Source organism: Lissotriton helveticus, chromosome 9, assembly GCF_964261635.1.
Source record: "Lissotriton helveticus chromosome 9, aLisHel1.1, whole genome shotgun sequence".
Classification (NCBI taxonomy): domain Eukaryota; kingdom Metazoa; phylum Chordata; class Amphibia; order Caudata; family Salamandridae; genus Lissotriton; species Lissotriton helveticus.
This window is the reverse complement of record NC_136070.1, coordinates 520891380-522044812: the sequence shown is the minus strand read 5'-3', so window position 1 is coordinate 522044812 and position 1153433 is coordinate 520891380. Positions and strand designations below refer to the sequence as shown.

General features: G+C 43.8%; 2 protein-coding genes across 3 annotated transcripts; both read left to right on the top strand.

Annotated features, from left to right (window-relative positions):
* Positions 1-190246: 190246 nt before the first annotated feature.
* On the top strand, positions 190247-306408 carry LOC144782816 (potassium channel subfamily K member 1-like). The gene is made up of 3 exons (XM_078662096.1): positions 190247-190648; positions 277095-277490; positions 305267-306408. The coding sequence occupies exons 1-3, from the start codon at positions 190336-190338 to the stop codon at positions 305533-305535; spliced, it is 978 nt and encodes a 325-aa protein (XP_078518222.1). The 5' UTR covers positions 190247-190335; the 3' UTR covers positions 305536-306408.
* Positions 306409-610646: 304238 nt separating this feature from the next.
* SLC35F4 (solute carrier family 35 member F4) lies at positions 610647-1147592 on the top strand. Of its 2 annotated transcripts, none has more exons than XM_078662094.1 (8): positions 610647-610760; positions 929781-929969; positions 980556-980850; positions 1055963-1056182; positions 1088210-1088335; positions 1116127-1116319; positions 1127151-1127240; positions 1147156-1147592. In XM_078662094.1, the coding sequence occupies exons 1-8, from the start codon at positions 610658-610660 to the stop codon at positions 1147395-1147397; spliced, it is 1458 nt and encodes a 485-aa protein (XP_078518220.1). In that variant the 5' UTR covers positions 610647-610657; the 3' UTR covers positions 1147398-1147592. The 2 variants fall into 2 exon arrangements, with proteins under 2 accessions (XP_078518220.1, XP_078518221.1); XM_078662095.1 differs by lacking the exon at positions 610647-610760 and adding an exon at positions 876228-876325.
* Positions 1147593-1153433: the final 5841 nt, after the last annotated feature.

Below are 1153433 nucleotides of genomic sequence, written 5' to 3'. Positions count from 1 at the left end.
AAGGCTAGTATGAGGAACGAGAAAGAGTTCTGTCATACTTGTTAAGTACTTCTAGTGGATCACCCCTTTGGTTCTTTGCTTCCTCAGAGAAAAGATTTATCTAGCCGTTGCCAGTGGTGACTTTTATTTAATTTAATTTGTTGTTGTATATTAAATCTTCTGATTGTTATTTTCAGACCAGGATCATCCATGAACATATGTAAAGATATTTCTTGACAGAATACCTTTTGGGAAAAGGATTACGTTCTATACATAGCACTTGCGAAGACCGTGGCATACCGCAGTAAAAAGAAGGGTGGAAGAAAACAATCATATTTTAATCTGTTCATGATGTTGATTCCAATTTCCTGTCTAAACAGTAACCTTCTTATCACTCTGCAATGAACTGCAAGTAATTTAGAATGCTCAATAACCTAATGTTAGCTATAGCAGTTGGCTGTCAGCCTATAGATTGAAAAGAATGAGCAATTGTATGAATCCTGGCTAATTTAATGACACCATGGTTAAAAAAGAGAAACAATAGCCATAGGAGTTTGAATAGTATGCTCCACTACAAGGAATGGTAAATTTTTAGTTTCCTATTACCAAAGCAACGTCTGGTAGGATTACTCCCATCCATTTGAGCAGTAAAACAGTACGAGGAAAATGGCAGTGTTTCACTAACAAAAGGGACAGTTGCAAAATAAAGACCTAGGTAGCTGTACACACATTACATTTTAGGATTAGATAATAATGTTAAATGCTCTATCGTTTGTAGGAAGGGCTCAATATAAGGGATAATGAAACTGTGGAATTTCCACCACTGTAGTGCCCAGTGGTAGAGAGAATTTCACAGGAGTATTTTTCTCTTCATTTAGAAGTTCTTACAAAGATAGACCATTTGGCATAAACATCCAACTTTTAATCAGTTTCTTAGCCATTTATGTATTGTTAGAAAGTGGATTTTCGGTGGACTGGGGTGTGAGCTCTGGTCAAGCAGCAACCACAATCCTAGTCAGGGTCAGGCACAAGCAAACTCCAAATTAATGTGTACTCACCCCCTAATAGTCTGGCACAGAGCAGAGTAATCAAGCTTCACTTAGAGGCAATGTGGAAAGTATTTGTGCAACACTTCAAACAGTAAAACAGTAAACACACCATACAAAAATATCCCATACCAGGCTAGACAAATGGATCTGAATTTAATAAAAAAAACAAGACCAAAACAACAAAAATGCAATTAGTAGAACCGTAGATATCGAAGTTTATGGTGGGAAATAGCTCTGAAAAACACAAAGCACTATTGGGAATATCTGATCGCACTGGACCTATGCAAAGTCACGAGTTCAAGCTGATAGCGATAGAGCATGGACAGGCTACAGGTATTCAGTTAGGCCCGCTGAACACCCTGGTTGCAGAGTGTTGCCTCAATCTGTGCCGAAGATGCGTCATGCAGTTGAGGTGATGCGTCGGTTCCCAGATGCGGCAAGGCTGCTGTACGAGGTCCTGTTGCTTAGGCGTCGAGGATCCTTTCAACAGGTCTTGCAATGCAAAGTCTGGTGTCAGGATGTGATGCGCAATTGCGGCGATGAGTCGATCCTGATGAGTGGTGAAGTAGTGATGTGGGGATTTGCTGTTGTTGACAAGGCTGCCGCCGATGAGATGCGAGTAACCATGCCGGGGGTGGTGGTGGTGGTGTCTGAGGTTCTTCTTTTATACACAGTTCTCCCTCTGAAGTGGGAAGATGCTTTAGAGGCATGCCTTTGAAGTGCACAGAGGCCCTGTCTCCCCTGCCTTGGCCCCAGACTAACTAACGGGGTATGCAGCCCTTTGTGTGTGGATAGGACACAGCCTATTGAGGTGTAAGTGAGACTGGGCTCAGTTCCTTCCTCCCATACTGTCAGTGATTGTCCACTCAGTCACACTTAAGCTCCCATTCTTTCTTTTGGGAGATATAGGCCTTGCAGTAGTGACTTTAAGAGTTTTCCACTACCAGGACCTGTAAAACTCAAAAGTACAAGTCCTGCTTTTTAAATACATTGCATACTGCCCACTGGGTTAGCCACAACCTACCCTAGTGGTGACATATGAATTAAAAAGGAAGGTTTGGCATGGCAAAAGATTTATTTTGTTAGGTTGGCATGGCAGTTTAGAACTGCACACTCAGACTCTGCAATGGCAGATCTGAGATATGTTTAGAGGGCTACTTAGGTGGATGGGACAATCAGTGCTGCAGGCCCACTAGTAGCATTTAATTTATAGGCCCTGGGCACATGACAAGCTACTCGTAGGCGAAGCGTGGCCTGGCAAGAGCTATTGTCTTACTTGGCATCAAGGAGGTGCTACAAGGATGGTGTATGGGCATTTTGTGCATCTATCCAATAATTTTGAAGCACATCCATATCCACAAAAAAGTGTAGCTTTGGATTTACACCAGAATCCTGCACCTCCTGAAGGTTGGTGCAGGATTGGTGCAACAAGGATAAATATTTTTATTTCTGCTTGCTTTTTCGTTTTCATATGTTTGCTGCATTGGGCAGCACACATACAAAGAGGAAATTGCCTTTCAGCATAGTTTTTTTGCAGAAAGGAGCCCCTTCTAGCATAAAAGCTATACTGACCACAACACAGACACCCTTAACTAAGGTGTATGCATTAGTGAATGTCAGCATAAAGTGAGGCAGCGCAGGGAGAGAACAGAACAACACCACATCTTTGTGGATGGTGTGCTGTTGTACCCTCTCCCATTCATGCAATGCAGCACAGTAAATTCACTTGCAGGGCTGCATTGCATAATTTATTCGTAAATCTGGGGCTAAATGTGTTGTACAGGACTCTGTTGAGCAACTACAACAGTGGAAACCGTTCTGCGGTTTTATTTCATTATACTGATGGGCCAAATTGTGTTGACCCCACCTTGGTTCAGCTTGCCTTAACGTTTCTCATTGAGGTTTTGAGCTTTTGAGTAAGTGGAATCCTGCATGATTGTGATCTGACTGACATACTGGAGAGAGCTGCTGTGCCAGTCTGAATCAATGCTTTAAAGCATACAAATTGCAAAAAGTATCTGAAATAGTTTGTATGAATCAAATTTTTCATCCTTCCCGTTAATATGAAAATCCTTCTAACTACCGGCAGGAAGAGAGGGCTGAGTGAAGTACTGTTAAGGGGACTATGATTTATCATGAAACCACAGGCTTCTGCAATATTATTGAAAGCAAATTAAGTTCACCGATCCGAAAACAGGTCACAACTCGCTCAGCAGGTGTAACAAGAATGTAAAAAACAATCTAAAGGAAATAAACTCTTCATTTCACAGACACAAAGGTAAAAATAGAAATACGAGCAATTAGGAGACAACGGAGACAAGGAAAAAAGTAGAACATGGGCAAATACAACATCTACAGTCAGCCAGATCAAGTCCTCTGTGATCCTCTCATCTGAAACTATGGATGTGAAGTTTTCGCTCTTCATAGTTCCCTCAGATCAGCTAGCTGCTCGCCTCAGTGTCTCTCAGTAAGAGAATGCAGTTAAGAGAATCACATATGCTGACACTGTAGTAGTGGCCACAGTATGGGTGGCTGGGCGGAGCACTGCTTACGGTAAAGTATAGGGAAAATGAAAAAAGCTTATTAAAATTAATAATTATTAGTAAAACAATTTTGTGGTTATTGAATAATATATATATATATATATATATATATATATATATATATATATATATATATATATATATATATATATATATATATATATATATATTATTGTTCTATTTTTTATTATAGTGATTTATATTTTAGACTATTTTACATGATTTAATTTAACATTAATTCCTGTGCTCTTTTCTTTTAAAGCCTTGTTCATAGTTTTCTATGAGGGTGTTGCATTATCAGTGGTCGGCCATGTATGGAGCCGAAATTACTGCTGTTTCTTTTTGACAGTAGTAACTTACACAGACAAATGTGGCTCCACCCTGTTTTTCAGGTAGTGGAGATGTACAAGTCTACACTTTTGAGTAACTTTACATTTGGGTTTTGCTAATGAATAAAAGTAGTAAAGTTACTCAAATGTTTAAGAGTAAAATCCATGTGTAAATTCCTCACAAGAGTAAGTTGCCTTTGTGGTTAGCCCCAAATATGCCATTTGCAAAAGTGACAGATATGCGCTGTGAGAATATGACACAAGTTGCCATCAATATGATACTATGAAATAAAATTAATATGACCTTCAATTTAATGAAAATGACTGTTAAACGAATGTTAAAATAAATAATTGCATTTTGAAATGTAGTGAGTGTTAAAAATAATATGACACACTTTCAAATGACCATCACATCTATTTGAATGAATATGACTGGTGATAAAATGTATATGATCCACATTGAAGTGAACATGACATGTTTTGAAATGCACATGACACAATACATATATATATATATATATATTGGAGGTCCATACCTGTTTGGTTCCGCCGTTTATTGACGGAACAGGAGTGCTTTTTCATATATATATATTGGATTGTGAAATTGTTCTGAAGCACTTGCACTTTAGCACTTAGGCATTTTGTTCGACACTTGACATATATTGTGTTTATGACAGGGGTTGTCAACAACTTTGCTCAGGGAGAATGTAATGAATTCTTTTTTGACTAATGTTTAATAGAATATTCGGATGCATTTGCATTCGATTGTTTAAGCACACTGTTTATTTTCATTTGAAAAGATTCACGTTTGCTTTATATTCTAGATAACTTTGATTGATTATCAGTATATTGACAAGATTAATCTATAATCTGCACTTTACTCCCTAAAATTGGCCGTTATATCTATTCATGTAACGTTTTTTTGACATGTCATTTGAGCACTATGCTCCTATTTTTATCTTCTTGTACATAGAGTAGAAACACAATTGATCGACATTATTGGTTCATTTACAAATTGTATGCCTATTTGCTTTTCTGCAACCCTTGCGTCCTGTTTCTTTAGGCGCTTGGGCTTTTAATTTGATTATAATGCACTGCCTACTCCTGACGCGTCATGTGATCAAGCTCCGCCTGCGGAGCGAAACGCGTCAGGGAGGGCACTCGCTCTTGCACTCTAACAAAAATTAAATATGGATTGCTGGTAACGATTTTTGTGTTGTGGCTTCATCGGTGTTTACGAATCGACTAAACACCTGACATCGAAGACGAGGTCTACGCCTGTTGTCACCGCTACCTTTGGCGGTCAGGTCTCAGCGTTCAATTTCATTACCGGGATTGGTTTGCTTCCGGTTTCGTGGACCCGCCCATTGTTTGAGGCACGGTGTATATGCAAACTTGTACGCCTCGGCGTTTTCGAATTGGACTTGTACAAGTATTATTTACCGTGCCCCCTGCCTACTCATCCATTGAACTATTGACTGGCCGGCGCTGTTCAGTTCCCGACCCGGTGTTGTGTTTCGATGCTGAGGGAGTCGGCTGGCTCTGCTCAGCGCTTCGGAGCGGATTCTGGTAAGGAACTGTCTGCGCGCACCAGCTGTTTTAAACGAGTTAAGCAGGTTTGGGCTAAATATTCGAAAGAACAACTATATTTATTTTGTAGCCACAACAGAAGTCCAGCGGCATATTTGGCCGTTATATTGAATTGCAATTATGTTGTCCACCGACGCACTCAGGAGTAGGGAAATGGCGGCGGAGGCTCTGTATGAAAACCTGCCTACTGTTAATTCCATAACTCCTCAAGAAAGTCGCACTTCAAATGCTAGTAACAGCACCAAGGATTTATTAAAGACTCTGGAGAAATTGCTCCGTAGTGAACTTTCCAAGTGGTGGGAAAAGAAATCATTGGATAAATATCTGGAGGTTAATCGTGTACCCCGGGGACTGAGAGTGATGATTGTTCCTACCTATGAAAACCCGGACCCCAAAATGCTTCAGAGATGGGCAGAAAATAGTCTCCAATCATCTAGAAATATGTTATTAATTTTGACTGAATTTGCCCACTCTGACAGAGAATCATTACTAGTTGAAATTGCAAAGGTCAATGCACTCTTGGAAGCGTCTGGTGACACTGATTTAATAGCGAACACCCGCAAGGAAATTGACCAAAGACTCGCTAAGCTGGAGCAAACTATTCAAGAACGAAAAATCAATACGTTTGCCAGGGACAAAGAGGACTATGCGACAGGTCGTATTTTTACTTTTTCACGCAAGTACGACTCTTACAAGCGCAAAGCCATGTCCACCCAGCAGCAAACAACTACGACTACTGATCCAGGGGCAGCTATGGGCCCTGCTTTGACAAATCAAGACAATCTATCAGTAGCGTCATTCAGTGGCTCTGAAGACAGTCTACCGCGATCTGATGCAACTTCAATTGATCTGACAAAATTCTCTGTGGTTGACGAATTAAATTTTGTCAGCGTGGACCGGAGGTACTCTCTGCGCTCACGGAACACTCCTCCCCAAGCAGACAAAGCGTCAGTCAAAAACGTCGCTGCAGGAAACGTAGTGCCAAAAAGAGGTGGAAGGCGAGGCAAAACTCGCAAGAACTGGAACAATTAGCCAGTGAGCAAGACACAACAGTGATCAACCTGACATTATCCAGGGCGGAAGAACAACTCCTCTCTCTAGGACTCTCATATTGTCCACCTAACGATTTTTCTTATGTCCAAGCACGGATTGATGTTTTTACATTTATTAGGAAAATTAAATTGCAAAAATTTTTTTGTTACATCCTGATAATTCAACTTTATGTGCTGAATCTGAGGTTATAACACCTAATGTCGAATCTCTGCAGGTAAAACATTTGCAGGGCCTACAGACGTTATTGTCTCTAGATAATGAAAATAACTCGCAAATTGATCTGACAGTGAGTCAAGCTATCAAGGTGAATTGCTCTCCCCCTACTACCTTTCGAGGCAAATCCACTTTTTTGCCCTTGATGCCTAAAGATGCACTTGATGTCTTTAGTGATAGGATTATAACAGAATTAAAGGCCCTTAACAGAACGGTGCTGAAAAAGAAAAAACAGGTTGATTTTAATAACACGCAGTATACCAAACTTGTGAAAAAGATCCAGGGTAACGATATGGTTGTAGTGAAGAGTGCTGACAAAGGGGGCAACACGGTGTTATGGTCCAAAACTGATTACATTACTGAAGCGACCAGGCAATTGTGTGATCCCCTCTGTTATACCAAATGCACTAAATTTGTGATGCTTAGTAGTCATGAAAAAACCAGAAAAGACATCAATCTCTGGTATAGAACTGGCTTATTAACAAAGGATGAATCCAAGTTCTTGAATGTATCACATCCCATCACCCCACTCTTTTATTTGTTACCCAAAATTCACAAATGCACCGTTCCTGTCCCTGGTCGTCCTATTATTTCTGCTCAGGGTAGTATGAATGAGAACATTTCCAAATATGTGGACTTTTTTCTTCAATCACATATGTTTTCTCTCCCTTCTTTTTTGAAAGACACTACTGATTTTTTGGTTAAGGTCAGTCAAATCACTTGGTGTCCTGATTTTTGTTTCCTGGTGATGGATATAGAGGCACTTTACACCAGCATCAACCACCTCCAGGGGCTTGAAGCAGTCAAATATTTTCTGGATGGACGAGAGGCAGATTTTAGGGATCATAACCTCATGCTTTTGGACATGATACGTTTATGCCTCTTCAATAACTATTTCCAATTTGGAAAATAATTTTACCATCAAGAACGCGGGGTGGCCATGGGTTCATGCTTCTCCCCCAGCTATTCATGTCTTCATGTTGGCTGGTGGGAGAGGCATGTTCTTGGGGTCACCCATGCGCACTGGCTCCCTCACCTAGCGCATTACTGGCGCTTTATTGATGATATTTTCATCATTTGGCGAGGCACCAAGGAACAAGCAGCTTCATTCGTCACTGATATCAACGTCAATGACAGGAATCTAAGATTTACTGCCAACATTACATCTGATTTGGCAGAATTCTTGGATGTCCAGGTCTACATTGATCATGATACCATACAGACTAAACTCCATAGAAAGAGCACTGCGGGCAATTCCATCTTGCATGCCCATAGTGCTCATCCACCACATACAATCAACAGCATTCCCTTGGGTGAATTCATCCGGATTAAACGCATCTGCAGAAGTCCCGACATTTTAAACCAATGTTTAGTGGAATCAAGGTCAAGATTCCTCAGCCGTGGCTACAGTAGAGCCATTCTATATCAGGCTATGACTAAGGTACGTGCTCGCTCTCGCGAGGACCTTTTAATCCCAAAAAATAAGGAGATCCATGATTCTACTGAACAGGGCTCTGTTCGGTTCATCACCACCTATTGCTCTCAGACATCTAAGATCAGCAACATCATTCGATCGGAGTGGCCAATTGTACTAACTGATGTTATCCTTGCCCCATTTTTACCTAAATCACCAGCCATCACTTTTAGGAGGGCTCCTTCTATGAAAGATTCATTAGTTAGAACCCAACCTGAACTTCCACCCAAAACGAATTGGCTTAATAAACCTGTTTTTTTTAGGTGTACCTCTGTTGAAAGTTAGGCTGAAACCGTCAACATTATCGGCGCCCTCTTGCTCTTCTCGAACCCTTTCGTGCACGTAAACAGCCGCCATTTTGAACACCATGGCTTCCCTGCCCTTTTCTGATAACCAGCGTGTCTCTCCCTCTCCTAGCCTCGCAGGCAGCCCCCACATGCCGACAACCCCCTGCTTGCACCTGCCTTGAGTCATAAACCCCTCTTCGGCGCTGCTCTGCCCCAGGCCCTCATCCTGTTCCCAGCGCGACACCTCCCTTCTTCCCTTTCATGATCCCCGGCCCTTAGATGCAAAACCCCTTTTCCCCGTGTGCCCGTTTGTCTTCCCCGTTCCCAGGCCGACACCCAGCTCTGCCGATACTATCCCTTGCCCCTCCCCGTGCAATAGAAAGCTTCCCTCATCAAAGGACCCCCGAGTTGATCAAAGCCCCCACCCCATGAGATCCGATCGAACCCCGCATTCCATGAATTGGCGGAATATCCAGCTGCGCGATAGTCATCACCTGCTGTGACCAGGGTGGGGACTTCTACTGTAGATATGTGTGGGAACGGGCCCGAAGGGGGATTCCGAGGATGTCTTTTTCGTACATCAAAGTATTAACAAGAATGTGTTTCATGCAATAAAGTGATTAACTTGTGTATAAGAGGCCAGGCCTCAGAGATGCGAGCAGAGCACCTCAGAACGATACCTGCTGTCCAACTGACGTGTTTCTCCTCCGGAGAAAATAAAACCTTGTTTCCTGCCTTCCAGTCTCCAGCGCCTGCCTCTTCATTTGTTAAATATCTTGTGGGTTCAAGAGGCGACACCGCCGGGCAATACTTAAGAACCTTATATTCTGGTTGGTAGCGTTCAACCCGTTTACAATTGGCGTCCCAAGCGTGGGGCCCATCAGCGACTCGTGGATCCAGTGGGAGAGGTCCTGACGACAGAGTGAACGACTGCAACGATCGGGAGCGCGCCTGTCCGATAGACCCTCGTCTGACAGCCGATCATCCGAACTTCACTGGTTCCGAACAGACCTCTCTCGAGTGATCTACGGTCCTGACTGGGAACCATCAGGAGTGCCGCGAGGATAACGGAGAAGAGAGGACGATCGGGCGCTGGATTCGGAAGACAAGAAACTGTCCATGCGGTCCGGGTAAGGTCGTGTAAACACGACAAGTTGCGAAATAATTGCTTGACTGTTTAGGAAATACTAGTATTGCTCTTTTTATTTATTTGGAGATTCGCTGTCCGCAAACGGAGAAACAACAGGCTCTCTCTTTGCAAACAGTGGAGGATAGGTAAGGCAGCCGTCGTGCCTATTTTTTTTCTCCCCCCACTGAATAATTACTTGAAACTGAACTGTTGTTCGCAAAACTATTGTTTCCTGGAGATTCTCTGTCTGCAAACAGGGAAGAGACCTCCCTTTTTGCAGATAGTGAAAGGGGTAGGTAACGCAGATCTTTGCGGACCTACTCATTCTCCCCATTGTTATTTATTGGTCTTTTTGTTATTTGATTCATGAGGTATTCACTGCCTGCAAACAACGTAGAATAGAAATATTCTGTCCAGTCTTTGCACACAGTGATAAGATAGGCAGTGCTGACTTTTTGTCCCTCGTTACGAGCCGTCATGTCTGTCTTCTCCCCACTGATTAGTAGCCTGTTTAGCCCGGACCGCCTATTAGAGATGGACCATCCAGCCCCACTGGAAGGCACCCCTAATAAGGACATGTTCACGAAGCATGGATTGATCTCTATAGCCTATAGCAAACTATGGCATAAATACACGAAAAAGGATCGAGAAAGCCAGTGGCCACTGATAGGATCCTTCGATGATGATAAAATAAAAGCGCTAGAAACAGCCCTTGGTAAAAGCAAGACAACACCCACTATGCTTGATAGTTTCGGCATGTGGCGCAAAGAAACTGAACAACGTAAAAAGAAAACTGAGAGTAGGTTGGGAAAAGAGCTGCGAAAAGCAGCCCACCTAGCCGCCCAGAAACTGGAAAAAGAGATAAAAGAAAGAGAGAAAGCTAAACAGAAACTAGAAATGGAAACATCGAGCCAGTGTCCGGTTAGAACTTCCTCCACGCTCTACCCTGATTTACCCTCGAAACAACGAGCCAACGAGGATCTGCTGTTAGGTCCTCCTATCATCTACATGCCCCCTCCATATGCCCCTTCCCAACCCCTAGCGCAGCACGCACCACCCCCAGGTGCAAACGAAAGTACCGCCACAGCTTCGGCCCCCATTGCCTCTGTGCCTGCCGAACCCTTTGTGTTAAATACTGCATCAACGACAACGTTAGGCGACCCTGAGACTCGAGGGGCTGGCCCTGCAAGAACAAACAGACTAAGCAAAGATGAGCGAGCAGGGATCGACCGGATAGCAAAAGCACTGATAGGAAGGAAGGAAGGTGAGGAGCACATCACGGATGTGTTTAACTCATATACTGGGAGTCACAGACGACATTTTACCGTACGACTGTGTTACCATATCTTGAATGCATACGAGGACCGATATCGAGACAAAGGTCCCGAGAACCTAACGGCTCTGTACCGGAAGGTCGATATCGGGGAAGAGGGCGAGTGTGATGTGTCGGACCTCCTTACGCGTACGCTTGAGGTTTTCCGCCACCTCACTGAACGAGAATCGGGGACTAAACCCGCGACACCCGTAGCAACCGAACCTCAAACTGAACAACCTAACACTATGATGCCAATATGAGAGGCTGCCCCTTACTGGGTACCACCCCGAGGTTCAGGGACTAACGATGATGCAAACCACCAGGATGCAAAAGGAAGGGTAGTGTACAACTGGGTCTACCAGCCCTGGGACCGGCAAGAGATTCTGACATTCCGGAAATCTCTGCCCGACCTACGTAAAAACCCCACTGCCTTTTATACTGAATTGGGTACAGCCCTGGGTTCAACGATTATGACCCTGGCTGACATCGACTTGTTCTTTGGGTTATGTCTACCAGCTGATGTATGGAAGCAAATCCGGAAAGTCGACCACCTTGAGCTGTTTGGACATACCTGGTCACAACTCGATGATCTGGATAAACAACGGGGACCAGGACAAAAACCTTTGAAATCCATTCTAGACCTTCCGGATAGAATCGTAGAGAAATTAAAAACCCTGATTCCAGAAAAGAAAGTGGACTGGTCGATAGTAACAGCCTGTCGCCAGAAACCCCAGGAGGATGTATCGGAATACTTCTCCCGGTTTGAAACGGTGTTCTCTGATTACAGCGGCCAGGACATGACCACTGCAACCGGACACCATCTGTTTGTCCAGAATTATGTTAAGGGTCTGTCATCAGAGATCTCCCAGAAACTACAGGCCAGCGAGAGTAGTTGGGCAGCCTCCAAACCTACAGCTATTCTCCAAATGGCCCAATATTATGAACATCAGAAAAATGAAAACGATAGGGCAACAGAGAAAAAGAAAAAGGACCTGAAAGAGAGGGTGATGATTGCCAAACTGCAAGGGGTGACTATAGGACGAGACCAATATCGGGGAAATTACCAGACGAACGTCCCTAAGACTACATTTCCCCAGGACCGCACTCTGACTTCCTACAGTGGACGCACAGACCTTAGAGAGAACCAGTGTGCTTTCTGCAAAGGAACTGGCCATTGGAAATCCCAGTGCCCAGTTCTTTTGGAAATAATCAAAAACAGAGACCCCAGGGACATAGCAAATGGACTGAGAAATAAGGGACAACAGCGAGGGCCCCCACGTAACACGACTAACGACAGATCAGGCAGACCAAATACGTTTGATCGACCCAGGCAGAACCAATATCAGCAATCCGACTATGAGGACGCCCACGACTTCGCATAGGACAGCCAAGGGCAAGGGAGGGATCCAGTCGAGCTCTATGTTGACCAGCAGGGCCCTTACGTCACTGCTAAGGTCCTGGGTACCAAGTCTCCATTTCTGGTAGACACTGGCGCAACCCGTAGCGCGTTATCTAAACGACTGATTCCAAGGGCACCCTTGTCTGGCTCACTCATAACATCAACAGGTTTCGACGGAACGCCCTCAACTAACCCTTTGTCTGCCCCGATTCTCTTTGACGTAGAAAACAACACCACTGACACCACGTTTTTGCTCTCCTCCAATAGCCCTGACGCCATTATGGGACTTGACTTACTAAAACACTTCCGAGCGACGATCAGATGTTCTCAAGATGGAGTTCGAGTGTTTCTTTACGACAACCCCGTTCTGCTTAGACATTGCTCTCCCCAACACATGTTTTCCATCACCGACACTGACGCATCCCTGCTTGACACTCTGCCTCCGTATCTGTGGGCCAAAACGGATTCGGACGTAGGACGTTTGTTGATTGACCCAGTGCACATTACTGTCCGACCAGACGCAACACTCCCAAAACTTCCACAATATCGGATATCGCCCGAGGGCGAGAAGGCATTGGTAAAGATTATCCAGTCACTGATAGACGCAGGAGTGGTAGAGGAAGTGGTTAGCAACATTTGCAACAGCCCTATCTTGCCCATCATCAAGAAACAGGGAGAGGGAGATGAGAGAGCATACCGTTTTATCATCGACCTCCGAGAGATCAACAAAGTGGTGGTACCCCAGTACCCTGTGGTCTCAGACATCACCACCATCCTGACTTTGATTCCTCCTACTGCCACCACCTTCACTGTCATCGACCTCAAAAATGCATTCTTTTCCATCCCCATCCACCCAGACAGCCGATATCTCTTCGGCTTTACCCTAAAAGCCCGCTCATATAGGTTTTGCCGAGCACCCCAGGGCTACACAGAAAGCCCTAGCATCTACAGCCAGGCCCTAAAACGACAACTGGATCAAGTCCAGTTACCCGATGGAGTGGTGTTGGTACAATATGTCGATGACATCCTTTTGGCAGCTGACACTACCCCATTAGCGGTTACCGCCACCATTCAACTCCTACACTTCCTTGCGGAAAGTGGTCACAAGGTCTCCAAGAAGAAGTTGCAATTCTGCCAACCCCAAGTCACTTACCTAGGCCACCTTTTGTCCAAAGAAGGAAGGAAACTCACTCCCGACCGGATCCGAACCATTCTTGAAACTCCTGTCCCTAAGACCCAGAAACAGGTTCGCTCCCTACTGGGCCTCACCTCCTTCTGTCGACAGTGGTTACCAAACTTTAGCCTCATTGTGAAAGCGCTGCTTTCTCTGCTAAGTAAAGACATCCCCTTCCCTCTCCCTTGGACCCCTGAGTGTCAGACCTCCTTCACTGAACTACGAGATGCCCTTTGTTCGGCCCCTGTCCTGGGTACCCCAGATTACAGAAAGCCCTTCTCCCTTTACACTCACGAAAGGGAGGGGTGCGCTTTGTCCGTCCTGACCCAGGCCACTGGCCCGAGACAACGACCGTGCGCTTACTTCTCTGCCACTCTTGACCCTGTAGCCAGGGCCTTACCTGCCTGCCTTCGAGCCGTGGCTGCTGCTGCAATCTCTATCCGACAGAGTGAGGGGATCGTACTCTCGAATTCCCTCACGGTATTGGTACCCCACGCAGTCGACACCCTCCTGAACCAAACCAAGACGCAACACCTGACGAGCGCACGACTGACCGGATACGAACTGACTTTGCTTGCACCCCATATCACCCTGAAAAGATGCACCACACTGAACCCGGCAACTCTGTTACCCTTACCAGAGAACGATCCCAATGTTCACCCTATACATGACTGCGTGACTCTCACAGACGAACAGACTAGAAGTAGGGTTGACCTCAGAGACACGGCTTTCCCTGACCCCGACGGGGAGCTGTGGGTGGACGGTTCTTGCATCAAACTCCCCGATGGCACCACTTCCGCTGCCTATGCAGTCACCACGGCTCGAGCTGTAATCGAGACAGCCCGCATCACGCAACGATCTGCTCAGGCAGCGGAACTAATTGCCCTAACACGAGCTTGCATCCTAGCAGCAGGAATCACAGCTAACATCTACACCGACAGCCAGTATGCCTTCGGGGTGGTTCACCATTTCGGACTCCTTTGGAGGGAGAGGGGATTCTTGACCTCACACGGCACACCCATTCTACACGGGGATCTAGTCTCCGCCTTGATCGAAGCTGTCCTTCTCCCCAAAAAGCTTGCGGTCATCAAATGCCAGGCACACAAAAGGGTGACGGACATTATTGGACAGGGAAACGCGCTAGCCGACATCACTGCCCGAACGACAGCTGAAAATAGGACGACCACGCGTATGTACGTGACCAGGTCACAAGCAGAAAACTGGACTGACGCTAAGGACACTATCAGAGACATTCAAACGGCTAGCACACAACACGAACTGACTGAATGGACACGGGTGGGAGTGAAAGATGACGAAGGCTGCTGGCGGACAAAAGCCACAAACAAGTGGTTGCTACCTGACTCATACCTGATTCCCATACTGACCATGGCACACTCCCCTGCCCACATAGGGTCAGCCCCCATGATCGAACTTGTCTCCAGAGTTTGGCACAATGATAAAATCCCAGATTCCGCCAAACGCCTGGTCCAACAATGCTTAATATGCCTGCAACACAACCCCGGGAAAGGAACTGTAGTACCCCGGGGGGGATTTGGGGTCCCAAACCACCCATTTGAAGTCCTGCAGATGGACTACATCCAGCTAGACAGGTGCCAGGGCCTAAAATATGTACTTGTTGTGGTGTGCGCATTTAGCAAGTGGGTGGAAGCATATCCAACCCGTGACAACACCGCTATGGCCACTGCAAAGGTACTGTTAAAGGAATTTTTTCCCCGTTACGGCCTCTGTCGTATCTTATGGAGTGATAATGGCCCCCACTTCGTAGCCGAAGTTATCCAGCTCATCTTAAAGGGATTGGGCATAAAACAAAAATTTCATGCAGTCTTCCACCCCCAATCTGCCGGACTTGTTGAGCGACACAATGCCACACTAAAGCTTAAACTGGCCAAGATAGTGGCTACCACGGGTCTGAAATGGCCAGACGCCCTCCCACTGGCATTACTATCGATGCGCTCTACCCCCACCCGACATCACTTAACTCCTTATGAAGTTGTCTTCGGTCGACCCATGAGTGTCTGGTCTGCCCCAAAACCTACCTCCATTCATGACGTCCCGGACGTCCTAATGTCTGATTACCTGTATAAATTGACTGAAACTCTGTCTGTCATTCATCAGCAGGTGCAGCAGGCCATCCCCGATGCTTCCAGGGGTCCGGGCCACACCATCCAGCCTGGGGATTTCGTGCTGATCCGAAATTTTCAGCGATCGAAGAGTTTGGAACCCCGGTGGACGGGCCCCTGGCAAGTGTTAATCACCACCCGGACGGCTCTTCGTGTGGAGGGGAAACGGCACTGGCTGCATGCACACCACTGCAAGAAGGTCTCTCCGACCCTAGCCACGACGGAAAACATCGACAACCAGGAAGAGCTCCTGAACAAGGACCGACCGTCACTGGCCTGCTATCCGGATACTGAAGCGCTTGAACTTTCAAAATTCTCTGATCCCACTGTGCCATCTAGAGAAGGGTATTTCCTGCGTCGAAAGGAGGGAGCTTCGGCTAAGTAGGCCACGGACCGAGTTAAAATCTCAGAACGGTGACCTAGACACAACCAAGGGTCACCGGGAGAGAACTAAACAAAGTCTGTGGTTCTGCCCGCTACCGAGCACCTCGAAGATGATGGAAGCGCCAGATAAGAAGATGATGGAAGCAACAGGAAATACCCGCTACAGAAACCCAAGAACAGACAAACTTCACAGCTCAAAGACAATTGTACTCTACATCACAATCCTCTTCTGCTTTCTCCTCATGACCACGCTCTGGATTATGGAGGAACATGCACCTGCTCACGAAGCATTCCTAACCACTGCTCAGCCTACCACCATGAAGGAACATTATCTGATTTCGCTCTCTCCTCAACTAAGAGAAAGGCGAAAGGAGTTTTGGAATAACTCTTTCGTGCAGCTACTTCACCAACACAATCTTGCCACCAATGCCACCAACTGCTGGATCTGTGGGTTGCTACCCCACGCCACTGGACACTCGATACCATTCATCCCTTCACCTTTCTCTGTTCACGGCTCCTGCCTTGCTTGGCTGATCCTCCTGCAAGAAAGCTATAAGGACAATGCCACCTCCAGCAGAACCGCAGCGCATTTTTCTCACGGGGTCGGGCGGAACAAAACAAAGACACACTTCTGCCCGCTGACCCCCCACGACTCAATCCACGTGGACATCCCTGAAAAGGAACGAATCGAAATGCAGGTGTTTAACAATCCAACCAGACCCACCTTCTCTTATCTGCGGAAACGAACGGCTGCCACTCTGACTGTAGCCCTGTCGGTCATCAACGTCACAGGCCACATGTGTGTAGAAGGACTTGGGACACAGCTGGTGGGCCACAGCGCCTGCCGCTTCACCAGAACTTTGGATTCCACGGATCCACCATCCTTTGTGTCATCCCCAAACATGTACTTCGTCTGCGGCACAAAGGCCTACACCTGGCTCCCCAGAGGCTGGGGGGGCACTTGTTTCATCTCCTTCGTCCTTCCCCCGACTTATGTGGCCCCAGCGGATCACCATAGACAAAAACGAGCCAAAGACATTGAGCAAGCCGACTCAACAGGAGCGCAGTTCCTCGATGCTATGAAAGGACTCGTCCCCCTCTGGGGCCCGATGGCGAACAGCCGCGCCATCCGACATCTAACTCAGGCAGTTGAAACAACCATGAACATCACAGCTGGTATCTTTGCTAACAACACTGCCGAGCTCCAAGCAGTCCGTCTGGTGGCTCTTCAGAACCGCCTGGTCCTAGATGTGGTTCTGGCGGACCGTGGAGGAGCATGCCGCATTATTGGGTCCAGCTGTTGTACATACATACCGGACAACTCACCCTCAGTGTACAAAGCCATCGAACACCTTCACAGACTCTCTTCGGAAGTCCACCAAGAACAAGAAGAATGGTCGCTTGGTGGTTGGTTCTGGGACACCGTTAAGAACTGGGGCTGGAGACTGCTCACCATTATCCTGATTCCTGTAGTTGTAATATGTGGTCTATGCTTAGGAATTCAATGTCTGCCACCTCTGTGTTCTTTATGTGCAAGTTGTATTTTCCCCAAAACTACGGACTTTGGAAGCGAACGCGTGAGGGCATTGTATGATACCGAGGTTAGGAATTTGATGAAAATTGACATTGAGTAAGCAAGTTGGCTAGATATGTTGAAAAGGGAGGACTGTTGAAAGTTAGGCTGAAACCGTCAACATTATCGGCGCCCTCTTGCTCTTCTCGAACCCTTTCGTGCACGTAAACAGCCGCCATTTTGAACACCATGGCTTCCCTGCCCTTTTCTGATAACCAGCGTGTCTCTCCCTCTCCTAGCCTCGCAGGCAGCCCCCACATGCCGACAACCCCCTGCTTGCACCTGCCTTGAGTCATAAACCCCTCTTCGGCGCTGCTCTGCCCCAGGCCCTCATCCTGTTCCCAGCGCGACACCTCCCTTCTTCCCTTTCATGATCCCCGGCCCTTAGATGCAAACCCCCTTTTCCCCGTGTGCCCGTTTGTCTTCCCCGTTCCCAGGCCGACACCCAGCTCTGCCGATACTATCCCTTGCCCCTCCCCGTGCAATAGAAAGCTTCCCTCATCAAAGGACCCCCGAGTTGATCAAAGCCCCCACCCCATGAGATCCGATCGAACCCCGCATTCCATGAATTGGCGGAATATCCAGCTGCGCGATAGTCATCACCTGCTGTGACCAGGGTGGGGACTTCTACTGTAGATATGTGTGGGAACGGGCCCGAAGGGGGATTCCGAGGATGTCTTTTTCGTACATCAAAGTATTAACAAGAATGTGTTTCATGCAATAAAGTGATTAACTTGTGTATAAGAGGCCAGGCCTCAGAGATGCGAGCAGAGCACCTCAGAACGATACCTGCTGTCCAACTGACGTGTTTCTCCTCCGGAGAAAATAAAACCTTGTTTCCTGCCTTCCAGTCTCCAGCGCCTGCCTCTTCATTTGTTAAATATCTTGTGGGTTCAAGAGGCGACACCGCCGGGCAATACTTAAGAACCTTATATTCTGGTTGGTAGCGTTCAACCCGTTTACACCTCGTGCCGTGCCTGCACATTTGCTGTGAATGGTACTCATTATGCATCTGCTTTTAATGACAGGTTGATCCCAATAAGAGAACATTTGACATGTCGCAGTGATTATGTAGTCTACCAGCTAACCTGCACATGTTCTCTTTCATATATTGGAAGTACTAAACTTCCTGCGCATCAGCGTATTTTGCAGCACATCCGAGCTATAGTTAACTCAGATATGAACTATCCGGTGGCTTGCCACTTCAAAGCTGTACACGACAAGAAATTAAAGGATCTTAAATATACATTGTTGTGTTCCGTTGCCAATCCAGGAAGAGGTGGTGATCGCGAAAAATTGCTTCGTCAAAAGGAAGCATTTTTCATTCTGCTGCTAGATACCTGGTCCCCCAACGGTTTAAATGCTTTTGATGAATTACATCACTTTCTATAAATTGTGTGTATTTGGCCTTACTTTTTGTGAAATGAGCTTTCTCCGTTTCTCCTTTTTCTGATTTATATTCCTTGTGATTATTCTGTCTCTGATTATTTTATGGGGACAGGATACTTTTGAGAGGTAAAATTGTATCTTTCTTGTTTGCATTTATGGTTTTTCAATACAGGTCTTCTGTAGCTCAAATAATGTATTTCATTGGATTATGAAATTGTTCTGAAGCAGTTGCACTTTAGCACTTAGGCATTTTGTTCGACACTTGACATATATTGTGTTTATGACAGGGGTTGGCAACAACTTTGCTCAGGGAGAATGTAATGAATTCTTTTTTGACTAATGTTTAATAGAATATTCGGATGCATTTGCATTCGATTGTTTAAGCACACTGTTTATTTTCATTTGAGAAGATTCAGGTTTGCTTTATATTCTAGATAACGTTGATTGATTATCAGTATATTGACAAGATTAATCTATAATCTGCACTTTACTCCCTAAAATTGGCCGTTATATCTATTCATGTAACGTTTTTTTGACATGTCATTTGAGCACTATGCTCCTATTTTTGTCTTCTTGTACATAGAGTAGAAACACAATTGATCGACATTATTGCTTCATTTACAAACTGTATGCCTATTTGCTTTTCTGCAACCCTTGCGTCCTGTTTCTTTAGGCGCTTGGGCTTTTAATTTGATTATAATGCACTGCCTACTCCTGACGCGTCATGTGATCAAGCTCCGCCTGCGGAGCGAAACGCGTCAGGGAGGGCACTCGCTCTTGCACTCTAACAAAAATTAAATATGGATTGCTGGTAACGATTTTTGTGTTGTGGCTTCATCGGTGTTTACGAATCGACTAAACACCTGACATCGAAGACGAGGTCTACGCCTGTTGTCACCGCTACCTTTGGCGGTCAGGTCTCAGCGTTCAATTTCATTACCGGGATTGGTTTGCTTCCGGTTTCGTGGACCCGCCCATTGTTTGAGGCACGGTGTATATGCAAACTTGTACGCCTCGGCGTTTTCGAATTGGACTTGTACAAGTATTATTTACCGTGCCCCCTGCCTACTCATCCATTGAACTATTGACTGGCCGGCGCTGTTCAGTTCCCGACCCGGTGTTGTGTTTCGATGCTGAGGGAGTCGGCTGGCTCTGCTCAGCGCTTCGGAGCGGATTCTGGTAAGGAACTGTCTGCGCGCACCAGCTGTTTTAAACGAGTTAAGCAGGTTTGGGCTAAATATTCGAAAAAACAACTATATTTATTTTGTAGCCACAACAGAAGTCCAGCGGCATATTTGGCCGTTATATTGAATTGCAATTATGTTGTCCACCGACGCACTCAGGAGTAGGGAAATGGCGGCGGAGGCTCTGTATGAAAACCTGCCTACTGTTAATTCCATAACTCCTCAAGAAAGTCGCACTTCAAATGCTAGTAACAGCACCAAGGATTTATTAAAGACTCTGGAGAAATTGCTCCGTAGTGAACTTTCCAAGTGGTGGGAAAAGAAATCATTGGATAAATATCTGGAGGTTAATCGTGTACCCCGGGGACTGAGAGTGATGATTGTTCCTACCTATGAAAACCCGGACCCCAAAATGCTTCAGAGATGGGCAGAAAATAGTCTACAATCATCTAGAAATATGTTATTAATTTTGACTGAATTTGCCCACTCTGACAGAGAATCATTACTAGTTGAAATTGCAAAGGTCAATGCACTCTTGGAAGCGTCTGGTGACACTGACTTAATAGCGAACACCCGCAAGGAAATTGACCAAAGACTCGCTAAGCTGGAGCAAACTATTCAAGAACGAAAAATCAATACGTTTGCCAGGGACAAAGAGGACTATGCGACAGGTCGTATTTTTACTTTTTCACGCAAGTACGACTCTTACAAGCGCAAAGCCATGTCCACCCAGCAGCAAACAACTACGACTACTGATCCAGGGGCAGCTATGGGCCCTGCTTTGACAAATCAAGACAATCTATCAGTAGCGTCATTCAGTGGCTCTGAAGACAGTCTACCGCGATCTGATGCAACTTCAATTGATCTGACAAAATTCTCTGTGGTTGACGAATTAAATTTTGTCAGCGTGGACCGGAGGTACTCTCTGCGCTCACGGAACACTCCTCCCCAAGCAGACAAAGCGTCAGTCAAAAACGTCGCTGCAGGAAACGTAGTGCCAAAAAGAGGTGGAAGGCGAGGCAAAACTCGCAAGAACTGGAACAATTAGCCAGTGAGCAAGACAACACAGTGATCAACCTGACATTATCCAGGGCGGAAGAACAACTCCTCTCTCTAGGACTCTCATATTGTCCACCTAACGATTTTTCTTATGTCCAAGCACGGATTGATGTTTTTAAATTTATTAGGAAAATTAAATTGCAAAAATATTTTTTGTTACATCCTGATAATTCAACTTTATGTGCTGAATCGGAGGTTATAACACCTAATGTCGAATCTCTGCAGGTAAAACATTTGCAGGGCCTACAGACGTTATTGTCTCTAGATAATGAAAATAACTCGCAAATTGATCTGACAGTGAGTCACGCTATCAAGGTGAATTGCTCTCCCCCTACTACCTTTCGAGGCAAATCCACTTTTTTGCCCTTGATGCCTAAAGATGCACTTGATGTCTTTAGTGATAGGATTATAACAGAATTAAAGGCCCTTAACAGAACGGTGCTGAAAAAGAAAAAACAGGTTCATTTTAATAACACGCAGTATACCAAACTTGTGAAAAAGATCCAGGGTAACGATATGGTTGTAGTGAAGAGTGCTGACAAAGGGGGCAACACGGTGTTATGGTCCAAAACTGATTACATTACTGAAGCGACCAGGCAATTGTGTGATCCCCTCTGTTATACCAAATGCACTAAATTTGTGATGCTTAGTAGTCATGAAAAAACCAGAAAAGACATCAATCTCTGGTATAGAACTGGCTTATTAACAAAGGATGAATCCAAGTTCTTGAATGTATCACATCCCATCACCCCACTCTTTTATTTGTTACCCAAAATTCAGAAATGCACCGTTCCTGTCCCTGGTCGTCCTATTATTTCTGCTCAGGGTAGTATGAATGAGAACATTTCCAAATATGTGGACTTTTTTCTTCAATCACATATGTTTTCTCTCCCTTCTTTTTTGAAAGACACTACTGATTTTTTGGTTAAGGTCAGTCAAATCACTTGGTGTCCTGATTTTTGTTTCCTGGTGATGGATATAGAGGCACTTTACACCAGCATCAACCACCTCCAGGGGCTTGAAGCAGTCAAATATTTTCTGGATGGACGAGAGGCAGATTTTAGGGATCATAACCTCATGCTTTTGGACATGATACGTTTATGCCTCTTCAATAACTATTTCCAATTTGGAAAATAATTTTACCATCAAGAACGCGGGGTGGCCATGGGTTCATGCTTCTCCCCCAGCTATTCATGTCTTCATGTTGGCTGGTGGGAGAGGCATGTTCTTGGGGTCACCCATGCGCACTGGCTCCCTCACCTAGCGCATTACTGGCGCTTTATTGATGATATTTTCATCATTTGGCGAGGCACCAAGGAACAAGCAGCTTCATTCGTCACTGATATCAACGTCAGTGACAGGAATCTAAGATTTACTGCCAACATTACATCTGATTTGGCAGAATTCTTGGATGTCCAGGTCTACATTGATCATGATACCATACAGACTAAACTCCATAGAAAGAGCACTGCGGGCAATTCCATCTTGCATGCCCGTAGTGCTCATCCACCACATACAATCAACAGCATTCCCTTGGGTGAATTCATCCGGATTAAACGCATCTGCAGTAGTCCCGACATTTTAAACCAATGTTTAGTGGAATCAAGGTCAAGATTCCTCAGCCGTGGCTACAGTAGAGCCATTCTATATCAGGCTATGACTAAGGTACGTGCTCGCTCTCGCGAGGACCTTTTAATCCCAAAAAATAAGGAGATCCATGATTCTACTGAACAGGGCTCTGTTCGGTTCATCACCACCTATTGCTCTCAGACATCTAAGATCAGCAACATCATTCGATCGGAGTGGCCAATTGTACTAACTGATGTTATCCTTGCCCCATTTTTACCTAAATCACCAGCCATCACTTTTAGGAGGGCTCCTTCTATGAAAGATTCATTAGTTAGAACCCAACCTGAACTTCCACCCAAAACGAACTGGCTTAATAAACCTGTTTTTTTTAGGTGTACCTCGTGCCGTGCCTGCACATTTGCTGTGAATGGGACTCATTATGCATCTGCTTTTAATGACAGGTTGATCCCAATAAGAGAACATTTGACATGTCGCAGTGAATATGTAGTCTACCAGCTAACCTGCACATGTTCTCTTTCATATATTGGAAGTACTAAACTTCCTGCGCATCAGCGTATTTTGCAGCACATCCGAGCTATAGTTAACTCAGATATGAACTATCCGGTGGCTTGCCACTTCAAAGCTGTACACGACAAGAAATTAAAGGATCTTAAATATACATTGTTGTGTTCCGTTGCCAATCCAGGCAGAGGTGGTGATCGCGAAAAATTGCTTCGTCAAAAGGAAGCATTTTTCATTCTGCTGCTAGATACCCGGTCCCCCAACGGTTTAAATGCTTTTGATGAATTACATCACTTTCTATAAATTGTGTGTATTTGGCCTTACTTTTTGTGAAATGAGCTTTCTCCGTTTCTCCTTTTTCTGATTTATATTCCTTGTGATTATTCTGTCTCTGATTATTTTATGGGGACAGGATACTTTTGAGAGGTAAAATTGTATCTTTCTTGTTCGCATTTATGGTTTTTCAATACAGGTCTTCTGTAGCTCAAATAATGTATTTCATTGGATTATGAAATTGTTCTGAAGCAGTTGCACTTTAGCACTTAGGCATTTTGTTCGACACTTGACATATATTGTGTTTATGACAGGGGTTGTCAACAACTTTGCTCAGGGAGAATGTAATGAATTCTTTTTTGACTAATGTTTAATAGAATATTCGGATGCATTTGCATTCGATTGTTTAAGCACACTGTTTATTTTCATTTGAGAAGATTCAGGTTTGCTTTATATTCTAGATAACGTTGATTGATTATCAGTATATTGACAAGATTAATCTATAATCTGCACTTTACTCCCTAAAATTGGCCGTTATATCTATTCATGTAACGTTTTTTTGACATGCCATTTGAGCACTATGCTCCTATTTTTGTCTTCTTGTACATAGAGTAGAAACACAATTGATCGACATTATTGCTTCATTTACAAACTGTATGCCTATTTGCTTTTCTGCAACCCTTGCGTCCTGTTTCTTTAGGCGCTTGGGCTTTTAATTTGATTATAATGCACTGCCTACTCCTGACGCGTCATGTGATCAAGCTCCGCCTGCGGAGCGAAACGCGTCAGGGAGGGCACTCGCTCTTGCACTCTAACAAAAATTAAATATGGATTGCTGGTAACGATTTTTGTGTTGTGGCTTCATCGGTGTTTACGAATCGACTAAACACCTGACATCGAAGACGAGGTCTACGCCTGTTGTCACCGCTACCTTTGGCGGTCAGGTCTCAGCGTTCAATATATATATATATATATATATATATATATACATATCATGTCTACTAAGTGAAAAAAATTATATTTTTCCTGTTTTGAAGACATTTTAATTGTACAGTGATTCTAGTGTTATTGCATTTAGCATTTATTTCACTTTGTACACAGTATATGGATGATTTACTTTCTTCACTGAACGATATTACTTTTATGTCTACTCATATGTGGGAGGAGTCTCGTTTTCCACCAGTATTTAACCACTTATGTCTCTGGGTCTTGTCATGTGATCAAGTCCGGTTTTCCGGACGAAACGCGTCATGCCGCCATCCCCATTGATGGAATAAAGCACACTATTTTTTTGCAATTCCTTGGTTTGTGGTCTGTACCTGGCTGCGTCCGTTGCTGTTGGTGTTCGGCGCCTCAGGATTGTGGATTTCTATTCATTTGGCGAGTTGGCCGAACTCGTCGCTTACAGACCCTCTCGTCTTTTTCTTGCTGTGGCTGTCTTGCAGTTTTGGCCGCCCTCGCCTTTGGCGATTGTTTCTACCCGGAAGGAGTACAGCGTTGCCAGCCCCCCACGACCCGGAAGTCTACGGAAGTGCTTCGCGCTGCAGCTCGCTGAGGGTTTGCTGTTCTTCGTGAGGAATCGTTTGGCTCGGAGGACCTGAATCTTTCCTCGCTGGCAGCGAATTAAGGTGAGCTTGCAGCGTTTGAGGCAGCCGCTGGGAGACTCGTGGGTTTGTGACGAGATACAAGGACAGAGCTGTTCATTTTCTTTTAAAACGTGGTGAACATTACACGTACAAAAGAATTTTTGAACTTGTGCTAATTACTATATTCCCCGCAACCATAATGGCGATGGCGGCTGACATTTTCCGAGACAGGCAGCAAGCAGCAGATGCTTTGTTTTTAAATCTGCCGGCAGTTGCTAATACAGGGGAGAAACGAAAAGAACATGTTACTGAAGGAGATGATGTCAAAACGAAATTGAAAAAATTGGAAAAGTTGCTCCGGACGGAGCTTACTAAATGGTGGGAACAAAAGAGCCTGGAAAAATACAAGGAAGCTGAAAGGGTTCCACGAGGCTTAAGGATTCTAACAGCCCCATCCTTTGAAAATCCTAATCCCTTGATGTTGAAAAAATGGGCACAACATAACCTTGATGCATCCATGGGGATGGTATGCATATTAATTGAATACGCCGAGATCGATAGAGTCGAACTAATGACTCAGATTGAGAAGCTTAACCTTGAGTTGAATGCTATGGAACAACAAGAGGCAATTACCAAAGGGCGAGAAGACATTAAAAAACGTCTTGATAAGTATGAAGAGTCTATAAAAACCCGTAAAGCTTTTAAATTTGCTAGAGACAAAGCTGACTATGAGAATGGCAGAGTTTTCACCTTCTCAAGGAAATTTGATTCTGTAAAAAGACAAGCTTTAACTTCATCTGTAGCAGTGCCAGCCACGACATCGCAGACTGCTCAGAACCAACAAGTTGTAGTCCTTGAGGGATCAGACACCGATACTATTTCCATCTATAGTAGTGGGGGGTCTGATGATGAAATGATTGCCCAGCACCCAGGTACTAGTAGCTTCACCCCTTCTGAGGAATTGGTTTTTATGGTGGAAGATCGGCGGAACACTCTAAGGTCGAGAGGGACACAGCCAGCAAGAGGAAGAGGCGAAACAAATCCCGTAAAGAGAGGAGGAAACGCCAACAGCTACGGAAAAAAGAAAAAAAGGAAGGGGGAATGCCCAAATGAAGTAATAAACAATCTGTTGAAATTACCCACCATAAGGAACTCCAATGAAAAAGAAAAAGAAGATAAAAATACAAATAAAGAAGAAAAAAATAACACAGAAGTAAAAAATAAAATCAATAACTCAAAAGAAAAAATAAATTCACAAGAAAATGATAAAAATCCTACGAGTACTATCTGTTTTGACAACTCTGATGTAAAAAACACGGTGATCAATCTAACAGAAATTGATTTAAATGCAGCAGAAACTCAACTTCTTTCTTTGGGTCTCTCTTACTGCCCAAATAATGGATTCAAGTACGTACAAGCCAGAATAGACACTTTTAAATTCATAAGGAAACTTAAACTTTTGAAATTCCACACCACAAATAAAAAAAGTGAAAAAGCGAAAGCAATTGTAAATGAATCACAAACTTTTAAGAACTTTACTATTGCTGATACATTGGCTCTCAAGACCGTTCATTCGCTTGCCATTGATGATGATGCACCAAATAACACCCAGGAGATATTAGGTACTATGGGTATCAGCAGTGGCAGTGCTGGCAATAGTCCCTTTTGTCCTAAATCCACATTTATCCCAATGATGCCTCGGGACGCTATTGACATTTTTAATGATAGAGTTGTGGATGATTTAAAGGAGCTCAATAAAACTGTGGCTAAGAATAAAAAAAGAAGAAGTTTCAGAGACAAACAATATTCTCTACTAATGCGCAAAATTAAATCTAAGGGAGACATTATTGTCAACAAAGCGGACAAAGGTGGTAATGTTGTTTTATGGCCACGTACTTTGTATCTAGAAGAAGCGGAAAGACAATTAAACGACCCACTGTGTTATAGGAAAGCCTCCTTTAATGAACTTAACAAAGTAAAAACTCTTGTACATTCTAATCTTGCATCTTGGAAGAGGGTAGGATTGATCAGCAAAAAGGAATTTGACTTTTTGAAAAAAGATTTTCCTATTACTCCGACGTTGTATCTTCTACCGAAGATTCATAAAGGTATTACACCGATACCAGGGCGGCCAATCATTTCTGCCCAAAATAGCCTGTTGGAACCCCTCTCCAAATATGTTGATTTCTATTTACATGAATATATGGAGGCACTTCCTAGTTACCTAAAAGACACTGGTGACTTTTTGATGAAACTTAAAGAAGTTGTTTGGAATCCTAGCTATCTTTTTTTAGTCATGGACATAACATCTTTGTACACCTCCATTAATCATGCTGATGGTTTGAATGCTATTGAATATTTTTTATCTACTAGAGATATTAAGTTCTATGAACATAGTAAAATGCTCGTCAGTATGATTGATTTATGCCTTAAGAACAATTTTTTCCTTTTCAATAATGAAGTTTATCAGCAACTGCGTGGTGTAGCCATGGGTGCGTGCTTCTCCCCCAGCTACGCGTGTTTACACGTGGGCTGGTGGGAGAGGCACGTCCTGGGTGGCATCCGGAGTCTGGAGGAGGATGAAACTGGCATAGTTAAGATGTGGCGCTTCATCGATGATGTTTTTATAATTTGGCAAGGGTGCAGTTCATCAGCAAAAGAATTTGTTAGTAATATCAATAACAATTCTCTAAACCTAGAGTTTAGTGCCAATATTAGCGATGTTAGTGTCAACTTTTTAGATGTGGAGGTCTACATTAAGAATAATGAAATCATGACTAGGATGTATAGAAAATCCACAGCTGGGAACTCAATCCTACATGCCCAGAGTAACCATCCCCACCATCTTATTAAGAGCATCCCGTATGGGGAGTTTTTAAGAATTAAACGGATATGCAACAATGAGATTGACCTCATGAACTGTTTGAATGGATCCTATCAAAGATTTTTACAAAGAGGCTATGAAGTCTCTAACCTCACTAATTCTCTCAAAAGGGCTTTATCAGCTCAAACAAGTGTAATGTTACAACAACCTGCTTCAGACACCTCTGAGGAGGCAGTTGTTACAGCGAAAGAATCTTCCATTCGGTTAATTACCACTTTTAACAACCAACACAAAAAGATGAGGCAAATAATTAAATCTAATTGGCCCATCTTAAAAACAGACATTGTGGTGGGACCATTGGTGGGAGACGTTCCTAATATCACTTTTCGACGAGCACCCTCTATGAGGGATGCTCTAGTCAAAACTAGCCCTGAAACGATTATTAAACCTAATTGGTACTCCAGCAAAACAGGCTTTCGGAAGTGTAGTTCATGCCGGGCATGTAAATTCGGTGTGAACACCAGCGAGTTTGTTGAGGCTTTTACGGATGCAGTAATTCCCATAAAGAATGTATATACTTGCAAAACAGACCATGCGGTCTATGTTTTAAGATGTACGTGCAAGCTATACTATGTTGGGAGCACTAAGTTGCAAGTATTCAATCGAATATTACAGCATCTACGTGCCATTGTGAACTCCGACCCTAATTATCCAGTGGCACGCCACTTTAAGCTGGTACACAATAACAACCTGAATGACCTGCAATACTTTGTTATTGATGCAGTCCCCGTGAACAAGAGGGGTGGAGATAGAGAGAAGAGACTTAGACAACTAGAAAGCCAATATATTCTGAGGTTAAATAGTAAGATCCCAAATGGGCTTAACATGGGAGAAGATCTGAATAATTTTCTGTAAATATTTTATTTCACCATACGCATAACCTGTTTATAATGGATTTTATACCTTTTGTATATGGTTTTAATCTATTTTGATTTCGTTATGGATTTTTATGGATGAATTTACATTGTTACTCTGACCATCGCATTGTTTTTTGCATTGATGTTTGATTTTCTATATGCTGAGCTGGATTAACTTGTAGTCTATAGGCATGTCCTAATGTCTGCTATCAAATGAATTCCAAAAGATGTGATTGCCCTAGTTCCCCATCCCTTTATTGACTATAGATATGCACTGCCGACATTTTGCACTTTATTTAGCACTTTGCACTTTATTAGGCTTTTTAAATCTGCTCCGGATTTTTATCTGGATATAAAATGTTTGCTGCTGAATTTTTGGGATTCTGCACCTTGCACTTTTCTTCTATGCACTTTAAAAACTTTATGTGGTTATGAATTGCATTACTGGTTTTAGAACATACCCCACTGAGATTGACTTTTATGGTTCAGTTTTAATGTGTTAATAAGGTATTTTGATTATCCATTGGGCACTTGCCCTTTATGTCTACTAAGTGAAAAAAATTATATTTTTCCTGTTTTGAAGACATTTTAATTGTACAGTGATTCTAGTGTTATTGCATTTAGCATTTATTTCACTTTGTACACAGTATATGGATGATTTACTTTCTTCACTGAACGATATTACTTTTATGTCTACTCATATGTGGGAGGAGTCTCGTTTTCCACCAGTATTTAACCACTTATGTCTCTGGGTCTTGTCATGTGATCAAGTCCGGTTTTCCGGACGAAACGCGTCATGCCGCCATCCCCATTGATGGAATAAAGCACACTATTTTTTTGCAATTCCTTGGTTTGTGGTCTGTACCTGGCTGCGTCCGTTGCTGTTGGTGTTCGGCGCCTCAGGATTGTGGATTTATATATATATATATATATATATATATATATATATATATTACCTACTGGCGGTCGCCAGTAGGTATATATAGTTAGGATTTTTTCTCTATGGGTTTTTTGAAAATTCTATGTCTAATAACTTTGGCGTTTGTGGACGGAATTGGCTGAAATTTTCAGGAAAATGGCACATTTTGTTTCTGAGCAGCCCCTGAAAATTTTGGGGGGGTTCATCAAGGGGGGGCCGAGAAAAAAGGGGGGTCCCAAAACGTGTTTTTCCTATGTTAATTTCCATAGGGCGGTTGGCCTCACTTTTAGCCCGAACGGCTGAATGGATTTGCACGAAACTTGGCAAAATTGTAGGGACTGGTAGCCCGATGTGCCTTTTGTAGGTCTCAATATATGTGCTTAAGTGGATTTTGAGAAATTAAGGTTCAAAAAAAGATATATATCTGTAACCGCGGACTGGGCAGCCCTCCGCTACGCGTACTTTTCGCGCAACGGAGCTTTGTGAAGCGAAGCTGATTGGTTCTCCGGCGTCTGTCAACATTCCAAACAGTCCGTAGCGGCCGCCATCTTGTCTCTCGGTAGGATCGAGAGACAAGGGGAGGCGAAAGCGAAGGGGCAAATGACCATAAGGGGGAATAGTAGATCCTCGCTGACCCCCTAGGTTTGATGTGGAGGTTTTAAAAGGGCCCCGCGGGGCAAAAAAAAAAAATAATAATAATAATTGAACGGCTGAATGGATTTGCACGAAACTTGGCAAAATATTAGGGACTGGTAGCCCGATGTGCCTTTGCTAGGTCTCAATATATGTGCTCCAGTGGATTTTGAGAAATTAACGTTCAAAAAAAGATATATATCTGTAACAGCGCTCCGCTTTGCGTAACGGAGGTTTGCGAAGCTGATTGGTCATTCTGTCACTGGGCTATAGTTGGGCTACATCTGGCTGATATTTGGGCTACATTTGTTTTTTTGTGTGTCTGGCGGCCATCTTTGGGCTACATTGGGCTACATTGGGCTTCATTGGGCTACATTCGGCTAATTAGCAAATAGCTCATCGCAAACTAGGAATGGTAAAGAATCGCTATTTATTCCTTAAAGTTCGCTATTTAGGAAATGCAAATAATTTTGATGATACATATGGCGGTTCATCTCTAACAAGATAAGAAGCATAGGGATACATTTATGATGACTGGCGCATCACCAGGGATGTGTTAGTCATTCTGTGCCGCTGTTCCGTCACCTATGGTGTGCTGCATTTACAATGCGGCGCATCATGGGGCAAAAACAGCACAGATGCGTGATGTATCTGTGCCGTAAAGGTGGCGCATTGCTGGAGTTGTATCGCAAGTGTGATGCAGCTCCAGCAAGGGTCGGGGGTGCCCCTGTCGCAGGGTTTCTGTTCTCACACAGAACTGTGGACAGAGGATTGGAACCTCGGCGAATGCATTGCTGGAGTTGTATCGCAAGTGTGATGAAGCTCCAGCAAGGGTCGGGGGTGCCCCTGTCGCAGGGTTTCTGTTCTCACACAGAACTGTGGACAGAGGATTGGAACCTCGGCGAATTAGGGTGTCCCAAAACTCACGTTAGTAATCAAAAACTATTTAGCAAGCTAGGTACAGTGTCACATTGGATATAACAAACTCTCAATGTTTAGACAATCCAGAATATGAACTTATAGTACCTCAGGATACGTGGAACTCATGAACAGTCGGTCGTTATAGATTTCTTAGAAACCAGAACATGGAGTTAAGAAGAACAGATGTGTATTTGAAATGTTTATTTACTAATGCCGTCTTCTCAGGCGTAGTACCTTAGATAATAAAAGTACACATATTATCAGTAGCAAAATTACCAGCATAGTTACTAGTACATAAAAAGTGAATGGTGATAGTATGTTAACATGCTGTAAATGAATAAGAGTTAGCAACACTTATAAGCAGCCGCGGGCCGTGGAGGGAGTTACGGTGAGGCAGGGAGGCGGGGAGGGGGAGAAGCAGGGTGGAGAATACAAGTACACATATTATCAGTAGCAAAATTACCAGCATAGTTACTAGTACATAAAAAGCGAATGGTGACAGTATGTTAACATGCTGTAAATGAATAAGAGTTAGCAACACTTATAAGCAGCCGCGGGCCGTGGAGGGAGTTACGGTGGGGCAGGGAGGCGGGGAGGGGGAGGGGCAAGGTAGAGAGGGCTCCACCCTGCTTCTCCCCCTCCCCGCCTTCCTGCCCCATCGTAACTCCCTCCACGGCCCGCGGCTGCTTATATCTCACCCTCCCTAATACACATATTATATTATTTGCTAAGAAGGTCTCTTTGTGTTGGTTTAGGGCGTGCCCATACTTTAGTGTCTTAGATTTGAAGGAATCACATCAGCATACACCAGCTCTCTCTTCATGTGAACCGTATCAACTGTTGTGTATGTGTGTTCGGCAAAGCAATATAAAACCCGCCTCATGCCCAGAATTGGCAGAAGTTGCACTTATGTTATGAGTATGAAGTCGTGGAGATCAGACCTCATAACAATTCTGTATCGTGTTGTTCTTGAAACTTTAGCAGTCGCTGTACAGATATAGTTTAACAAGTAAAGCAGATAGTAGACCAATAACATATTATTCTCATGTAAACCACGATGAACTACTAGGTGGAAAGCTAAAGCAACAACTAAGTGTCGTGTGCAGAAGTTGCAAAAAAGGAAAAATGGCGTTTAAACCGGTAATGAGCCCATGCTAACTTAACACGGTGTAAAGATATCCAGGACCTAGATGACACCTCCTCATGATCCGGAAACGAACTGAATAAGATAATAGAAGTGCCATCTCATGAGAGCAGATTGCAAGTTTATATGTGGACGGTCCGCAAGGTAAAGCATTAAAAACTAGGAAAATTTAATGCTAAAGAAAAATAAAACAGCCAAGTACTTTATCGAGTCTTAAGCCAATAGGCAAGGTAAATAATAAAAACTTGACAAATAAGTCAATGAATTGTCAATGAAATGCTAGTACTCAGCATATCAAACATGAAAAAGGTCTATGACATAACTGTGTATGCAAAATAAGCTGCAACAGCCTCCAATAGGAAGTCACCGTCTTCATCCGAAAACAGTTCAGCCATCCAATTTAAAAGCGGAAAAGAACATACGTGCTCTCCCAGCACCGGATCCTCTATCACCATCAGAGGACAGCTCGGTGGGTTTTCAAGAAAGCTCTGTTCCAAGAAAGACTGTGCTGCCGCCAGTAAATTCCAGGGACCAAGTAGTCCATGCATCAATGCCACAGCCATAATCCTTTCGCCAGGACAAACCAACTCGTGAGTAATGATAGGAGTCATCAGCTGATTAAAGTCGACGTCAGGAGAAACCGGTCCGCAGAGACACAAATCAATGGCCCAATCGAAATCACAGGTCAGGCAGTGAAATACAGGCTGGACACAGGTGAAGTAGGAGAACCGAAAAGATAATCCATATGCCGTGCTTAATATCGCCAACGGCATTGTGCCATAATATTCTAGCATGCGATTGCGGAACAGTGTCAGCAGCTGCAGGGTCGGAGGTTGCATAGGAGGGACATCCATATTTAAAAATGTAAAAAAGCACAAGAGCGTCCGCTGGTAATGCAAGTAAAAATGCCAATCCACGAACCAGAGTGCAGAAAATACAATGAAAGGAAGAAGGGATGACTCCAAAGATTTTCTCAAATGAAGTCACGAGACCACTGGTAACAACTTTAAAAAAGTGCACCAGGGACTTTGTGGAGGATGCGTTACAGATAGTCGGAAACATGTTGCTGAAATTGAAAGGCAAATGTTAATTGAAAAAGGTTTTGCACCTCTGTATGGGTGTTCGCTATGTGAAGTACGAAAGTTTCACGGGCCGAACTCAAGGCCACCTCTCTCTGAGACAAAAGAGCTCTTATTCTTGCCATGCCGTTGAAACGTGTCTCAAGGTTGGTATTTGTGGCCAGATTGAAAACTCCCTATGTTCATGTGTGGGAGGAAATAGAACATTTCTGCAGCAAATAACCCGTTCACTTACTGTTACGATAAAAGGAATACTTTTAATTAACTCAGAACAATCTTCATTATTGAGCATCAAATAACTACCATTTTCCAACAACTTGAACGTGGGGATGATAGCAGGAACTGGCGTGCCTTGCAACACGCAAGCCATATTTGGTCGGTGTTTGTTGCATGAACCGTGTAAATGTATGTGCCTACACATTAGTGAATGATCTGGCGTCTCAGTGCATTCCTCTCCATTCAGATAAACTTCTTGATCATCTTTGAAACATCTGTATGTGTATGGAAGCGACCAGACCTCATGAAGAAAAGCACTACCTAAAGGTTCATAACGACCTATTGGTATATATTTCATACAATTTGAAAACTTATATAAAGCAAAAGGCAGCGTTATTAAACCGTGGATAAGGCATGTTGCCAAAAAACCCGCAATCCTCTGCTGATGATGTCACTGAGCATGTCATGAATGATGTAATATGTGACATCATCAGCAGTGGATTACGGGTAATGGTATCTCTAGTTTACTCCCTTATAGCTGTCTTTCTTTTAACATAAGTGTCTGTTTCCTTCCCTTATACTTACTGTTTTTGGGTCGCTTCCGGTTCGCGTACCCGCGAGCGAACTGGGAAGCGAACTAAGAGAAATAGAGGTTGGCACAGTTCCAAATATTGTACCAATTTTTTAATAACGGGGAGGTAGTTCTGAAAAGAACTTTTTTTTTTTTTTTTCTGAACATTTTTTTACTGTTTTTGAATTTTTCGGAACAGTTTTATATTTTTTTGGGTTTTTCTTGGAGGGGGCAATGAAAACGATTCATTGTAAAGGGCTCAACAGGAGCAACAAAACAAAAAAAAGAAGTATTTATTATTTTGGGCGTTTCGGACAAACTTGCATATGATAGTCAATAGCTCTGTTGAGCAGAGTGATGCTTCTTTCTCCGTGGGAAATGAATCCATCGCAAAATGCGCAGATGTGTTTTACATCACCAAATCTCATTTGTATATTTGGCACCATCTCCCTGCCCTCTGGTCCCGTTACTTCCGGTACAACAGATCTTCTGGCCATAATAGGGAGATTATCTAGGTCGTTCCGAAACTGTGCAGCACTGTAGTTGTTAGGATGCCACCTAGTCATATGGCGATGCATTGTGTAGTTTCCGAAACTGTATTTTTTGTCGGTCCCTCTGGACAGTCTATCTTGACATATAAGGCAAGTTACGTATCTTGCATTTACTTTTTTCTGACCTTTGGGAATTTAAAAAAATTGCCAAATGAAGTTTTCTTTCCGGTGAGACGTCCTGGGCTGCTCAGGCAAAAACTGCCTCTCTTCGTGCTCGTCCTCCTGTTCCTCTTCTTCTTCTTCTTGTTGAATTATAACTTGAGCAGGTGGTCCTCTCTTCCTTGGAGGTGGTGGAGGTGGTGGGGAAGCACCAGCTGAAGCTACTAAAGAAGCCATTGCTCAGTGATCACAAAGGGTCTTTCTCTCACAATGATGAAAGTCACAGTGAGGAAAGAAGGAGGGATTTTCATCATTTGGGAAAAACAAGAGTTCTCAACCAATCAAAAGTGTTCATTTTAGATTATATGACCTAGTCTTACATCATTAGGAAACCAAAAGTGAAATGAACCAATGAAAAGTGTTATTACCAAGTCACATGACTTGCTGTGTTTACGTTAAGCGCTTTGCAGGGCCTCCCGGTTTGCTTCCAGAAACCTGCGCTTTGCGACTCGCTTCGCGTACCAGTTCGCTAACGTAGCACGTCATATGACGTATCACGCGACAACGTGAAACGTCATGCGGACGGGAGGCGTCACGATGTTGTTTTCTAACGCGGCACTTGTGGTAAAGAAACGTTTACCGGCTCGCGGTCTATTTCGCGGCATCAAGGTCAGCTAACGGGAAGCTTCCCGATTCGCGAAGCGGGAACGAAGAAAAAAAAATATTTAAAAAAAAAATTATTCATAAACATATAAAATATATTTTTGGATTTAAAGAAGAATACATTTTACAGCTACAGATATTAGCTGTTAAAAAACCAATGAAATTCACTGAAAAACCATAGGTTATAGACCATATATAGTTAGGAATTAGCATTTACAAAACCTTGAAAATTCACTGAAAACACCATAGGTTATAGACCATATATAGTTAGGAATTAGCATTTAAAAAACCTTATTTTACTCACACAAAACCATTGAAATTCCATATATAGTTAGTTGCACTAACTATATATCGCGCACCCGCAATCCACTGCTGATGATGTCACATATTACATCATTCATGACATGGTCAGTGACATCACTGATGACATCACTGATGACAACATCCAGTGATTATGTGTTTCTGTAAAGTTTAAATATGTTTTACATATTGAAGAATGAGTGGATGTATAAGTGTCTGAATGAAGGTTTTAGTAGGTGCGTGATTGACTGTATGAGTGAGTGATTAAATGCGTCTTACTGAGTGCACGGGTTAGTGACTAAACTGTCTGAAAGTGTGCATCAGTATGTCTGTTGTTGTGCAAGCTGCTGCATGTGTTGATCAGTAGCTATATAAGTAGCTATATGGGTTATTGATTGGTTGCACAAGTATTTGTATGGGAGACTGAGTGTGTGTATGGCTGGCTGGGAGGTGTGTGACTCTGTGCAGATCAATGTGTACTTGTATCAGTGATTCTATAAGAGAGTAACTATGTGTTAGTATATGTTTCAAAAATGTAAGGTGTTCTGTGTTTAACTGTATAGATGAGAAAATGGAAGTGTGATTGATTCTTTTCAGGACTGACTAGGTGTGTGAGTAACTCCATGGATGAGTGGCAGAGTGTGAGTGTCTGTATAGGTGTATGAGTGCATATGATAGTGTTGTAAAGATGAGTGATTGTATGTATGAATGATTGTATGAAGTGAATGTGTGTGTAGACATAGGAATCAGTGAGTGCGTATGTAGTAACTAGTATTGGTGTGTCAATGGTTTCAAAAATGATACTCTCTATTTAACACTGGGTGTAACGGAGGTTATATTACAGTGTGAGGAGATGCATTGTATTATCACATGAATGATATCATCAGTGATGTGATCATTGATGTCAAGTGAGATGTCATCAGTGATGTCATTTGAGATGTCATCAGTGATGTCATCAGTGATGTCACTGACCATGTCATGAATGATGTAATATGTGACATCATCAGCAGTGGATTGCGGGTGCGCGATATATAGTTAGTGCAACTAACTATATATGGAATTTCAATGGTTTTGTGTGAGTAAAATAAGGTTTTTTAAATGCTAATTCCTAACTATATATGGTCTATAACCTATGGTTTTTTCAGTGAATATATATATACATATATATATATATATATATTCACTGAAAAAACCATAGGTTATAGACCATATATAGTTAGGAATTAGCATTTACAAAACCTTGAAAATTCACTGAAAAAACCATAGGTTATAGACCATATATCGTTAGGAATTAGCATTTAAAAAACCTTATTTTACTCACACAAAACCATTGAAATTCCATATATAGTTAGTTGCACTAACTATATATCGCGCACCCGCAATCCACTGCTGATGATGTCACATATTACATCATTCATGACATGGTCAGTGACATCACTGATGACATCACTGATGACATCTCAAATGACATCACTGATGACATCACTGATGACATCTCAAATGACATCACTGATGACATCTCAAATGACATCACTGATAACATCTCAAATGACCACTGATGACATCTCAAATGACATCACTGATGACATCACTGATGACATCTCATTTGACATCAATGACCACATCACTGATGATATCATTCATGTGACAATACAATGCATCTCCTCACATTTTAATATAACCTCTGTTTCACCCAGTGTTAAATACAGAGTATAATTTTTGAAACCATTGACACACCAATACTAGTTACTACATACGCACTCACTGATTCCTACGTCTACACACACCTTCACTCATTCACCCATACAATCATTCATACATACAATCACTCATCTTTACAACACTATCATATGCACTCATACACCTATACAGACACTCACAGTCTGCTACTCATCCATGGAGTTACTCACACACCTAGTCAGTCCTGTAAAGAATCAATGACACTTCCATTTTCTTGTCTATACAGTTAAACATAGAGCACCTTACATTTTCAAACATATACTAACACATACTTACCTTGTTATACAATCATTGATACAAGTACACATTGATCTGCACAGAGTCACACACCTCCCAGCCAGCCACACACACACTCAGTCTCCCATACAAATACTTGGACAATCAATCAGTAACCCATATAGTTAATTATATAGCTACTGATCAACACATGCAGCAGTTTACAGAACAACAGACATAATGATGCACAAATTAAGACACTTTAGTCACTAACCCATGCACTCAGTGAGACACATTTAATCACTCACTCATACATTCAGTCATGCACCTACTAAATCCTTTGTCCAGACACTTATACTTCCACTCATTCTTCAATATGTAAGACACATTTTAACTTTACAGAAACATACAGTCACTGGATGTTGTCATCAGTGATGTCATCAGTGATGTCATTTGACATGTCATCAGTGATGTCATCAGTGATGTCACTGACCATGCCATGAATGATGTAATATGTGACATCATCAGCAGTGGATTGCGGGTGCGCGATATATAGTTAGTGCAACTAACTATATATGGAATTTCAATGGTTTTGTGTGAGTAAAATAAGGTTTTTTAAATGCTAATTCCTAACGATATATGATCTATAACCTATGGTTTTTTCAGTGAATTTTCAAGGTTTTGTAAATGCTAATTCCTAACTATATATGGTCTATAACCTATGGTTTTTTCAAGGTTTTGTAAATGCTAATTCCTAACTATATATGGTCTATAACCTATGGTTTTTTCAGTGAATTTCAATGGTTTTTTAATAGCAAATATCATAAGCTGTCGAATGTCAAGTACGTGGTAAGTAAAAACATTTTCGTGTTTATGCACACTGATCTGCTTTGAATGCTGCCCCCCACCCCTCATTTCTATTAGGAGTACTCTCTCTTTGCAGATAGTGAAGGGTAGTTAACGCAGGCCTTTGCCCCCGTTGTAATCCGTCGTGCCTGCTTCTCTCTCCACTTGATTGATTGTTCTCTTTGGTTCATTCTCTATTTACAAACAAGCACAGAGTCGCAATACTCTGTTTAGTCTTTGCAGATAGCGAAAAATCGTGTAAAAAAACAAAAGGAATCGAGCAAAATCAGTAGGCCACTAATGGGATCTCTTTTTGACCTCGCTAAAATAGAAACATTAGGAACAACCTGTTGAAAATAGCAATGTGTATGTACATAAGCGGCGTTCATTTGTGTTCACAGTACCCCTTGTTGATTGTTTGAATCGAGCATTGAATTGTTCGAAGTTGGTTCTCTTAAGGATCTTCTCTGCCTGCAAACGAGGAAGAATAGGAATATTCTCTCTCCCTTTGCAGATAGTGAAGGGTAGGTAACGCAAGCCTTTAACACGTCGTACCTATTTCATTCCTCATTGATTGATTGATTGTCCGAACATTGACTGTTTGGGAATTAGTTCTTTCTGGAGGTATTCCCTGTTTGCAAATAAACGTAGGAAAATCTTTGCAAGTAGTGAAAGGGTACGTAATGCGGACCTTTCTCCCCCGTTGTAATGTGTCATGCCTATCTACTCCCCACTGATTGATGCACCTGTTTCACCCGGACCATTTACTAGAGATAGGTCATCTGGCCCGACCAGAGAGCACCCCTAGTGAAAAGGACATATGCAATAATAACGAAGTGATCACTGTATCCTGTTAACAGAAACTTTAGCATGAAACAACCTGGAAAGAAAAGAATAGGAAAACGAAAATCAGTAGGCCACTGATGAACTTTTTATTAAATAACAAACAAAGAAACGATAACAATACGTAATGATAAAACCTATTATTGTCCTAGAAACAAGAAACGTTAGAAGTAAGCCCGTAATAAGAAACCTGAAAACATCGCCCCTCACTGCCCCAAAACGTGTCTGTCCCACCGCCTGCCACGGCCAAATAACGGCAAACTGGGAAAGATAGAAGTCAGCAGACATCCGCCCCATTCTAGAAACTTCCAAAGGGCAACAGGTTTTCGGCTACGCCCAGCCGGAAGCAACACATATAAGGCGGGTCCTGCTGCCACGCCTCGGCCAGGAGATCATCACGTAGGGTGTAGCCGGAGGAGAGGCCGAGGCCAGCGGGACCCGGCCAGGGGGATTGACAACACTGGAGAGTTTCAGGGGGGGGAATGTCCGTGTCCTCGACCCTCCCCTCTCTCTCCCAGTCCGGCCGCGGTGGCCCTTGAGAGTTGCAGGTTGTCCCTCCACACTCTCTCCCGGTCCGGCCACCAACGGCCGGGGGCTGGGGCCGACGGGATCCGGCTGCAGCCGATGAGCCAAGGAACCCGTTCATGGGGCCAGAGCAAAGGGCATCCGGCCGCCATCCACCGGAGGTCCGGCCCAAAGACGGACGGGACATTTCTTCTTTCTTGAATAATTGCTGCAACAACCCTGGGGGGGGGATGTCTTGCACATGCCTCCGACCCCCCCCCCCCTCTCATCCTCATTGCCTGGTCCGGCCATAACAAATCTCGCCCGGAAAAGGGTTCTTCCACTGTGGCGATGCTGCAACGTCTCGCCCGGCAGGGTGGAGCCCGTCTGCTCATTTGACCCCGCGATCGCCAGTAGCTACCGAACTCTCAAAATGGCGGTCGACCTGGCAAGAGCGGGCCCAGCATAAAGAAATGGCCCGGTCACTGGTTGACTCCACCACCGTAGTCCTCCACGACCTTGAAGATTCTAGAGGAGCCGCGGGAGTCCCCGACCCCCGCAGACACCCCCGATGGGGAATGACTGCCATGATCGCCCGTGGAGTGACGAAACTGTAGCCGCGGGACGTCGGCGCTCCCATGCTGGCGCCAGCCTCAGTTTGAATGACTAGAATCCTGCAGACCTCAGTTCCGGTGAAAGCACAGTGTGACCCGGTAGGAAAAATTGTTGCACCCCCTCCCCTTTTTGACTGATGGTTCAAACCACCGATCCTTTCCTTTGCCCTTTTAACGGAACTTTGGACTGCCTCCCCCCCCCCCCGCGTCGCCCCACGCCGTTATTTGCTGGGCGGCAACTTACTAGACATCACCTTCGTGACATCCAGATTTCAGCGCGTTCTGCTGCCTTGGAACTATTCGCACAACAGACCGCTACTGACAACCCACCCCCCGGGACGCCCCACGCCGGATACCCAAATCAGTGCGGCACCCAGGCAACATCTTCTGAATTTTCATAATTTGAAAGAACTAGTAACATGTCCTCATCAGGAATTTCCTCTTCAATCATCTCATCAGGAATTTCCTCATGAAAAGTCTGCAATGATGATTCTTGTAACTCTATGGTCTCCAAACATTCGATAAATTCGCCATCAAGACATTGATCAAAAAAATCATTCAAGTCATCTCCTCCTTGTGAGAATATTTCATTATTGGTGCTGTCAATTTCAATAAATGTAGTGGATAATTCAAAAGAAATTGCCACGGTCTCTTCGTTGTTTAAATGTTTTTACTGTTTTTGTTTTGTTGTATATATTTATAAGTTATTAAAGTTTTATATTCCTACTACTTTGTTGGAGTGCTATATATTTTTAATGTGACACATAATTGTAAAAACTTTGATGTACAAAGAGTCATCCCTGGAATCTTCCGCTTCAGGCTCGGTCCCCTCCCCAATCACAATACAGGATGGTTTTCAGATAGTATGAACACGTGTGGTGTGACGGATCTCATCGGGTGTGGGCCTTGATCTACTATAACTCCTTTGAAGAGGGGTGATTCTTTACAGCTGGGGCCATAAACTACATCTGCAGGGCTAGCTGATAGCCTAGGACCGGCCTGGACAGTCGGACACAGAGGAAGAGGAGTGTCAGAGGGTGCGGTAGTGAATAGGGCGAAAGGGAGGTGTCGGGCGGGCACAGAGTGTGATTCTCAGGGAAGAGCAGCGCAGATGGGGGGAGGTTTATTGCCCATGCATAAGACAGAGAGCGGGGGTGAGCAGTGCCTGGGGAAGATGCTTGCGAGGGTGGGGAGCCATGCTACGAATCGACAGCGTGCAGAGAGTGGGTCTGGTCAAGGCATCTAAAATGGCTGCCGTGCACAACAAAAGTGTGGCATTTAAAAAAAGGCAAGATGGCGCAGACAATGTTTTTCAACACTTCCTCATTTCCTTCGAATCGAACGTTAACAGACGTTGGTGCATATTGCCAAAGTTAAGCGATATTTATCGCTAACGATGCTTAGCAACGAATTTTTTACCGCTAAGCATCGTCAGAAATTATCGAAGATAAACCTTGCTATTATCAAGGTTTATCGCAAATGCGATAAAAAACGGCCGCAATGCATGAATATCGCTAAAAAGTCAGCGATATTCATGCATTACCGAGCTAATGCTCTTAGCCATGTTATCCACCTCCCATTGGATAACATGGCTAAGAACTGCTCAGGGCAGGTGTTAGTTTTTGGAGATATTCGCGCTTAGCGCGAATATCTCCAAAAGTTCGTAATAGGAGATAGATATCTTGCATGTTGTAATGCAAGTTATTGTGGTATATGGAACTCATACCATAATCTCTCAGGAAAGCAGAAACTGATCCTTTTGGGACCGCCTGAGAAGGCCTAGGGGGTGAGGGGTACTCTACTTTGCCCCCTTTTCACGTTCCGAACTATTTTATTTTACTCTCTTCTGTAATTACACAAAATGGCAGCGATAAGATGCATCAGAGACAGACAGTGAGAGAAAGGAGGCCGGAGATGAAGAAGAGATGTCAAATACACATTGGAGATAATATAGTGGGAGAAGGGAAGTAAATATGAGTAAACTTACCATGTAACATAAAAATGTTCCACTCTATACTATAAGTCTCATTTTATACTACAATCACTTCGCTACAACCTCATAAATTAAAAATAAAAATGAATAATGTCTCAAACAATTTTTGTATTTCTAAATATAAATTTATTCTTCTGAATTTTCAAAATTTGAAAGAACTAGTAACATGTCCTCATCAGGAATTTCCTCTTCAATCATCTCATCTGGAATCTCCTCATGAAAAGTCTGCAATGATGATTCTTGTAACTCTATGGTCTCCAAACATTCGATAAATTCGCCATCAAGAGATTGATCAAAAAAATCATTCAAGTCATCTCCTCCTTGTGAGAATATTTCATTATTGGTGCTGTCAATTTCAATAAATGTAGTGGATAATTCAAAAGAAATTGCCACGGTCTCTTCATTGTGAGCCATTTTATTTTGAAATTGCTTGCTGTAAATTGCAGAAAAAAATAATCACTTTCATTTATCGTTTTTAGTATTTAGTATAACAGAAGGCCTGTAAATAAATAACAGAAAACATTTTTCAAATTATCTTAAAGTGTACAACATAGTTCCCCTTACAAATTAACAACTCACCTTTTTAAAAGTAGGAGAAGTGTTAGTACTGTGTAAACCAAACACCAGAAATTGAGCACCAAAAATTCCTCACAAATGTACCTCAGACAGTAGTATCACAAAATGGCTGTGGTTTCCTCTCATTTTAGATATATACATAACCAATTAACTTTCATCACACACAAATACAAAACCAAAGTAACATTTTAATTGGTTCTAAATTTCAACACTTTCAAATGTGTTTTCCCCCTGCAATTTTCCATAGGACATTTAGATACGTCTACAGCCTGAATGGCTGAACGGAATTACACCAAACTTGGCAAAATGGTACATCAAACCTAAGAGGTCAGGGAGGATCTACTATGCCCCCTTATGGTCATTTGCCCCTTCGCTTTGGCCTCCTCTTGTCTCTCGATCCTACCGAGAGACAAGATGGCGGCCGCTACGGACTGTTTGGAATGTTTACAGACGCCGGAGAACCAATCACCTTCGCAAAGCTCCGTAACGCGAAAAGTACGCGAAGCGGAGCGCTGTTACAGATATATATCTTTTTTTGAACGTTAATTTCTCAAAATCCACTGGAGCACATATATTAAAACCTAGCAAAGGCACATCGGGCTACCAGTCCCTAATATTTTGCCAAGTTTCGTGCAAATCCATTCAGCCGTTCGAATATTATTATTATTTTTTTTTTGCCCCGCGGGACCCTTTTAAAACCTCCACATCAAACCTAGGGGGTCAGCGAGGATCTACTATGCCCCCTTATGGTCATTTGCCCCTTCGCTTTGGCCTCCTCTTGTCTCTCGATCCTACCGAGAGACAAGATGGCGGCCGCTACGGACTGTTTGGAATGTTTACAGACGCCGGAGAACCAATCAGCTTCGCTTCACAAAGCTCCGTAACGTGAAAAGTACGCGAACTGGAACGCTGCCCGGTCCGCTGTTACAGATATATATCTTTTTTTGAACGTTAATTTCTCAAAATCCACTGGAGCACATATATTGAGACCTAGCAAAGGCACATTGGGCTACCAGTCCCTACAATTTTGCCAAGTTTCGTGCAAATCCATTCAGCCGTTCAGGCTAAAAGTGAGGCCAACCGCCCTATGGAAAACTCAATGTTAAAAACATGTTTTGGGACCCCCCTTTTTTCTCGGCCCCCCCTTGACGAAACCCCCCCAAATTTTCAGGGGCTGCTCAGAAACAAAATGTGCCATTTTTCTGAAAATTTCAGCCAATTCCGTCCACAAACGCCAAAGTTATTAGACATAGAATTTTCAAAAATCCCATAGAGAAAAAATCCTAACTATATATACCTACTGGCGACCGCCAGTAGGTAATATATATATATATATATATATATATATATATATATATATATATATATATATATATGAAGAAAGCAGCCCCTGCTCCGTCAGTGGTCGGCGGAACACAACAGGTTTTAGACCTCCAATGGCCCCACAGAGTGCAGCGAAAATCCGGCCCAGAAATCAATCCAGCCTCAAGTGAGTTGCAGAATGGCGATTTATTAAATGGAAAGATATATATATGTCTCGCTCCACTGCACCTGAAACCAGCGCACTTGTGGACGGGTGCTCTTAACACGGAGGTGCAACCGCATTCAAAATGCGCACTCAGTTCCTCTCCCAATTAGGATTTGAGAAAGCACTCGCAGGGGTCTTTGCCTTTTTTTCAATGCTTTAATTCATACAGCCAACAGTCAACATGACGCGTTTCGGCTCCTGCCTTTGTCTAATGTTTCCATGTTACGCGCCAAAAGGCGACATTTTAAAAGACCACCTTTAAGTCATATGATGCAAATACCATTAAAAACCAACGAAGGACCATAAATCCACTTTCGCCTTAGGGTGCCATATTGGAACGTGTCTTATAGGGCTAAATCCTGATATCAAAAGCATAATAAATATATAATGCTTAGTCACCGCTACCATCTAATGTATAATTCATTTCGATTACATTAACAATTTTATTATTCCATATCAAGAAATGAAAATGAGACATAGCGGTCATTTAAACAGGATAAAACTAATTCACAAGTTATTACGCCGTGTATCGGCATTTTCACTGAACCATCTTGGTTCCTTCATGGAACCACGGCCATGGCGCCCATGTGAGTAACAATCATGCCGTGTACCGTCTAGGCCTTCCCTATGGTATCTTTATTTCATGCACCATGGACCACTAAACCATTAAATTCAAATTTTAGAGTCTTAAATAAACATTATTCAAGGGTATTCATTTAAAGATTATACACAGATTCACTATACTGTTACACAACACTTATATTGCAAATAATCACATGTATTTCAGATTTAATCACCCAGGTGTATGGCTAATTTTCCCCCTATATTCATCCCTTTGGGGGTCTTAGTCTCTATATCAATTATATATCTTGATTCCAGCCTGCGTAAATTTTTGATCCTGTCACCTCCCCTCACACTAATCAGGATCTGATCTACACCAAAGTATCGTAACAGCTTCCTGTCACTACCATGTTTCTCAGCAAAATGTCTCGCAACTGGGTAAGTAGCATCTTTTTTGGCTATCACCCTCATATGTTCTAAAACCCGTATCTTTATGGGATGGATAGTGCTGCCGATGTACCTCAGTCCGCAAGGACATTCTAAACAATACACCACATAAGTGGTGTTACAAGTGAGAAACTTCTTTATGGTTCTAGGCTTCTTAAGACATGTCACTTCATACGTAAGTGTTCTTTTACTTCCTGCACAGGCCTTGCATTTACTGCAAGGATAAAAACATCTAAGCTCCCTTAGGGTCCCCTCTGTGTTAGGTCTAGTCTGAAGATGACTTTGTACCAGACTGTCCCTTATTGATCTGGCCTTTCTAAAAGTTATCAAGGGGGCAGCTAGGATATCTGAGCCTATCACATTATCAATTTTTAAGATGTGCCAATTCTTCTTCATGATTTTCCTTAAGTCATTGGCCTCATCGGAGAAAGTGGTTATCATCCTGAACTTATTACCTCCTGTCTCATCCTTGTTCTTTTTCTCATTGAAAAGGATGGTTTCCCTGGATCTATTTTTTACTCTATTAAGGGTTACATTCAAGAAATCCCTATTGTAGCCCCTGAAGATAAATCTATTTAAGCGGGCTTGTGCGGCTACTTCAAAATCCACATCCCCAGTACTGTTCTGTTTCATTCTTGAGAATTCCCCAGAGGGGATACTTCTAACCAACCTGGACGGATGGTACTAGCCGCATGTAATACTGAGTTACCAGCTGTTGGTTTACGGTACAGTGACACATGTGGTTTGTTGTCAATTATACTTAGTTTCAAATCCCCAAAATTCACTGTGCTGGAACTGACCTCCCCACTGAACTCCAAATTGACCACATTATGATTCAAACTGCTGATAAATTCTTTGCCCGACTCTACTGATCCATTCCACACAATACACAGATTGTCAATATAACGATACCAGGAAATTACCCTACTAATGTCAATACCTCCTGGTGCCCTGGACACTTGCTCCTCCCACAAGCCCACAAACAAGTTTGCATAGCTGGGGGCGAAGCAAGTGCCCATTTTCTACAATCAATTGGATTCATGCTTAAATCATTAAACCTTTTTGAAATGAATATGGCCTACACTGAAAGAAATTTGACATTAATTGCAATACTTAAGATATTTGTTGAAATGAATATGATTTCTCTTCAAAGGAATATGACATGCATACAATAAATACTGGCCATATTGATATGAAAATGATATGCAGAAAGAATATTGTGGTTTAATGTGGTATGCTTTGACCATTATAGGACCCCATTTATAAAGAATCTGATATTCCTTAAAACTAATTTGATCAACACTGAAATTAGTATCACCATTGTAGAACTGAATATTCCATACATTTAAATTAATATGACAGGCCTTTAAATAAGTATGAAACATGCTGAATTGAAAATATGTTAAGTGTTAAAATGAGTATAACATGCACTGAAAAAAATGTGACACAAAGAAATGATTATGGCCTGCCTCAAAATGAACCTGATGCTTTTTGAAAATAGTACAAAACCCTGTGGCCTGCAGGAAAATTATTAATACGTAACATCTTGAAATAAATATGACTGACAATTAAATAAATATAACATGCGTGGAAATGATGACATAAAAAGAAAAGTGACATGAAATGTATATTATATGTGCAAGAAGAAATATAATTTTCAATTGCTTTAATATAGCACACATTGAAAAGAGAATACATACTTTTAAAAAGCAGAACAACAACTTGCAACATTAGGAGATTGCGGTACAAGAATATGCAGGATAAGGAGTCTGAATATCCTCACAACCTATTTGCTAGACATGGAGATAATCCAGCACTTACTGACTGCTCTGGGAATGCTATTGAACCCATTACAAACAGGACAGCCAACATCTGTCCCCACTCATGAATCTACTGGCTATGCTGCACTTTCTTACTGTGGGAGGACGTCAGTCAACAGTGGGAAGGCAGCCTACATTTTCAAAATCCTGCTCCAGCTCTTAGCTGCACTACTCAGGTACGTGTCACCGCACATTTTCTAATCTCAAAACCCCAAGCCAGAAAATGTTGTCAATGCTATGTGTTGTGCTATTGAGGAATTCCTATGTCTCATTGAACTGTTAGACTATACTCATGAGCACTTCATTGTCAATGGTGGCTGAGCAGATTTAATGCAATGGGCAATACAATTCACTATTATTTTACAGAAGCTGTGTATTGAGGATCTGGTCATTACATATTGTCGGCCTGTTTCCCTGGATCTACTCAGTACTCAATGATCAAAAGGAAAAGCAGGATTCTATGTGCAGTGTGGAAAGAACATAGCCACTGAGAAGGTATCTAGTTGGTGAGAACACAACTTATTGAGCACTCACTCAATTTAGTATAGATGATAAATATTCTCTCGATAATATATATAGGAACACATAGTGATACATTGAAGATGAAGAAAAATCTTCCCCCAGCACACCTAGGAAACTAAATTAATAACTGCAATGTTCTTGCAGCCCCCTTCTGCCTCCAACCTGACTCAATTTACATCTGTGTCAAGACAACAGAATCCTATCAGCACCAACACGCCAAACAACTCAAGTAAAGAAATTTATAAGTACACAGTCCATACTCCTAGTTAGCTCATCGCTAATTCCTAGCCTATGCTAAATATTTATCCACACAAGTGAATACATATTTTCTAGCATTTTATGGATGGGGTCTGACCAGCACCAGAAATCAGCCAGTTCTTGTGAGCCTTGACGAGTAAGACTTGCAGGGAGTCATGTCAAAACAAGAATGTGAAGGCCTTGCTGCTGTTTTGCTCCAGGTCACGGCAAGTTGGTCAACAGGCAACATCTTCACCTCAAGCTTTCCCACCACAAATGGAAGGCATATGTCATGGTTAGTACTCCATGAGCAATCTGCGTTCTGGGTTATACATTAAAGAATGCCTACCAGTATCAGGGCCATTTATTGTCTTGAGTTCCCCTGAAAGCTACTTCCATGTTGGCCCTGTATGCCTCCGTCAATTAAACCCTGTGATGTCGATAGTCTTCTGTATTTTGTGGTTAAGTGCTGATCTGGCCTCTCAATGCTATACCTCAATAAGATTGCCAATGTTTTCATGAATTTCTGGGAGTGACTCAAAAACAAACTTATTGGTCCCAGAATTAACCATCAAGGATCCTAATTCCCTTTGCATATTGCCAGCAGAATAGACTGATTCAGAAGCAAGCATGTGTACTTCTTCCTGCTCTACCTCGGAGTCTCTGCCACAAGTGTCATATTCTGCTGAGGCCCCAAAAGTAATACATGTTAGGAGTCTTCCTCACTTTCCTGGATTGCTCCCAGCTGCCCATCACGTGCCTCAGAAGTAAGAAATGCGCCTGTCGTTTGGATTCCAAAGGGCTGATCTGGAACCAGACTAAGTGGTCAAGGTTGCAGTGGTGTCTGACGCAGGGTTAGCAAAATTTGTGTGTTCTGAGCACACCAGGTTTTATCAAACTTTATCAATATTTTTCTAGTTCTATTGATCTGTGTGCTGTACCTAATTGAGTATACCCTGATACTCGATTATTAATAATGGAAAAGGTGGCCAGTTAACAAAATCATTAACTAAGACTTAGATGCGCACTACTTGGTTAAATTTATAATGATATAACACTTTTTGCACTTGTTTTTTGTAACTGTTAACTCTTACAGTTTATTCTTATCGGTTCACTGTAATTATAAACACATTCTGTGAATTACATTTTCATTTTGTCAAAATACATATACAACAACTCATTTTCAGAGCTCATTCAATATACAAAAAATCATTTATGACTGAGAATGTCAGTAGCCCAATGCATTTTGGGACACGTGACGCAGGGTTATGGCAATAGTGGCATAATCAGGACTTGTGGTGGAGCAGAGGTGCCACTACATAAATCACAGTGTTGTTCCTATTACTTTTTTGCTACTTATGGTTGCATGTTGCGTGTGACATTAGTCCTTGTTTCCACACCTGATATACTACTTTGGGAGCACCTTTATCAAATACATGAATGCTGGCACTTTGTGCATGCTAACCTACTATCATGTGAGATTGTTCTAAAATTAGCTTATTTATATGTGTGTGTTTGGCATTGTGTGTGTGTGATTGTGTATCTGTGTGGGGGTGGAGCAGGCATGTGTGTCAGCGTACATGTGTATGGGGTTGTGTATATGTGTGTGTAAATGTGTGTGAATGGGGTTGGGTGAGTGTGTGTGGGTTGAGTGTCTCTGTGTGTGTATGTAGAGTTGTCTTGGTGTGGCACTCAGTGTGGGAGTTATATGTATGTGGGATTAAGTGAGTCTATGTGTCATTGTGAGTATAGAAAATGTGTGTGTGTGTCAGTGTGCGTATCATGTTGTGTAGGTGTCTGTGTATTTGAGTATGGTTCTTTAAAAAAAACAGTTTTCCAAATCCACAGATCCATCGCAAAGCCTCAGGGTGCCACAGTGAGCGCCTCAATGGATCAGTGAATCCACCAAATGGCCATAAAACCCTTACTTTTAAAGTTTCAACAGCAGGTGGGGTCCCTTTGCGCCCCCCTCCAACTCATCAAAGGGGTAAGTATACATATAACCTACCACCATTTTGTTTGATTTTTTTTTAGGGTGGGGTATGGAGTCTTTAAGTCTTAAGATGACGGCTGCAACCTGCAGTTCAAGTTGCAGCCAGCCAATCACACTGAACAATTGAGTTCACAGACTCGCGGATCCACCATGGCAGATTTCCAAGCCTTAATATCTCAAAACATGCTGAACAGATTTAAACCAGAGCACAAAAAGCACCTTTTCCAAGACCAAGATCTTGCTTTCTGCCAAATTTGGAGTGATTCCGTTCAGCAGTTTGCAGTATCGCTGCTCAATCTTCTTTTGTAAAAATAAAGTGGGAAAACATGTTTTGGGACTCTCCTTTTTCTCTGCCCCCGCTTGACGGATCACCACAAAACTTACCAGGAAGGAGCTGAGGTGTATGAGACTTTTTTTGAAGTTTTGTTACTATTCATCAAACAGCGCTAAAGTTGTGAGCAAACCAAAATTGCTTTTCCTATGGAAATGCAGACCTAACTATGACTACCCAATTATGGAAGCCATGCACCACTAATTACCCCACATTTTAGATCACTCATAACATCTTCTATGACATCTATGATAATATAGCTTAGAGTGGAATGGCATAGGGTGGAGTGGAGTGGTGTAAAGTGGAGTAGTGTAGATTGAGTGGCATAAAGTGGAGTGCTTTAGAATAGAATAATGTACAGTGTTATGGCATACAATGGAGTGGCAGAGTGTAGTGGCATAGAGTAGAATAGAGTAGAATGGAGTCATGTAGAGTGGAGACACATAGTGTAGACTGTGGCATAGAATGGAATAACTAGCGTGGAGTGGAGTAGAGTGGAGAAACGTACTTAGAATGAAACCCTGTGGGACCCAGGATGAATCCATGAGGTTATGGTGTCTACTACAACAGAGGTAGATCTGTCCTCTCTCTCTGACTCCCACCTCCACAGTCGATGTTTCAATATGCTGTGGGAGATGGTATCAAAGGCGGCAGACAGATCTAAGAGAACCAGGACCTCTGATTCCCTTTTTTCCAAAGCTAATCTTATGTTGTCAACAATCCCATCAACGGCTGTCTCGGTACTGTGGGCGGCCCGAAAGCCAGACTGTGAAGGGTCGAGAAGACCGTGATTCTCCAGATGGGCGGTAAGTCTTTTGTTGACTAGATGTTCTAGTACCTTCCTGAAGTAAGGTAACAGGGAGCTGGGACGGTAGTTGGTCGGTAATTTAGGATCGGCCAAAGGCTTCTTAGGAATGGGCTTTATTTGAGCTTGTTTCCATCTCGTTGGAACCTTGGCTTGTTTTAATGACATGTTGAAGACTTGAGTTAAGGCCCCTGCAAGTAAAGGCATGATCTTGGTGCAGGCTCCAGGGGGGAGGGGTCAACTGGGGAGCTTGATTTGATCTTGGTCAGGCCTTCCAATACTTCGGCAGTGACAATAGGTTTGAATTCATTTAGCACCGGGAAATTGATATTTATTGGTGTCGCAGGCATAGCATTAAGAGAGTGGTGAGGGTCTGAGTCCTGGTGAGGGAAGGAGGAATAGATAGTTTCGATTTTATTGTGAAAAAAAGAAGAAATAGAGTCGACCCATCCTTGGGAAGGAGAAAAGGAGGGCTGTTCGACCGCTGGGGAGGTGAATCCCTTAAGAATTTTATATAGATCCTTGCTAGAATGAGCCGCGTTGTTTATTCGTTGGGTTAGGTAGAGTTTTTTAGCAGGTTTTATATTTTTTATGTAGTGGAGATGAGCCTGCCTATAGTTACTTCGGTCTTTGTCTGTTTTTGTTGTCCTCCATTGACGTTCAGCTGTTCTGCTTAGCTGTTTATCAATTTTCAGTGCAGCCGTAAACCATGGGGATGCTTTTCTTTTTACTTTTACTTTAGTCAGTGGAACAGCTTTATTAAGAGCAGCTATAATGGATGTTTCCAACATACTTGTGGCCTGTTCTACTGTATCTGAGTCGGTGATCTGTTGTGGCTTAAAATGAGTTAAAAAGACGTCTGGGGTGAGTTTACGCCAGTGTCGGATTAGGATGTCTCTCTCCTATCGAGATTAATGGACATGCCAAACTTTAAAAGATAGTGGTCTGTCCATAATAATGGGGATGGTGGCTCGGTTGACAGTTTAGATGTGTTAGTAAATATTAAATCCAATGTGTGCCTGGCTAGATGCGTCGGGCCAACTGACCTCTGCGTTAATCCTAAAGTTCCCATTGCTAGGATTAAGTGACAGGTATCAGCGTCCAGGGCAAGTTCCGCATGATAGTTAAAATCACCAATTAATAAGAAATTATCCACCGCCAATGCATGCGGTGCTATGACTTCAAGTACCTGGTTGACAAATTTAGTTTTAGGACCAGGGGGTCTGTGTACAGTGGAGTAGTGCACAGTAGATTGGAGTACAGTGGAGTGACATAGATTGCAGTGGCATATAGTGGAGTGGCATAGCATGGAGTGGAGTAGAGTGGAGTTGTGTAGAGTGAAGTGGCATAGAGTGGAAAAGTGTAGGGTGGAGTTGCGTCCAGAGGAGCAGCGTACAGTGGAGTGGCATAGAGTGGAGTGCCATAGAATAGAAAATCGTACAATGTCATGGCATACAATAGAGTGTCTTAGAGTGGAATAACAGAGTGTGGAGAGGGGTAGAATGGAGTTGAGTAGAGTGGACTAGCATAGCAAGAAGTGGTCTAGAATGGAGTGGCGTAGAGTGAAATAGCACAGTGTGGAGTGGGGAAGAGTGGAGTGGCATATAGGAGAGTGGTGCTGAGTGGAGTGGCATAGAGTTAAATAGAGTAGAGTGGTGTAGAGTAGAGTGGTTTACAGTGGAAAAGCATAGAGTGGGCTGGCATACAGTGATGTACATTGGAGTGGCATAGAGTGGAGTGGTGCACAGTACAGTGACCTAGAGTGGAGTGGCATAGAGTACAGTGTAATGGAGTGGTGTACAGTGGAGTGGCATACAGTGGAGTAGAGTAGAGTAGATTGGCATTAAAGTGGAGTGGGGTAGAGTGGAGTGGCATAGAGTGTAATAACGTTGAGTGGAGAGGCGTGTAGTGGAGTGGTGTAGATTACAGTGGCACAAAGTGTAGTGGCATAGAATGCAATGGTGTCGAGTGTAGTGGCCTAGTGAGGAGTGGTTTGCATGGAGAAGTGTAGGAGTGGCATGGCGTAGAGTGGAATACTGTGGAGTGGCGGACTGTGGAGTGGCATAGAGTGAAGTGGCATAGAGTGGAGTGGAATAGAGTGGAGTGGCATAGAGTGGAATGCAGTAGAATGGAGTGGCATAGACGAGACCTGTGTGGATTGGAGAGGCCTAGAGTGGAGTGGCGTAGAGTTACATAGCGTACAGTGGAGTGGCGTATAGTTGAGTGGCATAGAGTGGAATAGCGCAGAGTGGTGTGGCATACTGTGGAGTAGAATACAGTAGACTGGCGTATAGTGGAGTGGCATTGAGTGGATTTGAATAGAGTGGAGCGGTGTAGAATAAGGCAGCAAAGAGTGGAGTGGCGTAGAGTGGAATAGCATCGAGCGGAGTGGGGTGCAGTGAAGTTGTGCAAATTGCAGTGGCACAGAGTGGAATGTCGCAGATTGGAGAGGTTTCAAGTGGAATAGCGTAGCGTCGAGTGGCATACACTGGAAAGGTGTGCAGTGGAATACCGTAGAGTGGAGTGGTGTACTGTTGAGTGGCATAGAGTGGAGTGTCATAGAGTAGAGTTGAATAGAGTGGCATAGAGTGGAGTGGCATAGAACGGAATAGAATAGAGTGGAATAGCACAGAGTTTATTGGCATACATTGGACTACCATACAGTAGATTGTCATACAGTGGAGTGGCGTTGAATGGATTTACGTAGAGTGAAGTGACGTAGTGTGGAATAATGTTGAGTAGAGTGGCCTAAATTGCAGTGGCACAGAGTAGAGTGTTGTAGATTAGAGTGGTGTAGAGTGGAATAGCATAGTGTGGAGTGGCACACAGTGGAGTGGCATACATTGGAGTAGCAAACAGTAAAGTGCCATAGAGGGGAGTGGCGTGGAGTGGAATAGCGTGGAATGGAGTGGCATATAGTGGAATGGCATTCAGTGGAATGGTGTAGAGCAGAGGTCTTCAAACTTTTTTGCTCTGAGCCCCCCCCCTAAGCAAAATGTTTTGAAGTTGGGTCCCCCTCCAAAACTATATGGCAAGGAGGGGGAGGGATGAACATAGGGGGCGGGGATCATGTGTTCATTTCAGGATTGCTTTTCTGTAGCTCGTAATCCACACTAAATGTGGAACTTATAAAAATCCAACAGCAGCAAACGAAAATAAAATTGACCCAAAACACTACTGCCCATAATTGGGGTGCTGTGGGCCTCAATGTGGGGTCTAATTCAAAGTTAGTAGTACAGCCACACTATTAGGTGGTACATTACCCCACTCCACCTTCCAAACATGAAATGTTACTTCAAAGGCAGTCGCAGCGTTGTACCTTCCAAAAGACACACTAAACAGCCAGAGTATAAGTACCATTTATGCATGTTTTTCTCACACACAAAACATATACATCATTGGCAATAGCAATAGGCGCTTACCTCAAAGACAGTACAGGCACAGCATGGGCAGCAGAAAGAGGAACCTAGGGCCCCCGCTGACACCAGAAGGCTGGTGAGAGGAGGAGAGTTATGCCATGAGGATGACCCCAGACAGAAACGAGCAAATTAGCCTTGGCCCTGCTTCAATAGGAATAGTCCTGCTGAGACTGAGAGCCAGAGCGCTCATAACAAGAGCACAAACAGCCCTAAACGTGTTTTGGCCCATTTGCCCTGGTCAGTCAAGGTAAGTGATTGAGTCCTATGATGGAGTGAGCACAGGACTCAAGTCTAGGTTCTTACAGCATGGCGCTGAAGAAAGCGCAAAAGTAATGGGTGAAAAGCTTGAATTATTCTCTACCACTGGTAACAGCTTGAGGCTGCATTCCAGTCCATCATTTTTTTGCTCGCCATCCCATCTCTGACAGGAACTAGCCATGCTCCAATATTTGCATCACTGTGAATAATATGTTCTAACCTTAACTCAGTGATATCCACTTTATCAACTGTGACAGGTGAAAGGTTGGACAGCCCTGCTAGAATCCAAATCTCTTCAGGTTGCTCATAGATATTTGTAGATGGCACAAAAATGGCATATATACCTCCCTACATGCACCGAGCTGTATATATTGAGCAGTAAGCAGGCTTATATATGGAAGGTTTATTTTTGTATTTTATGTCAAAACATAATCTTTCTTTTGTGCATTTTACTTGTAATAGCGCTGCACAGTATCACTGGCTGAACAGCACCAAGAAATAAATGAAACTCTATAAAGATGTTATAATTCAATACATTGGTCTAAATGTATGGAATTTTCTGTGGAAAGCAAATTTCTTTTGGCATATCACAGACTTTTAACCACCATGTGATGGGTATTTATTGTATCTTGCAAATTGAAGTGGAAGTGTTGCTGGATACTCCTGCTATCTACTTGTTGATGGGTGTGATAATGGCATGTTTTACCCCTGCCGATTTCCACCAAGCCACATTAAATATGGAAGGTCATTGTTTTTTGTTGTGGCTTGAAACAATCATGTATATAATATGAGACAGGAAGGCAGCAGCGATTTTTGAAAGTAATAACATCACCTAGTGGCTTGTCTTGGCTCTAAACCATCATTGTAGGGAACACTTTGGATTTAAATGAAGGTCAAGCCAGTAGCCTCAGCCCTGACAGCCCAGGCCACAGAATGTGAGGTGGGTGGAGGGGGCGTCAGGGGAGGGTGTTGCGTGCCTGTCTTGGACCGTGAATTTACACTCACTGACCCAGCTCCATGTATCTCGGAATTCCTTTCTGGTCCTTTTATATGGCCTTTAACCTCTGCATGTAAATAAAGACAACCTAGAAAGGCGACTTTTGCGCTTCCAAACTGTCTTCATTTACATGTACTTGCAGACCCATTTGCGCCCCCCCTTTGATGTAGAGTAACACATTGTCGAGTAGAGTGGAGTGCTGTAGAGCGGAGTGGCATACAGTAGTTTAGTGCTGAGTGGAATGGTGTAGAGTGAAGTGGCATAGAGAGGAGTTGCGTAGAGTGGAGTGGCATTGAGTGTAGCGGTGTACAGAGGAATAGCATAGAGTGGTGTGGAATGAAGTGCAGTGCCATAGAGTGGTGTAGCGTAGAGTGGGGTGATGAATAGTGTAGAGTGTTGTGCTTTAGAGTTGAGGGCCATAGAGTGAAGTGGCATAGAATGGAGTGCTTTAGAATGGAATCGCGTGGAGTGGTGTATAGTATAGTGATCGCGTTTGGAGTGGTATGTGGTGTAGTACAGCGTAGTTTTAACAGATATAGCCTGAAAGTGGCTGAATGTATATAGTTGAAGTTTGGCAAGTGTATAGTTTATGGGCTGGAAAGGTTAACTGTTGTTCATAAGTCTAAATTGGTTAAGTAGTGTTAAAGTTATAAATCACAAAACACTTTGTTAGATATTGGGCCATGGTATTCTGCGGATACTTTGCGGTATACTGTGGTACAGGCCGATTACAAGGAAATCTATCATTGGCTAAAGGCTGCCTTTACAAAAGTAAATGGCAGCCATGTAGTTCTCATTTTACTTTGGCTGGATTCTGGGTTAGGGCCTTGGATATAAGTCCTTAGATATAGGTTAGATAAAAGTAAGTAGTAGGTTTTATTGTTGTTCTCTACTCATTTTCTACTTTATTAAAGTAGTAATAGGTAGGGAAATTTAGTTATATTTTTCTATATATTATTTTTAAAGTTTACGGAGTAAACTTCAGGCCTCCAGGCCGCTTAGAGCAGAAGCTCCTATGTCAGACAGGGAAGCAGCCTTACTAGCCGCCACCTACGACTCCTCCATTGCTGAGTCACCTAAATCCAAAATCCAAGTTATCACAGGTCACCGGAAAGACCTACCCATCGTCAAACCACAGAGATTACCAGTCCTCACCGCTATACCTAGAGAGACTAAAGATAGAACCACCAGCAATCAGGAGAAATTCACCAACTGCCTCCTAATCAATTGCAGATCGGCCTCTCTACATGCAACGGACTTAGCCGAAGCCATCCTCACACATGACATTGACGTTGCGTTCCTCACGGAGACCTGGCTTAATAAGACATCCCCTCCCTGCCTAGACATGCTGGTTCCACCCGGTTTCTCCCTCATCTCCAAAGATAGGATTAAACAACGAGGAGGTGGGGTCGCTATCATCCACAAGGACAGCTGGAGCATCACAGAAACCTCCTCCTTCGAGTACGACTCCTTTGAATGTCTATCCACCATCATCAAGACAAAAGACAACGACTCTCTACTGTGCCACCTACTCTATCACCCCCCGGGTAGAAATAATGAGTTTGGAGAACAACTATCAAACCTGATTGCACAAGACGCACTTGGCGATTCCAAAAACTTAATTCTTGGTGATCTGAACCTCCGATGGAACGAGACCCATAACCCTCTAATCAGATCGCTATCTAGCCTCCTTGATGATAACAACCTCACCCAACACTGTACTGAGGAGACTCATTACAAAGGAGCCACACTGGATGCCATCATTGCCCAAAAGAATTCTATCACGGTCAACCACATACTACCAGTTGACTGGTCAGATCACCACATGATCTTATTTCACATCATTCACCCCATCATCTCGCTTAAACCTCCGCAAGACCCCCCTAAATGGTCGAGACACCTCTCCCAAGTACCCCAAGATATCCTGGAAGGTCAACTAAGTTCACTTCTTCCAAATAACACACTGCACCTCTCGACCAACGATCTCGTCGACCACTATAACTCGGGGTTAGTCTCCATACTCGACAATCTAGCTCCTCTAAAGCTCAAAAGAAGCAGAGCCACTCCATCTAGAACCTGGTTCACTGCGGACCTCAACGCAGAAAGAAGAAACTTGAGAGCCAAAGAAAGAAAGTGGAGAAACAACCCAACCGCCATTCTCCGCCTCCAACTAAAATCAGCCCGCAGGAAGTACAACAACCATATCAAAAACAAGAAATCCAGCTTCTTCCGCAAGGCATTGGTCAAATCCAAAAACAGACCCAAAGAACTCTACAACATAATCAGACAACAAACAACAAAGCCCCTGCCCTCAACCCTTCAGGCATCCAAAGAACTCTGTGATAACTTCGCCAACTTCTTCAACGATAAGGTCTTAAAAATCGAACTATCTCTAGACATCAACAACCCACACCTCCAGAAGAGAAACTCGGCCACCCCATTGGCACTCCCATCCGACTCCTTTTCCTCCCCCTGGCTAAGCTTTCGCCCCGTCCAGGAAGCTGAGATAATCTCGCTGATCTCGACCTCTAAACCATCAGCACACATTTCAGACCCCATTCCCCCCTCTTTAATCAAAAAAATGAAGCTTACCTTAGCGCCCATCTGGGGAAGAATCATAAACAGCTCCTTACAAAGTGGAGTGGTCCCCGATTGTCTAAAAATGGGGCAAGTCACTCCTCTGCTGAAAAAACCCGGTCTCGACTCAACTGACTTGAACAATTTCAGACCGATATCCAAACTCCCTTTGCTCTCAAAAACACTTGAACGCTGTGTACTCCTGCAACTGACGCAACATCTTGACAACATCAATCTCCTGGACCCCCTCCAATCCGGCTTCAGACAAGGCCGCAGCACAGAAACCGCGATGCTGAACATCATAGACGACATTCATGGATCACTTGACGCTGAAAAGTGCTGCCTCCTCATACTCCTTGATCTCTCCGCAGCGTTCGACACAGTGGACCACAAGCTCTTCATCATGACTCTTCAAGAAAGAGCCGGCCTTGGCGAGGTAGTTCTCAAGTGGTTTTCCTCCTTTTTACATAACCGTTCGCAATTAATAAAAATTAAGAACTTCACCTCCGATACCCAGCAAGTCAACAAGGGTGTCCCTCAAGGATCAGTGCTCTCTCCTCAGCTCTTTAACATCTACATGGAACCGCTCGCCAAGTTACTCAGGAACGCCAACATCCACTTCCACCTCTACGCGGACGACACGCAGATTTACCTGGAAACCTCCTCTCTTAAAGACATCCACAGACTCAACGATGTCCTAAATGAAGTTCAAGACTGGCTGACAAAGAATCACCTGAAACTCAACCCCGACAAGACAGAAACACTCCTCATCTCAAACAAAGAAGATAACCCTCAAATCACCGAGTGGCTAAAGTCGATCGATGCTCTCAAAGGTAACCTCACGCTAGCCGACTACGTTAAATCCCTGGGCTTCACCCTAGACCCCAAACTAACCCTGACAAACCACATTAAGAATTCGGCGAAAAGCGCATTTTTCAACCTCAGACTTCTGAACAAAATTAAACCTTACATTCCTAACAAGGACCTCAAACTAGCCACGCAATCTCTAGTTCTATCAAGACTGGATTATGGGAACTCAATCCTAAAAGGCATCCCCAAATCGCACCTGGCCCCACTAAAAACAACACTTCACGCGGCAGCGAGAATGATCACAGACTGCAAAAAATCTGACCACATCTCCCCGGCACTCAAAGAACTCGAATGGCTCCCTGCGGAAATGCGGAGTACCTTCAGAACGGCCTGCCTAACCCACAAGGCCCTCCACACCGGCAAACCGGAATACCTGGCAAACAAGCTCAAAAAAGCAGGCTAAGCCAGAAATTTGAGAAGCTCTAACTCCCTGCTGCTCATCCTACCTAAAACCAGAAAGAAGAGAACTGCGGACTGCTCTTTCTCAGGAAATGCCCACAAAATATGGAACGCCATCCCCCCGCATATCAGAACTATACCGTCCTATGCAGAATTCAAGAGCCAACTCAAATCCTTGTGCCTTATCCGCTCCCTTGGTTGTGGGTAACTTGGATCAGCAAACGTCCCAGAATCCATGCGGTAACGTTGAATCCTGTACCAAGAAGTCCTGCTGTCCGAACTTTTCCTCATTCCAAATTGTCATTCGCTGATTGCTTTTATTGGATTTGTGTCATGTTGTTCTCTTTTTCATTCCCTCTACTGTAAAGCGCTCTGCTACCTTTGGGTCTTGTTAGCGCTATAGAAAACTTCTAAATAAATAAAAATAAATAAATAAAGTGTTAATGGAGTAACCAATTAGTACCTACAAAGTACCATGGTAGTTACAGGGAAATTAAAAATGAAATATGTTCAAAATAAAACATGCACTGTTGTACAATATATTTGAGAAATATATAGTACAGTATAATCATTTTCTAATACAAATTATTTTTTTTTCAGATTTTTGTAACTAGCATAATACTTTCTAGTTAGTACCATGGTAAATATGTAAAACTTTGAAAATACACTGTAGTACACTATATTTGTGAATCATAGTGTAGTACAGTGTATTTTCACATTTTTTACATGTTTATTTATTTTTATATTTTTTAAGTACTGCATTAATAAAGCAATTTGAAAAACAAAAAATATGGGGGCGTGGTCAAGATGATGACCGCTTAAGATGTTTTCTGCCCTCCTCCACTTACCTGAACAAGGACTGAGTGTGGGTGTGAGGCAATTCAGGGGCCCTTGTGAACACTACTTGAGGTAGTAGGGGCATTATTTGAGTGACGTAGGGGTGCCGATTGCCCACATGAGTCCACTGCGTAGCTGACCCGAGGCTGTGCTAAATCAAATTGCAGTTGCAAAGCACCAAAGAGCTCTGATGATCTGAGGGCTCTGAAACTTGTGGCATGCCAAGTCACATGGTTAAGTAGACTTGCCAGCTGTAAAACAAAATTTAACGCACAAGATGTGCAATGTGAAACATGACTTGGGATTTATGGGTGATAGACTGTCCTCACTGGAGGATGAGGAGGTGGCCTGGTGGAAGGAGGTTGAACACCTGCAATAGGAGGTGTTGTACCTAATGGAGCAGGAGCTCAATCTCCAGGCTCATCCAGAGGACCTGGAAAATTGCTCTCGAAGCAACAACATTAGACAACGGGAGCACCATTGGGTGCAGAAGGTTCACGCATTAAAGGATTTGTCTGCACTTTGTTTCACCAAATATTGTCCAGTAACGACACCAGAAAGTTCCAGCTGTATAGGGGTCACAGGGCTGGCTGATCGGTGGGGGGGGGAGAGGAAGGGAATAATGCACGACTGTTGGCCATCCTGGTTTGCATAGATGACTACAAACTCAAGAAAGAGAGAGTTAAAAAAGCCTGGGAAATGCACTCCCTTGCTTCCTAAGGCCACAAACTGACGCTGTTTCAGGAACTTTCCTTGATAAATCTGCAAAGAAGCAGAGACTTCAGGCTGGTCACTGACCACCTTCGTAGCAAAGACATCAAAGAAGGTTAGATATACCCATTCTGGATCATCTTCCACTGGGAGGGAAAGCTGCGCAAGAAACCATCACTTTCAGAGGCCAAAAGAGTCCTAGATCTCCCCAATGATGACACACCCAACACAGCCAAGAGATCAACCGGAGATTCCTCCCATCGCACTTACCGCTGGTCTTGCCTGGGCCTTCCAAGGGCTCTGGCTGGGCCCTGTCACAATCTCACAGGAGAGACAAGCAGTGTTGGTCCAACTGAATGACTACACTGGCCAGCAGGACGTGTGCTGCTCTGAGGATGTGGTGATGATGACATAGTTGTATCAGTGAAGGAAGAGGTGGGCACTGATTTCTGTTCTCCAGAACGTGTGATTGTCACTCCCCAACCTGCACAATGCCCAAAGGCTGTTTCTGTATTATCCATTCTACACAAACATTCTGATTGTTACCCTGTTATTTCAGTTTTGGGAACTGTTACAATCCTCTATTCACAATATCTCACTCAAAGTTGTCTTATTTTGTCCCTCAGGGTTGTTTCATGTGATCCCGCCATGCCATCATTATGCAGTAGCTATCCTTCCTGATTCTTTTCATTGGACATTCTGCAATATAGTGACTGCTCACCCACTGTCCCATACAATATTAAAACAATTAGCTTCTATGCCAGAAGCTTGAATAACCTGGTTAAAAGACTAGCAATACTCTTGCAGTTGGAGCATGGAGTTGGGGATGGTACACATTGTTTACAATGGTGTTTATACATCGCATGCCATTACAAAGTGGTCATTACAACAACTGTGTTGTTACATCGCATACCATTACAACACATGTCATTACAACGACTTTCTATAGGGGGAGAAGGTGTTGGATCTTAAATTCAACACCTTCCCTACTCTTGGACAGACTGGAGTTGGAATAATAAATTATGCTATTCCAAAATACAGCACCTCCCCTATAGCAAAGTCATTGTAATGACTTGCGTTGTAATGGTATGCAACGTAACAAGGCAGTCGTTGTAATGACCGCGTTGTAATGGCTTGCGTTGAAAACACACGCATTGTAACGTGGTTTATTTGTTGGGGATGTTTGTTTACTCCCTGAGACACGCCTCTACTCCTGCGATTGATACTAGCTGAAATAAAGATGATTTCCTCTGCAAGACTTCTCAAAGGAAGCATAAATGGAAAGGCAGCTCTCTAGGAACTTACACGTCACGGTGGTGGCTAAGACTGAAGATAATCAGGGGCAGACTGCTGGCTTATTGTATCAGAATAGGCAGGTTATTATAGATATAGTTTATGTCCTAATGATAATCGAGGATCTGGGGAGAGGTGCACACCCTTCCCAGAGTGATTATACATTCAATTTGCGGCCCAAACAACCTATGCACGTATAGATTACTTTTTTCCTTCTTTTTCATTGAGTAGAAACTGAAAAGATATAAGCAACATCATAAGAAGACCGTGTCTAATAAATAACAGTTGAATTACTCACAATTCTTTTTATTAAGCGCCACAAAGCCTTGCCATAAACAATCATAAAAAGTCACAAAGTTAAATGTCAGTCATTTTAAACCCCGGCTGATAATTTGGCTCTAATAGGTTTATAAATTTACATCATGAAAAGTGCTGCGATCCTTTAAAGTGATGCTTCAGCATCCTGTACCTTTAAAGTGAACCATTAAACAAAATAAAGTGTTGAAGTGCTTTTGAATGAAACACAATCCCCTAATTCCGGAGCTCCACATTAAAGTGTGCACAATGTAATAACGAAAAATGTTCAAATGTAAATAGCCCAATGAAAAATAAAATTCAATAATGTTACAACACCGAAATCCAGCAAAAAGATAAACTGCTCTAGTTCTTTAATTCAACATAAGAGACAATCCTGTAAGTTTAATTGCGAGATTTGTTTAATAAAACAATAAGCAATCAAGTGCAATAGTTTTACTACATGAAATATCCACAACACATTAACGAAAAGCATGAGAATCTACTTTGGGTTATTTATACTCCAAAGATTCAGATGGCTTACAAATAGCTAAAAACATAGTAATATTCCCAACTAGTTGTAGATATACCTCATCAAAGGCTTTGGTCCTCATCGTTTTATCATATCAGTATTGAATAGTTTGAATAGTAGATGTCCTTCAGATGTGTAGAATCAAGGAGCGAGCAACCATTAAGGCAATAGAAATAAAATATTGCACACACTTATTTGCCTTCTGGCTAACATGGGATGCGCCAAATAATACTAAAGTTGCTTCAGGCATATTCGTACATTGCACACATTTACTAAGGACTTGAAATAATTCGTCCCAGAACTGATTAAGTTTAGGTCATGTAAAAAAATATGTAATCAATTGCCCATTTCATTTAATTGGCACTGGAAAGATTGATCAGGAATTGACAGGAACATCTTATGCAAAGTATGTGGAATGTAAAATCCCATCCATCTGGAAGGAAAGACATCCTTTTAACATTTTCTGCCCTGAGTGATTTCTATCCCATCTCGGAAATGAACTCCCATTCCCCCTTTGATATCCTACAATTATTTCTACCATAAATGTTATTGAGAAAGTTAGGAATTAAAGCCTGATCAGAATATTTCTGCAGGGCCCTTTACCAATTGCCCACTCCTGTTATCTCAGTCTTGACTAAATGATGAATAGGTGTCTGAGTCGCTTCACTCATTTCCTGATAGTTAGCTGTCAAGAAGCTTGTTATTTGCATAAAGCTACACAAAAACTTGTGACACTCTGTCCCATGGGGCGGCTTAATCTCCTTCCATGTTATCAGATTGTGACCTATGAAAAAATCACCCATTTCGATTAAACCCTTAGAGTTCCAACATCCCAAAGTTGATTTGGACAATTTGAGGCCTAAAAAATGACTTTCCTGTAACCGAACGAGCTTATGACATGCTGGAACCTGCCAGGATTTTAAATAAAACAATTTTCTATTGCAAAAAGCATTTTATATCTAGTCTTTTTGGGGAGCTGCGCTATCTTTAAAAAAAACAATAAATCAAGTGCAGAATCTTGATCCATCTGCGTTGTAAACATTATTGAAAACTCCAGGCCCCTTGACAAGTCGTGTCATAATATCCAGTAGTGCGGCCTAATGGTAGGTCTGGAAATAGGGTAGGCCAAGTCTGCCCTGGGTTTTGTTCAACTGCAAAATCGAATATTTAATCCTTGGATATTTACTATTCTAAATTTAATAATTAGGGAATCTTATTCTTTAAATTATAAATTATTAATCTTTATATCGAGATTAGAAAAAAATAAAAAAAAATAAAGGCAGTATAGACATCTCACTTAATGCCACCCTGCCAATCAATGTCAAAGGAAGTAGAGCCCATTTTTCTAATATAATTTAACCCATCGAGCATTGGACTATAATTCAATTGAAATAGTTGAATTGTGAATAATTATTCGGAACAAGTATCCCCAAATAACAAATTGAACGTTGCAAATTAAACTGATACTGAAAGTCTTGAGGGAGATAGGTGAGTAATGCATTAAACACAGCTCAGTTTTACCTTGATTGATCTTGGACCCATCAATATTTGTGAAATCTTGAATTTGTTTATTACCCCCTGATTATTGACCGCATCAGTATTCAAGTACAATATATCATCATCTGTGAAGAGTTTTATTTTCGGCATCCCTTCCAGCGGAGGAACATCAGATTCAGTGCTGCAAATTCTCGCTGTTAAAGGTTCAATTTAAAAAAAAGTAGGTGACATAGGGCAACCCTGTCACAGAACCTCCAGTCTTTGAATTGATAATAAGTCTAGCCTCTGCACTTGATATAAATTTGTAAGCATTTTAACAGATTTGTTCAGTAAACCAAATTTCCTCAAAATAAAAAATAGAGCATCGCAATTAGCCAAGTCAAAAGCCTTTTTGGCGTCCATCACCACTATCGCTGCTCTCACTTGAATGCTTGGAAAATAATCTATTGCTTGAATCATTACATTTTTGTTTTGCAGCCATAAGCCTGTTTGGTACAAATCCACTCTGATATTTATGTATCAAAGTTTGACCTATGGGAATAATTCAGGATGGTCATGCCTTAGTAAACAATTTATAATCTGCATTTAAGCATTTATGGGGGGTATCTTTTTGAAGGAAAATAGCTATGATAGACTCTTTAAATGACTAAGAAATGTCCATGCCTTCCCAAATTAAGTTAAATTGATCAGTAAGAAATGGGAGCAGGTCTTTTCCAATATCTTCTAAACCTCTGTTGGTATGCTATCATTCCAGCATGCTTTTGTGGTAGGCATCTTTTGAAGTGTTGTTGCCACCTCTGTAAACTATATTTTCTCTGACACCTTATCAGTTTGGGCTTTTGACATTTGGGGCATTTGGACTGAAATCAACCATAGTTCTAAACTAGATATGGAGACTGAGTACGCACTCTCATATACATTCCTACACCATTGCAGAAATACCATTGTAATTTCATCATTGTCTGTTGTGGGGGTATGAGTATCAGGGTTCTTAATCTTACAAATATGTTGTTTTTTCTGCTTGATCCTAGTGGATCAGGCTAGAAATTTGCCAATTTGCTAACTTACCTCATGCATTTTCTGCTGATATGTTCTATGGTTATTTGTCTCCTCAGTCAAAAATGTAATTCTAATGTTATGCTTAGCACTAGCAAGCTACTCTTAAACAAGGCCTATCCTCTGCACTTATGTAAACACCTGCAGCTAAGTTTACTGCTGATTGTAACTCCTGTATTCTAGTAATAGTAGTAAGCACCTTATTTAGATTAGACCTATACACTAAGACGCTTCCTCAAAAGGTAGCGTTAAAGGCTTCACATACTACAAAGTCAGAAGTTAAAATGCGATTTATCTAAAAAAACACCTTTATGAAAATACTAATTTCCTCCAACCAAGTCTGCTCTGCTAAAAGAGACTTATCAAACTGCGACCTAGGAGAAGCGTGGCTCAGTGGTTAGAGGCGGCAGACCCGGAGGCTGAGATCGACCGTGGACCAGGGTTCGATTCCCCGCCTCGGCGGGTCTCGGGCATAAAAATTCCACGGACTTGACAATTCTCGCTCCGGTGCCTACTCGACTCACAAGGTCACACTCTGCGACTCTGGGCAATAGCTTGCTTAATCTCCACTACAGCCCCTCGCGGCGGGATGCCTGGCTTTCACCTTGTGGACACCCTGCAGGGGTTTCTCATAGGGGAATACCAGGACGGGTTCCCTAAGCAAGCGCTTAGATACCGTGATGGTGATTTGCGCTATATAAATACATGTACATTTACATTTACATCTCTGTTCTTGGAGTTTCTAAATCCAAATGGACTGATACTATTGAATGGTCATTTGCCCAAATATCTGTTGGTCTCCACCTGATTGTCTTAAAAAACATTCTAAACGTGACGCAGTATTAAATTGGCATGAAAAACAAGTATTCTGTGCAATACCCGGGTGATCTATACACCAAAGAACATCTATTTTAAAATCATGCTTGATAGTAATAAGAACCCTTGCTGTTTTTGGCTTTAACTGCTTTTGGTCCAGTTAGAATATCTAAATTTATCTCTTGATTAAAGTTAAAATCACCTCCAAAAATCAAGGGGCATCCTGCCCCCATAGCAAGATTATAAAGATTAACCAACAATCCCATATCATCCGATGTGGGGCAGAAATTGCAAAGTGTTGAATTTAGACCTTGATCCAGATCCACCTCCCACTTTCAGCCTTTATTACATCCTCACATGCCAATCAATAGATCTTGCCATATAAATGGCCACAACTCACATAGACTACTTCTTAGGCATTCCAATACTACAAACACAAGTGCAGAATGTAAGCATAGAGCTCATGTCACTATCATATCATACCATGTTGTCCATTGTCATGTGGGCAATGAAACACATGCAGGGACCTGGACTGTGGAGGTTGTGAGATAGCATCATGCAGCAGAAAGACAATGTTGTAGTGCTAACTGCCACCATTACTTGCTATGCATAGAACAATGATACAGGAGACGTAAGGGGACCCTTTGGGGATGAATTAGATGCAAATGTGAGAGGGAAATTAATAGACATATCAGCTAAATGTATTGGATTAGGAGGGAGAAGAGAGAAGAATTGAAGGAACTAGTTAAGGAGCTAGAAACCATTTACAATCAGACTGGTATCAATTGGATGTTTCCCGTATTCGTCTCAAGGGCTTAGATCTCGACAAGGCTAAATGTGCATTATAAATTACGAGTGCAGTGAATTTATTGACAGAACTCATCATTCATATTCCTAAATTGTTCTTTGCAGGGTTTGAGTAAAAAATAAGATTTTGTATGAGGTGGTCTCACCACATAATGTCCCATCCTTCATCATTGTCTGCCTCATCCCACCCTGGTAAGATGATACTACCAGGGTGGTCTTGAACCCTCTTAATGGGGGAGTTCTTAAGATATATTCCTTTTCTGGATAGTACAGGTGTAGTGTCATGTGAGTTAGCAATAATGGAACCCTTTTGGCTCCTATGGTCTCCGCAGAACTGTGACTAAAGCGTTAGAGCAGAAGTGAATACAGTTTTAGAATGTTATTATTATTATTATTATAAGAACTTGTAGAGCGCGCAGCTACCCAAAAGGGTCTTCCGGCGCTAGAGCAGACAGCAAGCAGTGGAGTATAAACCCGAAACCAGAAACCATGAAGCTCAATCGGGGCAGCTGAAGAGCAGAGTAAAGAGTGGAAGTTCCTGAGCACTGTAGGAAGGGAGTTCCAGAGTTTCGGGCCTGAGTATGAAAAAGAGAGGCCCTTCACGCGGGCCAGGCGAAACCTGGGCGTGGTACACAGGGAGAGGTTGGCTGATCTCAGCGGTTGGGTGGACACATTTCGGTGACACCAAACCTTGGATGTATAGAGGGGTGAGGCCATGTCTAGCTTGAAACATATAGCATAAGGCCTTGAATTTAATGTGCTTGTTGACCTTAAGCCAGTGTAGTTTGTGGAGCAGAAGAGAGACAGAAGCATATCTAGGCAGCCGAAAGAGAAGGCGGGCGGTCGCGTTCTGAATGATCTGCAAGCGATGGAGTAAGGATTTATCAGCGCCCAGATACAAAACATTCCCATAGTCCAATCTGGAAGTTGCCAGGGCCTGCAGAACCATTCTTTGGGTATTCAAAGGAATCATCCAGAGGATTTTCTTGAGACATTTGAGAATGGAAAAGCAGGAGGCTGTGAGTTTGGAGATCTGCAGCTTAAGGGAAAGGTTCTTATCAATAATAAAGCAGAGATTCTTAACTTTATTAACCAGTGTGGGTAAGGGCCCCAGAAACACAGGCCAGTGGTTAACTCCCCAGAGTTCTGGATTATTTTCCAGAATCATGACTTCTGTTCTATTGCCATTAACCTTAAAGCATTTCTATTCATCCCCGTGGGCGACATTAGTCAAAACTTCCCTGAGTGGGGAAGGATCTAGGTACTGAGCATTTGATAATAAGAAAATAATCTGGGAGTCATTAGCATAAGAGAACAAGGTAAGACCAGACTCCTCAATCACATTCATCAGAGGGTGAAGGGAAATGTTAAAGAGCAGGGGACTCAAAATGGAACCCTGCGGAATCCCAGAGGTCAGTGTGAGGATCTTGGATGTGTTATTAGCTAATGAGATCTTAAAAGTACGATCTTTCAAAAAAGAGGACATCCACCTCAGGGCGAGGTCCACAATGCCTAGCACCTCTAATTTGTTCAGAAGGAAGGAATGTAAAACCGTGACAAAAGCAGCACTTAGATCCAGAAGGATACGGGCGAAAAATGTTGAATTTGTGGTTACTCGCAGACGAATAAAGATGTGTTATACTAAGCTCTGTATGTGGTGTAGTCATTAGAGGGTACCCAGGCAGTGGAGTATGCTACAACTGGTGATGAGGTAGGGGAAACATAACCCAAAGATCGGCAGTGCTCTTCCAGAGAGTTTGACGTGATACCACAAACTGGTCGTGCATGCCACATATGCCTCTGTTGAAGTGCAGAATTGACATTTGTAGTATGTGGAATCAAAGCGCAACTCCAGATAGTGTAAAGCATTTGAAGATAACAAAAGCTTTACTAAGAAGTCTACACATCGTTGGCAAAGAACCTGCTGGTAAGGCCATAAAGAGAGGTACCGCACTACTACTCAACCTACAGCTATACATCATAAGGAGTGATAATGTTAAAGGTGGATACAACCAGGTTCTGCAAGAGCAGCAAATAGTGACAGCAAATTGCAAGATAATACTGTGATCAGAAGTGCTGGAGGCAGAAATCAACAGGTGTACAAAGAGAGGCCTAAAAACAAAGGAAGTCAGGTACAAGAAATGATCATCTGCTTACCAGAACTGAGTAAAGAGAGTCATCATACTTCATTGGTGATGGGGTGGCCCCCAGAAGAAGTCCCAGGGGTTGTGCTTCAGGAGCTGTCCATACCTGAAGCAGCATGTAAACAAAGCTGCTGGGTGGCGGCTCAGAATAGCTTCTGAATTCTCCAGAACAGTGAAGGGCTCCAATGGAGACCAAGAGGGAGGTCAGGGTTCCACAAACTGGCAAAGATGACCCAGAGGCCAGATCAGCCCAAGGACTTAGAAATGATATGGCTGAAGCAGGTCCTAGCAGACAGCAGACAGTGTCGGAGAGAATTCTACGCTTGGATCAGTGACAGAATATTGGAAACACAAATACCGGGTGAACAGAATTTCGTGTATAAAATATAGAGATCAAGAACATTAAGAAGGTAAGTATAAAATGACTATTCTTAACTCCAGATCTACGTAACTTGAAGATATATATAAATCTTCACGGTTTATATATGTGGAGTTATATATAGTAAAACTTTACTTCTCCCTAGAAAATGGCCTTTCATGAAATTGTTGTCCTCGAAATTTTTGACATGATATTCTGTCCCACGATATTTGTATTTCCAATATGTTGTCCAAACACCCCACTCTCAGTGACAGAATCACACAAACGATTATAATGCCGCTGCCTTCCTGAACCCACCACAACCATTCTATACTGCAAAAAAGCTGAACATTAGCGACAGATGGACTGCTTGGATGGAGCCATTTGGTGACTTCATTGATGCGCTAGAAGAGACAGATCACAAGAAGATGCTCAAATACCTTGAGAATCATGCTAGTAAGGGTTTAAAAGAAGCAATAAAGAAAATGCAGGAAGTCGAAGAAATTCCATACTGTTAAATTAAAGAAGCCTTAAATCTCAAAGTGAATCCAATGTCAAATGTAAATTACGAAAAGTACATTTTTAATCAAGAATGACAGAAAGTTGGTGAAACCATTGATACATTTGTTGAGAAACTGGATAGGCTCATCAAGCATTGTAAGTTCAATTAATTTAATGATGAGGAAGCTATATGTCTCAGAGATATTGATGGATACCCGTTAGATTAATTCAGATGATGAATCCTGAGAGAAACCCTTAGTCTGGAACCAGATCTCATGGCTACCAGAGCTGAAAAGTGTGCCAATCGCCTAGCTGCTGACATGGAGGCCAAAGGTACCCAGAGTGAGTCAGTCATGAACATAAAAAATAAGCCAAAGCACAAGGCAGTGGGTCACAGAGTGATGATGTCTCCACAGTAAAAACAGTTGTGCTTCAGATGTGGATTTTTGTTTCCAAAGTCTGTGGGAAGGAGAACCATTTTAATATAGTTTGCAAGGCGAAGGAAAAGGTGAGTGCATCATGGCGTGGACACAATATGGCCACCTAAACAACTTAGAAACTATGTTTGACACATGCCAGAAGGTCAACTGACCACACCAATTGAGGAAAACGGAGACCAAATGAAGTTGATCATCATCTGAATCCATTGTCAAAAATTTCTTCAGTATCAACATCAAGTGAAAGGGAAGATGATGGTTGTGCAATATCAATGTTTACCTTGCAAAAATGTCAAAGAAAAGTCAACATGAAAAAGCATCAAAGTCATTCAAACATTGTTCGAAGATTACACTAAAAATAAACAGTTCTCAATACCTTTTATTATCAACAGTGGTACGTCGATAAATGTAATGCCTAGGGAGAAATACAATGAACTATCTCCATTGCCACGCTTTAAGTCATGGAAAACTAAAGTGTATACATGGACAGCACCAATGCAATTCAAAAGTCAAGATTCATTTGAAGCAAAGATGATGCACAAGAAAGTGAAAGCACAAGCACCCATTCATGCCTTTAAAGGTGAGGCGTCAAGTGCCTGCTTACTCAGTTGCAGCACAGCTGCTGATATGGGACTGATATCAGTGAACTATAACATAAATGCTCATCATGAAATACTAAGTCAGATCCGTTCATTGTTTCTTGGGTTAGGAAAACTCAAGCCTATGAAAGTACAATTACACATTAATGAGTATGTTTGCACTATTGCTCAAAGACACAAACAAATTGCATTTCTTTTACAGGAAGCTGTAGAAAAGTAACTTGAATCATTGCTCAAACAAGATATCAATGAGCATTCCACTGGTTCAATACCATCGGTTTCTCCCATAGTGATAGTGCCCAAAAAGGAAGGTTAAGGAGCTGTACTCATCTGCATTGAAATTCATCAAGTGAACAAGGCAACTGAATGAAAACAGCACCCAAGTCTGCACATTGCCAACAGGAGAACACAATTGAATGGTGTGAAGGTCCTCTCGCCTTGATTTGAATAAAGGATATCATCAGTTGGAGCTCGATGAGAGTTGCAGGTATATTACAACCTTTTCTACACATATTGATGTGTTCTGATACAAAAGACTACGTTTTAGTGTATCATTAGTTGCAGAGCTGTTTCAAAATATCATTTGACGCAGTTTATTTGATTTGATTACGTATTATACAAACTATCATGAATGTGTTTAATTATGTTGATGCCATATTGGTTTTCGGAGCTACATAGAAAGAGCACAATAAAGCTCTCATCCAAGTGTGTCACTTGCAGATGCAGGTTTGACTTTGAATGCCGATAAATTGAGTTCCAAAAGACAAAGCTAAAATTCTTTGAACATTGTGGGAGGGCAGGTTTGATAAACAGGCGTGGAGGCTGCATTAGTGGTTTAGAAAGAGGTTTATTAGCAATAGAAGGGGTTGTTAAAGGGCGGGAGAAATGTCCTTGGGGTTTTTCGTCTTCTTCAGATGACTCCTGTGAGCTGGAGGGGTTGGATGTGTGCAGAGGTGTTGTCTTGCTTCCTGGTTCCTCTGGACCAGGGTGGTTACCCCGGAGGCTCATAGGAGTGAAAAAAAATAAAGGAACCGTAAGAATGAGGTCTTAAACTAATGAGGTTTTGATTTCCCTTCACCACACCTCTGTGCTCTTGGTTTCTCTTTGGTGCCCACAAGGAAGAATACTACCCCAAGACAAATTCGAGTTCGGAATAAAGGGAGGGTAAAGACCAATGCCGAGGGGTTAAGATTTGAAGAACAGTGCCCAACACAGATTTGCGTTTAGGAATAGGGGGTTTTCGGTTAAGTCTAATGCCAAAGTATATGCAAAAGTATGTAGGTGCTTGATATCAATTACAGTCCCGTTCTGGCCCCCCCTCCCCGTTCAGTAAGTCAATATCGTCCCTCCCTCCCCCTCTCAATACAACCCTCGAGCCGTGGGTACTCACCGGCTCCCGCCGTAACTCTCCTGAGTCACGGCCGCTCCCCAGCCACCTCCGGACACCACCAATCCTCGAACCAGCTTTCCTCTTCTTCTTCAGGATTCCCTGCTGTTCGGACGTCCGGCAAGTCTGGTCCCACGTCTTCTCCTCTTCTCTCGGGTCCCGCGTCTTCTCTGCTGCTATCGGGTCCCGCGTCTTCTCTGCCGCTATCGGGTCCCGCGTCTTCTCTGCTTCCGCCTTGGTTTCCTCCTCTCGCGCCCAAACCTTGGACTGGCCCGTATTTCATTGGCTCCTGCATTCCTCTTCCTGGGCCTAGAGGCGGTACTTCTGGGTCACGGCTATCGACGCGATCCTGTAGAGAAACAGCAGAGGAACATGGATGTCGTAGTCCATGAGATCATCGTTGCACTGACATCCGCGACGGGGGACTCTTCCTTGGAATCAAGCTGGTATGTCCTGGTACCTCCTCACAACCCCTTTCCCTTGCTGTCCTTCTTCTAGAGAGGCGATCTTGTGGATATCTAGACAAGTAATCAGCGTTCCCTTGCTCTTTCCCTTTTCTATGTCTAGTATGGAATCTATAAGGTTGTAAAGAGAGAAACCACCTCAGTACCCTCTCGTTGTGACCCTTGTTCCTTGCTAACCATTCTAAGGGTGCATGATCAGTGAAAAGGGTGAATTCTCTCCCCTCCAAATAATATCGTAGAGTTTCTATAGCCCATTTGATAGCAAGGGCCTCTTTTTCAATGGTAGCACATTTTTTCTCTCGGGGGAACAGTTTACGGCTAATGTACAAGATGGGTTTTTCTCCATGGGGAGTATCTTGGGACAAAACCGCCCCTAGACCCTGGTCGGAGGTGTCTGTTTGTAAAATAAAAGGTCGGGAATAGTCGGGGCTGATTAAGACAGACTCCGAAGTCAGGGAATTTTTTAAGGCCTCGAAGGAGTGCAATACGTCACTAGAAGGAGAGCGTAACATTTCTTCAGTTCTACTGTTCGTCTGTAGAAGATCAGTGAGAGGAGCAGCCAGTTGTGAAAAGTTTGGGATAAACCGTCGGTAATACCCCAGCAACCCAAGGAAGGCTCTTAGATCTTTTTTGGTTCTGGGCAAAGGAATCTGTGCAATAGCTGATAATTTGGATGTCTGTGGTCTTATGACGCCTTCTCCTAATAGGTAGCCTAAGTACTTCACTGTTTGAGCAGCTAAATGACTCTTAGCCGGATTGATCCTCAATCCGTGTGACCCCAACGTATGTATTACTTGGAAAAGATGCGACAGATGTTGCTCCCAAGTATCGCTATAAATCACGATGTCATCGATATATGCCCCAGCATAGGTTTCATGAGGTCTCAATACCATATTCATGGCTCTTTGGAAAGTTGCAGGTGCCCCATGTAAGCCAAACGGTAGCATTTTAAACTGGTATAAACCATCTGGGGTTAAAAAGGCTGTTTTTTCTCTGTCTTCTTTCCTCAAAGGGATTTGCCAGTACCCTTTACATAAATCAAGGGTACTAATATACTTGGCTCTCCCTATCCGTTCTACCATTTCATCCACTCTTGGAAGGGGGTAGGTGTCAAATTCAGAAATCTTATTGACCTCCCTGAAGTCAATACAGAAGTGCACCGACCCATCAGGTTTTGGCACAACCACAATGGGGGAATTCCATTCGCTTTTGGATGGTTCTATAATATCCATTTGCAACATCTTCTGTATTTCTTCCCTTATGATCTGACGACGGGATTCCGGTATCCGGTATGGTCGTAACCTGACCCGTTTCCCGGAAGGGGTTCTAATGGCGTGTTCAATCAGAGTGGTCTTCCCTGGAGTTAGGGAAAAAACAGAGGTAAGCGGCAATAACACCTTGTTCAAGTCGTCCTTTAAAGAGTGGGGCAACTCGGGGTCTATGCATTGTAAGAACAGAGGATTTTGGGTTTCCACATGATGCACTGCTACTGGAAGAGGTCCCTCCCACTTCTTTAGTAAATTCACATGATAGACTTGGGATATTTTCTTGTTACTGTCTGTTTCAATGCGATAAGTTACTGGTGTGACCTGTTGGATCACTTTATAGGGTCCTTGCCACTGTCCTAATAACTTCTGGTCAGAGGAAGCCATCATAAGTAACACCTGATCTCCTGCTTGGAAAGTTCTAAGTTTAGCCCCTTTGTCATATTGTTTCTTTTGGGCGTCCTGTGCATTTTCTAGGTTATTTCTTACAATGTCTCTGATCTGTCTCAGATGTGTTTTAGGTTAAAGACATACTCAGGAAGGGGGTTTGTGTTGTTTGGTTCAGTCTCCCATTGTTCCTGGGCCATGTCCAGCAAGGTACGGGGTTTATGGCCATACAACAATTCAAAGGGAGAATACCCTGTGCTTTTCTGTTCCTTACATCTAATAGCAAATAACGCCAAAGGCAAGATCTCTTCCCATTTCCGGGCTTCTAGGTCCAGAAGTTTCTTCAGAGTGGTCTTAATAGTGGCATTATACCTTTCAACCAACCCATCAGTTTGGGGGTGACAGGCCGCCGTTCGAATTTGTTTTACCCCTAGCTGTGCACATATGTCCTTCATCATCTTGGAAACAAAAGGTGTTCCCTGGTCGGTCAATATTTCCTTCGGAAAACCCTTCCTAGAAAAAACACCGATCATTGCTTTGGCTATATTGGTTGTGTCTGGTCTACGAAGAGGTAGGGCCTCGGGGAACCTGGTAGCATAGTCAACTATGACGAGTACGTATCTACAGCCACTTCTAGAGGGAAGCAAGGGCCCAATGATATCCATACCAACTCTACAGAACGGTTCCTCGATAATTGGAAGGGGAAGTAACGGTGCTCTTGGGGGTTGAGATCGGCTATTCCGTTGAAAAATAAAGGACACTCTCTACAATACCTTTTCACCTGATGATATATGCCTGGCCAAAAAAACTTTTCTAAGATGGTTTTCTCAGTCTTTTCAGTTTCAAAATGACCCCCCAACAGATGGCTGTGAGCAAGATAGCACACTTTTTCTCGGAAAGGTTCTGGAACCGATAACTGCGCTTTCTGGTCAGGATTGCCTTTTCTACACAACAGGCCATTCTTAACAAAGAAATAAGGACCTACGTGATGTGGATCCTCCTCCTCAAGTGCCTTGTTCCATGCTTCCTGTAGGACAGGGTCCTCTTGCTGGGCCGCGTGGAAGTTCCTATCTGTTTCCCATGGGTTTTCTATTGGAATGACTGGCATTACCAGGGGATCTTTCCCTTTCTTGGCTCTTCTCTGTCTCCGACTTTTTCTGGGTTTGGAATGTGGCCATTCTCTCTCTGCATCTTTGGAGAAGGGAGCGGAAGCTAACCACTCCTCTTCGCTTCTAGATGACTCTTGTAACAACTGAGGCAGTTTACCATAATCATTGCCTAGAATTGGTTGTTCCGGTAATCGGGGTATTAATCCCACAGTAAGAGAGGTTCATGTATCCTGGGGATGTTGTATGAGCACCCGTGCAGTGGGATACGGTTTGGTGTCGCCGTGTACACATTTTATGGCCACCATTCCTTCTATCGGACCTACACTATCACCAAGGTCCTGGGGTCTGACTACGCTATGCAAGCATCCTGTATCCGCGAGAGCAGTAACCGGTTATCCATTCACGGAAACAGTACATCTATAAGGGGGCATCTTCTTTTCTGTGGAAGAGCAGAAATAATTACGGGCCATCCCTATCTCCATAGGTTCCTCTTTTTGTGGACAGAACCTGGCTATATGTCCCATACCCCCACATTGGTAACACTGCGGTCCTGTTGTGGGTGGACGCAACGGAATAGTAGGCAGAGGGGCACTGGGAACAAAAGTGAGAGGTTCAGGCTTCTTGACTATTGGGGTTCTGGTGGGTCGATGAAGGACATGTCCCCCCACTTTTCCCGTGGCTTCTTCTCTACTTTTGTGGAAGTCCTGTGCCCTATTGTATGCGCTTGCTATCTCTACTGCTGTCTCTAAAGTGAGGTTAGCTTGCTGGCGGACCCAGCGTTGGATAGGTGGGTGCAGGGATGTCAAATACTGTTCTAGGTAAATCTTTGCCATGATCCCGTTCTTGTCAGTGGTGACCGGTTTTAGCCAACGATCCGCCATGTCTTTTACTCGGAAGTATAAGGCGCGAGGGGTTTCTTGGAGACCTTCCTTCATTTGTCTTAGTTTTACCCTGTAGGTCTCATCATCTATTCCCAGCCTTTCCAGGATACATTTTTTTATCTCCGCTTATGAAACTGTCCCTTGGAGCGTAGCTGCCTGATAAGCGGCTTGTAAGTCTCCCGACAAAAGGGGTCCCAGATATTGCCCCCATTTGTCTGTGGGCCATGAAGCAGCATTTGCCATGCGCTCAAAGTTACTGAAAAAGAAATCTGGGTCTTCTCCAGCTACGTATCGTTGAAGTACTACTGACGGTAGGGTGGTGGGGCCTCGTTGTTGCCCTAGGACTTCAGTGAGTTTGTCCATGGCGGCTCCTTGGGTCTGTCCTTGTCCAGCTAGTACTTGCTGTATTTTTTCCTGATCTTCCTCTACCACGTTCAAAAACCTTTCCATGACTTTCCCCAAATGTTCCTGATTTTCTGCCATATTTGCCAGAGCAGCCTCCATTTCGCCTTTGTATCCCACTTCTGACAGCACTTGATAAACAGGCATGGAGGCTGCAGTAGTGGTTTAGAAAGAGGTTTATTAGCAATAGAAGGGGTTGTTAAAGGGCGGGAGAAATGTCCTTGGGGTTTTTCGTCTTCTTCAGATGACTCCTGTGAGCTGGAGGGGTTGGATGTGTGCAGAGGTGTTGTCTTGCTTCCTGGTTCCTCTGGACCGGGGTGGTTACCCCGGAGGCTCATAGGAGTGAAAAAAATTAAGGAATCGTAAGAATGAGGTCTTAAACTAATGCGGTTTTGATTTCCCTTCACCACATTTCTGTGCTCTTGGTTTCTCTTTGGTGCCCACAAGGAAGAATACTGCCCCAAGACAAATTCGAGTTCGAACTAAAGGGAGGGTAAAGACCAATGCCAAGGGGTTAAGATTTGAAGAACAGTGCCCAATACAGATTCGAGTTTAGGAAAAGGGGGTTTTCGGTTAAGTCTAATGCCAAAGTATATGCAAAAGTATGTAGGTGCTTGATATCAATTACAGTCCAGTTCCGGCCCCCCCTCCCCATTCAGTAAGTCAATATCGTCCCTCCCTCCCCCTCTCAGTACAACCCTCGAGCCGTGGGTACTCACCGGCTCCCGCCGTAACTCTCCTGAGTCACGGCCGCTCCCCAGCCACCTCCGGACACCACCAATCCTCGAACCAGCTTTCCTCTTCTTCTTCAGGATTCCCTGCTGTTCGGACGTCCGGCAAGTCTGGTCCAGCGTCTTCTCCTCTTCTCTCAGGTCCCGCGTCTTCTCTGCTGCTATCGGGTCCCGCGTCTTCTCTGCTGCTATCGGGTCCCGCGTCTTCTCTGCTACCGCCTTCGCCTCCTACTCTCGCGCCCAAACCTTGGACGGGCCCATATTTCATTGGCTCCTGCATTCCTCTTCCTGGGCCTAGAGGCGGTACTTCCGGGTCACGGCTATCGACGCGATCCTGTAGAGAAACAGCAGAGGAACATGGATGTCGTAGTCCATGAGATCATCGCTGCACTGACATCCGTGACGGGGACACTTCCTTGGAATCAAGCTGGTATGTCCCGGTACCTCCTCACATCCATATCTTTTCTGATTGGGGTATGACACCTAATCCAGCTAAAGTGCAAGCGTTGTCAACTGCCAGTCGCCCACAAGATGTTTCCATGTTACATACATTCCTCGGCATGGCCAGCTACTGTTCTAAATACATAGGAGACTTTGATACCGTAAGTGCTCCACTGAGTGATGAAAAGAATGTTTCATTTCATTGGTCACGTGAATGAAAGCAAAGTTTCAAGAGAATCAAACATGCTATTGGGAATGCTACTGAAATGGCATACTTTGGTCCAAAGCTTCATACAGAGGTTGTTGTTGATGCTAGCCCAGTTGGGTTAGGCACAGACCTTGCACAGCACTGCGGACACTTAAATGCGCACAGACATATTGTGGCATATGCAAGCAGAAGTTTGTTGCAAACCGACTGTGCTTATTCACAACCTGAGACCTGAAAAAGAAAGTTTAGCAGTAGTTTAGGCTTGTGAACATTTCAACATATTCTTATATGGAAAGTCTTTCATGCTTGTGATGGACCATCAAGTATTGTTTACCATCATTGGCAATCCAAAGACCAAGATGTCTCCTCACATTGAACATTAGGGTCTACTATTGCAAGAATACACCTACATAATCATGCACTGTCCAGGGAAAGATCAAAACCTTTCCGACTACTTCTCACAAGTGCCTCCACAGTGCCATTGGACACCTTCCAAAACGGCTGAAGCCTACATAAATGTCATTGTGAAATCAAGCACACCTGCTGCCATTTCATTGGAACAAATTGTCACTACCATGAGTCAAGATGGTGACAAAAAGACATTATCACACATGTGAACTGTCCATTACTCAAGAAGAACTTATCCTGAGAGGTTTGAGAATTGTTATTCTGGAGAGTCTGCAATCATTCTAGTGGCCTATGAAGGACATTGTGGCATCGTTGCCATGAAACTAGCTCTCCGAGACCCAGTATGGTTTCCCCATCTTAATGAAAGAATTGAAAGAGAAATGAAGGCCTGTCATCTATGCAACTGCCTTTCATAAAAAAGCCACTCAATACATCTTAAACATGTCAAGTTGCCAAATCATGTTTGGAAAGAATTGCTGTTGACTTCTTTAGTCCACTTGACAATGGACATCACCTCTCTCATCCATCACTCAAGAGAGAGTCATCAAGAGATTAACCAGCATCTTTATGATATGGTGTGTTCCTGCGATCTTAAAATCTGACAACGGCCCACCTTTCAACAGTCGAAAATTCAGACACTTTCTCAATCATATTAATGTGAAGCATCGGAACAACACACCTATTTGTCCATAGGCCAATGGCCTTGTTGAACATTTCATGAGTACTCTCAAGAAAGCTGTTCAGCGTGCTCTACTGGAAAAACTTGAGCTTAAAACAGTCTTGAATTCTACTTTTTGAGCTAACTGTTCGACCCCTCACTCAGCCACAGGTCAAAGCCTTGCAACCTTGATGTTCGGGAGAGCCATAATGACCAGGTTACTTCAATGGACTAACAGAAGATCAAGTACTGAGGAAGAAACCCATCGTAAAAGGAAAACGAAGGCCTAAGCAGACAAGCATTGGCATGCAAAAGACATTACTTTTACTGGAGGTGATAAAGTGCTTGTTTGTCAGTCTAGAAAACAAAAATCTGATGCTCCCTTCACAGAAGAGACAGAAAAGCATAGGGGTTTCATGGACCAAGCAACTTCAGGAATACACGTATGTAAGATTCTCTTGCCAGCCCTGGAAGCACAGGGCTTGGGGTTTACATTCATCCTCCATAACAAAAACTACCATAGGAGTTTGGGATGAATCATACCTCTCACAACTTTTTAGAAATATTTTTTCCTAAAAGATACAGACTAACACATAATCTTGGAACTATATCCCAGTGACTGCTCTGCCATAGTTGCGGAGGAGCATTGCCCCCCTCACACTACTGCGCATAAATTTTGAAAACTAAAATGATGTTATTACCATTACATATTTTACTCTCGGCAAACGGAGTGTGGTAGTGGGGCCAGTGCATCACATCTGCTGGTTGGTAGCAGTGAGGAGTGGCCACTTCAGTTTGAAGTGTGCATGTTGGTTTGTCCAGCTACCTTGCTATGGCAAACCAGACATGCGCAATTCAAACCTCTCCAATCCAGCTGACTTAGACAGCTGGGCTTGAGAGCAAGCACAGGGCTCCGGTGCCTTTTAGAGCAAGGCCACTCCAGCCAATCCAGACCTTCACACATGCTGCTTAACAACATAAGAGCAGCTTCTTGATTGCACGATGGAGTTGGCTGTGGGACCTGCCTCGCGTTTAGTCTGTAGTCAGGAACATCGAGGACGGACGGGCTGCAGAACATCGAGTATGACAGAGAGGACATGCAGTGTAAGTTTGTAAATTGTTTTATGCGCCCCTCCCTCCGATTTAAATTTGTAGCGAGCGCAGTCTGTATTGTGTATTACACTGTGAGTACAGCCAGGCTATGGGCACTGTGACAATACAGCCCATGTTGAAACTCAGAACCGTATGCATTTTCGCAACAGAAGTTCTAAAAGGAGTGCTTGGGGGCAGCTGACCACTGGGAAGTCTGCCCCCTGGGCAGCTTAGGAGGGTTGTGCAGTCCAGTGACTGCCATTTTGTGTTGGGAAACATGAGTAGCCCAATTATAGCCCAAGTTATAGATAAGGGGATAATTGGGGTTCCCTGCCACCATTTTAGCTTCAGGTGACCTAGTGGCTGCTGGCAGGGAGCAATCTGTGTCTCGTTTCTTTAAGTGGTAGTTAGTGTTTTGTCCTTTATTGTGCTTTAAGTATAAGGTACTTACTGCATTTCAATATGTCCAGCGACACTTGTGTGACGGAGGTGAAGCCCCTGTGGGATGCAGGACCTCGTTGTTGGAGGGGAGGCTGCGGTCGCTGCAGCCTATCCAACTCTGAGGGCATCAGCAGGCGTGGCTGCCACTGTTGTGGCCTGTTCTTTGCAGCAGAAATGGCGGGGCCAACATTAAAGGGATAGATGCAAGAGACTTCACTGTGGCTAGACGAGCGGCCCAATGAAATGTAGTGAGGAGATGGGTGGGGCTTTCTGGCATGGGCTGGGTTGCAGCCCAAGTGAGCACTGATGCTGCGGGGGCGGCGGGTGTGAGAGGCAGAGGAGAGGCGAGGAGAAGCACAGGGGGATTTAGGTGTTGTTGCAGCTATGGCCACGGGGGTGTTTAAAAAGTGATGCAAGGACAAAACTGCCCCACTGTGTGATATGCATGAGTATGGGGTCTGGAAAAGTAAAGAGACAAAGAAGCAGGCACCTTCTATGGAGCAACCTGTGTGTTCGTGGGTGTGAGGGGGAGTGCCTGTATAAGTGAGCGGCATCTTCTGAGCCGCTCGTGGAGCCCGTGGAAAGGGAGGAGGTGATGCAAGGAGTGGAGGGGTGGGGGAAGGGCAGAGGGTGGGTCAAAAGGCAGATATGAGCCTGGAACATAGCCAGCAGGCAGTGGGGAGTGTACAACCAACCAAGATTGATGAGATGGAGGGCAGGAGGGGGAGAGTGAAGGGGTAAGGACCCCCAGTCTGGTTGGGAACACAGAGGACTGGGGGGTCTTGATATCTTTGAACACTCGGAGGAGGCTGCAAGGGGGAGGAAGGGCAGGGTGGTGCATGCGGATGCATACATGGGGGGGTGAGTCCCTTTAAGGGGTGCGGAAGGGCTCCAGCCATGGGGGGTGGCATTGGGGGAGGGGGAGTTTTTCCTCCTGGAGGTGGGAGAGGATGCAGTTGGGACAAGGCAGGGCTCTGCTTTTGAGCTAATGGCAGCCATGTTAGAATGGAGCAGGGAGGGGGATGTCATGGATTAGAAGATCCTGGAGGATGACGATTTTGGGGTTATAGCAAGGCAGCGGATCCAGGTGGGAGGTGTGGGGGGATGGGAGGAGCACGGAGGTCCTGGGACATGAGATGGGACACCAGGAGTGGCTGGAGAATTTTCTGGGTACAATGAGCATGTTGAGCCAGGGGCAGGGTGTCAGCACACCAGTCCTGTCATCTTTCTTGCAAGTTCAGGGGCAGCGCAGAGTTCCGCACTTTGTAGAGCTGGGTGCAGCTCAACAACACCAAAGGGGAAGAAAAGGCTTGGCCCAGTGCAGTTCGCCTTACGTCGGCAGGGGATCCCTCCATGGCTGACATATATGAAGGTCCAGGACCACCTTGTTGGCCCCAGTAGTTGGTAAGTCTAGGATGGCTCTGGTGCATGTGAGACAGCAGGAAGACGAGTAGCATCTGTGGACCTCCAGGGGTGTGTTAATTCAGCCCCCCTGGGTGCTGCACCTTGCACTACTTCTGTGACTTTTGGATTGGCTTCCAAATGCAATATGGGGGTGGGCCCCATATGATATGGAGAACCCACTAGGGGTCACAGTATTGGATTATGAGGTGGATAGCCTGGAGGAAGGGGAAGTGCAGGAAGAGGAGTCAGGCTGTGTTGGAGGGGTTCACTAACTAAGTGTCCAGTGTTTTGCAGGTGAACAAAGAACGGCCAAATAGGTGGTCAGAGGAGGAGAGGCCCCTGGCGAAGAAGACCGCAAAAGCATGGGCACCGACTTTGTTGCCAGGTAAGGTCAAGGACAAAGGAGAGGCACCAAAGATGGTATGCACAGGTAAGGAGGCAAGCGGCTAGCTGGGGAGAAGAGGGAAAGGCTATGTAAGAGAAAGTATGTGATGAATGTGGGAGTGAGCACTGAGGAGAGGGACAGTGTGCATGGTAAGTGCAGCAGCGAAGGCAAGGAGGAGGTGGGCACGGTCATTGAGGCAGATAGCGGGGTTAGGAAAAGGCAGAGGATAAGTAGGTTGGGCCCAAATGCAAGTAGCTTAAGTTGAAGAAGTTACCCTATATAGGGGTGACTAAACCATTAGGGGCTCACTTAATGTACGGCACAAACAAGCACATTTGGAAGGGAGAGTATGTGGAGATGCTTAAACTCCTTCATAGATAGGTGCACTCTAAAGAGGGTTCGAGGGAGTAGGAATACCAGCTGGCGAAGTAGCCAAAAGTACCCCTCACAATAGAGAAGTGGACTGTGGCATTTCTGATTTACGCCAATGTCTACTGCAAGAAACACCTGGATGGATGTGTACCATGTTTAGATACATGAATGTAATTCGGAAGGCCCAACTCCTGGTGGGGGGGTATGCCAGGGCCCAATATGACAAATAATTTAGGGCAGGTCTGGCTGTAAGCAAAATTGGGGGAATTGGATTCTGATCTCTGGTAGCACACCATGGGAGCCATGATGCTGGGGAAGACCATCTTAACAGCGAATGGCTTGCCGATAGAGTATTGCCTCTTTCAAGAACGTCCCACCTAAGGAGGGGTGTGGGTGGCACCAAAGGCACAGCCTGGGACAAGGAGCACCTGCTGGGATTTTAACAAGGGAACATACACTCGAGAATATTGTAAATTCGCCACGAGTGCTCAAATGTGCGGGACGACACCCCCTTGTTAACTGTTATGGGGCAAGGAGTGGCTACCAAGTCAGGGTGCCAATCGTTTACATTGGGCACCTATACAGGCTCGCCAGAGGGATTTGGGGTCCAATTTAGGTTTCAATTCCCGCTGTTTTATGGTCACGTCGAAGGGAAAAAGGGGAATGCTTTGGAGGGACTATTCATTGAATGGCATGATGTTGGGGGTACGGTATCAGGATGTGTTGCTTCTTCACTTGGGGAAGGCGATTTGGTCAAGGAGAAAGGAGTTGTGTTGATGAATAACATGAAGAGGGACTTGTTTCAGATTAAAGAGAATTGGGCTGGGTGTTATATTGTGTGGACCAAGTTTGTGCTGCAGCGGTCTTGGAAAGGAGAATGCAAGCTGTCTGCTACAGATAGGGTTCAGAGGAAATTGAATAGGGAGAGGTCACATTTTTGTAGGGAGATCAATTTTGGTCAGATTAGCCATTTGAACATTAAATTTCAAGGCCACAGTGTTCTTCAGAGGGGATAGGGTACATCTTTCTCTGGTGGGCATGGACTTATTTATACTTGTTAGAGAAATGTTGGCAAAGGCTACTCGGGTCAGTCACCACACAGGAGAGAGTCAGGGGGTTAGAAAAGGGGGGCATGTTCCCAACCCCCCATCCTTTGCGTGGTGCGGGCATGAAAAGTTTGGCAGGAGTTGACAGAAGTGTGGTTGGCTTTGCTAGTTGGGGAACCATGTGCAAGGGGAGGGAAAGCAGGTCGTTTAAGGTTCAGTTTAGGATATTTGATTCTTACAGGTTCATACATACAGTCATAGAATGTAGGGGGAACACTAATTGAAAACTTTGAAATGCAATACAGTTAAATGAGTTAGCTGCAGGGTGGTTATGTTGGGGGGGCGAAGGGGTAGAGGTGGGGCCAGGGTCTAGTTTACTGGATGTATGACAAGGTTTTAGTTTTGTAAGGCAGTTTGCCAGGTACATTTCTGATGTGCACCTATTTCAATAAAGCAGCCTTTTTCAAACAGCAAGCGGTCAGTTTTCTGTGCTGCACGCCTCCCACCCAAGGAGTGCTTGGGGCAGCTGACCACCTGGAAGTCTGCTCACTGGGCAGATTGGGAGGCTGGTACAGTCCAGTGATTGCCATTTTTTAGTGGGCTACATACGTAGCCCAACTATAGCCCAAAATATATTTAATATCATTTTTGGCTCAGGTGACCTGGTGGCTGATGGCTGGTGGCAGGTAGTCTGTGTCTCATTTCCCCCATCCCTTTGGCTAAGGTTTCCTGGGGTACAATTTGATGGTCTTTGGTATAGCGGCTCCGTTGTTGAGACCGGTGCATAGGGGCATAGTTGAGTATGTTGTCACTTGGAACGGGTGCTTAGAGTGCCTGAAAAGTTTGGCAGGAGTTAGCAGAGGTTTGGTTAGCGTTGCCAGTTAGTGAACCATGTGCAAGGGGAGGGTAGGAAGGTAGCTCAAGGTTCAGTTTAGGACATTTGGTTATGTACAGGCTCATACATACAGTCATAGGATGTAGGAGGAATAGAAAGTTGGAAATGTTGAAATGCAATACAGTTAAATTAGTTAACTGCAGGTTGGGTATGTTGGGTGGGGCGAAGGGGTGGGGGTGGGGCCAGGGGCTAGTTCCTTGGTTGTATAGCAAGGTTTTAGATTTGTAAGGCGGCATGCCAGGAAAATTTGTAATGTGCACCTGTTTCAATAAAGCAGCCTTTTTCACACAGCAAGTGGTCAAGTTTCTGTGCTGCGCCCCTCCCTCCCAAATGAGTTTGGAGCACAGCTGGCAGCGCTGCCGCACATGGCTCTTGTTACCCTGATAGCACAGTTATCTCATAGCAGGATGCAGCACTAATTATAAGTGAATGCTCAGCTCATTACCACCAGTCTGGCTTCTCTTTCAATTGCTTCTCAGTGGAAGGTTATGAGGGAGGTCTGTTACCTCGCTGTGGCTGTGGCCACAACATGAACGAGCATACTATAAGCATGTATTAAGATAAATATGTAATGCATGGAACTGAGGCACTACATACAGATTGTGCCAGCACTCTAGTACTGCCTAGTGTGTGCTGTCGCTTTCAATTTGATAATGTATGTTGAAATACATTTGCTATGCTTTTGATTGTTTGAATCACATTGTCTGAAATATTTTCACTTTTCTATGCGCTGCATATGTCTAGCTTATGTTCCATTTACGGGAGGATGTGGCATAATGGTCAGAGCTGCTGACTTTGGAGCTAGGGAACCAGATTCGAGTCTTAGCGTTGGCTCAAACTCTTGTGATTCTGGGCGAATCATGTAATCTTCCTGTGCCTGCCAAGTAATGAATGTGTTCTTGTGAAATGTAACTGGTGCTCATGTAAAGCACTCGAATACATTTGGGTCAAGTTCTCGCTAATATAATACTGTACAAATAAAAAAATATCCAGCCTTCTTTTAACCCAACTCGAGGAATTGCTTTTCTTTTCGATGCAGGTTACAGGACCAGGTACCCCTTAATCCACCCGAAGAATGACTTGTAATTCATTGATATTAAAGTATCTAGGATACATGACAGGGCTGGGAGAGATCAGAAGGGGCTGACTAAGAGAGAAATGGTAGATAGAGGTATATAGTAAAAGAGAGCCCTTGACAAGATGCCAGGTTCACTGAGGGACTGATAGGGAAGTAGGAAGAAGATGCCAGGTTAGCCCAGAAAAGTAGGATAAAGGGATTAGTGGGCCTGGCAGAGAAGTCAGTGGTTCAGGAAAAAGCAAGGCATAGAAACCTGGGTGAGGGCTCAGAGTAAAACAACAGTTTCATGTTGGTTAGGGGGCGGTGGGCACCTAGTTTATTTTGTAGGTGCACCAACTTTCATTGTTTAATTCTCGCTGACCCTGCTGCATGTAAAGACCGTCAGCCACCAGTTAGGCTTGTGTGAAGGCTGAAGGAAGGCCTGTGTGGTCCTACGTGAGCCCAAAAATTTGCCTCCTTTATCATCAAAGGTCTGCTCTGTGCTTGTGCTTAATTTAAACCAGTGGTTGCTGATGGGGGCCACAGGCGCTCATTTATGGGGACAGGCATTTTGTGAGATCTAGAGAAGGAAAAACACACGGATGGGAAAGAGGTAGGAAGAGAAAGTGGGAAATACGTCTGAAAAGGTGAAAGCAGGACCTCCACGAGTGAGGTAAAGGGAAGGGAGTGTCTGGCTGTGGATTAGAGAGGCAATAGGTGGACTGAAGACAACACAGCCTTGGTAAGTAGCATGCTACACGCTTCTGGGTAGAGAGTTGGGCACCGGCTCTTTCTTTCACAAATCAAGCACGGCAGTCCTGAGTGAGGAGCAAGCGACCTAGATCCACCAGGCACGGTTATGTTTGAGCACAGTTCGTCTTTTTTTTTTCTTTGCAGAATTCTACTATTTTGAATAAAACCAGTTACTGCAAGCTTCAATAAGGTCATGCCCTGTTTGCATTGTATTTTTTAATAATTTCTGCGTGGTTCATATTTCTACTAGATGGAGAAGGGTTAGGTTACAATAGCACAAAAAAAACAGGAGGAGGTGGTTTTAAAAAACTGGCTACTCTTTGACAGTTTCACATACGGTAAGAACAGTAAGATGGGGGCACATGGTGCCAAGGGCCATGCCTTGGCACACAAAACATGCACTTTACATCTAACCACCACAGTAAGAACAACCTGTGATGTGGTCGCAAGTGTAAGTGTACTCTAACCACACAGCCACGTGCCACCTGGGCCAAAGGTCCTTATTATGTATAAACAAAGAACACTTCCACATGACAACGCTTAAAAGAGATCCATTCAGCCCAAAAATGTGGGTGCCGTGCAACAGTCGTCATTTTGCAGGGTTCTCCCTGAAATGCATGCATGCTTGCCCTCTAGATAAATGCACAAAAGTGCACGATGGAAGGTGCAGAAAATGCCATACTTTGTCTGTCCAAACGGTCCTATTTAGGACTTGTAAAATCCAAGAGACTCTCAGTACTTACAGCTTTCAAACTGACTCATCACCCACAACCCACAGGGAGGGACATGGGGCAGTAGAAATAGTAACATAACTATATTTAATGTATATAAAAGGGCACAGGGCATATAGATATAAGCAAATATGGTTTAATGGGAAGAGCTGCTGGTCTTGGCTCAGCATCCTTTCATTCTGAGCAGTGGGTCATACTTATTTTGGGGACCCTTGTTGGAAACAGCTATGAATTTATGCTCCAATTGCAGCTCTTTCATGCCCTCTTTGACCAGGTCAATGACAGTGCACAGGTAGACTGATCTAAATTCTAAATGTGTTTCCAATTAATATTCAGGGATTGTAACGTGCAACTTGAATACAATCCGCCATAACCTCTCATATAATTCAAAATCACTCACAACTCTATATCATGTGTTCAACAGTTTTCCGTCCCACCACTTTTAGAGTCCACCAGTTGCCACTGCTATATCCATTACTACCTTATTATCACATCCCCCTCCAAAAGAGAAAAACATGGGTCAGAAGATATGGGAAGCACTCAAGCCTAAAGAGTGGGAGGAAGTGTACTATTGCTCGCGACACAGCATTCAACGCCTCCAGTAGGGACTCTGCTACTTAGGTAGTAATATATTAGTACTTAAAACCAGCATTAATTATGAAATGATGTTCAGAGTAGGGTAGGGAGTGTGATGGGGTATTAAGAACCTGAGACGCTGCTTAATTTGTTGTGGATATGCCCCAAACTGACCCGCTAATGGGTGAAGGTGTGAAATGATATAGACTCCACCTTTGACATGCATATCCCTCATTTTCCAGGCTATGTACTATTGGGTTTATCTAATCAGCTGTCATTTCTGTTAAAATACGTAAAAAGCCCCCACATTGTCTTAGCACTTAATGGAGCACACCAAGTCAGGCTTTCCTCTTGGGAATTGAATCGTCCTCCAGAGCATACTAACAGGCAATGTACACTTTAATCTTAACACACAAATGAGTATCTACTCACTGAGATGAGAAAATGGAGAGAGAAGAGGGAACAAGCATTTGCAAAGCAATAGGTCTCGCATTAGGAAAGTTTGAGCTATTGGTATTGTAAATGACAAATATTTTATTTATGTGTTGGCTTTGAAAATAGCGAAATTATTAGCTTTGTCATTTACAATGCCAATAGCTTTAACTTTCGCAAATGTGACACCTATAGCATTTGTAATGCAATATGTGTTGTATTTATGTGACTTAGATGTATTGATATTACAAATAACAATGTCTTAATTTTTTTAATAATTAATACTTAAATAAAAGTTATTGTGAGTCATAATGGCAATAGCTTAAACTTTTGTAAATAACTTTTGTGAAGATTATGTTCAGTGTATTTTATTGTGACGAAAATCTAAGAACAGAAGTGAAATATTAACATCTTTTTGTGACATTTGTAATAAAGCTTGAAACATATTTGAACTAGTTGATGTTGAATGGTTGCACAGATTTATGCTGTGGTAGCGCTGAGTGATGTTGTGGTGGCGACGAGTGATGCTGTGGCATTCAGTGATGCTGTGGTAGCGCATAGTGATGTTGTGGTGCACCTGAGTGATTCTGTGGTGCCCCTGAGTGATTCTGTGGTGGTGCTGAGTGATGCTGTGGTGATGCGATAGATAGATAGAGTTAGTGCGATAGATAGAGTGAGGGCGATAGATAGAGGAGGGCTTAGGATAGATAGAGGGAGGGCGATAGTTAGAGTGAGGGCTTAGGGTACTGCCCCTAGAGTACCCTATTCCTGCTACAAGCAGCACACAGCATTGATTAAACATGAGTGGACTGCAAAAAGTGTACATTTGTGGTCCCTGAGGATCAGTTTTTGCCCCTTTGGTCTAAGACAGCAAAAGTGAGAAAGAGCGAGAAATAAATAGAGATAGAGAATGTGAGAGAAAAATTAGAAGAGCAGAGGAGAGAAAGAGACAGAGGGAAGGATGACAGAGTGCAGAAAAAATGTAAGAGAGAAAGAAAGAAAAATAAGGCAGAGAAAGATAGGATATGAAAATAGAAGAAATAAATGAGGATGACTCCTGGTGGCCCCCTGCCCTGGGCACCGCACCCAAGCCAACGGACCATGCACCCAACCTGGGCTTCATCCTGGACTCCTCCCTCACGATGACCAAGCAAGTCAACGCCGTCTCGTCATCCTGCTTCAACACCCAGCGCATGCTCCGAAAGATCTTCCGATGGATCCCCACCGAAACCAGGAAGACGGTCACCCAGGCCCTCGTCACTAGCCGTCTGGACTACGGGAACACCTTCCATGCTGGAACCACAGCCAAACTCCAGAAAAGACTCCAGCGCATTCAGCCACATCTCTGCACACCTGAAAGACCTGCACTGGCTCCCCGTCAACAAGAGGATCACGTTCAGACTCCTCACCCACGCACACAAGGCCCTCCACGACACAGGCCCGAAGTACCTCAACAGCCGCCTCACATTCTACACACCCACCCGCCAGCTCCGATCCGCCAGCCTCGCCCTCACCTCCGTCCCACGTATCCGCAAATCCACCGTCGGAGGAAGATCCTTCTCCTACCTGGCAGCCAAGACATGGAACTCCCTCCCCACTTACCTACAGCTGACCCTGGACCATCTCTCCTTCAGGAAGAAGCTCAAGACCTGGCTGTTCAAGCAGTAGCAACCCCCCACCCCTCAGCGCCTTGAGACCCTAACGGGTGAGTAGCGCGCTATACAAATTCTGCTGTTTGATTGATTGATTGATTGATTGATAAATAGATAGAGAAAAGAGCAAAAGAAAGGTGGTGAAGGAAAAAGATACATGAGAAGAAAATGAAAGGAAGAAAAAACGAAACAGTGAAATGAATGAATGAAAGGTGAAGAAGAAAAAAGAATGACAGACAAAGGCATAAAGAGACAAATAAGGAAATTAGAATGGAGAAAGAGGAAAGAAGGCAAGAGAAAAAAGACAACAAGAAAAGGATGGAGAGTAAGGCAAGAAGAAAATGAGAGGTACAAAGGCAAAGAGAGAAGAAGTTAAAATAAAATGGGAAAGAAACAAAGGAGGAGATACATGGAGAAACGTACAAGAAATAAATACAAAAAAAGCATTTGCAATGCAATCGCTCTCGTATTTGTGAAAGTTAGAGCTGTTGACATTGTAAATGACAATATTTTTTCTTATGTTTCCCAATGTTACCTTTCTTTCTTAAATTAACACATTTAGTATTTCCTAACACTATCTCCTATTTTGCACTTATCAATACAATTTACAGATAACCAAAGTCTTAACCAATGTCTTGACTGATTAAAGGTAATCTTTGGTACCTGTGGTTGTGTAAGTGTGGGCAGTCACAGAGATAACCCATAAGGTAATGGCAGAGTAAGTGTGCGCAGTTACCAAGGAAACCCGTTAAGTAATGTATGGCAGAGAAAGTGTGAACAGTACACTCAAAAGATTTAAGCAAGTGTGAGGGGATGTTGGTGTATCCCAAAAACACAATATTAACTGCTTTAAAAGCTTTGCATTGTACTAACTGTACGTGTTCGATGAAGGGCCGTAAAGCTATAATTATCTGGATGATTTTATTGGTTATTTGCCCTCAAACTCCATGCAGAAAGCAGGAAGTGAAAACGGATAGCACAGCGAAGACAAGCCACTGGAGCAGTGACAATAAACACTATGCGGACTGGTAACCAAAGCAACAACTCAGTTTGGTTTTAGGATCCCATACTGCAGCGTAGCGAGCCATTTATTCTACAACACGCAGCCCACATTAATTTAACAATCACGATACATACAGTAAATTCCTGTTGAAGTTGGGAGATTTCTGTGTTAAAATAAGAAACAAAATAAATCAGATCTGATATTGCAGCCATCAGCGCTGGCCAGACAGCCGATGTGGCTTGCTTAGATAATGAACAACCAATAACTTGAGAGAAGTGTTTATTTGGAAAACAGCAACCTGTTTGTGGGTGCAGGAGACTCGGGGGCAGAGGGCGGCACCCTGGGAGTACTTACAGGAAATGTTGAGTACACTACACCCACCGCATCCAGAGCAGGACAGAAACCAGGGCAACAACAGGCCAGAGAAAGAAGATTTATAGGAGGTGCTGCACGGAGGAGGAGATTGGGGCTTTGCGGGGGAGCGGCCCACCGGACGGAGGCTTAATGCCCCCGGGGTGTTTTGGGTCCCCGAGAGGGAGGGGGGTAGCGGCCGAGCTGACACATTTCGCAGGCTGTTGGGCTGGTTGGGCGGTTTGGGCGGTTATTGGGCTCCCCTTGGGCTGGCCTTGGGCTTCTTGGGCTGAGGGGATATTTAACTGGCCATGTTAGGTCACTGTCCACCATTTTGGGGACAGTGACACGGCAGTCGGAGGGTGTAGGCAGGAGCGTTTTATTTCAAGCCCGGCACGTGCCGGAGGTGGACAATGACATTGCGGATGCTTTGTCTCGTTCACAGTGGCAGAGGTTCCATGGGCTAGCCACGGAGGCGGACGTGGTCAGGACACCGGTGCCGGTGGCTCTTTGGTCGGTGGGAGACGGGGGGTCATTCAACTGGTGAAGGCATCGGTGGCGGAGTCCACTTGGAAGGCGTACGAGCAGGCCTGACATGAATTTCAGTGCTTCTGAGCGGTAAGGCAAGGGGACAGGTGGCGGCGGGAGGAGCAAGTGGTGCAGTTCATGCTCGGTTTGATGGACAAGGGGTTGTCAAGGGTGACGATTGCGGGGAAGCTGTGGGCGGTGGCGTTCATGGGTAAGCTGTGGTGGAGTTATTCGCCGTCAGCGGGGGAGTTGGGGGTGCGTCTCCTGGAAGGATGGGAGAGAGAGAAAGGGGCATGGGTGCATCAGCGGCGGCTGGTTACGGAGGGGATGCTGGAGGCATTGGTGCGGACGTCACCTTCGGTTTGCCCGGGATCGGGGTGAAATGGCGTTGTCCTCCACGCTGATGTCGTGAATGTTTTTGGGAGCGTTCAGGGTTTCGGAGCTGGTGGGGTTGAAAGGAGAGCCGGAGGTGCTGTGGGGGGACGTGGACGTGCAGGACCAGGAAGTGGCGGTGCGCTTGCAGCGCTCGAAGACTGATCAGCGCGGTGAAGCTACTTCGGTGGTTTTGGGGCCTGGGGGGGTCGGCGGCGGTGTGCCCGGCAGCGTGGGGAAGGCGTCTGGCAGAGGGGAGGTTTTTGGATGGGGGAGCCGGCAGGGTGACTGCGGCTCAGGTGTTGGGGGTCCTGCGGCACGCCCTACGGTCTATGGGTGAGGACCCAAAGGCGTTCGGGAAGCATTCATTTCGCATCGGGGTGGCAACGGAGGAGGCACAGCGGGGTTGGGGTAAGGAGGAGATCAAACGGTTGGGGCGCTGGAAGTCGGACTGCTATAGGACTTATGTCAGGATGCGGGGGGTAGGCGGGGTGTGAGGACGAAACTGTTTTGCCCGCTTCTTACATGTGTGTCTTTACAGGTGCTGTGGCGAGGCCAGCTGCGGCGGCGTTGGACATTTACATTGTGGGCCATTCATTTGTTAAGAGAGCGGAAAGGGCGGAATGGGACAAGCACAGGAACCTCATTTTGGAACTAGATGACCAGTTGTTTTGTTGTCATTGGTGGAGTAAAGGGGGCATGCGCTGGCACGAGGTGGTGCCGGCATTGAACAATGTAGTGTGGGGGGAGTCTGCCCAGATGTGGTGGTCATTCATTTAGGGGAAAAAGATTTGGTGCAGTGTAAGGGATTAGCACTGGTGAAGCAAATGAAAAGGGATTTGTTGGAGATACGGAGTCAATGGGCGGGGTGCCATGTGATTTGGTTGGAGTTTGTACCTAGACGTTGCTGGAGGGGGGCAGAGAGGCCGGCAGCCATTGACTGGACACGGAGGAAGATTAACAGGGAGATGCGGGGGTTTTGTGACAAGGAGGGTTTAGGTAGGATGGAGCACCCGGAGTTAAGGTATGGTGCTGTGTACTTCTTTAGGGAGGATGGTGTGCATTTGTCACGGTATGGGATGGAGCTGTATATTGTTCAGATGAAGGAGGCATTGGACCGGGCTATTGGGGTGTGTAGGTACCCGAGGGTGCAGGTGTCCTAGGAGGGGTCGAAAGCCGTTAGTGGGGCTTTCGAGTGGTGCTTTTCCTAGTCTAGGGGGTCAGGGTAGGAGGACAGAGGTGTTTCTGGACAGAGGAGGGGGAGTGTACATATGACAAGTTATTTAACCAGTTAGTCAGGCATTGTGCAGTTGGCATTTATGTGTATGTTGTTCTTCGGGGGGAAACATTTTAGGGGTGGGGGTGGGGGGTTTGTTAGGTAGTTCATATTTAGTTAGGCCTAGTTTTGTACAGCACAGGCCAAGGGTTTTGTATTTTGTGAGGTGCACCTGCTTCCAATAAAGCGGCCTTTGTCACACCTTATGCTGTGTCTGCGGTTGGTCTGTCTCCCCCCCTCTCCGATGGGTCCCAAGTCAGACAGCAGGCTGCAGTGTGTTCAAAGGGCGGGGAATAAATAGGTGTACTCACTATCGCTGTGTGTTGACGTGCAGCGTTCAGCTCTGCCGCTCCATACATTTAAAGTGAAAGCTGTGTTACGCAGTAAAATGGCAATTTCTCGGGGCTCGGCTGCCCTCTTGCAGGGAGAGGTTATAGATGCAGGAAGGCACAATTACCAGGGGCGAGAAAGGATTTTGAAAAAAATGAAAACAAGATGAAATTCAGTAAATGGCCAATAACAGCGCGCCGGGCTCACACGTACCTGCTCTGCTGCCACTTAAATTTAAAGTGAAATTGTCGCCATGCAGAAATAAAGAAAAGCACACAGTGAGTGCTACAAAAGTAAATAAACACAAAGGAACAAGCGGCAGAGCTGGGGAAGTACATTAAGATAAAATCCCTAGTTCACCCCAGGTATCCCTTTATTGGTGGGTTCAACGGGAATATAAAAAGTGAAAATGAGAGGGGCAATCAGATGAGATGGCATCACTCATATTAGCAGCACCATCTCTTCTTCCAGACACGAGCATAACCCATAGCCTACCCCAATCACAAAACTGGTCTCCTATCGCATGGCAATGTTCCAGAGACTGTCTGATACCAATCATAAACACAGCCAAGTGACTAGTTGAAACATTACTCATTAAGATTAAAGCTAGTGAGGACTTCTTTAACACCCAAATAAAAATCACAGTATATAAGAAAAAGCTAGATGAGGTCAACAAGGAAATCACTGAACACAAGGACTTCAAAATACAAAATAAAATAGACAAACTACAAAAAGACATAAAGTAATTCTCGCATGAGAATTTCTACCCCTACATCAAAGAGGGATATAAAGAGGTCAGATTCAGACCAGGATTCCTCACTTAGAAACACATCTGAATCCTCATATTCAGATTCCGATGGATGGTCAAGTGATACCTCGACCCAGAGTAGGAGAGGCAGACGAAGACAAAGAGCGAGAGGAGGTTTTTATAATCGTTCTTTTCCTGAAAAGCAGATGATATGCTGACCTGGACCCTTTGGGCCGCAACCCTACCAAGGCCCGCTGAATTGGCACAAATAATTCCCCTTCCTCCCAACCACGTCAGAATTTTTTAGGGAGGGGTGGTAGGAGAAGGACACGAGGCAGAAGAGGTAGGCAGAGGGTTACAGCCGCACAGGAGACAACCAACACGCAGGCCCGAGTTGCCAAACGACACAGAGGTCAATCTAACCCCAGAAATACTAAAAACAACAGAAATTGGAGTACTGAATAAGGCCCTGCGATTTGTTCCCACAACACAGATGGATACGTTCATAACACAATGGGAATTGGCCGAATTCTTTAGAAAAATACGCATAAAAGCATATTTCCATGGATCAGCATACAAAGAAACCCAAGACGTCCATACAAATCTTAAGATCAAATCAGGATTCCATCCCCCCCCCCATCGTCCATTCCACTGGCGGTACTAGCTTTTGAGGAAGCAGTCACAAGAGAGGTAGAAGAACTACAACCAAATAGAAAAGCTTTTAGAATATCACCAGTCAGGAAAGAACAGCCCTCAGTTCCCTTGAAAAGAAATCCCACCTGGTAACAAAATCAGCGGATAAAGGTGGTGCCTTGGTAATCTAGAACCAAGATGCCTACAGAGGAGCCTGCCTTACTCTCCTACAAGTCAAGGAAGGAAAACAGGGGAACCCTACTCACTATGCAACCAGGGTTATAATTATATAAGGAAAAACAACGGTTCCTGTGGATTGCTAAGATGCCTTTGTAATAAAGGAGGCAAAATTGCAATATTTTATAGGGTACCTCAATGACATAGGGCGAAAGAAACAATAACACAGGAGAATTCATGTAACATTTTTATGAATTTTTGGACCAAAAGCAATATAAACATAATTTGAAAATCAAAAAACCTTAGTGCATTGTATCCCAAGTGAGAACGGGAATCCAAAGTCAAGTGACAGTGTGAATGCCTATATACAAGGTTTCCACATTTTTTTAAGTCGCCCATTAACAAGAATAATCTCTATGTAGACAGCACCAATATGCATTGACATGCGCTGTGTAATGGTTCGCTTCTTCTGTGTGTCAACGGCGTTTCGACCATATAGACAGTGTAGGGTCTCTTCAGGACTAACGATGAAGGGACATCTAATGAAGAAAATACAAGGTATTAAGCCCATATACCGGCACAAATGTGAGAAATATGTGAAAAGGTCATGTAATAAGAAGGTACCTGAGGATGTAACTAGGCAGTCACGTGAATTGTGTGCCACACGTGGAAAAATAAAAGAAAAGAAGTTACTCACATGAAAGTACATTATCTAGCTCATTAACATATAGTCGGGCTCCTGACCAGAGGACTTCTGTGCCTACAGGGGAGAGAAACAAAGACTCTTTCAAAGACAAAAATTAAGCAACTAGGATAAAAGACAACATAACCTACAAAGACAATAAGCACAGCACAAAACAGAAACAAATATTGTTTATGAATAAAAGGTTAGTATATCTGTAGATCGGAGACAAATTATTTTCGCTCTCAGACGGATCGCAGACTTCTGAGGAAAATGGCAAAAGCATCTTGATTGATTTTGTTAGTATCTTTCTTGGGGAGTGAAAGGGGAAAAACTTGGTGCACAGTGCTTAGACATTCTGTAAGCAGAGCTTGGAGTAATGTGCTGAGGAGTGATTTGAAGTGGGATTTTACCTTGACTCAATCCGCTACCATAAGGTCTTCTCCTGGTACATTCTTGCTCACACAGAATACAAAAAACACAATGGGATGTGCCCACTTTGGAGGCAATCTATCAAGGGCTTATGGCTCATTGGAAGGAAGCAAGATGTGACAAAAGAAGGGCTAGAGCTGCTTCAAGATAACTAGAGGGGACAATTTGCAAAATATCTCAAATATGTTTCAAATTGTCAACAGAATTTCGGAGGTGGAGTTGCATACCGGGACCCTAGATTCTAATATTGCATGTATGCAGGAACAAACAATTGGTCTTGACTCACTGATGTCCAATGGAAAGCAGGAGGACTTTGAGAACCTGTGAATGATGAAACAACCTGAGAATTCTACGTATCAAGGAAGGAGCTGAGGGGGATGACACAAGAAGATTGGCAATAAAGCTGTTCTAAACAGCATACCCTGAACTAATAGACTAGAATTGAGAACATGAAATACAACAATCACAAAGATTCCTGTTTATGCTGAAACAGCCAACCTGGGGAAGTGCAACTTCTAATTACAAACTGATGTCCACATTGGTCTTCTTTTGAAACTTTCTACACAGGTAAAACATTTTTGTAAAAGCACCATCAAAATCAAAGAAAGAGACCTAGGGTAATTTGTTTTCTAAAAGTAGATTTTTCTCATGCAACAGTAGAGAGAATGTTGAGGTTACGACAACTGATAAAGCCTTTCCAGGATTAAGGGTGTCTCAAGCTTTCACGTTGAACTCCACAAGAATTAAAATTAGCAACAATTATAACACATATATCCTCAACTCAGAAAATAAGGCAAAAGAATTCACGAACACTCTGGTTGGAACTTACGATAATGTCTAGCCTTTCTTTCCCTTTTGTGGCAGCATGTATCTCTGTGTTAACCCTTAAGGCTCACTAAGGTGGGGGGCACCTAGCAAATTTATCACACAGATCCACCAAGCCTTGGCTGGTCTGGATTCCTGTTATGGGTGGAGGGGGAAATAGGGTTAGTGTGTAGGAGGAGGGGGGAGGAGAGGAAGAATGTGGAAGGTATGCTTTGGGGTAGGGCACGGGGAATGTGAAAGAGGCTATGGGGTGGGAGGATTAAGCAGTACGTAAATCTGGGTTCACATAGGACCATCTCATTAATAAACAGCAACGCAAAATCAATTCGAAAATCATGGCTACATGTTTGAGTATGATCACTGCCAAATTGTTTTCCCTGTGTCAACATGGTGTTGTGCCAAGAACTAGTACAGTGGACCATATTAAGCGCGTAATCACCTTATTTGATAAAGCTGCGGCATGAGGTACACCTTTGGTATTGATCCTGCTCGACTCAGAAAACGCATTTGACCATGTTACATGATTTATCTGTGAGGAACTTTAAAAAGGATGGGTTTTCAAAAAGGCTATAAAGATCCTATATACAGACATCCTCTAGCTAAATTGCCAGTAACTGGATTGGAGTCTGACAGTAGCGACATAACTCGGGAAACATGGCAGTGTCTCCCCTGCTGTTGCCCCTGCTCCCTACTCCAGTTTGCCAAACCCTACATGCAAAGAATATTGCAGAATAACAAGATTAGAGCACCAGTCTTTAATGGATATGCCACCAACGTATTGGACTGTGCCAATGATGTTGCACTAATGACCACGTTATAGAAACATTTTTGTTGATAGTCGAGATAGAAGCCATTTACTGTCTGAAAGTTTCAGGATATCTCCTCCTGAACGAACAGTGGTAAGACTCAGCCTGTAATAATATCATCCAGTTTCAAGACCGTAGAACTGCTGATAATGCCACTTATTTGGGAGTCAAAATAAGTGTTAAAGTAGGTAAAATAGTTTCTTATGATCCACCATTACAAAGGATAGATAGAGGCCTGAAATATATGAATCATTTGCATTTACCAACTGTGGGCTGTTGCAATATAATTAAAATAGTTATATTACCTAAAATATTATACTTGTTTACAGCAATTCCTCTTGGAATAGAAAGTAAATATTTCCAGAAACAGGACTCTAACTGTAAAAACTTCCTATCACAATAGAGAAGGACAAGGAAGATTCTCAAATTCATGTAGCTGCCATTAAAAAGAGGTGGATGGGGATATCAGAATTTTAGACTATTGCTATGCAGCAATATTACAACATCTGAATTATATGATCACAGGCCATCGGGAATACGCACGTGATTTTGAAAGGGTGCTGTTAACATACAAATGAAGTCTTGGAAAGGAAGCTAAGGTAATTTTACTAAAACTTACAGATCACAGCTATTTTTTTTTTGAGTTAGTTTTAAGACAGTGAAACCTGCACTCAAATTATAGGTTAGGAGACCTCCAAGTTCAACGTGGCAAGATACAGTTGTTATACCTCTAATTTGCATTTACTGCTTTTCCCAGCAATTTTGCAGTATAAATATTTAACAAATATGGAAACAAACTGGGATTTGTTTTTTAAAAAAGGGTGATATCGTTATGGGTGCATAAATCAACTCTTTTCAGCAGCTGCAGGATAAATTCAGCTTTGAAAAGTGGAAGCACTTTTAATATCTTCAAAATAGTGATTGTTTGCTCAAGTAGGAGAAGTAAGGTATCACTTACGAAGGTACCTATAACAAATGCCCTTACGATCTGGAGTGTGGCTGCAAAATCAAAACACTATACGGTCTGTTATCTTACCTCGAAACGGATGATATAGATCTCCAGCTAGAACTTTGGGATAAAAGACTTGAAATAGATTAAAATAATGTATTTTTCCGAACATCCACAGACCTAGGCCCCAAGTTACCATTCTTAGTCAAATGAATGGTTCAGCATTATAAAACATCATATAACCTTTATGTTATCCCAATTAAATTATTTAATTAGACGTAGATGCTAAATCCAAATTCCCCTCGCTGTGGGGCCGTGGAAACAGAGATTGTCCATATATTTGCTACATGTATAAAGTTCAGGTAATTATAGAGGAAAATTGTGGATTTTTTGGGTACTGTCATAGGCACATGGATTGAAACAACCTCACAACTCATTTTACTTGGGATAGATGGCCGAACCATATCGAGGCAGCCAAATGTAATCCATTTTTTGTGGTCAGGGCTGTGGCCAGAATTTGTATTGATGCGGATTGGTTAGGGCCCTAATTTAGAGGAGATGGCTATCTTTATATTTATCAAACTATTATATGGAGGAATGTAAAGGTAAAAGAGCAGAGGGAAGAGCTGTGCAGATTTGGGCACCACTTACTAACTGGTTCCTGGTTTAAATCCACGAATTTTATTATAATTATAGTTCTAGTTATTTCGACGATGGATTTAACATTAGATATGTAAATATTTGTTTAAACCCTCAAATTACCTAATGAATTGAAAAGGCCAGATTTTGTTGTTAATACACAATATAAGTATTGTATAATGTTTAATCCTTCTCAATAAAAAAAATAAAAAAATTACCAGTGACTGAAATCACCCATTAACTTTTTGTATAGTTCAGTGCAATGCCATAAGTGCGACGGGTATGCCAAGACGTGGGCCCTGTACTCACGTTGCCACTGGAACAGGCTGCAAATGACTGGCGAGCCCGACGTAGGATGAAGCTACTCTTAGGTTACTTGCATTCTGGTTCAGGAAGGTTCTGGCTTGGCAGTTCGACTGCACTGTTCATGTAACAGCAGGATCATGTCTGATTTGCATATGGCTGGGTCTATCTGAGGTGGCATTGTGGGCAAAAGAATTATGGACTGTGATGCAGCCTGAGTAATTACAAGTGGCAGAGATTAATTCAAGCATCCCATCCATCACTTTTTTGTATACTTCAGTATGATGCTCTAGTGGGACAGGATCTAGGCTGAATTATTGGGGGGGGGGGGAATTGTATGTAGCGCAAACTTGACCTGAAGGAATGAGAGTACTTTACATAAGCACCAGTTGCGTTACAGACAAATACATTCATTTTTATTGGGCACGGGGAGATTAAGTGATTTGCCCATAATCACAGGATGTTGAACGTCCCTGCCGAAACTCAAACCCGGTTCCCCATCTTCGAGGTCAACCACTCTAGCCGTAAGGCTACATCCTCTCTCCATGGTTTGCATATGGCTGGGTCTATTCTGAGGAGATATTGTGGGAAAAAAAATGATCCACTGGGATGTGACCCCAAGTAAAAAACAGTGGCTGAGATTAATTGAAACATTCTACTCATCACTTTTTTGTGTACTTCAGTGTCTTATTTCCCAGTGCTTAGTCCAACTGCACCCCAAATGATAATCCTTGCAGCTCACTAAGATTTGCTTGCAGCAGCTAAAAAGTTTATGGTGGGCATTAAACACATATTCCTATTACTCTATTCTTCAAATGAAAGGCAACAAAGGACTGGATGTAGATTTCCTACTTAGGGCATGACATGTTTTGTGGGGTGCTCAATACTCTGTTATTTTATGCCAGTGTCACTTTGCCTTGAACATTGTCTCAAATTATCAAAAAGGAACTTGGCTATAAATTATTACTGATTTATATGCTCCAATACCTGCCTGACACAATCATATGGGAGAAGCCTGCCAAAAAATGAATATACATACTATTCAGTATAGAAGCTTTGATTACCACAAACTAGGTTGTCATATGAAGCACAGCTGAAGTAGTAAAGAAACCTAATAAAATGCAGCATACCTTGGATTATTTGCCTATGTAATGTACACCCTAAACACCTTTTGTTTTAAATCGTTGGGATGTGGCTATGGGATTTTGTGTTTATTTACTATTCATTTTTACCAACCATATGGGCCCTTGTTTATTTTAAACCAGTCATACCACGAAAGGTCCTGAACCCTCAGTCTGCCATTTGGAATCCTTCCTTATTGGCGGGTGTTCACCCCAATGGTGTATAGACCCTTGTTTCCATTATTATATGCCTAGTTCAAAAAAGCGTGGGAGTGTCTCCCCTTTTGTTTGTAAAGCTTGCTCCAATCCATATATGCATTGCTCCAATTTTACTTCATTATATTTTTCCTTATTTCGAGTGACAATCCGTTATTCAGTACAGTTGAAGGAGCAATACATATATGGATTGGAGCAAGCTTTATTAACAAAAGAGGAGACACTCCTAAGCATCTGTAAACTGAGGGCTGCAACCAGGCTTTCTCCCCCCTCTGATGAGTGGATTGGTAATCTAGCTAACTTTTACTACACGAAGATTGAACTATACAATCTTCGTTTGACGGCCCAGACGTGAAAGATGTGCCGTCCACTCAACGGACCGCCCCTCAGTGCCAGGAAGACAGGGTCTCCCTTTCCATCTTCCCGCCTATGCCTTTAGTGACATCGCTGGCAATAATGAAGGGTCTGAAATTTGGCTTGCCTGTAGACCCATGCCCGGCCAAGTTTTTGGCATCTAAGGCAGAGATTTTGAACCCCACCGTACACTGCGTTTTGAACATGTACCTCCTTAATGGCCAGGTCCCAGCAGATTGGAAGAGTGCAAAAATAATTCCATTATTAAAAAAATGTACGGCTGATCCCATGGTCTTAACTAATTATAGATCCATTTCTCTTTTGCAAAAACAGTTGAGAAATACGTTCATACAGTGATCAGCAATTTTGCAGAGGCTAACAACCTGTTTCACTCTAGAAAGTCTGGCTTCAGGCAGAATCTCAGTACAGAGACGGCATTACTGGAGGTATCTGAATCCATCAAAGAGACCTTGGATGCCGGCGGCAAAGCAGTCCTGGTCTTTTAGACCTCTTTGTGGCTTTAGACACCGTGCCCCACGGCCTCCTCCGACAGAGGCTGAGGGAGTGTGGTTTCGAGGGCACGGTGTTGAAGTGGTTTGCCTCTTTCTTAGAGGGTAGAAATCAGGAGGTCTGGTCACCTCCTTTCTCGGCCAGTATGCTACCCTTGAGCGTGGGTGCGCCACAGGGCTCTATCCTGAGCCCTGTACTCTTAAATCTGTACATGGCCCCCCTGGCTGTAGAGAATGTGGTCACAATAATATCGTATGCCGATGACACTCAAATGCTGTTCACCTGTAGGAAGGGAGAGGACTTCAATAGGGAGAAGATCAACAAGTACCTAAAAGAAACTTTTGCCTGGTTTAAATATAACCATCTGAAATGTAACACAGGCAAGTCCTAAATTATCTTTTTCGGCTCCCTCCTGCTGAATGCCTGGAAACAATGGTGGCCCCAAGACATGTCTCCTGCTAAGGCTGCAGTTAGGACTGTAAAGAACCTGGGAGTAAAAATGGACGATACCCTCGCTATGGTATCTCAGGTTCAGTCAGTAGCTGGGACCTGTTTCGGCCTCCGGAAGATTCTACGGAGGTTTTTATTTTTACTACAGACCTTGCATAGAAAAGCAGTCATTCGGGCCCTTATCATTTCTAGATTGGACTATGCCAACGTCCTGTATTTGGGCCTCCCGGAGTTCCTACTAAACAGAATGCAGGTGGTACAGAACGCGGCAGCCAGGGCTGTTCTGGGTCTTGGGCCCAGAGATCGGACCTCCCACCATCTTAAGAATCTGCATTGGTTACCTGTTCGCAGCAGAATTCGCTTTAAGGCTCTGGTCCTGGTTTTCAAGGCTCTGCATGGTTTGGAAGCGAAGTACATCTGCAGAAGAGTCTCTTATCACATACTTGCCAGATCTCATAGATCTGCTCATCAACATCTTATGATCACCCCGAAGTATCTCAGAGCCCGCAAAGGCGGCCGCTCTTTTCAACTGCAAGTGGCCGGACTCTGGAATAAGCTGCCTCTTCCACTTAGGCAAGCCACTAACCTGCTGGCCTTCCGAAAACAATTAAAAACATGGTTGTTCCAAAAAACAATATAACTGTCTCTTTTCTGGGTTCTCTTTTTCTCTTTTTTTTCCTTCTCAGCTTTTGTTTTTCTGTCTTAGTGCCGGGATACTCTTCTGAGTAGCTGTGCGCTCAATAAATCTATTTTAACATAACATAACATAACAAGAGAGGAGGGTGAAGGTTATGGAGAATGTTTTAATATTGAATTGGATTGATTTATGTAGAAATAAGACTCGATTATCAGTGGGTAGGATTTTCAAAGAGGCAATAACAATAAGGTCTGTTTTACACAACAAGTTAGGATAACAGTCTATGAAGAGATGGAGAAAGTGGTTTCAGAGCACAGGGGACAAGAACCATGTTGTTAACACATAATTCACAGGCAGATATGTAAGGTAGACTAACTCAACAAAAGACATGTTTCGGAATAGATAAGAAACTTTACCAAAAGAAAAACATTACATTATTGAAATCGGACGTGCTGGAGGTGACAGGGTGTTAGGGGCATTACATACAGATGTTAGTATTGTGAAATAGTAGTATCTCATTTGGAAAACAGTGACAGAAAGGAAGAGTTTAATAACGGAAGAGGAGTTACAGTGAACACATAGGATAAATATTTTTAGAACACTTCTAAAATCTCATCACAGGCTCGGTGACAAAAATGGATGTAAAAACGAGGGGTGATGGCTAAATGGAAAAGTAAGATATATTTTAAAAGTAAGCTGGCAAGTTGAAAAGGGTACTTAGTCTAAAGGAACAAATTGGATTTCTTCAATGAGTGTGTCGGAAAATATCTAAAATGTATTACAAATGGTTTGAGATTTAGGTAAATTGGTGTCTTCAACAATTATTATTAAAGTGTAAAACTGCAACTGCCAACTTATAATTTCCTTTGCAAATGTTTTTTGATATCGTTATCAGCAATAAGCCTTTGAAAGTAGAAGGAAATTCAGTCACAATTAATGTAATAAATTAATAAACTCCGAGTCCGTCAGTATGAAGCAGGACAATAATAATGTCAAAAAGTCCCAATAATTACTGCATAAATCTTGGGCCAAAAATATTGTCTTGCAGAATGTTCTGTTTGTCCAGTGTCCATCTTTTTATTTTCTTCAGTTCCTATAGGCCAGCCTGCTGACCTGCCACTGCTAATGCTTTCTCCTTATTTAGGGACTGAGTTATAGTTTGACAGAGATGTTACTTGATTGCAAACCCAATGGAATACCCTGTCCTCAAAACTGATGATCCGCCCAAAACTGATGGTCCAAGGGTCAGGGAGGACTGACAGCTTTCATTTAAAGGAGCACATGTTGGCTCTGTAATGGAAAGCTCCCCCTGATGGCAGGGCCGAACTGGAAAGGCAAACCAGCCCTGGCAATTGAGTCAAATCGGCTGAGGGGGAGAGTGGGGATGGGGTATGGGGTGCTGGTGGAAAACACTGTTGCTGCTTTTGGTACAGGGGGCCGATATTGTAGCACTGCTGCAAAACCGGCCCCCTGTATCAAAAACGGCCCCCACCAGTCTAAAACCGGCCCTCACCCTTCCGGCCCACTGAGAAAACACCCAGTGCCTACTATGGCCAGTCTGGCCCTGCCTGACTGAATGAATACACAAAAGTGGGCTGCCCCTTGAATCAATTCCTATGTATATCTACAGAGTTCTGTAGAGATGCACTACCAGTGGGGGCATCTCATAAAAAGTTACAGACGGAAGGAAAATCCTGTCGTGAGATCAGGGGAGGGGTGTGTGGTTAAAAACACAATGTAAATGCGATCAGGGGGAGACAGAGAGGACGCCTCCGGGAAGAACGGCTGGAAGCACTGAAACTAGACAAAAGTCTAAGTAGGTCCTTCCACCTCAGCCCTCCCACGGAGCGTTTAGGGTAGGAATACAGGAGTTACTCTTAGTGGTACTACACCAAGAGGGAAATATCCATTTACATAGTGTTTTTAACCTCAAACCCGTCCCCTGATCTAGCGACAGGATTTTCCTTCCATTTTCACTAGTTAAAAGGAAGTGGACACAGAGGGTATACACCCCCTTCCACTCCCCCCTTTTTTTAGGTCCTGAAGAATGCTACGTCCCCTTCGGGGACACCTCAGCAGAAACATGTCGACCCCATTTAATACGGTGAAGGGAGAATAATATCCCATACCACCGTCCACTTAGTTTTTAAACACCATACATTTACCATTTGAATAAACATAGCACATGGACTAATGTAATGGTTTTTAAATCACTTACCACTCCCCCACAGCCATCACTTAGATTTAGAAGTGCATCCCTGTCTCCAGGTGTATGCCCGCCCTCTATCAAACCAAGTTATTAGAGGGCGAGGACAGCCGATGATGAAGCATGACATCCGGCGGTGTGTGTGGTCAGTCCGTAACTTTTTATGAGATGCCCCCACTGGTAGTGCATCTCTACAAAACTCTGTAGATACACATAGGAATTGATTCAAGGGGCAGCCCACTTTTGTGTATTCATGAGATAGTGGAGGCTGGCTCGCCCTATGGCCCCGCGCCTCTGGTTCCCACCCTCAGCAACATTGCTGGGGTTAGTGTGTGTGGACTTAGTAGGAGCCATCAAATGAAGGGCCCTGGATTTAAGTGGTCCAGGTCTCAGACTCTAGTAATCAGACCGGGTCTCTAACTCTGTAGTAATCTAAACAAACAGTGAAAAGGATCCCTTTCAGGCCATGTATTCACGTCAGAATCATGGAAATCTATGTCATTTCTGCTAATATTTCACATGCTTTAGATGATCTTGAATTCCCTGGGAGTGTTTGCGTTTTCCAAAATGTTGTGTTACTTTTTTCAGGTTGGATTTTACTCTTGTCTAGTGCATAGTTTGAATGGAGTTGCTGAAGTTTATAACGGGGTACAATTGAGTTGGGCTGAAGGCAGTGCAAATTCCTCTCAGTGTTTGTCAGGTGCAAAAATGTGTTTAGAATACGTGGTTATCCAATCCTTAGCACCTTTTGCAAAGCACAGAGAGCAATGGTTACTAATACCAGTTGCGATTCTATGCAAATGTGTGGGTGGGGTGGCACTCTATGCCATTTTTAGTGTATATGTTTAAACCAAACCCTTAATTATAAAGGCCCCACCCCTTTCAGGAAGGGACCTTGTTTTCTTATCCTACTTAAAGCCCTGGGAAGGGCATTACAGCGATTGACCTCATTCTTTTTTTCATTTCTTTATTAGTCTTAATAATTTTCCATGCATTCCAGTGTTCATAAACAATTAAAATTGCATATTTGCATCTCGCGACTGACCTAATTAGAAGGGACGGTGTACAGTTTTTTTCTGTCCATCACCTCCAGGAAAAACCTGGTGGTGAGGGAAATTTAAAAGTAAATAAAGACTCCCACACTGTGGTAAAAAAGAACTGGGTTTGCTGTGATCTCTAAATTTGTTTTCGCAATTGGTGGTCTCTGGCTCACTACCAATGTTGTTGAAGTTCATATAAGTGTGCTTGAGGGCTTTGATGTCACTAGCACTCTTCACACAACTTTGCTATCTGCGGCCACACTGAACTTTTGTGATTTGTTGTGGTTTCACTCTTTTGATCATTTGTTGCCAATATTGAAAGCAATGCACCTCACACGTGCACATCCTGTTTACAAGTGAGAAGTGCACATGAAGTTGTGAGGTGTAATCCAAACTGAGACCGGTTTACCTGAAACTTATATTATAGACTGCGGACATTCACCAAGGTTGATATGCTGAATTACTGCTGAAGATATTTAAAGGTGCTGCAGCAATCTATGCAGATTCCTGGTCCCATTCCAGAACACCGCAGCATTATAGCCTGCTGTGGAGGGCTATTGCTGTCTGCAGTGATTTTTAAGTCCCTGCAGAGCCGGACTGGCTACCGGGCGTTTTGGTGTGCTGCCGAGCTGGGGGCTAATTTCGTTGATGGGGACCTGCGTGTGCTGAACAAAATTTGTTTCGCTTTTTTATTTCAAAGTCCACCAGGTCCCCATCAACGAAATCAGCCCCTACCGCAGAGAAATTAGCCCCCAGCTTGGCAGCACACCAAAACGCCTGGTAGCCCATCCAGCCCTGAGTCCCTGGTAGTGGCACATGCAGCCCTCCATGGCTTGGCCTGGTGTATTTGAGAAAACTTTTCAGGTTCTTTGTCCCTTCCAGGCAGCTTTGCTCTGCTACGATGCTTATGGTTGATACTCCGAGGTTCCGTCGAAAAAGGGTAGGTGGCAGCTCCCTTTCGAATATGGCAGCGGGGGCCTGGAACCACCTCCCACTGGACATACATCGCCTTCAGGATCTTAAGATCTTTAGGAAGAGTCTGAAGACCTTCTTTCTTATCTAGCCTGTTTCTTCTTTCTTGTTTTCTTTCCCCTGGGCTTGCGCCGGGACACTCTTCTGAGTAGCTGTACGCGTTATACATTCTTTATAACATACCAGGTTGGGCCTAACACTATCACTAGTATACTCATAGACACAGGGGCTATAATGCGATTAGAACATTCTCACTACTAATGGTAGAAAGTTCTAACTTAAATTGGGAGAAACAGTCAGGCAAATACTTGGAGCAGATGTTAGTTGCTACTTCATTGTCTACAACTGAACTCTCAACATTCCAATTTTCTAATTAAGCATTATTGCCAGTTACGGCTGATGAAGCATGTGAGGGTGCACAGTAAGGGAGTAATTAACACCTATTAATGCCTGTGGCTCTGCAGATAAAAACAATAATGCTATTAGCAAAATCCCACCCCAGTAATCCAGAATACGGAGCACAGGAGGAGCCGTGTTTCTCCTGAAGAGAGAGGAAACAAACCTGCTTCATTCTCATTCAGCGCCTCTTCTTTCTCCTCCACTGAAACAGCCATTCAGTCGTGACTGGGCTGCTTGGTTACATCCTCTCGCTTTGCACAAACGCAATAAACCAAAGAAAAGTAGAAAAACATGAGAACAGACTTCCATGTTTGTTTATTCTCTTTCTACCACTTTCTGGCAATACGACTCACACTCCACGTCAGAAATATGAGTGGTGGAGCTGGATAGCGAGGTCTGAAGCAGGCTTTTGCATTTTTCCTTTTGCATTTTTTCCTTTTGCTTCTAAGAAGGAGGAAGAATGAGCGAAAATGGACAATAGAGACTTTTTTCCTCTATTCTTCAGGTGAGCGACAGCTGCTCCTGCTCTAACAGCGTTCTCTATGTTCCCCTGCACCTGCCCCCTAAAATGAGTGGAGGGTGATGTCAGATGGTTGCTGATAAATGCAAAAAGAACAATTGATGAACAGAATGCTGCACAATGTCGAACATTCACCCCAGTCAGAGATCTGGGCCTAAATCCATCATTTTTTTGCTTCCCATGCCGTTCCAGTTCCGACCCGGCCATATGCCAGTCTTGACCCTATTCCCCGTGGGAACGATCCAGCCTGAACTGCCAGGCCAGGTACTCCCTGGAATGGAAACAAGCATCCTGGGACCGGTTTTAGGGCATCACCCCTCATCAGCCAGGCTAGCTTGACTCCAGTGGCATGGAGAGCACGGGACCACGTCTGGGCATACCCGTTCCACTTGGGGTGACAAATGCAAAAAGAACAATTGATGGACAGAATGCTGCAGAATGTCAAACATTCACCCCAGTACAGAGATTTGGGCCTAAATCCATAGGATTTTTGCTCCCCATGCCTTTCCAGTTCCGACCCAGTAATATGCAAATCTGTCTTGACCCTGTTCCCCATGACAACAGTCCAGTCTGAACTGCCAGGTCAGGTCCTCCCTGGAATGGAAACAAGCATCCTGGGACCGGTTTCAGGGCACCACCCCTCATCAGCCAGGATAGCTTGGTTCCAGTGGCATGGAGAGCAGAGGAGACATACCTGTACCACTCCGGGTGAGAAATGCAAAAAGAACAATTGATGGACAGAATGAACAATTGAAGAACAGAATGCTGCACAATGTCAAACATTCACCCCAGTACAGAGATCTGGACCTACATCCATTGTTAAACGATGCATTAAACACAGGTCTGTTGACTGGGGATAAGTGGTTGAAAAGTTTCAGCACTCCTCCATCATCTTGTTGTGTTTGCTACATGGTTACGGATAGTCACAGGGTTGCAGTGCACCCGAGGATAGGGCATTGCAAACACAGAATAAAATGGAGCATTCTGGTTGCCTCTCCAGCATTCGGAGTTTCATCGGTGTGCAAGCAACACCTGGACAGAAGACAAATAAAACACCATCACAGGTTGATTTATGTTAATCGTATGAATTTGTATACTTGCTCAATTGATGTTGCATTGATTTTTATTGTATACCTGTGTGTTATATTGGATATTTACAAATGTTGACTTGCGTTAGTATTCCTGTTGATACTGCAAAGTCACTTTAAAACGTAATAAATATCATAAAACTAAAAAAGCAGATCCCCAGTCCTTTCTTGACCACTATGAGGTAGAATATATGTATTACCCCACCAATGTCAGCCAGTTGCTTATGTTGTAAACTACTACACTGCAATCGATGTTTGATTTTTGTATATTGCATTTTTACTGCTTTTATTACATCACTATACTTTCTTAAGGGATGTTTTGATTTATCTGCCGAACAAACATATTACTTACACGAAGATACTGTACGTTTGACTAATAATCTCTTGACACTTTAATTTGCCATTACCAATATTGCCAAACACGACTGTGACCATTTTATCCTTTTTTGGGGGTATAAAGTTAGGATTGCCTCTGTTTGGATTGTAAACAGTTAGCTCCATGTTTTACAAAGATCTCCACTGCAGGTCTAATAAACCATTGATGTATCTCACATAATAAAAGTCAAGCAAGAGGTCAAAACACAGGTTTTGATACTTCTATAGTACAAACTAAACTAGGAAGGTGGTACAAAATCTCAGCTTGCAATATACGCAGACTTTCTTCAGATGATGGCAAAAAATATGTTAGCAGGATTCAAGTTTATATTTATTAAAACGTAGTTTTCACAAACATAACTCTCCTGTTTAGTCTTTCTCCTGCTTAACTGAAATGTGCCACTGTTTTTGTTTAAGTAAAAGGATGTTTTCACCTTTAATTTAGCATACACCACAAACAAGGTCATCTTTGCCAGAGCATGCTGGTTTGCAAATAGTGGTAAAACACATTTTCACTGAGCGAACAAATGTAAGGGCCTGATGCATTGAAGGGATTTGCTACTGCATAGCCTGTGATTCACAAAATGACATACTTTTCATCTGCAAATCCCTAATGTTCAATGAACAAACAGTAGCTTAAAGACACCAATGTCTTTGCTACTTGCAGTGCACACTTTGCGACCCGTGTGATTCGGACAGAGGAGAGGCCATGCAATGAATTGCAAGGAAATGTACCAATGCTTTATCACTGCAATTACAGTCGCAAGCCTCTGGTGACATGCCAACTCCTCAAACGGAGTGGTATGACCGTCACAAAATGAAAGCTGTCCACAAGGGCTGTCCCTATGCCAATAGGACTATTCAGTAAGATCTGCACACTCCTGCCCCATTAATAATACTGACACAGATTTCAGTCTGTCACTTATGCATACCTTCCTCTATGTGAATGTGGGCTAAGGACTTGGTGAGAGCACGCAGCTGTGAACTCTCCTAATGTCGCTCCCATTGTGACAGAATGTTCACTGCACACTGCAACCCCTGTTCCTTGAAAGGGCAGGGGTTGCAATCGAAGAAAACAAGAATAGCATTTTGGGAGCCTGGATGCAGGGAAGGAGGGCTGCTGTCTCTAGTAGGCCTTCAGCTCTCTGTTCCTATCCTTTTAAGGAGGATTCACAACAGGATGTCAAATTGGTGCAGTGACAAATTAGTGTATCTGTTACAGCGCGAACAGTTCGCAAACAAGCCACTGTGCAAAAACATATATCTAATTTGAAACCTTAGAATGGTACATCCGGTTTTTAGGAGCAAGCCTCATTTCTTTCAGACTTACTTTGGAATGGTAAGTACCATAAAAAGAGTTTAATTAAAACTCGTTTTCTGTCAAAGTCTTCAGACGTCGGAGTAGATGATGGACTCTGTGGCAAGTGTTGCAAATTCATATTTATGCAACTAGAGAATCACATGTTTCTAGTCGTCCTGTAGGACAGGTCCTAAAACCCTTCAGCTTTCTCTTCCTTCTAAAATTCTCCCACTCCTTCATATGGAACACAGAACCAAACTTACCAGAGCCTCAGCTTGTCATGCCTCTACTACTGCAGTATCATGGACACTGGTCTTCCACTCACTCACTCCCGGCTCCAAAGACTATGGATCCAGGCAGTCAGATTGTGTCTTAACTGTTGAAAGAATTATGATCATCAGATTTCCTCTTTAAGGCTCCAAGTTAAGGTTGGTATTGAATTCTATTTCTTGTACCAAATCAACAAATAATACGGGGGTGGGGAGGATTCTGAGCCCAACATTAAGTTGAGAAACACCTAAAAACAGAAGTCATCAATTGACATTGACTGGGAACAAGGGACATGATGAACAATTTCTGACAAGGCTACACACACCTCCCGAATGGATGCTAATTTGCTTTTCCAATAATCAAGCTGTACTCCCTAACTCCATAGGTCTGAAGTAACCAAAGAGAAACACACAGCATTTTCCAATACTCCTGAACAAATAAGTCAATACATTTGGAAACTGTCCATTCGCCCCATGCATTCCAGCCATTTTGAAATCTAAGGCACAGTATTGAAACCTGCCTAAGGACACCACCCACGCCATCCTTTCAAGCATGCAGTGCAACTCTGCACATAGACAATGAAATCTATAGAGGCAACCCACTCTACGCCATACCAAATCCACTCTTCATCCAATGGGAGCTATATGCTACCAAGCCCTGGCCACCTCCCCAGTCTCCTGCCACCCCTAAAGATTTTCACTAAACCAAGGCAGCAGTAGTTGTAGAATGTCAATTCCTCTTTGTGATCTCACGATGCTGCTCCATTCGTAAAGTCCACGAACAGCAGCCCCTGGGGTAAGGAAATAACAATGGTGAAGAGCGCCATTCTGATGCCTGTACATCCATTCAACAAACAGAAAGAGGGACTAAGGTACCTAACCGTGAAGGCCAGCAGCATTCGACCATGTTCCAAGCTGTAGCCATGACAACTGATGGGAAGGCGAATGAGTGGGAAAATGGCAAATGCACAATTTGAGCTTAGGTACAAAACCTTGATAAGGGGCAGTTTGTGACTGTTCTGTGGTCAGAATATGAGAAAGTACTCTGGGGCTCATTACGATGGCTTAACGAGAAATACCCACCGCCATATTATGATGGCGGTGGGTATCGCGGTGGACGCAAAGTCCATCCGCCACTTTTCTGCTGTTTGGCAATCGTTACGATTGCCGGCCGGAGCTGGGCCAGTAATATGGTGGCGGTGCCTAGCAAGCACCGCCAGCCATATTATGATATGGTGGTGCACAGGCCTTTCCATGGCGGTGAATCCGCCAAAGAAAGACTGGCGGGGATTGGCAACGGGCCCCCCGGGGGAGGTGCACTTGGTACCCCCCTGCAGTTCCCTGCACCAGGTAGCAGGCACCGCGTCTCAATGGTAAAAGGCAAGTAGGCGCCCGCCAGTATGGCGGACGCATCCCAATTGGGCCGGTGGGACCGCCCCACGTCTGGCGATGGTCAGTCCCATCGCTGTTATGATGGTGTGCGGACTGATGTCCGCCCGCCATCATAATGCGCCCCTCTGTTCTTCTCATTGCGCCCCATAATGTATGCTGTAAAATGCAATGGCTCCCGCAGGTGTGCCCATCAACCAATGAAACATGCAACCACACAAGCATGCTTCCATCCATGTATGCGGTTCCATACACAGTGAGAGTCCACTCTCTCCCCTGGCAAATTCCACCCTTCATTTTGTGTGCAGTGGCTACAAGAGTAATGCATGTTTTTTCTAGTTAATAGGATTTGAATTGCACGCGATACATCTGAAATGGCTTCAAGGACGTGCTTGAAATGTAATATCATCCTGAGCATAATATTAACAAGCTGCACAGAGGCGTCCTAAATATTAAACAGCTGGGCACCAGGCAGAAGATTATATCCCCAAACCCTTTGACAAAGTAATTATTCAACCAGTTGACTACTTAAAGTGCCAACTGCTTATACATGCAACGCTGCATTGAGAGCTTACCTGGACACTTGGTTATTACAGCAGATTCCTTTAGAATAAATCAGAGGCTGCATAATTCATGGCACAATTTTCAGTAAAGTTGATTGATAGCCTTGGGAGAGAGCTGCAGCTCTTCCCATTAATATGCAATGTGTGTATTCAGGTTCAGCATGTTTTACATGTTCTGCTTGCCTACTAGTGATAGCAAGTTTATCACATGGCTGCACACTTTGGCATTTATTTATAGTAACGTTATTGAAGAGTCACAACTTCATTGTGCATTTAAATTTACTCCACATGCTGTTCGAGTTTTTGGCCCCGCTTTAGAGATAAGAATGGAATAGGGGAGTATGCAAAGGTTTTTATTCTCCCGTTTTGGGCTTGCTTTTGCTGTATTTTTACTGTCTTGAGCGTTTAGCCATAGTGAACAATATATAGGAACACAGGTAAATGACTGCCAACTTAAAGTTTTGGTTTAAGTCAAATATTTTGTATCAAAATGTTTGCACTTTTTTATATCAGATTATTTCTTTTTAAATCTCTGGTTTTATCTGGAATGTCTGCGTTGGTGGCTTTTCCAATAACTGAATAAAGCACTGATTTGATTTGACTGCCAAGTAAAAATTGGTGCACCGATTAAAAACTCGTGCAATATACTTTGTGCCCGATGTTACTAATGATAACCTATAAAGAAGACAATCACTGAGGCATTCACATTGAGTGTTATGTAAGCTAACATTCACAATAATTGATCTGGGTGATTGATGAACTTTGGCCCTCGTTACGAGCTGCACGGTTGATATGTAGGTAATTGCTATAATCATGAATATCACAGATATGAGATTTTTGCAAAATATCGGCATGTGAAACTTGCCGATGGTGATCTGGCAAAATACCGGGTATTTACCGAATCATGCAGAACTTGGTATGGTGGTAAGCATCAAAACTTGTAAGGCATTCCCCAAAAGTATACAATTGGGTGGTATGTATTGCACCCAAAAAATTCTGATTCAGCAGAGCGTGATTCTATCAGGTGCTCAAAATGTCACATTAATAATGAGGGCCTTTGATGCTGATTTACACTCGGGCTTTCATTACATTTTTAGAGCTAAATTCTGATCCCGGAGCAAACTCTTGGTTTCAAGCGATCGTAATTACGAGTTGCGTGATAATGATCACAAACTCTGTTTCCCCCTCGTGGATTCTGGTAAGTCAAAAGGTGAGAAATGCATTGGGGTGCCTGTAATAAAGGCAAAATGTGAGGAATTTGGTGTTTTAAGTAATGATTCTGCATGCTATGCTTCATATGCACGTGGTAAATACCTTACCCTGAGTTGAGTTAGTGGTAAAATTCCTCCTCATGTTCTGTCTAACCCGTAATAGGGACCTAGGTGTAGGAAATGGGGCTTAACATGTGTATAGTAAGATCTAGCACCATTTTCTGTTTGCGCTTAGCAGTAACACAACAGAGTGAAAAACAGCGAATGCTATCTTTGTTATCCTAATTGAACCGTACTCTTTACATTGTCACACAAAGAAAATATGTTGGTATTATTTTTATTTAAAGAAATTGTTTTGTGTGTGTTTAGATTGAGGGTAGGAGCAACACGTCACAAAAAAGACACACACAGTCAGTACAATTTATTCATTCAATTGCAAGGCTCAGCAGGCCTGCATTTGACACATACATGCATCTCCTTAGCTGCTTTCTGCATACTACTATAGTCTGATAGCCTACCGTAGCGGTTGCTATTAAAGGCCTGCTCCAGCATTATAACAAGGGAGAAGGCTTTTAGTGGCAGGTATGGCCACTGGCGAGGGCTAAAAGCCTATTACAACATTCTGCCCCATGAGGGCAGAATTTTCGAAGTGAAAAGAATCTTCGTGGGAGACAGAGAGGGTTTACAACTTGGCCTGGGTGGTAAATTCCGTTCCCCTCACGGAATTTGCGGAATTTGGGTAATTTCGCGTTCCGCAGAGAATGCAAAATTGCCCAAGATTCTGCGTTCTGCGACTTCGTGAAATTTTTTGCTTGTTCTCGTTCACAAAATGCGTGTTCGCAGAGAATTTTTTACAGTTTCGCAGAGATTTACGTAACGCGATTCCGCAAATTCCGCCCACCCCTATTTGCAATCCCACCTGCCTCTGAGACTTCAAACTTTCGCAGATTTTGCTATGTGTTCCTGGCAGTTACTAGTGTATGCAACACAGCAAAAGTTGCGTAAGTGGGCAGTTGTTAGGAACTTCTCCTTGGGGTCTGTCAAACTGTCGTCATGTGGCACAACCGAGGGAGTCAGGAGACAGGAGCGGAGCAGAATTTCCCCCTCCCTCCTTTGGAGGCTCCAGTGACACTGTGAGCAACAGAAGGAGGGAGGGAGAAGTCTTGCAAATTCTGAAGAGGCAGGGGTAAGAGAGAGGCAGAGGCTGTGGATTCGGACACTATGCTGTTGAGAACAGCAGGGCTTTACCAGCTTTTATAGGTCACTGCTTCTCCACTGTCTTCAACTGAGTTCTGAACATTCCAATGGTCAATAAATCCATCAATCAATCAGGATTTATATAGCGCAGCTAATCACCAGATAGGGTATTCAAGCGCTTGCAGGTTCTGGAGGCTTATTCGAACAGCCAAGTCTTGAGGGCCATTAGAAATTCTGGAAGTGAAGTGATGGTCCAGAGGTGAATGGGAAAGCTGTTCCAAGTAATTGCTGCGATGTTGGAGAAGAAGCGTCCTCCAGTAGATGAGGGGAGTATGGGCAAGTGAAAGGGAGGCAGACCGTAGTCTTGACAGTTGGCTGAAGTTGGCTGAAGTTCTAGATGGTGGTTAATGTATGCAGGTCCTTGGTTGTGTAGAGCCTTGTGTGTATCGGTCAGCAGCTTCAATTGGCATCTCTTCTGTATGGGGAGCCAGTGGAGTTGCCTGAGGTGGGGTATTATGTGGGTTCGTGAAGGAAGGCAGAGGATAGGTCTGACTGTGGCGTCCTGTAAGGTCTGAAGTCTCTGTGGGAGGTGTGCGGTGACTCCTACCTAGAGGGTGTTGCAGTAGTCATCCGGTGATGAGGGAGTGTGTCACAGTGCCACTTGAGGATCTTATGTAGCATGCGTAGAGTGAGGAAGCAGGCGGAGGAGATAGATTTGATCAGTGATTTCATGGTGAGCTTATTGTCAATGATGATTCCGAGGTTTCTAGTGTGGTCGGAGGGAGTGGGTGCGGGTCCTAGGTCTGATGGCCACCAGGAGTTGTTCCATGTGTTGCTGCTGTTGCCAAGGATCAGTACTTCCATCTTGTCTCTGTTCAGCTGCAGACAGCTGTTCTACATCCAGTCAGCGACATTTGTCTTGCATCTGTGGAAGTTGGTTCTGGTGATGGTGGGGTCGTTGCTGAGTGAGAGGATGAGTTGGTAGTCATCTGCATAGGAAATTATGTTGAGACAGTGGGATCTGATGATGTTGGACAGCATGGTTATATATGCGTTGAAAAGCATGGGGCTGAGCCCTGGGGACTCTGCAGGTGATTTTCTTGGGTTTAGAGGTGAAAGGTGGGAGGTGGATCATCTGGGTTCTTCCGGTAAAGGAGGTGATCCATCTGAGCGCGTCCCCTTGGATGCCGATGTGGTGAAGTCTTTAGATCAGTGTGTGGTGGGATACAGTGTTGAAGGCTGGCGAGAGGTCGAGGAGGATCAAAGCTGGGTTTTGTGTCTTGGTCGAGGAGAGTTTGGGTGTTGTTGGTGGCTGCAATCAGAGCAGTTTTGGTGCCGTGATTGCTGCGGAAGCCGGATTGAGAGGCGTTGAGTAGCTGGTTCTGCTTCAGGTGTTTTATGAGTGGATTCTTGATGATCTTTTCCAGTACCTTTGCTGGGAATGGGAGAAGGGAGTATGGCCAGTAGTTTTTTAGTCCTGGGTGGAGAGGATGTTCCAGGTGGTCAGTATATGGTTTGTGTTGGATACGGTGGTGGTGTATCTGTCGAGGAAGTCTGTAGGTGTGGTTTGGGGTTTGAATTTTCTGTATATGGTTGTGCTATTGTAGTGGAAGAAGTGGGCGAGAATGATTGCACAGCTTTTGTGAGAGCATGATGCTGTTTTTGCTGGCAGCTGAATTGAAGGATTCCTTAATAATGTTGAAAAGCTCCTTGGAGTTAGTTGTTTGTGCTGGTTTCGATGCATGCATAAAAGTCTGTTTTCTGTGATACCCTCAGCAGGTGCTGGTAGAGGTTGAGGGAGGTCTTGAAGGCTGCCTGGTCAGAGGTGTTCTTGCTGGCGTGCCATCTCCTCTCCAACTGTTTCCAGTCACTGTTCTCTGGATATTGCTCCTAATGGGGATGATGCTGTCTGCACAATTGCCGAAGGACATTTTCACTCCATGTTCAGGATTGGAGGTGTTGAGGGCATTCCCCCAGCTGATCTCAGAGATTTTGTTCCACTTCCTGTGGGGGGCGTTGGTCATTTTGTTGTTTATGGTGCGGGGGCTGGAGATGCTGAAGTGGACGAGAGAGTGATCGGCCTGTGTGAGTTTTGTGACATAGCTGTATTTGACGCAGTTGCTGGCGGTGAAAATTGGGTCCGGCGTGTGCCCTGTGGTGTGTGTAGGGTGGTGGAACATCTGGGTTAATCCGAGGCTACTCATGCTGTCAAAGAGGTGTGCAATGTTTTTGTCATTGGGGTCATTGATGTGGAAATTTAGGTCACAGAGGAAGATGTAGTCCTTGGAATCTAAGGCAAGGGTGTGCAATTAAGTCTGCGATGGTGTTGCAGAAGCTGGAGTGCGGGCCTGGGGGGTCGTTATGCGAGTGTGCCTATGATGGTGGTCTTGTTGCCCGTGTGGAGTTTGAAGTTGAGATGTTCCATGGGGTGGTGGTGTTCTCTGGTGGTGATACACTGTATGCTTTTTTGTGGAGGATTGCTGGTCCTCCTCCTGGCTTGTTGGTGTGTCTTATATCTTTTACATGTTCTTTGAGAAACAGACATCCTGGTAGTAAAGTTCTGATTAAAGGATTTCCTTAGATGAAAGGATGTTGCTCCTCATCATCTCCTGCTCCAGGAAAACATGTGGACGTGCCTGGTTTCAGGACCTGTCCATACAGGACCACTAGAAAATTACTCTATAGTTGCAAATGTTTCCGGAATCCATCATCCACTGCAAAATTTGTAGAGTTTTATAAAAAAAATGTGTTTTAATTGAAGGGGGGGCAGAGATTCTAGAATAACTTGACCTATGATCCTCACGCTTTGCATAATTAACTGGTCACCTTTCATCTGTTGGTTAGTACGCTTAGGTGGTTAAAGACGGGATAAATGTACCTAAATACTGTGACAAGCAGAAACTAATGGACAGGTGAAAGGCATTTGGTCTGCATCAGGAAATCTTACGCGCACCAAATACCATAGAAATGTTTTACTACTCTATTCATTCAAATTCATGGTTATATTTCAGGTTGTTTTCTCAACGCTACAGATATTTTAAGAGGCAACTCTGACTATAGAACAATCACAAGCATGTTTAATCTCTTTAACCCCTTCGACGCTCATGACGAGCTGAGCTCGTCATGAGTTACGCCTCTAGTACGCTCATGGCGAGCTGAGCTCGTCATGAACCGCAGGTTTTTTAAAAACTCAGCGCAGCGCGGAATTCTGCACCGCACGCATGCGGTTAAAGGTCTATTGTTTTGTCTTCAAAAGTATCTACTAGTAAAATATCTACAAAATAAATATGAAATGCCCACAGTCTTCTTCGGGAGGTATTTTTGCTTTAAGTAAAGAGATTCTTTTAGAGGCCATATAGTGTGAGCACACACTACAAAAAACTGAAAACATATTTTATGTCATAACAAAGATGTGCTTAATAAAGAGGCACATTGTTAGTAAAAAACATGTGTACAAGTAGACTTTTGTTTCTCGAGATTGCATCAGTTAGTATGCTAACATTGCTATGATATAATGTCACAGAATGTGCTGCATAATACCATGTTAATCATGTGTGCCACAATTTGCCTTTCATTGACAAATAATTAGCCTGTTCTCAATGCACAATTTAGTCAGTCCTGGTTATAGTTTGGTCCTCCATTACTGCATAACTTCAGTATATCAAATATAAGGTAACAATTCTCAGCATTCTACGAATAGCAAGAATCCACAGCAAACAATACTATTTACCTACAGGCTAAATCAAGAGAACTGGTTTGCAGGAAATTGGGTTACTGGGGGGGGGGGGGTGAAACCCTACTCAGCCAGCAACCACAATTCATGTCAGGTGAAACACAAGCAAACCCCAAACTTACCTGAGCTTCACTCTCTGGTAGTTTGGCACAAAAGCAATCAAGCTTAACTTGGAGGCAATGTTTAAAGTATCTATGCAGCACTTCAAACAGTATTAACTCCTTCGCTGCGGCGGCTATTCCGCCGCAGCGCTAAGGGGGTGGGGCGGCCGCGCGCGGTTCCGTGCTTGTGACGGAACCGCTCCGTCACGGCTCGCGGGTGAGCTGTGCTTGTGACGGAACGGTTCCGTCACGGCCCTGCCCGTTCTTTAGAACGTTAGCGCAGGCGCGGAATTCGCGCCGCGCAGGCGCGGCTGCAGGGCCGTGACGGAACCGTTCCGTCACCAGCACAGCCCACCCGTGGGTCGTGACGGAACGGTTCCGTCACGAGCGTCGAAGAGGTTAAAGTGAAAACACAACACAAGAAAAATACCACACCAGTTTAGAAAAATAGAGTAAAATTCAATGCATTATTTGAGACCAATGCAACAAAAATCCAATCAGTAGAACCGGAAATATGAAATTTGTAAGATTTTAAGTAAGTATATTGCCTAAAAGCACAAAATGCCACTAGCAGCCATATGGTCATGCAAGACCAGGCGAAAGTCACAAGTTCAGGCTGACCACAGGCCGACCACAATGGAGCATGGGCCAGATACAGGGTCAAAGTTAGTCCCACTGAAAAAGTAACCTCCTGGAGACCTTAACAAAAAGTCCTGTTTGCGGTGTAGGGTGCCCAGAGGAGCAAGGCGAGAATAGCGGATGGGCGTAGCTGTAGAGCGAAGAACAGGCCGGGCATCGCGGGTGGTCGTCCCTGTAGTGTAAAGATCCTGCGGGGCGTCGTGGATGCTCATTGCTTGAGAGTCACATTAGCGGTCACTGCAGGCTGTTGATGCTGTATTGTGAAGTGCAGATCTCACGCTTCCGGGTGTCGCTGGCGTTTGCAGAGGCACGGGTCCATTGGAGCTTCAGGTTAGCAAGCAGCAAGACCTTGGCGCAAACAGGCCAGTTCGCAAGGAGCCCAGAATTTCAGGATTTCTCCTTTTTACTGAGAAGGAGCTCAACTGATGCCACACCAATGTCCCAGGATCTGAGGGGAACCTCTTGGGGATCAGTAACTCACTCCAGCAGAGACCTGCAGGGCTCAGGCAGATCCAGTTGCAGGTCCAGTAGGCCAGCTAGATAGTTGCAGAGAGGTCTCTGGAACTTGTTATGTTCCTGTAGCTCAGAACAAGAGGTCAATCAGCTGACTTTTGGGGTCACCTCAGCCTGGGATAAAGGGAGCAGGTCAAGACTTCCTTCTGAGAAAGCAGGGCAGAAGACAGCATGGTAGCAGTACGCCTGGCAGCAGAGCAGAACGGCAGTCCTTCTTCTGTAGTATCCGCAGTTCCAGAAGTGTACTGAAGAGTTGAGTATGAGGGGCAAATCTTTCTACCTGGTGTCCACTTTCAAGAACGAGAAGTTTCTACAGAATTCCACCCCACAGGTGTTTTGAATTTCCTGCCTCCTTGCCCTAGCTATCGTTTAGCTAAGGTCATAAAAGACTAGTGTCAAACCCTTAGCGAATGTGCTCAGACGTAATTTTTTTGATGTGCAATTTTGGTACGTGACTGCTCTGACCCCCAAGTCAGAGATGAGCCGCCCTGTCAACACCTATTTCCCCTTTGTCTCAATGCTTGTGAGCAATACACAAAGAACAACAGCCAGGTACACCTAGTCATGTTCCACTGGTACAATAAATTAAAAAGAAAAGGGGTTGTATAGGGTCAAGAGTAGAAAGCATTTACTGGCAGATGCATGAAACAAAATAGCTCCCGGTAAAATAGCGAATCGGTAAAACAGTCCATTACCGAACGCAAAACCTGAAATCCCAATGCATCAATCCCAATTCCGAAAAAAATAAAGAATCGCAAAATAACCCCCGCAGTAAATTACCGAATCGCAAATTAGCCAATCGGTAATACCGAGAATGAAATCAGCCCCGGAAATACCGAATCGCTATTAAAAAGTAGCTACGATATGCACCAAAAGTAACGAAAATGCACCATATCGCTATTTTGCATGAGCAAAATAAGGGGAATCTCAACCAGGAGGTAAAGTTGGTGGAAGACAAAAAAAAAAGACAGACAGGTGTATACAATCAGAAACCCTTCAAATATGCCTCTGGAGACCCTGTATGTTTTCCAAAATGGCTGCCCTCTATGTGCTTGCTAGGAGGATGAGAATCAACACTGCTGCACAGCGCTGGAGGAGGATCCAGGACAGGGTTTACAGGGTGCGCATCACATTGCTGGGCCAGACAGAGGAACTAAACTATGACAAGTACATACTGAATCGGGCAATGATCATGCGCATCATTGCTGACCTGGAACCACTACTGCAGTACCAGACCCGTAGGACCAACGCCATCCCTGCCCATGTCAAAGTCCTATGCAGCCTGCACCTGCTGGCGTCTGGATGCTTCCAGGGGGTCATAGCAGAAGCCGGAGGCGTGTCGCAAAACGCACTTTCACGCTTTTTCCACAAATTCCTAGATGCCATGCTGACATTGATTCATTACCACATCACCTTCCCCACAACCCCACAGCAATTGAACCGCACCAAACAGGACTTCTACCAGGTGGCACAATTTCCCCATGTGATAGGATGCGTTGACTGCACGCATGTCCCCATCTTTCCCCCCTCAGCCAACAAATACATCTTCCGCAACCAAAAGTCCTATCACTCCATTAACGTGCAGGTCGTGTGCAATGCCACATCATAACGGACATTGTAGCACAATTTCCTGGAAGCACACATGACGCATACATATTCTGACACAGTGGCATCCACAGGCGTCTGCTCAACGGTGAATTCGGAGAGGGACACCTACTAGTTACATACTAATGCCTCATCATTAACTCCATCCTCACGTATGTAATTGTATTCATGCTGCTAACCCTTTGCTCTGCAGGTGACAGCGCCTATGCCTTGTGTGAATATCTCCTCACTCCCTACCTCAACCCAGCAACACCTCAGGAGCAGCGCTACAACGTAGCACATATCAGTGCAAGGAATGTGGTAGAGCGAACCTTTGGCATCATCAAGAGTCGCTTCCGGATCCTACACAAGACAGGAGGTGCCTTGCAGTATGACCCGGTGATCTGCTGCCGGATAATAGTGGTGTGTGCCATGCTGCACAACATTGCCACAAGAAGGGGGATACCAATAAAGGTGGACGGAGATGACGACTTTCATGCACAGCAACCGCCCCCCAACACCAACAGGCACACATGCCTAACACAGCTGAAGGTCAAAGGAGGCGGACATACATCAGACGACATCACTTCAGAGACAGGTAAGAATGAGCCATCACAACATAATCTGGTGTGCAAATGTTTAATGCACATGAGCACTTGTCAGGTGAATATTATTGAAACGTCTACATGATGCAGACTCAAAACATAGGTGAGGACACATGTCCGTTGTCAAAACGGGAGTATCTTGTAGTAGTGTAGGTGGCCCATGGTTACATCACCATGGCCAAGGACCTTATGGAACATGGCTATTTGCGCCTCCAGGTTCCCCCAGCCTCCTGTCGCGTGACTCCTTCACATCACCACGATGTGCGTCAGTGGCTGTGGAGCTGCGCGAACTGCACCTCCTCTCGCTGGCCTCCGGCACAGAGACGCAGCTGACGCTTGATGCAGCCTCACTCCCCTCCTCCACTCCCAAACTGCTGGCACTAAAAGTCCCAGACTGCAGATGCTCCACTGCCGTGGTCACTTGGCCCAAGGCCTTTGCCACGTCGCCACAGTAATGGCCCAGGTAGACCTGCAGGGACACAGGTCTCCGTGACAGTAGAGCTTTGTGATGGCCCCAATGGAGGCATTGGAACGGAGCAAGTTCAGGCGATGCCTCCTGTGCTCGCTCTGTTGCCCTGCTATGACGGCACGTGTGAGCTCCTGTAGGCACAGTTTTATGTCTCTGTTACCCTCAGCAACGTCTGTGATTATTTCATGCACAGCGTCTGTCATGGTGACCATTTTGTTTGCCAATTTTGCCATGTTGATGTTGATAGCACCCATGTCTCTCCCCTGCAGGTGCTAAACCCGCAGCATCCATGACTCAACCACACCGTAGCCGTGTGTTGGCTCCTCAGGTCTCTCTGCAGCTCTTCCCAGGGGCCTGCCCTGCTGTCGGGGTAGACAACACGCTGCGTATCTGCACTGGCATGCATCTTACACCTTGTTCTTCTGCCGCAGAGCCGGAAGTGTCCAACTGGGTGACCCCCACAACTGCTTCAGGCTCAATGGTACCCTCAACGAGGTCCTCCAGGGATGTGTTGGGTGTGACGTTGGATGTTCCCCCTCCTGTGCCAGCTGCATCCTTCACCCTTTCTGCAATCCTCTCCTTCGCCCTTTTCCTGAGGTCATACTACCTCTTTTTCAGGTCGTCTATGCTGCGGTGGGTGACTCCTACAGCATTTACCCTCTCCTTGATGCGCAGCCAGATCTTGCGCTTCTCCGCCTCAGGCACCTTTAGGGACAGCTTGCCAAACAACCTGTCATGCTTGCTGCTCACCCCTTCGATTAGAAGTTCAAGTTCTTTGTCTGAAAACTTCCACTTCCTCTGCGTGTCCTTGTTCTGGGGTGCATCTTTCTCCATCCTGGAATGCAGTGGAATAGCTGGTTTGTGGCATCACTGTGTCTCTCCTCAGCTCCTGTGCTCTGCCTCCTCATCTGAGCTTCTCAGGGCACTGAATGAAGCATGGGCTAGGAGACTTCCTGGTTGTGATGTCATCAACCTGCTTCCAACGCGACCTTTTTTTCCGAATTCGCTAATACCGAAATTGCAAATACCGATTCGGTATTTGCTAATTCGGTATTTGCTATTCTTTATTTTGGACTCTCGCTATCGTGCTTTCTGTATATTTTACCAATTTTTAGCGATTCGGTATTAAATACCTGTTGATGCATCGCGGAATGCGAGTCCTTATCTGCGATTCCTTATTTTTCGCAAATAAGGACTTGTTTTACCGAATTTTGATGCATATGCCCATTAGCAGGGGCTGCAGCTCCACTTTCCTATTTACCATGCACAACACCTCCTGGCACCTCAGAGGAACCACAGCATAACTCCTGTTCAGAGTGTGCGGGACCGCAAAGAGGCATCCAGATTGGCTTGCTCAATGGCCAACCATACTCTCCAGCACAAAGGTTCTCAATTTGCCTCGGCTAAAAAGAGAAATGTGATCTTAATGATCTGTTAAACAGCTACATTGAGGTTCACAGACACACAAGTTAATGATAAATATTTTTGCTGAGATGAAAGTAGAAGATCTGGGTAAATACCAATTGACCATGTTCCGTTGCTCTTCTGTGTTGTTGGGAATGGGCCCAGAGTTTATACTGGGAAAGTAGGTCAAAAACACAGAATATAACTCCTTGTATTTTTATGTTTTGCAAAGAGGAAAGAATGGAGTGCACTTAGAGTTCGCCATGTATCTGTGTATGTCTCCCAACTGTTCGCAAGGGAATTTGGATTTGTGGGAATGTATTTATGTGTAAGCATTTTACTTCTGTTTTCTTCTTTAAAATTCTGCTTGTCTAATGTTGGAGAGTGGAGCAATGGTGCATATTATATTTTAATTGCCCACAGGCTCTAGCTTCTTACCTGCAATATCAAAACTAAGCTTAATTTGACTTTGGAGTCTGCAAACTTGCACTCTAATCATGGGTCAGGAACTTGACCATAAATTATATAAATGTGGGCAAATCACTGTATCACTGTGTATCGCAAATCATAAATATGTGACATGTTAAAGCTAGTTGTGCAGTATCTTGTCTAGTAAGGTCACAATATTCTGTGTATATCTCCCATGTCCTGTTCCTATTTTCGTATTCCTAATTTGGAGCCCATCCATTTAATAATGTTCAAAAGGCTGCATCTGAAGCTTAAGAAGCTCCCTCTGAAAAAAGAACAATTCTGTATAAAATGCACCACTGCTCCTTGAAGTTTGTCTGAAGGTGCATCAAATACCTAACACAGAATACGAAATAATCACACATGTACATGCACATATAAACATACTTTTACAGATGGTGCATTTATGCGGCAAACTACTTTTGATGATATTGGAACCTGTGACTTTCACGTTACAGACACATTACTTCAGTGTCACTCAATCTTCTGAGTTGTCCTATTGAGAGTGATTACATTTATAATATACTACGTTGGTGAATATAACCTACAGGTATCAGTTTTCGTGGAATGTGCTCTACTTTGCAAATCAATTGGCAGTTGTTCACTAAAAGGCACATGCATCAAGCTAAATTGCGCTCACAAAATTTGCGAATTGCTAAAAAAGACTGTTAGCGAGCGCAATTTAGCTACTCCCAATGCATGAACCCAAATCTGCGAAAAAACATGAAAATTGCAAAAATAAGGAATGGCTAAATTTGCGAACCTCAATGTAGCGATTCCTTATTTGCAAATTCCTTAATTGCAAATACCAAATAGTGATTCACAATTAAGGACTCGCAAACACATGCATGAAAAATCACAAAGTGATTTCAACGAAAATCGCAATTTTGCAAGCGCAATTTAAAGAGGATCACAATTAGGTGGTAGCCATGAGTAAGGAAGCCCTACAGGTGCTAATCCTTAGAAACCTATTTAAACTGACCCAGGAGGCCTCAGAATCTTTCACAATGGCAGCGCTCTATGTGATGGCGAGGAGGATGAGGGTCCATGTAGCAGCCCAGCGAAGAAGGAGAATACAGGAGCGCATTTTCAGAGTCGGCATCACATTGTTGGGACAAACAGATGATGAAATATACGACAAGTAAAGGCTGAATGGTGCCATGATCCTTGATCTAATTGCAGAATTGGAACCCTTAATGCAGCACCAGACTCATAGGACCCATGCCATCCCCACTAATGTGCAGGTCCTATGTTGCCTGCACCTACCTGCTTCAGGCAGTTTCCAGGGGGTAGTAGCTGTAGCTGGAGGGGTGTCACAAAGCTCTCTTTCACGTTTCTTTAAACCTTTCCTGAACGCCAAGATTACAAGGATCCACAACCACATTACCTTCCCCACAACACCACAGGAATTGATTAAGACCAAATAGGACTTCTAACAGGTGGCCCGGTTTCCACATGTAAACGGTTGCATAGATTGTACGCATGCTGCCGTTTGTCCACAGCAGTGAATGAATACATTTTTAGGAACCGTAAATCCTATCATTCACTCAATATACAAGTAGTTTGCAATGCTATCTATATCATCACATACATTGTGGCTTGATCCAGCGCCCCTATAGAAAAACTGTCTCACAAACGCTACCCATCACCATAATACTCACCATTAATCATAAATCACTCACAAGGCCCATTAACAAACGAGACAATTTTTGGGCGACAGAATCATGTGACCTAATTAATCAGAAGCTATTCACAAACTATTTACACAATTATATACAACTGCAGTTTATCATTTCTTACCATGGGTTATTGCATTTATCATATTAATTAAGTCACTTAGGCAAATGGATCAGCTGATGGTAACTAGACCATGAATAAACAAGACCAGCTTGTCGTTTCAAAAATCTAATTTTATTAATCTTTATTATTCAAGAATGAGCATTTTATTAAGAATCTTTATTTATTAGCAATTTAAGCAGCATCAATTAAGAAAAATGATTTATTGGACTGACATCTTCAAAACAAATCAGCATGTATGAATTTAAGCAAATAACAGTTTTCCATTCCCTAAGTCTATTTCCCTGTCTAAGACTCTCTTCACCTAAAAGGAAAAGTCATTTAAGCCTGTTATCCTTACGTGCGCCACAAGTTCAACAGCACGACACGCCCATCAGGAATCGGAAAGTGAGAGGCGCTCTCCTGCCCATGGGGGCAATTTTTATACCTTTTCTGCCTAGCTAATCTCACTAAAAGTATACTTTCGATTCTGCTGTTTGTTTGTAACTCTCATATTGTGACCTACGAAACTCTTCTAATTCAATCTCCTTCTCCTGTTCTTTTCTGAGCTTGTAAATCCTCTTCTTTTCCCGAAGATACTTCTTTCTCTTGTGTAACATGCAACTCATTTTTAAAAGTAGTATCACAAAAACTATAGCTAATAGAGGACACAGTATTTTGCCTAAAATTGAACTACCAATCTCTTGGAACCAGTTTTTGATTGCTGCAAATCTTTTGCTCAAGTGTTCTGAAAAATCTTCATCTTCTAAAGGTACAATTTCTGAATGTGACTCTGTAATATTCTTGATATACATCTCAATATTCTGACTCTTATCTGGAATATATGTACAGCAATGCTGGACATGTAAAATTCCACAAACTCCTCCCACCTTTGCTACAAGAATATCAAGGGCAAGACGGTTCTGCATAACCATCGATCTCATGGCAATAAATTCGGTGTCAACTAATTGGAATCCACTAGAAGAATCAGTTGACAATCTGTCAACAATTGTAGACATTTTTCTAATTTTAACTGCATTCAGGGTTATACCCACGAAAGGTATTACTGCACCAAAAATATCTCCCAAAATTTCTGAAAAACTTTCCCTTTTGAATCTACTCAGATGATTGCTAATTTCAAATGAACCTTTTGTATTTCTATTTACATGAAAAATCTTTGGAAAAACTAAACCGATATAGCATGTGCCATACCATTGATCTGGGAGATTATAATAGGCTTTATCTCCACACACAAAATAAATTCCAGGAAAAATTGGATCTTTACCACCTTTAAATCCCCATCCACCCAAGATCTGATAAGTGGCTTCGCATTGACTAGCACCCACAAAATAATTATCAAATAGAGTATTATCTCTTCGAATACAAAGCTTACCACTAACAAGTTTATCTATGTGAATAGCAACATTTTCATTTCTCCCATTTAGCTTTTCATCCTCAATTTGCCAAAACTTAGACTTGGTTTGTTTCAGCATTTCGTTACGCTTATAAATCGCTCTTCTCTCTTCAACTAAGTTTAAGAAAGATTTTTCTTCAGCTCTCAATTTACAAGTTAAATTATTTCTAAAAGCATACTCATAAGTAAGTTCATTAGTTACAATGAAACATTCCCTCATCTGTTTAGCATGTTTATGTTTATTCAAGCTCTTATCAACTTTTAGGTTAGCAAACATTTCGTCATAATTTGAATAATAGTACTCCAAACAACCTGTTTGATAAAACAGACTAGCTATAACACTACAGGTTATTCCATAAGTAAGGGGAAGCATATTATATGTGACCCCCCTCAGAAACAGAAGCAGGTAATTTTACACAAATGTAGCAATCCTTAACATCCATTACTTTAACATATTCAGATAAAAGTCTTGAAAAAGTATTACTAGAAAAATCACCAACAGATCTATCTTGGTGGATCTCTGGTTTATGCTCAATAACTCTGTTAGACTTATCTACAACTCCATTATTATCTTGTTTAGCCACAGCTTTACTTGTCATGTTAATCTTGTACTCTTCTTTGTCAATGCCAAAAGGAAAAATGACAGCTAAAATTAACCAGACCAAAACTATTAAAATCACACAAATAGAAGACATTTTACAACATCTCCTTAAGATAGAACACCTTGAATTATTGTTAACATAAGGCATCTTTTACTCAGAACAAGAGCCTTACAAAAAAATAAAAAATTGAAAAATTATCAAAATGTAATTACAAATACCCCCCTGTTTTTACTTTTTAAAAAAATAAGAAAACCCTACTTTCTAACAGCTTTTCTTCGACCTTACGTCTTACATCAATGTGTTTTTCCAGCTAACACAATTTCTTTGACCTTGTGTCACCTAACACATTTTCTTCAGCATTATGCCAAAAACAAAAACAAAATCAATCATTATCACTTGTGTCATCAATATCTTCCTGACTACTGCTATGCACTTCCACTACTGGTGGAATTATTATATAAGACTTGTATTTCTGGTTAGGCTTCACTACTCTCTTTGCTCTACTGCTAATCACTTCTATTTTCCTTCCTGTTTGAATTTTCTTATCAGAACCTCCTTTTTGACTTGAGATTTCATTCACCTGCTCTTTTGATCTGTTTACTAATTTGAACTTTAGACCTTCTTTTTCAATTGGAGCTGGCCAATTATCTCCTTTTCTCAATATTTTCTTCTTTGGTTCAGATTGAGTACACTCTGCTCTCCAAGCTCTTTTTCTTGAACTTCTCAGTTCAGATTCATTGTCGCTTTCATCTGATTCAGTATCTGAGATTTCAAATCTAAATCTTGGTTCTTCTTTACTCGGCAGTTTCACTCTGTTAGAAACATCATCCTTATAGCTCGTCTTCTTCTTCTTCTTCTTCAATCACTTCCAACTTCCCAGCTTCAGAATTTTCGGTCCTGCTTTCAGAGCTTCCAATCTGCTTTTCAATACTCTCCTGATCTTGAATTACCACTTGATCAGACTCTTTTTCTGCTTCTTTTTCTAGAAGATCTTTATCATCTTCAGAGTCTTGTATCACAATTTCTTCAATTTCTTCATTCAACGCCTCATTCGCAATTGAATTTTCCAGATGTCGACCTTCCTGTCGATCTTCAGTACCTGGATCTTTTTCAGGTTCTTCTTCAGAATCTGAATCAGCTGTAGTATCACCTTCGTCAGGATTTTCAGGTGGAGGTACACGAATAGTGTGACTTGCATGAATCCACCTCTTCAATCCTTTGCACTTTACTGCATTAGTTGTGACAAGTATCACCTGTCTTGCCTTTTGCCATCTGGGTACTAAGCAGTTTCTTCTCCGGTGGACTTTTGTCCTCACCCAGTCTCCTGGAAACAGATCATGAGCTTGCTCCTTTTCTCTTGTTAACACTTCAGTTCCCACCTGATGGAACACAGAAGTCACAACGTCAGAGAGGTTTTTGCAATAATCCAAAATGCTGCTATCATTAATGCTCATTATTTTGCCAACTGGTACAAAAGCTTGTCTCATGACTCTGCCCATGAGAATCTCATGAGGGCTTAAACCTGTCTTTTTATCTGGAGTACTTCTCAATGACATCAAAACAAGTGGTAGTGCATCTGTCCACTTCATTCCTGTAGCTAGACACATTTTGGCTAATCTATTTTTAATTGTGCCATTCACTTGCTCAACAACACCTGGTGCTTCTGGTCTGTATGCACAATGCAGCTTTTGCTTAATATTCAGTGCTTCACAAACCATTTGTAACAATCTGTTTTCAAAATGTGTTCCACGATCAGTCTCGACCGTCACTGGAAAACCGTACCTTGGTATGATTTCCCTTAAAAGCAATTTAGCCACAGTAACTGAGTCATTGCGACGTGTTGGGAACGCTTCTACCCATCTCGAAAACAGACAGATAATCACTAGGACGTATCTCAATCCATTGTGGCGTGGCATGTCAATGAAATCCATTTGCAATCTGGTAAAAGGACCACCCTCCCGTGCTATGGTTCCCATGATCACAACTGTTTTTCTGTTTGGGTTGACCTGCTGGCAGATCAAGCATCTCTGACAAAAAGATTCTGCAATTAGTCTGAACTTTGGGTTGTACCATGTTTGCCTAAACAATCTAATCATAGAGTCTCTTCCAATGTGTCCTTGACCATGATACATCCTAGCCATGTCAGCAATCATGCTATCTGGCATAACTGGTCTGTCATCTTTATAAACCCAAATTTCATCTTCCTCATGCTGTCTGCAACTGGCTTTCAACCATTTGTCTTTTTCCTCATCATCTGCCTCATCTTGTAAATCTTTTACTCCTTGCCATGTCTCAACTACAGATGTTAGCATAAGTGAGTTCAAAACATGTTCATTGTTTTTCTCCCGATTGATTGACATATTATTTTGCGCACAGAACCTTGCAATCTCATCAGCATAAGCATTTCCTTTTGTAATATAGTCCTCGCCCCTTTTATGTGCTGTACATTTCACGACAGCAATTTTCTCTGGTAACTGAATTCCGTCAATTAACCTTTTAATCAAATCAGCGTTTCTTATTGGATTTCCCGCAGAAGTTAAATAACCTCTTTGAGACCAGAGCTGGCCATAGTCATGGACTACGCCACATCCATACTGACTATCAGTCACTATGGTAACTTTTAAGTTTTGACCTCTTTCACATGCACAAATCAAAGCAAACAATTCTGCTACTTGAGCTGAACGAATTCCTTCGAGAGAAGAGGCTTCAACTGCATCTGCAACTGTGCAGACAGAATATGCTGCTCTCAAAACACCTTCATCTATTCTCAAGCATGAACCATCAACAAAATAAACAAAATCTGATTCAGCTAACGGGACATCTTTAATGTCCTGTCTGGGTTTAGTACAATATTCTAAAACATCTAAGCACTCGTGATCAATGTCATTCTCATTTCTGATTTCTGTTACAGTACCATCAGGCAATAACGTAGAAGGATGTAAATTCACACACCTCGCAATCGAGACATTATCTGATCCCAGAATAATTTTCTCATATTTAGTTAACCTGTTACTTGTCAAATGCTGTGTTTTGCTTCTGGTAAGGAGAATCTCAACTGAATGGGGTACATATACTTTTACAGGGTATCCCATTATTATTCCCTCGCTCTGTTCAAGGCTTACACTTGTTGCAGCTACTGCTTTTAAGCAGCCTGGTAATGCTTTTGCAACAGGATCAAGAACTGCTGAGAAATAAGCTATTGGCTTTCTCAGTTTTCCATGTCTTTGAATCAAAACTGATAATGCACATCCTTCTCTTTCACGGCAATACAGCTCAAACTCCTTTTCGTAATCTGGCATACCTAAAGCAGGTGCTTCACACAGACCTCTTTTTAGCTGTTCAAAAGCTTCTAGCTCAGTTTCTGTTAGGATAATCGGGTCTTTTATGTCTGCTTTTGTCAGTCTCAGCAGTGGCTTTGCAATTAGTGAAAATCCACTAATCCATTGACGACAATAACCAACCATTCCTAGAAACATTCTGACCTGTCTCTGTGTTTTTGGAGGCTGCATTCCGTGAATCATTTTAATTCTCTCAGTTGTCACTTTCCTAATTCCTTTTGCAATTCTGTGACCAAGGTATTTTACTTCTTGTTTGCAAAACTGTAATTTTGCAGGAGACACTTTATGTCCTTCATCTGGCAAATGATTTAAAAGAGTAATGGTATCTGTCACACAGTTATCTCATGTTTTTGCAGCCACAAGGAGGTCATCTATGTATTGCACTAATGTTGAATTTCCAGGTAAGTCTAGATTCTCCAAGGATTTCTTTAGCAACTGATTAAAAATAGATGGACTCTCTGTATACCCTTGTGGGATACGACACCATGCTAAGATACGGTCCTGGAACCTGAACGCAAAAATTTGCTTGCTTTCTGGATGCAATGGAATAGTAAAGAATGCATTGCAGAGTGTATACTATAATAATAATAATAATAATAACTATAATATAAACTAAATAACTATAATAATATAAATGACTGTATACCATTCTGCATCATGCGGAATCTGATAAAGAATTACCGCTGGGTTTGGAACAACTGAGAAACATGGAACAACTATCTGATTAACCTTTCTCAGGTCTTGAACAATCCTGAAAGTTCCGTTTGGCTTTTTGATACCCATAATCGGTGAATTACATGGGCTACTCTCAATTTCTTTTAGAACACCTTGTTTTATGAATTTGTCAATTACAGGTATAACACCTTCAATAGTTTCTGCCTTCATTTTGTACTGAGGAATGTTTGAAAAATCTACTCCTTGTCTTACTGTAATTTTAACTGGGTCCGTTTCCAGTTAAATCCCAAATTGTAGCATTAACTGTCTCTTTTAATTCTTCAGGAAGATTGATTTTATCAAATGCAGGAAATAATTTACTTTCCTCTGCTTCAACCATTAACATCGTTAATTTGTAAAGCCCATCTTCTTCTTGAGTTTGAAGCTCTATACCATCCGGTGAACAATATATTTTGCCGTTCATTTTGAAGAGTATGTCCCTTCCTAACAAGTTTACAGGACTACTGTAACAGACTACAAATTTGTCTTTAAATTTGCCAATTTCAACTTTTACCTGTTCTGTTAAATCTGTTTTGATTTGCTGATTAGCTACTCCAACTACTTGAATCTTGTCACCCAAGAGAGGTAGGTTTTCTATTTCCACTGATCTAACAGTAGAACGGGTAGCACCAGTGTCCACAAGAAAAGTGATTTCTACATCATTCACCTTCCCATTTACAAATGGACCAGCCTGATCTACCTCAAGAGTGGCTCCAAGCACACACTCTTCCTCCTCTCTCAGGCACCGTCATAAGTAATCATCAGAATCACTCCCTACATTTTCATTCAACAAATACTGTTGTGAAACATTTGACACATTCACTTGTGGTGATCTGTTTACCTGTTCACCTTCGCAGAATCCAGTTTCTGTATTGTACATTCTGCACATTTACACAATTTGGAAGTGGCGGTTGTGCAATCTGACTCTGCTGATTCACTACCTGTCGCTGTAGCTGTTGCTGTAGCTGTTGCTGCATATTTATCGCATTCTGCATCTGCGGATTTAATGTTGCATTTTTAAAATTTCTGGGCGGATTTTTACATTAGCGCTTCCAGTGTCAAATTTCGCTGCAATTAAAACATGGGAGTTTCTGCTATAATTCCTCAATATTTCCCATCAATTTTTGCTTATTAAAATTACCCTTCAATTGACCTTGATTCTGATGAACATTTTTGTTTTCTAAGGTTGCTATTTGCTGTTCAGCTACCTTTACCTGTGCCCACATTGCCTTTTCTTTCGGCTTCTTTTGTTTTGCGTCTATTTCATCACTGCAATATTTTGCTTTTCTCAAAATATCATCAACCGAAAGTGATTGCCAACCAACTATTCCGGATCTAATCATTTCACCAATTTCAGGTCTTAAGCCATAAACAAACCTGTAAATAAAGTGGCTCATATCCTTCTCACTCAATTTTTCATAACCACTGTATTGTTTGAATACTAGCAGTAATCTTTCATAGAATGAATGTACAGATTCTTTTGGCTCTTGATTTGTTCTATCGATTTTAACCCAATCAACTTCTTTTGGGGGAATCTTATTTTTCAACCTGAAAATTACCTTATCATATAGATTCATTACATCTGCTGAAGGAGCACCTGTTACTCTATCTCGGAGAGGTTCTTCTTTGGGCCAATCTATAGCAATTTTGCATTCTGTCCAAAGATCTGACGGGACAACAATGTCAAAGAAACCATCAAGATCAATCCACAGAACTTTTGAAACCTTAACAAATCTGTCTACCTGACGATACCATTCCACAGGTTTTTCTCTCAGCCGAGGAACATCATTTGTAAACAGTAAAATGTCCTGTCTTGACCAAGGAACATGCACATATCCACCACCAGCAATTTCTCTCATTGGAAACTGACCAGCTACCTCTCCTCTTTCTCTCCTTTCTTCCTCTCTTTTTCTTTGTCCATTTCACTCTCCACTTACTTAATTCACCTAATCTTTTTAGAAACACAATTAATTATTTTATGTGAATAATTCTTCCAGTGGTATTCATGCTTTCAATGTCTTTTTCGGAAAAATCCACTCTGTAACTTTTTCCCAAATTTTTCTGTCTACTCAAATCAATCTCCAATTCAGCAGCTAATTCTTCTAATTGATCATACTTTGTTTTCGTTTTCCATTGTATGCTTTTGCAAATAAACAATAATTCATCATCCTGATATTGCTTTAAATTGTCAGGTCCAATTGTGCCAATAATTAATTCCTCCAAATCCGCTTTCAATTTTGCAACATCAAGTAATTTAAATTCTGAGCTCTGTGGGGATTGCATTAAATCTATCTTATTAATGCTCTTCTCCGGAGTACCAGAATCAGATTCTGCACCAGATGGAGTTTTATTCGAGAAGCTTTGATTAAAAGTTAAGTCAGGCATCATTGTTTGCTCTCGGTGAATTTCTGATAAATCTGAGTAAAATCTTTCAGCCACTTTCTGAATTTCTGCATTTAATGGAATAGTTAGAGCTGAGTGTCTAATTTCCCTTTGATCAAATACTGGTTGAACAGGTCCAATTGTTACTGGTACCGTTACTGCTTCCATGCTTTTAGTTAACTGCTGTATTAATTCATCTTTTGATCGTAAATATTCTGAAGTATTTGGGATTTCCTCACATCTTTCTGTTCTCATTACATTTCTTGAGGTAACATTTCTATGAACTGGGGTTTCAGCATAATTTCTATTTTCAGCAGACACACTGAAATTAGATCTTGTTTTTACTCTTTCAGGAGTTTTTGCATTATTTGGATTTAATCTGGGTGATGCCTCATCAACGATTTCTCTAGGAGGAGCACTAGGAGAGGTTCCTGAAGAAACCATCGGGGAAGACCATGTACAAGCTGGTTGATAAGGAGGAGGCTTTTTCGGTTTTGTAATATAAATCTCTTCTAAAACTGCATCTTCTAATTCACTTTCTTCAGCATAATTATTTTTCTTTTGAGCTTTATTTTGACTAATTATCTCACCAGTTCTTGCTGGATACAAACCATCACATGCGCCACGTCTCCATCGACGCATTCTATCTTCATGAGTTTCCCTATTTATGTCTAATCTGGTACCTCTTGTTATGCCTCTATTCTCTCGTTACAATTCAAACATCTCATCCTCCCATTCAGCTAAAGCCTCAAATTGTGTAGGTCTAGGCCTTGGATCAAGAGTCATCATTTTGTGTCCCAAGTTTTTCATAACTTTAATGTTAAACGATCCATCTTCCGGCCATGCTAATACACCATCATTCTTGGTAAATTCCATCCAATTCTCAATCCAAAGGCAAGTATGATAACCATATTCCCCTTGCATATAAGCTGCGGGTGTTTTGTACTTATGAAGTAATCTTCCACCTCGCGTTTCAATTTTTCTTGTCAGGTTTCAATTTATTTTTCAATTTCTGAAACCATGAAAGCTTCTTTTTCTCTTTAATGTAATAATAATCCATGTTTTAAAACGTTTCCGCTTACTATAGAATAGATCGTAAATGTTTCCTGGTTGTTCCGCAAAACCAACCAATCCGTGCGCGAAACACACCAACAAGCCAATCAGGTTAAGCTACGTCACCACCTTGCTCAACCAATAGAATTACTGCTTTCAGGATGAGCCAACCAGCTGTCAGCTCGTCTTAGTCACGTGAACCAACCAGTGCTGTGACGTATGCTAGCCAATCACAGCACGAACCCTGTGACGTATACTGCCGCTGCAGCTTCTCGTCTCCCGCTCCCCTTCACAAAATGTTTTCACAGCGCCATTTTAACAAGTCTTTTCAATGAAAATCAGTTAGTAACTCCAGAAAAACAAACCACTTGTCTGTTTCGCTAAAATAAAGTGATAGCTTTTTCTGGCACTCAGATATTCTTTTGCATGGAATAGACGACGCTATTCTCACAGAATATTTAAATTCGTTGAGTAGCTTTACTCTACCCTTCTAACAGGTAATAACAAACTTGTTTCCCTCTGAATGCACATAAAGTGACAATTCAAAGTTTGACTCAATCGAATATTACTAAATAATTTACGCACATTCAAACTGAAAAGATCCCTAACCATGTATACATGAATCTTGGCAGGACTTTAACCAACCAAAGAAAACCTAATTCGCCAGTAAGATAGACAATGCTTCCTTACCCTTCACTCAAGCTTGGATAAAATCTACTACTCTTTTCACAGTGAGTTTTAAAACAGGCACCAAGTCCCTATACTCGAAAACTAGAATTTCATAGACAATCCTCACTATGCATTTTACCTTACACACCTAGAATCCCTAAACTTGTGCTGTACGACCACAACACTAGTGATATATGACAATACCACTATTTTGAAACAGAACAAATGCACAGTGCAACACCTGTCACACTACTCTTGCCGGCACAACTAGGAATTTTCACACTGCTGGAAAAAACCTTTCAACTACATTTAACAACTGAACAAACTCAACATATGTTAAACATTGATCCTATGTAATTACCATGTAGCATGACAGTTACCATAGCAACCGTAACCATCCTCTGCTACCAAGGAATTGATCCAGTGCCCCTATAGAAAAACTGTCTCACAAACGCTACCCATCACCATAATACTCACCATTAATCATAAATGACTCACAAGGCCCATTAACAAACGAGACAATTTTTGGGCGACAGAATCATGTGACCTTATTAATCAGAACCTATTCATAAACTATTTACACATTTACATACAACAGCACTTTATCATTTCTTACCATGGGTTTATGCATTTATCATATTAATTAAGTCACTTAGGCAAATGGATCAGCTGATGGTAACTAGACCATGAATAAGCAAGACCAGCTTGTCGTTTCAAAAATCTAATTTTATTAATCTTTATTATTCAAGAATGAGTATTTTATTAAGAATCTTTATTTATTAGCAATTTAAGCAGCATCAATTAAGAAAAATTATTTATTGGACTGACATCTTCAAAACAAATCAGCATGTATGAATTTAAGCAAATTTCCCTGTCTAAGACTCTCTTCACCTAAAAGGAAAAGTCATTTAAGCCTGTTATCCTTACGTGCGCCAGAAGTTCAACAGCACGACACACCTAAGGGTGGGCGTAAAATCCGTTTCGCGGGCGAATTTGCAGATTTTCCGTGATTTCCCGATCTGCGAATCTCGCGTAATCGCGGTAAAATCCGCGAATCAGCGGGGACGAATTTTCAGCCAAGCAAGGGTTACAGCAGCAGGTGCAAAAGTTGAACCTAATTTCTTTGTAACCTTTTACAAAAGGGTTACAAAGAAATTAACTTCAACTTGGGCACCTGCTGCTAAGTGTTTCCTGGCGCCTCGTTGCCTACTTGCAACTATTCTCTGACCCTGCTCTGACCCTTGAAGCAGGCTCAGAGAATAGTTACAAGTAGGCAACAAGGCAGCTGTCCCAGGAATTAAACCTCATCAGGAAGCACTTACAGATATAAAAAAACAGGAAAAAGGGAGAGGATGGCAAATACACCCATTTTGAGTTGTCAGGAGGGGTTAAACTAAAAGAGACCTTTACAGCACAATTTTCATATGCATTTTGCTAAAAATAAAAAGCTGTATGTTCTGTAGGGGCAACTCAGGAATCTGGCCCTTCAGAGATCCGGCCTCTCTTTCTTTCTCTCGTTCTCTCTCTCCCTCTCTTTCTCTCTCTCTCTTTCTCTCTATCTATCTTTCTCTTCCTCTCCTTTCTTGCTCTATTTATCTCTTTCTCTCCCTCTTTCAAGTTCTCCCTCTTTCTCTGCTTATCTCTTTCTTTCTCCGTTGTTCTCTCTCTCTTCCTCTCTATCTCCCTCTCTTTCTTTCTCTCTCTCACATCCTCTCTTTCTCGCTCTCTCTTTCTCTCTCTTTCTTCCTCTCTCACTCTCCCTCTTTCTCTCTCTCTTTCTCTTTCTCTTTCTCTCTCTCATCCTCTCTCTCTCCCTCTCTGTGTGTCTTTCTCTCTTTCTCTCTCTCTTTCCATGTCTCTCTCTCTCTTTCTCTCTCTCTTTTACTTTTTTGCTCTTTCTCTGTCTCTTTCTTTCTCTCTCGTTCTCTCTTTCTCTCTCCCTCTCTTTCTCTCTCTCGATCCCTCTCTCCTCTTCTCTCTCCCTCTCTTTCGCTCCCTTTCTCTCTCTCAGATCCTCTCTTTCTCGCTCTCTCTTTCTCTCTCTCTCTCTCCCTCTTTCTCTCTCTCTTTTTTCCTCTCATCCTCTCTCTCTCTCTCCCTCTCCCTCTCTTTCGCTGTCTCTCTCTTTCTTTCTCTCTCATTCTCTCTCTCGCTCTTTCTTTCTTTCTTTCTTTCTTTCTTTCTTTCTTTCTCTTACTCTCTCTTTCTCTTTCTCTCCCTCTCCCTCTCTTTCCCTCTCTCCCTTTCCCTTTCCCTTTCATGTTCTAGCTCTTTCTCTGTCTGTCTCTCTCTTTCTTTCTTTCTCTCTCTCTTTTCTTTCTTTTTTCTTTCTTTCTTTCTTTTGTTCTTTCTTTCTTTCTTTCACTCTCTCTCTCCCTCCCTCTCTCTCTCTTTCTCTCTCTCTTTCTCTTTTTTGAAACATTGCAAAGATCTCGTAGATGACAAAGTACAAACAAGCATTTGCAATGCAATAAGTCTCGCATGTTTTGTATTTACGTGACTTAGCTGTATTGATATTACAAATTACAATGGCTTTTAATTTTTAAATAATTAATACTTAAATAAAAGTGATTTTAATTTATAATGGCAATAGCTTAAACGTTTGTAAATAACTTTTGTGAAGATTATGTTCAGTGTATTTTATTGTGACGAAAATCCAAGAACAGAAGTGAAATATTAACATCTTTTTGTGACATTTGTAATAAAGTTTGAAACATTGAGAGAACATATTTGAACCAGTTGTTGTTGAATGGTTGCGCAGATTGATGCTGTGGTGGTGCTGAGTGGTGCTGTGGTGGTGCTGAGTGGTGCTGTGGTGATGCTGAGTGGTGCTGTGGTGGTGCTGAGTGATACTGGGATGGTGCTGAGTGATGCTGGGGTGGTGATGAGTGGTACTGTGGTGGTGTTGAGTGATGCTGTGGTGGTGCTGAGTGGTGCTGTGGTGGTGCTGAGTGATAATGTGGTGGCGCTGAGTGATAATGTGGTGGTGCTGAGTGATGCTGTGGTGGCGCTGAGTGATGCTGTGGTGGCGCTGAGTGATGCTGTGGTGGCGCTGAGTGGTGCTGTGATGGTGCTGAGTGGTGCTGTGGTGGTGCTGAGTGATGCTGTGGTGGTGCTGAGTGGTACTGTGGTGGTGCTGAGTGATGCTGTGGTGGTGCTGAGTGATGACGTGGGGGTGCTGAGTGATGCTGTGGTGGTGCTGAGTGGTGCTGTGTGTAGCGATTGCTGGGTCCTGGGGGCTGGGTACAGGTCACCTTAGAAATCCCCGTCGCTGTAGCGCGCCTGGGAGAATATGTAGGACAGGCCACACGAACTACAGGAACCAGCATGCCCAGGGAAAAGTAGGCGGAGCCACGAGACCAAGCATTCATAGGCACCTCCCTTCCTTCAGAAAGGTGCTTGTCAATCGATCCGGAAGCCGTGGGAAGGGCGGATGGTGTTCCCCGCTGGATTTCAGCTAGAAGCTCGAAGACTGCAGAGGAGCTGAAGCCGTTTCATCCTGCTACCTGCTATCTGCATACTGATAAGTACTTTTGCCTAACGGAGGCGGGCCCGCCTCCGTTTCAAACCCTGTGTTCGCATGGTACCATAGCTAGCTAGGGAATCGTTTGGTACCTTGCGCTTGCTTGTATTTGGACCCTGGTTGCCCCCTGATGATTCCGAGAGGGGAACTCGTCTGCTATTAGGACGGGGTTTTGCCTCCTTTCAGTCCGCTACTCCCCAGAGAGGCATTCTGGGAGACGTGCTTGAGACGTTCCGAGTGGGAAGCATTGAACGAGAGACAGAGACTCTTTCTTTTGTGTTGAGCACCCTTATACTTCCCTGGAGTTCAGGCTGTGTTCGGCTTGTGCATTAACAGCCGTCACAGTCTATGTACTTTGTCCGCTACAGGCCTGGGTCTGGAACCTCGTAGCCAAGGAACAGTCTACCATCCTCCGGACGCGTTTATACCTGAGGAGTCAGAGGGCTCTCTGTCCCGCAGGATTCCGTTGTTTGTACTATCTCAAAGGCCTGGGTGGTGTGTGAGTCTGGTAAGCTTCAGAAACCAAGGGGGGGTTAGCGGTGTTCTCAGACTCAGAGGCAGTGGTGGTAACGTTGTTCCTTTGTTCTTCCTGGACAGGTGGAGCGCCCTTGTCTATCCCCTGCCGCCATTAGACCAGACCCAGAGGGATCCTCAAGATTCACCATTACCTGTTTTTTATTTTATCCACTTACCCTTTCCCTGCTGGGTATGTGTTCACACAGTGAGTGATCCTTCACTGTGGAATCCGTAGCTGGTAGGGCTGGGGGACTTAGCATCCGACGTCGTTTCTGCCGGACATCCTGAGCAAAGGTTAGTGGCGAATATATGCTTGCGTTGCTGCCAATCCCCGACAGATTGACAAGCCCAAGTTTATAAGCCGGCCCAAACGATGAATATAGAAACAGTGTTGGCTTCCGTGGTGGAAGGCTTGGCTGCCCTGCAGCAGGAAGTAGCGACATCAAGAGCAGAAAACCAGACCCTGCATAAAGAAGTAGGCACACTACGGAGAGAGGTTGCAGGTCTATCCCGGAAAGGGACAGGGGGGAGTCCTTATCTGAAACCTGCTACCTTACCTTCTCCTGGCACCAAGACACCTACACCTCTGGGAGCAGAAGGGGGTGGGTTTTTTGTTCCTCCTCAAGCAGCCCCTACCACGGCACCCACGACAGATCCAGTGCATACTGTTCACGTCGTGCAGACAGTGGGTGTTCCTTTGGCCCCGCCTGAACGCTTTTATGGGGACCCCCGAAAATTCGAGACATTCCTGAATCAGTGTAGGTTGCATTTCCTATGTAAACCTGGGGTTTTTCAGGACGACCCCGCTAAAACCGCATTTATGATGTCCTATATGGGTGGTAACGCTGCTAGTTGGACCATCCCCTTGTTGGAGAGAAACGACCCAGTGTTGCACGATTTTCCTGCTTTTTGTGTGGAACTACGAAAGCTTTTTGACCGGAAATCCCATATGCTGACCCTGGATAGGGAACTGCTCACCATCCGGCAAGGTTCTCAGGACTTGTTATCATACATAACCTTGTTCAATAGGCTGGTGGTCGAAACTGACTGGCCCCCAACTAAACGCATATCACTGTTCTACCAAGGCCTCCGAGGGGAACTAAAAGATGTCCTAGCACAAGTGGTACAGCTTCCTGATACATGTGAAGAATTCATTGATCTCACAGTTCAGTTGGACCATCGGCTCTTGGAGAGGAGAGGGGACAAAACCAAAGGGGATAATCGTCCATTCTACCCTCGCTTTAAAGGCCCTACGGAAGAACGTGCCAAAACGCCTGAAGGCCCTGAACCCATGCAGTTAGGCGGAATACGTGGTCCCTTGACACAGGAGGAGAAAGACAAAAGACGCCGTCTAAAACAATGTTTGTACTGTGGGAAAGGCGGTCACTTTATCAAAGAATGCCGAGCCAGAAATGCAGTACCAGAAAGAGCCCTCGTTCCAAGGGTACAAGCCCTCCTACAGTCCGATAAACCGACGGAAAACTGAGAACCCAAATCAGGAGGAGGTCTCTGCCTTGGGTTGTTTGCCACTAATGATCTCCCCTTCTCTTGCTAACACATTGCATCCTGCTGTGGCGCACATGAATCTTCAGGTCACCCTATGGGTCACACCTCAGAAAGCTATGACCATAGACGCTTTGGTGGATTCCGGAGCCACCGGGAACTATATCGATCAGGAATTCGCTATGAGGATCAGTATTGCCTGTGAGAAAAAGGAAAAACCTGAATTGGTGAAAGCCGTTGATGGAACCGTTTTGTCATCTGGTCCAGTGGCTTACCACACCCGTCCTATGCTGATGCAAACAGGCCTTAATCATCAGGAACAAATCCAGTTTGACCTAATCGACGCCCCCCACTTTCGTCTCATATTGGGGATGCCCTGGCTAACTCTTCATGATCCAAAGGTCAGTTGGGCTGCACGCACCATCACGCTGTCCTCCGAGTATTGTCAGGAACATTGTAAACAAGATTCCTCTGACACCTGCATACCTGAAACATCACCGTCTGCATGTTTGGCTGCTGCATGCTCACAAGTCCGTTATTGTTGCGCTACCGTACTACCCGTGGACTATCAGGCATTTCTTCCTGTGTTCGATAAACAACAGGCTACCCATTTGCCCCCACACCGGGTGTACGACTGCCGGATTGACCTTATACCTGGAGCCGACATTCCATGCAGTCGGGTCTATGCCATGACTGAAAAAGAAACACAGTATCTAAAGGCATATATAGAGGAGAACCTAGCGTCAGGATTCATCAGACACTCGACTTCCCCTGCCTCATCTCCCATGTTCTTCATTCCGAAGAAGGACTGCGCGGAATTAAGGCCCTGCATCGACTATAGAGCCATTAATCGGGTGACCATCAAAAACCGATACCCTCTCCCCCTGATACCAGTGCTCATGGACCAGCTAAAGGGGGCCAGATTCTTCACAAAACTCGATCTCCGTGGGGCCTATCATCTGGTGCGCGTCAAGAAAGGGGATGAGTGGAAAACAGCGTTTCGCACAAAGTTCGGTTTATTCGAATACAGGGTAATGCCCTTTGGGTTATGCAACGCCCCCGCTGCGTTTCAATTCTTTATGGATGAAGTCTTGCGCGGGTGTCTGGAGACCTATTGCATCGTCTACATTGACGATATTTTGGTGTACTCGTCTACCCTCTCTGAACACGTCATGCATGTGAAATCTGTGCTAGGCAGATTACAACAGAACTCATTGTTTGCAAAACTGGAGAAATGTTTGTTCCATGTGCAGGAGGTGTCATTCCTTGGATATGTGATCAACGCACAAGGTTTTCAAATGGATTCGAGCAAAGTGGACGCAATCATCAATTGGTGTACCCCGAAGACCGTTAAGGCTGTGCAGGGCTTTCTCGGTTTTGCGAATTACTACAGAAGATTTATAAAGGATTTCTCCAAAATCATACACCCAATCTCCAGTCTGTTGAGGAAGAATACTCCGTTTGTCTGGAGTGAGGACGCGGCTGCGTCCTTTCAGTATCTGAAAAAGCAGTTCACCCAGGCTCCCATCCTGCGTCATCCTGATCCGCAACGACCATATATCTTGGAGACTGACGCTTCTCAATATGCAGTCGGAGGCGTGCTATCCCAACGACATCCAGCCACCGGTCAAATACACCCAGTTGCCTTCTTCTCCAAGAAGCTCTCGCTCTGCGAGGTAAATTACACCATCACAGATAAGGAACTACTCGCCATCAAACGGGCATGTGAGGAATGGCGTCACTATCTCCTTGGAGCGATGCATACTGTGGAAATATATACGGATCACAGGAATCTGCTATTCCTGAAAACCGCGAAGGCCCTTACTCCAAGACAGCTAAGGTGGTCCCTGTTCTTTTCAGACTATGATTTTACCATCAAGTACAAACCCGGACCCCAAAACGGTAAGGCGGATGCACTATCGCGGTTAGTTGAAGGAGAACCGGAAGGGGCAGATGAAGCTGAAACGCCTTTGATTCTCAAGGAAGCAGAAAAGGACGCAGGAGCTGTAGCCCTTCTGTCAGCCAACGACTTCCTAGAGGATGTTAAGATTGCCCTGGCGGGGATGAATCTACAGGAATGGATACAGGAAGACCCAGAACATCGCCTAGAAAAGGATGACCTCGCCTATCACGGTACCTCCTTGTTTGTTCCTACAGAAGCCCTGCGGCAGCAAGTGTTGGCATGGTCCCACGATTCCGTATTGGGTGGCCATATGGGAATGTACAAAACCATAGCCAATGTAGAACGTTCCTTCTGGTGGCCCCAGTTAAGAGAGGACGTCCGGTCCTACGTAAGGAATTGTGCTGTCTGTGCACAAGGAAAGGCAGTACATACTCGACCCGTGGGTCTGCTTCGACCATTACCCATACCTCCCCAACCCTGGCATACTCTCTCCATGGACTTTATAGTTGAGATGCCCCCCTGTGATGGAATGACAGTGATCCTGGTTGTCATCGATCATCTGACAAAGATGGGCCATTTTATACCATTGCCGGAAGTACCCACGTCTACCGAACTAGCGAAGGTGTTTCTCCAACATGTTGTAAGGGCCCACGGACTCCCCAGAGCGCTGATAACGGACAGGGGCACTCAGTTCACATCTCGGTTCTGGAAGGCGCTGTGCACCACCTTGGACATCGATGCCCGTCTTTCGTCCAGTTACCACCCTCAGACGGATGGCAAAACGGAACGTCTGAACCAGACGTTGGAACAGTACCTTCGTTGCTTCTCTCTGCAGAATGAGATGGACTGGACTGTACTCCTATGGATGGCAGAATTTGCATACAATAATGCTGTGCACACAACACTGGGTTGTTCTCCCTTTTTTTGTCTCCATGGGTTTCACCCGAATGTCCTACCCTTTGAGTGGCCTGTTCGCTCCCCAGTCCCTAGCATTCACGAACACCATGCACATCTCAGGGCTGTGTTGATAGATGCAAGACGTAGTCTGGCCGATGCTCAGTCCGCGCAGAAACGCTTCGCTGACAGGAAGAGGGCGGTTGAGCCGAGTTATGGGGTGGGAGACAAAGTGTGGCTCTCCACTAGGAATCTCCGCGTCAAAGGGAATTCCAAACTGAAGCCCAAATATGTGGGTCCCTACGTCATAACGTAGGTGATCAACCCTGTTGCGGTCAGGCTCCAGCTCCCGGAGGGTTGGAAGATCCACCCTGTGTTCCATGTTTCCCTCCTCGTCCCTTGCCCTCTCAGTACGAGACTCCCGGAGAGGCCCCTTCCCATTGAGGTGGACGGGCAGGAAGAGTATGAGGTGCGCGCCATTCTTGACTCCAGGATGGTGAGGGGCGTGATCCAGTATCTGGTGGAGTGGAAGGTCTTGGGAACCCGTGGGTAATCTGCATTGTCCCGAGTTGGTTGAGCGTTTCCATGCCCTGCATCCGGGTAGGCCGGGTCGACCGCCGAGTCGGCAGTCCTCGAGAGGGGGTTCTGTAGCGATTGCTGGGTCCTGGGGGCTGGGTACAGGTCACCTTAGAAATCCCCGTCGCTGTAGCGCGCCTGGGAGAATATGTAGGACAGGCCACACGAACTACAGGAACCAGCATGCCCAGGGAAAAGTAGGCGGAGCCACGAGACCAAGCATTCATAGGCACCTCCCTTCCTTCAGAAAGGTGCTTGTCAATCGATCCGGAAGCCGTGGGAAGGGCGGATGGTGTTCCCCGCCGGATTTCAGCTAGAAGCTCGAAGACTGCAGAGGAGCTGAAGCCGTTTCATCCTGCTACCTGCTATCTGCATACTGATAAGTACTTTTGCCTAACGGAGGCGGGCCCGCCTCCGTTTCAAACCCTGTGTTCGCATGGTACCATAGCTAGCTAGGGAATCGTTTGGTACCTTGCGCTTGCTTGTATTTGGACCCTGGTTGCCCCCTGATGATTCCGAGAGGGGAACTCGTCTGCTATTAGGACGGGGTTTTGCCTCCTTTCAGTCCGCTACTCCCCAGAGAGGCATTCTGGGAGACGTAGTGCTTGAGACGTTCCGAGTGGGAAGCATTGAACGAGAGACAGAGACTCTTTCTTTCTTTTGTGTTGAGCACCCTTATACTTCCCTGGAGTTCAGGCTGTGTTCGGCTTGTGCATTAACAGCCGTCACAGTCTATGTACTTTGTCCGCTACAGGCCTGGGTCTGGAACCTCGTAGCCAAGGAACAGTCTACCATCCTCCGGACGCGTTTATACCTGAGGAGTCAGAGGGCTCTCTGTCCCGCAGGATTCTGTTGTTTGTACTATCTCAAAGGCCTGGGTGGTGTGTGAGTCTGGTAAGCTTCAGAAACCAAGGGGGGGTTAGCGGTGTTCTCAGACTCAGAGGCAGTGGTGGTAACGTTGTTCCTTTGTTCTTCCTGGACAGGTGGAGCGCCCTTGTCTATCCCCTGCCGCCATTAGACCAGACCCAGAGGGATCCTCAAGATTCACCATTACCTGTTTTTTATTTTATCCACTTACCCTTTCCCTGCTGGGTATGTGTTCACACAGTGAGTGATCCTTCATTGTGGAATCCGTAGCTGGTAGGGCTGGGGGACTTAGCATCCGACGTCGTTTCTGCCGGACATCCTGAGCAAAGGTTAGTGGCGAATATATGCTTGCGCTGCTGCCAATCCCCGACACTGTGGTGGTGCTGAGTGATGCTGTGGTGGTGCTGAGTGATGCTGTGGTGGTGCTGAGTTGTGCTGTGGTGGTGCTGAGTGTTAATGTGGTGGTGCTGAGTGATAATGTGGTGGAGCTGAGTGATGCTGGGGTAGCGCGGAGTGATGATGTGGTGATGCAGAGGGCAGAAAGGCACAAAAAGCAGTCTAACAAAGGGCAGAAGGGCAGAAAAACAAGGGAAAAACGAGTCCAACAGAGGGCAGAAGGGCACAAAAAAACAAGTTTAACGGGGCAGAAAGGCACAAAAACGAGTCTAACAGAGGGCAGAAGGGCACAAAAAACTAGTCTAACAGAGGGCAGAAGGGAACAAAAACAAGGGAATAAGAGAGGTCAGAAGGGCACAAAAAAAACGAGTCTAACAGGGGGCAGAATGAATCCCCTGCATGTTTTTCCACGAAGATGGCACCTTTTTGTGCAATACCTCTACTCAACTGGAGTACTTTCTACTGTCTAATCAGTAAGTGCTCCCTCGTTGGCTAAATGTATAAGGGCAGATTTACAATAACTGGCGCATCCCCAGGGATGCGTCAGTTATTGTGCGCCGCAGCTCCGCCACCCATGGTGCGCCGCATTTATAATGCGGCGCACCATATGGCAAAAACGACACAGAGGCGTCACGCATCTGTGCCGTAAAAGCAGCGCATTGCTGGAGCTGCGTCGCGCTTGCGACACATCTCCAGCAATGCACGGGGGGGCCTATCTCCCCAATGCTGCATCAAGCCTTGCGCCTGCTTCAAGCAGGCGCAGGGTTTTGACGCAGCATTGGCCTAAAAGTGACTGAGTGAAATCTTGTAGATTTCACTCAGCCACTTTTAGGAGGCTGAGTGGGAACGCCTCCTGATGGCGCAGGGCTTTACAACGTGACGCATCTCACAGAGAGATGCGTCACGTTGTTAATACCCAGCACCATGGCGCATCTTTTGTGCTGCAGCTGCGTCACAAAAGGTCTCGGTAGAGGGTGGCAGTGGTGAATCAGAGGGTGTCAGTGATGAACCAGAGGGTGACAGTGATGAACCAGAGGGTGGCAGGGGTAAACCAGAGGATGACAGTGCTGAATCAGAGGGTGGCAGTGCTGAACCAGAGGGTGGCAGGGGTGAACCAGAGGGTGGCAGGGGTGAATCAGAGGGTGACAGTGCTGAACTAGAGGGTGGCAGTGCTGAACCAGAGGGTGGCAGGGGTGACCCAGAGGGTGGCAGGGGTGAACCAGAGGGTGGCAGTGATGAACCAGATGGTGGCAGGGGTGAACCAGAGGGTGGCGGTGGGGAACCAGAGGGTGGCATGGGTGAACCAGAGGGTGGCAGTGGTGAACCAGAGAGTGGCAGTGGTGAACCAGAGGGTGCAGTGCTGAACCAGAGGGTGACAGTGGTTAACCAGAGGGTGGCAGTGGTGAACCAGAGGTGCTGTGATGAACCAGAGGGTGGCAGTTGTGAACCAGAAGGTGGCAGTGGTGAACCAGAGGGTGACAGTGCTGAACCAGAGGGTAGCAGTGGTGAACCAGAGGGTGGCAGGGGTGAACCAGAGGGTGGCAGGGGTGAATCAGAGGGTGGCAGTGGTGAACCAGAGGGTGACAGTGCTGAACCAGAGGGTGGCAGGGGTGAACCAGAGAGTGGCAGTGCTGAACCAGAGGGTGGCAGTGGTGAACCAGAGGGTGGAAGGGGTGAACCAGAGGGTGGCAGGGGTGAACCAGAGGGTGGCAGTGGTGAACCAGAGGGTGGCAGTGGTGAACCAGAGGGTGGCAGTGGTGAACCAGAGGGTGCTGTGCCCATACACGACTGCATGGGTAACTTCGCCATGCAAGCGGCCCGCGAACACGCAAAAAGCCCTGCGAACATGCAAAAAACCCCGCGAACACGCAAAAAAACCCGCGAACACGCAAAAAACAAAAATCCGCAAATTCGCACGAATTCGCGGATTTTGTGGATTTCGAATTCGTTTTCGCGCGAATTCGCGGAACGCGAATTCGCAAATTTCGCCCATACTTAGACACGCCCATCAGGATTCGGAAAGTGAGAGGCGCCCTCCTGCCCATGGGGGCAATTTTTATACCTTTTCTGCCTAGCTAATCTCACTAAAAGTATATTTTTCTCTGCCATCCAGTGTCCTTATTGGCTGACTGATGTCAGCTCATATGCTGTCATCATCTTTCTCCAAGCCTAGATCGGGCTTTCTTAGAGTCCATTGTCTCTCATTCTCAAGTCATGCAGCTTCCTCAAAAAGAAACATTTTACAAGTTACAGGCCGTGACTTCCTTAGCTTGTCAAACTTTGCCTCTTCCTGTCCTTGGGTCAATCTCACGAGGAGCACGTAAAACAATGTTCATTCGAGCTTGCAAATATTTTTCAACGTGGAAAAGTTTCCATGCAGGACTCTTGCTCTCTCTGGACAGGACTGGGCAACACCACCTTTTCAGTTTACTCTTTAGGCCTCACTCGAAAACTATTATTCAAACAAACACAAGACATCAATTAATTAGAGAATTGAGACCCATTCTGTTACCCACCCCCTTTGCTAATTATTAACCCGTTAATTTATGTTACCTAGCTTAAGCACAAGCCACAGAATTCTCCACAAACTTATGCCACATAAAAGACGAAAAGACATAACATAAGCACACAAATAAGCACATGCCAATAATTGAACAGCCGCATTTAATACTGACAAAGACAATAGACAAGGTTAATTTATTATTTTCAACGCACTTGCTTTTGCAACAAAGAGCACATGTATTAATCCCTCGTGTCATGTAAATGCATTTTAATCTAGGTTGGTTAATAATTCACCACAAATCAATTAATACGGATATTTATTATGGAAGTTTAACTTTGCGAGCCAGAACAAAATATTATTCTGAAACTCGCTCCATCAGGCTCAATACCTGTGGAAGCACTCAGGACTCCTATATATTTCGACACAGTGGCATACACACCCGTCTGCTCAGGAATGATTTTGGTGAAGGACATCTGATTGGTAAACACATATAATGATTCCTCTCACACAACAGCCAAATGACAATGCATAACTGTCACTAACCCTTTGCTCACTTCCCTGTAGGTGACAGTGCATACGCCGTGCGAAACAACATATTGACACCATGCCTCAATCCAGCCACTCAAAAGGAGCAGAGGTATAATGTAGCGCACATCGCCACACAAAATGTCATCGAAGGCACCTTTGGGCTGATGAAGAGTCACTTTCGCTGCCTCCACAAGACTGGCGGAGCATTGCTGTACCGGCCTGAGACATGCCGCAGGATTGTAGCTGCATGTGCCATGTTGCACAATATTTCTACAAGGAGAAGCCTACCCATTGAATAGACCGACAGTGAGCCTGAGGAGGTCAACCAGCAAAGGCCACAACTATGACCAGCACATGGGGCACGCTCAGCAGAAGGGACAAGGAGATGTGCAGAAATTACGCAACATTATTTCTGAGGTGAGTAATGATGAGACATGACACATCATGTTTGAACTGTACTGTATTTACTTGCATTAAACCATGTAGTTGTGTTAAAGCACACATAGCAGGTGCAAAGTAGCACAATGATTGCACGCCAAAAAAAAACCAGTACCTCATTTTTGGACTTGGATCTCAGTCACTAGTATGGTATTGTCAATGGTTACCTCTCCATGGTTGAATTGTTCTGCCCAAGTCAGTCTATCTCTTCCTACCACACCCCCCCAATCCCTTTCGCCAGCATCATCTGCATCCCTCATGGAGGCTCCGGAAGGTGTTGTGCTCTGAGTGGTGGGCCTCCTGCAAGTGGGGACTGGCACTGACAGGCTACTGAGGCTAAACGCCTCATCACTCACCTCTTCCCCCATCACATTGCTGCCCCCAGCAGTAGCAGCCTGGATTTGTTCCATGGTATTAGTTACCTGCACCAGTGCCCTGGCCACATCCCCCCAACAATGGCTCATTTCTATCTGCATGGCCACGGAGCGACGAGACTGCAGTGCAGTGTTGGTGCTCAGTCCATTGTTAGATCTAGTATAGGCTTCTAAGCACATCATTAACTGGTGATGCCTTCTTCTGTGTATCACCTGGCCCTCCTGCATCACCCTGCTCAGCTCCTGCATGGCCGTATTGGACTGCCTGTTGCCTTCCACCACAGCTGTTGTGAGTTCTCTCATACAATCGCTTAAGGTTGCATTGTTGGTTGCCATTTTGCCGAGCTGTGCCTGCATTGACCTCATATGTTTTGCCTGCAGGCGCTGCACCCTCAGCATCTGGCTCTCCAGCCCACCCCAGACATTTGGACTTTGGTCCTCCTGCGATGTGATGCGTGCCCTTGTCCTGCGTCTCTGCCTTTGGATAGTGATGTGCCGGACGTGTGACTGGGATGTCGTTGTGGGGGAACGTCAAGGCTGGCTTGTCTCTGTAGCTGGTTCACCCTCCTCCTCAGCTTCCATGGACTGCAGTGGTGGAACTGGGGCCTTGCGTATAATGGGGGCAGAGGCTGTGCTTGGTGGGGCCACAGGTGTTTCCATGTCTGCCTCAGCCTGAGTCTCTTGTGTTTCTCCGCATTCACTGTCCTCAGACTCTCCTTCTGCTGCATCTGTGATGTTAAACAGTGCAATGTTAATTTGTTGTAAGTGTAATGCATACTTTTTTTCTCATTAAATTACTATCTGTCACACAGTGTTCACATGTTTAACTTTCTTATAGTGTGTTTGTCTACCAACTTGCCTAACCTGCCTGTAACTCCCATAATGCATTGGAGTGTTGCAGGAAAATGTGGACTGGAGTTAGTATCTCTACACTAGAGCTGAACTGAGGTGATATTCACATTATATGTCTCTTGAAATGGACACTTGCATGCATCTTACCTTGTGAAGTATTGGCCCCTCTGTATGCATACATCTGGGTCACTCCCACCACAGCTTCAGGCTGGAGTGTGGACTCAACCAGGTCCTCCAGGGGTGTATTTCCAGGCAGTGTTTCTGGTCCCCCTCCAGTCTTCTTAGGCTGATTCAGCTTGTCCGCAATCCTCTCCTTGGCATGGCTGCGCAGGTCGTACCACCTTTTTTTCAAGTTGTCTATTGGGCAGTGGGTGACCCCTCACTACATTCACTTTATTCTGGATCCTGAGCCATATTTTCCTCTTCTCTGCCTCCGGTACCTTGAAGGACAGTTTCCCAAAGAGCTTGTAATGGCTCCTCAAGACCTCCTCTATGAGGTTTTCAATTTCTCTCTCTGAACTTGAGCTTGCGTTTCCTGGTTGATGCACTCTCCCCTGATGCTGATGACTCCATTATTTTGCATTGGACAGGTCTGCAAGCACAAGAAGTTGCTTGTCCTGCTCTGCTCCTGCACCCAGCCTCCTCCTTTCACTCTCTCTGGACACTGAATGAAGCATGGACTGGATAACTTCCTGGTTGTAATATCATCAGTATGCATCAAAAGCGACGCACTATTTGCGATTTCGCTAATTGCAAAATCGCTATTAGCAAAATTGCAAACAGGTATTGCTGCATTTGCGCATCGCAATTGTGTTATCGCTATTTGTGATTGCGATTTTTAGCAACTCAACAAATATTCGCTAAAACGGTCATGCATAGGAAACAGCGAATTCTAAATAGCGATTCTTTAAAATTAGCTATTAAGGATTCGCTATTTCTAAGTTTGATGCAGGTGCCTCAAAATCTTTCTTAAATAAAAGAGACTTCAATGTGTGGATATAACTTGGGCGTTAAAGAATGCCTACTATTGAGAAAATGCCTCTCACTGTCCCCCTCCTTGACATCTCCTCTTTGCTCTCAGTAATGCTCCACCACAGGTCACACCAGTCTATTCTAGAGAGACACAACAGTGATTGTCAAGAAATCTCAGATTCAACCAGTCACCTGAATAAGGCATGTGAATCTGCAACACATACCCTATCTAAAGTGAATTAAAAGTGATTCACATTTAAATTGAAACTACAGCCAATTACAGCTTAAGTTTCTACAAAGCACAGACAGCTCTCAAAGATTTCAACAATAGGCTCACCAACACTGTGAGTGAACCTGTACCCTGGAAATTACTGCACACAGGGACTATTTAAGTGTGGGACAAGGTACAGTGTTGTTTCACAAGCATGTGATAATTCTTGTGGAATGCGTTCATTAATCTCCATTAGTTGATCTAACTGCAAGAGCCCTGTTTTTATCATCATAATAATAATTTATTGTGCATCAAAGGCAAATCCAATGTACTACTGACACATATTGTTCGTTCTTTTTATAAAGCTTTTTATTTTATATATATCCAACATAATACAATAGATAAAAATATAAGCTATGAGATCATACATCGGTTTGCATAGCAATAGGTGTCTAAAGCATTATAACTGTAGTGGACATCTCTGAGCAACAATTCCAGACTCCATCTCAGGTAACAACCCACAATGTTTCATCACAGTTTGCTTTATCGTCCCAATGCTTTATACAAGGTATCGATTAGCCATAGAAGTAGGTGGCATCAGTGAGGGAAGCGACACCTATATGTCATACATGTCCTCTCTGTGCCTGCCTAGTCAGTCAGGTTACGGAGTCATTTTAAGCTCGTAGGGATCCTTCCAACTGTGTACCTTCAGGAGAGCAAAACTCGGTCAGCAGGAAAGTACATGAGCCCAATAATAAGAACAACCAGTATTTGACCTGATGACTCATCAGTTACCAGAATTACAAAGGTGTCACACGTATTGTCCCTCAAGCAATAGGAGAGTCAACTAGGTAGCATGTTAAGTCATCATGAGGTAAAATGGTTCACACAAGTGAGGTTTGTATGGCTCAGACCAAATTATGATAATCCTAGTCATTTTATTTTATCCGGAATGCATTTCCTCACTTGTTTCAAACTTGACCAGCTTAAAGTTAACACTTGACAGCTTCTTTCTGTGTTCTTCTTTGCTAATCTCTGGAAAACAATCGTGTGCTTTAAAGCATAGTGTCTGCAACAATAATCACAACTGGTTTCCTGAATAACATTTGCATTGGAAAATAGAGATTCTACAGTGAGTATTTTTTAACATAAAATGGTGAGGTAAATGTTACATTTTAAATTGCCCTAGGCTTGTAACAAACAAGTCCTAACTTGATTTTTGTGTTTGTATATTTTACTAAGACAGAAAAATCTCGTTTCTGCCCTCCTTCCCCAGCTGGACAACTTGCCTGCAAACAAAAAATGTATGGTCACAACCAGCAGCCATGTAGTCTAGGCCAGGGCTGGGTAAGAATGACCACTCTTGGTAGACTTTCCCGGAACCCACACCACAGGGGGCTGTGCAGCCTATTGCTAGCCAATTCATTACAGTCTAAACAAGAGAGTGTAGGGAAGTGATTCCAGGGACAATTCATTTGCTACCAAGAACCTAGCCACAATTAACTTTGGGATGGACAAACAAGAAACTAGTGGGACGTCACAACATCTCTATCCAACAAATCCTCCAGGAGAGCAAAGGGTCCCAACTTGTACTGGCAATATTTCTGATACGATACCTTATTCAGTTGAAGTAAATAAAACCTATCGCACACAGTGGCTGATAATGGTGTTTGGATAAAATATCAAATGAAAAATATGCTGAGAGAAAAACATTTTGTCAAGAATATCTGGATGTCAAAAATGTATATTGCTTTTAATATCATTGTAAAAAATATCTACTTAAAAAATATTGGTATGCAATATTGTTTGTGTATTTTGTATTTAATGTATTGTAGTATGTTTGAGAATATAGGTTTAATAATTTTTTTGTGTTTTTAGGAAGACACTACATTTTTATGAAATTGTTGAAATTGGTATTTTTTGTTTTTTTAAAGTCTAAAAATAATGGCTTTATGTAGCGAGATATTGAGGTTTTAGGGGCTAAAGGGGGAAATTATTAAAAAGTGGAAACTGTAATTTGATGCAATGTTTATTATTTTAATGATATGCAAATTAGCACAGTAACAGTTTTATATTCCTTTAGTTACCTTAGTAATTATAATAAATATTAGTTTATAATAATGTTGAATATATATTAATTATATTAAATTACAAATATATTTAATTGCTAATTTTAAAATAATAAAATTGTAACATGAAAAATAAAAATATATCAACATTTAATTTAATAGTGTGAAATAATTATACTCTTCAAAAGGTTCAAACAAAATACATTAACATATTGTAGTTTTATATTATAATATAGAAATGACATATGTAATATCTTCAATTATCTTTTGTTCAATATTTACATGTTATTGGTTTATTTTTGATCAATGTATTTAAAAAAATTATCAGATTTGTATTATGTGTATTATTTGACTACGTTCTGTCAACCCCATGGGTGCAATATAGAGCTGCCTGAAGGACCATTTATGGGAAGCATGAAAGATTGGCAACTCTGCCGTGCTGCTCAGCGCAGCTACCCATGTACAATTGCAGTGGATTCACAAATTCGAAGGTTCTAGCCACCATTTTTTATAATAAGGGGACATGGTCCGGGCGCAGAAAAAATCTACAAAGTACTAGAAGGGGTGCAACATATGGGTCTCTGAGGGACCCCTTATGGATAACAATATGCCCCAAAACAATTTGTTTTCCATCTGCGGGAATTTGCAAATCTGCTGCAATGCTCAGCACATCCCCCCATGGACCATCACAGCAGATTATTCTGTAAAAAATATATATATTCACACGCTCACTCAGACACTAATGCACCCACTCACAGACCAACTCAAACTCATGTACCCACTAACGTACCAACTCAGAGACTTAGGCTCTCACTCAAAGACCCACTCAGACACTAATGCACCCACTCACAGACACTTCCAATCATGCACCCACTCACAGACCCACTCAGAGTCTCACACATCTATTCTCAGACCCACTCAGACACTCAAGCACCCACTCAGACACTCATGTACCCACTCACATACCAACTTAGACCCACTCACTCTCCCACCCACATAGACATACTCAGACACTCAAACAGCTGCTCACACACCCACTCAGGCACTCACACATCTACTCAGACACACGCATCTACTCACACACCCACTCAGACTCAAGCAGCCAGTCACAGACCCACTCAGACTCCTGCATCCACTCACAGACCTACTAAGACACCCACAAAGCAACTCACAGACCCACTCAGACACTCATGCCCTCACTCATAGACCCATGCAGATACTCACACACCCACTCACAACCATACTTAGACGCTCATGCACCCACTCACAGACCTACTCGGACACTCACACATCTACTCACGCACACATTCACACATGCATGCACCCACTCTTAGACCCACTCAGACACTCATGCACCCAGTTACAGACCCACTCGGACACTCATGCACCTACTCACAGACCTACTCAGACACTCATTGTTTGAAATGGGATTTCTGGTTGGCTAGGGCTTGCGCCTAAGCCAGGCAGAAACCACCACTCTAGTCAGGGCAAGGGAGTTACACGCCAAAGATAACCCCTGCTCACCCCCTTGGTAGCTTGGCACGAGCAGTCAGGCTTATCCCAGAGGCCATGTGTAAAGCATTTGCGCAACCCACAGAGCAGCAACATACTAGGCACACCACAAAAGGAACTCCACATAAGGTTATATCAAAAATAGCCTTTGTATTATCATAAAACACATTAGAATAGTAATCACACAATATACACTGTGCCAACTGGAACTGGGCAATATTTACAGGGGATTATATACCCATGACAGGGCCACTTGGACCGCTGTCAGAACCCTCACTTAGTAAAGATAGGGAATGGAGAACATATAATAAGCATAGAACACAACCAGTAATTACTGGCAAACACTAGACTCAGCATCATCCTGTAACATAAATTCACATTAGGCGTGAAATATATCCTGCGCCAACCTCATAAGCCGAAACATATTAGACCATAACCTCCTAAGCATAACTCACTTTAGGAAATAATCTCAGTAGCATAAACCACAATAGAGGATAACTCAAACATAAATACAGTATGCAAAACCTCATAATCTTAAACCGCATTTAGAGGCATAAAACTGGGTGCGTAAATCATACTACATAAATCACATTTCCTAGCACCACATCCATCACATAAGGGCCTGGCACCCTACAAACCTAACAGGCTCAAAATGCCCTATGTCCAAAGTGTCAGGGCGGCTGCCAGTGCAGCAAAATCCATGTGTGCAATTGCGCAGACCTAAACGTTGCAGCTGGCACTAAGTGCTGCACAGCAGTGAAAGTGTGGGGCTTAAAGGCGGGCACTCAGCGGCACAGCTCCTCAGCTGCATCGGTCCACAACAGCGATAGCAATGATTCTCATAGTATGGCAAATGCGGGCACTCAGCGGCACAGCTACTTGACTGCAGTGGCCCACAATAGTGGTAGCGATGATTCTCGTAGAATGGCAAATGCGGGCACTCAGCGACACAGCTCCTCAGCTGCAGTTGTCCAAAATAGCGATCGCGATGAATCTCGTAGGACGGCAAATGCGGGCACTCAGCTGCCGCAACTCCTCAGCTGCAGAAGCCCACAATAGGAATAGCGATGATTCTCGTAGGATGGCAAATGCGGGCACTCAGATGCCACAGCTCCCCAGCTGCTGCCCACAATAGCGATAGCAATGATTCTCGTAGGACGGCAAATGCGGGCTCCAAAAGCAGAAGTCCTCAGCAACCAAGGGGGCAATGCAGGGCCCAGGGAGACAAGCCTTCATGGCAGTTCCTTCTGGGCCCCAGCAGGATCAGGAACAGCACATCATCCTAGAAGAGCACCATGGAACTGAACAACTTCATGGGGTCACAGCCCCTTTACTTATACCACCAAAAGACTTTGTTCTCAAAAGTCACAAGTCACTGAACCCAGCCAGAACCAGTTTGGTGTGATCCTGGAGCACTTTCTTTACAAGGCTGCATCCTGCTTTTGAGGAAGAGGGGGTCTGGCATCAGCCGCACAGTGGGAGGTGGAGCCATCATTCACCTTGCCAGGCACAGCCCTGCTCAGATCAAAGGGTCACCCCTCCCCATACTCCAACTGCAGATCTCTCTATTCAACCCACGTCTGGCTCAGCCTGCTCAGTCCCTCCAAAACCAGACATGCAATTCACATCAGGCAGGCGGTCACATAGCACACAGAAATGCAAACTTCTAAAACTGAACAGGTAAATGCGCCTTCAAGGGATTTATTTCAATACTTGTTTTTACTCTTTTAGTTCACCATTCAAGGCAAGCTAGCAAATATTGCTTGCAATGTAATTTCATTTTATAATTTCTTTTTGTAGAATATAAACGTACTTAGATTGCTCCCTTATTCACAAATTCACAAAATGAGAACACGAGATCTAATCAAAGACAAATATATCCAAACACGGGTGTAAGTATAAAAATAATTTTATATTGAGAATTAATATAAGGTACGTGCAGGTTTAACCCACAATGAAAGAAGAAGTAAAAAAGGTTTTACAATAATTAACCCCTTAACAATTGTGTACACTTTTACATGTAGAACAAATGACTCCTAATGAAACATGGAATAAAAAATAGTTACCATGTGTCTTTCTTATATACATCTACAATAAGATAAACACCCGTGCAAATTAAACAAAAACATTTAGTATTGACAATTACTTTGAAGATATTTACAAAGATAGTCAGAAAATCTTAGATCAAAATTTAATTAGAAACAAAACATGTCAAGGAAGAACAATTTAATTTATTCATCAACTTCAAACTTTAGGCCGTAATTGTGCACTGAGCAGGGAATCCCCCATGCATTCCTATGGGAGGGCAGGCGACTCTCACTCCCACTACATGTAACAGAGAGAGCACACACTTTACACTGGACCACAGGGCTAAAGTGCCCAGCGGCCTAAAACCAATAAACCTACATGGAGAAAAAAGCTGGAAGAAATGCAAAAAGTTTAGGGGTGAACCTGCTAAAAGGGCCAAGTCCAACTCTCATGCACCCACTGACAGACCCACATAGATGCACACATCCAGTCACAGATCCACTCAGGCACTCAAGCACCCACTCAAAGACCTACATAGACACTCATGCAACCACTCATGCACCCACTCACAGACCCACTCAGACACTCATGTACCTACTCACAGACACACACACCCAATCACAGATCTACTCAGACACTCATGCATCTACTCATAGATACACTTAGATACTCAAACACCCACTCACAGACCCATTCAGACACTTATGTACCCACTCACACATCCACACAGACCCACTCATAGACCCTCTCACTCTACCACCCACATAGACACACTCACACACTCACTGACTCAGAAACACACATCTCCTCACACACCCACAATTACACATCCACTCACAGATGCACTCACATGGCATTGGCAGATGCACAGACTCACTCACATAGTCGCAAGTCCTAAATGTGGTATTGTGTAATGAATGTGAGCTTTTGCTTTGAAGATTTGCTGCGGATTCACAAATTCGTAACAAATATTTAAAAAGGGATTTAAAAATAAAATTAACTAGTGCTTGGAGGGTGGCTCTTAGATAAGCCACTGTGTTTATTGTGCATAGATAATAACTACACATAAAAGAGGATTCCGTCTTTAAAGTTATTAAAGAACACCCTGTTGCTTTTCTCTGTGAAATTAACTCTATCACTCCTATATCACCCATGTCAAAGCGTAAATTGGTGTTGTATATAGAGCCCATGCTATCGTCTCTGAGGAATGCAGAAGCAGTATATTAACATGTTTCCCGGATTTGTCCATCTCTGGACAGAATTCGTTTGACCACTTCTATTTCTGCCTTTAGCAAATGTTGGAGAACATCAAAGTAGTGTGAGGGAAAAGTGCATGTAATTGAACAAAGGTTTACTTCATTAGGATTTCCAGTCCTACCCCAGTCAGTGAGTCTAGGTCATGGCCACCACGGTGCACAATCATGAGGTCTGAATGTTGCCAATCTGCAATGTTTTCAACCAACTGCAGCAATTGATGCCACGTTAACCCTCTCTGGCCAACCCAAGTTATGTCCACATTAGGCAGACCCAAGTCCCTGTCAATGCCACTCTTTCTAGCACACTCTTTGGCCCGAAACACAAAGCTATGACCCAGAATCCACACTCTAACTATTTTGAAAGCAAGTAGGAGTAGCACATATAAGAAGACGGGTGCAATATTAGACAGTTTTCAAAATGTAAGGCAGTTGAACTGGTGCCCAGCATGTATTTGAAACAAGAACATATTTCTATGGATGGTGCAAATAATTAGGTTGCTAAAATTAGGAAGTGTTTTTATCAGAAAGTAAGTAGATCTGTGATTGCCTATAGAAAAATGTGTTAAAAGTTATGCTATTTTTGGATATGCTTATATTTGCAACAGTCAACCACACCTGCTACATTAAAACTTGGTGCTAATATACTGCTCACAGAAAGTGTTGTGAACTTTTGACCTATTGGTGCAATAGAGTGTTCCAAAGAAGCTTGCTATGGAAATTGAGTTAAAACAGCATGGGGAAGGGTTCTAAATAGATTGTCCTTTCAAAGTTGAAAGGAGAGTCATTTAGACACATTGCTTATTATAAAATACAAATCCCATTTTTCTTCACATAAATTACCCCTAAGGTGGGTTGTAGGTACCCCATAGTTTAGGCTGCTATGTGCTTTGAAGGTAAGACATATACTTTTAGGTTTCAGGGAGTTATACATGCACTTTTAGACCGCTACACCTAGTTATACAACATGTCTCACCCATACTGCAACAGTTATAACTGTTTACAAAAGCATAGAGACACTCACAAACCCAGTCAGACAGCAACAGAGGCACTTACACATTCACTCACACACCCACACAGCACTTATGTATCCAGCAGTAACTGAGTCAGTTGCACACAGTTACATACCCCATCACTCACTAACACCGACACTATACAATCCATGCTGCCACTTACATAGACATTTGCACACTCAGAGTTACTAAGAGAGGCAGTCACACAGTGATATAGTTACACATCTAGTGACAGACCCACAGAGAGACTCTTACAGTCAGTCAGATATGTACTGAAGTACTGACATTCATAGTCACCCATCCAGACAAGTACCCCTTTAAAGATGTCTCTGGCCTGCTACTGCAGAGCCTGCATGTGCAGTTTTACTGCCAGGCCGACGTACAATTTAAAACCCCTTGTCAAGCCTTAAACTCCATTTATTCTAAATATCTCACCCCTGATGAAGGATGTAGGTAGCCCATATGACTGAGTGGTATGTGCTTAAATGTTATGATATGCTCTTTGAAGTTTTGAGTTATACACAAACTTATATACCAATACGCCGTGGTAAACGATGACAGAAAGATTTACACATATATTGTGATATATAGACAGCAGTTATGTACACAAAACACATAGAGCCATTTTACACACTATTTCATATGCCAACCCTCACTAACATAGCTAGTGACCAATCCATAAAGGTTCTCACATACCCATTTAGACGCCCATACCGTAACCAAGACAGGCAGTCATACATTGAAATAGTTACTTACAAATTCAGTGACATAACCACAGAGGGATTTGTACAGCCACTGAGATGTGCACTCATGCACAGTTAGAGCGTGTCACTTATCCATAGAGTAAGTCATAAACGTATGTTTAAATTCATAGTGAATGCTACACACTGCATAAGTGCTGTACTTATACACCCAGTTATAGTGTCAGCAAACCTCCTATCAACACAAAAGTGGTATAGCTAGAAAATGACTGACAGTGAGAAAGACACCTTTTAAAGGGACTAAGGGAGACACCTAGAAATAAAATAAATATAGCCCAACTCAGGAAGTCTTATAAACTGGCAATTTATGCCCGGAAGAAACAGATCAAAGAACAAGCCTGGAATGACCTGCAATCACATGAGGTTTTGCGGGATAGTTCCAAATTCTGGGAGGTGATTAATCACCCCTATTTTTCAGGGGCGGAGAATCACGGCGCAGAATGTGTTATACCAGACGAGCAATGGCTATCCCATTTCGGCAACATTTATAGTCAGCCTACCTCTGGTCATATGCAGGAGCGCCCTCTCTATCCACCCTCAGAGCCAATTCAAGCATTTGAGGTTGAGGATGTAGAAAAAGCCATAAATGAGACACTCAAGAACAAGGCACCGGGCCCTGATGGGGTCCCTGCGGACCTATACAAATCGGCACCCAAATTTTGGGCCAAGATCTTGACAAATGTGTTTAATTGTGCAAGAGAAAATAAGTTTCCTCAATCGTGGGCTAGGTCTATAATTATACCAATCTTTAAAAAGGGCCAAAGGGGTGACCCAGCCTGTTATAGACCTATTTCCCTAATAGACTCTGCCGTCAAGATCTTGGGCAGAGTCATTTTGGGTAGGATAACAACCTGGCTAGACGGTAGGGGAATTCTATTGAATGCCCATACGGATTTAGGCCAAAAAGGAGTACCTTGGATCAGTGCCTAAATCTGCACCTGATCATTAGTAAATATACCACAGTGAAAGAAGGGGCTCTGTATATGGCATTTATGGACCTCTCCTCAGCCTTTGACCTGGTCAACAGGTCAAGGCTGTGGGGAGTCCTTTTGGATATGGGAATGGTGCGATCGTTGGTGGGTTTCTTGGCAGACCTTCATCAAGGATTAGAGGCCTCTGTTCGCGTCACTCAAGAAGGAAGATGCACTGAACTTTTTAAATCTCAGAGAGGGGTGAGGCAAGGGTGCATCCTTGCTCCTCTCCTTTTTACTTTATATGTAAGTGCACTTGAGCCAGTGCTCTCCACCATGGTAGTTGACGTCCCGCGTGCAGGAGAGACTAATATCCCGGTCCTCCTGTACGCGGATGACGCAGTCCTACTGGCCCGAACGGGCGTGGCCCTTAATAAATTATTGGCCTCGTTTGGGGATTTCATAACCTCGTTAGATCTGAAAATAAATACACAAAAATCCCAGGTCATGATTGTGGGACTCAAGGGCAGGAAAAAGAAACTTATAACCTTCAGCTGCATAGGAAAAGAAGTACTTAGGGTCTCCTCCTTTAGCTATTTGGGCGTGATCTTCGATGATAAAGGAACCTGGGGCGCCCAACACAAGTCTAAAACAAACACAGTTACTAGATCCGCTGCAGCCCTTTTGAGCTTCACTAAAAGAATGGGTTCACGACCAATGGAAGCCATTCTTAAGGTGTATAAAGCCAAATGCTTGGCAATCGCCACCTATGGAGCCTCAATCTGGGGATATATAAACCCAGACAATATTCAGAAGGCAGAAAATAGATTTCTCAGATCACTACTTTCCGTCCCCCAGTCCACTCCCACCTTTACCACTCATTCAGAGCTAGGCATTGGGTTTGTTACAGATCAAATAAAATCTGTCCCTGTTATCTCCTGGCTAAAAACTTGGCTAAATGAGGAAATCTCCCTAAACCACCAGATCCTCAAAGACTGCTTGGCCATGGATGGCGCCCAAAAAATCCCATGGGTGGCCTATGTAAAATCTATGTTATCATATGTGGGACGCACAGATCTTTTTTATTCCCCTGATAGCATCAAAAAAGAGGATATCATGATGATAAAAACATCATTGATAAACTCTTTTATGGCAGAGCGGGAGGAAAGAGAGCTCAAAAAACCGACTGTTAGAAGAAATTATGCCCTCATTACTGTCCCAGGCCCAGAACCCTACCTTGTCTTTGTTAATAAACCATTCCACCGTTTTCTTTTAACTAGATTTCGTTTAAATTTGATACACTTTTTGTTAGGCACCTACGCTAGATGGGAAACTCCTTATAACGCAAGTCCTTGTGATTGTGATCACTTTTCATTTCAGGACACCTTACACTTCCTTATGTTTTGCGATCATTATGCACAAATTAGGAAAAAATACCTCCTACCGATTCTTCGAGAGGCTGGCTTTTTACAGGTCAGGCCAGCACTCTTATTTTTGCAACTTTTGCATAGTGCACGAATAACTTTCTATGTAGCAAACTTTTTAGTGGCAGGAGTTTGTATAAACAAAAGGCGTAACAAAGGAATACAAGGACAAATTTTCAATGAAATATTTTAGCAAACTTTGGTGTTTTAAATTCCTAAGATTAGGTGAAATAACTATTTTCTACGGTAAACTTTTTATCGATGTAATACTTGTTTACATATATTATCTTAAATGAATTTATGAAATATGTTGATTTTATATATGACACATTTTGTACATATTTTACTATTGTTGTACTTTATTGTTTTTTCCATGATCTGTATCCTGTGTCTTTTTGTGATTTCTAAAAAATCGAATAAAAGTGATTGACTGACTGACTGACTGACTGACAGTGAGAAAGACACTAAGAAAAATATTCACACACCCATTAAATCACCTACACATAATACTCACAGACACTAATACAGCCTCTGACACACCCAGCACACGCCGATCCATCCACTGGGACCGCCAAACATATACAGAATCACACACTAGCACACCCGGACTCACACTGATCCATAAAATGAGACACCCAGGAACACACTGATGCATACACTAACACACCCAGGCACACACTAGGCATACAAAGAGGCACTGGGGTACACACTGATACATACGGTGAAATACCCAAACATACGCTGACACACCTGGACCCACCCTGATTCATACACTAACACACCCGGACCCACCCTGATTCATACACTAACACACCCAAGCAGACACTGAGGCATACACTAAAACACCCAGGCACACACTGATGCATATAGTAACACATCCAGGAACACACGTATGCATACATGGACACACCCAGCCACACACTGACACATACACCAACACACCAAGACAAGCACTGACGCATACACTGATACACCCAGGCAGGCACTGATGTATGTGGTGACATGGTCAAGCATATGCTAACAACCCCAGGCCCTCACTAACACACCCAGACAGACACTGATCCATACACTATGACACCCTGGCAACAGTGAGGCATAAACTGACACACCCAGATACACTCTGATGCATACAGTATCATACCCAGGAACACACTGATATATATACTAACACACCCATGTAGACACTGATGGATACAATGACACACCCAGGGATACACTTGTGCATGCACTAACACACTCAAGGACACACTTATGGTTAACCACCGACACACCCAGTCACACACTGGTCCATACAGTAACACACCCAGGCACACATTTATGCATACACTGAAACACCCAGGCACACAGTGATGTATATATTGATATACCCCAGAATACAGTGATGCATGTGGGGTTACACCCAGGCACACACTCTTGCATACAGTGGCACACCCAGTCACACACTTATGCATATGCTGACATACCCAGGCACACAAATGTAAACATGAAAAGTAAAAAACTTAGAGTGGCTATAACATAGTGACTTAACTGTTTATGTATGTACTTACATGCTTAAATTATGTAATGTAATAGTATATAATGAAAAGCTAAATGTATTGATTATTTTTTTCTTTCCAGACATCTACTTGTATTTAAAAATAGAGAGTTATAGTACCAAAAAAAACTGAAAAAAAAGAAAGTAACAGAGGAAAGGATTCTATCTCCTTACACATGAGAGAGAAGGGGGACATAATGTGGCTAAAGAGAAAAGAGTTGCTGGTAAGAAAACTAATACATTTCTTAAACTAGTATGTGGAAAAATGCTAAGTGAGCAAAACCATGCAAATAAAGAGCAAGGTTTCAAATCAGCTAAGAAAGGAAATTAACTACTTGTATTTAAAAACAGAGAGTTATAGTACCAAAAAAAACTGAAAGAAACAGAGGAAAGGATACTATCTCCTTACAAATGAGAGAGAAGGGGGACATAATGTGGCGAATGTGGCTAAAGAGAAAAGAGCTGCTGGTAAGAAAACTAATAGGTTTCTTAAACTAGTATGTGGAAAAATGCTAAGTGAGCAAAACCATGCAAATAAAAAGCAAGGTTTCAAATCTGCTAAGAAAGGAAATGAACTAAGAGATATTAAAGGAAATAAACCTTATAAAAAAGCAGATAGTTCAACAGAAGACAGAAGCAATTTAAGGAAATAAGTCAGAATGTTTCGAGTGGTGTAATTTAGAATTAGGTACAAACTATGAGGCAGTATAAAAGGAGAAGATAAGCAGTCAAACAAAAACAACATATTGAGGCTGTAGTTCATAAGGCATTTGCTCTGAGGAGGAAGCTATTTATTGTGATACTGAACAGAATGAGAACACTGGATAAAACAGTGTTGTCTATGAATAGAAGAAGCCAAAAAAGAGACATGTGAATAAAAGTAATTTTTGCAACATTTTTAGAGGAGCATGGAAGCATACATCTAGTACGGAGCCTCTCTTTAATAAAAAAAACTACTTCCAAGATAACACATTAGTGCATGCAGTTGAAACAACTAGTTGATGTTATGAAGTGAAAGATGGTACCCCCATTGCAAAAGAGGAGATGTTTCCTAGGAATGTTGAGGAAGTGATAGCTGAAGAGGTACATAGAAGACGTAGACAGGCCCCTGTATACAAATGAAACTGTGGCAGTATCTGCAGAGTTCGTCGGGAATCAATTGATATATTTAGAACTTTCCTATGTGAGTTTCCATACAGACGTCGGAAACAGAAAATTGGAATTTTGCAAGGATTAGATCAATGCAAAGTAACGAAGTATACTAATTTGCATGGACATTCACTGGCAGGTCTATCGAAGAAAGTGTGCAGAAGCACCTTCCATCACTTCAGAATGTTAGCTGATCACTTTAAAATGAGATGTTTGTTAGAAGAATTTACTCTGTGAAAACTCCTGCTTTATGTTTAGAAGAAATGAATAGAGTTCTATTGCATGTTATGTAGCAGAGATAGAAAACGTTTCTGAAGATGTTCAGTTTCATTTCTTTGGTCCTGAAGAGGAATCTAGGGAGAATAAGGAGTTGGTATGTGCAGGTGTAGAGGAAGAGGACAAAATATTAGTGTTGATAACTTTACACAAGAGATTGCAAAGTTTAACACAGTTTCTTCAGAGAAACCAAACTGTGTTTGCTTTTGTTGTCGATGCACTCACTACAAAAGTCAAACTCGAAATTTTCTTTTCTTTTCAAAAACTGAACAAGAAAATATAGATAAGTGGTAAAAATTTGCTGAATATTTATTTGTAGAGGAACGCTTTTATTTGTCAACACAGCAAAGTATATGTATGATTTGCTATGATAAGCTAGAGGATAACAAAATGCTTGCCAGGGCAATACATACCAAGTTAGATTTGGTTTGAATTCCAGAAGAATTTAGAAAATTAAATACTTATGAATCAATTCTCATACAATGCAAACACCCTTTTGAAGCACTAGTTTGTTTGGAACCAAAGACTGGGAAACCACCACCAACATAGTTACCGAAAGGCCTTAAAGGAAGAGTTGTCTACTTACCTTTCGATTTTAAACGGAATATTGAAATTGTTGGTGTACAGAGATATTAATGAACCACTTATCATTCTTGTAAATGGTGCCCCTACCAAAAATAAACAAGCATTTACAATGCAACGGTTTCGCCTTTGGAGAAGTTTACATTGCCAATAGTTTAACCTCTCCCAAATGTGAGAACTATTGTACCCTACGGACGACCTCAGCAGACAGCAATTACTACCACACACACACACACACTGGAGCAGTCACACACACACACTGGAGCAGTCACACACACTGGAGCAGTCACACACACTGGAGCAGTCACACACACACACACACACACACTGGAGCAGTCACACACACACACTGGAGCAGTCACACACACACACACACACACACACACACTGGAGCAGTCACACACACACACACACTGGAGCAGTCACATACACACACACACACACACACACTCTGGAGCAGTCACATACACACGCACATACTCTGGAGCAGTCACATACACACACACCCAAGAGCAGTCACACACACACACCCCCAGGAGCAGTCACACACACACACACACCCAGGAGCAGTCACACACACACACACCCGAAACCTAAAAACCTCCCGCCCATGCTCATTACTTGATAAACAGTACCACCGCCGCCCTCCTACTTGCATTGACAGAATATCACGATACATTTTTCATACCATGTTACATGTATCCCCAAGTTTTGGTTCATCCACATGAATCTCGTGAACCTACCAGGCACTTTAAGAGAACGTATTTACACCGGACACCAGGGTTGGGGGGAGATTCATTTCTATTTAAAGGAGTCCGGAGCACCTACCCAGCAGTATTTCTTCCTCCTGTGACCGCCTGTTTACACCCCGAGGCTCGTGCTACGGTGAGAACACAGGGCAGCACATAGTATTAAACATAGGCAGTGCACACTTCAAAAACGCCAGAATAAGGGACACCGGGCCTTTAAATTCATACCAGTTTCTTGCACGTTTCTATATACAATTCCATACAAGTAAGGCAAGAAAATGCCCACGCATGGGAATTTTGAAAGTCTGGTTTGATTACAAACGCATCTAAGTGCTGCACATAAAAATAACGTTTCAGTAAGACTCGGAAAACAACGAGGGGACCAGGAGATCTGAAGAATGTTAACTCGAGGTTTCACTTACATGAAGTAGAAAACGTTGTTCGCTAGAATTCGGGGTACGTGAAGGTGAAGAGTGATTCCCCTGGAAGGTTAGGTGACGAGCCGATCGCCGGTAATATATTTAATAAACTCGCATGTGATAGGTTAGGGTGTGCGCAATAAAAAAGAAAGATGGACTAACGAGAAAAAGTTGCGGCGGAGGTAAAAATATACGACGGACTAAGTGGCTAGAGTGGTGAGATGGATAGGTGGGTAACAGTGACATTGCATGTAAAGATAAGGAAAATAAAAATAAGAAGGGAGGATAATAGCAAATAAGGTAATAGAATAAAGAATTCATAAATTAAGGGTAAACCAAAAGACAATGGGATAAAAAGGTGTATGAACAGGGCTTAGCAGGGGGGTGAAAAACACACGGACAGCGGGCGGGAGGGGGGTGAAAAACACACGGACAGCGGGCGGGAGGGGGCAAAGACACGGACAGCGGGCGGGAGGGGGCAAAGACACGGACAGCGGGCGGGAGGGGGGTGAAAAACACACGGACAGCGGGCGGGAGGGGGCAAAGACACGGACAGCGGGCGGGAGGGGGCAAAGACACGGACAGCGGGCGGGAGGGGGGTGAAAAACACACGGACAGCGGGCGGGAGGGGGCAAAGACACGGACAGCGGGCGGGAGGGGGCAAAGACACGGACAGCGGGCGAGAGGTGAAAAAGACACGGACAGCGGGCGAGAGGTGAAAAAGACACGGACAGCGGGCGGGAGGGGGGTGAAAAACACACGGACAGCGGGCGGGAGGGGGCAAAGACACGGACAGCGGGCGGGAGGGGGCAAAGACACGGACAGCGGGCGGGAGGGGGGTGAAAAACACACGGACAGCGGGCGGGAGGGGGCAAAGACACGGACAGCGGGCGGGAGGGGGCAAAGACACGGACAGCGGGCGAGAGGTGAAAAAGACACGGACAGCGGGCGAGAGGTGAAAAAGACACGGACAGCGGGCGAGAGGTGAAAAAGACACGGACAGCGGGCGGGAGGGGGCAAAGACACGGACAGCGGGCGGGAGGGGGCAAAGACACTGACAGCGGGCGGGAGGGGGGTGAAAAACACACGGACAGCGGGCGGGAGGGGGCAAAGACACGGACAGCGGGCGGGAGGGGGCAAAGACACTGACAGCGGGCGGGAGGGGGCAAAGACACTGACAGCGGGCGGGAGGGGGCAAAGACACGGACAGCGGGCGGGAGGGGGCAAAGACACGGACAGCGGGCGAGAGGTGAAAAAGACACGGACAGCGGGCGGGAGGGGGCAAAGACACGGACAGCGGGCGGGAGGGGGCAAAGACACGGACAGCGGGCGAGAGGTGAAAAAGACACGGACAGCGGGCGAGAGGTGAAAAAGACACGGACAGCGGGCGGGAGGGGGCAAAGACACGGACAGCGGGCGGGAGGGGGGTGAAAAACACACGGACAGCGGGCGGGAGGGGGCAAAGACACGGACAGCGGGCGGGAGGGGGCAAAGACACGGACAGCGGGCGAGAGGTGAAAAAGACACGGACAGCGGGCGAGAGGTGAAAAAGACACGGACAGCGGGCGAGAGGGGGCAAAGACACTGACAGCGGGCGGGAGGGGGGTGAAAAACACACGGACAGCGGGCGGGAGGGGGCAAAGACACGGACAGCGGGCGGGAGGGGGCAAAGACACTGACAGCGGGCGGGAGGGGGGTGAAAAACACACGGACAGCGGGCGGGAGGGGGCAAAGACACGGACAGCGGGCGGGAGGTGAAAAAGACACGGACAGCGGGCGGGAGGGGGCAAAGACACGGACAGCGGGCGGGAGGGGGGTGAAAAACACACGGACAGCGGGCGGGAGGGGGCAAAGACACGGACAGCGGGCGGGAGGGGCACAACTTACCTCATAAAGGAGAGAACAAACAAACAAGTCAGGTCCCGGGCCGCGCTGTGATTGGCTGACGTCACGGGGGTGTCCCGGGCCGGCAGCCAATCACAGCGCGGCCCGGGAATGACGTCACGGGGGTGTCCCGGGCCGGCAGCCAATCGCAGCGCGGCCCGGGACAAAGGGGCGGGGCTTAAAAAAAGCACCAGAAACGCCCCCGAATCGCGTTTTCAAGAGAAAGCGCGATTGACAGCCTCTGCCTCCCAATGGCTAGCCTCCATTTATGGAGCTAGCCAATTGGAAACAGAGGCTGTCCTAACCTCACTATTAAAAACAACAGATTTCGATCTGGGAGGGGCTTCGCCCCTCGCCAGGTTACGAAACCTAAAAAAAGTTTTAAAAAGCTGGAGTATACCTGAAACACAATAATATTTATTATAAAGGTGTTGGTGTTGTTGGAGATGAAAGTTCAATGGAGGATGAAATCTTAACATCAAGTGGGCAGATTGAAAAAGTGGATAGAACCAAATAGTATCCAACCACTGAATTCCAACGACGTTATTGGTGATTCATTTGAACCTAATCAATAGTAACAAGCAAATGGATCTCTAATGAGTCTATTGGAGAAAAGATTAGAGGCTCTGTGTTTTCCACAACTATTTCCCACTGGAGTAGGTGGCCTGTATAATGATCGCCCCATAAAAATATCAGCAGCTGAGGACAGGCCAACCAGATTATATTTAGAGGACCGTAGATTTTGGCAATGTATTCCATACATATCTCACCCATTATTTGAGAGTGACTTGTCTGGACTATCATATGCTGTAAACCACATACTGAAGACAGTAGTTAATCTACAAAATCTCTCTGCAAAATAATTTTTGACAAAGTTCATAGTAAAGATGAAAGTTGGGATACAATTTGATTAATTTGATGGCATGCCACCGTGGGACCAAAGAGTATTAGTATTGTAGTCATGGTGAATTAAAATGTATGTTGGTGAAGTCACTGATTTCATTTGTCGTAAAGCGTACCAAGCAAGAGGTGTTCCTCATATTCACATGCTGTGTATAAAAGATGCACTGACAGTTGGAATACACAGTGATGAATCTGTACTATCTTTCATAGAAAAGTATATAACATGTGCAATCCCAAAAGACAGTGCTGAAAAGGTCTAAAACAGCATATTCTGCACTTTCAAACACAGAGATGTAGCAAGTATTGTCGTCGAAAATACAGGATGCAATGATAATTTTACACAAAGTGTTGGTGTGGATTTCCAAGACCTCTAATTTTCAAAGGAAGAGTGAACAGATTTTTATCTGCAGTCAGACATACAACGACTCGAAAATCACCAAAAAACACATATAATCTAAGAACAGAGGCCTCTGAGTATATTAATGACTATAATGCTGTGATTCTCAAAAAGTGGAATTCGACTATGGATATACAATGTGTGGCAGACAACTCCATGGCTGTTGTTCATTATATGACTTCCTAAATAAGAAAATCACAGAAGACGGAGATGAAAGAGATCTGGGAGAAAATTTCTGCTGAAAAGTCTCTAACCAAGAAATTGCACAGCTTCAGTTTAAAGATGCTTTCTCACAGGGATATCGGTTCCATTGAATGCTGTGATCAGTTGAGCTAATCTAGTTTGTACTCAAAGTCAAGGGGGATTGTTTGGGTAAGTCTAGGCCTCACAAGCACATGAAATAGTGTTATAGTCTTTTGCGGAAATTCTATTCCTAGCAGAGTTCGACCCGGAAATTATAGACATTGTAAAAACAAATATGTTGGATTCCTACTATCCAAGAAGGGGTCCACATCTAGAAACATGTGTCTTTATGAAATACTTAAACATCACAGATAGAAACAATGTAACACATAAGGTAGCTGAAGGGAAATATGCAGTAGTTGGTTGCTACGGTTGTTAGGTACAACACACAAAAGGATGTCTAATTAATCACAGAAAACTCAGTTGTCAAACTCTTGATAAAATAGAGTTTTTCTATTTGCCACTTGTACAACTGTTCAAGTCTTGGCATTCAGAATCAGAATTACTTGGAGAATTTGATTGCAACGAACATTCTTTCAATGCTGTGAAAGATATCAATTAGTGATTACAAACTAGTTGTGAATGTTAAATGATGAGATTGACCAGGAAGAAACAATTACTGCTGAAATAACTAAGGCGAGTTCACAAAGCAGTGAAAGTTTATTATGACATTAGAAGGAAGAAACACTAACATTGCACATAATAAGTATTAAGAAATAGATGTTCTGAAAAACGTTTGGAAGAAAGATGAGTTAAAGAAAAAGATGGTTCACCTGAAGATGAAATTCGATTGAAGACAAGGATGGAAAATATGCGTTTATAAGTGGAGAACCGAAGGTAGAACAAGACATGTAGGAATTAGTAGTTGTGAGCACACATTTTAACTGATGGGTGGTACATGGCAAATTTTACCGGGAGAAGAAAAAGCAATTCCAGGAGTTTATTTTGTTTGTTGACAAGATGCTTATTTCCAACTGCCAGCCGACTGGGAGGGTATTTGCTATTTGGCCATATTGTTTCCTAAGATGTATCATATGATGCATTAACGACACCTTCACACAGACAAAAACGAAGTGCAGAAGATGGAACTCATTTAGTGGATGACAATTTTGGTGCAATCATACCACCGGTATCACAAAATGATGAAAAGATTAGAAAGCTTTCAAAGGTTGTTAACAAGCTGGAAACTGGAACTTCTGGAGCTCCATTAGTTGTTAATTCAGTGGCTATTAGATCCATGCTTTTGCGGAATTGCTCAGCATTAGGAATGTTACTCACATAGAAAGGTGGTGTCTGCAAGATGCTGAAGGTTTAACATTGACAAGAGTAATGAAAATTCAGGAATTCGCCAAAAGCATTCCTTACCTCAATTAGAATATTGAAACATTTCCAGTGTGTTATAAAATTTTAGAAATGGAATCAAAACAATTGGGAACTGGTTTGTCACCACAGGAGGCGAAATTCTGAAAGCTACTTTCATACCCATACTAATAGTAGGGCTTTGCTTAATTTTCTTGTTTTCCATATTTAAGGTTTATAGATATTATATTAACAAAAGAAAGAACAGGGAATATGAGTGAAAGAATAGAGAGAGAAATAGCATTGAATGACCGCATTATTAAATACAGACAATCAAAACAATTTAAATGTTTAAAAAGAAAGAGAAGAGATTCATCTAAGGCTGAAAGTGTGCTCTAATTTCCTCAAACATGAAACGTGATGGTTAAGAAAACCATCAAAGGGGGTAATTGAGAGGGAGTTTTTCAGTATATTGCAAATTAAGATAGTTATTATATGAATGTGCCATGTTAGCATAGTTTTTAGTGCATAAATAAGTTTGAAAAATTGTTCCCCATATGCACTGTCTCGTGGCCCATAGGGACATTGCTGTCTTCACTAAGGTAGCATGAGCATGTTGCAGCCTGCCTGCTGCTTTGCGCACGTTACTACACGTCTTTCTTTTTGCAATATTTTCTATGGCTGTTTTCACATGAGAACTCACCGCTGTGTTCACTCTCTGCATGTTCCTGGGATTTTGACTGAACATTATGTGCTAGGTCGAACAACAATGACCCTTGTTATTTCGTTCTGACCAGGCGTTAGCCTTTAGACAAAACATACTGATGAAGTTGTTGTTTGGACAAATGTACTTGGGTTTTATTAGAATACACGAATAGGTAGCACACACTAGGAGAGGGACCTTTCCAGGGAGAAGAGCAAGACAGCACCTATGATGTAGATCTACCATCTATAGGCTAAAGTATGGGGTCTGCTGACAAAGCCCAGAGATCTTATATATAAAAATTCTTCTTAGCAAGAGAGGTTAGTCTCTATTGTATTTCCATGATGACATCACCTTTCATGATTTATGGACTAGCTGCTATGCTGACGGTATTTGTACAAAGCATTTTCCTGCTTGTTGTGGAACGTATACTGCATGTTAGAGCACGTTAGTTAAAATGAATATTTTAAACTAATTTGCGCCCCTGTCAGATCTTATTGTAGTCAAGTAGAAGAGTGAGGGCGAAATTGTGTGTCTTGTTACTTGATTCCTGAGAGATCTGGGAGTTTTGTGTTCTGGTATGTTTAATCATTTGTTTCTCTGCGAGTGAGTAGGAGAGCAAGTGAGACACTATAGCTAGTAGGTACTGGGCTTATGGGTACTAAAGGGGTAGGATGACTCAGTCCCTATACACCAAGGTCCTATAATCCTGCGCAGAGTTCTGTTCTTTGGCAGAATCCCTGCAACAGCACCAGATAGTCATACTTATACGTACTAGATCTCTACATGTTAATGTAGCACTGCTAAACAAGTATTTAACTAGAAATACTGACAAATGAATAAATGCTTTAATTCTTGACCTTTCCATGATCACATTATTAAATAAATGTTTGACATTACTCAACAGAATGTTTCTGCTTATGTAGGAAGGAGATAAAGTTAGTGTAGAAATTAATTGTTTAATAGAATTAAGAAGAAGAATCACAATGAAAAGCAATGTACTAAATTGTAGTTGACCTTTTTCTAACGTACTTGTTTTATTTCCAAAGGTTGATTCAGCGAACTAATAATGTTCTCACTTTGTTGCAGATGCTTCATTTTCTGCTTAGCCACTGTTAGCTAACATACAATTTATACTATTAGAAAGATAAAGATGTCGCCACATCTGTGAGAAAGCCCATTGTCGATGTAATAGCCTATGTGTAGTCTAGTATAATAAAACAAAGTTGCACTCTTGGAGATTACAGTCTGAAAGGTTATGTTCTCAGTCTGGGAAGATGAGTAATCCTGTTTCCAGGAAAACCCTGAACAATGACTGGAGGAGAGGAGAAGATGCAACATGGACTGCACCAAATATTTTAGTCATTTATAAGCATACATGTTCCTAGAATAGGATAACACCCACCCACTCACAGACATTTGTTATATTCTCATTCAGATTTCTTATCCCGGATCCATACTTGTCATGTTACCCGTTTTGCCTTTGCAGTTGGCTATTGCTTCTGCTCTCCTGATTTACCTTGCGCATTAAGGATTGTAGACACTAAGGGCCAGATGTAGGTAGGCGAATACCGGTCAGTAACGGCCCTAAATCGGTAAAATCGGCCGTTACCGACCGGTAATTAGAAAACGGGATGTAGGTGTCTAAAATGTACCGAATCGGAAAATATGAGTCGGTAAAATACCGATTCTGTATTTACCGATAACATATTTACCGAGTCGGTATTCCCCGACACCTTATTTACCAAGTCCTTATTTACCGAATCGGTAAATAGGAAATCGGAAAAAATCCCCATCGAGATGTAGGAAAGGAAAAAAATACCGATTTCAACAAAAATCGGTATTTAAGAGTCGGTAATTACCATGGACTGAAAGCAGGTGGTAACCAGGTGCAGGCTATAAAAAGGACCCAAAATGCAACACTGTTGGCAAAATGGCGGCACTCTATGTGATTGCGAGGAGGCGAAGGCTACAGGCTGCAGGTTAGAGGGTATGGCAAAGGGAGGAGCAGGTGTACAGGCAGAGGATCACTCTGTTCCAATTGACTGAGCCTGAGATACTCCAGAGGTACAGGCTGCACCCCAGGACCATCATGGACATAATAAGGGACCTCCACCCATACCTGGATCATCCAACACCCAGGGCCCACGCCATCCCTCCCCATGTCCAGATGCTGTGTAGCATACACCTGCTTGCCTCTGGGAGCTACCAGAGTGTGATAGCTGCAGTAGGAGGTGTATCCCAGAGCTGTCTGTCCCGTTTCTTCAGGAAATTCCTGGATGTCATGACTCAGAGAATGGGACATTACATACAGTTCCCTGACACACCTGCGGAACTTGTCAAAACTAAAACAGACTTCTATGTACTGGCACACTTCCCGCATGTGATAGGCTGCATCGATGGCACCCACATTCCCCTATGCCCACCTGCAGCCACCGAACACATATACCGAAACCGCAAGATGACGCACTCCATCAACGTGCAGGTGATATGCAATGCAGGGAACACCATCATTGACATAGTTGCCAAATTCCCTGGTATCACGCATGACTCCTACATATTCCAGAACAGCGGAATATACACCAGGCTATTGAATGGAGATTTTGGAGATGGATATCTGCTAGGTGAAAAAGTTGTACACACCCTCAAGTAGACCTCATCTAAATGTGCAATGTGAATGTAACTCATGTACCTCTTGTTCACTCCCAGGTGACAGTGCATATGCCCTACGTTCCTTTGTGCTGACACCGTACCTGAACCCAACCACCAGACCAGAAAGGCGATACAATGTGGCACACAGGTCCACCCGCAATGTAGTGGAGAGAACTTTTGGACTCCTGAAGAGCAGGTTCCGGTGCCTCCACAAAAGTGGAGGTGTGCGACAGTACACCCCCATCCTGTGTTGCAAAATAATAGTGACCTGTGCCATCTTGCATAATCTTGCTACCAAGGAAGGCACAGAGGTTGAGATGACCCATCATGAGGACATAGATGACGACCAAGAACGTGCAGAGCCCCAGGCACCAGGACCAGCAGCACTAGATGGTAGAATGAGACGGACAGATATAACACAACGCTATTTCTAGGTAAAGTATGACACATACACAGGTTTACTATATGACATGTGTAGTTTAATCAGCACTACATCATCATTGTAACAACTGAAGAGGATCCATGAATGTACGTGAATGTCACTGGCTGCACCTTCTCAGTTCCAGTCACTGTGTGCAGTAGAGTCAATCTTCCACATAGGTCAGTGCTTGCGTCCTCGCACTACATTGCAGGATTTTGATGCCTGACCTTCCAATTCCCTGCTGGTGCCTGACTCAGCTTGGTTGTGCCTCCCGCTCCTGCGCACCTCCTGTACAGGCGTACTAGAGCCACTCCTGCTGGTTGACCCCTCAGTCTCCTCCACACCCGTGTCACCAGCATTGACTGTGTTGGAGTTCAGCATCTGCTCCACCGCAGAGGTCCCTCTACCCATGCCCCGTGTTAAGTCTGTGCAGCAGTGCACTAATGCTTCCTGCATAAAAATTGAGCGTCTGCAGAGGAGAGCTGTATTGTTAGCAAACCTGTTCATGGCCTTAGTATGTTGGCGCATGTACTGATGTTCCTTGGCACGCTGAACATGATCCCTGTCTAACTTGTCCGACAGGACTCCCAAGTATGTCGAAATGTCTGTGATCCCTTCTGCCATTTGCTCCAGGCTAGATGCCATTTGGCTTATGCCCTTGTCCATGTTGGACATTTTGGTGTTCATACAACGGACCTGCCTATGCATGGCTTGCATTGATTTGGCCTGCTGGCGCTGTACTTTTACCATTGTGCCCTCCAGGCCGCAGAAGACGCTCCCCCCTTCCTGGCCCTCCCCACCCTCATGTGCCCTCCTGCCAAGGACACTGGTGTGTGCAGCGCCTGCTGCTGGAATTGTTGGTCTTGGCCTGTCAGCCACTGTTGCACTATTTTGGGGCACACCTTCCTCACCCTCTGATTCAGAGGTCTGCAGGATGCTATGCGGGGGCTCCGCATGCCTACTTTCCCCTTCCGGCAAGGACCCTCTGGACATTGGTATGGGTGTGTTTGTGAGCTCAGGTGATCCGAACAACAGAGGGGACAGTGGGACAGGTGTTGTGGCTCGGACAGGAGTTGATGGCTCCTGGGTGTGATCGTTTCCTCCTTCAACTGCACTCTCACAACTTTTCCTCTTTGCTTTATCCCCTTTCTTAGTTGGTGCTGCACTCTCCTCCCTCGGTGGAACAGAACTGCGTGAGGACTCTCCTGTAGAAACAAATTGACATAGGGTCAATGTTGTTGTTCATGTGTGTGTGTCTCTCAATAAAATAGTCTGCACACCTTGCATCTCTGTTTACATGACTACGTCTACCATGATGCATTGCTGTCAGTGAGTATGAGCTCATCTGCAGTGTGATGAGTGTACACAGTGGGGTAGGGGTTGGGGTTGGTGGGGGTGGATGTGGGAACATGCCTCTTACCTTGTTTTTTGGTTGCTTTTGCTGTGCTATCCAGGTCTCCAATCCCATGGATGCATTCTGCTTCATGGTGCTTTCCACTAGCTCCTCTATCGGTGTAAGTTTGGGTGCTTTGTTCCTGCCACCTCCAGTCAGACCAGCATCCTTTTTCTGGCCAGCAATCTTCTTCTTTGTCACAATTCGCAGGTCGTACCACCTCTTCTTGATGTCCTCTATATCCCGGTGGGTGACACCTATGGCATTGACTTTAGCCTGAATTGCTATGCAAGTGTTCCTTTTCACAGTCTCTGCAACATGCAGAGACTGCCTCCCAAAATGTTTTGGATAGTGGGCTACTATCTCTTCCACAGCCACCTGTAGTTCCTCTTGGCTGAACTTTGTCTTCCTTTTTTGCTCACAACCTTCCTTTTGGCCTTCCTGTACCTCCATTCTGTCACTCTGCTTGCCTCTGGATGCTGTGCTCCTCTCACCTCTGAAGATGTTTGTTCTGTTGGTTTCCACCTGCATGGGTGTGGCCACACCCAGGTGCTGGGGTGGGGTGCTTCACTCTCATTGGTTAGAATCACAGGGCCTTGGTTGTGGGGTGTGTAGGCTGTCCCTGATTGGTTGGCAGGCTCACATGGCGTTTTTCAAAATCCCGAGTCGATAAATACCGATTCGGTAAATACCGAGTCGGTTTTTTCCGCCTCGGATTTCTCCGAATCGGTGACTCCCATTCATTCCTATGGGCCATGTGGCCCATAGGGGTGCATGCGTATCACCGACTCGGTATTTACCGATTCGGATTTTTCCGATTCGGTGGTTGCCGATTTGGGTTTCCGACTCAGACCGAGTCGGTATCTTTTACCGATTTTTTACCTACATACCATTTACCGATTCAGGAATACCGATTCGGTATGAGTCGGTATTTATGAATCGGTAAATGGCATTTACCTACATCTGGGCCTAAAAAGCTTTTTGGAACTCTCTTTATTGGAGGGCCTGATTTGATTGAATTCTAATTTTTGATTATATTTTGAGCTTTGTGCTTGAACTCACTCTCTTTCGACTTCGAACTCCTTATGGGTTTCCCTGACTCCTTATTTCTGTCCCGGTCTTTGGAGCAGGGATTTCTTCCTTTATGGAACATGCATAATGCATTTGTTTTTATATTGAATTAACACATTTTCTCTAATCAAGTCTGTAAATGATTCATTATTGCGAATAAATAAATTAAAAACTATTAAAGATATATCAGGCCTATAAAAAGCAGAAAAAATTTACCAAACCAGCAGGTCTAGTGACTTGAATAATCTACTCTACCTACGTGTAATGAGCTTGACCCAGAAACTTATCTCAAATTGTGTGATCCTAGGCAAAGATTTTATTTCACCAGGTCTCCTTTTTCTTCATTATGACATACAAGAGCACCTTAAAATATGTGAGTTCAGCATGTTTGCCAGATACTTTCCCACTGACATTCAGTTTTACTGATAAAACTACATAGTGTACAAACGATAATGTGTGGACATCAGGTTTCAGCAAATATTGAATATTTTTACAACATCAAGTAAAGTATTCTGATTTGGTTTGATGCTATGATAATCTAAAATCATTGTTTCCATCTCACTTCAGACTAAGGCCTTATTATCACTGTGGCGGTGTGGCAGCACCCCACTGCCACTCTGCCAAAGCCAGATTGAGACCGCCCTCTTGATTCTGACTGGAATCCAGGTCGGGCAGTCCTTCGGCAGCTGGCCTACAGCGGTGCAGTGCTAAGGCTGATACATGAGCCTTAGCTTCCAGTTTCCAGTTTATAAACTTTATTTCGATTTTAAAAGAATCACAAAAGTTATCACAGTACATGGTAAAAGCTGGGTAGGCCATAGTAAATGATCGATGCAATGAAACTTAATAGTGCAAGGACATATCACATTCACCGTTAAAACTAATAAATAATATAATAAAAAACATAGTTCTAAAATTTGCCAACTACTATTAAAATCATCTAAAAGGCATAAAATACATCATTCAGAATAATAATGATAATTGGGGTCAAACAATGTCACACACTGTACAGTGGAGATGGTTACCTAAACCTTCCGCCTGTCCACCGAATCACCCACACCTTCCCCAGAAACGTGGCCATTGCTATCATAATTGGGCCGCCTAATGATGTTTTTAAAATTCTGTACACCTCTCTATACTCTCTAATGCCCAGTGTGAAACAGATTGGTTTTAGCCAACATCGCTGAGGGGCGCTGTGAGCCGGGCACCCAAAAAGAATATGTGGTATAGATTCAACCCTATCTGGACCATATGGGCATCTACTACTACTCGTGTCAGAGTTTAACCACCTTGAAGTAAAGGCCTTGGTGGGTAATGAGCCTACTCTAAACTGATGGAATAATTTCCTGTCGCGAGGTGAGGTAATTATATCCCATTATTGCTCAAGTTTGGGTTCGAGCTTGTTCTCAAGGAAAGAGCTGGTCAAGGTCTGGCCTGAGGAGACTGAGAACCGTCTGAGGTTTGCCAATAAGCAGCCTTTAGTTCAGCTTTCCTTGGAAATGAGTTTGTTGCAGGCGAAGTCCACAGGCGACTCAGCCCTAACTCACACAAGATGTTTCTAATGCAACTGAACCATGGGACTTTCTTATTAACAGCAAGATCCCTGACTTCTAGCAGAGCCAGGGCATAGTTGGCCAGCTCAGGTGTCCCCCAGAGTCTCCTCCAGTAGACTACGAGCCTGTAAAGCGCAACATCTTTAATGGAATGGCACCCCAGATCTAAATATCATGGAACCAAGGGGGTAGATTGCGGGAGCCCAACCACCGATCTTAAAAATGTATTGTGTCTCACCGCTAAGGAATCCAAATTCCCGTATCCTCAAAACTCCACACCATACAAGATAGAAGCACTAATTCTTGTCTTATAGATCTGCAGTACAGGAGCTATAGGTTTGGTGTAAGAACATCTTTGCTCCTTAAGTAGTACTCCGGAAAGTTGAGCCTTAGCAAGGCACCGCCATGGGGATACCATTGTATGTTCCTGCAGGGCATGGACTGTCAAGTCTATGTGCTGCAGGAACTGGGGGAGCATGCATACAGTGTGGCACACCATATGTCCCCTGTGTGCATCCCCTGGTGCAGAGGCAACAGGGCCCCCTAGGTTTCCTTGCCACCACACTTTTCATGGCAAGCTCACTACCATGAAAATTGTGGTGGTGAAGAAACTCCTAATATGCTTGGTGATGCCGCAGCTGCGCCACAAACCTATTAGTAGCCTCCAACTACTAAAGACCGCTAGGGATCGCTGATCTCTGGTGGCTGCAGCAGTCCCATTACGGTCCGACTGCCCTTCTTGCAATAGGGAGGTCGGACCACTGGTGCGGCCGCACCACCACCGTGGGTTTAGCAGTCCATCATACCACCAAACTCATAAGGCCCTTGGGAAAACGTGCTTTCCTAATTACTGAAATATATTTCAAAATACTTGTTCATATCATCTACAAGCTATCTAAATGTTGTGTGTCTACCCAGTTGTCAAAAACAGTTCACTTCATAAAACTAACCTTGCGCACCAAGAAAGAAAAGTAAACACCAATCTCCCCAAAAAAGAATGCATCAATTTAGAAGACATTTGACCTTCAAATGAACCGCAAATGTGACAAGATAAACAAGGTTTAAAGGCGTCTTTATTGATCCTTCACTTTCTAAATGAAAAGAACACATCTTCTTTCCGAGCTGAAGCTTTGTTGCCAGACTGGGCCAGTATGCCCTAAAAATAGCTTGCACTGATAAAATCTGACTTGCCATAGCGAGTGGGCAAGTAGATTTCTCAAGACCTGAATAACTTACATTTTGAAAAAAAAGTCTTTAAAACATAATAATAATTCTCATTATTGAATTATTTAAACTGATTCCCGCTCCAGCAGGACCATCGATGATAAGTAAATTTGCACGGGTATTTACCAATGTGCTTGCACCCTTGATAGCTGTTCATCACCAGGAGGGAGTGTCTATACTTCCCTACATCGATGACTGGCTGGCTTCACTGCCATCATGGGAGATAACAAACATGAGTGTAAAAGGTGTATTTTATTGTCTAAACCAACAAAAGTCTCTGGTGAAAGGACCTGATTTTCATCAAATACAGGTGCAGAACATCAAAGAAAATGTAACTTTGCCTGAGAAGAGAGCTCTTAAGATCCAGAATCCTATTGCTCATCTCATGAAAGTAGACAATACAACAGAGGCCTCTTGGTTACAGCTGCAAGGAAACCTAGCAGCAGCCATCTTTCTGGTTCTGTGGGACAGATTCAGTTTGAAAAGGTTAATGAGACAGTTTCTTAAACACAAGTCCCTGTCATGGCAGGATCTGAGCTTGACCATTCTGATGAACCAGGAAATCAGGACTGAGTTCTCTTGGTGGATGTTTAATTCAAACATTCTAAATGAGATTCATTATTCCCTCTGCTTTCAGTTGTGTTAATAACAGGCATATTCAAACTGCTGGGGGGTCATGGATAGGTCCCAATCATATTCAGGGCCACTGGCCCTTTACTCAGCAGATAAGGCAAAATAACTCCCATGTGGTGGTGCAGCTGCGGAGCTCCGCCGCACTGCTATAGCTTTCAGGCGGTTCCCGGGAGAGTGGACGCCCCCCGTCAGGCAAGCACGATGAAGCGGAACGAGTGAGAAGCTGACTGTGAGCACTCACACTGCTCCCGGATGGAAATTGCGGCTGCAGTTGTAGTTTGATCGCGACCGCCCGGCTGGTAGTCAAGATGGTGCCACGGGAGCCATGACGGAGCAGAGATAGGGCCACAGCGGAAATGAGAAATGAGGAGCTGAGATTACACTTGAGCAGATTCCCCGACGGCCGCGTGGCATGAGAGCCTCCTCCCCTCCCCCAGTACTAACATTAATTGGATGGGGTGAGTGAAACGACCTATGCCCCCTAGTCAGTTTCCACCCGAGTGTTGGGGGGATCGGACCTGGCCCGGTGGGTGTCAGAGTAAAGGCTGTCGGTCTTGGAACCAGTGAGCGTGGCAGACCTCTGAACTCAGCTGCACTTGTGTGCAAGGCAGCAGGCGCAGCTCAGCTCAGCCCATCAAGAAAGTGCGTGGCAACGGGTGTACACCCTCTGTGCCCCGTGACACTAAGATGGCGGGAGCAACACCGCAGCGAGTAGATCTCTTATGAAGTAGCACGGGAGGGGTCAGTTGATAGGGAAGTTTTAAACAGGAGTCCCGAGGTCCATAAAGGAAGCAGCGTGGGAGTCGGATGTGAGGAGAATCCAGAGCGGCAAAGTGCGCCTGACCCTAATATGGCCGCCACTGGGGACATTTGAATGGGGGAAGCTACCACCTTCTCCCGCTAAACGAAGGTGCACGACTAACAGAACAAGGTCTCCAGCGAGAAAGTACTACAAAGCATAGAAGTCAGCAGGGACACTCCAAGGGCCTCCCGATTATCAGCACTCTACACTGGGGGCATATTATGGGGCATAGTGAGACCTGCTTATTCAAAGTATAGGTCAGGCCCGGGCTTGCCCGAAATGGCGCCAAGATCAAATCTACAACTGTCGCTATGGGGAGCAATAGAAGTCTAAAGTCTGATGAGGATCAGGTCTCTAGGCACAACTCCTCTTCAGCTTCACCCCCACCTGGAGGGTTGAAGGCAAGAACAATGGATTGTCCTACAATCTGCCGACCTTGGAATCTGTCCCTTTCACCTCCACTCACACCACTTTCACCCTGGGGGACAACTGGAGAACCTAGCGGACAACGCTTCCCAGTAACACCATGACCAGTGCCTGCTGATAGAACTTTGATGATGCCCCCTGGGCGGATACCATAACTGTTTGTACTTACCTCGGAGCCCGAGCAACCTTGGCCGCTGCCCGGAGGAGCTGTCCTATGCAGCTATAGAGGAGTTTTTGACTCTGGTTCTACCCCTCGGCTGACACCTACCAACCGGACATCTGACATTGTTTTCCTCGTCGCACCATTGTGTTTCCTTCCCTCCCCCGCGTCTCGTGTTTTTATTTTCTCCTATGTCCTTACTTGAAATCAATAATTGATGTAACTATGTAACCTGTAACACTCTGATCCTCATTCAAAGCGCTCTGATATCTCCGGGGCTAGCCAGCACTATATAAAACTTTGCAAATAAATAAATAAGGTCTTCCAACTGGATGAAATCTAACTGGCATTCATCAATCTAGTGGGCAAGGCAGTGGTTGTGAGAATAGACAACAATATGGGGCAATTGTACAGAGACGGAGTGGTACGAGGTGTCCCACCCACTTGAGTATGTCAGCTCAGCTGTTTTTGTGGGCTCAAGACAAAATCACATCCTTAATGGCAGTCTTCATCCAGAGTGCCGTGAATAAGAGTGAAGACAGGTGGAGCAGAAAGATCCTACCTCGAAAGAACTCTGCCTAAGTCAGCAAGTACTTTCCTTGATCTGCTAGAGGTGGAGGTGTCCAGTTCTGGGTTTGCTCTTTTTCTGTGCTTCTCTTCAACGACAAGAAAGACAGAATCGTGGCCCAGGAGGCTGTTTCTTGTGCTGGCCAAAGGGCCTCCTATATGCACCCCCCTACACACACACATTTCCCTTAATTCTAAAGTTCTTGGTCACGTTGAGGAGGAAAACAGTGACAGAAGTCTTACTGGAGCCAGCAAAGCTTAGCTCTGCCTGATTTCTTCTGACAGTGGCAATGAGGATAAATAGGGAGTGGCCTCTTCTGACAGCTTCCTCCCCTGGTCCTTTTCCTCCCTCCTGATCACTACTATGATTATACTCAAGTTAGCGGGTGATGGTGATTAGGTGGGTGTGCCCAACTGCCTTGGCATATCGGGAGGCTGGTGTTCCTCTTCCAGCAGGAATTGCGGGAAGGTGAACTAGGGCTTGTCTACTTCCCAAGCAGAATTGCAGGGTTCGTCCAAATCAGAACTATGTAGAGCCGCAACATGGACCACCCCCTCTAACTTTGTGTGAAACATTACAGAGTGATGCAAGAGTTGGAGGTAGAGGACGGTTTGGGGTCAAAGGTTCTCACATCTATCAAGAGAATTTAACACAACCAGATTCTGAATAAAAGGACATTTATTTTGAGCACGGTGATTCAGTTGTCCGGGTCTCCTTATTGCTTGCTATATCTCAATTGATAATTAAGCAAAGAAGTAATGTTCCAATTAGTTACAGGTAATTGCATTACCCCGAGTTTGTCCCTTGTTTTGATTAATTAAAAAGCAGTACAATGCTAACTGTGTTCTGGAAGGCTTGACTCAGCTAAAACAGGATGCGGTGACGGTGAGTAGGGTCTTTATTTCAAAACAGTATGCGATTGTCTACAAGGCACAGCAGCCTCTCAATCAGTAATCAATCAAAGGAAGGGACAAACTTGGAGTAATGCATGGCACGAGTCGGGGGTAAAACGCAGCTGGACGGTGTCCACCCACTATTTTCACAGGGTGAACGCCGTCCACCCTGCCAAGAAGTTTGCCCCACTAAATAATGTGCTAAACTGGTCCCTGTGTTATTTCCAAACATCGGGACACTTTCAGCAGCGCCTGCACATTGTCTGCTTTCCATCTGCAACAAGCAACAATGTGCAGGCGGGGATGGGGCTTTCTTATTTCAGACTCCTGTTGGTTCCATAACAAAAGCGGGGTCATCAGGCCTGCTTTTGTTCGAGTCTCCTGGCGGGAGCAGTCAAGAGCTTCACACCTAGAAGGAAATGCAGCAGAGGGGAAACAAAGGTTAGCACTTCCCACATACTTAAGAGAGGCAGCTTTTCACTTTGTTCAGGCTCTGTTTACTACATATACATGCACTGTAAGAATGTTAGATTTATTGGTCTCTCCCAGTATTTACATAATACTGAATGTAATTTATTGTTATGTTATGCTAGGGTGAGTTTTATATAGCGCTCAGCTACTCCAAGGAGTGTTCCGGCGCTTCAAACCCCAAGCGGAAGAGAGGCAGGTGGCAAATGACAGGCACTACTGAACAAACAACCAGGACTTAAGATCTTTCCTGAAGGCTAACAGGTTGGCGTTCCTTCTCAGAGACACTGGCAAGGCGTTCCACAATTGTGGCGCCAGGCGTCTGAAAGAACGGCCACCAATGTGTGCTCGCCTAATAACAGGAACAGACGCCAAGGCCAGCGAAGCTGACCTAAGCAATCTGGATGGCTGGTAAAAAGCCAGCCGATTCCTGATGTATTTAGCGCCGGTGTCATGAAGGGCTTTGAAAGCAAGCGTGAGTGCCTTGAAAGCGATTTGTTTCCGAATCGGAAGCCAGTGGAGGGCTTTCAAAAGATCTGAGGCCCTGGCTCTCCGATGAAGGCCAAAAATGGCTCACGCGGCCGAATTTTGGACTATTTGCAAGCGTGAAAGAAGATACTCCGGAAGTCCGAGATAAAGCACGTTCGCATAATCCAAGCGAGAGCCTATACCGTAATTTTTCTGTGAGCCTGTGAGAGCAGAGGGAGAAATTTCCTGATCATTTTGAGAAGACCGAAGCATTTTCCAGCCAGGCCGAGAATCTGGGGCTTCAGGGTGAGGCCATTGTCGATCTTCACTCCAAGATTCTTGGCCGTGGATGAAGCAGCTGAAGGAGGGAACATGGCCGAAGGCCACCAAGAGTGCCACCTAGGGTCAGACGGGCAGCCAAAAAAGAGCACCTCGGATTTATCAGAGTTGCATTTGAGGCTGTTAAGCTGGAACCATTCAAACACAGCCCCAAGGCAACTTCAGATACTCTCACCATTGAAGTCGGAACCCTTCTCGCAGGTGAAGAGGAGCTGGGTGTCATCAGCATACGAAACGATCTGGGCACCATACGACTCCGCCAGTGCCGCCAAGGGGGCCATATAGATGTTAAATAGGGTAGGGCTAAAAATTGAGCCCTGAGGGACCCCTACCTCCAATGGCGGCACCACTGCTGAGAACGGAGGAGCCCAGATCGTTTGACGGCGGCCTGCTACAAAGGACTCAAACCAGCTGAACACCGCCCCCCGCAGACCAATCTCACTGAGTCTTGAAAGGAGACCGCAGTGGGGGACGGTGTCAAAGGCCGCCGATAAATCCAGCATCACCAACATCGCCTTGCCCCCCTGATCCAGGACCTCCTTAATTGCCTCTGTAACTTCCAACAGCGCCATCTCTGTGCTCATATTAGCACGGAAGCCGGACTGGGTGCAATGCAAGATGTTGTTAGTCTCAAGGAAGTTGGAGAAAGAAGAATGAACATGCTTCTCCACGTGCTTACTACTACCCCTTAGGAGGCACTGAAATAATTTAAGTACCACTGTTTTTTCTTGTATAGTGCTACTCATCCCAAAGCAGAGTGTCAGAGTGCTTTACATCAAAACGACATATTAAAGTCGTGGCTTGTGATGCCATTTCCTGTGATGTCAATTCCTGGGATGCCACATGTAATGTCATGTGCCGTGATGTCAGGCACCGTGATGTCGCGCACCATTTTGTCACTTACATACTGCCTATCTAGGCTAGTCACCCCACTTTTTTTTAGAACTTGTGCCCTGGAGTAATGCAATTACTAGGAGTAAGCATGCAGGGTTTCTCAGGTTGTGGATTTAAAGGGTTTCTATATCAGATCTACGGTCAATTAGGAATCTTGCCTTGCTCCCAGGACGCTAAACCATTGATCCACATGCGTTCCCACTCAACTAGCCGCTACCCCAGGAGTCTGAATGAATGTTATCGCTGAGGTTTTCGAAAAGAATGCAAGGACAGTCATATAATCATAAAAACATATTTTTTAAATAACACTTACTTCAGTATTTCAATAAAGAACGGATTTTGATGTAACACATTAAACACAGTGTAACTACGCTACACTCAAAATACTGGCCTCAGGAGTAAGGACACTTTAATTGGCCTCGGTCCGATTTGAATTAATGGTGCTTAAATTGCTCCAGTGTTTACATGCGAGCCTTAAGTCATTTATGGACCTGGTGTACGTGCACGTTAAATAGTCAAGCGTTGATTTATAAGCCTCCAATGTTTGTTACAGTACTAGGCTCGGACCTTTTACTCCGCTTTGAAAAGATGGCGCCCTGAGAGGGGCGGGGCAGTCTTTGCGGTATTAGCCAGGTGTGCAGAGGAGTGCGTTCCCGACAGAGCTATGGCCCCCAACCCTAGCCTGCTCTATTGCTTGATGCTGGTCGCCTACTGCTCGTTCCTGATGGCCGGGGCGTGGGTCTTCTCGCTGCTGGAGCAGCCTCGCGAGGACGACGTGCGGAGCGCCCTGAGCGCCGCTCGCAGAGCCTTCCTCAGCGAGCACGTCTGCGTCACCGAGGCCGAGCTGGAGCCGTTCCTGGCGCGGGTGCTGGAGGCCCGCACCATGGGGGTGTCGGTGCTGCGCAACGTCACGAGCGGTGTGCAGTGGGACCTGGCCTCGTCGCTCTTCTTCGTCAGCACCACTGTTACCACAATAGGTACAAGTAGGGCCGGGTAAAAGATTATGATAAACTTCATAATTGTGCGCACTTTTAGGGCAGACCTGTCCAAATAGGAATGCCTGTCAGAAGGGTGTGTTTCCTTTCAACTACATGTCTGGGAGTTCGCGAAATGAATGCCATCCGAATGAGAGGTGTGGACCAAAAAGTATAATTGTTTTCCAGTGTGTGTTGTACATAATGGACCCTGGTGCCACACTGGAGTTCCAAAACTCCTCCTCGCACTTTGATACTTCTGGTGCATTCTGGGATTTGTAGTCAATGGGCACACTATGTTAAACTGACATAACTGATGCCAAGGACTCGGGAAAAAAAGTGTCCTGAAAGTCAGTGAGATGGCTCTAGTCTAATGCGTCTTTTGCGTTCTGATTACTTGTGGTCCGGAGGGTATGATGGCAAAAGTTCAAATACCAGAATGCACAAGAATACAAATCAGTGTGAGTGAACTATTCTCAGCAGTCTGAGAGCAATTTGAGAGCCCACTCGTTTATGAAGGATAGTCTGTGGCATAAAGTCTACAGTTGAAGGTTTCTTATTTTAGCAAGTTCTTCCCCATTTGAAGTAGGCAACACGTACATTGGAGTAGTAACGCCGATTTCGCAATGTGTATTGTTCACAAACTTGCCACATTTTACAGTAGCCCAAGCAATTAATAATTTCGTGCAGCGTGTGTGCAGCACGTCTCCATTACATAACTAAATTTGATTACATGGTTTATGTGGGTGCTGCAGAGATCTATGTGCACGCTGCTTCTGAAGCGCGTAATCTAGTTTAGAGGATTAATGGTAAGAGCATACATGCCAATAGACACGACGATTAAGGCGAGAGAATCCCGATTTTTGAGGAGAAAAACAATTTTTTTTGGCTGCCTCGCACCTAAAATTGCCTCCACTTCAATAGAAGTCAATGGGGGACACACAATCTCTCGATTTTAATTTTTTGTTTTTAAATCTTTCCTGTTGTAAAAAGTTGGGTAGGTATGTAGGAGGTTGTAATGTAAGAGGCTGTGTGACATCTGTGAATGCGAGGGGCGTTATGGAAGTGTGGCTTCTGGGAAATTGGTGCCTCATTGACTACTTTTTGACGTAGGGCAGCGCTGAAAGTCTCTTCATGCGGACAGGAATGTGCCGCATTAATGAAATACTGCTCATTCCTGTGCTTTTTGCCAGTGCACAAATTGGTCCCTAGGGCCAGCGCAGGCACCCTTGCACCATGGTGCAGAGATGTCTGCCTTGTTGGCAGGATTGTTTTTGTGCAGGAAGGGGCACCTTACTGCACGAAAACAATAAGTGGAGGCATCTTTCTCCCACACATGGAAAGAGGAAAAACATCGAGGAGAAATAAAGCTACGCCGCCCCTGGGGAGGCGCACAGTTTTGACACATTCCCAGGTTTACACATCCTTGTAAATCTGGGAATGTGTCGAAACCCATGGGTGTTGCATAGGAAAACTGTTGTGAAGTAACTTGTTAGGTCTTCTAGAGTGTAAAGCTGAGAGCACTCTAAGAAAGTCAGTTGCTCTCGGCTTCTTGGAGTGGATCGATGCCAGGTTGTGTGCTGCAATAAATCATCTTGTACTGCAGTTGTTATGGTGTGGATGTCACTTTTGGGCGACGAGTGTATCAAGAAAGAGATATGTGAAGCAGGGAGTTTTGCGACGTATGACATTAAACTAAAGTCAATTCTCTCAGATGATTCCAGCGCAACTGGTATTGGTGTGGTATTATCCCAGAGACATGATAAGAAGGGAAAAACAGTGGCATTCGTGTCACGCACCTTGACTCCAGCAGAGAGGAATTATTCGGTAATTGAGAATGACATGCTCTAGCGGCAGCCTGGGGAGGAATACTTTAGAGTATATCTGAGGTGAGTGCGGTTCGTATTAAGACTGATCACCAGCCATTGATTTCAACTTTATGTGCGGGTGGTGCTGGTAAAGGATCAGCAAGACTGACCTGATTGGCAGCTGGGTTGTAGGAATATTTGTTTACGGTGGAATTTGTACATGGATGGAACAATGTATAGGCTGACTGCCTTTCAAGAATGTCTTTGGATTGAGAAGTAGTAGCTGGTTCAGCTGTGAAAAGTCTGGATACTGAAAGAGCTTTAGCATTTGTACAAGATGCTGTACAAAGAGGCTTCAGCGCTTTCACTCTGTTGAAATGGGTGGAAGAGATGAGGTCTGATTTGGTATTGATGGAGGTGATTACTATGATTCAAAGAGGAGTTTTGAGGGAGAGTACCATTTCTCTGTCAGCTAGGCCATTTCGTAAGGTGTTGAAGGAATTGTCTGTAAGTGGGCAAGACATAATCATGAGGGGTGATCAGTTTGTACCACCTTTCAGGGTTGAGGTTTCGTTTGTTCAAGTTTGTGCATGAGGGCCACTTGGGTCAAGGTTTGACCAGTAGACGACTGGAAGGTGCCGGGTTTGACGTAAGGTTGGACATAAGACGTCACTAAGAACTAACAGTTCTTTCTGGACTCCAGGAGTTCTTGTGCAAATCAAAACAAAAGCAGGGGGATTTCCCGGGCTGCTGGAGGCTTGGTTTGTTTAAAGAACGCGTTGTACTTTCTAGGAGTCTATGGGAGTAGCCTTGCCTTATTTGGACTGCATGGGCTATTACTAAATATAGATATGATTCTTATGCCTTTTATAAGGATATTATTTGTTATAACCATATAAGGGCATACATCGGGAATATCGAATTAGGGTCCTAGATAGAATCACAACAAAAGCACTCTAAGAAAGTCAGTTGTTCCTGGTTTCTTGGAGTGGACTGACTTCAGGTTGTGTGCCGCTATGAATCATCTTATACTACAATCGTTATGGTGTGGATGTCGCTTTCTTCACAACAAAAACCCACAGCAACGCTAATGGAATGCCACCTTGATGTAGAGTAATGCAACGCAGCACTTTGTGCTGACTTGCCTTCCTATATATATTTGAGGCCACACAGGGTGGCTTTGCGTAGCCTTGTGTGTATGATTGAGAGGCCTGCGCCACTTTAGTCATAAAAAGGGATGCTCTAGTGGTGCAAACGGTTTATAAATGAGACCCATAGTATCTAGGAAAAGGAACATTTGTGAGATGGGGAATGAAGGAGAGGTTCTGTAAAATATGTGATATCAGCACAGACTCTGGAAAGAGAGACCATGTGAGACAGAGGGACTTAAAGAAAAGCACAGAAAGAGGGATGAGTAGCTCTGGAAGATAGGCTGGGTTAAAGAGGGCTTTGTGATGAGCACAAAAAAACACTCTGCCTGTCCCAAGCATTGAGGACTTTAAAACTGTGTCAACACTGATAACCAATGAATCCCACAAGTGGGGCAAAAATGAAAAAATACATCAGGAATCCACAACCATTCAGAAAAATGAAACTAGAGCATTGCTGTTATGTGTATTTGTAGTTTGTGCATGGCACTTGGAAGTTTATCCTGATGCATTGAGAAGGTGGAGCTGCCCTGGCTCAGCCTGTTGAAAGCGATTGATTTTAATTTTAGGACTGTGCTGGCTGCTCTAATGTGCAAGGGGATGTCATTCCAAGTTTTAAAAGCAAGGTACAAGAAAGTGCAGCCGCCATATATAGCTCCTCGGACAAGAGGGAAATGGACATAAAATATGCTTGCAGAGGGAAGCTGTCTGTTGGGTATGTTGAAGCTGATGTGGCTGTTCAGGTAGGTGGGTCCTTGGTTGTACATTGCTTTGTATGTGTGTCTGAGTAGTTTGGAAAGGGCATGTTTGCGAGTTGGTAGCCTATGAATTGGCAGGGTGTGATAGTGCGGGTTGGGAGGGTGAGGGTGAGTGTGAGTCTTGCTGGTGCATTCTGGATGATTTGGTGTGTTGTGCAGAGATTCCGATGTAAAGTGCATTACCATAGTCCTGCTTGCTGGCGATAATGGTTTGGGTAATTTTTTGACAGGTGTTTATCAGAAGCTATCTTAAAATTTCCTTAGGAGTTTGAGGGTGTGAAAGTAGATGATCATCAAGTTGACCTGGTTGGACATTGAGGTTTAGTTCTCGATCCCTTGATTTCTAGGTTGACTCGACAGAGGGGGTGTGGGTCCTAATTCCGAGAGCCACGAAACTGAGAACTAGAGTGTCATGTCGTGCCCGAAGAGTACCACCTCCATCACTCCGTCTTGTCTGAGTTGATCTTCAAGCAGTTGGTCTTCATCCAATGGGTGACTTCTGACATGCACTCAACTTATTTAGTTTGGATGCTGGAGGTGTCTTCGGAGAGGATGAGCTGGGTGTTGATCTTGTTAATTGATGAAGATTTTTTCTCTTGGAGGAGGAGTTTCAAAAGAGGTTTTCATTGGAAAATGTAATGATATATTAAATTAAGGAGGCTCTGGAGGTAATCTTAAAACAGACCCGGGACCATGCCGGTTTCAGCTGTATATTAGGGAGCCCGTCTCCTTCCATGAGGCAATTGGTCACCATCCTTAAAAGATGTGGGGTGTTCGTAACTTCTTTATTCTGTTAAAAGGATGACGATAAAAGATACATAAAATCAAATCTAACATTCAATGTAATACGACAATATTCAAAATATTGTACAGAAAGGTAAGCAACAATGAGACCTTAAGGTCTACAGATGTGATAAAGCAAATATCCAAAATGCAACTTAAGTTCGCACACAACCGGAGGGCCAGATGGCAGATGAGTATTGCCGACCTGAAGTGCAAATAGTTATCAGGGGATATAATTCTCTGGCATTCTAGCAGTACAAACTACATTGACTGGGAGACCTCCTGGATGGTTTAAGCCAGACCTCCTGAAGTTTAAAATGTACTACTTGAAAAGTACCCTACATTTACACAGATATGAACATCTTCGAGCATTGAAAGATACAGCATAGGCCTCACTTGTTTAAATTTTAAAACCTTTAAAATCGGTATTAAAAATATTTTACTTGGGAAAGTAAAAAGTGGGCAGAATAGGATAACATGGACAGCAGTCTGGGCTGAGATTTTGTCACACTCTCAGGATCCCTGAGAACCATGGGGGCCCCAACCCTTATGTAAGCTAATTAATTGCACAAAAAAGTTTCAGTCTGAACCTACTCTAGCTGACGATGATGCACATTAGTCACCCATGTCAAATATGGCTCAGTGGAAACACAGTTTTTGCCAAGCAATGAGCAAAGGCAGCAGGTTTCAACAATTGATTGCCTTCCATTACATCCATAGTGCGAGTTAAAAAGTTTTTATCCAAATATATTCAGCCTTAGTTATCCTGTTAAGACATGAAAACAAGTTCGGACGACCCAGTATAGTGAATTCGGACTTAATGTAACTGGTCTCAGGAAATTGTTCTAACATTGTCCAGAGTAAGACAGTCCATTATGATCAATCTATTTTAGGTTGGCTCACTCTTATACCAAATTGAATCCCCCGTAAGAATGGTCTTAATCTAATGGTGTCTGAAATATGTTTGAGGCCCCAATTATCACTGCTGTAGCAAGTAGCGGACACACATATGACATTGTAGATGTGAAGGAGGGCCTTTATAGGTTTCCTAACCAGCCTACCGGTGAAATCCAAAGCTGACCCCAGGAGCGTGCTAACACAAGTCTTTTATTTTTTAAGCGAGGAGTGGACCCTATGTATTTCTGTCATCGAGCAGCATGCCCAAATTAATAAAAGTGTGTGTTTGCCTAATCTGGGATTTATTATAAAAATGGGCTTTCTGCTTGTTAGGTTTAGAACCAATGACCATTACAAAGGATTTTGTGTTCATGGACCGATTTAAATTAACCATAAATTCAGTGAAGGGTGAAGTGATTGGTATCCTAAAGCCGTCCTTGACATAAGGGCGGCATCATCTGCGTTTAGCAGAACTGGTAATGGATGGATGTCTATGCAGGGTGCATCACATTGTTTTTCCAACAGTGCCTCCTCTAACCGTTTGATATAGATGGTAAAAAAAAAAGGGACCTGGAACCACCCCTGCCAGACACCAAGAGTTATAGAGAATGACTTGGTGCAAGAGCTGTCCACCCCAAACATCAGACGCAGCCATGTCACTGTGGATGTCCCCCAGAAAGGAAAGCAAAACTGGGTCCACTTCTAGGGACAACAACATTAAACACATCTTGGAGTGATTCAACCAGTCAAATGCGGATGTAAAGCTCAGAAAGGGAGTGCCCTTTTGAGCCACGATGTACTTCTGAATGAATAAAGGCAAGTTCAGGCTTGGACTGATCGTGCTTAAGCAAGGCCTGAATCTGTACTGCAAATCGGATAGTATGTTTTTCTCCTTTGCCCACAAGCGCAGCCTTTCCAAGATCACTATAAAGAGGTGGTTTCAGGTAAATGTTTAAGATTATTATCACAATACTGTAGTACCTTAAATTACATGCAGCAACAGCCACCTCCCAGTCCAAGTGTCATCCACCTGATTCCACTGAGCACGCCATTCCTTGATTATCATTCTAGAACGTAACAATGGTACCCTTACATTCCATACCATGTTAAGACCCAACACATCTTTCTCCTTCTAACATGAACAAAAACCCAACACACTTTGTCTCTGTATAACATGAACCAAGCATAAGATTTCTAATATAACAAACCTGCAAGAGCAAAAATGTAAAATAAGATAGAACAACTCATGACATGAATTTATATGCAACTTATACGCAATGTATTAGGCAACCAAAATCAGATGGTGACAAAAATATATCGATAATTCTACAATATGGATGTAATTTCAGTTTATCTGGTTTTAATTAATCAAGACCTTAATCACATACTCTATTTGGCACTTTCCTTACTCTTTCTGACCATTTGCGTCTTTTATCTTCCCCGTTGTTGCCCTCTTTAGATTCCATTGACAACGGAATATAATTTGTCACCTTTGTCATCATTCATTATCACCGCCTTCTCAAATCTCCTTCCTGACTCACAGAGAATCCCGACTGATCAATGAATGATCTATTGCTCATTTGTCTTTATTCCACCACTTACCATCCTCCAGCTTCACCACACTTTCTTTAATCTCTATCACATTCTTAGGAGTGTGTAAAAGGGAGACCGGGCGTGAGGAAGAGGTGCCCCCCTCAAGTGACTGGTGGGTTGTTGACTCTGCCTTTCCCCTCCTCTTTTCAATTACCCCAGAACGACTGGTGCACGGACAAATATCCCCTCTTCTCATTGCCAGAAGAGGACACGGGAGACGGCTCCTTTAACTGGGCATATATGGACGATGAACCACGCGCCCGTCTGATGCAAGAACCTTGGGATTAGCCAAAAGTGAGGAAGAGCAAAGGTCAGCTTGTGACAACATCCTGGAGGCATATGGAGTTTGGAAGTTGGAGAACGAGAAGGAGTCGTTACCTGAGCGAAGCAGGAAGACGAGGACTGTCTGAAGGAGTAGCTGAGCCAAGAGGCCACCGTCCCCGCAAAGCGCCCTGCCACACTCCCGAGGGAGGAGTGTGGCTTAAGCAGGTACGTCAGCAGTTCGCAGGCTGGGTTGGGAGGCGGGTAGATTCCCCTCCATAGTACCACTACCGTCTGACCTTTGTTCATAGTGTAAATAATCCTTCCTTTACCCGGTTTTCCTGTACCCCCCTCACCCTTTCCTCATGACCGTTTCCTCTCACGCCCTTGTATCAACCCCTTGTGATAGAGCACGTGTGCAGCGGTGACCCTGGCACTTCCCCGGTTCCTCTCAGGCATTTGGACCGAAAAGCAGTGTCCTGATAGCCTCTTCTCTATGTTCCTTTCCTGCATGCCTGTGGTGAGAACAACCCAGGACCAAGATGAGCGGAGTAAAAGCAAGAAGAACAAGGCAACTGAAACCGTACCCTGTTGGAGGGATACCGTGAACACGGATCCGGCAGAATTTGCAAGAGAAAGACTCCTGTCCCGTTATAAAAAAGCTTTCATAAAAATAAAACCCTACTTACCCAGAACAAGTCTCCGGTCCCTTCATGTAACCCCGCCACAGAGTGGAAAACATGGAATCTCCTTAAGGCACAATTTTGGAGATCTTAATTCTCACATAATCTCTTAAAGTTACTTTATATCTTTTATCACTCTTGTTCACATATTTAGCCTGTGCATGTAACCTTTTATTTCCCTACTTCCACCACCTTGTGCTTGTATATTGGAAATTCACACATCCATGACCATATTCCCTTTGAAGTTGGTTCCCTTCCTTTTAATAACATAAAAGGTGATATTTTAGTGTCCACATTAGGGGTGGTGCGCCCGGCCCATAACAGTTTCCTTAATTCTACCATACAATACAACCCATTGATTTTAACCCGTTGTATGTTCTCATTAATTACTTGATTGAATCTCACAACAAGAACGTTGCTCCTAAGATTATATAAGGCTGTTCTTGTGTGTTAACACCTAAAAACTTTAAAAAATCTATAAATTGCCCAGAAGTAAATTGGCACCCATTGTCAGTCAGTATTTCATAAGTAATCCCCTCTTTTGCAAAAGCAGATCCAAAAAATGCTATCACCTTCTATTGAGTACTTTCACAAATTTCACTCCAGGCCAGCGGCTAGAAATAATCATTATAACTCTTCGGGACACTTACATGAACTGGGAATAGTTACTTGAGACATGTCACTTATCGCACAATTCATGCAGTCCCTCACATAATTTTCTAAGTTCTTGTCTAACCCAGGCCACCAAAAGTTTTCACGTATCCTCCATTTCATGGCACATATTCCTATATGCCCCTCATGAGCCAAAGTTAACAGCTTGTTCCTTATCCCTTCAGGCACCACTAAAAGATCTAAACGTAATAATATTCCATTCACAATGAATAATTACTCAAAAACATGCTTAAATCCGTTTCAAGATTTATCTTCTGATTTCCACTTAGATCACCCCTGTAGAATGTCTTCCTTCACCTCACACATTTCCTTGTCAACATCACTTGCTGCCATCCATTCCTTGTGTGACATGGCACCCTCTGAGTGACTCAACTGTGCACACCACATCCTCTTCACCATCCCATACCTCTCCTTCCTCCTCATCTTGATCACAGATTGGCATGCAGGACAGACATTGATCTAACACATTCTTGGCTCCAAGAACATATTCAACTCGATAATTGCACTCATGAAGCCTATACTGCCTCTTGGCAATCCAAGTGGTGGTAAACAGTTGCACCAGTGGTTTGTAATCAACCCGTACGTGAAATGAGTTCCCCATAGATCAGGTTTGAAGTGAGCAATGCCACACCAGCATGCTAATGCCTCCCTTTCTATCACTGAATAAGATGACTCAGCACCTCTTAGACTTCTTGCTGCAAATGCACAACTTCATCTCTGTCCCCGCTACTTTGAATGAAGACTGCTCCCAAACCTTTCTGACTAGCATCAATCATGATTATGGTTTAGTCTTGTGTATCTAAAGGTTTCAAAGGAATGGCAGATCTTACTTCACTTTTAACAATATTAAATTCCTGATCACACAGTGTACACAATTCAAACCTAAAATTCTTTTTCAAATGCTTCCTCATGTTATATGTTTTTCCGGCACAATTGGGGACAAACCTTGTATAAAATTCAATTAACCCCATTAAAGAGTGTAGCTGGTCTATTTTTTTCTGGAGCAATTAAATCTTCTATATCCTTGACTAGACTAGCTTTTGGCCTGACCCCCTTGTTTGACAACTGATAACCCAAATAATCAATAGCAGGGGGTGCAGAATTTCAACCCCCCCCTTAACTTCACTCCCCTGCTTTTAAGAATGGACAGTACTTGATGTAACCTTTCGTCATGCTGCACTTCGTCTTTACCAAAGACTAAAACATCGTCTTGAAATGCACTGACACCTTTCATCTCCTTAAACACACCTTCACCACTCTTTGAAATACAGGCAAAGCTGATGCTAACCCAAAAGGCATGAGTTTGAATTGATACAAACATTCAGGGGTTATAAAGGCTGTAATATGACATGATTCAGGGTGCAGATTAATCTGATCATATGTGAAGCCATGTCAAGCAAACTGAACATGTTATCACCCCCATGGTAGAAAAATCTCTGAGATATTTGGGAGGAGGTGACAATCCACCAAAAACTGTTCATTCAAGTGTGAGGTCCACACACATGCGACTGGAACCATTAGACTTCTGAGCTAAAACGATAGGAGCTACCTAATCTGAACTCTAAATGGATTTGATGACACCCTGACTACACAATTTGTGCAGTTCTTTGAGTTCTGGACGTAGAGATAAACGTACTCTCTGGACTTTATGTACTGCAGGTTGAGCACCCTCCATTATTCTTATTTTATGCATGAAACCCTTGAACAAAGCTTGTTTTTTTTGGAAAACTCCTGGGTAATCCTCCTTCCACTGGATCTTCTTTATACCTGAAATGTGAACACATTCCTTTCTTAGGATCACTTGATCTGCATTATTAGGATCCAGTACTATGCTCCAAATTATTTTGATTATGCTACCCTAATACAACAGAATCGTCTTTATCCACAGAAACTCCACCTTGAGTTTTGTTGCTTTTGAAATCCAATTCCACCTCAAACTCACCCACCACCTCGATGGGTTTACCACCGTAACCAACAGGGAAAATTACTGATTTCTTTAACTGAATTCCACATTCACCAACATTTTCTCCCCACTTCCTTTTACTTAATAAAGTGACTGGAAAACCTGAATCTGCCATCACTTTTACATCTATCCCAATTTTTCTTAATGTACATGAGGGTCTCTAGTAAATTTAACGATACTCCACTGAGCTCCTGATTTATAATATTTTCCTCTAAAACTGCCTCTTTGTTAGTTAAAATCTCACTTTCATCACTCGTGGAGTGATCATTCTCACTCAAATTACTTGGTTCAACCCTGTGAACTGTGCTGGAGTGGAAAGTGAGTGTTGATCTGCACATTCAGGCAATATGCCCTTTTCCCATGCAATTGGCACAGGTATACTCTTTGGCTGGACATATTCTAGCATTTCCTAAGTGAGACATGCTTCCGCATTTGTAACATTCTGATTGTTTATACAGTTGTTTCTTTTACGGTTTGTCCATTTTGGGAGACGTTTTCTTCATTTCATCCTTTTTTTTTTTTTTTTTTTTTTTCTTCCCTTTCTTATATTTACTTTTAATACCTAACCCACTCTGAGACTGCTACTTGGAATGTATAAAGTTGTACTTTCAATTCTAGTTGCAGTCTGTATGGCTTTCTGTAATGTCAAATTAGGTGTCGACAATGGTGCCTTTTGTACTTTCTTGCTGTTTGTTTTCGCCACTAACTGGTCTCTGATCATTTCTTCCTTTAATTATTTTTGCTCTCGGGAGACTGCTAAAATTCTCAAATCTCCTATAAAACTTGTTGCAGTTTCTCCCGCCATTTGTACTCTTCACTAAAATGTATGGCTTTTCATTATGACATTTTTACTGGCTTTGAACCTCGTGTCTAAAGATTTTATAGCGGACGCATACTCTTCTACACCTCGAACACCATTATCATTCGCATAATCCACAAGAACAGCTTCTCTGGGAACATGTTTCAAAATCTTCTGACCATCTGGACCTAAACAATATTTAATGAAGGCAGTTTTTTTCTTATGTGTGAATGAATGATTCGTTTTCTAATGCCTCTTAATGTGCTTCAAACCCTTCTTTCCATTGCTCCCGATAAGGCTCAGGAATTACTGGGTTGGGAGAAAAAGAAGGTGGTACAATTGACTGTTGCATGTCCAGAGCAGAAGACTACACCTGCCCTGAAAAAGCTGAAGTATTCTGAATGCAGGACACCACAAATGCACCAAGGCCACTAGGAAACTCAATCCAGCTGTTATGATGCACACAACATAAGTAGGATATGTATTGCTACTGATATTCGCAAAGGTGTGTGAATCACCAGATTGTCTGTGTGGAAATGGTGAGAGCAACACCTAAATAATTTGAGAAACAGTTGGTAAGCAGGTAATGTAGAAGAGTCACTGATAAACAGAACTACACAGAACATGGCCAATAAATAGCTGAGATTGCTTTGCTGTGCGGTGTGCGCATTGCCGATCAACGCTCTGTACTTCCATAATGCATGCACGATTATTTAGCAGAGCCCCAATCCAAAATGGTGTTCAAATAACGTGAGGTGCAATACACTTGCGGCCCAATCCAGAATGACTGCACGTACCGCTGCTCCTGTCTACACATGCGGCCCAATCCAGGATGGCTGCACCTAATGTGGCTCACTTCTACAAGTAACGTTGCTCACACCGGAAGACGACTAATTAGGCCCGTGTTTGTGCACGTGTGAAACATCGCGCTCAGAAATCTCACTAAAAATGCACAATACCTTGAAATAAACTTCTCCTTTTCCAGTGGTAGGATCCCAAGGTAGAGAGAGGACCCCACATACACAGTAGCTGCTTCTTTGAGAAAAAATTGCTGTAAGAGATCACCTCATGACTGCTCCGGTCAAGCGAATGCCAGAATAACGCATGGCACCACCTCTGTCCTGCTGTGCATCTGGAACCACTTGTCACCAATATAAAGAGATGGTTTCAGGTAAATATTTATTTAACATTAATAACATAATACAGCAGAACCGTAAATTACATGCAGCAACAGCCACCTCCTAGTCCAACTGTCACCCACCAGATTCCACTGACCACTATATTTCTTGACCACCATTCTGTAATCATGGTACCCTTAAAATCCGTACCATGTAAAGACCCAACAGTCACCTGGCCCAGCACCTTAACAGTTGTATTAGTCAAGGAGATGAGCCTGTAACATCTTGGGTCAGTCCTGTCACATTTTTAAATATTTGGTGCAATGATGGAATGAGACCTGAACAAGGGGCACCCAAGGACACAACAGCGTTTAGAACCTTGGTCAGCAAAGGGGCCCAAATGACTACATCTCTCCTGAAGAGATCTGCAGGGACTCCGTCAGGGCCCGAAGCTTTATCATCAGCTAGTTGCCCAATTGCACTTGCAACTTCATCAATGGAAAAAGAGAGACTGGGGTCACCTCAATCTTCAATCCCATCCTCAAAGGAATATATATGAGAAAAATGATTGTAACTCTTAACTCCACCAATTACTGAGGTCAAAGTTGGGGCATCCTCAGCTGCTAGCAAAGGGTGGTTCAAAACTCTCTAGAAAGTGGCACTATTATTAAGGACACTAGCTTTCAATAGCTGATCCCAAATGTCATCCTTAAGACACTTTTCTCTCTTGAGTGACCTTTATATAGGATGCTTGCAAGCGTTTCACCTCTACTCTGTCGCTAGGAGAACATTTTATGGCCTTCATTAGGTCATGGTAAGCTTTGGAACAGGGCTCCTCAAACCATCACTCACACCTAGGAGTAATGGGATATCCGATATTGACAGCGAGGGCAAACCTGTCACTATTTCAAATTGTTGATCAAGCATTTAGAACAACTCTGGGAGCTGAATCGGGATTAAGGCAGCTTCTAACTCATTGCTCACCTGCCAAAACATGTTTCCGCAGAACCCCTCCTGGATCGCTTTTGTCCACTTCAAACACCTAACCTGGTCCACAGAAACAAGGAGTTCAGTAGGAGGAGCTGGCATAAATGGTCTCTGACATTGAGACTTTAGCAATACCACTAGGAGTTGAGGTTGCTCCAACCAGACCACAAAGTCTGGTAATCCACTAAAGATTTTATAAGAGGGAAGGAGATCAAAATATAACCCACAATTGATTCACAACTCCTGCCAACATAGGTGGAATCCACCTGAATGCTAGGTATGATCAAATTCAAAGATTGAATTAATTTGCCTGATCCCCTCGGGCGGTGTGCTAAAAGTGGAAAATTAAAGAAGTCATCTTCCTGAAACATCTGACAATCCTTTTGACAAGGGTGGATGTTAAAATCACCTAAGACCACAATTAAGATATACGCAGTGGAACTTAGACAGGGCACCTGAAAGAGAGTCTTGTATTTCTCTATAAGCAAGCCCAAAGAGGTAATGAAACCTGGGTGAGAGTTGTGTCCATTTGAATTCTAAATGTTTAGAATCAATAAGTTTGATTTGTCAGGAAAGGTGAGTAACATCGCCCCTATATAAGACGAATTTGTCTCCACCTCAACCATTGAGAAATTCAGCGACCGAGATATTAAGGTACACAGCCCGCCTTGGCTGGACCCGAGGATAACTGTATGGCTGGATGAAACAAAAATGGACAAAACTGTCTAAGAGAGGTGCACTCCTGACATACCAGATTTCCTGAAAGGCAAAATATGATGTGCCCAAATCTAATCTAGCTATTCTCCTCAAGCCCTGCTACAGTCCATGGAAACAAACTAAGCTGGCCATAGAACCAGGCTCTGAAGAGAGACTGTCATCCTCCCTTTCAGTACCAAATTTGCACCACAATCAGTGGGGGTTAGGTAGTCAGTCCACCTCCTCAATTGTATCATGATGTGGGGTGTTAACACACAGTTTTCTCTCCTTTATGTTGTGTAAGGATTATGCTAGGTATCTCCCTGGGTAGATTCAAGGTTCAGCAACAAAGGTTCTTATCTAAGGAGAGGCATGAGCGTTTTCATGAGGGTAATTGGCTCAGTGCATAATCTTGAAACTGGTAAAAATAAACTATGTAAGTCAGTCAAACAGTTTGTTAGCATAGCTTGAATCATCAATACAAAAGACACCATGGTACAACTACAGTAAAATTCAGTTGAATAATTTTCCCTTTTAACTCTGGATGGGAAAAGTAGATTAAACCCACCAGAATGAAATATTTATTTTTGGTGATAACCTACATTCACCAAAATTTGGCTAGATTTGTGCTGCTTTACCTCTACCTAGTCCTACAGTGATATACATCATGAACAAGGCCACATGAGAATAACTTATTCACACTTTTCACTTAGCTTCTTTTTGGTTGCAGTTGTATATATTCCTCAATTTAGTTGGGCTGCAGTGACAACTAACCACCTCCTGTTCACAGCACAGCAGCAGCACCTGCCTAGGGAACAACCTCTTAATTTGTTGCCGCATTGGGTAGATTTTGACAGAAGTAGGTCTTGTAGTAAATACATTTATATAAAATATACAGCCGGTTTCGCTACTATAACTTTAGACTTGCATTTAAAATTACATTTGTGCAACCTCACTTAGCCATTGTAGCTTCAAAATCCTCCGGCAGCTACACGCACATAAAATGGTGCAGGTAATATGTAACAAAGGTATTTTTATATGGAAAGGGTAAAGTACATTATTAAAAGATAACTATTTTCAGATCAAACGTTTCAGCTTTATTTACTTTACATCAAGCAAAATCAATGATGGGATTAACAAACTCAAATAATGCTGGAATCCTATTACTGCTTCAGATCAACTGAATAAACAAAACTAGAACAAACCCCAAAATACCTGAAAAATAAGTGGGGCCTCTGGCTAGTTGGACATTTGTTTACTCTATTAGCAGATTTCCATTTAAACCGAAAGAGAGCCCATGGAAGCTGTGATTTTTCGTCATTATTTAATCAAAACTATAGGGACATTACAGTACTATAGGAGGCTGATGAGACACCAGCTCTCTGCAAAGGACATATGCAGATGAAAAGATTAAGATTGCCTTTGTCACAGTCTGCATCCTACTTCAATTCACAGTCAAAAGAGGAGTTCCACAAGGTTCAGTGCTCTCCCCTCAACTCTTCAACATCTACATGGAACCCCTCTCCACCCTACTCAGGAAAGCTAACATTCCCTTCCACCTCTACGTGGACAATACCCAAATCTATCTGGAAATCTCCTCCGCTAACGACATTCACAGACTCAACGAAACACTAAAAGAAGTCCAACGCTGGCTGTCAAGCAACCATCTAAAGTTGAACCCTGACAAAACTGAATTACTCCTCATCTCGAACAAATAAGAGAACCCACAAATGATCGAATGACTAAAAGATATAGACACGCTCCATGAGAATCTCACCCTAGCGGACTCCGTCAAATCACTAGGCATCACACTCGACTCCAAACTAGACCTGATCAAACACATCAAGATCTCGGCAAAGAGCGCCTTCCTTAATCTGAAGCTAGTAAGCAAAATAAAACCTTTCATCCCACCCAATGATCTCAAACAAGCTACTCAAGCATTGGTGCAGTCAAGACTTGCTTATGGTAATGCAATCCTCTCTGGAACACCTAAAATCCATCTTGCTCCTCTGAAAACAACCCTCCACGCGGCTGGCAGAATGGTCACTGGACTAAAGAAATTTGACCACATCTCTCCGGCACTAAAAGAACTCAAATGGTTACCAATAGAATTGCGGGCGAACTTTAGAACAGCCTGCCTCACCCACAAAGCCCTACACACAGGCTAACCTGAATATCTGTCATCCAAACTTAACAAAGCAGGTCAGAACAGGAACCTTAGAAGCTCTAACACCTTACTTCTGATCCCACTAAAAACTCGAAAACAAAAAACCAGGGACCAGTCCTTTGCCGGTAATGCGTCCAAAATTTTGAACTCTACCCCCCCCCACATCGGAACTATTTCTTCCTTCTCTAAATTCAAAAGTCAGCTCAAAATCCTGTTCCTTGATTGCTCCTTAACTATCAGATAGTATCAGCCTAGAGTGTCTTAAGAGAGTCTGATCCCCGCCCGGATGGGGACGGCCAAAACCCTGTAATGGATCTCTCCCTCTTCCTCCTACTGTGATTCGTACCCTGAATGTCTCGTTGGACTGTACTGTATTTTGCTCTGCTTGCTTTCTTTTGCTCCGCTCTGTAATTATGTGAAGCGCTCTGATACCTTACGGTCTGGCTAGCGCAATAGAAAGCTTCCTAAATAAAATAAATTAGATTTGGAAATTCGTCATTTGTCACCTGACCTCCCCTCCATCTTTAATCTATCACTGCACGTACTATAGATTGTTCTTCATTAGGGAGAAGTGTCACATTTTAAGTCCGTAGAGCTAGCTGTAAGCAGATCCAGATTGGTTTACCACTATTCCTAGAAGGAGCTGTAGGCCAGACTTGCCCATTGGTTGTTAACAAGCAGTTGATATTTCTTGGCATTTATCCTGATTGTTTCAGTGGTGCAGTGCAAAATAAAGGCCCCCCCTGCAGAATTTCCTATGGGTCCCCGGGTCACCCATATATTACAGATATTACTTGACCTTGAGCTCACGAAGGGGCCTTTGTTACGCCCTGGACTATTTTTCGGAAATGTCTTGTCACATGTAGCATCTAGGTGTAAGGTATTTATGATTTCTTTCCATAATTAAGAAGTGTAAGGTTTTGAAGAGTGTAGTAGTTTAATGTGACTAAACTGCGAAACCACAGTAAATTTCCTACCATTTTTAGGTCTTGCGCCTAGCGTTGCAGTGCCCAGACATGGGCGCGATAATTAAAACCAACATGTCTCTCTGTGTTGCGCGCATCACTCGCGGGCTTCTTATTTTTTGGATCCATTTTACAGGGAAGCAACTAAATGAGAGAAGGAAAGGAGTGGTGCGGTGTGCTGCTCGCGCGCACCATTCCTTTCCTTTGGCTGTTGCTAGGTTTATTTTAACAGGCTTTAGGGATCTGAATCGAGGAAGAATATATTACGCGAGTGCTCTGTTTAACCCATTGCACTTTGAAGAGGGAAGGGTGTTTGGATTTGCTTGTGAAAGTCTGTTTTGTTTCACTTTTGTTGCTGCAAACAGTGCATATTCTGTTCACTTTACCCCGCACTTTCACTTACCACTTAACCTCAAACTTTAATCACCGTACCTGTCTCTCTACCTCGCACTTATCTCGTGCCACTTATCCTCTTATTTTTCTCTCCCCCCTACCTGTCCCTTTGTCCTGCACTTTTTGCTGCCACCTAGCCTTATATTTAAGACAGCCCAAGCCCTTCCCTCTGTCTTCAGTCTATCCTGCCACCTAACCTCATACTATTGCCTCCCCATAGCTTTATTCTTACACATACTTTATACTGTCAGCTACCCTTATGCTTTTGGCTCTACGTACGTGTCCCTTTTTCATGCCGTACACCTCCCATTCTGTTATGCCGCCTAGGCTCGTGCTCTTTATTAGCCTTAATTTTCCCTCTGCCACGCACTTGATCCTGATACCTTTCCTTATATTCTCACTAATGTCTTTCCTTCCGTATCGGCGTGCGCATAGGGCAAAAAATATACACTTGCTCTGCCTCTAGTTCCCGTATAACAAACTCATGCCCTGCAGCACTGTTTACTGCCTGCGAGAAACATTTGCAACGATCGACCAGTGCTTAACCCGGCCAGTGAGCAGACAATATACCACAATTCAGGCATCTGCACACAGGACCGAGGCTAGGACTTACCCGGCACAGACCATGCGGGGGCCCGCGGCAGGCAAAACGGCCCACAGGCCCGATGCAGATGAGCGCTACCCGCAGGGAAATACCAGACGCGGGGCAGGAGGGGAGGAACAGCGTCGGGACCCCCCACCGCCAAAAGGGCGGAGAACGCCCGGGGCACGCACCGGGACGAGCACGCGGCCCAAGGCAGCAGTAGGATGCTCCCCTTGCTGGACCCCCTAACCAGTGAGCGCGGCAAAGAAAAGGCAGACCCCCAGGCCTGTCCCCACATCAGCCCGCACGGCCGGAACTATCGGCTGATATGATCCCTGTATGCCCGCTACCCCCACCTCCACAGTGGCCTGTCGCTAAGCGGGCCGCCTAGCCCCGCTCAAACCTCCCAAGGGAGGGAGTAGGCGGGGGGGGGGGGGGTACAGCCTGTAGGCCCCACTCACCGAAAAGAGTGTCCCGATGTGATACGCGCGACGTCCGGAGCGGCAAAGAGGCCCAACAATGGTGAGGGGGAGAGATATACCCCCTCTACCTGCCTGCCGCCCCGGACGCGCGTCACCGTCATGCCCACCCTCCAGCCGGGCAACGCCTGCCCTGGGGAGGAGTGGCTGACCACAGCAAGGGGCGGGGGCAGCCCTCTGGGACTAAGGGCCCGCCCTCCTGATGGCCACCGGGTGGCCTCGGGCAGCCGCATTCCTTTCCTAACCTATCACACCATCTATTGTGTGTTCTAAATTGGCCTCTAAAACATGCGTGTTTTGGTTTTGCTACCTCAAGCTACGCCTTTACCCCTCCCTTAAAGCTTCAATGACAATTACAAACAGCCAGGTTAAAAGGCACCTTTAGCCCTTTAGTGCATCTACCAGTTACATTTCCTGTGTGCCAATATCACAACACTTATGGAACGTTGAACATCAGGGCCACAAATATCTACAAATAATATTACAGTGCATTCTATATGGTCACATAGCTACAATTATAATTTTGTCAGTCAAACATTTCCTACACAGCAACACTAGCCTTATACTAATATTCTAATGCATCTGTTGTTTTGCCTTTCAATAGTAATTATTATTTCCAGCCTTTGCGCAAGGTACATATCTGTTTATAAGCACTTTCCACACTAATTTCCAGGAACATTTATAACACGTACCAGTCAAAATATAGTTTACCTGATGCTTCTAGACTCCCTTCACCCTCCCCCGCCACAGCCTAGCCGTCTGTCTCTTTACCCTGCAATCTGCCCTGCCACTTATCCTTATGTCTTTCCCGCAATCTACCTGCCACTGTGCCACGCATCTGTCCTACCACCTACCCTCAAGTTTTTCCCTCACTATGCTTTTCTTCACTTTTGTTACTTTACCACACAACAGTGCCATACTCTCTTCCTTCTGCTCTGTACTGTCTTACCACTTATCCTCATGTTTTCCACTCTTCATTCCTATTCCTCTGCCCCACACTTTGTTCTAACACTTACCTCATATTCTTAACTCACTAACTTAGCTTCCGCCACGGGCTCTCTTGCCACCTATATTCATGTTGCAACATCACCTTGCATTTCACTCTGCTCCACACTCTATTCTACCACTTACCTCCTATTCTTCACTCGCCATGCCTCTTCCCCACACTCTCTCCTCACACCTATACTTATGTTAATACATATCTGTGCCTTTTACTTTCCGCCACACTCTGCCCTCTTACCTATACTCATGCTTTTACTTCACCGTCCTTTTCATTCTTCCGCACTCTATCCTAACATTTATTCTCGCCTTCACTCAAAACTTGTTTTCTCCCTCACACTCTATCTTAACAGGTATCCTCTATTTCTACAATTAGCGTGTTTTTTGCCTCTGTCCCTCACTCTGCCTACCACCTAATCATATGTAGGGCTGGGCGTAGTTCGGGAAGTAACGCTTTGCCTAGCTATGCGAAGTGCACTTCGCACAATGCGTACCACCCGGTTCGCACTGTGCAAGATGCCATTCTCAATGATTGCACAGTGCGGACAAGCATCCGGCACTGTGCAATCATTGAAAACAGCATCTTGCACAGGGCGAGCTGTAGTTTTCTGCCGCTCGAGTAGATTTTTACTCGAGCTGCAGCTTTCTCAACGCGGATTGGTAGTTTCTCATCGTGAGCGGTAGCTAGCATATGCGACCATTCGCAATGAGAAACCTGACCTCCCCGCGCTGAGAATCTCGCTGGGAGGTTTATTTTCCACGCTCGCGATCGACAACTTGATGTTACTGATCGCGAACGAGGAAAGTCTCGCTGGGATGTCATTTTGCTTGCTCGCGGTCGCCAACTTGACGTTGATGACCGCGAGCAAGCAAAAAAAGACCGCTGCACTACGCTATGCGTGTTTGCACTGTGCTACGTGCAGTTCGTATAGTGCGAAGTAGCGCAAACTACGCGAGCGTATCGCTTTGCCCAGGGTTAATATGCACTCTCTCCCTTCCTTTCCCCTCCTTCCTCGCTCTTTGTCTTTCTTGTTCCTCTTGTTTTATGATATGCCGCATTGTACTCACTTTGCTTATGTTGCCCATAAACACCACAGTACCATATTTTATACTCGCAGATATCATCATCTTTCCCCTTCAACATGTCTCTCCCTCTGCTACACACTCTCTCCTACCACCTAATCTCATATTCTTTCTACAGCATCCCTCTCGCTCTCTCCCCACACTTTAACCACCTTACTCCATAGCTCTAACTACATATCCCCTTCAAGCCACATTAACCGTACACCTCATCCTAAAGTTCTCAAAACTACACTCTATACTATTCTCTTCTATACAATACAATCCCAGTCCATATAAAAACCATAATCTTGTCCATTACTTGCCGCTTTTATACTAAACATTGAAAGCGTCCCACTAATCATCTACCCCCATACCTCATCCTTTTCCCACACAGTACTATACACCCATATATCAACTACCATGTACTCTGCAGCTGCCTATACATAATACTAGGCTCTATATCTCTTACCAATAAATATTAAAACACATACATACCATGCAATTCATATTTCACCACCTCCTGTCCGCCACACTGTTGTCCTTGACCTAGAGGATGCTTCATATTGCTGTAACACAAAAGTGTAGTAGATAATTAACAAGGACCCCCTGAATACAGTGAATATTGGATTCCTAGGTCAGGGAAAGACAACTAATGAATAGGTAACAACCTATGCAATCATGATATACAGTTAAAAGATTTTTTTATATAATGAAAAATTGTCAAAAGGAAAAAATAGGCTACCAATAAATTCAAATTATGATATTTATTAACACATACATTAGCAAATAAACACAAATTAATATATCCATAAAATCTGCAAAAAAACCTAAAACAGAAAGGAAGGAGTATATCTTAAATAATACACAAATCATTTATACAGAATTCATTATAAACAATTAAAATGGCCTAATCAGTCTCGACGCGCGTTTCGGCGACCAGCGCCTTCTTCTGGAGAAGCCAAGAGTGTTATAGAACGATATATGTAAGATGAAAAGTAGGCTGCCACAATTGATTGCCTTTCTTTAGAGCATTCATATGGTCAAAGGATATTCACAAGGGTGACATGAGTAGAAACATGGATTACTGTCTATATTGAATATCTGAATATCAAGGATTAAAGGCACGAATTTTCTCTGATATGGGAGCTTGTAACAGAATAGCGGTCGTTCTTTGAAGTTGCGTCTGATAAAAACGATTGAAAGGTGCACGTTTCTCGCAGTCAGCAAAGCATGATTAGAAGTAATGAGCACGGTATCTCTGTATACGGGTACCTGAATAGATATCAATTTGACGATAAATGTGTAACTTCTCCTGATGTGGAAGGTTACTTTACTTTAGTTTCCTTTTAAATTGATGTGCGGAAGGGCTCAAACTTCTAACGGCGAGAAACGAGGGCGCAACGATCCAGTCGTCAAAGGATGGTGTCCATACAACTCCACCGTCAACATTCATCGCAGCAATTACCCCTTGCTCCCAAACATTCACCTAAGCAACTCCTTTACCACGACTCCAATCTAAGAGCCAACTCTTGCTCTTTCTCCACTTGCTCACACACTCCAAACTGCCACACTAATTAACCACACACAAAGTATCAAATATTTAGCAACAACATTCTAGCTCAACTGTCTCCATGCAAAAGCTTTCATTGCAACAGCAACAAGGGAGCCCTCCATTTCCATAATTTTTATTAAAGTAAAAACAATGGTATATAGGAGCATAAAACAAAATAAAATGTAGTAATGCTTTTTACATTCGAAACAACCAACCATTTATTCCACTGTAAAACATCGTCTTGTTTGCAAGAAAACCTAACCGATGCACTCAACTAGAACTCCCCTGCTACTCTACCAAACTAGTCAAAGCTTCCACATTAAAACGCACTATGCTGCACGTCAACTACTCTTTACAGTTTGTTGCTGCAGGTTCGCATGCCCACTAACTCACATAATATAAAAGTCATCACGCACTCTCTCCTCCCATTTTTCCTCGAATCTTTAACTCACACAGCCTCCCCCCTTGCCCTGCACTCTATTCTAACACTTACTGCATTCCCTCTCTCACACACTCTGTCCTCCCACTTAAACAAATCATGCGGTCACCCTTCCCTTGCACTTCTTCCTCCCTCCCTTTTTGTCTTTAATAAATACCTCCTGTTTTATACTATACGACATAGTATTTCCTTTGCTTTCCTTCCATTACTTGCCTTAAAACACAACACTGCTATGTTCTCTCACCTGTACCCCGCACTATCTCCTACCACTTATCCTTCCATTTCACATGCTGCATGCATATTCCTCTCACCCGCACTCTCTCGTAACACTTACTCTCATATTCCTCACTTGGCCTGCTTATAGACCTCCACGTCCTTTCTCTTACCACCTATACTCATATCATAGCTTTACTATGCTTTTCATTCTGCCCCGCACGGTATCTTACCACTTATCCTCATTTTTTTATGACGCGTGCCTCTTTATCTGACCCAATATTTAACAACAACAGCTTCCCTCCATAAGTTCATCTACTATATAACAACTAACTCAAACAACACCAATTAACAAAACAAACCTACTAATCCAATAACTCTAACTCAACATAATGCGAGACCTGTTGCATTGAAAATGCTTGTTTAATTTGTAACTTTTAGTTTTTTACCAAATGCATCATTTACCTCCTACTTGCTTAGAAAATACTCATCAGGCACAGTTACTTATTGTGTGGAAGCAAGTAGTTGTCGTGGGCCTAGAATAAGGGTTAACTTTAGTGGTTTTTTTGAAAATATTTCTTGTAGGAGACTACAAAACAGTGAAAAGGATGAATATCTTGTCTATTAAATACTCCATACAGCATACAATAGGCTATATAGGAGACTTATTACAATATGGAAAGAAAGGCTTCTTTTCCATTCTTTCATTTCATAGAGCGGAAGGGTGTAGATAAATTAGGTTTTAAGGTGGGTAATATGTTTATTTACTCACTTTCTAAATATGACATTTGCAATATGGCGCTCTAGTTCATATGTTTCTTTCGCCTTCCTCCACCATTTGTGGAAGGCATGTGCTAGATTACAAATAGTTGGGTGGGTGATAAAACATAGACAATCCGATTGTTTACATTAATACCAAGTAGAATACTGCTGGGAAGCTACTTCAACCTGTCCCAATTGAATTTCATGTAGTTTTTGGGAAATGGTGATCAAGAATTTTTTCCAGCTTGGGCATTTGGCGAATAGATGCATTGTATTGGCTGGTGTTTAGCGGTATCGAGCAGGATTTAATTTGATTGTGACATTTGGATAGTGTAATATAACATTTGTAATGCGGCTTTAATACATGGCTACTGTAGTCTAGTGGGAGTATTAGTTTTATTGTTCCTAATGCGTATATTCGCGATTTCAATTTTTTTATATAACAAGCTCGGATAGACAAGTAGGCCATTTGTCAGCCCAGTGTAATGCATTGTTTGATTTGAGTTCAACAAATGGGCATATAAATCTGTGATAGCAGGTGACTTATTTGTTTGTTTGTTTGGATTTATATAGCGCTTATAACCCAGGGGTCTCTAAGCGCTTTGCCTTGGGAACCCGTCCTGGTTTTTCCCTGTGAGATAGCCCCTACAGGGCATCCCCAAGGTGAAAGCCAGGCATCCCGCCGCGGGGGGCCATTGTGGAGATTAAGCAAGCTTAATGCCCAGAGTTGCAGAGTGTGAACCCATGATTAGGTTAGGCACCGAAGCGAGAATTATCGAGTCCGTGGACATTTGAGCTCGAGACCCTGCCGCGTCGGGAATTGAACCCTGGTCCCGGGTCTGACCTCTGCTTCAGGGTCTGCCTGCTCTAACCAGTGAGCCACACTTCTCCACTTATCACCATATATCCGTTTCAAAAAGTTTTTCTTATGCAAGGGAAGAATAAGTTTAGTTTTAATTCACTAAAGAAAGGTCCTGAACTGTAAATATTTGAAAACTCATTGTGATGCAAGTGGAATTTATTTTGGAATACCGAGAAGGACTTCAGTATGGTGATATTAAATACATTTTTAATTTGATAACCACTAAATCAAGCAATTTGTGGAAGTAATAACCTTTAGAGATTCTTGCTTGTTCAAGAAAGGACTGTGTGAGGGTATGTAGGAAAGCTACTAACCGTTTTAAGTCAAATTAAAAAAAACATTTTGGAGCACCATATTTCCGACTAATATATTTAAAATTGCAGTTTAATTACTATGTAATCCAGGTTACAGTAGATGTTAGTTGAAGACATGAATCATAAGCGATTGTTCATACTTGCCCGGTAAGGTAACCTACTCTCTTGTAAGGACCAATTACCTATAAAAATGGTATCCTAGTTGTTTTTATTGAGCTGACGGCCACTTTGCCATGCCATATAAATCTAGAGATAAGAGCATAAAGTATTAAAGTAGGCAGCTGGAATATAGGTATAGGCACGAAACAGGTATAGAAATTTAGGAAGTACATTCATTTTAATCGGATTGGTACGGCTATAGTAGTAGTTTTTCTCCATTTTTCTAGCTGAGTTTTGGTTAGCTTGAGTAAATCAGAATATTAGGCCATAGTTATAATTTAGGGTCAGCCATAATAAATAGATGTCTACAGCAACCCTTGCCATGATGATTTGTTTAATTGATGTTGAGTGTGTAACTCAATAACTTGCCAAATTTTTATGTGGGTTGTTCAGTATAATCCAGGAATGGTGTTAGTGTATGTACATAAATGGCAAAGTCATCGGCATTTACCTCTACTGATGAGGATATTTTTTAAATTAGGGATTGGGATGACAGAAGCGGTCTTATATATGGTTCCGTATAAAGTGCATAAAGGACAGGTGAAAGTGGGAAACCTTGGCTAGTTCTAGAGAAGTAGTTACCGTATATGTGTCTGGAATTGAGTGATATACTGTTTGAATGAACTTAATGAAGTCTAGGTGGATTTTGAACATAACTCCAAAAAGAAATTCCCAGTAAACTCAAAGACTTTTTAATTAATGTTGTTAGCGGTGTTTTTACCTGGGATCAAACCATGTTGTACGTCAGAGGTGAGTGATAAATATGATGATACTGTTCGTTCTTTTAGGTAACATTTTAGTAAACATTTTAGAGTGATTTTGGATGGTAAGATCTAAAATAACGGGGTCTCTTCTTCTTCCTTTTTTTTTTTTTTCTTCCTTTTTTATCTAAGGCAGCTATTGAGGCTTCCAGCCAGGAGGGGAAGTGTCTTTATTTTTCTTTTTTTTTCTCCTTACTTTTAGTACCTTGTGGTTGAATGAAGCAGCTAAGTGTATCAATATTGTAAAGATTTGTGATGGAATGTAGTCTGGTCCGGGAGCCTTACCAGATGGCATATTCAGCATGCCAGTTTTAATTTCTATTTGAAGAATTCAGCTGTTAAAATAGTTCTTAGTTTCATTTATCTCAGTTAAGTTTATCTCAGTTAAGTTTATCTCCTTAAAGTATGTACCACTATGAGAGACATTGTATTCAATGTTACAGTGGTAGAGATTAGAGTACTATTCTTAAATACAAATAACATTTCTGATTTATGTGACCATACTAGTTTCATTGCCAAGAGCACAGATATTATTTCCAAACTTTCTCTTAGTCCAAATATCTAAGATATACGTTGGAAAATCTTTTTTCTGGGTTCTAGTACAGCACAGAGCATTTACATACTTGTGAAGAGCAGAAATGTCGCAAAATGTTATATTGGGAGTTGGGCAGTTTTTGATTTGACTGTCTAACGTGTATGTTAATTAGTTATCCACATTTTCTTTTGTAAAGATGTGTTATTAGTTTTCCTCCGTTTTCGTAATCTGATGAGAGAGAACTTGAATAATTCTCCTAGTATTTGCTTCTGTACAGTCATAGCCCATACTGGCTGAAGCCGTGCCAAGATTGAGAGTAATAAATTCTGATGTCTGTTTGTAAAAATCTGATGAAATATTTTTGATTTACCAGTTAGTTCTGTAAAAAGCAGTTATTTGTGGTGAAATATCTACCTTCTGACAGTAAAGACAGACTGTTGAGTGGACAGAATACATAAGATGGCAGATTTCATTAGTTCATTTCTGGCTGATCATGGCCCTAGTTGCACGTCCGTGCCCGAGTACTGGTTTTTGTGGTTTGGACAAAAAAGTTAACTCTTTCTTTTCTGATTTTGATGTCTCCAAATATTGCCTAAATTCAAAGTGTGCATAATATTGAACGCTGGGTCTGGTGCATTTCCTATGTCCCATGTGAGGGGTTAGTGGTAATTTCCAATTGGACTTCTCAGGTGCAGTTAAAATCCCTGAATATCATGATCGGCTGGAGCTAATGTCAGTGGCAGCCGGTACTGAATGGGGGTGGCAGTGGTGACATTTGTTTTTAAAACAATTCAAATTCACTTACTTCAGCACCCCGTCTCTCTTCCGTCCTCTCCGTCATCTACTGGCTTCTGTGCAAACAGGAAGCACCCAGGCTTCCCTAAGCCAATCACAACGCTGCAGCATTGTGATTGGTCTGAGCACCGTGGTTCGGCACACGGACGGGCACAGGGTGCCTCTGCATGTACCCCACCAGGGTGTGCATTGCAGCCTGATGGGGAACATGGAAAGTGTGCATGACTGTTTGGCCAGGCCAAGATGGCCGGCCAAACTGTCATGCACATGTTAGAGTGCAGCTACCACTCCTACTCCCCTACGCCACAGAAGCCCAGCCCTAACCTGGCTGATACTAAAAATAAAATTATAACTTCTGTTGTTATTATTATTCTATTTTCCCTTTTACATTGCTCCATGAGCAGTGGGGCAAAGCACCTCCGCCTTAGTGGAGGAGCGGCCACTGTTTAATGGGATAATTTGATCGAAAGATCAAGGTAGAAGTTATGACTCTCTTAATTAGGGGCATATATTGAGAGAAGAATGAAGTCGTTGTCCAGTTGAAAATTGTAACTGCTTCATTGACCGATCGACCTTACTTATCTGCCTTGAAAACGTTAGGGCCTGATTTAGATCTTGGCGGATGGGTTACTCCGTCACAACAGTGACTGATACCCTGAAATATGAATTCTATTATATCATTCCATTACATGGGATTTATATTTTCTGCAAATGGGATATCCGTCACCATGGTGACGGAGTAACACGTCCGCCAAGATCAAAATCAGGCCCTTGGTCTTGTAAGAGCTGTTCAATATTAGGACAGAAACCTCTTTTACCAACAGTATAAGGGGATCATTTTATAGCATTTATCACATTTGCTCAAGGATTTATTTGTTTGTGCTTGACTTAGTAAGGTGAGTCTCCTGCATACATGATATATCAGGTTTTATACGCCAGGCTTCAGACTATAACCTAGCTCTTTCGTCCCCTTCATAATACAGTTAAGTTTCCTGCTAAGAATTCTAACTATTGTTTAACAAATAAGTGCTTATCAACTCAGGTAAAGCAGAGCTTTACTGGGCAAAGCCCAAATGGTAAACAGGAGGTGTACTTCATAGCTATGGTTTTAGACTGATTAAGTTAAATTCTGATAGGAGATATGGACTGCATCATTGTGTTGTGTTTGAGTGAGCCATGAAGGCTAAATACCTTTAGCTATTGTGTGCTTTAACTTATTGTTGAATTTGCATTGTTTTTTGTTTAAAAACAAATGTTTTGTTTGAAAGCATTTTAATTTTCAAAAACATTTTCTCTTTCAACAGTCCAGTCTTATTTAATGTTTAAGCTCGTTGGTATTTTGAAATATTTGGTTTTCTTTCTTGCCAGTTCATGTTTTTGTTCCAAACGTTTTGCCTTCATAAAGCTAAATCTATATTTTTGATTAATTTGTTTCAACACTCTCTGTTCTTGAGGGTGATTGCATTACCAGAAAGTCCAAAGGTTGATCTGTGCCTTTTATATCTCGAAACAGCCTATTTGAAATGTATTAGTTGCCCACATCTGGCAAGCGATGATGGAGGAGTGGATGATGATTAAGCGTTTGCATTTGATACATGAATTTGCTATTTTGGTTGGCCAAGAGGTCTAGTTCCCGTTTCAAGTGGATTGTTGGAGTGAAGCAGAATACTCAAAAGGGATTTTTGCAACAGCTATGAGGATACATCTGGAATGGTTCTTAAGCTCCTTACCTGTTAGACTGTCAGTGTCTACATGGACTCCTTATTGGCTGACACCAAGGACCTACCAAACTGTGACAAGATCCTATGGATATCCCCTGATGTTTGTGATGAGAAGTTTTTACTCGCATCGGGCTGAAGGCTTCATGAGTCCTTTGAATAACAACTAATCCCTAGATAATGAAACCAAGAATCGTCCTCCAAGATGACACTGACTCCTGATAGAAATCCTCTCACAGGCCCAGTACTTGGAAACTATTACCACAACCTTAGAATTATGGCTTTGAAGATTAATGGGTTAGTCTCATTCTGAGATGGGGGTAAATCCAGTTTCTGCTGGTGACAGGAGTTAGTGGCCAAATTGTGAATACAATGGTGATGGGCGAAAACTTGAGTTCTAATTTTCTTTCATCCACTATTTACACCAGGAAAAAGCGGTTGGAAGATGTAAGTGGAAAAGAGGAACTGGGCATGGAATTGCAGATTACCACAGTATGCTGCCATTTGTCAGGGTTCAATTTTGTATTCAAAGTTGGAATTGCTGATCCCCATGTGTTGATAATTCGGAGTATGGAAATCCTGAATCTGTTGCTTTGTACTTGGGTATGAGGGTCTTCTTTTTAAAGTCGTTCATAAACCCTGGAGTACAGGTAGGCCAATGTGGTGCAGGCGACAAGTATCCCATTACCACTGAGGAGATTGGCAATTTTCTCTTAGTGCATTGCTGGAGCACTGACCTTCGTTTCCACCGTTACTCCAGGCATACCTTCAAGAAGAACTAGGACCAAGAGAAAGCTAGTATGCATCCTTGCTGAAAAATAGAATGTACTGTGAATGTGATGATTGTTACCACCCACCATCCGCACCAGTTCATGTCTTTCATGTGTGAATTTGCCTCAGCGATTTACAAGTGCAAGGTCAATTCCAGTTCCAACAAGGGCAGCTCAAATGATGGCCCTATAAAAAGCTATTTTCTGACTAATAAAGCTCAAGAAAAGGTGCTTAATGCTGATGAGATGCCTAAATATAAACAAGAATTATCACAAGCAGTGCCCTAGAGTGCCTAGCCCACTTTAATCTAGGTCTTAGGAGGCAATAGGATTCCCTCAACATATAGTAACTAGTAAGCTGTTATCTTTGCAAAAATTGCATTAGTTTCTTATGAGTATGTGGTCGATTATGGAATTATAACCCTCTTTCTTCACTCTCATTCAGAGTATGAGCAATGCTTTCGGTTTTTTAAGATGCCACCTTTACAATGCTAAGGTCTGGCAAAGAACCACAATGACCCAGTTTGACCGATGTGCTTGATTTATTTTGTGAGATTTGGTTGCACCATGTACATATAATACAAAATGGGGACACCACATTGCCCATCTTTGTCATGCGGGCAGGCAGGGATGTATTGATCTGTCATATACAACTACCTTGATTAGGCATGTGAAGTTCAGATAAGAAGGCAACTCAGTGCATGCCTCTCAAATGAGTGCCTTGGAGCATTTCCCTTTCTTCTCCAGGACACCAACAACCGGGGTTCTCTTGTATCATGGCAGGCTGTAGCTCCCTTAGGATCATTTGAAGCAGCTTCAGTTATTGCCAGTTTTCGTAGCAACAGTTTGTTTATAAAATAAATCTCAATAAAGTGTTAATATGTTGCTCAGAATCGGTAGGTACTTTTTTTGTTTGCTTGCAGAGCTCTCTTCTTTGCATTTGTTTTATTCTACTTCAAACCAAGTGAATATATGCTTGTTACTGACTTGGATTTAAGACAACAGGTTGTTTGAAGTTATCTGTAAATATTTCCCATATAACCAAAGGCTTAAAAATAAGCCCAGGAAGAGCAACAAGCATGAACAGAAGCCCTAGATAAAGGATCATTGTCGACCACATTGGGGCGAGTGAGTGTCCTGGTTAGTGCATGCTCACTTCAGTAGTCTATTTATAAAGAGACAAGCGAACCCTATGAGTCATGAGGGACTAAGGGTATGCAATGTATTATAAGAGACAGCGGTCTAACCAAACCGCTTAAGGGCAATGGCACACAGAACCGCAATGAGATCTGTGTCCAAATGGAGAGAACAACAGCCTTATTCATCAACGGGCCATTTTGCGAGCCCCTAATAGCGATTCATAGCGAATCGCTATTAAGGACTCGCAAAACGGTATTCATGTAGGAATTGCTAAATAAATAGCGATTCCTACACATTCCTTATTTGCGAGTAGCAAATTGCTAATCGCAAATAAGGAAAAACTCCCCATTCATTCCTATGGGCCAAAAGGCCCATAGGAATGAATGGGGAGTATTCCTTATTTGCGATTAGCAATTAGCTAATCGCAAATAAGATAGCGATTTAAAGGGTGCCAAGGGTGTCCAAAGGACACCCTGTAGCACCCCTTAAATGCAAATTGAAACCGGTGTTGCGCACACACATGTCCAAAGGACATGTGTGTGTGCAACATGCAACTTAGAAAAATGCTTTTAAAAGCATTTTTCTAAGTTTTTGCTATTTACCGAGAGGTCTGACCTCTCGGTAAATAGCGGCCCAAAATTGCATTTTCGCAATTTAAAAATGGTTGATGAATTGCATTTAAGGAATCTCAAATAGAGATTCCTTAAATGTAATTCCTCGCAATTTAGCGAATTAGCAATTACCGATTTTTACATTTGGGATGATGAATCCCAAATGCAAAAATTGCGCTCGCAAAGGGCCAGATTCTCAGATTCTGGCCCTTTGCGAGCGCAATTCGGCTTGATGAATCAGGCTGCATGTCTTTATTAAACGCACAATCAAAAGACACAAAGCAAAATATACACACAATTCCGTGGGTAAAAGGTTGGAAGTCAACAGATTTCCAAACCTCAGGCATTTACACACATAGCGACTTCATCAGTAAATGCATATTAAGAACAGTCCCAATACAAAAAATATCTTGTGCTCCACATAAATCCAAATGAGCCAATTTGGAGTCAAGATGTGCAAGTCAACGTTTCGATCCCAATACAAATTGGGGGATCATCATCAGGACGCACAAGTACATGCCTGAGCAGCAGCTTGTGGAGGACCAATTGGGCACGTCCCTTGGGAGAAATCCAGAGCGAGCGAAAAACAGTCCGTGCCCCACCATTGGGGTCCTGATGATGCTCACTGTGTTGAAGTATTTGGAAGGATGGAAGACAGCAGGCCAGGGATCAGCTTCAGATAAGGCACCCTGCATCGGGGCCCAATGCTAAGAGTGAGCTTAAGACGCACAGTGGCAGGATCAAGTCGGAGTCCAGCGAGATTGGGAAGTGCAGCTGATCCCTGGCATGGATCGAAACGTCCAGAGGATCCCTTCGGTATTTAATGAATGACAACAAGTTTGCCTGAACAGTGCCAATTTAGTCTTTGTTGTGTAGGCTGAAAGAGCGAGCAAAGGCATTCAGAAGTGCCTTAGAATAGACCCTCTCCATCCTGTCTGAGTACAGTAGGCATCTAGTCAAAAGAATCTGCCTTCCAAATGGCATTGTGTGAAGAGCCACAGGAGCCCCCTCTCTTTTGCTGTTCAGCTTCTCTATGAACCAATTGGTGTTAGAAGAATATGAATATATTGGGTGCTCATTAAACTGTATGTTGAAAAAACCCAAATCAGTACCCTTTGACCACTTCCGTCTTTGAGCAAGGAAAGCCTTGCTCCACTGAAATGGATCAAACCTGAGGTTTTAGTATTTGGGAAAGGAGAGGGTGGGTAACCTTCCAAATATAACTTCATTTTGCAGGGCCCAGAGCCAGGGAGCTGCCCTGGCAACCTCCATGAAAGCCAAGAGCCTGGATGTCCTATTCAAAGACATCTCATTTGGATTTCAAATCGTATCCATAATAACAACACACAAATAGCCATGCTTCAGAGAATGTGCCCACTTCTGCAGACTGACATTGATAACAGCTGATGAGAGGTCTGTTAATGGCAAGTGTGGATAACAAACAAAATAATGTTATGGGCACTTAAGGATGAGTTTTTGGGAGAGTTTTCATTCAGACTGAAGAGTAATGGGTGACTGGTTGGCTTGATAAACTCAACAAACACTCTCTATTTAGTGTTCATAAAAAATATGATTACCCTCATCCACTTACAGTGAAATGCTTCATCACTGGACCCTTGGTACGACCATCCTGTTGGTGCATAGTGGGCTCCTTTGGGAGAACTTAGCAGGGTTTGAGGTTGTTTGTGTAATGCCTTAACGTGGAGATAGATTAAACTAGTGTAATGGATATACTAAGTTGCGTTTTACCATGTTCTGTTCTTAATATAGCTTGCTGAGTGAGCCGTTTTTAACTCCTTTGTTGAAATCCCTGAATTTTAATCAAGTTAGGCCAGCCTTGATGTAGCTACAGATGCTTCCATCAGATCATGTTATCGTTACAATCCTATCCTGAGATCGAGATTTGACTAATTGACCCATTACTCACTATTTATTATGTAATTTTATGTGTTTTTATTGTGTTTGAATTCTGATAGCAAAGTTTTGGTTATGCACTTTTTTCATTTACGGTAATTGCATCGCTCAAATCAAGATTTTATGATGAACTTAATGCCTCAAAATTAGGTGCCATATCGACTTGAATTCACCATTGAGCCATTGAAATCTTTGTTTAAGTAGAGCGATCATGTAATGTATCTGCACTTTATGAAGGCTAGCCAATGCAGCTGGGCACAGTTTCTCACTGGTTTTAATGGATTTTAGTTGTATTATTTAGCATGTTTTTTTTATAGAGGATGCGATTGTATCATACTACAATGTAATGGAAAATGCATTTTATGTGATGTTTGATGGCCAAAATTGACCGAATAAACCTATTTATAAAAAGAGAAAAAAAGACATACTGAGTTATTTGCCTACTCTGTTGGTGTTGTTAGCAATTAATGGGATGAAGACCAGGGTTAAACATGCATGAAGAGTGGTTATATGCGATTGGCTTTTATATCCAATCCTCTTTTTGCATGGATAAAAAGTGTATAAGGAAGTTGTACAATTCCATCCCCTGGTGTCCCAATGTCTACCAACAGGTTAGTCATAACGAAGATGTATCCAATGATGAAGAATGCAACTAGAAGTGGGGGGCCCCTTCTACTGCAATGTTTTGATGAATTTCTTGAGAACTAATCACTTTTTACTCCGATTTAGAACTCGCCATAAACCCCATCATTGGTTACCCTGTTATACTTTTTTGTTAGATGACTATCTGGGAAGACATACCCGGGTGTTCCGACCAAAAAATATACCTCTGATGTTCCCTGATGTTATTACCCAGCCTGAATTACTGTAGTGTGGAAACACAGGCATCTTTCAAAGCTTACAAACAGGCTGCAGAGACTTGAATATCTTATTGCCAAGCAGTGCCTGAACCTTCCTTAATGTGGTGATTTTACATTAGTCTAGAAAGCCCTTCATTAGCTTCCTCAAATTTAAAAAATAGTTTAAAATCATACATTGGCCCGACTGAAACACTAAGGTAAAGGAACCTACAGACTTTAATGAGCCACTCCCTGCACACTGACTAGGAATTTATATAAGACACAGATGTATCCTTACCTAATGCCCTGAAGGGCGATGTGATAATATATCTGTATCTCACGGTCTAATCCTTACCCTCTCCTACCTCACTCCTGGCGGGGTATATGGCATATGATATAAGCCTTACCCCACCTATTAATGTGAATTGCATGGTGTCTGTGTTTCTCATATATACTGTCTCACATAATCATAGACACACTATTATCTACCTCATAACGGTTTTTTTCTTAGACAGGTTAACATTTTGTTCAGCCAAAACCTGACCATCGCCTACCTCACTTTTGCGATGCATATGGCATATGATTTAAGCTTAGCCTTACCCCACCTCTTAATTGCGAATTGCACATGTGTTTCTGTTTGCATATATATTGCTCACACAATCATAGTCATGCTATTATATACCTCATATCTGTTTGTTCTTTGTAATGTCAACACTTGTGTTAGTTAACTATTTCGATGTTAAGCGCTCTGATACCCACGGGTCTTGTTCGTGCTATATAAAACTCTTTAATAAATAAATAAATTTCCAATTGACTTTAGAAGAAGTGCAGTACTGAGATCATTTATGACTTGGATCCTCTGCAGAATCTTTCGGTAACTGAGAGGACCAGGACAGGGGTGCCAGTAAGGCAGTGGCTTTCCCGTTGGAGGATCCGGTTTAAACCTAAGCAGCAGCACACCTTTTAATAAGGGAGGAAAGCAGCAAGCATAAGGCTTTTAATGTCTTTAGTGGGGAGACTTCGCAAACTGACTCCTAACCTAGCAGTTACACCATCCAATCACCTTGTATCCCTATCCAGTAACACGTTTTCTTATTTCACATTTAGTATGGTGTTTTGTGAATTAATTTTATATTTGCTTCATATCTTCAAATATTAGGTTTGAGACTATGTAGCAAATATATTTGAATATTCAAATTTGACACTTGTCTAAGGACTGCTAATACACTGACTTGGATGAACCTAGACTGGACAAAACAATTAAATATAGTTTTTTATTGGACCTGGCCATTTTTGCACGGTCTCCCCCAGATTTATCTCACTTTACTTGGAGCACAGGGGGAAAGGAGGAGGCTGCCCCCCACTCAAAGCCTATGCATACAAAAAGAGACTCCTCCTACCGGACACATATTTTGTTATGAACGTGACTCTATGGGAAAACCAATTTTTCTTATTTCCCTTTTTATAGGAATTTCATTTATTCATATATGTCACTGTGTCCAATTTATAAACAAACCACACATCAGCTACCACCTTCAAACCCCACATTCCATACAGTGAAAAAATGTGAGGAGAGAGAGAGAGCACCTCACGGAAGAACCGCCACAAGGGGTTACTGGCTGATGATTACCAGTTTTACCCACTTATCATCATCGGTAACTCTCTCTCACTCGTGAAAGGAAGAGGAAAGGAAAGAAAAGAATAGTGAAATCAACAGATCATTTCGCTACTCAGGAAACAAATAATAACTCCCACTTGTGCACACATCCACACAGACACCCCTCGTGAAAAAAACAATCAAAGGTGTAATTCTCACCAATAAAATTGAGGCTCGCTGGCCACTTTGACCTTTATTCTGGGCTGCAAGCCTATCAAACTAAAATTGGTTTCTATTATAGCCAACCTATTATTCAATTGCCAACATGTTTCGTTGCTGTATGATTTCGCAACTTCATCAGGGCTTACAGGGGTTCGTCCTTTCACTCATTCCGCGGTGTTTCTCAATTCAACACCTTGAGGTGGCGAAGTAACAGCATACCAGCACACCTCTTGTCCAGGTCATCGTGTCAATCGATCACATTTCCCTGCGAAAATCCACCGTACTGCTGGGGTTCGCTGCCGCGTCCCCCCGGCGTTTAAGGAGCACCGACCCAGATTTATGCCTTATGTTGCTGAAACAATTTTATTTTTCTTTAGGACTTTTCCCCTGCAAACGAGTGTTAAAGTACAGGTGCTCGCTCCCTAAAACATGGTACCATTGGCATCTAACTGATTGGTCCACTCATTTTAAGTCCCTAGTAACTGGTACTACATATACACAGGGCCTATAAATTAAAAGCTACTAGTGGGCCTGCACCACCCTTGGTGCCACCTACTAAAGTAGGCTTTTAAAACATGTCTTGGGCCCTCCACCGCAGCCTTTAGTGCAGTTTTTCAACTGCGGTTTCAACTTTTGCCAAGCCTAAACCTTCCTTTTTAATACATATGAGTCACCCTTACGGTAGGTTCTAAAGGCTCCTAAGGCAGTGTGCATCCTATTTGAAAAATAGGACGTGTGCTTAAGTTTTACATGTCCTGGTAGTAAAAGACTTGTAAAGTTGTTTTTCAATACTATAATTAAGGCCTATCTCTCCCATTGACTAAAATGGGCTTACCTTGTTGCAGTTAAGTTATAAGTTTTGATTGGGATCAGATAGAGGTATGGCGTTTACATTCAAATGATTTGTAATTTAAGATCTGCTTTAAGTAGAATTTTAAGTCACAATTCTGAAAATGCCACTTCTAGAAAGCTGATTCAGAAAAGGGGGTGGTGATGAACAGAGTGTCTGAATTAAGCAGACCACTCTTACCCAGTCCAAAGATCAGGGCTTGATCCATCACCGTTTTTTAGCTCACTGCACCATCCCAGCTCAGAACCTGGCTGTATGCAAATTAGTCTGTTCCTGTCCCAGTGCATGATGGGAACAGGGCAAACCAAACTACCAAGCCAATTCTTATCGGGGAAGGAAACAAGCTTCCGGGGACCGTTTTCTGGCATTTCAGCCGTCGTCGGCCCGGCTTGCTTGAATCCTGCATATAGCCAGGTTCTGAGCTGGGATGGGGCAGTGAGCTAAATAACGGTGATGGATCAAGCCCTGATCTTTGGACTGGGTAAGAGTGGTCTGCTTAATTCAGACACTCTGTTCATCACCACCCCCTTTTCTGAATCGTTTTTGGCCACTATAGGTGTGGCAGGGTATGCTCAGACATGAGTCCCTCGCTCACTGCTCCATCAGGATTCAAGCAAGCCGGGCCGACGACGGCTGAAATGCCAGAAACCGGTCCCCGGAAGCTTGTCTCCTTTCTGGTGAAGAATTGGCTTGGTAGTTTGGTCTGCCCTGTTCCCATGATGCACTGGGCCAGGGACAGACTAATTTGCATATAGCCAGGTTCTGAGCTGGGATGGGGCAGTGAGCTAAATAACGGTGATGGATCAAGCCCTGATGTTTGGACTGGGTAAGAGTGGTCTTCTTAATTCAGACACTCTGTTCATCAAAACCCCCTTTTCTGAATCTTCTAGAAAGCTGGCATCTTCTTGTCCTTGCCTTTGGTGCCTTGTGCCAGTGTCCTGGATCGCATGACTGTCAGTGGCCCTGGTGTTGGGGGTTGTGTATTCCTCCCAGTCAGTGACACAAAAAGGGACTACGTTTGGGCAAAATGGACCATCCTGCCAGGATGGCTGGGGGCAAAGCTGAGCCTTTCCCCACTTACACTTGGAAGGGCTTGCTTATGGCACACACAACAAAGGACACTGGTCTTTTAACACTAAAGACTTCCTGGAGCCTTGACAGTTGAGAGGGTGTCTCCACACACACATAGGCTGGCACCAGGTATAAATACTGGACCTCAAGAGCCACTCGTCAGAACACTCCTGGTCCTGTGGACATTACAGAAGTAGAACTGCCCTGCTGCTGAGGACTGCATTGCTGTTGAGCAATAAATACTGGACGTGCTTAACCTCAAACCAGGGTAAGCTGGAAGTTTCCAAGGGTCTGTTTACTGACCTTCTATTTGAACTACCTGGGACCTAACAAGCTCCAAAGACCTCCCAACTGCTGCCCAGCTGACTTGCTGCAATTGGACACGCCTGGATGCACAGCAGGACCTGTATGAGTATTGCTGGACACTACTGGAGTGAGTTCCTGTAACCCAAGATGTGTCCCCAGGGCCTGGACCCTTGACTGGCATCAGTCTGAGTTCCTCCCAAGAACAATAGGTGAAAACCTGAGTTTTGGGCTTTTAGCGACAAGACTCCACCGCCATTGATGACCACCATTGCAAAGCTCCAGTTAAGACCTGCTCGTCTGGTACAATGATCCTACAGTGCATTTTTTCATTCTTTCCTGTAGTAATTTTTTATATTTTTTTTTTATCAATTTTCTGACCGTTCTCTAGTAAAATTACTAGTGTAATGGCTGCCATAAGTACACTTTGCCTTCCGATACCCGCACCAGCTGGTAGCACTGATGTGTGTCTGAAACCATGCCCCCATGTTCATTGCGTCACCTGCATCAGCCGGGGATACACACGCCAGGCTATACTTAGCCGCCCGGTAATGCAACGCATGCATGACGCGGCCACCAGGCATTCCGAAAGGGGCGCTGGAAACCTCTTGATCCCCAAATTCCTGGCACCTGGTGACTGCATCACACACAGCTGCCAGGCCATTTATTTAACAATTAACATTTAGTGCCGGTAAAGCACAAAATCTATAGGCACCCTCTAGGCAGTTGCGCGGACACTGGATTTTGTAGTTACTCTACTTATTGCTCACAGGAGTTACTAATAAGCCAATTAAGGAGATGATGAAGTCGGGAAAAGATGTTGATGCATCGATGTCAAGAGCACTGTTCATCGGTTCCAAAGCATCGATGTTGAACCGTGGGGCCGAAGGGGATGTTTTGGTATGAAGCTGCGCAGGGCTTCTCATGTGGGTGGCACAGCCAGTGCAATAGGCCCACTTGGGGCATTTGATTTACAGGCTCTCAGCACATGTAGTACACTGTATTAGGGACTTATCAATAAATCAAATATGCCAATCATGGAGAAACCAAATGCCATTGCATTTTAGGCACAGAGCACATGCATTTTACCACTGGTCAGCAGTGAAAAAGGGTCCAAAGTCCTAAAACTAGCAAAAACGAAGTTCAGCGCACAGTCATAACAGGAGGTCAGAGGCAAAAAGTCTGGGAAAAACATACCACAAAATACAAGGTCTAATCTTACTTTTTAACGGAAAATCCTCTTCTCACTTCAAAGCATCATATGTCTCTCACCTGAAGAGCTAATGTTTGCAAGATAACTAAGATTCGATCCTCCAACCATTAAGCCACTGTAGCTGGTTTGTGTAGTCGCTACTTGAGATTAATTGAATAAGGAGAAAATGAAGCATTATGTGAACTGGAAAAGGAGAGGTTGAGCATTTAAATATAGCAAGTTGAGCTGGTGATTAGACTTTGGGGGGGTTTCAAAGGTGGCTGAAACCAATGACTCTGGTGACTGCATGGCAAACCAGTTGCACCATCGCTCCGAACTCATTCCAAGTCAACACTTTCGGGGTGTGCCATGTGACCTGTCGTCCATTGCTGAACCTTCTGAAGAATATTTGCCTATATCTAATTTATATAGCCCACATGTAGTTGGTGTGAGTAATGCCATGTTTGAAAGTGACTAACTCGAACTTTGCTGATGTTCCATTATAACATCTACATCTCAGCATGTTTCTTTATCAGTTGCCTTGTCTCAGCCATGCTGGACTATTATGCCGCCACCGAGACTCATTACCATGATGAAATGATGGATTTGTGTTTATTTTGATGGGAATGTAGTGTGCTGACTTCTGCGTGACCCGGGCATCCCTTCCCAGCACAGAGGAAGACCGCCCCTGTGCTTGGGCGGTGCATGAAAGCTGGAGAAGGTGGGCCAGTGGGTATGTGCATAAGCGCCAGTGAGTTAAGATCCTCCACCATGATATGATTTATAATCACTACTTCTTTTGCAGCACAAATATTTCAGTCTACTACTTAAATTGGGTCAGAACTGCGATCTGTTGTAAATTCAAGAACTGTCAAAAAAAAAATAATCACACTCAACCTATCTACATTAGTGAGTGGGGCATATCCAACATAGTCGCGGACCTAAATGTGTTCCCTCAAATTACATTTTATTTCTCTTGATCATATTTTGTTCTTTAAAAAATGATTTTTTCTAATATTTTAAAAAACGTACAACACCATCACGTTGTATATCTGTACATCCTTGTATTCCTAAGATTCATAGACCACAATCAGCATCGAATTCATTAGTCAGTCTGACAGAGTGCAAAAAGTAAATCATTGCTATACATCAATAAAAAAACTACAGCTGGCATCTTCATTTCTTCCTTTTAAAAATGTTAAAGATCACTCACTTCTCTTTGTCTCGCACTCATTTTTGGTATGGAGGACCATTTGCGATAGTGCAACAGGCTACAGTAGAGTCACCTTACATATTGAGGGAGAGTGGATGAAAGGAAGGAGTAGTCGCTACCTGTGATGAATCCAGAGATTTCGAGGGATGGGATGTGAATTGACAAAGAAAAGTGGGTAAGCTTGAAAAAATATTTACATGGAAGAAATGAAGATACCCGCTCTAGTTAGCTATACAGTAATGGTTTAGAACCTTCTTACAATCCACCCAGCTTGTTTTCCTGGATAAAGGAAGACCATCTACTGTTTTATAGGCCCTGATGGAAGGTGGTGTAGAGAATGTGTAATCTGCAGAAATGTGCGTTAACCATTATCATGTGGAGACCCCAGATCAAGATGCAATAATGGAAGAGTAAATGAGAAGCAGTCTCTGTATTGAGCCAAATTGTATAAAACAAACTTCTTTCTGGGGTTCTTGGGAGAATATAAGAGAAGAGTGTGATGAATGTAGTGGTAAGGGTGATGGTAATTGTAGTGGGGTGGTGAACTTTTATATTGATATACAGCACAGAATTTTTTTTTCACCATACTGTCAGGTTGACTAATGAATTGCATTGGTTTCTCGCTGATCATTTTGTCCTATTTTGAGACTTTTATCAATTCCCTCGTAGACAATGTATCCTTCCTATAAAAAAAGGGAGCAGTTTACTCGGGCTAGGCACACTTTTATTTTTTACAAATGTAAAAAATGTAATTTGTTTGTTTTAATGTTGTCAGGTTTTTAATGACTGCTGCTAGACTCAGAAAAAAGATGGTGGCTTTTTTTAATATGCTCTTATGGTGAGTATTATGGTGTTATCTTAAATATTGTATTTTAAACCATTTTTGAGTTTGGACAATGTTAAGATCAAACCTGTGTTTGATGCCATTTTATCTTTTGCTGCTGTTTTTATATGCCATGATATGTTTTTGTGTGTTTGTATCTTTTATTAGATTTTTAGCCGATTAAGGATTATTTTAACTAACAGACTAATTAATTGAATGCACATTGTGCTCAATGAGTCCTAGAAATATTAGGATCTGCAAATAATGAAAGAGAGGGTGCTGTAAGTTTATTTTATTTTTTTAAGGAAAAAAATTCCTGGTTTAAAAAAGAAAATGTGATCGAAAAGAAATAACATTTTGAGGGAACACATTTGGGTCCATGACTATGTTGAATATTTTCCACTCATTAATGTAGATAGCTTGAGTGGTAATATTTATTTCTTGTTTTATGTTTTGTTTCCCCGTGTTCCCAAACCTAAAATTATACATTTGTGGTGAGGCCATTTTAAGAACTGTTCTGTTAGTATGCAAAGTTTGATATGATTTGATGCGGTTTTTGTTGTAGTGGACAGCAGATAATCCTATATATTTTAGGATAAGATATGCAGCCTTATGCAGTTGTATTAGAAATTGGGTTACGGGTTGACATGGGTGTGAGCCCTAGTCAAGCAGCAACCACAATCCAAGTCAGGGCCAGGCACAAGCAAAGCCCAAATTAACTTGTGCTCACCCCCTGGTACTTTAGCACAGAGCAGCCATGCTTAACTTAGAGGCAATGTGTAAAGTATTTGTGCAACACTTCAAACAGAAGAATAGTGAAAACGCCACACAAAAAGATCGCACACCAGGATAGAATAATAGAGCTTAATTTAGTCAATAAAACAAGATCAACACTACAAAAAAACAATCAGTAGAACCAGAGTTATGAATGTAAGAATAAACTGTAAAATAGCTCTTAGAAACAGAAGGCGGCAACCACCAACATATAGTCCCAGCTTAGTACTGCTGAAATTTTACCTTCTCAAGTTTTGTGCCAAGAGTCCTGTTCACTTTGACGAAGATTACCTGGAGCAAGGAGAGTGTTGCTGGTGGTAGTTGGCATGGTGCGAGGAGCAGACACGGCTTCGCTGGAGCCTCGCTTTGGTGGTCCATGTGAATGATTGATGCTTACTGTGTGAAGAGACGGACTTGCAGAAGATCGTACTGATTTTCCATGTGAGCGGCATGGCTCCGGTACAAACGAGCCATTTTGCAGTCCTGAAGAGCCCAAAAGCTTGACTTTAAGTTCTCGAGATCCACACCAAGGGCCCAGGACCTGAGAGGCGCTTCTTTGGGGTCAGGAACTCGCTGTAGACAGATCCAGGAGCTGTGGGGAAGCCTGTTATGTCCTGAGGCTCCGATCAGGAGGCCAGCATACTAGCCCTTCGAGTCACTCTGTGGTCCTGGGTTCGAGGGGTACTGGGATGCATGTCTTTCTTCTTCCCCTGGCAAGAAAGCAGCAGGTACACACAGCAAAGCAGCAGCTCCTTCAGAGTAGCAGTCCGTCAGAGTGACAGCCTTTTCAGCAGCATAGTAGTCAACAATTTGCGTGGAGACAGGACACAGCCTATTCCAGTGTAAGCCAGGCTGGGCCCGGCTCCTCCTTCCCATCCTGCCATTGATGGCCCATCCAGTCACACCTAAGCTCCCATTGTGTGTGGCTGTCTAGGAGGAATACACCAAGCCCAACTGCCCCCCTGGTAAAATGTTGAGGGGCCCCTTAGTCACACATTGATTAGAGATATTCATGGACATTCTGCTCAACAGGGGGCCACAGAAAAGGTACCCCCCACTGCGCTGAAGGGGCTAAAGTGCCCTGTATTTTGCCTTGCATGAAAAGAAAATGTTCTGCCCATACATATGTGCAGACCGTTTTACACCACTCAACCACGTCCCTTCTCTGCACATACCCAATAAATAACTATTCATCAAGTTTTGTAGCCTACACCTTTTATCATAATCATAATAATTTTACATCTGCTAGTTGTTAATTGTATTATTGTAGTAAGCCTTACAGTGATTTGGCTGGAATCCTTCCTGTTGGGGAGAACCCAGAGAATTCAGTTGGGAGATATGGTTTCAGGAGTGGGAGAACTTACTTGTGGGGTCCCTCAGGGCTCTGCATTGTCTCCCCTCCTATTTAACCTGTATCTACAACCCTTAATAAAAACTTTGACCGAGATGGGTTGCCGCGTATTTAATTACGCGGATGATACTCAGCTACTATTAAGCATGGAGGACACTGAACGGGCCCAGCTACAAGCACAGGAGGTACCTAGATATACAGTTAAATGGATGTCAGGTAACCTCCTGAAGATTAACCCTGAGAAAACTGAGGTGCTGATAGTCTCATCCACTTGCTCCCCTTGGAGTGACCTGTATTGGCCTCAGGAACTGGGCTCTATCCCCAACCAAGCCGATTCGGTAAAAAGCCTTGGCATCAAGATAGATAGCGCTCTATCAATGAAGAGCCAAGTCTCTACCGTTGTAGGAGTCTGCAATAGTCTCATAAGACAACTGCGTAAATTAGTCCCACTTTTGTCCCAATCTATGCTCAGTACCGTAGTCTCGGCCACTATACTTTCGAGACTGGACTACGGGAATGTTCTTTACCTGGGCCTACCAAAGACACTAACTAACAGATTGCAGGTGGTTCAAAATGATGCAGCACAACTTATTTTTAAACTTCCTCGGAATTCTCATGCTTCTCCGTTGCTACAGAACCTGCACTGGTTGCCAGTGACACAAAGGTCTGTTTTTAAAAGTCTCTGCATAGCCCATAAATCCATCTATGGTCAAGCCCCTGCATATGTTAAGGAAAGGTTGGAGATCTATCGACCTGAAAGAAGACTAAGATCTTCTGAGGCTCAACTGCTGGTGTGTCCTCGGTTCAAATTAGCCACAAAAGGTGGCAGAGCCTTTTCAGTTCTGCTGCCGAGGATTTGGAACAAATGACCTGAAGCCCTGCGTAGGGATGGTAACAGGCTCCATTTTAGAAAAACCCTAAAGACCATTCTGTTTAGGGCAGCGCTGAATTTAGTTTAGCCTCTCCCTTCCATGATGCTGATTAGGCTGTTATGTTTTTATGGTCAAAACGCCTTGAGACCTGTCGGTGAGTTGGCGCTATACAAGCACATATTAACAATAACAATAACAATTTTTGGACAAACTATTTTCTTTACAGAATTCCATAAATTAGGAACACAGGAGGAAAAGCAGAGGCTGCCAGTTCTGTTTCTGGCCATGGAACTTTAAAAAGAGACCCTCCCCCTCAGACTAGCAAAGCTTTCTCTTTCTGCAGTATTTTGAATATACGCTTTTTGATGAATGAGCGTTTGTCTCCAGAGTTTGTGTACCAGGTACAGCACCTTGAAATTAATTTTGTGTATACCAGTCAGCCAATTAAGTTTGGGCAAAATAGGTCTGGCATGTGCAAACCTTGATCACCCAGTGACTAATTGAGCTCTGAAGTTGAGTGCAATCTGGAGATTCTTAAATTAAAGTGAGAGGTAGTTCCTAGTACACTGTATTGGCATAGTCTAGACGGGAGTCTATCAAAGCCTCCCTGTCATATGCACATATATATGCATACCTTAACTCTTCCGCTGCTAGGCCTCCCCCCCCCCCCCCTTAAACCCCCCCCCCCCCCCCCCCACTGTGCTGAGCCTTTTTTTGTGGGATATGTTGGGGTAATTCACTCTTTGGCGCCTGTAACTTTTTGTCCACAAAAGGTATCCATGCCAAATTTGCATCCTTTTTCTTCCAGCATCATGGCGATTTTAAAGGTACCCAGGATTTGTGGATTCCCCTGTAAGGAGACCCATAAATTAGCCAAAATACAGCTACATTTTGTTTTTGGGGGGAAAAATGGGGGAAAAGTGCTGCAGACGAAAGGGACACGCAGATGTTTGTAAAATAAACAGTTTATATACACTTTTGGCATTTTACTGGGACATAGCCTATTTTTGCTACTTTTTGCGCTTTCAACCTCCTTCCTGTTAGTGCTAGAAATGGGTATAAAAGCAACAATAGATCCCGGAAAGCTATACATTTCTGTAAAGTACACAACATTCTGAATTCAGCAAGGGGTTATTTGTGTAGATCCTTCAAGGTTTTTGTTATAGAAACTAACCGTTGAAAATAAGGAAAATTGAAAATGAGTTGAAAAAAACAGCCATCTGTGCTAACGTTTTCACCTGCAACTTCTTCTAAATAGGACACATGTATTAGAGCAATATGCCATCACATTGTCTGGACCCATCTGGTTGTGGGAATATATAGGACTTGTAGGTTCACCAAGAACCAGCCCACCCACACCGCCAGCCCTCCGAAACTGCCAGCCAAGCGCCAGTCCGTGCACACCGCTAGCCAAGTGCCAGCCCATGCACATCGCCCACCAAGTGCCAGTCCATGCACACTGTCCATTTTTTTTTTTTTTTTTTTAACAAGAATGAAAATGCAAACCTATTGGTACTAGATACAAAACGATAACTACTAACACAAAAGCGGTAACTAAAGACATCATTCTTATGCCAACTGTGAAAATGAACAACTACAAAAAAAAAATACAGACCAGGCAGTACAATATTAGACTCCTGGTTGCTCCTCAAATCCCTTTTGAGTGTGCTACAATCTGAAACCTGTGGGCACACACAGCCCAGGATTAGAAGGACAATCAGCACAGTGCATACAACTCTCATTCCGCATACCTTTTTGCAAACAGACTCTATATCTCTAACAGGGATTGTTTTTTTGGGAATGGGAGAAATTAAATCGGGAAAGTGGCGATCTTTCAATCTAGCCACATCCTCCACCACTCCAACTCTAGGAATACTTACCTGTTCCACTACAACAAGGCTGCCTATCACTGACTCCTGAAACAGAACAAAAGTCATCTTTGACGCTGGAGAACACTCCTTGAACACAACAAAAGCATTACAAGTTGCTAAATTGAAAATATGGATGGCCAACTTCTTACACCAAATGTAAGCCTTAGGAATAGCAGTGTAAGGTTTCAACCTCTGATTTACTCTTTCCACACCACCCATGTGTTTATTGTAGTCTACAATGCATACAGGTTTGCCTGCTTCAGCAACCTGACCCCAAACTGCCGCAGGTGAAGTACTTCATCATGGACGGTAGTCAGCATGTTCACATCCCTCCTGCCCACAAATTTCACAGCTAGCAGTTCATCACTATGCAAGGCACTGCCCCCTCTGAAGCTTTTTCCAAACAAGCTCTTTTGAGTAGCCTTTATGGTTAGAGAGGATTGTGCCACAAGCAAGAGTGTCCACTTTGAACAATTCCTTAAACAATTGCACAGCAGTGTAGAAGTTATCCAGGTACAAATGGTGACCTTTGTTAAAAAGTCCTGTAGCAAGTTCCCACACAATGTTCTCTGAAACTCCTAAAGTGGACAGCCAACCGGGGGGGACAATAGTGGAATCCCTACCAGTGTACACCCGGAAATTATAGACATATCCTGTTCTACTCTCAGACAACATATTCATGTTAATTACATAACGTGCCCTCTTGCTAGAAATGTACTGTCTAAAAACCGAAAGCCCTTGAACTGGACCAAAGACTCATCAACAGCTATTTCTTTCCCTGGAGTATAGATCTTTGAAAATTGATCTACAAAGTGATCAAGAACAGGCCGAATCTTAAAAAGACGGTCCCAGTCAGGGTGATCTCGTGGCAATGCGGAAGCATTATCAACAAAATGCAGCATCTGAAGCACAAGTAAATACCGATCACAACTCATAATTGCAGGAAATATGGCTGTTGCTATCAATGGTTTGGTAGGCCAATAAGAAGCCATGGACGTCTTCCTTATCAAGCCCATCAAAAAAGTCAAGCCAAAAACTTCTTCATCTCATCCAGATTTGTGGGAGTCCACCGGGTAGCTCTAGACTGGGGCCTAAGTTGGTCACTGTTGTCCCTCAAATACTGTTCAGCATACAAAATCGTCTGCTCCGCAATCTCGGCCAAAAATACATCATCCATAAACATCTGAAAAAACTGTATAGGCAAAACACTTTCCCAATTCACTCTACACCCTGCATCACCACTAAAGACTGCGCCATGTTTGGATCAACCCAGAGTCCAGCACTTCCAATGAGAAGCCTTGCGGCCCCAGACTACAATCCAGATGCCTCTTGCTGCACCATCGACACATCTGCACTGAGAGTAGCTTCATCTGCACTGAGAGTAGCTTCATCATCCGATGATTCCCCATGGACAGAAAACTCACTGCCATAATCTTGCACTTCCTCTTCTCCCTCAGGCGCACTGTCAGTCTCATAATCATGGTCAGAGGAAGATTCAAAAAGCATACCAACCACCTGCTGAGCAGTAATTCTGCGGCTAGCCTTAATCCTTACTAACAAAGGTAACTTGTCAAAAAGTCAACAACAACAAACACTTTGTAGAATAAGTGATAACCAAATTGTGGCTTTATCACAAAGACCTATATACTCCAAAACTATACCACTCACTTGTAAGAAGCAGATAGACTCACCACCACCTACTCTGCACAGACACAGCAAGGACCAACAATATCCCACTAAAAAAGAAAAGAAAATGACATATAAGACAATGCAAAAGATAACGCAAAATAACTTCACTCTCAAAACACAAACTAAATATGCTGCTGTTATGACAACACTTAAAATAATTCAGTCATGCATGACAATAATACTCATTTGGAGTAAACAAAACAAAAAATGATTTTCTAACCAAATAAATGCAATTATTCAAAACTGCCGATCAACCACTGCTGAAACCGCAAACAAGAACAAAAAACTTTGCACTAGAATAAAAAGGAGAAATGAAACATTACAATCACATATGCAAATAATGAACTAGTCCACACACAATCCACCAGCTAAGCTGGGGGTGGGGGGTAGGAGGGCCTAAAAGCACAAGGCCGATCTATCCCCAAGGGGGGCAGAAACAGTCAAAATATTCACCCCTGTAAAAGGGGAGCGGCCCTTGCCCAAGGGGCCACTCCTCAACTTTTTTTTATACCTGGTGTCTAGTGGCTTCTGCCCCCCTTGGGGACAGATGGGCCTAAAACATATGGCCTATGTGCCACCAAGGGGGGGCAGAAACGTCCACAATATTCACCCCCATAAAGGGGAGCAACCCTTGCCCAAGGGGCCGCTGCCCACAAACATTTATATAAAAGAAATCCCTAGTGGGCCATAGAAAATATTTTTGGGCCGGTCTGCCCCCACCCAGGGGCGCAGAAACAGCTACACAAAATGTCCCCCAAAGGGGAGCGACCCTTGCCCTAGGGGCCGCTCCCCACAAACATTTATATAAAATTATTTTGGGCTGATCTGCCCCACCAGGGGGAGCAGAAACAGCCACACAAATTGTCCCCAAAGGGGAGTGACCCTTGCCTAAGGGGCCGCTTCCTGCATGCATTACAAATAAAAAAAAAATAACTAAAATAAAAAAAATCCCTTGTGTCTATTGGGCATTCCTGCTGCACGATCACACAGCAGGAATGCTCAAAGAGACATTGCCCCCGATGCCTCTTTGATTAAAAAATCCCCCTTCCCCGAGGAGAAACTCACCAGCTGGATGACTTCCAGCGCATCCAGTTTCATCTAAAGATGGTGTGTGGTGCCCGCTGACATCACTAGATAACGTGGAGGAGGGCTTCAGCTGTCCTCCCTGGTGGGGGCAGCATGAAAGGCCGCACAAGGGGGGAGCACCACCCCGTGGGTGGGTGCTAGGATGGCTGGGAGCCATCCTGAGCACACGCCCACCATGTCTCAGGACTTCTCCCGGCCGTCCTGAGCATGGAAGGGGTAAATGATAAGATTGCTAAGATATTTTGCAGGAAGTGAATGCTCGTGTTATCAAGCAGTGCAAAATTGCTACAACTGTAAATGTGCAGCTGCTGGCATGGGCATCTTAGTTTTTAGTAGTTAATACTATGCGCTTTGATACAAATATTTCTCACTAAGCCATGGTTTTCTGTCACTGTGCATCCGTATCTCGTATCATTGTAGACTTCTAGATCATTCATGAGACCTAAGGAAAAAAGCAAACTAAACATATAACTCTCACACAGCAAATAACGGTGCATGCGTTTAGTGGGTGATTATACATGCGTTCGCTAAGATTTTGATTCTTATAGTAACGTTTGCCACCAATTATATAGACACCGCATTTTCAATTAACGTTTCATTAATCGTTTGGCGATATTTCAGTTTAAAAATTGAATGAAAACATAAAATCCCCAGAAAATTAATTTCCCTGTTGATTCATAAAACTGGTAGTTTATGTAGCTGTTGCTGGGCTACGTCTTCCTTTTGTCACCTACCATTAACACAACACCTACAATAGAAATTTACATTTTGTAAACTGCTAAAGAATATCATTTAGGTATTCTTAGTGATGTACCTTTACAATTAAATTATATTAAAATAAAATAATTATTAAGGACGATTTCTTTGATGTGAAAATCAAGGCAGTACAGTTTGAAATTCAGGTGACCTCACTCTTCTGGGCAGGCTCGTTATTGGCCTATAGCCAACCCAGACTGTGTTTTCTACATAATGGCATTATTTAGGAAAGTTCGTAATTCACCCATGTATCAAGGTCATTGGGGAAGTCTGCTAAACATCTAGCGCCATTTTCCAAGCAGATGACACCCTGTACTAACTGCTCTGATAATTGTTGGAACTTGAGCTCTCCATTCTACTTCACCAAGGTCGCCATGGTTATGGGGTATTGAGGGCCCTCATTCTAATCCTAACTATTCATTCATTCATTCAGCGCAGTGCCTTTAAGAGTTTGTGTCTTATTTCTACTCTATTGAATTTGTCCTTATTGATTGGACCCAGTGGGACAAGCACCAAGGCACAGAAGTCTCATACCCATAGTCCATTAGTTTAGGGGCTTCCACAGGGGAGGAGATTACTGAAGTTATTTTCACAGCCAACTATTATTTTATCCTGCAGTGTTCCTAGCAATACACTTCTGACATCAGAATGCAGGAAACAACCAGCAACTTAACTCAAATGCTTCCTCATAAATCAAATGGCATTAATGATTACCTGGGAACACCTTGGCAGTTTGTTCAAAAGGTTCAAAGGTTCAAAATAAGCTTTATTCGATATTCAAAAAGAAATATCATATAAGCATACATAATTATAACTGTTATAAAAATAGACATAAAATTTCAGTTTAAAATCATCAATTACACAGTTAAAAAAGTTTAAAACTCAGAAGTAAGAGAGGACAAAAAGTCAATATTAAAAAACAGCATCAATATCACACAGACCATTCTAAAGATCTCCTAAACTTAATCTTCCTTGTTAATGACACGTAAAAGTTTAGCATTCATGGATCTATCGTTACAAAAAAGGAGGAAATTATCCCATAATATTAACAATTAATAGCGCTTTCCGCTCTTATTACTATTGTGCAGTAATTCCGGCCTATTTAAAGCAGAAGGGCCCCTACCATTCCATGCACAGGCGGTTCTAACCATCAGATAGTTGTACCTTGCCTTTGGTCTTAAAGGCGAGATGTATTGTGCACTAGGGTAAAAGTCATATAAGTCCCAGGTGGATATAAGTCCATTTCCTTCTTGAGGTTGCCAAGTTTTTAAGTATGGGACAACATATCTGTTCCTAAATTTTACTAACACTAGGTCACCGGGAATGTCTTTTGGTAAGGAACCCAGCCAGCCCACCCTTCTAGCACTCAATATTCGTCCATCAAGGTCGGGTGGAAGGGGTCTATTTTTTGCTAGCCAAAACGTGACCTTGTTAAGTAAGTCTTGCTGACTTTCGGGTTTACCATATGGGAGTGCTGGTACTCCCGCCAGGACAGACACAAATGGGGCAGCCTCTGGGGGTAAATGAATATGGGGAACTTTTTTAGTCTCTGTTCTAGCAAGGTGGTGCTGCGTTGAAGTGACCCTTGGAGCTTTTGAGACTGTTGTATCAGAGTCTAGCGACAGGATTTGAGCACTTTTGCTTGTTGTAGGTGGCTTGGTCTCTTTAGAGGCAGCTAATTGTTGAGAGCAATTTGATGTTTTGATAATTTTGGTGGGTGGGAAGATATCTTTGAGCCTTTCTTCTATTCCCGTCAGCCTATCCCTTAGGGTGTTAATTTTTTCCAACAAAGGTGATAAAAGGGATTTGACCAGTAGTTCAATCTGAGAAAGTAAAGGCTGCTTTGAAGGAGGTACTGTGTGGTCAAGCTTTACTGCTGTTTCTGTTGTTAAAGGGGAATTATTAGAAGACAAAGAGGGGTTTAGGCACAATTTTTGTAACTTTGGATAGTTCCCATTTTGTTTAACTCCATCGTGCTTTCTTTTAACACAAGAGATCTGTGGGAGTACTGTGCTTTGAGTGTTAGCTTTTTTAGGTGAGAGGGGGGATTCCTGCGGGCAGTCATTAATAGGTGATGTACAGCCACTGATTATGGTACAGGATGGAACGCTTTTTTGTTCGTTTAACGGTTCCAATGGGACGTACCTGGTTTTACAGAGGCTATTTAATTCCTCCCACAATGTGAGACATTGCGTAGTATCGGCTGTATGTGAAGATGCTTGTGAGCTAGGTGTGGCAGGTGTACTAAGTATGAACAGTGGAGAATCATGTTCTGCTGTTTCATCAGGAGTAAGCACTGTTGTCCTGTTAAAATGAAAATCTAATGTCCCTTTGCAGAATCCCCTCTGTGGGGTAGCTTTATTGGTGAACCCTTGCTGAGTCATGGTCTGATTTAGTTATGACTTAGCACTATAGGGAATATGGCGTAGTAACACAGTCGGAATGTTTATACATGAAGGGTCAGGTCCGTTGGTATAATCAATAGGTAGGTATTGAAAATGTGAATGTATAAGTCTATCTACCTCCTCTTAAGTGCGCGCCAAGGGGGGTGGCCCGTCCCTCTCGGTCCTCGGAGGGCCACAGAGGGCCCGCCCTTTGCCCGGGCTTAGCCCGCGCGCGGTCCCGCGACGCGGATGTTGTGACCCTTTTTGTGCGCCTCCTGGCGCGGAAATGACGTGCTGCGGCTTCCGGTGCCGCTAAGGCGTCTGGGAGCAGTAGTTCGCAATGCCCCCCCTCCGCGCTGCGGCCGCTGGTGGCTGTGGGCTGCGGCGGCGGGAGGGAGGAGGGCAGGAGCAAGTTAGGCGGTGGCTGGCGCAGAAAGGACCCTGGACAAAGTTTGCCCCCGCGCTGCTGGTAAGTCCCCCACTCCACAGATGTTGTGACCCTTTTTGTGCGCCTCCTGGCGCGGACATGACGTGCTGCGGCTTCCGGTGCCGCTAAGGCGTCAGGGAGCAGTAGTTCGCAATGCCCCCCCTCCGCGCTGCGGCCGCTGGTGGCTGTGGGCTGCGGCGGCGGGAGGGAGGAGGGCAGGAGCAAGTTAGGCGGTGGCTGGCGCAGAAAGGACCCTGGACAAAGTTTGCCCCCGCGCTGCTGGTAAGTCCCCCACTCCACAGATGTTGTGACCCTTTTTGTGCGCCTCCTGGCGCGGAAATGACGTGCTGCGGCTTCCGGTGCCGCTAAGGCGTCTGGGAGCAGTAGTTCGCAATGCCCCACCTCCGCGCTGCGGCCGCTGGTGGCTGTGGGCTGCGGCGGCGGGAGGGAGGAGGGCAGGAGCAAGTTAGGCGGTGGCTGGCGCAGAAAGGACCCTGGACAAAGTTAGCCCCCGCGCTGCTGGTAAGTCCCCCACTCCACAGATGTTGTGACCCTTTTTGTGCGCCTCCTGGCGCGGAAATGACGTGCTGCGGCTTCCGGTGCCGCTAAGGCGTCTGGGAGCAGTAGTTCGCAATGCCCCCCCTCCGCGCTGCGGCCGCTGGTGGCTGTGGGCTGCGGCGGCGGGAGGGAGGAGGGCAGGAGCAAGTTAGGCGGTGGCTGGCGCAGAAAGGACCCTGGACAAAGTTTGCCCCCGCGCTGCTGGTAAGTCCCCCACTCCACAGATGTTGTGACCCTTTTTGTGCGCCTCCTGGCGCGGAAATGACGTGCTGCGGCTTCCGGTGCCGCCAAGGCGTCTGGGAGCAGTAGTTCTCAATGCCCCCCCTCCGCGCTGCGGCCGCTGGTGGCTGTGGGCTGCGGCGGCGGGAGGGAGGAGGGCAGGAGCAAGTTAGGCGGTGGCTGGCGCAGAAAGGACCCTGGACAAAGTTTGCCCCCGCGCTGCTGGTAAGTCCCCCACTCCACAGATGTTGTGACCCTTTTTGTGCGCCTCCTGGCGCGGAAATGACGTGCTGCGGCTTCCGGTGCCGCTAAGGCGTCTGGGAGCAGTAGTTCGCAATGCCCCCCCTCCGCGCTGCGGCCGCTGGTGGCTGTGGGCTGCGGCGGCGGGAGGGAGGAGGGCAGGAGCAAGTTAGGCGGTGGCTGGCGCAGAAAGGACCCTGGACAAAGTTTGCCCCCGCGCTGCTGGTAAGTCGCCCTCACGGTGCATGCGTTTAGTGGGTGATTATACATGCGTTCGCTAAGATTTTGATTCTTATAGTAACGTTTGCCACCAATTATATAGACACCGCATTTTCAATTAACGTTTCATTAATCGTTTGGCGATATTTCAGTTTAAAAATTGAATGAAAACATAAAATCCCCAGAAAATTAATTTCCCTGTTGATTCATAAAACTGGTAGTTTATGTAGCTGTTGCTGGGCTACGTCTTCCTTTTGTCACCTACCATTAACACAACACCTACAATAGAAATTTACATTTTGTAAACTGCTAAAGAATATCATTTAGGTATTCTTAGTGATGTACCTTTACAATTAAATTATATTAAAATAAAATAATTATTAAGGACGATTTCTTTGATGTGAAAATCAAGGCAGTACAGTTTGAAATTCAGGTGACCTCACTCTTCTGGGCAGGCTCGTTATTGGCCTATAGCCAACCCAGACTGTGTTTTCTACATAATGGCATTATTTAGGAAAGTTCGTAATTCACCCATGTATCAAGGTCATTGGGGAAGTCTGCTAAACATCTAGCGCCATTTTCCAAGCAGATGACACCCTGTACTAACTGCTCTGATAATTGTTGGAACTTGAGCTCTCCATTCTACTTCACCAAGGTCGCCATGGTTATGGGGTATTGAGGGCCCTCATTCTAATCCTAACTATTCATTCATTCAGCGCAGTGCCTTTAAGAGTTTGTGTCTTATTTCTACTCTATTGAATTTGTCCTTATTGATTGGACCCAGTGGGACAAGCACCAAGGCACAGAAGTCTCATACCCATAGTCCATTAGTTTAGGGGCTTCCACAGGGGAGGAGATTACTGAAGTTATTTTCACAGCCAACTATTATTTTATCCTGCAGTGTTCCTAGCAATACACTTCTGACATCAGAATGCAGGAAACAACCAGCAACTTAACTCAAATGCTTCCTCATAAATCAAATGGCATTAATGATTACCTGGGAACACCTTGGCAGTTTGTTCAAATGTGTGTATAAATAAATGTATATTTGGTATTTCTATAGTGCAAATTAACCAAAGGCAGCAGAGTGCTGTATGTGGTTAAAAGCCAATCTAATATCAACGAGTTGTAGGAGAACAAGCCAGGTTTTGGATAGTTGATGAATTGTGATGTAGTGCTATTTTAACAGGTGGGTCTTCAGCTCTTACCTAAATTGGGGCAGTCTTGATGGATATGGGGATGTTGTTTGCGATCCTGGTTGAAGAAATGGAATTGGCATGCTACCTAGTTTAAAAAAAAAAAATGTCACTTCTTAGTCTGCAGTCTAATGGTGTCCTGGCTGGATTTGGTCCTAAAACAAAAAATGGTGAGCTTGTCTGCAAGTTAGGCAAGGATGCTAGTTCTGGTGGCTTTTTAAATGATGCACCTGACTTGAAGATGGTGTGGGCCTGCATGGGGATCCAATGGAGTTCCATCATACTTTTTTAGGCTCTTAATGAGATGTGTTGCAGCATGCAGGATGCCCAGAGGGAGGCTTGGGTGGAGTCTCAGAGGTCACTAGGGCTTGAAAAGCTGTTTTGAAATGGTTTTCGGGAGACAATTTTTTTCTTTGTTTAAAGGAGAGTTGCCAGCCTTTGTGTTTTTTTACACAATGTGTTTCTTAAGGATGAGGTTGGTGCCCAGTGTGAATCCAAGAGATTTGACAATCTGTGAAAGTTGGGGTTTGAAGCTGTCGAGGCTTGTTTTTGTGTATTGTTGGTTGTTCTTGGTAAATATTAGGAATTCTGTTTTGGTATTGTTGAGCTTCAGGTAGGCGAGGGACATCACGTCTTGATGATGAGCAGGCAGTGTTTGGAGTGTTGGATGTCTGAAGCAGAGGAGGCTTTCAAGTCGAGTTGAGCACAGTCAGAATATTGGTAAATCTTCATGCATTTATCTGTGAATAGAGCACAAAGCAGCTCCATGCTATAACATGGGCCACCAACATAGATGGTGGTCCTGTGATATATCTCATACTAATATGACCAATCTCTGCTTCCTTGACCATGTGTCCGACAAGCTTTGTTTTGTGTGTACAAACTTGAGATGCAATGAAAATAGTCAACCTGTGTTGAGGGGCCAACATATTTAATGAATTTTTTTTACCTCCGCTTACCAAATAAATGTGACTTCCAATAAGATCTATTCTGTAAACCTGTGTACCTTCCAGCAAGCCTCTCTCACCGTCGTGGAATTCATAACAAATTGGCTTCTTTCCCATAAGCCAACATGTGCATCCCTGTCGCCTGTGTTTGAATTTAGCGAAATTTGAAGCACTGTACACCGAAGTGTATGTTTCAACAAGTCCGTACATAAGAACTAAGAATATAGGATAATTTTGTTGTCAACCTATTAAAACAAAAACATTGTGATACAAATTTGTGAAAATTGAGAATTCGGGTACTCTGAAGGCTTCGTTCTAACACAAGGTTAGAATAACCTGAAAGAGTACAGTGAACTACATTGCACTTACATTGTAGAACATATTTAAATGTAATGTACTGAGGATACAAGGTGGGTTTGGGGTGGTTAATAGACAGAAACTTCCCTTTTAATGACGTTAGCTTTCAGGGACTGTCTGAATACAACAAGGGAATGGATTGTGCCCCATGTGCCTTCACCAAAACTTCTCAATTGAGAATAGAAAATATAAGACTATAACGGAAGCAGGGAGGTTGACCAAACCAGCCAGAATTTGCAGGCATATGGGAAAGTATGTCATCATAAAATGCCAGAAATGTAATGAAAAAATTGCATTAAAGTGCTGTGCTTGTTACACTGTAAACTTGAACAAAACACCAAAAGCCTCTGAAATTACTGAGTTTTGATCTTAAGTCGAACTATAGTGTATACCTGGTCGAATCCTAGTGGAAAAAAGCATGGATGTGATTGAAGATAGAGATGCTGGAATAGCCAAAAGAAGCCAATTTCTGACGTACTTTGTGTTTCCAGCATAACATTTACTATATGTCTTTAAGAGTGCGATACCGAAGTACAGTCATTTCTTCTGTCGTTAAGGTAAACCCCTCACTTTATAGAACATTTAAATGTTGCTCCTTAAGTATCGTTTGCCCACCTGTGGTGCAGATTGGTCATTTTATTCAAAATTATTTGGGGGTAGGGGGCAAAATGTATCCCCTTTCAAAATAATAGTTTCTGGAAGGCTACTGTTTGTGCTGCTAACTCCGAAACTGTTGGCCGAAAGCCCCCCCAGATTGTAATGCTACGGTAGCTTTTCCGTAATTACCGCATTTTCCTGCCTGTGTGAATTTGTTTGCAGAAATGTTGGTGCACACAGCATTTCAGTATATATCTACATATAATTACAATTTCTGGAAAAGTGCGAATAATAAGTTTTGATAAGGTAGAATAAAAAAACACATGCACAGTTTAGGTGTATGTACGCTGAGTGTACATGACTCCCACCCTTTGTGTTTAGGAGTATTGGAAGCCAAATAAGAGTAGCCAAAGCAGCACACCTGGACAGCAGTGCTGTATGATGCCTAGGTGGATGAGCCTAAGGCATGCTCTTCCTAGCCTGTCACAGTGGCCGACAGGCGATCAAAACATTTGAAAGGTCTTCACCATTTCAGATTTTAATAATAATTAATGTTTATTGTTTAGTTAGTTAAAACCTTAATAATTTAACACACAAATAAAAATAGTCAGTAAAATATCCTCATTTTAAAAACAAAAGCTTTACATTCACAGTTATTATTGTGGGATATGAAGCATACAGTAAGAACTTGCTGGTACCTAAACATCACAGTTTCGCAACTCAGTTGAGAGTTGCTTGTCTGGCCTAGTAGTAAGGTTACAAGTGTTCTCCACTTAAATATCGAAAATAATAAACATTCTTAATATATCATGGATTTCTCAGCCTGCTTTGTAACTAAAGTTTCTGCAGTGCAAGGAAATGACAGTCAAGAAATGGTATTGGTTGACAGTTCATTTGCGGATCAGACGGGCCCAGCCCTGCTATTATGGCAGCTCTGCATGTCCTTATTCTTCTAGTGTTAAACGCTTTTCTTAGTAAAGTGGCTCGTGCTGTGCAAAGTTAAGGGCATGTGCAAATTAGGTGGATGAGATTATCTCGGTTACTACCTCAAAGCCGGCATAGTGTTGACCCTTTGTGGACCACGTTGGCTGGTCTGCAATCGATGATAATTTTCCAAAATGAAGAGCCATCAGTTGTGTTTTCCGATAGTTAAAAATGTGATACTTAGATAAGGTTCCTGTGCAAGGATCATATAATTTTTATCACCATCCTGGCGTGCGAACTCTCGCTGAAGGTGTTTTCGTCAATTAGAAAGGAGTCAAATTTTGCAGATTTACTTATGGCTTGCTTAAAGGTTAAATAAGTCCGATTATTGTTCCAAAGATCGCCCGTGCAAGCTGTTATTAGTGCTTTTTGACGATATTGGTGGTATGGCAATTTTTTATCATTGTCTAGTTCCGACCAGGGAACTTTGTTCAGTGCAAAGTTAGCTATGTTCAGTTTCAGACGGTACCAGAGCTAAAAAGTTGCACACATCCTCCCTATTGTGTCATTTATTGAGCCAAAATCAAGTCTCACTTGTGCTGGGGAAGCGGACTGATGTATCAGGAAGACCTTTTTGTATGTTGAGACTAGTATTTTGTTCAGTAGTTTGGAATCTTTGCCGTGTAGCACAATACTGCCATATGTTATTGTTGGGAGCATCATTTTAGCTGATATGACCGCAAGCAAAGGTTTGTACAATGGCCCCTTCAGTTTTTGCCAGGGTCCTGAAGGCGAATGTTAATCCACTAGTTATCTGTAACATATAGGTTTTCTGCTCTCAGCGGTTTAGTCTGTTGTCCATGTGAAACCCCAAGTATTTATAATTTGTTACTTCCTCTAACAAGTTGCCCCCAGCCATATATTCTGTTTTGAAGTTGGGTAGTTACTGATTAGAATTGTTATGCTTTTTGATGTTTTTATTTTTAGTTTATTGGTTGTTATATATTCCGTCATGCCAGTGAGTGATCTACGGAGGCCGATCTTAGTTAGACTCATTAGAACTACGTTGTCTGCGTATGAGAGATGAGATAGTGATATCATTCCCAATTGCGGAGGGTGAGATTTGATCTTGACTAGCCGATTGACCAGATCCAACATAAACAAATTAGAAGGGTGCGAAGCCAGCACACATCCTTGTTTTAAGCCTTTGTTTGTGGCCACCTTTCTGGATAGTCTTGAGCCATCTTCCAGCTTTGCTGTCATCCATGTATGGGAGTAAAGAAGTATTCCTCTCAGTATTCTCTCGGATGTTCCAAGCTTTCAACTTAACCTATAAGATGTGGCGGTCCGCACTATCAAATGTACCTTTTAGATCTATAAAGCAGAGGTGCAGTTGTTGTTTCCTCTGCTTGTTCTTATCGGCTATAAGTAAAAGAGATATAATACTTGTGATCCCTTTTCTGAAACCTGTCTTATTGAAGGGGATCAAGTTGAGCTTGTTTGACCAGTTTGTTAGGTCTTCCAGGATCAGGGAGGCAAAATACTTTGCTTCAACGCCAGTAATGCGATTAAACTATATATAGCTGGACATGTTCTGTCCCCTCCTTTGTAAATTGGTGCAATTATTGAGCCTTGCCAGCAGGGTGGATTTGATTTAGTTGCTCGGTTTCTTTGCATCGACTCGTTAGACTATTGCTCTAGAAAGATGGGTCATTTTTAAAGATTGCTTGAGGAGCGCCGTTGGGTCCTGGCACTCAAGTTTCCTTTACCTTTCGCATTAGTATTATTAAGTCTTCCGCTTCATAGGCAGGCTTATCTGAGTTTGCCTTTAGGAGATGGGTGCTGTCTTTGTCATAATTCTTTGTTGTTTCTTCACTGGCAATACAGTAGTTACGTTTCGAAAGCAAGTGCTGTCTTTTTCTTGGAGGAAGTTGTTGACCTCTTCTTTTACCACCTCTAGGACTTGCTGATTTACATGTTCTTGTTGCTTTTCAGCAGGGTTTCCTGGAATTATAGTATCTGTGAATCTTTTTTTTTTTAATAAGAAACATTGCCCACTCGTGTTCTTGTACCTTTGATGTTGGAGAGTTAACAGGCCTATTCATGTTGTTAATTGCATCCCAAAATGTGCTTGAGTTCGTTTTATGGGCGTTTTGTAGTAGTTTCGTCCATATTTCATCGTTGCTCCTTCTTTTATACTTCATAACCTCTTTTTGTACAGTTTCCTCAGGTTGCCTAAAATATCCTGGCCTGTTCTTTTAAGTTTCCTGACAGATTTCTTTAGATCACGTTTCAGTGAGAGGACCTCACTTGTTGGTGCCCTGTTGTTTTTATGTCTGGGTACCTGATTACATTTTCAGTCATTCGTATTGTCCATATCACTATGAAGTTTACCTAGGCTTGTGTCTTAGTTGGGTAGGTATATTCAGTCCTGCAGGAAGTGAAAGGAAGAAGCCCATCAACTGCACAGCGGAACAAGACCATTAAAGTCAAACAGGTGGAAACTGAATTTGATAATGATCAATGTAGCTGGCTTCTGGGAATTTTGAATAAAGTAACTGACCATCGGTTAGACAGTCTGCCAAACCCAACAATGGAATCTTCCACCTCCTCATGTGGAATATAGCTGGTGTGAAAAAATGGCTGAAAGAAGGCAGCCCCCCTCCAGCCTGGGCAACATGTGATATAATTGCCTTCCAAGAGACATGGTCACTGGAAGACTTGCCACTTGCAGGTTTCATACATTGCAATATACCAGCAGAGAAACATAGGAAACACGGCCGCCTGAAAGGTGGCCTGGCAGTCTACGTGTCCACAGCCCTTAACATCAAATCAGAACAGATAGCTCTTTCCGGTTCAAATCTGCAATTAATCAAACTCACGCTGCAGCTAATGAGAAATCAAGAACAGTACTTTTGATTAACACTTACACACATCCAAAGGCCAAAAAGAAAAAAGCTCACAACACCCTATTAAAAGCCACAATCACGGAATTAAGAAACATCAACCATACCTTTCATGGAGGGAAGTTGCGATCTAGATTACACTACATGGTAATTTCATTACCACTGATGACTCTTCCCATTCAATTTGTAATTGAATTCACTACTAGGAATGACCACTCATGTCAACACATTTATTTCAATTTAAACTTAACCAAACCCCAGACTAACTAGGCAATAGAGGGAACCATCTGTTCAATTGATCTCAAACGGCTCAAATGAACTAACAAAACCATTGAATAGCTCCAAGACAAATTACAAGGCCTCATAACAGCATGTGAAAACGAGGGCACAACTTTCCATCAAGGGGATCCACGCAAAACCTGAAACACCCCCAGCCTTTCTCAATAGAAAGTCCCTTAACTAAATATTCAAAAAAGTCCAGCAGCCCAATATTAAATCTGCCACTAACCTCTTCAAATGATGCAATATGGTTCCCCGTGAGGTGATCCCTGATCCTACCAAAGCCCCCTTGTTCCCATCTAGCTAAACAGCTGTCTTGGAATATTCCGGGAAGTTGATTATTCCTAAGCAGGGAGTATACCAACTATACCTGCCAACCCCCAGTTTTTTTCAAATGCCCGTCCATTTCCAAAATGCAGCGATCATAGTTTTAAATGTGTTATTTTAAAATAACTCTGCTCAAAACTCTTCAGCAGGCAGGCCTTAGCGGCTGTCCCGATCAATAACTCATAAATCGAAGGCACATATCCTGCATTCCCCACTTCCGTTGCTTTTTTATTAAATAAAGGGCCATAACATTGCAGTGCTGCTGCTAGATAGTATAATTTAAAGTTGGGGAGCCCCCAGCACCCCTGCCTCTTAGTAAGCGCAAGAACGAATTAGCCCTCCTAGACTTCCCACAGCCCCAGCTGAATCTAGCCACCATTCTTTCAATTACTTTAAATCATACATTATCAACCTCTAATGGACTAGTACCGAAAACATACAATCATTTTGGAAGAAATATCATTTTGACAAGATTGTATCTCCCCATTGTTGAAAGTTTCTAGTTATCCCAATGGCTAAAATCCCTCTTAGTCTTTTCAATAATAGGGAATAGACTTATATCCACTATGCTCTCTACTTTCGCTGTAATACTAACTTCTAAATATGCACCTTCCTCTACAATCCTACTATCGGAAGCAGGTGTATGTCTATTTATCACTACCTGTTTTTTGGCTCTATTTAACAAAAACCCTGAGTAAGTCCCGTATTCTTCTGTTAACTTTTCCACAGAGTGGACAGCCCTATCTAGATCGCTGGTAACTATTGCCACGTCATTGGCATAGGCCAATATTTTAGTATCCCAGCCCTGCAGACTGAAGGGCAAGATATCCACAGAGGCTTCCAACCTCCTGAGAAGGGGATCAATGTATAGTGCAAATAACAGAGGAGAGGCATGGCAACCCTGCCTCCTTCCCCTTTCTATCCAAAAGGAATCAGACTCAACTCCCATTATTTGTAATCGAGCTATAGGACTATGATACATCAGCCGTATGGCATGAATAAAGGGCCCACCCAGACCATTGGCCTCCAGAACCTGCCAGAGGTGATCCCACAACACCCTGTCAAATCCAGGGGTTTCACTAGGACCTCGTTGGCATCAAACCATGACATTGCTCGCAGTACACGATCCCTCTTCCTGGAATAAACCCATGCTGCCGGACCGTCACTAGTCGATGTATTAGACTACACAACCGACTGGCAAAAACTTTAGAGTAGAGCTTAACATTCCTATTTAGCAATGTGATTGGCCTATAAGACACCAAGGCAGTAGGCTCCTTGCCTTTAAAAAAAAGATTATTACATTCGCAGTACCCCAGGACCCTGGGGGGAGTACCCCATCTCTAACTTGCTTAAAAAGATCCAGCATTTTCTGAAGGAGTTCTACAAAGAAAACCTTATAGAATTCCATGGGAATAGATTCAGTTCTACCGCCTTCCCAGATGGGAGAGCCTGGAGTGGCACTTGAAACTCTTCTGGTAAAATATCTGCCCCTAAAGGTGACCACTTCTCCTGGGTAGTTTTAACACATATCACAGAGTCTAAATATGCTTCCAAATCCTTAGGACACCGTATGGGGAAGACTTTATAAAGATTGGTGTAGAATTCCCGAAATGCTTCTCTAACTTCAGCTGAGTCTGTTACCATGCTGCCTTGCATATTCCTGATCTGACTAATATGCCCAGCTCTCTGCTTTTGCCTTGACCTTACTTCAAGGAGTCGCCACACATGTTCATTGCATTCCTAGCACTCCTGATCTTTAGCCATGATTTTCCTAGCGATCTTCTCGGCTGTAAATTTGTTTAAGCGTGCCTTAGTTATAGCTATCCAATTCAGCACAGGGGTAAGGTTTCTCTGATGGCAATTGCACCGACCAATTCTGCCTCCAAAATACTGACCTTTTGATAAAGTTCTTTAACCTAAGTCTAACCCAGCTTCTCTTTGGCAATATTAAACCTCAGGGTTTCCCCTCTTACACCGGCTTTGAAAACATCCCAAATGATCCCAGGATAGAAGCTACGTTTGTTAATTTCAAAATGCCCCGGAATACAGCCCTTACATACTTACAGCTTACCTACTCTAGGTCCCACAAAAGCGCCCTCTCAAAGGTCCATCTTCTAAACACACTTCTCAATAGGGTGTTACATGACATTCATTTTGGGAACAGGTTCTACCTGAGCCCCCCTAACAGAAACTGGTGAGACCAAAAAATAGTCCAGCCTAGCGAATTTACAGCAGGGGCTGAAAAATAAGTGTATCCAGGCTCAGGCACTTTCAGGCTAGGCCAGACATCAATTAGGCCCATATCATTCCAAAGGTTCTTGAAGGATCTAAATTATTGCGGTTTACGCCCAGCATGCCAAGCTTCACTGCCCCCAGGTTCTCTTGAACCATTTAAATTAATGTCCCCACAAACTATATACGGAGCAGGCCAAGATAGTAGTCAGTTGCAGAGAAATTGAGCAGACCAGGGCCATCTATGACTGGGGCATATATTGAGCATAGTGAAAAAGAAAAGCTGTAAACTTTATACTCCATTATCACCCATCCCACAGACCTGTCTGCTGCCTTTCAACCAGGAGTGACAGTATTTCCTTTGACTAGGGTGGCAGCCCCCTTTGTCCTGGTATCCTGAGTTGTGTGACATACTACATTCAGCCCTAAGGTATTCAACAATGCACTATCACACCGGGCGATACTGGTCTCTTGCAGGCAGTACACATCTGCATCTTAAAAATGTAAGGTCCTCTTGCACCTGTCTCCTTTTAAGCTTATCATTTAGCCCACCCATATTGATAGTAGCAATGCAGAGCTTAGCCATCCCCGCAGATGTTGTCCTAACCGCATACATTACCCACCAAAGTTTATCAGGTCCCGAACATGGGCCCGACCCAGCCCCACAAGTTGAACTTGAACTGTTCTTTTTTGCTTAATAATTTTTTATTGATGAACACAAACATAAAGATAAAGCACAAACATGGTCAACAGTCAAATATTAGATAATACGGATTAAAATCAAACAATAAGAATATGTTCTAAATTGAGCAAATAGCAGTATATGACAAATATAGAACAAGTATATTTTATTCAAGGATAAAAACTAAAGAAAGAAAGAGAAAGATAAAAAAAAGGAGGGAGAGAAAGAAATAATGGCCAAGATATAGGTGACAAAGAAGAGAGGTATGTAGTAAAAGGGAGCCAGAGTAGATCGGTTTTGATTGTCTGAGATAACGAGATATTATGAATAGCAGTTATTCTATGTTCATCACAAATAACATTCCACCAAGTTAAAATAGACAACAGGAAAGTATCACCTTAAATGCAATAGCAATAAAGAGATCCAACAACAAAGGTTTAGGAGAGAAACAGTCACAATCTGATGAAGTAGCTTCAAGAAAAACATTTTGAATTGATAATTTAATATTACATTGACATTTTTTAGGTATTTTGACCAAACTGTTTCCCAAAAGGTAAACACATTGGGACAATAGTATAGCAAATGAATTAAAGTTCCTGTGGAAGAAGAATAAGACCAACATAATGAGGAAGAGTTGGAGGAAAATGTAGAAATCTATTCAGGAGTAATGAGGGCTCTATTGTAAATAAAAAAATAAGGACTGCGTAATACGAGCAGCTTTAGATGTTTTAAGCCATAATTTATTCACAGTAGGAGAAGGGAGTGAAGGAGATAAATCAGCTTCCCACAACAAATCAACAGAAGTTTTAAGTCTAATAGGAGTATGTGATAAAAAATTAGTATATATATATATATATATATATATATATATCCAAAACTGAGAGTTGCCTCCAAAAGAAAGAAAACTCACACAGGTAAGTGTCGCTTGTAGATTTATTGGGCAGCAGCAGCAAAACACAAAGGGAGGCAACTCTCAGTTTTGGATTTGTAACGGCTGTGCCTAGCCGTGAAAGAAAACCGCCGTGTAAAGACGGACCCCTGCATCGCCGTGGATGGTGTGTGCTCACAGGGCCAGGTGCTTTTGGACGGCAGCGAAAGATAGCAGCATCTAAGAGCCAGCATTTTTTAGCAACCCACTGGGGTAACACTGACTGAACACGCATGGAATCCCGCACCAGCTCACTGCAGCTTGATTTGCTTCCTTTCAGCAAGCTGTGCCTCACTACAGATCCCAGGAGGCTGTGCAAGCGGCCACACCCACTGAGGACTGGCGATCATATATTAAGTAGCGGCACTCATGGCGGCGTGATTCCAGCAGCATTGAGCCTCAGAAGAAGTGACAAAATCACGAAACGCGTCCGGCTCGGACTTTCACGCTTTCTTTGCTTGGACCCTTTGTGTTTTGCTGCTGCTGCCCAATAAATCTACAAGCGACACTTACCTGTGTGAGTTTTCTTTCTTTTGGAGGCAACTCTCAGTTTTGGATATATATATATATATATATATATATATATATATATATATATATATATATATATATATATATATATATATATATATATATATATATATATATATATAGTATGATATTAAATTATATTCCTGTAAAACCGAACTTGGTAATTTATAAGTTGCTTGCAATTGGGAGAAAAGAATGACTTTGTACAATCTGGCGAATGAACACAACTTCTCTTTCCAGTGTTTGTAGTAGAATGGTTTGCACCAAAATGTGATACATTTTTCTACCAAATAGAGGAGGCAAGATTACAGTGATGCGAACCAAAACCTGAAGAAAATATGGTGTATAGTAGTTTTTGTGAGTATTTTAGTATAGGATTAGTTGAAATGAAAGTACAGTTAGACATAAACCACATCATCAAATGAAAAATTCTTCACAACCGAACGCTCAAACATAATACATTGAGGTATGGGAACAATCACACAAATCATGAGTTAAGGCAAAAGATTGTCGAATTACAAATACAGAGTGGGAGGGGGGTGGGCGCACACTGCCTCGCACTCAGTTTTCCCCGATGCAAGCAGCGCATGATAAGAATTGAAGCAGTGTGCTCCCATCCCCCTTCTGTTTAAAAAGGCTCCCTTGAGCCACTGGGCTGACGAGCTCTTGGATATGCACCTGTGTGCCAGGGAGAGGTACAGAGACCTGAGAGGATTGTGGTAGCTTTCTCAGCAAACCCCAGAAGAATTTTGTGTTATCTCTACTGATGAAGGATATAATCCAGAAACACATGTGTCTAGAGATTAACAGCACTAACCTGCACCAACTTTGGTGAAACACTCTGCAAAATTTCAAGTAGGCATTTAAATTGAACTGCATTTACCAGGATGCAAATGGGTGAACTGTGCTGGGAGGTGAAGCAGTGTGCTCCCATCCCCATTCTATCACAAATTCAGAGTGATAGAGCCTAAAATCAGGGAATCGTACACAACCTTCATTCTTAGAACATTTGAGTTTAGCTGAAGCATAATGGGAAGGTTTATTATTCCAAAGAAAGTTTGTGCTGAGTGAATTAATTTGAGAGAAATAGGAAAGAGGTATCTTAAAAGGCAACATGGACAATGTGTAAAGGACATGTGGTACAATCATCTTAATGGTATCCAGTCTACCCCACCACAATAGATGGAGAGGAAACCATGATAAAAGCAATTTCTGCTATTTGAGTTTCAAAACATTAAAGGTATAACTGATTGTGTTTGACATAGTAGAAGAGAACCAGATACCAAGCTATTTTATTTTGGTAGGGCACCAAGTAAAGTCCGTATTAGCAAACCTATATTGATAACATCAAAAATGTAATGGTAATATTTAAGTTTCAGAAAAATCAATTTATAACAATAAACATTAGAGTACACTTGAAGTTTGTGCAAAAAAAGAGTTATGGAGGAAAGGGGATTGGACAAAAACACTGGTACGGGAAGCAGAGTACAACAATTTTATAAAGAAAATGAAGTTTGGTCCAAAACCATACCATTGAAGAGTGGTAAACACAAATTGCCAATTAATACGATTGAAAGCCTTTTCAACATTGAGGGATAGTGCAGCTAAGGGAGAATATTTCTTTTACCATATGTGATAATATTTGAAAGAATTCTACCATTATCAGCAGCCAATCTACCTTTAACAAAACCAGACTGATCAATTTTCACCAATAAGGGAACAATAGACTCAAGACAGGATGCTAGAATCTTAGCAAATATCTTACAATCATAATGAATTCATGAGATAGGAAGATAGTTTTTTTACAAAGGGTGTGATGTTTATCAGGTTTAGGAATAAGGACAAACAAGGCTTCTAGAAAGGAACCAGTAGCCTTGAAATCTAACAAAAAAGAATTGAAGAGTTCAAGGAGTTTAGGGGCAGAAATAGAAGAAAAAGCAGAGTAAAATTCAATGAAGAAGCCATCAGCTCCCGGAGCTTTGGCTTTTTTTTAAGGATTTGATGGCATCTGTTATTTCTTGTAGAGTAATTTCGGCTTCTAACATGTTAAACTCATCAGAGAGATGAGGAGGACTTGGGAGGGCATGAAAAAAGTTTGCATATTATGATCTAAAGGGTTGTTATCTGAGTAGAGGTATTGATAATATCCTTGAAAAGTGGTAGAGTTATATGTATCAGAGGATACAAGTTTGGTGGTAAACTTCTTTCAAATTGGGCCAATATTTTTATGTTCAGATTTAAGAAAAAGAAAATTAGCTAACATTTTGCCCGCTTTGTTTTGGCCACAGTGATATTTAGATTTAATTTTGAAGAGAATGTTACAAGCATCAACAGTAGCAAGTTTATTAAGAGCAGACTTGACTTTAATAAACTCATGTAGGGTAGAGGATGATTTAGAAGAAAAATAAATATGCTCTAGCGTTTTAAGTTGCTGTAATAGTGCAACATGTTTGGCATGAACTAGTTGTTTCCATTTAGCTAACTAGGCTACGGTAAAGGCACAGCAAGATGCCTTAACAGCATCCCAGGTTTTAGGAATAGAAGTGTCTAAAGGGTTGCTAAAGTTAAAGAATTAATTAATATAGGTAGAGGCCTCTGAAAGAAATGTATCATCAGATTAAAGGAAATTATAAAATTTCCAGCTTTAGAATTATTTAGCGATAAATCAATGGAAGAGGAAACAGGGGCATGGTCGGTGATAAAAATAGAACCAATCTCTGAGGATTGAATGGAAGGTAGTAGGGATTTAGTAACCAAAATATGGTCCAGTTTAGAACAAGTGTGATGCATATTGGAGAAAAATGTAAATTCAGCAGTATAAGGGTTACGTGTTTTCCAGACATCAATTAATGGACGAGTGACAATGGCAGATTGAAATTCTTTATGGGATTTGTCAGGATTACATTTGCATTTAGACTTCCTATCAGTGAAGGGATCTAGCCATTGATTGAAGTCACCTGCAACAATGATGTCAGGAGTATCAATAGATGTTAGAGTAATCTTTATATTGTTTCAGAAAAATGGCAACGTTCATCCATTCCCATCGTCCATCATTATCACAGTGAGTTATAATTTGTGTGTGTAATGATTGATGAAAAAGAATAGCAACACCTTCTTTACAATTAATAGCAGGGGAATATACAATTTGGCCTACCCATTGCTGTTTTAACTTAAGTGATTCAACATCGTTAAAATGAGTTTCCTGCAAAAAATTAACATGAAGCATATCTAGACAAATGCAAAAGTACCTTCTGTATTTGAACAGGATGACCTAGACCATGAACATTCTACGAGGCAACATTAAACATATGGGGGATTGGATGGAAGGACACAGGAACACAGGTGACTAGTCGCAAAAACACTGAGGGAAACCAAATAATTCCAGTAATTAATAAATATATAACAAATACACAATTTAAATATAAACATAGAGGACACAAAGAAGCTCACCAAATAAAAAGAAGAAAGAAAAATAAGAGAAGGAATGAGAAAGTAATATAAGGAGAAAGAGATAGATCAAGGATAAGGTTCCAGATCTACAAGGAAAAGCAGAGGAAATGAGCATGGGACGTCCAGCACCTAGTGCAAGATGAGCAGCAGGGAGATAAATGTGAGAATAAAAGTAGAGAGAACAGCTGTGTATAAAAGTTAGAGTGAGAAAGAGGGGAATAAAGGATATGCAAAAGTACAAAGAATTAATTAGGAGCACTGGGCAAAGGTTACCATGGCATGAGATGGAATGCTTCGGAGAAAAGATTTGAGCTTAACGGGGTCATCAAAAGATTGTGTAGAACCTTCATAAGTAATTTTCAATATACAGGGATGCAAAATGCCATAACAAATGTGTAATTTTCCCATTTTTGGGTGCAAAGCAAGAAATTATTTCCTTCTGGCGTTAGTTGCGTATCTTGAGATACATAAATATTATGACCCGACCATATAAGGCGATGCTTTTCTTTTGCCGCCTTCAACACACGAAACAAATCTGTAAATTGCAAATACAACATTATAATTCCTCTAGGTCTGGTAGAGAGAGGATGGAAGTGACCATGGTGATGTGCACGTTGAATGTTCATGGTTGGTTCTCATTGAAGGACCAAAAGCTCAGGGAGTAACTTTTTCAAGAAACCAAGGAGGTCAGGGGCCCTCCAAATTTACTGGAAGGCTGTATAAATATAGGATATAACGTCTATTTCTATTTTCGAGATCCTCTGTGTGGAGTTTGAGCTTTTGGATTCCCTGTTCCAGAAGAGGAATCCTGGTAGTAGTGTCATGCTTCCATGGCCATCCATCTATCCTCAATTTGCTGGAGCTTTTCATTAGTGTCAGTCATGAAGGGCTTTACACCCTCATTTCATCAAGTATTGTGTCAAGCGCAAGATTGTGAGATGATAAAATGGGTGAGGGTGGATCATTTTCCGCCTGTTTAGGTTTGGTGCCAGATGAAGAGAGCTTGGCAGTAGTTAGAATATCACTGGTCATTTTGGCGTAATGAAGAGAACGGTGCGTTGACTTTGGTAGAGACTTAAGTCTGTCAATATAATGCAATTGACAGCAAGCAAAAGTATGCATGTAGTTTAAAAATAAATATATAATTGCAACTGGGCTAAAATAGGTTGTTGGGAAGCTAAAAGGCACAATAGTTCACTAAAAAATGCAGTGAAAGTCAACGGCATGAAGATGCGTCAGACCATTTTTGTTGAAGAAGAGTAGTTGAGGAGAAAAGAAAATGCCAGAAGAACTATAGGAATATATAGTCATGTGTCATTGTAGAGCATTTAGATAAATATGCAAAACAAAGAGTGCTTTTTTGGAAAAAACGCTAGTTACCTCAGCAGGGGGTCATAAGGTAGGAGCGAGCCACAAGCACTCGAAATGGCGACCGCTCGCAGCTGAAGAGAGTCACCGCTGCATCTCTGGGCAAGAAAGGGCAAGTCAGCAGCCAATTTGGTCAGCAAACGATGCTGGTGAGAGGAGACATCGCAGAGAAAATATAAGAGCTCCGAACATTCAAGACCAGCTTACAAAAGACTAAACGACTCAACGCTTGAGGCAGAGTTCATGGAAGCACTGCTATCTTGTGTGGCGCACAAACCACGCCAGCCCAACTTAAACTAGGCTCAAAAAGTCCTGTCTGTCAAAACTAGATAAACCATTAATCTGGCAAAGTTTACAACCACACCACCATCTTTCCCTTCATGTCAAAAAATAAACAATCAAACTTTGAATGACTTGCTGCTTTTTCAACACGATATCAACCATCATTATTTCCCCCACCCTACCCCAACTTGCATCCCCCCAAAAACACCATCTGCCCGGCCTGCCACCCCCTAACCACCCTTCTGAGCTGGAGTCATCCGTAAGGGAAAACAATTTGTAAACCCCTTCAGATGTGAGATCAGCATCACAGCCAGCACGCTCTATATTATGCCTAAGTCAGCCCCTGGCTCCTCCTGGAGTAACAGTACGGCAAACATGCAGAGAATTCTATCCAGGAGCCACCAGAAAATTCTCAGTAGGGTTGCTAGCCACTTCACCCAGCTCTCTTTACACCATTTGTGAGGACTGCCCCAGAGCCCATGACGATACCACTTTATCTGCCACTTCAGACCCCTCTTGCAGCTCCAGGGATCCACTACACAGATCGGCAGCAGCTAGACCGGAGCCCACATCCATTTCACCAACTTCAAACATTTTAGAAGTCTCCTGGGGGCGGGGGGGGGCGCGTCACTGCATTTTTATTGTAAAAAACTCAGTAATTGCTGACTGTGGGGGAATTAGGTTTTCTTTACTGGAGCAGGAAGCCACTGCCTCAGGAGCCGAGAGCGCCCCATGTTTTTAGCTGTAATCAATGAACAATTTGGCAAGTTCCTCCTCCTCCCTACACCCAAACTTTCGGTGTTATTTTTGCCCGAATTAGTCTTTCGGCTTACCTGCACTATTACCTACATGATCTAGAGGAGACTCCCGTCTTGACCCCAGTGCTGGTTCAGCAGCCCGTGCTGTGATCAATAGCGTGTCTCCTTTCTCCTTTGTAATGTTGACAGCTTTATGGGCCATAATATGAGTAACACACAGCCAAACAGTATCTAGCCTGTGGTGAGAGATTGCATTGGAGATTCTTTTGGCAAGGCCCGCTCACCTACTGGGCACAATGCCGCTCCAGGATCCCGTCCAACATGCCGGAACAGCCCGATGAGGCTTCTACAATGCAGATCCTTGCTCCACAACCATGCCATACCAGAGGTCAAAACCAGAATCAGGCTGAACCAAACAGCAGCCCCAGGAAACTGTCAGCACTTCAATGATCAGCAAGGTAAAGTGAGGTGACGTGGAAGAGGAGAGCCAGAAGTGGGAGCTCGGCCATGGTACTCCTATGCGGTCTCCATCTTGCCTCGGCTGTTCTAATCTGGAGTTTCATGGCCATAAAATATTCCTCTCCTGTAGCTAAACCAAAGGGGTTGGTGAATAACTCCCTAACCATCCTTAAACATGGCAGGGTGCAAACATAAATACCTTCTCACTCTTTGCCAAGGTGAGTACAAGAGAACTAAATACTCCGATATTGAGGAAATTCAGTGGGAAAACAGCACCCTCCCTTGCTCTAGTCAGTTGGTTGGGGTGAGAGAGGGGTTAATGACTATGCCAAACTCCTTGCCTTTTGATCATGGAAGCAATGACGGACAAATACATGCCTGCCCTTTTGGACACTGGGAGAAATCCCTCTTCCTTACTGTCAAGCAAGGCAGGGCTTTAGGATTGCAATACCCCCACCTTTGAGCACAGTAAGTGGGCAAACTAAGTCTCTAACTTGAGATAGGCAGGCTGGGGCTATGGTCTAAAAACCATCATCCAGCCTTGGATGGGCATCCTTACCCTTCCACAATCCACCTCTGACCTTGTATTAACAGACTTGTGGTCAAAATGGGAGTGGAGGTAGCTAAATATGAATTATCCATGGCCAAGTTAGGAGAAAAGGAAGTAATAGGATCATTGGGTAAAGCTGGGTGGGCACACACATCGATCCATCCTTAGGAAATTTGGGGAGGATTAGCTCTAAATATCCCAGACATTTGGCAAGTCCAAAAGTATAAAGGGTGAGCCCCTCAAATGTGAAAGGGGATCATCTCCTATGGCTTTTAGCAAGGTTGAATACAAATTCAAAGGTAACATTGGGTTTAATACATGAGGACAGGCTTCCCCATTACCAAGCCAGAAGTCAGTGAGTTCCTGGTTTTAATCTTAGATTATTTATTCACTGCTACTAAGGGAAGAGTCAACACAGTATTTTCAGAGTTGTTCCATTTCACGAGGTCATGTTGCGTATCTTTGGCGCTCTTCTGGTTACCCCTGGTATGCCTTCTGACCCTAAGGAATGTAGGCGTCTCCAGTCTGGTTACTGCTGTTGGATCCATCCTCGAAGCTGTATGTTCCTTTAGATCCTACTACAAGTTCTGCACCAGCTTTTGTGCCAAAATCTAAGCTGCTCCCTTTGACGTAGACCCTGCCCGTCATGCCACCAGAAGAGGACCCTTTACTGATGCCATTGTCTGACTCCTAGCCAAACACTACACTGTATGATGATGGCAGTGTATACATGGACTTAAAAGATGATACAGGGTTGATTTTCCCCCCCACTCCCATCCCAGACAGCCAATGGAAGAAAATGATTCCTGTGCTGTAATCATTAGATGTGCAGCTAAGGTTTTCAACTAACCGATCCCTTCTGCGGACGTTATAACTAATGTACACACTGAGATGTTTGAACCTTGGTGGGCTTTCTTTTAGCCCTTACTACTATTCAGTGAAGCCCTTTCTGAAAAATTAATGGGCTTAACGTTGTTCTTTCCCACGGTGAACAGACCGATATCTAGACGCCACAGACCGATCCCAGACAGCACTTATATTTTTAATTCACCATCCCACTCTAGAGAAACTGGTGGTTCAGGCTTTAACCAGCAAAGTGAACACTAATTCATTCCCTATGAGCCCCCCAGGCAGAGAGTCTGATAGAACCGAGTCATTCAGAAAATGAATATTTCCATCGCCCAGCCTTGTCTTTAGGTCAGCCGATACCAGTTCTCTGCTTGAATGAAATACTCATGCCCTCTTGGACATCATCAGTGAGATCTTACCAGCAGTCCTTGAGGAATTTCAAGTCTCTGTGTTTCGTACCATTCAGAATGGTCAGGATGTGGTCACATACGTAATTTAGTCTGGCCTACATACAACTGATAGCTATGACTGGGCAGTTGGCACGAGTGTAGTGCTCCGTTGCCTTTTTTTGGGGCATGTCCAAGTATCACTTATGGGTGTGCCTTTTGACGGGTCTCATGTGTTGGGCAAGAAGGCAAATTCTGCTTTGGTACACTTCAAGAAGAGCCATAATCTTGGCCCTTTTGAGGCCACTCCAGAGATTTGACATACAGGCACTGACAGGTCCTTCTCTCCCCTACAGCAGACACCCCCGTCTTTTCAGGGATAGAGGATCAGGCACACAATGGACAAGTCATCAGGTCAGTGACCCTCCCACATGCCTACAACGTCATCCTTCAAGATCCATTAGTTTGTTTTTGGGATGCACAGCCAACCTGTGGGAGGCACGCTCAAACATTTTTTCCAGAATGGCCATTCATACTTCCAAAAGATGGGTCCTTCAGATCCTTCAATAGAGGTATTATCTTCCATTTCTTTGTGATGCACTACACCATCTGCCCACATGGCAGCTTTCAGAGGAGGGCCTGTCAATTCTGTTGCAAGACGTAGAGGCCTTTTTGACCAAAGGTGTCATAGAGCAGGTACTGGACTCTAAGAAAGGAACTGGTTATTACTAATGCTGTTTCCTTGTTCTGAAGAAAGATGGCGGTATTTGTCCTACTTTAAATTGTCTCCCACTGAATGCATTCCAGATGAAAGGCACTTTGAAGATGCCCACACATGCCCAGGTTCTGTTTGCCCTTGATCCGGGCGACTAGATGGTGGCCTTGGACCTGCAGAACACTTACTTCAATGTGTCCGTCCTGCAGTTCCACATCACTTCATGCGGTTCAAGTTAGGTTAGGAGCATTTTCAATGTACTGTGTTCCCCTTCAGACTTACCAGTGCCCCTTTGTTTTTCACAAACGTTATGGTGGCGATTGCGGCTGACCTCGGAGGCTTGGAATACCAGTTTTTCCCTATGTCCTTAATAGGTTGTTGAAGGCAGGCTTGCCACATTCATTATTAGTCGTAGGACCCCTCCAGATGAAGGCAAACCTCCTGTCATTGTTTGGGTTCACAATCAACATGCAGGAGTTATACCAGACTCCTTCAGTGAGGCTCCTTTTCATAGGAGCCGTCTTAGATATGGTACAGTTCAGGACCTACCCTCCACCGTGAGTACAGTACTATGACAGGTGGCCTGTGCGGGCTTTGCAGTAGAATTTGAAGGCTCAGTAGGCCCAGCACAAAGGGAACCTGTCTGATTCCATCCAGGTTTTGTAGGAGGTTGCAAAACATCTTCTGTGGTGGCTGCTTGACAACAATTGAACCAGTGGCAGACCCCTCTTCCTTTTCCTCAGAGAGATGATGGTAGTGATGGATGTGTCACTGGTGGGATGGGGAAGTCATCCTGGAGATCAGAAGAATCTGGTCTCCTGGTGGAAACTCTGCTCCACAACAATCTGCTGGCATGTGTGTCACTCGCCCGATTTTGAAGGCCTTCCTATCATCCATTAAGGGGAGGCGGGTACAGGTCTACATGTAAAACATCACCGCCATGAGATACAGCATTTAGCAGGGCATCGTGGGTACTGGGTCTTATGCCAAGAGGCTCTTCATCTCTTGAGTTGGCTGGGGCATCAGGGAATTTTCCTGTTAGTGAATCACCTGAGAGAGAATCTTTGAAGACCAAGGCTGATGAGCTGAGCCAGGGGTGCCTTGTAGATCATGAATGCCAGTTACTATCAGAGGTGACAGTGCATCTTCCAACAATAGGGAGAACCCTAGCCGGATCTTTTTCCCACCATTGAGAATGCACAGTGTCCAATCTTTTGGGTGCTGTAGTACTCAAGATGGCTTTCTCTGGGACATGGACTTTTCTGCTCCTTCTACCCAGAGTTGTGAATAAGAGCCAAACCACTGGGCCCAAGTCATCCTAGTGGCTCTGGACTATGCCAGAAGAGTGTGGGACCCGAAACATCTCAACATAAGCATCTGTCCACCAATCAGTCTTTTGCTTCATGAGTATCTTCTTTCACTGCAGCAGGAAATAGCTCTGCCTATGGGCCTTCGCAATCTATACCTCCATGCATGGAGATTAAGTGATGGCTGAGGAGTGCATTCAGTCTACCTGCTGAGGAAGTAGATTCAATCCTTGCTGTGCAGTCCTCCTCTAGAATGTTCATTTCTGCCGGGCTCTTGGACCAATTTGTGGCCTGGTTTGGAGTCTGCAATACAGACTCATTGGAAGCCAAACTGGTGGATGGTTCTATTGATTGTTTTGTCTTTAGCTCAGCAACAGCTTGTTGGGTGTGCAGCATTAAAGGTTCTTTGTCTGCCTTTTTGCATTTTCCATACCAGCCTTCCTGGTTTAAATAACCTGTTGATTGAGGTTTACAAAAGTTTGACGTATATGTTTCCTCCCAATCCCTTTGTGATGCCACAGCGGGATCCAAGTTTGACCCTGACTTTCCTCTTATATACTGCATTCCAGCCAATGCAAAACAGCTTGTTACGTCTTCCGACTCTGTGACTAATTAATCAGAGTTTACTTACTTCAGCTTGTTGCATGAATAAGCTTCAGACTCTCGATTAAGCCATCTAACACCACTTTTGTTTTCCAGACAAACCGGTGTTGGGGACCAAGATGCCTTTTTTGGCAAAGGTCACAACTCCTCGTCATGTTGGACAATATGTCACTCTCCCAACATTCTTTGCACCACCCTATCCTCAAAGGAGGAGAAAAGAGTTAATTTGCCAGATCCCAAGAGAGCCTAAAACTTTTACATCGATCTTACCAAAGACCATTTGATGAATGATCAGCTTTTATAGGGTTCTCTGTAGAGCTAATAATAATAATAATCCACATTTGTAAAGCGCACAATCACCCGTAAGGGTCTCTAGGCGCTGGGGGCCGTCGGGAAGATTAAGCAAGCTATTGCCCAGAGTCACAGGGTGATGGGCTAACCTGCCGCCGGAGCCGGGGATCGAACTCTGATCCCCAGATTCCAGCGTCAGTCGCCCTGGCCGCGGCGCCACACCTCTCCAAATAAAGTTAAGGCTGTGCAGAAAAGAACTTTGTCAAGGTAGATAGTTCTCTCCATTAAAATTTGCTACGCATTGGCCAAGAAGCAGCTTCGAGAAAGACGGAGGACTCATTCCACCAGTGGCAAGGATACTACCACTGCACTGGAAGGAGGAGTGCCTGCTCTGGACATCTGTCAGGTTGAAGTGTAGGCATCAGTGCACATGTTTACAAAACACTATGGCCTTGACAGCCGGGCATTATGGGTCATTTAGGACTCCTTGGTCTGAGCCCATTCCACAGGTCCTCTTCCTTGAGAGGTCCTGCTTTGGTGTCTATTCTTAAGGTGAGGTATCTGTGTTTGAAGTATGCATCAGAAGAACAGGTTACTTACCTTAATGCTCTTTATGATGAATACTGTATCTAACCACAGTTTCCTCACTGATCTCTCCCAATTCAGTGGAATAGTCTATTTTCCCATTTACAAAATTCCTGTGTCAAAGATCTGCACATATGCCTCTTTTTGCTTAGGGCTCTGCATCCAAGGGCACAGACAGTCAAGAAAAAAAGATGTTGGCTTTCAGGGGTGGCACTTGTATATGGCCCTGCTCCATCATTTTCGGTCAGAAAGAAGTCAGTGCGGAGCCACACGACTCCACCTGCCCGCATGGTGGAGCACTGCTATGAAAGATTCCAGATACAGGCTGGTGCCTGGAGGTATTCTAAAGGTGTGGAATCTCTGCATAGATAGAGTATCCATCAGAAAGGGCTTTACTGAAGGTCAGTATTGTTCATTCTGTCCATCAACCACACCAAGCACTTGCTTAAAAGCACATGCCTTGCTTCTTTATGATCAGTGCATGTACATTGCAAGATTCCTCTCATCCATTGGAGTTTTCACTGTAATATCCATGATTCAGAGCAGAAAGAAAATGCAACCTTGATTAAATGATCCTCTGACAATTCTGTGAGATGACCAGGATCCTGCCATTCCTTTTGGGCAAGATCCTTGGCTTTGGGACCTACTTTAGAATATAGGACACTTAACTGCTAATTATTTTACCTAATTGTTTCTGCTGCATCTGTCTCCTGCACATGTACTTAAGGCCTTGGGAAATACTTAATTGCCTAGATAAATGATAAATGTTGGTTACCTTGTTGGCAGGATTTAGGTGAATTCATTTTAAATGGAATTCTGTTTTTGTAGAATCTGAACTTCTCACAATTCTTTGGGACCAATGCTTGCCTACTTGTAATATTCATGCCACTTCCTTTATTTCCTTCTGTAGTCTCCAAGTTAGAAGACACGTCACCCTTAATACTGCTAACGGTAGCCAGGGAGTTGCCTTTTCCCTGGCGTGGGCCCACTGAGAGAGGCACTAATATGACCATGTTTAAGACTACACTTGGGTCCTCAACACTGGAAACTCTGTGATTGCTAGATGTTCCTGCCACACGTGGAAACTGACTGTGTCTCAGTGGAAGATTTTTCACATTGCTTTTTCTATTGCCGGCTTATTCTTTGGTTTATTAACTGGTTGATTGAGCTTCAATCTTGCCATTGATTTGTAATGGCGGTTTGGGTTAACTGTGAAACCTTAGTTTGTTATCAATTCATGGACAGCCATTCATTCTCCTGCTAGCATCAGTTTTTTCCTCCATTTTTTTCAAATCTAATTTGCAATGGAAAAACCTGCATAGTGGGAGTCTATCCTTATTACCCTGCTTACAATGTTGGATCCCCTATGCTTCCACAATAGATTTTCAGTCTCTTTGAAAGAAACAACATGGTCAAGAAAGTTATTTAGGCATGTTTCTGAGGCTTCGTGACTCTAACCTATTTGTCAATATATAAAGCGAACCAGCTTGCCTGACTGGGCCAGTGGTAACTAGTTCTACCTCCCTGCCAGCTGGCATCTTGAAAACCGATCTAGGATGTGACTTTGCACTCTTGCAATACGACATTTTTTAATGCAGGGTTGCAAATCGGAGTCTCCACCTGTAACAGTATCACTCATCCCTTCACATTGAATCACATTATAAGGCGGTGGATGGACAATAACACATTCGTATCACTTGAATTGCTGTCACCATCTTCGCCTGTGCCTTCTCACCATCTTTGCCTGTGCTGCTTGTACTCTATATTTTGTCCTTTTTTCTTTTTCTATTTCTGAGGTTCTTTACTCATCAATGCAGGATATGGTCTAGTTCCTTCAATTATTTCTGCCCGCCACTTGTTGTTGTTCCATATCCCACCTGGTTTCAACACAGCTATGCACTGCCTTCCTAACTGTACCCTGATATTTCTCTTTTTCTTTCTTGTGGTCTGCTTGCTCCCAGGCATTAAGTGCCTCATAGTGTGCAGGTCTAGGGGGTGGCTTCATCTCGTACAGTATCCCTTTCAGATTTTCAATAATTCTCAAATTAAATGGTCATACCAAGGTAACCTCAAACCATCTTCATTTTCAGTGATCTCAGCCAAATGCACGTTTGGAGCCCCACATTTATTGCCATATAATGACCTGAGGTGCCTTCTGGTGGCACCTCTTCTCCTTCCGGAACAGGGACCCTCCCATCTCCCCATATGAAATCTTGATGAGCATTGAAACATTTCATTTTTCAACAATAATATTAACAATTCATACATAGAATTTAGTTTCGAAACAGGAAATAATCTCTTTAAACCACGACTCTTGTTCTGCACTAACAACCAATCTCAGTACAGCACCTCTTGTGCCATCCAATCGTAGTGCAGCTCTCTGACGTAATCAACCAATAACACAGCGCTGACACCAACTGTCCAATCCCAGCGCTGCACAATGACATATTAACTCCTTGCAGCTGTTCACCCTCTTTTACAATGTTCACAAGTGAACTCTGTTGTCCAACGCTAAACAAGCAAAGTAAACAAACACTAAGCGAATTCCTCAATTAACTTTTTGTCTGATTTGCTAAAAAAATCAAAGTATTCTACCACACAAGAAATGGTCGGAGTGGACCTACTCAGACACACATGAGTGACGCATTGACCAGCGGGGTATCACCACGTTTAATGGAATTCCTCCCTTGCGCAACAGTATCTACCACACCAATCAGTCAGTCAATACTCTTTATTTCGCTAAATTAATGATAAATCAGTTCTAAGAATCGGCTTACAATATTAAAAAATATTTCATCCATAAGACCAACCAATAAAATCATGTGAGCAACGATTCTTAAAAAATGAAAAACCACTGAAATCTAATTTAATGAGGGGACTGAGATCGCCTTCTTTTCAAAAAAGCCCAAATAAATGCACCAATGAGACACCACAGGATTTCCTAGCATTTGTAAGAAGCATAGTGCAGGTCTACAACTCCTAAAATTACATTAGTGTGGGACAGGAATTATAAATCTCTTCCCCCTGAAGAGTGTAGAGGGAGCAGAAAATAGTATTTGCAAGCATGTCTGTGAAGATATCCCATCACAGGGTCAAAGTCAAATCATCTACAGAATATGTATTACTGGGCTATCTCAACATCAAAAAAAATATAATTTAAACGGAACCACATTAAAAATTAACCCATGCTGAAGATTAGACACAGTAGCTAAATAAGAACATATAATCTGGGGATTACAGCTGCACAGTTACTTTGTTGATGTTAGCCTCCCTTGTATCAAACTTCATTTTCTGAAGCAAAATTTCTTTGATCCTAGCTTTAGAGATGAACACACAATTAGAAGGGTTCTCGTACAAATATGGTAAGCCAAGAGCCATGAGACTATGCTTAGCAACCACAACACCAATCCAAATTCACTCTCACAAAGTTATGTCCCTATCTCAATTGTGCAATCAAAGGTACCAACTGACTGACCCCACAAAAGCTAACAAACAAACTACAACACAATACATTCTCACTTATCCCTGGATCTTGGCCATGAGCAGCCTGATAACTTCAACTTCTCAACCTTAAGCGCATTTACTTCTACACTATAAATAAAACATCACACCATACAATCTCAAAAAATTGCATAAGCTTCACATACAGAATTGCAACGTGAGACCCAATTAATACTCACTCCTCCACATTCCAACTCTTTTCTGAACCCCTGGAACACTTCTGACGCTATGAATTGAGACATTGGCTTTAAGGGCTAGAGCTGGGTTTGGGCAAGTCTAGATTTCCGACAGGGGTATTCTTGCTCCCATTGCTTCAGTAACCAACCATCTGGCGCACTACAACCTGACAGCATGTTTGTACCATAGTCATTTAGTAAAGTCCTTAAAGATTTTTCCCCATTGGCCGTATGGAACTTTGTTGGTTGACTTGAAGCGCTGTAATGGAGAAGACATCAGCAATACATTTCTGACTTGTGAAGCCAATGTGACTCCAAAATAAGTATCGGGAGTCACTAAATATGGTTACATGGATTTATTTTAGAATACTAATCAATCCAGTATATAAGCAGAACAAAAATAAGTTCAATCGACAGAGCCACACAGCTGATAAGCTGAAATATCGCCTTAGGTTAAGCATAATAGGATGAGTTACAGAATAGTAATAGCCACGACGATACAGAAGCAAGGTATAGTAAATATGTATTCCATAAAAAAAGTCCCTTCTCTCTTGTAAACATAGGGCGACTACAGGATCATCTATCAGGGATTCTATTTAGGAAGTTTAGAAGACGTCCGCATAGTATAGATCTCTGTAGAAGCCAATGAAAAGAAATAAGTGTTTAGCATAAAGTTTCACCTTTGCAAGGAAAGTAGAAAGTACTGTTGCTCTCTAAGTCCAGAACAAATATGAGCAACGAACTGTGGGAACACCAATTAGGACAACAGGAGTTTCAGATACGTCCTTCTCTTTTCTCAAACAACAAGGAACCAACCAAATTGACAGTTGAGTGTAGCATCCGCACCCTCCTTTGTTTCCCATCAAATTGAAACTAGGACTGTAGACCGCAACCTTGAGCATGCCATCCTGGTACATGATGAACAGAAGTTATCTTTCGACCATTATTTCCCCACGTTCACTGGCAAGTTCCCCTTCAGGCCTCGCTATTCATAGTCTAATACAAACAATAAGCCTTTCTCTAGCTAACCGCTTCGATGCGTCGGACAGCCCCCGACATCCGACGTTACAGTGGACGTGTGAGGAGGACGACCGGGGCCGTCCAAACCGCGCTCGCGTAATTTTTTTCACATTCCGCCGCAGCGAAGAGGTTAATGAGAAACATGATAACGCGCCTTCAAAAAGAGAGAACACACTGGCAAGGCTAAGCACATTTCTACTGAAGCCAGTAGTCAGGCTAAGTTACTTCAGCAGATAGCATGAACTTCGAATACATGATTTTACATGTACACATGAAACTTTGAAAATAAATGCAAAATGTGAATAAATGGAAGCATGATTACTTGTTTATATTGAACAGTAGTGCACTCCTACATAAATCTCTAGTCCCTACGGTGATTACATTTTATTAGTACATTTAAATGCTTCACACCCGTTAATGAAATCAAAACACACAGTGAGGCTAATGTACTATATGAGTATATTATTGCAAAATTGTAACAAATATAGAGTGGAGCCTAAATTGTGCTGATCCACTTGTGAGCAACTGACTCAACTGTAGATTCCATGCTGCAAAGTTGGTTGGCAGCACCTAGAAGATGCTTGCTATTTAGTCAGTAACAGTCCACCACTGTTAGGTTTTTGTAAACAAAGAAATATGACTTGAATAGTATGGTTGAGTTGTTAAGCTGTTTGCCCAGTTGCAAAATGATAGAAAACATTTATTATGTAAGTGAGAAATGTAAGTCTTGCTAGATACCTGCTCAGGTGCGACTTGAAAGTTGCCCTCCCAAGCTTCCTAGTCTCTTCAAAACAGCTTAGTAGAGCAGTCAACACCTAGCTCAAATAAGGCAGTGTGAAGTTTGAGACTAAGGTCCATGCAGAGTTGTTTTTAAGTCTGTACACCTTTTTAACACTTACATAGATGTGTAAGATAATAATTGGTGCCAAACAAATGAAATCATTCAATTTAATTGAAATAAAAGTTGTCACTAAGGAGAAGAAGCAACACCACTTGGTACACAGGTCCTACTAAAAATATATTTTTCAAAATTGCTTTGCTTGTTGTCATGAACTAGAATTTTGATTGTAATCCTCCTGCCAACAGTGATACCTTCTAACATACTATTTGTAATCACCAGCTGATCACAATCCTTTGAAAACTGCAAAAGGCAAATTATTAAAAGTATATATATTACATTCCAACGTATTAAGAATGCATTGCTCACTTTCACAATCACTGTTCTGTTCAAAATTCCAGTTGAGAATAGTGATCATCCTGCCAATGATTGTACACTCTAATATATTATTCATAAACCTAAGTTGTTTTCAGTCCTTTAGAAAACTACAAGAAAACTGACCGTGTGCAGCATCCTATTTGAGAAGCTCAATTCGCTTCCGTGCATTCTGGGCAGCATTTGACGGGGTGAGACTCTGGTTTATGTTCAGTCCTTGGCACTTGTGCAGCATTCTAATGTCATGGGTTTCAAGTACACTATTTTACTAAGAAATTCCAACCCATCAGGGTAGAGCAATTTTTCTCTCTTCAAGCTGGAAGCTGGTTAGAGCTGACTTGCCTCTCTCCCATGACCTATTGAAAGGGCTAATGCCCATGTGATACCAAGCAAGTACATTCTCAAGGTGTCTGCTCAGGTGGGAAATGTGTATTCCATCCAGACGGACCCTGATGGCAAAGATAAGTAAGTGAGGGAGGGGCTTAACATTCTTGTTCCTCTATGCTCCGGCATTCTCCGTCTTTCATTAATCTTTCATTCAAAAAGATAAAGGTGCAGTGAAGGTGATTGCTCTCATCTCTTAGCATTCATTCTGATCTTTAAGTTCCTTATTGCAATCCAGATAATACTTTTGAACATAAGGACAATAGGTGGGCCCCTCAGTTTAGACGGACACCTGTGACACCCCTGTTTGCGGTGGCCTATAATGTATGCTTCCCATAATAGACACTGTGTACAATTTTGAGTGTGCATAGAATAGTAATGCAGCCTAATGTCTGGATAGATCATGACACATGGTTGCAATTTGACTATTTGGAGAGTATGAACACTCTCGTGTTAGTTTTTACAATTTCTCAATTATTAGAGTACATGATTCATTTCGATCTTTTTGGGGGCACCTTATCTTTCACAAAGGTGAATATTGAACCTTTGTGTATTTCAGATCCTGCATCACACGCAGGCATCTAATGATATTAGATCTTAAAAACACTTTAAGGTAAGATCTTGTGACTTATTTGACTCTTGTGACACATCAGTATATGAATTAGAAATGATTCTGTGCATTTACCATTCTTTCAGGACAACATTTTTATTGTTCCTGACTTTTGGGATGTTTACAGGATACAGGCCTTGCTCACATGCCTTATTAGAAGAAATACTATACATACATGGCCAGGTGAGCTACTAAGTAGATGGTTTCCGAGGGATACTACTCAAGCATGAAACACCTGAGGAGAAGTGTGGCTTATAATGGTGATCCTACTGTTTATAATACACATCTTGTGCATTCTCTACATTTACACTCTTTGAGGATCTTGATAAGACCCTATAACCCAAAGATAATGTTACCTTGTATTTTCTTGCTATACTTATTTGGCCAACTCTTGGCCAGGCACATGAAGTACTTAACACAATCACTAATTGTGCCTTTTTGGGTCTCTGACCCAAGTGGCGGTATTACAAAAAGCCAGAGTTTCCTCTCTATAATAGTTTTATATATATAGCCCTGATGAAGTCTGCGGTTACATTTACAGCACATAGATGAAACACATGTTAGCAAGTGAAAGTTCAAGTACAAGGGTGGAATTGAACTGTAAAATAAAAGAACTGTTGATACCACGATCTTGGCGCCTTATATTTTGTGTGCTCGGAGAATATTGCCATTTGTTTTGGATTTCCTCTTGTAGAAGATTAGGTGGCTCTTCCTCCTCCAGAGCACCAAATGAGATAAGGACGTTTGTTGTACAGACTGAATGGTGCATTTACTTCTCATACTGACTGGAGTTGTGTGAACCCACATTTCCAGCCACCATTTATATATTGTAACATAACGACAAAAGGTTTACTGTTACCAGATTTCACTGGGCTTCACATACACAGTGCAAGAGGGACAGTAAGCATCATCACTAGATGCAGGAATTTCTCCTTCTGTACTCCAGAACTACAGGACTGCTGCTACCAGGCAATAACTGAAATCAAGATGTTTGCAGAGTAGGTATATTGTAAACTGTGGCAAGTATGGCTGGCTCAGAGACCCTGTTTAGGATTTCTTCCCTCTTACGACACACTAAAGGTGTCGCAAGGGAGCACTAAATCGGTATTTCTGGTTCTTCGGTTTAGGCACTCTTCCAACTAATGACTCAAAATGAAAACATTCAAGAGGAACATCAGTGACAATGTAAAAATTCAGCGGGTGCAGCTGCTTGTGCGGTCTGCAGGGAACTTGCAAGGCGGAAGGTAGAAGGAAGAGGGAAGTAGTAAAGATTAAGTGTATGAAATTTTAGGAATTGGTGCCACTAGAACCCATGACCAAGCTAGACCTCCTGCATGGACTGAAAGGTGGTGGGACAATTTTCTCTGCCTTGCACAAGACTCAGTGGAGGCCAGAGATCGTAGAGACCAGATCCACTATATAAAATGGAGAACCATCTAAAAGTGTTTTTCCATTCGAGTCTCTGAATGCACTAGAGATAAATCAAGGCTGATAAGTTATTACTGATCCGGGCACACTGTCTACCCTTTGGATGAAATGTATACTCTGTTGATGCCTCAAAATGCACATTTGTATAGTTAATCAATCAATCAAGATTTATAAAGTGTCGGAAATCACCTGTGAGGGTCTCATGGTGATGGAGATGCTAGCTGCTTTGCGGTACTCTGTTCATTCGAACAGCCAAGTTTTGAGTCCTATCCCAGGTGCAGGGGAAAGTCGTTTCAAGCTTTGGCTTCCAGGTGAGAGAGAGCACATCCCCTGCAGTTGGCTCAGCGGGTCTGGGGGGGTGCCTGATCGGAAGAGGGAGGCGGATCGCAGATGTCTGGTCGGCTGGTGGAAGGTCATTCGTTCTTGGATGTATGCTGGTCTTTCATTGTGCAGGTTACTACATAATGCTTTGGCATTTGTGAACATGGACAGCAGGGTTTGTTTTTAATTGGATAAATACGTTTGTTGTAGCCACGCTATTTTCATGTTTAAAATATTTATACTGCAATAAGTACATTTTAGAAATGAAAGTATCAGGAAATTAAAACACCTTAAACCAAACTATCACCTACTTCCAACCCCAATCAATAAATTCTTAAAATATGTTGTATTCTTTTTTTCTATAAATTCCAGGATTCGGGCACCCAGTTCCCATATCTGATGGTGGAAAAGCATTTTGCCTTTTGTACTTGGTTTTTGGAATTCCATTCTCTTTGTTTGTGCTCTCCATCACATCTCAGAATCTGCTGATCCTGATGCACGACAAGCCAATACGCTACATACGACTTCACTTTGGATTCTCCAACATTATGGTTACTCTTCTCCATGGAGTTGCTTTCATCAGTCTTGTGGCATGCCTGTTTTTGTTCATCCCTGCGTGTGTCTTCAGTCTGATTGAAGGAAACTGGAGCTATCTGGATGCTTTATATTTTTGTTTCATTTCACTCACTACCATTGGATTAGGAGACTACGTCCCTGGAGAACAAGCAAGCCAAAGACTGTCTGCACTATATAAAGTATGTGCGGCTGGTAGGTAACATTATTTTTAAATGCACCATATTACAAAATGTCTGCTGGTAAACATGTTTTTTCTTTGTCGTGCATTGTTTAAGGAAACCAATCACTTTCAAGTATAGAGGGGCTATATAGAGCCATAAAATAATAAACAGAATAAAACAAATAACAAATTGATAAATAAGCAGTAATAAGTACATACAATTCATTTGTGGTTAAAATACAATTTGAAATATGGAATATCCATAAAGCACATAATATTGAAATATATACACACATTAGTTAAATTGGAATTTGAGTCATTTTAAAGATAGTTGGATTTCATTCTCCAGTCATCGACTAAAAAGTGAGATAGAGCAAAAATTGGAGGTCTTGTGCTAATTGATTTAAGAATTCGAAAATAAATAGTTTATAATGCCCTTATTTTGAAACTACAGAATTGGCCACTTGGGTCTAGCTCTGTGATAAATGGGACAAAAAAGTAAAACGTGTGCCGGTTTCCTTCATATTGGGGTTGAACAAACAGTTTGCAGTGTTTCCTGGGACCATTTTGAAGTGGACACAGCCTGAGGTAATTTACCCAATCTAAACTCTTAGCTATTTGCAGTTAAATTTATTCTTAAAATCCTTCAAACAAAGGTCTAATTTTGAAGACACAAATGTTTTAATAGTACCATAAATTGAGGCTATTAAATGAGTAACTGAAGAAAAATCTGCATGAATGCTTTACTAAGTTTTTTGAGGTAAAGTTTTGAGTAAATCTGCCCATTCTGAAACTTCCAGTGTTTTATTTTAGGCTTTAGGATGACATTCTACTGTCTGCGAGCTTACACCAGGTGAGTGGTAGACGTGTAGGTGAACGCCTGTTAATTTGCAAACTCCTTTGGAGTATCAGGATGGTTCGTCCACCCCAACTGAAGTATTCTGTTTTGTGTGATGTAGATGTGGTTCTCCGATTTTTAAGGACTTGCTCTGCAAATGAAGACCACATGAGGAAACAACTATTGTTAGACCTGGGATCCCTGGTTGGCTGAGGTAGGTACCTTAGGCCAAATAGGGACCCGCGGTTCCACGTCAGAGAAAGTAAGGTCACCTCTTGAGATAGCCCTGCTCAACCCCTTGGTAGCTTGGCACGAGCAGCCAAGCTTATCTTCAAGGCAAATGTGTAAAGTATTTGCAACCACGCTCACAGCAACCAAATGATGACACCACAAATAGACTCCACACGAGTTTTATAAAAATGACTATAACTTTTATATACATTTACATTTACATTCACATATGACCACACAATATAAATTCAACAAATGAGTATATGTACTATTTCTCCTGGCCGGTTGTTAGACCAGCCAGCCCTTGTAAGTTCTGGTGATATTAATGAGCTCTTCTAAACATTCCCCTGTAAGCCTGTATACCGTGTTATACAGTTCGTAATGCTAGAATCGGGCACGTTTGCAATGTAACAATAATGCAATGCGCAACGCAGCAATCTGACACTTTGCGATGTAAAAGTAATGCAATGGGTAACGCAGCAATGGGACACTTTGCAATGTAAAAATAATGCAATGCGTAACACAGCGATCAGACATGGTGCAATGTAAAAATAATGCGATGCGTAATATAACACACCAAGTACGTCGTTATGCAGAGATAAGGCAATGTGTAATACACTAATCTGGTAGTCCGTTATTCAAGAATAATGAAAGGCGTAATACGCTAATCGGGTAGTTTGTTATGCAGAAACAATGCAATGCGTCACACGACAATCAGGTAGTTCTTTATACAGAAATAATGCCATTCATCATACACTAATCAGGTAGTTTGTTATGCAGGAATAATGCAATGCGTAAGAAATGATGCAATGTGTAATACGACCGTCAGGTACTCCATTATGCAGAAATGGAATAATGCGTAATATACTCCAGCACCGATCACTGTGCCTTAGGCGGTCTCTCCGCCACTCCTTCTGACTCAGCCAGCCTCTGTCAACAGTTGCCCCAACACGGGTAGGATGTAATCAAAAAGTGCAGCTCCGCACTCCGGTCCCGATGCTGACCCTCCCTTGGCAATACGGGCCGCAAAGCAGAGGCTTGCGCTGCCGGAACGAGAGAGAGGCCGCAAGCGTTTCCCTCCGAGCCCGCACGTTACCTGGTGGGGGAGTGGGTGCAAGCTCATTTTCCTCTCCTCGTCCAGTGGTTGGGCCTCAGATGCAATCTTTGGGAATTGGCAACGGCGGGCTCGGGCCGGCGGCCCAGCTCCTCTGGATCTGCCGGTCCGGGCCGCTACTGCTACGAAGATCTCAGGCTGCCACAGGGCACATGTACACAGCGTCGCTGAGACTCCCTTGAGCTTCGGGTGCACGATCACCGGGCACTCCACACAAAGGTCTCAGGCTGCACGAAGATCACGCGTGCAGCGTCGCGGAGACTCACTTTAACTCCGGGAGCACGTTAACAAGGCAATCTTCACGAAGTCTCATGGTGCACAGAGCACACGCACACAGCGCCAATGAGAATCACTTGGATTCCAGTACACACGGTAACTGGACAATCCCCACAAAGGTTTCAGGCTGCACAAAGCACACGCACACAGCGTCGCTGATCCTTGCTTGGACTCCAGGTGCCCACTATTACAGGGCACGACTTACAAGGGTCACACGACTGACAAGGGTCTCAGGCTGCAACAAGCACGCACACACAGTGCCGTGCTATTCTCCTGGAAACGTTTGTGTTCCTGAGTTTCAGCAACAGGGGGCCAGCTCACCTCGGGCCGTTGGGGATAAGTTACTTCAGTACGCAGCACAGCAAAGTCCTTTCAAGCAGGGGGACACAGCACACAGTAAAGTCCCTTTAGCCTTTCCTTGGTTAAAACAGCAAACTGCGGGCCAGCCCCAGAACATCCAGCAAGGGTCAGTCCTTTCCTTCAGTCTCTTCAGCTGTTTCTTCCTTGGCAAAGGTTCCTCATGACCCCGAAGTACCTTCAGTCGTGTTCAATCTTGATCAAGCCATTCTCCCAAGTTCAGGGGCTTCAGCTCTCATAGTTATACCCCTCAATGGATTTGAAGTCTTTGTGTTTCAAGGGGCACTGACCCCTGTTCAAACCAGTTCTAGGTGCCTCCCTGCCAGTGTCACCTTTTTCCTTTGATTATTGGGGGTCTGGATTCTCAATCACTCAGCCGGAGACGGGACACTTGTTTTATAGCAGCACCCCAGGCCTCTTCACCTCTAGGGGCTACTCCTCCCCCTACACTCTAGATGCAGGTCAGCCTGTTGCTGTCTCACCTCCTACCCTGAGTCAAGACAGTCTACAGATCCTATTGCTTCAAAAATCCAGACAGTCCACAGCCAGGCAGAGAGACATAGAAATGTTAGAGCACAAAAACCCAGCCACTTCTAAAAGAGTGTCTTATAAACACACAATGCAAAAACCATCTCCATAAAAAGATGTGTTATTATATTGTGAGTTCAGGCATACTAAACTTCACCTCTCCATCTTAAGCCTTCGGGAAGATAGGCTGGTAAACATATTACACAGCTTCCCATTCTATTCTATGGGCAAGATGGCCTTTCAACCGTGAAAAACTAAATAGAGATTATTTCACTGTCCGGACATAGTACACACCTTAGTACATGTCCTTCTTTCACATGCACTGCACCCTGCCCAGGGAGTGCCCTGGACCTAACATAGGGGTGTCTGATGTGCATAAAAGGGAAGGGTAAGGTCTGGCTAGTGGGTGCACTTGTCAGAACAACATTGCAGTTTAATACACTGCGCACAGGCACTGCAATGGCAGGCGTGAGTTGCCTTTTTAAGGCTACTTGTGTGGGTGGCATAATTAGTGCTGCAAGCCCACTAGTAGCATTTGCATTACCAGCCTTGGCACACATAGTGCACTTTACTAGGGACTTTACTAGTAAGGCAAACATAGAATCTTGGACAACCAATTACCATTATACTTTATAAAGGGAGCACTTGCACTTTGACACTGTTTAGCAGTGGCAAAGTGTCCAAAGAATCTAAGTTGGCAACACCATGTCAGAAAAAAGGTCTAGGGGGAAAGCAAAAAGTTTAGGGAACTTTAGCCAAAAAGGGCCAAGTCCTACAACTATCAGTTAAATTGACCCTGCTTCAATGCCTCATTTTTTGGAGATCACTGGTGAAATATTTACTCCATCTGGAGTTTGTTTTCGGATATCCAAATGGACTAAAAGGGACCCTCGTTGTGTGACTTATCCAGCTTTTCATGATGATCACAAATGATGTGATAAAGTGCCTTAGGGCTTATGAGGATTGTACCTGTGAATTTCGCAGAGGCCAAGTGGTCAACTACTTATTTCTCTCCAGATACCTTTTTCATTCTTCAGTAGCCTTAGCAACGCTGGTTGGTTGGCAAATGGTGGTTGGCTGAAGCGGGAATCGATGTGGCCAGTTTTGGAACACATTCAGTCCCAGGTGCTGTGGCGCCAAAGGCTTTTTCCACAGGGTCTCGGTTAGAGGACATGATGGCGGCGGTGGATTAGTCATCTAATTCCACTTGTAAGGTGTTTTATCACAAACCAATTGCGTATGTTGCTTTGTTGGTGGTGGCACAACTTTAAACCAGCATACTCTGAAGCCTTCAGTCCTGACGTAGAATAAAAAAATTCTAGCTATCGCGTCAAGAAATGTAACTTCTATTAAGGACACAGAGGCAAGCATTATCCCACCCAAGAATAGGTTAATAATCTGTATTGTAGAGATTTTTGTTGATATTGTTTACCATGCTGATTATCTATCTAATATTATGTTGTATTTTAAACCACCCTTTGGTTCCAGCTTTCTCTCTGGCGAGATATGGTTTTGCGACTGTTTTTCTTGTCAACCGGTTCGGAGAGCAAAGCAGTATAGCTGTTATTGAGGCAAGAACAGTTAAGGTGCAAGCTGGAAGGGTTGGTGTGAAAGCTACATCATTCGAGGTGCTGTGTTCCGGATCGTCCGTTGGCTGGAGGTTTCAGTTGGTTCCCTGTATACGTGATGGAGACAGGTCGCTCACACACAGTTGAAGTTGATTGTATTTGCAAAGGAAGAGGATGGACAATAGTCACATGGGACTTTATAAGTACTGATGGACTGTGATTGGTGGAACTTTGGAGTCAAGGTCAATAAAACTCATAGGATATTGTAGTTGAAAGTTTGTTTACCATTGATTGGCTGCTGTATTTTTATCAGTGAAGAAGAAGCATTATCCTTATCTCCATGTCTTAATTGAAAGAACTTGACGCGATAGCTAGATTCTTTTTTTTATTCTCCTCCTGTGTTAAGAAACCTTTGTACTCTACCATTTCTTACACAATTGCTACAACTGTGTTGATCTTCTTTGTATGGTCATACAAAGCCTAACATTTAGCTATTATGCTCTCAATGCTTAATTTGATTCAGTGGTTGCTAGTGGGGGGCTCTAGCACTTATTTTTGGGGACCAACACTTAATTTTAATAATTTATTTAAGTGCGCGCAAGAGAGCTAAATTACTCAGATTAGAAAGACGTCAAAACCATCACAAAGGGAATAGGCAGGAACATGCCGGAGAGTAGTGGATTGAAGAGGTATGATGTGGTTTTAAAACTACCAGTCTTGGTATTCCATGCTCCAACGTTTATTTGCACTGGCCACAGGCTTCTAAGCAGAGTTTTGGGCACTGGCACTCTATTTCACAAATTGAGCACTGTGTGCACAGATATCTCTTACTTTAAAAATACCAATATTGACGCAGGGGTTAAGCAGACAGGTTCTTGTTGAAGGGGATCATTCAAGCCATTCTGCCTCCCTTTGTATTCCTGGACTTGTTAGCTACCAGAACCTTAGGCTTTTTCTAGCACTAGGGGCTCCATCAATAGGCCAGCAGGCACCTACAGAAGGGACAGTGCACCTCTGTGTCTTCAAGTAAATCGATAAGCAAGTTGTTGTAGACCGGTTTAATTAGGGAATTTACTGGTGCAAGTGAAAACAGCTCTTCTCCTCTTTGGTCGGATGTCCTAGGCTCCTCTCTCTCGGAAACCTCTGCAATGCCTGTAAGCACATCTTGACATATATCGGACTCGGATATTATTGTGACATTTTTGAGCCTTTAAAGCTGGACCACCTTTCTAATCAGTATAACATTTTTGTGGATTTGGTTTGCTGCTGCCAGATCAATAATGAGTCACAGATTACCATCCCTTGAGGATGTCAGGTCCTCTACTTTGCTACAAGCTGCATCAGTGGTTTCTTTGTGAAAATGGGAGAAAAAACACCCACTGTGATTTGACACGTTAAGTTATGCTGCTCCCCTCACAGAAAAATAACATGCACCACTCAGTGTAATTAGCACTTAAATGAGCCAGTTTGAGTGTAATGTCAGTCCAGAGGGTTCCAAGGGAAATCCGTTGACATTGAGATTGGCCAACTCAGTGAATGTTCCAGGGAGAGGACTGTGTGCATTGAGTGACTGGGCTAAAATAACAATTTTAACCTGGATAAAATATATTTTTTCATTTTTCGCACAGTGGGTGAGAATGTATATGGAGTACCAAGTGAATGTTGAATGGGTTACTCTGTGCGTTGTCCAGAGTTAACTAGCAAATAGTAGAACAGATCTGTGATAAACATGGGCTTCTGTGAAGACTGGTGGGTAAATTTGAATCCACTGCACTACACGCTACGAACAGATGCTCACAGGATTAGTAACCATTTCTGTTCGTAACACGTGTGGCTGTAGATACACGTTCCACATAGATCAAAATCAGTACCCTCATAAAGCAGTGGCTAGCATGTGTTCGATGCAGATGTCTGAAATAAAACCATAGGCTGCTGGCGAGCCAGTATGTCCACAGAGTAGTGTTTGGTAAATGTGTGTGGGCTGGACCAGATGGGCCCTTTGCAGATGTCAGCTTGCTGGATGATGCCTAAGAAAGAGAGAGTTGCAAATTATTATGTGTGAAGTGTCCTTTGGGAGGGACAGTTCTGACTTTGCGCTTTTTGGTAACCGGCTTGTCTGTGCCGATTGTGTGGAGGGACAGGTCGGGCGCCATCTTGGTAGTCCCGGACCCCTACTGGACCGGAGTTAGCGCTCCAGCTCGGGGAGGGGCTTGTGTATCAAATAGGACCTGTTCAGTCAGTTCTGGGCGTTTGAGCGAGGTGGTGGCAGCGCCTTGTGACAGCGCTTGGGGAAAACAAACAAGGCGTGCAGACTGCGAGTTGAATCTCTTCTGCCCTCCTTCTCTGTACTGAACGAATGCAGCAGGCGCTTTTAAACGTCGTTTTTTAATATTTTTAAAGAACGATCTTGACCCAATTGATTTAATAATTGTGGAGTGCTGATATCAACTGTTTGCTTTTTTAAACTTACCTAACTGCTGTTGCTTGATCCCCCTGCTCCCCGGTCCACCGCGGCTTGTCTGTGCCGATTGTGTGGAGGGACAGGTCGGGCGCCATCTTGGTAGTCCCGGACCCCTACTGGACCGGAGTTAGCGCTCCAGCTCGGGGAGGGGCTTGTGTATCAAATAAAGATGCCTCCTAGGACGCGCAGCGGTCGCGCGCAGCGGGCGCGCCGTCTGCGCGCCGAAGGAGCGCCAAAGGAGGGCCCGTCTGTGCCCGTCCGTGCCTCGGACGGGCCCAGGGCCTGCCAGTCTGCTTGTCAATCCCCGGGGAGGGCACTACTAGGGACACGCAAGTACTCGCGCTATGATCTCCTGAAACTCGCACCCCCCGCTAAGGGTTTGCCGTGCATACGTGCGGGTCCTGAATGTGCTCTGGATACCTGCCTTACCTGTGGTTTCTCTCCTCAACCATTCCCCCCCCCTACGCTTAAATCGTAACGATACGATCACTAACATTAGGGCGGGTCTGATAAATGCCAGGTCGGCGGTGAAGCACACAGCTGAGATCTTTGAGCTTTTGGTGGACGGTCAGTTGGAGTTGCTGTTCCTCACGGAGACGTGGATGACCAGCTCCTCCGCTCCCTCTGTGGAATTGGCTGTCCCCAGGGGGTTCAAGATCGCCAGAGTTGACCGTCCCTCAGGCAGAGGAGGCGGACTTGCAGTTATTTTTAAGGAGGGGTGGAGTCTTACCTCTGAGCCCCCGGTTGAGGGTGCAGGAGGTGAGGTCTTTCACTTCTCTATTGTGACTTCCCCCCATTTTACCTTGGGTGGTTCTTTAATTTACAGGCCCCCAGGCCAGGCCACTCATTTTTTAGACTCCTTGGAAGAATACATTGTGCCGCGGGTCCTGGGTTTTCCTAAGTTTCTTTTGGTTGGCGACCTCAATATTCATATGGATACTCCTGACTCTCCTGATGCACGCAGGCTAGGTGAAATCCTTGAGCTCGCTCAGCTAAAGCAATGGGTGACCGTCCCGACGCATTCGGGCGGCCATCTGCTTGATCTGGTGTGTTCCAATTTCCCTATTCAATCGGTGGCCATTGAAAAAACAACCTGGTCCGACCATTCATTGGTTAGATTTATGTGGGAGATGGAAGAGCCTAGCCCTCCACCTCTTACCTGTTATTCCCCAAAAATTAATCTACCTCTGTTTAGACAGGCATTGCAAAAAACCCGTCCAAACTCGGGGATAATTTTGGATGATGCGGTTGGCGGGTTTAATGAGTGGATACGGCAGGCGGCTGCTGCCTCCACTAAGCAAACCACGCTAGCCAGAGCTAGACGCGCTCCCTCTCAACCCTGGTTTTCCCCTGACCTGAGGGAAATGAAACTGGGGTGCAAAAAACTCGAACGCGTGTGGAGACGTGCATATAGCCCGGAGGCCAAATCTGCCCTACGATTTGCCCAAAAAGACTACTATGCTGCAATCAAGGTGGCTAAGGGGAACTATTATGCGGGGCGAATTGCCAAGGCAGATAACAATGGCAGGGAGATCTTTGCCATTGTTAAAAGCTTTGTTGCACCTGTCGCTGAGGCTGCTTCTCTCGTACCCTCGGCGCATTGGTGTGAAGAGCTGTCAACTTTTTTTTCTACCAAAATAGCAAGGATCCAGCAGGACCTGCTAGCTGCTCTCCCCAGTGACAGCTCCGCAATCTCCCCACTACCCTCCTACTGCCCATACTCGGGACAGCAACTCATTAATTTCATGCAGATTGAGGAGGATGTTGTTCTGCCCCTCCTTCAGTCCCTAAAATCTGGCTCTCCATCTGACCCATGTCCGGCCCGGGTGCTGTCGGAGGTGGCAGATTTGGTCTGTGATGAGACCACGCAGATAGTGAACCTCTCCCTGGCTTCGGGCGTTGTTCCTTCTGTTTGGAAACGGGCCAAACTTCTGCCGCTCCTGAAGAAACCCGGACTGGATGTGGCGACTCCGGGGAATTATCGTCCGATTTCCTTGCTACCGGCACTTACTAAAATTTGTGAAAAGGTAGTATTCCAACAATTGGAGAGCTTTGTGGAAACCTCTAAGGCCCTCCATCCCGCTCAATCGGGCTTCAGGGCTGCTTACAGCACCGAGACGGCCTTGGTGGAAATGACCGAGGCTATTCGGGACTGTTTAGACGGGGGTGGCAGAGCGGTCCTAATTTTATTGGACCTCTCTGCTGCCTTCGACACTGTCCCTCATGACCTCCTCCTCGGCCGGCTGTCGGCTGTGGGCATCGGGGGTGTAGTCCTGGATTGGCTGTCCTCTTTTCTATCTAATAGGACCCAGCAGGTCTGGCTGCCTCCCCATGCCTCGAAGCCTAAACCTCTGTGCACAGGTGTTCCGCAGGGGTCAACTCTTAGCCCCTTACTGTTCAATGTTTATATCACCCCCCTGGTTTATCTAGCGGAACAGTTTGGGGCTAAGATCATAGGGTATGCAGACGATACCCAACTGCTGTTTACCTGGCCCGATGCCGATCTGGATACATCCACGGTCCACCTGTGTTTGTCCTCTGTATTTCGCTGGTTAACGGAGGCCCAGCTGAAGTGCAATGAGGACAAGTCAGAGGTGCTCTTTTATGGCTCCTTTCCCCCCTCGTTCAAGAGCTCACTGTGGCCTTCTAACATTCCCGGCCCTAGTGAGATGGGGAGACCTGCCAAAAATCTTGGCATTTGGTTCACGGAGGACCTAAAATTTGAGCATCACATTAAGAAGCTTACAGGCACCTGCTTCGCCACTTTGAGAATGCTACGCAAATTCTTCCCCCTACTTCCTAGGGATGCGAGGGAGTCGGTTGCTCGGGCGCTCATCTTGGCTAGGTTGGACTATGCCAATGCACTGTTTAGTGGCATACCCGCCTATTTGGTGCAGCGTCTGCAAATTATTCAGAATGCGGCCGTCCGTCTATTATTTAACATACCTAGATGGAAGAGCGTGCGCGTGGAGATGCGCACGCTCCATTGGCTCCCGGTCAGACAGCGCATTATGTTTAAATCTCTGGTGCTGGCTTTCCGGGCAACCCATGATCAAGGCCCCATCTATTTGAGAAAGAGATTTGTCAGATATGTCCCTGCACGTACCCTGAGATCTTCTACTCTGTCTAAATTGTCTCTTCCACGTTTTAAACGGTTCAGACTTGGTGGTCAGTCGATTTCTGTGATTGTGGCCCGGGCCTGGAACGCTCTCCCTTTCCATCTGCGTTCCTTGCCAACAGTGGCTGCATTCAAAAAACATCTAAAAACTCACCTCTTCAAGAGTACAATCTGATGTGTTTTCTTTCATTCTCTGAGTCTTGATGTCTGTTTCTTTTTCCCTTGTCTCGCGCCAGGATACTCCCCAGTAATGGAGCGCGTTATAAAATGGTTTAAAGTAAAGTAAAGTAAAGTAAAGTAAAGGATGCACTTGACTATCCACATGGCTAAAGCAAACACAAAAACAAACCAAGCCAGCTGTAGAGATTGGAGGGGGAGCTATGTGAAATACAATATGACTTAAAACTCGCTAAGAAATTACCTCTTATTATCTAGACATCTTTGCTATATGAAATTAGTTGAGGAGGAAGGAAGCCCCACTCAAATAATAAACACAGTTCTTCCTTCTTAAATAAACCTGTGCTTAAGCTTCGGATAGCTTGGCACAAAGCACTTAAAGTTAACTAGAAGCAATGCGTAAAGTATTTATGCAGCACTCAATGAGTATTAAAGTGAAACCAAAACATAAGAAAAGTCCCAAACCTATTAAAAAAATAGATTAAAATGTAATAAATAAAATTACACAAAACTCCTGTAAGTAGAACTAGAGTTATGCATTTTTAATGTTTTTTAGGTAAACCCAGCTAAGCCTAGGCGGAGTCCTTAGAGTTCCACTCCGCGGAACTCCGCAAAGTGATAAAAAATCTCCGACGTGCTACATGGAGTTCTGCAAGAGGCGGAGTGCACTTGGTCACGCCTGTTCGCATTGATTTTCATCCTCTGGTGTTTTTCCTGCACTGGAAAATCATTGCAAACAGCACCATGTGCAGCGCAAGAGGGCGCTGATGCTTTTCTGCTGCTCGAGTAGATTTTCTACTCGAGCGACAGCTTTCTCAATGCGCATGGAAGGTCTCTCAATGCGAGCAGTCGCGTCCATCGACGACCCACTGCATTTGAGAAATCCTACCACCTGCATTGAGAAATCTCACCAGGAGGTGGATTTTTCACTGTCAACCAACTTAACGTTGGGGAGCATGAGTGAGAAAAAATCTCGTGTGGAGATGGATTTTCCTCACTCTCGCTCGCCAACTTGACGTTGGGGAGCCTGAGCAAGGAAAGAAACCCTGCTCCCCGTTTTTCAGAAATACTGTGATACTTATAAAAAATAAATATTTTAAAAAATTAAGAATTGCAATGTAATACATTATATTTCACATATATAGTCTACTACAGTGTCTTTTTTACCTATTTTATTATTTACTAAAAAGTCTTCGCAGTAGCGCAGTAATACCTTCAAATTACTGCCCTACTTAAAAAAAACATGGTACTTGTTAGGTATTAGCGCAGCACTCCATAAACTTAAAACAAATATATTTATATAAAATAATAAAATTCTCTACATATTACCAATTAAGCAAAGTGATAATAGGTAGGGAAAAACAATCAAATCTACTACTTACTATATCTAAGGCCATTACCCAGAACACAAGCAAAGGATAGTAAAAATAACATGGTTGCCTTTTAATAATGTAAAGCAGCCATTAGCCAATTATATACTGCCTTGTCATTTCCATGTACAACGGTATACTGCAAAGTTACTGCAGCATACTGTGGACCAATAGATAACTAAGACTGAGATGTATTATTCAATTGCGTTACCCTTGCATCAAGCATGATCTCGCACGGACAAAACAATAAAGTTGTATTAACAAAGCAACACAGCTTTCTTTATGTCGAACCTCAACTTCCGTTCTCAAGCTTTGTCAGCCTCTCTTTTTCTCCATGACACATTAGAAGACTTTTCTCTGTTTCTCTTAGCCAATTTTTCATTCACCCAGAAGGGAGTAATGAAAGTGTTCGGATGTCTATTTTTAAGAAGAAGAAAGGGAGTACACCCAGTTGTTGCATGGGGTGTTATTCTATACATTTCAACATTTTTGTTAACTCCCTCCTTCCAATCAACATTGTTCTGTTTGGATAGCGAAATGGATTCTTTAAGTACCCTTACAAACCTTTCTACCATTCCATTGCTTTCCGGATGATACAAAGATCATCGCTTGTGCTTAATAGAACATTTTTCTAAAAATTCTTCCATCTCCTTAGAAACAAATTTTACTCCGTTATCTGTGAGAAGATATCCTGGGAGACCCTCTCTAGTGAAAACTTCCATTAAAAATGAAATAACATGTTTAGTGTCAATGCATTTTGTGATCTTAATTTCGGGCCACCTTGAAAACATGTCTATAAGAACAAACCTGCAAACTTCACCATCTTTGTATTTCACAGGACCCAAAATATCTAGAGCTAATTCTTCCCACGGGGCATTTGGTCTATCCCTTATGACCATTGGTTGAACTCTTGGTTTTAAAGACTTTTCACTTAATATGCAAGGAATACACTCTCGAACGAGTCTTTCAATATCTAAATCCATTCCAGCCCACCAATAATTAAGCCTAATGCTTTCCTTGGTTTGAGAAATTCCTTGATGACCTTGATGAGCCAGTTTAATTAATTCTTCAAGAAAACACCTGGGTGAAATTAACCTAGTTCCGCGAAACATCAACCCATCAGCCATAGACAACTCACTCCTCACATTCCAATATTTCTCTGAGACACCTTGACCTTTCTTAAACCACCCATTGTTAACAAGAGCGGACAATTCTTTGAGTTCTTCATCAATTTCACATTCTTCTCTCCATTTTTCTTCTTTAATGCCTCCACACTCAATGGCACATACCCACTCAAACTCTTCCTCATCTTTTTGATCAACACAAACATCGTCTTGTGTGACTAATGTGGACAGGACATCAGCAGTATAATTGCGTACACCAGGAAGGTATTCAACATTAAAATTATAACCTTGTAAATCCACAACCCATCTTGAAATCCTGCTGGAAATGGCATCTGTTCCCTTCTTGTTAAAAACTTAAACTAAAGGTTTGTGATCAGTACGAATTACAAATTTGGTTCCCCATAATAAATGTTTTAACTTCTTTGTGGCCCAATATACAGCTAAAGCTTCCTTTTCATACCCGGAGTAGCGGAATTCAGCTCCCCTAAGACTCCCTGACAGAAAAAGAATAACGTCAACTCTACCTTCAGACTCTTGTTGAAGTACAGCGCCCAGAACTTTCATACTTACGTCGGTAACTAGAACTGATTTGGCCGCTGGATCATAACTCCTTAATTTAGGTGTTTCTTTGCGGTACTCCTTAATATTAATGAATTCTGTTTCACACTCCTTGCTCCACACAAACTCTACGCCTTTACAAAGCAGAGTCTGCATGTGGACACACTTTTCTGCAAAGCTTTTAACAAATTTGCTATAATATTCAGCCATTACCAAAAATTTCATGAGGTCTTCCTTATTTTTAGGGGAAGCTAAATTTTCTATAGACTTAATCAAATCACTCTTAGGCTCAATGCCTTTACCAGATATGGTATGTCCTAGATAATCAATTGAAGATTTTCTAAATTTACTTTAATCTATCCTAACCGTAAGATTGTGTAAATTAAACTTCTCCAACACTTCTCTAACTCTCAAATGATACTCCACCTCATCCTTCCCATATATCAAAACATCATCTTGGTAAATTTTTACCCCCTTCTGCCCTCTCAAAACCTTCTCAAGTGCCCTCTGAAAGACGGAAGCTGCAGAAACCAGCCCAAATTGTAAACGCCTAAACTGAAATGTCCCAAAAGGAGTGATGAAAGAGGTATAGTCTTTCCAACTTTCTTCCAATTTCATCTGATGATAAGCCGATTTAAGATCGACCATGGGAAATACCTCTGCCCTTTTAAGCAGCATAAGCATGTCTGAAATTTTTGGGAGGGAATATTTGTCAACCACTACCTGTTTATGAAGTTCTCTTAAGTCAATGCATCGACGGAGACTTCTGTCCGATTTGCGAGCGGCTACAACCGGAGCCAACCATTGTGTTCCTTCTACTTCCTCAATTATACCTTCCAATTTGAGTTTCTCCAATTGATCTTTCATCTCTTCCCTTACTGACAAAGGAACACCATGAACTTTACTGGTAAAAGGAACAGCTCCAGCCACTAATTTAATCTTGTGAGTGTAAGCTTTCAAACAGCCTAATTCATCTCTGAAAACTTTTGGAAAGGATTCCTTTAACTTAGATGTGTATTCATCGCCACAATCTTGCATTTCAACTTTATTTATACAGAAATTCTCTTTTAGTAATATGGGTGGATCACTATTTGGATCCAGCATAACTCCCAAATCCCTCTGATGTTACCAGCTCAAAATGCTATCTCCTTTACAAGATACATAAACTTTCCCGGAGATGTATCTTCCTTTGTATTCAATTAATCCATTGAAGTTACCAGCTCAAAATGCTATCTCCTTTACAAGATACATAAACTTTCCCGGAGATGTATCTTCCTTTGTATTCAATTAATCCATTGAAGTAACCCATTAACTTAATTGGCTCACCACCATAGGAGTAAGGATTGATGTCAGCCTTCAATAATTTAATTTTGTCCATTAAACTACTTTCATAAAATGTTCTTTATATAATAGTAATTATTGCCCCGGAATCAAAAAGAACATTAGTTCCACAGTGTTCCACCATTACATCATCTATCCGGCCTTTCTTTTTATCATTGGAAACTTGAGAGACAATTTGTCCAAAATCAATATCTGAGTCCGATTCACTATCAATATCATCCTTCTTGCACAACATGTTGACTTTAGATTTGTCTTTTTTAAACTTGCAAGAGGAAGAATAATGTCCAATCTTTAATAATAATCTTTAATCTTTAATAATGTCCGTCCTCGTCACCAGGGTAAAATAGTATTAAAGTACAAGCTCTTGGTGCAGGTTGAGTAGAAATCTAGTAGGTTTATTGCAAAGGAAAAGATCTCATCCATCCAGTTCAGTAAGTCAGGTACAACTGACTCTCTGACCACTTCACAGTATTCCATCTCCTAAGAGCTACTCAAAGAACAACAGGTTCACCAGTAACTACTAATTAAAGGAGAACACCACTATGTACAAGATGAATAAATAAATAAGTAAGTAACACATTATTACAGTGTCTTTCCACGTTCTATATCCAAATGAATTGGTGATAAGGAGGGAGGTGCGATTGGCGCTTTGGCTCGCGGTTTCTTTTTTTTTTTTGCATTAATATTGCACTGTATGCCACTCTATACCACTCCACTCTGCTATTACACTGTATGCCACTCCTCTATATGCTATTCCACTCTCCCACTCCACTGTATGCCACTCCTGTCTATGCCTCTCCACTCTGTGTTATTCTACTCTACAGCACTCTACTGTATGCCTCTCCACTCTAGGATATTCCTGTGTATGCCACTTCACTGTACTCTACTCCACTCACCACCACTATAAGCTATTCCTCTGTACGCCAGTCCGCTGTAAGAAAATCCACTCTACGCCTCTCCACTATATGCCATTCCACTCTACCCTACTTCACTGTATGTCCCTCCAGTCTATGCTACTCCACTCTCCACTATTCCACTCTATGCTGCTCCAATCTATGCCACTCCATGCCACTCCACTCTGCGACATTCCACTGTACCCTAGTCCACTCCAATCCTCTGTACACTATTGTGCTGTATGCTACTCCTCTCTATGACACTCCACTGTATACTATTCCAGTATACTCACTCCACTGTATGCTACTCAAGTCTAGGCAACTCCAATGTACACTATTACACTCTATGCTATTCCATTCTGCTACTCCAACTTACGCTGCTCCATTCTATGCTATTACACTCTATGCACTCTAAGTTCGCCACATTGTAATAACTACAACACGCCACTATACCATACACTGCGTTCTCACAATTTATGTAATTTAAGGTGTCATCACGGTTGTTATAAGTCCTATCATTTCATATGCCATAACACATGTAGAATATATATTTAATGTAATAGGACGAGTGAGGTGTCAAGACTGTACTGAGGTGCACGACGTATATTAAATTGAAGGTGGTGCGTAAAAATATAAAGTAAAGTTATAACTATAACCTTAGAATTTCTAATGTTTGTATAGTGTAAGTTGGTTTTGTATAGAAGAATAAATAAAGATTTGCTAACTATAACTTAATTTTAACCTTGGATTATTTCATTATTATACAACACTGCATAGCTAATCTTTTTTAGTAGTGGTTCCTAATCTTTTGACTTCTGTGATACTTTACTTAACAATTACTAAATCTTGTGGATGCCCACTGAATCATTATTGGAATCCGGGGACCCCAACTGTGTAATTACTGGAAGCTGTTCACCCCTGCCTAAACATTTTCAATATTTTGAACAGTAAAACAATACATAAAAAATACAGAAACAAGTATTCATCAAAAAAATATATAAATTACGTTTTTTTTTTTTAAATATTGGTTTGTAAATTAAATGAAAAATTGTAAGTTTAAATTTAAATAGGAACGTTGGAGCTTTTCTAAATTAAATTCATGCCACTCATCATCTATACTATATTCTGATTGATGCACTTGTATTGCTCCCATGAATCAGTAATTCATATCTTAATCTTTAGCACCTAGTTTCAAATAGTTGTTTTTCCTCTGACATTGCCCAATACCTTTTAATTTTACCTAAATTATATATTTGTTTTCGTATTTATGTAGTGTGAACCATACCCATGTCTGTATCGGAATACTTCCAAATGTTTAAATTGAATATCTTCATAAATGACACAATAGGGTTAAAAGATAATTTACAGGGTCTGGTGGGGTTTGTCCAGTGTATGTAGTTCTGTAATGTAATAGGTGCATTTTGGGAATGCTAGCCAAAAGGCCATTACCATAGTCAAGTTTGGTTAGGACTAGGAATTGAAGTATTGTATTAATGTTTAGCTAAAAGGGAAGGTTGTTTTTCAGAGGAGTCTGACTTTGTGTTATGCACTCCTTGCTAGACCATTGATGTGTATCTGTAGATATAGTTTCTTGTCCAAAGTGGAACCTGGGGATATCTCGGTCTCCACAATATTTGGCTTACAGTTGAGAAAGTTTGATATGTCTAACTGTGATTGTATGGGAGTGATACTGTGATAAGGTGAGATCAAAAACACAAGACACACAGATGATGGACAGAATGCAGAGCAAATCAAACATTTACCCCCAGTCAAGAGATATGGGTTAAATCCATTGTTCTTTTTACTCACCATGCCACCCCAGTTTCGACCCAGCCATATAAATCAGCATTGACTCTGTGCCACATGGGAATAGTCCAGCACAAACTGCCAAGCCAAGTCCTCCCGGGACTGGTTACAGGGCATCACCCCATATCAGCCAGGCTAGCTTGAATCCAGTGGCAAAGTGAGCTCGGGACCCACATCTGGCATACCTGGCGTACTTAGGACGAGAAAGCAAAAGACACACAGATGATGGCTGGAATGCAGAGCAAATCAAACGTTCACCTCCAGTCAACAGTTCTGGGTTAAATCCATTGTTCCTTTGCTCATCATGCCAACCCAGTTTGGACTCAGCCGTATGCAAATCAGTCTTGACCCTGTGCCTCGTGGGAACAGAAACCATGCCATCTTCTGGGGATTCAGTTTACGGGGACAATGGGTTATCTGTGATTGTAACCCCTTCATCAAACTTCCCAGTACAGCCATGTCATCAGGGGAGTAGACCTCCAGGCATAGTTGCTGTCATCTGTATAGAAGTGTGACAATATATTAGATTTACCAAGGAGATGGGCTAAAAGTTCCATGTATAAGTTGAAATGGGTAGGGAAGAGGATGGACTCCTTGTTCAAGGTCCATGGGGGATGAGGTGACATTAGCCACTCTTACACGTTAAGAAATGTTTCAAAGATGTGATGCAAGGAGAGAACTGAGCCTACTATACTCATCTGTTCTTGCAGGATTTTTAGGAGATGTGGTTGACAATGTCAAATGCTACAGACACGTCTAGGAGAACAACCAGGCAGGATTCACCATTGTCTGTCTAGGAAGGTGAGCACATTCTCAATTATATGTAGCATAGCAGATTTGGCATAACAGCCGGTTCTGAATCCAGTTTGGGAAAGATCGAGCGGGTTGTTTTCTTTGAATAGGAATTTCTGATGTTTCTCCATGCAACGTTCCATTACTTTAGCCATTAATAGGAGATAGACAAATTAACTGAAAATTCTACAGGCTCTCCAGCTCAGCGTTAGAATTTTTAATAAGGGGCAACTTCACCCACTTTGAGACTTTCTTGCAGAATTACTTGTGAAAGAGAATCATGTATGACCCTTATCAGGAGGGATGAGAAAGAGAGAGTGATTTATTTAACTATTATGGGCAGGAATCAGATCCGAACAGTGATTGGAATGTTTTAGGTTGGTGATTGTCAATATCACATCAGAGTTGGTTGTTTCCTTGAGTGTTGACTATCTAATTGGTGATTTTCAGGATAGCTGTTTGATTGAAATAGTCAGTTATGGAATCCAGAGAGCTCAATCGTTTTGATGTAGTTGTAGAAGAATTTGAAGAATGGTTTGTTGCACTGTTCTTGTGTTAGGGATAACTTGGGCTACAAGTGGATTGGTAGAGATCTGATCAGGTTGAACAATTTTTCCCCCAATGATTTTTAGAGGCCTCCGTATTGGATGTGACATTGTGTGCCTTTGCTTCCATAATGTATTTGTGTATTCTTTGCGTTTGTTGCATAAAATTAATAAATTCAGTTTTGAGAGTTTTGTGCCATGCGCATTCATTTAGTCAAAGGGCTTTCTGTTCTTTGAAGCAACTTTGTAAAACCATTCCTGACTTTGTCTTTAACATTTTTGTTTTAAAGGGATATTTTGTCTGTCATCTCTATTATGAGTGAGTCGAGTGTGGATAGATATTGAGGAGTTAGGTACAATCTGATATTTATTTTAATTTTATTTTTCAAGCGTATATAGGTTAATGTCGCTGAAGTTTCTAATAAAGCCCTTTGGGCATTTGAGTTGACCCCAAGATATTGTTTTAGTGCATAGAAGTTAAAATTATATTAAGAAGTTGTCTCCATGGGAGAGTCAGTCATGACGGTTACTTTTCGAGATTATTCAGTTCACTGTGCTTCTTTTTTTAATTGGTAGAAACTAAGGATTTTTCCAGGTCATTATAGAATAAACATAATTAATTTTGTATGACAATAAGATATAGCCGGTTAGATCAGTGGAAACTGAGGTCTCCTGAGATTACGTGGGAAGAAGTGGAGGTGGTAATTTCTGAGAGGAACATGATTGTTCTACAGACAGTTTTCTACTAGTGGATACTAGATGATGTGTAATACTGTGGGCTTCAGTTTTCGTGTTTTTACTTCTACAGATAAGCATTGGAAGATTGATGGTTGGAATGCTTTTAGAGGCTTACACTGAATCAGGGTTTCTGCAGATAATTGCCACTACTCCCCTCCCCCTTCCCTATGTATTCCTCTTGATCTGTGTTAGGATAATTTCTTAACCTGAGTGCGTGAGAAGGTCAAGATTGGGTTGAGATGAGTCTGTAAGCCAAGATCCTGGAAGAAATAATAATGAATCCTGATTATGTTATCCAATTATGTCTGCCTTTTTAGATTGTGTTTGGATGCTGGACTGCAGTTGTGGTGTACGCACCCAAGATAGGAGTTCTAGGCTTTGGTGACATCAATCGTTTGAAGCAAAATTTAAATGAGGTTCTTGGGATTCACTGAGTTTCTGGTGGATTGTTGTGGAAAGGTTCTGTTTCTTGCGATGATGGGAATCCTGGCGTTGGAACAGGGGTGTTAGAGCCTATAAAGTAGGCGAGTAGCAGATCATTGATAGATTTATCTGGGAGATGGTGAGTGTAATAGCCCACAGCAAATAATCTTCAAAAGATCTTCAAAGTGGGCTTGAACTTCTTTATTCAGCATGCTCAGCGATACTGCGTCTTTCCTCCAGTAGTTCTTTATAACTGACATATATTCCAAACCCTTTCATTCCAACACAGACTCCTCATCATGCATTCCATCTTGCATTCTTCACATTCTGATCTTACATCACATTACTACATTTCCCCCTCCCCCCTCAGTTTTTTCAGAAGGAAGAAGAGGAGAGAAAACAAAAACATATAAATAGATCTGAAGACTTAACAATGTTCAATCAATCGATCTGGTCTGTTTGAAATCCTTACAGATTTTCAAAGTGACTGTTCGTCTTGATGATTATCCGAATGCATATTTTCTTGCACATTAACTCTTGCTTTAAATTGTTTGAAAAAGGTTTCATTTCTTGTTACTATTCTGTTTTCATTCTTTGCTGTAACCGTTTTCTTGACTTTTTGTCACTTCCATAAGTTCAGGATAAAATATACTTTGCGACTTACTTGTTTACTGCTCTATGACTAGCACCAAGTCAGCTATTTGATAATCTTTGTCTTGAATGCTTCTTTTACAATATGCATAATATTTCATTTTGTTTTTCGCTTCCTTGTCCCGTATCTCAGTATGATCTTTTGGCGATTTTGCTGGGAGATGTGGTAACCGAATTTGCCTAGGTTGACCAAAAGGGCATTTCCCAGTTGATCCATGAGGAATATTTTGATAATCACGTAGAACTTGACATAGAGCTTAGTTTGTTGAAATCTGTTAATGTTTTGCCCTATACACAACCTTTTTAATGGTGGCCATTAGCTTTTTCACTATTCCATTCACCTGAGGCCACATTGGAGTTACTCTTCTGTGCATTATCTCCAAATAAATAATACATTTCTGAAATTTATTAGCACTGAAAGGTGGCCCATTATCTGTTTCCAATACATTTGGCATTCCTCAAGTGGAAAATATTTCATCAAGAACAGGAAGCACAACTGGTGCAGGCATTGACAACACCACTTTTACTACGTGAAATGGGAATACTCCTAGATTATTGCTATTAAATAATGCCCTTAATCCAGTGGTCCATAACAATCAAAAGCTACATTAGACCATAGAGCATTTGGCAACTAAGACATGTGTAATTCTTCCATCACTCTTTCTTTGGTAGTACATTAACATAAGTGACTGTCTAACCTAGGAAGCCACATTTTTTCTCGAAATATTTTTCTCCTTTGTAGGTTTGAAGGAATTATCAATTTATACCTCTCTAATGTATTCCAGATGAGGCCACAGATAGTTCAGAATGTATGTTCTTGAATGCCAAAATATAATATTTTCTTATAATAGATCGCAATAGAGTTGCATTGTTTAGCAACCTTCAATTATTCTCAAGTGTTATTTTTTATTTATTTATTTTTTTCTTCTTCCTGAAACATTTCATCATGTGTGATGCTTCAGTAAATTATTTCTCTGAAATGATTCCTGCCACTGCCGACCTAATTGTGAAACATATTTATTCCTCTGTCTCCAATTGTTTCATTTCAGTTTTTACTGGGTGCCTATACAAATAATCTATTGCATAGTACTATTTTTCTTGTTTATGAATTACTTAAAAGTTATAATCCATTAATCACATTCCCCATCTCTCAGTCCGTGGGGGGAATTTTTGTTTTTGCGTTTCGAAAGATAGAAATGAGTGTGTGGTGATCTGTCGTAATCACTAATGGCCGTACATATTTCAAGTCATGGTAGTGCTCATAGGCCTAGACAACCACCAAGCTTTCCTCTTCGGGCTGAGAATATTTTTGTTCAGCATTAGAGAAGCCTTTACTAGCATGTGAAACCACATATTGAGGAGTTTCTCTGCCAGGCTTGTGTTGTACTAATATTGCACTAAGTTCTATAGGATTGGCATCTACCACCAGTTCTGTACATAACTTTGGATCAAAGTACTTCAAATTAGCTGCAGACGATATTTATTCTTTTAAAAGCATGGTCATAGTCATTATTCAAAAATAGCTTTCGCCCTTTCTTTGTTAGTTATCTGAGTGACATACTTATGGTGGCAAACTTTTAACATAGCGTGAACAATAACTAGCCATTCCTGAGAATGAGCATAATTCTGAAACATCTTTAGGACTGAATATTGCATTTAGCGACACTCCTTTGACTGGATCTGGCCTCATTCCTTTATTAGAAAATATGTGACCAAAAAAATGTTAGCTCAAATGTATTTATTTAAATTTTTTTTTAAATTAAGCGTCAAACCAGCTTTTACGAGTAGTTAACATGCTCCATCTAATGCTTGATCGTGTTCTTCTTGAGTTTTTCCAAAGAATAGAATATCACTGTAATTCATTGTATTTTTTTACAGGTCTTACTTATGTTCTTTACAGTTTCTTGAACATTTTCAGCCACTGAACGTATGCCAAAATGTAATCTCTGATATTTAAGTAATCCAAGATGCACAGAGAATTTTGTGATATATCTTGACTGATTGTCAATATCCAGTTGCTGATACCCTTTACATATGTCCAACTTTGAGAAAATAGTAGCACCATTGATATCACTGATCATATCATTTAAATGTGGGCCTGGATACCCGTTTCTTTCAATTGCTGCATTAAGCACTCTCATGTCAACAAAATCCCGATGTCTTCAGTATATTTTTGGGTAATCACTACAATGGGTGATACCCATGGCGTTGGGTCAGTGAGTGGTTCAATTATGTCTTGCTGAAGTAGTGACTTTATTTCTTTTTCTGCTTTTGCTTACAAGTGTATCAGAACTCTTCTGTGAGTTTGAGCCATTGGTTTTACCGCTTCACTTATTTGTTACATAATCATTCTATCTTTTAATTTACCTAACCCATTGAACAATTCTGGATATTTTCTGAATACAAGACGATCTGTCATAACATTAAAAGTAATTGCCAATAAACCCATGACTTGAGCAGTGACATTGCTTAATAAACATGGACCAGGAACTTCACCCTTTAATACATGTATCTCTTCTTTACCGATTGTATTTCCATATTGTAGCATTTCTTCAAATTTCCTTAAGCAAGAGACAGGATGCTTGGTTTCCTTGTAAAAACACGGATATTTGATGGACTTGAAGGGAGTCGTTCCTTCATTTTCTGATATTCAGTGATCCACATAATGTTGCATGTTGCTCCACCGTCAAGGACAAATGGAAGTTTCTATGGGCCAACCATTGTATATGTTTTCCTTATTTAGTCCCTTCTTATCATTTTAATTTGTTTGACCTCATCTTCTTCACACATCATATACAGCCTTTCATATTGTCCCTTTTGCCTGTTCGACAGAATTTTATTTGCATGTGGCTTTTAAAACCAATTTAAAATCTTCTTCTCCAGTTTTCCCATCTGTGTACAATATTTTGTTGATCTGATATATCAAATGGTAACAGTGTTGAAAACTATACTTTTGACACTTCTCCCATTTTCTACATCATTGTTTCTGTATCCATATTTATTATTTCACTGCTTGTCTCCTCTCTAGACTTCTTTTATTTATTTTATGTCAATATTATGATTTGCCACTAAAAAATAGCTTCTTGGTGAGTAAAAGTGTTTTGCCTGACTTTAAAATTGTGTCCCACTAATTCTTAATGAAGTCACAAAAAAATGATGCCTGACTTTTAGGATGGCCGCAAAGATTTGACTAAGATCTCGCATTATTTTGGCATTTATTGGCCTTAAATACAATTTCTGGCCAAATGTGCACAATTGTAGAAATTGTCACACTCCAATCCCTATCTCACTTAGTATTATCAGGCAATTGTGTTTCCAACATTCAATTTAGGCAAAATAGAGCACTTCCACCGCTTAATCATGCTCGGCGTGTATGCCTGATTTCGATATGGTGGTCCGATTTGAACATCCATCTAACGCACATGTGCTTGCTTCATAAAAGCTTTCCCAGTAATGATTTCCCAGCACTCACCACAAGCTGTGCAGTGAGCTTCAGTGCCAACTGCAGCCCAGGGCACAACCATCCTTGCTTCTGCCAGTGTGTGCTGTCAGTCTCTACAAATATTGCACTCTGCATGGCGCTCTTCTGCCTGTCACCATTGTAACAGCCCTCAACAAATAACTCAAACTCCAAAGTGGGCTTGAACTTCTTTATTCAGCCCGTACAGCAATGCTGCTTCTATCCTCCAGTAGCTCTTTATAACTGACTTCTATCTATTCCAAACACTTTAATTCCATTTCAGAATCCTCATACATTCTATCTTAAATCCTTCACATTACAATCTTACATCACATTACTACATTGAGTGGCTCTTGGGATGTGGATCCTAGTTGTTGCGGTGAATGTAGATAGTGAAAGAAGATGTGGGCCGGATGATAGTCATTGAGAGCTGTGACTGCTGGTGTTTAGAGGAGTGATATATAGTTGTGAATTCAAAGGAAGAGAAGTTGTTGGTCAAGAGAAGGAATGTATCAGCAAGGGATTTAAGTCTGGAGTGGAGATAGTTAAGCTTCTTCATATATCTGCAGTTCATAGAGAGAGGTGCAGCATTGGAGATGGTGTGTGGTTTTGGGCCAGTGGCACAGGGGTGTGCTGTGGAGCATATAGAAGATACTTATGCTGGACTTATGGCAGCGTGTTCCCGTTTTAATTGTGAGCAGGATGGTTTATGATGTGGACAGAGTACAACTGATGAGATAGCTTGGAGTTATGGGAAGGGTGAGTTTGACTTGATATGAAAAGTGAGGATGCAGTTCAATGGGACCATTAAAATCTGTGTGAGGAGAGATGCAGCACAAGCAATATGTTTTCATGAGGTGGGGAGGCAGATGAGGGGGTCATGTGTTCTACATGGGAGTTTGGGGTGTAGTGATGTGGCGGTTGAAATAAGCCCTTTTCTATGCCTCAAGGAGTTTCTTGAAGCATTGGTCAAATTGAGTTAGTGTGGGGCCTGAGGATTGATGAATAGTCTTTTCCATTGGGGATATGCCTGGACTCTGAGACTTTCAGCTCCTTATTGAATATTATCAGCGAAAAGGGTAGTATGTTCCTTGTAAAAGCAGCAATGAGTGTTTGGGAATATTTTTTTGTTATCTTGTGTTTGAAGCTTTTTTTGTCAGAATTTACAAGGTTGGGTGGATAGGAGAGTTTATGTGAGTTGCGAACATTTACGATAAAGTTTTTGAGCAGGGGATTTATTTTTAGGCGATCCATTATGGTCCGTTTTGAGTTGAAACATACTTCTATTTATACTTATAGGGGCTTTCAACCAACTCTTTTCATCCATTGGTCTGTTGTTCACATTTTAAATCTGCCCACTATAGCTTACAGCATGGGGCAGTAGGGCAGCCAGCCCACTTCAGCAATTGTCTAACTTCACTGTGTGACAATAGTCTGCTCTCTCACAAAGAGCACAACTGCACACGAAGTAGAACCCTTCAGGGGCTACTGTGGTAATGCGTTATTTTTTAGACCAAAGAAAGTTTGCTTTAAGCCAATATTTCTTTTATATGGGCAAAGGCCTAACCTCTCCTTCAACAATACGGTTAAACAAGAATTGCCAAAGCCTATAGCCTGGCAGCCGATACCAGACTTTTTGGCTTTGCCAATACATGTTTTTATTAAAGGTGCCAGATAATGTTAAGTACAGGCATTCTTCATTAGCCTTTGCTCTCAAGGCGAAATTGCGTTGTTGTTTTTATCAATGAAGACATGTGTGCCCACTCAATCTGACAATGCATCTAATGCGTCATCGATGTGTGCAGGTTGCTATCCGATATAGTAATACAAAGTAGCAGTAAAGACATACCTTGTACACAATAGGGCTAGTCTAGAACATACATTTGCAAACGCATAATGGCTTAGAATTGTACACCCAGACGGAAAAAGGATTTAGCCGTGGGATATTAATCAGTTTAGAGAAGTCTGCATTTAAAATAGCTGTTTACATGTGCTCAAGCAAAGTTGAAAAGGGTACTTCAAGAGTTGAATAACATGCGTGTGGTGTGGCTCACTGGTTAGAGGCGGCAGACCCGGAAGCAGAGGACGGCCTGGAACCAGGGTTCTATCCCCGACGCGGCAGGATCGTGGACCAGGGTCAGCGGACTCAATAATTCTCGCCTCGGTGCCTACTCTAATCAGCGATCACACTCTGCAACTCTGGGCATTAGCTTGCCTCATCTCCACAACGGCCCCCCACATACGCCGGGGATGCCTGGTTTCACCTTGGAGATACCCAGTAGGGACCATGTCACAGGGAAAGCCAGGACGGGTTCCCCAGCGGTCTACAGCGCAGAGACACTCATTCGGGAGTCGATTCTAGCGCTTTAGAAACCCACAATTAATTAATTAATACAGGCCAAGAAAATAAGCTCTGACACTTTGAGATATTTGAGGGATAGAATGTTAACTATGTGTGATATTGGTCTATAGAAGTTGTCAAAATGTCTAACCCGTATCAGCAACTAATCACTGCATGAATGTCTGTGGAACCTTGGGAATAAGATGTCATCAATATAAAACATACAAATAATATGTACACCAGCCTTCTGGCATGTATGGAAAATTCCTCGCAAACAATATAGTTTGGGTTGTGTGTGGACACCCCAAAATCAGGGTCAAGAGGACCATGGTAGATTCTCAGAATAATGTGAATAGAGTGTGGGCATGGTTCACAAGGGATGTGATCGCTTGGCATTGGACAGTCCTGGAGATGTGTGAGGTCAAAACTTCTTTCAGCAGCAAGGCATAGACCCGAGTATGGTGTTGTGCTCCTGGCCACTTTTTTTCTCCAAAGTCTCTTGATGAATGTTGGTTCCTCTCTAGGTTTTTTAACTTTATCCTGATGACGTTCTTTTCCCATCTTACTTTCTACATTCATTTGGTTTCCAGGAATGATCGAAACATGCTTGGCAGAAAAGTATCATTTTGCTGCCTTAGCGTTTCCATCTGCTAGAAATCAGTTTTTGGTCATGTTCTAGTAAGCAGGCACCACTTATAGATGGCACCCAATGGCTGCTGTCCCACCTTATGCAAGTACCAGCCCTGCTTTTTTAACAAATTGCATACCCACCTATCCTGTCTCTTCCTCCAACTTTCTGAATTAGACAACTTTTGTTGAAAGAACACGATGACAGTGTTCACTTTGGGGAAGCTGCGTTTTCATTACTTAATATAAACACACACCTTTTTGTTTATGAATTTGTTTTTTAATTGTATGCCGTTTTATTTACAGATTATTTGTGTAACCTCGGTATTATGTAATGTTAAAAAAAAACTAGTTTTAGATGTCCTTTAGGCAAGTGTTGGTAAATGCCAAGTGTGCTGCATGTTTTGGCTAAAATGCACATATGGAAGAATCAAACTGTCTCTTTAAATATACCTATATATTATTTTGCAGGATACCTACTAATCGGACTGGTTGCTATGATTCTTGTCCTGGAAACTTTGAAAAGTATTTTGAAATCAAACTACATTTTGGCATTTTTCCTGCTTTCAAGTGGAAATGCTGCTGATGCCCAAGAAACCGACGCCATCATTCCTGCCGGTTCTGAGATTTCTGTCTTACCTTCAAAGCCAAAGGAGAAAGCAAGGAGGCGGCTCCCACACTCCCTCTCCCCCCAAAGCGAAAATTTCTACGGCTCCGTCCATGCACCCAGTCACTCATAGCCGAAACCACTGGACTCCCAAAGTGTTTACACATCGACTTTCCATGGTAGTTTGTCACCTTCGGAATCACCCACATTCAACTTTGTATTGTGACTTTTCTTCTGATTGGTTGATAGAGCAGCATCTAAAACGTTTTTATTCACATCACTAATAACGGTCGCAATGTAAATAGTTGTATGCCATGGTTACTCTTTCTAGAGGAGCAAAATGCAGATGGGGCATGACAAAGAATAAAACTAATACCGTGATCATACTATTTCCTGAGGAAACTGTGTGACCTGGTGTTCAATCTTGCACTATTAAAATTAACCAACTTCTGATATCCTAAGAAGGGTTGCCCATAAGTGGTAAGTTCATTATTCACGAGCGTCACAAGTCAGGATTGTCTTAGCAGAGGGATTTGCTTCATAGCAGGCAACATTGGTCAGTCAATGGAGGTGTAAAATTAAAGTGATGTACCTGGAATTATGGAGTAACGGTAGCGTTTTTGCGACTTTGTGCTAAAACCAGGAACAGCTTTGAGTTTTGAAAAGCTTTTTCACTGGCAGCAGAGAGCCAGTGTCAGTACCGGGACTTATTGACCTTAATTTCTATTTGCTTAATAACCAGATATTTCCAACTTTCCTCTAAGGACCTTAATGTAATCTCAATGTTTTGTGGAGTAGTAACTATCCCATTCTCGCACCTTCAATATTTTTGTGTCACAATTTTAAATGTAGAAGTGTATTTCGTGGGCTAATGATTCCCACAGTGCTGTTATTTGACTTTTTCACATTTTTACACTTTTTTAGTAATGGGGAGTAGAAACACCTGATGTAAATATTCTTCATATTTATTATGTGAAGAGGAATTGAGTAAAAAAATAAAGTAAATCCTGACTGAATAGACGTTGTGAAGTATTTCCTTGAACGCAAATGAAACAACATTTTCTTAGCTTTCACGTGGCTATAGTAAGAAATCTAGGGGCAGATATATCAAACGTAAAAAAGCAGCGTTTGCGACTAAAAAGTCGCTTAATGGAATGTATGTAGCAAATTGTATAGCAAAATTAAGGAAAATGTGCGATTCCTTAATTTTGCGTAAGCATTTAAGGAATCGCAAATTGCGATTCCTTAAATGCTATGCATCAAGCATGTAAATTTTGCGATTTCTCCTTAAGAAATCGCAAATTACCACCAACTCAAGTCAAGATTGATTTGAATATATCTGGGTCTAAACTGAGGTGGCATGGTGTGTGAAAATAATGATAGATTGGGATGCGGCCAAAGGGCTTGCTAGGGGTTGAGAATAATTAAAGCATTCCGTCCATCACTTTTGTGTGGACTGTTGAGTTCTCTGGGCAAACGTTTTCTTGACTATGTGGGTGACCTTCAGTTGATCTCATTTTTGGGGGATCCACTTGCAGATTTAACTAAATTTCATTATATAAGGAGCGGTACCTATGGATGAGTTAGTTTAAGTCTGAAAAATGCAGATATAGAGTTTATACACTGCAACATGTAAAAGACCATTATCCGCCTATTTACAACTTTAGATACCAACATTCTCCAAACTGAAAACGTAAAGGGTTTAATTGAGTCATCTCTACGGGAGGTCAAATCAGTTCAATGGTTAGCTCAACTACAAATCATCTGAGTATCTTTAAATGAATGAGAGTTTATATGTTAATTTGGCGGTCTTCTTCAGAGCCACGACAGGGGCCAAACGTTGGGACTGAAACAATCGACTTTACAGGATGTTTGAGTGGTTTGACTCTTCTTTAGGGAGACCCTATTCCAACATACATGCTACACATCGTGCCCCTTTCAAAAAAAGTATTAAGGAGTTAACTCATGCTTTCACAAATCCTGTTATCCACCTTTCTCATCAACCCTACTTTACCTGCTGTATCACTCATAATCTACCAGATCCATCACCTCACTTGTCAACAGACCAAGCCAAAGGGCACCTTACAATAAAAGCCCCATCTGACTGTCTCACATTACTTAGGTACATGTTTGTACTTGAACCCTTCAATTCTCCAAATGATGCCAGGTACATTCATCTGACCTTTCACCTCTTGAAATTTGATACCTGTCTGACCTGTGAAAACCTGTAGTACCAGAGAGTACTAGTGTGACAAACAGCCACAAAACCCAGAAGTGTACAGGGCTATATGAAAAGCAAATGCGAAAATTCTGTTCTTTTTTAGGATGTCAATAAGCTGATAGAATCAGAGATCAAGAAAAATCAACTTTTAATACTAGCTGCAAGTGTTTTACCCTCATAAAATATTTGCAACTGTGACAAGTAAAAACATGAAAATGAGTTATATCCTTAAGAAAAAACAATTGGTATAAATAACCTGCAAAGTTAGATTACATCTATGTAAGAATTCTTTCTCAGTTTAGTGCTCATCGTGTCCTTATCTTTTGAAGGAGTAATCCGATCTGTCCAGAACTGATAATTCAACTAAATCGGATGTAATCCGTATGTATATGAGCGAGTTAATGGCTTGAGGAGAACATAGCAACGGAGACTAGAAGTAAATTGTTTGAGTCCATTATCAATTGGATTTTGGGACTTCTGAACATCAGTTGGGTGACTGGGGTGCATCAAGATAAATGTAGGCAGAATTGATATTGGAAAAATAAAGAGCCAATTTTTTATTGACGTCTTGATAAATATGAATTGAACAAATATTTACGTAGTTCTTACAGATTGTGTGAGCTTAACATCATGCAGTATTCATTTTTTCGTAGTTTATACATTGAGGACCCCTTCAGGACTAGTGAAAGGAAAAACAAGATTATCAAAGTTTTTATGTCAGAATTCTGATTTTCCACACCAGTGCCGTAAGAAATTCACAATTTCTTAAAGGTACAGAGACCAATATGATGCCATGTCCTTTTATTTTATTCCACTCATGCAGATAACACTATATTCTAGGGGCACAACTGGCGTTTGTGCCCGCTTTGCGCGCCCCTGGGGCACTTTGGTATTCTAGAAGGAGGCGCAGATTCTTGTGCGTTCCCTTCTATAATACTCATATCGCTGGCGCACTTAAAGGGACAGCGCTATCAACAGAGGGTGTTCCCTCATTTGCATAGGGGCGTTTCCTATGCAAATGAGGGAATTGCTTTGACTGCGCCATATTACAGTCAGTCAAATAAGCCCTCAGGAGGAGCACTGACAGTGCGCCATTTAAAAGGAGGGGAACTGTCAGTGCGCCCCCTGAAAGCAGCCCTCTGCAGGAGGAAAGGGGGTCCATGGACCCCCAGAGACCCCTTGCAGGCGGGTGCAGTCACTGACTTCACCCACCTGCAAGGGGATTCGTACTCCCTTTGAAAGTGCAGGCGGGTGCCGTCTGTACTGTGAAAACACGGAGCAACTGTTCCTTGTTTACACAATATCGCGGCTGCACCCAGGGCAGTGCATTCTCCATAATGGGGAGCATTGGCATGGTTTGCGTCTGGCGCACCTTTTCAAAGATGCGCTGGGCGCAACAAATGCCAATACGTAATACGGCCCCAGAACTCTTAACTGATATTTTGACCTCTATAAAACGTCAGAACAACCACCCATCTTCCTACTTTTTCTGCAAGTAGCAATAATTAGTCCCTCAGAAAATTCGGAAAAGATACTCTACCTCTTTCAGTTGATTCCGTTACATTCCTCTGATGTTCTTGAAAAAATAATAGGAAAACCATTAAGAACCATATAGAAAGTTCAAAAGGAGATACAATTAGCCACTGTGTCTTTAGTAAAATTGTGATTTAGATTCCTGCCATGGTGTGGAAAATCCGAATTTTGTGTTTAGACACAGAGGCCGATATTATGCCACTTCGAAACATTGCCATAACAATTTCTACTACAGTCACAATTGATTTGAAATAAAATATTTCAAAAACAGAACCACCAGCCCAATCTGCAGATCGCTAAATGTTCTGTGAGGTATGTTTTCATTGCCACAGCACTTCTCACCAAATATTCAGCATAGACATCCACACCTGATTCCTTGATCAACTGTTTTGCTCACCTTGCTAAAAGGGGAAGCATCGCCCCACTGCTTTTAGGCAGTGATAAACATAAAATTATAATACCTTGGAGTTATTATCATTTTATGCTTTATGTTGTGCTGCTTTGCGAAAGATGGGTGGGTGGGGCTGCTCTGCTCTCGGGGCGGAGTGGTTTGCCCACTCCTAAGTGTGCAATGACTGTTAGGTCGGCCCTATCGTGCTGCCTAAACCAGTCATGTACTCTTTCCCCATTCACCATGCAGGCTGCATTACATGGCCGCCCCACCTGCCTCAGACCAATCACAACACTGCATTGCAGCATTGTGATTGGCTAAGGGGAGGGAGCCTGGTTGCCTGCTTCTTGTTCCTGTCAGAGGCAGGAGAGCAGGAGCAGAAACGAGGGACCTGGCCTCAAGGTGAGTTTTTCTTTTTTAAAATTCCTATCCCCCGCCCCCCCCTTTCACCACGATTGCCCACCCCTCCACCCACGAGCCATGCTAGCCACCGCTGTTTGCTAATGTAGGCAAGGACACCAGTTTAAAAAGCTCCTCAAAAGAAAACAACTTCTGACTCTGAATTTCTTCTCAGACGCACAATTCTCCTTTCACATTTGTTCAAACACCTTACAACACACACACTCTTTATCAAAAAAATATGGATAAAACATACTTGTAGACAGTCTGTCCTGCTTTGGAAGTAAAAACAACTCTCCTTAGGCTGATAACTCCTAGATATCAAGAAGTCACATTCAAAGCTTTTACATCAGAAGCTCCCTTGTGTGTTACCAAGGAATGCAGTATTTGCTAACTCAGTTCATTTTCTCAGCAGTAGTCTCATTTGATTGCCATCTATTCAGCACTATCAAAACTAAAATTACATCCCATAGATGATTGTATTTCGACAATAGGGTTCGCAACCTGCACACTTCTTATCAACTTCCATACCAAGACATTCTGCCCTACTAGAGAATGTACAGTCATGGGCAGCTGAAATGGCCATGGGATACTTATCTACTGCATTATATGGCAAAATCTGCTATATTGATTCCACCCAAAAATTAATCTGCTTTACCACTGAATCGTGATTCTTGTCACTTTCCAAACACCAACTTACTCAAAGTCAGTCTAAATGCTCTTGACTTTCATTAAGTCGCAGCTCCTCTAAAAATAAGTCCCCAAGCTCCCTCAGAAAGGCATGTCCCCTACCAGAATTCCCTGAAATCTTCCAAGCCACAAACTGAAGAATAGTAATGCCGGGAGCAACAGCACTAACAATTGGCAGTCTGCTATTGACTCCATTATCAAAGGGAACCATGCTTGTAATCTGCAAAGAGGAGTTTCCACTACCAAAGTCTCCCGGGACACCCTGAGGTCAGCTAATACTCATGGTAAAAAATTAGGAAAAGCATAGGGGCCCTTTCTATTCCAGTACTTCACAAAAGCATTCAATCTCAGTCGCCAGGTCGGGGCATCAACTGAAGAGTCATGACAACTGGATATTCAGTCTATTAGTAAACTACTCTATCCTGTTTTTTTGCTGCTGATTGGCAGCCCGATTCAACAACCCTTGAATATCATGTGCCTGCACCATCAGGCCCCTGTCTAAGCTAAAATCCCAAAACTCCTTCACCACCACTGATAGCATCTTCAATCGAGGTGTTGCTAGCTTGACTGCAAGACTTTCAACTTGTGCATAATTACATCTCATCCTGTTTCCGAATAATCAGACTCCTGATTGAAAATCCTTCAGCGAATACCTCCAAACAATTTGTATGCATAGTTTTCTTTTTCTCTGACCACCTTCCTCCTATTATCTCTCCAGAATATTCACCCCAACACTCCAGATTCCCATCAGATTCTAGTATTCACTCCGGTAAGTCTCCAAAAATCACCCAGCCATTCCAAGCCTTCATATTTGCTCACTAGCTGTTTACTTCCTCTTGTTTTTTCGGAGTAATTGGATCCTTCTCTGAATACCTTTTCATCAGCTTTTAGGTCAAATCTTTCAGTTTCTGGAGTGCACATTAATGTAAGGGTCCTAGAAATATTGCTTGCATCCACGAAGAGAGTAGACCTATTGTCCTGGCCAATGATCTCAACAAAGGCGCTTCCATCTGAAGAACCATATTTATCTCCTTCTGTATCTTTTTCAGTTTTTCCTTTGGCAACTTGAAAATGCCTACTGTTTGCACCACATACCCTAGAAATAAAGTTCAGCTTCTTCTAGTTCAATATGAATCCTAGACACTCTTTCAAACTCTACCTGTATGTGTCTTTTCTAAACTCTCCTTCTGAACCATAATCAAAATGTCATAGAAATAAACCACCAAATCCCATAGGATCTTAACCATTTTTCCACCGATCTCATCACCTTTGTAGACCAAACGAAAGGCTTGTAAGCTTCAGACCTTTACTCCCCATTGAAATAATAGGAAATCATGGAACTCCTTGCACACTGGAAACATTAGATTTGCATCTTTCAAGCCCAACCTGGTTACTCAATCCCCTTGCTTTAACACGTGTCAGAAGATGGATTCCATTCATTTTGAACTGACGATACACAGTCTAGTCTTTCAAACTTCTTGGCTTCACGACCTATCTCAGATCTTTGCTATTTTTCCTGAGCTTGAAAATGTTGCACATACAACACTCCTTGCAAAAGCCCCTTTCTCTCACAACTCTTGCATCTCTAGATGCACCAACCTTTTCTCCACCTCACTGAATACTGATTCTCTCAGTTGAATGCCCTGTAAACCTGTGGTAACCCAGAACTGTTCCCAAAATCTGGAATTATGTCTTGTTTTTACAAAAACTGGTTAACTCTGCAGCCTAATTTTATATGAATCACAAGAAATCTGCCCTTCAAGATATCTGCAGATGTCCATGCTCTCTGCTTGCCTCTTGCATCCCTTCATCCACTTCTCTTATTGTGGAAAGGAGGTCAACCACTGTTGATCATTGAAATATCTGTACTCCTGCTTTAAAGACGCTTGGTTAATGCCTTTTTGTTGACTGGAAAAAAACCTGTGTTCTCCTTGTGTCTTCAAAAACCTTGTTGAAAACTTTTCAGTATGGTATTAAATGTACCCATATATGTAAATAACTTATTCAAAATGCCATCTCCAAACAATAAGCCATGTGTGTCTGAACCACCTCCCAAATTAGTCATAGGCACCACTTTTGGATCTATCTTCATTAAAATACCCCTTAACCTTTCAATCAAAATTGCTGTAACAGACGCACCGCTCATTGTAACCACTGCCTTAACTTTGCATCATTCTAAACTGACTGTTTCTCTGTCATTTAAAAGGCAAATTTTTCATTAATTGTACTAAGACATCCATAAGACGGTCTTGACAGGATTTCAGACCTTTCTCAAGAACTTTTCTAGAGTATTTATGGCCCCTATTCAGAAAAGCTAAGGGCATGATGGTCTATGCCACTCTGCCTACATTCTTGTTCTCACCTCCTTCTGTCTGCCTTAGTATTGAATATCCCACATACTCCACCAAATGGCATGTTGGAAATCATTCAAGAGACAGAGGGTGTTCAATCAAAAGAGGATCAAACATATCCTCACATAGTAGATTAAAGTTTTTTATCCCTCTTCTCGGCAATATATCAATCTTCTCTTGCATGATTTTGTAGTTTTCAAGATCTGAGGAACAGCTTGGCACCACATCACCGCAAGCAGGAAAATTCATCACAAGAACCATGTTTTTTCTTTGCCCTCTTGGCAGATTTTGGAGACCTTTCCAATTGCTTACTCAAGGTACCAACCTCCTTATGTTTCTTAGGTCTGTCATGTCCCATTATCATATTGACATCATCAATATAAAATTGGAACAATCCTTTCCCCCTAATGTATTCCCATGTTTCTCTTGTCCCGTGCTTTTGCCTATTTCCTTCCAAGTTTCTTCTGTCCTACTTTAGAAGTACCAGGGAGATCTGAATCTCCATAACCTTCTGACTAGTAGCTTTTTTCGTTTGACTGAGGAGCCCACCCTTTACAGACTTCCTTGCTCAATTATTACTTTCATTAATGATAGTAACTTGGTAACTTCCAAATCGCTCATTCTTTTCCTCACTTCATTTTAACTAACTCATCACGTTTTTTTCCACATCTATATCCTGCCAGTACCAAACCAGTGTGCTGACTTTGTAGCAACCATTGCCTAAGCTAATTCCCAAAATATGCTGACCAAAAGACTGCATTATCTCGAAAAAGTGAATCTCAAGGTTTTAGGATGACTTCCACAAAACAACTGACTTTGCTTTCTCTACAATGCGCACACGTTTGCACAGCAGGTTTGGGTGTTAGGCGGCATCTTGCTCTTGCTAGAATGCCAGCTGAGCATAAAATGTTGGGAAACAATGTTCCCTGCTTATGTTGACTTGCTCTTGTAGCACCTTTAAAGGTAAGTCCTTAGCGCCTCTTCAATAGTTGGTACCCAATAGGCCTCCACTCTCCAATTGAATGTCCCAAAAGCCAATTGGCCTCACGTCAAAATAGGCTCTCAACAGCTTCAAAACTAAAATGTTACCCAAAGAGATAACTTTAGGCAAGTAAAAATGTATAAGATGTTACTCTAATCTTAGTAAAATAAAAACACCACACCTATAAGCCTGAACAGTGTGTGCTTCCTCCAAGAATCTGTCACAAATCATCAAACTCAAATTATTAGCTAGTGTGTATACATCAACTACTATCCAGCTTTCTCACTGTATTTTCAGTGCGTATCTGAGCATGAAAAGCAATAAAAGAAGGAAGATAGATTGCGATACTTAAGTTTTATAGACTTCTGAATGTTCATAAGAGTTCTGGAATGTACTAAATTGTTTGATGCTTCGTGAGTGGAATACAATAAATGGAAATGGCATATCAGACTCCATGTCTTGCCATAATTGTAATCCCATCAGATATTTTGATTAAACCTAGATTTTACATTGATTCATGGCCCTGCAGATGAAGATCCTAATTGAAAGCCTGGTTGACAATGTGATGTTCAAGGGTTTTCTGAACTGAAGGCAAGAGCATTATGCTCAAAGAAAAGGAGTGGGGGGAGTTTAACACTGCTCCATAATATTGGGCCAGGAAACCTGAATGATCTTCCTGAAAACTTGTGTCTCTTAAATAACCATTGTCAGATAGGTAGACGAGGAATGCAGATTTCTGAATGGAGTCTAGTGGCATGGCGATACTTGAAGGTAACTGGAACCATATCCTCCGCATGTGCTGTGCATAACGCACAATATTCTGAACTTTACTCTGAATTCAGCAGGTAAACATGGGCGAGTGTTTAGGTCTGACTTGCTATGGTCACATTTTTTTCATCGGTGCACATTCTTGCTGCCTGCTTTGTGCGGTTTTTGTAGTCTGCAGATGGGTTTTTTGGCTAGACAAGAGTTGACTACATTACAATAGTCCAAAACTAAATGTGCTGCTTGCTGTCAGATTTAGTTGGTGGTCAGTTCGGAGGAGCAGGAGGAATTTCAGCAGGCAATCTAGTTGTAAATTAGTTCCCCTGTGGAGGAGCAGGAGGAATTTCAGTAGGCAATCTAGTTGTAAATTAGTTCCCCTGACTTCTGCATTGATTGGTTGGCTGAAGTTCAGGTCCAAATCGAAAATTATTCTCCAGGTTTTTGTTCTTTTAGGAAGATGTCGCATGGGGCGTTAGAAGACCAGTTGAAGAAAAGTGACTGAACCAGTCATTTCAATGATTAGGATTTTAGTCTTTGATCCATTGAGATGGACATTACTTTCCTTCATCAAAACAGTCATTACGTGGGCACATCAGAAACATGTGCATCAGTGTCGCAAAGATATTCCCTTATTTGTGCCAGCCCTAATTCTGTGTGCCAGGAAATATGATCCCAGCTCGTGATCATAATCACTCAGGATGAGGTCATTTTTTAGCATATTCTGAAGATGTCTATCCACGTCTCATTTAAAGATTTTGCTTAGATATATAGGAGGTCCGAAGTTGGTTGGTATGACCAGGGTGTGCAGCGGGGTGCCTCAAAGGTGTCGGCAGGAGTGTTGATTGTTTCAAGGAGTTAGGAAACATGCCACTTATAAGAGAACTAGCAGCCCGTCCCGACGTTGGCCGGGTATGAAATAGAATGTGTGTAATGTGTGTATTTGGCAAGGGCAATTTATTTTAAAATCTCGCGGTATACCAGGGCAATTTATTTTAAAATCTCGCGCTAGACAACATTTTTTGTTTCATTAGAATAGGGACGGAGAAGGCCCAGTTGCAGCCCTGGTTGATGTTAGCAGGCGCGTGTAATTGGTGCTGTGATCCGCCGCCTGAGCCTGGCTACAGCCCTGGTTGATGTTAGCAGGCGCGTGTAATGTCATTGAATGAGAGAGTTATCAACCGCAGGTAAATCCGTTTAATGAGAGAGCTTAGTGACAGCGAGTAGGAGAGGCTGCAGTAATTGTGTCCGCAGACACGCTCATTTGCGTGTTCCCCCGCTTGAGGCCCAGATGCAGGCCTGTTTGATGTTAGCAGGTGCGTGTTCCCCCGCTTTAGGCCCAGCTGCAGCCCTGGTTGAGGTTATCAGGCGTGTGTAATTAGTGTACTGATCTGCCGCCTGAGCCCGGCTAGAGCCCTGGTTGATGGTAGCAGGTGCGTGTAATTTCGTTGAATGAGAGAGTTCAGTAACAGCACGCAGGAGAGACTGCAGTAACATTACTTACCAGGCCTCCAGGTGAACGCGTTTGTCACGCCCCCAGCACACGGCCACACCAGACGATCTTCTGATTCATGTACGACCCACATGGCATGAAGGGCGGAACGTAGCACACGCCCCCAGCGTTTCTCATGCCCCCAGAGTGCCCCTTGATGTGGCACAATTGCGTTCACATGGCATGAAGGCTGGACACACGCCCCCAGCATTTCTCACGCCCCCAGCGTGCCCCTTGATGCTGCGCACCAACGTAATTGGCGCTTGTATGTACGACTCACATGGCATGAAGGGCGGACACACGCCCCCAGTGTTTCACACCCCCAGCACACGCCCACAGCCCACAATGGGATGGCTGTACCACACGACCCCCCAGCGTTAGTCACGCCCCCAGCCCACACCCACAGCACAACGCAGACATGCCCACAAGGGACTACTTTGCTGGCACGGTTCTTTTACCTTTTAAATGTATAGAGGAGTTGGCCTAAAGGCTAAGGCGCTCGACCTTGGACCTGGGGATCTGGGTTCGAGTCTTGGTAACGACGCCAAACATCCTGTGATTCTGGGCAAATCACTTAATCTCCCCGTGCCTAACAAAAATGAATGTGTGTCCTCATGTAACGTAACTGGTGCTATGTAAAGCGCTCTGATAGCGGATTCAGTTCGGGTCAAGTTTGCGCTATATAAAACTCCGCCAAAAAAAAAAATATATATATATGGTGGCCGTCTGCATAGCCTATGTCCTTCTGCTGCAACTGCCCTTTTTAACGCTGTATTGGGTGTTGTGATTGGTGCTGTGGTTACTGAGAATACCCGCCTCAAAGGTTTGGGCTCTCTCTTTATAATATTTGTATGGATTGTCAATTATGCTTGGGTTATCCACCCCAGGGGATAAGATCTCATTCATGAATGTTGCTGAACAGGATTTCACTGGAAAGTTAGAGATGTTGGCTGTCCAGTTTGATCATTCACTTGCTCTTCTAAGCTTGAATAGGACAAAGAGAATAAAAAGAGTGTGAATAAGTGACTGCACTGTATTATTAGTGATCATTGACTGGCTAAGAGCTTAGCCTCCAAAAGGTATAGTAGAGTTTCTTAATTTTGCTTTGGGGGAGGCTGTTAAATGTTTTTCAAGTTGGATATTTCCTGAATGACGACTGACCTTTCTTATTGTAGGAGAAATTATAATGGTATTTGGATTCCAGGCTCTGGTAATTTCCTTTTCATTTCAGCCAGGTGCTTGATAGACTGCTTGTTAGTGGTTGTGATCTTATGCCATGGCCTATACCTTCCTGTGAAGAGTGATAATCAATGACTTTGGATCAGAGCAAATATACTTTAAGACTACTGCAGTATGAAGATTGATGGAACTAGGGCTAGGACTTCAGTTTTTTTCAATCCAGAATCATAAAGCAATGCCACCTCAACCACTTAGATTCTCTGCTCTTAGGGGTTATATTGTAGCATGAGGGAATCTGGTTTTCAAAAGTGCCACATGAATGGTCATTGACCCATGTCTTCCTAGGACCAAGAAGATGGCAACCAGGCTGGAGAAGGAGGCATGTGCATTCTGACATGCATGTCATCAGGATGTGCAGTAATGAGACCTAGGTTAATAAGAGGATTTATTTTTGGATTTGATTTAGGCTGAGCATGAGGTTTTGATACCAGGTTTCACAACATATTCATCAGCCATAAGGGTCTTCTGAGTTGTTTTCATCAGGGTGTGCTTGAAGTGAATCTTAGCATTCTTAAGTATGCATTTGGTCCATAAGTGAATTGAGAATGTATCTGCCATTATGGTGGATGCTTTCTGCTCTCACAATCCGGTCCTGCTCAGTGAGCCTGTGGAAAATCCTGCACTTGAATAAAGTGAAGTGGGGGGAACAAAGAAAACCTTCCTGAAGATTAAACGTTCTGCCACTCTCTTAATTGCCAGAGGGTAGGCCCACAATTAATGCATCAGACTTGAGCCCTACTTGCTGGAGCCTGGTGTTAAAATTGCTGGGTTAGGTCATGGGTACAGTGAGGTGGGGATGTAAACTATATAAATAGCTTTCATTCAAGCACATCGAATTTAGCCAAGGTGTTGCAATCAACCCCTCCAATCTGATTTCCGTAGTGAGCGATAATTTGTTTCCGCTATGACTGTTCCTTAGAAACTTGTCACAGTGGATATGTCTAAGTCATATGCAGGAAATCTGCTGCATACAGCCCGCACCTCCAATACGCCACTGGTTTGGTAGAGTTGAGCTGAATCAACTTGTTAGACGTCAGATGTGTTTGGTGTAAATGGTTAAAGTGTCATAACTTGAACCTGGCATTGGGAGATATCAACTTCACTGTTGCTCAAGCCTTCATCTAGTCCTGCTCTATCAGCGTGTCTGGACATGTGAAATCTCATCTGTCATTCACCCTCTCTCGACCATCAGCTCCCTGTATATAGGTGGTCAATCATTTGCCTCCCGCCAGGTCCGTCAGCTGCAATACCACACAATGTTCACACTGCTTTTAACTGGGAATGCTATCCACATCTGGCAGGCCAAATGAGCCAGTTTTGCATATTGGAGGAGTTGTCCTGTTGCCTCCCCCACTGGTTCTACACCTGTTCAAAGGTAATAAATCTGTTGTAATAAAGGTCTTCCACGGTCTCACAGCCTCCCTCCCGCCACTGGGCGTAGGACATTGCATTCCGCTGGGCATATAAAGAGCCGCAGCCTCCACAGCTGCAGATTTTCAGGCAAGGGGCCTTCTGCAGGGTTTTACGGACCTCTCTGTGCCGTATTTCCACCAGGTGCCTATCAACTAGGCAAAGTTTCTAAGTACTCCTCTATCAATTGGGAAGAGCCCTGGAAGCGAATACCACCCAAAACAAGCATTGGCATAGCCAATAGGTCTCGCCTTTGGTACCTTATATGTGTTTAGCCATGCAACAGCTGATGTTATTGCACCAAGGATATTGTGCTGCATAACTAAATACTTATAAGGTCCCAAAAGCGAGACCTATTGGCTACGCCAATGCTTGTTTTAAATCATTCTCATTTCACTAAAATGTTTTAACTTGCCTATATTTTTGAGCGGGAACTTACATATTTATAGTAACCAGTTTAACAAAAAAGTATCAAATCTTCATCCACAGAAGTATTCTTTAAATGGGTGCAAATTTTATACTTTTTGGAATTCTCAAACATTAGTAGTAGTAGACTTGGAAAGCTGTGACACTCGATGGTTTCTAGGCACACTGCTGGCAATCAAACACCCAAGATATGGTGGGGAGAATGTTTGCAAATAGTTCAGCCACTGGCATTTGCTCAGGGCGCATTCCCACTCACTGATTTTTGCCCTCTATGCCAGTCCAGACAGATACCCACCTAATGCAAATCAGTGTTGGCACTGTTCCTCGTGGATATAGTCCGTTCGGAACTCGGTCAACTAGCTCTTCCACCCTGCAGCCCACTGCTTTTTTTATTAGGAGATTTGCGATTCTTACTGACTAAGCCAGGCCCCTTGTAACTGAGGAATGTTGCAAACACAAGGAGAATGTTGCCCGTGACAGAGTGAAGAGATGCTGTCCGTGCTAGATTTTGCAGGAGATGAGTCTTGCCTGACAGGCAGGCGCCATGTCGTGCGCTAGTACATCCCACAATGGTGGAAGCTGAAGTACATATGGCCAGGGACTGCCGGAGGACCCCCACCCTTCCTTTACCAAACATAACATTATAAACAGGACGTGAGAGGGCCTTCTTTGGAAGGCGGGGGATCTTTCGACCCCCCCGGCCGTATTTATTAAAACATACAAACAACATATCAATCACATTATACCATCTTTATTTTCTGCGTACCTATTTGGGCTTACGGCAAGGTCAATAACTGGCATCAGATCCTTATCACTAAACCACGCCCTCCCGAAAGGAGTGGGCATGCGCAGGGGGCCCCGTTTACCGTGGGCTTACACGCCCTCCCCGGTTACCCCCGTACGCCCTATTAACCATGCCCTCCTGTTGGAGTGCGCACGCGCATGAGGGCCCGTGTACCGTGGGAGGAACACCCCCTCCCTGGATACCCCCGTACGCCCTATTAACCATGCCCTTCTGTCGAAGTGCACATGCACAGAGGGCCCGCTTACCGTGAGGGTACTTTGGCCCGCCGGTTACACCGTACGCTCCATTAACTCCATTAAAGGGGGGCCCTTGCATCTCTGCACCGTTTACTGGCGTCATTGTGCACATGCGGGGTGGCTAAACAGCCTAGAGAAAGCGTGACTGTCTCCCCCGCACCCATGTACCCAACAGGCTGTACCTGCCCCGGAGTTCTATGAGAGACCACTTGTCTCCCTTTGGGTGACCCCATTCATGAATGGCGCCGCCCCCACCTTAAATTAACTGCTCACCAATCATGACCTTACCGCCTGCCCAAGGCATAGTAATAAATACGACGATTGATGACCTGAAAACGGGGGAAAGTTCTAAGGAACAAAACGTATTATTCAAACACTTTGTCATACATAAACACTTGTAACCAAATTATGAAAACCTTCATAGCACACAATAACCATCATCTGCTTTAGGGGATTGTGGGTGGGAAATTAATTACAGCCTCCTAGAGGCTGCAAGTGGCAGGCCGTGGCGCACAGGAGTCGCAGAGGCTGACTCCTTCGCTGCACGGCCTTTTAACCCTTCGCAGGCCAGGCCGGATCTAACCGGCCTGGCCTTTGTTCCCTTCGTGACCCGGAAGTGACTCAATCACTTCCGGGTCACCAGGGAACCCGGGGCGAGTGGGGGCCGATGCGCCCCGCCATAAGTGCGGCGGGGCTGATGTCGGCCCCGCCTTTCCAGATTGCTGGGTGGTTGCTCTTAATAGTGGCGGTGTGCTGCATGTATGTAGCATCGTAATACCACAATGGCATGCTGCATTTTTAAAGTGCTGGATGACAGGTGCTCTTGGAAAGGCACGTGGTGCTGGAAGAGGGGTGCCCTTACCAAGTTAGTGAGGTACAACGTGTACACAATGTAGTGGGCTGCTCTTACGGAAGTATGATTGCGCAAAGTGTAAAGTAGGAGGGGGTGCGCCTAACAGGGTGGGGAACTCCTATATAGCGAGTGGGGGAGGTGCAGTGAGCTGCATGCAAAGTGTGTGGGTGGTGCAGTGTTTGCTGCACGTGTAATGTGCTCAGGGGCGTGGGGTGCTCTTATCAGGCTATAAGGGTGCTGCTGAAAGTACTTCTAGGTGTCGCTGCAGGGCGTTCTCCATGGACATAACGTCCTGGTGGAAGGGGTGCTCTTACTGTGGTTTAGGGGCCCAGCAGGCACAACGTGGTGGAGGAAGGGTGAGTGCATTGGGCTGAGGGTGGCTCCACATATAAGGCGCGGAAGGAGAGTTGTTTTCAACGAAGGTGGGGAGGGAGCACAAGAGTGCGACATGCACAGTGCTGGATATGAACACGGTGTCGTCTTATATCAGTGGGTGCTGCGTGCGTAACGTGCGGTAGAGGGGTGCACGTGCCTGGGTGGGGTGCTGAATGTATACCACTCTGGACGAGGGGTGCACATCTAGGATATGATGCTGCACATATAACAAGCACGGCCACATGGCTGCGGACAAATGGCCTACTCGAGCATAGATATGCAAATGCAATTAAAGAAACATGGTGGACTGATTCACGCTGATGGGTGCCCTACTGTGCTTCAGTCTAGCAACCACAAAGGAACAACCAGCGCATGCCTCGCTCCTTACTTACTGAAAACTGTGACTTGAAGAAACTGTTCACAACATCTTTCCTTCTTTCATTTAGTTGCTTCCCTGTGAAATGGATCCCAAAAAGAACCAGTGCAAAACTCGCGCTGAAAGTAAAAAAAATAAACGAGATGGGAGAGGAGGAGGCAGCAGGGAGAGGGAAGGGGGCCTGCGGCTGTTTCCCTTGCGGGAGCGAGCAGGAACCATATGTTAATGCTCATCCTCGAACCAGCTGACGGCATGTTGGCAGCTGTGTTGCTGAGTAGCACAGAAACAAGTGTGGGTGTCCCAGTCCACCCTCCATTAGGAGGAGTTTTAGAGTGTCTAGTTTCACTCCGCTCCTTTTTGTGCCACACACCAGCCATCTGAGTATCTGGTCTAGTCTGAATGCGGTCATTTGGTCGGGCACAAAAAATGTGCATCCCACATAACCATCTAGTGAGGAACACCATTTGACCACTGACACATAGCCCATAAGTAACAGTGGCAATCTGACCCAAAACTCTATGGAACTGTGAAGCCCTTTTAGTAATGTCTCAACATTTAGGCCTTAATGTGTCGCCATGGTTTGTGCGTTCCATATACCTAGGTACTGGAATCGGTCAATCTCCCATCCCAGCTCTAACCTCCGCAGAACAGCCGTTCCCTGTTCGCTTAGACCTCGGAGTGGGGAACAAAAAACTCTTTAGCTTGTTTATGTGCAAGCCAGACACCTTTACGAAATGATCCAGCTCCTCCAGCAAAAAGGACATTGCCCCAACAGGGCTGCTCAAATAGAGCAGGGCATTGTCCGTATATAGGGACACAAAATGCTTTTGTTCTTCCAGTTCAATTCGCTAGGGCCCCAGTCTCGTGCGTAGCTGACACACAAATGGGTCCAATGCCAGTGCAAAGAGTACAGATGAGAGTGGGTACACCTGTTTGCGCACACTGCCCAGAGCCTGTTCATCTGAGACCACATTCCCCATGTGAACTCCAGCTACTGGGTCTGTGTATAACAGCTTCACCAATGTAATATATTTTGGGCCAAACCGCTGCAAGACTGCCACCAAATATTTTGCAATCCCACAGTATCAAACGCATGCTCCAAATCCAATACGGGCAGTGGGGCATGTATAGAATAGGCCAGAGAGTGTATCACATGGCTATCACATGGCTGAGCCTCCGGATATTACACATCACACTCCTATCAATAAATCAAGGATTTATAGAGTACGGCAAATCACATGTGAGAGTCTCAAGGGACTGAAGTTGGAAACTGCTTGTTTTGTGTTTTTTGAAAACAGGGGAGAGAAAGAGCAAGACTAAAACATTAAGGAGAATGCAATGAAAGCAAAAGGAAACCAAAGAGAATGCACTCAATACTCAGGGGAAAATGTAAGGAGAAAGCGGTGAAAACTAGGGAAAGCAAGGAGAAGACACTCAAAAAATGGGAAAAAGCAAGAAGAGGACAGGAGCAAGAGTGATGCAGTAGCATGGGAGAGCTGGGCCTGTGGCCTTCTCAATGGGGCCTGACTGCAGCCTTTATTAAGTAGGTCGTAGGAGGCAGAAGGGGCACTGGAGGTGGTGGGCGGGGCTAAGGGGAGGCGGAAAAAAGGTGGTAGGCAGGGCAGTAATGAAGGACATACAAGGAGAAAGCAATGAAAACGAGTGGAAAGCAATGAGAAGGCTCTCAAACAACAGGAAAAAACAAGGAGAAAGAAGGGAAATCAAGGGAAAAGCAAGGAAAGGGCACTCACAGAGTGGGGCAAAGGCAAGGAGAAGACACAAGCAAGAGCGATGCAGACCCATTGGAAGAGCTGGCCTTGGGGCCTTCTCTCAACTCTAACCTGGGAGGAACCCTATTTGGTCGGGGTGTATAAGAGAACCAACCACTATTAGTTGTCTGTTCACCAGTACTTTGCAGAGCAGTTTTACATCCGTGTTAAGCATTGACAGAGGCCTGTAGGGGGCGAGGCAGGCAAGGTCCTGCCTAGCCTTTGGGATCCGCACAACCACTGCCTCCTGCATGCTCAGAGGCAACACACTCTCCCCCGGTGCCTTTAGGTAGGCCTCTAATAAATGTTCCAGTAGTTGTGACGACATCAGTTTGTACACCTCCACTGGGAAGCCATCAGCTCCCGGGTTTTTTGCCCGTAGAAGGGTCTAAGCACTTCACGCAGTTCTGCCAACTCCAGTGACTCCTCGAGTTCTGCTACTGGTCCGCCATCCGCCTCGGAGTCCTGCACCCAACAAATGCCCTGGGCTTGATTCACAAAGGGCCTCCGTACTTGTGACAGAGGCCCCTCGGTTGTGGCTGGACCACTCCAATGTGAAACAAAAATGTGGAGGCCCTTCTACAACTACGGAGCCAAGACCACGAGTGCCGAGGCCCTTTATGAATTAGGCCCTCTGAGCATCTCCAGCACATTTTTGTGTGCAAAGGCATATTTTGTACAGGCAGAGTTTATTTTTATTCTGCCAATGTCTTCCCCATTGTCCCCTCTTAACCTGAGGTTCCGTGAATTCTGAACCTGGGCCATAAAGGTCGTAGTTCTGTTACGATTTTGGTAACAGCGAACCGTAAACAGTGAGCTCAGCAAGTATGAGTGTTTTCGTCATGTTACACCGATGGATTCACTGTGTATTTGAAGATTTCGTTCTGAACCCTTGGGTTCCATTTTGTGCATGGCAGCCATTTTGTGGTTGCCCTCACATAGGCCGATGACTTTAGCTGACTTTTAGATGACCTGAGTGAACTGACCCTGTTGCCTGAAGCTGACCTTGTTAGTCCAGTTCCTTGCCCAGTAGCTGATCAAGATTAAGGATCAGAGCACAGGAGATTGTAAAGTTTGGTATGCACATACACACCCCTTATCCTACTTCTCATCTGTTTCTGTTCCTTCTTTTATGACCTGTTTACAGTATGGGTTGTGGTCTTTTATTATGGGTTTGACCGGCTTGTGTAAGAAGGAATGTTAGGCATTTTGCAGGCTTGCAAAAGCAAGGACTGCCCCTTTCTTTTATGCTGAGTTTTGTATTCCTAAACATATATAAGGCCTCTGTTCTCTGTATTCCTCAGACTGCCTGATTCAGTTGCTACGGCTTCTGTGTGACGTGGCCTCACTTATGAAATTTAATAAAGATGTCTTTTCATATTTCAGCTTCTGTGTCAAGTTCTTGTTATATTAGTAAGTATTCCCTGAGAATGAAGATTTTAGTTCTTCAAATGGCGCAGCCAACGCGGGGCTCATCAGAGAAGTGGCTTTCTGTGGGAGTGATCTTGTCAGGAGACTGAAATCTACTGAGGAGGACAGAACAGGATTCTACTAAGAAGGTACTCTGTGCACAGGGATTCTGGAGATTCTTCGTCTCTGCAGCCCAGTATATTTCTGATCTTCCTGATTTTGATCTTCCACATGATGTCACTCCTGACTGAGAACCTTTTTTTTTTGGCGTGAGTATTCTTAAAAAGACCGTTAGGTCATGTAGAACTTGACAGTTAGAATTTGGATAACCTTTTGATTAGTAAAAGTAAGAGTTAAGTATCCCAATCCTTTGTTCTTTGGTTCTTTGGTTTTGATTGGTTCTTAGTTTGTTTGGTCCTTAGTTTTTATTTGAAGATTGCAATTTTCAAAAACCGAGGGTCTTGTATATTTACAAGTGTATCGATAGAGATAGCCCCTTGAAGTTTGAAGCTAGATTAGTGAGCTATAAGATGCCTGATCTTAGCAAATTTGGAGCTTTGTGTTGGCCAACTTTGTATACATTTGGATTAGCCGACTTCCCCTAAAGGGAATATCTAAATAGGTTTAGATTTACAAACATATTTCTTCCTTCGTGATTTTGTATCCCCAGGGAATTAAAATATGACATAATACAAAACAAGGATCCTTTGTTCTGCGCAGTTTTATGAATGAAGATATGCATAACGATTTTATGCTAACCAAAGCTGGTGAATTGAGTGTATTTTCGCTTCTTGGACATACATCAGTCTGTTGGGCTGTTTTTGCAGTCTTTTTGAAACACAATTGAGAAGCGTTTCTTGTAAATATGACTTACAACTAGTATTTACAAATGGTTTGGTTTAAGTACAGTCTGTGGGCTGTCCTTGGTTTCTGTCCTGAGTATTGATTTGTGGTTTAAATGTGTGTTTAAATGTCTATGTGGGTTTCCCATTAGTGCAATTTCTGTAAGTACATAGCGATGGCGCTATTCATGAGATGCATGGCTAAAAGCGCGCCATATTGTGTGTCCTGAGTGTTTCACCCCTTTCTGTTTACGTCTGAAATGAGCTCAATGTCTGTTTGTGGTTTTTCTTGATGTTTTCAGTCTATTAAGCAACATTTTGTAAGCATATTCTTGGGTCTGTTGCTAAATAAAATTGTCCTTTTTAGAAAGAAAAAAATGGCGCAAACATTTTGTCATGTTTCCAGTTAGGCGTCTGTGCTTGGGCTTATAAATGAATGTGTCTAAAAATGATAGGCAAGGGATGCAGCTTGCTCTTATATGTGGAATTATCAAAAATAATTGGGTTTATTATTTTTTTTTATTAATTATGAAAAATAATTATTAAAAATAAGTGCTACAAAATTCGTTTTTTACTATTCATGAAGCTTAATGCTCATACTATGACATCCTAGCATTAAAATTTAATTTAAGTTGTGCTATACCGCATGATGAGAACATTAGCATATAGAATTTCACTTAGCGCAGGCGTAAAAAACTCATTTTTCTAAAGATTTACATGGGATATGTCTGATTAAAAATCTCTGTAATTTGTAAAGAACATTCTGAGGATGATTAATATGTATCACAAGTATAGGATATTTATTTTTAAGTGCCCCAAACATCAAAGTCGAATTTGGGTATTTTTTGCCATTTAAAATAGCTTAAAGTGCTTTAGGCTTCAGTAAATGCATACATTTAGGTATAAAACACAAATTTGCAGGTTGTTCCCATTTGTGGTTGCATTTAATGGCTCAGTGAGCCAATGTGCCTGGTGCAGAGGTTTGAGTTTAATATCATATTTTGTACATGGCAGCCATTTTGTGGTTTCCCTCACATAGGCCGATGACTTTAGCTGACTTTTAGATGACCTGAGTGAGCTGACCCTGTTGCCTGAAGCTGACCTTTTTAGGCCAGTTCCTTGCCCAGTAGCTGATCAAGATTAAGGATCAGAGCACAGGAGATTGTAAAGTTTGGTATGCACATACACACCCCTTATCCTACTTCTCATCTGTTTCTGTTCCTTCTTTTATGACCTGTTTACAGTATGGGTTGTGGTCTTTTATTATGGGTTTGACCGGCTTGTGTAAGAAGGAATGTTAGGCATTTTGCAGGCTTGCAAAAGCAAGGACTGCCCCTTTCTTTTATGCTGAGTTTTGTATTCCTAAACATATATAAGGCCTCTGTTCTCTGTATTCCTCAGACTGCCTGATTCAGTTGCTACGGCTTCTGTGTGACGTGGCCTCACTTATGAAATTTAATAAAGATGTCTTTTCATATTTCAGCTTCTGTGTCAAGTTCTTGTTATATTAGTAAGTATTCCCTGAGAATGAAGATTTTAGTTCTTCAAATGGCGCAGCCAACGCGGGGCTCATCAGAGAAGTGGCTTTCTGTGGGAGTGATCTTGTCAGGAGACTGAAATCTACTGAGGAGGACAGAACAGGATTCTACTAAGAAGGTACTCTGTGCACAGGGATTCTGGAGATTCTTCGTCTCTGCAGCCCAGTATATTTCTGATCTTCCTGATTTTGATCTTCCACATGATGTCACTCCTGACTGAGAACCTTTTTTTTTTGGCGTGAGTATTCTTAAAAAGACCGTTAGGTCATGTAGAACTTGACAGTTAGAATTTGGATAACCTTTTGATTAGTAAAAGTAAGAGTTAAGTATCCCAATCCTTTGTTCTTTGGTTCTTTGGTTTTGATTGGTTCTTAGTTTGTTTGGTCCTTAGTTTTTATTTGAAGATTGCAATTTTCAAAAACCGAGGGTCTTGTATATTTACGAGTGTATCGATAGAGATAGCCCCTTGAAGTTTGAAGCTAGATTAGTGAGCTATAAGATGCCTGATCTTAGCAAATTTGGAGCTTTGTGTTGGCCAACTTTGTATACATTTGGATTAGCCGACTTCCCCTAAAGGGAATATCTAAATAGGTTTAGATTTACAAACATATTTCTTCCTTCGTGATTTTGTATCCCCAGGGAATTAAAATATGACATAATACAAAACAAGGATCCTTTGTTCTGCGCAGTTTTATGAATGAAGATATGCATAACGATTTTATGCTAACCAAAGCTGGTGAATTGAGTGTATTTTCGCTTCTTGGACATACATCAGTCTGTTGGGCTGTTTTTGCAGTCTTTTTGAAACACAATTGAGAAGCGTTTCTTGTAAATATGACTTACAACTAGTATTTACAAATGGTTTGGTTTAAGTACAGTCTGTGGGCTGTCCTTGGTTTCTGTCCTGAGTATTGATTTGTGGTTTAAATGTGTGTTTAAATGTCTATGTGGGTTTCCCATTAGTGCAATTTCTGTAAGTACATAGCGATGGCGCTATTCATGAGATGCATGGCTAAAAGCGCGCCATATTGTGTGTCCTGAGTGTTTCACCCCTTTCTGTTTACGTCTGAAATGAGCTCAATGTCTGTTTGTGGTTTTTCTTGATGTTTTCAGTCTATTAAGCAACATTTTGTAAGCATATTCTTGGGTCTGTTGCTAAATAAAATTGTCCTTTTTAGAAAGAAAAAAATGGCGCAAACATTTTGTCATGTTTCCAGTTAGGCGTCTGTGCTTGGGCTTATAAATGAATGTGTCTAAAAATGATAGGCAAGGGATGCAGCTTGCTCTTATATGTGGAATTATCAAAAATAATTGGGTTTATTATTTTTTTTTATTAATTATGAAAAATAATTATTAAAAATAAGTGCTACAAAATTCGTTTTTTACTATTCATGAAGCTTAATGCTCATACTATGACATCCTAGCATTAAAATTTAATTTAAGTTGTGCTATACCGCATGATGAGAACATTAGCATATAGAATTTCACTTAGCGCAGGCGTAAAAAACTCATTTTTCTAAAGATTTACATGGGATATGTCTGATTAAAAATCTCTGTAATTTGTAAAGAACATTCTGAGGATGATTAATATGTATCACAAGTATAGGATATTTATTTTTAAGTGCCCCAAACATCAAAGTCGAATTTGGGTATTTTTTGCCATTTAAAATAGCTTAAAGTGCTTTAGGCTTCAGTAAATGCATACATTTAGGTATAAAACACAAATTTGCAGGTTGTTCCCATTTGTGGTTGCATTTAATGGCTCAGTGAGCCAATGTGCCTGGTGCAGAGGTTTGAGTTTAATATCATATTTTGTACATGGCAGCCATTTTGTGGTTTCCCTCACATAGGCCGATGACTTTAGCTGACTTTTAGATGACCTGAGTGAGCTGACCCTGTTGCCTGAAGCTGACCTTTTTAGGCCAGTTCCTTGCCCAGTAGCTGATCAAGATTAAGGATCAGAGCACAGGAGATTGTAAAGTTTGGTATGCACATACACACCCCTTATCCTACTTCTCATCTGTTTCTGTTCCTTCTTTTATGACCTCCTTACGATATGGGTTGTGGTCTTTTATTATGGGTTTGGCCGGCTTGTGTAAGAAGGTATGTTAGGCATTTTGCATGCTTGCAAAAGCAAGGACTGCCCCTTTCTTTTATGCTGAGTTTTGTATTCCTAAACATATATAAGGCCTCTGTTCTCTGTATTCCTCAGACTGCCTCATTCAGTTGCTACAGCTTCTGTGTGACGTGGCCTCACTTATTAAATGTAATAAAGATGTCTTTTCATATTTCAGCTTCTGTGCCAAGTTCTTGTTATATTAGTAAGTATTCCCTGAGAATGAAGATTTTAGTTCTTCAAACCGATGCATATGCATCTGTGGGCACTCCTGCTGTATCAGTAATGCGATCATCCTCCCTGCTTTGTTCCCCTTTCAGAACAGTCATTGCCTACAGGTCTTATGCATATACTTATCTAGTTTGCTCCAGACCTCTCCGACCTCTTAAAATCAGATAACTGGCACAATTCAGACAGTTCCAGGCCTGCCTTTGTGTGTTCCAGTCTGAGCAGTTCCTGTTCTAGTTCTTTCTGTACCCAAAACACGTTAACTATGCATTATCCAAGCGATGTCACCCTGTGGGCTTCCCAATCCTCTGTCCTTCTCTCCGCAGTACCTCAGTTCTCTTGGAAGAACCAAGAAGTGAGTTCCTTAATGAGGGCTGCACATCCCCTATCTGCCAATACCCCAGCACACAGTGATGTGATGTTGGTCCTGGGTCCCCTAGGAAGCTAAGTGACCAGAAGCAGTGAGTTATTTGGGAGATACCGGTTCAGGTAGGCTGTATGCTGGAACATAGCTAAGTCGTACCTGCATCACAGAACATAGTCTAATCTACTATATCCCTGTGTACTTGTGAGTGGTATGAGTTGCCCCAGGTAATGAAGGCCCCACAAATCAATTAGTTGCAGGTCATCCATCCCTTGTTTCAGGGTCATCACCAAGTGCATCTTGGGGCCAAATCTACGGGGATTCCGGTCCAGTCGTCCGTCTAGAATGCAATGAAAGTCCCCCACCCAGATGAGCCTAGTCTACATCAACAGGGTGATGAGCAATATTTGATCCTAGTAGAATGTCTTGTCATCTACTTTTGGGGCATATATATTGATCGGTCATTTATCAAAACCATCCAGCATCCTGGCAAACAGATCTAGGACTACCCCCTTCTTCATGAAGGGAACGACTGCACCACAATGTCAACACACCTGTAGCATAGTTTGAATAGGTGGCATTGTGTACAGCTTGTCTCCATTTCTTCCACTCCTCATTCATCTCTGCAACTAGCAGTTTTTTTTCTGCAACATGGCAATATGCACATTGAATGGCTTAAACTTTGTGGTGCTTGGGGCAGCTATTCATTCCCAGATCATTCCAGGTCATTAATGCTTGTTTCAAACCATAAACATTCAGGTTCTTTGTGCCTCACACCAGGGCCCTTGTGATATCATCCCGCCCCACCCACTCAGACTAGTTGCAATAGACTGTACCATGTCAACAAACCCTTCTCTCTCCCACGATTTAACATAAATAATCCCCCCTTCCGACCCTCCCATCGTGCAAACACATCATCTCCCCAACTGACGGGTCGTCCAGGTGTATCACTAGTTCCCTTGTAGCACTGGATTGCCCCAACAGTTAACTTGAACCTCAATATGAGTAAATTGCTCCCCACTGCAATTCTGACATGGAACAGAAGGAAAAGTAAAGAATCAAGATTGCAGACAGTGCCTGAGCCACCAGATAATCAGACTTGGCCCTCCAACGAGCCAGCTCTGCCTGCTCTTGCCCCCAGTAGATGTCTGTGATCCGCCCCTCGCCTGAGAAGAATTTGGGGGCCCTATCTACCACTAGTTAAAAGACTGGCCCCAGCTGTTCTTAGGTCGTGGGACCACCCATAGTAGTACTGACAGTTCTCCCCAGACTACACAGCCTCAAACTGTCATGCCCTGTGCAACCTTAGTTGCACAGGGTGTTCCAGCCGTCACCTTGCCCAGACTGCCCCTAGGGTGTTGCAGGGTTGTCTCTTGTCCCCGCACAGTCTGCCTCGCCTCCCTGGGAAGGCGCTGGGCCCATGAGTGAAGGCTCCGATTCCTTTGATGAGGTCTCACCATCATCTCATTGTCTTCAATTGTGATCTGCTCAGTCTGTCAGAAGCGGCTTTGGCAGTGTCTTCCAGGCCATCTCCTTCTTTTCACCACCAAACTCCATGAAGAGTTAGTATTTTATGACCCAGGAGTCCCTGTTGAGCTGGCCCGTCTTATCCCACATCTCCAGCTATACCCACTCTTCCTTCAGGCTGTTGAAGAAAAGGCTCTTTCTTTTCAGAAGGACCTTCAGGTGGTCTTGAAAGAGCACCATTTAATGCAAGTTGAGCGCATAGTTTGACATCTATGTAAGATTTTCTCTGCATTTGGACCTTATGCGCATGGTCTGAATATACCATAATTGTGTGGTTCTCCAACCCAGCTCCTCAGCAGCAGGCCAGTCTAGTGCCCCTCTGGCCATGTGAAGATGTCCACCGGCTCCACCATCAGCGAGCTCTGGAGTGGCACCACAAGCCTGCCTTCGACTACAAAATTTAAACCCTCCAAGGGTGTCGGTCTTGCCTCGGCATGGCCTCAGGGCACCCATGGCGCAGATCGGGGCAAGATTCCCCGTAGGATGCCAGAGAAGGCAGGCTGGGACAGCAAGTATCTTATCATGCACAGATGTCTTGCCTTATGTTTGGCTTTGTACAGCATGTTGTACCTTTTTAAGGAATACATTTAGATGCTGTTACATTCCTCCTTCCTCACCCCCAAAATCACATGGTCAGTATGCGTTGCTATGGTCCAAGAAAACTTAAATAAGTTTGAAAAATATAGTACAAATTAGCCACTTTGTCTGGTGGGAAAGTTAACCAATCAAAATCTTAAAGTGAGTTAGCATGAAAACTTTACAAGTGAGCTGTAGCTTCTAAATGATTCCCTTGAGGGACTTCCTATTTTCATGTCTCGAACATATAGAATTTAGCGCTACTCAGAAACCTTTGACAATTAGTATCTGAATGTTTTTAGCATAGCTCTAGATTTCTAACATGAGGAAAGCTGGTAGAGATATACAGACCCAAAAAAACTTTAAAGGGGAAGGAACATATTAAACATTTCTACTGGGGTTTATTGCTGTGAGAAATTGGGTTGCTTATTGAGGGAAGTGCTCTAGTCAAGCAACAGCCACAATCTTGGCAGGGTGAACCATAAAAAGTCACTATATTAACCAGTGCTTAACCCTCTGGTAGCTTGGCACAAACGCAGTCAGGCTTAAATTAGAGGCAGTGTATAAACTATTTATGCAGCATTCAAACATCAATAAAGTGAAAACGCAACACAAGAAAAATTCTGATGCCAATTTAGAAAAATTGAGTAAAACGTAATACATTTGACAGAAAAATGCCAAATCCAATCCGTAGAACCGTAGATATGCAATTAAAAAAATGTAAGCTAATTATAGTTTACAAGCACAAAGTACCACTCGTGGCTATCTGGGTGTGTGAGACCCGGTGAAAGTCACAAGTTCAGGCCGACCCCAATGGAGTGTGGGCCAGATCGAAGTATCAGGCTAGTGCTGCTGAAAACGTTACCTTCTGAAGTCCTGCGCAAAGAGTTCTCTTCGTGTTGGAGGTGGCCGTGAGGACGAGGGAGTTGTCACTGTAGCACAAAGAGCAGCTCAGGAGGTGTGGACAGTTATAACTGTAGTGTAAAGATCTTGTTGGGTATTGCAAATGGTCGTTGATGGCGCTTTGCGTTGCCGGTCACTGTGGGCTGTTGATGCTGTAGCACAAAGTGCAGATCTTGCAATGCTGGTCGTCGCTGTAGCACAAAGAGTTGGGTTCACCAGAACATTACATTAGTGATTGGCACAGGCAGCATTATCTTGGATGATGTCTCCCTTTTTCTTCCAGGAGGAGCTCTACTGATAGCAAACCAAGGATTCAGGGCCTGGAAGGCACCTCTTGGGGATCGGGAAATCCCCAAGAGGTGCAGGGCACAGGCAGCTCCAGTGCAGCAGGCCAGCTGGGCAGTTGCAGGGAGACCTCTGGAGCTTGTTGTGCCCCTACAACTCAGTATAGGAGGAGAGCTAACTAGCACTTGGGAGTCATTCAATTAGTCTGGGATGAAGGGTGCAGTTAAAGTCTTCCTTCTCAGGCAGCAGGGCAGTCCTCAGGCAGCAAGGCACTCCTTCTGTAGCATCTACTGGTACAGGAGTGTACTGAATAGGGGGATGTGAGAGTCCTTTTCTTATACCAAGCGCCCCTTTTGAAGTGGAAGAAACGTCTGGAAATTTCCCCCTATAAAAGTTACTGGAATTTCCTGCCTCTTTTCTTAAAAAATACAGTCTGTTTGCAGGCACAATTTTCTAGTGTGAAGTCCTTATCGTGGGAGCTTAGGCAGTGTCTATGTACTGCAAGTGTCACAGGTGATAGCTCCATGCTCTCATCAAGTCAGGATGGCTCAGACCCTCTATTGTGTGGCTCTCTAGGAGATATATTGTTAAACCTGTCATCCTTAGGGTGGTCTTCCCCCAAACATGTTGCCTGCTTACCTGCACTTTTTTTTTTTTTTTTTTTTTTAATTATTTTTTTTTTTTCAAAGGCAGAGGCAGAACAAAATACAAAGATGGAACAAGGTACAACAATAACAGATATAAGACAGTAATAAGACGATAGACTTCAATGACAAAATTCAAAACAAAACATAACACTCAGATACTGTCTCTTTAAAGGTATGAGCATGGTTAAATTAAATCCAGTTATCGATAGGAAGCCATAACTTCCTAGCAAATGACTTTTTTCTTCGTCCTTTCAATTTGTAAACTGCATTGTCCATTCGATAAGTATCTAGCAATTTACCTAGCCATTGTTCAAATGAAGGTGGGTCAGCATCTAACCATCTTGAGGTTATACAAAAGCGGTAAATGGACATTCCAATGAAAAGAAAATACTCTTGATCAACAGATAGACTCTCGGGTGGAAAGTATACACCGAAGATAGTGACAGAAGGGCATAGTTTGATGTTGACATTTAGCAAATTAGTCAAAAAAATTTCTATCTTATTTTTATATACAATAAGTTTAGGACAGCTAAAGAACATATGGCATGAGTCAGCTGCTAAAATTCCACACCGACTACAATTGATGCCTTTCGTAGCTTTCCATTTAACAAATTTGGCAGGTGTGTAATACAGATCCAGGGAGGCCATATAATGTTGACTTTTAAGAGAGCTGTTAATTAATACTGTGTTACTGATCTCAAATGCCCTTGCCAAATCGATCCCTTCTATAGACAGTTTCCTCTCCCACTTCTGGGCTTGTTGATCGAGGTCATCGTGTAACCTATTTATCATCAACTGATAGATGGTGCCAATACGGGCATCCTTCCTACCACTCTCCAAAACTTCATTAGGCTCCATTACATCACTATGAAGCAGATTTTTTCTATCCAAAAAGCTACGGATTTGTAGGTACTTAAAAAAATCGTGTCTAGAAAGACCAAATGTGTTTTGGAGTTCAGAGAAGGACATTAAGGTCCCATCTGAATACAATTGCCCAATTGAGTGAATCGATCCCAAACGAAATCCAGGAGTAGGAATACTTTGAGGAATCCCTGATGTTGAAATGTTACAACGTATAGGTGTATAGAAATTATATTTAGGAATAATCCGCAAAACTTTATTCATCTGTTTCCAAGCCGAAAAAGCAGAAAGCAAAGTCTTAAATTTTGTTTTTTTATAATAGCTCGGCTCCATAAATATCAATAATAATTGACGCACATGATCACCCATAAGCATTTCAAAGATAGAAGGTGCCTTACTAATTTCATTAACATGGTCATGAAATAGTAAAACTTTAATAGTTTTAAGGGTAATGGCCCAATAGTATAGCCTAAAATTCGGAAATCCTAACCCAGCACGCCCTTGCGAGAGTGTACACCATTTAATAGATCTTCTTGACCGACGATACCCCCATAAAAATCTAGACAACATCCTATCTATTTTATTAAAAAGAGACATGGAAAAAAATAAAGGAATAGTACGAAAAAAATAAAGAAACTTTGGAAAGATTAGCATCTTAATGACATTGGTCCGTCCAAATAGGGATAAATGTAAGTTGTTTATCCTTTCCAAAGTCCTATTAGTAGATACAAGTAAAGGGTCCAGATTTAGTCCAACGATGTCGTCTATTTTGGGAGATAAAGTTACACCGAGATATGTAGCAGTAGAATTAATTGGCAAATCAAGGGGCGTGCCTGTTTTAGAATGTATAATTTGGGTTTTGGAAACGTTCAATTTATAGCCAGAGAATTTGCCAAATTCGCTGGCAACTTCAATTATTTTAGGTAAAGCTATAGAAGAGTCAGAAGTTACGATGGCCACGTCGTCGGCGTATGCTAAAACTTTATGGTCTACTTCATGGAGTCGGACAGGAGGAATACCAGGTTCTGTAATTAATCTGTTCAAATAAGGCTCTAAATAAAGTGCAAATAAAAGTGGAGAACAGGGGCACCCTTGTCTGGTCCCCCTAGTGATAGAGAATGATCTGGAAATGTCAGTGCCAAGTCTTATTACTCCTTTTGCATTAAAATAGAGTGACTGTATAGCTTTAATGAATTGTAATGGGAAGCCCTTCCATTCTAACACCGACCAAAGGAACCCCCAGTCTACTCTATCAAACGCTTTTTCAGCATCGAGTAAAATCACTCCGACTGGGGATTCCTTTGCTTGGGCCCAGTCCAACAGTGCAATAACACGTTTAACATGGTCTGTGGTATCCCTATGTTTGATAAACCCGTGTTGAATATGAGAGACCAGACCGGCCATGACATCGTTTAATCTATTGGCAAGAATTTTGGAATATATCTTGCTATCTGCCGTGATGAGGGAGATGGGACGATATGAACCTAATTCCTTTGCATCCTTGTTTTTTTTTACAAAAACAACGATAATGGCAGTCGACCAAGAATCAGGAGGATAATCTTGGAATGCTACATTAAAATTTTTTAATAGTTCTGCCTTCAACAAATGTCTAAACGTCCGATAGAATTCGAGAGGGATCTGATCGGACCCCATAGCTTTGCCGGCAGCTAGACTCAAAATAGCCTCTTCGATCTCTTCCCAGCTTATTGGCCTAGCAAAGAAATCAATATCATCTGTACACAATGACAGTTGATTAGAGTTTGGAAGGTAGTTTATAGGGTTAAGAGTCTTATCGACTTCATTATTTTCGTCGTTATACAGCGCCTTATAAAAACCATGAAATGCGTCTAGTATTCCTGCCTTATTTTCTTTAAGGACCCCGTTAATGTCTTTGATACATTGTATTTCGTTAAAAGAAGATTTTTGACGTAGGCGCTGCGCTAAGATTTTCCCCGTACGTTCGCTGAGTTCATAACGTTCTGTTTTATATTGTTTGAATTTTGCGGCTACTTCTTCAGCAAAATGTGTTCGGAGTCCTGAACGTTCAATAGTTAGTCGAATTTGTGCATCCTCTATACTGACATTGTTTTTACAGGCGGTAGATAATTCAAGCTCCGCCAGTCTAACCTTATTTGGCCTATCTTTGAAATCTTTTTGATTTTTTTGCCTTCTGTAATTTGCAAAGCTAATAGTCTCCCCCCGTACAACGGATTTAAAAGAATCCCAAACTACCTGAGGAGAGGCAGAATCATTATTTATGGAAAAATATTCTTTAATGATTGTGACCATGAACTGGAGATACTCTTCGTCTAGTAATAAACTCCTCTGAAATGACCAAGATCTATTGGGACTTTGACAATCGGTAGGGAATTGGATCTCGGCAATGATAGGATTATGATCTGAAATGACCTGTGGTAATATTTCGATACGAATTTGCTCCAGAAAAACTGAAGATACAAAAAAATAATCTAGACGGACAAATTTTCGGTGGGGGGTAGAAAAAAAAGTGTAACCAGGATCATTATAGTAAAGCTTATTCCAGACATCAGTTAACCCGTTACATAATACCAAATCTCTAAGTGCTTTATAGGCTTGAATCTTACGGCCCACATATCTTTTTCCTAGTTTAATATTCCAATCGGCTGGTATATGGATATTAAGGTCCCCACACATTATTATCGGTTGTGTCCAAGAGGATAACTCTGTGTTGATAAGATTGAATAATTCAGCGTCATCCAAATTGGGGCCATACAGACAACATAGAGTAAATCTACAACTCCCAATTTTTAATTCAGCGAGCCCCCATCTCCCCCATTTATCAGAGGATGTTTTAACGCACTTCCCTACTCCCTTTCGCATACAGATAGCAACGCCTCTCTTGATACCCATTTGTTTAGATGTAATCAAAACTTCTAACCCCAAATTATTCAGGAGAGAGCGTTTGCCCCATGAAATGTGAGTTTCCTGAACACATAACAGGTCAATATTCAGAGTTAGAAGCATGGTACGAAACATAGCAATCTTCTTTAAATCATTAAGGCCATTAATATTAATAGTGCATATTTTCAGCCTTTTATACATTTCAAAAACAATATAGAATAGCAATTATTGGCCATCATCACAAAAATTTGCGCCTCCAAATTATACTTTATCAACATTATAACCATCCCTGCCTTGGACACGTCAGCCTTAGTAACCATCCCTGTATTGAACACCTCTGCCTTACACCCCCACCACCCCCCGCTGCCCATACCCACCCTCAGATTTTGCCTGCACAATGTCAATCTTAATGCAAAATAGATCGCTATTCACAAATTATGACAGAGGAGATTATGCAACAACAAATTAGAGCGAAAGCCATAATATTATGAAAAGGTCAATAGTGGTGGACCTAGATTGAGAGGTGTAGGTGTCATAATTTGTGAATAGCGATCTATTTTGCATTAAGATTGACATTGTGCAGGCAAAATCTGAGTACCAATAGTATAGCACAATCTCCTCTGTCATACTTTGTGAATAGCGATCAATTTTGCATTAAGATTTACATTGTGCAGGCAAAATCTGAGTACCAATAGACACAGAAGGTAGACTTCCGCATTTTTACCCTCCCGGGTTCCATTACGGGCGGCCATTTTGGGTTAGCGCGCTAGTGTTTGGACACACCCGGCACCAGCGCGCAGTGAAGCTTAAATGATTCACCGCTCCCAACACGCGAGCATTCAGCAGAGCGGCAACACTGGTAGAAGTAAGACTTAGGGACTATGCGGACAAAGTAAGTTACAGACCTTTACCCCAGGTCTTAAAACGAGTGGGTTTTGAGACACATTTTCTACTCCTCGCCCAGTTTGTACAAAAACGCTAAGGGCGTGGCTCTCTTTCTTGCAGAGCGCCGCGGTGAATTCCTACCGATTGTCAGCTCATGGGGCACCACGCACTTGCCACAACAGTATGTATGGTTACCATTCTAATGCAGGGGTGCGTCCCGGTTTGTGGGGATTTTTATTGATTCAGTGACCATAACCTTAAGACTAGTATGAGAGATCGGGCTCCTCCTTTTTAATCCTGTGAAATGTCGTTGCATGTATTGAGTCGCGATGGTGTGTGTGTGTGGAGATAGAACCAGCCCTAATTACAAAGGGCGCGTATAAGTTCGGGAATTTACTCGGACAGGCAGGGGATGGCAGATTGAATCATCACTCTGTCCATAAAGTCTTGCATTAGGGCTTTAGGCAATGGGCTAATGAAATTTGAAAAGTAGAATTGTGGCGCAGACAATTATGAAAGCGCAGTGACAAACCACAGTTACTACTATGAACATCTGTGTGTTTTTCGTCCACTGTTCGGCATCACCTACGGACAGCCAGGGGATGGCAGACTGAACCATCACTCTGTCCATAAAGTCTAAAAGTTATTCTTTGTGTAATGGGTGAATGGATTTGATGAGTGAAATTGTGGCGCAAACAACAATGAAAGCGCAAAATTCACAGCTATAAATGTAAATATCTGTGTCTCCCTTTTTTTCCCTTTTCTTTACAGAGACCACATTTGGGTCACTATTTTTGATAATTTTTGCTTCTCTGGGGGCCAGCTCATGCCCTGAAGCATAAACTAACAGTGGAATTTTACTGTTAGTTTTTAGGAAGACAGGCTGACAATACTTAGCAACTGAGCTTATTTTCGTAGGGACCAGTAGAAGGTCCTGATGAGTAGGCAGTAGGGGACTGCCTACGAAACATGTAGACCAGGTTGTAGCGATCGGCTCAACCCCAAAACCCCCTTCTTAACGTCCCCAGCTAGAGAAGCTAATAAATTGTTTTTTTCTACTAGCCAGAGGATTTTTAATTTTAATTTTTGTACTCACACACATTGTTAGGTCCCTACACTCTCACTGACACCTTGCACCATCACATAGTCCTGTCACCACTTCAGTGCTCCCGCGTAGTCGGTCAGGTCGTAGCACGCCCCGCCCCGTAGAGGGACGGGAAGACCCCAATGATGAAGCATGACACTACTGGATTTTTTTAGTGTGTGAGGGGTATTTTAAAAAGCACATAGCGCTCTCATCTTTATCACCCTAAGAGAGAGTACTTTCACTATATTTTCATCACTGTAAAACCAACAAATAAAATACATGTCAACACATTGATAGAATCTCTTTGTTTATGTGTATCTTTTTGTTGGCCATAGTACTCTGGGCATTTTACCACTGCTGACCAGTGCCGAAGTGCATGTGCTTCTCCCCTAAAAGAGAGAACTTTAGTGTATACACGATTGACATATTTAGTTTAATTATAAGTCTCTTGTAAACTGGCATACCATTTACCAAGAGCCTGTAACCTAAATGCTACTAGTGCGCCTGCAGCACTGCTTGTGCTACCCGCACCAGTAGCCTTTTAAACCTATCAGGCCTAACATTGCAGGGCCTGTGTGTGCAGGTTACTGCCACTTCGACTTGGCATTTAATACTATTTGCCAAGCCTTAAACTCCCCTTTTATTACACATGTCACCCTTAATGTAGGCCATATGTTGCCCGTAGGTGCTGTGTAAGTACAAGGAAGGACATTTACTGTTACGTTTTGCATGTCTTGGTAGTGCCAAACACCCAAATTCATTTTTCATTACTATGAGACCTACTCCTCTCATAGGTTAACATTGCAAGCTCCTTAATACCCTATTGAGATGTAATTCCTGATGGAAAGAAGTAGCTGCATCATGGTATATATCTTTGGAGTTGTAATGATTAATCCTTCATACTAGTAGATTTGGATTTAACATTACTATTTCAGAAATGGCACTTTTAGAAAGTGGGGATTTCTCTGCTCTTAACGCTTTGTGTGCCTGCAGCCTGTCTCAAATACACGTCTGGGGTGGGCAACAGCTACACTTTGTACATTCCCTCTAGACAGCCATGACCACAGGAAGGTTAGGTGTGCTGCATACACATCTGTGTTCTGAGCAGGAAGGGAAGGGGGAACTGAGCCACCTTAATGGGGAGAGTCCTGTGTACCACCCAAAGGGCTGATTACCCCCTGCCGATAGTCTGGAGTCGGGGTTAGGAAGAAAGGTCCTGTGTGCATTTCAAAGACCCTTCTTTGAAGTTACCCCCACTTTAAAGGCACATTTGGGTATAAGTACTGAGTCTCTGACCCTACCAAATCAGATACATCTGCACCTACAAGTGGACCCTGTCAGAAGAACTGCTGTGCTGCCTCAAGAACTGACACTCAGCTGGACTTCTGACCTGGAAAATCCTACTTTTCTCTTGTGCTGCCATGTTGCCTGCTGCTCTCCGACTATGCAGAGATCTGGACTCTGCCTTGCACTGAAGTGATCTCCAGGGGATTGTTGTTTGCCTCCTGTTGCTAGAGACTCCGGGATATCCCTGTTTCTGGTGAATTGGAAGTGGACGCAAATATTTACATGACGATAATAGATGCAACTCCAGTCTGCGTGTAGCAGAACCGGTGCATCGTCCTGGTTGCGGGGTAGAATCTGCGCATTGCTCTCTGAACCAACACATTGCTTTGAGAGCCCTGACGCATCAGAACCACACAGCACCACTGCAGCAGTGTGGAGAGATCAATGTATTTTTTGAAAGCATGGAGAAACCTTGAGCATTTCAATTCAAAACCAATGCATCTTGGCTCGATGCTTCATCCACGGAACCCACGCATCGCCACCATTGTGGGATCGACATCTACTCATCGCTCAACTGTGCCCAGCATCTCGCTGTTGTGACCATGATAAGGTACTTTGTTCACCAGTTGCCTGCCTGGATCCTGTAGCCGCCCTGCTCTCCATTGCGGTTGGCCCAAACTATTAACTTTGCCACAGTCCAGTGTAACCAGATGACCCCCATTGCCACTTTTAGAATTCTTTTTATTCTTTAGAAATTCATAATTCCGCTTGTATACATTGTTTTTTTGTTGTTTTGGTCTTTATTTCTTCATAAAATTATTCTCTATTTTTCTAAAACTGTGTGGAGTTTTTTGTGGTGTTTTCATTGTTATTATTGTGTGTGTGTTGCACAAATACTTTACATAATACCTCTTTAGATAAGCCTGCCTGCTCTGTGCCAAGCCACCAGAGGGTGAGCACAGTTATTTTTTTTTAGTGTGTATCTAGCTTAGCCTGACTCAGTGGTACAACCCGGGTCTGCCTCCGAGCATCCTTATCTTTACATGTGGCGCCCTAGTCAACAGCGGCACAGGGCTGCTGTTTGCTCGACTCTGCACTACCATTAAAATAAGTTAAATTAATAGGCAAGCATTTATTCAATTGTTAATTAAAGTTAAAGAAAGTAAGTAAGTAGGTTGTCCCGCACAGCTTAACTATAGAAACACCTTAATTTTTTATTACATCTTGCAGCAAAAGTGTAAAAATTTGATAGTCTCATCAGAATTTAAAAAAAAGTGCATTTCATTAACATACACGACCGTTTCACCTTAGTACATCAGATTGTATCAGTAAATTGAGAAGTATTTTTTATTAAAAAGATGCTTTTAAAAATGTAATGTAGAAACATTCATTCTTCCCAGCACCCTAACAACAATGCCAATAGTGACGAAAAGTCATGCCAGTTGTTATGTGCACTCTTTGGGTGGACTGGGTCCCTGTTATACATGAACAATACTATGGTTTATTAAATCAAGCACATGAGAAGGTTTTGTACAGCGCACATCCTGAAGTCTTGTATTTCTAGGTCAATACAATTGCCTTGGATCACACAATTTGGTTATGTGGGAAAGAAGGGATTAGTCTCTGGTTTTCTGCTTTCACGTTGTGCAGTTTAGCTACTAAATGCATATATTTCGCTTCTCCTACACCTGCCTTACTGCCACCCACTAATACCCCAAAAAGACACTTTGCTGGCATCAATGCAGCCTTTGGTTACATCACAGGCCACACTTTATGGTCCTCAGAAGAATGTTTGCAATTAAATTACAATTCCTCCAACAACACACATTGCATTTCTACCTGCTACCAACTAAAATTTATCACATGTAAAATGTGATAAGGTAACCCAATGTTATCCTATGGGAGAGGTAGGCCTTACAACAGTGAAAAATGAGTTTGTCAGTTGTTCACTATCAGGATATGTAGAACTTAAAGGTACATGTCCAACTTTTTAAATCCACTGTACCCTACCCCATGCACTACTTAATGTCTACCCTAGGGGTGACTTATAGGTATTAAAACGTTTTTTTTTTAGTTTGGCAAAAGGTTTATGTTGATAAGTATGATTGATGGTTTAAAACTGCATACAGGCTACAATGGCAGACCGTAGACATGTTTAAGGGGCTACTTATGTGTGGCACAATAAGTGCTGCAGGCCCACTAGTAACATTTAACTTGGGATTTATAAGTGATTGAAGTATGCCAATTGTATGTAAGCCAATTTTACCATGTTTAAAGGAGAGAGCACAAGCACTTTAGCACAGTTTAGCAGTGGCAAAGTGCACAGAGTCCTATGGCCAACAAAAACAAATTCAGAAAAACTGCAGGGGTGAAGATAAAAGGTTTGGGGGTGACCCTGCTGAGAGGGCCAACTCCAAAAAATGCTTACATGGTTCTGTTGTTCAAAAGGTGGAGTAAGAGGATGTGTAAGGAGAGGAGCTGTAAGAAGCATATAATTGTTTTATTAAAGCAAACAAAAGGATTGTTTTTAGCTTCACTCTTAGTTTTGCTTGACAGCTGGGGGCTAGAGTTAATAGTTAACCCATCTTCGAGTGATTTGTCAGCTAAGTGGATTTTCAGGCAGTCTGTAGTATAATCAAGTTAACCAACTTGTAACTTAAACCAGGTCTAATTTAGCTGCCAACATTGCCTTTTATTTCTAAACCAAGAAATACAGTAGTTGGTTAGCGAACCACCATATCGCCTCCACAACACTAATTTGGGGCTCCCTCCTAAATGCATTATATTAATGTTCTATCTTTCATGTATATAATGTTGAGTTGAGGCAGGTGCAGTTTTTAATGACCAAACAGCTTCTTTCTCTAGCCCTTAACCCTTTCATCTGAAGTAGCAGATGCGTAGGCCACTCCTTCTCCTACCTAGCAGCTAAGATATGGAATGAGCTACCCTTTCATCTCTGGACCTCCCCATCTCTTCCGGAGTTCAAAAAGTATCTGAAGACCTCGCCATTCAGCTAATCACCTGGATCTTATCAGCGCCTGGACACCCTCACAGGTGACGATCTGCGCTCAACAAATCTACTGATTGATTGGATGCACATTCATAAAAAAAATCTGGCTGACAAAATGGTGCTCTTGAAATGGTATGTATGGACTTGGCCTAAGGGCATTAGAGCACTTTACATAAGCACAAGACAAAATACCTGAGTTAGATTTGGTGGACGGGTTACTTCATCACAACGGTGACGGATATTCCCCCCTCCAAAATATAAATCCCGTAGAATATAATGGGATTTGTATTTCGGCGGATGGGATATCCTTCACCATTGTGACAGAGTAACCCGTCCGCCAAAATCTAAATTAGGCCCAAAGTCAGACTACACATAAACAATGTTACTCAAAAACAACAGAGCCACAAATTATAGACTCGTAAACAACAAATTAATTGCATTAAAGGCACCCCTTACTGTTGCCCACATACATTAGTTCTTAGTCACAAGTACATCAATACATGTACCTACAAATACAACATACATGTAAACATTTGGACAAAAATATATGCACAAACACATATGACACAGTATTCAAGAACTATTATATGTAAAAACACTGACACACACCATACCATTGTATGAAACTAGGTTTATGAGTGGGGGAGACAGCAGGCTTAGTCTTCGTGTGAAATGTTGCTGAGCATAAACACAAATATTTAGTGCCTGGTAAGTAAAAACCGGCTTCTGAGGGTAGTCATGGTCTAGGGTTGGTAGACTGACACAAGACCCAGACCTTCATAGAAGAAAACGTGTGTGCTGAAGTTAACAGAGGCAGAAAGAACACCATTAAAGTCAAGAAATAGTTCAGATAAAATTCTTAAACCATGTTAGCAAGACAAAAAATTAAAATGTAAAGATTAACCTGAACCAAAACAACAAATATCGGTTAGGGGATAAACATGTATGAGATTTTTAAAGAAATGGCAAAAAACACTCACAAAGGATACACGAGGAAGAGAATGGTGCTGCATGGGGCCTGGTATACTCAAAGATGGCTACTTTTTGGGGCTAACCGCTATGAAGTCGGTGTCAATAGTTATACTTTTGAAATTAGAAAACCTTTTTAGGAATTCAGATTCTGTCAGTGGAGCCGGTTGAATGCTGTGAAAAAAGAGGGCTGCGTGATGCTTGCAACTTTGTTTCCTCAGTGCCGCCACTGTAGCAGCAAAGGCTGAGCTCCAAAGCTCCAAGTGGTACAATGTGGCATCTGGGAATGCTTGGCACTGGTCCCTGTTCTCCGGATGTCACCAACCCTACCGAAAGTTGAACAACCTATTTCTGGATACTTAAATTGTCAACAAACTATAGTAATACTTGTTTGGGTACCAGGCAGTACATTTTAGAGACATACAGGCTTCTTAACCACTCACGCTAGCAACAGGAGCAAGACATGGCTAGTTCCTCCGGGCCCTGTTCCCTTTCTCCAGGTCAGTGTAGGGTATTCCAATCCTTAGGACCCCTTCCCCTCCCCTTTGACCTGCTGTGGGTAAAGTAGTCCTCCGAAGTAGGTACTTCTAAATAAAAATGTAAAACCCCATTTGTCCTTGACTGGTAAAAGAGGTCGGGTTTTCTGCCCTAGAGAGTAGCGCTTAGAAGCTGAGATTTAATGAACATCTGAACTCTTATTAATCTTCCGTTCTGATCCGCTGGAATCAAACGTTCTTCCATGCAGGGATCTTTTCTTTTCTGTTCCAGCAGCATTTTGACTTCCATGTGTAGGGAGCCTTACGTTGTAGGTGTAACCCACTCGTGAATGCTGACATTCGTTACGTTCATCTAGCGTGACTTCTTCTATATTGTCTATGAATTAAACACACTTGCATAAAAAGGTGCTGTGACCACCCCCCCATCAATCTGTAGTACTAACCTTTGCAAATTAAAGCCAACTGTTTCCTGCATGTTTTGACACAGCAGGAGACATAAACCAAAGTTTAAACGACCACATCATCCTCATTTCAGTTGAAGACTCGTTAGCCACTCTCTCGCCAGAACAGTAACCCAAAGAACCCAACTAATCATGGTTAACTGGAGCTCTCTAGGAAGGTAACTCTCCGACTTGGAAAAGGTACAGCGAAAGTCTAAAATCACCTGTACAACGAACCCAACCAAACGCTCTTGGAAGAGAATACACACAGTTGATATTTACCACTGTCACCAACAGTGTACAAGTAAAAATAAACATTTACACAAGCTTCTGAAAAACACATTGTTCATTACATACACACAGGATGCTGCCAAATGTGTCTCCAGCATTCCTATCGGCTGGCAAATGCAATGAGTAAGTAAGTAAATAAAACATGTATAATGCCCAGGCGTCTTGGCCCTGCATTGAATTCCTCTCTTACTGTATACAAATAATTAGCCTAGGAGAGAAAATAGCGGGTTCACCTTTACCGAGAAATGCCCTCAGGAAGCCTCAAACAGTTAGGGCGTCCCGTCTCTGAGTAAGGGCACCTTAAATGCCAGCCAATTGTGTACGATCCTATAGATATGTTATTTTAAGTCTTTACCTTCAAGGTTTTATTACCTCAAACTTGTGATCCTATAAAAGTCACGACACTAACGATCAATTCCAGAGTTTATAACAAGAAAGTAACTTGTTAGCAAATAAATTAAAGAATTGTTTCCTCACCTAAGTTGTTTTTTGTAGGCTCATACCGAGTAGTAGCAGTGCTTAATTTTAGCCAGTGGTTTCCATGCTCAGCATTGTCCCTTAATTGTCAACACCAGTAATTATGACAGTCTGTACCAAGGTGGCACTGACTGACTAATTTAAAGATGACCACAACAATAGATGTTTATTATTTCAAGATACATTACTATTACCAGTTCTCATGACATTGTTGTAGCTTTGAGGGCCTTTTTTACTACAATAGTATTTGTGTGTTGTTGCTTGTGACTGTATGTGTTTGAAAGTATGTATCTGCATGTTTTATGTGTGCTTGTATCTTTTTCGGTGTGGTCTTCTGAGGTCTCGTTTGAACTTCGCTCTTTGCAATGCAAACCATAGTTGAAGAAAATCATTGGTACGTATTTGTAGAACTTCCCAGTGTTCTATTTCGTTTTCTTACCTGGTTCGCCAACAGGGCACTTGTTGAGACAGTTGCAATGCTATCATCAGAAATGTCCTTGTTTATACTTTCAGGTGATGATTTAAGGCTGCCTACAGCTCTGCTTTTTACTTATGGGAAGAGGCAGATGGCAGCTTCTGAAATGTAAGTAAATGAAGAATACATTATATCAGTCAAAACTTTCTTTTATTCGGCAAGTTCCATTGTAAGATCAATATATTAGAGACAAGACATACCAAAATACAAGTTAAAAACAATTTTAAAAATCTGCACACCAATGATAACATCTACTTTTAAATAGAAATACAGTTTTTCAATAATACAGGATATTAAAAACATTCAATAAAATCCATACATGTGAGCTAACAAATAAGGACTACATTTAGCACCTGGTAAGTGCCTAATTTCCATATCTGTTTCTAATTCTTATTCCCCATCTAATGTAACTAATAACTACATGACAAATGAATTGCATTTGTAGATGCTGAAGATACTGCAGGCCTAACAATCTCAAATGTAAAACATTTGGCATGCAGAATAAGGCGTAAAAATTGTTTTTGGAGAGTGTTATAAAGATTACAAAAGAGCATAACATGGGCATTAGACTGTGATGATGTATTGCCGCAGGGACAACACAACAGGGTAAAAAGGGAAACTCTGAACCCTTCTGTCGGAAAGGTATCAGAAAGTGCAGTGTTTAATCTAAAACAAGTGAGATAGAATCTATGAGCTGGGCTGGCTATCCATGTTAAGTAAGTTCCCAGCCTATCTGTAATCAAGATCTATAAAAGAAGTGAGACCGTGGTTATGGATAGTGCTCTTGATGTTCTAGCCGGGTCTAGTGGTTTAGTGGACTAATGCATCTGCTACAGGGGCCTGTGTTCCACCCCATGGCCACAGGTTCAAATCCCGGCAGGTCCACTCAGCCTTTTATCCATCTGAGGTCCATAAAATGAGTACCATTGAGTTGGGTAACAATAAACATCTGTTATTCAGCGCCTTGAGACCCATGGGTGATAAGTGCACTTTACAAATACACGTTATGGTATGTTTATTCTAGCATCCTGCCTTTGTCTAAAAAATAAATCTTTCACCTAGGACTTTGAGTTGTTATCAATCTCATTAGGGAGATAGAAGTCATTTCAGCTTCCAAGGCCAGAAAAAGCCAGCTTAAAGTAGGCTAGCCAAGGAATGGAGACCATATTATCCTGGCTCAACAATCCTCTAGTACCAGTCGAGAAAGTTTGGCCTCCGTGGCCGAACCGTTATCCATAAGAGCAATGGTGCAATTTCTCACTAAATCTTCGAGAAATGAGAGCCCCACTTCTAAATGGGCGATATAACTTGCGGTGCTTTAGGAATTTCCAACAACCTGCATAGAAAGTTATTCTTTAATGTTTGCCATTTTCCTGGGTATGTATAGCCCCATACTTCTGCCCCATATGCAGCCGTGGCCTTTGCAGTTAAGGGTGGTGGGACCGGATGGGGTTTTGAGAGACGACTACTAGGGAAAATTAATTATTTATTTAATGTTCCCTCTGTGTCATCTCTCGAAATTCCCCTCCACCTGGCCCCACCGCTCTTACCTGCACGGGCCGTGGCTGCCCATAGGTGCCCATATGTGCCAATTGGTAAACATTTGGTCTTATATCGAGATCATTTTCTTAAGGGCTTGTGACCTAGTTTATTTGCAAATTTAAACATTGCCTTTATTGCCCTACAAAATTTTGTGCTCTTTGGGTCAGTAACATATCCCAATTTAGGTTAGCTTCAAAAGTGATACCAAGATAATCAAAGTTCAGCATCTTAGCTATGATTGGCCCGCCAATATGGTATTTTGTTGGATGTGTATTTTTGGGTGCCGCTGCTCATGATAATAGATTTCTTATGATTCTATTTTAGTTTAAGATTGTGCATAAAATCATTAAAAGCATCAAGTAAAAGCTGATGGCTTTTGGCGGTGCAGTAAATTAAAACCACATCATAAAGTAATACTGGGAGTAGGCAGCTCTCAAAGTTAGGCACATCTTTTCCTTTTTGCACTGATACTGGGTCCAAGGCATTAATATAAAAGAGGAATAAAAATGGGCTGGGATACAACCCTGCCTGAGCCGATTGGTTCTAACATTCACCATCCTGACCATAAGCTGACCATATCAAATGTGTCCCAATGGAAATGCTTGAGGAGGTCTAGCCTCTACCATCAGGTCCCATAGTTTCCCTCTATCTACCATATCAAAAGCACAGGAGAGGTCCATAAATGCCATATGCATAGAGCCTCTCCTGGCTTTGACTTATTTCCCTGCTAATAGAAGGTTCAGCGATTATGCCACTATACCTAAGCCTTGGGGAAAAGGACATGTCTGAAAATAAGTTATTTGATTCTGTCCAGTCTTCCAATTTTTAGAGAATTACCCTCCCTACGATTTTTACAGATGAATCCAGGAGGGATATTGGGTGATAAAAGTTTGGGAGATACCTGTCCCCTTTTTAAAAAAAATTGAAAAATTGTAGATTTGCTCCATGAGTTCATCCTTCATAGCCACTTGAAAAACATTTGTTAATAGAGGTGCCCAAACCCGACATGCTGTCTACAGATGTCAATTGGGACACCATCTACATTATATCATATGATTTGACCCCATAGCATTAAGGGAAACTGAACAAGAGGTGACTGGACAAGGATACCAAGTGGCTGTCTCAGGACTGGACTGGAAGATGGCCTGCATTGAGGACCAAAAAGAAGAAAAAAACAGGGTCAAAAACAGTGCCAACACAACACAGTGCCAAAAAGATTCTGGTTGCAAAATGTGATGGAACTGCAATAAAACAAAAAAGTGAAGGGGAGGTGAGGCACTGAGCGATGAGCTGCAAAGTATAAAATTATAGATGGGAAAAAGTGAATTATAAAGATGTTTTTCACTGCCACATTTGACCACCCTCTGACACATTACCTGCTTTCCTTCCCACACCTGCAAATGGGCATCCTGCTTTCAGTCAATGTATGCGTGGAGAGCTGCACTGACAGTCTTTCAGCCTGGCATGGAAGGCTTTTGTGACATCACAACAGTGGGTAACCAGTTTTGTTATAAACTCTTGCTATGTCATAGCAGTGAGTTATGACATTTAGAAACTGAAATAAATGACGAAGGCTCACTATAAGAGCCACCCATAACAAAGAGAATAACCTACATATTTGCAATGTTGCCAGGCACTGGACACTGTTCTTTTTAGCTGCTTTAAACTGTCCCTGACATCTATATCATAGAAGTAGGCTATGGCATTTAGAAACAAAAATAAATGGTAGAAAGTCCATTTGAGAGCCTAACCCACAGATTTGTAATGTTGCCAGGCACTGGACACAGTATTTTTGGTGTTTGGACAAAATATTGAGTTTTAAATATCAGGATACAGAGCCAATTAATACCATATGACCTTCATTCCCTTCCACCCCTTTATTGCATTTAACTCTTAGCCTTTCATAACCTTATGCCTCCATTAGGAGAAAAAGGATTTTGGTTGACTTGACTACCTGTTTTTTTTAAATGGTTTCAACCAACAATCCTCCGAAGGTGACACTATTGATAGAAAAAACGGATAGACTGCTAATCTAACTGTAGTGAGGTATTGCTGTTGTACCTTGTGCAAAATAAATATTTACTTAGACGGCTGATCTGGTATCTAAAATTGGTGTATTATATTTTTCTCTAGGCACGCAGACCACCAGTTTCTGCCACAAGTGCCAGCCAGCCAGGAGCATCGGAGGAGGCACAGCCAGTCCAGGGAGGGGAAGCTGTCCAAGTAGTGGCAGGGACAAGTGGTAAGTCCGCTTTCTTTTTATTGACAAGGCTGTATTTATTAAGAGAGGCATATTTCGTGCACATCATCTCAGATCAATTTGGTGCTGCAGTGACATGTGTGTCTGCTTCAGTTAACAGCTTTGCACGACAAAGTCTGCAAGGCATAAAATCCGAAGACAAGATGCCCACTCAGTCACCTGCTAGTACTTCACTTCATCATTTTTGCTTTCTGTTCCAGCCTACCCAAAAATGTAAATTCTATCTCTGCATGTGCCACATTTTGCTGGCCAAGTGACTTATATTTCATGGTTTCCATTACCGATTATGGTTCCAATTTTTTAATTCCATCAACCAAAGTGACTAAAAGCGTAGTACATGATCAGTGACACCAAACCATTCCATAGCTAAACCTCTATCTAGCCCAATCCCTATAAATTACCTTCCTACAATGTAGACTAACTTTCCCCAATGCCAAGTGAAGGTGTTGAAAATAATTTATGGTGGTGGACAGGGTGCAATGTGGCACTAAGTGCCTGATTCAGAGTTTGGCCGATGTGATACTCTGTGACAACCATGACAAATAAAATATATCCCATTCGCTGTACTGAGATGCATCATCTATATTCTATGCACTGCCTACTGTAATACAGTGGATGGGATATCCGTTGTTCACCACATATGTGGCGGAGTATCCTATCTGCCAGATTACATCAGCCCTAAGTTCGATCTCAGGGTAAAATTGAAGAGGGAGTCTGAGAAGAGCAGGGCCATTGGAATTAAGTTAATACCATACTCTGCCATTTCAGCTTCCCCCCAAAACATGCTGCAAATTAGCAGATCCACCAGTATGCCTTCATTAATGTTGCAGATATAGCCAACTGTTAATTGTGCAGCATATATATGCTTTACCCATTAATGGCAGCTGATTCATTTATTGCACATAAAGTGCCTGTTCAGTTTCACTATGAAATCCTTTAAACTAAAATCACTTTTTGATTATGTTGGTGTTCTGGCTTAATTCATTGCAGTCACTGCTATTGCATTATGTGATGCATGTGCAGGGAAAAACTTGGCATAGTTACTAATCATCATATCCAAATTAAATTCTAATGGCCCTAGGGGTCAAGCAATGTTCTGCTGCGCCACTATGGTCAGTAAAAGCAAGTCTTTGTGCTGAGCATCACAATTCATGTTTTCTTACTCTCTTGATATAGCTTCCCCGACCACCCATGTAGGAGAATCTCACCAGGTACCCTCCTAGCAACCAAAAATCACACTAAGTGATGCCAAATCTCACTTGCTCTACACAACTTACCCTTTTCAAACCGCGCACAAGAAAAAACTCTGCCAAGCAGCGGTTGGCAGACTTTCCAAGAACTTCAGTTACATACGTAAGGCAGAGTGGCCAAAATTTTGCCAATTCTGCCGGCGGAGCGGAATATATCTCCCACCCCTAATAATTAAATCAGTCGCACTGCAAATAATTATGAATAGTGTACAGATTCAAACTATAATACAATATTTCAATATCATACAGTTTGAAAAATGTACTTGATGTGCCTCTAAGGCCCATGAGATGCCTCTGGCCGGCAGGGGGGCGGGGGGGGGAAATTGAATAATTCTTGAAACATTATTGCTGGTGTGGGCCTATGAGACACCAATAGGAGGCAGGGGGTGAAGGGGAAAATTGAATAGTCCTTTAAATAATTATTGCTGGTGTGTGCCTATGAGACACTTATGGCAGGCAGAGGAACTGGGATAATTCTTAAAAACATCACTGCTGGTGTGCGACTATGAGACACCTATAGCAGGCATGGGGTGCAGGAGAAAATGGAATAATCCTCAAAAAAAATATTGCTGCTGTGCGTCTGTGAGACACCAATGGGAGGCAGGGTATGGGGGGGGGGAGGAAATGCACCTATGAGACACCTGTGACAGGCAGGGAAAAATGGAATAATCCGTAAAAATAATTATTGCTGGTGTGTGCCTATGTGACACCTACGACACATGCAGGCCTATGGCAAAAGCAAAGCACACTGACTACACAAAATGGTCGTCCTGGCACATGGCCACCAAGGGTGAAGGCTTGGACAACAAAGAGCACATGCAGGCCTATTGCTCAGACGTGAGTCCCTTGCTCACTTTGCCACTGGATTCAAGCAAGCCGAGCTGAAGACGGCTGTAATGCCAGAAACCGGTCCTCGGAAGCTTGTTTCCGGTCCAGGGAAGGCATGGCTTTGCAGTTCGGGCTGGACTGTTCCCATGAGGCACATGGTCATACTGATTTGCATATAGCCATGTCTGAACTGGGGTGGCAGAGTGGGCTAAAGAACGGTGATGGATTAAACCCAGATCTTTTGACTGGGTATGGGTGTTTGATTGGTTCAGATGCTCCGTCCATTACCATCCCCTTTTGTACCGCTTTTGGCCGCCATAAGTGTGGCAGGGTATGCTCAGACGTGAGCCCCTTGCTCACTTTGCCACTGGATTCAAGCAAGCCGGGCTGAAGACGGCTGTAATGCCAGAAACCGGTCCTCGGAAGCTTGTTTCCGGTCCAGGGAAGGCATGGCTTTGCAGTTCGGGCTGGACTGTTCCCATGAGGCACAGGGTCATACTGATTTGCATATAGCCATGTCTGAACTGGGGTGGCAGAGTGGGCTAAAGAACGGTGATGGATTAAACCCAGATCTTTTGACTGGGTATGAGTGTTTGATTGGTTCAGATGCTCCGTCCATTACCATCCCCTTTTGTACCGCTTTTGGCCGCCATAAGTGTGGCAGGGTATGCTCAGACGTGAGTCCCTTGCTCACTTTGCCACTGGATTCAAGCAAGCCGGTCTGAAGACGACTGTAATGCCAGAAACCGGTCCTCGGAAGCTTGTTTCCGGTCCAGGGAAGGCATGGCTTTGCAGTTCGAGCTGGACTTTTCCCATGAGGCACAGGGTCAGACTGATTTGCATATAGCCATGTCTGAACTGGGTTGGCAGAGTGGGCTAAAGAACGGTGATGGATTAAACCCAGATCTTTTTGCTGGGTATGAGTGTTTGATTGGTTCAGATGCTCCGTCCATTACCATCCCCTTTTGTACCGCTTTTGGCCGCCATAAGTGTGGCAGGGTATGCTCAGACGTGAGTCCCTTGCTCACTTTGCCACTGGATTCAAGCAAGCCGGGCTGAAGACGGCTGTAATGCCAGAAACCGGTCCTCGGAAGCTTGTTTCCGGTCCAGGGAAGGCATGGCTTTGCAGTTCGGGCTGGACTGTTCCCATGAGGCACAGGGTCAGACTGATTTGCATATAGCCATGTCTGAACTGGGGTGGCAGAGTGGGCTAAAGAACGGTGATGGATAAACCCAGATCTTTTGACTGGGTATGAGTGTTTGATTGGTTCAGATGCTCCGTCCATTACCATACCCTTTTGTACCGCTTTAGCCGTCATAAGTGTGACAGGGTATGCTCAGACGTGAGTCCCTTGCTCACTTTGCCACTGGATTCAAGCAAGCCGGGCTGAAGACGGCTGTAATGCCAGAAACCGGTCCTCGGAAGCTTGTTTCCGGTCCAGGGAAGGCATGGCTTTGCAGTTCGGGCTGGACTGTTCCCATGAGGCACAGGGTCAGACTGATTTGCATATAGCCATGTCTGAACTGGGGTGGCAGAGTGGGCTAAAGAACGGTGATGGATTAAACCCAGATCTTTTGACTGGGTATGAGTGTTTGATTGGTTCAGATGCTCCGTCCATTACCATCCCCTTTTGTACCACTTTTGGCCGCCATAAGTGTGGCAGGGTATGCTCAGACGTGAGTCCCTTGCTCACTTTGCCACTGGATTCAAGCAAGCCGGGCTGAAGACGGCTGTAATGCCAGAAACCGGTCCTCGGTAGCTTGTTTCCGGCCAGGGAAGGCATGGCTTTGCCGTTCGGGCTGGACTGTTCCCATGAGGCACAGGGTCAGACTGATTTGCATATAGCCATGTCTGAACTGGGGTGGCAGAGTGGGCTAAAGAACGGTGATGGATTAAACCCAGATCTTTTGACTGGGTATGAGTGTATGATTGGTTCAGATGCTCCGTACATTACCATCCCCTTTTGTACCGCTTTTGGCCGCCATAAGTGTGGCAGGGTATGCTCAGACGTGAGTCCCTTGCTCACTTTGCCACTGGATTCAAGCAAGCCGGGCTGAAGACGACTGTAATGCCAGAAACCGGTCCTCGGAAGCTTGTTTCCGGTCCAGGGAAGGCATGGCTTTGCAGTTCGAGCTGGACAGTTTCCATGAGGCACAAGGTCAGACTGATTTGCATATAGCCATGTCTGAACTGGGTTGGCAGAGTGGGCTAAAGAACGGTGATGGATTAAACCCAGATCTTTTGGCCGGGTATGAGTGTTTGATTGGTTCAGATGCTCCGTCCATTACCATCCCCTTTTGTACCGCTTTTGGCCACCATAAGTGTGGCAGGGTATGCTCAGACGTGAGTCCCTTGCTCACTTTGCCACTGGATTCAAGCAAGCCGGGCTGAAGACGGCTGTAATGCCAGAAACCGGTCCTCGGAAGCTTGTTTCCGGTCCAGGGAAGGCATGGCTTTGCAGTTCGGGCTGGACTGTTCCCATGAGGCACAGGGTCAGACTGATTTGCATATAGCCATGTCTGAACTGGGGTGGCAGAGTGGGCTAAAGAACGGTGATGGATAAACCCAGATCTTTTGACTGGGTATGAGTGTTTGATTGGTTCAGATGCTCCGTCCATTACCATACCCTTTTGTAATGCTTTTGGCCGCCATAAGTGTGGCAGGGTATGCTCAGACGTGAGTCCCTTGCTCACTTTGCCACTGGATTCAAGCAAGCCGGGCTGAAGACGGCTGTAATGCCAGAAACCGGTCCTCGGAAGCTTGTTTCCGGTCCAGGGAAGGCATGGCTTTGCAGTTCGGGCTGGACTGTTCCCATGAGGCACAGGGTCAGACTGATTTGCATATAGCCATGTCTGAACTGGGTTGGCAGAGTGGGCTAAAGAACGGTGATGGATTAAACCCAGATCTTTTTGCTGGGTATGAGTGTTTGATTGGTTCAGATGCTCCGTCCATTACCATCCCCTTTTGTACCGCTTTTGGCCGCCATAAGTGTGGCAGGGTATGCTCAGACGTGAGTCCCTTGCTCACTTTGCCACTGGATTCAAGCAAGCCGGGCTGAAGACGGCTGTAATGCCAGAAACCGGTCCTCGGAAGCTTGTTTCCGGTCCAGGGAAGGCATGGCTTTGCAGTTCGGGCTGGACTGTTCCCATGAGGCACAGGGTCAGACTGATTTGCATATAGCCATGTCTGAACTGGGGTGGCAGAGTGGGCTAAAGAACGGTGATGGATAAACCCAGATCTTTTGACTGGGTATGAGTGTTTGATTGGTTCAGATGCTCCGTCCATTACCATACCCTTTTGTACCGCTTTAGCCGTCATAAGTGTGGCAGGGTATGCTCAGACGTGAGTCCCTTGCTCACTTTGCCACTGGATTCAAGCAAGCCGGGCTGAAGACGGCTGTAATGCCAGAAACCGGTCCTCGGAAGCTTGTTTCCGGTCCAGGGAAGGCATGGCTTTGCAGTTCGGGCTGGACTGTTCCCATGAGGCACAGGGTCAGACTGATTTGCATATAGCCATGTCTGAACTGGGGTGGCAGAGTGGGCTAAAGAACGGTGATGGATTAAACCCAGATCTTTTGACTGGGTATGAGTGTTTGATTGGTTCAGATGCTCCGTCCATTACCATCCCCTTTTGTACCACTTTTGGCCGCCATAAGTGTGGCAGGGTATGCTCAGACGTGAGTCCCTTGCTCACTTTGCCACTGGATTCAAGCAAGCCGGGCTGAAGACGGCTGTAATGCCAGAAACCGGTCCTCGGTAGCTTGTTTCCGGCCAGGGAAGGCATGGCTTTGCCGTTCGGGCTGGACTGTTCCCATGAGGCACAGGGTCAGACTGATTTGCATATAGCCATGTCTGAACTGGGGTGGCAGAGTGGGCTAAAGAACGGTGATGGATTAAACCCAGATCTTTTGACTGGGTATGAGTGTATGATTGGTTCAGATGCTCCGTACATTACCATCCCCTTTTGTACCGCTTTTGGCCGCCATAAGTGTGGCAGGGTATGCTCAGACGTGAGTCCCTTGCTCACTTTGCCACTGGATTCAAGCAAGCCGGGCTGAAGACGACTGTAATGCCAGAAACCGGTCCTCGGAAGCTTGTTTCCGGTCCAGGGAAGGCATGGCTTTGCAGTTCGAGCTGGACTGTTCCCATGAGGCACAAGGTCAGACTGATTTGCATATAGCCATGTCTGAACTGGGTTGGCAGAGTGGGCTAAAGAACGGTGATGGATTAAACCCAGATCTTTTGGCCGGGTATGAGTGTTTGATTGGTTCAGATGCTCCGTCCATTACCATCCCCTTTTGTACCGCTTTTGGCCGCCATAAGTGTGGCAGGGTATGCTCAGACGTGAGTCCCTTGCTCACTTTGCCACTGGATTCAAGCAAGCCGGGCTGAAGACGGCTGTAATGCCAGAAACCGGTCCTCGGAAGCTTGTTTCCGGTCCAGGGAAGGCATGGCTTTGCAGTTCGGGCTGGACTGTTCCCATGAGGCACAGGGTCAGACTGATTTGCATATAGCCATGTCTGAACTGGGGTGGCAGAGTGGGCTAAAGAACGGTGATGGATAAACCCAGATCTTTTGACTGGGTATGAGTGTTTGATTGGTTCAGATGCTCCGTCCATTACCATACCCTTTTGTAATGCTTTTGGCCGCCATAAGTGTGGCAGGGTATGCTCAGACGTGAGTCCCTTGCTCACTTTGCCACTGGATTCAAGCAAGCCGGGCTGAAGACGGCTGTAATGCCAGAAACCGGTCCTCGGAAGCTTGTTTCCGGTCCAGGGAAGGCATGGCTTTGCAGTTCGGGCTGGACTGTTCCCATGAGGCACAGGGTCAGACTGATTTGCATATAGCCATGTCTGAACTGGGGTGGCAGAGTGGGCTAAAGAACGGTGATGGATTAAACCCAGATCTTTTGACTGGGTATGAGTGTTTGATTGGTTCAGATGCTCCGTCCATTACCATCCCCTTTTGTACCGCTTTTGGCCGCCATATGTGTGGCAGGGTATGCTCAGACGTGAGTCCCTTGCTCCCTTTGCCACTGGATTCAAGCAAGCCGGGCTGAAGACGGCTGTAATGCCAGAAACCGGTCCTCGGAAGCTTGTTTCCGGTCCAGGGAAGGCATGGCTTTGCAGTTCGGGCTGGACTGTTCCCATGAGGCACAGGGTCAGACTGATTTGCATATAGCCATGTCTGAACTGGGGTGGCAGAGTGGGCTAAAGAACGGTGATGGATAAACCCAGATCTTTTGACTGGGTATGAGTGTTTGATTGGTTCAGATGCTCCGTCCATTACCATACCCTTTTGTAATGCTTTTGGCCGCCATAAGTGTGGCAGGGTATGCTCAGACGTGAGTCCCTTGCTCACTTTGCCACTGGATTCAAGCAAGCCGGGCTGAAGACGGCTGTAATGCCAGAAACCGGTCCTCGGAAGCTTGTTTCCGGTCCAGGGAAGGCATGGCTTTGCAGTTCGGGCTGGACTGTTCCCATGAGGCACAGGGTCATACTGATTTGCATATAGCCATGTCTGAACTGGGGTGGCAGAGTGGGCTAAAGAACGGTGATGGATTAAACCCAGATCTTTTGACTGGGTATGAGTGTTTGATTGGTTCAGATGCTCCGTCCATTACCATCCCCTTTTGTACCGCTTTTGGCCGCCATAAGTGTGGCAGGGTATGCTCAGACGTGAGCCCCTTGCTCACTTTGCCACTGGATTCAAGCAAGCCGGGCTGAAGACGGCTGTAATGCCAGAAACCGGTCCTCGGAAGCTTGTTTCCGGTCCAGGGAAGGCATGGCTTTGCAGTTCAGGCTGGACTGTTCCCATGAGGCACAGGGTCAGACTGATTTGCATATAGCCATGTCTGAACTGGGTTGGCAGAGTGGGCTAAAGAACGGTGATGGATTAAACCCAGATCTTTTGGCTGGGTATGAGTGTTTGATTGGTTTAGATGCTCCGTCCATTACCATCCCCTTTTGTACCGCTTTTGGCCGCCATAAGTGTGGCAGGGTATGCTCAGACGTGAGTCCCTTGCTCACTTTGCCACTGGATTCAAGCAAGCCGGGCTGAAGACGGCTGTAATGCCAGAAACCGGTCCTCGGAAGCTTGTTTCCGGTCCAGGGAAGGCATGGCTTTGCAGTTCGGGCTGGACTGTTCCCATGAGGCACAGGGTCATACTGATTTGCATATAGCCATGTCTGAACTGGGGTGGCAGAGTGGGCTAAAGAACGGTGATGGATTAAACCCAGATCTTTTGACTGGGTATGAGTGTTTGATTGGTTCAGATGCTCCGTCCATTACCATCCCCTTTTGTACCGCTTTTGGCCGCCATAAGTGTGGCAGGGTATGCTCAGACGTGAGTCCCTTGCTCACTTTGCCACTGGATTCAAGCAAGCCGAGCTAAAGACGGCTGTAATGCCAGAAACCGGTCCTCGGAAGCTTGTTTCCGGTCCAGGGAAGGCATGGCTTTGCAGTTCGGGCTGGACTGTTCCCATGAGGCACATGGTCATACTGATTTGCATATAGCCATGTCTGAACTGGGGTGGCAGAGTGGGCTAAAGAACGGTGATGGATTAAACCCAGATCTTTTGACTGGGTATGAGTGTTTGATTGGTTCAGATGCTCCGTCCATTACCATCCCCTTTTGTACCGCTTTTGGCCGCCATAAGTGTGGCAGGGTATGCTCAGACGTGAGCCCCTTGCTAACTTTGCCACTGGATTCAAGCAAGCCGGGCTGAAGACGGCTGTAATGCCAGAAACCGGTCCTCGGAAGCTTGTTTCCGGTCCAGGGAAGGCATGGCTTTGCAGTTCAGGCTGGACTGTTCCCATGAGGCACAGGGTCAGACTGATTTGCATATAGCCATGTCTGAACTGGGTTGGCAGAGTGGGCTAAAGAACGGTGATGGATTAAACCCAGATTTTTTGGCTGGGTATGAGTGTTTGATTGGTTCAGATGCTCCGTCCATTACCATCCCCTTTTGTACCGCTTTTGGCCGCCATAAGTGTGGCAGGGTATGCTCAGACGTGAGTCCCTTGCTCACTTTGCCACTGGATTCAAGCAAGCCGGGCTGAAGACGGCTGTAATGCCAGAAACCGGTCCTCGGAAGCTTGTTTCCGGTCCAGGGAAGGCATGGCTTTGCAGTTCGGGCTGGACTGTTCCCATGAGGCACAGGGTCAGACTGATTTGCATATAGCCATGTCTGAACTGGAGTGGCAGAGTGGGCTAAAGAACGGTGATGGATTAAACCCAGATCTTTTGACTGGGTATGAGTGTTTGATTGGTTCAGATGCTCCGTCCATTACCATCCCCTTTTGTACCGCTTTTGGCCGCCATAAGTGTGGCAGGGTATGCTCAGACGTGAGTCCCTTGCTCACTTTGCCACTGGATTCAAGCAAGCCGGGCTGAAGACGGCTGTAATGCCAGAAACCGGTTCTCGGTAGCTTGTTTCCGGTCCAGGGAAGGCATGGCTTTGCAGTTCGGCCTGGACTGTTCCCATGAGGCACAGGGTCATACTGATTTGCATATAGCCATGTCTGAACTGGGGTGGCAGAGTGGGCTAAAGAACGGTGATGGATTAAACCCAGATCTTTTGACTGGGTATGAGTGTTTGATTGGTTCAGATGCTCCGTCCATTACCATCCCCTTTTGTACCGCTTTTGGCCGCCATAAGTGTGGCAGGGTATGCTCAGACGTGAGTCCCTTGCTCACTTTGCCACTGGATTCAAGCAAGCCGGGCTGAAGACGGCTGTAATGCCAGAAACCGGTCCTCGGAAGCTTGTTTCCGGTCCAGGGAAGGCATGGCTTTGCAGTTCGGGCTGGACTGTTCCCATGAGGCACAGGGTCAGACTGATTTGCATATAGCCATGTCTGAACTGGGGTGGCAGAGTGGGCTAAAGAACGGTGATGGATAAACCCAGATCTTTTGACTGGGTATGAGTGTTTGATTGGTTCAGATGCTCCGTCCATTACCATACCCTTTTGTACCGCTTTTGGCCGCCATAAGTGTGGCAGGGTATGCTCAGACGTGAGTCCCTTGCTCACTTTGCCACTGGATTCAAGCAAGCCGGGCTGAAGACGGCTGTAATGCCAGAAACCGGTCCTCGGAAGCTTGTTTCCGGTCCAGGGAAGGCATGGCTTTGCAGTTCGGGCTGGACTGTTCCCATGAGGCACAGGGTCAGACTGATTTGCATATAGCCATGTCTGAACTGGGGTGGCAGAGTGGGCTAAAGAACGGTGATGGATTAAACCCAGATCTTTTGACTGGGTATGAGTGTTTGATTGGTTCAGATGCTCCGTCCATTACCATCCCCTTTTGTACCGCTTTTGGCCGCCATATGTGTGGCAGGGTATGCTCAGACGTGAGTCCCTTGCTCCCTTTGCCACTGGATTCAAGCAAGCCGGGCTGAAGACGGCTGTAATGCCAGAAACCGGTCCTCGGTAGCTTGTTTCTGGTCCAGGGAAGGCATGGCTTTGCAGTTCGGGCTGGACTGTTCCCATGAGGCACAGGGTCAGACTGATTTTCATATAGCCATGTCTGAACTGGGGTGGCAGAGTGGGCTAAAGAACGGTGATGGATTAAACCCAGATCTTTTGACTGGGTATGAGTGTTTGATTGGTTCAGATGCTCCGTCCATTACCATCCCCTTTTGTACCGCTTTAGCCGTCATAAGTGTGGCAGGGTATGCTCAGACGTGAGTCCCTTGCTCACTTTGCCACTGGATTCAAGCAAGCCGGGCTGAAGACGGCTGTAATGCCAGAAACCGGTCCTCGGAAGCTTGTTTCCGGTCCAGGGAAGGCATGGCTTTGCAGTTCGGGCTGGACTGTTCCCATGAGGCACAGGGTCAGACTGATTTGCATATAGCCATGTCTGAACTGGGGTGGCAGAGTGGGCTAAAGAACGGTGATGGATTAAACCCAGATCTTTTGACTGGGTATGAGTGTATGATTGGTTCAGATGCTCCGTACATTACCATCCCCTTTTGTACCGCTTTTGGCCGCCATAAGTGTGGCAGGGTATGCTCAGACGTGAGTCCCTTGCTCACTTTGCCACTGGATTCAAGCAAGCCAGGCTGAAGACGACTGTAATGCCAGAAACCGGTCCTCGGAAGCTTGTTTCCGGTCCAGGGAAGGCATGGCTTTGCAGTTCGAGCTGGACTGTTCCCATGAGGCACAGGGTCAGACTGATTTGCATATAGCCATGTCTGAACTGGGTTGGCAGAGTGGGCTAAAGAACGGTGATGGATTAAACCCAGATCTTTTGGCCGGGTATGAGTGTTTGATTGGTTCAGATGCTCCGTCCATTACCATCCCCTTTTGTACCGCTTTTGGCCGCCATAAGTGTGGCAGGGTATGCTCAGACGTGAGTCCCTTGCTCACTTTGCCACTGGATTCAAGCAAGCCGGGCTGAAGACGGCTGTAATGCCAGAAACCGGTCCTCGGAAGCTTGATTCCGGTCCAGGGAAGGCATGGCTTTGCAGTTCGGGCTGGACTGTTCCCATGAGGCACAGGGTCAGACTGATTTGCATATAGCCATGTCTGAACTGGGGTGGCAGAGTGGGCTAAAGAACGGTGATGGATAAACCCAGATCTTTTGACTGGGTATGAGTGTTTGATTGGTTCAGATGCTCCGTCCATTACCATACCCTTTTGTACCGCTTTTGGCCGCCATAAGTGTGGCAGGGTATGCTCAGACGTGAGTCCCTTGCTCACTTTGCCACTGGATTCAAGCAAGCCGGGCTGAAGACGGCTGTAATGCCAGAAACCGGTCCTCGGAAGCTTGTTTCCGGTCCAGGGAAGGCATGGCTTTGCAGTTCGGGCTGGACTGTTCCCATGAGGCACAGGGTCAGACTGATTTTCATATAGCCATGTCTGAACTGGGGTGGCAGAGTGGGCTAAAGAACGGTGATGGATTAAACCCAGATCTTTTGACTGGGTATGAGTGTTTGATTGGTTCAGATGCTCCGTCCATTACCATCCCCTTTTGTACCGCTTTAGCCGTCATAAGTGTGGCAGGGTATGCTCAGACGTGAGTCCCTTGCTCACTTTGCCACTGGATTCAAGCAAGCCGGGCTGAAGACGGCTGTAATGCCAGAAACCGGTCCTCGGAAGCTTGTTTCCGGTCCAGGGAAGGCATGGCTTTGCAGTTCGGGCTGGACTGTTCCCATGAGGCACAGGGTCAGACTGATTTGCATATAGCCATGTCTGAACAGGGGTGGCAGAGTGGGCTAAAGAACGGTGATGGATTAAACCCAGATCTTTTGACTGGGTATGAGTGTTTGATTGGTTCAGATGCTCCGTCCATTACCATCCCCTTTTGTACTGCTTTTGGCCGCCATAAGTGTGGCAGGGTATGCTCAGACGTGAGTCCCTTGCTCACTTTGCCACTGGATTCAAGCAAGCCGGGCTGAAGACGGCTGTAATGCCAGAAACCGGTCCTTGGAAGCTTGTTTCCGGTCCAGGGAAGCATGGCTTTGCAGTTCGGGCTGGACTGTTCCCATGAGGCACAGGGTCATACTGATTTGCATATAGCCATGTCTGAACTGGGGTGGCAGAGTGGGCTAAAGAACGGTGATGGATTAAACCCAGATCTTTTGACTGGGTATGAGTGTTTGATTGGTTCAGATGCTCCGTCCATTACCATCCCCTTTTGTACCGCTTTTGGCCGCCATAAGTGTGGCAGGGTATGCTCAGACGTGAGCCCCTTGCTCACTTTGCCACTGGATTCAAGCAAGCCGGGCTGAAGACGGCTGTAATGCCAGAAACCGGTCCTCGGAAGCTTGTTTCCGGTCCAGGGAAGGCATGGCTTTGCAGTTCAGGCTGGACTGTTCCCATGAGGCACAGGGTCAGACTGATTTGCATATAGCCATGTCTGAACTGGGTTGGCAGAGTGGGCTAAAGAACGGTGATGGATTAAACCCAGATCTTTTGGCTGGGTATGAGTGTTTGATTGGTTTAGATGCTCCGTCCATTACCATCCCCTTTTGTACCGCTTTTGGCCGCCATAAGTGTGGCAGGGTATGCTCAGACGTGAGTCCCTTGCTCACTTTGCCACTGGATTCAAGCAAGCCGGGCTGAAGACGGCTGTAATGCCAGAAACCGGTCCTCGGAAGCTTGTTTCCGGTCCAGGGAAGGCATGGCTTTGCAGTTCGGGCTGGACTGTTCCCATGAGGCACAGGGTCATACTGATTTGCATATAGCCATGTCTGAACTGGGGTGGCAGAGTGGGCTAAAGAACGGTGATGGATTAAACCCAGATCTTTTGACTGGGTATGAGTGTTTGATTGGTTCAGATGCTCCGTCCATTACCATCCCCTTTTGTACCGCTTTTGGCCGCCATAAGTGTGGCAGGGTATGCTCAGACGTGAGTCCCTTCCTCACTTTGCCACTGGATTCAAGCAAGCCGAGCTAAAGACGGCTGTAATGCCAGAAACCGGTCCTCGGAAGCTTGTTTCCGGTCCAGGGAAGGCATGGCTTTGCAGTTCGGGCTGGACTGTTCCCATGAGGCACATGGTCATACTGATTTGCATATAGCCATGTCTGAACTGGGGTGGCAGAGTGGGCTAAAGAACGGTGATGGATTAAACCCAGATCTTTTGACTGGGTATGAGTGTTTGATTGGTTCAGATGCTCCGTCCATTACCATCCCCTTTTGTACCGCTTTTGGCCGCCATAAGTGTGGCAGGGTATGCTCAGACGTGAGCCCCTTGCTCACTTTGCCACTGGATTCAAGCAAGCCGGGCTGAAGACGGCTGTAATGCCAGAAACCGGTCCTCGGAAGCTTGTTTCCGGTCCAGGGAAGGCATGGCTTTGCAGTTCAGGCTGGACTGTTCCCATGAGGCACAGGGTCAGACTGATTTGCATATAGCCATGTCTGAACTGGGTTGGCAGAGTGGGCTAAAGAACGGTGATGGATTAAACCCAGATCTTTTGGCTGGGTATGAGTGTTTGATTGGTTCAGATGCTCCGTCCATTACCATCCCCTTTTGTACCGCTTTTGGCCGCCATAAGTGTGGCAGGGTATGCTCAGACGTGAGTCCCTTGCTCACTTTGCCACTGGATTCAAGCAAGCCGGGCTGAAGACGGCTGTAATGCCAGAAACCGGTCCTCGGAAGCTTGTTTCCGGTCCAGGGAAGGCATGGCTTTGCAGTTCGGGCTGGACTGTTCCCATGAGGCACAGGGTCAGACTGATTTGCATATAGCCATGTCTGAACTGGAGTGGCAGAGTGGGCTAAAGAACGGTGATGGATTAAACCCAGATCTTTTGACTGGGTATGAGTGTTTGATTGGTTCAGATGCTCCGTCCATTACCATCCCCTTTTGTACCGCTTTTGGCCGCCATAAGTGTGGCAGGGTATGCTCAGACGTGAGTCCCTTGCTCACTTTGCCACTGGATTCAAGCAAGCCGGGCTGAAGACGGCTGTAATGCCAGAAACCGGTTCTCGGTAGCTTGTTTCCGGTCCAGGGAAGGCATGGCTTTGCAGTTCGGCCTGGACTGTTCCCATGAGGCACAGGGTCATACTGATTTGCATATAGCCATGTCTGAACTGGGGTGGCAGAGCGGGCTAAAGAACGGTGATGGATTAAACCCAGATCTTTTGACTGGGTATGAGTGTTTGATTGGTTCAGATGCTCCGTCCATTACCATCCCCTTTTGTACCGCTTTTGGCCGCCATAAGTGTGGCAGGGTATGCTCAGACGTGAGTCCCTTGCTCACGTTACCACTGGATTCAAGCAAGCCGGGCTGAAGACGGCTGTAATGCCAGAAACCGGTCCTTGGAAGCTTGTTTCCGGTCCAGGGAAGGCATGGCTTTGCAGTTCGGGCTGGACTGTTCCCATGAGGCACAGGGTCAGACTGATTTGCATATAGCCATGTCTGAACTGGGGTGGCAGATTGGGCTAAAGAACGGTGATGGATTAAACCCAGATCTTTTGACTGGGTATGAGTGTTTGATTGGTTCAGATGCTCCGTCCATTACCATCCCCTTTTGTACCGCTTTTGGCCGCCATAAGTGTGGCAGGGTATGCTCAGACGTGAGTCCCTTGCTCACTTTGCCACTGGATTCAAGCAAGCCGGGCTGAAGACGGCTGTAATGCCAGAAACCGGTCCTCGGTAGCTTGTTTCCGGCCAGGGAAGGCATGGCTTTGCAGTTCGGGCTGGACTGTTCCCATGAGGCACAGGGTCAGACTGATTTGCATATAGCCATGTCTGAACTGGGGTGGCAGAGTGGGCTAAAGAACGGTGATGGATTAAACCCAGATCTTTTGACTGGGTATGAGTGTATGATTGGTTCAGATGCTCCGTACATTACCATCCCCTTTTGTACCGCTTTTGGCCGCCATAAGTGTGGCAGGGTATGCTCAGACGTGAGTCCCTTGCTCACTTTGCCACTGGATTCAAGCAAGCCGGGCTGAAGACGGCTGTAATGCCAGAAACCGGTTCTCTGTAGCTTGTTTCCGGTCCAGGGAAGGCATGGCTTTGCAGTTCGGCCTGGACTGTTCCCATGAGGCACAGGGTCATACTGATTTGCATATAGCCATGTCTGAACTGGGGTGGCAGAGTGGGCTAAAGAACGGTGATGGATTAAACCCAGATCTTTTGACTGGGTATGAGTGTTTGATTGGTTCAGATGCTCCGTCCATTACCATCCCCTTTTGTACCGCTTTTGGCCGCCATAAGTGTGGCAGGGTATGCTCAGACGTGAGTCCCTTGCTCACTTTGCCACTGGATTCAAGCAAGCCGGGCTGAAGACGGCTGTAATGCCAGAAACCGGTCCTCGGAAGCTTGTTTCCGGTCCAGGGAAGGCATGGCTTTGCAGTTCGGGCTGGACTGTTCCCATGAGGCACAGGGTCAGACTGATTTGCATATAGCCATGTCTGAACTGGGGTGGCAGAGTGGGCTAAAGAACGGTGATGGATAAACCCAGATCTTTTGACTGGGTATGAGTGTTTGATTGGTTCAGATGCTCCGTCCATTACCATACCCTTTTGTACCGCTTTTGGCCGCCATAAGTGTGGCAGGGTATGCTCAGACGTGAGTCCCTTGCTCACTTTGCCACTGGATTCAAGCAAGCCGGGCTGAAGACGGCTGTAATGCCAGAAACCGGTCCTCGGAAGCTTGTTTCCGGTCCAGGGAAGGCATGGCTTTGCAGTTCGGGCTGGACTGTTCCCATGAGGCACAGGGTCAGACTGATTTGCATATAGCCATGTCTGAACTGGGGTGGCAGAGTGGGCTAAAGAACGGTGATGGATTAAACCCAGATCTTTTGACTGGGTATGAGTGTTTGATTGGTTCAGATGCTCCGTCCATTACCATCCCCTTTTGTACCGCTTTTGGCCGCCATATGTGTGGCAGGGTATGCTCAGACGTGAGTCCCTTGCTCCCTTTGCCACTGGATTCAAGCAAGCCGGGCTGAAGACGGCTGTAATGCCAGAAACCGGTCCTCGGTAGCTTGTTTCCGGTCCAGGGAAGGCATGGCTTTGCAGTTCGGGCTGGACTGTTCCCATGAGGCACAGGGTCAGACTGATTTTCATATAGCCATGTCTGAACTGGGGTGGCAGAGTGGGCTAAAGAACGGTGATGGATTAAACCCAGATCTTTTGACTGGGTATGAGTGTTTGATTGGTTCAGATGCTCCGTCCATTACCATCCCCTTTTGTACCGCTTTAGCCGTCATAAGTGTGGCAGGGTATGCTCAGACGTGAGTCCCTTGCTCACTTTGCCACTGGATTCAAGCAAGCCGGGCTGAAGACGGCTGTAATGCCAGAAACCGGTCCTCGGAAGCTTGTTTCCGGTCCAGGGAAGGCATGGCTTTGCAGTTCGGGCTGGACTGTTCCCATGAGGCACAGGGTCAGACTGATTTGCATATAGCCATGTCTGAACTGGGGTGGCAGAGTGGGCTAAAGAACGGTGATGGATTAAACCCAGATCTTTTGACTGGGTATGAGTGTTTGATTGGTTCAGATGCTCCGTCCATTACCATCCCCTTTTGTACCGCTTTTGGCCGCCATAAGTGTGGCAGGGTATGCTCAGACGTGAGTCCCTTGCTCACTTTGCCACTGGATTCAAGCAAGCCGGGCTGAAGACGGCTGTAATGCCAGAAACCGGTCCATGGAAGCTTGTTTCCGGTCCAGGGAAGCATGGCTTTGCAGTTCGGGCTGGACTGTTCCCATGAGGCACAGGGTCATACTGATTTGCATATAGCCATGTCTGAACTGGGGTGGCAGAGTGGGCTAAAGAACGGTGATGGATTAAACCCAGATCTTTTGACTGGGTATGAGTGTTTGATTGGTTCAGATGCTCCGTCCATTACCATCCCCTTTTGTACCGCTTTTGGCCGCCATAAGTGTGGCAGGGTATGCTCAGACGTGAGTCCCTTGCTCACTTTACCACTGGATTCAAGCAAGCCGGGCTGAAGACGGCTGTAATGCCAGAAACCGGTCCTTGGAAGCTTGTTTCCGGTCCAGGGAAGGCATGGCTTTGCAGTTCGGGCTGGACTGTTCCCATGAGGCACAGGGTCAGACTGATTTGCATATAGCCATGTCTGAACTGGGGTGGCAGATTGGGCTAAAGAACGGTGATGGATTAAACCCAGATCTTTTGACTGGGTATGAGTGTTTGATTGGTTCAGATGCTCCGTCCATTACCATCCCCTTTTGTACCGCTTTTGGCCGCCATAAGTGTGGCAGGGTATGCTCAGACGTGAGTCCCTTGCTCACTTTGCCACTGGATTCAAGCAAGCCGGGCTGAAGACGGCTGTAATGCCAGAAACCGGTCCTCGGTAGCTTGTTTCCGTCCAGGGAAGGCATGGCTTTGCAGTTCGGGCTGGACTGTTCCCATGAGGCACAGGGTCAGACTGATTTGCATATAGCCATGTCTGAACTGGGGTGGCAGAGTGGGCTAAAGAACGGTGATGGATTAAACCCAGATCTTTTGACTGGGTATGAGTGTTTGATTGGTTCAGATGCTCCGTCCATTACCATCCCCTTTTGTACCGCTTTTGGCCGCCATAAGTGTGGCAGGGTATGCTCAGACGTGAGTCCCTTGCTCACTTTGCCACTGGATTCAAGCAAGCCGGGCTGAAGACGGCTGTAATGCCAGAAACCGGTCCTCGGTAGCTTGTTTCCGGTCCAGGGAAGGCATGGCTTTGCAGTTCGGGCTGGACTGTTCCCATGAGGCACAGGGTCAGACTGATTTGCATATAACCATGTCTGAACTGGGGTGGCAGAGTGGGCTAAAGAACGGTGATGGATTAAACCCAGATCTTTTGACTGGGTATGAGTGTTTGATTGGTTCAGATGCTCCGTCCATTACCATCCCCTTTTGTACCGCTTTTGGCCGCCATAAGTGTGGCAGGGTATGCTCAGACGTGAGTCTCTTGCTCACTTTGCCACTGGATTTAAGCAAGCCGGGCTGAAGACGGCTGTAATGCCAGAAACCGGTCCTCGGTAGCTTGTTTCCGGTCCAGGGAAGGCATGGCTTTGCAGTTCGGGCTGGACTGTTCCCATGAGGCACAGGGTCAGACTGATTTGCATATAGCCATGTCTGAACTGGGGTGGCAGAGTGGGCTAAAGAACGGTGATGGATTAAACCCAGATCTTTTGACTGGGTATGAGTGTTTGATTGGTTCAGATGCTCCGTCCATTACCATCCCCTTTTGTACCGCTTTTGGCCGCCATAAGTGTGGCAGGGTATGCTCAGACGTGAGTCCCTTGCTCACTTTGCCACTGGATTCAAGCAAGCTGGGCTGAAGACGGCTGTAATGCCAGAAACCGGTCCTTGGAAGCTTGTTTCCGGTCCAGCGAAGGCATGGCTTTGCAGTTCGGGCTGGACTGTTCCCATGAGGCACAGGGTCAGACTGATTTGCATATAGCCATGTCTGAACTGGGGTGGCAGAGTGGGCTAAAGAACGGTGATGGATTAAACCCAGATCTTTTGACTGGGTATGAGTGTTTGATTGGTTCAGATGCTCCGTCCATTACCATCCCCTTTTGTACCGCTTTTGGCCGCCATAAGTGTGGCAGGGTATGCTCAGACGTGAGTCCCTTGCTCACTTTGCCACTGGATTCAAGCAAGCCGGGCTGAAGACGGCTGTAATGCCAGAAACCGGTCCTCGGAAGCTTGTCTCCGATCCAGGGAAGGCATGGCTTTGCAGTTCAGGCTGGACTGTTCCCATGAGGCACAGGGTCAGACTGATTTGCATATAGCCTTGTCTGAACTGGGGTGGCAGAGTGGGCTAAAGAACGGTGATGGGTTAAACCCAGATCTTTTGACTGGGTATGAGTTTTATTGGTTCAGATGCTCCGTCCATTACCATCCCCTTTTGTACTGCTTTTGGCCACCATAAGTATGGCAGGGTATGCTCAGACGTGAGTCCCTTGCTCACTTTGCCTCTGGATTCAAGCATGCCGGGCTGAAGACGGCTGTAATGCCAGAAACCGGTCCTCGGAAGCTTGTTTCCAGTCCAGGGAAGGCATGGCTTTGCAGTTCGGGCTGGACTGTTCCCATGAGGCACAGGGTCAGACTGATTTGCATATAGCCATGTCTGAACTGGGGTGGCAGAGTGGGCTAAAGAACGGTGATGGATTAAACCCAGATCTTTTGACTGGGTATGAGTGTTTGATTGGTTCAGATGCTCCGTCCATTACCATCCCCTTTTGTACCGCTTTTTGCCGCCATAAGTGTGGCAGGGTATGCTCAGACGTGAGTCCCTTGCTCACTTTGCCACTGGATTCAAGCAAGCCGGGCTGAAGACTGCTGTAATGCCAGAAACCGGTCCTCGGACGCTTGTTTCCGGTCCAGGGAAGGCATGGCTTTGCAGTTCGGGCTGGACTGTTCCCATGAGGCACAGGGTCAGACTGATTTGCATATAGCCATGTCTGAACTGGGGTGGCAGAGTGGGCTAAAGAACGGTGATGGATTAAACCCAGATCTTTTGACTGGGTATGAGTGTTTGATTGATTCAGATGCTCCGTCCATTACATCCCCTTTTGTACCGCTATTACAAAAGCAAAGCACACTGGCTACATAATGGCCTCCCTGGCACATGGCCACCGAGGGTGAAGGTATTGACAATAATGAGAACACACAGGCTCATGCAAAAGCAAAGGACACTGAATACACATAACGGACACCCTGGCACATGGCCACCAATGGTGAAGTCATGGATACCAAAGAAGACATGCACGCCTATGGCAAAAGCTCACTAACTATAAAAATGGCTTCTGGCCACATGGCCAACAAGGGCAAAGGCATGGGCAACTAAGAACACATGCAAGCCTGTGGCAAAAGCACACTGAATACACAAAATGTCCACCGGCCACGGGGGAGATTTACTAAGATTTTGCAAAAGTGACGCAAATCGGCACAAAATATTTTTGGCCAATTTACTTTCCAGCGCTAAACTTGCTTAGCGCTGGAAATAACGGAAAAGTAATCTGAAGCAAGGCAGGGCATAGCGCAGCTTTACATTACTTTGCGCCTTGGGGGCTTACCAAGGGTGGTGCGTGGGCGTTCCCATGCAACCACCTAAGGTTTCTCATGCTAAACCCAATTTACGAAATAAAGTAGATTGGGTTTAGCGTAAGAAAACTGCACCCTTTTCAAGTAGGCGCAAGGAAGGAGAAATTATTTAATTTCTGCTAGACTCTGAGACACCCTTGCTCCATGGCGCAAAGGTGTCTCCGTGGCGCACGGCAGCTGAATTCAGCGCCAGCATTAGTGAGAGGGGAGGAGAGTGCCTTATTTTTGTAAATAGTGTGCTCTCCTCCTCTCTCTTTTTCACGCAGCATTTGCAGCTGCTGCAGTGCGGTATGTGAACAAATTTTAAATCTGCCCCTACATGTTCAAACAACAAGCAAGAAGGCATAGTAGCAGAGAGAGCACACGCAGTCCTATGGCAAGAAGCACACTGGCTACACAAATTGGCCACACTCACTGGCCCCACAAAAAAAATAACCACTTTGCCAGCAAAGAAAGGAGGCATGGAAAACAAAGAAGACAACACTACCATTAATTTAGCAGTGCTAAAAACTAAAATGATGTAAACTTTAAAAATTCACCAACCACAAGCTTCCCAAAGCATGAAAAATTACCTCACCAAAATCACACCTTGCACAAAAACATAAAATAAAAAATAAAAAAATTTGCATTTAATCTAGGGCCATGCCTAAATCAATACAGGTTTTTTAAAAACGGATATCATAGAAGTTGTTTGGAGTTTGAAAATGTTTTTTTTTACATATCGCGAACTCGACCCAATGGTATGAGAGAGCTTTACATGAGCACCAGTTGCGTTACAGATGGTCACATTCATTTTTTTGTTAGGCACGAGGAGATTAAGGGCCCAATGTAGATAATAGTGAAATTCCGAATTCTAAATACCGAATTTTACCAATTCAGTATTTAGAAATCGGTATTTCAGATGTGGGTAAGAATTCGGTAAAAAATACCGAATTCTTAATATTCGTTATTACCGAATCGGTAATTGAGATTCGGTAATAACGAATACCTACCCATTTATTCCTATGGGCTTGGAGGCCCATAGGAATTAATGTGAAGATATTCGGTATTACCGATTCGGTATTACCGAATTGGTAATACCGGGAGGTATTTCAAGGGTACCAGGGTGTCAAAGGGATAACCTGTTGCACCCCTGAAATGTGCGCACATGTGGCACACATGCATGCCCTAAAGGCATGGATGTGTGCCACATGGCATATAAAAAAGAGCAAGAAAGTGCTTTTTTAAAATGTAAATGTCATGGTACTTATAGAGCGCACTGTCACCAGACTGTCACCTTGCGGTGTCGCCTATTCGGCTTCCTGGCGCTGATACTCATACCGCTGTGGAACCCCTCCTGGCTTTCCCTGTGAAGTGTCCACTCCTGGAAACCCCCAGGCATCCTTAGCGCTGTTGGGGCTGGTGTGGAGGCTAAGCAAGCTATTGCCCAGAGTTGCAGCGTGCAGCCCGTGATTAGAACAGGCACCGAGGCGAGAATTAACAGGTCTGAGGAAATTGAGCCTGAGACCCTGCCGAGAGCAGGAATCGAACCCTGGTCCCTGGCCAGAACTCTGCATCAGGGTCTGCCGCTCTAACCATTGAGCCACACTCCTCCTAAAGGAATGCGGTAATTACCACCAACTTGAAGTTGGTGGTAATTACCAATTCCTTAAGGCCCAAAAGCACTCTTTTATGTGCTTTCAACATTGCATTTATGGAATCGTATTACCGATTCCTTAAATGCCAGGCCAATCAGGAATCGGTATTAAGGAATCAGTATTTACCGATTCCTTAATACCGAATCCTTCCCTACATCACAAATGCCTAAATACCGGTCGGTAACAGTCAAATTTACCGAATTTCCCCGTTACCGACCGGTATTTGGGCCACCTATATCGGGCCCTAAGTGATTTGCCCAGAATCACAGGATATATATATATATATATATATATATATATATATATATATATCTATATCTCCTTCCAATGTGACCCTAAGACCTCCAATGCGCGCTGCTACCGGTGCTCTGCGTAGGGGCCGGATCAGGGCCCAAAAGACAATTTTACAACCAAGGACGTGGCACTCTGGGTTGGGGGTTTTAACTAGCATTTATTTGTTTCTTCTGCTCGACCAACGCGTTTCAGCCTCCACTATCACTATCAGATTTGAAGATTTTCCCCGTGGAACATGTCTCAAAGGAAGAACTACTGGACTCCAGGGAAAACTTCTGGATGTACCGTTTAAAATCATTGCATCCAGATGGACTGCACATTACTGACAATACAACCTGATTACTGCATATCTCAAGAACTCTCAGGACTGCATTGATTCCACATTCCAAATGGAATCTTCACTCATGATGCTTTTTGAAAATTCAGCTGTCATCTGTGCAGCCACTGAGCTTACCATCTTGAAACTACCTGAGGAAGGCGGAAGCTGAAACGTTGTAGTGGAAATATATTTTTGTTCTTTGGTAAATCTATCTGTTTGAGTCACTTCTTTCTTTGATATTTTTTTCGTTGTGACTCATTGTATCCTTTTGGATCCAGATTTTTGCGCTGGCTGTTGTTTTCTTGTGATCCTTCATCCTCAATGATATATATATATATATATATATATATGTATTCACTTAAAAAACCATAGGTTTCAGGCACGTTATAGTTAGGAATTAGTATTTAAAAAACCTTGGACATTCACAGAAAAAAACATAGGTTTCAGGGGTGTTATAGTTAGCTGCACATTTCACTCGTACAAAACCATTGAACTATGCCTACAGAGGTAGGACATGTGAAGAAAGACGAAAAAACACACAGAAAGAAGAAAACAAATGCAGAAAGAAGAAACAGAAGTCCTCAAAGACGAAGAAAAGTGCAGGAAGAAGGAAGATGTGCAGAAAGAACAAACAAAGGAGCAGAAAGAGGCTTTTTTGCAAAATCATCTTGTACCCTCAACTTTTTCAGATGGGTACTGGTGGTAACTGACTCTGACTAACCAGTCCTAGAGCCAGTGCTATGCTAAAAGACACTTACAATACAGTTAAAACACCTACATACACTAGGGAACACTATGCGTTGGGGTACCCCTTTTATCAGCATGACCTCCTCTGTAAGCCTCTAGAATATAATAGGGCAGGGGGATTTAAATTACCTCTTAAATGTGTTGTCAATGACCATGTCATGAGTGATGTAATATGTGACATCATCAGCAGTGCATTGCGGGCGCGCGAGTTAGAGTTAGCTCAACAAACTATAACAGGCAAATTTCTCTGGTTTTATATGAGTAAAATGTCCAACTAACTATAACGTCCCTGAAACCTATGTTTTTTAGTGAATTTCAAAGGTTTTTTAAATGCTAATTCCTAAAAACCTGTTTTTTTCAGTGAATGTCAAAGGTTTTTTAAATGTTAATTTAATATTTTAATGTTTATAAAACCTATATTTTTTTTGTAATATTTTGGAACTCTATTGTACTTCTTTTTTTTAACTTTAAAAATTATGTAATGTTTTATATATTCCCCAAAAAATATGTATATATTTTTTGTTGTTGTTGAGAAAACTGCACTCTCATACCGGTAGTGTACCAAGTTCCATCACCACACGAATTCTATCCGCCATATTGCTAAACTCTTGAATGATGCGCATTTCGTATCTGACGGGTTCGTGGCACCGGGGCCCGCGTAACATCATATACGTATGAGGTTGCGCCAGCTGCTACTTTGGTATCCGACGGGTACGCAGTACCATAGCCACGCGTTACGTCATGTATGTATGGGGTCGCGCCCACCTCCTTCATTCTAGAACCAAGGTACGGAGCTGACTAAACCCTTAAGAGATTTCTTGATTCAGATTCCTTGGCAAAAACCAACTTAACTTAAACTGCAACTTATTTACTCCTTCCCACGTATTAGGCTTGGGTCAGGTACACCGGGGTAGGCGTATATTAGAAGCACCAGTTGAGTACGTTAGTCAATGTTTTCATGTATGTATATATTTTATCAGTTTTAAAGTATCATATGGCTAAGAAACCATATCAATGCTTTTACAGTATTATTTCATAATACTACTTTTACTGTACGCACTTTACTTCATGATAAGTATTGCAATTGTGGCAATTCATTTCTCTTACATGAGAAAGAAGACTGCTCAATAAATAACACCTTTTATTGAAAACGCCTGTCTCTCTATTTCTCTGCACTCTGGTGAAATTAAGCATGCACGATTGACTGAGTGAAATAGCTGTCTATTGTTTTCACACGACTCTAGAGATACACTCTTTATTCTGAGGGAGCAAAGTTGTCATGTTTATGCGGTTGTCAGAAGCTAATCCCTTCTTGTCTATTCAGGGAAGTTAACTCATCCTTGTTTATTCGAGAAAGTTTCTAGTGACCTCTGAGCTAGCTGGCAAAACTAATTAAGTCTAATATAGTCAGTAGAGACCTAGATGACCTCAGTCCTACGTCTACACTGCTGTTTATATTATTCCAATGCGCATAGCCTATTGGGAATATAGGAACTACAATACATGGCGCCCAACGTTTGGTAAGGCGATAATCTAACGCAAGACATTAGAGTAACTCAGTCGTGCTTTTTCACACAGACCCCTTTTTCCCGTAAATACTCCAAAAGACGTCTGGAGTGGGTAAAAGGTTAATATCCACCGGAACTTAGTAGGAAGAGATTCCTATGTATTAGTTTTCAGTTTAGTCAACGTTGAAGGATACAGTGTTCCAAAATATTGTGCACCTAATCTTTATTTCCCTTGAAACTTGATCTGCAACAAAATGACGGAAAGTGAAGACGAAAGGGAGGAAGCTAGATTAGCAGCTCAACTCCTAGCGGATGACACAAGTCTCCAAGAAAATGACCCGAATGCTATAATCATTCCGGTAAATGTAAGAAAAACTATAACTAAAAAACGTATTGAAAATGGAGTATCATCACGAGGTGGTACAGTAATATTCGTTGTAGAGGCCCATGAATATCGGCAGACAGAGGTATTCTATTCATGGATACATTTTCCAGCAGCACACGCTGTGACACACGAATTCCACTATTACAAAATAGAGGAATCTCCGAATGAATATGCTCCTTTCGAGGACGTTGAAATCCCACTAAGTTACCAAGAGCACCTGCTCTGGTTTAATGGCGCCCTAAAACATCAAAATCACATCACCAGGCTTGGTCCACTAGGTAGACCAGGAGCCACGTGGCCGGTTCTATCCAGCTGCACACCACATCCTGACATTAAAAAGATGTCAAGTGAAGAACTTTTAGTTAAACTAAAAGAATTAACAAAGGCATACAGAGAATTAGTTCAATTGGCAATGGATGATATAACGTACCTCAAGAAATTGAAAGAGACAGATATTGCAGAACAACCTTTTGAACTTGCCAGAATCATAGAAAAATCCTATGAAGAACTAGGAAGAGATAGTTTGGGTGGGAAACCAATAAAACCCCAACTAATTGAAAATCCTGAAAAAACCTTTATTAAAAATAATCTAAACACTCCAAAAAAGAGTTGGGATGGAAATAATCAATCCACCGCCATAGAAAAACAATTCCAGTCCAGGGGACGGTCTCCTCAACGGAGAGATAGATCTCCAGAACGAAGTGGCAAGTCTCCCCAGAGGGAGCCCTCTGAGAAAAGATACAACCTTAGAGATAGGGATAAATTGAGAAAACCTGACAGATATCAAGATATTGATACACGTCCCTCTCGATCTTTTCAGACTTCCTCACAGAAATCGGAAAGAAGACGGTCAGACACAAGGAAGAGCAAGTCAAGTCCAAAGACAAGGAACCTGCTCATCAAAGTAAAAAATTACAATTTCCAAGAAAGAAGGTAGCTAGTATTAAAATAAAACATGCCGAGGATACTGAGGACACAACTGAAAAATGGAGAGTGGGCCCAGACAGTGCTAGACAGCGCAGCAGAAGTAACCATAGCTCGCAAGATCCTGATGAATCTTCTGGAGACAGTGGACACAAATGAATACATTCAAGTGGAAACTGCAGACACCAGAGTTAGCAAACCCCATAAATTATACAAAATAACATTGCGTATAGAGGGGGACAAAACTAGGAAAATAAAGGGTCTCTTTTGGGATAACCTTTCAAAAGGCTATGACGCCTGTTAGCTGAGAAAGACTGGCCACCAGAGTTTGTCAGGGAGTGCCCTCATGGCGAAGAAATGATTATGCCTGCCTTCTCAAATCAAATTCCAATTCATAAAAAATACACATTTGCTAGAAAATGGGCAGTGGCCCAAGCTCCTGCATTTTATAAAAATCATGTAGGATGGGATGAGGATTCTCCTCACCATAAAATTCAGTTAAAAAATCAACCAACTGCACAAAGGCAGTACACAGTTAAGCAAGAAGCTAAAAAGCAAATCAGGGAGATCTTAGATCAACTTGAATACCAGGGGGTGATTGAAACATGCACCTCACAAGCCAGATGATTCATATCGTCTAGTTTTGGACTACAGACACCTAAACTCCTGCTGCAAAACATTTTCAGTACAAAACTCACACAGTGCAGCACTAATGAATAACATTGTGCGCAAAAAATATAAAACAACATTAGATATCTCAAATGGTTTCTTTTGTCAAAACATTGCACCTGAAAGCAGGTATTTGACCGCTTTCTCAACAATGGGGTCGCAAAAACAATTCTGTCGACTCCCACAGGGATTCAAGAGTAGCCCAGGATTATTCTCAGCAAGGGTAACAGAGTTACTACAAATGTATGATGATGAGGCATTATCATATGTCGATGACATCTATCTTACAGACGACGACCTGGAGACACACTTGAAAAGAGTGAACACCATAATACTTGGGTTCGCAGCTGAAGGGTATAAATTTAACTTTAAAAAGTCATGAATTGCCCATCTAACTGTCCTGTTTTTAGGATTATGAATTATCAAGTGAAGGCAAAAGCCTAGCAGACAATTTCTTAGAGAAATGTGCAGTACTCCAAGCTCCAAAAACGCTGAAGAACTTACAATCAATACTAGGTTTCCTGAATTTCGGAAGAACATACATTCTAAATTATGCAGAGAGGGTTAAACCTCTCTATGAATTAATAAAACCTGATTTCAAACCAATCAATTGGACTCAGAAACACACAGAAATTTTAAGATCATTACAGATAGACATGTTAACTAAAACAAAACTGCAAACACGTGCAAATGAACGCAACCTTGTAATCCGAGTCATCCCAGGAATATGCGGATTCACGTACCTGACCTCTAATGAGGGAGAAACGGTACCAATAGCTTATAAATCCCACTTGTACACACAAGCTGAAATGAAATTCAGTTCTACTGAAAAAATTCTAACTGCGGTTCAAACTGCTGTAGCAAAAGAAAGAGCCCTAGTCCAAAGCAAGAGCATATCTGTTTTAACAGCAGTATCAGCCCTTGAGGCAGTGACAAGACCACGCATTCCAAATGCAGTGGCATTAGATCCAAAATGGATACAATGGGAAAATTCTCTTGCTGCAGAAGACGTGAAACACGCTTTTGATCCGAAAATGAAAAGACTAGAAGATCTAGAATACGAAAATGAATATCCTCTGACAATCGAAATTCTGCCTCTCGAACAATACACCTGTGTGATTTACACAGACAGATTCGCACAACACTACGTTGTGGGAAAACAACTTTACAATGCAGCGTGCGCGATGGTTAAAGGTCGCTGGCGCTTAGGTAAATTCAGACCAATAATTACAAAAACTGAATCACTCAGAAACTGTACAGCTCAGCGAGCTGAAATAAGATCTTTAAAGATGGCGCTTGAAAATGCCGATCGCGAATTCCCCACACTAATAGTGTGCGATTCGCATTACTACGTCAAGTCTTACAATAATGACATGCAGACATGGATCAAAAACGGTTACAAAGATGACACAGGTGCCACAATAAAGCATAAAAAGCTTTGGGAACAAGTAGTTCTTTTAAAGAAAGATCTACAAAAGACTCACGTGATACATACACTTAGTCATCAACGTGATGGCGTTCACGTTGCAGGGAATTCATTGGCTACCAGAGCCACAGCGGCAGCGGTTCAACCGGCTTCCATAGCCACAAAAAAGCGTACTAAAAAACAAATAGACGGTGAAACGCTACTAGCAGTAAGAGCCTCAATGAAAGGCAACTATGAAGCATTACCTCTAAATTATCCTCTCGGAAATAAATACATAATTGATGCAAACTCCGTTCCTTTTGCTCAAATCCCTGGAGTGGGGGATAGAGTAATTCCAAACACGAACCGGAGGGCTTACTTGATTCAAGAAGCACATATGGGACAGGGTCTGAGGCACCAAGAGATCTTGAAATCTGTAATAGAATTACAATCACAATACTGGTGTCCGGGGAAGAACGTGCAAATTTACAATTATAATTGTCAGAACTGTAATAGAGGTTGCAGTAGTGAACCAGATGAAACACCAGCCCAGATACCCTTATTAAAAAGCATTAGGCGATCTATACGCAAAAATCCAGAATGAAAAAGGCGATCCCACAATTATTAAGACTAGATTCACTTAAAATGTAGGCCCCAGCGCTCGGCTGGCGCCAGAATGGTTATAAAAGATTTGCGAGTCTTTATCGGCACATACGCAATTGGCATGCAACATTCTGACCAGGGTCCTGCGTTTAGCTCTCGAGCTTACAAAGAGGCCATGACCAGCATGGGCATTGCATTGCGGTACTCTTCTCCCTTCCATCCTGAGGGAAATGCGGTAGTGGAAAAGAAAAAAACATGACATAAAACAATCTATAACGGCGAGGGTATTAGGTTCGGGTGATGGGTGGGTCAAACATTTAACAAGTGCCCAACGTAGTCTTAATAATCTGCCAAGAAATTCTCTAAAAGGTATCACTCCTTACGAACTATTGTTCGGCACTAGAATGCAAATCCAGGACTTAGAATGTCACACTTCAGTGGTGAAAGAAAAAGCCTTTGATATCAAAGATCGTTTGGCTGTTTTACAGGACTTAAATGAAACAAGAAGAAGTCTTAGTAACACAAAGTTAAAGCCAACAGCCACTGAAGAGAAACCACCTGTCCCAGCAAGACCTGTCTGGATTCCAAAGATTGGGGATCTAGTCAGAGAGAAGATCGCGGTGAAGAAGGAATTTGGGCCTTCTTACAGAAAAGCAGTACCTGTCTTAGCTGTCAGCGGAACAAGATCAGTAGTACTACCGCCCCTTGCTGGTAAAAAGGAGAACAGAGTTGTATCCATCGACCTGGTAAAACCACAATCATGTGGCCAATAATAAGTAGTAGGCCCAGTGGACTCCCAAGAAGTACCAGAAGACCAAATCTTGCTATAATCCAAGAGGTTCAAACTGAGAGACTAATCACATTTGATAAACCTGCAGTGAATAAAAAAAGGACTATGCAACAAAGCCATGGAACTTGTGCCTCTTGAAACCCAAATTGCAACAGTTCGTCAAGAAACACCTGTCTACAACGATGTAGCCTCAGACTATGCTAATGAAACAAAGAAAAATGCAAAGACTAATGGTACAAGGTCTAGAAGCATTATTTAGAGCCTGCATGATCCCAGAACAGATAATATTCCTGAATGACACCATACAACAAACAACCTGTCTTGGTTTAGCCAAGATAAAAGACTCAAACAAACCGTCTATTCCAAAGCCCATACCTGATAGTAATAGCACTACAGATGTGGAGATAGACGTATCCCATATTTTACACCAAAACAGAACAAATCCTGATTGGAGAAAATGGTTGATCTGGCCCACAGACACTAATAACTGTCAAGATAGATTCCTGAACAAAACACAGGGGTTAAAACAGAACAGGCCAGACCCAAGATATTCCCAGAGACAACATCCAGGGATAGTTACAACATACAGTGTAGGGAAACTCTGCCTTGAATGGCTACAGAAATCCACACTGCCAGAAATTAAGCAACACTTGACTTTACTTAAAGATGGTGCTGACTTGCGTCATTTCATACTGGGACCACGCAAACAGCGTCAAAAACGTTTCATATACGCCGGTATATACGCTGCTTACAACGAAGCTTGGAAAGTGACGCAAATTGAAACTGCAGAAAAAATACGAGAAATTGATCGTATAAATTTGGAAAAATCCCTTTCTGTAGTGGACAATGGGTTAACAACTCTGTCCTCCAGAATATATTCACTGGACAGCATTGTATCATCTGCTATTGATATAATAGAGCAGGACTTGCTAATGTTACAACATGGTCAGTCCCAATTACGTTCTATTGTACAGCTAGGCTGTACGTTGCAAAATCTGCGTTCGGGCTACGTGCCATGGCGTTTAATCAACACAGCGTCATTATTTTCTATCTTTAGTCTTACTGATAAACAAATCAGTTTGGCACAAAAAGGAGCAGACTATACGATTCTGAGCATTGAAAAACTTGAGAGATTACATTGACAATGTCAGAGAGACCTGTCATTGAATGGATAATACATGGAACGATTACAATCCCAATAACAACTTTCCAGTTTAAGTATTGCCAAAAATATATACCAGCAGGCCTGTATGAAAGGTTGGGTAAAGGATACATCAAGTCATCATGGAATTTACCTTATACACACACAAATGTTATAGTGAAGGGAAAAAAGAGGTATTCCTTAGTGGTAACTATTGTAAAAAATCACTAAGCGGTACACTCCTGTGTCAGGGTATTAACGTGCATGGAGCCTGCGAAGGTTCATCAAATAACCTTTCATGTCACCTGCACAGCACTCCTGCAACACAGATAGAGCCATTTTTCAGACAACTTTCCAACGGCAGTTATGTTCTAATAAATGACCACAGTTGTTGTAGCATGGTGCCAGGAAAAGCCTATCTCGGGAGCGTTAGTTCCATGGTCACTTGCTGTATGCAAGTATTGTATCCAAACAGCAATCCAGACATGGAGGCGGCAATATGGCCTTCTTTGTATATCTCTTCTATTCGAATTGATACTTTAAGCAGAATGAAGTCCATTCTTTTACAGACAACTGTGCCTTTAAGCTCGTCCAAAGAGACGTATGATCTGCAAGTTGCAAGGACAGCAGCAGAGATACATTCCCTATTATCAACAAATTGTCCCGTGCATTTCGTAGAAATTTTAGGTCAAATCTTAAACATGTCTGATACCAGTGGCATCGCACATGTATTTAAGACAATTTTTTCGAGACTGTTAGCACCCTTTGAAACATTTCTGGGCATTTTCCCGAATTGTGTCCATTCCTTTTTCGGCGGCCTGCCTCTTCTTTTAGGACTCGTAGCAGGAATTTTATTTTTGATCCTTCTTCTCTGATATGGCAAGCCAAGCCACAGACAGAACTCCAGCTACAATGGAAGAGACGATCTTAGCAATATGCTACTGAGACCAAATAACTAGAGTCCTCGGATTTGCCCGGCTAAGAGATCTAAGTGCAACCTGGTTTCTTTCAATCAGACCAATCTGGCAAGATTGCATCTTACCTGTGCTTCGATGTCTGCTATGCGGAGAAGAATGCGTGTTGGACGTCTGTCTTACACTACCATCAGCAGTACCAATGGATATCGATACTTTGCTAGGTCCGGTAACGACTCATGCAACGTGTTGTCCCCAGCGGCTACCTATTCTGATGACGGCATTCGTTGAGACTTCACCATTACGAGTAGGTGGCGGTGAAGTATGAGAGGAAAGCGGCACCAAACAGGTACAACCTTCTGTGAGCATTGCCGATCCCGACATCGATGATAGCAATCATTCTCACATATGCACAATTTCAGCATTTTCGAACTTGGTCGAACTTTCACCAGATGTTGTAGACCAATTTTTCGCAAGCCTGTCTGATATGATGTTCTCCCCTGAACACAAAAGAATAACTTTTAAAAACAACGAGCACACAGCGTTCCCTGAACTCTGAATTCGGCCTTCAATTTTGATAAACAAAACTACTGAAAACAATTGGAACTATTTTTTCCACTGAAAGCGAAATTATTTTTCCATTTCCAAAATGTTACCTTTTTTTTGGCACATGGTACTCTGCTTAAAGTAGAACTATTCTTAGAGAACAGAGCTTCTATTTTTAGAGATCCTTGAGACAATATTTTACTTCAGCCTCTAGCACATGTACAGTATTGTATAAATATGTGATGAAATGGCCTCGACCTTCTTTTCTGTATTTAGAGCCATTTCATGTGTAATTTTCGCAATTCATTCAGCCGAGATATATATGCATTTTACTGAATGATACCACTGCTTAAAAAACGTACAGTACCAATAATCATTCTCGTCTATATACCATACACCATTTCAAATGCAATTTATGTATTTTGGGGTGGGTTGGAAAACACATGCATCGTTATATGTTTAGTATTGCTTAGTAATTTGTAATGATGGACATTAATACGTGGAGTGGGTGTTGTGAATCTATCTAGGACCCTAATTAGATATCCCCGATTCATGCTTGTTGGACCTGCGATGGGCAAGCCCAGCACAAAGGGGGTAGCTTGGCTCAAGTGTCAAGGCAGTGAAGGCTGTAGTGCTAAGCCGGCTCTGACCCAATAATAACCCCCTGCACAGTCACACTAAAAAGGACACCACACCACTGCTGTAGAAAAATACGATTCATGTATGTAAAAGTTCTCTGCTTGTGAATAGGGATCAATTGGAAAGCACAGTTACATTTCACTTTTCACAAAACTCTGGGATTCAGGTTAAGAATAAATACAGGGAATAAATACAATACATAGGAATTCAGGAATACTGGTATTGCATAAATATTGAGATTAGCTCTGTTCAATAAATAGATTAAATAGCAGGCTCAACTGTCACCATTACATGAATTAAATACCACTTGTACATAGCGCATTACTTTCTAGTTCATTTAGTCTTCAAAGCCACATTTCCATTTTAATAACGCTGCCACCAATTAGAGAAAGTCATGCAGTTGACTCTGGTAAGTAACACACTTTTAGTAAATGGTTGTTTACAGTACTTGTGGAGTTCTGAGGACTGCCTGCGGTCACACGGTGAGCGGGGACTCCTTTTAGTTCACTCGGGAACTATGCGCGTATGACTGGAAAAACAAGGAAACCCAGTAAGTCCTTCATTTGGCCCTACGCATCCACCGGGGAAGGATGTCCGCTGCCGGTGGGGGTTGACTCGAGCCTGCAGTGCTACTGCGGGCTCCTAGGCGACTCAGTTCGACGTCGCTGGACGGACGAACGGCCGCACACAGGGGTTCTTGCCTTCAGCGCTCACTTAACTCAATGTCGGGCACAGTTCCACTTTACCACGGCGCACCAACAGGGGAATCAGATTTCCTCACAACGGCTGGATCGATTAGCGATTCAGTCGGGCACAGTATTCTCCTACGCCAGCATCATGGAATTCACGGGCTTCTGTGACCTCCCTCCAACTTCCTCACACGGGGGCTGGTCCCGCCCACGGCAACAGTTTCCCGGGTCTCGGAAAGGGCAGGGACGCAGATCCCGCCCAGTAAAGGCCGGCCTCTCCCCGCCCTGGCGCACCACCTCACCTTCTCACTTTGGGCACCAACCAGGAAGCGTGCAACGCCGGTGGGGCTCGGAGACGTCCGAGTCCCCCGCGCTTGGTGCTACACGTAAAAGGGGGCACAGGATGAGGCCACGGTCACGGCGATCGGGCACACGCCTCGCGACCCGACTTCTTCCTCAGTCTGACGCCACCGGGGGGGCGGGGAGGCACACAAACTCGGCCTCAGTCTTCTGGGGCACAGAGGTGCTAGCTGGGCAGGCGCTGTAGGCGCAAGGGTTCAAAATTACGCCTGACTGGAACGCCAGTCAGTATCCACAATATTAACCCTTGCCACACTACTGCCTGTTCTCTCAGCCACCTCAAGGGTAAGCAGGGCAGGTGTCTTCTCTGGTGTCAAGTCAGGAATAGGGGTCACACCTCTTCAGCAGCTATCAACATCTAGGTGTAGTAGTCTAATCAACTCCCCTCTCTCTTCAATAAAATGGCCGCCAGGGTCTGGGCTTTATATAGCCAGAGCCCTGAGGTACTGGCACCAGCCAGAATGTTCTAGAACCTTCCCTGGCTGTGTCAATGGGTTGACACATTCTGAGGTGTCTTATGGTCACTCACAGCCACCGTACTGGGGCTCTGGAGCAGCCATTTTGTGTACCTGAAGAAATCTTAAGAATTCCTGTCAGGAAAGTGCGCCAACCACAAAGGGCGCCAAAACCTCAGAAGGTCAGGGTTCAAGGAGGCTCCAATGGGAATCACTCTCATGAGGAAAATATGTGTCCACCATTTTAAGGTTAAACACACACAGGTTGCCAACCTCAGTTTTAATGGCCACAGGTTTCTCCAGGCGCCTTGTACATAGGTGCCAGAAACCTTGTGAGCAACTGGGTGTCAAGGAACACCTAGCCCCATGAAACAACACACAAAAAGGTCCTGGTAGACAAATGAAAAGCGACAAATTTTGGGAGGTACAGGGGAACAAAAGAAATTATAGTGGTGAGGGGACTCTCAGAAGCAGACGGGTCTAACACGCGTCCCCCCCCAGCTGAAAGTGGGGAGAGCTACCCAACCCCTTGGGAGTTCTCAACACTAAGGCGGAAATACCTGGAGAGACCGTCTGCATTGGCGTGGTCAACTCCGGGCCGATGTTCCACCCGAAAGTCCATTCCCTGTAGGGAGATAGACCGCCTCAACAGTTTGGGGCTTTCCCCCTTCATCTGCATGAGCCAGCGAAGGGGTCGGTGGTCCGTCTGAACAAGGAAGTGCGAACCAAACAGGTATGGTCGCAGCTTCTTCAGTGCCCAGACCACCGCAAAGGCTTCCCGCTCAATGGTACTCCACCTCTGTTCCCGGGGAAGCAGTCTCCGTGACAGAGAGACCACGGGTTGATCCAGACCCTCTTCATTGAGTTGCGATAGCACCGCCCCAATGCCAATATCGGATGCATCTGTCTGGACAATGAACTCTTTCGAAAAATCTGGAGCCTTCAGGACTGGAGCTTTACACAATGCTTGTTTCAGAGTGTCGAAGGCTCGCTGGCAAGCCTCCGTCCAGATGACTCTCCTGGGTTGCTTTTTGGCCGTGAGTTCTGTAAGGGGTGCCACGATAGTGCCATACCCCTTCACGAACCGTCTGTAGTAACCTGTGAGGCCCAGGAAGGCTCGGACCTCAGTCTGGGTCTTGGGGGGTTTCCAGGCCATGATTGCCTCAATCTTCGCCTGAAGGGGCTGCACCGTTCCCCGGCCCACCAAGTGACCTAAGTACACTACCGACCCCTGTCCAATCTGACATTTGCTGGCCCGTTCCAGGGCCTGGAGAACGGCTTGCAAGTGCTGCAAGTGATCCTCCCAACTGCTACTGAAGACAGCTATGTCATCCAAGTAAGCAGCAGAGAATGACTCCATCCCGGTGAGGATCGTGTTCACCAGCCGCTGGAAAGTGGCAGGAGCGTTCTTGAGCCCGAAAGGCATAACGCAGAACTGGAAGTGTCCATCAGGTGTGGAGAAGGCTGACCTTTCCTTGGCTCCATCAGTCATGGGAATCTGCCAGTACCCTGCAGTGAGGTCAATGGTACTGAGATATTGGGCAGCTCCCAACCGGTCAATCAATTCATCCGCCCGAGGGATCGGATGAGCATCGGTTTTCGTTACCGAATTGAGTCCTCGGTAATCCACACAGAATCGTAATTCTGGTGTGGTGCCAGGTGGGGCAGCTTTGGGTACCAAAACCACCGGGCTGGACCAAGGGCTGCTTGAAGGTTCAATGACTCCTAGCTCCAGCATCTTAGCTACCTCGCTTCGGATACTGGCCTTCACCTTGTCAGACAGCCGATAAGACTTTGACTTCACAGGTGGGCTGTCTCCTGTGTCCACGTCGTGGGTACACAGATGGGTCTTACGCGGGACAAGGGAGAATAGCAGAGCGAATGTCCCCAGGACCTGGCGACATTCCCCCTGCTGCTCAGGAGTCAGGGATGGTGAGAGTTTTACTCCCTCCACTGACCCATCCTTTTCTTGAGACGCAAAGAGGTTGGGGAGAGGCTCAGTGTCCTCTTCCTCCGATCCGTCAGTCACCATCATCAGCATGACTTCGGGCCTCTCATAGTGGGGCTTGAGGCGATTGGCATGTAACACCCGATGCGGATGCCGAGGGGTCCTTACGTCCACCAGGTAGGTAGACTTGCCCATCTTCTCCAATACCTCATAGGGGCCTGTCCAACGGTCCTGGAGAGCACTCAGCTCCCCCGGCTCCATCACCCACACCTTCTGTCCAGGATCCAACTCCACTGGGTGAGCATTGTGGTCATACCACGCTTTCATGACTGCTTGACTGGCTTCCAAGTTGTCAGAAGCTTGCTTCCACAACTTAGCCATTTGGCTCCGGAAGGCCAGCATGTAGCTCACCACATCCTGGGGAACTTTCCGGGGAGACTTTTCCCAGGAGTCCCTCACCAGGCTGAGAGGTCCACGTACAGGGTACCCGTACAAAAGCTCGAAGGGGCTGAAGCCCACTCCCTTCTGTGGCACTTCCCTGTAGGAAAAGAGCAAACAGGGTAGGAGGACATCCCATTTCCTCCGCAGGCTTTCGGGTAGACTTCTGATCATACCCTTTAAGGTTTGGTTGAACCTCTCCACGAGGCCATTGGCCTGTGGGTGATAAGGAGTGGTGAACCGGCAGGTCACTCCACACTCCTTCCACATTGCCCGCATATACGCTGACATGAAGTTGGTCCCCCTGTCAGACACAACTTCTTTGGGGAATCCCACTCGGGTAAAGATCTCCATCAGGGCCTTCGCCACTACCGGTGCAGTAATGGTTCTCAGAGGAACTGCCTCTGGATACCTTGTGGCGTGATCCACCAGTACCAGGATAAACCTGTGACCAGATGATGTCGGTGGATCTAGGGGCCCAGCAATGTCGATGCCCACCCTTTCAAAGGGGGTGCCAACGACGGGAAGTGGTTCCAGGGGAGCCTTCAGCTTCATCCCTGTTTTCCCACTGGCTTGGCCAGACACGCACGACCGACAGTATGTGTCGGATGCCACCCTCATTCGAGGCCAATAAAAGTGGGGGACAAGCCGGGCAAAGGTCTTGTCCTGACCCAAGTGTCCTGCCAAGGGAATCTCATGAGCCAACTCTAATAGGAAGGCTCGGTAACACTGTGGGACTACAAGGGCCCGTGACAGTCCGTGCACTGGCACCCTGGGTTCACTGTAGAGGAGACCTTCCTCCCAGTAAACACGATAGTTCCCAGACTCGTTACCTGCTGCCTGGGCTTCAGCCTGTTGCCTTAGACCCTCGAGGGTGGGACATTCCCTCTGTCCCTTGCTTAGTTCCTCCCTGGACGGTCCTCCCTCTACTCGCCACTCAGCGGGGATAGGTAGGTCCTCCATCAGAACCATGTCCTCCTCCGCGGACTCCGGGTCCACCTCCACAGGTGGCCGATCCGTCTTACGGGGCACTGACATCGAGGCAGGCTCCTCCTGTCCTCGAGATGCTCCCTCATCAGCAGCTGGGCGGGCCATTGTTCCAGGCTCCAACCCATGCGACTTCTCCTCCCGAGCAGCCGCAGACCTGGTACTCACACAGGCCCAAGCAGGTGTACCCAGCATCTCAGAATGAGTCCGGTATTCCACCGCCTTCCAAGCATTGTGCTCCATATCATTGCCCAGCAGACAATCAACTGGCACGGCGGGGCTTACGGCAACTCGAAGTGAACCTGCAACCCCTCCCCACTCAAAGGGAACCTCGGCCACAGGATAGTGGCCCATTCTGCCGTCAGCCATCGCGGCTGGATGAAGTACGCCTGGAATCACCTGCTGAGGACACCAGATGACTCCTTACCATAGTCATACTGGCTCCTGTATCTTTCAGAGCTTCCCCTCTATGGCCATTAATGGTGACCCACTGCCCATACTTGGTAGTATTTGAGGGCACCTGGATCTTTGGAACCATCTCCTGATCACCCAGGGACACTAAGGTGACTCCCGCCCACTCCCTCCCCTTAACTAAGGGCATCTCCTCCCCGAGCACTACACTAGCAACTCCCGGGGCCTTTCCTCCAGTGGGAGGGGGTGGTCTCTTTGGGCATTTCACGTCTCCCTTATAATGTCCAACACCACCGCACTCAAAGCAATGGACAACCCTTGGCTGCTGACTCTGGCCAGGATTAGGGTGCTTCTGCGGGTTAGCCTTAAAGTTGGAGAAGGAACTTTTCCCCTTAAAGTTATCTTGGGGGCCTTTGGAGAACTCCTTTTTCTTATTATCTCCCCCCTCTTTCTTCTGGGGAGCGCCCTGTCCGGACTTCTGAGAATCTCCTCCCGTCCCCCTGGTGGACACTCGGGTACTTGTCCAAATGTCCGCCTCCTCAGCAAGCTTACGGGGGCAAGTAAGTTTGCTGTCTACCAGGTGTTGCCTCAGCTCGGGAAGACATTTCTAGAGTAGATGTTCCTTGAGTATTAGGTCGTACAACCCTCGATAGTCTTCCACCTCACTACCTTGGACCCACCCATCTAGGGCTTTCTTGGCATAATCCAGGAAGTCAACCCAATTCTGTGAGCTCAGTTTGTGGCTGCCCATAAACCTCTGCCGGTATTTCTCTGGGGTCAACCCAAACTTTCTGATGAGCGCCACCTTCATGGCGGGGTAATCTACCTGCTCCTCCCGGTCTAGGGCCAATAGGGCATCCCTACCTGTCGGAGGCATGTAGCGGTACAATCCACCACCCCAATGCTTCTCATGGATCCCATGGGCTCTTAAGGAGACCTCATAGGCTCTCAGCCACTTGGCTATGTCGTCTCCAGCGGTATAACTGGCGACCACGTCCTTGGGTAAATGAGGCCTGGGCTCCCTGACAAATTCCTTTGACTCGACACCCCGCGGAGTGATGTTACGGGCTTGGAGGTCGAGCTCTCGTAGCTTGAGCTCATGTTCCATCCTCCTCCCTTCTCTCTCTCTCCTATCCTCCATCTCCAGCTTGGCCAACTCCCATCTGAACTGTCTCTCCTCTCTCCTGTCGGCTAACTCGGTCTCTGACAACCCTCTTGAGGATACACTGCTGCCCTCCCGTGAGGCTACCTTGGGGCTGATTGACATCTCACCCACCCCCAGGGGACATTCTGCAGTTACCTCAATGACAGTACCTCTGTCTGACTCCTCCTCCTCTACCGTTCCCTCCGGATGTGCTTCCACCCAGGCTCGCAGACTAGTACGGAGCTCCTCTCTTATGGCCCCTCGCCTAACGAACACTCCCCTTTCCTGACAGAAATCCTTGAGCTGTGCCACAGTATCCAGGCTGATGAAGGCTGATAGCCAGAAACCGGTCCTTGGATGCTTGATTCCGGTCTGGGAAAGACATGGCTTGGTAGTTCGGACTGGACTGTTCCCATGAGGCACAGGGTCAGAGCTGATTTGCATATAGCCAGTGTCTAACCCAGGGTGGTGTGGAGTGCAAAAAAACGATGGATTTAGGCCCAGATCCTTGTACTGGGGTGAATGTATGACATTGTTCTACATTCTGTCCATCAACTGTGTTTTTTGCAATTTCACCCTGAGTGTGCTGGGGATGCTCAGACGTGAGTCCCAGGCTCTCCACACCACTGGAGTCAAGCTATCCAGGCTGATGAAGGCTTATAGCCAGAAACCGGTCCTTGGATGCTTGATTCCGGTCTGGGAAAGACATGGCTTGGTAGTTCGGACTGGACTGTTCCCATGAGGCACAGGGTCAGAGCTGATTTGCATATAGCCAGTGTCTAACCCAGGGTGGTGTGGAGTGCAAAAAAACGATGGATTTAGGCCCAGATCCTTGTACTGGGGTGAATGTATGACATTGTTCTACATTCTGTCCATCAACTGTGTTTTTTGCAATTTCAGCCTGAGTGTGCTGGGGATGCTCAGACGTGAGTCCCAGGCTCTCCACACCACTGGAGTCAAGCTATCCAGGCTGATGAAGGCTGATAGCCAGAAACCGGTCCTTGGATACTTGATTCCGGTCTGGGAAAGACATGGCTTGGTAGTTCGGACTGGACTGTTCCCATGAGGCACAGGGTCAGAGCTGATTTGCATATAGCCAGTGTCTAACCCAGGGTGGTGTGGAGTACAAAAAAACGATGGATTTAGGCCCAGATCCTTGTACTGGGGTGAATGTATGACATTGTTCTACATTCTGTCCATCAACTGTGTTTTTTGCAATTTCACCCTGAGTGTGCTGGGGATGCTCAGACGTGAGTCCCAGGCTCTCCACACCACTGGAGTCAAGCTATCCAGGCTGATGAAGGCTGATAGCCAGAAACCGGTCCTTGGATGCTTGATTCCGGTCTGGGAAAGACATGGCTTGGTAGTTCGGACTGGACTGTTCCCATGAGGCACAGGGTCAGAGCTGATTTGCATATAGCCAGTGTCTAACCCAGGGTGGTGTGGAGTGCAATAAAACGATGGATTTAGGCCCAGATCCTTGTACTGGGGTGAATGTATGACATTGTTCTACATTCTGTCCATCAACTGTGTTTTTTGCAATTTCACCCTGAGTGTGCTGGGGATGCTCAGACGTGAGTCCCAGGCTCTCCACACCACTGGAGTCAAGCTATCCAGGCTGATGAAGGCTGATAGCCAGAAACCGGTCCTTGGATGCTTGATTCCGGTCTGGGAAAGACATGGCTTGGTAGTTCGGACTGGACTGTTCCCATGAGGCACAGGGTCAGAGCTGATTTGCATATAGCCAGTGTCTAACCCAGGGTGGTGTGGAGTGCAAAAAAACGATGGATTTAGGCCCAGATCCTTGTACTGGGGTGAATGTATGACATTGTTCTACATTCTGTCCATCAACTGTGTTTTTTGCAATTTCACCCTGAGTGTGCTGGGGATGCTCAGACGTGAGTCCCAGGCTCTCCACACCACTGGAGTCAAGCTATCCAGGCTGATGAAGGCTGATAGCCAGAAACCGGTCCTTGGATGCTTGATTCCGGTCTGGGAAAGACATGGCTTGGTAGTTCGGACTGGACTGTTCCCATGAGGCACAGGGTCAGAGCTGATTTGCATATAGCCAGTGTCTAACCCAGGGTGGTGTGGAGTGCAAAAAAACGATGGATTTAGGCCCAGATCCTTGTACTGGGGTGAATGTATGACATTGTTCTACATTCTGTCCATCAACTGTGTTTTTTGCAATTTCACCCTGAGTGTGCTGGGGATGCTCAGACTTGAGTCCCAGGCTCTCCACACCACTGGAGTCAAGCTATCCAGGCTGATGAAGGCTGATAGCCAGAAACCGGTCCTTGGATGCTTGATTCCAGTCTGGGAAAGACATGGCTTGGTAGTTCGGACTGGACTGTTCCCATGAGGCACAGGGTCAGAGCTGATTTGCATATAGCCAGTGTCTAACCCAGGGTGGTGTGGAGTGCAAAAAAACGATGGATTTAGGCCCAGATCTTTGTACTGGGGTGAATGTATGACATTGTTCTACATTCTGTCCATCAACTGTGTTTTTTGCAATTTCACCCTGAGTGTGCTGGGGATGCTCAGACGTGAGTCCCAGGCTCTCCACACCACTGGAGTCTAGCTATCCAGGCTGGTGAAGGCTGATAGCCAGAAACCGGTCCTTGGATGCTTGATTCCGGTCTGGGAAAGACATGGCTTGGTAGTTCGGACTGGACTGTTCCCATGAGGCACGGGGTCAGAGCTGATTTGCATATAGCCAGTGTCTAACCCAGGGTGGTGTGGAGTGCAAAAAAACGATGGATGTAGGCCCAGATCTTTGTACTGGGGTGAATGTATGACATTGTTCTACATTCTGTCCATCAACTGTGTTTTTTGCAATTTCACCCTGAGTGTGCTGGGGATGCTCAGACGTGAGTCCCAGGCTCTCCACAACACTGGAGTCAAGCTATCCAGGCTGATGAAGGCTGATAGCCAGAAACCGGTCCTTGGATGCTTGATTCCGGTCTGGGAAAGACATGGCTTGGTAGTTCGGACTGGACTGTTCCCATGAGGCACAGGGTCAGAGCTGATTTGCATATAGCCAGTGTCTAACCCAGGGTGGTGTGGAGTGCAAAAAAACGATGGATTTAGGCCCAGATCCTTGTACTGGGGTGAATGTATGACATTGTTCTACATTCTGTCCATCAACTGTGTTTTTTGCAATTTCACCCTGAGTGTGCTGGGGATGCTCAGACGTGAGTCCCAGGCTCTCCACACCACTGGAGTCAAGCTATCCAGGCTGATGAAGGCTGATAGCCAGAAACCGGTCCTTGGATGCTTGATTCCGGTCTGGGAAAGACATGGCTTGGTAGTTCGGACTGGACTGTTCCCTTGAGGCACAGGGTCAGAGCTGATTTGCATATAGCCAGTGTCTAACCCAGGGTGGTGTGGAGTGCAAAAAAACGATGGATTTAGGCCCAGATCCTTGTACTGGGGTGAATGTATGACATTGTTCTACATTCTGTCCATCAACTGTGTTTTTTGCAATTTCACCCTGAGTGTGCTGGGGATGCTCAGACGTGAGTCCCAGGCTCTCCACACCACTGGAGTCAAGCTATCCAGGCTGATGAAGGCTGATAGCGAGAAACCGGTCCTTGGATGCTTGATTCCGGTCTGGGAAAGACATGGCTTGGTAGTTCGGACTGGACTGTTCCCATGAGGCACAGGGTCAGAGCTGATTTGCATATAGCCAGTGTCTAACCCAGGGTGGTGTGGAGTGCAAAAAAACGATGGATTTAGGCCCAGATCCTTGTACTGGGGTGAATGTATGACATTGTTCTACATTCTGTTCATCAACTGTGTTTTTTGCAATTTCACCCTGAGTGTGCTGGGGATGCTCAGACGTGAGTCCCAGGCTCTCCACACCACTGGAGTCAAGCTATCCAGGCTGATGAAGGCTGATAGCCAGAAACCGGTCCTTGGATGCTTGATTCCGGTCTGGGAAAGACATGGCTTGGTAGTTCGGACTGGACTGTTCCCATGAGGCACAGGGTCAGAGCTGATTTGCATATAGCCAGTGTCTAACCCAGGGTGGTGTGGAGTGCAAAAAAACGATGGATTTAGGCCCAGATCCTTGTATTGGGGTGAATGTATGTCATTGTTCTACATTCTGTCCATCAACTGTGTTTTTTGCAATTTCACCCTGAGTGTGCTGGGGATGCTCAGACGTGAGTCCCAGGCTCTCCACACCACTGGAGTCAAGCTATCCAGGCTGATGAAGGCTGATAGCCAGAAACCGGTCCTTGGATGCTTGATTCCGGTCTGGGAAAGACATGGCTTGGTAGTTCGGACTGGACTGTTCCCATGAGGCACAGGGTCAGAGCTGATTTGCATATAGCCAGTGTCTAACCCAGGGTGGTGTGGAGTGCAAAAAAACGATGGATTTAGGCCCAGATCCTTGTACTGGGGTGAATGTATGACATTGTTCTACATTCTGTCCATCAACTGTGTTTTTTGCAATTTCACCCTGAGTGTGCTGGGGATGCTCAGACGTGAGTCCCAGGCTCTCCACACCACTGGAGTCAAGCTATCCAGGCTGATGAAGGCTGATAGCCAGAAACCGGTCCTTGGATGCTTGATTCCGGTCTGGGAAAGACATGGCTTGGTAGTTCGGACTGGACTGTTCCCATGAGGCACAGGGTCAGAGCTGATTTGCATATAGCCAGTGTCTAACCCAGGGTGGTGTGGAGTGCAAAAAACGATGGATGTAGGCCCAGATCTTTGTACTGGGGTGAATGTATGACATTGTTCTACATTCTGTCCATCAACTGTGTTTTTTGCAATTTCACCCTGAGTGTGCTGGGGATGCTCAGACGTGAGTCCCAGGCTCTCCACACCACTGGAGTCAAGCTATCCAGGCTGATGAAGGCTGATAGCCAGAAACCGGTCCTTGGATGCTTGATTCCGGTCTGGGAAAGACATGGCTTGGTAGTTCGGACTGGACTGTTCCCATGAGGCACAGGGTCAGAGCTGATTTGCATATAGCCAGTGTCTAACCCAGGGTGGTGTGGAGTGCAAAAAAACGATGGATTTAGGCCCAGATCCTTGTACTGGGGTGAATGTATGACATTGTTCTACATTCTGTCCATCAACTGTGTTTTTTGCAATTTCACCCTGAGTGTGCTGGGGATGCTCAGACGTGAGTCCCAGGCTCTCCACACCACTGGAGTCAAGCTATCCAGGCTGATGAAGGCTGATAGCCAGAAACCGGTCCTTGGATGCTTGATTCCGGTCTGGGAAAGACATGGCTTGGTAGTTCGGACTGGACTGTTCCCATGAGGCACAGGGTCAGAGCTGATTTGCATATAGCCAGTGTCTAACCCAGGGTGGTGTGGAGTGCAAAAAAACGATGGATTTAGGGCCAGATCCTTGTACTGGGGTGAATGTATGACATTGTTCTACATTCTGTCCATCAACTGTGTTTTTTGCAATTTCACCCTGAGTGTGCTGGGGATGCTCAGACGTGAGTCCCAGGCTCTCCACACCACTGGAGTCAAGCTATCCAGGCTGATGAAGGCTGATAGCCAGAAACCGGTCCTTGGATGCTTGATTCCGGTCTGGGAAAGACATGGCTTGGTAGTTCGGACTGGACTGTTCCCATGAGGCACAGGGTCAGAGCTGATTTGCATATAGCCAGTGTCTAACCCAGGGTGGTGTGGAGTGCAAAAAAACGATGGATTTAGGCCCAGATCCTTGTACTGGGGTGAATGTATGACATTGTTCTACATTCTGTTCATCAACTGTGTTTTTTGCAATTTCACCCTGAGTGTGCTGGGGATGCTCAGACGTGAGTCCCAGGCTCTCCACACCACTGGAGTCAAGCTATCCAGGCTGATGAAGGCTGATAGCCAGAAACCGGTCCTTGGATGCTTGATTCCGGTCTGGGAAAGTCATGGCTTGGTAGTTCGGACTGGACTGTTCCCATGAGGCACAGGGTCAGAGCTGATTTGCATATAGCCAGTGTCTAACCCAGGGTGGTGTGGAGTGCAAAAAAACGATGGATTTAGGCCCAGATCCTTGTATTGGGGTGAATGTATGTCATTGTTCTACATTCTGTCCATCAACTGTGTTTTTTGCAATTTCACCCTGAGTGTGCTGGGGATGCTCAGACGTGAGTCCCAGGCTCTCCACACCACTGGAGTCAAGCTATCCAGGCTGATGAAGGCTGATAGCCAGAAACCGGTCCTTGGATGCTTGATTCCGGTCTGGGAAAGACATGGCTTGGTAGTTCGGACTGGACTGTTCCCATGAGGCACAGGGTCAGAGCTGATTTGCATATAGCCAGTGTCTAACCCAGGGTGGTGTGGAGTGCAAAAAAACGATGGATTTAGGCCCAGATCCTTGTACTGGGGTGAATGTATGACATTGTTCTACATTCTGTCCATCAACTGTGTTTTTTGCAATTTCACCCTGAGTGTGCTGGGGATGCTCAGACGTGAGTCCCAGGCTCTCCACACCACTGGAGTCAAGCTATCCAGGCTGATGAAGGCTGATAGCCAGAAACCGGTCCTTGGATGCTTGATTCCGGTCTGAGAAAGACATGGCTTGGTAGTTCGGACTGGACTGTTCCCATGAGGCACAGGGTCAGAGCTGATGCATATAGCCAGTGTCTAACCCAGGGTGGTGTGGAGTGCAAAAAAACGATGGATTTAGGCCCAGATCCTTGTACTGGGGTGAATGTATAACATTGTTCTACATTCTGTCCATCAACTGTGTTTTTTGCAATTTCACCCTGAGTGTGCTGGGGATGCTCAGACGTGAGTCCCAGGCTCTCCACACCACTGGAGTCAAGCTATCCAGGCTGATGAAGGCTGATAGCCAGAAACCGGTCCTTGGATGCTTGATTCCGGTCTGGGAAAGACATGGCTTGGTAGTTCGGACTGGACTGTTCCCATGAGGCACAGGGTCAGAGCTGATTTGCATATAGCCAGTGTCTAACCCAGGGTGGTGTGGAGTGCAAAAAAACGATGGATTTAGGCCCAGATCCTTGTACTGGGGTGAATGTATGACATTGTTCTACATTCTGTCCATCAACTGTGTTTTTTGCAATTTCACCCTGAGTGTGCTGGGGATGCTCAGACGTGAGTCCCAGGCTCTCCACACCACTGGAGTCAAGCTATCCAGGCTGATGAAGGCTGATAGCCAGAAACCGGTCCTTGGATGCTTGATTCCGGTCTGGGAAAGACATGGCTTGGTAGTTCGGACTGGACTGTTCCCATGAGGCACAGGGTCAGAGCTGATTTGCATATAGCCAGTGTCTAACCCAGGGTGGTGTGGAGTGCAAAAAAACGATGGATTTAGGCCCAGATCTTTGTACTGGGGTGAATGTATGACATTGTTCTACATTCTGTCCATCAACTGTGTTTTTTGCAATTTCACCCTGAGTGTGCTGGGGATGCTCAGACGTGAGTCCCAGGCTCTCCACACCACTGGAGTCAAGCTATCCAGGCTGATGAAGGCTGATAGCCAGAAACCGGTCCTTGGATGCTTGATTCCGGTCTGGGAAAGACATGGCTTGGTAGTTCGGACTGGACTGTTCCCATGAGGCACGGGGTCAGAGCTGATTTGCATATAGCCAGTGTCTAACCCAGGGTGGTGTGGAGTGCAAAAAAACGATGGATTTAGGACCAGATCCTTGTACTGGGGTGAATGTATGACATTGTTCTATATTCTGTCCATCAACTGTGTTTTTTGCAATTTCACCCTGAGTGTGCTGGGGATGCTCAGACGTGAGTCCCAGGCTCTCCACACCACTGGAGTCAAGCTATCCAGGCTGATGAAGGCTGATAGCCAGAAACCGGTCCTTGGATGCTTGATTCCGGTCTGGGAAAGACATGGCTTGGTAGTTCGGACTGGACTGTTCCCATGAGGCACAGGGTCAGAGCTGATTTGCATATAGCCAGTGTCTAACCCAGGGTGGTGTGGAGTGCAAAAAAACGATGGATGTAGGCCCAGATCTTTGTACTGGGGTGAATGTATGACATTGTTCTACATTCTGTCCATCAACTGTGTTTTTTGCAATTTCACCCTGAGTGTGCTGGGGATGCTCAGACGTGAGTCCCAGGCTCTCCACACCACTGGAGTCAAGCTATCCAGGCTGATGAAGGCTGATAGCCAGAAACCGGTCCTTGGATGCTTGATTCCGGTCTGGGAAAGACATGGCTTGGTAGTTCGGACTGGACTGTTCCCATGAGGCACAGGGTCAGAGCTGATTTGCATATAGCCAGTGTCTAACCCAGGGTGGTGTGGAGTGCAAAAAAACGATGGATTTAGGCCCAGATCCTTGTACTGGGGTGAATGTATGACATTGTTCTACATTCTGTCCATCAACTGTGTTTTTTGCAATTTCACCCTGAGTGTGCTGGGGATGCTCAGACGTGAGTCCCAGGCTCTCCACACCACTGGAGTCAAGCTATCCAGGCTGATGAAGGCTGATAGCCAGAAACCGGTCCTTGGATGCTTGATTCCGGTCTGGGAAAGACATGGCTTGGTAGTTCGGACTGGACTGTTCCCATGAGGCACAGGGTCAGAGCTGATTTGCATATAGCCAGTGTCTAACCCAAGGTGGTGTGGAGTGCAAAAAAACGATGGATTTAGGCCCAGATCCTTGTACTGGGGTGAATGTATGACATTGTTCTACATTCTGTCCATCAACTGTGTTTTTTGCAATTTCACCCTGAGTGTGCTGGGGATGCTCAGACGTGAGTCCCAGGCTCTCCACACCACTGGAGTCAAGCTATCCAGGCTGATGAAGGCTGATAGCCAGAAACCGGTCCTTGGATGCTTGATTCCGGTCTGGGAAAGACATGGCTTGGTAGTTCGGACTGGACTGTTCCCATGAGGCACAGGGTCAGAGCTGATTTGCATATAGCCAGTGTCTAACCCAGGGTGGTGTGGAGTGCAAAAAAACGATGGATTTAGGCCCAGATCCTTGTATTGGGGTGAATGTATGTCATTGTTCTACATTCTGTCCATCAACTGTGTTTTTTGCAATTTCACCCTGAGTGTGCTGGGGATGCTCAGACGTGAGTCCCAGGCTCTCCACACCACTGGAGTCAAGCTATCCAGGCTGATGAAGGCTGATAGCCAGAAACCGGTCCTTGGATGCTTGATTCCGGTCTGGGAAAGACATGGCTTGGTAGTTCGGACTGGACTGTTCCCATGAGGCACAGGGTCAGAGCTGATTTGCATATAGCCAGTGTCTAACCCAGGGTGGTGTGGAGTGCAAAAAAACGATGGATTTAGGCCCAGATCCTTGTACTGGGGTGAATGTATGACATTGTTCTACATTCTGTCCATCAACTGTGTTTTTTGCAATTTCACCCTGAGTGTGCTGGGGATGCTCAGACGTGAGTCCCAGGCTCTCCACACCACTGGAGTCAAGCTATCCAGGCTGATGAAGGCTGATAGCCAGAAACCGGTCCTTGGATGCTTGATTCCGGTCTGGGAAAGACATGGCTTGGTAGTTCGGACTGGACTGTTCCCATGAGGCACAGGGTCAGAGCTGATTTGCATATAGCCAGTGTCTAACCCAGGGTGGTGTGGAGTGCAAAAAAACGATGGATTTAGGCCCAGATCCTTGTACTGGGGTGAATGTATGACATTGTTCTACATTCTGTCCATCAACTGTGTTTTTTGCAATTTCACCCTGAGTGTGCTGGGGATGCTCAGACGTAAGTCCCAGGCTATCCACACCACTGGAGTCAAGCTATCCAGGCTGATGAAGGCTGATAGCCAGAAACCGGTCCTTGGATGCTTGATTCCGGTCTGGGAAAGACATGGCTTGGTAGTTCGGATTGGACTGTTCCCATGAGGCACAGGGTCAGAGCTGATTTGCATATAGCCGGTGTCTAACCCAGGGTGGTGTGGAGTGCAAACAAACGATGGATTTAGGCCCAGATCCTTGTACTGGGGTGAATGTATGACATTGTTCTACATTCTGTCCATCAACTGTGTTTTTTGCAATTTCACCCTGAGTGTGCTGGGGATGCTCAGACGTGAGTCCCAGGCTCTCCACACCACTGGAGTCAAGCTATCCAGGCTGATGAAGGCTGATAGCCAGAAACCGGTCCTTGGATGCTTGATTCCGGTCTGGGAAAGACATGGCTTGGTAGTTCGGACTGGACTGTTCCCATGAGGCACAGGGTCAGAGCTGATTTGCATATAGCCAGTGTCTAACCCAGGGTGGTGTGGAGTGCAAAAAAACGATGGATTTAGGCCCATATCCTTGTACTGGGGTGAATGTATGACATTGTTCTACATTCTGTCCATCAACTGTGTTTTTTGCAATTTCACCCTGAGTGTGCTGGGGATGCTCAGACGTGAGTCCCAGGCTCTCCACACCACTGGAGTCAAGCTATCCAGGTTGATGAAGGCTGATAGCCAGAAACCGGTCCTTGGATGCTTGATTCCGGTCTGGGAAAGACATGGCTTGGTAGTTCGGACTGGACTGTTCCCATGAGGCACAGGGTCAGAGCTGATTTGCATATAGCCAGTGTCTAACCCAGGGTGGTGTGGAGTGCAAAAAAACGATGGATTTAGGCCCAGATCCTTGTACTGGGGTGAATGTATGACATTGTTCTACATTCTGTCCATCAACTGTGTTTTTTGCAATTTCACCCTGAGTGTGCTGGGGATGCTCAGACGTGAGTCCCAGGCTCTCCACACCACTGGAGTCAAGCTATCCAGGCTGATGAAGGCTGATAGCCAGAAACCGGTCCTTGGATGCTTGATTCCGGTCTGGGAAAGACATGGCTTGGTAGTTCGGACTGGACTGTTCCCATGAGGCACAGGGTCAGAGCTGATTTGCATATAGCCAGTGTCTAACCCAGGGTGGTGTGGAGTGCAAAAAAACGATGGATTTAGGGCCAGATCCTTGTACTGGGGTGAATGTATGACATTGTTCTACATTCTGTCCATCAACTGTGTTTTTTGCAATTTCACCCTGAGTGTGCTGGGGATGCTCAGACGTGAGTCCCAGGCTCTCCACACCACTGGAGTCAAGCTATCCAGGCTGATGAAGGCTGATAGCCAGAAACCGGTCCTTGGATGCTTGATTCCGGTCTGGGAAAGACATGGCTTGGTAGTTCGGACTGGACTGTTCCCATGAGGCACAGGGTCAGAGCTGATTTGCATATAGCCAGTGTCTAACCCAGGGTGGTGTGGAGTGCAAAAAAACGATGGATTTAGGCCCAGATCCTTGTACTGGGGTAAATGTATGACATTGTTCTACATTCTGTCCATCAGCTGTGTTTTTTGCAATTTCACCCTGAGTGTGCTGGGGATGCTCAGACGTGAGTCCCAGGCTCTCCACACCACTGGAGTCAAGCTATCCAGGCTGATGAAGGCTGATAGCCAGAAACCGGTCCTTGGATGCTTGATTCCGGTCTGGGAAAGACATGGCTTGGTAGTTCGGACTGGACTGTTCCCATGAGGCACAGCGTCAGAGCTGATTTGCATATAGCCAGTGTCTAACCCAGGGTGGTGTGGAGTGCAAAAAAACGATGGATTTAGGCCCAGATCCTTGTACTGGGGTGAATGTATGACATTGTTCTACATTCTGTCCATCAACTGTGTTTTTTGCAATTTCACCCTGAGTGTGCTGGGGATGCTCAGACGTGAGTCCCAGGCTCTCCACACCACTGGAGTCAAGCTATCCAGGCTGATGAAGGCTGATAGCCAGAAACCGGTCCTTGGATGCTTGATTCCGGTCTGGGAAAGACATGGCTTGGTAGTGCGGACTGGACTGTTCCCATGAGGCACCGGGTCAGAGCTGATTTGCATATAGCCAGTGTCTAACCCAGGGTGGTGTGGAGTGCAAAAAAACGATGGATTTAGGCCCAGATCCTTGTACTGGGGTGAATGTATGACATTGTTCTACATTCTGTCCATCAACTGTGTTTTTTGCAATTTTCACCCTGAGTGGGCTGGGTATGCTCAGACGTGAGTCCCAGGCTCTCCACACCACTGGAGTCAAGCTATCCAGGCTGATGAAGGCTGATAGCCAGAAACCGGTCCTTGGATGCTTGATTCCGGTCTGGGAAGACATGGCTTGGTAGTTCGGACTGGACTGTTCCCATGAGGCACAGGGTCAGAGCTGATTTGCATATAGCCAGTGTCTAACCCAGGGTGGTGTAGTGTGCAAAAAACGATGGATTTAGGCCCAGATCCTTGTACTGGGGTGAATGTATGACATTGTTCTACATTCTGTCCATCAACTGTGTTTTTTGCAATTTTCACCCTGAGTGGGCTGGGTATGCTCAGACGTGAGTCCCAGGCTCTCCACACCACTGGAGTCAAGCTATCCAGGCTGATGAAGGCTGATAGCCAGAAACCGGTCCTTGGATGCTTGATTCCGGTCTGGGAAAGACATGGCTTGGTAGTTCGAACTGGACTGTTCCCATGAGGCACAGGGTCAGAGCTGATTTCCATATAGCCAGTGTCTAACCCAGGGTGGTGTGGAGTGCAAAACAACGATGGATTTAGGCCCAGATCCTTGTACTGGGGTGAATGTATGACATTGTTCTACATTCTGTCCATCAACTGTGTTTTTGCAATTTTCACCCTGAGTGGGCTGGGTATGCTCAGACGTGAGTCCTAGGCTCTCCACACCACTGGAGTCAAGCTATCCAGGCTGATGAAGGCTGATAGCCAGAAACCGGTCCTTGGATGCTTGATTCCGGTCTGGGAAAGACATGGCTTGGTAGTTCGGACTGGACTGTTCCCATGAGCACAGGTTCAGAGCTGATTTGCATATAGCCAGTGTCTAACCCAGGGTGGTGTGGAGTGCAAAAAAACGATGGATTTAGGCCCAGATCCTTGTACTGGGGTGAATGTATGACATTGTTCTACATTCTGTCCATCAACTGTGTTTTTTGCAATTTTCACCCTGGGTGCACACTGGCTGCAATTGAGCGCGGTGCTGCGGGCCGGGTGGAGGGCATCAGCCTGGCTGCGCAGGTATGAACAAGTCTCATTTTATGGACCTGCTGGACCGTACTGTAGGCCTGAGCCAGCGGACAGCGATGCCCTACAGACACATGTTGAGTGAAGTGCTGCAGGAGGGGTGGGGTGCATCCGCCTGTGTGCGCAGGTGCGAACAAGCGATATTGCCATGCGTAAAGATGTGATCTCTGACCTCATTCAGTCACATCTCTATCTAATTTAAAGGACCTGCTGGACCGTACTGTAGCCCTGAGCCAGCGGGCAGCGCTGCCCTACAGACACGTGGCATTGACTTTTAGGAACCCTAGTGAGCTGATTACTAAGTGTACATGCACACAGGCTTGCACCACTGCATTACATGTGCACATTATACTTCTAGCCTGTGCTCTGTTCCTTTGTATGTGAACGTTGGCATACCATATTATTATTTAACCTTGTGTATTCTCTTGCACTCCAACTCCTCTTTGAACCACAATTACCACTAACAATTGGTAGATCATACTTCAAGAAGGAAGGATGCATTTAACTGGTATTCTCTATTAAGCTTCAAATAAACCTTCATTTACCTCCAGACATTTTCACCATTATATTTTTTCTCCCTTTTCAGACACTAAATTGGTTATGCCAATATGGGCGGAGTGGGTGCTCACCCCGTGATGATGCTCTGGGCATTCTGACGCCTTCCATCATGGTATCAAGACACCGTTCCCGATATGAGACCTGCTGTACCAACCTTACAGAGGCACCCCGGACTTTGAGCTTGCACCGGCACGTAGTTGGACACACCGGCGGTGGCAAGTGAGCAGTGAAACCTTGGTGCGCAGGAGCTGCAATTGAGCACAGTGCGGGGGAAGGGGCTGGGGTGCAGCAGCCTGGGTGCACAGGTGCAGGCGACCGATGTTGCTGTAGATAATAATGTAATCTCTGGCCTCATTCATATCTGTTTCATTTTAAGGACTTGCTGGACCGCAGTCTTTCTCGCAGACCCCAGCATCCCAGACACACGGGTGATGGGAGGTGAACAGTGAGGGCTGGGTGAAGTAGGCCGACGCACTGTCTCCTCCTCCCTCTGTTCTTTTGACTCTTCCTCCCCTTCTCCCTTCCGCACACTCCCTCTCTGTCCCATTCTTACTATCTTCCTTTCATTCTTATTACTTTTCTTTTTCTATTGGACATGGCACACATACTTATGTTTCTTTTATGTCTTGCAGGTTTTGTATGCTGCTTCCGGAGGAGTCCCACCCACTTATTTCTTGTTATACTATTGTTTGTTGTAATAAAGTTGTGTTTATATTTATTTGTGTTGTTTTAATAAACGTTATTTTTGTACCAATAAATGAGTGAGTGTGTACCTCTTTGTTTTCTGACAACACTTATCTGTAGTTTGTCGTAAAAATCGTCTGTTTATAGTAGGTTATGAGGGAAAACATTTGTAATTTTGCTGTACACCTACCAAATATAAACCAACAGACTATTACATAAATGAAGTCTGGGTAATTCTACAACTGCAAGGGTTCTATGCGTGTATCACTTTACAACACCATGAGTACTGCCCGTGTGATTACAGAACCAATAAGGCACTGCCTAGGACCACTGAGGCTTCAGGGACTGGCAAGGTCCACCCTGCATATTTAAGTTAAGCCCCGGAGGGTGGCGATCCCTGGACTTCAGTTGGCCTTGAAGCCCTCCAAACAATTAGTAACAAAACCCAGGGAGGTGGCGATCCCCTAGGCTGAGAAACGTCTCTGTGCCCTCCCGCGCCTAATTTACATGCCAGATTAAGGTCCCCAGTCCTGCAGAGACGCCGCAATATAATAATAGGATTGGCCCCGGAACATTACCCACCAGGGTTCTCATTTAAATGAACGGGTGAGACCCGGCGTAATTTTTTTTTTCTCCATTTTTACCATCCGGATCTGCTCCATTAAAGCGATACGAGGTTTTCCTCCTTTCGCTTCAACGAGACAAACAAGGATTTGATATCACAGGGTGGAAGCCATGCACCCACCCTCTAATAGCAAACAAATGTCCCGCGGATTCACTCCCCGGGACATTGTATGAGTTGCACCTGGTAGGTGGCGCTCCCTACGACCATGATGCATTGGTTACTGCATAACTACAGAATTAGTATAAACGCATACTACCACTACTTGCACACGTGTAGTACAGCGACCAGAGTGTACTGAAAAAGGCAGAGGAAGCACAACATTTAAAATATAAATCCTACCAGAGGTCAGCTGACACAGTTCAATGAGCCGATGACCCTGGGATGATAAGAAACAGCTTCACGAAGAAAACGGGTCTTCAGCACAACGCAAGTAATCTCGAAATATTGGTGAGTGCTGCCTTCTTTTTACCTTCTCCCGCTTGTCGCTAAATTTATGTACTGAAGTGGCAGACAGCAGTGGATCCAATAAGTACATTTATTGCAAGAAAACAAGATAGCTTAAACAGCCACCAACAGGAGCAGACAGCAAGACAACCATCTTCTCCAGCGCCGTGTACAAACTCCCCAAGGTTCCCCTAATGACAGCCCTACATTCTAACATTACATACTTACATTCTAGTAGAATTACATACTAACATTCTACTATGACTTACATTAGAATACTACACAAAGCACATGACTTTACAACAATGAACTCATGCTTTCATCCACGAGTCTTGAGACCGGTAGGGGTGAGTAGTTCCCTTCCCACTCCCTGCATTGCATAAACACAAACTAACACTATTTCCACAAGTATGCTACAGCGCCCTGAGCCCATCACTTTACACCAATCAGCTCTGTTTGATTTCTGAGTCTTCACACCGGTAGACGTGAGTTCTTTGCTTCCCACTTACGGTATAGTATAAACGCACGATAGCAGTCAGTAGTTCGCTTACCACCCCCTGTATGGTATAAGCGCCTACTAACACTACTTGCACACCTATACTACAAAGACCAGAGCACATCACTTTACAGCAATGAGCTCACGGTTTAGACTCTCGGTTCCATACACGAGTGTAGCAGTATCTCATCTCAGCACCATGTCACTCTGAGCAACACAGCACTTTCAGACCGGTAGGTGTGACTACTTCACTTTGCACTCCCCCACAGAGGTTACAGTGCTCCTATCCTCCTCTTTCCTACTCTTTTTGCCCTTTTCCCCCCTTACACGCTTCAATAGAATCACAAAGTGGTGGCCAACACTTCCAAGTTGCAACCGCTCGCACAACTCGCAGCCAATAAGCATCAAGCTTGCGCTCGTAACGCCCCAGCCAATCAGATGGCAGAATTCCCAAATATCGATATCTGTAATTTTTGATATTTCTCCAAAACTACTGAACGGATTTACACCAAATAAACAAAAGCGTGCTTTCTGGACCAAGACCCTTCTCCCGGTTAAATTTGGGGTAATTCTGTTCACCCATTTGACCTGTAGCCTTCTCTAAAGTTTCCTATGGAAATGAACATGGAGAAAACACTTTTTGGACCCCCTTTTATCTCACACCCCCTGTCACCCCCAAACTTTCAACATAGGAGCTGATATGAACAAAGAATTAGTTTGGAAAATTTCATGAAGATTCATCAAACAACGCTAAAGTTATAAGCAAAACAAAAAATGCCCTTCCTATGGAAACTTGGTCCTAACTATAACTACCTGCTGGCGACTGCCAGTGGGTAATATATATATATATATATATATATATATATATATTCTCTCCACCACCGCTGGTTCGGAGAAAAGCTGGCGTGGGCGGTCCCGTTGCAGCCACCAGCTGGCTGTGTCAATTCACTCCACCACACATCAAAAGATTTTTGATGAAAACGGGACACGCAGAGTTGCAGTATACAAAAAGTTTATTCAGCAGATGAGAAAATTACCGCGACGCGTTTCGCCATTACGGCTTGGTCACGCTCGTCTCGTGGCATTCATCACCGTTATTTAAACACCACCCTAGTGCATATAGTTAACATCTCGTGATATGGTGGCGGCCATCTTGTAACATGCAACATACCATTGTATTCATGTAATAGTTCATGTTTTCCCTTGCATTACATAGTACGGACCCGTGTTCAATACTTAAATAAGAATTAGATCTACCATGCCATGCTATTCTATTATTTACAATGGGCGGCCAAAACATTGTAGGTGTATAATATATCGTATACAATGTATCCTTATGTACCCTTCTATATCAAACATTATTCCGTTTATATGTCCAGTGCACACACGCCATATTAGACATGGATCCTAAATATATTGTCCAGCCACGGACTATATCATAAATGGTCCGCCTACTGCGTCATCATAATTCATTTACATAGCAAGTCAGCCATACGTCCGCAAGTTTGTGTTGGTTTGTAAGCATGGAAACCATATATTCGATCTATGCCGGCCTGAATCAGTAGCCCAGTCAAATCGCCCAAGTGGGCACACGAGCAAAAGTTCTGTAAGACTGTAGGGCCCATGTGGGCAGATGGGTTTTCAACATATATATTTTACAGTACTTTAAATATATAGTACTTTAAAGTCTCACAGCCAAAGTCAATAATCACAAATTCAGCTCTGGTTACGAAGTTCCATTGGTTCCAAAAAAATGCAGATCAATTGAATCACAATCCATATAATGCTGCCACCACGTGATGTGTGAATTTCTGAAAATAAAATGAATTACATTAAAAACAAGGAAACCGCGGATATCAGTTTGCAACAATAATTACTCACATAAGTGGATTGCCAATTCTTCAGTTACATTTAAGCCTTTTGGAGTTAAACATTCAAAATCCACAATATATTTGGACTCAAGTTTTCTGAGGGACAGCTCTTGATTGCCACCCCTTGGTCCCAAATCTACACTGTCAATGACAACCAGTTGCACCAATTGTTCATTTTGCATATGCATTTCCGAAAAATGTCTGGCAACAGGGTACAGTTTGTTGTTATTATGTATGGCTCGAAGATGTTCAAGTACCCTTTTCTTTGCCGTATGCTTGGTACTGCCCACATACCATTTGTTGCATGGACATATCAAGACGTATATGCTGTAGGTGGTATTACAGGTCAGATGTTTGCGGATTGTAAATATTCTTTTACTATCGGGCACACACACAGTGTTTTGCAGTCTTTGCTAAATTTGCAGGCTTTGCATTTTCTGCAGCACCTGAAGCCCACATCACTTTTTTTGGGATCCATTTTGGAGGTCACATAATTGTGACTGAGTTCATCTCTTAATGATTTTCCTTTTCTAAAAGTTATTTGTGGATTATCTGAAAGATATTTTTTCAAATGTGCATCCGTTTGTAGGACATGCCAATGTTTTTGAAGGATCTTGCGCACACTGTGAGCTTGTTCCGAATATGTGGTGATAAACCTCACTTTATCTGATTCTTCCTTATTGATCTGAGGATTTAGTAGTTCTTCTCTTTTTTTCAGTGCTACTCGCTCTTTTGCAGTGTTGATTACTTTTTGCTGGTAACCCCTGCTGCGAAATCTTTCACACATGATATTCTCTTCCTCCTGATATGCAACATTCCCACTACAATTGCGTCTTGCTCGTAGTAGTTCCCCTTAAGGTATACTGTTTATTAAACTGCGGGGATGACAGCTATTGGCATTGAGGATACTGTTTCCGGCTGTCTTTTTCCGGTATAGCTTGGTGTTAAGTAAGTTGTTCTCAACTACCACCTTCACATCCAGAAATTCTACTTCTGTGGTACTGTAGTTGCCAGTAAGTGTGAGATTAAGAGCGTTAAGATTCAGTTTATCAATAAAGGATTGAATTGAGACAGTGTCACCACACCAAATAAAAAAAATGTCGTCTATGTATCTCAGCCACAGGGCCACCTGATCGAATTCTGCCATTTCCCTGACGACCTGCTCCTCCCACCAGCCCATGAAAAGGTTCGCATAGCTGGGGGCGAAGCAGGTCCCCATGGCCGTACCCTGTGACTGTCGATACAAGACTTGATCAAAATAAAAAAAGTTGTTGGTAAGACAAAATTCAATCATCTCTAACAACATGTATGAATGTTGTGAAAAAGATGCAGATCTGGTTCTCAGGAAGTGTTTTACGGCTTCTAATCCTCGTTGGTGTAGTATGCTAGTGTATAGGCTACTAACATCAAGTGTAGCTAACACAAAGTCTTTCTCCCAAAAGATGTCATTTATGACTGTAAGGAAGTGGGTTGTATCCTTAATATATGAAGGAAGGGACATCACATATGGCCTCAAAAAATAGTCAATGTATTTAGATGTACATTCCGTAAGTGAGCCTATAGAGGACACTATTGGACGGCCAGGGGGATTTCTGGGATCTTTGTGCAGTTTCGGGAGTAGGTAAAGCACCGGTGTTCTCGGATGAGCACAATATAGGTACTGATATTCTTCCTGCTCCACTAAACCTTTTTCTTTCCAATCACACAACATTTCCCTGTATTTCGTGATAGAGCCTTGTAGCTCATCTCTATTGCTCCTACAATAGCAATTCACATCGCCTAGTTGTCTATAACCTTCCTCCAAGTATTTGATTTTATCCAATATCACCACGTTGCCTCCCTTATCACTTTCTCTAATGACAATGGTGTTATCTTGTTTCAATCGATCAAGGGCTACAATTTGGTCAGAGGATAAGTTTTTCTTAGATTGAGCAACCCTAGGAGGGGGGGATAGATTAATGAGATTGCGTAGACTGGAATCAAGTTATATCATCGATTTGCAGACAAAGAGCCCTTTAGGCTTAAATATGGGTGAAGAACTTATGGTACATTTAACCTGATAAAGAGTGATAGAATTGTCATTTAATTTGCAATGTAAATCAATTATGTATATTCTGTGCTTTCGTTAACTGACTTCATGTGGCTACTATACTGTACTGACAGTTTTGATGATTGAATGTATTTGGAAATATTTGCTAGAAATTATGGGAGTCGCTATTTGCTCCATGTGATTGCAACTGGTAACAGCCGATACACGGCCTTATGTAATGAATACACCAGTTACTAAGCGGATTATATCCGAGATAACTGGTGACTTGCCAATACACGGCATTATCACAACCTATACCAGTTCTGTGGCCACAAGCCGATCCACGGCAAGAACATCTTACAATATGTATAGAAGTAACCGTTCATTCAGAACGCTTATAATGGCTGCCACTATCACAGGAGCATCGATGCGACTCCAATACCATCTTCTATGTCGTTGAAACACTGTAATGACGTACCAAAATACTGTGATACGTAGTTAAAAGTAGCCGTCTCACGAGGCTTCGTGTAGACACTGACGAAGGACTTGCGTCCGAAACGCGTTTGTTTTGCTGAAAGCGGCTGATTAAAGAAATTCGGCGGCGCTTACCCCCTTGAGTGCTGCACTTTGTTCATGAATGCAACGGAGTTTGAGCCTGATATATATATATATATATATATATATATCTCACAACTCTTCTCCGCTTGAAAAGAAATAGCCGCACTCCCAACAGGGATAATTCGTTTATTTAATCAATGGCGCTGGTAATCCTGTCGCGTTTCAGTCAACTATGACCTTTCTCAAAGGAGCACCCAGGCATCATCTGAATCAGCACACACAAGTCGATTGCTTACTTTATAATTTTTCACCCTCTGGTGGACGCCCATGTTGGGCCACTTCTAAAGCACGCTGGTACTTGTAGTGTGGTATCCAGTTCAATTCGAACTGGATATATATATATATATATATATATATATATATATATATATATATATATATATATATATATATATAAATATAATATATATAAAATGCATCTGGTATCAATCCTTGCACATTTACAAAAATTTCCCAGCCCGTCAGCTTTGTTTTGATTTTTTTGTCCAGTTAGCTAGGAATCAAGGCTCGGAAATACGCACCGGAGCATATCAGCAGCAGGATTACGACCAGCAAACTCTGAAAATTGTATACAGCAGACATTCTTGCAACCGGTCAAATCACTGGAAAGGAAGTTGCAGCGACACTGACATCATGTAACCACCAGGTACACAAGCACACAATTGCACATGTGCGTTTTCCGGTCTCACCCCCACCCATTATATCTACTTCAACAGTACTTTTGGTTTGAGCATTATACATGCCCTAGAGATTAACTATGGTAAAAAGGAAGTGAAGCACCAGGAAATCTGCTTGGTTTACCCAAATATTGAATACATTTGTAAATATAGTTCTATTATATTGTGTTCAATTTTGTGATGTTGGTTCAAAATTGTCTTCTTTTTATACTCGGCCACCATATCAGAGATTGATGGAAAGTAGAAGCATTTGATCCTGAGTTAGGTTGGAGGGAAATGGGTGCATCTGGTAGAAATGAAGGGGCCTTTTTCGATGTCAGACGGAAAGCGTCCAACCTGCTGTCCGAGGCTTTCCGACCAACATCTATGGATTCACTACCAACTGCCTCATTACAATGTAGGTGGTCGAAAGTGAAATCGGCTTACATGAGATCCCTATCAGATGGTGTTTCTGCCATCGGGATTACAATGTTGGTTTCCCACATGCTTTCCATACAGGGCTTTCTGACATGGAAAGCCTGTCGGAAAGCGACTTTGGGGGCCCCTAGCAGGGCTCCCTTCTCCCTGCGGCCTTTGGTTGGGGGCCCATTGGGGGCCGAGGGGCACCTGTGGTGGCCCCCTGTTAATCCCTGCACCAAGTGGCAGGCACTTGACAAGCCTGCCAGACAGGGTTAACGGAATCTCCCATTTCTCTATGGAAGCTTGTGCTACTGCCGGTTTACGTACGTAGCACAAGCTCCCATAGACAAATGGGAGTATGTAACCACACCATGTGCGGTCGCAATGTAATTGCGGTGTCAGGCCCGCCAACGGGAGGTTGGTCGGGCCAGAGAATGCAACTGTGTCGGTCAGAGGCAACTCTGATCAACATCGTAATGAGGCTTATAGTGTCAATATCACTGAAATATGTAATCTGCGCGCCCTAAGATTCTATTGATAATTATGAAGTCAGAAACATTGTGGTTCAGATAAATTTTAGATACAAAATTGATCTAAAGGAAAAGTATTCCTTCTGTATCTTGTGTCTCAGGAAGTGGTGAGTTCAAATGCTGATTCATGTTTATTTATGTCATGAGGTATAGTTATTGATATTTAAATGCAACGTCAATGTGTATGCAGTAATCATGGAGTTTTTTAAAATTTGTTTTGAATCAGTAGTTTTTTTATATACAATGTATGCATGTGAGACCATACTGTTTTCACTGTCATATGTTTTTTTCTTTTATGTATTACCTTTTGAATTATATATGGAAATGTATTCAAGTGTATGTTTCAAATATAAATGAACATTTATTAATATTGTTATTCATTGTAATGTGATAATCCAGTATACTTGAATGAATTTTTTTTTTGTTGCACAGTTTGAATTTTGTATCCACTGATTGTCTTTAAAAAATGAACAAGGCTTCAGAGAAATTCATATCTTGACTTTTCACTTATTTTTCTAAACAATAAGCAAGGTTTGCAGTACACCAAGTTGTCTGTCTCAGATTGGCAAATTGACTAAGTCCTTGGTGCCAGAGGGTCTAGGAAATCCTATTTCCGGGCTATGTTCTTGAAAGAAATCCAGAAAGTGTATCAATACTATCCTAATCATTTTCTTGATTAATGCAGAATTTATTGTTGTATCCATGAGGGCATTCTCTTTGCTTATATATATAACTATTCCCAGCCATCTATCATAGGCAGCATGTATTGGTGGTATGCATGGGGGGACTTCCTTTATTTATGTGCATTGATAGAACCAGCCCTCTGCCATAGAAGGTATTCTTGTTTGTTGTAGCATTTTAAGGTCTGTTCTTGACTCGTTCATGCTGAATAGATGCTGCCCCTGATGTTTCAGGTTCTACGGTGTAGCTGCTTTGAGGCTACTACCCTTAAAATATTGGTTTGGTGTCTATGTGTAAGTAGTGGACTGACTGAGCTCGTGATCACATGACAAAGCCCAAGGGTATGGTCCTATGTTTTTCTTTGTGTTTCTAATGTATCTGGGGGGTAGCAGTGGATGATAAGGTTGGGTACTTATTGCCCCTCAATGCTATTAGTTTTTACACTAAATTGACCATGTATGCATCAGTTGTCGGTGGATGGTTCTATAGTAGCCACATTAAGGTAGAGTCAGAGGTAGGTTTGCTTTTGTACTTTATTCTTATGATGTTGAGCTTTTGTGCATGCTGTTTTCATAGTATGGTATGTGTTTAGAGTCACATAATAATTTTTGTGAGAGTGGTTTTATATGTTGTGTTTCTTGAGTAGTAGAGTTGTATGTGGTTGCCTGGACCTCTTGGTTGTTTGCCCAGTTGATAAAAAGAGAAGCGTGTCACAACTAGTCCCCTGTGATCTTGTACTCTGTCTTTCTGCTATAATGTTAGAGTTTTGTGGTGTGCACAGTAAAACTAGGGATATGCGGATTTAGCCTATTCAAAGCTCGGATGCGATTGTATTAGGCTAACACCAGTGCAGCTCCTGGTTTGGTACATTACTGAAAACTAAACTAGTAGCTTAATCTGATTTTACTGGGATAAATATTCCTAAAGATACCTCTTCTCTGTGGAATTTCTCTTTGCTACATGCATGCATGCCAACTTTCAGACATGATGGCATGGAAGGGGGTTGTGGAGGCAAACTATGTTCTCGGCCTCTGCACATGACTATGACATAGGACATTTATTAGAAAGTCGCCCTTTTTGGCCAATTCACTTCCATTTTTTGGTGCTGAATGGAACTGGTGGTAGGTGACTCTGACTGTGTCCTGGGCTCTGCTAGTCAGGCTCAGGACCAGTGCTTTGAAACACAAGCACATACATTGAGGCACACTAATAATTGGCTTGACCTACTCTATACGTCTCTGGTAGATAACAGGGCCAGGGGATGAAAACTACCTATAAGTCCCTAGTATATAATAGGGCATTCAGTTTAGAGGCCAGCAGCCTTTGTTGCATTCGCATGTGTGCACTGCTGAGAGTCACCCCTGTGTTGCAGCACTGCTTTTAAAAGTAAAATTCACTGCGTACTCGACTTTGGTGGTATGGGCACTTTAAAAGTGATAATCTGCCTTTATTTTTACATTGTGGGTACCCCCAAGGTCTCCCTTAGGTGTTCCAGAGGTTTGGGGTCATATAACTATAAACAGGATCCCTATAAAATAGGTTTTATAAACCCCAGTGAGTTAAAGCTGCCCATTTTATGTATACCCAGTGTAGGAAATTCACTACAAATTCGACTTTTGTGCTGTGGGGACTGTGAAATAATAACCAAAATCGGTTATGCATATTTGGAAACCCCCAGGTCTCCCGAGGTGTTCCAGGGTTGGGGGGGCCTGTAATTATGAACAGGGGCTTTATAAAAGAGGTTTTTGTAAAATCAGGTGAGGAAGAAGTTGCACATTTCATTTTTTCCCTTCAAGATAGTTGGCCTCTTAGGCTAACATGGCAATATAATGGATGTATAACTATTGCTGGGAGAGTGTTGAAAATATAATTCAAAGACTAAACAGAATGGTATTGATAAATACAGCAACTCAGCATTGTTGATTTTACCATAAGTTGTACAGAAAATAAGTTATAAGACTTTCTTTTCTGTAAGCTAAAATCCAGCCTCTAGCACTCTTCCCTGATTGGTCAGTCCTGAGGGGATTAGCCAGGCTGCCTTGATTAGGTGATAAGTGGCCTGGCTGGACAGAGAGAGTTCTGTGGGGCACAGGAATGTGATTGCAGGGGGTTGGGCCATAAAGCATCAGCTTCAAAGTAAGAACAGGCCAAGCAAGCCTGTCAGCCAGGGTCAAATCCTCTCCCTGCCAGATAGGAAGCTTATGGAAGGATACACAGATTTGAGTGTGGGAGTTTGTGGAAATAAGCCATACTCTGAGTTTGGTTTAGTTAGCTCTTGCTGCTCTGCTGAGATTTCAGCCATGATGGATTTTGAGAGAATAGTGCTTTCTGGGACAAGATAATGCCACACTTTGGAAGAAGTTGTCATCCTCTGAGGCGTTACCCTGCACCTCATTGGACGGGGATACTCCCCTGCTTGTCACCGGAGAATACTGGATAAATATGTGAGAGGTGCAGAGCCTCTCAGTTGTGTTGCCTAAAACTACAAGAAGAAGGAGGGTTGTCCTGCTGGAGTCCTTAACGGCACCTAAGGACCTGCCTGGTGCACTATCTAGGACTACAGCTCTGAGGACTTTGCCTTGCTTCAAGAAGGAGTAAGAAGTGGACATCCTGCAGCTGAAGGTTAACAGAGCTTAACTGACCCTTCTCCAGCCAGAGTCCCTACTCCTGGAGTGTGTCCATTGGAATGTTATGGGATTGACCAAGTGGATTGTGGGAAGTGAAGCCCAGGCCTGCCAAGAACCATCTAGTAGATTCCATTCCCTTAGATGTGTGTTTTGGGTACTTAAACCCCACCACCTGGAAGGACCTCTAGAAGTTTGGGAAAAAGTTGACCGACCTGACCGCAAGAGCCAAGCCAGCCACCTTCAACCGTGATCATGTTCGTCCCGCTGAAGAGCTCATGAGGTCCGATTTCCAGAGTTTGACCAGTAGCTCCCTGAAAGTCAGGCCGTCAAACCCTCACCAAATCCGGATTGGTGGAGAGCAGCGAGAGCCCTTGGCAGAAAAAGCTCCAGAAAAGTTTCTAAATTCAAAGGTAAAATTTTGACTGAGGCCTACCATGAGGGGTATCTGAGCTAGGCTCCATTGCGGTCTGCCGCAAACTTTGACTTGTCCCGATCAAGTGCAGCCGGATGTCCAGAAGTGACGCTATTGGTTTCTAAGCACTAGAAAGAGTTTATTCTTTACAAATTCATATCTCCGGTTCCCTACATTTGATTTTCATGTTTTTGGGGTCATTTCAACAGTAAAAAAACTAGCCAAACTATTAGAGACACCTAGGACGGAAATCAGTGCTGAATTCTGCAACACACTGGGACAGTCGTTCAAGGATAAAGTTGAGAGGGTGTACAAATCCTTTAAAGACACCGACCCCATTCCTAAGAATTCTGAGGCAGTTACAGATTCCACTTTCACCAACTCGTCCTTCACTTTCTCTCCCCCACATTAGAACAGATCATTCAGGTGGTAAACCTATCTAAATCAGTCCCCAGTGGACTCCTGTCTGCCTAAAGTTCTACACTTGATTCCGGAAATACAAAGTGAACAATCAGGGGTAGTTTTCCACGTGATAATTCAGTCGGGTATTTTCCCAGATGCCTGGAAAATGGCCTCTATCCTGCCTCTCTTAAAGAAACCGACTCTTGACCCCAACGATCCCGGCAATTACGGACCCATCTACAGACTACGATTTCTGGCCAAGGTGCTGGAAAAAATACTAAATGTTCAGCTTTTTTTTTTTAATCTTTATTGTTCAGTTCATAGCATACACAAAAGACACAGGAAAAAAAACAAAAACAAAGAGCAGGGCAAAGAATTAAAATAACATGATTTCACAACGACATTTCCATATGTTGCAACATAGGTTGCCAAATCTTCAACCTTAGTTGCTTTTTCTTCAGAGATTTAATACGATACAAATTAAACTCCAAATGAAATACATTATAGAACTTAGCTCGCCACATTTCATAAGCTGGCGCCTCTGGTTTCAGCCACATCGTAGCAATGCATAGTCGAGCAACAGCCATCGCCATAACAATAAAGTAACGATAAGGATAACAGATCTCTATAGTTTCTCTATCATTACACACCCCAAAAAGTAACAGCTCACGATTCATAGGGCAATGCACCTTAGTTGTTTCGAGCAGAAATTGTTCAAGACTTTAAAAAAATTGTCTAAGCACGTTACAATCAAAGAATACATGTACAATATCTGCTTCCTTAGTTTGACACCTAAAGCATTTTCCATCATGGACATCGCCCCACTTCATCATTTTGACTGGCGTATGATATAAATTAAACACAGTTTTATAATGTTGGGTGCGTAAATTTGCAGTCAAAAACACTTCGCCCGCCATATTGATCGAATCTTGCAAGAATAAACCAGAGTTGCCCAATCGAATCTGCCATTTCACATCATGAGCTGCTATATCATCACTTTGCTTAGAAAGTAGTGTTTCATACAGAATCCCAATCTTTGCCCCTTTGAACACAGCTTCAAGACATTCATTACTTAGAATAGTCTGTGGTCGGCAGTGTTTATATAAGAAATCATGTAGCTGTAAATATTTAAAGAAAGCATTCTTAGATATTGTACATTTTCCCATTAATTCCGTAAAAGAAACCAATGCTCCATCTTTAAAAATATCCCCTAAACGATTAACCCCCTTATGTCTCCATATTTTCATTTTGGCATCCCAAAATTCCATCGGAAATATTTCCATAGAGTCGAGGGGAGTATAGTAATTGATCCGTTTTATGGACAGAATCTTACGCAACCATTTCCAACCCTTATAAGCTGCGATCATAACTTTAAATCTTGTGCATTTAAAGTAACTTGGCTCATAAAATGTAAGCAAAGCTTCACACGCCTGGTTCCCTAATAACATCTGATAGATGTTAGGCGATTTGAACTGCCTTGTTTCCCCCCCTATTACCAAATACTTCATATTTTGCATAAGACATACTAAATAATAAAAAACAAAATTCGGGGCCCCCAGTAAATGTTCAGCTTACTGCATGTATTACCTCCAGGAACCACCTATATCCCTCCCAGTACGGGTTCCGAGAGGGGCACGGAATGGAGAAAGCTCTGGTCATGGCAGAAGAGGAACTAAGAGCAATTCTAGACATGGGGGGCAAGATCACCTTGATGTTGTTAGATCTATTGGTGGACTTCAACACTGTGAATCAAGAAACATTAGTCCGGAGGTTAACTGAGTCGGGGATCAGAGACACCGCCCTTATGCTACTGTCATCCTTTCTTGCCAATAGGTAATTCTCAGTGGAAGTCGGTGCCTTTTCCTCTGACCCTTTCAAACTTACCTGGGTGTGCCACAGGGCTCGTCGCTGAGCCCCACTCATTTTAATGTATGCGTGGCCCCCAGGCTGCAATTATCAGGGAGTTTGGGTTCTCAGTGGTCTCCTACACTGATGACACCCAGTTAGTGGTGTCAGTATCAAGCAACTTGGTTGAGACAGTGGATCACTTTAACAGCTGCATGACACAGGTTAACCTATGGATGCAGTCCAACTGTCTAAAATTCAATGGGGGAAAGACTGAGGTTAAGTTTTTGGGCTCTGACCCTTCCTTTTGGTCACTTAAATGGTGCCCTGCCAGTCTGGGAAACTGCCCAGCTCCAGTGTCCAAGGTCAAAAATCTGTGTTTCATCTTCGGTAATAAACTAACATTCACCAGTCAGATCAATACCCTCTCCTCAACAATCTGGTTCATCCTAAAAATGATCAGGAAAATGTGTCCATTCATTCCTCCTGATTCCATAAAAACTCTGGTTACAGCACAAGCCTTGTCCAGGTTAGACTACGGCAACGCCTTGTATGTGGGATCCAAGCCCAGTACCTACAAAGGCTGCAGCGCCTGCAAAATGCGGCAGCCAGAGTAGTACTGAATATCCCCAGGTTCTAACTAGTTTCCCACGGTTTAAGAGTCTTACATTTGCTCCTGGTGGATAAGGAGATTACGTTTAAATCTCAATGTCTTGCCTATAAAGTACTACATGGCGCCGGGCCTCAATTCCTGAGGACTCATCTGAAATGGTATGCGCCGTCTAGAAGTCTATGATCTGCACACAGCAAACTGCTGCAAACACCCAGGGTTAAGAAAGCTCGCTGGTGTGGAAGAAGCTTCCTGTTAGGGACAATGAAGACACTGAACCTACTCCCTGTACCATAAAGAGTAGCTCCACGCTGTTGTCTTTCAGAAAGGGGCTGAAAACCTGGCTCTTCTCCAACTAACAGGATCAACACATCTTTCTTGCAACCTTACTTGATCTACCCACCTGTAGCGCCAAGACGCCCCTGGGCAATCATGCGCTTTATAATGCACAAATCAAATCAAAGATCAAAATTGTTCCTATTTCCATAAATTGGTGTAGGATTTTTATTGTGTGTTGTGTCTTACTTGTTTACTGTATTGGTGTTTTTAAATGCTTTACATGCCTGTCTCCTAAGTTAAGCCTTATTGCTCGGTGTCTGCTACCAAGGTTTGAGCAAGGGACTCATTTTATAGACCCCCTATTTAGGATCTAGTACCGTGTTGGTGGCCTTGCTGCTGGTGTTTGGTATCTACCTACCCCTCCCAATAACCCACCTTCCATCAACATTTGTCTATGGATGTATAACATCTCCCATAGACTGTAACAAACTAAATAAAAATGGTCATGGCCTGTGAGATTTTTCTTCCCCACAGAGCAGAAAACTGTGTAAGCAAGGGCATATGTACAAGGGCTGATTGCCACCAGAACATCACTTTTTGCGACGTTCTTGTGACGATAAGCCCTTTATCGTATTTACAAGGTGGCCTTAAGCCACTTAACGTGGCTTAACGCCACCTTGTAAATAATACCCCTTTCACGCAGCACTTGGCGTGAAAGTGGTGATCAATTGGTGTTGCAGTGGCTGTTCCGCCACAACACCCATTGCTTTTTGACGCCGTCCCCCTATTTACAAGTGTGGTGTAAATGTAGGGCAGCGCCAAAAATAAGACCAGGGAAAACCAAGTCTTAACCTGGCGCACAAGAAGAAATGATTAATTGCTCCTAGTTTTTTGCTGTTTTAATGTGTGCTGTATTTTGCAGTACACATAGAAAGAGCAAATCGCCAGTAGTGATTGTTCATATGAAGGAAGGTGTTCCTGCACATCAACAATCATTCTAAAATGATGAGTTGCAACTTCTCTATGTGCTGCATTCTGCAGTACTTATAGAAGTCACAAATCACCAATATTGATTGTTTATGTGCAGGAAGGCACACCATCTTGCACATGAACAATCATTCCCTGCAATGCAGTGCTAGGGAAAATGCAGGGTGCGCCGTAAATATGGCGCATCCCTGTGTTTCCAGAATGTTGGAGCACAGCGTTACCAAATGTGGTGCACTTTGCCATATTGTTGTACATATCAGTAGCGCCTGGCATGGCTCACAGGTGGACGGGCGGGCATGGGAGGAGGGCGCGAGGGGGTGGGGGTTGTGCGCAATGTCAAAATATTTATATATATATATAAATAAACACTTACCTAGCTGCAGAGACTTGCATCTCTGCTCCTGCTCTCCTCGTCTTGACTGGAGGAACAGGAAGCACAGCCAGACTCCCCTGGCCAATCACAACGCTGTAATGCAGCGTTGTGATTGGTCTGAGTGTCCTGGTTCATCGCTTAGCCAGGGAATGGGGGCTTGGGCATGTTCTCCAATGCAGCCGGAATGGAGAACAGGGAAAGTGCGCATGACTGTTTTGGGTGGCCTGAGAGGGCCGACCAACAGTCATGTGCACTTAGGCATGAGCAAACCATTCCTCCCCTGCCCTGCTCTGAGAGCAGAGCAGCCCACCAGCCCACAAAGCAGCACGGAAACATTAAAATGATAATAACTCAAAGTTATTATCATTTTATGTTTCCTTTAGTTGCACTACTTAAAAGCAGTGGGCAACGCTCCTCCACCATAGCAGATGTGCCGCCACTGGTACAAATGCCCCAAAGGGTCTCAAGCCCCAAATCACCTGGACAGGGAAGATTTATAACTGCACCCTGGCTTTGCCCAAGGACGGCGTCTAATATAGCAGGAAGGAAAGTGAATGATCCACGGTGCAGGGGGAATTCCTGAGATACCCCAAGGCCTTTACCATGTTACTGCAGAGCGGGGTGAATGTGGAGGGTGGTTTGGCAATACATCGCCACGCTGATGCCCATCACTGCCTCAATCTCACAGTGACCTGACTGAACCTGTAACTGAGGGCAACACCCTCCTGTGGCAGTGGCGGGACATTGGTGAGGTAGCTTTTATTTTATTTAGTGCGATTTTATATAGCTCGAACATTAGCCGAAGGTGTCAGAGCGTATTACAAAATAACCAGTTGTGTTACATAAGGACTTTAGATTACATGAGTTACATAAGAGATGCAAACAGAAAAAAATTGCAAATGTACAAGGTGTAAAGTCACTCAAGGAAGAGATAAAAACAGGAAAAACTGCACATGTACAATTTGAAAGTCACTCAAGGAAGAGATACAGATAAACTCTATAATCACATAGGAATGGTAGTAAGTACAAAAGTCTACTACATATACTAGTGGTTGGAGCTCTATATATACAAATAGTAAATTCACACAGGATTACATTTTAACAGCAATTAGGCTTGGACCTCCTGCCTTGCCTAGGGGAGGGCTTCAGTTTTTGTGTTTTTATTTCTAATGCGAACGTGACTTGTTAATAGCCAACTTCAGCTTTCTCCAAAACCACTGATAAATAATGGTGGAACGAAAGCGACTACAAAATACTAAATACAGCCAGTAAAGGTAACTGCGGTGGGAAGTGAAAGTTACTCGTGTCCACGTGTTTAATATTTTTCCAACGATAATAGGTCACATTATTGTAGATTATTTTTGTTTCACGGTTAAAAAATCGAGTTCAGTCTGCAGCAATGTTCCCCTTGTACGGTGCTTTATATCTGCCATCTATCATGCTGACAGTTTAATGGAATTGCATGTCTGGCAGATGGTGCTGCGATGTCCTTTTCCATACTATGCTAAAAAAGCTTAAACCCGTGATTTAGGCTTTTTTGACATTCTGGCCGAATGAGTGTTGCTAAATATACCTTACATTTGTTCAGAAGCAGTAGACCAATTGGAGAAAAATAATATCAGCATGCATCCGAGAGTCATTTTCTTTTTCGGTATTTATAGTAAAAAGCCTTAAAGGGGCACGAAATGTAAATTCCAATCTTATGGATGCATAAAGTGAATTTCTTAGGATCACGTGCAGTTTTATCAAATCTGTATTAGCAGGTCGGCATTACGGATCATTTATTTCTTAACTCTTCATTTATCCTTGAGTGCTTTTATGGATAGATTTACTGTAATTTAAGGCAATTAGGAAACCGCACAGTTCTGGTATTCTCAACTACTGTGCAGTTTATAGCGGCTATTAAATTCTGCATGTGCAGCCCTGTAGGTTCCGTAATTAAAAGTATGGAAGACATACAGCTGAGGCCTCCCAGATGCCATTCCTCCTTTGTGCATCCCAGTAATGACGAATTCCCTTAAAGGTACAGTACACTGGACAATAATGTGGTACATTAAGGCCTTGAAGAATTATGACCACTAGGGTGATAGGTGCAAATTCAGGACGGTGAGTGTTAAAATTCATGTCAAAGGGACTAAATTCAGGACAAAAATTCAGGACAAAAGGTCAAAATTCAGGACAAAACTTCAAGACAAAAGGTACAGTTTACAGACACGTCAGAGGTGGTTGTGCAATAGTATATAAGTAAGTAAATAAACAACCACCTAAGTACAAGTCTAAATAAGTTTATATTAGGTTGAGACAAACATGCACTTCACGTTTTTTCAGTATGGCCGCAGCTTGATACCTTAGACGATTCAAAATTTGCATCTTGCTCCAGCAGGTACATTAGTCTTTACACAATGGTGAACCACACCTGAATATAAGTGAGGCCGCTTTTATTGTTGATTGAAAACTACTGGATATACAAGGAACTTTACAGTGCCAGCCCCCAGTAACTAAACCCCCCCCCTTTCCAGCCTCCCAGGGAAACACCTGATGCCCGGTCCGGCAAGTCCGGCCTTGCTATCACCCTCCAATGGTGCCCCTCATCTTCACTTAGACTGTCTCTCGTGTATTTAATTTCTTTATAGTGTTACTCATCCCAAGTATGTAGGGCAGGGTGTCAGAGTGCGTTACATCACACACACATTATATAGAGACAATGACTCATATTAACATGAAAGTCAATGTATAGGAAATGTTACTTAAGATAATAGGTGCTACAAGGTGTAATCATTCTTTCATCCATCATTCAGTCTTTCACCATTCATTCTGTCCTTCCATCTGTGTGCCCATCTATATCCAAACATATTCTACCATTTGCAAACCTATCCACCATATATCCTTCCATCCATCATTTCACTCATCCATCCCTCCATCCACCCTTTCACTCATCCATACATTATTCATCCATCCACCCTTTCACCCCATCCATTCGTACAGTCATCCATCCACTCTTCCACCCATCCATCTATTCACTCACTCATCCAGCCATTTACCCTTTTACCCATCCAGCCATCCATTCACTTACTCATCCATCCACCCATTCATTTACTCGTCCATCCACCCAGTCACTTATTCTTCCACCTATTCACCCTTTCAGCCATTCATCCTCCCTTTCTCTCTCCATCCCCCTTTCACTTATCCATCCATCCACCCACCCATCTACTCATCCATTCATGAAACCATCCATTGATCCTATTACTCATCCATCCTTTCACTCATCCGTTCTCTCATCCATCCACCCTTTCACTTCACTCATCTATCCATCCTTTTTTCCATCTACCCCCTTTCACTCACTCATCAATCCTTACATCCACCCTTTCACTCATCCATCCATCCTTTCACACACCCATCCACCCTTTTACCCATCCATCTACCCTTCTACCCATCCATCTACCCTTCCACCCATACATCCATCCATTCATCCTTTCAGTAATCCATCCAGCCATTCACACATTCCTTCACTTATTTACTCACTCACCTTTTCACATTATGAGCTGAGCCTTTGTCTGCACAGTTGTAGACAGAAGAGGCCCATCAAGAACTTCACCTTGCTATAGTTCCTAAAGCAAGGGGTGGGGTGGGGTGTGGTGGGGGAAAATTCACTATGCCCCTACACACAGACAGACTGAAAACGTAGAAGTCATGAGTCATGCATTATAAACAGTGTCAGGATGTGAGCTGACTGTGACATGGTGTTGTTTCCAGGGCTTTAAGTGGCATAAAAAAACTGGGGGCCGTCTCTTCAAAGGGGGTGTTTGATGTAATTAAGAGCGTGGTTTAAACACCTAGGCTAAAAATCTGCGCTTAGCATAGTGTTGCACCAGACAGGTATTATGTTATTTCTGTCATTGCATCCAGATATATAATACAGCAAGTTTCATTAAACCAAACACAAGCCAGGACTGTTGGCTTTGTCAGTAGTTGCTAGTTCCTTAAAATAAAAAGGCAGCAACCATGGCTTTGTTGAATATATTAAAAATACTTCAGTTCTAAAATGACGAGACAGTGAAAGAACGATAACCCATTCTTTTTAACTTGTTTTACAGGATTTTTTAAATGAACTGTTCTCTAACGTTGCAGCATAAGCGTTTTACCTTTTATCTAACAGAATGCCCTGCTGTACACTGAGGCAGGAGAAGGGCATCACATGGTTTTAACATTACCCAGCATACAGAATGACAATGGGCGGGTGGGGCTGCTTTTGTGCTCCAGGAGGAGTGCGAAGTGGCTCCATTAGGGGGAGTGGGGCCTCTCACAGGGGAGCAGTGCTGCTCCCTATGATAGCCAAAATTACGGACAAAAGGCGTCCGTAAAAGGGATCCTCACGGACAACGGAAGTGAGGTCCCAATTACGGACGGTTCGTGACATTTATGCACAGTTGGTCACCCTAATGACCACACCAACCCCACCTTGAGGAACTGCCCTGGCTCTGCTTGCAGGCTCGCACCATCTTCAAAACCAGAAGCATCTTCTATGAAGCCACCATGACCGGCATCCCGTTATTTGAGACACGCTCACCATTTCCGGCGACTGTGCACCTAGGATCTGGAACAACAGCCTCATATTCACCAGGACTATCCCAAAACTGCTCAAATTTACGGAAGAGCTGAAGACACACCTCTTTAAAGAGCACTGTCTCATGATGTAGTAACTTTCCACGTTCACTCTTAGAAAACCAGCTCCCCATCCAATCACATATTGACTATGTTTTGCCTTTCAGCCTGAATTAGTCTCTGCTGCTTTTTGCCTATGTTCACAGCATATAAATACCACATACAGACATACTTTGTCGTTGATTTTTTAGGTTGAACATTCGAAACCTCTTGTATGTAATGTAGTATATACTTATATGTGTACGTACTTTGTGGGCTCGGGAGATCAGCCCTAGGACTTGTCTGCTTCCGCTTAGATACTCTTTTTCTGTTTAACTACCGCTTTGTAACTGTCTTGATTGAACAGGACCAGTAGAGGTCAGTAAAATACCAGAATTGCTTTCTGTTTGTTCAACTGCCTCTATTTAACTGTCTTGATAGAAAACGACCAGTAGAGGTCAGTAAAATACCAGAATAGCTTACAGCTGAGGGACTTTCATTTTTTTTTTTCGGTCACTGACATAACAGAATCACTTTAGCATTCTCTAGGTTCCAGTCCATAGAAATTCCACGAGCACCTGTAGACAATAATATTTTTTTCAAATCTTATATTTTCATGATATGACCACCAAAGGCATTGATTTTATATTAAAAACAGAGTTTTGGACTATATTTCAGGATATTTCCTGCCAAAGGCAATATTTCTCTCCATGTGTTCCCATACCTGGTGTGCCACACAGTTTGGTGCTTACTTTCCTTCCATGTTAAAGAACAGTAGATGTTTCAGCACCCAGTCTAATGTGCTGCATAGCGAAACACATATAAGATCCCAAAGGCGAGACCGATTGCATTGCAAATGCTTGTTTAAATTAACATCTGCTGGGACCCAATGGCGGCCGCTTTTGAAAAGTAGTGGTAGGGTGAGGCTTGAATTAAAAAAAAAAATTCACTTACTTGAAGGGCCCCTGACTCCCCTCTGTCTGACACCGGAAGCACACAGGCTCCCAGACTTCCCTAGCCAATCACGACGCTGCTGTCACCAGCATGACAGCAGCATTGTGGTTTGGCAATACAGCCTGGTGTGGAATATATTAAGTGCGCATGACGGTTTGCCCAGCCCAGGACGGCCGGCCAAAACGCCATGCGCACTTAAGCGCACATTATACCACTCCTCCTCCCTCTCCTTGTGACACAGCCCAGCCCTGCTGGCTCGGGCTCCATAGAGAAAAATAAAATGATAATAATGTAGTGTTATTAACGTTCTGTTATCATTTTATTTTTCCTTTTACACTCAGTAGGGTGACACTCCTCCGCCCTAGCGTAGGAGCCGCCACTGCTGGAACCATCTTGCCTTCAAAGGAGTGTCGCATTCCGAGCAGAATGACAGGTTCAACAGAAGATGGGCCAATCAGAGTGTTAATGGCGAGTCATAGAGAAAGGTCAGAAGATGAGAGAGGGATTCAAGTAACGGAGGGATACTTTCTTCTTGTCCCCAGAGAAACGAGGCGAAACACAATGTATGGGCATATGTTCATGCACAAGTACATAATCTTAAACTTGCACTTCCTTGCCCTTCTCTCTCCACTTCTTGTTCTTTCTCCTGAAAGTGGACGCATTTCCATGTCATGGCCTGTCCCTTCTTTAGAGTCCTAAAGACCTACCTGACATCTTTATGCTTTTAAAGCTGAAGCCTTGGCTCCTCCATTTTGAATCTTCGTCCTCCATTTTGAATCTTCGCGTCTCTTCAGTGAGCCTTCTTGGTCTTCCTGTGGGTTTCTCTGGCCTTCTGATGGTAGTGAGTGTTGTTTCCAGCCGGTTTGTTGCAGACCTTACGTGTTCTGTCAGACAGAATGTCAGCTGTCCCTGATCATTGCATCGGCCTTGTCGTCTTCAGTGTGGCCTTGACTTTAATGTGCCACTGCTAAACTGTAAGGTATTGGGCATCCACAGGGGGGGCAAGGAGGGGCGCTTGCCCCCCCCCTGGAGCGACCCTCCTTGCCCCCCTGCGGATGCCCATGAAAACCGTGACTTCAAGACGGGGTTCTCACTCTCTTTCCTCTCCTTTCATTTATTTGCTTCCCTGTGAAATGGATCCAAAAAAGAAAGACGCTTTTGCTGGAAATGTCATATTTTTCTGAAATTTTAATTCCAAAGTGCAGCATTCGGAATAAAAGGCTAAAAATATGAAAAATAACTAAATAAAGTAAGACAGAGTGGTAGCAAACTGGCCAAACTGATTTTATTCACACTGAAACACATTAGCGCCACTTTTACAGAGTTTGCCAGTGAAGCGCTATTTTTGTTTTCTTCTCTTTGTTTTCCCTGGACTTAGAACTAGTGCACCAATCCTGGAGGTACTGCAATGTGTGGATGGGAAAACAAAATGTGTGCTGCGGCTCTGCGTCCAGGGATGTGGTCTTTTTACCATACAGCTTACGTTTTGTAAGGATATAAGCAATAGCCATTGAAATGGGTCCATTCAGGGTCCTGTAGTCGTGTCCTTAACTTTTCCAGGCAAAAGCACTCACTGATTTCTGAATAGTGAGTGCAAAAGCATTAAGGTAACCATGTTGTTCCTGCTTACATTTCCCATGGTTTGCTAAATTTTGCATTCCCTATAAGTGTTTGCTTTTTCCAGGATGTTGTTACTTTTTTTTTTGTAGGCCGCATATTGCTCTTGTCTAGTGCGTAATTTAAATTGAGCCGCATCCAGGTGTTTATAGCGGGCAACAATTGGGTTGTAGTTGAAGACAGTGGGAGTTTTTCTCAGTGGGGCAGTACGGTGTTCAGTGGGGGAGAGGATGTGGCACTATAGTCAGAGCTGCTGAATTTGGAACTGGGAACCAGGTTCAGCCTTGACAACCAGTCCACCAGACCACTCTCCTGTGAGTGCACAATCACATGCTAGACCTTAGAAGGCTTCGCAACACCTTAGAAGTCCTGGCGTCTTTGCACCAGCAGGTGGACTCTAGCATGACACGTGTAGGTTAACCTTCAAGGCTTGTCCACCACTATCCATACTGAAGTTCACCTCCAGTCTTGCGGGAAGGCCTATGAAGCAGCACACCCTAGAACAACAGTCACTGAGGTCACAGGACCCTTGAGAAGGGCCAGCTCTAGGGCGGTGCAACCAGTGTGACTGCACCGGGTGATGACTTTAGGTGGAGGCATCATGTTTGCAAGTGTATTATGGTTGTAAAAGTGCTTGCTGCCTCCTTCCTGGCCTCCAGCAATTTTCAGCAACAATAATAATGTCATGATGACTCTGGTGATTAATGTTCTTCCTAGAGAGAGATCAGAATTTTGTCTAGTGGAAGTTTTGACTCATGGAAAGGTAGCTCAGAGGGTTAATGTACCGGCTGCAAAGAACATGCGCCATGTAGATCACAAAGTGCACATAATGTAAATAGATCAGTGTGTTACTGCTTTTGTCAGAGAGATCCTTTTCTTACTTGCAGTTTATAAGTTAAAATCCTAACTTAGAACAGTGAGCTATTAACTGTCATCTAAGAGCTGCATACAAACTGCAAGGTATAAATTAGAGCGTTATGTCCCCCTCCCCCCCAGTCTTTGATTATCCTAATGTCCCAAAAAGTGTTCTTTTGGACAGAAATCAATTCTGATCATTAAGGAGAACCCCCAACCATGGTGTTACGTTTTAAATTCCGGGTATTGTGTTTCTCCAGACCAATCACTATAAAACTACACAGGCTACTAGTATGGATGTCATGTGACTCCTACATCTTGTAGTCCTTAGTCTTATGTAACATTTTCTATACAGTGATTTACACACATATTGATTGTGTAATGTGTGTGATGTAAAGTGCTCTGACACCCTACAATGGTATTAGTGGCACTGTAAATCAAATTAAAGGCAACTGAGAGAGAGTGGTTATGGAGACTTGGGGGGCAGAGATAAAGGGTGGTGGTGAGGGAATCCATGGCAGAGGTGGTCATTGGGGGGCACTAACAAACATTAATGCACAGGACACCACCAGTGCTAAGGCTCACCCATAGGTACCTCCATTTGCCTTGTTTCAGCAGTAGTAGCTGCAACTCACCAGGGATTGGCAATGCACGATTTGCACGCACACCAAACTAAGTTTGCGAACTTACAGTCACCAGGCTTCATTCACAAGCACTTTTAACATGTGCTGCCTGCTGTGGGGACACTGGAATTAATTATGCAGCAAAGGATGACAACATTATGCCCTAGTGTTGACTAAATTATGCATAAAAAAAGGTTGCAGCGTAATTCAGTATATTTTCAGATATTTTATTATTTTGACGTGTGTACGCATGCTAACAGTCTCTGGAAAGATTTTGCCTTATTAGTACCAGTGTAACATACAAACGCAGCAGTGAGAAAGGTGACCAGTCAACCTTTACAGTAGGCCATCCACTCTGCAGCAACACAAGTCACATTTTATATTAACTTTTGATATGTTTGAGCTACAAACAATTTATTAGTTTAAATTGTCAGATCATGCAGCAAATCTTGCATTATGAGGCAAATATGGCAGAGCCATAATTTTAGAGAAAACATTTGCAAACTAGGATATTTTGCCATTCATGTTTGAACTGCTGTTGTGGAAAAAGGGAGTAGTGCTGATGACAGAAACTCCATGGCTCGGAGACAAATGGCTTGTGTTTCCACATGTTATCGTATTTGGTACATTCTGTGATTAGAAGCATATCCCACTTTGTGAATATATTTTAATGTCAATAACTCATTATAAACTTAAATAATCATGTGTATCCATTGGTTGATTAAACTGGGCAGTGAAATGCTAAACAAATACTAAAAATTGGGATGTCTGCACATTCTGGCCACACCTCTGGCTCCACCCAGAGATCCAATCCTTGGGTTATTCCCGCCCTTTGATTCTCCGCCCACTGTTCCCCTACTTTTTTCCCCAACTTTGACCACTGTGTAAGACTCAGCATCCCTGGACGTGTGATGTGCCGCCACTGTGGGCGCCGCATGTGCCAAACATTTACGCTGCCGGGCTTCCGCATAAGGGAGCTGGCCATTACTGTATCCCTAAACGTGGGCACGTTGTCAGTTTGACATTAACTACACGTAGAGGGAATCTAAGTTTCTTTTAAAAAATATAGCTAACATTTGGACCTATACATTTTATTTTGTATAAATTAATTGAATGTGTGTCAAATTTAGCAATGCCCGGGGAATTCTAGTAAAAGGAGCATCCATTGGCGAATCACTAGCGTGTGTGATTTATGCATTATTTATTACTAACTTTGATGTTGTGCTTTAACTTTGGTTAAAAGTTATCATGAATTCTAGCACCAAGAAGTCAATATTGGTAAATATGTGTGCTACAAATAATCCCTAACATACACTGTGCATACAGTATATTTAATCTGGTGCTTTAATCATAGGCTGTTTTAAAGTATTCTGATGAAAATCGAATCGTGCTGAAGACAGCCTTGATTGGTGTTGGATCGAGGACCCGGAAGTCTGCACACCTAGCAGACAGAGATAAAGCACCTTGTCGGAAAGTTTAGCGTTTTCCCTACAGGTGGTGTTTGTTGGCCTGTGGCAGGGTCAGTCACATGTCCTGGATTCCTGGCATTTAATTGAGTCTATCCCGCTCGTAGCCGGTGATTGACAGAGTCTGTAAGGAGTTTCCCTGAAGGCGGGAGAAAGCGGACGCCAGCGGTGTGTGGCGATTTGGACCCCCTGGACTGTAAGGGGCTGTGTGGACTGCGAGGGCGGGACTGCGAGTCCCAGCAGGAGTAGCGCTCAGGTCAGCAGCGCACCTGCGACTCTTCCCGCCCTCCCTCTCCTCCCTCCTCCTGCTGTACAAAGACTGCTCGCGGCCCCCGCTCCGCGGGAGCCGCTCGTAGCCGGTGATTGACAGAGTCTGTAAGGAGTTTCCCTGAAGGCGGGAGAAAGCGGACGCCAGCGGTGTGTGGCGATTTGGACCCCCTGGACTGTAAGGGGCTGTGTGGACTGCGAGTCCCAGCAGGAGTAGCGCTCAGGTCAGCAGCGCACCTGCGACTCTTCCCGCCCTCCCCCTCCTCCCTCCTCCTGCTGTACAAAGACTGCTCACGGCCCCCGCTCCGCGGGTGCCGCTCGTAGCCGGTGATTGACAGAGTCTGTAAGGAGTTTCCCTGAAGGCGGGAGAAAGCGGACGCCAGCGGTGTGTGGCGATTTGGACCCCCTGGACTGTAAGGGGCTGTGTGGACTGCGAGGGCGGGACTGCGAGTCCCAGCAGGAGTAGCGCTCAGGTCAGCAGCGCACCTGCGACTCTTCCCGCCCTCCCCCCTTCCTCCCTATTTAGCCCCGCCCATTTACGCGCACGCGGGATGCGCGCGGGCCGAAGCGCGGGGCTAAGCCCGGGCAAAGGGCGGGACCGTCTGTGGCCGTCCGGGGACGAAGGAGGCCGGGCTGGGCCTACCCCTTTTTGTTTGTCACTCGATTCCTGGTCACATTTCTTGCTACAATCCCCGGCTGCATATAACTCTGTACTATCATAATGCCGTCCCCGGCAAAGGAGAGCACCCCATTGAAGCCGGGTGGAGTCAAAAGCAGGACTCTAGAGAACTATTTCTCGCGGGCAGGTGGTGAGGGGGATAAAGAGTGTAATCTGTCTCGGTTAAGGGCAGAAAGGAGACGCTCAATAGATAATTTGAAAAATACCCCCCTTGGAGAGCAATCCACCACGCCTAGGGAGGAGTTGTCCCTAATAGACGATGTCCCACTCCTGCTGAGGGATTGTATGAACACCTCACCAGCTGAAACCATGAGTAGAGCTCCAGTTCCCAGTCCTAGCCCCACTAGGGTGACCATTGACTTAGTCTCCCAACCCCCCCTAGCCCCAAAGACTAGGAAAGCTCAACCCACACCAGTCACCGCGCAAGGAGTATTTGGGCCTCCCCCTAACAAACGTAGGAGGAAGACGAAGGGAGCCAATGGGAGGAGTAAATTAAAAAGCTCTCATTTGGATTTTGGGAAGTCTTCCACCAAACCTCCCGTACTAGTGACGAAATTACCGGCTGATTTACACCCTAAACCCATTGCCCAGAATGATTTAGCTCCCGCCCTGACAAAAAATATGGGAATTAACATCGCTAATGTCCCCCTTTCTGTCGTCCCGCTTGGGAACTTGGAATTCTTGCTAAGGTCTCTTTTACTACCAATTAGCGAGAGTATAAAAAAGATCGAGATCAGACTAACCATTCTGGAGACCACACTAGGTAGTCTGAAAACCCCGGCTGATCATCAGGGAAGGCACCCAGAACCCGCTCCCATTACATTAGCCCTCCAACAGCCTGTAAAGAGTGCTGCAAACATTGTCCCTCCACAAGCCGCAAATGCGGCGGACTCGCAACATCCCCTAAGGAACAAGTCTGCACCATCTAGGCCCCTTAATTTTAACATTCCCATTCCCCCCTCAGGCCTGGTTGATTCGGCACAGCCGGTAGACAGAACCACACTGATCCCCTTAATGAAGCTTCCCTCGAGACCACGTAGGCCCAATCTACCCCCTGAGACTAATGATTTTACTGTAGTTATGGCAGGTGTTCCCCCACTCGAAGTAGGTGAAATCGAGGATTTTTGTGCCCTGAAAAGCAGGGTCATTAAGTGGCTAAACACAAACAGACCCCTCCCGATACACCTTAATAATGAAATCATAATGGTAAGAAGGGTGCCTTGGGTGGGGAGAACACATAAATCCATCATAGGGGATTGTATATTGGTGAGCTTCAGGGACAAGGAAACAGTGACCTATATATGCCAAGGGAAAAATAGATCTAGGGAATCCACCATTCAAACCCTTCGGGTGTCTTTCTTCTTCCCCATCACTCCAGTCCCACTGCAGCCGCCACAAATGCAAAACAACTGGGAGAGGGCTGGCAGGAGGGGGAGACACCAGGTCTTTAACCCTAGACCCTTATTTGGCCGCCCAGAACCACCCTTTCACACCTATAATCGGTTTAATTGCCTGAACGATCTAGAGGGGGTAGATTGACAAATGGATAACGCCCCCCCAGGGTTATAGGGAAAAGGGCAACCTGGCAGAGGTGTTGGCAGAGCGAAGCTCTCATGTTCAGCAAACTTTAATGTTTGGTGTTGGGAAATCCGGGTGTGTTGATCCTAAGGCTATGGCCATAGAATGTATAGGAGGGGGTCATGGGCTGGCCTTGCAAGGGCCAACACAGGAGATACCATTAAATCTACAGGAGGGATTAGAAGGGAAGGGGGAGGGAGTGAGACTGATTTCCTGGAATGTAGCGGGGATAGCGGGTAAATTTAATAACAAGGAATGGGTCGATTTTATTAGGAAATTTCATGTTATATGTGTTCAGGAGACATGGGCTTTGGTGAACAACTACCATCTACAGGGGTACAAGTGTTTTTTTGTTCCTGCCCGAAAATTCAGATCAGGGAGAGCAATGGGCGGGTTGTCCATTTATGTAGATTTAGATCTCCCAGGCACCTGGTCCTCCCCGGATTGGAACTCACATGGGATCCAGGTAGCTCGGTTCCTTGGAAAGATTTTCTGTTTTTAACATTTATAACACTGAGACAGCAAACGACCACATCCCGTTACTAGCTGAATTAGACCAGAGGCTGGGACAGGAAACAACTTCCCAAAATAAGGGGCAGTCTCATGGGCTGCTTTTAATGGGAGATTTTAACTGCCATCTTTGCCCGGCATTGGTCAAGGCAAACTCAGATTGGTCACAATGCCCAATGGAGAAGGGGGCGCATTTTTTCTCATACACCCACGGGGTCGGCTCTTGGTCTACTTCGGCTCAAGTACGACTTAGAACACACCATTAATATGATAGACCCACAGTCGGATGGCACACTTCCACCAACTTTTAAGGGTAGGGGTTGCTCATCTATTATAGATTACATTTTGGCTTCGAGATCCCTGTTAAATAAAATAATCAGTACAGGGATAGAATGGAGCAGCTTCAGCGACCACAACCCTCTCGTTTTGGTGCTCTCGCATAGGGTGGGTGTTGGAACTAGAGCCCATCGCACAATTGAGGAGAGGGCCATAGACCAAGGCAGGAGACTGAAATGGTCCAAAGTAGACGGGGTAAAGTTTTTTAAAACCTTGAGTGACAAGGGCCTTCCGGCCATTAATGATTGCCTGGACTTAGAAGTCAAGGGATCAAGGTTACTGGAAGCATTTGACCAGATTGCTAACCTGATCGATGGCCTACTTAAGTCCAGTGCGCCCACACGAAATTTGGCTAATTCCCGGTGGTTTGACAAAGATTGCTCTAAGGCACTAAGGGAGTTGAAATGCTGCCTTAAGCATTAAACCAAGGGACCCTCACAAAATCAGGTTGTGCAGAGAAAAATATAAAAAAGAGACCAAAAGGAGGAAACTAGCCTTGCAAGCAGAAGCATGGGCAGATTTAAGAGAGGCAGGGGAAAACAAGGATCTTGCGGGCTTTTGGAGAATCATTAACAGACCGACTTTCCAAGAAAATGATTCCCCGGATATAGGGGCTAATATCCTTCCGGAGCAGTGGGTCACACACTTTAGGGGTTTATACAACCATGAGTCCGGTACCCCTGTAGAGCCTCCAATAACCGCAAGTCAGGTTTCCCCGGTAGTATTCACCCTTAAGGAGATTACTGCAGGGATGGAGGGTCTGACCAAAAATAAAGCTCCGGTTCCGGACGGGATTCCCCCTGACCTGTTCCTTAGCAATATAGATTTATGGGCCCCTCTGATGACCAGGGTCATAAATACTGCTATCTCTTGTAACCTGCCGCCATCTTGGTCAAAAGCGATTATCGTGCCAATTTTTAAAAAGGGCAACTGGGACGACCCCAAGTGCTATCGGCCGATCTCCCTGATTGACGTATCGGCCAAACTTTTGGGTAGGGCAATCCTCAACAGACTGTCCGAGTGGTCCGATGAGAATAACATCTTCTCGGACACTCAATATGGGTTTAGGACAGGGAGGTCCACTAGTGACCAATGCCTGAACCTTTATATGCTGACTGTCAAATATACTTTGGCCAGTGAGGAACCTATTTATATGGGATTCATGGATTTGGCAGCAGCATTTGACCACGTCAACAGGGGAAAGCTGTGGGACTTGATGTCAAGCATGGGGATTGAAAGTGGGTTAATTACCATACTAAGGGACTTGCATAGCGATACTACGGCCAAGGTTCGATTTAACAGGGAGGGAGGATTGTCTGACTCTTTTGCATGCAAGAGCGGAGTCAGACAAGGTTGCATCCTTGCCCCATTTTTGTTTTCCCTTTATATTAACAACTTGGAGCAGTTTCTTTTGGGATTAAAGGCAGACTCCCCTAGGGTCGGGCCGAGGCACATCCCGGTCCTGCTTTACGCGGACGACGCGGTCTTGCTCGCGCGCACACCGCGAAGCCTACAAATACTGATAGATGGGTTTGTTAAGTTCATGAGCACCCTGGACCTATCTGTTAACCTGGGCAAATCTTATGTGCTCCTGGCCGGCAAAAAACCTTCCTCTAAATTTACTTATACAATAGGCACCCATATTTTAGAGGAGGTCAAAACGTTCACCTATCTCGGAGTAACCTTCGATGGCGCTTTGCAGTTTAACTCCTTGGTGGCGGAACGTTGCAGCAAAATGATTGCCTCTAATGGGGCAATAGCAGGATACGGCAGGAGGTTAGGTAGATGGAGCCTGGAACAGGTGGTGAACTTGTATTGCTCCGTATCATGCGCCAAAGTAATCTATGGGGCAGAAGTATGGGGTTATGTGAACACTTTTAGAATCCAACAGGAAGAAAATAAATATCTGAAATCTATCCTGAGGGTGCCACCCAGCACCGCTGGAACCATAGTCCATAGGGAGCTAGGGAGGCCATATCTGGATGACCTGTTAAAACTCAGGCCAATTGTGGCCTGGCTAAAAATATGGGTTAACCCAGATGCGCATCTAAGCAGAGAAATGTTATTGGACTGCATAGATAGGACTAACTGTATGCGCATCCCTTGGCTTAAATATGTGAAAAATTCCCTTGAGGACTTAGGTTTTGGAAATCTCTTCACGAACCCTACAACAATTTCAGCCCAGCATAAGAAACAAGTAGGGGAAATTTTCCTTGAGCGGAAAATCCAATGCAGAGCTGAGGCTGAAAGAGTTAAAAAGTCTGTGAGGGCTCATAATCTGGTGAAGAGTGTGGAGGGTATGGAGCCTTACCTGTACCTCATGCATAATGCACAGGATAGATTCCTTATGTGCCGTTTTAGATTGAATCTACTTCCTTTTATGTTGGCTTCACCAGCAGGTTTTTCCATGTCAATTGAGCAGAAGGGACCCTGCGGCTGCGACAACAGGTCTCCGCAGGACTCCCTCCATTTTGTTTTGCTTTGTCCCTATTTTTCTATGCCCAGGCGCAGTTTTCTTGTAAATATTTTTAAAAATGCCCAACAGGAACATGCTAGGGATGCATTAGTTTTCTTGCAAAAAGCTTCCGATCCTCTAACCTTGTGTTGTATTATGAATTTTATCAGGGTGGCGGTCCGATTAAGGATGACTAGGGGTCAGGAATGAAAGATGGTGGATTTTCTATTCTGAGTTTTTGGAGTTGTACACCTGTATTTTTTTTTTCTTTTTTACTTGTATTAACTCTGTATAAGGATCTTGATTAATGTTTAATAATTTTTTATCAATGTATATATATATATGTGCTTTTATGGTGTTTTTTAATCACCGAATAAAGATTCTAATGAATGGATGAGTCTATCCCAGTTCTGCGCCCCAGTGTTTCTTGTGCCCCACCTGGTACACATCATGTCGGAGGATCGTGATGACGTCAACATTTTGCCCCCCCCTGGAAAAATGTCTGCGGACGCCCATGTTTTGGGTAATTTCGTGACATGTCCATATCGTGTCTTATGAAGTTTCATTCTTTCTCTTTAACATTTGTAACAATAGCACCATGCCCTTTACCACTCTGTTTTTTTCTTTTCTGTTCCTTTATGTATCTGCTTCGATTTTCATCTTCTGCTGTCTGTTGATCATGTCTTGTGCTTACTATCTTTTACACCCTCTGTGAAATCTTTGTACAAATAGGTCACCAGGTATCACCATTGCTGGCCATCGTCCTGTGGTACTATAAGGCGTGTTGTGATTTGTTCTACAGACTTGACACAGGTACTGCCACGTGGTGTATGCTATCCTCATGTCTTTGCACTTCTTCAGATTATAGAAGACTTTGAAGTCACTGCTGTTGATGCGGTTTCAATAATATCGGAAGATGACAGAATTTAGTCGTACACCTGTTATATTTTAGACACAGTACAGCACACATATCCTCATCTAGTGGGATAGGAGCTGGCCTAAAGGCTAGGGCGGTGGACCTCGTATCTGGGAAACTGGGTTCGAGTCTCGGCAATGACACTGACCATCATGTGATTCTGGGCAAATCACTGAATCTCCCCATGCCTAACAAAAATAAATGTGTCCTCATGTAATGCAACTGGTGCTATGTAAAGGTCTGATAGCCGATTCGGCTCAAGTTCGTGCTATATAAAACTGTGTAAAAAAAAAAAAAAGAAAATCTATCACCAGCCAAATGACACTATTTAAGATGTACTTCAAAGAAAACACTCAACGGTCTCTACTGTGCACCGAAAAGCTCCACAAAACGTTCACTTTCAGAGAGAAATTCCACATGCATTTTTCAACTTGAGTTATATTTGATTCAAATTCTACCAGCTATAAAGTGACAATTATGTCAGTATCTGGAGTAAAATTTCCGGGGTATCTGTAAACTAGGAAGCTTTGTACTGGCGATGGACGAGAACTTCACAAAGGTAAACTGGTGGACACAAATGTTGTGTATCTTAAGTATTTGCTGCGGTTTAGACGATGAAGCATTTTTGTGAGTGGAGGCATTCTGTCACACATCTGTAGATCCACTGTGCGACAAATCGCTACATGTATAAGACCCATCGGTGACGCCAGATGAGTTTTGGCAACATTGCCCAACCAGTGTGCCTCTATTGAGATGTAAGAGGAGCAGTCGTGCTGAAGTCTGGCTCTAGAAAGGCCATCACTATGCATCATATAAAATCAAGAGTAAACCTTTTTTTAGTATTTATAAGAATTTGCTTTTATCACGGTTTGATTTCTGCACCAAACTTGCATTATGCACGTACTCGGTGTACGTGAGGTTGAAATATTACATGTTGTGATTAAGCCTGGGTGCAGTTCGCGGAGTTCCGCTACGTTGCACTCGGCGAAGTACAAAAAAACCTCCACTGCGCTACTCGGAGCGAGTTAGAAAAAATGCAGTTCGCTTTAATGTTCAGCGCCGGGTGTTTGTCCGCACTGTGAAATTATTGCCAACTGCACCAAGTGGGCGCTGCTTCCTTCCTGTCACTTGCGTAGATTTCTACTCGAGTGGCAGCTTTCTCAGCATGAGCTGTCGCTAGCATACACAGCCACTCGCATTAAGAAATCCGACCGCCCGTGTTGAGAAATCTCACCGGTAGGTTGATTTACCTGGCTCGCACTCGCCAACTTGATGTTGACAAGCATGCATAAGGAAAAATCTCACCGGGAGGTGGATTTTCCTTGCTTGCACTCACCAACTTGATGTTGACGTAACGTGGGGTGCAGATAACTCTGCAAACTCCGCAAGCGGAGTGGAGTTCACAACCCAGACTAAGGGGCCTATTACGATGGAGGATTTTCCGCATCCTCCGGGCCGGCAGAAGCCACCGCCAGCCCGGAGGATGCGGAAAATCCTCTGCGGACCCACCAAAGACCCACCGCCACATTAGGATGGCTGGTGGGTCCTGGTTTCCGTCCGCAGCTTTTCCGCCGCGGTTGGCTTACAACCGCGGTGGAAAAGCACTAATATGGTGACGGTGTCTCTCAGACACCGTCAGCCAGATTAGGATGGGCTCTGAAACATGCTTTTCCGCGGCGGCTTTTCCGCCGTGGAAGAGCATGTGTAACTTCACTGCGGGGGCCCGTTGCGGGCCCCCTAGGTGAAGGAGGGGGTGGGGGGTGCACATGGGGGGTACCTATGGTACCCCCCTGCATTTGTATGCAGAAAGCAGCAGGCACCGCGCGGTGCCTGCCACTTTCTACATACAAATGCAATGCGTGCATTTTTAACATTGCTGCGGGTGCAGCTTGAAGCCGCACCCGCCGCATTGTTAAAAATAGAGGATGTGACCGCCAGAGTGGCGGTCACATCCTAATTGCACAGGAGGGAACTCTGCAGCCCATGCGGAGGTTCCCTCCTACTCTATGGTGGCGGACGGACTCAGGTCCGTCCGCCATCATAATGTGCCCCTTAGTTGTGATGTGGTAACATCAATAGGTACAAAAAGAAAGTGCAAAAACTAAAAACAATTAAAAAAAATGTCTTCGTCTATAAACCCAGGGTCTGGCATGAAATCCCCTATCCACCAGGACCACAAAAACTCTGCTTCAATTTAGGAAAGAGCCAAAGACATATCTTTTTTTTAAAAACGCTACATGATAATAGAGTAACAGTCCACCTCCATTGTCATAACTCCAGTTACACTCATTTTTTCCATTATTTCTCTATTTGCTTTTTAGATATAAAGAACAATCAAGTACAGAAATTATAGCATCCCATTGTAAATTAAACACCAAATTCAATAGCAGGCTACTAGCATATCATTTTATGATTTATATCTATATTTTTAATTTTAGAGCCCAAACAGCTACCCACATGGGGTTTCCCATGCTTGGAGACAGATAGGGTACAATCAAAAACCTACTACAATAGAACATCCAGGTCTTCAGCTGTTTCTGGAAGGAAGACAGAGCAGTACAACTTCTCTAGGTTAACCGAAGGTCGTTCCATAGCGTCAGACCAGACAGGGGAAGAACCAGCCTCCCATGCGAGCCCGTTTGACTCTCAGAACTGTGCATAAGCATATATCAATGAAGCATAAGGCGCGAGCCGGGAGATAAGGTTGCGACAATCCATGTAGGTAATGGGGGCTAGTTCCTGATCTAGCTGTATGTACAAAGCAAAGAGTTTTGAATTGGATCCTTTTCTCCACCTTCAGCTAATGCAGTTAACTCAGAAGAGAGTAAGCTGATGCGTTTTTTAGAAGTCTATGGAGCATTCTGGCTGAAGAGTTTTGAACTCCTTTCAGCCTTCTTATGGAGGCTTTGTCTGCTCCCATGTAGAGGACAGTGCCGTAGTCCAATCTAGATAGAATAAGTGCCTGGATGACCGTCTTTGGGCTGACAAAGGTAGAATTAGAAGGATGTTCTGCAGCCATTTCAGTACGGCAAAACAAGTATCACCTGTCTTCGAAATCTGGAGTTTCATGGACAGCTTGTCGTCCAGCAGGAAGTCCAAGTTCTTCACCTTTTGGGCCGATGCGGGAACAGCACCCAGGTTTTGAGGCCAGTGTAGGAAAGTAGGATCTGCTTCTCATGGTTAGCCCTACTTTTTACTTGATGTTGGACGGTTTTTGACTAGTCTGACTGGGATCCTGCTAATCAGGACCCCAGTCTATCTGCTTTCTCCTTTACATTGATATATATGTACTTTGGTACACTCCAGATTGGATACTGGGGTACCCTTAAAAGTCCATAGTATATGGTGCCCATGGACCCAGGGCATAGGTACCCGGATGCCTCCTATGGGCTGAAGCATGTATTATGCCACCCATGAGAGGCCATGCAAAATCGAACTACAGGTCTGCTACTGCAACCTTTGTAAGCTGGTGATTGCACCACTTACTTTAGATATAGGTTCACTATCTATGTTGGTCCCTACATTTAAAACTTATAAGTCGCTCCTATAGAAGGGCTTATCAATCCTGAAGGCAGGGTGCTGGGTTTTATGTCAGAGGGTGCCCTTGCATTAGCAGAGCCTCTCTGCAGCCTTCTGAGACCATTCTCCCGGGTTGTCGGTGACTCAGCTGGACATATAGGTAGAGGTGCATTATAACCTCGCAGTAAATGCTATCTCGAAAACGGCTGCATAGAAACATATTGTGTTTGGAATGGAACACCTTGGAATCATACCTCCACACTGGTAGCCGGTGTGGGAGGTAGGGTTCTACCCTTCTGAAGCAAGCTTTGTGGGGTCACTGGTTTATCGGTGCCGGACTCCTTGACCCGGACATGACAAAATGGATGCTGCCGACCAGAGATACATTTCTGCCCTCCTGCTGTTGAGCCATGCTCGAGCAGAGGAAAGCAGCACAATAGGCATCCTGTCACAGGGAGGTGTGACCACCTCCCAGAAAGGATTTAGTGTATTGGGGCTGGGTGGGTGCACTCTGGGAGTGCCTGAAAGTCTGCACCTGGGGCACATTTGGTGTCCCTGTGCATAGACGAGTGCAGGAACGAGGCAGAAGCGATCGATCAGCTACATAACGAACATATCCAGTTCAGCAGCAGACGAATGACTACATATGCCCGTTCTAAACAAGTTTTAAAAATATCTGAGATACACTACAAGTGGGCAGTTGCCTGACAACTAAACAACCAAGGAACCCCATCAAAAGGAGCTTTTGGTTACAAGAGAGAGCTCTATTTTTCATTAACAGAAGGGCACCAAGGACTATATGTGTAGCACCAAAAGAGGGAGACCTTAAGGAGACCCCATTTTTTGAGCGCCCACAATACGGCACCAAGGATACGGTATATTCATCCGTTCCCTGAAACCCCAGAAACAAGAAGTCCTGAGGAAGGTGCTACGATATCAAGTGACAAGCACCGAAACGCGTCGACGCACTGTTTTGATCCAAAAGAATCCAACCAGGGCCAGATTGAGCTTCAGATGGGCATTAGGTCTCTCCACTAAAGCTAGAGAGTATTTAAACCGTCTATGGCCATTGGATCTTGTCAAATATAGTGGCAGAAATATTAAGTGGGCCACTTAGATATGAGGGGTTTATTGTAAATTTGCTTTGTTTGTTGTTTACTGTGAATATATCTTGATTGCTTTTCCATTTATTGTGTATCTTGATTGATTTTCCATTTATTGTGTATCATAATATTGTGGTGATGTAACATTGTTTAATAATTATTCTTAACCCACCGGGATATGTTATCTTGGTTTTTAATTATTTTGGATGAATTTTATCTTGTTTTTATTGTCTATTTGTATACAATTCGAATAAATCTAGATTGTTTAGCAAGACTATTTCTTTGTGGAAATCCATCCTTATGCTTGTCTGAATACCTATGATATACTGTGACCTCTCCTTGTATTACAAGAAAGGTCTGTGTAAGAAGTAGACTATTCGACTCCAGGGATCCCCCCCTTGACTAACTGTCCCTGTGCATAGTCCAGTGCAAACCAGTTCTGGGAGCCATTGGCTCCTGCTCTGGCGAGAAACTGGACCGAGGACTTTGGAGTAACCTCCCTTCTGTCCTGCCCCTCCCCTAGGAGGGTCCCCTGAATCTGTCCAACCCTCTCACATAGGTACAAAAGGGCTTACAGGCTGTAAGACTTTAGATTTTACGTGGACAAGATTCTACAAGAAGAAACCACTGACCTTTGACCTTCTGGACACTCTGGGGGAAACACCCATTACAACAATGGTAATTTCTACAGTGCCATCACAATGTAAATTTGACATCGCAGGAGTCTTTGCATCGCATGCATTTACAATGCATGCTAGAACTGCGCATTGACATTTACATCACTAGCAATTACAACAAATATATCGCTAGCAAAGGTGAAGCTACTATGAAGGTAATTTAATTATATCAATATTGCCGGAACATGACATCATATCCACGGAAGATGACAGATGGGTGCTTTACGTCATTCACTGGACATGGCATGGACAAAGAGCAGGTGGAAGGCAGAGCTCGAAGATGACAGATGCGTGTCCGTCCACGGATTCACGGGACATGGTATGGACAAAGAGCAGGTGGAAGGCAGAGCTCGAAGATGACAGATGCGTGTCCATCCACGGATGACAGATGCGTGTCCACGGAAGATGACAGAGGCGTGCTTTGTATGGACAAAATGCAGGTGGAAGGCAGAGCTCCGTGCTCCGTCAAGGTAAGTGACTTCAACTTTACTACATATTTAAATATTACACTGATGGGATTGTTTATTACACCAATTGCTATACATATTTTACATAGTTTGTTACGTTTCATTCTTGATCTAGGTGACATATAATGCAACAAATTTAAATAAAAGGGAGGGATTGTTGGTGGTTTACTGTACCTTTGCTAAACATATTTTAAAAACGATTTTAGCATAACCATTGTCCTTTTTAGAACCATAAAAATGAGGTCACATATGATGTAACAAATTAAAATGCAAGGGAATATGTAATATTGATAAAAGGTTATTTTGCAGGGATTGTCGGTGGTACGTGTAAATATGACATATATGTTATTGTTTATGAAACATATTTATATACTTCTTAGGCATTATAGCTTTACTGTGCATTTGCAAAAAAAATTTGAACAACCAATTTTATCATAACCATTGTCCTTTTTATAACCATTGTCCTTTTTCCATGTTCACAATAGGCGGTTTTGGCGGTTACGTAGCCACGCATATGTTACTGCCGTTGGTTCGGGACTCGCCGCGAGACAGAGAGCTGGTGGAAGGCAGAGCCCCATCAAGGTTAGTGACTTCTAATTACCTGTATACTTGTTTTTAATAATGCGTTCATGTTCATTCACATTTACTTCTTGAATATGCCCCGCTAGTCCTCTTATGTGTGGAGCCATATTTGTTGGCCCTCAGTGTATCAGCTCTAGGTAAGCATACTGCTGCTCTAGGTAAGCATACTGCTCCAGTATTTTTGTGTCATGCTCCTGTGTTTTTAGGTAATTCCCACAGTGATGGAAACGGTGTTTGATGTCCCTTATGTTATCTCTAAATTGGCTGTCCTACTCCTTACAGCTTTTTTGATTCTCTGTTACCTATATATTTGCATATTTAGTTAGTCCATATTGCTAAGCTGAGTAGGTCCTGTTAATAAATGTGCACATTGGAGGGATGTCCCATAACAAATGTCAGTGTTTTCAGAATGTTTTGAAAATCGTATCACTATGTAAGGTATCTTGGTGTAAAATGACAATTTACTTCTTGAATCTACCCCGCTAGCCCTCTTATTTGTGGCGCCATGTTTGTTGTCCCTCAGATCTAGGTAAGCATACTGCCCCAGTGTTTTTGGGTCATTCCCACAGTGATGGAAACGGTGTTCGATGTCCCTTATGTTATCTCTAAATTGGTTGTCCTACTCCTTACAGCTTTTTTAATTCTCTGTCTGGGGGGTGGGGTGCTGACGAAATACAGTAAACAATTATTTCCATATTCCAATCTAAGTATGTTGTCACCTCTGGAGTCCTGTAAGATTCAGCCTTAAAGACAACTTTTTAGGTCTCGCCTAGCGAACGCAGCCCATGCTCGGCTTCGCCTTGGCGAGCCTCTATTGTCGTCGCTTTGGTAGCGAAGGGAGACAAACCATGGGTGCGCACGGACAGGCGCTGTGTGCGCGCATGGTGTCTCCTCACACGCTCCCATTGCGCGCTTTGCGATAGCGCACGCTCTTCGCAGCCTTGTCGCGAGCGCACCACTAGCGGGACGCTGCTTTCTGACGGCGCACGCTCCTTGTTTGTTGTATTGTGATGGATATTGTTGGTAGTAATTAACCCCATAAAATGTGTTCCTAGCATTAACAAATTCCGATGCTGGTGGGGCTGCTGGTATGAATGCAAGGCCAGGATCTGGACAGGAGCTTCCTGTGTCTGACATGCTTTTCCTTAATCTCTGATATTTCTGCAGATTATGAGGCGAGACGCGTTGTAAACAACTCCACATGGAAATCAGACGAGGCCTCAGAGCGGCAAGACATTTCTGTGACTCCAATACATGCTTGGACTACCCTCTATCGTCTCCTCTGGGTTTTTCCATGTGTTTATCTACTCTTTGGGAGATAGCGGCACTTGCCTAGGATCATGTTTACTAGTTAAGTTAAAACAGTCTTGGCTGCAGCTTAACGAGTGAAGCGGCTGAGTTCAAGGCACCCACGTAATGCAGGCGCGGCCGTCAGAGGTGCGCGTGGCGCTTTGAAGGCACCTCGTGCCAGCCTGAGGTCACGCGAGAGCGGGGCTGGACTGTAGATGTAGATAACACAAGGGTGCGATTCAAGCCATAACAGACAACTAGCACGGTGTCATGAGGACAACTTTTAGCCAGTGCTGAGTTTTAAGCCAACTACACTCTTTTTGTGACTTTTAGGCCCGTACTCAGAATGGAAGAAGTATTGCGAGTCTCAGAATGCTTAGTGTAGTTGTTTGAAATACTAGACTGCCTGAAAGGTACTTTGATTGCCTGGTCAAGTGGTTTCACCACCATTTACATAAATTATTTGTCCCAGCATGCACCTCTGTGGGGCTCCTCTTCTTGCTTCACATTGCGCCACTTCTTTTATTATGTGTGATCTATTATTCAGCTCAGGTGGCAGGGTTACATGGGATATACTGCCAAATGAAATGCCCCCCCCGCCCCACCAATCAGCACACTCTCACCATAAATTAGGTGGGATTTAGCTAAATATGGGCTTTAATTGATCTGTTGGCTCGCTTCATGTCCAGTTCTATTATTTGCGGCAATTGGTTGACAAACATTACTTGCTGTTTTTTTCTGCAGCTGGTATGGTTCAATTTAAAAACAGAGCACCAAGTCCGTCACACCAGCAAAGCTGTCTTCCCCGAGCCGCAGCTATTTAATGTACTGCTTTGAATACTACAAGCGCTAGCAAAGCCAAAAGGTCTAGCTTACATTTGAGTCCTCACTAAAATGTTTTTAAAAAAAGTGAAAAAAACTATTTATCTCTGTAAACAATAAATCCATGAAATGTAAAATTGTACCGTATGCTTTGCAATGCAATGATTCCACAGGAGGCAGATACATCAAACATCCAACATGCAGGAAGTTAGTGCCTAATACTCTCTGTGAAGTAGAGCACGTGCCCAGTCAGCTCTAAAAGTTCAGATGAGCCCTGCTTGAATAAGGCACAATTCGAGCATCAGTTGTCTAAAATACTTCATGGAACTGGAGCCAAATCCAAATATCAACCGAAATCCCCCCCCCCCCCCCCCAAAAAAAATAAAAAAATTGAAGACAAATATCCTGTGGTGGCAGCACATGCGTATTTTAGAGCTGCTTTAAAACATCGGAATTTTGGCATATGAGGCTGTCTCTGGGAATAAACGTATGTCATTTGCCACATTATGGCTCTACTTGAAAATATGAGGCTGCGGATCAGACGGATGACCCTCCTTCGCACATGTGAAACAGTTTTGTGGCATATTTCATACCTCCGAACTTTCTCAGGCCCATGCGTGAGTATCTCAGACAGCTAGCACAGTGAAAATTGAGTGTTCCTAAATTTGATTCTTTTTTGTTTTTATAGCACCAACATGTTGGCATGGTGAGACCCTATCACTAAACAGGGCCTGGGAGGAATTTGAAGCACAGACCAGGTGACTTGGAGAAGGGGAAGAGGAACTTCAGAGCAATTGAGATCTGGGACAAAGAGTGACAAAAAGTAGGATGGGTAGAGTAAAAACATGAAACGTGCAAAGAGGACAAAGAAGGTGTAGGAGTGAAGAAGGGAAGCACAGGAGAATGCCACATGGAAGGCTTTCAAATCACACTTATAGAATAAAAGAAGGAGAAAGGGGGGTATCTGGAATGAATCCAAAGGGGTGTTGCTGGTAGTAGTAACTAGTGTAATGTCCTTGTGCATAGGCTGCTAACTGCTGAAATCTGCCCGACTGTCTCATTCGAGAATTCTACAGTAAGGGAATAAAGCTCAAAAGAAAGCAAAAGAGAAACAAAAGGCCGAAAGGGACTTGTACCAATTAAGAAACTGTTAGTAAGTAGACACACACTTTCCACGCAAATGGTTTCTACAGACTATCCTAAGGTGCAGGACTTTGGGGACCTGGACAGGTATTCTCGTCCATGTCCCACAGAACATTCTGGAAAAAGCAGTGCAACTTCATTGCTTCTCCTGGAAACAGAAGCATGAATTTAAAGAGTTTAAGAATAGGAAAGAATTATGAATAATCCCCTGATGAAGGGCCCATAGAGCCCGAAATGCATTGGGACTGACCAATTGGGACCCTAACGTTCATGTTAACCAATAAAAATATTTTCTATTGTGGAATTTACATGAAATTCACTTATACAGAATTGAAAAAAGAATTTATGAAAAAAGAAATTCAATTGATGGATTGTACATGGTTTAAAGTGTTTGGAATGTGATCACTCCAATCATCTGGGGAACATAGCTGTGCACTGAGGGGACGCTTTCATGATACATTAGGATGCTCGTGGACCAGTGAGCGATACCCGATCACACGCAGAACTTTTTGAATCTATTGAACCTAACCTTCACCTTTTGAATATTGGTGTGCATGTACCACCTTTGATCATTTTGTAACCTCCCATGGCGACCCGCCATTAAGAGTGTTGTTACTCGGTAGGCTTTAATTACAGCCTCTGAGCACTAATTGCTCAAATAGCAATAGGTCTTGCATTTGCGAGAGTAAATGTTATTGGAATTGTAAATGACAATGCCTTTTATATATCCGTTTTAAAAGCAACACATAAATGCAATGCGTCATTTACAATGCCACTAGCTCAAACTCTTGTAAATGCGACACCTATTGCATTTCAAATGCTTGTTATTTCTGGGCAAGACTATATGAAATTATTGTGAATAAAAACAACGAATCTAAGGTTAGAAATTGGGGGTAATTAAGACCACTGTACCCAGAAAAATACCAATTTGTGACCCTTTTTCCTAACAAACAGACGGCATGTACTATGGCGCCTACAGTACATTCCGGAACTCCAAATTGGGCATCCAATTTATGTGCGTACCTTTGGTGGAGTTTGGGCCATTTTGGAGACAGTGACTTACCTTCTAACAAGGAATACAACATTTTGGCTACAAACGTAACTATTGGAGGCGTTTTGGTACTACCATTCCCGGATTGCCACCTAAACACAAGAAGTTTAGGGGAAACAATACTTTTGGGGTTCAAAAATGGCCAATCGAAGCGTGCTTTGGATACCAGCCAAGGAATTAAAGAAAAATTTCTGGAAAAAGCTTTGCAATTTTGAGCCCTACTTGCAATACATAGGGGAAAGAACACACAGCGCACTGGAAGGTGAATGGTGATTTAAGGGTGTTGCATCCAATGGGAAAAGGCCTCTTGGTGACCACATGGACATAAGACAAGAGCAATTGTTGAAGAAAGAAAACGTCATACGGTAATTACGTACCATCGTTTCATTTAATTAATTCTTTCAGTTTTGTTGCAACAAATAAAAACACAAGGGATATGTAATGTCCATGAAAAAAACACAATGGGCAATGTTTTGCATTTTTATTACATTGAAATCAAATTTTCGGTGGTGCTTTGCATATTACATTTATAGTATTTTAAACTAGGAAACATACATTTTAAGATTATTGTGTTAATATAATACAAATATCACCTTTATTTTTGTTGTTACATTGGAATTATATCCCATAAATACATACTTTCAATGTATTCAATGACCGAAATTCCCTTTTTTTTCCCACTGAAACGATGACGCAATGCTTAACGTTTTGCATTATTGTTTTTTTTAAGCACAAAAATGTCGGTGCTACATTTGCATATAACATTTACAGTATTATTTATTATACAAATTGTGTAATTATTAGGCATTATTGCTTTATTTTCACAAATTATGTCGGTGGTACATTTGCATATTACATTTCAGGATGGTTTATTATACAGTTTTAAAACTTGGAAATTGATTATTTCTTATTATTTGGTTTATTCTAGACATATGTCACATGTTTCACATCTGATTTTGTTCTGCTTCTTGGTTGGATGGTATTGTGTGGGTTAATAGGACAGAATAAGGGTCTGGGTGTTATGGATGCGGTGCACAAAATGTGCTGTTTACCCTACCCAAAATGTTTGGTTTACCCTAATCACAGTCTGCCACAGTCTGCAGTTTAATACATTTATCAAATTATGGACACATTTGGGTAGACTAGAGGAATATTTCGGCTTACATTTGGTGTGATAAATAATAAAGTACGAACATTCTTAGGCAAAGGAATTCAGTATATGTGCAATGGAAGCTAGGTGGTCAGAAGCCACAGACAAGGTAAAGAGTTTTAGTGCTGTCAATAGTCTAGCCGACATTCCCTTTGTTCGCTGGGAAATACGTGGATTTAGAGAACCTGCTAACGATTGTGACATGTGCATTTCCTGGTACCTTTGCTCCTTCCACAAAATCTATAAAAAGTGGAAATTAGGGTGAGGCTTGCCAATACTGTTGTTTAAAGAGATGTGCCAAGCCTGTATGGCATTGTTTGTCTTTGTTCCTCCCTCTTGGCAAGTCGAGTAGCAGTTCCACCACTCCACAAGGAAACGTGGTTTCCTCCTGTGACCCGACCTGCTTAGATGGCCAATTCATGTGTCTTCGAACTAATTTAAAATTGGTGCCATCTTTTTCTTCTTTTGCCATAAAGTACTCTGACTCTGTAATAGATATGTAGTACTCGTCTACACTGTCAGGAGGAACAAAGCAAAGTGCAGTTCGTTTTTTAAGCTCGAACTGTAGTTTGCTGTCAGACGCATAATCCTCAATTAGGGAGGTTTTTTTAATTTTACGCCAAAACGCCTAAGAAAAGTGGAAAAAACATCCTTGGATTTGGGTATCCATGTACAATTTGGTTATAGTATTCATCATTGGTAATTCGAAGTCCATGATTACTTTTCTCTGACTTTTGTTTGGAATTTTTAATTTTAGGACTGGCAAAAATTCAGTATACGTTGAGGATTGCTTGTCTGGTAGTAAACTGTACACTAAAGGAACTACTGTGTTGTTAACATAGCCCTGAATAGTGTATATTTGGGTGAAAGGGGTGGGCGTACTTCTAAATGGACCATCCATCATCCAAACATCACTGTTCTCCAACCTATTTAGACTACGGTGGGTGCTAAAAATTTAAATCCGCTTTAGATCGTTTTCATTGTCATACAATATGAAAGGTTCGTTTGAAACAGTAAGAGAGAGTTCACGAGGAATAGTTATATCCAAAAAGGTTTGTGGTGTAACACATTTAGGATTATTTGCCTGTTTCTTACGTTGGATAATTCTACGCAAGTTTGGAATAGTGGGCATACTACTGGCAACATGTTCAGGAATGTGTTGGGATACCTCACTTAAAATAGCACTGCACGGGTCATTGGAGTTGCCTGCAATCACTTTCGTTTAATTTATACATTCTCTCACTTCAATAGCCGTTGCAGAGTGGTTATGGTCTGTGCTTCTTATAACCGAGTCACCCAGAGTAACCGCTCTGCCTTTGCAATTGCTGGAGTAGTATTGCACACACCTCAAATGACCCCATGGCTCCGAATGTCTCTCCTTAAAATATACATAACCACTATGTTTTAGTAGATGGTTTCCTTTGCTGGTGGTGAGGTATTTGGCCATCTTTGGAACAGACATTAACTCTAAAAAAGAAGAGAAACAAAAGCAAAATCATTTTCAAGACACAAACATGTACATAAATTGCGGTTGTAAGTCGTAAAAGGTGTAGACGGTTATAGGTACATTACTGCAAAAAAAGGAGACAATGATGATTACGATAGCACCAATAACCATACACATTTTTTGGTACATTAAAAATGGCAAGTAAAAAACAGAAATACTCTTGGAGCAAAATGTATAGTAAAACTACTACTTACAAAATCCACTCATATCATCCATATGTGTCTATCAATCTTAAACATTCCCCAAATATATGAACCCTGAGAAACTATTGTCGTGATATCTAACCACACATATATCTATTTCTGAAAAAATCGATTTTATTGATATTCATAAAACACATTAAAAATTATTTTTTTATGAGAAAAAAATATGTTCATGCAGTACAGTGTCACAAATATATTTACATACAAACGTATTACACACATATACAATATGAAAAAATGATTTGAGAGACAACAAACATGTGAAACATTAAAAACATCATAAACCAGTTATCCCAATAGGAATCAATCATTCATAAGAAAGGGTGTCCACCCTTCAATAGTAATGTGACACCCTGACGGTTCCTTGGGTATAACTTTCAACCAACAGGGCCAATAATTCTTGCAATAGCACCTAAAAAATTTGGATACGTCTGTTGTAATTTTTTAGCTGTGCGAAAAATAGAATAGGTTCACTCACAAACTATCTTTGAAATCTGTTTTACCTTTTGTGGTAATGTGCTTTGGCACTTAGCGACAACACCCAAAAATGTTGCTTGCCTTGAAACTCTGTTCGTTTTTGAGACTCTGTAACATCAACATAAAAATTAGGTTTGCAGAGGGATTATTAGTTTGGTGTTTAAACTACTGGCGTACTACGTAAGACAACACTGAAATTAAATGCCATGGTGCTATGCAACACATTAGTTTCAGAGATAATTGTCTGGCGTAATAGCCCTTAGCAAATGCCATTCATGTACCTGTATAGTTGTTGTAAAATTGGGATTAGTTCGTAGTTAGTGTTTCGACCTTTGGATATCCCAACAAAGTTTGTCGATGGTGATGGCCTATTTTGGGAAACAAAATTGGTATTATTCAATCATAGGGTATATCCCTAAAAATATTAAAATACACCAGTTTCGGACTACCTTACCCCAAAAACAATTTCTGACACAGAGTTTAGCATGTTTTTTGTCATGAATGCCGGCCTGTCCACTCAATTGAAGCAGTTGTTTTGGTCTGATACATGGATTGTTCTAATGTGGACATTTCGTGTGTTACACCACATTATAAAAAGTTAAAGCTAGTGTGTTTCTTTAATTGTAGGGGTTATTTGTACTTGGATCGGACTTTGAAGTGACAGACCCCAATAACAAAACCACTCCCCTCCCACCTCCTTTCCAGCCTCCCAGGGAAACACCCAATGCGCGGTCTTGCTAGTCCGGCCTTGCTACCACCCTCCAATGGTGCCCCTCATCTTCATATAGACCACCATCCATCCGTACAGCAATCCATCCACTCCTCCAGGAACCAATTCACCTATGAATCCAGCCATTTCACTTTCAACCCATCCATCCACCCTTTTACCCATCCATCACTCATTCATCCATCCACCCTTTCATCCATCCATCCATCACACATCCATCCACCGTTGCATCCATCCATCCATCACTCATCCATCTACCATTTCATCCATCCGTCACTCATCCATCCTTCATCCATCCTCATGATTGCTCACAATTTTGGTGACTTTAAAAAACGCAGACTTTGGAGTTCACAGCCTGTAAAAATGTACAAATAAGTACTTTAAGTTAATTCACTGCTACAAGCCAGTTAGTTGGATAGCATTACTGGTATTTAAGTCACTTACTTGTTTGGGTGAATTACTCTGCTCAAGGTATTAGTCCGAACGTAAGCACAACGCGTCTAGTGTGCCGTGGGAACTGGTCAGAACAGGCCTGCAAATGGAGTGCGCCTCCTTATATACCCTACTTCAAGTGTTGCATCGTGGTACAATCAGTGAAACTGTGGTAGGACTTGTGTTGTAGCGCTTGTCAAAAAAGTGTCTCACTAATCAAAATTTTATTGATAGATTAAAAAGGTGCAGAATTCCGTGTTCGTACTCCAAAAAAAGCGCTTAAACTTAAACAACAATACATCGGTTGCAATTGTAATACCGGAGTAATTTTTTTAAGTACTCAATTGGTGATCGTATGATTTTTTCTTACACTACCCCACCCTAAAACCCAATGATTAAAGACATCACGGCCCAGGGAGTTAATAGACTCAGAAAAAAAACGTTGTAACTGGAGGCGATTTGGTGACCTGCGTTGTAATGGCACAAAACAGCAGAGACACTACAATCACGTGGCAACAGCATGCTAAGTAAATGCGTATGATGTAATGGCTTTTACAATGTCACAACAGCATGGTAATTGCTTGCGTTTTTCCCGTTTGCGATGTATCATCACACATCCCACTCTGGACTTCGCTGGACCGAGACTGGGCTCTACTTCGTCCCCCTTTTCGTCTGAAGCTCTGTGTGTGCTCTTGCTCCATGCAGGATTCGTGCAGGACCTGTGGTGCACTAAGGACAACTGAAGAATCCCCCTTGGGGTGAAAGAGTTACTCCCCTGCATTTGCAGGCACCTCAATGCAACTGACTGCTTTGCTGCTCCAAACCTCCTGCAGACTCCAAAGATCTCAGCAACACAGGAGGTGGCTTACTAAGGTTCCTGAGGTTTATCTGCCCTCTCCGCAAGTTTGAGGCCAGTATCCCTCGTGGGGACTGCATAACCTGAACCCCTGTGCAGCCCATCCATTTACAGTTCTATATGCTTGTTGGCAATTCCCGAGCTTGTGTATTGGAGCTTGTGTATTGGACTCCGTGTAGTCCTGACCCTGAGCAGTATTTGCACCAAAGAACTCAGGCCTCCTCACACCGAGTACTCCGTGAGCTGGTACTTTGCAATCTTGCTCAAGGTCCCCTCGCAGGGGTCCTTCAGCCTATGGATCTTCCTGAGGGTCATCTTGATTTCTGTTGGGCTTTCCTGGTTTCTCCAGATGTGCCCTGACTCCCCGTTGCTTGGTGAGTCCCCTGGACTTTTCTGGTCCACACCATAATCTGCTTGACCTTCCTGTGCGGGTTGCTTTTCCCAAGGCTTATTGGTGTTCCAGCCGTACACTGACCACTCAGCACTCGACATCCTTTGTGGGACAACTTGCATCTGACTCCTGGTCATCATCCTTCAAAAGTGGGGCGACATCTTGGCCCAACCAACCGCACAGCTGAATTGCGCCTTTGTGGCTATCATATATATATATTCCATATTTGTCCATGTAAACATATTAAGCAATCTTGCTTGTTGAGTTCAGCTGTGTGGAGAGCAAAAGCCCAGGCCGACGGGAGATGATGAAGGCCGCTTTTAAATATTCATGGCAGTGACCCCTGATGAAGGGCAGCTTTGGCCCGAAATGCATTGGGTTTTTTATACAATAAAATACTGTCTTCGATGAATTTGCATCATTCATGTTTTTGGAAGAGGTTCGGATGGCCCACCTAGAACATAAGAAAACGGAAAATTGGCATTCCATTCCACGTGTGGATGTATATCAAATTGAAAATGTTGAAACTAGGGAATCATATGTTTGGATTAATATGTTTACATGGACAAATATGGAATATATATATGATCGCCACAAAGGCTCAATTCAGCTGTGCGGTTGGTTGGGGCGAGATGTCGCCCCACATTTGAAGAATGTTCTTTTCCTGATGCCATTTGGGCAGGGCATTCACCAATCAGCGCGCACTCTGTTTGAATAATGGACAAGATTAGAGGAATCATGAGAAAATGGTGTGCATCCCACACCCCAAAAAGTGGAATCCTGTTCATCATCGACATCTCCTGGTCCTTGTGGCTGCAGAGTCAAGCATCCCTTCTTCGCACCCTAAGCACCCGACATCGGTGGGCATTCGTCTACCGAGCCCTGGTCACTCTGAAGTGAACCAGACTCTGTCCCCTCTGCTTTCAGGTGCCTTCCTTCCAGAATCCAGGCTTGGATTCCACCTGACCCTTCTCACCTTCACAGCAGCAGTACTTCTTCACAGCCCTCCATTGAGAACAACAGCGGTTTCTGACACCATTCCAAACCTGTGGGCCCGGCTCCACTGGGATAGGTCACTCAGGTACTATGGTATCTACAGGTGGGGTGGCTCGCTAACCTCTTAAGTTCCAAAGGGTTTTCTCAAAGTCCTCCAAGTATGGTCCTTAAACTTTAAAATTGCAACAACTTCCCCATAGAATTGTACGTAGCCTGCGGGCGTGTTAGCACACTGCACATGTCCTCCGTGGGGTCCCTATCTACTCACCATGGGTGGTTCCTTGTGGTCCCAGCGATTCTACGTGCTCCAGACCTTGTCTTGATCCCAGTCGTGATTGTTATACCACTACTTTAGTAAATGGTTTGGTCTCCCCCTGGAGCCTACTGTGTAGTGTGCTACTTACAACTGTTCTATTGATCTCGTATTGTGAGCGTTGTGTCCTGTCCTCGTGTAGAGGATAGTAGAGAGTGTTATATTAATAAATATATATTTTCATACAACCACTGTGTGGTTCTCCTTTCATTTGATTAATTCAGGAGGTGATATTCTGGTAAAATAAGCTGCTTTACATTCCTTCAAGATTAAGCCTGAAGGCTGCTCTCCACAGCTACCACTAGGATAGCTTTCTAAAGGTTATCTTTGACCTCATACATCATAAGGATCATTTGGACTGGTGCAAGGTACCCACTTTAATTAGTGGACATCATATACCAGGCCAACTTCTCACAGCCAGTGCCATGGGCTCCATAGGGACGGGTTCCTTACCAGCAACAGTACCTCTGTTTTGTGCCCGTTAAGCTTGAGAGAATTGTTGCAGAGTGAAGCAGTGCACAAATGATTTACAGTATGCTTACTCTCCTTGCTCCTCTAACCATACTGGGCCCTTTCCAATTAGACAGTCTGAAGTGTTTCCATGACCTCAGAGGCAATGCTTCTCTGATGAAACTTTCTCCGCCAATAGAGGTGGAAATTATGGGTGACCAAACTCCACGTTAGCTGTAAAATGAGGACCATTAACTGACAGCCAACTCACAGGTTTGAGATCCGATTTAGATAGACCACTCTCAAGACCATGCTGTAGAAATAAAGAATAGGAAGTGGAAGACCCAACCTCCTAAAGAAGATAAATCAAGTGAGGATTATGCAAACAAAAAGCTCAGCAATTACAACACAAAACAGGAGAAGTAATACCTGATTTTCTGTCGAAACTCGCTGATTCTCCCTACAACGCATTTAAACATTAGTCACAGTCAAAATGAAAGAATTAACAGGGCTCAATAATAGATTCAGACTGATATTTGTGTAGATTTTTTTATTGTATTAAAGAATCAAAATAAATTAAAATTAGTAATGTCTTAAGGACTTTGGTCAAGTATATCACCGCTTGCATTAAAGCACTAAGCATTTAGGTAAATCTGTATTGAGTGGTGTTAGAACTGGGTGTCGCTAGTTGGCTGAGGTAGGTACCTTAGGCCAAATAGGGACTCTTGCTTCCACGTCAGGGAAAGGAAGGATACCTTATTAGATAGCCCCATCTCACCCCCTCGGTAGCTTGGCACGAGCAGCCAGGCTTGTTTCGTGTGTAAAGTATTTGCAATCACGCTCTCAGTAACCCAATGATGACACCACAAATGGAGTTTCATAACAAGTATAGTTTTATATAAAAAGATATCCAATGAGACCACACGATATAAAGCCACTATATGCGTATTTGTAATATTCATCCTGGCTGATTATTAGGCCAGCCACATTTTGTAGGTTCTGGCGATATTAATGAGCAAGTCTAGATGATCCACTGCAGTCCTAATGCAATGTTATGCAGTTCGTAATGCAAGAATCAGTCACTTCGCAATGTAAAAATAATGCAGTTCGTTATGCAACAACCAAGCAGTTCGTAATGCCAAAATAATGCAATGTGTAACGCAACAATCAGGCAGTTTGTTATGCAAACTAATGCAATACGTAATGCAACAATCAGGTAGTTCATTATGCAAAAATAGTGCAATGTGTAATGCAACAATCAGGTAGTTCGTTATGCAAAAATAGTGCAATGCGTAATGCAACAATCAGGCAGTTCGTAATGCAGAAGTAATGCAATTCATAATGCAGCAATCAGGTAGTACGTAATGCGAAATAATGCAATGCGTGATACACTAATCAGGTAGTTCGTAAGGCAGAAATAATGCAATGCACAATTCACTAATCAGGTAGTTCGTAATGCAGAAATAAAGCAATGCGTAATACACTCCAGCACCGATTACAGTGCTTTAGACTGTCTCTCTGCCACTCGTACTGACTTGTGGTCAGTTTCTGTCAACAGATGCCCACAACACAGGTATGGTGTAGACGAAAGTGCAGCTCCATACTCCAGCTGTGGTACTGCTGCTCCTCAGCAAGTACGGTCCGTGATACAAGCTGAAGTAGAGGCTTGCGCTGCAAGAATGGGAGAGGCCGAGAGCGTCCCGGTTCGAGTACGCATCACGCCCCAGGCGGCAACACACGTTACCTGGGGGGTGCAACCTCGCTCTCCTCTCCAATTCTCGTGACATGGGCCTCCGATGCAACTTTGTGGATTCTGGGCCATTGGCGATAACGAAGATCTCAGGCTGCAACAAGGCATATGCACACAGCGTTGCTGAGACTCACTTGAGCTTCGGGTGTGCACGATCACAGGGCAATCTTCATGAAAGTCTCAGGCTGCAAGAAGCACACGCACACAGCGTTGTTGAGATTCACTTGAGTTCCGGGTGCACACGGTCACAGGGCAATCCTCATGAGGGTCTCAGGCTGCAAGAAGCACATGCACACAGCATCGCTGAGACTTGCATGGACTCCAGGTTTGCACGATAACAGGGCAATCCTCATGAAGGTCTCAGGCTGCACAAAGCGCACGCACACAGCGTTGCTGAGACTCACTTGGACTCCGGTGCATACGATCACAGGACAATCTTCACGAAGGGCTCAGTCTGCAAAAAGCACACGCACACAGCGTCGCTGAGACTTGCTTTGACTCCAGATGCCCATGATCACAGGGCAATTTTTACCAGGATCTCAAGCTGCAAAAAGCAAACTCACATAGCGTCACTGAGACTTTCCCGGAAACTTTTGAGTTCCTGAGTTTCCGCAACAGGGAGCCAGCTCTCCTTGGGCCCTTGGGCATAAGTTACTTCCGGACACAGCACACAACAAAGTCCTTTCAAGCAGGGGGACACCGCACACAGCAAAATCCCTTTAGCCTCTCCTTGGTTAAGGCAGCAAACTGCAGGCCAGCCCCAGAACACAAAGCAAGGGTCAGTCCTTTCCTTCAGCCTCTTCAGCTGTTTCTTCCTTGGCAGAGGTTCCTCTTGACCATGAAGGAGGTTCAATCCTTTTCAGTATTGATCACTCCATTTCTCCAAAGTTCAGGGGCTTCAGCTCTCATAGTTATACCCCTAAATTTCTTTGAAGTCTTTGTGTGCAGGGGGACACTGACCCCTGTTCAAACCAGTTCTGGGTGCCTCCCTGCCAGTGACACCTTCTTCCTTTGATTAGTGGGGTCTGGATTCTCAATCACTCAGGAGATGGGACCATTGTTTTATGGCAGCAACCAAGGTCTCTTCACCTCTAGGGGCTACTCCTTCCCCCTACACTCCAGATGAAGGTCAGCCTTTTGCTGTCTCACCAAAACACCGTTGACAAACAGAAGAAGCGAACCATTTTCCCAGCACATATCATTGTATATAGCTGCTGTTCACATGGAATTATTTTGATAATGGTTGACTTGTACAAACTGTAGGAACCTTGTATATAATATTCACATTGTCACTTAGGTGTAGGTTCCCTTTGTCACTTGGGACACTATGCACAAATGTAGGTTTGATGTATAATGTTTACTCCTAACTTTATTGTTTAAAATATCCATACAATATACTACACTGGAATCGGTGTTTTAGTAGTTCCTTCGCGCTCTGCCATTATCTAACCCTCTATATTATGATTGTGCTTATGTATCATAACCTCATAATGTAACATTCCACAGGAACCATTGTTTTTCCTATATAACTATTACCCTGGTTCCTTAGTGAGTAGGGTCCCCCTGTTTCTCTTGAACAAGAAGGCCCACTAGTAGCATTTGCATTACCAGCCCTTGCACAGATAGTGCACTTTACTAGGGACTTTACTGGTAAGGCAAACATACCAATCATGGACAACCAACTACCATTACACTTTACACAGGGAGCACTTACACTTAGACACTGATCAGCAGTGGCAACGTGCCCAAAGCATCTAAGTTGGCAGCACAATGTCAGAAGAAAAGGTCTAGGGTGAAAGCAAAAAGTTTAGGGAACTTTAGCCAAAAAGAGCCAAGTCCAACAAGTGGTTATAAAATTTAGAATTACAGAGTCCCACTATCCTTTAAGGCAAAAGGATAGTTCAAGTTCTTACAGCCTAGGTCCCACGAAAAAAAGATAAGATTCAGACTTAAGGTCCATTAGGGGCAACTCCATTAGCTTAGAGATAAAGGTATAATAGAAATTTAGAAAAATGGAAATGGTTCGGCAAAGAAGGTCTCAGTTCATCAGCTGCCATTTGTAGCATTGACAAACAGTCCAAGTAAAAGATCGATCAGCATAGCAACTGTGCACCAAGTAGGAAAAGTCAGAATGGAGTTTGTTGCCCCTCCTTTGGGGTTTCTTATTTTATAGATTTTTAGCAATGTTCAGTGGCGTGGCATCACACCACCATCGAAAGACTATCGCATATCCACATCATGTCACCTGAGATGGTTGAAACATCAAGTTGGTTTCCCCTGCTCATCATGAGAAACAAAGGTTTGTGAGTCACACAGGCTTAACATTGGTAGAGAAGAAATACAAAGTTACAACCATGGCAGAAATTCTATTCCCACAAGATTATTTCACTGTGAACTTTGAAAAAAAGCATTCAAGAATGTCTGCGTATAGAATTGTACAGGACAAATATGTAATATTTTACTTGCAAAGAGCAATCCTTCGTTTGAAATCAGGAGAATGGTCAGCACTAGAGAAAAAATATTTTATGAAGGTATTTAAATTAGCATTGCACGTTAAAACAAAATGATCACTGACTTTACTTCAAATGAAGAATATATATATTTTCAGAAAATGTTATTACATAGAAATAGATAACGTTACTAATACCCTACTTCCACAAAATCTTACGATATTCAAATAAATGCACGTTTGTCAAATTTAATTTTACTAAAATCGTTTATAATATTTTATAAACTGTAAAGTATCTAATATCAATTTTCAAAATCTCAAGCCTGTACTTCATTGCTACACATTTTTGCACAGACTTTTATAACTGGAGCATTCTCAGCAAAAGGCATGAAAAACAGTGTGCCACATCGCATAGCATCACATTTTCATTAATGTATGTCAATACTCAGCATATGCATTAGAAATTCATTAGCGCAACTTGTTTAAATGTATTTGTGTTATCTTATAAATGTGTTTTCTTCATTTCACAATTTACATTTATGGTGTTTCTACTACACTTGTCCCTGTTTCATGTGTCACTGTGTCTAACATGTGCAACATGTACTTTCAACCTTTTGTGTCCTCTGTGTCTGTGTCTAATGTCTAGTGTATTATGATTTTTAAAATCATGCTGGATCAGAATTCATATTCATCCGTTAAGCCACCCCAGCCAAACAGGAATTCTGGGCCTCAGAGTTATGGTCCTGGGCAGAAGACATAGAGAAGATAATTTGAGTGTTGTCCGCGTAGGAAAATAAAGTCAGGCCGAAGCTTTCAACCAGGTCAGCCAAAGGTCTGACATAACTTTGGAAAAAGTCAAACTTAAAGATAAACCTTGAGGAACCACCTAATGTAAAGGGATTTTGTGAGTAGGAAACGTATCCTTGGGAGACATGAAAAGTGTGAAAAGTCAGGAAAGATGCCATCCAAGATAAGGCTGTGCCTTGTATACCTAGGCTGACCAGCCTTAACAATAGCGTGGCATGTGACACAGTGTCGAAGGCAGAGCTACGGTCTAGTAAAATCAGTGCTACCATCTCGCTGTCATCTAGGAGCCACCTAAGATGTTCTGTCACTCCTAAAAGGGCAGATTCAGTACTGTGATCCACTCTGAAGCCCGACTGGCCTGGGTGAAGCATATATACACAATAAGCAGCCTGAAAAACAAAGAAAATTAAGTATGACATTCACTTAAACAATTCACCATCAGGACTGCGTCAGAAGTCACTTATATAATGGCACTCCTTTTGCACACACTCGGAAGTGAGTTGTGCCTTGGGAAACGTGCACACATCTTTCAATGGCTCCAAAATTAAATACTCTGCAGAGGGTATCGTCTATGAAGTGACTGTAGGAAATTAGGGTCTCTAGTTAGCAGGTTGTTACCCTGTCCAAGTAGGGACCCTTCTTCCTAGTCAGGATAAGCGACTTACACTTCTAAAATAACTCCTGCTCACCCTCTTGGTAGCTTGGCACAATCAGTTAGGCTTATCTCAGGGGCAGTGTGTAAAACATTTGCACATAACATACAGTAATACAGTGAAAAACACTACAAAAGGACACCACACCAGTTTTAGAATAATAGCCAATATTTATCTATGTAAGACAAGACCAAAATGACAATGAAGTTGATAGCTCCGTCCGGGGCTATCACGGCGTCGTGAACAAACAAATCCAATAGTTCTGGTTGACCGTGGCATCATGAGCCAGCTACGGTGTCAGGAAGACCTGCAAATAGTACCTTTAGAAATACAGGGCATCGGGGACCTTGCGGACCTGCATCGGCAGGCATTGGTTGCGGAGAACAGCGCAAGAGTTTTTGGGCCCTTGAAGCCACACGCGTTGCAGGCCAAACTCCATGCAGTTGAAGTCAGAAGCGCTGGCGGGCATAGGGCCGCAGGGCAACATGCACCGGTGTGGCATGCGTTGCACTTGGGTCACAGTGCAGGCAGCGGATCGGTGACAGCGTCCAACAGTGTAAGTGAAACCAGGGCTGTGGTGTGAAGTGGGACAGTGCTTTTCGCGGTGCAGGCAGCGTCACCATCGTTGAAGCACTGCTTTCAGCTGAGAAACTGGAGTTGAGGGCGCCAGTGTCAGTGGGCCATGGCTGTGGTGTGGAAGGGGCCTATGCATCATCTAACTTACAAGCGGTTCCCCCAAACCACAGTGCAGGCAGTGCTGTCGATGTTGGCATGCAGCATCTTCGGGGATACCAGGGCGGTGGTGTGAAGCGAAGTGGTGCGAAGTGCGGTGCCCACAGGTCACAGTGAAAGCAGCGGCTCGGTGGGGGTGGCGGTCAGCGGTGAGACCTGGGTTGTGGTGCGAGATGTGGTGGTGCCCTCTGCTGTGCCTTCAAGTCATGGAGCCAGCAGCTGCGTTATTGATGGCATCAGGTTGCTTAATCTTCTGTTGTAGCACAAAACACCCAGTTCCTAGTGCTGGAAGCAGATTAACTTGAAGTATTTGCTGTTCCTAAGACTTCTTGAACAGGGAGCAAGCTCTACCTCAAGCCCTTGGAGAAACTCAGGAAAATAAGATTCAGAAAATCCAGTTCAGTCCTTTCATTGCCCAAAGCAGAAGCAACCACTACATGCCAACACCGCAAAGCACACAGTAAAGTGGTAGTCTCTCCTCACAGCTTCTCCAACTCTTCTTCTTGGCAGGTTTCTTGATACAAAAGAGTTCTAAAGTTCTGGAGTGAGGGACCCAATTTTAATATTACATTTCCATTTGAAGTTTATATAAACAAAGTCCCAGTGGTATACATGAACCCGTTCTGCCTAGTTCAAGCCAGGTTCACTCCAGGAGGGGGAGACAGCTTTGTAAGTGGCATCCAAAGTCCATTCAGGTACAAGCAACAACTCCTCCGACTATTCTAAATGCAGCCAGGTCTATTCCGCCTGGCAATGAGTCACACAGGAAGGACAGGACACACCTCAACTCCCCCTTGTGTCTGTCTAGTGTGAATGCACATCCCCTGCCACTCTAAACCCAGGCAGGGAATACACAAAAGGCAGAGGCACACAGGATGGCTAAGCAAGAAAATGCACACTTTCTTAAAGTAGCATTTTCAAATGCACAATATAAAAAATCCTCTTAACTAAAAGATGTATCTTTAAATTCTGAGCTCAGGAAGCCTAAACTAGGTTTCTCTATCTTGTCCCAGTGGAAAACTATGCTTGTAAGATGTTACAAAGCAACACTAATGTTAGCCAACGGGACAGATAGCCTTTCAACAGTGTAAACGAAATACACAGTATTTCACTATCTGGACATGTCACACACACCAGTGCATGTCATACCTTTCACATACACTGCACGCTGCCCTTGGGGGTACCTGGGGCTTACCTGAGAGGTACCTTACATGTACGGAAAGGGAAGGTTCGGGCCTGGCTAGTGGGTGCACTTGCCTGGGCAATATGGCAGATTACAACTGCGTGTGCAGACACCTCAGTGGCAGATCTAACGGACATTTACAGGGCTACTTATGTGGGTGGCACAACCAGTGCTGCAAGTCCACTAATAGCATTTTATTTACAGGCCCTGGCACCCAATGTGCCCTTTACTAGGGACTCCTTCACGGCCCTTGCTGGACCATTTACCAGCTGCGTCGGCCCCCTAGGAGAAGGGGGCCCCACACAGGTGCCCTCCTGAGGCCCCAGTAAATAGATGAATCTTGTGCTAACTCCCGGGACCTAGCCCTCTTCAGGGCTAATTTTAGAAGATTCTGGCAGAGCCCCATGCAGTCCATTTCTCGGGAAGTCAAAGGTGAAGAATCTTCAAATGCGGATATCTTGGGCCCAACTGGCCTGTTTTAAAGATCTTGCACTCATTTTTCTCCTGGTGGCGAGCTCTTGCCACCAGGAACAGTTTCAGCAGTCCTCCCCAGCTCCAAGGTGGTGCAATTCTGCAGGGAGCTGGTTTTACTGGTTCCCTTTGCCAGCTCTCCTACTTAACTTTGTCTCTGGTGCGCCTCTTCTACTGAGGCACAGACGTCCAGATCTTCCCTGAACTGGTCAATAGGAGGTGTAAGGGAACCTGCTTCCCTCATCCTGGGGACACCTACTGGTCCTGAGTCAACTGCAGGCAGAGTCCTTAGTCCTTTAGGGCATCAGGTGGGTTCACTGACAGAATATCGACACCTAAATATCCCCATACCACAATATCAAATTATAAATATTGATGTAAAAAAATATCAACATCCTATATTTATAATGGTAAGTACAAAAAATATCAACAAAAATAATATCGATGTCATCAACATAGTTGTACAAAATATCGTTTTTTATTTATATATAAAATAAAATAATAAAAAAGTAATATATTAAATAATAAATTTAATTTAAAAAAATAATTAGATGTAATATACATTTTAACAAATATAACAAATAAACTTCTTTTAAAAAAGTTAAACACACATATATAATTAATATATATATGTGCTTTGAAACCATTTATAAACTATTAATTTAAATTTATTTTATAATTTTTAAATTATATAAAAATGTAACAAATAAATATATGTATATACAAATACCAATAACATAAAATCTATTAACAAAACCTTCTATAAAATAAAATTAAAAATTTTTTCAAACAAATAAATATTTTTATTTAGAAATTATTTATAGACAAAAACAATTATTACATACATTTTATTTATTTACTTCCTACCCTATATAACCACACAATTCACAACCCACATCTAAATTAAAAAAAATTTACTTCCATAATTAATTAACATAATTATCAATGAAAGAAATAATATTAAATAAAAACCAAATTAAAACACATAAAAATGAATTAACTTGCCACCCTTTACCCCTATAATCCCCACAACCCACATCTGAAATTAAACTGTAAAACACATTAATTACGCAATTAGAATTGCTTTTCAATTAAAAAACATAGGGCATCATTACAATGGCGGCAGACAAAGTCCGCCCGCCACCGCAACGGCAAAAGGGACCACCCACCATAGGTGCGGCGGTCCCGCCATGTCAATCAGGATGAGACCGCCATGGTGGTTGTCTCATTTTTTACATTGCGGCGGGCGGTGCTGCAAGCAGCACCCGCCACAATGTGAAAAATGCATGTAGTACATTTGCATGCACAACGTGACAGGCACTGCGCGGTGCCTGCCACCTTGTGCATCCAAATGTAGGGGGGTACCATAGGTACCCTCCAAGTGCAGCCACCCACGCCCAACCCCTTGGGCCCCGCAACGTGAGTCCCGTGCTCTCGATACCACTGGAATCAAGCTATCCTGGCTGATGAGGGCTGAAAGCCCAAAAACGGTCCTAGGATGCTTGTTTGCAGTCCAGGGAGAACCTGGCTTGGCATTTCGGGCTGAACCGTTCCCATGGGGCACAGGGTCAAGACTGATTTGCATATGGCTGGGTTCAAACTGGAATGGCATGGTGAGCAAAAATAAATGATGGATTTAGGCCCAGATCTCTGTACTGGGGTGAATGTATGACATTGTTCTGCATTCTGCCCATCAATTGCTGTTTTTGCATTTGTCACCCTGAGTGGGACGGGTATGCTCAGACGCGAGTCTCGTGCTCTCCATGCCACTGGAATCAAGCTATCCTGGCTGATGAGGGCTGAAAGCCCTTAACCTGTCCTAGGATGCTTGTTTCCAGTCCAGGGAGAACCTGGCTTGGCATTTTGGGCTGGACTGTTCCCATGGGACACAAAGTCAAGACTGATTTGCATATGGCTGGGTTCAAACTGGAATGGCATGGTAAGCAAAAAAAAAAATTAACAAAAGAAATTGATGGATTTAGGCCCAGATATCTGTACTGGGGTGAATGTATGACATTGTTCTGCATTCTGTCCATCAACTGCTGTTTTTGCATGCCTTTCCATAGCGGAGTCTCCGTCATAGAAAGACCAATTGCCGCCTGCATCATAATATGGATGGCAGTGTCTTGCAGACAACGCCACCATGGTATGCTCCCTTTCCGTCCGGTCGACCGGCGGAAAAGCGGTGGACGGTCTTTCCGTCGGCCGCGGACCCCGCCCAGCCATACTAATATGGCGGGGGGTCTTTGTGGTATGGATGGCGGGCGGATCGCCCCACCGGGTCAGCGGTGGCCACAACCGGCCCGGTGGGAGAGATCCGCCCGCCATCCTAATGGGCCCCATAGTATTTAACAACTAATATTTAACTAAGTAAAATTAATGTACTCCCCGCCCTTTACCCCTATAAAACCAAAACACACACAAAAAAATTAAACAATTACATTAATTAATTATCAATTAATATTAATTAACAACCAATTAATAATGAATTAAAAATAAATTACTTCCCACCTTATACCTCAATAAACCCCACAACCCACACATAAAAGGTACAAAAAAAAATAAAAACACAATTAACACTATAAAATGTCAATTAAAAAACATTAATAAAAAAAAAGTAATCACTAATTTACTATTATTGAATTACTTCCCACCCTCTTCCCCTATAAACCAACAACCCGCTACGGAACTAAAAAACACAAAAATCTAAATAAAATAAAATTGATAACTACAAAAAATGTAACACATATATTAAAAACATAATCAATAATTACACAAAAAAATACATCACATACATTTATAATATACTAAAATACATCACAGAACAAAAAATCGATATTTTAAACAACTATATTTTTGCAAACGATATTAATAACTTCTGTATTTTTTTAAACAATATATCTTACATTAAATTTGATATTCTTCACCACGATATTCTAGCTGTTGATATTTCTGTGTCACGATATTTACAACTTGATATTTGTGTAGGTCGACATTTCCAACTCGATATTTTGTCTAAAAACCTATCATGTGTCCATTGTGTTGCTGGTGTCGCAGTTCAGGTCCAGAGCTCATCAACAACAACTCTGCCTAGTGTAAGATTTTTTAAATGGGTGTAGAAAGTACTAGACTGCAGGTACCCCAGGCCAATCCCAGGGTACCACATCACCCCTCTGCCCTGACTCAAACCTCATGCACAGCATGCTGGGACTATTCAAGATGGTGTGGTCAAGAAGTCACTGTTCATAGCTCCTTTGTGGGCCTCAGCCCCCCTGGCTGGCATAACTACCAGGGTCTTTACCGCCAAGAGGAATGGGCTTCCTCCTTTGTTCAATGGGCCTGGGCAGTCCCAGTCCTGGTACAGTGTAACAGTTAATTAACAGATGCAGTTTTTTCTTCCTCACCCCTCCTCAGCAGCTGAGGGAAGAACTTATAATGGCTCATTTCAGTGGGGAGGCCTTTGTTCCCTCTCCTGGGGAGCAGAGTAATTAACTTGGTCCAGCAGTGTGACAAAAGGCCTGGACTCCGAACCTGAGCTGAACCAGAGAAATACGGAAATTCTGGACGATCCATAAGGTGTGCATGTATAATCTTGGGACTTGCATAATCAAACTAGGTGCACTTATTTCACCCTAGTTGCCTACCTCATGGCACATTGTAACCCTAAGGTAAGTGAAATTGCACTCTAAGTTAGATATCCTACTATATGTATAATACAGTTTCACTGCAGCCAAAAGAATAAACCATGCAGAATTTATCCATGAGTGCCCACTAATATTATATGGCCTATCCTAGGTCAGGATTTAGCCCTACAGAGTCCCCTCTGCACCAGGCTACCTGTGTGCAGTTGCTAGGCTGTGCACGACAGTAGTCTCCCTCGTACAGCCAGCACACATGTGCACATGTGTGAGCACATGTGTTCACATGTAAGCAGCCAAGTGCCCCTTGCCCTTGTTGCATTGCATCAACTTTATCTTAAAAGGCTCACACTGATGGTAAACATGCGCACTCCATTTACCATGAAATTATGGTGGCCAAGACCACAGCTGTGAGTCTCACCCACACTCAAAAGTCCACAACTGTGGACCCAAAAAAACCAAAGAATCTTGCCATACTAAATGGGCGACCCCAATTGCAACACCCACTCTGACTTAGCTTCTAGTGTTGTGAGGTATATATTTCATATCAAGCCCACTGGGCATTTTCCCCAATTTTTGTAGTTTACTAAATGTATCTGCTTCAGCGGCGGCCCATTTCCTCAAGTCAAGACGCCAACTGCTTATTTGTGTAGCACTGGGCGATTTCCAAGCTTTGGCAATTGCTCAATAAGTACAAGGTCTACAATTTTAAACACATAATTGATTTTCTTTCTCTGGGCACTAAGCCCAGCAGACATGTCAGGGACTCAGGAGCCATTAATCGCCTAGTTCGTTCGGCCCCATCACTCACTGCCCCTGTCCTGAGTTGATCTATTTTTGGACGTGACCATACATATTTGTAAGTCTGACTCTCAATGGTTACATCTGGTGCACTCCATTGGGGCACCCTAAAACTTTCAGCTTATATGCTTTGTGGTAAGGTAAGTTTGATAGAGATAGTTAAATTGCATATATTTCAATATTATTTTTCAGAACAACTTTCTGATGAATACCAGCGAGGACAGCCATTGTTAGTCTGACGAAACCTGACTCGTGCATTCTACTTATTCTTACATGAGTTTTGACACTAATGAACTATATTATGAAGTGATTGCTTTTATCCCACAGCCATGACTTAATAGAACCTGCAGCACATCTGATTTCTGCGGTTAATTATGATCTTGACTCTAAAGTTTCTGTTCTGTTTTTATCAGCATGTTGTGCATTAAGAATTGACCTGGACCTAGCCCATACAACTACCTAATATCCTGAAACCTGTACAGTGCGCCATGTAAAAACATGTCACCCATTAGTGTCAGGATCCTTCTAGGCCTGTCAGATGTGGCATCTATGTTTCTGAATTCAGAAAGTTTCCACAGGGACATGTCATAAAGGCTTTGAGGGGGTTGCCTCCTCAGCTGTATATATTTATTCCAAAATAATTTGGCCACCACTCCTAGTTCAGTTTAGACTTACAGCCATTGGACTCATTAACCCGTCTCTTATTGTACATCCTTGTAAGTCCTTTATAATGTTGTCCCTTCAGGGTTAAGGCTACAACTCAACCATTTCATTGGCCAATGCAGCTCAGCTGCGTCATAACACAGTTTATAGTTTGGGCTCCAGGGCCTTCCTCAGTTAGGGAGTTTTGTGATTTGTGGAGCACCACTTTTTTCCTTCTATTCCCCCCATTAAATCAGAGAAAGCACTAAGAAGCTCTTCAAATAACCCTGTTATTATCTTCATAGGTAATGCTACAAAGAGGTACAGCAAACTCTGGTGGACCAAAAGCTAGGCTATAGCAACTCTTCCCATTGGAGAGATTGAAACAGTAAACCAGAATCATATAGATTGCTGCTTTGCTGATAATACCCAGTGCAAGTGACCTTTTAGAAGGTTGTCATCCATGTGATAGATGTTTACTCCCAGATATTCAAAAGTCTCAAACTTCCATACCAACTTGGTAGCTGGCATCTCCCTTTCTGACATGTGTCTGGAAGGAAACAAAAATGACTTAGACCAATTTATTTTAAGCCCTGGCATGTCACAAAATTCATTCAACATGGCCCTCTCTGCAGGCAAGACATCACAAGTGTTTCGCAAGTACATAAGCGCATCATCTGTGTACAGTGAGATGATCTGCCATCTGTTGTTCACCTTTATTCCACATTCAGTACCTTTCTGTATTAGCAAACGTGAAACGGGCTGTTGAAAAATATTGGTCATTATAGGGGAAGTCCATTTCATCTCTTCCCTGCTTGGGCAGGACAACTGTTAATGCTTCCCTCATTGATCCATGGTAATTTCCCTGCTTGCCTAGCAGCCTCATAGAGGTTTAGTAGGTTTGGACAACTTGGGCCTTATATGTTACATAAAACTCAGTAGGAAATCAGCCTGCTCCTGCAGTCTTGTCTTGCAACATTCGATCTAAGCCGTATATACTTCATCTGTTGTCATTGGCTCTTTGGTACTAAAGTGAGCCAATTCTTCGAGCAAACATGCAATGAAGAAGCTTCTGCCTCATGGAAAGTTGTGTACAAGATTTTGCAATAGTCTCCAGAGGATATTGATACCTGACTGCGTATTGAGGGATTCGCCCTGGAATGTGTTAGTGGCTCCAACTGGAGTTCTAGGGGAGCCCGCTTTTAGTAGCCAGACAAGTAATCTGCCCTCTCTATTCCCTTCAAAGGGATGACACCCTACATATTCTCTGTAGTCTACTTTTCCTAATCTCTACACTAAGTTGGTGTTTCTTTTTCAGCTCTCTATGTTGTGCTGTCCCCAGCTTCCTTAAAGCTAGAATTTCTGCAACTCGGATGCCATGGTCTAGAGGAAGAATGCCTCTTGTCCGTGAAAAACTGATACCGTATGTGGTCTTAATACAGAGACCATGTATAACAAGTTTAAATACATCCCATTCCATTGCCCTAACCATATCTGTTCCCTAATTTTCCAGACTACAGTGTAATGCATTTTCTCACTTTTTGGGCATGTAGGCTGTCAACAGCACTTCAATCAATGTCGGTCTCAACATTTCTCTCGTCAAACCCCCTCACAAACTGCTTTCCATCAAATCACCATGATCTTGTCCTTAAATCATGTAAGATTGTTTTAGATCATTTAATCTATTCAAACCTTCCTGTGGAACTCACTTTCTAGGCAAACATACTTTCTTTACTCACTTAAGAATTATCGGAATGCCCAACTTTTCCTGATTAAGGGCTTGTATGGAAAAAAACGAAATCTCAAACTACATCGCATACCCAACCTTGCCTCCTTGACATGTCAATATTTTTCATACGCTAAACGTTCCACAAGTGTAGTGCAGAGTTCAAAGTGGGCGGGATCTATTGGTTACGAAGTTCCCTGAATGGTTAATGCTGACCTTGAGTTAACTGATGTTAAGAACAAAGGAGTGGGCCCCTGTACTATGAAGTCAAGGGAGATAAAGGGAGCTAAATAAGTAAGGAGGCTACTCGCCAGACTGCCTTGCTACCAGAAAAAAAATTTAATGTGTTCAACTAATCAACAAATTAAATATTGCGTTTGAGCAAGTATAGGTCTTAATTAATGAAGTCACCTGAAATTAGAAAATGAAAAAAAGAAATTTAAACTTAGCTGGGGTTGGCGCCACCAGCCGCCCTCTCTCCTTCAGTGCTGAAACCAGGAAGAACACAGCCTCCCAGAAACCCCTGACCAATACCAACGCTGCCTAACAGTAGCATTGTGATTGGTCTGAGCGCCTAGGTTGGCGCTCAGACAGGGGCTTGGAGGCTGTGCATGTTCTCCACTCAGGCTGTATAATACAGCCTGTGGATAACATGCCCAGTGCTCATGACAGTTCTTAAGATGCAGCCACCACTCCTCCTCCAGCCTCCACATCCGGGGAGGCCAACTATGACCTGCCCTAACAACCTAACTGGCTGCAATGCAACTGTACTGCTAAAAATAAAATGATAATAGCATTTAGTTATTATCATTTTATTTTTTGTTTGCACTGCCTTAAAGCAGTGGCGTGATGCTCCTTCGCCTTTAACGGAGGAGCTAATAGACAAAGAGAGGGACGGGAGCTTAAGAGAAAGAGATCTAGTACCTGTGCTCCCAATGCAGTATATCAAAATTACTAGAGAGTAACTGTTCCTGTGAGCAAGTGATAACCTATTCGGCAGCAGAGGGTGTGAGAAAAGGAAGGAAGTTAATTCTAACCTATCTTAATAAATGAAAATAAGGTAGGATGCAAGGGAATTCCTCAAATCTGAAGAGTTGCCCTCACACACCCGTTGAGGTATCATGTTTCATCATTTGGCGTTTTGTTCCTCGTGGGGGTGGCGCTGCATTCCCCCACGGGCACCACGAGAGGGCTCTTTAGCGGAGATCTTTTAAGAGGGATGCCACAGTGGTGAGTGTGGGTATGTGGGGAGTGCGCAAGTGAATTAAAAATAACGTAATGGTGCCCTTGGTACTCTTTATTCTTGAGTCCGTTCGATATAATTAAAATCAGGAAAAAGAACTTGTGCACCCTTACTCGAGTGAGGAGAGCCGGTTAGTTTTTTCAAATTAGGTGAGTGGTGATAAAAATTAATAGTGGGGTCGACATATTTCACGCCCTGTTGGTCCCTATTGGATCCTATGGTGTTTCATCAGGACCAGAAAGAGATTAAAGTGCAAAAATGAACGTTAAACAGGGGTTTGAAAGAGACAAACGATAAACCCTTTTTTTTTAATGTGAATTAGGTGAGTGGTCGAGGCGTGTCTGAACCCATTCGTTTAGGACAACTCCTACGTATGAATCCAACTTAAACAGATGGAAAGATCAATGAAAAAAAACTTTGTGAGATCGTACTAGTAGCAATCTTAGAACATGATTATCACTTAGATTAGTGGTATTAGTCTAAGCTGTGTGAACATTCCATACATATGTGTAACATAATAGTGCATCACAACATTGCAGTAAGGCATTGTGATATTGCATAGTTATAAACATTTTGTGACACCCTTTAGAGATTGAGAGCGCCAAGGTACATGCACAACACTATCGATAAAGAGCGCAGCGCTTACCCCAAATAATATCCGGGGATGCCTCAACGGCGTAGGCAAACGTCTCAGAAGGTTACCTTTGGTGTAAAGAAAGAATGGGAGTGTAAAAGGAAGTTTGGTAATGACAGGCAACCTCACCTCTTCGGAGGCCATAGCAGTAAGATCTCACTTCTCAGTATCAGAAAGGATCTAAAAGCAAGAGAGTGTACTCACATTAACCACCTGCTTACTCGCATTCGTACCTGCCCTCAGCTGCTTGCTGCCTGAGGGAGTGCGGCTGGCTGTGTCCTGTATAAGTACGGGAGAAAAGTGATGCGAATACTTGGTGTACCCGCCTCCAGGCACTTACCAGAAGTGACATGGGCGGCAAGACTAGGGGGGCCTCAGTAGACTGGCATCGCTAGATTACCCAGCCATCTTGGAAGGGATAAAGTATTGCCACAATAAGACACGACGGAAGCAAGATGATGCTTCCCATGCAATCAATGCCTGTGTGAGGGTGATCAGGAAAAACACTTGATTTAACAAAAAAGGGGTTGGTGACGGGGCGGTGGGGGAAGAAAAAACTGTAGCTAAAAGTATCTGGGTCCTATGTTAGTTAAGTGTAAATCTTAGGCTTAAGGGGCTATCCTTAATAACAGTGGCGTCCATATTGGAGAGGCTGTTGAAGGATAGTCAATGATACCAGAAATTGAAGTTATTGAGGGATTGTACCTCATGTGTTTCAAGGATTGTGTGTTCTGACGCTAGGCAATGGTAAAGGGAGACAAAACTCTGTGTGAGGTCTCAAACATGACTGTCAATATTATGCTTATACTCAACACCCTAACTGATGGAACAATGGGAGGGTGATGTATGCGAAGGGTTTGAGGGGCAGGATTGAACTTACTTAATGAACTCTGCCCAAGGTATATCATCATTCAATTCACAGCTCGACTTACAATAAAAATCAAGGGGCTTATTACTGAGACCGAGACTGAAGGTTGGATAACCAAACAAGCGGCAGTTTTCCTGAATAATGAACAGCCTCACATACCATACTTTGACACCCTTCCACAGATCCATAAGAGTGTCACCCCTCCACCAGGATGACCTATTGTCTCTGGCATCTATTCGCTCCTGGAACCTCTCAGCAAGTTCTGTGACTTTTTCCTAAGACCAATTGTGATGAAGACTCCAACATATCTCAAAGATACAACCGATGTGCTTAATCTCATACAAGCTTTCCCTAGAACCTGAGAAGATCAACCTACTAGTAACATTGGATGTTGAAGCATTGTATACTAACATTCTGCACAACGCCACTGTAGAAGTCCTTGAAACTAACCTCATGATGGAAGACCTATGGTCATTCAAGAATCCCACCTCCTTCATTGTTGAGTGTGTGGCTCTGGCCCTCAAAGAATGTTTTTTTGAATTCCAAGGTCAACTCTACCATCAAATACAAGGGACGTGTATGGGTGGCACATTTGCTCCCTGCCTGGCTTGTCTCTACATAGCAGCTTTTGAAAGCACCTACATTGAAAATGAAGACAACCCTTTCCACAGTAACATACTGCTGTGGCGTTGTTACATAGATGACATCCTGCTTCTCTAGAAAGGAGATTCTGATACATGTGAGTTTTTTTGCATTTGGATGAATACTTTGGATCCCTACCTAAAATTCACCTGCACTACCTCTGGGGTTTCCATACCTTTCCTTGACCTTTCCATCTCGACCCAAGAGGGACGGCTGTTTATGACTAACTATAAGAAACACACCGACAGGAACTGTCTGTTACTCTACGAGAGCCACCACCCTAAATCTCTCAGGGATAATTTACCTGGTGGACAATGTTTCTGTCTACGGAGGAATTTTAACACTATCACTGAATATGAAAAGCAGGCATCTACACTCAGATCCAATTTCATGGATCATCATTATCCACACAAAGCGATACACCAGGCTTACAAGTGAGCTAAGAACAATCATAAAGACAGTCTTCTAGAAAGTAGAGAGAAAGCACACACTGACACACTGACTTGCGTGACAACCTTCCGTCTCACCTCTAATAATATACAGAAAATCATCAAGAAGCAGTGGATGATCCTTAGCACAGGAACCCTAGAAGGTGGACCCACAACCCTCTTTGCGAACAAAAATTTTTAAGGACCTTCTTGTACACACTCGTCCCTGTCCCACAGAATATGCAGACTACCCTATGGGGTTTTCCATGAGTTGAGGGTCACTACCCATGTGGATTCTGTTCTGTATGTCCATTCACAGAAACAACAACAAGTATAAACCTGGATTTACAAAGACCGTGGCAGCAAAGATGACACACAAATTGTAAGACTAAAAATTGTGTTTATTTGATCACATGCCCCTGGCAACTCTGCTATGTAGGGATGACCAAGAGAATCCAACTCAAAGAGGGGGAGAGAGTGATCGACACAAGTTGAAGCACTCAGTGTTTTGTAAAATACCCCTCACACACCAAAAGGCCCCTTGGTGTCATGCTTCATCATCAGGGTCTTCGCACCCCTCTAGCGGGATGCGGCGTGCTACGACCAACGACTATGCGGGAGCACTTATAGTAATGACTATGTGTGGTGTGAAGTGTGTGGGGTGTATTTATAAGTGAGTGGTGGGATGTGGTGAAAGATTAAAAAGTACCTGGCACATGAGTCTATGGAAAAAACTTTTATTCTGAACTCTGGCTGGTACTGTTCTTTAATTAACAGAATCGACCTCACACTGCACTTCTTTTAACAGTACCAGCCAGAGTTCATTTGGCACGTTTTCATTTAGATGCATAGGCCTTGTCTGAAAAATTGAGCAGAAATTCTGCAATAGGCCTCACCCTGTCTAGTTAGCATTTAAAGAGTGGCTTCATTTAGCCGTACTACCTTTATATGTTGTCGATTGTCTATTGTCTAATTGTTGTCTAATTGTGCCATTGATGTTGTATTGGTGAATTGTGTTGTGGGTTTGCACCCTGTTGTCTTTGGCCTTTGTTACTATTTAAAAAGCCCTCAAAAATTTGGTGTTTACTGGTTGAGTGTTCTGTGAACACTCTTTTTTTGCTTGAATTTAATTTCTCGGTTAATTTGTTTGGTCATATACACCCTTCGTGTATGAGAAAAAAAGAAAGAAAAAAGAAATAAGTCAAAATAAATATAATAAAAAATAAAAAATAAATTCATTTTCATAAACATTCAAGACTGAACTGGTGGTCTTTGGGTTGAGTAAACTTTTCTGCTCGACACCGGTCTAAATAAATACAAATAATTGCACAGTACTGGCAATTTCTTTGTTCATTGTGCATGTACCTCAGCACCCTCAATTTCTAAAGGATGTCACAATATTTTTATAACTATGCACTATCACAATGCCTTACTGCAATGTTGTGATGCACTTTCATGCCACACATTTGTATGAAATGTTTACACAGCTTAGACTAATACTGCTAATCTAAGTGATAATCATGTTCTAGGATCGCTACTAGTACGATCTCACTAAGTTTTCTTTTTCATTTATCTTTTCATCTGTTTAGGTTGGATTCATACGTAGGAATGGTCCCAAACGAATGGGTTCAGACACACCTCGACCACTCACCTGATTCGAATTAAAGAAAACAGGGTGAATCGTTTGTCTCTTTCAAACCCCTGTTTAGCGTTTATCATTGCACACACTTTAATCTCCTTCCGGTTCTGATGAAACGGCATAGGATTCAATAGGGACTAACAGGGTGTGAAACATTTCGACCCCACTATTAATTTTTGTCACCACTCACCTAATTTGAAAAAACAAACCAACCCTCCTCCCTGGAGTAATGGTACATGAGTTCTTTTTCCTGATTTTAATTATACTGAACGGACCCAAGAATAAATAGTACCAAGGGCACCATTATGTTATTTTTAATTGACTTGCACACTCCCCACAAAACCACACACACCACTGTGGCATTCCTCTTAAAAGATTTCCGCTAAAGAGCCCTCTCTTGGGCCCTGTGGGGGACTGCAGCGCCAGCCCCACAAGGAGGAAAATGCCCAATGATGAAGCATGACAGCTCAACGGGTGTGTGAGGGCATCTCTTCAAATTTGAGAGATTCCCTTGCGTCAATCCTTATTTTCATTTATTAACATAGGTTAGTATCAACTTCCTTCCATTTCTCACAGCCTCTGCTACTGAATAAGCTAGCATGTACTCACAGGAACAGTTTCTCTAGTGATTACATTCGGAGCTGCCAACTCCAGGTTTAAGTCTGGCGTTGGATCAATATCCTGTGATTCTGGGCAAATCGTTTAAACACAACATGCCTATAAACAAGGCATGTGCCCTTGTATAATATTACTGGTGCTCATGTAAAACGCTCAACTATTGTTCGAGTTACCTTGTGCTTAAAAGCTGCAGAAAAATTAACTAAGAGGTGTAAACAAAGTCTTAACCAAAGGAAAGACACATAGACATTTCCCACTGATTTGTACAAAATGTAACCAGAAAACCTCGATAAATCGTGGCTTTCCTGCTATTTTGTTTTACCAAAACTTTTTTCTTCATTATCGCGTATGACAAAACATTTTCAGATATGAGTTCAGAATACATGGTACATAAAAAATGATCACTTTTAATAAATACTTCTCAGGGCAGTGCTATAATGTGGCCTATTAATGCCAAAGCTTCCGCATGATAAAGAAATACACTTTTTTATTTTTATTTTGAAGAGACTTTATCATATGTTACCTGATGTTGTATGATTTAACATAGCAAATGTTTTCAGGGCTCGGCTCGAGCACTGGCTCTAAGATCCCAGCTAGACCTTTAGCTAGGCTCTGGCTCGGTTCACCCTATTATCATTATTTTGTGTGTGCCCACCTCTAATCATGCCTTTGTACTGTTGTTTAGGTCAGTACTTCGTTTCTACTGAAAAATGTTCAGGCTTCTCTTACTGAAGAAAAAAAAAGAAACACGTACAATAAGTGACTGCATTTTAGGAGCTGGGCGTCAAAACATGAATATACTTGCAATTTGCACGCGTTTTTGATTTCTTTCTCCCGCCAAGCTAAAAGCTCTTAGCATAAATAACACAGATATACACCTGCGCGCATAATAGAAGGCCTACTACCAAATTGTGCCATTTCGTTTTGGAAAGGCAGCGTGGGCCGATGCCACTGAGCTGTGAGATGGACTGCCTGGCACTGGGGCTGACGTCACAGCGGGCGCTTCAGCAGAGGTGCCTCGAGAAGCAGGCCCGGGCGCGAAGCCAAATTGGATGTCAGCAGCGGCGGAGATGGCGCCGTCAGCAAAACACTGGGCCTGCTGACTAACAAAGGCTGCGATTACTGCGTAAGTGCTGTAGCAGAAGAGAAGCGTTCAAAAGAGTTTTCATCTTATCAGTGAGAGGAATGTAACGTTAATTCTGGGAATACGTCTTAAAACAGGCCATGGATTTAAAGAGTATATATAAATAGGTAGTGTATTTTTTTTTGATCAGGTACGGTAAGAGAGGAGACCCCCATGGACAGGAACAGATTGGGAACAAAATTAGGCCCCACACCAAAAGAAAAATTAGTTCACATTTGTGGATAATGGTCTTTCATGAAATGTTGCTTTGTATGAGAAGTAATTTTGGGAGAAATCTCTGATAAATTAAGTTTTCTAAACTCGCGGGGTCAGTAGCATTGGCCAAGACTTGACGCACTATCAGGGCACAAGTCCAAAAAATAAGAAGTGGGGGGACGCTGTCACCGGAAGTGACGTCACGACAGGAAGTGACGTCACGAAAGGTGGCTTGTACCATCGGGCTTATTGTCTCCCCTCGCTCACCCCTTAGATGCGATTGCATCTGCGAAGCCAGCGCGTGAGCAGCATCCTGTGAACTCCGATCTCGTCCCAGAGAGGGCAAAGAGTGAAGTCCAGCTGTTTGGCAGGGGGAACGGCGTCCACCCAGTAAAATAAATGGGGGGGGAACGTCGTCCACCCGCGTGGAACCCCGACTCGAGCCCTGCGCACTATTATTCCACTGCAGCTCACCCACGTCTCCTCACCTGATCTTCAGGCCTATACATTTCTCTGCTTCGGTGCCTGAATGTGTTAGTAGCCTATTGGTCCCTTAGTTTATGCTCCTACCCAAAGATCCCTGAATATCCTGTATTATAGCAGGCCATGAGACAGAGACCCATGAACATCTGCGTCTGGAGGCTTCTGTTCACCCTCAGGGGTCTTCCTCTTTTGGTTGTCACTAAGGAGGAGCCTCTCTGCAAATGATATCCTTGGGATTGCATACAATTTCGTGCTTGATGTCTTTTGTATTGTGGGTAAAGACTTGATTTGAGTCTGGAAAAGTTGCAGGAATTCACTCTAAATACCTTTCTTTCTCACTGTGTCTAGACCCCTTTCTTACTGGCTGTGTGCACCTCTCTCATTCTCTCTAACACCATTTACCTCTCTCTAGTTCTTTTTTCTCTTGTACTCTACTTCTTTTCTATTCCTTGGTGTCTCTCATTGTACCTATGGGCTTCACTCAGTCTCTCACATTTCCCCTCTCTCTTTTCCTATCTTTCTGTCTGTCTACAAACCCCCCTCTCCCGCCCACTCCTCTCTCCCTTGTGGGCTCTTTCTTCAGGTATTTGTCTATCTCTCATGCCCTTTTTCCTCCTGTCATTTTGTATCTCTCCTTGAAGTTTTATTTCATTTACCTGTCTTGCAAACCTTACCCTTTTCTCTTGTCTTGCTCTCTCCTGTCATCTTCTTCCATGTCCCTCTGCCCCTCGAATTCTTTGTACTATACGTAATATTATATTCTCATTGATCCCTTGCTTTTCTGCAGACATTAATGGAAAGTTCTACTGTGCTTGGAGGCAGTGTTTAAACCAAAGGAGAATCCACAGGTGGAATACCCTTTACCATTCCCTCCCTTTGATGAAGGAAATTCCACTAGTGGATTGTAATATACATTTAGCACTACCTCCTGGAAAGCCAACAACCTCTAAACCAAGCCCTCGACTGAGGGAGAGTAGTTGGATGGTGCATGGGAGGTATTAACTATCTTTCCTTTTTTCTCATAGACCAGGAAATGTTTCACACTTTCTACTGCCTTCCTCTCCTCTCCATCATTATTTTCTTCATCATTCACTTTTTCTTTGAAGTTTTACATAGCGCAAACTCTACCCAAAGGTATTGGAGCACTTTACATGGACACATTCGTCTTTCTTTTAGGCACGGGGAGATTTCGTAATTTGCCTAGAATCACAGGATGTTTAGGCAACACTGACACTCAAACCTGATTCCTAAGTTCCAAAGTCAGCAGCTCTGGCTGTTACGCCACATCCTCTACCACTTTTCCGTCTCCCTCTTCTCCAATTTCGCTTTCTAGCATTCTTTCTATCTTTAACAATTTCTGCATTTTTTTCCACAGTCTTCCATAACTACTTTTTCCTAATCTCTTCCACCTCATTCCCTCCATCCGTCTGCATCTCGAGCACTCTTATCCTCTCTCCTCTACCTTTTCTTTCTTCCTCACTTGATTTCCTTTTCCTCTTCACATATTTTTGTCATTCTTCTCCACTCTGCTCTCTAACTTCTTCTTTTGTCTCTCTCCACATTGCTATCCTCGCTCAATCCTTTTTCTTTCTGTCCTGCCATGTCTATTTTCCCTTCCCTTTGTCATTTTGGTCCCAAATGACTGTTTTCACACTGATGTTTAAAAAAAGCTAATTGTTTTGTGTTGTCAATTTTTTTTTTTTTTGCTCATTTGGTTGTTTGCTTTATTTTTCATTTTCGTTCAGCGGTAAACCAGAGTCCCCTCCCAGTTTTTAAGACGAGAAGGTGGCAGCAGGCACCTGTGGCTTGTCTGTCTGCTGCTGGAGACAAAAGTAGAGACTTTTAGATGCCACCACATGTAATCTGTCTCCCTGCACAGCCCTCAGTCGTTCCAACCCAGGTAACATTCTCAGAAAGAGCTCAGCCATTCCCAGTTCCCTCACGGTCACGCTGAGGGACTCGGGACAGGAGGAAACTCACCACAGGAAACCCACCTACTCAGTTTGGCCCTCGTCCAACTGCACAAGACAATGAGCAGCCATTCTCGGTACTTGGTTATAATGAGCTCCGATCTCCGAAAGCAATACTGAATTGTGGGGTATTTATTGCACTCCACTGTAACCCATAACCGATTTCTCTAAGTAAAATCTTGCAACATCTATCAATCAATCAATCAATCAGAGTACTTGTAAAGCGCGCTACTCACCCGTGAGTGTCTCAAGGCGCTGAGGGGAGGAGGGTGCCGCTACTGCTCGAAGAGCCAGGTCTTGAGGAGTCTTCTGAAGGCGAGTAGGTCTTGGGTCTGCCGTAGGTAGGTAGGGAGGGTGTTCCAGGTCTTGGCGGCGAGGTAGGAGAAGGATCTGCCACCGGAGGTCATTCGTTGGTTGCGGGGGACATCGGCGAGGGCGAGGCTGGCGGAGCGGAGCTGGCGGGTGAGGGTGTAGAAGCTGAGTCTGCTGTTCAGGTACGCTGGTCCAGCCTTGTGGAGTGCTTTGTGTGCATGGGTGAGGAGCTTGAAGGTGATCCTTTTGTCAACGGGGAGCGAGTGTAGGTCTCTCAAGTAGGGGGTGATGTGACTGCGGCGGTGGACGTTGACGATCAGTCGGGCGGAGGCGTTTTGGATGCGTTGTAGTCGTCGGAGGTGTTTGGCTGGGAGTCCTGCGTAGAGTGCGTTGCCGTAGTCCAGTCTGCTGCTGACGAGGGCCTGTGTCACCATTCTTCTTGTTTCGGTCGGGATCCACTTGTAGATCCTGCGGGGCGTGCCGTGGGTGTTGTAGCAGGAGGAGGAGACGGCGTTTACCTGCTTAGACATGGAGAGGGAAGAGTCGAGGATAAATCCTAGGTTGCGTGCATGGTCGGTGGGTGTCGGTGCTGTTCCCAGTGTGGTCGGCCACCAGGAGTCGTCCCAGGCTGAGGGGGTGGGTCCGAGGATGAGGACCTCCGTCTTGTCTGAGTTCAGTTTCAGACGGCTGCTCCTCATCCAGTCGGCGATGGCCTTCATTCTCTCGTGGAGGTTTGTTTTGGTGGTGTGTGGGTCCTTGGTGAGGGAGAGGATGAGCTGGGTGTCGTCGGCGTAGGAGATGATGTTGAGGTCGGGATGGCGGGCCACTTGTGCAAGGGGGGCCATGTAGACGTTGAACAGCGTCGGGCTGAGGGATGAGCCCTGGGGGACACCGCAGATGATGAGATCGGAAGGGTGGGAGCCGGACGCTCTGGGTTCTGCCGGAGAGGAAGGACGTGGTCCAGTCAAGGGCCTTCTCTTGGATTCCGGCTTCTTGGAGGCGTGTCTTTAGAGTGCGATGGCAGACCGTGTCGAAGGCGGCTGACAGGTCCAGAAGGATGAGGGCTGATGTTTCGCCGTTGTCTAGTTGGCGCCTGATGTCATCTGTGGCAGCAATGATGGCTGTCTCAGTGCTGTGGTTTCGTCTGATTCCGAACTGAGACGGGTCCAAGATGTTGTTGTCTTCGAGGTGGCGGGCCAATTGCATGTTGACGATTTTCTCAATGACCTTCACCGAGAACGGGAGCAGGGAGATGGGCCGGAAGTTCTTGAGGTCTTTGGGGTCTGCCTTGGGCTTCTTGAGGAGGGCGTTGATTTCGGCGTACTTCCAGCTTTCCGGGAATGTCGCTGTTTCGAAGGAGATGTTGATGACCTTCCGTAGTTGGGGTGCGATGGCTGCGTCTGCTTTGTTGAATACGTGGTGTGGGCACGGGTCTGACGGAGGTCCTGAGTGGATGGAGTTCATGACCTTGCGTGTCTCGTCGTCGTTGACGTTGGACCAGGAGGTCAGGCGGTCGGCGCTGGTGGTGTTCGCAGGAGAGGTGGAGTCTGGCGTAGTCGGGGCGGTCGTGGTGTTGAAGCTGTCGTGGATGTCAGCGATCTTGCAGTGGGAGAAGAAGGCAAGTGAGTCGCACAGTTCTTGTGAGGGCGGGATGTCGTTGGTGTTGGCGCTGGGGTTGGAGAGTTCTTTTACTATGCTGAAGAGCTCTTTGCTGTCGTGTGCGTTGTTATCCAGGCGGTCTTTGAAGGAGGATCTCTTGGCTAATACGATGAGGTGGTGATGTCTTCGGGTGGCGTCCTTGTGGGCTGCATGGTTGTCCGGTGTGCGTTCGTGGAACCATTTCTTCTCCAGTTTACAGCATGCGCGTTTGGAGGTCTGGAGCTCGTCGGTTAACCAGGTGGCTCTCTTGCTGGCGTGGCTGTAGGAGGGTTTCTTGAGTGGGGCGAGGGTGTTGCCGCAGTCGTCGATCCACTGTCTGAGGTTGCGGGCTGCGGCATCTGGGTTGGTGGGGTCGGTGGGTGGGTTCTGGGCGCGGGTGGTGATCAGTTGGTCTTTGGTGACTTTGCTCCAGCAGCGGCGAGGCAGCTGTTGGGTGCGGTGGTGCATGGTTGGTTTCTTGAAGGTAAAATGGATGCAGAGGTGGTCGGTCCAGTGGAGTTCGGTGGTGTGGTCGAAGGTGACGTGGGTGCTTGTGGAGAAGATGGGGTCCAGCGTGTGGCCGGTGGCGTGGGTGGGTGTGGTGACGAGTTGTCTGAGGCCGAGGTTGGCAAGGTTGTCGGTCAGCGTGGCAGAGTTGGCGTCGTCGTTGTTCTCGAGGTAGAAGTTCAGGTCCCCGAGGAGGATGTAGTCCGTGGAGGCAAGTGCGGTGGTACTGGCGAGGTCGGCGATGGAGTCGCTGAACTGAGCCAGGGGTCTGGGGGGTCTGTAGATGAGTGTTCCTCTGAGGGTGGTGTTGGGGTCGGTGTGGATCCGGAAGTGCAGGTGTTCGGCGGTGTTGAGGGTGTCATCTGCGTGGGTGGCAACCTTGAGGGTGGACTTGTGGATAATGGCTATTTCTCCTCCGATTCCGTTGGCGCGATCCCTGCGGGTGATCTTGTAGCCGTCTGGGATGGCTATGGCGATGTCGGGTGCCGAGGAGTCATTCCACCAGGTCTCGGTTAGGAAGGCCACGTTTGGGGCAGAGGTATCGAGCAGATCTCAGAGCTCGACGGCGTGTTTGCGTGTGTAGCGGGTGTTGAGGAGTATGCAGCGGAGGTGGTTGGGTACAGTCCTTGGAGGTTTGGTGGCTCTGTCACAGGTGAAGCTGCAGGTGCGGCAGGAGAAGGGTCTGTGGGTCCGTTTCGGGGCGGCCTGGAAGCTGATATGGTTTCGGCCGGTGTTGAGTGCGTGGAGGGTGCTTGCGTCGTATCAGAGTCTGGTGTTGCGGCGTTCGTGGGGTCCAGGTGCGCGGACGGGCGCAGATGGTCTTGCCTTAGGCGTGCCCGCTGCGCGTCTGCACAGCGTCCGGCATATATGGGGCGGTGGGAGGGAGGAGCAGCTGAGAGGCGGGAGGCGGGAGCAGCGAGTGGGCAGGGGGTGGGGAAACAGTGGGACAGAAAGCAGAATGGGGCGCAAAGAGGGTGAAAACAGTGGTACAGAGGTCAAAAACGGGGCACAACAGAGGGGGAAAACGAGTGGCACAGAAGCCAAAACGGGGCACACAGAGGGGGAGAAACAGTGGCAAAGAAAGTGAAAACAGGGCACACAGAGGGGGAAAACAGTGGCACAGAGGTCAAAAACGGGGCACAACAGAGGGGAAAAACGAGTGGCACAGAAGCAAAAACGGGGCACACATAGGGGGAAAAACAGTGGCACAGAAGGCACAAACGGGTCACAGAAACGAGGGTAGAGCACGCTTACCAGTGGGTACTCGGTAGCGGCAGCAGGGGCACACAGGCGGAGCTGCGTGGAGGGAGAGCGACCTACCAGGAGGGTCAGGGGTCGCTTGGCCTGGAAAAAGGGTACAACGTATATTTTATACGAGTAACAGCTAATCTGCATGATAGCTAGGCAGTTCGCAGCTGCGGCGGAGGTGTTTAACCCTGAAGTGAACAATATCATCAATCTTTCACTTCAAACCGCTGAGGTTCCACCGGAGTGGAAACAGGCAAAACTACTCCCCCTGCTAAAAAAAACCTCTTTAAACCCTTCTTCTATACCTGCCAGTTACCGTCCCATCTCACTTCTCCCGGCTGTGACGAAGGTGTGTGAAAAGGCAGCCTACAAACAACTCTCCAAGTTTGTTGAGACTACTGGTGCCCTTCACCCAGCCCAGTCGAGATTCAGGGCCACATACAGTACTGAGACTGCCCTGGTTGAGATGTCGGAGGCCATGAGAGAATGCCTGCATTCTGGTGGCAGAGCAGCCCTGATTTTATTGGATCTCTCTGCCACCTTCGATACGGTGCCTCACCGACAACTTTTGGTCCGACTTTCTAACATCGGAATCTCTGGTTCGGCATGGGATTAGATTGAATCTTTCCTAAAGAATAGAACGCAGCAGATTTGGCCGCCTCCGTTCTATTCAGCACCAAGAAATGTGACCATGGAGTTCCTCAAGGGTCTACTTTGAGCCCCCTCCTCTTCAACGTATACATCACACCATTAATCTATCTGGCGGAGGAGCTGGGTGCTAAGATCATAGCCTACGCTGATCATACCCAGCTCCATTTTACATAGAAGGAAAAAGATCTGTCCCCTGACTCAGCCAAAAACTGCCTTGCAGCAGTCTTTAAATGGCTTGCGGAAGCCCAGTTCAAATGCAAAGAGGACAAGTCTGAAGTACTCCTCTATGGGTCCTTCCCTCCGCACTTCACGTAGAATCTCTGGCCTGAGGGCTACCCCATGCCTAACTTAACGGGAAGAACCTTTGAAGAATTTAGGGGTCTGGTTCAGCAAGAACCACAGCTTTTCTTCACCGATAAAAAAAGCTGGCCGGAGTATGTTTCGGCACATTGAAGCTACTCAGAAAATTCCTGCCATTACTGCCCAGATCAGTGAAAGAAATGGTGACTCGTGCCCTCATCTTGTCGCACATTGATTATGCCAATGCGCTATATAATGGACTCCCCAGTTATCAGCTGAAAAAGCTTCAAACCATTCAGAATGCGGCAGCGAGAGTGTTGTTGGGCTTTCCTGGTAGGTCTAGTACAACGCAACATCTCTGGGATTTGCATTGGCTCCCAGTGGGGCAGCGTGTTCTGTTTAAGGCCCTCACTCTTGCCTATGGTGCCTTATATTAATCCAGTCCCCACTATCTTAGGAGGCGCTTCAACTTCTATGTGCCTCAAAGATAGCTACGCTCCACAGGGCAATGACTCGCCGTCATCCTGAGTTACCGCCTTGTCAGAGCAGGGGGCAGATCCCTTTCATTCAGGGCGGCCAAAGCCTGGAATGCTCTCCCTTATGCTCTGCGAAACACACAGGACCTTAGGCTGTTTAAAAAGCAGTTAAAAACCTTGCTTTTTAATTAACATCCAGCCGCGTCTCAGGCCCTCTGTCTCCTCCTATCTGGCTCACGCAGTGGAACACTCCTGAGTATCCGTGTGCGATATAAATGTTGTATAACATAACATATGTCTCATTTCCAGGGCCACAATTCAGAATAGGAGATAGCTACTCGCCAAAAAAGTGCTTCACCACCCCATCAGGGGTAACAAGTGCTATATAAATTCAAACTTTTTCCCTCTTCTATCCCTCCGCTATCCTTCTGAATCCAAATAACTGACTAACCTACCCACCACTCAAATTACTTTCATATTTCACTATACTAATTCAACACTAATCCTTTATGGGTTCTGAAGTAGAGTGCTACTCGCCAAAAAAGCTCTTCAACGCCTCGTCAGGGGTAGTAAGGGCTATATAAATGCAATTACAATACTATACAATATACAAAATCAAGCAAATAGTTCACTCAGAGGCATTGGTATTTATCTAGTGTGGTGAAATGCACATGTCCACATTCTGGAAGTGAAGACTTTTTTTTAGGTATTTATAGATGCCTATGCAGGGAGTCATGGTTATCCAAGTATGAGGCCTGTTACAGACTGATGATTGATATGTACTTTTTCTACTTGCTGATTGGCTGAGGCCTGACACGAAATTTTCATCAGAGTTTTGAAATAAGAAGTGTAACTTTTATTTCAGTTGTTGTACCCTCTATATTCAGGGAGCCTTCTGTATCATCTTCTTAAGACCTAAACCCATAGCTCATAGTCTCTGCTACAAATACTGTGACCTCTCAGACAAATCCATGCATTCCATTACAAAGCATTGCAATTCATTTATATTAAACTAACTTTTAGCGTGCATACCATTACAATGCATACTAGTACCACGTATGACTTTACAACACATTTTGTAAAAAGAATTAACAATTAAACATTAATTTATACATTATACCATCAAGTGTTTCACAAATTAGTTCTAAACTGCAATTTTGATATGTAAGGTATACATACCCCTACCAAGATGGCAGACCGCAAGTCATTAGAAGGCTACAATTAAAAGCTTAATATTTATACACCACTTAAATTCTAGGTTTAGTCATGTTTTAAAGATGAAAATGTATGCTTTCAGATGCACATCATAAAATAAATGTAGATTTTTCTCAAAAACGGTATGTTAACGGGTGTCCACCTTTTTATAATCAGTGTGTCATTACCCGCTGAGGTGACTACAAACACTTCAGCGAACAGCCGCGGACCACTAGCTGAGCACCAGGGTCCACATGAAGGTACCTGTGAGTAATCCTGAGGTGGGTGGTTTGTGTTCCCTCCAACAGAGTGAGAGGGAGGTCCACAGCGAGCCAGATAAGCCCCCGAATAGTGGTGGAGGAAAAGGTCCCCATAACCCTTCCAAGGATAGGAGTAGAGCTTCTGGTGAGCAGTTGCCCAGGGCGCCCCATTTACAACTTCGGGGCTTTGATTGTCTCCAGTTGGGGCACAAGCAAGGGACCTGGTCTGCACCAAGAACCCACCCACTGGTGGTAGTTCCACAGGAGTGGTCCTGTGGCCTTAGGATGAGGTATTCCCCAGGGGCAGGTGGTACACCATGCTGAAGTTTCCCTTAGTTGGGAGATAGACTCAGAGAATAGACTTGTGATTGCTAAGGATGGAGTCATCACTTCCTTCAGGTTCAGGTTAATGGGGTCCTAGTCCCTGATCTGAGGAACACCGGGACCAGCACCACTCTGGTAGCAGAAATTCTGTTTTCACCCAAGCAGTACATCGGCCAAGTGTGTAGGGTAACTCATGCCCATGGGCAGGACTTTTTCCACCCCATGGCCCTGATACCTCTGGAGTGGGAAGGTGAACCAGAGAAGGGTCATAGTTAATCCCTAGATGCCCATACACTGCATTCTGGGGAATGTGTTGCCACTGGTGTCAGGAAAACTTGGAAGGGTGGCCACTATGGGTGCCCTAAACGTTCAGCATTCTGGGGGTACCACTCCCAAATGGAGGGTACACAGGACCAGATGGAGGGGCAGGAGGTGGAAGGAGTCTACTGTTGGAGGACCAGTGGGTCAGAGGTTGCCAGCTCTGAGAACAGAGCTCCCCAAGAATGACCCAGGTGAGTCTACTTCTCACTGGGGGGGTGCTCCCTGCACTGTCACAGAGACAAACAGGCACATGCATCAAGGTAGGAATTTGTGAGTCCTTAATTGCGAATATTAAGGACTCGCAAAATCCTATGCATGTAGGAATTGCTATAAAAATAGCGATTCGACATATTCCAAATAAGGCATGGGTACTCACAAACTTTCTCTCGGGGGCCGAATTTACAGAGTGGTTTGTGGCTGAGGGACGCACCAGTGGAGGCGGGGCCAGTGGGGGAGGGGGAAGGGGCTAGAAAGAAAAAAACTGTGACCATCAAGTTGAACACAGGCCCCTGCGTCGGACGCGTTCATCCACTGAGCCAACAGACCAGCATACACACACATCTCTCTCTCTCTCTCTCTCTCTCTCTCTCTCTCTCTCTCTCTCTCTCTCTCTCTCTCTCTCTCTCTCTCTCTCTCTCTCTCTCTCTCTCTCTCTCTCTCTCTCTCTCTCTCTCTCTCTCTCTCTCTCTCTCTCTCTCTCTCTCTCTCTCTCTCCCCTATCTCTTCCTCCCTCTCTCTGTCTCCCCCCTCTATCTCGCTCTCTGTCTTCCTCCCTCCCTCTCTCTAGATCTCCCTCTTTCCCTCTCTGTCTCCCTCCCTCTCTTTTCCTCCCTCTCTCCGTCTCCCTCCATCTGTCTCCCTCTATCTGTGTCCCATTGTCCATCTCCCTCTGTCTCCCTCCCTCTATCTGCCCTCTGTCTGTCTCCCTCCCTCCCTCCGTCTGTCTCCATCCGTCCCTCTGTCTCCCTCCTTCTGTCTGTCTCCCTCCCTCTGTCTGTCTCCCTCTGTCTTTCCGTCCCCCGCCCTCCCTCTGTCTGTCTATCTCCCTCCCTTCCTCTGTCTTTCTGTCTCCCTCCCTCTGTCTCCTTCCCTCGGTCTCTCTCCCTCCCTCTGTCTCCCTCCCTCCCTCCCTCTGTCTCCCTCCCTCTCTCCCTCTGGCTGTCTCCCTCCCTCTGGCTGTCTCCCTCCCTCCCTCTGCCTGCCTCCCTCCCTCTGTCTGTCTGTCTCCCTCCCTCTGTCTACCTTCCTCCCTCTGTCTATCTCCCTCCCTCTGTCTGCCTCCCTCCCTCCCTCTGTCTCCCTCCCTCCCTTCCTCCCTCTGTTTGTCTCTGTCTGTCTCCCTCCCTTCCTCTGTCTGTCTGTCTCCCTCTGTCTTTCTGTCTCCCTCCCTTTGTCTCCTTCCCTTTGTCTCCTTCCCTCTGTCTGTCTCCCTCCCTCTGCCTGTCTCCCTCTGGCTGTCTCCCTCCCTCTGGCTGTCTCCCTCTCTCTGGCTGTCTCCCTCTCTCTGGCTGTCTCCCTCTCTCTGGCTGTCTCCCTCCCTCTGGCTGTCTCCCTCCCACTGTCTGCCTCCCTCCCTCTGTCTGTCTACCTCCCTCCCTCTGTCTGTCTACCTCCCTCCCTCTGTCTGTCTCCCTCTCTTTGTCTGTCTCCCTCTCTTTGTCTGTCTCCCTCTCTTTGTCTGTCTCCCTCTCTTTGTCTGTCTCCCTCTCTTTGTCTGTCTCCCTCTCTTTGCCTGTCTCCCTCCCTTTGTCTGTCTCCCTCCCTTTGTCTGTCTCCCTCTTTCGATCTGCCTGTCTCCCTCTTTCCCTCTGCCTGTCTCCCTCTTTCCCTCTGCCTGTCTCCCTCTTTCCCTCTGCCTGTCTCCCTCTCTCCCTCTGCCTGTCTCACTCTCTCCCTCTGTCTGTCTGTCTCCCTCTGTCTGTCTCCCTCTGTCTGTCTCCCTCTGTTTTTCTCCCTCTGTTTTTCTCCCTCTGTTTGTCTCCATCCCTCCCTCTGTCTGTCTCCCTCTGTCTGTCTCCCTCTGTCTGTCTCCCTCTGTTTGCCTCCCTCTGTCTGCCTCCCTCTGTCTGTCTCCCTCTGTATGTCTCCCTCCCTCTGTCTATCTCCCTCTGTCAGTCCTCCTCCCTCTGTCTGTCCCCCTCCATCTGTCTGTCTCCCTCCCTCTGTCTCCCTCCCTCTGTCCGTCTTCCTCTGTCTGACAGTCTCCCTCTCTCCCTGTCTCCCTCTTTCCCTCTCCCTGTCTCCCTCTTTCCCTCTGTCTGTCTCCCTCTTTCCCTCTGTCTCCTTCTTTCCCTCTGTCTGTCTCCCTCTTTCCCGCTGTCTCCCTCTCTCCCTCTGTCTCCCTCTCTCCCTCTGTCTCCCTCTGTCTGTCTCCATCCATCCCTCTGTCTGTCTCCCTCTCTCCCTCTATGTCTCTCTCTGTCTCTCTCGCTCTGTCTGTCTTTCTCTCTGTCTGTCTTTCTCTCTGTCTGTCTTTCTCTCTGTCTGTCTTTCTCTCTGTCTGTCTCTATCGCTGTCTGTCTCTATCGCTGTCTGTCTCTATCGCTGTCTATCTCTACCTCAATCTGTCTCTGCCTCTATCTGTCTCTGTCTGTCCCTGTCTCTGACCCTATCTAGCTCCGTCTGCCCCTGTCTCTATCTGCCTCTGCCTCTGTCTCTTTATGTCTTTATCTGTCTCTATCTCTATCTGTCTCACCTCACCCGGCTCTCACTCCTTGCTGCCCTCTGTCACCTGACCCGGCTCTCACTCCCTGCTGCCCTCTGTCACCTCACCCGGCTCTCACTCCCTGCTGCCCTCCCACCTCACCCGGCTGTCACTCCCTGCTGCCCTCTGTCACCTCACCCGGCTCTCACTCCCTGCTGCCCTCTGTCACCTCACCCGGCTCTCACTCCCTGCTGCCCTCTGTCACCTCATCCGGCTCTCACTCACTGCTGCCCTCTGTCACCTCACCCGGCTCTCACTCACTGCTGCCCTCTGTCACCTCACCCGGCTCTCACTCTCTGCTGCCCTCTGTCACCTCACCCGGGTCTCACTCCCTGCTGCCCTCCGTCACCTCACCCGGCTCTCACTCACTGCTGCCCTCCCACCTCACCAGGCTCTCACTCCCTGCTGCCCTCCCACCTCACCGGGCTCTCACTCACTGCTGCCCTCCCACCTCCTACCGGGCACCCCAGTACTTCAGAGGTCTTTAAAAGACCATTTGTTTGTTAATGAGGCTTTGTTCACCTCTTAGCGCCCCTGCAGCTCCACTCTGGACTGTGGCTTGAATCGCCCGGCCCCCACAGAGCAGTCTCTCTGATTCCGCACTGCTGCTACCAGAGGTGCTTGCTGAAGTTTAAAAAAAGAACACAGGTGCGATGTCTCAAGCTCCGCGGGCCGCCACTGAAGGCTTGCGGGGCCGCTACTGGCCCGCAGGCCGTACTTTGAGTACCCGTGTAATAAGGAATGGCTTCCCATTCATTCCTATGGGCCAACAGGCCCATAGGAATGAATCGGGAACTGCATGCGCAATTTGCGAGTACCAATAGGTGCTCGCAAATTGCGCATGCAATTTCAAGGGTGCAAGGGTGTCAAAAGGACACCCTGTTGCACCCCTGAAATTGATCAAAGTTTTCGCTATTTACCATCTGGTATGATTTCGCTGTAAATAGCGGGCCAAAATAGCGAAATCTCTATTTTAAAAGACTTCTTGCATTGCATTTAAGGAATCGCAATTTGCGTTACCTTAAATGCAATCGCAATTTGAGAAATCGCAAAATATTTCGATTTCTGAAATTGTGAGTAGCAAGTTGTTTCATGCATTGCAAAAGCTAATGATGCGATCGCAAACGGCCGATTTTTGCGAATAACAAAACATTTTGATGCATGTGCCTGAAAGTGCTGTGGACCTGCACCGGGCAACTCCCTGCATGATAAGTAGTATATCACCCTTGGGGGGCTGGTAGTTTCCCCCTGGAAGTCCTTGCTCACCAGGCACCTTTTCAGCCTGAGGGTACAGGCCCTGAGCTGAGTGGCCAGTCTCAGGCTACCACCCCTGGACTGATGGGAAGAATAATGTAAAAAGGGTGCCTAACACCTGATGCTGTTGGCCCCACACTGAGAAACTCAGACATCAGAGAACCTTCAGGAGTCCATAGGGAACTCCTTGCCCGCCCCAATGCTGGAAGAGAGGCCTATCTAATGTCTCACTTAGAGTTTTAACCTGGCAGTGGATGGCCTGGGGCCTGGCTCTTTACACTGACAGCTGTAATGTTGTCTCTGTTGGTTGCTGTCCTTATGGCCAGAGGTTTCCTTGGGTTGGGGACAGAATTATGATCCAAGGGGTGAAATGGGCCACATCACTTTGTTTGACCTAGTGGTACTGTCTGCTCACTGGAGTGCATCTGTGAGCAAGTTAGGGTCAGGTGCTTCACAGATGAGGTCCGGAATTGGAGAGGAGGGATCCCCATGGGTCAGTCCAGTGGCTCAGGAGAGTGTAGACAGAGGGATCTAACTGAGTTCAGAGAAGCATAGAACTGACAAGTGTCCCTGCATAACAGCTGCTTCATTAATGTTCTATCGCCTAAGGAGGGTAGCAATCAGGGTATTGACTAGTCTACCCAGGGTTTAGGCTGAAGGGGGTTATGTTGGATTTGACCCTGTCTGCAGGGTCTCTCCTAATGTTTTCCTTCACCTCTCTCATTTTTACAGAATTTATTTTTTGATGGCCTTAGGATTCTGTACACTTTACCACTCTAAACAGTGCTAACGTGCTTGTTCTCTCACCTTTAAACATTGTAAAATTGGTTTACTCCTGAATTACAAATGTAACTTACCTATAAATTCCTTGCAGAGTGGATTACCATATACCTAGAGTCTGCAAATTAAATGCAACTAGTGGGCCTATAGAACTTATTGTGCCACCCACTTAAATAACCCCTTACAACTTGACCAAGGCCTGCCATTGCAGCCTGAATGCAGTTTTAAACTGCCAATTGGATTTGGCAACTTAACCCCCTTGAGAAGCATTAAAATCCCCTTTCATTGTATATAACTCACCCCCTAAGGTAGGCTCTAGGTAGCCACATGGCAGGGGGCATTTTAATTAAAAGGCTGGACATGCAATTTTAACTTTTACATGTCCTGGTAGTGAAAAACTCCTAAATTGATTTTTCACTGCTGTGTGGCCCTCATGTCAAACAGGATAACAGTGGGTTGCCTTATTACATATAATAAGTGCTAATGTTTGATTGGGAAAATTGTAATTAAAAATCCTCTTTAACTGTAAAGTCGGATAATAAGTTACAATTTTGAAAATGCCACTTTTTGAAAGTTATACCAAAGGGGATGATGGACGGAGCGTTTGAGCAAATCAAACACTCACCCCCAGTCAACAGATCTGGATTTAATCCATCATCATTCTTTAGCTCACTCCACCACCCCAGTTCAGACATGGCCATATGCAAATCAGTCTGACCCTGTGCCTCATGGGAACAGTCCAGCCCCAACTGCCAAGCCATGTCTTCCCTGGAATGGAAACAAGCATCCTGGGACCAGTTTCGGGTTCATAACGCTCATCAGCCAGGCTATCTTGAATCAGCCAGTCAATATTTCATAATGTCAATAACACATTAAAAATAACCAAATGGTATCAATAACACATTTACAAATAAACAAATGCTATAAATAATGCATATGCCAAATATATCACATAGCACCATCAAAAAAGAACACTTGGCTTTCAAATAAAAAGATTAAAAAGTTTGTCACACATTGAGTTTTACACTTAAAAATCATTAATTCATCAGCCACTCATCAGAACTATATGTGAATCATTGTTGAATCAGGCTTTCCCATCGCAAACCTAACAACTTCTCCAGAACAAGTCGGTTCATGACGCATCTTTGACGATGGATTTTACATGGACTTTACGCCGACAAAATCCTCAACGATGATGCAGGACCTCACATCGCAGCCTTGCAGCTTCCCAGAGCTGCAGCTGCATAACGCATCTCCACACGGCCTTGCATCATCTCTGTTGCGCAATGCATCCTCGACGCGGGACACCGCATCACTTCACAACCAGCATTTAAGATAATTTGTTCAGCAGTACCTGTAGCCAGCCAGTACTCCATAGTGGTTTCCCTGAACTTATGACTTTGACCCGGTCTAGCTCAACAAGATAGACACAGTTGGTGCTTTGTGCTTTTTGCTACTATTTTTCACTTAAATCTTTTAAATTGCATATCTCCAATTCTCCTGATCGGATTTTTGTCATTTTGGTCTTAAATTATATATTAAAAATTGCTGTATTTTCCTAAATTGACGTGAGATTTTTCTTGTGTTATGTTTAACTTAATACTGTTTGAATTGCATAATTACTTTAAACATTGCCTCTAAGGTCAACCTGACTACTCTGTACCAAGTGTCAGGTTCCAAGGCGCCGGACGATTACGGGCCGCCACTAGGAGCATAAACTACAAATCCCGGCATGCCGTGCGTACGTCACGCACCAACGTGAGCGGCGCGCGCATGCCAGGAAATAAAGGTCTGATTTGGACGGCGGTGAGACTCCGATAATTCCGTCTTTGCGGTGGCGTTTCCTTGAATTCTGGGTTGGAAGCGGTAAGAGGTGTCTGAAGGTTCCAAGTCCGTCAGAATCGTGAGTAACCTGATATCGTTGGGAGGGTGTGTGGCGTTGGTAGTTTCGATCCCAACAACACACCCACTGCCTGTTTGTTCCTTGGGAGTTTCACTCGGATGAGTGGTACTCGGAAGTTCATTAACTTCATGTTCATCATTTTACCTTGGTGGCTTTACGTTTGGTCGTTTGGGAAATAGACCTGTTGCTTGTTTTGAGCCAAACTAAGCCGACCTGGGTAACTTTACATTGTACATATTGTAAATACTTGCAAGCTTGCACAGTGGCGATAGGACTCACCTGATGCTTTATTGAGCCTCGTTACTGCTTGCCCTCGCAAAGTACTATCCCTCATAACTGTGGAGGGCGCAAGTTTAAGACAGATAGCGTTACAGAGTGAGCTTAACTCTGAGAACCACCTGTGAAGATTTTCCTCCCATTGGGTCTTACGGAGGAGAGTCCGAAGATTGCAGTGTTCATAATTGTTTATTTATATCGCTTTAACAGTAGACAGGAGGGGTAGTGGACGCAAATAAGGGAACTGCGGAATCGCCTATTTATAGAACATCACGCATTGTTCAGGGTATGTGTGCACTCCCTATTCCGCACAGCACACGACTGTACAGTGCACTTTGAGCAGAGGGAATTGAATCGTGTTCGTTTTGTTTTCACAGTTGGTCACAGTTCTTCAAACCTCACCATACTCCTGTCTCCATTGGATTAGATCATTGTGTATTTTTCTTTACAGGTAATGAGTGATGGCAGTGGAGGGGGTTTTGGGTTGAGGAAACGTAGACCACACTGTTATAGGTTAGGGAGATAGGGTGTTCTAATATCTTGTTATTTGTTGTTGCAGATCTCCCTCCCTGCTGTTCCCTTCCTTTCCTGCGCCCCGCTGTATTATCTTGGTTGTTCGTTTCTTAGTATCGGAACACTGAGGTTGTTCGGTAGGGCCGGGAGTAGGACTCTCATCACAGCCCCGAGGAAGTTGGGAGCCGAGCCTGATACCAAGCTACCAGAGGGTTGAGTACAGGTTAATGTGGGGGTTACTTGTGACTTCACCCTGACAAGGATTGTGGTTGCTGCTTGAGTGGGGTTTCACCCCTCAAAACAGTAACTCCATTTCGTACACTCAGGCAAAATTGCAAACCAAATATGAAAAGTATTTGCAAATTGTGCTCAAGTGTTTAACTTTAGATTTTCTTAGATAGCATAGACCAACATTTGTGAAGCATATATAAACAGCATATCATTATTTTTGAGGCTATTTCAAATATACACCCTTCAAATTAGGCACACCTACCACCAACTTCCTTTGAAGTCTTCAGAAATAAATACTAAATAAAATGCAAAACTCCACCTCAAAAGGTAACCATAAGTGCATTTCATTTAAAAAAAAAATTCAAAATATTTTCTCCTTAAAACTGAAAAAAAACCTTCTCTTAAATCTCTCCACCAAAAGACTTCAAGGAACTATTCTGTTTACTTTTAACAGGACACCATTGCTAAAACAACATTCTTTCCTTTTCATGGGATCAGTAAAAACCTTTTTAGCCATTAAACGTTATAAAATCTCAGCTCAAACAGAATTCAAGCAAATAACATTTTTCTTTAAAAAGCAGAACATGAAAATCAATATTTTTTTTTTATAGGATTGATGATAACATAATAAACATTCCCATAACTTAATATACACATATTTATTTATTTCAGAACAAGAAAGTGAAAAATGCAACATATGCCAAATACATTCTCTCTCAGGCTATAAACTCCTAAATATGGAGGGTGCATTTATTGCAAGGAAATGCTTACTAACCCCAGAAGTCAATGGAGGTAAGTATGGGTGCAAAATCCATTCCGCTCACGGAATTTGCGGATTTTCGGCAATTTCGCGATTCGTGAATCTCGGCGAAATTGCTGAAAAATCCGCTCGCGGGCGGATTTTGTTTTTTTTGGCACATGCCCGAGTTGAAGCTCAAATTCAGTAACGTTTTAATCAGCCCCAAAAATTAGTGAGCACGGTCGAGGCTAGGCAGGCGTGCTTCCTCCCTATATCTACCATCTATAATTAGATGTAATCCTTGATGGAGGTCTTTGCATACAAGAGTTTCTCGAGCCCAATCACGTGTACTTCCTATGACCAGGAGGCTGCTTCCTTCTCATCTGCTGCTCTGATCGTTCTCTGACCCTCTATAAACAAGAGGCATGTGAACTCGCATAGAAGCCCCGCCCGTTTGGTCCTGCCCCACACACACTAGGGTATGCAACGTCTTCCTGCCCTTTCCCCCACTGTGATGGACAGCTCACTCGAGGGACCTCGGCGCCTATAGGCGCGGTGGCAAAGTTACACGTGGTCACTGGAGACAACTCTTCTGGCCCTTTACGCAGCTGCAGTGTAGGAAAAGCATTATACATTTACCCAACGAGCTAGCACTTCTGTAGTAGGGGATCTCTGTGTGTAGTCATAATCTAGTGAATAGTCCCGCCCATGTGCGTGGACCCCGGAGCAATCAAAAATAATCTCTTATAGTGTCAAAAAATGCAGAAAAGCATAGACACTTAAGAGAGAATTTAAAGACAGATAATGCAGCCTAAAAAGGCTACACTGTCCAGTACTTCAACTAGAAATTCCACCATAAAATCCACAAAACAGCAAAAGCCTGTACAGATTTCCCTTGCTTTACCAGCAAAATCCCTCAGGAATGATAGAGAGAAGAACCTGGACAGACAAGCCCCATAGGCTGCCATTATGTGGCTCAAAACAGGATACTGTGCCTTTAAGAGAATCTTCCAGAACCTTCTCCCAGTATCCCAGAATGCATAGCAGGTCCAACTTAGTTTCAGTTCTTTTTTCCGGCTCCTGCAAGCAGGACCCTGGAGCATTGAGCTCTCCCTTTTCAAGGGTTTTGTTGGTGTTTTTTCACTAATTTCGATTTTGTGTTCTTTTAAAGTACTTTGGTGACTTTCTTCTTGGATTTCTGCTCTCTTTGGCTGTTCATAATGCCTGCATTATTTGATAAATGCCCAGAGTGCTCCAGGAAGAAGGCCAAGTCAGACCCCCATGAGGTGTGTATCCTCTGCCTTCCCTCTTCCCACATCCCAGAGGAGTGTGTGATCTGTAGAGGCTTCTCTGGCAGGACCCTGAAGGACAGGAGAAAAATCAGACTTCAGGGACTTGAAGAAAGAAGACTGAAGGCTCAAGGTGGGTCTGGAGGGGCTTCTGCTGCCCATGCTGAGGCCTCTGGGGGGCTCCCCAGGGGCAGGAAGTCCAGCAAACGTCCAAGGTCTCCGTCTGGTTCAGTTGCTATGACCACGACGTCGAGAGGAAGGTCCACGGCCAGTTCCCGGTCTCCCCAGGGCTCTGGGTCGAGAAAACGTCACCCGTCGACGTCGAGGGACGTTTACAGGCCGCCGTCGAACCCGGTGTCGATCTCCTCGTCGTCGCCGTCGAGTGGACGGCGTCGGAGGGCCCGGCGTCGGCGCTCGCCGTCGAGGCGACACCGCCGTTCGCCGTCGAAGACAAGGACATCGTCGTCGTCGAGGGGATCCTCGTCGTCACGGTCGCCGTCGAGACGGAGGAGGTCTCCGGCACCGAAGAAGTCGACGTCGAGACGGTCGAAGAGGTCGACGTCGAGGCGATCGAAGAGGTCGACGTCGAGGCGATCGAAGAGGTCGACGTCGAGGCGTTCGAAGAGATCGACGTTGAGGCGTTCGAAGAGGTCGAGGTCGCCGTCGAGGCATCATCTCCCGTCGTCGAGATTTAGAGGTTCGTCCATCTGGTCGGGGTCGACGTCGAGGCGGAGAAGCCGGTCGACGCCGAGGAGTGTGAAACGGTCGACGCCGAAGGGCCGCTCGCCGTCGAGGGAACCACGATCGACGTCTGAGCACCGATCGTCGACGTCAGGAGGTCGTAAGGACAGGCCCAGGACTGTGGGGGGCTCCCCACAGTCAGGACAGGATGGTGGCTCGCCGGGAACAGCATACTCCGAGGTGTATACCCCGAAGAAGCCTACTGTACCGCCTTCTTTGCCTCCTTTACCTAAGGGCCCACCTCCGAGGGTTTCGACCCCTCCTCAGTTGCCTCCTCTACCGGCGCCTCAGGCCCCGGTTCCAACTGTTCCTCCTTCCCCGGTTCCACCGAGATCGGTGTCGATGCCCCAACTCCCGACACCTCCGAAGAAGACTCCTCAGTCGAAGGTCCCTCCTAAACCCAAGACGTCCGACCCGGGGAGGCCGGCGGAGCGTCCCAGACCCAAGAGATCGAGGTCACGCTCAGGTAGACGGGACAGGTCGAGCAGCGGACGCGGATCCTCCTCGAGATCCAGGCATCGACATAGGAGGCATAGGTCCAGGTCTCGTTCTGCCTCGGGGACCCGTTCCTACTCACCTACGTTGTCAGATTCACCGGAGACGAGGGTGTCCCCGATTGATGATATTGGCACGTTCCAGGAGGTTCTCCTGCGCGGGGCGGCGAAGTTGGGGATCGAGGTTACGGCCCCTACGCCCTCAACTTCCGTGATCTTTGAGACATTACATAAGAAACACCTGTCTCGCCCCCTGCTACCTTTGGTGCCAGGACTACTTGAGCCGGCGGAACAACTCTTCCTTACGCCGGCAGTGGTGAAAGCTGCGCCTTCAAGGCTCATGAAGAAATACAGGGCTCCTGAGTCGGACCCGGCTTTCTTGCGGAAGGACCCGACACCGGATTCGGTGATTGTGACGGCGGCTCGGAAGCTCCATGCCACCTCTCCTGCCTCCACCGTGCCTCCCGATAAGGAGAGCCGCTGGATTGACTCTGCTGGACGAAAAGTGTGTGGGAAGTCCTCTACAACGATGAAGGCCTCCAGTGACTCGGCGTTGTTGGGACGATACGACCGTGCACTGTGGGACTCCATGGAACGGTTTGCAGACCTTGTTCCGCGCGACCGGAGAGAGGATTTCATGGAGATCGTCCAGGAAGGGATGCTGGTTTCTAACCAGGCCATTAGCGCCGCGGCGGATATCTCCCTGCTGGCCGCGCATGGATACTGCCACGGTATCAATCAGAGGCGCCATGCTTGGCTTCGGTTGACGTCGCTTAAACCTGAGGCGCAACAGCGTGTGGCAAATCTGCCGTTTTCCGGGGATACCCTTTTCGGGAAACACGCAGATGATGAGATGGCCAGGATGAAGGCCGAGGCAGAAACCCTGACGGCGGTGGGCTTGGAGAAGCCCAAAGATAAGAAACCCTTCCGCCAATTCCAACGGCGTTTTGGATCGCAGGGTCGAGGAAGGGGACAGTCTTCTGGGCAACATCAGCAGCAGCAACAACAGCAGCAGTACAGAAGACCCTTCCAAAAACGTCAGAGGGGTAGAGGTGCACAGCAGTCCTCTACCGGCTGGGTCTCGACCCTGAGCAGTCCCCTTCGTCCGTTACCCGCTCCGGTAGGGGGAAACATTCAATTTTTCCTGGCAGAGTGGAGAAAAATTACTCAGGACAAGTGGGTGCTGAATATTGTTTGCAATGGATACAGTCTTCGTTTCACCAGCCCTCCTCCGTCGATTCCTCCGATCTGCTCGCAGTATCAACTGCGCGAGCTTCAGGCGGAGGCCGATGTCCTGTTAAGGAAAAGGGCGATAGAGGATGTACCTCTGTCTCAAAGAGGACTAGGTCTGTACTCTCGGTTCTTTCTGGTCCGCAAGAAGGACAAGAACGAGTTCAGGCCCATTCTGGACTTGCGACAGGCAAACAAATGGATTCGCAGAGAAAAGTTTTGCATGCTGTCGTTGCATCAGATCTATCCTCAGCTGCAACGGGGAGACTGGCTTTGTGCCATAGACCTACAGGATGCATACTTCCATGTGCCCATTGCACACAAGCACAGGAAGTTCCTGCGATTTTAAGTCAGCACCAATCACTATCAGTACACGGTACTTCCGTTCGGGCTGAAGTCTGCGCCCAGGACATTCTCGAAGTGCATGGCAGTGGTAGCGGCACACCTGAGGAAGAACAAGGTGTTTGTCTACCCGTACCTGGACGATTGGTTGATCAAGGCCTCCTCCTTCTCGGAAGCTCAAGCACACTTCCAGAAGACGTGCGTTCTTTTGAACAAGCTGGGGTTGCACATCAACATGTCCAAGTCTGTTCCAACTCCGGTCCAGTGCATACAGTACTTGGGAGCCTCCATCAATACACTGTCGGCAAGCGTGTCTCCTTTGGAAGAGCGACGTTTATCACTCCTTCGGAAGGCTCAGGCTCTCCTGTCCACTCCGTCCACGACAGTGAGGACGGTGTCTTCTCTGCTGGGATCGATGGCCTCTTGCATCTTCCTGACTCCACATGCGCGGCTGCACATGAGACCGCTGCAGGAGTGCTTGGAAGATCAATGGGACCAGAGGAGAGGATCTTGGGACGACAGGATACGACTGTCTCTACATGCCCTTCAGTCTCTGAAGTGGTGGTGTTCGGCGGAGAATCTCCTCAGAGGGGTTCCTTTCCACAAGGACATTCCCACACAGACGATCGTGACGGATGCTTCTCTCCTGGGATGGGGAGCGCACTCCGGAGATCTGCAGATTCAAGGGACGTGGTCCCCGTCGGAGTCCACGTACCACATCAATTTCCTGGAACTCAGGGCTGTTCACTTGGCGCTGAAGGCTTTTCAACCGTCCTTCCGGACCAACTCTCTGCTTGTACAGACGGACAATACGACCACGATGTATTACCTCAACAAGCAGGGGGGCTCGAGATCACGCACTCTGTCTCAAGAGGCGCAGGCGATCTGGCATTGGCTTCTGGCTCGAGGACTCTCGATAACGGCCACGCATCTGCCAGGTGTGCAGAATGTTCAGGCAGACGAGCTGAGCAGACTGATTCAGGAAAACCACGAATGGGTCATCAACGACGAAGTACTAGGAGAAGTCTTCGCAAGGTGGGGAACTCCAGACGTAGGTCTGTTCGCCACCGCTGAAGACAGCAAATGCCGAGACTTCGCCTCCAGGTACTACCAGCCAGGGACGCTGGGGAACGCGTTATGGATCAACTGGTCGAGCAGCTTTCTGTACGCTTTTCCACCCATTCCCCTGATTCCAGCGGTTCTCATCAAGCTCTCCCAATCCAGGGCGAAGATGATTCTGATTGCCCCGGAATGGCCCAGACAGTGGTGGTTCACGGACCTTCTTCACCGGTCTCTCCTTCCTCACATGAAGCTGCCGTGCAGGCCGGACCTTCTCACGAAGTTCGGGGGGCGGATGGTGCACCCCAACCTCTCGTCTTTGAGTTTGGCGGCATGGCTCCTGAAATAGTGCAATATGGCCATTTGAATCTCCCAGAGGATTGTATGGACATACTGAAGGAGGCTAAGCGTCCTTCCACTCGGACTTCTTATGCTTACAAGTGGAAGAGGTTTTGCATCTGGTGCAAGGCTAAGAACTATGACCCTACGACATGCAAGGAAGATGTCATCCTTCCATATCTGCTACATCTGGCGCAGTCTGGCCTTAATGTCCATTCCATTAAGGTTCATCTGGCTGCTTTGACTGCCTACAGGAAATGCCCTTCACAGACTTCCTTCTTCCAGATCCCTGTGATCAAGGATTTTCTAGAAGGCTTGAAGAAAGTGTTCCCTCCTGTCAGGCTTCCTTCGCCTTCATGGGACTTGAATGTGGTGCTGTCCAGGTTGATGAAGGAGCCTTTTGAACCTATTCATAAGGCTTCGTTGCATCACCTGTCCTGGAAGGCGGCGTTCCTCGTGGCCATTACATCGGCCCGCAGGGTGAGTGAAATTCAGGCGTTGTGTTGCCAAGAACCTTATACTGTATTTCATGCTGCTAAGGTTGTTATGCGTACTCACCCTAAGTTTCTTCCCAAGGTTGTTTCTGATTTTCATATCAATCAGACTATATCTTTACCTACGTTCTTTCAGAATCCTTCATCTCCAGCGGAAAGGTCCTTGCATTCCCTGGATGTTAGGAGGGTGCTGAAATCAGCTGTGTTACCAAAAAGCTAATAAGACCATAGGAGGTAAGCCTAAGGCTCATTCCACCAGGGGCAAGGCTGCCACGACAGCATTGCTCCGTAATGTTCCGATTGCAGAAATCTGCAAGGCGGCCACTTGGAAGTCGGTTCATACCTTTGCTAAGCATTACTGCCTGGACACTGATGCCAGGGCAGACGCTCAGGTTGGGCAGGCTTCGCTGCGAAATCTGTTCGCACAGTAGTGGCGTTAATTCTCTTTTCTCCACCGCCGCTTTGGTGTGGGGATGGGCTTGCCATTCTATTCACTAGATTATGACTATACACAGAGATCCCCTACTACAGAAGGAGTAGTTTCTGTCCTGTAACTCCAGTTCTGTAGTAGGGGTATCTCTGTTATAGTCATAAGCGCCCTCCCTCCTCCCCGGTGGAGAGAGAGACATATTCCTTATGGAATGCTACAGGTCTGGCGTGTTACGCCTTCAAAAAGAACTGAAACTAAGTTGGACCTGCTATGCATTCTGGGATACTGGGAGAAGGTTCTGGAAGATTCTCTTAAAGGCACAGTATCCTGTTTTGAGCCACATAATGGCAGCCTATGGGGCTTGTCTGTCCAGGTTCTTCTCTCTATCATTCCTGAGGGATTTTGCTGGTAAAGCAAGGGAAATCTGTACAGGCTTTTGCTGTTTTGTGGATTTTATGGTGGAATTTCTAGTTGAAGTACTGGACAGTGTAGCCTTTTTAGGCTGCATTATCTGTCTTTAAATTCTCTCTTAAGTGTCTATGCTTTTCTGCATTTTTTGACACTATAAGAGATTATTTTTGATTGCTCCGGGGTCCACGCACATGGGCGGGACTATTCACTAGATTATGACTATAACAGAGATACCCCTACTACAGAACTGGAGTTACAGGACAGAAACTACTCCTTACTGATTAGCCAGTAGAAACAGAACTCTAGTATATATTTGTGCAAATCCGCGAGTTCGCTGATTTTCCCGCGAACTCGCGGAGTTTTTTGCCATTTCGCGAGATTTCGCGGACCACAAATCTGCAAAATTCGCCCATACTTAACTGGAGGTGTGTGGAGTCCTTCTCAACCCATTGCAAAGGCAGAGCTTTTACACTTGATAATACAGGGCCTTACTCTGATGTCGGTGGGCCCGCCACTGACAGACCATTGGTGGCGGGTGATGGCGTGAGATTAACAGTTTAGGATATTTCAAAAACACCATATTCACCTGGGCCCATAAACATACACACTGCAAACCGGTACTCTATTTTCTGCAGATCAGGAGATTATTTACCTTATTATGATTTATACCTGTACACCATGACTTACCAATTCCTTGTCACTTCTAAATTTTAATTTCGTAGGCCAATGGATCAGGCAGTTGGAATAATAGGTATAGAATAACAATTTACTTTATCTCATGAAATAACCACAGACTCTGGAAAGTTTTAAACACTTTATCTATGCAATATTTTGTGAGTAAAGTACCAATACAGGTCAGTTAATGACTTTTCAAGTAGAAAATAACGATCAAAGAATAAATCTTTAGAAACTTAGTAACATTTCTAGACATTGGTACTTGGGAAGGGTGAGAAAGGGAAACAGTACAAAGACATACCACACAGATTTATATTTACCTAGAATGGTGCCAGGACCAACCCTGGCCAAGGGCTGGAAAGAAAAGGGCTCCCGACTAATCAGGAGCCAACAGGTCAGGACAGGTGCAGAACCGGACAGGTACCTTTCGCTAAGTGCAACGCCAGCATTACACCCCTCTCTGCAGCTACTCTCATTCTCCTTATAGTGGACAGAATCTTCTCAGCAATCTCTCGATTCTTCTTCCAGAGTGCTCGACCAGTTCTCTGAGCTCCATGGCATCCATGATGTCCTTCAGCATACTTCGGGTCAGTGACAGGTCTGTGACAAGTCGGACAAACTAACTGACTAAGCCTACCCTAGTTATACTATTTTCAAGGGTATGTACCACCCCCAATATTGAAAATTTTAGTTTTAGTTTTCAAGTTACCACCAAAATTTTTATTTTCTCATACTTTTATTCCTCCCAGCAACATTCATATTATTTAATATACAATGTATAACAATTTATTGAATCTTCTTCCTCTCTTCGGGTCAAGACGTAATGTTCTCAGGCACACTGCTGGTAAGATGGGACTTGGCAGCTCTTCAATGTCATTGTTCGAGTTCCCGCAGTATTCCAAGCACATGCGCATTCGGATTTCAAGATGGCGATACAAGTCACCCTTCAGGCCCAAATATGAGCTAAAAATAAAGTCAAAGAAGGACACATTAGGATACGAAAATAAATGAATGCACTGTATACCACTTATTCCTACTCTAGTCCCATTACTTTATTTTAACTATTGCATTAACAGATTAGCAAGACACACAAATTTTAGTTGAAGCAAAAGCATATGCATTAGCATGTGAGGTTTTAAGCGGCCATTGTAGGCACTACTGCGCAGTTGCTAAGAATTCCCACCAAAAGCGAAAGACGTCATACTATGTAGATGTAGTAGACGCATGTGCAGAAGAGTTCCCGCGTTTTCAGCAGCCATTTTAAGACGTTCAAGTTACTTGTTAGTAAAGCACATTTACAAGCTTCCCCTACATAAAGAGAATGTTGTGTGGTGCAATTATTAGTTTTCACAAAACATGTTGGTTCATTTGTTACATGTTATTTCGAGAGGATTGAATTTAAGCAAATTTCTTCACATACAAAACCTTGCTCCATCAATCCCCTCTTTGATGGCATTTTATGCCATCACTAATTACTGAACCAGATGCCAACTTTAGCAGTTTCACAATTCAATTTCTTCTATTACTTTAGAATTACCTTTTTCCCTTTTCCTTTGAAAACCTTTCATTCTTTTATAAATATCCCCTTTCAGTTCCTTAAGTTGAATTTCATCATATTTTTGTTTTTTATTCCCTTTTCATTCACTGCATACCATTTTTCTGCAGCATTTGCACCAAATCATTATCATCAAGACTAATAGGGCTATTCCCATTATTGGCATCAGTATTCGACCTACAATGCTTCTTCCAACATTAGAAAACGTACTACCTACGGAGGAAAGACCATCAGTTAGTCTCTACCATGCACTATCAATCTCCATTGGTTTCAATTCATCTTCCAAATTTGTGATATTTCTGACATATCTTCTAATTTCTATACTTTTGTCAGGTATGTAGGTGCAACCACGTTGTGCCTTCAACATTTTACAGACTCCGCCCTCTTTTGCCAATAATATGTCAAGAGCAAATCGATTTTGCAAAACCATAGATCTTAACGTAACTTATTCGGTATTGATCAATAAGAATCCTCATGCAGTGTCAGTCGATAAGCGATCAACCACTGTAGATAATTTACAAATTCTTTGTGTATTCAGAATTACTCCCACTGAAGGTATCAATGCACTAAATATGTCTCCTACAATTTCTGAAAAACTAGCTCTTTTCTTTCGTGTTAGTCCATTATTTTCTTCATTGCTTCCAGTGATTCTTTTTACATGATATACCTTTGGGAATACTATTCCGAAATAGCAACTCTCATACCAATGGTCAGACAGCTTAAAATAAGCCTTGTTTCCACAAATATAATAGGCTCCAGGATGTACTGGATCTGTTCCCCCTTTAGTCCCCAACTCTCGATTATCAGGAAATTGTGTTCACGTTCACTGGAACCAATGAATACATTGTTATATTCTGTTTTTAACCTATGGAGACAGATTTTCCCCTTCTTTTCAAGATCCAGGGACATAGCAGTATGAGTCTTGCCAGTTGTAATAAAATTTTCCCTCTCAGTCCATTTCTGTATCTGAGGTTTCGGTTCAGTAGCCCTTCTAAGAAAATCATGTCTCCTTTTCTCTACTAAGTTCAAAATATCTTTTCTTCTTCATGTAACCTACATGTTAAATTATCCTTATGTGCTTCAGCTACATCTATTGTTTTCATTGTTAGAAAATATTCACCCATAAACTGTGAACCTCTAATGCTAAGGACAGTGTTCATGTCTCTGCGCAAAGGAATTTCAGAGAAAATCACATATATGTTAGAATAATAATATTGTAATTTCCCAGTTCTGTAAAATAAACTAGCTAAAATACTACATGAAATACCATATGTCAGCGGTAAATGATATGTCACTCCTTCTGCTACTGATGAAGTGACCAAACATATCAAGTGACTAAATCTTAGTGAGAAATGGTAAAAGCAAGAAGATGTGTATAATATAAGCCCCGACAAGTAACGCAACGTTATCATGCGGACCTTCATGCTCGTACCCAGCCCTTAGATACCTTGTGGCTCCGCCATCTATTATTGACTCCAGGACTTGCTTTCACTGACGTCATTTGTCAACTCGTGATTGTTGCGTTACTTTTCGGGGCTTATATTATCCAAATATTATACACATCTTCTTGCTTTTACCATTTCTCACTAAGATGTGGTCACTTGATATGTTTGTAGATCACGACCACTCCATAATGACAGCCTAGTTGTTTTCATCGGATGGGATGAAACCGTCCTCCTGCAAGATAGTTGTATTATTTACTTCTAAAATTTTTACCTTGAAGACTATTTTCCAGTGCTCATCACAAATATACACAATATAGGTCCAAGACAAGATATCTCGAATTTTGTTCCAAAAGCAAAGCCTCGATTTATCACGATTTCAATAATCCATCTAGCCTTGAAAAAGTCATGGTACGGATTTGTTGTACCGACGAAACACGTGTTGGCTGTTTCTGTTGATGCTTTAATTATCTTCTATGAAGCCTTTTGAATAAACGGAATAATAAGCATACATGGACTTTTCTTGCTTATGTATCCTGTCCAAGAATGAAGATTCAATGATGCTATGAACTGGACTTTTGCCATTTCTTGCTATATAAACTTTTGTGATTTATATAAGTCATTTGTTTTACATGATTGTGCTCCTTTTGACCCCTTTGTTTGTACGTGTAGGTTGGCAAATACATTTAAATCTGTCTCATTTCTCTTTATACTGTGGTGTAAATCTGTCTCATCTGATGCATCTAATTCTACTCTGTCTTGCTTAATGTTAGCTACTTTTCCATGTGTACTAGTGTTATTCTGTTTATTTGCAGTCATTAAGGTTATGGCTATTGTCAGACCTAACCATGCTATTAGCACTATCCCCCAGATGAACCCATTTTGCTATTCCTTAATAGCGAAAAATAATGATTCGCTATTAAGGAATAGCAAAATGCAATGCATGAAGAAATCACTAAAAAAATAGCGATTTCTTAAAATTCCTTAATTGCGACTCGCAAATTGCGAGTTGCAATTAAGGAATACCTCCCCATTCATTCCTATGGGCCTAGAGGCCCATAGGAATGAATGGGAAGACCTTCTCAAATTGCGAATCGCAATTAGCGAATCGCAAATTGAGAATGCGATTTCAAGGGTGCAGGGGTGTCCAAAGGACACCCTGTTGCACCCCTGAAATTGATCTGTGCACATATGTTGCACACACACATGCCCTTAGGGCATGTGTGTGCTTAACATGAAACTTTGAAAAAACACTTTAGTGCATTTTTCAAAGTTTTTGCAAATTACCATGAAGTTCAACTTCATGGTAATTTGCGAGTAATTTGCAAAGGGGCAGATTCTGAGAATCTGCCCCTTTGGGAGCGGATTTTACGTTGATGAATCTATGCCTATGAATATACTACATATGCATATTCTACAACATGTCTTTATACAATTTCTTTTTAGTTTTCCAGCAGCTCTATTATCAGCCATTTCTGACTAAGGAGACTGTAAATTAAATTTTCTCAAGTTGTTCTCACTTCTTCGTCAATTCGATCAGCACTCAATTCTTCGTCACTATCTCCACTTATTTCCAGATTCTCAAAGTCCTCAAGAATCACATCCATTCATTCAGGACCCTTGAATTTATTATTCAGTCTTTTCAAACGTGGACTCCTCCTTTTTTGTTTTTCTAATGACGGTCCAGTTTGACTGGTTACTTCATCTACTTGCTCTGGTTCTTCACTCATTGTCTTAAGGCGATATTTCAGTCTCTTGATAATACTAGGCCAAGTATCACCTTTTCTGAGTCTTTTAGCTGGCACTGTGCTCTCAGTTTCTTCAATTGCTCTTTTATTTTCGTTGATTTGTGGCACAATTCAATTAATTTTGCCTTCTGAAATTACTCACTATCTGTCCTTGTCCATGGCTTACTACCTTTGCAGTTTCTGCCTGGATGTGTTCTTCTACACTATTCTGACCCTGTTCAGGATGTTGTTTGCTTTGACTTTGATTTTGTTCTCCTTCTTCTTCCTGCACTTGTTTCCCTTTACCTATCTGGTCCTGCTCAGGTCTTATTATTTCTTGATTGTTTTCTGCCAGGGCATTTTCTCTTGTCCCTATCTGTCCCTCCTCAGACTCAGGAGTGCTGTTTCTATTTTCTTCTGTCTGAGTGTATTGTTCTTTCCTTATCTCATCGTCCTCAGATTCGTTATTGGCTTTATTTTCTGCAATCTGAGTGCGTTCTTCTATTCCTATCTCATCGTCACTATCACTGTCTGTCCAAATAAGTTTGGTTTCTTGTTCTCACTGATATTTAAGGTATGTCTGTTATTGGGATCCAATCATCCTGACCGTTCTTCATCAGCTACTTCAGTATCAGATTCTTGCGTTCCTTCAGCTGTACAACCTTCAGCCTCTGCTTTGTCAGGTTCAGTTATTCTTTTAGTATGGCTTGCATGAATCCAATTAGGCAAACCTGCACACTTTACAGCTGTTGTGGTAACCAATATAATTTGATGTGGTTTTTCCCACCTTGGTGCTAGCCATGATTCTCGTGTGTGATCTTTTATCACTACCCAATCACCAGGATTCAGATCATATGCTTGAGTCGACTGCCTGGCCACAGAGTCTTCCCCAACTTGGTGAGAGATAGAACGCACTTGGTCAGCCAACTCCTTGCAATACTCCAATACCAAATCATCAGATATATTTAACAGCTTGTGTCCTGGTACACATGCTTGCCTCATTGCGCTTCCCATGAGTATCTCATGGGGACTCAAGCCTGTATTTTTGTCTGGTATGCTTCTGAGTCCCATCAGGACAAGAGGTAAAGCATCAGGCCACTCCAGTGGGGTGGATGCATACACCTTTCCCAGTCTCGATTTGATTGTACCATTCAGTTGTTCTACCACTCCAGAAGCCTCTTGGCGGTGTGCACAGTGCAGCTTTTGCTCAATTTTGAATGCTTCACAAATTAATCAAATTATTTCATTATTAAAAGGAGACCCTCGGTCTGATTCAATAGTTACAGGAAAACCGAACCTAGGAATGAGCTCTACCAATAGGAGTTTGGCCACAGTTAAACTGTCATTTCTTCTGGTCAATATGCCTCCACCCACTTGGAAAATAAACAAACAATGACAAGACATATTTTAATCCTCGACAAGCAGGTAACTGAATTAAATCAATCTGGAGTCTTATAAATGGACTCTCTGTTTTTCCAATCTTTCCAGGACAAACTACAGTGTTCCTGCCTGGGTTCATTTGTTGACAAATTAAGCATCTTTGGCAAAGACTCGCAGCTATGTTCCTGAAACTTGCGTTAAACCAATCCTGTCTAAACAGTCTTATCATTGCATCTCCACCTATGTGTGTCTCCGTGGTACATTCTAGCCATGGGTGCAAGCATTCAGTCAGGTAAAACGGGTCTTTAAAACATATGTAGTTACTCACAGATATACCACTGAGACATTTATTCACTCACCAACACACCCATAGACACACTAACTCACCCATACAGCCCTTCGCAGATGTACTTTTGAACCCATACAGCCACTGAATCACCCACTCAGACATCTAAGCAGAGACACATACACCCTCCCACGCACGCACCCACACAGACACTCAGGGACTCATACAGATACTCAGACTACAAATCAATAACCTATATAGACACTCATTTAGTTATTCAGCAACCCATGCAGTTGCTTAAACACCAACGGAGAGACTAATACAGACTTTTACACAGTTTAGTCACTAACAAAGACACGTTCAATCATTCACTTATACAGCCAGCCATGCACCTACTAAATAATCCCTTTAGGCATTTGTAAATGCATTCATTCTTCAATATACCTTGGCATATATATATAAAACATATTTAACCTTTACAGAAACACACATTCACTGGATGATGTCATCAGTAATGTCATCAGTGATGTCATTTGAGATGTCCTCAGTTATGTCATCAGTGATGTCACTGACCATGTCATGAGTGATGTAATATGTGACCTGATCAGCAGTGCATTGCGGTTGTGCAAGTTATAGTTAGCTCAACTAACTGTAACAGGTGAATTTCTCTGGTTTTATATGAGTCAAATGTCCAACTAACTATAACGTCCCTGAAACCTATGTTTTTTTTGGTGAATTTCTAATGTTTTTTAAATGCGGATTCCTAACTATAACGTGCCTCAATTTTGAAATATTTTGCAGACACGTGAGTGTCCATCACAGCAAATGCTCAATGTTGTTGGGCTCCGTCCAAAACCTTCAGTCCCCAGCACAATCTGTGAAGAAGTTCTCCATACATAATCCCTTCCAGCACCGAACTTCGACTTGCTAATTAGCATACCTTAGTAGGTTCACAGTCCAGTGAGTGGGTCATGCTCCATTATTTAACATCCACACAGAAAACCTCCAGTATGGAGCCCCCGACCCTTCATGGCGGCCTCTTACAACGGGCACGGAGAAGCCCGTCAAAACATCACACAAATGCAGCAAGCAAAGAGGCCCAATATTGGGGAAAGAGGCTTTATTCGAAGTCATGCAGCATTAGAAAGCTTTCCATATTCCAAAATGTTTTGGCAGGTGGGCCTTGGTCACAGAAGGAAGCCAACCACCAAGTGCGTCAATGCACGCAATTTAAATGTTTTAGTCACGTGACTCTATAAGCATCCATGTATCACAATTCATCTGGAATGTAAAATGTCAAGCTGGTTTCAAAGATAGTTCTCATTCTCGTGGCGCAGCCAGTGCCGCGCTCACTGCTTGTTACCAGTGCTCTCGATTTTGAAATATTTTGCAGTCACGAGAGTGTCCATCACAGCAAACGCTCGATGTTGTTGGGCTCCGTCCAAAACCTTCAGTCCCCAGCACGATCTGTGAGGAAGTTCTCCACGCATAATCCCTTCCAGCACCGAACTCTGACTTGCTAATTAGCATACCTTAGTAGGTTCACAGTCCGGTGAGTGAGTCCTGCTCCATTATTGAACATCCACACAGAAAACCTCCAGTATGGAGCCCCCGACCCTTCAGGGCGGCCTCTTACAGCGGGCACGGAGAAGCCCGTCAAAACATCACACAAATGCAGCAAGCAAAGAGGCCCAATACTGGGAAAAGAGGCTTTATTCGAAGTCATGCGGTATTAGAAAGCTTCCCATATTCCAACATGTTTCGGCAGGTGGGCCTTGGTCACGGAAGGAAGCCAACCACCAAGTGCGTCAATGCACGCAATTTAAATGTTTTAGTCACGTGACTCTATAAGCATCCATGTACTACAATGCATCTGGAATGTAAAATGTCAAGCTGGTTTCAAAGATAGTTCTCATTCTCATGGCTCAGCCAGTGCCGGGCTCACTGCTTGTTAGCAGTGCTCTCAATTTTGAAATATTTTGCAGTCACGAGAGTGTCCATCACAGCAAATGCTCGATGTTGTTGGGCTCCATCCAAAACCTTCAGTCCCCAGCACAATCTGTGAGGAAGTTCTCCACACATAATCCCTTCCAGCACCGAACTCTGACTTGCTAATTAGTATATCTAAGTAGGTTAACAGTACGGTGAGTGGGTCATGCTCCATTATTTAACATCCACACAGAAAACCTCTAGTATGAAGCCCCTAACTCTTCAGAGCGGCTCTTACGGCGGGCACGGAGAAGCACATCAGTGATGTCATCAGCGATGTCGCTGACCATGTCATGAATGATGTAATATGTGAAGTCATCAGCAGTGCATTGCGAGGGCACGAGTTATAGTTAGCTCAACTAACTATAACAGCCGAATTTCTCTGGTTTGTACGAGTGAAATGTCCAACTAACTATAACGTCCCTTAAACCTGTGGTTTTTTTAAGTGAATTTGTAAGTTTTTTAAAATGCTAAATTCTAACTATAACGTCCCTAAAACCTAGGGTTTTTTTCAGTAAATTTCAAGGGTTTTTTAAATGATAATTTCTAACTATAATGTCCCTGAAACCTATGGTTTTGTCAGTGAATTTCAAAGGTTTTTAAATGCTAATTTCTAACTATAACGTCCCTGAAACCTATGTTTTTTTCAATGAATTTCAACGTTTTTTAAATGCTAATTCCTAATTATATCGTCCCTGAAGCCTCTGTTTTTTTCAGTGAATTTCAAAGGTTTTTTAAATGCTAATTTCTAACCATGCCTACCTATGTAGGACATGTGCAGAAAGAGGAAGAAAGGCACAGAAAGAAGCAAGAGAAATGCAATAAGAGGCAACAGAAGTCTAGAAAGACGAAGAAAGGTGCAGAAAGAAGCAAGTATATGCAGAAAGAACCAACACAGGGGCAGAAAGAGGCCTTGTTGCAAAGTCATCCTGTGCCCCCAACTTTTTGCTGACTGGTACTGGTGGTAACCTACTGAGTAACCAGGTTCTATGCTAAAATACACTTAGAATACAGTAAAAATTAATGGTGGGCGGCCAGCTACGCTCCGTGCACGGAGTGCACGTAGTGCCGTCTCCTACGCATTTTGCGTAGCGGGCGTAGCCAGGCGGCACTACGCGCGCTCCGCAGACGGTGCGTAGCCGGCCGCCACCCGCCTCCCTCCCGCCCTCCCTATATATTTTTAAAAAACGGATAAAAAGCTTTTAAAAACACTTACCTTGTCCGCCGCGTCCCCGTGGCTCCCTCTCGCCGTCCCTCGATTCGCGCCGCCATTTCAGCTACTAATGCGCATGCGCGGGCGGCCGCGCATGCGCATTTCTCATGAGGAATGCGCATGCGCGGGCGCCCGCGCATGCGCATTAGTATCCGAATCGGTGGCGGCGCGAATCGCGGGACGGCGAGAGGGAGCCCCGGGGACGCGGCAGACAAGGTAAGTGTTTTTAAACGCTTTCTATCCTTTTATTTCAGTATTTAGGGAGGGCGGGAGGGAGGCGGGCGGCGCAGAGTGGGGCTACGCGGAGTGCGCGGGTGGGCGTAGTTTTGCGCCCACTTCGCGTAGCTCCGCGGAGCCCCACTCCGCACACTACGCCCAGGGTTAGTAAAAATGTCTACATACACTAGGGTAAACTATGAGTTGGGTACCCATGTGATTGGCATGACCGCCCCTGTAAGGCCCTAGTACATAATAGGGCAGGGGGAATAAAACAGGAAACAACCTTTACAACGCAACTTTTACATCGCATTACCATTACAACAGTGATTAAATCGCAACATCCTTTACATCGCATGCCATTACAACGCAGGCATTACATTGCATGTCACTCCAACGCATACCATTACAACACATGCCACTACAACGCAGGCATTACATCGCAAGATATTACAACTCATACCATTACAACGCATAGTACCCTTGCACTATCCAACACTTACCCCACTGTTGCACTCACTGGAGTTAGAATAGTAATTATTACCCCTACACTATCCAACACTTACCCTACTGTTGCACTCACTGGAGTTAGAATAGTAATTATTTCCCTTACACTATCCAACACTTACCCTACTGTTGCACTCACTGGAGTTAGAATAGTAATTATTACCCCTACTCTATTCAACACTTACTTTAAATGCAATGTAATGGTATGCATTGCACTGGTATACGTTGTAAATGTAGAATAGGATGTAATGGAATGCGTTGTAAAGGTAGTTTAAAAAAAATGAGTTCTAATGACATGCGATGTAAATGCTGTCGCGATGTAAAAAATGCATTGTAAAAGTGTGCGTTGTAACATCATACAACCAAATAAAACTACCTCTAAGTCATGTTGTATGGCGTTTTAGATTCCGAATGGATTTTCTCTATTCATGCCCTTATATAGCTACATTTCACGTTGCCCTTATATAGGCATAGAAATCAAGCCCTTATTTAGGCATAGCCCGTGCAACCCAAATACAGGCATGGCTAATTCCATCCATTCACAAAACGTCACAACGATTTCTTGGAAAACCAGCTTAAGCCGCTAGGGACTTCCCCTTGCTTGAATATTGATTTTTCCAAGAACTCAGTTAGTTTACAATGAACATCTATTCCTTAGGGGTTCATTCATGACGTTCATATGCCTGACTTTACGTCAAACATGGCATTCCTAAACACCTTCAAGGTATAAATATACCTTCACTTGCTATGGCAAAGCACGGTGGTTCGGTGCAGTTCGATGACCTACTTGCCCGACGCAGCTCGCTAAAGCAATCGCCGAAGGAAGCCGACTCTCCAGCTGACGCACTGATCAGGAAGCTGTCCTCTTCTGCCGAGAATCCAGGTCCGCTGTTTCTGACTCCCCTTGCGGGGTGTTGGGAAATTGAGTCCCGAGACAGAGATACCAAACCTCCTTCATTCTAAGGTATGGAGCTGATTAGAACCTAGAGAAACCTTTGGTAGATTCTTGGCAAAACTAAACGTATGCTAAAGACCATACTTACTTCTTCCCTCGTACTACAATTAGGTTAGGTACATTGGGGTAGGCGTATTTTAGAAGCACCAGTTGAGTATTTTAGCCTGTGTTATTTATATATGTATTTTTATATGGCTTAGAAACCATACAATGCTCTTACAGTATTATTTCATATTACTGTTCATGCTGTATGCATTATACTTGACATTCTGCCTAACAATTGTAGCAGTTCACCTCTCTTGCATGAGAAAGAAGACTATTCAATAAACCCTTTTTATTGAAACGCCCTGTCTCTCTATTTTTCTCTCCAACTCTGTAGAAACGAAATATGCATGATTGACTGAGTAAAATAGTTATCTATTGTTTCCACAACTCTGAAGATCCGTTTTATTCTTGAGGAAACAAAGTTGTCATGTTTATGCGGTTGTCAGAAACTAATCCCTTCTTTTGTATTCAAGAAAGTTTCTAGTGACCTCTGAGCTAGCTGGAACTCGCTATTAAGTTTAGTATATTCGATAGAGACCTACTGACCTAAGTCCTACGTCAAATCTATAGGATATATTATTCCAATGCGCAGAGCCTATTGGGAATATAGGAACTACACTACAGTCAGAGGTACAGCAAGAGGCAAGAGCAGTGCAGAAACAAGCAACAGAAGTGCCAAAAGAGTCAAGAGAGGTGCAGAAAGAAGCAAGTGAAGTGCAGAAAGACGCAACAGAGGTGCAGAAACAAGCAAGAAGAGTGCAGAAAGAGGCAAGAGAATTGATGAAAGAAGCAACAGAGGTGTAGAAAGAAGCTAGAGAAGTGCAGAAAAGACAAATGAGGTGCAGAAAGAAGCAAGAGCAGTGTAGAATGAACCAACAGAGGTGCAAAAAGAGGCAAGAATGGTGCAGAAAGAGGTAAGGGAGGTGCACAAAGAGGCAAGAGGGGTAACGAGCCATGAAGGGTTGCAGAAAGAAGCAACAGAGGTACAAAAAGAGGCAAGAGAGGTACAGAAACAGCAAGGAAAAGTGCAGAAAGAGAGAACAGGGGTGCAAAAAGAGGCAACTGAGCTGCAGAAAGAGGGGAGAGGGGTACAGAAAGAGGCAAGGGGGTGCAGAAAGAAGCAAGTGAGGTGCGGAAAGAGGCAACAGAGATGCAGAAAGATGCATAAGAGCAGAAACGAGCAAGAAAAGTACAAAAAAAGGTAAGAGAATTGCTGGAAGAAGCAACAGAGGTGTAGAAAGAAGCAAGAGAAGTGCAGAAAGAGGCAAGTGAGGTGCAGAAAGAAGCAAGAGCAGTGTAGAAAGAACCAACAGAGGTGTAAAAAGAGGCAAGAGGGGTGCAGAAAAAGGTAGGAGAGGTGCACAAAGAGGCAGGAGAGATACAGAAAGAGGCATATGGGGTAATGAAAGAAAGAAAATAAGTGCAGAAAGAAGCAACAGAGGTGCTGAAAGAGGTGCAAAGGGTGCAGAAAGAGCAAGAGAAGTGCAGAAAAAAAGCAACTGAGGTACAGAAAGAGGCAAGAGAGATGCAGAAAGAGGCAGGAAAGGTGCAGAAAGACGGAACAGGAGTGCAGAAAAAGGCAGGAGATGTGCAGAAAGAGAAAAGAGGGATCCAGGAATAGGCAAGAGGGGTACAGAAAGAAATAAGTGAGGTTCAGAAAGCGACAACAGGTGCAGAAAAACACACGAGGGGTGCAGAAACAAGCAAGAGAATTGTAGAAAGAGGCAAGGGAATTGCTGAAAGAAGCAACAGAGTTGTGGGAAGAAGCAAGAGAAGTGTAGAAAGAGGCAAATGAGGTGCAGAAAGAGGCAAGAGAAGTGCAGAAAATGGCAAGAGAACAGCAGAAAGAGGTGAGAGGGGTGCAAAAAAGGGAAGAAGGGTATGGAAAGAAGAAAGGTGCAGAAAGAAGCAAGAGAAGTACAGAAATAAGCTAGAGGGGTGTGGAAAAGGGAAGAAGGGTACAGAAGAAGCAAGTGGATGCAGAAAGAAGCAAGAGAAGAACGGAAATAAGCAAGAGGGTTACAGAAAGAGGGAAGCTGAGTTCAGAAAGAAACAGGGGTGCAGAAAGAGACAACAGGGGTGCATAAAGAAGCAGGAGAGGTGAAGAAAGATGCAATAGAAGTGCAAAAGGAGGCATAAGGGATAAAGAAAGAGGCAAGAGGGATGTAGAAAAAGCAAGAGAAGTCTAGAAATAAGCAACAGAGATGCAAAGAGAGGCAAGAGGGTACAGAAAGAGGCATGAGGGGTGCAGAAAGAAGCAAGAGAAGTCCAGAAAGAAGCAACAGATATGCTAAAAGAGGCAAGAGGGGTGCAGAAAGAGGCAAGAGAAATACAGAAAGACGCAAGCGAGCAAAAGAGGCAAGAGAGGTGCAGAAACAGGCAAGAAAGGTCCAGAAAGGGGTGCAGAAAGAGGTAAGTGGGATACAGAAATGTGCAAGAGAAGTACAGAAAGAAGCAAGAGCAGTACAGAAAGAAGCAAGAGAAGTACAGAAAAAAGCAAGAGAGGTACAGAAATAGGGAAGAGGGGTGCAAAAAGAAGCATGATGGATGCAGAAATATGCAAAAGAGGTACAGAAAGAAGCAAGAGCAGTGCAGAAGTAACCAACAGAGGTGCAAAAAGAGACACGAAGGGTGCAGGAATAGGTAGCAGAAGTGCACAAAAAGGCATGAGGGGGTACGGAAAGAAGCAGGAGGGGCGCATGAAAAAGGAAGAGAATGCAGACAGAAGCAACAGAGGTGCTGAAAGAGGTGCGAAGGGTGCAGAAAGAGGCAAGAGAAGTGCAAAAAGAAGCAACAAATGTACAGAAAGAGGCAGGAGAGGTGGAGAAACAGGCAGGAAAGTTGCAGAAAGAGGGAACAGGGGTGCTGAAAGAGGCAAGAGAGGTACAGAAATAGGCTAGAGGGGTACAGAAAGAGGCAAGAGAGATGCAGAAAGAAGCAAGTGAGGTGCAGAAAGAAGCAACGGAGGTGTAGAAAGATGCAAGTGAGGTGCAGAAACAAGCAAGAGAAGTGCAGAAAGAGGCAAGAAAATGTCTGAAATAAGCAACTGAGGTGTAGAAAGAAACAAGAGCAGTGCAGAAAGAGGCAAGTGAGGTATAGAAAGAGGCAAGAGAGGTGCAGAAAATGGCAAGAGAACTGCAGAAAAAGGGAAGAGGGATGCAAACAAGGGATGTAGGGTGCATAAAGAAACAAGAGAGGTATAGAAAGAAGCAAGAGAAGTACAGAAAGAAGCAAGAGAGGTGCAGAAAGAGGGAAGACAATAGCAGAAAGAAACAACAGAGGTACAGAAAGAGGCAAGAGAGGTGCAGAAAATGGCAAGAGTACTGCAGAAAAGGGAAGAAGGGAATATAAAGAAGCAAGGGAGGTGTAGAAAGAAGGAAGAGAAGTGCAGAAAGAAGCAAGAGAGGTGCAGAAAGAGGCAAGAGAGGTGCAGAAAGAGTGAGGAGGGGTACAATTAAAGGGAAGATGGGTGCAGGAAGAAGCAAAAGAGGTACAAAAAGCAGCAACAGAGAGCAGAAAAAAGCAACAGGGGTGCAGAACAAAGCAAGAGGTGCAAAAATAAGCAAAAGAAGTGCAGAAAAAAACAACAGAGGTGCAGAAAGAGGCAAGAGAGGTGCAGAAAGAGTGAGGAGGGGTGCAATTAAAGGCAAGATGGGTGCAGGAAGAAGCAAACGAGGTACAAAAAGCAGCAACAGAGAGCAGAAAAAAGCAACAGGGGTACAGAAGGATGCTGGAGGGGTACAGAAAGAGGACACAGTGGTGCCAAAAGAGGCAAGAGAGGTGCAGAAACTTGCAATAAAGGTTCATAAAGAGGGAACGGGGGTGCAGAAAGAGGCAAGAGAGGTGCAGAAAGAGGGGAGAGGGGTGTAGAAAGGGGCAAGAGGGATGCAGAAAGAAGCAAGTGAGGTACAGAAAGAGGCAACAGAGGTACAGAAAAACGCAAGAAAGATGCAAAAACAAGCAAGAAAAGTGCAGAAAGAGGCAAGAGAATATCTGAAAGAAGGAACTGAGGTGTAGAAAGAAACAAGAGAAGTGTAGAAAGAAGCAGGAGAGGTGGGGAAATAGGGAAGAGGAGTGCAGAAAGAGGCATGAGGGATGCAGAAATTTGCAAAAGTGGTGCAGAAAGATGCAAGAGCAGTGCAGAAGGAACCAACAGAGATGCAAAAAGAGGCAATAGGGGTACAGAAATAGGTAGGAGATGTGCACAAAGAGGGAAGAAGGGTACAAAAAGAAGCAGGAGGGGTACAGAAAAAAGAGAAGTGCAGAAAGAAGCAACAGAGGTGCTGAAAGAGGCACGAAGGGTGCAGAAAGAGGCGAGAGAAATGCAGAAAGAAGCAACAGGGGTACAGAAAGAAGCAAGAGAGGTGCAGAATGAGGGTAGAGGGGCGCATAAAGAGGCAAGAGGGGTGCAGAAAGAAACAAGTGAGGTGCAGACATAGGTAACAGAGGTGCCGAAACACGCAAGAGAGGTGCTAGAGGTGCTGAAACAAGCAAAAGAAGTACAGAAAGAGGCATGGGAATTGCTGAAAGAAGCAACAGAGGTGTAGAAAGAAACAAGAGAGGTGCAGAAAGAGGCAAGTGAGGTGCAGAAAGAGGCATGAGAGGTGCAGAAAATGACAAGAGAACTACGTAAAGAGGCAAGAGGGATGCAAAAAAGGGAATAAGGGTGCATAAAGAAGCAAGAGAGGTGCAGAAAGAAGCAAAAGAAATGCAGAAAGAAGCAAGAGAGGTGCAGAAAGAGGGAAGACGAGTGCAGAAAGAGACAACAGGGGTTCAGAAAGAAGCTAGTGAGGTGCAGAAAGAGGCAAAAAAAGTGCATAAAGAAGCACCAGAGGTACAGAAAGAGGCAGGAGAGGTGCAGAAAGAGGGAGGAGGGGTGCAAAAAGAGGTAAGATGGGTGAAGAAATAAGCAAGAGAGATACAAAAAGAAGCAATAGAAGTGCAGAAAGAAGCAACAGGGGTGCAGAAAAAGGCTAGAGGGATGCAGAAAGAGGCATGACAAGTGCAGAAAGAAGTAACAGAGGTGCAGAAGGAGGCAAAAGAACTGCAGAAAGAGGCAAGAGAATTTCAGAAACAAGCAAAAGGAGTGCAGAAACAGGGAACATGTATGCAGCCAGAGAAGAGAGGTGCAGAGAGACAGAAGAGGGGTGCTGACAGAGGCAAGAGGGATGCATAAATTTGCAACAGAGGTGCAAAAAGAAGCAAGAGTAGTGCAGAATGAACCAACAGGGGTGCAGAAAGAGGCAAGAGTGGTACTGAAAGAGGCAAGATATGTGCAGAAAGAAGCAAAAGAGATGCAGAAAGAGGCAAGAGACTGCAGAAAAAGCAAGAGAGGTGCAGAAACAGAAAGGAGAGGTGCAGAAAGAGGCAAGAGGGGTGCGCAAAGAAGCAAGAGAAGAGCAGAAAGAAGCAACAGATGTGCTGAAAGAGGCAATAGAGGTGCAGAAAGAGGCAAGTGAGCAGCAGAAAGAGCCAAGAGAGGTGCAGAAAAAAGATAGTGAGGTTCAGAATAAGGCAAGAGAAGAGCAGAACGTGGCAAGTGAGTTGCAGAAAGAGGCATGAGAGGTATTGAAAGATAAGTGTTCAAAGAGGCAAGAGAAGTGCAGAAAGAGGCATTTGAGGTGCAAAATTAGGCAAGAGATGTATAGACAGAGGCTCAGGAACTGCAGAAATAGGCAAGCGAAGTGCATAAAGAGGCAAGAGAGATTCAGAAGGAAGATAGTAAGGTGCAGAAAGAGGCAAGTGAGGTGCAGAAAGAGGCAACAGAGGTACAGAAAGAGGCAAGGGTACTGCAGAAACAGGCAAGAGAAATTCACAAAGAGGCAAGGGAGGAGCAGAAGGAGGCAAGAGAGGTATAGAAAGAAGCAATAGAAGTGCAGAAAGAGGCAAGGGAGGTATAGAAAGAGGCAAAAGAGGTGCAGAAAGAGGCAAGGGAGGTACATAAACAGGCAAGAGTAGTGTAGAAAGAGGCAAGTGACATGTTGAAAGAAGACAGTGAGGTGCAGAAAGAGGAAGGAAGCTGCAGAAAGAAGCAAGAGAAATGCAGAAAGAGGCAAGAGAGCCACAATAAGAAGAGAAGTTTGTGCACCATTAGTACCAGTTTATCACCCACATTTTGCAATAAGTAACACATGACCATTTCTGCTTTGCAAAGGACCTTCCACAATGCTGTAACACATGGCGCTGCATTTTTGGGAACATTTGAGCCGTTTGAGCTAGAAACAAGGCTTTTTTTGTTCAAATCTGCAGATTAGGCAGCAGATGATGGAATATTTGGTAAAATGTGGAACATTTTTAATTATGTAAAAATTGGTGGAGTCGAACAGTCACATAATTCCAGTGGCCCTACTCATACCTCCAACTAGGTCCAGAAGTGCTCCTCAGTGGTTCCTTAGTTTTTTGTGTCTCATTGAGTTTATAGTTTAGCTTCTATGGAAACGAGCAAGACTAACAAGAAAAGGCAAGATTTACAATAACTGGCGCATCCCTGCTGATATGCAGGGATGTGCCAGTTATTGTAAATCTGCCCCCACATACTTTATAGTCATAAAATTGCACTGCATAACATACCACTTAATTCCACTACACACAACGTACATCCACTCTACACCCAAAAAAATAGTAAAAATCTTTTACATTTACAACAACAATAGCTCTAACTCTCACGAATGTGACACCTATTACATTATAAATGCTTCTTTAACTGTTAGTTGCATTTTCAGAGTAGCGCAGAAAGGGGACTGGGCCTCCGACAGCGCTCAGGAATTCCACTGTGTAGGACTTTCAGGAGGTACCAGGAGGGCTTCTTGGCCCCCAAAGTCCCTCAGGAGTAAAGTGAAGTTAATCCCCCAACCAGTTCTGTGCCAGGAGGCACGTTTCCAGAGTGGTGGAGAAAGGGGGCGTGGCCTCCAAAGACCTCTTAGCAATCCCACTGTGTGGGACTTAGTGGAGGTAATAGGAGAGGTAGTTGGCCCCCAGGGACAACTTAGGGGCCAACTACTCCTCCTATTACCTCCAGGAAGTTCCACACAGCGGGATTCCTAAATTGTCATAGCAGGCCACGGACCCTTTCCACAGCACTCTGCAAATGCACTCCCTGGAATGCTCTTGGATGGGGATTAAAGTCCCTTTCGCTGCTGGGGATCGTAAGGGGCCAACTAGCCTACCTTGTACCTCCATTATGCAACAGATGATGGGATTGCTGATAGGTGTATCAAATATCAAAGCAGAAGTTTGCCGTGCATACCTCTTTTAATTCCATATGCTCCTTCTTTAACATCATTTTTCCATTGATTGCGTGCGCTGTGGGATAAAGTTACGTTTAAGTTTAAACTTAAAGATGAATACTTTGGAAATATGAGTAGTAATTACCGAACAAGGTGAAAAGTTACTAAATATGACTAACGCTGTGCGCCTGGGTTGGAGTGGAGTTCCACTCCATTACTAATGTTATATACGTCAGCGTGAAAAGGGACGGATCACGCATCCCACGGCACACGCATTCAACGGAAAAATTATGTTAAACAAGGAGCATATGACATTAAAACAGGTGTGCACGGCAAACTTCTGCTTTGATATTTGATACATCTGTTCCACCTGCACGCAGCACCCATTGAAAAGACTAAATGGAGCATTCAGTATGAAGAACACCAGCACACACGTGAAATGCACATCTAAGGACTAAAGGAAACTTGCGAGTGGATATCTGGTTTTAAATATTTCATGGACATTTTTGAACTGCTTAGAACATTTCTTTTACTGTTACATTTCTTTAAATGAAACACATGTAATGCAGTAGCTGTACTGAAATTTGATATGGTGAACTTTATTAACGTAGATTAAGCGCAATAGGTAACATCGTCAGGGGGGGCGGGGCATAGAATTGTAGGACCCGAGGAACATTACAAATAAAACTGTAGCACAGTCAAGACTAACAAGAAGCACGGAGGACATTAGGTCTCAGTCGAAGGGAATCATGGAAGTGTAGGCACGAGTGTTAACAAGCAGGGTAATTGAAAGGTTGGGATAGGTTAAGTTTTAGAGGCGGGCAGTTTCGCAGGTGTTTTACTAGCAGTAACACGAGGTGCATTGTGAGAGGGATTTGGTAGTGAAAGCAACAACGAGAGCAACACTTGATCATGTACGAGAGAAATTTCGATGTAACCTGAGTAGCGAATAACTGTTAGACCGAAGACAGAGGGCATTGTATAATAGCGTCAAAGACCGGGGATGATACAGTTTGTAAAGGAAGGTTAGAAACAGAGTGAATAGGTTGACAAAGGTTCCAGGAGTTTTAATAATGGGGGTACTCAGTTCCATGTCTAGAGGGGGAAAGCGCTGTTGAGAAGTTGAGCCAAAAACTAAGTATGGATTTGTTGAATAGCAAATGTAAATAACAAATGTTAGTGATTTGAAATCAGATGGTAATAGCAATGTACTTTTATTTTTGTAGTGGACCCCTGCAAAGGAGTTTGAATAATCCGAAATGCATTGGGCAATATAAGATCTTACAACCAAGGATGTTTAATTTTGTTAAACGTGCACGGAAAAAGGCCTGGGGGCATATCCGCGGCATGAGAAGTTATTAACACCGGAGCAAATCACGTGTGAAAAGAGTTTGGAAAAATAAAACTTAAAGATGAATAATTTGGAAGTATGAGTAGTAATTACCAAACAAGTTGAAAAGTTACTAAATATGACTAACGCTGTGTGCCTGCGTTGGAGTGCAGTTCCACTCCATTACTAATGTTATTGCTGATAGGTGGACACAGGTCACACCCCCTTTGTCCACCATTCTGCAAAAGCGCTTCCTGGCGCACTCTTGGTTGAGGGATGAAGTCCCCTTTCCTCCTGTGGGTCCCTGGGGGCCAACTAGCCCTCCTGTTACCTACAGTAAGCCCCATACAGCTTGTTTGCTGAGAGTGATCTGAGGCCATGCCCCCTTTTTACACTCTGCAAACACGCCTTCTGGTACACTACTGCTCGGGAGATGAAATCCACTTGTGTCGTGAGGTCCTCAGGACACAAGAGGACCTCATTGCCCCACCAGCAGTGCGCCATTTATTAATAAACTCAATTACAAATAAAATAAATGTTTACACTTTTCTCAAACAGAAGCATGTATATTAATAAATTATATAACTTTTATCAAAGTTTATCAAAAATGAAATCAAAATAAAATTGCTGGTGAGGGTGGGTATTTTGTAAATTATTTTTAGAAAACGAATGTTTTCAAATTAAATTATTATATTTAACGTATTTCATTATTCAAAGCACATTCACTTGTATGAGTTATTATGATGTAACATTTTATTATATTAGTTCCAAGTTTAATAGGATGAATTTTAAATTATTTTATATTTCATTAGTTTATATATATGTGTGAGAAAGTGGGTTGTTTATTGACAGGGGTGTGAGCCCTGTTCAAGCAGCAACCACAATCCCTGTCAGAATATGTCACAAGCAAACCCCAAATAAAACTGTGCTCAACCCTCTAGTAGCTTGGCCCAGAGCTGTCAGGCTTAACTTATGTAACTTGTGTAAAGTATTTGTGCTACAATTGAAAGTAGTAAAACAGTGAAAGAGCCACACAAAATTATTCCCATGTAAGAAAAATAGAGCGTAATGTAATAAAAAATACAAGACCGAAATGACAAAAAATCAATCATTAAAGAATATATTGTAAAATAGCGCCTAAAGGCTGAAAGGGCCAACCAGGAACAGCTGGTCACGCTGGACTGGGTCCAAGTCATAAGTCCAGGCCTACCGTGATGGAGCGCTGGTCGGATACAGTCCCAGTTTAGTCAAACTGAAGGTTTACGGTCTTAGGTTTTGTGACGAGTCCCATTCACATTGGAGAGGGCCACAAGGGACAAGTAGAGCGTTGTGGGTGGTGGTCGGCATGGTGCAAGGAAAAGGCGGGTGTCGTGGATGGGCGGGCTGGAGCTTTGTTTTGGCGGTCTTCTGCGTGTGATCGATGCTTGCTGTTCAAAGAGACCGGCTGCTGATGCTAAACTTCGGTGCGAGAGGTGCGGTCTTGGAGTGAAAGTTATGTTATAATAGTTTATTGAGCACATGAATACCAGAGGTGTCTTGGCAGTAGCAGTCCTGAGCAAAACAACCTAGTCCTATTTAATAAATAACCAGGTTTTAAGATCCTTCCTGAAGGCCGTTAAAGTAGTCAGGGCCCTTATGCGGTTCAGTAAGATATTCCACAGTCTGATGGATTCCGATATGAAACTTCTGCCAGCCCAGTTTGCCTTTTGGATTCTGAGTAGTAGCATGAGGTTTGACCCTGCAGAGTGAAGGGGTCTGCTAGGGGGGTACCATTTCAAGGACTGACTCAAAAACTGTGGGCCTGTGTTATGAAGCGCCTTATAGGTGATACATAAGGCTTTTAAATTGATGCAACTTCTTACTGGAAGCCAGTGCAGATCTTGAATTTTCTTAGTCACAGTTTAGAAATTGGGGATGTCTAGCATTTTCAAATGTTTTTCCTGTATATTCAAGTAAAGGCCATTGCAATAGTCCAATTTAGATAAGACTAAGGTTGTAATTTCGGTCTTTTTGCTATGAGCAGGAATGTAGGGCAGGATTATTTTTAGAGATTTAATAAATAAACACTGAAGGAGGTGATAGCATTGACCTGCTGACCGAAGTTCAGTTTTTCATCAATTATCACTCCTATGTTTTTAGCAATGGTACTGGAATGGGTAAAGGGTCCAGTTTGTCCGGCCACCAGGCTGGAGACCATATAGGGGAGAGGTTTCCAAACACGACTACCTCGGTCTTTCCTGAGATCAGTTTTAGGCAGTGCATGCTCATCCAGGAGCTGACAGCTAGCATGCAGTCATGGAATTGAACTGCAATTTTGGTGCCATTTTTTGAAGGCTGACAGGACGATTTGAGCATCGTCAGCATAAGAAGTCAGAGACAGGCTGAAGGATTTGATCAGATTGGCTAGTTCTGTGACATATATATTAAATAATGTCAGGCTGATGAATGAACCCGTGGAACCCCGCATGGAATTGTGAAGGAGGAAGATTCATATAGGCCCAAGGCCTTTGATTGTTGTCTTCCTGATAGGAAGGACAAGATTAATGTTAGGGCTTTCTCTTAAATTCCTAAGGCGCTCAAGTGGCTAATCAAAAGCTTGTGGTTGACAGTGTCGAATGCTGCCGACAAATCAAGATGGATGAGTGCTGCCACTCCCCCGCCATCTAGTACTGCCCAGATTCCTTCAGTGTCTTTGATCAAGGCTGTTTCTGTACTATGCACCAACCTGAATCCAAATTGATTCTCATCAGGAAGTTGGTTGTCATGTAGTTGGCTAGCTGAGTGTTCATCACTTTCTCCACTATCTTAGTAGGAAGTGGGAAACGCAAGATAGGTCAGTAGCTATTGGGTTCTGCCGAGTCCAGGTTGTGCTTCTTTAGGAGAGTCAATATAGAGGCCTTTTTCCATATGGAAGGAAAGACTTCAGCATTAACCATGGAATTGAAGATGAAAAAAAGACTAATGCATAAGATTTATGGGGCCTGTTTGAGAACCGAAGAAGGACAAGGATCATGAGGGAGCCCGATTTCTCCAGTTTAAGCATAGTGGCTATCTGATCTCTAGTAACCGGAGAGAATTCAGAGAAGGAGTGTAGGATGGAGTTAGACTGGGCACTAACCTCCCTTGCGGCACAAGTGGAAGCTACCTTGAACATTGAATAGATTTGTTCCACTTTATCTTGGAAACTGAGTGCTAATGTGTCACAAAACGTTTGGGAGTATTTACTTGCTGTATTGCCAGGGTGTGTAGTAAGTTTAGATACCACCTGAAAGAGTTCTTTGGTGGAGTGTTTGGCTCCCCCGTTAGCTGAGGGTGGTAATTGCTCTTTTCCTTGATAAGGAGGTATTCATATTTGGATAAGATAGTCGTGTAAAGGGAGAGCTCCCTCTAAATATATTGTGCCCACAAGTGTCTTTCCTGTCTTCTGCAGTTTTTTTTCAAGTCTAAGTGCCTCAGAAAACTAAGGGGTTGACAAAGTTTTCCTTTTGTTGGAGGGTTATCTGTAAGGCATTAGTTTATCAGCTGCAGAGTTTAGCCCATTGTTATAAAGATGAGAGGCTTTTGCAGTATCTTCTGCAAAATTAGGTTGAGATTGCAACAGATGCTGACAAAACAGATTGTTGTAGAGTGGTATTATTTTTAGGACATGGCTGCTTCGTAACTTTGGGAATGGAAGAGGGAGAGTGAATACGAAAGGCGGGGGCCCTAAGAATAATACTGCAGTTGTGGCAAACAATATTGTTCTCAAACGATAGTGTGGCTAAATTAAAACAAGTACACTTAAGAGATATAGATGTGGTGTTGAGTGTTCGGATTTACTTACCATTATAACTCAGATGATTATGAGGATGGAATTCAAATCGGCCAGGATTTCTGTTGATGGGTGCAGTCCGGGCACGGACGGGCGCAGACAGCCACAGACGGGCTTGCCTTTGGTACACATTGGGCATGCCTGCTGAGTTAATTAGCCCTCCCTTGGAGGGCGTGTGGCCATAGCCTGAGCAAGAGCTCTGTGAAAACAAGTGGGCACAGAAAATGGGACTTCAAACCAGGATCCAGCAATCCCTACAGCTTTCACAGGCTCCCCTGTGAAGAGCTGTGTCCTGGTAAATTAAAACAACATCAAATAAAGGTGAGAAAGAACGAGTGACTACAAGGAAAACAAAATGGTCAGTTGTTGTTCAGAAGGATAGTGGGCCTGTTTGCGGTTGTGAATAGCCCAAAATCTTGGTTTAGTGAGCCACACCAAGGGTCCAGGGCCTGAGAGGCGCCACTGGAGGGTCAGGAACTCGCTGTAGCTGTTTGGGGATACGTTTATGTCCCTGAGGCTTAGATCAGGAGGCCTGCAGACTACCCCTTGGAGCCACTCTGAGGTCCTGGGTACAAGTTTAAATTACAGGTCCAGGTCTTCTCCAGGCAAGAGGGCAGCAGGCAGCAGTCCCTTTAGAGCAGCAGTCCAGCAGAGAAGCAGTCCTTGTAGCAGCACAGCAGTCCTTCTTCTGGCAGAGTATCCAGAGGTCTGGAAGTGTACTGAAGAGTTGGTGTCTGGGGTTCTCTTTTTATACCCTGGTGCCCTGGTTCTGGAAGGTGGGAGACACTTCTAGATAGTGGCTTTGAAGCACACGGAACTTCCTGCCTTCCATACCCTGGCGCCAAGCTGGCTGCACTGATGATGCAGGGTCATTAGACCCTTTGTGTGAAGGCAGAGCACAATCAATTCAGTTGTAAGCAGGGCTGTGCTCAGTGCCCCCTCCCCCCCTTCCCCATCCTGCTATAAGATGGCCCATCCAGGCACACCTAATCCCTCTATTGTGTGACTGTCTGGGAGGCAGTCATAAAATCTGTCAGTTACACCCAGTCATGTGACCCAAGACACGCTACAGGCACAAAAAGGCTAAGAGTAAGAAAATGGCAATTTTCTAAAAGTAAACACAGGGAGATGACGGACGGAGCACTGAAACTTTTCAGACACTCAACCCCAGTCACAGTTCTGGGTTAAATCCATTATCATTATTTAGCTCACTTCGCCACCCCAGATCAGACACAGCTTTATGCAAATCAGTCTTGATCTGGTGCCTCATGTGATAAGTCAGGCCTGAACTGCCAAGCCATGTCTTCCATGGACTGGAAACAACCATCCTGGGACCGGTTTCGGGCTAACAGCCCTCATCAGCCAGGCTAGCATGACTCCAGTGACAAAATGAGCAAGGGACCCACGTCTGGGCATACCCTGCCAACTAAGGGGAAACAAACCAAACACAAGGAGATGATGGACAGAGCGCTGAGACTTTTCAGACACACATCCCCAGTCATAGATCTGGGTTGAATTCATCATCGTTATTTAGCTCACTTTGCCACCCCAGTTCAGGCACAGCTATATGCAAATCAGTCTTGACCCTGTGCCTCATGGGAACAGTCCAGCCCGAACTGCCAAGCCATGTCCTCCCTGGACTGGAAACAAGCATCCAGGGACCGGTTTCGGGCTAACCGCCCTCATCAGCCAGGCTAGCTTGAAAGCAGTGGCAAAGTGAACAAGGGGCCCATGTCTGGGCATACCCTGCCAGCTTAGGGCAAAAAAAGCAAACACAAGGAAGTGATGGACGGAGCGCTGAAACTTTTCAGACACTCACCCCAAGTTGGGTGGAATCAATCATTGTTATTTAGCTCACTTTGCCACCCCAGTTCAGACACAGCTATATGCAATACATGCTAGCTTGAATCCAGTGGCAAAGTGAACAAGGGACCCATGTCTGGGCATACCCTGCCGACTTAGGGTGATCAATTGTTTGTTTTGCATATGTTGCCCTAGGTGGGAAGGGTATGCCTAGATGTGGGTACCGTGCTCACATACCACTGGATTCAACCTAGCCTGGCTGGTGAAGGGTAATGCCCTGAAACCGGTCTAGGCTGCTTGTTTCTGGTCCAGGGAGGACCTGGCTTGGCAGTTCGGGCTGGACTGTTCCCACAAGGTACAGGGTCAAGACTGATTTGCATATGGCAGGGTCCAAACTGGGGTGGTGTGATAAGCAAAAGAATGATGGATTTAACCCAGATCCTTTTGACTGGGGCTGAATGTTTGCATGTACAGCATTCTGTCCATCAATTGTTTCTTTTGCATATGTCTCCCTAAGTGGGAAGGGTATGCCCAGACATGGGTCTTGTGCTCACTACACCACTGGATTCAAGCTAGCCTGGCTGATGAAGGGTGATGGCCAGAAACCGGTCCGAGGAAGCGTGTTTCCAGTCCAGGGTGGACCTGGCTTAGCAGTTCGGGCTGGACTGTTCCCACAAGTAACACGGTCAAGACTGATTTGCATATGGCCGGATCCAAACTGGGGTGATGTGGTGAGCAAAAGAATTATGGATTTAACCCAGATCCTTGTAACTGGGGGTGAATGTTTGCGTGTGTCGTCCTAAGTGGGAAGGGTATGCCCAGACGTGGGTCCCGTGCTCACTACACCACTGGATTCAAGCAAGCCTGGCTGATGAAGAGTGATGCCCTGAATCCGGTCCCAGGATGCTTGCTTCCGGTCCAGTGAGGACCTGGCTTGGCAGTTCAGGCTGGACTGTTCCCACAAGGAACAGGGTCAAGACTGATTTGCATATGGCTGGGTCCAAACTGGGGTGGTGAGGTGAGCTAAAGAATGATGGGAAACAACCATTACAACACAGTCATTACAACACACTACCTTTACAACACTGCTGTTACAACGCAACTGCCTCTACATCGCATGCCATTACAACGCATACCATTACAACGCATGCCACTACATCACATGCCAGTACAATGCATACCATTACAACACATGCCATTACTATGCTTGTAAGGTAAGTAATGAGGAATTTTTAGTTTTAGGGTGGGTATAGGTTTTGGGGTACATGGGGATAGTATTTTTACCCCTACACTACCCAACACTCACCCTAATGTTGCACTCACTGGAGTGGAAATAGTAATTTTTACCCCTACACTACACAACACTTACCCCACTGTTGCCCCAAAAGTATTCTGCGTTGTAATGGTATGCTTTATATTGGTATGCGTTGTAATGGTAGTTTCTAACAAATGCTTTGTAATGACGTGTTGTAAAATCATGCATTGTAATGGTAATGATAGTTGCGATGTAAAAACCGCAGTGTAAAGGCATGTGATGTAATTGTTTGCGTTGTAACGTCATATATTCAAGAATGATGGATTTAACCCAGATCCTTTTGACTCAGGGGGAATCTTTGCATTGTCCAGCATTCCGTCCATCAATTGTTTCTCTTGCAAATTTTCTAAAAGTGGCATTTTCAAAATTGTCATTTAAAATCCAACTTCACCATAAGGTAAGATTTTAAATTCCAATTCCAGAGACATCAACCTTTGACTGTTTATGTATTCCCATTTGGAAATTGCACTTATACATGTAATGAGGCAACCCCAATTTTATCCTGTGGGAGAGATAGGCCTCAGAGTAGTGTAAAACGAATTTGGGAATTTTCACTAACAGGACATGTAAAACTAAAAGGTACATGTCCAAACTTTTAATGACACAGCACCGTGCCATATAAGCTACTTAGGGCCTACATTCGAGGTGGCATATGTATTAAAAGTGGAGTTTAAGACTTGACATGGGGGTTTAAATGTCAAGTCGACATGGCAGTTATAAACTGCTCTCAGGTTGCAATAACGGTTTTACAGTGCTGCTTAAGTGTATGACACAATAAATGCTGCAGGGCCAGCGGTTGCATTTAATTTACAGGCCATGGGTATATGGTATACCACTCTACAAGGCAGCAGCGGCTCCTTCCTAGGAGGGCTAGCGCCACGCGCCTCCCCCCATCGCCTGCCTTGCATTTTTTAAGTTTTATTTCAGGCGGTGTTGCAAGCACTATCGGGCCATTGGTCATTCACTTGTTCTGTGCAAGGGTCAGGTAGATTTATGGCTCTTCTTACAGACACATGCGTTAGTGCGCATGTGCCCCTGTTGTGTTTTCCAGTCTCCTCTATTATCAGCATAAAGCACTTGCACCCACCGATGCTGTAGAACCACACCTACCCATGACTCAAACTCCACAGGCATTTTAGGCTTCAGCCCTGCCCTTCCCGAGGCTGTGTGTCAATCAACAAGAGTGCATCTTTCCCACCTTTCACTGGGTGGTGTGATATCAGCAGCCATCGCTGTCTGAGTGCACCTGACTTCCTTGGCACTAGGAGCCCAGAGCTTGGAGAGCTCCCTGACAAGTTTCCAAGCTATAATGGAAAGTATTCAAGAGGATCGCTCTAGGAGTACCAGGTGTGAATTAAACATTTAAATTTGAGGCATCAGCTGTGAGACATTTTAGCCCCCATCAGTTTTCTACATTGTCTGGAAGTACAATTTGATTTTTTTTATCATACGGCGTAGTGTGACAGAAAAGAGAGAACGCCAATATCTGGCTTTTGCCTGGAGAGCAGGGGATAGCTGGAAGGCACGTTTTACACGCACTGTGAGGGAATGAAGGAGCATATGTAGAATGGAGAGGACTGGCCCTCAGCATATACGAGAGGCCATGCTGTGAGCAGTGATTTTCTCAGGTGAGAACCTCCTGTCGTTGCCCCAGTGAAATGTTCCTTTTTTCCTTAATGCCTCTAAACTGGTATCCTGCCCATAAGAAGGGAATAGGTAAGAGAGGAGGGAGAAGGGAGGAGCGTGACATATAAAAAAAGGATAGAGAAAGAGCATAAGTGCAACAGAGAGAAAGAGCACATACAGAGAGAAAAGCGAACTGTGTATGTGCAAATGTGTGTAATTGAGCTTGTCTGCATCGATGTATGCATAATTGTAAGCACATTGAAATTGGGTCTGAGAAGTGCCTAGTGACGTCACTGCATGACATAGGAATCTAAAGCATATAAATAAATGGGATTATGTCAATATCTATTTTTTTGTGAAAGAGGGACACAAATATATTTCTGCACAGCAACATAATTATTTCATTGATTGCTGTTTATTAAAACAGAAAGACTTAAGTGCTAGATAGGCTAGTTGCAGAGAAACAGATACACAGTTATAGTGGCAGGACTTGATCCATAGGCAGTGTTGGTAGCTAAAACCATCTGCTGCAGTGTTCTGGGCATCTTTGAGCAAACAGGCTGTTGTGCTATGGGCAGCGATGCCTGCTGAATACCTCTCTGCTATTCCTCCACACCCTGCCTTTCTATTCTCACTTCCAATCAAAGTATGAAGGAAAATTAAAATGGCTTGCTAGTAGCAGAGGTTGGCAAAGCAAGCAGTGCATCCATCTAGCAAACAGCAATCAAAATTCAATTCGAGCGAAGTTTGTGATTGTAAATAGAGCAGCCCATGAGGTGCTTTTCCACATATTTCATAGTGAAGCTTTTGCGAATTTAAGGAAGGCTGGCTGTCAACACCCCTGAGAAGGCACATTTTATTCTACAAGATAATCTTTGAAATGTTTCAGGGACATACATTCAGAAGTTCTGGATTTTTTAGGCAATTTGTTCAACATTGTTCTATAAAATGTTGCCTTTGGCACCCCCCTTGTAAAATGTCATGGAGAGATAACCTCCTAAAAAGAAGTCATGCTGGCTTGATTTGTTTGCTAGCTTCAGTTAGTGGATGTCATTTGAGCCCTACTAATTTTAAAGTTCACCAGCTGCCACTGCTACAAGGGACATATAAGTAAATTTACTATACTAATTAGATAATTAGGTATAGGTCAATTTAACCGGATTTTAGGGGAGTGAGCACAAGCACTTTAGCACTGGTTAGCAGCGGTAAAGTGTCAGAGCTCTAAGACCTTATAGGTATATATATATATATATATATAGTTAGATCAAGCAACCTTAGGGGAGTCTTCCCCAACACCTTTTGCCTCACCTCCTCCATTTTGCTGACCTTATTTTTGTTGGCTTTAGAGCTCTGGCACTTTACCACTTCTAACCAGTGCTAAAGTACCTACAAATATATACAGACACTTTGGGACCCACTTTTTTTCATCCACCGCTTGACGGATTACCCCGAAACGTTTAGGACAACTGCTGAAGTGAGCATCAAACTAGGTTTGAACATTTTGTGAAGATTTGTCAAACGGTGCCAAAGTTATTAGCAAAACAACAAATGTTTTTTTTGGAAACTAGGTCCTGACATAACCGCCTACCGGTAACCTCTAGCAGGTAATATTACCAGTTGGTAGTGACTACCTACTGGTGACCTTTAGCAGGTAATATTACCTGCTAGAGGTTACCGGTTGGCAATTATAGTTAGGGCATAGTTTCTAAAGTAAAAGCATTTTTGTTGTGCTAATAACGTTGGTGTTATTTGCCTAATCTTCACAAAATTTTCAAAACTAGTTTGACACTCACTTCAGTAGCTGTCCTAAACATGTAGGGGTGATCCGTCAAGCTGGGACTGAGAAAAAGTGGGTCCCAAAGCGTGTTTTCCCATGCAATTTCCCACAGGGATTTAGGACACGTCTAAAGCCTGAAAGGCTGAAAGGAATTACACCAAATTTGGCAGAAAGCTAGCTCTTGGCCCAGAAAGAAGGCTTTTTGTAATTTGTAAATCTGTTTAGGAGTAATTAAAGAAAAAGATTTATTTATACCTAGAGACGAGCAACCCCCATAGATCCACAGATCCCCGCACCAACAGCAGTGGCGTGATTGGCTGGCTGCAACCTGAGAAAAAAGTCGCTCCTTCCATTTGGTCAATAGGGACACAATTCCTGAGGGGGGATAAATTAGAATAGGACATAAGGGGTCAGGCTAGAGGTAACCTGACCCCCCCCATATGGCTGTTGGAGGGGTCTGTGAGGGACACCTCACAGGGAAGAAATGACATTAAAAAAATGTGCATGTGCTCGAGGATCTGCAGATCGACAATGGCGCTCAGTGCGGCCCATGTGAATCCACAACGACTCCAGGGATCCTGATCACAATTTTTTTTTAATACACCCACTTACAGACTCTCTCTCACCCCCACACAACCACTCACACAGCCACACACCCACTCACACACCCAATCAGTCACACACACACTCTCACACACCAATGTGGTCACTGATACATCTACTCAGAAACACATACAACCACATACACACCCCCTGACAGACTCGCACAGCCACCTACATGCCCACTCATAACCCTATACAGCAAAACCACTGACACATCCACTAAGATGCCCATACAGCCACTCACACAATACTCAGAGATCCACACAGTAACCCATACACTCACCCATCACACACTCATATGCTTTCTCACAACTCAACACAACCACTCACCCCCCAGTCACACATCCATATACCCATTCACACATCCAATCACACACCCATATGGTCACTGAAACTTCCACTCAGAGACCCAGAGAACTACTCACACACCCACTGACAGACCCATACAGGCACTCACAGACCCATGTATGTTGCATGCAGAGGATTAGTCCCAGGGTTTCCGTGCTCCGTGTGGGTTTGGCTGCAGGCAGGGGGTTGGCCACTGGGCCTGGTATTGGATTAAAGTATGGTAGTTAAATGTTACTTTGTTAAAAAACCCTAGTATTCACTAAAAAAGCAAAGGTTACAGTTACGTTATAGTTAAGAAATAAAATTAAAAACTGTAGACATTCACTGAAAAAAACAAAGGTTACAGGGACTCTAAAATTATGAAATAGAGTTATAATAACGTTAGAAATTCAATTAAAAAAAAACAAGGATACAGGGATATCACAGTTAGCAAATAGAATTTTTTTTTAATTCACAAAAAAACACAGGTTACAGGGATGTTATAGTTAGGAAATAGTAATAAAACAACATAGAAAGTCACTTGAAAAAACAAATGTTACAGGTACGTTATAGTTAGAAAATAGAATTTAAAAAGCCATAGATATTCAGTAAAAAAACAAAGGTTATAGTTAGGCTTAGATTTTGCACACACAAAACCATAGAAATTCGGCAGTTATAGTTATAGTTATTTGAAGTGCCTATAACTCATGCCCCCTAAGGTAACTATAAATCACCCTTTGCCATGCACTGCTAATTACCCCACATATTACATCACTCATGACATCTTCTATAACATCATAGATAATATCATTGCAAGATTTGCAGCAAAATTATTGATGAGAAAACTATGCCAGGAGGGGACGTGAGGTATAGTTAACTTAGGGCATGAATTAAAGTTACTTCAAATAACTATACTGGTGAATTTCTATGATTTACAGAGTATAAAACATTCCCTTGCTACTGATCATTTCACTTAACTATAACGTTACCTTGACCTCTGTTTTTTTCAATGAATATATATATATATATATATATATATATATATATATATATATATATATATATATTACCTACTGGCGGTCGCCAGTAGGTATATATAGTTAGGATTTTTTCTCTATGGGTTTTTTGAAAATTCTATGTCTAATAACTTTGGCGTTTGTGGACGGAATTGGCTGAAATTTTCAGGAAAATGGCACATTTTGTTTCTGAGCAGCCCTTGAAAATTTGGGGGGGGTTCGTCCAGTGGGGGCCGAGAAAAAAGGGGGGTCCCAAAACGTGTTTTTAACATTGAGTTTTCCATAGGGCGGTTGGCCTCACTTTTAGCCCGAACGGCTGAATGGATTTGCACGAAAGTTGGCAAAATTGTAGGGACTGGTAGCCCGATGTGCCTTTTGTAGGTCTCAATATATGTGCTCCAGTGGATTTTGAGAAATTAACGTTTAAAAAAAGATATATATCTGTAACAGCGGACCGGGCAGCGGCCCAGGACGCGTACTTTTCGCGCAACGGAGCTTTGTGAAGCGAAGCTGATTGGTTCTCTGGCGTCTGTCAACATTCCAAACAGTCCGTACCGGCCGCCATCTTGTCTCTCGGTAGGATCGAGAGACAAGAGGAGGCCAAAGCGAAGGGGCAAATGACCATAAGGGGGAATAGTAGATCCTCGCTGACCCCCTAGGTTTGATGTGGAGGTTTTAAAAGGGCCCCGCGGGGCAAAAAAAAAAAATAATAATAATAATCGAACGGCTGAATGGATTTGCACGAAACTTGGCAAAATTGTAGGGACTGGTAGCCCGATGTGCCTTTGCTAGGTCTCAATATATGTGCTCCAGTGGATTTTGAGAAATTAACGTTCAAAAAAAGATATATATCTGTAACAGCGCTCCGCCTCGCGTAACGGAGGTTTGCGAAGCGGATTGGTCATTCTGTCACTGGGCTATAGTTGGGCTACATCTGGCTGATATTTGGGCTACATTTGTTTTTTTGTGTGTCTGGCGGCCATCTTTGGGCTACATTGGGCTACATTGGGCTTCATTGGGCTACATTGGGCTACATTTGGGCTCCAACATATATATAGGCCAATGTAGCCCAATATATATTTTTCAAAGTTAATTTTCGTAAAAACCACTGGAGCATATATCTTGAGACATAGCAAAGGCACATCGGGCTACCAGTCCCTACAATTTTGCCAAGTTTCGTGCAAATCCATTCAGCCGTTCGAGCTAAAAGTGAGTCCAACCGCCCTATGGAAATGAAGGAAATGAATGGGTAATTTGTAATTAGCAAATAGCTAATCGCAAACTAGGAATGGTAAAGAATCGCTATTTATTCCTTAAAGTTCGCTATTTAGGAAATGCAAAAAACTTTGATGATACATATGGCGGTTCATCTCTAACAAGATAAGAAGCATAGGGATACATTTATGATGACTGGCGCATCACCAGGGATGTGTTAGTCATTCTGTGCCGCTGTTCCGTCACCTATGGTGTGCTGCATTTACAATGCGGCGCATCATGGGGCAAAAACAGCACAGATGCGTGATGTATCTGTGCCGTAAAGGTGGCGCATTGCTGGAGTTGTATCGCAAGTGTGATGAAGCTCCAGCAAGGGTCGGGGGTGCCCCTGTCGCAGGGTTTCTGTTCTCACACAGAACTGTGGACAGAGGATTGGAACCTCGGCGAATTAGGGTGTCCCAAAACTCACGTTAGTAATCAAAAACTCCTTAGCAAGCTAGGTACAGTGTCACATTGGATATAACAAACTCTCAATGTTTAGACAATCCAGAATATGAACTTATAGTACCTCAGGATACGTGGAACTCATGAACAGTCGGTCGTTATATATTTCTTAGAAACCAGAACATGGAGTTAAGAAGAACACATGTGTATTTGAAATGTTTATTTACTAATGCCGTCTTCTGAGGCGTAGTATCTTAGATTATACAAGTACACATATTATCAGTAGCAAAATTACCAGCATAGTCAGTAGTACATAAAAAGCGAATGGTGACAGTATGTTAACATGCTGTAAATGAATAAGAGTTAGCAACACTTATAAGCAGCCGCGGGCCGTGGAGGGAGTTACGGTGAGGCAGGGAGGCGGGGAGGGGGAGAAGCAGGGTGGAGAATACAAGTACACATATTATCAGTAGCAAAATTACCAGCATAGTTACTAGTACATAAAAAGCGAATGGTGACAGTATGTTAACATGCTGTAAATGAATAAGAGTTAGCAACACTTATAAGCAGCCGCGGGCCGTGGAGGGAGTTACGGTGGGGCAGGGAGGCGGGGAGGGGGAGGGGCAAGGTAGAGAGGGCTCCACCCTGCTTCTCCCCCTCCCCGCCTCCCTGCCTCACCGTAACTCCCTCCACGGCCCGCGGCTGCTTATATCTCACCCTCCCTAATACACATATTATATTATTTGCTAAGAAGGTCTCTTTGTGTTGGTTTAGGGCGTGCCCATACTTTAGTGTCTTAGATTTGAAGGAATCACATCAGCATACACCAGCTCTCTCTTCATGTGAACCGCATCAACTGTTGTGTATGTGTGTTCGGCAAAGCAATATAAAACCCGCCTCATGCCCAGAATTGGCAGAAGTTGCACTTATGTTATGAGTATGAAGTTGTGGAGATCAGACCTCATAACAATTCTGTATCGTGTTGTTCTTGAAACTTTAGCACTCGCTGTACAGATATAGTTTAACAAGCAAAGCAGATAGTAGAGCAATAACATATTATTCTCATGTAAACCACGATGAACTACTAGGTGGAAAGCTAAAGCAACAACTAAGTGTCGTGTGCAGAAGTTGCAAAAAAGGAAAAATGGCGTTTAAACCGGTAATGAGCCCATGCTAACTTAACACGGTGTAAAGATATCCAGGACCTAGATGACACCTCCCCATGATCCGGAAACGAACTGAATAAGATAATAGAAGTGCCATCTCATGAGAGTAGATTGCAAGTTTATATGTGGACGGTCCGGAAGGTAAAGCATTAAAAACTAGGAAAATGTAATGCTAAAGAAAAATAAAACAGCCAAGTTTTTTATCGAGTCTTAAGCCAATAGGCAAGGTAAATAATAAAAACTTGACAAATAAGTCAATGAATTGTCAATGAAATGCTAGTACTCAGCATATCAAACATGAAAAAGGTCTATGACATAACTGTGTATGCAAAATAAGCTGCAACAGCCTCCAATAGGAAGTCACCGTCTTCATCCGAAAACAGTTCAGCCATCCAATTTAAAAGCGGAAAAGAACATACGTGCTCTCCCAGCACCGGATCCTCTATCACCATCAGAGGACAGCTCGGTGGGTTTTCAAGAAAGCTCTGTTCCAAGAAAGACTGTGCTGCCGCCAGTAAATTCCAGGGACCAAGTAGTCCATGCATCAATGCCACAGCCATAATCCTTTCGCCAGGACAAACCAACTCGTGAGTAATGATAGGAGTCATCAGCTGATTAAAGTCGACGTCAGGAGAAACCGGTCCGCAGAGACACAAATCAATGGCCCAATCGAAATCACAGGTCAGGCAGTGAAATACAGGCTGGACACAGGTGAAGTAGGAGAATCGAAAAGATAATCCATATGCCGTGCTTAATATCGCCAACGGCATTGTGCCATAATATTCTAGCATGCGATTGCGGAACAGTGTCAGCATCTGCAGGGTGGGAGGTTGCATAGGAGGGACATCCATATTTAAAAATGTAAAAAAGCACAAGAGCGTCCGCTGGTAATGCAAGTAAAAATGCCAATCCACGAAGCAGAGTGGAGAAAATATAATGAAAGGAAGCAGGGATGACTCCAAAGATTTTCTCAAATGAAGTCACGAGACCACTGGTAACAACTTTAAAAAAGTGCGCCAGGGCCTTTGTGGAGGATGCGTTAAAGATAGTCGGAACCATCTTGCTGAAATTGAAAGGCAAATCTTAATTGAAAAGGGTCTGCACCTCTGTACGGGTGTTCGCTATGTGAAGCACGAAAGTTTCACGGGCCGAACTCAAGGCCACCTCTCTCTGAGACAAAAGAGCTCTTATTCTTGCCATGCCGTTGAAATGTGCTCCCAAGGTTGGTATTTGTGGCCAGATTGAAAACTCCCTATGTTCATGTGTGGGAGGAAATAGAACATTTCTGCAGCAAATAACCCGTTCACTTACTGTTACGATAAAAGGAATACTTTTAATTAACTCAGAACAATCTTCATTATTGAGCATCAAATAACTACCATTTTCCAACAACTTGAACGTGGGGATGATAGCAGGAACTGGCGTGCCTTGCAACACGCAAGCCATATTTGGTCGGTGTTTGTTGCATGAACCGTGTAACTGTATGTGCCTACACATTAGTGAATGATCTGGCGTCTCAGTGCATTCCTCTCCATTCAGATAAACTTCTTGATCATCTTTGAAACATCTGTATGTGTATGGAAGCGACCAGACCTCATGAAGAAAAGCACTACCTAAAGGTTCATAACGACCTATTGGTATATATTTCATACAATTTGAAAACTTATATAAAGCAAAAGGCAGCGTTATTAAACCGTGGATAAGGCACGTTGCCAAAAAACCCGCAATCCTCTGCTGATGATGTCACTGAGCATGTCATGAATGATGTAATATGTGACATCATCAGCAGTGGATTACGGGTAATAGTATCTCTAGTTTACTCCCCTATAGCTGTCTTTCTTTTAACATAAGTGTCTGTTTCCTTCCCTTATACTTACTGTTTTTGGTTCGCTTCCGGTTCGCGTACCGGCGAGCGAACTGGGAAGCGAACTAAGAGAAATAGAGGTTGGCACAGTTCCAAATATTGTACCAATTTTTTAATAACGGGGAGGTAGTTCTGAAAAGAACTTTTTTTTTTATTGTTTTTGTTGTTTTATATTTTTTTTATTATTTTTCGGAACATTTTTTTACTTTTTTTGAATTTTTCTGAACAGTTTTATATTTTTTTGGGGTTTTCTTGGAGGGGGCAATGAAAACGATTCATTGTAAAGGGCTCAACAGGAGCAACAAAACAAAAAAAGAAGTATTTATTATTTTGGGCGTTTCGTACAAACTTGCATATGATAGTCAATAGCTCTGTTGATCAGAGTGATGCTTCTTTCTCCGTAGGAAATGAATCCATCGCAAAATACGCAGATGTGTTTTACTTCACCAAATTTCATTTGTATATTTGGCACCATCTCCCTGCCCTCTGGTCCCGTTACTTCCGGTACAACAGATCTTCTGGCCATAATAGGGAGATTATCTAGGTCGTTCCGAAACTGTGCAGCACTGTAGTTGTTAGGATGCCACCTAGTCATATGGCGATGCATTGTGTAGTTTCCGAAACTGTATTTTTTCTCGGTTCCTCTGGACAGTCTATCTTGACATATAAGGCAAGTTACGTATCTTGCATTTACTTTTTTCTGACCTTTGGGAATTTTAAAAAATTGCCAAATGAAGTTTTCTTTCCGGTGAGACGTCTTGGGCTGCTCAGGCAAAAACTGCCTCTCTTCGTGCTCGTCGTCCTGTTCCTCTTCTTCCTCTTCTTGTTGAATTATAACTTGAGCAGGTGGTCCACTCTTCCTTGGATGTGGTGGAGGTGGTGGGGAAGCACCAGCTGAAGCTACTAAAGAAGCCATTGCTCAGTGATCACAAAGGGTCTTTCTCTCACAATGATGAAAGTCAGAGTGAGGAAAGAAGGAGGGATTTTCATCATTTGGGAAAAACAAGAGTTCTCAACCAATCAAAAGTGTTCATTTTAGATTATATGACCTAGTCTTACATCATTAGGAAACCAAAAGTGAAATGAACCAATGAAAAGTGTTATTACCAAGTCACATGACTTGCTGTGTTTACGTTAAGCGCTTTGCAGGGCCTCACGGTTTGCTTCCAGAAACCTGCGCTTTGCGACTCGCTTCGCGTACCAGTTCGCTAACGTAGCACGTCATATGACGTATCACGCGACAACGTGGAACGTCATGCGGACGGGAGGCGTCACGATGTTGTTTTCTAACGCGGCACTTGCGGTAAAGAAACGTTTACCGGCTCGCGGTCTATTTCGCGGCATCAAGGTCAGCTAACGGGAAGCTTCCCGATTCGCGAAGCGGGAACGTAGAAAAAAAAATATTAAAAAAAAAAATTATTCATAAACATATAAAATATATTTTGGGATTTAAAGAAGAATACATTTTACAGCTACAGATATTAGCTGTTAAAAAACCAATGAAATTCACAGAAAAAACCATAGGTTATAGACCATATATAGTTAGGAATTAGCATTTACAAAACCTTGAAAATTCACTGAAAAAACCATAGGTTATAGACCATATATAGTTAGGAATTAGCATTTAGAAAACCTTATTTTACTCACACAAAACCATTGAAATTCCATATATAGTTAGTTGCACTAACTATATATCGCACACCCGCAATCCACTGCTGATGATGTCACATATTACATCATTCATGACATGGTCAGTGACATCACTGATGACATCACTGATGACATCTCAAATGACATCACTGATGATATCTCATTTGACATCAATGGTCACATCAATGATGATATCATTAATGTGACAATACAATGCATCTCCTCACACTTTAATATAACCTCTGTTACACCCAGTGTTAAATACAGAGTATAATTTTTGAAACCATTGACACACCAATACTAGTTACTACATACGCACTCACTGATTCCTACGTCTACACACACATTCACTCATTCACCCATACAATCATTCATACATACAATCACTCATCTTTACAACACTATCATATGCACTCATACACCTATACAGACACTCACACTCTGCCACTCATCCATGGAGTTACTCACACACCTAGTCAGTCCTGTAAAGAATCAATCACAGTTCCATTTTCTAATCTACACAGTTAAACATAGAGTACCTTACATTTTCAAACATATACTAACACATACTTACTCTCTTATAGAATCACTGATACAAGTACACATTGATCTGCACAGAGTCACACACCTCCCAGCCAGCCATACACACACTCAGTCTCCCATACAAATACTTGTGCAACCAATCAATAACCCATATAGCTACTTATATAGCTACTGATCAACACATGCAGCAGCTTGCACAACAACAGACATGCTGATGCACACTTTCAGACAGTTTAGTCACTAACCCGTGCATTTAGTAAGACGCATTTAATCACTCACTCATACAGTCAATCACGCACCTACTAAAACCTTCATTCAGACACTTATACATCCACTCATTCTTCAATATGTAAAACATATTTAAACTTTACAGAAACACATAATCACTGGATGTTGTCATCAGTGATGTCATTTGAGATGTCATCAGTGATGTCATCAGTGATGTCATCAGTGATGTCACTGACCATGTCATGAATGATGTAATATGTGACATCATCAGCAGTGGATTGCGGGTGCGCGATATATAGTTAGTGCAACTAACTATATATGGAATTTCAATGGTTTTGTGTGAGTAAAATAAGGTTTTCTAAATGCTAATTCCTAACTATATATGGTCTATAACCTATGGTTTTTTCAGTGAATTTTCAAGGTTTTGTAAATGCTAATTCCTAACTATATATGGTCTATAACCTATGGTTTTTTCTGTGAATATATATATATATATATTCTCACCAGCCATACTTCACAATTCAAAGAAGGCGCTGACTCCGTGAATCTGAATCCAAATGTTTTATTCTTAAGATCAACTGCTGCTTAGACGCGTTTCGGCGTTACCGCCTTGTTCACTATATATATATTCCCAACATTGCCCTGAAGCTTGAAGACGCCGCTCCACCAAGGACAATTCAACTTGAACCCTTTATTTCAAAACCGGCATTGACACTCCAAAATGTCAAAATCCCTTACGTATTTCGGAGCTCCTGCTCCTTCTTCCGAGGGAAACCCAAGCACAGGACAACTTTGGTTTCATATTCAACAGGGCAGCCCGGCCGTGGGGGACAGCACCACCCAATGAGGACATGGGGCGCAAGGTAAAGAACCTTCCTTTACCTTCATGCGGAACCGCAGTGCTTTAAATTTGGACGGTGCAAGTGATATCCTGAGGCCCACCAGACGGCTAAAATTAATAAATGAAAGTTTGCAGCTGCACAAACATCCACTGGAGGACTGCATTTCATCCAAGGCGCACTATGGATACCAGAATCCTTTGCTAATTTACTCACCTGCAACCCACTAGAGGGTACTAAATGTATGTAAAAAAACGAGTGAGCCTTGGGTTTCCGTTTGTGGAAGCTGCAGTTTTCCTTTTTTTTTTTTTAGTTCAAAATATTTTATTGAATTTTAAATGCAGGTGAAACAGGAAGACAATACAAAAAATATTACAAAATAGCGAAAATACCTTAATACATTTCCAAAAAGTTAACAAACAACACAATATAAGAATGCAAAAGGTAGCAAGAAATCGGAATGTAAAGGAAAGGAAAAAGGGGAAGAGAAGGGAAAATATAAATGCTTAGGATAAGAAAAAAGTGAAAGGAGCTACTGTAATAAAAATAGAACATCCATGAATGGCCAAAGGAATTCCAATATTGGAAGACAAAAATGGATACGTTACTTCAAATCTAAATAAATATCAACAGGTATCCAAGATGATTGAAAAGAAAGCGAATTATGAACAAGCCCCTTCAAAGATAGTTGAGCACCTCTTCTTGTAAAAAGAACCCAAGACCACCATGCATGAACAGATAAAGAAGAACAATCTTTCCAACAATAAGTAATGGATTTCAAAGCTGCAGTAATAAGAAAATTAAAAAGTTTAAATCAAGTGATAAGATATGCGATTTACAAATCAACATTGTGTAGGAAATATCTTCTTGAATATTAAAAATCTTAGATATAACTACCCAAACATCAGACCAAAATTTGAAAATAGAAGGGCAATCAAATAACATATGTTGCAATGTACCCGATTCAACCTTGCAATGCCAACAGTCAGGAGAAGTGATAAGGTTAGCATGAAATAAACGAAAAGGGGTCCACAGTCTATTAAGTAAAATATATGCATTAGTTTGAAAGAGAGAAACAGGGAGCCAGCCAGATATACCATTACCCTAAATTTCTCTCCAAGTGTCATTGGATAAGGAAAGTGATAGTTCATTATTCCAGAAGGATGACAGCGTATCAACATTAGTACCAAGAGTGTCCGCTAATTTTTTATATAAAATAGAGACCCCGTGGGAAGAAAAGGAAACCGTTTGAATGTATCTAGCCAAATCAACATCAACATTAGAAGGAATAGCAACAGGAAAAGAATCTAAAATTGAGTTACATAATTATTGGTATTTGATAACATGGGATCGAGGTAAACCAAATCGAGATTGTAACTGTTCAAACAAAATAAAATAATTATTAGAATACACATCTTTAAGATAGAAAATACCTGCATTAATCCATGAGGACCAAAAAGTGACATTCCTATTCAATTTGATAACATTGCTATACCAAAGGGAGATATCTCCAGTATCATTCATGGGGGAAAGAAAAATTAAGTCTAAATCATTAAACATCATTTTAGTAGATTTAATAATGACCGATTTACGGAAAAATGCAGTGGTATTAGACATAGTTAAGAGAGAAGAAAGAGGGTGAGGAGTTACTAGTTATTTCTCAATAGATAACCAAGTAGGGGGAGTATTTAATAACGGGGTGTTAAACCAAAGGGAACTTTGTTTCAAAATAAAAGCTTTATGATAAAGAAAGAAATCTGGAATGCCAAAACCGGCATTTCGTTTGGGAATTTTGAGCAGTTTATAACTAATACGAGGTGATTTATTATTCCATAAGAACTTAGACAAAACTTTATCAACATCTTTATAAAACTTTAGAGGAAATTGAATTGGAAGCATTGCAAGTGTATAGAAAATTGTAGGTGCTAATGTCATTTTTATAGAATCTAACCTTCCCCACCAAGTTAGATGTAATGAGGACCATTTGGAAATTTTGTCCTTGATATATGATAAAAGAAAATCACAATTCAATGTAATGGTTGATTTTATAGAGGTAGAAAATAAAATCCCAAGGTATTTCAACTCATTTTTTTGCCAAAGTAAACCATTTAAGGGAATCATATCAGGGGTGCAATAAACATTCAAAGGGAAAAATTCTGTTTTAGTTATATTTAAAGTATACCCAGAAATTGTAGAGTATTGTGTAATTATATGCAATAAAGGTGGAAAAGAGGACACAGGGTTATTTAAAAATAAAAGTACATCATCAGCATATGCAAGGGCTTTAACAAGAACACCTTTAATATTGATACCCTGAATCTCATCACACTTCCGAATTGAGGAGAGAAAGGGTTCAATACCAATGAGAAATAAAAGAGGCGAAAGGGGACATCCCTGTCTAGTGCCTCTAAAAAGAGAAAATTGATGAAAAATATGTCCATTTATGAATAATCGAGCAGTCGTTGCTGAATATAAGGCAGAAACCATACGAATAAAGGAATCTCCAAAATTAAAAAAAGATAAAGTATGAAATAAGAATTGCCAATGAATCTTGTCAAAGGCTTTCTCAGCATCTAAGGCTAATATACCTGCTGGGGATGATAGAGTAGGACTTTGTTCAATAACATGAAGGAGAGTTCTAGTGTTATTAGCAGAAACTCTATTTTTCATAAAACCAGATTGATCAGGAGAAATAACAGAATCTAAAATAGGAGCTAATCTAGATGTGAGTATTTTTGCATATAACTTACAGTCTTGATTAATCAAAGAAATAGGGCGATAATTAGAAACACGAGTGGGATCTTTATCAGGTTTTGGGAGTACAATTATTAGTGCTTCAGTGAATGAGCCAGAGGTTGCACCAGTGGATCCAAAAAATGTGAACAGTTGATATAAAAAGGGTAACAATAGCATTTGAAATGCTTTATAAAATTCAGCTGGCAACCCATCAGGACCAGGAGACTTATTTTTTAAGGGACTTTATGGCAAGTAACATTTCCTCTTTAGTGATAGGTGAATCAAGACCATGTTTATCAGATTGGGATATCTTAGGTAAATTACAGGAAGATAAAAAGGAGTCAATTAAAGAATCCTCATGAAAATGAGGTTTGCTATATAATGTAGAATAAAACTTCAAACATTCCTTAACTATATCATTTTGAGAAAAAGCGATTTTACCATGGGTGCTATGAATAGAGTTGATTTGAGCTTTGTCTTTTTTAATGCGTAAATAATTAGCTAATAGTGGGCCAGAGCGATTAGTATTAAAGTTGAATCTGGCTTTAGCATTCGAAATCTGAACGCCAGCCCTCTTACTAAGAATGGAATTAAATTCATAACGCAATTTTTGAAGCGTAAACCTATATTTGGGATCATTAGAAGTTATAAAGAGTCTTTCAGTTTTCGCAATTTGTTTTTGCAACTCTAAAATGGAAGCATTGAAGGATTTATTTTCATGTGCCATAATTGAAATTGTAGTCCCCCTAATATAAGCTTTAAAAGCATCCCATCTCGTAATTAAAGAAGTATCACTTTCATGGTTAAATGAAAAGTAGTCAGTCATGGCTGATAAAAGTTTTGGTTTATGTTTCTCGTTCAAGACAATATCTGTATTCATACGCCACCTAGATTGTTTAGTGTATGTGGACTGCAAATTCAAAAATAAAGAAACCAAAGCATGGTCAGATATATCAATATTACCAATCTGGGGATCTGAAACAGAAGCAATTAAGTGTCTACAAATTAATAAACAATCAATTCTGGAATGGGAGTTATGAGGATTGGAGAAAAAAGTGAAACTTTTTTCTGTGGGAAAGTGTAATCTCCATATATCAACTAATTTAGTGGATTGAAGAAAGGCTTTGAAAGCAAAATATACTTTAGAAGGGTGGAATTTAGCTTGAGAAATTCTATCCAGTAAAGGGTCAGAAATGACATTAAAATCCCCACCAACAACTAAAGGAACATTTCCAACCTTTAAGACCTCTGTAGTAAGAGTGGTCCAGAAAGTAGGATCGTCAGCAGTAGGGCCATAAACATTCAATAAAAATAAGAATGAATCATGAACTTTAACTTTGGTTAATATATATCTACCATCAGCATCAGAGTGTTTTGCTTAAAATCTGGCAATGTAATCTTTTTGCAAACAAGATCGCCACTCCATTTTTCTTGCCAGAAGCAGGAGAAGAGACAATGGTATCAACCCATTTCTTTTTCATAAAGTTCAAAATGTGATCATCAATATGAGTCTCCTGAATAAAACAAATATCAGCATTAAGTCTTCCTAAATAATCTAATATCTTAGTATGTTTAACTGGATGTCGCAATCCTTTAACATTTAATGATACAACATTCAACTTATGAAAATTAGCCATAGTAGAAAGTGGTTGAAAAGAGAACCAGATGACACGCATAAGAGAAAGAAAAGCAAAGAAAAAATCAGCCACAGAAAAGAAAGAAGAAAAGAGTAGCTCCAAAACACACATCAAGGAAAAGAAGGAGAAAAATAAACAAGGAAAAACGACAAACGAGAGACATAAATATGAATTGTGAAAACGCACACACGGTTACAAGAATGGCCAGAACCGCTGGAGCCCTGTAGAAGAAAATCTTTGCATCCTGTCAAAAGAGAAAGGCAAAATTATCATAACTCAAGTATTGGAGTCATTAGTATCCATTGAATGATGAGACTGTTGGTCAAGAAAATGTCATAAGTCATCAGGACGTTGAAAAGATTTGGAAAAATTATCCTTCCAGACATGCATCGTGGATGGATCAAAAAGTCCATATTTGAATCCAAGGCGGCGAAGATGAGGACGGAAAGCAGAAAATACTTTTCGTATTGCAACAGTTTCCTTAGCAAAATCTTGGTGAATAAAAATCTTATTCCCATTAACCATCAGCGAAGGAATTTCTAGAGCTACCTTTCTAATTAGGACCAAATGGTGATGACGCAGAACCTTAAAGATCATCTGACGTGGTTTGGTGTGGTGAGGATTTCGATGTGACGGGATTCTATGAGCCTTATCTATTTCAAATTTTTCAGAAAATTTGAGTTGCAAAAGACCAGGGAGCAAATTTTCCAAGTATAATCTGCAATTATCCCCTTCAACATCTTCAGGCAGATTAAAAATGCGAAGATTGTATTGTCTATTGCGATTTTCCAACTCGAGCAACTGAGAGCACAAAGGAGAAATTTTTGTCACTAGAGGAGCAAACGAGTCAATTCTAGCTTTATTATCCTGGATTTTAATTGAATTATCTGAACTTTTCATGGATAAACTAGCCATCTCCTTGCGAACATTTTTAATTTCTGACGCAATGGAATCAGTATTGACTCTTAACGCTTGAATTTCTTCCAATATTAACGATAAGGAAGGCTCTGAAGATTCAACAACTTTAGATTTTATAGGAGGAGGGGAAATTTGCTGCCTCCTTTTATTATTAACTACAGCCTTATTCTCCATGTTGTCAAAAAGAAGGAGAAAAACAGTAGAAATACAGGAAAATAGCTCAAAAACTGTTAAAATTGTGGAAATGCAGCAAAAATCACTGGTGCAGCAGCTAAACTGATATATATATATATATTCACCTCAAAACTTCACTTCGCAGCGCAAATGAAGGTACTGCACTCCTCAAGATTCTCGGTTTAAGATTTATTAACCTGAGATTTTCACAGGACGTGTTTTGGCATTCAGCCTTTATCAACTAAACAAGGAGCAATAATGAAACTACAAACATTATATCCGGGGCTGCAAAGGCACTTCCGGGTCATTCAATAGACATAGTAGACAGAATCATTCATTCATTCATTAGAAACTTTATTCGGTTATTATCATTAAAACAACCCTAAAAGTACAATTAATAAATCATATTTAAAATATATAAAAAGAATCATGACTCAGTAGAAATAGAATTATTAATTTTCATACATGAATTGATTTCCGAGATCTAAAAACATTTTTTTTAAATGCAGAAACAGATGCAACAGTTAATATGTTAAATAATTTCTGTATAAGTAAAAAAGCAGAGCGACACCGATTAACTTCCATGATCTTCAATATGGGCACAATCCATCTTTTCCTTGGAATTGTGTAAAATTGCAAAATAACAAAATATGAATATCTGATTGATCAGACAAATCATCACATGGGCATTTGCTAAGTCGCCTTGACCAATTATTCATGTTGGGGACACTAAAAAATCTAAATAAAATGTTTAACCTAAAGCAAGTTAATAAAAACTTTTCAAAGTCACTCATTTGCAACGTAGCATATGGTTGCATATGGCTTGTAGTCATTATTAACTGATGGGCAACCACTGTCTTTTTCGTCATTTCAACATTTGTTCTGTGATCTCCCAGGTGCACCATACAAAGAATTTTAAGTTCTTTTCTGGAGACATGATACATCAAAGAGGGATCATCATAATAATCATGGTGGCCTATATGTGTAAAAAACATATTTATGTAACATAACTATCCCATCTGGTTGACGTTATCCAGGCTCATCACGTCCCTCAAAATGGAGCGTTTAAAAGCACACTCCTCGGTGGTCCAAACCTTATGCCACAGAAGAACTGGTTGTACCTTTATAATATCTTCTATATATGGTTGACCAGGTTCAGCGTGACAAATATGCCTAGGGACAATTTACGGAACTGCTAAGACGTATCTCATAAAAATGTTTTCCACCACCTGCAATGATTTTACATTTGCATATCCCCATATTCCTGTTCCATATATAGTGGTTGCTAAACAAGTCGCTCTATAAACGTTTAAAAGTTCCCCAATCGTTTTTTGCCCATCATCTTACTAAAACATTTTAAGGCCATTATAGATTTACAAAGCATCAGCCTCCTAGCCTCTAATGCACTTTTCCATAGGCCGAATTGATCAAACAATACACCTAAATATGGGAAGGTTGGGGTAAAATCCATGGGTTTCAAATTAATAAACATTACTTTTTTCTCATTATCGGCCCCAAGGCCACAATTCAGACAAAATGTTTTTGTACAATTCATTCTCAAATCCAGATTGGTCATAAAATGGGAGAAAGATGTAACCGTCTTTGCATAGCCCCAGGCGTCCGGACCATTAAGACAGTGCAGGAACAGATCTTTTAGCTATCATAGGCGTGCCCCTGCACTCCAGCAGCAAAGTTTTTTCCAGGTCATTAATATAAATTGTAAATAAGAATGGGGCAAGAACGCATCCTTGCCTCTCTCCTCTTGCGATGCTAAAGGACCTAGTGCACTCTCCATTCTTGCCAAATCGGACTGAGGCTGTAGCCCCCGAACAGGGATCCCTGAGGGGGAAAAAAATGTTTTTCTCTACTCCTAGTTTCTCCAAAATCAGCCAGAGCTTGCAATGGGTGACGCAATCGAAAGCTGAAGTTAAGTCAACAAAAGTTAAAAATAAGCGACCCCCTTTAGCTTTGGTGTATTTTTCTAAAAGAATGTGCAAATTAAGGCCCTGGTCAATATTACGAAGGTCCTTCCTAAATCCATATTGTAGATCTCTAATCATAGACTGTTCATCAGCCCATGCTTGTAATCTATTTAAAATCACCTGACCGAAAACCTTAATGGATGAGTCTAATAATGATATAGGGCGATAGCACGAGCAACTAGTTCTATCTCCCTTTTTAAATATAGGTACAATAATAGACTCAAACCATGATGGTAACAAACCATTAGAACAGGATGCATTAAACAATTGCATGAGAAGTGGACCCCATAAGCCCATGTTATTTTTATACAGGTCCACCGGCACCCCATCGAGGCCCGGTGCCTTTCCACCCAGGCTAGCTTTTATACTTAAAATCACTTCTTTCAGAGTAATACCCAAATCCATTTTCATACTGGAATCTGAGGTCTCCTCAACTACTTGGTTCTCTACTGATGTTTGCTCAGATACAAATGGAGCACTATATAGATCAGCAAAATGCTTTACCCATTCATTCTCAGAAATAGCTATTTCCACCCTTGCCTTAGTATTGTCATTTAAAAAAGGGGCATTTACTGCTTTCCAAAATGCCACGGTATCCTTGTTCTGAGAAGCCTCACACAAAGAGTCCCAGGCTTCTTTTTTCATAGTATCCTTTCTTTTTTTCAAAGTCATTTTATAGGGCTTTCGCAGCTCCGTAATTAAAGTCTGATCTTTAACGGGGGCATTCAGGGCGTGCTTGAGTTTAGGATAGGCCTTGTTACAGGCGGTATCAAACCAGCTCACAGTTTTTTCCTTACACTTCTTTGTTTCTACCCACAAACTATTTTTAATGTGTTAGACAATAATTAAAACATTTTTAGTGATGATGAAATTATCCGAATGTTCATCCAAACAAGCATCAATGCTGGATTCACATTTCTTAATTAAATTGTGAAGGACATCCTCTGGGACCACTTTAGTCCACTTTAGGAAATAGCCATTTTGTCTATTCAAAATTAAATTACCTATGGGCTGCCTTGGTGTACAATCTACAACATGTTCATAATGAGGGCATAAAATTTCCACGCTTCGGGGGAAATGATCGCTAAGTGCGACGTCTAAAGTTTTAAACGTTTTAACCTGTCCTCCATATCTAGCTGATAGCAATATAAAATCAATTGTTGAGAAGACACCTCTTCCATTGAAGGTAGGGCCAAAAGGAGCATCCAATTGACAAATCCTATTTGCATAGCCCATGTCACAGGAGAAAATAATTTCATTCAAATGGTCTCCACATGTAGTATGTTCAAAATGCGTTAAGCTGGTTTCATTATTCAGCATTATACCACATGTCCCTTGTTCTCCTCTTTTACATAAGGAGCAATTAAAATCCCCTCCCCAGATTACAAAAACTTCTTTGGGTCTCCCTTCTATAAAACATTTCACATCTCTACACAATGCCTTCAACATTTCTTCAATTACCTCCACAGGGGCATTATTGTAAAAATTAACAATAATCAAGCAAAGCGCTTTGTCTATATGTTTCCTAACCATGTGATAGTATCTATTATTAAAAACTATCTCTATTTTCTCACATTTGAACATGTTCAATACATAAGTGCACAGTCCCCCTTTGGCCCTGCCATGTACTGAACTTATTGCCGGGGAGAATATGGTTTTGAAACCAGATAGATGGTATGTCTCTGTAGCCCAGGTTTCTTGTAGACTCACCATATCATGGTCATTTACAATGGTAGCCCATATTTGATTAGACAATTTTGTTTTTAAACCTGCAATATTCCAATACATTATCGGCCACCTGCCTGTTTTAGCTAAAATATCCACAGGACTAATAGAACCAGGATTATCATTTATATTTCCAGATAAAGTATTCACAACTATATCACTTTCCTTCAGTATGGCTATCTCTTCAGGAGTTGGATCCCCAGATCTAATCCCATGGTCCGCCCATGTGCAATTTACTCCTTCATATATTCCCCGGTCACCGGTATCACATTAGAGAAATTAGACGCCGGTTTAGAAATGGAGCTCCCAGTTCCAAGTCAATCTACCCCCTCCAGCCCCAAAAGCATATCAAAACGATTAAACGTAGGGATGTTAAACTTGTTTTTATGCACGGCCATAGCACCTCCGTGCTGAGTCCCAAATACATGCATATTTGGTGGTGCAAAAAATGATGGAGGGTAAGGGATTGTATGCCACCATCTCCTCTTTGGTGATACCAATCGCAGATATAACTGACCACTCGTCTGTCCCTAACTTTTTACAATGATACAATCACCGGCCAGGTCCTTTGATCTATGACCCACCCAGCTTACTCTTCGAACATGCAAGATTTCACTATGGATGTTAAGCGGAAGTGGTCTATTCTTGTTCAGCCAAAAGGTTACCTTGTTTTTTAGTTCAGGATAAGTTTCTATTTTATCACCATCTAACTCCGGGACCCCAGATAACACCACAGCATACGGAAAATAATCTGGAGGTAAGTCAATACGTATATTGCTACTCTTTTATTTTATAGCATTTATATGTTCCTTAACTATATGTTTAGCTTTTTTAACCCATCCCATGGCCCCAGTGTCCTGTGCTGCCTCCCTCCCCCCCTTGTAGTCCCTCCCCTTCTGACCTCATTATCCCATTTCCTGAGGTTTTATCTACTTGACCGGTTCCCTTAGGTGGGACAGGGGGTATGTTAGTTGTTATCGCAGTTGGTAATGGGGCAATCGTACTAATGGGTTCACTTATTGTACTGTATCCAACTACACTTTGTTTATGTATGTTCTCAACAAATTGCTTCAATATATCAGAACTAGCTGTAGTGACCTGTTCGAGTGTTCCTAATCTTTCACTGATCAATGTTATCCTTTCCCGCAGTGGTAACATTAAGGACTTAATTAAATGCTTAATTTTCTCCATAAAGCCCTCAGCAATTTGAAACGAGGGGATTAGAGGCTCGGCCAGATTTACGGCTAAAATTTTTGGCGAGGGGGGTATGTTTAATAGCGGTGTAATAGTTGGTGCAAGCTGTGGTGGCATCTTAGTATTTTTAGACGTTTTTATGGTCTGTGGGCACCTTCCCTTCTGGGGGCCTCTGCCGCATTTCCTCTTAGCAGTAGTTCCTGGCCCTAAAGCTGATTTTAAAGACTGAGAGTTACAATTATTTTTAGCTATAGACCTTGTAGGAAAGCGGAGAGTGTTTTCATTACATGTGTTACCTGGTACAGAATCACTGCTCGAGACAATGTCTGTAGTCGCAGGAGGATTTATCAGCACCTGCAACTGTGGATCGTTTCCCCAATTAACGTCGAGGTCGGATATTTGTTTTTCTTGTTGTTCTGGAGTAGTAGCTAACATTATCCCTCCCAAAGATGATTGTTTGGTATATAAAGGTTCTAATGAGAGACGACGTTCTGTCAGCGCTATTTCATGCTCTAGTACTGATGTAGCCCTAGTTCTAAATTGATCCAATGTTCCAGTAATACTCCCACCTGTCACTACTTTCCTCCCCTTCCGTCCACGTAACGCCATCAGGCCTGACTACTAGGCTAAATCGCTTTACACAACTGTAGTGTTTCACAAAACAAAGCAAATGTCAAATGCGTTGGCAAGGATAACACTGAAGTAACCAAGTTGTAGATAGTCTTACTAGCATTCTGGTGCACCAATGTACGAGGGGTGGCTCAGCCCAGCCTCCTCCAGGTTCGGACGGGCTCAGACGGGCCCGCGCTTGGCCCGGGCTTCGCCCGGCGCCGTCCGCGTTTGTTCTGCGACACGAAGGCTCACTCTTCCTTATAAGCGCCTCCTGGCGCTAAGACCCGCGGTGGCGGCATGCGCGCCGCGAGTACTGCCAGGAATTGTAGTCCGGCTGTGGCGTTCTCGGTGTAGTGGTGGCGGTAAAGGGCAGGTCGCAGCAGGGCGACAGGCGCTTGACAACAGGCTGGCAGGTAAGTGTCATTTAGCCCCCGCGGCTCACTCTTCCTTATAAGCGCCTCCTGGCGCTTAGACCCGCGGTGGCGGCGTGCGCGCCGCGGGTACTGCCGGGAATTGTAGTCCGGCTGTGGCGTTCTCGGTGCAGTGGCGGCGGTACAGGGCAGGTCGCAACAGGGCGACTGGCGCTTGACAACAGGCTGGCAGGTAAGTGTCCTTTAGCCCCCGCGACGCGGAGGCTCACTCTTCCTTATAAGCACCTCCTGGCGCTTAGACCTGCGTTGGCAGCGTGCGCGCCGTGAGTACTGCCGGGAATTGTAGTCCAGCTGTGGCGTTCTCCGTGCAGTGGCAGCAGTACAGGGCAGGTCACAGTAGGGCGACTGGTGCTTGAGAACAGGCTGGCAGGTAAGTGTTCTTTAGCCCCCGCTCCTCCAAGGCTCACTCTTCCTTATAAGCGCCTCCTGACGCTTAGACCTGCGTTGGCGGCGTGCGCGCCGCGAGTACTGCCGAGAATTGTAGTCCGGCTGTGGCATTCTTGGTGCAGTGGCGGCGGTACAGAGCAGGTTGCAGCAGGGCGACTGGTGCTTGGCAACAGGCTGGCAGGTAAGTGTCCTTTAGCCCCCGCTCCCCCGGGGCTCACTCTTCCTTATAAGCGCCTCCTGGCGCTTAGACCCGCGGTGGCGGCGTGCGCGCTGCGAGTACTGCTGGGAATAGTATTCCGGCTGTGGCGTTCTCGGTGCAGTGGTGGCGGTACAGGGCAGGTCGTAGCAGGGCGACTGGCGCTTGACAACAGGCTGGAAGGTAAGTGTCCTTTAGCCCCCGCTCCCCCGAGGCTCACTCTTCCTTATAAGCACCTCCTGGTGCTTAGACCCGCGGTGGTGGTGTGCGTGCCGCGAGTACTGCCGGGAATAGTAGTCCGGCTGTGGCATTCTCGGTGCAGTGGAGGTGGTACAGGGCAGGTCGCAGCAGGGCCACTGGCACTTGACAACAGGCTGGCAGGTAAGTGTCCTTTAGCCCCCGCTCCCACAAGGCTCACTCTTCCTTATAAGCGCCTCCTGGCGTTTAGACCCGCGTTGGCGGCGTGCACGGCGCGAGTACTGCCGGGATTTGTAGTCCGGCTGTGATGTCCTTGGTGCAGTGGCGGCGGTACAGGGCAGGTCGCAGCAGGGCGACTGGCGCTTGACAACAGGCTGGCAGGTAAGTGTCCTTTAGCCCCCGCTCCGCCAAGGCTCACTCTTCCTTATAAGCGCCTCCTGGCGCTTAGACCCACGGTGGCGGCGTGCGCGCCGTGAGTACTGCCGGATTTGTAGTCCGGCTGTGGCGTTCTTGGTGCAGTGGCGGCGGTACAATGCAGGTCGCAGCAGGGCGACTGGCGCTTGGCAACAGGCTGGCAGGTAAGTGTCCTTTAGCCCCCACTCCGCCAAGGTTCACTCTCCCTTATAAGCGCCTCCAGGCGCTTAGACCCGCGGTGGCGGTGTGCGCCCCGCGAGTACTGCTGGGAATTGTAGTCCGGCTGTGGCGTTCTCTGTGCAGTGGCGGCAGTACAGGGCAGGTCGTAGCAGGGCGACTGGCGCTTGACAACAGGCTGGCAGGTAAGTGTCCTTTAGCCCCCGCTCCCCCGAGGCTCACTCTTCCTTATAAGCACCTCCTGGTGCTTAGACCCGCGGTGGCGGTGTGCACGCCGCGAGTACTGATGGGAATTGTAGTCCGGCTGTGGCGTTCTCGGTGCAGTGGCGGCGGTACAGGGAAGGTTGCAGCAGGGCGACTGGCGCTTGACAACAGGCTGGCAGGTAAGTGTCCTTTAGCCCCCGCTCCCCCAAGGCTCACTCTTCCTTATAAGCGCCTCCTGGCGCTTAGACCCGCGGTGGCGGCGTGCGCGCCGCGAGTACTGCCGGGGTTTGTAGTCCAGCTGTGACGTTCTTGGTGTAGTGGCGGCGGTACAGGGCAGGTCGCAGCAGGGCGACTGGCGCTTGACAACAGGCTGGCAGGTAAGTGTCCTTTAGCCCCTGCTCCGCCAAGGCTCACTCGCCCTTATAAGCGCCTCCTGGCGCTTAGACCCGCGGTGGTGGCATGCGCGCCGCGAGTACTGCCGGATTTGTAGTCCGGCTGTGGCGTTCTTGGTGCAGTGGCGGCGGTACAGGGCAGGTCGCAGCAGGGCGACTGGCGCTTGGCAGCAGGCTGGCAGGTAAGTGTCCTTTAGCCCCCACTCCCCCGAGGCTCCCTCTTCCTTATAAGCGCCTCCTGGTGCTTAGACCCGTGGTGGCGGCGTGCGCGCCGTGAGTACTGCCGAGAATTGTAGTACGGATGTGGCGTTCTCGGTGCAGTGGCGACGGTACAGGGCAGGTCGCAGCAGGGTGACTGGCGCTTGATAACAGTCTGGCAGGTAAGTGTCCTTTAGCCCCCGCTCCCCCGAGGCTCACTCTTCCTTATAAGCGCCCCCTGGTGCTTAGACCTGCGGTGGCGGCGTGCGCGCCGCGAGTACTGCCGGGAATTGTAGTCCGGCTGTGGCATTCTCGGTGCAGTGGCGGCGGTACAGGGCAGGTCGCAGCAGGGCGACTGGCGCTTGGCAGCAGGCTGGCAGGTAAGTGTCCTTTAGCCCCCACTCCCCCGAGGCTCCCTCTTCCTTATAAGCGCCTCCTGGTGCTTAGACCCGTGGTGGCGGCGTGCGCGCCGTGAGTACTGCCGAGAATTGTAGTACGGATGTGGCGTTCTCGGTGCAGTGGCGACGGTACAGGGCAGGTCGCAGCAGGGTGACTGGCGCTTGATAACAGTCTGGCAGGTAAGTGTCCTTTAGCCCCCGCTCCCCCGAGGCTCACTCTTCCTTATAAGCGCCCCCTGGTGCTTAGACCTGCGGTGGCGGCGTGCGCGCCGCGAGTACTGCCGGGAATTGTAGTCCGGCTGTGGCATTCTCGGTGCAGTGGCGGTGGTACAGGGCAGGTCGCAGCAGGGCGACTGGCGCTTGATAACAGGCTGGGAGGTAAGTGTCCTTTAGCCCCCGCTCCGCCAAGGCTCACTCTTCCTTATAAGCGCTTCCTCCTGGCGCCTAGTCCCGTGGTGGCGGCGTGCGCGGCATGAGTACTGCCGGATTTGTAGTCCGGCTGTGGTGTTCTTGGTGCAGTGGCGGCGGTACAGGGCAGGTCGCAGCAGGGCGACTGGCGCTTGGCAACAGGCTGGCAGGTAAGTGTCCTTTAGCCCCGCTCCCCCGAGGCTCCCACTTTCCTATAAGCACCTCCAGGCGCTTAGACCCGCGGTGGCGGTGTGCGCGCCGCGAGTACTGCTGGGAATTGTAGTCCGGCTGTGGCGTTCTCGGTGCAGTGGCGGCAGTACAGGGCAGGTCGTAGCAGGGCGACTGACGCTTGACAACAGGCTGGCAGGTAAGTGTCCTTTAGCCCCCGCTCCCCCGAGGCTCACTCTTCCTTATAAGCGCCTCCTGGCGCTTAGACCCGCGGTGGCGGCGTGCGCGCCGTGAGTACTGCCGGATTTGTAGTCTGGCTGTGGCGTTCTTGGTGCAGTGGCGGCGGTACAATGCAGGTCGCAGCAGGGCGACTGGCGCTTGGCAACAGGCTGGCAGGTAAGTGTCCTTTAGCCCCCACTCCGCCAAGGTTCACTCTTCCTTATAAGCGCCTCCAGGCGCTTAGACCCGCGGTGGCGGTGTGCGCGCCGCGAGTACTGCTGGGAATTGTAGTCCGGCTGTGGCGTTCTCGGTGAGGTGGCGGCAGTACAGGGCAGGTCGTAGCAGGGCGACTGGCGCTTGACAACAGGCTGGCAGGTAAGTGTCCTTTAGCCCCCGCTCCCCCGAGGCTCACTCTTCCTTATAAGCACCTCCTGGTGCTTAGACCCGCGGTGGCGGTGTGCACGCCGCAAGTACTGACGGGAATTGTAGTCTGGCTGTGGCGTTCTCGGTGCAGTGGCGGTGGTACAGGGAAGGTTGCAGCAGGGCGACTGGCGCTTGACAACAGGCTGGCAGGTAAGTGTCCTTTAGCCCCCGCTTCCCCAAGGCTCACTCTTCCTTATAAGCGCCTCCTGGCGCTTAGACCCGCGGTGGCGGCGTGCGCGCCACGAGTACTGCCGGGGTTTGTAGTCCAGCTTTGACGTTCTTGGTGTAGTGGCGGCGGTACAGGGCAGGTCGCAGCAGGGCGACTGGCGCTTGACAACAGGCTGGCAGGTAAGTGTCCTTTAGCCCCCGCTCCGCCAAGGCTCACTCGCCCTTATAAGCGCCTCCTGGCGCTTAGACCCGCGGTGGTGGCATGCGCGCCGCGAGTACTGCCGGATTTGTAGTCCGGCTGTGGCGTTCTTGGTGCAGTGGCGGCGGTACAGGGCAGGTCGCAGCAGGGCGACTGGCGCTTGGCAACAGGCTGGCAGGTAAGTGTCCTTTAGCCCCCGCTCCCCCGAGGCTCCCTCTTCCTTATAAGCGCCTCCTGGTGCTTAGACCTGCGGTGGCGGTGTGCGCGCCGCGAGTACTGCTGGGAATTGTAGTCCGGCTGTGGCATTCTCGGTGCAGTGGCGGTGGTACAGGGCAGGTCGCAGCAGGGCGACTGGCGCTTGATAACAGGCTGGGAGGTAAGTGTCCTTTAGCCCCGCTCCCCCGAGGCTCCCTCTTTCCTATAAGCGCCTCCTGGCGCTTAGACCCGTGGTGGCAGCGTGCACGCCGTGAGAACTGCCGGGAACTGTAGTCCGGCTGTGGCGTTCTCGGTGCAGTGGCAGCGGTACAGGGCAGGTCGCAGCATGGCGACTGGCACTTGACAACAGGCTGGCAGGTAAGTGTCCTTTAGCTCCGCAGAACAGACAGAATGAAAACAGTATATGCTGATGCCTCGAGCGAAACAGGAAGGGGCAAAATTCATACCTTCTCATCATTAAGTCATGATTATCTCACAATTTTCGAAATTAGAACACATTCTGCAATTTATAACTAAGCAATCTAATCAGAGGAGAAAGCTCAGATTCTTCTTCACTTATATGCCTAAAATAAGCAATGAATCAATGCACATATACCATTCATCAGTGCAAAAGTTCATCAAACTTAAGGATAAATAAAGCCTTACATTATGGAGCCCTGGATGGGCAAAAATTACATTTGTTCGCTCGGCACCTTGAGGGGGCAAGACACTTCCCCGCCATAATTGAGCCCTGGATGGGCAATCATGATCAATGTATACAATACATCAGTTTATCTTCAGAAATTAATCTAATCATTGGGTGAAAAGCTTCTTGCCCCTTTAAGCATTCACACGAATTAGAGGCAAACCATAATGTTATCATTCAATAATTTACTCGCAGACTCAACCCTGAGGCAGCTATTTCTTCTCCAGTATTTAGACCATAAGGGAAGTTGGTTTGTAGGTCAATGATGAATCTCGATTCAAGGCGTCATAGATGCAACTCACGATTACCCCCCCGGTCACTAGCTGGTATGTGGTCCAGACAAAAGAATGTTAGCAAATTCCTGTTACTATCATACTGTCATGGAATATATATATGTTACTGCACAGCAAACCCACTGGGGTAAGGACATTTGAACATTTGGGAATATGGCAGCACCCACTGGGGTTCAATAATAAAAACAGACTACGTTAACCATCATGCTTTACGCGCAGACGCCCACATGGGCGGAACATTTAAATATGCGCAGTTGGTCTGTTTTTGCTGCTGTATTGCCGCGTAAGTGCCAGTGAACAAGGGCATCATGCCCGAAACGCGTTTGGCCCGCTGTATTTGTTGCTGTGGAAGCGAGACTGAAATTCCTGCTACCTTGGATTAAATGCTGAAAACTCGCCGAGTGTGGTGTCTTCATTGGAGGCAACTCTTGTGTATGCATATAACGGCCTGTCTCAGCCGCGAGGATGCCCCACTGCGGATTCATGGCAGGGCTGCATGCGCCTGCAATTGAGAGGCGCTTGTGGTGCGACGAGTGTAATCCATGGACTTGGTATTGGCAGGATTATAGCCCTGTTACTGCACAGCAAACCCACTGGGGTAAGGACATTTGAACATTTGGGAATATGGCAGCACCCACTGGGGTTCAATAATAAAAACAGACTACGTTAACCATCATGCTTTACGCGCAGACGCCCACATGGGCGGAACATTTAAATATGCGCAGCTGGTCTGTTTTTGCTGCTGTATTGCCGCGTAAGTGCCAGTGAACAAGGGCATCATGCCTGAAACGCGTTTGGCCCGCTGTATTTGTTGCTGTGGAAGCGAGACTGAAATTCCTGCTACCTTGGATTAAATGCTGAAAACTCGCAGAGTGTGGTGTCTTCATTGGAGGCAACTCTTGTGTATGCATATAACGGCCTGTCTCAGCCGCGAGGATGCCCCACTGCGGATTCATGGCAGGGCTGCATGCGCCTGCAATTGAGCGGCGCTTGTGGTGCGACGAGTGTAATCCATGGACTTGGTATTGGCAGGATTAAAGCCCTGTTACTGCACAGCAAACCCACTGGGGTAAGGACATTTGAACATTTGGGAATATGGCAGCACCCACTGGGGTTCAATAATAAAAACAGACTACGTTAACCATCATGCTTTACGCGCAGACGCCCACATGGGCGGAACATTTAAATATGCGCAGCTGGTCTGTTTTTGCTGCTGTATTGCCGCGTAAGTGCCAGTGAACAAGGGCATCATGCCCGAAACGCGTTTGGCCCGCTGTATTTGTTGCTGTGGAAGCGAGACTGAAATTCCTGCTACCTTGGATTAAATGCTGAAAACTCGCCGAGTGTGGTGTCTTCATTGGAGGCAACTCTTGTGTATGCATATAACGGCCTGTCTCAGCCGCGAGGATGCCCCACTGCGGATTCATGGCAGGGCTGCATGCGCCTGCAATTGAGAGGCGCTTGTGGTGCGACGAGTGTAATCCATGGACTTGGTATTGGCAGGATTACAGCCCTGTTACTGCACAGCAAACCCACTGGGGTAAGGACATTTGAACATTTGGGAATATGGCAGCACCCACTGGGGTTCAATAATAAAAACAGACTACGTTAACCATCATGCTTTACGCGCAGACGCCCACATGGGCGGAACATTTAAATATGCGCAGCTGGTCTGTTTTTGCTGCTGTATTGCCGCGTAAGTGCCAGTGAACAAGGGCATCATGCCCGAAACGCGTTTGGCCCGCTGTATTTGTTGCTGTGGAAGCGAGACTGAAATTCCTGCTACCTTGGATTAAATGCTGAAAACTCGCCGAGTGTGGTGTCTTCATTGGAGGCAACTCTTGTGTATGCATATAACGGCCTGTCTCAGCCGCGAGGATGCCCCACTGCGGATTCATGGCAGGGCTGCATGCGCCTGCAATTGAGAGGCGCTTGTGGTGCGACGAGTGTAATCCATGGACTTGGTATTGGCAGGATTACAGCCCTGTTACTGCACAGCAAACCCACTGGGGTAAGGACATTTGAACATTTGGGAATATGGCAGCACCCACTGGGGTTCAATAATAAAAACAGACTACGTTAACCATCATGCTTTACGCGCAGACGCCCACATGGGCGGAACATTTAAATATGCGCAGCTGGTCTGTTTTTGCTGCTGTATTGCCGCGTAAGTGCCAGTGAACAAGGGCATCATGCCCGAAACGCGTTTGGCCCGCTGTATTTGTTGCTGTGGAAGCAAGACTGAAATTCCTGCTACCTTGGATTAAATGCTGAAAACTCGCCGAGTGTGGTGTCTTCATTGGAGGCAATTCTTGTGTATGCATATAACGGCCTGTCTCAGCCGCGAGGATGCCCCACTGCGGATTCATGGCAGGGCTGCATGCGCCTGCAATTGAGAGGCGCTTGTGGTGCGACGAGTGTAATCCATGGACTTGGTATTGGCAGGATTATAGCCCTGTTACTGCACAGCAAACCCACTGGGGTAAGGACATTTGAACATTTGGGAATATGGCAGCACCCACTGGGGTTCAATAATAAAAACAGACTACGTTAACCATCATGCTTTACGCGCAGACGCCCACATGGGCGGAACATTTAAATATGCGCAGCTGGTCTGTTTTTGCTGCTGTATTGCCGCGTAAGTGCCAGTGAACAAGGGCATCATGCCTGAAACGCGTTTGGCCCGCTGTATTTGTTGCTGTGGAAGCGAGACTGAAATTCCTGCTACCTTGGATTAAATGCTGAAAACTCGCAGAGTGTGGTGTCTTCATTGGAGGCAACTCTTGTGTATGCATATAACGGCCTGTCTCAGCCGCGAGGATGCCCCACTGCGGATTCATGGCAGGGCTGCATGCGCCTGCAATTGAGCGGCGCTTGTGGTGCGACGAGTGTAATCCATGGACTTGGTATTGGCAGGATTAAAGCCCTGTTACTGCACAGCAAACCCACTGGGGTAAGGACATTTGAACATTTGGGAATATGGCAGCACCCACTGGGGTTCAATAATAAAAACAGACTACGTTAACCATCATGCTTTACGCGCAGACGCCCACATGGGCGGAACATTTAAATATGCGCAGCTGGTCTGTTTTTGCTGCTGTATTGCCGCGTAAGTGCCAGTGAACAAGGGCATCATGCCCGAAACGCGTTTGGCCCGCTGTATTTGTTGCTGTGGAAGCGAGACTGAAATTCCTGCTACCTTGGATTAAATGCTGAAAACTCGCCGAGTGTGGTGTCTTCATTGGAGGCAACTCTTGTGTATGCATATAACGGCCTGTCTCAGCCGCGAGGATGCCCCACTGCGGATTCATGGCAGGGCTGCATGCGCCTGCAATTGAGAGGCGCTTGTGGTGCGACGAGTGTAATCCATGGACTTGGTATTGGCAGGATTACAGCCCTGTTACTGCACAGCAAACCCACTGGGGTAAGGACATTTGAACATTTGGGAATATGGCAGCACCCACTGGGGTTCAATAATAAAAACAGACTACGTTAACCATCATGCTTTACGCGCAGACGCCCAAATGGGCGGAACATTTAAATATGCGCAGCTGGTCTGTTTTTGCTGCTGTATTGCCGCGTAAGTGCCAGTGAACAAGGGCATCATGCCCGAAACGCGTTTGGCCCGCTGTATTTGTTGCTGTGGAAGCGAGACTGAAATTCCTGCTACCTTGGATTAAATGCTGAAAACTCGCAGAGTGTGGTGTCTTCATTGGAGGCAACTCTTGTGTATGCATATATATTACCTACTGGCGGTCGCCAGTAGGTATATATAGTTAGGATTTTTTCCCTATGGGATTTTTGAAAATTCCATGTCTAATAACTTTGGCGTTTGTGGACGGAAAAATTTTCAGGAAATGGCACATTTTGTTTCTGAGCAGCCCCTGAAAATTGGGGGGGGGTTCGTCCAGGGGGGGCCGAGAAAAAAGGGGGGTCCCAAAACGTGTTTTTAACATTGAGTTTTCCATAGGGCGGTTGGCCTCACTTTTAGCCCGAACGGCTGAATGGATTTGCACGAAACTTGGCAAAATTGTAGGGACTGGTAGCCCGATGTGCCTTTTGTAGGTCTCAATATATGTGCTCCAGTGGATTTTGAGAAATTAACGTTTAAAAAAAAGATATATATCTGTAACAGCGGACCGGGCAGCTCTCCGGTTCGCGGACCGGGGCGCGTACCGGAACTTCGCGTAGCGAAGCTGATTGGCTCTCCGGTGTCTATCAACATTCTAAATAGTCCGGAGCGGCCGCCATCTTGTCTCTCGGTAGGATTGAGAGACAAGAGGAGGCCAAAACAAAGGTGGAAATAACCATAAGGGGGCATAGTAGATCCTCCCTGACCCCCTAGGTTTAATGTGGAGGCTTTAAAAGGGCCCCGCGGGGCAAAAAAAAAAATAATTTTTTTTTGTTTTTTTGCGTGGGTAGCGCCCGGTCCGCGAACCGGGAGCGTTCTGGGCAGCGTACTACAATGAAAAATGAATGAGAGACTTTTCAAATGCAGTATGTTAATTGATTGTTGGTTTTGTTGATTATTTTTTATTTTCTTTATTTTTTAAGCATTTTTTTTATTGTGATTGTGTTTCATAATTTATTAAACTTTCTAACATTTCATTGTCAGAAATTTCATAATTATCATGGAATATACATTGTAGTCTCTGGGGGTGTAAAATGTCCTCATTTGCAAGGAGGTTATCTACTGCTTGTACACATTGCAGTAGTTCATTGTCCCAAGTTTCATCGAAAAATTCAATGTCAATTTGATCAATTGTATCAATCAATTCTTGGCTGCTCTCTTGCAGGTCCATTTCAAAAGAAACTTGGTTTTCGCCTTCCATTTTGCCTGAAATTTGGATTAAAAAAAAATATATTAGTAGAGATAGGGCAATGTTGGGAATAATTTTAGATAGGCATTTTTTATCAGTGAATTTATCTTTGGGCAGTGTATAGTATCAGAGTGGAAGTAGGAATATAAAAAAGTGTATGTGATTTAACGTAAGTAAATTCATAATTATACAAGAGAAGCCTAACTCCATCCATAACTATAACAGAGAAGTCTCTCTAAATCTATAACTACTACAGAGGGATAGTATATATATATCAGAAAAAGTTTACCATATTAACTTATAGTGCACAATATACTTCAGTTTTAAAAATAAAAACTTACCTTTAGAAAGAAGTTGAAGGAATTTGTGAAAATACTATTGAAATATACAGCAAGAAGTAGTAGTCAAAATGGCTGTGTTTTCTTCTCTTCCTTTATATATATTCAGGTATATAACCAATGAAATGTCAGGTAAAAAAAGTAGAAAATGAAAGTAACATTTTCATTGGTTGTCAATTCCAACACTTCAGATGTGTTTTGTGAAGTAATTTACCTCAGGGTATTTAGAGAGGTCTACAGGCTAAATGACTAAATGGAATTCCAATCAAATTTGTGAAAATGGTAGGGATTGGTATGTAGTATGAGCTAATCTATATTTGGTGAAATTGTCTCCAGTGGCTTTTCTGTGAACTACTTTCCCACCTTTTTTGATGGTGCGCTTCCCAGGGAGCGACCCGGTACGCGAACCGTTGAGCGCCTCGGTTCGCGGACCTTAAGCGTTCCGGGAGTCCACCATTTTGTGTTTCGGTCGAATTAAGATACAAGATGGAGGGAAAATAATGTTCAGAATGGGTAGAAGGGGGCACGGTAGAGTTATCTTGACCCCCTAGGTTTTCTGAGGGTGGCTGAGGAGGCTTATATGTGCGAAAAAAAAACATTTTTAAAAAAAAATTCGCGAGGTTAGCTCCCGGTTCGCGTACCGGGTAGCGCCCCAGGGAGAGCGTACTTTGTTGAAAATTAGTGAAAAATGTTAGAGTAAAATAATAATTGTGAGTGATTAGATGTAGGGTAGCTCTGAGAAGAGCTTTTGGGTTTATGGTACATTTAGGTACTTATAAGTAGGTACCAATGCACATTCTTAAATTCAGAGTGAAAATTCTGTTGCCCTCATCTGAGAAGTGAACTCCATCTCCTCTGTAGATATCTTGCATGTAGTAACGCAAGTTATTGTTGTACAGGGAGCCCATTCCATGGTCTCTCATGTAAGCTGAAACAGATTTGTTTACATGCTTCCTCGACTTCTCAATTTGTGGACAAAATTGGTTTGACCACCTCCATTTCTGTCTGGCATATATTTGAATATACCAAGGCAGTCTGAGGAAAAAGAACCATTAATTGCTCAAAGGTGTCCTTTAAAAGCATTTCCAGACCTACACCAGTCAAAGTGCCCAAGTCATTACCTCCACAGTGCACAATTAACAGGTCAGGTTTGGGCAAATGCATAAAGGTTTTCACCAATGGTATCAATTGGTGACATTTTAATCCTCTGTGGCCAAACCACTTAATTTCCACATCTTGTAAATTGAGGTTAGGTAATTTCCTGTTTTCAACGTACCTTTGAGCCCAGTGAATATAACTATGTCCAACAATCCAGACAGAAAACATGGTGAGAGAAGGTTCTCCTGCAGTCAGATGAAGTGTGGCAATGAAATGGCAGTTGAAAAAATGAGAGTTTAAAATGAAAAAAACTGTGGAGTTTCTGTGTTCATGAAGCAGTAACAGTGATTGCTGGATTTTGATTGCTGAAAACAGAAAGTTAGGGTGCACGGATGTGTTCTTTGAAAGATGTATTTTGAATGGTCAATAAAAAATCATTAAATGAAAGAATGCACTGGATATGCAGGTGCACTGAGAGTTCAGAGTTCAATTGCAACATTGTTGTGTGAACTTGCAAACACCAGAAGTCTTCCAAGAGGTGGTTGCCATGCAGAAAAGGCAGAAAGGTCAGAGGGGGGAAGGGTTTTCATTTGAAAAAAAGTGAGGGAAGAGTTTTGATTGGGTGACATGAGAGATATGTGTGAAGAATTACAGCATTTCTGTGCTTTTGATAGCTGCAGACTCTGGAGTGCATACCTTTTGCTCTGCTGAAGACAAATTGGTGTGTTTCTGAGACTGTTTTCAAACTCAAAGTATTTGCTAAGGTGAGAAAATATTTCTTTAATTTAGATAGAGAATAGTGTGCTTTAAGGAGAAAATTATGAATTATGTGGCGCAAATTGCTTGTAAATATGCTCCCACATGTGCATGGAAAATTTAGATTTTGAATGTTTGTGTTACATAGCCATGTTAAAAGTGATACAAACATGCTGCAAAGGCAATCAAAAAACGCTTTTATGTGTCTTAAGGACATTTTAAGTAATTTTCCCATGTGCAGTGTTTTGAAATTATGATTTGAAAATCGTTTTTGGGGAAAAGGAATTGTTTTTAAATTTATGACAAGGACATAATGGTGTATGCTTCTTTATACGGCAATTGACTGTCCCTGATGTTATTTTTCCCATTTTAATGTAAGACCTTTCTCTGTGGCGCAAGTTGCTTGTAAATATGCTCCGACCTGTGCATGGGAAATTTAGATTTTAAATGTTTGTGTTACATAGCCATGTTAAAAGTGACCCAATCATGCTGGAAAGGCAATAAAAAAACACTTTCATGTGTCTTAAGGACATTTTAAGTAATTTCCCCATGTGCAGTGTTTTGAAATTATGATTTGAAAATCGTTTTTGGGGAAAAGGAATTGTTTTTAAATTTATGACAAGGACATAATGGTGTATGCTTCTTTATACGGCAATTGACTGTCCCTGATGTTATTTTTCCCATTTTAATGTAAGACCTTTCTCTGTGGCGCAAGTTGCTTGTAAATATGCTCCGACCTGTGCATGGGAAATTTAGATTTTAAATGTTTGTGTTACATAGCCATGTTAAAAGTGACCCAATCATGCTGGAAAGGCAATAAAAAACACTTTCATGTGTCTTAAGGACATTTTAAGTAATTTTCCCATGTGCAGTGTTTTGAAATTATGATTTGAAAATCGTTTTTGGGGAAAAGGAATTGTTTTTAAATTTATGACAAGGACATAATGGTGTATGCTTCTTTATACGGCAATTGACTGTCCCTGATGTTATTTTTCCCATTTTAATGTAAGACCTTTCTCTGTGGCGCAAGTTGCTTGTAAATATGCTCCGACCTGTGCATGGGAAATTTAGATTTTAAATGTTTGTGTTACATAGCCATGTTAAAAGTGACCCAACCATGCTGGAAAGGCAATAAAAAAACACTTTCATGTGTCTTAAGGACATTTTAAGTAATTTCCCTGTGGGCAGTGTTTTCAAATTATGAATTGAAAATCGTTTTTGAGGTAAAGGAATGTTGTTAAAATTTATGTGCGCCATATGCCCCCAAATTTCGTTTTCAGGGGTGCAGCAGGGTGTTCTTGAGACACCCCTGCACCTTTGGAAAAATTCCTAATTTGCGATGAGCTAATAGCTAATCGCAAATTGCACCTTCATTCCTATGGGCCTCCTGCTCCATGGAAATGAATGGGTAATTTGCAATTAGCAATTTGCTCATCGCAAATTAGGAATGGTAAAGAATCGCTATTTATTCCTTAAAATTCGCTATTTTGGAAATGCAAAATAGTTATATGATACATATGGCGGTTGATGTCTAACAAGATAAGAAGCTTAGGGATACATTTATGATGACTGGCGCAATGAAGTGGACATCACTTACTTCATTGGTAGAGCTTTACATGTATTATGTCCTCTGTATTCTTCATCAAGCGTAACTTTAATCTGCAATCCTGAGTAGGCCTCACCTTAAACAAACCTCTGGATAGGCCACACCTTATCGTCATCCTGAATTAATCATTTAAAATGCTAGGGACAGATTTATGATAGGTGTATGCCTCTTTTGCGCCACTTACAAAACACTGTCCACGGGGAAATGACTTAAAATGTCCTTAAGACACATGAATGTGTTTTTTTAAAGCGTTTGCAATTTTTTGGGGTGACTTTTAACATGGCTATGTGACTCAAACAGTCAAAATCTAAATTCACCATGCACAGGTGGGAGCATATTTACAAGGAATGTGCTCTATGGGGAAAGGTCTTATAATGTAATATGGGAAAAATGACATCAGAGACACTGAAATGCCTTATAGAGAAGCATACACCATTATGTCCTTGTCATAAATTTGCAAACCATTACTTTTCCCCAAAAACGATTTTCAAATCATAATTTGAAAACACTGCACATGTGGAAATTACTTAAAATGTCCTTAATTCAAAATTTGCTATTCCTTATTTTGCGATTGCACTGAAGGATTTGCAAATTTTGCGATTCCTTAAATGCAATGTATCAAACAAAAAATATGTAAAAAATGATATTAAGGATTTGGAAACTACCACCAACTTCTAGTTTGTGGTAATTTGCGAATTCTTTTCAAAAAGCTTTTTTTCAAAAAAACAAAAGGTGCCATATGACGCCAACACATGCCCTTAGGGCATGTATGTGTGCCATATGCCCCCAAATTTCTTTTTCAGGGGTGTAGCAGGGTGTTCTTGAGATACCTGTGCACGCTTGAAAAAATTCCTATTTTGTGATGAGCTAATTGCTAATCGCAAATTGCAACCTTCATTCCTATGAGCCTCCTAGCCCATGGAAATGAATGGGTAACTTGCAATTAGCAATTTGCTCATTGCAAATTAGGAATGGTAAAGAATTGCTATTTATTCCTTAAAATTCGCTATTTAGGAAATGCAAAATAGTTTGATGGTACATATGGTGGTTCATCTGTAACAAGATAAGAAGCTTAGGGATACATTTATGATGACTGGCGCAATAAAGTGCACATTACTTACTTCATTGGTAGGCCTTTACATGTATTATCTCCTCTGTATTCTTCATCAAGCGTAACTTTAATCTGCAATCCTGAGTAGGCCTCACCTTAAACAAACCTCTGGATAGGCCACACCTTATCGTCATCCTGGATTAATCATTTAAAATGCTAGGGACAGATTTATGATAGGTGTATGCCTCTTTTGTGCCACTGTGCGTCACTTTTATGATGCAGCGGCGGTGCAAAAGATTTGCTATGAGGCGACAACATTACAAATTGATGCATTTAGGCAGATATGTCATGGTGTAAAAAAAACGTACCACATGAAACCGATGCAGCAGTGATGCAAAAGATGCACCATGTCGCAAGACAGGCCTCACTTGGGGCCATATGTATCAAGCTAATTAGCATTCGCAAAGATCAAAATTCTACGAATTTCGGCCTTTGCGAATGTTAATTAGACAAATGGTATGTATCAAACAAGTTTGATGCAAAATAAGGAGTAGCAAAATTTGCTATTCCTTATTTTGCAATTGCACTGAAGGATTTGCAAATTTTGTGACTACTTAAATGCAATGTATCAAACAAAAAATATGTAAAAAATGACATTAAGGATTTGGAAACTATTGTGGTAAATTGGTGGTAATTTGTGAATTATTTTCAAAAAGCTTTTTTTCAAAAAAACAAAAGGTCCCATATGACGCCAACACATGCCCTTAGGGCATGTATGTGTGCCATATGCCCCCAAATGTCTTTTTCAGGGGTGCAGCAGGGTGTTCTTGAGACACCCCTGCACCCTTGGAAAAATTCCTAATTTGTGATGAGCAAATTGGTAATCGCAAATTAAACCTTCATTCCTATGAGCCTCCTAGCCCATGGAAATGAATGGGTAACTTGCAATTAGCAATTTGCTCATTGCAAATTAGGAATGGTAAAGAATTGCTATTTATTCCTTAAAATTCGCTATTTAGGAAATGCAAAATAGTTTCATGCTACATATGGCGGTTCATCTGTAACAAGATAAGAAGCTTAGGGATAGATTTATGATGACTGGTGCATCACCAGGGATGTGTCAGTCATCCTGCGCCGCTGTTCCGCCACCCATGGTGTGCTGCATTTAGAATGCGGGGCATCATGGAGCAAAAATGGCACAGATGCGTGACGTATCTGTGCTGTAAAGGTAGTGATTGCTGGAGTTGTATCGCAAGTGCGATGCAGCTCAAGCAAGGCTCAGGGGTGTCCCATCTCCACAATGTTGCGTCAAGACCTATGCCTGCTTAAAGCAGGCGCAGGGTTTTGACGAAGCTTTCTCCTATCTGATTGTAAATACGGCACACCATGGGTGGCAGAGTAGTGGTGCACGTTAACTGGTGCATGCCTGGGGATGTGCCATTTAACATAAATCTGCCCCTTTACATTTAAGTATGTGCTGGACACACAGAGTCGGTGAGGCTTATCCAAGGTTAAGAAGAGATGAGTCCTGTTCACTGAAAATTTAGACATAGTCTTCACCTGCTCAGCATTGCTGGACATGGCTAAATAATAGCTGCAAAATATTACTCTTGTTAAACAATTTTACTATTATAATCTCTGAGATTTGTCTCTTACTCTGCAACATCTCATTGTTGTTATCTTTCTTTAAAGATAAAGACAACTTCAACATGAGCGACAATCTGAAATCAGTTGATTTTGACCTCATCATTGAACTTGTAATTGAAACATCAGTGGATGTTGATCCCTTGGATGATTTAAATCCTGAGGATGAAGAAGAGCGTGATGAGGATGCAGATTTGTCCGAATTATATGACATAGGATGGGAAGCTGACCTGCTTGAGCCTATGGAAATATAAACATTTATTTTTAAAATTTATAATTAATAAAAAGTAAAAAGGTAAACCGTTTAATTTAAAAATAAAGACACCTTCAAAAGCAGGTTATGTGTAGTGTCTTCAATAAAATATTAAAATATGCTCATAAAATTAGATCAGATTCACATATAAAATAGCACAGGTAACATAAATATAAATGTCATTTCTTTTCTGCTATTTCTGTATTGTAAATTTGCAAGGACTAAAAAATCTATTTAAAATGTCAAGTAGTGTGTTAAGTTTTTGATCACTGTTATTGTTTTACTGTTTGGTAATAATGGTTAATAACATTTTTTATTATATTTTACCACAGATTCAATTGCAGATCATTTCAAGATTTCACCATGCCAACAATAGAAAGACAGAGAAAGGCTGCAAAACGTCAAAGACAGCAGGTGAAAGAAAATAAGCAGCAGTCCTCTAACAAAAAGATTTGTCAAGTCACGAAGAAAGCACCGGGTAAGAGCACAAAATATTTCATAAGAAATATGTGTAGTAAAAAAAATATTACTACAGAAAATGTTTCAGTCCATAAAACGAGAAGGAATTCAAATGGAAAGGAAAGGCCAATCAAAAATGTTAGTGCTAGAGCAAGAGATAACTCTGTGCATGATAGTAGAAGGAAACAACAGTTTAGGGAGATTCGTAAACGAATGTTCCGCAACAGGATAATTGGCAATTTGTTAAAAAATATTAAGAAAGGTCAACAGAAACTGGTTTTTTATAAGAGAAAAAAAAAAGTTGAGAAAGTTATTGATCAGGCATTTGAAATTAAACGTAAGTTATTTATTTTGATAATCAATAGAATTAGGAAGCTAAACAAGGCAATTTATGATTTCAAAAGAAATAGTAGATGGAAGAGAATAGTTAATCGTAGTAATTTTTGTGAAGTTTTTTTTGGAGAATGGATGCATAGTTCAAGCTGTGAGGCATTTTTTAATGAGGAGAGTTATTTCCAGGATAATGATTTGGTGCATGCAGTTGACACCAGTGGTCGTGCTTATGAAGTGAAAGATGGTTGTCCAGTTGAAAAAGAAAAACTTGTGACAACAGAGGCAGAAGAGGTGTTAGGTAATGAGGTTTTAGGAAGACGTGCTAAGGGTCCTGTGTACACCTGGAAGTGTAGTAGTATTTGCAGTGTGCGACAGGATTCCATCAATTTGCTTTGTGATTTTGTACGGTCATTTAATAAGAAAAGTTTGAAGCAGAAAATAAGGTTGTTGCAAGAATTAGATCCTTGCAGAGTAAGAGAAGTGACAGGTTTGCATGGTCATTCACTGGCTTGTCTTTCCAGGAGAGTATGCCAGAGTGTTTTTCATCATTTCAGGATGCTAGCAGTGCATCATAATAAAGTGAGGAAATTAGTTAGAATGTTGTATTATGCTAAGAGTCCAGCAATTATGCTTAAACAATTATGCGCTGCTCTTTTGCATGGTTCTGAAATAGATGTGAAGAATATATGTGAAGAAATTGAGTTTTGTTACTTTGGAAGTAAAGAGGAGAATGTTGAAATTGAGCAAGAAGAAGAGGGTCATGTGGAAGATAGTGTACAGGTTTCCAGTACGATAATTTCCAGAGGGAAATTGCGACGTTTGAGGTGAAATCAAGTGAGAGGCCAAATTTCACTTGTGTGTGTTGTCGATGCACTTATTATAAGAATCAGACTAAGTTAGTGGATTTATATGCAAAAAGTGAAAGGGAAAATAATAGTGAATGGAAGGATTTCGCAACATACTTGATGGTAGAAAATTGTTTTGATTTGGGATTGGATCAACGTGTGTGTAGTTATTGTTGTTGCAAATTAAATCAAAACCAGATGCCTGCTAGAGCAGTTCATAATAATCTGGAATTGGTTGAGATTCCTTCTGAATTGAAGGATTTAAATACTTATGAATCTATTTTGATTCAAAGTATCCATCCCTTTCAGGCTATTGTAAGAATGGAGCCAAAGACAGGGAAATTGCCTCCATCAGATTTACAGAGAGGATTAAAGGGAAGAGTTGTTTATTTGCCTCTAGATTTGAAGAAAAACATTAACACAATTGGAGTAGAAAAAGTGGAAGAGGAACCTCTGGTTATCTTAGTTAATGGGGTTCCGACAAAGAATAAGAAAATATGGCAAGATTTAGTAGATGTTAGGAAAGTTAAAAAGGCAACATTGTATTTGAAAAAAAATAATAAATACTATAAGAATGTATATGTTGCAGAAGAGGAAGTAAGTGAGGAAGAGGATAGCGATTTGTGTGCTGGTCAAATTGAGAAAGTAGAACCCTCTACTAGTGAAGAAATATATGAACATTATAGTGTTCATCCTTTGCATTCCAAGGAAGCCATGGGGAATGCTATTGAGTTGTTTCAAATGAAACAAGCCAAAGGGAGTCCCATTAGTGTTTGGGAGGAAAGTTTGGAAGCTCGGTGTTTCCCACAGCTTTTTCCAACAGGTCAGGGAGGAAGATATGATGAGCGACCTCATCAAATTCCTGCTTCTGAATACTGGACTTTGCGATTGTATGCAGGAGATGCTAGGTTTCGACAATGCATTCCTTATTTGTTTCATCTCCTGTTTGAAAGCGATCTGTCTGGACTGTCATATGCAGTGAACCACATCTTGAAAAGTGGTATACACATGCAAAACATCTCGGCAAGTGACTTTATGGATAAAGTCAATGTCCAAGACAGTATTTTGGATTCTCACCTGATTAATCTCATGGCGTGTCAGCGTGGTACTAATGAGTACTGGTACCGTCGTCATGGTGATTTAAAATGTATGCTGAGGAACTTAGGTACTCCCACATGGTTCCTCACTCTGAGCTGTGCCGAGTATGGCTGGGAAGACTTACTTGAATTTCTACGAGAGGCAAATGCTAACGTAGATAACATCGAATTCAAGACACCCGGAGAACTGTGCTCTTTGGATCCAGTCAATGTATGTAGGTACTTCAATCATAGATTTGAAGCTATGATGTCTTTCATCATGAATAAGAAGAATCCACCTCTTGGAGAGGTGTTGGATTTCTTCTGGAGAAAGGAGTACCAAGCAAGAGGTGCTCCTCATATACATATGTTGCTGTGGATCAAGGATGCACCTAAATTTGGAACGGATCCAGAAGACTCAGTGATGAGTTTCATCCAACAGTATTCTACGTGTGCTGTTCCAAACGCAAAGGAGAAGAAAAGCCTAAGAGAAAAAGTTCTGCGTTTCCAAAGCCATCGATGTGGAAAGTACTGCCGTCGTAAATTCCGAAACAAGGACAAGTTCTACACTAAATGTCGTTTCGGCTTTCCACGACCGGTGATTTCTAAAGGAAGAGTAAACAGTTTGATGTCTTCGCTGCGACACAATGTCATGAAGAAATCACCTAAAAACACTTACAATTTGAAGAGGAACGAAGAGTCCAAGTACATCAACGACTACAACCCGGTGATTTTGTCCATGTGGAATGCTAACATGGATATACAGTTTGTGGCTGATAACTGTATGGCTGTGGCTCGGTATGTGACGTCTTACATCACCAAAAAAGAGAAGACAGAATTGAAGGATATGTGGGAGGACATTTCCCATGAAAAGAGCCTCAGCAAGAAGTTGTACAGTTTCAGTCTGAAGATGTTGTCGCATCGAGAAATCGGAGCGTACGAATGTTCTGACCGGTTGTCTTCAGCAAGTCTCTATGCCAAGTCCAGGAGTATCGTTTGGGCGAGTCTTGGTCTTGCTGCAACGCGTAATCGAGTTCTCAAACCTGTGCGGGAAATTGAGTATTTGGCGGAAAAGGAGCCAAACAGTACCGACATTTTGAAGACCAACATGTTGGATACATATTATCCAAATCGAAGCATTCACCTCGAGAATGTTTGTCTGTATGAGGTTCTTCAAAATTACATATTCAAGAGGAACATCAAAGAAGATACTGAGAAAGGAGTGTATGCTGTAATAGGAAGTGAGGGATGTCTGGTCAAGCAAAGAAAATGCCACTTGGTAAACCATCGAAAATTGAGTGGCGAATCTCCTGAAAAAAAGGAGTTTTTCTATTTAGCACTTTTGCAACTTTTCAAGCCTTGGCGTGCAGAAGAGGAACTGCTTGGAGATTTCCTCTGTTACGAAGACTCTTTCAATGCCGCCAAGGAGACCATAGAATGTCCTGCTTTTCCCAAATATGTAGAAATGTTGAATGCGGAAATTGAGCAGGAAGCAACGATTGCAGCCGAGATTGCCAGAGACAATTCTCAGGACAGTCAGAGTTCTGCTTCATTGAGTCAGGATCCACTAGGAGGACCTGTTATTGAAAATGAAGCTGCCACTGCTATGAATGAAGTGGAAAGAGCCATGGCACATGCTCAAGAGGATGCGGTTAACTTAGAAGAGTTGGAAAGACAACTCAACGTTGAGCAGAGGAAAATATATGATGAAGTTACCATGCAAATTGATCATGGATTAAGTCATGATAAGAAAGAGTGCTCATGTACGTCGTTGAAGCCTGTCCGACTGTACGTGAGTGGAGAAGCGGGAACTGGAAAAAGTTTCCTCATTAAAGCAATTTCATGCTATTTGCAGGAAAGGACAGAGTCATCGCTGTCTTGTGTTGTCACTGCTCCAACTGGACTGGCAGCACATAATATTAAAGGGATTACTTTACATCGTTTACTGATGCTGCCAGTGGAGCATGACAACAAATTACAATATCACAAGCTATCTGGAGATGCTTGTTTTGAAGTTTCAAGAATCTTGAGGAAAATGAAACTTCTTATCATTGACGAAGTAAGCATGGTTTCCAATGTCATGCTTGCCTTTGTGCATTTGAGGATGCAAGAAGTTCTCAAAACAGAGTATGATGTGTTATTTGGTGGCAAACACATCATTGTTTTCGGAGATCTTCTGCAGCTGACACCAGTGAAAGGGCAACCTGTGTTCAAAATGCTCACGCATGAAGATACCAGGAAGTGCCTAGGCAGCATTGGCAACGTCAATATATGGTTAAACTTCAATTATGCTGAACTGCATGAAAATATGCGTCAGGCGAAGGATGAAGTTTACAAGACTATTCTACAAGATGTTAGAATTGGAAAAGTGACCGAGCATGGGAAAGAAGCTTTACATGCACGATTACTGTCAAATTTATATCCAGAACAAGATGTTGTGCCTGAGAATATTTTTCAGAAAATTACTGAGAAGAAATCTGGAATATGTTTGATGCCAACTCTTGCAGAATGTGCCAAATTTAACAACAAAATGTTGCATTTAGAAAAGCAAGAGATTGTGAAACTGGAAGCTATTGATAGAGTAGAGCATATGGGATCAACAATTATTTTGTCTGAGAATCTGAAAACAAAATTGGATTAATTAGAGAAGAGTATATCTAAAACTGCAGGTTTTGAAAAGACTCTGAATGTGTGCTTGAACTGCCGTATAATTTTAAGAAGGAATTTACATGCTGAAAGAGGTCTGGTAAATGGATCAATGGGTAATGTTGTTGATTTTGTGAAATACAGAAATAGAGATGGAATTGAATTTTTAAAAATTAAATTTGATGGCATTGAGGAAGTACAGCTAATTGGTCGTTGTTCTGCTAGATTTTTGCTTGTAAAAGACTTATATGTTCGCCGTAAGCAGTTTCCTGTTTGCTTGGCATATGCGGTGACAATTCATAAATCGCAAGGTTTAAGTGTAGACAGTGCATTGGTGAATATTGGCAGTTCTGTGTTCAAGGAGGGTATGGCATATGTGGCATTGTCACGAGTTAGAACTTTATCGGGATTGTACTTGATTGAGTGTGATGTCACAAACATTTGTGCGGATCTAGATTGTGTTAAGGAATACAATAGGTTAAGAAGAGAGTATGCGCCACATTTGCCTCAGTATCCTTTGTTTGAGAAACGTGTGGTAGGCCGGAAACGAAGAAATGTGACCAATACTGGGGAGGTTGTAGCAAAAAGACAAAAAGTCAATGAACCTAAAATTACAAGCAGAAACAAAAAGGATTCTGTTGAAGATGTTGTTGGTTTTCAGTTTGAAAACAGTTCTGGTGTCAACTGCTATGCTAATGTAGTGGTTAATGTTTTGTTTTCTCTAGAAAATGTAAAAGAAGAGATTGTGGTCAATTCTGATCAAAGATTTTGCAGTTTGTTAAATTCTGTGTTAGAGAAATGTAGCACTGATAGAAGAAACATAGAAAGTGTGTCTGAAATTCGAAATCTGTTAGACAGATGTTCAGGGCAAACACAATTCTCTCAAAATATTCAGCAAGATTGTCAGGAGTTTTTAATGTATATGCTTGATGTATTACATGCTGAAGGTGTAGATGTAGATCAGCTGTTTGGGCTTTCTTATCAATGGCAGCATGACTGCGAGAACTGTATGGTATCAAGTACTACTAGTGTAGACTCAGAAAGATTTATATATTTAACTTTGCCAGACAGTAAATCAGTCTCTTTTAATAAGCTAGTAAAAGCAGCTGATCACAACATGGAGTGTAGCCAATGTAAATCTGAAATGATGTCCACATTATTTATACGAACATATGGCCAGTATGTAATTTTAATGTTCCAACGATGTAGGCCTGATGGAACAAAATTGACAACTTTAATTAAAAATTTTGTAGCTTCGCAGTTGTCAATATCAGGAAGGACTTTTGTAACTGCAGCAATTATATATCATGACGGCCCTTCAATAACATCAGGACATTACACAGCTTATTTAAAGTCTAGAAATGGCTGGTCATTCTGCAATGATTCTGTTTTAATTTTCAAAAAAAAATTGCCGTATGACCTTAAAAACTCTTACCTGGTGTTTTTAGAACCAAAATTTTAGGGAAATAATCTCAGGATGTGCTCTGTGGAATTTCAAGAAGTTCTAATGGCTCCTACACAATTTGGCCTTGAGGATAAGTGTAGTTCAGAGACATAACTTCTAACCATAAGACTGGACGTCATGGAGAAATACGTGCACTTTGAATGAGTTCAGAAAAACTGTTTCTTTTTATAAGCTAATTGAAGCAGCCAATCAAAACATGGAGTAGAGGGAATGTAAGTCTGCAATGCTGTCTACTGTTTTACATTGCTTTGTGATTAAAAGTGATGTAGAGAATTAAATAATTGTAGTAGTCATAGAGGTAGTGTAAGTCTGCTTCATAGTAAGCAGTATCAGTGTCATAGGAAATGTAGAACATGACTGAGCAAGAAGGGGAAGATATTACTATTCCAGGATTGTGAAAATGATCTTCAACATTTTAATTCTGAAAGTTGCGGAAATGCCAAATGACGGGATTGGCTTACAAGAAATCCAAGAGTTATAAATGGCTCTGACCAGATTTGGCCTTGTGGAAACTTGTGGTAGAGAGCAAGAAGTCATTTATTGCATGTAACGTGTTTTTAAAAACGATGGAGATTTTCTTTCAGAAAGTGGCGGGCTGAAAGTAATAACAGCACAAAAGAGTGTAAGCTGTTCATAGGACATCCTTGGACGTCATGGAAAGTAAGTTAACTTTAAGGAGTTCTGAATTTTGATTTCTTATGTTGTATGGGTTTTTTAAACACAATCATTTTGATTGTGTTTTTTTCCCCCGCTGTTACATGATGAATACCTTCAAGTCACTGTTTTTAGTGAAATTTGATACATTCTGAGAACAGCAAAAATAAACCATTTAACATGTATAATTAATGTTCTACTTTTTGTACTTATGATATACATTTAGAAATGTGAGGTAGATATGGAGAAACTGAGGCTTCTGTAAGTGTCAAAGTTAATGCTTACAGTGCTGCACTTCTGGGTACTGTTTTTTTTTTGAAAACTGAATAGGCCTCACCTTAAAGAAACCTCTTGAAAGGACACATCTTATTTGTATCCTGAAAGAATCATTTAAAATGTTAGACACAATTTTATGATGGCTTTACATCTTTTTTGCGCTGCTATTGCATCACTATTGTGAGACATCAGCAGTGCAAAAGATGCACCATGTTCCAAAATAGGCCTCACTTCATCAGCATCAAGATACTGTTTGTTTAAAATATATATCTTTAGGATTGTGTAGGGGACGTATAGCAGCAGAGGCTTCTGTAAATCTCAAAGTTTTTGAAAAACTGTTTCTTCTTGAACCTTTTCCCTTGTCTTTTCAAATTTTTAAATACATGTTTTAATATTTTTGAAATGTTTCTTCTCTCTTTTACAGATTGAAAGTATGAAAAAATATTTGAAAAAGTTAACAAGAATTATAAGGTAAATGTTTTCTACTCTTTTAACCCGCAATCCACTGCTGATGATGTCACTGACTATGTCATGAATGATGTAATAAGTGAACATGACTTACTTCATTGGTAGGCCTTCATATGTATTAATGCATACACTGCTGCACTTCTGCGTACTGTTTCATATGCTGAACTACATCTGCACTATGAGATACCTAAGCAAAGGCAACACAGGTGATGTGATTTTGAAATGAGCAAAAGAAACTCCACGTTTTTCAATTACATTACTTGTGTTTTCTAAGTTTACGGATGACATTGTGCAGATGAACTTTAGGTCTGTCTATGGACACAGAAGAGGTCTGGCCGTTGTTCAAGAGTGAAGTGGACATGTTTTACTTCAATGGTAGGCCTTCACATGTATTATCTCCTCTGTATTCTTCAACAAGCATAAATTTGATATGCAACCCTGAGTAGGCCTCATCTTAAACAAACTTTTGGAGAGGACACACCTTATCGTCATCCTGAATCAATCATTTAATCTATCACATTTAACATCTATTAGTTCTACTGCTTCATTTCTTTAATCCTTACTTTCCTGCGTTTGCTACTTCTCTCATTCCTTTCTCTATTACTTAATTATTCTACTCCTTCCAGTATTTTTCTCAGTCCCTCTCTTCTCATACTTCTTCATTATTATTCACTCATTCTGTCTCTATTAATGTTACTGTTTCTGAATGATCTCAAAAATTTTTTAAAACAAGAACAGTAAGTATAAGGATAGGAAACAGACATTTATGTTACAAGAAAGACAGCTATAGGAAGTAAACAAAAGATACTGTTACTCGCAATCCACTGCTGATGATGTCATGACCATGTCAAGAATGATATAATATGTGACATGGTCAGAAGTGGATTGCGGGTAACAGTATGTTTTCTTTACTCCCTGTAGCTGTCTTTCTTGTAACATAACTGTCTGTTTCCTTCCCTTATACTTACTGTTCTTTTTTTAAAAAAATTTTTTTGGTTCGCTCCTGGTTCGCGTACCGGAGTGCGAACTGGAAGCGAACTAAAAGAAATAGAGGTTGGCAGAGTTTCAAAAATTCTACCAATTTTTTTTATAATGGGGAGGTAGTTCTGAAAAGAACTTTTTTTTTGGTTTTTGTTGTTTTAAATTTTTTTTATTATTTTTCTGAACATTTTTTATATTTTTTTGTTTTTTCTGAACATTTTGTAATTTTTTTGTTTTTGGGGGGAGAGGGGGGAAACAAAAATGATTCATTGAAAAGCGCTCAACAGGAGCAACGAAAAAAAGAAGAATTTATTTTTTGGGGCGTTTCGGGCAAACATGATTCTTGATAGCTCTCATTATAAGAGTAATGCTACTTTCTCGGTAGCAAAGTGTTTGGCTGCACCACACGCACACTTGCTTTACTTCCCCCATGTCCATTTGAATGTTCGGGATCACCTCCCTCGCCTCTGGTCCCGATACTTCTTTGACAACAGATCTTCTCACCATTGCCAGGGGATTTTGCTGTTCATCACGAAGCTGGGCAGCACTATAATTATTTGGGTGCCACCTACTCATATGCCTGTGCATCGTATAATTTCCAAAGCTGTATTTCTTGTCTGTGCCCCTTGAAAGTCGATCGTCGCAAATACGGCAAAACACATATCTGGCATTGACTTTTTTTTGCCCTGCTGGAAATTAAAAAAATTGCCAGATGTAGTTTTCTTTTCTATTGTACCTCCTGGGCTCCTCTGGCAAAAACTCAGGCTCTTCCTCCTCTTCCTCCTCTTCTTGATCTTCCTCTTCTTCAAAGATTGGTTGAGCAGGTGGTCCTTTCTTCCCTTGAGGAGGTGGGGGTGGTGGTGGGGGAACACTAGCTGAAGCAACAATGGAAGCCATTTCTCTAGAATGTAAAAGGGTCTTTCTCTCACCAAGATGAAAGTCAGAGTGAGGAAAGAAGGAGGGGTTTTCATCATTTGGGAAAAGCAAAAGTTCTCAACCAATGAAAAGTGTTATTTTTAGGTCACCTGACCTAGCCTTCCATCATTATGAAACCAAAAGTGAAATGAACCAATAAAGTTTTATTACCAAGTCACATGACCTCTCACGCTCAAGTTACGCGCTGCGGAACGCTCCCCGGTTAGCTTCCGGGTCGCTCAGCTTCGCGCCTCGGTCCGCGCCCCGGGACACTTCCGGGTGCGCTAACGCGATACGTCACAAGACGCATTACGCGGCAACGCGATACGTCGCGCTTTCGCGACGCGCCGCGGATCGCTTCCGGGTCGCTGCGTTTCGGTCCGCGCCCCGGGACACTTCCGGGTGCGCTAACGCAGTACGTCATAAGACGCATTACGCGGCAACGCGATACCGTCACTATGTTGATTTCTTATCGGTTCGCGGACCGGGTGGCGGCATCTATTTGAGCTAACGGAAAGCTTCCCGGTTCGCGGACCGGGAGCGAAACAAAAAAAATATTTAAAAAAAATTATTAATAAACATATAAAATATCTTTTTGTATTTAAAGAAGAATACATTTTACAGCTATAGATATTAGCTTTTAAAAAACCAATGAAATTCATTGAAAAAACCATAGGTTATAGACCATATATAGTTAGGAATTTGCATTTACAAAACCTTGAAAATTCACTGAAAAAACCATAGGTTATACACCATATATAGTTAGGAATTAGCATTTAAAAAACCTTATTTTACTCACACAAAACCAATGAAATTCCATATATAGTTAGTTGTACTAACTATATATCACGCACCCGCAATCCACTGCTGATCATGTCACATATGACATCATTCATGACATGGTCAGTGACATCACTGATGACATCACTGATGACATCTCAAATGACATCACTGATGACATCACTGATGACATCTCAAATGACATCACTGATGACATCACTGATAAAATCTCATTTGACATTAATGATCACATCACTGATGACATCATTCATGTGATAATACGATGAACCTCTTCAGACTCTAATATAACCTTAGATACACTCAGTGTAAACAGACACTCACAGACTGTCACTCATCCATGGAGTTACTTACACACCTAGTCAGTCATGCAAAGAATCAATCACAGCTCCATTTTCACAACTATACAGTTATACACACCTTACTTATTCAAACATATACTAAAACATATTTACTCACTTATACAATCCTGGATACAAGAGCACAATGATCCATACAGCCACTCACACATTCACTGGCTCTTATGCACAGTTATTTATATATGTCAACTCTCACATGTACTGTATTTTACATATGTACTTACTTTGACATGTAGCACTGAGATATCTATTCACTCACCAATACAGTCATGCACACAGTCAACCACCCATACAGGTGTTTCCACATGCACTTTTGAACCCATACATCTATGCACAGAGTCATACACCTCCCAGCCACCCACACACACTCTCAGTCTCCCATACAAATGCTTGGGCAACCAATCAATAACCCATATAGTTACTCATATAGCTACTGATCAACACATGCAGCAGTTTACAGAACAACAGACATAATGATGCACAAATTAAGACAGTTTAGTCACTAACCCATGCACTCAGTGAGACACATTTAACCACTCACTCATACAGTCAGTCATGCACCTACTAAATCCTTCATCCAGACACTTATACATCCACTCATTCTTCAATATGTAAGACATATTTTAACTTTACAGAAAAATACAGTCACTGGATGTTGTCATCAGTGATGTCATCAGTGATGTCATTTGAGATGTCATCAGTGATGTTATCAGTGATGTCATTTGAGATGTCATCAGTGATGTCATCAGTGATGTCACTGACCATGTCATGAATGATGTCATATGTGACATGATCAGCAGTGGATTGCGGGTGCGTGATATATAGTTAGTACAACTAACTATATATGGAATTTCATTGGTTTTGTGTGAGTAAAATAAGGTTTTTTAAATGCTAATTCCTAACTATATATGGTGTATAACCTATGGTTTTTTCAGTGAATTTTCAAGGTTTTGTAAATGCAAATTCCTAACTATATATGGTCTATAACCTATGGTTTTTTCAATGAATATATATATATATATGTATATATATTCTGCTCACTATTTCCGCTTTCTCTGCCAGAAATCACAGCATCTTTGATTCAGAGAGGGGTCACAAGGGAGGGGCCTGGCCACATCTCAAGAAGGCAATGGGGTGGATATGAGAATCATAAAGAGTAGGGCTGATGCCCTGGGCTAACCTTTTGATACACATATCACTGTGGCTGACATCCAGGTATAAACTCAAGTCATTCCCATGGACTGTGTAGTGGAGTTACCAGCTTTAACATCCCTCCTGCTGTGACAAACTGCTTTCAGGAGGAAGAGAGGGCAGAAGAAAGGGCACTTCAAAAGAAAGCAAACCCCCAACATAAACTTCAAAAACTCAGACTCTAAATTGCATTTGGTGGCTGGTACTGGACTTTAAGAAGGAGAGCTTGAGGCCCCAAAACCTATCAATTGCTAAGCTGCCTGGTGGGTTGTGTGAGGAGAGGAAGCTCTGCAAGTCTTCTGCCTGTGACCAGGACTGGGGTCATGGCCTGCCAATCTCCCTTCTGGGTGAGGTAACATCATCCAGGGTGATCCAAGACAGCTTTCCTGGAGCCTGGAGCACCATTGCCTGCCTGCTTGGCAAGACCAGTATATCCTGTGAGAAAGAAGAGAGCATTGGACAGAGCAAGGTCCAGTGGGTAGCCCTATTGAGTGGACTCCCTTTGTGAGGTATGTGGAGAGGACTGCTGCACCAATTGGATTGTTTCACCAAGCAGGACGAAGTCAGCGACCCTTGTATGCCAGAAGAGGGCCACAGTGAAGTAAACCGTGTGCATCTCTGCACTGATCGGGTCAGAGCCCAGCATAGTGAGTAGCCAGTGACCCCATATGCAAGAAGTGCCACTGTGAAAAGACTGCCATGCTGTGAAGGTTGTAGCCCTTGTGTTGTGGAGAAAAGCAACCCAGGAGGGTCTGCCACTGAGTACTTAGCTGACCCGATTGGACCACAGCCCATATACAGTAAGGATATGGTGACCCCATATACCAGAGGCAATCACTGGGACCAGTAGGACTTATGACCTGGTCGGTTTAATCACCAAATGAGTGAGGCCTCTGTGGGGCCTCCGTGCACCAGGATCTTTACATCCCCACCATGAGGAGGACCAGAGACTTACCTTGAATGAAGGAGCAGCAAAGATCCTTCAGTCTCTGCAGTGCTGTAACCGCATGTGAGGAACTCTTCGATCTCTGATTGCAGTCTGCCTGGTACGCATACAGCAAATTCCCCTGAATCAGCTGCCTTCACTTCAGCCTCCGTGAAAGCAGCACATTCAGGATCTCATGTCACTCCACTGTACGACACTACACTCCACATCACTCGACTCTACGACAACCCACTAAACTATGTGACATACAACTCCACCCTAGGCCACTCCACTCTACACCCCTCCACTCTAACACATTCTGGGAGGCTACACTGTATGACACGTCACTCCACTCTACTGTATGACATGCCACTCCAGTGTACTCTATGGCAAACCACTACACGCTATGCCATTTCAACCACTCCACTCAAAGCCAGAAAACTCTATGCCAACTTACTCCACACCACAAGAGTCTACGCTATAGTACTCTAAGCCGGTGGTAATCAAAGTACGGCCCGCAGGCTACTTGCGGCCCGCCAGACCTTTCCTTGCAGCCCCCATGGAACACAGCACCCATCGGCTGAAATTAACTTTTTATGCAAGGCTTTTAGTGAGCTAGGTGCTTAATAGCAGGTGCCGAGACAGGTTGCTATCGGGGGCTCCATCTTCACCTTCAGGATGAAAAAAATATATATCAACTCGGCAGCAGCACCACTGCTCAAAAAGCCTTTGTCATTTCAAATTGACTCGTCTTCATTCTTTCAGCCTCATTATTTTAGACCTGAAGCATTTTCAATATATATATATATATATATATATATATATATATATATATATATTACCTACTGGCGGTCGCCAGTAGGTATATATAGTTAGGATTTTTTCTCTATGGGTTTTTTGAAAATTCTATGTCTAATAACTTTGGCGTTTGTGGACGGAATCGGCTGAAATTTTCAGGAAAATGGCACATTTTGTTTCTGAGCAGCCCTTGAAAATTTGGGGGGGGTTCGTCCAGTGGGGGCCGAGAAAAAAGGGGGGTCCCAAAACGTGTTTTTAACATTGAGTTTTCCATAGGGCGGTTGGCCTCACTTTTAGCCCGAACGGCTGAATGGATTTGCACGAAACTTGGCAAAATTGTAGGGACTGGTAGCCCGATGTGCCTTTTGTAGGTCTCAATATATGTGCTCCAGTGGATTTTGAGAAATTAACGTTTAAAAAAAGATATATATCTGTAACAGCGGACCGGTTAGCGCTCTGGTTCGCGGACTTTTCGCGCAACGGAGCTTTGTGAAGCGAAGCTGATTGGTTCTCCGGCGTCTGTCAACATTCCAAACAGTCCGTAGCGGCCGCCATCTTGTCTCTCGGTAGGATCGAGAGACAAGAGGAGGTCAAAACAAAGGGGGAAATAACTATAAGGGGGCATAGTAGATCCTCGCTGACCCCCTAGGTTTGATGTGGAGGTTTTAAAAGGGCCCCGCGGGGCAAAAAAAAAACAAAATAATAATAATCGAACGGCTGAATGGATTTGCACGAAACTTGGCAAAATATTAGGGACTGGTAGCCCGATGTGCCTTTGCTAGGTCTCAATATATGTGCTCCAGTGGATTTTGAGAAATTAACGTTGAAAAAAAGATATATATCTGTAACAGCGCTCCGCTTCGCGTACTTTTCGCGTTACGGAGCTTTGCGAAGCTGATTGGTTCTCCGGCGTCTGTCAACATTCCAAACAGTCCGTAGCGGCCGCCATCTTGTCCCTCGGTAGGATTGAGAGACAAGAGGAGGCCAAAGCGAAGGGGGAAATGACCATAAGGGGGCATAGTAGATCCTTCCTGACCTCTTAGGTTTGATGTACCATTTTGCCAAGTTTGGTGTAATTCCGTTCAGCCATTCAGGCTGTAGACGTATGTAAATGTCCTATGGAAAATTGCATGGGGAAAACACATTTGAAAGTGTTGAAATTTAGAACCAATTAAAATGTTACTTTGGTTTTGTATTTGTGTGTGATGAAAGTTAATTGGTTATGTATATATGTCAAATGAGAGGAAACCACAGCCATTTTGTGATACTACTGTCTGAGGTACATTTGTGAGGAATTTTTGGTGGTGAATTTCTGGTGTTTGATTTACACAGTACTAACACTTCTGCTACTTTTAAAAAGGTGAGTTGTTAATTTGTAAGGGGAACTATGTTGTACACTTGAAGATAATTTGAAAAATGTTTTCTGTTATTTATTTGCAGTCCTTCTGTTATACTAAATACTTGATGAAGTTAGTTTTATATTATGTATTACTAAAAACGATAAATGAAAGTGATTATTTTTTTCTGCAATTTACAGCAAGCAATTTCAAAATAAAATGGCTCACAATGAAGAGACCGTGGCAATTTCTTTTGAATTGTCCACTACATTGATTGAAATTGAGAGCACCAATAATGAAATATTGTCACAAGGAGGACATGACTTGTATGATTCCATTAGATTGATTGAAATGGACAGCACCAAGAATGAAATATTGTCACAAGGAGATGACTTGAATGATTCCACTACATTGATTGAAATTGAGAGCACCAATAATGAAATATTGTCACAAGGAGGAGATGGCTTGTATGATTCTATTAGATTGATTGAAATGGACAGCACCAATAATGAAATATTGTCACAAGGAGGAGATGACTTGAATGATTCCACTACATTGATTGAAATTGAGAGCACCAATAATGAAATATTGTCACGAGGAGATGACTTGAATGATTCCACTACATTGATTGAAATGGACAGCACCAATAATGAAATATTGTCAGAAGGAGGAGATGACTTGAATGATTTTTTTGATCAATCTCTTGATGGCGAATTTATCGAGTGTTTGGAGACCATAGAGTTACAAGAATCATCATTGCAGACTTTTAATGAGGAGATTCCAGATGAGATGATTGAAGAGGAAATTACTGATGAGGACATGTTACTAGTTGTTTCAAATTTAGAAAATTCTGAAGAATAAATTTATATTTAGAAATCAAAAATTGTTTGAGACATTATTTATTTTTATTTTTAATTTATGAGGTTGTAGCGAAGTGATTGTAGTATAAAATGAGACTTATAGTATAGAGTGCAACATTTTTATGTTACATGGTAAGTTTACTCATATTTACTTCCCTTCTGCCACTATATTATCTCCAATGTGTATTTGACATGTCTTCTTCATCTCCGGCCTCCTTTCTCTCACTGTGTGTCTCCGATGCATCTTATCGCTGGTATTTTGTGTAATTACAGAAGAGAGTAAAATAAAATAGTTCGGAACGTGAAAAGGGGGCAAAGTAGAGTACTCCTCACCCCCTAGGCCCTTTTAGGCGGTCCCAAAAGGATCAGTTTCTGCTTTCCTGAGAGATTATGGTATGAGTTCCATATACCACAATAACTTGCATTACAACATGCAAGATATCTATCTCCTATTACCAACTTTTGGAGATATTCGCGCTAAGCGCGAATATCTCCAAAAAGTAACACCTGCCCTGAGCAGTTCTTAGCCATGTTATCCAATGGGAGGTGGATAACATGGCTAAGAGTATTAGCTCGGTAATGCATGAATATCGCTGAGTTTTTAGCGATATTCATGCATTGCGGCCGTTTATTATCGCATTTGCGATAAACCTTGATAATAGTAAGGTTTATCTTCGATAATTTCTGACGATGCTTAGTGGTAAAAAATTGGTTGGTAAGCATCGTTAGCGATAAATATCGCTTAACTTTGGTAATATGCCCCAACGTCTGTTAACGTTCGATTCGAAGGAAATGAGGAAGTGTTGAAAAACATTGTCTGCGCCATCTTGCCTTTTTTGAAATGCCACACTTTTGTCGTGCACGGCAGCCATTTTAGATGTCTTGACCAGACCCACTCTCTGCACGCTGTCGATTCGTAGCATGGCTCCTCACCCTCGTAAGCATCTCCCCCAGGCACTGGTCACCACCGCTCTCTGTCTTATGCATGGGCAATAAACCTTCCCCCATCTGCGCTGCTCTTCCCTGAGAATCACACTCTGTGCCCGCCCGACACCTCCCTTTCGCCCTATTCACTACCGCACCCTCTGACACTCCTCTTCCTCTGTGTCCGAATGTCCAGGCCGGTCCTAGGCTATCAGCTAGCCCTGCAGATGTAGTTTATGGTCCCAGCTGTAAAGAATCACCCCTCTTCAAAGGAGTTATAGTAGATCAAGGCCCACACCCGATGTGATCCGTCACAGCACACGCGTTCCTACTATCTGAAAACCATCCTGTATTGTGATTGGGGAGGGGACCGAGCCTGAAGCGGAAGATTCCAGGAATGACTCTTTGTACATCAAAGTTTTTACAATTATGTGTCACATTAAAAATATATAGCACTCCAACAAAGTAGTAGGAATATAAAACTTTAATAACATATAAATATATACAACAAAACAAAAACAGTAAAAACATTTAAACAACGAAGAGACCGTGGCAATTTCTTTTTAATTATCCAATAGATTTATTGAAATTGACAGCACCAATAATGAAATATTCTTGTCAGTAGCGGTCTGTTGTGCGAATAGTTCCAAGGCAGCAGAACGCGCTGAAATCTAGATGGCACGAAAGTGATGTCTAGTAAGTTGCCGCCCAGCAAAAAACGGCGTGGGGCGCCGCGGGGGTGAGTGAGTCCAGTAGGCACCACAGCTATTCTTACCGGCATTGCAGAATTACTGCTGGGGACAATGCCTGTGCTGTAGCAGGGTCACAGCAGAAACAAAAAGGATTCTGTTGAAGATGTTGTTGGTTTTCAATTTGAAAACAGTTCTGGTGTCAACTGCTATGCTAATGTAGTGGTTAATGTTTTGTTTTCTCTAGAAAATGTAAAAGAGGGGGAGGCAGTCCAAAGTTCCGTTAAAAGGGCAAAGGAAAGGATCGGTGGTTTGAACTATCAGTCAAAAAGGGGAGGGGGTGCAATAATTTTTCCTACCGGGTCACACTGTGCTTTCACCGGAAGTAAGGTCTGCAGGATTGTAGTAATTCAAAGTGAGGCTGGCGCCAGCATGGGAGCGCCGACGTCCCGCGGATACAGTTTCGTCACTCCACGGGCGATCATGGCAGTCATTCCCCATCGGGGGTCGGAGACTCCCGCAGCTCCTCTAGAATCTTCAAGGTCGTGGAGGACTACGGTGGTGGAGTCAACCAGTGACCGGGCCATTTCTTTATGTTGGGCCCGCTCTTGCCAGGTCGACCGCCATTTTGAGAGTTCGGCAGCTACCGGCGATCGCGGGGTCACATGAGCGGACGGGCTCCACCCTGCCGGGCGAGACGTTGCAGCATGGCCACAGTGGAAGAACCGTTATCTAGGTCGTTCCGAAACTGTGCAGCACTGTAGTTGTTAGGATGCCACCGCCTGGAGCGCTGAGGGTGCAGCTGGGAAGCCTCCACCTGGGGAGGCGGGAGAGGCCTGTTCGCACCGTCTCTCCCTCCCAGTGCACCCCACGGCGTCTCGCTTGAGATTTGTTATGGCCGGACCAGGCGATGAGGACGAGGGGGGGGTCGGAGGCATGTGCAAGACATCCCCCTCCAGTGTTGTCGCAGCCATTATAAAAGAAAGAAGTGTCCCGTCCGTCTTCGGGCCGGGCTTCCGGTGGATGTCGGCCGGACGCCCCTGGCTCTGGCCCCATGAACGGGTTTCTTGGTTTATCGGCTGCAGCCGGATCCCGTCGGCCTCGGCCCCCCGACCGTTGGTGGTCGGACCGGAAGAGCATGTGGCGGGACTACCTGCAACTCTCAAGGGCCACCGCGGCCGGACTGGGAGAGAGAGGGGAGGGTCGAGGAGACATTCCCCCCCCCTGCAACTGTTCAGCGTTGTAAAGGCAATCCCCTGGCCGGGTCCCGCTGGTCTCGGCCTCTCCTCCGGCTACACCCTACGTTAGGATCTCCTGGCCGAGGCGTGGCAGCAGGACCTGCCTTATATGGGCTGCTCCCGGCTGGGCGTAGCCGGAACCCTGCCCCACCTTGGAAGTTTCCAGAGTGGGGGTGGATGTTCTACTGACTTGCATTTTCCCTAGTCTATCGATTTTTTTGGCGTGGCAGGCGGTGGGACAGCGAGGGGTGATTTGGTTTCTCTTACTGTTTTTCTGGTCTCTCACCACTGGCATATTTTAACGTTTTCTTGTTTCTAGGACATTAATAGGTTTTATCATTACGTTATGTTATCGTTTCTTTGTTCGTTGTTTAATAAAAGTTCATGTTCATCAGTGGCCTACTGATTTTCGTTTTCCTATTTTTTTCTTTCCAGGTTGTTTCATGGTAAAGTTTCTGTTAACAGGATACAGTGATCACTTCGTTATTATTGCATATGTCCTTTTCACTAGGGGTGCTCTCTGGTCGGGCCAGATGACGTATCTCTAGTAAATGGTCCGGGTGAAAAAGGTGCATCAATCAGTGGGGAGTAGATAGGCATGACAGATTACAACGGGGGAGAACGGTCCGCATTACGTACCCTTTCACTACTTGCAAAGATTTTCCTACGTTTATTTGCAAACAGGGAATACCTCCAAAAAGAACTAATTCCCAAACAGTCAATGTTCGGACAATCAATCAATCAATGAGGAATGAAATAGGTACGACGTGTTAAAGGCTTGCGTTACCTACCCTTCACTATCTGCAAAGGGAGATAGAATATTCCTATTCTTCCTCGTTTGCAGGTAGAGAAGATCGTTAAGAGAATTAACTTCGAACAATTCAATGCTCGATTGAAACAATCAACAAGGGGTACTGTGAACACAAATGAACGCCGCTTATATACATACGCATTGCTATTTTCAACAGGTTGTTCCTAATGTTTCTATTTTAGCGAGGTCAAAAGAGATCCCATTAGTGGCCTACTGATTTTGCTCGATTCCTTTTGTTTTTTTACACGATTTTTCGCTATCTGCAAAGACTAAACAGAGTATTGCGACTCTGTGCTTGTTTGTAAATAGAGAATGAACCAAAGAGAACAATCAATCAAATGGAGAGAGAAGCAGGCACGACGGATTACAAAGGGGGAAAGGGCTGCGTTAACTACCCTTCACTATCTGCAAAGAGAGAGTACTCCTAATAGAAATGAGGGGTGGGGGGCAGCAATCAAAGCAGATCAGTGTGCATAAACACGAAAAAAAAAATTCTTACCACGTACTTGACATTCGACAGCTTATGATATTTGCTATTAAAAAACCATTGAAATTCACTGAAAAAACCATAGGTTATAGACCATATATAGTTAGGAATTAGCATTTACAAAACCTTGAAAATTCACTGAAAAAACCATAGGTTATAGACCATATATAGTTAGGAATTAGCATTTAAAAAACCTTATTTTACTCACACAAAACCATTGAAATTCCATATATAGTTAGTTGCACTAACTATATATTGCGCACCCGCAATCCACTGCTGATGATGTCACATATTACATCATTCATGACATGGTCAGTGACATCACTGATGACATCACTGATGACATCTCAAATGACATCACTGATGACATCTCACTTGACATCAATGATCACATCACTGATGATATCATTCATGTGACAATACAATGCATCTCCTCACATTTTAATATAACCTCTGTTTCACCCAGTGTTAAAAACAGAGTATAATTTTTGAAACCATTGACACACCAATACTAGTTACTACATACGTACTCACTGATTCCTACGTCTACACACACATTCACTCATTCACCCATACAATCATTCATACATACAATCACTCATGTTTACAACACAATCATATGCACTCATACACCTATACAGACACTCACACTCTGCCACTCATCCATGGAGTTACTCACACACCTAGTCAGTCCTGTAAAGAATCAATCACACTTCCATTTTCTACTCTATACAGTTAAACATAGAGCACCTTACGTTTTCAACCATATACTAACACATACTTACTCTCTTATACAATCATTGATACAAGTACACATTGATCTGTACAGAGTCACACACCTCCCATCCAGCCACACACACACTCAGTCTCCCATGCAAATACTTGGGCAATCAATCAATAACCCATATAGTTACTCATATAGCTACTGATCAACACATGCAGCAGTTTACAGAACAACAGACATAATGATGCACAAATTAAGACAGTTTAGTCACTAACCCATGCACTCAGTGAGACACATTTAATCACTCACTCATACATTCAGTCATGCACCTACTAAATCCTTCGTCCAGACACTTATACATCCACTCATTCTTCAATATGTAAGACATATTTTAACTTTACAGAAACATAGTCACTGGATGTTGTCATCAGTGATGTCATCAGTGATGTCATTTGAGATGTCATCAGTGATGTCATCAGTGATGTCACTGACCATGTCATGAATGATGTAATATGTGACATCATCAGCAGTGGATTGCGGGTGCGCAATATATAGTTAGTGCAACTAACTATATATGGAATTTCAATGGTTTTGTGTGAGTAAAATAAGGTTTTTTAAATGCTAATTCCTAACTATATATGGTCTATAACCTATGGTTTTTTCAGTGAATTTTCAAGGTTTTGTAAATGCTAATTCCTAACTATATATGGTCTATAACCTATGGTTTTTTCAGTGAATATATATATATATATATATATATATTTTCCCAATCCTGACTTAGGCTTCAGAAGAACAGGCACCGACTCCGTGGGTCAAATCAAAGGTTTTATTCACCAATACATACGATCAGACGCGTTTCGGCGGACAAGTCCGCCTTGTTCACTTCATCTGCTTTACACCAAGTAGTGAGCCTTATTTATACTAGTGCATGTTTGATAGGTGTTGGAACAACCATGTGACATAATTAGGTGTTTGACTGTAAACATAGGAGAGTTACTAGCGCTGTAAAACATGCAAGTCATTGTGACACATCCAACATAAACTTCGTGAAACATTGTAAATAATTCTTTACAATTAGTGGTTCATGTCAGTGTGTATACATTTCAAAGTGAAATAATTTAAAACATATTATCTGTAAATCGTTATTCTAAATCAATTTAATGACTGCTGTCTTTTCCATGCCGGTTTAGACATGGAAGAGTTCCTAACTCCAAGAGTATTTATATGTAGCCACTCAGTAGTCTGTAACTTCATTTATCCTAATCTCGGTCCCTGCACGACGTGTTTTGGTGCATCCCTGCTCCAGCGCGTTTGAAGGTGAGTGTCAAGCATGCAGGCCTCTTTGATTTATGTGTACTTAAGACCTACAGGGGCACATTTTCTTCGGTCCCACGACAGAATGAAGTTTAGCTCTGTATGTAAGCTGCCTCTTAAATTTATCGTGTTTGTGGGGCCGCGAGGGCACCGTGTGCTATGCGGTGGGATTGTTGAACTCCAGGGCTTGTCTGAGCATTCTCCCTGTCCATAGGTCGCAATTTCGTAGTATCCCGGTACAGGCTGTGATAATGTGCAAGTGCACATGTGGAAGGAGTCACTAGCGTAATGAGTGTAGTGTGATTTAGTCATGAATGGAAGGTGACTACAAGGTTTATTAATACGCGATGCGTAAATATTTTTAAATGGTGATAATCGGCAAATTGGAGTCCTGCCCAAGTGGGCTGTGGCTCACATCTCAAAAGCGAGATGCCTAGAATTATCACAATATGAAATGATGACTCTGCTGGATGTAGCGGGTGTCACTAATTGCGGGACAGACATGTGTCGTTTGGCTGACAGGGGGAGGAACACTAGGGAGTCATGGTGGCTACCGAGCATATGGAGCTACATGGTTGTCATAGTTAGTGGTGAGTGTGTGCTAAAGGTGGAAAATAAATAAAAATAATAATGAGTGGACTAAGTGAGTTAAAAAGGAACAAGTCCTAGGATGGTGAAACTAGATGTTTAGTCAGTAGTTGGGTTTAAATCAGGAACAGTGAGTAGGGATGTATACACTATAGACATGTGTCATGTCATAGATGTACGCTAAGTGCTTCATCAGAATTGAGCCCAAAGGGGATCTTACTGTTGAGTTCTATGATGTATTTGGATTCAAGTCGTCTCAGTTTTTGTAGTCTGTTCCCTCCCCTTATGTTTGGTGCTACACTGTCCAACACAAAATAAGTGAGTTCCTCACTTTTACCGCTATGGTGAGCATTAATGTGACGAGCCACAGGGTATGCTGGGTCGTCATTGGCAATTGCCCTAAGGTGTTGGAGGATCCTCACATGCGCTGGGTGGATGGTGCTCCCCACATAGATTAAATTACAGGAGCATTTTAGCACGTATACTGCGAAGTCTGTTTTGCAAGTGTAGTGTTGTCTGATTTTGAAAGGGGATTTCCTAAATGGGAATGCGAGCGATTTCGTGTTGACCCCATGTTGGCAGGCTTTGCACTTTGTACACTTGTAGAAACCAGGTTGGGAATGTAACCAGATCTTTTTGATCGGAGCAGATGGTGCATAATTGACCAATTCTTGGCTCATTGATGTTGCTCTTCTAAAGGTCAACTGTGGGAGTTTGGCACAACTCTGTCCAATGACTGTGTCATTTTTGATCAGTGGCCAGTGTCTGTACAGGATTTTTCTAATGTTTTATGGTGCATGTTGTATCCTGTAATCAGTCTGGGCATATTATTAGTGTCAGTTGTTTTGATGTCACAAGTAGCTTTGGGCTTTTTTTGGAGTAAGGCCGACCTGTCTAGATGGTCACTTTGAAGTCTTGCTTTGTTTAAGGTAGTCGAGCTGTACCCTCTTTCCTTGAGTCTGGCACAGAGGTTGTCTGTGCAGAGATGGAGGTCTTTCTGTAGGCTGCAATTTCTCTTCATCCTTATGCATTCGGCATAGGGGATGCTCTCTTTAAGGCTTGTGGGGTGGAAGCTTGTTGAGTGCAAGATGGTGTTCCCTGCAGTCTCTTTTCTGTGGGTGCGGGTCTGTATTTTTCCTCCCTCATGGAAAACCTCTATGTCTAAAAAGGTGATTTTTTCTTTGCTAGCTGTGCAAGTGAATTTAAGATTTAAATTGTTATTGTTTATGTCACTGGAGAATTGGAGGGCGCTGTCTTCTGTGCCCCTCCATAAGATGAAAACATCATCAATGTATCGCCTGTACAGGACAATGTTGTTAGTGAAGGCGTCCCGATGTTGGGTCATGAGTACTTGCTCCTCCCACCAGCCCATATGCAAATTAGCATAGCTGGGGGCGAAGCAAGTACCCATGGCCGTCCCCTGTGTTTGCTTGTACAGTAGCTTGTTGTATGTGAAGGTGTTGTTCTCCAGGCACCATTCTGCCATATGTAGCAGCATCAGTGTGTGTTGCAACAAAGTTACATTTCTGTTACCCAGGAAGTGTTGCATAGCCCTTAAGCCATCCCTATGTCTGATGCTTGTATACAAGCTCTGGACATCTAAGGTCACGAAATTAAGATCTTCAGTCCACACAAAGTCATTTACACAGTTCAGAAAATCCCTGGTATCTTGGATGAAGGCTGGCAAAGTTCTCACGATTGGTTGCAGGAAGTGGTCAATATATTTACTTGTGTTCTCAAAGAGACTACCTATAGCAGAGATTATCGGCCTCCCAGGTGGACAGTTTGGGTTCTTGTGGATTTTAGGGATCAAATACATCTGGGGAGTGATTGGGTAGTCATTTTTCAGGAATTCCAGTTCTTGTTTAGAGATGAGGCCCTTCCCTCTCCAGTCGTAGAGGCTTGCATGGTATCGTTCCTTGATGTTGTAGATGTTTGTGCTATTGGTTCTAATGTAGCATTCTCTGTCCTGCAATTGGAGCATGGCCTCTTTGTTGTACATCTCAAAGGGCCATAGCACTACATTGCCTCCCTTGTCAGCGTTACGTATCACAATGTCCGGTCTTTGTTTCAATTTTTCCATTAAGTTGTCGTACTCCTTTCGCTGGATGTTGATATTCTTGTTGAAATTATTGCTACTTGAGAGAGCTAATTCCTTGAGATCATAGATCACTTTATCCGCAAAGATGTCAATATTGTCTCTGGGCATAGGAGGATAGAATGTGGATTTCGGTTTGAACGGGCTTTTCTCTGATTCATAAATTTGGATGTTAGACAACGCCCCAGTTTGGGTGTTTGTTAGACTGCCATCTTCTAAGTTCAATTCCAATTCTGTAATATCCTTCAGGACCTCAAAGTCTGATACACTCATAGGATGTGAGATTGTAGTTGATTCAGTTAAGGGTCTGGTTTCGTTAATTTTGTCTTTTTGTGAACAAAAGTATTTTTGTAGTTTTAATTTGCGCGTAAATTGATAGAGATCAACTCTTGTTTCTGCATAATTAAAATTAGTCTCTTTGCAGAAGGAAAGTCCCAGAGATAAAATTCTTTTTTCATCATTGGTTAACTCCATGGATGAAAGATTTATGACTGTGTTGGTGGTTATTGTGTCTCTGTTCATCGTCTTCTGTTGCGTCTGTATGTGTTTTTTGTTCTTTTTGCCATGTCTGCCCCAGCGTCTGTTTTTCCTCCTTCTGCTGGACGATTCGATTGGGTGGTAGTACCTTGGTCTCCTCTTCGCATTCTGGGTCTTAGGCTCATTAGACGTTCCATCCGTAAAAAAGCAAATTCATCGATGGGGGTTGGGACAGTCTTTAGTGTGTTTGCATTGCTTCCTGCTTCTGGGTCTGATTCCGCTCCTGAGCTCATTTCAGATTCGCTCAGTGTGTGAGGGTAGGGAAGGGTTCCGCCAGTGGCGGAGAGTTGTTGTCTGCGTATATTTTCAAATTTCCTCGCAAAAGTGTAAATTCTGCCTTGCAGGTAGTCATTTCTGTCCCTTTGAAATTTTTCTGCTTTCCTGATTTTGATGGTACTTTCCAATTTTTGAACTCTGATATGAATGTCTTCCAGTCCCTTTTTGACCAGATCTTGATTTGGAAGTTTTGCCAGTTCTTCCATAACATGGTTGATTTTCAGGAGTAGTTTCTCCCTGTCTGATGTGGCAAATTGAACCAGGATGCGCAACATATTGCGTGACGATTCAGCGCTGTTGTCTGCCCAGGCCTGCAGCATGGCTGGGTCAGGATCCTCATATGTGGGCGCCACCAACACTCTTAGGCCTCTGGGAACTCTGCCAACCTCGAGATATCTTTTGAGAGAAGTGCATTCCCACCATTTGGCAACTTCAGCCTTTCTTAATTTTTCAAGTTCCGTCAATAGTTTCTTGGTTTCATTTCCCTGTGATGTGTGCTGTGCGCTTGCACTGGTTGTTGGAGCTGGTTCTGCCTCTGTTTGCTCTTTGAAAATATCCAGAGCAGCCTGCTCACGTTCCTTATCCCATTCTGCTGACATCGCTGTATTGGAATTGAGTGCTCTCCTTTGACCCCCACTGCCTTTCTTGCGTGTGCACGCTAAGGACTCCCTCTCCCGCTGGTTTTATAAAGAGATGTGCCGGTTGCTGCTCTCACTCCCTTGCGCTATCTCGTGGTTCCCCAGGTCCCTGTCAGCCCTCCGGCCGCCACTGGATCAGGATTACTCACGGTTGCGTTGCGGAAGTAGTGTCAGCCGGATCTGAATATCACCGGGGGGGGCACCAAGTATTCCTCGGGTTGAAGAAAGATTTCCAAAGTTTTTGTCTGGTGATGCTAGGTGCTCCTGAACGAGGAGGGTCTGTGTAGAAGGCTCCAGACAGCTTTCAAATATTTTCCCAATCCTGACTTAGGCTTCAGAAGAACAGGCACCGACTCCGTGGGTCAAATCAAAGGTTTTATTCACCAATACATACGATCAGACGCGTTTCGGCGGACAAGTCCGCCTTGTTCACTTCATCTGCTTTACTACGACAACCCACTAAACTATGTGACATACAACTCCACCCTAGGCCACTCCACTCTACACCCCTCCACTCTAACACATTCTGGGAGGCTACACTGTATGACACGTCACTCCACTCTACTGTATGACATGCCACTGTACTCTATGCCACTCCAGTGTACTCTATGGCAAACCACTACCCGCTATGCCATTTCAACCACTCCACTCAAAGCCAGAAAACTCTATGCCAACTTACTCCACACCACAAGAGTCTACGCTATAGTACTCTAAGCCGGTGGTAATCAAAGTACGGCCCGCAGGCTACTTGCGGCCCGCCAGACCTTTCCTTGAAGCCCCCATGGAACACAGCACCCATCAGCTGAAATTAACTTTTTATGCAAGGCTTTTAGTGAGCTAGGTGCTTAATAGCAGGTGCCGAGACAGGTTGCTATCGGGGGCTCCATCTTCACCTTCAGGGTGAAAAAAATATATATCAACTCGGCAGCAGCACCACTGCTCAAAAAGCCTTTGTCATTTCAAATTGACTCGTCTTCATTCTTTCAGCCTCATTATTTTAGACCTGAAGCATTTTCAATATATATATATATATATATATATATATATATATATATATATATATACACACACACACGCACTCTCTCTCTCACTCTCTCTCTCTCTCTTTCTCTCTCTCTATTTCTCTCTCTCTCCCTCTTCCTCTCTCTCTCTCTCTCCCTCTCTCTCTCTCTCTCTCTTCCTCTCTCTCTTTCTCTCTCTCTCTCCCCCTCTCTCTCTCTCTCTCTCTTCCTCTCTCTCTCTCTCTTTCTCTCTCTCTCTCTTCCTCGCTCTCTCTTCTGGAGTTTTCCCTTCACAGATGCTTCAGGAATTTTCTACCTCACTGCAACGATCCCAAGATGTCTGGAGTCACAAAAGGCTAGTGTGAAGTTCTTTGTACGTGGGCTAAGGCAGCTCCTTTGAAGTGCAAGTAGGGCTGTGCACAGCTCTGCCCCTCCCATCCTGATTAATTAAACCTTCATCAGATGCCCGTTTGACCATCACAGTGACTTCAGCTTGTATTCCTTTTTTAGATCTCCTTGGATTTTATGGTAAAACTCTTGCTTCAGAACTTTTCTCTCTCCTCTCTTGTAATCCTCAGAAGACCAGATGATGATAGCACTGCCCTTTTCCGCCTGTTTGATCTCTATTGTCTTGTCCTTTTTAAAAGTAAAATCCAACATACAGATAAGGGTGGTGCCATCGTCTCCCTGCATTTAAAAAAAAATGTATATGTGCCCCCACATCAATACCTAGTTGACACAGGTTTCAGACAAAGTTTCAGTTCAATTTCACAATAGTTTTTGAATCTGTGTGACTGACTTGAGTATATATATATATATACTACATGTCCCATAATGCCGTTGGGCAGTCACTAAAAGAGAATCTATAGAATTCAGAGCTGATTGGCCAATACTCGCAACTGGCAGGAGACAGTGGATTTTTCAAATATGAACTACTCAGCCCCAAGGAAACCGATTGAATCATACTCCAAACAGAGATCTAGAAAAAATCTTGCAAAGAAACTGTCTGTTGAAGTGAGCATGCACTTGAGAGGTTAATGCTCAGCCTGCATGTTTGGTTTTAGACCTTTACTTTTTACACAGAGGAGCCAACAATCCCCTTTCGGTTTCAGGATGATTTAACCGAAAGTGTTTTGAAGAAGGGAGGACCGACCTAAATGAACATTTTCAAAGTGTGGAGAGAAGTAAGCAAATTCAGTTCAGCATGTGTATAATGTAAAATCATTCTGCTCGTGCATGAATTATGAGACGAGACGGCAGCCAGGCCTCGCAACAATGTAGCTTAATTCTGTAATTACAATATGGTAGAGGAGTCCTGCTTACATTAAGAATGAAAATCCTTGGTAGAACTTTGGAGCGCAGATTAGAGATTTAGGGGCATATTCCCGAGAGTTTATCGCCGAGTTAGCACCACTTTATCATAGCCAAAGTCACGATAAATTCATTGTCCCATTCACAAGCTGGTGCTAATAGCCGATATCACCAGTTTACCTGCAATAGCAGCCGCCAAAAAACATCGCCACAGATGACCCCGGCAACTATCGCTAATGAGGTGCAGGGTAGGCGTTCCTGTGCAAAAAGCCGCAACAGCACCACTCCGCAACATTCTAAACGGCCAGCCAGATCAGTGATAAGATCCCAAAACAGGCGATAAGGCAAGTTAGCAGCAGGAAATTAACACCTGCTCTGACCTGGTGTAAAGTCGGACAACAACCTGCACCAGAAAAGGGAGCCCAGGCAAGAGCCACAAGGGAAGAACAACAGATGCCATTGAGCTACTTATCATGCAGCTCGGAGCCCCAAGAGGGCCACAACATCCACTGCCACCACACCCAGGCCCGTCACCCCCGGACCCCGCCCGCCCCTCCCCTGGACTACCACAGAGGCAGCACAGACCAAGACAAGGGACCATCAGAAAACGCACCAGCCTCACAGACACAACAGAAGAGGATGTCATTGCCCACTACAGGCTCTAGAGGACAACCATTCTCCACATCCTGAACATCATTGCTCACAGGCAGACGCTACCCACACAGGGGACAACCAACATCCCTCCGCAGAAAAAGCTGCTGGCTGTGCTGCATCTGTTGGCCTCAGATACTTTCCAACCAACAACTGCCAGAGTCGGAGGAGTGTCACAGCCATCTCAATCAAAGTTCATCACAACTGTCTTGGATGCCATCATCAGCTTGTTACCCCAGCACCTTCACTTCCCCCACGCTGCGCAGGAACAGCTGGAGACCAAGCAAGGCTTCTATGCCATAGCTGGTTTCCCGCACGTATTGCAGTCAATTGACTGCACACATGTCCTACTTGTGACCCTGCCAAGACTGTACACAATTACCTTAACAGAAAGCACACGCATTCCATCAATGTGCAGGCAGTAGTAGACCACCGGGGACTCTTCACCAACTACCCAGGCAATGTGCATGATTACTACATCTTCCGACAGTCCAACAACAACCGGCGCTTCCCGGATGGCACCTACGAAAATGATCTGCTCGTTGGTAAGTACCAAATGAACACACCACACACCCCAACTCCACAATCATGCAACTCACAACTCTGGGAATGCACGTGTTACAAACCCACACACAATATGCTAAACAACATTCCCACCCACCAGACATAACATCACAACTTACTGTGGTAACCTCAGCTAGCCATGTACTTGAGCCAACAATGGCATGGCACCCCAGCCACACAATAGCAGAATGTGGGGAGAGGTGGGAACCAGGCAGTGCGAAGAAAGCAAGTGACCCATGAATAAGAAGGTACACAATGCCAAGTGTGGCATGGATGTGCTGGACAGACTGCAGTATGCAGACCACAGACATGCCCATGTCGACATACACTGCTGCTGTTTGGAGTGTAGTGGACAGTGGGCGCAACCATGTCACCCCAGCCAGTGGGTAATATCGCGGAAATGTAGCTTGTTATGTCCCCCCCCTATAAGAGTGAGCGGAGTGGTCTGGCCCGGCGTTCGTGAGACTAGCGTAGGTGTGTGAATAAAAAGCACGTAGCTCTGGGCGTGGTTCTCTTCCGGAATGCCCAACGTGTCTGCCAGGGGGGCGCCTCTCACCCTGCCACAAGGCCGACGCCATCACCGTGAGCGGTGTTGCCTGTGATCCTGTGCACCTGCTGCACCCGGGCTGCTGGTCCTCAAACCGGTCTTGGCAGCCCCTACGCACCCAGGCCTCACTGCTCACCTGCCGACACCGGCACCCACCACATGCCGGTGCAAGCTCCAAGCACGAGGCCCGCGACCTTGGCTGCCTCCAGTGAACATCATGGCCTCCGCGACACAGGCCCGCAGTACTCCTTTCTCGTTGACGTACTCCACCGCTGCCTCCAGCCTACACTACGGTCAAGTAGGTCACACATTTGGAACTGAGTCTTGATAGCCTGATGGCCGCGTTCATATGTTCCTGGGATGTTTGATATCACTGTACTTCCTCCGATGTGGTGCCACCAAGTCTGTGTATAGCATTCCAACCACACGTGTCTGTGGTCCCTCGCTGACTACTGCCTTCGGCCCACAATGCGGTCGAGTAGGTCACACATTTGGAACTGAGTCTTGATTTCTCAATGGCAGAGTTCATATCATTGAACGCTAGGAGAGGTGTAAGAGGAAGACGCGTTTCATTCTGGAGGATAAGAGGATAATCGTTACGGAGGTGTTCAAACACTACCAACAACTGCTCTGGTGTCACTAACTCTGTGCATCATGAGCAAACAACACGTGGCTGTGGGCCCCTGCTGACTGCTGCCTCCGCCTACACGGCGGTCAAGAAGGTCACTGCAGCCAGTGCCAGCTGCAGTGTATCCGGGGCCACTAACTCTGTGCAGCTCAAGTCATGGACCCTGTTGGATTGAATATTGGATGGCCTCTGGATCGATAGACTAGGAGTCATCAACGCCATGTGTCTATAGCCCTGCGCTGTCCGCTGCCTCTGGCCGCAACTGAGGTCCACCTGAGCTCACACACCAAATTGAGTCCTGACCTGCCTGGACATCGCATCACCACAGGATGCACATGCCACCACCGCCAGGACCACCTCCAAACAACAAGTGCCAGAGTCGGAAGAGTCTTACTGCCAGACTATCAGAGTTGCTCACACCTGTCGTGGGTGCCATCATCAGCTTTATACCCTGCTCAGCTCTTCGGTGCCACTAACTCAGTGCACTGCAACTCACAGACCCTTCTGATTGCAGATTGGGTGACCTCTGTACTTGCTCCAGCTACCACCATGATGCTTCGCAGTTGTTTCTGTTATGCTGGTGTTTTCTGTTTCCGCTTTAATTATGACCACTGTTCAAGTTGTTGCCAGCAACAGCCACTCCATGAGGGCTGGCTTACACTCAACCCACACACATCCAGCACAGGCGTCACTGTACATGTGACCCTGGCAATGAAGGTGCCGGGCTCACGTGCCTGTAGCCAGTTCCACAAACTATCTGAGTGTGTCTGTGTGGTCATAATGTATGCATGAGGGCCCCAGGCCCTACAACATTATATTTTGCTGTGTACAGCAGATGCAAACATGTCACTGCAGGCAGCTGGTAAGACCATGGACATGTAGCTTTGTCATCCCCCACTCAGTACGTAAGAGGGCTGGACTGGGCCGGCATATGCAAATCCAGCATGGGGTTGTGAATGATTATCCCGGGGCTCTGGGCATGAATCAGTACTGGAAATGTGCAAATGCATGTGTCTCTGTAGCAGTGTGGGTCTCCGTTGGGGAGTGTAAGTAGTCCCTGATGGGACTTCACCCATGTATGTGATCTAGTTAGGGTCCCATGAGGTTGAACCCCACCCGCACCTGTTCGGCCACCTCCTTCTGGCAGTCTGACACCTGGCCTTGGAATGTGATGTGTGCTTTGGTGGGGTGCTGGGAGCCAGCCATTGTGGTGGGTGCTTCCAGCTGTGTGGTCTGTGCAGGGGGTGGAATCTCCTCAATGCAGCTGGGCTGCCCTGCTTCTAGAGGTGGATTGCCTAAGATGTCCATGAACTGTTGTAGGGCGTCTGTGTCGAAGGTGTGGAGGTCCTCTTCAGCATCACAGATGAGTTATCTGATCTGCTCTGCTGGAGGTGTTGTTTGTCCCTCTGCAATGTGAAAGGGAGATGCATTTTGACATTGTGTTGACATGTATGTTGACGCATTATTCACGTTTACATACAAACTGCATGTCAATGTACATTGTGACTGTTTGGGAGGAGCGGACTATTTGATTCGGGACAGTGGACATTTGGACTACATCACGGATGTGAGGTTGTACACATACATTTTCATCTCACAGTTTCCTGCAAAGTCAGGTGTGATTGGCCAGTTTCAACGCACAAGCGGACCCAGTTGTGTGCTCTGTTCTGCAGTGTAAGTGTTGCACTCTGTACTACATTGTCGTCAGTGTGGATGTGCTGTTGTTGCTATGTGTGTGTGCTGCATTGTGGGGGATTCGCCCTGCAGCAGTACATTTGCTGCCCCTTATCCCTTTGAGGCGATGTGCCTTTGACTTTTGTGCTTTTACGGTGCTGAGATGTTGGCGACTTGGGTCCTTTGTGCTCTTGGACGGTTTTTATTCTCTTGTGCATTGTTTGTCTGCAGATGTATTGTTGACGTCAGGGGTTGTTTGTGCACAGGGATGTGTCAGAGTGTGACCTTCTCCTTTACGGATGTGGTCCACACTCCGCCACCTCAGTGTTGTGGCATGCAGAATGTCATGATGATTGTTCTGCAGCCATGTTGATCGACATGTTGTGCCACTTGCAATGTCAGTGTGGCTCACAAATGCGGATATTTGCTGTGTTTCGCACGTGTGCATGTATTGGTTGTGAGATTGGTGATGTGTGGGTGGGACCCCTTTGGGAACATGGTGGATGGGGGCCTACTTGGTGTTTGTATGTGTGCTGCAGTGTGCCACGGTGATCAGGGACATGATCCAGGGTCATTGTGGGTGTGGGTGTGCAGTAGGCTACACATGATTGTGCATGTGTGCCATTGTGCCCATCTCCCTCCGTCCCCCCAGTTCCTTGTTGTTGCTCACCCTGTTGATGTTGTGTCATGTCACATAGAGCAGTGTCTGGACTCCCAACTCCTTGCACCATCTCCACACTGATTACTGTGGCCACCATTTCCTCCAGCTCCTCCTGTGGTGCAGGACTCCCACCTCCAGTTGCTGTGGCTGCTTCCTGTTAGCAGCGGGATTCTGCTTTGTTTGGCTTTTCACTCCGACTGCATTCACGTTGTCCACGATGGACTGGCATGTTTCTGTTTGTGTTGCCAATGACACAGCGGAGGTGATGAACAATTGTTGTTAGTATTCTATCTCCTCTGTGACAAATATCTGGCTTTCCTGTGGACTGAACACCGTCTTCCTCTTCCTCTTCTCCTTGGTCTTCCCGGGCCCCGGGGTTCCTTGCTGGTGGTCTGTGGGGCTTGTGGGGTTCGCGTTGGCCTCTGCTCTCGGTCCGAGTGCATGCATGGTGCTATGCTGTTTATTTTTTTTCTCCCTTTTTTCTGTTCTGCTTTTATGGTGCATTTTCCTGCATGACTTGTGGGAATTGCAGGCCTGTCACTGGTTATTGCTTATTTTTTTTTCGCGATTGGCTTCATCGCTTCTATTTTCACGTTCGTGTTTCGCGTTTTTTCAGGGCCGTGTTAATTTTTACGCGGTCATTTGACGCGTTATCGTGAGACTATCGCGTGATACCACCGTGTTGAGAATACAACGTTAACACAGCATTATTTTCCAACGATGTGAAGAGTTGCGTTAAGCTAATTTTGCGGTGATTATCACACGTTCTTGAGAATATCCCCCTTAGAGTGCACACCGCAGTGACTTCAAATGTTGCCAGGTTTTGAAAAGTTTAAAGCTCAGTCTTTCTTACATGAAATGAATCGACCTCCACAACACAGGTTGGTCACTGACATATGTATACATTTGCAGACTATCCCTGGAGGATGTAGCATACCACTGCCAAGTGGACTGGACATTACCACATTTAAGTGATTGTATGGAATTCATCCAAATAATTTTCATTATTTAAGATGTTCCAACACAGCAATTTAATAAGACCTCTGTATGCATGTATTTTTTGTAGAACTCAATGGGATATACATACAGAAAGAAGAGTGGAATAACCAAATGACTGAGTCTGTGGTAGAAATAAGGTAAACAGTGAAGACAACAGACATTTCTGTTAGACCCCACACATATAGATTACATATTACTAAAACATATTACTTTCTTCTTTTTTAGTATCCATTTGTTCTGTGTCCTGAGGAGAACCCCTAAATAAAACAGGGTTTGAAACGTGCCAACAGTGTTGTATTCCAGAAAGCATGTTGTTAAGACATAATTGGCATACAGGGAACATGATTATATGTAAACAATGTGAAGCATATATCCCTGCTACCCGCCATTGACTCAAAAACTTGTTGTTGATATGCTTCTGATTTTGCCCAAAGGATGGAGCTAATAATGCCGTAATTAGTCTGGCTCCTAGGGGGCTATTCAATTCAGAACTGAGATACAGGTATTTAAATCATGATGTACATGTAATATTTTATGGGTTATTGATTTGAATTAAAAGTTTGTTGGTATCTCTTTTTATGTATGTGGGTCAACTATATATGAGTTGTTATATGCAAAATGATTTGAAAATATTTCAGATTATGAAAAAAATAAATGGTGATCGCAGAAATTAATTTGCGCGCTCACGAAATAAGTGAATGTATCTAAGGATCGTCAGCATTGGTATTCATATTGTTTTCCTATGGCATTAGTGACTTAGCCTTTGTGACACAATATTGGCCCAACCCCCGTTTTTCAATGAAAACTTCCTAAAAGTGGCATTTTCAGAATTGTAACTGAAAATCTGACATTGCCATTAAAGAGGATTTAAAACTATGATTTCTAAGACTGCAAACATGATATTTCTAACCTGCTCCTAAGCAAACATTATAACATATTAAAAGTAATAAGGTATTCTAATGTTATCCTATAGGAGATATAGGTCTCACAATAGTGAACAGCGAATTTGTGAGTTTTTCACTACCAGAACATGTCGAACTTAAAAGTATATGTCCAACTTTTTTAATACAATGCACCCTGCCCTATAAGCTGCTCAGGGCGTATCAACGGGGTATATGTATTAAAAGGGGAGTTTTAGGCCTAGCAAGACGTTTATTCGGCCAGGTTAATTAGCAGTTTAAAACTGCACATTGGGTGCAATGGAAGGCCTGAGACATATTTTAAAAAGCTACGTAAGTTGGTGGCTCAGTAAGTCTGCAGGCCCACTATTACTATTTAATTTACGGACTGTGGGTATATGGTATACCACTTTATTAGTGACTTATAAGCAAATTAAATATGCCAATGAGGTGCACTGGTTAGCAATGGTAAAATGTACACAGTTCTATGGCCGACAAAAACATGCAAGACAGGATAGGAGAAGGCAAAAGGTTTGCTGGACGACCACCCTAAGTCTGATAGGTTTAACATCTACCAACAATGAACATAATTTCTAAAACACATGTACATATTTCAAAACATCACAAGACATATTAAGCTTGAAACACGTAAGAATTAAAATTGACAAATGTATTAGTCATTAAAAATATCACTGTGTCACTGTACAAATATGAACTGCATCACTGTGTATAATCATTCAGTGTTGGAAGATCGTGAAGATAAAATCATGACATGTTTCGATGGAGAGAACTAATAGTGTTCCCCTTCTTCAGTTGATTTTTGAATCATATGACTGCGTTACTGGTGAGTTTATGCTTAATGAAAGGTTAATTTTAGGAATACTGGGGAGCGTTTCTTGAAATTTGGTTTCTTAACCCTGTCCACCTGGTAATGAGTTGTTGCTCTTATTAGATCACAGCACTTCTCATATTAGCCATCATCTGCTTCATAATCTGCATATTGCAACAAGAAAATGTGTTTCTAGTTCAAACAAATCAAAAGTTTCTAAAAATCAAAGTAAAGGGCAAAACATAGTGATGGACAGTGGTAGGCCCTTTTCTAAGGTTCACTTGTCTCCTTATAGATGATGATTGCTATTTTTATGTATTACACTGGCGCTACTGAGGTAAAAATTGTGCCCAAGAGCAGTGGCGTAGCAAGGGCAGGTGGTACCAGGTGCGGAAAATGTCTTGTTATCCCCCCCGCCCCCACCATTGAAATGAATAAAATAAGGAAGAAAAAGATAGTTACACATATTTTTGGCATTGTGTCACCCCCCTCAGTGACATTTTGTCACCCCCCTCAGTGATGACACCCGGGGCGGAGAGCACCCACCGCACCCCCCTTCCTACGCCAAAAGTTTGGAATGTGTGCTAAATTGCGTCTATTGCAATTATGTGATTATGTGGCCCTGGTACTTCTGCATCATTATGAATTTCCATTAACCACATTTGCCACATAATCTACTATTTGCTGCATAATTTGCAGATTTCATCCAAAAAAGCGTTTCGTTTAATCGGATTACAAGTTACAAAAAAACATATGTGCAAAATATTGTGTCTTTCAGTTGGAGACCCATTTCCAAAGGCGAACTGGTCTTCTATTAGGTAATGATTGTTGTAGGTGTTAAACTTTTTCTAATGATGCACAACTTTTGCCTAGACAGTATTAATATGTGTTAAAATGTCAAAATAGTGAAAGAATAATGCCAAAGAATTTGCAATGTATGCCAAATAATTTTCCCACTGTTTCCACACAATTTAGTCACCACTGTCGTATTATTTCGTCTGCCTTGGCCACTTATTCGCAGTAGCCCTGGATATGGGATGAAAGGCTTCCATCTGGCTCTGCAGTGAATAATGCTACGAGGTTACTGGACGTAAAGCAATGTTCTATTAAAATGTTCAACCAATCACAAATCTGACCAGGTACGTGTGTGTAATGTCTTGGGTGGTTTTTAAGCATATTTTGCCCTATCCTGTCAGTCCTGAGATAGCGGGAGTTATGTGAACACACTTGGAGCCCGCACACTGTTCCTTGAGAGCGAGCGGTTGTAGGTCCTTTACTCCTTTCTAGGCAGGAGTGCTGCGCACTCGCTTCCTGGCAGTTCGTCTGCTGTCAGAGGACAGAGCCCAGTCAAGGACACGCTCGGGGGTGCTGCGCCCCCCAGGTCTGGCGGCGGCGGCCTGGAAATGCCTCTCATCAGCACAGAAACCACAGCGGGCAGTTGAGGAATCTGTGAGGAGGGACTGAGAGGACCGTCTGCACCAGAGGAGCAGAGACAGCGAGAGGGCTCCCGGGGCAGAAGAGACAGGAGCATCCGACGGGTGATACAGGACCACGCGCTGCATCCTCACAAGACCAGAAGCCGTCAGTGCTGCAGGAGGACCACTGAGCCCCAGAGCTGAGGGACCAGCAACAGCCGATGCTGAAGGACCAGAGGGGCAATAAGTGCTGCTGAGCCCTGTGCATCTTTTGCTGCTGAGCCAGGAAGTCCAGGGTGACGGGACCAGAAGCCCGGGGAGCTGCAGCACGTGCTGCAGGAGCTCAGGTGCTGCAGGAGCAGCTAGTGCTGCAGAGCCAGCGACACTCAGGGGCAGGCACTGTGACAGAAACTGCTGCACGACCAGGACCCATCAGTGCTGCGGGGTCTGAAGGAGCTGCCGTGAGGACCCGGGGCCCCAGTACCGCATCTTTATTTATTTATTTATTGAATGCGATTTTCTATAGCGCGAACATTACCCGAAGGTGTCAGAGGCCAGGATACCAGTGCTGCTCCAGCGCTGCCAGGGGAGCCGGAGCAGGAGGGAGAGTTGCAGCAGAGCTGCACACCGAGGAGGGAGAGCTACAAACCGAGGAGGCTGCACCGGTCCATCCCTGAACCTGCCGCTCTATGGATATCAAAGCAGCCCCAAACGGGGTGGCGACCATCGAGGACCGCATCCTGCGGATCACCGGCTACTACGGCTACTACCCGGGCTACTCGAGCCAGAAAAGTAAGGCGCCCGCGCGCGTGCTGCAGAGGGTGGCTGGCGCGCGCCTGCAAGTGTGCTGCAGTGCACGGGCACTGCGGTGTGTTTTGTGTACATTAACCGCACGCCAGCAACGTGTCCCGGGTAACTTGGCAAATAAAATGTGCGTGTAATTGTGCATCAGTGGCACTGCAGCTGGCGAGAGGACTGGAAGGCGCGTTTAACTACGTGCGTTGGCAGGTGGGGTCCCGGGGGTCTCCCGGGACTCGGGATGGTGCAGGGGAACTGCAGCAAGAGCAGCTGAGCTGCACTCTCTCACCTGGGGGAGGGGGCGCCATAGAAGCTCGTCTCAGTCCTATGGAGAGCAAGCTGGTGAAAACAGAACGCCGATAATTTATGATGATCACCGGAGGGAGGGCAGGGGCTGCTGGGACAGGAGCGGGGGAGGAGGGGGTGGGTTGTGTTTTCGTCTATTCTGACTGCAAAATGTGCAGAGCTGAGAGCCAGGCGCGTGAGCAGCTAGGAAAGTTCTCACGACTGAGTGTTGTGGTCAGACTGAGAGAGCGTGGGGCAGTGAGGCCAGGCGGACAGCGGACCCTCTCTAGGGGCAGTGGGGTTAACACACCTGAGGCCGGCGGGACTAGGAGGGAGGCTCTTCTGTGCACAAAAGCAGTGAGGCTGGGGTTAGGTTCCCTGGGGACAGTGGGGGCAGAGTAGGAACGAAGCCCGTCTGCCAGGGGCAGGGCAGTGAAGCCGAGGTAAGTCCCAGACTGCAGGAGCACGAGGCCCGGTTGAGGGTGAAGGTGCAGCGGGGGCATGGGCAGCGAGGGTGGGCTAGAAACACAGCAGTCCCCCGGGACAGGGGCAGTGAGGCCGGACAGGAATGAAGTCCATATCCGGACAGGACCTGGGACAGGTGCAGAGAGGTCGCAAAAGGAGTGAAGCTCCCCTCAGGACAGGTGCAGCGATGCCTGGGAGGGAGGGCGCTACCGCGGAAAGGTGAAGAGAGGATGGATTGGGACTACAGCTCCTCTGGGGAACGGGGCAGTGAGACCAGGCGAGGAATAGAGTATCCACGAAGGACCAAGAATGAAGCGCCTCAGGATAAGGGACCTCATCTCCTGGCTACCGGGGCAGAGAGGCTGGACTGTGGGCAGAGGTCCCCAGGTGGACCTGGGCACCGAGGCGGGGCTGTGAATGGAGCTCTTCTCTCCTCTGTGGGTGGGTGCAGTGACGGGGCGCGTGAATGGACCTTCCCATGAGAACTGAGGCAGACATCCTTGCCTATAAATCCTACAGCTACGTGATTCGGTCGTGGGCGCAGGCAACCCTCGGCGTTATTTTGCTCACCAAGCCACCCCAGTTCAGACATGGCCATATGCAAATCAGTCTTGACCCTGTGCCTCATAGGAACAGTCCAGCCCGAACTGCCAAGCCATGTGTTCCCTGTACCGGAATCAAGCATCATAGGACCGGTTTCTGGCTATCAGGAAAGTTGCACAATGGCAATACATTCACCCCCACTCACAGAATTGGGTTTAATCCATCCTTATTTTGTTCACCAAGCCACCCCAGTTCCGACATGGCCATATGCAAATCAGTCTTTATCCTGTGCCTCATGGGAACAGTCCAGCCTGAACTGCCAAGCCAGGTCTTCCCTGAACCGGACCAGGATAGCTTGACTCCAGTGGCTTAGTGAGCAAGGGACCCACATCTGGGCATACCCTTCCCACATAGGGTGAACAGCAAACCACACAAGATGATGGAAGGAATGTTGCACAATGGCAAAACATTCACCCCCAGTCACAGATCTGGGTTCAATCCATCATTATTTTGCTCACCAAGCCACCCCAGTTCAGACATGGCCATATGCAAATCAGTCTTGACCCTGTGCCTCATGGGAACAGTCTAGCCTGAACTGCCAAGCCATGTCTTCCCTGAACCGGACTGAAGCATCCTAGGACCGGTTTCTGGCTATCAGCCGTCTTCAGCCAGGATAGCTTGACTCCGCGTGATTTGGTCGTGGGCGCAGGCACCCCTCGGAGAGTCCAAACACCTGCTCAAAACACCTGCTCATCCTGGGGCCAGGGAGAATGGCCTGAGACGCTAGGAGGGGAAGCTTAGACAGGCTTTTACCGCTCTCTTCTGGGACCCCTGGCACAGACTTGGGGCCCTGAGGACGTTAACTCTGGATGCATCTCTGCGACTCTCCCCGGGCAGAAAGATGGCCCGATCCTCCTGGTTAGTGGGTTAAATCAGGTCATCTCTGCCTAAACCTCCCCGGAGACAGACAACACACCATAGGGGATCCCTTCTCACCCCAGTAGAGAATACTGCCTGCCTCTAAAGTGCGCTGGGCCTCGAGGCCTACCCTGTGTACAGTTCACCTCACCTCACCCTGCCTGGCAGCGCTGCGCATTTGGCCCGAGCATGTCAGCGTTCCGTACTGACACACATCCTAATGTACAAACACCCAGAATCACAGCCTCCCTCGCCGTGTGTGTCTGGAGATTAAAAACACCCAGGATGGGTGAATTGCCGGGTGTGTGTTTTTAGGCGCTCCAAGCTGAGAACTGATCGAAGTGCAGCACAATCCACAACCCTGGGCGTCTGCAATCACGAGGGCCAACCCCCCGGGCGCACTGGTGTGACACTGGTTCGGGAGTGCAGGCTTCCTTAATTCACAGCACGATCCACCACCACGCTGACTTCCCGATCCAAAACGAAGTTGTGTCAACAGTCAAATGTGCTTTAACACAAGGGACTTGATATATGCAACGGCAGCAGTGTATAACAACTTCGGATCATTTCATAGTCTCCAAAATGTCCGAAAATGTATGAGAAAAATCCACATAGAACTATTAGAACCTTTTAGGACTCTTGAAACGTGGCCCCTTGCACATTAGACAACACCAATGGGGATCGCTTCAGTATAGACGCCTGGTATATGGGTCCTTGCAGGGGGTGTAGACCTCGGAAGCATGGGCCCCTGCACCGCGGGTGTCCGAAGCATGTTCCCCTGTGCTTCTGTTTCCCACAGTGTGGCCCCTGCAACACGGAACCCTACAGTTTCAAACTTTGTCCTGGAACCAAGTGCCCCTTTTTTATGGAGCCTCACAGTATGGGCACCTTAAGCATGCCCCCTGGATGAGTTGTGACTGCAGCACGTGCCACTGTAATTTGGCACGCTGCAGCATGGCCCTTGCAGTGTAGATCCCCAGAGCATGAACCCCTGAGGTGTAAGGTCATTGTAGGATGGGCTGGACTCATGCAGCATTGACCCCTTCAGCCTCGATCATTTCAGGGGAAGCATGGACCCCATCAGCATCGGTTATTGAAGGATAGACTTCTGCAGCGGCACACTTGCAGCAAGGGTCATTATAGGAAGGACTCCTGCAGCACGGACCAGTGCTACACGGCTCATAGTAGGATGGACTCCTGCAGCATGGGTCACTGTAAGAAGGACTCCTGCAGCATGGGTCATTGTAGGAAGGACTCCTGCAGCATGGGTCATTGTAGGAAGGACTCCTGCAGCATGGACCAATGCTACACGGCTCATAGTAGGATGGACTCCTGCAGCATGGGTCACTGTAAGAAGGACTCCTGCAGCATGGGTCATTGTAGGAAGGACTCCTGCAGCATGGGTCATTGTAGGAAGGACTCCTGCAGCATGGACCAATGCTACACGGCTCATAGTAGGATGGACTCCTGCAGCATGGGTCACTGTAAGAAGGACTCCTGCAGCATGGGTCATTGTAGGAAGGACTCCTGCAGCATGGGTCACTGTAAGAAGGACCCCTGTAGCATGGGTCACGGTAAGAAACACTCCTGCAGCATGGGTCACTGTAAGAAGGACTCCTGCAGCATGGGTCACTGTAAGAAGGACTCCTGCAGCAAGGGTCACTGTAGGAAGGACTCCTGCAGCATGGAACCCTGCAGCATGGGTCATTGTAGGAAAGACTCATCAAGCCTGCACACCTGCAGCATGGGTCATTGTAGGAAGGACTCCTGCAGCATGGGTCACCGTAAGAAGGACTCCTGCAGCATGGGTCACTGTAAGAAGGACTCCTGCAGCATGGGTCTTTGTAGGAAGGTCTCCTGCAGCATGGTTCACTGTAAGAAGGACTCCTGCAGCATGGGTCAATGTAAGAAGGACTCCTGCAGCATGGGTCAATGTAAGAAGGACTCCTGCAGCATGGGTCAATGTAAGAAGGACTCCTGCAGCATGGGTCACTGTAAGAAGGACTCCTGCAGCATGGGTCACTGTAAGAAGGACTCCTGCAGCATGGGTCACTGTAAGAAGGACTCCTGCAGCATGGACTCCTGCAGCATGGGTCATTGTAGGAAGGACTCCTGCAGCATGGGTCACCGTAAGAAGGACTCCTGCAGCATGGGTCACTGTAAGAAGGACTCCTGCAGCATGGGTCTTTGTAGGAAGGTCTCCTGCAGCATGGTTCACTGTAAGAAGGACTCCTGCAGCATGGGTCAATGTAAGAAGGACTCCTGCAGCATGGGTCAATGTAAGAAGGACTCCTGCAGCATGGGTCAATGTAAGAAGGACTCCTGCAGCATGGGTCACTGTAAGAAGGACTCCTGCAGCATGGGTCACTGTAAGAAGGACTCCTGCAGCATGTGTCACTGTAAGAAGGACTCCTGCAGCATGGGTCTTTGTAGGAAGGACTCCTGCAGCATGGTTCACTGTAAGAAGGACTCCTGCAGCATGGGTCAATGTAAGAAGGACTCCGGCAGCATGGGTCTTTGTAGGAAGGACTCCTGCAGCATGGGTCACTGTAAGAAAGACTCTTGCAGCATGGAACCCTGAAGCATGGGTCGTTGTAGGAAAGACTCATCCAGCCTGCACACCTGCACCATGGGTCATTATAGGAAGGACTTCTGCAGCATGGGTCACTGTAAGAAGGACTCCTGCAGCATGGGTCATTGTAGGAAAGACTCATCCAGCCTGCACACCTGCAGCATGGGTCATTGTAGGAAGGACTCCTGCAGCATCGGTCATTGTAGGAAGGACTCCTGCAGCATGGGTCACTGTAAGAAGGACTCCTGCAGCATGGAACCCTGCAGCATGGGTCATTGTAGTAAAGACTCATCCAGCCTGCACACCTGCAGCATGGGCCATTGTAGGAAGGACTCCTGCAGCATGGGTCACTGTAAGAAGGACTCCTGCAGCATGGGTCACTGTAAGAAGGACTCCTGCAGCATGGGTCACTGTAAGAAGGACTCCTGCAGCATGGGTCATTGTAGGAAGGACTCCTGCAGCATGGGTCACTGTAAGAAGGACTTCTGCAGCATGGGTCATTGTAGGAAGCACTCCTGCAGCATGGGTCATTGTAGGAAGGACACCTGCAGCATGGGTCACTGTAAGAAGGACTCTTGCAGCATGGGCCACTGTAAGATGGACTCCTGCAGCATGGGTCATTGTAGGAAGGACTCCTGCAGCATGGGTCACTGTAAGAAGGACTCCTGTAGCATGGGTCACAGTAAGAAGGACGCCTGCAGCATGGGTCACTGTAAGAAGGACCCCTGCAGCATGGGTCACTGTAAGAAGGACTCCTGCAGCATGGGTCATTGTAGGAAGGACTCCTGCAGCATGGGTCACTGTAAGAAGGACTCCTGTAGCATGGGTCACAGTTAGAAGGACCCCTGCAGCATGGGTCACTGTAAGAAGGACCCCTGCAGCATGGGTCACTGTAAGAAGGACTCCTGCAGCATGGGTCATTGTAGGAAGGACTCCTGCAGCATGGGTCACTGTAAGAAGGACACCTGTAGCATGGGTCACAGTAAGAAGGACCCCTGCAGCAAGGGTCACTGTAAGAAGGACTCCTGTAGCAAGGGTTAAGTCAAGTCAAAAGTTCTTTATTCGATGATTAAAAATCACCATAAAAGCACATATATAGACAAGCAATTAAAATCCCATTAAATCATTATCAGAACCCTGCTTGTGGTACCATATAATTTAAAAAAGAAAAAGACAATATAAATACATTGAAGGTCTTATCAATCAATCCCCCCCCTCTGGTTACCCTCAGTTGGACCTCCACTTTTATGAAATTCATAATACAGCATAATGTAAAAGGGTCAATCGCTTGTTGTAAATAAATTATAGCAGGTCTAGCATATTTCAATTGAGCTTGTTTTAAAATATCTACCAAGAATCTTTGCCTGGGCATTGAATAAAAAGAACACAATAGTACAAAATGAAGGGAGTCCTGCGGAGACCTATTGTCGCAGCCGCAGGGTCCCTTCTGCTCAATTGTAGTTAAAAACCCTGACGGGGACGCTAATAAATATGGTAATAAATTGAGCCTAAAACGACACATTAAAAACCTATCCTGGGCATTGTACATAAGGTATAAGTATGGCTCAATTCCCTCGGTACTTTTGACAAGAATATGGGCACTCACAGTTTTTTTGGACCCTTCAGCCTCAGCTCTATGTTCTATTTTCTGAGCTAAAAAGGCTCTCTTTATGATCACTTTGTCCTGAGGTACTATTGCTACCGGATCGACAAAGAGATTCTTATAGCCCAGGGTTTCTAGGGTGGCCTTTACATAGTTGAGCCATGGGATGCCCATGCATGTATCTCTTCTTAGGCAATCACTCAGAATTTCTCTACTTAAGGACGCCTCAGGATTTGTCCAAATTTTCAGCCAGGCCAGGATGGGTCTGAGCATTACCAGATCTTCGAGGTTTGGCCTCCCTAATTCCCTGTGTACTATAACAGCAGGGGTACTTTGTGGGACTTTCAAAATGGATCGTAGATATTTATTTTATTCCCGTTGTAGTTGCGTAATGTTGGCAAAGCCCCATACCTCTGCCCCATAAATGACTTTGGAGCAGCACATAGAGCCATAAAGGTTCATCACCTGTTCGGGGCACCATCTGCCTACCCTCCGCCCATAGCTTGCAATAGCACCATTAGTGGCAATCATTTTGCAACAGCGCTCCTCCACCAAGGAATTGAATTTTAAAGACCCATCAAATAGCAAGCCTAAGTAAGAAAATGTTTTAACCCTTTCTATTTTATGGCTTCCTATCGTGAAGATGGATTTGGTGCAAGGTTTATTGCCTGCCCACAGCACGTATGACTTGCCCATGTTGACGGATAGTTCTAAAGATTCCATAAATTTAACAAATCCGCCAATTAAAATCTGTAGACTCTTTGGCGTGCGCGCGAGCAGGACCACGTCATCCACGTAAAACAGGGATGTAACGAGACCCTACTCTCGGACAGTCTGTCTTTAAATTTAACAAAAACTGCTCTAAATTATTTATATAAAGTGAGAATAAAAAAGGGTGCGAGTATACAGGCTTGCCGTACCCCGCTCCTACATGGGAATGATTCTGTCAACCCACCCTCCTTATTGTACCGTACTTTTGCTGAGGTGTCACTGTGAAGCTCCCTTAAGATGTTAATTAGGCCAACATCAATCCCCATAAGAGTCATCATAGCCCACAGCTTATCCCTATTCACATGATCAAAGGCGGCTGCCAAATCCATGAACCCCATATAGTTGTCTTCATTGCTGGCCTTGATGTATTTGGCAGTCAGCATATAGAGGTTCAGGCATTGATCGCTGGTAGACCTCCCTATCCTAAAGCCGTACTGAGTGTCCGAGATGGTGTTATTTTCCTCGGTCCACTCCGACAGACGATTAAGGATGCCCCGACCCAAAAGTTTAGCAGACACGTCAATCAGTGAAATCGGGCGATAGCACGGGGGGTTGTCCCTATTGCCCTTTTTAAAAATAGGGACAATTATGGCCGTTGACCATGAAGGCGGCAAACCACAACTAATAGCTGCACTTATAATTCTAGTCATTATTGGGGCCCACAGCTCCACACAGCTCAGGAACAAATCGGGCGGGATCCCATCTGGGCCGGGGGCTTTATTTTTTGACAGGCACTCAATTCCAGCAGTAATTTCCTTAATGGAAAAAACAACTGGCTGACCCTGCTGCACCGTCCCTGCCTTCTCTTCAATAATTCCTGCTTCGTGGTTGTACAGCCCCTTGAAATGAGTGACCCACTGTTCCGGCAAGATATTTGTCCCTATTTCGGAGGCATTGTCATCCTGGAAGCTTGGTCTATTAATAATTCTCCAGAACTCGGACATGTCCCTTTTTTCTGCAGCCTCTCTTAAGTCTGCCCATGCTTCCCCCTGTAGGACTAGTTTCCTCCTCTTGGTCTCACTCTTATACTTTTATCTACACATTGCTACTTGTTGGGTATCCCTGGTCCTAGTTTTGAGGCTACATTTAAGCTCCCTTAGAGCATGGGAGCAATCGCTGTCAAACCATCTTGGTTGGCAGTTTTTCCTCATAGGTGCCCTTGTTTTTAACAGCCCATCTATCAAGCTAGCAATCTGCCCAAATGCTAAGAGTAACGCAAAACCTTCTACTGACATATCTAGACAATCCTCGAAAGTGGAATTCCCAATATCCATCAAGGTTTTGTAGAAGGTTTCCCCGTCTATTTTAGACCACCTCAGCCATCTACCCTGGTCCGTTACCTTCTCGATGGTTGTACCAGGCTGTCCCCACCTGGATCGAGCCATGTAGCGAAACTCCAGTGCTAGGGGATTGTGATCACTAAAAGGGCTCCATTCTATCCCTACACTGGAAATTCTGTTTTTTAAGACTCTAAAGGCTAGAATATAGTCAATAAATGAGGAACACCCTTTGCCCTTGAATGTCGGGGACAGACTGCCGTCCCTCTCCACAGCCATCATGTAAATGGTGTGCTCTAGATCACGGTTATATAAGAGCTTACTAAAGGCCAGACCTTCCAGCGTGTGGTCAAAATGCAACCCGTTCTCCACGGGGCAATGTGACCATTCCGCGTCCATCAGAACTAAAGCCGGGCATAGGTGGCAGTTAAAATCTCCCATAACGAGAATAGTAGGGGCGTGAGCCCCCTTCCTAGCTGTGGTTTCTTGGCTCAATCTGTCACCCAGTTCCCGTGTAAATGTGTTGTAGTCTCCACTAGACCCATTATTATAAACATTAAACATGGTCAACCTTAATCCTTTGCCCCTAAACCGTACTGCCTATAGAACATGCGAGCACCAGTCCGTATCGGACCATGTGCCCTGGAGGTTCAAATCTACATATATAGACAGTCCTCCCATGGCTCTACCCGATCGTGATTTCTGTGCCGGGACAAAAAAACATTTGTACCCCTGGATATGAAAGGGGCTATTGTCAACCACCCATGTCTCCTGGAGGCTGATTATCTGATACCTGCTGATGTATTGACGTCACTCATAGTTATTAAATTTGGATGCCAGACCAGCTATATTCGAGGAGATAACTCTTACTACTTCCGCTGCTTCCCCTGTTCCACTAATAATCTGTTTTTTATCCGAGGTTCTGGCATGCCCTGGATCAAACCCTCTATCCCCTATAGATTGTTCAGTAGCTCTGGTCCTTGTCTCTATTGTGTCTGGGCCCCTGCTCCCCGTGGGGATAATTAACTGTGCTGGTGGACTTTGCAACCCAGTTTCCACTGGTAAACACACTCTGTTTCCATCAGCTAGACACACCCTTCCCTGAGCCTTAGTGTTATCATCCTCGAGTCAGTCATTAATGTCCAATGAACTACTCAGGACCTCATATCTCCTGCAGCATGGGTCACTGTAAGAAGGACTCCTGCAGCATGGGTCTTTGTAGGAAGGACTCCTGGAGCATGGGTCACTGTAAGAAGGACTCCTGCAGCATGGGTCACTGTAAGAAGTACTCATGCAGCAAGGGTCATTGTAGGAAGGACTCCTGCAGCATTGGTCACTGTAAGAAGGACTCCTGCAGCATGGGTCACTGTAAGAAGGACTCCTGCAGCATGGGTCACTGTAAGAAGGACTCCTGCAGCATGGGTCATTGTAGGAAAGACTCATCCAGCCTGCACACCTGCACCATGGGTCATTATAGGAAGTACTTCTGCAGCATGGGTCACTGTAAGAAGGACTCCTGCAGCATGGGTCACTGTAAGAAGGACTCATGCAGCATGTGTCACTGTAAGAAGGACTCCTGCAGCATGGGTCTTTGTAGGAAGGACTCCTGCAGCATGGGTCACTGTAAGAAGGACTCCTGCAGCATGGGTCACTGTAAGAAGGACTCCTGCAGCATGGGTCTTTGTAGGAAGGACTCCTGCAGCATGGGTCACTGTAAGAAGGACTCTTGCAGCATGGAACCCTGAAGCATGGGTCGTTGTAGGAAAGACTCATCCAGCCTGCACACCTGCAGCATGGGTCATTGTAGGAAGGACTCCTGCAGCATGGGTCATTGTAGGAAGGACTCCTGCAGCATGGTTCACTGTAAGAAGGACTCCTGCAGCAAGGGTCATTGTAGGAAGGACTCCTGCAGCTTTGGGTCACTGTAAGAAGGACTCCTGCAGCATGGGTCACTGTAAGAAGGACCCCTGCAGCATGGGTCACTGTAAGAAGGACTCCTGCAGCATGGGTCATTGTAGGAAGGACTCCTGCAGCATGGGTCACTGTAAGAAGGACTCCTGCAGCATGGGTCACTGTAAGAAGTACTCATGCAGCATGGGTCACTGTAAGAAGGACTCCTGCAGCATGGGTCATTGTAGGAAGGACTCCTGCAGCATGGGTCACTGTAAGAAGGACTCCTGCAGCATGGGTCACTGTAAGAAGGACTCCTGCAGCATGGGTCACTGTAAGAAGGACTCCTGCAGCATGGGTCACTGTAAGAAGGACTCCTGCAGCATGGGTCACTGTAAGAAGGACTCCTGTAGCATGGGTCACCGTAAGAAGGACCCCTGCAGCATGGACCGCTGCAGCATGGGACATTGTAGGAAAGACTCCTCCAGCCTGCACACCTGCAGCATGGGTCACTGTAAGGAGGACTCTTCCATCCTGCACACTTGCAACATGTACTCCTGCAGCATGGGCTATTGAAGAATAGACTCCTGCAGCGTGCACACCTGCATCATGGGTCATTGTAGGAAAGACTCCTGTAGCATGGACTCCTGCAGCATTGGTCACTGTAAGAAGGACTCCTGCAGCATGGGTCACTGTAAGAAGGACTCCTGCAGCATGGGTCACTGTAAGAAGGACTCCTGCAGCATGGGTCACTGTAAGAAGGACTCCTGTAGCATGGGCCACTGCAAGAAGGACCCCTGCAGCATGGACCCCTTCAGCATGGACCCCTGCAGCATGGGGCATTGTAGGAAAGACTCCTCCAGTCTGCACACCTGCAGCATGGGTCACTGTAAGAAGGACTCCTGCAGCATGGGTCACTGCAAGAAGGACTCCTGTAGCATGGGCCACTGTAAGAAGGACTCCTGTAGCATTGATCCCTGCAGCATGGACCCCTGCAGCATGGGGCATTGTAGGAAAGACTCCTCCAGCCTGCACACCTGCAGCATGGGTCACTGTAAGGAGGATTCCTCTATCCCGCACACTTGCAACATGTACCCCTGCAGCATGGGCTATTAAAGGATAGACTTCTGCAGCGTGCACACCTGCAGCACAGGTCATTGTTGTAAAGACTCCTGCAGCATGGACCCCTGCAGCATGGGTCATTGTAGGATGGACTCCTGCAGCAGGGACAAGTGCTACGTGGGTCACTATAGGAAGGACTCTTGCAGCATGGACCCCTGCAGCACAGGTAATTGTAGGAAGAACTCCTGCAGCGTGCACACCTGCAGCATGGACCATTGGGGGATGGACTCCTCCAGTCTGCCCACATGCAGCATGGGTCATTGTAGGGACGATGTCTGTTGCATGCACACCTGCAGCATGGATCATTGTCGGATAGTCTCCTGTAGCACGCACACCTGTAGCATGGATCATTGTAGGATGGACTTCTGCAGCATGGACACCTGTAGCATGGATCATTGTAGGATGGACTCCTGCAGTATGGACCCCTGCAGCATGGGTCAGTATAGGAAGGACTCCTGCAGCATGGGTCAGTATAGGAAGGACCCCTTCAGCATGGACCCCTGCAGCATGGGCCATTGTAGTAAGAACTCCTGCAGCATGGGCCATTGTAGTAAGGACCCTCTGCAGCATAGGCCATTGTAGTAAGGACTCCTGCAGTATGGGCTACTGGAGGATGACTCCCCCAGCCTGCATACCTGCAGCATGGGTCATTGTAGGAAAGCCTTCTGCAGGCTGGACCCCTTTAGCACGTGTCATTGTACGAAGGGCTCCTGCAGCATGGGCCATTGGAGAGTGGACCCCTGCACCATGGGGCACTATAGGAAGGACTCCTGCAGCATGGACCCCTGCAGCATGGGTCATTGTAGGAAGGGCTCCTGCAGCATGGACCCCTGCAGCATGGATCATTGCAGGAAGGACTCCTGCAGTATGGACCCCTGCAGCATGGGTCAGTATAGGAGGGACTCCTGCAGCATGGACCTGTGCAGCATGGGCCATTGTAGTAAGGAATCCTGCAGCATGGGCCATTGTAGTAAGGACCCCTGCAGCATGGGCCATTGTAGTAAGGACTCCTGCAGTATGGGCTACTGGAGGATGACTCCCCATGCCTGCATACCTGCAGCATGGGTCATTGTAGGAAAGACTCCAGCAGCATGGGTCATTGTCTGATGGACTCCTCCTGCATGGGACATTTTAGGGACAACATATGCAGCATGCACACCTGCAGCATGGGTTATTGTAGGAAAGACTCCTGTAGCATGGACCCCTCCAGCATGGGTCAATGCAGGAAGGGCTCCTGCAGCACTCACACCTGCAGCATGGGTCATTAAAGGATGGACTCCTGCAGCATGGGCCATTGTAGGAAGGACTCCTGCAGCAGGGACCAGTGCTGCGTGGGTCATTAAAGAATGCACTGCTGCAGCATGGTTCAATATAAGATGGTCTCCTGCAGCACAGACCAATGCTGTATGGGCCATAGTAGGATGGACTCCTCCAGCATGGGTAGTTATAGGATGGCCTCCTGCAGCCTGGACCCCTACAGCATGGATAATAATAGGATGCCCTCCTGCAGCCTGGACCCCTGCAGCATAGGTCATTATAGGATGGCCTCCTGCAGCATGGTTCATTATAGGATGGCCTCCTGCAGCACAGACCAATGCTGCAGGGGTCATTGTAGAATGGCCCACTGCTGCATGGATCATTGTAGGGTGGACCCCTGCAGCATGGATCATTGTAGGATGTACTTCTGCAGCATGCACACCTGCAGCATGAGTCATTGTAGATGGACTTTGCAGAAGGGACCAGTGCTGAATGGGTCATTCTAAGATGGACTCATGCAGCAGGGACCAGTGCTGCATGGGTCATTTCAGTATGGACTCCTGCAGCATGGGTCATTGTAGGATGCACACCTGCAGCTTGGGTCATTGTAGGATGCACACCTGCAGCTTGGGTCATTGTAGGATGCACTCCTGTAGCATGTACACCAGCAGCATGGGCCATTGTAGGAAGGACTCCTGCAGCAGGGACCAGTGCTGCCTAGGTCATTAAAGGATGCACTGCTGCAGCATGGTTCAATATAAGATGGCCTCCTGCAGCATGGACCAATGCTGCATGGGCCATAGCAGGATGGCCTCCTGCAGCCTGGACCCCTGCAGCATGGATCGTTATAAGAAGGACTCCTGCAGCATGGACCCCTGCAGCATGGGCCATTGTAGGATGGACCTCTGCTGCATGGATCATTGTAGGGTGGGCCCCTGGAGCATGGGTCATTGTAGGATGTACTTCTGTAGCATGCACACCTGCAGCATGGATCATTGTAAGATGGACTCCTGCAGCATGGGTCATTATAGGATGGCCTCCTGCAGCCGGGACGCCTGCAGCATGGGTCATTATAGGATGGCCTCCTGCAGCATGGACCAATGCTGCATGGGTCATTGTAGGATGGACCCCTGCTGCATGGATCATTGTAGGGTGGACCCCTGCAGCATGGATCATTGTAGGGTGGACCCCTGCTGCATGGATCATTGTAGGGTGGACCCCTGCAGCATGGATCATTGTAGGGTGGACCCCTGCAGCATGGGTCATTGTGGGATGTACTTCTGCAGCATTCACACATGCAGCATGGATCATTGTAGGATGGACTTTGCAGAAGGGACCAGTGCTGAATGGGTCATTGTAAGATGGACTCATGCAGCAGGGACCAGTGCTGCGTGGGTCATTGCAGTATGGGCTCTTGCAGCATGGGACATTGTAGGATGTACACCTGCAGCATGGGTCATTTTAGGATGCACACCTGCATCATGGGTCATTGTAGTATGTACACCTGCAGCATGGGTCATTGCAGGATGCACACCTGCATCATGGGTCATTGTAGGATGTACTCCTGTAGCATGGACACCAGCAGCATGGGTCGTTGTAGAATGGACTTTGCAGCAAGGACCAGTGCTGCATGGGTCATTGTAGGATGGAATACTGAAGCATGTGCCACTGCAAGTATAACCTATGCATATTGACCATATGTAATGGGTCCTGCTGCATAGACTCTGGCAGCATGGGCCATTGCAGCATGGACTCTGTAGCCTGTTTCTCTCAGCATGGACCCTCTGCAAAACGAACCCTTGTAATTTTGGCTCAACATCCTGGAGTTCTGCAGCATGGCACTTTGAAGCTTGGGTTCGGAAGCACGAGTCTGGGTGTGAGCACTCTTAGAGCATGTGTCCTGACTGGATGGAGCACGTCACTATGGAGAATGCAGCATGGCTCTCTGCAGCCCGGACCTCTGCAGCATGTACCACCAAGAATACAGTGCTGCAGCCCGGCCCTGCAGCACAGGTTCCTGCGGCATGGATGTCCACAGCACGGGCCCCTGCAGCACCAAGAATAAACACCTGCAGAATCGGCCCTGCAGCACTGGCTCCTGTGGCATGGATGTCCACTGCATGGTGCCCTGCAGCGTGGACCACCCAAGAATAAACTCCTGCAGCTTTGACTTCTGTGGCATGGATGTCCACAACATGACGCCCTATGGCCACCAAGAATAAACTACTGCAGCCCAAGCTTCTGTGCTATGGATGCCCACAACATAGCGCCCTGCAGCGTGGACCACCCAAGAATGCTCCAGCAATGGCTCCTGTGGCATGGATGTCCACAGAACGGGCCCCAGCAGCCTGGACCACTGCAGTGCTTTTCTTGCACTGTGGCCCCTGCAACACAAATGTGCCCAACATGGCGCCCTGCCGCACCGACCACCCAAGAATAAACCCCTGCAGAATCAGCCCTGCAGCACTGGCTCCTGTGGCATGGATGTCCACAGCACGGGCCCCTGCAGCATGGACCACCCAAGAATAAACACCTGCAGAATCGGCCCTGCAGCACTGGCTCCTGCGGCATGGATGTCCACAGCATGGGCCTCTGCAGCATGGACCACCCAAGAATAAACCCCTGCAGAGTCACAACTGCAGCACTGGTTCCTGTGGCATGGATGTCCACAGCACGGGCCCCTGCAGCATGGACCACCCAATAATAAACCCCTGCAGACTCGGCCCTGCAGCACTGGCTCCTGTGGCATGGATGTCCACAGCATGGGCCCCTGCAGCGCTGACCACCCAAGAATAACCCCCTGCAGATTCGGCCCTGCAGCACTGGCTCCTGTGGCATGGATGTCCACAGCACGGGCCCCTGCAGCGTGGACCACCCAATAATAAACCCCTGCAGAATCGGCCCTGCAGCACTGGCTCCTGTGGCATGGATGTCCACAGCACGGGCCCCTGCAGCCTGGACCACCCAATAATAAACCCCTGCAGAATCGGCCCTGCAGCATTGGCTCCTGTGGCATGGATGTCCACAGCACGGGCCCCTGCAGCATGGACCACCCAAGAATAAACCCCTGCAGAGTCGTAACTGCAGCACTGGCTCCTGCGGCATGGATGTCCACAGCACGGGCCCTTACAGCATTGGACTACCAAGAATAAACCACTGCAGCCCTGGCTTCTGTGGCATGGATGTCCACAACATGACACCCTACAGCATGGACCACCCAAGAATAAACCCCTGCAGAATAGGCGCTGCAGCACTGGCTCCTGTGGCATGGATGACCGCGGCATGGGCCCCTGCAGCTTGTACCAGCTTGGCAAGGACCACTGCAGAATAGGCCCTGCAGCACTGACTCCTGCGGCATGGATGTCCACAGCATGGGCCTCTGCAGCATGGACCACCCAAGAATAAACCCCTGCAGAATCGGCCCTGTAGCACTGTCTCCTGTGGCATGGATGTCCACAGCATGGGCCCTTGCAGCATGGACTACCAAGAATAAACACTTGCAGAGTCGCAACTGCAGCACTGGCTCCTGCGGCATGGATGTCCACAGCATTGGCCCTTGTAGCATTTACCACCCAAGAATAAACCCCTGCAGAACAGGCGCTGCAGCACTGTCTCCTGTGGCATGGCTGTCCATAGCATGACGCCCTACAGCATGGACCACCCAAGAATAAACCCCTGCAGAATAGGCGCTGCAGCACTGGCACCTGTGGCATGGATGTCCACATCATGGGCCCCTGCAGCTTGTACTAGCTTGGCATGGACCTCTGCAGAATCGGCCCTGCAGCACTGACTCCTGCGGTATGGATGTCAACAGCATGGGCCCCTGCAGCATGGACCACCAAGAATAAACTCCTGCAGCTTTGACTTCTGTGGCATGGATGTCCACAGCACGGGTCCCTGCAGTGCTGACCACCCAAGAATAACCTCCTGCAGAATCGGCCCTGCAGCATTGGCTCCTGTGGCATGGATGTCCACAGCACGGGCCCCTGCAGCATGGACCACCCAATAATAAACCCCTGCAGACTCGGCCCTGCAGCACTGGCTCCTGTGGCATGGATGTCCACAGCATGGGCCCCTGCAACGCTGACCACCCAAGAATAACCCCCTGCAGATTCGGCCCTGCAGCACTGGCTCCTGTGGCATGGATGTCCACAGCACGGGCCCCTGCAGCGTGGACCACCCAATAATAAACCCCTGCAGAATCGGCCCTGCAGCACTGGCTCCTGTGGCATGGATGTCCACAGCACGGGTCCCTGCAGCATGGACCACCCAATAATAAACCCCTGCAGAATCGGCCCTGCAGCACTGGCTCCTGTGGCATGGATGTCCACAGCACGGGCCCCTGCAGCGTGGACCACCCAATAATAAACCCCTGCAGAGTCGCAACTGCAGCACTGGCTCCTGCGGCATGGATGTCCACAGCACGGGCCCTTACAGCATTGGACTACCAAGAATAAACCACTGCAGCCCTGGCTTCTGTGGCATGGATGTCCACAACATGACACCCTACAGCATGGACCACCCAAGAATAAACCCCTGCAGAATAGGCGCTGCAGCACTGGCTCCTGTGGCATGGATGACCACAGCATGGGCCCCTGCAGCTTGTACCAGCTTGGCAAGGACCACTGCAGAATAGGCCCTGCAGCACTGACTCCTGCGGCATGGATGTCCACAGCATGGGCCTCTGCAGCATGGACCACCCAAGAATAAACCCCTGCAGAATCGGCCCTGTAGCACTGCCTCCTGTGGCATGGATGTCCACAGCATGGGCCCTTGCAGCATGGACTACCAAGAATAAACACTTGCAGAGTCGCAACTGCAGCACTGGCTCCTGCGGCATGGATGTCCACAGCATTGGCCCTTGTACCATTTACCACCCAAGAATAAACCCCTGCAGAACAGGCGCTGCAGCACTGTCTCCTGTGGCATGGCTGTCCATAGCATGACGCCCTACAGCATGGACCACCCAAGAATAAACCCCTGCAGAATAGGCGCTGCAGCACTGGCACCTGTGGCATGGATGTCCACATCATGGGCCCCTGCAGCTTGTACCAGCTTGGCATGGACCTCTGCAGAATAGGCCCTGCAGCACTGACTCCTGCGGTATGGATGTCAACAGCATGGGCCCCTGCAGCATGGACCACCAAGAATAAACGCCTGCAAAATCGGCCCTGCAGCACTGGCTCCTGCGGCATGGATGTCCACAGCATGGGCCTCTGCAGCATGGACCACCCAAGAATAAACCCCTGCAGAGTCACAACTGTAGCACTGGCTCCTGCGGCATGGGTGTCCACAGCATGGGCCCTTGTAGCATTTACCACCCAAGAATAAACCCCTGCAGAGTCACAACTGCAGCACTGGCTCCTGCGGCATGGGTGTCCACAGCATGGGCCTCTGCAGCATGGACCACCCAAGAATAAACCCCTGCAGAGTCACAACTGCAGCACTGGCTCCTGTGGCATGGATGTCCACAGCACGGGCCCCTGCAGCATGGACCACCCAAGAATAAACACCTGCAGAATCGGCCCTGCAGCACTGGCTCCTGCGGCATGGATGTCCACAGCATGGGACCCTGCAGCATGGACCACCAAGAATAAACTCCAGCAGCTTTGACTTCAGTGGCATGGATGTCCACAGCACGGGTCCCTGCAGCGCTGACCACCCAAGAATAACCCCTTGCAGAATCGGCCCTGCAGCACTGGCTCCTGTGGCATGGATGTCCACAGCACGGGCCCCTGCAGCATGGACCACCCAATAATAAACCCCTGCAGACTCGACCCTGCAGCACTGGCTCCTGTGGCATGGATGTCCACAGCATGGGCCCCTGCAGCGCTGACCACCCAAGAATAACCCCCTGCAGATTCGGCCCTGCAGCACTGGCTCCTGTGGCATGGATGTCCACAGCACGGGCCCCTGCAGCGTGGACCACCCAATAATAAACCCCTGCAGAATCGGCCCTGCAGCACTGGCTCCTGTGGCATGGATGTCCACAGCACGGGCCCCTGCAGCATGGACCACCCAATAATAAACCCCTGCAGAATCGGCCCTGCAGCACTGGCTCCTGTGGCATGGATGTCCACAGCACGGGCCCCTGCAGCATGGACCACCCAAGAATAAACCCCTGCAGAGTCGCAACTGCAGCACTGGCTCCTGCGGCATGGATGTCCACAGCACGGGCCCTTACAGCATTGGACTACCAAGAATAAACCGCTGCAGCCCTGGCTTCTGTGGCATGGATGTCCACAACATGACACCCTACAGCATGGGCCACCCAAGAATAAACCCCTGCAGAATAGGCGCTGCAGCACTGGCTCCTGTGGCATGGATGACCACAGCATGGGCCCCTGCAGCTTGTACCAGCTTGGCAAGGACCACTGCAGAATAGGCCCTGCAGCACTGACTCCTGCGGCATGGATGTCCACAGCATGGGCCTCTGCAGCATGGACCACCCAAGAATAAACCCCTGCAGAATCGGCCCTGTAGCACTGTCTCCTGTGGCATGGATGTCCACAGCATGGGCCCTTGCAGCATGGACTACCAAGAATAAACACTTGCAGAGTCGCAACTGCAGCACTGGCTCCTGCGGCATGGATGTCCACAGCATTGGCCCTTGTAGCATTTACCACCCAAGAATAAACCCCTGCAGAACAGGCGCTGCAGCACTGTCTCCTGTGGCATGGCTGTCCATAGCATGACGCCCTACAGCATGGACCACCCAAGAATAAACCCCTGCAGAATAGGCGCTGCAGCACTGGCACCTGTGGCATGGATGTCCACATCATAGGCCCCTGCAGCTTGTACCAGCTTGGCATGGACCTCTGCAGAATAGGCCCTGCAGCACTGACTCCTGCGGTATGGATGTCAACAGCATGGGCCCCTGCAGCATGGACCACCAAGAATAAACGCCTGCAGAATCGGCCCTGCAGCACTGGCTCCTGCGGCATGGATGTCCACAGCATGGGCCTCTGCAGCATGGACCACCCAAGAATAAACCCCTGCAGAGTCACAACTGCAGCACTGGCTCCTGCGGCATGGGTGTCCACAGCATGGGCCCTTGTAGCATTTACCACCCAAGAATAAACCCCTGCAGAGTCACAACTGCAGCACTGGCTCCTGCGGCATGGGTGTCCACAGCATGGGCCTCTGCAGCATGGACCACCCAAGAATAAACCCCTGCAGAGTCACAACTGCAGCACTGGCTCCTGTGGCATGGATGTCCACAGCACGGGCCCCTGCAGCATGGACCACCCAAGAATAAACACCTGCAGAATCGGCCCTGCAGCACTGGCTCCTGCGGCATGGATGTCCACAGCATGGGACCCTGCAGCATGGACCACCAAGAATAAACTCCTGCAGCTTTGACTTCTGTGGCATGGATGTCCACAGCACGGGTCCCTTCAGCGCTGACCACCCAAGAATAACCCCCTGCAGAATCGGCCCTGCAGCACTGGCTCCTGTGGCATGGATGTCCACAGCACGGGCCCCTGCAGCATGGACCACCCAATAATAAACCCCTGCAGACTCGGCCCTGCAGCACTGGCTCCTGTGGCTTGGATGTCCACAGCATGGGCCCCTGCAGCGCTGACCACCCAAGAATAACCCCCTGCAGGTTCGGCCCTGCAGCACTGGCTCCTGTGGCATGGATGTCCACAGCACGGGCCCCTGCAGCGTGGACCACCCAATAATAAACCCCTGCAGAATCGGCCCTGCAGCACTGGCTCCTGTGGCATGGATGTCCACAGCACGGGCCCCTGCAGCATGGACCACCCAATAATAAACCCCTGCAGAATCGGCCCTGCAGCACTGGCTCCTGTGGCATGGATGTCCACAGCACGGGCCCCTGCAGCATGGACCACCCAAGAATAAACCCCTGCAGAGTCGCAACTGCAGCACTGGCTCCTGCGGCATGGATGTCCACAGCACGGGCCCTTACAGCATTGGACTACCAAGAATAAACCACTGTAGCCCTGGCTTCTGTGGCATGGATGTCCACAACATGACACCCTACAGCATGGACCACCCAAGAATAAACCCCTGCAGAATAGGCGCTGCAGCACTGGCTCCTGTGGCATGGATGACCACAGCATGGGCCCCTGCAGCTTGTACCAGCTTGGCAAGGACCACTGCAGAATAGGCCCTGCAGCACTGACTCCTGCGGCATGGATGTCCACAGCATGGGCCTCTGCAGCATGGACCACCCAAGAATAAACCCCTGCAGAATCGGCCCTGTAGCACTGGCTCCTGTGGCATGGATGTCCACAGCATGGGCCCTTGCAGCATGGACTACCAAGAATAAACACTTGCAGAGTCGCAACTGCAGCACTGGCTCCTGCGGCATGAATGTCCACAGCATTGGCCCTTGTAGCATTTACCACCCAAGAATAAACCCCTGCAGAACAGGCGCTGCAGCACTGTCTCCTGTGGCATGGATGTCCATAGCATGACGCCCTACAGCATGGACCACCCAAGAATAAACCCCTGCAGAATAGGCGCTGCAGCACTGGCACCTGTGGCATGGATGTCCACATCATGGGCCCCTGCAGCTTGTACCAGCTTGGCATGGACCTCTGCAGAATAGGCCCTGCAGCACTGACTCCTGCGGTATGGATGTCAACAGCATGGGCCCCTGCAGCATGGACCACCAAGAATAAACGCCTGCAGAATCGGCCCTGCAGCACTGGCTCCTGCGGCATGGATGTCCACAGCATGGGCCTCTGCAGCATGGACCACCCAAGAATAAACCCCTGCAGAGTCACAACTGCAGCACTGGCTCCTGCGGCATGGGTGTCCACAGCATGGGCCCTTGTAGCATTTACCACCCAAGAATAAACCCCTGCAGAGTCACAACTGCAGCACTGGCTCCTGCGGCATGGGTGTCCACAGCATGGGCCCTTGTAGCATTTACCACCCAAGAATAAACCCCTGCAGAGTCACAACTGCAGCACTGGCTCCTGCGGCATGGATGTCCACAGCATGGGCCTCTGCAGCATGGACCACCCAAGAATAAACCCCTGCAGAGTCACAACTGCAGCACTGGCTCCTGCGGCATGGATGTCCACAGCATGGCGCCCTGCAGCGTGGACCACCAAGAATAAACCCCTGCAGAATCGGCCCTGCAGCCCTGGCTCCTGTGGCATGGATGTCCACAGCATGGGCCCCTGCAGCATGGACTACCCAAGAATAAACCCCTGCAGAATCGGCTCTGCAGCACTGGCTCCTGTGGCATGGATGTCCACAGCATGGGCCCCTGCAGCGCTGACTACCCAAGAATAAACCCCTGCAGAGTCACAACTGCAGCACTGGCTCCTGCGGCATGGATGTCCACAGCATGGGCCCCTGCAGCGCTGACTACCCAAGAATAAACCCCTGCAGAGTCACAACTGCAGCACTGGCTCCTGCGGAATGGATGTCCACAGCATGGCGCCCTGCAGCATGGACCACCAAGAATAAACCCCTGCAGAGTCACAACTGCAGCACTGGCTCCTGCGGCATGGATGTCCACAGCATGGGCCCCTGCAGCGCTGACTACCCAAGAATAAACCCCTGCAGAGTCACAATTGCAGCATTGGCTCCTGTGGCATGGATGTCCACAGCATGGCACCCTGCAGCATGGACCACCAAGAATAAACCCCTGCAGAATCGGCCCTGCAGCACTGGCTCCTGTGGCACGGATGTCCACGGCACGGGCCCCTGCAGCATGGACCACCCAAGAATAAACCCCTGCAGAATCGGCCCTGCAGCACTGGCTCCTGTGGCACGGATGTCCACGGCACGGGCCCCTGCAGCATGTAGCAGCATGACATGGACCACTGCAGTGCTTTTCTTGCACTGTGGCCCCTGCAACACGGATGCCCCAAACACGGGATCTCTCAGCAGGGACCCCTTCAGCATGGGCCACCACAGTATGACCCCTGCATCATTGACCCCCGAGGCAAGGGTCACTGCAGAGAAGCCCCTTTGCAGCATGAGATGCATTGTGTCCAGCTATTGGTCGCAGTGACGTCTACACACCATTGCAGTTTCTGAACAATTTTTATTTTAATTTGAAACAATACAGTCCCGCGGGTTTATTCAGAGAGGCCCCCATAGGCCGCGCGACTAACGACTAACTGCCATTCTTGGCTTAAAATGGTAAACATTCATGACACTTTCCTCATAAACTGCTCTCTCATAAAATCCATAGTGGGGGTAAGGGGGTGAGCGTTGTGTGTGTGTCTGTGTGTGTGTGTGTGTTGGGGGGGGGGGTATTGCAGATCTTCATTTATTAGGCGGGATGCAGCTGTTTTGACCGTGTTGCTTTTGCATTATTTACTGGCAGTTTTCACCAAATTGAATTACTCTTTTGAACTGAGCTCTGGGATCCATCGTGTGATGAGGCCTGGATTTATTTGCCAATATCGAGCAATAGAATACGCCAAACGGAAAGGAACAGCTGACCTCACAAACCCGAGACAGAAAGAAAACTGAACACAAACGCACAGGCGTTCTGTGCTGCGGCTGGGGTGTTTTACTGCTCTGTACTGATGCTTGCAATGTCGTTTTTGGACGAATTATCTCCAGATACAAAGTATACTTCAAGATGCGCTGCATTGGATCTATTCTGCGGTTCTTCGTGGGGGTCTCCTGGGTTTTGAATGTAGCTAATTTGCTTATTAGAACATCTGTTTTTGTTTACCAACTCTTGGTGGCTTTCTAGATATCATATGGGCTTTATAGACTTTCATTCTGTTATTAATTGTCTGCAACACACCTATAATTTGATATATGCATATAGAAAAACACTTCCGGGTTTTGGTATTTTGTTTGAGAATTTATAGGGCAGGTTATGTATATTAAAACAAAAACATACAACATGACAAAACATTAGAGTATGTAAGTTGCCAATATTTGTACAGATGTTAATGTAAATTGATCTGGCCTTGTCTCATGCGATGATGAACGGATTACCTACTTATCGTTTTGGGAAATCGCATTCATTTCTAAAACAACAAAACAGGTTTCACGCTGTTACTACATACATACAAGGGGCCTCATTTATAAGAAACTGATGCATTGGCGCATCAGTTTCCATTCGCATGAGCCAAATGCCCGTGCAACACCATGGATGTGCTGTATTTACAGTACAGGGCTCCATGGCACAAAGATTAACAGATGGGTAAAAAATTATGCCACATCTGTTGGTGCAAAAGTGACACATTGCTGGAGTTGGTCGTAAAACTGACACAACTCCAGCAATACGCCATAACACATAGGTGAACCCCATTGTAAAAGCCCTGTATTATTCCTTACGCCTGGTCTGAGAAGTCGTAAGGATTTTGAAGCAGTAAAGTCATAGAGTGACGCAGTGAAATGTAGTAAATTTCACTTTTTTTGCATGGGAAAGCCTAACATGCATACATTATACCTGACGCAGGCATAATGTGACTCAGGGGCTCTATAAAATGACACATTGGGCTCAATGAGTCAGTTTGTAGATATGACGCAGTGTGGTGCACTGCACTGCCGCTGCGTCAAACAAAGTGATATTGCAGTGGCGCAAGGGGCTTGTAAATGAGGCCCAAGATGCAGCACAGGAGGCAGCACAAAACACTAAAAACACCACACATAAGAAGCAATCGCCCAGGCATCTCATTGTGACCTACCTGCCAATTCACCTACGATTAAAGGAAGTACTTCTAAAGATTTACACAGTAATTGGTTGATTGTTAGCAATTGGGTGTTACTAATGTTCAATGTAAACAATATAAATTAGTGTAAAGGTGGTAGGAAACACTTCAAGTTACCTTCCACTCTGTATTTGTTTTTATTTTTTAAGGAAACCTTAATTATGGATTAGGGAGAAATCGATCTCCCATTATGAGCTTCTTGTTGATATCTCTGTCAATTAACACTATGTTAGGCAGTTTATAAAAGCAATGGATTTGCTTCACGCATATTTTGCTGCAAATTACTCTTGTAGTACTCTTTACTTAGTCTGGAATTCCAGTAGTAAACCAGGAGTAAGCCATGAGTACTACAAGTGTAATTATCCCCTACTCATAGTAAATGTTTTGTGAATCAGGCCAAATGTATCTTTATGTAGAAATGGAATATTTTCATTCAAAAGTACCAATCGTAGTTAAGTTATGTGAATTTGTAGAGCACGGCTAATCACCCGTGAGGGTATCCAGGTGCTGAGTAGGGCAGGCCCTAAAAGGGAAGAAGTTCAGGCCTGTTTCGTCTGGAAGAGCCGTCTTGAGGTTCTTCCGGAAGTCCATGAGGGAGGGGGAGGTTCTAAGGTGTTTTGGGAGGCTGTTCAAGGTCTTGGCTCAGATGTATGAGAAGGAGTGTCCTCTGCTTCTGGTCTTCTTAACGTGAGGGAGGTGTGCTCTTGCCTGGGAAACAGATCAAATGTATCTGGTTGGTTAGTAGAAGCTGGGGTAGTGGTTGAGGTAAGCTGAACCGGTGTGGAGAGCTTTGTAGGCATGCATGAGTAGCTTGAACTTCATCTTTCCTTGACTAGGAACCAGAGTGGAGTTTGTTGAGTGGAGGAGAGTTGTGGTTATTTTCTGTCATGCGTACGATGACCCTGGTGGCAGCGTTCTGGGTGGTTTGGAGTTGGCATAGGGCATGGGCTAGGATTCTGATGTATAGTGTGTTTCCGTAATCAAGCCTACTTGTGATAAGAGCATGGGTAAGCGTTCGTCTGGTTTTTAGTGGGATCCACTTGAAAATCTTGCGTAGCATTCGCAGGTTCTGGAAGCATGATGAGGAGACAGAGTTGATCTGTCTGCTCATGAAGAGGTTGGTGTCCAGGATGATCCAGAAGTTCTTGGCATGGTCCGCAGGGGGAGGTGGAGGGTCAAGTTCGGAGGTCCACCAAGAGATGTCCCAGATGGAGTGGTTGTTGCAAGGGATTAGGACTTCAGTTTTGTCTGCGTTGAGCTGGAGGCAGTTGTTTTTCATCCATGCAGCCACACTGCTCACACATCAATGGGTGCTCAAATCAAGGTGGTTATATGACTTCTTGCCTTCATAATAATTTTGAAACCTTCAATATTGTTTTACTGGGGACTGCGAAACATAACATGGTGATCTTTTCAGAAGCAAGAAAGGTGACCCACGTAAATGTACAGTTTTATTTTGTAATATGGTTTTTATGTACTTAGAAAAGTTGCAGTGGAATGACCAAATGTAGAAATTAGCAAATCAACATTTTTGTATTTCAGTAATTATATGATCTTTATTTTTGAATCAAACATTTTTGTATTTTTTAAGTCTTACTTTTGAAAGCCTGTATTTTTATATGGAACCCATGAAACCCTTTTAAATTTTGAGATCGTGAGATTCCATTACATGTAAGTCAAGAGTCAATTGGCAATTGGCAATGTATTTAGAATGCCCTTCAATGAGAAGGAGCATGTATAGTAAATACATTTATATATCACATGCTACCTCTGACAAAGCGTAGATGTGCTTTACTGTGGGTAGCACCATAGTCAAACCCAAAGGTATTGGTTAACTCAGTGGTTATTATTAGGAGATTGCAAGAGAGGTTACATAGAACTAGAAATTGTGATTTATGGGAGTTGGATGTGTAGAAAATTTAGAAAAGTTTAAGTAGGACATGAATCGTTACTCAGAAGAAAAGTTTATGATTTGTAAGGAGGGGTTTGGCTAGTTTACTTAAGTATAGTAAAGAGTAAGGTGGCAACCATGTGCTAATGTAGGGTAGAATCTGAGGCACACAACCAAGGAGAGAGGTATATGTAAGAAAATAATTATTCACATAGATGGGAGAGAGATGAATCCCTAGCTATGAATCTGGATAATTTTGATGCAAGGAATTTTTGGAATGTTGAGACAGGATGCAATCTGCGGAAGTAGATTAGAAAGAAAAATTGAAAGTTGATTACCTGTGGGTAGGTGATATAAGTTGTTGCATCTTAGGTTTTTTTCTAATATGTGTGTTGAGGTTTTGAGGAGTGGGCAGTCCCCGGGGGGTACGCAGAATCATTTAGTAATGTGTTTGTTTGAGACAGATGCATGGGTTGTAAGTTTTTTGTGGCATGTAGTTCTCTCTGTTATAAAAGGTTTTGACTGATTTAGCACTTCCTTGATCGTAGAGGGTGCTGCATGGTTAAATGTTTGTAGGCAGAAAATTAACAGGTGTTGACTCTTTTTTTAATCACATTCGGAAGAACCAAGTGTTAGCCAGCTTTCTGAACTATTGAGTGATTTTCAGTGGCTCTGGTTTTTGCAGGTAGGGAATTCCATAGTTTTGCCCCTTGTGCAGAGAAAGTAATGCTTTTTATACAACAAATGGAAGAGTGACCCCTTGGTATAGCAGAGAAAGACTCTGTAACCAAAACTTAAAGATCAATAATGCACAATGTGCCCGACCTTTTTACAGGACATAGCATGTCCTTTTAGAAGACCCCTCACTCACCAACCTAGTTGGTGACATGCTTCATCATTGGGGTCCCACCCCGCAGGCCCAGTGCCAGCAGGGTGTGCTTCGACACCTGACTACAGTGGAGCAGGTATTTTTTTCTTTTTTATATGTGCAGTGATAATAAAAGGTGGGAAGTGATTTAAAAAGGGGCAAATGCTACTCACTTCAATACTTTATTCCTGAGTGATTGGGCACCCTGCAGGAAAAATTTGACACCTATGTCTAATTAGGTAGACTCCGGTGTTCAAGACGTGTAGTGTTTTTAAAATAGCGACGTGTGCTATGTGTTTAAAATAAAGGTCTACATGTTTCAACCATGTTTTCAACAACGAATGCCCCTGATGAGTACAGAGCAGAAGCCACAAGTAAGTTCCACATTTCCTGACCGGGTCGTAGCGGCGAAATTTGCCGATATGCTCCAGGACTGATTCCGTGTTTCTCTCTCCCCCCCCCCTTTTTTTACCTACCAGGTTACGTGAGCACACGGCTCTTGAAACCCGGATGCCCATGAAGCGGATATTTGCCGCTTTCTGAGTAAGCTATTGGCATTGCTAGTTCTACAGGTACCTAGGTACCGAACGCTACATTTGACATTAACAATGTGCAATCCGATCCTTAGGATTGAATGATGTGGCGAGTCCTGGGTGTTTGTGAGACACGTGTGCTTTATATATCATTACCGTCATCAGGGGAATTCGTTGTCACCACGACTTCTAAGAGCACCCGCTGAGGCGATCTCCCGCTTATTTTTAAAACCCTGTTTTTAACGCCAGACGAGGGGTCAACAAACCCGCAGGGGGCCAACTACAGGTGCATGGGTTTTTTCTGAGCACCACCTAGACGGCTCCAAGATTAACGCTATCGAGTCATGTCACGCCACCATAAATACGACTGGCACTTATGACACAGATTTAGTTTCCCGGACACTGCTAGCGGGAGCACTTTATATATGTTTTATGTACAAATAAGGTTTGTCTACTGTCTATGTGATCCCAACCCCTTTTCCCACATTTTTCTACACAGGTTTTTTTCTTCCAGAACGGGGAGAAGACAGCTCGTATTTTGTAAAGTGCCACAAGTTTGTGGATCCATTTTCCGTGATCTTGGACAGGGCGCACCTTAGCGTGTGCGTACCTCCCAGGTCACACTCATTGGTCCTGTCGAAAACCCACAATAACAAGATGGTTGAAACATGTAGACCTCTATTTTAAACACATAGCACATGTCGCTATTTTAAAAACACTACACGTCTTGAACACCGGAGTCTACCTAATCAGACATAGGTGTCACATTTTGCCTACAGGGTGCCCAATCACTCAGGAATAAAATGAGTAGCATTGGCCCCTTTTTAAATCAGTTCCCGCCTTTTATTATCACTGCACATATCAAAAAAAGAAAAAAATTACCCGCTCCACTGTAGTCAGGTGTCGAAGCACACCCTGCTGGCACTCGGCCTGCGGGGTGGGACCCCAATGATGAAGCATGTCACCAACTAGGTTGGTGAGTGAGGGGTCTTCTAAAAGGACATGCTATGTCCTGTAAAAAGGTTGGGCACATTGTGTATTATTGATCTTTAAATTTTGATTACAGAGTCTTTCTCTGCTATACCAAGGGGGCACTCCTCCATTTGTTGTTTAAAATACTCTGAAGGGGACCAGGAGTTCCCGCCCTACATCCACGTAGAACACCCTTTCTCTCTCATTTGTTTTTGAATAAATTAGGCAGCGCGCAGCTGTGAGAGATACACATAGCCTCCTCACCTTCCCTGGCACCATCTGCAACCATGAGTGAGAATCAAGGCCTTTCGTACACCTCAGAAGAGGTTGACGAAATCATGGGAGATTTATCGATATTCGCGGACGCAAATATAGCACAAAGCATCTCACAAACTACAGACTGAGAGAATCTAACGGAACTGAAGCGGAATAGGATCAGAACAATTCTTCATGGTACCATCCTGAAGCAATACCTTAATAAGAACATGGCACCTAAGGGCCTTTTGGAACCAACGCGCCTCGCATTTTCCTGGAAGATGCTACATTCTGGAAGGACTGGGCCTCTATAGCGTAGTACTGCACGCATGACTGGAAAGTCCTAATTTTAAAAACAGCTCTGAGGCTATCAGAAAAAATACAAGTGGAAATACAGCTGGCAGAAGGCCATATCAAAACAACAATTACAGGCTATAAAAAGAAATTAGACGAGCTGAACAGAGAAATGAATGAGTACAAAGACGACTTAACACAGCAGAAGGTGAAGAAATTTCAAAAAGACTTGAAAAATTTCTCTTTGGTAAAGGCTTATCCCTACTTGGACCCGGAATACGTACCTATAAAAAGGCTAATATTCAACAATTAGATGACTTTGGGATTTATTGTGAATAAAGAACCCTCATTTTAGAGGGGCATTTGGCAGTGCTGAAGGGGATGGACCCCAGATCTGGAACGCTTCACTTAAGTTCATTTATTTTACACTCAAGGATCAGAGAGTGTACCCTTATACACGCTCTACACTGAGTAACATTGGAGACTTATTTGAATACATTGGAGTGTGTGGTCCCGCATACTGGTGATTAGGGGAGCCTGAACCAGGTGTTAGGAGTTGCTAGAGTCTGGCTTCATGTTTTAGCTTGTCCAACCTTTTAAATTGCTGATGTTGACTGGAGCTCAGCGATTGCTCACGCCCCAGGCCATGCCCCCCTGCCAGCGTGAAATTCAGTTGCAGAGCGCGTTTGACCATCTCTGTATTACGGTGATTTGATACTTTGGATCCACTTTATATTTCCTGTATGGCATTGGCTGTCCACTTTTAGGAGGTGCCTGGCTCCTAACTGACTTGTGTCGCAATATGGGCTCGACCCATTTCTTTTAATTTTATGGTTTTCCTTTTTAACGTTTATTTTAATTAAACTTCCAGTAGTCACCTGGCTCAGGGGTGCCTGAATAAGATGCTAGAAGTTGCTGGACTCTGGGTTTGCATTTTAGTTTGTCCAACCTTTTAAATTCCTGACGCTGAATGAAGCTCAGTGATTGGTCACGCCTCTGGCCACTCCTTCAAGCCGAACATGAAATTCGATTGCAGAGTGCGTTCGCTCTTTGGGTGTGCCACATGCTCACTAAAGGTGGGCCTAAGGCAAGTCCATCTGCGCCTGCCCACGGCCGGACTGTGCCATGCACAAGGACCACTGCACAATTTCTGACGTATTCAAGAGAAGCACTTCTCCAATTTAAAGATTCAAGTAACCACTCTCTAACATGCAACAAGTTTAAACTCTAATGTTACACAGAACGGTTATACATGTGACACCTGTAAACTCGAGTGCCTGTTAGATCTAGCACGTGATGCCTCAAGCCGAGTACATATCACCAACAGGACCCCTTTGAAATGTAATCTCAATTGTCTACTGCTGAACACGTTTTCAGCAATTAAACACAGATATGAGCTGTTTGCGTACTTGGACTCACATTACTTTGATATTTCTTTCCTAATGAAAACCTGGGCAGACAAGTGCTCTTACCCTGATCTAGTGTTGCACTTCCGGTGGGTTATGTTATTAATAGATTAGGTTGAGAGGGAACGCGGGGAGGAGATTTAACAATAATTAACAGGGACTGTTATGAGACTACTTGGGAACATATTTAAATAGCTGATTGTGAAGCGCTTTTTTTTAAACTGAAAAGTAAATTGTAATTCAAGGTTTTACGTTTTATTGGTCTACAGACCACCCAGCCCTAAAATGAAATTTTTAGAAGCACTTAGTGACTTTCTTGACACTAGTATACATTTTCCAAATTTTACAATAATAGGGGATTTGAACTTTTATCTGGAAGATGCGTCCAATAAAAACTCTAAAATACTCATTCATAATATGAATGGATTCAACTTGAAACTGCTGATAAATACTCCTAAGCATACCGCATTTCACTCTCTTGATGGACTCTTTTAAAACCATCCTGACCTACAGTTGGAGGATACCCTCCCCGTTACTTGGTCCGACCATCTGATGGTGTATTTAGTATCACTCTGAAACCTACGACTAAACTGATTCATAAGGCCAGTCAGGCAAAGGCTATTAGGGCCTGGAACAAAATTGATAAGAATGAACTAGTTAAGATCTTAGATGTCTCGAAACCATTCTTCTGCGACAATCGTAATGAGATGGTGAGAAATCACAGAACTCGTCCAACTGCTCCCTGGTATTCAAAATCATTAAAGGATTTTATCTGAAGGAGTAATTACTCTTTGGAAGAGAGAACAAAATGTAAATTGATCATTCAGGAATATAAATCCTTGATTAAGGTGAAAAATACCAAGTATTTTTCTGACAGGATCAAACTGGCCGCCAATTCTTCTAGGAACTTTTTCAAACAGTGCAGTCACTTTCGTGTCTTCCCACTCTTAGCTCAATAACCCCTAGCCAACAGCTATGTGAAGGTTTGGCAGATTTTTTCCGAAAAAAGGTTGAGGATGTTTACGAGGAGCTTGACGTCAGACAGAGTGATGATTGCCCGCAGGTTGAGGATATTCCTCCAGTGGGAAACAATCTCGGTTTTTGTAATTTTTACATCTTGACAACTGAGTGTGTAGTGGAACTAATAGAGATCACTAAATCAGATGCCCCAGCCAACCTGTGTCCCCCGAAAGTGTTCCATGATATTGCAGGATGCATTGCCACACCTCTCGCAACACTGCTGAATAACATCATTATGGCAGTAGGCTTTCATAAAAAATTGAAAAAGGCATTGATCTTCTCGTTACTAAAAAAAACTACTTTAAACACAAATAAAGAGAAGAGATATCACGCAATTTTTCAGCTCCCTATTTCAGTAAATATTTTAGAGAGACATTTAAATATCTTGATCTCGGAATCGGTCCTGGTGGTAGCCAATGAGGAGATTTGAGATATAATGGACAAAGATGGGAAGGCTGCCGTGGTCCTTTTAGACCAGACCTATCCGCAGACTTTGACACAGTTAGCCATCCAGCCCTAAAATATCGGCTAGCTGGAGTTGGTTTTGGGGATCTAGCTCTTTATCTCCTCTGCTTCTTCCTTGGTGGTAGGGAATAATCAGTTTCCGTAGAAGATTTTATCTCTACATCTTTCGCCTTGCAATGTGGTGTCCCACAAGGGTCATGGTTAAGTCCCCTGTTACTTAATTTGTATGTGGCTTCAAACTGAGAAGACCATTTGGTTTTCCAACCATATGATATGCCAAATAGGGGTATCTATTACCAACAGCATGGAGGAGGTGGTTGATCGATTTAATAACTGCATGAGAGCCATAGTAAACTGGATGAGCAGCCACTGTCTTAAGTTAAATTCTGATACGACAGAGGTGCATATCTTTGGAAATTAGATCTCCTTTTGGGACAATGCTTAGTGGCCCCAGAGAATGGGCCCTCTGCCAACTCCTTTTTATTCCAAAACTCACTTTTATGGACCAGACTAACCAGCTCATGCTGTCCTGTTTTATTTGTATTAAAAATGCTAAAGAAGATTATGCCTTTTATACCTTATGAAAACAGTCATAATTTCTCAGCTTTTTTCAAGATTAGATTACTGTGATGACCTTTATTTGGGCACACAGCAAGGGATGGTAAAAAAGCTGCAGAGGATACAGAACGCAGAAGCTCGCCTGCTCGAAAATATTAAGAAGTTTGACTCTGTCTCAAAAGTCTTGGATGAAATACACTGGCTCCCTGATAAGAAGAGGGTAGCATTGAAAGCGCTTTGTATAGCCCACAAAGCCCTCAATCTGACACGCCCATAATATCTTAAGAGAAGACTTTCATGGTATTGACCAAGCAGATATTTGTGATCAGCAGCCTTTAATAAAGTGGTGGTGCCAAGAATTCACAAGGCCTTCCAGGGTGGCAGAGGTTTTGCGGGCTGCCCCGGGTCCACAAAGGGGACCCTCCGAATACAGGGCGCCCCCCTTAGTGCAACAGGATGGCACACGAGGCAGCTGCCCAGTGTTTGCAGTCCCCTCAGGGTCCACATGCCCGCGTCACTTCGGGGCAGGAGTGGGCAGGGCGGCGTACATATACCTCTCCCGCCCACTGGGCACATTCTTTTACTGCTGCCCTGACGCTGTTTCCCTCCCTACCGCTTACCCGGCATTCAGGCAGGGGGTGGAGGGGTGAGTTTGTCTAACTTATTATTTTGTGTTGCAGGCAGAGTTACAGGGTGATCCAGAGGCTGTAAGGTACAGAAGGGTACCCTCTGCAGGAGCACAGTAAGGGTGCTAAAGCCAAATATTCCCAGGGAGGTCCTCGCGTGGGACCCTGGAGGAGTGACAGCGCCCGTTAGTCCTACGAGCGGTTGTGGACCTGAGCAACCGGGGGTTGCCTTGAACGCTCCGCCCCCCCCCCTTCTGGGGACAAGAGTAATTGGGTGGACTTGCGGTCCACTGGTGAAAGGGGTTAGCCCCTCCCCCAAATCTGACAAACACCAATTGGATTGGCCACGGTGTAATTTGGCTCATCAGGTGGCAGGCGGTGAGGGGCTGCCTGCCCTGGGATCGCCCGTAAGATAATCCATCATGTTGGCATATTTGTTATTCAAATAAACCTGCAGCAATTTTCTGCCCAAAAAAGCTGTCTTGTCTGTTTATTTCTCCAAGATATTGCTGTTGGGGATATGGAGTATTGCCGATATTGGCACTATGTGTACTGCACTTTCATGCTCTGAAATTTTATTCCTGGACAGTTGAGAGCCAATCTGGCATGTAGATTTTTAGGAAACAGCTAAAAACCTGGCTTTTTTGCTTTCCTACTATAATTCTTTACTTGTGTAGTTATAGAGGACTTAAATGCAGAGATGTAGCGCCTTAGGGCATATGTTGCGCTTTACAAATTAAATTCATTCATTTATTTATATGTTTCCACGAAACATGGCATGCATCACTTTTCGAAATAGTGTTTTTGCGTATTTTAGCAGTTAGCCATGAAACTGCCAGGAATCGACTAATTACAGGATATATAACTATGACATCTATCCCCAGAAGAATCTGTAAATACTAGCAGTTGAAGACAGGTCTTGCTTTATAGTTTCATTTCAAATCCTAAAATGAGATCATCTGTTCGTATCATGCATATTTAATAACTGTGTATTGTACCTGTGTACTGGCAAGTCTTTTTTGCATTTCCGCAGCACCCAAAATGTCTATTTCAGAGACTGAACCTTTTTTCTTATGGCAGTCAACGTAGGGATTAAGCTTCTCCTTGGGCTCAGTCTTTGACCTCGTTTACAATCCTCCAGTATAATTTGAAAACTTTGCCTTTTAATCTACAACATTAGGGCCTCTTTTAATTGCATTTTCTTGTTAATATTAAAGCTTCTGTTTTAATTATTAAGGTCTTGTTTTATTGTGCCCCACCAGCAGCAGCCCTAGCAGGGAAGAGCGGTGGGGCGGGGGGATTCGACAGACGACGAGGAGGGAGAATTAATTATTTATTTTATTTCCCCTCATGGTCGTCTGTCCAATCCGGCCCCACTGCCCCACCTCCCTTACCTGTACGGGCCGCACCTGTCCCCCACTAAATCACCATGAAACTCCAATGCATGTGCACTTTATATATACTATATAACAACATAACACACCAATATTAACTTTTTAAGATATTCGTCCTCTATTGGGTTAAGAAACATGCTATTGTTAATTCTAGAAACTTATGACTACCTGTGACTTAATACTATAGTTGATTTCGCTCCAAACCTGTAACTGTACAAAATAAAATGGATGAGTCTCAATCATTCTCAAGAACTGAATCAGCCATAAAGTGAGCAATAAATGGTCACTTTAAGTGGGATTTGCTTGAACATTATACTTATATTGCTTTATAAGATAATTATTTTGATGATACCTCTGTTGTCCTGAATCCGTAGGTGTATTTAATAATCTAGAAATATTGGATGGGAAGCATATATTGTCTATTGCTCCCAGGGCAACATATTTGTTTTTTTCTGAGCTTTGAACCAATGGCTTCACCCGAAAATGGGCTAACTTGCCCCAAGAGAACATCAACATTCATTATTGATTAACTTGTGAGAAAATAAACCCATCTAATGACTATTGACAAAAGTTGTTGGAAAATGCTTTGATGGAAATGCAAAATTTCTGTATAATCAACAATACTGGAAGGAGGGCACTTGTTGTTAACCACTGGAATACAATGTTATAATCTGGATTAAAGAGGTAAAAAAGAAATATGGGACATTTCAAACCCTATGTCATATTCCCCAGTCACTAGAAAATATTAATGAAATATGTTCAGGATAGACATTTTGCAAAAATGTGGTTGCTACCTCTAAGTTTAAAGCTTTTCTCCTAAATTGTAGTATGTTTCGGAGAGTTTTAAGAGCAATAGCATTGAAAGATATTTGAAGCATGCGAACAAGATCCTGGTCAAAGTCTCTGAAGCATGCAGGGCCGGCCTAAGGCATGTGCAAGCTGTGTACCTGCACAGGGCCGCCAAACCCCAGGGGCCGCCACGCCAATATATATCCTTAGATACATATTTGCGTGGCGGCCCCTGGCAGGGATTTGGCGGCCTCGGGCCCCTACCTACACTCCCTGCTCAGGGCCTCCGTGAGCCTGGAGCCGGCCCTGAAGCATGTGTTGTGTATTAATCCTTCAACCTAGGAAAGCATATATATGTGATTTAGGGCCTGATTATGACTTTGGTGGTCTGGGTGCGGCCGCCGCGCCCTGCTTCCAGACCGTCAAAGTGGACCGGCAAACGTCCGCCAGATTACCAGTTGTTTTGTAGTCTGGTGGGCTGTCTGTACAGCGGTACTACGATGGTGTCTTTCAAAAGGAACCATAATGGGAGCGCCGCACCTGCACGGTATGGACTGTGCAGTCCATGCTGGGCAGGTAATGGGGGGCGTATGCATACAGGGGGGCACATATGTAATCCCCTACATGCATCCCCATGCACAAGGGCAACAGTGGGCCTTATAGGGCCCACTTTCTTTCCCCACGTCAGACTTTGCTTGGCTGGCTCACCGCCATGAAAAGGCTGGCAGTGGGGAAAGTCATAACATGCTTGGTGGTGCCGCTGCGGCACCATCAAGCATATTGCTTCCCCCGACTGCCACACAGCCACCAGGGATATCAGATCCTAGGCTGTTGGAGCAGTCCCATAGCGGTCCAACCACTGAACTCGGAATTCGGCAGTCGGACCTCAGGTGCGGCATGCCCCGACTGCCACCGCACCTCCACTGTGAGTACTGTGGTCCTATGGACCGCTGTACTCGTATTCAGGTCCTTAATCTTTTCTGTTTAGATGAAAGTGCAGGCGATTTAGTTCTTAGGACTTCAGGTCCTAGAGTTTACGAAATATTGGAATATGATCTTCAGTGCAGGTCCAGGTTTCAGGTGCATTATTTTATCAACCCTCTCTATCTGTTTTGAAAAAGGAAGCATAAAGGGGCCATCCAGCATAAATAAAAACATTTCTCTTTGGGTAGTCCTTAATTAGAAGAATTAGCATGCCTGAATATCCCTTTACTTGATGGGGAGTTCCTTTGTTTTGAGACCTAGATTGACATAGTTCTCATGATTGCCCCTGTAGGGCTCTTGCTCGATAGCGAACTATCCTCCTTCCAATACATTATAGGGTCTGTATTATATATCTGGAAATTACTGCTTAGTTGTGCTCTTGGAAGCTGGAACAAAACTTTTCCCTCTAATGTAGTGGAACATCTGAGAGACAAGGCAGTGGAGAAAATATATATTTTAACTTTACAACATTAAGTTGCCTGGACAAATGATACATTTCTAACACCTTTAACTTTGGCCACATAAACACACAGACTAAACTCAATGGATATGCAAATATGATTTGTAGTTCTAACTTTTGCCTTAATCAATTGGCTTGTAATACAGAAAATAACTGTCTTTGTGGGGGATAGATCTTGGTAGCCATTTGTAGACTGTCAACTTCCAAATTATAAATACATTGGAAAGGGGGACGTTGAGCCATGTGCTTCATATAACGAAAGGAATAAAAGCTAATAAAGGCTGTCACAAGATGCTATAATGGTGCCTATACTGTTCAGCCATTATATACCTGATCTAGGTTAAAGTATAAAGAATTTTCCTATCTTTCCTCTCTGATAAGGGACAAGGTCTCTGACCATTCTGTTATATGCAGACAAGGTATCATTATGTGATTCTACACAGATTTGTATGCAAATGTTATTAAATATATTTGAGAGATAAAATTAGGTTAACCAGTGGACTGTAAATATAATAGGATGAAAATCATTGTTTTTAGTACTGAGAAACATCTTCAAAACTGGCATATGAGTGGAATGCAAATTGATAAAGTAAAAGAATTGCCATTATTTGGGTGTGATTGTAGCAGACTTTAATTTAGGTGACACTGACAGTGCTTTGGCTATAAGCTCTCCTATGGCCGCAAGAGGCATTAAAATTGTAATTTCACGCATGAGCGGTACCTCCTATTTGATTCCTTCATGACGATGAGACTAAAGTATGCTGAATTCATCTGCCTGCAACTTCTGCCTGGTTGGAAAGCAGATTAAAATATTTCAATGGTAGGGCAATATCAATCTGAAGGGATTGTTTGCAGTAGTGGCTGGTGTTGGGGAAATGTGGGGGGGCAGCGCAGGGGGTGGGGGCAGTGCAGGGGGGAGGCTGAATTTTTTTTTTAAAACGTACCTGTCGGTCTCCTGCTCGCCGCTCTGATTGCCGGTCTTCACCTCCTCCGCGCACAGGTTTAAGCTCCCAGCTTCCTCTGCGGCCAATCCTGACGCTGCTCTCGCCATGAGAGCGCCATAGGGATTGGGCACTGTTTTTGTGCTCCATTGGGAGCTGGGAGACTGTGCTTGTTGATTTCTCCACCCGGCAACACAGCTGGTTTGGAGAGATGTCAGTGCGCATGATGGTTTGGCCATCCTAACCATCATGCACACTGACAGCAAGGCCCACCACTCTTCCTTCCCCTGCTGCAGTGATGTGGCCCGCCCCCAAGCCACAGCCACACAATGAAAAATAAAATGATCTGTAGTTAGATCATTTTATTTTTCATTTGCCTCTGCAGGCAGTGGGGCGACGCTGCTCCGCCATCGCGGAGGAGCCGCCGCTGATTAGACACTGGTGGGGCTGCAGGGCATTGCGCTTCATTTTCACTTGTTTCTTGTTGACATTTTCGGTATTCTGAAAGGAACATCTTGCTTTCTTCCTGTTGACTTTGTTGTACTGTGAAGAACATCTTGGTTTCTCGCTTTAGGTTTTCTGTGGATACCTCATCTTTGTGATATACATTACGCTGCCAGCTTCTGTGGGCTCTGTAGTTTGTTCCATCTTCAGGTCCTGTTTTGTTCGCCAGGTACCTAAAATCCGTTTGTAGCATGTAGGTAGTCACCAACTTGTCGCAAAAATAATGTAGCAATGAAGGTACACACAGGTAGGACGTAGTATTATTGAAGTAGGTTACATGTAGAGGAGTTGTAGTGAAGCAGCCCCACCAGGAGCAGCCTGCCTGCTGCTCAGCCCATTCTCTGTCACAATTCACCACACAGTCACCCAACATTCCAATACGCATCACCACTCCAACATTTCATGCACCGCACAGCACATTCACACTGGCTGAGCAGGGGGAGAGATAATGGCAGAACATTAACATGGACAGGATACTACAAAATGGTTTACCTTTAAAGTAATATGCCATTTCTACTTAAATATCACAGTGAATTTCTCATTACATTTTAATTAATTTTTTTAAAGAAAATTGTTTACAGTATTGCATAACAGGGTGTATCTGTGGCGGAACTTAGGCTGCCGCAGCCCCCGGCGGGAGGCACTAGACATGTGTAATATTATTTATGGGTGCTTTGTGGCACCTTGCCTTACTCTTTACTTTGCCTGTCCCTAAGACAACTCTAGGGAGTCTGGAACCCACTAGGTAGCTACAGAGGGAATGATATCTCTTTCTACATTTTGAGTGGCGTCATAGATCCCTTGAGTTTTGTGCTCGTTCCCTATAATGCAAAGCAGCATCCCACAAAGGAAAACATTTGCATTGGTTACAGTTACCCTTCTGCACATCTATATTTTTTTTACGGCTCTAATGTCTAAATCCAGTTGAACATTTGGGCGAATGCATTGTCAGAAGGCGAGGGGATCATTAGTTTGAGGGGGTATTAATTATCGAATTTCCATTACTGATATGGTTCAGAGGCTTTTGAGAGTGTTTGTGGAGCTGGAGTGAATATTGGAAAGAGAGTGGTCAGAGAGGAGGGGTTTAGAAAGATTGATTATCTTTTGATCCCAGTGTTTAGGTTGAATTCACCAGAACTGATAAGAAGAACAGGGGCTTCTGGTCAAAATCTTCTTTGCAACATCTTCAAGCTACTGCATTTCCAAATATAGGAAAAATGTGAAGTATAAATAGTAAGAACATAGTACTATCAGTCTGTTCCATGAAGCTATAGATTCCAGGGGTTGGTCGGAGTGGACGTGACAGACATCATGAGTAAAGAGATCAACACTTCAACCTGAGCAACGAGTTGGAGTTTTGTGCAACAGAGTAGCCTGATTGGTGTAAAGGGCAATACTTGTATTCAGTACCAATCCAAGTTACAGCGTGAGAAAAAAACCTGGGATTTAGGGTTGAAGTAGTCAGTAACAAAACTTGTCATATTTTAGATCAGGCATTCTAAAGACAACTGAAGACTGATTGTGTGGGAAATGTCTTTTTTACCCGAAGTGAGTCCTTCAGTCTGGGTAGGGTTATGATGTTTGGAAAAGGTTTGCTGGAACATCTTGGTGAAGGGCACTAGTAGGACAAGGGGATCAGAGATACTGTGAAAGTGAGTATGGGAAAGGATTGGAAAGCATGAGTGACAGAAGAGGCCAGAGTCCATCACAGGGAGAAACAAGAGGAGGAGTACATTTAGGTGGAAAGCATGGATTCTTGTTAAAGGTTAGAGATGGGGAGGACATATGGAGGACACAGGCAAACGGGTAGAATACTCTAGTTTACACTAGGCACATATGGTCACAGTTGGCCATGGTGTGGGAGCATCAATTGGGCACAGTTGGCCATGTGCCTGATGGGACCAGGTCACCATAAAGCAGCTAGATGCAGTTTATCAAGCAAATGTGAGGTGTACTTTGCCCAGCATCCTTAGGGCACTGGTCCCCAAACATTATATAGCACTCCTGTTGCATCTCAGTGCTTTCAGAGCATGACAATGGGTACATGGATGGATCATAAGATTAGGAGTGAAAGTTCCTTGGACCAGGTCTTTCTTCTAAGCGGAAGTAAGGTCATAGGCCAGAGGGACAAGAGGATTTGTCAGTCCACCACAAAACTGTAGAAAGTCTCCCTATAGATAAAGCAAGCACAGGACTGCTTTCCATAGGAAAGAGCCTTGTCAGTGAATGTTTTTATTCCGAAACAGTGAGTATCACATTGTGATCCAGAGATAGTACATTAAACTGTGATCTTTTTCATACCATGAGCTGTTGCAGTGCTTTCAATGCAAGGGTGATGTGGCTCAACCTTTTGTGACTAGGATGCGACAGGCAGCATGATAGTCATTCAGTGTAACATAATCAGTAGTAAAAGAAATCCTTTTAGTTGGAGATAATGAAATTATTGGTAATCACATTGGTTTGGAATTCGTCAGTCAGAACGGAATCAAAAATTGCCAAAAAGTTGCTGGTCTTCGCTCTTGAAAGCGGGGAAGTGAAAAATTGGGACTAACTGTTTGCTTGATAAGACTACAGGGCCAACAGGTCCAGTAACAAGGTCTTCATTGTGGCAGCATTGAAATGGTGTCTGATCAGGGACATCCATGTTTTGATATGGCACAAGCAACCACCAATATGTTCCATCTTGGACCATCAATCCATCAATTTGAGTCATCTTTGATTTATGGGTTGGTGTTGGCGTCACTGGCTTGCGTATACAAGATGACCTCAATGTCAGGTAGGGTATGGGCAAGCAAGATCAAGTGACTGTGGAACATGATAACTGTGGAGAATGGTATGGCATAAGAGGAATGGTGATATCATAATCTGGAAGGTGCAAAAACAGTAATGATGACGCCTTAAGTTAGCTTAAGAACCCTTTGATCAATAGTTTTGAAAGCCCTGGACAGGGCTGACAATATAATGGCACAGGTACTCCTTTATTCCATGGTGATGAGTATTTCTTACCATGTGCTTAACAGGGTCCTGTCAGTCTAAACTGGAAGTCAATGAGAATGCAATTTGTTTTCAGACTGGAGGAGTACTGGTGGGTCAATATAACTTTCAAATGTTTCCAACGCAAGGAAGACCAAAAAGAGTCCTATAGACCCAATGTGCTGGCCCCTGACATTTTCATGGTGTGTTATTGATTGTTTGCTAAGTTCAACTGATACTGCTGTAGAGGAGAGGAAAATGTTAATAAGTGAGATGGCTAGACAGGGAAAGTTTGACATGTCCAGGTCTCGTACCTTAGCATGCCAAATGCGTTTATTGGTGTTGCTGTGTACTTGAGAGAGAACACGATTTTCAAGACTTACATCAAATCAATGGGTTGAGGTACTCCAAGGTGTCAGAACGTGTGCATGAGTTTGAGCCAGAAATGGGTTGTGTGTTGCGATTTCTGTCTTAAGAGAGTGAATTTTCTATTTGAAGAAGTTCTTTAGATAATCGGTCGTTGAAGGCCATGTCCTTACTTTGCCTGGTGGGTGGCTTTCGATCCTTTGGGGACACCAAGAGAATGAGACTCACAATCTGCTATTTTGTATATTAGTTTTGTGAAATCCATTACGTCCCCAGTGTTTGTATGTAAAACATTCCCTAATCATACAGCACGTTCATTATTTTGAATGATCATCAGATTTGCAATCCATGCTAAATGACCTTAATTACGTTCCTAGCTCCAAAGCCATTCAGGAATATTAATCTAAATATACAGGAATATCACCCTACATAAGCAGATATTTCATAGTATTGGCGACAAACAGAGGATGCAATGCCTCCCATGTTATATGCCCCAGTTAGTCACAAAAGAACGCCACTGAGCCCTCATCCAGAAATGGCGCATGGATTATTGAACCTATATGCAAAAAATACAGTCTTGCCAATGGCTATGGACTCCCCTCCCAGCTGCAGTATAGCATCCTATGCTGCCTCCTGCTGGTGATGCGTTGAAGTGGCTAACATACCTCTCCTTATGGATGGACCAATGGTCCCCTCATCTTATCGGTGCTACCTTGCCAAATAGCAGACATTTGTTTATCTGCAGGCACTGCTAATGGCTCTCAGAGGAGAACTTAATTAGACTGGCAGGAAAGCCAGTTGTACATTTGCAAGTATTATTTGCACACACAGGCAAAACTAACTGCTGTAGATCTCATCACCATTAAGAATCATGCCTGATGCACTGTTGACCTCAAAGCATGCCTCTTTTTATCGATCATCCACAATCCCTTCCTTTGCTTTCGCTCTGATTAAACTTTTTTTGTGGATCCTTTTGGCCATCTGCCAGTGCCAGGATAACGACTCAGCTATCTCAGAATAGCGAATTAGACTGTAATTTTCAGTACATTGGCTGCCTTTATGTGTGACTCACACCAGCATATTACTATATCAATCTTCCATTCCTAACTTTATATCAACTCACTGATACATGTGTTAAATATTAAGTTGAAGCAGGAGCGTTTTCAGAGGTGGGATTCAAATTGCAGGACTCTCATCGCTTGAAGTTTTGGGAAATGTAACCTAGCTGTACAGTGACATAAACTGGAAATACGATTCACCTCTGAGAACGTTTTAGGCCGTTTCTTTCAATTTACTTTGGTCAATAGACCTTTTTAGTAGCCTGAGAAGAAAAGAAGTTAGCAACGAATTTAAATCTTAACGTACAGTTTGACAAGTAGGACCACACAATAAAAGCCTGAGTCAGTTACTGGAAGTTGAAAGGTTTATTATAAACTCATAGCCAGACTAATATAAATCAATCTCAAGAGCATATTATAAAAGTGCAGGATTATCAAAGCAAGACTAAAGCAACATATAATTTTGTTCCTCAACAGCAAGTAGCATAGAAGAATTTCGGTGGCAGAAATGCAAAAAATAAGAAATAGAATTTGATGACCAGACCAATGGTTTTATTCTTCTCCCCATACAAGGAAAAGATTCACAGCATCTACTAAACACTACACTAAACCCCACAAGTGAGGTAAAATTTTGTACTGGGGGACCTGGGGGAATCCTGGTTGGTAGGAAATTTGTGCCGGCCTGGTGATCCCACAAATTTCCCACACAGAAATGTGAGGAAAATGTGACTTTTTATCTAAATTTGAGTTTTGCAGGGGATTCTGGGTAAGAAAACATTGGGGGATCTATGTAAGCAGCACCTTCCTGGACTCCACCGGGTGTCTAGTTTTCAGAAATGTCTGGATTTGGTAGGTGTCCATAGATGGCTGCTGAGCCTGGGACCAAAAATGGAGGTGCCCTCCTCGCAAAACCAGGCCGTTTTATGATAGATAATATTGATGTCTCCACAATATATTTTGGGCCCTTCCTTGTTGCGGGCACTCGGCCCACTCACACAAGTGACATAGCATTTTTATTGAGAGGACTGGAGGAACGTGGGGTAGTAGGAAATTTGTGCTGGCCTAGTGATCCCACAACATTCCCACACAGAAATGTGAGGAAAATTAGTTTTTAGCTAAATTTGAGGTTTGCAGGGGATTCTGGGAAAGAAAACATTGGAAGATCCATGCAAGCCACACCTCCCCGCACTCCCCTGTGTGTCTAGTTCTCAGAAATGTCTGGGATTGATAGGTTTCCTTAGATGGCCACCAAAAACACAGGTACCCCTTTGCAAAACCAGGTCGTTTTGTGATAGATCATATTGATGTCTCCAGAATACCTTGTGGGCCCTTTCCTGTCACGCCCACACAAGTGATGTAGCATTTTTATCAGGAGACCTGGGTGGTAGGAAGTTTGCGCCGGCCTGGTCATCCAACGACTGTCCCACACAGAAATGTAAGCAAAAAATATGGTATTAAAAATGTATCAAATTTACAAGGGCTTCTCGGTAAGTAAACTGTGTGGGATCCACACAGCGCATACCATATATTACTCCCTTGGTGACCAGATTCCAAAAAGATGTGTGGGCAGAAGGTGTTTACTACAGAGAGAGTATGCAGTGATGGTAAAAATAAAAAAAACATTATTGTACACCCGTCCACTAGTCAATCAAAGGCATACTGGTGGGATTTGGCACAAGAGTAAGTAAACAGTTCATTAAAAAAACTTTATTCACTAATGACTTTACAAAAAAAAATCTGCAAAAGTCACTGGTAATATTTCATTATCATATCAGAGAACCACTGACTAACAGCTTGTGAGATATAAAGCCATGGCAAGGCACCAACCACTTTACCGTCCATTCACACGCCTTTCATGCATTACACTACCAACTGCGGGCCCAACACAATACAACACTTACATTTACAAACAGCATCATGCAAGGGCCCATCAGTCTCATATGCCAACAGGACTAATTCACCAATTACACCACAAAGCACCCAAACATCAGACAACTGACAAACACAACTTGAGCAAGGCAATACACACACTGGCACCAGCCACCAACACACCTCTAGTCCATGCACACCGCCAGCAAAGCACCAGTACATGCACAGCGGCAGCCAAGTGTCAGTCTACAGACACAGTCAGCCAAGCGCTAGTCCACACATACCACCAACCACACACACCACCAGCCAATGCACACCGCCAGGCAAACACGCACACCGCCATCCAAGCACCAATCAATGCACACCGCCAGGCAAGCACCAGTCCACACACAACACCAGACAAGCACCAGTCTACACATACCGTCAGCCAAGTTGCAATCCACACACTTATCACCAGGCAAGTGCCAGTCCACACACACCTCCAGCCAAGCGCCAGTCCACACACATGGCCAGGCAAGCACCAGTCTACCAACACCACCAGTCAAGCGCTTGTCAACACACATCACCAGCCACACACACCACCAGCTAAACACCAGTCAATGCACGCCGCCAAACAAGCGTCAGGAAACTCTCCCCTTTCCAATGACGCTAATGAGGCCTCCCTGAAATGTGTGGGAGGTCTTTTTGGGCCTTTTCCCCCCACCAGAGTGGAGAGTGGGCTTACCTGCTCGTTTCTGTGCTCCGGTAAGGAAAATTGTGATGTCACATGTCGTAGATGGGCCAGAGGGGGACGGGACAATTCTGCATCTCCCCTGCAATAAAAACAAAAGGAATCCTTTGGTGCTTGCACCTGAGAATCCTTTTAAACCCTCCCTGGTGTCGGCCAATGGCTGACTAACTCACTGGGGAGGATGTGTGTGTGTCGGCGATTGGTCGACACACACACCTAAGGGGTTAAAATATTGATAGATAAGTATACATACATGTTCTATACTTAACTCCATATCTATGTAGCTTTATTATATACATATATATTATATATATTCACCAAACAAGGCAGTAGGGCAGCCAAAACGCGTTTGAACGCACAACATTATAAACATTTGAAACTTCCCTGAAAGCATCATTATCTCATTATCCTTGTTGCAAACGAGGGGTCTGGTACAGATAACAGACTGGGGCTGAGTTTAAAGCAGATGACACACACTTAGGTCTGAAGCGCAGCAGCAGCCAGCAAATCAGGACACATATATAGATATATGAGGTATAAAATATACAAAAACCTACAAAATGACCTCTCACATTATCAAAAACCCCAGTCTAAAACTTTTTGTCGTTATATTGCCATCTTCAAACAACATGGTACTGCAATGCAGACAGAGTCGATAGGCTTAGATAAAGTCTATGTTCCTGAAAACCCTTCTTCTTGACTGTTGGCATTAAAAATGTACCAGAGGAACGTTAAAAAAAACTGACTGAATTAAAAAGGGCTTAGTGGACAGTTTAGGGGCACAAGAAAAAGGGGCCCTAGTATGTATAGAATATTTAATTCTGGGGAAAGTGACCCATCCTACAACCAACCTCATCCTCAATTGAGTTATTAAACTACTCTTGCCTACTCATTATCTAGTCCCTGTATAACTGTAACCATTTGGCTTTGTTAGCTCTTGGTGCTCTCTTTTGAAAACTGCGTCTTCCTTGAGTCTTCACTATACGTAGTTAGTTAGCATCGCAGAGAGAAAAAAAAGTGGCAACTGAAGAATCTGTTGACAACCTGGAACAGACAGCTTTTCTTAGATATGATATACAGAGAATAAGGTGGATGATGGAATGTTTCATCAGGTCCCCAATCAACTCTCTTGTGAGTGAGGCAGAAGGCTTTCTTTTTACTGATAACTAAAATAAAATGGGGACCATATTGATATCATCTGTAACATAATGCTGCCCTATTTCCTCCTGGCATGCAAGCGTCGATGTGGTAGGGTCAGCATTTTTTTTTAAAGATATCAGTCTCAAGAGTCTGTAGGTAGTGTGTTAATATAACCCCAAATACCAGAATAAGTGGCTGTCTGCACAGAGTTGTCGTTGTAAGTTTGAAATATGAGAAATAATTTGTCTAATAGCAGAAGAGTAATTCTCACCTTAATTCTGTTAATTTTACTGGATAATCCTAATAGCAGAGGGTTCAATGTATTAAAGAGTCAAAAATAATATATAGGAAAGTTATTAATAGGTTTAAATGTAGGCATAGGGGTCCCATTGCTGTTACCTTTGATTTAGCTCGGCTGTTAACTAGGGCCAGACGTATAACAGGATTTTACCTATTCTGTGTCTACAGAAAAATGCTTTTGTACATATGGCCCATAGTCCCAGAGACACCATAAAGAAGGCATCTATTAACCAGCCATTGCTGCCCATTTGAGCTTTGAGACATCAGGACTGAATCATCTGCATAAAGTAGTAATGAGAGCCGCATGATTGAACTTTGGATGGTCTGTATTTTCCTGAAACAATCCCCCTGTGGTTTATTTATGTAAAGCTGACCAAGAACTGGGCCAGGACACATATTTGGCTCAGTGGCGTCTGCTCCTGGGAAGCAGCAGTGGGTAGGGGAGGGGGGAAGAATGGAGGTTAAAAAGAAGTCCCTTATGTGGCAGCCGCCACCTCTCCTCCATCCTCTCCGTCCTCTTCCCGGCTTCTACTCTGAAAGCAGGAAGCAGGAAACACCTGGGCTCCCAGGCTCCCCATAGCCAATCTTAATGTGCCAATCTTAACGTTGCAATACAGAGTTGTGATTAGTCTGAGCGACGTGGGTCGGCGCTCAGACAGGGAATGGGAGCCTGGACATGTCCTCCACCCAGACTGTAATGCAACCTGGTTGGAGAACATGCAAAGTGCGCATGAATATTTGGCCAGGCCAAAAGGGCCAGGCAAACATACATGCTCACTTACATAGTGCCCACCACTCCTCCTCCTGCTCTGAGAGTAGAGCAGGGCAGATCTGCACCATTGCGCCAAGACGCCACAGCCGAAACAAACACAATTATAATAACATTGAGTTATTATCATTTTATATTTCCTTTTTTTTCTCTGCAAAAAGCAGTGGAGCTGCCACTGCCTTGGCTAACTCTTTTTGCAGAGGTGACATAAGGTGTTTGTTCACCCAGGACCAAAACTCACAAGAAGGTTTTAATCTATAATGCAAAGTAGATAACAAAGCAACTATTTTGACATCCAGTCCCATCATAAGGCAAAATTGCACAGTTTCTTTCGACCTGTCCACCATGTCAAAAAACGACAGGAGGTCCAAAAACGCAAGAAGTATTAATGCCTTGCTACAGATAACAGTTGTTGATTCTATCATAGAAAGAATTTGTCACTATTCAGCAGTGCCCTTTCAAGACCATATTGAAACTTGAATAAAATTACCTATTTTCCAGGCTTGAAGCTTGCTTTGTAAGATCCTAACCAAGAATTTAACTGTTAAATTTAAGGAGTGAAATCAGTCAGTAGCATGAAGGATCTTGACTGCCCCTATGTTTCAAGAAAATCGAGAGAGGCACAAGCTGCATTCAATACCCACATAGTTTCAAGTTTTCCATGTAAAGGTCCATATGCACTCCATTGGGACCAGGACTCTAATTCTTTGACTAGCTATAATAGCTAAAATGAACTTGTTAAATCTTACATTCAATGCTTACTACTACTAAGAAAGGTTGGTGGTGTTGATCTATGGCTCTCTGTACTGTGTCGCCTGAAAGAGTGCTTTTAGGGCTGGCTGAGGCAGACATTCGGGACTCAGTCCTTCAATGGCTTAGGTCATATTTTGTGAGCAAATGTCATGCTGTTCTTCTCCTCCCATTTTCTCCGGAGTTTAAGGTCTTGCGCCAGGGCATTCCATAGAGCTCCTCATTGAGCCCCACTCTTTTTAACTTACATATTTGTCTTCTAGCCAATCTTATGCCATCAAACTGGGTTAAATTTATGAACTATGCTGATGATATCAAATTGATCAATTCTATTTGCAACATGGTGTCTAACCCCTGTGTAGTTTTCCATGACCTTATGCTGACTATAATCTGTTGGCTGTCTCATAACGCCTTGAAATGTAATGCAGATAAAACACAAATTCTGTTCTGCTCCAATGACTCTTCCTCCTCCCCATTCCAACAAACTTTTTGCCAGCCACAATAGGACTCGCTCCTACTTCTGCTAAAGTGGTGCCCAACTTACGCTTCCACCTGGACAACAAGCGGACACTCATTAGCTGGGCCAACCATCTATCTACAAACTTTTTCTCTCTTTTATGGCCATTATGATATATCTTTCCTTTTGTTTTTACCTTTATCAGTATGATTGTTGGTGGTTCAGTCAACCAGATTATTATAATTTTCTATTCCTAGGATCACTGGCAGGGTTCCTAAACAGGATACAGTGTAGTCAGAATGTCGCAGCCAGACTAGCTCTACAATAGCCTGGTTTATCATCTGCCTCTGCTGCTCCTATAGCTTTCCATTGGCTACCTATTGTAAAAAGTATCAGCTTCAAGTCTTTGTGCTGCGTCATAGGCTGTTCTATAGAAAGGGACACCATTGCCTTCAGCAGAAGCTTGTTCACTATATTCAAGCATGCAGGCTGCACTCGTCTGATGCTCTTCAAGTGGTTGTACCTAAGTATAAGCAGGGGCGGCTTTTCCACTAGGGTGGAGGACCATCGCCCCACTGCTTTCTCTCAGTGCGAGCAGCAGAAACATAAAATGGTAAAACTACCATTTTATGTTTCTGCTTCTCGCACTGCAAGAAAGCAGAAGTGTTTGGTTGTGGGCAGGGGCTGCTCTACGAGCAGGGCTGGGTAGGGGAGGAGTGTTGTGCCCACTCCTGAGTGAGCATGATTGGTTTGTTCGGCCCTCTGGGGCTGCCCAAACCAGTCATGCGCACTCTGCCCTTTCTCCATGCCGGCTGCAGTGCAGCCTACATGTAGAAAAAGGCCTCCCCATAGGCACCTGGCAGGGCGGCAGCCCCACCAATCACAATGTTGCCATTGCAGCGTTGTGATTGGCTTAGGGGAGGGGAAAAAGGCTGCCTGCTTCCTGTTCCTGCCAGAGGCAAGAGAGGAGAGCAGGACCCGGAGCCGTGTAAATGCGTGACAGGGCCCATCTGACGGAGAGGTAGGTTTTTGAAAATTAATTTTTAAATTTACCCAATCCCGGTGTGACCCTCCCTGCACGGCCCCCCACCCGCCCACCATTAATGCCGGCCGCGACTGAGTAGAAGTACAGGGGCAGGTCATTTTCTATCAGAACTGCTCATCTCTAGAGTTCACTGCCTCTTCTTTTGTGCAAGGTTCATGATCTACTGCCGTTCAGGAAATCCTTCAAGGCGGCCTTTATATACAATAATTACAAATCTTCTCACTCTTTTTCTGTTCTAGAACTAGCCCTTTGATCTTAGAGCCAGAATACCTTATAATTCACAGAGCACTCTATAACATCAGGTAGCATCAGTCTGATGGGTTATTTCAGGAACCACACCCCGGCGAGGCCTCCGGGTAGTTACGCGCTATATAAGTGCAATTTTCATTTCATTTCATTCAACTATTCTATGCACTAGAAGGCGGAGAAAGCCACTTTCAGTGAACAGTCAATGAAAATATTAGTTGGGTGGATAGCTGATATTAAATGCTCGAATAAGATCCAATTTTTGTCATTACTAGCCTTATTGAGCTCATACCATAATTCAACCATGTTGGACCTGATTCAGAATGGTCCTTCTCAACTGAGGACCCGCAGACGTGGGGGAGTCTCTGCACTCGAGGCTGAATCTCTGAAATGGGAGACTCCCCCCAACGAGTGCAGGGCCTCTTCCACGAGTCCGAAGGCCCTTTGTGAATCAGGCCCATTGCCTTTTTGGTGGCCTAATAATGTCTCTGTACTGTTGTCTAGATACGTTAATATTGTTTGGTTCCTGTGAAATGTCCTACCAGCATAACAAGAATTGCATTTAACCATGGGCAGTTTTCATTGAACTAGTTAGGTTGACTCTGCAATACAATTGCAAATATCTTCAAAAGCAGATAAAACATTTTATTCACAATATGCAAATCTAATCACTGTAGAAAGCTCAATAGAGTTATACACCACCTTTTGTAGCATACCCATGGGGTCTTCTTTGCACCAACAAGTTCTTCTACCATCATTTGTGAGAGACTCTAGTCTGACTAATGGTGTCAAATAATCTGTTCCTTTTCGCAAGCTCTAAATGTAACACTTTAGGTTCGTGATCACTCTTTTGGCTTGGGAATACTTTGAAGGAACTGAAATCTGGAGGCTTGATTTAACTAAGATATATAGAAATCAGTTTTTTGACGAGCTTGAAGAAGTACCCAGTCCAAAATAATTGCAATTATTCCATAAAAGCTATCCTTGCCTATCCACTGTATGTATGTATGTACGTATGAATGTATGTATGAACGTATGTATGCATATATGTATCTATGCGTGAATGTATATGGTATTTCAAAAGCACAAACCTAACCATACAGCAGCAGAACACTGTACATGGTCAAAGATAAGCTTAGAGTCGACGAGGAGTAGGATAGGAAGCTGAGATGTGGATGGTTAACACATTGTGATGTAGTGTTCTTGAAAGAGGTGAGTCTTTAACTCTTTCTTTAATATTGTGCAGCGTTCGGGTGATCCTTATGGATAAGGGGATATTGTTCCAGATCCTGGGTGCATAGATGGAAAAGGCCTGTTGTCTTGTTTGTTTCTTTTTCAGTCTGTAGTCTGATGGTGTCCTGGCTGCGGGATGTGCAGTGAACCACAAGATAATCGGCGTGTGGGTTGCAATGGCTTTGTAAATTATACAGCTAGTTTTGATGATGGTGCAGGCTGGCAAGGGGAGACAATGGAGTTCCATAAGGGGTGGGTAGGTGATGTGATCATATTTCTTGAGGCCCTGGATAAGACATGGTGCGATGTGAATGATGCCCCTAAGAGGTGTATTTGAGGCCAATGAGTAGGGCATTACCACCATCCATATGCAAGAGTGAAAGGGCATGAACAGCAGTTCTGAATTCGTTCTCTGGAAGAAATGGCTTGACTTTCTTTCAAAGAGAGATCTGGTGCAAGACCATCGTCGTTTCTTGGCTATGTGTTCCTTAAGAAAGAAGCTGGTGTTTAGAGTAAATCCAAGTGATCTTGCATTCAGTGAGGGTTGGGGTTCAAAACCGCCACGGTTCATGTCATTGAGCCAGGCTTGTACTAAATTGTGTTGGCAAAAACACTTTACTTGAAATATAGATACGGTGTATTAATGCTAAAATCTAGCATGGTAGGATGGTCAAAAGATAGAAATGAACTATGTACCTTGTGTTTAGGGGGAGCAAGGGAAGATATTGCACATGTTCTATTTTTTTGCCTGGCCTATGTGAATGCAAGAAAAAATGGATTAGACCCTTGTGTAGAAACATAGGTGTAAGATCACATAGACAGGCAGAAAGGATATTAAAAACTGATACTAGACAAGTTTATGTCTTTGCTATAACTAGATTCTTGTTAGCAGTGCATTTTATTAGGACAAAGGCAGGAGAGAAGTTTTAGAGCACATTCCTGTTCCCTCATTTTTATATATGGAATGAATTGGAAGATACTCTGCCCAGGTTTATTGGATGGTACGGGGCAGTTGATTGTATAAATATGAACTGCTAAACCGCTTGGAAATTGATTACTTTTAGTATTTCTTCTTCTATTTTTAACGTGCCTTTTTAAATATTTTAAATATTTATTGTATTTTAACTATTATGATGATATCGCCCCTCCGCACCCATATTGTAAGATTATATTCTATCAAGTTGTTCCATCATGGAAGGAGTTCTTATTTTTTTTTTTTTTAAAGGAATGTATTATGTCTGTGTACCTTTTATGATGCATTTGTATCGAAATAAAGATGAAAATGAAAAAAAAAATGAATTGTGTTTGTTGTTCTTGGCAAGAAATAGGAGTTCTGTCTTGGCTGGCATAAGCTTCAGGTAGGCGCTGGAGTTTTTCATTGGGAAAACTAGCTAGACAATCCAGTCCAGGTTTTCAACCTCGGTTTGCTCAGCGACCGCAGCAAGCACAAGCAAGCAGCAGCAAGAGTGGAGCAAGAAGAGCCGTGCACTGTGGCCGAAATCGCCGAAAACAAAAGCTCGGGAGTTTGGGAATCAAGGCTGCTTAGAACGAGGGGGGCCGCGGAGCCCGGGTGAGTGCATGAAGACATCGGGTGGCGGTAACAGCAGCAGGCAAAATCTGACGACCGAGTCACTATGGCAAAACGCAAATTGCCTGCAAATTGCCTGCCGCTCACCACTATCACCGCCGTCCCCTCCCCCTCCTCTTTGACTCCCCTTATAGGCTCTCCTGCTAGCTCGCTCCTCCTCACTCAAAATGTTTTTAAACAAAATCTGCTGTTAATCCCCCCGCTAATCTCTTGAAGAACTTCAGTCAGCCAGCACTGCCTGCTAACACTGCTAAAACTGCCAGTCAAAACACCACTGGACTTGGAGAGGCAAAAAAACTGGGAAACCGTGGGCTGTGTGCACTTGTCCCTTGGACTTTGGGCTTCAGACTTTCGGGAAAAATCCCCTGCTGGAAAGGGAACTGGAAAAATTGGAAAAATTGGGAAAAGACCAGTCAGCGACTGTTCCCGTGGGAGGCAAGCGCGGCTGCCCTTTAGCAGGCGGCCGCAGCAAATCTGTGCCCCTGGCGTCTTGCGAAGGTGGCCCGAATAGTTTGGGTGCAGCTAGCAACCCAGCCTTGAGAGCCCCGCTTGCACCCACCCTTGTTCCGCCCTTGTTCCAGTCTATCACTTCCAGCTTGCCACCATCCTCCACTGCCATATCGTTTTACAATACACATTAAACATTAAAGTATCAAAACATCTCTACACCACCTAAGTTGAAGTCACAAAGCTGGTTTCCAAGTTGGTCCGACAACGACCCTAACAACAATACCCTGACCCGATTCAAACCAGCTACAGATCCACTTTAGGTGCACATTGCTGTGCTCAGCTGACAGACTACCTTCACCAGCAACCAACAAACAGACAGAAAGAAAGGGGAAGCCAGGGTACAGGCTCGGAGACATCAAGATTGCTCCACAGCTGCTCCTCGCAGTTCTAGCCACCCAGCCAATTCATCGTTCACCGCCCATCATTCACCACCCACCACCGACCATCACCCACTAGCTTCCAAGTGGGATAGTTAACAGTAAAACAGCAAAACAGCAATACAGCAATATAATAAATCAATCCCAAGAGTAAGCACCCCTCTTCTTCTTCAAGCACACAAGCCCAAAGCCGACTAACCATCAGGAGAGCAAAGAAGGACGTAGGGCTGTTTATAGTAGCAAAAACCCCTACAATGAGGTCAGGGCGAGTAAGGAAAGTTCCGACAAATACTTCTAAAAAAAGCAACAGACGAAGGTACCGTTCTCAAAGGGTGCCAATCAAACCCACTCACCGGCAAACTCAAAACTAGTTTTTTACTCAGGCCATGACCATCCATCCACTGACAAGCCAGAACCAGGCCAGACAGAGCTCACAAATTCAACAATCAAAAAAATCTCATGCTTAAGAGACTATTTCAGGAATTCAGCAACAGCGACAACCTCGAGGAGAAAATCCAGTCCCCCCGACAAACCTCAAGCCCCCCTTTTCACGAACACAGAAGCTGCACTCCATCAAATTCTGGTTCAGCCCACGATTCATGCAGCAGCCAGAGGTCTCAGGAGCTCATCACCAACTAGTCCACCACCAACAACAGAGCCTTTTCCAACCGACGCTTTGGACGCCTCAGAGGATAGAGGTCCATATCAGGCTCCTGACTTGCAGTCACCTCAAACCGAACGGGCTTCTCTCCAAGTTAGCACCTTCCAAGATGCACCTCAGCCAATTCTACAGTCTGCCCCGAACTCAAGTCAGCTCTCTCCGATAGCACAAACATTTCCAATTTCAACCCCATCGGATAACCAAATTTGGAGCGCTAGAGTCCTGGCACCACAGGTCATTACCTATCCAAGTGCCAACCTCAGCAATCCCAACCGGTTTTGCACCAAAAGTTCTCATAGCAACACCGACCAAAGAGATCAAATGGTAAATCAAGAGTGGCCCAACGAGAACGTAATCCTCACTTCTTTAGATTTATAATTTTTTACCAATGAACCTACCAAGCCTATCGCACATGAAAAGCCCTCACCAATTGACCTTAATGGCCTATGGTCCCAACTACTGCAAACCCTCCAAACCACTGCCATAGCACTGACAAACCACTCTGATAAGATGGACCTACTGGTGTATCTTTGTAACACCCTAGCAGTATACACTGCCGGGATTGATAAAAAACTGGAGGTGCTCAATTTACTTATTATAAAATTCCAATCCCAACCGGTCCAATCAGTATGCTGCTGCTCTCCCATAATTGATTCTTTATCGTCATTACCCCAATTTCTCTCCTCAGTATTAACGGAAATCAAGAAGCGACCAGAGTCAGGGCTTCATGATTCCCCGACCCATGCCCTGAGTTCTGTCCAGGACCCTTCTCCCGCTGATGCACAATCTCAACCCCTCTCTTTGCACCTCGCGGAGCTAGCAGACTGCAACGTAAATCACACAGAATCACCTATCCCCCATAAACCACATAAACTGTCAAAGCGCGGAAAAAAAAGACATCAGTAGAGCCGGAATAAACAAATAACAGAAACCGAAAGCTCTAGAGTTGGTTACCTTCAAAAGACCAACTCAGAAACATCAAGGGTAGAGCGAGCTAAGTCAGCTACAACAGGAGTAAACCCAAGCCACCACCCAACGGCACCAGAACCGGTAACCCCGAAAGCATTCTCACGCCAGAACAGTCAACCTGTAGGGCCAGCGCAAGTTCTATGGCCTCCCCTGCTGTTACTCACTCAAACAAAACCAAGTTTTAATCAATCCCTCACAGAGGCGCCAGCACCCAACACAGAGAAACAAGGGCCCGTACACCACCTAACGCCACTTATTACAGTGGAGGACCACTCCCTGGACCCAGTGCACACAGCAGAGGAACAATCTACTTGAATTCCTCAAATTTATAAAATTGTCACAAGTCGGTGGCCAAAAGTATTAGACCTTCTGTTTTACCTCCGATTACCCTTTATTGAGAACCGTCTCCCACTGCACACCATAATCACAACTCTGCCAACTGAAGAAAACCCCAAACAAATAAGGCCGGCAAAAACTGACAAGGTTATCACTCATGCAACCAACAGCTCAGATACCAAACTACTGCTAACCCCAGAATACGTCTCAAGAGGCCCTCATGATATTCTGAACCGTGGGAACATCCTCAGGCTCTTTAAGTCATCACCAGACGTAAGTACCCTTCAATCAAAAGACATAGTTGCAATTGAATTTTTACCCTCCACAGAACTCAACATGAGTGAAGTAACCCAACTCACATTATCTTCCCCAGCAATCCGAGAATTAGTTCAGTCAAAAACCGATCAATTTAAAAACTGGGTCATTAAAATCACAACGCCTAGTGTCTCTCACTCTCCGTCAATATTAGAAAACAACTGGGCTCACCCCCTCAACACAACACCTGCCCCATTCTCAGTTTTAAAGTCAGCAAGAAGTCATTCGCCAAAAGCAACTCCAGTGCGCACATTTAACCAGCAAAACGTCGGAAGGATGGAGTGATCATGGTAGCCAGGGGCTTTATCAAAACCACAGAACAATTGAAACATTATGCACCAGGTCCTAACAAAATGCTCCTTGAAAAGTAACGGATGTGGGCTGAAAAATCAATCCCTCTCACCCTGGGTTTCCTAAAGGAATATAACATCATCCTCTTACAGAAAACCTGGGCAGTAGAGAGCATCCCTATAGAAGGCTACCTGGAATTCACGTAAATCGCCTCAAGACAATCAAAGTTCGGCAGGCCGAGTGGTGGCCTTTCGATATATGTATCGACCAAACTATCCCAACACATCACACAGATACAACTTGAGGAAAACTGGCTCTCTGGCATAGTGTTAGGAAGTTCACCCATTGATCGGCAGCTGCTTCTCCTTAATGTCTACATTTCTCCATGTACCATCGACAAAAAATCCAAAATGGACAATCTAACCAACACAGTTTGCAATCTTCTAAGTAAGTACTGCAGCATAGCAACTATAATATCAGGAGACTTTAACACCAATCTCCTTTGCAACTCTTTAGTGGACATAGGGATCGATCAGCCAACGGTTCCCGCACATTTTTCTCCACAGTTGACTCCCACTGGAAACAGACCATCGAAACTGGGGGAGTACGCGGTTATACAGCTGAGTAGTATAGCATTCACCGTGTTGAATGGGCATCTTCATACGGACATTCCCCCTGCATGGATCCGTTCTGGTGGTCGAACACATTCCTTTCTGGACTTTACTCTAGGGAGCATAGAGGGACTTCCCTTGATTGAGAGTTACTACATCGCACGACAAGCCGAGAGCGACCACCGACCACACATCATAACATTTTCAGCTACCACCTCACGACACCATCAATTCGCCCACACTGACTGTCAAATTGAAAACTTAAAGCGAATAAAATGGACGGATGCCACTGCTCTCCCCCGATGGAAAAATGTAGCGCTCTATTACACCTATCACAGGAGGCAGACACTCCAGTTATTATCAGCTGGGCTAGCTTCATAAAGGAACTATTTGAAGACTCTCCACCAACGCGGAGTAAAAGGCAACAAGCATTTCAATTCCGTATCTCCCCCGCAAACAAAGCAATTAAAAGCCCAAAGAAATTGTGCACTACGCCAATCGAGGAAGAGCCCAGGTGACAAAGCCACATTTTTTTACTTACAAGCAAGCCCAGGCAGCCTTCAAGGTCGCACTTCGTAGGGAAAAACAAGCGGCCTTGGATCAATTTTGGCTGAAGCTCATCCACTGAAGAAAGAACCCCAACTGAAAACAATTCTGGTCTCTTGTAAACCGGGGGCTACGAGGCAGAAGCAGAGTCGGTAACGCAAACATCAGCGCAGACGATTGGAGCCAATTTTTATCAACGCACTTTAAAGATTAGAACACAAAGGATGACCATTCCGAAGCCCATAGCCTAGCCCGCCCAACCAACTCGGCGATTTTACATTTAGAACCAAGGAATCCAAGACGACTTGAGTGCAGTAACTCACTTACTATGCTGCCTGAAGTGTCAGCAATCAAGAGCCCGGCAATCAACAACAATTTTCTGTCAGAGTCCATCGGATGAGTTAAAAACCAGGATTTCATGTTCCATAAGTAAAGCCCGGACCGAAGGAGCTCCAGGGCCAAACGGTCTTCCCCAGGCCATGTTCAAATTTGACGTTGACTTATGGTCAGCTGACTTGCTGTGCTAACCTTGTGCCTGCTGCCCTCTTGCCCGTGTGAGAAGGACTAGACCTGCATCTGTGGAACCCAGGACTCTAAAGTGACTCCAAGGGCTAGTTGGCTGGCCTCCTGACTAAAGACTCAGGGGCAGAAAGCTCCAACAACCTTGAACCCAGCACCTGGACTCTGCCACCTGTGAGTCCTACCCTGCCAAGTGGTGTCACTCCAGTCCTGGACCCTTGGAAGTGGGCCTGATAATGTTTTGCCTGCCCATCTGTAGGGATCCAGCCTAATTGATATATCTCCTCTGGCTCAAACCTAAGCAGAACGGATGCATTGCCTATGTTGCTAGGGTTCTCCCAACAGAAAGGACTCAACATCTAACCCGTAGTTGCATTGGATCTGCCGCCTGTGTGAAGCTTTCTGACGCAGGTCCCCACATCTCTCATTGACAACAGTCTGAAAGATGCTACATGTTCACACATCCCAACCTCACAGCTCCTTGGAATCAACTCATCGTCTTGACTGCTTGACACATTTCTGATGGCAGACATCGCATCACAATATCTCATCAACAGGATCCTCAACAACACCGCAGGACCTCGCATTGTAGCTCAGAACTGGCGCATCACCTCAGCTGTATGACTCATCCTTGGCACTGGACCCCGCAGCACTCTTAAACCAGGATTTTAGGTACTTTGTACAGTGGGCTTAACTGGGTCCCTGTAGCAGGCCTATGCGCCATCATAACCGGCCTTCATTTGTAACTTTGTTCTGGAAGGCATGACCAGATACCCACAGTTGGTGCTTTGTTCTTTATGCACTATTTCCACAGAAACGTGTAAAATTGCATATTCCTGGTTCTACTGATTGAATTTTTGTCATTTTGGTCTTGTTTTACTTATTAAAGAATAATCTATTTTTCTACATACATTGTGGGATCCTTTTATGGTGTGATATCGCTGTTTTGCTGTTTGAAGTGTTTGCACAACTGCTTTATACATTGCTTCTAAGTTAAGCCTGACTGTCTGTGCCAAACTATCAGGAATTTGAGCACTGGATAATTTAGATTTTGCTTCTGACTTCACCTTGACGAGGACTGCGGTTTCTGTTGTAGTAAGGTTTTGCCCTCCTCAACCAGCAACCCAATTTCTTACTGTCCCCTTCCCCAAAGCCTTCAGCCTAACTAACACAATTACATAAGGGTTGCCTGGGGGAAGATGCAATGGTACATTGGTGGTGGTAGTCAAATATACTGGGATATCAGCGTATTTGAGTTGTGTTGTACAATTCCAGAAGGTGAAGGCCCTAAACCTTCTCCCAACAGAGTCTGAGAAGGTCAGGGACTTCACAATCGGGTCTGAGCAATAAGTAATTGCCTACTGGTTTGGACCCTGTGGTTTACCTACCTGAGTGTCAGAACTAGTAACATGAAATACAACAGTTGTTATGAACAGATGACCTGCGTCAAAAGTTGAATCTCAATCTTTAATGGCCAGCGTCAAAACCTGCAGTCTCTTGTGAGACGTTATAATAAAATCCATAGAGATAAAAACAAATTGCATGACGTTTCTGAGTTAGATGGAACTTTATTTTCAGGACACAGATTTACAAATGTGGCTCTGGCAATCCGCTTGATAGACTTGCCCATTGGTAGTGTCAGCCTGTAGATTACCCGCTTTTGGCTTACCAGTTTCAGCAAGGACACCAGAAAGGATACTTAGACCCATAGTTGGAGTTATAGACAGAGCAGCTGTTCAGTGTTTGCAATGTTGAAATTAAGGGTCCACCGGCCACTTCATGATAGCCTTTAAAGGTGGTGGCATGTGACTGATGTTTTTTACCTGGAAGTGTCTTTACAGTGCTTGGTGAATTATGTTTCATCATGTCCAGTGTATGTGTTTTTAAAATTAAAAGAACCAAGAGAAGAGGCCCAGTGCCCTTCTGGTGTTCTTTAATACTGCCATGCTGGTGGGGTGGGGGAGGTATAGGCATCAGGGACACTGGCCAGTTGAGTTCTCCAACACATCCTGGTTACTTTCTGCTGCCACCTGCTCCTTGCTGCTATTGTTGTCCAGCGCTGCAGGAATGTACGGTGGCCTTTAGGAATGCAAAGCTCATGGTGGACAGGGCTTGTCGGCACTGAGCCAATTAAGATTCCAACACATCTTAGGTCCTTCCGGCTGGCCCCCGGATCTGGCTCCCATGGGAGTGGTATGCAGCCTTTAGGGTTGCTGTGCTGATGGTGGGAGGGGGTTTTAGGCACTGTGGACTCTGGTTCATTTGAGTGCCCTAGCATGCCCCAGGACCTTCTTGCCGCTCCTGACTCTTGTTGACCATTGCCATCCCGGACGGCTACAAGATCATCAGGAGGGACCGCGTCAACCAGACCGGAGGAGGCATCGCCATAGCCCACAGAAACACTATCCGCATCACGACCAACACCGACGACACCCTCGCCACCGCAGAGCACCTGCACTTCCAGATTCACACTGACCCCAAGACCACCCTCAGAGGAACCCTCATCTACAGACCCCCGGGACCACGCTCACACTTTAGCTAGGCCATCGCAGACTTCATCAGCCCGCTCGCCCTCGCCTCCCCCGACTACATCCTCCTAGGAGACCTCAATTTCCACCTGGAGAACGACCAGGACAACAACACCACCACCCTACTAGACAACCTCGTCAACCTCGGATTCAAGCAACTGGTCAACACCCCCACCCATTACGCCGGCCACACGCTCGACCCCGTCTTCTCCTCCAGCAACCACATCTCCTTCAGCCACACCACCGAGCTCCACTGGACCGACCACAGCTGCGTACACTTCAACTTCAGGAAAACAACGACCCACCACCGCCCTCAACAAATCCCCCGAAGATTCTGGAGCAAGATCACCACCGACCGACTCACCACCTCCTTGAGCCTAAACCCTCCCACCAACACCACGGACCCCAACGAAGGAGCCCGCAACCTCACAAAGTGGATCACCGACTGCACCGACACCCTTGCTCCACTGAAAAACCCTCCCAGCAACCTTAACAGCAAGAAAGCCGCGTGGTTCACCAACGATCTCAAAGACTCCAAGAAATCCTGCCGTGACCTTGAGAAAGCCTGGCGCCACAACCAGTCAACGGAAAACATGACAGCCCTCAAGAACGCCACCCGCAAACACCACCAGCTGATCCGCACCACCAAAAGGTCAACCTTCAGAGAACGACTGGACAACAACACTGACAACAGCAAGGAACACTTCAACGTCGTGAAAGAGCTCTCCAACCCCAACGCCAGGAACAACGACATCACGCCTTCTCAAGACCTCTCCAACTCTCTGGCCACCTTTTTTCACCGTAAGATCGTCGACATACACGACTGCTTCGGCACTCAGAACTCGTACCCCACCACCGAATCTACACCCCCCACCACCACCCTGTGCGCCTGGACTCAGGTCAGCACGGAAGATACCACCCACACGATGAACACCATCCACTCGGGCTCCCCAGCCGATCCCTGCCTACACCACATCTTCAACAAGGCCGACTCCATCATCTGGACTCCTGGGTCCTTCCTAATTCTCCCGACTCTTGTCTCTTTGTATTTTTTCATTTCATGTCACATTTTATGTTTTACAGGTTTTCTGTTAGTAGATGTTGCTGGCTGTAGATCTGTGAAATACCCGAAGAACCCCTTACGAAGCTAAGTCATTGTTAAATATGTCATGTTCTGTAGCTTCATTGGTAAATCATTTGAGGCACTGTTATTACTTCAGAATTAGAACTGTAGAAAGTGTTGCTTTTGCATCTCTGCTATTTACAAATTACTGGTTCATCAATGTAATTGGGAGTGAGCTACGGTAATTCTTTTATTAGTACCCTTGAGATGAAAAAGAACAAAATCTAAATTCCCTGATAAGCTAAGAAGCACACATGCGGGAAATATTTTATACCTGTGGTATAAGCCCCAATAATTTCTAGCCAGCTTTTCGGGTATATAGTAATTGAGTCAAGGTGATTTGTTTGTCACCTTACATCATTGCAATTGTAATTGCATTTATATAGCGCTTCCTATCCCTGACAAGGCATTGAAGCGCTTTACAGTGAGTAGTATGCTATTTCAGAGCCCAATATTAGTGGTTAATCCATTGGTGTTGTTAGTTATTAGGTTTAATCATGCATTCTGAATGGAGAAAATCAATGCATTTAATTCAGTTTCTTTGTGGTAAAGTGAAATGAATAGCAATTACATGTGCTCATTAGTGGGGCTACATAGTTTGACAAATGGTTGATAGGCTGGCAGAGGTTAAGTATTGTTAGATTGAAGAGATAGATTTAAAAAAGGAGAGGTTGTGATCAATTAATTGAGGTGTGAGCCATTTGCAGAATTACAATAAGAGAGATTATGCAAACAGGCATCAGAATGAGACATGGCCATACTCAGAGGAGAAATGCAGAGGATTGAAAGTAAGGAGAGGGTCACTTTGAAGAAAGAAAGGAGATGAATTAATCAGAAGTAATTCAAGGTCAATTTTTCATGCAGCTTTGAGGAGTAGAATAAGAGAAGGATTTCTGAGATAGCAAGCAGTTTGAGAAAGTAAGCTGTAGAAGAAACAACATTATATACAGTGCTCCAAGTTCAAGGCAAACAGCTTAACCATATGATTTCGAATGGACAGAGCTTTAAAGCTTAAGAGTACAAACCTGCTGCGTGCTGAGCATAGGGTAGCTCTTTCAGCATAGACTGGAATGTCATAACCTTGGTACAGGGTCTGCATGCTGGATAAGGGGAGATGGCACGGAAAGAACTGAAAAGCTTCATTTAATGATGCTCCCAAGTTATTCTGTATTAAAGGTTTTTCAACTCAGTTACTAAATATGAGTTATTTGGTACTGGCTGAGAGTACCTCACTAATGCATTGTCAGATTTGTACCTTGTTTTGTTACTTACTATCACTGTAGTTTGTTTCTATGGCACAGCAGAGGGGCCGTACAAATGAAAGGTACATAGCGCTAACATCCCAAGTGTATGTTGTGCATGTTTCAGTATGCGGCCACTGTGGTATATGCATTTTATGTATATGTGAAGCAAAGTAAAGGAGGCCCGTGTGTTCCATTTTGGAATGCCTGGCCTGTCCATGTGCATACAATGGCGGTGAGGCTTTTTTCCAGTGCTTCACACATGCTTACTTCAGGGAAAGATAAATGAAACATAAGGTGCTCACCAGCGATACATTTTCACCAATACGGGGCAAAAAACCGGGAGCAGTCCATAGCACTCCCCTCATGCTGAGCTCTTTTGAGAGCACTGGGGGGCACACAGGTTCATGAGAGCAGGCAGAAGGCTAGCACACAGGGACCTGTGGGCAAAGATGCAGTCCTTCCAGCAGCAGGTCAGCACTGTAGGAAGGTAGATCCCTGACTATGGTTGCTCCCAACTTTTTGCCTGGTGTTTTGCTGGTTTTCTGACTTAGTTGACCTGGGGCCCTGATATTCAGGACCCCAGGCCTACTGCTCTCTCTGTAAAATGGATTCCATGTACCTTAGGTACATATCTAATTGGATACTGAGGCACCTTATCAGTCCCTGTACAGAGTACCTTAGGTTCCCAGGGCATAGGTGTACCCAGGGCCTACCAGGGGCTGCAGCATGTATTATGCCACCCCTGGCTGGCCATCCAAATCTGACACAACTGGCTGCTTGACAGCTGGGGCAAAGTGGTGTACTCACCCTTTGCTTTAGATATAGTATTCCTATATCTAAACCTAAAATGGACACATATATTCCTATCAGTCACTCCTATGGCAGGCCTTAACAATCCTGAAGGCAGAGTGCTTGGAATAATGTGAAATGGTGCTCTGGCATGAGCTGAGCCCGTTTGCAGCTTGCGGAACCAAGTCCTAATAGCTGTTCCATGATAACGCATACCATATACTCTTAAGTGCATTATAATCCTCGCGGTTATATGCCAACTCTGGTATCGCTTTATCAAAACATGTCGAGTAAGGTGTCATACGAATTGGAATACTAACCCCTCGCCAATTCTGGCGACGGGGTTAGCATTCCACCCTTCTAGAGGGACACGACATGTTGGTAACCTGTAACCCCGGTTAAAGTCAGACATAGCCTCAGCTCCACAAGATGGATGCTGCCACCGAGACACAAGTCTGCCCTCCTGCTGCTGGGAGTCCTCCCAGCGCGGGAGGCAAGGACAAAGGGTTTCCTGCCAGGGGCGGTGCCAGCACCGTCCCAGACAGGATTTTGTGTATTCTAGGTAGGCAGGGCTTTAGAGGAAGGTGACTGCAAGTGGCACCCCGGTGCTCACTGTGCATATGCCGGCTAGAACCAGTTCCAGGGGCACACCAGCCCCTGAGCTGGGGAAAGCCCGGCATGGGAGAGGGGTGTAACCACCCCCCTTCCTAGTCCCACCCACAGGGCAGGACTTAGTCGCGTGCCAGCCCCCTTTTGCAGGATAAAGGTAGGAGCAGGCCCCCTTCCAAACTAGATCATCTTTGAATCCTGAAACTACTTTCCACGAAAGGAACTCTCGACTTCCTCTCAAGATTTCTCCCTTGTGACTAAGGAGTAGTCACCCTGCAGCAGCAGGCACCAACCAAGCATCGCGGTCTGCTTCAAGTCTCTCCTCCGGATCAAGACTGCCCAGCACGACGAGAACCGGCTTCCCTGGCACCTCTGACCTCAACCTGCAACATCAGCCCAGCTGTGACCCGTGGGTGTGACGAGACCTCGAGGGACCGGCCATCTTTGAAGACTGCACGACGCTTGTCCAGCACGACCACCGAGTGACCCTCGACTGAGTGCTTTGGGGTAAGAGAAGCCCCGACCCTGAGCAGCTCCAGCACCGAAGTTCAGCCCCCCTGCATCCACGAGATCTGCGTGGGGCCCTTTTGCTCTTTGCTGCTAACCGCGTTGTCCAGGTCGCTTGCCCGTTGGCTAGTGGCCCTCTCACGACGCTCCACGACGACAAACACTGCTGGTCTGGTTGCTCCAGACTAGCCCTTGCTCCCCTCCAAAAGAGGAGCACCCTGGACCCTCCTGGTCCACTCAAGACGCCATTTTAGGTGCACCGCGTGGGCCTTGCATTTGCCAAGACTTGTTGCCTAATCCTGGGTCCAGCGACGTCAGCAGCAGTTATCTTCGTGGGACAGCTCGCACCTCCATCCTGGTCGCCAACAACGCCTCCTGGTCGGAGAGACTGCAGAGCCCAGCAGCGCCCACTCACCTGGTCGAGGTGACTTCGTCCGGTGCCACTCTGGTGCCCACCTAAATCACTGGCTAGTGATTCAGAACTTGGTCCCCTCTGCTTTCAGGTCTTCTTCTTCCCTGATCCAGGCTTGGATCTCCACGAACTTCTTCACTGGCCGCCTGCCAGCAACTTCTTTCTTCAGGCTCCTGGTTCTTCAACGAGGGTTTCCGACGCAACTTCAACCCTATGGCTAGGTAAACTGAGTACTCCGGTGCTCCAGCATAGTCCAACACCCTAAGTGTTCGGATCCACTCCCGTTTTCGACCCACCTAGTCGGGTTCGCCCGAGAACAGTAACTTTGCAACTGCTAAGCGTCCATAGACTTGTTCCCGCATTACGCGTGAGAGTTCCCACTCTGCACACGGCGTCCCTAGGCCTCCTGCTTCTAATCCAAGGGTTCAGTATTGTAGGCCTAGCGTTTCTACAGTCTAGAAAAGTATTACTTACCTGCTAGCAAGTTCGCATTCCACTTCTTGTGTATATGGTTTTTCGTGCCCCTAGGGCATCTTTTTAAATTGTGCGACTTAAAGTATTTTCGTAAGAGTTTTGTTGTGTGCTTAGCTCCCTGACTCATAAAGAGTTCAGGGTAGACTTGCTATAAATAAATATCTGTTTATTTTCATAACAACTTGTGTGGTGTCCTTTCACTTGGTGTTCAAGGGGTAATGTGATGGTAAAACAGCTGGCTTAACACGCCCTCTAGAGTCTTAGCCTTAGACTGCTCGTATCCATGCTACTAGGATAGCTGGTCTATAAGGTTGACTTACAACCAATCATCAATAAGGGTTGTCTGGACTGATACATAGTGATCACTAGAATAGTGAGCACTGCATATCAGTCCAACTTCTCACAAGCACAACAAGGCAAAGTCAAACTGGCGGTTCCCTGGCAGGACAGCAATCCCCTGGTGCAGCATGTAGAGCCAGCAGCGCCTGGTTTCAAGTCTCACGCAGTGTCGACAATCATGGGGTCGCAGCCCCTGTACTCATACTCCAAAGTCATTGTTCTGGGGGCACTCCAAACAGCTTTTAGAAGGGCACAACACCCACATTTAATCCCTAGTCCTGGCTCCAGATACATTACAGGGGGCGGAGACAGCATTGGAAAGTCAGGCACAGCCCTATTCCAGTGGAGGAGCAACTCCTCCCACCACTCTCAATGCAGACAGGCCTTTTCAGATGCAAGTGAAACTCCTCCCCCCTCTCTAAATGCAGCCAAGGTCTATTCAGTCCAGCACTGAGCCACCGAGGAAAAGCAGGACACACCTCAACCCCCCTAGTAAGCATCTAGAGTGAATGCACATCTCCTTCTCCAGTCAGTCTAAACCAGACATTGAATATACAACCAGGCAGGGCACAAAAATCATAAGCACACAGAAATGCCTACTTCTAAAAGTGGCATTTCTAAAATAGTAATAACAAATCCACTTTCACCAAAATGCAGGATTTATGACTAATATTCCAAACATACCAAACATGGCCACACTATCCCTTTCATATCAGACAAAAACACTGAAGCACATTTCAGGGAATTCCCAATGCAAACATATGAGAGGGCAGCCTCACAGCAGCGAGAACCCAAATAGGCTTTGTGTAACTACCAGGACATGCCACACAACAAAGGCACATGTCCTAACTTTTACCTACCTACACAGCACCCTGCCCTTACGGTAGCATAGGGGCTACCTTAGGGATAACCTATATGTAGTAAAAGGGGAGTTTCAGATTTGGCAAACAGTTTAAATGCCATGTTACGGCGACAGTAAAAGTTCCCAACCAGGCCCTGCAGCGGCAGAGGCCTGAGACAGGTTTGAAAGGCTACTTCGGTGGGTGGCGCAACCAGTGCTGCAGGCCCACTAGTAGCATTTAATTTACAGGCCCTGGGTATAGGAGATACCACTGTACAAGGGACTTACATGCCAATTAAATATGCCAAACAGATGTAGACCAATCTTATCAAGTGTACAAGAGAGAGCACAGGTACTTTAGCACTTATCAGCAGTGGTAAAGTATCCAGAGTCATAAAACCATCAAAAAACAGGTCAGGAAAAATACAGGAGGAAGGAAAAAAAGTTTAGGGATAACCCTGCAAAAAGGGCCAGTTCCAACAACAAATCATGAAAAAAATTGGGGGACTTAATTGTCCCAATTACATACATTTAAGCAAAGGCAATTTTAGGCGGAAGACAGTTAAAATAGAGTAATGTTTGGGTTAAAAACATAGGGAGCCTGCAGCCTGAATAGGGTCTATTGGCATCTATGTATCCAGTTTAGGAATGTTCACACCTCTTTGTGTGTCTGTTGTGGTACTCAGGATAGACACTACCCTGCTGAGAGGAGCAGCACTCTGCAGATAGGCTCTGCATCCAGGCTTCAGAATGTTCGAAATATTGCACCTAATACTTTCTGATGAGCCTCTTACCTAAACTACAGAACGGAAAGTTAAAGTTTCAGTTTGTAAATAAACACAGACACAACAAACTCAACGTGCTGAGGTTTAAAGATGCAGGTGGTCTCAGAGTGGGTTCAGCACACAAGGTCAGAGGTCAGCTATCAGCAGAGATGCACACTTCCCAAGCACGGTTGTGTCATTACTTTGTAGCCAAAAACCACCATTGCTCTGCACCCATGCTCCTGGGCCTAGGGCGATACAACAACAACATTACCCATCTAGGCCCAACCCCCACCACCCGCTCATCCATTCAGCATTTTCTCCTGCATTGCTTGAAGCACAGAAGCACCAGTACAGGCTGACAAAAAATCTGAATGCATCCTTTACCCGAAATCACCAAGAAATGTGAAGTTTTCAGGCGCCTTGGGCTGTTGTGGCAGCCCAGCGCCTTCTCTGGGAGCCTTTATGACCTGGAGGGTTAGTACTTCGCCTTTAGAGGAAATATTCGATAGCAGTTAAACATTTCTGCACAAAACTGAGTGGTTAGAGGAAGGGGCTATTCTGCACATCCTATTACCTTTTATACCTGCCACTTAGATGGTCCAAAAATGCACCAGCCCACATAGAGGGCTTTCATCCCGGGTAGTTTTTAGGGCAGGATAATTCATTTCTGACAGGTCTACCAATACACAAGGGTGGCATAGCTAAGAACTGTTCTTCGATTCACACACACAAACATACACACCTACCACCCCCTGAAAGTGTCACAAAATGGGGCCTCTGCCTCCTTGTAACCTTTGCCTGACTTGCAACATGGGAATGAAACTGCATGTGCTAGGGCAATGGCGTTTCTTTCTTTTTTTTTAAAATGCTTTATTGATTTTTTTATACAAGAACAGAACAGAAATTCTGTTACAGGGTTATCATAGGTTGTCCCAGATAAAATTTATAAATATGAGTCCTAAAACAGTGTGCCCCGCTTGTTTAGCTAACCCACAAGATTGATAATAAGAGGAAAAGAAAGAAAGGCAGGCAGAAAAAGGGAAAAGGGGGGAAGAAGAGATAAGAGAAGGGAAGAAAGAATGACGGTTCTTATCATTTACTTCTGACATTCTTGAGAGTGGGAGGAGAGGACCCCCTCGCCCAAGTGCTGAGATTACCCTTAATCCTGCATGGTGCTGCTGGAGCTGCCACCGGTGCCAATACTGGGGTAAGTCCTCAGCTCCACGGTTGGAACTGGAAATAAGTGATGACTGATGTTTCTTGTACAAGTTGTCTATTTTTAATCTAAAGTACCGAACATTTGCAATTCTAGATACAATATACTTTATTATGTTACTTCTTTTGAAATATTATCTAAGCATTCATTATATCTGGATGGGTGACTAGTATGAATCCAGGCTTTGAGCAATGGATGCGCTAGCAAGATGCCTCTTTGTATGCCTGTCACTTCATAAAATATCTATAGTTGAATTCTTTGCATCATTCCTCTTTGTCATCATCATCACGGTTTATTTCTAAATTCAAAACACTAGAGGCACCACAAGCATACCAGTTTATTATCTTAATCCATACACCATATTTTAATTCAGATGTCACTATTATTGTTTTGATTTGCTAAAACCAAGCACCAATGGGCCTGGTTCACAATAGCTCATATGTGCACAAGTGTAATTTGCAATCAGAAAAAGTTGTATTGATACACATCTGGGGGCAGATTTATGAAAAAGCCACGCAGTGCAGCTTGTCAAGTCACCTTTCTGCACTGTGTGACAAGGAAAGGGCAGGAATGCGCCATATTTAAGGCAACACAGTGCATTCCTGCCTTTCCCTCTGCACTAGCGCCATTTTGACTGCCCAGGGCCAAAGCAGTCACCCTTGCACCATGGTGCAAGGGGGCCTGTGCTGCATGCAGGATTGTTTTTGTGAAAGATGGGGCACCTTCCTGCACATAAACAATCCTGAGAGGCAAATTCATCCTTGTATGTGTGCTGCAGAAAATAACAAGGAGGAATGAAGATATTCTGGGAGGCTCATTCCCAGGTTTTACCAGCTCTAATAATTCTGGGAATGCATCAAAAACCATGGGAGTTGCGTTTAAAAACCCACACAACGCCCATGGAACGTCTCCCTGGTGAAAAGTAATGCAATGCAGCGATTTGCGCTGCGTTGCTGTAATCTACGTTTATAAAGCCACTCAGGGCCACGAAAGGTGGCCTTATGTGGTTTCATTAATCTCATTTTGGACTTGTATTGCATATGCACCACATTGCGCGGTGCAAGAGTGACGCAACTCCTCTCGTAAATATGCCCCTAGTGCATAGCCTGACTCACAAAGTCAAGATTTGCAGAATTTCCCCTGTGGAGATGCTACTTACAACTTTGGGACTGTTTTTTTCAAGTGTTGTGGAGTCTTCCACAGTCAGTTGGAAGTGACTCTGTGGAACCTCACATCACTAAGTCTCAAGAGTCACTGTTTCCGGACAGGAATGTAACTCCAGAGGCTAGAATACTCACAGCAGTATGAGTTGGACTATGAGGGTGCACTAAGAAATGGGGAATAACTGGAGAATTGGATTTAATGTACCCACATCTGCTGGTTAGTCCTCATTCTTCGAAGTTTCTTGCCAAGAGATTGCACCTAATGTGAACCCCCAGAGTCCTCGGGGTAACGTTTTTGAGCACACTGTTTTAAAGATTACTTGGAATTCCAATTAGCCCAGAAACTCACGTTACCAAGGCCATCGAGTATTAAGAGCAACTCATACCAGGGCCCCGAGAGGTGGGCAAATGGGAGTTCTCAGGAGAGTAAGAAGTGTTAATAGTGTAATCACCCACAAAGTTGTATATTTATTGATATTGACATTCATTTGCGAGGCCTTTACACCCATATATAACAGGCATACATGGTGCAATAGGCGTATGCTACATCCCTGTTTTCGCATTAGCGTTGGGGAGGGGAAGTCTTCATGTGGAAATATATTTTCGATGTAAAGATAAGGAAAAAGACTGAAATTTAGCCTCAGCCTATGGCTGCAGATTGTCCTCATGGATGTCATTTGGGGTTTAACAGGTGTCACAGCTGTGACTCCTGGCTTGCTCACTGCGACACCTGGCATTGCCTTTGCGACCCCTGGCCACAGAGGTGGCACAATCAGTGCCAAGAAGACAGGGGAAGCTTCGCCCTCTATGTTTTCAGCTCATTTTTTAATTATGCTAACAGTCAATAATTGCATATAATTCACTATTAGTTTAATAAAAACGGGAGTGTTAGGTAAGTAAAAAATATTTTAAATGTATGATGAGTGGCTGCTTGAGCGTGAGAGTGTGTGTAAGAGAGGAAGTGTTTATGTGCAAGTATGTGTATGTGAGCATGCTTGTATGAGTGAAAGTGGCAGTCAGTGATAAGAGCGGCAATAAATGAGATTAAATGTCAGTAAGTGGGTATGAGCGACTCATGGTGAGGGAGAATGATAAAGTGAGGGTAAGAGCGAGTGCAAGTCATTGTGAGTTAGTAGCTGTGAGCAAATCACTGTAAGAATGAGTGACAATGTGTGTTTGTGAGTGCAAGAGAGTAAAAATAAATGAAGACAGTGAGTGGGAATGGTTGAGTAGAAGTGAATAGGTGAAAATGAGTGTGAGTTAGTGAATGTAAATTAACATGAGTTGAGAATGTGATACGCATGTGAGTCTGCTTTTGTCCCTTGCAAAATACTGGCGTTGGCATACCAAAGGCAATTATTAACAGACTGGGAGCTAGCATACCAGAGATAATACTTGATATTTGGGACATGCATGGGAAAAGGCTGGCACTGGCATACTGGAAGTAATTCTTGGTATGGGACACCCATGGCAAAATGCTCACACCAGCACGCTGGATGTGATTCTCAGAAGAAAGGATGACAGCTGTGGCATATAGAAGGGGGGTAGACATCACAAAATGCTGACCATATAATACTAGGGGTAAATGATGACAATAGGGTCACCCATACTACAAGGATAGCATTAATTGCAAAATTCCAGGACTGCCATATTTTATGTAATTGTTGGCATCATTGGGCACCCATGGTTTATAGGGGGGACCCATGACAAAATGGGAGTTATTTTTTGCAAACAAGGGTACCCATAACCAATTTTGAAAAAAAGGGGGGTCAACTTCCTGGTATGTAAGGTTTCATTGGCTTAGCACACCATAAAACGATTTATATATTTAACAAGTGCCCTTTCATAGCCCATGGCGTTTTAGCAGATTTATGTGAAAAGTTTGACTCATTCTTTTCAAAATTTTCTTGTGGGGAGAATCCCTTACCCCTGAACTCGTTAAAAAGAGGTCTGGGTCATTTGCTTTGCTCAGTACAATTAAGGGCAAGTATTGTATTATATACAACACACAACTTTCAAAGGTTGAGGCTGCACCCTAATATATCTGGATCTAAAAGAGATATTTGTATTGCATGTTTATACTAATGACACATTCATAAAGTGACTTCAGTGATGTCAATTTTCGTTATGCCATCGGGTTAACTTCAAGTCACATCACATCCTAGGAAGATTCAGGGTCAAAGTTAGGATGATACTTCCTTTGATGTCAATATACTAAAGGGTGTGTGATATCACGTCCGCTACCCCTGGGATTGGTGCTGTGAACGTAGGCTTGGATGAAACAGCCTAATGGCAGGCAGTGCAAAAATCTGAGTTTTTTATTACGTCTTTGTGATTTTTTTGAGGAGTAAATAAAAATCAGAAAGCTCCGCAAAATAGGTACTTGCCTTTCCCTGCAGAGATTGCTGACTAATCTTTATGAAAGGAAGTTCAGGCAGCACTGTCACATTTCTTCGCCAAAAACAACTGTGATGGCTCTTTTTAGTTAAGTAACTTTGAAACCTGTCGATTAGTTTAGATGTTTTTTTACTTTAATGTGAAAAGGCACCCCTTATTCACGAAGGTGCTAAACAGATCTGATGGCCTGCTACATTTAGAACTTACATAAGTTATATTTTCCTGCCACATCACATCATAAATGAAAACAACTTTACTGAAATGGCGCAGAAAAGGATAAGTGGGCCAGCTCAAGAAATTGAGAAAACATATATCTATAAAGAGCAGAAAAATCTATTAAATGGACCACAATGTCGTTTAGACAATGATGTCTTCAAGTACACTGGCTGGTTTAGTTTCTTTGATGAAGACTGCTGGTACCATATGTTACACTCAATTAAGGGGGAAGAGGGAAGAATACTACTTCAACCTCCACTACTAAACACAAAGTGCAAAAAAGAATTAGGAGTATGAAAGAGTATGCTATAGACTTAAGCAGCAAACATTATTTGTTTGAAAAACAGCCCTCACCTACACATTTGTGGCATGCTTTATCATAGGGCTTGCTAAACAACACCCTTGTTGGAGCAGTGCTGAAGTTGAATCGCGGGCGCGACGCAACTCCAGCACTGTGCCAACCCTGCCTATGTCTAACATGGTGCATCAAGCCTTACGCCTGCTTCAAGCAGGCGCAAGGTTTTGATGCAGCAGGGTCGGAACAGTGACTGAGTGAAATCTTATAGATTTCACTCAGCAGGTTTCATGTGGCATAGGGCTTTACAACGTGAAGCATCTCCCTAGATGCGTCACATTGTAAATACCCCGCAGCATGGCGCTGGCTTTACGCCGCCCCTGCATCACAGAATTGACACAACCGCAGAGCAAAAGTGGCGTACAGGGCTTGTAAATCTGCCCCATAGAGTTTAAAACTGGCTCGGGAATGCCCACAGTAATGCTTTATTCCCAGACTTCCTGGTCAGGATTAAAACAGAATATAGGATTGTGGCGATAGGGCTGCTTAGTGACCCTTCACCCCTCCTGTCTGCATGTCTGTCACAGTTGTTCCACAAGCCCTATGATGAAGCATGCCACAAATTTGTGGGTAGGGGCAGTTTTTCAAACAATAATGTTTGCCACTTAAGTCTATAGAGTAATCTTTCATACTCCTACTTCTTGTTTGTGCTTTGTGTAGGTATCCTATAGCTGGTAATAGACATGACAGTTAAGGCAATGCAAACCAAGTCAATTCAATGTTCAGTCAGATCAAGTGGGTGCCATTCCCAGGACTGGTTTAGTAAATACAAAGGGCTGGTTCTGTAAACATTTTCTGCCTGGATCTCTCTCCTGTCTTATCTTGTAAGTAAAGGCAGAGCTTGGTGCAAACACCTTTTACCACAATATTAGGAAAGCAGATTTTTGGAGGTGGGAATGTTTGACACTAATGTTTGTGCATATTTTGTGTTGTGACATTTTCTTGGGGTAGTGGCAGTCCTGTTTTTTGTCCTCTTGGGATTTCGGTCAGCATTTTTGCAACATTATGATGTGTTTTGTTGTAGTTATTGTTGTGTATTCAAGGTTTGACTGTTTTGTTGTGCTGTGCTGTTATGCTCTAATGGTCTTGTTATGTTGCTTTGATTATGTTCTTCTGTTATGTTGTTTGCTTTAGTGATATCAACAAATGCAGCTACATTTCCAATTAAAATATGGCAGTACCTTTAGATTTCCGGTGACAAGCATCCATTGGCAGTGAGGCAGGAACCTGTCTTGAATTAGCACTACTTACACTCACTTTATTTGATAAGGCTTAGAACCTTGAATGTCCTTTACTATGTTGTCACTAATAATAATACAATGTGGACCTTGTAACTAGAATTTAGCACACCTCTAATGACAAGTTTAGGAGAAGTGTTAAAGAGGAAATGTAAGAATCTCAGCCAATCCAGAATGAGCATTTAGACTCGTGTCTATCCTGTGAAGTTATCAACACCTGCTTGCAAGCTTCCTTCTTGTACTGCTTCAGTTACTTAATTTGTGTCAATCCAGTAACTTTCATTGCAAGCGAAAACGATGCTGGAATTTATATTGAATACATAAATAGATTCTAAAGTTGTTTTTCAAACTGATAGGGATTTTGAAATTACACTTGACTTTAGCATATTAAAGCCAATTTTCTGCGTTCATCTCATTTAATGCATCGATGCTCAAGTCATATTAAGGGGATATTGCAACACAGTACACAGATATTACATTAAAAGAGATTGAAATTAGATGTAGATATGACAGTACAAGGAAATCATCATCCACCACATGGAATGAAATATAGATAAGACAGTTTTTAAGACATTTCACGCACTCCGTAGATTAAACTGCATTTGTTTCCTTAATTACATCACCTATCACCCACTGTCAGGGATCTTATCATATATGAAAAATGCTTTTCTCTAGTGGTGAGACAGATTTGTAACTTTTCCTTCCCAGAGTGTCATTTGTAATTTATCAAAATGTGATGAAGCAATATCTTTCTCATATTGCTTTAAAAATGTCAAAATATTGATAAAAGATTTAAGGGCTAGATTTAGTTGTAGCAATGGCGATGGAGTACCTTTCCACCAACCTGAAGGCCCGCCTGCCTGATTTACAGAACGGTTGTCCTTTAGTATGTAGATGGCAGAAAGTACTCTGTCTCAGCTGCATACGTACCCCTCGGATCTTCCAACGGAGTAAGGGCCTTTGGGGCTCTGACCATGTGTCCTCTCACCCAATTTTGAGTGGGAGGACACATAGCCAGTTTTTACTTTTACAAACCGCCACCTAAAACGTGGCAGCATGTAAAAGTTAACACCTTTCATTGACCCCCTCATCATGAGAGAACACTCCCACTTGGAAAAGGTCATTGCTTTCTTATTTTCAAAAACAAAATCCTGCTTTGTGAAATGACTCAGTTAATATGTTCTGCATCATAATTTACTGCATGGTACTGCAACTGGCAATAACCAGGGGATTACTTCTTCACTCTTCTATTTCGACTGCAGAACCAACATCTGTAGGCCAAGAAGAACTCCTAGAACAAGAATGAAATTTGAATTAAGCATCAACAAACCAACTAACTGGTATTAGAGGCTTCCACTTATGCATGGACAAACTTTGGAATTCCCTCTCTCGCTGTATCAGCTCTACAGAGAATCTCCTGATGTTTTGGATAATTATTTAAAAATAATCAATATATGGTTTTGGAGTCCTGTATTTTGCATTATTAGTTTTCCATCATGGTTTAATTACTCTCCAAGTCACTATTGATGGTCATTCTGATCCTAGATCAACAAAGGCTTACAGTCCGCCAAGAGTGGTGCAAGAGAAGATTAAATGACTGTATCAAACTAGAGTGGGACTGGAGATCAAAATCAGACCTGGCAAAAATGTACAAACAGCCACAAACTGCAACAGACCACTGCAAGAACATATCGGGGGGGGGGGGCATGGTTGGACCATGCAGGCGATTCGGCACTGAAAGCAACCTTCTGGTGTGCCGCACAGCTGGGATTTTATTAAGTTACACAATCACTCCGCCAGCCCTGCCCCCACCAGATTCGCCTGTTTCACAAATTGTGAGACCTCTGACTGAGTAATGTTTCTTCTGATCGAAACCTGGGATCACGTGTTACTATTTTGCATCACACAAGTGCCCTCTCTTTACATTGCAGGCTGTAGGGCAGACATCACAGCAGGCTATTTGCGCATTGTAAGGACAACGTTTTTACTACCACTCTTGTATGGCGAAGGAAACTTTATTACGTTTTATCATGTTGCTTTTTGTGATCTACTTAAAATCAAGCTATTTATCATGATTTTGGATAAGCTTCTCGTTCTTCCCAATCTAGCCTATGTTGTTATGTAATCATGACCTGTAGCAGTGTTCAACTTTGTTTCTAAGGAACCAAGCTACAGTTGGTTCATTCCTCTTCTTTTCCAGGGAGTTTGAGAATGCCCACAAATGTTCGTTTGTTAGCATTCTAAAACATCCAAGGTAAGCCATTTTTCGGACTTCTCACTTTTATGAATGTGGATTTGTCCACACTCATTTTGAAGACACCTGCACTAGTAAATCGATTCACGCCTGCCAAGAATGACAAAAGAGTGTCACACAGCACTTCATGCGCCTCTAGAAAGAGATCTCTATATTGTCTTTGTGGATGTTGAACCAGTTTTTGAAAATGTTAACAAAGACAAGCTGTGGCAAGTATTATAAACATAGGAGAGCATTCTACTCATTAATCTAGTTTGACCTTTATGGAACTTCACTAAGGTTACATTTGACTGTAGGATGAAAATTGTTGAGCAAGGCAGAAGACTGTGCAATCCAGCACTTTGAGTCAACTTTCTGGTTCACCATGTGTATTCCCTTCAGTGAAGATGTTCCATGTGTTTTTGCATTGCTCACCCATAGAGCACAAGAGTATACTGGACTAGGAGTGCACACAAAGAGTGCTCACTCAGAATAGGAGGTGGCTGCTGCCCTCTCACAAGGTTACCATGAGATTACTTTATAATGACAGTAGAAATGCTAGTAAAACGGCACTGGCTTTTTTACCTGTACACCTGGAGAGGAGCCTACTGCAACGCTGACTGAAGCCCACATAGAGGTTTTCTTGTCTCAAGGAAGTCAGCCAACCAGGTGTCACAAAAACCTTTTTACCCAGCTGGGCATAAATGAACTGAAGGCATAGCCTTTGCAAGATGGTTGAGGACTTGCTGGAGAATCCTGATAGGCAAGTGTGGGAAACCTGCATTGCCCTTATATACCCATTATCAGTGCATGACATTTTGAGGGCTATTATAATTTTTCCAGACAAACAGAGAGACACAAGTCTTATTGGCATTCACTCTTCTTATGAGGGCAGGGTCCCACTGATCGATTCAGGTTGCCATGACTTGGTAACTGAGAGTTTGGATCTGTTCCTGTACCTGTATACTATTCCGGACAAGTGCTTTATAATGAAGTATTGTGTTTGAAGATGGGAACTAATCCTGGGTGGTGTATCAAGGGCTTAAAAAGAGAAGTTGCTTAAAATAATTGTCAGTGCCCCTATAAGCCAGGTAGGATATATTCAGTGAACCACCTACTAATGGAGTGTGTATTCTTCATCCAGGAAAGGAAAAATGTTCTCCAATCTGTATATAAAAATATGGTATTCAAGCGAGGGAAATGGGTCTAGAATTGATTTATGGCCTCAGATTATAGAATGCAGCTATTGCCATTGGCCAATATTTGTGTAAATTCATAAAGATTCAGGTGGTATTACCCCCGTTCTTAGAGCTTAAAATCTCAGCTGGCATGCGTGTGTTTCTACTTAGAAAGGAGATGTTAACTGCAATAAGAGGATCTCCTAATAGGAATAGGTTTAGAGATGGAAAATTTGCCGCTAGCAGAAGCATGATTAAGAGAGATCCCTGAGGTTGTGGTCAACTGTTACGCACATTGCACTTTATAAATGCCTGTTGGGGTAAAATGAATTGTATGTCATTGGTTAAATTCCTATTATTCTTTCTAAAATGTTTTAAACACATGTGAGACTTTGGACTGTGGATTATATTGAGTCTTGGTATGGAGAAATTTGAATGTTCATATGATTGTAATTCTATAATTTGTAAGTGTGCATGGTTGAATGATTTAACCATGTAGCATTGTTTTAGGTTATTCCAAATTGTCTTCTTTTATCAATTTGGAAATGTGCGTAATATTTCTATAAGAATTTATTTCTTGGAAATAAAGTATTTTGACGTGACTTGGGAGCTGTTTGAAAACTCTTTTTAGCCCTTACAATTCTAGAGATATTTCATTTAATGGAATATAAGGGCCCTCACCCTAAATTCCAATCCACCCATTTCTACTGGGAAGGAGTGAATCCTGTAAGTGCTCGAGGTACTATTCTGCTCCACTGCCTCCACCTGAAATCTTTGATTGTGACCAGCCATTGACAAGAGAGAGATTACTAAAGGTTTTTAGTCCCAAGTTACTGCTGTTGGTGCTAGCCCATATCCAACTCCACTAGTTCCCATGTATGGCTTTAGCGACCCATTTAAAGCAGCACATCATCTATGCTTAAACTATGTCTATTGCCTGTTGGCACCATAAAACAAAAAGCTGCTAGTCCTGTTAACTGGACACTGGGGGGTTAAATTTGGACCATTTACAAAAGAAGCCAGCCTATCCCAATTTAGGGTATTAATATGAAACCTCAGTGTACAAGAAGGACATTCTGACTACAAATGAGATTGTAGATTAACCACAGCTAGCAAAAAATACCAATTGTCTAATATATTCAAAATATTCAATTAATTTAGGTTTAACTTTGTTTCTTTGTTAATTTCCATTGTGGAACAGAAATGAAACTGTACATTACATGTGCAGAGTCACTGGAGAAAAAGAAAATACATAGAAACAGCAGTCACAACCTTGAATACAGCTTTTATAATCCATATGTGTTTTATTATCTCAGATGCCATAGTTTTCTAGTTTCATATCAAGTACTGGTATGTGATTTCAAATATTTCATTTAACTAAATGTATGCATTTCAAAATGCATTTTTCCAGATAAGTAGTTTATGGTGAATTTGTGGATTATTTTTGTGAAAATATACCCCATCCAGCGTTTCCAAACGTCCGTTTTCATACATGGGCCTTTTTTCTCTGACACCTCTCTTCTCGAGAGAAAAGCTGCCTTTTCTGAAACCTGCAATTTACATGTAATTGTTTTTCCTGCAGCCTAATCCCGTCGTCTTGTTGTTTGCTGGGATTGTTTTTGCAAACAATCTTCAAAGTCCTTGACATTGTGAATGACAATCTTTCAGAGGTTCCCCGCAGGAGTCAAATGTGTTTCTCTTGAGCATTCTTTTGCTTGCTGCTCGCATCATTGACCTGCTTCGATGTTTACCGCCTGTTGTGAGGAGCTATTTGTATCTAAACAATTGCAGCATAATCCAAAAATATCCTTTCGTGGTCAAGCTAAACATTTCCCATTTTTAGCTGTATGCTACTCTCATGTGGACCAATATAACGTTATTGGTTATTAATTAACTTGTTTATTTCAGTATTTTATGTTGCAATGACATGCAGCTTTTTGTCCACCTGGGTGGATCATGCATCACTTGGGTGGAACATGCATAATGTTGAATAAATGGCAGGGAGATATAGTTGACTGCTATGTGCCTAGTGTGACTTCAGTATGGTTAAGGTAGTTGTACTAAATCGAGTGGTTGTTAGTTCGTAGGCATTGATACTAATATACAGGATGTAAAGTGTTAAACTATATGAAGTTTAAATATCAAAAATTATCCAAAATGGTTGCATTTAATTCATCGGATCTGAAACATTATCTTCGGGCAAAGCAAATTTCCGCTGCAGCAATTTATCCCAATGCAGTTGAAGGCGGACACATAGGCCCTTATTACGGTGTCGGGCAGACGCAACCGTTGCGGGGAAGGAACAGCCCGACCATAGGTTGGCAGTTCCGACACCCTAATTAGGATGCGACCGCACATGGTACTGCCACAAACTTCCAATTTCCAAAGGGAGCTTGTGCGGTGGGCCGAAACCGCCCACAGGACAAACTCCCATTGGAAAAGGGAAGTTTCTAAACATTCCTTTACCGCATGACAGGCTCCTCATAGTCCATATGCAGAGGGCCAAGGGAGAAAGGAGGCCCTGCTAGGGGTGACCCAAAGTCCTTTTCCGACAGTCAATCCATGTCGGAAATACCGACATTGATTGGCTGTCGTAAACCAACATCGTAATCCCGACGGCAGAGCCGAGCCTGGCTCCACCTTCATCGAAGGTATTACCTTTCCGCTTCTGTTCCGGCAGGCTCACAGAGCCCGTCAGAAGAGGAGCGGAATCCCCTTGCTGTTTTCCCTCTGACTACCATGATCAAAATATGGCGGTCAGAAGGAAAAATCTGGAAGTCTGGCGGAGAGCCTCCAACTGCCGTTTGGAGGCTCTACACCCGACATCCAAATCGGGCCCATAGTTCACAATAAAAATACATTTTGTACAATAATTTAAACAGTTTCACATTTGTTACCATTTTTTGTATTGAATTGTTTTATTGCACATTAATTCTGACTTTGTCTCAGTTATACGTGACAGATTCACAATAGGTTGCTATGAGATACATTGCTCCTATACTAAAATAAGGGCAAATTTCCTTTTCTTTCCCTCTCTCCTACCCACACAAGAGGGGTTGGAAACCCTCGCCTTGCTAGGTATCTAATCTCTACTATATTGTAGTTGTTTTGCACCATGAATTTATTTAGAGATATGTTTTGCAGTAGTTGGTAGGTATTGATGACCACTGCTATGTTGTAGCGTTTTATGTTTAATAGCTCCACAGAAATGGACCTGACAGTTGAAGGGTGTAATTTAGATTTAATCTTCTCCTCATTGTTTTTTTGGTGCATAAATTCATTCTGCATTCTTCGAACACTATCCTCCAGACAAAAGCTGAGTAAACAAGCATTAGAAATGCAATTGGGCTCGGATTTATTTAAAATGAGGGCTGCATCATGCTATATGCGTGTGCCTGCCTGGTGGTGCATGTATACTTCATTGCAGTAGGCTGTCTTAGTGTCATGACGTATACGTGTGCATGCATTATTAAGCATGTGTGTGTGCAAGTACTTTATCTTTTTTTGCCAATGCTGCAGTTTTGGCAAAAAGAAATTCTTTGTGCTGATACCGAGCACCATACGCATATAATCATAGGTGAAAAAGGCGAGACCTATGGGCTTGTGGACCTGGCTGGTGGGTCAGGGATGAGAGACACGCCAGGTTGTTGAGGTAATGCAGGTTTTATTGGGATAACAGGTTTTGTTTTCAACATTAATGTCCTTCTCGTTCTGAAGGTCAGTCTTTCCCTTGCAAATTGACTCGGATCCGTTTTGGCGTTTTGAGGTGTTCCCGCTTGGCTGATGTAGGGCGGTTCAGCTCGGTGATGTCTGGTCAATACGTCGGCTTCCCAAGCTCCGGGTTCCCATGAAAAAGAAGACCAACAGAAAGGAGGCCGTTAGTTCTATTGTCGGCTGGGGGGTGTGCACCTCGGGCCGTGTGTAGTGAGACAGGGGTTCACCGGTGATACTGTACAACCACCGGTAGTGGTGAGACGTGATTACAGACAGTGAGGGAGTAAACGCGGGGTAATGGAACAAGAGGAAAGGGAAGACTAGGGAGTACTAGGGGTCTATATACACTTTTTACACACGCTTGCTTCCCACCCAAGCCGCCATATGCCGCCGTACCTGAGAAAGCCACACTCCTCCCCCGGGAGCGTGGCACGGCGGCTCACGGGGTCGTTGGCCTCCTGGCTCTCCTTGGGACCCTTCTCCGCTTCCTTCTGCTTCTTCCTCGGGGACTCTCCGTGTTCCTTCGCTACGTACTCCTGCCCGCTCTCCGACTCCGCTCCTCGCCTTCTCCACCGGGTGACGTCACACGCCCCAAACAATACTTCCTGGGGTTTATCCAATCCGGCTGTTCTGACGTGGGCGGAAGGAGGGGTCTCCTCCTCAGGGAACGCCCAATTAAAGGCACCGCGTCCCTCTTCCTCCAGTTCGTCCAGTTCCGATTCCCAGGGGTTCGTCTGTAAGGAAGGAGGCATCACTGGGTCAGTTCTGGGTGTCCACCACTCCTCGTTACAGGGCTTTACAAATATTTCTTCCCGAAATGTATGTGATTACCTTTACCGAGCTGTTAAGCCGCTCCAGAAATCATCATGCTTTTCAAGTCAGGAGAAGCCAGTGACCTTATCCTAAAAAGTGAGGCCTAGTTGAAAGACCCTTTCGTTCTAGGTGCAATTTACAATCGTAAACTTTCCCAAATCCAAATTACCGACCGTGCGGTAATACCGCCTGTGGCAATACCAACGCTATTCGGTTTAGTTTTTCACAATGCGATGTTACTCCCGCATTCCATGTTCTACAGTGCACAATGTTGCATAACGCAGCAATATCGTACACATCCTCCTTGCAAATCTGCACATTTCAGAAAATTGCTTTTTTCACCTTTCTCAATTTTCGACAGGCTTTATTTTCCTGAAGAAGTGTGTGTTGGGAAGATCGCCGAGTGCCGAGTATCACCAAACATACAATTCCCAATTCAGCTGCACACACCTGTTGATGCCGAAGGTAGAACTACTGGCCGCGTTGTACTGTGGGGCTGCATATCCGGCTGTGTGCTTGCCCTGGCCTTGTTTAAGGCCACTGCACCTTTTGCCGCACGTACCTATATTTACCAGTCGATGCGGTGAAATCATAAGTTCGTTCTGGAAATGCCAAGCCAGGAGCGCCGAGCACAGCTAACCCCCCGCCCTCTTTCCCCCACCCAAAAGCAGGCACAAGGAGCTCATTGTTGATCGCAGATTTACAGACTGCGACACAAATAATGACCTTATCGCCCTGAGAAAGCACGTCCACTGCGCGCGACCACGGGACAGCGGTCCAGCGGTCCAGCTGCAGTCATTGTCTTCATTAAATGAACTGTGAACCGCATTCCATGAAGGCCAAGAGGAACATCGCTTGAGAAATAAAACCGAGCAGAGTTACTTGTAAGACAGTTCCAGGCCCTTGAACATCAAAGACCGGACAGGAGCCAATTTAAAGGGATTCGCTATGCCTGTGTGCACGTGAGGAGGACGCGCGCCCGACAAACGCACTGCTCTATGGTGAACGCGCGCACACCATCTGGAATGCATTACACGGCCACCCTGACAGCTCCTAATTAAGATTAATGCACTACCGAGCACGGAACGCTGAGAAAATGCCCAAAATGGCGCCCGACAATTACATCTGCCCAATCGCATCACGACTACTAAAAACACATCACCGCGAGGACCAATCAACATTCAGATAATACAAAAAAAACACGCGCACTAAGGAATCTGCCTTTCCCGAGCCCTAAAGAAACTTTATTTTTTTCTTTTACATTAGGATCTCGGAGCTCCGCCCGAGCCCTAAAAATGAAGGAGCAATGTAATTGATATGTATATCTCAAATTGTACTGGTGTGTTGAAGTAGTGGTAAACATTATGATGAAATAGGCATTTATGTATTCAGCACTTAAACAGGTATGCTCGGAAAATAAGAGTTTATCTGAACATGCTGCAAAAACGTGTTTGATTTGAGATTTTGTTTCCTTGGCTACTGAAGAAATGGCATTAGAATTTTATCCAGTGCACTTTTGAAATTGTATTTGTTAACATTGCTTTATTATGCTCTTCGATGTGTTGTTTTATATGCCCCCTTTAAGCATATCATTTTCCCATAGAACTTGATGGCATTAAAATATCTGATACCAAAGTATCACCCTATATTTAACTTACATGGTGGTCAAGATATTGCCTTTTAATTTGATGGGAAATCTTCTGGGAAACATCTTTCATATCAGAAAAGACATATAAAGATGAGACATTCTGAGTTTAGCAAAATAATATAGAAACTGGTGGAAATATTCTGAGGCCTAATTTAATTTGGTAAAAACTATGGCTAGGAATAACATCAATTCTACTGAGAGAGGAAAATGTACAATTCACACAGCCCCACAAAGCCCTCCATCATTGAAATCTCACCCAGGTTCGACTTTATTGCTTCATTCAAAGTGACCCCTAAATGGACAGATTTTGTTCCACTGTCTCCTACATTTTATATCAGTGTAAGACAGGTTGCTATAACGGAAGTCAAATGTATGTCCATGTGAGCCGGATCCATGCTAGATTTTCAGGTTATCCTTTTAAAATATATTTGCATACACTGAAATTAAATGTAACTTATTTCCATCAATTAAATTCCCGAAAATCTGTGATGGAGCTGTGCCTACCCTGGTCATCCCTTGTCTATATCATCCCTTTGTTTTCCTTGGCTGATAACATCACTGCTATTTGGTTGGCTTTTTTTTAGTGTAATACGCATTCCCTGCACTATTTTAGCATACTGTAGCTGCATGCAACTTAGAAACAACTGTCAAAGGATATTGTATGAAAAACCGCAAGCTGTGGTTTGTTTCGGGATATTTGCTTAATTAGCTGCCTTTTTGAGGAACAGCAACTGCACTCTGCGGAAAAGTAGGTTAACACAAGGTGGAAAGAGCACTCATCTCTCCCTCGGGGTGTAAAATGACCCACTTTTGTTATGTTTTGAAATGCAGAGATCTGTTTTTACTTCTGTGGGAGTAACAACTATCTATTGTATTATTTTCTACATGAATCTATATTATTGGATTTCTAAAACAAATGCAAGTAAACAGCAGACCATGACTCAGAAGAAGTCCCACCTTTGTTTAAATACATATTTGACTCATAATTGTCTCCATGTATATACATTGAATACAATATTTGCTGCAACCAACTTAATGTAGTGCAATGTTCCAAATAACAGAGATGATTTCACAGCTCACCAGTCAGCTCTTGAACTACCCTATGCTTAATGTATGCCAGTAGTTCAAAAGAGGTGGGCGCTGATAATCATTTTTGGGGATCATGTTTTTTTTTATTATCAGATTTTGTCCGAGGGCACGAGGGAGAAAGGCTGATAAAAAGGAGGAAAGGGATATAGGAAAATATTGACAAGGCAGGAAAGCAGGAAGGAAAATAACTTTCAAGACTGAGATGAAGAGACATGAAGTGCATGGAACAAAGAGAGGGAATCAAAACAGGCAGCATAAATATTCAGAAAACCTCAGCACTTTGTAGTTCTGACAGCAAGATTGTAGAAACAATTTGGGCACTTAAACATAATGTGTTTTCACAAATTAAGCACTGTATCTCCATAAAAGGGTTGCATTCTCTGAATTGCATTTGGCTAGGTCCAAATTGAGGTGGCATGGTATGCAAAGTAACAATGGATTGGGATACGGCCCTGAGTACTAATGGCTGAGATTAATTCAAGCATTCCATCGACCACTTTTTTGCATACTAGTGAGTCACTTAAGTGGGATGGGTATACGCAGATGTGGGTCCCATGCACACTGCGTCACTGAAACCAAGCTATACCTGGCTGATGAGCTCATTACTAGGGCTAAACCAATCCTGGTTTGCTTGTGTTCCGGTTCAGGGATGACCTGGCTTGGCAGTTCGGGCTGAACTGTTGTGACTGGAGCAGGATCAATACTAATTTGCAAGTAGCTGGGTCCAAACTGAGGTACATACTATTCTAAATAATGATGGGTTGGGATGCAGCCCGAGTTATTATCAGTGACTGAGATTATTTCAAGCATTCCATCCATCACTTTTTTGTATACTTTAGGGCAGCAGTTCCTACCAATGCTTCAGAAATGACCGCTGGCTTGGTGGTCATTTCTAAATTTGGCAGGTAGTTACTCTGTCAGGGTGATGAAGTAATTTAATTTACCCCTTAGTAAACAGCGTCCAGCCAAGCCATAATGAATAAACGCCATACAGCCAAAATATAAATCAACTGTCTGCTCAGACAAAATAACAGTTGTTAAGCCAGGTCTGCGATTGAGATTGACATTGACAAAACATTAAACATAAGCTTTGTCCTATTACTCGCCATTGGATCCTGCAGACAATATTTAAAGAGCTACTGAAACGCCAGGATCAATCACCTTCTTCTATCAAGTTGCAAATAGTGTCTTTCAGTTATGTTTTCAATTCTTGCAGAGAATTATATACTCCCACTAAGGTAAAACCAATTTGTTTAGCTGGTGCAGGGCAGCCAAGGGAGAAGTGAATTTTTACATGTAATACAGGGTAAGGAGATTGAAGGCATTATTTACATTGCTTTAGTTATGGACAAAATAGTAGTTTTCATGATAATTGGTTAGACTAAAAAAAGTAGATAAGAAGTGAAGTAAGACTAGTCAAGGAACCCAATTGACGAGGCCCAAATTGAGCAATTACCAGTGACTGAGATTAATTCAAGCATTCCACCCATAATTTTTTTTCTTTCCTCTTTGAGACTCCCAGAATGAGATGTATATGTACATAAGTGGGTCCAGCGCAAAGTGTGGCACAGGACCCAAGCTATATCTCACTGAGTTGGCTTAAGTAGGCCAAAATTGGCCTGGTGGTTGCTTGTGTTCCCATTCAGCGGAGACCTGACCCGGCAGTTTGGACAGAACATTTCCTTTGGAGCAGGAACAAGCTGGCTGGTTTCTATCTGAGATGGCATGGTGAGCAAAACAAAATGATGGCCTGGAATGGTGCATGAGTAATTGCCAGTAGCTGATATTATTTGAATCATTCTGCACATCACTTTTTTTCATCTGAAATAATTAAACATCACACGTAAAACTCAGATACAGATGATAATCACATCTCTGCCATGCAACTCGACTGAACATCTCAGATGGATGGGCCCACATATTTCACTAGACTAAACAGTGCCTGGGTTGGAAGAAAAATGGGAGCCTACTGCATGGAATAAATGGAAAAGTCCTATTTACTTGGTCTCCAGCACTGGGATCATCCAAAGAGCATCCCAAAACATTAGACACACAGGAGTAATGTTTTATTCTGGCCTTTAACATTTCCATACCACTTTGTAAGACAGAATATAGAATGAAGCCCAAAAGGCCAGCAGTTTTGGCCCAGTTGACTACTATAATGTGATCTGCATTGTCCCACTGATGAACCTCAAGTCAAGAGGATGAACAAGAGGTTGAAGCCCAGAAATTGACGTGCCAAAGCTGTGGAACTTTCTTTGCTCAACTGTAAGGTCACAACTAAACTTTGTACTTTTTACTTCTTACTAATCAAAGAACTATATGATGACCCTGTTTAAGGTCCCTGTTTTCCCCAACACCAAGACCTTCAATCAAAAATAAAGCCTTTTTTGTCTGTTGTTTCTGTGTTGACTATTTATGAACAACTATCGAAACTATACTAACACATTTTTTCTTAACCGCATGCGTGCGGGCGGAATTCCGCCCGTACGCTGGGTTTTGCGAAAGCGCACTTTACGTGACGAGCTGGGCTCGTCATGAGCGTGCGAGGAGGCTACGCCATGACGAGCCCAGCTCGTCATGAGCGTCGAAGGGGTTAATCATATTTTAACCTTTTTCTCACTTTTGTCTATCGTGAAAACATCTGGGTGCGTTTTGGACAGAGGGGTAGACTGACTGCTAAAATCCACTTTACTAAAGATGTAAATCAGGATTGTGTCTCAGCACCAATGCTGTATAACATCTATATTAACTCTATTGATGAAACCTTGATTCTAGTTAGGTCTGTTGTCTCTAAAATTAGTGTCCGTCCTGTGCTAGTTGTTTTTGTGTGCATACAGGTGATACGGTCCCAAATCCATGCATTCAAGAAATATTTGCGCTCTTCTGTTCAACTAAAGAATTCATTACTAATGGTACAAAGTGCAAAAATATGACCTTCGGGCCCAGAAAAAAAATATCCCTACTACCTTGATAGAATCCACTAGGACTGCAACTAAGACTATAGCGACTTTTGAAAACTTAGGTGTTTTAAAATAGTGATGTTCTGTAGTACCAAAGAACCGAATTATATTGATCCAACACTGTGCTTCAATAAAGAATTCAGAGGGTGTGCAGTTTTGGCTTCACATAACGCATATGAGCCTAGAGCTCCCTCAGTAATGCTTGATGGTGTTACATTTTGGGGCCATGCAAGTCTTATATATCTCCTGAATGCCGTAAACAGATTTCTATGTACTCTTTTGAATCTTTCAGTTCAAATCTCAATAAGACCATTTTGATCAGAAGTAGGTGCTACCTGCATTAATTACATAGCATCTCTTCAGCTGTTACTATTATAGATTCACATTTTGGGATATCCTAATTATCAATATTTAGGGCAATCCTAGAAGATGTGTTGGTATTTATGCATTTTTCAAGATTACAAGGATTCATTATTTTAAGAATACATTAATTTGGATCTGCTTTTTAAAAAAAATGATTATACTTGGTCCACCAAATTCTAAATTATCAGTATTGGGCCAAAAGTGAGACTGAGGTTTTAAATAGTGCTGGCCTTGGTCACTTCTGTACTGATTGCCTTTCTTATAAAGCAAACTCAGACACAGACAGCTACATTTACCAATGTACCCAAGTTGATGGCATATATTGTATAAGAAACACGGTGGGCTCGGATTCGCGGTACTGGCTCCACAGCTCTGGAATTCGCTTCCTGTGGAAATTAGGCTTACAGCCTGTTACCTACAGTTCCGGAAACTACTTGTAAATGTAAATGTACAGGAATTTATATAGCGCAAATCACCAAGCGGTTTCTAAGCGCTTGCTTAGGGAACCCGTCCTGGTATTCCCCTGTGAGATAACCCCGGCAGGGTATCCGCAAGGTGAAAGCCAGGCATCCCGCCGCAAGGGGCCATTGTGGAGATTAAGCAAGCTATTGCCCAGAGTCGCAGAGTGTGAACTCATGAATCGAGTAGGCACCGGAGCGAGAATTGTCGAGTCCATGGACATTTTAGGACTCAAGACCCTGCCGAGCCGGGAATTGAACCCTGGTCCCGGGCTGACCTCTGCTTCCAGGTCTGCCTCCTCTAACCAGTGAGCCACACTTCTCCACGTCTTAAAACCTTTCTGTTCACTCAGGCATATCTGTTAGTCAAATGCATCAGTGTCGCAGCTCCTCTCTTGCTCTTGAGCGCCATGTAACCATTTGATGTACGTGCACTATACAAATTCATTTAACATAACGTAACATGAAATTCAGGTTAGGGATTTTTCCAGGGGGCTAAATTGCGAGCAAATGGTCTTTCCTAGTATCCTCTCTTGAGTTATCATTTTGCTCCTTTTATAATGTTTCGATTTCTCATTTTTTCATTGTTATTACGCTTCTAGACAGATAATTGTTCCTGTATTAAAGGCCCATTCCATCCCCTCTCTTGCCCAGGCCTACTGGAATAATGCTGCAATGGTGGACAAAATTATGAGGCAGGGTTGACTAAATTATGTGTCAAGAAAATTCAAATCCTGCAAGATCATGCTGCACATTCGTTGGCAGTATTATTTTACTATTTTATCAATTTACCACACATTTAAACTGTCTGGAAAAATGTTTCTGCTCATTGATACCAGTTTATCATCTCTATAAGCAATCATCAAGATCAGCTGAAGGTGAAGGTCAGGTGAAAGGAGACCAGTTAACCTCTGCACTTGTGGCATATGTTTTGATCCGTTTGGGGTGGAAACAAAATATATTTTTACTGTAATCTGCAAATTATGCAACAGAGGTGGATTATGTGGAAACCACTGTAAATTCGCAACCATGCAGAATATGGAATAGGTGCTTATTTGCATACATTAATGGCCAAGCCCATGCCTTATGTGTGAAAATATTTAAATCATGTGGCTCTCTTCTTACTGAACTTGCTGCATTTTGAATGTGTGGTATATATTAGGTGTAAAAAGAATAAGTGTTGCATGCTATATTGTGATAATGGTTTGCTTAACTGTCCTTTAATTAGACTTTTCAACGGATTTTTCACATAAACTCTTTTAGGAAATTGATTCTTACCCTGCTCTCTACTCCTAAGGAGGTTCTGTCACATTTTCTTTACTTTTGAGTCTGTGCTTTTGTCCTTTTCTATTTAATGGACCCAGTCTTTTCCCTGTGCAACATGTTCATGGCACTGTTTAGTTTATTGAGGTTCGTAGTAGCCTGCTTTAAACTGTGCTTGATTGGTTTGACCAATTTCCGAACAAAAGCCTGATAATGAACCAAAATAAATACATGCATGAATAAATAAATATGTTTCACCTTTTCTTAGGGACTGACATTACTTTGCGGCATTTTGCATCATTTGCAGCTATTGTTATACTCATTTTGAATGAAACTGCCAGAGTTCATTATGAGGAGTGATACTTTTCAGCTTTGCATAGGGATTATGCAACACCTGTCAGCCTTTGCGTGGTCTTCCCCCAAACCCTTTGCCTTCTCCCCCTTTTACTGAATTCTTTTTTGTTGGCCTTAGGACTATGTGCATTTTACCACTGCTAACCAGTGGTAAAGTGCTTATGCTTACTCCCTCTAACACTGTAAAATTGGCTTACAACTGATTGGCATATTTAATTTAGTTATAAGAAACTAGTAAAGTGGTAAACCATATACCCATTGTTCCTAAAAGAATTGCTACTAGTGGACATGGATCCCTTATTGTACCACCCTCTCAAGGGACCCCTTTAAACATGTCTCAGCCCTGTCATTTCAGCCTGTGTGCTGGTTTAAACAGGCAATTCAGCCTTGGAAAAAATAAAAACAAACCCTTGATAGGCCTAAAACTCAGTTTTAAATAGATATAGGTCACTCCTAACATAGGCCCTGAACAACCCATAGTGCAGTATACAAAAATCATGTTTCACTAGTGTGAGGCCTCCCTCTCCCATAGGATACAATGTGGTTTCTTTATTTCATTTCATTAGTGATAACTTTTGTTTGGGAACACGTTGAAATATCATGTTTGGTGTCTAAAGAATTGTAATTTAAAATCTCCTTTAATGGTAAAGTCGGATTTTATTGTTTAAATATATGCAATAATATTATATGTTTATTTTTTTAATTTTATATTATTTGTGTATATGTATGTATTTTGTAGGATTTAAAAAGTGTTGTTAGTTAATGACTCTTTAAATATTTATTCAATTTGGTAATTTAACATTTTGCATTTGATTGTTAATATGTTTTTATATACTTAATTATATGAATATATATATATATATATATATATATATATATGTGCTTTTTATAGTAATAAATTATCAAACTTAATATAATGTAAAATATGTCATTAAATAATAGTGTTATATATATGTAAATATAAACATACATATATATATATATATATATATGTTTGTATGCTTCTATAATTATATTTTAATATATAGTATTAAATGTTACTTAAATGTATTTAATTTACATTATATCAATGTTATATATTGAAATATTTAAGATTTGCTATTTTAAACTCTCTCTCTCTCTCTATATATATATATATATTTTATATATACTAATATTTATATATATATATATATATATATATATATATAACGCTCCAAATCCTTCCAAACTCGCAGAAGAATAAAACAGCACTCGAGGGTGGAGAATTTCAACACGCTAGATTTTATTCAGCGGGGGGGTGCACACAGACGCGTTTCGGCGTTCTGCCTTCGTCAGTGTGTGTTGCACTGTGTTTACTCCCGACATTATTTTAAACATCATATGCTCACTCCCACATTCACTAAAGCATAGACTTAGAAAGGGGACTCGCACCATACATTGAATGAAGGTGGCCATCTAACAATGTTTGTTTTAGGTAACGCTGATTAGCATAAAACAAGAGATGAAGTGGACGTTCAAGCCCACTAATGGGCAACAGCCATATTCTATGCATGGTATATGTCACATAATAATCCTAAATTGGACAAAAACATCCAGCCGTGGATCGGCTAATGTCCCCTTATAAGATAAGTAGTCAAATGCATTTGATCCAAGTATGAGACTTCTATTTAAACAACATTTCAATAGGAGTTACTCTTAACTAGAATGCGGGATTCCTGTAGTAAGATGCCTCACGTGTAGCAGCAGAAAACACATTAGATTAATTATAATCTGAAAAATCACATATCATTTTAAAGATCAATCTCTCAAAAAGGTATGATGAAAGTCAAAAAGGTACAGTGGAAAAATGAACTGCGAGAGTCTCTTTCAATACACCCATATATCGATCCAAATAGGTATTCTTTAGTTCTAAAACTCAAATTATATTGTGAAATCATATTAAGGAATTCTAAAACATATCAAATACTTTGGATCGTTTGGCATGGAAAGATTTCTCACAAAATTATCATCATATGACATAGATCAAACAAATTTCTAGAGCTTATGTATGCAGAGATGTATAGTTAATCCATAAAGGATGATACTCAAATAGTTCTAAGTACAGTTATTTCAAATGAGCTGTCATCATGGATCCATGAGCGCCTAATATTGTTTTCAGATCTTATGAGCTTATTTCCCCAGATGAAAGGCCATCTCCTCCCCACTGTTCAGACCTTTAGGGTGTTTAGTTGTAAGGTCTATGATATATCTAGATTCAAGTCTCCTCAATCTACGTAGGCGGTCACCGCCACGTATATTGGGAGGTACAACATCTAGGCCAAAATATTGGAGCTTGCTCCGATCTCGGTTATGGGCCTCCGCAAAGTGGCGAGCCACTGGGTAAGCCTGGTCCACTTTGTCAATGGCTCTCATATGCTCGAGTATTCTGAGCTTGATCTCCTTAATCGTGCTCCCAATATAGCGTAAGCCACAGGGGCACTGTAAACAGTAGACGGCATATTGCGTACTGCAGGTAATAAATTTGTTGATATTCATTTTCCTGCCAGTATCGGTTATGATGTAGGAAAGAACCCGTTTACTTCCTGCGCACGCTTTGCAGCGGCCGCAGGGGTAAAAGCCTCTTTGCTCCCTTAGGGTGTTACTTTTTCGGGGCATTTTCTCAAAGTGGCTGGTCACCAACATGTCGCCTATTGATCTGGCCTTGCTAAAGGTTAGGAGTGGCTGGGTTGATAGATCTTCTTTAAGCACAGTGTCTGTTAGGAGAATATGCCAATTCTTCCTTAACATGGCTCTAAATGTTTCAGCTCCTGATGAGTAGGGAGTTATGACTCTAAATTTGCCCTTATTGTCACCTGGTGTTCCTCTGCGATTCCCGTGGTCAGGATTATTGGTCAGGAGGGTCTGTCTCTCTATTCTTCTGACTCTATTTAGGGTATTGTTCAATAATTTCTTGCCATAACCCCTGACCCTGAACCGGGATATGCATTCCGAAGCAGCCGCTTCGAAATCGGATGTTTGTGAACAATTCCTACGAAGCCTCAACAATTCCCCGTAGGGGATACTGTTGATCAGTTGGGGAGGGTGGCTACTGCTGGCAAAGAGTGTTGAGTTGCCAGCAGTTTCTTTCCTGAAAAGGCTTGTGTGGAGGTGTCCTTCTTCTACATATATCTTGAGATCCAGATAGTCCGCTGCCACCGGACTTACTGTTCCCGAGAAATGGAGATTGATTTTGTTCCTATTCAGGACATTGATGTATTCATAAGCTGTTTCAGAATTGCCTTTCCACACCAGGAAAAGGTAATCGATGTACCGATGCCAACAGATGACCTTTCCTTCTTTCCCTCCTAGTGTGCAGCTCCTGGGTACCTGCTCCTCCCACCAGCCCACAAACAAGTTCGCGTAGCTGGGAGCAAAGCAGGTACCCATCGCCGTCCCAGACTTTTGAATGTATAGATGGTCCTCAAACAGAAAAATGTTGTGGGTCAGGCAGAATTCTACGAATTCGAGAATCATTATGTTGTGTCTCGAAAAACGTAGTTGGCGTTGTTCTAATGCAAACTTCACAGCCTCTAATCCATGATGATGTTCAATATTTGTATAGAGACTAGTGATGTCTAATACCATCAATAAATATCCTTGTTCCCACACCAAGTTCTGTAATTTCATCAGAAAGTCTTTTGTGTCTCGCACATAAGAATCCAAAGTAGATACCAAAGGAAACAGGGTGTGATCCACAAAGCGAGACATATTTTCTGTGAGGCTCCCAATAGAGGAGATAATTGGGCGGCCAGGTGGACAGTCACGGTGTTTGTGCAATTTTGGGAGGTGGTAAAATGTAGGAGTCATAGGGCAGTTTGTACGTAAGAACAGGTGTTCGTCTCTATTCAACATGTGGCGGTCATACCACTTAGCAATGAGTTTATCATAGTCTTTAATGCTTTGCTGGTAGACCTCGTTAGTACATTTGTTGTAGAATTTCTCGTCCGAGAGCTGCCTTAATGCTTCCTGTTTATAATATTCTCGTGTCATTAAAACCACATTCCCGCCCTTATCCGAGGGCTTCACAATTATATTCGTGTCTGTCATTAGAGTCTTCAGGGCTTGTCTTTGTGATTCCGTGATGTTATGATTTAGATTCTGGTGGTTGGCTTTACGATACTTTAATAGATCATCATTCATGGCTTCAGAAAACACATCCATGGCATCCCAAGGGGATTGAGGAACAAAGATGGACACTGGTTTGAATCCGCTTGTGTCTCTTTCTTGTTCTATACCTTGCATTTCAGCTCTTTGGGCTATATCTAATTGCGCAAGGTCCTGTGTTCGTTCCAGTTCTAGGTCACCCAGTATTTCTACTGAGCGTAAATCCCTGACGCTTAAAGCGTCTGTTGCTGTTATCCTAGATCCTTGGTTCTCCTTGTTCTGCAGGTGTGGTCGCAGTTTAAAATGTTTGTGTAATTTTAACTTGCGTGTGAAGCGGAACAAGTCTATTTTGGTCTGGGTGTATTCCAACTCATTGTTGGGGCAGAAAGTTAATCCGAGGCTTAGAACTTGCTCTTCCTCAGTCGTGAGTTCCCTGGTGGTTAAGTTGACCACCGTTAGGTTTGTTTCTTCATTTCCGATGTTAGGGGTTTGGGGGGTGTTCGTGATGTTGTTCATTCCGATGGTGTTAATGGCAGATGACATTATTTCTTGTTGGTGCGGTTCCGCTTCGACCAGCGGGATGGTCGCGCACCGCCTCTGCCTCTGCCTCTTGTTCCCCCCACCTGCCCTTCTGGTTCTCCTTCTTTTTCTGCTTCTTGGGTACTTGCATCCGGTGGTTTGTTTTTCCCGCCCCGGAGCCAGGAGCTTTTTATTACTTCGTACTCCTCCTGAAAAGGGGTCTTCTTACTTTTTTCTACTGCCTTCAATCCTCTGTTGACTCTGTGTTCTTCCAGGTCTGACTGATTTCCTTCTGATTCATTTTCAGTTATGTCAGATTCAGATGTTACTTCCCCCGTTTCATTTGTTGTCCCAGCACCTTCTTTTCTAATTTTCTGGAGGGCCTTGCGTGGAGCATCGAACTTTTTTGCATACGTGAGTACGCGTCCGGTATGGTAATCATTTGCGTCTCTCTCGTATTTCTCCTGTTTCCGGAGTCTTCTTTTGGCTTCATATTTTACTAGCCTGGCTTTCATCTGTTCTTTCATCTGTCCAATTGTTATTATTAGGCTAGAATCCGTTTCGCTATCCAATACATTATTGATTGATGCGATATCTGCCAACGCCCGTTCTCTATCGCTCCACGCATATTTTACAAGTATTTTCAATGTACCTTCGCAATATTGAGCAGTGTGTTCGAACCAGTCTGTGAGCAGTTGTGGGTCTGGGTTCTCATAAGAGGGTACTGTATGGACCCTCAATCCTCGTGGCACCCTTTCTTCTTCAATGTAGTTGGTGAGACTCGTCGCCTCCCACCACTTACGGATCTCCCTTTCATGGAGACGCTCTAGTTTTGTCATAGTTATTAAAAGTGGATTACTAGGCATTTCCACTGTTGGCATGTCAGCTGTACCAGGCGTTCTTTCTAGCCTTTTAAACATGCCCTTTGCTGCTGCTTGTCGTTCTGCATCAGAAAACATGTCGGGTTTTGCACGTGTCCTGCACAGTGTTAAACTTCTACTGTGTCTATCCTGGACTCGTGCATGCAGGTGGTGCTGCCTCCCCCGCGATTCTCAGCGTGTTGAATGCTCCGCCCCTCTATCGCCTGGCCAAACAATTCCAATGCTTTCTGGCATACAGAAATGGGAGTATACGATTTCAAGCAATGTTTATGCTCACCGGAGACGTCTTCCTCGGGAGACACTTGGCAACTGCTTCGCGCACTCCTCCGTACTTCGTGCTCAGGCTCGAATTCCCATATTTGATAAGGCGGTGCGCAGCCACGCACTTCAGAACGCTCCTTATTCCACGAAAGCGGCTGCTCACTCGTCGGCGGGTGCTGTCGGCGGTTCGTGGATACCGCCACACATAACGCTCCAAATCCTTCCAAACTCGCAGAAGAATAAAACAGCACTCGAGGGTGGAGAATTTCAACACGCTAGATTTTATTCAGCGGGGGGGTGCACACAGACGCGTTTCGGCGTTCTGCCTTCGTCAGTGTGTGTTGCACTGTGTTTACTCCCGACATTATTTTAAACATCATATGCTCACTCCCACATTCACTAAAGCATAGACTTAGAAAGGGGACTCGCACCATACATTGAATGAAGGCGGCCATCTAACAAAGTTTGTTTTAGGTAACGCTGATTAGCATAAAACAAGAGATGAAGTGGACGTTCAAGCCCACTAATGGGCAACAGCCATATTCTATGCATGGTATATGTCACATAATAATCCTAAATTGGACAAAAACATCCAGCCGTGGATCGGCTAATGTCCCCTTATAAGATAAGTAGTCAAATGCATTTGATCCAAGTATGAGACTTCTATTTAAACAACATTTCAATAGGAGTTACTCTTAACTAGAATGCGGGATTCCTGTAGTAAGATGCCTCACGTGTAGCAGCAGAAAACACATTAGATTAATTATAATCTGAAAAATCACATATCATTTTAAAGATCAATCTCTCAAAAAGGTATGATGAAAGTCAAAAAGGTACAGTGGAAAAATGAACTGCGAGAGTCTCTTTCAATACACCCATATATCGATCCAAATAGGTATTCTTTAGTTCTAAAACTCAAATTATATTGTGAAATCATATTAAGGAATTCTAAAACATATCAAATACTTTGGATCGTTTGGCATGGAAAGGTTTCTCACAAAATTATCATCATATGACATAGATCAAACAAATTTCTAGAGCTTATGTATGCAGAGATGTATAGTTAATCCATAAAGGATGATACTCAAATAGTTCTAAGTACAGTTATTTCAAATGAGCTGTCATCATGGATCCATGTGCGCCTAATATTGTTTTCAGATCTTATGAGCTTATTTCCCCAGATGAAAGGCCATCTCCTCCCCACTGTTCAGACCTTTAGGGTGTTTAGTTGTAAGGTCTATGATATATCTAGATTCAAGTCTCCTCAATCTACGTAGGCGGTCACCGCCACGTATATTGGGAGGTACAACATCTAGGCCAAAATATTGGAGCTTGCTCCGATCTCGGTTATGGGCCTCCGCAAAGTGGCGAGCCACTGGGTAAGCCTGGTCCACTTTGTCAATGGCTCTCATATGCTCGAGTATTCTGAGCTTGATCTCCTTAATCGTGCTCCCAATATAGCGTAAGCCACAGGGGAACTGTAAACAGTAGACGGCATATTGCGTACTGCAGGTAATAAATTTGTTGATATTCATTTTCCTGCCAGTATCGGTTATGATGTAGGAAAGAACCCGTTTACTTCCTGCGCACGCTTTGCAGCGGCCGCAGGGGTAAAAGCCTCTTTGCTCCCTTAGGGTGTTACTTTTTCGGGGCATTTTCTCAAAGTGGCTGGTCACCAACATGTCGCCTATTGATCTGGCCTTGCTAAAGGTTAGGAGTGGCTGGGTTGATAGATCTTCTTTAAGCACAGTGTCTGTTAGGAGAATATGCCAATTCTTCCTTAACATGGCTCTAAATGTTTCAGCTCCTGATGAGTAGGGAGTTATGACTCTAAATTTGCCCTTATTGTCACCTGGTGTTCCTCTGCGATTCCCGTGGTCAGGATTATTGGTCAGGAGGGTCTGTCTCTCTATTCTTCTGACTCTATTTAGGGTATTGTTCAATAATTTCTTGCCATAACCCCTGACCCTGAACCGGGATATGCATTCCGAAGCAGCCGCTTCGAAATCGGATGTTTGTGAACAATTCCTACGAAGCCTCAACAATTCCCCGTAGGGGATACTGTTGATCAGTTGGGGAGGGTGGCTACTGCTGGCAAAGAGTGTTGAGTTGCCAGCAGTTTCTTTCCTGAAAAGGCTTGTGTGGAGGTGTCCTTCTTCTACATATATCTTGAGATCCAGATAGTCCGCTGCCACCGGACTTACTGTTCCCGAGAAATGGAGATTGATTTTGTTCCTATTCAGGACATTGATGTATTCATAAGCTGTTTCAGAATTGCCTTTCCACACCAGGAAAAGGTAATCGATGTACCGATGCCAACAGATGACCTTTCCTTCTTTCCCTCCTAGTGTGCAGCTCCTGGGTACCTGCTCCTCCCACCAGCCCACGAACAAGTTCGCGTAGCTGGGAGCAAAGCAGGTACCCATCGCCGTCCCAGACTTTTGAATGTATAGATGGTCCTCAAACAGAAAAATTTTGTGGGTCAGGCAGAATTCTACGAATTCGAGAATCATTATGTTGTGTCTCGAAAAACGTAGTTGGCGTTGTTCTAATGCAAACTTCACAGCCTCTAATCCATGATGATGTTCAATATTTGTATAGAGACTAGTGATGTCTAATACCATCAATAAATATCCTTGTTCCCACACCAAGTTCTGTAATTTCATCAGAAATATATATATATAACACAAAATGATATGTGTGTATGTTTTTTAATTATGTGAAGCGATATTTGTTTTAAAATATTTCTGTACTTACCTTTATAAGTATAAGGAAACAATATTTTTGTCATCAAGATTTTTGACACGATATTCTGTATGACAATATTAGTGTGACTGATATTCTGGCAATGATCTATTTTTAATTGTTTGGTAGTGATAAGATGCCGATTTTATTTTAAGACAGTGGAGAAGGAAATGAGCAGATTAGTTATGTTATTAATGTGTGACAGAAATGTGAGTGCTAAAGCAACTGTCAACCCTATATATTTAGCACTTTGTACAGGAAAGAAGTAGTTTAGTCCTAGTGAGTTGCAGTGGGTTGATTTTTCTTGCTAATTTAATAGTAGCAAAAACCTATGATCAGATTCTTAATTTTTTCCACACAACGCAACAAGACACCTTGCTGTGCTGTGCTGCATGGAAGGGAGGAATGTGCCTTATCTATCAAGATATCGCACATTCCTGTCGTCTCCTTATGCTGGCTCACTCAGTGCTGTCTAGCGCCAATGTTCGGACCCTTGTGTCATGTTGCAAAGGTGCCTTTGTTACAGGCCGGATTGTTTTTGTGCAGGAAGTTACACCTTTCTGCACAAAAATATTCATTATAGGCAATTACCTCATTCTAAGTGTGCTGCAGACTGCAGCACTCTTAGAAATAGGAAACAATGAGGAGAAATAAAGATATTTCTCCACAATGCATCTCTGGTGGTAAAGTGTACAATTCTGATGCATTCATAGGTCCACCAGTGTTCTGCGTTATTTCAGATTTACCAAGCCACACATGGCTTTGTAGGGTGGCCTTGTGTGGCTTGGTAAATCTGATTCTAGGCTTTGTGTCGCCCTATCCGGCCTTGCATTGTGCAAGGGCGATGCAAAACACTGATAAATCTGCCCCTTATTCTTCTCTGGGTTTAAAAAGAGGAATTTTTCTTTCTTTCAGCCTTGCAAGCAAAAGAGACCATTTCTTAGCTTCAATATGGCCTAAATGTTTGAGGTTATTAGATGCGGTTGTGTGTTTTCTGCATATTGGTGTAAACTGATACCAGAGACTCTCATGCTCATGCTAAGTCACTCCCAGAATGTGTTCAATAGGGTAGGATCTATGATCTAGCCTTGAGGGACCTCACTACCATAATTTACAATCTTTACGTTGCTAACACCAGTTTTTATCAGCATCTAACTGTCATTACAGAAAAAAGTGAATAACTTAAGTATATTTCCCTAGAAGCTCTTTCAGTGGTTTAGAATCGAGAAGAACCTTCCATGGACAAAGTTGAAGGCTGCAAATAAGTTAATGAAAACTACTGAACATGTATCAGCTCTGCCCAGGATCTGATGTACAACATTCACAACTTTTAAAGTGGCTGATTCGATGCTGAAACTTGCACTGAAGCCAGAATGATGACAAGCTAGCGGGCCCTCCTTTTCAGTAATTGAAGTTAATTGATTTGCAATCATTCTAATGGGCTTTCTGAGCGAGGGGAAGTTAGATATTGGGCAAACGGGGGCATGGTTTCAGATTGGGCTTCTTGGGTAGTGTACAGAATTTAATATGTTTAAGTGAAGAAGGAAAACATCCTTGTATGAGAGATACAGTAATTAGATCTGAGGGGTTAGGAATAAGACATTGATTATCTTCACTGTTTGAGTCATGGAAAAAGTTATTATTAAATTTTTGTAGGATTTTACATAGTTTGCCTGGGAGATGTTTACTAGATTGCACCTTATTTCAAGGAAGTAGGCCTTAAAAAAGTTTGTTTAAAGTTCAAGTGAAACTTCCCTCTAATTTTCTTGATTTGTTAGTGGAATAAAGTAGGAATTTAACACTTAGGGCCTGATGAAATAATTTTTTTTTAAAGTGGTTGCAAATTGCACACCAACTTTTGAGACTGGAAAAGAACTTTGCAAACTGACATATAAACAGGTCAGTTCATATAATTCCAAAGCCTAGTGGATTGGAATCCAAACTAACTCATCAATCTTCATGAAGTTGGTCACTATGACTGAAAAACATCACAAGGATGGTGACCTGCTGGGATCAACAGATCACCATGTCTGTGATTCTATTTTACTGATGAATACTTTTTTTAACATGCAGCCTGTTTTCCTAAATGAAAAGAGGACTCTATTAGAAAATAAATGATTTTTTTTAAAGTTGGTTTGAGAGTTGGCAGTAGTACCCTAGACCACTGTCTACTCCCCAACACACTTTTTTTAGTTTTTTTACATTTACAAAGTACAAGGGGTCCAAATGGAACCCCTTCCCTTTTGCGAAAGTGTGACTACCGAACTCAGAAGTTTGTAACTTTTCAGTGTTTTGTCACCGAAAACTGTCCCAAAATGTAGATACATCTCTTAACTAGCTAGTTGTTAATAGTAATAGTTTTTAATTTATAAATAAGATTTAATTTAGTTTTGATTATTTTAGAGTTTAATGTAGGTGTTTGTTGTGGATATCAGAGTGTTAAAATGTTTGTACTCAACGTTTATTAGTTTTTTAAATTAATAATATTTTTTTATTGATTATCAATTATGTTAATTATGTAAAACAATGTAATTAAAAATATTGAAGTATTTTGTTATTGGTGTGATGTTATAGGGTAGGAAATACAATAAATACCTTTATGTATTAATTAATTTATTTGTTGGTAAATTATTTCTAGTTTAAAAGATTGTTTTAATAACTTTATGTATTCTTTTATATTTTATAATATTTGTAGGTTCTTTATATGTAATTAATATTATAATATTTTTTCTTTTTATATATTTAATTTTTCATTTCTAAATATAGTTTATTTATTTTTATAATGTTGTATACTTTTTAATCTCTTTATGTTTTTGTGTTAACTGTTTGAATGTGAATAGTATTTTTTGTCTCTTCACTATCCAACACTTTCCCTAATGTTACACTCACTGGAGTGGGAATAGTTATTTTTACATCTCCACTATCGTGCACTTTCCCTACGGTTGCACTCACTGGAGTGGGAATAGTAATTTATACCCCTCTGATATCCAACACGTTCCCTACTGTTGCACTCACTGGAGTGGGAACAGTAATTTTTCCCCTCCGCTGGCCAACACTTTCCCTACTGTTGCTCTCACTGGAGTGGGAATAGTAATTTTTACCCAACTGCTATCCAGTACTTTCCCTACTGTTGCATTCACTGGCGTTGGAATAGTAATTTTTCCCTCTCCACTATCCAACACTTTCCCTTTTTTGCACTCTTTGGAGTGGGAATAGTAACCTGTACCCCTCCGCTATCCAAAACTTTCCCTACTGTTGCACTCACCGCTATCCAACAGTTTCCCTACCTTACTGGAGTGGGAATAGTAATTTTTATCTCTTACTGGAGTGGGAATAGTAATTTTTACTCCTTTGCTACCCAACACTTTCCCTACTGTTGCACTCACTGGAGTGGGAATAGTAATTTTTTCCCTCTGCTATCCAATACTTTCCCTACTGTTGCTCTCACTGGAGTGGGAATAGGAATTTTCACCCCTTCTCTATCCAGCACTTTCCCTACTGTTGCACTCACTGGATTTGGAATAGGAAATGTAATTATTTTGCTAGCCAGAACTTTCTGTACTGTTGCACTGATTGTATTGGGAAATGTAAGTTTAAATATTTTTTAATAGTTTGTTTCTATTATAGAATGTTTTTTATATTTTAAATTATTGTTATATATATTTCATTTTTATATAATTGTAAAGTTTTAAAATAAATTAAAGATAATAGTTTATTACTTTTCTTAAATTAAATGTATATATAAATTACGTTTGTGTTTATCTTTTTTTATTAAACTTTGTAACATTTAGTTAAAATGTATATTAAATGTAATTTATTTTATTAAAAATTAATAATAATATTTAATATATGTTATTTTATTTTACATATATATATATATTTACATTGATATTTTTTACATCTATATTTTTTACATCTATATTTTTTTACATTAATATTTTTTGATTCGATATTTTTGTACTTACCTGTGTAGGTATGGGAGTCAATATTTTTGTAGTCTATATTTTTTTTCGATCAGTGAATCGTCCGAACCCTATCTATGACAAAGAGTCTGACAGTACACATCTTAAAGGCATGTAATATCCTTTCCTCTGCCTCCTTACCATGAGTCACCTCTCTGCTCCTCTTGGTCTATTGGTGACAGAAGTAGAGATCACTGTGTGGCTGTCCTCTTATCCAGCTCTCTGCTTGTGAGTGTCTTTGGTGCTGTTTTTGATAATCATCCTCATAATGTTGTCACTCCTGTGCCTCCGAACCACCCCTCGCTGTCTTGCTCGTTTTGTCTCGCTCTTGCTTTCCTGTCCTTTTTCTGCCTTCCTTTCCCTTTCTCTCTGTCCCCCCTCTTCCTTCCCCTGCCCCTTAAATTGTTCTTGTCTCTTACTTTCAGTCTCTCTTGAAACCATCCCACTGCTTTTCGTTACCTCACCCTGCACCATCCTCAAGTTTTCTCATTTCCCTACCCCCTGTTTTGTAATGTTTTATTGTGTGCAACCTCCCACCCTCCCTTTGTGCTGGGACTGCATCCCCCCTCCGACCCCAATTATGGAACTCTGCTTTTCTGTATATAGAGATAACTCTAATCACTAGTATATGCAGTAGACCTTTGTACCATCTACCATTCCTATGTGACTCTTAGAGTATATCCAGTCATATCCCTTCCCTATGTATATAGAGATAACTCTAATCACTAGTATATGTAGTAGACCGCTGTGCTCTCCACCATTCCTATGTGACTCTTAGAGTATATCCATGCGTATCCCTTCCCTATGTATATAGAGATAACTCTAATCACTAGTATATGCAGTAGACCATTGTGCTCTCTACCATTCCTATGTGACTCTTAGAGTATATCCATGTGTATCCCTTCCCTATGTATATAGAGATAACTCTAATCACGAGTATATGCAGTAGACCCTTGTACTCTCTACCATTCCTATGTGACTCTTAGAGTATATCCAGTCATATCCCTTCCCTATGTATATAGAGATAACTCTAATCACTAGTATATGTAGTAGACCGCTGTGCTCTCCACCATTCCTATGTGACTCTTAGAGTATATCCATGCGTATCCCTTCCCTATGTATATAGAGATAACTCTAATCACTAGTATATGCAGTAGACCATTGTGCTCTCTACCATTCCTATGTGACTCTTAGAGTATATCCATGTGTATCCCTTCCCTATGTATATAGAGATAACTCTAATCACGAGTATATGCAGTAGACCCTTGTACTCTCTACCATTCCTATGTGACTCTTAGAGTATATCCAGTCATATCCCTTCCCTATGTAAATAGAGATAACTCTAATCACTAGTATATGCAGTAGACCTTTGTACTATATACCATTCCTATGTGACTCTTAGAGTATATCCATTGTATCTCCTTGTGTGACTTTACATCTTGTACATTTGCAATTTTTTCTGTTTGTATCCTTCATGTAACGCATGTAATCCTAAGTCCTTATGTTTTTCAACTGGTCCTTATGGAAAGTGCTCTGACACCTTCGGGTAAAGTTCGCGCTATATAAAATCGCATAAATAAATAATGGCACTTATACAGTGCCTAAAACTGATGAAGTCAATCTAGTGTCATCACTATTACAAGCAAAGACCTTGTTGTACAACAGTGACTGCTCTATCTCTTTCTTGATCTCAGGATTGCGGTATACCATTATTACTATGCCTCAACTGATGCGCAACAAACCAGCACAGCGCTAACATGGTCCCTCAGCTATTCTATGCACTGACTTTGCCCTCTAGCAGCGACAATATGTCATATTCTTAGTACCTTAAGAGTGTATGTGACCTTAAATTCTCTGCACCATTGACACATCTTCCATTGAATCCTAAATGTTCAGAACCTCCACCAGTGTCACTAAATGTAGTTGATCTGCGACATCAATGTTAGTAGGGACAGTGGCCATAATGACTGTTAATAAAAATGCAGCAGATGGTGTGTAAAGGCCTTTGGTGCTAATCTTCACAATTAGAAAATAAAAAACCACACACTTCATAAGTGCTTTGAATTTTTTAATTGGAGGCATTCCATTCCACGATATAAGCATTAATTTCTAAACACAATACCAGCGCAAATATAAAGATACAAGGAGTGAGCATCGAGTACAAATCCCTGCTACTGCTGCGCTCCAAATCAACATACTCCAAATGACTAACCTGGTGGTTGAGCATATAGGCAAAAGCCAAGTTGTCATCTACCTCCAGTCTTGTTTAATTCATTTCAAGGGGTAAGATTACAGCATCAACTTTGCAAGGGCAAAACTGTTCAGATTAAAGTCTTGACTTGCTTGATGTCTGCTTGTCAGCTCTCAACAAAAGTGATTGGAGTTGGAGGAAAAGGGCATGTGACCAAGCTTATTTACATACAAAGCCATATGGGCTAGGGTACCTAAAGATCACCTAGACAGCCGTATACACTTTCACCAATCCACCAGACACCTACGCGCTGTCTCACTCTCACTCGCACACATTCCCCGCATCCGCAAAAGCAAAACTGGAGGTTGCACATTCTCCTACATTGCACCTATGACATGGAATGAGCTACCTCAACTCATCAGACCCTCCTCCTCAATTCTTGAGTCCCGCAACAAGCTGAGGACCCGGCTCTTTGTATGAGGGACCTTGGGGACCACAAATGTACACACCTGTCCAAGCACATAGATACCCTCTTGGGTGATTGGTGCGCTATACAAACCAGCATAACAAAATAACAGAGTAATTCAAATACACACATCTCCAACTGACTTCTTACTGCACAAATGACAAAAAGTGCTGTGAGGTTGGATAACAATTCTGGCATGGGAAGAGGGAGGCCACAAGAGGCCCTATCCAAGGTCACCAGGCTTAAATAGAACAACCTCTTAGTATCAAAATAGATTGAAAAGAAAAGGCATCATTTTTAGGTTTTGCCTGGCCATGCGCTTTGCGCATGCGCCAAAAAACCTCTTGAGTTGTGTGTGTGGGTCGGGATACGCCCCCTCCTCCGATTGGCTAGCTCCATAAATGGAGGCTAGCCATTGGGAAAGGGCTCCGTCCGTCAATCTCGGACCAGATTCGGGGGCGTTCCCGAGATTCTTTGGCTTTTGCCGACGTCACGCGACGTCAGCCAAAAGCCGGGAACGCCCCCGAATCTGTTCCGGCATTGCCGGCACCTGCCTCTGCCTTCCTGCTCGGGACATTGCACAAAAGTCGCTCGATAGCCCCTCCCTCCCGCTCCGTGGCAGCCCGTCTCCCTCCCTCTCCTCAGGCCGACCAGCCGAAGGAAGCAGCCGTCCGCCTCCAGCCAGGGCCGCGCTGGGATTGGCCCAGCCGGCCGAGCCTCCACCACGTCATCGGGAGGAGGAGTGGAGAGCAGGAAGCAAGAGATCTGCCGGAAGATGTCCAGGTGAGTGCTTTGTTTTTTAGTTTGTTGCTTTGTCCGTGTGTGTGTGTGTCTGTTCCCGCCCCTCACCCTCCCGCTGTCAGTGTGTGGACGTTCCCGACCCCCCTCCCGCTCTTCGTGCCTTTCCGCCCCCCCCCTCCTCCGTTTACCTCGTGTGTGGCCGTTCCCGACCCCCCTCCCGCTCTTCGTGCCTTTCCTCACTAACCTTTCTCTTGTACCCGCTCGGTGCACTCTTGTGAGGACCCCTCACAACACCGATTCTGCCGAGACCGGCCCTAATCATGCGATCTGCCTTCTGAAACCAGCTCTCCCTCACTAACCTTTCTCTTGTACCCGCTCGGTGCACTCTTGTGAGGACCCCACCATAACTCCCTCCATTGGCCGTGGCTGATGTATATATGTGTGTGCATAGTGTCAGTTTAATTGAAGGTAACATAAGTGTATTTACGCCCCTGCTGATTGGTCACAGAGCTGGCCTCCCGTCTCTGCTTTAGAAAGTAGTCCTGGCGACAACTGCTGCGTGCTCGCCGGCCGCATGCCGGGAAGCCCACCTGATCGGACCTGCGGCTGGTGTGGCCGCAGCACAGTGGCAGACTTGCACAATGTCCCTCAGCTTAGCTTCAGTGTTCTCGGAATCGAGGCCGTTTCTCCACTGTGACCGGAAGAGGACATTGCCTGTAATCTAGCATTTCACGAATGTGGAAACGCTTTTGAAGTAAGTTTCAAGAAGAAATGGGTCTGGAAAAGGAAATCCGCTGCTTCCTGCTCCTTGAGCTGGCTAGTTAGTTCCCGCTGGTATTCAGCGCCAGAGCTAACGCTCGAAGAATGCAGCCTCCATGTTTAATGCCCCTACATGGGCGCACGAGGCTACGGCAGGACTACAACAATCCGTGGGGCTGGCCAGGTGCATTCATATTTACATTTGATGCCTCTATTCCTTCCCTGTAGTATTAAGAATTATCTTAATTCTGGTGGTACTGGTCACCTGGCGGCTTCTCAGGGAATCTCGCGCCCGGCACGGTGAGATACTCTGGACTATGTTCCTGTGACACATATATTCGGACTATATACGTCGTAAAGAAAAGCAAATATATGATGTATTTTACTCACTCAAACTTGGTCTTTCATTGACAAAAAATTCCAGACTGGGGCAGGCAAAAAGTTTGAAACACAGATCGGCTTCTTGAGGTGAAGACAGGCAAAGTAGATGTGTTTGTCACCAGGAGTGGAACATGTGTCCCCCCTTCTCTATTATTGTTTCAAAATGGAAAGCAGACTTCCAGCTGCACTGCCCGCACAGTAAAGGGAATCTATCAAACCATTCCAGTCCCCAGAAACAAGTAACACTGACGCCACATAGCGTAAGGCACACCATCAGGGTGGGAAGGATTGAACAAGCAAAAGGGAGATGGGGGGGTGTCAGAGGTAGGGAACACATCCATTCAAATGTTTTTTTTCTTCTCATTAGATCGGTTCTTGGTTAAACTAACTTTCTGATAAAATGTATCCTATATAAGGTATAAAATTATACGTACCTATTGGGGAACAAGTGTATTTCCCATGTGTTCCAAGTAACCTAAAAGACTGACAACTAACCTAAAAGCCTGAGTTGTCAGTTGGCACTTTAACCCAATGGCAGAATACACTCCCTTTACTTACTCGTGTACAATATTTATCAAATGTATGCCCTCCTGGCCCACACATACCCCTCTCACTTTAATTCCTTTGAAATGGTGTGGTGGTATAAGTGCCATTAGGGTAGCCTTAAAAATGGCGATTGTTGCTTCCTATCCCATCCCTCCCAACACTGGGTTGCTGCCACCTCAGTCCTTGACGACATGGACACCGTTGTTACAGTCCTTTTAGTTTAAGAACGTAATGTGATACGGGAGTTCTGGTCTTTGATTCAATCCATTGGGCCAATTGGATTAACCCACAGTTCTTTTTCCATAAAAAGTTCAGAACTGGAAACGTCATATGCTGATGACCTGCAGATAGGTGGGCAGCCTTACTTACCCACGCTGAGATGTCACTGTCAAGTATACCCTGTGCACATTGTGTTTTTACATGATCTAATTGTGATTTTTGCACTTTACATAAATACTGATAATTCAGATCGTGGATGCATCTGATTGGTTCATGTGGGTTAGGTAATTCTCTCAATATTGCATTCTTGTTGACTGTCATTTATGGTCAGAATTATTCTGAACAGAACATTCAAGCAGTCTTCCCCCGTGGACATTGCCCTTTCATTTATCTCTGCTTTGGCTTCCTGCTGTGAGCACTGTTCCATGCTAATGCAGAGCATCCTGTTAATCATTGATAGGTGTCAGTACTATAGTGCTAGTCGTTTTTTTTTAATTTATTTTTTTAGCTTTCTAGATGTTGATATTTTGAAGTCGTGCTAGCTACAGTATATTTAGAGAGATTACCCTTTTAAGTGTAAATCTCTGCTATTTATAATTACGCAGCAAATCATGATTTCTGTCTCACATTTGAATTTTTTAACAAATGTGATTGGCAGGAGAAGGACTGAATTTTATTTCCTGCTATTTTGAAACTCGAGTTTTTTTTTGTTTAATGCGAGTTTTGCTTGTGCCTCCGTGTGCCCCTGTTGCCTGCTTGTGCCTCCGTGTGCCCCTGTTGCCTGCTTGTGCCTCCATTTTCGTGCCCCTGTTGCCTGCTTGTGCCTCCGTTTTCGTGCCCCTGTTGCGTGCTTGTGCCTCTGTGTGCCCCTGTTGCCTGCTTGTGCCTCTGTGTGCCCCTGTTGCCTGCTTGTGCCTCCGTGTGCCCCTGTTGCCGGCTTGTGCCTCCGTGTGCCCCTGTTGCCGGCTTGTGCCTCCGTGTGCCCCTGTTGCCGGCTTGTGCCTCCGTGTGCCCCTGTTGCCTGCTTGTGCCTCCGTGTGCCCCTGTTGCCTGCTTGTGCCTCCGTTTTCGTGCCCCTGTTGCCTGCTTGTGCCTCCGTGTGCCCCTGTTGCCTGCTTGTGCCTCCGTGTGCCCCTGTTGCCTGCTTGTGCCTCCGTGTGCCCCTGTTGCCTGCTTGTGCCTCCGTGTGCCCCTGTTGCCTGCTTGTGCCTCCGTGTGCCCCTGTTGCCTGCTTGTGCCTCTGTGTGCCCCTGTTGCCTGCTTGTGCCTCTGTGTGCCCCTGTTGCCTGCTTGTGCCTCTGTGTGCCCCTGTTGCCTGCTTGTGCCTCTGTGTGCCCCTGTTGCCTGCTTGTGCCTCTGTGTGCCCCTGTTGCCTGCTTGTGCCTCTGTGTGCCCCTGTTGCCTGCTTGTGCCTCCGTTTTCGTGCCCCTGTTGCCTGCTTGTGCCTCCGTGTGCCCCTGTTGCCTGCTTGTGCCTCCGTGTGCCCCTGTTGCCTGCTTGTGCCTCCGTGTGCCCCCGTTGCCTGCTTGTGCCTCCGTGTGCCCCCGTTGCCTGCTTGTGCCGCCGTGTGCCCCTGTTGCCTGCTTGTGCCTCCGTGTGCCCCTGTTGCCTGCTTGTGCTGTGTGGGTGTGTGTGGAGGGCTCTGTGTGGCTGTGTGTGTGGGAAGCTTTGTGTGGCTGTGTGTGTAGGAAGCTTTGTGTGGCTGTGTGTGGGGGGGGCTTTGTGTGGCTGTGTGTGTGGGGGCTCTGTGTGGCTGTGTGTGTGGGGGGCTGTGTGTGTGTGTGGGGGGGGGCTCTGTGTGTGTGTGTCATTTGCGAGAGATAAAGATAGTGGCATTGTAAATGACAATGCCATTTATTTATGTTAAAAAAACATAAATAAAAATAATGTCGAGAGCAATGCCAATAGCTCTAACTTTAACAAAGGCAAAACCATTGCATTGTAAATGCTTGTTTAGTATTGGGGTCAAAATGTGTGGAATTTCATCAAGTGAAGTAAAAGGGCACCACTCCTGATTAAATGGAAAAAAATTAGGTAATGCAAAATACCTCTCTCACCTAAAGGATAGCCGTTTTCCTTATTTTTTTTACATTGCGAATGTTTTTGCGTCTGAATAATTAGAGAACAGGCCAAACAGCATCAGTTGATATGTGACACGCTGTGTTTTAATTGTCTATAAAATGTGTCCGTATTTCATCGTCAAGTCGAGGGTACCATCCTGTTTACTCTTCATAAAACGGTAGGTAAGTAAACGTTTTACAGACTTGCAGCTATAGTGTCTACAAATTTCTCCCACAGTCTAGCCTTGAAATATTTTTTATATTCTTGTTGAAAAATACAATGATAAAATTGATAGAATATTCCTGTCTGTTAACCGAAGATGAAACTAGCGTTTACAGAGCAGCGTCGTCTCTCTCTCCTTTCGATAGTCAATACGAGGTACTACGCTTTCCTGTGCTCAGAAGCCATCTTGTCACGTGCCCTTTGCAACACAAAGATTTATACATGAGCTGGTATAAAAGAGAATAATACAAATACAGTGCAAAGAGTGTCGGAATTTGCTCCTGTCAACAATTGGAATAAATAGATGAAAACTTGAAAACAAGTTCAGTGTTTGAAGAGCTTCCCTTCAGCTCTATTTATCTCACAAACAGCTCTTGCTTTAACTGTTGTAAAAAAAAATTAAAAGGAGAAGCCAAAATAAAACATTGGTAGGTTGTATGTTAGTATATTGTTGCACGAATATTGTTCCATCGTATCGGGGGCAAAATAGAGGAACAAAATATGGAGAGGTAGGTGAATATAAGTAAATATGGATTTACTATTCTTAACTCCCCACCTACGTATGTTGAAGCGTCAAAGTACTTAGATGTGGAGTTATCTATACTATATTTAAATATTCTAAATGTTTCCAAGATATATAATCTTATAGAAATATAAAACAGTAAATATTACAAAAAGTATAAAAACATATTTTCAAATATCAAATCGCTATTCAGACAAACAGTCCATCTGGCATAGTGGTTTGTTCTTTAACTAACATCTATCTATCGATCTATCTATCTATCTATCTATCTATCTATCTATCTATCTATCTATCTATCTATCTATCTTTGTGAGAAATTATTACTGCATGGAGAGAATTTGGTAGTTTTTTTTACAGAAATACTCTATACAGTAACGATATGACACATGAAAACAAAAATACCTGTACAATGGTTGCCATTAAGAAGAATCAATGCCTTTGAGCGTTTATGGTATATGGTATATGGTAGCTGGACAGAGCAACAATGACAGCGAGTCCATAACATGCATTTAATAAATATGCTTAAAGAGTTTGTTGTTATTGGTCTATGGGGTAGGAGCAAATGGACAGCTGGACAAAGTAACTCTCAGTTTCATTTGTCTGGGTTCATAAGAAATTCTTTCCATAAATTATTTGTCCAAACCCTGAATGGCATGGTTGCTATAGCGAATCATGGAATTGCAAAGCTGTCAAACCTTTGCAAGATTGGGTGAGTCAAGTTTGACATAACTTTTTCATATAACATTGACCATTTGTTTAAATGTCTTGTGGAGAATAGCAGATGATATCTAACGTAATTAATTTGTATCTGGCCGACATCTAATCATTTCCAAGCCTTAATATACTGTGTCTTTTAATTCAACAAAAAAGATTGGGGGGGGGGGGGGGTCTATAGATATTCTATTACCTTCCCAGGCGGGCACACTACAGGTGGCTAAAATGTGAGCACACATTGTCTCTCAACATGTTATTTATTTATTAGGTTTTTTTATAGCGCAAATATGACCCAAGAGGGTATTCGAGCACTTTACAAGATGTCGGGAAGAAAGAAACAGTTAAACAAACAATGAAATCGAGAGCTAAACAAAATGTGGTGGGTCCCAAAAGAGGCTGGAGGATACTAACGGGACCAAGTAATCACAAAATATACAAGCTCATAGGAGTCCAGAACTGTACATGGGTATAGCAAATGTAGGCAAATGTGGAAGGCTAGTTAGGTGTATGAGCCTTAGACCCACATTTGCCGCAGTACTTAATTTTTTCTGGTGTTTGCCACTGCTCGGCACAAGCACCTAATTCTAAACACTGCCAGTTTTTTTTATGATAGTCTACCGCATGGTGGCGCAGTTTGAAGGGGCAGTTGGTGCCCGCAATCTGCAGTTGCATCCTATGTAATACCTTGGACCCTGGAATTTATGTTTATTAAAAATTATGCACGTATGCTTATAATTAATTTCAAAAGCAAGCTTCGTGATCCGGACCCTCGAGAGAGCCTAGGACATTCTACACAGGTCTATAAGGTGAATTCTTTGTTTACTGGGAACCCATTACGGTCTTTCAGAATGGTGCTGCCTTGGTTCCCTTTGTGTGGTGGAAGCTTATTTCTGCTGCTTTGTAATACATCCCCTGGTGATGCATGATCTGTCTCTTGGTAAGACCTGAATAGATTGTTTAACAATATTCTGAACAAAAGAGAATCTGGAACCTGACTAGGTTGAGTCATGACTGGAGTACCAGGAATTACTTTCAGTGTAATTTTCGAAAGTCCTTTGTTCCTTCTACCATTGTATTGATTCTTGGGGCGAAGTAAAGGATCTTTTAACTGTCTTCTTTCAAGATGAGCTTTGACTTGAACCCATGTGGAACATAACACTTAACTTGTCCATAAATAAAGGATCTACAGGCATGATGTGATGCCAGATCCTCCATCCTTCAGAAACAGCTGTCGGTTTGAGTTGTATGAATATATCTCAAACTGGAATTGGTGTAATTCAATGGCCTATGCCATGAGGCAGAGATACACAGTGAGCAGCTAGCAGAAGACTACAGATATTTGGAGAAGTATGCAGGTTGTTTCCTAATACTAGAGATTCATGTGCCACTTCAGCATCATTAATTCTGATATCAGACAACATCTGTGTTCATCAAATTCATACCGATTCATGTGGTCATGATAGCAGTTTTTGGCGGCATTCTTCTAAGAGATACAGATGGATTTAGGTGGCAATTGTGCATTCATCTAAGGAGATAAGTTAGTGCTCTCTAATTTCACTCCTCTGGCCAGAATCCAGGTTGAAGGTCCTGCAATTATGATAATAGCGCACCGCTTGTGGTAGAGCATGATTGACATGCTGCTGCAATTACAACCTGGCAAAATTATTAATTTATTTGCGCAGTAGTCATATAAATCCATAGTTTCTTCTTCTGTAATCAGGCTTAAGGAATGGTCTCTACATACTCATTTATAATGGTGTTATCTTTTATCAACTGTTCAATTATCCTGCGATATTCTCTCCTTTCAGCATGCTGTTAACACATCTTTTTATACTAGCATGCAGCCCAATATTTATTTCTGTTGCTGTTCTCCAATTGTTCTTGAGCTCTCCCTTCTGCTTTTAGCACCTGAGTTTAATTTTATTTTTTACCTCTGTTGCCCTTTCTAAACCGATGTTAACCATCAGACTTTGAACAATTTAATTTTGTTTTATGGATTTTTTCTTTATTTACATTTGTATGCAGTGCTTAGTATACGTGATGTTTCAAATAAATAAGTAATTAAATGAACCCCACCCAGTAGAAAGCAGATTGTAAAAGTGGGGATAATGCATTGTTATTTGACACCATGGGAGCTGCCAGCATTATAGTGGGGGAGGAAACCCGCCCATATAACGGCACTCACTGCACAATGCATTCTTCATCACTTGGCCAGCACCATAATCCAGGGGAGGGAGTGTGATGAGAATCCAGGAGGGAAAAAATCTGATGCCCAGCCCCTTTGTCATGGCACCCACAGTTGTGCTACCTAAATATGATCAAAATATCTAGGTCTTTGCAGATCTGTTATCAAGAGCAATTTCCTTTTATGCAGATTGCTACCCGCCAAAAAGCACTTCAACCCCTCAGCAGGGGTAGCACGCGCTATGTAAATGCGAACCCTTCCCTCTTTTATCCCTCCACTATCCTTTTTCAAAACAAATAATAAACTCGTATGTCCACCACTCAAATTAATTTCATAATCCTCTATACAGATTTCCCCACCAATCCTGCTTGGGTTATGGAGTAGCGTGCTACCTGCCAAAAAACGCATTAAAACGCCTTCAGGGGTAGCAAGCGCTATATAAATGCAAACCCTTCCCTCTTCTATCCCCCCCTATCCTTTTCAATCCAAATAACAGACTAACATGTCCACTGCTCAAGTTAATTTCATATTTCCCCATACTAATTCACCACTAATCCTTTTTGGGTTACGGAGTAGCGCGCTACTCGCCGAAAAAGCGCTTTTACTCCTTGTCAGGGGTAGTAAGCACTATATAAATGCAATTCCAACTACAAGCATCATATTTATCTTTACCTAGGAGAAGTTCACCAAGGCATGCATTGTACAGTGAAATATAGACACAAAAAATCTGAAGATAACATTAATTTGCGCATTGTCAACCGTGGTAGTTTTTTTTTCATAATGTGCCAGATTTTCTGAGGTAAAAAGTACGCAACTCTTAAAGGGCTTTCTCAGAATAATCTCCATGAATATGGAGACCCTGGGTGGAAGTTAGTTTCTGAAAAATACAAGCTCGCTTTGCAACATTTATAAATATCCTTTCCGGGGCCACTTACGAGGCTCACGGTATTGAAGCTGTTTTTATGGAGATTATCTGACCAGTAATACGTGATGAGGAATCCAATGACCTAACATGTTTTTTGTCGTTTTATTTTTGGTCACGTTCTGCGCATTTCTCCAATGTCTATTATGGGTCATCTTCACGCTTTAGCAAACTTCAATGGCATAGTGAGGTCAGTATTAAGACGCTGATGATCTGGTGAGAAATAAATCGGCTGGTGACATTGCCGCCATTTTGTATGTGGATACAGAGTCTGTAAATCGAAAATGTCCATGAAACGAGCAGACCTTTTCCTGTTCAATTTGTCAACACTGACAGTTTTTCATTCCAGGACTGAAAATGCGGTTGTGGAAATGTGCAAGCCCCTGCTGACAGCCTACAATACGAAATGTACTTAGCGAGTTGACATGATTCATTATATGGCTGGTCGAAATTGTAATTGAAAGTACCAGAAAGCTCATTTTCTGTTGCTCTCCCTATGCTTGTTCTGGGGAGACATTATGATTGAACAGCATGTTGTATATGTATTCAGTGGAAGTGTAAATAGCTAGAAATCTGGATTGTTTTGCTAAAATGTGCTGGCTTTTAAAATAAGACTGAAATGTCATGATGCACTTAGTGTTTTTTAGCGAACATAAGTGAGACTTGTGCTTGATTAATTTAATAGGAGTAGATTTAGAAAAGATTTGGGGACTAATCTAGAAAGGGCTGATAATAATGTTGAAACCCGTACATATCCTGTAGTGTCACATTGGCAGAACAGAAACGTGTGTCAGTTCAGTCAATGGAGGATACAAACTACATGTGCAATCCACATGAATACCACAAAGAAATATAAAAGAAAGACAACATTGATATGTCCACTAACACATCCATGGGAATACATTGCACAAACAACTCGGTTCATATATGGGCACTTCATACAAACATTAAGACATCCAGAATGGAGCAAACAGCAGGCGAAGAACTATAATTAGGAAAGGTAAATATGGCTGTTCAACACAGCAACATCAAAATGCAATTTTGAAAATGATCCCTTAGCACCAACGCTACATTTTCTATTACAGAACAGTGTACACACTCAAACACACACTCTTTTGGGTCACAAATTGCACCACAGTAGAACATGATAACACTCAATAGGTACAACAAAATCTTTGTCCTACCAAAGTGCATCTCTCTTTATCTGAATGCCCACGAGGACAGAGGACACTTCAATCAGCAGTTGCACCATTAAACCAGCATATAAACAGGGAAGCAAGGAGCGAAGAGTGTACAACAATGCCATGAAACCTCCATAACAAACAAACATTCATGTTGATGTTTCAGAAATGCCCCTGTAACATATCAAAAGGATACAACCGCAATACCTACATATTACAACCATCACCTACGTTCCTACAACCATACGAACAATGTGCTGTGCATATGACAACCTTACAAACAATTTCAATATTACAGCGAAAAAAGCAACGAAACATAGTTTAACCTGTTAGCCGCGGCCGTTTTTTCATGGCAGTGCGGCGGTTTGAAAGAGTGGGCGGGGCCCGTTGGCCGTTCGCAGCACCAGCGAGGTAGTGCTCGCGACGGCCAACGGCCGACGGCAGCAGGGAAGGGGTTAAAGTACACAAACAAGGAGCATTGCGATGCCAACAACCAAGCCCAGCAATTTGCACGGTAACAATACACCCACAGAGCTGAAAACATGATTAGTTACTCCGCCTAACAATATGCAAAGCCAACATGTGCACATGCTTACTAAACAAAACTTTGATTTTATCCTACTGAATGTCAAGACTGACATGAAAGATATCTTCAGACACCTGAAAATACAACCATGCCCATAAAACTGTCTATCCTTTGCAATTGACAACCACACCTTATCATACCTGCCAACTTAAAGAACAATTGCATAGTGTGCGGAGGAGATGGGGCCTTGAAGGGGGCGGGGCCTCGTGCCGAGAAGTACCTTCCGAGGCACTTTTGTCCCACCCCGCCCCCAAGTCCCCTCCAGCCCCCCAAAAAAAGCTTGCTGAGGTTGATGCTGAAGTCCTGGGTTGTTTACACACCCCTAAATGGACGGTGGCAGTTCAATGCCTCAGAAAAGGAGCTGGAAAACCACTATTTACAGTGGTTTTCAACTCAGTTTCCCTGCCACCGTGTGACCGGGAGACCGTGTGATAAGAGCCGATATTGTGAGTCACACTGTGGAAAAGTGTCATTTGACAGGTATGCCTTATAGACTCCAATGTATAGGGTCACCAGGCATCCTGGACATGCCGGGACAGTCCCAGTTTTCACCAGCTGTTCAAGCAGATATCAGCAAATTGAGCTCATGTTCCGTTTTTTAGAGAGGGTTGACTGAAAACGGTGGGATGTGCTTTTAATGTTGTCCAAAGTAGGGATAGTTAGCAGCTGTTATAAAAAAGCAATTCAATTAACAGGCATGCTACAGGCTTTAAAAATTGCATTTTATTTATGTTCTTACTGCCTCTTCCGTAATTCTCTGCTGAGGAGCTCTGTCATCTTGTGCGCTCAATTGAGGTAAAATTGTAGTCCTTCTTCTTTTTTAAATGTCCCAGTTTTTGGCTTTGAAATTCTGGTCACCCTTGCCCCACACAGGTAGCCCACTCTTGTCATCTTGGGAGGACACCTGGGCACCCACCCATATCATTCCAGCGTAGATGAGGGCACTTTTGCCTATCATTTCAGATACATCATTGCTTTCGACAGGCTTTACAAGAAAGCGGACTAAGTTACACACGTCCAGGAGCAGAGAAGCCTAAGATTTGGAGGGAGCATTGACCACAGCCTGAGATCTCCACCAAGAAGAACCTTCAAAGAGCTTCTCAAAGGGCATTCCAGACAGGCAGCTAGCCTAAGGGCACATAAAAGGCACCACTATCACAGGAGTTAATGCCAGGGAGCACAGCTCCACCAATGGCGACCAGAGAATGACTGCACCTACAAATAGAACCAGAAATGTAGGAGTTAGTAAGACACCCAAATGCACCAAAGAAGAAAGGATAATCCTGGCTCAATACATACAGCCACATGTAGAGCTGCTCTGCTGTTGTGGCCAAAAGTAAAGAGCCTTATTGATCACTGCAGAGCCTGATATCTGCAGTGATGATTTCTCTGCTCAATCACAAGATAGCCAGAGAGAGATACTAACAGTCAAATGCCACTAGACAAGACTAGCAGTGAATAAACACTGCATTTAGAAACAGGCATGAAGAGCACTGCGACAGCCCGAAATTCCTCTATTGGAGACAGATTCACTTACTTCCAGACACACAACTGATGGGTGTTAGAAGCGGCTGTCTCTAGTTGGCAGAGGTATACACTTCTGACAAATAGGGACACACCTTTTCTAGTCAGGGCAAGGGGATCACACACTTAGATAACCCCTGCTCACCCCCTTGGTAGCTTGGCAAAGCAGACAGGCTTATCTCAGAGGCAGTGCGTTAAGCATTTATGACCACATACAGTAATAAAGTGAATACACTACAAATGGACACAACACAGTAGTATTATAAAAATAAGGATTTTTATATAAGGCTTAGCACAAGACCAAATAACGACAAAAATATACCACAATCTTAATAAATACTCTTGGAAGGAAAAATAATAGTTCAAGCACGGTTTCTTCTTAGCACAAAGTCTTTAGTATCAAAAGCAACTCTTCTTCTCTAAAACACAGTTCTTGGCAACAATGTAACCCACACGGGAGTCACACGACGTCGAGGCAAAGTTAATCCAAAGGTTCGGCGTCGACCGCGAGGAGCGCTACGTCGAGCCCGGAGTCGCACAGACCCCCACAACACAGTACCTTGGAAAAGTGAAGCACTCGATGATCAGCGGCGTCGAGATGTCCGGCGTCGCGTCTTCGGCGTCGATCTGGCCTCGGAGTCGGGGCGATCTGCAGCGGCGTCGACCGAAGTCAGGCAGGAGCAGCGCTCACGAGGTGAAGCAGGATACGGCGTCGTCGATGTCGATGTTGCAAGAGTGAGCAGCGCTCACGGCGTCGAGAGGGCTCGAAGTCGATGCGATCAGCAGCGGTGCAGACACGAGGTCATTTGGAGCTGGAGCCGAACTCACTACTCACTGGCGGTGTTGCTGGCGTCGATCGGGCCCGGCGGCCGGCGTCGAGGAAGCGGGACACTGGAGCCGTTACTCACGATGTCGGGCTGGATTCGGCGGCGTCCGTCGGCGTCGAGATTGCTGGATTCTTTCAGAGGTGCTGGATTCACAAGTTCCAGCAAACAGCACTTTAAGCAGATGAAGTCCTTTAGCCCTGTGACTTCAACAGGAGACTGGCACTCTTCCAGCCCTTGGAGATTTTCTTAGCAAAGATTGAGAGTACACACACAGTTCCTCTCTCCTAGTTCCTTGGCAAAAATAAAGAAGCAATGCAGGATTCCCCCAACAAACAGCACTCTGGCAGAAGGGGTAGGCAGTCCTTAGATCAGCAGGCTTCTTGTCCTTGGTTCAGGTTTCCTTGTCAGAAGTGATCTAAATTCTTGGTTCAGGGGTCCTTCTCTTATACCCCTTTTTGGCTTTGATCCCTTTGTCCATGCAGGGGAATTTCCCCCCACCTTGGGTTTGTTGTGGGTGTTGCCAGGCCGAAGCACCTGGCCTATTCACTGTGCAGGGCAGAGTCTTCAGCCGCCCAGCAGGAGCGGAGCCAGCATTGTCACTGGCAGGGGCAGGGCCATCAAGTGCCCGGCAGGAGGTGGGCCAGGAAAGTCCCAGGCAGGCACAGAGTCATCAGCCGCCTGGCAGGGGGGCGGAGCCAGCATTGTATCAGGCAGGGCAGGCTATCAGGAGCTACTCTTCCCCTACTCTCAATGCAAATGTCCCACTCACCCCACACTGACTCATTCAGACCTCTGGAGCCACCCAGCTCCTGTCACACGCACACCAGAACCAGCAGAGACCGGTAGACAGTTAGACAAGAAAATAGCTACTTTCTAAAAGTGCTATTTTCAAACACAGAGTCCAAAAACCATCCACACAAACGGATGCGTTATTAAACCCTGAGTTCAGGGATACCAAACTCGACATTGCACCATGCTCCCCGAGCCCGCTAGGATTATAGCATTAATAATCCTGGCAGCCCATTCTAACTGATGGAGAGCAGGTTACCTTACAATAGTGAAAAACGCATATGGCTGTAATTCACTATTAGGACAGGCCAACCTTTGTCAGGCTTGTCCTACCTTATGCTTACAATGCACCCTGCCCTTGGGCCTACCATAGGGGTGACTAACATGAAGTTAAGGGAAGGTTTAGGGACTGGCAAGTAGGTGTACTTGCACAGTCTGCGTGACAGTACCAGACTGCACGTGGTCTAGCAATGGTAGACCTTCAGACATCTTTTTACTAGGCCGCTCTTGTGGGTGGCACAACACGTGCTGCAGGCCCACTAGCAGCATTTGTATTTACAAGCCCTGGCACTCCTGGTGCACTCTACTAGGGACTGACAGTAAACCAAATAGGCCAAACATGGAATTCAATCAATACAGCAATTTCACATAGGGAGCACTTGCACTGTGGCACTGATCAGCAGTGGCACAGTGCCCAAAGCATTTACCAGCAAAAACATCGTAAACGAGGAGGCAAACAGAAAAAAATGGAGGAGAGACTCGTGCCAATGATGTCAGGTCTAACACGTGTCCCCTCCAGCTGAAATGTGGGGAGAACTACCCTTACCCTAGGGAGTCCTCATCACTAAGGCGGAAAAATCTGGACAGACCATCAGCATTGGCGTGATCTGTGCCAGGGCGGTGTTCCACCGTGAAGTCCATCCCCTGTAGGGAAATGGACCACCTCAACAGCTTTGGATTCTCACCCCTCATCTGCATCAACCATCTGAGGGGCCTGTGGTCTGTCTGAACCCGGAAGTGAGTCCCAAACAGGTAGGGTCTTAACTTCTTCAGCGCCCAGACCACAGCAAATGCTTCTCTCTCTATCGCACTCCACCTCTGTTCCCTGGGAAGTAACCTCCTACTGATGAAGGCTACAGGTAAGTCTCGGCCCTCTTCATTCACCTGAGCTAGAACAGCCCCCACGCCATGCTCTGAAGCGTCCGTCTGGACAACAAATTATTTAGAAAAGTCGGGTGCCTGGAGTATGGGTGCTGTGCACATTGCAGTTTTCAGGGTGTCAAAGGCCGTCTGACAGGCGTCAGTCCAGATCACAAGTCGTGGCTGCTTCCTGGAAGTCAGCGAAGTCAAGGGGTGCACAATGTTACCATAATCCTTGACGAACCTCCTGTAATAACCCGTGAGACCCAAGAAGGCTCTCACCTGAGTCTGGGTTTTGGGCGGTGCCCATGCCAGGATGGTATCAATCTTGGGTTGCAGGGGGGCCACCTTGCCGCTCCCTACTTGGTGCCCCAAGTACACCACTGAACCCTGCCCAATCTGGCACTTACTGGCTTTGATTGTGAGGCCTGCTCTGCGCAGGGCCAACAACACTTCCTGGAGGTGGCGCAAGTGTTCCTCCCAGCTGGCGCTGAACACTGCGATGTCGTCCAGGTAGGCGCACTGAAATCCTCCAGTCCAGCCAAGACCTGGTTGACCAACCTCTGGAAGGTGGCAGGGGCATTCTTCATCCCAAAGGGCATAACCCGGAACTGGTAGTGCCCATCTGGTGTGGAGAATGCTGACCTCTCTTTTGCCCCATCAGTCAAGGCGATCTGCCAGTACCCAGACGTTAGATCAAACGTACTAAGGTACCGGGCAGCCCCTAACCGATCTATGAGCTCATCAGCTCTGGGGATGGGGTGCGCGTCAGTCTTGGTGACTGAATTGAGTCCTCGGTAATCCACACAGAACCGAAGTTCCGGTGAAGCACCAGGCGTTGCAGCCTTTGGGACCAAGACCACTGGGCTGGCCCAAGGACTGCTAGAGGACTCAACCACCCCTAAGGCAAACATTTTGGAGACCTCCTCCTTGATGTATGCTCTGACCTTGTCAGTCACTCTGTAAGCCTTGTGCTTGACAGGAGTGCTGTCCCCGGTGTCCACATCATGGACACACCACTTAGTGACACCAGGAATCAAGGAAAACAGATCAGGGAATTGTCCCAACAATTGGCGACAATCCTGCTGCTGTTCAGGGGTCAGTGTGTCAGAGAGGACAACACCATCCACTGACCCATCTTGCTCTTTTGCAGACAGGAGGTCAGGAAGAGGCTCACTCTCCTCCTCCATTCCAGCATCTGTAGCTAGGAGCATGCCCACTTCGGACCTTTCTAAGTGGGGCTTCAAACGGTTGACATGCAGGACCCGCAAGGGGTTCCTGGGAGACTTCAAGTCCACCATGTAGGTGACATCGCTCTTTTTCTCCACAACCTCAAATGGTCCAGTCCACCTGTTCTTGAGCGCACAAGGTTCCACAGGGGACATAACCCAAACTTTCTGTCCAGGCTGAAGCTCTACCAGAGTGGCCTTCTGGTCGTACCACCGCTTCATCTCCTCCTGGCTGGCCTCCAGATTTGCCTTAGCAAGATCTCTGAAGCGCCTAGTCTGGTTCCTAAAGGCCAGCATGTAACTGTATACATCCTGGGGAGGTTTCCTGGGAGATTGCTCCCAGCCTTCTTTGACCAGACTCAAAGGTCCTCTTACCGGGTGACCATACAAGAGCTCAAAGGGGCTGAACCCTAGAGACTTTTGTGGCACCTCACGGTAAGCAAACAACAGGCATGGCAAGAGGACGTCCCATTTACGCCTCATTGGTTCTTCAAGACCCATAATCATGCCTTTAAGGGTACGGTTGAATCTTTCAACCAACCCATTACCTTGAGGGTGGTAAGGAGTGGTGAACTTGTAAGTTACCCCACACTCCCTCCACAGAGACTTCATATAGTTGGAAATGAAGTTGGTGCCCCGGTCTGACACCACCTCTCTGGGGAACCCCATTCTGGAGAAAACACCCATCAGTGCCCGTCCCACCACGGGGGCCGTCACTGTTCTGAGAGGGATGGCTTCCGGGTACCGTGTGGCATGGTCCACCAAGACCAGGATGAACCTGTTGCCCAGGGCTGTCTTGGGGTCCAGGGGCCCAACAATGTCAATCCCCACCCGGTCAAAGGGGGTACTGACCACGGGAAAAGGTTGGAGGGGAGCCTTCTGCTTCCGCCCGCTTTTCCCACTTGCCTGGCAAGTTTGACAGGTCTTGCAATGGATATCTGTATCCCTTCTCATCTGAGGCCAATAAAAATGGGTGACAAGCCTGTCATAGGTCTTGTCCTGCCCCAGATGTCCAGCTAAAGGAACGTCATGAGCCAAACCCAGTAGGAAGGCTCTGAAGCGCTGGGGTACCACCAGCACACGGGCTGACCCAGGCTCAGCAGCCTTAGGCTCGCTATACAGGAGGTCGTTCTCCCAGTAAACAAAATGTGACCCTGACTGATCACCTGAGGTTTGGGCTGAGGCCTGCTGCCTCATACCCACAAGAGAAAGGCACACTTTCTGTTCTGCACAAAATTCCTCCCTGGAGGGACCACCATCCTGCTGCCAGTGGGTCAGCTCGGGTAGGTCTCCCAGTTCAGCAACTTGTTCACCTGTGGGTTCCAGGGCATACCCCTCAAGGTCTGCCTCCTCCTGGACCACGGGAACTATGGGGGACGGTTTCCCGCGCCCCCTGCCTCTTCTCTTCACAGCTGGGTCCTGGGCCATACTTTCAGGCTCCAGAACACCATCAACACCCTTACTTGCTGTCATCGATCGAGTGGTTGCACACACCCACTCTGGCACACCCAACATTTTCAAATGTGTCTCCCTCTCCACCTTAGCCCAAGGGGAGTCTTCCAAATCATTGCCCAGGAGACGATCAACAGGCATGGCGGGCCTTACAGCAACTTGAAGAGTACCTGAAACTCCCCCCCATTCAAAGGAAACTTGAGCTACCTCACACTCTCTCTGGGAGTTGTCAGCAGCTGTCACAGGGTAGAATGCGTGGGGAACAACCTGCTCTCTGGACACCAAGTGACACTTGACAGCTGTCACACTCGCTCCGGTGTCTCTGAGAGCTTCCACTCTATGGCCATTAATGGTCACCCACTGCCTATATTTCTTAGTGTTACTAGGCAGCGGGGGTGGAGGGACCAATTCCATGTCTCCTAGAGAGACCAGGGACATCTCTGCGGGACCCTCCCCACCATGGGCAACCATCTCCTCCCCTCCCAGGGCTACACTCGCCAACTGACGGGGGCGGCACGTGGTGGTGCACTAGCGTTCTTCAAGGGACACTGGGGATCATAAAACCGGTGTCCCACCTGCTTACAAGCGAAGCAGGTCATTGGGCCCCTACGAACAGGTTTACCTGTCGGGCCTCTGATTTCTTCTCTGGGGGAGGCTGGGAACCCTTCCCTTGGTTCCCTTGGGGATTACTTTGGGGCCCTTTCTGGAACTCCCTCTGTTTACCCTTGTCCCCCCCACTCTTCTGCTGGGGACCCTGCCCACCTTTGGCTGAGTCTCCTACTGGACCCTTGTGGACCCTGGTACTGACCCAGCGGTCCGCCTCCTCAGCAAGTTTTCTAGGGTTAGATATCTTGCTATCAATAAGGTGCTGGCGCAGCTCTGGAAAACAGTTATTAGACAAGTGCTCCCAAGCAAACAAATCATAAAGAGCATCATAACTTTCCACTTTGCTGCCCTTTACCCAACCATCCATGGCTCTGCAAAAAAAATGACACATATTCAACCCACGTAGTACCAGGCAACTTCTTACATTCTCTAAAGGCCTGTCTGTACTTTTCTGGGGTTAGGCCATACCTTAACATTAAAGCATCCTTCATATGAGTATAAGACATCCTATCCTCAACAGGCATGTCTAACAGGGTATCTCTTCCCTCATTCACAAAGCGACCCCACAACCCCGCTCCCCAATCCTTCTCAGGGACCCGGTGGGCCAACAATGCTAACTCATATGCTTTAAACCATTGACCAATATCCTCATTCTTCTGAAAATCTTTGATCACATCTTTGGGAAAATAAAACCTACTTTCTGCAGGCACAGATGGGATGCTGCCACCAGAGGGATTCAATTCTAACTCTTTAGCTTTGAGCTCCAACTCCCTCATCCTGGTATCACGCCCAAAAGCTAACTTCTCTCTTTCAAACTCTAACCTTTTGATCTCCATATCAGCTTCTCTCCTGCCTCTTGCATTCTCTATTTCCAACTGCCCATTTATCTTAAGTTTTGCCATCTCCATGTTGTATGCCCGCTCCTTCGCCCTTTCTTCTCTTTCTTCAGGAGAAAGACCTTTGGAGGAAACACTGCTGCCGGGAGGGGATGTGGGCCCATTCACTGGCACTTCCTCCTCCCCTTCCCCTGGCGGTACCACCACCGGATCAGAGGAATCTCTGGCCTCTAACCAGGCCTGCAATGCTTTGAGATATTCTGGTTTGTTTTTGCAGCCTGTGGTAGGAACTTTAAATTGCTTGCAAAAGGATTTCAGATCCTGTAACTTGTAATCCTTTATCTTACTCCTATCAAACTCCTCCACAATACCAGCAGGGGTAGTGACTCCGGCATCATTCATGGTCAAAACTGGCAGTTTCAAAAATCAAGCTTCAGGAAAGCGGAGAACAAAAATAGAATATTCAACCAAGTAGATTGTGAATGCGCTATGGTCTGCTTTCACTATGTAGCGCACACTAATCACTGCACATGGGTCATAAATGCAAAGTTCAAATCCTCACCGCTGACCCACCAATGTTAGAAGCGGCTGTCTCTAGTTGGCAGAGGTATACACTTCTGACAAATAGGGACACACCTTTTCTAGTCAGGGCAAGGGGATCACACACTTAGATAACCCCTGCTCACCCCCTTGGTAGCTTGGCAAAGCAGACAGGCTTATCTCAGAGGCAGTGCGTTAAGCATTTATGACCACATACAGTAATAAAGTGAATACACTACAAATGGACACGACACAGTAGTATTATAAAAATAAGGATTTTTATATAAGGCTTAGCACAAGACCAAATAACGACAAAAATATACCACAATCTTAATAAATACTCTTGGAAGGAAAAATAATAGTTCAAGCACGGTTTCTTCTTAGCACAAAGTCTTTAGTATCAAAATCAACTCTTCTTCTCTAAAACACAGTTCTTGGCAACAATGTAACCCACACGGGAGTCACACGACGTCGAGGCAAAGTTAATCCAAAGGTTCGGCGTCGACCGCAAGGAGCGCTACGTCGAGCCCGGAGTCGCACAGACCCCCACAACACAGTACCTTGGAAAAGTGAAGCACTCGATGATCAGCGGCGTCGAGATGTCCGGCGTCGCGTCTTCGGCGTCGATCGGGCCTCGGAGTCGGGGCAATCTGCAGCGGCGTCGACCGAAGTCAAGCAGGAGCAGCGCTCACGAGGTGAAGCAGGATACGGCGTCGTCGATGTTGCAAGAGTGAGCAGCGCTCACGGCGTCGAGAGGGCTCGAAGTCGATGCGATCAGCAGCGGTGCAGACACGAGGTCATTTGGAGCTGGAGCCGAACTCACTACTCACTGGCGGTGTTGCTGGCGTCGATCGGGCCCGGCGGCCGGCGTCGAGGAAGCGGGACACTGGAGCCGTTACTCACGATGTCGGGCTGGATTCGGCGGCGTCCATCGGCGTCGAGATTGCTGGATTCTTTCAGAGGTGCTGGATTCACAAGTTCCAGCAAACAGCACTTTAAGCAGATGAAGTCCTTTAGCCCTGTGACTTCAACAGGAGACTGGCACTCTTCCAGCCCTTGGAGATTTTCTTAGAAAAGATTGAGAGTACACACACAGTTCCTCTCTCCTAGTTCCTTGGCAAAAATAAAGAAGCAATGCAGGATTCCCCCAACAAACAGCACTCTGGCAGAAGGGGTAGGCAGTCCTTAGATCAGCAGGCTTCTTGTCCTTGGTTCAGGTTTCCTTGTCAGAAGTGATCTAAATTCTTGGTTCAGGGGTCCTTCTCTTATACCCCTTTTTGGCTTTGATCCCTTTGTCCATGCAGGGGAATTTCCCCCCATCTTGGGTTTGTTGTGGGTGTTGCCAGGCCGAAGCACCTGGCCTATTCACTGTGCAGGGCAGAGTCTTCAGCCGCCCAGCAGGAGCGGAGCCAGCATTGTCACTGGCAGGGGCAGGGCCATCAAGTGCCCGGCAGGAGGTGGGCCAGGAAAGTCCCAGGCAGGCACAGAGTCATCAGCCGCCTGGCAGGGGGGCGGAGCCAGCATTGTATCAGGCAGGGCAGGCTATCAGGAGCTACTCTTCCCCTACTCTCAATGCAAATGTCCCACTCACCCCACACTGACTCATTCAGACCTCTGGAGCCACCCAGCTCCTGTCACACGCACACCAGAACCAGCAGAGACCGGTAGACAGTTAGACAAGAAAATAGCTACTTTCTAAAAGTGCTATTTTCAAACACAGAGTCCAAAAACCATCCACACAAACGGATGCGTTATTAAACCCTGAGTTCAGGGATACCAAACTCGACATTGCACCATGCTCCCCGAGCCCGCTAGGATTATAGCATTAATAATCCTGGCAGCCCATTCTAACTGATGGAGAGCAGGTTACCTTACAATAGTGAAAAACGAATATGGCTGTAATTCACTATTAGGACAGGCCAACCTTTGTCAGACTTGTCCTACCTTATGCTTACAATGCACCCTGCACTTGGGCCTACCATAGGGGTGACTAACATGAAGTTAAGGGAAGGTTTAGGGACTGGCAAGTAGGTGTACTTGCACAGTCTGCGTGACAGTACCAGACTGCACGTGGTCTAGCAATGGTAGACCTTCAGACATCTTTTTACTAGGCTGCTCTTGTGGGTGGCACAACACGTGCTGCAGGCCCACTAGCAGCATTTGTATTTACAAGCCCTGGCACTCCTGGTGCACTCTACTAGGGACTGACAGTAAACCAAATAGGCCAAACATGGAATTCAATCAATACAGCAATTTCACATAGGGAGCACTTGCACTGTGGCACTGATCAGCAGTGGCACAGTGCCCAAAGCATTTACCAGCAAAAACATCGTAAACGAGGAGGCAAACAGAAAAAAATGGAGGAGAGACTCGTGCCAATGATGTCAGGTCTAACACGTGTCCCCTCCAGCTGAAATGTGGGGAGAACTACCCTTACCCTAGGGAGTCCTCATCACTAAGGCGGAAAAATCTGGACAGACCATCAGCATTGGCGTGATCTGTGCCAGGGCGGTGTTCCACCGTGAAGTCCATCCCCTGTAGGGAAATGGACCACCTCAACAGCTTTGGATTCTCACCCCTCATCTGCATCAACCATCTGAGGGGCCTGTGGTCTGTCTGAACCCGGAAGTGAGTCCCAAACAGGTAGGGTCTTAGCTTCTTCAGCGCCCAGACCACAGCAAATGCTTCTCTCTCTATCGCACTCCACCTCTGTTCCCTGGGAAGTAACCTCCTACTGATGAAGGCTACAGGTAAGTCTCGGCCCTCTTCATTCACCTGAGCTAGAACAGCCCCCACGCCATGCTCTGAAGCGTCCGTCTGGACAACAAATTATTTAGAAAAGTCGGGTGCCTGGAGTATGGGTGCTGTGCACATTGCAGTTTTCAGGGTGTCAAAGGCCGTCTGACAGGCGTCAGTCCAGATCACAAGTCGTGGCTGCTTCCTGGAAGTCAGCGAAGTCAAGGGGTGCACAATGTTACCATAATCCTTGACGAACCTCCTGTAATAACCCGTGAGACCCAAGAAGGCTCTCACCTGAGTCTGGGTTTTGGGCGGTGCCCATGCCAGGATGGTATCAATCTTGGGTTGCAGGGGGGCCACCTTGCCGCTCCCTACTTGGTGCCCCAAGTACACCACTGAACCCTGCCCAATCTGGCACTTACTGGCTTTGATTGTGAGGCCTGCTCTGCGCAGGGCCAACAACACTTCCTGGAGGTGGCGCAAGTGTTCCTCCCAGCTGGCGCTGAACACTGCGATGTCGTCCAGGTAGGCGCACTGAAATCCTCCAGTCCAGCCAAGACCTGGTTGACCAACCTCTGGAAGGTGGCAGGGGCATTCTTCATCCCAAAGGGCATAACCCGGAACTGGTAGTGCCCATCTGGTGTGGAGAATGCTGACCTCTCTTTTGCCCCATCAGTCAAGGCGATCTGCCAGTACCCAGACGTTAGATCAAACGTACTAAGGTACCGGGCAGCCCCTAACCGATCTATGAGCTCATCAGCTCTGGGGATGGGGTGCGCGTCAGTCTTGGTGACTGAATTGAGTCCTCGGTAATCCACACAGAACCGAAGTTCCGGTGAAGCACCAGGCGTTGCAGCCTTTGGGACCAAGACCACTGGGCTGGCCCAAGGACTGCTAGAGGACTCAACCACCCCTAAGGCAAACATTTTGGAGACCTCCTCCTTGATGTATGCTCTGACCTTGTCAGTCACTCTGTAAGCCTTGTGCTTGACAGGAGTGCTGTCCCCGGTGTCCACATCATGGACACACCACTTAGTGACACCAGGAATCAAGGAAAACAGATCAGGGAATTGTCCCAACAATTGGCGACAATCCTGCTGCTGTTCAGGGGTCAGTGTGTCAGAGAGGACAACACCATCCACTGACCCATCTTGCTCTTTTGCAGACAGGAGGTCAGGAAGAGGCTCACTCTCCTCCTCCATTCCAGCATCTGTAGCTAGGAGCATGCCCACTTCGGACCTTTCTAAGTGGGGCTTCAAACGGTTGACATGCAGGACCCGCAAGGGGTTCCTGGGAGACTTCAAGTCCACCATGTAGGTGACATCGCTCTTTTTCTCCACAACCTCAAATGGTCCAGTCCACCTGTTCTTGAGCGCACAAGGTTCCACAGGGGACATAACCCAAACTTTCTGTCCAGGCTGAAGCTCTACCAGAGTGGCCTTCTGGTCGTACCACCGCTTCATCTCCTCCTGGCTGGCCTCCAGATTTGCCTTAGCAAGATCTCTGAAGCGCCTAGTCTGGTTCCTAAAGGCCAGCATGTAACTGTATACATCCTGGGGAGGTTTCCTGGGAGATTGCTCCCAGCCTTCTTTGACCAGACTCAAAGGTCCTCTTACCGGGTGACCATACAAGAGCTCAAAGGGGCTGAACCCTAGAGACTTTTGTGGCACCTCACGGTAAGCAAACAACAGGCATGGCAAGAGGACGTCCCATTTACGCCTCATTGGTTCTTCAAGACCCATAATCATGCCTTTAAGGGTACGGTTGAATCTTTCAACCAACCCATTACCTTGAGGGTGGTAAGGAGTGGTGAACTTGTAAGTTACCCCACACTCCCTCCACAGAGACTTCATATAGTTGGAAATGAAGTTGGTGCCCCGGTCTGACACCACCTCTCTGGGGAACCCCATTCTGGAGAAAACACCCATCAGTGCCCGTCCCACCACGGGGGCCGTCACTGTTCTGAGAGGGATGGCTTCCGGGTACCGTGTGGCATGGTCCACCAAGACCAGGATGAACCTGTTGCCCAGGGCTGTCTTGGGGTCCAGGGGCCCAACAATGTCAATCCCCACCCGGTCAAAGGGGGTACTGACCACGGGAAAAGGTTGGAGGGGAGCCTTCTGCTTCCGCCCGCTTTTCCCACTTGCCTGGCAAGTTTGACAGGTCTTGCAATGGATATCTGTATCCCTTCTCATCTGAGGCCAATAAAAATGGGTGACAAGCCTGTCATAGGTCTTGTCCTGCCCCAGATGTCCAGCTAAAGGAACGTCATGAGCCAAACCCAGTAGGAAGGCTCTGAAGCGCTGGGGTACCACCAGCACACGGGCTGACCCAGGCTCAGCAGCCTTAGGCTCGCTATACAGGAGGTCGTTCTCCCAGTAAACAAAATGTGACCCTGACTGATCACCTGAGGTTTGGGCTGAGGCCTGCTGCCTCATACCCACAAGAGAAAGGCACACTTTCTGTTCTGCACAAAATTCCTCCCTGGAGGGACCACCATCCTGCTGCCAGTGGGTCAGCTCGGGTAGGTCTCCCAGTTCAGCAACTTGTTCACCTGTGGGTTCCAGGGCATACCCCTCAAGGTCTGCCTCCTCCTGGACCACGGGAACTATGGGGGACGGTTTCCCGCGCCCCCTGCCTCTTCTCTTCACAGCTGGGTCCTGGGCCATACTTTCAGGCTCCAGAACACCATCAACACCCTTACTTGCTGTCATCGATCGAGTGGTTGCACACACCCACTCTGGCACACCCAACATTTTCAAATGTGTCTCCCTCTCCACCTTAGCCCAAGGGGAGTCTTCCAAATCATTGCCCAGGAGACGATCAACAGGCATGGCGGGCCTTACAGCAACTTGAAGAGTACCTGAAACTCCCCCCCATTCAAAGGAAACTTGAGCTACCTCACACTCTCTCTGGGAGTTGTCAGCAGCTGTCACAGGGTAGAATGCGTGGGGAACAACCTGCTCTCTGGACACCAAGTGACACTTGACAGCTGTCACACTCGCTCCGGTGTCTCTGAGAGCTTCCACTCTATGGCCATTAATGGTCACCCACTGCCTATATTTCTTAGTGTTACTAGGCAGCGGGGGTGGAGGGACCAATTCCATGTCTCCTAGAGAGACCAGGGACATCTCTGCGGGACCCTCCCCACCATGGGCAACCATCTCCTCCCCTCCCAGGGCTACACTCGCCAACTGACGGGGGCGGCACGTGGTGGTGCACTAGCGTTCTTCAAGGGACACTGGGGATCATAAAACCGGTGTCCCACCTGCTTACAAGCGAAGCAGGTCATTGGGCCCCTACGAACAGGTTTACCTGTCGGGCCTCTGATTTCTTCTCTGGGGGAGGCTGGGAACCCTTCCCTTGGTTCCCTTGGGGATTACTTTGGGGCCCTTTCTGGAACTCCCTCTGTTTACCCTTGTCCCCCCCACTCTTCTGCTGGGGACCCTGCCCACCTTTGGCTGAGTCTCCTACTGGACCCTTGTGGACCCTGGTACTGACCCAGCGGTCCGCCTCCTCAGCAAGTTTTCTAGGGTTAGATATCTTGCTATCAATAAGGTGCTGGCGCAGCTCTGGAAAACAGTTATTAGACAAGTGCTCCCAAGCAAACAAATCATAAAGAGCATCATAACTTTCCACTTTGCTGCCCTTTACCCAACCATCCATGGCTCTGCAAAAAAAATGACACATATTCAACCCACGTAGTACCAGGCAACTTCTTACATTCTCTAAAGGCCTGTCTGTACTTTTCTGGGGTTAGGCCATACCTTAACATTAAAGCATCCTTCATATGAGTATAAGACATCCTATCCTCAACAGGCATGTCTAACAGGGTATCTCTTCCCTCATTCACAAAGCGACCCCACAACCCCGCTCCCCAATCCTTCTCAGGGACCCGGTGGGCCAACAATGCTAACTCATATGCTTTAAACCATTGACCAATATCCTCATTCTTCTGAAAATCTTTGATCACATCTTTGGGAAAATAAAACCTACTTTCTGCAGGCACAGATGGGATGCTGCCACCAGAGGGATTCAATTCTAACTCTTTAGCTTTGAGCTCCAACTCCCTCATCCTGGTATCACGCCCAAAAGCTAACTTCTCTCTTTCAAACTCTAACCTTTTGATCTCCATATCAGCTTCTCTCCTGCCTCTTGCATTCTCTATTTCCAACTGCCCATTTATCTTAAGTTTTGCCATCTCCATGTTGTATGCCCGCTCCTTCGCCCTTTCTTCTCTTTCTTCAGGAGAAAGACCTTTGGAGGAAACACTGCTGCCGGGAGGGGATGTGGGCCCATTCACTGGCACTTCCTCCTCCCCTTCCCCTGGCGGTACCACCACCGGATCAGAGGAATCTCTGGCCTCTAACCAGGCCTGCAATGCTTTGAGATATTCTGGTTTGTTTTTGCAGCCTGTGGTAGGAACTTTAAATTGCTTGCAAAAGGATTTCAGATCCTGTAACTTGTAATCCTTTATCTTACTCCTATCAAACTCCTCCACAATACCAGCAGGGGTAGTGACTCCGGCATCACTCATGGTCAAAACTGGCAGTTTCAAAAATCAAGCTTCAGGAAAGCGGAGAACAAAAATAGAATATTCAACCAAGTAGATTGTGAATGCGCTATGGTCTGCTTTCACTATGTAGCGCACACTAATCACTGCACATGGGTCATAAATGCAAAGTTCAAATCCTCACCGCTGACCCACCAATGTTAGAAGCGGCTGTCTCTAGTTGGCAGAGGTATACACTTCTGACAAATAGGGACACACCTTTTCTAGTCAGGGCAAGGGGATCACACACTTAGATAACCCCTGCTCACCCCCTTGGTAGCTTGGCAAAGCAGACAGGCTTATCTCAGAGGCAGTGCGTTAAGCATTTATGACCACATACAGTAATAAAGTGAATACACTACAAATGGACACGACACAGTAGTATTATAAAAATAAGGATTTTTATATAAGGCTTAGCACAAGACCAAATAACGACAAAAATATACCACAATCTTAATAAATACTCTTGGAAGGAAAAATAATAGTTCAAGCACGGTTTCTTCTTAGCACAAAGTCTTTAGTATCAAAATCAACTCTTCTTCTCTAAAACACAGTTCTTGGCAACAATGTAACCCACACGGGAGTCACACGACGTCGAGGCAAAGTTAATCCAAAGGTTCGGCGTCGACCGCAAGGAGCGCTACGTCGAGCCCGGAGTCGCACAGACCCCCACAACACAGTACCTTGGAAAAGTGAAGCACTCGATGATCAGCGGCGTCGAGATGTCCGGCGTCGCGTCTTCGGCGTCGATCGGGCCTCGGAGTCGGGGCAATCTGCAGCGGCGTCGACCGAAGTCAAGCAGGAGCAGCGCTCACGAGGTGAAGCAGGATACGGCGTCGTCGATGTCGATGTTGCAAGAGTGAGCAGCGCTCACGGCGTCGAGAGGGCTCGAAGTCGATGCGATCAGCAGCGGTGCAGACACGAGGTCATTTGGAGCTGGAGCCGAACTCACTACTCACTGGCGGTGTTGCTGGCGTCGATCGGGCCCGGCGGCCGGCGTCGAGGAAGCGGGACACTGGAGCCGTTACTCACGATGTCGGGCTGGATTCGGCGGCGTCCGTCGGCGTCGAGATTGCTGGATTCTTTCAGAGGTGCTGGATTCACAAGTTCCAGCAAACAGCACTTTAAGCAGATGAAGTCCTTTAGCCCTGTGACTTCAACAGGAGACTGGCACTCTTCCAGCCCTTGGAGATTTTCTTAGAAAAGATTGAGAGTACACACACAGTTCCTCTCTCCTAGTTCCTTGGCAAAAATAAAGAAGCAATGCAGGATTCCCCCAACAAACAGCACTCTGGCAGAAGGGGTAGGCAGTCCTTAGATCAGCAGGCTTCTTGTCCTTGGTTCAGGTTTCCTTGTCAGAAGTGATCTAAATTCTTGGTTCAGGGGTCCTTCTCTTATACCCCTTTTTGGCTTTGATCCCTTTGTCCATGCAGGGGAATTTCCCCCCATCTTGGGTTTGTTGTGGGTGTTGCCAGGCCGAAGCACCTGGCCTATTCACTGTGCAGGGCAGAGTCTTCAGCCGCCCAGCAGGAGCGGAGCCAGCATTGTCACTGGCAGGGGCAGGGCCATCAAGTGCCCGGCAGGAGGTGGGCCAGGAAAGTCCCAGGCAGGCACAGAGTCATCAGCCGCCTGGCAGGGGGGCGGAGCCAGCATTGTATCAGGCAGGGCAGGCTATCAGGAGCTACTCTTCCCCTACTCTCAATGCAAATGTCCCACTCACCCCACACTGACTCATTCAGACCTCTGGAGCCACCCAGCTCCTGTCACACGCACACCAGAACCAGCAGAGACCGGTAGACAGTTAGACAAGAAAATAGCTACTTTCTAAAAGTGCTATTTTCAAACACAGAGTCCAAAAACCATCCACACAAACGGATGCGTTATTAAACCCTGAGTTCAGGGATACCAAACTCGACATTGCACCATGCTCCCCGAGCCCGCTAGGATTATAGCATTAATAATCCTGGCAGCCCATTCTAACTGATGGAGAGCAGGTTACCTTACAATAGTGAAAAACGAATATGGCTGTAATTCACTATTAGGACAGGCCAACCTTTGTCAGACTTGTCCTACCTTATGCTTACAATGCACCCTGCACTTGGGCCTACCATAGGGGTGACTAACATGAAGTTAAGGGAAGGTTTAGGGACTGGCAAGTAGGTGTACTTGCACAGTCTGCGTGACAGTACCAGACTGCACGTGGTCTAGCAATGGTAGACCTTCAGGCATCTTTTTACTAGGCTGCTCTTGTGGGTGGCACAACACGTGCTGCAGGCCCACTAGCAGCATTTGTATTTACAAGCCCTGGCACTCCTGGTGCACTCTACTAGGGACTGACAGTAAACCAAATAGGCCAAACATGGAATTCAATCAATACAGCAATTTCACATAGGGAGCACTTGCACTGTGGCACTGATCAGCAGTGGCACAGTGCCCAAAGCATTTACCAGCAAAAACATCGTAAACGAGGAGGCAAACAGAAAAAAATGGAGGAGAGACTCATGCCAATGATGTCAGGTCTAACAATGGGAAAACAGAGGTGCCATGTGGCTCAACAAGAAGCAAAGAGCAGGGATTTAATGGGCACACACTGACCAACAGAGCAAGGAAAGGCATGTGGAAAGACTAAACCCTAATTTCTCACCAAATGGCTAACCATTCACTAATCAGTTGCGGGGTTCCGCTGGCCAGCCAACTGACGCAACCACCTCCGAAGTGGAGAGTGGTGCAAGGTGGGAATAAAATCGAGGTAGGCAAACTAGTGGGTACTTTGCTTAGTATCCCACCTAAAAATTACACAAATGGTAACCTCTACCAGGAGAGTGAGGCCCTTACTGGCATTTTGAGAGAGGCCATAGATCAGATGGCACCTGCCCAGAGGGAAGGAGTCAGGATTAAGGATAAGGGGGCCCCCTGGTTCAATGAGGACCTGAGGGAAAGGAAGGAAACCCTCCGCCAATCTGAGAGGCTATGTCGCAAATCATATGACCCAGCCGTGCTTGCAAGCTACACAACCATGCTAGCCACATATAAAAAAGCCATCATGACCAGGAAGACTGAATACTATGAGGCAATAATTACAGACGCCGCAAACAAACAGAAAGAAACTTTCAGAATCCTGAAAGAACTCAGCCAGAAATCAGAGCAGAAATCCACAGGGAGCCGGCAGACTGTAATAAGTTTCAGACCTTCTTCCTTCATAAAGTCAGGGACATTCTAGCTGATATTGACAACACTTCAACTAACCAGTGCCCCCTGGATTGGGATCTAGTCCCCCGTATCCCTGGCAAGCAACTCACGTCCCTCCCTAGTTTAGACCTAGTCTCCCTGTCACTCCTGATGAACAGTGTCAAATCAGGCTCTCTAGCGGACCCCTGTCCTCCAAGGATATTACTAATGGCCCTTCCCAGGTTAGAGAGGGAGATCCTTGATCTACTTAATCACTTGCTGGAAACAGGTTGCATGCCCGCCAGCCTGAAGGAAGCCAGGGTCACCTCCTATAGAAAACAACAGGGGCAGATGTAGCCAATCTTAAGTACTATAGTCCCATCTCCCAGCTCCCTTTCCTGGTGAAAGTAGTAGAACAACATGTCCTCAAAACACTCTTGTCATTTATTGAGGAACAACAGCTACTCCAGGTGTGGCAGGCTGGTTTCAGGTCCCACCATAGCACGGAACTGGTGGTGTTATCAGTGCTGGACGAACTTAAGCTCATGGGCGACAACAAAAAACTGAGCACCCTAGTCCTGTCAGATCTGTCAGCAGCGTGCGATACGGTCAATCATGCACAGCTTCTGTCTCGGACCGCTGATTTGGGCATTCGTGGGTTGGCCACCAATGGCTTGAGTCCTTCCTGTCAGGGCGGTCCCAAAGGGTCCAACTCGGCAACCAGGTGTCGAACATTGGTGCACTCAACTGTGGCGTCTCCCATGGCTCAGCACTATCCCCTCTCTTTTTCAACATCTACTTCCAGCCACTCGTTGCCACTCTAGTCCGAATGGACTGCTAAGTATTTAACTATGAGGACGACACACAACTAATCCTCCAGATTCATAACTTCCCTCAAGCCCACGCCCATGTGCAAAACATACTTAGATACACTGTGAACTGGATGACAGCTAATTCCCTAAAAATCAACCCCGATAAAAATGAGGTCATTGTTAGCTCCTCTAAAAACAATCCCTGGAATTACCTTTTCTGGCCACAAGAGCTTGGCACCACGCCAACGCCAGTTCCGGTCGTAACGAGCTTGGGCATGAAGATTGATGCCAATCTCTCCATGGCAAATCAAGTCTCTGCCATGGTCGGAATCAGTGTGGGCTTAATGAGACAGCTGCGGAGACTAGCCCCCTCCTCTCATCTATCACACTACAGATGGTCGTGTCGGCTATGATCATGTCCAGACTGGATTATGGTAATGCCTTATATATTGGTCTCCCAAGAAACTTATCAGTAAGTTACAGGTGACCATGAATGATGCAGCTAGGCTGATGTTCAGGCTTCCCAGATGGGCCCACGCTACCCCCCTATTGCAGCAGCTGCACCGGCTCCCAATTAAACAGAGAGCAAAGTTCAAAGGTCTCTGCATCGCTCATAAAGCCGTTCATGGCCAGGCCCCAGCTTATATCTAGGAGCGCCTAGGGAACTATGTGCCGGGATGTACACTTCAGTCGTTGACCTATTCACGTTCAAAACTGCATCTAAAGGCCGCAGAACCTTCTCTGTCCATGTCCTCAACTTTGGAATCGACTGCCCGAGAATCTTCGCAAGGAACCTGCACTCCTCCCTTTCAGGAAAAAACTCAAAACTCCTGTTTAGGGAGGCTCTGGACAGAGCCTAAAACGCCTCCAAGTGTTGTATCTGTGACTGCTGGAGGGTTTTGGCCACTCTCTCAAAGCGCTAGGAGACCTGCCAGTGATTATGCGCTCCACAAATCTCAGTTAACATTAACATTAACATTAATTCTGGAACAATGTATGAGAATGCAATTCATGCCTTAAGCAGTGTGTGACGTTTGAGACCTATATCGGATGGGGTGGTCGGCGAATCCCCTACTTCACAACTGGGTGCATAGAAAAGGCATTCCTTGGCCAAATGGAGGCTATAATGCTCATGTACACTTTGTGGTTGCATTTCCACAGTATTGTACAGTTGTGATGGTACTCTGGTATGTGCATGAGTTCATATTCATGACATACATGTGCTGAAAGATAATACTGGGCAGAAAACTGAACCCGTAGGTGCTTATGCATACAGATACAACCCATAGAAAAGGGATTAGCAAAGTGTAGTCAACAACACGTTACTGTGGCAGAGTTACAGGAGAAGCACTCAAGCTAAATCATTCCATGACTGTATTTTGCAGAATGCAACTGGATATGTTGTTTAGTTGGCCACAGTCTGTCTGATGTTTGAGTGCAGCTGGTACTCCCATTGCTCCTCATGGCATGGGCACAAGAGTTTGCCAATAGGATTACGAGCATGACCTGGATGAGTCTTAAAGTCTCTGGATTTCCAACTTTCTGTCCTGCAACATATACAGTGCTTAATTTGAGTCTGTGGTTTCCGGTGCTCGGCACCTGCACCTAATTGTCAACGCCAGCACTTGTGACAGTCTTCCACTAGGTGGTGCTGTCTGGCTAACATAGAGATGACCACAGCAGCAGTTAATTATTAGTTCAATGTACATTATTAATGACTATTAACTGCCGCCCAAGCCATTCTTATAGCTTTGGGGGGATGAAATAGTCTGAATTGTCACACTTGTAGGAGTGTGATGGTTAGAGGTTGTGTTGTTACTATCATTGGCAGCATGGCAGGGGCAATGTGTGGTGGAAGCTGCAGTGCCCTCCTGACGAGAGCCCTGGCACTACTTATTTTACCAATTAAGCACTGAACATATATCTGTCAACTTGTACCACCCACGATCAGCCCACTTAACTAGGGACGTGCCTTTTGCCTGTGATACTACTTATGATGTCAGCACATGTACTGGGACACAGATACATTGTTATGAACACTAGGATAGAAATACTGACGGCCACGCACACTGAGACAGAGAACACACACACTGAGCGAGAAAAGCAATGTCGTGCACACTGGGATAGGTAGACACTGCGGATGAATCGGTCAGACTCTCATACAATCATTAGTACAGAAGAGACCCTCCCACACTTTGCGGAAAGAAGCATATCAGCCTCCCTTTATCTGCCCAATATACTTCCAACTATTCCCACTAAATCATGTTGAAACAGGCTTTGGTCCAGAAGTATTAACAGTGATATGTGGTCTGTGCACATCTGTGAATACCTACAACTCTACACGGCCATAATGGCAGTAGATACATTAAAGAGTTTGGGTAACCCAATACACCCTTGTAGGCTTGGGCAGTAAACAGTATAGGGTAAAGATTGTCTACAAGGGATTTTATTTGTACATCAATTCAGTTTGTTTATTAGCGTGAGTCTTAGAGTTCGTTGTCAGCAATCCAACTCAAATGTATCCATAGGATAATAGTAATATATATGGATATTAATCACAAAGAGAAGAAAAGAAGCACACGGGAAATCCTATTTGTATGAAAATATATTACATTTCATATATCAGAAATCAATTCAAGGAGATACATTAAGAAGTAAATCGTAAACAAAATGTCATGAACAGATGTATAAACAGATCAGCAAAACAGTTCATAACAAGACATCAGCTCCTATACATGAAAAAGAGTAACTAAGACCAATAATGCACAAGAGTTACTCTTTAGAACATAAATTGCTTGGGATATGATGACGAGGTCGACGTTTCGGTCTTTGGTGCAGTTGTCTATAAGACCATCATCAGGACAATTGTGTATTGCAGAGGAAGCCCCTTAAAAAGATGTGAAGGAGGTGGAATTGCTAAGTTCATTTAGCTAATGGGTGAAGATAAGAAACCGCAGAGATCTGTCAAGTTCTTGAGGTCAGTGTTAATTAAATCAAGCCAGCGATCCAGCACCAATGGAGGAAAGCTCTTCAAATGAAAAGTTGTCTGTGTCAATTTTACGGTTTCAACAGCACACCGATAGCGATTCAGCAACCAGAGGCGCCTCTGGTTGCTGGATCGCTATTGGTGTGCCGTTGAAACTAGCACACAAGTCAGATTTATAAAGCCACGCAAAGCCACATTTTGCGGTTTTAAGTGGCCTCATAAATCTTGAGTAAGGCAACACAGCGCAAATCACTTCCTAGCCTTACTCTGCGCAAAGGCGACTTTCCATGGGCGTTGCGTGGATGTTTCTACACAGTTCAAATGGGTTTTGACGCATTCCCAGGTTTACAAATCCTACGCCTCCCCAGGTCAGGCGTAAAGAAGAGAAATTAATTTCTTATTTTTTTCCTCTTTCTATGTGTGCCGCACACTGCAGCCCAGATATAAGGAGGAAAATCCTTAATGGAAGGGTTTCATGTGGGCCGGTGCACCTTCCTGCACAAAAATAACCATGCCTCCAATACAGACACTTGCACCATAGTGCAAGGGTGCCTACGTTGGCGGTAGGCTGCTGAAACGGTGCCAGTGCAGGTGGTAAGGACAGGAATGCATAGTATCAGATAAATACAGTGCATTCCTGCCCTGTCACTTTGGCATAAGGAAGCCCAGCAAGGTGGCTTGCTGCACTGCCCTACACCTAAATCCCATAAATGAGGCCAATACTCTTTCCCGTGGTTTTGGGCTGACTTGTGTTCAATAGCTAAAGTGCAAAAGCAGTGATATTTTACCACCTGAGACAGTGGTAAACAATTGTCACTGGACCTCTAAGGGCATTTGTTGCTTTTGGCAGGAAATGTAGCAGCATTTGCTGAGATCTCTAAAGAAAACATAACAACATAACAACATAACAACAAACAAAGCAACAAAACCACATACATAAAATATAGCAGGGGTAAACACAACAGTCAAACAGAACACAAAACAACAATCAAAAACAACAAAGTACAACACAACAACAAAATGAAACAATAAACAACCACGAAAACACAGCAGAAAAAAACAACACATCACTACCTCAACAAACTGCAAAAAGACGAATGTGCACATGCATTCTTGTCACACATTATCACTTCCAGAAAGCTGCTTTCATAATATAGTGGTAAAAGTGTTTGCACCAGGCACTGCATTTGTTAAAAACCAGGAACATGTAATAGCACTGGTCAAAACATGTTTGTGGTTCAACCCTGTATGCTTTAACTGGGGCATAGTTTAAGAAAAGTCCAGTAATAGACAGACATGCAATTCCTGATAAACGCAATTAGATTATTTGCCTACATTCTATGTAAACAATTTATTGCAAGAAATTCACATGCCTAAATTAAAATGTCAACACTGGCTATTAAAAATGTTTGAGACCAGCTGTTAAAATGAGAACAAGTAAACTGATATATGTTTAAGTTTAAAATAATTTTTAAGACACATTTTGTGTGTTCAGAAATTAAGAGCATTTTTTAAAGCAGCAACCAAAGCAAAATAACAACCAAACCTTTCCACTTCACAAATAACAAATACAAGTAGCTTTTCAGTTTTAATTTTCCATCGATTCATAGATATGCATAGCTGCCAATCACGTATGTGTGACACCTTCAGCTAGGTCTGGCTTTGTAACCAAAGCAACTTGAATTCTGTGAGTTCTCAAAAATTATGAGAACAATGCTCCTGGTTAAAAACCCAGGATTAGCTGGAGGTTTCGCACACAAATTGGGGCACTTGTATTTGTATTCCTGGATTTGTAGAGTGCCACGTAAAACAGAGACATCTTGACACTATAGAAATAATCCTAACTAGATTGTTCCAGCTCAGACACTAGTACAGATAGAGCCACGTTTTTAGATCATTCAGAGTTAAGAGTAAGTGCAAGCGTGTTCCAATTAGTTTGTGCTGCTACTGAGAAAGCTTTACTATCTATCGAGGAGCATTTGATCTTCTGGATTTGTGGTCATTGATGTGCTGATATTAAGTTATGTAGTGAATGGTACCACTGAACGAGAGATATTGTTGATGGTGTTACTGAACAAGAGATAAACGCAGTGTCTTTTTATCTCCATAGTTTGCTTTATGCACTTGATACACAGACTTAAACGAGATGCCTTGATATACATACAGGAAGCCAGCTCTTGCTTGCCTAACACTTTTATGCCCCGATGGAGACCACTTTAATAACCAGGGCCGAAACGCTGTTGACGCTTCCAATAATTGGAAAAGAGTAATAATTGTCTTGTTGCTAGTTCATTTGAAATTTAAAAGCTGCATTTATTACTAACACTCATTGCATTGTTCCTTTGTTGTCGTCCTTATCTTTCCACACTCCTTATACATTTCTCCTTCTTATTCACTGTATGTCCACCTGAGCACTGGTTTGTGGAAATATGTATTGTTGAGAAATGATCAACACCAATGAAATAGGTATTTTGATACAAAAAGGTGGGGGCATTATTGTTAAATATTCATGATTGAACTTCTTGCCTGCATGAGTTAATACTGGTCAATTGAATATCCATATATTCTACTTATAACCCCTGTTGCGCGCTCATCTGGAAGAAACTGCCTGCTATCACATCAGGCTCTACAAACAAAGGCAACACTAAAATACTAATACATTAAAAACACTGGCACTGAAGGGACTACCTTGTGTGTGGATGTGCTCCTCATGAAAGAGCTAAATGCATTCACTCAGTCAAGTTAGCTAGTGGCTGAAGTAGGCTGACATATTGCCTGATGCTGTATGTCATAGTGGGGGGGATCCAAAATGTTATTGACACAAGAACAGGCCAATGGATGAAGAGAGGTGGCCCCTTTATGTAAGTATATTGTACATATCATTTTAGTTAAATTAAAAGGTCTTGGCTTATGCCAGACCTAAAAACACCATAGTAAGGATGTCTTAGGCCCAAAAGCAAGCAAGGAAATTCCACTGCTACTGCTATTCGGATATTAGCTATCAGCTGTAATTAGGGTGCTTTGGACCACGTATACCTCTGAGCATCAGTGCTACTGCACATTGGTACACCATGTCTTTAAAGTTTGTGGAGTTCTATGTTTGTAAACTGATCAACCCTGAAAACCATGCTGTTTTCTGTGAGATACATAATGTGTAGTTCCAGTGGTGTCTGGCATGTAAGGATGGTGGCGGGGCGGTACAAAAATAAAAGTAAAAAAATGAATTGGGACAAATGATCCCACTTACCTTCCTGGCACGACGTCCTCTTCACTCCAGTCATCTTCATGCTGGCAGGGTCCAGCAGGACCCAGGAAACTGCACTAACCAATCCTGGCGCTGCTCTCGTGCAGCATGAATGCAGAGCCCGGAATGGAGGGAGTGGCCTCCTTTGGTTCTTTCGAAGACACTGGAGCCCTATGCTGTCTCTAACCCAGCTGACTAAAGGCTAAGACAGCTGGGCTAGAAAGGTTGAAAATGTTCATATCTGGCTGGCCGTCGCAAGACAGCCGGCCAAAAAGACATGCATGCCTGCCAAGTATCACGCATCCGGCGTGACTCTAACGCATTTCAGTGTGGTGTTCCGCATCACCGCACTGAAATGCGTTGTCACGCATTTTAATGCCACTGTCTTACCAGCCCTGAAACAGGCTGCTAGCACGCACGCCGGCGCCTGTAATTCCTGTGCGTCGCTGGCTTGCTCTACAGCTTCCCGTAGACTTGCCGGAGCAGGCTCAGTTGAGTTGCGTAAACAGTTAATGATCTTGGCTGCTGAGTGCTACAATGTTACATCTAACATGCTGACCGAGCTGAGGTGACGTGTGAAACTGCAGCTGACAAGGCGGCGCCCAGAAGACCCATTCCGACCCGTGGGTGAGGCCCCTGGATTCAGGTGGGATTCCGGTTGACAAGTGCCACTGCCCTGCATATGGTGTGCTTTCTTCCCTCTTGGAGTATCTGGGGTGGGGGTGGTGGGGGGTAGTCTGTTGAGGTGAGAGGCGGCAACGGAGATTAGAGTATATTAGATTATTAGATTTTCGAGGGCTCATGAGGGAAGGGTTGCCTACTGATGATGTCTGGTTGAACACTGCTGCAACTGTTTGCGTTGCATCCCAGCCTTACGAAATGCCTGTTGTCGGGGTGAATCTGTGCTGAGTTCCTAGGCCTAAAGTACATAAGAGGCAGCTGTGCCTTTACCAGCCACTGTGTGTCGGCCTCACTTGATATCTGCCTCCTGCTACTGCAGCTCAGGCCTCCTGCCGCGTTGCCCCGCCCCACCGAAGACAGAGGTTCAAGAGGACTTTCAATAGATCGTTCTCAAGCAAGTCGTAGACACTCCCCGGTCGAAAGACTTGTTTTATACAAGGAGTGAATTTACAAAGGTAGGCAAGCCTATAATGAGAAACCAGTGCCTCTCAAAGATCGACGGGGCTGGGCAGTGTCAGTGTATGTCAGTCTACGGAGCTTGACTCCTCTCCTACTCCGCCTCTATTTTAAAGGTCTGGCTGAAAAAAAGCTTAGCATGTGTCTAACTAACTCAGCACACCGAATTTAACAAACAGAGTCTGTTGTGCATCATGTTTAGCTGTGTCACCAAAGCCGTTTTCTGGGCCTCATGTTAATTGTGTGCTTTGTGTCTGAAGCCAAAGGATAGGTTGTGTGGAGTTCGTCACAGAGTACACAATGAAGCTGACTAAAGTGCAGAAAAGTAAATCTCCCCTTTCTTGGAATTTGGTACTGGCGGCGCAAACAATGATATTTCTGTTTGATGGAAAGGTGCAGATCTGCTGTTCTTAGGGTTTTACTTAGCGCAATGACATTTTCTCCTTTGTTGACATCTTATTGAATCCTCCTCTCAGATCCTTCTTTATGGTTCTGCTCGACTATAACTACAGCTAGGTGTGGCTCTCAGGAATAGCCAGTTTAAACTGTGTGTGCACAGTTCTCTCATCTCATGGTCACTGCAGCATGTGCTTTAACTGTCTTAAGACGCCACAGTTCTATTAAGCTTAAAGGCATGTTTTTTCTAATTAATTTTTTCGACTCACACAGACCATGCTCTTCCTTCCCAATTAAGACACCCTAGTTAAGACTGGGGTTACAATAGACTGGAATATGCCAGTATGGTCACATTCTGCATAGGCCCAGAAAAATAACATGGATTTCAAACCAACTGGTATTGGGGCTGAATTCCTTGTGTGTCCTTCATGCAACATGTCAAGATAACTGATGAATAATGTAGTGCTAGAGCAAGATCAGCGTTTTGTCTAGTGACAGTTTTCACCAAAGAATCTAAATCCCGCATATTCACAAATCTGTATTATATGAGGATTAGCTGTGAGTTCCTGCTTTTTACTAGATTAGTGTCCGTTTATTTCTGGTGCTTTGCAGCAATTTTAAAGATCTTAGAGTATCTTGTTGCTTCAGTGGATGTAATTTCCGATATGTGTATGTTTTCCTCATCTTAATTGTATGATTTTGCTCGCAAGAAAGTGTCACTCATAGTTGTTGATTGTCACTCATAATTACACTGAAATTATGACTATGTCACACATAAGCAATCTGAAACCTTGGCAGCTATGGACATGCACACTTTAAACTTAAAGTACGCCTATCACTGCTTCCTGCTGCTGTCTCGCTGGCAGCAGCAGACATCAGAAAGTCCGCCCCTGCCCTGTCGCTCAGCTCGGGATGGGGTTTTGACAAATAAAGTGGTAATAAAGTTAATTTATTGCCATTTTGTTTTTCTAACTCTGGCGGCAATTTTTTTGTGGGGCGATGCTCCTCCACATTAACGGAGGAGCCACCCCTATGCTATTCATGTATATGATCGTAATAGCCACGTAAGAAAAAACATCATGCCAGCTGTTGTTCTCTTGCTTTATTTCTATTTACAAAAGGCTATTTTAGTAGCTAAGGTGGAAATAAAAACGGCCCTGTGGTGATTGCAGACATTGCGTTGTAAATTAGATTTTGCTATAGCCTCTGCTTCACCGCTATTAATGAGCCTATATTTTCATGGTTTGTTTACACAGGAGACCACAGGTTTCTGTGTAACTGCTCTAAATAGACCATCTGGGAACAGTCGTTGTTCTACAATGAATGTGTAATGTATCTAATTCTTGACTTTATGTTCATCTCTATCCTGCTTTATTGAGTCTCTTATTTCTGTTTGTTAAAGCTTGTAAGACTTTTGTCTAAATTAAGCTGTTTCAATACAGGTAAAATGTTCCTTGCAGAGAAGGTGTAATACTTCAAAGAAAAGTACACTGCAGCGTAAATCCAATATTAATGTGCAGGGGTGGGTAAACGTTTACTTCATGTTTTGGAAAATTATTGGCAACATTTATTTAAACAACAAAGCAACCAAATCAGGTTGTTCTGCCTGGACATTCGGTGGGTTCTATCACCTAGAATCTATATGGGAATACGCATAGCCCTTTGTCCGGCTGGGTATAGAGGCTCACAACTGCCTGGCATGTTGTGCTTATATATTAAGCCCACCACACAGCACAATTTGCCTGCGAGCAGCTCAGACAAATTAAAGGGGCATAGCTTGAAATCAAGCCACACTGGGATCCTCCACTGTCCAGGTGCGGCCCCAGCCCTGCCCTCCCACCCTCGGTTTTCACCTTGCTTTCCAGGTCCCTCCTGCCCACCCTCCATTGTCAGCCTGCTGCCCTAGTCCCTCCCACCAGCAACCAATTGTCAGCTCACTTCCCCAGTTCCTCCCACCCACCTTCCATTGTCAGCTTATGTTCCTATCTCTTCGTCACAGCCCTTTGTTGCCAGCCTGCTGCCACATCCCCTCCCACCCATGCTCTGTTGTCGGCTTGCTGACTCATCCCATCCAACCTGCCCTCCATTGTCAACCTGCTGGCCAAGCACTTACAATATGCCCTCTATTGTCAGCTTGCAGCCCTAGTCCCTCCTGCCCACCCCTGCTGTTATTTTGCTGCCAACGCCCCTCTCTCTTGTCCTAAGTTGTTAGCTTACTTCCCCAGGCCCTCTTACTCTCTGTTGTCAGCACGCTGCTCTATCCCCTCCCGCCTGCCCTCCGTTGTCACCTTGCTTCTACATACCCTACCACCCGCCCTCATTTGTTATCTTGCTTCACCTTCCGCTCCCTACAGTGTTCCATTGGCAGCTTTTTTTACAAGCCCCTCTCGCCCAACCTCTGTAATCAGCTTGCTCTTCCAGTGCCCCCAGCCCGCCCTCTATTGTCAGTTTGCTGCCGCTTCCCCTCTTGCCTGCTCCCTGTTGTCAGCTTGCTGCTCCATCCCTTCTGCACACCCTCCATTGCCAGCTTGAATCCCCATCTCCTCCTGGCCACCCTCTGTTGTCAGCTTGCCTCCCTATACCATCCCTTTTGCCCCCTGTTGTCAGCATGCTTGACCATACGCTCCTGCCCAGCCTAAGGTGTCAGCTTGCTTCCCCTTTCTTCTTGTCCATCCACCAATGTCAGCTTGCTTCTCCAGCTCCTCCCACCAATGCTCTGTTGTCTGTTTACTTCTCCTGCCCCACCCTTCATTGTCTGTGACCCTCCCCAGCTCCTCCCAACTGCCGCCATTGCCTGGGTGCTTCCCTGTTGTCTCTCACATTTCTGCCTCCCCCACAAATGTCTTTCTCTCCCTTTCTCCCTCAGTGTTGCCTCAACCCCATCCCACTTGCCCATGTGTTTATTTTTTAAATGTAAAAAGTGCATTGATACTAGCCATGTCATAACGTTTAAAAAATATCTTTTTTTAGCCTGTCTGCACAGAAACCACTCTGCTGTAAAGCATGGCCAAAAATCATTGCCAAAGACAAAACCTGTCATAAGCAAGGCCCACGGACTTTGCCAATACATGTTATTTTAAATTGTAACGAAGTGCAAATGTCACAGGTTGAAATTCTGCATACAACAAATGAGGAAAAGGATAACTTACCTTTCGATATGTTCTGTCATGTGCCCCAATTAATACAGTTCCAGTGGCTGTTCTCGTGAAAAGAGGCACTTGACAACTGCTTATGAACACGGCAGCCATCTTGGAATGGGAAAATACCCAGCTTGTAATGATGGTGGCAGCATTCCTTTTCCAAGATGAGCACAACATTCAAGTAAAGTTGTTGAGTTAAGGTTCGGAAACAGCTGTGTCACTGCCATATGGAACAGCCACACATTTCAGAGCCCACTTAGGTGGACAATGCACCAAGCAATTAGAGTGAATGCGTGAGGCGATATCTTGATGGATGATGAGTTGCTATGAGCGGGCAAGAGCAGGCCCTCAGACAAGGGACAGATTGGACTGTTTCTTGCAACCCCCACCTACACCGAAAGAAGAAATAGCAGAGATTCTCTTTCAGAGAATGCGACATGAAGCAAGTGGACAAAGGTATAGATTGATGTGCTACACCATTCCTCCCCTGTTCTCGTTGCTGGGAGCATTCGTAGGCAGGGATATATGCAGACTCCCAAGGTTTGGCACAGGAGAAGTGTAACAAGCTCTATCATGGCTGCAAGGAAAGCAATAGCAAGGCCTATTTTAACGTTGGGCTACTTTTGCAGGCGCAAATGTAAACTGGCAAAATGTAGTCACTCATTCAGTTGGACACACCAAACTCCGAATGGCTGTCCTGTGGGATGAATCACTTGTGAATGACACGGGATTGAAAGTCAACGACTGAATGACCGAGACCCATTGCCCCATTGTATGTATGTTGCTCTGTGGGTTGACTCGAAAAGTGAATGGCACTTTCATTGGCAACGGCTCAAGAGAATGGCGCAAAGCACCTCTATATATTTTTAATATTGGAGACATTGGGGTCCTATGCACAAACTGCATTTATTGGTATGTAAAGTAGTAATACTATTACACATGCTATAAAATGCTATTTACAAACCTGCGGAGCGTAAACATCTGCCTTTTCGTCTCCAATCTTTTCTCTGTGGAGATCTCCCGCCACACAGGTATTCTTCTCAGAAGTAAACATGGGGGAAGGGCCAGGGAGAGTAGCTGAAAAGCCATGAATACTTACTCCTTACTCCTTAAAGGAAGCAGTTTAGGGAAATTTAAGGAGGGATATATACTTTTTTCCTTAGCAATTTAATAGGTACTGCATTATATGCCTTTCCAATTTTTTTCTAGTTTAATCTTTACATCCACCTATAAACCAAGTCTTTTTGGGTTAATTTATTTCCTATTAGCCTAGTTCTGTAGCTAATTGGGATTACATTTACTGGGGCGTATATCCTAATCATGTGTCTTGCAAGTTTTATGTTGTCTCCTATAATAATACTTCTATTTTCAGTTTCCCATTGAGTTAAACTTTTCTCTCCATGTCACCCTCAATAGGGTATTCTGTTCACTTTTCCTTTCCCAAAAATATTTGGAATACCATGTGTTATTTGTTGCTTTACATTCCAGTCGTAGACCCAAAATGCTTTACAGAAAGGACATGGTGTGTTCTTCTCTTCCTCGGACTTCAGAACGTTTACATTTTCAGAAATGTCCAGCACAGGATTTAGATACATTTCAATTTTTTTGTTTCCACTTCCAGAACTATCAGTCAAGATCTTGTTTGTTTGCTGTATGATTTAAAAAACCCTATGATTTACTCATTTTGAGTAGAAACCATTTTTGCTAGCCCTAGTAGCAAAGGTGTGTGCCAAAATAGGCTGTACAAGTCATATCAACCCTTTCAACAAACTGGAGCGGTGCACTACCAGGTGAGTTAAATGTCAATAAGGAAGCTCGATCAGTTTCTTCGTTGCAAAAATATATATCTTTATTTCAAACAGTCCATGCAAAGCATCAGCCAACGCGTTTCGTTCAATTGTTGACCCTCGTCAGGGCAAGCGTGAAGATATACGAATAATGTCGAGCAGCTCTTCTTAGCAGAGTTGTTTAAGTGGCCCAATGTGATCCGGGCGTTATGGTGAAGGCCAAAAGGGATTGGCCTGTGGACTGGTTCAGTAGCAAGGGCCTCCTTGATAAGAGCCTGGTTAGTATTCCTGCAGTCAGGCGCAGCTTCGTCTCGACTCACGGAAAGTCCTATCAACCCTTACAACTGTAAATTAATGAATGGCCCTGTAGAAGTCATATAAAATAACTAAGCCAAATTCACATTTTAATTATTAATGACTGAAATAAATTATTTTCTGTGGGGAAGGGAAACAACAACAGACAACATTTATAGAGCTCTCACAGTCCATCTAGGCCCAGCAACTAGAATGCGCTGTGGACGATGCTCAAGGCTTTGAATCTAATGCTGCTGGAGAGAGGTACTGGGAGTCATGATGAGATGTTTAAAATATGGGAGATGTGATTAATTCTGCTGACCTCTGTGAGGCGAGCCACAGAATTCGGAAGCAGTTGAAGGAGATTGATGAGAACCTTGGGAATGCTTAGGTTAGGGAGGTTACAGGAATTCAACTGAGAGAAGAAAACATCTGTGATTTTTCTTACCTATTTCTATAAATACGGTGATTACCCAAATCTTCTATGCACCCCTCAGGATGTCATTGAAATGTGGACGCCACCCTATTTCTAGGCTTTTAGCATATCTTAAATGTGTTCTGCTAACTACTCTATTTGCAGCCTTCATATTTTCTTTTAGTTTTCCTTCTTTTTTTTTGTTAATTGATACACTAGGCTACAAGCAGAAGAAAATGCGTTAGTCCAATTTAGAAAAGAAATGCTCCACTAAATTGATTACGGCCAGTTTTGCTTTCATTTTTAGGTAATTTTCCTGTCTTTTGTCACTGAATGGAGAATAACCAATGACTGAAAATCTACCCTTCTTCTCCTCCTATTATCTAGCCTCTAATATGAATAATTCATATCCATTTATTAGTGGACTACTGGGTGTGCAAAGGTTTGCATTTAAAGAGTTTCTTATACCATTCCTTTCCCCAAAATGTTACTGTGAGCCATGCTTTTCCTTTTTAGGTATTTGCCATACATTTGTTCAGCAAATTTTCTTGGCATGACACATTTGTAGTTAGTCAGATAGTGATGCTCCGTTATACTTTATTGATGCTAACTATTATTGCCGGTTATGCACATTGGCATTTATATTCATTATTTAACATTGGGCTTATTTACATTTAAATGTGCTTATTTTGGTTATATGCATATACTACTACATTGTATTTTGGCCACTGGTTCCTTTAAAGACTGCGGAAACCCTTATATTGTTTTTACTACCACTATTTGAAAACCTGACATTATTTTGATAGTGTTGCTGTATCCTTATTCCATGAGATTTTTTTTTTGGGTTGGAGTTTTATATAACCTGAACTAGACATGAAGGTATCAGAGCGCTTTATATGAGCACAAGTTGCATTATAAACGCACACATTCTGTTTTTTTATTTTTTGTTAGGTACAGGAGATTAAGTGATTTTCCCAGAATCACAGGCTGTTGAGCATCCCTACCTAGACTCGAATCAGGTTCCACAGCTTCGAGTTCTGCTGCTCTGGAAGTTAGGCCACATCGTCTCCCCTAAGAGGGTTACTATTTTGATTTGAGTGTAACTAATCAAAATATGTGGCTACCTCCGTTGTTAAATCTTTTGTTGGTGAGAAATACAGTTACCCAATGCCCATTGGCCCTTTCATCAGCTTCATTGGGGAATATGAAACTTCATTTATAAGTAAGCTATATTAATGCCATCCATCCACCCATGCATCCACTTATTTTGTGAACTCGCCATGATGTACTTGCCAGATGGTGGGATCATATTCCGAGATTGTACTTTCCTGAAATATGACATATCTAAAACCAGGCACTGGCAGCCAATTTTTTATTACCCGACAAGAGGGCATTGGTAAGTACATACTTTTAGAACCCATTCTATATCTATTGAGCTGCAAGGCTGCAGGGCCGGACTGACTCCCGGGCGTTTTGGAATGCTGCTGAGCTGGGGGCTGACTTCACTGCGGTGGGGGCTGATTTAGTTGATGGAGACCTGCGTGTGCTTTGAAATAAACAAAGAAAAAAAATTTTGTTCAGCAAACGCAGGTCCCCATCAACAAAATCAGCCCCCAGCTCAGCAGCATTCCAATACGCCCGGTAGCCAGTCCGGCCCTGCAAGGCTATGTGCATTTTAAAGAACTGTCTTTTAAGCGTAGTTTTCCCTACCCTTGGGAGTCTGTTATTTGCCGCAAGTCCCAGAACCATCTGGACTGCTGTGTTCTATAAACCTGCAATGTACATATGATACTGATTTAAGGTGCTCTGATTAGCACAAAAGATGCCTTACAGCAAGGCACACTTCTTTATTAAAAAAAATCTCCTCCTGAAGTACTGCCCTAAAAGGGCTGTTCGTTCCTGAGAGGGCAATCCTTTAAGAATCCCCCAGAATACATAAGAGCAGGTCCCACTTTCGGCGACCGGGCGAGCTCAAGGTAAGTGGTTTTAGTTTTTTTTTTATTTAAGTTTACCTCGTTGTCATCTGTTGACTCCCCCCACCACAATCCCCCACCCCACCGCTATTGCCTGCAGGGGCTGCACCTGAACCCACTTGGCATTTTAGCCTAGGCGAGATCTGGAATGTTACCAGGGCCGGACTGGCTACCGTGCGAATTGGAATGCTGCTGAGCTGGGGGCCAGGGCCGGACTGAGGACCAAAACCGGCCCTGGCAAAGTGCTAGGCCGGCCCCCTGGGGGTGCCGCCGAGCTCTTTGCCGGGGCTGGTTTTCGGCCGATTTTGTTACAGGGCTGATTTTGCAGCTATGCTGCAAAAACGGCCCTGTAACAAAAACGGCCCCCAGGGGCCCAAAACCGGCCCGCACCCTTGCGGCGCACCGCGGGATTGCCCGGTGCCTGCTATGGCCAGTCCGGGCCTGCTGGGGGCTGATTTCATTGAAGGGGACCTGCGTGTGCTGAACGAAATTCGTTTTGCTTTGTTTATTTCAAAGCACACGCAGGTCTCCATCAACTAAATCAGCCCCCACCGCAGTGAAGTCAGCCCCCACTCGGCAGCATTCCAAAACGCCCGGTAGTCAGTCTGGCCCTGAATGTTACAAGCCTCAGGTCATGTGTGTGTGGGAGGGGCCCCGAGGTGCGGTCCTGCAGGAGACGGCGAGAGTGGCACTCACTTTAGCAGGGCTACCGCCAGTCACCATCCCTCACCTGTCAGAACTCCTAGAGAAGGAGGGCGGCCGTGACTTCACTGACTGGGAGAGAGAGACCACAGTCTGCTACCAGAGCCACAACAGCTGAAACCACAGGCTGATACTGTTAACAAGCACTGGCAGTGCCAACAGGTCTTAATTATATGTGTTTTTTGCCGGCTGTGGATGTTCTGTCTGCATTCACGACATGTCACCGGCCTGGATTGCACCACCAAGCCCATCCCGGGGATCCCTCAACAGATTATTCCTGCAGCCCTTGACGCGCCCGCCTCATTAATTGAATTAGATTGCAGTGCGGACCTTCTGGGACTATCATACAATTCATCACTCGCTCTCGCGCTCCTACCATCTTGAGTCTGGATGATGACCCCATACACTTAAGGGATCGAAATGCCATCGACTTTGTTCTTTACGAACCCTCGAATTTATTACTTTTGTTAAGGGGGTCGTATATCACAAACACTATGTGTCACGTTGTTTATCACGTTTGAGCACCCAACACGTTTTCTCACTCACACAAAACCGAGACTTACTGTAATTTTTATGTATACCATCCTCTGATTTATTTCTTACATTAAATGTTCTGAAGAATATCCCTTAGTATTTTGTTGAATTAGGGACCCTTGTGCCTTTCCTCAACTTTATATCTCCAGGTCCATGGTTATTTCAGGGTAAACCCTTGTTAACTACCGCAATCACACTTTCTATTTATTTACTCAAAACTGATGGCTGGAGTGAGTGGGAGTCAAGGCCGCGTTGACACCTTAACAAGGCAACTTCTAATCTCTTTTTTTTTTCTTTTTTTTTTTAGCGTTTTGGGTGGTGGATTTTATATCCCTGCAATTAGGATGTTTTATTTAACTCCTCCTAAACTAATGTTTAACTAAATTAGTCTCAGTAAATAACCATTAATTATAAAACAAAACTATAGTTCGGTCAAATACTTGCCGTTTCGCAAGACGCGAAGGTGGTAGTATTAGTTCATTTCCGGGTCCATTTTTTATTGCGACTGAAAGACTTTTCACGTGCTAAAAATCTGTGTGAAATATTAACTCGGTATCGGAGGCATTCCTTCACTGGACACAAGTGCCGGCAAACTGCTGCCTTCGCCAAACTGTGTGGACATTAAATCACGGCATTGCTTTTCATTATCAGGCTTAAGTGAAGCCTAAAAATGAAGTGCTTTCAATTTCGCATGAGTAGGCAGTCCGCCACTTGAAGTTAAATTGATGGATTAATACACTGTTTAGGTATGCTCAGCAAAGCAGGGAGAGCTATTAGTATGCTAATAGCTTATTTTTGGTGGAACTGTGTTGTTTTCTTTTTTTTTATTCTATGTTAAGAAGATCGCTTTCAGCAATTCACAAATGCCTAAAAATCCGAAAATATTTTAGTTTAAAGACCAGAGCTTATGAAATACAGACTTTGTTTTTGTGAACATTACATGTTCGTAGAAAGTATTCTATGTAGTTGACCATGTGGCTGTCTCTGATTCATTGGTGGATCTGTGGTGAAACACAAACACTTTTTTTAATAATGTGTGCCATGTCTGTAGGTTTTTGGGTCTAAATATAATGAGTCAATTTCCTGTGACTATTATAAAATCTTCAGGTGCTCTAATTAGGTAGGGCTGATTTTTATTACAAATGTATTTAATCCTTTACGTAAAAATGTACATGTCAAGGATAGAGGAGCTTTTTTTAGAGCATTTCTTAATCTCAGGAACTATAGTTCACAGCTGCATAGAAACTTGGGCTTCCATTGTAGACCGTTCTATTTTGATTGCGCAATCACCTCATTGTCATCGAGCTGGTTATCCCTATTCTGTTAAAAACAGGATTTTGCGCCCAATTGGGATCACAACTTGTCCTGTCCTACTACTCTGTATCTCACACCATTTTTGCCAGGTAAAACCTGGTGAAATTAGTTCTGGGAAAATAGTGCACATTTTGAATTTTGGAACCCTAAAGGTAGAAACCATCCACATTATACCTGATTCTTTGCAAAGAAATTGAAATTTGGAGGTAATAATGTACCCGGGAAGTAACACACACAGTGGTATAACTGTTAGCCAGATGGAGTTTGCATCCCAATCAACGAGTCCACAAACCTTAAGGATGCTAGAAGAAGGAGACTAGAATTCAGAGAACAATTATTTCTTCACTGTGTAACCCAAGTATGCAGGGTTGTTCCCTTGCTGACTTCAAGTGTACAGAAATGTTGATAATAAACACAGAAACAATGCCTATGCTTGAAACCAATAATCTTACAAAAATGTCACTCATAGAAATTTTAATTCCCTCCAGTAGATGGGAGATTCTGGGAGAGGTGGGAAAGGTATCTGGACTAGTAAATACCTATCCAAGCCTAGTGATATTGTTGTGAGCAGACAGGCCTAGTCACACTCCTTTAAAGACATAGGTTCATTCATTATAAGTTTCTCACCAGGGCAAATCCACACCCAAGCAACTCCAACTGATAGACAGCACTCGACCCTCGGGATGCCCTTGTTGCATCATGAATCCTGAAGACTTTACAGACCTGACCTAGCACTGTTCACCCATACAGGCCTTTTGGTCTGATTTGTTCCCTGTAGTCAATGACATAGACCACGCATTATTGCAATATGCACCCTTGCGCCTATTGTTAAGATTCATAATGGACGTCCCCAGGAGCCGGCTGAAGTTGATCGCACTACTGCTAATTCTGGCTTGGCGATGTGTCGCCAGTACCTTATTCCGGGACACTGTACCACAAGGATCAGTGTCTGGCTATAGGATGTGGTGTTCTGTAATGCAGTAGCAGAAACGTATGCAGAGTTGCAAACCCTTGGAACACGACCAAGAGACATTTGGGCCCCTTTCAGAGAATACATGGCAGAGTGGAGGGAGACTGACCTTTCCTCCATCCCTATAGAAGACTGCCGGGGAGGTACAAGCCCATCAATTTGCAGAGGGAGGGTCCCATTGTCTTCCTTCCCTTAGACGTGCACACGAGCAACTGAACATGCATATCACAGTGATCTTTTCCTCATATCCACAATATATTTAGACCACCAGCTTCCCCCATAACGCCGCTCCTTATACACATCCCTGATCTGGAGTGGCTTCCCCATCTAATTTCTAGTACCAATGTTCTGCGCTGCATATGTTAACTGCCTTTTTTCGTTAGTTACTGTTGTTTTTTCTGCTTATGAAACCGATCAATAAATAGATTTCATAAATAAATATGGCATGGAAGCAGTGTGCATTGTTAAACATCAGATGTGATGGAGACAAGAGGGTTAAATGGTCAGCAAGCAACACAGGCTGTGTTTCTTACAGCTTTAGTGAAGGGGGTACAGGATTCACTAATGAAGGTGGTGAAAAACTTTATCCCTCCCCCCCCCCCAGCGTGTTTTTCATAACAAGCACTGTGCAAATATAATGCTGACGGCAGATTGGGGTTTGCCATACACAATTATCTATGAAGTAAAATAGAGATAAAAGTTTGCAGGGAAAGTTACGATGCCCTTATAACTATAAGAATAGTGTACCGATGGATTCGGTGAGAACTCAGTTAAACTGTTCTACTACTTGGTCCTTAATTCCGAATACAAATCGATAACTCAACATAAAGGTTGTATGTGTGTGATACAAGTCTTGCTGTTTCAGAATCATTGGAAAAAATAAGTGGGCTGCAATAGTCTTGATATAGTGGTATTAATGGTATACCAAAAATTGAGAGATACTATTTTAAATCGATTCCAAATTTATTTAGTGGAGCCACAGCCATGTAAGAGTTTGTGTACATTAAATAATATTGAAGGAAGTTGACATCTCCAAAAGATACAAAGGTAAACAAATTACATTCACCATTCAAAAAAATAACTTCAAAATTTGACAAACTTGAGTGAGCAGATGTTATTAACCCCTATAGTGTCAACGAAATAATTGGCCAATGGCAGACTACACCTATGTATTAAGCACAATCAAGACCACAATAGTTAGGTCAACTCAAAACTAGTACTCTCCACTGGGGAGAAGTTGCATCCGAGGATGATGTAGTACTATAAAGAAACTGTAAATATGTATGTGGGATATAGCCAAATACAGCAGCAACGTAGACCAAGGTTGTACACAGTATTAATAACGCTGAAAGGAAAGTATAATTTTAAGATGACATGATTTTGAGATCGATTCCACACAAGCAGTGTTCCATCATGCTATACATAGGATCATCAAGTGTGCAGCATTTGCAGAATGATATCCTTATTTTTGGGTGTAGCTAAGCAATCCATCCTGAAACATTGCACAAAGTCTTATGAACATCACAGAATGTTGTCTTTTGGGACTAGTCACTTATCTGGGGAATTAAATAGGAGAAAATGTGTTGCGACCTGGTATACATTGATGTACGTAATAATTTAAGCACTCTCATAGAGTAACCAAGATGATCTTATGTCAAGTTCTTGATTAGAAGTATTTTATTTTAATTAGACACAGGTTTTGAGATACATGTTAGTCAACATATGGCTTAACAAGAAACTGGTGCAGTTGTCTTGGATTTAGCAATGTATGTTCACCTTAGACATACCAAAACATCATACATAACACCTTTGAATGAAGGGTGTTGTTGGACTTGGCCCTCTCTGCAGGGTCACTCCCAAACATTTTGTCTTCACTCCTCCTTTTTTCTGAGTTACGTATTTGTTGGTTTCAGAACACTGTGCAATTTACCACTGCTAACCAATGCTAAAGGGCTTCTGCTCACTCCTTAAAACATGGTAACATTTACCCCCACATGATTAGCACATTTAATTGAGTTAAAAGGCCCTTGGGAAGTTGTAAAGCATGTACTCAGGGCCTGTAAAATAAATGCTATTAGTGGGCCTACATCACTTATTGTGCCACCCACTTAAGTAGCCCTTTAAAACATTTCTCAGGCCTGCCATGGCAGCCTATGTGCAGTTGTAAACTGCTAATCTGACCTGGCAAAATAAAACATTTTCCAGGTCTAAACCTCTGGTTTAGTACATATAATTAACTTCTAAAATAGACATTAAACAGCTCATAGTTCAGCGTACAGTGTATTTAAAAAGTCAATCATGTACTTTTAAGTTTTATATGTCCTGGCAGTGAAAAACTCCCAATTTGTTTTCACTACTTTGATGCCTACCTCTCCTACAAGGACAACATTGAGTTACCTTATTACATTTAATAAGTGATGACTTTTGTTTGGGAACAGGTAAAAAAAGTCATGTTTGGTATCAAAATAATTGAAATTTAAAATCCTCTTTAATGCTAAAGTTGGATTTTAAGTCACAATTCTGAAAATACCACTTTTAGAAAGTTGCCATGTTCTTCTCCTAACCATTTGATGCCTCCAGACTGTGTCCTGGGTCTAATGAATTTGAATATAGTGGAAGTCAGCCTTTGCTTATTCCTCCCAGACACCGAGATAGAGGTGAATTAGGTGTTGGCAGGATGAGATTTCCTGCCTGTATTGAAGGGACAGAGCTGTTCCTTGCCCCACTTCCATTTCAAAAGAGATGTCTAAAGACTCAGAACAAACTTGACACCAGTCTTTTGTCACACAAGAACTCTTGGAGCCTGGGCAGGGGAGGAAGGAAATGTCCAGAAACAGATGTGGGGAAGCGGAGTCTAGAAGTTTCTCCCACTTCAAACACTGGCACCAGCTATAAATAATGGACCCTGAGATCATCCCTTTGGTATACTCCTGGACCTGTGGATGACACTGAGAAGCCTGCCTTATTCTTCAGATGATTGCCCCCCTGCTAGAGTCCTGTGTGTACCACAGAGGACTGTCCTGCTGCTTCCAGAGGTCTGCACTGCTGCTTCAAGCCTACGATATACCCTCAAAGGACAGCCCTGTTGCCTGAAGCCTGTCTTTCTGTTTGAACCTAGAACTACCAGATTAACTCCAAGGGCTAGCTGGCTGGCCTCCTTTTCTGTGTCAAAGTGACTCAACAAGCTCCAACAACCTTAAATCCATACCTGGACAGTGCTTGCAGTGAGTCCATTTTCCCATGTGGTGCCCACCCAGGTCTTGACCGCTGGAAGTGGTGTGAATGGTACCCAAACAGGCAAAATCCAAAACTTGGAACTTTGAAAATTTTTCACTTAAAAGTGTCTGGCGAATTGACAGATGAATGTTAATTACCTGCTCACCAATCCACACAAGTGGAGAAGTGTGGCTCAATGGTTAGAGCGTCAGACCCTGATGCATAGGTCTAGCCCGGGACCAGGGTTCAATTCCCCGCCTCGGCGGGTCTTGGACTAAAAAATTCCACCGACCTGATAATTCTCGCCTCGGTGCCTATTCCAATCATGGAGTCCCACTCTGCAACTCTGGGCAATAGCTTGCTTAATCTCCACAACGGCCCCCACAACGCTAAGGATGCCTGGCCTCCACCTTGAGGGTGCCCAGGAGAGGACACCTCACAGGGAAAGCCAGGATGGGTTCCACAGCGGTATTCGTACAAGCGCCTTGAGACCCTTGCGGGTGAGTAGTGCGCTATACAAGTATCAATTTACAATTTATAAGGTGCATCGCCGGTCAGACTGATTAGGCGATAGCGACCATTATGTTCTTCTTGTTATGTTCTTTTTAGCAGCTCCTCTTCAGAAGATTTGTTGATTACAACCTGCAGCTTTGTCCCACTGGGGATTTTTGAATTCCAAAACAGGGACAACGACAAACATAAAAAGCTTCATTGCGACTTTGTCGAGCAGCTCCCTGATAACGATGCCTCGTCCTCGAATGCCATTGACTGCCTTGCCCCGCTGAACTTTACCTTCTCAGATATTTTTCTTCAAAAATTCTTTTAAGTCTGAAGGTAAACAGAGCCCGGGCCCAATCTACTTCCTTAAAAATTCATAACTCTGGTTCTACTGATAGGATATAATTTGTATTGTGCTGAGTAATTAATTATATTTTCTCTATTTTTGTAAATTGGGCTGCATAAATATCTTACACATTGCCTCTAAGTTAACGCTGACTGCTTTTGTGCTAAGCTACTAGGTGGTAAGCATAGGTTACTTTAGTGACTTTTGTGGTTCACACATGACACACATTGTGGTTGTTGCTTGAGAAGGGTTTTCACATGCCTCAATCAAAAACCCAATTTCATACAAGTGTAAACCCCAGTATGTGTAGTGTGGTAAATGAGGCCAGAAATCGGGGACAGCTCAATCTGCATTTCACATTGTTTGACATAGAAAAGGAAGTCAAATACAGTGTGTGAATTTCTTTCATTTTAGTTTGTAAGAAACGTAGGGGGTTAGTTACAAGCCTCTTGTGCCGTTGGTGTGCCACTTTTTTGACTCACCAGTGTTGCAGTGTGCTGGCCCATATTCACAAGGCCACATAAAGCCACCCTGGTGGCTTTTCATGGCCTTGCAAATACGGCACCTTTTCACTCATCATTTTGCGTGAAAGGAGCGTGTCATGGGTGTTGCTGTGGGTGTCTCCACACAACACCCATGGATTCTGCCGCATTCCCAGATTTACAATTTTTCGTAAACATGGGAATGCGTCAGAATCCTACACCTCCCTAGGGGAGGCATAAGGAGGTGCAACTAGGAGAAATACTTTTATTTCTCCTAGTTTTTTCCACTTTCTATGCATGCTGCATTCTGCAGCACACATAGAAAAAGGAAAACAACTTTAATTATTGTTTTTGTGCAGGGAGGCGTCCCTTCCTGCACAACAACAATCACCCCCGCAATGCAGGCACCCTTGCACCATGGTGCAAGGGTGCCTGCATTGACTCATGGCAGCTAATTGTGCTCAGCACAGGAATAAGCACAAGGATGCGTCATATTGCGACACAGCACAGAAAAATGTCTCGTGGCGTTGTGCCGCGTCATTTTATTGTAAATGAGACCCATAATGTTTGATGAGCTAAATTTGAGGTAGGTTATTGCATGATGGGTCTGAAAAGTTAGGCAGCCCAACAACACAGAAGTGCCAATGAAAAGGGTGAATAAGTGATGATTTGGGTCCTGTCCACAGCAGGAAGTTTTAGAACAGACCAGAAGTCTGTGTTAAAACCATACGATGTTTAGTAAGAAATAAAAGGGCTTGCTGACCTTTTTATGACATGTTTTTTTAGGTTTCGACCTGGCGAGGGGCACGAAGTGCCACTCCCAGATCGAAAACTATTGTCTACAGTAGGGATGTGGGCACCGCCTCTGCCTCTCATTGGCTAGCTCCATAAATGGAGGCTAGCCATTGGGAGGCAGAGGCTGTCAATCGCGCTTTCTCTCGAAAACGCGATTCGGGGGCGTTTCTGGTGCTTTTTTTAAGCCCCGCCCCTTTGTCCCGGGCCGCGCTGCGATTGGCTGCCGGCCCGGGACACCCCCGTGACGTCATTCCCGGGCCGCGCTCTGATTGGCTGCCGGCCCGGGACCTGACTTGTTTTTTGTTGCAGTTTTATATAGCGCGAACTTGAGCCGAAGGTATTGGAATGCTTTACCTGAGCACCAGTTACATTGCGGGAGCACCCTGCAAATAGGAATATACTCAGCCAGCCCGAGTTTGTGATTGTTAAACTGTAAACCGAAACGTTCATAGAGGTTAATAAAAACAAATGGGGCCCTCGAATGAATCCCTTTATTCTGATATTGGCTACCTTGGCTGTGGGAACTTCCGTCAGTCGCTTATTGGCCCTGAGGATTCTGAGACAGCCCGTGTCCAACCACTGGCGAGGGGGCGAAAGAGGCATCTGTAGGTACAGTGTGTGGCCCTGGCGCGCGGTAATCTAGCTGCTGCACGCGCCGCCTCCGGCCGCTGGGCGGACTCCAGAGACGTCACAGCCGAGATGTTGACTCTTTTCTAAGTGAATGCGGCGGTTGTTTTAGATACCTGCGGCCCGGAGCCCAGGCTGCCTGTCCGTCCGAGTGAGCCCTGCCCGCAGCCAGCCTCGAGACACCCGTGAGCCTGCGAGGACCGGAGCATTGCTGGTAAGTGGGCAGGCTTCTGCGTGACTGGATTCCGGCTCGCGCAGCACTCTGCTGGCATCCCCCAGCCGAGAGCCACCCGACTCGTACCGTCGTCAGGAGCTCATCATCTGCTGCTCCCCGAGTGTCCCCTGTCCGGTGCCAGACCCTCGCCCGCCCCGGGTACCGTCGCCCGTCACCGCTGTGTCCGATCTCCGCGACTCCCGGCCCACGGCTTCCTCCACCTCTGCCCGAGCCCTCCGAGTCCGGCCCGGCTCTGCTACGAGAGCGGTGAGTGTGCGACTCCGTTGCCCCACACGCTCCTCACGCACATCAGCTTCAATGGTCGGGGTTCACTGACAGGCTGCGCGCGGTGCCTCTCGGCTGCCGCACTTACACGGGGAAGTACACACGATCGCCAGGGCTAGCCAGGGTGGCAGTAAATTGACCCAGTCGGGTTACTCGTGTAGGCCCGTGGGCAGTAAACACACTGCTGCATGGACAGCCAGAGTTGTATTTATTTATTTATTTAGTTAATGCGATTTTCTATAGTGCGAACATTACCCGAAGGTGTCAGAGCGCTTTACAGAAGAACCAATTGCGACACATAAGGATTTAGGATTACATGAGTTACATAAAAGATACAAACGGGAAAAAAATTGCAAATATACAAGTTGTAAAGTCACTCAAGGAAGAGATACAAATGGATAAACTCTAAGAATCACATAAGAATGGTAGTGAGTACAAAGGTTTACTACATATACTAGTGGTTAAAGTTAGCTCTATGTACATATGTATACAAATAGTAGATTTTCTCAGGATTCCATTTTACCAGCGATTCGGCTTGGACAAGTATATATCACATATTTACAGAGTAAAAAGTGAAATAAAAAAAATAAAAAGGGGTAGAGAGCGGTATGTGGGGGAGGAGAGTTGGAGGCTGAGATTGGTGAGAGAAGAGAGGGGGACCTGTTAATTTATGTGTAATGTATACTTTAAACGAATGTAAGCAGTATACGAGAGCACCCAGAGTGAGTTTTTTGTGCATGTGGACAGCCACGATGTCTGGTGGCAATAAACAAGGGTTGCTAGAGCTGTCAGTGGGCAATAAGGCGAGGCCCGTAAAAAGTGTCGAAAGGCAAGGTGGCCCGTGTAAACCAAAACAGTCCATTCCCTCCCTATGGCATGTGCCAATCCATTAACTGTCGCTACGTGACCTTCGCTCTGCTGCCACCCCCTAATCTGTTAATTCGATATGTGCCTCTGAGTGACCTTCGCTGTGCTGATTTAAACCCCATGCTCTACATCACGTTTAATGTACTCGGCCCGACCACTGGGATCCATTCCTTTCAGGTCCCCGTGTCCCATCAGCTTCCGTTTGACTATCAGTACTCCTGTGACGACACACCTAAACACCAAAAGCAACCACATCTGACTGCCCACTTTGTCATACTCCCTGCTCTTCCTTTCTCTCAGCTTCCGTTTGACCATCAGTACTCCTGTGACGACACACCTAAACACCAAAAGCAACCACATCTGACTGCCCCATTTTTTTCTCCCTGAACTCCTTTTTTGTAAATATGGATATATGATGTGTATATATGAACATTAATTGTCTGTGCCTTAGGGGCTCGCTCTGTTTACTTTCCAGGAGACAATCTAACTTGCGCAGTCAGAATGTTTCTTACGCATTGTGTACTGTTGATACCGTACATCATGTATTTATGGACTTGCTTATGCAGCTCCGATAATTAATTAGGCAAATAAATGGGTGCATCCAATGACATGTTAGAATGCATGCGGTAAACCTCAATGTGCCATGTGGCTTGTGCACATTGACAGCCAGGGTTATGTCCAGAGAGGGTAAACAGGGGCCCACAGTTACTTTCAACTGGAGGATGATGATGGGTGTGATTCAAAAGTTGAGGTTTGCATGAATTCTCGTCTGTGCAGATCAAATCATGCTTGACAGGAGCAGACCCTTCCTCGCGCACTCAACTCTATAAGACTGTAATCAGCGCTCCCAACTCACTGGTGGTACTTTTTCATTGGTGCGCCCAGATTAATGGCTAAGGTTTCTGTAGCTGAGCGAGCCCTATAGTATCAGTTGATGCACTGAAGGTCTACAACTGAGTGCCTCCTCCTTTCCTGCAGTAGTCTGGAAACGAGAGCTGCAGTAAATGCCACACAGTGCTTGGGACATTGAAACCTGTGGAATCCACACTAACACATTTTAAAACAGCAAGATCAGCAAGCAGCCTAATGAAGTTGAACGTTTACCCAGTCCATGGGTACGAAAGGCCCGGTGTCTTTTTAGTTACAGGCCTTCATCTCATCCAATCTCATGGCTTCTTAGTAACATCAATAACATAATAAACATTTATATAAGTCTTGTAGCCGCTCCACCTCTCAAATGTGCCTACCTGTGGACCCACTGACTGACAGCCCTAGATCACGACTCCACAATTCTTGTCTTTAGCCCCCAGTTATTGTGCATCTGTCTTTAAAATTGTTTAGTCTCTCCATACTCATTGGTGTGTTTCCTCTGCTCTCTAAGAAGCGAGTTGCATATTTTGTCATGTGTGCCGCACTGTATAGCTCTTCTGTTCGATGTACTGTTGTCTCATACCCAGTAACGATCACTGAATGCTGTAGTTGCTAAACAATATGAACGTGCGCTATCTGGTGCACACTGCTATGATATCTTTCATGAATGAGTTTTTCTGTTGCATAGACAGGACTCACAGATGTTACATTATAACTATGCTTTCCAGTTTTCAGTTTCTATTTGTTATACATTTCAGTGTTTTTTTTTCGGTATTTCCAAACTTTAAAAAAAAGTAATATCAGTGTTTCTTTGTGTTTGTCTGTACACAATTACGGTGTGGAGTTTTTGCCATGGTTATAAAGAAATTAGATTTTTTCCTACCTCCTGTCCTGCTCCTGACGTCCTTCTTTGTACCCTTTCATTTAATTCGCTCTTTCGAGTAACTTTTCATTATTTCGTTGAACTTACTGCCTGTCTAGTTTCTCAGTACCCCAGTTCCTCTTTCCAGCAGTCCATTCCCCAACTTCATGTCAAAGATGTGCATGAATGTAGATATATTTACAGATGTGTTTGTTGTAGATCCAAATTTAACGGTGGGCATTTAACACTGCTCTGTTCGTCAGCGAAAATGGGGCAGATTTGTTGAACAAATATTTTCTACTTAGGGCAGAAGATATTTATAGTGGGGTGCTCGGTGCTTAGTTATTGCAAGCACGAATCAGTCAGTCCTGCTCTTTTCTTGAGCCCAAGAAAGAACTGGGATAAAACATTTGTTTTATCTGTCTGGTTTGGGCCTATAGGGAAGACACTTGCTAAGAAATTACTATGCACACTGTAATATGGACTTTGTGACAGCAAACTATGCTGCTGTATGAAGAAGCAGTTAACGTAGAAAAGAAACTTAATCACCTGCAGGGTGCAGGAATAAAGTTTATTTTACATTGTAGGGCCATGTTATGAGATGCTGTGTATATTTGAAAGTCAAATTCAAATTCAAAGATGCTTTATTCGGTTTGTAAAGAAATACAACCATATAGCAACATACATTTAAAAGAAATTTGACACAATACTAAATTAGGCTATCCAAAAGAAATAAAAGAAATACAATCTTACATAATAGCGCTCATGATAGGACATTTTAGCAGTATCAATAGAGCATAGTCATTGGGTCGTTCAATTATTGGCTTAAGATTTTGGCAATCCTACAACCGTTAGTTATGTACAAATATGCAATTTAAAGTGCTAAATATTGTCTCTAGATTTAGTAAATGTGCAAATTGGCAATTCTAAAGTGCATATGCGAATAGCAGCACATAGTCTAACCATTAACTAAAACAATGATAAAATACATGTAATAAGCCAACCCTATGAGAAATATAATAGTGGCAGCAATTAGTCCAACAAACATATGTGTGCAAAATACAAATACGTGATACAGCAGCATCAATTTTAAAGTGCATGGTACATGTAGCAGCTAAAGGAACTCATATAATAATTGATTTTCTTGCAGAGATACATTTTAAAATATAAGTAGCCACATAAAAGCATACATCTGGGGACTCTAGGTTAAACACTAGTGGCATTGCTGTTTGTAGATGATGCGTATTGTATTTTAAAAAGATGGGTTTCAAGTAATATTTCCTTAAAAAAGTATAAAAAGTACAAGACAGCATAAAGTGACACGTGCCCTGTTTCGATTTGCCATCACATGGGCATACACAGGTTCCAGGTTTTTTAGGCTCAGGAAAAGCCACAAGATGATGCACAATTCCTAGGCGGAGGCGGGTTAAAACAAATGGATGGGAGGGAATACTAACTGCTACAAAATAAGATTGGAAGCCTACATTCATATTATATTGTTGGTAAAAATTGAATGTACTCTGTTTAGTATATTTTTCCATCCTGGTCTCTTCTGTAAATTTCATAAACGAGACCTTCAGCTCCCGCTTTGATAAAATGGGGTCCATTATTAATTCATTATAAATGTCCAATCCATATAAAGTTTTATACCAGTGATGTATATGCTTCAGCCAGGGAATGTTCGAACGGCGATCAAGTTTAATACAATCTGTTATTACGTCCTGCGTAAACTTGGTTTCCTCTTTCGCCCATATTGAGCGCCACAAGGATAGAGGACGAAGGGCAATTAGATCATTGATATAGTACATATCTAATTCCTTGTGTATTAGCTCAGTTGAAGCCGTGACTGGAACACTGATTAATCTTTTTAAAAACACATTCTCCCTCACCTGGATAGATTTGGTACACTGTGTATCATACCCCCATATTCCAGCTCCGTATATAGCTGAGGAGATGCATCTAGCATTAAAAAGGGTTAACATTTCACGAATTCTGCGATCCCCTAATTTAGCAGCAAATCTAAAAATACAGTTTGTATTCCGGGCCATTTTAAAAAGGACACTATTTTGTTCATTAATCCATTTCCCATTTCCCGAAAAGGTGATTCCTAGATAGCAAAAACTATTAACAGATTCCAGTTTTTCTCCTTCTAGGAAAAAGGATTTATTAGGTTTCGCTGGAGGGCGGAGCTCTTAGCTCCGCCTCCAGAGAAATCTCTTGATTCCAGTAAGGAAAATGGAATACGCCCCCCTGTCCCATTGGCTAGCTCCATAAATGGAGGCTAGCCATTGGAACAGAGATCTGTCCGTCAAGGCCGGACCAGATTCGGGGGCGTTCCTGAGATTTTTTCCCAGGGCGGAGTTACGTTTTTTCCCGTTCCCTCCCCTTTCACTTAAAGTCTGTCCATTCCCGCCCCCTCCGTGTGCCTTTCCGCCCCCCCCTCGCTGTCCTGTGCACGTTTCCCGCCGTCCGTGTCCTCTCCCGCCCCCTCCCGCCGTCCGTGTCCTCTCCCGCCCCCTCCCGCCGTCCGTGTCCACTCCCGCCCTAATAATGATTGCTAACATTGAAAATACTAACGAGATGATTACAAAATGAGTATAAGGGATACAATAGTAATTTAATTGTGAAACCGCTATTGGAAACTATTAATTAAATGTGGTGTTTGGCAAACAATCAAAATAAGACTAAGTTTCAAATGGGATTTTTTTAAAACAATATATATTTGTGAAAATCCTTGACAGTGCAAGATGGCCGCTCCTGTAACTCCGATCGAAAAGAAAGCACGCTTGGTAAATGCCTAGGCAACCAGACAACAGGTCTGCGTAATAAAGTGGCCATTATGAAACAGAAGTAGGGTCTGCATAAGTGGTAATTTAAATAAAACATACACAAAGAATCAATAATTAATCAATAACAAAACACGCTCCTAATACTTACTCGTTCCTTAAATAATTGCCGTTTTCTAACAGTATTGCTTTCTTGATATTGATAAGTAATACAGTTATAGTCATATGTTATTTCCTTGTCAAGTGATGCTGAAACAAATTGACTCCAGCAAACGTTAGTCATAAATACCTCATAGTTTACATGTTATATGCGGTGATTTAGTCACTCTTGAAACCTCATTGGGACACTGCTTTTGCCAATGTGATCCGTTTCAAGATGTCCGCTATGCTGCTGTGCGTCCCGAGGGGGCGGTGCGCTCCAAGAGTCCTCTCTCCACCTTCCTATGTTTGGCCACGTCCCCGGGCCACGTCGCTCGTCGCTCGCCATTTTCAGACCTACCCCAGCTGCAGTACGGAACCGGGCCCTTTCATTGCCAGGTGTGCAGTCAGTCAGCGTTATTTCACCAGGGCCCTGGTCGCAGCAACCCCCTCATCATGAACGTCTTCAGACTTACTGGAGATCTGTCTCACCTGGCGGCTATTATCATCCTTCTGCTCAAGATATGGAAGACCCGGTCTTGCGCAGGTAAGAGGGGCCAGCAGGTGCAGACAGTATTACTTCGCAGATCCATGGGACCTTCCCAGCCTGCAGTGTCTGACAGTTCCAGGGAACTCCCCTGCTGCAGGATATTCCCTTCCAGGAACCTCATTTCTCTACACTCCCTGCAGCATCCAGGAAATCTCCAACACTTAACAGTTTTGTGCACCACCATACTGCACTGCCTGCTGTGAAAAGTAATACAATGTCTTCTTTTTCGTAGGGCATTTGGATGCCCCAGTCTGTTTTTTTCTGCTAGATTAAGGACACCGCAACTTGCTTTACCTGCCAGATACTTGAGCCACCCAGTGTCCGTTGTGTGCAAGATGTCTTGCCAACTTGGATTAAGAAGTAAGACACTAATTTTCAGACTGCTTGACTGTATGTCAAATACCCTCTGGTGCTTCCCACCAGTGCGTGTCAGTTTCTTAGATTAGATCCGTCACTGCACAGCATCTTTTTATTTCAGCGTAACCACCCGAGACGTGGGTGTGTTAAAATTCGGAGATCCCCTTTCCTGTAGACTTTCAGGAATGTGTCTCATGACCTAGTACTTCCCATCACCATGACTGCCTTTTTTATTACACCTTGCTTTTTACTCTACGTAGTTTGTCTGGTACTCCTGCCTCTCCCATTACGGAACTTTCATACTTGTGACCGGTATCTAAAAGATTTCCTCTCTCTTGTAATTAATTGCTTGTGAGATTCAGAATGCACAAAATGAACGGATCCAAAATTTATATTTTTTTACTGTGTCCCTGAGGGATTGTATTGTGTGCATGCATCCGGCTCCGGCAGGATTGGGGTCAGGCTTAGTTGAAGTGGGAACCACACCTATTTTAAGATGTCAGAGCCACTCCATATGCTGATTGTATTGTCCCTGTTGTGTTGCGATCTTGTGTGACTCCCGTTATTAAATCAGAACACACTAGCTGACCCTAGGCAGTTCTGCAGGGCGCTGTTTAAAACTCACAAGTTTCCAGTTCTATGCAAGATTAGCGCTTTCATTGTGTTTTTGCTTTGCAATCTGGGACTTGTAGTGCACGTTTTGCCATTGCGATAAACAGGACTAGAAGTTCCAGGATGTAAAGTAAAACACCGGACTGCGTGAGATAGTCACGTAAGGAGCTGGTGGTACAATTGAGCGCTCTAGCATTGCAGGTAACTTGGGTTGAAGCATTGTAAAACTAGTGAATGCTATAGTACATTGTATAGTCTTCTGTTAAGAAGTTGAAAACAGATAAATAAATGGCATTGTCCTTTACATTGCCAATCGCTCTAACTTTTCCAAAGGCGAAACCGTTGCATTGTAAATGCTTGTTATTAGGGTGACAAGAATGATATCACTCTTAGTATTCATCTGAAGGAACTCAAATTTTAAGAAATAGTGCAAGAAAGGCACACCACAGAGTGAGAATATCTGTCCTTCTGTACTCGTGTAAAATAAATTGTTGTTATTGTTTATAACAGGTTTTTAACAAAATATATAATTGTATTTACATGATGTGATTAACGTGTAGTTGAAATGAAAATAGTATGTTAAGGGAAACTGTGCTCATGCTAATATTAGTAAATGTAGGCCTCAAATTCAAAATGGCAAATCTTCTTGCAGCCATCTTTCAGCACTCACGTATTTTTTCATTTCTGTCTCATTTTTTACACTGATGATTCATGCAGCAGTAATTTACGAAGAATGTTTTGAATGCAATTTCACTTTCTCAGGCACCGATTAATATTTCCTTTTTTTAGGATTCTTTTGCACACTGCTTTACAGAGAGCGTTTATTTCCAAGACCTCACCTATTGGGACAGGAGTGTGAGTCTCATGAGAACTTGAATATCATGTAGCAAGTGATAGTTGTGCTAACTATTGAGGTGCCTGAATAGCAACAGGAATGGGAACTACATGTGACTTTAAGGGATAGTGATGACAAAAATTATTTCAGAAACTCTCTTGTTCGTTCTTAGCCTGATTGGTTTCATTTGTTTGATTTTAACATAGAAGTTTCCATATAGGAAGTTTATTGTAATTTACATTATAAAAGAAGCACATTTCTGAGGTTTTGGGGCTCACGCTTGCTTAATTTATAGGAGGTGACTTCACATCAGCCTATCCTCTGATTTATAACTTCAATCTATTTTCTTAGAGCTGAAACGTATTTGGGACTGCTTATTAATTTCTTGCATTTTATTCTGAGATTCGGGTTATTGATTAATTGACTGACATCTAACCATTTATTTTGGTTTCCGTAATGCTTTTAAGCCTTTCAATAAACCTTCATGGTTTGATTTATAATACGTCTCAGTGTTCATTGTAAAGGCTAATGTGCTTTAAATTCCTTTTGAATTTTATTGAATACTGAATCAATTTGTTGGACAAGTTCAGTAGAGGAGAGTTAGAAATTGGGTTTCGGGTGGCAGAGGTATGCACCCTGACCAAGCAGCAACCACAAATCCTAGTCAGGATAAGTCACAACACACCTTATACTTACCTGTGCTCACCCCCTGGTACCTTGGCAATGAACACTCAGTCTTAACATAAGAGGCAATGTGTAAATATATTTGTGCAGCACTTCAAACAGTAAAACAGTGAACACACCACACAAAAAGATTCCACACCAGGTTACGAAAATAGAACTTAATTTAAAGAACAAAACAAGACCAAAACTACAAAAAATCAATTAGAAGAACCGGAGTTATGACATTTTTAAAGAATAAACTTTAAAATAGTGCCTAAAAGCATAAAGCGCCAATCGGGGATATCTGGTCACAACTAGACCTGGTCAAATCCAAAATGTAATGCCACCCTCAATGGAGTGCGGGTGGGATACAGTCCCAGATAAGTCCAGCTGAACTTTTACCCGCTCAAGAATTGTGGAAAAAGTCCAGTTTGTCGGGAAGAAGTGCACTGGAAATAAGTAGAGGGTCACTGGCGGTGGTCCACAGGGTGTGAAGAGCTGCCAGGATAAGCTGGAACCTCGTGGCCACGAGCAGCGCTACTTGCTGTGCGAAGAGACTAACTTGCGCCTGCTTGTCTGTTCCTTTGTGCGAGCGGTGCAGTTCCAGAGCAAACTGGACCGTTTGCGGAAAACCCAAAAGCTAGATTTAAGGAGCCAAAAACACTCTAAAGGGTCCAGGACCTACCTGAGAAGCACCTCTTGGGGGCTGGGAGCTCATTGAAGATGGGTACAGGAGATGTGGAGAGCCTGTTATGTCCCTAAGGCTCAGATCAGGAGGCCAGCAGACTAGCCCTTGGAGTAACTCTGGGGCCCTGGGTTCAAGATGGCTTCACGGTCCAAAGTGTATTAAAGTGGTAGGGTAGGAGGTTCTGTTCTAATACCCAGAGGTGCTTTTGAAGGATGGGGGACCTCATTGAAGGGCTTTGAAGTGCACATAGGTATTGCCTTCCTACCCTGGCACCTAACTCATTACAGGGGGGTATGCATCCATTTTGTGTGGGGACAGGACACAGCCTATACAGGTGTAAGTGTGAGGCTGTTACCAGTGCCTTACTCCCATCCTCCAAGGATGGCCCATCAAGTCACACCTAAGCTCCCATTGCATGTGGCTGTCTAGAGGGAATGCACAAAGTCCATATGTTCCCCTTCCCAGATGTGTATTGGAGTTAGGCTGCAGGCACACAAAACTAAGAGCAGCAAAAATGCCATCTTTCTAAAAACGGCTTTTTTTAAATTGGAATGATAAATATAACTTTGCCATTAAAGAGGAATTATCATTACAATTCCAAAAGTACTAAACATGACAGATCTACCTCCTTCCAATTGGGAATTATAGCTTATTAGATGTGACAAGGAATCCCCAATGTTCATCTATGGGCGGGGTAGGCCTCACAGTAGTGCACAATTAATCTGGGAGTTTTTTACTACAAGGATACATAAAACACAAAAGTACATGTCCTACCTTTTAATGACACAGTGCCCTGCCCTATGGGCTACATAGGGCCTACCTTAGGGGCAATGTATATGTAATGAAAGGGGGCTTGGAATGAGTTTTAAATGCCAAGTCGACATGATAGTGTAAACTGCATACACAGGCTCTGCTATAGCAGGCCTGAGACATGTTTAAAGGGCTACTTAAGTGGGTGACACAATTAGTGTTGCAGGCCCACTAGTACTGTATAATTACAGGCCCTGGACACATGAAGTGCACTTTATTAGGGACTTCTAACTAAATTAAATGTGCCAATTGTGGGAAATCCAACTAAACCATGTTTAGGGGGTGAGCACAAGCAGGTTAGCAATGATTAGCATTGGTAAAGTGCACAAAGTCCTGGGGACAACAAAAAAAATTCAGCAAAATTGGAGGCAAGCAGGCAAAAGGTTTGGAGGAAGACCACTCTAAGGCTGACTGGTCTAACACGGAGCAACACAATCCTGCTCACAGTCTGTCTAAACCACTTTGCATTTATAAAATAGGCTAAAAAGTGTCATCACTTTTCATATTGATATAGTTGACATTGAGTATAATGCATTTTATGCTTTATAGTGATCAAGTAATGAATGTATGTTATGGCCTTAATTCATGGACTGGTTGAGTTGTAATTAAAAAAGTACATTGATATTATTGTGTCCAGATTTCTCTCTAGATATTGTCTGACTATCAAAAAGGATAACAATATTTAGGGGAATAAACCTACAAATGTTTGGAGTTGTGCCTCTGCTGTGTATATGTTCTGCCCTATGCTTTCTCCATGCCTCAATTCTCACAAAACACGCTGATGAACGGAGGTCTGTTAATACTAGAACAGGCCCACTCATATTTTTCCATGTTTTGTCACAACATGTTGCCTAGTAAGTAATTAATGCTCCCTAACATGAAGTTTTTGTGAGAGAGGTACAAGATTCCTTCACCTGCTGTATTGTAGCCAAACGGTGATGTTGCTGAGTAGGTGACTTGGTTGATACAGTGTTAACAATAACCATAATCTCTGTGACTACTTACATCTCTTAGCCAAATACCTTGCACTCTAACCTGTGACTTAAGATCCCATCACAAAGGCCACATGAAGATCAGCTGCCCTGTTTGTCATGACAGGCTTCTTTAAGGCAATAGCAATGGGATGATGTAGCAGCCTTGGTGATTGATCCCAGAGAGACACTTAAGAGTTGAATCCTCAAACTAAGCCCAACATAGATACACTGGTACATGACAAGTTGCATGCCACACCCATACCCTCCACATTGGCTTGAATGACCAGTGATCTGATGCATATGAACAAGTTTTAGGCACTCTTCACTAATGACAAATACACACCAGGTTTGGCATTCTCTTAATGGCATTTTTCTGAGCCTGAATACATAAAAAGTAGCCTATATGAGCATGCTGTTTCAGTTTTCTAAAAGAGAACTTGTCCCTACCGTCATCTGAATATTCATTGATGACTCTACAGCCAGAAGACCTGATATAGCTTAGCGCCCCAGCTGAGATATTTTAATTTAATATCGACACGCTTGTGTGCTCGCAGCAATGTGGGTGCAATATTATTATAGTCTCAAGACTGCAGTGAAGGTTTTTTAGTCAACGAGCCTGGTGGTGTTCTAATTTATAATAAGCTTGTGCATACGCAATGATTTGTAAGCGGCTTGCAATATGATACCACAATTCTGCTTATTTCTGCTGACACGCGCAATAAGAACTGCGTGATGCGTAAATGAAGCAGCTATTGTGTTGTGGTGGGTGTTGTTTTAATTCCATATCGACATACTTGTATTGATTCAAAAAGCACTGCCTGAATGTAAGATCCACATAAATATCACCAGTCAAATTCCATAAACCCAATCTACATATGGTCAGCACTTGACTTACAGCTTATAGCTACTTTTACAAGGTTGTAAAAAGAAAGGATTGAATTCAATCTCATATTTACATATCATTCATTAACAAAGGAATATCAATTAATAGCATAAAATAGAATTGACAACCATTTTATGATTTTCACCAAACCGTAATATTTTATTACAAATTAATTGTTGTTTGAACTTATTTCTCTCAGATATTTCCTTTTCCTATCAGATTGATTTATCATGCAGTAGCGGCTCTTACGCTAAGGCGGAGGAGCGGTGCCTCACTGCTTTTAAGCAGCGTAACTAAGGAACAATAAAATGATAATAACGTGATGGTATTATTATTTAATTGTTTACATCTGCTTTGCAGGCAGTGGGCGGGTGGGGCTGCTCTGCTCTCAGAGCAGGGCATGGAGGAGTGGTTTGGCCACTCCTAAGTGCACAGTGACTCTTTAACCGACCCTCTCGGGATGGCCAAACCGTCATGCGCACTTTGCATGTTCTCCATGAAGGCTGCATTACAGCCTGCATGGAGAACATGCCTAGGGCCCCAGTTCCAGTCTGAGTGCCGAGCCACGGCACTCAGACCAATTACAAAGCTGCATCGCAGCGTTATGATTGGCCAGGGGAGCCTAGGTGCTTACCAATCACACCGCTGCATGGCAGCGTTGTTATTGGTCAGAGGAGCCTGGAAGTGCTTCCTGGTTCAGCCGAGTCCGACAGAGAAGAGGCGCAGGACGTGGCGATAAGGTAAGTGTTTTTTTTTATTTTTCATTACCCATCCTACCTCCCTCGATCCGTGCCGGCCACCACTGTTATCTTGCCTATCTGCAGCGGAATGATCATGCCACATAGAGTTTTTATATTGACCCAAATTATACTGGAGCTTCTTGTAGCTACAATTAAAATTTCTAATTGATATGAAGTGAATTGTCACTCACAGCTGAAAACACAATTTGAAAGCTCGGTAATAAAGTTTAGTTCTCAATTTCCCAATAAAAACTTTGGAGGCTGCATCAGTATGGGTATCTGTAATGAGAACATGATAAATTGTAAGTACAAAAATATTGATTATTGAGTTTTAATGTTATTATAGGTTCAGAGTAAATGCCCTATTACCCCTTCTCCAATGTATTCTCTCCTTGATCATGTTTCCTTCATATCCAAAATATAAGTTCAGCATACTTCCAAAATTTCGAAATTTTATATTTTAGTAATTTGCTGTTTCATATCTTAGGAGTCTACAATGGCTGTAAAAAATTGATACTTTGAACAAGAATCACTTTTAATAAATTATTAACCCATCAAGTGAGTGACGTCTCCATTTTCATTATATTTTTGGCTATAAAATAAGGTTGCAACCTAGGATGTATATTACTATTTATTCATGTCTCCTCAAAATTGTTTTGCTTTTTGCAGTTTTGTTTAGCAGTTCTAAAGGCATCCAAAATCACATTTACTCTGTATTTCGAAATGTCTGCAAAGAAAAGCGCACATATATGTCAAGGACTCATTGTCTCCTCCCATGGCTGTGGTGACAACAGATCTATTGGGGTTGAGGTCAGACAGACACTCAGGCTCAAGTAGTCTTTTGGGTCTTTAACTGTAGAAAATACATGACAACTCAGGTCCATTTTTCTGAATCTAAAAATGTTCCTACTGTTAAAAAATGTTTATAGTAGATCCAACAGTGAGTAAAATGTACGTATTTTGTGATTTGAGAACAACAAGCCAGTGGGAAATCACACTGCCCGAGTCCAAAGAGTACAGTGTAATCAAATGTAAAAGACAGTTGTCCATTGGGACCTTTTCTGAACACATTCATTTTGGATTCCTCAAACAATCATGAGACAGAACGTCTTCTTCGAGTATCGAGAGGCGGGCATCAATCTCAGACATCAAAGGCTACACTGCACAAAGGGATCTACCCAGTCCAATTTGACCACTTTGATTGCACAAAATAATGTTTGCTGCACATAATCTACTAGCCCGTCATGGACATCTGTTCACCAAATTTATTGATGCCATAGGAAACTGCCCCCTGTCCAGAGCTACGCCCCTCAAGAGTCTGTTCGAGCTTGAAAAACTTTATTCAGTTCATATAAATGTGACCATAAAAGAACATAAAATAACAGTAAAACAAGTATACAAAAACCCCAACAGGGCTTTTTGGCTATAAAAACAATAAAGGTAAAATACAAATAAAAATTATTAAAATTACAATATACATTGTAATTGTGCAAAATGCAATAATAATAAAAACTCCAGATCAATGCTTAAAAGTAAAGGAGTACCATTAATTATCCTGTGACACCCTGATTGATTTCCTAGTGTTTCTCACGTAGACAAGAAAGGACGCAAGGGCAAAACTAATTTTTATATCTTGCAGTGCCATCAAAAATTGATAAGCTGCTTCGTAAGGACGCAGACCTTTACCTAAAAAAGGGGTCTTAGGTACTTTTCCAGCCTTCATGATACAATTTACAAAAGATAACTGCGTGCAGTGCGGATTGAGGGGTTACGTTATCACAGGGACACTTGAAATCCTTATGTGACCACTTAGAGCCTGTAGGAAATGCTACCAAGTGGTGAAAGATTGACAAACGAAATCTGATCAATAAAAACCTATGATGTATGTTATGAACACATCCCAAGTAGTGCTGGCGCACATAAGAAGTTTGCTAAGATGTATTTAATGCACCTTTGGTTGAATCTCGGCCCTCCAGCTGGTTATTTGCCCAAATATATCCTTGACCAATTGCTTCAAAGCATTCTTAGGGATCCCTGCTATGTACCCCGGATACCCCCAGATGTTCATGTTATTGTCAGCTATTATTTGAAGGCCCTTGTTGATTTCAGATAGCCACTGGATCTTATGTGCTTGATCTAGCGTCATTCAACCCCTTATGATGCCCTGGGTCAATGTGGCTACATTTTAGTCAAGATTTATTTCCAAAGCAACAATGGGCTCACGTCTAATAGCGCTGTTATGGGTTGTAAACCAGGCTCTAAATGGATGGTGATACTGGAAGTTGATCTTGGGACCACTAACAACTTTCTTAAAGGTCTGTCTTCTTGGATTTTCAAGATTGTATTGTCTCCTAAGCCCCACATACCCACGCTATAAGTTGGGGAAGAAATTGTCTTGGCTTTGTATAATGTTATGATGTCCAGAATTCGCTTAAACCAGGGCTTAGCAGCAAATCTGAAAATGGCATTGTTGTTACTGCCCATATTAGTAGCACTAATGTTTTTTCCAATTTTTTAATGTGTTTTCCAATCCCCATTGTCTGAAAAAGAGTTTTGTGCTTATAATCCTTTCTCCCCTTAAATAAAAGTGGTAAGAACTCCCTTTTTTACCAGTGAATGACATGGTATATGTCTTGCTCTGATTAGTCCTAAAATCTATTCCTTCCATGAAATCACAAAAGGAATTAATAAGCACCCGGAAGGTAGCCTGGGTTAGAGCTAAAGATACGGCATCAACAGTGTACAGCAAGATTGGTATCAATCTATCCGATACTCAAGGGGAATCAGTACCAAGTAGTTGAATCCGCTCATCAATACTGTTAATATAAATAGAGAAGAGAAATGGACCCAGAACGCATCCCTGTCTACTACCCTATAGATATTAACGAGATTGGTGACTTCCCCTTTTATTTCATAGCATACCTTTGCAGCAAGGTTATTGTACATATGAGCAGGCAGTGCAGTGATATCTCTAGGGACCCCTATATTGGTCATACGTCTCCATAACCTATTATGGTTCATCAAATCAAATGTGCTACTCAAGTCCATAAAGCACATGTACAAATTACTTGGCCTGGTGTTTCCGTATTTACCAGTTAAAAGGTTTAGATTGAAAGTATGTTGTTGGCTTCAGCCCAGTCTTCCAATCTCTCTAATAGTACTCCTCCTAGTAATTTTGCTGTGGAGTCCAACAGTGAGATTGGTCTATAGCATTTGGGATCCTGTTTAGAGCCTTTTTTTATAATATTGGGATAATAATGAACTCAGACCAGGTAGGTGATAAATACACATAACAGACCTGTGTTAACAAGAGCATCCAGAGGTCAGGGAGACGCTTGTATGCATCTATCGGTACCCCACCTGGTCCCAGAGCCTTCCCCCGCATGGATTTATCTAACAATCTCTGAATTTCCTCTTTATTGAATGTAGTATCAAATTCAGTGGTGTTTGGTGGTTGAAAGTCTGCCACTATTGAATCATGTAAAGGTGCGAAAATGGAGGAAAAGTGATCTATCCAAACATCTGCCCCATGGAGTTCTCTAAATTCGGGCCAGAGTTGTCATTGAGGAATGGGGCACTTATTATTCTACAGAATAGATTATTATTCCTAGTGTCTGCTTCCTGACACAGATTGACCCAGACTATCTTCTGTAAGTTCTGCTTTCTTAACTTTATACCTATCACAAAAAGAGCCCATGGGTTCAGAATGTACGTCTGAGGGGCACGTGGAATGTGACAACCATGCTTCAGAGTGGCTCCCTTTTAAGGACGGTTCCCCTCTCACACCAGAAGTGTCCTGCTTCATCATCGGGGTGCCTCCTCGCGTCAAGAGCCTAGTCTTAACGCAGGCTACAACCCCCTCACTGCGAGGGAGGAGCACAGGGGTGTTTTATATTGGAAGGGAGAGTTATTCTAAAACCCTATGTGAGCGTGGTGTGTTGTGGGTGAGGTGCAGTGCTCGAGTAAATGTGGTTAAAACTGGCTACAAGGTTAGCTATGGCAAGCTTTATTCTGCTACCTTGTGACAGGATTAAAAACAGATAGCTAGTAATGTAACTGCAGACATTAGAGACATCTGCTTTAGGATACGATCAACATGTTTCGGCTTGGGACCTATCACAGTGTCATGATCTTCATCAGGATCAACAAACAGCTACTGCAATCAGTGAATGAATGCAACAATAAAAAAGTGTGAAAGTAACAAAAACGGCGGTGTATAATACTGAACCAGTGGTCCTGTAGTTCAGTAGATTCACTGATGAACCTACAAAAGTTAGAGAATTAACAACATCTGAGCCAAAGGTACATACACCAACCCAACCACTGAGTTATCTTCTTAACTTTATAACCTGTTTGCATCATAGTCTGCTCCCTATAATGGGAGCACGGTCCCTTGGGAATATGTGTAAATGTTTCTTTAAATCCCTACGTGCCTTAGGGCACTGACAATCAACCCACCTGTGGTTCTTTTTACTATTGACCCTGACCACTTTACTCAGATGATAATTGTTGGTTTTCAATATTGCAATATGTGAGTTAATGACTGAAATGTGTTTTGGATTATCCTGCAACCAGGAGTAAAAAATTGTCCTTAATACCTCTCAATAGGTCACACATGAGTTGATCTGTCCATTTCAGCCAAATCGATGACTGTTTAGCTTAATAAACATGTGCGATGACAACTGTCTTACTATTAGCCAGAATGGGCAGCTTGAGTGATAACTTAAGAGTCTCATGATTGATTACACAATTTTCTCCTATCACCAGATGGCTCAGTCGTACACCTCTATTTCTGGAAATCAGTATATGGTCTATATTGCTCTGACACCTGGTACCTATAAAAGTATATTGTTGACTGTCAACCCCTGTAGAATTGGGGGGCATATTATACATATAATATCTTAGTGTTAATTTATTTAGATGGGTACCATACAGACAGTGTGTGAAATGGTCCATATCTTCATCATTAGGGTCATCATACCCACATACCTTATTAAGGGATAAAGAACATTTTGGCAGGTAAAAGTCTCATGCCCAAATGATAAACACATCCCTATCCTTGTCTAGGAAAGGTTCCCCTAGGCATGTTCCAGATCAATTACAACTAGGGACCTATGTTTGCCAAAGATGTTATTATAGAAGTTAATAATCAAAAAATCCAAAGTACCAGCCATGCTCAACAGGACTAATTGCAAGTGTGGGGAATCCCAAAAAGTTTTTACTATGCCAAGGGCTGCCGTGGTGGAAATAGATCAATGTCGACAGGCCCCCCTTTGCTCTGCCCATCCTGGAGGCAGTAGCCAAATTACAGACTGAAGTAAAACTATCAATGACTATGACAGTTGGTAGATCATGGGCCAGATGTAGGTAGAATTGATTTACCGATTCTTAATTACCGAATTTAACCGATTCGGTAATTAAGAATTGGTAAATCAGAGGGGTGGAGATGTAGGTATTCCAGATGTGCTGGAATACCGAATCGGAACAATTCGGTATTTACCGATTCGGTAAATACCGAATCGGTATTGCCCATTCATTCCTATGGGCTTTGAAGCCCATAGGAATGAATGGGCGTTACCGATTCGGTATTTACCGAATCGGTAAATACCGATTTTCACAAGGGTGCAGGGGGTGTCACTTTGACACCCTCTGGCCCCCCCCAAAACAGGCTCGGTGCCATGTGGCAGGCATACATGCCCTAAGGGCAGGTCTGCCTGTCATGTGGCATAGGTGTGCATGCACACATGTGCATGCACACCGGAATCGGTATTTTACCATCAAATTGTATTTGATGGTAAAATACCGATTCGGTAAGGCTTGTGGGACTCAGAAGAGTCCCACCTACATCTCAGATTTACCGAATCGGTAAAAATACCGATTCGGTATTTTACAGAATCGGTAAATTTACCGAATCGGTAAATTTACCGATTCTGTAAAATAATGCCCCTACATACCATTTCTGAAATACCGGTTGGTAACGGCCGAAAATACAGATTTTTCGTCCGTTACCGACTGACCTACATCTGGCCCATAGTCTCTTGAATACAAATGATCTGCATTTTGTTTACCTTTGGTGTGAAATGTACTAAGACAATATTTCATTCCAATTGATTAGCCAAGCTCCTTCATTTGTACACATGACTTTCCAAGGGTAGCGCTAGCAAGCAGTTGAAGCGCCACTTACTTTACATTTACTTAGTTGTGTTTTATTGCCTATGGCCCAAATGTTGGGGTTATGCAAACTGTTAAATAAATATCTTGTTGAATGCCGATATGTTTTTTTTGGCCTAGCAAGAACCTTTATCGTGAATTTTCAAGCATATGTTTCACATGTATTAAGTTGCACCAATAATTCCATAGGTACTTACTCATGTGTAGGTTTTTCAGGCGCAAGTCTTAGGCTACACCCCTTTTAGAGTCCCCAACCTTTTTATCCCACTGAAGGCATTGTTGTGGGGTTAATCGGATACATACTAAAATTGATCATAAGATATGTAATACAGTTGTGTGCAAATCAATAATGTCTTCCTCTTTATTACAAAAACTTACAAACCTAATGTAAAAATGGTGACAAACAAAAAGTAGCAAAGGACCTGGCAAAGATTCTTTATCTTTGTCTTAATCTTTGACTAATGAGCGTGTATCCTTTCTCCCGGTATTATTCTAATTAAACATTTCTGCTTAGCCTATACGTTGTTTTAAAAACACACTTAATGAATTTGAGAACACTCAAGAAACTAAATGTATGTGGTTTCAGCAAAAAAGCAAAATTGTTTTAATACATCATAGCTGCAAAGAGGCTGAAAGCAGTAATTGCTTCTTTGACCCAAATGTATCAAATGACTGCTGTGCATAGATATTGTTGTTTAGTACAAATAACCAAAAACTGTTGAGTTCATACATCTACAGATGTGCCCTTAACTTCTTGACACAGTAGGCACTTTGGAACTGGTACAACCTACTGCTATTTAGTGTTGTCTGCTTTGTATGAATGTGCTAAAAGTAATTGTGTTTAATATTGGTCTCAAAGTCATACAAACAAATGCAAAGAAAGATGTGATCCATGTGGTTAACTTGTTAAGTTGTGTCTGCTCTTGGTGATGATGCATGTGAATTTTTCTTTGATGAGCCCTGTGGCCATACTGGTTTCCCATCATGTCATATGGTTGCAGGGCACAGAAGTTTTCTCAATAGCTGGTAAATAAGCCTGTTTCATAATGGTGTACTTCTTAACTGGCAACACCGTCTGTAGTTAACTTAGTCAATAGATATGCGACCAATCAGTTGTGCAGCTTTTAGGTGTAGAGTTGGTGGGGAAGGCTGCCCGTATGGCTTCCTGGAGAGCTCACAGTTTTTGTGCCAGAATGGTAGAACTGCATCGAATGTGGCTGTATTTCCTGACCGGAATTCCACAAAGATGGGAGAGATACCCTTCTAACCAAAAAGGGACAGGGTCAAATACCAATTAAACAAGAAATATAATAAATATTAAATTATATCAATGAATTATTGTTTACAGCATTTTTTAACTATGATAGTAATTCTGGGTACGTAAAGGTTTGATTATATTGAATAAAGTAGACATTTTTACATTAAACATTGTTCAGTGTTAAGACAGTGTAGTACTTGAAAGCAATGGGTGTATTTCCTTTTATTAACATAAGACATATACTAATTTATGGTGTTGAAAGTGAGAGTGTGTGACACAAAAGGGACCCCTTCTTGTTTTAATTTCCTGACCAGGATTGCCATTTCCATTTTTTAGAGACCTGGCACATTGCCAGCTTGTGCATATTAGGTACTGCTGTGCTTTGTGGGAGAAATCACTCACTAGCCACTTCCAACTATGTCCCACTTCTGTTGTCTTCTGTGGTAGCTGCCATTTCCAGTTCTATGCTGGTGCTCTCTGTGGTGGGTGGCATTATATACCGGTAAGTGCATGCTTGTGAGCTACTCTGCTTGTGACTGCTGGGTAAAGATGTTTTGTTAATGTCATTTCTCAAATATCCAATTCTGAGTGGGGGTTTTGCTGCTCCCTGGTGTGTCTGGCAATCTAAGCTTTCCTCCAAAGCCTCTCCATGACCCTGATGCATTTGTAATTATTTGCATCGAACTTTTTCTCGAATGAAAGAATATATCTCTTCACATCACTTGACACCGTCCAAAGTTGGATAATAACTTTATTGCTGAATTCACTGACTATTTCAAAACACGATAAATGCTTTTAAACAAAAAACACAGCATTGACGACTTCAGCCTTTACTGGGGGAACAACAAAGGATTCTCATGTCATATAATTTCAGACCCACATTAACCACCAGTACAGTCTGGAACAACTCTCATAACTCCCCCATCCCCCTACCCGCACACTGATGACAAAATTGTCTATCTGGTGATATCGGGCTAAACGAAACTGAAATGTTTAACACTACTAGAGGTGGAAGTGTCTCACCATTTTCGTTTTGCAGTGGTAATATCTCTCTGACTGAGGCACCCACCTTGCAGCCTGCCCCCAAGACTGTTTTCAAAAGACCTTTCACTCATATCCCACAACGTGCCTTGGAGGTGCTATCTCCAAGACCACATTTATTAATGACCAAATGTTTGTGTGTCTCATCAAACAGCAATATGATAAAAGAAGCAGTCCATAATATAGCCTTATAGCCCGCAGTAGCGGGCTGTACCGGCTATTAAAGGCCCACTCTTGTGTCAAAGGCCGGAGCCGAAGGTGGGGGACTTTAACAAGGGACGGGACTTTAATAGCCTGTATAGCCCTGCTACGAAGGGCAATAAGGCTATTAGAACATTCTGCCACTAGAGGGCAGAATGTTCTAACAAATTAAACAAAGGCTTCTCGAAGCTCAAGGGGATGTAAATCTCCTCGAGCTCCAAGAGGCCTTTGTCACACTTTGGAATGTTGCTCTGCGGGCCTTTACCGGCCCGTAGAAGCAGGGAGCACTCCATTGTCTTCAATGGAGCTCCCAACATTCCAATGTTCTAAATATGTATAATTCTTCAGGTTCCTCTTGTATCTGTATTGTACGCGGTTTGTTCCTAACAAATTACGTATGTGTTCATGTATTTTTTTATGATGTTTATATTTCTTTCACTATATTTCACTGTATTGTGTTGGACTTTGCGTTTTAGTTCTCGAAGCTCGGAAGCAGCCAAAACCTGTTGGCTGAGAATCCGTATTAAAGAGAACAGGGGTGGCTCCTCCGTTTGAACGCAGAAGCGTCGCCCCACTTGATTGCCCCAGAGATGAAAATAAAAATGGTAATGAAGTTAATTCATTACCATTTTATTTTCCATCAACCCATCATGAAGAGTTTCAGTATGGAACAGGGTCTGTTGAATGGCAGTAGTGCTGGGCTGCCTGACTGTGCACTGGTTTTTAGTGCGCAAGTCCCTTTGGATGGCCGTCTTGCAGCGGCCAGCCTGACATGCGCATAATAAACCTCTCAACCCGGCTGTTTTAGACAGTGGGTCTGAGAGCTTATACAGGCCTCTACAGTCCTCGGGAGAGGCTAGAGATGCTGCTCCCTTCAATCCTCATACTGTTCTCATGCAATGCCAGGATTGGTTATGCCCAGCTGGACGTGGCATGACATTGGTTACGTCAAGAGAAGAAGATGACCAAGCGAGGTGGACAATCTTTGGAAAAAGGTAAGAACTTTTTTTATTTCTTTTATGTATTTAGGTGTATTAATGTACTTTTTGTTTTACTGTATTAAAACTTTTTTCCACCCCTCTAATCAGTGGACTTTCCAGCCTCCACTGAAAGCGAATATATTCTTTCAATGATGCAAGAATTTCTCAAAGGCATGGAAAGCGACAACATTTCTTGCAATAACTCCAAAAAGGTGGATGTTGTTTGGAAATGTATAAATATATGTACACATCAAGATGAACATTGCATTATGAAGAACTACACTAAATGTACATTGTTTTGTTAAGATTGTAGGAATAGATCTGACATGTACACTGTGATAACAAAAATAAGGCTGATTTTGAAAACAAAAATAAACAAAGTCTCGTTTTAAAAACATCAGTAAGAGTGCATTCGATTAGGGATTCTTCAAAAGAATGGCACTCCTAAAGCTAGAACAAAAATACAATCCTAACATATATTTAGGACCTTAATGCCACAAAGAAATGAATATACAAACTAGACATCATTAGCATAAAAATGATTTTCCCGAAAATCAAAACTTCCTCAGTAGGCTGAAAGAACTAATTGAAGTAGTGGAAAATAACTCCAATACATGAATAAAGCTAACGCTAACTCCTTCCAAGTCCAAACACAGAGAATCTGAATTCTTTTTCATTCATACATTTTCAATAATTAGGGATTCAATTTTCAACCCACCCAACCCTTCTTATGTTGAGTACCTACTGCTATTCTCCACTCACTCATGGATTGTATTCATTCCAATCTCCCGAAGAATGCCTTACTAAGTCATCAGGGGAAAACTACTTGCCCCATACCAGTCGGGTTCTGCAAACGTTGAAGAGATAGTGAGTGAAACACTTTCCAAGCTTGACAAAGGGAATGGCTGTCTTTTCATTGTCTAGGCCTTTGCAGTAGCCTTTGACTCTATCAACCATTACATTATTGGGTCGGTGCTGGTTAACTTCTTTTCTCCGCAACAGCAACAACTAATCATGATGGGCATCTTGTCATTTATCACATTCCCAATCATATGCATACACTAAGGGTCCTTCCAGGCTCCACCTTTTTTCAGTCTGTTTTGGAACCATTCAGAAAATTGATGGAGATTGCAAGGATATAATTCACAAATACACTGACTATAGCCAACTCTGCTTAAAAATGTAAACTATTCAAGGTATTCACATTTTTAAAAACTGTGAAATCTCAAACCTAGATGTCCTTTGACTTAATCCCAAAAATGGAATTCATACGTCATCACCAGTTTCATGGTATCGGAATCTATGAAGGTTGGTTGTATGAACTAAAGACAATTGGATTTACACCTTTCCTAGCAACAGAAGTAAAACTGCTTGGGTTCTGGCTTGACCCTCAGTTAACCCTGTCATCGCACATTGAACTCATCCAGATTCGTCTTCATTCTAAACATTTGGTAGGGAAATACTCTATTTTAACAATTAAGGGTCCGATTCCGATCTCTCTTGGAAATCTCTCCGTACGACTTGGATCCATAGGGCTTTCCAAGCGAAATGTGCAACGGGAGTCCGAAAGAGAAAGCACAATGCAGCCCTATGCTTACGGACTCGGTTCGCTTGTTCTCCCATTCAACTCTACGGGAACCTGTGTATAGATGCGTAAACAGGCTCCCATAGCAAAAAGTAGTGGGTGGGGAAAAGCATAAACCCTGTGGCGTGCACCCCATGGTGCCCGCTACATTCTGCATGCCTGGATCAGGGGGACCCATGGGCACACCCCCGTGACAGATCTGGAGGGCCCAGGGTGAAGGGGGACCTGCTATGGCCCCCCGATGTACGATTCTGACAGCTGTTTCATCTCGCTGAGACCGAGGCGAAGCAGCTGTCAAAATCGTGCATCGTACTCGCTCGGTCGGAATTCGGCTCCATTGCTCATCACGATTCGGCTACGAACAAGTCGTACGGACAGGTTAGGGTCCTGGAAACAATGCAGTCAACGCGTACGCAATCTTCGCATCGTACTTGGTCGTTCAGACCTGTGTACGGTTCGGTCGGAAACAAGGGCTGCGAATCGGATCCAGGAAAGCCAAATCTGAGTCAGAGGCCTTCCGAATGACATCAGAATATGCCCTAACTCTTTTATGATAGCCTGAATGCTTTTCCCATCGTTTTTCACCTTTATTATTTCTTTAGTATGCTTTTAACATCTTTTCTACCTCAATCACCCATCCATTTCTGCTTTGCTTACTACCTTCTCTCGCTCCTTCCTTCCTATCTCTCTAGGACCTCCCTCTCCTACCTCTCCTCTCTTTATCACTCACGTCCTCTCCTCCTTTCCTATTTCCTCTTTCCCTGTTTGTAACCTTCTAAGTTTCATGACTGTCTCCCTGACATAACACAAGCTCATTAATGTTTTTTTCTTCTTAATAAGTGATGTTAGCTAGGAACCAGTGGACAGTCCTGCTAACATTGCTATTTTAGTTTTAGCAGGCCTCCATGTTCCCCTGTCCGGTGGTTAGCTTAGTGAACTATAACTGATGCATTTCTGTGTTTTTTTTGGCAAATAAAATGTGATGTTATGACTGACATTTTAACCAAACTCTAAAGTCATTTTTAATCTTTGGATTTTACAGTGAATTTTCATGGTTTTGTAACATAAAGAAGTATCTTATTACCAAACCTAACTATAACATTACTCTAACCATTGAATATTTTAGTGAATTTACGTTTTTTAAACATTAAGTAATAACCAAAATCTGCAGGTGGCTAACACCTCACCAAAGACAGTGTGCTGCATGGGGTTGGCAGCAGGGACTGACCTGCACCCAACACACCCATGGGCAGCCAACCCCCACCGATATTGGCTGCAGGGCAGGCCCTAGAATCCTTGTAAGTGACCAACAGCCCACAAACCCCCACCCCACTTAAAAAAAGTGTAATATTAAATATTTCACTCTGGCAGGCACACTGGCTCCAGAGGGTGTCCACATGAGGGCTGGGGGGGGAGCAGCATGCTGGGTCCCACAGGACTCACGCTGCAGCTGTGAAAACCTCCTGTAAGAGAACTGCGGGACCGGAGGGCCTATATTCTTTTTTTTACTCTCAGCGATTCCCCACCGATATAAGGAAGTGGGTCAGGGTACCTATACCCTATACCCTGGCCCATATTACCTTGATTTTTTTATGTTTCAGGACACTGGTACTGGGCCACGATGGCCACAATATTTTCCTTCATTTTTCCTCATGTTGAGGCCAGACCATAAGATCACTAGTATCCTTGGGACCACTGAGGCCCGCACGATTGAACCAGCCAACAGGGTAGAAAAGCCCTTTTGTAAAATCAAAATGCTGTTTTTAATTTGTGGTCCTCTGGAAATCCCACAGGACCAACTGCCCAGATCTCTCTATTGGTTTAACCCTTATTTCTCAAAAATGGCAATTTCTGGGTAAAGATTGTGCTTTCTGCCGAATTTGGTGTAATTCTGTTCAGCGGTTTTCTCTGTAGCGCTGTTAAAAAATCTATATGGAAACTGCATGGTAAATTTAGTTTTAAGACCCCCCCTTTTTCTAGACCCCCGGTTGACAGATCACACCAGAACATTTCAGGAAGGAGCTTCAGTTTTTTAACTTATTTTTGGAAACTTACATGAGGATTTGTCACACCCTGCCGAAGGATTCAGTGAAACAAAAAACAATATTCTTAAGAAAAGTCTGACCTCACTATAACTACGCAGTGGTGACTGGCTTGGGCAATATATACACTGCGTTAATCCTATGCCTAAATACTTACCTAGAAAAACAGGCATTTGAGGAGAACATATTTAGATTGTCGCTGGTGTTGTAGGGTGATTTATATTGGAGCTGCTCTCCACCTAAACTTAAGAAGTGCCCAGAGTTCCTTGCTTTGTTTTTTGCTTGATTTTTGCAACACTCTATTCCTGAAAGGGTATTGTTTTGATGTATACTGGGTGCTCCTTTGTGTCTGGACAAAGCTAAACCTCTCTGAAAAGCTATAATGATAGCGAAACACATGTCAGGGATTGCTTTTGTCCATCCTGGGTTGACTTGGATGGTATTTTACCAATTCAAAGTTGTAATACTGTGCCTGAAGTGGTAAAAGGCCTTTGTCCTTTTTCAGATTGGGTAGATGGCATTGTGCTAATCCTAGGCTTACAGACTTCGCTATAGATATAGCAAAATACTTTGTCAATTTCTAGCTCTGTGTGGATGGTACTGTACTAATCCTATGCTTAAAAACTTTGCTAAAAACAGATATTTGAGATGAGCTGACTCAGAGTGTCGCTATACCTCTATGAAGTGCTCATAACTAGAGAGAAACACCGTTCAGGGGTTGCTTTTATTCACTCTAGGTTGGCTTGGATGGTACTTTACCAATTCAAAGTTATTTTCCCATAAACCTCACACTCTCTCAGGAGCTAGAGGTTCTCGTGAATACTGCAAGCACTCTGATTGGCTGGCTGTTGGAATTTTACACATGAAATGGCCACCATTATTGTTTACTGTGAAAAATAGGAGGTGTTGTGGAAATGAAATAAAAAAGCTTTATAAGGGGGCAGCAGAAAAAGTATGTCTAAGGGATATGTACTGTGAAGAAAATAAATGCATATTGTTTTTAACTAATATTTACAATCTCACTGGATTGTGAATAGTAAAAAGGGGTAGATGAGTACTCAATACACTACATTAGTAGGAAAGCTTATTGTGGTGCTTGTGTTTGAGAGAAAGTATGCAAGAGATAAGTACAGCGACGAGTAGATGGTTATTTTTAATGAGGTTCATTCGATCTTGAGAGCATCCCGAAAGACTCGCATGGGAAAGACTACCATGAGGTGTTTGCGATCCTGCGATCCTCACGTAAGATTCTCATGGAAAATTACTAAGCCTGCCATGAAGTATTTTACGATCCCGCTGGAGTCTCACGAGATAGTATGCAGAGAAGTAAAAAAAATGGCCAGGGCTCAACCAATAGTAACCATTATTGCATGGTTGAAGAAATGCTGTGATGTGATTGGGTGCAGAACCAGAGATAGCTTACGCTGTCCCTGGGGTAATTTGCATTTAAGAAAGAAGTCCAAATTCAGGTGTTCAGCAATATATTTCTAAAGCTTTAGACCTGATTTAGATCTTGGCTGATGGGTTACTCAGTCACAACATTGATGGATATCCCGTACGCCAAAATATAAATTCTACTATATCCTATGGGAGTCATATTTCGGCAGATGAGATATACGTCACTGTTGTGACGTAGTAACCCGTCCACCAAGATCTAAATCAGGCCTTTAGTTGTTGAGTGCTAGTAAGTGTATTAATGTTGGCACAGTTATTCTACAGTATGTTCACAGAGTGAAAAGTTGTTTGTGGGTGTAGATATGTAATATGGGTTTTGAGAAGTACAGATTACAATCTAGAGAGAGGAGCAAGGTTTGCAGGTTGTGTTAAAAAATGAAATGTAGAAACTGTGTGCACTTGCAAGTAAAGTAAGCAGTGTTTCTCAAATTATAAAACAAAGAATGTAATAATGCAAGCTGTACTGTTGTTATGAACCTCGTTGCAGAAAGGTTTAGAAAATATACTAATGTATCACTGTTATCAGTAATGTCATCAATGATTCAATTTGAGATATCATTGATGTCATAAATGATGTCATGGAACATATCAAGTGATGTCATATGTGAGGGGAGGTCATAAGCAGAGCATGGGGGCGCAAGTTATAGTTAGTGCTGCTAACTATAAATGGTAAATTTCTGGGGGGGGGTTTGTTCAAAACATTGTCACTCAGAAATTCACCTAACTATAACTTTACTTTAAACTTTGTTTTTTCAATGAATATATATTTGTGTGTGTGTGTTAAACCTGGCATCCTGTTGGCCTTAGGACTCTGAGCACTTTACCACTGCTAACCAGTGCTAAAGTGCATGTGCTTCTCCCCTAAACATGATCTCTCATAGGCTACAACTGGGAATTCCAAAGTACACTTTTAAGCTCTAATTCCCGATTAGAGAGGTGTAGTGTTTCATATGTGAGAATGGTAATGATAAATCATCCTAACTGGTCAAGTTGGATTTAACATTGCTGTTTTAGAAATGCCAATTTTAGAAAGTGGACATTCCTCTGCACTTACTGCTCTGGGTGCCTGACATCCTGCTTCCAATACACATCTGGGTTGGGTGACAGCTACTCTTAGTGTATTCCATCTAGATAGTCACAACCACAGGAAGGTGAGGCTCGTCTGCATTTTGAGCACTCATCTGCATTCTGATGGGTCTTCCTGGACAGCAAGGAATGGGAGGAGATAACACTTACTCTTTAATAGGTAGTGTCTGGTCCACACTCAAAGCACTGATTTACCCCGACAGATAACCTAGCATACAGGACTGGTTTGCAAGGGATGCTTGTGCATTTCAGAGAGTTGCTTTGAGGTCAACCCCACATTAAAGGCACTTTTGAGTATAAGCACTTGGTCTCAGACCCTCTAGAATCGGACACTTCTGTATCTTGAACTGAACGTTTGTCAGAAGGATGTCTGTGCTTTTTAAAGGACTCAACTAGACTGCTGTTCTGGAAGGACTGCTTTTCTGTTTGTTGCCCTTCTGCCTCCTGCTCCATGACTCTGCTGAAGGAGAGTTGGACTCTGCCTTCCCTCCAAATGATTTCCATGGGCTTGCTGGCTTGCCTCCTGTTTTCTGAAGTCTCAAGGACACAAAAGACTTCCTGCATTTCTGATGGTGCTGCTGGGCTCTGTCTTCTGTGGGTCCTACCCTTGCCTGAGCTTCCTTCTCCAAGTTCTGGGCCTCAGAAGTGGGTTCTGCAGCTGTTTTCTACAAAACTAATGCATTGTCATTTTTGTGCCGATATGAACTGCTGCATTGCCCTTTGACACCGATACAGATGCTGTTCGACGACAACGGTTCTACATCCCGCACGGCCCCACAACTATGCTCTGTGTTGCACGATGACGACGCATTACCTTCACCTCAGCGAAGCTCGACAATGACGCTGTGACCCGACTTTGTGGAAAAGATCAATGCATTGTGCCCTCAGCATCGACACTTTGCTCCATCCAAAGCACTTTCTTAGTGGACCCTGCATGGGTCCTGTAGCCGACCTGTCCTCCATTGATGTCAGATGGAATTTATTTTTGGCGGAGGTCCCTCGCGACCTCAAATAGCCTTTTGAATGCTAGTGACTTCTAAGCACTGCTTTTGCATTTAATATTTATAAAATCATATCTCTGCTTTTACTGATTGGATGTTTGTTATGTTGGTCTTGTTTTACTCAGATACATATTCTCTCTTTGTCTAAACCTGCGTGGAGTCTTTTAGTTGTGTACTCATTGTGTAACTGTGTGTGTGTGTGTTTCACAACTTTACACATTGCCTCTGTAGATAAGCCTGACTGCTCTGTGTCAAGCTACAAGAGTGTGAGCACAGGTTATCTTTTAGTGTGTTTCTAACTTACTCTGACTAGAGTGGTGGCTGCCTGTCCTGGACCCATATGTATATATTCATTTATGGAAGTAGAATGGATCAATACCGTAGAAATCCACAGAAAAAAACAAAGGTTACAGGGTCATTATAGTTAGGCTCATATTACACTTGTCAAAACCAGTGAAATTCAGCAGGTATAGTTACCTGAGCTAACTATGAGTTATACCCCGCAATGCACTGCTTATGACCTCACATATTACATCACTCGTGGCATGGTCAGTGACATCACTAATGAGATCACACTTCAAATGAACGGCCATGAAAAGTGTGCCTGTGAGCAAACGCATAATATGCTTGGCGGGCCACAGCAGCCCTGCCAAGCATATTGTGGCTTCAGGACCGCCAAGCAACTGCGTTACGGTGTTCCCAGGGCGGCCCAACTGCCCTAGCCACAATAGGGCAGTCAGGAGACCGCCACTGTGACCGCCAGACTCATAATAAGGCCCATGGACTCTTAACTGAACTGCTGCACGTCCATATCAGAGATTCACTGTTTTAACATGTTGAGATATAACAGTGTTTCAGAGCAGTTTTTGTTTGCTGTACCTGACAGATAAAATGTTTGAATGGATTTGATAAACCATTATGAATGCATTGAAAGTTTGATCTTACTGATGGCACACATCAACAGCATATGTAATGTTTTAACAAACTGATTCAAAATGGGCACTTCTGATGTGCATGCATCCGTTGTTGCCATCTTTGAATGGGTATGTTAATATTATACCAATTCCTAGTTGCCTGTTGAGCAAAATTGTGCATAAATACTCAAGGGCAGGTATCTTGAATTGGGTAAAGATATCGTTTAACAGGGACACCTGTCAATACCCAAGCAGGCACAAATAAAATCTGGGCAGTGGAGCAACGGAGAAGGATAGGTAGGTGGATTTTGAAAAGGGAGGGGAAGTTGAGGGGAAGTAATGGATAAGCTAGATGGACTCATCAGGGATAGTTGTGTGTTCTGTGATAAACAATGAAACATTTCATAATATAACTTATTTTATTACACAGCATGAGGGACACAAATGCCAACAAGAGTTTCTCACCCCAACCCCTTGTAACCTGGAAACCCCTGCGACTGATACTCCAGTAGCAAACAGTTGTACCATAGTCTAAAGTAGAAGCTAGCAACTTATCATGCAGTAGCAACACATAAGAGGCAGGCAATTAAGGAAAGAACACCTGGTCCTAACATGATACGCCAACAAAATGTGTGCAGTCCGTCCAGCCCTGACTTATGAGTGAATACACGATTTGGCTGCATTTGTAAATAGCAGTTCCAGAATAACATAGCCTCCAGTTTGTGCACCCTTTGGAGTTCAACCTGTCATGCTGAACAGTAATGACAGAAATGCTGTCATTACTGTTCAGCAAAATACTCAGGAAAATGCTAGAACCTGTTAAAGTATGCTACATGCAGTAATTTGTGTTGGTGGTTGCACATGGTCACATCTGCACTCATTTTATGGGACTTATGGGCTCATTACGATGAAGGTCGGACGAGCGTCGGTCCTCCATAGCCCAAGGCAGGGGACCACCCGACAAGTCGGCGGCGGTCCCACTGCCCAATTACAATGTGCCTGCCAGGCTGGCGGGCGGAAAAGTGCTCCATAACACTGCGGCTTGTGCTTTGGCCCTGGAAAAGGGCCGCAGTTCAAGCCACAGTGTTATTGAGCACTTTGTGCACACTCATGCACTGTGTGCCAGACATCGTGTGGTGCCTGGCACATGGTGCATGAATGTGTTTGGGGGCACTACATGTACCCCCAGTGCCACATTACAGTGGCCCACGGACAGTGGAGGCTCTGCTTGGGGCTCCCAGAGTCCCTTTCCAACTGCCTTTTCCTGGCGCTGGGACTGCTATGAACAGGCAGTTGGAACAGGGACAACGTAAACCTGACGGCGGTGCCTGAGCAGGCACCGCCTCCATTTAGGTTTTCAATTCTGACTGCCGCCCCGTCTGGATCAGTAGATCCTGTCGGAGGCAGCGGTCTGTCCCTCGACAGTCAAGGGTCTGACCATCTGCATCGTAATGCTGCTGTCGGCCCGAATGTCTGTCTGTTGGTGGCGGCCCCACCGGCATCATAATGATACCCATAATTTTGACTTTGACCCAGAGCAAGAGAGTGCACTTCCGAAAAGGGAGAATGGAGTCTGATTAGAAAGGAAGTCAAACAGTGGCAAAGGTAGAAGCAGTAATGAAAAAGAAACCTAGCCCTGTGAGATAAAGAGACAGAAACTGTAGGATGGTGGAAGAAAGAAGAATGAGGACGAATCAAGACTCGGCAGCTTTAGTACGCTCCAAACCTGGCATTTGTTAATAACCCAGCAGACTGCTAAGAATAAATGTTATATCTGGTGTACTGTATTATGCATCTTCACTGGTGCTTTGGTGCCTGTGAGGTTGAGAGTGTCAGTTGGAGTATGGGCTGAACAGCAGGGAGGCTGCTCCTGGTGGGGCTATCCTAAGATCTAAGCTAAGAGCCTATCAATATGCTTACCTGCAACTAAGAACCAATAAACAATCATCTATAACCTACACCTCGGCTACCAGACTTTTTCATCATAACAATAACCTTGGACCCTTGCACTTATTTTTCCACAAATTAAGCACGGGCTAGTTGGCATGGAAATCTAAGAGTGCATATGATATTCTGCACTCCTGCCCCCCACCCCTGCTAGAGAGAGTTTCTGGGAGTTGGACGTTATACACATGGTTTGTTATAATTAAATGCATGTGTATGCTATTATTACTTAATAAATACCATAGGCATAAAAAAGAAGAACCGGTTATCCGCCATCTTGAGGTGGCTGGATCTGTGTAAGAGAGGCCAAGAAGGTCCTTGTGAAGACAACGTCATGCAAGGAGGGTTTAGCCAAGCACAATACTTTGATGAAGCTGTTCTTTTATTTTATGAGGATGCTGGAGTGTCGCCGTTATACAAATAATAATTATGATTACATGGTCATTTGGCACCACAGTGTCTATGATGTAGGCAGAAGCACTGTATCCTCCAATGGCTGAGAAAGCCTGACTGCGATGATACGTACGATGTACTCTAGAGGTGGGCATAAAAAAACATTGCGAATGGCGAGATGGAAGACATTTTCTCATTATCTCACTCCGCCGGCCAAGTAAAATTGAACAGTAAACACGTAATTTCAAATTTCGCTGCAGGCGAAACAGATTTAAGACTAAGAGTAGGTTTCGGGCGAACTACAAACTACCGGAACTGAACATGAACGAAGATATTTGTAGAGTCAATCACTTTCCACATTTATTTACCGTAAAATTACACGAAACTCCCTGTACAAGTTCTTACAACTTAGCATGCATTCATTCATCATCAGCACATGCTCTGCCCCCAAAATCTTTTACTTCCGGCTGCAGCCCCCCACCAGGGAATCTTCTGCGTTGTTTAAACTAAGGCGACCGTAATGATTTTATTGTAGGTCAGTGACATTGTCACGTGCATACAGGGCCATTTGACGGGAAGTGTGTCAGGTATTACAGGCCTTTACGGTTTGTGGAAAGCAGAGAATAATGTATGGAGCAGGAAGACCACCTAGTGGAGAGAGAAGAAAGTACCTGCAATATGTACAGCATTTATACTGTCGTGAATGAGTGTTGGACATTTGGGGCATAAAGTGAGTAGTAAATTTAGGTAGACATGTGACTGTGCAAACACAAACATGCTGTGAGAAACTGAAAGAGGGTTTTTAACTCCAGTTGTTCCTCTTTATTTGCTCCACTCTTCTAGAGTAAAAAGTAAGGCAAATGAGCGCATGTGTTTGAGGCGGTTGGGGAGAAATTTTTTATTTAATCGTTTCAATATCTCTTTGCAAATCATCGAGCAATAGTGGCATTTAAGGGGAACAACAACGAGAATATGTTTTCCTTTTTTTTTTTTTAAATGCTGTTTTGTAAATATTTTATACGAATTCTCTTGCAAAATAGAGGAGTGGGAAAACTACTATGGGTAGCATTTTTGTGATATGCTGCGGACAAGTTTAAATTCCGAGAGAGCTGTAACAGCATTTTATCTGTATGATGACAACAAATGTGCTATAGCATATGAGCTAAGTTTTGTGCATTTTTTTCACTGTTGAGCGTTGTTTCAAACAAGAAATATCTCGTAGGAAATCTGTTCATTGAAAGCGTTTTGCAGGGACATTGTTTATTTGGACCAGTCCTCTAGCTGGGATCTCATTTCATTTTTGAATGGGAAGAATGTTCTTATGGTCAGTATTTACACTGAAATACTATAGAGAGAATTTCAAGAAATTTCATGTAAGTTTGCATATTTTTCACGCAAGTTTGCCAAATAACAATTTGCAATTTCTCGCCGACCTAGTAATAATAACAATAGTTATTTACAGTGTTTTGAAACAGTACAAAAAATAGTGATGTTAATACAGAAAGCGAATTTCCCCTGTAGCCAATTCATCCACTAACTGCAAGAACTCAGAGGAAGGCTCATTTGTTTCTCGCCATTTATGACGTTTGTGATACTTAATGATTTCCACTATTACTTCGTCAATCGCCTGCTATGGCATGTGGTTGGTACCACTTTTAAGATATGTCTTCATACTGGATTGTCGTGTGGCATTTAGATTTTGCAAAATCGATACTTCAGTGTCTATTACTTTTGCGGTATAAGGATGTATGCTTTCTGCTCACAAAATGTGTGTACATATTTCAAATTGGCACTGTGGTTTTGGATTATTCTACAAATAAACCTTTAAATACAGTGTGGATATCTACTATACAAATATTGTGGAGGTAGGCACATACCGGTAAGAATAGGTTTACTATTCCTAACTTAAAATAACATTATCTTGACAAAATATATTCACAATATATAGACGTGGTGTTAATAATATTAAATCTATAGTTACCAATACTTGTTGCTACATACTAGTCCTCGTACATTTTTGCATTTCTTAGGATACGCCTTGCCCCTTTATTCCGTTTGCTGTTTGTGGAATGAGTTTGTTATGTTTAATTCCTTCTTGTATTATTCTGTATGCACTTTTATGTGGACCTCATATGAGTTCCAAATCTTAATAAATATTTTTATTGAATTGAATTGAATTGAATTAGTTACCAATACATACTTACCTTCACAATGTTTTGTAGTCCATATATATGCCCCAATATTTTGTAGAACATTTCCACCCACTGGTGTCACATAAAACTCCTCTACCCTATATCTTTGGTGTGGACAACAAATAACTAAATGGTGATGAATGTACTAAATTCACACAATTAGTTCAAATCCCCATTTATGAATTGTAGGCCCATATCTAACACATTGTCCCATACATACACACAATGAAACATCACTTTGCTACATCAGGCCTGTAACAATGTTCTTTTTTGTTTTTTGCCCTCTGCACTTGTAAACTATATTTCCAAACAAAAATTTTACTTTTTATTATTTTCATAATGAGTTTTAGCCAAGCGGTCTGAATAATTTATTGATTGGCATAGCCGAAAAAACATATTTAACACATTGACATCAGTGGTTTTCTGTTTGATGGGGTCATTTTCTCAGTGCGCTGCTACTTTCGTTGATACGATTCACTTTACATTATCTTGAGCCCAAGCTGACAACGCACTTTCTTGCAAGGCCATCTGAAATGATTTATGTTAACTTTTAGACTTCCTTTTTGTGGTTCATAATATGCCTAGGGATGTGCTTCTATATAATTTTAGATTTTCATTTGTCGTCCTTTATGTCTTGTTCGTAAATTTGCAAACTATGTTTAAAGCAGAATTTTGCAAGAACAGCAGCAGAGATTTTGCTATTTATATTACGCGTCCACTTTGTCTAAAATTGTTTTCCTTGGAGTATGCTGTATTCATTTTATGATGAGAGTGGATATTTTTATGCAGTGTTAAAACGTTGCATAATGGCTGATTCTGTAGTAAAATACACGACGTTGGCCTACTTGCAGGTGCACATTTCATCAGTGTATAAAGGATAAAAGGCTGAGTCTGTGATTTGCTGATCTCACATGCTTCGCCAGCTAATACAATAGCCCAGCTCACAATGGGCCACCTCAAATGTCTAAAGTCAACAAAGCGGCGGTGGTTTCTGTATGAGGCCGAGTGAGTGTGCTGCAGCCACACTAAACCTGAAAAATAAAATGGCAATTGAATTATTTCAATACCGTTTTATTTTTTACGTGGCGCTCCATAGCCGCCAGCCTGCCCCTTGCCGGGAGAAATGGGGCGTGCCCTCCTCTGCTGCCGATTAGCATCATAGAGGAATGGAGAAGCTAGCTGGATGCTCTAAAGTACGTGTGTCAGTTTAGCCGGTTCTCTTGCTTGCGCCTGACAAAAGTGACATGAGCACTTTGCAGCTCTCCACCCATAGTTATGTGAGACAGCTGAGTGGAGACCAAGCACAGGCCAGCCAGCGTACTCCATCCAGTCCTGGCACAGAGTAGCACCAGGATTGGTCAATGGAATTGGCTGGAGCAGGAGCACTCAGCCAAGCATGCCCGGACTGCCCGTAGCGGGCACCGGGCAATCCCCCGGCGCGCCACACGGGTGGGGGCCGGGTTTGGGCCCCTGGATGCCGATTTTGTTACAGGGCCGTTTTTTCAGCAAAATCGGCTGAAAACCGGCCCTGGCATAGGGCTCGGTGGTACCCCCAACCCCCGGATGGGGGGCGGGGGCTGGCCGAGCACTTTGTCAGGGCCGGTTTTGTTTCCCAGTCGGCCCTGCAGCCAAGGGAACGGAGCGAAGAGGACGTTGGATGTTGAGCATGCAGCAAGCAAGGTAAATGACTTTATTTTTTGTTAATTCGTAGCCACTCGCCTTGCCTGCATGCATGCACCCACCCATCACCCATTTGCCCGGCTCACCAACATAGGTATCTGCCAGCCGCCCCTGCTACAAATAAGCATCATAGCACAGGACAGTGTTGGAGTTTCATTCTCGTTTATGCAAGAGTAGGACTCTAAACGTTTCTATGGCAACGGGTGCCTCCCCCACTTAGACTGTTAACCTGTTTCACCCTTTCTGACATCCACCCATAAACAGATTTCCTTGGTGGAGGTTGTATGGTACCAGAATATCATAACCAAAATATTGTCTGACCAAAATATTTTGTCCTAAATATCATTTACAAAAATATCATCCCATTGGAGTTAACAATAGTAAATCTACGCCCAATAGAGCACTACATTTGTAAATATATATGTAGGATACAATATTTCTGTTAGACAATATTTTTGTTGATGATATTCTTGCTTAACCAGTGGAGCCACCACAGAAAGAGAATTTTTTTTAATCATTTGAGTTTCTCACCAGTCCTATTGGTCGTGTTTGGAGCAGTCCAACTTAAACCAGTGCTTAATCTGGAAACAAACTGTGCCAGGGCCCAAGATATGAGAAGTGAGTGCAGCTTGCAACATTTAAGGTCCCTGGCAGCACAGCCAACTATCAGCAACAATGCCAACTACTAACTATTACATTCCTAGAAAGACCATTTGATCTATACCTGGTATCCTAAAGCTATATGAATGGCTTGGGCACGCTGGTATTTGGTTTCAATTTTAATTGTCTATTGACTAAACAATCTGCTCATTTAAAAATAAACTGACATCGCCACCAGGTGTTAAGAAATAAGTGCCAGTGCCGGGCACAGGCAAACACCTGCGCAAATTAAGCACTGGCTTAAATAGACCTTACCTGAGAAAAAAATGGAATTTGAAGGTTGAAACGTTGAGTATTGCACAGATAAAAGGTGAGAGCTGAAACCCCATGTCCTCAAACTCATTTTTTCGACAGATTGTTTCATCAACTATATATGTAAGCCTTGCAGAAGATATATTCCCAAAGGAATAAAATCCATCATTGCACACTATTGTCACCACAGCTCAGGCCTGGAATCAGTGACAGGGTCCTTTACGAGTGAGGTCTTCTCCTTAATAGAAAAGCTTGTTGTTGCAGATTCAAGATTTTATTATTTAAGATTTGGATCTACCAAAAGGTACATGTACACATCATAAAATAAGTTACATTTTAATACATATATGAAAAACAAAAAAAAAAAAACTTTACAACGTACCATTTTATTTTCTGTACATGGTAGAAATTAGTCTGCTTTTTCAACTGAAAACCATTAATATAAATGGGGTAACCCAATCAGTCCCAGGACCTGGGTATCGTACAGTATCAAACAACAATGGTCTAAGGGACTCAAGTTTGTTCTTAGTCTCACATTAAATCCACATATTTTCGATCAGGAAAGCAACAGAACCCAACTGAATCAAATATAAGGGTAATTTATTTTCCACTTATATGCATTATAATCATTCTTTTACATATACAACAAGGTCATGTCAGTTGCCCCGAGGGGAGCGTGCAAAAAGAGAAGATAGACTTAGATCGGATTTAGTGATAAGGACAAAGAAGGGAGAAATTTGTAAAGAGTGTGACATAAAATCAATCCAACAATTCAACAGAAAGGATCAATAATCATCCTAGCAGATAGACCTGACCTAACCGCAGTTTAACCATATATTTTTATCAATTTGTCAAAACCTAAAATTAGGAGGTCAATTTGCACAAGAGACGGGGATTATATAGGTCCAGGTCGGGGGATTATTATGCGTCGACGTTTAGACTCGATTTAAGGCCAATGGTGGATTAAGCCTGGGCCGGGCGAGTCTTCATCAGGACTACAGCGGGCAACCTTATATCATGTAGAATGACCCCTGACGTTGTGGAATTCACTCTGTTGAATTTTCTTGATATATACACATATATATTGAAGCTCAATTAATGAAACCATCCACCTTAATGATTATATGTCCATAGAAAAATCCAAGATGAGAATTATCATTTTTGTCTTAGACCTCCTTTTCTTGAGTATTTATTGAGGCACCTGCTTGGGCACCCGTAGGCTGTGTCTAAATGTGTCAATCACCGGATAATGTGGTGGTGTCGAAATCTTCTCACGTTAGTTGGTAGACGCGTTGGGATTGAAGTCATACGTGTAAACAGCCATCCTAATTGAATAACGTGAGAAGATTTCGACACCACCACATTATCCGGTGATTGACACATTTAGACACAGCCTACGGTGCCCAAGTCATGGCAGCCCGGCTAGGAAAAGTAATGCCTCAACTTATAAACTTGGACCAAAAGGGATTTACTAAAGGAAGGCAATTGCATGAGATAACTCATGAACTCCTGAGCACTATTGACATAGCTATACAAGAAAAAATTCCGCTTACAATACTGACTATCGATGCTGCAAAGGCTTTTGATAGAGTCAACTGGCTCTTTCTTGAAAAGGTGATGAATAAGAACAACATAGGACAACCATTCATCCAAGCCATGAAAGAAATCTACAAAACACCAAGGTCCAAAATTCTAGTTAATGGCAGCTTGACAGAAGACGTGATTATAGGAAGAGGAACTAGACAGGGATGCCCTCTATCACCTCTGCTTTTTAACTTATATATTGAACCACTAGCAAACAAGATAAGAACTACTAAAGAAATAACTCCATTCATATATCATAATTGGGAAAAAAAGATCGCATTATATGCAGACGACTTGATGATTTTCACGAAAGATTACGTCTCCTCAAAATCGACCATAGAAAAGATCTTAATTACATATGGAAAGATATCAGGATACCTTGTAAATCACTCCAAGACCGAAATAATGACCTGGAACACGCATTTCAAAAACTCAAACATTAAAAAGGAAATAAAATATTTAGGAATCCTGATAAACCATGATCTCGAGAAAATCCCACAACGTAACTTAAACAAAGTAGCAGGAGAAGTGAGAGAATTACTCAAAGTTTGGTCCTGTCTCCCTCTTAGCATAATTGGAAGATCAAATATCATCAAAATGTCTATTCTGCCCAAGTACACCTATCTCTTTAACACTATCCCCCTGGAATTTAATAAATCCTTACTAAAAAAATCACAAGGAGAGATCGTCAGTTTTATATGGGCTTCAAAGGGAACAAGGATAGCCTGGAGAAAACTTAGAAGGAGCAAGCAAGACGGTGGACTAGCAAGCCCAGACTTGACGGAATATTGCAAGGCTTTTCAATTTAAAAATATACGAACATTACTCAGAACCCATTACTACTATCCAATATACTTGCAAGCATTAACGGATTCAGTAGACCATTTCTTATTCAAATTTGGACACCCAAAATACTTAAAAAAAATAAAATTAAAGATCTTAAGAGAGGCGGCGAAACTTTGGACACAAATCAGAACAGCTTTGAATATACCCTATTATAGCACATTGGCCCCCATGTGGGAATCACCAGGAACTCCAGAACTTCTAAAAGATACACTGGCAAACCCCTTGAAACTAGCCAACATTAACTATTGGGGCCAAATATTAAAAGGATCCTCTCTGGTCACTTGGGAAGAATTACAAAGCATTACTAATGATTCAATAGCAAAATTCAAATATTACCAAATGTCAAGCTGGGCCAAGACTATCCTTGGAAACAATCAAGATAGCGAGAATTTGGAATAGGATATGGTAAAAGACTTACATATCAAAAAAGAGATTGCAAAGTGGTACTGGAATCTTATTGAAGCAGAAAATAAGGACACACGAATTGAGGAGGAAATCCGGGGGAGAGACTTGCAAATAGATAACTTGGATAACATCTGGGAAAAATCAGTTGGGAAATGCTGGTCAACTCTAAAGTCAGCGGCACTAAAAAGAAATCATTTATACACAATACACCGTGCATATTGGACTCCGAAAAAACTCTCCAAATTTAAGAATGCTGACATTAAAAAATGCCCGAAATGTGGGGAAGAAAAAGCAGATGACATCCATATGTTTAAAAACTGCCCGTCTTTGGAAGATTACTGGGAGGAAATCGGCAAAACCGTGAGTAAGATCATACAGAAACAACTAATTGTAAGTACAACTTTAATTCTTTTTGGAATAGAAGACATGAATGACGAAATAAGATTATCCAAACATCATGAGAACCTCCTATTCGTATTGATAGTACTAGCGAGAAGAGAGATTTGTGTTAACTGGCTGAATGCATCACCTCCCACTTTTGGGTCATGGATGAACTCTGTTATAAGAATCAATAAACTAGATAGAAAGGAGACAACCTCCAAAAAATTTAAATTTTGGGAAATTTTGGAAAAATATTTAACTTCTAACTTAGAGTTGGCACAAACAGTCCTATGATTAATGCGAAATAACATCTGGTGGACAAGTATAGTATTTGCCGAGTAGTCAAGGTGACTAGCTCTTACCTCATTCGCAAACCAGATATCCGAATATATAATGGGCTTAGGATACTCCTCTGCTTAACTCCTCAAAGAGGAAGATCAAGGGACCGCCCCGGAATTCACGCTAAGAGGCAGAAACCTAAAGCTCCATTCATATAAAAAATCGCAATATGAGGATTAAAAAAATAAATAAATAAATAAATAAATAAACTTGTTTTTTAATGATTAGTAAAATATATTTCGCGCTTTATATAGGTTTTATTATTACACTAATTATTTGCTATGTCTTGCTATCACTAGTCCCAACGAAGGTTACCAGAGTATGTGGAAAATCCTATGTCAGGCATCTCTACTCAGCCCTTTAAATGTCAAAAGCACTTACTCTAGTAGGGCCAGTAGAGTCCTTGGCCATCACCTCTTAAACATTTTAGTTGTATATTTTTCTGTAACTCTTTTAGTCAATGGGTTCAGTACTTGAACAGTGTTGATTCAAAGCATGAAGTTTAGACCATGCTGCCACTCTCTTAAACTGTGCCATCTGCCAATGACTGCTTAGATGATTCCAGCATGGCCAGATTTCAGTATACTGTGGAAAAACCCTATAGGCCATGTATTCTGTATCTTTAAGAACATCTACTAAAGTTTCAGCTAAGCATGCAAGCTTAACTATATCCTGTTTCAGGTTAGACCATTGGGCGATCCCTTGAGTGGGATTTTTCTCATTTAACAAGATGCTCCAAGAGACAGGCCTGAGCATACATGCCCTATATTGGTAAATGTATTGGTCTCTTTTCAGCTCTTTCATCACCAACCATGTCTTTATTGTAGGAATCAAATAGCCAGGAAACAGCCATTAATAGTCTGAGGCTGCCACAGGCTGAGAGTTAAACGATTTGGCACTATTTGTTGCCATAGCATGTCATAAGTTTCCTTGATGCGTCCTCTGAGGACAGTAGTTCCACATCACTGGAGAACAAGAGAAAAGATAACAAGGGGCTATTTAACATTAAAATGACATAGCATGCCAAATCCTGATGATGCATTCTCATTGGCCACTGACTGATATATATAGTGATTGTTAGTACAAAGAGCAGCAGCAAAGGAGGCCTATCTTCTTCACTGTAGCCGTCACTCTGTTGGTATAGTAAAGACGGCCCCCTTAGGTTATGAGAGGTCCTTTATCCTTTCCACATGGAAGATAGATCTGCCCTACTTCTCCAAGGCCAGCGAAGCTCATGCTTCATCATGTACCTGCCTTTTAATGGACTAATATTCTGGTGAGGTGGAAATGTTGAGAGCATTTCTATGCTTGAGAGGCAGTTTACAGCAAAGTCAGGTATATATTTACTGTTATCCTAGGTGCAGTTCTTGGCATTCAAATGAAACCCTCTGGCCCTGCCTCATGGTCAATGCCAATTTCTCTTGTTACAATAGTCCTTAGGGGGATTGACTTGACACAAGTTCTATCTTAAATCCATTCATGATGAAAGTGGGGTAATTGGTCCTGGAAAACCTTTCGGTAAAGCTGTTCTGATGCTATAAATTAGGAGGTAACAAGTTCCATCAGTAAATTATAGTCTGCAATATAGAATGTAATTGTTGACGCCAGTTTCATTTGTAAAGGGCAACCTCTTGCTAATGGAACTTAGTTGCTTATCTGGCCTGTGATGGTCTTTTGGGTAAATATTTGATGTCCCTTATCATTTTGGTACCTGACTCTAAAAAGACCAGAAGTTTGGAGTCTGTTTTTCCATTGCTATTGATCACATGAACTGTGAATTGGTACAACCATTTTAGTTTGTATGGGATTAGAGGCGTGAGACTATTTATGTGAGCACTATCAAGGGCTTTATGTGGCAATGGGCTTATGTAAAATTGTAAATTTGTGCCTGACCTATAGTGCAACATTTCTCATATGGATATATTACAATGATTCCTTATTTATATGTCAGTGTCTTTGATCATCCTCAATTAGTGTATGAGTTGCTTGGGCAAAAAGATAATGACTTTTTATACAGACGTCTTCATAGAAATGAACTATTTTGCAGTTCTTATTGCAGGTAGAATCAGGGTAGATAGAAAGCTCAGAAATCTCCTTTGCTTTGTTGTAAGAGTAAATGAAAAAGGCAAGTATTAAGTAAATCTGGATCTGGAAAAAGAGACAGAAGAAAGGTGGGTGTTCTGGGTTGCAGACCATGACTTGAGCTGTTGAGTCTGGTCTCTCATTAGTTGGAATTGGCTGCACAATTAAGGCAGAGCGATTCCTTAAGAAAGTAAAAGCAAAGCGGTCAAACTCTATACAAAATCGGTAGTAGCCCTTTTATGTTTAGCATTGCTTGCCACCTAGTCTTATCTTGGGATTTAAATACCATCTGATTGAGAAGATATGAATAAAGCAATCTTTAATTCAGTCTTGAGGAACGTTTCGAAAGATATGTCTCAAGGCCATAGTCTTCAAGTTTGCCGTTGCTGATCCAAAATGGTGGTGTTACTCTAAATGTTGTATCTTTATCAAAACCTGGCCATGATACTCCCTAGTTCGAATAATCAGGACCTTTAGTTCATCTAATTGTAGAATGACAATGAATAAAAACAAGGAAAAAGGAAAAAGAATTCTTACAAGTTCAGCTCAGCTACTGCACTGAAATCATAAGCACGAGTGAGAAAATGTGTGGTTCACCTAAATGCCTTCAGTTAAGAGGAAAGTATAGATAATTGAAACTCATGGAAAATACTAATTCCATTTTGAAAACACCAGATCAGAATTAGTAGTAGATCAGGTAAGACCCTAAAGGAGAATCATTACTTAGACTGGGGCAACATGAAGTACTGCAACACTGTAAAACAGTTAACAAAACGTTTTAAGCAACAAAATATACTGTCATTTCGCAAAGCATACAATCAATTAGATACTACGGGCCTAACTATGAGTCTAGTGGTCCACGGACCACAAGACTCATGGTGACACAGCAGTGGCAGTCTGGCCACTGCCACGCCGGCGGTCTGACCGCCCTATTACGACTAGGCCGGTCAGACAACCATTGCACCACCACAACCGCCAGCCATCAGAGATATATGGAGGTGGCGCAGTGGTCTGAGGGCTGCAATATGCTGCAATATGCCTGGTGGTGCCCTTTATATGGATCAAAGGAAGTAAAAAATATGGTTTAATTTAATTCATTGGATTCATACCGCAACATGGCTGTGCAGCTTGGTGGAACCAGTGATGCCCCCCCCCCCCCCCCCCTCGATTTGTTTTGAATGCAGTGCAAAGAGATGAAGCGCAGAACAAGTTTGCACGCTGATACAGTTGAATCAGTTTAAATATGGACAAAAAGTAAGAAGGAAGGTGTGCATCTCACCACCCCCAATCTCATTACATGAATTCGTCATCTCAATTTGATGAGATTGCACCCATGATGAAAGTTAATGGACATGGTTTAAATACAAACAAATGAAAGTAAGAAAAGAACTGGAGATAAAAAGAGAGCAATCAATGGCTATTGGCATAGGAATTGCGGTCCCTGTCTTGACAAGTTCACAGGTATAAGGAGTTCACAGGCAGTTAGATAAAAAGGAAAAACGAAAAAAAGAACATTCATAAAAAAACTGCCATGAAGATTCATTGTTTTAATACCACATGATTCGATTTATCAAGAAGGGGAATTGGACTTGTGGGGGATTCTGTAATATATCAGTTTTATTGAAGCACTTGAGCAAGAATGTATGATTATGATAGTCACGCGATTGAAAGGCAGCATAATGCATGCTGGGATATGTAGTTGTGTAAGCATACACAAGGGAGAAGGATCTCACTAGGGGTTCAGCACGCTGTTTAGTTTGGGTCAAACGTTAGTCAATCACCTGTTGGCAATTAAGGAGGGCGGAGAAGACGTGAAAAGAGGCTTTTCTGAGAGATGCAGCTTTCATTTAAACGCACTATTCGCTCTGCGGCACGTTTTGAATAATAGGAATATGCTACAATAGTTTAGCAACTTTTTGAATGGTTTTATTGGAGCAAAAGCATATGTCACGGTAAGCGCATATGGAATTAGAGTCACTGTTGCATTATGAAACTAGTAAAATTGCCTTAAAAAATAGAGGTGAAAGACAGACAAAGGGAAATAGGCTGCACAGCATACTCAATAATAGTTGAAATGCAGATGCAGCTACAAGTGTTCAATCAGGTATTTTTCAAGTGTAATTAATTATAATTTGACATGTGAATATGCAGAGTTGTATGCACTGTCGATCCTCTCACGCACCTTAGAGTAAAAAGAAAAGTATGTTGTTGGTTCTAAATGCATATAATAATGATATTGAGAATGATTATGGGTTAAAAGCAATTTTGTCTATATTATATTTTTAGATGCCCCTGACGAAGGGATTTTTCCCGAAACGCATTGAGTTCTTTTAATAAACATCTCGACATGTGGAATCAACCTGTGACTTGAAGTTTCTTAACAGCTTTGTAAAAGCAATGGTATGGATAAAACGAATTGAATGAACAGTTTAAAAAGGATGAGAAACAAGTGGATAAATATATGGATAAAAGGAAGTTAAAAATATGGTTTAATTTAATTCATTGGATTCATACTGCAACACAACTGTGCCGCTTGGTGGAACCAGTGATGGCCCCCCCTCGGTGGTGCCCTGATGCACTGCCAAGCATATTACGACTTTCCTTACTGCCAACGGTCTCATGGAGGTTCTTCCTCTATAAAACTGATGGTGGAGAGGCCCCCTCTTTCCCCTGCTAACGGGGGTGCATGCAGGGGAGCAGATGTTATGCCCCCCTATATTTTTGCACCCCACAGGTCCTGCAAAGGAAGGAATGCTCAACATGGTGCATTCCTTCCTGGTCAGGAACGTGCACTGGCCGTCCCACAGCAGTGCAGTTTAAGACTCACTATGAGCCTTTAAACTGCACCACTGTAGGACCGCCACATCGCCTGCCAGCCAGACCTCATAAAACTTGTAATCTGGCGAGCAGGTGGCAGTGAGTTTTGGCAGTGCGGGATGGTGGCTGTGGCCTGCTGCCTGCACCATCAAAAGTCGTAATCAGGCTCTAAATATTTTTGGGCCCATTAAAAAAAGTACCAAATCCACACTTAGATATTTACATCTACACTGACTGTATATTTACTGTTTTTTGGAATTCGTTTCCAGGTATCCGCATAGAAAGCTGAACCAATTTCAGCTTTCCGTATGGATTTCTGGAATGTGATCAGTTTCCCAATTGAGATTCTGTTCTCGCTGTGCAGATCTTCATAGTGGAGAACTCTGAAGAGGGGTAATTGGATATCCTGCCCAAATGCACATTTTTGAGTTTTTCTTCTGGGAGGAAAATATTTTTTCTCTGGAGAAGCCTCTTCCTCTATATCCATGCCAGATATGGTGTGTTTCTTTCCCCCAACTACCCAGGAAAAGGTATTTATGCCTGCACTGTGCTGGAGTAAAAATCTGACCCTTTCCAAACTGGAAGGGGGAATGACAGGAGTTTGTGAATGGGCATCACACAATTGTTTTCTGGCATCGACAAATCTTCCAAGGCTAACCTTGCCATGGAACTCCCTAGAATGGCCATATTCCCACCCCTTTAGTGGGATTTATTGTGGTGTATTTATTTGGACTCGTTAATAAGCTGACGCCTGTCAGGAATCACCTTTTGAATTCCGGGAAGGGATAAGTATGGTGAATCTGATCATAAACATACGATTATGTCTGAATATGCTTTTGTGAATAGGCCCTAGATTGTGTTTTTAAAATTTAGGGTGCCATGAGTAACTGTAAAATGTATTTGCAATCATTTGCATTCATTTGGATGAAAAAGAACTTCAAAATGCCAGTGGCAAGTTCAGATCAAAGTGTATTCCCAACACCAACTTACATCAAGAACTTAATAAACTTATTAGGTGTATGTCAAAAGCCTGAACGGAATGGGCAGTGAAAAGTGGTACAGACTGTCTGGTTCATACTTTGACTAAACAACATGTCTGACAGTGACATTACATGTGCCAGTGTGAAGGAATTACTGTCTCCACCAAGGCAGTGGTTAAAAATCTGCCAGCTCAAGACATCCCAATTTGATGAAAAACAACCTCAGGCTAATAAGAAACGTAAATTACACTTGTGAATTAATCTACATGTTAAATGTTCTCTTACACTTATCAGTAACTTGGCTTGGCTTCTTTTGGCTAGTCACACAACTTGAGAGTAAGGTTAGTCAAAACTATACATTCATGCTTTTCTACCACCTAAAAAAGGAGGTGGTGACAAATTTGCAAGTGTAATCCACTACAAAAAAAAAATAATTGTAGTAAGTCCATCCCTACACGTGGCCAACCACTGTGCTCTGCAACCCTCTCCCATAGAAAGTCCTGAAGTTAGGAACTTATAATAAAGCACAATAAGAAACAATATTAAATTAAATACAACTATCTAAAATAGTTAAAAATATAAATATATATTTTATGTAAAGGGTAATTTACAAAATAGTACATCATTTTAATTTTGTTATAAAATATTTTAATAACTTTTTTGCATTACAAATTAAATGTTAATATATTTTAATAACATATAATAAAATTAATTTTACTTCATTCTGTGCATCACTTTGAATAATTATTCATATATAATTAAAACTGTTTTTATTTTGGTGGGAATTTATTTTTTAATTAAGGCTTCAGAAAAATAAATGTAATTTAAATTAATATTTTTTAAATATTTCAAGATTTAGTTCAGAATAAAGTTATTATAAAGCATAGCATTTTTTAAATGCAAATATACATTAAAATAAGTTTATCAAATAATTTCCAATAATATTTACTAAAAGTTTTTGCAAGTTTAATAAACTTTTTGAATTTTCCCAGTAGCTTGTCATAGAATGATCACCACAGGGCGGAAAAGTTTCCTATACTTTACCATGCTGAGATCTCTGCCCTGGCTGCAGGGATCTCCCTATGGTAAAGTATAGGAAAAATAAAAAAGTTTATTAAACTTGCAAACAATTATTACAAATATTTTTAGGATAACGTTTAATGTAAATTAATGCTATATATTTACTGTAAATGTGGAACAAAATACAAAATGCTACAGCTTTGATAATTTAATTTTCAATTAAAACTTTCTACTGTCTCGAATAGATTAAACTATGCACTTTCTAACAAAATGATATCACATTTCTGGATACATTTTGCAAGTAAAAAAGCAAAGAAAACATTTTTTCTTTTTTACAGAAAATTGTGTGCATGCACCAAACTAACTATATAATCTATTGAATACAGAATATTCCCCAAGGCCAATCAAAATAAGGGTATTTAACATTGATCTGCACCAAGCATTTCCATTTGGTTGAAGATTTTTTGGGGAAATGCTTTATCAATTGAACCCAGATAGTTGTATGTTAGAATTTTTATAACAAAGATTTTGTGAGCCCTATCACCCATACTACCCGCCCTGCAGAGCGGTATCCTCACATGTTCTGCTGCCCTACACTCTAGGACCAATTAAACCCCCACCCTACTCCAACGCAAATAGACCGCCCCCCCGCTCCCTCCCAAGTCCCCCCACCCCCCAAGTTTGCCCCAACAGTTACAACAGTTCGAAGTTGTTTTTGGGCAGGAGAAGATATACCCGCCACAGGTAGTGTACTGGACGGACCCACTGATCCGTAGGCCCTGACGACACATACAGCTATGCATCATGCTGACCTCGCTGGCGCTCTATAGGACAACTGCATGATAGATTGACGCGCCACAGGATTGCCACACCAACATACATAATGGGTCATACACTGCGGCAGACCTATGCCTGCCCTGTGGGTAGACCACGGACCCTCCCGGGATCTTTCGATGTCTTCTACCGAACTGAACAATTTGCATCAGCCACTCGGCCCATGCCTACTATATGATGAAAATCACTTGGTGTGTATTGATGCTGCATCCCTGTGGACATATACGAATGTACTGTATAACTACTTTCATGTTGATTGTATAATGTAAACTAAAACCCAATAAACAAATTTAAACAAAAAAAACAAAGATTTTTGAAGACATACATATTGCGGCTTAAAAATATATTACTCCATTCGGTGTAGTTTTTCTATTAAATCCAAAAGGGCAACATATTTGTAGATGATGTTTAGGACACCATATTTTTTTCATACAATATTTGGGCCACAAAATTCTGGTACCATACCCGATAGACTTTACCAGGGTGGATCTTTCTGATCACACTCTGGTTCATGTGAAAATGTCAGTGTGGAAACTTCTATGACCATGGCATGATTCTACTGGTAACCACTTTATATTGGATTTCTGAGAATATGCAAAACGTAACATAGTCTGCGTCAAATGAAAGTTGGTAGTATAGATTTTACATTTATACAGTGTATAACCTACAACCATTACCTGCAGCTCCCAGCAAAACACAAAATGTGTAAAAAGTGTAATTTGGGCTGTTGGAGTCAAACAGTTACATAAGATTGGAACTTGACCCTAGATTAAAGTAGGCATGTAGGACACCAGGTGTAGGTGAAAGGTGTGCAGTCCAGGTAATCACACACTCAGAAGCTGTGGTAGGAGACTCCAATCAAAACGCAGTACCTTGTTCATAAGACTTTATGACCTTCGTTTTTTACATAGCACTTCATAACAAAGGTATTATATTGCAACATTTATGTAGCTCTTACTACCCCTATGTGGAGTGCTGAAGAGCTTGCCTGCAGAGGTAGCACCCTACACACTGTAGGGTGTATGGTTGGAAGTGTGTTATCTTTGTTTTGATTCTATGAGGGAAGTGTTTCCATGGTGTGTGTGGTGACCACTGAGGTGTGGGGACCCAGCGCTTAGCAGTGTGATGGATAGAGAAGTGTGAGAGAAAGGCACACATTTGATGGTTTTCAGTTAACTGGTAACTTTGAACAGCTCTGCAGGTTTCTTTATGGCATTTCATATGATCATAGTCTTCTTAGCTCCTTACTGCACTGGGTTGTTCAATCTGAGAAATTTTGGAGCATATTTACTAGAAAATGTCAGAGCCTGGAGCAACGCCAAATTTGGTACAATTGCACTCTGACATTTTCAAATTGCAGAGATGCGCCGTGTTTACTACAATACAGCACTCCTCTGTGTTTTCCATAGTACTGGTGCTAAAATTAGGTGACCAGTGCCAACGCAGGCATTATTTAATGATTGTTTATGTGCAGTAAGGGACACCTTTCTGCACATAAACGATCATTATTTTTTTGCTCTTTCTATGTGTGCTGAAGAATGCAGCACACATAGAAAAAGGAAAAAGCGAGGAGAAATAAAAGCATTTTTCCTTTTTGGCGCTGCCACAAATTTGCACCTACTTGTAAATCTGTGGGAACGTCAAAAAGCAGTGGGCGTTGCTGTGGAACGGCCACAGCAACACCCATTGCACGCCCGTGTGCTGCAGTGGACTGCAGCTGAAAGGGGCAAATTTAAAAGCTGGCGTTAAGCAACGCTAAGTTGTAAATATTGGGAATGGCGTCACGCCACTGGAGCATCAAAAAAAGGGAAGCTACGGTAGCGATAGGGGCTTGTAAATATGCCTTTTTGTTTCAGTTTGACGGTCCTTAGCAGGATAGGTTCCAGAGAAATATGTACGCCATTTCTAAGAACAAATGTTTTTATTGCACCATTTAATGGAACTCAATTTACCAACATGGGAAGTAAGTTTGAGTTTGTCATGCCAGAATTTAAATTCATGACCTTCAGAGCAATATAGAGGTCATTGGCAAGCCATCTTCACGGTGGTGTGCTGATTCCTGGGAGGATATTAAATGCACCACGTACGAATGTGTATTGAAGAAAGCAACACTCAAACTGTACAACGGAAGTCGTTATTGTTACAAATTATCCATTGTTTACCTCCTATCTCCACTCCTTGCTGATACTTCCTTTTGCTACTAATTACATTCTAGTGCTGTAATCTTGAAACATATTTATTTACTCTTCCAAAGCTAATATTTATCTCACCTTTCCTAAATTGTCTCCATTACTGGGAGAGCTTTTTCCCAGTCTGTGGCATGTTATGAGCTAGTGCTCAGGCAGTTGCCAAGGAAGCCGCTTTCCATTGTTTGATTTTGAAAGCCCCTGTGGATTTCTGGCTGGAAAGCTCAACACACAAACCTATTACCTCACTTATACACGAGATGGGTACCCAAGGGAGATCACTCCCACAGGTGATCACTTCCTAATCCACCTTTCTGAAAAGACATTAGCCCGCTTTGTTACCTATAAGGTATGAATAAAACACATTTCATGTGTGGTGGATAGTGGTGAATAATGTTTCACAGTTTATAGATTTTTGTCTGTTCAAACTGTGAGTCTGAATTGTATGTATTGTATAATATTGACACAATTCTTACTTCTGGTTACATGTGGTGAAAACCTTAATCTCTATCATGATGTATTTGTTCAGATAGATTTGGACTGTTTTATTTATTAATTTGTTTATGTATTTTTTATTTTAAAATATATATTTAACAAACGTATGAATTGACCAAAGAACATTCTGCAATGTTGATTTTTTTCCTCGTTAGTAATTATCACTTAACTCTTTCATCACATCAATTAGTCACATTAGTTTCATTCCACTAAAATGATAGGGGTAGAGAAAGTGACATCACACACCCATTAAAATGGATACTATTGCAGGAAGTGATTATATAAGTCCCCTTCAGACTCGTCTGACAAGTCAGTGTATATGTTTTTCAAATAATATCCGTTTAAAACTTGAGGGTGTAAAATGCTAGCTAAAAGTGAAGAAAAACGAAATACCAAAAACAATAAAAGCAAACTTTAAAAAGACCTGTTATCAGTGAAGGTAACACAGAAGGGCTGCAAGCAGCCATTTACATGTTGCACCTCCTACTTTTGCCTCTATAAATTGTGCTAAGCTAGTCTGTTAGTTAAACTCTTGTTTCTTTATTTCTGTCATTTTCATATTTTCTCTTTTTAGAATAGTTTAAGAAAAAGTACGCTTTATTGAATCCGCTCTTGTTTATCTAGAAACATTAATTTTGAAAGTTTAGAGTTTGGTCTTCACAGATCATCTGAACCTCAAGCGTGCCCATCCCAGTCTGAGGCATTCATACTGAATATCTCTGTAAGAAAGATTTAGGAGAAAACTAGAGTTTACACTCAAATTGGTATTACAAGTAATATGATAATGCCTCGTGAGATATTACTGCACTTGGGTTTCCTGAGGAGACATTTTGGCAGGTAAAACTTGGAAGAATTTGTTTGTGGAAAATAGCCCAGGATTCGGAATTAACCCTTTAAGTGCTACGTCGGCCAAAGGCCGTCGCAAGCACTACCTCGGTAGTGCAGCGCACGTCCGTTGGCCGACGTGGCCCCACCCACACAATGGAACCCCCCGCACCACGGCAGAATTGCAGCCGCGGTTAAGGCGTTAACTGTGGAAGTTGGTGCAGTAACATCTAACTGAGCCCAATTCCATATTGCAAAAGTTTAATACTGCTATAATACAGAGGCGGCTCCTCCAATACCTTAGCGCCCCCTACAGTAAGTGGCTCTAATGACTTGCAATGTAAAGGTATTGTGTACTAACAACGCGGTCATTGTTACGACTGCGTTGTAACAAAAGCATTGTAAATGCTGTTTCCTGAAGGATATAACTGGTGTGGAATTTGCTGCTGACTGCAGATGAGATGTTATGAATACATTTGATCATCAGTGTTGTGGTTTCCTTAGCATCATAGTCCTCTGGAATGCATGTTGTTTAGAATTTGGGATGGAGGCATTACATGTTTGATTCTTATTTTGTCATTTGGATCTCCCAGTAGTTTACATTTGTATTCAAACACCTTTAGGTGATTACCATTTAAATGGATTATTACCTTCTCATTTTCTATGTTGTGTATAATGAGCTCAGTGTACATGGAGCCATGTTCACCTATTTCTCTTGCAAAATGATTCTGTTTAGCATGAAGAGCAGGGCCTTCCTTATGGGTTTCTGTCTTTCTTACCCTTCCTCTCTCATTCGGATCTCTCTCTGTCTATTGTTATTTCCTTACTTTTTCTTTTAGTCAGCTCCTCTTTTTGAAGTGGACAGATTACAACATTAGTCATTTCAAGTCAAGAGATTGTCCTATATCAAAATGGCCCATAGGTAGGCAACGTCCTTGCATCTCCATAAAGAATGCTTGGTAGTGCTTCAGAGTTACTAATATATATATATATATATATATATATATATATATATATATATATATATATATATATATATATATATTTATTTATTTATATATATATATATGTGTGCTTCTCTGCTCTGATTTGAAATGCTAACTTTCATAATAGCCCTGTTCCTCAAATTAGCCAGCTTGGAAATCATGTTAATTGCACCCTCTGAACATTTTAAGCATTCACATTTGGTTTTCATGATGCTACAAATGTTGCTTGTGTCGCATCATTCATTCAATTCTCCTTTGCCTGCCCAGTGTTCTCACTGGATTTAGGTCAGGCTCAAACACATAATAGGGGAAACAGACATTATGACATTTCTATCGCGATACAATATTTACACTTGAAAGGGGAGAAATAAAGGGATATCTTAAGCTTATGAAATGCATATTGATAAATGCCCTGACAAGAGATGCATGATGTTCACAAATAATATGTTATAAGATTTCTAATGAGCAACAAATACTCCGAAAAGTGTCCTGGCTCTAAGACAGTATTGAATAACTGCCAACAGGTTAGAGAGCCGTGAGTCCTGAAAAGCCAGCTTTTACTAAAATGTAGTAACAGGGGTTCTTAGGAAGTGTGCAAGGAAGTTCAGTCCACAGTTTTACAGCTCTGACTTAGAATGCTTTACTGCTCGAGCAAGTCTGCTTAATTTTTAGTAAGAGAAGCAGCAGGGTCCAGAGAATCGCAGACAGCATGAAGGTACATAGCTGGTAAAATGTGTGATAAGGATTGTGGGCCATTGTGGCGGGCTGCTTTGAAAACATGGCACAAAGACTTAAAAACAACCCTCTTTACATCGGAGGCCAGGAAAGGGTTGTTAAGGCAGCAGAGACATAAGAAACCCGTAAGAGTCCAACGGACATTCTGGCAGCTGCATTCTGGACCCTCTGCAGTTTCCTCATTAGGCCAATGTCGAGACCTAAAAAGAGGGATTTGCAGTAATCCCGATAATTTAGAATAATAGCCTGGATCTTTTTCTTTGAGAGGAAGGACAGAATTTTTCTAAGTACCTTCAAGAGGAAAAAACAGTATGTGACCTGTCCAGATAGCAAAAGTTTTGGGTCACGAAATAGCCCCAGGTTTTTAACCTTTTTAGCAGGGGCAGGTAAGATGGGACGAGAACGAGGCCACAAGTTCCTTACGAAAGTGGTGGAAGGCGAGAGTGTCTTATCCAAAGCACCTCTCTCATCAGAATTAAACTGTAGCTAGTACAATTGCAGCCACATTGAAACCACAGCTAGGCACTGATGAAATGTTCAAAAGGGTCACCTCCCGACCTGTCCACGACATGATAAGTTGGGTGTTGTCTGCATCATTGATACAGGCAAGGCTGATCGATTTTATCAACTTCACCAACGGCATATACAGCTGTTGAAAAGCATCCGGCTTCAAGCTAACATCTGGGGGATGCATTGGTGTTTTCTCTTATATTCAGACACAATCAAAGGTAAATAGACTGCCTGCGACCTACCCTTCAGGTAAGATCTGCACCAATTTGAGTGCCTTGTCCCAACACCAGTCGTCTGTAGTCAAGTGAGTAGAATGGTATGCAATACTGTATTAAAAGCTGCAGATGAGTCTAAAAACAAAAGAGCCAATGGCTCTTCTTTGTCCATCAGCAATAGTAGGTCCTTGACCACGGTAAACTTGACAGTCTCTGCGATGTGTAATGGATGAAATACTTACTAGCTAGAGTCCAAAATGTAGCCTTCAACCAGTAACCCAGAAAGGAGTTGGTTGACAAACTTCTTCTGGATCTTAACAGCATATGGTATTGGTTGAAAATTAGAAAGGACAGAGGTGTCAGCTCTCTTTTTTTCAGCAAGGGTACTATCAAGTCTTATATCCACACTTCTGGTACATAGCAACTTATTAAGGAGATGTTATAAACCCCAAGTAGTGGAGGTTGAAGGACCTCAATTGTCGCTTTCGCCAGGGCAAGAGGCAAAGGGTCTAGGGTGATATGGGTGTTGCTAGGTGAACTGTTCCAAAGATAGAGGCTTGCAATGAGCCAACTAGGTGCTATGATCTGAATTACTGGTTGTTGTAGGCAAATCCTTGCCCTCCGACCTTGACAAGTTAATTAAGAGTACTGCATATGCCTCCCATTCAGATGAAGACTCACCAGAATGAATCAAAAAGTTAGGAGTAGTAGAGATGTTATATTTGAAAAAGGTGGACATGTTATCTGCCAACTCCTGAGTATTCTCAATTGTGTTAGTATATTTAGGAGCTGAGAAGGCATTCACAATATAAACATCTGCTTAGTAGAGTTTTCACCCCCCAGAATTGTGTTGGTATTAAACTGCAGAAGCAACAAGTTTTGTATATTCCCTCAGGGCCTTCTTCAGTTGCTCCCTAGCCGACACAGAGTAGTTACAGTACCAAAGTCTCTGAAACGTTTTGTAGTCCAGCTTTGTCTCCCTCAGTGCAGGCGAATACCATGGAGTAGTAGGTCGGTTATAATTGAAGCTCTTATAAGGCAAAGCTACATCCAAAGCTGTCTCTACCCACTCAGAATGTCTTGTGTAAGCCTAAGTGGTGGATTCCTGATTAACACTGCTGTTAAAGTCCCTCAGATTGTGAAGAAAGTCCTAGATGGAAAGTTTTACCCTTGGACATTTTTTCGGTGATTTAGATAATAGTCTCTTCTTATCCGTTACTCTAGGGATTGACTTGAAAGAAAACAGCATCGGGAGGTGAAATGTTTAAACCAATGAGGCACTGTTCATACAATGATTTAACTCTTGTGGTCTCAAGACTAAATCAAATGTATGAGGTAGTGTGAGTAGGCTTTTGAATGGCATAGACTGATCAAAGCAGGAATGCCACTAATACGTTTGCAAGCTATGGGACTTAAAGGAGAGTCAGTCCAGATGTTAGAGTCCCAGACTACTATCAAATTACTGTACACCAAGGAAGGTGGGAGTACCAGGTCTAGAAAAGGGTCAATGAAGACATCAACTGGTCCTGTTGGGTGGTCGCATGTTATTCCACTGAGGAATACCAAGGTTGAGGAGGAGGAAATAAAATCTAAAGTCTCTACAGAGGGCGATTCCAGCAGAGCCAATTCCCTCACTGAGAGTTTATCCTTAACTATAATCGCCATGCCACCACCTCGTTGGTTAGGGTAGGTCCAGTGCATTATGGTATAGCCAGTAGGACACAATGAGACAATGTCAGGGTTACTCATGTCTGTCAGCCAAGACCCACTGAAGAATAACAGCTTTTATGTCACCTGATCCAAGAGTTGGTGAGTTTCTATTGCATGGCTGACAGCTGGCTGTGCATTCATGAGAGCACATTGAAGACCCACTTGGCCATCACTCCCTCAAAGCCCTTCACAGTGTTCACCCTCATGTGTCTTGCAGTCTTGTCATGCTCCAACTTCTGCGCCCTTACCTTAAAAAATTAAGACATAGCGACTCCCTTCTCTCCATTGGGCACTGCCCACACATCCGGCTTAACCTCCCCAGACTTTCTGGTGAGATTAAGGCAATAAGAAGTATTAACACAGTTTCCAAAAATTCTTAGGACCAAGCCAAATTGATATTAGGCGGTGCTTCCCTGAAATATCTCACCTGGAACCTGGTGTTAATGTGTGCTGAAAAACAGGCATCATGGCTGGTTCCACAGCCACACCTGTGTGATTTTTAAAGGGGCTGTTAAGCCCACACACCAATACTCCAGAACAACTAGCACACCAACACAAAATGGCATCACATTTTAGCCCTCTAGTCAAAAAGGAAAAATAACAGACAAAACTGGCAGGCGCATACACTGTTTCGGTCCGTGTAATACTAAAATCCAACAATATAAGTCCCTCAGAAAGCTACAAGAAAGCGTCGCCGACTTCAGTGCAGGTGGCGCGGAGACAGCGAGCCAGTAAATAAAAATTATAACAAAAAAATTAGCTAAACCACTCAGTATGCTCAAACAGAAACTAAAACAACTGGCAACAAATTTAAAGCAACATAATTTATATGTATAAGGCCATTTTTCACTTTAAAGGAGGAAACTGTAACTCTAAGTGCAATTTTAAAAAATTTGTAAGAAAAGGCAGAGAGCAGCATATCAAGTACTCTTTCAGGATAAAACTCAAACATTTGATGAAGAGCTAAACATTGGAAACAAACCAAAACAGAAGCGAATGATGGATAACACTATCCCTCTACTCCCAACTGTGCTGCATCCAAGGAACCTAATTAATTATGGCGTGGTTGTTGCCAACTGTGCTGAGCTAGCACATGTCAATCTCTCACCTGTCCTGTTTCTCAAGGACCAACAGCTATCTCGAGTGGCTCCTCTGGCATCCCCTGAAGGCTTGCAGATGTTTGTGAGGCTCAGCTTGTAGCAGTCAGTGAAGGGACATGCTAATCAACTTCTCGGGTAAGGGAAAGAGGTTGTGGTGCAGTTTGCAGAGCAGTGTGGCCTGTGGTCATTCAGAGGAGGAAAGGGCTCCTTCCATGTTTGCTAAAGGAGAGAGCGTAGTATGGGAGCCCCTGAATATCCAGATCAAGTGTGGCCATAATAATGGCTGAAAACAGGTCTCTCAGCCCATTATCTCTCGAATGCACTGTTTAAAGATTGGTTCTAAGGCATGTTCTTTGTAATGCCAAATTAACTGTTTGAAAAGATGGTCACTATCCCCAGGGCCGGCTTTAGGGCAGTACGGCTGGCCGCACTAGGTGCTGACCTGTGGAGGGGGCGCTGTGACCTCAGGGGGGCGCTGTGTTTAGCAATATTTTATGACAGGAGAGATGAGGGGCACTTTTGCAGGTGGTAGTGACAGAAAGCGACGGGGCGGTCATGGGATGTGAAGGCGCCAAAAGTTATTGTTACACCGGGCGCCACCAACACTAAAGCCGGCTCTGACTATCCCACTCATCATGATTGTCAAGAGACCATTAAACCTTACTTTGCAGATGACAGATACTGAAATAGAAAATGTAGGATGACAAACAGGAACAAGGGGGTGTCTGTTGGCTTGGAAGAGAGACAACATTAGGGAGGTATAAGTGTAAAGACTTGAGCGCATTATATAACATGGTGCATTATAAAATCCACGAAGGGGAAGCGTGGATCCCCTTATAGGTTCATCTTAGCCACAGATCATCTTACAATTATATTGTTAGTATACGTATGAAAAACAGATGCTGGTCCAATCAGGCTGCCAACATTTAAAAAAGGTTTGATGTATAAGTATATAAAAAAAGAGTCCGGCATGAGTGTTCGGTCACTCTTCTGCAAAGCGGCCACGATCGGTAGGGGAGTACCTGCCGGGGCGGTGACGTGGGAGGGGCAGGGTGGGGGTTAGTAATGTATGGATAATGGAGGTTTGCAGGTATTTAAACATTTAAATAAATCAAACGAATTTCGTTGCGCGCACTGCATTGCATTTGGGGATGCAGTGCGCGCAACGAAATTCGTTTGATTTATTTAAATGTTGACTTACCTGCAAACTTCTATTATCCATACATTACTAACCCCCACCCTGCCCCTCCCCCTCCCCACGTCACCGCCCCGGCAGGTACTTCCCTACCGACCGCGGCTGCTGCAAAGCAATGTTTTATTTTGGTATCTGATGCAATAAACATGCCTTTAATATATAAATATTTTTTTAGAAATAATTCTTGATTATTTTATATTATGCGAAAAACAAAACATTTACCATGCATTATACATTTGAACAGGTAGCTCAATACCAAAAAGGTTTAATTTGACATACTCTAACTGAAGGTATAGCACAATATATCAGCGGTGAGCGCAAGGTAAGTGGTTTTATAAATTTTTCTATTTAATTTTACTTATGCCGTCGTCTGTTGACTTCCCTGCCCCCCACCCCCGCCCCACTGCTCTTAACTGTGCCGGCCGGCCCTGCAAATATATCCATTTGGTCAGACTGGATTACTATTTCACCACAGTTGTGTTTAGAGTTGCAAAGTTTGAACTGAAACACGCTATACCTTAAAGCTACTTATTGGATGGATTCCCAAGCAAATGATGTACATGTCAGGTACCTATGTGTTTATGCCACTGCATCAGGAAAAAAACTCAATAAAGATGTTTTTTTTTTTTTGTAATGGTTCCCTTCTTCACATGCAACTATCCAGTACATTTCCTTCTGCCATTCTTGCAATGTCGGTATAGAAGTTGACCTCCAATTTCGCAGTAGGCAGATTTTGGCCGCTGCTAACCATCTACTGCTATGTTATTCAAGCCCGTAACATCCATCATATCGTGTAGCAAGCCTAGTGTCCTGAAGGCAATATTTGAGAACTTGCTTAGTACTATGATGGTTTTTATGGGCATAAACATTCTAGCCAACATCAAACATCAACATATTCAAAGGCTTACAGATCAGTAGAGTGCCATGATCTTATTCAATATGAGGCCAACATGTAGTCCTCAAAATATTATCCCACCTGCACCCATCTCATCATAAATGTGGATCAAGGAGGAGTGTCTTCTAATAATAACAATTCCTATTTGTAAAGTGCAAACATATCAGCCCTTAAGGTAAGGGTTTCAAGGCGCTGGGGGCCTTTGGGGAGATTAAGTGCGTTATTGCCCAGAGTCACATGATGCTGAGCTGAGCTGAGCTGCCGCCAGCGCAGGGGATCGAACCATGAGCCCCGCTCTCCTGAATCAGCCACTCACGAAGTAAAATATATACAATACAAATAATGTAAAATATGTCTGAGTACTCTGTAGGTATTTACTAAAAGCATGAACAATATCTTTATTGAACCATTACAATTAGGCTTATAGCGATACATTGTGTACCCAACTTGGTTACATATGTGATCTACAAAGGGATGCACTGAACCGTGTGCCATTTTACGACAATGGTGTACACTACAAGAAATTACTACACACATATTTAAAGAAATTCATCTTTTCTATTTGCAATAACATTTTGAAGCTACGTGATCAAATTATAAGAGAGGAACATTATTAAACATCATAAATAGAATCTGCCCAGGTCAGTGGCATTCTATTACAATACAAAACCTAAAGGGGTGAAAATACAAGTTTACTATTAAACGCCACACTTTATTATTTGAAAATACCAAATCAGCCCTTAAAACACAGATCTGGAGCAGTGCTCTTCCGTACTGTCGCTTTAATTTCTGATACCCTTCTCTCCCTATTGTTAATATTCATGCTTTACAATGCTTAGTAAAAGGCACATGTTTCTGAAATTCCAAGAAGTGATTCAGAGCTCTTTTGTGGGGTGTTTTAAAAAGGGAAAGTAAGCTGACCTTCGAAAGACACTGCATAGAAATCTAATTACACAGCTCAAACAATTAAAAAGTATGCGGTGAGCCATTTTTAGTGCGACAACTCCCCCTTAAAGCATGAAACAGTATCTTAGGTATTGCAACTACCCACTCGTCATTTTCCCGAACTAAGTAGCTGTAATGTTTCCCAAAATTCTATTCCACCTTCAAATAGAATTATTATTTTTTTAATTTTGAGAAATAGTATAACGTCTTCCCCTGCATATTTTCACTTCTTGATGCCCAGTTGTATGTCACACAACACACTTACAGGTTACTTTCTGATGCTTTTTCCTCTCGTATTGCAAGACAGAGGCAAGAATTTCAATTAATCGACGACCATAACAAAAGCTTTCTTAGGTTGAAACTCTGTTAAGAGAGTTTAATGTGAAATCTAAATGCTCACTATCAAAGCACTGTACAAGTAAAACGTCAAGTCCAGAAGAAACAAGACTGAAATTCTACATTGTTAAAATAGTTACTTTTTGAGTTAGGTCCAAATAATGTGCAAATTGTTTTATTCTTTTTCCCGGGGAGGGGAGTTAGAAATAGCTGTCATTATCTCCAAACTTACAAGTTTGAATATCGAGTCATTTAGAAAAGACTGTACCAGGCTGCCAAATTAACATTATTTTTGAGCATTAGATCATGTATGCAATATTTTATGGCACCAAATCCACAGTTGATGTTACTTGGAAATGAAACAAATGCTTTTTAGTAGCTGAGCTTCAGCAATGGAGTAAAAAAATATCCGCATGGGCGGCTCCTTCGCTAAGGCAGAGGAGCGTCGCCCCACGGCTCTGAGAGCAGAAAGACAGAAAAAGAAAATCATAATAACTATGTCAATATCATGTTATTTTTCTTTGCTACAGGACTGGGTTAGGGCGTAGCTGGGGTCGGACCCTGGGAAGAGTGATGAGTGTAAACTCTTAAAGTGCGCATGACTGCTTGGCCTTCCGACTTGAACTGGCCAAAGCCTCATGAGCACTTAACATGTTCCCCACCAGACTGCATTACATAGCCTCATGCGGAACATGCAAGGCCCCCAGTCTTTGAACCACGACAGTCAGACCAATCACAGCGCTGCATTGCAGTTTTTTGATTGGCTTAGGGGACCCAATCACAACACTGCATTGTAGCGTTGGATTAGGAGAGCCCAGGTGCTTCCAGGTTCCGGACACTTGTGGAAAGAAGGAATGACAGAGAGACGGCAGCCAGGGAAAAAGGTAAGTGATTTTATTTTATTGCTTTTTTTCAAACACTCCGCGATTCCCACCCCATTACCTGCCAGCTGCTACTGAAGAAATGTTTCATTATTGTTGTGTGTACATGCTCAATGTCACACAACTACTATTTTTTCCTCTTAGTCCTCTTATGTTATGTTATGTTATATTACAGGGTTTGTAAAGCATGACTAATCAACTCAGTCTTATCCAGGCGCTAAGGAGGTGTGAAGGTCATCTGCAGGGTCTTATTTGAAGAGTTAAGTCTTCAGCTTCTTATGGAATTCCAGAAGTGAGGAGGAGATCCTTGGATGTAGAGGGAGGACGTTCCGGGTTTGGGGTTGAAGTATGGTCTTGGGCAGTGCCTTGTATGCATGTGTGAGGAATTTGAATTGGCAGTGTTTGTTTATCAGCAGCCAGTGGAGTTCTCTGAGGTGAGGCGTGATGTGTGTGCACCAGGGGAGGTCCGTGACAAGTCTGGCACCAGCGTACTGGATGGTCTGAAGATGGTGGAAGAGGTGGTTGAGGATTCCATCATAGGCTGCAGTGCGGTAGTTAAGTCTGCAGGTGATTAGGGCATGAGTGATGGTACTTCTGTTGTTCTTGGGAATTCCCTGAAGATTCTTTTACGGATGCATAGAATGTGGAAGCAGGAGGAGCTAACTGTGTTGTCCATGTTGAGTTTACTATCTAATATGATCCCCAGATTGCGTGCATGCGTGGTTGGTGGATGATGGAGTACAACCGAGGTCTGATGGCCACCAGGTGGAGTCCCGAGGAGTTTTTGTTACTTAACCACTTCCGTGCGGCCGCGATTCCCCCATGTGCGGCCGCCGAACGAACAGAGCGGGGCCGTGATGAACCCCAGCCGTCATCAGCACACGAGCACCGTGGAGCGTGACGGCTGGGATTCATCACCAGCATGGAAGGGGTTAAGATCAGTATTTCTGTCTTGTCCGTGTTTAGTTTCAGACAGTTGGTTCTCATCCATTCTGCTACATAGATCATGCATTCCTGTGAACTCAAATCAGCGGAAACAACTATTAATGACAGTGGAGACATGCCAAGATGTCCCACTGCATTTACTGCATACAGCTGCCTAGGTTTCTCATTGTCAACCTAGGATCATGAGAAATATAAAAAAATGCATATTGGCACGAAATTAGAAGGTTTGTTACAGTATTGGTGAAATAACGTGTGGGCAAATTGCCACCACACACTAGTAAAGCCAGCAGGACAGGCGCTGACAATTTTGGCTTTGTCAATGCTTTTTTTATTTCATTAATACTTGTATTATTTGGTAATATATATGTAAAACTTTTTTGTTAGGGAAGCAGTTGGAAAAATGCAAAAATATTTCTTTGTCTCAAAAAGCGCACAGTGGCATTCTAGTCTCTGACACTTAAGGGCACTGTTTTGTGGGTAGATGTGCTCCTTGTGAAAGGGCAGAATGACTCCCCTCACATTGAAGTTTGCCAGCACATGGCCCATGCTGTTTGCTATAGTAGACAGAAGAAAATTGTGACTCTCACAATAATCAACCAGTGGATTAAGAGGACTCTATTAAGTCCCTATAAATATATTACACATATAATAGTAGTAATATCAAAATATCTCGGCTGACGATAGTAACAACACAACTAACCATCATACTCCTACAAGTGGGAGAATTCAGACTATTTCAGGCCCCCAAAGCTATAAGAGTAGCATGGGTGGCAGGTAATAGTCGTTTTTAATGTATATTGAATTAATAATTACCTATTGTTGTGGTCATCCCCAAATTTGCCGGACGAGCCCACTTTGTGGCAGCTGTCACAATCGCCGGTGTTGAGAATTGAGTGCTGGTGCCAAGCACCAGAAGCCTCCGGCTCAAATTAAGCACCGGGATGACACCAGGTCTGTTAGAAGATTACCAAATGGGAACAATCCTAATTAGGAACATTCAAGCATGAAGTGACTTCGCTTAGGTAAGTTTAAGACAGCTGTGAATCCCTTCAATCAATCAATCAATCAGGTCATTTATAGAGCGCACTACTCACCCGTAGGGTCTCAAGGCGCTGGGTGGGGGGGGGTGCCATTACTGCTCGAACAGCCAGGTCTTGAGCTTCTTCCTGAAGGAGAGGTGGTCTTGGGTCAGGCGCAGGTCGGTCGGGAGTGAGTTCCAGGTCTTGGCGGCCAGGTAGGAGAAGGACCTTCCTCCTGTTGTTGCTCTTCGGATGCGGGGGACGGCGGCGAGGGCGTGGTTGGTTGATCTGAGGAGGTGCTTGGGAGTGTAGAAGTTGATCCGGTTGTTGAGGTAGCTCGGGCCTTGGTCGTGTAGGGCTTTGTGCGCGTGGGTGAGGAGACGGAAGGTGATTCTCTTGTTGATCGGGAGCCAGTGCAGATCTCTCAGGTGTCCGGAGATGTGGCTGCGTCGGGGGATGTCGAGGATGAGTCTGGCCGAGGCGTTCTGGATCCGCTGGAGTCTCTTCTGGAGCTTGGCGGTGGTTCCGGCCTAGAGGGCGTTGCCGTAGTCCAGTCGGCTGGTGACGAGGGCCTGGGTGACCGTCTGCCTCGTCTCGGTGGGGATCCACCGGAAGATCTTACGTAGCATGCGCAGGATGTTGAAGCAAGACGAGGAGACGGCGTTTACTTGTCTGGTCATGGAGAGGGAGGAGTCCAGGATGAAGCCCAGGTTGCGTGCGTGGTCCGTTGGTTTGGGTGCGGTGCCCAGGGCGGGGGGCCACCAGGAGTCGTCCCAGGCGGAGGGCGAGGAGCCCAGGATGAGGACCTCCGTCTTGTCCGAGTTCAGTTTCAGGCGGCTGGTCGTCATCCATTCGGCTACATCTCTCATCCCTTCGTGCAGGTTGGCTCTGGCGGCGGCGGGGTCGTTGGTCAGGGAGAGGATCAGCTGGGTGTCGTCGGCGTAGGAGATTATGTTGAGGTTGTGTTGGCGTACGATGGCCGCGAGGGGGCTCATGTAGACGTTGAAGAGGGTGGGGCTCAGTGAGGATCCTTGAGGGACGCCGCAGATGACTTTGGTGGCCTCTGACAGAGTTTGCTCAAAGATCAGCAAAGGATGATTGAAATGAGTACAATAGTCTGAAAAAAGAATGTCACGTTGAACAACGGGTGGATCCGATGAACTTACATGGGCCAAACTACCGACAAGTAGAAGTAGAAGAGCCCAGTCAAAGCAATGAAAAGGTGAGTGGAAAAGGGAGGAGCCTTGCCAGGGAGTCAGTGATAATCACCCCTAGTTGCTGTCAATGTTGAGCACTTGCACCCAGAGACAACTTTCAAGTATCAAACACCATTTAATTTAGGTGTCACATTAGAAAACTTTGGTAATGTATCACATTTAATCCATATAATCCAAAATGACCTAATGCTGGATTAATTAGTTGAAGACTCAGTTGAACGCAAGGGCACAACAATGTTGTGTGTTTTTTTTGTATTCATACTTAAGAAAAGCCTTCAGTGCCTTGAAGCCCAGTGAAAGCTGGACATTAGTATTGCACATTCCAACTCCTTTTGGTCTGACAAGTAACAAAACAGTAAACGTTCACTGAATTGGTGCCCTCCCTTGGCAACAGGGCCGGCTTGGGATAGCATATCAGCCCTGGCAGCTACATCTGACCAGCCCCATTGGGGGGGGGTGGGGGGGTGAAGGGTGGGGCTGGCGGGGCCACTGCTGCTGCGCTTTTGTTACAAGGGGCAGATTTTGCAGCACTGCTGCAAAACCAGCCACCAGGAACAAAACCGGCCCCCACTCTTACAGCCCACCGTGAAAAAGCCCAGTGTCCGCTATGGCCAGTCCGGCACTGCTTGCCAGTCGTTGCAGTGTATGCTATACTACCATCGAAAAATGGAATCGGGGCGGGCTTACAGGAGGGTAGAAGACATAGAACACTGTATTTTCTTGCTCCAGATTACATAGCCAATATTGAGGGTGGGGACCCCAAGGAAATTGAAGGAGACATCAAAATGCTAACAAGGGCAAATCCACAGTACTTCTCCCAAAACACCAGAATAGGTTCAGACGATGGCAATGTTAGAGGCACTAATCTTAGCAAATGTCTTTAAAGTTAAACAAACTATTGCAGTTACTCAAAATGTGGAGTTTAAAAGAGTTTTTTAGGTCTGATTAGCCAACGATGTGAACTTAGATGAACAGGTTTATTCATGCTGGCGTAGACTGCTTCAACCGTACTGCAGAACATTTTAATGTGTATTGATTTCATTTCCAAAGTACCAAACTCGACAGAAAGCAGGTATGACAGGCTGTGCAGCAGATGATAAAGCTAAGCCCTTTTGATAATGACAAATAGTACATTTAAAGGCCTGGGTCACAAAGAGGTCAGCATTTTTACACACCCGCAGCTTTGCAACCTAATCTTTATTTTGAACTGCAATGGTTATACTACTCCGTTGCAGCTCAAAATATGATTCGATTCAATAGGAAACACTGAGGTGCAGATTTACAAGCCCCGTATGCCACTTTTGCGCCGCCATTACGTCACTTCTCTGACGCAACAGCGGCGTAAAGCCAGTGCCATGCTGCGAGGTATTTACAACATGACGCATCTAGGGAGATGTGTCACGTTGTAATGCCTTGCGCCACATGAAACCTGTGTCAGGTTTTATGTGTGTGTTCCAGAGCAGGGGAGGGGGGGCGTTCCGGCACAGGAACGCCTCGCAAAAGTGGCTGAGGGAAATCGGCAAGATTTCACTCTGTCACTTTTCCGACCCCGCTGCGTCAAAAGCTTACTCCTTCTTGAAGCAGGCGTAAGGCTTGACGCACCATGTTGGACATAGGCAGGGTTGAAACAGTGCTGAAGCTGCATCGCACCCGTGACGCCACTCCAGTACTGCGCCATTCTTACGCCGGTAGATGCGACACGCATCTGTTTATCCTTGCGCCATGATGCACCACATTGTAAATGCGGCGCATCTGTGGTGGCGCAAGGGTAAACTTGCTTGACACATCTTTCCTGGCGCATCCCTGCTGATTTGCAGGGATGCTCCAGGGAACGTAAATCTGCCCCTCCATACTCCCCATTGATTTTAACAAGACAGGATTGTGTCTGCTAATACCTCCTAAAGAGCTGCAAAGGCAGGAATGGAGGCTGCAGTGGGCAACACCTCCATCTCTGCATTTGGAGAATAAATATGTCAGAAGCTTTAATTCCTCTACTCCCATGGGTTTACGGGGACTACCCTCTGCACAGTTAATAATTTATGAAAAGAGCAATATACGTTTCTGTTAAACAGGGATATTTCCTGGTCACATCTCAACGTGTACCTTTGGACACTAAGGGGCATATTATGATGGAGGATTTTCCGCATCCTCCAGGCCGGCGGAAGCCACCGCCGGCCCGGCAGATGCGGAAAATCCTCTGCGGACCCACCAAAGACCAACCGCCACATTAGGATGGCTGGTGGGTCCTGGTTTAAGTCTGCTGCTTTTCTGCCGCGGTTGGCTTACAACCGCGGCGGAAAAGGCATAATATGGTGGCGGTGTCTCTCAGACACCGCCAGCCATATTAGGATGTCTGAATTTCTATGCCTTTACACGGCGGCATTTCCGCCGTGCAAAGGCATACGGATTTTTGTTTGGGGGCCCGTTGCGGGCCCCCAGAGGTGAAGGGGGGGTGGGGGGTGCACATGGGGGGTACCTATGGTACCCCCTGCATTTGCGTGCACAGAGCGGCAGGCACCGCGTGGTGCCTGCCGCTTTGTGCACGCTAATGCACAGCTTTCATTTTTAACATTGCGGCGGGTGCTGCTTCAAGCAGCACCCGCCACAATGTTAAAAATAGAGGATGTGACCGCCAGGGTGGCGGTCACATCCTAATTGCACATGAGGGAACGTCGCAGCACATGCGGACGTTCCCTCCTACTCAGGCGTCCGTCCGCGATCGTAATGGGCCTCCTAATACAGGTGCGCCCTCAATTATAGCAGTACTCGTGGGCTCTTCTTTATTATACATAAAGGTGCTCCACTTCAGTTGGACAGAATATAATTATGAACTTTTTACAGAAAGATACCCACAGCTAAATGAAGTGGAGATAGCGGATGAATAGGGGCATACTTCAGTGGTCCTCCCTTGAACATGTAGTAGCAGGCTTCCAGCCAGTGTATGTTTCATCCTCAATATAGTACTCAAAAAGGCTCAAAAAGAAGAATATCAAGGAGGTGGGGCAGGATTCAACAAATGCCTCGAAATAATGCAGTTGCACCATGTCACCAGCAGTAGAGAAGAGCTAGCCTCATTCGCAAGGTAGTCCTCAAAGAAAATGCATGGGATGTTCTGTGTAAAGAACCAACAAAACTACAGTACAATTTGGGGAATGGTCGGAAGTAAGTGTAGGTAAATCAGTGAAGAGGGAGGGAGGCACTATGGCAAAAAATGGCCACTTGGGACATCCCTCCAATGTTGCTGCAGGCCATTATCAACCTTTACTCAGCTACCTGGGTAAGAATAAAACTAGGCAATGGCGACAGAATATCCGGAAAAATACCCACTCATGTTGGCCTCAAGCAGGGCTGCATATTGGCACCAACGCTTTTTAACATCTTCACAGCGGACCTCGATAAAAGCATCGCGGAAATAGAAAGTGATCCCCCAAAGCTAGCCCAGCACAAAATTAGGAGCATACAGTACGCAGATGACATCGTACTGTGCAGTCAGACCACGATGGGCTTACAACGCGCCATCACGAAGCTCCATGATTACATCAGTGCCCAGGGCTTGCAAATCAATTACAAAAAAACGAAGATTGTCTGTTTTGCCCTGCGGCCAGGGAAGAAATCTTTCAAATGGCATATCGCAGGCAACACACTTGAGCAGACTGCTTCGTACAAATATCTGGGCATGGTGGTCGATGCCAGGTGTACTCTGAAAGATCATCAACTGCACAGAAAGGCTCAGGCAAATAAGCTACGTTTTGCCTTAAACTTACTAAAAACAAAACTGAATTGTCCATCTAATTCGCACCTGCTGAAGGTAATAGCCGCCAAGTTTTTACCATCTCTTACATATGGCTCAGAACTGTTTAGGGGAAAGGATGCAAATTTCCTGAACATACAACAATCAGAGCTGTTCAAACACATTTTTCGGATCTCGAAGTTTGTATCCCAATCACAGATCCGTCTGGAATTTGGCCTATCAAACCAGCACCAAGTCAGACAGGCGGCCATTCTAAAAACATGCAGGAAACTAAGAGCAGCCCAAGAGGACACGCTCATGGGCCTCTGCTGGAAGGAGATGAAGAACCAGATAAAATGGAAAAACGACTGGAAAACAGTATGTGAGAATGCCCTGTCAGACCTCAAGCTGGAAAAGGCATGGAACACAAACCAAACCTTCGCGGCTTTTAAAAAAGCGAGCAATGGGGACGCAAAGCAAATATCATGGCTATCAGACAAAGATGCAACAGCAAAGAAAAAGCACGGTTGGACTGTGTTGGCCACGTACGGGAAATTGGCGCCGCAACCTTATCTAGTCAACCACATATCCACGGCCGCCCAAAAAATGCTTCTAAATCTACGTTTGGGATCTACCATCTTAAAAGAACATACCCCTCCATGGAAACAAACATGGACGAGCCTTGACTGCAGACTATGTGGACAAAAGGAAGAATCAACGATGCACATATTGTGCATTTGTCCCTCTTTGAAAAACTTGAGACGCTACTATCTCCTTCACATATTCCGTTTCTTCCAAATTAGAACATGCCGCCCGGCCGTCATGCTTGCACTGAACAGTCACCAACTGCAGACAGCTTGCAGGGATGCCAGATTTTGCCATAAGGCACTGCAGCTAATACAAAACACAGAGAAAAAGGAAACAAAAGGCACGAAATCGGACGCGTGAAGCGTAACGAATAGACTCTCTGAAACATCTTTTTTTACAACTAAACCAAACACATGGACTCCTAGAAATCTCTTTTTCTTTTTTAACTGCCCGAGAATTTGTACTTTTTTAAAACAACACGTCTTTTTAATCCAACAATATTGTAAAGGTTTTAATTAACTGTACACAATAAAAAATGTTTACCCCAGTGAAGAGGTAGAAACATCATGCGATCTCTTGTGCTTGCTAAGAATGCAAGTTTGCAATAGTTGAGTAAATATATACAGGTTAACTTTTTGGGAAAATAGGAAAATTTGCTCTGCGTGAGTTCACTATAGTGCAATTCTGTTTTAAAATAAATAGAGGGGAAGATTGAACTCTCAAACATTGACCACAAGAGACTATATATGGCAGGTCAAATTTTATTATATGTATTTTGACATGAACCCACTCTTCTTGGCGAGGTAGACGCTCTCTTCCCTGCAATTTTTATGTAGCACAAACGTTACCCAATGGTTTTGGAGCAGTATACATAAGCACTAGTTACATTACACAAGGACATATTCATTTTTTGTGTTTTTGTTTAGGCACGGGGAGATTATGTGATTTGCCCAGAATCACATGATGTTGAACAAATGCCAAGACTAGAACCTGGTTCCCCAGTTTCAATGTTGGCGGTTCTGGCCTTTATGCCACATTCTCTGCTCTTTTCTCCCACTCCCCCCTACACTCAACCAGGACTTTCAAAGGGCAGTTTGATTGCTCTGATAACTCAAACTCACTCTTACATATTATACAGTAGCACAATTCAGCGAGGGAGTTATAATCTCCTGACAAAAGGTGCAGCTTTATCTCCCTTTCTGACCCTACATACCCTGTAATACAAGCCCTCTAATTTTTCCGTTTCAACGTCACAGGTTCTTATTTGATATATATGTTTGCTTTGCAGACCTTTTGACTTCATGAAGTAAATGAATATTGTTGAAGCACATTTTTAGAATATTGGGGCATATTACCAAGCAATAGCGATAATTACCGCTATTGCTTGGTTAGAGACAAAAATTTACCGCTGAGCTGCGGCGATTTTTATCGCAGATAAACCTTGGTATTACCAAGGTTTATCGCAAATGCGATAAAAAACGGCCGCAATGCATGAATATCGCTGAAAAGTCCGCGATATTCATGCATTACCGAGCTAATGCTCTTAGCCATGTTATCCACCTCCCATTGGATAACATGGCTAAGAACTGCTCAGGGCAGGTGTTAGCTTTTGGAGGTATTCGCGCTTAGCGCGAATATCTCCAAAAGTTGGTAATAGGAGATAGCGATGTTAGCGACTGTTTCCAGTCGCTAACATCTGGGCACGCCCACTTTGCATGTCATTAGTCATAAATATCACTGACATGCAAAGTGGGGCCCAAGATGGTCGCTATCTCCTACTAGCTGTCGCTAACTGGTGTTAGCCACAGCTAGGTAATAGGGAAATAATTTTATCTCCGCTTTCTTGGCTTTTAAAGCCAAAAATGCGGAGATAAACCCCATTGATAATATGCCCCATTGTTCTTACAATTTGCATGAAAAGACTTACATTTATAGAAAGGTTTATTAAATTCTAATCACTTTAAAACATCACTTTTATGGGAGCTTGCAAATTAAATTAACATGTTTAAAATGTTTTCAAGGATCAGTTACTTACTTGGAGTATTATCATTCCGAGTTGTGTTACCATTGAGAGTGCACAAGTACATGGTGTACAATCTCTCAACAGTGGATCTTTCTAAGTTGACTGCGATGCCGAGGGAGTTAACAATAATGAAATGATTCTACTTTCGTGAAGCACATTTAGCCCCACAATATGGACCAGGAATCGTTGATTGAAGTTAAGTAGTTTTATTAACATTTTTGTTTATTGCCATTTCAAAGATTACAACAATACAGCACACTATTAACACTGAATCAGTAGCCTGGGTTTACAATTATTAGCTTACGGTGTGCAAACAGGAGCAAGCAAGCATGCGCAAGCAATGGAGTTATGGTCGCACATTCAGGAGGACTAGATGCAATAAGATCATAATAATAATACACATTTAAAATACAAACTATAGCCATGTCCATGCATGCCTAAGACTTGTCACAGAATGTCTGAACTACATTAGATGCAGAGAAGTGGTGGGGCAATCCATTCTGCCTACGGCCTATCAGGGTTCAGCTCATTTTCACAGCAAGGACTTAGGACTGCAGACTGCCCCACTTCAGAGTCAACTGCAGCCCCTGGATGATGCCTAATCACCAACCACTTCCCTTCAGAGCAGTTCAATAGGTGTGTGACAGACACCCCTTGCTTGCTCCCTCTGTAGCACTCTTTCTTCAGCGCATGTCCAGTGCTTGACGTCAGTCATCCATGTTTCCACATTAGATACCCTGGGCGAATTCTAGGCCATGGCCGTTTGTCGCTTCGCCATGGTCAAGTCTACAAATCTGTTCCCCACCTTCTTGGGGTGCAGCCTACAGAAGAGGCCCAGTAAACAAACTGTAGACGCATTAGTGAATGACCTAGGAAGGGACTTATTAAGATGAAAAATGAAGTCCCTTAGAACCCTGAGAGTCCAGGGCAACCCCAAGTCCTATGACCAGAGCCAGCGGCCAGATTCGCTCAGCGAGGTCAAACTCTAGGCTCCATAGATAGTCTGCATCCTATGAGGAGTAAGGTACATCCTGTGAGTGTAATTGAATTGTATGTGTTTAAGACGCATGTTGCGAGAGACTTTCTGTGGAAATGCAAGCACCCTCCCCCATTCAGTGTCTGTCATGTCCTGGCCCAAGTCAGCAGCACATCGAGCCCAAAGGCCATCAAAAGGTTTCTTCACCTGCCCATTTAGAGTCTTATAGAACCACAAGACTAGGCAAGAGTCCAGTCCCAACTTCAGAAGAAGCTGAAGTCCGCATGCGTGGAAGGTTCCACTCCCGCATCTCCCCACAGGTTCCTTAGCTCATGAGTAAGCGCTTCGTAGATAAGAAATTGTCCCTCTGGCGGGCCTATCTGTTCCACCAGGTCTCTAAAGGGCATCAACAAGACATTGGTCTGAAGGAATCTCCCAGGGGCACCAACTCCGCCTCCGACCATGAGTCCATTTGCCCTACATTAAGGAAAGTCAATGGGTCACCAAACCAGTACATCACAGGCCACGTTGCCAGCAGGCCAGAGCAGTGGACAAAAGGATACTCAGGTGGGGAATCCAAAGTGCCAGGCGCAACAGCTTCACCAGAAGGAGTCCCTGGTTGGATTCAGTGCCCAACTGACCGAGTTCCCATAAGTCCACTCCATCAAGCTGTTTCGTGATCCACTTAAGCTGAGCTGCAAGAAAGTACAATTCAAAGTCTGGTACTCCCAGGCCACCCCAAAGTGGGGTGTGGTGGAGGGTACCTGATGCAACTCTCTAGTGCTGGCATCCTAAACAATTAACGCAGGAGTCGGTCAATGAATTAACTGTGCAGAATAGCTATATGCGTCAGTTAGGTAGCATGTAGAAAGGTTACACAGAGCAAGTTCACAGTGCGGAAGTAAGGCAGCCTGCAGAATGGTTATACTGTATCACGTTGCGGCAGTTATTTAAGCAATATGCAGAATAGTTTTGCTGTTACATAGCAGTAAGCAACGCGTGCACAAGGAGTAGGGACTAGTCACATGAAGTGCTCAATGCACCAACAATAAGTAATTATTGATTTCTTCTGAGTGCATGATGCAGCAGTCAGACAGCACACACAGCAGTTATGCTGTTTTCTAATGGTAAGCAAAGAGTGGTCACACCCAGTCTAGACTCATGAAATGTTCTGGGTACCAGCAGCAGTTGATTAATGTTTGCTTCAGAGTACGGAAGTCACGGAAAGAGTGAATGAAAAGGCAAAAAGAATGACAGAAAAGTCACAAAGTGAGTGAAAAGCACACAACGTCATAGAATGAGTGAGAGAAAAGGCAAAAAGAGCAAGAAAAAAGCCTTAAAGAGTGAGTGAAAAGGCACAGAAATGTAGCAGAAATGGTGAGAGAAAAAGCAAGAAGTGCGAGAGAAATGTCACAGAAAAGTCACAGAGTGAGAGAAAAAGCAAAAAGAGCAAGAGAAAAGGCTCAAAGAGTGAGAGAAAAGGCAGAAACAGTCACAGAAAGAGTTAGAGAAAAGTTACAAAAGCGCATGATAAGCGTGACAACAGTCCGAGAGGGAGAGGGGTGGGAGAAAGAGAGAGAGAGACAGAGAGAGAGAGAGAGAGAGATCTATATCTATCTATCTATATATATATATTTTTAAACACACAAATGCAAACATGTGCATACACACACACACAAAATCATGTATGATACAAACGGGGAGTTCTCTTGTATAGTGCAAAGATGCTGCAGCATTTCTTTTATTGCAAGTCCTCTCCAGCAAACAACGTAATATTTCGTCACATGCACAATAATGCCAGCAGAGCTATAAGGCAGCAATAGTAAAATCAAGAACCCTTCTTCTGTACAGTGTCACAAGAATATTTGTTTTGTTGCTCTTGACAAGAGCAACAAAACAAGACCAATGAACTTTAACACCTTCGCTGCGGCGGCTATTCCGCCGCAGCGCTAACGGTCGCGGGGGGGCGCGCAGCTCACCTGCGCTGGTCACAGAACCATTCCGTCACGGCCCCGCCCGCTTAATGAAACCCGCCGTGCAGGCGCGAAATCAGCGCCGCGCAGGCACGGCGGCCGGGCCGTGACAGAACCGTTCCGTCATGAGCACAGCCCACCCGAGGGGCGTGACGGAACGGTTCCGTCAATAGCGTCGAAGGTGTTAAGATAGGACAGTGTGTGACTTAGGATGAATAGGATCATCAGGTACTGAACAATATGTAAGATACATGAGTAGTGGTGTCAGGTAGAAAAGGGAAATTGGAAGTGTGGAATCAATGCAGTAAAACATTTAGCAGCACAGTCTCAACTATAGCATAAGAGCATCACATGAGCATGAGTTACTAGATATGTAATTTCTATGCAGGGACATAATGGACTTGAATGCCAGAATTACAGAAAGCTCTCTGCGCTGTGTATTCTTGGAGGGTGGGGCTAGACATAATATAAGCCTTCATATCATTACTAAAGTGCAGCCTTTCTCTGCATTTTGCAAAGAAAATGCAAATTAAAGCAAAACAATGAGGCACACATGATAGGCTCGCTTAATGCTTCGTTTAGCAAGCAGTGACTGCACAACAGTATATGAGACTTTCATTCCACCTCTCGACCCAGAGGTTCATGGAGCACTGACTCCTTAGGCTTCTAGCTTTTACTCAGAAATACTGATAAAGCTTTAGAAAAGTCATACCAATTGGGTATTGTATTTTTAACATCACTTGTATATAATGTATTCACTTATTGATAGCAACATAGTGAGTGACTGAGGGATCTTACTCTGTCCTGACGAAGAAGCATCCCAAGCTTTGAAACATTTTGACACCTAAAGGAGAATACGCACATTACTAGCGTGACCTCTCCGACGACACATTTTTTAACAATACCAGCTTATGACCAAATAAAGTTTTTTTGAACCCATAAGGCCAGGTATTTTTTAGCATCACTTTCTCATCCACCCCTGGCCCTTTTTTCACTCACATCCAATACACCTCACATAGCACTTACAAATATTAGTGCTCCAGCGTAGTCGCCAGTCATAGCACGCCCCGTCCCGCAGCGGGGCGGGAAGACCCCGATGATGAAGCATGACACCAAGGGCACTTTTAGTGTGTGAGGGGTATTTTAACAAACATTGTGTATGCCTTACATGTCTAGACATACAATAATCCTCTTCGAGGTGGTTCCTTTTGTTTCATTAAATTTCGTTGGGATGATGTATCCACCACAGTATTCTTAGGAGTACTACCTCTTTACTCCCTAATCTTTGATTTTGGTTTACGCTTAATGCTTCCTCATCTCTTTTCCAGCATGGTGCTATGTTTGTTTGAAAAAGAATGCTTTCAAAGTCCAGGATTCCAAAACATCTTACCCCGCCATGCCTATGTTCCACTTTACTGTTCCTGTGTGAGATGGTTGCACACTTTAGATTGTTTACACTAAAAAGAAAGGCAATGAATAAACTTACATTTACAATCAGTTCAAAACATAAATCATAGGTCCTTATCATATATGCAGCTTTTCTTTATTCAGGTTCCTCATCCAAAAAACAAAAGCCCAGACAATGCGTTTCACCTTACAAAGGCATCCTCAAGGAGGCATATGAAGGCAGTTCCTTGTGGCAATTTTGTAATTAAATTCGGTCAGTATGTTACTCTTTAACAGCTGAACGTCGTAAAGTTAAACAACGTGAACCACGGTACTCTGGTCATTTAGCTCAACTCTCATTAACTCAATATGCATTTCATCCAGAGAATACATATTGAGTGACTTCGAGTTGTGATAACTGACTCGGGACCACTGTTCATTATTGCATCATTTGACTTCAAGATGATTAGGCTATTCAGGAAGCGCAAACTGACTGAAGTTCATTTACAAATTGCCACAAGAAACTGCTTTCATGTGGGTCCCTGAGAATTCCTTTGTAAGGTGAAACGCGTTGGTTGCGCTTTTGTTTTACCTGAATAAAGAAAAGCTGCACATATGATAAGGACCTTCGAGTTGTGTCTTGAACTGATTGACAATACACACGTTTGTTTGTTGCCTCTCTTTGTAGTGTGAAAAATCTTTAATGTATGGTCAAAGGGCAGCTGGCCGTTAGAGGTGGGAAATGTGGTTGCATTGATACAGTGATTACTCCAGGCAGTGCGGAATTGGGTTCCCTGGCTGCCAGTGTTTGTTCAGCAGTTGCAGTACTTAAAGGGTGCCTTCATACTGGAAGTATAGTGTGGTACAACAAAAAGTGACCTCCACAAATTTCCTCTGCACAATACCTGCACCACCATATTATCAAACTGAGTTTATTTAGATGAGTGTAGATTTACTCACCTTAACAATGCAGTTCATTGAGGGGGTGTGGCCCACCACCTAACATGGCGGTTGTGTAGTTGTGGGGCTCCCGGCCGTGGTCCTCTGTCTGCGCCATAACATCTATACTGGGCCGACATCCGTGCCCCAAAAGTACTGAAAAAGATGACGAAGACCCTGCGGCACTGATCCATATCCCGGAGTAACACCTAGCCAGTGTTTGACTCCCCTGCAGGGGAGGTGCGCGGCGGCTTGCCTTGGCTTAAAATGGTGGCTCGCGACTTCTCCTGAAGGTGGCGAACAAACCTTTCCCTGATCCCGGGAGGAACCGAAGAACTCGACTATCCTCTCCCTGACTGTTCCGGTGGCGGGGGATGTCTGCGGCCCCACTAAACATCCAACAGCAAATGTGACAAGGTGAGCTGGGACATGCTGTAGTTGGCGGCACCTGGGTCCGGAGGAAGTCACAGGCGCCTGCCATCACACAACTCCGTGGCCTGAGAGGCCCTCCAGAGCGAAATCCTGGTGAATTCCGCTTCTGCTGCGGCCCTAGCGGAGGAGGACTCCAAGAAGACACCGCTACCCCTGGGTGGTCTGGCGGGTGTGGAGTGCCCCAGACCCCTGCTGGATGCTGTAACACTAAGTGGCGGCACACCAAGACTGGACTCACCTGCACGGAACCAACTATAGGATTGAGCTGCTGCCAGCCCGCCGCGTTTGGCATGGTGTGCGGAGTCTTGCCCAGGTTGCCCCCACCACGGCACTGGGACCTGCTTGATTCTCCAGCGTGTGGCATTGCTAGGGGCTGCTCCCATACTGGTCCCAATGGGCAAGGCCAATGGGACGGACTCACTGGCCCCTGGGCGATCCTGGCAAAGAGAGGTGCCGCCAGTCCCCACTGAACGCTGCAACTCCTGGATACTGCGGTCCAAGGACGGCTTCTGCTGCAAACACGTCCATAGCAGGAACAAGCTGCTGCCTGCCCACGGTGTCTAGTGGTGGTGTGCAGAGTCGTCCCCTAGCTGCACACCCAATGTATCTTCCAGTGCCAGTTGCGATCCGTGGGGGATCCACTTTGGGTGACCTGCGGCCCCTGAATTTTTGACGCTGATGAACACCACCAGCACATGGGGTGGGCTGGTGCAGGCCATCAGCTGTAAACTTAGAACAGGAACTGGTTTGTGCACATTGTATGGCACTGGCTGTGGGCAGGGCAGGCAGCCCTCCATAGTGATTGCGGAGGCCCGCCCTGGGACTGGATGGCGCTAGACGTCATGAAGAGTGTTGCAACATGGCCCGACCCACCTGATGCGACCTAAGGTACTGGCTCCCACCGGGGATATATCGCCGTGTCCTGAGCGGCGTTCGGGGAGTGAGATCTTGTGACACTTGCACCCCGCATTCCTGGGCAGCGAGGATCTTCATCACGGAGGCCCACCCTGCAGGCGTAGCAAAGCCCGAGGACATCTGGCACAAGTTAAGAGGCTACAGTGGGAAGGATCCTTGCCCCCAGCCCTGGTGGCAGAAAGGCACACCTCATGAGATTTGGGTGCTCTCCGCTCCTGGGCAGCTGATCACTGTGGTGAGGATGATGTTCCTGAAGTGCCTTTGTACTTTCTCCAGCCGCACCAACAGCATTCCTTTTGGAGGGACCTAGAGAGACTCACACTGAAGTGAGCCATCCACAAGTGAAACAAGGGCCACACCTCCCGGAGGGGCCTCATTAGGGGCAACCTAAATCACAAAGGCAATGTTGCATGGTCAATATCCACAGAAATGCACCGACTCCATAACTTCGCCCCTGACACTATTACCAACCTAAAGACAAAATGGGACATACGAAGGGAAGGAATTAGGATACAGAAGACTCCAGCGCAGCCTCGGCCACCACATCCACTGATATGGTTCCTCCCACTGCAAAGGGCACACAACCGGACAAACTGGACCTCATCTTGCAAGAAATCCGGCATTTACGCGCATTGATGGAGTAATAACTGGTATCCCTCACCGCAGATATTGCTTTAATCCGGGATGACCACAAAAAACTCGCTGAGAAGGTGACTGCCAACAAAGCGGCAGTAGAGGAACTGCTTCCAAAGGAGAAGGAGCACTCAAACAAACTGGAGCGGATGCAACCTCAGCTTGCAACTCTACAAGAACGGGTAGAAGATGCAGAAGGACGGTCACGTCAATATAATATGCACATTATTGGCCTACCAGAGAACTCAGAAGGTCAAAATGCGACACTCTACTTAGAGGCTTGGCTCAAATCATTCATGCCACCAGGGCGACTGACTGACATTTTCTGCATAGAGAGAGCCCACAGAGTCCCCCCACGAACAAGAGTACCAGTCATGCCGCCTCGCCCTATCGTAGCCAGAGTACTCAGTTACAGAGACCGTGACCAGATATTGCAAGTGGCGAGGGAAAAAGCACCAATCACGAAAGACAATGCATACATTTCCTTTTTCCCTGAATATAAACTCCAAGTGCAGAAGCAAAGGGCGCAATATCATGGAGTCAAGCAACATCTGCAAGCAATAAATTTGAAATATGCCCTCTTATATTCGGCAAAACAAAAAATTATACATGAACAAAAAAGTAACTTCTTTGATACCCCAGCAGAAGCATGGGAATGGATTGAGCCTATTGGCAAACAGTCCCAACCCAGCCGATGACAATAACAGCGACAACGCTCTAAACCTAAGCGATATGAGGAGGATGCAACCCCAACATCCGCGCAGGCTCTGGAGGAACAGAGGAGCGACATCATTTCTGCTGCCACCTTCAGAGAAATGAGAATAGTCATGGACGATGAGTCATCTACAGGAGACGCAGCTCAATCCGAGCCGGACCATAGCCCACTGCTGTTTTCCTCACTGTCATCTCATGCGGTGAACAAGCTCCTCGACTAAAATTACCTAAGTCGGGTCAACCTGCCTAGACAAGCCTGTATTACTGTAGCGGGCTTCCTGAGGTGCGGTTTGTAAGTAATGCCACTACTGAAGGGAGAGGCGTCTCCTGTTTCCCCGCTGGAGGAGGTAACGCTATCTTGTTAACACTCTGTGAACAATGTCCACGACAGAGTACTTATATTAATTCCACAGCTGGGGGTGGATGTTCGCTTTCTCTTATGTCCCATGAGACTTGAAAACTGACTCAGAGAGTGGGGGGAGGGACCCCACAGGCGGGAACTGGCACACCCCCCTTTTGGCTGTCGGAGTTTGTTCTTAGGAGCATTTGAGGCTCCCCAGGGATACATTTTGCCATGGCCTCAATGCAGTAGCAAGTATTAAATCTGTTGAGTTAATAAGCATAGTTTTTTTAGTTTGGTCAAACCAAGTTCTGCAGTTGGACCGTGTATTGGGGTGTTTAACAGGGATGCTGATGGGCCGAACCTTACAGAAACTCTGTACTAACTGCTATGCCTTCATTCACTTTAATGGCTAGGTCGGGTACGTTACAACATTACAACTGAACACATGGAACATTAAGGGAATGGGATCACCACATAAACGACACAGAGTGCATGCTCAATTGATTCGGTGAAACGCACAAATAGTGTTCTTACAAGAGAAGCACCTAACCGCGATTGAGGGCACCAAACTACAGAATAAATGGAGAGGGCAGTTGTATAGTACGACCTACACTGCCTTAGCGTGAGGAGCGGCCATTTGGTTACAGTCTGGGGTCCCATTTGCAATACAAGAGAAATGGATAGGCAAGGAGGGCCGATATGTCTTGATACGGAGTATGCTAGATGGTACTCCAATAGTGCTAGGAAATTTACATTCCCCTAACTTGGAACAGGAACCCTTCTATGCCTGTGTTAGCACAGCACTGGTGGATTGGATGGACACTTGTTGGATACTTGGTGGCGACCTTAATGTGATTGCCGACACTGTTTTAGACAGATCCCATCCCCCCGTAGGCGGGGCCCAATCAATACGACACTCCAAAACGTTGCAGAACTGGGCACGAGGATAGGCCCTGATGGACATATGGCATAACCGCAACAAGGGAATGAGAGAATATTCATTTTACTCTGCCACACATGATCTTCATACACAAATCAATCATATTCTATGTAGTCCGACACTCCTCACACAAACCACTCGAGCGGCCTATGTGGGAAAAACAATATCTGACCACAGTGCACTGGAGACCACATTTACATGGAGACGTGTCCCAGCCCCGGTCCCGCCATGGAGTCTCGATCCTCGCCACTTAGAAGATGGGGCATCAGGCAGCACTAGCGACTACCATCACACACTACTTTGCCAAAAATGCTGCTACGGCGTCCTCTGAAGGTCTGGTGTGGGAGGCATTTAAGGTAGTACTTAGGGGCACGGCTATTAGCACCTCCTCCGGAGCCCGCAACAGATCCACCAAGACTTGCAGGACATTGAAGACAAATTGCACACACTTGAAACTAAGGAAGCCCGACGGCAAAACCGGACATCCAGGAGGCCCACATTAAATATGCGGAACTACTGGACCAACTGTGTATAATAGACCACTGCACTTACTTACACAAAACGCACACAGAATCAGATAGACGAGGCACCCTATTGGCCCAGTTCCTCCGGAATGCCCCCATCCCCGCCTTCATGGAAATTTGGTCACCACAGCATACAGGACTGTTACACAAACAGCCATTATTAAAGCCTTCTATGATCATTACAAGACGCTTTACACTGCCCCACCACTGATTGCCCACCTAGAGTTTAATGCCTTCCTAGACATAGTAGAACTCCCACAGGTGTCAGATGAGAACAAAACAATGCTAACGGAACCTATAACACTAGCGGAAATAACAAGCTGCAATAAAGGCCCTCCCCAATAACAAAACCCCAGGCCTAGATGGTCCGCCTGCGGAGTTTTATGCCACTTACACGCAACAACTTGCCCCACGGCTGCAGAAATTGTATAATGAGGCCTACGAAACAGGCACCTTGCCCCCCTCTACAACACAAGCACTAATCACTTCCCTTCCGAAATCTGGGAGGGATCACACTCAGTTATCCGCATACCGACCTCTCTCCTTGTTAAACATTGAGCATAAGATTCTAAGTGAAATACTATTCAATCGCTTGCAGCCCCTTGTACCGAAGCTGGTCCATATAGATCAATGTGGCTTCGTCCCTGGATGAAGTATGTCTTTGAATATGCGCCGGCTGTGCAACGTTATGTTTGCCTGTACTATGGAGGATCCAGAAGCAGGATGTATCACACTAGATATCACTCAGGCATTCGACACATTGGGCTGGGACTACATGGGGGCAGCACTACAGAAATGTGGGATTCCACATGCTTACACTAGTTGGGTCGAATTATTGTATCACCTTCCCACAGTCAGGGTGTGCCCGGGGTCGCATATATCATAACCATAGTAAATACAATGGGGCACTAGACAGGGATGCCCCCTATCACCCATATTGTTTGCTCTTGCCCTTTAACCATTTGCCTATAAACTACGGGCATCCTCGGTGGGCTGGGGTAAACAGTGCCCACCATGCTATATCACTCTATGCAAATTCCATTATCCTATACACCAGGAAGCTGCGAAATAACTTGGACACCGCGGAGCAGCTCTTCACACAATTTGAACATGTAGCAGGGCTGGCAATTAATTATGAAAAATCCTATGCGTTCCCCTTCGGTAACACGGAAGGGCTGACTATACCATTTGGTAACCGTGACATAACAATTGCTCACAACACCTTTAAATACTTAGGGGTACAAATTTATAGAACTAAAATAGATCTTATAGAAGGGAATCTGCATAGAGCGATCGGCTCCCTGAGGGCTCAAGTTGCGTTTTGGACATCACTGCCCCTCTCTGTGGCAGGGAGATTAGCAATTTCCAAAATGGTTATGCTCCCGCGTTTACTCTACTTTACTGCAGGCTGCCTGGAGATGGTCAAGAGCTGGATGACCAAGTCTTGTCTCAAACTCAACGGAGACAAGACTGAGCTCATGCTCTTAGGTCGTCTCGCACCATCTTCTATTGACACTCTTTGGCCACCCTGCTTAGGACCTGCCCCGGCACCTAAAGATACCATTAAGAGCCTTGGTATCTGGCTGGACAGGTCCTTGTCATTTGACCAGCAGGCAATAAGACTATCTGCCATCTGTTTCGGCATCCTCAGAGTCATCAGAAAGATCCTCCCTCTACTCCCCTTCGAAGCAAGAAAGACCGTGGTTCTGGGCCTGATCCAATCACGGTTAGATTTCGGGAACGCTCTATACCTGGGAGCCCCTGACTTCACCCTGCGCAAATTGCAGTTGATACAAAATTGCGCTGCACGGACTCTTTTACAAATCCCCCCTAGATCATCAGTAAAGTCCGGCCTAAGGAGACTGCTCTGGCTCCCCGTCAGGGAAAGAGTCAATTTTAAATCACTCTGTATTGCTCATCAGGCCTTTTGGTCTTTAGGCCCAGTAATCAATCTTCCCCTCATTACACCCTATCACCCTGCCAGACAGCTGCGTTCAACCAATGCCAACTTGGCCATTGTTCCAAAAATAAAGAAATCAAAATCGGGAGGCCGCTCTTTTTCCTATAATGTGGCCAAGCTGTGGAATGCCCTCCCCCAGCATCTAAGGTCCAACCCCGATCTCATTTCCTTCCGCAAACAGCTGAAAACGTTCCTGTTCATTAATTAGTAGTTGGGTAGATAACCTTCCCTCAAGCATCCTAAGCATCAGTTGGTAATCTCAGCGCTTGGACGCCTCAGGGCAGCTATGTGCGCTCTATAAAACTCAATTCATTCATTCATACTTTTTTACTAACCTTCCAGTGGTGGTCCCATGAGCAGTCTTTGCAACACCGGATACACTCCTCACCAACGTAATATGGGGCACGGGCCGCAGACGCTTGAGCTTAGGGAAGTTACAACTCCCATCCGACGCTGGGGGGCTTTATGCATACTGCTTATCATCACAATTGCAGTGGCTCTCGTATTGGTTAGCAGGCCGGAATCTGCAGGAAATTGCTTACTCGGAGCGCTTGCTGGATCAGGTCACGCTGCACAGACTGCTCTCCCCGGGTAGTGCTATACCGCACACTGCAGGAATGCTTCTTAGAACTGCACTCACATACTGGAAGTAGGCATTAAATTACACTAATAGTCTCCCCGCATATTCCCCCAATATACCACTGTTGGGCATTCCCACCGGAGTGACAACAGTTGAGGACTTATTTGGGGACAAACTGTTACTCATGCACACAAATTTCACAAATAAGCGGGGGGTCCCGGAGACACTGTTCTTGACTCACGCAAATTCGACGTGCTACATTAAAAGACACTGGGCACCTGATGGGGCAGAACCAAATACGCTCGAGTTGGTCCATCTGATGTACCTTATGGGGACGGGTAGCCATCTAACCCGCTGGCTTTATCGGGACACATGCATGCACCATCCATCTTCACTAACTACAACACGCACTAAATGGGAACACGACATAGGCAGACAATTAACAGACAAAGAATGCCCCGGTTACTTACCGGTAATCTTCATTACTCCGAGTCCATGTCTTCCTCACCACAGTAATTACCCATGAGCCTCCGGCTCCACACAGAACTCCAAGTCTAAAAAAGAAAACGCTCTAGTCTCCCTCTCCCTCCACCTAGATGGCCCCCAGTGGCTTCAGCCAATCCCATAAAGGGACACAGAACACACAGCACGACCTGAGAAACCAAGCCGCAGACATGAAGCCACCACCAGGGCCTGGAGGGAAGGGAAACTATACTGTGGCGAGGAAGACATGGACTCGGAGTAATGAAGATTACCGGTAAGTAACCGGGGCATTACCTCCTCGTCCTGTCTTCCTCGCCACAGTAATTACCCATGAGCCGATACCAAAGCAATCAGCTTCATGCAAGGAAAACACTCCACAGAAACATGTAGAGAAACATAATGTAATCACAAGAGGCACAAAAATTCCACAGAAACATACGCCTCAAGGAATCCCAGCCAACAGTACAGAAGAGGCAAAAGGAAAACAGAGCCCTCATCCCCAACCTGAAGGCGAAAACGGGACACGAAAGTATGCGGGGACGACCAAGTGGCAGCCCGGCAAACATCCACCATGGACACCCCCATAAAAGCGGCCCACGATACAGAAACAGATCTGGTGGACTGACCTAGAACAGGAAGAGGGGGAAGTCCAGAAACAGAACCATAAGCCAACAACAAGGCCTCCACAATCCAATGACTGACAGTGGATAGGGAGGGCATCAGGCCCTGACGAGACAAACCAAAATAGACAAATAAATCGTCAACCTCACAAAAAGAAGAAGTGCGTGACAAATAAACCAACAATGCACGACGCACATCCAACAGGTGGAGAAGGCAACCCTCAGCCGAGGAAGGACCAGGACAAAGAAGCGGAAGAACCACTTCAGCAGAACAGTGAAAATAAGAATCCACCATAGGAATAAACGAAGGATGAGAGTGCCATACCACACGATCAGACAAAATGACCAAAAATGGAGCAGACCGCAGGAAGGCACCCAGCTCACCAATACGCCCGGCAGATGCAATAGCCACAAGAAACACCACTGTGAGTGTCAAGAACTTCAAGCCCACCGACTCCAAAGGCTCGAAAGGAGCTGACTGCAAGGAACGCAATACCAGAGGAAGGTCCCAAGGAGGAGAACAGAAGAGAGGGCGGGGACGTTGCAAATAAAGCGACTTAAAAAGCTGAGCCACCAAAGGAGAAATATGAACCAAAGGCAGGACATGAAATGCCCTAATGGCGGCCCATCGAGCCCCGAGAGTGGAATGGCCAAGCCCAAAAGGAAACCATCATGTAAAATTCCAGAATTCGAGCAGGGTCCAAAGAAGCCAACGACAGCCAGTGACACACACATCAAGAGGCAAAGTGATCCCAACGCTTAGCGTAGGACATAAGAGTAGAAGGCCTCCAAGATTGCAGAATGCGCCAGCAACCACAAAGAACAACCGCCACGCATGAGCGATCCCGTCTCAAGAGCCAGGTCCGCAGACCCAGGGACCGGAACACAGGCAGAGGTAGAAGAGGACCCAACAGAGGAAAAGGCACGAACTGTAACGTCCAGCCCGGAGAAACAGCCAATTCCAGCAATAGGGGAAACCAAGGACGACGGCACCACCCCGGAGCAACCAGAAGGACAAACTACCCCTCCCTCTCGATCTACCGCAATACCTTCGGAATCAGGGGAACAGGAGGAAAGGCATACAACAGGCCCCTTGGTCAAAGGAACGACAGAGCGACCACACACCAAGCATCCAGACAAGGCATAAACGTGTAAAAACAGCGGAATGTGGCAGAGGGCCGGGAAGCAAAGAGGTCTACAATCGGAGACCCAAACATCCACCGCAACCATCTGAACATCAAGGGTGGCAGGGACAAAGACCCCATGGAAGGCAACACAGGACTCAGACAATCCGTCACAAAGTTCTCCCGACCAGTCAGGTAAAGCTCAGACAGGGACGCCAGGCTCAACTCCGCCCAACAACAAACCGACGGCCGAGGCAACTGAGGGAACGTGACAGTCCGTCCGGACCAACACACGGTGACCCTGTGGAGATCCAAAAAGGTCAACAGACCCAACAGGAAGGACCCAGCCTCCCGTAGTCGGAAGAACAAGACAACACCGCCTGAGGCCAAACCCCCGATACATAGAAACCCCCAGAGAAGTACCCCACCTCAGCAGGCCGGAATCGGCAGTGATAACCCGGGAGGGAACAACCAGAAACGGGCGGCCCCTGGACAGACGACATTCGGCCAACCACCACACCAGGACCACCCGAACCCCCGGGGACACAGGGAACAAAACACTCACATCCAGGGAACAGGGATTCCAAATGCAACAAAAGTGCGGGACACCCACTGATATATGTGAAGGCGAGCCCATGGCACGGTCAACAAAGAGGCAGACATCAGACCCCGAACCCGCAATCACAGGCTCACAGGATGAGAAGTCCTCGACAACAGGGACCGCACAGCAGACACCAGGGACAGAATCCGAGCAGGGGTCAGGAACACCATCCCCAACCGAGACCCGAACAGAGCCCCAACGAAAGTCAACACCAGCGCCGGAACCAGGGAGGATCGTGGAACAATCACCAGGAACCTGTGAGGCCCCAGGACAAGGCACACCTACCGGACATGCAACTCCGCCTCTGAAGAGAAGAAGCAGAGATCGAAATATCGGCCATAAAAGGAAAAACACCAATGCCCTGCCCATGCAAATGGCCAATAAGAGGAGCCAGAACCATAGCAAAAAACCTGGGCGAAGGTACCCGGACCGGAAAGGGACGACCCAGGATGCAGAAACAGAGAAACCTCTGAGAATCCGGGTGAACAGGCACATGCAGATAAGCATCCCTTAAGGCCATGGAGGTCAGTAAACCCCCTGAGACATCAGAGGGAGTAGCACCTGGAGGGAAACCAAAATGAAAGTCGAATGATGAACGAGAGAATGAACCCATTACAAACCCATCACAGGTCAGAGATCCCACGTGCGTCTTGACACCAGAAAGAGGATGGAACAAACCCCCAACCCCAATAGATCGTCAGGCACGGGAATGACGGCCCCCTACAGAACAAGGGACTCGACACCCCCCAAAAGAGCCACTCGCACCAAGCGTCTCTGGAAAAGGAGTGGACATGAAACCGCGTGAGTGAGCCAGGGAAATCCAAGAGGAACACCTCCCGACACCACCCGTAGCACCCACCGATCTGACACAGACCAGCGCCAAGAAACAACGAAGAAAGTGACGCGACCCCTAACTGGACCCACACCAGGAGAGAACCAGCAGGACATGGAAGCGGGAGCGGAGGATGAAGAAGCATCCGAGAACCGGGAGCAATCAAAAGAAGGCGCACCCCGGACACGCCCCTTCCCACAAAAAGGCCGACCATCACGACCCCACCCGGAAGGACCAAAATCCCACCGAGAACAAACGGAGCGGACTCGAACCAGCCCGTACAGCAGCAAGGACTACACGGTCCACCGCCGTCACCATCACCATCTCCAAAGGTGAACCAAAAAGCCAAACCACAGAAAAAGTGATCGTCACCAGGAGACACAGCAGCGCAGCATCGGCCTCCCAGGAGCGAAGCCACAACTGACGCCTCGCAGCGACAGAAGACCCCGCCGCAGAAGCCGCCACCACCAAGTAATCAAAGAGACCTCAGAAATTAGGCGAACCCGCAGCTCCAACATAGCCAGAGTAGAAGAGACATCGTCCCCCTGGCCCAACAAGACAGCCAAAGACTGAAAACCCTTAATCAAGGAAAGGAGCGCGCAAGAGTAATAGGCCGCAGCCCAGATATAAAATCCAGCAGCTGTAAAAGTGCAACAATCGCCCCATCCACCATACGAACCACAGGATCCGCAGGAGAGGAATCCTCAGAAACAACAGCCCCCTGAGAGGACACACAGGCCAACAATGAAACAACCCCAACCGAGGATGTGAAAATATCAGCAAAGTCCAACAGAGGATAGCGTCCATTCAAAAAAACCGCGAAAAAGAGCCCATGCCCAAAAACCTTCAATACAGAAGAATGCAGAGGCAAAGAATCAGGCTCATGACGCCGATACCGTGAAAAGGCATCCCCCAGAGGCACGACCGACCCAGGAAAAACCCAGTACAAGTCGCGAAAGTGACACAGCACCTCCATAAGGACGGCACCCTGCACCAAGCGACCCTGGACATCATTGCCAGAGTCAACCTAAGGAGCGTCAACAATCCTCGCCCATTAGACAGGAGGAACTGGCAAACAATCCCGCAAAGCAGGAACCACAGCAGAATTGCCCATATGCTGCAACCATCCCATAGAAGGAATTTGCACTCCTGAACCAGAAGCCGCAACCAAGGAACCAGGAGTAGGACAGTCAGGTGAACCACGCTCCATAACAGCCACCCACGAGTGAAGTGGCTGAAAGAAAACAGGCAAGGAACGGGACAAAAAGCCCGGCATAAAAAGGTCCTGAGGTTGCCAGGCAACCATACAAACCAGTCCTCGCCCGACCTCCAACAACATAAAGGCAGCAAGAAGATCCGCGCGCAAGCGCAAATTTAGGCCCATACCGTCACCGGCAGCAGGAGCAATGGAGACCCGAAGGCGCTCCCACCACACCATGAGAAGACGCTCAGAACAGGCAGCAGGCAAGAAGCGTACGGGAGCCTCCGGCCCCCACAGCAAGCACACCCGGCCCCGGGAACATGTACATAACACTACCGGGAGCCCCCAGCCCCCAGACCAAGCGCACCCGGCCCCGGAATTGAGATATCCGGAGCCTCCGGTACCCAAAGCAAGCGCACCCGGCTGCGCTACGTCCGCTCAGCAGGACGCGCGGCCGGAAGGAAAGTACATACAATCGGCAGAGCAGGACTCCAGACGACCTGCAGAACGAGTCCCAATGACTCATAGCCCAAATAAAACACCACGAAAGTCCGCTAAGCAGGACAAGAGGCGTGGAGGCAAAAGAAGGGGGGAAAAAAACAACCTTAACACAAACACAGTATACACAAAACTACTTCCCCCAAACTAGATACCCTAGGACATAAGGGAACTGCTCAAGCAGGACCCCAGCCCCACTCACCTGACCAGCAGGGAACACAGCACTTGGAGAAGTGCAGAAAAAAAGAACAGGTCGCGCTGTGTGTTCTGTGTTCCTTTATGGGATTGGCTGAAGCCGCTGGGGGCCATCTTGGTGGAGGGAGAGGGAGACTAGAGCGGTTTTTTTTTAGACTTGGAGTTCTGTGTGGAGCCGGAGGCTCATGGGTAATTACTGAGGCAAGGAAGACAGGACGAGGAGGTAATGGACAACGATTTTAGAACACCCAAAACGAATATTCAGCAACACCTGTTTTAAATTCATCCAGTTTATGGTAACGCAGAAGAGCGTACCTGACTCTGCATAGAATACATGGCATCTTTCCTGTCATCCTGTCGTCCTGCCCTAGATGTCCTGAGCAGGAAGCAGATCTATTACACATGCTTTGGTCTTGCCCCAGCTTAGGGAGATACTGGGGTGGAATAACTGCTACCTTAAAGAAAGTTGTGGGTGACATGGGATGGCACACAGTAGAGAAAAGTATACTAGGTCTATACAGAAGGCGAAAAGAGCACAAAGTGTGTGCCAAATTCACAGATCTGGTCTTGCTCCTTGCTAAGGGAGGTATTTCTAGGAGGTGGAAATCCCCTGTGGCCCCAACACTGCTCAGTTGAAAGGAAAAGGTGGAACAATAGGGGCTGGCTGAAAGCGTAGCTATCCGACGTGAGGAAAAAAGAGGCCTAAAAATGGAATTGATTGCTATGAGTTGGGACCTCTTGCTGGAAGCTTTGAAAGCGGCTGACACCCTCACTCCATGAAGCTCTGTAAATGTCTTCACACGTCACCACTACTTCCCTGCCTAGACAGGAGCCTCCACTCTTGCAGCCGAGATACGAGGATTGCCGGGCTCGGGACGTATTCAGTTCCCCATTTACCTTTGATTCACGAAGTACTCACTCACCTGGACAGACATCCCACTTTCAACTTCTTACAAGCTATATTTTAGTTATAACCTTTTAGATTTAGGTTTCCAAAATGCCGGAGCGGGGAGGGGGTGGGGAGTTTGCAAAAATGTCTTTACTTGCTAAACCCTGAGCCATATTAGGAGTAGGCCATACAGCCTGGTCCCAAATGAGACGAGATTACTGAGGTGGCACGGGTTAAGTTGTGAAGTAATTGTATGCAATTTATGTTACCACCATGTATGTATGTGATAACCTGCTATGCAGATAACGATCACTTGAATTTTCTATTTGCTTGTACTGTAATGGGACAAAACGAATAAAAACAATATAGATCATCAATTTAGGTAGATGTGCAGTTAACAATAGTAAATCTGCACTTTCTGATATATGAGCTTGCCTTGTCGATAAAGCAATGGCGATATTGTTTATTTCATATTATTGCAGGTTGCTATTTTTCACCTCAGGGATTTGAGATGGGACTGGAAGTAACAGTCCTTTCACAAAGGTAAAACTTTCAACTCTGATAATGTCCTATTACTTACCGGTAATCTTCAATACTCCTGGTCCCGTTGACCTCGTCCCATTCCTTAAAATATGGAGATAACCATCTCCATGACAGAAAAAAAGAAAAGGAGCATGCTGGGATACCCTGCCTGCTCCCTCCCACTGGGAGTACATAAGCAGTACCATCCCAGCATGCAGCCTGAAAACACCAAGCCAACAACAGGAAGGCCGGCCGCAAGGGAGGGAGGGAGGGAAGTAAGGAAAGGGACGAGGTCAACGGGACCAGGAGTAATGAAGATTACCGGTAAATAATAGGACATTACCCCCAGGTCCCTCCTGACCTCGTCCCATTCCTTAAAATATGGAGAATACCAAAGCAGAGTACCCGGCCTTCCGGAACCCCACCAACAACAAGGGCACCAGACTAAAAAGACAGAACCCCACAGGCCCGAACCAAGACCCCAAAGGCCAGAAGGGGACCGTCATGCAGAAGGGAGGCACAGAAGCAGAGCCAAGCCCCCAAGGGAGCAAGCAGAGGAGCCAAAACCAAGGCCCCCCCACCACGACCAAAGGAAGCCCAGGAGAAGCGCACGCGCCCCAACAGAGAACGGAGCCAGGAAAGGGCAAAAAACCAGCGAGAAGCCCCCAAGGGCGAAGCCCCCGAAACCAGGCCGGCAAACAAACAGGAACCAACAGGCCAATCCAGCCCAAAGGACAAGGGCAGAAAAGAACAGCCCGCACAGGGCGGACGAACCGAAGGAACAGGAAGGAACAAAGCAGAAGGACAACCCCAACACAGCAGGGGAAGCCCCCAGCAGAACCGAAAACAGGGCAGCAACAGGGAACCACAGAGGAACCAGGCCACAGAGCAGGACCAACCAAAGGTCAACCCCCGCAGAGACGCCGCAGAGCAGCAGCACCCAAAAGGCCAACCAACCGGGAGAAGAACCCGGCGCCCCAAAAACGACCAAGACCGGGGCAAAAACGAGGGCGCAGCCAAGAAAGACAACAAAGGCCCACACGGAACCAGGGAAACCAAAACCCCAGAACCGGACAGGAGGAACCGACCCCCAGCAGGAGGAAAAAAGAGAGACACCACGGAACCACCGACGGCGAAACCCCAAAGGTAGAAGGCCAACAACAAGGCCCACAGCCCACCCCCAAGAAACCAGCCGTAGAACAGGCCAGCCAGGAGGCGCACAAAACCGCACCACCAGGACCCAGAAGGAGAGGCAAAAAGGAACCCCCAACCAGGAAGGGGCGCAGGAAAGGCACAACAGCCAACCACAGCCAAACCTCCCAGAGAAAGGAGAACCAAAGGAAGGAAGCACAGAGCCCACACAAGGGATCCAGCGCCACAGCCAACCGAAGTGAGTGGACCCAGAAAGGACCGAAGACCAACCCAGGACCGCTACAAAGCCCAAGAGAAGGAGCAGCCAGGAAAGGAACCCAGCAGGGACCAAAAAAATAAGGACCCGAAGCAAAGAAGGGCCCCACAGCACAAAGCCCAACAGAAGCAAGCCAAGAGGCGCACCTGACACCCAAACGCAAAAGCGAACAGGATGCCAAAACAGGGACCGGAAAGGCAAAACCAACCGAGGCAGAGCCTCGGCCCCCAGAGCAAACGGGAAAAAAAAACGGCACCGAAAGCAAAGGACAGGAGCCCAAAGAAGCCCAAGACGCACCACTCAACAAGGGAGCGGGAAGGGACACCCCAGCACCAACGAGAGAGCAAAGGGCACAGGCCGAAAACAGCCCGCCCGGGGGCACAGGGCCAACGCCAGGCCCCCCCAAAGCCCCAAAACAGAAGCAAAGCCAACCGCAACCCAAGGCAGAGCGAGAGAGGCGGGAAGCAGAAACCAGGCCACACACCAGGGGAGGCAGACACCCAAACCCCACAAGGAGCGAAAAGGCACGGCCAACAGGGCAGGGCACAAGAGGGGAAACAGGCCAGCAGGCAAGAAGAAACCCTAGCCAACACCACCAAAAAGGCCAAGGCCCACTAGCACAGAGGAAGGGCACAACAAACCCAACCCCCCCGGAAACCAGGGGGAGACACCACCAGAAGGCAGACACCCTGAGCACGGGGCAAGCAAAAGCACCCGAAGGGAGCAAAAAGCGCCCAACAGGGAAAACCAAAGGCAGGCAGGCAGGCAGGTAGGCAGGCCGGCACCCAGACAGGCACCCACCCCTCACAACCAACAGAAGGACAGGAAACCAAGGGGCGAAAGGAAGGCGCAGAGAGGCCACACACCCGGGGAGACCGACACCCAAAACCCACCAGCAGGGAAAGGGCACAGCACAGCCAGGACCGGCAGACAGGGAGAGGCACAGGAGCCAGGCACACGAAGAACAAGCGCCCACCGAAGGCAGAGCCAATGACCCAGCCACCACCGGAGGCAACAGAGGCAAGCGAAGCAAAGCCCCAAAACACAACCCACCAGCCAGAGAAACAAGAGGGGAGAAGGAAACCACAACAGGAAACCAAACCCCACCAGGCAGAAGGCAAGAAGGAGGAGCACAACCAGCCCGGCCCGGAGCCAACAGCCGAACAAGGACAAGGCGCCCCCAGGACAGAGGAAGAGCCCAACAGCCCCCCCAACAAGAAAACAAGGGGAGGACACAGGAACCCGCCGAAAACCAGAAGCCCAGAGCACGGCCCAAGCAAAGCACCCGAAAGGATGCAAGATGCGACCAGCAGCGGATACCGCAGGAACCCGACAGGCACGCACCAGGACCGAACCCACAGGAAATCCCAGAACCAAAGGGCAGAAGGCCGCAGAAAGCGAGCCACGGCCCAGCAGGAAGACACCCCACCAGGGACGGCCAGGCAGCAGGAGGACCAGAAGCCACAGCCACAGGGCAACACATCCGCAGAGCATAGCACAAGCGGCAAACGACCCAATCCAAGTGGCAAGCACCAGAGGGAGAGGCCGGACGGAAACAGAAAAGAAAGCCAGCAAGAACCCCGGAACCAGAAAGCACAGGGAGCCGCAGCAGCCGGAGAAAGACAGAACAGGAGCCCGGCAAGGCCCAACCCGAACCCCCAAACAGGACACAGGCCAGGGGAACAGGAAGAAAAAGCCCAAACTAAGGCACAAGGGCAAGTCAACCAAAGAGGCACGCCCAAGGCACACAGGGGAAAACAGACGCGTCCCCAGAACACAAAAAGGAAACACAGGGAACCAGGGCGTAGGCAGGAAGCGAGAGGGAACGTACACCCCTCCAAGGGCACAAGCGCACCCACCAGGGGCGCAAAAAGGGCAGAGCAGGAGGGCCCGAGCAACAGGGGACCCCCGCAGCAAAAAAGGCGGGCATGAGAACGCCCGAGAGAGCCAAAAGGAGGGGGCCAACACACAGGAAGCAGGAGGCCCCCACCACAGGAGAAACACCCCAGAACCCCTCCAAAGACAAGACCCAAGAGGGGGAGAAAGGGACTCCAAGGGGGCAGGAAAAACGCACCACCAGCCCACCTCCCCCAGCAACAGAACACAAGCAGATGAGGAGGCAAGGGGAAGGCAAACCAAGGCAGCAACAGAAGAGCCAATGCAGCACAGGAGACCAAGCGACATGCGGACACGAGTGGAGAAAACAGTGCAGGAAAACAGCACACACCCCACACAACCGTCAGGGAGACACCCAGAGGACGACACCCACCAGCAACAGGCACGGACAACAGCAGGCAAAGACGGAACCATGTCCAGCAAGGCCAACCCACCCAAACACAGCCTTAACCGCCACACAGAGCACAAGGACAGTAAACAGACAAGAAACAGGGACTCCCGATACACGGTACCCACCAGGGGGGCAGGAAGAGGGCCACAACAGCACCCCCCACCCCCAACAGACTGTCCAGGCGCCCACCAGAACACCCGCGCCGGGCAGAGCAGTCCGCCCCGCCGAGGCCACAGCTATATACTGGCCACAGGCAGGGAGCCAAGGACCCGGCCCAGGAGGAACCTGCAAAAGAAAGACAGCAGGAAAGGCGGACATCAAAGAAAGAAACAGGGACCGCTACGCGGTACTCACCAGGAGGGCAGGAGGAGTGCTCCAACAGCTCAACGCCCCCCAAGAAACCTGCCCAGGCGCCCACCAGGACATCAGCGCCAGGCAGAGCAGGCCACACCACACGCACATCTGGGGAAGACAAACAGAAGCCCCCAAGTGAGGACACACCGGAAAAGACCCGCCAACAAGAGGCATAGCGAGGCTGAACCAGGAATTGAGCGCCCAAGCAGCCACTGAACACAGACCCCTGAAAGGGAAAGGAATGAAAAATGGAAGAAAGCGGAGATCGGTATGCATCACAGACAGGACTCGAACATCACAATCCCCGGACTCAGGAGGCCAGCGCCATAACCAGCAAGCCACTGAGGCACAGATAACAGTCGTGAGCGAAGGCTGCCGGAGCTCAAACAGACACGGGCACCAGAAAGGAGACAATCACCGCAAAGCGGGACTCACCCGAAGTGGGGGCCGTAGCACCACGAAACAAGGCCCCCACACACCCAGCCGGCACCAGAAACCATCCAGCGCCTCGCCTGCCAGCCACAGGAGCAGCGCGTCTCCCACCCGGCCAAGCTCGGGGAGACGCGCCCAGGCGACCCGGAAGAACAGCGGGAAGACGGCGCACCAGCCGCAAAGGGCTGGCAAACCGGAAGCAGCCAGGAAGAAGCCCCGCGACCCAGCAAGCCAGGCAGGCCGGGAGGCAGACACCAGGAAACAGCACCCGTACCCGCGAAGCCAGGCAGCCGGGCAGGGGAAGCAGAGAAGGACCAGCACGCCACCCCAGCCCAGCAGGAGCGGGCGCAGGTAGGAATACACATCACAGCACACTCGAACATCCACTCTGTCGGAGACAGAAAAAAAGAACAGGCTGCATGCTGGGATGGTACTGCTTATGTACTCCCAGTGGGAGGGAGCAGGCAGGGTATCCCAGCATTCTCCTTTTCTTTTTTTCTGTCATGGAGATGGTTATCTCCATATTTTAAGGAATGGGACGAGGTCAGGAGGGACCTGGGGGTAATGTATAGCTTCACAACTGTGTCCCGATTACACAATGGTATTGAGCACTGATATGCAGTTTTTAGGGGAATCATATCTAGCTTGACATCCATCTTTCATTATTCCTACACTTAAAGATAATTACAGTGTTCCTGGAACAACCAAGGGCAGATTATGTAATATAGTCAAAGAGCTTACGCAGTAAGTATAAGTGTAAGTTACAGTGGTTTATTGGCCAATGGATTTTGGTTAAAACAGAAGTCTGTGAATTTAACATAAAAGGGGTCTATGTGGGAACTGGCTGCACCAGTAGATTTCTGGTTGCGGTGTTAAGTATTGTTTAGAGCATTTACAACTTTTTCTCTGCATTCCCAATGGTAGAGCATTAACAGGAGTCAGATGTTGCGAAACGGCTAGCTCCAACAACAATCAGATTGTGCTGATCAGGACAGGGATGACATTGTTTTGGGATCAGAAGTGGAAGTTGGTGGAATTAACTGCTTTTGCAACATAAGGCTAAATGTATAATGTAGGAAGACTATATTCTGTAATGTGATGCCCATAAAGCTATAAGCAGAGGGGCGAGTGGTAATGTTAAAACTTCTGCTGAATATTGCTATTGATTCTCAGAAATGTTGGCTTGAGTGGTTTATTTCATGGATCATCCATGATTTATAGCCATTACGTTTTTTCTCAGCTAAAATAGATGCATTTTAGTTTGGAAACTACTTAATATTAGAACATTGGAATGTTGAAATCCCCACTGAAGACAAAAGAGCAGCAGCTGCCTATAAAACCTGGTACTACAAAGGAATCCATGTCACCTACAAAGTGTTAGTGGGCTGAAAATCTCTGTAGAATTCACTGTTACAGAATTATATATTTTAAAGAAAGGATCAGCAAATTTAGTGTTATGAGTAAGCAGTGAAGAAGAGTTTCTGATTTCTCCCGTCTATCCTCCATTCACTCTCTAACACCGCAATGCTGTCATCCATCAGCCAGTACATGTACACGTTATTTCCGCATAGTGTACTCTCGGAAGCTGCCTCTGGGCATTATGGAAATCTATGCTGAGAACTATTAATAAATAGTTAAATTGAGTAGGATTGGATTGCAGCCATTTTCGGCTGACCATAGCTTTGTCTTCTTCATAAACTCATTCCTGTGTATTTACTGTTTGTTTGTAGGACCGAATCATAACTACTAATTTCCCTGAAAAGCCTATTCTTCCATGTGGTGCAGAAATGTTAAAGAGTAGACAAAAAATCTATGTACGACTTTCCCAACACCAATGAGTGTTAAGTTGAGCAACGGTTTAATATTGAAAACCAGCATGTTTTTTTTATGAAAGAGCAACTCAGTATATGATCAGATAATGCTGAAGTAAAAAAATGTGATTCTAAAATTCAAAAAATGTAAAAATATTAAAACGATTAGTGTGAAATTGTTTTCAAATCAATTGACCTCTTTAGAGTGTGATTGCATATGAATTCAGCTAATCCACCTTCAATATACATTTAAGTTGATGAGATGTTCAAGAGACACCTGATATAAAAATACATATAAAAGCACATTTTGGCAAAAGCTTAGTAGTGATCTGTTTGAATGACAGAATTTTGTTTGTCTATTTTTCTAATTAAATTAAGTGTAAATTTACAAGGTGAACCTACAATTGCTTTAGTGTGGAGCCCATGCACTCTTTTTAATGACGATTGAAGTGTTGTAGTAGCTGAATAAATCTGCTGAGTGTATTTTCAGAGTTATGGGTGTGCTTGAGTCCCCAGGGCATCACGAGTAAATGAGATTCTGTTTTGTCATATACTCTATTAACAGTTGGTGTATCAATCTATTTTTACTCAATTTAGAACAACATAACTCTAGATTTTAATAGACCATTTCAGCATGTACAGCATATTGCCAGTAGTGTTTGTTGTTCTATGATGTTAAAACAATTTTAAGAGCTAGTAGATTTCTCAGTATTTTGCTTTTTGTTCTGTAGCAGCCTGTTTTATCTGGCTTTTACACTATCCACCTACTTTTTGATATATTTAGCAATTTATAAATGTTACACTTGATCAAAGTTAAAACAACAGTTTTCTCTTCTGTGCTATGATTTTTTAGATCTAAGAAGCTAGAATCTAAAGAAGTGCAAACAAAGTATGCGACTGTAGCCACAAATCTTTATAGGTATTCCATTCTAAAATAGAAAATAGCTTATTAGATCGGGCAATGCTAACTCATGTGCTACTACAGTAACTAAATCTAAAACTCAGCAAAATATTTATTTACCACTGTAAACAACTCCAAGGGCCATATTGAAGAAGTGCCCTGAGGGTGCAACTGGCGTTTGCGTCCGCTCTATGCACCGCTGCGCCACATTGATATTACAAAAGGGACTGCAGATGCTTGTGCAACCTCTTTTGTAATACAGATAGCGCTAGCGCACATACAACGCCAGCACTATCAACAGAGGGCCTTCGCTCATTTGCATGGGGGCGTTGCCCCATGTAAATGAGAGAATCACTTTGCCTCTGCGCCTGTGCCGTATCACTGACGTGGGTGCAGAGGCAAAGATTCCTTCAGAAGGCACACTGCAAGTGCGCCAAAAATACATCATACTTTCAGTGTGCCATCTAAATGCAACCCTCTAAAGGGATGAAAGGACGTTCCATGGACCCCCCAAACATCACCTTGCAGGTGCGTGCAGTCACTCACTGCACCCGTCTGCAAGGGGATCGCTAATCCCTTTAAAAAGTGGAGGTGGGCTGCCACCTCCAAAGAGAAACACGGAGCAGCTTTTAAATAGCTTCTCCGCATTTCTCTTGAATGTGCTGCCCTAGGGGCAGTGCATGTTTGTGGCTGCCTCGAGGGCCCCTCATTCCTACTGATATGGCGCCCTTTCCATGTTTACACCCGGTGCATCTGCTTTAAGTGCACCAGGTGCAAACATTGAAAGAGCCTCCTATCTGTAAAACAGGCCCAGATGACCTTCGACTTACAATCATTATGTGACAATTTGGCACTATTCTTTAAAGAAAAATGTAAAATATATATTTAAAATGTCTCACTGTGAGCCACATTTGACAGAATATCTCATTTTTAATTCATGTGCTGGGAATAGTTTCAATGAATTTACACCACCATCACAGCAACTAGTAATATCCGCGGTCTGCAAAGTCTGGCACCACTGAGGACCTGTTACACCCTTATATATTTTGGCCTTTGGCTAATGAAGTAGGACCTATTCTTACCGCCCTTTTCAATAGTTCTCTGAAATCTGCCTAATCCCCATCTCTGGAAATAAGCCTTGTTTATGTTTTGTCTTAAAAAACTAACAGCTGACCCTGCCCTACTCTCCAACTATAGATGTATTTCTTTACTACCCCTTCCTGCTACAATCTTCGAAAAGGCAGGCAATATGCAATGTTCTTCCTACCTAGAAGAGAGCACTCTCCTAGACTCTGCCAACCAGTCTTCAGGAGACTCCACAACACAGAGTCACTTATTCTGCCCACAACTGATGATCTCAGAGTCATCCTAGACCAGGGTATTTTGGCTACCCTACTCTTTTGGACCTCTTGGTCAGCCTTTCACATGGGCTCTCATCCTGTCCTTCTCTACGAGCTTTCAGATTTTGGCATTTGTAAAAAGGTCCTGACTTGGTTTAAATCCTTTTTAGCCAAGACATTTCAGACTGCAATCTGTACTCCTTTCTGCTCCATGCGTTCCTCAACCATTTGTGTTGTTCTTCAGGACTCATTCCTCAGCCCTATGTTATTCAACATCTACATGTCTTTCTTAGGTGCCATAATAAGATCTTTTGACTTTACATTGGTCTACTATGCCGACCAGATGCAAATTATTGTGTTAATCTTGGTACATCAAGATATTGCTAGCATAATTTTTCAACAGTGCATTCCAGCAAATTGCAGGCTGGAGGCCCAACAATTATTTGTAACTTAATGGTGAAAAATATTGCAATCCTTTTGTTCGGGAACAAGTCTCTACTTGATCCCCCTCCAGGTGGCTCAAGGCCCTGCACCGATTCCTGGCCTAGGTGCTCAGCCAAGAGTCTAGGAGCTCTCTTTGATAATCAACTCATATTTACCAAACATATTACTAAGATAGCAGCAACCTGTTTCCTTCTACTTCTAACTCTTTACATTTGTTCTGCTGATACCCATTCATGCATGTAAAACAGTTGCACAAGCATTAATCTCTTCTAGAATGGAATAATGTGCTATATTTGGGAACACCTCAATATCTAATACAACATTTACAGTCAGTGCAAAATGCAGCTGCCTGCATGATCCTCTATCATCCCAGACCGTTATCAGTCAAAGCACATCTCAATGATCTGCGTTTGACGATGGTGCATAAGCATATTCAATGTAAACCCTTGTGTTTTACACCCAGACATTTTACAACTCAGGTCTAATTTACTTATGGAACCAGCTGGCAACTTACACCTGCAAGATTGCTTCATTCCACTAACATTTCCTAACTAGACATTCCCAAAATCAGATGCAGCCCAACAGGAGGAATATTTTATTCCTATTAGCAAAATTGTGGATGTCACTTCCCTTAGAAATATATGAAAATCACTTTATTTTTTTTAAGAAAGCCCCAAACCTGGCTATTCTCCAGCATTGTCCAGGTTTAGCTCCAGCTCAGAATTGCTTTCTTTTGTTCAAGTTTTGTTGTAACTTCTATTAGCGCCAGATGTCCGTGGGCAATTGTAGCGCTCTATCAATCTACATTATTCATCCATTCATTCTAACATAATTTGTCACCCAGCTATGGAAGACACTAGCAAGGAGGGCCTGGACTTGGCCCTGGTTATCACAATGCCGTCCCTATAGTGTGATAACACAACTAGTCTAAGGGTGGAGTGCACATGCACAGGCCAGAGAACCCGGTTATTAGAAAGGGGAACGACAGGGTAGTTCTTGGTCCCAAACATTTTTACCTATTCATCAATTACCTCAATAAAGTTCTCCTAGTAGGTAACCCGTCTATGTGGATTGAAAGAACCAACACTTTTTTTGGAGGACAAATGATGTATTAATGAAAATAAAAAAGAACTGCGTTGAAAAAAGTAAATATTTCTTCCATATGTATTGTGCAAGTAAACATCTGACAATCCTCACAAGTAAAACAGAGGTTAGGGGTGAAGGCTGAAAACAGTTCCCCTAAAACAAATTATCTGTAGGAGGCAAAGACATTGAACTGGTGTCATCCTTTGAATATAAATGCATTATAAAAAGCTTAAATTGCACCATGCAAAATAAAGAATTGGCTCGTAATGGGAGCAGTTGGTTCATGTGGCCCTAAAATTGAACAACACCATAGCCCTTTCTGCTAGTTAATACACTTAGGGCCAGATGTAGGTGGCCCAATATCGGTCGGTAACGGCCGAAATTACCGAATTTCTGCCGTTACCGACCGGTATTGGGTTTTTGAGATGTAGGTGGCACTTTTTAAGGATTTGGTATTTAACCGAATCGGTAATTTAAGGAATCGGTAAATTATCGAATTCTTAAATACCGATTCTGTAAATTACCGAATCCTGATATGTAGGTAGCACTCAAATGAGTGATTTTCCCATTTTCGGATTCGTTATTTACCACCAACTACAAGTTGGTGGTAAATAATGAAAACCTTTGAAAAAGCATTTTTTTTGCTTTTCCAACAGTGCCATGTTGCAGGCATACATGCCCTTAGGGCATGTATGTCTGCAACATGTGCACCCATACACAATTGAGGGGTGCAACAGGGTGTCAAAGTGACACCCTGCCACCCTTCAATGTTTCCCCCAAATACTGAATCGGTATTTACCGATTCGGTAATTGACATTCATACCTATGGGCCTCCAGGCCCATAGGAATGAATGTCAATTACCAAATCGGTAAATACCGATTCGGTAATTACCGAAACTTACTGATTCGGTAATTTTGAAAGAAAAATTACCTACATCCCATTTGCCTGTTCTTAAATACCGAATCGGTATGATTCGGTATTTAAGAATCGGTAATCTGGGATTACCTACATCGGACCGTTGGACCCATATTTACGAGGCCCTTGCTTCACCATTGCATCTCTTTTTGTGACACAATGTGGCGCATACCACTAAATCATATTTATGAAGGCACTCTGCATGGCTTTGAATAGCCTCATAAATATGGAGTAAGGCAAGGCAGCGCAAATGGCTGTGTTGCCTTACTCTCTGCTAGGGAGGCGTGCTATGGGCATTGCAGAGGGTGTTGCCATGCAACACCCATGGATTTTGACGCATCCCCAGATTTACAAGACCTTGTAGACCTGGTGATACGCCAAAACCTTACGCCTCCCCAGAGGAGGTGCAATGAGGAGAAATATCACTATTTCTCCTCATTTTTTTCCTCTTTCTATATGTGCTTCATTCTGCAGTACACATAGAAAGAGGAAAAAAACATTTTAGGACTGTTATGTGCAGGAAGGTGCCCCTTCATGCACAAAAACAAACCTGAATGCTACTCAGACATCCGTGCACCATGGTGCAAGGGTGCCCGCATTGGCTCTAGACTGCAGAAACGGTGGCAGTACAAGGGGGAGAGACAGGAATGAGCCATATGACGCATTCTTGCCCTTTCCCTTTGACGCAGAGCAGCTCAGCAAGGTGACCTGCTCTGCTGCCCTGCGCCAAAATATCATAAATCTGTCCCTAAATTCAAATATTTCATCCAAGTAGAGAATGTCCCCAATGAATCTGGTGCTTCACTTAAAATCAATGGTGAGGAGAGAATCATGTGAGAAATGGGGCTAGCTCTGCACTTCTAAAAAGACTGAACTAAAATATGGGTTATATGAGACCTGAGAGTATATTATTACTCACAGAAGTAATCACACCTTGGAGGAACCTTGAAAAATTAAAGCGAGAAGAATGTGAGGTATGGCCAAGTAAATCTAACCTGGTGTCCGGGCTTTGTAGGATTTAAGAGCAGCCCATGTGGCCCTGTAACTAAACCCGAAGGAACAGCACAGCTTTTGTGGTTACTACTGTTGAGAGTGCTGCTTGGTGCTATGCCAGAAGTGTTGAAATGTTTAATGAGTTTCATTTTTTAACTGCCTGTAATACACACAGCTTTTTGGCTAATTAAATGCAAAATTGCGCTGTGAAGTAATGTGTGTGCCCAAATTTCTGGAAATTTTTTTTATTTGAGAGAGAGTCTGCTAAACCTTTCTCGATAATGTTTGGCACACTAATTTGTTCAATGCAATTTATTTATATTCCTTATATTTTAATATTGCACAAACCAGACACAGTGGAGAATAGATCGCTTTCCAAATGACCAAATTTCAAAAGATACAAATGATAAACAAAATAAAAGTATACAAAAATAGTCGAAGTGCAAGTAAGTGACTAGAAAATACAAAGCCATAATAACAGGAGGAAAAGAAGGCGTGTGTTAAACAGTTTTACCCGGTTTCGTTTTAGCTAGCAGATACATGGTCCAACCCGCCTCTTTTTCGAGAGGTTCTGTTTGCATTTCTTGGGAGCGTGATGAGGGTTTCGATTAGAACATCAGTTATGGTAAATGGTGCGCTCAACAAATGAGAACTGCCAAGACGTGTTCGAGCAGGTTAAGTATTGTTTGAAGGCGTTGCAAATGGTCTCCCCTGGAAACAGCCAATCAGTGCTCGCAGCATCCTGCAGCATCTCCAAACCATCACCTCCTCGCCGACTGCAGCAGCAGGTCTGGACGCGACCCCGCTGTCCTGGACCAAATGCACCGTAGGCGCGTTGAGAGAAAATATTCAATGGGGAAATAGCCGCAGAGGATGAGGAAACACACGGCCAAGGTGATACCCATTTCACCTTACATCGGCCAAGGACGGAATCCAAGGGACGCCGCAGACGGTACATGTTTTTTTTTTTAAATGTGTCTGTCTATCAGAGTCTGTTGTTTAGTTTTCATCCGGCCTCTCTTCGTTACCAAAGGGGTTTATGACGAGCATAAGTGCTTGTCTGTTGTGACAATCGGGATTGTTTGTGCATTATTCTGGCTTTAGTTCACACCTCATGCTTTAACTGCATTGCTATGGAAGTTGTACTTTGTCGTGTAATAATTGAATCTTTAGCTAGCAATGTGACATTTTCTTTAATATGGACGTGTTGAATATAGTAAAGTTTGAAAACTATGAAATAATAATAATAAAGGTAGTACTTATAGGATCACGAATTGCAAAAGAGAAATGACAAAGGCTGAATGCTCTTTTCTGTGGCCTTAATCTAAAAACCGTTCGGATTCGAACTGTGCTTCGCCTACAAGTTTACATATCTGAATGTTCCTTTCGACCCCTGTGCTAGCACGTTATTGAGCAAAAATTGTCCATTAGATGCAACCAAATGAAAGCAGACACTTTCCAAGAGGGAAACATTATTTTTGTGTTGCAGTGAGGTTTCCAGCCCAAGTGCGTTTGGGGAATGCTGAGTTTAATCGTCAGGAGTCGACGCGCCCGACATAATTAGCGTCAGCAGAAACGCACGAGCGCTGCTCGGCGTCACGAAAGTGGTGTCCGCGTGCTACGTGGCGCATGCGCGGTGACTTTGGTTTAATGATATGCCTTTTTGAGCAAAAGGATTGTTTAAAAAAAATATTAATGTTAATATTTAAGTAGGCTGACTATTAATGGGATCTAGGAGGCCAGCACGATTTTTAAGTTCAAAACTTAGTTTCCTAATGAATTAAAAACGTATTTACTAAAAGGACAGTTATTCACTTCTTTAAATTCACGGTTGCACTACAGATTAATAATGATTTCTGAATTATTCTCCTTGCGTCACAACATATATTGTGCCAGATTAAGCAGCTATTTGGCAGCATAATTGTTTATATAGTCACAGATATGTGCAGGGCAGTGCAGTGCACAGCAATTGTTTATTTTTGCTAAAAATAAATAAATAAAAAAAAAACTGTTGTAAAGTAGCTCAGCCCTAAAGTACAGTGTGATATGTACTCCTGTTTCACAACTTAGATTGTGGCCATCCCATAGCTCTTTTGTTAGCCTGAGGCACACCTGAATACCATTCTTTTAATCCAGAATTTATGATGCAGTAAACCAGACTACAAGTACCAGAATGAAAAGAAAAGGACGGAAGGAGCTAATTATGCAAGAGGGAGGAGGCTGAGTGACAGGGCCTTCTCCACAATCGTACAACACAGTTTGTGTCGTATTGCACCACCTGTTGGTATTTGTACTCTTCACTACTAATTCCAGGAAGTTCATTTTCCAGGGTCCGGCCATGGGGCAGCAATGCTCAGGAGGCGGCTGTACGAGTCTGAGCTGAGTCAGGTAATAGGAAGTCCGAGGAGGGCGCAGCAAGGTCAGGCTGAGTAACTGCCGTGCAGTGAGGCACATTGAGGTGGGTTTGGAGAGATCAGCTCAGAGCAGTGCTTAATTTGAGCCAGTGGTTTCCGGCGCTGGGCACTAGCACTTAATTGTCAACACAAGGTGGCGCTGTCTGACTAATTTGAAGATGCCCACAACAGTTAATTATTAATTTAATATATTTTAAAAATTACTATTACCTGCCACCTAAGCCATTCTTATAGCTTTGAGGGGCCTGAAATAGTCCGAATTGTCACACTTGTAGGAGTGTGATGGTTAGTAGTTGTGTTGTTACTATTATTGGCAGCATGGCAGGGGTAATGTGTGGTGGAAGCCGCAGTGCCCTCCTGACGAGAGCTCTGGCACGTATTTTTTTTTTTTTACAAATTAAGCACTGGTTCAGAGGGGTCACTGTGCTGAAGTTGGTACCATGGGCTGTATTGTAAGCATCTACTGGCGAACAGGAATCTTAAGATCAGAAACAGGCATGGGAGACAGGGATGAAAGAGTGGTGATGGGCCTGAAGGCTGTGTGTAGCAGAGGGGTGCGTAACCACTGATGGCTGTCATGAGGCTGCACCCAGAGACCATGCCACAGCTGTTTAAGGTAGGGCACATCACAATGGTGTTGCCGGTGTTCCAGCGAAATCACACCCGATGCAGGAAAGGAGGGTGATCCTGCTAGAGCCCATATCCGCCAACTATTATTGAGCTGGATCTGGGCCGGCCCCAGTGAAATATGGTGAATTTGCCCCTTTTCAATTTGCTCTCACCGGGCCCACACATTGTCTGCTTTCCATTCTGAGCAGCAGTCTGCAGAGGGTGAGTGGGGTTTCTTTTTTTTACTTCCAGCTGGGCCCAACACCAAGACCTTATTGAAAGGGCCATCAACCCTCCTTTTGTTTGCGTCTCATCCAGTTTGCAAGCTATCTGGAGCCTAATACCAAGATGCTAATACAATGAAGAGAAACAAAAGCACTCACCATGTTATCACTGCACCAATGCTTACGAGAAGCTATGATTGTGAGGCAGGTTTTTGACTTTACTCAACCCCGATGTAGAAAGTTATGCAAACACTGTAAGAATGTCAGATGTATCTGTCTGTATGAGCCATTTTATTAATGATGATTTAAATAGCACTTGCTATTTTTTTTATTTAATTTCTTTTAAAGTGCTACTCATTCCACTGTAGGGTGGCATATGGTTTCACATCACACACATATTATACAGAGACACTAAATCAATGTACAAGAAATGTTACAAAAGGCAATGAGAGTTACAAGGTATAGGATTCACATATCATCACATATCATGCAAAATGCTAGGCATTATATGTTAAAGATGCTTAGTCTGGAGAAACATAAAGTCACATTTTAAACACAGTGGAAGGGGTTACCTGTACTAATAAATAGTTATTACTACCCAAAGGAATCCTTTTTAGTAGCCTTAGAATAATGAAAGATAGAGAAAAGCACAATGTTCTAAACCTATGCCTTGTAGTTTGCACGTGGCTCTTTGATCGCGCTTCATAGTTCACTGTGCTGTACTAGTACGATTGTAATGCATTAACTTCAAGTGACACAAGCATTGGCAATGCCAATGGGTCAGGATTATGAATGAACTGCCAAGCCAGACCTAAAAACCTATGTAGTTTAATGACTGTCCTCCTCCCATCTGTACTGCTGGCAGAGAAAACAAAATGTATCTAGTTTTCTGACACATTAATAGTATTGCAATGGCCTGCGTGTGCACCTGAAAGATGAACCTCAAGCAGCTGGAGAAATAAACAAAACGATCAAAGCTGTTTGGAGGGCAACCACTTTTTTGTGGAAGCACTCAACATCTGCCCAATCAAAACATACTCCTGCCTTCCAACATGTGGGTGGAGCCAACGCCCTGCTGTCAAGCCAGATCATAAAAAGGATCTCTGCCAAAGAAGCAGTAATCCTCTGGGCTATGTACATAAAATACAAATGTTTGATCTGCATTTTAACGTTGTGCTTTGCAACAGGCACATTAACCTTCCGTGCTTCTTTATGATGAGTCAAAATTGCTGTTAGGGAAAAAGCACATAGTTCTCCAGCAAGCGTATGACCCGCCTGAGTGATCTTATAATTATTATTACAATCCCTTAAAATTGCTAGACACACACAAATCTGTAGAGCAGGTGCATTAAACCAGTATGATATGTATAAATGCAGCCTGTTGGTGGTCACTTACGTAAGCTGGTACTGATTTACTGACACATTTCTTCTTGTTGACAATTTATCCATGGTAGACATTTATAAAATAAATGTACAAGTTGACTGTCAGACACCCAATATATGGCATCCCAGAGTATTTTCTTTCCATTTTCATCTCTGAACACACTAGTCTCTAGGCTGAAGATAGTCTCTTGAGTGGAGGTACCAAAATATTGTTTTTCCTTCATCAGTGTCTCTACAGACACATTCGGGTGTTGCTGCCTGCATTGTTCTGGCTGCATTTTTTTAGCATGTCAGTTTGTTTTTCCAGGGAGCTTTAGTGTTAGCCTATTCGCAGTGAGATGCTCGTATTTGCATTTGAAAGGCTATCTCTGCCCTCTAACCCACTGGGCTGCTTAGTGTTGATTGTATACAAGAAAAAAGAAGAAAGTCAGGGGTTACATTTTTGATATTTGGTGCTACAAATATGTGATGCCATCAACTATTTCTGGTGTTTCCCTCCACAGCATATTTAATTTTGGGACTTGTAAATTTGCTTTTAACACTTCATTTTAAGCTCAAAACCCTGCATATACAGTGCTGTTGGCTAAACATTCGAGAATTGACTGAAGGTGTTATACATACCATGGGGCAAACACAAAGAGATGATAGACGGAGCACTGAAACTTTTCAGACACTCACCCCCAGTCACAGATCTGGGATGAATTCATCATCATTTATTTTATTTATTTATTTATTTTTAGAGTTTTCTATAGCGCGAACTTGAACCGATTAGGTTATCAGAGCGCTTTACATAGCACATGTTACATTTATCAGTTTACATAGAATCAATTACGTTGCACATTTCAGTAACTTGAACCGATTAGGTTGTCAAAGCGCTTTAAATAAGACAGCATTCGATGTCCAGTGCCCTCCTCCGCCGTGTAGCGGGGGACCACTTCCAGCCCTCCGAAGTCGTCGAGCTGTCGGGACTAGGCTCCTGGAATGTCCAGTGCCCTCCTCCGCCGTGTAGCGGGGGACCTTTCCAGCCCTTCGAAGTCGTCGAGCTGTCGGGACTAGGCTCCTGGAATTTCAACTGTAACTGGATCCTTAGATCGTGGGTTTAACATTATACCTAATTTCCACTGATTTCTCCACCCAAGTACATCAATGCCCTTCTTTGCAACATACAAATTAATAACAGCGGACCTCCCTTTAAAACTAATGGTAGATTGTAAATATCCTATAAAATCGATGGTGGATTTATTGAAACACATGGCACTGATATCTGGGGGCGTTAGTTCTTTTTCCGATATCCTTGAACCAAATTTCTCGCAAAAATAATCTTTCGTAATTATAGTCCAAGGAGAACCAGAATCCGCCATCAATTCAAGATCTGATTGGTGCAGTGGTGACAGGAGGCTGTCCATAAGGAGGATAAGCAGGCTGGGTAGCATAGGCTGTCTGAGCTGCGTAGGTGGCCGGTGCTGTGGTAGTGGCTGCTGTACTAGGATCATAGGCACTGGCAGTGTATGCCTGAACAGGTTGGCTGTATGCCTGAGGAACCACTGGAGCAGTGTAACCAGTTGGAGGTTGGCTATAAGCCGCAGCATAGGCAGCAGTCTGTGCATAGCTGGCAGTAGCATTCTGAGCCTGTGCATAACCTCCATCAGTGGGCTGCCCATATGCTGCATAGGCCGGCTTCATTCTTTAGCTCACTTCGCCACCTCAGTTCAGACCCAGATATATGCAAATCAGGCTTGACCCTGTGCCTCGTGGGAACAGTCTGACCCGAACTGCCAAGCCAGGTCTTCACTGAACCAGAAACAAGCATCCTGGGACCGGTTTCTGGGTAACATCCTTCATCAGCCAGGCTAGCTTGAATCCAGTGGCAAAGTGAGCAAGGGACCCACGTCCTGGCATACCCTGCCAACTTAGGGCGAACATGCAAACACAAGGAGATGATGGACAGAGCACTGAGACTTTTCAGACACTCACCCCCAGTGGGGACACTTGTCTTCAGTGTTTTAAAACTTTACAAGGACAAGTCCATTTCAAAAACTGCCATTTAACATGTAAAACCAAAAGAAAACTTTGCTTGCATATTTTGTGAAGATTCACTCTTTCATACATCATACATTAAAAGAAGCACTGACAATGTTAATCATTTACCCCCACATGCATCAAGCATTTTTGTAGTCGCAAACGGTGCGATTCCTAAAATCGGCCGTTTGCGAATGCAAAAGTGCTTTTTGGGATGCATGAAGCAATTTTAGAATTCGTAACATGTTTGCGAGTTCTAAAATTGCGGGTGCTTTTAAGAAGTCGCAGATGTGCGATTTCTTAAAAGCAATGCATCATTAAATTTAAAACTGTAAAATCGCAATTAGGGTGCCAAATTTACCGAGTGGTTGAACCACTCGGTAAATTTGGAAAAAGTGTTTAAAAAGCTGAAAATGTTTTTTTTTCAACATTCATGTTTCACACACACATGTCCTTAGGACATGTGTGTGTGAAACATGATGCGAAAAATACATTTCAGGGGTGCATGGGGGGGTCCTTTGGACCCCCCCCCCTGCACCCATGAAATTTTCTAAGTGCCACTCGCAATTTGCATTGACTCCTATGGGCCTTTTGGCCCATAGGAATCAATGGGAATTGCGAAAATTAACTTAAGAATTCGGTATTTATTTGGGATTCGGTAAAAATTGTGATTTTTACCGAATCACAAATGAATACCGAAAATAATGATGCATAGCATTTTGCACTTCTTAATTTGCGATTCCTTATTTTTCGCAAATTAAGAAGTGCAAAATGTCACAATGATGCATGTGGGGGCATGTCTTTTGTGTAGTGTAAAGTTTTGAATGCGTTTCACAATTCAACAAAGAAACAACATTAACAACAGTAACCCTGGCCTCTCTAGCACAGAGGAGTATTTAGAGAAAAGGTGGCAGAAGCAGGAGGAATATTATGTGAGCCTCTTACTGGACAGGTAAAGCATAGGTAGCTAGAGGAGTAGGAGGAGTTATGAAACTGTTGTACATCATCCTTACACAGACAAAAATAAAAAAGTGCAACATTCTTGAAATAAACAGCCAAACATCTTATTGAATTGCCATAGATCTCAGTTGTCATATAGTATGTTGAACCCTCGCTTACCAGGCGTGGTATGCTTCATCAGTAGGATCCACACATAGCACTGGGAAGTAATTGAGACTACTGCTGATCACTAGTTGTACAGGACACTACTCAATCGGAGGACTAGTCGTTACTTCTGTCCCTTCTTATGAGCCTTAGAATTATCTGTGTAGACTGAACTGCCGAATTGTTTGAGCCGATTGTTAAAAAACAACTGCCAATGAGATTCTGTTCCTGGAATGTCCATGGTCTCACAAGGCGCTTGGGGACCCAGAGGCCATCTAGTTCTTGCAAGGGTTTGAGATCTTGGTGTTCCAAGAAGCACAGAGGGAACAGAGTACTCCGATTATCAGATACCAGGAAATCTTTATTAAAGCCACGAGATCTTCACCTAAAGGAAGTTAGCATAAGCCGGGTTATCCATCTATATAGTAACTGAAATGTATGTAAAATTTCAATCACTCTCTTATGACCTGACGTGACTGCAATGTATAAAAATTCAACCTGCATTTTGGTTAGATTTGATAGATGTATACTTGAGTACGAAGCAGGTAAAACAAATAGCTCAATTAATCAATCTGTGAGAAATTGTTAATTCTCTTTATATACAAAATCCTAATTCAATGTTATCATCCCCGGATACTTTCTAATATATAACTCATCATATCGGTACAAAATCAAAATATTATAGTAAGACTAGTAATAGCATAGCTAAGTCCTGTCCGCTTCAACAATTTGGGGTGCATTTAATCGTTGATTGTTCTACCAATGCAGCCATGTTTCCAACTTTTAGGTCATTGAGATATAGTTCCATTATAGACTAAAACCTTGATTTCAAGTGACTTGCTTACATACGTCCTTGGTTTTTCCATAATACCAAGAATAGAAAGTGACCCTATACCACAAACATTTTCTTTTGATTTCTTATTTTGCAGTATGCAGAAGTCCAATTTTCCCCTTCAAGCCATTTCTACCTATAATTTAAATCGGTAATTTTGGTGGTCTACTACTGAGGACAAGATTCTTCCATATGCAGAATCATTATTAAAAACCAGCAACTCTCCAGCAACACAGCAGAAAAGTGGTCCTATTGCACATTGTCTGGTGGTTTAGATTTGTGATGATGCTCGTTTAAATGGGAAGTGTATATTTGATCAACATTTAAGTGACATACCTAAGCTCTTTGGTTCCCCGGAGAAATTATTAAAAGCAGATTGTGGGTTAAAAATATGTATGTTCAGGTTTCTCAAAGTAATAGAGAGCAGAATGAGTTAAGCAAACCGTCTGTCCGGGCTCATCAGCTGATATGTACATCATTAATGATTGAGCCATACCTAACCATTGTGTCTAACCAGCACATCGCTTCCTATTGGTTCGATTTAGGTTAAACCAACTACATTTGCTTTTTGCCGAGCCAAAGGGATGGAAAAAGCTGGAGGACTTAGATGTATGTACCTGTGACAATTTCTCTACTCAGGATTCTCTGAATTTTGTTTTATTTTGTGAATATTTTTTGCATATCTGTAATCGTTTTATAATACCAATTTTAAAAGGCAAATGTTTTACTCATGCAAAACCAGCTTTTATTTATTTGCAAATGTTGAATAATATAAGGGAAATTTTCAATATAGCTGGTTTTTTAACCGCGGCTGTCAGGATTAAGAAGAAAGGAAGTGCTGCTAATAATGTGCATCTGGTGTCAGGACTTGTATGAAATGTTCCCCTTTTTATTCTGTATATTAATAGTTTAATTATGTCATTTTTGATAAATCGTGATGATTATGTTTATTTAATATTTTTTGTAAAAAAACTTGTAATGTATTTTTGTAGTATACTTTTATGGTTTTAATTAACCGAATAAAGTGAATTTGACTGACTGACTGAAGTGACATGAACGCCTTTCATTTTACCACCACAGCACGTAAGCGTGCAATAGCCCTTGACAGTTGTAGAGACTTGCTGGAATGGCTGTACTGGTATAAAGTGCTGCGGCTAGGTACAATGGATAAGCCTAACCTGCCAAAAACGTTACTGAGGTCATAGTTATATCTATCTGCACATCAGCTCATTTACTTATAAATTGTCCCTTTAATGAATTAATAGCAGGGGGCAGTTTGTGAGGAATGCTGAAGTTCAAACAAGTTTCTTACCACAGAGAACACTATTTTATACAATTAAGGGAGATAAGGAACTCTAGGAGTTGATTCACTCTCTGTGTCCTTTGTGTGGCAAATAAGGTAGTCACATCACATGTGATGAATCCTCAGTACTCTCAGTACTCAACGGCCGGGTGGTTATACATGGGCCTCAACTTGGGCGGCAACATCGTTTTCAGCCTGACTGAGGGCCTGGTGCAGGGTCGTGCACAGACCTGGCAACGGGGTGGAACAGCACAGCAGGTCCACATCACTGGTGGTGGCAGCTGCATGTTGCTGTGCCTCAGGTTCCGCTCCTGGACTCTGCTGCTGCTGGTCAGGCATGGGGATGTTGTGTCTCTGGCACTGTGGCAGCCTGGCAGCCAGGAGGAGGTGCGAGCAAGATGGTAGGCACACATACACTCTACTGCCCCAGACATAAAGAAATACCTGGTCTGTACTCTGTGAGCTGTGAGCACATGGTAAACTCTGTGCCATCAACAGTAGGTGGGGTACTTGCTGAACTCGGTGCTCCAAGTGGAGCGCTGAGTGGGCAAAACTCTGTGAACCCTGCCGGCAGAGCAAAGATTGCTACCCACCCCTACCTTTACGTTCTTCCTTTGTTAAACGGTCAGATCTATATTAAAATTATGTGTTGTGACCTAAAAATATTTATCATTGGTGTTTCCCTACTACAAGATTAAAATCAGAAGGGTTGAACAATGGATCCTAATTTTTTTCTTTCAACTTGTTTTAGTGGTAGAATATTGCTACTACGGATAGTGCTTAATTTGTAAAATGGAAAGTACCAGAGTCCTTCTATGAAGGCCACTGCAGCTTGCACAGCACATTGTCCCTGCGAGACAGTACCATCATAACTGCTAAACATTGCCCTCCTACAAGTGTGGCAATTCCAACTTTTCCCGGCCACACAATCCTATAAGAATGGTGGGGGTGGGAGATATTATTCAGCTTCAACGTATATTGAAATATTAAACAATGTTGTGGTCATCTGAAAATTAGACAGACAGCACCACCACGTGGTGGACTGTCATTAGTGGTGGTGTTGAAAATTAAGTGTCAGGCACCCCAAAACCTCAAAATAAGCACTGCCTACAAGGGTCAGGCATCTTCCTCAGGACTATAGTTTTTAGGATCTGACATCAAATATTGTGAAAGAGTCCCTAAATAATAGGGCATATTATGCAAGTGCATTCAATATATGCCTTGTTTTCTCTCAAGATGAGACAACAGCAGTGGAAACACTGATTCTTCATAGAACAGGCACACCTTGGGCAGAAACAATGCAGGCTTCCACCTTCAGAGGACAGATACAGTAAGCACAAGCTTTCCCCATCACAGGACGTGTACAAATTGGGTAGCACCACAGGTATGGGGCAGACCTACCATAGCTTAAGAAACTATGCTGTAGACAGGCACACGGGTGCCAACCTCTTCTGAATGGTTTTGAATGTGCATGCACAAGGCGCTGTGCAACCCCAGCCTTGGTACTGCACCTATTCAAATTTCTGAGGATGCTAGTTGAGTAACAAAAAAAAAAGTGCACTGAGGGAGATAGTCATTCAGCTGCAGCAGTGACTTCTCTTTTCTACAACCTGGGATGCTTAGCTCTTGTGTGTGTGGGGCTGAGGGATCATGAGATAAAGGCAAGCACCCAGGGCCTTTGTTAAGGAAGAATATACATAGCTTCTTAATACACCTGATCTGTGGCGACTCTGCCTGTCTAAGGTTTGAGGACATGTAATACAATTGCTGGGACTGTTCAATAAAGTTGATTTCTTTGTAGTATCTGGAAGTAGTGTGAAATGAGGAGAGCGGCAGGGACTTGTAGGTTCTGAACTCTGATGTTTCACAAGAGGAATATCAAATCTAGCCTGGTTTTAGAAAGTGGCTGCTTATTATGCATCCCTCTGGCCTCTGTGAAGCATATTGTAAAATGTAATACTTAGTGATTTGCCATATTTAGATATGTTTGATCATTTCAAGTGTCAAATATGAGAAAATGAAATTATATTGTCAATATTATGTTTTCCCTGCTAATGATAGTTGTCACGATCCCCTTAAAAGAATGGCAGCCCTGCAGAGACCACCACTGTGTCTTTTGAGTTACTGAGTACCAGCTAGGAACTGTCTAAAAATAATTATGAGCAGCTCCCCCGAGACCAAAGTTCTTTCACCTCGGAACACTTCCAGCTTTCTGTGGTTCCCCAATAAACAATTTGATATTTACAATTTTCCAATAAGGATGCCACATTGACTGCCATAGTCTGTAAAGGTGCTGATAATGGCTGGCCAATATGATGTGAGCATAATATGTGTACATTATAGCACATACATGTAGCCTTTGAATCCTGGTGTGAATCAGATATCCAGAACCCCTGAGTCCCATTCAAGCTTTCCCTTTTGACCAAAGTGTGTGATCCTGGGAATGGACACATTATTTTACTTCACTTATGTACCGAACATAAGGGGTCTTGGTAATACAGTGACAGCAGAGTTAAATGGGATATTTTGAAATGGATATTCATGCTAAATGTGACAGAGTAAACCTCATTGGTAGGAGCTCTTGCATTAAGAACCTTCATGCCTCGTCAAAATATATTGTTTTCATTTAGAATTATTGTTCAGTGATTTCTCTATCCCAAACGTCTTGTGTTGACTGTCTAGCACTGGGATGCCTGACACAAGCCAGAGGAGCTTAAGATGTAACCCCTTTACCGCGTGCAAATTCTGCCACGGTGCGGGGCGTTTCATTGAGGGGGCGGGGCTACCGAGGTAGTGCTCACGACGGCCGTTGGCCTGACGGCGCACTTAACGGGTTAAGCAGTGCATAATTTGAGCCCGTGGTTTCTGGTGCTCAGACCGGCACTTAATCATCAACACAAGTACTTATAGCACAAACTCGACCCAACAGGCTTTTCATGAGCACCAGTTAAGGACACATTCATTTTTGGTGGGCACGGGGAGATTAAGTGATTCTGTTGTGTTGGTGCACAGGTTTTGTTAGAAAAAGCCCCAGCTACCCTGTTTCTTAGCAGATGTCTCATTCCTGGTGCTCCACCAACTTTTAGAATCAAAAGGCTTGATTCCCAAACCCATTTGTACACTTAAGTTAAACTTATATGTGCAGATGGCTGGTTTATTGGTGTAAATGTTTGTTGAGTAGTGACACAACATTGGTTTACACTTGTAAACTCTGAAGGCAGAGACATGTATGTTCCTAATATCAAACTTTTGAATGATGTACACCAAAATCTTTACTCCATCTCCCCACAGAAACTCTTCGGTAAAAAACTAAAGCATTTGAAGATCTACCAACCAGATTAAAATATTACAACATATCCAACTTGCCCTCAAAATTGGTGTATAACAGCCCATTTACCACATGACATTTGTGAGCTACAGAACTGCGCATGTTGGCTTGTGATTGCGTTTTGGAGCTATTGGGTCCGAAAACCTCTAACACAGATTATTACTATTCGTAGTATTATTTTTATTGGAATTATTGTTATTATGATTCTTATGTTTCTCATAACTTTTCTCATTATTATTATTATTATTATTATTATTATTATTATTATGTGCACCAATTACGTTTGCACGTTTCCCTGTACTGTGCTACACTAAAAGTGGTGAAGCGCATGCTTGGTGTCATGCATAAAACCGAACCGAAATCGGTGGGTTCTTATAAATTATCTTGCAGAAAAAGAGGGAGCATTGTTAAGTTATATAAAATAAAAATATACCTGGTTTATCCACACGAGAGATACACAGCCCAGGAAGGCTTCCAGGACTTTTCGACAGCTAACACAGATGAATATTTCATATCAGAAAACAAGGTCAGCTGTATTTCAATGGGTGCACATGTGACAAACTCTTATGATCGAGCTGCACATTTTTTCAACATTTAAATGGAATGCATTAACTGTACCGAAAGTAGTCAGCCAGTCGAGTAGTAACAAATGGCACACAAACCTTTATGTAGTTATTCGACAACTCAGTGTAGTTTTTAACATGTGGTGCATATTTTCAAGTTTTTTTTTGTTTGTTTTTTTTGTTTGGCCAATTGAATGTCGTTTTAGGCATTCATAACACATGATTCGCAGATATAGCGCTAAGCTACATAGATGGGCAGTGGAAAAAGCGGAGGATTTGTGATTGAAACGTAAGAGAAGAATGCAAGTGCCATGTGGCGCCATGCCAACGTGGCATCAGGTGTTTTCACTGTAGCGCGGTTAAAAAATAAATCCTGCCTTCACGGTAATCATTTTGTTGGCCGCCTCTATTGTACTATTATGTGAATGCCCTCAGGTAAGTAGACTTCACCTTCAAAATGGGTCAGTAGCAATGTTCCTGCGAACTGTTTTCGTTTGTGTGCAGCAATAAAGGGTCTCTGTGCTTTGCGCCAAGGCTGCATGCGCCAAAGACAGGGCAAACTTGGTATATTTGGCTCCTCCATATGAAATGAGTGCCACCATACAATATGCCAGTGCCAGAATTTTGCATTTGTGCCAACAATATATTATGAGTTATCTATAGTCATAAAATTACCTCTAGGATGTCATGGTTAGTATTTTACCATGGTTGCCTGCCACTTCTCAGTAGTTTGTCACATTCTCATTGTAAAAGGGACCTGCCTTGCTACAGCTTCTCATTCCCATTCACTCCTAAGGACTCTGTAAGAAAATAATTGCCCACTTTTATTTATTTATTTATTTTTTATATAGCGCTGGCTAGACCCGGAGGTATCAGAGCGCTTTACATGAGGAACAACAGAGCGAGTTACAAGGTACATTCATTTAAACATTTGTTGCACAATAATTACAAAGTAAATGGCAAATCATAAGGGGTAGACACCTCTTCACAACACGTTAAGAGAATTCAGTGCTTTTAAAAAAGATGCACATCTCTGTCAAACCACTCAAAACATCATAATCAGCCAGTTTTTCTCTCCTCTCGATTACCATTACTCTCTACTGCCCCTGTGAGGTATCCCTAATGGAGCGGGGCTGACACTATAAAAAGCTCCAATGCGTCCCTCCCCGGATCATTGGGGAAAGGTGGTGTTTGCAAGAACCACTCACTCCCATTACAGTCCCTGACACCTCAGGCTCCCTTCAGGGCGGGACTGGATGTAGCAGGCACTGGGCATTTCCCTAGTGGGTCGCCAGGGTGGGGGCTGGTTTTAGACCCCTCGGGGCCGTTTTTGTTACCAGGGGCCGGTTTTCAGCATAGCTGCAATATCGGCCCTCAGCAACAAAAGTGGCACAAAGCTTTCCACTTGCACCCCAACGCCTTACATCCCCTTCCCCACCCTTGGGACCGGCCGAGCTCCTTGCCAGGGCCGGTTTTGGTTCCCAGTCCGGCCCTGGCACCCTTCCCCAGTGTTTCCCTTGCATGTTTGCAGCACCGCAAACAAAGAGACAAATTATCTTTTTTAAGGCCTCTCTTCTGGTTGGTGGAGCAGGGAGTGTGCTACCAGCAAGGTATTTGGTGCTGGTCCTAAGCAGATTGTGCACGCTCATGTGTGCACCTCACGGGGGACTTTGGAGAGCAGCTCTTTATATAACTCGATATCCCATTGAAGGGATTTATGCTTGGATATTTCCATTTCTACAGGGAAACTATAAGTAGAGTTTAGGAGAGAAAATTAATTCCTATTTTAGAGAGTAAATATATTTTTCACCTCCTTGGTGAAAAATGTAGGTGGCATATTTAATTATTGTGAAATTTAAAAAATATAAATAAATAAACATGTCAACATTAGGAACACCATCCTCATCAGTTCAGTTAGGCCATGACATTAGGGCTAAAATGGGCACAAAGAGCTCATTTTAGCGCTAGCACCAAATGTAGCATTATCACCTGTTGAGAGCTGGCTATGAACTGTGCTTTGTACTGGTTCGCTCTTGCACTTAGCAGGTGGTGTAGAGGAGCGATAGGTGCGCTGTAGTATAAAATCAGATAGAACACGTGCACCCTAAGCATAAACATTGTTTATATGCAGTATGCCCCAATTTTACACAGATGTGTTGCATAAAAACAAGAGGACACCTGCCACTCATTCAATTTGTGTCTGGGAGTTTTTGCACTCTGTTTAATGTAGGGTCTCAACGACTTTTCAAGCATATGTTTTATGCTAAAAATTAAGGGGCTTATTTTGAGAATGGCGGGTGACCCACCATTCCACCAGGTCACTGGAGGCACATCCTCCATTCCCCTGGTTGAGTACACCCTGCCATATTCAGAATTCCAAACCGGCCTGGTGGGTATCTCTCGGATGTGCAGGGCGCTGTGAAGTTTGCCAAACAAGTGCCATGTTTAATGCACCTGCTTGACAAACCTTTATTATCAAGAAGCACTCTCCCAAAATAGCAGTTTGTGTCTTGGCAACAAAATATTAATGGCCTTGATGCACAGGGAATGTTCTCTCTGTGCTTGGGGGACATTAGTCATTTACCCTACCTGTGTCCACCACCAATCACTACCAAAACTCAAGAAACTCTGTTGGGCAGGAAAAGCAGTCACTAAGACCTTGCCCCCCCCTCTTTATGGATGAAATGTGAGGGTAAAGCTTTACAACAGTGGAGACTTGTAAATCCAGCTCTTCCCCTGACTTTAAATTGAGCTGGAGAACTTCAAGTTTGATGTGTTGGGGGTCCCGCAAATTTCCAGCAGCACTCCCACCACACTCTGCAAATCTCTAAATGTGGTCAAGTTAATGATTGAAGATATAACTTTTACTTGTCCATCCATCCATACCCCTATCTACCCAACCAATTTTGTGTGTCTTCTAATGCTGACTGTATGTGTGTTGTCTGTGTGCTACTGCCTTGCCTTTGTGTGCGCCTGTGTTTATGTTTGTGTCCGTGTGTGTGTGCGTGTGCATAACTTTATTTATGGATGACAGCATCTGTATTCTCTGAGGATTGGCATGTGCATGAATGTATATCTGTTGGCTAATTTGCATTCGTGCCAGTAATTTTGTTTACATGTGTTTAGGTGTGTCTGATAATTTGTGAGTGTGGGTGCCCATATGTCTGTAGGCGTGTGTGCATAGGAACCTGTTTGACGTTTTTTCGGTATTGATGTGATGGGTGCCTGTATATTTGTTGATTGGTGCATGTAGGGTTGTTGGTTTGTGTGCAAAAAAACCTTTAGGTTTGTCTGTGTGAATCAGTGCTGTTTCTCTGCGTGCAAGGGTGCCTATATGTCTCTTAGTTCGTGTGCTTAAATGTCCATGTCTAACTATGATGTTCCAAGTGTGCATGAAAATCTCCATCAATATCTCAGTCTGCCTCTCCTTCTGTCTGTCTGCCACTCCCCCATCCATCCATGTGCTGTCTTTGAGGGTGTTTATGTTCTCTGACTGTATGTTTAAATATGTGTATCAATGTTAGGTATATGAATATGCATGAATGTTTGTTTATAGGCACATAAACCTACATGAATGTTGGCATGTGTGGATGAGTACCTACATGTCCTTTCATGGATGCCACTGCTTGCCATGAGAATGCCTTGTGGGCACTACTAGCGGTAATAACAAATATGTAATTATTAATGTAAATAATGCGAAAATTATGATGTTGAGTCAAAATAGAAGTTCCAGGGTTTTGTTATGTAGTGATGGGTGATGTAAACAAAATGAACTAGGGTCTTGTACCTGTGACAAATTTTCTGTTCAAGACACCATGCATTTCACCATGTTCTGTGAACATTATAACGATATCAGAAAGAGGTTTTTATTTCCTGTTTTAAAGAGAAAGGGTTTCACTCAGGTTAAACTGGCTCTAATGTATCTCCAACTTGTAAATGAGCCTTGCGACATTTTTTATATAGCAAGTTTTTTTGTAGCAGCTGTGAGACTCAGGAACCTACGTAATTGATTGTCTTTTTACGAGATTGTTTTATATATATATATTCATGTTTTTTAATCCTGTAGCGTATATCTTTGTATTATAATATAAATTTCATGAAATACTTGGGCTAAATGTATTTTGTAAGGGTCTATATTTGTATGTTTTGTACTTTTCTGTTTTTTATTTAACCGAATAAAGTGATTTGACTGACTGACTGACTTATGTAGTGATGATGCAGAAGCGTTTAAAGTTTATATTTCTGACTACTTAAGCAATGGAGTTGGGAAATAAATGTGGGAAATGTAATGACCTTCTCTCATTACTTGGAAAACTGAGTCACAATAAATCAGACATCAGAATAGTATTGAGTGCAGGGAGCACTGTAAGTGCAAAGGGCTAATTAAGGGCTAATTGACACTGTCTGTCGTTCACATAGCTGAACTGTCAATTACTGACACTGTTCCGCCAGAACTTACTTTTTGGATCTGGGTTTTGGACGTGCTGCTGTGAAACAGACCTGTTGCTAACAATATACATAGAATGGGATTTTTTTCCACCCTTTCCAACCATTGGATTTCTTTGACCAGCCTCTTCCAGCCATTTGGCCTGAGATTCCATTAATATCATCTTGACCTGGTTTGATGGATTATTTGTTTCTCACAACAAGCTCTTCGCTGTTTGAGTGTATCCTTCCATCTCCACTTAAGTGCTTGTATTGAACTGCATGAGGTACTATAGTCCCCTCTGTTTCCACCTGCTGGTTCCCTCCCATGTGTCTCACTCCTATGTGCTAAAGCGGCGTGCATTAGCACATTAAACCAATACCTAATACCTCTGCCAAACAATGCAAAACTTTGCTGGTTAAACCATTTTCCTACAAATGGGATTAAAGCTGAAAGTGTAAGGAAATTGGCAATATCACAACTATCAAATTGGTTGACTTGTGTTTGGACTTATCCCTATGAAGCTGTCATTTGAAAGAAGGTCTTGCACAGGGGTGCAGTGGCCTTGCAAGATTTCCTTCTGTGATATCTAAATTGGCCATCATTTGGGCTTTTAAAATATTCCAGCGAATAAGTGTTCTGTTAGTTGAAGAAAAGGCTCTTGAACAAGTATGTTTTAAAAGGATTTGCCAAAGTTGCCAAAGTTGCATGGCCATCTATTATAAGGAAGCTAAAATGACCCCTGGACTAGCAGTATCAATCAATCAATCAATCAATCAATCAATCAATCAGACATTTGTAGAGTGCACTACTCACCCGCGAGGGTCTAAAGGCGCTAAGGGGAGGGGAGGGGGGGGGGAGCTGCTACTGCTCGAACAGCCAGGTCTTGAGAAGTCTCCTGAAGGACAGCAGGTCCTGGGTCTGGCGCAGGTGGATGGGGAGGGTGTAGATAGACACCAAACTCAAGGCCATTTAAGATTGGATCTATCTAACCCTCATTACAAGTGGCTGTGTAAATTGTGGCTTTTGTGCAAACAACTGTTTATGCAGGGTCCTCAATTTAAGATATTGGTGCTAATGTGAAAAAAATCATTCTTTTCCCTATTGGGATGGGCAAAACTTGTAACATAAAAAATAAAAAGTAATCCCAGCCAGGTCACTCGTAACTAGGACCTTCAATTCAAATTTAAGATGTGGTGTTTTTAGATTCTTAAGATTCAGTGGAGGAAGAAATGGGAAATCGAATTTTAGTTATTCCAGTGAGAGTACTCTGAAATGTTTCTATTCTGCATACGCTTTTGCAATAAAATGAATGAACCTCACTGAAGTGATCCAAGCCTTGTTAAGCCAGTTTAAAGTCAGAGATGTATACAGAACATTTCATATTTCAGTGCCCGACGGATGATAATTAGATCCATTGTACCAAATCTTGATTATTTCCAGCAGGAATTAAGAAGTTGGCACTAAAAATCATTAAATGTATAATAACTTCTGTATTGCACCTTGCACTAAATACACAAATATTGAAAACATATTGTAAAAGATGTCAATTTACTAGTCACTACTCCCAAGACATACTTTGAATAAAAATTAGATTTTTTTTGTGTAACTTAATCTTGAGAGATGTTTTTTATTTTAGAAAATTTCACTGTATATAATATGGGAAGAGGCAATGAATTCTGATAATCTGTGTCTCTATAATTAAGAATCAGTTGTCATTCATTTTAATCAAAAGAAATGGGACCTGTGCACGTGTCTTGAAGTTAGAGTACAATAAGTACCCTATGAATTCAACTCTGATTTTTGCCTTGTCGTGTGATCATTTCTCAAGGTTTGCCATCAGATTTGTTTTTACTTCACTACACCTATGCTGAGGTTAACATAATGTTTGACTGCAGTTGTAGACAAAAGGTTGCAGTGATGTAAATAACACGTCACTTTTACCCAACTCAGTGCTACTCATTTCATCAACTTCTAGAGATTGGAGAACTGAGGTGCAAAATAGATTGGAAATGGCAGAAATTCTGTTGCTATTACCAGCTGTCAATTTTCACAAATTTTGTGCTTGTTCTTGAGTTTTGAGGATTAACTGGCGAAAACAATATCTCCACCAGATATAACGTTAAAACCTCACCCAACAGCAAAAAGCTGCTGGAGGCACCCGAGTTATGTCAGATATCAACAGGTGTGTTCCCGCTAATTTCCAGAAATGTTTGCAATGGTGTGCAGGAGAATAAAAAGTCCAATCACACAAAGACTGGAAACGTTTTCTCATCCATACAATAACCTGGACTTTTCCGCATTAGAATGTGAGATTAGTCCATGTGGTTTTGAACCTGTGTCCTGTATGTTGCACCTAACATCCTGCAGAAGTTATCCAATAAAAGGACATTTAAAAAAAATCTTTTTATTAGGTTTGAACAATAGCAAATCACGTGTATAATCAAGAGATAATCGTCATATTTCTAAACGGACATTTTTGACAATGGTGACAATAGCCATATTGGGGTTATATACGATTTTTGATTGGATGCCTGCCGTATTCCAAACATAGGGGACCAGTCACAAACAGAGTACTATTAGACATTAATATTATAACAAACAAATGCACCATTCTTTCAACAATATTTTTAATTTTGTCACATGGATATATGCTTAATTTACCATTCATTTTATAAAGCAATCACACACTGTAATGACCCTTCAGAAATGGCCTACAGGTAATCTATACCATCGCAACACACATGAAAATCGCAGATAGAATTGTACAGCAGCGGAGTGTGTCTCTCTGTCAAGCTATAGCTCTGGATTTTGGTATTCAGTAAAGTGAAATGCATTGTCCAAGGATTTCAAGCTGTACAAATAAAGCTGCCTCGAAGTGATGGACAGCGTGTGTTTGAATCAAAACACAGGAGAACCACGGTGCGCCAGATGAACACACGACTACCATGGAAGAAAAAGGTACAGACCACAGTTCAAGTTAAAATGCTTACTTATTATTAAAAACAACAGGGTTTACCCTTTTAAGGTTTAACTTCGATAGTCATTAGGTGGTTGGAAATGTATGCTACTGGGTATCAGCTGTGCATGCCTAGCAGGGGACGTCGTGGCTGTTTTGCAGGATATTTTAACTTAACTGGAGACATTCCCATCTCCACCTACACTCTTTACTTGCATGAGCAAGCAGGTGTGTGTCTACTGGTGGCACCAATGTGTTTGGAGGCCCCAAATCTATAGAGTGACACCTACGATCGCCGAATAGGGTTAATTACGAGGTCCACAAATTCATAGGATTCTCAAAATAGAGTTTACATAAAAATACTTTACATTCATTTTTATAGAATCACACCTTAGCCACTGATGGAGCTCAGGCCCATTCAAACATTTATCTCAAGATTGACAACCTTTATAGCAGCATGATAGGTACAGGGAGAAAACTATCACTTTTTAACATCTCGATACAGTGTAACTACTGTGGCCACACAATAACCCACTCGACAACTTAATCTGAGTTTAGTAGGATTTAATTATACATTTAGAAACAAATCAAAATAGACAACCCTCAACATGATCATATAGAAATATAGAAAGACCCAAATAAGTCTAAATTTCCTGAAGAAATGTACCCTCTGTAATACAAAGCAGACAACTAACTCTATTATGACAAAAGGTGATCAGGGAAAAGAACTGAGGATTACATTTCATCAGATGATTTTCCAAAGTAAGCATGAGCAAGCTATCTCTCCCTACACTACCTTAAAAGAGGCAACCTTAAGCTAAGAATCATTTGGTAAAGGTAAAATCAGAAAGTTGCTAGCTGTAGGAGTCTCCAGTAGAAGGCCATCCAACAACGAGCCAGGTAGCATAACGCTGCAGAAGCATAGATCTGCTCTCCGTGAAATCCTAAAATGACTCCCCTGTCCCTCACTACATTCAGTATAAAATATCAAATACATTCAGGGTAGATAATCGAACGTGGCCCGTTCTAGTGAATTTCCATGTCTCCCGCACAACTGGATACTTCCACCACTTTTCCCATATCAATGGGTGGTAACTTTGTTTGTCCTTGGTCATTCCTCTCCTCTCCCATGAGATCTCGCCTTCTTGCTCATTACCGGACTTCTCCTTGCCAACTTCGTCTTCTCATACCTTGCTATCTAATTAAAACAAAACCCTTCTATGCTAACTAATGAGGCTTTATCCATACCTGCAGTGGAAACAAAATGCAAGCAAATGCATTCTTATGATTATGGTGCACTCCTACGGTATCTCAAATGGATCAAGATTACACTTCTCCACCCCTATGCAGATATATCAAGGCACAACCATCCTAAAAATCCATAATAGTACTGAAAATATATAAATTAATAATCATATTATTATATCAAATTCATTACCATTTCTCACTAATATTCTGTACAATACTTCCAATCTGTGCAAATATGTATTTTTCTACAAAACGAATAGTAACCGCAAGATAAGCATTGCATTACATATTTCCAAATCCTAATTAGAGGAAAAGCAAGTCTGACTTTAGAAAACAAATATATCCTGACAAAGTCAAGGTGCAAATACAGTACCTAAGGTGCAGATCAAGTTACTGCATCTACAGTTATCCGTCCTTTTTAAGTCAATATTTTACTTACTAATAGTTCTGAGCATGCATTTTTTCATTAGCTTTTTCTTGTTCCTTAACAGCTTTGTCTGAGTGTTTAATTACCCTGCATATTAGTTGTATGTAGCTGCCTAATAAGCAAGCAATACTAGCTTCTTCAAGTGTACACAGCCCAAGGCTTAAAAAATCGGATCTTAAGAATTTCTAGTAGATATGGGCATAGACACTAATGCGAGACAAGGATTCAGACATATACACACATATACACGCAACCTCTACAGCTTTTAAAGGGGCAAGCAACTTTGAAATTTTCAAAAAGCTTGTAAGTCTGACAGTGCAAGAAGTTAGAATCGAATTTGTTTAAACTTCACACTAGCGGATGGTTTCAAATTGTCTTTCACATAGTATTGAACTGATGGTGAGATAAATGATCGCAGAAAAGATCGCCTCATCTTAGATTTGATAGTCCCTCTACCTTGGATGTGGCAATTTGGCTTCATCTACTGCTGTCTCCAATACCTGAAGCTCCAGCATCAAGGGCCTATCTACAGGGCCTAGTGCTGGTCATTAGCTGGCAAACGCATCCCAGTGATCCCTGTCTCACTGTCCTGCCCAAGGACATACAGCTTACCTATTGGTAGCAATGAAAAGATTTTCCCCTGCCTGACATCCATACCCCAGTTGACAGTCTTCATCCACTGGCAGTCACAGTGGCTGAAGCTTCTGCTTGAATTATCTATTTAAATATGTAGGTTGGATCTACTTGTGACATCACTGCCTAAGCCCCCTGCTTGGCAGACATTTCCCAGTGCACAGTACTGGTCTGTTGTTTGAGGCGAATGGTGTGGTGTCTGCATGTCTGATCTTTCCCAGTGCATAATTCTGGCCTACAATAGTGACAGTACATGTGGTCCTCACCAGTCTATCCTATCACAATATGTAGTATTTGTGTGTTGGAGGCATCTGTACTTGAGTCCTGCTGACTGCCCTCTTATTGTAGCCTTGAATTGCTGCCAGTGACTCCCCACCCCTACCCAATGTCCCAAGCAACTTATTAATGAGGAATGGAGACTAAACAAGGTTTTATTTGAAATGTTGATCCTTTGGCTGTCAATCACTGCAGATGCTGTTGTGAGGCATTTCAGGCCAGCATGACAGGGGAAGCATCCAATTTGTTAGGGACAAGGGTCTCACCTATAGGGAAAATAATGGCATGCTTTAAAGCACCTCAGGCATAAATCAGTGAGTACAGAAATTTCAGTCTATTGCACTTCTATGTCATGGGTGCCATCTTGGTACAAAAGCATTCTGGCAAGATGGAATTTACCGGCAGCTGTGTGTCTCTCTAGGGCTTGCTAGTCTTTCAAATCAATTCACTCACAGACCATTTTTCATTCAATATATGTTAGAAGAGGCGTAGCTTGCTCAGTAAGATTGGGGAGTGTGAGCTTCTCATTTCTCAGCCATAATGCTGACATATCATGGTAAAATACATTATCTGAGAATCAGAGCCTTAGGGGGCTTAAGGGGCTGTGAGATGGAATAGAAGTGTGGACTGACACTACGTGAAGTGAAAAGGGGGTAAAGGGGAATCCCCCTTTTGGAACTAAAACCCTCACACACCCAGAAAGCTAGGTGTCATGCTTCATCATCTGGGTTCTGCTCCTCGTCAGACTGGCGCTGCAATGTCTGACGAGAACCCATAAAGGGGCTCTTTAACGGAGATCTTTTGTTCCTGCCAGTTGGTGCATGTGGGTTTGAGGGCTCTAGTGGGAGTGTAGACGTGAAGGTGGGTGAAATTTCTTAAAGAAGGTTAGTTAATCCACTAAATCTCTTTTAATAGGGTGGTTGACTACCTTAGTAAAAACAGTGGGGTGAAGATACACACTGGTGCAATGATCCAGAAGTGTAAGTGTAAGTTCTACCTAGTGGTCGACATGTTTCATGCTTTAAATAGCAACTCGTCAGGACCAAGTAAAATAACAGTGCTACACGCTGTGGTAGGACAGGGTATTACCTTCCACAGGATACTAAAGCGCAGGCCGATTGGTCCTGCTCATTCCTAATGGGACCCTATCAGGAGTTATCACTGGCGTCAACAGTCTTCTCCCTTGATCAGGCACCTTGGTCATAGGTACCCTGTCCGCAAGTCAGACGCTGACCAAAGACCTACCCGCAAGAAGTCAGGAGGATGGAGAAGCTGGAGCCCCCCCCTTTTCACTTCACGTAGTGTCGGTTCATTTATTCATTTATTATTCTTCCCTTGGGGAACAGTGTATCCTTTTTTGTTGACCTAGTTCCAGGGCCTATACACTGGACCCCGATAAAAAAAGCCCTCTTGGTTCCTCTCTTTGTTGAATAGAAGTGTGGATTGCAAGGGTTACCTAAATGACAGTGTGTTGTAAAATAACCAACAGTTTTATGAACTTCAAGAGTGTGTGTGTGTGTGTGTGTGAGAGAGAGTGTATGTGTATGTGTTTGTCTGTGTGTGCAAGTAAAAATCTTAGGTGAAATCCGAAAGCCGACGCACCATACCCAACTGAAAGCACCTGGACTCATCTATTTACTAGATAATACATTTATTATGGGTATGTACACCCCGAACACCCCCTTGAATCTGCACGCATGTACAATAGTTGTTTTTCTTGTGATAGGTCCCAGGTCCAGACTGGCACTACTGCGCACTGGACACTTTCCCAGTGGACTGGCAGAGTAGAGACAGTTTTACTGCTGGTGTTTGCTGGGGTATAGTGCTGGGTAGCCATGCTTCCTGCCAGCTTCAGTTCAGTGATTTAAAAATAAGTAATACAAAACACGTGGTTTTAAAGTTCATGCAATCAGACCCTCTCACTTCAAAATCTCTTGTTTTTGGTTTAGAGTGGTTCCTGTCTCCTGCAGTGTTGCCACAAGCCGCACTGACCTTCAGGGCTTTGGGGTAGTGGGGCAACTTTTTTCAGTTTACTGTCTTTATATCATTTATTGAGTAGCAATTGTTACATGTGACGGGTTCTAATCACGAACTTAGAAACATTCATACCACCACTGCCATAAAGGCAACGTTATTAGTTAACCAAGAATAAATTGTGGTGTATTTTGCTCTCTATACGTGGCCTAACTAACTACAGGTAGTGTAACATTATGTTATGTTATGTTATTTTAATGCCATTTGTATCACGCACGGCTACTCAAGAGTGTCCCGTCGCGGAAGCCATCTGAAAAACAGTAAAACTGAAAGTTGCACACTTATGCTTTGTGCTGCACACACCCAGAACTAATGCATTTCATGAGGATGATGAAGGAAAAGAAGGTATTTATTAATTTAAACTGTTTTATATAGCGCTGGCTAGACCCATAGGTATAAGAGCGCTTTACATTAGGTTACACAATGTTACAGAAAAAGATAACAATTACACATTACATCAAAAATAAGCAACACATTGAGAGAGGAAAGAAAGGTGAGACAAATAAAGCGCAGAGGGAAGTGTGAATGGTAGGATGAGGTAAAAGACAGCAGGAGAGACAAAAGGAAGTCTGCCCAAAGACCGACTGGGTAGGTGACGTCTGAGGAGGGAATCCAGAGACCGTCACCCCTATAGCTAAACCAGGTAGCTCCATCGGGCATCAGTCAAATTGCTAGGTCTCAACTGACGAGGGAAAGTTCACAGAACAAAGTCCATTGGACAAACAGGGTGGGAACTATGAGCAAGGACGGGTGAGGGCAAAGGTCATTCATTAACCATGCCCCTGGCATACGATCTTACTGTTTTGTGACTGATCTATTAAATGATCGTAGTTTTAACAGCACTTTAAAAGCTGTAATAACTTATAGCAGCTAGTATAATTTATTTTCAACAAAGGACCACATAGAAAGCAACACAGAAACAAACCTTATAATACAAGCAATATTTCATTAAAGAATATGAGTTAAAAATATCACTCTTAAACTGTTTCATGAAAATACTGCATGGACTAAACTTAAGGAATGAAATGCAAGGGGTGGCAACATTTCCCCCAAAGGTTTATTTTCTATGAGGTGGGGTACAAGGCTGGGAAATTACTGACCTGGCTTCACAGCAGAATCAGGGACAGACATCATATTGGGGAAATCGTAGGCGCGAATGGCTTGATTGTCAGAGGTAGTGAGGAAATAGCAACTGTAATGGTGGATTATATGTGGAATTTCTATGCGCCCCACAGAAATACCTCGGAGGCAGACCTCCTAGGCTTTTGTCTTGGACTGACCATGCAGCAGAGTGGACAGTTGGAGGGACTTCTGACACCACGGGCAACTAGCCTAGTGCCTACGCAGCTTCAGTCAGGGAAAATACCGGGCCCAAATGAACTACCAGCTGAATTTTTCAAGAGAATGGCCAAGAAGGATCACATGTATATGGAGTCATTCCGCAGTTGGGATCTCCCAGAGATGTCTACACAGCGACGATCATACCGATCCCTAAGCTGGAGCAACCCCCGGACAGATGGGATTCCTACAAGCTAAATTCCCAACTTTATGAAGACACCAAAGTGTTGGCGAAGGTACTAGCTAACTGATTGCAAAATGTCATCTTTGATCTGGTACATCTGGACCAGAATGGCTTCATACCCCAACAGTCTACTAAGTTGAATCTGCACTGCCTCTACAATAATATGACCACTGACATGCTGGGAAAACCCCTGGCCATCACATTGTTTGATGTGAATAACGCCTTCGACTCCATTGAATGGCCCATCCCCTTTGCCATGCTGCGCAAAATGGGTTTTGGACACTGATTCCTGAAATGGACCCGACTCCTATACACACAGTCTAGGGCCAGGCTACGGCTCCATGGCCCCCTCTCCAGGGAGTTCCCCATATGGCGAGGTATGGGGCAGGGATGTCCACTCTCACCAATGCTTTTCGCTCTAGCGATAGAGGCTCTAGCAGAATGGATACAGGTGGATGACTAGGTCTGGGGTTTGGAGGATGCTTATGTTATCCTTCTGTATATCAGGTACTGTGAAAAATGTGATTGTCTCGGATTACCCAAGGTGATCAAGTGGAAGCTGGGATTTATGCAAGATTTCCTGTTTTCACATTGTACAATTTAGCCACTACATGGTTATCTCTTTCTCTATCACATTTTATATCAAAGATAATGCTTTGTGTGTACAAAGTCAGTGCACCATGCTAAATACACCCATGTGATACATGTTTCATAAGGATAGCTGTCTGTAGTGATTGTGAAGGATAATGTTTTAATGCAGAAGCTAAAATGAATAACTAGAGCACCCACCCATGGTCAGTGCATTGAGACCATTTGCTCCACTTAGCTAAAAGTCTTTTCATTCTCATCTATTCATGAATTAGTTCATCCACCCACTCCTTACCATCCAACTATTCATTCATTGAGCATTGCAGCTCTGTCTCAAATTTCCATCCATCCGTTCAATGATTGGACAACGTTATATTATGAAAAATCAGTTGTAAAACACACAATTTTTGCAATTTTTAAGGCAACCTTCTTGGGAGGAAACCCCCCACAAACCTTCCTTGCAATGAACACGCTAGCTTGCTAGGCTCGCTTGCTAGATGTAGCATGGGGATTGCTCTGACAGCTTTGCCAGCTCTGCGTTTGTTTTCCAGTCCAGCCTCTGTCTTATCCTGCTTGCTGAAGGAATGTGCCTCCGTGTGTATTAGGGTCTGCTGTTGATGTGGTTGGCGACATCCCAAGATGCAGCGGCAGTATGCAGGTCTTCTTCCATGTTCTTAATTGTAATCACTGGTGGCAGACTAAGCTTCTGTTCAAGCCAGAACTTTTCAAATTCAGTTCTACAGATACAAAATTGCTGTGACTGGAGATAAGGGACTTGTGATTCTCTCTCTTCTATCCCTTATGTTCCCCCATCCCCCTTCACAGACACTGTGCCTTTTACAGCAACTGGCTTTTTATTTTTTTGCAGTTTTAATATATAGTGAGCTCAGCCCAATGACATTAGAGTGCTTTGCATGACCACCAGTTACATTACACGAGGTTGCATTCATTGTATATGCACAGGGAGTTTGGGGCCTTATTACAAGTACAGCGGTCCATGGGACCGCCGTGGTTGTGGTGGCAGTCCGACCACCACCACCACTGAGGGTCCACCCACCGTATTCAGAGTGAAGTGGTCAGACGACCACAGGAACTCTGCGTCCACCGGGGATCCAGGATCCTGTGGCGGTTGCACAGCAAGAGGGGGCAGTAAAATGCTGGTGGTGCTACTACAGCACCACCGTGCACATTACAAGTTGCCTGTTCACCGCCCCTTTCATGTCGGTGAGCCCTCCATGAAAAGGGTGGCGGAGAGGCAACTAGAGTGGCCCTTTTAGGGCCCCCTGCTGATCCTAGGCCTGTGAGTGCATGCGGGGGGGCATGTTGTGCTCCCTTGGAATTGCACCCCAGTTCCTGCAGGGTGTGGCATGTGTACTACACTGTGCAGGAACATGCTCAGGCACTGTCAGGGTGGTGTCTGCATTTAAGGCCCACCTATGAGCCTTATACTGCTGTCCACTGTGAGACCGCAGCAGCTGCCCGCCATGGATTACAGCTGACGGGTTTGGCAGTCCTCCTGTCAGCGCAGTAGTGGTAGCCCAACAGGAGGGCTGCCAAACTCCTAATAAGGCTCTAAGTGACGTGCCCAGCACCACTGGATGTTGATACAATTTAGGGACTCAAACCTGGTTCCCTAGGGCCAATGTCAGCAGTCCTGGCCTCAAGGACATATTCTCTCCCTGTGGGTAACCAGGTTACATCTGGTTCCTCCTTTTGTTGGAGCCTGGTAACTGACTTATCCTATCTGATGGAGGTATGCCATGATTGACTGATGAGACATCTGCTTTGTAACTAGTTCTCTGGCAGCAGTGTTGTTGGTGGCTAGAGCTGTGGACCTTGGAAATGCAGAACATAGCACTATTCTCAACCTCAGCTCAACTTGATGTAATTCTGGGCAAATCACTCAATATTCATGTGCCTAATAAGCAATAATGTGCAATGGTGTTTGTATGGAAAGGGCAACTGGCTTTACATCACATGCTGTTACAATGCATGCCACTACAATGCATGTAACTACAACACATGACATTACAACGCATTATAAGGTAAGTAATGGAGATTTTTGGTTTTAGGGTGGGTCTGGGTTTTGGGGTAGATGGAAACATTATTTGTTACCCCTACACTATCCAACACTTACCCTACTGTTATGATGCGTTGTAATGGTATGCATTGTAATTGAATGCGTTGTAATAGTAGTTTTTAAAAATGAGTTGTAATGGCATGCGTTGTAAAATCATGCGATGTAATGGTAGTTGCGATGTAAAAAACAAGTTGTAAAAGTATGTGTTGTAATTGTTTGTGTTGTAACGTCATATATTCCATGGAAAGCCCATAGTCCACCTGTAGATGCCCCCTTGATACAAAGTAATGCTATTCACTACCTTGCAATATTGCAGACAACTTTTCAACCTAAATCACGATTTGTATTAGAAAGAAAATCCCAGTACACCACTTTGTGTTGAATTTGCATCACATTTGTGATACAATCCCAGCACAAGGTGTTAGCAATTTCCCCCCTTGCTTTAAAAGCAAAAATGTGTAACATCTGGTTCTCTTATGTTGTGCTCTAATGCCATCCGACCAAGTTTGCACTATTGTTAGAAATGGGCTTTCTATTTCTCAGAGTATGCACCCTGTTCGAGCAGGGACCACCACTCTAGTCAGGGTAATCTAGATACACACTAAAAGATAACCTGTGCACACCCTCTAGTAGCTTGGCACAGAGTAGTTAGGCTTATCTAAAGAGTCAATGTGTAAATTGTTTGTGCAACACACACACACAGTAACACAATGAAAACACTACAAAAATACTCCACACAGGGTTAGAAATCTAGATTATGTTGATGTCAAAGACTCGATGCGTCAGTTCCGATCTGTACAAGTGGTGAAGACTTCGTTGACTAACCCCTTTACGATGCAGACAATGTGTTATCATCAAGCCTTGCTGTATGCCGTTGTTGAGCTGCATAGTCCATCAAGGCGATGCCATTGATCGGGACCTGTGTTGGCGTTGAAGGCAATGTGTCAGATCTGATTGGTGCAAAGTCATCACTGTGTTGATGTTGTTGGTTCTGGGCAGCAGAAGTCACCTTTCAAGAGCGCAGGACTGGATTGGCATCACTTGATAGACCAGGACTCACAGATGGCAGAGGTCAGGTGCTGTTTCAGGGTTAGAAGGTAGTATTTGATGCCCCTGATACTTCAGAAAAGGGAACCAATTAGCAAGCCCTTGGAGTCACTCCAAGTTCAAATGTAATGGGTCTAGTCCTTTTCCTCAACAGGGCACAGATCAACAAGCAGCTGGGCAGCACAGCAAAGCAAAGCAGAAAAACAGTTCTTCCAGAGCAGCAGTCAAGCAGAGTGTCAATCCTTGTAGCACGGTGCATTTAAGAAACAATGTCCTGATTGGTAAGGATGTGTAGGCAATTAATTATGCATGCATACTGCATTACTTGCAAGGAAAGAAGGAGACACTACATAGATTTGAAAAAAGATATTTAATCATCTTTATATTGCAACATACGTTATGGTCGGAGAATATACAGTTAGAAGCAGCACTGCATAAATAAATTAATGACAACCATAAAACACGTGGTGCTTAAAGTGATAGTGATGAGAGTGGCGACGCAAGTGAGGAAGTGAACAGCGAGAGCGGCGCACTGTGACAAAGTGCAGATAATTTACAGTGAGTGGCTCCAAGGTAGGTGACAACGTGATATCACAATACACAAATTTTCAATTGGTTGTTGAGCCACGGTGGAAAAGTACGCCTATAGTTGTGCTGTTAGGTCCTTGTAGCACAGCAGTATGCACTCCTGGCGGAGTTCTTCATAGGTTCAGTAGTATACTGTCTTGGTACGGTTAGAGGCCCAGTACTTATACTCAGTTGTGCCTTTGAAATGGGGTGACTTCAAAGCAGGCCCTTGAAGTTCATATGCCTCCCTTTCTTCCCAGCTCTGGTTCCAGCCTATCAGTAGGTGGTAAATAGCCCTTTGTATGGGAAACAGACCACTGCCTATTCAGGTTTAAGTGTCAGCTTGCCATCTCTCTTTCTTCCCAGGAAAAGCTATCAGAAGGCAGATGAATGCAGGTGTGTTTCTCTGTCACACCCACCCTTCCTGTGTTTTAAAAACAGACTGCAAGGCCAATTGTGTACACACCAAGAGCAGAGAAATTACCATTTTCTAAAACTGGCATTTCTAAAATAGTACGGTTAAATCCAACTTTACCAATAAAGAGAATTTATCATTACCATTCCAAAAATATAAAATAGGAATTACAGCTCTAAAGTGTTTTAAGGAATTCTCAAAGTCAACCTATGAGAAGAGTACACCTCACAGTAGTGAAAAACACATTTAGCTGTTTGTCACTACTAGGGCATGTGGAACTTAAAAGTACATGTCTTGCCTTTTACTTACACAGCACCCTATCCTATGGGCTAAATAGGGCCTAACATATGGGTGACTTATGTGTAATACCAAGTTTAAGGCTTGGTAAAGGGTTTTTATATGGCAAGTCGAAGTGGCAGTAAACTGCACACACAGGACTTGCAATGGCAGGCCTGAGAAAGGTTTGAAAGTATACTTATGTGGGTGAAACAACTAGTGCTACAGACCCATTTGTAGCATTTAATTTACAAGCCTTGGGTATGTGGTATACCACGTTATAAGGGACTTATAAGTAAACTAAATCTGCCAATTGTGTACACACCAATGTTACCATGTTTAGGGGAGAAGCACATACAGTTTAGCAATGGTTAGAAGTGGTAAAGTGCTCAGAGTCCTACACCCAACAAAAAGTATCAGCAAAAAGAGGAGGTGAAAGGCAATAGGTTTGGGGGAAGGCCACCCTAGAATGTCATGTCTAGCAGCTATATACAGCTACAAAGAAATAAATGATGACAAACCACAGACAGAGAGTGTAAAACAGCAAAAGAAGAATTGGCAGACTAAAGTGACCTAGTGAATTTTATCCAAGAATAGAGAGCTAAGGATTATAGGACGGGGTTTCAGAAGAGATATGTATTGATTCATGTCAGATGGAAAAAGGACAAAGAGGGGAGGAAGGAAGAGAATGAGATGAGGAAAGGAAGTCTGGGCGATGGAAGGTGGAAGGGAAATAGGGGACGTAACAGGGAAAATAGGAAGGCTTGGGGACAATAAGGGAAAAAGAAATGAAAGGAGGTTGGAGATTAATTGACCAGAGGATAAGAAAGTCAGTTATGGTAATTCTTTAGAGAGCTCAATCTCCAAGGATCAAATTGGTCACTCATGGTGGGACAGTGGCTTGATCTTATAGATGAATAGCAAAAGGCTTAGAGAGTGATGTGAAGAATGCATAAGGTATGGTTTGCTAGAGACAGACAATCAGAGCAGTCCTCTGAGTGCTCTTGCACTGCATAAAACTATAATAGCAAGGAGTGTTAAAAAGTCGTTAGGATAAGTATGCATTTTTATGAGTGATGTTCTAGGTAAATCTGTCTTTTGATCTTTTTATCTCCACATTGTCTCTGCAAGCCACCATGTTATTTAGAATCACCATAATTACTTTATGCTACAAATGGGATACCAGTACTCTCCCTAGTGACATAACTTACTCAATGGTGGGTTGTAACCGAGGCAACTGGATTTATGCTTCTATGGAAGACCAAATTAGGAGTCAGGGTTGATTACATTATTTGGCAACAAAAAGGCAAATTATGTAGCATGATGCTGCCCATTCTGTAACATATTATTTTTCTATTTTGTCATTTTAACACATTTTAATTCTGTATGGGGTAAGCTTTCCACTCAATACCAGTTTAACAGCTCTACACCGCAAGCAGTTGCCAAAAGATTCCCTTTGCAAATGGATTGCCACTGCCTGTCAACGCACAAGTTACGATCCATTTGAGCTAGAAGCACACATTTTCTAAAATATCTGCTCATTGAAAACACCACAGCCGTAGAATTGTATAATTCCATTGGTCCTGTATGTAAGTCATGAGCACTGCTGTAAAGAAAATGATTCTTCAAGCTTGCATTGTTGGCTTCTGTTGTTTTTCTATTTAGACAAACAACAACTCTACACAAATTAATTCCAATTAAAAATCAGCAAAGAAAAGCATCGCTATTCAACCATGTTCAAATGTTCCTAGCTTTTTTGTTTCTATGATACATACTGCATTGGTTAACCAAGTGTGGCATGATCAGGCAGTACATAGGTATTTTTAGGATTACAACTGAAGTCACAGCTGCTGTAAACATCTGTTGATGGGAATATTTTTTGTTAGTAATTTACATATTATTAGTATTTGTTCAGGATGTACTGCACTGGTTCAGACAATGAAGTGCTATTTCTTTAATACATTTTAAAAAACAATACACGTGTGACGGCACTATGTAGGTACCGCATATTTCAGGTGGGGCAATTAAGGCACGTTTTCAGTCATTTAGGTCTTGGTTAATGCAAGAACAGTGGCACATGGTTTCTGTGCTGTTGTTGACTGGTGGGGTCATTTAGAGCAACAGATGCAAGTGGAATTTGAGAGCAGTTTAGGATTAGCATTGAATTAAAACACACATACACACACACACTTCCTTTCTCTTCCACTCTCTCTCTCTCTTGCTCTCGCCTACCCTCTCTCTTGTATTTATCCGGCCAATTGACTAGCTGGCCACATACCTTTAATATATTGTTTAGCTCTTAATAGAGCCAGTTCACATTACTTTGTAGTACATCCTATTTTGTTTGTGTATTTTTAGGCACATGTGGATGCTGTTGGTTTATGTATTTCAATTGTTGGAATATTGTTCCAACTATCTTCAAATCTACCCTGGACATTCCTTAAGGATTATGCTAGAAATCAATTTCTGCCCTTTATTGATGATGCTTTGCGGGCCTACAAAGTAACACAAGCATTATGCAAAATATCAACATTTATTTACAAATAATCTTCTTTGACTTGTTATATTTTGTCTTGTACAAAATGGGCCTTCAAAAAGCATGTAATATAATTTATAATTTCAAATCTTTCGGTGGTGTCTGCCTCTGTTTACGGCTAAAAAATGAATTTACAATACACACAGGAGAAAAAAATCAACATATACACGGAGGAATTCCTGACACGTTTTGAGAGGTAATTTTATATTCTGCTTGTTTGATAACATGAAGGTAAGGAAATTAAATGGAACTGCTGTGATCAACAGGGTCAATTGGTATATTTAATACAATTGTTGAATGAAACATCTTATAAACTTTAGATGGATTTCTGCATATCCCAAACCACTAGACACAAGTCTTTGGACGATCATAAGACAATCTCAGATGAAGGAAAAAATAATGGCACTCCAATCCCAGACAAATGTGCTTATGAGATATGATTATGTGTATGAAGGCTATTAGCAAACACTGCTTACCAAACCAATATGTCCAAATTGATATTGCTCATATTGTATGGTGGTGTAGAAGCATGGTTTCCATATCTCAGTCACTCAATTGACGCAGTAAAAGGACCAGAACTGAAAAAGGTGTTTCATATTTTTCAGGCAACTCTGGTAGAAGTGACAAGCAGGGATTTATGTCAGCATGCTTATATTTCTCTGTTTGAAAGCTAATATGAGTTTTGAAACTCATGCAGACATAACGCAGTGTGGGAGCACGTATATGTTTGTCACTTTATATATGGATTTTTGATTGTCAGAATTTAATATATGAAAAGAAATTAAGACAAACTCGTTTTATTTTCTCGGGTGACGGACTTACCGCGTTGACTCAAAGCATGCGCATACCTCAAACAATCTGATTAAATTATTTAGTAGCCATCCTGCATATTTGGAATTTATCACCAATATGGCGCTGAGGCTGCCATTTATGTGGGTTTGGCTAATATTGTAAACTTGAAAGTCAAGATTCTGACACATGGTCAGTTTTTTGTAACCTCCGTGAAGTGGTTTATGAACATTTTCTTGTGTCATTTAAAATTGGGTGTGATCGGGATGGATTAAGGTTCTTGTGAACTCTGATAATAGGAGAGCTATTAAAAAATATGTTGTTTCTGGAAATCTTTCAAAATAATTTAGAAAAGGCAGGAGACTGATGTTGTAGTTGATAATATGTTGCTAATATGAATTGATGTTTATACCGAACATTAAGTATTGGTAGAGAATATCTATATTCGTTTGAAGAACTAAATTAAGATTATTTGCTTGGTTTTTACTTTTGGTTGTTTATTTGTTTATTTAAATAGGCGAAAGATCAACAATGTGATAAGATAAGACACAGACTCTAAGATAGATTCCATTGCACTATACACATAATAACATGATTAATAAAGATCTTCATAATACAGCTTAATAGATTTAATCTTTTTTATACCCAATAAAAAGGATCCCAAACTTATTGTAACATCCATAAATTACATTCTTCCAACATGGCTAAGGCTTCACTCTGATAATATTTCCAATTATTTATTATTATTTTGTCACTCCATTCTTTTTTAATGTACACATTTTTTATTGTGTAGTTTGTCGTTTAACCCTCTCACCCTCTTACACAGAGAGACAAAAAACATAAAATCAATGATCATACATAGCATAGGATCACATTCTAAAAACCTCATATTTGAACTTTTCGTGGCAGCACTGTATACAAAACTATTCTATTCTATCCCCACCTAATACACACTTTAAATGTAAATATGAAGGTACCATCTACAAAAAGATTTTAAAAATTAAGGCACTCTTGCAGAAAATGCAATACACTGTTTTTGTTCTCCATATTGCAGAGGCACAGATCATATTTTATATTTGCTATATATATTAATGCTTCGTGAGATCTGCAAGGGTTAATGCCAATCCTCCAGTGCAAAATAGGCATATGCCTTGCTGGGTCTAGAAAGTTTTCAGAATAATACATTTTCTCAAATAATCCAAGGTACTCTTGTCAACACTAGCACTTTTTTATTCTCAACATAAGCTCCATCATTGGTCTGAATAAGACTAAAGTTTGTTTTCCTCCAAATCCTATTTCTTGCCATTTGACTAATATCTTGAGGTAACAAGACTAAGTTCAAAGGAGCAAAGATTTTGGATATCAGAGGATAAAAGCAAACAGCATCTGATCTTTGTACACGTTTCCACTGTTGAACTGCATTCTAGTAAAAAATGCATAGCCGTCCTTTCTGTTAACATTTCCCATGCACACAGTTTAATTTCCAGATTGTCCAAGTTTGAAGAGCACCTTTTTAAAGATTTTTCCTTCCATTATAGCAAACCTTAAGACACCATCTGATATTGATAAATCGCTACGAAGGAGCACTAATTGGTCAAATTTATCTTTGATTGAACTGATTATAGGAGCAAAGAGACCATAGTATTTATTAATTCTCACCAGGGCTACTGTAATACTGGAGGCTTCTCAACTTATTCTGCCTCAGTTAAGTTTCTATTTGAATGCTTTGCTAAAGGTAATTCCAAAGCTATGATAACAATCAGTAACCTTCAATTTATTTTAACCCAGTCACCAATCTGAATGCACTTTCCTTCGGCCAGAGTCAAGAATGTAGGTATTTGCTATGCCAATTTTCTGATTCATTTTTCACATAATATTTTTACAGTATGAAGAACTTATGCTGTAAACCCATGGGAGTAATATCCACAAGTGCCATGTCACAAAGGAGGCTACCTTGAAGGTAATTGCCTATTTTTGGAGAAAAAGAATTGGAATAGAAGATGGCTAACTGCAAATCTGCAACAAAAAGAGAAAACATCTACACTAATAGACAACTCTGCTTGGACCATTACTCGTTGGTATTTTCAATGTCAGCCTCCCTTTAAGGGACCCACTCATCCAGAATCCACTTATCAGAATGGAGAAGCTATATAATATGCACATGGCAAGAAGGGATATTCCACTTATGCAACATTTCTCACAATAAAGATCTAGCTACTATAGCAAAGGCTATTCGGAAATATACAAAATAACAATATAAGTTATCCATTCATTTTACATATCACTGGGTGAACTCCCATAATGTGAGGTAATGATTGTTTGTGGAACAGCCCAGCTGGAGTCCTGTCTGCTCTATAGGGACTATTGTGGATGAAACTTCCCAGTCAGATTTGTACACACATTTGCTATTGCCCCCATCAGTGATACCAACCTAAAATTCAGAAGATCTTCTTTTGAACCCTTTTTAAATAACTATGTCATAATTGGTCCAGCCATGATTCTGGAATAACTCCAATCTTTACAATTCATCTACAAAATGGGCAAACTTGATAAGTATACCATTCTACGTTCCCTCTCAGAATATACTCTGGAATATTATGCAGGCCCACAGATCTATATGCGGATAAAAAAAAAGTTTGCAACTTAACAGTATACATGGACTCTAAAAGAGTGTTGCCACTTCATAGTTCATTCCCAACCATGAATAACTTAGGCCATTATAGACCTCCAATAGATTGCGGATCCATCTTATATGCAGGATCCTACATTTGGAAGGAGAGGGCTTCAAACTTGTTATTTTATTTATCAACAGTCACAATTTCCTGGAACTTCTAATAACCTCAGGTAAGGATTGCCAGTTCCTAATAAGATAACTATTCTATTTTCTTATTAAATCCTTCTGATGTTTGCTTTTCATTTTTATATTCCACTGAATCAACTTTCTTCTTAGAACTCTGGTGTAACTTTTATAGCCTTTTCATCAACTTCTCTAATCCTCAGCATTCCACATCAAGCCAACCATTCGTGGTATTATTGGCAAGTACCATATTACAGGCATAATTAGATGACATTGGTGCTTGATTTTTAAAATCTGATATAAACGATTAATACATTTTTAAGAAATACCCCAGTCCATCTAGTGTAATTCAGCATTGGATGAGTGTGGTGTTGGAGTTCCTAATTTATCTCATTCTGTAAGATTTAGTAAATTCATGCTTCTTGACCTTGCACAACCCCTGAATATTATTTACAACTATGAATTTTTGGGCCGTTCTTTGAGGATGAGTAGAGGAGCTCCTATGTATATTGTAGTAGTCCTTTTTTCACGGGTATGAACATATATTGAAAGGACTGTTTAATTTGCTAGTTTGCTTATGGGTGCCGTGCATTGTATTTAAGTCAGAGTGTAAAGTGTTCTCATGCCTGTATTCATATTTTGATCAATGAGTTTGCTCTAAAAAATATTTTTATGTGCTTCATTTTAAGTTTATTGTTAGACAGTTCCCATCTGTGTGAACCCCCATTTGTTAATCCCTTGGAAATATCTTTACTTATCGAATTTGAAATAAGATAATATGAATGCTTATACCTATAATAAAACAAATTCATGTAACTGAAGAACAGCTTCTAAGATGGTCCCACCAGAAGTTCTGCTCCTGCAAAGACATAATCTTGCAGTGCAATGCAGGAACTGATAAATCACAATTATTAAACTGAAACGCAAGTCACCCTCTCTTTCACTGAAGACATACATGCAATATTGTACACAAATACACCAGAGAATACTTCCCATCTCACTCATACAGGATTTGAAAATGAATAAAGGATATTCCAAGGAATCGTAGTACAAGAAGTAGAGCATTAATGCTACAAAAAGAAGGTCGTTAACAGAACAGGAAATAATAGAGAACAAAACCTGCAAGTTTAACGCACTTGGGCTTACAGAGTCTTGCTACACTTAATATGCAAAACGTTGCAAAGACAGTTTGAGCTTTCTCCATTTACCTGTTATATAATTGTGGATTGCAGACATTGCTTTCAGCTGACCTTCGTATCAGAAAGAGATTCACATTACCATTACAGAATGCGTCACATTTTTTACTGCAACTATCAACTTGAATTATTTAAATTTTCACTTGGAGTGTACCAGCTTTCAAATGGCTTCCTAAAAACCCTTTCAGCAAACGTGAAACCCTGATGAAATTTATGGTTAGATCATGTCACTGTTTCTGTCTCTGTTTCTGAAGGGTGACTGGTGTGTTGTAATTGGGCTTTGCTAAGGCAGCTAAGTGCCTCTGTATATATACAATCACCTTGTGGTTTGACCCTGTTAGTAAATCTGCAAAAAATAAAGATATTAAAAATCCGAATAAAGCTAATCAAGATCCCTTATTATTACTAGATGTCTAGGTGATTGAGTATCCACACCAATAAAGTAGACAGTTCATGATTAAGAGCATCACATTGGAAAATGCCAAATTATTCCATTAAATTGGAATAGCATTTGGCACTACTGACTGTTAGGTGAAACAACTGAAAAAGAAGTGTTCAATTATGATGAAGTCTTCATATGCACTTCATAACTTTAATAAATCCTTTGGCACTATATAGAGCCAATGAAAAAAGGAGGTCAAGATATAGTTTCAAACTATGGTGCTGAGCAGCCGCGGTCCGTGCAGATAACAGCAGTGGGGCATTGGGGCCGCAAGGGGTAGGATTTCGAGGGACAACGCTGAGGGATATTAATTATTTCTTTAATTTTCCCTCTGCATCCTCCTTCGAAATCCCCCCACGCGGCCCAACTGCCCCACTGCTGTTACCTGCATGGGCTGCGGCTGGTGCTGAGAAAATCTTACCCTTCACATGACACCTCATAATAATTTCTATCAGTGTCTATTGGGTCTTTGTCATAACTGGGATTTTCTGGTTGGCTGACGTATGCACCCAGGGTAATCTAGATATACAATATAAAAACCTGTTCTCACTCGCTCATAGCTTGGTACGGAGCAGTCCCGCTTATCTAAAGAGGCAATATGTAAAGTATTTGTGCAACACACACACACAGTAACACAATGAATACACCACAGAAAGACTCCATGCTGGTTTAGAATAATAGAGAATATTCATCTGAGTAAAACAAGACCAAAACAACAACAAATAAATCAGTAGAAGTCTAGATATAATTTTTTAAAGATTAAATGTGAAAACAGTGCTTAGAAGTCTCTAGCTGGCAAAAGGTTACTTGAGGTCGCAAGGGACTGGTGCAAATTCAAACTTCAGGCTGACCGCGATGGAGGGCAGATGGCTACAGGACCCAGACAGGTCCGACTTTAGAAATACCCTGGATGGAGCTTTTCTCAATGTTGAGAATCTACTGGGTTGTCATTGAGCTGTGCAAAGGGGGTCCCACGTCGTCATCTTTGAGCTTCATTGAAGTGAATGAAATGCATCATTGTGTAATAAAGGGGAGTTTAACACTTGGCAAGTAGTTTTAAATGTCAAATTGAAGTGGCAGTACACAACACACACAGGCACTGCAGTGGCAAACCCGAGACAGGTTGGAAAGGCTATTTATGTGGTTGGCCTCGATCAGTGCTGCAGGCCCACTAGTTGCATTTGACTTAAAGACCCTGGGTATATGTTATATAACTTTATAAGGGACTTACTAGTAAATCAAATAGCCTAATGAGGTATACACCAATGTCACCATGTTTAGAGGAGAAGCACATGCACATGCACTTCCGCACTGGTTAGTCCCAAGGCCAACAAAAAGAATTCAGCAAAAAGAGGAGGAGAAAGGCACAAGCTTAGGAATGACTCTTCAGAGAAGGCCATTTTCCAACAGTCTCTCTGTCTATTTTCTATATGCCCACTGTGGCGGCACTGTGCCCTTTTGCATTTGGACTTTGATACTATGGTCTAATGCCTTTGAAAAAATGTCTGTGTTTGCTCTGCATGGCATTGGTTGGCCACTTTACTATGTCTTGGCTCATCCTTATACAAATTGCACTGGTCAAGCTAGACGTTCAAGAAATGGGGAAATCCAGATTTCTTCAACAATGATGTTGCCGCAGTAATGAAAACATATGATTGTTGCACGTTGACGAAATTATGCTGATACGGATTAACACAAGTACCTATAAGTTATATGGAAGACACCTTTTTTGTAATGGCGAACTTTACCTAGTGGCACCACCCAATGTGTGCTTCCTACAGCTCAAATTTAAACTGGGCATTACTTTTCTAACCGTGTACACTAAATCCTGACAAAGTAAGTGAAGCTCCTTCTTTTTCTGTAATAATCACACTGAGGAAATTGATGTTATTGGTCTATTTTATTCAGCCCAATGTTTGGAAATCTCAAGAAAGACTGGTTAGTTATGGTTAATCATTAATTTGTGCTTTTGTTACAGCAGAAGTAGGACCGGAAAATGAGATTAGATGTTTGAATAATATTCTTAAAGAGTAAGAGAGCTTTCAAACACAATGTACTCTATTTGTGTTTAATGAATGCACTAAACTAGTTTTTTGACTGAAACTTTGTCAGAGTCGTGTTTACATGTAATAACTGTGCAACATGCCCAGCCACTGAAGCTAAGTGGTTATTCTAACAAAATCTTTTTTTGAGATTGTTATATAGTATATCTGTAATATACAAAATCCCCAAATTGAAATAGTTTTCATATCGGGTTTCATACCTGGCCACCCACATAGTAGAAAGGGTGGTATAAGGATCAAGAGCCAGTTCCAGGATAAACATGAACATTTACATAAGAATGTAATTGTGTGTTTATTTGCTAGCAATGCTAGTTATTCCTTATTGACGGATGTCGCTGGATATCATCAGCAAATCCATACTTAATCCAACCCAATCCATCTATTGCTTCTTGTAGTGGCTCCTTAGACAATTTAAAGATTGACAGAGCTAGGATGTAGCCTTGTGGGGTCATAAAAGGTGTGTATGTGAGGGGTGGGCATAGAGTCATCCATTTTGATTAATTGGCCAAATATGCATAAATTCAACCACCTCAGTGAGCTCCCTCTAACAACAATGTATTTCTGAGCATACCAAGGACTTCAACATCAATGGTATTGAATGCGGATGATAAATCAACAGTCTGAAAGAGGAGAGGGGAGTTTTGATGGCCTTAACCCCTAGCGATCATATGTCATTGGTAGCTTCCTAACCTAGTAAGAAAGGAGTCACATGAGTACTTTAAGGGTCTAAATGAGACAACACCTCTTTATTGTAACCAATGGTGATTGGATCAATGTTAAAGTGCACTTGCTTGTGTGTGAAGAGTAGATTACAAGGGCAGTAATGGCATCAATTTCCATTATGATATTTCTGCCTGTTTTCCGAGATCAGGTTGGAGAGACTAATTCAGTAAATTTCTTAAAGTTGAACAGGAATACGGAATAGCCGCACATGTGGCAATTGCAAATTATAAAAATATATAAAAAGTGATAATAGTAGGGTGGACACATGAAGATACACGCAAAGGCACACCACAAAATGGAATGCTTTTCACATTTGGAAGAGTTGGATACTTCAGAAAACATAGCTACTGACCTTAAGCAGGCATCTTTTACATTAGTAATGTGAATGTTGGTCTGTGTGATCCTTTTAATGCCTTCTTTGCATAGATTGTATTAAAGTACTTTGTATGAACTTACATCAGTTGTGTTTTCTGTTTTGATTTATGGCATAGTCAGCGAAGTAGCTTTCCTTTAAGAACTATTTAATTTGTGGCATTTTTCAAGTTCTATTGTGCATTTTAATGCATCACTATCACATTGTTAAGTGATTAGATGGCTTTTGGGCACTTTTGAATTTATTGCTTTTGTATAGTTTTTTGGGTTCTCTCATTCTCTTTTTTCATGCCTTACACTTACGATTTGTTTACTGACTTGCTATACTAGAGCGACATAGTGTTTTACTAGATTCTTTTTCTGGATACTTTTAAACTGTAAACATTGTGCTTTTTAGATACATTTTACCGATATGAGCCTTACCTTGAATTCAGATTAAATATTTGATGTTTTTGCACAAAGGAATGAATGCCCAAGCATTTATAATGTACAAACCACATTTACAACTGTTTCCTAGCGATCTCTTATCTCAATCATATTTGGTATATGAAAAGCCCTCTTGCACTTAATTAGCAATTCCTAACTCAGTGGTATTTGCTGCTTATCTTTGGTGGTAATATCCTCTTGATGATAACCATGGTTGTTCATCTATATTGGATTAATCTGGTGCATGAAGGGAACAAAAACGACATCAGTTCCATTGGCTGATTGAGTTGTTTTCACATTATCTTTGTGAGCACTGAGAACATCTTTTCAAGCACAAATATGGCAATAAATTACATAGCTTCACTGTCGAAATGAGCCCTTCGTTCTAAAATAGTGTCTTTTTCCCATGAGAACTTTAGTGCCATCAGGACATATAGAACAGGTTAGGTATTCATGAGATTAAAAAATGAAGAAGGAAAGGTGTTGGTTATCAATGACAAGCATAGGCTTTTAGTAGTAACTTGAGATGGCTAGCCCTAGGAAAATCTCTAATAGCATGATACCAAACCCCAAAATACCTGATAGTCATGGTTATGAGTGTCTTTGTCCTTCAGTTTTAGTTATTGGCCCTTTAGTCACTTCTTACTGCAGAGATTCAGTTCTTTGAGTCAGGGAAATGAAGTACATCTAAATTCAATTGCCATTTTCAACTGGCTTATATCTTTGTGTAGTAGTTAATGCTTTTACTTCTTAGAATGTTGCCAGGATCAGAGCCTCATTGTGTGAGGGTTCCGTACCGAGCGTTAGCAATATTTGTCAGTTGGTCTTGGACGTCTTCCGAGCTCTGCCTGAGATGGCTCAGCTGTGCTACTAAACCTCGCAGTCAATATTACCTGGCTTCTGTGTCTGCTTCACAACATCTATTCATGGCGACGAGTGCTGGGCCATCTACATGGAACCTGCATGCCTTGCCAGGGAGATCTTTCTGCTTCTTTGCCAACTTCAGCTGTTGCTGTGGACTGATATCAGTGGATGGTTCTTTGGGAGTCTCTGCTCCTTGCTGTGTTGCCATGGTGTCTTCTCGACCAGGCTGTTGCGAACTGGCCCACTGTGGGCAGAGCGTACATTTGCTGCTTTGTGTGCACCGTCGGTGGAACTCAAGGAGGGTCATGCATTTCATCGCAACCACAGTGAGGTGACGACGACGTCACGACGCGGTGATCACGTGCTGACGGAGCACATCTTCATCCAAGGCTGCAACGCAAGTAGGACACTGAGTTTCAGCACGTATTCTACAGAGTGACGACGACGTGATGAAGCACTCTCCCCTTTTTCTTCCTGGCTGTGGAACGAAGAGAGTGCGGTGCGTTCCAATCTACGGAGAAGCTGGGCAGCAGAGGATTTGAGATGTCCCAAAGCCTCCTCTCTGTTGTGCCTCAGTGGGTGTGTGGGAAGCGCTGTTCAGGAAAGAGATCGTCGAGTTTGGTTGGACTTTGCTCTTTTGCTGGTACTGTAAGCAATTTGACTTGTGGGCTCAAAGCCTATTCCTCTGCACTTTTTGATGCTGGTTGTCTTATTTTGGCTATGCACTTAGTGCTTTTAGGTGCCATATTTTTGACATAACCTTGTTTTGTGAGGTAGACGTTGTCACACCTCCTCTAGCTCCTACTGTCCTCCGTCAGGGCAGTTATCTTCCAATTTGTACTAGTTTGTGGCTTTCAATTTGTACTTTCTCCTTACTGTTTCATCCTAAACCTGGAGTTGTGTCCTGAGCAAGTATGCAAGCAGTTGCGCCTCCACCTCAATTTTTGGAAACACCTGGTGATCCTCCCATCAAACGGAAACAGTGGTTTGATGGGTTTGAAACATATTTAGGTGCCATTGAGGCTAATTGCTCCAGGTCTGAGAGAAGAAAATACATTTTGCTTCATTCATTAGGGTTTGAAGGCAGGGCCATTTTGAAACATTTGCTCCAACTGTTCTTGAAGGAGAAGATATTCTTGATGATTATCAAGACACTGTGAAAAGACTTCAAACCAGGTTTGATGTCCAACCAAGTTTGGTTGTGTTGCGACACAAGTTTTTTCTACGAGTTCAGAATGCTGTTGAGGACTTTGATGCTTATATAACCTCTCTGAGGAGGTTAATTTCAGAGTGTCAGTTTGAACATTTTGCAGACCAATTGGTGGCAGACCAATTTATTTGTCATTATACTGACAAGATGATCAAACAGAAGCTTCTGTCAATGGGCAATCCTACGTTGGAGGATACTATTCAAATGGCCAAGAGTATTGAAACGTCTCAGTTGTCGGCTAAGGAAGTAGAGACCAAAAAAAGTGAGACAGTGTCTGCTGTCAAAGTCAAGGATTCTAAGGAGACTAAAGACAGCAAACCTTTTGATAGGTCACATTTTTGCTATGTTTATAAGCAAAATTCATTCTTTTCCCAACAAAATATTTGTTTCATGTGTGGGTACAAGGCACATATGAAGGGTGGTAAGTGCCCGGCTAAGTTTGTGACCTGCAGAATTTGTAAAACACCGGGTAACTTTGCAAAGGTTTGTCAGCCTGGTAGAGGCAAACAATCGTCCTCTGTCAAGTGTGTCATTGATGAAAATATGTCTTGTGAAGGTGATGAATCCATCACTAAAGGTCTCAGGGACATGGTCGTGGTGGTACAGAATAAGGAGGTCAAAGTGGGAAATCCAAAACTATGTGTGTATCCTTATGTTGAAGTGTTGGTCAGAGATAAAATTGTGACATTTTTTGTAGACTCTGGTGCTCGCATCTACATGATCACGCAGACCTTTTTGACAAAACTTGGCCCTTTAGACCACTCTTACCCCCTGATCGTAAAGCAGTCTCCTATGAAGGACATGAAATCAATTTGTCTGGGTACATTGAAGACATTATGGAGTTTAGAGGAAGGAAGATTGCTGGGAAAGTGTACGTTGCCCATAAAGGGTTAAACATCTTGGGTTGGTTTCACCAGGGCTTATTTGGTATGGTACTTAGGCCAGGGACCAGTGAGCAAGTTCTGGTTGTGTCAGATAATTTGGATCTGGAAGGTATCATTAACAAATTTCTGCACATATTTTCAGGTGAGCTTGGGAAGATCAAAGACTACCAGCATAGAATTGTTGTGAAGGATGGTGCAAGACCATTAAAGCACAAGCTTAGGAACGTCCCTTTTAGCATAAGGCAAGATTTAGAGAAATAACTTAATTCTCTGTGCATGAAGGGAATAATTGATCGTGTTGACTTATCTCTGTGGCTTTTGTCCTTGGTGGTTGCCCGAAAACAGAATGGGGAATTGAGGGTCTTTGTTGACCTCGCTGCTTAAACAAGGAGATTTGGGTGAATTCCCACCCTCTCCCCAACATCAACAAATTTTTAGCAGGGTTGAAGGATGCCAAGGTATTTTCAAAGTTAGACTTAGCCTCTGCTTACCACCAGGTAGAGTTAGCTGCCGAGTCTAGACATCTTATTGCCTTTGTTTCTACTTTTGGTACTTACCGGTATATCCATATGCCGTTTGGCCTTGCGTCGGCGGCATCTGTCTTCCAGCATTTGATGAACAACATGCTCAAGGGGATCGAAGGATTGTCTGTTTTTCAAGAGGATATTTTGGTATTTGCTCCTAATAGAGCTGCTCATGATGCCACTCTTGAAGAGGTTCTTTCTAGGTTCCAATCCAATGGTGTGGTGCTGTGAGGAGACAAGTGTGTTTTTCTGACTAAGTAGGCTGAGTATTTGGGGCATTTGTTTACTGGCCAGGGTATTCTTCCTAAGTCAAGTATTGTGGATTCCATTTCTAAGTCAAAGGCTCCTTCCGAGAAGGCTAGCCTCAAGTCCTTTTTTAGGCTTTTGCAAATTTGATTCGCGTTTTGTTCAAGATTTTGCCACCAAGTTCAGGCAATTGTCACAAATGCTTATGAAGGGGGTTGCGTTTGAATGGAGTCCTGAATGCCAAGTTGTGTTTGATTGCATCAAGCAACAGCTTGTTTCACCCAAAGTGTTAAAGCACCATGAACCTGAACTTCAATGCACTTTGACTGCTGATGCGAGCAATGTTGGGGTGGGGGCTGTGCTGAGTCAAACCAAAAGAAGGGAAGTTAGGACCATTGGCTTTGCCTCAAGAGTTTTGTCTCCCACAGAAAAAAAGTACTCAGTCATCGAAAAAGAGTTATTGGCTTGTTGGTGGCCTGTGATGAAGTTTCACAATTTCATTTGGGGTAGGAGGTTTTGCATCCAAACGGATCACAAGCCTTTAATTTTCATTTTGAGTGGGAAAAATGTTAGAAGTTTCACTCTTCGAATTGCTCGCTTGTCCTCGAAATTGTTGCAGCTTGATTTTTTACCTGCCTACGTTCCTGGGAGTAAGAATGGCTGTGCAGACTACCTTTCATGGTCATCTGATACTGTTGAGGATGAATCTGAGGTGGGCGAGGAAGACAAGGAAGATTTCATTGTGGCAGCTGTTGACCTCCCACAGTTGTGTGCGATTTCTGAGAGTGAATGGGGTCAAGCACTCAATAAGACGCTTCCATGCTGCTATCATGAGATATGTGGAGATGGGTTGGCCTAGGGAGGGGAACCTTAGTTTTGAATTTAAAACATACATTAAAGTGGCAGATGATTTATCTATTGAGGATGGTTTGTTGATGAGGGCTGACAACTTGGTTCCTCGTATGTGTTTGAGAGCTGGCATCATTTTGCGTGCTCATGAGAGGCATTTGGGAGCCACCATGACTAAAAAAAGGGTCAGACTATCCTTTTGGTGGACTTCCATGGATAGGGAGGTTGATGAAATTGTCAAGGCGTGTGTCATTTGCTCCAGCTTTGATAAAACTGTAAAATTGCACACTCCTATTTCTCCCATTGAGTTCCCATCTGCACCTTGGGTAATGCGTTGGCCATGATGGACTACTATTCCAAATGGCCTGAGGTCAGATTTGTGAGGGAGGGGACCTCCAAGACTGTTGTTGAATTCTTGAAAGATGTATTTTTTTTAAACAAATGTTATTTCGTCAAGTTGCATATATATTGCAGGGCTCTGCACTCCAGAGACAGCTGCACAATCCAACATGTCCATAATGGTGACTTTGACTTTTGCATGAAAGATCCAAACATATACCAACAACTCCCCCCCACCCCGATCACATAATACCCACATAGTCTGGCCCACCACAGAGAAGCACAACAGACGGTGGACCCCTAGGGCTCTCCCCTATCATACCCCCAGAGCCCAAAAGAAGAGTAGGTATCATCCCACTAGATGGCACTCTGTCACCGGAGGCGGGTTCAGCAGCAGACCCCTATAATCCGCCCACCGTTTCCAAATCTTGTAGTGTTTGAGTAGGCACCCCCTATCTACAAATATAGGTTGTTCTACCCCCATGCAGAAATTCATTCCATTTTTCCATGCAGCGACCGATGGGGCCCTAGGCGCCTTCCATGCCTTGGCAAAAGCGCGTGAGAGACGGCAGTGCCAAATTGTGTGAATAAATGTACCCTCTTCACGGCCACAACGAAAGCACACAGGGGACGCGATCAGCCCCGCCTTCCACAAATGCATTTGGGTAAAATTGACCCTGTGTAGATTCTTGAACTGAACCAGGCGAAGTCGCATCGCTATGGCCGCCCCTCGCGGGAATGCCAAAGCCTCAGTCCAATACGACTTCTCCAGCGCGCCCACATCCTCCTCCCAAGCCCTCTGAAGTCTCTGAAGCATGGGGGAGCAATGGGTGACTAGGGATTGGTAAATTCGAGAGATTTTCCGGTCAGTGAGATCACCCATGAAAACCTTCGCCTCCCGTGGGCTAAATCTGGCAGAGTCTCCAAGCCCTCCAGGGAAGGGGACAGGGCATGGCGAAATTGGAGATAGCGATAGAACTGGGATCTTCTGTCTGCAGATCATGGAAGGATTTGAGTGTCCGACCCCTCATGACATCCCCAAGGACCGAGATGCCTATCGCGTCCCATCCCCAGAACCCCTGTAGAGTCGCCAGCTGAGGCAAACGTCCGTTGCCCCAGAGGGGGGTCTCCCAAGTCAAGATGTTCCACCACCCCATGCAGCGCAAAACCTGCCTCCAGATCAAGAACACCACCCGTGTAGCCGACAGCAGCGACCCACGCAGCGGCGCGAGTAAAGTATTGAGTGGAGAGAATGGTGTCCCATGAGCTGTCGCTCAACTGCATACGCTGGGTCTCCCCTGTCACCATATCACCATTCATTAAGAACAAGCAAATGTGAAGCTTGATAGTACGAAAGAACAACGGAGGATGCCAGTCCCCCACAGTAGGTGGACAGGAAGCACATGCGTATCACCACCCGTACCTTTCCACCCTCCCACAGGAACTGTACCAGTGATGCATTCACCTGTCTGAACCATCGGCATGGGATCTGATATGGATGATTTTGTAATTGGTAAAGGAGCCGGGGAAGCACCACCATCTTAAAGATCGCCGATCTTCCATACAAAGACAGCGGCATACGGGACCAGGACTTCATATGCTCACGAGTCTATTCCCACACTGGAGCCAGGTTGCGCTCCCATGAGACCGCAGGGACATCCGATAAGAATATGCCTAAATATTTTAGTTCCCCCTCTGCCATCTGAACCGAGGAAGCCCATGCCCCAACCCTCGTCCCATCTCCCAGTACCGACAATGTTGATTTATGGGGGTTCATACAGAGTCCCGACATTTCCCAAAAATTTGCATAATGCGCAGCAACCGCGGCCCCATCCTGTCTATATCTGTGAGAAAGAAAAGAACATCATCCGCATATAATGCGATCCTATCAGACAGACCCTGCTCTGACTCAAATCCCTGGATCTGTGCGTCAGTGCACACCCATGCAGCCAAAGGCTCCATGGCTAGTGCGAATAAGTATGGGGACAAGGGGCAGCCCTGAGTGTGCCCCCGGAGAGAGAAACTGCTGCGATGGCTCCTCCGCCCATCCGGACAGCAGGCAACTCCCCAGCTCCTCACAGGACACACCTCCCATAGGCCGTGAATCTGTTCGGCGGCTGCCACTCCATCTGTAAACCTCCCTCAACGTCCACACTGGCCTGGGTGTATGCCGTCGTGCTCCGATCACGGCAGAGCGGCTTGGGACCCGATATAGAGGTCAGAGAGACAGGATATTAGACCGGGATAATGCAGGGCTGGACGGAGCGTGCTCAAAACACAACCACCATCATGGCTTACCAAGCCATGCCCCCGAAAGATGTATTTTTGATGGAGGGTTTCCCTGAAACTCTCATGACGGACAATTGTACTCAATTTGTCACCAGTGAGGTTGAAGCGTTTCTTCAGACCAGTGGGATTAAACATCTCAAGAGTTCACTGTATCACCCCCAAACCAATGGTTTGGTAGAACACATGAACAGGATGTGGGGGGATGTATACAGTGGGCTCTTGCTAATAACTGTGTAGTAGCTAACTCAGTCAAGACCATGCTTTGGTTCTATCGCACTACCCCTCATTCGACCACTGGTGTTTCACCCTTTGGACAGTTACGAGGTCGTAGAGCCATGACCAGTTTCTGTCTCAGTTGGATGAGTAAATGGGTCAAAGGTGGCAGTGGTCTGATGTCAGTGTGAGAAGTCATGTGAGTTTGACTCAAGAGAAACAGAAGAATTTCTTTGATTCCAGGAAGAATGTCCATGAGATTGAGTTGGTTTTGGGTGATTCTGTTCATGTGAAAAAGCCTGTTGATGGGATTAAGGGTTGTTCCAAGTTTGGCCCATCCACAACGGTTGTGGAAGTTAGTGGTGGTTCCGTCAAGCTTGCAAATGGCAAGTGGGGGAACAAGTGCTTGTTGGTTAAGTCTGGGGTTGTTGATGTAGGATTTGATGGTCGCAGTGTGGATGGTGAAAGGAGTCTTTCACAGTTGAATCATTCTGTTTCGAGACGCAGTTCTAGGGTGAGGAATCTTCCTCTCAGTTACAGGGACTGATGTGTTCATCTTTATTGTTACTATTGTGGATACTTTGTAAATTGCCTTTTATTATGGAATGTTTCTGAAATGTTTTATTACTTGTTTTTATTTTCTCCTCGAGTTTTCTCTCCTTTAGGTTTTATTTTCTTATGCTTTGTTTTATAGTATTTTAAGGAAACACCCATGTAGTTGTTAATGCTTTTACTTGCTTAGAATGTTGCTCGGTTCTGAACCTAACTGTGTGATGGTTCCGTCTTCTGAGCTCTGCCTGAGATTGCTCAGCTGCGCTAATAAACCTCGCAGTCAATCTTACCTGCCTCTGTTCCACTTGCAGTATTACATCGATAATCCCTTTAGCTGTGATTGTAAGGCAAGTGAACAGCTGACGCCATTCCCATCAAAGCAAAGCCACATTCTCTACAAAAGCCCTGTCGTGTGCAGGAAATGGGCTTCACAATGGTACTTCACCTATGGAGGCAAAAAGCTTGCATCCGCCATAAAGTCATGAAAGACCAAAGATCCCACAACAAGGTTCTTGCTGGCAAGGACATTTTAAGGATTTGGGGGGTCCTGGGCCAAACGCATTTGGGGGTCCCTGTTCCTAAAAGCTTTGAATTTATGATCCAGTTTAAGCTCTTTCATGCCCTCTTTGGCCAGGTCACTGACAGTGGGCAGGCAGACTGGTCCAAATTCTTAAATGTGTTTACATCTAATACTCATGGATAGTGATGTGTGTTTTTAATATTGTAACATAGCAGCAGCTCACTAATATTACTGCAAATAATGTCAGTGACACCCTCCCATTTCTCATATGTGAGATCTTGTTTTGATCTAAATGAAACTTTTCTCATGGATGTTGCATGAAACATAAACACAACATTTCCCTGAAAAATGTCTGTAATAAACTCACACATCAATCATATTAAAAATACATTTTAGCAAAACAGTATTTAAAACAATCTGTTTAAGAATAGGGTCATAGGGGCAAGACTCTGCAGAACAGAGCTGGCTTTATTGGGGCCCCCAGAACGGCTGGGGCCCGGGGCCAGAGCCCACTTTGCCCACACCTTAAAACGTCTCCGCTTGCTGGTCTATGCAATAGATGTAATCCCTCAGAACACTTGTGAGGTGCCCTGAAAGCATCCTACTCACACACATGTGGCACTAGAAACAGGTTCCTGAGAGAAAAGAGTATGTAATCACCTGACTAGGCAATGTATTTATTTTGGATGTGGCAAGCAGTGTCAAGTACGATACCTTCCAGCAAAAAGGCTGTTACATTATCAATCTGAAATCGAGAAAAAATGAATGTGGCGTGTAACTTGTATTCAAAATTTCTCAAGGATGGGGCACTCTACTATGATACACCTGAGACATAGTAAATACATGTTTTGCATAAACAAAAACATACATTAATACTTAGCAACATTTTGATTACCATAGTGTAGAATAAATTACGTTTCATGCAGCACATTTGCTGAAGAGCATTCCAGTGACCTATCCATATCACTTGTTCATCAGTCATTAAGAAAGTCTTCTTTAAAATAGTGTAAGTGGTAGATTGAGACAACTGCCTGCTTGCACAAATATTTATTATATTGCTGTTGCCGTTTATATACAGAAAGTTATGATAGTAACTCAGCTCAAAGTATGCCCAATTCAAGAAGTCTCTTTCTCTACATTACGTTACACCTCAGTGTTGTGTCACCAGCACTTTTTTATGTGTCAAAGTGCATGTAGCATACTACATGGTGTACACTGTCAGTAATAGAGTTTTCCAGTATTATAACCTTTCGTATGTTAGTTATCTATTTAAAATCAGTGAAGTAGTTACTGATAAATTAGCTTGTCTTATAACATACCAGTGTGTCCATCAATGGCTGTAAAATTACATTTTGTGCGTTCTAAACACATTTATAATATAAGCTTGGATTTAAATTGACCATCTGATCCATTTCTTACGTTTCTTCAGTGGTTTATTATTTTAATTTTCAGACTAATTAGATAAATTGTAGATTCCTTAAATATTTGCCCATTGGGGATTATGTGATGCTACCGTTAAGTCAAATAGCATAAAAAAATAGAACTTGTACAGCATATGTCCCCAACATCCACTAACACATATAATATATATTGATTTCACTTAGAAACTAAGGTATTGATTTATTATTATTATAATTAACTGAAGAGAATATTTCATCAACTTTCATCAACTTCTTATCCTTGTGGTTTAGATTTAACTTCTTCCAATATTTCTGCCAATGTTTGGGAACAGATTTTTTTTTCAAGAGACTATGATTATAGAATGTAAGTTTACTACTGTATGATTAAATTGCAAACCACATATTTAATGGCAAACAATGTGGTTAAATGCCAGATGCATAGCACCAATTGCATCTTTAAATTGTACAAAACTTCCAGGTGAAGTTTTAGGATTTCAATGCTGAAGCTGCCCAGTAATTTGCCTATTATGACCAGCACTGGTGGAGAAACATAAGTTTCTCTCAAATGTTTTTCAAAAAATCCTAGACTTTGCAGCGAACACATTTATGTCCAATTTCCTTTCATGCTTCTAAAATGTCTATATATGTACTTGCAATAATTAAGGAATAAGGGGTTTAACCCAAGTAATAGTTATGAGTATGGACACACTTTTGAGTAAAAAACCTAGTTTATCATTCAAATTTACGTTTTCAATTACTTTAATTGTTCAGTATGTACAACTTTGTACAACTACCTTTTCATATATCTCACATGCATTTTACTGTCAGGATGTTTGAGACCTGAATCATCTATTGCTACAATTAGTGCAAATCTCATAAAAACTCTTTCTTCTCAGATGCCTCCCAACCTTCTGTCTCACGATGCCAGCCTGGAGTCAGCTGCCCTAGTATGCACAATGGTTCCCTTAAGAAGCCCACCTCTTTATCTGCAGTTGAAGATTCTGCTGTTACTATGCTTGAACTTCGAAATCGAGGTCCCACTGGAGTGTTTGAACACAGACGAGCCGAGAGGCAGAGCTGTTCAGGTAGGCATAACGGATGGCTGACTTAATGGCATGGCTAAGAACATATCTTTTTTCAATCTTGAAACCGACCTGTGCACCAGAAGAAGGCATTAGCATGGCCTTCCTGCCCATGGTCATCAGAACCATAACATAGCCTGTATTTGTTCAATGGATGGCTTAAATGAAAGAGAACACCACAATCTGAGTAGTAGGTGTTTAGAATTATTTTAGCAGATTTATAGGTTAGATGGCAAACTTAATCACATTGTATACATCATGATAGCAACACAATTCTGATACGGGAAAGAAATACCATGCATAGGACCATTTAAAATGCTTTTCTGTTTTTTACTGGTTTTTCAGTCTAGCTGGCAACATACGTGTGCAAGCAGCTCTTTCTTTCCTCAAAAGTCTAATACATGTTTATCTTCGAAAAGATATAAGTAAAAATGAATACGGGATTAATGTCTGAATCCAGGAGCATCTACCATTGCTTTGTAAATCATCTCTTATTTTGGAAGCCCGCAGGGGCATTACATTGCCTCACTCTAGAAATAACCATCTTATATGTTCAGACTTGCAGCCTTTTAAACTTTATGAATCTAAACATTGTTTTCATGTCCTCTAGGAAAGGCCTTCGATAGGTCTTAAGATCTGTGTGGATGTCTTCAAGGTGACAGGTGCTGTTAATACATTAGATCGAGTGTGGCTTAAATATTCATTCTTATTTCCCAGTTCCTTTTCTTTGCCTTTAATTAGGCAATTTTTCATTGACTTGTGAAAAAGCATAGCCTATTAAGATCATTCTTTGTCATGCTTTCTTAATTGAATTCTAGATCCTTTCAACTTTTCAGGCTTAGTCTTTCTAAGATTTCATGACATCATTAACTTAAGAGAAATGCACAAGAAATGGATAACTAATTTCATTCAATTTGTACCTCAGCATCTGTAAGTTTTTCTCTAATACATTCCTCTATTAACTCTTTTGCCCAATATTAGATGGGTATTTAGTGTAACTTATCTTATTGATGGTACATGGTTTAATTATCTGTTTATTCTTCAATTAGATAGAAATCAATTAATTATTGATAACAAATAAAAGAAATAACCAAAATATACACATTATCTTCAAAGATAGTTGGTATTATGAAGAAGGTGTGCTACTTAGTTGCTTTAATTTCTGAGTCCGGCATCTGACTTCCTTATTAAAATTATGAGCCTAGGTTGAATACAACTTATAAACTCTAACATGTAAAATAATCCAAAGACATTACTTAAGATTTGATTTAGCATCAGGTCCGAGTCATGCCTAAAAACCTAGCTTTATCTGGGTATCGCGAAACAACAGGATGAAATAAACTAATAATTACAATATGATATGGTGCATTATAAGCAGTTCATATTTAAATCTGAATCTGTAAATGATCCATCTACCCCAACACAAAACCTAGACCCCTTTTTTATTTTTATTCTTCATATTTTATTCAATATATTTTGCTCTTATGATTCACACGCTGCTCAGCAGTACTCATTGTTTTGGTTTTATTATGTGCTTTTAGGTACAGGCTTATAGTTATTGAGACAGTGAAGAGGCACAGGTGATATCACATAGGATGATACAACTGTTGACATTGATTGCTGTCATGTGTAATGTCATCAGTGAATGTTGATGTGATATGATGTAATCCATTGGGAAATGGAAGTACAATTCGTGAAAGGTTATTGTTGTGCATCTACTTTAAATGGCTCAATAATACACTTTTGATATCTCACCTTGGAACTGTAGTACCTCTTCCACTAAAGTTTATTCACAGAAGTTTGAATTTCTGAGGCTTTTTCCCCTTAACATAATGGAATACTTTTACTAGCAGGGACATTTAACAACCCTCAAATATAGGTTGTTTCCATTTGTTTATACCACAGTCTTATTTGATAAGTAAATGAAAGTGGAAGTTCTGTGCTCCAAAGGTCACGAAACCAGAACTTTACTTTTGAAATTCTGAGCTGGACTTTTCAGTTCCTGTCAAAATTGGAACCTGAGTCTAAATCAAGTCAAACTGGCTTTGTCATGTGAGCTCAATCACCAGCCTGGTTTGAGATTTTGGCACAGTGTCATGATTTAAACATCCTCAAACCTAACTTAAGGATTCTCAAACACCAAACCAGTACTATATTTTACTTATGGTTTGAAAATCCAAGTTGTGGGTTGTGGATCTGACTTTGGCCCGAGACTTTGTATCATCTTATCCTGAAATGGGGATCTTTTAACTAGTACATGGGTTCATGCCAAAAATTGATTGTGTGAATTCATGAGCATGAAACTCTAGTACCCTAAATGAGCTCTAATTCTTGATACAAGAATCTAAATTCTGGAATAAATAATCCTTGATTTGCTCTCATTAATAAAAGATCAAGTTCTGGGGTCTCAACTCCAAACTTCTATTGCCTAACAAATACTTCAGGTGCACACAAATACAGATAACTCTATTGGTTTGAGAACTCAGTGCTGGGTCATGCTTAAGAAAATGAAGGAGAGATATGTGATGTAGAGGGTAGACCGCCTATTTAAACTGTGCGTAGCAATGATCAACATAATGTCTGTAGCATGTGATTGGCTTATGTTTAGAGAGTCTCTGGTGGTATATAATTTAATACTAGCCTCCGAGAGTGACTGCAAGGATTCTAAGTGGCAAACCGAGCTGGTGAATTAAACACTATAGGTGATTGTTTTAAAAGTTATTGTAATAGGTCTCATGTTTACAGGTTGTCTAGTGTTACAATGTTTTTAAACAAAACTCCTCTGCTGGGAAAGTGACAATAGAGCAGACATTTCTTGGTGGTGGAGAGAGAAACTACTGCACTTATGCATTATTGAACTCACAGTCATGCCAAAGTTGTAATATAAGCCTAGGAATCTGGATCTGCCAAGAAAATTCTCAGTTAAGTCAAGATCATCAGAATCTTGTAAGAGTTTTATTTTCCAATTACACGGATTGGTTGGATGAAGACTTATCGAATTTCATGATTGAGCCAGCCATTGAATAATGAATCATTTGGAAATAACTGAGCATTTTTCAGAGAATCACTAGCAATTGCTTGAGTACATTTTTGACAGGAGCTGAGCTGCAAATACACACTCAGAAAAGCAGTCTCTCTGAGGCTTAGTGTTCTGAGTGAGCATCCCTCTGTTGTCTAGATTTCAATAATAACGGATCTCCCAAAGTTTCTGTCCCCTTCCCTGGGAAGGCCAAAAAGAGTTGCTGGTTCTGTGTCTATCTGCTTGCTAATAACATATGAGGCTCAAACCTTTATGGAGTTAATTGCAAACACATTGAGACCCACTAGTTCAACTACAAGTCTCAAAGAGCAGGAGGAGAATCAAGTAACCAATGAGGTCCCCAGTGGGAGTGAGCCCTTCCTTCACTGAAAACCTTATCAATCACATGACCCTTTTATTCCGAAATGACCTGTCAAGTTTCCTTGCTGAGGCTGAGAGGAAAATACAGTTAAGTAAACATCAGTTACTTGTTAACCAGCTATGTACGTCTAAAGATACCCAAAACACTGTGCACTTACACATGTAGACAAACCTCCAAAACTCAGCATATGTCAAATGCAAAGTAATATCAAACCTCATTCATGATCCTATCCTACCTATTTGGAATCATAACTGTTGCCCACAACCCTGCTGGCTGCCTAAATCTGTACTCTTGCCCAACCTACACCATACTCTCACCCACAAATTACTAACTCCTACGATTACCATATTCTGCAGCCCTCACTTGACTACTTAACCAAGGCATTCCCATCTCCTAACAGATCACACATTTCTAGCTAATCCTCATCATCTTCAACAAATACCCCTAAACTATTTATAGAGACATTACCACAAATAATTTTCAAATCACAATACCCATATCATGTATGCACATATTCATATGTTAAAATATCAAGCCCAACTGCAACCATCATGTTAATCAATTACTGCTCTGCTAGTGGCCACTACATGAAAGTCAGACACCAATCACCTGTTATATCCACTTTTCCTAGGTGAAACTTACTTCACCCTCAATGCCAAATGATATATGACTTTATAAAATTGATTCACCAAGCATCTCGCAATGGGTAGCTGTAGTTTGCTCTTAGAAACTAGCACGTTTTTCAAGAGTAAGCCAGGAGAAAGTCACAAACATTCAAAGAAAAATATTCATTATTTGGGCTAGAAGTCACAGAGTGGTTACTCAGTTACCCGTAGCCTTCAGTCACTATATTGGAGGTTACCATCACATTCATACATGCCATGAAATCCCTGTTTATTCCATCTTCAAACATCATACCACCAAACCATCAAGTTACATTGTACCCACTGCTTTGTGGGCCTCTTTACACCTCACCTTGTGTGCCTACCTACCAAACGTTTTATAAGGAGTTTCAACCAGACATGGAGAAACAAAACCTCCTACACATTCTCTGACCTAACCTCTCACAGTTTACTTTTAACCTAGCTAAACAATTCACTGTCACTTTTCACATAGCTGTAATACCAACCCCAATACAGAATATAAATACAGGAACATCATCTGGCAGTTCTGGAAAAGAAAAACAAACAATGGCCCTAACATTCACAAACTTTCCCTTTGAGTCAGGTCCACTGATGGTTTGATTTCCTGTTTGGGGGATTTGTTTTCGAAAAACATAAAAAATAATATAGACTGACCAAACAAATATGGCACCAGCTCTTCCTTTGTCTATGCCTTCAGAACATCAGTCACATCAGCGGATGTTCTTGAGATCATCGCTTGGTTCAGCTTCGTGACATGGGTTGTCCGGCAGGGCAGAGCTGTTTAGGGCTTTAAAAATCTTTAAAACATCCTTGGTTGAAATCAGTACGTGAAGAATAATTTTGGGGTTGCAAATGTTGTTGCTTTAGATTATTGTGAAACTAGCCGTGCTTCAATTATGCTTGTGATGTTAATTTTTTTAGAGAATTAAACGATACAAGATGTCATATATGGCTGCAAATGGTTAACAGTTTACTTGAATCCATGTCTGTTAGAGGTTTGAAAATGCAAAAAAAGTTATTTGGATTAGTTGCTGGCTTTGGCAATGTATTTATTTTATTGTATTTTTGTATGCATTTAATTTATGTTATTGCCTTTACTATGGGAGAAGCATAATAATGTAGGTAGACCTGCGTGAAATTTTAATTACACTGGTGAAATCGGAGTAATTCCGTCAATTTTGCATTACTCCTTGGACCAAAAGTTTGCATAATTGTGAGTAATTTGGCACAGAAACCCTACCTTACGACCTCAGAGAAGAATAAACTTAGCTTTTGCGATCGGCTGCTTGATTTTTTTTTCGTGTTCTGTTACATTTAGTGCTATTTTCTTATTGCAAAATGCATCCTATGGTCTATTTTGGATACTGGGGGACATTTTGCGCTAAGGAAATAGTACTAAATGCACTAGCACTAAATAACATGATGAGTGTACACCAATCCTACTCCTCCTTCATGCTGAGCAAGGCGATACGTGCAGTGAAGCTGGAACCAGTTGTCCGGCTGGTGAGGCAGAGCCCCTGATGACAAGGGTTGGGGGGTGGTTCAGAAAGGTAATTAACAGTAGGGTAGAGTAGATGTCTTTTGATGCACATTTTTCTTGCAGCATTCAAAAAGACCATCAATGGTCAATTGTAAATTACTGATGACAATACAATAGAATTAGTTGAAATCATTACCTGTTATTTCATCACTTAGTTAGATCAATGTTTACATTTGTTTGAATTCAAAGTCATGGAATTTTGTAATTTGTAATTTAAATGAGTGGAAATGGTGATAAAAGAGGCATGTCAATGGTGCCATAACACATGCAAATGTAAAAAAAAATATCTTGCTAACTTCCTTTATAAAATTGAGATTGATTTATCAAGGCTCTTTTTAAATATCTTCTTAACTGAGTTACAGGTCCTATGCTTATATATTGTGACATTCTTTTAACTTGTTTTGCTTAGAACATAGGAATATATTTGCATGATGTATTATGTTATATTATAAGATATGATATGACACGATATTATATTATATTATATTATATTAGAAATAGAGTGCCACCTGCCTTACAATATAAGGATATTGCAAGTCACTAAGGAGTTCCATATCCATATAAAGGAACCAGGCCGAAGTGGAAACTCCGAGGTGACTTGCAATATCCTTATCATGTAGAGCAGGGGATACTTTATCTTATATACTACATAGTCACACCACACGACACCACACTCGGTGAGTAGCTCTTTCAGAAATAGAGAGCATGTATGCAAACATTAAGAATAAAAATAGAACTTCTAGTGCAAAATTAAAATCTTCAAAAACCTGTTAGATATTTGCTGCAAAAAGATGTTAGAAATATTTCAATACAAGTCAGTTTTTTATTTACAAAAAAAGAAAGCTGCAGTATCTTAGAATGTGTAGAAACATGCATAAAAATTCTAACTTTTTTATAATTGTCTAAGGAATGCAAAAAAATAATAAAGTCTTTTCTGCTCGTCACTGTAAGCTAAAAGAATAGAGGCGTAAAAAGAAAGCAATGTTTCAGTTGTGTTGCCTTAAACAGCTGCTCTGCTACCTGACCTGCCTTTCACCTTGGGTGCTGGTTCTGGCACAGGCATTGTGATGTCAGATGTCGATTGTAATAACTTATTACAATTGAGTTCTGACGTCTTTTCTTTATAATAGGTGACAGAGTGAGTCACTAGGCACGATTATAAAAAAATTAGCGATATGCATTTATACAGGGATTGAAGAATAATATATTATATTATATTGTGTTATATTATATTACATCATATTATATTACATTACATCATATTATATTATTGCAAGAGGCTTTCATCTGAGATATTTTGGCATTTGTGCAGTAGGTATATCAACCCATTAACTATTGAACTACCATGCTATTCATTGACATTCCAACTTCTAGATAGCTGTTCTTATACCTTGACTGACAGATTGACTGCAAAATTGCATAAAAGTGCACATTACTGTAAAAAACTGCGCTGTTTAGATGGCCTAAATTGATAGAAGTAATAATGTGCTGCCAAATTCGAAAATCTTTTAGGAGCCACTAATTTGAATGAAATTACAATTGATTCTATAATACGAGATCAGGCAAAGCTGGAGTCCCACAACATCATTCCATGTTAATAATGTATTATAAATGTAAATTAGCAAATGCTAAATCGTTGTTACTCACACAATTAAAATACATTTGTCACAGCTAATTTAAATTTAATTTTCTACGGTGAATGTGGAAGTTGCAACTTACCCTGGGTTTCTAAAGGACAGTCTTTGTTAAGCTCTTCCCCTCTGGGCAGTTGGCTTTCCACTGGTAAAAAGGCACAGTGTGGCATTGCCAGGCACTTACTGTAATTGCAGGGGAAGGGTGGCAAGGATCTATACCATAAGTGAAATGCGTAGTAAAGGCTTTGCTCAAATGGGATATGTGAAGCAGCATATGCATGAAAACTCGGCCTACTAAAGGGCCGATTACATTGTAGCCCGGAAAGGCTCGGGCCAATGGCCGGATTCTTCCTGGCTGGATCGTAATCAGCCCCTTGGTTTAGTTTTTGACTGCCACATTACAATGCCAGTGGTCGGAAAGTAAAACAGCTGGTCATTCCAGCTGGCTTATGACGGGCTCATGGCGCCCATCAGCCAGTCGGAGCTGACTTGTAATCCCAAAGGGCGGGCCTTTTCTGCCCTTGGGATTACAATACACAGTGTCCGACATGGTTTCCATGCAGGCCTGTCCCACATGGAAACCATGTCGGAGAATGTTGTTTCGAGGCCCCCAGCAGGGCCCATTGTGCGTACAACCTCCGGTTGGGGGCCGTGGGGCCACCTATGGCGCCCCATTGTTGATCCCTGCATCTTGTGGCGGACACCTGAAGGTGTCTGCCATGGGAAGCAGGGATGAACCACACCTCCCATTTCTCAATGGGAGCTTGTATTACGGCCGTTTATGGGAGTATGCCACCGAATAGTGTTCGGTCGCATTGTAATTAGCCAGTCGGGACCGCCTACCGGAGGTCGGTCAGTCCCAGGACTGAGATGTTGTCGGGCGGACTTGCCTCCGCCTGACATCGTAATCAAGCCCTTAGTGTCAGGAGGCTACAGTCTCCACCCCTTGCATGAGTGATTCTGGGTACTAACAAGAGCAGGATTCTGACTAAGCCTCTGTTTCATTGAGATCAAAACCTGAGTTGTCAGTTAGTCTGTGAAGAGTTCTGAGTGAGCTTGAATATTGTCAAGAGTAATACACTGAGTTTGACTATTAACAATAACTGAGATCCAAGGATATCTATTTAGCTCTGGTAAAGCATATGTAACATGAAGAAAGATCTTGTGTGAGTCTCTGTATTATCCTGGGTGATTCCATAGATGATCAATTCAGAGTTCTGGGTATGTCTGAATATAATATGGAGTAGGGCTCTCTGTTAGGACTTTGTGCAATAAGAAATAAGGATATATGTTACTCTCAATTATCAGGCGCTACGGTGAAGAGACTAGGTATTTGTATTATAAAGAGTGAGTCTGGCTTTTGTCAATATAGATTTGTGATTAATCCTGGGTATTATAGAGCTTTGAATAAGATCTTCAAGCCTAGCAGTCACACTGTTAACCTGAAAGGCTGGAGATTCTAGGAAAGGAAGTGCACCAGCAGCATTTTACTTTAACAGATTGAACCTGCATCTTGACAAATGTGTGACTACAGGAGTTGTTCCACCCTGGTGTGACTGCTAGGCTTGAATGGAAAACTGCTGGACGGGTAAAGGGAAGATTTAGGACCTGATTTAGATTTCGGTGGACGGGTTACTCCATCACAATGGTGGCATTCCATCTGCTGAAATCTAACTACCATTATTTCCTATGGGATTTAGATTTCAGTGGACGGAATATGGAGTAACCCGCCCGCCGAAATCTAAATCAGGTCCTTATACTTTACCTGCATGTATAGATTAGTACTTAGGACAGACAGTAGGAGTATCTTGATTGCCCTGCCGAAGGTCCTAGACCCTCCTTCAAGGGATCTTGTTGTGTGACAAAACATGTTGGCAAACTACAAATAGAGAGGATGTGCTACATAGGCTCATGTTAGGATACTCTTTTGTTTTTCATACGGTCCTGTGCACACACAAAATAAAGGGAATACCTTGGTTTACACAGATGTTGTTATTAACCCTGGGGATAGGACTACACTACGCTACGCTTGCGGAGCGTGCGTAGGTTGCGCAACTACACGCTACGCAAATTGCACGTAGCACACAAAAACACGTAGCAGGCATTTTTTGCTTGCTCGCGGTCCTCAAAGTCAGGTTGGCGACCACGAGCAAGCAAAATAACATCCAGGCGAGACTTTTTCCTCGTTCGCGATCAGCAACATCAAGTTGCCAATCGTGAGCGTGGAAAATTCACCTCCCGGCGAGATTTTGAACGCAGGGAGGTCTTGAAATTACCAGTCTGTGTTGAGAAAGCTGCCGCTCGAGTACAAATCTACTCGAGCAGCAGAAAATGACCGCTTGCACTGTGCTATGCGGTTTGCAATGATTGCACAGTGCGGATCCGGCACTGTGCAACCAGCATTTTCCCTACCGGTCTACACAGCTTGCACTTCGCGTATCTACACGTAGCGCTACTACTCGAACTATGCCCAGGGTTAGTTGTTATAGATCACTACCTGGACCCCTTATATGACAAGAAAACATGTATTCTCCTCTCCATCTTCAAAAGCTCGAGACTTCCATGTTGGTATCATCTTGACATCGTGGGGCGAACTGGCAAATGATGAAGCATGCCTCGAATAAGAGGTTGAGGCCTTTCCGTAAAATCTATTTAGCGTATTCCTTTTAGGCATAGTCTTTTTATTCCAGTAAAATGTAGTAATAAACAAGCTGCAGTATTTTTATAACAATAAGCCTTTGTATTAGGCTGAGCCTTGGCACTATAGAGAGTAAAATTCCGCATGTGTTTTGATATTTATTAGAGGGAAGAAAGTTCAATGAATGACGGTATTATGAGAAGGAGAATTCTGAGTATTTTAGGCTATTTTAGGAAAAAACTCTGAGGGGCTGGTGAGTTATCCAGAGAGCTAGGAATGAGTCAGTTTATTTCCAGGAGCAAAACTCTGACACAATTGTGGATGTATCAAGTGCAGAACTCTGAGTGAGTTGGTATCAAAAGGCAGGGCTTGAGGCACTGCTTACCGCTTGGTACCGGATGAGCAGGTGGAGCGGTTGGAGCGATACTTGAAACCTACTCATACAGATTTTATTTCAGGGAAAGAAAAGCTGCAGTCATCGCTGACAGTCAGCACTGTCTGGACCGAGGCTGCGTGCATGCCAAGAACACATTATGCAGAGCGTATTGATAATGAACTGCAATTCCCAGCAGGTCATGAACTCTTGTGTATTAAGGGAAAATGCGGCCGTTTGTATGTATCTAAGTAAACATTTACTTGTGGTTCATGACATCTTTGTGAGGCAATTGTGATACAATGTTGCTGCTCTCAGGCCTTTGCTTCGGGCTTCATGGATTTCCTTGCCAAGACGCATTGCTTTCACACGGATTTGTATTGAAAAACATTGGGAGTACAGAGAAGTATTCAGAAAAGCTTGTTGATGAAAACAAATTTTTAACAATTTTATGGTCAGTTATCTATACACTCTTTGAAAACAGGGGGTTGCTAATTTTGCTAAGGTATAACCTGTGATGGAACTGGAAGGATTTTTTGACTGGACTGTGTTGCCCAAATTATGGGGCCGATTAGGATGGCGGACGGATCGCCACCACCATGCAGACGGTGGCGAGCCGTCGGCCATCCGTGCCCGTCCGCCACCTATTTCCCCCCCGCCGCATTACAATGGCGGGGGGGACCGCGGCAGAAGGAAACCCTTTTCCACCGCGGGCGCGGAAAAGGGTTCATATGGCTGGTTATATTAGGATGGCCTCATGCAGATGCATGCAGTCTCTACTTTGGGGGCCCCCTGTAAGGCCCCATGGTGAAGGTGAGGGGGGGTGGACATGGGGGGTACCATTTGCAAACACATAGCGGCAGGCACCGCGCGGTGCCTGGCGCTTTGTGTATGCAAATGCAAGCCTGCATTTTTGACATTGCGGCGGGCGGTGCTTTCAGCACCGTCCGCCACAATGTTAAAAATGCATGATGCGCCCGCCAGTGTGGCGGGCGCATCATAATTGGCATGGTGGGACCGCCGCCCACGTGGCGGACGGTCCTGTTTTCCACAGGGATAGCGGACGGGCAAAGTTCGTCCGCCATCCTAATCGGCCCCTAAGTTTGAATGTCAGACATAAGGTATTATAGTTCTACTATGAACATACCAATTTACAAGACTTGTGAACAACAGAATATTAACATTGTTGGTTACTCATACATAAGGCAGACGTGTGAGTGAAAGGAGGTGGTGGGGCAAAGGGAGGCATAAGGTGTCATAGGGGCCCCCATGCTTCTGACTGTGTGAAGATTTGATGTGAAAAAATAAACCTCCACATCAAACCTTCTAATTTCAGATCTACAGGACAAGTTTAAAGAAGTGTTGATTTGCCCTGCCTACACTAGAAATCCTTAGGTAAGAGCAATTTGCAATTCAAAAGATCATTTTATACAACCTGAACCACATCTGTTTCCAATTGCTCATACTACTTCTTTGGCGTTGCTAAAAAGCTTTTTAACTTCATACTAGTGAACTCTACCTTCACACATGCTCAGTGTGACAAACAAATTGCTGAACTTGTTTAAGATGCTACACTCTAATGTACTATCCCCATCCAGGAGGTTCTCATTTTGATACCTTGACATTCTTCCACCTCCATAGTGAAGCAAGTGCATGCTACTGTTATATTCTTCTAAAGAGACCAAGTGAAAAATTTTCTTGTAGAAAACTATGTTCCTGCATTATTAACCCTTCACATGCTGGTGACGAACCCCAGCCGCCATGCTCCGCGGTGCCCGTGTGCGGATGACGGTTGGGGTTCGTCACGGCCCCGCCCTGTTCATTTGTTTACCGCACAGCGGCGAAAATGGGCCAGCAGCCAAGGGGTTAAAGGAAGTAATGCTGACATCTTGGCAAGAAAACCTTTCTGGGTTCCATATTTCTTTTGAATTATTGTTTTTATCCAACATTCTGTCTTTAGTTGAGATTCCGATGGTGGAGAAACGTGACTCCTCAATTGTATAATTATCTGAAAGCATCATGCTGTCAGTAGTGATCGGTGTGGGGCTTCCATTTAGGATATGAAGGCAGGTCTTTCTCCTTGTGGATGTCCAGGATGATCTTTCAGATCTTGATTGTGAGAAGTTGGCCTGGTATATGATGTTCACTATTCTAGTGAGCACCTTGCACCAGTCCAAACAACTCTTATGGTGATGGTTGTAAAGCCAACCTTATAGACCAGCTATCCTAGTGGTAGCATGGACAAAGCAGTCTTAGGCTAAACTCAAGATGGCATGTGAAGCCAGCTGTTTTACCATATGCAATCCCTTTAATACCAAATCAAAGGACACCACACAGGTTATATATATAAAATATATATGTATTTATTACTAAATTAATCTTCTGAACTCTTTATGAGGTCAAAGGCACAAGCACATAACAAGAACTTAATCAAAATACAATAAGTTGCACAAAATACAGTAATACCCTAGGGGCACTTCGAACCATATACTAAAATAGTGGTATAAGAACCACGTCACGAACAAAAGATAGGCCTAGGGCCTGTAGAATCGCTGGGGCTACGCTGTACTACCAAAGGATAGGGAGCAGGAGGCCCATGGGTTGCGCATGCAGTGTCTTTACAAACACGCGAGGTACCTTAGAGTTAGAATGGGAACGAAAGAATTGGAAACTAGTTCTTTTAGGTCACTTCCGGATGGACAAGGAGAAAGCTACTTGAAAGTTAGACACTAGGATAGTAAATACCCACAGGAACACCGAAGTACTCTCGTTACCTCACCCACAGGAAGCGGGTGCATAGGTGTCAAAGTGTGTCGGGTTTCGACGCTGAATCCTATGGAGCCTTGAAGAAAGATGCTGCAGGCGACCAGGAGGGAAGTGTCCGGTTGGATCCGAGGGCGGATCGAGGATGAAGAGTACCTGAAAGCAGAGGGGACAGAGTCTGGGTCACTAGCCAGTGACCAGGATGGAACCAGGAAGGAACCAGGCGATGTCGTGAAGCAATCAGGTGATGTCGTGAAGCTTGTCTCTGCAGGCACGTGGACCAGGAGGTGTTGACGACGACCAGGAGCTGGATACTGACTGTTCCACAAAGGCTCTCACTGTCGGCGGTGTCGGCTTCCTGATTATAGTCAACAAGCCTTGGCAAAGGCAACCCTTGCAGGAATCGAAGATGGCTTACGGATCAGACCAACAAGGTCTGATGGGCTTCTCCTTTTTAGGGAATTAGGGGCCAGTCTGGAGCAACCAGACCAGTAGTGTAAATTTAAAGGTTCATCGTCACAGAGGCCGCTAGCCAACGGGCAAGTGACCGGACAGATGCGTCGAGCAGGAAAATGCAGAAGGGCCCCACGCAGAACTCGTGGAGTGTGGAGGGCTGATCTTCGGTGCAGTTGGTGCTCGGGGCTGGGGCTTCTCAATTCCCAATGCACAACTTCGAGGGTGCCTCAGAAGTTGCACGGAAAGCAATTCACTGGCTTTCCAAGATGGCCGGTCCCACGTCTCTCGTCGCCTCCACGGATCTCAGCTCTGCTGTGACTGTGGATCAGGCTGTTGGAAGTCTGGAAGTCTGGGTCTTGTCAGGCTCTGTGCTCGGGCTCCGGCGGGAGCGTCGACAAAGCAAACTGTTGATCGCTTGATGGTGCCTGCTTACACAGGGTGGTCACTCCTTGACCACAAGGGAGATTATTCAGTCTTCTATCTTCAGGTAGAACGTCGAAGGTCCAGAGTTTCATTTCAAGTTTCAGTCAGGATAAATCTAAAGTCTTGGGACTCAGCTCCTACCTATATACCAAATTTAGGGGCTGGATTACCTGTTAGGTCCCTCCTATGGGTCGGACCAGGGAAGGGGGTGGTTACACCCCTTTCCCTTTGTCCAGTTTCTCGCCAGAGCTAGGGGTGAAGTGCCCCAGCACCAGTTTGAACTGGACTATGCATGGGACACCTTGTGTGCCCCAGGCAGTGTCTCATTTCATTCAGCCCTCCCTGCTCCAATACACTATGGCCTGTCTAGGGTGGTGCTAGCACCTCCCAAGACAGGAAACCTATTGTCCAAGCCTCCCTCGCTGGAAGGACTCCCAGCAGCAGGAGGTCAGACTTGTGTCTGTGGCAGCAGCATCCATTTTGTGATGCTGAGGCTCTGGTTAACTTTAACCGGGATTAGTAGGAACAACATGTCTTCTCCCTCTAGAAGGGTGGAATGACACCTTACACAACATGTTTTGATAAAGTCAAACCAAAGTTAGCATTCAACCGCGAGGATTATAATGCATTTAAGAGTATATGGTATGTCTATATCATAGAACAGCTATAAGGACATGGTTCCGAAAGCTGCAGACAGGCTCAGCTCAATGCAGAGCCTCATCTCACATAAAACCAAGCACTCTGCCTTCAGGATTGTTAAGGCCTGCCATAGGAGTGACTTATAGGTGCATATGTGTCTATATATAGTGGTAGGTATAGGAATACTGTACCTAAGCAAGGGGTGATTACACGACCTTGCCCCAGCTGAGTGATCAACCAGTTGTGTCAGTTTGGATGGCTAGTCAGGGGTCGCATAAGATATGCTGCAGCCCCTGGTAGGCCTTGGATGCACCTATGCCCTGGGTACCTATGGTACACTGTACAGGGACTCACAAGAGTGACCCAATTTCCAATTGGTGATGTACCTAAAATACATGGTGTGAATTTAGAGAGAGAACAGCAGGGCTGTGGGTCTGATTAGCAGGCCCACAGCCACATTAAAGTCGAAAACCAGTGAAGCAAAAAGCAAAAAGTGGGGTGACCATAGGAAAGCAGACCCTACTCTCCTACATAACCCCCCCCCGACCCCCCCAAACGTAGGGACATTACACTAACCTTGACCAGTTGTGTCTTCATGTTCTAAGTGGAAGTACCTGGAGAGACCATCTGCATTGCCATGGTCAGTCCCTGTAAAGTCCATCCCCTGTAGGGAAATGGACCACCTGAGCAGTTTTGGATTCTCACCCTTCATCTGATTTAGCCACAAGAGGGGCTTATGGTCGGTCTGAAATTTGAAGTGAGTGCCAAACAAGTATGGTCTCAACTTCTTCAGGGCCCAAACCACAGCAAAGGCCTCCCTCTCAATGGCTGACCAACATTTCTCTCTAGGGGTCAGCCTACTGCTAATAAAAGCAATGGGCTGGTCTTGACCATCTACATTAAGTTGTGAAAGCACAGCTCCCACCCCCATCTTAGAAGCATCTGTTTGGACAATGAACTCTTTGGAGTAGTCAGGACTCTTCAAGATAGGTGCAGAGCACATGGCCTTCTTCAGGTCATCAAATGCCATTTGACAGCTTGCTGTCCACTGAACCTTTTTTGGCATCTTCTTTGATGTCAAGTAATTAAGTTGTGTCACAATGGACCCATAATTCTTAACAAACTTTCTGTAATAACCAGACAGGCCCAAGAAAGCTCTGACCTGTGTCTGGGTGGTTGGAGGAGCCCAGTCCTTGATGGTCTGGATCTTACTCTCCAGTGGTTGAACCTGACCCCCACCTACAAGGTGGCACAGGTACACAACCTTACTCTGCCCTATCTGGCACTTTGTGGCCTTGATAGTTAGGCCTGCCTTCTGCAGGGCCTCTAAAACCTTCTTCAGGCTGATCAGGTGATCCTCCCAGGTGGAGCTGAAGACAGCAATATCATCTAGATAAGCTGCACAAAAGTCATCCAACCCAGTGAGGACTTGGTTCACCAACCTTTGGAAAGTGGCAGGTGAATTCTTCAATCCAAAGGGCATCACCACAAATTGGTAATGACCTCCTGGGGTTGAGAAAGCAGTTTTGGCCTTGTCATCCTCAGCTAACCTGATTTGGCAATAGCCTGCTGTCAAATCAAATGTGCTCAGAAACTTGGCAGAAGCCAATCTATCAATGAGCTCATCTGCTCTTGGAATTGGGTGAGCATCTGTCCTAGTGACAGCATTGAGACATCTATAGTCCACACATAACCTCATCTCTCTCTTGCCATCTTGGGTGTGAGGTTTTCGTACAAGGACTACTGGGCTGGCCCAGGGGCTCTCTAATGGCTCAATTACTCCCAGCTCCAACATTTTCTGTACCTCAGTCTTTATACAGTCCCTGACATGGTCAGGTTTCCTGTAGATCTTATTCTTCACAGGCAGACTGTCACGCATGTCCACCTCATGGGTGCACCAGTTAGTCTGACTAGGTGTCAAGGAAAACATATGTCTGAAGGACTGTAGAACTTGCCTGCAGTTCTGTTGCTGCTGGCCAGTGAGGCTGCCAGCTAAGGCTACACCATCAACTGAACCATAATCAGGGTTCTGAGTCAACAGATCTGGGAGAGGGTCACTCTCTTCCTCCTGTCCCTCATCTGTAGCCATGAACAAGCCCACGTCTGCCCTGTCAACATATGCTTTGAGTCTGTTGACATGGAGCACCCTGTGGGGGCTCCTAGAAGTTCCAAGGTCCACCAAGTAGGTGACCTCTCCCTTTTTCTCAACAATTGTGTGGGGTGCAGACCATTTGTCTTGGAGTGCTGCTGGGGCCACTGGCTCCAGCACCCACACCTTCTGTCCTGGCTGGTACTCAGTCAGCACAGTCTTTAGGTCATGCCAAGTTTTTTGAAGTTCTTGGCTAGCCTCAAGGTTTTTAGAAGCCTTCTTCATATACTCAGCCATCCTGCAGAGGAGACCAAGTACATAGTCCACTATGTCTTGTTTAGGCTTTTTGAGAGGTAACTCCCATCCTTCCTTCACCAGACATAGGGGTCCCCTTACAGGATGCAGAAACAAAAGCTCAAAAGGGCTGTAGCCAACCCCCTTTTGTGGGACCTCTCTGGAAGCAAACAGAAGGCAGGGTAGAAGGATGTCCCATCTTCGCCTAAGCTTTTCAGGTAAACCATTGATCATACCCTTTAGGGTCTTGTTAAATCTTTCAACAATCCCATTGCACTGTGGATGGTAGGGTGTAGTGAATGTGTAATTTACACCCCACTCCTTCCACATTGCAGTTAGATACCCAGACATGAAGTTTGCACCTCTATCTGAGACAACCTCCTTTGGAAAGCCCACTCTTGAGAAAACTCCCAGGAGGGCTCTTGCCACAACAGGTGCTGTTGTGGTCCTTAGGGGAATAGCTTCTGGATACGTGGTGGCATGATCCACAACAACCAGTATAAATTTGTGTCCAGAGGCTGTTTGGGGATCCATTGGTCCAACAATGTCAATCCCTACTCTTTCAAAGGGCACCCCCACCACAGGTAGTGGTATAAGGGGGACCTTTGTTGTGCCACCTGATTTGCCACTTGCTTCGCAGGTCCCACAGGAGCGACAAAACTCCTTGGTATCTTCTGACATATGGGGCCAGTGAAAGTGAGGGACAAGCCTGTCCCAATTCTTGTTCTGGCATAGATGTCCTGCTAAGGGAATATCATGGGCTAAGGTAAGAAGGAAACCCCTAAAGGCCTGAGGTATGACCAACCTCCTGGAAGCACCAGGCTTGGGGTCTCTAGCCTCAGAATAAAGGAGTCCTTCATCCCAGTAAACCTTATGGGTATCTGTAGCATTCCCTGCAGTCTCAGAAGCAGCTTGCTGTCTGAGGGGTTCAAGAGAGGGGCAGTCTAACTGTGCCAGCCTCAAGTCTGCCCTTGAAGGTCCCCCTGTCCCAAGAAACTCAACCTGGTCAGGTTCAAGTTCTTCTGGGACAGTTCCTTCAGGGGTCTCAAAATCAGCTTCCTGAGAAGGCTGATCTTCACTTGTAGGCAGGGGGGAAGGCACTGCCTTAACCCTACTGCTCTTTCTCTTGGGTAGCACTTGGTCCATAGTTTCAGAACCCAAGGCCTGTTCAGTTTGGTACTTTTTGGCCTGTGACCTGGTCACAGCAAGGACATGAGCTGATATGCCTAACATCTCTGCATGAGTCCAATACTCCACTTCTGACCATACTGAGGATTCAAGATCATTGCCCAACAGACATTCAACTGGGAGGTCTGCACTTACCACAACACTTTTGAGGCCAGTTACCCCTCCCCAGGAGAAGTTAACAACTGCCACACTATGTGTTGTAGTGACATTGCTTGCATTGGTCACCAGGTAATTATCACCCAGTACAATCTGTCCAGGGTCCACAAAGTTAGGTGTCACCATGGTGACACTGGCACATGTGTCCCTGAAGCCTGAGCCACTTTGTCATTAATCAAAGGTGTTTGCCTGTACTTGCCCAGAGTACTGAGACTCACAGTAGAGGATATAGCCATGTCCACATTACAGACAAGAACAGCCTGGGTTGGTATCCTGACTAAGCCAGAATCCACCTCAGTACCCATGGTTAACCCCACTATAGCCTAGGGTTGGGAAGTACCACTGTTAACTGTACTAGGGGGTGCAGATGTCTTAGGGGCTACAGTGGTAGGGGCTGTACCTTTCTTGGTGCACTCACTAAACCAGTGAGAGGCGGATTTACAATAATTACACCAAGGTTTCTTTGGCCCTCTCCAAAGCAGTTATCCATTTGTGGATATCATCCCCAACTTTGTAGGGTGGGCACAATCTTACTCAGGTGTCTATTGTCATAGGACCTGTCTTTATCCTTAGGGATATTGCTGCCACCAGTGGAATCTAATCCACTTAACTTTTGCTCCCTTGCTAAAAACAGTTTTGCTTGGGCTAGGGCAAGTTCTTCCCTCTCTATTCTGATTTGGACTTCCCTCATCCTAGCCTGGTGTTCTCTCCTCTGAGGGGAAGTCATTCCCCTCTGAGTACCTCTTGAGGCATTGGAGTGGAGAGATTCACCTGAGTGAGATCTTTCCCTCCTATACCTCTGGTTAAGTCTACTGATAGGTCTGTATGGGGCTTGCCCCTCTCCAGCCCCATGTAGGCTTAGCCTGGCTGAGTCTCCTAATTTCAACCTGGCCCTGGCTGCCTACCTCGTCCTCAGAATCTTCCTCCTCTACTACCTCATCTTCATCTATGACAGTAGGGTCAAGGACATCATCTTCTGTGGAGGGCATGCCTCTGCATTCCCTGTAGGACCTGTGTTAGAGGCCTTGAGAACCTCAGATTCTTCTAAGAGGTCTATCAGGTGCTGAAGGGCAGGGTTTGAACCCTGTTTCAACTTCCTTGTGGTACACAAGTGTCTCAGCTCTCTGAAGTTGAGTATGTCAAAATTGGAGGGTGCCCTTGGAGGGTCACCTCCCACAGGTAGAGCTACACTAGGTTCACCCGTGGCTGACATTGTCTAGTGAGATGTGGTGTGTGCACCTACCTACACTAAGTGTTCCCTACTGAACCTCTCTAGGAGTTGTAGTCAGAGTGTGCTAGGCCCTTTGGTCTACAACAACTAAGTTCAGTAGAACTTAAGTATTCTAAGTCTTGTTATATGTACCTATGGTACCTAATGTGATCTTTTAAATGGTATCTCAAAGATTACAATTGGTAAAACAACAGCAAGCTCAAATACCAACCGCTGCACACCAATGTGAGAAGTTGGCCGGGTATATGATGTTCACTATTCTAGTGAGCACCTTGCACCAGTCCAAACAACCCTTATGGTGATGGTTGTAAAGTCAACCTTATAGACCAGCTATCCTAGTGGTAGCATGGACAAAGCAGCCTTAGGCTGAACTCAAGAGGGCATGTGAAGCCAGCTGTTTTACCATATGCAATCCCTTTAATACCAAATGAAAGGACACCACACAGGTTATATATATAAAATATATATGTATTCATTACTAAATTAATCCTCTGAACTCTTTATGAGGTCAGAGGCACAAGCACATAACAAGATACTTAATCAACATACAATGAGTTGCACAAAATACAGTAATGCCCTAGGGGCACTTCGAACCATATACTAAAATAGTGGTATAAGAACCACGTCACGAACAAAGGATAGGCCTAGGGCCTGGAGAATCGCTGGGGCTATGCTGTACTACCAAAGGATAGGGAGCAGGAGGCCCACGGGATGCGCGTGCAGTGTCTTTACACACACATGAGTTACCATAAAGTTAGAATGGGAACGAAAGAATTGGAAACTAGTTCTTTTAGGTCACTTCCGGATGGACAAGGAGAAAGCTACTTGAAAGTTAGACACTAGGATAGTCAATACCCACAGGAGCACCAAAGTACTCGCGTTACCTCACCCACAGGAAGCGGGTGCATAGGTGTCAAAGTGTGTCGGGTTTCGTAGCTGAATCCTATGGAGCCTTGAAGAAAGATGCTGCAGGCGACCAGGAGGGAAGTTTCCGGTTGGATCCAAGGGTGGATCGAGGATGAAGAGTACCTGAAAGCAGAGGGGACAGAGTCTGGGTCATAAGCCAGTGACCAGAATGGAACCAGGAAGGAGCCAGGCGATGTCGCAAAGCAATCGGGTGATATTGTGAAGCTTGTCTCTGCAGCCACGTGGACCAGGAGGTGTCGACAACAACCAGGAGCTGGATATGGACTGTCCCACGAAGGCTCTCCCTGTTGGCGGTGTCGGCTTCCGGATTGGAGTCAACAAGCCTTGGCAAAGGCAACCCATGCAGGAATCGAAGATGGTTTACGGATCTGAACATCAGAAGCCCATCAGACCAGCAAGGTCTGATGGGCTTCTCTTTTTCAGGGAAGCAGGGGCCAGTCTGGAGCAACCAGAACAGCGGTGTAAATTCAAAGGTTCGTCGTCACTGAGGCCACTAGCCAACGGGCAAGTGACCGGACGGACGGGTCAAGCAGGAAAATGCAGAAGGGCCCCACGCAGAACTCGTGGAGTGTGGAGGGCTGATCTTCGGTGCAGTTGGTGCTCGGGGCTGGGGCTTCTCAATCCCCAATGCACAACTTCGAGGGTGCCTCAGAGGTTGCACGGAGAGCAATTCGCTGGCTTTCCAAGATGGCCGGTCCCACGTCTCTCGCTGCCTCCACGGGTCTCAGCTCTGCTGTGACTGTGGATCGGGCTGTTGGAAGTCTGGAAGTCTGGGTCTTGTCAGGCTCTGTGCTTGGGCTCCGGCGGGAGCATCGACAAAGCAAACCGTTGATCGCTTGATGGTGTCTGCTTACACAGGGTGGTCACTCCTTGACCACAAGGGAGATTTTTCAGTCTTCTATCTTCAGGTAGAACGTCCAGAGTTTCATTTCAAGATTCAGTCAGGATAAATCTAAAGTCTTGGGACTCAGCTCCTACCTATATACCAAATTTAGGGGCTGGATTACCTGCTAGGTCCCTCCTATGGGTGGGACAAGGGAAGGGGGTGGTTGCACCCCTTTTCTTTTGTCCAGTTTCGTGCCAGAGCTGGGGCTGGAGTGCCCCAGCACTGGTTTGAACTGGACTATGCATGGGACAGCTTGTGTGCCCCAGGCAGTGTCTCATTTCATTCAGCCCTCCCTGCTCCAATACACTATGGCCTGTCTGGGGTGGTGCTTGCACCTCCCAAGACAGGAAACCTATTGTCCATGCCTCCCTCACTGGAAGGACTCCCAGCAGCAGGAGGTCAGACTTGTGTCTGTGGCAGCAGCATCCATTTTGTGATGCTGAAGCTCTGGTTAACTTTAACCAGGATTAGTAGGAACAACATGTCTTCTCCCTCTAGAAGGGTGGAATGCTACCCCCGTCGCCAATACTGGCGAGGGGGTAGTATTCCAAAGCGTATGACACCTTACACCACATGTTTTGATAAAGCCAAACCAAAGTTAGTATTCAACCGCGAGGATTATAATGCACTTAAGAGTATATGGTATGGCTATATCATAGAACAGCTATAAGGACATGGTTCCGAAAGCTGCATACAGGTTCAGCTCATGCTAGAGCCTCATCTCACATAAAACCAAGCACTCTGCCTTCAGGATTGTTAAGGCCTGCCATAGGAGTGACTTATAGGTGCATATGTGTCTATATATAATGGTAGGTATAGGAATACTATACCTAAGCAAGGGGTGATTACATGCCTTTGCCCCAGCTGAGTGATCAGCCAGTTGTGTCAGTTTGGATTGCCAGCCAGGGGTGGCATAAGATATGCTGCAGCCCCTGGTAGGCCTTGGGTGCACCTATGCCCTGGGTACCTATGGTACACTGTAGAGGGACTCACAAGAGTGACTCAATTCCCAATTGGTGATGTACCTAAAGTACATGGTGTGAATTTAGAGAGAGAACAGCAGGGCTGTGGGTCTGATTAGCAGGCCCACAGCCACATTAAAGTCGAAAACCAGTGAAGAAAAAAGCAAAAAGTGGGGTGACCATAGGAAAGCAGACCCTACTCTCCTACATTAATCACAACCATGTCCAGGTGCTGGTTGTGCTCAACTCCTCATCACATTTTTTACATATTACAATATGCTATAATGTTTGCACCAATGTGAAGTTAAGACATAAATGTGTTGTTTGTGGTACTGCCCCAATTCCCATACCTGTAAACTGGGCTTTCAGTGACCGGGGCAAATGTGGCCCAGCAAATTACAATGTGTAGTCTCACAACAATTAAAAATCTATAGTAATTGGGAATAAGAAACACATGTAGAGTCTGTACGGTTTAAAGGCAATGTCTACCAACATGCCTTTCATCAACCTTATCCTACAGTTCTGCTTCCAGGAGTCAACACTCAGAGCCTCATTATGTGTGCTTTCTTAAGTACACCATTGACTGCGCTGCCCAGGGTTACCAAGACTGTGTTTATCAGGCACTTCAGTGGTAGAGTTTATTGGGTTACTAGTGGGGACCCCCACTTCCCAGAGAAAGTGGAAATTACCCGGGGAATCTCTAATTCTGTCTCTGACTTCCCTACCAAGTCCTAATTTGCCCCAATTTTCCTCTTGGAGATTTTGCATGTTGGAGCAATTAAAATCTCAGAGAGGAAACCACTGGGAGTCCAGTAAAACTGCAAACCTTGTAATCCCAATTGTGCTGGTATCAGGAGTTACTGGCTCCATCACAATTGAAGGGTCTGTTGTAATGAGGTCCTCTCTTCTGTAAATCAGGAAGCACCATTGATTAATTGAATATAAACAAATATCAGGAAGACTCATTACAGATTAGAGGTTGTTTTTTTCAATGAAATTGTCTACCTGTCCATATCACACCTGAATTAACTTATAGCCATTTGCAAAGAGCGTATGTGTAAAAGGTGAACTCGCTATGTATAGACATCACTGTGAGCAATACTGCCACTATGCCATATGAACATTATCATACTTGTATGTACAAGATAAGTGATTTATGGTGTAGTTGTTGGGGATATGGGAAAACGTGTGCCAAATGTGCCAAGTAGTGCTGGAGACAGGGGAAGAAGGAAGGGGGAAAAGAAGGAATGAAGGTTGAAAAGAAAGAAGTGTGAACAAGTTAAAAATGATTAAAGAATGAATGAATGGGTGGAAGGATGAAGGATTAGTAAATGGAAAAATAAGAGGAATGATAAAGCATGAAAGGATTTGTGATTGAACAGATGGAGGAATGGATATATGAATGTGAGGGTGGGTGGTTGAAAAAGGTGGAAGTGCTGATGGATGAAAGAGTGGAAGGATGGATGGATAAATGAACAGAAGAGTGAACGGAACTCCACTAGGGAAGGACCAGCTTGCTTGCTTTGCTCATTCGCTATCCTCCGAGGTATGATCCAAGTGGGGAGCATTTTAATTTCCTGGCTACTCCTATACCTTACGGACACACTCTTCCTGGTGCAGTGAATTACAATATTCCTGTTAATAAGTTTGTTGTATTTACAGAAAACAATGTTTGATCTCCCATTTGTGTATGTTGGGAACCTTGTGGCTTTACATCATTGAATTATTAGTGGATTGATACAATGTTATGGAGCAGTGTCAGATTATGCTTCTCAATTGTAAACTGTTTGTTGTAATATCATGCTGCTGAAGATTTACTTTCTTGTCTTGTGTGGTTCATAGCACCATATGATGATTGGAAATTAATTTATAGCAAGGGATTTTTCACAATGAACAATAAACTTTCCATTTATATGTATGATTCCTTTCTATTGACTTTACCAGCTTTACAGTAATGCTGTCATTGTAACACTTAAGTATTTTCAGTCTGTTTAATGACTATCTTCTGTTTTTACTTTGGTTTCAGTAGTTTATTTTTTTTTGCTCTTGTGCAACAGAATTACCTGTGAAAAAGCAATGTTTATAGAGGTTTGTCCATCGCTATAACCCTAGCCTTCTTCATTGGTAAATTAATCGCTTGCTGGTTATCATTTTTTTTTAGCATGTTTCAGTTAAATTCCAACCTTACTTCAACACTAAGGTGCTCTGCTTTTTCTGTTATGCTTTGGTATGCATTGTACAAACAAAGGTTAAAGTGTAACTTCACCAATTATAGTTTAGTGAACTAACTATAACTTGCACCCCTGCGATGCACTGCTTATGACCTCCCGTATTAAATCACTCATGACATCACTGATGATATCTCAAATGACATAATTGATGAAATGTCTGAAGAAAAAAAATCTATGGGGCACATTTATGGGGCGGGCATACATTTTGATTTCCTAATACCTGTAATACAGTTTCTCCAATCTGTATAAAATGTGGCAAACCATTATCATGTTTGTTTTTGTTGTGGCATGTTTTATGCAGATCAAAACAAGGGGAGCAATTTTAAGTGGGGAGTGGGGTGTCAGAAAATCTTTCGTCTGCTAATAATTTTAGAGTGTTATGAGAGAGCTGCACAAAAGTTTGCTGGTCCTTATCATGTTTAATTTATTCTTGATATATTGAGTTTCATGCTAACCTATCAAGTGGGGACTGTGTTAAATAGGTGGGCCAAAAAGTTTTCATTAGCAAATATCTTTGGTGTTGCTAAATGAAACAAAATGATATGTGATATGCTATTAGCAAGTTGAGCCTAGAGTAGGAATATCCAGCTTCAGGCATATCTGACAAAGGGAACTATTTTAAGCAGGGGAAACAATTATTTTATTTGCAAATATCTTTGGTATCATATCATGGAGAGGTATGACATTTGGCAGAACCGTAGCATATTTAGCTAACCCTATTTGGAATTGAATCAAATCCATCAATAGGAGGCAGACTTCAGGCTGCAGAAAAGTTTAAATTTACTAGCAATTAGCTAACCCAGCGCAGACAGCCAACACCTGCTACACCCAGCCTTCAAACATGCATAGCACATGTTGGCCGTAGGTCCTGGCCTGTAGCCTAGCCAGGTGTTTTTCTTGTATACCCTGTTTTAACAAATTCCCAGACTAAAACTTGTACTGAAGACTCTAAATCGACAACGGAAATCAAAGACTTCCTGTTGAAAGATGCTATATCTTTATTGTAGGTCCACGGACAGTCTGCAAATCTTGGTTCAAGGACTTCTTGCACACTAATTGTCCAGATATCTCTAACATTTAACCCTTTCAAACCCATTGACACATTATTGTAAAGGTAGTTTCATGAAAACTGCTGAATAGATTTAATCAAACCAAACAATGGCACGTACCCAGTTGAAATTTAAATTTTATGTCAAGTTTGCTATAATACCTTTCAGGCTTTCATTCTGTTGCAGTGAGCAAAGATCACCCTTTTAAGTGTGCCATCCTACGACAGATTTGGAAGAAACTCAAAATATCACAAGTCACCTAAACATGGTGTTGGCCAAATGTTGTGCAGATCTTACCAAATTAAGAGTACAACCGTTTCACCTAATTTCGTGTGGATTCATCAAATGATACCATAGTTATTAGCAAATGAACACTGTTTTGACCTCCTCTCTTAAAAGTACCTCCTTGATGAAACTTCACAAATTAAAAAATATAAAGAGCAACTTTAACATGGTTAGCATGTCTAACCAGAGTGCCTCTTAAATGTTCATTTTTCAAAAACTATTGAACAGATTTTCACCAAAATAACAAAGGTACAAACCTTAAGTAAAGTTCTAACTTTGTGGCATAATCGGTGTAATTCTGTTGAGATTGTTTTTTGTATTAAAGAAAAAAGAAGCCCATGGCAATGAAAATGTGATATCACACTTTTTTCCTTGGTCCGCTTCTGAGGGATTTGTGTGAAACTTACCATAAAGGACTCAAACTGGACGAATTGTCTTTAGACAATTTATTGCAGATTCAACAAAAAAAGTGTATTTTGTCTTGCTTATAATTTTAGCGATGTTAGGCGGCTCTTCACGAACTTTCCCAAAAAAGTGCACCACTTTGTCTAGTTTGCATGGAAAGTTTCGGGGTGATCCGTCAAGGGACAACTGAAAAAAAGTTGGGGTCTAAAAAAGTGTGTTTCCTATGTTAATTCCCATAAAGATTTTAGACACAACTACAGCCTGAACCATTAAACGGATTTACAACACATTTGGAAGAAAGCCAGAACTTGGTCCAAAAAGCATACAATTTTTGGTTTGGTGTAAATCTGTTCAGCAGTTTTGGAGTTATTATAGAAAAAAGAAATATAGATATCTACGGACACGAATCCTCTTCAGTCCAGAGATCTGGTCCCAGGGGCATATAAAATACATTTTGCAGGGAGGGGGCACATGTGGCTCCCCTGCCCATGGCACATAGGGACCCCCACCTCCTGGGGGAAGGTGGATTCTACTTTTTTTAAGGGTTCGTATGGCCTCCCTCCTGAGGCTCTGAAGAGCCCTAGGGAAAAGCACTTCTCAGGGGCTTTGGCCGTGCGGATCCCCAACGTTTCCCTTAAGGGCCTCAGGGACCACAGGTTCTCCAGGGCCCCAAATACAAATTAAAGATCAAGGGGGTTCCTCGGCCCCCTACTGGGCCATATTCGGCCCCAGGGAACAGCACCTCCCCTGGGCTTGGCCAACTTGTAAAAAGGGAGGGAGGCCGTGCGCTCCCCTTCCAGGCTGTTTTCAGCCCTTGGGACAACACCTCCCCTAGGCTGGCCCTGAAAAAGAAAGGAGGGGGCTGCACAGCCCCCCTCCTGGATTCATTATTGGCCCCGGTACTGTCATCCCTCAGGGCCAGCTCCCTATTTCCCTAGATGACCACCCACAGGACATTGTAGTTTTCTGTGGATTGGCGGGAGCTATGACAGTTCCCACCAAGTGAGAGCAAACAGTAAGTTCGCTTCCAGCAAGTGGGAGCAGGAAAACTGCTCCCGCCAACTGGGAGTGGACTTTTCATCTGTTTTCCTGCCTACTGTGAAGCATTTGTTGCTGCTCCCTGCATGCAGGAGAAATGCCAGCTCCTGCTGGAGGTTGTGAGCTGGCAGGAACTGCAGGGGGCATTAAGGCTCCCTGCAGTCCCCAATACTGCACATTGGGTGTCCTTGTTGGGCTCCAGGGCCCTCAGCAACAAGTGCCTCGTCCCGGGTAATCGGGTCCCCAGAGCCAAAATCTCGAATAGATGTACTTGGTGGAGGTGAATGCATTGCTGCAATCTGTAGTCAGTATGATGAGTGGGTTCTTTCTTGTTCACTCCTGCTGAGAGCTAGGTCCATGGTTCTCCTTTTAGATTACTACCAGGATGTAAATGTGGAAAATCAAATGAAAACCTTGCCGGTTTGACCCCACACTGTCTGTCTTAGTAGTATGCAAAGATCTACCAAGTTTTACCAAGATGATGGACAGCTTACCAAAGGCCCTCCAGTGCATTTCCCACAGAGTTTAGTGACTCGTTCTTGATGACGAAGAATATGAGGACATCTCGACCAAACAAAGAAGCACTTGATTTGGTGGAGATTTTCCTCTTTGTAGTCTCCTCATGTTCTCTATACGAGGATTCATGTTATCACAGATTTCTGGCTGAAGACACATGAGGAATAATCACATTACTGAAATGCACACACGATCTTTGGAGACATTTCCTTGTGGTCCATTACGCAGCTGAAGTGTAGAATATGCACTACACATTTACCCAGTGAGGTCGCACTTAGTAATTAACCCGCAGAAAATACTCCAGTTGGGTAGACAATTTGTGCAAAACTTTGGATTCTTGTTGGATAATTAGTCAGGTAAGGTTCCGTTCTGTCCCAGCCACTCACACAGCTACTGACACACCCACACAGTCACTCAGACAACTAGTTACATACCTATTCTGCCACTCTCACATCCACTCACAGATCCACACTGCCACTCACACACTCAATCACACACTGATACAGTCACTCACATACCCACAAAACTACTAACACACCCACTCACAGACCCATACAGCCACTTACACACCCACTCACAGACCCATACAGCCACTCACACACCCACTCTCAAAGGTTACAGGTTACAATTAGGAAATAACATTTAAAAAACCTTGGAAATTCACTAAAAAACAAAGGTTACATGGATGTTATAGTTAGGAACTAAGATTTAAAAAAATGTACAAACCCTTAGAAATTCACAGAAAAAACAAAGGTTACAGGGACTTTATACTTAGGGAATCAAATTAAAAAAACCTTAGAAATTCACTAAAATACAACACAGAGGTTACAGGGATGTTATAGTTAGGCTCAGATTTGACATGCACAAAACCATAGAAATTCAGCAGTTATAGTTACCTGAGCTAACTATAACTTACACACTCGCAATGCACTTCTTATGACCTCACATATTACATCACTCATGACATGGACAGAGACTCCACTGATGACATCTCAGATGGCATCACTGATGGCATCAGCCACAGAACCACTCACACCCCCACACCATGACTCTTACACTGACTCACATACCTATAGAACTACTCATACACCAACTCACTCATCCATAGAGCCACACACACACCAACTCACCCATATAGCACCTCACACAGCCACTCACTTACGCATACAGACCCTCACACAGCCAGTCACTCACCCATACAACTACAAACAGAGCTACTCACTCACCCACACAACCACTTTCATACCCATTCACACCTAAATATAACTGCTCACACGCCCACTCAATTACCCATACAGCCACTCACACAAACACACACTCTCCAATACATCTACTCACACACCCATTGACTTACCCATGCATCCACTTAGCCACTCACTCACCCATAGAGCCTCTTGCACACCCAGTCACTCACCAATAGAACCACTCACATAGCCATTCTGTCACCCATACAGCTACTCAATTATCCACTCATCCACCCACAGAGCCACTCACTTACCCAAACAGCCAATCGCATAACCAGTCACTCACCAATACAGTCACTCACACATCCACTCACCCATGCAACTACTCACACATCCATGTATTAACCCATAAAGCCACTCACACACCCATACAACTCACTCACACACAGACACATTCACACAGCCACTCAAATAAAATATATGCTAGAAATAGTATTAGTGATTAGCAGTACCCAAGGTATACTAATGTAACCTATGTAACAGCTTAGTATATATGTTTAACACTCATAAACATTTTAAAAACACCCACAATAACCTGAGGATGTCATCAATAATGTCATTTGAGATGTCATCAGTGATGTCACTTGAGATGTAATCAGTCATGTCATCAGTTATGTCACTGACCACGTTATGAGTGATGTAATATGTGACGTCATAAATAGGGCATTGTGGAGGTGTAAGTTACAATTAGCTTAGGTAACTATAACTGCTGAATTTTGCTGTTTTTGCGCAGCTGAAATGTGAACCTAACTATAACATCTCTGTAACCTTTACTTTTTTCAGTGAAATTTTAAGGCTTTTAAATTCAATTTCTTAACTATACCGTCCCTGCAACCTTTGCTTTTTTCTAGGCCTCGGCATAAAATTCCGCTCTGCTTGAGGAAATTGTGTAATTCGGCAACTCTGTGTTCTGCGAAGAGTTGCTGATAAACTCCGCACTCCACAATGAAGCGAACTTTCTCTTCTGTTGGCACACTGCGGACTTCATTTTGCTCTCACAGGGAGCATGACGAGACTTGACAAGCAGTCACCAGCAGCCGGGCTAACCTCAGCAGTCAAGGGGTGTTCATCCCTTTACAAGTAGTGCAGCAGAAGGCCCCTTTGCAGAGTGGTTAAGAATGGGGGCAGGGCCTCCAAAGAGGTCTCAGCAATCTGTCTCTGGGGACTTACTTGTCAGAACAATAGGGGTTTTTGGCCCCAACTACCCTCAGCAGCCAAAGGGAGTTCATCCCCCAACCAGTAGGGCACCAGGCGGCTCCTGTGCAGAGTGGTTGAGAAAGGGGCAAGGCCTCTGATGATGCCTCAGCAATCCGTCCCTTGGGGCCTGGCCATTACCAAATGGGGGAGGGTGGCGTCCTCCCGGGGCCGATTTCATCCCCGGGGACCCAATCTGCCGGGGCCTGACCTTTTGTTTGTTTTATTTCTTGGGTACCGGTCACAGTTCACTGGGTGCCCCCAGGGCACCCCATCTGCACTGGGACCATGGGGCAGCCTAAAGGCCCTGTGGTCCCTGCCGGCTCTCCACATCCTGCGGGAGCAAGCATTGCTTTCACAAACATGGAGCAGCTAAACATGAAGCTCTCTGTGTGTGAAAGCAACTTGTCTGTTTCCCTGCTCGCTTGCCAATAGGCAGGGAAACCTTGGCTCCCGCTAAGCCAACAAACAGCTTTTCCCAGGTGTGGGCACCCGGGACATAGCAGGAGCCGACCCTGGGGGGTGATGGTCCCCCAGACCATCCATGACTCCATGAGGGGGGGCACGCAGCCCCACTTCATTCTAGTAACAAGCCCCGGAGAGGTGGGGGTCCCCAGGGCTACGGGGGTGTCCCACGGGCCCCCGTATTAATTTCATATTCAGTTCTGTGGAGGCGGAGATCCCGGAGCGTGGGCAGGCCTGCCTTCCTCTGGCTTCCCTGTGCAGGATTGTGCTTTATGTGTTTTCCTTGCTTCACAGTCTCACCTTTATGCCTATGCTTTCTAGCATGATATACTGATTTATGTGCTTTCCCTGTTGGGTTTTTCACCAAATATTCGCTGAGTTGGCTGTGGTTCCCTTTACTTCCTTGTTGTAACTTACTGTTGTGACATCCTGTGTTATTCCATTTACCTATTCAAATAAATATTTAGCATGAAGCTCAGTTCTAACTAATATTTTCTTTTAATTCATGATTATATCTCATTCCTCACTATTGCTTGATATTAGTGAGAATTGATTTCCATTTTTTGTACTCATATTCATGATTTTATTGAATTGGTCCTCTGTAAACCCAAAGGTTTAGAAAGGATCCATTGGGGAAAACTTTATTTAGCAAGAGAGGCTTTCTAACCCTAGGGTTGTGTCTCTAAGTTAGAGCAAAAGGAGAAGGTTCCCACAGCCAAAGGGAAAGGTCACCTTAACAGATTATAATGTCAAACAATTTCCCTTTGGAGACTTAGGGCCTTATTACGAGTTTGGTGGCGTGACAGCTGGCTGCCATCTCAGTGCCCCGCCACCACACCACCAAACTCATCCACAAACCACCCACCAGATTACAAGTTCATTCGTGGTCTGGCGGGCAGTGCTTTGGCGGTCCCATGGTAGTGCCTTTCAAAGGCTCATATCTGAGCCTTAAAATGGCACCACAATGGGAGTGTCAAAGCACGTTCCTGCATAGCATGGACAACATGTGCCCCCCTGCATTCACCCCAGGCCCTGAGGCAACAGAGGGATCTATAGGGCCAAATTAGTTTCCTCACCCCCACACTTTTCATGGCGGACTCACTGACATGAAAACTGGCAGTGAGGCAACTTGTAATATGCTTGGCTGTGCCTCTGTATCACCACCAGCATATTGCGGCCTCAGACCGCTCCAAAACTGCCGCGGGATCATGGATCCCCGGCAGATGCTGCGGTCCTGTAGAGGTCAAACTGCCCAAAAGGTAATAGGGCGGGTGAACTACCAGTCTGGCAGTCCATGGACCGCCACCATGACTACGGTAGTCATATGGACCGCTGTACTTGAAATAAGGCACTTAATATTGCACGCTAAGGAATGCACAGAAGCAATCATTCAATCATGCACTATTTTTTGTGTGTTTCTTTTAAGACACACTTGCATCATTTTTAGAAATAAATGTTTTAACTGCCTGTGCCGTAATTTGCTGATGTTTTTAAACTGTGTTTGATAACATGGTTCACCAACCAATATAAAGATGAGTGATGTTATGTAATTCTATGGTCATGTAGAGTTATATGTATTTTTATATGAGATATTATAGCTCTTCATAATCTGATACTTATTTGGTACCAAATTATATTTGACTAGGAACAATAACAGTGTGCTGGTTGTATGTAGTGTATGATTGAATGATTGCTTTCATGCATTCTGTAGTGTTCAGTATTTCAAAAGGGAAATTGTTTGACTTTATAGTTTATTCCATGTACTGACAGGGCATTACTAGCTACGGTATCAGTTGTGTACATCCTCGAGATTCTTGTTCTGAATCCTAATTCCAGTTTCCATGTACTTGCAGGACATTACTTGTCCCAGTGCCAGTTGTGTAAAGCCTGCTCTTGATTTCTGTATTTCTGTTCTTGATTTCTGAAGCCCTGTTTATACATCCTTGTCTAGGCGTTCTCCCTGTCTCCTCATTGTGTTGTCTGGTTATTCTTCCCACTTTGGTTTTCTATCTGTTGCAGTCCATTTCCAAATACAGTGTGACCTCTGGCTTGGTCTCTGCTCAGATCAGGTAAGGGAAAAAATACTGTTATTGCACCCAGGTCCTTTGGATTGTTACCTATCTCAGTGTTGTTGTCAGCCTCAGTCTACCTTGCACTGAGTACCACAGATTCCTTAACAGCAGACCCAACTATGAATACGCTGAAGGACTGTTGTTAAGAGCAATCTGCTGGTGTTAGTCCAAAGCTTGTTCCCTAAGCTACCAATAGGCCTCTTGTTATATACCAGTACCCTTTGATCACACATTATCCTTCTCTGTCTCCTGTCCTTTGTAATCCTGTGATCACAGTTATACTTTACGTAGCCTGGTATTTAGCTTGCTTGTCACATTGCTGAGTGTTTACTCTGGACTCACTAGTCCCTGCCTTCGTTCGATGACACCCTGCTGCACACAACCTTTGGCAGTGTGGGGAGCTGGTGGGGGTATTGGGGCTCCACCCGCTGGTTCTAGTGTACTGCTTAATAGGTGCCCAGGCTGGGCACTGTGTCACCCACTCAGGAGCACATAAGACCCCACGGGATGCAGTCATTAGGGCCACTAAAGGGTTGGGAAGGGGTGGTGCACGCCCGCTTCCTTTTTTTTTATAAAAAGAGAAGGCCCGAGGGATGGGGCCCACAGGACCCTTAATGGCTCAGGAAGTGAGGCCACATGCCCCCTCCGCTCTAAATGTATGTTTTGTTCCTGGGGAATGGGGTTCCCAGGGCCATAAAAGGCCTGTAGAGGAGAGCCACATGCCCCCTCCCCATATAAAAAGGCCCCAGTTGATGGGGTCCAAGGAGCCACAACGGAACAGGGAGGGAGCTGCATGCCCCTCCCCTTAAAAAAAATAATGGTGTCCCCGGGGTTTTGTGGCCCCCTCACCTTCAAAAACAAAAGGGTGTGCTGTAAAGGATGGAAGTGAGTCAGATGGGGAAAAAATTATGTATTTGAGTTTGTTGTCTAACATAGCTCCATGAATGACATAACCATGCCACATTTTCAGGATGTTCATCTAAGCTGAAAGGGCCGGGCCCATAATTTCTGGACCTGTTCTAGACTCACAACTTGATGGTTATTTTTTACAGAATGAAGGCGTAGAGGGGAGAAAATTTGATATGTTAGCCAATCAATTGAACAATAATCTTCTTGAACACATAATAACCACAGACAACTACATAAAATTAGTTTGATTTATTACAAAGTAAAAAACATCTGAACATAAAGAGTCCTCAACACAAGAGTATAGAAATACATCAGAATTAGCATAAAGCCAAATCTGCGTATACAATTAATATGTTGTGACATAAGTAAAACAATTAGTTCAAGAAACAAAATGCTGAGGACTAAAAAGCAGGAATCATCGAGGGCTGATGAATGAAAAGCATTCATCTATTCCTATACTAACACAAAAGCGACAGCCCTTCTTAAGCATCCTCAGGAAGAAGGGTAAAAGGGGTCAGCATGTGGAGTCTTCCTAAGACGTCTCTCCACCATCAATGGGTCATGAATAGGGCTCCCGATTTTATGGTATTTATTTTTTGGCCATTTCCGTCTGTATTTATCCATATTTATTTTTAGGCCATTTTATCTGTATTTATCCATATTTATTTTGGTTTTTGCATATAACTGAAGTTGTAAAACTGAACATTTCCATATCTATTTAACTGATAGACACGCACTCATACTTTGATGTCTGCCGTGTTTTAGTTATTTAAGCTGCCAAATACTGCATAACAATACATTCACTGGTAAATACTAGCATTATACCAAAAATGTATGTTGACATATGCCATTATTCAAAGAAATGTCATCCTTATTTTTCATTTCTCATGCTGTCCATCTGCTCAGCTGCTGGCTTATAATTCATGAAAGACAGCACGGAGAGTCACTTAAAAGAAGCACAATATTCTGTATTTATCCACTTTTAATGATAAATACAGACAAAAATCACATTGTTTTCTGTCTGAATTTATCTGTAAAAAACGGAAAACAGGGAGCCTTAGTCATGAAGCATAAAGCTACCAAGACAGAGCTTGCTCTACGATGCTCTCTCTCTGAAGGCAAAGAAGTAGTGGGCACTCTCCCTAATCCCGGAGTTACATTTTTGTAGGTAACTTTCCCAAGATTCATTGCGGATCACCCCATCTGCTCTGAGGACAATCTGAAAGGTAGTCTTCCATGGGACAACAGTGTTCATTTCTTGCAACCATTTGTCCTTGGTTCCCAGGCCTTCTCCTGTGTGAAGCACAATGTCCTTCCTTTATCAACTCAGGCCACACGATTATAACTTCTTCTGTCCTTTCCTGACTAGTAAAATAAAGACATTATTCTAGCTAACAAGCGCTTTTTTCACCTGCTACACAAAATGTGAGAAACAACAAATTCCACTTTACACATCAAATTGGACTTTCTAATTCTAAAGTGAGAGTTTCCAGAGAACTTAATTTCAGGCCTACAGGATTCAGCTAACATAAGCATATGAAGTTTACGAAATTGCATAGAAACTAAAGCACTTTCGATTAATGCACTTACCTACTTATAAAATGACAATTAATAAACACATTTAGTGCATGAATAATTGTCAGTTTCACAACACGAGTCCTTCACGTTAATGTTTTCTGCTAATTACATTCACTTTCTATGATAATTCTCCATGTTGCTTTTTCAATGGCCTAAGCACAGTACTTTTCAGATTAATACTTTTCAAAATTCTAACACTTCATGTTAATACAACAAAAGATTATATGCAGGTGCACTCTACATGTGTGATTATAATGCACCCCTATAGGTAAAATGTGATTTCCGCTACATCAGTTCCCCCCCGCTGATGACGTTGTGTCATCACAAACTCTTTGAAATCCTTGTAGAGTAGACCGATCTAAACAGATACAGATAGTCTCCTCTGTCTGAACTCTTCCAATAGCTTCACATTCTCATAATGACTGTCCTGCAGTCTTTCCATCCTTCTCTCTCTTTCCCTTAAGGAGTTCTCCGATTGCCTTGACTTGTGCCATACCTACAAAGATGATAACACAGACCACCACAATTATAATTGGCTTCAAGATATATCCAAGCATTCCCTTTCCTAGATTAGCAAACCAACTTCCAACTCTACCAAATTCCTTTCCAATCTTATCCCAGACTCCCTCAGTTGCCAGGTCATGTATCTCATGATTTATCCCAGTGATGTTACTTATATAACCCCTCAGAACTTTACTTTTAGCAGGGATGCAGGTCTGACATTGTTAGACCTTCAGCATCTACATACTCTGCCTTTCTTTGCCGGTAAAATATCTAATGCAGTACTTAGGTAACTGCATTGCCATCGCTCTTATGGAGACCATCTCCCCATCTATGAGTATCAATGACTGAGCTGTGTTATCTGACATATTATCCACAATGGTAAACAACTATCTGACCATGATGTGATTCAGCACCACACCCCCAACTAGGTATTGTCACCCCAAATATGTCTCCCACAACTTCACCAGCACTCAGTCCACGTTTTTCTCTATGATTTGATTTTCCTTCCCAATCTTCCACATTGTATATCTTTGGAAACAAAACTGCTACATAACAAGTACCATATCAATTGTTCGGAAGCTGAACATATGCATTCTTCCCACACACAAAATATACTCTTGGCACAACTTGCACTGCTTCTTGTAGAAATATCTTCCAAGGACCATCAATTAGAAAAATATGGTCAAACACACTCTGTCCCACAAATATAGTCTCATAACGACCCTGTACTTGCCGTTTGCAAAGCTTGCCTTGTTGTTTCCAATCTAAAACTATAAAACCATCATTTTCTTTAGCCTTGTGAGTTAACTCCTCCTCGAGCCATTCAACATTTCCTTCCCTATTGTTAAGTTTAACAACTAATCCCCTATGTTTATCCTCTGCTTGATCTACAAATTTCTTTTCTATGCCTGTTAATATGCAGGTTAGATTATGTCTATGTGCATAAGCAGTGTCTAATGCTACTGTGGATGCAACATATTTTCCCATTTTCTCCTCCTACTTGTAATAGTCATATTTGTTCAAATGCTTATAAATGGGTATTTCTGAGAGTACCACATCATAATTTGAGAAGTAATATTTGTAATGACCTTTCCCATAAAACATGCTAATGAGCAGACTACAACTAATGCCATACGTCAAGGGTAAGTGATGATCTAATCCCTTCCTCGACAGAAGCAGGCAATGGCATGCATATATAACAATCTCTCACATCCATAGTATTCACGTATTCATAAAGCAATTTAGCATAAGCATTCAGTGTGTAATCCCCTTTTGACAAATCTACATGCAGAACTTGACTAGTTTGCTCTATTAACCGCTTCAGCGCGGCGCAGATTCCTGCGCTGTGCTGAACGTTCCATTGAGCCAATGGAACGATGACGGAACGGTTCTGTCATGAGCACAGCTCAACCGTCGCTCATGACGGAACCGTTCTGTCATAAGCATGGAAGGGGTTAAGCCTTTATCAGATCCTAAGGTACCCTCTTTTGAGGCAGTAGCGGTAGGTGTGGATGCCCCATGTACTCCCACTCCCTGCACCTCAATTTTGTGTGTGCTTAAAATGGACTCAGTAGTAACTACAGCTATTACTATGAGTGTACCTATAATACATGTGTGCCGGCAATTCGAATTTCCAGACTCCATTTTCAAAGTGGCTCCGATTATAGCTTGTAAGAGGATCAACACACAGAATCTATTTTCTCTGCATCTTATTCATGTGCAACAAAGTCTTTGAGCAATTTCTTTTGATATTGGAATATTCCTTAGCAGTCCTTTGCACAATATTTACACAATTTGGAAGATTTCGATAGCCCTCTTTCTTCTTCTAGATGGACAAGCCCTAATTGTATTCTTCTTCTACTCAGTCCTAGGTTATCTTCTTTCAAGCGGCTTATTTACAGTTCAAAGTTCAATTTACTTCCCTTATGAGATCAGAGCCAGTATCCTCAATGACTCGTAACAGTTCAGCTCTCAATGCTGCAATCTCTTGAGGTGACTGTGGAGCTCCAAAGCTTGGGAATTCAATGTCTTCCAGAATCAGAGTCCGCAACCCACTCAGCCTTGGCGAAAAAGGCATAGTAAATGACAGAACTGCATTAGCCTCGATTCCAGGAACTTTCAGCAAGATCTCGACAATCAGTATCAAACTTTTGGACTTCACTCTCCCCGGCATTTGTAACCAGATAAGTCCACTCGGGAGAGGAATATTTCAGACACAGCACTCTTATCCTCCTGGACCTCCTTGCACTTCCTGTGGCTTTCTCAGACTCACTCAAATCAGACTCTGAAGATTCACTTATTGGTGCAAGATCCTTTCAGATGCAAATCTCAGGTTCCTTCTCTTCTGTCTCACAGGCCACGTTAAATCTGTAGCATCTTTTTCTCCTGACTGCAGATGACCAATTTCCACAATAGTCTCTTCTGCTTAGTCCGACTCCATACCATTCGCAACGTTACCATCTCCCTCAGAGTCTATACAAGGGTCTTATGTAGCTTGACCCCCCTCAGCCTGATCTGGTGGGTATCGAACATCTTCAGTAACCTCCACAGATTGGCTTGCCCTCTCCGGGGACCTTGCGGTCACAGCTGGAACTACTTCTGGGAGAGGAGCTGTTTCATCAGAGGGACCTGTGATTCGTCGGATATGGGAAGCGTGGACCCAGTTCAGCGGTCCTTCATACTTCACAGCAGTGTTCATCACCAATATCACCTAATATGGTCCATGGCACTGAGAGTCAAAATTGTTTTTCCTCGTGTGCTTTCAGACAAGCACCCAATCACCTAGGCTAAGGTCGTAGCAGAGGTCTTTAAAAGTCTGTGCAGTTGCTGCTTTATCCTAATGAGACACAGAACAAACCACATCAGCCAATCCTTTACATTACTCAAGGATAAAGTCATATGTTATATTAATTAATGCAGTGACAGGCAACGCAGGCAAACGCATTGCTATTCCCATCAAGATTACATGTGGCGAAAACCCACTTCTCCTGCCAGGAATGCTGCACAAGCTCATTAGAACCAAAGGCAACAAATTGGGCCATTTCAAAGATGTAGAAGCACATGCTTTAGCCAATCTCGCTTTTAAGGTCCCATTGATCTGCTCCACATGCAAAAAGAACAATTGATGGTCAGAATGTTAAACAATGTCAAACATTCACCCCAGTACTGAGATCTGGGCCTAAATCCACAGTTTTTTGTATCCCCATGCCATTCAAGTTTAAACCAATCCATATGCAAATCAGTCTTGACCCTGTTCCCATGGGAACAGTCCAGCCCAAACTGCCAGTCCAGGCCAGGTTCTCCCTGGACTGGAAAACAAGCATCCTAGGACCATTTTCGGGGTTTCAGGCTTCATCAACCATGCTAGCTTTACTCCAGTGGCATGGAGAGCATCCACTAGTCCAGATGCCTCCGGCCTGTAACTACGTGCAGCCTTTGATCCACACAACAGTTTAACAACCTCATTGGGAAAACGCATTCCTCTTTCCGACTTCAATGTAGTTGGAAATCTAAATCTAGGATTGAGTAGCTTTGCTAATGTGAGACTATCACACTTTCTAGTTGGATAAGCTTCCACCCATCGGGAAAAGATGCACATGACAACCAAGATGAATCTCAATCCATTACGCACAGCCATCTCAACAAAGTCTATTTGGATCAAATCGAAGGGACCCTCTGACCTGCCAATGTGCCTCACGTCAACAACAGTCTTTTTCTCAGCATTCATCTGTTGGCAAGTGACACACCGATGACACACAGCTTCTTCAATCACGCGAAACCTCGTATTGAACCAATTTTGAGTGAAAAATCTCACCATTGCATCCCTTCCTAAATGAGCTGCTCCATGTATTTGCCTTGCCATTCGGTTTAACAAAACAATTAAGTTAACACTGCCCCACCATCAGCTGAAACCCATATGTCATATTCTCCCATCTCACAACCAGCTGTGATCCAACCAGCTTGTTCCTGATCTGTGGCTTCCATTGCAAACGCCTGACTTCATCCCATGTGTCTGCAACAGCAAGCATCATGTTGAGTTTTGGTCTGCTCTGTACTCTTGCCAACATGTTCCCCAATGAAAATACATGCATGTGTGGCACAAAAGTGAGCAACTTTATCTGCATATCAGTTCCCAGTGGTGACAAAGCCGTAACTCCTCCCATGGGCTGCGCACTTAACTACAGCCACTTCCCTTCCAACAGTTGTCTCACATATTCCCTGTTCCTGATTGGCGAGCCTGATGGCGGTAGGAACGCTCTCTGCGACCATAGCTGTCCAAAGTTATGACCCACACAGAAACTATACTGGCTATCATTATAGATGGTAACTCGGATCTGCTCAGAAACGTAACATGCATGAGTCAAAGCAAAGATTTTGGCCTCTTCTGCAAAGTTTACTCTCTCTAAACAAGCAGCTTCCACAACTCCAGAGATGGGAACAGACAGAAAACGCTGCTCTCAGATTACCTTCATTGTCTCTTAGACATGAACCATCTACAAAGAGGACATGGTAAGGATCAGACAATGGTTCATCGACAATGTCAGGTTTTGGCTTAGTGCAAAGCTCAGTAACATCCAGACAGTCATGGTCTTCACAATCTTCCCCATCAGCATTTGGAACAGGTAACAGGGTAGCAGGATTTAACACAGAAAAGCGATTCAGGGTCACATTCTCGGCAGCGAGCAAAACCTGCTCATATCTTGTCAACCTGTTATTTGTCAAATGCTGCATTTTGGTCCTCGTCATCAGGAGCTCAACTGGATGTGGTACATATACAGTAAGTTGATGAGCCAACACAATGCTCTCACATCGTTCAGTACTGACACCTGCTGCACCAACAAATTTGAGACATCTGGGCAATGCTGAAGCTACAGGATCTAATGTAGCTGAGAAATAGGCCACTGCTCTACGGGCACCTCGTGCATCTGGGTGAGTACAGAAAGAGCACAACCCTCACGACAAAATAATAAGAATGTTTTGTTGTAATCAGGCATTCCTAAAGCTGGAACACAACATAGACACTGTCTCAACTCTAGATAAGCAAGTATGCAACCGTTATGCCAAGGCACCAGATCACACACATCCTTGTGGGTCAGCAGCTGCAAACACTTCACCATCAAGGAGCAATTAGGAATCCATTGTTGGCAGTAGTCATCCATTCCCAGAAACACCCTGACCTCTTTCTGTGTGCTAGGCGGATTCCTTTTCGTCATCGCCTCCACTAGTTTTGGTGACACCGGAAAAAGGGAAAAATATACTTTATTTGATTTTTTAAAAAATCATAAAAGGGTGGACTTACCACCATGCAAGCGGCAATTACATCATAAAACAACGCAAAATCAACTTTAAGTCAAGTAAAAAACTGATATCATAAAATGTGCACAATTAGCAGAGAAAGGTCTAAAAGGAAACAGAATAAGAGGAATAGTGTGAGTTCAATATGGGTGCAAGTTTTTTTAAAATCATGATAAAAAGGGAAAAAGTAAAAGGTATCGGAGAATAACGGAAATTCAAACTGGGTGCACGTTGTTTTTAACTCTTAATACAAAAAAGGTGATCATTAAGGGAGGAAGGGAGAGAAGAGGAAGAGTCTGTGGCCTGCCAGAGCCTGGCCTATTGTCCAGAGGCCTCATTGGTTGCTGCCCTGTTTTCCAGCTCTATGGCGGCAAGATTAAAAAATGTTAGGGTTTTACATGAAAGTTCTATCCAAGATCCACTTAGGCATCTTATCACCGCCGCCCTGCAAGTTCTCACCTGGGCTTCTCTTAAGAGTGGTAGAAGGAGCGTTTTCCTGAGATTCTGAAGTGCCGGGCATATGGATATTAGGTGCAGTAAAGACTCTGCACCGTTACCGCAGAGGCGACAGTCGGGAGTTGCCCACAACCGTAGCCATTTGGGAGTGAGATCTTTGGAAGAGGAGCAGCCCAGGCTTAGAAGGCTCAGTTTCCTTTTATAGTAATCCCTGAAGCAGTCTTTCAAGTATTCCTGAGGTTTTAAATATGTGTATGACGGCAAGACGATCCAGGCCTGGCTTTTGTCAGCCACTGCCGCTTTATCCATAAGTAATGATGCTTGTTTGACTGCTTTCTTGGTTATCAGCTTGAAAGCAGAATAAGTCATAGGCAGAAGCCAGGAATCTTCCAGTTTTAATGCTGCAAGTGCTTGCCTCAAGGTCTTGTATGTTGAGTCTGGTAGCCCGGCCTGTTTTTCAACTCCTGACCAGCAAAGGTGAGCCAGGGATTCGTCAGCTGCGTCCCTCATTAGCCAATAATATTTGGCGAGTGCTCCTTGTCTTGCCCGGAGCTGGTTAGTGAGACCAAACTCCAAATGAATTTGAGCTTGAGAGATATGGCGTGGGATTGAAAAGAGATTTTTGAACAGCCTAGATTGGGCGAGATTTAGCACTGCGGAGTCCCGGGATGCCAGTAATTCAGAGCCGTATGTTAGTGATGGCAGAAATTTAGCGGCTACAATCTTAAGAATGTGGCCGGTGGAATGTCCGCTTAGTTGCTTTTGAACGGTTTTAAAAGCAAATTGAAGCTGTTTGGCTTTGGATTTTTCCTGTTCCAAGTGCTCTTTAAACTTTAATTGGTAGTCCAGTAAGATTCCCAGGTATTTATATTGGTCTACCTGGGTTAGTGAGGTTGAATTTATCTTCCAGACAAATTTTTCTTTTTTCTTTCGAGAGCCGCAGAAACATAGAATGTTTTTTTTTTTTAATTTTATTATTCATAGTCAGTTGTGCGTTTGAGAGGTACTGCGACAGTTTGGAGATCAAGATTTGTAGACCAATGGGGGTTTTTGAGAGCACAATCTCGTCTGCATATTGTAGACTTATTATAGGTGAGTGGGCCGATTTTGGTGGAACACCCTGAATGGTACATAGGTCACTTTCAAGGTCCGCTGTGTAGATGTTATAGAGGCTGGGGGCCAGTACGCAGCCTTGTTTTAAGCCGTCGGTTGTATGGAATTTCCTTGTCAGGCGATGACCATCTCCTTTTTTCACTTGGACCCAGGTGTCTGAATAAAGCTCGATAATTGCTCCCAATAGCTTTGGTGGCACGCCCCAAGCTTTCATTTTGGCCCAAAGATTGGATCTGGGCACTTTGTCAAAGGCCGCTTTTAAGTCCAGGAAACAAGTATACAGCGGGGTGGAGTTGTAGATTGCTTTGTTTGCAAGGAGGGTGACACCTTCCTATTGCCTTTTGCAATTCGATGACTTCAGTGAGACATTACTGAAGTTTTCCTGATGAAGTTTTCCCGATGACACTTTATGCCCATTGTCAGCTAGATAGTTCAGAAAGATGATAGTATCATCCTTACAAGCCTCCCATGTTTCAGATGCAATGAGGAGGTAGTCTATGTACTGGACTAGCACTGAATTTCAAGACAAAATCAAGCTCTTAAGGTCTTTTTCAGCACCTGGTTGTATATGGATGGACTGTCAGTATACCCTTGAGGGACACAACACCACATTAAGACACGATTCTCCAGACAGAAAGCAAATAAAAATTGGCTCTACTCATGCAATGGGATGGGGAAAAATGCCTGACAGAGGTCCATTACCGTGAACCACTCAGCCTCGCAAGGAATCTGAAACAGGATCACAGATGGATTCGGAACAACGGTGTACCGGGAGCTCCAACGTGGATTGTGACACTCCCCTCCTCGACACAGCGGTTAGCGGTCTAGTTGATGACCGGAGCTCCCCGATGACGTCAGACGCCAGTAGTAAAGTTATGGAGAATCCAGACTCGGCGGTCATCAGAGAAAAACGAGCGTAGAAGAGGGAGACCCGGACGCGACCATGTAGATAAGAGAAACGGGATGCAGGATGACAGACGAGGGCGCCAGCGTAACGGAAAAAGACTGCGGTGGAGGCTCATTTTCAGCGCAAAGAGAGGCTGAAGTATCCGGTCATCCCAGAGAGGAAGAGGATGCCCCGATATCCACTGCTACGGTCCAGGAGGACCGTAGCTCCAGGCAAGTGCACTGGGTAGTTATTTAAGAGGCTTACGGGGTGGGGAGGACGGAAGAAGGAGACCGAGTAGCGAGCAGAAAGAAAGGGAGGGGGAAAGGGGACACCAACTACCGATCGCCTCCTCACACCTTTTCCCTCACCCTGGTGATGCCTCACTGATTGGTGACGGTAGCACTTACAAAGGCTGACAAGCTGTTAGACTGATCCCATTTTCTTTTATGTTTATTTTTTTTTCTTCTCCTCTTCCCGGGATGGCGGAGCTACCCCAATCGCCGAGAGAACCAAAGAGGAAGAAGAATCCAAAAGCGAAGAAGAACAGAGACAGGAGAGATATCCTCTCAATCAGCCCTGAGTTATCTTTAAGAACAATCCAATAGTTTCATTTGAGTTGAGAAGTTTTGTCCTTTGGTCCTGGATATTATTAATATATATATATTCTGCATTGATTTCTTTTCGTTGACTAATAAACCATCCTTGAGGTTTGGATAGCCTCATTACCTAAGCAACTGACTGTTGGCCTTCTTTAAACTCATAGGCGGTACCCGGAATATATAACACACAGGTCAACATGGAATCACTATGTTATTGACTCGTCTAAGTTCCTGAACAATGCGATATTTCCTGCTCGGTTTCTACAATCCCATGATGGGCAAATTGCACGTACTTCCCATGATCTCCTTTAGAATGCCCTGCAAAATCATGGACTCAATTATAGGTGTAATCCGTGCCACAGTTTCTGGTCAAGTTCTACTGAGGTGATCTTGAGAATTCTGCATTAGGCTTGATCTGTATGTGGACAGGCTCGATTCCTCGAATCAGTCCAATCTCCTCTCCTGAAAAGTTCCTTACCACTCTCAAATCAAGCTGCATGTCTTCCACTGTCAGTAAAGGAAACAAGGTAGCATAAAAGTTCTGATTTGCTAGTTTAAAGGTGACATCCTCATCATTAGTATGCAACTAAATTCCCTTGGGCGTACAATAGATGGTACGATTCAATTTGCACAAGAGGTCATGCCTTAGTAAACAGACTGTGCTCTAATCACAATTCACAAACTGTTGGTGATCCTGAAAGGTTCTGTTTTTCACTGATACCTCTTCCGTCAATGAGTTAGTCATTCTTTTGTTAGTTACTCCTACAACTTGGATTTATTTTCCTGAGAGGGGCAGGTTTGGGACTACCTCAGATCTCACAGTAGAACGGGTAGCACCAGTATCAATCAAAAATGTAATGGGATGAACATCTACGTCCGCTTTATATTTATGGTCCACTCTAGTCTACCTCTAAGACTGCGCCAAGTGTATAGTCTTCCTCTCCCCTCAGGCACTGTCATATGGACAGGTCCTGATCAAATCCGTCCAACGTTTCCATTAGGGGCATCTGAGGATAGGTTTGATTGCCCTGTGAAATTCTTGGACTTTGGGGCACTTGCACTAACTGGTTCTGATTCCCTCCCGCAGTAAAAGATCTAGGCCTAGTCACTATAGGCAACTGATTAACCACATCTGTCACTTGCACAAGTTCCCCTCCCTGCACCTGATTTGCAAGATTTAGATGACACTCATGCTTCTAATTCTCGATCTTGTGACAAAAATGACAAGCAGTGGTCTTTTTCAAGGTTGCAACATCTATCCCTGTTTTAGGATCTATAGGGACATCTCTTCCTCTTCCCTGTCCCGTCAGTACGACAACTGATGTAACTTGGACACCTCCTGGAGCCTTCCCTTGACACAAACTACTGATCCTCCTGTTGCCTGTACCTGCTCTCCCTTCTTTACATTTCGCATTTGAACCAGCATCAACTTCTCCTTTAACCTCTATGCTCAGAATCCACCACATCACTGCAGTACCTGGCATACTGTAAGATCTCTTCTATGGATTTATTTTGCCAGCAGATTAAATGTTGCTGGATCATGAGGCTAACCTCCGGCCTCAGTCCTGCCACAAACTTTCGGACAAATTGTCCCATGTCTTTAGGATCGAGTGTATCTAGCTCACTGTATTGCTTAAAGGTTTGCAACAGCCTTTCGTAATAGGCATGCACTGACTCTTTAGGTTCCTGGGTCGTTCAATCTATCTTAACCTAATCGATGTCTTGAGAGCTATTTTGGACTGCAACCACGTGAGCACCTGATCCAACTTTTTCATAACCAAGGATGAAGGACCTTGAGTTACCGAATCCCTCTCTGGCTCAGCAGCAGGCCACTCAATGGCTATTTTACAAGCAAACCACAGATAACTAGGAACCATTATTTCGAACAAATATTTAAGTAAATCCACAACACCTTCGAGATCTTGACAAAGTGATTTAATCGCTTATACTATTCAGAGGGTTTCTCCCTCAACCTGGGAAAATCAGTTGTGAATGCAGCTAGGTCAACTCTACCCCAAGGGACATGCACATACCCTCCATTAGCCACCTCCTATAACGGATATACCTCGAACCCCTGTGTCCCCCCTGCTGGAGGTGGTGTTTCTGATGTCACCTTTCTCACAGTCTTCCTCTTTGACCATATTTTTGCCCACTTATCCAACATACTCCAAGCACTTATGCCTATAATCAGCTCTCAGGGTTGAAGACTGGGCGTCTTCAACCCAGTCACCCTCTTCTCCTCCAGCTCTTGGTTGCTGTGAGTCTGTGATTTCCCTGTAAAGCTTTTCAAGACAAATCCACTCCATATCTCTGAGCTAATTCTGACAGCTTCTCATGTACCTGTTGTGCCTTCCGGGTGACATCCTTTGCTACAAACAACAGGTCATCTGGTTCATAGGTTTCTATCCTATTTAAAGGTAAATTCCCATGATGATCTCATCTGTCTCAGCCTTCTGCCTCACCACATCCAATAGCTTCACCTTTACTGCAGCCTTGATGGTACCCTGACTCGATGTATTACTCTGACTCTCTTTACTGTTGTTATGGTCTCTCAGCCAGGATTCCAAGTCTGAAACATCCAAAACATGCTGATTTCCAGATATTCCCTGACTTGTGCAGGTTTCTAAAGTCGCACCACTTGGTCCTCTCACTGGGGTTTCCCACATTTGCAGATGTGAACTTGTGCTTGCCATGGGTATAGATAGTATGATACTGGAACCAATGCGTACTCCTGAAGGATCAGCAGTAGCAACAAAAGGGGTACTAGAGTTCATAGGCACTAAAGATGGACAATTCCCATTCGTGCTCCCTGTTCTTCTTAATCCAGTTCCTTCAACCTACATGGCTTGTTGCTGACTAAGGTTTCCCACTGAGCTTTGGTCATACACTGGGACAACAGGACCAATAGTGACTGGGACTGTACGAGCTTCCTGTAACTGTGAAGCAGTGTTAGCTCAGTTCTGTCTAAACCTCCAAACAAGGACACTCCTGTCTCCACTACTCCTGGGGATATCCTTCCCACAACTCCTATATAGGGACCCAGTTGAGCTGGTGCCCTACCCACGTCTTCTGCACTACCTCAGTCTCAACCCCATCCCCTGACTGTGGACTGTAAGGTGCAAATAACAACCCATCCAACAACCTGCTTTCTTTGTCACTACTGTAACCTCTGTTTACCTTTTTGCTCCTGTCCTGAGAATCTCCTTCTTCGACCAGCACCGATTATAACATCTCTCCTTCTATGGTATGCTGTGCATCCTACTGTGCATTCTGATATGAACTCACAGGGCCTCAGAGGCCCCTTGCACCATCGGAATATCACTTTTTGTGACGTTCCGTGGTGCAGAAGCCTGCGTGATATTTATCAGTCAGTAGTAAGCCACTTTTTTTGGCTTAATGCTGCCTGATGAATATCAGTCCCCTTAACAAGTGTTCTGCATTAAAGGGGCGTGCAATGGGTGTTGCTGGGGGTGTTCCCAGCAGCATCCATGGCCTTTTGACACTGCCCCAGATTTACGAGAAATCGTAAATCTGAGGAAGTGCAAAAAGCTTACCCCTCCCCAGGGGATGCGTAAGGGAGGCGCAACGGAGAGAAATATCTTTTTCTCCTCGTTTTTCCTTTTTCTATCTGTGAGCACACATAGAAAGAGGAAAAGCCTCTTGTGATTATTTTTGTACAGAAAGGTTTCCCTTCCTGTACAAAAATAATCATCCCCGCAACGCAGGCACCCTTGCACCATTGTGCAAAGGTGCCTGCGTTGGTGCAGGCAGCGCATTGTGCGCCGGCGCAGGGTAAAAGGAGAGGAATGCGCTGTATCTTTTAGATACGGCGCATTCCTGCCCTTTTCTTTTGCCATCTTCCTGCCACGCTTCCCTACGGCAACACCTCATAAATAAGGCCCTTAGTTTTCTCAAATCTCACTTGATATTTCTCCCTCTGTTTAAGATGTGCTGCAAGCATACAGGCATTTAACACTTCAAACTGTGTTGGTCTAGGCAAATGTCGTAATGCAAACATTGCTCCTCTTAACTGATGCAATATATCCTGCCGAAATGAACCAAAGCGTGGAAATGACAATTCACCCTCTTTTCAGTAATCTTGTGCTAAGTTTGAAGCCAAATTATAGTGTGAAGCACCTTTGTCGCTAAGTAATGTGCTGGGGTATCCTCGGGTGTGGCCTCTTTGTCTACTCGACTAACAACCCCTTCATCACCCCTGAACAGATTGTGCAACACCCTAAAATATCGCATGATTTCAGTTGCAATTTGTTCAGAATATTACGATGAAACAATCTCTTCAAACACAACTTGCCGATGTCTACCAACCAATCCCAGCGTAGCATTACACCAACCAACCTATCGCAGCGTGACACTCTCAGACATCACCTTCACTCCTCGCAGCAGTTCACCCCTTTATAATTTCTCTGTACGCTTTCACTCACACAATCGTCTTAAACTCCATAATTGTTTGCCACCTAAAAGATTGAGAGAATTCAGTCACTCAAAAAATGCACATCCGCTGTACAACCTTGACTAGCAGGGAATCATCTTAACCAGTGCAGTTTTCCCTTTGCGTTCAGGGTCTACTACAGAGTTAGCACTCATCCCATTCACACAAGTTCCCTGCCTTGGGTGGAGCTGCCGATGACTTCTCACGACAACTCCTCAATACTTTGGTCAGACAATCTCAATCTCATTGTCATCTACACCCTTAATATATCTGGGGATCTTAGGCCACTTCAGGAACTGAAACTCAAACCGCAATCCTTGAACCACATCCAGCCCAAAACCACATTCGCTCAACTCTCACACCAACTCTGCAAGACATCACACAATCAAATCATTCCTGCAATCTAACACACAACATACACCCTATTAATACTCACTCCGTTCACCGCTTATCTCGCCGAAACATTAAAGTGTGTCGGTTTCTGCCAGATTCTGTAGCCTTCTGTTCACAGGTACTTGGCTCTAGTTCGGGTCTACGGGGTTCTAGGTTCCACTTATTCTAGGCTAATTCTGGATTCTCTCCTCGTCTCATGTACAAACCATCCAACACTGCTACCAAATGAAAGGGCTGTCCCATAAGCTCTGGACACATTCTAGAGTCACAACCTGATGGTTCTTTTTCACAGCATGAAGGTGTAGAATGGAGATAAATTGCTATTTTAGCCAATCAATTGAACAGTAATCCTTGTGAACACATAGTAACCACAGACAACTATGTAAGATTGGTTTGATTTATTGCAAAGCCAAAAACAACTGAACATAAAGACACCTCAACACAAGAGTATAGAAATACATTGGAATTAGCATAGAGCCAAATCTGCGTATCCAATTATGATGATGTAGCATAAGTAAAACAATTAGTTCAAGAAACAAAATGCTGAGGATCAAAAATCATGAGTCCAAATTTCCCTGCATCGAGGGTTGATAAATGAAAAGCTTTAACCTGTACTAACACTAAAGTGACATCCCTACTTAAGTATCCTCAGGAAGAAGCTTAAAAGGTGTCAACATGTGGAGTCTTCCTAGGAAGTCTCTCCACCATCAAAGAGTCATGTAGCATAAAGCTACCAAGACAGAGCTTGCTCTACGATGCTCCCTCTCTGAAGGCAAGGAAGAAGTGGGCACTCTCCCTAATCCCATCATCACATTATTGTAGGTAGCTCTCCCAACATTCATTGCGAATCATGGCATCTTCTCTGGGTACAATCCGAAAGGTCGTTTTTCATGGGACAACAGTGTTCTTCTCTTGCAACAATTTGTCCTTGGTTCCCAGGCCTTCTCCTGTGTGAAGCACAACAACCTTGCTTTATCGACTCAGGCAACACAATTGTAACTTCGTCTCTCCTTGCCTTACTAGTAAAACAAAGACATTATTCTAGCTTACAAAAGTGCTTCTTTCACCTACAGCACAAAACATGAGAAAGAACAAATTCCACAGCACACATGAAATTCAACTTGCTAATTCTAAAGTGAAAGTTTCCAGGGAACTGCAATTCCCCATGTTACTTTTTCAATGGCCTAAACACATCATGTTTCAGATGAATACGTTTCAAAATTCTAACACTTCATGTTAATACAACAAAAGATTATATGCTGGTGCACTCCACACATGTGATTATAATGCATCCCTACTAGTAAAATGTAATTCCCGCTACATCAAAGTCAACTTTGAATAAAATGAACCTAAATTGACATAGTCACTGTTTCTCCTGTATATGTGTCATGGACATAGCTCTTTGAGACGTGTGGTGGGCGCACTATTCCAAATTATTTAGTGGCCTGATTCTCCTACATATTGAAATTTCAAATTGTTCATTACTTAGAATGAGATGAGTCTATTCCCATACAAGATGTTTTCACATTTTACTGCACAAACACTCTGTTTTTGAGTGCTGAACAATGTTGAAGCAGAAAATATAACAAATTATTCTTCACTTAGTTCAAAACCATCTTTGCACTAATATCACAATTTCGTATTTCTTATTTCTTTATAGGAGGAGATGGGACACAAGCAAATACAGAGAACAGCCAGGAAAATCAAGAAAAGACCCGGTGTCAGACGTGTGCTACTACGTTCCTTAAGATCGTCTGGGGATTTCTCATTATTTTGTCTGTTTCATCGTCTTGGGTTGGAACCACACAAATAGTGAAAATCACTTACAAGAACTTTTATTGCCCCTTTTTCATGACTTGGTTCTCAACAAATTGGAACATTATGTTTTTCCCTATATATTACTCTGGGCACTTGGCCACAGCACAAGAGAAACAATCGCCAATAAAGAAAATCAGGTCAGTTCCATTTAATTAAGTAAATTAATCATTAAGACTTGTCTTGTTAAATGATCGTTTGTTGTTGAATTGCGTTGATTTTCTTATGAATGTGAATATATATATATATATATATATATATATATATATATATATATATATATATATAAATTACCTTGTCTATATATTATCGTTTGTAAATGACACAAAAAATATCTGCCTCTATCTAAGGCCCATGTATATTCTGCTAGTGGGACTTAATGAAAAGGTTCTTTTAGGGACGGTTTTAGGGCACTGCAACCATTGCCACCGCACTGGGTGTTGAGCTCAGGAGGTGGGGAGATTCGCTGTGTTTAAAATATGTTAGGATTTAAAAGCACCTGCTGCAGAGTTCCTTGGGTGTCCAACAATTTTCAGGCAACAATAAAAATGTCACGATAACTCTGGATGATTAATGTCTCTGCTGGGGAGAGATTGGAGTTTTGTCCAGTAGAGTGTTAACATGCCTGCAGCAAAGAAGTGTACCATGCAGATGACAGAACTGTATTTAATGTAAATAACTCAGCGGGTTACTGCTTTTGTCACAGAGATCCTTTTGTGACTTGCAGTTCCTAAGTACCAATCCTATTATAGTACAGTGAGCTATGAACTGCCGTCAAAGAGCGGCATTCAAACTACATGGTATAGGTTAGAACATTATGTTTTTCTCCCAGTCTTTCATTATCCTAATGCTGCTAAAAAGAATTTGTTTGGGTAGAAATAAATTATTACTAGTACAGCCAACCCAACTCAGCCGGTTACTGCTTTCGTCACAGAGATCCTTTTGTGACTTGCAGTTCCTAAGTACCAATCCTATTACAGCACAGTGAGCTATGAACTGCCGTCAAAGAGCGGCATTCAAACTACAAGGTATAGGTTAGAACATTATGTTTTTCACCCAGTCTTTCATTATCCTAATGCTGCTAAAAACGAATTTGTTTGGGTAGAAATAAATTATTATTCGTAAAGCCAACCCCAATCTCTGTGTTATGTTTGAAATCCTAAATCTGTACTTCTCCAGACCAAGCACTCTTAAAATACCTACCAGTACAGATGTGACCCCCTACACCCTGTAGTCCCTTTAGTCCTATATAACTTTTCCTAAGCACCGATTTACACATATATGATTCATTGACTGTGTAATGTGTGTGCCACTTAAAGTGCTCTGACTCCCTAAACTGGATTTAGTAGCGCTATAAAACAAATGAAATGCAGGTGAGAGAGGAGCTATGAAGAGGGGAGGGGCAATGTTGTAGCGTGCTAGTGAGGGAATCCATGCAGAAGGAGGTCATGAGAGGGGGGTTAACAAAGATTGCCGGACTAGGCACTACAAGCCCTAAAGTCAGCCTGGGTTCTTCCCCCTAGTAGCATACTCAGCAAACTGGCATAAGTTTGATGAAAGGAATAGCTGCACTGGAAGAGAGTCTAGAAGATGGAAATATGTATGTCTTGGTAGTGTCTGCAAAGTCTAGTAATTTATTTATGTACCACGTATTAATTAATAAAAATGCGCATTGGAAGGGATGCATCTTTAATTGTTTCGCAAGCATCAGACTTTGGAAAAAGTCCATAAAATCAAATTAGTCATTATTATCCGTTTCATAATACCTCGTGGATTCTAAATAATGTGCTTACATTCCAACATTGGGTTATCAACCAGCTAGTATTTCACTGAAATCACTGGTATATTGACTCCTATGGTCCTATGGTCTCATTGCAAGTTTAAAGGTTAAAAATTATTGTAAACCCTCCCCCCCTTCCCGGGTACGAATACTTATTGTGCTTAGTATCGATTTTTGTACCCGATTTATTACTGTTGTGGTAGATATAGGGGAATACTATACAAAAGCGGATTTGCAACCGATTTTTCACTTGACATTGCCCTACTGTACAGTTGCGCCAGTGCGATTTCTTTCATATTGGACACGGGCGAGAGTGCATGCTCAATAATCCTGAGTGAGTGCGTTTAAGTCTCATCCGGTAAAAGGTGCAAAGGGCAAAGCAGGGCACAAAAACCATTGCACTAATTTTTTCCACTTTGTGCATAATTCGGAATGAGGCCCACAGTATTTATATAGTATTCCTTGTCAGGCCAGCAGTAGTGGCATAACACAAAAGGATGCCCCCGCCCCCTCCCGGCAGAATGAGATGAGGGGCCCCTTAGAACTTTATATAATTTTCCTTCTCAGGCCAGCAGCAGTGGCATACCACAAAATGATGGGGCCCCCTGCAGAATGGGATGAGGGTCCCCCTAGTCCCCCATGTCTCACAAATATGCATTGGCCTTGGGCCAAACAGGGACCCTCTGAGGAGTTGGGGACCCCCTTGAAGAATGGTGCCCCTCCCTGCGACACAGTGGTCGCCAAGTCCTGTGTAAGCTGTGCCTCTGGCCAGCAATATTTAGAGTCAGAGTCAGACTCACTGTAGATAAATTGCCTAGCTGTGGAAAGTTTGCTGGGATCTCTGGCTTGCTAAGTGTTAACAAGCAGCGGCTGGGCTGGCCTATTTATAGTCACTGCCCCAGCATAGACATGCGCACATCTCATTCAGCGAGCTCGTGCTGGCTGTGCATGCATACGCAGCATGAAATACGCCAATCAGGGAGAAAGCAGCACGCTAGTGTGTACTGACTCAACGGAAACTTAGTCAGCGTGAGACCGCGGGGGGGGAGGGAGGAAGTCCAATCGCCATTAAGTGCCAGGGGTTCCTTCCGTCTGTTCTGCGGACAGGTTTCTAATCAATGTTAAACTCACCCTAAATGCTGCCTGATGCTGAAACTGTATACAGGACGACGTCACAATAGGTAAACATTAACACAGTACACAGGACTGCTGCCTTACACTCACCTACTATTTCAATATTTAGGATTTTCATATCCAACTACCCTTACCCCAGAGGATTTGTGTGCACGTTACAGCTAAGAAATCAAGGGGCTTATTTACAAGCCCCTTGCGCCCCGTCACTGTTCTTCCTCCAATCATGACGAGAGATGATCCAGGCTTCTAAATTAAAATATAAATACATCACCATAGAGGTCAATAATTCCTTATCATCATGCTTGACACCCTATCCGAACCTGGAACAGCACTTTGCATGCTGTCATTTTTTGCCCTTTCTTACAAAGCTATAAAACAAAACAGCAAGTCCAAAATGCAATGTTCTGTTGTCTAAAACATGTGACTAATGTACATCTCTGCCAGTTTAAAAGATGGAGAAAAAAGGAAGGATACAAAATGAAGATAGAGTCATAGGCTCAGGATTGAAAGAAAGAAGAAAATCAAAACTTTATGTAACATGTTTCCATTTTTTTCTTGTTAACCCCAATTTCTGGTGCTAAATGGAGGACGTTACATGCTCAGTTGTTGAGGAATGAAAGGAAGTGAAAAGGTTTACGTTAATAATTATGGTGGTGAAGGAGCGAGAAATCTTTTCTGTTTTCCCATCCATATGTTTATTATATTCTTCTCTGGGCACAAATCTCTTTCATCGCTGTATCCAAAATCTTGACACTGCTCATCACTTTCTTGATAATGTAAAGTAATAGGTGCACATTTATTGTTGTTTTCTAAAAGTGTATGAAGGTTCATTGATCCCACATGTTCACTGATAAAGCAACAGTTGAGATTTTCCATCAGTTTTCAGCTCTCGTGTCTGTCAATTTTTGACCTGAAAGTTACAAACGTTTCTTTTTACTGCTACATCTCACTGTGCAACTGTTAACTCAAGCAAAAAACAGTGACCGTAAAAAGAGTGCACCTAAAAGTATTCTACAATGTCTGCTGAAATGCAGAAAAAGCTGATTAAGTGGTGAATTAGGAGAGTGCTTATTGGATATTAAATTGAGAGGCCCAACATACATAGACCAACCTTTCAGGAAGAAGGATCCAACCGCACAGTTACGAATGCATAGAATGGAACATACCATTCCGCCCAAACACTCTGCAATGAACGATTAACACAGGGATAGGAGGATCCCATATATTCTATGTAGCACTTGGAGCTATGTAACGAAGGAGGCTAGATAATGGAGGCATTGTTCTCTTCACATTTCAGTCAAGGTAAGCAGTCCTCTAGCCCTGAAGCAGTTGTCAGCAGCACAACAAGCGAGTCACTGGGTCAAAAAAGTGAACCAATAAGAACAATCTCAAAGCGAAGTTGACGGGTTTAAATCCTGTCTGGAATACTTCAGCCTTTCATCCTTCTGACCTGGATAAACTGGGGACCATCATATAAAAAATTACTGCCACATGCTCTTTATAACACTGAAAAAATAAATGTGTGCCTCATCTCAAATGACCTGGTGTTCTCGCACCCAGTTGTCCTTTGTGCTGGAACACAAACCAATTTTAACAACTAGCAACATCGCATGAGGCTTTGACTACAAAACCAACCAAGCCTTGCCATCCGACCAGTCCCTGTCAGGGTTTTTCTTTGGTAAGGGAGGGAGAGAATGCAGTGGCCCTACTCCACTCCACTCTACTCCACACTGTACTCCTGTCCTGTCCTCAAAGAAATAATGGAAACATTCACAGTTTACAAGTATGTGTCTGTCAGACGGGTAAGAATCAGTAAGTGATTAGCTGCACCTGTGCAGCTTGACTGTTGATGATATAGTGATGATCGTTTGCTGTGTTGAGAGTCAGGATAGTGTCCTTCCAGTGGGTTCCACAGTGGGTTCTACAGCGAACAGCTACTCCTTTACATCAACAGGGGTGCCATTTTCTTTTGTCCTGGCCTGAATCCTCTCTGCTAATCTCCTACATTTGTTAATCTGTTACACTTGGCTGAGTTTTAAGCACTTTCAGAGTTATTAGTGATTAAATAAATCAAATAAATAAAGCTAAAGCTCTCCAGTTCTGTTCCTGGTGACCTGGAAGAATTTGGGCGGTGGGTAGGTAGATTAGTAGTGGGGGACATTGAAAACAGTTTTTGAATGATTACATTTCCCTGTGTTTTGTGAGCCTCAGGGCTGTGACTGCTGAGTTGTCTGGAACGTTTGACCACTGGGTTGGTAAGCATGAAACTGGTGCATAATATTGATCCATGACATAAAAATGTTTGTGCAAAGGTACATATGCATATGATTGGCACGGGCACCTGGGAAGTGGGTGGTGTTTATGTTGCTGAAGGTTTTAGTATTTACCACTTGAGTGGATTGCTGGGAGTTCATTGAACTCGCAAAAGTCATGTGTGGGTGTTTCTGTTTTGATTCACTGGGTGCTTACACTTGTATTGACGCTGAACATTCAGGCTAGAATGATGTAGGATAATTGTAGTCCTTGATGCGAAATATGGGCTTCTCGTGATATCATACAATGGAGGAAAAGCCACCCTGGCTCTCTTCTACTTGTTGGTGATGTTCAGCAGAAGGGATCATCAAATATCCTCAGTAAACAGTCAACAGTCTGACAAGCGAGATGCGCAACTTGACAGCAGCCACTCACTTTCAACACAGCTTGTCACATCACATTGTTTTCTTGTCACTACTTATTTCCAGAAGTACAGGCACATTTCTGATTTAAAATTCACCAGGAAATTCAAAACAAAACAATTGAAAAGCATATAAAAAATGTCTGTAAAAGTCACCACAAAAGGTCATAATACTATGTAAAGCGTTTTATTTTACATTTATTTTACATCAGAAAATTACTTTGAACTTATTTTGCCAGTGGCAGTGTATTGCTGTATAGGACAATGAATGGTTTCCTGGAACAATTTAAAGGCAGCTTAATATTTGCTAGAATATTTATGCCATTTATGGAATGGCAGATCACACATTTTCTCCCCTTTAGTTGGCATGTTTATATTGAAAACATATATATACTAGCGAAGCATGGTAGAAACAGTTGAATTTGGCATGAAGTTATAGTAATAGCTATTTGATGGGTTACTGAATAATGAGTATTTCTATATGTAAAAGAAGGATCCAAAATTAGAAATGCTCCTTGTTTACCATTCCTTCTGTGTTCTTCATTTTCTTTTCTTGGTATATTTCCAGTCTGTAGTCTTAATAAATTGATTACACACAAAATGAATATAATAAAAACATATTTTAGCACTGTTAAGGTTTGAAAGACTTAGGACCACATGTACGAATGCATTTTCCCGTAGACACCGAATGGGTAAGCCCTTTGATACATACGGCCCTTATTCTAAAAGATGCTGAATTGAGGAGAACGTTTCACTCCTAATATTCAATTATTTTACTCAAAAATGAACAATTGTTCAAACAAATCACTGGGTGCAGGAGACAAGACCATGAGAGGCTTGTTCAATGGCATCATAATTCACATCAGCCCACTGAAGAAGCTCCTCAATACAATGCAACAAATATAAAACCAGGCAGCCAGAGTAGCACTCAATTTGAAGAAAAAACATGACCACATGAGACCCACCTTTAAATCATTACATTGGCTTCTGTTTGGATCCTAGATGAAATGCAACATGCTGTGCACTATATACAATTGACTGTGGAAGAAGGAACAGAAATGCATAATTGATTCTCTGCTAGGCTATAGGTAGAGCACTCTACTTTACCACAACAGACAATTCGCCCATAGATGTTCCAACCTATTAAACATTATCACAGGGCTCTATGTGTACAAGACCCTAACATCTAAAATGCTTTGAGCCATGTAGCTAAAGCACATGTAAGTTATCCATGGGGAGTGTTCATAAAAACCTTTCCAACAAATGTACTTATTAAACTGGGAGCATGTTGGTGAATTAGTAAGGCTTAATAGCTGCCCTAAAAGTGCAAGAAACGTACAGCTAATTTCTTCAATGCCTCTGGCAGTATGGGTAAGTGAAAACAGTAAGATGACCCCCATGCCTTAGAAGAAAACTCCCATGGCTAGGGGGAAATCGTTTTTTTTATTTTCAAACACAAAATACAGCTTTGGGATTTTTGTTTTGAAAATAAAAAAAAACATTAAAGTTTGCTGCATGGCTCCATCATGTTGACTGAGCCATCCATCAAACTCCAAATGCATTTCCACCACTCTGACAATGGATCTTGTAAATGCAAGAGATGTCCATAGGCTGGTGGACATCTCAAAATTTGCTGGTGAGTCCCTTAATTTCTTTTCTGAGATGCAGAAAAAACACTAGTTGGTAGCTGTGTAAAATTCATGCCCGTTTTTATTATTTTATTGAACTGTATCCTCTAGACTAACTGGAATTGTTAATTAATGTAGTGTTTGCAGTTTAGAATTAAATAAAATATACTTGTCATTAACAAATTAGTAGTATCTAATTCGTGGGGTCTTCCTATATATTTGTCATTCTTTGTCAATTAGTTGATGGCCATGATAAGAAATTGTTTTAATGGTCTCCAACCTGCTACATTGGTATACTTATTTCAAAAGATCTGAAGAAGTTGTTGACTAACGGTAAAACTTTCTTTGGTAATCTTTATGTGTGAAAGTCCTCATTTGTAGTGTATTTTAATCTTTTAGAATTGCACTATTTCTCACATTTAAATGAGATGCTCGAAAACAGCCCTCAAATTCACATAAAAACAAAGCAACGTAAACATTTCAGGTGAGATTCACTTTCTTCGACTGTAGTTCTGCATACAAGAGACAAATTGAAAAGTTGTCATTATTACATTTATATTTTTATAGCACTTCTGCCGTCTTTAATGTATTATTTGACATTTCAAGCTGTTTTTCCAACATACACCAGTCGGATTGAGCAATTTAACAGTTTTTTTGCATATTTTGAAACAATGCAGCAATATTATGTAACAATATGTATTCCCTTAAATGTAGATCTGAAACTTTACCTTCGTTGATCATCAAATACACCAGAGGAATAGAGGAATATTCATACTGTAACTGTCACAAGGAACTTAAGAATGTCTTCTCTTGTGGAAAAACCTGAGTTCCCATTATAATATCTGCACAGTTTGAATTGCTCGTTGCAATTATAGGTTTAAACAGTCTTCTCAAATCTAATCATGCTGCAAAAAAAACTCTACTATTTTAATAGGATTCTTTATATCTGTGATCTGCACGCCTTAGATTTTTTGACAAACACCCAACCACTCTTTTCTGGTTTACATCTATCTATGTGGCAATTGTCATGGCCTGATCTTAAAGGGTAAATCTTACATTTGAAGGTAACAGCTTCTCCCTCTGCTTATACTTTATTTCATACCATTCCTGTACAGAGATATTGATAACGGAAAACAAAACTCTTGCTGTGGAATAAATTCATGCTTAGGATCTCCTTCATTCCAATGACTGGAAGGAAAATTGTAATAAAGTAAGTTGTTCCTTTATGCTCGTTTATGAGATATGCCCTCTGATGACAAAAGGTTTACCCTTAACCCCTTCCTGGCTGATGACGAGCTCAGCTCGTCATGAGCGTAACCTGCCGTGCGCTGATGACGAGCTGAGCTCGTCGTGTAACGCGGTCATTTTAAAATTGCCGCCTACAGCGGGAAAAGCCGCCGCATCGATGCGGTTAAGAGCCCACAAATAAGAGACATTTTTTCAGTAACCTGTTTATAACTGAACATTTTCATTTAGCGTGGGCTATCTTGGTAGTTATAACAATGTCTGATTTTGATGGTAAAAATATATGCTAAAGCACAAATATTTGTTTCTCAGAATTTTTCCCAATAAAAATGTCAAGTACGCACCAGGGCCCTCATTTAAGGGATTTTGGAGTAGGGCAGTGCAGCAAGGCACCTTGCCGTGCTGCCATACGCCAAAATGAAAAGGTAGGAATTCACCGTATTTATGCAATGCGGTGCATTCCTGTCCGTTGTCCCTGCACCAAAATAGTTGCCTCTGTTGCATGCAGGATTGTTATTGTACAGGAAGGAACACCTTCCTGCACTAAAACAATCCTACAAGGCATCTTCCTCTTTCTATGTGTGCTGCAGAATGCAGCACACATAGAAAGATGAAAAATGAGGAGAAATCAACATATTTCTCCTTTTTACGCCTCACTTCGAGAGGCGTATAGATTTGGCGCTTCCTCAGGTTTACATGGTTTTGTAAATCTGGGACCGTGTCAAAATCCATGGGTGTTGCATGGGAAAACCCACCCCAATTCCCATGGAACGTCTCCCTAGAACAGAGTACAGCGAAGCAGTGATTTGCGCTGCATTGACTTACTCAAGATTCATGAGGTCACACAAAGCCATGCAGGATGGCTTTATGTGGCTTCATAAAACGAATTAAAACCCTGTGTCACGCATGTTGCACTTTTAGTGGTGTGAAAGTGATGCAGGACTCCCAAAAATAAGCCCACAGATATCTTACATTCAGACATAATTTTTCCCACTGCATTTAGACCTTTGAATTGAGGATTTTCATATTCAAACACACCCCATACACAACGTTGCTAGTAACTTGTACCATCAGTAGTTATTAATATCTTCAAGCATAAAGTACGTTGTATTCCTAAAAAGTTGCTAATGATAGTAAAAATGAATCTGTATGAACAGAGGGCCGTTGAAATAATGAATAATTAGACACAGCAATTATTCTACATGATGAAACATAGCTGCTAAAGATTTTACAGTACTAAAAGCAGATTTGGTATTACTTGATGTATATTTCATAAACGTTTGACAGTGTTTTCTGTTATGCAGTTCTTCAACTGTGATTTAAAAAAAAAATGCTATGCATTCTTGTTTAATTTTGCAATATGGTCTACAATCAGCTTCCCACTAACACAAATGTTAGCTAAAAGTGTGCTTTGGTGTGCTTAAATTTACTTAAGTCCATCATGATCAGAACTTTCTCATATGCTGCTGCTTTGGAGGTCATTGAGGAACTTTGATTTGAAGTTATTTTATTTATGAAAGAGATTTTCTAATGTATGTGTCCATGTTCCATTTCAACACAATAGTGAAAACATACTCCTCATTTCAAATTCATCATACTTTGCAAGAGCCACCAGTGTGGGTGAATATTGTGCACACAAGTTTTGTTTTATGGCCTACATTTATTCCTTTGCATGGTTGACACGTCATGATCTGGTGTTCAGAATTGACTTTTCCATTACATCAAATAATCTGCTCACTGAGTTAACAATAATTGCTGTTTGTCTAACAAATGGGTGCACCCTGGACTCAGATGTCATTGTATGGTTGCCTGTAGATAGTTTTCGTGAAAGGGATTTCTCATTTATTTTGGCTTGTTGTCTTGTGCGAATTAGATGAGTGTGTTTTCCTCTTTCAAACACTTTGTTTCACCACTTTCATCCTCCTATGAAGACAATTGTGCTAACTTAATCAGTGATTAGAGTAAAACCTGTCCATGCAGATATCTTTTCAGATAACCAACATGGAAGGATGAAGACAAGGTGGAATTACAATCAGACTGTAGAATTCCCTTCCCCTAGATTGATATTCAGTAGTTTCATTCTTTGCTTATACATGAAAGCTTAACATCTAGTACTACTTTTTGGCTTGTCAACATTGGCAACCCCTGTTGTATATTTTGCTAAGTATGTGTATTTTAATGCACCTCATTATGAAACGTTTTTCAAATAGTCTTTGAGATTCATAACATTATTTATCAGTCAGTGAGTATAAATAATCTACCCCTTAATCATTGGTTCCAACAGGCTTCCATGGCTGCATTCTGCTTGAGAGCGTGAGAGCTGGTGCTAATAGTGTATGTGGATTACTATAGAATGAAAGATCTTTGATATTTTTTTTATTTTTTGATATTTATTTGTATTTGTAAAGCGCAAGCGTTCGCTCCCGAGGGAGCATCATGGCGCTGGGTAAGCTGCGGAGGGTAACTGAGTGCGATGGAAGAAAGAAAATTAGATGGCAGCCAAAACAGAGGAGTCTGATTGTTGATAGACCCATGTCTTGAGAAATCCTCTGAAACTGTCCGCGTTTTCTATAAGTCTAAGGTTAACAGGAAGGTTGTTCCAGGCCCTGGCTGCCAGAACAGTGAAAGATTTCCCACCTTTAGTCTCTCTTTGGAATTAAACTCTTCGTACTTCTTGTCTTGACACACTAGTACTGGAATGTCCTGCTATTTTCTGTAATGCTGTTAAATTATTTACTTTTTGGAGCTAACGTCTGTAGTCTTTTGAATCTCTCTACCATTTCTAGATGGTGGATGAAACACATTTAATATTGGAAGCCATTCATGTGTTTGACAATCAAAACTTTTCAATGTGAGTTCCAAAATATCTACAGGTGCCTGCTGATTTGTGAAAACATCTGAGATGTTTCAAATTCGTCTGTAAAAAGATATTGTATAAGATATGCCGAATACCACTATTCATGAAAGTCCTTCATATGGATGCATGATAGTTTACAGTCATAGCACAATACACGTGTTATGCAGGCTGCTAGTAGTACCCCATATATGAAGCAATAGCATGACGCGGTCTTCTGCTTGGAGACTATGTGGTATGCACCAGTACTGGGCAGTAACTGTGTGAAATGTTTGTTATGTGCACCTCTTGTGCCTTCTTCCAGCAATAGTTGACAGTTAAGTGTTTTCTGATTCCTGACAAAATCTTGAAAGCAAGAATGTCTACTGTGCAAATGTCTACTACAAATGTTACTGCCAAGTGACCTCATCCAGGTGGTGCACATAACATAATTCATTCAAAATGTTGGTTAGCTTAAATCTCTGCATACACTTAAAATCTGCTTACTAAAAAACGTTCAAGTTACAATTTCTGATATCTTTACAGAAGGCAATTCATACCAATTCTAATACAGGGATAATTTATACTTTTAACCCCTTCATGGGAAAATGTTGTGCAGCAATAAACAGTATCTTTAATAAGTCTCCTCCCCACCGTAAACAATAATATTGCATACATAGTCATTTTCTAGTGCCTCTACTTCATCGGTAATAATTACTATGAGGAATACAGTCCTCAGCATGTAAATCAAATCTCTTCTGCTTCGGCAGGAGGTGTGGGGCCTAGCAACATCACAGCACTATAAAGTGCTCTTGACCAGCCCACCCAAGGGGGCCTCTTGCGTTGTTGCTACCCCTTTGATTGGGACGGTGCGAGCAAACTTCATGTCCCAGAAACCACTGAGAGTGGCAGGGATATTCAGGGCCCTACAAAAATCACAGCGCTATAAAACACCCTCGTCCAGGCCAAGAACAGGCCAGTCAGTGACCCATTAGAGGCCAGAAGAGCCTGGACTGGACCTCCCACTTTGGTTCATGTTTTTAGCATGAAGGTGAGAGAACCCTTCCCTTTTGGTCTTAGGGCCATGGACTGCCAGAATCTTGGGGCATGGTGGTGGCAGTCCAGCCATATTATAAGTTTGGCGGTCGAACCACCATTTGACCACTGCAACTGCCAGAGAACCTCATTCCCTGGTGGTGGTGCAGCAGATAGGGGCTCAGAATATGCTGATGATGCATCTGTTAGTTTGCCAACTGCCAGCCTTACATAGCGGTCAGTACCACCATGGAAAAGTAGGTGCTGGGGTAACAGAGGGGGCCCTATAGGGCCCTCTTGCCCCATGCAGGTAGGTGCATGCAGGGAGGCACATGTTGTGCCCCCCTGTGTTCAAGCACCCCCCACATCCAGCACGGCATGGACTTTACAGTCCATGCCATGCTGGAACACCTGTGGTAGTCCCACGGCGGGCTGTACTAAAGTCTCATTGAGCCTTTTTACTGCATCTTCGCCAGCCCGCCGGGCTGCCCAACCGCTAGACAATGATTTGGATTGTAATCTGACTAGCGGGCAATCTCGTAACGAGGCGCTTAGATTGGTCTAAGAGACTGGACATGGATTACATGTGCGATTCCTATGAATGATTTTTCTCTCTTCTATATCTTTTGACTTTTGTTTGGATTATTTTCTTTTTTTTAGGTTACGCCTTCACTGCACTTGCACTGTGCTTGTGAAATCTCATGTTTAATATACATTTAAAAAGGGGCTTACAGATTTCCCTTACTTTTCATTAATTTGTGTGCTTGCTGCTTTGTTTTCCCCGGTTACTGTTGGTTGTAGCATGCTATTTCCTGTTGTTCTTCATGTGTTTTTCTTATCAGTGGAGCTTGGCCCAAGTACTCCTTTTTAACTTTTCACCAGCTTTTTCAACCTCCTTTTTTCTTTGTGAGCAAGCGTGTTGGCCGACTGCATATGATTTGTGCTTCTGTGCTTCTTACAAATTAAAATATTGTTCTGGAATATTTTAAATTTTTAACATTTCTTTGAAGCAAGTTTTTTGCATATTTTTAGATTGAGAGGATAGCTTAGTAAACAGTGTACTATACAGTGTTGCGCTTATTTTTTTATTTACACTGAGTGTTGAGCCTCCTTCAGCCGCGGCCCGTGGAGGGTGTTCGGTGGGGCAGGGAGGCGGTGCGGGGGAGGGGCAAGGTGGACAATGGTATACACCGGAATATGGACAATTGCAGGTAAGTAAGCAATTTAAAAAATAAAACGAATTTCGTAGCGCGCACCGCATCGCATTTTGCGAGGCATGGTGCGCTAAGAAATTTGTTTTATTTTTTAAATTGTTTACTTACCTGCCATATTCCGGTGTTTACCACTGTCCACCTTTCCCCTCCCCCGCACCGCCTCCCTGCCCCACCAAACTCCCTCCACGGGCCGCGGCTGGCCTCCTTCCAATTGGTATTTGCTAATTTGGACCTCCTGTTGGTGCCACAGCCACAGAACCCCACTCCCTCACTCCGTCACTGCTTTTCCCTTTGTTGTTTATCTGCCACCACTCATTGGTGTGTGTAGCCAACATTCACTTTTAAGAACACATTGCGCTTTGTTTCCGGAGCCATGCCTCTTTCTAAGAGCAAAATCTGATACATTGTTTGCACAAGGCTCAGTTTTATCAAATCTTTCGCTTCGTGGGTGCAGTTTGAACTGGATGCCTACCTGGGGAAGAGCTCTAGGTCTGACTTTACAGCTAGATGTCTGTGTTTGTGTATGTTCATGCAAGGTACGAAATACAATTACACCATCACTGGCTTTTATACATCTTCTGTTAGTCTGTTTTTTTAGCAATATAAAAAACTGCAAAATTATGCAGTTCTCGCTTTTCCTTTGGGTGAGTGTAAAAAATCTCTGAAAACAAAGTGCAATTAAACTCCAACTCACACTGGGCACGGAAGGAGCGATTTATTTGGCATTACCCTGTTTTTGTCTGCTAGGGTTATGCTGCATCTTTGGTTTTTTTCAGTATTTACCAGATATACAGAAATGCTCAGATTTTGAGCGTGTTCTGTCGATTTATTTTCCCCTATTCCCTCTCCCATCTTAGATCTGTGCTTGATGTCAGTTAATTTCTTTTTGGACAAGAATCAATCCGGAGGGAACAGGGCAGCTGCATGCAGCATTAGGCTGCTGCAAAACGTTATATCTTGCAAAATGCTAATATTGTGTTGCTTTCAGTGGGTTGTGTCTCTGAAACGGGCTGTAGTTTCTCCTCCTTAGTGTAACATTGTATGGACCTGTAGCTGTAAATATAGTGTGTGGGCAACATTTCAGAAAGGGCAAAATGGGTAAACCTATTGGGAGAGATTATGTAATGCAACAGTGATTTTGCAGAGGGTTAATGTGCTTTTTGTAACTTATTTTAAGTTTCCTACCTATTCATTTAGCATGTGTCTGTATAGTTATACCGCTCATGGGAAAAACATGTTGGACAGCTGTTGAGCCGCTGTGGAACATGACTTAAAGTAAATAAAAAATCCTATGATGCGGTCAAAGCTGGTCATGTCAGTCAGCCAGTCAGAATATCTTTATTCGACTCAATTACAAGTCATACAAAGAATTTAAAAATATTTCATACAGGAAGTTAAAAACATTTCATACATATTAACATATGACCATAAAAACCATTTACATACCATTAAATCTAGGCATACACAAAATTTTTAAAAAGGGGTGACAGAGGATCTAATGGGAATATTTTTTTTCATCCTAGCTGCTGCAACCAATAAATTAGCTATACAAAAAGTAGTGTGTATGTTGGTCAATGCTTGTAAAAAAAGCAGAGCCGGTCTCACTTGTGAAATACCAGCCTCCATCAAAACTGGTGCCAAATATTTTTTTCTTGGCTCAACGTAAAAACGACAAAACATAACAAAATGCATAGTATCTTGGGGTGAAAGGTAATCACAGCTGCATGGTAAAGCTAATTCCGGTTTTTCCCATGTTTTAGAAGTGCCTAAATAAAAATGTAAAAAGTTAAACCTAAATTTAGTTAACAGAAACCTATGAAACGGGATTGTAACAAAACCAAGATACGGTGCTAAGGAAAATGAATTGACAAGTAAGTAGTGACCCCTCACTGACGGTTTCATTAATTCCCTTTCCTCGCGGGATGCTCTTGCCCTCCCCATGAAGTTCTTTTTTACAAGATCGATGTCTTGGACCTTGATATCTTGGGGGCAAGTAAAGAGCTGAGTCCGTCCCAATTCTGAGAATGCCTTCAACAGATAGGCAAGCCAAGGGATCTTCTTATAATGGTCTAGGGACAGAACGTCGGACATGATCTTATGGTTTAGTGGGAGGTCTTCATTAAGCCACGTCTTTAACCAAAAGATCAGGGGAGCCATGTTCAACCCATCAGTGAGGTAATCTAAGCCCACCTCCATGTGTATGGAGTAAGTTGGAGTGGACTGCGGCACAGAGAGGAGTGTCCTTATAAATCTGTTCTCCGCTCTTTGGATTGGTTCCATGTTTACATAGCCCCAGAGTGGTGACCCATATGACGCGAGAGCAACAGATTTACTCCTATACATTTTTAACAATGCTTTCATGGGCCTAGCGCCTAACCTACCCGCAAAGCCCATGAGGGCGGACGATGATCTAGTGACCGCCAACTTCTTTGCCCTCACCTGAGGACCCCAAGTTCCTCTTTGATCAAAAAGGACCCCCAGGTAGGGAAAAGTGGTGACTCCAGATACCGTGTCCCCTCTACAGATGAAGGTTTTTGTTCTCCTTTTATAGCTTTCTCGGCCCACCACCATGGTATGCGACTTACTGGCATTTATTTTTAAATCAAGATGTTCCATGAATATGCCAAAGGCATTTAAGAGGCGTTGAAGGCCGACACCCGTGTGCGCGATTAGCACAGCGTCATCCGCGTACAGGAGCGCTGGGATCTTAACTGCTCCTGCACGTGGAATGTCGACTTCCTTCTCCTCCAAATGTGCACCCAGACCGTTAATGTAAATGGTGAAAAGCAGTGGGGCCAATATACAGCCCTGCCTAACCCCCTTCAGGGATTTAAAAAGAGACGTACACCTACCCTCATTTGTGACCCATACGGCCGCGAAAAGCTCCTGGTGTAAGGAGGCCATGAATCTCACTAATGCCTCATCGATTCCCATCTCCAACAAAGTCTTCCATAGCTTGGCCCTGTTAACCAAATCGAAGGCCGAGGAGAGGTCCATGAATGCTAAAAACAAGGACCCCTCCTTGGCCACCGTGTATTTTGATATGAGCAGGTGTAGGTTAGAGCATTGTTCGATTGTACCTTTCTTTTCTCTAAACCCATACTGGATCTCTGACAACCCTCCGCAGCTCTCAACATTATCCCTCAATCTGGACAGAAGGACTCTGCCTAAGATCTTCACCGACGAGTCCAAAAGGGATATGGGCCTGTAACACCCGGGATCATCCCGTTGGCCCTTTTTAAAAATGGGGACGATGGTAGAAATGTCCCAGGAGGATGGTGTAGGGTTGCTATTAACGGCGGTAAATACATTAGCCAGTACCTCTGCCCACAGCTATGGGGAGTGTATGAAAAAATCGGCTGGCACCCCATCGGGGCCCGGGGCCTTGTGCTTAGTTGTAGCTACAATAGCTTTCTCCACTTCTGAGCTATAGAACTGTATTGGGGTAGCATCTAAGCTGGCCAACGACATGCCTTTGGTTGCCCCAACATTATCCCCATACACATTTTTAAAGTGAGTCAACCACTTGTCATCTGGGATGACACAGTCCATGGCCTCGTTATTTTGGTCGGAGAAGAATGGTTGTTTGATTATTTCCCAGAATTTGTGGCTGTCCTTCAAGACAGCCACGGAAAGAAGATTTTCCCAAGCTTCCCGTTTAATGCTATCTTGTCTGGTTTTTATAGCTGACTTATAGATTTTCCTCAATCTAACAATCTCGCCCCTTACCCTAGGTGTTTTTTTCAGAGCTACCAACAGAGACCTGTGAGCATTTGAACATGCGGTGTCAAACCAGCGCCTCTTGTTTGGTGCCCCTTTCTTTGGTTTAACCAGGAGATCCTGCGATACCTGCCCACATATTGACTCGAAAGCCCCTATAATTTCATACCTTGGGGCACTGGAGTTCTGACAAACCTCGACCTGTTCCTTAATTTTCGGGAAGACCTCAGCATAAAAGTTTTCTGGGGCCACCTTGGCCCACTTGACTCTCCTACCCTGATCAGAGGTATGCAAGGTATGATGCGGCCTCGCTTTCCCCGGGTTTGGTCCCATGTGGTCTCCCCATGCCACTTCTAGTAAAACAGGATTGTGGTCACTGTGATGGGATGGCACAGTGCAGTAGGAAATCACCCGGTTTAAAATACCCTGTGTAATAAAGATATAATCAATTATAGTTCCGGGATTAGTGCCAGTGAAGGTAGCTATTCTTAGGCCTCCCTCTGGTTCGTACCGGTTAAAATTTACCAATAGGTCTTCTAGCTCCTCTCCTCTGTGGAATGTTCAAAATGCGGTACCTCGAGACCTTCGCCCCAATCCTGGTTAGTTAGACTGCATACTAACATGCAGGGATGAATATTAAAATCACCTAATAATATATACTCTGTATCAAACTGAGTGTTCTGACTGCTTAACCTTAATATAGCATCTAAGGTAGCTATATTGCTGCCACTAACATCCCTGTTCTGAGAATTATAAAAAATAATGTATAAGGACCTCTTAGTGGGATTAATCACTCTCTCTATAATAAGGATGTTATGCGAGTCAGTGCTAATCTGTTTTAAAGAGCCCTTCAGTTCCAAGGAAAACAACATCAACAAACCTCCCTTGGCTCTTCCAGAGCGGCTAGGAATAGCCGCCTTGGCAAAGCTAGTAAACCCGTCACACCAAAAGCTAACAGTTGTATCCCAAGTTTCCTGGAGGGCAATGATATTATGACCCACAACAAAGCTTAACCACTCCTTATCATCCCTTTTGGAGTTGAGTCCTGCTACATTCCAACTTAATATTTTGCAGGTTTCAATGGTTCTCTTCTCCACAAAATCGGTCAAGGGAGCCCCATTTTCTGCTTGCAGATGGAGGGTTCCATTACCCGATGGGTTACCCACTAGCTCTACTACGTTTAACTGTTCCCGAAAAATATCGTTTCCGTTAACATTCTCATTAAAAGAGCCGCCAACATTCTCGGCCAGAGTTTGGTCAGGAGGAGTTTCCCTTTCTATGGCAACCTGCGTTTTGTGGTCTTCCAAACTGATTGTCTCATGCCTATTTGTATCTATTGTAAATCCTCTACCCCTATCCCTGGGGTTAGTTATTATACCTGAGAACCTTGATCCATTTTGTGAGGTATTTGGGCCCCCCGTACGTCAATCACAATCATTTAGATTGGCCAAAACCCCATACCTATTCGCTGTGCCATACCCCCACTCCTGTGGTGTAGCCCCCAGTCCCCATCCATTTGTTGCTACATTCCACCTGGGTAGTGGGGTATTAGGACGCATCGAGAACTGCTCATCACCAAACCAGGCTCCAAACGCATTTCCACAACTCCCCTGGTCAGTTACCGGGCCACCCACCCCCCACCTATTCGTTGTGTACCGATTTGGTCTAGGGTTTTTGGAGAACAACGCATTCTGTTGATAATCACATGGCCCTATACCAAATCTATCTACTGCGCCAATGCCGTGTTCATTGTATATAGGTCTACGACCCCCCCCCCCCATCTGTTACTACTTGTAGCCCACCCTGATCTTGGGATATTTGAGTGGTTCGCATGTTGCTGCTCGCTGTAGAAAAATTTTAGGGTAAGGGGGATTATGGATCCACTTCTTCGTTGGGGCGGGAATATGTTGGACAGGACATTTGGGAGCACTGCCGCGTTTGCAAAATTTAACACTACGCAGTTCCCCTTAAACTTTTTTTGCCTGTTCCCTATCCAGGACATCCTCCTTGCCGTTACAATTTCCCCTGCCAACTGATCTTTCCCATAATGTGCCATCTGCATGTTACTTGACAGCCAGTGTAACGCCTTGCTTGTCAGGGATGAGGTAGATTCTGTTTGACCAGGGGATAAGATAGGTACATTTGCTAGGACCAGTACCACTGGTGAGGCTTCCACTATAAATTGTGGTGATTCGTCCACTAAAGATGGCAGTGTTGGTACAGTGGGTGGAAGTATAGGGGCCTCCCTCACCGCTTCTTGGCTAGGTGCATCTAATGGTGCCTGTCCAGGCGGGATAATCTCTAATAGGCCTTCATCTGCTACTATATCTCCCCCATTGATGTTATTATTTTCCTTCACAATATCTATTGGTCTGGAGACGATGGTTACTACGTTCTCAATTTCTTCAACTAATTTATGTTGCAGACCGCCCATCCTTTTCACCTCTACAGTAAGCTTATCAATTTTTCCAATCAGTGGCTTGATAATGGTCTTTATTTTTAGATCTATCATATCGGCTATCCTGTTGAAAAGGTCATCATCTATCATTTGTATAAGGTTATCCTCCTCATACTCCGATTTATTTCCCTTAGGCTTTGGTGGGGAAGTGACCCTTTTCCTCCCTGCCCGTGACCCCCCTCGTTTCGGCTGGATTCTTCTGCAGGTTCTCACCGCCCTAGTCACGGGCGCAGAGGATGATAATTCATCTGCTATGAGTTCCACATGGGACTCAGGGTCAAATTCTGCATTTGTCTCTAGGTCGACCAGCAGGTCTGCACTTTGGTCAAAACTTCCAATGTCAGGGAGGTTAGTGTCAGAAATGTTCATGCTGGGATCTTGCAATGGGACATCAATCATTTGCACACTGGCGGGAGGACTCCCTAGGTGAAGAACAGGGGATTGGCTCAATCCTAGCGATTGCCTTCTTTCGCTGTTTATTTTATTTACCACTTGAACTAGATAATTATCTAGGGTATTGAGTGTATCTGGTACACCCGGGACAATTTTCTTAGGCATATTAACAGATGGTAATAAACACTGTGATAGAACACAAACGAGTGTCAATCAGACCAGGTGCGCACTGAAAAACAAGCCCAAGGACACAGCTTTTCTACAATAGATGTTATAGTCTTGCTGTAGTCAACTAACTTAGATGGTTATATGAACAGGGTGAATTCCGGGACGCTCGACCAAGGGATCTGGCCCAGTCCAGTCTCCTCAGGCCTCTGAGGGCCTAAGAGGGCCCGCCCTTTGCCCGGGCTTCGCCCCGAGGCTACGACCCGTGCGCGTTAACAGTCCTGCTTATGATGGACAAGGAGGCGTGGCACTGGGAGGGGGCGCGGCTCGGCCGGGAAGAGGAACCAGCTGGCGGTGTTTCCTGGAATGCTGGTCCTCGCAGTCCCGGTCACCGCGCCTCTCACCTCCACTACAGCCACAAAGGTCTTTTGCTCCACGCAGGGGTCAGGAAGGACAGGAACCTTAACGTGCTACTCCTGTAGCAAGGCACAGAGTCAAGTTAATAGAACCACTCTCGAGCTGGTCATGTCACATAGCATTTTCTTTTTACTTTAAGCCATGTTGCACAGCAGGTCAACTGCTGCCCACCCGGTAAAAACCTTTGACAAAGATGATACATTTTCCATAGGCGAAACCTATTGGCTTGTTTTGAATAAGTTGTACTTTGCTCTTGAGATTTTGTTTGTACCTATTTGGATCAATTTGCTTGTCATGCATAATCACTGGGGAAAAGGAAATTGAAGCTCTAATCCACTATTATAACCAGGCAAGGCCCGTGCAGGGCGTTATACCGGGGCGGTGACGTCAGGCGGGTGGGGGTCAGGGTGGGGGGTTGTAAAATGCGGGATATGGACCATTACAGGTAAGTACCGAAAAAAAAAAAAAAATCGTTACCTGCGCTGCATCACATTTGGCAATGCATTTGGCAATGCAGCGCGGGCAACAAAATTTGTTTAATTTATTTTTTTCGGTACTTACCTGTAATGGTCCATATCCCGCATTTTACAACCCCCCACGCTGACCCTCCCCCGCCTGACGTCACTGCCCCAGTATAACGCCCTGCACCGGGCCGTGCCTGATTATAACAAAAGAAGGCATATTAATTCAGATACTCCTAAATTGTCAAAACTACTTGTTCAATCAATCAATCAATCAATCATGGGTTTGTAAAGCACACAACTCACCTGTGAGGGTCTCAAGGCGCTGGAGTTGTTGATGTGAAATGACAACTGGATGATGTGGTTCACTCCACAGGCCATTTTGGATCTGTAGAAGTGAATAGTAATGGACCACCTGGTATAACTACCCACCACGGCCTCAAGCAATGATGAGTGTTTCTTGAGGTAAAAGAAAATTGGGCTCCAGACTACAGATTATCAAGGGAAATAAGGATGATGTTAGTGCCTCCTACCAAAGTCCAAGCCACCTAAGTTGGCACTCTATTGTGGGGGAAAACAAAGTGAAGGATCCTTAGACAATGGTCAAATCAAACTTAAGGCACCAGGTAATGATGCTATCCATGCTCCAGGACTGGGGTTACGCATATTGTGGCAGAGTCTGTACTCCTTATATCCCCAGTATAGAAATCACACTTAGAAGGGGAAACGGTAGAGAAAACAGTTATCAACATATACTGTTCCAATTTGTTCAAAGCTCTATCACATTTAGATGAGGAGAATCTTTCACAATATGAAGGTCCTATTGTTAAATCTAAAGGCAAATCCAAGGAGGTTAGAAACAAATCACTGGCTACAGTTGCTACTAAAATCAAATATAGTGCAATTTGTGCAGATGATGTAAGTGGCTATGCTGTCATCAACAATTGTTGCCATTCCAGTTTTTCCTTAGAAGAGTTTGGTGACGTTGTGCAGGATCTGCTTGGTTGATTAATATCCATAGAAGATTTAGTTTTAAATAGTTTTTAGGAAGGAGTGTGCAGCACCCCATGTTGCGCTAAAAAGGCCTTGTGGTCCACAGCAGTGAGTTAATTGATATTACTAATAAATGCACCAAAAATTCACAAATATGCACCATGACCCTAATAAACATCAAGTTAGCTTGGAGTTAGATTTAGATTGGAGCAACCCTGATAGGTCAAACAAAATGAAAAGGGTGAAATGAACCCAACCATTCATTTCCTTCACTTTGCTTAAAGTCAGAAAGTCAGAATCCACCAAGTGAACCAAAGTTTAAACACATTAATTCAGTGACAGATTTTATTGTGGGGATCCCAAAGCTTCCTCTGTGCTTCAGGTCGAATTAGAGCAATCACTAATTAATAAAGCTATCCACTGTGTCAGAGAAGTCAGACATTGCTACCCTATGGCACTTAGTGATATCTGCAGAGTTAGGAGGCATAGTAAGATTGATGACAAATTCAGTCATATATCAATTCAGTTAGTGGTTATGGTTCCTACAGAGGGTCTGAAGAATATGAAGTATAAAACCTTACCTCCTTCTCATAAGATTGAGCATCTCCCTTGTAGTACACTTCTGAAAGTGTCAGCACTGCTCAAGCATATACCCTCCAACAGCCCTGTGGCTCTGGGGCTCCAGGCAAACTATCCTGGGACTGTCTGGATTCCTCTTTGCCTTACGGCATTGACTAACTGTGGAATGATACTTTTGGTATCCCTGCACCTGATAATCATTCAAGAGAAATTGGGTCTAATAAAAATGGTTTCATTGTACCAACTTCTATTAGTGGTGACTCCTGTGTGAAACTGTTGATGGACAACTTAAAGTTTTTGTCTTGGAATGTGATGGGCTTCCCCACTAAACATAATGGCTCAGACTAGAGTAGTTTTGTAGTGCAACACCATATCTGTCCTGTTCAAGAAACCTGGTGCCCGATCCCTCTTTATATGCAGGGCTTTACATGCTATAGTGTTCCTGCTGTTGATTCCAATGAAGGCAGGATCTATAGTGGTTTTACTGTTTGGATATAAAATAAATAGTAATAGTAACCTATAAAAATGCCTTTAAGGGATCTTCAATAACTTGAAATTATATTACCTGCTAAAGAAGTGTTGATTGTTTAAATGTTTATTACTCCCTACTATTTTTAGGAATTTTTAGAAACAATCTGAAATCCTAGAATTGTGAGATGACAAACTCAAAAAGAGCTATGCTATGTAATTTGTCTTGCTTCAAAGTAGCGACAGATGATTTCAATAGGTGATTTCAATTCTAACTTTGCACCTTTACAGGGGTAGAATTAGTTTAACTGAATTAGAGGATAAGAGTTAAAGCATTCCTGTGACTCTGCATTCAATCATTAAATGCCCTATTAAAGTTGTAAGTTAATTGCATTTGCTGTCTATTAATACAGCATAAAATCAGTAAATGGTAGAACTGTATCAGACTCTTCGGTGAAATTTGCTTTTGAGTCATATAGGTATCTGTAAGAAAATGCTTCTTTGTGGTATAATCACCTCAATTTTTTAACTGATGCTCTTGGCTTTTTGTCTTTGTGCACTGGTACTTTCTTAACCAGGTCTTGTTGCATGTGCTCTGATCCCTAAAACATACATATCTGAATTGGCTATACTCCTGATTTACACATTTAACTAACCTATTAACCCCTCTTATATGTTATAATATGTACCCAGGGCCTGTAGTTAAATGTAATTAGGGGACTGCAGCTCATATTGCACCACCAGTTATTGACTAAGCAAAACTTGACTGTAGGCTTGCCATCAATAACTTGGCTTTGCAAGTTTAAACTGCAAATTCGACCTGTCAAAATAATCCTCTTTGACAGACCTAAATACTCATTTTAAATATTATGATGACACTCTTATGTAGGCTTTAATTTCCCACAAGGCTGTGTGCAAGGTTTTTAAAAGTGAAAAGTGTAACGGTCAAACATATCCTTACAATGAAAAGGCCTAAACAGCTATTTTCACTGTAGCAGGGTAAACTGTTCTATAGGAAAGCATTTAGATATTGTACTAAAGTTAATAAAGTTATCTTTACCTATACCTAGCAACTAGATGACTAGTTAATTCATGGACTTTTAAAATATTTATTATAAATACAATTCATCAGTAAAGTCTGATTCATGACAAATATTTAACACAAGTTACTTTTAAAAAGTGACATTCAGCCTGTCTAAAGCTGCTAGAAGCTCATTTGCCTGAACTTCCCCCAATCACGCAAGAGCTGAATGACTCCTTGATTTGGTGTGAATTGGTTCCCAGAGCTGAGACAAAGAGCTTGTGTGTAGGGAGGTGCCATTCTCCTATGACACAATGACCACCTAGTGCCCAGTAATTTCATCATTTTCGAAAGGGCCTGCCCTGTCAAAGGCAGATGTAGGTCACATCTGGGCCTTGCCCTTCTATTGTCCTTCTAGCCACCAGGCACCAATCCTAGTGGGAGGGGAGCTGCCCATGGAACCGATTATGAGTGACAGCATGGCAGGGTTTACTCCTCTTCGGTGGGCACAGGAGCTCTGCATAAGGATGAAAATGTTGTGACATGTTGGATTTAGGAAGCGAGGGGCAGTCTGGGATTATTTGCAGTAGGGCACACAGTACCGCTCAAAATGGGTAGAGTTACCCCTGGAAACATTCTCCCTGTTGGTCAGGGAGGGACCAGGAGTCACCTCCACCTACAGGCTAGTGCCAAAAATAAATGTGGCACCCCTGGATACTTTCTTCAAAACACTACTGGACCTGTTAAAGGCAAAAGAAGTGGTGTACCTGCTGTTGAGACCAATGAGGAGAACCCAGATGGCTGACCTTCTGTTAAGCTACATGGACTGAAAAGCTTCAAGAATTCCATTTTCCTGAATGAGCTCAGCCGACCAGTTTCAACTGAACCTGCGCTGGAACCTGCTGGTGGCTTCTGTGGAGTTAGTAATGATACCCAAGCACTGTTCATGAGGTCCTTTACCTCTCGGGTGGTGTTAGAGTGTACTTCCCCTGCCTAACCTAAAACCTGGGATGTAGAAATATTTTCAAGGGTTTTTCCTGGAGAACCAACAGAAGACCGGGAGTAACTTGCCAAGACGATCCGTGGAGGGTACATCACCGGTGGGCCTGACTTGACCGCAGCTCCCACTACATTCTTCTCTGCAGCAGCACATCCGATTCAGCAGTCCTGACATGCTAATGATATCAAACCCTCTCTGTCTACAGCTTACAGCCTTGCCCTGCTGAAGGTTCCTGACTTCTGTTAAAGTCTGAAGGTAGAAAACTTCACTGGGCACGACACTGAGCAGAATCCCCATACGCCCCTCAGGATGACCTGTCCAACTATCTCCCTATCTCCCTGTTACCTTATTTGTGCAAACTTCTGGAAAAACATATAAACAAGCATCTTTCGGAGTACATTGAAGTAACAGGATGTCTCTACCCCTCCTAGTCCTGGTTCCTACCCAAGTTTAGTACGGAGTCAGCACTGATTGCAGTCACAGACAACCTTAGGCACTCCCTGGATAATGGACATGCTGCATTGCTAGTGCTGCTGGATTTGTCAACGGCATTTGACATGATATCCCACTCCATCCTACTAAATAGACTAAGTAAAGTTGGAGTCCATGGCCTTGCTTTCCAGCGGTTAGCTAGCTTCTTATCTCACCGCACCCAAACCATCAATCTCGGTACCTTCCGCTCCCAAACATCGGAGCTGACTAAAGGTGTGCCTCAGGGATCATGCCTCAGTCACATGTTATTTAACATTTATGTGGCTCCCTTAACGAATCTACTAAGGGATCTGGGCTTCATCCCAATCTCATACGCTGACAACACCCAGCTCCTAATGGCGTTTGATAAAAACTCGCCCAAAAACCCAGTCAACCTTCTGCGAAGGCATGATAGCCATATCGGCTTGGATGAGGAACAATTTAATTCACCTAAATGCTAGCAAAACAGAGTTTATGCAGTTTGGAGAAGCACCCCTACTCTGGTCCCCAGGTTGGTGGCCCGCTGACCTGGGTGCTGCCCCTGTCCCGAAAGGAGTGGTAAAAACACTTAGGAGTACTTATAGATGAGAAACTAACGATGAAGGAGTAAGTTACAACCATTTTGGGCTCATGCTCCCATGCTCTGAGCCTCCTGAGAAGGGTTTTCCCTCTTCTCCCCATGACAGTCCGCAAAACTCTCCTTCAGGCATTAGTAATAAGTCGCTTAGACTATTGTAATGCCTCCTGATCTCGGCCAAGGAATCTTCCCTTAACAGACTTCATGTGGCCCAAAACACTGCGGACCACTTAGTCTCCAACTCTTCTGCCAGAACCACCTCTTAACACTTCTCCAAGGATTACACTGGTTGCCTATCTGCTAGTGAATTTAGTTTAAGATCTGCTGCATAGTGCATAATGCCACACATGGTAATGGCCCTAGCTATCTAGTAGACAGACTCATCCGATATCAACCTTCCAGAACTCTACGGTCAGGTTCCAAATCACTCCTCTTGGTACCCCGTGTTAAGAAATCCTACATTGGGGGGGAAAGCTTTTTACCCTTTGGCCACCTCCATTTGGAATTCACTTCCCAGCCACCTCCGAAAATGTACGGACTATCTTTGATTCCGCAAGCTCCTGAAAACTGCACTTTTCTGATCTCCTTCGCTTGTCCTTCTGTAGTATTCCCTGAGAGCGTAGATATCCTTCAGGGGATGATTTGAGCGCTTTACAAGACTCTAAAATAAATCTGATGGACCTCGAAGGGTCCCTGGGCACAAACTCTGGACTTTTCCCGTTCAAAGCTTTTTCCATCTTTGTCAACAGCTTTGCCGAGACTTTGTCCTACTTCCACCCATCATTGGTGACCCTGCCTTCACATCAAATTTGTAGCGATATAGAAGAAGTGGTTTGTGCTTATAGGGAATTATGGCGCCACAGGATTGAGTTACACTTATTGTATTTTCTCTCAAAATTAATTCTTACGGTGCTAAAGGGCGTGGAGATCCACTAAACTCCACAAATTAAGCAAAAGGCCGTAAACGCAAATGAACTCCCCAGCACACGTATCAGGTAAGATATGGTTTCCCTCCAAGTTAAAAGGCAAGTACAGTAATTGAAACACAGAATATACACAATTCTTTTTTTGTCTTGTTCACGCTTTATTCTGGTGTTCTTGGCCACAACCAACACGTGTTTTGTCGCTACAGGGTGTGATCCCGTGACATTCTCAAGGCTATACTGTCCAAGTACATGTTTTTTTAATGTGGTGTTAATTCCGACCCACACAGGGGTTCTGTTAAGTATCACTGATGAATGCAAAATAAGGTCCTCTGATTAATGTGATCTGGTTTCCTTCCAAGGATAAGGCAATATCTTTCTAGCGCAGCAGAGTACAGCAAAAACTCCCAAGCAGCAGACCGAGTATGGGATACCGCACACCGTCAATTAATCAGAGGATCTTATTTTTTAAGTTTAACTTTCTATTATGGGTGTCTTATGTGGCGATTGTAGCAAACTGCAATGCACATACAAGGATAGAGCCAGTTTATTGGCTAGAAGTTGAGATTCTTCTGATGTACAAAATATGTGGGAAAGATTCAGTGAATTAAAGACTGATAAGTCATATTGATAATACACTAAAATATGTTGCCATATGTTATTGCACTTGTTAGAAGCATGGATTGCTTCTAATACCACCATATCCCATTGACAGGTGGGTTTGCAGAGTGGTAGATTTTTTCTGTGCCTCATTAAATTTAAGCTCAAAAGCTGACTTGGTGTTTTCTAACAACAAAATCTGCTTAGCCTGTCAAGAATTAGACAGAACTAATGCCTTAATATCACCTGAAAAGTTGTTTGCATCAATGACAACAAATTCAGCATTGAAAATGCAGGGGACCCCGCTAGCGAATTAAAAAAAGATTAGCTGAGTTGAGGCGATTTAGGTGAAAAAGCCTCAGCTTTTTCCCAGATGAAATAACAGGAAAACATATTGGAAGTCTCTGGTGCTTGCTGAGTACAATAAAAATAATATTTTTGTAGACTATATTTTAGACACAATTTGCATCTAATTGAATATTGTTGTTCTGTCATACAACCACGGAATGTGCCTCCAATATATTTCTATTCATTAAGCACCCGCTTCTTTGTACTTGTTAGTATGTCATCATCTAAAACACTGCTTATAACAGCTTGCTCTTATTTAAAGCACTTTACATAGCTTTCAAAAACTCTGCCTTGTTCGCAAACTACAGAAATGAATGTGCACCTACCATTTAAGTTTTCTAATAGTGTGAGTTTAGAACATACATGATCAAAAGTAAGTTTTGATCGGCATACGTCATAGTTATATTTTCCATTGATCGAAGGCCCTAATTACAATGCCGGTCGGAGTTGCCTCTGACCGACATCGCTGCAGAATGGGAACCGGCCGTCATCAGGCCGGTGGTTCCGCTGCAGCAATTAGGATGCGCCCACACGGTGTGGTCGCAGTCTTCCATTTTTCAATGGGAGCTTCTGCAGTGGGCTGAAACCGCCTGCAGCACAAGCTTCCATTGAAAAATAGAAGTTTTTAAACATCCCTGCACCGTGTGGAAGGCACCTCGGTGCCTACCACACGGTGCAGGGATGTTAAGAGGGCATGCTGAGGGCTGGGGGAAGGGGACCTTCGAAGGGGCCCCTAAAGTAGCTTTCTGACAGCCTTTCCATGTCAGAAAGGCCGACATGGGGAGGCTGAGGGAAACCAACATCAGAATCCCGACGGCGAAAGCGTCAACCTTAAGGGGTTATGAGGAGCTTCTGACTTCGGACAACCTTTTCATGGCGGTGTTCCTGTCAAGAAAAGACTGTCAGAACTGGATATTGTAATCCTGATGATGGTGCCTGCCTCGGCACTGCGGCCATGCTGGGACGATGCTCCTACTGTTGCTCCGTTGGGATCTCTGATCCTGGCGGAGGCAGCGGTCAGTTGTCTGACAGCTGTGGGTCCGACCGCCAGCATCATAATACGGTGGTCGGACAGAAGGGATGTCAGCGGTCAGACCGCCACTGAGGGCCTGTCCGTGACCCAACCACCTGATATCCTAATTAGGGCCTAAAAATTCCATGACGGATAGATTATTTGATTTGGCATTCTTGATATTTCCTTCCAAACGATGTTCCTGTATATCTTAATTCCTGGCCAAGAATCGAACTTACGCACATATTTATATTTTGCAAACATGCTGAACAAACCTACTGACTCTAACCATTGGTAATTCAGTAGTCAATAAGTAAATAATTATATGGATTTAACATACAGTGTTCTGTTTCCTCCACAAATAATCTTCTGACTGTGTACGTGCCTTTATAGTCTAACAAGTATCTCAAATGTAACTCAGAATCTCAAATGTAACTCAGACAGACCGGAAATCTACTCTTCGGCTTCGCTACAGATAAGTGGTTGGAAAATGACTGGCCTGGTTCGTTGCTTCAGCCCCTGCAACTGGCTGTTGTTGCTACAAATCTGTGGTTGAAATTTGACAACCAACTTTCCCATTGGCCTAAATCATTGCACTGGCAGGCCTATGCTTTGCATTGCTTCAGGCATTTAAGAAATATCTTCAGATGCTGCAGACAGGGAAGAGTAAAATAGCGGTACACACTCTGATCACTTCAAGGTTAGATTATGCAAATGCCCTTTATCTAGGGCTTCCTGCTTATCTAGTCAAACATCTGCAGATAATGCAGCAGAGTCTGATTATAAACGTTTCTCACTCATCATCTGTCTCTCAGCTTTTATTTGTCCATTGAGCCTTATACGCTACATGCCCTATACTACAGTCCCTAAATACGGACCACTCAGATGGTTCAATACATACTCACTAGACTGTTGTGATCATTCAAGGCATCAGGTTTGGGCTGGCTATGAGAGGCAGAAGATTATTTTCGATCCCGGCACATAGGGCTTGGAATAGTCTTCCAGATTACCTTGGCCTTACCAGCAATGAGATGCAGAAATCTAAAACTGGGATGCACCCAGCAGAGTTAGAATAGAAATTCATGCCCGATCACTGTCCTGCACCTGCCCTGAGTTATGTCCCCTGCAGAGTTAGAAGTTATTTACACCCCAGTCACTGTTCAGCACCTGCCCTGAGTTATGCCTGCTGCTGAGTAAAAATAGTAATTTATGCACCCGTACACTGTCCTGCACCTGCCTTGAATGATGTCACCTGCAGAGTTAAATTAGTAATTAATACCCCCTGGTCACTGTCCTGCACCTGCCCTGAATTATCCTCCATGCGGAGTTAGAATAAAATGTAACTACGCCACTCTCGGTCCAGCACCTGCCCTGAGTTATGTCCCCTTCAGAGTTAGATTAGTAATGTATGCCCCTAGTCACTGCCCTGCACCTGCCCGGGCTGGACTGTTCCCATAAGGCACAGGGTCAGACTGACTTGCATATAGCCATGTTTGAACTGGGGTGGCTGAGTGAACTAAAGAATGGTGATAGATTAAATCCAGATCAGTTGACTGGGGGTGAGTGTTTGATTTGTTCAAACGCTCCGTCCATCATCCCCTTTTGTATCGCTTTGTTCGCCCTAAGTATGGCAGGGTATACTCAGACGTGAGTCCCTTGTTCACTTGGCCACTGGATTCAAGATAGCCTGGCTGATGAGGATTATGAATCCGAAACCGGTCCCAGGATGCTTGTTTCCGGTCCAGGGAAGACATGGCTTGGCAGTTCGGGCTGGACTGTTCCCATAAGGCACAGGGTCAGACTGATTTCCATATAGCCATGTCTGAACTGGGGTGGCTGAGTGAACTAAAGAATGGTGATGGATTAAACCCAGATCAGTTGACTGGGGGTGAGTGTTTGATTTGTTCAAACTCTCCGTCCATCATCCCCTTTTGTATCGCTTTGTTCGCCCTAAGTGTGGCAGGGTATACTCAGACGTGAGTCCCTTGTTCACTTGGCCACTGGATTCAAGATAGCCTGGCTGATGAGGATTATGAATCTGAAACCGGTCCCAGGATGCTTGTTTCCGGTCCAGGGAAGACATGGCTTGGCAGTTCGGGCTGGACTGTTCCCATAAGGCACAGGGTCAGACTGATTTGCATATAGCCATGTCTGAACTGGGGTGGCTGAGTGAACTAAAGAATGGTGATGGATTAAACCCAGATCAGTTGACTGGGGGTGAGTGTTTGATTTGTTCAAGCGCTCCGTCCATCATCCCCTTTTGTATCGCTGAGTTATGTCCCCTGCAGAGTGAGATTAGTAATTTATGCCCCAGACATTGTACTGCATCTGTCCTGATTTATGTCCCCTGTGGAGTTAGAATAGAAATTCAAGCCCCTGATCTCTGTCCTGCCCGAGTTATGCCCGCTGCCTGGAGAGATGTTTTACACTTCATAACATTAGGAAAAAAACCTTCAATATATAAACACAATGGGTCTAAAATAGTTCATTTTTTTTTATTAAATGCACTACAAGTTTTATTTTTGCATGTTCATGATAACAAATTATTACTTACAATGACAGCACGGTCTTCTTCTATTGTGAGAAAAAGTACTGTTTTACTGGAAAGCTGTTCTGTGGATGGTTTACTTGCTATTGTAGGTTAGGGTCTGATTACAAGATTGGCAGTCCATGAGACTGCCAACCCAGTCATGGTGGTGTAGCAACTGCTTCACTGGCGATCCGACTGCCGTATTTTGAGCATGGCGGTCAGACCGCCATAGGACTACCGCCAGGGATCATGTATCCTGCGGCAGTGGCGCAGCGGTCAGAGGCCGCAATATGGTGATGGTGCTGATGTGCTACTGCCATGCATATTACGAGTTGGCCACTGAGACCCTTTCCATGGTGGTGAATCCCACTATGAAAAGGGTGGCGGTGAGGCATCAAGGGCCCCCTGAAGCCTCTGTGCATGGGGGTGCATGCACCGGGGCACATGTTGTGCCCACCTGCATGTTTGAACCTCAAGTTCCTGAACAGGAAGAAATTAACGACATGGTGCATATTTCCCTGTGCAGAAACATACTACGGCCACAGTGTGTTCTTTCTATCGCTCTCCTTTGAGCCTTAGAAAGGCACCACCGTGGGACCACTGCCGCAGCACCGCCCACCCGGATTACAACTGCCAATCCGGCGTGCAGACTGACTATGGGTTTGACTGTCTTGGAGCGGGGTGCTGGCATGGCGGCCTGCTCCAAGACTGCCATACTTGTAATCAGGCCCTTAGTATTTAACAAAGAATAGCACCTACTCTAAAACATTTACATATTGCACAATTTTTTTGATGCAAAAAGCCGCTATAGGGAAAATAAAACCAAGTTAGCTCACTCGCGGCACTTTCCACTACAACATCTGAGACACTACGAAAGCAAACTTAAATTAGTACCATACCCATATTGGCACTCTCTAGGCTCAATCTGAGAGATATCCACAGCTCAAATACTTCACACAATTAGCTGCTTGTTTCCACACTATGTTTAAAATTGACTTCCTCCTTTAGATTTTTGGGAAAAAGAAGGGTATGGTTATGATTTTTAAAATATCTTCCTGTTTTATATTTAATTTAAAAGATAAACTGCGTAGATAAAAGTTGACTGTGCTTACTCAAGTGGTTTAGCTTTCGTGCTGAAATAAATGTAAACTGGAAAATAAAAATAATAATTCTAAAATTATTTTCATAATTTATTATGTATAAGTTAATGTCTATGTTCATGTATATATTGAACTTACTTTAGCCACTAGGTGGCACCGACACGTAGTAGCGCTCTTTTCCTCAGGCGAGGACTCAAAATCGTGTGGTGCAGTACAAAATTTTCTAGCTATCACGACAAGAATTTTAGATTCTATTAAGGACACGGAGGCGAGGATTATGCTTTCTCATTTCTTTACTGCACAAACAGCAGCCAATGAAAGTAAAACTACAATGATAAAAAACAACATTTCCCATGAGGCTTTGAACCACGCCTCCAATACTACAGCCAATCACAGTAGTAGCAAACATATAAAGTATCGAGACACGAATCTGGCCTCCTCTTTCTTTGCGCGAACAGTCTCTTTAAAATAAACCAAGTTCTGAACTCTCAACGGAGAGAAAAAACAGTTCCTGTAGGAATTCTCAACAGAGAATAATCCATAACCAAGAAGTAATCATCTTCTTCCAGGAGGGAACAGAAGCTCAATCCAAAGGAGGTATTCAACTTTTGTTGGAGTCGTTTCCTGAAACAGAAAAAGAAGTTTGAGAAAAAGGAGCCCACCACTACATTTCTCACTGGGTGGGAATAAAGTTGTTAAACAACATACTTCAAACAACTTACAGTTGTAAAACTGTCCCAACGGGTGGGATAATCCTCGCCTCCGTGTCCTTAATAGAATCTAAAATTCTTGTTGCGATAGCTAGAAAATTTTGTATTCTATGGCAGGACCGGAGGCTTCTGATTATGCTGGTTCAAAGCTCATCAATCACAGCATCAGAAACATGAGGAATAGGTTTATAATAGAACACTTTAAACATTGAGTCAGAAGACCAATCAGCCGCTTTGAGGATGTCCTCCAAGCGGGAACCTAACAAATAGGCCTTAGAGGCCATCGCACCTCTAGCTGAATGAGCACCATAAACAGAGATATCGATGCCAGCCTCTGACATAATCCAACGAACCCATCTGGCTAAAGTAGCCGCAGCAACTGGTTTGAAGGGTTTCTGAACAGAGATTAGCAACTGGCCTAAAGGATCAGTCCTGTGTGCAATAGTACGCTCCTCGTAACATTTCAGACACTGCAACACACATAACTTGTTATTATGTGGGAAAGCGGGGTACGCCACTGAGCGTGACATGGTCTTAGTTCGTCGTGTAATAACAAAGGAGACACCCTGCGGAGAAAACATCCTACCAGCCAAATCTAAAGCTCTAACAACTGAAACTCTGTGACATGAAATGAGAACCAGTAGCATAGTAAGCTTGGCAGAAAGCTGTTTTAGGGACAGATCACCATTATCTGGCCAGGTTTCCAACAGATTAAGAACTTTTGTAACATCCCACTGTGTGGAATACCTGGGTCGAGGAGGGTTGGCCACACGCACTCCTTTAAGTAACTTACAAACCAAGGGATGCATCCGCACAGGCTTACCATCGATGTGATCGTGTCCAGCAGAAATAGCAGATCTGAAATTATTAACCAACCTGTAAGCCAGGCCTGAAGCTGCACATTCAGATAGAAAATTCAGAACATCAGTTACATTTGATCCCACGGGATCCACCTGTTTTGGAAGGCACCAACCCACCCACTTCTTCCAAGATGCAGGGTATCGTTTCTGGGTGGAAGGAGCCCAAGCTTGCTGCATAAAGCTGGAAGCCTCTTGTGAAAGGCCTGCAAGGCATTCATGTCTCCGGAGAGCGTCCACACCATCAAAGTCAACTGATTCTGCAGGATTAAGGGGTGGCAAGCTCCCAATGGATCCTGCAGAAGCGTCGGGAAAACTGGGAGCCGGAATGGAAGGTCCACAGATAACTCCAACAGTGTGGGAAACCACGACTGAGTCAACCAAAACGGAGTCACCAACACTATTGTCGCCCTCTGCCGGCGCACAAACGCCGCCACTCTCGGGATCAGAGCAAACGGGGGAAAGGCATAATTCCTCCGTTGCCCCCAATGGTGTAGGAACGCGTCCGTTCCCATCGCCATCGGATCTGGTCTCCAACTGTAGAACAGGGGAAGATGGGCATTGAGGCGAGAGGCAAACAGATCTATCTGACAGGGGCCTCGCATAGTCATGATCTGACCAAACAGTGATGGATAAAGTCTCCAATCGCTGAAGTCTCGAAGAAACCGGGAATTCCAATTCGCCACCTGATTGAATTTCCCCGGAAGGTATTCTGCCACCACAGAGATCTTGCGATCCAGGCAAAAGTGCCAAAATTCCTTCGCAATGTGTACCAGCATTCGAGACTTCGTCCCCCCTAATCGATTGATATATCTCACCGCTGATACATTTTCCATTCGAAGGAGGATACAACAATTGCTCTTCAGCGGTGAGACAGATCTGATGGCAAAAGACCCTGCCAACAACTCTAGACAATTTATGTGTAGTGTGAGTTCGTCTGCTGACCACCGTCCTCCTGTGGTAAAGTCTCCACAGCGAGCGCCCCAGCCCCACTGACTGGCGTCTGACTCGACTACCACATCTGGGGCTGCGCTGAAGATGGCTCGGCCATTCCAGGCTGACATGTGCTCCAGCCGCCATTGAAGTTCCTCTCGGGCTTCGAGGGAAAGATGAATGAGATGGTCGTAATGAAACTTCCTCTGAAAATAAAAGATTTTCAGTCTCTGCAGGGCTCTGTAATGTAAGGGGCCTGGGAAAATGGCCTGAATCGATGAAGCCAGAAGGCCCACAATCCTCGCCAGAACACGCAAGGAAATCATCTCCTTGTATAAAGTGGATGTTATTTCCCTCTTGATGGACCTGATCTTGCGAAGAGGAAGGAGGAGCTGAGCTGCTACGGAGTCTATCAGAAAACCTAGGAATTCCATCTGTTGGTTCGGTATCATGTCCGATTTTTTGGCATTGATAACGAACCCCAGATTCTGCAGCAGAGAAGTCGTCCACTCTAGATGTGTGAGAAGAAGGGACCGATCTTGGGCTAGAATAAGCATGTCGTCTAGGTAAACAATGAGACGCACTCCCATCTCTCGGAGGCGAGAGATCACCGGTTTGAAAAGCTTGGTGAACACCCAAGGGGCTGAGGATAGACCAAAGGGGAGCACCCTGTACCGGTACCACTGCCCTTTCCAAGGGAACTGTAAGTACTTTTGATGAGAGGGGCAGATGGGGACCCTCAGATAGGCATCTTTTAAGTCCAAACGGACCATCCAGTTGTTTTCCAACAGAAGGTCTCGTAAAAGATGGATACCCTCCATCTTGAAGTGGCGATAAGTGACATAGGGATTGAAGTCTCTCAAATTTAAAACTAGGCGTTGACCGCCTTCTTTCTTCTGTACTAGAAAGACGTTGCTGCAGAAGCCTCCGGGGATGAAGGGTCCCACAGCAATAGCCTCCTTGGCTAACAATTCTTCTAGTACTGAGTCGATAAAACTCTGTTCTAGAAGGGAAAAAAGGAGAGGTGGAGGGGGAGAGGCCTGAAAGGGGCATTCCAACATCTCTATCTGGTAACCCTGGGCGGTCTGGAGGACCCAAACATCTGAAGTGAGACTCGTCCAATTCACCACAAGGTGACGCAACCTGTCCCCTAACGGAGCCAAGAAGCCCACGTGACTTACCAGAGGACTGATTGTCGAAATTCTTGTAACCTCTGTTGATACCTCGATTATAGCGGCCTCTGAAGCCGCGGGATCTTGACAGGTAGAAACCGGCCTGGTCCGGTTCTTGTGTGTATCCTCTGCCCCGTCTAGGAGCGTATCCCCTTTGAGGACTGGTATTCGAATAGCGGCCGGTCGAGCGTCCTCTGCCACGCCACGCCCTATTAGAGACCTGGTGCAACACCCTCTTCAAGGAGGCCTTAGATTTATCAAGGGACGCAAAGGTATTAACACATTTTGCAATGTCTTTCACAAAGTCGTCCCCAAACCACTGTCCTTCCGCCAAAGGACCCGGCTCTGACGAAGCCAACTCTACCAACTGAGGATCAATCCGGAGCAAGACTGCCTTCCGCCTTTCAGAAGCTAAAGCGCAGTTGGCGTTCCCCAGCATGCAAATGGCACTTTGCGCCCAACCTGCTAGGACTTCAGGATGAATGGCATCCCCTGTCTCTTGGAGGTTGGAGGGCCAGTTCCAGGATCTTGGCCAACGGCCCTGAAAGGTCAAGGACCTTATCTTGGCACGCTCTGAGCGCGCGATCAATCCCTTTTTTAGGGTCTTTTTTATATTTCTTGAGGAAAGTAGTCATGGAAGTGTCAATGTCGGGTGTGACGGCCACCTTGTGGGCCAAATCGGGACGGGGACACTCGGACTTAAGGCGTGCTCTCACCTCTTTGTCAAAACCTTTGCGGAGGTGAGTTTCCAGGTATTCCGCCACAGCCGGGGGAGGGACCCAATCAGAGGACCTAGGGTGTACAATGTCCGATGGGTCGAAGGAGAAGGGCGAAGGGGTGACAGGAGGGGAGGCATGCCTACGTTTCTTAGTGCACTTGCGAGGAGCAGCATCTGAGGAGTCTGTATCAGTATCGGTGTCAGTAGTGGTATCCTTCGGGGGGAGAGGGGGACGGGACGGTAAGGCCTTGTCACCAGTGGAAGACTCCTTGGATTTACAAAGCTTATCATAGGACTGGGCATGGGGCCAGGCCGGGTCAAGGGCTACCTTCTTAGGGGGGGGGACGTGAATGATCCTGGCCAGGAAGAGCAAGCGGCCTACCAGGGACCAACAGTTCCAATTTTTTGGCTAATGGAAACAGGGCAGAGGAAAGGGCCTTATCTAGCTTAGCGTCCAGCTTCTTGTCAATAAGGTCCTCCATGGACTCCTCATCGTAATACTCATCATTGCCCTGGTAGTCGCACGCAGTACCCTCCTCCTCGCAGTACTCTGTATCTGCCATATTCACAAGGAAATTGCCAATTTCCACTCCGAATTCCTAGAGGGAAGCACAATTGCCAGCCCAGGCAAGGGCGTCGAACAGGGGAAGTGCCAGGCGCAGGAGCCGGAAATACCAAGTAAAATCAGGCATATAAAGTCCAATTCTAGGACTAATGGAGGGAAATAACCCATATCGAGCTAGAAAAGGGTTTCCAAAAATTGCCTCGCTTCCTCAGTCACTGGGAAGCTAGGGGTTAATGTCCAAGACCTCCGATTGCAAAAGGGAGTGAAAACGCTGCTTTTTTAATATAAAAAACGGCCCCTCGGCTCCTGGCCAAACTGCGTGATTCCCCCTTTCAGCCGGGGGCAGAGCGTCTATCGGCACTGATGGCGGGCTGCGCGCGCACACTGGCGTGCGCGAGATCCCGAAGACGCACGCCGGGCCTCAGCCGGGCTCCGACGTGCGCCTCCTTCCCCGAGGGGGGGCCAAGTCCCTCCTAATCGCGACCGCGATTACCAGAGGCCGCAAGCAGCAACCAGGGGCAACAAAGGGCCTACGGGCGCAACACGCGCTCCACACAGCTAAAGGGACTCGGAGCGGGCCAGGGAAACTCCGCTCCGATATCGGGAGGGAAGGAACGCCGACAAGGGCGTATGTGAACGAGGCGCAACAGCGCGTTCAGGCTAAAAGGCACAGCACGAGCCAGGTATGAAACAGTACACAGTACAGGCAATGCTATAAACAATACGACTAAAAGCATTAAAATACACTCGCCAGGGGCGATATCAGTAAGATGAGGTCATACAAGTATAGAGAGTAAAGAGCACTTATCTGGGCTGCGGAGCAGCAAAGAAAAAGGAGCCCAGATTAGTGTCTCGATACTTTATATGTTTGCTACTACTGTGATTGGCTGTAGTATTGGAGGCGTGGTTCAAAGCCTCATGGGAAATGTTGTGTTTTATCATTGTAGTTTAACTTTCATTGGCTGCTGTTTGTGCAGTAAAGAAATGAGAAAGCATAATCAGAAGCCTCCGGTCCTGCCATAGAATTCAGTGTCAGATAGCAACTGACAGCAAAATGGTGGTCTGCTACCTTTTGTACGTTTTCACGAATCATCAGTATTTGTTAAAAAGAAAACATATTTTGAAGTGCATTTTTTGTTCCTGATTCACATGTGACACAATGTTATACTTTAATATATGCTTTACTGTGATGATTTCCGTTACCGGCTAACCAGCTGAGCCATTTTGCATTGGGGAGCATTGCATAGCATTCCTAAACAGTAAGGTAAGACTGCAAGTCCATACCTATAATGCATATCCACATTGGGCATAAACGTAAGAATAATGCTGTTTATCTAATTATAGCATTTCGCAGACACGTCTATTGTCTGTCTGGGACAAAATGATTTAAAAGTCAGCACATTCATTTACAACGTTTCCTGTAGCTAATTACCATTTGTCATTTTAATGGTAATCAGCATAAATGAATGCGTTAGCATGGTGTTTGTTATATAGGAGTTCATTATCGGCATCCATATAATGGTGTGATAAACCATTGCGTACAAAAAAACTGGTGTGCTAATGCCATCATCATTATAAAAACATTCATTGTAAAAGACATCAGGAAAAAGACTTTCGTTCTGCCGTCATACATTCATTAATGTATACATTCATTCATTGAGCAAGTCAATCAATTGGAGGTCCAGAATACCACAATTTTGAAAAAAACTGTAGGCTGAGTCACAGAAAATGGCCCCTGGAAAAGCTTGTGTCTATGTTTTTAGTAAATGTCTTATTTCTAGGAAAAACTCAGAGAATTTGAGGTGTAGTGTTGGAAAGCTGTGACTACTGCAGAGGCTCAAGTTTTCTCACAGGCAGTCTTTTTATGCATGCAGGAATGGACAGGTGTTCTAGATGAAGAGTTGTGATGCTACAGTGCGTGCATTTGTAGGATTCTTTCCTCTCCACCACCCTTAAATCACATGAACTCATGCCCTTTTTAAAAGTAGATTTACAAAGACACGTCTTACCAATCATGATTCTGGAAAACAGTTTTGCGTGTGTAAACTGAGTTTTTGCGCAGATGTAATGTGAACCCAGGTGTGCACATAGGTTGTGAATCGTACCATTAGCCGGTGGTCTTAAAGTGTCCATGCTAATGAATATTAATTAGGTGGATGGCAATTTGTGACCCACAGTAATTGGCTGTGAATGAAGGAATGGAGGCCTGAAAGGGACAGCAGTCCTCTGTGTCTGCCTTTGCACACCCAAATGGGAAATATGTTTTTTAAAACAGACCATGTCCATTAAAGGAATTAGTACTTTAAAAAAAATAAAAAATGTTCCCCGTTATAGATAGGCTGCCTGACATGATTTTTAAAGGGTACGACTTCCTTTTTGTGAATCACTTACTTCCCAATTTGGGGTCAGTAACTGATCAATGGTTTGCTGTTGAGGTCACAATCCATTGTTACATAATTAGGTAGCTCATACATAGGAGTGGTTGTCCCATTAATGCCCCCTCCTATGTGTGATTCGAAAAGTGTTGCAAAAACCTTTTTATGAGTAGAATATACTTTTCTGATTCATAAAAGTGCTTCTTACATTGTAAAAAGCTCTTTTGAGGTCACAAATCCACTGATTTTGTGATTTGCATGTTTTCGGACTGTAAAAGGGGTTTGTACATCAAGCCGATGGGCCAGATTCACAGAATGAACTTAAGACTAAATCCTAAACTTACTACTATTTGGTATTCACAGAATGCACTTACTACTTTCGGGATTCACAGAGTGAACTTACTACTTTCGGGATTCACAGAATGAACTTACTACTTTCGGTATTCACAGAATAGATTTAAGACTACTAACTTTACGTCCGCACTCGGGCCGGAAATTCCGGGCCGGAGGCGGAGCTTCTGGCTTGGGGGCGGAGCTTATGGCCCAGAGACGGAGCTTCCAGCCCGGAGGCGGAGCTTGCGGCTTGGAGGCGGAGCTTCCGGCTCGGATGTGGGGATTTAGCCATGGCTGAAATGTCCACCTCTGGGCCAGAAGCTCCACTTCCAGGCCGCAAGCTCCGCCTCCAGGCCGGAAGCTCCGCCTCAGGGCTGCAAGCTCTGCCCCCAAGCCGGAAGCTCCGCCTCCGGGCCGGAATTTCCGGCCCGAGTGCGGACGTAAAGTTAGTAGTCTTAAATCTATTCTGTGAATACCGTAAGTACTAAGTTCATTCTGTGAATCCCGAAAGTAGTAAGTTCCCTCTGTGAATCCCGAAAGTAGTAAGTGCATTCTGTGAATACCAAATAGTAGTAAGTTTAGGATTTAGTCTTAAATTCATTCTGTGAATCGGGCCCCTTGTTCTTATATCTCCAGGCAGACTAAATTTGTTGCCCAACTCCTCCAATACATTCAAGGTCCTAAGAGGTTTTTGTCACCTACATTGCCAACGTCTGTGACAATTGCTTATTACTAAAATATTACACATAGCAGATCTAATTTTATTAAGTAGTATATCTACATAAATGAGAGAGCTGTTTTGGTAGCCTGCACAGTTGCCTAATGCTAATAGTCAAATGTATACAGACACCATGCAGTGGTTCGTAACACAGACTGTTTACCAGTTAAACACAGTTTTCACCTAATCCCACACGAGGCCCAGCTCCCTCTAAAAACATCCCAATTTACTTAATTGAAAGTAAGGTTTCTCCTTGTGGAAAGTCCTGCTGACCTTTATGAAGTGTCCAACCCAGACAAAACTGTATCAAATCACATAAGACCTCTTACTTATTTAAGTAATCCGATGCAACATACAGAATTCTACACTTTTTTAGATCTCTGCTCATCTTCATTATATTCATAAGTGAATGTTTCCAGGAGTCTGGGCCGGTTTTCTAGGTAGAGCTTTACAGTTTTTAAGAGAAAGCCAGCAAGCCCAATTATCTTTCTATTTGAAGGATTCATATTAAAGTCAGATTCTTCCTTAAAATTGCTTTTGTGTCATGTTTTCCTTTAGGGCCCGTGAGTAGTCTCTGTAGATAATGGCAATGGGAAATGGGCCAACTGATGCAATTATAAGGAGGCAGTTTTTCACTTGCTTGTTAACTCCAGTAAAATATTAGGAATGCTGCATCTATTCTCTACATACCATTAACAGTCTAGAGTGTGCCATACCTAATCTTCCTAAATTGAAGCCTTGCCTGATTTCCCTTATTTGAATTGCGATCACCTGGCCAATTCTTTTTAATGTTTATAAATTAATTCCTTAGCCATGCATCATTCTCTTTTTCATAGGTGATTTTTAGATATTTTTGCTTACAACTTAGGGTCTTGCTTCATTACAAATAAATCAATGTTCCAGGTCAACTAACTTTAGATTATTCAGTGACCCATTGTTATTGTGTTTTGCATGTTTCACTTTTAAGAGGCAAATTTTATGACCAACCCTGTGAAGTTCCATGAGCAAAGCTATCGGATTTATCCCATCCCACACAGCTTTTAAAAGGATCTGTTAAGTTGAAATATTTCCGAAGATGTTTCAAAATCCTTCTTAATTCTTGTTTTGTGTGATAATTCAATAAACAAAAATGTCATATATTATTCACTAATGGCAGCATTTATTATGCTTTATAAATCGCTCAGGGTCTTACCTTAAGGCCTTATTTTGAGTTTGGCGGTCCATAGGATTGCCAAATCCGTGGTGGCAGTCCGAGCACCGTCATACTATTGGACCACCTGCAGTGTTACGACTGTGGTGGTTGGACTACCAAGAGACCGCCGGGACAAGGATCCCCCCTGGACAGGTGGCCTTTCACTGGCAGAAATATGCTGGCAATGCCGCAGCCAGCACAGGCAAATATATTCCAAATTGCCATTTCACCGCTCTTTTCAAGGCGCTGTACCCACAATGAAAAGGGTGGCGGAATGGCAACAAGAGGGGCCTTAACAGGGCCCCATGCTGGATTTCGGCCTGGGGGTTCATGCAGTGGGGCACATGGTGTGCCCCTCTGTGCATGCACTGCAGTTCCTGTATGGAATGGACTGCAAAGCCCATGCGTTGCAGGAACTGGCTTTGGCGTGCCTACGGTGTTGCAGTTCAAAGCCTCACATAGGAGCCTTTGAACCGCACCGCAGCAGGATGGCCGTACCGTCAGGCCTCAGACCATGGAATGGCTGGTAATCTGGCGGGCAGTGGTCAACTTTGACTGTGTGGGAGCTGGGCTCTTGCATGGCGGCCCACTCCCACATAACCAAAGTCATAATCAAGCCCTTAGTCTCATTCGTTATTCAATAAACTTTCATCATCACTTTTTAATTGAGTGCAATGCAAGCTGCTTTATGTCATTCAACATCATTTCTATAAGTTTCCATAATGTTCAAATATTTCCAATAATGCTTAGAAATGCTTATTACTTCTTGCTTATAAAATATTAAAATAGAACAATTTTTAGAAGTATAACATAAAGTAATGAATGAACAGAAATCTGAATAAAAAGTATTTCTAAATTGAAGTTGATATGAACTGGATAAGAATGGAAATGTGCCTAGCTCCGTAAAGGTAAGTTTCAATTCTATTAAGGACGTGGAGGCGAGGATTATGTGTTATCTCGCCTCGCTTTATTTATTAACAAATCTCATAGCAGCCCAAAGAGAAAAACTTTAATCAAAAAACATCAACTCCCATGAACCATAGGAAGATCCCATACAGTAGTCCTTTTATAGTGTCCACATAGTCCTCCATTGTGTTATCTCTCCCTCTTTCTTCGCGCAAAGTACGCCAAGCTCACAATCACTGGTCCTGTTTCGAACCCTCTTTTCCAACAACATAAGGCACCGAAGCAAAACTCGTTTTACCGTTATCAACATTTTACATCCAACAATAGACCATTGAAACCTCATGAACAAGTTACTTACCACCATACGGAGAGGGTTTGCACCGAAGGTGCATTGGGTGGGATAATCCTCACCTCCGTGTCCTTAATAGAATTGAAACTTACTGTTACGGAGCTAGGCAAATTTCTATTCTATGTCAGGACCAGAGGCTTCGGATTATGCTTGTTTAAAGCTTACTTACCACCAACTGAGTGACCTCTACTAATGGTTTGAAGTAAAACTTCTTGAAGGTCGACCAATCCGTTGCCCGTATCAAGTCCTCCAGAGGAGCTCCCAAAGAAAAAGCTTTGAAGGCCATGGCCCCCAGTGTAGAGTGGGCTCCAAACTGCTTCGTGTCAATGCTCGCCTCTTGCATGACCCAGCGCACCCACCTGGCTATAGCAAGGGGAAGAGATAGCTTTGTGAGGCTTCTTTAGAGCAATAAGTAGGTGATGTTCGCCTGGAAGACGAAACTCTTGAGTCAAGTCTTCATATGCTTTAAGGCAACCCACAACACACAACTTGGGAACGTCTGGAAACGCCAGATAGGAAACCGTGCGAGAGCGACTTGGTGTGACTTCCCACTGTGAAGGTAACCCCATCCGGGGAGAAAATCCTTGCAGAAATGTCTAAGTCTCTGACATCGAAACTCTCCAACAGGAGATCAGACACAAAAGCATAGCCAGCTTGGCTGAGAGTACTTTCCATGAGAGATACTTGTTTGGTTGCCAGGAAAGAAACAAATTCAAGACCAGAATGACGTCCCATAAGGAAGAGTAACGCGGTTTTGGGGGCAACGAGAGGCGAATACCTTGCATTAGTCTGCAAACGAAAGGATGTTCCCCCACAGGAGCCCCATCTACCCGAGCATGGGCAGCGGAAATTGCTGACCTAATCGCATTAACTGAACGATACGCCACGCCCTCAGTAGTCAAATCAGCTAAGAAATTCAAAATCTGAGTGACGTCTTCTGACACAGGATCCAAGTGCCTCCGAAGACACCAACAAACTCATCTTGTCCAAGCGGAACAGTAACGTTTAGTGGTACTGTCTGCCCACGGCTTGGACAAGAGGTGTTCAGCTGGTTGCGATAGGCCTGGGAACAACCAGCGTTGCCTTAAAGTTGCCAGGCCATCAACTGCAGAGAACCCTGAGCCGTGAGATGGTGTGGCACTCAATCCAGCTTCAGAAGAAGATGAGGAAACCAAAAGAGTCGGTTGAGAATCCCAAGAAAGTTTCACTAGAACCGGAAACCAGACTTGAGATCTCCAAAATGGAGTCACCATCACCACATCTGCCTCCTAACAATGGATCTGGGCCACCGCCCTCGTGATCATTGAGAATGGTGGAAAAGCATAACCGTTCTCCAGACTCCAATCCTGGAGGAAAGCGTCCATGGCCGCGGCCAGCAGATCTGGCCTCCAACTGAAGAATTGTGTCACTTGATGATTGAGACGCGATGGGAAGAGGTCTGTCACAAAAGGGCCCCAAAGGTCCGCCTGCCATTGGAAGACTTGAGGATCTAACTTCCACAGGCTGGAGTCATGCGGGTATCTCGCTCGCCTGCCAATCCGCAACCTGGTTGGCCTGGCCCGGAAGATACTCTGCTGTCACTGAGACCTGGTTTGCCAGGCAAAATTCCCAGAAATCTTTTGCCAGGTTCGCTAGAGCCCAGGATCGGGGGTCCCCCAAGTGGTTGATGTATTGTTGTCCATCTTGAGAAGAACACAAGATTGAACCTTATCCTTGGTCCAACAGCAGACAGCGAAATACCCTGCCAGGAGCTCCAGGCAATTGATATGAAGGGTTTGTTCATGTAACAACCAAACTTCGCCGGTGGAGAATTCCTCACACCAAGCGCCCCATCCCAATCTGCTGGCGTCGGACTCTTTGATGAGGTCTGGTACGGAACTGAAAATCGCCCAGCCGTTCCATGCCTCCATGTGAGTTAGCCTCCATGCTATTTCCTCTCTTGCTTCCGAAGTAAGCAGGAATGACTGGGCATAATACCGCCCCTGTCACAAATGGTATGCCTTAAGGCGCTGCAACGCCTGATAATGCAGGGGACGCAGGAAGATTGCCTAGACGGAGAAAGAAAGGAGCCCCACTAGCCTAGCGATCTACTTGAGGGACGTGCACGGTCTGGCCATAGTCTGGTGTAACTCGCAGCGGATTTTGGCCATCTTTTGGGACAGAAGGCTCAAAGAGGCGTGAACCGAGTCCACTACGAAGCCCAGAAAAATCACCTCCTGAGAGGGAATGAGGACCGACTTTAGTTCATTCATGAAGAAACCCAGTTCCTGCAAAATGTTCACTGCTTGATTAAGCTGGGAGTTCAAGGTCCTGGGACATTGTGAAAATGAGGAGAATGTTGTCTAAATATACAATCATTCGAATGCCTTGTCCACTGAGGAATTCCACCACCGGGTGGAGCACCGTGGTAAAGCACCATGGCACTGAGGAAAGACCGAACGGAAGGGAGGTGAATTCGTAGATCAAATCCCTCCAATTGAACTGTAGAAAATGCCGATGAGAAGTGTGTATCGGGACCACCAGTTAGGCATCCTTTAAATCTAGATGCACCATCTCCTCCGATGGGAGAAGGACGTCCTGAAGGAGGTGAATCCCCTCCATTTTGAAGTGGAGATATACCAACCACCCATTGAAATCCCAGAAGTTGATGACCGGATGACAGCCGCCGTCTGGCTTGTCCACTAGAAATATGTTGCTCAGGAAACCGTCAGAATGCAGAACCGACCGGCCCAAGGCCCCTTTGATCAGAAGTGCAGAGATTCCTCATCAATCATTTCTGCATCGCAGGCCTTGAAGCAAATAGGGCGAGGATGGATCTCTTGCCAAGGATGGTCGCAGAACTTGTGGAAACCTTGCACAGTTTGAAGGACCCAGGTGTCTGATGTTATAGTCAGCTATGCGTCCAGAAAGTCAGCTAACCGACCCTGAATGCGGACTGCAGAAGAAGGTATAAATCTTACCAGTTGAATTTCTGCCTCCAGTGTGATTCTTTAAGCCTCCACGGCCCCTAAATTGCTGGCCCCTGGAGGGGTAGAAGTTGGTATAGTTGGCGCTGATGATGTACTGACCGTGACCGGAGCCTCGCCCTTTGGGAGGATTCTGTTGGAAGCCACTGCCGGCCGAGTGGCCCCTGCCTCGGCTGGCCCCATGGAAAACCCGCTGGTTGAACACTTGTTTAATATTTGATTGCGCCTTATCTAATGAGGTAAAGGTCGCTACAAATTTCCTGAGCTCCTTAACAAATGGATCTCCAAGAAGACCACCTTGGGCACCTGCGGCCGCCTCCGAGGAGGCCAAGTCTCCGAGCTTAGGGTCGAGCTTGATCAACAACGAGTGGTGACGCTCCATTGACAAGGCAAAGTTAGCATTTCCCATGAATATTATGGCCTGCTGTGCCCAGTTAGAGAGTACCTCGGGAGAAATAAGGGATCCAGACGCCTTGGCTTCTTCAGCCATATCTAAACATTTTGTCATAGGGCCAATCGCGTTAAGAAGCTTATCTTGACATGAACGCCAAGATCTGTTGATGCCTTTGACTGGGTCCTTCATATATTAAGCCAAAAAAGAGGCCATCTTAGAATCTAGCTCTGGGGTAAAAGCCATCATACCTTCCAAGGTGGGTCTTGGGCACTTCGCTTTGAGACAGCCCCGGGCCTCCTTCTCAAGAGGCTTGTGGAGGCGACTGCAACAAACGTTGCCACCTTCTCCCCAAGTGTCAAAGCAGCGAACCGATGATGCACAACCTCATCCGGGTCCAGCATGCCGCAATCCTCTCCTTGCGCAGAGGGAGTGGTGACCACAGGGTGCCAAGGGCGTGAAGGACCTGCGTCATCCTCCGAGTGTCCCGGGGAATCTTCATCGCGTTCGGGAGAAGCTGGTTCAGGAATCTCGGGGGGCTCTGGAGACACTAAGGGAGTTGGAATGGTGGGATTCCCTTGCACCAGAAGAGCACTCTCAAGACTCACAAAAGCGTCCTTGTCAACCCTTTCTGCACGTTTTTCCTTAGGCAAAGAGGCCTCTTATCCCGCAGAGGGGTGAGGAGGGGGAGTAGGGAACCTGTGTGAGCCTGTGCCAACCTCGCTTATTCCTGGACAATTTCATCGGACAGGTGCTGCTCCATGGGACCAACCACCTCATGGACCACCCTATAAATAGAGGAGTCAACTGCCTCAAAAAAATCATCATCCCATTGTATGTAAGCTTGGGACTCTTCCTTCTCGAAAACACAATCTTGAGTTTCCATTATCCTGACTGCACGTAAGACAAATAAAATATATATGTCCCCACAAAAGGTTGTGCCTCACAAAAAGGCTTTGGAAGGATTAAAGCGTATGTACGCTTAGAGGAGGATATCAGGACGCTGGGGAACCCAGAACAGTACTAAGGGCAGACCCAAGGCCTGCAATAGGGCTTTCTCCACCCTTCGCACAGAATATATATGGATATAAATACAGCCCTCAGGTAAACCTGACCGGGCTCCGCTGTCCTGTTATGCGTGGTAACAAAGTTTAAAACCTCCACTTAATGCGCGCACTTGGTGCAGAGAAATTTTAATTTACACTGTGCAAATAAATACACCCTCAGAAGTCAACGCGGACATAGCCACAATACCGACCCCAGCCGTGGCGTTCAAATAAGCAGAAATGTGGAGAATACATACCTGATAAAACGGGCCTGAGCAGTGACAGCGGTGGACAAGGCTCCGTCAGCGCGTCTGCCGCAGCGCGGTCTCCTTGATTTGAAGAGATGCGCCACGGGAGCAACGAGACAAAACAGTCTACCTAGCGGGCTTTCCAAGCACTGCAATGTTAATGGTGCGGCCGTGTGAGGAGCGCAAACATTTTCCCGCGGCCAAGAATCTGAAAATTAAAAGCATACTTCAAAACAACAAGGCAATCTCAAGCATTCCTCGAAGGGGGTTTTAAATACACGCCTCCGGTAAAGGCAAATAACTTTAAATAGAAAGCTGAAGAAGGTCAAATACAATTATTCCCAAGTGGAGAAACAAAGAAAGCACACTTAACTGGCTGTGAAGCTGCGAAGAAAGATGGAGAGATGACACAATGGAAGGACTATATGGCGTTACTGGACAATAGAAAATGATTACTGTATGGGATCTCCCAATGGTTCATGAGAGTTGATGTTTTTTGATTAAAGTTTTTCTCTTTGGGCTGCTATGAGATTTGTTAATAAATAAAGCGAAGAGAGATAAACCATAATCCGAAGCCTCCGGTCCTGACATAGAATTGTAACTACTTTAGTCATAAGAGACAGACTAAAATAGGCTTTTGATGGGTTATGAATAACAAGTGTTGTACAAGACTACAACACTTCAGTGGAGTGAGGCAGCAGTAATCAATCAGCCGCAACGAACCTGGAGATCGGCGGACGGAGAGCGGAGGAAAGATGGCGACGCCCAAAGTGTAGTAACTGATCCCAGGAACAGCAGAGATTGCGGTATCGGGGTTATGCACCGACAACCGGAGAGGCGACATTAAACTGCAGCAGTCCGGATCTTGTTCGCCGGGGCACATAGAAAAACATGACCCACGGCAGGAGTGAAAACACCGAATATCTCCCCTTCTAAGATGGTGGCGCCGAGAGTGGAACCGGGAGATCTGTGATCAACATAACCGATGGTGTGACAGAGGAGCCCAGCCCCAATACTGGACAACTGACCCGATACTGGCAGCGGAAATACAATCAACCACCCCATAAGTCTCAATTTTAATAACGATAACTTTGATGTGTCTGGGAACTGACGGCGCAAAATGGCGGATTGCGAACTGAGCCACCATTTTGTTGTTTCTTGTCCTCTCCCTTGGTACATTGGGCTTCATCCTGCTGACCCTCAGACATTGCTCCTCGGCTGGATGGTCTTATCTCTTTCTCCCCCCCTAGGCCCCGTGTCTCCTATCACCTATATCATCTCCCTCCCCTCCCTCTGTCTACCCCCTTGGATGTCATATTTCTCCGTTCACTCTGTTGAAAAGTAATATACAATCGTTTTTAACCTAATCATTGTGAAAATGGAACCCTGAGTGAATTGACTATTTTTCATAGTTACAACTCTAACCACTAGTATATGTAGTAGTTCTTTGTACTTAATATCACTATTTTGTGATTCTGAGCTTTCCCGTTTGCATCTCTCTCCTGAGTGACTCTCCAACGTATACATTTCCCTTTCTGCTATCCATATCTCTTCCTTGTGGGACTCTTCAACTCGCTGACTCCCTCCCTTAGTCCTCCCTGACCCTTGCCTTTCGTGGATCCTGTCTTTTTTGTGATCGCTAATTGACCTTGGTATTGATTGTGTGATCTTTCTGTAATTAATGCAATTTTCTTTTGCCGTATGTTCACCCTCTGTTGACCTGCCAGTTCCGACCCGCCTCCTAGCCCCCTGTCCCTTGTTGCTCTTTGACTAAGCACTCCTTTTCCCCTTGTTGGGGAAAGATCCACTATTCTTACTCTGGAGTCTCAGTGACCCCTCTGAGAGAGTCCAAAGCATCAAGGTTACCACGCAAAGCTGAGGCATGGTATGGCGTCCTTACCAAAGCACTCCTTCTCCCCTTGATGGGGAAGGATCCAGTAGGTTGGCCTTGGAGTCTCAGAGACCCCTCTGAGAGAATCAACTGTGTAAAGGGAGCCTCACGCAGTGGAGATGTGGGAATGATACCACTTCCCCTGGCATCACAGCTTACCGGACCTTGGACGTGTTTTTTACCCGTTTACCGGTTTGTGCCCCCTTCACCCTCCCCCTCTTTCATGCTCTCTCTCACCCTCCAATACCGCTTGCCCTCTTTCATTCTTTGTCTACTTCCTCTGCTCCTATCCCCTCTCCCCTTAATCTCTCCCCATGCCTGCTATGCCGCCTAGCCCCCTGTGCCCTTTAACTAAGCACTCCTTCTCCCCTTGTTGGGAAAAGATCCAATTACTTATACTCTGGAGTCTCAGTGATCCCTCTGAGAGAGTCCACAGCGCCAAGGGAGCCACTCACAGTTGAGGTATGGTATTGCGCCCCTTGCCAAAGCACTCCCTCTCCCCTTTTTGGGGAAGGATCCAGTAGGTAGGCCTTGGAGTCTAGGAGACCCCTCTGAGAGAGTCCACTGCGAAAAGGGAGCCTCTTGCAACGGAGTTGGGGGATTGATACCACTTCCCCTGGGATCACAGCTTACTTGACTTTGGACGCAACTATTACTCTTATACCGGTTTGTGCCCCGTCCCCGGCCCCCTCCCTCCCTTCTTTCATGCTGTGTCTCTCCCCCACCCCCTCCTCTTTCCCTCCTTCATTCGCTGCCTACTTCCCTTGCTCCTACCCCCTCTCCCCTGAATCTCTCCCCTTGCCTGCTTTTCCCTTACGCATATATGCTTATTGTTTGTCTCGACCTAACATGTAACTATGTAGCTATGCTCTAATAACTGTGTAACCTTTTTAACACTGTAACCTGCAACTATGGTCTGATACTCATGTAAAGCGTTCTGATACCTCCAGGTCTAGCCAGCACTATATAAAACCTTTCAAATAAATAAAATAAAATAAAATAAAGAGTAGTTAGTTAGGCAGTTGAGGAAATATATGAGAACTATGGACAGGTGCACACGTTTAATGGTGAAAAGACATAGAACATTGGTATAACCATGCACAAGGCACAGAAAAATGCCCTGCCTTATCCTAGCTTGTGAGCATGACAGTGGAAGTCCTCCTCCTCTGTAATATGATCCTCTTGGGTTTAGATGTGAAGGCTGTTTCTGGCAAATTGAGCGCTTATACTGGCCCCAGTCTAATATGTCCTAGGTTCAAGGTGCTTGCAGTGGTATCCTGCACTCCTACCATCCATCAGTCCAGGACGGCTCTTACTTGCAATTAGGAGTCCAAGCCATTGAAACAGAAGAGGTACATTTCATCTCAATCAAAAATGGCCAATACTATTCCACATGTGCATGAAAGCTTCCCAATTTAGCATAGCTCTAATTATTTTTGTAGATCACTTCCAGTTCTTACTACACGTGCACTTGTTTCTTTCTACTTTAAGGGCTAGGATAGCATGGATACTGCATGACAGCGCAGCCAGAAGTATTTTTGATAAGATCCTTGCCTCTTTGCGTCTCTATTTTTGTCCTGCCTTTTGGCCTGCTCTTGTTCAGCCTTGTTTCAATGCTGGTTAGTGCCTGGCTTATCGCCTCTCCTGCTTTCCACCCATTTCTACTCTTTCCTTGGAGTTTTTTAAATGTATTTATATCTTTTATGCTCCATCTTTACTATGGAAATCTTTCTAAAGAGATACCTGCCACTCCAATGTATACTCGTTTTCAGAGACTTGGTTGCTATAGAAAGGAATTTTGTGTTTTCCTCTGGCAAGCCAAAAGGAAGCAACTGTTACTTCCAACTCCTAAGATGTGGATTAAAGGACAATACATGTTCCTGGATACTGAGCCCATTTAAAGCATACTTACTTCAATACAAAACATTGCTTCACATTTGCCACCTCTTCCGTTCTCGTCATTGGGATTTTTTTTATTTCTTACATCTAGATTTCCCTCCTAATTAAGATAACTCCCTCTGGCACAGAAAGCTTGGGATGATGCATCAAAGTAGTGATTGGTCCCACTTGTTGAGAAAATGCATTTGTCATTTGATAAGACTTTGATACTATCACCAGACTTCACTGTGGTTTTTCTCAGTTTTTAAGCTCAGCCAGTTTCCAGAGCAGTTTTCTGCATCTCTCTTTACTTTAATGTATTATTTATTCAATTTTCCTTATTCTCCTGTTACCCATAAATGATAAAGCTCTACTTTTTTAAGTGACAGTTAATTCCCCTCAGATTTTCACCTATAAACATGGAAGCTTTTCACATACCCCAGTAAACGTAATCAATTCAAATGTAAGTAATAAAAGGAAATTGAGAAACTCGAAAGGGAATATTCAAGTCATTTAGACACTAGAAGACGGACTGCCGCTCTGCCAGGTTCACAGAGCCATGCTCTGATGGAGGAGTTCCGATTTTTGAGAGATTGACACTGACCTTGCAGTGATCTTTCTGCAGGGGATGCATTTAAGGCAGAGCTGAATGCTGAGTACTGCCATGTTTTTTTGCCCACTTTGCATTTATTTTTTGTAGTTCTAAAACAAACTGTAGTACTTAGTTTGTGGAAGACAAACATCAAAAACCCTGATGAGCAAGGAGTTGTGTCCCCTTGCACCAGAACCTTTACTTGATTTTCCAGCCAAGGGGTACATCATATTATGGAAAATCCAGTGGCGTTCGATACCCCTTAAATTAGAGCAATGATCTAGCACTCTTGTGTTGGATGGACTTTTGAGTTATTGTTTCCATTGGTGGAACCTGCTGAGGCTGCACCAGAAGAAATCTTGCAGACCTTCACCTCTGAATGGGAAACTGCATCCACAAACCTCAGTTTCACCCACTATGTCATTTACCTCAGATTTATGGAATATCAGTCATTAAGCTAGGGTTCTCAGCTCTCATTTTGAGAAAACAAAGTTTATTTTAGAAAACAAAAGTTTACATTTAGAATGATATTTTACAAAGCGTGTTGTTCTAGTTGTTTTACAAACAAACAGTGATATATATATTCTATTTTATATTATATAGAGAAATCATATATGTAAATTAATCTACCGGGATCTCGCATTGAATGCTGTGATATATATTTCAATGTTTATTTTACCCTAAGGTTTTCCTCTGGGCTTCAACCTATGTGTTCATTGCTTCTAAATCCATACCCTATTTCTTGTCATCAAACAACATAGTGTATGAGTAAAGTGTTTACCAAATTAGCTGTTAACAAGTCCAGTGTAGTAGTCATTTGGCATTCCACTGATCCATGGATTAACCTAATTTATGTTAATTCCAAAACTGTCTATTCAGAGATCCTTGCTCATTTTTTCCTGCATGGTAACCCTTCTAATTTTAAACAATATATCCGATCTTTGTATTATTTAGAGAAATGTTTATTCTGATCATATATGCAAATTGATCTACCTGGATCTCGCATTGTATACTGTGATATTTATTTTAAGGTTTTTTTACCTTTAATTTTTCTTTTGTACTGCAACCTATGTGTGTTTTGCTTCTAAATCCATACCCTATTTCTTGTTGTCAAATAATAAAGTGTAAATGTAAAGTGTTTAATAAGTTAACTGTTAACCTATTCAATATAACTTCCTTCTGGCATTCCACTGATCCATGGATTAACCTATTTCATGTTAATTCTGAACCTGGTGATTCACAGACCTCTAATCCTTTTTCCCTGAATGGTAACCCTTTTATTGTTCTGTAGGTTTGTGATTAAGGTTTATCGTTCTGTTACATATTCCTTTCACTTTGTTTTCCTTTTCAACAGTTCTATTTAGCTTCCACAAACCCTCTGATCAGCCTTAGTTGAAAAGTCCTTCATGTGTTTCTCAGAATTCTTAATAAGTCATACTTCTTCTAAGTTAGCTTGATAAGAAGCTTCATCTCCTATTTTTCCCTTGTTGTGTAAACGTTCCTCTTCAAACTCTCAATCTGATTCAGAGCTGAAAGTAGCTGGTGAGTCAACTTCTTAAAGTATCTTGCAGTTTTTAACCTGGAATAGTTTTACAAATGTCAGGTAGAATGTATGTTATATCTACAATATTTTGACGTTACAGGAGTGGGGCTTTTAATAGCCTCTTTGTTATATTTATGCTCTCTTAATCCTTAGATCCATTAATACATTTTAGAAGGATGGTTCCATTTTCACTTTGGCTCATCTCACTGGCTATAGATTTGGCATGAGTATCCCTCAAAGATAACTCAACAAGTTGTTACTCTCCACATCGTAGAACTCAGTGAGTACAGACCCCTCTCCTTTTGGTGTAATGTACATTTGAATTACTTCATGCGGAATTGCAACCACTGCTTCACAATGTTAGACAGATCAAACTAAACAAAAGCATTCTGGCGATCTAAAGGAAGCTTAATTGTCAGTTTGTTCATCAGGTTTCCCAGGAGGGATGTTTCACTCAAAGGAGGTGTTGATTCCCTTTCCAATTAACTCGGTTGAATCTGTGCTATTGGCTACTGAATTCATTGCTTTTTGAAAATGGGGTTGAGGCGGGCTTGTTTTTCACTGGATTCTGCTTCGATCCTTATTGAGTATGTTGCCTTTAGAAGTCTACTTATTAGGGAGAATCTCAGAAGTTAATCACACATTCTGGTATTCAGTTATCATGGCAAGCTCCTCTGATGAAGCCATGGCAGTGGCGTCAATCAGATGCTATGGAATGGAGATCCGCTATCCAATCTAGTCACAGAGAAATAGAAAGTTTTTAGAGCTTAAAAATGAGGAATAGAAGGCCAGGAAGCATGTGGGTTTTAGTGCAGACCCCAAACAACTGGCAAGAGACTGCAATATAGAAGTCTGCAACAAGTGCAAGGTAATGGATGTTACATTTAATCGCAGTACCAGGGTTTCTGTGGCATTCAGTCTGGGAAACATGCTTCTAAGATCTAAAGAGATTGAAGCAGGTGACATGAGAAGGCCTGCAATTGTAAGGAACACTGCTTTACTTTCTAAAAAGTAGTCAAAATCATTCTGAACAATATTTAAAGTGTGCATCACTAATGCTATAGAGATTGTAGTTGCATGAGGAGCAATTTGCTGTGCTGCCCATCTTCCTTTGACAATGTTTTATTGTTTGTGATCATTCCTATCTTGTTTATAAAGTTGTATTTTGGTTAATACTGTTTTGCGCCTTTTGAAAATCTTTAAATGTCTTTTTCTCTTTATTTATGATAGTGTGTATAGTGATGTTTTTTGGTAAAGGACAGGGTTTTTGCCATGGGCCCGTGCACCAGAGACTATTTAAAGGGATGCATTATGTCTCTCTTATTCCTTTTGGTGCAAAGCTGTTCTTAATGTTGAGTGTTGGATTAGTCACTAGGGCAACTTTGTTGCCTGTATTAATAATTTTGTAACGTCTAATCTACTATGTGCTTTGCTTTATGGAGGTTTGTGAATTGCAAACTTAATTAGGTTACTAATATAATATCTATGCAAATTCTTCACATGCTATACTTGTTAAGTGCTAAGTGGTTTTACAGTTTCTTCATGAAATAAATACATTTGAAATTTCCCAGTCATTTGAGGTCCATTAGATGTAATTGCTGTGATCTTTTATTAGAGGTGGCTCCTATTCCCCATGACTTAAAAGCATATTTATATTTTTAAATGTTGTCTATTTGTAGTTCAATGCAAAACGTTATTTTGAATGGTTTTTTTTTCACAACAATTATTTTTATTTTATTGATCAGGTAAGGCATATACGCAGTTCTCCACAGTCAGGAGATCCCTCCCAAATATCAAAACATATATGAGCATTTCACAAACCCAATCACAAACAACCCCACCTATCCCCCCCGCCACCCACGCCCACCCAACGACCCACCTACCCACCCCTTATCCCTCCCTAACCCAATACACGTAATCACATTTAGATTTTGAATGTTTTTAAAGTACATTGGTACTACATTTTAATCCATAATTGTTTTTAGCAAGGAGCATTATAGGTTGTGTGGTGAGGATTTGGCACCCACTGTAAACATGTAGGGAAGGTGAAGCACTATCCTAGACTCTGCTTTTATTTAATAGGGTGTATTTTTGTGTATGGTACATGGTACATTAAGAGTACTCTTTTATGTACTCTTACTTGCTTTTGTGAATTTACTTTGAAATATCCAACTTCCTATTAGTAAAAGTTCAAAGAGGGCATAGGCCTTTCTATTTGGACTAAGCATATATGGCTATTCCCCAAATATTTCCATTTTAGATGTTTTGTGGCCAAATCACAAAAAGCATGTAAGAGTATGTTAAAGAGTACCACCGAATAAAACTATATTGCACACTCTAAGATGCCTTTGTGAATTGAGCCCATCATGTTGTGGAGTGCTCCCTATCTTAAAATAGTGGACTGGTCTTGTTAGTGTTCCAGCCACATTAGGCAAGGCTGTTGTACAGTTGTTCTTGTTTTCATTTGTTTGGCTACGACAAATATGGTCTCACATTTAATGTGTAATGTGTACCAGTAATGTAACCAGTAATGTGGTCCAAGCAACATGCCAATTTTCTCCAACTAAATGTTATCTTGTACATTTTCTAGAGATAATGGTCCTTGTCAGGGTATTCCTGAAAATACCCTGTTGTGTCTGGCGATAGTCTCCTTAAAACAATATGTAATGCTAAGAAAGAGAAATGATGAATGGTAAATTTCTATTGTATATGGCACCCTGTAAATCAGGTTTCCCCTATTTTACTTATACTATGTTGCCTGTATATGTACTGAAACTTTTTCTCAGAAATGGGATTGTAATAGGCCATCAATTTTAAAGCTTACTCTCCTGTGTAAAATTTTCAAAACATGTACATTATAAACATCAGTAGCAAAGCAGGACTATTCTGGCTTTTAATCCTTAGTAGATTATATGTCATGAAAGTAATGTGCGGTTGTGTCCTATGGGAAGGCACAAAGCCAGATTAGCAGGTAAGCACAATACCAAGGTAGGAATATAGATGATGTAAACCATAATAAAAGTTCTTGCTCAGAAACCTGCCTTTTACAAGGCATTTAATTTTTTTTTATGAGGTGCATACTTTGTTCTTTACTAAGGATTGTAATACTTTGCTATTTAATGAGCCTGATTGGTTATATCTTCGGTTTTTAGTGAGGTTACCTCAAGTGACATATTAGAAAAAGCATGCCAAAGGTTCACCCCTATGGCGTAAAAAGAGTCTTAGAGATAGTTGTGTTGACCTCATTTGAAGACTAGGGTTTGAATGTGCTTGCCTTGCGTGGGCATGTTAATAGTTTAAGGTGGTGGTGACATCCATTAGGAGGAAATAGGTACGGAAGACCAAATCATCAGGACTTTGTTTGTAAAGAACTTCTTCACTACTTCACAGTTAGTGTTCATTGTGCCATAGCTTACTTTCAGGATGTCTTGCTTTATAAAGTCTTCCAAGTTTATTTCATCAATAAAGTACATGTGTTTGCCCTTATTTTATTTTCAAAGTGCCAGGAAAATTTGAGCTATAGCAACGAAGCAACAAAGGGATAAACATCTTCAGACTTCTTTGCCTGTTTCCACGGCCCCTATCATGTTGTGTAGGTGATAGTGAACCATCCGTTGCCTGCATAATGTAGTTACCACGAGTATGCTTTTCTCATTTTGCAGGTCTGCAAGTCCCATAATGCATTTGGAAGGGAAAGTGAAAAGCAGTGCTGGACCACAATCCCAGACATATGAATGGGTAACTTAACAGCTATATTTTAATTCACTTGTGGTTTTCAAACTCAAATTCTAATGCATTCTGTTAATTGCAGACCAGCTTTTTCCATAAAAGTAAGACCTGGCCTGAAAATCCACTTGGGAGTGAATATAGGTCTTTAGTGCTGATTTTACAAATACAGGGTAGAGTGAGTTGGCCATTGCTTGTGCCATCTAGTTTGTTCGAGGCTAGGGTAGATTTGAGGTAGCCTAAGCTGAACCACTGGAGATTTTCCATTAGTTGGGGAGGCACAGTCTTTTTAAAGAAATTGAGAAAATATGCTTCTTTGTAAGTTAGAATGATCAATACAACTACAAAGAAACACTTTTTACAGTTATAATGTAATGCATTCTGATAATTGTAATGCTGTTTTGGAAGATATTTGCAGGGCTGCAACTCCCAGAATGCATTTAGAAGGCAATGTGAAAATGATTACTAGACTATTATCTTGTGATTTACTAATTCTGTTACAGCATAAAATGGTTTGGACATGGCATAGGTTTACAGATAAGAGAAAACAACATATTATTATTATTATTGGATTGCATTAGCAAAACCCTACATCAATTAAGCAGTGTGAAAGGGCTGAAAAATACCCAGGGGCTCATTTGTTTAATCAAGCTCTGTGTGGAACAGATGTTCCTTTTTAATTGATTGCTGTGTGCTACTGGCCTGAGATTTTGGTTTGTTTAGGGATGGGCTAACTGACTGCCATCTGATAGTAATCTTTATAAGTTACAATGGCTGTAATTGAGTTGAATAATTCAAGTCATTTGAAGCCTGAAATCAAAATGGTTTACAAGAGGCAACACTCGAAAAGATGGGTATTTGATTACCTTCGCTGGCTCAAAATAGAGGATTTAACTGATTTTAAAAAATCGCTGGTAACACAGTATTCTGGAAAAATGGTTAAGGAAATTATATTAAAAGAGCAGCAATACCTGCTGTCTTTCATTCAAAGCAAAGATTGACAATGGTTGCTTCAGAGAATAAGGGTCCATGGTACTACACTGTGTCTACCCTTGGTGCCAAAGAAACCAATCTACAAATATGCATATATTATGTTTTCAAAAATTGGCATTCAGGACTCTGAAATCATCCATAAAATGAATTGGCAAAAGGGTGCTACAGTAAAGAGTAGTGCACCGCTGCAATGGGCATCATACGGGTGCGCTATTAAATTAGAGAATATTTTCATGTCTGCAATTAGTAATGATTTTTTTTTAAACATATTTTATTAGTTGCGTATCAACAAAAGTATAAAATACAGTACCATCTACCAGCCTAACTCCTCAGGCCAAATACTAGTTCCCCCCCAGCACTGTGGTGCACACATAATCCAATAACACATCAGGACCCAACACAATTATGGCTGGGCGGTCCATTTCTGTCCATAGTTTACTTCACAATACTTCGAACTTCAAGCAACTTACCAATGCTACCCCTAACCCAACTAAGACCCACCCTCCTCCCTTCCCACCGGTGTGTGTTACATTAAGCACAAGAATCAAAGCGCATTTTCTGATACAACTGCAGTCCATGGTTTCCTACAATGGAAAAATAAGGACCTCCCTCGAGTATATCATCCTCCACCTAGTCCCCCACAGATTGCTGGTCAGATAAGGATTGCACCAGCGTCTCCCACGCTTTTACGGACTCTAGCGCTTTCTCATTATTCAAGCGTTGTGCCTGCTGAAATCTAAGAACACTCTCACTATTGGCCCATTTGTGCAGTTCAGCTCTCCATCTCTTGCCACTGGGACCCTCCTTCGACTTCCAGTGCATCGTTATTTCCCTTTTTGCTAGTATTAACCTCATATCCACAAATTTGCTTGTCACTTTTGTCTTGGAAGTATGAGGGAACCAGTGCAGTATGCATGTTGCCGTGTCAAAGGTTAAGTGTCGCTCAGTGATCGCATTTAGCGCACCTCCTACTTCTTCCCAATAATCCCCCAGTTTCGGGCACTCCTACAACATGTGTTTCAGTTCTACTCCTTCGCTGGTGCACCGAGGGCATGCTGCATCCTCAACCTTGAAGTAGTTCCTGATCTTACCCGGTGTCAAATATGCTCTGTGTAGTATAAAGAAGTGCACCAGTTGAAACCTTGCGTTCCTAGTACTTTTCCAAGCCCTGCGTAGTATATGCCCCCATGTAGTTTCCGGTATGGGCTTCCCAATGCCTGCTTCCCAATTTAGTCACAAGGCGTCCAGTGGCTCCAATCCCTCGTTTAACATCCGTGAGTAAAGACACGTGACTGCTTTAAAAGTCCCTGCTGCCATTACTACATACTGGCATGCCATTGTTGTCTTGGGTTCTATTGATCCCTCCCTCCAATGTTTCGAAATTGCATGCGTCAGTGCAGCGTGTACCAAAAATCCTCCCCCAGGGAGATCATATCTCTCTTGCAGTGCCTGATAGGTCAGCAATTCCCCATCTTCATAGAGATCCCCAAGTACCTGGATCCCAGCTTGTTCCCAGTCCATCAAGGACGTCCAATCACCTCCATGGGGTAGTGCTGTTATAATCCCCAGCAGAATTTCAGGTGCAAAGGGATGCAGCACTCCAGCCCTGCGCTGACTACGATTCCAGCATAATCTCAACGTTTTCTCCTCCAACAAGAGATCCCTAAGAATAAGCTTTTGTTGTAATACGATAAAGGATAGAATATGTCTTGGAATCTCCCTACCTCTCAAGCTCTCAGTGCCTCTAAATTCCAATGCCACTGCTTGTGTCAAGACTTGGAGCTGAGCCGCCAAATAATACAGCTCCAAGTCAGGGACCGCTAGCCCACCCTCCGGCTTCGGTCTCATCAGTGTTGCCTGAGCTACTCTCCGTCTGCCGGACCCCCACAGGAACCCTACAATCATGGATTTCAACAATTTAAAGACTGAGCCCGGTATCCAGATAGGCAATGTTCTAAAGAAGTACAACAGCCTAGGTAGTGCCACCATTTTTAACAAAGCAATCCGTCCCATCACAGATAACGGAAGCATAGACCAAAATGCCATGCAACATTTCAGGGCTCTCACGCATCTCCCTACGTTCCCTTCCAGCATATCGCTGACCTCATGGTATATATGCACCCCTAGGAACGGCAGGCACATCAACTCCCAGTGCACACCCCGGGTCATCAGAGGTGTCAGCCCCCCGGATTTCGCTGGGAATAAACACGTCTTAGCCAAATTCACCCTCAGGCCAGAAATGCCACCAAACTCTGATAGCAAGCCCGCAGCACCCTCCAGTGCACCCACCGCATCAGCCAAAAATATCAAAAGATCATCTGCATATAACGAAATATACTGCTGATCCCTTCTGAACTCCAGACCCTCGTAACATCGACCCAACCTAGCTCTCGCCGCCAAAGGCTCAATTGCCAGGGCGAACAACAGCGGAGAAAGTGGGCAGCCCTGCCTTGTCCCTCGGGACAACCGGTACCGGGGCAAAATTAACGCCCCCACCTTCGCCCCGGCCACCGCAGAGGCATATAACACCTTGGTCCAGCTTACAAACCCATCTACGAGTCCAAACCGCCCCAGTGTCTTATACAAGTACAACCATTCCAAGCTATCGAAGGCCTTCTCTATGTCCACTGAAAGTATCGTGGGCATAGGTGCACCCCGAAGCTCCTCCCCTAGAACCAGCAGTAACCTCCTCATGTTAGTAGCTATGCTCCTAGTAGGGATAAACCCAGCTTGGTCTCCATGGATCAAACCGGTCATATACTGCAGTAGACGAGACGCCAATATCCGACTCAAGATCTTATAATCAGCAGTCAACATTGATAATGGTCGATAGGCAGCTGTGTCTCGACCAGGTTTTAACAGTGGGATAAGGAGCGCCTCTCTCATTGACATTGGAAGCTGACCCAAGACCCTCGCCTCTTTATAAACCTCCTGCAGCCGCGGAGCCAATAAATCCACATACTGCGAGTAGAATTCTACAGGCAAACCGTCTACCCCGGGAGTCTTTTTGCGGGCCATATGTTTAATGGCGCTCCTGATTTCCCCTAGTTCTATATCTCGGCCCAAACATTTTGCTTGTTCCTCCTCCAAATGCGGGAGAAGCACTCTGTCCAAAAAGGCCTCGATTTCGGCCTCCCCTGCCACTAGCGAGCTCTCATATAATGCCTCATAATACTCCGAGAATCAAGCCACAATCTCACGCTGCGTATATATAGCGCTACCATCCTGGGCCTTCAGTGCCATTATTGGGGAACCACGTGCAATAGGATTGGCCAGCCATGCCAAGAGCGTCCCTGCCTTATACCCCTCCGCTTGAGCCTTCGTAATATAGGTTTTATAATCGAAGCATCGCAGTCTCTCTAGTTCCCCAGCTACTGCTTCCTTTGCCTCCACCACTTCCGCCTGGGCTTCAGGATGCTCAGGCCTCGCCTGCTCAGCCGACCGCAATCTATTTTCAGCCCTAGCCACATCTTGCAGTAACACCTTCCGCACTCCCACTTGCTTACCAATGCAGAGTCCCCTCATCACCACCTTAAAGGCGTCCCACTCCATTGCTCTAGTGGAAGCCGTCCCCGTGTTTTCATCGAAATAATGTGTTATCCCCTCCGCAACCTCCCTTTGAAAAACCAGATCCTCCAGTGTTTCTGGGCGCAATCTCCATGTAGGGATGTCGGATTTTACCGCCATCCAATGCATAGTAATCAGCAGCGGGTTGTGGTCGGACAGTGTCCTAGCTAGGTATTCAGAGTGGATTATGGAGAGCACTATGGATGCGGAACACAAGACTGCATCCAACCGAACATGTAGTTCATGCATCACTGAGAAGAAGTAGGAGTAATCCCGGTCTCGCGGGTGATGAGTCCGCCATATGTCTGTTAAGTCCCATCGGGTTTGCCAATCCTGTCTATACTTGGGCAATCTGCGGACAGGAGAGTCCGCCAGAGGGGGGTGTGATCTATCCTGAGATACATCCACTATGGAATTAAAATTCCTTCCCAACACTATCGGGCCTGTAAAATAATGTGCTAGTGTGCCTGATAAGTGGTCTAGGAAACGCGCCTGGTCTATGTTTGGTCCATATACACTACACAGAGCTATGTCCCTGCCATGTAAGCGGCCCTCAATCGCTACAAATCTGCCTTCAGGGTCTATAGTTTGCTTGGTGACCTGAAAAGGGACCCCCGCCCTTATCCAAATCAATGCCCCCCGTGCAAATACCGAGTATGATGTGCTAAAAACCTGCCCTCTCCACCTGCGCTGTAGTGCCAGACCCTTGGCCTTAGCGAGGTGGGTTTCTTGAAGCAGTGCTATATGTACTCCTCTCCTGATCAAATATGCATGGATCTTATGGCGCCTCGTCATTGTGTGTAGTCCCCTCACATTCCAGGTGACACAACGTAAATCAGGTACTGCCCCCATCAAGTCCACTTTTTGCCCCGTATAAACGTAAACACACCGGTGACCCCTATACCCCAACCATTCCCCCAACTCCCCTGCCCCCCAATCCCCCCAAGAACAAGTTCTAGAACAAAACTGCTAGTCCCCATACAAACCAGCCCAACAATCAACTCACGCCTAAGCCCACCAGTAGTCACTGCGGGCATGCCTTATGGGCAATGGGGGGTGCTCAGTGCCAATGGGTGACCTCGTACACTCCAGAACTAACCTCGCTCTGAACCCCCGGAGAAATACTGCATCCTCATTCCCTCCTCCCACTGTTCCAGGAATTATTAAGTACCTGCTATCAGGTCAAGCCTGTCAATACATAAGGAACCCGCAAAGACCCCTTCCGTGCAATACAAAACACCTGCACTCCGCCTCTATAATAATGTGCACTGTTCAGCTCCCTTCCCCTAACATTTCCACACCAGTCTTGTGGAGTTCAAACCATTACTCATCCAACAATCCATCAGCTGTCGCCGGAGTGACCTGCGGCAACCGTAGGCTGTCCGCCTCTGAGGTCTCAGTGTCCGAAAGCACTTTGTCCTTCTCCGAGTCTGTATCCTCCGGAGATTGCTCCACCTGTTCACCCCTTACAAAATAGACACCGCCTCCAGCACTCCCCGCCTCTCCGCCTCAGTTTGCGACATCGATGGCCTCCGCAGTCCCCGCCGCCGATGTCGAAGCCTCTGCGACTTGCACAGGTGATGCGCACCAGATAATCCCGGGGCCTGAAGTGCCATCCGATCCGTGCCAGCCCTGTAGGATTCCAGCCATGTCCACGCCTCCTCCGGGGTTTCATGGAAACAAGTCTTACCATCCAATACTATTCTCAATTTGGCTCGAAATAACAGGCAGTACTGGATTCCCTCCATTCTTAGCTCTTTTTTGACCGACATGAAGGACGTACGGCAGCGCTGGATCTCCAAAATATAGTCCAGGAAGAGAGTTACTTTGCCGTTGCCAACTTGAAATGGGCCATCGGTGCGCGCTTTTTGGAGCAAGAAGTCTCTGTCCTTAAAATGCAGTAGGCGAGCCACTACTGGGCGGGGAGTGCACCATGTTCGATCCTTCCACTTTTTCAGGCAGGCCTACCACGCGTATGTTATTCTGTCGATTTCTACTTTCAGCATCCTCAGCTCGTTTCTCCAGCGCCAGGATACGATCCAAGGCATCCGCCATTTTGTTTGACAGCGCAGTTTTGGCTGGTGCCACATCTTGGAGTATACCTTCCACCTGTTTCACTCTATCTGCCAGTTTGGAGTGATCCCCTCTCAGGAGGCCAAGCCCCGTCACCACCTGCGCAATGTCCTGCTGTAGGGCCGCATGGGAGTCCGCAATTGCTGCCAGTATTTTGTCAAATTGCTGCTGCATGCCAGGGTCCTGGGGCATCTCCAGCGCATCCGTTTCAGCATAGGTAGGAGCTTCACTGTCCAATAGTTGTTGTGCGCCGTCTTTCTTCTCCCTTGGTTTCCCCATCTCCAGGCCCCCGAGTGTGGGTGCAAGGAGCCACAGGCCCTCCTCCGCTTCCTGACCGCTGAAAGAGAGCCAGACATTATGCCCACTTCAGACCAGCTCAGGAGTCCTTCCCTTCAAAAGGCCCCCCGCTCAGCAACTGGCATGGTCTGGTTCGCAGTGCGCCACCATGTCCCAACGGCGTCTCTACAGGGGCCCTAATAGTGAAGTCCCCCGCCGTCACCTAGTACAGCGCATAATTGCTCGTGCCTGCCTCCGTGCTCCCTGCCAGCCACAGTCATGCAGCTCCGTTGACTCCCTGCGCGGCCCAAAGGCAGGACCACCGTCTCTCATGACCCAGCTCAGAAAAGGCCTCCGTCTCTGTGGTAGTCCAGGGCCAGTTCCATGCAGCCCCGGTCGCCACGTAGGGCCCAGACCTCACCAGCGCCCCGTCATCCTCACAGGCACGTCAAAGTCACCAAGCCCTCAGATCCGCAGCAGGCGGTCCCGCCCGCAAGGCAATGCAATGCACTCTCCCTGGATCCCGACCTGCTCTGGCAGTGCTCCACCGCTCCTCTATGCCCAGCTTCAGAAGCGCCAGGGCCTCTGTTCGTCCAAGTACAGGCACCGCAGGTGTCACGATCCAGGTCAATACCAGACCCACATCAGCAGCTTCCAGCCGTCAGGTCGTGTGTTCCACCGGCCCCGCCCCAGCTCGCAGGCCGCAGCTTCCCCGGTGCCTCACATCCGCCTCCACGGCCGAGGCTCCGGGTCATGCTACACCCCACTCACCAGGGCAAGATCCAGCTCCGCTGTCCCCTCACTCGCCACCAGGCAACTCCGCTCTGCTGCGTCTACTCCCAATCCCACAGCAAAACTCCGGGAGAGCCCAAGCATCCGCGCCCTTGTCCTCCGTCTCCACGTCCACTGCGTCGCCGGGCGATCTCGTGCCAGGTCCCAGCAGCACCAGCCACAACAGTCCGCACACCACACAATCGCAGCACTTAACCAGTGCCCGAGGGGACCTCCGCTGCACCGGCACTCTCGTCCGCCAGTGATGCGATCTCCCAGCCAGTGGCCCTGTGCGTCCTCTGTCTCCGGCTCAGCGCTCAAGTGCTCCGCGTCGCCGCCATTTTGAGGCCGCCGCCATCAGCAGTCTCAGGCCAGGAAAGCATAAAAACTCCTTTTTGCCACCCGGTAAAGCGTTGGGGTAGCTCCGGAGCCGTTCCGCACCGTGTACTGTTCACTCGGTGCCGCCCGGTGAGTCGGAGCCCCAGTTACAACAGGATTTATGTGGGGGTTCTCGCAGAGCTCAATGCTCACGCAGCCTTCCCTATCGGCTGCCAAGCCACGCCCCCCACACTTAGCAATGATATGCTAATAAAAGTTACCTCAACTCCATGTTTGTAAGGCTCTATACTGCCTGCCGTAGTGCTGGATAATCACTCAAACTAACTGAATAAGCTAGCTGAAGAAATTCTATTGCTATTCCATTCCATTTTGAATCTTAATGGTTGGGGGTTTGCATGATAATACTTTTTAGTTCCTCAAAATTCTCTAATATGGTGACCCCACTTGCCTAAAGCGTACTCCACATCCCTTTACTATCCTGAGTTACTCTTCTTGCCATTCCTGTAGCAGCTGTTTCGATATTTTAAATTGTGTCATAGCAAGACCCTTTAACATTATGACTGAACTGAACCGCCACAAACTTTCCAAATGTTCTTGAATTTTCTTGAAATTGTTATAGTTTGACATGGGATTTGGACAGATTCTTACAATATGAAAGAATGGCAAAGACACACAAATTGGCCCGAACTGCACACAGGAGTTTGTAAATACTCAGACAGTACTCAGAAGACAATCATTAATTACTCATGCATTACGTATAATTACTTCAATGATTGAAATGAGTTAACAACCCACTACATCATCATTTGTTCTTACAGTCTGCCTTTCAGTGGAAATCAAGCATGTTAAATTTGCAGCACCTCTTGAAGCATCAGTAATCCCTAATGTTCTATAACAAAAAACTTTAGGAATTTGCACTCCTTCACAGAGGTGCATGATTGACCAATTTGCACAACGCTCCTGCCTACTGATTAGGCATTCATTGATGTAGTTGTGTAGCCTTTATAGCTGATGCCCTTACTGAAGAATGCATCAAGCAGCATAGTACTGAAATGTGAAAACTGAGAAGCGAACCCGGGCAATTTATAGATACAAGAGATGCTGATGGGATTAGCAGTACGTTTGTGGACAACCCCAAACATGATGTCCATAAAGTGAGAGGGCTGGTAGGTCATTGTTTGCAACCACACTTTTAGAACATTATTTGGCAGTACATTACATAACAATTGACACTATACTGGAGTCATAAGACCAGGCACATCACATGCTAATGCATTTTGTAGTGTGACTTGAAGTTTACTGTCAGAAAAGTTAATCACTGTGCCAGAGACACGTTCACAAGTAGCAATATTTTCGCAATAAATGACAATTTAATGTCACAAGCTAGTTGTGTGAGAGGCAACATATACGCATCAAAACAATGTGTAGGACATTCAACAAGACGATAGCATCTGGTGTAGTTATTCGTCTTTTATTTTCAGTTGTTCAGGGCATACAGATGTTGAAACCAGCCAACGCGTTTCACCCAAACATGGGCTTCTTCAGGGCACTGAGTTCAGAAAAATGATTTATGCCACAAAAGTAATCCTTCAGCTGTAGTCAAAATTATTATGATAATGGTGATTTTTAATTTAAGAATCACGAATCTCTGGTTGAAGAAGAAGGGGATTCATACTGTGTAGACCCAAATCCCGTGTGAGCAGCAAAGTATCAAAGGAGCCGTGTCCGGTGGCCGTCAAAGAACTCAGTGCCCTGAAGAAGCCCATGTTTGGGTGAAACACGTTGGCTGGTTTCAACATCTGCATGCCCTGAACAGCTGAAAATAAAAGACGAATAACTACACCAGATGCTATCGTCTTGTTGAATGTCCTACACATTGTTTTGTTTTGTATATGTTGCCTCTCATACAACTAGCTTGTGATATTTCTGTGGTCTATTTACAGCAGGCCATTTGAGGTGGGCAGGAAATATACTTTACCAATTCTGTGACTAGCCTTGGTAGTGAAGTCATCTAGGACCCTGCTGCTTGATACTACATAAACTGACAATTTAGTGTCATTGCGTAGTCAGCCAAAGTGTGCTATTCAAAATGCAAGGTTTTGTCGTGGTAGCTAATTATATGTGGACTCACTCTGTGTGTCTGCCTTGAAGGTGAGACTCCTAAACTGCAGAAGTAGTCAGAAGAAGAGTAGGCGAGACATGAAGGTCGCAAACCTCAGGAATACATAGTTGGTCTGCAGCACTCATAACACTCTGCTATACTGGATGTCAGTATTGGTCTCAATATGTATGCACATTCTCAGCTGCATTTCAGCTATTATCTTTTAATAACGAACAATACTTTGGAAAACAAGAAGATATTCCCTAATCCAGATCCTAGACTGGTATGGTGCATTCCCTAACTTGGAGAAAGTCTTCACCCCTTATTTGTGAGTGCTGCTGACACAGCTGGTTAATATGATTAGTGGCACTGCTATCTCAGTGTAGTTTATAGTGGTTGTAGAGGTTCAATTCACTGATAGAATAATTGTGGAACACTGAAGGTATTTCTGCATAATTTCTCTCTCCTATTTTAGCCTTAGGACTTGTTGAGGTTATCTACTAGATTCTAAAACAGGTAGGACTTCTTGTTGTCCTTCAGGGTGTCCTTTCAGCAAATTAGTCAAGGCCATCACTGTAAGAGACTAGACATTGCAACTGCAAGAGTTGTGCTTCTTCCTTTAAGCTTATAAATCATTTTGACAAACTAATTGTCAGATTTGACTTTCCATAGATTCATTGTAACTATTCATTAACTGCACAGGTGTTGTAAAAGTCAAACACATGATGTAAGCCACATAAAGCTTTTGGCATGTATGTGTGGGACCCAAACCCATGCGCCGAAAAGGAGCCATGGCAAATTGCTGGAATGTCCAATAAACAGATTTGACGATCAAATGCTAACTCTGACTTTGGGCTTGTCAGCTAGCACAGTTCCATGTGAAATCAAGGACCAGTTGCATATTGTTCAGATTCAACACATGTGACCTAAGCCCACTCGAATGTAGATTGAGTAACAAAGGCTCAAACTCTCTGATGCCAGAGAGGCTACAGGAGTTTGCATGTTGATAACTTGCACAATACTTAAAAGCATGACTCTTGTAATAATTTCATGCTTCTCAAAAACAAACTCCCAGTTTGTGTAAAGCTGTTTTAGGTGCTTTCCAGCCCGTAAAAGTTTGTGATTCAGCGTAGTTCACTTCTTCCTTCATTATTCTAAAGGTCAATTGCTATGAAGTGTATGTGTACCCGAGAATAAAAGCCTGCCTTTGTGTGTAAATCAGAGATAGATGACTATTTATGTTTTTAGACTCACCTTCCAATACTTTGTACAGATTTATTTTTCCCAATTATGATGAGATTCCATTTGCTGCTGTTTTAGACCATGGGGGGATTGATTTGCCCAGACTTATGGACCATACATTTTTTGCAACATGTTACCTATTTGAATATTTTCTGAAAAAATAAAAATATCAACAAAAAAAATAAACATTGTAATCCATTGCTGGTATACTTGAGCTGCAATTCTCCCTATAGTGCTATTTTGTCTTTGTTTTGTGTGGCTTAAAATCCAAAAACACTATTATAGTTCAAATTGACTTTGCAGTTTTCTGTCTGCATTGATGAAAATAATATACAGTGATGTCTGTGTCAGGTAACTTGCTGAATTTGGATTGCATTTCATTTTGTCCAAACCAGTGTTTGTGGCCTCAGTTCTGTGTATTTTAGCTTTCAGTCAATTATTTGGAAATTTGTATCTTCTCCAACTTGATGGCTAATAAAAATGTACACTTGAATTCAGTTATTGTTTAAGGCAGTGGTTCCGAACCTGTGGTCCGTGGGGCTTCTCAGGGGTTCACAACTGCTTAGAAAATTAAGTACTATTAAGAAATTAATACAATATATATAAACAAAGAAGAAAAATTAAAAATTGAAAATTTGAAAACATTCTCTAAGTGTGAAGAAATTTGAAATTGTTGACTAATAATTAAGTTGGTATCCTCAGAATGGTTAATGGGAGCAGAGCGAGTACATCAAATAGAATATAGTGTGGACGACGTCCTCAAAAGAATTTACAAAAGCTTCACCCTTCCCATTAAAATTATATATTCTTTTATATATGTGAATTAAATAAAATATTTCAGCATTTGTTTATTTGTTTGAGGAATGCTTTTGTGCTAGTTTCCACATTTTGGGGCCGATTCCGATGTCGAACGGACTCCGGTCCGTCTTACATCGGTCAGGAGCAGTAACCCACCGACCTGCTGTCGTGGGATACGGCCCTGCTAATACGATGCGACCGAACAGGGTTCGGTCACATTCATATACTTCACAATGCAGGCATGCATTCCGAGCGGAATGCATACCTGCATTGAGAAAAGCAGGGGTGCAGTTCATCCCTGCACCCTGCGACTGCCACCGGGTGCAGGGATCCACAGAGGGGCACCATAGGTGCCCCCAGGCTGCCATGCGGCAGCCTTGCACCCTGGGGGCCCTGCTGGGGTCCCCCAAAGACAGTTTCCGACTGCCTTTTCATGCCTGACAGACCGGCACGAAAAGACAGTGAAAAACTGCCATCGTACTCCCTCGGTCGTAAAGAGGCGACCGGGGGAGTACTGAAGGATTTCCAGATGGCAGACGGTCTCTCCGAGCCCGTTGTAGGCCATCCGGAAATTTGAGTCGGATTCCATTCCGACCTAGCCCATCGGAATGGCTCAGTCGGAATGGAATCCGGCCGGCACTGACCGAATCGGAATCGGCCCCTTTGTGTATTGTTTAAGGTTCAAATCATCAAAATTGCTTAGGCCATAGTCCCCTGTCTCTTGTTATTTCTCAGAAGGGTTTCCAACAATGATGTAAGAACCATCATGTGTCTTTTAATTGTCTAGTGGATTCACTATTTCACAGTACACTGTAGAACTGATTTTGGTTGCGAATCTGCATTCTGAATGTTACTCACACACAACTTTAGCAAGCTACTTTCATGGCTTGATACAGTAGCACATAGCATTTTAAGCAAGGTGCTTCTATTTCATGATTCCAAAAGCTAATATTTTCCCTAGGTTTAAATGTTTTTACATTTTCAGGTCTTTCAGTGCATTTGCATATTAAAAATTAACAGGAATGTATGTAAAATACTTTGCTTAAATTTACTGTTATCAATGCAAGGGACATATTTATATAAGCAGAAGCTGTGTTTCAGGTATTCATCAGCATAAAATGTATAAATGAAATGCTCATCTTCTGATAAATATTTCAGCATCGTGTATTTTCAACACTTTCCTAATAAAGTGAAATTAGAATATTTAATTTGTAGCCCAGGCAATGTCATTTGAATATCAAATGTTTGAAATGGTGTTAGTGATCCCTTATTCAATCCATATTATACATTGTATGATGTGACTTTGTTATACTACATGAGAAACAGCAAAACAGATTTAAAAACCTGTCTTTAATTTCTTTATAATAGGCAACTTGTGATACACCTAGTCATTATTATAAACTAATAATGTAGCTGCTCAACTGTATTAACTTATTACAGTGTGTTCTGACGTCACAATGCCTGCTGCCAGAACCAGAAGCAAGGAAAAAGCAGGTCAGGTCATGAAACATAATTGAAACTGCAGTTTAAAGAAAGAAAAATGAAACATGGCTTTTCTTTCTCCTGCACGGTTTTTGAGCAGAAAGGAGATATTTATGGTAACAGGTTTACTTTTACACTCTTCAGGTGATTATAGAACAGCTAGAATCTTTTTTCACATTTCTACACTTTCCGAGTTATTGTACGTATTTGTAAAAAAACTGACTAGTATAATATTGATTCTAATATTTTTTACAACAAATATCCAACAGCTTTTTTGATGTAATTATCTTGGTACTAGAGATTCTGTTTTTATTCATGTTTACAGTTCATATGAAAGAGCTATGCACCAAGGATTGTAGTGGTTTGTTGGAAAGTTGATGGTGTGATCATTTATTATAAGGAATAAAGTAACACAGTGGTACATGATTTGGATATTGCATGTGACCTCAGAGGTCCATAATCTTCAAAAGGAGCTAGGCCTTCTGCCTCGTTTCTCAATTTGGTCATGGAACACTGAGGTATCTTCCAATATCCATATAATGTATGTCAGGGGGTACTTTAGACAATCTATTATTAATTTTAATTGAGGGATATTTTTGTTATCAATATTTTCAGTCAGATGATATTCAGGCCTTGACATTCTGGTAAAATAATACCAACAATGGCATCCATGACTTTCAGTGCTTTAGCTCCAGCAAATACACCTTTCAGACTTGGATATGCACCATGAACCTAGAGCTCAGATCAACCAAAATGGAATTTGTGGTCATCAATGAAGGCACAATAAGACTAACATGTTAGTGTGACTATTCAACATGAACGTAATGGCTTATTTCCTTCCTTTTCCTCAAAGAATAGAGCCTAGGCTTCTTCAAAGACTCACACTTACCCTATGTGTGAATACCAAAGTCCAGAGAGTATGGTAAAAAAGGGCCTTCTCTACAGATTCAGTCCTTTCTTACCTCCCAGAAGCATTTGCTCTGCTGTTCACGTTGTGTCTCACATTAATGGAGGGAAGTGCCCAGAAAGCTAAACTCTGGTTCTATGTTCTGCATGCAGCTGCCTTTTTCATTGCTAATCAAACGAAATGTAACCACATCACCCCAACACTAAAGCAACTACACTAACTCCTCAAAAAATATATTTTTTATTTTGTATTTCCTTTCAAATTGTGCCTTATAAAGTCAGTAGCCCTGCACACTTAAAAGAACTATAGACAGATGTAAAAGAAACTTCCATCCTTAATGGAGAGTTGAAGTGGATATAAATCCAGTGTAACTAAGGCCATTATTGAATCATTTGTGAGTTACTTGTTTATTTATTTATTTGTTTGTTTATGTATTTATTTCATATTTTGTTGTCATACTCTGCATTTGTGTGTTTCATAAGTGAGTGTTGTATGCACTAGAAACCATGGTTAAGGGTCACGAGCCTTTCTTCTCATGTGAACAAATATTGAAATGCATAAGTATTTTTTGGGGAAAGGGAGCACTCTGCTGAGATGCCAAATACCAGTATTCCCAAGTGCATTCAAGTATATATCAGCGGTGGGTGAAGAATTCCACTCCGCCGGCGGAGTTTGTAAAGTTTTGCCCACTCAGCGTCCATGCTGAGTTCTGAAAAACTCAGTGAAGTGACGCAGAGCTGAGTTTCTTTTTTCTTGAGCAGCTCGCCAATGGTAAGTTTGTGAGAAAGAATAACAAGCTTGACCTCCTGGCGATATTTCTCATTGTGGGCGCTTGAATTGAGAATTATGCCATTCATGTTGAGGAAACTGCCAATCGAGTAGAATGTCTACTGGAGCAGCAAATGAAAAAGCAGTGCCATTCACGTTGATTTTACAGCAGAGGACAAATGCTGCGCGAGCAGCACAACTTAACAGACTCTGCCACTGGCGGAACTCTGTGGTGTGCTGCTGAGTTTTTCCTGGCAATTTGCGGAGTTCCGCGGATTAAAACTCTGCGAACTCTGCCTAGGCTTAGTATATATTTAAAATACATTGAGAAATTCAAATATTGTAAATAATTTCAAGCAAATAGCATTTCTTTTCACAACCAAGAGACACAGCTGCCTCAATGTCCATGAAAGTATATTATATAAAGGTATTTTGAATCAGTGTGATAGAAACAGAAACTGATCCACAGCCACTTTAGCTTTATTCCTGTAATCTATTCCTTCCTGCAAAGTACTTACATGGAGATATATTACCCCATTTCCCTTGGGACTACACAGTATCCCGACCCTACACCCTCTATGATGTAAAAAATACTTTTATCATTTTCTTTTTAGGGAAGAATCTTTTTTGAATACTGCAACATTGATATAATTAGGCAAAGATTCATCAACTTGGTTTGACCCTTAGATGCATACACATAGATCAGTCCCAGCCTGAAATATCTAAACATTCAACAGAAAATATTTTTAAGAACATACTGTCACTGTGCAAGCTAAAATTCTGGTTCTTGCCAAAAGGATTATCCTACAAATCTAGAAATTGTCAAAACATCTATTTATAGACTACTGTACTAATCTTTTCACTAATTAAGAAAGACACTTCTTTCATTTCAGAAGTGATGACATTAACCCCAACACCATATCGTCTAACTATTTACATACTTATGGCTAAAAGTGCATAATACATTTGGCTTGGCCTTCGGCATTCTTGGCAACCTAATTTCTACTTATATGACATCTTTAAAAACTAAAATGAAATGAAAATTGTCTTCTTTTATACCTCATTCATTCACCTGTTGAGACTAGAATACTTTAGAGTTTTATATTGTTAACTATCATAATATGTATTCCCCCATTTGGCCCATGCATATGCCATATGCTTAGATCCTATACTGTATAATCGTTTTTTTTGTATTTTTAATAAGTGGTATATTGCTACTAAAAAATGAAAACAACTTTGCTAAATCATTCAATTACAACTATAAAAACTCGAAAGTCGTCCACATGTACTTTTCTAAGTCATGTGAAATATTACAACAATTTCTGTGTACTGAACTTTTAAGTATGTAAATGATTATTTTATATGATGGAAGATTTCAAACTTTGTTTAATTGGTGAGGCACTATAAATCTCAAAATAAACCAAAGTATGACTCATTGTTAGGAAAACTATCCTCCAAGAGAAATATTTCTTTGCAGCAGTAAACTATGAATTTTAGCTTGAGCCAGATTTACAAGAATTTTATTTCCAATTTAATCTGCTCTTTCCTGGTTTAAAAAAACACATGTATGCTTGGGAATTATCTTTTTAAAACATGGCCTATGTTCTATTCTGAACATAGTATGCTATTCTAGTTTCTAACAGAATTGGAAGAGGCAAAAGTATCACAGCTCATTCAGCTAGGCAGTCCATTGCACACTGCATAACGGGCAGGGGGTGCATTTCGCTCTGCACAAAACTATACTGTGTTTAATATAGGAATTTTCTTGTGCAAAACTATACTGTGTTTTTTATTGGAATTTTATATTTCTACTCAGAAAAATGCCATTATAATTAGATTAATTAAAAAGAGAGAAAGGGATGTCAGCGAGCACATTACATTTTTTCATAATACAGTGAAGTAATGATACAGTGATGTATTTGCATAATGCAATCATTATCAATATATGTAATACATATGGCAGTGTGAACTCATTACATTCTGTAAGTATGCATTTTATTAATTGCCAAAATCAGAAATGAGTGTTTAAACTGTTTTATTCTCTTAGGGAATGCAGTCGTATTTTTGGTGAAGAAGGTCTGACGTTGAAACTATTTCTAAAACGAAGTGCTCCTTTTTCCATTCTTTGGACATTGACTAATTACCTATATTTGCTGGCTTTAAAGAAGTTGACAGCAACTGATGCCTCTGCTCTATTTTGTTGTAACAAAGCCTTTGTCTTCTTACTTTCTTGGATTGTGCTGAAAGACAAGTTCATGGGAGTAAGGGTAATGTACAACATTTCTTTTACAGTTCAAATGTATTTGTCATTTCATAATTATTGTTCTGTAAAATTATGTTATAGTTCTCTTTTGCAAAGTGTAACCGAATTTGTATCAGCATGGTTGAGAGTTCTTTTATCAACTTCAAAGTAAAGCTAGAGATGTAGATTTGTGTTGCATTTTGTTATCCTCTTTAAATAGATAACATTGGGTTCTTGTCTTTACACTTAAAGTCATATTATAATGTTAACAACAGTATAATGCAGTTTGTTTAAATATATTCTGAAGTAATAGTTCTTAATTCATTGTGTATACTGTATGATGGGTAAGTGAGACACATGGCTGTTTGGCTATATATTACAATGTATCTTTTACAGTCCTACACCTCAAGATCTCTCTAACAGCTGTTGACGCTAAATAGAGTTAGGGAAAGCTATACTAGAACACCCTATTTTATCTAAATGCCATAATTATATAATTTAGTATTATTGTTTTAATTACATTGGGTTTTCGCGTTGTAATCATTTGCATATGTCATGTAAAACATGCTCATGTTTGATTCAGCCAATTTGAAAAATGTAGCTACTTGTCAATCCCCAATGGCCAAAATAAAATCATTCTGTATGCATTTTAGAATCACACTGGTGCCATGATTACATGCTGGGAGTTAAAGTTTGATCTGTGTTTGAATTTCGAGCAGGGCGCTAATAAATCACAGTCACACTGCGTTCCCACTGATCAAATTTGGCAAAGTATATAGCAAAAAAGCAAAATATGTGTAATATAGTTTGTTAAACACAGATGGGTTTTCCATGTTCTACCTTATGTCTATTGTTAAAACTCTGAATAGTTGGTATTTACCACATGCCGTAATTGTATTCCTCCAGGGTAGTGGCATTTACTGGATGTGGTAAAGTCCCCACCCTATTCTGTACAATTTGTAATCAGCACCTAGATCTTTTAGGATTTGAAAAATAGACTACATGGCTGTGGGTTGATTTGAATTATCCACTTTCATCACATATAGTTTGTTGGCATACTGACCTGCCATTCAATATATGTTTTTGTTTGCTTTATATATTTTTTTTCTATAGAGCTGTAGTCATCCCTCATAATATTGTTCAATTTTGAATCCTTCGTAAAAAGCCCAGATAATTAATATTACCGGTTCTTGACCAATAACGAGAAACTTTCATGTTTTACTTATTACAAATATTCTGTAAAGAAGGACAAACAAATAAGAATGTAATAATTTAATACAGCAAAAACAGCCTCTACAATGCTAATTGGACCCATATTTCTTATTGATGTGGAGGGTAGGGAGTTTCCCATTTCTTGGAAGTACATGGTACCTTTTTGCTCAGGAACATCTTAATCTTATATGTCCCAGAGTAGCACTCACATTTTTGCAATTTTAAATGTATCAGAGGTGTCAGACCAGGAGCTTATCAACATTTCAAAAAGTGAGCTAGGGTATGTGGGGAAAATACATTTTTTCAGCCAGTCATAGTCAATTATGTGGCTGTGAACAAAAAATGTGTTACCCTAAATTCATCAACATTTTTCATTTCTCCCTGGATCACTTAGGGTTCCACTAAATGTACGTTGACCACTTAGGATTTTAACTGTTGGCCCATGGCAAAGTCAAAAATGTAGTTTAATTTTGAGTATAATTCATTTTTCATTACATTTGATGGCAGAGAATTACATATACACATAGCCAAAAAATTAACACTTAGATGGGGATGGTCAGAAATCTCAAAGATGAAGTCCAGATATTGGCCAACTGCTCTTGGGCCATGCTATTGAAAATAAATGTTTTTTTTTCTTTTGAGTAAGTCCAATAGAAAACACTTTACAAACAAAACCTCACTATTCAAATCTGACTAAAAACGATGCGCCTATGTTATTGTTATGTGTGTAATGTCATGTTGTGTTGTGTTATGTGATAGAGATTTGTAAGGCACATTAGTCACCCTGTAGGGTATCCAGGCACCTTAGAAAATGCAAACTGAGTTGGCCGAGTGGAGCCTAGCTGAACAGCGAGGTTGTTAGTTTCCTTCAGAATTCTAGGAGGGAGATGTCTGCTCTGAAGGGGAGATGGAGTTCGTTTCAGGTCTTGGGGGCAATGTGAGATAAAGGGTGCCATCCCATTTTATCAATCAATCAATCAAAAGTCATTTGTAGAGTGCACAGCTACCTCAATAGAGGTGTCCCGGTGCTGGAGGCGAGACTGAAGAAAAGGACATCCAGTTAGACTAAGCCTGACTAAAGAGCCAAGTGTTTAAGTCTTTCTTAAAACCCTGTTTTGTCTCTGGCAGGTGAAGATGGGTAGGCTGAGCATTCCAGAGCTTAGCCGTCCTAACCGGGAAGGCCACATTGTCGAGTTTTGACATATCTTTCAGTGTGGAGGAGTCACAAATGATTAGAACTCAGGGTCCGCTCCTGTTGGAATAAGCTGAGGCCCCTGATTGAGATAACATGGCCCTGTGCCACCTAAGGATCTAAAGGCAAAAGTCAGAGCCTCAAACTCTATCCTTTTGGCTACAGGGAGCCAGTGGGGCTGCCCCAGATGAGGAGAAATATGGTGATAGAAGGGCACCCGACGAATGATCCTCACCGCCGCATTCTGAATTATCTGCAATCTGTGAATAAGATAAGATAGAAGCCCCAAGTATAGACTACTGGCATACTCCACATAGGAGGTCACCAGAGCATGGACAATGATCTTGCGGCTCTCCTCTGGAAGAAAACGTAGTAGCTTCCTGATAGATCTTAACTTCATAAAGCAGGATGAAGAAATCTGCCGGATTAACGCCGTAAAAGAGAGATCGGTATCCAACCTGATTCCCAGATTTCTCACTGAGGTGACCAGAATTGGAGGCAGTTCAACTCCGCAGGCCACCAAAGATGAGATGAGAGAAGCGACGCCTGATTAAAGAACAGAACCTCAGTCTCATCTGCATTAAGTTTCAGATAATTACCATTCATCTAGTTAGAAATATCTTTCAGGTACTTCTAGAACTATTGGAAGGCTGTGACAAATAGTTCTCTAAAAGAAAACACCAGCTGTGTGTCATCAGCATAAGACACCACCTTCACGCCCCATAAGTAAATGAGAGTGGCCAAAGGGGCAAGATAAAGATTGAACAGCAGCGGGCTTCGGGCCGAGCCTTGTCGGACTCCGCACACCGGTGGTTTGGATGCGGATGAGAAAGGTCGAAGAAAGAATCGTTAAGAGTGGTCTTCTAGGTAAGACTAAAGCAAGGATAGCCCCATCCCCTGAAAGCTTAGGTGACCTAATCTCTTCAGCAGAGTCAGATGTGCTACTGTATCGAACTCTGCTGACATGTCTAAAAGTACTATTATGGCAGACGCGCTGCAGTGCAGCAATGCTCTCACTGTTTTCAGAAACGTCCAGTAATGCGGTCACCGTGCTGTATCCAGCTCGTAAGCCTGGTTGAGAGTCATGGAGCAAGCCATTGGCTTCTACAGACTCAACCAACTGTCGCTGTGCCAACTTCTCTAAACTTGTAGTGGGAGCTGACAGCAAAGAAACAGGTCTAAAATTGCTGAGCGCTCCTGGATCAGTGTTAGGCTTTTCAAGCAATAGCAGCAGAAACACCCGTTTCCAAGCTGCCAGAAATATGCCAGTTTTCAAAGAAGAGTTCCAAATCTGATTCAATATTAGGCTTAACCAAGAGGTCATCAATCTAAAAAATTGAGATGGACAAGGATTCCCTGGTGAACCAGAAAAATCCGACAGGCTTGTGCAGAGAGCAGGAGAGGAGTGAAAAGTACTGTCCAATGCTGCAGGAATGGTAAAAGATTTTACAATATTTCTTATGGGGAGTTCTCTGCACTCTCAATATGTCTTGTGAAATATTCCCTCATCTTAAGCCGCATCAATTTGCGGATTTTTTTCAGAGCCTCCTTATAAACACCTTTTGCTGCAGGTTGTAAGACTTTCTCCAGCAGCGCTCCACCCTCTTACGAGGCTCTTCTCTGCTCTATGTTCTGCCGAGAACCAAGGGTCTGAAGGTTTAGTCCTGTTAGCTGTGATTGTCTTTAAAGGGGTGATTGTATCTAAAGCATTCATGATCCATGTATTGAATCTAGATGAGTCACTATCTGGGTTGCCCGTCAGAAGTAGCAAAGCTGCTTCAAGGTCTCTACAAAAGAGACCTTAGGGCTGGCCCTAAGGTCTCTTTTGTAACTTTTCTCCAGTTCCTCCTTAATTCTGCAGATTTTCTGCGAATTGATATGCGAGCCTCAAAACTAAAACTGAAAGGGACAAGGAAGTGATCAGTCCACATCAGGCGGATAGGGTCCTCAGTTCTCAAACTTTGAATATTTCTGAAAATTAAGTCCAGTGGGTGGCCCGTACTATGAGTCGGTGAGGTTACAGACTGAGGGCCATATTATCAAAATTGGCGATAACATGATCGACGCTTTAGTGGTAGGAAACTGCTGCTAAAGCGGAGATAATGGGCTTGATAATATGCCTCTGTGAATTCCCATAGAATCCCAGGTGTGATGTCCTTCACACCAGAACCTGGGCTTCTATGGGAATTCACAAGGGCATATTATCAAGCCCCTTATCGTCGCTGTAGCCGCAGTTTCCTGCCGCTAAAGCGTCAATAATGTTATCGCCGTTCTTGATAATATGGCCCTGAGTGAGGTTAAGGCCACCGAAGGTCAAAGTTAGCTGAGAAGCCTGAAAGCAATTTGGGACATCAGCATGCAATTTAAAATCTCCCAGGACTGTAAAATTGGCGTACTGTAACGTTAACTGGGCAATTGCATCACATAGTTCAGGCGTATAGCTGTTAGGGCAATCCAGAGGCCTACAGAGCAACAAACCAGCAAAGGAGAATGACGGTGAGAGTTTTACACAAAAGAGTAAAGCCCTCAATATTACCAATTTGGTCCAACCTAGAGGTAGAAGCCTCCCAGGTGTTTTTCAGAACAATGGCAACACCTCCCCCCCACCCTATCTCCACCTCGGTTAGCGCACACCAACTGAACTTTTAGGGCACTGAATGTGGGGCATCTGGGAGAGGAATAGACTAGCTAATCAGAAGTACCTGGATGGGATGTAAAAGTGTATGCAGATGTTGCAGTAGGCTTTGCCAGGTTGAGGAGTTTGAAGGTAGTGCATTTCTGGATTGGGACCCAGTGGAGGTCTCTAAGGTGTTTAGAGATGTGAGCTTGTGGAGGAAGATGTTGAGTATGGGTCTGCAAGCTGTGTTTTAAACTACTTAGATTCTGTAGGAGAAGTTTGTGGAGATGCCTACGGGGCATTGCCATAATCTAGTATACTGGTGATGAGTGTGTGGGTTACCATCCTCCCGATCTTGAAGGTGTGGATGCACATTGCTGTTACTAAGTTGACTTGGGTAAAAATGGATATTTGGCAGTCTACTATGATGCCCAGTTTCTAGGGATGTTAGTGGGGATGGGTGCCGGTCGTAGGTCTACGGGCCACCAGGTCAGTAACCCTAGAGAGGTATATTTGCCAAACAGTAAGTGTGAGAGGCTGGCTCAGTATATGATGTACACTTATGTAAGTGGACACCATGAACTGATCCAGACAACCCTTATGGTAATTTTAGTGGGCTTAGATAACCTTAGAAGCTCACTAAGTGGTAGCTGTGTAGAGCAGCCTTCAGGCATAGTCCAGAAGGAGTGTAAAGCAGCTTGTTTCACTAGAACATAATCTTAAAGGTATAGATTAAATGAAAAAGAACCACACAAGGTATTTATAAAAATATGTATTTATTATAAGACACTCGCTAACACATACAGATATCTCCTACCCAGACGAGTACACAATGCACACAACATTTTGCAAAAGAAATACGTAAGTAGCACAGAATACACAGTGGTTCCCAGGGGGAGAACAAACCATATACTAAAATAGTGGTATGCGAACCACAACTCAAGTCAAGGAAATACCCAGAGGACGTAGAAGTGCTGGGGACCCAAGGAACCACCCAAGGTGAGTATCTAGGAGCCCCACGGAGGTCGTGTGCAGTGTGGGAACATGACAGTACCAATCAACGTGTTAGTGGCGGTTGCAATTTTAAAGAAAGAGGACCATTCCCAGTGGACCCTGAAGAAATCCTGTGGAAGTTGGAAGGTCACCCCACCGATGGACACCTTAGGAACCAGGGTAGGTAGCCAAATACCGGTCGGTAACGGCCGATTTCGGCCGTTACCGACCGGTATTTGGCTATTGAGATGTAGGGGGATGGAATCAGGGCAAATCGGTAATTTTACCGATTCGGTAAATATACCGGTCGTTAAATTTACCGACCGGTATTTTTACAGAATCGGTAAAATTGATATGTAGGTGGGACTCTTCTGAGTCCCACATGGCCTACAAAATCGGTATTTTACCATCAAATTCAATTTGATGGTAAAATACCGATTCAGGTGTGCATGCACATGTGTCCATGCACACCTGTGCCATATGACAGGCAGACCTGCCCTTAGGGCAGGTATGCCTGCCACATGGCCCCCGAACCTTTTTTGGGGGTGCTAGAGGGTGTCAAAGTGACACCCCCTGCACCCTTGTCAAAATCGGTATTTACCGATTCGGTAAATACCGTCCGGTAATGCCCCATTCATTCCTATGGGCTTCAAAGCCCATAGGAATGAATGGAGCATTACCGGTCGGTATTTACCAATTCGGTAAATACAGATATTTACCGATTCGGTAAATGGAACATCTGGATGTTCCTACATACCCCCCTTCTTATTTACCGATTCTTAATTACCGAATCGGTAAAATTCGGTAATTAAGAATCGGTAAATAAGTTTTACCTACATCTGGGCCCAGGATACCTCCACTAGGGAAGCCGGGTGCATAGGTGTGAAGTGGCATCGGAACCCACCGTTGAACCCAATGGAGGACTTCAGAAAGATGCTGCTGCTGGAGAAGGTGGAAGTGTCCGATGGAACCCAAAGGTGGATTCAAGATGCGAAGAACCTGCAAGTAGAGGGGACAGAGTCTATGTCACTCAGGAGTGACTAGGAGGCACAGTAGCAGAATGCCCACTGATGTCGGGTACTGCAGGAGAGCTGACAGTGACCTTCAAACTGCAGCATGTGGACCAGGCAACACTGTGGAAGTCCAAAAGCCATACACAAGCTGTCCCATGTCAGATGTTGAGAGTTGAGGGGTGGGTGTCCAGTGCGAGCACTAACAAGCCTCGGCTGCAGCCAACGTGGATGTTCAAGAAGGTGCAATGTCGGGACCAGCAAGGTTCAGGAGACTCACCACAATCAGGGGAGTCAGGGCAGGTCCTAAGCAATCAGAGGAGCTCAAAGAATTCAAATGTGACCCTCGATAGGACCCACAGGCTGGAGGCACTGGAGTCACAAGAGGATCTTGAGCAGCTTACCAAAGAAGCACTCCCACAGTGCAAACGATGTGGTGTGGTCGAAGATTCTGGTCACTGGAGGTGCTTGAGGTTGGGGCTACATGGAGACTGTACATCTTGATAGAAGGAAGCCAACAAGCATTTGCAACTGCAAGTTGACGCAGTGCACGGGAGTTCGGTTCCTGCGGCTCTGATGAGGGATACTGGCCTCAAACTTGGTGACAGGACAGGGCTGAGCCTTTCAGAGTCCGTGGAAGCCCAGGATCAGCAGATTGGTCAGCTTAGTTGCGGTGCCTGCAGATGCAGGAAGTGACTCCTTCACGTCAAGGAAGATTCCTTCAGGTATCTTGGATGTCCACAGGCCCTGCAAGGTTTCCTGTATGGAGAAAAGGCACAGACATGGCAGTAGATGAGCAGGGCGTAGAGATTAGGGGCAGCAGGAGTCTTGCTGGTTGCAGCCTTGACACAGTGCCCCTCTATATGTTATATGGCTCTCTCACTTACACAGGAGAATGGACTCCGAAGGCTATAGGGGTATCCTGCTCATGCAGGGACACCCTCACACTTAGAACCTGTCGCTCTGCCTTCAGGATTGGAAAACCCAGTAGTTACACATTGAATGTTTTCCCATGGGTGGCACAATACATGCTTTCAATCAATCAATCAATGCATTTATAGAGCGCGCTACTCACCCGTGAGGGTCTCAAGGCGCTGATGGGGGGGTGCTGCTACTGCTCGAATAGTCAGGTCTTGAGGTGTTTCCTGAAGGTGAGGTGGTCCTGGGTCAGTCGTAGGTGTGCAGGGAGGGAGTTCCATGTTTTGGCTGCCAGGTAGGAGAACGATCTTCCTCCGGTGGTGGATCTGTGAATCCGTGGGACGGTGGCGAGGGCGCGGCTGGCGGGTGGGAGTGTGGAACGAGAGGCGGTTGTTGAGGTATTCGGGGCCCATGTCGTGGAGTGCTTTGTGTGTGTGGGTGAGTAGCCTGAACGTGATCCTCTTGCTGACGGGGAGCCAGTGCAGGTTTCTCAGGTGGGCGGATATGTGGCTGTGGCGAGGGATGCCGAGGATAAGTTGTGCGGAGGCGTTCTGTATGCGTTATAGTCGTTTCTGGAGTTTGGCGGTGGTTCCTCCGTATAGGGCATTTCCGTAGTCCAGTCGGCTGGTGACGATCTTTCTGGTTTCGGTGGGGATCCACTTGAAGATTTTTCGGAGCATGCGCAGGGTGTTAAAGCAAGAGGACAAGATGGCGTTGACTTGCTTGGTCATTGAGAGGGAGGAGTCCAGGATGAATCCCAGGTTGCGAGCGTGGTCCGAGGGTGTCGACGCGGAGCCCAGTGCCGTGGGCCACCAGGAGTCGTCCCAGGCGGATGGGGATTGTCCGAGGACGAGGACTTCCGTCTTGTCTGAGTTCAGCTTCAGGTGGCTGAGCTTAATCCATTCTGCGACGTCTTTCATTCCTTTCTGGAGGTTGTTTTTGGTGGTGGCTGGGTCTTTGGTGAGAGAGAGTATCAGCTGGGTGTCGTCGACGTAGGAGATGATGTTGATGTTGTGTTTGCGTGCCCCCATGCTTTAGCCCATGGGGGACCCCTGGGGTACTTATGCCCTGGGTACCTTAATACCATATACTAGGGACTTATAAGGGTACCCCAAGTATCCAACCTGGGATGTACCTAAGTACTTACCATAACAATTATGGGGAGAAAGCAAAGAGACTGGGCTCCTGATTAGCAGGGTCCCCATTAGACTAGTCAGAAACAGCATAGCACAAGGCAAAAAGTGGGGGTAACCATAAAAGCAGAGAACCAGGTGCCCAGACAAGGGACACACTCCTGGTAAGGAACTAAAGAGGGGGAGGCATGACAGGAATGCTTGTGTGAGAGGTAGAACAGTGCAGAAATAAAGCTCTTAGAAGGTATGAACTTAGAAGCCAGTAAGCCTTTCTTTTAATGACTACACCCATTATGCTATGTTCAGTATATGTTTGGGTGGTACTGTGACTTTGGGGTTTGGGGCTTGGTGGTGTGCAAACTGCCAGAGATGCCTGCAGTTCAGAGGTTACATTTAAGAGGCTAGCTATGGTATGCACCCTTTCTAGAATGGGTGCCCCCTGTTGATTGTAAGGTTCCTTAGAGGGTGTCACCAAAGGCATTTTCACCTACTATCTTGGATATGTGTAATATTGAATAATATTTGTAATAAAGTACTTTCCTTTTTTATAAGGAAGTCACTTTCTAGACAATGGTTTATTAAGGGTTTATTGCAAGGTTGGTGGTCCTCCTGCAGCATCACCACTGCTGTGCTGGCAGGAGGACAACCAAGCCTTTGGTGCGCCTGCCCGCCAGATACTAAGTTGAATGCAAGGCATACTGGCTTTTCTGCGGTCGTCTCATGGCGGCGGCTGTATTAGGCTTATAGGAGAGCCTTAACAGCAGAACGCTGACATGACAGCACCTGTAGCACATTCCTGCACAATATGGAATGCACCATGTCATGCAGGCCACACCGTGCAGGAACGGGGATGCAATTCCAGAGGGGTCACAACATGTGCCCCGTCATGCACTCCCAGGCCCAGAAGTGGCAGGGGGCCCAGTTAAGGCCCCCTTAGTTGCATATCCGCCATGAAATTAGTGGTGGAAATGCAACTCTGAATATGCACGGTGGTACTGCAGCAGCGCCCCCAGCATATTCCTGCCCCTTTCCGCGACACCACCGGTATAGGATCCTGGATACCGGCAGACGTGGCAGTCCTGTGGCAGTCTGACCGCCACACTCGAAATATGGTGTGCGGACCCGCAGTGGTGGTGGTGGTCAGACTGCCACTGCCAGTACGGCGGTCCTAGGACCACTGAACTCTTAATAAGGCACTGAGCGTTGTTTTTTGCATTCCTCAAAGCTGCACCGCGAGCACATAACACCTCTGCTGATTAAGCCTTGGAACGCTCTGCTTCGCAACTCTGAGCGAGTCGAGTGCTATAAAGGAGTAGTTGGTTCTGAGTAAAAGAAAGATTTAGGCCTTACAGAATGGGTCACATCCTTCCCAACTAGTATCCTAATTTCTTACATTTAATATATGTATGGTTAAATTGCGTTATAATACCTCAACTTTAAAAAAATAACCTGAGAAAAAATGTACATAAAAAAACCATAGTTCATTCAATTAAAACCAAGAAAACCAATGAAATTTGCAACTTATAATGAACTCTACAATCAATGACTAGCACAACAGCTGCACAAGCCATAAATTAAACACCAAATGCAGTGCTCATGATCTTACCTTGAATTTGACAGATTCAATCAAAAATATTGTAAATAATCTTACAGGTTAGATTACTATCACATTAGCCTTAACACTATGAAAGAAATGGCTTCCTATGGCCGGGCACTATGGCTAACCCCCTAGGTATGCCTTTTGGCTGTTCTCAGTGAAGGTTGACTACAAGGCCTTAACCCAGGCCCCATGCCCAGACCACCAAGGCCATCACACCCTGCTGTGCATAGCAGTACACCACAGAACTAGGCAGTGTGATTTGTGACCTGAGCCAAGGTTTATGAACCTGTGAGATGGTCCAACATGGACTTGGGCTCTTGGACCTTGCTGGGGATTTGCAAGCCTTCCATCTGTATGCGGATGACACCTAGATTCACCTAATGGACAAGTTCACGAGTCCGAAATAGAACAATGGGGTTGCGGCTCCTGGATGGAGGTAGTGTCGTACGCCGATGATACGCAGATCTTACTGTCTCTCGCCAAGTCTGTCAGCTCCTCTGCCTCCAAGTTTAGACTCTGTATGGAGGCAGTCGCCCTCTGGATGATTAACAATTCACTGCGGCTAAATGGCGAAAAGACAGAGATCCTCGTATTCGGCGAGAAGGAAGACATCTGGTCGGCGGACTGGTGGCCTGAATCTCTGGGGACCTGTCCGGCTCCAACTCGGGCAGCACGAAATTTGGGGGTTATGATTGATCCCTCCCTTGACATGGCTCTTCAAGTAAGGCGGACCATCTCTACCTGCTGGGGCATCATTGCAATCTTGCGCAAAATTAAGTATTATCTATCTGTGCAAGCTCGGAAACAGACGGTCGTAGCTTTTGATAACATCTCGGCTCGACTATTGCAATGCTTTATATGCCGGGGCGAATAAAGGTCTGCTGCGAGGTCTCCAATCGGTGCAAAATGCTGCGGCGAAGTTTGTCCTGGACCTTCCGAAAAGGTCGTCTGCGACCGCTGCCAGGAAATCTTTGCACTGGCTCCCCATTGACGCCAGGATTTCATTTAAAGTGTTATGCCTGGTGTATGGTGCCTTAAACAAGAAGGAGATTGGAGGTATACAAAATCTCCTCTCCTCGTATTCTCCTGAGAGGAACCTTCGCTCCTCGTCGAAATTGCTCCTTACGGTGCCTCGGGTGCGCAGAGCTAAATGGGGAGGCAGAGCTTTTTCCAATCTTGCTCCAAGATGGTGGAATCTGGTCCCCCTGGAGATTAGGATCCTACCCTCAACTTGGCTCTTTGGTATAGCATACCCTTAGCTTTGGGTTTTAGCCTTTTTTTTCTTCTTTTTTGATTCTCTTTGGTAGGCGCCTTGATGCCTTCGGGCAAAGTTGCGCGTTTATAAGTTTACTTTCAATTCAATTCTCCTCGGTATACATGAAGGATTGCCTGCTCTACAAGAGGCCCGCATAAACCGCAGTGAAATCTGAGATCTTACAACTAGTCCAAGTTGCAGCCACAACATTACCATTCGACTAGTCAGCATCTGTACATCTTCAAGTCCATTTCGTCCTGTCATAGAAAGTGTGAAACTTCAGGGTCCTCCCTAACTGAACACAATATTGACCTGTAAAGAAAAGAAATGGTGCTGAACCTGCCAATACATGCATTGTCTAAGAGGGAGTAGAAGAAGTTAAATGTAAAGATCTCTATGACTATCGGTATTATAAGTAGTGCTAAAGTATCATAATTTGTCATCACAGAAACTTCCCTACGTTTTCTGGAAAAATTTGTGCAGGAAATGAAACGCAGTATTCAGAGTTTTGCCACTCCTAAAGGGGTAAAAACTTTGTGGTGTGGTGCCCCCATTTAAAGGTACCAAATTTGAATTTGAAGGTGGTATTAAACCCAGCAAATACCACAACTTGCAGTATCACTATTTATTGGACTTAGGAGAAATTTCCGTTACACACAAATTTCACATTATGCTTATTATGCAATGTGTCTTAATTCTGCTGCAACATTTTAACGCAGGAGCACAGGACCAATGCAATCTACCAAAACGTGAATGGCTATTGTTCACTGTACTTGTGTTTTTGTACTATTTTTTAAGGTGAAATGTGCTAGCATGTACAGTTAAATACCAGTTTGCCATTTCACATAATTTCATATAATTTTTGTGAATCTTCGTGCAATTATGCAAAAACAAATTTATGCAAATTAATTACTGGGTGCAGTATAACCTCCTGAAATATTAGGGCGCTGGGAATGACTCCCCTAGTGTTTTTTAATAAAGTCACTATCCACTTGTGATATTTTGATTTTTTTTTGCATGCAATTGTATTTATTTATTTTTATTTATTTATTTAATAGGTTTGTAGAGCACGCAGCTACCCAACAAGGTCTCCCGACGCTAGAGGCAGACAGTAGCAAGAGGCATAGCAACATTGCCAGGTGGCAGAATCAGACAGAGCAGTTAAAGAGTATGGTTTTTAAGTTCTTACGAAAAGTAAGCATTGAGTCCCAGTTTCTAAAAGCTACCAGAAGAGAGTTCCAGAGTTAAGGACCCAAAACGGAGAAAGAGCGCCCTTTAATACGAGCTCTGCAGAACCTAGGCGTGGTAAACAGTGCGAGGTTGGCGGATCCCAGCGATTGGGAAGGGACATACGGAGACCCCAGACCTTGGATATAAGAAAGGGCGAGGCTGTGTCTAGCTTTCAACATGAGGCATAAGGCCTTGAATTTAATCCGTTTCTCAAACTTCAGCCAGTGCAATTTGTGGAGCAAGGGAGAGATGGAAGCATGCCTCGGCTACCGGAAAAGAAGGCGGGCGGCAGCATTCTGGATAATCTGTAAGCGATGAATCAAGGCCTTATCAGCGCCCATAACAGTGTAATTGAGATATGAAAATGAACAAATGCTGCAGTTGTGATCCTCTAGGGAGTTCACCAAGCCACCTGCTTCAGAAGCCTATTAACTGTGTTTGTTATATTGCTGTCTTGAATTAATCATGACAATGAAACTCAGAATAGTTGGTCTTTGCAACAATGCATTTATGGAGCTTGAAAATCTGTTAACATCAGAGAGAGCTGGTACCTTCCAGAGTATCTTTTCATTTTTTACCCGAAGAATTTAATTCACTTTCCTTCACTGAATCCAACAATGGTAAAAGGTAATGATATTTTAGTGTGGCGTAAGATTGGGTAAAATCCATAATAACGTTTTACCTTTTAATTCCATCAGCAGTATTTTACTCCAGAGACCTTTTGACAAATGGCAAATGTTATTAAGTCACTGGCTAGTAGAATGATGCAGTCAATAAACCATAACAAAGTAAAAAAAAATATCCACAGTGTAGCTATTATGGTATTGATGTTAAACCCTTGTATTTTTTCAGAGTTTCCAAAGCGTTGCCTGTCATTCAGACCTCTGGCACCCATTTTAGACAAATGCTGTAAAAATATTATACATGTGTATTTTGTTTCAGCCTAATATGGATATATTGTTTTCCCTTGAATGTGTGCTTGAGCAATAGTCGTTGAATTATAGGATAATAAAAGTTGATCTGGGTCATAAATTGTTATGTAGATGATGTCTTACCCACTTGCTTCATTAAAGCTTTTTCTGGGGATGCTCTCTCACCCCTTTTCACCTTTGTTAATGTCTGCTCACTGAAGGCATCTTCCCAGAAGCTCCCAAAACAGGCAGGCTCTCCCACTCCTATTATTATTATTTATTGAATTTATAGGGCGCACAGCTACCGGAGGTTTCCCAGCACCAAAACGAACACATGTTTTAGAAGGTGCTGCTCTATTGGTTGAATAGCCAAGTTTTCAGATCCTTACGAAATTTGCAGTGGATGGTTTCGTGCCGGAGTTGGAGGGGGAGGGAGTTCCACAGTGAAGGAGCAAGACACACAAAGGATTTACCACCCATGCGAGCTTGTTTGATCCAGGGGACATTAAACTTAGCCAGGGACGAGGATCGAAGGAGGCGAGTAGGGAGGTAAGGGTGGACCAGGGCCCTGAGGTACTGAGGCGTTGTCCCAGATTTAATCCTGTGCATATAGCAAAGGGCTTTACATTTTGTGCGATTTTCTACTCTGAGCCAGTGTAGGTCACGGAGAGTTCCTGAAATGGGTGCCATTCTAGGTAATTGGCACAGTAACCTAGTCGCAGAATTCTGGATGACCTGCAGCTTACCCACTACATCTTTGTTAGCACCCAGGTAAAGTACGTTGCCATAGTACAGTCGGGATACAATTAGGGCCTGGATGACCCTTCTTTGTGTGGTCAAGGGCTGCATCCATAGTATTTTTTTTCAGTCATTTAAGAATGGTAAAGCATGTCGAGGGGACCTTGACTGCCTGCTGCCTCATAGAAAGTTTGTCATCTATGATAATTCCTAGGTTGCAGACTGATAACCAGGGTTTAGGAAGATCACCCATTTGAAGCGGCCAATGTTGGGGGCCCCGATGATCTTTATTTCGGCCGAGGACGAGGACCTCAGTTTTCCCACCGTTGAGCTACAACCGATTGGAAAGCAACCAGCCAGCTATCTTTTGTAGCCCTACCTGGAGCGATGACACATTAGATGTCTCCTTGGAGGACAAGGAGAAGATAAGCTGGGTGTCATCTGCATAAGAGAAAATTGTTAGCCCTGCTTCCTTAGCAATTGCGGCCAGAGGGCCAACATAGATGGTAAAGAGTAGCGGGCTCAGGATGGATCCCTGTGCTACTCCATAAGGGGAAGCATGGACCTTGGAACTAGCCAAAGGAGAGAAGACTTGGAAAGTCCTATCCAATAGGAAACTAGCCAACCATTTGAGTGCTGTTCCGACAATACCCCAAGACTGTAAAGTTTGTAGAAGGATTGTATGAGATACAGTGTCAAAAGCAGCACTCAAATCAAGCAGTATGAGTGCCATTGTTTCTCCCATGTCCAGACGCTTGCGGAGGGTTTCAGTAATGCCCAAGAGTGTGGATTCCGTGGAGTAGCCAGTTCTAAAACCTGATTGAGAAGCACTCCTAAAGAATCCTTCACTACCCCTGATGACTTTCCCAACTACCAACCCATCACTCACCTACCATTTATCAGCAAGATCATTGAAAATACAAGTCCAAGGTCATATCACTGCTAACCATCTCCAGCACCACTACAAGTGTAGCTTCAGATCATACTGCAGCATAGAGACCTCTACCTTATAATTCGTACATAGTGCCTTCTTAACCATAGATGAACATGACCTCTGCCTCTTGACTTCTGGACCTCTCAACTGCCTTTGACAGTGAACCGTCCCAGCCGTACACACACCATGGAGTCTTGATAGGAATTATTCAGCAATGTCTTTCACTGGGTCTTCTTCTACCTTTCCAACAAACACCAATGTGTTTATATGGGCACCTTCGCATCCCAAAAGATTCCTATCACTTGAGGAGTCCCCCAGGGTTCTATACTGTCTCCTATCATCTTCAACCTCTAGATAGAGCTGTTTGATGCTGTACTGACAAATAGCAATAGGACCAATTGATGGACAGAATGCTAAACAATATCATGCATTCACCCAGTACAGAGATCCGGGCCTAAATCCATCGTTTTTTTGGCTCCCATGCCATTTAAGTTTAGACCCAGCCATGTGAAAATCAGTCTTGACCCTGTTCCCCATGGGTACAGTCCAGCCCGAACTGCCAAGCCAGGTCCCCCTTGGACTATAAACTAAACAAGCATCCTAGAACTGGTTTCGGGGTTTCACGCCTCATCAGCCAGGCTAGCTTGAATCCTTTGGCATGGAGAGCACAGGACCCACGTCTGGGCATACCCGTCCCACTCGGGTGACAAATACAAAAAAGAAAAATTGATGGAAAGAATACTGAACAATGTTATACATTCACCCTAGTACAGAGATCTGGATTTAAATCCATAGTTTTTTGCTCCCCATACAATTCTAGTTTAAATCCAGCCATATGCTAATCAGTCTTGACCCTGTTCCCCCTTGGGAACAGTCCAGCCAGAACTGCCCAGCCATGTTCTCTCTGGACTAGAAGCAAGCATCCTAGGACCGCTACTCACAGATAGCAGCAGCAAGGTTCATCAATATTCTGATGATACACAACTCTACTTCAAACACTTCTCTTTCTTCAGAACATCAGATGCCTCAAACACTGCCTGCACATCAACCAGACCTAGATGTTCAGCACCCATCTAAGGCTCAACCCAACCAAGAGAGAAGTATCATTATTTGCCAAGAACAACAAACAAGAAATAGTACAAACCTGATTCAATGACATGAACCCATGAACCATGACAGCTTCAAACCCCATCCATGTATATATATATATATATATATATATATATATATATATATATATATATATATATATATATATATATATATATATATATATATATATATATATATATATATTCACTGAAAAAACATAGGTTTCACACCAGTTATAGTTAGGAATTAGCATTTAAAAAAACCTATTAAATTCACTGAAAAAACCATAGGGTTGACACCAGTTATAGTTAGCTGGAAATTTTACTGACATAAAACCATTGAAATTCCCGCGTTATAGTTAGTTGGACTCACTATAACTTGCGCGCCTGCAATGCACTGCTGATGACGTCACATATTACATCACTCATGACATGGTCAGTGACATCACTCATGACATCACTCATGACACCATCCAGTGAATGTGTGTCTTTCTGAAAAATAAATATGTTTTATATATGTATATGTAAAGGTCGATGGAAGAATAAATGTTTAAATAAGTGTCTTAATGGATGTTTTTTTTTTAAATTGATTGGTTAACTGGCTTATTAAGTGTATCTTACTGAATACATATATTAGCGAGTATTGTTTAAATATTTAAATGTTTGTATCAGTGTTTCACTTTGTGTATAAGTGGCTGCATGGGTTGGTGAGTAGCTACATGTGTGTGTATATGGGTTATTAGATTTTTTGTTAGTATCAGTATGAGTGTCTGTATGGTTTGGTGGGGATGTTACTTAGCACATAGATGCATCAATGACTGATTCACTGTTTGTATGTGTTTTGAAGACAGCATATGTGCAGGACTGTATGGGTGGATGAGTGTGTATATGTGTGTGTTAGTGAGTGAATGACTGTCTCACTAGTGTCTTTATCAGTAACTACATATGTTTTAATCTAGTATATGTGAGTATTGATGTATATAAGTGAGTATATGTGAGAGTGAGAGATTGAAAGAGTTCTTGTTTAAATAAGTATGTGTTTCTATAAGTGATTGTTTAAGAGAGTAAGTATGTGTAAGTTTCCTTAGAAGTAAGGTGGTAGTGTGTGTATAGCTGTATATGCAAATAAATGGATGTTCAATAGTTTATTTCCATGTGTGATTATGTGTGTGAGTAACTTTTGGATGACTGTCGGTGTGTAACAGGATGTATAGGTGTTTCACTACATATGATGAGTGAATATATGTATGAGTGACTATATAGAACTGTTGGTGAATGAGTGGATGTGTATATTTTTTTGAAAATGTTAGTTTCTATTTTTGAATATGTGTTTCAAGTGTTACATTACACTGAAAGGAGGTCTGTCACTCTGTCACAAGGATGGTGTCATCAGTGATGTCATGAGTGATGTCACTGACCATGTCATGAGTGATGTAATATGTGACGTCATCAGCAGTGCGTTGCAGGCGCGCAAGTTATAGTGAGTCCAACTAACTATAACGTGGGAATTTCAATGGTTTTATGTCAGTAAAATTTACAGCTAACTATAACTGGTGTCAAACCTATGTTTTTTTCAGTGAATTTAATAGGTTTTTCAAATGCTAATTCCTAACTATAACTGGTGTGAAACCTATGGTTTTTTCAGTGAATTTCATAGGTTTTTTAAATGCTAATTCCTAACTATATAAGGCCTGAAACCTATGTTTTTTTCAGTGAATTTCAAAGTTTTTTTTAATGCTAATTCCTAACTATATAAGACCTGAAAGCCCACCAGGAATCTCCAGTATGCGCCAGGGGACTGCATTGCAGAGAGGTGTAATGAAGCCACGCCCCTTTTTACACCTCTCTGCAACGCAGCCCCCGTGCATGGTTGAAGAGGGGGAACTAATTCCCCTTGCATACTGGGGGCCCCTGGGGGCCAACTAGCCCACCTGGAATCTCCAGTATGCGCCTGGGGGCTGCATTGCAGAGGTGTAATGAGGCTATGCCCCTTGTTACACCTCTCTGCAACGCAGCCCCCTGCCGCGTTTGCAGAGGGGGAACTAATTCCCCTTGCATACTGGGGGGTCCCTGGGGGCCAATTAGCCCACCAGGAGCCTCCAGTATGCGCCAGGGGGCTGCATTGCAGAGAGGTGTAATGAGGCCACACCCTTTTTTACACCTCTCTGCAACGCAGCCCCCGTGCATGTTTGAAGAGGGGAACTAATTCCCCTTGCATACTATGGGTCCTTGGGGGCCAACTAGCCCACCTGGAACCTCCAGTATGCGCCACGGGGCTGCATTGCACAGAGGTGTAATGAGGCTATGCCCCTTTTTACACCTCTCTGGAACGCAGGCCACTGGCGTGTTTGCAGAGGGGGGACTAATTCCCCTTGCATACTGGGTGTCCCTGGGTCATATCTGCCCAAACACTGATATTCCGAACGATTGAAAATGACTTTTCTTGAGAAACATTTGGATTTGGATTATCATGTCCTATACTTTGGAATTTTTGAAAGACTGACTTTGAGGATGCTATAAATTACTCAAGTCTGCCCGAATTGTGTGGGTAAAATTGATACCTAGTCACTTTGAATAAGAATGTACTTACGTCTCGTCTAACATTTTAAAGAAATATCTAGTTATATGACAACAGGATACCAACATAACTTGAAGGAAATAAGAACGCCCTGAAGAAGTTCTGTTGTACAGAACGAAACGTTTCGGCTGGCTGTGGTACATAAACTTAAGGAAAATAAAAGCATTTGAATATACACCAAGATTCAGCGCTTTAATAAGGACTCTGTGGTGATATGTATTGTGCAACTTGGAACCACACTATGTCACTGAGAATGTTCCTCGGCTAGTATTCTCTTGGAGACAGTTATTACCCTGGCCTCCACCTGCCTGCTGGGACGGCTCTCCTTTCCTTGCAATAAACTTCTTATAAAGAATTCCTTTCCTGTGTCCAGTATACATCCTTTCATTGGCGACTGAGGACGGGATTACCTACTCTACAACCCCTCCGAAATACTAAGAAGAACTATCTCCATCTGTGCCGTTTTTTTTCTCACCTTAAACCAAGAGCGCAAAACCGTGAGTACATTTTTAAATCAAATTGACAGAGATTCATACTGGAGAGCCGTACCCATTCGACGACAATTGCTTAAATAGTCTACTTCTTACTAGTAGCAATTACACTCAGAAAGAAAGAAAGAAAAAAACCAAAGAGAATCGATATATTTCTTCGAAAGGTTTCCCTGATCGATATATTTCTTCGAGAGGTTTCCCTGGTTTTAAAAAGCGCACGGAGTAAAAAAACCTTTCAGTTTTCAATTACTAAATGCGTTCTGTCTCTCACCGTGTCTCACGAAGTTGAAGGGACTTTCCGCTGACACTGCGTTCATGCTAATGATGACGTGGTCGAACCATGAGTGAATGATGTGACCATCTGCTACGCATTGTCTACCAATCAAAAACACGTCTTCACGCATTGACGTGCTTCGACTGTTCCGAGAAACCATTTGCTGATTTCCTTGCTTTGTTATGATCTCCATAGCAACCGACACCTACGAAGCTACAAGATACCAACCGAAACTACCACTGGACCGTTAGCTGCATGAAGTTACCAGTTTATAGGAACATTAATGTTCTTGCACATCTGATATTTAACTGATTCCCTCATACTTGACAGTGATAAAGCCACACGCACTAAGTCATTTGTCGCGCTGGTTGCCCTGACTACGCATCGGATCGGAGTTCTTCCCGTGAACAAATCGATCATAACACCGGATCGTTCCTATAACGCCGCGCTGACACACACAGCACCTACATGTGTTTGTCAAGCATTTCTTATTCATTTCGCAACGTTAATGTGCAGAGTTCGTTTACTTGAACAGTTCACAAGTTATGTGATTTCGTGCATTTTTCCACATAAGAAAAGACAGGATTTGCTATCCCACACTGCCATCTAGTGACAGAAGTTTGAACTAAACCTGAATTAAACATTTCTCTTTACAGTCCTTTACTTCTGTGATACACACACAATTTTTGCAGTGTATTACTTCTGTGATACACACACAATTTTTATAAAAACCCCCCAAAAAAATCTCCATATTTTCAAGAAATAAGTTTAAAGTGTTTTAAAGTACATTTTTCTTTACAAACAGCACATATTTTTGACAAAGAACTATACTACATCTGGATTTCATATACTTTTCTTCAAGCTTAGATTCCTCATAACATTTTCTCTACTGTGTGTTTCTACTGTGATACACACACAAGTTCTTCTAGCGAATTTAACCAACATTTTACTAACACATAAGACTTTTCCTATCACAATATGCAAAGTGTCACTCCACCTGCACCATTTTTACAAGTACCTGGTGATCCCCCATTAGAATGGAAATTATGGATTAGATCTTTCATGGCTTACTTAGGTGCAATTGATGGCCAAAGATATAGACCAGAAAGAAAGAAGAACCTTATGTATTACCATTTGGGGGTCGAAGGTCAAAATGTGTTTGACCATTTACCTCCATATGATCCACCTGAAGGTCAAGATCCAGATGATTTTGAGATAGCTAAAGCAAAATTAGAAAAATATTTTACTAAAACAAAGAATTTGGTTTTACATAGATATAAGTTTTTCACAAGAACACAAAAAAGTGATGAAAATATCGATACTTTTATAACTGCTTTAAAGATGTTAGCCGCAAATTGCGAATTTGACAATTTCACGTCACAACTCATTAGAGATCAACTTGTTGCACGATGCTATTGCAAAGAAATTCAAAAGAAGTTACTTACGTGCAAAGATCCCACTTTGGATAAAGCGGTTGATATAGCTAAAAGCATAGAAACCTCCATGGATGATGTAAAAAGACTGGAAACAGCTATATCTAATACCACAGTCTCTGGTGCTGTTTCTAGTACTCCTACAACTAAAACTCCTTTTGTTCCACGTAGTAATTTCAGAAGGCCCAGCATATCTAGAGGTGGTAGATTCTCTACGCAGAGCAGACAATTTGACTCTAGAATGTTCTGTTATAGATGAGGTTCATCTTTTCATGTTTCTTCTTTTAAGAACTGTCCTGCTGTCAATCAACAATGTGGTCAGGGTGGTAAAATGGGACATTTTGCCAAAATATGCATGAGAGGCAGAAGAGGAAATGTAAGAGGAAACATTCGATGTGTCATTAATGACGAATATATTAATGATGATGCTGACAATTTTTCAAATGAGGGTGATCTTTCACATGAGGACATCATGCATCAGGAATATGTTGTGGTAGTCAAAGATTCTCATGATAAAGGAGATTCTCAATATATTTCTGATCCTGAGGTTGATGTTATTATTGAGAAAGATCATGTTCAATTGCTAGTAGACACAGGTGCACGCATCACCATTGTATCACAAGATAAGTACACCAAGTTTTGGCCTGATAAAAGTTTATTGCCCCCAGATATTCTTACTGTAGCCTTTGAAGGTAGTAGGATTAATTTACTCAGATATTTCTGGGCTAACATTAATGTTTTAGGAGTAACTATCAAAGGGAAGGTGTATGTGGCCAGGAGAGGAATTAATGTTCTTGGTCTTATCCACCAAGCTGAAATTGGTTTGACTATGAAGCCAGGATTAGCCAATCTGGTATTCATTGACAAACAGTTTAAAGAAGATATTTCTGTTACTACGATCACTGACTCTACATCCAGTGCTCATGTCCATAATGATTGGGAACAAAAATGTAGTAAAATTTTTGAGGACCGTCTTGGAAAAATCACCAATTTTCAACATTCTATCAGAGTTAAAGACAATGTCGTTCCTACCAAGCATAAATTACGCAATGTTCCTTTAAGCATCAGAAGTGATCTATCTAAGCATTTGAAAACTCTGTGTGATCAAGGGATCATTGAAAAAGTTGAGTCCACCCTCTGGCTTTCCCCCATTGTCTTAGACAAAAAGAGATCAGGCGATTTGAGAATGTGTGTTGACTTACGCACTCTCAATGAAGCCATTTGGGTTGATGGGTTTCCTCTACCACGAATTGAAGACCTTATTGCCAAAGTGGGGTCATCTTCGTGGTTTACGAAACTTGATCTTAAAGCTGCCTATCACCAGGTAGAATTGCACCCTCAATCTCACTGCCTTTGTCACTCCTGATGGTGTTTTTCAATTCTGTCGTCTTCCTTTTGGACTAGCGTCGGCTGCAGCAGTCTTTCAAAGATTCATGTCAGAAATGTTTGCTCACAATCCTAACGTAGTTGTCTTTCAAGATGACATTCTCATCTTTACAAAAACAGAGAGTGAACACAACCGAGCAATTAGTGAAGTTTTTAAAGTGCTCGAGAATAGAGGTTTAACGCTGCAGAAAAGCAAATGTATTTTCAAAGCCAAAGAAATTTAGTATCTAGGACATATCATTTCAGAAAAAAGTATTAAACCTAGACCAGGTTTAGTTAAGAGCATTATTGAAGCACCTGCTCCCCAAAATAGAGAACAACTCTTGTCCTTTCTTGGTTTGTGTGAGTTTTATGCTAAATTTATGAAAGATTTTGCAAACACCACTGAGTGCTTCAGGTCTTTGTTAAAAAAGGGGGCTGTTTTTGTTTGGTCAGAAGAATGTAAAAAAGGTTTTCAAATTATCAAAGATCATATACTTTCAGCTCCAGCCCTACAAGCATTTGTTGAAGGTAGACAAACTTTTGTCACGGTTGATGCATGTGAGTACGGACTGGGTGCAGCCCTTTCTCAATATTCTGGAGAGAAAGAATACACAGTTGGGTTTGCCTCTCGCACTCTCCGTCCTGTTGAACGGAAATATTCTGTCATTGAAAAATAACTCTTAGCCTGTACATGGAGTGTGGAGAAGTTCAAATCATATTTATGGGGTAGGTCATTTGTTCGCAAAACGGATCATCGACCATTAGTCGATATTTTAAATGGAAAAAATGTTAAGCGCACAACAGCTCGTTTAGCAAGGTTGTCCACAAAATTACTATAATACACCTTTAGCGTGGAATACATACCAGGGGGAAGAAACAGCAGGGCAGACTGCCTTTCTAGGCTTCCTATTCCCGATAATGATGAACAAGATTGGGAGACAGAAGTAGAGGAGAATTTTGTGGCTAATGTCTGTCAAGAATCCATATCTTTTCTAGAAGATGATTGGATTAAAGAACTAAATGATGATATGGTTCTTAAAGAAGTTTCCTCTCTTATAAGAAGAGGATGGCCGAAAGAGAAATGTCTTTCTCCTAATCTTCAAATGTTTTGGAAGATTAATACTGAACTCTCAATGGAAAATGGTATAATTGTCCGGGGTGACAAATTAGTCCCTCCATCATGCTTCAGATAAAAAATTATTTTAGCAGCACATTCAGGTCATCTTGGTGCCACCATTACCAAAAGAAAAGTGAGATCTGATTTTTGGTGGCCAAAAATGGATTCTCAGGTAGATGAAATTGTCAAACTATGTTCACGTTGTAATGCCAGTGATAGGGTATTAGTTTTAGAAGGCCTTGTGGAATCTAAGGTTTCTATTCCTGGTAGAGCTTGGCAAAAGTTAGGAATGGACTTTCTGGGACCGTTTCATGTTCTCCCTAACAACTCAAAATACTTTTTAGTTCTCATTGATCATTTGTCAAGGTGGGTAGAAGTTGAACCAATTAGTATACCGAATTCCAAAAGTGTTATTGATTGCTTGAATAGTATATTTTTGAGAAAAGGTTATCCAGAAGAAATGTTGACCGATAATGGGGTTCAATTCATTTCTCATGAAATGAATTCCTTTTTGAGGTCATGTGGTATCAAACACACTAGAACTCCTCTATATCATCCACAAAGCAATGGCAAATTTAACAGAGTTATTGTGGAGTGTGTTCAAGCAGCTTTCAAGTCTAGGAGTTGTGTATTTAAAGCAGTCAGGGATCTTGTGTGGTCATACCGCACTTCTCCTCATTCTGCTACCAACTACACACCATTTGAACTCATGAGGGGAAGAAAAGCTTGTTCACAAGTATATCCTTTCTGGATGGTAAGACATTTTTGTCAAGGTGGCAATATGAGCAATATGTGGGATGCTGCTCACAAAAAATCCTCTGATGTGTGTTCTAAATATGTTAAGCCTGGAAAGAAAGTTTCTCACAATATTCAAATAGGAGATTGGATCAAGGTTAAAAATCCTGTTTCAGTTAGAAAGGGTTTTTCCAAGTTTTTAGATTCCCAACAAGTAGTGGATACTCGCAAGAATGCTGTTAGATTGACCAATGGAAATTGGTGGTGCACTTCTCAAATTGCCAAAGATCCTTCTGGTTCTCCAAGTAATGTAAATTTCAACAATGTTTCAGAGGGGAATGAGGTTAGGAAAAGTACCAGAGTGTCAGTCAGACCTAGCAAATTACGAGATTATGTTTAACCCTTTTGTATTCTTCATTTAATCTCTCATGAGTTATATTTTCCACTTACTGTATTCATTGTTTGTTGTTCTTTTTATTTAAAGAGGGGAGGTGTGGTGATATGTATTGTGCAACTTGGAACCACACTATGTCACTGAGAATGTTCCTCAGCTAGTATTCTCTTGGAGACAGTTATTACCCTGGCCTCCACCTGCCTGCTGGGACGGCTCTCCTTTCCTTGCAATAAACTTCTTATAAAGAATTCCTTTCCTGTGTCCAGTATACATCCTTTCAGACTCTAAGTGATATGATTTGATTGGACTTATTGTGCAAGTGGTGCTGTGCCAAACTTTGGAATATTCTCCACTACTCTCTACTACTTACTCTCTCCTACTCCACTACTTTCAAATACTCACTCTCTACTACTCATTCTCTACTACTCTACTACTCTCTACTACTCTCTCTCTACTACTCACTCCCTACTACTCACTATCTACTACTCTCTACTACTCACTCTCTACTATTCTCTCTCTACTACTCACTCTTTACTACTCACTCTCTACTACTCTCTACTACTCACTCTCTACTTCTCACTCCCTACTACTCTCTACTACTCACTCTCTACTACTCTCTCTCTACTACTCACTCTCTACTACTCACTCTACTACTCACTCTCTACTACTCTCTACTACTCACTCTCTACTACTCTCTCTCTACAAGTCTCTACTACTCACTCTCTGCTACTCTCTACTATTCTCTCTCTCACTCTCTACTACTCTCTACTACTCACTCTCTACTACTCGCTACTACTCACTCTTTACTACTCTCTACTACTCACTCTCTACTACTCTCTACTACTCACTCTACTATTCACTCTACTACTCTGTACTACTCACTCTCTGCTACTATCTCTACTGCTCTCTACTACTCTATACTACTCACTCTCTACTCTCTATTACTCACTCTCTACCTCTCTACCTCTCTCTACTTCTCTCTCTACTAGTCTCTACCTCTCTACCGCTACCTCTCTACCTCTACCTCTCTACCTCTACACCTCTACCTCTCTACCTCTCTCTACACGCACACATATACACATATATATATGCATATATATGCATATGCATTTATATATATGTATGTGTATGTATATACATACATATATAAACATATATAATCTGTATATCTATATAAATACAAATATAAATGCATGCATACATATACATATATGCATACAGATGCATGTTATTTACATGAAAGTTTAAAAAACACTAAGAAAAGCAAAGCTAAAAAGCCACCTCATTACAAACAGAATGGCTTTAACTTAAACGAGGGCGAGATCTATTGCATTTTCAATGCTTGTTTACTTTGGTTCCATCAAGAAGGCATTCAGATGTGTCACACATTTGCCATAAATTCTGAATGTTAGCACTCTAGTTGCTCATTAGATCACTGTAGTAAAGCTACTGCTCACCAGGGAAGTCTGCTGCTGGTATTCAAAGTGCATGTTTCAGTCTGCATGTCAGAAGTTCTTTAATGAAATTGAAGAGGATTTGAGAAGTCACTCAAAATGTGCCCTAATTTTTCTTTCTGCAGCACTAATCATACTTTCTATGGCAAAATATACCCCCTCATTTTGTTCCTTTTTAAATTAAATGTTTTAAGAGTTACCACTTTATTCCAATCAAGATGGCTTCAGGTGTGCCATACCTTTGTAATAAGTAGGACTCTTAGCGCTCTAGTTGTTCTTTAGAACACTCTGGGACATTCTGTCATTGGGCTATACTTGGGCTACATCTGGGTGATATTTGGGCTACATTTGGGCTCTTTTGTCTCTGGTGGCCATCTTGGGAGACTGCATGTCAGAATTTTTTAATGAAATAGAAGAGGATTTGAGAAGTCACTCAAAATGTGCCCTGATTTTTCTTTTTGCAGCACTAATAATACTTTCTATGGCATAATATACCCCCTCATTTTGTTCCTTTTTAAAATAAATGTTTTAAGAGTTACCACTTTATTCCCATCACGATGGCTTCAGGTGTGCTATAGCTTTGTAATAAGTAGGACTGTTAGCGCTCTAGTTGTTCTTTAGAACACTCTAGGAGGCTGCAGTAGAACACAAAGGAATCAACTGACAGTCTCTGTCCTTGTTGGATGTACATGTTTTACTGAGAATGTCAGACTTCATTCTCACATGACTGAGAAAGATAATGTGAATTTACAGAAAATATGCTTTCAGTTTAGCTTACAGATCCCCTTCCAAACCACTGTGGGAAAATCATGAGATATTAGTTTTCTTTCAAACATGATTCATGATATCACAGCAGAAGGCTTTTTCACATGTTAAAATCACCTTAGAACACACCACAATTCCTAAAATTAGTATGGTACCATCAACAAATGATTTAAAATGTAACTAAAGTCCTAAAACCCTCTATTAACTACAATGCTTTTTAATGAGGTGCTATCATGTATATTGGTCCCAAGATGGCTGCCAACACTTCTTGGATGAAGTGCTGACAGCCAATCAGATCAGATGTGTGGTTAGGCTCCGCCCAGATATATATATTTTTTTAACCTAAATTACTCAAAATCCATTGGAGCACATATCTTGAGACATAGCAAAGGCACATCGGGCTACCAGTCCCTACAATGTTGCCAAGTTTTGTGGAAATCCATTCAGCCGTTCGGGCTAAAAGTGAGTCCAACCGCCCTATGGAAATTAACATGGGGAAAACACGTTTTGGGACCCCCCTTTTATCTCGGCCCCTGCTTGACGAATCCCCCCCAAACTTTCAGGGAAGGAGCAGAGCGGAGCGGGCCATTTTCTTTTGCGAAGATTCGTCCACCGGCGCCAAAGTTATTCCCAATAGAATGTTGTGGATTTCCTATGGAAATCAATCCTAACTATAACTACCTACTGGCGACCGCCAGTAGGTAATATATATATATATATATATATATATATATATATATATATATATATATCCCTTTACTCTCGTCCACCAACCGCTGCTCCACTTAGCCACGGGTGCCTCTTACCGCACGGTGGGGTGCGTTTTGATATCAACAACACTCGATCCCAATCCTCGGATCGTTTCCCAAAAAAGAGCACTCTAGCCGTATTATGTAGTTTTTATGTCATATTTTATTCATAGCATTTCTGCAGTTTTTTCAAAGGTTTAGCAAACGCGTTTCAGCGTCTCCGCCTTCGTCAGTGTAAACCTGTATTGCATTTTAAACGTGTTAAATAAAGTTTCATTGCAACCTGAGTCACGTGATAAAAAATGGAAATAAAAAACAGCAAAACAGATACAATTTCAGTCATTGTGGCGGCCATCTTATAGTGATCATTTTTACACATTATTTGATATATGTAATAGTATCCATCAACAATTCATTAATCCAATATCATCATTTCTTATACTGTTATAAATCACAGTCGGTTAGACATTTTTTTTAGCTATGAAAGCTACTGTGGCCTGAGTGTTTTGTGCCATTGGTTAGCGAAATGCCCAAAGATTATTAAGCCCTGAATGGGCTACATCCTATTTCATGATTTTAAGGGCAATGTGTTCATTAAAATTTCGGACAGTTACAGGGAGAATTATACTGAGAGCGGTGAGATAGGTCAGAGGACAATAGTTTTTGAATTATCCAATATGAGCCCACATTTCCTCTTCATTATTCAGGCCCCCTGGGGACTTCGTCTGGAGCATTATAATGAACCTAGATTCTAGGGTTCTGAGTTTTTTAACCCAATCTCCCCCTCTTTCTGTTCTTGTCAACTGATCTAGGACAAAAAATGTCAATAGATTGCTGTTGCTTTTGTGTGATAGCTCAAAATGTCGGGCGACAGGATAGCTTTGATCTTTTGTGGTTATCGCTCTCATGTGCTCTAGTACTCTCAGCTTCGTTTGTTTCGTAGTACTCCCTACGTATTTTTTTTCCCATGGGCACAAGAGACAATATACTGTGAACTCAGAATTACAGTTGACCAATTTGGGCATTTCGCTAACCAATGGCACAAAACACTCAGGCCACAGTAGCTATCATAGCTAAAAAAAATGTCTAACCGACTGTGATTTATAACAGTATAAGAAATTATGATATTGGATTAATGAATTGTTGATGGATACTATTACATATATCAAATAATGTGTAAAAATGATCACTATAAGATGGCCGCCACAATGACTGAAATTGTATCTGTTGTGCCGTTTTTTATTTCCATTTTTTATCACGTGACTCAGGTTGCAATGAAACTTTATTTAACACGTTTAAAATGCAATACAGGTTTACACTGACGAAGGCAGAGACGCCGAAACGCGTTTGCTAAACCTTTGAAAAAACTGCAGAAATGCTATGAATAAAATATGGCATAAAAACTACATAATACGGCTAGAGTGCTCTTTTTTGGGAAACGATCCGAGGATTGGGATCGAGTGTTGTTGAGATATATATATATATATATATATATATATATATATATATATATATATATATATATATATATATATATATATATATATATATATTACCTACTGGCGATAGCCAGTAGGTATATATAGTTAGGATTTTTTCTCTATGGGATTTCTGAAAATTCTATGTCTAATAACTTTGGCGTTTGTGCACGGAATTGGCTGAAATTTTCAGGAAAATGGCACGTTTTGTTTCTGAGCAGCCCCTGAAAATTTGGGGGGGGTTTCGTCAAGCGGGGGTTGAGAAAAAAGGGGGGTCCCAAAACGTGTTTTTAACATTGAGTTTTCCATAGGGCGGTTGGACTCACTTTTAGCTCGAACGGCTGAATGGATTTCCACAAAACTTGGCAAAATTGTAGGGACTGGTAGCCCGATGTGCCTTTGCTATGTCTCAAGATATATGCTCCAGTGGTTTTTACAAAAATTAACTTTGAAAAATATATATTGGGCTACATTGGGCTATATATATGTTGGAGCCCAAATGTAGTCCAATGTAGCCAATGTAGCCCAATGTAGCCCAAAGATGGCCACCAGAGACAAAAGAGCCCAAATGTAGCCCAAATATCAGCCAGATGTAGCCCAACTATAGCCCAGTGACAGAATGTCCCAGAGTGTTCTAAAGAACAACTAGAGCGCTAACAGTCTTACTTATGACAAAAGTATGGCACACCTGAAGTCATCTTGATTGGAATAAAGTGTTAACACTTAAAACATTTCATTTACAAAGGAACAAAATGAGGGGTTTCATTTTGCCATAGAAATGTTATATTTATATATATATATATATATATATATATATATATATATATATATATATTCACTGAAAAAACCATAGGTTATAGACCATATATAGTTAGGAATTAGCATTTACAAAACCTTGAAAATTCACTGAAAAAACCATAGGTTATAGACCATATATAGTTAGGAATTAGCATTTAAAAAACCTTATTTTACTCACACAAAACCATTGAAATTCCATATATAGTTAGTTGCACTAACTATATATCGCGCACCCGCAATCCACTGCTGATCATGTCACATATTACATCATTCATGACATGGTCAGTGACATCACTGATGACATCACTGATGACATCTCAAATGACATCACTGATGACATCACTGATGACATCATCCAGTGACTGTGTGTTTCTGTAAAGTTTAAATATGTTTTACATATTGAAGAATGAGTAGATGTATAAGTGTCTGGACGAAGGATTTAGTAGGTGCATGACTGAATGTATGAGTGAGTGATTAAATGTGTCTCACTGACTGCATGGGTTAGTGACTAAACTGTCTTAATTTGTGCATCATTATGTCTGTTGTTCTGTAAACTGCTGCATGTGTTAATCAGTAGCTATATGATTAACTATATGGGTTATTGATTGATTGTCCAAGTATTTGTATGGGAGACTGAGTGTGTGTTTGGCTGGCTGGGAGGTGTGTGACTCTGTGCAGATCAATGTGTACTTGTATCAATGATTGTATAAGAAAGTAAGTATGTGTTAGTATATGTTTGAAAATGTAAGGTGCTCTATGTTTAACTGTATAGACAAGAAAATGGAAGTGTGATTGATTCTTTACAGGACTGACTAGGTGTGTGAGTAACTCCATGGATGAGTGGCAGAGTGTGAGTGTCTGTATAGGTGTATGAGTGCATATGATAGTGTTGTAAAGATTAGTGATTGTATGTATGAATGATTGTATGGGTGAATGAGTGAATGTGTGTGTAGACGTAGGAATCAGTGAGTGCGTATGTAGTAACTAGTATTGGTGTGTCAATGGTTTCAAAAATTATACTCTGTATTTAACACTGGGTGAAACAGAGGTTATATTAAAATGTGAGGAGATGCATTGTATTGTCACATGAATGATATCATCAGTGATGTGGTCATTGATGTCAAATGAGATGTCATCAGTGATGTCATCAGTGATGTCATTTGAGATGTCATCAGTGATGTCATCAGTGATGTCACTGACCATGTCATGAATGATGTAATATGTGACATCATCAGCAGTGAATTGCGGGTGCGCGATATATAGTTAGTGCAACTAACTATATATGGAATTTCAATGGTTTTGTGTGAGTAAAATAAGGTTTTTTAAATGCTAATTCCTAACTATATATGGTCTATAACCTATGGTTTTTTCAGTGAATATATATATATATATATATATATACATACATACATACACATACATATTTATACATATAATATTTTTTTTTTCAATTAGATTATCACTAAATAAGTCTACTTGTGACGACATTGCAAGTTGTGCAAATGTAAACTGTCTGATCTACAATTATAGCATGCATTATTTAATTTGTCTACGTTTTAAAGATAACTGTCTTATATTGCACAGATAGTTGCAGCAATAATGGCAATAACAGGAATTGTTATGATGGCTTATGCAGATGGTTTCCATGGTGATTCAATTATTGGTGTGGCATTCGCTGTTGGGTCGGCTTCTACGTCAGCATTGTATAAGGTAAGGACCTCATATGTTCTTGAATGTTACTATATGAAGATGCGGATTGACTCAAACTGACCTATAAATGCCATGTGGATGCACAATGAAATTATTACATAGCTGCTTATTTAACAGTTGAGATTTGAAAGGCATTGGCAAACAAAATCTGCAGGTAGTACGAGTTATCTTTTGGAGGAGCGTCCTGGGGTTGCCCAGTTCACACATGAATTCTGGGACTATTCCTCGGGTAACTGAGGCAGTAACAGCTTCTCTAGAACACTCCTGGAAACTTTAAGCATTCTGGAAAAGTTGGAAATTTACTCTAGGCTGAGAAATAAATCACAGGAATGCATTGCGAGGGCCATATTTACTAAAAAGTCACGCAACACAGCAACTAAATTTGTTACACTGCTTTAAGCTGCACGAATAGGAAAGAGCAGGACAGCACAATATCTACAAAGTTGTGCCAATTTTCTGCTCTCTCCATGCGCTGGTTCACTTTTGGCAGCCATGTACTAATGCACACAACCTTGCGCCATAGTGCAAAGGTGTCTGTAAAGTCTCAAGCCTCGATTTTGTGTGGGGGGGGGTCTCCCATCCAGTACAAAAGCTATTCTTTAAGTCATTTTTTAATTTGTATGTGTGCTGTATAATGCAACACACATGCAAAGTAGGAAGAATAAGGAGAAATTAATACAAAGTTGTGTCTGCTTTGAGGAGGCATCGGAATTTTGGGCAACTCCCCGTCTATGATTTTCTGTAAATAGGGGTCTGTGTCAAATCCCATGGTTCAATTCAATTCAATATTTATTAAAGATTTGGAACTCCAACGAGGTCCACATAAAAGGATACATACAAGTTATTACCTAAAATATAATAAAACATGGAGAAGCGCATTATTTGCAACCGCTACATATACAGATTTTTCAATACATAGCAACTTCCGCAAATAGAGTTTAAAATTAGCAGAAGGATGATTAAAGTGCCAAGACATATCCCAAATTGTGCAAAAAGAATTTAAGTAGCAGCCAATTCATGTGCAAAATGCATTTAAAAATACATTAAAAAAATATCCTAGCATGTGCTACAAAAGCAATTGAGTTACATCAGATTCATATGCAAAATACAATCCGAAATCCAGTTCCAATAGAGCATCGAGCTTTAAAGTTAGCAACAAAAAAAATGGGCAAAAAGCAATACATACCCCAGTTGTACAAAGAGCAATTAGATAGTAGCCAAACATGTGCAAAATATTATCTGAAAAAGGAGAGACTATTAGAACTCCATAATAGGGCAACAGACACAGGATAGGCAGCTCGATCAAAAGAATATATATAAGAGATGAAAATATATACATAAACTTCTTTAAAAAGTTGAATAATTTTACATAGACTACTTCATCTCCCATGGTTGGTTGCATGGGAACACCCATGACCGCCCATAGAATGCCCCTCGAAGCAAAGCAATGCAAGGCAGCGCATAGCAAATCCATCATAACCGTAAGACTTTGCATCAGCTTTGTACTGCAAAAGTAACACAAACTCGATGCAAAGCGTTAGTGAATCTGTACCTGAGTGTTGTGAATCAGGACGCACGTGATTGGCCTTTCACAACTAAAAAAGTATTTGATCAACTCAAAGGGAGGTCTCCAGTGGTTTGAAAACCCCAAAATATATTTTGAAATGGTTTCCTATATTGTGTAATCTGTTTCGTTTTGTGTTACTGTTCACACCAGAACATAGGCTTCTATGGGAATTCACAAGGGCGTATTATCAAGCCCATTATCGCTGCTTTAGCAGCAGTTTTCTCCCGCTAAAGCGGCGAAAATGTTAACTCTGTTTCTTGATAATATGCCCCTAAGTTCCTTAATGCTGACACATTCACCTGATAGAGATATCTCATTGATCACTGCACTGACCTCATGTCTCCGAAGACAGAATCTGACTCTGGTCTGCGTGTAGACCTCGGAACTTCCTGGAAATGCACTTCCATATTATCGAAAAGCACTGCAATGCCATATATCAATGACATATTGAGCATGCTATGTAAATAATGCTATACTGATTTACATTTTTATTGCTGAAGGGAAGGCATGAATGTCATCCATTAATGCCTTCTAGCTTTTCACTCCTGTGCTCATTCAGTAGGCACATCTAGTGCAAAATACTACAATATAACAATGTTGTTGGAGTGACACAACATACAATTATTTTCAAGGCTTGCTTTTTTGCTGCATTTCTTGTGTATATTTGGGAAATATCAAATATATATTACAATCTACAAAAAAGATTTCCACTTGCTTTTGTAGCAAGAGCAAGCCAGACCCTTTGGCTTTACCGATGCTTGCTTGAGTAGGGTCCATAAACTATGTAAAGTTCATGCAGCCCTCAAATGTCAGGGCTTTAGGGTGCCTTTTATTGTGTAACACTGCTAGACATTTTGGGCCACATTTATCAAGGGTTGTGTCAATTTTGCACTAAATAACGCTGGGCGAAAGCGATTGAGATACAATTAATCAAGGCACTCAAGGCGACTTTGCGTGGCCCTAAGTGACTTGATAAATCAAGAGTAACAAAACGCAGTACAAACGGCTACGTTGATTACTCTTCCAGTAAGCTACTCAATGTGGCTTAGCGCTGCCTTCTAATAAGGCACCCTTTCACGTTATACTTAGCGTGAAAGGGGAGGACAATGGGTGTTGCAGTGGGCGTTCCACCGCAACACCCTTTGGTTTTGACACTGCTCCATATTTACAAGGGTGGCGTAAATATGAGGCAGCAACAAAATTAAGATCAGGGAAAACCTGGTCTTACCCTGGTGAAATAAGGAGAAATGTTTGATTTCTCCTTGTTTTGCTGTTTCTATGTGTGCTGCATTGTGCAGCACACATAGAAACAGCAAAACGCCATTGATCGTTTATGTGCAGGAAGGTGTCCCTTCCTGCACATAAACCATCATTAAAACAAAAATTACGTTTTACAACTTCTATGTGTGCTGCTTTAAACAGCACACATAGAAGTTACAAAACACCATTTAAATATTGTTTATGTGCAGGAAGGGACACCTTCCTGCACATAAACAAACTTCCCCTACAACGCAGACACCCTTGCAGTATGTATGCAAGGGTACCTGCGTAGGCGCTAGGCTGCTAAATTTAGCACCACCGCAGGAGGAAACACCGGGCTGCACCATATTGTTGTAAATATGATGCAGCACTGTGTTTCAGAAGTGGCGAAGCGCAGCGTTATGCCAAGAAGGCTAACGCTGTGCTCCATCACTTTCATTGTAAATATGCCCGCAGTATCAAATCTGAATTTAACATACACCCTTTTGTCATATAGAGCATGGTTTTCATGTATTTTAGACACAAGAGAGTAGCCTAACAGGGGACTCCTTCATACGTTTTAAGGGTTCATAAGAGTGTTCAAACTTCAAGCCCACCAGAAATGCACCCTAAAAACTAGGGACTTCAGGTGCAGAAGCAAAGTGATGTCATTTTGGTCTATGTCTGACAAGAGGGGGACCAGCTGTACTAGTAAAGAAATTTCGCATTTCCCCTATAAATATATATTTTATGCAACTGTTAAAGGCAGGAAATTCGGCTCTCATCTTCCTTGTCCAGGATGGCAGACAAGGAGGACGAGAGTGCCTGCGCTCTAAATTAGCAGTACTCTCTATTTTTTTATGACGCTAAGCATTGCTCCTCACCCTCTTCGAAAGTGACATTTCACTCTGGGTACAGGTTTAGCCAACTAAACTTGTCCAAAATGAACTAGGTAATTAAACAAGCCAAGCTTATCCAGTTTGATTGCGCCATGTTAAAAACGGAAGTAGCACTGCGCCAATGGTTAATAGTCACAACCTTTGTTTTCTGCTCAGTAGCAGAGAGAGGCCTCATCAGGCTACAAAAAATTCCTACATATTTACAAGGTTAGAGCTTGTCAGAGCATGCTATCTGACGACCTCTACTAAGAGTGAAACACAGGTGTCATGTGTTGCTTTTACTCATTTCAGATTGACTTGGGCAGTATTTTACCAATCCAAAGCTGTAATACTATGCCTGGAGTGGTAAAAGGCATTTGCCATTTTTCAGCTTGGTAGAATGGCACTAGCTAATCCTATGCTTAAAGATTCTGCTGCAAAAAAGGGGAAAGATCTAAGGGGTATATCAACAAGCTTCAGCGATAATTAATGCTGTCCGCTCTTAGCTTCAGATTGAATCTTGCCAGCTATTGCTGGAAATTATCGCCATGCTAGCGCTGTATCAAAAACGTATAGCGCAATGGCGATAATTATTCCAGTGATAGCAGTGTTTTCCATGGAACATCGCTGGTTTTCCTGCGATTTTCCATGGAAAACTGTGATATCCTTGGTGATAGGGCCTGTAGTCTTAGCCACACAATCCAACCCCCATGTTAGGTATGCCTTAGTCAGTTATTTAACAGACGTTAAATTCCTGCCTTAAGGCATACTTAACTTGATTTAAAATATCGCTAACCCCCGTTGTTAATTTCACAAAGCCGGGTTAGCGATATTTACCCATGGTGTTTTGTCAGGCACGCCTCCTTTGCATCTCATTAGCGACACGATGGGAGGCGTGCTGACAAGGGGCTCTAATGCAAGGAAACACGCGCTAATATTATTTTTGATAATGCGATAATATTATCGCCGCTTTTCACCCGAAAATGGGCTCTAAAGCGGCAATAATATTATCACTGCTGCTTGTTGATATGCCCCTTAATATTTTCACTAAAGTTTATTTTGGAGGAAAAAAGCCTCATAAAACATGTACAAAATATCAAATACAATACATCATTCCATAAGATACAATCCACCATTCCATACAACATTAAAAGCGTACATTTCAAAATACTTATTTCATCTGTAATTCTAAAATCTTAAAGTACTTTTTTTAATCTGCTTCTTTTCCGCCAGGTATACAGTAAATATCTGGAAACCACAAAAACAATCCGCTCTCCATGTTGTCCGTTCTAAAATTGCGAATGGCCTCTAAATAGCATCTTACACCCAACATGCCACATGTAGGAATTAACCAAGTCTTCCTTAGATAGTAATAAGTGGGGCAAAAAAACAAAAAATGCTCTTTAGATTCAGGACTCAGTTTACACAAAGGACGAGTGAGTGAAATATCAGATCCTCGCCATCTACTACATAGTGCATTAACTGGTAAAATACCAAACTTGAATTTCAGAAATAAGGATCTTACCTGTTATGGTTCCATGCGGTCCATAAACATTTCAAATTCCAAACTTTGGTTAAGATTTAGAAAACTCTCTGTCAGAATGCCGGCTGATATCTCCACTATCCTTCCTTCATGTACCTGTAACCAATTATCTTGTTTTTAGCATTTCCCTGATTACCTGTTCTGGGTTATCCCATGTCCAACTTATACATCCAGGACTTATGTAATTAAACCAAGTTATGGGTCCATGCTAATCTAGCATTTTTTTGATTGGCAAATGCTTGTTTAATAGGAGCCAATGACTTACTACTCCAGAGTCTTATCCAATAGGTTAGATGCTTGAGTTTAGCTACATCCACCAGATTCCTTAGAGCCAAGTATTGGCACATAGCTGCTAGTGGGGTATTTTGGGGCATCCTAAGGTTTGATCTATAAACCTATTCTCAGTTTTCATCAAACCCTTGATTTCATAAGAGCCCAATATCTCTGCAGGATACAATTATGCACCAAGACCTTTTGCACAGTAGATCTTCAAAGCAGGAGATATCAGTGGGAAGTTAGATACAATCGCTTACCCCGTATGTTGCAGTGACATTTCACTCTTCATTATTTGAGGAACCCATGACAATGTGTTCGCAATCCAGACTCCTAGATAGTCAAACTCCCTAACTTGCACTAAGCAAGAAATCCCATCTTCAACTTCCCTCTAAAAGACCTATGCAAAAGGAAGTCGTAAATTTAGTTTTAGAAACCATGATTTCAAAACCATACTGTTTGCAGGTGATAGAGAATTTGTTGATTAAGTTCTGCAGCCCATACGATTTTTCGGGCTCAATAACTTAACATCTGCAAACAGTAGGGCAGGCATTTTCAGGTCGACCAATTTGGGGCGATCATTCTTGTTGACATATAGTGTGTCAATTACCCAGGTAATGTAAAGTGTGAACAGATTCAAAGTGATCACGAAACCCTGGAGGCACCCTCTCACAACACTAATACAGCCTGTCAGTTCACCACCCCACCCCATCTCACTTGAGCAAAATTGGCACTATACAAGCGACATACTAGGTCAAGCAGATTAGCTGGCATCTCCATATCTCTGATTCCAACCCCTAGTTTCACCAGAGGTATAAAATCAAAGGCTGCTCGTAGGCCCACAAACACTACATACCGGTGGTCTTTGTTTAAATGAATGGTCTTTCAAAAAATCTAAATAAAGCGAAACACCTAATCAATAGTGCTCATATGGAACCAAAAGTCTGCCTAAAGGTGTGAGAACCCTTGATTTTCCTCCATCCATGTTTGAATTTGAACTAATAATTGTCTTATAAATATTTTGGGGCATTGTCTATCAGGCTAAACAGTCTGTAATTAGCTGGGTTGTCAACAGTCCTCTTCTTATAGAATGGGATGATCTCTGCTCCTCTCCAGGATTTCAGTATCTCGGCTCCCCTAGCTCTAGCATTCGATAAAACATTCAATATGAAACCCAATACTACCGGTTCTGACCAGTAACAAACCCCAGGAATCTAGTCCATTTCTGGGGCTTTCCTAGTTTTCATACTATCTATGGCTGCTAAACTATCTTCCATGGAAAAAGAGACTGTAGGAATATTCTCTGAGGCACACAATATGTTCACCTGCTCTCCTTTCATGTACAGACACTCTCTCTTGCTCTGAGCAGTATAAAGATGACTAAAATAATCAGCCCAGATTTAAGGCTGGATGTAAATGTCTTCATTTTAAGTGATATTGGTTGGTAGTTCCATATGCAAGAATATGACCCAAAAATATTCTATCTCTCTTATTGGCAGCTATAACCATTTCCCACCAATTGTGTTCCTCCCTTCTCTTCTCTGCTGTTTCCTTCCCACTGCTATTAACTCCCTAGCTCTGCTTTTTAAAAGAACCTTTAATTTTTGTTTGGCCAACCTACATTATTTGTCAAACCAGGGCATTTCTTTCTGTCTGAACGGTAGAGCCTTCATTGTTTTATGAAGAAAAAAAAACTCTGAGGGAATCAATTCGATGATTAAAAATATTCATTATGAGGACCTCTTCTTCGATAGAATCCTCAAATATACATGGGGCATTGGAAAGTAATGAATAGATGTGTGCAAGTGTATCTGAGTTGGTCATTATAGTGAGCCATTTAATCCTTCTTTTATTGTTAGAATGGAAGATTGGTGCTTCAGCTGATGAACTCAAGTGTGAACCCATATCTAAAGGGATATTCTTCAATGAGAGAGACAAAACATTATGGTCACTATCATTTCTTTTGACTCTGCCACATAATTAGGTACAATAAAACATTGGGCCTTATTTAGATTTCTGCGGATGGGTTACTCCGTCACAATAATGATGGATATCCTGTCTGCCGAAATCTAAATCCCAGAGGAAATGACGGGATTTCAATTTCTGCGGATGGGATATCCGTCTTTGTGGTGACAAAGTAATCCATCTACTGATATCTAAATCAATCCCATAGTCTATTCTTCTTCTAGACAATGCTGTTTTAAAAGTTTAAATCAGCTTCCTTGTCAGATGTTGAATGCCCATTGATAGCACGAAGACCACAGGATAATGTAAGGGATGTGATTTGTACTGATACCTTGGACTACTTCTTTTAGAGAAATTACACTAATCTCGATATGCCCCTTTCCTCATCTTCCTCACCTATAAGAGCTTGAATAAAATCTAGTGGCTCAAAGTTGCATTGAAATCCCCCGCTAAGATGAGATGACTATTGATATTTGCTTGTTCCAGATATTCATCTAGAGCACGTAAGGTAGGGAACTCTTAATTCTGTCTAATGAAATGATTGTATAGATCAAATAACCTTTATTGCAAACATCCCTACAGGAGAAGTAATATGGGGCCTCAGTATATCAGCGGTTGTGAGATTCAAACTTTTGAGCTTACAAACAAGTGACATCTTTAGCCAAATTGCCAATCCACCCAACGGTTGGCCTGCTGCTGAAGTTCTACTTTCTATACTACAGATAATGTAACCTGATCTATGGATAGGATCTAAAGCTTATGTTGCAACACACATACATCATGATTATCAATAAAGCCTCCCAATTCTGGATCACTCAATTTAGATCTTAAACCAGCCACATGTCAGTAGAGCAATTTGATTTGAGGCAAGTACTATGTCACGTTTATAACTCAGCGTGGATGGCGCTATGCTAATCCTATGCTTAAAATCTCTGTTATAAAAAACAGACATTTGAGATAAGCAGTTTTAGAGTGTTTGTGGTGTTGTAGAGGATTCCATATAAAGGAGAGTAGTGTTTTTATATATATGTGTGTGTGTAAATTGATATGATATATATTTATATAATGTCAAATTAAAAATTCAAATGTCTAAATATTGTAAGTAATGTAGCATTTGTTTATATGATAGATTATTTTATTTCCCTGCTCTCATATGCTTTATGGGAGTGTTTTGCCATACATCGGTTGGCCATGTGCAATGCTTGACTGAAGTGGAGGCTTGGCTGGACTAAATTTGAGCCTGCTTTGACTCATTTAGGGTGTAGTAACTTTACAAGTGTAGTTTATGAATAGCAATGGTCCTACTATTTTGGGGCTGTTTGTCTTGTCACATCTCTCCCTAAACCCCCCCTTTCAATTTTAGTAAACCTCTCCCATTTAGTATAGATATTCCCCATTTTTGAGCTACTCATCCTTGCCTCTACCATATTTACACACACTTATACCCACATGTACGAAGATTCCCCAAATTGAAAAGATAGAGGAGGTGAAGCCTGAGGTCTCCTGCTGCAGGTTTCTAAATAGCATTTTGAAGTATACCCTTGTAATAGTACTTTACATACAACAAAATACAGTGAATAGGCCCCTTTGTTTTTTGCACCTTAGATAGTGATCTACGGCAGAAGTATTTACTCCTAATTGTAAAGGCGAATGGTACTAGACAACAAAGATCATCTTTTATTGGCATTGTTATTATTATTATTCTTACAAACTCAATTTGAATATTTTGATCTGGACAGATTTTTACTAGCCATTATGTATACAGGAATGATATAACTAATATGACAATTTAATCTGTATTTTTTCTATTTGTTGTGTTTTTAATGTAACTATGAAATGTTGAACTGATTTACACTAGTCCATCTAGGTGAGATCCTGTTACATCTATCGGGCATTTATTTTTAATGGTGTTGTTTTTCTTCATTAATGATTTGTTTGTTTATGATTTTATTTTAATATTGTGTCATTATTTTTTATTATCAGAAAATAGATTTTTGAACAAGATACACAAGTGGTTGGTTGCACAGTCTCGAAATGTATTATTTGAACAATCAGGGCGCACATGTCACAGCTTTTCCTGTTGTGCCTAAAGTACTAAAAATATTTCCATCCTCTTTGAAGAACTATGCTATCAGAATACGAAGCTGTTTTTCAATCCCTCTCCTGGGATGTGGATCTTTTATGCACCCATAGTATCCGAGAACTACTACCATATGAACCACTTTCTGGCAACAACGGATATCGTATCCTTATATACCAACATATTACAAGAAGAAGTCTTGAGCACTGTTGAAAAACCCTTGAGATTCTTGTCCTTTTACTATATCCGTAGAGTTTACAATACCCTTGGCTCACCTACTTTTCTCAAAAACCTCTTCCTGTACAAAAATTACTTTTTTGCATTCTAGAGAAATGGCCATAGGCTCCTCCTTGTTGGACTGCCGACAAAATGAAACACAAAAACTCTCTGCTATGAAGGAAGTAGTGGACAGTGATAGGTTGGTCAGCATCTTGGTTTATACCAAACAATATGAAAGCTTTATTTTTATTGTATTTTATGTCAGATTAAGCATCGATCTGGGAGAGTGGGGCATTACACATGGTAAGGGGGCTAAGAGAAATGGGGTAAGCATAGATCACTTATGGAGGCTCATAGCTTTAATGGGGTGTTATATTAACTGGATTTAGATTTTAATTGTTTATCATAATCATAATAAGCGGCATTATATGTCTTATAACAGGCCACATGGTTTTACCATGCTTGCAGGATGCCCGTTTTAGTTATGCTGTGATCAGTTTTTTACCTGTGCGCAAAGGTGTTTCCTCTTCAACTTTGTGAAGTTTTTTTTTAGCTTTGGTGTCTTCATAGCCCTCTTGCCGTTTCAGAGAAAAGTAGCAGGACAGAACTTCAGTCCCAAACTGCAAAATACAATTTTGGGGGGGGGGAATCATCCTTCCCAATGGATTTTTTCATGAAAATTCATCTATAAAAACTCCTCCTGGCCTTGCCTCAGGTCTTTCTTTCAAATCAGTTGGATCATATAGAACTTTTTTTGTCTGTAAATTGTAAAAAAATATTAACCTCAGAATCAGATTTCAGTGGAAGATATTCATGTTATGATACAAACAGCCTTGTATTGCTTGTAGGGAGCCTTACTGCTCCCAGACATCATTGCTTGAAAATAGTAGCAGATACAATAGGATTTCTTCAGTGTATTGGAAAACGGCTGCATCAGGGACACAGGTGATGTGGCCTATTGAACAATGTTTTTTTCAGTGACAATTGGTCGAAATAAAAACCGTGGTTTAGGTGTCAATCTTATAACAGTACATCACCACTGTTTTGCTTTCATGAGAACATCAGGTCAATAGTAAAACTATAAATAGGCAAGGATCAATACAAAGTTAGAATGAAATGTAAAATTCTGAAAAAGTAAAGAGGGAATGTGACACTTATGTTGCATTGTCATCTAAGAAGGTCCGATCACGCTCACTAGCCAAGATTCTTTGCAAAGAATAATTAGAGAATGTAGCAGAGAAATGATTTTTTCTGTTCAGTGACTTTTCAAGTGTTGCAATAAAAGCAACTAGTTTATATCTAAAGATAAGTTGGGACATTCGGGCAAAGTTTCAAGCAACATGACAAATCTAGCAGGAATTAGAAGCTGTAGGGGCAAGAAGAACAATTTTTCATACTTCGCTGTTTTACTGTATGACTTTAAATTGGAGTGATTTTAACCGTATTTTTAACATGCACCTGAGTGCTGGATTTTATATTGTACCACCAGATCCTTGAGTTTTAATGAGCGGGAATTTAATTGTTTGTTTATGTGTACTATGTGATGAACTGTGTTTAGTGGCTGTTGTCACTATTTTTTCTGGGTGTGAATCCTGATTATGTTCACAAAAAAGTAGAAAGAACTCTGCAATAAATCAAAATCTGAAAAATTAAAATTATTAATTGAAGTGAATGAAATAACAAATAAAAACAAGTGTAGGCAGGTATGAGGAAATGAGCTTAGGGGCATGGGGACAGAAAGAGAGGAGACAGAATCAAAGAAACTAAAGTAGGACTCTAAGAGTCAGAGACGGGTAAGAGTACATAGACAGTTGTGAACACAGGTACCCTCAATGAGCAAGATAAGCACCAGAATTAAGGGCCCAATTAACAAAAGGGAAGCTGAAAAAGTCATAAATGTGCATCTACAGGAATATAACTATGTGTGGAATGAATTACAGACTTTTTTGGTGATTCACATAGTTTTCCAGGAGTACTAAAATGTGTACCCTTATACATGCAAAAAGTTCCACCATCTGAACATGTATGCCAGAAGAGATGTAACGCAAATGGCACTGACCTATGTAACTTTTTTGTTTCCACATATTCCCCTATACCCACGTTAAATATTAGAATGTTCCTGTCCAATTTTTGCCCCCTAAACTGTAGCTTTCAGCCTGGTAATCTACCTGCAAATTGTTGGAGAGTACTCACAAACGAAAGAGTTACTCAGCTCTAACATGAGGAACACCCCAGCAGTGTTCACCTGCCAGCCCCTACAATGCAGTTTGTCTACGGAATGTTTCACCAACAGGGGAAATCTCTTTGAGAAAGTGGATATTCTTGCTCTTTTAATCTGGTTTTAAGAGCACGAAAGCAGGGGCGGTGGGTGACATTTCAAAGTGGTGGGGCGCAAAATGATTTGCATACAGCACCGTAGCGAGCGAGCGCAGCGAGCGATCCCGAACCCCACAAGGGGGGTTTGGGGGGATTACCCCCCCTAGAAAATTTTGAAAAAAAAGAAGAAAAATCGTGCATTTTCAAGCAAATTTGAGAAAGCAGGAAGGTTAATAAAGCAATTGTGAAAGTGCAGTTATTACATTAATAGATGGCATAACACAGGTAGCTGATTATGCAGTATAACAGCAGAGCTTCATTCATTCCGTCCTATTACGCTCAGGTGCTGAAAAAAAGACTAAGACTTTCATGAAAATCTCAGCTCTAAGAGTAGAAGAAGTTGCACAGCAGTTGGGAAACAGCCTTCACAAAGCATTAGGAAAATGAGAGGCAATTACTTGAAAGCAAACTGAAAGCAATGCATCAAGTAGTAACTTAAAGCAATGCATCCAGCAAAACAGTGCATGCAGTCAACCATACAAAAGTAAACTAAAGCAAGTGTGAACCTGTGAACCTTCACTTTGAAAGCAGGGTGCTATTCAACAGGCCAGTCACATACATTTAAACTGAAGAAGAGTACACCTCAGCATGCAGGCACCAACATAAAAGCACCATGCAAGTCAAACAGTTTAATGAAAGAAAAATGAAAGCAATACATCCAGCAAACTAGACAGTGACTCAAAAAGTAAACTGAAGCAAGTGCACACTGAAAGGAATGCGCAGTCATAAGTCAGACATTCACATAAAAGCAACTTACCAAGACACCCAATCAATTACATGGGAAAAACTTGAGCCAATGCACCCAGAAAACCAGACCAGCACACCAAAGCATCCTACCCCTGATTGGATGGCAGCTGTGCTCTTAGGGTCACCCCTCAGTTTTTTGGCAGGGTTGAGCACTCCCCAGTTTTATGCCCTCTGCGTCTGAAGGGAAGACAGGCAAAAGGGGTCATAAAGGGACATCTGGCACAGCCGCTTTGTAATCGAGGTCACCCACCCAGCTCAAGACTGAGATACAGGCTGATCTTAAATCTTTAAACAACCACAAGGGTCTACAGCTATTTGGTTCCTGAGCCAAAAGAGTCCTCAGCTCACTGGGAGTCCTTACATCGCGCCTGAGATGACATGACAATGTCCCTTAATCCGGAGCAACTGTGGGTACTGGTCTGGGTCTGGATCTGACTTGGTACAAGCAGGATACAAAAAGTAACGGGTAGGTGGTAACCCACTTCAAGTGAAGGAGCTGTAAGGAACCTAAGCGCACTGGTGTTGATACCACTAACAGCGCAGCTCTGGCTTTCTCAGGGTAGGTGTCAGCTGTGTGATGAAACCAGCATGTGAAGCAGTTACCTCAAACAAACTAAAACCAATGCACTCATCAAGACAAGGAGTTACATGAAATCAAATAGAAAACTACCATCAAGCCAGGTAGTCACCTAAAGGCAAATTGAAGTGACTGCACACTATGGGAAGTGCACTTCACCAGCCAGCCTATTACACTAAAGGAAAATAAAAGCAATGCTCCCAGTAAACAAGACAACATAAATTGAAAATGTTTCCCCGCAGGACCAACAGTCACAAAAAGTAAAGAAACAGAACGAAGTCAGAGGCACTCCAGGAATCCAGGTAGTCACACAAAATCGTAACTAATTGAGCAAACTGTGTACTGAAAACTATTGCAAATAAGAAAATTATATCAGAACAAACTAGTCACAGGGAAACAAACGCATGCACTCATCAAGCCGTGCATCACAAGTCAGCAAACGGAATCGAATTAAACCAGCAATACTTGGTGTCACTCAAAAGCAAGTATAACGTGCACTTCAGCAAGCAGGTCAGCCACATTAACAGGAAGCTTTCGAGGATACACCCCAAAAAGTCATAGAATCAGTTGCAAAAAAAACAAATGCACTCCAGCAACATAGGAAGTCGAATGAACACCACTGTACATAAGAGCACTGTACATAACGCACACATTACACAGAGACTAGCAATCATAGGTGTGTAAAACAGTGTATAGGACATGTTATATAAGACAAACGACAACAAGGGGTGAATTCACATGTCATCCATATTGATAGGCAGTATAGTTAAAGAGTACTTGTTCTGGAGAAGCACAAACTCTGAATTTAAAATGTAACACAATGGATTGATGCTCTCTTTAATAACAAGAACTGATTTGTACCCAAGTGAACCCTTTTCCCAACATTGGAATAATGACAGTCTGGGGGAAAAATCCATACACACTAATCTATACCTTGAAGTCTGCACGCAGTTCTTTGATGATGACAGTTAATAGTTCACTGTAAACTACAACTAACAAAAGGAAGTCTCTGACAAAAGCAGTAACCCACTGACCTGTTTACATTACATTCACGGTTATATGCATGGTACATGTTCTTCGCAGCAAGCATATTAACCCTCTGCTCTGCACTACCTTACCATGAGTCAAAACTTCTATTAGACAAAACTCTGATCTCGCCTGGAAGAACATTAATCACTGGAGTTTTTTTTTGCATTTTAATTGCTGTCTGGACATTGCTAGAGCGCGGCAGCAGGTGCATTTACGCACAATGTAAACAAGCAAATACCAAACAGGCGCCCCCGTTCTAAATCAGCACCCGGTGCGGTGGTACCAGTCGCACCACCCTAAAGCCGGCCCTGTGCATTATATAACGCAACATTATAGGGCCCCTTCTCTATCATCACCATCAATTCCCGCGTTGCCTAGGTCTGAGGCTCACTTCTCCCTCCATTAAATGTCTACTGCCGTCTCCTCTCTCCAGCCCTGCCTTTGAGGCTCCCCTCTACTTCACTGAAGCCCACGCCTCTCAATATGAAATATGCATCTCCGCTCATGTCTAACCCTCCTCTGCCGTTGCTCTTTTCCAGACCTCGCTCCACTCTTTGTGAATACGGCATCATATTGTTATATCTGAGCCCCCCTCCCTAATTCCTTTGAGACATGCCTTACCCCCACCCACATACATTCATTATCTCGCCCCTCGCGCCCTTATTCTTAACCCCTTTCCACGACTCCCCTTTCTGAAGCTAACCGCTCACTCTATCCCTGACCCCCCTCTCCGAATTCCACCTTTTCACCCTACTCAATCTGTGACCATCTGCCGCCTACCTTCCCACCAATGGCCTCTACGTCCTTCCCCACTCTGTATCTTGGGCTGACATGTCCCCTCGTTAAAGTAGCCGTCTCCTTTCCCTCCCCCATCTCCTGATTTCTTAGGATCTGCATTTACCCTACTAACTACCGAGCTCCCGTTATGAAGTCCACTACTTCATAAATCTTCGTGGCTGACTGCTTCGTCTGCGTTCTCCCACATTGCCCTGTCTCTTTTCTCCACACACCCCAAAATGCCCAGCTCCTTTTTCTTTTCTTGTTTTCCTCTTCATACATTTATTTAGGTTTTATTATGGCGAGGTCTCGATTTTCCTTCCTATTGCTCTAGTCTACTGGCTGCCTTCCTCAACTCTTTGTGAAGCCAAGCCCTTCTTACTTTCAGGGTTACCTCTGCCTTTTTCCCCTAAAGCATAATGAACGCATGCTCTCCCTATAACCATAACTGATGCCCGTCTCCCTTTGCCATTGACACAAGGTCTCCTTTCCATGAACCACTCTATCCATCTCATCACTCATCCAGCAGGACGCTGGCCCACACCGTGAGGCCAAGTCGCTTACTCAACAGCAAAATGAAGGTGGCATGCAGGGCCATATGTGATGAACCTTTTAACGGTCGCAAGCCCTCAGGATTCCCAAAATAAAATGGTTTGCAAGCGCTAAAAAGTTATTTGGCATGGACTAAACTAAACCCACTTTAAGAGTCAGCAAACAAAGAATTTGGTGGCTGCTTATAGCTGAGATCCCCTTGATTCCCCTTTAATATGTGAGTAGCACACCTAATCCTGGTTTTAATTTGTAGTCTGGTGTTTGCAGTTGTACATTTCCAGTAGAAATGAAGCAGTGCACAAATCAAACTCCCGAGCAAAAAACATTGTTGGGTACACCTATGAACCCTCACACCAAAGTCCATCTGTATTTGTTATAGGTATAGATTGTACCTATAACTGCGGAAAACAGAAAGACAACAAAGAGGTGCAGTACATACTGATTATATAAAAGTGCATTCTATGTCAACCAATATTGTGCTAAAAATATAGTGATTACTAAAGAGGTCGTCATTTTGTTCAATATAATCTTCTGATCTCTAAATCGTTGTTATCCAATTTCTCTAACGATATTGTACAGTTGTTTGCATGTGGGCACTGATGGTATTAATCTGTACCATTCTACAGGATAAATCAAAATATATGAATGGTATAAAAAAGTGTGCTCATTACAGAGACCAGGTCTGCGGCTATCTTATACAAGGACTTCTCCTTTGACTTAGTTGGAGACGGAGTTTGTTAGGGGACACCATTATGTAATGCAGTGCTCTTTCTTTCTTATCTTAGAGAGCTGCTCTCTCTTCTCTGGGTGTAGTCGTATTTTATCTACTACTATTGATTATAATAACAGAAGTTCATAGCGAGGTGGCAGATAACGATTGTGCGGGAAGCTGTGATCTCATCTTAGCCGCATATCGGCGGCTTCGTAAGTGCCAGTTCGGGGTGTGTTATTCCCAGATAATTTTTGCCTAAGCAGCAGGGGTTTGCTGAATAAATAATCGAGTATATGCAGAATATTTCATGCGTTGACTTTACGAAATTATTACCTTTTAAGGAGACTTCTGTGGCTGCTTTGGGCAGGGGAGCGGGAATGCGCACCCTTTAAAAGTAATGGGCCTTATTTATGAAGGCCTTGCGCCACCGGTGCGTCACTTTTTCCCATGTTAAAAGTGGCGCACCGGCGGCGCAAGGCCTTCATAAATAAGGCCCAATGTGCGGGAGAAAGGTGAGTGAAGGAGGTTTGATTTGCCTTATTTTGCGGAAGTTATGTCTGATACCTTGTGGTGCTTCTTGCGTGTCAGTGCTAAGACACGTATTGTAATACTGACATACTTTCCATGGCAAATTCAAGAAGGATAGCATGCTCCTTCTGCAATATGGCTATCCTTTTTATTGTGCAGGTACACCTTAGACAGCAGTTGTTACTAAACGTACTAGACAAATACATTCAAGAATACAGGAGCCCAGGTAGGAGAAGCTGAAAACAGCACGGATAAGTGAATATTATTTGAGAGTTAAACAATAATTAATCTGCCTTTTCCTTTGCACCTAAAATTCATTATTTATTTTAAATAGATGAAAAGTTAAGAACAGCTGTTGAACGTAACCAAAAAAACTTGTCAATGTCTTTGTTTGCTCACTGCAATTTCTAAAAATATGAAGATGCATGGCTTACTTTCACTCCTCTGCCACAGCAACACATGCACACTACCGACAACCCACTGCTCAGAGCAGAGCAGAACACCACACAACATATATGTCCAGAGGCACTGAATGACAAATAACTTCATCCTCTGTAGGACATACGCCACCCACACATCAACATGAGGCTCTTTCTTAACAGGAAACTTCCTGGTTTTGAAAATACACACTCTCGATTTTCAACTAACTCTGTGCTCCACCGTACTCATCAGCGGGAGTTTGACCCTGCCTCTGACACTGCGTCTGCCAACTTCTCTTTACCCTCAAACTCTCATTAACTGATGTGGTCCTCCCATGAGCTGCAGCTGGGAATCTTGCAGTTCAGCGCACTCCAACTCTCGATCCCTACCCCCTTTTTAGCATGTAACACACCTGGCTGAGTGGCGCCCAGGCGGCCTTATTGACTCGCAGATTGCAGCCAGTGCCCGTCTGTGACGAGACTAATGCAGGGCTAACCACTTTAAAACATGACTCTGAAACCTCACAAGTATATGGAATCTCCAAAGTCCTTGCTGGTTTGTCACGTCAAAAGACAAGAAAACCTAGTCTTATCATTACACACTGACCAGGTATTTGATTTTTTTTTTAAAAAGCAGAATGCTCCAAATTTCAAAAAATTTATACAAAATCCCAGGAGGAACAAAACATCCATGGAAGGATGCAACCTGGGAGCAAAAGTCTTGAAAAGCAATTGCGTGCAGAATTGCAGTACAACCTTTTTTACAACATTAGGATAAATAACGAAGGACTGGGCAAAATCATAATGCTATAATCTATACTCTGTTTGCATGCAGCTCAGTAGGTTACTGTTCTAAATGAGATTTTAATTTCTAGACTGTATTTCCTTCTAAATACCAAATGCACACACACACGCTACCAACCTTCTCTGCCGCTTTCCGTCCCCTTGCCGCACTCAAGAAGAGCTTATCTGTGGAGTTCTTTAAAAAATTCAAGAAAAGTCCACTTGCCGCCTTAGGAGCTCCTCTCTCCACCGGAATCCTCTTCAACCAGAGAGCGCCGGTCACTCTTGCGGAGCCCCCCCCCCCCCCAGACCGCGATACAAGCAGCACCTCTCTAAGTCTCTATGTCCGCTACCTTATCGACAAACCACCAGCTGCCTTTTTCTCATAGAGCCAGGACTGATAAGGATTCACACCCGGGGCTTGCAGGCTGTCCGACGTCAATGTCTGACCCGAGAGTCCCGCTTCCTCCTGCCTGCCTGTAACTTAATTTATAAGCTGCGTGGTGACTGGACCAGCCAATCCTGGCGCCAGGGGGGCACATTTGCTGCTCGCCCTGTCGCCCCTGAAATCCCGGGCTGTGGCAGGCGAACAAGTACCCCTGGGTCCCGCTGGGGAACTTACAGTGCGCATGCTTGAGATAGTTGCCAACTATCTCAAGCATGCGCAGCGCACAGTGCACTGTAAATTCCCCAGCGGGACCCAGGGGTACTGCGCACTACGGTGAGTGGCACTCAAGCTGCAGGCCACCCCCCCCTGCACAATTCCCGGCGGTGGGCAGAGGCTGATTGTTTGATTAATTTATTTAGGATTGCGGCCGGCGGCCGCGATGCGGGTCCATTGTGGCTGGTAGGGCTACGCCCCTACGCCCCAATGGACGCACCCCTGCTGCACGAAAGTATTTGTGAAATGAGTCACAAAGTAACAGACATGAGCACAGAGACAGAGAGGAACATAAGAAACGATAAGGACTTAGAGATATATGGACAAATGGCGACAGTTCAAAAGGACTGACTGGTTTATACATGCATTGGAGTGTAGTATTTCTGGACTGATAACCTTGTTTTTTGAAATCAAGGATATTTGTAATGTAATCCTTCCTTTTGATTATTTAAGCAAGCAGTGTGATGCCCAACACCATTTGCTTAAGAAATCTCTCCTGAGAAGTAGAAATCGCACTGTTAAAAGTGTTAATAAAATGTAATATGTGTCTTTTAAAAGAAGTGGTCAAAGGTGACATCTGATCCAGCAGTTCTGGGCCCACGGTAGGAGTTTAGGTGTTCTCCTTTGTTGGATCAATAAATCACTTTCTTACTTTTTATCTTGGTCCTCCAATGAGTTTATAAGTCGCACTGAGAGGAAAGAGAGTTAGAATTACGTGTCCAATTAATGTTTAATTTCAATTAGCAGTGCAAATTGCAACCAATTTGGCTACACAATGAGGACCACGATTCGGTAGCCAGGTTCAAGGGTGTTCATTACAAATTAGTAATTAAGTTCAAACAAATCACTCTTAAGACCATTTCTACATAAGTTCAAAGTTACAACAGGGAGACCAAGTCTCCTGAGGAAGTTAATGCGAACTAGAATTAGACATACAAATAGCTCAGTGAAAGTGATACAGGTTAACAAAATCAATTTCTGGTGTTCATAAAACCATCTCAAGTTATCCCTTCTATACATTAGCAATCTAAATAACACAATCACAGTCCAAAAGGATAAATGGCTCAATTAGTTCAGAGAGTCTCAGAAATCAAAGAGTTCCATTTCCGAACAATGGACAAAGCAAAGAGGTCTAAGTAAATCAATAATGAGCATCTCAGAAGCTCGGTCAAGAGTCTTCAATAGATCAGAAGCAAGTGTCAGCCCGAGCTATGCTCGTAGCAAAGTCCAAGGGAATATTGAGAAACAGATCTCCTGCAATCTGCTCAAGTAGATAGGGGTATCATGGAAGGGGTTCAGATTGGAGTCCAAGGAAAAGTCTGCATAGGGTCTGCAGAAAGGGCTTCAGCAAAGAAGTTCACAAAGAATCAGCAAGGGAAGGTGGCAGCGTTCCAAGAGGGTTCTGAAGAGGGTTCACTGTTGTCAATAGGTTATAGTCCACAAGTTCTTGGGTGACACCTTTTTTGTTGCATCATCAATAGAAGTCCATTGTTTTTGTTTGAATGCCGTGGTGGATTCTCATGTTGCACACTCTAAAAGTAGACTTCAAGTACTATCTACTTGAAGTATGCCTTGAGTAAGTCAAAAGAAATTCACACCTGCTTACAGAAAGTCCTTTGTGTACCAGGCCCAAGATGATTATGTACTGTGTGCTATACACTGATACAGTGCAGCCCTGAAACAGGGTATGCTCTTTTGGGCTGCACTTTTTGTTTAGTTCATTGCTTTTAACTTCCTGGAGCAATATTACCACATGCCCTGGGGGCAGTGGCGTAATGAACCTTGAGGGGGCCCCCCTGCAAGGTACGTGAAGGGGCCCCCTCCGGACTGAATCTAGAGCTCCTGAGCAGAAGTGCGGTGCTGATGGGGTCCCCTGGAGGGTGAGGGCCCCCCTGCACCGCGGGGGCTGCAGGGGCCTGTGTTACGCCCCTGCCTGGGGGCGCAACAGGCTTTTGCACCTGTTTTGCCCCCACAGGGCACTTTGGTATTAAAGAAGGGCACAGATGCTTTTGCGTCCCCTTCTGTCATATCGATAGGGCTGGTGCACATAAAGCACCAGCGATATTATCAAAGGGTGTTCCCTCATTTGCATGGGGGCATGTCCCCATGGAAATTAGGGAATCCGTGTGCCTGTGTGCCTGCTCTGTATTACAGACGTGGGCACAGACGCAAAGAAGCTGTCAGGAGGCACACTGACTGTCAGTGTGCCCCCTGATAGCAGACCTCTGCAGGGGTGAAAGTGGGTCCCAGGGACAACCAAGACATCTCCTTACCGGTGTGTGCAGACACTGACTGCACTCGCGTGCAAAAAAGTTCTCACAGCCACTCCATTTTTCACATGAATGCGCTGCCCCCAGGGCAGCGTGAGTTCGCAGCTGCCCTGGGGGAAGCGCATAATCTATAATCCTGCACATTTTCCTGCCGGTGGCAACACCTTTTGGAAGGTGCACCCAGCGCAAACCAGGAAAATGGTCCCATAATGTAATATGGCCCATGGTTATCGTTTTGATGAAACTAAAAATCATTTTTATTGATAATCATAAAACAAGTTACTAATCTTAATTTTATGTTTATGGGTAATGGTATGCTTTTCGGTGCTAGGTATCTGGATGACCACAGGAGGCAGGGGGTCGAAAGAAGCTATGGCAAGTAAATATGGAGGGCATCTCTCCCCTTATAGACTCACCCCTAACTTGGCTGTAACCCAAAAGCAGGTTCTACAACTAAAAAAATAATGGCCCAGATTTACTAAAGGCTTGCTAAACTCTTGCGTGACTCAAGACATAGCAAGGCAAGACAAAATCCTTTAGTGGGATTTACTATGCCACGCAAAGACATCTCGTGTGGCTCCGCGTGGTTTGGTAAATACAAAGTAGCGCAAGACACGCATATCGCTTCCTTGCGTTACCTTGCGGCAGGGAGGCATTCCATCAGTGGAGTATGGATGTTTCCTTGCATCCACTCATGGTTTTTGACACAAACACAGATTTACAAAAGTCTGTAAACTTGGGATTGCGCCAAAATTTGCCAGGACGCATAAAGAAAAGTTCCACTATGACTCGAACCCTATAATGATTTTCCCAGACTACACGCGCCTGGTACAACAACAACGCCAGTCCTTTGTGGCTGCAAAGTGCAGGTTACGAAACCTTAACCTGCAATATATGCTCCTGTACCCTGCTAGGATGTGAGTTATATTTAATTCTAAGTCGTTTTTTGACTCCCCAGAGGCTGTTTTTGCATGGCCTGATGAACACTCTCATCTCAAACCACAAAGCCCTCCGCCGCAAGAATCGGACTCCTCCCAGAGCTCACAGAGCAAAAGGCCCCAAAGGACCAAATCAAAAAGGTGTCACCGATCCAGCTCCGACAGGCGATCCTCTAGCCCAGAACATATTACCTGAGTGGCTCAGCGGTGCCCCGGTGGCAGCATTTCCTAGTTATGGACCTCTATTCATCGAGATGGTACTAATGTTAAATGTCCTCTGAATGGGCGTGATCACCCAGCCATAGCGTGGCTGAGCCTCAGACATCCCCATCCCCCATCGTTAATGTTTGTGGGTGGGTTGGGTATTGTAGGGGACCCGGAGCACCTTACACCACAACAGATGCTCCTAGTTTTCTGCAGTGTCGGTGGGGGTTACTTGGAGACTTTATCCATACAGCGCCTTCAGAAAATCGGGATGACGGCACAGGCTGATAACCCCTTTTTTGTTGACCTTTACGGTGATTTCATGGAATGTCAGAGGTCTGGTCAAGAAGATTAAATGGGGCGTGATCTTGGTCTTACGCCAGGCCAAACGATATGGGGCCGACATCCTACTTCTGCAGGAGACTCATCTTCTTGGCACAAAAACCCCGTTTGGCCAGATTTGGGTTTCACCAGGTATTCCACGCCGGCTCTGTCAGAGGGTCACGTGGAACGGCCATTCTCGTACATTGCAGAGTCCCTTTCCAACACACGTGCACCTGGGTAGAGGCAAGGTGCATGTTTGTTGTAGTTTTGGTCACATTCTACAGGTAGCACATTACATTAGGCAGCATTTTGCCCCCCCCTCTCCATTGGTGACCACCGTTGTTGACAGGGTTTCCAGACTCTGGGGGGATTTGCATGAGGGCTTCACCCTCCTAGGAGGGGACTGGAAAGATACCATGGGTCCCGCAGACCAACAGCGTAGCACTGACCGCCCCATGCAAGGGGGTCCCACTAAACTAAAGCCCACCCTAGGCTAGGCTGATATTTGGCGGGAATATCACCCCACGGAGCTTGGGTACACATTCCTATCAGCAGTGCATGGTTCCCAGTCCTGGCTCGACCATTTCTTTATGCCTCGTATATTCCTACATAGGGTCTCACAGGTCAAACATCTCTCCAGAGGGCTCTCTGATCATTCTCCCATCTCTCTCAAACTACATACCTGCTCTCGAAAACCACCCCTCAGGTGGCGGAAGTTCCCATGGCACCTTCGAAATCCGGATTACCAAGTCATGCTTCACACGGCAATAGAAGAGTATCTAGACACAACTGCTGCCTCTGCTCCATCTCAGTTCATCCTCTGGGAGGCTTTGAAACCCACCCTACGTGGCGTTGAAATTAGCTATCGTACTAAAGAGGAAGGCACGCAGAAATAACAATTGGCAGAGCGTGAAGCGCATCAGGCGTCTTTGACGACACAACTCAATCTGGCCCCTAGCCCATCTCTCCAGTGCAATTTGCTACAAATGCAACAAGAAATACAACAATATCTAATGGGGGAGGCCAAATAGATCTGGGAAGCATCACAGCACTGGATATATCAGTGGGGTGATAAGTCGAGTAAAATGCTCCATAGGCTATGCCAAGCCGACAAAGTCCTTCGCTATAGTAAAAAACAGAGGTATAGCGATGGACCCTTCCTAATGACAGCACCTGACTACCTTTCTCCCCGAAATATTAAATTGCCCTTAGATTACAAAAGGGAGTTGTGTGCACACTGACTGGCACCCATTGTTACTGTGCCTATTCCCTAAGGAATCCAAGTATAAGTAAAACAACCGCAAAGGTGCACCACAAGAAACAAGAAATAAGTGCCAATAATATTAACACAAAGAATTTTTCAAAGAAATGTTGATATTCTTCTAGTAATCTTTATTTTCAATTTTCAGAACAACGTACAGCCGACGCGTTTCGTCCCAAGCGGGGACTTCTTCAGGGCTTTTTAATTGTGGTTCGTCACTTTCCGAGCGAGTATACAGAAAGAAAGTCTGGAGAACGTCTTCCCAGACTCCGTATCCCAATATGCAAGATAGTATATATATTTTCATCCAGATGGGACTGAGTTCCAGTAGGAACACATCGACTTTGCGAGGGGTTCGGCGGGACGAAGGCTTTGTGGATGGGCGCAGGCTGCTTTAACACGAACGGCCTACTGGAACTCAGTGCCCACATCCTCTTCCCAGGGACATACAGGATTTTCTGTCCTTTGGATTTCTGTCAAAATATCACAGAACACTGAAAAGGGTTTTTATACTCATTCAGGTTGTGAGACCATATCCTTCTATTATTTAGGAATCCTGCAAAGCTTTGTCCACATTGATTATAATTCCACAGAGGTTCCATCTTGACTGTACCCATCTGGATGAAAATATATATACTATCTTGCATATTGGGACACGGAGTCTGGGAAGACGTTCTCCAGACTTTCTTTCTGTATACTCGCTCGGAAAGTGACGAACCACGATTAAAAAGCCCTGAAGAAGTCCCCGCTTGGGACGAAACGCGTCGGCTGTACGTTGTTCTGAAAATTGAAAATAAAGATTACTAGAAGAATATCAACATTTCTTTGAAAAATTCTTTGTGTTAATATTATTGGCACTTATTTCTTGTTTCTTGTGGTGCACCTTTGCGGTTTTACTCCCCCGCTATAGTGCCTACCTTACGAAATGCCGACGGGGCCTCTGCTCCTCGCCGGACCAAGTGGCCCGGTAATTCGCCTAGCATTTTTCCTCCCTACATGAGCATCGTGAGCAGCTATCAGATGGCTAAATAGCTGAATTTCTTACAGATATACCACCACGTAGTAGACTCACGGACCACGTGCAAGACCAACTTATGGTTCCTATTACATTAGACGAGCTGACAGTGGATCTGCATGCTATCTGTCCGGGGCGGGCCCACGGACCTCCTAACAGGTTCCCCATGGAGTTCTTTCGGTCGAACATGTATATTTTAGGTCCCTATCTACTTGCCGCCATACACTATGATATGAACAGGGTATTTTACCACGGGACTGGAGACATGTAGAGATAGTTTTATTCCACAAACCAGGGTGCCCTCCAGAAGACCCATCATCGTACCGCTCCATCTCCCTCATTAAATTTGAGCCTAATTTGTTAGGAAAGGTTCTAGTGGATCGCCTCCGGTTGTGTGTGACGGATTTCATTCACCCAGACCAGACGGGCTTCATGCCACAAAGGGCTACTCACGACAGCATAAGTAGAGTACATAATGCCATGGCGATGGCCCCTACTTTGGGGCACCCAGCAGCCCAATTATTAGCAGAAATAGATAAAGCTTTTGATTCACTCAGCTTGGTCTCTCTGTTCCCATTACTTGAGCAAATAAATTTTGGCCCTCGCTTTATCGCATAATTCCAGCTCCTCTACACTAATCTAACAGCCTCTGTTGGCATAGCTGGGCATCACTCAGATCCCTTCCATATCCACAGAGGCACAAGGTAGGGCCACCTGCTATCCCCGCTGCTGTTTGCCTTAGCGGTGGAACCCTTAGCAGCCTGGGTTCATGGTGACCCAGTGCTTCGAGGGTTTGAATGGTCCCAATCGCACTCATACCGCATTTCACTCAATGCAGACGACGTCCTCTTTTTTGTGACTGACCCGTGGTTTTCGGGACCGCGTATCCTACAAATCCTTAGAGTGTTTGGGGAAAATACTGGTCTGCACACTAACCCCACTAAGTGAGTGCTCTTTCCAGTATTTGGCAACCAGGGACAAGGTACCTGGGTGACACAGCTGTCACACGCAACAGAGGGATTCAAATATTTGGGAATCTTCATATCACCATGCCCTACGGTTTCATGGGCCAACAATATCAGCCAGCTGCTAGCTAGTCTCACTAATGAAACAACAATATGGTCCTCCCTCCCACTATTGTTGTATGGCTGGTCAGCCATTTTCAAGATGGTCTTGTTACCCAGAATTCTTTATAGATTGCAAAACTTCCCTTACAAGATTCCACGATACTGGTTTGCACCAGTGAATGCTATACTTAATAAATTTCACTGGAACGGGGGTGCGATCAGAGTGGTGCTACACACTTGTACAAAATCCACGTACTGTGGGGGAATTGCAGCAGCAGACGTCTATGCCTATTATGTAGCGTCCCACATCTTGATAATGAATGGTGGTATAACTATCCACTCGAGCATGTTGCAATGGAAAAGACCCCTCTTCTCCAGCTCCTCCACCCTGGAGAAGTGGTGATCCAGCTTTGGCAGACTACAGTCCGACAGATAGGATGGAACAGGACTCTAACACAAACGACCCCCCTGTGGTATTGTACATATCTCCGTCCTGTGGCTGCCATACAGGGTTTCTGTGCATGGGACTCGGTGGGGATCTCGAACCTAGGAGATGTAATGGGGGTACCACATTGAAATTATTCCAGCAACTTCAGGGAGACTTTCAATTACATAAGATCCAGTTCTATAAATATCGTCAATTCCATCACACTTTGACCCCACTTATCCAGGCACTAGAATCTCTACCGGAATTCCATCCTCTTAAAGACGCCTCTTAATGTGGGGCCTGGGCCTACATAAAATCAGACAAACATATCAAACATTGACAACTCACACCCAGACCACCCTAGACAAGACCAGACGAGCGTGGCAGGAGGACATTCCCGACCTGACAGACGACGACTGGGCAGAGGCCATTGACAGCCCTCGGGGCGCGGCGATGTCTACACGGTATCGTCTTACACAATTCAAATAGTTACACCAAGCATATTATACCCGAAACAGACTCTGGGCAATGGGTGCTATCCTATCCCCTACATGCTTGAGATGTGAAAGGGAATACTGGACTTTTTTTCATACAGTCTGGGAGTGTTCCGCATTGCAACCCTTCTGGCGCAGGGTATCCTCTTGCCTCAGTAATATATAATCATGGGGACACCCACACAATCCACACCTCTTCATTTTGCATAGAACAGATGGGATTGGGGCAATAAGTATAAGCAGTATTTACTTTTTTAGCCCTCACTATTGCCAGACGCGATATTGCACAGCAATGGAAAGGGACTTCCCCCGACTCTTGGCAAGTCGAAGACAGAACTGGATAGATGTATGAGTGCGGAAATTATAGTATTTTTGGCACATGGCTGCCCCAAAAAACACCTACAAATCTGGGCTTGCTTGGCAACGTACCGTGGGAATGAGCTCCTCCCTCTACCATCAACGGACCCCTAAACTGAAGTCACTACATAGGTGCATTTCTCTGGACTTATTTCTCTTCACATTAGGCTTGTCTGTCTAACAGCAACCATATCCTGGGTTTGTCTACTTGAATCTGGAACTGTCTGCATATTGTATTTGTTGAGATTCCCTGCATGTTGGCAGGTTTTGCAAATATTCTGTAATTATGGTATTCCTGTCCATTCATGCTCTCTTACAAGTACTTGTAGGGCTTATGCCCAAATATCACCGGAATAACCAAACGAAATCTGTTTAAAAAAATAAACCTCTCTTTTGTTGTCTTTAGAGTTCTCCTTTCCAGTACATCAGTAATATTGAATGAACAGTTTACACCCCTTTGCTAAAAGTAGCAATTATGACAACGCTGTATGTTTTTGTTTCTGTTATAGGTTTTATTCAAAATGTTTCTTGGGACAGCCAACTTTGGTGAAGCAGCGCACTTTTTTTCAACTTTGGGTTTCTTTAATTTAATTTTCATTTCCTGCACACCAATAATTCTGTATTTTACCAAAGTGGAGTACTGGTCTTCATTCTCAACACTGCCTTGGGGCTACCTCTGTGGAATGGCTGGACTATGGTTAGGTATGTAATGCAAGTGTATTTGAAAATCCTGTAATCACCAAATAAGGTTTTTACGCATTCTGTTAGATATATGTGTTATAATTTGTGCATTGAAATGGTAGTTTAAAATTTTCAGATGGCTGTATGTTCATTATAGCACTTTTTTCAATGTGTCCTTTGAAATTTTGGGACAGTTCCAACAAGATATGCAAAAGTAATTTTCTGACCAGGCTCTGAAAGTACTCGTCAAAGAGGGAATACCCCAATGGCCTCACGATTAACGCAGTTAGGGAAACAATTGTGATAAAGGTCAACGCATTCAATGAGCTAACATTGATATGAAGTAAAGACTGCATGATCCATGAAAAAGAGAACTTGAAAATATCCGGCGACTAAGAAACATTCATTACAAAATGGGGGCCCACCATGGACCTTTGAAAGATCATTGAACCTGCTTCAGAGATAGGAAGTCGCTATGCCTGTGAGTATGACCGATGGGATGGATAGAGATCCCCTCAGTGAACACCATACAGTTTGTCACTACGGATGCTGGATGAGATGCCACAGGATGACAATCTAGATCCCGTAAAAGCCACCTGACGAGATAATTGTCTTGATGAAAGTTCAGATGTTCATGGTAATATCTGTCCTAGAAAAAGTAAAGGATGCATTATAAACTCCAATCACTAATCTTACCTCACTTATCGCAGAGTTAAATATTGTCTCAGTAAATTTATGTACTGTATCCAGTAATGTTGAGCTTCATGGGTTTATTTATATACCTATAGTAGGCGTTGTAAAAATAAGTGACAAGAGAGGGTAGGTATATGTTCAGTCCAGTCATCAGAAGAATGCATTCAGAATGATGCTTGAATCATGCCAGGGGTACCTGCTGCATTGAATCCTGCAACATTTGAGAGAAGTTTGGAAAATTACCAGTGGCCAAACTATCAGAGATCTTGTTCAGAATATACTGGATCATTCAAATGAAGGTTTAGTACCACAGGAACTTTCAGATGTGGACGGATTCGAAAGAACTATTGAGGATGTAGTTGTCTAATTTAGTTTGGAAGAGCAAGAGAAGTTGAGCAGGTGCATATAATGAACCAATTTATTTAGAGGCAAGTGAATGTGAGTGGGGCTTCACATTAAAGTTTCTTCCAACATAGGAGCTCATTCTGATTGCCCTAGATTCTCTCCTCTAACTCCAGTTCCATAGTTTCCAATATCGCGGGTACCAATATCTCCAGGTGTACGGGGTTCTCAAAGATAAAAAGAACACATTTGGCCCGATTCACAAAGGTATGTAAATGTAGTAAAGTTACGACTACTGGGACTCTGCACTTGGGGCGGAATCTCCACATTGGGAACTATAATGTGGAGATTCCACCCCTAGTGCGGAGGCTCTGCAGTCTCAACTTTACTACACATCCATACCATTGTGAATCGAAGCCTTAGGTTCCAGTCAGAAATGAGGAATTAATTAATTAATCTGTAATACCGTCCCCGAATTTGCTTGTAATTCCTCATTCTCCTTGACTTTCACTCATATATTTCGACTGCTTTCCCCACCCAGAGGCTCCAGGTGAACTTGATTTAGTCAATTTTCATGAACCCTAAATGTGTTGCCTTAGATGCAATGTGAAAGATAATTGTATAAAGTGTACCAGCTATTAACATATAACTGTGACGGGGCCTCGAAATCCATTACCAGCTCCATCAGAAACACATAATGGGGTCCTTCAGCAGTCCATTCATGTTGCATGAAGTAGTGCATGTTGGGATCAGTATTGATTGCCTCACTGTATCGGCTGAAAACTGTGCTCTAACAATGCTGCCATCATGAAAGAGACTGAATCTGGAACAGCAGCTTCCAGTACTCAATAGAAGCAAGCATGGGGCACCATTGATTAGTGCAACAGCAATTACACAACAGCATAGAAATACAGATACCTTGTACATACTAAGCAGTTCTCCTCTTGCTCCCTCATGCTTGTACTCTGTACTTGCCTCTGCTAATGAGGTGGAAAGTAAATCTGCCTGTGATGGACCAGTCCACAAATTAGCTGTTACCAGACATTTGTTTGTTCAGTGAAGAGGTGGCACTGTTTCTCTCCAGATATGTAATTCTGATGACATCTGTGTTTCATGTTTACCCACCAGTCTCATTACTGTCTCATTTTGTGAGGACAGTCTATCCCTATATAGTATTACATATTTTATTAGCACAGGCATATGTTGGATTATCAAGTGCTGACCAAATAGGGTGTTTTGTGATAAACACATTTATGCCGTTCGTTAGAGGAGAAAAAGGTTTCTAATTTCCCGTTTTTTTGTTAGGAGGACAGTTTTAAAGTTTCACCTAAGTGTTTCAATTAAAAAAAACATTCTTACTTTATAGTGTTCAAAATTGGAACTTTAAGTAATAAAACTGCGTTTGTTGTTTACAAATGTGCGTGAAAATGTATATTTGCGATTAAAAAACAACCATAATACAAAGATACCTAACCACCCTTTCCAAAGAACGATTTCCAACAATATAGAACTATTCGGATATACTTATTGCTATTACTCATGTAAGTATTTTCAACTGGTTCCATTCTCAAACTAAATTTAAAGAATCATTTGGCATTTGGATACAATGTTAGGGAGGGTGCACCACCACGTGACATATCTTATCCAGGCTGTAGACAAGGTCCACCTCTGAGGTGTCAGAAGCAGGGCCTTCTTTGCAGCACTCCAAGGGGCAGATTTACAAAGAAGTCACATAGCGCAACACAGCAAGACAACTTGCTGCGTGTGAGGGAAAGCGCACAAATGTACCATTCTAAGATATTATGCATTCCTGCTCCCTCTCTGCTCTGGCTCACAGAGTGCTGCCTAGCCCCAACGCAGGCTCCTTGCTCAATGATCCAAGGGTGCCATTGTTACAGACAGGATTGTTTTTGTGCAGGAAAGGGACACCTGCCTGCACATTCTGGCACAAAATCAATATTTGAGGCAGTTTTCTCTTTCTGCTTGTTTTGCAAATCTGGGAAAACGTCAAAATCCATGGGTGGATGCACGGGAATGCCCGTGCTCCACCCGTGGATCGCCTTCCCAGCGCAGGAGAGCGCAAGGCAGCAATTTTAGCGACCCTGGGTACTTAGGAATTACTAGGCCATGTTGAGCCACGCAAGGTGGCTTTGCATGGCTTAGTACATCTCCTTTCATAAAGCAAAGGCAACACAAGGTCTCAGTAAATCTGTCCCCAAATGTTCACTGCTTTGAATGCTTATGTGTGCTGCATTATAGGCTGTATGGGCGGGAGCAGGTGAATGAATGAATGAAGGGGCATTTGTAGAGCGCGTGACTATCCGGAGGCCTCCCAGCGCTATAGGTGGTGTTGGGAATTAGAATAGGTGCCAAGGACTGAGTGAATAGGCAGTGTCACTTACAAAAAACACATTTGTTACAGGAAATTAGAAACAAATTTCAACTCATCAAGCAACCAGTTCCTTCCTTATTACAAGTTCTTCATGACTCCAACAACACTTCTACTTTGTAGTAGAAGAAAATATCTTTATGTTCTGATGCCGGACAATTCGTGTTCAAATGGAGACTTCAGACTTATTTTCTTTAATAGCGCCAACGGGTTCAAGTAGGGCCATATGTATCAACATTCCGTTTTGCGATTCCTAAATAGCTACTTTTAAGGAATCGCTATTTAGAAATCGCAAAATGGTATGTATGTAGAAAATCGCTTCTTTTTAGCGATTCCTTAGAATTCCTTAATTGCGATTAGCAAATTGCTAATCGCAATTAAGGAATAATTTCCCATTCATTTCTATGGGCCAGGAGGCCCATAGGAATGAAGGGGAAATGTTATGTAATGTTATAGGGGGGATTTTTATAGCGCTCAGCTACTCCGAAGAGTGTCCCGGCGCTTAAGATCCTCAGTGGCACAGGAAAAAGAAGAGCAGAAGCACTTACTGAGAGAAGAGCAGAGTCTTAAGATCCTTCCTGAAGGCCAACAAATTGCCATTGGCTAATCGCAAATTGAGAATATTTTCAAGGGTGCGGGGGTGTCCAAAGGACACCCTGCTGCACCTCTGAAAATGACATGTGTGCGCATATGGTGCACATACACGCCCTAATGGCATGTATGAGCGTCACATGGCACCTTTTGATTATTTAAAAATTGCTTTTTTTAAAGAATTCGCAACTTACCACCAACTAGAAGTTGGTGGTGATTTGCGATTCCTTAAGGGCATTTTGGTATTTTTTTTTCTTTGATACATTGCATTTAAAGAATCGCAAAATTTGCAATTCCTTAAATTCAATCGCAAAATAAGGAATGGCAAATTTAGCGATTCCTTATTTTGCACAAAAATTGTTTCATACATACCATTTACCGAAAATGGGTTCGGCATTTGGGAATCCATTTGGGCTTGATACATATGGCCCTTAGAGCACTATACAACAGAACCAGACTCTGTTACACTATTTTTCCTTTTTAGGCACAGGACGATAATGTGGTTTGCACAGAAACACAAGCTGTTGAGCGGAGCCAGGATTCGAACCTCTTCCCCCATGTTCCAAAGTCGAAAGCTCTAGACAGTAGCCACATTGCCTCCACAGTACAACTCTTTTGTGCATTGGTGGAGTACACTTTTTCCTATTTCGCACATCGGAACACATATGAGGTGAGAAGAGGCAAACATGTGTAGACTGTAGCTCCCACAGCTATTGGATATCCCGCTGAAGAATAAAATGTACTTTTTACAGTGGCGAGTTCAGCCAATTTGTATGGGAAGTAATGAACGTTGGAGGATGCCTCAGCTTTTCATTCAAAGCGTCATACAGAATGACCTAGAAAGCTGGCTGTGAAACACCTGCAGTCATGGCAACAGATCCAGGAAGCGAGCTCGTGACAGCAAAATGAAGCACTTCCAAAAACGTCACTATGGTAGGAATTACAGTTCTTATAGTACATGTTGGCTCCAGATAACATATACATGTACGGACTACATGTAACATGTATAGGATTGACTCTCCATCAAAACAAAATGCCTTTAAATTTAGTTTTCAGACATTGCACAACAAGTCCCCCTGCATCCCAAGAAACCTATAATTGTTTTCGCTACCTGGCCTTTCTAGCCACCAGTGAACTAACACCTCTGCTTCCATTTGACCTCTACATTTGCTAAACAAAGTATGACTCAGTCACAAGTCTTCTGCTCTTGGTGACAACTGAAAAATATGAAGATAATTCCAAAATATTTTGGAATGAGTGAAAACTTGCCAAATATATATGATTATGGTAAAATCAGCATCTGCTCCAAAGCTGCCAGTAGTGTTCCTTGGAATGATACGAATAACTTCATGCAACTTGGGGAGTACCTTAACTGCAAAAATACTGAAAAGAGTTTGATGATATGCCTCATTGAAATAAGGGTGCATAACCACAAAACAGTGTCCGTGATGGAACACAATTTACTTGCACTGAACCAACCTTTTCCCACACAACCCATAACAAGTCAAAACCACCAGCAAATATGGAATCTAGAGCAAAGACAAGACCACACATGATGATCACAGCACTAAGATGGTATGGGAGATATATTTTTCGAAAGTGTACCTCCTTTTCATTCTGAAAGGCATTTGGTATCTGTAGTATTATTAGATTTTGGTCCCAAAGAGCAAATACGGATTTGGCAAAGTTGTGATATCACGAGACCAGGCATTGACGTTAAAGCCATAGCGAGAAAGTGAGCTTTAAATCTATCAAAAGGGATAGAAGTCTTTCACAACTCTAAAGAGTGCTCAGATAATACAAAAAAATACACTTACATAACCAGACCCACCGCAGAAAATGAGGACGCCAATCGAGCAACCCAAAAAGGTCACATCAACAACAAAAACCTGCTCCCTATCAATACAATGACCTTCACTCATGAACAATCTAAATCACATAACATATGTTTTACTAACTCACATACTAAAAGTGAGCCAGAGGAGTATGTGAGAAGAAAAATATTTAATATGAGCAAATCACATATGGAAAACAATATGAGGAACAGATCAGCATTGTAAACAAGGGAGAAAACATAAATCAAGGATGCAGTACTACCTTAAGTAGATTCACCAGCAAAACTACAACCAGCAGTTGTTTCTACTGTGGTCATATCTCTAAGGTCTACATTGCCCGCTGGGTTCACTTGTCAGTCCTACTTTCGAGGCGAACAAACTGTTTCCTTAAGGGAATTGAGACCAATCTAACATATCATGAACATCATGTATTTCTGGGCATAAATCACATTCAGAAATATCACTAGCAGTATTAGGCCCAACAGTGTAAAAATGACAGCAGTAATGAGCACACTTTGGAAAGATCCCATGTTACCTCCCCAGCATCTTTATGAAGTGCGAAACATTGTCAGAACAAAGCCCAGCCTGACAATTCATATAATTCAATACCACACAGTTATAGGATGCTCCCCAGTTCACAACAATATCAGAAATGTGTACACACTGATAATTACAACACTTTTAAACAGCACAGTGGGCCAAGGCCGCACGGGTTAAAACCAATGTCAAATGTAGTATATTTTGGCAGTGAATTAACGTGTACAGCAACACCGTTGTGCAGTGTAATTAATAACAGGCAGCCACTCCCAAACACGCACTCAGGGTCCCAGGGAAGAGGGTGGGGGTAGGTAGTAAGTCTTATTATGTGGCCATTGACAAATGGAGGTTTGTCCACTACTTGGGAAGTTCACCCACGATATGCGGAACAGAAGCGGGTTGAGGGTGATAGTCGTTCAATCATGGGATTCCACACTGTGCCTTTTGGCACCAGCTCGGTTCTGTGAAGCACAGGGGTGGACATGCAGTCTCATGACCCACTTCTGATTACTCTCAGAAGCGTCCTTAGCCCATTCAATTACTCTCACCACCCATACCCAGTCCTAGCAATAATACCTGGCAACACAAAGTCATTGGGCAGGAGAGGGCAGTTGTTCTGTCACACTGAGGTCACAAAAGGAAAAATCAATTAATGGGGGAAGAAGCAGGGAAGACTATCGGAAGAAGGAGGCACTCCATCAAACACACGTTGATCAAAGCAGCACTCAGGCAATCCAGGCACCACTGAACACGAATTTGCTCCTCTGCACCTTCCTGGAAATGAGGCACAACATCTGGTGCACATTGATCTGAGTCGCAGCAGACAATTCCAGTCACACACAATGAAGAGTTGCCAATTTCGTACCTCCCTGAAAATGAGGCACAGCGTCTGGTAAGCGTTGATACGGGTCACACAACACATTTCTGGTCACTCACAACGAAGAGTTGCAAATTCTGTACCTCCCTGGAAGTGAGGAAATCGTCTGGTGTGCATTGATAGTGAAGAACTGTAATCTTCATTCTCAGGGGTCTCACTAATACAAAGAACTTGGCACAGAAGCTGAAATATAAAAAGACATCTTTATTAAACTTAATTAAGTGAGACTACGTCACACAGTAGCCTTTGCAACTGAATGAGGCAGTCTAAAGAGTACAGAACACAGAGGCCTTTTATATGCTTAGGGTTACAAACTCAGCATAGAAGAAAGGGGCAGTCCTAGCTTCTGCAAGAATGCAAAATAACTAATATGGACATACAAGATCTGCAAAATATTAGCCAATAGGAGAACATTAAAAAAAAGCATCATATAACCAGAACGTCCCCCTTACGTCGTGTTTCTGCCCAACCCACAAGTAAATTAATTACAGCACCTATAGGTCAATCAGTAATGGCAGGACATGTCTGTATGCAGTTAGGCCAGCTGGTGTCTGAGATTGATTTCAAAGCAAGGACAGAGGGGGGTTTTCAACACGTTGCAGTCCAAAGGGCAGAGACACTTCATGAATAGAGCAGCCTGTGTAAAGGCAACACAAAAATGACGACAAATGTAAGATGGAGTCAAAATTAAAGAACCTCAATACGGGTGACACCAGACAATTCTGTTCAAACACAACAAAGAGGTGAAAATGCTGTACCTTCCTGGAAATGAGGCACAATTTCTGGTGCACTTTGATATGGGTCGTACCAGACAATTCCGGGCACTCACACAGGCGCCAATTCAGCAGTGTGCACAAGGTTGAATGAGGCACTAGTACGGGTACGCCCTCACCTCCGAAGGTCGCAACCTGTCAATTGGACACCGCTCACAATGAGCATGCAGGCGGCATGTCACACGAGAGGGATGCTGCACAATCGACGAAGCGTGCCACGTGGGGTCACGCAACCAGTGAATCCGCTCACCTCCAACAAGACACTTGTTAGTGTAAAGGCCCCAAGATGCAGGAGCCACACTCCTTAGATGGCGGCAGTACTTCTGGGACAAGGCTATCCTGTCTCCAGGCACAATACTTAGTTCCATGCTCACACTGTGCTACCAGTTAGGATCAAGCAGACAATGTGGGTACTTAAAACGGCTCCGCTCTCCAAGTGTTACAAGTAAATGGTGTGGGTCCCTCTCAGGAGGTCCTTGATGTTCCTGAGGCCTCCACAAGAGAACAGGGGGCAAGCAAACAAGACCTTGAAAAGCAAGCTTCAGGGTGCCACACAGAAGCAGGTAGTCAGTCCAGGCCAGCCACTATTCAGGAAGGTTGCACGGCCCCTCCCAAAGGCAGTAATCCTCCTTCTGCACAACAGATTCCTCTGGCATTGTGCACCATACAGTTCCTGGATTTCTGGTCCCACACACCCACAAGTGTATCTCTACCCCGCTGAAGTATGGCACCAGTAGTTATACTGTAGTGTGCCTTTGAAGTTGGGAGAGGTTCAGAAGGTTTTCCTTTGAGCCACAAATGTTTCCCCTACATTTCTGTCCTGTCTGCCATGGGGCTGTGGAATGCAGATCTTAATCTTTAGTGGGGCCATGATCTGGCTTCGCAGAGGACAAGTGTCAAAACCTCTTCCTCCAATCTATCCAGCCAGGCCTTCAAATGGCAGGGGTCTGTCATTCCAGTTGTATTCCCAGTGTTTTATAGCTGTCGCGGGAGAATTACCAGATGTGCTTCCCAGCCTCCAGTGTGAACTGGAGTCTAACTAAAAGTCACACAAAGAGTTTTAAAGCAGAGAAATAGCCACTTTCTAGAAGTGGCATTTCTAAGCTATTAATGACATCCCCTTTTACCACAGGAGAGGGTTTGTCATTGTGAATCTAATGATAGGAAACATTATGAGGATGCTACGCTGTAAGCCGTTATTGCAGCTTGAAGTAATTTCTATCATTCCCCTATGTTAACCTATAGGAAGAACAAACCTCATAGGTAGTGAAAACACACATGGGTATTCCTTACTACCTTGGCAGGGAACACATGTGTACCTACCCTGCCTTTTACCTACTACTTGCTTCCTCCCTTGACACTTACCCCAGGGGTGCCATAGTGGTACTGAAAGGTCCCTCAAGATTGGCCAGCGGTTTGGAAAAGCTAACCTGCGTATAAGTGCAATTGCGCACACACAGGCCTGCAATGGCAGGCTTGACACATGTTTGAAAACCTCAAAGGAGCAAGTGCGCACCCACAGGCCTGCAATGCCAGGCTTGAAGCATGTTTAAAAACATCAGGTAAGCACCGCTTCCTAACTGCATTTAGAGTGAGAAAGTGCCCAGAGCCCTAAGGACACTAAAAGAGAATCAGCATAACTCATGAGAAAAAAGAAAAAAGTTTAGGGAAACACTACTTCAAGAGTGTCAGGTCTAAGAGTCACAAATCAGGCAGTTTCTGTGTAAATTTCTAGCAATGCCACATTTAGAGAGGTGTGTACGTTGGCCATAAAGATAACTCGCCATACCTTCTTTAAGCACTTGCCCCTTATGTGTGCTCCAGAGCTTGTGCTTCATTTGACCTTTCTGCGCTTTACAATCTCTTTTCCTAAGGCATGGTCAGTGTTGTGCTCTTTATAGCATCATCAGTTCTTCTGGTTTACAATTTCTTGCTATAAAACAATAAACTCAACAGAAATTGGAGTGGGCGAATTATCTGAGAAGCACATTCTCCTAATATCATTGAATTACCATCTATGCTATACTCGACTTATTCACCATGTTTTGGAAGTAGCATGTCTAGGAACAGTTACAGAAGATCATGGGGAGAATTATCGCCGCTTTAGAGGCAGGAAACTGCCGCTAAAGAGACGATAATGGGCTTGATAATAGGCTCTTGAGAATTCCAGAGAATTCCAATAGAAGCCCAAGTTTACACCAGAACATGGGCTTCTATTGGAATTCTCTGAAATTCTCAAGAACCTATTATCAAGCCCATTATCGCCGCTTTAGGGGCAGTTTTCTGCCGCTAAAGAGGCGATAATTTTAACCTCGTCCTTGTAAATATGCCCCTAAATATTTTTTAGGTTTGAGATGGAGAATAAAGGTCGATGCTTAGAGTTACTTATCTTTCTGTGGGGGTCGTATATTTTGCTGCCTGTCTTCTGTCACCATAGTAGGAGATCTTACTTTCTGCCGTGCCAGCAGGCTGGCAGGATGCCCACCAAAGATAAATAACTCTGTTGGTCACCTTTTTGGACCTAAAAATGTTCATTTTAATATGTTAATTGTAGTTGTACTGTATGTTTGTCATTATTTATTTAGTGACATAATCACTGCTCAATCGGTTCTTTGTATTGTCCGCACTGGTAATATTTGATTCAGTCGTTATGATGTTCAATTCAATTGCTTCAAGAGCTTTCATGGCATTTGAGATGGGAAATAACATCAAGGATGTTTTGTAAAATAGAAATAACTTCACAAATTTGCTTCTGTCCTTACTTTTGTCCATTATGATTGATCATAACAGTGTCTATCCTTGTTTTTCTCTGCAGCCTTTAATGTATTGATAAATGTTGGCGTGATGCTTACCTATCCAATACTGATTTCGATCGGCACGGTTCTGAGTGTTCCTGGTAACGCAGGTAACTACTAATTAATTTAGAAAGCATGTCACAATATTTTTTCTCTCACTATCTTTTTGAGATAATTTCCTTGTACTGCTTAAAATCAGTATCTCAAGAGAGGGTACTGAAATGTGCTTAGAATAGAGGTTTTTAGTCATTTATCAGGCAATTATCGAAAGCCCATTTAAAGGTAATATTGAGCATGGCCTGGATTTGCTGATAGAAGACAACATTTGTCAGAATTTCAAAATGTTGGTCTGTCTTAAGTTCCTGAGCGGAGTTCCATTTTTCCCCATATTTGCGAAATCATGGATGTATTTTCAAAAATCCAGCTTAAGTTACACTGTGACTTTTTAAATGGTCTCCTATATTCCAGGGACATGCCTTCATTTATTTAAGTAATTTTAAAACAATGAGATAACACCAACATTTGATAGGAGAGCAATTGTCCGACAGGATGGGTCCTTTCATTGTCTTCTGCAGAAGTGCACAACTTCCACTCATTGCACTCAGTGGTAGAAATATGAAGAAGTTACAGAGTGCTTTGTGGGCACAGACAGACCTCTTTAAATAAACTAAATCTTACCTTAGTTGCTGCATTTTTGTTTTCAGGCTTGGGGCTCCATCCCTCACTTTTCCCTTAGCTTGTCTGTTTCAACAGTGTTCTATTCCCTGTTCTATTCCCAAATTCTAGGACCTTGCGGTGCTATGATCGCGTATCATGTTTACTTATTAACAAGACAGCTGTGGGCTATCACTTCCATGAATATGCTCTTTCCTCAACTTTTTCATGCATTCCCACTGGGTAGGACTTACACCTCTCATCCCTCTAATGCTCAACATTATACCACAGAAGGCTTTGCGTCATCCATGCACCACACAAGGGGACAAAGGGTGGTGCAAAACCTAGAATGAGATTGACCAAGCCACGCAAGGCCACATTGCATGCCCTGCGTGACTTGGTAAATCTGGAGTAACACAAGGCAGTGCAAGTCACTGCCCCAGAGAGGCGGTCCATGGGTGGTACATGGGTGTTACCACGCATTCCACCCATAGATTTTGGCGCATTCTCAGATTTACCATGAGTGGTAGACCTGGGAATGCTTCAAAATGCTATGCCTTCCCAGGGGAGGCATACCGAGGAGAATATTTTGATTTTTCCTCGTTCGTTTCTCTTTTTATATGTGCCGCATTCTGCAGCACACATAGAAAGAGGAAAAGGCCTCAAAGGACTGTTTTTAGTAGGAAAGTGTCCCTTCCTGCACATAAACAATTCTGCCAGCAACGCAGGCACCTTTGCACCATGTTGCAAGGGTGCCTGCATTGGCACTAGGCAGCCAAGAGTAGGCCAGCTCAAGGAAAGGGCAGGAATGCTCCATATCTTGATAGATATGGCCCATTCCTGCCCTTGCACGCAGCGCAGCACGGCGTGAGTAAATGATAAATATGGCGCACAGGCCAGATGCCATAGTAGGAGTGATGTGTGGTTTCTCAAATTCAAAGACTAAGGCGTGGACTTACTGGTGCACAGGACAGCCTGGTCCTGAGAACTGAATTCGTTTTGGAGCCTGAGATTTTATTTTATTTTTTTTTATTTTTTTTCTCCAAAAACCTTTATTGCACCTTACAGATTACACAGCATTTGGCCTACAACCCAATCGGGCTGGCCGCCATTATCACAACATCTTACGAATGCAGTAAAGCCCAACGTATCACATGTTGACATAGTTTTGAACATTAGTCGGCTATCGCCACATAGAAAGGTGCATTTATTGGGATGTACATAAAATCAGTGAGGTTTTGCGGTTTTTTCATTTTTTAACGAAACAAAAGCCTAACAATCAACCAAAAGAAACACATACTTATCATGCAGTATGGGTGAATAGGTCTATTCGCTATTGAGTGGTAGAACCACCGTTCAGTCAGTCCCATTCACCAGTGTCCAATCGCCCCCCACCCAAGCACCAGATGAGCGTACGCTCCTTCGAATTACAGTTCTACGTTCGCTCTCTCCTAACTCCAGGGCAAGGCCCAAGTGTGTTAATGTGACCTATACTCCGTGTACCACTTCCCGTCCCTCAATTCTAAAGTGTCCCCCGTGTCCCTCTAATCCAACTCCTCCCCGCCATCAGACTCATCCAACTCATCCTCCTCTAAGGGTTCGCAAATGCCTCCCCTGTAAACATTCCACTTGGACCAAACCCTGTTCCACTTCCCCGGGCAGGCCCTGTTAGAGTATACCGCACTCTCCGTCACCATGACCCTGTCCATGTTAATACCCCATTGTGTCGTCGTAGGTGTATCAGCCGCGCCCCACTTCTGCGCTATGTCCCGCTTGGCTACTGTGAACCCCACTGTTACCCATGTTTGGTCCTGCCTGGAGACATCTGTCTGTTCCCATATGTTCAGGAGGCACCGCCTCGGATCAGGCAGCAGTGAAATCTCTAATGCCTGTGAGATCGTCCGCAGTACCTGTCTCCAGAATTCCTGGACACGCGGGCAATCCCACACAGTATGGAAAAAGGTTCCCTCCTCCCCGCATCCACGAAGGCAGAAAGGGTGTTGCGTTCTGCCAATGCGATGGAGCATGGTTCGAGTGTAGTAGACCCTGTGTAGGACTTTTAATTGCACAAGTCTCAGTCGAGCAGAGATACCCACTTCCTTAGGCGATGCAATCGCCGAGTTCCATTCATGTTCGTCCATCTCCCCTATTTCGTCCTCCCAATGGTCCTTGAGTTTAATCAGTGGGTCTGGTAGGTTATTAAGCAGTTTACGGTATATTAGGGAGGTTGCCTTCTCAACCATGCATTCAGTGAGGAGCCGGTCTTCAAGTGGGGATGCCTCCGGCAAGGCACTGTCGGGGGGAATGACCGCCAGCAGTGCATGTCTGATCTGGATATATCTGTACAACTCCCTCTCCCCAAGATCAAACAACTCTCGCAACCTGTCAAAGGTGAGCACCGCCCCTCCCTCCCAAAGGTCCCTAACTGTAGATATGCCTATTGTGTCCCACTGGGAGAAGCCCCCGCTGGTTCGCAGAGTGCCAAAGACCTTGGAGTCCCAAAGCGGTGTGAGTTTCGTAATTCGCCCCTTCCAGCCCAATGCTGCGGTTGTCTTATGCCACAGTGCCGTGGTTAGCCTGGTAGGTCCCTCCAATTTATGTGCCTTAGTGCGGTCATATAGTGGGGCCAGTAGGCTGGTCAAACCCAGTTGCGCCCTGTCTGCCTGGAATGCAGGCTCGGACTGTGGGGTGTGCAACCAGCAGTTGATGGGTTTGAGCTGCGCCGCCCAGTAGTACATCGTTAAGTTGGGGAGTGCTATCCCGCCGTCATACCACCCTCTGTGCAGTTTAGCTTGCGCGATACGTGGCGGGAGGTTGCCCCACAGCAAGGTGGACACCAGCGCCGCCACCCGTTGAAAGAACTTAGGGGTCACGGGGTATGGAGTGTTTTCGAGTGTATACAGGAAGCGGGGTAAAGACTTCATTTTATATAGGGCCGCTCTCCCCAGCAGCGTGAGGGGTAGCCCCGCCCAGAATTTTACATCCTGCTTCAGTCGCTCAACTTGGGGTGTCAAGTTTTTGGCCATGAATTCCGCCGGGTCCCCAGTGACATGGATGCCCAAGTACTTGAAGGAGGAACCCGCAATCCTCAAAGGGCAGTCCGCGGTCAGCGCCGGAGCCGGTCCCCTCAGGACAAACAGCTCCGATTTGGCCCAGTTGATTGTGTATCCTGAGATTTTCCCATGGTCGTCACATAGCCGAAGAAGGGCCGGTACTCCCTGTTCCGGGTCAGTGAGATAGACCAGCATATCGTCCGCGTAGAGGGATATTCGGTCCTCCCAGCCCCCCGCCCAGCTAATCCCTTTTAACACTGGTGAGGTCCGTATCATGTTGGCCAAGGGCTCCAGCGAAATTGCGAACAGCAGCGGAGAGAGTGGGCATCCCTGACGAGTGCCCCTCCCCAAAGGGAACGTGCGAGAGATATGACGGTTGGCCACCACTTGTGCGGTTGGGACGGCGTATAACAGTTTCACCCAGGCTATAATCTTGGGGCCGAACCCCATACGGGACAGGACCTCGAACAGGTAGCTCCACTCCACCAGGTGAAAGGCCATCCTGGCATCAAGGGCCAGTACAACCGCCGGCGACATGAGTGCCCCCGCCCCTGCCAATGCCCCATGTATTCGGCGCAAATTCAGGGCCGTGTTCCTGTGTGGCATGAATCCGGACTGATCCGGGTGTATAAGATCGGCCAGATGTGGCATAATCCTAGACGCTATGAGCTTGGCAAGGATTTTAACTTCTGCATTAAGCAGAGAAATGGGGCGATAGGAGGCGCAATCCTCCGGCGGTTTCCCGGGTTTGGGGATAGCTACAATAGTGGCCAGTCTTTGGTCAGACGGGAGCCTCCCCTTTTCCAGACATTCCGAGTACATTGTTAAGAGATGGGTACTTAGTAATTCGGGTGTCGCTTGGTACCATTCAATAGGGATGCCATTGGGGCCAAGTGCTTTCCCGGGGTTCAAAGCGTTAATCGCCAGCTGTATCTCCTCCGCCGTAACCTCTGCCTCCAGGTCCACTGAGGCCTCTGCCGACAGCATCCTGATCTCTATCCCCTCCAGTGCTTCTGCGGCCATGGCGGAGGTCACCACCCGCTCAGGGGTGTACACCCCCTCGAAGTGGGACGCCAGCGCCTCCACTATGAGTTCGGGGCTAGTGTGCACCACTCCCCGACCATCCCTCACTTGCTGGATGCCCCTAGAGCCGCCGTCACGTGTGTCGAGCCAGGCCAGCAGCCTGCCCGCCTTATCACCTACCTCATAAACCCTATTCTGGGTGTCAGCAATGTGGCCCTTCACCTGAGTCCTCAGATGATCAGTGTAGAGTTGTTGCTGGATGTCGAGTGCGTGTGTCGTGCTCGGCGTGGGCTGCCGTTCGTGTGCCAATGTGAGTTCTCGTAGGCCTAATTCTAAGTCAGCGAGCTCCAGGGCTTTATCTTTCCTGTGACCCGCAATTGAGGCTACCGCTTGTCCCCTAAATACCGTCTTGTACGCCTCCCACAGTATCTCCGACGAACTCACGGAGTTGACATTCTCGACGAAATATTGTGTTGTCGCTGTCTTAAGGGCCTTACGGACCCTGGGGATCTTCAAGTACGCAGCGTGTATTGGGAATATCCGCCTGCGCGCCTTCTCGTGAGTGGACATCTCCAGGGTGATCGGGGAGTGGTCAGAGACACCCCTAGGGTGTATGTCTATGGTGTCAATGTGATGGGAGCTGGTGCCCAGGGTAAGGAAATGGTCTATTCTTGAAAGGCTGCCATGAACAGCGGAGTGAAAAGTGAACTGCCGGGACTGGGGGTGGGAGCTTCTCCACATGTCAAGGAGACCCATGGCAGACATGAAGCGCTGGAAGTGTGAGGAATTGTCAGCGGGGCCGCCCGCCGGGAACCGGTCTAGCCGTGCGTCTAGGATGGCGTTGAAGTCTCCCCCTAGAATTACCTCCCCCTCGGGAAGGGCCAATAAGAATTCAGCTAATTTCGGGAGTTGTACCGAGTGGAGTGCAGGGGGAACGTATACCGACACTAGATTAATGAGTCTACCTTCCCATTGTCCCTGTACGGTGGCGAAGCAACCCTGATCATCAGTCTTAGTCTGTAGTGGAATAAACTGTGAGGATTTCAGTAGTAAGATACCGGTGCCCCTGGACCCGGATGAGAATTCCGAATGTACCAGCATTTTGTACCCTTTCCGATCCATGGCTCTGGTTGCCCCACCCATTAAATGCGTCTCCTGCAACATCGCTAAAGCGGGCTTCAGCCGTTTAAGTGTGAGCAACACCAGTCCCCGCTTGATCTTATCCCCCAGCCCCCGTACATTCCAAGTCATTAATTTTAACGGGGATCCCCGGGAATCCGGGTCTACGTCCCCCCGTCTAAAAGAAGGGTCATTCGCCATATACGTGCAGTAATGTCATTAAGTTGTGCAATGCGCATTCGTACATCGCAGCCCCCACCTCCCCGCTTCAACCAACGTTCCAAAATGTCACATGAGTGGTGTGTCACAGTACTTGAACATAGATATGTGTTCCAAACAACTACAAAACATTCCCCCCTCCCTGCCCCCCTGCCTAACGGACTTCCAACTGCCCACCCCCCCAACTTAGCAGAGTGCTTATTCCCTCCCAAAACCAGTGTACTTGCGTGTAAGGGGGAGAGTGTCTCCCCCGGCAGGCGGCATCCCTGCGTACTCTCAGGACAAAGCAGGCCAGCGTCCAATTGCAGCTATAAAGCAATAGTTCCTAGGCGAAGAGCCAGATAGCCCCATTGGCTCATTCCAAGCGATCGTTCCCTTCGTTCGCCACGAGGTCTCGGGTCGGGGACCTCTCCGTACCCCCTCTTCCTGAAGTTTGTGATCCTGTCCGGCTGTCTGCTCGGTGGGTCGTATTGTGCCTGTTGGACTTCTGGTTATTGCTCACAGTGTGCCAGCCCTCCAGCCAGTCCCTGGCCACATCAGGGGAGTCGAAAAACCAGACCTTTTTGTCAGCTACCACACGGAGCCTGGCCGGGAAGAGCATAGAGTAGGGCAGTTCTTTCTCGCGGAGCGTGCTCTTCACTTCGTGGAAAGTCCTCCGTCTCCGGGACACCTCAGCAGTGTAATCTGGGAAGAATGACACTTTAGAGTTTTGGATCTGAATCGCCGGCGTCACCCTAGCCGCTTGCAGAATGGCGTCACGGTCTCTAAAATTGAAGAGTCTCGCCAGGATCGGTCTCGGGGGACCCCCCGTTTTCGGTTTTCCCCCCGGTACTCTGTGTGCCCTTTCCACAGAAAAGAAATGCGAAAGGCCCTTATGTTGCAGTTTGTTCTTGATCATGTCCTCCACGTATAGGTCCATTGCTCCAGTTGTTTCCGATTCCGGCACTCCCAAAATGCGGACGTTGTTGCGTCGTGAGCGGCCTTCCTGGTCATCCAGCTTCTCTTTGAGCAGTTTGTTGTCCGCCCGTAGCTGTCCCATCTCAATCTGGAGGTCCGAGACATCCTGAACCAGTGATTTGGTAACAACCTCGACCTGCTTCACTCGCTCATTGATTTTCTGGAGGTCCGCTCGGATCAGGGTGACCTCCGTCGCCGTCGCCCCCACCGTCGCCTGCACCTGAGCCAGCGCCGTCAGGACGTCTTCTAGCGTGGCTTTCTTCGCCCCCTCCGAGTCCGTCCCCTTCCCGGTCTGCCTGCGTTGTTCCTGCGGGGGAGTGTGTTTGTCATAGGCAAATTTGTCCAACTTCGCCTGCGTGGAGCTGGTTCTGGGGCCTCTTTGCGCCATCTTGCGCTACCAGTAATTAGAGCGTGTGCAGGCCGGGGTCTTCGCCGGATTCGGGGCAGGAGGAGGATGCACGCTCCCTATATGGTTGCTTCGCACGTGGCACTGGTCGCGTAGGGCCCAAAATCAGTAGCTGCCAAGATTTAGTCCGGTGAAATGAATCCCACACTCAGCGACCATCCAGTCATATATAATCTCAGTCCGGGACGAGTAGTGCTGGGCCCCCGCCCTGTTCGCCCAGGCTCCGACGTTAGGGGATATCTTCTACAGGGCCCCCGGAGTAATGAGGGCGACGCACGGCCTCCACCAGCGCCGCCCGGTGCTTCAGAATGCAGGGGGGGGGGAAGATCCCGGCGTCACTCAGGAGTCGCGGCCCCCAGCAGATCTCCGCCCCGCTCACCTCCGGGGCCTCTTCGGACGGCGGGCTCGCCCCTCAATGGACCGCCGGTTCGGGTCCCAGATGAGTCAATGCACAGGCTGCTGCGCCGTCCCCGGCCACCTCCCCGTCTCCGGCGCCGCTTTCAGTTACCGGTGTCAGCAGGGCGTCCTCAGTCAGTCCGCATGCTCACCAGGGATCGTTGCCGCTCTCTGTGTCCACGAAGCGCCGAGGGGGGGGGGGCCACCACTTCCGGCGTCTGCACCCGGCCTCGCCACACTTCCGCCCGGCCACCGTCCCCAGGGCACAGCGCTGCTTGTCCGGATGATCCAGGCCCCACCTCTCGCCTCGGAGCTTCAGCCGCAGCGGAGCCTCTGACTCTCCGTCTCTCGCGCTCAGGGTGCCGCACGGTCACCGGACCCTTTCTGCCCCAAAAGCAGAAGAATTGCACAGGATTAATGTGCCGGATTTATGTGGGAAGCCGCCTCACCACGGGAGCCTCTCTAAGCTGCGGCCGCCATCGTTGGCTGCTAGCCACGCCCCCGGAGCCTGAGATTTTTGAGACATTTGCTACATTTTGTGTATCCCATAGAGAGCCAGGCCTACAGGAGATTACTCCACCGACTATGCGGTGGTGTAGTGACAGTGTGAGCTGGGAGAACTACGGCATAAGCTGGACTGAGACAGAATGGGATCCCATTGCTCTGTAGATACCAGTCCACTACATGATCACAACTCCCGAAAATGTTAGCTACAAAACTGTGCTGTTTGTTAGAAGTGCAGCTACAATAGGGGAGTGATTCAATTAAGGAATAAAGAGGCTAGAATCAATGATATGAAATTCAAACATGTAGGTGCCTCAATAACCATAAATACAATTTCACTTCTACCACAGTAGTCTTTTTAAATAACTCTGGGCTCAAGTTATTTTTTCTTTCCTCTTTGTTTACTTTGACATTAAGGGTTCCTATTACCAAAATTCTTTGAACATACCTCGGCGTTTTTTAGCAAAAGACAGTGTTAACAATATTTACATCACTTACATATACTATAATGTTGACAGCACAAAGACATTATTTGCATGAATAAACATATATAATCAAACACAATTATAAAGGTGCAGAGCCACTTCACATAGAACAAATGCTTTTTCAACTGAATTATTTTAGTCCTACTAATTTGTATGTAGTATTGGGACCTTTATTTTTTCGTCCTCAATTTAAAATGTTCTCAAAGTCCTGCGGAGGGCAGAGACTATTTACCAGTTCTTAACTGGAGCCTGAGCTTTCTAGCTCAAGATGCCTAACAATTGGCATGTTATTGTCCTTGTTTACTCTTTACCTCTTTTAACATAAGTGTCAGTGCGTTTCGAACTTCGTAGATGTGGGACCGGGATGCTGTATTTATATCTTCGTCAGGGCTGAACTGTTTTCTGGTAGGACATCTATTGCCTTATGCTCATATTTCGTTGTTATACAGGTGTTCACAACCTAGTCGTGGTGCAGAGGGGACTTCCGATTGATTTGGTCTCCTTATCTTTTCTTATGTATCTGGTGCCTTTACATGTAAGCGCTCTAATTTTGCCGTTGTGGCGGCCGCTGTGAATCCCTTGCTTCTTCTGACATCAAATCTCTATTCCGTTGGTTTTAGCTACAAAACTGCGCTGTTTGTTAGAAGTCCACATCAGAGAATGTAGGTGCAACAGCAGAGCTGTGGACTACAAACACCATAAAGCTTATGGAAGCTAGAGCCAAAGGGCTCGAGAAAAGAAGGAATTTTATTCTCCTCCAATAACCATCTTTCCCACAACCAACCAAGTGGATACACATGATCCCCACCTGGCCAGTCTATCCCAAAGTGAGTCACTACGTCTTGAAATACATACTGATCTAAAGAGCAGCACTTATAATACTGAGCAAAAAGTGTCATCAGTGGAGGGCATCCTGGAAGAGACAACAACTACGTTTACTCAAACTCTTTCTGAAATGTCTACTTATCCTTCTAATCTTCCACTGCCTCCAAATTCTTTTCGACATGTACAATCAAATCTCTTATCAAATGTGCCATTCTTAAAGTCTGTTTGGTGGCATATTAATGTCTTTTTATCCATGATCTAATAATTTGTGCAAAATATGTCTTTCTTTTCCTTTTGGTACATGGACTATCCCCTACTACACACCATCTTTCCAACATATCATGCCTCCAGGAAATCTTCTCAAGTATGTGGACAGTCATAAAGGAACAGCTTGGGGATTTCCATTATTCATATATTCTTCCTCAGTAACGCTAACCCGATATTCAATATTAAACTCTGAAGCACTGTTCTTAAAAATGGCCCTGTCTCTGGCCACAAACCCAATAACTAAGGTTTGTTACTGTACACTTTAAGGACTTCTTAGATTCCTTGATTCCTTTCCTGATTTTCATGAATTGTAGGCCAGATCAGTCAATATATTTTTTTGTCTTTGGGATATAAAAGTTTTCTTTACTCAGTAAAATTCTACCCCACACACAAATTCTTCAATGTCACCTCAACACATGATCTCTAATCTAAATACCTCACCATCCACAGAGGAAATACACTGTCTTGATAACATACTCGTTGGACACATCTTAATTTAATTTTGTGATTATTATACCACTATCCTGTAGAGACCATTTTCTTACAGAATTTCACATTGCTTGACCAGAAGCAAACAACTCCCCAAACACCTCCACAAACTAAAACTCTCTTGAGGCCCAAGGTCTTTACCTGTATTCAATTATTTTTCAAAGTGCATCCTTCAGTGACCTATCTGTGGATTGCTAGTATAAATTCTCCATCTTATAATTGCATACTATCTTAATGAGCATCTGGAATTGAATCACTTTCAAGAGTCTACTGAATGTCAGTGCTCAAATCTGAACTTTTTTACCCGAAACCTAACAGCTACTAAACAAAGCTTTCATCATTTGGGTTGCAGTCTGGAATATCAAGTGTAGAACAGTGACCAAAATATCAAAAAACAAAATATCGAAGAGGGAAATGCATTTAGATAAGTATAAATTTACTATTTTTAATCAATCAATCAATATAAACTTTATTCGGATACAAATACATATCCATAAAAGTACAGACAGACAACAGCATATCCAGAAAAGATTCCAAAAACATAAGGACAGTTAAAACATCTAATAAAAAATGTAAGATTAAAATTCATCCTCCAGTGATACAATACACAAGGTAATAAAAAGAGCAAAATTCATTAGGATACATATAACTTACAGTTTAAAAACAAATAATAATGTGCTATGATTCAGCAGGGACACATAGAGTTACGGGTGCGCACCGCCGCCTTAAAAAAAGAGCCAACCCGAACGGTTAGCTCATCATCTTTCAGAGCAATGACCTTCCCATACGCTGCCTTGTAATCAATCTCAGGTAAGGCTTTAAAGTACGGAATCAAAAACCTTTTAGTGAGTGTTGAATAATAACAACAGAAAAATAAAAAGTGCAGCATCGATTGTTTATGTTGGCTGTTACATGGACAAGGCAGAAGATCAAGATTATGGGTTAAACCCGCGAGATGAGAGCATGAATTTCATGGTGTCAGTCCTCAGCCGGAAAAGTTAAGCCCTTTCCCAACGACCAATCAGTTTTAATAAATAGTTAGAAGGTGCACATGAAACATTCTCAATACACATATATCTAGCGACAGAAGTTTTCTTACACTCTTTGTCAAATCTAGCATTCCTATAGGATGCATAAAGGGCCGTCTGAAGGGATTTATTACTAATGGTACCATGATCTAAGGGATTTAAAATTAAGTATTCATGATTTACACTGATTAAACTTTTATGTACAGCGGCCAGCCAAGGTATGTCCATCCCCTTATTGCATTTCAAACAATCTGATATTATCTCTCTAGTAAGTTGGGCCGCGGGGTTTCTCCAGACTCTCAGCCAAAATAGAGCTGGGCGAGACTTAATATAATCTTCGATATATGGCAAGTTAAGTTCACAGTGACTGGCATATTTAGAGGAGGAAATGGGTGCGCCCAGGATTTTACGGCAGAATCTATTCTCTTCATCCTGGATGCTGCCACTATTAGTATGGCCCGAAACTTCAGCACCATAGGTGGCGATTGGTATGCATTGGAGTCTAAAGATTTTAAGAGTGGCAGATACGATCTCTATGTTCCTCGGCTTTGGCAGCCCGAGTATCCTATTAGTGGAGTTTGTGAACTTCCTCCTGCAATAAGCCACATGGTCAGCCCACAATCCATTTGAAGCAAATACAAGTCCAAGGTATGGGAAAGTGCGAGTGTTCTGTAAACTATTGGAATTTAAAACAATGGATGAATTAAACTACTTCTTTGACCCACAAATTTATCATTACTGGTAATGAGGGCCCTAGCACGGCCCCCTGCCCTAATTTTAATCCAAATTGAGAGGCCTCCTGCTGGTCGTCCAGAATCTGGGTTAGGAGCTACGATATTAAAACATTCAAACCCATCTAGGAATAACTCTTGAGTGGCCCAGGTCTATTGGAACATTACAATATCTTGTTTATGAACTAACTCCAACCAGTCTGGCAAATTCATTTTAGACGCGAGACCTGCAACATTCCAACTCAGGATTATAAGAGTAGGTTCTACATTGAGTACGGTTGGAATGTCGGGTTCGCAAGACAGAGATGTGATTAAGAGGGGGGCTGGTTCTACCAAAACTGGTTTTGAGAGGGGAGGAGACAGTCAATCCTGGCTATTCAAACCTGATAGGGGCAGAAATCTATTGTGTATAGAGAGGGGGTGGATGGTAAGAGGCATATCAGGGACAGGTGCCTCCAGGGAAGGTTTATAAAAATGCCCCAATGGCAAGGCCCAGATACTGGTGGATAAATTAGGCTGGGCCTCCTGGGACGATAATATTGATTTAGCCACTGACGGTCTGCGAAAGTTAATAACTATGTAGTCCCCCTTAGTGCATTTTAGGGACTGCCCCACCCAGCCAACTCTCCGTACCATGATAATATTGTAAATAAGTGACGCCCTAAACCCTTTATGTTTGGATAGCCAGTCTAAACTCTTGTGGCGTAATTGCTCCCATGATTCTGTCTGATTTGGCCTTAAGGGGGGCACACCTGCCAAGACCACAATATAGGGGCATGCCGCTGGTGGTAAATTTAACACCTCTCTGCTACCCATAGGGTCTGACAAGCGAGTGATATCAGTACCACCCACCGATAGTATACTGCCGGTAGCATGAGTGTTAGTTCGAGCCACAGTGGGGATGCTAGCGGTAGGCGTAATGTGCATCGCATTCTTAGAAAGCGGGCGATTAACACGACCATTATAAGGGATACTATTTTCATCACCATTACCCTCAGATACAAAACACATCTTAATGTTGTCACACATGTCACAAGAAATAATCGCTGGATTCAAATTGGGCGCACCAGACAAAGCATTTAAGCGAATTGACAGATTATTAGATGGCATAGGTGGCATTCCAGAAACAGTAGGCTCAATAGAACTAACTTGAGCGGGGGGAATCATATTAGAAAACTCAAGCTGAGGCATGGACAAATGTTCCCTCAGGGTGGCAAGAAAACTGTCAAGTGCACCTTTGACACGTTCAGTGATGGTGTCCACGATATGGCCAATAACGGCTTTGATGCAGCCTCGACTCTCAAAAGGGCACAAACCAGTCTCAGTCTGAGTTCAAATAGAACAACAAGGGTCAATAACTGGGTGTGTACCTTGGCAGCAACTGTCGCATAATTTGAAGAGGGACGTATCCAAGAGCTCAGAGCTGAACGAGATGAGCAGGGGCGAATAGGCTGCTTCCGCTTGGCACTTTTTACTTTAGCTGGCTTCCTTTTGCATTTTTCCCCAGTGATTGCCGCCAAGCTCGACAAAGTAACTGGTGTAATAACATCTGGTGAGGGAGCATGGGATATAATACCACCACTAGAGACCGCACAGTTGGTGATAGAACTGTCTGGTGCACTGATATTCATGTTGGCGCCCTCCCCAATGGAAGGTGGAAGAGAGGGGGTACCCCCAAGCCGAGAGAGAGGCGCCTCTCGGTCAGTTCTGTCTCATTACTCACAATACTGACCGCTCTTTCCAACATGCTGTCAATACTTGTTGTGGCGGGCCTAAGTGCTGACTGGCCCACTCGCTTCCCCATGATCGCGTTAGTCAAGTATAGGTGGGAAATAAGGCGAAATTAGATAGGCTCACCTTAGGAAATAAATTCATCAGAACTCCAGTGAAAGGGGGGTGGCCCAGCCCAGTCTCCTCCTGTCCCTCACTGGCGTGGACGGGCCCGCCCTTGGCTCGGGCAGCACCTGTGCACGTCCCGCGCTTGCTATGAGGGCCTCTGGCGCCCTCCGATGATGTCCCCCACTGGCGCCGCGTAAGGGCTTCTGGGTGATGTAGTTGCCACCTAGCCGTTCCCCTCACGGTAATGTGGCAGTGCAACTGCAGGTGCAACTGCGGGTTTAAACAGCCATTCCCCTCATGGCAAGGTCAGCGCAAGGTGATGGCATGGGTGAGTATTCAGCCGTTCCCCTCACGGCAAAGCTGGCAAAGATTAGCCCGTCCCGCGCTGACTATGAGGGCCTCTGGCGCCCTCCGATGACGTCCCCCACTGGCTCTGCGTAAGGGCTTCTTGGTGATGTAGTTGCTGCCTGGCCCTTCCCCTAATGGCGATATGGTGGTGCAACTGCAGGTGCAACTTCGGGTTTAAACAGCCGTTCCCCTCACGGCAAGGTCAGAGCAAGGTGATGGCAGGGGTGAGTATTCAGCCATTCCCCTCACGGCAAAGCTGGCAAGGATTAGCGTGTTACTATTTTGCAATCTATGTGCATTTGAGCTATATATATCATCAAGGTAAATTTTTGTTCAGTTGGGTATGTTATTCCTAAACATTATGAGTAGCGTCCTTTCTAGACAGGGTACTCACCAATGCCTATGCCACACACGAAGCTTAGCACAACACTTCTTTATTCTTCTGCGTGGAACCACAAACTCCACATCCTAAACCTGTATTCACCTCACTATGCTCTAAAGCTTACGTGACAGTTCTACCGAGTCCATCAGCAGCCATAAGGGTTTGGTCCATACAAACTCACATAACACTACACCTCCCCCTCAGTTAAATAAAAATTTTTTTTTTTTACAAATATATACAATTAGAGCTCTTCAATGAGTCTTCGTGGTGCTTGGAACACACTTCCTGATCATGTCTTCAGAAACTGGGAACAGGCAGTAGAAATGTCCATGACTGGCATTGATAATGGAAAACAGCAGCAGGCAGGCATTCTTCACTTGTCCTTTCAGATCCATTATCTACAATGTTATCAGTGTGTGACGAGCAATGAGCCATATGTCGGGAATGCTAGGAGTCTCACGTAATGAACTTCCAAGGATGTTGGGCAGCCACCATATCTCCTTTGCAGGTCACAACATGAAATACATCTGCATCGAAAGGAGCTTCAGACTTTCATTTCTATGCTGATTAACAAGAACTCGATCTCCTCTAGTGAGAGTGGTGACATCTTTTGCATGTCAACTCTTGTCTACATAGCCTTTTATGTTCCTCTTATGATGCAAGTCTTTCACGCATGTTTCTTCCTCAATATTTGCTCCTCTGTTGATCCGTTGAGGTAACTTGATCGTCATGGCTCTCCCAAACATCAAGGTTGCAAGGCTTTCACCTATGGTTGAGTGAGGGGTTGAGCGGTAAGCTCAAACGGTATATTTTAAGACAGCTGTAATGTCGAGCTTCTCTAGGCCAGAATGCTGAACAGTTTTCTTTAGGGTACTCATGAAACACTTGACAAGGCCATAAAGGAGTGATATTCTGATGCTTCACATCAAGATAACTGAGAAAGTCTCTGAAGTCTCGACTGTTGAAAGGTGGGTCGTTGTAAGACTTTAAGATCGCAGGAACACCCCAAGTCACGAAGATGCTGTCTAATCTCTCAATGACATGTTCTTGAGTGATAGATGAGAGATCTTCACTCAATGGAAAGCTGGAATATTCGTCAACGATCACCATCAGGTGATGTCCATTGTCAAGAGAACCGATGAAGACCACTGCAATTCTTTCCCATGCAAGCATTGGGAACTTTGACATATTTAACGGGCGTTGAGTCGTTTTGATTACAGGGAGTTGCATAGATGTCAGGCCTTTAATTCTCTTTCAACTCTCTCGTCGAGATGTGGGAACTAGACTCAGGCTTGGAGAGCTTGTGTGGTGGCAACAGTTCCAGGATGTCATTTATGGGCCACTTCAATTAACGGTTGTCTCAGAATCTTCAAAATAACAATTTTCTAGGCCAGAATGCTGAACAGTTTTCTTTAGGGTACTCATGAAGCACTTGACAAGGCCATAAAGAAGTGATCTTCTGATGCTTCACATTAAGATAACTGAGAAAGTCTCTGAATTCTCGACTGTTGAAAGGTGGGTCGTTGTAAGACTTTAAGATCGCAGGTGGCAACAGTTCCAGGATGTCCTTTATGGGCCACTTCAAATAACGGTTGTCTCAGAATCTTCAAAATAACAATTTTCTAACCTTTCAGGATAATCCCTTCCTTAGTAACGGACAGTTCATCTTTAACATTCTTAAAGTTTTCATTTTCACTGTCACTGGTGTGAGGTCGAGGGTGCTGGTACCAAGACTAATGTGTAATAATGTCTTTCAGTTTCAGCATCTGGCTTGACTTGTGGCAGTGACAATTTGTTCCAATTAAATTTAAACTGGGGTGCTCGATTTCACTATGACATTTTTGTACGCCTCAGCCCTCTTAGAATGGATGCCAGCGCATAGTAGAGACACTCTTGTAAAGTAGTCAGCAGGGTTCTGATCTTTCCCTGGATGATGCATGATGGTGTAATTGTATTCTTGCAAACACAGTCAACAATGTTCAATGTGAGGAGGCATTTTTGCTTTTGGATTTCCAAATATAGTGAACAATGCTTGATGATCGGTCACAAGCGCAAAGGGCTTCCTATACAAGAATAGGTGGAAATGTTCACAAGCCCACACCACTGCTAAGCATTCTTTCTTAGGTTAGGAACAAGCACGTTCGGATTGCGTAAGCCAAAATACGTCTTCGAGCATTTGGGTGTCCGCTGTGCAAGGATGGCACCCAACCCAACAGGGCTAGAGTCAACAACAACCACAGTTTGTAGCTTTGGATCAAAGTATGCCATTTCAGTGGCATTCTCAATACCTTGTTAGATATTCTGAAAGCTTTGCTTGCATTTATGTGACCAAAGAAAAGAAGCATTCTTTTTCGTCAAGTTTCTTAATGATGCACTGACAATGGCAAAGCCGTGTATGTATCTAGAGCAATAGCTGGCCATACTAAGGAATAAACGTAACAAGTAAACTTTTTGTGGGGTGTTGGCAGTTGACAGCACTTGCACTTTCGCTGGATTGGGCGTTATTCCCCCATCAGAAAGAATTTCAATGTTGTCTTATGTAACTCACATTTCTCAGCATTAAAAGTTAAACCGGCATCAGCGAGCAACTGATACACTTGCGTTAGAGCTTTATCATGCTCCTTCTGTGTAGCTCTGAAAACCAATAATCTGTAATTGAAAGCATTCATGACAGGTTGTGTGATACGTCAAATTACATCTTGGAATTGCTCTACAGCTGATGGCACACCAAAACTTAGTTTCTTGTAACAGAACAGATCAACTTGTGTAGAAAAGGCTGTAATGTACCTGCAATTCTCCTCGAGTTAAAACTGATGATATCTTTTGTTCAGATCCAGGCTAAAGCATACCTTTGCACCATTCAATTGTGTTATCATGTCGGCAATGTGCTAACCTGGATGTTGTTCTCTTTCAGTGGCCTTGTTTGCGTGACACATATCCACGCAGTTGCGTTCAGCTCCTTTACTGTCCTTTTTGGGTACTACCACTATGGGAGAAATCCATGGAGTTGGACCAGTGGAATGCTCAGTTTGAAGCTTTGGATCAAAGTATGCCATTTCAGTGGCATTCTCGATACCAGTGCATAGTAGTGTCGCTGGGCCTTTTGGGCATGTGTCAAATGTTGTTTCTGGAACGTTCAGGGCCATTTTGACTTTGCATCATGACGCACTTACTTTTTCTTTTGCCTTGCACACCATCACAAAATGGGTCTCCTGTTCACAGACTTTGTAGAGCTGCCCAATGGCGGGACTTTTACTTTCGTGTGAAAACGGAAATCCACATCTGAAACACAAATTATTTTTCTGTGTAGAATTCACTGGGTGCCCCTCAACCTTGTGCTTCGGCTTATTTCTCACATTCATGACTCACTCTGGGTACCTCCGGCCTCCATGTCAGCAGCTTGTCGAACAGAAAGCTCTTCAGCGAGTGTTCACTGGTAAGTCTTTTGAGGTAGGACTAAGTTCAGTTGCCATTGCCAAATCAAAAGATGCCTGGCCAGACTCACTACCTCGTTATCACGTCAAAATAATCCCACACACCCTTAATAAAAATCTACTCTTCTCCTATCCTCATCTGTTCCCCCTCAAGATTCATAATAAGAGGAGACCAGTTCTCCTAGTGATTGACACTGTGGTATCAGCATTTTCTTTTGTTAAGAACTCTTTCCTCTTTACTGGTTTTCATAAAAGCCATGACATTTTTTTCTTCTAATAGTAATACCCTGCCCTTTACATGTGTCCATCATGGTCTGAGCCCAAGGGTGTAGCTACCATTGGTGCAGGAGGTGCAGTGGAACCATGGCCTGAGCCTTCCAGGTCCATGGAACTCCAACATTACTATATTTTACTACCTCAACATCAGTCAAAGGGCCCATTTTCTTGTTTTGCACAGGGTCAGCGGCGGTTCCTCCGCAATGGCGGACCAGCGTCACCCCACTGGCTCCGAGCCAGCAGCTGAAAAACAAAATTATATTTTATCATCATTTTATTTTTCAGCTAGAGACTGAGTCAGTGTGTGTAGGGAGGTGCAGGACAGGGCCACGGGAGGGAGGTGGAATAAAGTGACATATGCACTTCTAAGTGCGCATGTCTGTTTGGCCGGCCATCTTAGGCTGGCCAAACTGATATGCACAGTTAGGTTTCTCCAACCCCGCAGTATTGCACAGCCGGGTTGGAGAAACAGCACAGACTCCCTCTGCCTGAGCGAGCATTAAACCAGCCCGCTCAGGCCGATCCCCATGCTGCTCTCTTGATATTGGTAATAGCATGATAGCGGCATGAGAATTGCACAGGGAGTCCCTGATGCTGACCCAGTGTCTGCTGGGACCAGGAAGAAGAAAAACACAGAGGTGCAAGATCACCGGCAGCTTCAGATAAGTCTTTTTCTCTCCCTGCTCCTCCTCTCACACTCCCCCCACACCACGCCCTCTCCACCTGCCTCACCACTGTTTGTTTGTGTTGGCCGCCACTGACCAGGGTCCTTGGCATCCTTGCTATGGTATAATCTTTTTTGAAGGATAATTTGATACGTATATGTGCTTTATGAGTTCGGCGAATAAAACACTGGAATAAATAAAAATGCACAATTATTCAAACTTTTTGGGAGTAAATCTATCTGTGTATTTTAAGCAGGTAAAAGAGATGAGAATATTTGTAAATACTCATGAAGTTTTTACTTTTGGATGTTCCAAAATTTCCTCTTGGCCACCCTTTGGCCCTTACCTTGGAACGTGCATGTTCTCAGTGTTTTCTCAAATTTACAATAAAACCCAATAAATGTCTCATGTTTGCTAACATTTTTGCTCTCAAGCGTACCCGATGTTAATCTTCGGAAATATCAGCTTCCTATATTTCATCTCAGTGCAAGACTCTCCAATATGCTGCTGAAAGCATGCAGTTCTGTCACTACCCAGTGTGTATAGCCTATCATTAGATGTTTCCAAAGAGTTTATTATGTAAATAATGATCACATTATTTTCCCAAAAAAACAAGATGTTCTTTTTTAAAATGTACTAGTCAACGTTTGCATAGGACAGATTTCAAGAGTTAACCTGAAGGAGAAGTGCACTTCCTAGAAGTCAATCAAAATGGCTTCCGTTTTGAAATGTCCCCCATGGAGGAAATTTCATTTGTCTAGTTTGTCATGTTCTAGTCTTTTTGTTCGTGATGACGTATATATATTTCGTAATGGGAATAAACAAAATGTGCCACAAAAAGCTTTGTTGGAATTGCAAGTAATATGGGTTTGCCACGCGTGCATATCCAGAATAATGATTCATCTTATTTTTTCATGCATTCTAGCGATCGATCTTCTGAAACATGAAGTGATATTTAGCGTTGTTAGACTGGGGGCCACCATCATCATATGCGTTGGGTTTCTTCTGATGCTTCTTCCGGAAGAGTGGGACGAGATCACGCTAAGATTCATCAACAGCCTGAAGGAAAAGAAAGCCGAAGAACACCCAGAGGACATCGTAGACTCCAGTGTGCATCCAAGGAGCAGGAGCAGAGCCAACGGGACAGTGTCCATTCCGCTGGCTTAAAACTGCCGACATTTTGAATGCACGTGAATGTATATTCTGTGAATATAATTTACTTTTCTCACTACTTGTATGCTTAAATGACAGTATTAATATGAGATGAATTATTACTTAAATGAACAAATAAATGTTAAGATTTATACAGTTATAAAGGAACAGGTGTAAATGACCACAATAAAAGTTTTTATACCTAACGTTTTCCAACTGTCAGTTATTTGACTGATTATTTCTCTGTTGATCTTTTTATTGTCATTTTCAAAGTTACATACACTGTCGCAAAAAAAAAAAAAGAAATTGAAAAAAATGGCATGTCAGCCTTTGTGCTTTTCTTCAAAACATATGTGAGTCCCACATTAATGCTCTGAATAGCGAGTCCATACCAGTGGTAATCCATTGAAAAGGGGCGGAATTCCTAGTCCTCTTACCTCCTGTGAAAGTTATCATTTTACTTTAATATTAAAGTGTGTCATCCTGTGTCTACATGTTTTGCTGTACCTCTGTGCACAAACTCCATCACCGGGCTACATTATCATACACCTATCCATACCACAAAGCCACACCCCAACACTCTCTCTCTCTCTCTCTCTCTCTCTCTCTTCAGTTCTTTAATACTCAGCAGTATCTTGCAATTCCCATATATAATTATGAATATGATTCAGTCGCTTACCACCTGTATTCCATAAATTGGGCATCATTCAATCATGTGGAGTTTAGGTTCCAGATATCCGTTTCTGTTCCACCCATATAGCGAATGTGGAGCTGCACAGAGGAGTGACCTAAAACAGCCATTGGCTAAGATTTGGGCTCCATATATCTAAATGGCCATATGTTCTTTTCATCAATAAGTACTGAGTCCAGAAGAGTGGTGTATGGGAGAACAGAATGTGATTGCACAGACTGACAGAGCCAACTAGGAAATATATTTCTCTGCCTTAGCAATATTACAAACACAGACAAATACAATCTCTTTCCAGATTCTGTATTCCTTGTCACTTATCTAACTAGATCCATTTTCATGACTACATTAAGCATCCCCCAATGATGGTGGCCCCCTTAAATGAACCAGCTTTAGTTATGAGTGCAATATATCATACATGTTATTAAGTCCAGTTTTCGTGTAGACTTTAAGTAATATTTAGGTCTGCCCATTGATTACCTTCACTACCATAATATATCTCCTTGCTTAGCTGTCCATGTGCAGTGGATCTCAAAAAAGAAAAAGATTTCCAAAATAGTATTGCTGCTCCCCCTTGAGCCTTTAGTACATGCTGCATATAATACCTTTAGAAATCAATACATACATAAGAAACAGCATTTGGTGACCAAGATATGGGTCTCTAATAACATCAAGACATAACAGAACTATATCCTTGCAGATTGCAACAAAACCTCCCATTTCATCTTATCAGTGAGGATGTTTATGTTCCACGAATGGACTCGAAATTGACCTTATCCATTCCCTGTCGTCACATCTGTCATTTCACACTTACATGATATTACTCAACATTATGAGTGAGCATACCACATGACAAAAATGACTTAACTTTGTCCATCTAGCATAACTCATTTATAATAGTCCTCCAACTGAAATGCTTCCAACCTTACACTTCCATGCTAGAAGCACCTTGCACCCCTAAAGAACCCTTTCTCCCAAACAGAGTCGAACTGGGTCATAAAAGTCTCAGGCATCAAAATAAATGAGACCCCTTAAGTAAATTAGATAGCTGAAAAGTGGCCCATGTTTGCAAATTGGGGCAGTTTTGATCTTGTAAAGACAGATTGTATAAGTGTTCTGTAAGGTATGGAAGAAGGCATGGATTTGACCATGCTGCAGGCAATGTTTGTTCTAATATCAGGAAATCATCAGTAAACACTGGTCCAGCAGAACATTAAACAAGCTCACAAACAACCAAAGAATGGCCCACACACTGACCTGTCAGACCAGCCCTTCGAGCAGTGCCTGATTGCTCTCTAGGCCTGTCTGACCCAGCTCCCAAACCTAGAAGAATTAAACACAATCAAACTCTTCCAAGAAATCCCCCTATTGAAACCATGAGTGCATAAATTTGTATGGTCACACTCTCTAATACTTTTCCTGTTATATCTTACACCATTATGTAGAAATGTAGAAATATAATTCTTACAGTATCATTTAAGCTAAGTAGTTGACAACATGTTTATAGTTTTCTGTCTTTGTCCCAATACTCACTTTCGAGGCCCAAGCTCACGTCACTATCATTTTGAAGTTGGGAACTAGTCTAAGTAAGTTTAAAATATCAGATCCCACATTCTCTTCTCATCCAAGATTGCCCCACCACCTCAGCTTCCACAGCAAATAAATATCTACTTACACTAAAAATTATTTTCTGTGAGGTATCGATTTTTAGTATTCCAAATGCTTCAGAACAAGACTGAATTGCTGGTCAGCACCAAAACACCCATCAGACATCTCAGACCTTGCCCTCAACGGCAAAATTGACATAATCATCCTCACAGAAACTTGGCTTAAGGAGTCTTCCTCCCCTTGCCCAGATCTTCTTGTCCCACCCGACTACAACATCATTAGATTAGACAGAACGCACAAGACAGGCGGAGGATTAGCCTGCATACATCGGTCCGACCTCGCCATCTCGAAATTTCATGCGGAACCTCTTGTCTCCTGTGAATACTTGGGGATTTCTGTTAATCCCTCTAGTACCCACTCCTACAAACTACACATTCTTTACCTTCCTCCAGGGTCGAATGCTGAATTCACTGAACAGCTGATGGAAATTATTACCTCAAACTCTTCCCCCCACTCCAAAGACATCTACCTAGGTGACTTCAATCTTCACTGGGACAACCCCCTGGACAAGTAGGTTAACGCCCTTAAAACCTTCCTAGCAGTCATCGCAACGCCAACTTACTCAAAGGGTTCTACTCTTGACTGGATCATATCTACTCAAAATACTATTGACTCGCTCGCGCTTGTGCCATGTGACTGGTCAGACCACCACATTATTACCTTCCAAATTCCATCTGCCACCAAGAAAATCTTCCCACAACAATGTAAGCATAAACAGTGGATAAGAGACACTAAAAACATCGACTGGAGCAGCCTAGCCACGCACTGTGAGAAGGTTCTTACTCCCCCCAATAGCGGATTAGACGTCAATGACCTCACAGCTCACTACAACTCAGTAATGACTGATGTTTTCGAGCAAGCCGCTCCATCAAAACTCAAAAGGATTTGGGAAAAAGACAATAATCCATGGTTCAGCGAAGCATTAAATGAAGAGAGACGTAAGCTCAGATCAGCGGAAAGGAAATGGAGGCAACATCCCTCCCCTAATCAGCTTAAACTGCTACGTAAATCAAGAAACTACTACAATAAAAGTATCCTACAATCAAAAAGCGACTTTCTCAGATCAGAACTTGACAAGGCCAAGAATAGACCAAAGAAACTCTTTGAAATTCTAAAACAACAATCTTACAAATTAGCTAAATCCTCGATCCTAACATCGAAATCGCAGTTGAGCAGTGATACATTTTCCTAATTTTTCTCTGTTAAAACTAACTCTTTGCAACTCGAACTTAGTGCTGCAGCACTCAATTCAGCCACCCCTAAGAGCAATCTAGTCAATATGCCTGCTATGCTTGAGTTACCACGGCCCAAAAATAACTCTCTCTGGGCCACGTTTAAACTCTACGATCTCAATGAAATCACCAATATTATTGCAACGACTAAACTTAACAATCCCTTCAACAACCCTGTCCCCTCGAACTATTTACCCCACCTCTTCCATATCATCTCTCCTCTTTGGACCAATATCATCAATGCCTCACTAACACAAGGTCACATCCCAGATTGCTTGAAAACAGGACAAGTCACCCCCATCCTTAAAAAACCTACTGCAGATAACTCTGACCCCAACAACTTCCGACCAATAACCAATATTCCCATGCTAGCCAAGGTCTTGGAAAAATGTGTTCAGCAACAACTAAACCAACACATTTCGAACTTCAATCTACTGAATACGCACCAATCGGGTTGCAGGCCCGGGCATAGTATAGAAACAGCCATTCTACATATAGTGGATGACGCCTTGCAAGCCCTGGACCACAACATGTCTGCTAGTTTTACTCGACCTCTCCTCAGCCTTTGATACGGTCAACCACGACAAACTACTAAGAAGACTAGAACACAGGATGGGTTTCTCTGGTAAAGTCCTTCAGTGGTTCAAATCCTTCCTGGAAAATAGAACACAATCCTACTTGATCAATAACAAGCTCTCAGCTTCCTCCCTTAACCTACTGGGAGTTCCTCAAGGTTCCACACTATCGCCCATGCTATTCAACCTATACGTAGAACCACTCACCGAGCTACTTCAACAGGAGAACATATTGTTCCACATGTACGCGGATGACACCCAACTGTATATCAAGATCTACTCTATTGAAGATATAAGGTCAATGAATACAGCCCTTAAAAAGACAGTCTATTGGCTATCAACCAACTTCCTCAAGCTAAACTCGCAAAAAACTGAGTTTCTCCTAATTTCCCCCCCTAAGAACGCCACTGAGACAAAGGAATGGATCAAAACTATCACGGCGTTGAACTGTACGCTAACAGTAGTGGACTCCTCCATATCACTTGGTGTCACTCTAGACAAGAAACTGAATATGCACAACCATGTCAACTTACTGGCTAAAAATGCCCGCTTCCATCTCAGCTATCTCAGAAAAATGAAATCATTTCTTGAGACCTCGGACGTCAAAGCTGCTGTCCAATCCTTAGTTATTTCCAGACTTGAGTACAGTTGTTCCACCCTCGCGGGACTTCCCAAACTTTCAACCGCTCCTCTAAAAGCCTGTCTCAACGCTGCAGCAAGACTTCTAACAGGATCCAGGAAATTTGACCACATATCGCCAGACCTGAAAGCACTCAACTGGCTACCCTACGAAGCTCGAATTCACAGAAAGATGGCTTGCATCACACACAAGGCGCTGCACCACAAACACCCCTCAGTACCTAGCCCAAAAACTCAGCCTATCTGGAGGAAACAGACATTCTAGGAGTGGGAATAATCTACTTCTGAAACCCTCACGGTTCAAAAAGTCTAAAACCTCCAGAGCATTCTCGGGGGCAGCCCCAAGAATTTGGAACTCCCTTACACCTCACATCAGAAAAATCTCCTCTATCCCTCTCTTCAAAAAGGAAACAAAATCATTCCTGATGAGCAAATTCCTACCTTAAACCTGTTTTCTTGTTGGTTGAACACTCTAATCATTGCTGCCTCAAGATCTTATGACCCACACGAACTTGAATGATCTTTGAAATGTCTTTCAGAATAAGCTTTCTCATTGTTGTTTCTCCATGTTACTTATTTTGAATGTTCCCATTTTCATTGTTTCTCAGTACGCCCTATGTAAAGCGCTCTCATACCTAGCGTGGGTCTGGTTCGCGCTATATAAAACTCTAAAAATAAATAAATAAAGACCTAGTACCCAGGTTTCGGACAGATGGGTTTAATCCATTTTTGTCTTCCCGTGGCATATGCGGGGCAAAAGAATAACATGTGTTTCATTTTCTTGTGAAGTGAGTTGGCATAAGACACAACAGTCGTCATTATTGTTCGCACCAGTCCTTTCCCCCCATTTTACTGTGTTTGATAAAATATGCAGTATACCAAAGCGAAATTTCATAAACAGTGTTTTTACCAACTGGGGCTGTACTTCATCTAGATATTGTTCAAAAACTGGGATGGATCTTATAAGCATGAACTGAGACGTTAGTCTGCCTATGTCTAGGTTATGGGAAACACTGTTATGTATATATGCCCAGAAAGCAGTTTTCAATATCTTTTTGTCTGTATCTGTCGATAGAGATGAAGTTTCCCAATAGTGCTTTAGCCCTAGTTTACCAAACCATGTATGCACATGCCTAACCCATGGAAGAGTGTTACTTTTATCGATCCCTAAAATCTCCTCTAGCCCTTCTCTATAACTAGCTAGATCTGTTGTGGTCCATACTCGTACCCAAAACAGCAACAGTCCCAA

Excerpts from the sequence above, each read along its gene's own strand:
- LOC144782816 (XM_078662096.1), top strand. The coding sequence starts at position 190,336 with ATGGCCCCCAACCCTAGCCTGCTCTATTGCTTGATGCTGGTCGCCTAC. Across the intron at positions 190,649-277,094 it reads CACCACTGTTACCACAATAG|GATTCGGGCACCCAGTTCCC; the intron begins GTACAAGTAGGG and ends TATAAATTCCAG. Across the intron at positions 277,491-305,266 it reads ATATAAAGTATGTGCGGCTG|GATACCTACTAATCGGACTG; the intron begins GTAGGTAACATT and ends ATTATTTTGCAG.
- SLC35F4 (XM_078662094.1), top strand. The coding sequence starts at position 610,658 with ATGGATATCAAAGCAGCCCCAAACGGGGTGGCGACCATCGAGGACCGC. Across the intron at positions 929,970-980,555 it reads CGAGAGGCAGAGCTGTTCAG|GAGGAGATGGGACACAAGCA; the intron begins GTAGGCATAACG and ends ATTTCTTTATAG. Across the intron at positions 1,127,241-1,147,155 it reads GAGTGTTCCTGGTAACGCAG|CGATCGATCTTCTGAAACAT; the intron begins GTAACTACTAAT and ends CATGCATTCTAG.